General features: G+C 47.1%; 300 protein-coding genes and 2 non-coding genes across 302 annotated transcripts; 151 read left to right on the forward strand and 151 right to left on the reverse strand.

The window, feature by feature from the left end:
• Nucleotides 1–944: 944 nt before the first annotated feature.
• RhiXN_03219 (uncharacterized protein) lies at nt 945–1,409 on the forward strand (the record flags this gene model as incomplete). Its single annotated transcript, XM_043323036.1, has 2 exons — nt 945–1,119; nt 1,171–1,409. The coding sequence occupies 2 exons, from the start codon at nt 945–947 to the stop codon at nt 1,407–1,409; spliced, it is 414 nt and encodes a 137-aa protein (XP_043178532.1).
• Nucleotides 1,410–6,514: 5,105 nt separating this feature from the next.
• On the forward strand, nt 6,515–7,230 carry RhiXN_03220 (uncharacterized protein; the record flags this gene model as incomplete). The annotated part of the gene is made up of 5 exons (XM_043323037.1): nt 6,515–6,606; nt 6,658–6,725; nt 6,781–6,982; nt 7,039–7,114; nt 7,171–7,230. The coding sequence occupies 5 exons, from the start codon at nt 6,515–6,517 to the stop codon at nt 7,228–7,230; spliced, it is 498 nt and encodes a 165-aa protein (XP_043178533.1).
• A 441-nt stretch (nt 7,231–7,671) lies between these two features.
• On the forward strand, nt 7,672–14,659 carry RhiXN_03221 (Serine carboxypeptidase; the record flags this gene model as incomplete). Its single annotated transcript, XM_043323038.1, has 31 exons — nt 7,672–7,674; nt 7,731–7,984; nt 8,040–8,124; nt 8,184–8,244; nt 8,300–8,402; nt 8,461–8,563; nt 8,618–8,702; nt 8,768–8,862; nt 8,915–9,219; nt 9,269–9,399; nt 10,097–10,206; nt 10,269–10,382; nt 10,447–10,586; nt 10,635–10,766; nt 10,819–11,001; nt 11,073–11,294; nt 11,359–11,759; nt 12,487–12,718; nt 12,772–12,873; nt 12,929–13,082; nt 13,125–13,134; nt 13,185–13,208; nt 13,258–13,352; nt 13,405–13,437; nt 13,492–13,616; nt 13,665–13,755; nt 13,806–13,923; nt 13,974–13,999; nt 14,060–14,317; nt 14,376–14,534; nt 14,591–14,659. 31 exons carry the CDS (start codon nt 7,672–7,674, stop codon nt 14,657–14,659), a joined length of 4,023 nt encoding a protein of 1,340 aa, XP_043178534.1.
• Nucleotides 14,660–14,949: 290 nt separating this feature from the next.
• On the reverse strand, nt 14,950–18,361 carry RhiXN_03222 (pre-mRNA-splicing factor SYF1; the record flags this gene model as incomplete). Its single annotated transcript, XM_043323039.1, has 11 exons — nt 14,950–15,477; nt 15,532–15,717; nt 15,767–15,853; nt 15,907–15,966; nt 16,018–16,158; nt 16,209–16,287; nt 16,340–16,581; nt 16,653–16,823; nt 16,881–17,015; nt 17,069–17,773; nt 17,825–18,361. 11 exons carry the CDS (start codon nt 18,359–18,361, stop codon nt 14,950–14,952), a joined length of 2,871 nt encoding a protein of 956 aa, XP_043178535.1.
• A 94-nt stretch (nt 18,362–18,455) lies between these two features.
• RhiXN_03223 (uncharacterized protein) lies at nt 18,456–22,962 on the forward strand (the record flags this gene model as incomplete). The annotated part of the gene is made up of 9 exons (XM_043323040.1): nt 18,456–18,467; nt 18,522–19,019; nt 19,067–19,480; nt 19,581–20,498; nt 21,440–21,641; nt 21,692–21,767; nt 21,819–22,302; nt 22,394–22,485; nt 22,551–22,962. 9 exons carry the CDS (start codon nt 18,456–18,458, stop codon nt 22,960–22,962), a joined length of 3,108 nt encoding a protein of 1,035 aa, XP_043178536.1.
• A 132-nt stretch (nt 22,963–23,094) lies between these two features.
• Nucleotides 23,095–24,519, reverse strand: RhiXN_03224 (DNA/RNA non-specific nuclease; the record flags this gene model as incomplete). The annotated part of the gene is made up of 8 exons (XM_043323041.1): nt 23,095–23,252; nt 23,311–23,494; nt 23,544–23,659; nt 23,713–23,782; nt 23,848–23,869; nt 23,927–24,078; nt 24,134–24,207; nt 24,258–24,519. The coding sequence occupies 8 exons, from the start codon at nt 24,517–24,519 to the stop codon at nt 23,095–23,097; spliced, it is 1,038 nt and encodes a 345-aa protein (XP_043178537.1).
• A 247-nt stretch (nt 24,520–24,766) lies between these two features.
• RhiXN_03225 (RNA polymerase III subunit RPC82 helix-turn-helix domain-containing protein) lies at nt 24,767–25,392 on the forward strand (the record flags this gene model as incomplete). Its single annotated transcript, XM_043323042.1, has 3 exons — nt 24,767–24,851; nt 24,910–25,118; nt 25,171–25,392. The coding sequence occupies 3 exons, from the start codon at nt 24,767–24,769 to the stop codon at nt 25,390–25,392; spliced, it is 516 nt and encodes a 171-aa protein (XP_043178538.1).
• Nucleotides 25,393–25,602: 210 nt separating this feature from the next.
• Nucleotides 25,603–26,165, reverse strand: RhiXN_03226 (uncharacterized protein; the record flags this gene model as incomplete). The annotated part of the gene is made up of 2 exons (XM_043323043.1): nt 25,603–25,677; nt 25,869–26,165. 2 exons carry the CDS (start codon nt 26,163–26,165, stop codon nt 25,603–25,605), a joined length of 372 nt encoding a protein of 123 aa, XP_043178539.1.
• A 191-nt stretch (nt 26,166–26,356) lies between these two features.
• Nucleotides 26,357–28,528, forward strand: RhiXN_03227 (DNA-directed RNA polymerase III subunit C3; the record flags this gene model as incomplete). The annotated part of the gene is made up of 10 exons (XM_043323044.1): nt 26,357–26,425; nt 26,490–26,729; nt 26,786–26,876; nt 26,941–27,233; nt 27,288–27,317; nt 27,374–27,430; nt 27,480–27,591; nt 27,644–27,823; nt 27,879–28,045; nt 28,103–28,528. 10 exons carry the CDS (start codon nt 26,357–26,359, stop codon nt 28,526–28,528), a joined length of 1,665 nt encoding a protein of 554 aa, XP_043178540.1.
• Nucleotides 28,529–28,966: 438 nt separating this feature from the next.
• Nucleotides 28,967–30,923, forward strand: RhiXN_03228 (peroxidase family 2 domain protein; the record flags this gene model as incomplete). The annotated part of the gene is made up of 13 exons (XM_043323045.1): nt 28,967–29,200; nt 29,258–29,278; nt 29,334–29,372; nt 29,431–29,515; nt 29,570–29,611; nt 29,667–29,846; nt 29,900–29,978; nt 30,037–30,045; nt 30,100–30,115; nt 30,174–30,338; nt 30,398–30,511; nt 30,580–30,683; nt 30,737–30,923. 13 exons carry the CDS (start codon nt 28,967–28,969, stop codon nt 30,921–30,923), a joined length of 1,275 nt encoding a protein of 424 aa, XP_043178541.1.
• Nucleotides 30,924–33,431: 2,508 nt separating this feature from the next.
• RhiXN_03229 (Transposase family Tnp2 protein) lies at nt 33,432–34,426 on the reverse strand (the record flags this gene model as incomplete). Its single annotated transcript, XM_043323046.1, has 4 exons — nt 33,432–33,542; nt 33,596–34,103; nt 34,148–34,198; nt 34,257–34,426. The coding sequence occupies 4 exons, from the start codon at nt 34,424–34,426 to the stop codon at nt 33,432–33,434; spliced, it is 840 nt and encodes a 279-aa protein (XP_043178542.1).
• A 2,395-nt stretch (nt 34,427–36,821) lies between these two features.
• On the forward strand, nt 36,822–38,751 carry RhiXN_03230 (peroxidase family 2 domain protein; the record flags this gene model as incomplete). Its single annotated transcript, XM_043323047.1, has 12 exons — nt 36,822–37,055; nt 37,108–37,128; nt 37,178–37,216; nt 37,286–37,451; nt 37,507–37,686; nt 37,746–37,821; nt 37,881–37,889; nt 37,956–37,971; nt 38,019–38,183; nt 38,241–38,354; nt 38,408–38,511; nt 38,565–38,751. The coding sequence occupies 12 exons, from the start codon at nt 36,822–36,824 to the stop codon at nt 38,749–38,751; spliced, it is 1,311 nt and encodes a 436-aa protein (XP_043178543.1).
• A 1,918-nt stretch (nt 38,752–40,669) lies between these two features.
• RhiXN_03231 (peroxidase family 2 domain protein) lies at nt 40,670–42,670 on the forward strand (the record flags this gene model as incomplete). Its single annotated transcript, XM_043323048.1, has 13 exons — nt 40,670–40,903; nt 40,973–40,993; nt 41,046–41,084; nt 41,143–41,227; nt 41,282–41,323; nt 41,380–41,559; nt 41,617–41,695; nt 41,758–41,766; nt 41,828–41,843; nt 41,902–42,066; nt 42,129–42,242; nt 42,317–42,420; nt 42,481–42,670. 13 exons carry the CDS (start codon nt 40,670–40,672, stop codon nt 42,668–42,670), a joined length of 1,278 nt encoding a protein of 425 aa, XP_043178544.1.
• Nucleotides 42,671–43,779: 1,109 nt separating this feature from the next.
• RhiXN_03232 (ABC-2 type transporter) lies at nt 43,780–49,416 on the forward strand (the record flags this gene model as incomplete). Its single annotated transcript, XM_043323049.1, has 25 exons — nt 43,780–44,064; nt 44,117–44,282; nt 44,357–44,479; nt 44,527–44,658; nt 44,711–44,867; nt 44,921–45,629; nt 45,684–45,747; nt 45,800–45,898; nt 45,949–46,138; nt 46,192–46,446; nt 46,506–46,884; nt 46,944–47,164; nt 47,217–47,370; nt 47,423–47,511; nt 47,573–47,688; nt 47,744–47,819; nt 47,874–48,072; nt 48,124–48,262; nt 48,316–48,443; nt 48,495–48,596; nt 48,650–48,777; nt 48,828–48,880; nt 48,934–49,003; nt 49,059–49,217; nt 49,272–49,416. The coding sequence occupies 25 exons, from the start codon at nt 43,780–43,782 to the stop codon at nt 49,414–49,416; spliced, it is 4,338 nt and encodes a 1,445-aa protein (XP_043178545.1).
• A 1,618-nt stretch (nt 49,417–51,034) lies between these two features.
• RhiXN_03233 (major facilitator superfamily transporter) lies at nt 51,035–53,562 on the reverse strand (the record flags this gene model as incomplete). The annotated part of the gene is made up of 16 exons (XM_043323050.1): nt 51,035–51,143; nt 51,194–51,310; nt 51,369–51,652; nt 51,704–51,734; nt 51,787–52,090; nt 52,151–52,250; nt 52,299–52,464; nt 52,513–52,558; nt 52,612–52,664; nt 52,727–52,751; nt 52,803–52,916; nt 52,975–53,046; nt 53,097–53,165; nt 53,213–53,217; nt 53,287–53,395; nt 53,445–53,562. The coding sequence occupies 16 exons, from the start codon at nt 53,560–53,562 to the stop codon at nt 51,035–51,037; spliced, it is 1,722 nt and encodes a 573-aa protein (XP_043178546.1).
• A 1,855-nt stretch (nt 53,563–55,417) lies between these two features.
• Nucleotides 55,418–62,352, forward strand: RhiXN_03234 (major facilitator superfamily transporter; the record flags this gene model as incomplete). Its single annotated transcript, XM_043323051.1, has 26 exons — nt 55,418–55,425; nt 55,484–55,546; nt 55,601–55,654; nt 55,705–55,921; nt 55,978–56,454; nt 56,516–56,774; nt 56,838–56,875; nt 57,558–57,698; nt 57,876–57,900; nt 57,953–58,013; nt 58,063–58,105; nt 58,164–58,310; nt 58,363–58,414; nt 58,465–58,588; nt 58,642–58,811; nt 58,868–59,296; nt 60,377–60,711; nt 60,786–60,808; nt 60,917–60,941; nt 60,994–61,049; nt 61,102–61,144; nt 61,201–61,347; nt 61,400–61,451; nt 61,504–61,627; nt 61,683–61,852; nt 61,901–62,352. The coding sequence occupies 26 exons, from the start codon at nt 55,418–55,420 to the stop codon at nt 62,350–62,352; spliced, it is 3,735 nt and encodes a 1,244-aa protein (XP_043178547.1).
• A 695-nt stretch (nt 62,353–63,047) lies between these two features.
• On the forward strand, nt 63,048–64,806 carry RhiXN_03235 (uncharacterized protein; the record flags this gene model as incomplete). The annotated part of the gene is made up of 5 exons (XM_043323052.1): nt 63,048–63,379; nt 64,164–64,326; nt 64,353–64,608; nt 64,679–64,695; nt 64,750–64,806. 5 exons carry the CDS (start codon nt 63,048–63,050, stop codon nt 64,804–64,806), a joined length of 825 nt encoding a protein of 274 aa, XP_043178548.1.
• Nucleotides 64,807–65,246: 440 nt separating this feature from the next.
• RhiXN_03236 (NADH:flavin oxidoreductase/NADH oxidase) lies at nt 65,247–66,632 on the forward strand (the record flags this gene model as incomplete). The annotated part of the gene is made up of 6 exons (XM_043323053.1): nt 65,247–65,510; nt 65,568–65,827; nt 65,884–66,056; nt 66,111–66,262; nt 66,313–66,453; nt 66,501–66,632. The coding sequence occupies 6 exons, from the start codon at nt 65,247–65,249 to the stop codon at nt 66,630–66,632; spliced, it is 1,122 nt and encodes a 373-aa protein (XP_043178549.1).
• Nucleotides 66,633–67,552: 920 nt separating this feature from the next.
• RhiXN_03237 (major facilitator superfamily transporter) lies at nt 67,553–69,614 on the forward strand (the record flags this gene model as incomplete). The annotated part of the gene is made up of 11 exons (XM_043323054.1): nt 67,553–67,897; nt 67,967–67,989; nt 68,061–68,085; nt 68,140–68,195; nt 68,247–68,289; nt 68,343–68,489; nt 68,543–68,594; nt 68,647–68,770; nt 68,820–68,989; nt 69,047–69,478; nt 69,535–69,614. 11 exons carry the CDS (start codon nt 67,553–67,555, stop codon nt 69,612–69,614), a joined length of 1,497 nt encoding a protein of 498 aa, XP_043178550.1.
• An 848-nt stretch (nt 69,615–70,462) lies between these two features.
• On the forward strand, nt 70,463–72,173 carry RhiXN_03238 (3-beta hydroxysteroid dehydrogenase/isomerase family protein; the record flags this gene model as incomplete). Its single annotated transcript, XM_043323055.1, has 7 exons — nt 70,463–71,265; nt 71,332–71,368; nt 71,421–71,461; nt 71,518–71,677; nt 71,736–71,775; nt 71,825–72,038; nt 72,104–72,173. 7 exons carry the CDS (start codon nt 70,463–70,465, stop codon nt 72,171–72,173), a joined length of 1,365 nt encoding a protein of 454 aa, XP_043178551.1.
• Nucleotides 72,174–72,717: 544 nt separating this feature from the next.
• RhiXN_03239 (pathogenesis-related protein PR5K (thaumatin family)) lies at nt 72,718–74,164 on the forward strand (the record flags this gene model as incomplete). Its single annotated transcript, XM_043323056.1, has 7 exons — nt 72,718–72,832; nt 72,901–73,032; nt 73,084–73,298; nt 73,386–73,473; nt 73,523–73,735; nt 73,797–74,014; nt 74,069–74,164. 7 exons carry the CDS (start codon nt 72,718–72,720, stop codon nt 74,162–74,164), a joined length of 1,077 nt encoding a protein of 358 aa, XP_043178552.1.
• A 233-nt stretch (nt 74,165–74,397) lies between these two features.
• RhiXN_03240 (Cytochrome C/C1 heme lyase) lies at nt 74,398–77,602 on the reverse strand (the record flags this gene model as incomplete). The annotated part of the gene is made up of 11 exons (XM_043323057.1): nt 74,398–74,623; nt 74,686–75,120; nt 75,172–75,214; nt 75,280–75,493; nt 75,592–75,919; nt 75,975–76,426; nt 76,493–76,604; nt 76,663–76,907; nt 76,962–77,234; nt 77,303–77,416; nt 77,468–77,602. 11 exons carry the CDS (start codon nt 77,600–77,602, stop codon nt 74,398–74,400), a joined length of 2,577 nt encoding a protein of 858 aa, XP_043178553.1.
• Nucleotides 77,603–77,804: 202 nt separating this feature from the next.
• On the reverse strand, nt 77,805–79,963 carry RhiXN_03241 (major facilitator superfamily transporter; the record flags this gene model as incomplete). The annotated part of the gene is made up of 14 exons (XM_043323058.1): nt 77,805–77,870; nt 77,923–78,017; nt 78,069–78,151; nt 78,210–78,318; nt 78,430–78,508; nt 78,562–78,616; nt 78,683–78,840; nt 78,912–78,965; nt 79,024–79,032; nt 79,089–79,133; nt 79,191–79,328; nt 79,376–79,442; nt 79,501–79,628; nt 79,691–79,963. The coding sequence occupies 14 exons, from the start codon at nt 79,961–79,963 to the stop codon at nt 77,805–77,807; spliced, it is 1,359 nt and encodes a 452-aa protein (XP_043178554.1).
• Nucleotides 79,964–80,442: 479 nt separating this feature from the next.
• Nucleotides 80,443–82,100, reverse strand: RhiXN_03242 (major facilitator superfamily transporter; the record flags this gene model as incomplete). Its single annotated transcript, XM_043323059.1, has 10 exons — nt 80,443–80,508; nt 80,558–80,652; nt 80,702–80,784; nt 80,842–80,923; nt 81,348–81,471; nt 81,522–81,575; nt 81,627–81,635; nt 81,690–81,734; nt 81,787–81,924; nt 81,954–82,100. 10 exons carry the CDS (start codon nt 82,098–82,100, stop codon nt 80,443–80,445), a joined length of 843 nt encoding a protein of 280 aa, XP_043178555.1.
• A 391-nt stretch (nt 82,101–82,491) lies between these two features.
• On the forward strand, nt 82,492–88,390 carry RhiXN_03243 (uncharacterized protein; the record flags this gene model as incomplete). The annotated part of the gene is made up of 10 exons (XM_043323060.1): nt 82,492–82,827; nt 82,905–83,675; nt 83,738–85,015; nt 85,074–85,324; nt 85,377–85,647; nt 85,696–87,113; nt 87,182–87,437; nt 87,499–87,762; nt 87,828–87,978; nt 88,005–88,390. 10 exons carry the CDS (start codon nt 82,492–82,494, stop codon nt 88,388–88,390), a joined length of 5,382 nt encoding a protein of 1,793 aa, XP_043178556.1.
• A 238-nt stretch (nt 88,391–88,628) lies between these two features.
• Nucleotides 88,629–89,220, reverse strand: RhiXN_03244 (major facilitator superfamily transporter; the record flags this gene model as incomplete). The annotated part of the gene is made up of 3 exons (XM_043323061.1): nt 88,629–88,707; nt 88,763–88,890; nt 88,948–89,220. The coding sequence occupies 3 exons, from the start codon at nt 89,218–89,220 to the stop codon at nt 88,629–88,631; spliced, it is 480 nt and encodes a 159-aa protein (XP_043178557.1).
• A 506-nt stretch (nt 89,221–89,726) lies between these two features.
• Nucleotides 89,727–91,100, reverse strand: RhiXN_03245 (protein farnesyltransferase/geranylgeranyltransferase type-1 subunit alpha; the record flags this gene model as incomplete). The annotated part of the gene is made up of 8 exons (XM_043323062.1): nt 89,727–89,749; nt 89,808–89,954; nt 90,002–90,079; nt 90,138–90,221; nt 90,271–90,692; nt 90,750–90,877; nt 90,936–91,049; nt 91,098–91,100. 8 exons carry the CDS (start codon nt 91,098–91,100, stop codon nt 89,727–89,729), a joined length of 999 nt encoding a protein of 332 aa, XP_043178558.1.
• Nucleotides 91,101–91,817: 717 nt separating this feature from the next.
• RhiXN_03246 (E3 ubiquitin-protein ligase BRE1) lies at nt 91,818–96,179 on the forward strand (the record flags this gene model as incomplete). The annotated part of the gene is made up of 9 exons (XM_043323063.1): nt 91,818–92,268; nt 92,318–92,877; nt 92,935–93,262; nt 93,964–94,016; nt 94,087–94,325; nt 94,379–94,642; nt 94,691–95,161; nt 95,215–95,461; nt 95,517–96,179. 9 exons carry the CDS (start codon nt 91,818–91,820, stop codon nt 96,177–96,179), a joined length of 3,276 nt encoding a protein of 1,091 aa, XP_043178559.1.
• Nucleotides 96,180–96,253: 74 nt separating this feature from the next.
• On the reverse strand, nt 96,254–97,894 carry RhiXN_03247 (D-serine dehydratase; the record flags this gene model as incomplete). The annotated part of the gene is made up of 5 exons (XM_043323064.1): nt 96,254–96,378; nt 96,433–97,121; nt 97,172–97,380; nt 97,445–97,573; nt 97,631–97,894. The coding sequence occupies 5 exons, from the start codon at nt 97,892–97,894 to the stop codon at nt 96,254–96,256; spliced, it is 1,416 nt and encodes a 471-aa protein (XP_043178560.1).
• Nucleotides 97,895–98,047: 153 nt separating this feature from the next.
• Nucleotides 98,048–100,198, forward strand: RhiXN_03248 (splicing factor 3B subunit 2; the record flags this gene model as incomplete). Its single annotated transcript, XM_043323065.1, has 8 exons — nt 98,048–98,197; nt 98,262–98,408; nt 98,458–98,978; nt 99,037–99,231; nt 99,285–99,393; nt 99,445–99,499; nt 99,553–99,920; nt 99,974–100,198. The coding sequence occupies 8 exons, from the start codon at nt 98,048–98,050 to the stop codon at nt 100,196–100,198; spliced, it is 1,770 nt and encodes a 589-aa protein (XP_043178561.1).
• A 597-nt stretch (nt 100,199–100,795) lies between these two features.
• Nucleotides 100,796–101,755, forward strand: RhiXN_03249 (uncharacterized protein; the record flags this gene model as incomplete). Its single annotated transcript, XM_043323066.1, has 4 exons — nt 100,796–101,140; nt 101,200–101,346; nt 101,402–101,494; nt 101,558–101,755. The coding sequence occupies 4 exons, from the start codon at nt 100,796–100,798 to the stop codon at nt 101,753–101,755; spliced, it is 783 nt and encodes a 260-aa protein (XP_043178562.1).
• A 1,004-nt stretch (nt 101,756–102,759) lies between these two features.
• On the reverse strand, nt 102,760–104,403 carry RhiXN_03250 (peroxidase family 2 domain protein; the record flags this gene model as incomplete). The annotated part of the gene is made up of 12 exons (XM_043323067.1): nt 102,760–102,867; nt 102,919–103,035; nt 103,101–103,265; nt 103,319–103,334; nt 103,388–103,396; nt 103,459–103,534; nt 103,589–103,738; nt 103,790–103,831; nt 103,881–103,965; nt 104,022–104,060; nt 104,114–104,134; nt 104,191–104,403. The coding sequence occupies 12 exons, from the start codon at nt 104,401–104,403 to the stop codon at nt 102,760–102,762; spliced, it is 1,041 nt and encodes a 346-aa protein (XP_043178563.1).
• Nucleotides 104,404–105,208: 805 nt separating this feature from the next.
• Nucleotides 105,209–105,319, reverse strand: RhiXN_12365. The gene has a single exon. It is a non-coding gene; the product is annotated as a tRNA-Met (tRNA).
• Nucleotides 105,320–105,673: 354 nt separating this feature from the next.
• On the reverse strand, nt 105,674–108,250 carry RhiXN_03251 (Plasma-membrane choline transporter; the record flags this gene model as incomplete). The annotated part of the gene is made up of 8 exons (XM_043323068.1): nt 105,674–105,676; nt 105,749–105,824; nt 105,881–106,064; nt 106,130–106,551; nt 106,607–106,990; nt 107,039–107,319; nt 107,457–107,793; nt 107,841–108,250. 8 exons carry the CDS (start codon nt 108,248–108,250, stop codon nt 105,674–105,676), a joined length of 2,097 nt encoding a protein of 698 aa, XP_043178564.1.
• A 576-nt stretch (nt 108,251–108,826) lies between these two features.
• Nucleotides 108,827–109,936, forward strand: RhiXN_03252 (uncharacterized protein; the record flags this gene model as incomplete). Its single annotated transcript, XM_043323069.1, has 4 exons — nt 108,827–109,170; nt 109,225–109,339; nt 109,390–109,528; nt 109,581–109,936. 4 exons carry the CDS (start codon nt 108,827–108,829, stop codon nt 109,934–109,936), a joined length of 954 nt encoding a protein of 317 aa, XP_043178565.1.
• An 844-nt stretch (nt 109,937–110,780) lies between these two features.
• RhiXN_03253 (cytochrome P450 family protein) lies at nt 110,781–112,947 on the forward strand (the record flags this gene model as incomplete). Its single annotated transcript, XM_043323070.1, has 11 exons — nt 110,781–110,843; nt 110,901–111,057; nt 111,114–111,344; nt 111,395–111,580; nt 111,640–111,669; nt 111,708–111,975; nt 112,037–112,096; nt 112,158–112,435; nt 112,497–112,665; nt 112,720–112,819; nt 112,879–112,947. The coding sequence occupies 11 exons, from the start codon at nt 110,781–110,783 to the stop codon at nt 112,945–112,947; spliced, it is 1,611 nt and encodes a 536-aa protein (XP_043178566.1).
• Nucleotides 112,948–113,317: 370 nt separating this feature from the next.
• On the reverse strand, nt 113,318–114,961 carry RhiXN_03254 (F-box-like protein; the record flags this gene model as incomplete). Its single annotated transcript, XM_043323071.1, has 1 exon — nt 113,318–114,961. The coding sequence occupies one exon, from the start codon at nt 114,959–114,961 to the stop codon at nt 113,318–113,320; it is 1,644 nt and encodes a 547-aa protein (XP_043178567.1).
• Nucleotides 114,962–115,629: 668 nt separating this feature from the next.
• Nucleotides 115,630–118,294, forward strand: RhiXN_03255 (myosin heavy chain; the record flags this gene model as incomplete). Its single annotated transcript, XM_043323072.1, has 5 exons — nt 115,630–115,710; nt 115,762–115,809; nt 115,866–116,437; nt 116,522–116,891; nt 116,948–118,294. 5 exons carry the CDS (start codon nt 115,630–115,632, stop codon nt 118,292–118,294), a joined length of 2,418 nt encoding a protein of 805 aa, XP_043178568.1.
• A 1,770-nt stretch (nt 118,295–120,064) lies between these two features.
• Nucleotides 120,065–121,496, forward strand: RhiXN_03256 (siderophore iron transporter 3; the record flags this gene model as incomplete). The annotated part of the gene is made up of 7 exons (XM_043323073.1): nt 120,065–120,498; nt 120,642–120,744; nt 120,819–120,850; nt 120,909–120,981; nt 121,036–121,208; nt 121,282–121,343; nt 121,396–121,496. The coding sequence occupies 7 exons, from the start codon at nt 120,065–120,067 to the stop codon at nt 121,494–121,496; spliced, it is 978 nt and encodes a 325-aa protein (XP_043178569.1).
• Nucleotides 121,497–122,987: 1,491 nt separating this feature from the next.
• RhiXN_03257 (uncharacterized protein) lies at nt 122,988–124,739 on the forward strand (the record flags this gene model as incomplete). Its single annotated transcript, XM_043323074.1, has 12 exons — nt 122,988–123,068; nt 123,118–123,275; nt 123,336–123,342; nt 123,394–123,613; nt 123,805–123,895; nt 123,962–124,064; nt 124,116–124,148; nt 124,203–124,218; nt 124,273–124,283; nt 124,345–124,517; nt 124,579–124,626; nt 124,679–124,739. 12 exons carry the CDS (start codon nt 122,988–122,990, stop codon nt 124,737–124,739), a joined length of 1,002 nt encoding a protein of 333 aa, XP_043178570.1.
• Nucleotides 124,740–125,614: 875 nt separating this feature from the next.
• Nucleotides 125,615–126,678, forward strand: RhiXN_03258 (uncharacterized protein; the record flags this gene model as incomplete). The annotated part of the gene is made up of 5 exons (XM_043323075.1): nt 125,615–125,786; nt 125,851–125,876; nt 125,940–126,201; nt 126,296–126,539; nt 126,603–126,678. The coding sequence occupies 5 exons, from the start codon at nt 125,615–125,617 to the stop codon at nt 126,676–126,678; spliced, it is 780 nt and encodes a 259-aa protein (XP_043178571.1).
• An 869-nt stretch (nt 126,679–127,547) lies between these two features.
• Nucleotides 127,548–130,568, forward strand: RhiXN_03259 (dephospho-CoA kinase; the record flags this gene model as incomplete). The annotated part of the gene is made up of 20 exons (XM_043323076.1): nt 127,548–127,630; nt 127,690–127,753; nt 127,806–127,862; nt 127,912–128,039; nt 128,096–128,109; nt 128,163–128,294; nt 128,364–128,368; nt 128,425–128,463; nt 128,514–128,527; nt 128,593–128,603; nt 128,658–128,771; nt 128,823–128,849; nt 128,909–128,956; nt 129,003–129,035; nt 129,088–129,144; nt 129,203–129,419; nt 129,471–129,579; nt 129,691–129,712; nt 129,766–130,162; nt 130,226–130,568. The coding sequence occupies 20 exons, from the start codon at nt 127,548–127,550 to the stop codon at nt 130,566–130,568; spliced, it is 1,914 nt and encodes a 637-aa protein (XP_043178572.1).
• Nucleotides 130,569–132,162: 1,594 nt separating this feature from the next.
• RhiXN_03260 (dihydrodipicolinate synthetase family protein) lies at nt 132,163–133,365 on the reverse strand (the record flags this gene model as incomplete). The annotated part of the gene is made up of 5 exons (XM_043323077.1): nt 132,163–132,297; nt 132,350–132,682; nt 132,740–132,776; nt 132,833–132,864; nt 132,946–133,365. 5 exons carry the CDS (start codon nt 133,363–133,365, stop codon nt 132,163–132,165), a joined length of 957 nt encoding a protein of 318 aa, XP_043178573.1.
• Nucleotides 133,366–133,626: 261 nt separating this feature from the next.
• Nucleotides 133,627–136,060, reverse strand: RhiXN_03261 (signal recognition particle 54 kDa protein; the record flags this gene model as incomplete). The annotated part of the gene is made up of 10 exons (XM_043323078.1): nt 133,627–133,689; nt 133,745–133,810; nt 133,862–134,029; nt 134,085–134,563; nt 134,638–135,140; nt 135,233–135,371; nt 135,425–135,494; nt 135,542–135,763; nt 135,814–135,980; nt 136,030–136,060. The coding sequence occupies 10 exons, from the start codon at nt 136,058–136,060 to the stop codon at nt 133,627–133,629; spliced, it is 1,908 nt and encodes a 635-aa protein (XP_043178574.1).
• A 110-nt stretch (nt 136,061–136,170) lies between these two features.
• RhiXN_03262 (arrestin) lies at nt 136,171–140,367 on the forward strand (the record flags this gene model as incomplete). Its single annotated transcript, XM_043323079.1, has 7 exons — nt 136,171–136,229; nt 136,279–136,316; nt 136,363–136,415; nt 136,461–136,628; nt 136,676–138,442; nt 138,498–140,162; nt 140,215–140,367. 7 exons carry the CDS (start codon nt 136,171–136,173, stop codon nt 140,365–140,367), a joined length of 3,903 nt encoding a protein of 1,300 aa, XP_043178575.1.
• Nucleotides 140,368–141,523: 1,156 nt separating this feature from the next.
• Nucleotides 141,524–142,516, forward strand: RhiXN_03263 (Transposable element Tcb2 transposase; the record flags this gene model as incomplete). Its single annotated transcript, XM_043323080.1, has 2 exons — nt 141,524–141,663; nt 141,736–142,516. 2 exons carry the CDS (start codon nt 141,524–141,526, stop codon nt 142,514–142,516), a joined length of 921 nt encoding a protein of 306 aa, XP_043178576.1.
• Nucleotides 142,517–143,838: 1,322 nt separating this feature from the next.
• Nucleotides 143,839–149,457, forward strand: RhiXN_03264 (ABC-2 type transporter; the record flags this gene model as incomplete). The annotated part of the gene is made up of 25 exons (XM_043323081.1): nt 143,839–144,126; nt 144,177–144,342; nt 144,395–144,576; nt 144,609–144,720; nt 144,774–144,930; nt 144,985–145,693; nt 145,747–145,810; nt 145,863–145,961; nt 146,011–146,200; nt 146,251–146,505; nt 146,558–146,936; nt 146,987–147,207; nt 147,258–147,411; nt 147,462–147,550; nt 147,609–147,724; nt 147,777–147,852; nt 147,902–148,100; nt 148,152–148,290; nt 148,343–148,470; nt 148,532–148,633; nt 148,687–148,814; nt 148,869–148,921; nt 148,976–149,045; nt 149,105–149,263; nt 149,313–149,457. 25 exons carry the CDS (start codon nt 143,839–143,841, stop codon nt 149,455–149,457), a joined length of 4,380 nt encoding a protein of 1,459 aa, XP_043178577.1.
• A 2,236-nt stretch (nt 149,458–151,693) lies between these two features.
• Nucleotides 151,694–153,021, reverse strand: RhiXN_03265 (uncharacterized protein; the record flags this gene model as incomplete). The annotated part of the gene is made up of 9 exons (XM_043323082.1): nt 151,694–151,750; nt 151,810–151,890; nt 151,963–152,049; nt 152,123–152,218; nt 152,283–152,421; nt 152,507–152,606; nt 152,659–152,748; nt 152,821–152,898; nt 152,958–153,021. 9 exons carry the CDS (start codon nt 153,019–153,021, stop codon nt 151,694–151,696), a joined length of 792 nt encoding a protein of 263 aa, XP_043178578.1.
• An 807-nt stretch (nt 153,022–153,828) lies between these two features.
• Nucleotides 153,829–156,507, reverse strand: RhiXN_03266 (HSF-type DNA-binding domain protein; the record flags this gene model as incomplete). The annotated part of the gene is made up of 5 exons (XM_043323083.1): nt 153,829–155,141; nt 155,200–155,925; nt 155,972–156,036; nt 156,090–156,333; nt 156,381–156,507. The coding sequence occupies 5 exons, from the start codon at nt 156,505–156,507 to the stop codon at nt 153,829–153,831; spliced, it is 2,475 nt and encodes an 824-aa protein (XP_043178579.1).
• Nucleotides 156,508–157,805: 1,298 nt separating this feature from the next.
• On the forward strand, nt 157,806–159,745 carry RhiXN_03267 (DnaJ domain protein; the record flags this gene model as incomplete). Its single annotated transcript, XM_043323084.1, has 8 exons — nt 157,806–157,925; nt 157,979–158,050; nt 158,111–158,313; nt 158,377–159,020; nt 159,093–159,187; nt 159,240–159,255; nt 159,318–159,588; nt 159,646–159,745. The coding sequence occupies 8 exons, from the start codon at nt 157,806–157,808 to the stop codon at nt 159,743–159,745; spliced, it is 1,521 nt and encodes a 506-aa protein (XP_043178580.1).
• A 473-nt stretch (nt 159,746–160,218) lies between these two features.
• On the reverse strand, nt 160,219–162,370 carry RhiXN_03268 (GTPase-binding protein rid1; the record flags this gene model as incomplete). The annotated part of the gene is made up of 6 exons (XM_043323085.1): nt 160,219–160,449; nt 160,512–160,643; nt 160,700–161,297; nt 161,345–161,425; nt 161,481–162,031; nt 162,083–162,370. 6 exons carry the CDS (start codon nt 162,368–162,370, stop codon nt 160,219–160,221), a joined length of 1,881 nt encoding a protein of 626 aa, XP_043178581.1.
• Nucleotides 162,371–163,304: 934 nt separating this feature from the next.
• On the forward strand, nt 163,305–164,548 carry RhiXN_03269 (Zinc-binding dehydrogenase; the record flags this gene model as incomplete). The annotated part of the gene is made up of 4 exons (XM_043323086.1): nt 163,305–163,422; nt 163,476–163,499; nt 163,576–163,666; nt 163,717–164,548. The coding sequence occupies 4 exons, from the start codon at nt 163,305–163,307 to the stop codon at nt 164,546–164,548; spliced, it is 1,065 nt and encodes a 354-aa protein (XP_043178582.1).
• Nucleotides 164,549–168,428: 3,880 nt separating this feature from the next.
• On the forward strand, nt 168,429–171,504 carry RhiXN_03270 (Retrotransposable element Tf2 protein; the record flags this gene model as incomplete). Its single annotated transcript, XM_043323087.1, has 5 exons — nt 168,429–168,735; nt 168,820–169,104; nt 169,162–169,483; nt 170,719–170,958; nt 171,042–171,504. 5 exons carry the CDS (start codon nt 168,429–168,431, stop codon nt 171,502–171,504), a joined length of 1,617 nt encoding a protein of 538 aa, XP_043178583.1.
• Nucleotides 171,505–175,209: 3,705 nt separating this feature from the next.
• On the forward strand, nt 175,210–178,007 carry RhiXN_03271 (Retrotransposable element Tf2 protein; the record flags this gene model as incomplete). The annotated part of the gene is made up of 3 exons (XM_043323088.1): nt 175,210–175,892; nt 175,932–177,869; nt 177,905–178,007. The coding sequence occupies 3 exons, from the start codon at nt 175,210–175,212 to the stop codon at nt 178,005–178,007; spliced, it is 2,724 nt and encodes a 907-aa protein (XP_043178584.1).
• A 600-nt stretch (nt 178,008–178,607) lies between these two features.
• On the reverse strand, nt 178,608–180,766 carry RhiXN_03272 (Retrotransposable element Tf2 protein; the record flags this gene model as incomplete). The annotated part of the gene is made up of 2 exons (XM_043323089.1): nt 178,608–179,249; nt 180,359–180,766. 2 exons carry the CDS (start codon nt 180,764–180,766, stop codon nt 178,608–178,610), a joined length of 1,050 nt encoding a protein of 349 aa, XP_043178585.1.
• Nucleotides 180,767–182,863: 2,097 nt separating this feature from the next.
• On the forward strand, nt 182,864–184,531 carry RhiXN_03273 (Retrotransposon-derived protein PEG10; the record flags this gene model as incomplete). Its single annotated transcript, XM_043323090.1, has 1 exon — nt 182,864–184,531. The coding sequence occupies one exon, from the start codon at nt 182,864–182,866 to the stop codon at nt 184,529–184,531; it is 1,668 nt and encodes a 555-aa protein (XP_043178586.1).
• A 1,668-nt stretch (nt 184,532–186,199) lies between these two features.
• On the forward strand, nt 186,200–186,666 carry RhiXN_03274 (Retrotransposable element Tf2 protein; the record flags this gene model as incomplete). Its single annotated transcript, XM_043323091.1, has 2 exons — nt 186,200–186,436; nt 186,502–186,666. 2 exons carry the CDS (start codon nt 186,200–186,202, stop codon nt 186,664–186,666), a joined length of 402 nt encoding a protein of 133 aa, XP_043178587.1.
• Nucleotides 186,667–191,850: 5,184 nt separating this feature from the next.
• Nucleotides 191,851–193,432, reverse strand: RhiXN_03275 (reovirus sigma C capsid domain-containing protein; the record flags this gene model as incomplete). The annotated part of the gene is made up of 10 exons (XM_043323092.1): nt 191,851–191,946; nt 192,011–192,076; nt 192,133–192,290; nt 192,341–192,398; nt 192,454–192,513; nt 192,567–192,579; nt 192,639–192,814; nt 192,871–192,959; nt 193,012–193,075; nt 193,130–193,432. 10 exons carry the CDS (start codon nt 193,430–193,432, stop codon nt 191,851–191,853), a joined length of 1,083 nt encoding a protein of 360 aa, XP_043178588.1.
• A 1,871-nt stretch (nt 193,433–195,303) lies between these two features.
• Nucleotides 195,304–196,842, reverse strand: RhiXN_03276 (reovirus sigma C capsid domain protein; the record flags this gene model as incomplete). Its single annotated transcript, XM_043323093.1, has 10 exons — nt 195,304–195,399; nt 195,449–195,514; nt 195,572–195,720; nt 195,776–195,836; nt 195,897–195,950; nt 196,016–196,028; nt 196,083–196,225; nt 196,285–196,373; nt 196,424–196,487; nt 196,549–196,842. The coding sequence occupies 10 exons, from the start codon at nt 196,840–196,842 to the stop codon at nt 195,304–195,306; spliced, it is 1,029 nt and encodes a 342-aa protein (XP_043178589.1).
• A 3,750-nt stretch (nt 196,843–200,592) lies between these two features.
• On the reverse strand, nt 200,593–201,455 carry RhiXN_03277 (uncharacterized protein; the record flags this gene model as incomplete). Its single annotated transcript, XM_043323094.1, has 6 exons — nt 200,593–200,679; nt 200,741–200,809; nt 200,860–200,937; nt 200,997–201,038; nt 201,106–201,180; nt 201,264–201,455. 6 exons carry the CDS (start codon nt 201,453–201,455, stop codon nt 200,593–200,595), a joined length of 543 nt encoding a protein of 180 aa, XP_043178590.1.
• A 704-nt stretch (nt 201,456–202,159) lies between these two features.
• Nucleotides 202,160–202,507, reverse strand: RhiXN_03278 (uncharacterized protein; the record flags this gene model as incomplete). Its single annotated transcript, XM_043323095.1, has 2 exons — nt 202,160–202,265; nt 202,326–202,507. 2 exons carry the CDS (start codon nt 202,505–202,507, stop codon nt 202,160–202,162), a joined length of 288 nt encoding a protein of 95 aa, XP_043178591.1.
• A 452-nt stretch (nt 202,508–202,959) lies between these two features.
• Nucleotides 202,960–206,805, forward strand: RhiXN_03279 (uncharacterized protein; the record flags this gene model as incomplete). Its single annotated transcript, XM_043323096.1, has 10 exons — nt 202,960–203,256; nt 203,313–203,376; nt 203,429–203,517; nt 203,577–203,752; nt 203,813–203,825; nt 203,886–203,933; nt 203,988–204,045; nt 204,102–204,259; nt 206,304–206,319; nt 206,369–206,805. The coding sequence occupies 10 exons, from the start codon at nt 202,960–202,962 to the stop codon at nt 206,803–206,805; spliced, it is 1,356 nt and encodes a 451-aa protein (XP_043178592.1).
• Nucleotides 206,806–206,952: 147 nt separating this feature from the next.
• RhiXN_03280 (Retrotransposon-derived protein PEG10) lies at nt 206,953–207,726 on the forward strand (the record flags this gene model as incomplete). The annotated part of the gene is made up of 1 exon (XM_043323097.1): nt 206,953–207,726. One exon carries the CDS (start codon nt 206,953–206,955, stop codon nt 207,724–207,726), a length of 774 nt encoding a protein of 257 aa, XP_043178593.1.
• A 796-nt stretch (nt 207,727–208,522) lies between these two features.
• RhiXN_03281 (Reverse transcriptase (RNA-dependent DNA polymerase)) lies at nt 208,523–209,497 on the forward strand (the record flags this gene model as incomplete). The annotated part of the gene is made up of 1 exon (XM_043323098.1): nt 208,523–209,497. The coding sequence occupies one exon, from the start codon at nt 208,523–208,525 to the stop codon at nt 209,495–209,497; it is 975 nt and encodes a 324-aa protein (XP_043178594.1).
• A 558-nt stretch (nt 209,498–210,055) lies between these two features.
• Nucleotides 210,056–214,842, reverse strand: RhiXN_03282 (Retrotransposable element Tf2 protein; the record flags this gene model as incomplete). The annotated part of the gene is made up of 3 exons (XM_043323099.1): nt 210,056–210,388; nt 210,428–213,491; nt 213,515–214,842. The coding sequence occupies 3 exons, from the start codon at nt 214,840–214,842 to the stop codon at nt 210,056–210,058; spliced, it is 4,725 nt and encodes a 1,574-aa protein (XP_043178595.1).
• Nucleotides 214,843–215,974: 1,132 nt separating this feature from the next.
• Nucleotides 215,975–217,291, forward strand: RhiXN_03283 (Retrotransposable element Tf2 protein; the record flags this gene model as incomplete). The annotated part of the gene is made up of 2 exons (XM_043323100.1): nt 215,975–216,920; nt 216,969–217,291. The coding sequence occupies 2 exons, from the start codon at nt 215,975–215,977 to the stop codon at nt 217,289–217,291; spliced, it is 1,269 nt and encodes a 422-aa protein (XP_043178596.1).
• Nucleotides 217,292–217,900: 609 nt separating this feature from the next.
• Nucleotides 217,901–219,920, reverse strand: RhiXN_03284 (Retrotransposable element Tf2 protein; the record flags this gene model as incomplete). The annotated part of the gene is made up of 3 exons (XM_043323101.1): nt 217,901–217,907; nt 217,966–218,567; nt 218,619–219,920. 3 exons carry the CDS (start codon nt 219,918–219,920, stop codon nt 217,901–217,903), a joined length of 1,911 nt encoding a protein of 636 aa, XP_043178597.1.
• Nucleotides 219,921–220,836: 916 nt separating this feature from the next.
• RhiXN_03285 (uncharacterized protein) lies at nt 220,837–222,515 on the forward strand (the record flags this gene model as incomplete). The annotated part of the gene is made up of 5 exons (XM_043323102.1): nt 220,837–221,028; nt 221,088–221,368; nt 221,419–221,776; nt 221,830–222,014; nt 222,068–222,515. The coding sequence occupies 5 exons, from the start codon at nt 220,837–220,839 to the stop codon at nt 222,513–222,515; spliced, it is 1,464 nt and encodes a 487-aa protein (XP_043178598.1).
• Nucleotides 222,516–222,729: 214 nt separating this feature from the next.
• On the reverse strand, nt 222,730–223,587 carry RhiXN_03286 (Vegetative incompatibility protein HET-E-1; the record flags this gene model as incomplete). The annotated part of the gene is made up of 1 exon (XM_043323103.1): nt 222,730–223,587. The coding sequence occupies one exon, from the start codon at nt 223,585–223,587 to the stop codon at nt 222,730–222,732; it is 858 nt and encodes a 285-aa protein (XP_043178599.1).
• Nucleotides 223,588–223,913: 326 nt separating this feature from the next.
• Nucleotides 223,914–224,414, reverse strand: RhiXN_03287 (uncharacterized protein; the record flags this gene model as incomplete). The annotated part of the gene is made up of 1 exon (XM_043323104.1): nt 223,914–224,414. One exon carries the CDS (start codon nt 224,412–224,414, stop codon nt 223,914–223,916), a length of 501 nt encoding a protein of 166 aa, XP_043178600.1.
• Nucleotides 224,415–230,991: 6,577 nt separating this feature from the next.
• Nucleotides 230,992–232,236, forward strand: RhiXN_03288 (Zinc-binding dehydrogenase; the record flags this gene model as incomplete). Its single annotated transcript, XM_043323105.1, has 6 exons — nt 230,992–231,109; nt 231,163–231,186; nt 231,263–231,353; nt 231,404–231,512; nt 231,567–231,654; nt 231,725–232,236. 6 exons carry the CDS (start codon nt 230,992–230,994, stop codon nt 232,234–232,236), a joined length of 942 nt encoding a protein of 313 aa, XP_043178601.1.
• Nucleotides 232,237–232,549: 313 nt separating this feature from the next.
• RhiXN_03289 (carbon-nitrogen hydrolase) lies at nt 232,550–234,043 on the reverse strand (the record flags this gene model as incomplete). The annotated part of the gene is made up of 8 exons (XM_043323106.1): nt 232,550–232,735; nt 232,796–232,902; nt 232,984–233,017; nt 233,071–233,276; nt 233,324–233,351; nt 233,419–233,517; nt 233,578–233,847; nt 233,897–234,043. The coding sequence occupies 8 exons, from the start codon at nt 234,041–234,043 to the stop codon at nt 232,550–232,552; spliced, it is 1,077 nt and encodes a 358-aa protein (XP_043178602.1).
• A 1,078-nt stretch (nt 234,044–235,121) lies between these two features.
• RhiXN_03290 (uncharacterized protein) lies at nt 235,122–236,007 on the forward strand (the record flags this gene model as incomplete). Its single annotated transcript, XM_043323107.1, has 4 exons — nt 235,122–235,151; nt 235,202–235,294; nt 235,344–235,470; nt 235,529–236,007. 4 exons carry the CDS (start codon nt 235,122–235,124, stop codon nt 236,005–236,007), a joined length of 729 nt encoding a protein of 242 aa, XP_043178603.1.
• Nucleotides 236,008–236,284: 277 nt separating this feature from the next.
• On the reverse strand, nt 236,285–237,774 carry RhiXN_03291 (required for meiotic nuclear division protein 1; the record flags this gene model as incomplete). Its single annotated transcript, XM_043323108.1, has 4 exons — nt 236,285–236,371; nt 236,419–236,962; nt 237,020–237,395; nt 237,627–237,774. 4 exons carry the CDS (start codon nt 237,772–237,774, stop codon nt 236,285–236,287), a joined length of 1,155 nt encoding a protein of 384 aa, XP_043178604.1.
• Nucleotides 237,775–237,940: 166 nt separating this feature from the next.
• On the forward strand, nt 237,941–239,239 carry RhiXN_03292 (TFIIS helical bundle-like domain protein; the record flags this gene model as incomplete). Its single annotated transcript, XM_043323109.1, has 5 exons — nt 237,941–238,151; nt 238,261–238,355; nt 238,411–238,559; nt 238,611–238,740; nt 238,793–239,239. The coding sequence occupies 5 exons, from the start codon at nt 237,941–237,943 to the stop codon at nt 239,237–239,239; spliced, it is 1,032 nt and encodes a 343-aa protein (XP_043178605.1).
• Nucleotides 239,240–239,762: 523 nt separating this feature from the next.
• On the reverse strand, nt 239,763–241,273 carry RhiXN_03293 (BAH domain protein; the record flags this gene model as incomplete). The annotated part of the gene is made up of 7 exons (XM_043323110.1): nt 239,763–240,389; nt 240,442–240,493; nt 240,548–240,706; nt 240,767–240,800; nt 240,851–240,887; nt 240,948–241,096; nt 241,174–241,273. The coding sequence occupies 7 exons, from the start codon at nt 241,271–241,273 to the stop codon at nt 239,763–239,765; spliced, it is 1,158 nt and encodes a 385-aa protein (XP_043178606.1).
• Nucleotides 241,274–241,745: 472 nt separating this feature from the next.
• Nucleotides 241,746–245,360, reverse strand: RhiXN_03294 (translation initiation factor IF-2; the record flags this gene model as incomplete). The annotated part of the gene is made up of 8 exons (XM_043323111.1): nt 241,746–242,287; nt 242,347–242,728; nt 242,780–242,963; nt 243,024–243,553; nt 243,601–244,674; nt 244,729–244,794; nt 244,847–245,050; nt 245,103–245,360. 8 exons carry the CDS (start codon nt 245,358–245,360, stop codon nt 241,746–241,748), a joined length of 3,240 nt encoding a protein of 1,079 aa, XP_043178607.1.
• Nucleotides 245,361–245,538: 178 nt separating this feature from the next.
• RhiXN_03295 (tRNA (guanine-N(7))-methyltransferase) lies at nt 245,539–246,649 on the forward strand (the record flags this gene model as incomplete). The annotated part of the gene is made up of 6 exons (XM_043323112.1): nt 245,539–245,672; nt 245,723–245,915; nt 245,950–246,135; nt 246,195–246,265; nt 246,325–246,493; nt 246,545–246,649. 6 exons carry the CDS (start codon nt 245,539–245,541, stop codon nt 246,647–246,649), a joined length of 858 nt encoding a protein of 285 aa, XP_043178608.1.
• A 206-nt stretch (nt 246,650–246,855) lies between these two features.
• On the reverse strand, nt 246,856–248,806 carry RhiXN_03296 (citrate synthase; the record flags this gene model as incomplete). Its single annotated transcript, XM_043323113.1, has 11 exons — nt 246,856–247,015; nt 247,068–247,246; nt 247,303–247,456; nt 247,506–247,622; nt 247,672–247,845; nt 247,908–247,999; nt 248,074–248,351; nt 248,405–248,439; nt 248,486–248,553; nt 248,602–248,709; nt 248,771–248,806. The coding sequence occupies 11 exons, from the start codon at nt 248,804–248,806 to the stop codon at nt 246,856–246,858; spliced, it is 1,401 nt and encodes a 466-aa protein (XP_043178609.1).
• Nucleotides 248,807–249,086: 280 nt separating this feature from the next.
• Nucleotides 249,087–250,368, reverse strand: RhiXN_03297 (actin-related protein 2/3 complex subunit 2; the record flags this gene model as incomplete). The annotated part of the gene is made up of 7 exons (XM_043323114.1): nt 249,087–249,111; nt 249,171–249,378; nt 249,453–249,588; nt 249,641–249,912; nt 249,965–250,200; nt 250,254–250,300; nt 250,354–250,368. The coding sequence occupies 7 exons, from the start codon at nt 250,366–250,368 to the stop codon at nt 249,087–249,089; spliced, it is 939 nt and encodes a 312-aa protein (XP_043178610.1).
• A 1,056-nt stretch (nt 250,369–251,424) lies between these two features.
• RhiXN_03298 (cytochrome P450 family protein) lies at nt 251,425–253,527 on the reverse strand (the record flags this gene model as incomplete). Its single annotated transcript, XM_043323115.1, has 10 exons — nt 251,425–251,493; nt 251,554–251,653; nt 251,708–252,124; nt 252,181–252,240; nt 252,291–252,639; nt 252,699–252,884; nt 252,937–253,045; nt 253,103–253,165; nt 253,214–253,390; nt 253,465–253,527. The coding sequence occupies 10 exons, from the start codon at nt 253,525–253,527 to the stop codon at nt 251,425–251,427; spliced, it is 1,593 nt and encodes a 530-aa protein (XP_043178611.1).
• A 1,017-nt stretch (nt 253,528–254,544) lies between these two features.
• RhiXN_03299 (major facilitator superfamily transporter) lies at nt 254,545–257,109 on the reverse strand (the record flags this gene model as incomplete). Its single annotated transcript, XM_043323116.1, has 9 exons — nt 254,545–254,646; nt 254,729–255,240; nt 255,306–255,369; nt 255,420–255,479; nt 255,529–256,108; nt 256,154–256,271; nt 256,349–256,652; nt 256,705–256,738; nt 256,790–257,109. The coding sequence occupies 9 exons, from the start codon at nt 257,107–257,109 to the stop codon at nt 254,545–254,547; spliced, it is 2,094 nt and encodes a 697-aa protein (XP_043178612.1).
• A 391-nt stretch (nt 257,110–257,500) lies between these two features.
• RhiXN_03300 (store-operated calcium entry-associated regulatory factor) lies at nt 257,501–258,807 on the forward strand (the record flags this gene model as incomplete). The annotated part of the gene is made up of 5 exons (XM_043323117.1): nt 257,501–257,680; nt 257,758–257,851; nt 257,907–257,998; nt 258,141–258,292; nt 258,522–258,807. The coding sequence occupies 5 exons, from the start codon at nt 257,501–257,503 to the stop codon at nt 258,805–258,807; spliced, it is 804 nt and encodes a 267-aa protein (XP_043178613.1).
• Nucleotides 258,808–260,157: 1,350 nt separating this feature from the next.
• RhiXN_03301 (exosome complex component RRP41) lies at nt 260,158–263,393 on the reverse strand (the record flags this gene model as incomplete). Its single annotated transcript, XM_043323118.1, has 12 exons — nt 260,158–260,399; nt 260,429–260,679; nt 260,737–261,011; nt 261,870–261,908; nt 261,960–262,316; nt 262,369–262,474; nt 262,524–262,612; nt 262,666–262,702; nt 262,768–262,853; nt 262,905–262,982; nt 263,038–263,162; nt 263,219–263,393. The coding sequence occupies 12 exons, from the start codon at nt 263,391–263,393 to the stop codon at nt 260,158–260,160; spliced, it is 1,860 nt and encodes a 619-aa protein (XP_043178614.1).
• A 1,126-nt stretch (nt 263,394–264,519) lies between these two features.
• RhiXN_03302 (ABC transporter) lies at nt 264,520–270,038 on the reverse strand (the record flags this gene model as incomplete). The annotated part of the gene is made up of 15 exons (XM_043323119.1): nt 264,520–264,789; nt 264,843–264,948; nt 265,005–265,093; nt 267,249–267,491; nt 267,544–267,624; nt 267,674–268,236; nt 268,287–268,312; nt 268,373–268,773; nt 268,830–268,982; nt 269,045–269,153; nt 269,209–269,401; nt 269,453–269,638; nt 269,693–269,797; nt 269,847–269,862; nt 269,922–270,038. The coding sequence occupies 15 exons, from the start codon at nt 270,036–270,038 to the stop codon at nt 264,520–264,522; spliced, it is 2,658 nt and encodes an 885-aa protein (XP_043178615.1).
• Nucleotides 270,039–273,433: 3,395 nt separating this feature from the next.
• Nucleotides 273,434–274,115, forward strand: RhiXN_03303 (ribosomal protein L24e; the record flags this gene model as incomplete). Its single annotated transcript, XM_043323120.1, has 4 exons — nt 273,434–273,456; nt 273,510–273,527; nt 273,575–273,647; nt 273,705–274,115. 4 exons carry the CDS (start codon nt 273,434–273,436, stop codon nt 274,113–274,115), a joined length of 525 nt encoding a protein of 174 aa, XP_043178616.1.
• A 285-nt stretch (nt 274,116–274,400) lies between these two features.
• RhiXN_03304 (autophagy-related protein 2) lies at nt 274,401–280,758 on the reverse strand (the record flags this gene model as incomplete). Its single annotated transcript, XM_043323121.1, has 20 exons — nt 274,401–274,455; nt 274,508–275,124; nt 275,174–275,328; nt 275,389–275,521; nt 275,576–276,263; nt 276,316–276,727; nt 276,777–276,793; nt 276,892–277,001; nt 277,055–277,138; nt 277,189–277,473; nt 277,524–277,694; nt 277,745–277,849; nt 277,898–278,013; nt 278,068–278,466; nt 278,516–278,699; nt 278,757–278,969; nt 279,038–279,533; nt 279,563–280,246; nt 280,389–280,492; nt 280,552–280,758. 20 exons carry the CDS (start codon nt 280,756–280,758, stop codon nt 274,401–274,403), a joined length of 5,235 nt encoding a protein of 1,744 aa, XP_043178617.1.
• Nucleotides 280,759–281,954: 1,196 nt separating this feature from the next.
• RhiXN_03305 (DnaJ domain protein) lies at nt 281,955–283,185 on the forward strand (the record flags this gene model as incomplete). The annotated part of the gene is made up of 7 exons (XM_043323122.1): nt 281,955–282,037; nt 282,098–282,158; nt 282,214–282,434; nt 282,491–282,520; nt 282,571–282,649; nt 282,703–282,981; nt 283,030–283,185. 7 exons carry the CDS (start codon nt 281,955–281,957, stop codon nt 283,183–283,185), a joined length of 909 nt encoding a protein of 302 aa, XP_043178618.1.
• Nucleotides 283,186–283,626: 441 nt separating this feature from the next.
• RhiXN_03306 (CsbD domain-containing protein) lies at nt 283,627–284,045 on the forward strand (the record flags this gene model as incomplete). Its single annotated transcript, XM_043323123.1, has 3 exons — nt 283,627–283,641; nt 283,699–283,793; nt 283,850–284,045. 3 exons carry the CDS (start codon nt 283,627–283,629, stop codon nt 284,043–284,045), a joined length of 306 nt encoding a protein of 101 aa, XP_043178619.1.
• A 460-nt stretch (nt 284,046–284,505) lies between these two features.
• RhiXN_03307 (uncharacterized protein) lies at nt 284,506–286,789 on the forward strand (the record flags this gene model as incomplete). The annotated part of the gene is made up of 7 exons (XM_043323124.1): nt 284,506–284,640; nt 284,692–284,929; nt 284,994–285,034; nt 285,103–285,370; nt 285,425–286,140; nt 286,195–286,287; nt 286,340–286,789. 7 exons carry the CDS (start codon nt 284,506–284,508, stop codon nt 286,787–286,789), a joined length of 1,941 nt encoding a protein of 646 aa, XP_043178620.1.
• Nucleotides 286,790–286,939: 150 nt separating this feature from the next.
• On the reverse strand, nt 286,940–287,498 carry RhiXN_03308 (cytochrome C oxidase subunit 6B; the record flags this gene model as incomplete). Its single annotated transcript, XM_043323125.1, has 6 exons — nt 286,940–286,999; nt 287,058–287,065; nt 287,139–287,239; nt 287,292–287,325; nt 287,383–287,441; nt 287,473–287,498. 6 exons carry the CDS (start codon nt 287,496–287,498, stop codon nt 286,940–286,942), a joined length of 288 nt encoding a protein of 95 aa, XP_043178621.1.
• A 200-nt stretch (nt 287,499–287,698) lies between these two features.
• Nucleotides 287,699–288,166, forward strand: RhiXN_03309 (import inner membrane translocase subunit TIM10; the record flags this gene model as incomplete). The annotated part of the gene is made up of 4 exons (XM_043323126.1): nt 287,699–287,744; nt 287,797–287,876; nt 287,927–288,035; nt 288,090–288,166. The coding sequence occupies 4 exons, from the start codon at nt 287,699–287,701 to the stop codon at nt 288,164–288,166; spliced, it is 312 nt and encodes a 103-aa protein (XP_043178622.1).
• Nucleotides 288,167–288,351: 185 nt separating this feature from the next.
• On the reverse strand, nt 288,352–289,693 carry RhiXN_03310 (pre-mRNA-splicing factor 18; the record flags this gene model as incomplete). The annotated part of the gene is made up of 6 exons (XM_043323127.1): nt 288,352–288,412; nt 288,463–288,561; nt 288,613–288,752; nt 288,801–288,898; nt 288,951–289,463; nt 289,519–289,693. 6 exons carry the CDS (start codon nt 289,691–289,693, stop codon nt 288,352–288,354), a joined length of 1,086 nt encoding a protein of 361 aa, XP_043178623.1.
• Nucleotides 289,694–289,805: 112 nt separating this feature from the next.
• Nucleotides 289,806–290,649, forward strand: RhiXN_03311 (transglutaminase-like protein; the record flags this gene model as incomplete). The annotated part of the gene is made up of 3 exons (XM_043323128.1): nt 289,806–290,087; nt 290,143–290,450; nt 290,505–290,649. The coding sequence occupies 3 exons, from the start codon at nt 289,806–289,808 to the stop codon at nt 290,647–290,649; spliced, it is 735 nt and encodes a 244-aa protein (XP_043178624.1).
• Nucleotides 290,650–290,934: 285 nt separating this feature from the next.
• RhiXN_03312 (transglutaminase-like protein) lies at nt 290,935–291,453 on the forward strand (the record flags this gene model as incomplete). The annotated part of the gene is made up of 1 exon (XM_043323129.1): nt 290,935–291,453. The coding sequence occupies one exon, from the start codon at nt 290,935–290,937 to the stop codon at nt 291,451–291,453; it is 519 nt and encodes a 172-aa protein (XP_043178625.1).
• A 1,495-nt stretch (nt 291,454–292,948) lies between these two features.
• Nucleotides 292,949–295,421, reverse strand: RhiXN_03313 (homeobox domain protein; the record flags this gene model as incomplete). The annotated part of the gene is made up of 8 exons (XM_043323130.1): nt 292,949–293,173; nt 293,232–293,598; nt 293,658–294,082; nt 294,134–294,540; nt 294,594–294,742; nt 294,800–295,260; nt 295,283–295,344; nt 295,394–295,421. 8 exons carry the CDS (start codon nt 295,419–295,421, stop codon nt 292,949–292,951), a joined length of 2,124 nt encoding a protein of 707 aa, XP_043178626.1.
• Nucleotides 295,422–296,671: 1,250 nt separating this feature from the next.
• Nucleotides 296,672–298,255, reverse strand: RhiXN_03314 (RNA recognition motif protein; the record flags this gene model as incomplete). The annotated part of the gene is made up of 8 exons (XM_043323131.1): nt 296,672–296,876; nt 296,938–296,975; nt 297,030–297,394; nt 297,468–297,584; nt 297,639–297,780; nt 297,837–297,901; nt 297,959–298,141; nt 298,189–298,255. 8 exons carry the CDS (start codon nt 298,253–298,255, stop codon nt 296,672–296,674), a joined length of 1,182 nt encoding a protein of 393 aa, XP_043178627.1.
• A 188-nt stretch (nt 298,256–298,443) lies between these two features.
• Nucleotides 298,444–303,935, forward strand: RhiXN_03315 (GMC oxidoreductase; the record flags this gene model as incomplete). Its single annotated transcript, XM_043323132.1, has 25 exons — nt 298,444–298,483; nt 298,542–298,646; nt 298,704–298,741; nt 298,844–298,871; nt 298,928–298,964; nt 299,105–299,282; nt 299,331–299,345; nt 299,428–299,953; nt 300,019–300,040; nt 301,271–301,522; nt 301,576–301,658; nt 301,719–301,815; nt 301,872–301,899; nt 301,961–302,006; nt 302,088–302,102; nt 302,162–302,278; nt 302,336–302,409; nt 302,463–302,791; nt 302,822–302,941; nt 302,971–303,010; nt 303,084–303,213; nt 303,271–303,359; nt 303,413–303,478; nt 303,522–303,782; nt 303,834–303,935. The coding sequence occupies 25 exons, from the start codon at nt 298,444–298,446 to the stop codon at nt 303,933–303,935; spliced, it is 2,838 nt and encodes a 945-aa protein (XP_043178628.1).
• Nucleotides 303,936–304,505: 570 nt separating this feature from the next.
• On the forward strand, nt 304,506–305,372 carry RhiXN_03316 (uncharacterized protein; the record flags this gene model as incomplete). The annotated part of the gene is made up of 1 exon (XM_043323133.1): nt 304,506–305,372. The coding sequence occupies one exon, from the start codon at nt 304,506–304,508 to the stop codon at nt 305,370–305,372; it is 867 nt and encodes a 288-aa protein (XP_043178629.1).
• A 199-nt stretch (nt 305,373–305,571) lies between these two features.
• On the reverse strand, nt 305,572–306,870 carry RhiXN_03317 (UbiA family prenyltransferase; the record flags this gene model as incomplete). The annotated part of the gene is made up of 1 exon (XM_043323134.1): nt 305,572–306,870. One exon carries the CDS (start codon nt 306,868–306,870, stop codon nt 305,572–305,574), a length of 1,299 nt encoding a protein of 432 aa, XP_043178630.1.
• A 386-nt stretch (nt 306,871–307,256) lies between these two features.
• Nucleotides 307,257–308,613, forward strand: RhiXN_03318 (AMP deaminase; the record flags this gene model as incomplete). The annotated part of the gene is made up of 6 exons (XM_043323135.1): nt 307,257–307,689; nt 307,747–307,919; nt 307,969–308,049; nt 308,105–308,265; nt 308,316–308,391; nt 308,467–308,613. 6 exons carry the CDS (start codon nt 307,257–307,259, stop codon nt 308,611–308,613), a joined length of 1,071 nt encoding a protein of 356 aa, XP_043178631.1.
• A 265-nt stretch (nt 308,614–308,878) lies between these two features.
• RhiXN_03319 (uncharacterized protein) lies at nt 308,879–310,263 on the forward strand (the record flags this gene model as incomplete). Its single annotated transcript, XM_043323136.1, has 5 exons — nt 308,879–309,161; nt 309,222–309,325; nt 309,372–309,911; nt 309,972–310,017; nt 310,070–310,263. The coding sequence occupies 5 exons, from the start codon at nt 308,879–308,881 to the stop codon at nt 310,261–310,263; spliced, it is 1,167 nt and encodes a 388-aa protein (XP_043178632.1).
• A 415-nt stretch (nt 310,264–310,678) lies between these two features.
• RhiXN_03320 (Vegetative incompatibility protein HET-E-1) lies at nt 310,679–319,544 on the reverse strand (the record flags this gene model as incomplete). Its single annotated transcript, XM_043323137.1, has 7 exons — nt 310,679–312,946; nt 313,003–314,529; nt 314,578–314,625; nt 314,682–314,820; nt 314,874–315,004; nt 315,060–315,128; nt 316,182–319,544. The coding sequence occupies 7 exons, from the start codon at nt 319,542–319,544 to the stop codon at nt 310,679–310,681; spliced, it is 7,545 nt and encodes a 2,514-aa protein (XP_043178633.1).
• Nucleotides 319,545–320,127: 583 nt separating this feature from the next.
• Nucleotides 320,128–322,597, reverse strand: RhiXN_03321 (uncharacterized protein; the record flags this gene model as incomplete). The annotated part of the gene is made up of 8 exons (XM_043323138.1): nt 320,128–320,781; nt 320,830–320,966; nt 321,026–321,039; nt 321,091–321,242; nt 321,343–321,647; nt 321,707–321,843; nt 321,899–321,986; nt 322,039–322,597. 8 exons carry the CDS (start codon nt 322,595–322,597, stop codon nt 320,128–320,130), a joined length of 2,046 nt encoding a protein of 681 aa, XP_043178634.1.
• Nucleotides 322,598–322,829: 232 nt separating this feature from the next.
• RhiXN_03322 (cytochrome C oxidase subunit Vb) lies at nt 322,830–323,382 on the forward strand (the record flags this gene model as incomplete). The annotated part of the gene is made up of 3 exons (XM_043323139.1): nt 322,830–323,105; nt 323,156–323,267; nt 323,333–323,382. 3 exons carry the CDS (start codon nt 322,830–322,832, stop codon nt 323,380–323,382), a joined length of 438 nt encoding a protein of 145 aa, XP_043178635.1.
• A 232-nt stretch (nt 323,383–323,614) lies between these two features.
• On the reverse strand, nt 323,615–325,196 carry RhiXN_03323 (aminotransferase class I and II protein; the record flags this gene model as incomplete). Its single annotated transcript, XM_043323140.1, has 5 exons — nt 323,615–323,743; nt 323,802–324,038; nt 324,101–324,243; nt 324,299–325,000; nt 325,061–325,196. 5 exons carry the CDS (start codon nt 325,194–325,196, stop codon nt 323,615–323,617), a joined length of 1,347 nt encoding a protein of 448 aa, XP_043178636.1.
• A 6,647-nt stretch (nt 325,197–331,843) lies between these two features.
• Nucleotides 331,844–332,835, reverse strand: RhiXN_03324 (Transposable element Tcb2 transposase; the record flags this gene model as incomplete). Its single annotated transcript, XM_043323141.1, has 2 exons — nt 331,844–332,193; nt 332,316–332,835. The coding sequence occupies 2 exons, from the start codon at nt 332,833–332,835 to the stop codon at nt 331,844–331,846; spliced, it is 870 nt and encodes a 289-aa protein (XP_043178637.1).
• A 1,251-nt stretch (nt 332,836–334,086) lies between these two features.
• On the reverse strand, nt 334,087–336,315 carry RhiXN_03325 (DDE superfamily endonuclease; the record flags this gene model as incomplete). Its single annotated transcript, XM_043323142.1, has 5 exons — nt 334,087–334,252; nt 334,303–334,983; nt 335,032–336,028; nt 336,077–336,206; nt 336,256–336,315. 5 exons carry the CDS (start codon nt 336,313–336,315, stop codon nt 334,087–334,089), a joined length of 2,034 nt encoding a protein of 677 aa, XP_043178638.1.
• Nucleotides 336,316–338,993: 2,678 nt separating this feature from the next.
• On the reverse strand, nt 338,994–340,361 carry RhiXN_03326 (major facilitator superfamily transporter; the record flags this gene model as incomplete). Its single annotated transcript, XM_043323143.1, has 11 exons — nt 338,994–338,999; nt 339,078–339,172; nt 339,238–339,320; nt 339,381–339,549; nt 339,603–339,681; nt 339,730–339,797; nt 339,860–340,001; nt 340,056–340,109; nt 340,163–340,171; nt 340,230–340,274; nt 340,326–340,361. 11 exons carry the CDS (start codon nt 340,359–340,361, stop codon nt 338,994–338,996), a joined length of 786 nt encoding a protein of 261 aa, XP_043178639.1.
• A 3,053-nt stretch (nt 340,362–343,414) lies between these two features.
• Nucleotides 343,415–344,953, forward strand: RhiXN_03327 (Retrotransposon gag protein; the record flags this gene model as incomplete). The annotated part of the gene is made up of 1 exon (XM_043323144.1): nt 343,415–344,953. The coding sequence occupies one exon, from the start codon at nt 343,415–343,417 to the stop codon at nt 344,951–344,953; it is 1,539 nt and encodes a 512-aa protein (XP_043178640.1).
• A 173-nt stretch (nt 344,954–345,126) lies between these two features.
• On the forward strand, nt 345,127–349,910 carry RhiXN_03328 (Retrotransposable element Tf2 protein; the record flags this gene model as incomplete). The annotated part of the gene is made up of 2 exons (XM_043323145.1): nt 345,127–348,368; nt 348,833–349,910. The coding sequence occupies 2 exons, from the start codon at nt 345,127–345,129 to the stop codon at nt 349,908–349,910; spliced, it is 4,320 nt and encodes a 1,439-aa protein (XP_043178641.1).
• A 173-nt stretch (nt 349,911–350,083) lies between these two features.
• Nucleotides 350,084–352,354, forward strand: RhiXN_03329 (Retrotransposable element Tf2 protein; the record flags this gene model as incomplete). The annotated part of the gene is made up of 2 exons (XM_043323146.1): nt 350,084–350,535; nt 350,578–352,354. 2 exons carry the CDS (start codon nt 350,084–350,086, stop codon nt 352,352–352,354), a joined length of 2,229 nt encoding a protein of 742 aa, XP_043178642.1.
• A 693-nt stretch (nt 352,355–353,047) lies between these two features.
• RhiXN_03330 (Retrotransposable element Tf2 protein) lies at nt 353,048–353,350 on the forward strand (the record flags this gene model as incomplete). Its single annotated transcript, XM_043323147.1, has 1 exon — nt 353,048–353,350. One exon carries the CDS (start codon nt 353,048–353,050, stop codon nt 353,348–353,350), a length of 303 nt encoding a protein of 100 aa, XP_043178643.1.
• A 345-nt stretch (nt 353,351–353,695) lies between these two features.
• RhiXN_03331 (major facilitator superfamily transporter) lies at nt 353,696–354,584 on the reverse strand (the record flags this gene model as incomplete). The annotated part of the gene is made up of 4 exons (XM_043323148.1): nt 353,696–353,935; nt 353,983–354,049; nt 354,106–354,233; nt 354,294–354,584. 4 exons carry the CDS (start codon nt 354,582–354,584, stop codon nt 353,696–353,698), a joined length of 726 nt encoding a protein of 241 aa, XP_043178644.1.
• Nucleotides 354,585–354,957: 373 nt separating this feature from the next.
• Nucleotides 354,958–357,103, reverse strand: RhiXN_03332 (major facilitator superfamily transporter; the record flags this gene model as incomplete). The annotated part of the gene is made up of 14 exons (XM_043323149.1): nt 354,958–355,023; nt 355,091–355,185; nt 355,238–355,320; nt 355,375–355,543; nt 355,594–355,672; nt 355,725–355,779; nt 355,843–356,000; nt 356,061–356,114; nt 356,164–356,172; nt 356,229–356,273; nt 356,326–356,463; nt 356,515–356,581; nt 356,635–356,762; nt 356,828–357,103. The coding sequence occupies 14 exons, from the start codon at nt 357,101–357,103 to the stop codon at nt 354,958–354,960; spliced, it is 1,422 nt and encodes a 473-aa protein (XP_043178645.1).
• Nucleotides 357,104–357,729: 626 nt separating this feature from the next.
• On the reverse strand, nt 357,730–359,879 carry RhiXN_03333 (major facilitator superfamily transporter; the record flags this gene model as incomplete). Its single annotated transcript, XM_043323150.1, has 14 exons — nt 357,730–357,795; nt 357,850–357,941; nt 358,006–358,088; nt 358,147–358,315; nt 358,366–358,444; nt 358,494–358,548; nt 358,608–358,765; nt 358,837–358,890; nt 358,938–358,946; nt 359,001–359,045; nt 359,100–359,237; nt 359,285–359,351; nt 359,410–359,537; nt 359,598–359,879. The coding sequence occupies 14 exons, from the start codon at nt 359,877–359,879 to the stop codon at nt 357,730–357,732; spliced, it is 1,425 nt and encodes a 474-aa protein (XP_043178646.1).
• Nucleotides 359,880–360,533: 654 nt separating this feature from the next.
• RhiXN_03334 (Hus1, required for S-M and DNA damage checkpoints-like protein) lies at nt 360,534–361,621 on the forward strand (the record flags this gene model as incomplete). Its single annotated transcript, XM_043323151.1, has 7 exons — nt 360,534–360,598; nt 360,657–360,669; nt 360,724–360,900; nt 360,951–361,055; nt 361,103–361,277; nt 361,332–361,454; nt 361,512–361,621. The coding sequence occupies 7 exons, from the start codon at nt 360,534–360,536 to the stop codon at nt 361,619–361,621; spliced, it is 768 nt and encodes a 255-aa protein (XP_043178647.1).
• A 234-nt stretch (nt 361,622–361,855) lies between these two features.
• RhiXN_03335 (uncharacterized protein) lies at nt 361,856–362,888 on the reverse strand (the record flags this gene model as incomplete). Its single annotated transcript, XM_043323152.1, has 2 exons — nt 361,856–362,600; nt 362,659–362,888. 2 exons carry the CDS (start codon nt 362,886–362,888, stop codon nt 361,856–361,858), a joined length of 975 nt encoding a protein of 324 aa, XP_043178648.1.
• Nucleotides 362,889–366,473: 3,585 nt separating this feature from the next.
• Nucleotides 366,474–368,315, reverse strand: RhiXN_03336 (uncharacterized protein; the record flags this gene model as incomplete). Its single annotated transcript, XM_043323153.1, has 1 exon — nt 366,474–368,315. The coding sequence occupies one exon, from the start codon at nt 368,313–368,315 to the stop codon at nt 366,474–366,476; it is 1,842 nt and encodes a 613-aa protein (XP_043178649.1).
• A 455-nt stretch (nt 368,316–368,770) lies between these two features.
• Nucleotides 368,771–370,569, reverse strand: RhiXN_03337 (CaiB/baiF CoA-transferase family protein; the record flags this gene model as incomplete). The annotated part of the gene is made up of 11 exons (XM_043323154.1): nt 368,771–369,045; nt 369,105–369,307; nt 369,362–369,516; nt 369,565–369,726; nt 369,780–369,820; nt 369,887–369,921; nt 369,977–370,069; nt 370,121–370,307; nt 370,363–370,375; nt 370,437–370,454; nt 370,516–370,569. 11 exons carry the CDS (start codon nt 370,567–370,569, stop codon nt 368,771–368,773), a joined length of 1,236 nt encoding a protein of 411 aa, XP_043178650.1.
• Nucleotides 370,570–371,192: 623 nt separating this feature from the next.
• RhiXN_03338 (uncharacterized protein) lies at nt 371,193–372,684 on the forward strand (the record flags this gene model as incomplete). Its single annotated transcript, XM_043323155.1, has 5 exons — nt 371,193–371,327; nt 371,380–371,503; nt 371,557–372,069; nt 372,123–372,439; nt 372,499–372,684. 5 exons carry the CDS (start codon nt 371,193–371,195, stop codon nt 372,682–372,684), a joined length of 1,275 nt encoding a protein of 424 aa, XP_043178651.1.
• An 825-nt stretch (nt 372,685–373,509) lies between these two features.
• RhiXN_03339 (autophagy protein APG17) lies at nt 373,510–375,338 on the reverse strand (the record flags this gene model as incomplete). Its single annotated transcript, XM_043323156.1, has 7 exons — nt 373,510–373,536; nt 373,592–373,746; nt 373,810–374,129; nt 374,180–374,562; nt 374,616–374,945; nt 374,996–375,058; nt 375,108–375,338. The coding sequence occupies 7 exons, from the start codon at nt 375,336–375,338 to the stop codon at nt 373,510–373,512; spliced, it is 1,509 nt and encodes a 502-aa protein (XP_043178652.1).
• A 1,068-nt stretch (nt 375,339–376,406) lies between these two features.
• Nucleotides 376,407–378,691, forward strand: RhiXN_03340 (uncharacterized protein; the record flags this gene model as incomplete). Its single annotated transcript, XM_043323157.1, has 7 exons — nt 376,407–376,492; nt 376,555–376,771; nt 376,873–377,430; nt 377,569–377,659; nt 377,736–378,049; nt 378,129–378,302; nt 378,371–378,691. 7 exons carry the CDS (start codon nt 376,407–376,409, stop codon nt 378,689–378,691), a joined length of 1,761 nt encoding a protein of 586 aa, XP_043178653.1.
• A 285-nt stretch (nt 378,692–378,976) lies between these two features.
• RhiXN_03341 (G-patch domain protein) lies at nt 378,977–380,101 on the reverse strand (the record flags this gene model as incomplete). The annotated part of the gene is made up of 1 exon (XM_043323158.1): nt 378,977–380,101. The coding sequence occupies one exon, from the start codon at nt 380,099–380,101 to the stop codon at nt 378,977–378,979; it is 1,125 nt and encodes a 374-aa protein (XP_043178654.1).
• A 383-nt stretch (nt 380,102–380,484) lies between these two features.
• Nucleotides 380,485–381,984, forward strand: RhiXN_03342 (uncharacterized protein; the record flags this gene model as incomplete). The annotated part of the gene is made up of 5 exons (XM_043323159.1): nt 380,485–380,625; nt 380,684–380,809; nt 380,861–381,209; nt 381,258–381,457; nt 381,511–381,984. 5 exons carry the CDS (start codon nt 380,485–380,487, stop codon nt 381,982–381,984), a joined length of 1,290 nt encoding a protein of 429 aa, XP_043178655.1.
• Nucleotides 381,985–382,803: 819 nt separating this feature from the next.
• Nucleotides 382,804–384,433, reverse strand: RhiXN_03343 (glycerol uptake protein 1; the record flags this gene model as incomplete). The annotated part of the gene is made up of 6 exons (XM_043323160.1): nt 382,804–383,196; nt 383,253–383,399; nt 383,459–383,575; nt 383,636–384,013; nt 384,062–384,129; nt 384,181–384,433. 6 exons carry the CDS (start codon nt 384,431–384,433, stop codon nt 382,804–382,806), a joined length of 1,356 nt encoding a protein of 451 aa, XP_043178656.1.
• Nucleotides 384,434–385,630: 1,197 nt separating this feature from the next.
• RhiXN_03344 (DSBA-like thioredoxin domain protein) lies at nt 385,631–386,583 on the forward strand (the record flags this gene model as incomplete). The annotated part of the gene is made up of 6 exons (XM_043323161.1): nt 385,631–385,689; nt 385,754–385,912; nt 386,001–386,024; nt 386,087–386,288; nt 386,344–386,496; nt 386,548–386,583. 6 exons carry the CDS (start codon nt 385,631–385,633, stop codon nt 386,581–386,583), a joined length of 633 nt encoding a protein of 210 aa, XP_043178657.1.
• Nucleotides 386,584–387,474: 891 nt separating this feature from the next.
• Nucleotides 387,475–388,774, reverse strand: RhiXN_03345 (uncharacterized protein; the record flags this gene model as incomplete). The annotated part of the gene is made up of 8 exons (XM_043323162.1): nt 387,475–387,655; nt 387,707–387,844; nt 387,896–387,979; nt 388,036–388,042; nt 388,102–388,141; nt 388,199–388,458; nt 388,512–388,552; nt 388,698–388,774. 8 exons carry the CDS (start codon nt 388,772–388,774, stop codon nt 387,475–387,477), a joined length of 828 nt encoding a protein of 275 aa, XP_043178658.1.
• Nucleotides 388,775–389,260: 486 nt separating this feature from the next.
• RhiXN_03346 (L-arabinokinase) lies at nt 389,261–391,519 on the forward strand (the record flags this gene model as incomplete). Its single annotated transcript, XM_043323163.1, has 6 exons — nt 389,261–389,266; nt 389,321–389,456; nt 389,521–389,680; nt 389,743–389,877; nt 389,940–391,141; nt 391,257–391,519. The coding sequence occupies 6 exons, from the start codon at nt 389,261–389,263 to the stop codon at nt 391,517–391,519; spliced, it is 1,902 nt and encodes a 633-aa protein (XP_043178659.1).
• Nucleotides 391,520–391,890: 371 nt separating this feature from the next.
• Nucleotides 391,891–392,615, reverse strand: RhiXN_03347 (uncharacterized protein; the record flags this gene model as incomplete). Its single annotated transcript, XM_043323164.1, has 2 exons — nt 391,891–392,476; nt 392,548–392,615. 2 exons carry the CDS (start codon nt 392,613–392,615, stop codon nt 391,891–391,893), a joined length of 654 nt encoding a protein of 217 aa, XP_043178660.1.
• A 371-nt stretch (nt 392,616–392,986) lies between these two features.
• Nucleotides 392,987–395,960, reverse strand: RhiXN_03348 (Fungal specific transcription factor domain; the record flags this gene model as incomplete). Its single annotated transcript, XM_043323165.1, has 13 exons — nt 392,987–393,404; nt 393,451–393,662; nt 393,711–394,017; nt 394,081–394,121; nt 394,172–394,381; nt 394,431–394,441; nt 394,492–394,593; nt 394,643–394,669; nt 394,717–395,309; nt 395,354–395,604; nt 395,658–395,666; nt 395,716–395,793; nt 395,871–395,960. 13 exons carry the CDS (start codon nt 395,958–395,960, stop codon nt 392,987–392,989), a joined length of 2,349 nt encoding a protein of 782 aa, XP_043178661.1.
• A 252-nt stretch (nt 395,961–396,212) lies between these two features.
• Nucleotides 396,213–397,799, forward strand: RhiXN_03349 (Zinc-binding dehydrogenase; the record flags this gene model as incomplete). The annotated part of the gene is made up of 10 exons (XM_043323166.1): nt 396,213–396,263; nt 396,318–396,394; nt 396,518–396,524; nt 396,578–396,745; nt 396,797–396,919; nt 396,971–397,057; nt 397,118–397,268; nt 397,347–397,386; nt 397,441–397,585; nt 397,644–397,799. The coding sequence occupies 10 exons, from the start codon at nt 396,213–396,215 to the stop codon at nt 397,797–397,799; spliced, it is 1,005 nt and encodes a 334-aa protein (XP_043178662.1).
• A 477-nt stretch (nt 397,800–398,276) lies between these two features.
• Nucleotides 398,277–399,704, reverse strand: RhiXN_03350 (uncharacterized protein; the record flags this gene model as incomplete). The annotated part of the gene is made up of 4 exons (XM_043323167.1): nt 398,277–398,321; nt 398,383–398,390; nt 398,444–399,353; nt 399,405–399,704. 4 exons carry the CDS (start codon nt 399,702–399,704, stop codon nt 398,277–398,279), a joined length of 1,263 nt encoding a protein of 420 aa, XP_043178663.1.
• A 647-nt stretch (nt 399,705–400,351) lies between these two features.
• Nucleotides 400,352–403,248, forward strand: RhiXN_03351 (U4/U6,U5 tri-snRNP-associated protein snu66; the record flags this gene model as incomplete). The annotated part of the gene is made up of 11 exons (XM_043323168.1): nt 400,352–400,518; nt 400,569–400,592; nt 400,679–400,866; nt 400,920–401,021; nt 401,071–401,252; nt 401,309–401,414; nt 401,468–401,526; nt 401,581–401,812; nt 401,865–402,232; nt 402,286–402,836; nt 402,888–403,248. 11 exons carry the CDS (start codon nt 400,352–400,354, stop codon nt 403,246–403,248), a joined length of 2,340 nt encoding a protein of 779 aa, XP_043178664.1.
• A 470-nt stretch (nt 403,249–403,718) lies between these two features.
• Nucleotides 403,719–404,886, forward strand: RhiXN_03352 (glycoside hydrolase family 128 protein; the record flags this gene model as incomplete). Its single annotated transcript, XM_043323169.1, has 6 exons — nt 403,719–403,861; nt 403,910–404,068; nt 404,119–404,327; nt 404,385–404,488; nt 404,544–404,675; nt 404,731–404,886. The coding sequence occupies 6 exons, from the start codon at nt 403,719–403,721 to the stop codon at nt 404,884–404,886; spliced, it is 903 nt and encodes a 300-aa protein (XP_043178665.1).
• A 343-nt stretch (nt 404,887–405,229) lies between these two features.
• RhiXN_03353 (glycoside hydrolase family 128 protein) lies at nt 405,230–406,665 on the forward strand (the record flags this gene model as incomplete). The annotated part of the gene is made up of 6 exons (XM_043323170.1): nt 405,230–405,420; nt 405,477–405,638; nt 405,704–405,900; nt 405,957–406,060; nt 406,124–406,261; nt 406,321–406,665. 6 exons carry the CDS (start codon nt 405,230–405,232, stop codon nt 406,663–406,665), a joined length of 1,137 nt encoding a protein of 378 aa, XP_043178666.1.
• Nucleotides 406,666–407,083: 418 nt separating this feature from the next.
• On the reverse strand, nt 407,084–412,272 carry RhiXN_03354 (Vegetative incompatibility protein HET-E-1; the record flags this gene model as incomplete). Its single annotated transcript, XM_043323171.1, has 8 exons — nt 407,084–408,852; nt 408,905–409,343; nt 409,398–410,933; nt 410,975–411,022; nt 411,069–411,207; nt 411,264–411,394; nt 411,452–411,818; nt 411,893–412,272. The coding sequence occupies 8 exons, from the start codon at nt 412,270–412,272 to the stop codon at nt 407,084–407,086; spliced, it is 4,809 nt and encodes a 1,602-aa protein (XP_043178667.1).
• A 1,622-nt stretch (nt 412,273–413,894) lies between these two features.
• On the reverse strand, nt 413,895–418,564 carry RhiXN_03355 (Vegetative incompatibility protein HET-E-1; the record flags this gene model as incomplete). Its single annotated transcript, XM_043323172.1, has 6 exons — nt 413,895–416,138; nt 416,193–417,716; nt 417,766–417,813; nt 417,865–418,003; nt 418,064–418,194; nt 418,253–418,564. 6 exons carry the CDS (start codon nt 418,562–418,564, stop codon nt 413,895–413,897), a joined length of 4,398 nt encoding a protein of 1,465 aa, XP_043178668.1.
• A 1,429-nt stretch (nt 418,565–419,993) lies between these two features.
• On the forward strand, nt 419,994–422,575 carry RhiXN_03356 (Cellulase (glycosyl hydrolase family 5 protein); the record flags this gene model as incomplete). Its single annotated transcript, XM_043323173.1, has 9 exons — nt 419,994–420,375; nt 420,425–420,599; nt 420,658–420,969; nt 421,028–421,150; nt 421,201–421,365; nt 421,422–421,555; nt 421,610–421,772; nt 421,827–421,995; nt 422,054–422,575. The coding sequence occupies 9 exons, from the start codon at nt 419,994–419,996 to the stop codon at nt 422,573–422,575; spliced, it is 2,145 nt and encodes a 714-aa protein (XP_043178669.1).
• A 1,871-nt stretch (nt 422,576–424,446) lies between these two features.
• RhiXN_03357 (ricin-type beta-trefoil lectin domain protein) lies at nt 424,447–425,677 on the forward strand (the record flags this gene model as incomplete). The annotated part of the gene is made up of 4 exons (XM_043323174.1): nt 424,447–424,544; nt 424,599–424,680; nt 424,742–424,812; nt 424,879–425,677. The coding sequence occupies 4 exons, from the start codon at nt 424,447–424,449 to the stop codon at nt 425,675–425,677; spliced, it is 1,050 nt and encodes a 349-aa protein (XP_043178670.1).
• A 738-nt stretch (nt 425,678–426,415) lies between these two features.
• On the forward strand, nt 426,416–427,498 carry RhiXN_03358 (TKL IRAK kinase; the record flags this gene model as incomplete). Its single annotated transcript, XM_043323175.1, has 5 exons — nt 426,416–426,519; nt 426,596–426,680; nt 426,735–426,793; nt 426,848–427,244; nt 427,307–427,498. The coding sequence occupies 5 exons, from the start codon at nt 426,416–426,418 to the stop codon at nt 427,496–427,498; spliced, it is 837 nt and encodes a 278-aa protein (XP_043178671.1).
• Nucleotides 427,499–427,703: 205 nt separating this feature from the next.
• Nucleotides 427,704–429,552, reverse strand: RhiXN_03359 (uncharacterized protein; the record flags this gene model as incomplete). The annotated part of the gene is made up of 12 exons (XM_043323176.1): nt 427,704–428,023; nt 428,065–428,138; nt 428,196–428,221; nt 428,277–428,317; nt 428,517–428,655; nt 428,707–428,791; nt 428,842–428,881; nt 428,933–428,994; nt 429,045–429,152; nt 429,197–429,220; nt 429,275–429,299; nt 429,348–429,552. The coding sequence occupies 12 exons, from the start codon at nt 429,550–429,552 to the stop codon at nt 427,704–427,706; spliced, it is 1,149 nt and encodes a 382-aa protein (XP_043178672.1).
• Nucleotides 429,553–430,208: 656 nt separating this feature from the next.
• RhiXN_03360 (carbohydrate esterase family 10 protein) lies at nt 430,209–432,303 on the reverse strand (the record flags this gene model as incomplete). The annotated part of the gene is made up of 10 exons (XM_043323177.1): nt 430,209–430,390; nt 430,441–430,652; nt 430,708–430,920; nt 430,972–431,044; nt 431,094–431,140; nt 431,191–431,346; nt 431,398–431,528; nt 431,586–431,720; nt 431,779–431,882; nt 431,934–432,303. 10 exons carry the CDS (start codon nt 432,301–432,303, stop codon nt 430,209–430,211), a joined length of 1,623 nt encoding a protein of 540 aa, XP_043178673.1.
• Nucleotides 432,304–432,762: 459 nt separating this feature from the next.
• Nucleotides 432,763–434,853, reverse strand: RhiXN_03361 (carbohydrate esterase family 10 protein; the record flags this gene model as incomplete). Its single annotated transcript, XM_043323178.1, has 10 exons — nt 432,763–432,941; nt 432,997–433,199; nt 433,252–433,464; nt 433,517–433,589; nt 433,638–433,684; nt 433,742–433,894; nt 433,944–434,074; nt 434,125–434,259; nt 434,319–434,422; nt 434,478–434,853. The coding sequence occupies 10 exons, from the start codon at nt 434,851–434,853 to the stop codon at nt 432,763–432,765; spliced, it is 1,614 nt and encodes a 537-aa protein (XP_043178674.1).
• A 1,729-nt stretch (nt 434,854–436,582) lies between these two features.
• RhiXN_03362 (Retrovirus-related Pol polyprotein from transposon TNT 1-94) lies at nt 436,583–436,999 on the reverse strand (the record flags this gene model as incomplete). Its single annotated transcript, XM_043323179.1, has 1 exon — nt 436,583–436,999. One exon carries the CDS (start codon nt 436,997–436,999, stop codon nt 436,583–436,585), a length of 417 nt encoding a protein of 138 aa, XP_043178675.1.
• A 108-nt stretch (nt 437,000–437,107) lies between these two features.
• On the reverse strand, nt 437,108–438,448 carry RhiXN_03363 (Retrovirus-related Pol polyprotein from transposon TNT 1-94; the record flags this gene model as incomplete). The annotated part of the gene is made up of 4 exons (XM_043323180.1): nt 437,108–437,232; nt 437,389–437,610; nt 437,659–438,169; nt 438,248–438,448. 4 exons carry the CDS (start codon nt 438,446–438,448, stop codon nt 437,108–437,110), a joined length of 1,059 nt encoding a protein of 352 aa, XP_043178676.1.
• A 1,120-nt stretch (nt 438,449–439,568) lies between these two features.
• Nucleotides 439,569–441,536, reverse strand: RhiXN_03364 (Retrotransposable element Tf2 protein; the record flags this gene model as incomplete). The annotated part of the gene is made up of 3 exons (XM_043323181.1): nt 439,569–439,796; nt 439,836–440,570; nt 440,634–441,536. The coding sequence occupies 3 exons, from the start codon at nt 441,534–441,536 to the stop codon at nt 439,569–439,571; spliced, it is 1,866 nt and encodes a 621-aa protein (XP_043178677.1).
• A 660-nt stretch (nt 441,537–442,196) lies between these two features.
• Nucleotides 442,197–443,243, reverse strand: RhiXN_03365 (Retrotransposable element Tf2 protein; the record flags this gene model as incomplete). The annotated part of the gene is made up of 1 exon (XM_043323182.1): nt 442,197–443,243. One exon carries the CDS (start codon nt 443,241–443,243, stop codon nt 442,197–442,199), a length of 1,047 nt encoding a protein of 348 aa, XP_043178678.1.
• A 239-nt stretch (nt 443,244–443,482) lies between these two features.
• Nucleotides 443,483–444,561, reverse strand: RhiXN_03366 (Retrotransposon-derived protein PEG10; the record flags this gene model as incomplete). Its single annotated transcript, XM_043323183.1, has 2 exons — nt 443,483–444,342; nt 444,456–444,561. 2 exons carry the CDS (start codon nt 444,559–444,561, stop codon nt 443,483–443,485), a joined length of 966 nt encoding a protein of 321 aa, XP_043178679.1.
• Nucleotides 444,562–446,280: 1,719 nt separating this feature from the next.
• Nucleotides 446,281–448,929, reverse strand: RhiXN_03367 (Retrovirus-related Pol polyprotein from transposon TNT 1-94; the record flags this gene model as incomplete). Its single annotated transcript, XM_043323184.1, has 3 exons — nt 446,281–446,749; nt 446,816–447,126; nt 447,754–448,929. 3 exons carry the CDS (start codon nt 448,927–448,929, stop codon nt 446,281–446,283), a joined length of 1,956 nt encoding a protein of 651 aa, XP_043178680.1.
• Nucleotides 448,930–450,326: 1,397 nt separating this feature from the next.
• RhiXN_03368 (carbohydrate esterase family 10 protein) lies at nt 450,327–452,778 on the reverse strand (the record flags this gene model as incomplete). Its single annotated transcript, XM_043323185.1, has 10 exons — nt 450,327–450,505; nt 450,571–450,782; nt 450,841–451,053; nt 451,107–451,179; nt 451,229–451,275; nt 451,333–451,485; nt 451,534–451,664; nt 451,715–451,849; nt 451,920–452,023; nt 452,079–452,778. 10 exons carry the CDS (start codon nt 452,776–452,778, stop codon nt 450,327–450,329), a joined length of 1,947 nt encoding a protein of 648 aa, XP_043178681.1.
• A 97-nt stretch (nt 452,779–452,875) lies between these two features.
• On the forward strand, nt 452,876–454,249 carry RhiXN_03369 (cytoplasmic protein; the record flags this gene model as incomplete). Its single annotated transcript, XM_043323186.1, has 7 exons — nt 452,876–453,143; nt 453,186–453,273; nt 453,320–453,396; nt 453,455–453,593; nt 453,642–453,781; nt 453,832–454,031; nt 454,085–454,249. The coding sequence occupies 7 exons, from the start codon at nt 452,876–452,878 to the stop codon at nt 454,247–454,249; spliced, it is 1,077 nt and encodes a 358-aa protein (XP_043178682.1).
• Nucleotides 454,250–454,323: 74 nt separating this feature from the next.
• Nucleotides 454,324–455,714, reverse strand: RhiXN_03370 (3-oxo-5-alpha-steroid 4-dehydrogenase; the record flags this gene model as incomplete). The annotated part of the gene is made up of 8 exons (XM_043323187.1): nt 454,324–454,454; nt 454,502–454,591; nt 454,644–454,731; nt 454,781–454,958; nt 455,016–455,123; nt 455,182–455,267; nt 455,315–455,512; nt 455,568–455,714. 8 exons carry the CDS (start codon nt 455,712–455,714, stop codon nt 454,324–454,326), a joined length of 1,026 nt encoding a protein of 341 aa, XP_043178683.1.
• Nucleotides 455,715–456,955: 1,241 nt separating this feature from the next.
• Nucleotides 456,956–458,187, forward strand: RhiXN_03371 (pectate lyase; the record flags this gene model as incomplete). Its single annotated transcript, XM_043323188.1, has 6 exons — nt 456,956–457,080; nt 457,139–457,308; nt 457,366–457,427; nt 457,494–457,819; nt 457,872–458,035; nt 458,090–458,187. 6 exons carry the CDS (start codon nt 456,956–456,958, stop codon nt 458,185–458,187), a joined length of 945 nt encoding a protein of 314 aa, XP_043178684.1.
• Nucleotides 458,188–460,393: 2,206 nt separating this feature from the next.
• Nucleotides 460,394–460,992, reverse strand: RhiXN_03372 (uncharacterized protein; the record flags this gene model as incomplete). Its single annotated transcript, XM_043323189.1, has 3 exons — nt 460,394–460,510; nt 460,565–460,756; nt 460,810–460,992. 3 exons carry the CDS (start codon nt 460,990–460,992, stop codon nt 460,394–460,396), a joined length of 492 nt encoding a protein of 163 aa, XP_043178685.1.
• A 1,089-nt stretch (nt 460,993–462,081) lies between these two features.
• RhiXN_03373 (Ecl1 domain protein) lies at nt 462,082–464,844 on the forward strand (the record flags this gene model as incomplete). Its single annotated transcript, XM_043323190.1, has 7 exons — nt 462,082–462,380; nt 462,427–462,592; nt 463,320–463,484; nt 463,537–463,600; nt 463,656–464,529; nt 464,580–464,756; nt 464,814–464,844. 7 exons carry the CDS (start codon nt 462,082–462,084, stop codon nt 464,842–464,844), a joined length of 1,776 nt encoding a protein of 591 aa, XP_043178686.1.
• Nucleotides 464,845–465,442: 598 nt separating this feature from the next.
• On the forward strand, nt 465,443–467,165 carry RhiXN_03374 (Ecl1 domain protein; the record flags this gene model as incomplete). Its single annotated transcript, XM_043323191.1, has 6 exons — nt 465,443–465,553; nt 465,611–465,725; nt 465,789–466,121; nt 466,187–466,398; nt 466,450–466,852; nt 466,918–467,165. The coding sequence occupies 6 exons, from the start codon at nt 465,443–465,445 to the stop codon at nt 467,163–467,165; spliced, it is 1,422 nt and encodes a 473-aa protein (XP_043178687.1).
• A 1,021-nt stretch (nt 467,166–468,186) lies between these two features.
• RhiXN_03375 (methyltransferase domain protein) lies at nt 468,187–468,582 on the reverse strand (the record flags this gene model as incomplete). Its single annotated transcript, XM_043323192.1, has 1 exon — nt 468,187–468,582. One exon carries the CDS (start codon nt 468,580–468,582, stop codon nt 468,187–468,189), a length of 396 nt encoding a protein of 131 aa, XP_043178688.1.
• Nucleotides 468,583–470,610: 2,028 nt separating this feature from the next.
• Nucleotides 470,611–471,647, reverse strand: RhiXN_03376 (short chain dehydrogenase; the record flags this gene model as incomplete). The annotated part of the gene is made up of 6 exons (XM_043323193.1): nt 470,611–470,782; nt 470,840–470,958; nt 471,026–471,148; nt 471,225–471,275; nt 471,380–471,546; nt 471,584–471,647. The coding sequence occupies 6 exons, from the start codon at nt 471,645–471,647 to the stop codon at nt 470,611–470,613; spliced, it is 696 nt and encodes a 231-aa protein (XP_043178689.1).
• A 1,240-nt stretch (nt 471,648–472,887) lies between these two features.
• RhiXN_03377 (WD40 domain-containing protein) lies at nt 472,888–474,278 on the forward strand (the record flags this gene model as incomplete). The annotated part of the gene is made up of 4 exons (XM_043323194.1): nt 472,888–473,105; nt 473,155–473,483; nt 473,562–473,732; nt 473,923–474,278. The coding sequence occupies 4 exons, from the start codon at nt 472,888–472,890 to the stop codon at nt 474,276–474,278; spliced, it is 1,074 nt and encodes a 357-aa protein (XP_043178690.1).
• Nucleotides 474,279–475,040: 762 nt separating this feature from the next.
• Nucleotides 475,041–476,211, forward strand: RhiXN_03378 (WD-40 repeat-containing protein; the record flags this gene model as incomplete). The annotated part of the gene is made up of 5 exons (XM_043323195.1): nt 475,041–475,081; nt 475,147–475,168; nt 475,223–475,478; nt 475,535–475,873; nt 475,925–476,211. The coding sequence occupies 5 exons, from the start codon at nt 475,041–475,043 to the stop codon at nt 476,209–476,211; spliced, it is 945 nt and encodes a 314-aa protein (XP_043178691.1).
• A 3,852-nt stretch (nt 476,212–480,063) lies between these two features.
• On the forward strand, nt 480,064–482,007 carry RhiXN_03379 (Fungal Zn(2)-Cys(6) binuclear cluster domain; the record flags this gene model as incomplete). Its single annotated transcript, XM_043323196.1, has 6 exons — nt 480,064–480,122; nt 480,174–480,814; nt 480,870–481,144; nt 481,196–481,720; nt 481,772–481,897; nt 481,963–482,007. The coding sequence occupies 6 exons, from the start codon at nt 480,064–480,066 to the stop codon at nt 482,005–482,007; spliced, it is 1,671 nt and encodes a 556-aa protein (XP_043178692.1).
• Nucleotides 482,008–482,557: 550 nt separating this feature from the next.
• On the reverse strand, nt 482,558–484,869 carry RhiXN_03380 (Peptidase family M48 protein; the record flags this gene model as incomplete). Its single annotated transcript, XM_043323197.1, has 9 exons — nt 482,558–482,860; nt 482,938–482,948; nt 483,002–483,153; nt 483,203–483,323; nt 483,377–483,493; nt 483,550–484,049; nt 484,108–484,370; nt 484,439–484,513; nt 484,570–484,869. 9 exons carry the CDS (start codon nt 484,867–484,869, stop codon nt 482,558–482,560), a joined length of 1,842 nt encoding a protein of 613 aa, XP_043178693.1.
• Nucleotides 484,870–485,116: 247 nt separating this feature from the next.
• RhiXN_03381 (survival factor 1) lies at nt 485,117–486,660 on the reverse strand (the record flags this gene model as incomplete). The annotated part of the gene is made up of 5 exons (XM_043323198.1): nt 485,117–485,232; nt 485,375–486,195; nt 486,285–486,481; nt 486,541–486,581; nt 486,639–486,660. The coding sequence occupies 5 exons, from the start codon at nt 486,658–486,660 to the stop codon at nt 485,117–485,119; spliced, it is 1,197 nt and encodes a 398-aa protein (XP_043178694.1).
• A 2,129-nt stretch (nt 486,661–488,789) lies between these two features.
• Nucleotides 488,790–492,900, reverse strand: RhiXN_03382 (manganese transporter SMF1; the record flags this gene model as incomplete). Its single annotated transcript, XM_043323199.1, has 20 exons — nt 488,790–489,141; nt 489,192–489,327; nt 489,384–489,488; nt 489,558–489,963; nt 490,450–490,728; nt 490,792–490,904; nt 490,960–491,063; nt 491,117–491,156; nt 491,218–491,365; nt 491,420–491,592; nt 491,639–491,699; nt 491,758–491,774; nt 491,831–491,920; nt 491,973–492,117; nt 492,164–492,176; nt 492,220–492,301; nt 492,353–492,389; nt 492,439–492,535; nt 492,585–492,677; nt 492,734–492,900. The coding sequence occupies 20 exons, from the start codon at nt 492,898–492,900 to the stop codon at nt 488,790–488,792; spliced, it is 2,658 nt and encodes an 885-aa protein (XP_043178695.1).
• A 903-nt stretch (nt 492,901–493,803) lies between these two features.
• On the forward strand, nt 493,804–495,741 carry RhiXN_03383 (DHHC palmitoyltransferase; the record flags this gene model as incomplete). The annotated part of the gene is made up of 12 exons (XM_043323200.1): nt 493,804–494,023; nt 494,077–494,135; nt 494,190–494,222; nt 494,270–494,304; nt 494,361–494,763; nt 494,819–494,842; nt 494,897–494,903; nt 494,956–494,990; nt 495,038–495,171; nt 495,242–495,397; nt 495,447–495,580; nt 495,632–495,741. The coding sequence occupies 12 exons, from the start codon at nt 493,804–493,806 to the stop codon at nt 495,739–495,741; spliced, it is 1,350 nt and encodes a 449-aa protein (XP_043178696.1).
• A 2,382-nt stretch (nt 495,742–498,123) lies between these two features.
• Nucleotides 498,124–501,077, forward strand: RhiXN_03384 (CHAT domain protein; the record flags this gene model as incomplete). The annotated part of the gene is made up of 3 exons (XM_043323201.1): nt 498,124–498,340; nt 498,631–500,237; nt 500,289–501,077. The coding sequence occupies 3 exons, from the start codon at nt 498,124–498,126 to the stop codon at nt 501,075–501,077; spliced, it is 2,613 nt and encodes an 870-aa protein (XP_043178697.1).
• Nucleotides 501,078–501,746: 669 nt separating this feature from the next.
• RhiXN_03385 (amino acid permease) lies at nt 501,747–503,737 on the forward strand (the record flags this gene model as incomplete). The annotated part of the gene is made up of 6 exons (XM_043323202.1): nt 501,747–501,864; nt 501,924–502,075; nt 502,140–502,239; nt 502,295–502,681; nt 502,738–503,207; nt 503,261–503,737. The coding sequence occupies 6 exons, from the start codon at nt 501,747–501,749 to the stop codon at nt 503,735–503,737; spliced, it is 1,704 nt and encodes a 567-aa protein (XP_043178698.1).
• A 193-nt stretch (nt 503,738–503,930) lies between these two features.
• On the forward strand, nt 503,931–506,772 carry RhiXN_03386 (ATP-dependent DNA helicase II, 70 kDa subunit; the record flags this gene model as incomplete). The annotated part of the gene is made up of 19 exons (XM_043323203.1): nt 503,931–503,958; nt 504,009–504,049; nt 504,104–504,295; nt 504,398–504,452; nt 504,502–504,607; nt 504,663–504,765; nt 504,815–504,898; nt 504,958–505,124; nt 505,173–505,275; nt 505,326–505,436; nt 505,487–505,541; nt 505,595–505,683; nt 505,732–505,860; nt 505,917–506,028; nt 506,078–506,167; nt 506,228–506,337; nt 506,394–506,495; nt 506,547–506,603; nt 506,659–506,772. 19 exons carry the CDS (start codon nt 503,931–503,933, stop codon nt 506,770–506,772), a joined length of 1,848 nt encoding a protein of 615 aa, XP_043178699.1.
• A 300-nt stretch (nt 506,773–507,072) lies between these two features.
• RhiXN_03387 (ribonuclease H-like protein) lies at nt 507,073–508,848 on the forward strand (the record flags this gene model as incomplete). Its single annotated transcript, XM_043323204.1, has 1 exon — nt 507,073–508,848. One exon carries the CDS (start codon nt 507,073–507,075, stop codon nt 508,846–508,848), a length of 1,776 nt encoding a protein of 591 aa, XP_043178700.1.
• A 350-nt stretch (nt 508,849–509,198) lies between these two features.
• On the forward strand, nt 509,199–510,827 carry RhiXN_03388 (DNA replication factor C subunit Rfc5; the record flags this gene model as incomplete). Its single annotated transcript, XM_043323205.1, has 11 exons — nt 509,199–509,219; nt 509,272–509,337; nt 509,395–509,505; nt 509,566–509,660; nt 509,718–509,815; nt 509,875–510,056; nt 510,120–510,256; nt 510,316–510,484; nt 510,532–510,606; nt 510,655–510,732; nt 510,789–510,827. 11 exons carry the CDS (start codon nt 509,199–509,201, stop codon nt 510,825–510,827), a joined length of 1,071 nt encoding a protein of 356 aa, XP_043178701.1.
• Nucleotides 510,828–510,898: 71 nt separating this feature from the next.
• Nucleotides 510,899–511,884, reverse strand: RhiXN_03389 (uncharacterized protein; the record flags this gene model as incomplete). The annotated part of the gene is made up of 6 exons (XM_043323206.1): nt 510,899–510,961; nt 511,013–511,188; nt 511,241–511,382; nt 511,439–511,653; nt 511,704–511,746; nt 511,810–511,884. The coding sequence occupies 6 exons, from the start codon at nt 511,882–511,884 to the stop codon at nt 510,899–510,901; spliced, it is 714 nt and encodes a 237-aa protein (XP_043178702.1).
• A 323-nt stretch (nt 511,885–512,207) lies between these two features.
• On the reverse strand, nt 512,208–514,949 carry RhiXN_03390 (GMC oxidoreductase; the record flags this gene model as incomplete). The annotated part of the gene is made up of 13 exons (XM_043323207.1): nt 512,208–512,613; nt 512,675–512,760; nt 513,030–513,171; nt 513,248–513,288; nt 513,338–513,460; nt 513,530–513,852; nt 513,928–513,998; nt 514,061–514,116; nt 514,180–514,444; nt 514,495–514,524; nt 514,576–514,629; nt 514,683–514,761; nt 514,811–514,949. The coding sequence occupies 13 exons, from the start codon at nt 514,947–514,949 to the stop codon at nt 512,208–512,210; spliced, it is 1,815 nt and encodes a 604-aa protein (XP_043178703.1).
• A 1,124-nt stretch (nt 514,950–516,073) lies between these two features.
• RhiXN_03391 (uncharacterized protein) lies at nt 516,074–518,118 on the forward strand (the record flags this gene model as incomplete). Its single annotated transcript, XM_043323208.1, has 16 exons — nt 516,074–516,132; nt 516,184–516,262; nt 516,319–516,332; nt 516,385–516,483; nt 516,547–516,556; nt 516,609–516,652; nt 516,711–516,736; nt 516,793–516,857; nt 516,985–517,077; nt 517,137–517,237; nt 517,294–517,353; nt 517,408–517,490; nt 517,544–517,554; nt 517,609–517,758; nt 517,841–517,930; nt 517,993–518,118. 16 exons carry the CDS (start codon nt 516,074–516,076, stop codon nt 518,116–518,118), a joined length of 1,110 nt encoding a protein of 369 aa, XP_043178704.1.
• A 670-nt stretch (nt 518,119–518,788) lies between these two features.
• On the reverse strand, nt 518,789–520,258 carry RhiXN_03392 (uncharacterized protein; the record flags this gene model as incomplete). Its single annotated transcript, XM_043323209.1, has 2 exons — nt 518,789–520,000; nt 520,055–520,258. 2 exons carry the CDS (start codon nt 520,256–520,258, stop codon nt 518,789–518,791), a joined length of 1,416 nt encoding a protein of 471 aa, XP_043178705.1.
• Nucleotides 520,259–520,763: 505 nt separating this feature from the next.
• RhiXN_03393 (cytochrome P450 family protein) lies at nt 520,764–523,530 on the reverse strand (the record flags this gene model as incomplete). Its single annotated transcript, XM_043323210.1, has 18 exons — nt 520,764–520,927; nt 520,987–521,015; nt 521,078–521,110; nt 521,168–521,272; nt 521,324–521,653; nt 521,708–521,740; nt 521,790–521,856; nt 521,924–522,017; nt 522,074–522,224; nt 522,297–522,366; nt 522,418–522,519; nt 522,579–522,608; nt 522,725–522,764; nt 522,814–522,839; nt 522,887–522,942; nt 522,990–523,081; nt 523,136–523,236; nt 523,296–523,530. The coding sequence occupies 18 exons, from the start codon at nt 523,528–523,530 to the stop codon at nt 520,764–520,766; spliced, it is 1,758 nt and encodes a 585-aa protein (XP_043178706.1).
• Nucleotides 523,531–524,869: 1,339 nt separating this feature from the next.
• RhiXN_03394 (uncharacterized protein) lies at nt 524,870–525,260 on the forward strand (the record flags this gene model as incomplete). The annotated part of the gene is made up of 3 exons (XM_043323211.1): nt 524,870–524,893; nt 524,943–525,020; nt 525,081–525,260. The coding sequence occupies 3 exons, from the start codon at nt 524,870–524,872 to the stop codon at nt 525,258–525,260; spliced, it is 282 nt and encodes a 93-aa protein (XP_043178707.1).
• A 3,600-nt stretch (nt 525,261–528,860) lies between these two features.
• Nucleotides 528,861–531,518, forward strand: RhiXN_03395 (glycosyltransferase family 20 protein; the record flags this gene model as incomplete). The annotated part of the gene is made up of 9 exons (XM_043323212.1): nt 528,861–529,265; nt 529,345–529,794; nt 529,848–529,900; nt 529,951–530,091; nt 530,144–530,216; nt 530,274–530,515; nt 530,572–530,781; nt 530,843–531,006; nt 531,067–531,518. The coding sequence occupies 9 exons, from the start codon at nt 528,861–528,863 to the stop codon at nt 531,516–531,518; spliced, it is 2,190 nt and encodes a 729-aa protein (XP_043178708.1).
• A 2,563-nt stretch (nt 531,519–534,081) lies between these two features.
• RhiXN_03396 (extracellular metalloproteinase MEP) lies at nt 534,082–536,374 on the forward strand (the record flags this gene model as incomplete). The annotated part of the gene is made up of 10 exons (XM_043323213.1): nt 534,082–534,420; nt 534,473–534,560; nt 534,619–534,746; nt 534,833–534,922; nt 534,972–535,268; nt 535,332–535,894; nt 535,951–536,007; nt 536,080–536,126; nt 536,183–536,269; nt 536,325–536,374. 10 exons carry the CDS (start codon nt 534,082–534,084, stop codon nt 536,372–536,374), a joined length of 1,746 nt encoding a protein of 581 aa, XP_043178709.1.
• Nucleotides 536,375–537,214: 840 nt separating this feature from the next.
• On the forward strand, nt 537,215–543,458 carry RhiXN_03397 (cytochrome P450 family protein; the record flags this gene model as incomplete). Its single annotated transcript, XM_043323214.1, has 24 exons — nt 537,215–537,407; nt 537,472–537,572; nt 537,635–537,726; nt 537,782–537,825; nt 537,874–537,899; nt 537,949–537,960; nt 538,012–538,044; nt 538,106–538,135; nt 538,190–538,298; nt 538,350–538,419; nt 538,495–538,630; nt 538,683–538,776; nt 538,835–538,901; nt 538,959–538,991; nt 539,046–539,375; nt 539,427–539,531; nt 539,582–539,614; nt 539,676–539,704; nt 540,557–540,643; nt 540,694–540,824; nt 540,875–540,935; nt 540,987–541,098; nt 541,148–542,594; nt 542,655–543,458. The coding sequence occupies 24 exons, from the start codon at nt 537,215–537,217 to the stop codon at nt 543,456–543,458; spliced, it is 4,179 nt and encodes a 1,392-aa protein (XP_043178710.1).
• An 819-nt stretch (nt 543,459–544,277) lies between these two features.
• RhiXN_03398 (Sugar (and other) transporter) lies at nt 544,278–546,158 on the reverse strand (the record flags this gene model as incomplete). Its single annotated transcript, XM_043323215.1, has 7 exons — nt 544,278–544,405; nt 544,462–544,760; nt 544,849–544,936; nt 545,000–545,620; nt 545,673–545,772; nt 545,821–545,939; nt 545,993–546,158. The coding sequence occupies 7 exons, from the start codon at nt 546,156–546,158 to the stop codon at nt 544,278–544,280; spliced, it is 1,521 nt and encodes a 506-aa protein (XP_043178711.1).
• A 1,265-nt stretch (nt 546,159–547,423) lies between these two features.
• RhiXN_03399 (glycoside hydrolase family 35 protein) lies at nt 547,424–555,745 on the reverse strand (the record flags this gene model as incomplete). The annotated part of the gene is made up of 24 exons (XM_043323216.1): nt 547,424–547,515; nt 547,570–547,633; nt 547,681–547,717; nt 547,785–548,134; nt 548,187–548,370; nt 548,422–548,485; nt 548,535–549,252; nt 549,302–549,655; nt 549,712–549,727; nt 549,785–549,835; nt 549,887–549,951; nt 550,001–550,046; nt 550,099–550,126; nt 550,180–550,253; nt 550,307–550,417; nt 550,477–550,559; nt 550,615–550,822; nt 550,875–551,026; nt 551,080–551,146; nt 551,202–551,312; nt 551,431–551,464; nt 552,284–553,361; nt 555,304–555,492; nt 555,548–555,745. 24 exons carry the CDS (start codon nt 555,743–555,745, stop codon nt 547,424–547,426), a joined length of 4,374 nt encoding a protein of 1,457 aa, XP_043178712.1.
• Nucleotides 555,746–556,946: 1,201 nt separating this feature from the next.
• Nucleotides 556,947–559,040, forward strand: RhiXN_03400 (major facilitator superfamily transporter; the record flags this gene model as incomplete). Its single annotated transcript, XM_043323217.1, has 12 exons — nt 556,947–557,140; nt 557,197–557,251; nt 557,315–557,409; nt 557,481–557,513; nt 557,555–557,603; nt 557,659–557,748; nt 557,807–557,955; nt 558,027–558,236; nt 558,300–558,554; nt 558,613–558,734; nt 558,804–558,936; nt 558,980–559,040. The coding sequence occupies 12 exons, from the start codon at nt 556,947–556,949 to the stop codon at nt 559,038–559,040; spliced, it is 1,446 nt and encodes a 481-aa protein (XP_043178713.1).
• A 58-nt stretch (nt 559,041–559,098) lies between these two features.
• On the reverse strand, nt 559,099–560,486 carry RhiXN_03401 (uncharacterized protein; the record flags this gene model as incomplete). The annotated part of the gene is made up of 9 exons (XM_043323218.1): nt 559,099–559,341; nt 559,392–559,500; nt 559,551–559,686; nt 559,737–559,868; nt 559,917–560,025; nt 560,084–560,118; nt 560,180–560,252; nt 560,302–560,345; nt 560,396–560,486. The coding sequence occupies 9 exons, from the start codon at nt 560,484–560,486 to the stop codon at nt 559,099–559,101; spliced, it is 972 nt and encodes a 323-aa protein (XP_043178714.1).
• A 525-nt stretch (nt 560,487–561,011) lies between these two features.
• RhiXN_03402 (uncharacterized protein) lies at nt 561,012–562,058 on the forward strand (the record flags this gene model as incomplete). The annotated part of the gene is made up of 1 exon (XM_043323219.1): nt 561,012–562,058. One exon carries the CDS (start codon nt 561,012–561,014, stop codon nt 562,056–562,058), a length of 1,047 nt encoding a protein of 348 aa, XP_043178715.1.
• A 327-nt stretch (nt 562,059–562,385) lies between these two features.
• Nucleotides 562,386–567,295, reverse strand: RhiXN_03403 (major facilitator superfamily transporter; the record flags this gene model as incomplete). Its single annotated transcript, XM_043323220.1, has 17 exons — nt 562,386–562,491; nt 562,556–562,902; nt 562,963–563,078; nt 563,130–563,172; nt 563,229–563,282; nt 563,333–563,649; nt 563,708–563,857; nt 563,941–564,095; nt 564,153–564,294; nt 564,353–564,421; nt 565,437–565,558; nt 565,617–565,871; nt 565,935–566,146; nt 566,218–566,367; nt 566,427–566,516; nt 566,662–566,841; nt 566,930–567,295. The coding sequence occupies 17 exons, from the start codon at nt 567,293–567,295 to the stop codon at nt 562,386–562,388; spliced, it is 2,874 nt and encodes a 957-aa protein (XP_043178716.1).
• Nucleotides 567,296–569,035: 1,740 nt separating this feature from the next.
• RhiXN_03404 (spindle assembly checkpoint protein) lies at nt 569,036–569,805 on the forward strand (the record flags this gene model as incomplete). Its single annotated transcript, XM_043323221.1, has 3 exons — nt 569,036–569,261; nt 569,334–569,463; nt 569,520–569,805. 3 exons carry the CDS (start codon nt 569,036–569,038, stop codon nt 569,803–569,805), a joined length of 642 nt encoding a protein of 213 aa, XP_043178717.1.
• A 542-nt stretch (nt 569,806–570,347) lies between these two features.
• Nucleotides 570,348–572,796, reverse strand: RhiXN_03405 (heat shock protein 70 kDa 12A; the record flags this gene model as incomplete). The annotated part of the gene is made up of 12 exons (XM_043323222.1): nt 570,348–570,389; nt 570,451–570,623; nt 570,682–570,832; nt 570,891–571,089; nt 571,152–571,258; nt 571,308–571,387; nt 571,469–571,690; nt 571,744–571,890; nt 571,955–572,063; nt 572,124–572,428; nt 572,490–572,628; nt 572,677–572,796. The coding sequence occupies 12 exons, from the start codon at nt 572,794–572,796 to the stop codon at nt 570,348–570,350; spliced, it is 1,794 nt and encodes a 597-aa protein (XP_043178718.1).
• An 835-nt stretch (nt 572,797–573,631) lies between these two features.
• RhiXN_03406 (uncharacterized protein) lies at nt 573,632–575,242 on the forward strand (the record flags this gene model as incomplete). The annotated part of the gene is made up of 6 exons (XM_043323223.1): nt 573,632–573,783; nt 574,361–574,404; nt 574,462–574,519; nt 574,573–574,660; nt 574,712–575,088; nt 575,143–575,242. The coding sequence occupies 6 exons, from the start codon at nt 573,632–573,634 to the stop codon at nt 575,240–575,242; spliced, it is 819 nt and encodes a 272-aa protein (XP_043178719.1).
• A 454-nt stretch (nt 575,243–575,696) lies between these two features.
• RhiXN_03407 (uncharacterized protein) lies at nt 575,697–577,400 on the reverse strand (the record flags this gene model as incomplete). The annotated part of the gene is made up of 3 exons (XM_043323224.1): nt 575,697–577,151; nt 577,205–577,312; nt 577,365–577,400. The coding sequence occupies 3 exons, from the start codon at nt 577,398–577,400 to the stop codon at nt 575,697–575,699; spliced, it is 1,599 nt and encodes a 532-aa protein (XP_043178720.1).
• A 1,433-nt stretch (nt 577,401–578,833) lies between these two features.
• Nucleotides 578,834–581,492, forward strand: RhiXN_03408 (cytochrome P450 family protein; the record flags this gene model as incomplete). Its single annotated transcript, XM_043323225.1, has 18 exons — nt 578,834–578,996; nt 579,049–579,149; nt 579,204–579,295; nt 579,349–579,392; nt 579,441–579,466; nt 579,516–579,555; nt 579,634–579,680; nt 579,747–579,855; nt 579,918–579,987; nt 580,046–580,196; nt 580,257–580,350; nt 580,406–580,472; nt 580,526–580,558; nt 580,616–580,945; nt 580,998–581,102; nt 581,156–581,188; nt 581,235–581,263; nt 581,329–581,492. 18 exons carry the CDS (start codon nt 578,834–578,836, stop codon nt 581,490–581,492), a joined length of 1,698 nt encoding a protein of 565 aa, XP_043178721.1.
• A 449-nt stretch (nt 581,493–581,941) lies between these two features.
• On the reverse strand, nt 581,942–582,969 carry RhiXN_03409 (pectate lyase; the record flags this gene model as incomplete). The annotated part of the gene is made up of 5 exons (XM_043323226.1): nt 581,942–581,954; nt 582,008–582,214; nt 582,270–582,530; nt 582,595–582,694; nt 582,753–582,969. The coding sequence occupies 5 exons, from the start codon at nt 582,967–582,969 to the stop codon at nt 581,942–581,944; spliced, it is 798 nt and encodes a 265-aa protein (XP_043178722.1).
• Nucleotides 582,970–584,785: 1,816 nt separating this feature from the next.
• RhiXN_03410 (FAD-binding domain protein) lies at nt 584,786–586,855 on the forward strand (the record flags this gene model as incomplete). Its single annotated transcript, XM_043323227.1, has 8 exons — nt 584,786–585,240; nt 585,307–585,458; nt 585,510–585,644; nt 585,706–585,818; nt 585,876–586,017; nt 586,071–586,403; nt 586,457–586,676; nt 586,732–586,855. The coding sequence occupies 8 exons, from the start codon at nt 584,786–584,788 to the stop codon at nt 586,853–586,855; spliced, it is 1,674 nt and encodes a 557-aa protein (XP_043178723.1).
• A 958-nt stretch (nt 586,856–587,813) lies between these two features.
• RhiXN_03411 (ICE-like protease (caspase) p20 domain protein) lies at nt 587,814–590,303 on the forward strand (the record flags this gene model as incomplete). Its single annotated transcript, XM_043323228.1, has 13 exons — nt 587,814–587,978; nt 588,040–588,124; nt 588,237–588,364; nt 588,416–588,476; nt 588,536–588,589; nt 588,653–588,792; nt 588,867–588,917; nt 588,971–588,982; nt 589,225–589,414; nt 589,492–589,901; nt 589,979–590,058; nt 590,118–590,187; nt 590,238–590,303. 13 exons carry the CDS (start codon nt 587,814–587,816, stop codon nt 590,301–590,303), a joined length of 1,512 nt encoding a protein of 503 aa, XP_043178724.1.
• Nucleotides 590,304–591,999: 1,696 nt separating this feature from the next.
• Nucleotides 592,000–593,665, forward strand: RhiXN_03412 (uncharacterized protein; the record flags this gene model as incomplete). The annotated part of the gene is made up of 3 exons (XM_043323229.1): nt 592,000–592,326; nt 592,390–592,937; nt 592,990–593,665. The coding sequence occupies 3 exons, from the start codon at nt 592,000–592,002 to the stop codon at nt 593,663–593,665; spliced, it is 1,551 nt and encodes a 516-aa protein (XP_043178725.1).
• A 1,061-nt stretch (nt 593,666–594,726) lies between these two features.
• On the forward strand, nt 594,727–596,827 carry RhiXN_03413 (cytochrome P450 family protein; the record flags this gene model as incomplete). Its single annotated transcript, XM_043323230.1, has 9 exons — nt 594,727–594,789; nt 594,847–595,003; nt 595,065–595,123; nt 595,186–595,297; nt 595,356–595,541; nt 595,596–596,049; nt 596,111–596,536; nt 596,601–596,700; nt 596,759–596,827. 9 exons carry the CDS (start codon nt 594,727–594,729, stop codon nt 596,825–596,827), a joined length of 1,626 nt encoding a protein of 541 aa, XP_043178726.1.
• A 1,268-nt stretch (nt 596,828–598,095) lies between these two features.
• Nucleotides 598,096–599,693, forward strand: RhiXN_03414 (uncharacterized protein; the record flags this gene model as incomplete). The annotated part of the gene is made up of 10 exons (XM_043323231.1): nt 598,096–598,135; nt 598,189–598,248; nt 598,316–598,419; nt 598,474–598,579; nt 598,628–598,688; nt 598,749–598,827; nt 598,900–599,070; nt 599,130–599,138; nt 599,185–599,419; nt 599,488–599,693. The coding sequence occupies 10 exons, from the start codon at nt 598,096–598,098 to the stop codon at nt 599,691–599,693; spliced, it is 1,071 nt and encodes a 356-aa protein (XP_043178727.1).
• Nucleotides 599,694–600,437: 744 nt separating this feature from the next.
• RhiXN_03415 (uncharacterized protein) lies at nt 600,438–602,004 on the forward strand (the record flags this gene model as incomplete). Its single annotated transcript, XM_043323232.1, has 10 exons — nt 600,438–600,477; nt 600,535–600,594; nt 600,649–600,752; nt 600,813–600,915; nt 600,969–601,029; nt 601,090–601,168; nt 601,232–601,402; nt 601,455–601,463; nt 601,516–601,738; nt 601,799–602,004. 10 exons carry the CDS (start codon nt 600,438–600,440, stop codon nt 602,002–602,004), a joined length of 1,056 nt encoding a protein of 351 aa, XP_043178728.1.
• A 518-nt stretch (nt 602,005–602,522) lies between these two features.
• On the forward strand, nt 602,523–603,862 carry RhiXN_03416 (TPR-2 domain-containing protein; the record flags this gene model as incomplete). Its single annotated transcript, XM_043323233.1, has 4 exons — nt 602,523–602,774; nt 602,868–603,115; nt 603,171–603,654; nt 603,701–603,862. The coding sequence occupies 4 exons, from the start codon at nt 602,523–602,525 to the stop codon at nt 603,860–603,862; spliced, it is 1,146 nt and encodes a 381-aa protein (XP_043178729.1).
• A 67-nt stretch (nt 603,863–603,929) lies between these two features.
• RhiXN_03417 (vacuolar protein sorting-associated protein, Vps51/Vps67 family protein) lies at nt 603,930–604,719 on the reverse strand (the record flags this gene model as incomplete). The annotated part of the gene is made up of 4 exons (XM_043323234.1): nt 603,930–604,040; nt 604,093–604,188; nt 604,235–604,323; nt 604,371–604,719. 4 exons carry the CDS (start codon nt 604,717–604,719, stop codon nt 603,930–603,932), a joined length of 645 nt encoding a protein of 214 aa, XP_043178730.1.
• A 210-nt stretch (nt 604,720–604,929) lies between these two features.
• Nucleotides 604,930–605,791, reverse strand: RhiXN_03418 (uncharacterized protein; the record flags this gene model as incomplete). Its single annotated transcript, XM_043323235.1, has 5 exons — nt 604,930–605,164; nt 605,235–605,314; nt 605,371–605,571; nt 605,626–605,674; nt 605,721–605,791. 5 exons carry the CDS (start codon nt 605,789–605,791, stop codon nt 604,930–604,932), a joined length of 636 nt encoding a protein of 211 aa, XP_043178731.1.
• Nucleotides 605,792–606,295: 504 nt separating this feature from the next.
• Nucleotides 606,296–607,910, forward strand: RhiXN_03419 (cytochrome P450 family protein; the record flags this gene model as incomplete). The annotated part of the gene is made up of 10 exons (XM_043323236.1): nt 606,296–606,315; nt 606,366–606,569; nt 606,631–606,752; nt 606,810–606,952; nt 607,001–607,121; nt 607,179–607,192; nt 607,242–607,431; nt 607,486–607,552; nt 607,608–607,622; nt 607,673–607,910. The coding sequence occupies 10 exons, from the start codon at nt 606,296–606,298 to the stop codon at nt 607,908–607,910; spliced, it is 1,134 nt and encodes a 377-aa protein (XP_043178732.1).
• Nucleotides 607,911–608,783: 873 nt separating this feature from the next.
• RhiXN_03420 (CHAT domain protein) lies at nt 608,784–611,466 on the forward strand (the record flags this gene model as incomplete). The annotated part of the gene is made up of 5 exons (XM_043323237.1): nt 608,784–609,824; nt 609,883–609,907; nt 609,963–610,386; nt 610,445–610,619; nt 610,693–611,466. The coding sequence occupies 5 exons, from the start codon at nt 608,784–608,786 to the stop codon at nt 611,464–611,466; spliced, it is 2,439 nt and encodes an 812-aa protein (XP_043178733.1).
• A 466-nt stretch (nt 611,467–611,932) lies between these two features.
• RhiXN_03421 (uncharacterized protein) lies at nt 611,933–621,091 on the reverse strand (the record flags this gene model as incomplete). The annotated part of the gene is made up of 17 exons (XM_043323238.1): nt 611,933–612,162; nt 612,216–612,551; nt 612,608–612,833; nt 612,884–613,802; nt 613,853–614,131; nt 614,187–614,661; nt 614,714–615,779; nt 615,832–616,626; nt 616,683–617,201; nt 617,251–618,260; nt 618,322–619,433; nt 619,488–620,112; nt 620,194–620,306; nt 620,363–620,678; nt 620,733–620,828; nt 620,877–620,939; nt 621,007–621,091. 17 exons carry the CDS (start codon nt 621,089–621,091, stop codon nt 611,933–611,935), a joined length of 8,265 nt encoding a protein of 2,754 aa, XP_043178734.1.
• A 3,389-nt stretch (nt 621,092–624,480) lies between these two features.
• On the reverse strand, nt 624,481–624,825 carry RhiXN_03422 (ribosomal protein L30p/L7e; the record flags this gene model as incomplete). The annotated part of the gene is made up of 1 exon (XM_043323239.1): nt 624,481–624,825. One exon carries the CDS (start codon nt 624,823–624,825, stop codon nt 624,481–624,483), a length of 345 nt encoding a protein of 114 aa, XP_043178735.1.
• Nucleotides 624,826–625,293: 468 nt separating this feature from the next.
• On the forward strand, nt 625,294–625,935 carry RhiXN_03423 (uncharacterized protein; the record flags this gene model as incomplete). Its single annotated transcript, XM_043323240.1, has 3 exons — nt 625,294–625,337; nt 625,395–625,823; nt 625,878–625,935. 3 exons carry the CDS (start codon nt 625,294–625,296, stop codon nt 625,933–625,935), a joined length of 531 nt encoding a protein of 176 aa, XP_043178736.1.
• Nucleotides 625,936–626,912: 977 nt separating this feature from the next.
• Nucleotides 626,913–634,697, forward strand: RhiXN_03424 (RNA polymerase II transcription factor B subunit 2; the record flags this gene model as incomplete). The annotated part of the gene is made up of 18 exons (XM_043323241.1): nt 626,913–627,034; nt 627,087–627,183; nt 627,248–627,351; nt 627,406–627,508; nt 627,566–627,634; nt 627,687–627,770; nt 627,822–627,975; nt 628,031–628,161; nt 628,221–628,260; nt 628,336–628,398; nt 628,457–628,598; nt 629,225–629,250; nt 629,299–630,295; nt 630,920–631,600; nt 631,651–631,795; nt 633,987–634,156; nt 634,217–634,248; nt 634,312–634,697. 18 exons carry the CDS (start codon nt 626,913–626,915, stop codon nt 634,695–634,697), a joined length of 3,546 nt encoding a protein of 1,181 aa, XP_043178737.1.
• An 893-nt stretch (nt 634,698–635,590) lies between these two features.
• Nucleotides 635,591–637,551, forward strand: RhiXN_03425 (alpha/beta hydrolase family protein; the record flags this gene model as incomplete). Its single annotated transcript, XM_043323242.1, has 7 exons — nt 635,591–636,031; nt 636,084–636,216; nt 636,267–636,413; nt 637,063–637,130; nt 637,187–637,302; nt 637,365–637,452; nt 637,516–637,551. 7 exons carry the CDS (start codon nt 635,591–635,593, stop codon nt 637,549–637,551), a joined length of 1,029 nt encoding a protein of 342 aa, XP_043178738.1.
• Nucleotides 637,552–638,521: 970 nt separating this feature from the next.
• On the reverse strand, nt 638,522–640,736 carry RhiXN_03426 (cytochrome P450 family protein; the record flags this gene model as incomplete). Its single annotated transcript, XM_043323243.1, has 13 exons — nt 638,522–638,606; nt 638,665–638,808; nt 638,866–638,973; nt 639,031–639,045; nt 639,095–639,161; nt 639,210–639,399; nt 639,450–639,463; nt 639,525–639,645; nt 639,701–639,843; nt 639,903–640,024; nt 640,084–640,290; nt 640,340–640,478; nt 640,535–640,736. 13 exons carry the CDS (start codon nt 640,734–640,736, stop codon nt 638,522–638,524), a joined length of 1,557 nt encoding a protein of 518 aa, XP_043178739.1.
• Nucleotides 640,737–643,553: 2,817 nt separating this feature from the next.
• RhiXN_03427 (cytochrome P450 family protein) lies at nt 643,554–645,630 on the reverse strand (the record flags this gene model as incomplete). Its single annotated transcript, XM_043323244.1, has 13 exons — nt 643,554–643,629; nt 643,688–643,831; nt 643,889–643,996; nt 644,054–644,068; nt 644,119–644,185; nt 644,234–644,423; nt 644,480–644,493; nt 644,546–644,666; nt 644,719–644,852; nt 644,923–645,044; nt 645,100–645,306; nt 645,370–645,508; nt 645,576–645,630. 13 exons carry the CDS (start codon nt 645,628–645,630, stop codon nt 643,554–643,556), a joined length of 1,392 nt encoding a protein of 463 aa, XP_043178740.1.
• A 1,080-nt stretch (nt 645,631–646,710) lies between these two features.
• RhiXN_03428 (DEAD/DEAH box helicase) lies at nt 646,711–649,917 on the forward strand (the record flags this gene model as incomplete). Its single annotated transcript, XM_043323245.1, has 6 exons — nt 646,711–646,816; nt 646,880–647,716; nt 647,768–648,492; nt 649,366–649,542; nt 649,597–649,684; nt 649,742–649,917. The coding sequence occupies 6 exons, from the start codon at nt 646,711–646,713 to the stop codon at nt 649,915–649,917; spliced, it is 2,109 nt and encodes a 702-aa protein (XP_043178741.1).
• Nucleotides 649,918–656,752: 6,835 nt separating this feature from the next.
• RhiXN_03429 (extracellular metalloproteinase MEP) lies at nt 656,753–659,057 on the forward strand (the record flags this gene model as incomplete). The annotated part of the gene is made up of 10 exons (XM_043323246.1): nt 656,753–656,820; nt 656,882–656,981; nt 657,040–657,216; nt 657,271–657,358; nt 657,420–657,540; nt 657,600–657,729; nt 657,789–658,100; nt 658,163–658,689; nt 658,744–658,952; nt 659,008–659,057. 10 exons carry the CDS (start codon nt 656,753–656,755, stop codon nt 659,055–659,057), a joined length of 1,782 nt encoding a protein of 593 aa, XP_043178742.1.
• Nucleotides 659,058–660,508: 1,451 nt separating this feature from the next.
• RhiXN_03430 (Dyp-type peroxidase family) lies at nt 660,509–662,378 on the reverse strand (the record flags this gene model as incomplete). The annotated part of the gene is made up of 9 exons (XM_043323247.1): nt 660,509–660,735; nt 660,788–660,895; nt 660,957–661,202; nt 661,261–661,470; nt 661,519–661,592; nt 661,645–661,664; nt 661,723–662,153; nt 662,202–662,257; nt 662,308–662,378. 9 exons carry the CDS (start codon nt 662,376–662,378, stop codon nt 660,509–660,511), a joined length of 1,443 nt encoding a protein of 480 aa, XP_043178743.1.
• A 1,133-nt stretch (nt 662,379–663,511) lies between these two features.
• RhiXN_03431 (RF-1 domain protein) lies at nt 663,512–664,343 on the forward strand (the record flags this gene model as incomplete). Its single annotated transcript, XM_043323248.1, has 6 exons — nt 663,512–663,583; nt 663,661–663,774; nt 663,837–663,929; nt 663,982–664,074; nt 664,120–664,248; nt 664,302–664,343. 6 exons carry the CDS (start codon nt 663,512–663,514, stop codon nt 664,341–664,343), a joined length of 543 nt encoding a protein of 180 aa, XP_043178744.1.
• Nucleotides 664,344–664,464: 121 nt separating this feature from the next.
• Nucleotides 664,465–665,209, reverse strand: RhiXN_03432 (uncharacterized protein; the record flags this gene model as incomplete). The annotated part of the gene is made up of 2 exons (XM_043323249.1): nt 664,465–664,727; nt 664,786–665,209. The coding sequence occupies 2 exons, from the start codon at nt 665,207–665,209 to the stop codon at nt 664,465–664,467; spliced, it is 687 nt and encodes a 228-aa protein (XP_043178745.1).
• Nucleotides 665,210–667,744: 2,535 nt separating this feature from the next.
• On the forward strand, nt 667,745–670,083 carry RhiXN_03433 (carbohydrate esterase family 10 protein; the record flags this gene model as incomplete). Its single annotated transcript, XM_043323250.1, has 14 exons — nt 667,745–668,051; nt 668,109–668,162; nt 668,220–668,293; nt 668,348–668,399; nt 668,466–668,584; nt 668,635–668,753; nt 668,814–668,882; nt 668,934–668,967; nt 669,021–669,162; nt 669,215–669,462; nt 669,515–669,567; nt 669,630–669,791; nt 669,845–669,894; nt 669,950–670,083. 14 exons carry the CDS (start codon nt 667,745–667,747, stop codon nt 670,081–670,083), a joined length of 1,617 nt encoding a protein of 538 aa, XP_043178746.1.
• Nucleotides 670,084–670,219: 136 nt separating this feature from the next.
• RhiXN_03434 (ankyrin repeats) lies at nt 670,220–671,405 on the reverse strand (the record flags this gene model as incomplete). The annotated part of the gene is made up of 10 exons (XM_043323251.1): nt 670,220–670,321; nt 670,372–670,457; nt 670,508–670,608; nt 670,662–670,696; nt 670,752–670,784; nt 670,835–670,865; nt 670,924–671,011; nt 671,060–671,186; nt 671,257–671,321; nt 671,372–671,405. The coding sequence occupies 10 exons, from the start codon at nt 671,403–671,405 to the stop codon at nt 670,220–670,222; spliced, it is 702 nt and encodes a 233-aa protein (XP_043178747.1).
• A 183-nt stretch (nt 671,406–671,588) lies between these two features.
• On the forward strand, nt 671,589–672,905 carry RhiXN_03435 (alpha/beta hydrolase family protein; the record flags this gene model as incomplete). Its single annotated transcript, XM_043323252.1, has 9 exons — nt 671,589–671,667; nt 671,722–671,836; nt 671,892–671,964; nt 672,014–672,138; nt 672,186–672,390; nt 672,443–672,627; nt 672,697–672,767; nt 672,811–672,837; nt 672,889–672,905. 9 exons carry the CDS (start codon nt 671,589–671,591, stop codon nt 672,903–672,905), a joined length of 897 nt encoding a protein of 298 aa, XP_043178748.1.
• Nucleotides 672,906–673,111: 206 nt separating this feature from the next.
• Nucleotides 673,112–674,342, reverse strand: RhiXN_03436 (uncharacterized protein; the record flags this gene model as incomplete). The annotated part of the gene is made up of 3 exons (XM_043323253.1): nt 673,112–673,321; nt 674,078–674,224; nt 674,283–674,342. The coding sequence occupies 3 exons, from the start codon at nt 674,340–674,342 to the stop codon at nt 673,112–673,114; spliced, it is 417 nt and encodes a 138-aa protein (XP_043178749.1).
• A 212-nt stretch (nt 674,343–674,554) lies between these two features.
• On the forward strand, nt 674,555–680,568 carry RhiXN_03437 (Reverse transcriptase from mobile element jockey protein; the record flags this gene model as incomplete). The annotated part of the gene is made up of 3 exons (XM_043323254.1): nt 674,555–676,304; nt 676,369–676,565; nt 676,690–680,568. The coding sequence occupies 3 exons, from the start codon at nt 674,555–674,557 to the stop codon at nt 680,566–680,568; spliced, it is 5,826 nt and encodes a 1,941-aa protein (XP_043178750.1).
• Nucleotides 680,569–681,537: 969 nt separating this feature from the next.
• RhiXN_03438 (The BTB (BR-C, ttk and bab)/POZ (Pox virus and Zinc finger) domain) lies at nt 681,538–682,523 on the reverse strand (the record flags this gene model as incomplete). Its single annotated transcript, XM_043323255.1, has 2 exons — nt 681,538–682,442; nt 682,490–682,523. The coding sequence occupies 2 exons, from the start codon at nt 682,521–682,523 to the stop codon at nt 681,538–681,540; spliced, it is 939 nt and encodes a 312-aa protein (XP_043178751.1).
• A 3,442-nt stretch (nt 682,524–685,965) lies between these two features.
• Nucleotides 685,966–689,157, reverse strand: RhiXN_03439 (Retrotransposable element Tf2 protein; the record flags this gene model as incomplete). The annotated part of the gene is made up of 1 exon (XM_043323256.1): nt 685,966–689,157. The coding sequence occupies one exon, from the start codon at nt 689,155–689,157 to the stop codon at nt 685,966–685,968; it is 3,192 nt and encodes a 1,063-aa protein (XP_043178752.1).
• A 239-nt stretch (nt 689,158–689,396) lies between these two features.
• RhiXN_03440 (Retrotransposon gag protein) lies at nt 689,397–690,746 on the reverse strand (the record flags this gene model as incomplete). The annotated part of the gene is made up of 1 exon (XM_043323257.1): nt 689,397–690,746. The coding sequence occupies one exon, from the start codon at nt 690,744–690,746 to the stop codon at nt 689,397–689,399; it is 1,350 nt and encodes a 449-aa protein (XP_043178753.1).
• A 6,059-nt stretch (nt 690,747–696,805) lies between these two features.
• RhiXN_03441 (Retrotransposon-derived protein PEG10) lies at nt 696,806–699,313 on the forward strand (the record flags this gene model as incomplete). The annotated part of the gene is made up of 3 exons (XM_043323258.1): nt 696,806–696,808; nt 696,866–697,316; nt 698,967–699,313. 3 exons carry the CDS (start codon nt 696,806–696,808, stop codon nt 699,311–699,313), a joined length of 801 nt encoding a protein of 266 aa, XP_043178754.1.
• An 817-nt stretch (nt 699,314–700,130) lies between these two features.
• On the reverse strand, nt 700,131–704,911 carry RhiXN_03442 (Retrotransposable element Tf2 protein; the record flags this gene model as incomplete). The annotated part of the gene is made up of 2 exons (XM_043323259.1): nt 700,131–703,566; nt 703,590–704,911. 2 exons carry the CDS (start codon nt 704,909–704,911, stop codon nt 700,131–700,133), a joined length of 4,758 nt encoding a protein of 1,585 aa, XP_043178755.1.
• A 1,903-nt stretch (nt 704,912–706,814) lies between these two features.
• Nucleotides 706,815–707,330, forward strand: RhiXN_03443 (Retrotransposon-derived protein PEG10; the record flags this gene model as incomplete). Its single annotated transcript, XM_043323260.1, has 1 exon — nt 706,815–707,330. One exon carries the CDS (start codon nt 706,815–706,817, stop codon nt 707,328–707,330), a length of 516 nt encoding a protein of 171 aa, XP_043178756.1.
• A 167-nt stretch (nt 707,331–707,497) lies between these two features.
• Nucleotides 707,498–707,844, forward strand: RhiXN_03444 (Retrotransposable element Tf2 protein; the record flags this gene model as incomplete). Its single annotated transcript, XM_043323261.1, has 2 exons — nt 707,498–707,582; nt 707,651–707,844. 2 exons carry the CDS (start codon nt 707,498–707,500, stop codon nt 707,842–707,844), a joined length of 279 nt encoding a protein of 92 aa, XP_043178757.1.
• An 885-nt stretch (nt 707,845–708,729) lies between these two features.
• RhiXN_03445 (Retrotransposable element Tf2 protein) lies at nt 708,730–711,656 on the reverse strand (the record flags this gene model as incomplete). The annotated part of the gene is made up of 4 exons (XM_043323262.1): nt 708,730–709,882; nt 710,892–710,919; nt 710,969–711,002; nt 711,036–711,656. The coding sequence occupies 4 exons, from the start codon at nt 711,654–711,656 to the stop codon at nt 708,730–708,732; spliced, it is 1,836 nt and encodes a 611-aa protein (XP_043178758.1).
• Nucleotides 711,657–712,239: 583 nt separating this feature from the next.
• Nucleotides 712,240–713,301, reverse strand: RhiXN_03446 (Retrotransposable element Tf2 protein; the record flags this gene model as incomplete). The annotated part of the gene is made up of 1 exon (XM_043323263.1): nt 712,240–713,301. The coding sequence occupies one exon, from the start codon at nt 713,299–713,301 to the stop codon at nt 712,240–712,242; it is 1,062 nt and encodes a 353-aa protein (XP_043178759.1).
• A 297-nt stretch (nt 713,302–713,598) lies between these two features.
• RhiXN_03447 (Retrotransposable element Tf2 protein) lies at nt 713,599–715,038 on the reverse strand (the record flags this gene model as incomplete). Its single annotated transcript, XM_043323264.1, has 1 exon — nt 713,599–715,038. The coding sequence occupies one exon, from the start codon at nt 715,036–715,038 to the stop codon at nt 713,599–713,601; it is 1,440 nt and encodes a 479-aa protein (XP_043178760.1).
• A 630-nt stretch (nt 715,039–715,668) lies between these two features.
• Nucleotides 715,669–716,574, reverse strand: RhiXN_03448 (Retrotransposable element Tf2 protein; the record flags this gene model as incomplete). Its single annotated transcript, XM_043323265.1, has 1 exon — nt 715,669–716,574. The coding sequence occupies one exon, from the start codon at nt 716,572–716,574 to the stop codon at nt 715,669–715,671; it is 906 nt and encodes a 301-aa protein (XP_043178761.1).
• Nucleotides 716,575–717,108: 534 nt separating this feature from the next.
• RhiXN_03449 (Retrotransposable element Tf2 protein) lies at nt 717,109–721,004 on the reverse strand (the record flags this gene model as incomplete). The annotated part of the gene is made up of 2 exons (XM_043323266.1): nt 717,109–719,581; nt 719,656–721,004. 2 exons carry the CDS (start codon nt 721,002–721,004, stop codon nt 717,109–717,111), a joined length of 3,822 nt encoding a protein of 1,273 aa, XP_043178762.1.
• A 1,082-nt stretch (nt 721,005–722,086) lies between these two features.
• Nucleotides 722,087–723,448, reverse strand: RhiXN_03450 (Retrotransposon gag protein; the record flags this gene model as incomplete). The annotated part of the gene is made up of 1 exon (XM_043323267.1): nt 722,087–723,448. One exon carries the CDS (start codon nt 723,446–723,448, stop codon nt 722,087–722,089), a length of 1,362 nt encoding a protein of 453 aa, XP_043178763.1.
• A 1,283-nt stretch (nt 723,449–724,731) lies between these two features.
• Nucleotides 724,732–727,281, reverse strand: RhiXN_03451 (Retrotransposable element Tf2 protein; the record flags this gene model as incomplete). Its single annotated transcript, XM_043323268.1, has 5 exons — nt 724,732–725,171; nt 725,225–726,199; nt 726,258–726,507; nt 726,569–727,216; nt 727,270–727,281. 5 exons carry the CDS (start codon nt 727,279–727,281, stop codon nt 724,732–724,734), a joined length of 2,325 nt encoding a protein of 774 aa, XP_043178764.1.
• Nucleotides 727,282–731,777: 4,496 nt separating this feature from the next.
• On the forward strand, nt 731,778–732,161 carry RhiXN_03452 (uncharacterized protein; the record flags this gene model as incomplete). Its single annotated transcript, XM_043323269.1, has 1 exon — nt 731,778–732,161. One exon carries the CDS (start codon nt 731,778–731,780, stop codon nt 732,159–732,161), a length of 384 nt encoding a protein of 127 aa, XP_043178765.1.
• A 24-nt stretch (nt 732,162–732,185) lies between these two features.
• On the forward strand, nt 732,186–735,737 carry RhiXN_03453 (Retrotransposable element Tf2 protein; the record flags this gene model as incomplete). Its single annotated transcript, XM_043323270.1, has 4 exons — nt 732,186–732,952; nt 733,009–733,214; nt 734,498–734,698; nt 734,752–735,737. 4 exons carry the CDS (start codon nt 732,186–732,188, stop codon nt 735,735–735,737), a joined length of 2,160 nt encoding a protein of 719 aa, XP_043178766.1.
• Nucleotides 735,738–736,358: 621 nt separating this feature from the next.
• On the forward strand, nt 736,359–738,056 carry RhiXN_03454 (Retrotransposable element Tf2 protein; the record flags this gene model as incomplete). Its single annotated transcript, XM_043323271.1, has 1 exon — nt 736,359–738,056. The coding sequence occupies one exon, from the start codon at nt 736,359–736,361 to the stop codon at nt 738,054–738,056; it is 1,698 nt and encodes a 565-aa protein (XP_043178767.1).
• A 577-nt stretch (nt 738,057–738,633) lies between these two features.
• RhiXN_03455 (uncharacterized protein) lies at nt 738,634–738,945 on the reverse strand (the record flags this gene model as incomplete). The annotated part of the gene is made up of 1 exon (XM_043323272.1): nt 738,634–738,945. One exon carries the CDS (start codon nt 738,943–738,945, stop codon nt 738,634–738,636), a length of 312 nt encoding a protein of 103 aa, XP_043178768.1.
• Nucleotides 738,946–742,701: 3,756 nt separating this feature from the next.
• Nucleotides 742,702–743,430, reverse strand: RhiXN_03456 (uncharacterized protein; the record flags this gene model as incomplete). Its single annotated transcript, XM_043323273.1, has 2 exons — nt 742,702–743,164; nt 743,222–743,430. 2 exons carry the CDS (start codon nt 743,428–743,430, stop codon nt 742,702–742,704), a joined length of 672 nt encoding a protein of 223 aa, XP_043178769.1.
• Nucleotides 743,431–743,867: 437 nt separating this feature from the next.
• On the forward strand, nt 743,868–746,598 carry RhiXN_03457 (alpha/beta hydrolase family protein; the record flags this gene model as incomplete). Its single annotated transcript, XM_043323274.1, has 8 exons — nt 743,868–744,308; nt 744,361–744,493; nt 744,548–744,737; nt 744,791–744,937; nt 744,995–745,127; nt 745,184–745,299; nt 745,362–745,449; nt 746,377–746,598. The coding sequence occupies 8 exons, from the start codon at nt 743,868–743,870 to the stop codon at nt 746,596–746,598; spliced, it is 1,470 nt and encodes a 489-aa protein (XP_043178770.1).
• Nucleotides 746,599–748,673: 2,075 nt separating this feature from the next.
• Nucleotides 748,674–753,328, reverse strand: RhiXN_03458 (Retrotransposable element Tf2 protein; the record flags this gene model as incomplete). Its single annotated transcript, XM_043323275.1, has 5 exons — nt 748,674–749,045; nt 749,106–750,926; nt 750,963–751,492; nt 751,547–752,060; nt 752,111–753,328. The coding sequence occupies 5 exons, from the start codon at nt 753,326–753,328 to the stop codon at nt 748,674–748,676; spliced, it is 4,455 nt and encodes a 1,484-aa protein (XP_043178771.1).
• Nucleotides 753,329–754,393: 1,065 nt separating this feature from the next.
• On the reverse strand, nt 754,394–756,613 carry RhiXN_03459 (cytochrome P450 family protein; the record flags this gene model as incomplete). Its single annotated transcript, XM_043323276.1, has 13 exons — nt 754,394–754,457; nt 754,529–754,654; nt 754,716–754,823; nt 754,882–754,896; nt 754,948–755,014; nt 755,086–755,275; nt 755,328–755,341; nt 755,419–755,539; nt 755,588–755,606; nt 755,821–755,904; nt 755,957–756,157; nt 756,215–756,353; nt 756,415–756,613. The coding sequence occupies 13 exons, from the start codon at nt 756,611–756,613 to the stop codon at nt 754,394–754,396; spliced, it is 1,347 nt and encodes a 448-aa protein (XP_043178772.1).
• A 2,876-nt stretch (nt 756,614–759,489) lies between these two features.
• RhiXN_03460 (uncharacterized protein) lies at nt 759,490–760,438 on the forward strand (the record flags this gene model as incomplete). Its single annotated transcript, XM_043323277.1, has 2 exons — nt 759,490–759,583; nt 759,654–760,438. 2 exons carry the CDS (start codon nt 759,490–759,492, stop codon nt 760,436–760,438), a joined length of 879 nt encoding a protein of 292 aa, XP_043178773.1.
• Nucleotides 760,439–761,867: 1,429 nt separating this feature from the next.
• RhiXN_03461 (The BTB (BR-C, ttk and bab)/POZ (Pox virus and Zinc finger) domain) lies at nt 761,868–762,308 on the forward strand (the record flags this gene model as incomplete). Its single annotated transcript, XM_043323278.1, has 1 exon — nt 761,868–762,308. One exon carries the CDS (start codon nt 761,868–761,870, stop codon nt 762,306–762,308), a length of 441 nt encoding a protein of 146 aa, XP_043178774.1.
• A 23-nt stretch (nt 762,309–762,331) lies between these two features.
• RhiXN_03462 (The BTB (BR-C, ttk and bab)/POZ (Pox virus and Zinc finger) domain) lies at nt 762,332–763,009 on the forward strand (the record flags this gene model as incomplete). Its single annotated transcript, XM_043323279.1, has 1 exon — nt 762,332–763,009. The coding sequence occupies one exon, from the start codon at nt 762,332–762,334 to the stop codon at nt 763,007–763,009; it is 678 nt and encodes a 225-aa protein (XP_043178775.1).
• A 1,325-nt stretch (nt 763,010–764,334) lies between these two features.
• RhiXN_03463 (AIG1 domain-containing protein) lies at nt 764,335–765,768 on the reverse strand (the record flags this gene model as incomplete). The annotated part of the gene is made up of 8 exons (XM_043323280.1): nt 764,335–764,358; nt 764,416–764,454; nt 764,481–764,662; nt 764,728–764,842; nt 764,924–765,243; nt 765,308–765,443; nt 765,497–765,600; nt 765,663–765,768. 8 exons carry the CDS (start codon nt 765,766–765,768, stop codon nt 764,335–764,337), a joined length of 1,026 nt encoding a protein of 341 aa, XP_043178776.1.
• Nucleotides 765,769–770,554: 4,786 nt separating this feature from the next.
• On the forward strand, nt 770,555–771,178 carry RhiXN_03464 (major facilitator superfamily transporter; the record flags this gene model as incomplete). Its single annotated transcript, XM_043323281.1, has 3 exons — nt 770,555–770,595; nt 770,667–770,888; nt 770,941–771,178. The coding sequence occupies 3 exons, from the start codon at nt 770,555–770,557 to the stop codon at nt 771,176–771,178; spliced, it is 501 nt and encodes a 166-aa protein (XP_043178777.1).
• A 1,042-nt stretch (nt 771,179–772,220) lies between these two features.
• On the forward strand, nt 772,221–774,140 carry RhiXN_03465 (pectate lyase; the record flags this gene model as incomplete). Its single annotated transcript, XM_043323282.1, has 4 exons — nt 772,221–772,410; nt 772,474–772,576; nt 772,635–773,096; nt 773,963–774,140. The coding sequence occupies 4 exons, from the start codon at nt 772,221–772,223 to the stop codon at nt 774,138–774,140; spliced, it is 933 nt and encodes a 310-aa protein (XP_043178778.1).
• Nucleotides 774,141–775,532: 1,392 nt separating this feature from the next.
• RhiXN_03466 (ICE-like protease (caspase) p20 domain protein) lies at nt 775,533–777,908 on the forward strand (the record flags this gene model as incomplete). Its single annotated transcript, XM_043323283.1, has 13 exons — nt 775,533–775,569; nt 775,616–775,953; nt 776,008–776,083; nt 776,141–776,238; nt 776,292–776,352; nt 776,409–776,468; nt 776,516–776,598; nt 776,651–776,698; nt 777,341–777,412; nt 777,469–777,545; nt 777,600–777,738; nt 777,795–777,815; nt 777,873–777,908. 13 exons carry the CDS (start codon nt 775,533–775,535, stop codon nt 777,906–777,908), a joined length of 1,146 nt encoding a protein of 381 aa, XP_043178779.1.
• An 87-nt stretch (nt 777,909–777,995) lies between these two features.
• Nucleotides 777,996–781,345, reverse strand: RhiXN_03467 (amidohydrolase family protein; the record flags this gene model as incomplete). The annotated part of the gene is made up of 15 exons (XM_043323284.1): nt 777,996–778,201; nt 778,264–778,390; nt 778,444–778,582; nt 778,636–778,931; nt 779,001–779,170; nt 779,229–779,274; nt 779,321–779,386; nt 779,436–779,660; nt 779,712–779,903; nt 780,066–780,161; nt 780,216–780,421; nt 780,485–780,674; nt 780,732–780,972; nt 781,021–781,284; nt 781,323–781,345. The coding sequence occupies 15 exons, from the start codon at nt 781,343–781,345 to the stop codon at nt 777,996–777,998; spliced, it is 2,487 nt and encodes an 828-aa protein (XP_043178780.1).
• Nucleotides 781,346–781,528: 183 nt separating this feature from the next.
• On the forward strand, nt 781,529–782,755 carry RhiXN_03468 (uncharacterized protein; the record flags this gene model as incomplete). The annotated part of the gene is made up of 4 exons (XM_043323285.1): nt 781,529–781,716; nt 781,771–781,827; nt 781,895–782,013; nt 782,076–782,755. The coding sequence occupies 4 exons, from the start codon at nt 781,529–781,531 to the stop codon at nt 782,753–782,755; spliced, it is 1,044 nt and encodes a 347-aa protein (XP_043178781.1).
• A 722-nt stretch (nt 782,756–783,477) lies between these two features.
• On the reverse strand, nt 783,478–790,693 carry RhiXN_03469 (SWI/SNF complex protein; the record flags this gene model as incomplete). The annotated part of the gene is made up of 31 exons (XM_043323286.1): nt 783,478–783,670; nt 783,721–783,786; nt 783,843–784,044; nt 784,103–784,310; nt 784,359–784,536; nt 784,603–784,653; nt 784,719–784,751; nt 784,810–785,041; nt 785,096–785,305; nt 786,056–786,202; nt 786,260–786,449; nt 786,507–786,701; nt 786,743–786,802; nt 786,864–786,917; nt 786,965–787,080; nt 787,135–787,260; nt 787,641–787,699; nt 787,741–787,785; nt 787,847–787,971; nt 788,027–788,043; nt 788,097–788,389; nt 788,923–788,991; nt 789,046–789,139; nt 789,199–789,331; nt 789,384–789,531; nt 789,589–789,686; nt 789,737–789,978; nt 790,030–790,063; nt 790,118–790,390; nt 790,447–790,491; nt 790,541–790,693. The coding sequence occupies 31 exons, from the start codon at nt 790,691–790,693 to the stop codon at nt 783,478–783,480; spliced, it is 4,089 nt and encodes a 1,362-aa protein (XP_043178782.1).
• A 295-nt stretch (nt 790,694–790,988) lies between these two features.
• On the reverse strand, nt 790,989–795,183 carry RhiXN_03470 (CHAT domain protein; the record flags this gene model as incomplete). The annotated part of the gene is made up of 3 exons (XM_043323287.1): nt 790,989–791,789; nt 791,834–794,264; nt 794,312–795,183. The coding sequence occupies 3 exons, from the start codon at nt 795,181–795,183 to the stop codon at nt 790,989–790,991; spliced, it is 4,104 nt and encodes a 1,367-aa protein (XP_043178783.1).
• Nucleotides 795,184–796,602: 1,419 nt separating this feature from the next.
• RhiXN_03471 (CHAT domain protein) lies at nt 796,603–803,730 on the reverse strand (the record flags this gene model as incomplete). Its single annotated transcript, XM_043323288.1, has 8 exons — nt 796,603–797,389; nt 797,451–797,623; nt 797,677–799,046; nt 799,139–800,331; nt 802,744–802,904; nt 802,955–803,091; nt 803,157–803,570; nt 803,637–803,730. 8 exons carry the CDS (start codon nt 803,728–803,730, stop codon nt 796,603–796,605), a joined length of 4,329 nt encoding a protein of 1,442 aa, XP_043178784.1.
• A 2,684-nt stretch (nt 803,731–806,414) lies between these two features.
• On the forward strand, nt 806,415–808,224 carry RhiXN_03472 (uncharacterized protein; the record flags this gene model as incomplete). The annotated part of the gene is made up of 5 exons (XM_043323289.1): nt 806,415–806,755; nt 806,812–807,488; nt 807,597–807,682; nt 807,739–807,873; nt 807,922–808,224. 5 exons carry the CDS (start codon nt 806,415–806,417, stop codon nt 808,222–808,224), a joined length of 1,542 nt encoding a protein of 513 aa, XP_043178785.1.
• Nucleotides 808,225–808,650: 426 nt separating this feature from the next.
• On the reverse strand, nt 808,651–811,525 carry RhiXN_03473 (uncharacterized protein; the record flags this gene model as incomplete). The annotated part of the gene is made up of 11 exons (XM_043323290.1): nt 808,651–808,866; nt 808,917–809,158; nt 809,220–809,418; nt 809,471–809,849; nt 809,902–810,093; nt 810,247–810,463; nt 810,517–810,709; nt 810,765–810,874; nt 810,932–811,021; nt 811,075–811,146; nt 811,204–811,525. 11 exons carry the CDS (start codon nt 811,523–811,525, stop codon nt 808,651–808,653), a joined length of 2,232 nt encoding a protein of 743 aa, XP_043178786.1.
• A 305-nt stretch (nt 811,526–811,830) lies between these two features.
• RhiXN_03474 (uncharacterized protein) lies at nt 811,831–814,748 on the reverse strand (the record flags this gene model as incomplete). Its single annotated transcript, XM_043323291.1, has 11 exons — nt 811,831–812,055; nt 812,111–812,334; nt 812,391–812,610; nt 812,666–812,888; nt 812,943–813,065; nt 813,114–813,421; nt 813,475–813,692; nt 813,741–813,936; nt 813,991–814,111; nt 814,166–814,352; nt 814,571–814,748. The coding sequence occupies 11 exons, from the start codon at nt 814,746–814,748 to the stop codon at nt 811,831–811,833; spliced, it is 2,223 nt and encodes a 740-aa protein (XP_043178787.1).
• Nucleotides 814,749–816,019: 1,271 nt separating this feature from the next.
• Nucleotides 816,020–818,994, reverse strand: RhiXN_03475 (uncharacterized protein; the record flags this gene model as incomplete). The annotated part of the gene is made up of 12 exons (XM_043323292.1): nt 816,020–816,244; nt 816,305–816,432; nt 816,586–816,796; nt 816,850–816,884; nt 816,950–817,020; nt 817,082–817,180; nt 817,239–817,537; nt 817,593–817,807; nt 817,859–818,054; nt 818,108–818,228; nt 818,289–818,493; nt 818,568–818,994. 12 exons carry the CDS (start codon nt 818,992–818,994, stop codon nt 816,020–816,022), a joined length of 2,232 nt encoding a protein of 743 aa, XP_043178788.1.
• Nucleotides 818,995–819,336: 342 nt separating this feature from the next.
• On the reverse strand, nt 819,337–821,872 carry RhiXN_03476 (uncharacterized protein; the record flags this gene model as incomplete). The annotated part of the gene is made up of 11 exons (XM_043323293.1): nt 819,337–819,597; nt 819,643–819,774; nt 819,842–820,105; nt 820,160–820,331; nt 820,383–820,642; nt 820,690–820,907; nt 820,964–821,159; nt 821,210–821,330; nt 821,380–821,410; nt 821,463–821,522; nt 821,572–821,872. The coding sequence occupies 11 exons, from the start codon at nt 821,870–821,872 to the stop codon at nt 819,337–819,339; spliced, it is 2,016 nt and encodes a 671-aa protein (XP_043178789.1).
• A 1,791-nt stretch (nt 821,873–823,663) lies between these two features.
• On the reverse strand, nt 823,664–824,158 carry RhiXN_03477 (uncharacterized protein; the record flags this gene model as incomplete). Its single annotated transcript, XM_043323294.1, has 2 exons — nt 823,664–823,787; nt 823,845–824,158. The coding sequence occupies 2 exons, from the start codon at nt 824,156–824,158 to the stop codon at nt 823,664–823,666; spliced, it is 438 nt and encodes a 145-aa protein (XP_043178790.1).
• A 1,031-nt stretch (nt 824,159–825,189) lies between these two features.
• RhiXN_03478 (Retrotransposable element Tf2 protein) lies at nt 825,190–829,229 on the reverse strand (the record flags this gene model as incomplete). Its single annotated transcript, XM_043323295.1, has 2 exons — nt 825,190–828,028; nt 828,070–829,229. 2 exons carry the CDS (start codon nt 829,227–829,229, stop codon nt 825,190–825,192), a joined length of 3,999 nt encoding a protein of 1,332 aa, XP_043178791.1.
• A 75-nt stretch (nt 829,230–829,304) lies between these two features.
• On the reverse strand, nt 829,305–829,787 carry RhiXN_03479 (uncharacterized protein; the record flags this gene model as incomplete). Its single annotated transcript, XM_043323296.1, has 1 exon — nt 829,305–829,787. One exon carries the CDS (start codon nt 829,785–829,787, stop codon nt 829,305–829,307), a length of 483 nt encoding a protein of 160 aa, XP_043178792.1.
• A 1,737-nt stretch (nt 829,788–831,524) lies between these two features.
• On the forward strand, nt 831,525–832,880 carry RhiXN_03480 (Retrotransposable element Tf2 protein; the record flags this gene model as incomplete). The annotated part of the gene is made up of 2 exons (XM_043323297.1): nt 831,525–831,894; nt 831,979–832,880. The coding sequence occupies 2 exons, from the start codon at nt 831,525–831,527 to the stop codon at nt 832,878–832,880; spliced, it is 1,272 nt and encodes a 423-aa protein (XP_043178793.1).
• A 795-nt stretch (nt 832,881–833,675) lies between these two features.
• Nucleotides 833,676–838,541, reverse strand: RhiXN_03481 (integrase core domain protein; the record flags this gene model as incomplete). Its single annotated transcript, XM_043323298.1, has 3 exons — nt 833,676–834,463; nt 834,518–834,724; nt 834,776–838,541. The coding sequence occupies 3 exons, from the start codon at nt 838,539–838,541 to the stop codon at nt 833,676–833,678; spliced, it is 4,761 nt and encodes a 1,586-aa protein (XP_043178794.1).
• A 331-nt stretch (nt 838,542–838,872) lies between these two features.
• Nucleotides 838,873–839,340, forward strand: RhiXN_03482 (Retrotransposable element Tf2 protein; the record flags this gene model as incomplete). Its single annotated transcript, XM_043323299.1, has 1 exon — nt 838,873–839,340. One exon carries the CDS (start codon nt 838,873–838,875, stop codon nt 839,338–839,340), a length of 468 nt encoding a protein of 155 aa, XP_043178795.1.
• Nucleotides 839,341–840,438: 1,098 nt separating this feature from the next.
• On the forward strand, nt 840,439–845,225 carry RhiXN_03483 (Retrotransposable element Tf2 protein; the record flags this gene model as incomplete). Its single annotated transcript, XM_043323300.1, has 3 exons — nt 840,439–841,766; nt 841,874–843,541; nt 843,572–845,225. The coding sequence occupies 3 exons, from the start codon at nt 840,439–840,441 to the stop codon at nt 845,223–845,225; spliced, it is 4,650 nt and encodes a 1,549-aa protein (XP_043178796.1).
• Nucleotides 845,226–845,846: 621 nt separating this feature from the next.
• RhiXN_03484 (Retrotransposable element Tf2 protein) lies at nt 845,847–849,124 on the forward strand (the record flags this gene model as incomplete). Its single annotated transcript, XM_043323301.1, has 3 exons — nt 845,847–846,648; nt 846,709–848,163; nt 848,868–849,124. 3 exons carry the CDS (start codon nt 845,847–845,849, stop codon nt 849,122–849,124), a joined length of 2,514 nt encoding a protein of 837 aa, XP_043178797.1.
• Nucleotides 849,125–851,007: 1,883 nt separating this feature from the next.
• Nucleotides 851,008–854,835, reverse strand: RhiXN_03485 (uncharacterized protein; the record flags this gene model as incomplete). The annotated part of the gene is made up of 18 exons (XM_043323302.1): nt 851,008–851,229; nt 851,291–851,502; nt 851,570–851,769; nt 851,836–851,870; nt 851,929–852,007; nt 852,060–852,316; nt 852,365–852,582; nt 852,633–852,819; nt 852,873–852,993; nt 853,046–853,097; nt 853,149–853,199; nt 853,256–853,287; nt 853,341–853,454; nt 853,512–853,813; nt 853,867–854,084; nt 854,129–854,327; nt 854,392–854,512; nt 854,567–854,835. 18 exons carry the CDS (start codon nt 854,833–854,835, stop codon nt 851,008–851,010), a joined length of 2,889 nt encoding a protein of 962 aa, XP_043178798.1.
• A 1,010-nt stretch (nt 854,836–855,845) lies between these two features.
• RhiXN_03486 (uncharacterized protein) lies at nt 855,846–856,349 on the forward strand (the record flags this gene model as incomplete). Its single annotated transcript, XM_043323303.1, has 1 exon — nt 855,846–856,349. The coding sequence occupies one exon, from the start codon at nt 855,846–855,848 to the stop codon at nt 856,347–856,349; it is 504 nt and encodes a 167-aa protein (XP_043178799.1).
• Nucleotides 856,350–856,901: 552 nt separating this feature from the next.
• On the reverse strand, nt 856,902–862,052 carry RhiXN_03487 (ABC transporter transmembrane region; the record flags this gene model as incomplete). Its single annotated transcript, XM_043323304.1, has 27 exons — nt 856,902–856,922; nt 856,976–857,170; nt 857,219–857,236; nt 857,290–857,337; nt 857,392–857,559; nt 857,606–857,769; nt 857,825–858,094; nt 858,147–858,228; nt 858,281–858,433; nt 858,489–858,646; nt 858,698–858,729; nt 858,782–858,909; nt 858,963–859,162; nt 859,212–859,246; nt 859,300–859,601; nt 859,651–859,750; nt 859,802–860,304; nt 860,357–860,373; nt 860,433–860,702; nt 860,755–860,783; nt 860,833–860,884; nt 860,938–861,028; nt 861,081–861,319; nt 861,368–861,390; nt 861,451–861,563; nt 861,739–861,829; nt 861,880–862,052. The coding sequence occupies 27 exons, from the start codon at nt 862,050–862,052 to the stop codon at nt 856,902–856,904; spliced, it is 3,675 nt and encodes a 1,224-aa protein (XP_043178800.1).
• Nucleotides 862,053–869,250: 7,198 nt separating this feature from the next.
• Nucleotides 869,251–873,792, forward strand: RhiXN_03488 (Vegetative incompatibility protein HET-E-1; the record flags this gene model as incomplete). Its single annotated transcript, XM_043323305.1, has 6 exons — nt 869,251–869,430; nt 869,488–869,618; nt 869,675–869,813; nt 869,861–869,908; nt 869,963–871,486; nt 871,543–873,792. The coding sequence occupies 6 exons, from the start codon at nt 869,251–869,253 to the stop codon at nt 873,790–873,792; spliced, it is 4,272 nt and encodes a 1,423-aa protein (XP_043178801.1).
• A 1,705-nt stretch (nt 873,793–875,497) lies between these two features.
• RhiXN_03489 (Golgi apparatus membrane protein TVP38) lies at nt 875,498–878,941 on the reverse strand (the record flags this gene model as incomplete). The annotated part of the gene is made up of 11 exons (XM_043323306.1): nt 875,498–875,564; nt 875,613–875,771; nt 875,836–876,092; nt 876,117–876,243; nt 876,306–876,721; nt 876,778–876,982; nt 877,502–878,156; nt 878,215–878,388; nt 878,455–878,530; nt 878,586–878,749; nt 878,800–878,941. 11 exons carry the CDS (start codon nt 878,939–878,941, stop codon nt 875,498–875,500), a joined length of 2,442 nt encoding a protein of 813 aa, XP_043178802.1.
• A 1,874-nt stretch (nt 878,942–880,815) lies between these two features.
• On the reverse strand, nt 880,816–882,607 carry RhiXN_03490 (uncharacterized protein; the record flags this gene model as incomplete). Its single annotated transcript, XM_043323307.1, has 8 exons — nt 880,816–881,066; nt 881,136–881,373; nt 881,429–881,661; nt 881,709–881,922; nt 881,975–882,137; nt 882,197–882,254; nt 882,336–882,384; nt 882,452–882,607. The coding sequence occupies 8 exons, from the start codon at nt 882,605–882,607 to the stop codon at nt 880,816–880,818; spliced, it is 1,362 nt and encodes a 453-aa protein (XP_043178803.1).
• Nucleotides 882,608–882,985: 378 nt separating this feature from the next.
• Nucleotides 882,986–883,264, forward strand: RhiXN_03491 (mediator of RNA polymerase II transcription subunit; the record flags this gene model as incomplete). The annotated part of the gene is made up of 2 exons (XM_043323308.1): nt 882,986–883,033; nt 883,097–883,264. The coding sequence occupies 2 exons, from the start codon at nt 882,986–882,988 to the stop codon at nt 883,262–883,264; spliced, it is 216 nt and encodes a 71-aa protein (XP_043178804.1).
• Nucleotides 883,265–891,763: 8,499 nt separating this feature from the next.
• Nucleotides 891,764–892,646, forward strand: RhiXN_03492 (DNA-directed RNA polymerase subunit beta'; the record flags this gene model as incomplete). The annotated part of the gene is made up of 6 exons (XM_043323309.1): nt 891,764–891,888; nt 891,940–891,959; nt 892,033–892,037; nt 892,090–892,118; nt 892,178–892,575; nt 892,612–892,646. The coding sequence occupies 6 exons, from the start codon at nt 891,764–891,766 to the stop codon at nt 892,644–892,646; spliced, it is 612 nt and encodes a 203-aa protein (XP_043178805.1).
• A 357-nt stretch (nt 892,647–893,003) lies between these two features.
• On the reverse strand, nt 893,004–893,996 carry RhiXN_03493 (Transposable element Tcb2 transposase; the record flags this gene model as incomplete). Its single annotated transcript, XM_043323310.1, has 1 exon — nt 893,004–893,996. One exon carries the CDS (start codon nt 893,994–893,996, stop codon nt 893,004–893,006), a length of 993 nt encoding a protein of 330 aa, XP_043178806.1.
• A 333-nt stretch (nt 893,997–894,329) lies between these two features.
• On the forward strand, nt 894,330–895,893 carry RhiXN_03494 (Hybrid signal transduction histidine kinase; the record flags this gene model as incomplete). Its single annotated transcript, XM_043323311.1, has 2 exons — nt 894,330–895,111; nt 895,191–895,893. The coding sequence occupies 2 exons, from the start codon at nt 894,330–894,332 to the stop codon at nt 895,891–895,893; spliced, it is 1,485 nt and encodes a 494-aa protein (XP_043178807.1).
• Nucleotides 895,894–897,349: 1,456 nt separating this feature from the next.
• On the forward strand, nt 897,350–898,021 carry RhiXN_03495 (uncharacterized protein; the record flags this gene model as incomplete). The annotated part of the gene is made up of 1 exon (XM_043323312.1): nt 897,350–898,021. One exon carries the CDS (start codon nt 897,350–897,352, stop codon nt 898,019–898,021), a length of 672 nt encoding a protein of 223 aa, XP_043178808.1.
• Nucleotides 898,022–898,633: 612 nt separating this feature from the next.
• RhiXN_03496 (major facilitator superfamily transporter) lies at nt 898,634–901,242 on the reverse strand (the record flags this gene model as incomplete). Its single annotated transcript, XM_043323313.1, has 14 exons — nt 898,634–898,806; nt 898,860–898,907; nt 898,964–899,091; nt 899,145–899,317; nt 899,386–899,437; nt 899,489–899,523; nt 899,578–899,680; nt 899,735–899,945; nt 900,001–900,260; nt 900,299–900,320; nt 900,374–900,543; nt 900,591–900,709; nt 900,792–900,859; nt 900,912–901,242. 14 exons carry the CDS (start codon nt 901,240–901,242, stop codon nt 898,634–898,636), a joined length of 1,893 nt encoding a protein of 630 aa, XP_043178809.1.
• Nucleotides 901,243–901,998: 756 nt separating this feature from the next.
• RhiXN_12364 lies at nt 901,999–902,096 on the forward strand. Its single transcript has one exon. It is a non-coding gene; the product is annotated as a tRNA-Ala (tRNA).
• Nucleotides 902,097–903,086: 990 nt separating this feature from the next.
• On the forward strand, nt 903,087–905,084 carry RhiXN_03497 (uncharacterized protein; the record flags this gene model as incomplete). The annotated part of the gene is made up of 2 exons (XM_043323314.1): nt 903,087–903,917; nt 903,975–905,084. The coding sequence occupies 2 exons, from the start codon at nt 903,087–903,089 to the stop codon at nt 905,082–905,084; spliced, it is 1,941 nt and encodes a 646-aa protein (XP_043178810.1).
• Nucleotides 905,085–910,214: 5,130 nt separating this feature from the next.
• On the forward strand, nt 910,215–910,680 carry RhiXN_03498 (uncharacterized protein; the record flags this gene model as incomplete). The annotated part of the gene is made up of 3 exons (XM_043323315.1): nt 910,215–910,261; nt 910,318–910,408; nt 910,471–910,680. 3 exons carry the CDS (start codon nt 910,215–910,217, stop codon nt 910,678–910,680), a joined length of 348 nt encoding a protein of 115 aa, XP_043178811.1.
• Nucleotides 910,681–916,439: 5,759 nt separating this feature from the next.
• Nucleotides 916,440–917,339, reverse strand: RhiXN_03499 (uncharacterized protein; the record flags this gene model as incomplete). The annotated part of the gene is made up of 4 exons (XM_043323316.1): nt 916,440–916,446; nt 916,504–916,602; nt 916,662–916,690; nt 917,238–917,339. The coding sequence occupies 4 exons, from the start codon at nt 917,337–917,339 to the stop codon at nt 916,440–916,442; spliced, it is 237 nt and encodes a 78-aa protein (XP_043178812.1).
• Nucleotides 917,340–918,038: 699 nt separating this feature from the next.
• Nucleotides 918,039–921,108, forward strand: RhiXN_03500 (Cys/Met metabolism PLP-dependent enzyme; the record flags this gene model as incomplete). The annotated part of the gene is made up of 7 exons (XM_043323317.1): nt 918,039–919,448; nt 919,594–919,895; nt 919,951–920,301; nt 920,355–920,445; nt 920,500–920,613; nt 920,666–920,825; nt 920,876–921,108. 7 exons carry the CDS (start codon nt 918,039–918,041, stop codon nt 921,106–921,108), a joined length of 2,661 nt encoding a protein of 886 aa, XP_043178813.1.
• A 1,413-nt stretch (nt 921,109–922,521) lies between these two features.
• RhiXN_03501 (uncharacterized protein) lies at nt 922,522–922,860 on the reverse strand (the record flags this gene model as incomplete). Its single annotated transcript, XM_043323318.1, has 1 exon — nt 922,522–922,860. The coding sequence occupies one exon, from the start codon at nt 922,858–922,860 to the stop codon at nt 922,522–922,524; it is 339 nt and encodes a 112-aa protein (XP_043178814.1).
• Nucleotides 922,861–925,105: 2,245 nt separating this feature from the next.
• On the forward strand, nt 925,106–926,584 carry RhiXN_03502 (uncharacterized protein; the record flags this gene model as incomplete). Its single annotated transcript, XM_043323319.1, has 2 exons — nt 925,106–925,918; nt 925,982–926,584. The coding sequence occupies 2 exons, from the start codon at nt 925,106–925,108 to the stop codon at nt 926,582–926,584; spliced, it is 1,416 nt and encodes a 471-aa protein (XP_043178815.1).
• Nucleotides 926,585–927,044: 460 nt separating this feature from the next.
• On the reverse strand, nt 927,045–928,391 carry RhiXN_03503 (ribosome biogenesis protein Sqt1; the record flags this gene model as incomplete). The annotated part of the gene is made up of 3 exons (XM_043323320.1): nt 927,045–927,703; nt 927,757–927,829; nt 927,882–928,391. The coding sequence occupies 3 exons, from the start codon at nt 928,389–928,391 to the stop codon at nt 927,045–927,047; spliced, it is 1,242 nt and encodes a 413-aa protein (XP_043178816.1).
• Nucleotides 928,392–929,311: 920 nt separating this feature from the next.
• RhiXN_03504 (Endoplasmic reticulum vesicle transporter) lies at nt 929,312–931,103 on the reverse strand (the record flags this gene model as incomplete). Its single annotated transcript, XM_043323321.1, has 9 exons — nt 929,312–929,435; nt 929,485–929,687; nt 929,738–929,815; nt 929,862–930,218; nt 930,271–930,560; nt 930,614–930,772; nt 930,822–930,864; nt 930,924–931,038; nt 931,084–931,103. The coding sequence occupies 9 exons, from the start codon at nt 931,101–931,103 to the stop codon at nt 929,312–929,314; spliced, it is 1,389 nt and encodes a 462-aa protein (XP_043178817.1).
• A 964-nt stretch (nt 931,104–932,067) lies between these two features.
• On the forward strand, nt 932,068–933,193 carry RhiXN_03505 (uncharacterized protein; the record flags this gene model as incomplete). The annotated part of the gene is made up of 2 exons (XM_043323322.1): nt 932,068–932,919; nt 932,972–933,193. The coding sequence occupies 2 exons, from the start codon at nt 932,068–932,070 to the stop codon at nt 933,191–933,193; spliced, it is 1,074 nt and encodes a 357-aa protein (XP_043178818.1).
• A 268-nt stretch (nt 933,194–933,461) lies between these two features.
• RhiXN_03506 (protein disulfide isomerase) lies at nt 933,462–935,196 on the forward strand (the record flags this gene model as incomplete). Its single annotated transcript, XM_043323323.1, has 10 exons — nt 933,462–933,589; nt 933,651–933,665; nt 933,715–933,747; nt 933,798–933,910; nt 933,962–934,043; nt 934,096–934,192; nt 934,242–934,467; nt 934,527–934,630; nt 934,686–934,898; nt 935,074–935,196. 10 exons carry the CDS (start codon nt 933,462–933,464, stop codon nt 935,194–935,196), a joined length of 1,134 nt encoding a protein of 377 aa, XP_043178819.1.
• An 818-nt stretch (nt 935,197–936,014) lies between these two features.
• Nucleotides 936,015–938,018, reverse strand: RhiXN_03507 (amidohydrolase family protein; the record flags this gene model as incomplete). Its single annotated transcript, XM_043323324.1, has 4 exons — nt 936,015–936,017; nt 936,063–936,607; nt 936,667–937,582; nt 937,635–938,018. 4 exons carry the CDS (start codon nt 938,016–938,018, stop codon nt 936,015–936,017), a joined length of 1,848 nt encoding a protein of 615 aa, XP_043178820.1.
• Nucleotides 938,019–940,959: 2,941 nt separating this feature from the next.
• On the reverse strand, nt 940,960–941,950 carry RhiXN_03508 (uncharacterized protein; the record flags this gene model as incomplete). Its single annotated transcript, XM_043323325.1, has 2 exons — nt 940,960–941,657; nt 941,719–941,950. The coding sequence occupies 2 exons, from the start codon at nt 941,948–941,950 to the stop codon at nt 940,960–940,962; spliced, it is 930 nt and encodes a 309-aa protein (XP_043178821.1).
• A 1,479-nt stretch (nt 941,951–943,429) lies between these two features.
• Nucleotides 943,430–946,691, reverse strand: RhiXN_03509 (alpha/beta hydrolase family protein; the record flags this gene model as incomplete). The annotated part of the gene is made up of 13 exons (XM_043323326.1): nt 943,430–943,700; nt 943,753–943,799; nt 943,859–944,002; nt 944,055–944,184; nt 944,241–944,308; nt 944,372–944,471; nt 945,356–945,610; nt 945,657–945,712; nt 945,764–945,907; nt 945,958–946,087; nt 946,150–946,212; nt 946,266–946,469; nt 946,540–946,691. The coding sequence occupies 13 exons, from the start codon at nt 946,689–946,691 to the stop codon at nt 943,430–943,432; spliced, it is 1,764 nt and encodes a 587-aa protein (XP_043178822.1).
• Nucleotides 946,692–950,517: 3,826 nt separating this feature from the next.
• RhiXN_03510 (MYND Zn-finger protein) lies at nt 950,518–953,791 on the forward strand (the record flags this gene model as incomplete). The annotated part of the gene is made up of 5 exons (XM_043323327.1): nt 950,518–950,596; nt 950,693–951,301; nt 951,391–952,948; nt 953,014–953,413; nt 953,465–953,791. 5 exons carry the CDS (start codon nt 950,518–950,520, stop codon nt 953,789–953,791), a joined length of 2,973 nt encoding a protein of 990 aa, XP_043178823.1.
• Nucleotides 953,792–954,445: 654 nt separating this feature from the next.
• On the reverse strand, nt 954,446–955,768 carry RhiXN_03511 (uncharacterized protein; the record flags this gene model as incomplete). The annotated part of the gene is made up of 4 exons (XM_043323328.1): nt 954,446–955,099; nt 955,149–955,279; nt 955,331–955,406; nt 955,559–955,768. The coding sequence occupies 4 exons, from the start codon at nt 955,766–955,768 to the stop codon at nt 954,446–954,448; spliced, it is 1,071 nt and encodes a 356-aa protein (XP_043178824.1).
• A 5,092-nt stretch (nt 955,769–960,860) lies between these two features.
• Nucleotides 960,861–965,412, forward strand: RhiXN_03512 (MYND Zn-finger protein; the record flags this gene model as incomplete). Its single annotated transcript, XM_043323329.1, has 10 exons — nt 960,861–961,257; nt 961,437–961,525; nt 961,603–962,648; nt 962,713–962,921; nt 963,010–963,652; nt 963,677–964,080; nt 964,183–964,474; nt 964,503–964,567; nt 964,646–965,034; nt 965,086–965,412. The coding sequence occupies 10 exons, from the start codon at nt 960,861–960,863 to the stop codon at nt 965,410–965,412; spliced, it is 3,861 nt and encodes a 1,286-aa protein (XP_043178825.1).
• A 1,047-nt stretch (nt 965,413–966,459) lies between these two features.
• RhiXN_03513 (uncharacterized protein) lies at nt 966,460–968,448 on the reverse strand (the record flags this gene model as incomplete). Its single annotated transcript, XM_043323330.1, has 5 exons — nt 966,460–967,493; nt 967,551–967,725; nt 967,797–967,871; nt 967,924–968,309; nt 968,361–968,448. 5 exons carry the CDS (start codon nt 968,446–968,448, stop codon nt 966,460–966,462), a joined length of 1,758 nt encoding a protein of 585 aa, XP_043178826.1.
• A 3,943-nt stretch (nt 968,449–972,391) lies between these two features.
• Nucleotides 972,392–972,833, reverse strand: RhiXN_03514 (uncharacterized protein; the record flags this gene model as incomplete). The annotated part of the gene is made up of 3 exons (XM_043323331.1): nt 972,392–972,499; nt 972,550–972,576; nt 972,630–972,833. The coding sequence occupies 3 exons, from the start codon at nt 972,831–972,833 to the stop codon at nt 972,392–972,394; spliced, it is 339 nt and encodes a 112-aa protein (XP_043178827.1).
• Nucleotides 972,834–973,507: 674 nt separating this feature from the next.
• Nucleotides 973,508–974,552, reverse strand: RhiXN_03515 (Retrotransposable element Tf2 protein; the record flags this gene model as incomplete). The annotated part of the gene is made up of 3 exons (XM_043323332.1): nt 973,508–974,362; nt 974,434–974,439; nt 974,520–974,552. 3 exons carry the CDS (start codon nt 974,550–974,552, stop codon nt 973,508–973,510), a joined length of 894 nt encoding a protein of 297 aa, XP_043178828.1.
• A 1,062-nt stretch (nt 974,553–975,614) lies between these two features.
• RhiXN_03516 (uncharacterized protein) lies at nt 975,615–978,353 on the reverse strand (the record flags this gene model as incomplete). Its single annotated transcript, XM_043323333.1, has 10 exons — nt 975,615–975,722; nt 975,773–975,799; nt 975,853–976,034; nt 976,109–976,409; nt 976,571–976,810; nt 976,886–977,044; nt 977,104–977,178; nt 977,231–977,506; nt 977,558–977,892; nt 977,948–978,353. The coding sequence occupies 10 exons, from the start codon at nt 978,351–978,353 to the stop codon at nt 975,615–975,617; spliced, it is 2,109 nt and encodes a 702-aa protein (XP_043178829.1).
• A 567-nt stretch (nt 978,354–978,920) lies between these two features.
• Nucleotides 978,921–984,856, forward strand: RhiXN_03517 (uncharacterized protein; the record flags this gene model as incomplete). Its single annotated transcript, XM_043323334.1, has 12 exons — nt 978,921–978,958; nt 979,013–979,240; nt 979,370–979,504; nt 979,571–979,714; nt 979,931–980,005; nt 980,064–980,840; nt 980,911–981,165; nt 981,230–981,292; nt 981,349–981,375; nt 981,433–982,811; nt 982,869–983,881; nt 983,924–984,856. 12 exons carry the CDS (start codon nt 978,921–978,923, stop codon nt 984,854–984,856), a joined length of 5,067 nt encoding a protein of 1,688 aa, XP_043178830.1.
• Nucleotides 984,857–989,666: 4,810 nt separating this feature from the next.
• On the reverse strand, nt 989,667–992,474 carry RhiXN_03518 (uncharacterized protein; the record flags this gene model as incomplete). Its single annotated transcript, XM_043323335.1, has 10 exons — nt 989,667–989,810; nt 989,864–989,890; nt 989,962–990,149; nt 990,223–990,619; nt 990,714–990,953; nt 991,017–991,172; nt 991,225–991,299; nt 991,348–991,623; nt 991,681–992,015; nt 992,069–992,474. 10 exons carry the CDS (start codon nt 992,472–992,474, stop codon nt 989,667–989,669), a joined length of 2,244 nt encoding a protein of 747 aa, XP_043178831.1.
• Nucleotides 992,475–1,001,157: the final 8,683 nt, after the last annotated feature.

Raw genomic sequence — 1,001,157 nt, forward strand, 5'->3', positions numbered from 1 at the left:
CCTAATCAAGTCTGATTGTTGCCAAGATCGTTGAGCGAAATATATAAGGAACTAAGTGTCGAGGCCAAGATCGTGTTGAAGTTAAACCAAATAATCACAACGTGTTGAGGCTGCACTGCCCAAGACCCACCTGACCCCACCTCAGAGATCTGGAACCGTGTGAAATACTGGTGGGGCTACAGACAAGCAACTTTGCCCGCTTGGCTCAACCATATACTCACAACTCAGCATTAATATTTCCCGCAAATTCGTGCCGATTCCGGATTTAGTACGGCACCATGCGAAGCCATTCACACCGACTAGCGACATACGGCAGAAGCCGAGGTGCCCTAAAATTTGTGAGTGCTGAACGTGTCGTAATTTTACGGATCGTGGTTGGCTAGTAGATCCTAGATGCTCGCTCCCTAGGACGTCTACTAAAAAAAATAGCGCAGTGACGTGGAGGGCAGCAATCCAGTTGGCCAGGGCTCTTTGAATCTACTCGCCGCTTCTGACCCTTTCCCTGTTTCCCCTACTCGCCAGGCGTGAGATAGTGTGTTCAATGCTTGAGTAGTGTGTGAGATATCCGAGATACCACATCAAGGGAAACAAAGCCTAATCAAGCATATAGCTACCTGATCAAGGATCCTCGTGAAATTTGGCGGTTAAATAAACATTGTCCAAGGTTCCCATCCGAGGTTATATATGAGGTCTTGGAAGGGGTAATGACATCATGAAGATCCAGGTCCCGGTATGTGAAAACAAGTATTATATTTCCCCGCACAATGCGTGGAAAGCTACTATCGCAATTGATAACCAAGCCAAGGTTAGCTCAGGATCCCCCTTTTTTGCTTCGTCATATCGCCCGCAGTAATCGCGTGCCGTCATGCGGTCTTGATTCCCTTTATATACACCAACTCCCTCCTCCCCTGGCGCTCCACTCCATCCCTCTCCAACTTATCGCCATGACAGGTTCACCCAAGTACACCCCTGCCCTCTCGCGCTTCCCAACGGACTCTTCCAACGACGAGGAGCTCGATCGTGTACTACTTACTCCACCCGATCGCACGTCATACAACAGACGGGTCATTGCCCAGGGCCACCCAGTACCGGCCCATTCCCCCAGTGATGAGTTCATCGGTGAGCTCGGCTCCGGCATCGATGTTGGCATATCACTGACCAAGTCCATAGGCACACCATTCTCCACGTCTAATCTTTTCGAGTATCCTTTCAACCCGGACGAGTCGTCACCCAAAGACCCGAAACCTATCTCTATAGCCACGTCCAATTCCAACCAACATACCGGACATCTTAGCACCGGGTCGGGCTCCCCTTCATCACCATACTACGCTCGTGCATTACGCGAAGTGTCAAAAGAGGCTCCCATCCCACCATCACTTCGGGAAAAAGTCTCGGCGCTGGGCGCGTAATGTACTTGTAGTTTTCTTTCTCTTTCCTATTCGTATTCGGTATGTTTGGCATATGTTCCCTTGTTTATTCATCAACATTTATGCTCTTTCCCAGTCTTATTCCATCGCTATTGTGTGTTTAAAAGAGCCTGAAACACGCAACAGGCTCCCCTCTCGCATCTTAAACTATCTCGCTATTCAAGGACCTATACCAGTGTATTTTTAGTTGGCTCTCTCGAACCTGTACTCAGCCAGTACAATGATGTACTGTAACGATCGGCGCGATGACGAATAATATTTGCTTATGACGTCATATGACTGACTTGTGCAAGCGAGAGGTGTTGGATGGACGAGGCTCTTGAATACAAACGTTGCTGTCCACAGTAGACTTGCAGAACTGTATTAAAGTAGTAGTGATGAGGTCACGATCACTTGATAGATACAGGCGAACGCGCCCCGCGTTCTGGTGATCCTTGATCAACGTGTACATTCGTGAGGTTTTTTGGCCATGTCCCTTGGGATTTGATCTATATCCAGATCGAAACTTGCCAGATGTGTGTCATGGTTGAAAGGATCCCACCATATCACTGTTCGGCGTGGAGCTTTCTGGGCAAGTTATTCTGAGAGAGAGACACCCTGATCGCATGATGACATATACACCCCTCAGTGTGCATCACGGTACGTCTGTTGAGTTCTCGCACAGCTATATCTACCTGTACGGCGTATCAATAGGGGTTCACCCTGAAGCAAAAATGTCTCAGAGACGGGCGTATCCGTGTGTTGAACCACGGTGGACCCCAAAAGTGCGGATTTTCTGAACGTAAAAAATCGCGCGTTATATGCGGAGTGTTGGCAAAATCCGACCAGTTTCTCCATGAATCCGCATCCTCAACTCACCCCTGTGTGTCGTCAAGGTGCGGATTCTGCGATTTTAGGTGCGGATGTCTGGCAAAATCTGGACGTCATGCGGATTTTCCGTACTTTTGGGGTTCACCGTGAACCCGCGCAACCTGGTCACTGGCTAAATCGTATTAGTATAATACACGTATGATAGGGGCCTGCACGTCAGTGTCTCTACCATATGCATGGGTCCGAACATCCTGCGTCTATCCAGTAGACGTATCTGTCTTCCTGGTAAACCGTTGCTTGACTGTCCTATCCGAGTCGTGCGGAACTGGCAGACAGCTTTCGATAGGATGGGCGGTGAACGTGGTGGATCATTTTGATCAACGAACAACCACGAGTTCTTGTTAAAATGGGCGTTGTACGGTTCGCTGGATGATGGGACTCAAAGAGGCCCGCTCTGATGCGGGGTTTTTTCCGGTTACGGGGAAAGCTTTCGGGCATGCTTACTATTGCTATTTGGCATGACCGGAGGGGAGAGTATATGCATACCTAAGCTCCTCATCATGACGTCGGCCCCTGACTCCCAACGCATCTATAGACTTTCTTGTTGATTGCGCCCATCCGCCAAGGGCGATATAAACCTACTTCGCAGTGAGCGCATGCCGTGCCGTAGCGCCAACCAGATGCTGGCACAGCACGAGCGGCCCCACCCATCTTTCCACCGGGTATTCCGGGGATATAGTACTTTACCAGTGTATAAATTCATGGGTGCTACCCAAACAAGGAGAGCAATATCCCGTTTCTTGTATCAGGTCCTTTCCATTTACAATGTTAAACCGTTTCTTCGTGACCTTGATTCTGCTAAGCGCGACCCAAATGTCTGAAGCTCAATGGTACGGGCGTTCACACCGAGTTTGAATGAAGTGATTATTCATGTTTTGTCAGGCCCCCTAATGATGGACCAAGTTCCAGCATGAGTACAGCGGTAAAGGCTGTCATAGGAATCATAGCCGGTGATTGATCTCACAATCAATCCTAATCACGTCGCCACTCAGAGCTATATTAAATTATCACTTAGGCATCTTTGGCCTCACTATCATATTTTATATATTTATGTTCTTTTATCTGCGAAAACATGGGAAATCTTTCGTGGATTTTCTCCTTTTCCGAAGGCGAAGAGGCCTCATCGAAGTATCCCATCATCATCATCATTATAACCAGGCCGAAAGTGGTTTAAATGGACCGGCTCAAACCTCGTTTCAGCAGCCAGGCTCGTACAGCCCATACACTTCTGATCAAAAGTAAGTGTGGCAGTTGGCAAACTCAACTCTCAGTTTAATCCTTAGTGCTAATAACGTTGGTGTTTCAGTCAGGGGATACGTATGCCAGAGCCTGTGCACACTTCAAACAATTGGACACCACAGGTAAGCTTGCTCTTTTCTAGTTCGTACTTGAGGCTAAGATATGCACAGGGAGGGCCAAACCCGCCCGACTACCCACCTCCACAGGAAAAGGTTTGAGCTTTGAATTTCTGGGTGATATGCATGCATGAACATCAATAATCTAATATCATAACATAGCAACTACACTCTACCACCGATAATACTTGTATATATAGATAATCAATTGTACATGAATCTACTTCTGTATTAAATACTTTCTATAGCTATTAGGCGGTTTTTACAGGGAAATATAGTGAGCACAAGGCATGTATGCGATATCATATTTCGATACCGAGCCTCGGACTTCTTGCTTCTGACAGCCACCCAGCTGTTTACATGAGAAGGCCTTCTGCCACAGTGCCAAGTGCAAACCGGCAAGGTGGAGAGGTGCCCGAGTCGCATTAACGAGTTCACACGTGAGCCAGCGTCCCCCGAGGCATGAGTACGACTCACAGGCCGGGTAGGTTATCTACGCTCGACATCATGGCGACAGGGAATGGTGGTAGGGAGGAGAAGAGAACTAGCATGTTGCTCGACCCGTCTGTCGGCGGGAAGTGGTCGATACTCGCAGCCGATTGGTGGAGCGGCTACATAATACCGTAAGTATCGACTTCCTAGGCTCAGCACTGGTCATGCGGTCCCGCGAGGTACGTTGCACCACTTCTTTGGTAGCGACAGTTCGGTATTGGCCCTCGTGTATTAAAGTGATGGCTCTCTGGTTTCATGCATTACAGCGCCCTAAAAAATCTTCTTTTGACTATCAGTGTACAGAAAGGGCCCAGATATGTCTGATATTAACGCCCTATATAGCTCTTGTTAGGGTATATGCATGACTTCCAAGTAGCTTCGCATCACAACTCGGATCTCCGAATTACGGCGTCTCTATGGGTTTATCTTCTGATTATACTGATCTTCTGAGCACAGTACATCTATAGCAGTCAGTACATGCGGTGCCTTAGCGCCACAAACATGCGTGCCGGCACAGTACGAACAGCCTTGCTGTGGGGCCCTCCGGGGATAGGACTTTACCACTATATAAAATCACGAATGCTGTTTGGTTGATGGACGTATAGTTCCCTCTTCCGTCATGAATATGCGGCTTGTAATATTAAATCCCTTTGCATTTACCTTGGTTCTGTTAAACGCGACCAAGCCGTCTAAAGCTCAATGGTACGGGTTCTGTTTGCTCAACTTCACGTCCGAGTCAAATTCAACTTAAAACCCCATTTAAATCTTGTTAGGACGACCAACCAACCTAATCATGATCCCGGTTCTGCTATGAGCTCAACGGTAAAGACTATTATAGGAGTAATGATCGGTAATTAGCTTCTTGAGTTTCTGCTTATTGTTTTGCTCAAATTGATAACAAACGTTATCCAGGCATCTTTGGTCTCATCATCATATTCTACGTATTTATGTTCATTTATCTGCGAAGGCACGGGAGGTCTTTTGTGGATTTTCTTTTTCTTCGACGAGGACGTGTCATTGAAATATCCCACCATCACTACTATAACCAAGCTGAAGGTGGCTTGGATAGATCGGCTCAGCCTCCGTTCCAGCAGGCAGGTTCATACAATCCATACGCTTTTGATAAGAAGTGAGTGTGGTAGTCAATGAGTTTGGAATTTTGAAATCGACCCTTGGTGCTAAAACTTATCAATCTCGACGATTTAGTCAGGAGCTGCGTATGCCGGAGCCTGCGCACACTTCGAGCAACGCGAACTGGTCACCACAGGTATGTTTGTTTGCTTTATATTGCGCTCACTGCTAAGATATGTATAGACGGGTCCAAGTCCGCCTAGCTATCAGCCCCCACAGACAAAGATGTGAGGTTTTGACTAACGAACAATATATATGCATAAAGATCAGCAGTCTATCATCATGGTCATAGCGATTATAATCCATTATAGAAAGCTCGTGCTTGTATATATAATTAACTAATATCAGTGTCGTTCCTAAGGAGATCTTACAATTTCGACAGAGGTTTACGCCGTGCTATACTTCCCACGCATACGTATGTGTGCGTTAAACAGTGATAATGTTTCCTGTACACTTCAAAGAAAGCGGGGTATTATTGTTCTAGGCTTGCGAAGCAATGCTATCATCGGATGTGGCGCAAAGAATGTATGCAGTGGAACAATACTTACATCATCACCCAAGGCCTGAGTGTAACATTAATGCAGCCATGTCTACACTATGAAAATATCTGGAGCCCCTGGAGAGCTCCCACATGCCATGGGAGCTCCAGAGTGTTCGCTAAAGCTACAAATATTGTGATTTTGTTAGGTAGATTTGACTGATTCGCTTTATCCTCTTACAAGTACTTGAATGCTACCGTGTCTATCCAATAATCCTACTCAGCCATAAGTCATGCATTTCATTCTCACAAATGAGTATCCTGCTCCTCATTAAATTGGGATGTGGGTCAAGATGTTAATGAATATAGAACAATCCAAATGAACCTGTCTCTGAGTCTACGACAGCGTAGCATGCAAGTACTAGAGGACGCGAGTATTATCAACAGTACATAGCCGAGTTTTCCTCATAATAAGTGCTACAAATGTGTAAATCGGCTGGCCTAGGCCTAGTCAGCCCGGGTTGCTCAGCCCACCAGGCGCTGGACCTAATCAAACCCATTATGTAATTGAAGAGGCCTTGGTCTGACCGAATATATAGTCAAGCCACAACGTAATAAGATCTCACTGGCACGCGCGTGGAGCGCATGACGTACCAGCATAGTCACCTCATCGCAATTGCTCCATAGCTATAGGCGTGTAGTTGCATATAAAGACTGTACGCACGCCCACCAGCGATTCATTTACCCGCAGTCCTCCCACCATGAATAACTACTCAAAGGTGCTTGTTGGTAGCTTGGCTCTAGCTTTGGCCAACATTCCAGTCGCGGATGCGAGATCATGCTATTATGACAGGTACGGTTCCTCATTCGACACCCAAGGATAAGAAACTAATCATATATCTAGGTTGGGGAGATACAGGTGCCGCGGTGGGCTCTCGAGAGCTGCGAGAATCGGAATGGGTGTTGCCATCGGTGTGTTTCTTGGAAAGCCGATTGAGATTTCTATCTAATATATATATTTGTCTAGCCATCGCTGGGCTTTTAGTTCTGGCTCTAGTGTGTTGCTTCGTAATGCTCCGTCGACGCAGAGCTCGCCGAGCTAACGGAGGTGGCTTCGTTCCTGCCGGGTCTGGCCCCATCCACCATGACAAGCCACCTCAACAGCCTGGTGGCTATCAACCTTATCCGGGGAATTCAGACTACCAGAATGAGACTGGACATGGATATGGGTGCGTCAAATCTCATAGGAGTACTCAGCCGACTATTAACCAAAATTATGGCACAGATCCCCAGATTACCCTGTAAACGGACCTCAATTCCCAACTCCAAGTTATCAAGGCAATGGTGGTGGATATGCTCCTGTGAGTGCACCAAACAAATTCACTGCTCCTGGATGTGCTGATCTCGTTATTTGTAGCCCAATGGACCCCCTCCGACACACTATGCGCCTCCGTCGGGACCTCCGCCAGCCAAGTAACACGAAGACAGTACAGACCTGCCAAGCTTGGTTGCATTTCCCCGCTACTGTATTTTTATTATCCCAGTGTCGATTTCTACGCGCGAACGTCCTATCCTAGTTGAAAATTTTAGCTCGATAAATTGTACGAATAGTTTAATAAATGCGTCTCATCAACGGAGAAACCATGGATTGCAAAACCATATCATCAATTTCACAGGCCCAGCGACTTCCCGGCTCGCACCGGCTTTTAAAACTCAAAATCCAACGACAACCGTGAGCAGCTCTCACAGTGCAACCACAGCTCAGATCTTGCCATACTTTACGACTGGTCTTCCAACTACGTTAAAATGAGGATTTATAAGGAATTATTTGCACTACAAAGGTACTCCGTCCGCCTTGTTTCCAGTTTGGGCTCTGATCACACGACGAAGCAGGCGGAACCGTCAAGTCCGGCCCGTGATGGTGAGTTATGCTGGCAGCTGAGAAGTGAACTACCCGGTGCGATGAATAATGCATAGGCAACTCTCTCTCGTTATATATCTAGTACTGGTGGTACGCTGAAACCTGCAACCGCTGCACAAAGTTCCACAGCGGAACAGCGCTTCCAACCGCCCCTATCTTTCTCTCGTGACATCCCCGTTGGCTCCGAACTTTCCCGCGGCCCAAACGTGGCGGCCGCCCTAAAAGGAACAAGATCAGTGGGACTTCCTCACGTGGCAAGTAGCGAACGGAAAGTATCGGTTGGTTGGAGCAACACAGTGACTTCGCATTTGTAAGTCCATTGGGCTATGCCGGATTGGGGCTTTGGTACTAATTGTTGGTGATAGTCACCATATCTGGTTGCGCGATCATTGTCGGTGTGCTGATTGTCTGCACCCTGTCACTAAACAGCGTCTTGTGAATACATTCGAGGTGAGATGAGATTTTGCACCGAAAGACTGTGGTGTGTTCCTTATCCCAAAAACTCTCAGATTCCTCCGGATGTTCAACCAACGAGAGTCGAAAGCCGGCCCAGCGGGCTAGAGGTAACTTGTAAGTTCATTGCTTACATGAGGATTGGTTTTTTCCATTTAGATACTTTAAACAGGGACGGAATCCCCTCGGCATGTTTCAACTTATCCTTGGGAATGGCTCTCCCGAAGCTCATATGATCCTCCTATGAGGCATTCATTCGCCCTTCACAATGGCAGGTATGAACCTCTGACACCGCGCACTTGATTATACCTAAACTCGTTTACTTGCTTGTAGCAAGACTCTTTGGGGGTCTACTATACAGCAATCTCCTCCGACGGTATCATACGAAGAAGTCATGAGAAACGACGCGGGGGTATACAAATGGCTTCAAAAGATTGTACGTGGAGGCATCATTTCGACTGGGCACTTCGGCTAAACCCTTTGATCATAGGACGAGTTTGGGTTTTGCTTCGTTTCGGGAGTTCCACCCAACCCCAAAGATACAGAAAGCCTGACACGGCGCATCGCGTTCATTCGTGATACTAAATGCAAGCTTTTCTTGATGAGTAATTACTAGTGAGGCTCTAACACCAATATTTAGATGGAGGCTTCTGGGATTTTACCTCTGACCTGAAACATGGGGACACAGCATATACCAACCTGGCTTTGGGGGCACATACAGATACAACCTATCTGGTAAGATTCTGTTCTCTATCCGTCTCGAGACATTCATTTATCACGAATCAAGTCCGATCCATGCGGGCTACAATTGTTCCATCTATTGTCTCATGAAGGACTTGGTGGTCAAACTTTGCTCGTTGATGGATTCTATGCAGCCGCAAAGCTCCGAGAGAAGTACCCCTCGCACTACGAGCTCCTAACCGAAGTAAAAATCAGCGCCCATGCAGCAGGAGACGCAGACTCCTTGTACATTCCCGACGAACCCTTCTCAATCCTCAAGAAAGGCATAAACGGAGAACTCACGGGAATACGTTACAACAATGATGACAGGAGTGCACTCAAGTACATTGACCCCGTGTTGGTAGATGACTGGTGAGTATCGGTGTATTCTGTATTGAACAGAGAAATAATGCTTGCCTAGGTACGATGCGTTGCGCTCGTGGAATCGTTGCTTGACTAGCTCGGATGCCGAGTTTTGGGTACAGCTGACGGCGGGAACCGCTGTGGTTGTGGACAATCATCGGGTGCTGCACGGGCGCTCAGCATTTACAGGTAAGCGCCGTATGTGCGGCGCTTATGTTGGGGGAGATGAATGGAAGTCACGGCTTCGAGTTCTTTCGCAAACTATTGACAAAAAGCCTTGGGGCATAGAGTTCTGAGCGCATAGGATCGAGCCTTTAATCATTGATTTATCGCCATGTCTGATTATTCTTTGGCTGTACCTTGCATCTTGTACCAATACGTAATACTATCCCTTTGGTGAAACTTGCCAACGCGCTCTGAGAGTGACTTTCAGAGGTAGTGGCTCTAAATTCAAACGTGCTCAAGTTCGGCCTTTCACGCGGAGCTGTCTATTGTTTGGGAGGTTCGCACGTGTTGAGCGGTTTGCCTAGTTCGCATGTAGCTCCCGTATTGCTTATATATGGAAATGTATCAAAAAAAAAAAAAAAAAAAAGGTTCGCACGTGATAGCTGCTCGTGCGAAGCTTCCTGAACATGATTGGTGCGATCAGTGTCTTCTTTACAGTACACTGCATATACCTATGGCCAAGCGCGATAAGGATGCTGAAAACACAGTTAGCAGGGGAATAAAATAGCAGGAGCTAGCCCTACTAACGACTGAACTTACCACCTCTACTTGTAAACCATGGTGCTACGAAAAGGATGCGAGAAAAGGCCGCTGAAAGTTGCCCTCATCACAGGTTTGCTTGGTTAATTCCATTACTCTCAGGAGCTAAGCAATTGTGTAGAGAACTTTCTTCCCAAGGTCGACGGGGTGACAAGGTGCCTGGCCCAGTTATTGAATCATCTCAAGAATGAGGGGCATGAAGTTATAATCTTGGGTCCTGAAGTAAATATGGTGCGTGTAGCATGATCATGATATGTCTTTATTTCTCTTTTGTGGCTCATAAAATGCTGTAGCTCACATATGAGACATATCCCATAATTGGGACCGTTGGCATTCCTTTGATGCTTTACCCAGACTTGAAACTCAATTTCTTGCGACCAAAGTTCCTCCAATCAATCCAAGAATTTGTAAGCTTTCGAGGCCCAAAGTCCAAAGTACTTCCATATTGCTAATTTGGTACTTCTCACCTAGGATCCCGACGTAATCCATGTTGTGGATCCTATCTGGCTAGGGCCTCAGGTTCTTCATGCTTTGCAGAGTGGTTGGTGTGGTCCTCGATGGGCATCACCAAACGCTCCCATAGTAGCAAGCTTTCATACTAACCTCCCGACGTGAGCGTGCTTTATTCAAAGTGCTTCTGAGATAAACTGATGGAATAGGAAGGTATGCCTCGCTGTTTGGGCTAAAGTTCATGGAGCCTATAATGTGGAGGTGGATTCGGTATATCCATTCTCGATGTCGGTTAACCGCTTGCCCGACGTTCTCGACAGCGGCGACGCTGATGCACAAAGGTGTCCAAAACACTCGCATATGGCCTAGAGGAGTGGACCTGAAAGCCTTTAGTGCCCATAAACGCTGCCCTGCGCTGAGGGGTGAATGGGGAATCAAGAACTCCCCTGGGCGGTCCGATCCGTGGACTAACAAGAATGTATACCCACTAACACCACCTCCTTCGCCCATTCCTTCTGAAAATAACGGCCATGCTTACCGGAGTGAGCAGTGCGTTATACTATATGCGGGTCGACTGTGAGTATCCTTGCAATTGGCTCATAATTAAAATTGTATTCGTACAATTAGCTGAGACTTTGATTAAACAGATCCTATGAAAAAAATCTCCATTTTCTAATCGAGTCTTACGGACATCTCCTGGATATGCTTGGAGGGTCGACAGCGTTGCCGCTATTTATATTCGTTGGAGAGGGGCCAGCAAGGGCATCTCTGGAAGACTTGTGTCGTTGCAAAGGGATACCAGCGCGTTTTACTGGACATTTGTCCGGTGAACAACTGACCAAATGTTATGCCAGCGCCGATATTTTTGCGTAAGTAGTTCTCAAGTATTTTGTTTGAGGATGAACGTTCCTCTGATATAAGGATGCGACTCAGATTTCCATCTTATACCGAAACTTTTGGGCAGGTTATACTGGAAGCCCTAGCTTCTGGGTTACCCGTGGTTGGGCTCGATGCTGATGGTACTCGCGACCTTGTACAACATGAACGCACGGGGCTGCTGCTCCAACACAGAGCCAATCGTTTGGATTCCAGCCTGACTAACTGGAGCGACCAATTTTATCCCGGAACAAAGAAGTTCCAGGTGTTATCGAGACAGTATGCGGCACTGCTTCACCGGTTAGTGTGCAATGCGACCCTACGGAGTGTAATGGGAGGATGTGCATCAGCTTCTACGCCCGTCGGCAGGTCATGGAGCGCTGCTATGGAATGCATGGTCGAATGCTATAGAGAAGCGATCGTGAGCAGTGATCCAGAAGACATTGATTACTATAAAGGTTGGGGAATATTGAGATCAGTACTTATATGCTGTTTGACTTTTTGTTTATGGTACGGCATCGTTTATAGTTTGTTTACATAGAGTTTACAGGCCTTGTGCTCGTACATACATGCTATCTGTACTTATCATTATCAACTTTCATTCGATATATACACTCAAGTGAGTGATGGAGTGCTACATATTACCACTTTATGGACGCACGCAGTGAGCCCAGTTATACATAACACATCAGCAGCCTTTCGGATTTTCGTTGATCCGATCGATACTGATGCTGCATGCATGTGCTAAATTGATTTGATGGGTGGACTCATGTCTACCGGTAGTAAGTATAACTTTTGAACCGAAGCAGAATACACGGCGAATCTATGAAGTGGTGCAGCACCAGAAGCTCGTGAGAAATGGGGGCATTGAGGACTGGTCAACCGGGTTGACGTCGGCCGGCTGCGTTAAGCGCCAGGGAGAGAGGGAGTCGCCCCATTATGAATGCCCAAGCCTGGAATCTTCCAGAGGCCGAAATGAGTTAGTCATCGTGCCGGGCGATACACCTCACAGTTAGTGCAAAGCCAGTGATGCGTACCTTCGCAGGCAATCGGTGCATGTGGACACTCTCAGGGTCCTGCTTCGCCATGCAGGGACTGGAGTTATAAACGATACACAAAGGCCCCGCATTGGACTTGTACGCGTTGCCGCTATGAGATACTTATCGGGTTTTACGCTTGCTGCAGGCCTTGCCCTGACCGCAGTGGCACAACATGGGGAGCAATCACCTTTGCGGCTTAACCCCAATTTTGCTCGTCCTGGGTTACAATCGAATCTAACAGCCTATGGTTCAAATGTTCAACACCTTGAACTCTCGTCCCTCTCAGCCGAAGACTTTAGTGTACTCGGCCATCAGGCCTTCCCTTCTCACCAGGTTAGAGTCAAGCGCGTGAAGGACTTTTGTGATCCAACCGTAAGGTACGTAAATATACTAAACTATTTTCTCAATCTAACTAGTAATATTTTATCAGGATGTACTCGGGTTATCTCGATGTCGATTACGGCGCAAAACATTTGTTTTTCTATTTCTTTGAGAGTAGAAATGACCCAGACTCAGATCCTGTTCTTATGTGGTAAGTGAGTTTGTGTCATTCATTTAGAAATCGCTCATATCGCCTGTTTTCGTAGGATCAATGGTGGTCCAGGATGCTCCTCATCTTTGGGGCTATTTATGGAACTCGGACCGTGTAGTATTCGTGGCCCTCTGCAATCCGGTTCTAATGGAACAGACTGGAATCCATATTCTTGGAACAACAAAGCCAATCTGTTTTTCCTAGATCAGGTAATTATAATGTGTACCCTTTTGTCATCTCTAAACTAACAGAAATATAGCCGTATGTACGATTACTTGCACACAAATACTAAAGCTAAGCCCTTTTCAGAGTTGGTGTTGGATTTAGTTACGCAGGTCTGTGGAAACATCTAACTCTACAAGTCGATTGACTAATTCCTTGCAGACTATGGTGAGACCGTTAGCACCACCGAAGATGCAGCAAAAAACGTCCAGGCATTCGTAACCATTTTCTTTGAGACTTTCTCGAAGTTCAAGGGGGTACGTTTATTCATTGTGACCACCTTTGATAGCCTTCACAAAGTCTCCGCAGCGAGAGTTCCATATGTCTGGCGAGTCCTACGGGGTATGTGCAAAGCGAATAAGAATGAGCCCTAAGCTTATCTCGACTCTATAATAGGGCCGATACTTGCCAGTATTTGCGTCTGAAATTGTCGACCAGAACTCGCGGGCTGAGGCTGGTGGTTTTGAACCAATTAACCTAAAGTCGGTTCTTATCGGGAACGGACTGACAGATTTTAAAACGTACGTACTGTAATATTTTAGAAACACGGGTGCTCATTCTATAAATAGCATGTGGGAAGGTTACTACGACATTCAATGCAAGAACTTGTCAGTTGTACCATTTCAGGATATTAAAACTTGTGTTACCATGAAACAACAAGTAGGCCATGCCCAGCAGAGTCGAGGCACCATTATTAACAATATTTTTAGCTTCATCGCTGCCTGAAAATGTATCAGAAAGACTGTGTCGAGCAGACCGACCCTGTCGCATGTAGTCTAGCTGCTGGCTTTTGCAATGAAGCACTTTCGCTCCCCTATCAAGCAACTGGTGAGGTTTCTTCTATATACGGAACTAAATTGCGATTAAATACAATACAGGACGTAACCCATATGACATGACCAAGGTTTGCTGAATTAACAAAGAGGGCTGTTCTGTCTTGCTAATCCTTGACCAGCCTTGCAAGCCTGAGGAACTCCAGAGCTCCTTGTGTTATCCTATCACAGAACACATTAATACTTTCCTCGACCGGCCAGAAACTAGAAAGGCCCTTGGCGTCCACCCTTCTATTGGTAACTATACCGGGTGCTCCCGCGACGTTGGAGTGCGCTTCTCCGCATCGCTCGATCATTTCCACTCGAATCAGTGGTATGTTGCCGGCCTGCTCGAGCGCGGTATCAAAGTACTTGTTTATGTAGGAACGTATGATTGGATTTGCAACTGGGTGAGACCATATTCATATGCATTGTTTGTTGTGGCTGTCGTGTTGATGTGCCACCCAGGTTGGCAACCAAAAATGGGTCATGGCCCTCGACTGGACTGGCAGTGCTGAATTCACAGCACAAAAGGACCGCAACTGGATTGTTGACAGTCAGGTCGCCGGGTTCACTCGCTCTGCGAATGGACTTACGTTTGCTACCGTTGATGCTGCGGGACATATGGTAAGTGTATGCGTTTGAACTATCTTGAATCAGATTAACTCGATCCCTCGTTCCAGGTCCCGTACGACAAACCCAAAGAAGCTCTTGCTATGCTTAGTCGCTGGCTCGAAGGGAAGGATTTGTAGTGCGATAGCCGAATAGTTTGAGTTGTATTTATAGGAATTGTCGCTATGCTGGAAAATAAAGCCGAATTCCTACTGTCCGAGTTATGTTTGCCATTGGCAGGTTCTCGTAGTAAGGAACGAGATAGCGCTCTTACATAATAATAGATAGACTCATTGTGCGCTTCCGGGCTTTTCGAACCTAGCGCAGGTTGCGCACTACATCACACAGTAAAGAGAATATCAATGTGGCTATACTTGTGCCACCCATAATTAGATCACGATTATTCCTCCGCGCTACAAACTGCAGAAACTCAAAACTCCTCATCGTCAATCTGGATCTCATCCGCATTCCCTTCTCCGTTCTCTTGCCCATTCGCAGGCACATCCTTTTTACCAGCAACGAACGATGGCGCAGTCTTGGCTTCAACCTGAGCCATCGCGTCCGTCTTGGCGGTCGCCAGCTCCTTCTCCAGCGCAGCCTTCTTCGCTCCTTGGGCCTGAGCAGCCAAGAAAGAGACCTCGGTGTTATACTGCGCCTGCACGCTCCTCTTAATCCTGAGCATCTCCCTAAACGTATCCTCCGACCCGGTCTCGATCTCGAACGTGTTCCACGCTTTCCAAAACTCGGTGCTCGTGCGAGGGTCGCAGAATTGCGAGGCGTGCGCATAGATTGCTCGCGCGCGGTCGATTTCGCCGAGTTTGCGCTCGAGCTGGGCGAAACGGAGACAGAGTTCGGCGGTTTGTTTGTTTGGGAGGACTTGGAGTGCTCGTTCGTAGATCGGGCGCGTTGCCGGGAGGCCGTAGAGAGAAGAGGCTTTTGCGATGTAGATTGTGAACATCTATCTGCACGTTAGTATTGATTGCCAGTAGTATTGAGGGGATGAGGGACATACATCGAACTTGTCCTGATCGAGAACGACCCGCGTCGCACGATCGTATATATCCATCGCACGTTTCGCCAGTCCGTATTCCTCTTCCAGCTGGGCATACATAAGGAACAAGGGCTTGCAATGCTTTTCTGGACATTTTTCGAGCGCTTGTTCGAACAGGTCTCGCGCACGTTCGAGTTTTGAGCCACCCTGTGAGACGGGTTTAGGTCGATGAAATCAAAAGGAACGAAGGACGTACATATCGCTTGATGAACTTGGCCAAGTAAATATTCCAAAGTTCAAAGGCAATTGGGAAGGTGAATAGCTCGACTCCTCGTTCGTAAACCTGTACTAGTTGCATTAGTACATGGAGTGCGCTTGGTTTACTACTAAGCATACCTTGAAACTATCTTCAAAGTAGTTGTTGTCCTCTAAAAAGCTTGCATAATTCACAATCACCTGGAGTTCTGTTAGTAGAAAGCCCGGTCAAAACGGCAGAGAAGAATGTACTTGAGCATTAGCAATCTTCAATTCCAACATCTTGTCGTACACCGCTTTCGTGCTCTCTACGGTCCCTATCGCTTCTTCCAAATCTACATAGCACGACCAGAGCTTGAGCGATTTGAAAAGGCGTGCTTGTACTGGTAATGACTATCCACCAAAGTTAGCAAGAAGAAACAAGGGGCTTTGATGAAACCAACCTGATCATGATAGTTGATCTTCACGTTTTTCGGTATGGCCGTGGCACGCTGCATAACGCGTATCGCTTCATCAAAGTTCCTGCACCCACATCAGCACCACTCTTCATTTCTCCTCTTGAACGGAAACTTACTCGTTTCGAATCTCCATATCACTCCATTCGATCCAGACCTCTGCCAATTCGTCCACATGCTTGAACTCCACTTTGGTCGCCTTTTCCAAAACCCGCCGGGCCGACTCGAGGTCCTTGGGGTTCTGCCCCTCGACCCCGCCCGATTCGTAGAATTTCGCAAAGTTGACATAGAGTTGGTGTGCGTTGGCGGTTGTTTTCTTAGGGTTGATGGTCTTGAGAGCTGTGGTGTACGTTTCTGCCACCTGTAATACGAAAAAAGAAGCGCACACGATCGAGTTAAAGCAAGGACAAGAGTAGTGGGGAAGAAGCAAACCTTCTCGTCATCTGCACCCCAGAGCGCCACTCTCTTCTCCCATTCTTGTATGTCGTTTGGATTGCGTCGTAGGAGGACATCGTTTACGAGGAACGGCCGCCTGTCCATGAGTTTTTCAAACGCGCGCATGCGGGTATCGAGTTCTGCTTCGGTTTCGGCTGTATCTTCGTCCTAGAGGTAACAATAAAATCAATGGACACGAAGAGACAAAAATATATAAAAACATACGTCTTCAGGGGAAGCCAGCTCGTCCATCAATGCAGAAATGAGTGTTTCGCAGAATTCAGCGTATGCATCAAAGATCTGTGTAAAGTCTCGAATAGTGAGAACACTGGCCATGCCCTTTTCGAAAGTTTCCGTAGCCTATGACAAAAGTGAGTCGCACAGAAATGTAACAAGGGTGTTGGGAGACTTACCCGATCGAATTCACCCCTCTTGATCCAATATGTCGCCAATCCAGTCCAGAGTCTCCCAGCTTGGTCTTTGTACATTTCCAGACCATCTTTGTGAATGATCTTCTCAATGTCAAGTTTTTGGGTGTTTGTGGGATCTTCGTCTGGATCGTATAGTCGTGTTTCTGCTGGTTTTCCAGAGCCGTCTGCTGGTATCATAGGTCCTGCCAAACGTATCAACGTCCCAGTGGATGAAACCGGTTCGACCTTTTCTTCCTCTTTCTTGGAGGGTTCTTCCGCTGGTTTGATTTCATCGGGGTCAAGACCGACGTCTTCGGCCCAAGCTTCCACAACATCGAGCCATTCCCCGAGCAGCTGGTATGGACTTTTGCCCTCTGGACTCTCGTACTCTCCCCTCGCTGCTTTCCGTGCAAGTCCCAAAAGGAGCTTGGCAGCCTCCAAGGGGCGCTTCATTTCGATTAGCAGTTTGGTGTAGTGTTCTGTCATCGACGGGTCTACGGCAATGTACCGCCTGAAGACAGCCACGGTGGTTGGCCCGCCCGTACGTTCGGCCCATATGAGGTACCGCGGCCAGATACGGTTGTGGAGTGATGGAGGGAGCGTTCTAAGCGCGCGGTCGTAAGTTCTTCGAACGTGAGTTTTGGAAAACCCAGGTGGGAGGCAGGGGTGGTTGAATATGGTTAGGTAGTTGAGCCATAAGCGAGGCATCTGTTCTCTCTGTTATTAGCATACAGTTTGACTCAACTTGGGGCGACGTACCGTTGGAAGCCACATCAATGCACGCTCATAGACACCCACAAGTGCCTTCCACTCTTCCCAGCCAACAACACCATTCAGCCCACCTTCCCAGGACTCGGCGTCAAATTCGTCCTCCTCGATCATCTCTTGCATTGTAGCGTATTTTTTCCGTGCACCCGATCGCTTTTGTTTCGTTGCTTTCCCCAGGACATAGTATGTGCGCATGCTAAGGTATGCTTTCCATAGCTTGTAGCTCCTCGGAAAATGGACCAAAGCAGACTCGAATAGATAAGTCAGTCGTTGGAGATTGCTCCGTGCCGTTGGATTGGCCAGTGGACCCAGCAGGGGGTTTCCCAGTGCCTGAGTTTTTTGGGACGCGATCGCCTGTTCTTTGGCTATTTGGATTGCGGTCCACCATGCTTGCAACGATCCAGGATTACGCAACAAATCCTCTTCACGTGCAATGTCTTTGGGAGTAAGTAGCGATGTGTTATTCACCGGCGACGGTATCGGAACCGTCAACGGGAGAACAGAACGCAGCGCATCGAGCGAGTCCATGGTCGTTGGCTGGGTCAAGCGGGAGCGATCACGTGATCAGGTGGTAAACACCCTCCAGACGACGATGGCAGACCATTTGTTAGCGCTCAAAGTGATGCGGGTCTCGGTACGCCCTGCTATAATTGGCCGGAAATGAGGATTTAAGCTCGTTGGTTGGTAGCGCCCGTCATTGTCCGCCCATCCGCTCCCGTTCTTCTCAGACTCGACCGCTCTGGCTGCCCATGCCCGCGCTTCCCCACTCTCGCTCGAATCCCAGCCCCTCGATGGGATCCCAAGCACACTCCGAGACCTCGCACAGTCACAAGTCCTCCTGTTGCCCGAAGCATTTGGGTCTATCTCACTCGGCGAAACATTCACTTCCGCGCTGTGTGTTAATAACGAATCAGCACACACCGTACTGGGGTCACATCTCCTCGTTGAGATTCAGACGGCTTCAACCAAGACGGTCTTGGGACAAGTGGGCGGTATTGACAGCCGATTGGAGCCTGGCCAGATGTTCTCGCTCGTGGTTAGTCATGAGATGAAGGAGCTAGGGCAGCACGTTTTGGTCTGCACGGTTGGATACCATGTTCCACCTGCGCTGCGGAACAACTCTATTCCACCTGAAGATCCGAGTAATCCCACTTTGAGAACTATAAGGAAGTTTTACAAATTTATTGTAAGCTCTTTTTCTTCGCTTTCGATGAGGTTACTGAGCGTGTCTAGGTCTCCAATCCTCTGAGTGTACGAACGAAAGTCCATATTCCTCGGTCTCCTTCAGCATTATTGAATAGAAACGAAAGAAACAAAGTCTTTTTGGAGGTCCATGTTCAGAATCTCACTACCAAACCACTCTATTTCGAGAAAATACAATTCGAGTGTGCTGAGGGTTGGGTCTTGGCCGACGCAAACCCCAAATCTGTGTCCAACTCTGGATCAGAATCAGATTCGGGATCCAAGACAAACGAAACATCTCTCAGACCTCAAGATACTCGACAATATTTATACATACTTGTAGCCACGCCCGCTGCCACTCCTTCATTCCCGATACCGTACCCTCCAGGAACGATCATTGCGCTCGGGAGATTAGACATGAGTTGGCGTAGCTCGTTTGGCGAACCAGGAAGGCTACTGACTTCGGTATGTACTCCACCCTGTCCCTGCCGCCTAGACCTCTTTTCCTCTTACTCCCTGCCTATCCAAATGTCACCTTATTCATAATTGGCATCTCGAAACTCAGATGTTGTCGCGGAAAATTCCACTTCCCCCAGCACCACAACCAGCACCCGCAATTCCTCCACACCTCCAACAGCAACGTCAACAAACCGGCCGTCCTGGAAGCCCAGTTCCATACAAGCCCCGGACGGGAAGTATGAGCAGGCCTATGTCTCCTGGCCCTGTACCAGCTTCCGGGACGGTGAGCTTGGCTAGCGCAGTCTCTGGGAGTGTAGCTGGGACGGTAGCCTTGAAAACCTTAGGAGGGGCAGCGAAGGACGTTCAAGTCGACTTGGTAGTCACCGAGATCCCGTCAACCATCTACCTAGACAGACCATTCAAAATCAAGTGCGCTGTCGGAGCGTTAGCTCCTCTTCCTATACCTCCCGCCGACCAACTCATCGACACCTCGACCGAAGCACCAGAAAAACCAACCCGACAGATTGTACTCACGATCCAACATACTCACCATTCTTCCCTCCGTCCGATACCCCAAGCAACAGCCCCGCCAATGGCGCCGGAAGTAGCCTCTCCCCGAGCCCTCTTGTCCGCTCTGACAAGCCCGGGCGTAAGCACTCCGCGCGGAGGAACAAGCGTCCCCGCTCCCGCCCCCGACCTCGGGACTCTACTCCAATCCGATCTCGGCCAGCCAACAGGTCTACCACCGCCGTACTCGGACAAGGCCCCCATCGAAAGCCCCGTTTTTCTCGGCCCGAGCTCACGCGTTTTGGAACCGGTCGTGATTTCCGAACCGGCCCCGATGCCCACAGAGGGCCCGCTAGTCCAGTTGGCCAAAAAGGAAAAGGAGGGGAAGGGGGAAGGGTGGGTGGATGTAGAGTTGGAGTTTGTGGCTGTGAAAGGTGTGGGGATTGTTAGGATCGGAGGTGTTCGGGTGTTTGGAGAGGGCGGAGTCTTGCTTGGCGAGTGGGATGTATTGGGTGAGGTGTGGGTTGAGAGAGGGGGAGGTAGAGATATTGAAACGGTTGAATTGAATTAGAACTTGACTTGTATTATCATTTTCGGTGAAACGTGATTTAGATTTATTGGTTCAGCGGCGCTTCGTGTTGAGTGTTTTTAGTACCGAGTCCACCACTACCCGGTAGTGACTACTGGATATATGCGCCCTTGTGAGCTCGTAAATATGTGTTACCGGATCAAGGAAGAAACATGGCAAACCCAAAGTTCAAGTGGATGCATTAGCGCCATTGTATGAATGCATACACAGCATGCATATGATTACAACCGGATCAACCTTCCTACCCCTGTTTCCTGAGGCCTTGGTCTTATGTCTAAGTAGTTCGTCGACTGCTCTCAAACCAAGGTCGACTATCTCTTCAGAAGGACCGTTCGGCTGGTATTTCGAGCATCTGTTCGAGATTAGTATAACCAGCATCTCCTCTAGGTACGCACACTTCAGAAAGATATGCAGGTAAGGTGATATATACCCCCAAAAGCTGTAGTCAGAAGAAAACTACAATGATTCATTGAGCCTGAACTAATCACTCAGAGTTACTTTGATAGAGCTACTAATTCGTTGCTAACGCTTATGATGCTCGTTTGTTGTGCTCGAGCGACCTGGAGCGTTTTGCGAAACCCGTCTCTGGGGCTATCACGTTGATATTAAAATCGTTCCGTGGAGTCCGTAAGCGCCATGACGATCGAGCCCCTGAGCGCGACTTGTTTGGGTCGTCTCGTCTACGACTACGGTGGTGACTTAATCTCCTAATCTTATTTTGGAGCGATAAACCTAGACATGTCAATTGCACTTGTGTCCAGCTCGTTTCTAGACGAGCAAGCCACCCGGATTCGGTCGAGGAGTTTATCATGGGAGGCACGTTTGCTCAAACTGCTGTGTCTTTACTCTGATACTAATCTTGATGATAGAGTTATCAACGTGCAGGACAAATCTCTACAGAGGACCTCTCTCAGCTGAAGAAAATTGATAAGCAACCTCCCTCAAAGCTGAATTCGGTCTTAATGGGCGAGGGACCCCAGTACGCGTTCCTCTTCACGAGTATACTTAAGAAACTGGCGAGGACAGAGCCTACCCAAGCCGTGCTTGTGATGATTGGTGATGCTTTGATTGGTCAGTTGAGTAAATTAAATCGACGATAGAGATACTGAAAAAGGAAATAGATCATGAAGAGCGTGTTGGGTTGTTCCTTAGAACCTCAGATCAGGACCCAGAGCTACCCTTTGACCCACTCGTAAAGTAAGTCTCGTTCTTCCTTTCCGATTCGTTATTCATTTGGAAGTGAGATAGGGCTCTAGACTCGGATGACGAATTCGTACGGCTCAAGTCTGCACAGATCCTCACAGCACTCTTGGCTCCATCTACAAACGCCCCACCACCAGAACATGTCATAACGCCCTTCCTTCACAAATTATCTGTGAACATCCATTCGTCCTCCCCGAATGCTCAGGATGTGTCACTTCAATGCTTGGCTGCCCTCCTCTCTATTCGTTCTGCACGAAGCTTGGCGTGGCAGAACCAGAACCGGGAAATCATCAGGGGGCTAGTAAAGATTCTTAAAGGTCCTCCAGTACCAGTACCGCAGACAGCGTACCTGGCTGGCTATGCAATGTGGTTGCTAAGTTTCGATCAGGCAGTTGCAGAAGGAATCAACACCGAGTTTGATGTAATTCCTGTGCTGGTTGGAATCGCACAGGGCGCAGGAAAGGAGAAAGTCATAAGGGTTATTATCGCCACTTTCAAGGCAAGTCCTTTCTGTTTGTTTCGAGACCCGGTACGATGAGTACGGACAGAACCTGGCCACCAAAGCGCCAACTGCAAACTTGCCATCCATGCTTGTGGCCAAGCTACTACCCTTCTGTAAGAACTTGGCTACGCGCAAGTGGACAGATGAGGAGATTCTGGACGATATCACATTTTTGAGAGACTTATTGCAACAGAACTTCGAAAGCCTTACGTGAGTCCATCCCACTTTATTTGATGAGTTCCTTAATCATGATTCCTAATCGGTTGACCCATTAGGACCTATGATGAATACACATCTGAACTTGCTTCTGGCCATTTGTCTTGGTCCCCCGTGCACGAATCTGAAGCTTTCTGGAAAGAAAATGCAGCTCGCTTGGACGAGAAGGACTTTGCTCAATTGAAGCGGCTGGTTGAGTTGCTTAAGACGTCGCAGAGTAGCACTGTCCTTGCTGTTGCGGCCCATGACCTTGGACAATACGTTAAACACCATGATCGCGGGAAGAAGTACGTTGTTCAAATCTCCGTTCCTCTAGGGGATGACCGAGCATATTTATTTGACAGAGCTGTAACTAAACTCGGTGGCAAGGCGCGTGTGATGGAACTCATGTCTCATCCCGACGCGGATGTTCGGTACCGAGCACTACTTAGTGTGCAGAGACTTGTAAGCACACCTTGGGTTGTTGCTTAAGCTAGCACTTTACGAATCTTGGACTTTATAATGATATACATGGAATATAACCACACTTGACGCCCGCCCCTGTGAATTTAGAAAGTTCACTACTGAAGCCCAGTTAAATTTACCATGGAATCGTATACATAGCTACTTAGGCGCAGGGAGAGCTCTTCGCGTTTGCCGCTGTGCATCATCAAATCGACGAACGATGACCTCGCATTGGGCCGTTTGACAGATGTGTTTGGACGACTGTTTAATGTCGTCCGAAAACAATACCAGACCTGCCGCTCTTTCAACTGTTTCCACTGTATCGCAAGAGTTCGGTCAGTTTATATCCATTTTGTGTCATAAATACACGCGTACCAGGGACAACGAACTTTGTCAATGGTGTGTCGTCTGGGATTTCTGAGTTTGGTAACACAAACGCTCCAAGGGAAAGTTCAGTTAATTGAGGTGTTGAAGGCGAGGATGGGCGAGAACCCAGTACAACTTTTGCAAAGTGAGTTGGAACAGAGACGTTTGGTGGGCTTCCAATCACTTCATAAGTCTAACAGACCGGTAAATCGATTGTAAAGTTTGAAACGGTAGAGACATACGACGCGATACTTTCCGTCCTGATCTTGTTTGGGTAGGTAAAGTGGGACGGTAAAGACAAATACGTCCTGGAATGTATTAGTAAGTCGTCGGCACCAATCTTCGGTGTATGCCCAGTCTATGTTGGATGAGTGACGGATTCTTTATGTTAATATGCATAAAGGGACATACAGTGCTGATTAAACCCTCTGCCTACTTGAGGTGCGATGTTAGATAAAAGGAATGTCTCATCCATTGCCTCCTATAGAATAGCTTCAAAGTTAGTGATTATATGAAACGTTCAAGCTGAATGCTTGCCTGTGATACTTTGGCATCTGCAGCAGGAACCCTATCATCCCAGGTATGAATAACCCGGCATAAGTGCGTAGTTCATCATGCAACTTACATGTGTCCTCGATCATACCCACTTCTGAAGTAGTCTTGAAGCCGCGCACGGAAAGACACAGGGAGACTCTGATCTTCTTTGAATTCAGATTTTGAACGGTCTCCTTTAGACGCTGACTTGGATAACGAAGAGAGCGTAAGATGCTCTGCGGTCTAGGAAATGGGCCATAAGACTCGGATGAATTGGTGAAACCATAGAAATATCTACCCATGCTGGATGCCTCAGCCTTCTGTCGTACCCGGCGACATATGCTTTGCGTACAATCAAATCGGAGATGGGACCTAGGAATGGTTTGCGACAAACCAAGCAGGCCTATAATGATTGAATTCACCTGGGTTTCCGTAACGTAGCACATCGGACGGCACTGTAGGTGCCAACTGTAGTACTCCATGCGCTCTCGTGTTTGATGCTTGGATGAGAGGCCCTTGCAGTTGCAGAGGCGCTGAGCCGGCGATCTGAGAAGAACTTTCGCTTGGTGGTGCAACACTTATATTTTTGGCATGTTTCCTTGACGCGACTCCTGCTGCGATTCCAGCACCCAATGCCGCACCAACCGAGAAGACAGCAATATGGGCAATCGCTGAAGATGGCATCGTTAATCGAGAAGAGAACAAAGCTGCCGTGGTGGGCGCCAGACAAGAGATATATAATAGGTAATTATATGATGATCAGGATAAACAGATCTTCGATTACGCGACGAATCACGTGCGTACCGGATGGATGGACAAGCGTATATGACGCTTGCTTGTCGTCTACTACAGTATCCCCCAACTAAGTTTGCTAGCTATTTAACTCAGGCACCCCTTCAGGCCCCATTAAATACGATACAAATATTTTAAAATGGTCACTGCTGCTGACTTGGGAATAGTTGAAGCGGCGCATGCGGCAGACTCGGAATATATCCTCCGACAATATAGCACAAGAGGTTAGTACCAAATACGATATTTACAGCATAAAGCTTAGTGGGTGTTTGCATACCATAGGATACCAATCTTTATCTCTCATTGCACCCATTGCATACACTGGGTATGCCCTTGCACGGCGAAGACCCTGGTCAATTCAGCAAACACTTCGTGCAACGTGGATGGGTGGATTGGGCGGTGCCGTCGCTGGAGCAGGTACAGGATGGGCTTGGGCTACGTCCAGTAGCCCCGAAAGAGTACATAGGGTCAGGGTCAAGATGGCATATGACGTGAGTCCATGGTCCATCGAAAACACGCATTATTTTATAATCATGTTTATAGCGTAGCCTCCTTCGATTGAATGACCACGCAACGATTGGGATGCTCTTGGGTGCAATGTTGACACCTGCTATATTTCTTAAGCGGGCACGGGTGCTCGACCTTCTCCTAGGTGGCGCTGGCTTTGGGACATCTGCTGGTATGATGGTACATTGGTGGCGATCCATCACCGAATCGGATCCCCAGGTACCATCCTCACCTGTAAAACCTACACCCGTTGCATAGAATTAACCAAACTGAACTTTTTACATGCTTAAATATGTCTTTTGATATTGATACGAACTTGATTGATTTCCTTTAACAAACTCGCGAATCGACCAGTCTGCCAAATTCTTCAGTTGGTCGTACAGTTTCCTCTCTAAGCGCTGATCATCTGAGGTCCCAGTCCCTATCTCCTCGCATTCACCTACGAAGTACCGCGCTCTCTGTCGCGCTTCACTCATGGATAGATTCTCGCTCGCATTCTTCGCAAAGTTCTTTACGAGCAAGGGATCCGACAACTGTCTGAACCTGCATGACATCAAGTGTCGTCTCAAGTCTTATTCTGACATAACATACCACCACCTTGCGTTACCATAATCTCCGTCTCTAATATGCACAATACCGTGCTGATAATCACAAGTATGTATACCCTGTTCATGCAAGTTCCGAGTCAATTGTGTGATTTATTGCGCATGTACGTGCGAGGATCGCTTGCTTACCTGGTCGTAGCAGGGCTCTGCGATGTCATGAGCAGCCTTTATATCATCATTTAATAGATGCAGCGTAGTCAGAACTTGTTCCGGTGCACGTTTCCCGGCTAGCTTCAAGCTTGAGATTTGGGGCGTTAGCTCGGGAAAGCGGACAGACTTGGGGCGTAGCGGGGTTGGATCATCACGTTCGAATAGCTTTTGGTACATTACTGGGGGAAGATAAGTGGCCGACATCTTGAGCATTGATTTAGAGACCCAATAATTGACGAAGCGACTAAATGCGATGATACGACGAGGAGGGGTCATTACATGTTGCTTGAACCGGCGCAATAAATTACTGAAGTGGATCTGTACAGCTGCTTTGGGCGCTTAGTTACAATTTTGGAACCAGCTGCCCACGTGACTCACATTTTTTTTTGATTCATATTTAAGGAGCTACATGCGAAACAAGGCAAACCGCTCACCCACGTGACTCACAGCAAAACCTTGAGTGGGCGATGGCGGGCAAGGAAACAGCACGGCTATGTGAGAAAATTGTCCATTCTCACTTTGGTCCGATCGCGGGGGTATGTCTCTTCATTTATCTACCCCATATACTTGACTTCAGCCACTGATTAATGCGCCTGTCAGAAAGTCGCTGGTACTTTGCTGAACCGAGGCCGGCTACAGCTCCCGACTCTTATCCGTTTCACTGGGTTGAAGCCAAGTTTGGTTCGAGCAGCTGTCATTGCTCTTATTCAGCACAACCTGGTTTGGCATGCCGAGGACGCGATAGAAGGGGAAGTTGTCGAAATAGACTGGGAAGAGTGCATTGCGCGCCAACGCTTTGGGAAAATCCTCGCTATCACAAAGGAGAAGTTTGGGGTACCGGTGAGCATGCGGTTGACTGAACTTTGTTATGCAGTGCATGTCTGACTTGAAAATAGGGTCAAGCGATCATATCTATCATCTTAGACCATGGTAAACTGCGGCTGCCGGACATACTCCGACTATTGAACAAATCCGACAACCAAAAAGGTAAGTTTCGTTAGCGCTACAAGTATTGTGTTCAACTTGGAACGATAGGTCATAATTCTTATAGAGTCGGAAGCCTACATTAAAGTTGCGCTCGAACTGCTCACATCGTCTCACCTTCGGGTATCAACTCCTGCGTCGCACATATCACCACGAGATAAACTCATTCGGTACGAGGCCGAAGAGCGCAAGAAACATGTCGGAATTGTGGCTCCGAAAGACTCCCGACAGTTTCGTATCACGGCAGAGGTACGGATTCGAAGAGAGCGGGAAGAAGCGGAGGCACCGTCTGTTGGGTTAATCAAAAGAAAGGCGAAAAATAAAGAAAACAAGGAAGGAGGCAGTGGGAGATCCAAAAAGGTAATTGCTGGCAACTAGTAAGTACACCGTGACGCACTAATTGCGGGGCTATAGCGGCAGGTTGTGGAAGAGGACGTCATTGATGTAAGTGGTCGGCCACTTGATATAATACAACCGAGACTAATCTTTTCTCATTCCAGCCCGAAGCATATCTCAAAGTGAACTATGCTAAATTCAACATTCATATCCGGAGTCAAGTGGGCTAGTCCTATATTTGGCGTCAGAGATGCTAAACAAATGATTCAGTTGATTGTAGCAGCTGCACGAGAGAAGTACAATGACGAAGCAGCAGCCGTTCTCAAAGGAATTCTCCAAGTGTGCGAGCCCAAAATGACGCAGTTGGATGAAATCCGTTCCGGTGAGCACATTTACCGAGACGTGCTCCGCTTTACACTCAAACCAAAATCTAGACCCCATACCTACCAATCAAATTTCGCAACAGATTCCTGAGAACGCTCATTTGGAACGAGGGCTCTACCTTAAAGGTTCTGGCGTTGGAACATCTGTCATACGCGAATTTATATCGATACTTGCATGCGCGGACAATCCCACCACATGGGGGGTAGCAAGTGCGTTCCTGAGCATCAGTGGTAAGCCATAGCTTCGAACGAGCCCCACAACCAAATTAAACGTACCTTAAAATAGGCAGCGGCGGAGGAGGAGGAGGAGGAAAGGTTGCCGTCGAGTTTGAAGCAATTTCAAGAAGGCTGAAGCGTGGAGTAGTAGAAGGTGCTGTCCGCGATCGCTGGGGTGACCACGCGTGCCGAATACTTCGTGTCTTGGACGAAAAAGGAAAACTTCATGAAGATCATGTACGTATTCTAGTCCGGTGTATCAGGGGGGAATTGATTGACCGGGCCCTGGATTAGATCGCGAAAATTGCAATGCTTGCGCCTAATGATGTGCGCGTTCTCGTGAATACCCTTAACACGGCGAATATCGTCGCCCTTCAAGAAGTTCCTAAATCTGCAGACCGACAGCCAGCGCGGACAATTTATCTGTGGTACATTGATTCTGCACGAGCTAATGCGACAATCTTGGCCTCGTTGCATGGAACTCTCGCGAATATCGTCGAGAGGCTTGACGTAGAAAAAGAGCGCGTGCAGTCGATTCTGGATAAACGAGACAGAAGCGATATTGCAGGGGACGAAAGTCGACTCAATCGAGGCGAAAGAGAAGATTTGAAGGAATGGGAAATGAAACGTGATAAACTTCTAGTACTCACGCACCGGGTCGAAGAGGCAGCGTTTGTTCTTGGCGTACTTCCATCCGTGTTCGACCCCGAAACGAAGTAACGTCCACGGTATGGGATTTGAACTCCAGCCCAGATACTTGCCCAACTTCTTTGTCAATTGATTTCTTCTCGGCTGAATAATGACTGTCCTTCTAAAAAAGAATCGCGAACTTGACGAACATGATTGGGCAGCAGCCTCGCTGCGGGAATGTACGGGTGTTTTAATTACTTCTCTTGCTGCCGCACCCTCTCAGAAAAAATAAAATAAGAAGATGTTTCATCATATTCATGTTGTTCAGCTAATCCAGGAGGTTCACGTAATTCTCACTCCCCTGTTCGGAATATTGCTTGTATGCTTCAGATATTTTCTCGGCCCTTGTACATGTGAGGGATAGCTAGAAGCTCAGCCCTAGGATAAGTAGATACAAATACCTGTATGGCTCGCACATGTTCCCTCGTCCCAGTTTTGAGCCCTGTACTAAACATCATTTTGTTTTCCATGCGGAACTTACTGGCTGGCATTTCCTTGGCTCTTGCTACCTCTGTGCTAGCATTCCCGACGACAGGAAAAGATGTGCGGAACGAGGCCTCTGGGTGCCCATTTGCCGCGAGTTCAGCCAACTCCAAGCGTCAATCTAACGCAGCTTCATCAGTCAACTTCGATCCAGTCAAGCAGAAGATTGATGTGACCGGAAAACATGCATTCCAGCCACCCGGTGCGGGCGATAAAAGGGTGTGTTATTAGTTTATTAAATAAATTTAATGCTGATGTAGAGATGTGCCCTCTTAGGGACCATGCCCAGGGCTAAATGTATGCGTCATTTTAATCTGTAGGATTAACAGCACGTAATTTACGGTCTTGATAGGCTCTCTCTAACCACGGGTACCTTCCTCACAACGGTGTGGTTAGTTGCTTTCGCCCGGAACTTAAGCCAGCCACCCTCTTACTAAAAACTGCTTCAGGTTACTTTTACTAAGGCCATTGAAGCCTCCAACAAGGTATTTGGTATGGGCATTGACGTAGCCACGGTATTATCTACGCTGGGAGGTGACTATTACTATTTTCAAACCTTGGTTTCTTATGTCTAACCCCGTAATATAGTGGTACTTGATGGAAATCCACTTACTTTCATCTGGTCTATTGGTAGGGCAACGTATTTTGGTCCTATGGAAATCAAAATTGATCTGGTTGAGATTAGGTGGGCCTACTGGGGAGCTAGTACTTCCTCCCCTTCTGGCCTCTCCCCAAGGTTTAAGCGGCTCGCATAACAAATATGAGAGTGATTCGTCTCCCACTCGCTGGGATGCATACATGAACAATGGGGATGGCAATACCTTGAACCTTACATACTTCAAGAAGCTCTATGATCGTCTACCTGGTGCGTATTGATCTATGTTTTTATCGCGTTGTTTCTGCTTAGCTATTTCACAGAGGGAGACCCCAAAGCTAATTTCGACTACAATGTTATCGTTGCGAATAGGGTTGAACGATTCAAAACATCCGTATCGGAGTCAGTTACTTTTCATTCCTTCCCGTAATCATCAGCTCATATTTACATTAATATTTAGGAATCCTAAGTAAGTAGCTCTGGTCTACAGGAAATCGATTCTAATTATTGATATCATAATCAGCTTTTTTTACGGACCCGTAAGATATAAAAGGACCCGTTTGGCCACCAGCACAACTGATTCTTGCCTCTAAATAGTTCAGTGGAATAGTCGCCTCCGGGACTGCTCACGCATTCGTAACCCGCTTGATGTCCAACCACTCGGTTGAATCGCCTCAAGGAACGCTGAATCACGAAGTGCTCAAATCATTCTTTGCAGTAAGCGGGAATAGCGCAAACCTCACATATCAGAGGGGATATGAGGTGAGGCTACGTAGCCCGGCGACTAAGGATTATATATGACGGAATGTTGATATCGGCAGCGTATTCCGACAAATTGGTATAAACGGCCCACCGATTACTCTGCTTTGGACCTCACCGCCGACCTATTGAGTGCGTCCCTCGAACATCCAGAATTTCTCTCGATAGGCGGAAATGTAAGCGTGTCTCATACTGGGCCGAAACCACAGGTATCACGGCAAACATTTCTAACCCCGAATCATAGACAGGAAAAGTGAATAGCTTTGCTGGGGTCAATTTGAATAACATCACTGGCGGTGTTTACAACTCGGTCAACTTACTTCAGGGAAACAATCTCCTCTGCTTTGCGTGAGTCCACTGATATATTGAATTATTCGGTCATTTTCTCATCAGCAAAATAGATTCCAGGCAGCGCAGCAGGCCGTACCCGATGTTCTGAAGGGTGGTATACTGGGGGACCTGGCCTCTGTCCTTAGTCTCTTGACATCGAAGATTACGCCGATTTTGTCTGGCTTGGGCTGTCCTCAGCTGACAAAATATGATAAGTCTGCATTCAAAATCTACCCAGGCTCCGGTGGTACAGCTTGAGTATATATCTCCAGCTCTTATGATTTTATATCACCGTATCTTAGTAAATAGAGAATAAAATAAGCAATGATTATGTTCGACCGACTGACCGTGCGATTATAACCCCAGGAACAAATAAGTCGTATACATAAGAGTCGCGTATGATTGACCCAGGAGACTGATCTCCTGGTTGTATGCTCATAAGATATGCGGGAATCGAGATGATCGACCGTGATTTGATAACAAACCGATGTATCCCAGTAGATAAACTTTGCTATATATAGTTAACGAACTTTAGATTTGTTGCGCTCAGTGATGAACAGGGTGCTTGTCCTACCATAGCTCAGCCACCTATAGTCACGTAAGAGCTCCTTGGCCTACTATAAATCTCAATTTGAATAGCCAACTGATAATTCTGAAGTGGAAAACTCAAAATAGGAAACATTACCGAGCGTTTCCCATGCTCGGTTGTTGTCTCATACCCATAACGTTAAATATCTACGGCAAGATAGAGTCACGTGAGGACCGCTTTTTTGTTACAATTTATTACTCTGACCCGAATACATGGTCAGACATTGAGGCTCTACTGGAGCAAAGCTGCATACATAACAATGGAGGGGAGGAGAACACGATCGGCACAGAAGGGGAACGCACAAGACAGGTGGGACTACGCGACAAAAGTGAGGTCTGAGAGAGCCGGAGCCCGAAAAAAACGCAAACGGTTGCGGTACAGGGTGGGTGCAGGGAGGTGAGGGAGAACCGAGACCCAAAACAGAGGAAGAGGAGGAGCATATAGAAAAAGAAACCACAAAGAGCATAACTACGCGGATGGAGGCACCACAAGTGGACAGGTGGATGCGGGAGAGCAGATTAAATTTGGAATGAGTCCGTTGAGTCAAGGAAGCTAGCAACAGCTCGGAGCCTGGTGGCGGTTCCCAAAAGGACAGAGCTCAGCATCGAGCCCGACGCTTCCTGGAGGGACGTTCTGGCGTGGTCGTATGCAGGGTATGCCCGAAGGACGTGGTCGAGAGTTTGGCGGGGGGTCTCACACGGGCAGATGGGATCGTCGTCGGGACGGAATCGTTTTCGGTATTCGCATCCCGGGACCCAGTGCAGTTCAACTTTGTCGAGCGAAGACCCGAGTAGAAAGGCATCTACGGTGGCACGGAACCTCCGGGACACGTGAGGACCGCCTCATACAGTGTCGACTTGCGTCCGATCTTCTCCGCCGTCTCGCCTTGTACAAACCGGGTACCGCGACACGCCTTTGCGTGTCACTTTTATCCCACCCACCATCCCCCAAGTCACGAGAGCTAGTTTGGGTCTACCCTCGCTGCTTCTCAGCCGCGGGGGTTCCCCAACCCTCACCGGTCTTGGTCTAGTGGCCAACGAGGACGAGCGGGCAGAGGATAAGTTAAATAATGACAGACAGTCCAAGCTCGCCATCGCTTTTTTGTGATCGTCAGAGCCGTCCGGCATGTCGAAGTATGTTGAGCAAGAGCGTTGGCATCTGAAGTATCCGCCACTCACTATAGCCTCACACTGCAAAGAGGGACCCCGCGGACAGGGCCGTGGGCGTCTGTTTGTGCTTGTATGGGCTAAGCGAACAGACACAGACAGAGGATGTCCGTCTCACCCAGACCAACACTGACGGAATCTGAGTGTGCATGGTGTGACCATCTGGACAGCCGCCGAAGGTTGTGATCCGCATCAATCTCCGTGACACGGACAGGCGCGTACTTACGCATCATACTTGGGTTTGCTCTGTGCATACATGGCCGTATATACATGTCCGCACTTGTCCGTGCGAGAAGTACCAACGCTGACCCTGCCCTACGACGTCTATCGTATGTGTTCTGTTTTCTGTAAATATTGATATTTATCACAGTTTTGATCAAATAACCGTCGGATATATAAATCACACAAAATCACGAGATCGGAGCGAAATGCGAAATGGCCCATTGGTTGGGATATATAACTACTATGGTATGATACAATTACATCGCTTAGGGCGTAAATCATAGCAGCAACGATTCATAAGACAGGAAAGACGGGTCACCAGGTGCCAAACGATCGACGATGATCGGAGTTGAAGCGTAAGCGACAGCTGGCTGGAGCGAAAGCATGAGTTCAATCGATCACGGCCGCAGAGAATAATTAAACTCACTAAGGCCGAGTTATAGGTGAAGTTAGCTATCCTGCTTCGAAAGAAAATGTGTTAGGAGGTGGAGTTATCGAGCAAGACAGCCAACTTACCTTGCAGTGGTGGTAGTCGTGACGAGGGGGCATCCCAAGCCCCGCGGGCATTAAATATAACGATCCGCATCCGAGCTCGCGATCCGACGATCACATGGGTGTGGAATAATGACAAGGTAGTGGGGGGATATCCGCGTTAGATTACAGTGAGACAAACAATACCCGGATGATCGAGGACGGTGCGCGGTGCATATAAGGCAATTTGGACGCTGGTAGACACGTATTGACCCCCTCACCCCCTTGTGACTTCACCTATCCGCACCTGTTGTACCTCTATGTCTGAGCACGGCTGAGCACGGCTTGATCCATCGGAGTGTCAATGTTGGGCTCTTGTGCTGTTTCTTCATTCAACTCCAAATCTGGAGCGTCAGGGGTAAGCGGGACCTGTAGAATATCAGACCAACATGCAGCATACCCACCTAGGAGATATTACTCACCTGAGGCGCCTTGTCTTCAAGATTGTTTCCTATCTGATCTATATTCAGCCCAACGGTGGGCGAGGCCGCTCGAGAGTTTGCTGGAGATATAGGGAGCAGGTCATCAAGTTCCGGGTGCGAATCCGTGTCTGTCTCGATATCGGCTGCTTCACCAGACGTGTAGCCCAAGTCAGAAGCCCAATCCATTTCAGGATTGTATATTGGGGTCTGGGGGGCAGTCTCAACTCCGAAGTCACTGTTATCGTCAAGCTCTAGGTCACTCTGGAAGGATTCTTGATTCAACGCGCCATAGTCGAACGCTTCGTGATTAGGCAGACCCCAGGTTGGCAGAGTTGTATCATTGTCGTCGTGATGGTTTTGAGGTGGCGGCGGTTCGAGGTCAATATCCAGATCATCTTCCAGAGTTGAGGCATTGAGAGAAGGAGGCACCGGATCCGCTGATACAGAAGTGCTAGGCCAGAAGCCAAGAGCTACGTCTTGTTCGTGCGCCGCCTGCCGCCAATGCAAACTGTCAATTCGATCAATGCATCGCCGACGTGTACGACGAGAAACTATTGCTTCTTGAGTATGGACCGTGCATCGAGGATCACAAGGCCCATTTTCCTAATATTTTCAAGTGTTTAAAAGGCAAATAGTTTAGACAATCTATTGATTCACATACCGACACCGGGCCCATCCTTCACAAATTATCACCGCAAATGCAGAGTGTTGTAAGCGAACCAGTGTGTTTAGGGAGATGATATCGTTGTATTTGAGCACGTAGTACAGATTTAACGTATACACGAGACTGGACGAGGGTTTTACTAGAGTCCCAGTCGTCGACAGGCCCATCGGCACTCTAGTAGCCCGATAATTCATGCTTACCAACACCATCCGTTCCCCGGTGGTACGCGCCTGTACGCACCCTATTTCATAGCGCAGGCAAGTTACGGCTGTCAGTGTAGTTTTGTGGCAGTTCGTGTGACGCGGACGAACAAGAACAGAAGCAGACCTGCAGTCCTGCCCGCTCGGCGCTTACCACGCTGGTCCGTGCCTGTCCGCGGGTCCTGTCCGTGACCCCCCTCTTTGCAGTGTCAAAGGGGGAAGGGGATGGACACTGCTGTACGTTACATTACAAATCAAACCGGTGAGCGCAATTGAAGTAACCCCGTGTCATAAGATCAACCTGGCCGCATATACTTTCGTTAGGAATAGCTTCCTATAGTCAATTCGAGGCCAAGCTCCACGTTAGACTAAAATATGCTGGGGTATACTTTGTTGAGGTAAAGAAAAGACTGGCTATGCGAACAGTAAGGACAAGTGGTCATGAAGTGAGATGAGCTCATCAAGTGTTGGAACCAAGCTAATAGACACTAGCAACGTAATTAGCTATAGTCGCATATATTTCAACTCACTATGCCAATGCAAACTATTACGGAACTCATGGGGGTAGGAACTGAGAAGTATAATTGGGGTAATTCACTGCTGAGCAGCTAGTTCCCCACAGAAGCCTGGTTCAACTCTAGGAGGGACTCACACCCTAAACGATATTGGAAGTCATAGTACGCGCATATAACTAGTATATCAACTCATTGCGGGAAGGATATTGCCTCAGTGGGCAGAAGCACTATACGTTTACTATGCCAGTATGACTGATTGCTACACTTAACAACAACGTGCAGACCAGGTGACCATCTGGCCCTTCTCAGTGTTCTCACTGGTCTGCCGAAAATTTGTCCGGTCGTCGCCCAACTTCTCAGCTATCATGGACAATCAAGAGCGCCCGAAAGGCGCTCTGTAAAGTTTCAGTCTCACCTTCCACTAGAGCTCTTGCGTCCCGCGATCCTCAGGCTCTCCTGACACACCCCGTGTCGTCCAGGCTTTGTACGTACAGTTCCCTCATCCCCACAGAGTCTGTACGCTAGAACGATCTGTTTGTGTGCATATTCATCATTTGTGGCAGCCTCATATGTATCCTCTACGTACAAATAGCACAGATACTTAAGGTATAAAAACAAGTCTGAAACACGCAATATGGTACTTAGTTGCGAAAATGTTTATTGTATGCAACAATATTTTGGGAGGGAGGGGGAATATCTGGATATTTTTTCAGATAATAGATGTGGCAGATGCAGCAATAATCTCACAATTAATCTTATGACACGGGGTTACTTCAATTGCGCCCACCGGTTTGATTTGTAGTGTAACGTACAGCAGTGTCCATCCCCTTCCCCCTTTGAGGCTATAGTGAGTGGCGGATACTTCAGATGCCAACGCTCTTGCTCAACATGCTTCGACATGCCGGACGGCTCGGACGATCACGAAAAAGCGATGGCGAGCTTGGATTGTCTATCGTTATGCGTTTCGCTGCATGTTCTGGAACTTGTGTACACGCGTAATGTTTTTGTTTTCATTTCCCAAGTTGGTACGGCGCCATTGAAGAGTGGGCTCCAAACATAATGCTTTTAGGATATTGTGGAATTGATCGGAGACTAATGAGGAATGGACTGCCAGTGTGCCTCGGCTATTATAACGTGAGAAAAGGGCGGGAGCAATCTACAACTAGGGGTAACATTTGGTCAAACCTTGCTGATGCAGGTGAGCAATTTTCTCCAATCACAACCCCATTTAGGGTTACAATGTTCGATACGAAAAACAATTCAGCACAGCAATGCGCTACATATATCGTTTGGTTGATTTTTCATTCATGCTTGCCGTGTTGCGTGTATTACAGGTCAGAACTGGCACAATTAATCGAATCGAATACTACCTCAATATTCATAAGAATGTGTGCGACGCCGAAGTTATCGGGGGTCGGTCGATTCAAAATACGCAGCACTCGACCGGTTTGGGCTTCCTTTTCAATCAATCATTATTCAGCCGATTACTACTTCCTGACCGACGGAACTATGAATAGTTCAAGGCCGCGAAGCAGGAGAGGCGTATGGACATGCTTGCTTCTTTTCTCCTCGGGCGTCATGGGTCCGGGGTCAAGCGTAGGTTTGGTCGCTGGCAAGTCGTTTACCAAGGGCGTTGTTAGATTAATAACTTTGTAAGCGTGAAATATACTTCTCAATAATGAATGTGACGTAGGCCATAGATTCTGGGAAGTACCACTGAAGCCATCGTGACGGTGATTCGGATAATTCAACCAGCTGATGTAGCTGGCTATAAATACAGAGGACACGACTCGCTCTCTCCTACATCCTTTCTTCAAAACTCGATCCCTCTTTCCGACTTATCCGCTATGCGAGTTTTGCTGACTACTATACCATTTGCTCTCGTTACTCCTATCTTAGCCTTCCCGGCAGTAGGAGGGTCCAAGTCAAGTGAATCGTCTGGATGTCCCTACGCTGCGAATGCGGCCAAGTTTAAGCGCCAATCGAATGCTACGCCATTGGCCACCTTTGATCCGGTCAAGCAAAAGGTTGATGTGACCGGCGAGCATGCGTTTCAGCCCCCTCGTGCGGGCGATAAGAGGGTAAGTTAATTATCGCTATATATTAGCTAGTTCTAATCAGCTTTCTTCTCAGGGGCCGTGTCCGGGGCTTAATGTATGCGTACTTGCGACTCAATGAACGGAGACTAATCATCAATTCACAGGCTCTCGCGAATCATGGGTATCTTCCTCACAACGGAGTGGTTAGTGATTGCCAAAGTTTGAATGACTTATTTATTGACTTTGGGATCCTCAAGACTTCTTTAATTCAGGCAATTGAAGCTACCAATAAAGTGTTTGGGATGGGAACTGACCTAGGGACAGTCTTGTCCGTTTATTCCAGCAAGTACTATTTCGCCAAATTCAGCCAGCTTTATACTCAACTCTATCCCATAGCTGTATACGATGGTAACCCACTTACACTTGATTGGTCAGTTGGTGCGTTCGATCAGTCTGGTATTGATTGGCCAGGTTCTAATGTAGTTGGAAATAGGCGGATCTCCGGGAGGGCTAGTTCTGCCCCCGTTGCTGTCTGCTCCTCAAGGTTTAAGTGGCTCCCACAACAAGTATGAAGGCGATGCCTCGGCTACACGAGCGGACGCGTACATGAACAATGGGGACGCCAGTTCTTTGAACCTCACGTACTTTAAACAGCTCTATGATTTACAACCCGGTAAGTGCCATTTGAAAGAATTCGAAAGTTGAGCTCTCCTTGAATCCTAGCTTCTATAGAGGGCCCTAATGCCAACTTTGACTACGATATTATTATTCAACATCGGGCTAGTCGGCGCCAGAATTCAGTTTCAACGTGAGTTATTTTCTCGATAAATTGAGTTGCGTTCATCAAGGGTCTAATCTGTTCCAAAGGAATCCACAGTAAGTTAGAAAAGAAAGGGCCTAAGCTTTGTTGACTTATTTTTAACGGTTTGGATAATGCATTAGCTTTTTCAACGGGCCGGTAAGCTAATAACAGCCTAGCTACTGTCCAAAACTGATGCTTAACAGTTCAGCGGATTCATCGCCCTTCCCGCCGCATATGCGTTTATAACCCGATTTATGTCTAATTATTCGGCAGAATACCCGGAAGGCATTCTGAATCACGATGTCCTCAAATCGTTCTACGGAGTATCTGGCAGCGCAAGTAACCTTACTTACCAAAGGGGTTATGAAGTAGGTCCCGTAACTGTCTGAGCCAAAATAAAGCTGATTGGATTATCAAATGAACAGCGGATCCCAGACAATTGGTATAAACGTGCCATTGACTACAGCATCCCGCTGTATACTGTTGATCTTTTATACGCGGGCCTCAAGCACCCGGAGTTTCTTTCAATAGGTGGTAACGTGAGTACAATACATAATTGGACGACAACGAGGCTGAACAATGCCAATCACAGACTGGCAAAGTGAACAGTTTTGCGGGTGTCAACGTCGGTGATATCACTGGCGGTGTTTACAATTCGGTAAACTTGCTCGACGGAAATAATCTCATGTGCTTCGCGTGAGTGTTTATCAGTTGGTTAATCTGGCAAACGATAAACCATCGTGAAATAGATTCCAAGCGGCCCAACAGGCCATGCCCGACGTTCTCAAAGGAATCCTAGGAAACCTAACCACTGCGCTTGGTCTATGGAATGCCAAGATCACGCCAATTTTATCGGGATTGGGATGTCCTGAGCTGACCAAGTATGATGGGTCCGTATTGGGTGCTTACCCCGGTTCTGGTGGTGGTGCCCTTTGAGCGTGTGCCTATTGCATAATATGTTGGATTCTCTCTCGCCTCTGTGATATACACAAGCAGTGAATAATAGTCTAGGTGGCTTCCAACGCTCATGAACGTCTATACGACCAGCTTCATTAATGGGACGCGGGCAATTCATGCGACTAACTCTATTCTGGATGAAATTCTGACTCTATGTTCCACCGCCGCGCAGCTCAGCTATCGAGTCCGCTTGAGGAACCCTCGAAATCCAGCTGGAGCACCTTATATGCGAATAAATTCTTTTCGGATGAAATCCTAAGCTTTGAGAACAAGGATGCTCACTAGTCGCTGAATGGACTACCAACTATCAGTGAATCAGCAGAGAACATCAACGTGAGCTATGGACGCACTCTTACTCCCGTACCTTGTATCTTGCGCATTGCCAAACAGGAGAAGGAATAGAGGCGAGAATAGACCAGCTTTGAAAGAGCAAGCAAGGAGAAGAAGAAGAGCGAGGAGTCTAGCAATCGAGGTAGATTAAAAAAGAAACATGGTTAGCTTAAGAGTGATAGGTGAACGAATGCTGAAGGGCGCATTATCTGTACATGCAGCACTAGGGGTTGAATTTACTGGCTTTCTATAATTTTTAGAGGAACAAGGGGCACTGCGGGCGACTATGCTGGAGATGATGAGGAAAGCAGAGCATCAGTGGAGTATCAAATCAGGCTGGTCGACCCTGAGTCGAAGGGACTTGACATCTTGAGGCTCAGTCGGATTGGGAGAGGACCAGGTATGGATAAGCCAGTATTATAGGCGCAGAGTATAAGCATGCGATTATATTGTAAATTCAGGTGATCTCCACCGGGTTCGGTCAAGCCTATCACTGGAGGGCTGATACATATTACTGGGTACCTGTAAACACAAGCGGGTGGCGTCGACACACATTTGCATTACATTGATTGTTGCAGTACGATGAGGCACCGAGGACCGTGTGATGCAAGAGTTTGAGTGACTGGTTCCACGACAGTCCCTCATAAGGGCTCGAATAGACCCCAGCGTCTTCGATGAAGGGTATAGGTACGGATGTAGGATCCTCCACTAGGAGTGACTCAGGCCGGCCAAGGGGCTGGTGGTGACTCCGACATCCAACCATCACGTGATTTCAATTTGGGCCTATCGAACGACAGTATGTGCACATATCACCCAACTTCGGTAAATATATATAAATTGCCTTCACATGGTACGGCAACCTGAACATCCAAAATAAAGACTTGATCACCATTTCTCCAGGAAGCTATGGAAGCTACGGACCGGATATCTATCTTTCAATTTTCTTCTGGACCTATGAAATACCCCTCAACGGAATATCTCAACTATACATCTACAACGGGCGGCTCTTGGTTGTGCAAAAACCTCAATTTTGGAGCAACAATTGGATCACAAATTCTTTGGATCCAGTGGGCAATGTTAACCCAGTGTCGTGTTGGCTTAGGAACGAAGCCGGTCAAAACCTATTTGAAAACTCAAATTTTGCAAAAATCTTATTTCATGCCTTGTAACTCAATTTTGAATGCAGTCGATCATTTAGTTGAAAAGGGACTGTACATTGGCGAGTACGATCAGGTGAGCCACCTCGTGCACGAACCACATATGGGGGTTCCGGGCGCCCCTTTATATCCATATTCGCAAACTTTATATCGCGCCCACTTCGTTTTTTGATATCGAATCATTATTTTAGTGCAACCTTGAATGTTCATGTGATCCGCCACCTTGCGCGGATTCTACCAGACATAGTACCGGAAACATAGTTTTAACTGCTGTCAGAAGCTCACCAAAAACCAATGAAACTCGCATGAATAATATAAAATCGACGAGCGATACGCTTCCCTTTTCTACAGCCCCAGTTCGAACTCGTCTAGGCTATCCTTTCATTCGTTTTTACTCTCATTCGTTACCAATGCGTCTCTCGCTAGTCACGATCTCACTCGCCCTCGCTACCTCCTCGACAGCGTTCCCTACAGCAGGACACGCTGCGCAGAAGGACCCCGCTGGGTGCCCATTTGCTGCCAGTTCGGCCGGCTCCAAGCGTCAATATAACGCAGCTCCATCGGGCAACTTTGATCCAGTCAAACAGAAGATTGATGTGACTGGCAAGTATGCGTTCAAGCCACCCGGTCCAGGTGATAAGAGGGTAAGTCGCTGGAATAGTGAATCTGAGACTAGTACTGCATAGTGTTAACGCACAAATGAATTTATACAGGGACCATGTCCAGGTCTGAATGTATGCGTCGTTTTAACGTATACGTTTGATGCTATACTAATAGGCTTATTAGGCTCTCGCAAACCATGGGTACATTCCTCGCAATGGAGTGGTTGGTTGCTTTAATATGGCATCTGGTCGGTCCAATTACTGACCACAAGCTACTCTAGACCCCCTTTATGCAGGCCGTCGAAGCTTCTAACAAGGTGTTTGGTATGGGCAAGGAGATCGGTTTGTCCTTGTCCATTGTAGCGGGTGAGTACTGAACCGCTCGAAGATTCTTTATATGTATCTAATCCTATGGCGAAGTTGTTTTGACAGGCAACCCGACTACCTTGGATTATTCGATTGGTACGTAACCTCAGAAACTTAATGAGATCGAGCGAAATTTGATAGAACGAAACTAGGCGGAAGTCCGGGTGGACTCAATATCCCCCTGTTACTGTCAGCTCCTCAAGGCTTGAGCGGGGCACATAACAAGTTCGAGAGCGATGGATCGCCTACTCGCTCAGATTTGTACATGAATAACGGGGATGCTAGCACTATGAACCTCGAATATTTCAAGCAGCTCTCTACCATGAAGTCTGGTGGGTGTTTGTGTATGCTGGTTTTATTTTATCTTTGAATGCTTATATTTCTGACAGAGGAGGATCCCAATGCCAACTTCGATTATGACACGATGATCACACACCGGGCTAATCGATTCAATACTTCTGTATCAGAGTGAGTCATCTCTTCACAGAGTTACCCTATACATAGTCACTAAATTGTGCATTATACGCTAGGAATCCCCAGTGAGTTGATACAGATATCGGTTGTGGCGACCCGTTTCTAACCGTTCTCGATCGGCCATAGCTTCTTCTATGGACCAGTACGTACAATGAAAATGATGATCCGCTCGACCTTTATGATGCTTACTTGTAAAATAGATTACTGGGGTTTTTCTTCAGCCTGGTGCACACGGGTTCATCCCCCGGCTTATGTCCAACCACTCTGCGGAGGCTCCGGACGGCATATTGAATCACAATACGCTCAGGTCATTCTTTGGAGTTAGCGGGAGTGGTAACAATCTCACGTACCTGAAGGGACACGATGTAAGCCAAGGCATCTATTGCTTCAGATACAAATGTCTAATCGACCAAACTCAAACCGGTAGCGGATCCCGGATAACTGGTATAGGCGACCCAATGACTATACCCTTGTGGAATATCTTTCTGATGTAGTGTACGCCGCCGGAAAGCATCCTCAGTTCATTTCTATCGGAGGAAACGTGAGTAAATCGTTCACGGAACTATGGTCAAGTTGCTCGTTGCTCATAACCGAACCCTCCGATCCACGATACAGACCGGAAAAGTGAATAGCTTTGCTGGGGTCAGCCTTGATAACCTCACTGGAGGTGTCTATAACTCGGCCAACATACTGCAAGGGAATAATCTCGTTTGCTTTACGTGAGTACCACCTGACTTTTTGAGTTGCTCGACCAACGCCTAACGATGACTATCGAACAGGTACCAAGTGTTATTGAACGTGACGCCCGACATCCTAAGAGGCACCGTGGCGGGATTACTTCTGACCAATGTGCTTGGCCTGTTGAGTAAAACGCTCTCGCCAATTTTATCGGGTTTTACTTGCCCCGAGTTGATCAAGTATGATGGATCTGTATTTAAGCCTTATCCTGGTGCTGGCGCTGCTCTTTGAGCGTGTACTTGTTGTGTACTGTGTTTTATATCTTATATTGTGTATGTACGTAGCAATCTGTAGTGCTCTAATTGGCCCCCGAACTTGTTTTCACAGAATATGGTCTTTTAACCATCGTGCGTGGTTATTCAAATCGATTTCATTCTTATCGCGTCCGATTAGATACGGTTAATCAGGATACACATTAGATAACAAAGATCCAGGAACTGGTGACGTCGTCCAGACACAAAACTCCCAGTCTTTACACTATGTAACACGCTGCTCTTCTGCTCCTTCCACAGTCCATTTTAGTGTCTGTCCCGTTGACCAATAGTTTTGGTAGCTCACAGGCGGTGAGCTTTACTACTTGAAAAAGGGCGATGGAACGGCGCTTACCCAAGGATCTTGCGAGCTCGGTTATCGTCTACGTCCTTGATGGTGGTAGTTAAAGCAGTGTAAGCCGTAGTTTTTTCTTTCTTTCTTTCTATCAACTGAAGACAGAACGCGCGTACAAGCAAGTGATCGGAGGATCCTGAAGATGCCGTTACGTGTGCTTAGTACATGTGCGCCAAGCAATTTGGTACATGCATGGCATTGCACGCAATGCCTGTCAATCACTAAGCAACCAGGTCCAGCACAGGGAGCGGTGCTGACTTTTCTTGAGCACTCGGGAATTCCGGTGATCCCCCGCAAGAGTGGGCATGTAACACATAACTGATAAGCAAATTCATGCTGACCTCATCTTCCGACCCGAGGCTTGAACGTGACTTGCGCGGAAGCGGGACTGGTCGAGAATGGTGGAGAATAAGTGGAGCACTTGGTCGAATAGGTTATTTTGTCAGCTCCACTTAGTTGGCAAGACACAGAATTACTGGTATACGTAGGAGAGAGGAGCAGATCATGTCCGGCGGCGGATAGATTTCTTTCGCGCGCGGGCCCCGGTTTGCGCGCGCAAGATACTATTCCCCGCTTTTCGTATCACACGAGGTATATGGGTGAGTTTTCCCTCCACTAGCGGAGGATCGCGTCTAATGGATCCTATAAATTCACAGAAGAGACGCCAGAGGACCTCGTACCTTTTCTCCCCTGTACCTCCTCCTTAATCCTACTCTTGTCACACCCGCGGCAACATGGAATCCGGCAAACATGCCGAGCCGCATCACGCCGACTCTGTCCCCGCCGACTACTTTGATAACGAAGGATGTGCAGCGCTTACTCGTACCCTATCTCAGCTTAGCCAAACGCAAAACGACGCTCAAGGGAAACCAACTGGAGATCACTCTTCTGGGTTGGGAACGCTAGTTGAGAATGGGGCCGAGGAAGAGAAATTTGACTTTGCGGAACGTCTTCGTACCGCTCTCGATCGCATGGACGAAGAAGGAATTAAACATCGTGAACTAGGTGTCGGCTTTGTGGTATGTCTAATTATTCCTTAGCGCTCCTTTAGTTTGCTCAAGTCCCATGTAGGACCTGACTGTTCGCGGCCTGGGTGCAACAGCCAAATACCAAGAAACAGTTCTCTCTATGCTCTCTCCTGTACAATGGATGCGCAATCTGAACAACCTGCGCCATCCACCTGTGAAAGATATTCTCAACGGATTCACCGGAACAGTAAAGAGCGGCGAGATGTTATGTACGCATATATCCTGATCCAAGGTGACCAGCTGCTAACCTCTTGCTATTAGTGGTGCTAGGATCCCCAGGCAGTGGTTGCTCTACCTTCCTTAAGGTACTGGCAAACCAGCGACAAGGGTATCACCAAGTCTTGGGCGACGTCTCCTATGACGGAATGCGCCCCGACCATCTCGCTAAACACTACAGAGGAGGCAAGTCGGCCATTCACTTTAAGGCTGACGAATGTTAATACTGCTTAACAGACGTCGGGTATTCACCCGAGGACGACACACACTTTCCGTCTCTCTCGGTAAAGAACACTCTCACCGTTGCCGCCAAGATGCGTACACCCCAGAACCGCGTCTACAACACCACCCGAGCCGAGTTTATTGAAGGTGAGTTCGTCGATTATTCCATATGAACTTGGCTAAATGTTTTTTTCAAAAGGCATGGTACAAACCTTGGCCACTGTCTTTGGTCTTCGACATACTTTCAATACTCCAGTCGGTAATGAGGCGATCCGGGGTGTGAGCGGCGGTGAAAAGAAGCGAGTGAGCATCGCGGAGATGATGGCTTCACGAGTACGCATTGGATGCTGGGATAAGTGAGTTCAGCTTTTATGTCTATTTCTCCCACGGAACTAACTCTAGCCTCTAGCTCGACTCGGGGACTGGATTCTAGCACAGCGCTCGAGTTCGTTCGAGCCCTTCGCATCGCTACTGATGTTGGCCGCGCGACCACTGTCGTTACCATCTATCAGGCGTCCGAGTCTCTTTATAAGCTCTTTGACAAGGTCTGCGTAATCTACTCCGGAAAGCAAATCTACTATGGTCCAGCCGACCGTGCACGCCAATACTTCATCGATATGGGTTGGGAACCTGCACCTCGTCAGACCACATCCGATTTCCTGGTAGCCGTCACCGATCCTCTCGCTCGCACACCTCGTGCTGGCTGGGAGAACCGCGTACCTCGCACTGCCGACGAATTCGTTGCTTACTGGAGCAAGAGCCCCGAGGGACAGGCGAATCATACCGAGGCAACCCGCTATCTCCAAACGCCTGAACATGACATTGCTCCCAAGATCCAACATTACAAGGAGTCGGCCCGCGCTGAACGAGCAAAGACGGCTCATCCCAAGAGTTCATATACAGTCTCGCTCGCCATGCAGGTCCGCGGCATCATGCTTCGTCGTCTTCAGATCCTTCGCGGCGATATGGCAGCCCAGATCGTGATGAACGTGGTGTTCATGCTTCAGGCGGTTATCATGGGTAGTGTGTTCCTCAAGATGCCGGTGGCTACGAGCGCGTACTTCTCGCGTGGTGGTGTTTTGTTCTTTTCGGTTCTCTTTGGTGCTTTGAGTGGAATGGTGTGTCATGGTTTTCCTTTTTACGCCTTTTGTGCTTATAACGTCTCTGTTTAGGCTGAAATTGCTGCTATGTATTCGCAACGTCCGATTGTGGCAAGGCATCAAAAGGCCGCTATGTGTAGGTGATGCATGGCATGCTGTCCGCTTGCAAACTGACACGACGTTTATAGACCATCCGTTTGTTGAGGCCCTGGCATTGACTGTTGTTGATATTCCTATTACATTTGTTACACAAGTTTTCTTTGGTATTATCTTGTATTGGATGACGGGTAAGCAGATCTTGTATGCGTATTAATCGACTCACTAATCCCTTGCTTAGGTCTTCAAAAGGACGCTGCTAAATTCTTTATATTTTTACTTTTCACTTTCCTAATGACCCTCACGATGAAAGCGTTCTTCCGAGCTCTTGCGGCCAGTTTTGCCCGAGAGTCGACAGCGCAAGCTGTCGCAGGTATTGGCACATTGATTCTGGTTCTCTACACCGGTTACACCATCCCGAAACCCACCATGTGAGTGTTCTAGTTGTATACACGACTTACGTTTTGCTCACCAGTCTCTATAGGATTGGCGCATTGAAATGGCTCACGTATATCAACCCCATTCGCTATGGTTTCGAGGCGTTGATCGTGAACGAGTTCCACGGGTTGAAGGGTGAATGCTCGCACTTTGTACCTTCGGGTCCTGGATACGAGGGTGTTAGCATCCAAAATCAAGTGTGTACTACTGTCGGCTCCGTCCCTGGCCAGACGTTCGTCGACGGAGATGCATTCGCTGCTGCGTCGTACGACTATCACTACAAGAACTTGTGGATGAACTTGTAAGTCCATTGCCCTACGATCCAAAGTGTACTCGGCTGAGACTCCTTTCCTTGCATAGCGGCATTGTCATTGCTTTCTGGATTGCCTTTGTTTCCTGGTTCCTGGCTGGTACTGAGCGCGCAGGACATACCTCTGGAGGGGTCACCCAATTAGTCTTCAAACAAAACGCCAAGATCCCGTCCCTCGACTCGCCTACATCCAGAAGTGATACCGAAAAGGGATCAATCTCTCCCGATGCTATCGCTGAAAAGAAGCAAGCCGAGGCTCATGCCGCTCAGAACAAGCTCGTCAAGGCCAACGCCGTGTTTTCGTGGAATCACCTCAACTACGACATTGATATTGGTGGTGGCAAGAAGAGGCGTCTGTTGGATGATGTTTCCGGCTTTGTTGCTCCCGGCAAGATGACTGCGCTTATGGGCGAAAGTGGTGCTGGCAAGGTACGAGCGATTTTTTCCCCCTTTTGATACATAGAACTAGTACTTATTCGAATTTACAGACTACTCTATTGAATGCGTTGGCGGAGCGAGTTAGCATGGGTGTGATCACTGGCGACCGGTTTGTCAACGGCAACCCACTACCGAAGGACTTTGCGGCTCAAACCGGCTATGTCCAACAAATGGATATTCACTTGGAAAGTACGACCGTCAGGGAAGCTCTGATGTTCTCGGCTCAGTTGAGGCAACCTGCAAGCATTCCTATGGAAGAAAAGAGCGCTTAGTATGCTACGCATATATCTTTCCTAAATATGACATAGCTAACTGTCTAATAGCGTCGAAGAGGTTATCAAGATGTGTGCCATGGAGTCGTATGCAGATGCTATAGTCGGTATCGTCGGCGAAGGTCTGAATGTCGAGCAACGCAAGCGGTTGACTATCGGTGTCGAGCTGGCGGCTAAGCCGCAACTGCTCCTTTTCCTTGACGAGGTGAGCTCGCCTGCGGTAAAGGAGGTTACAGATATACTTATTCCAAGTTCAGCCTACCTCCGGTCTTGACTCCCAATCCGCATGGGCCATCATCGAGTTTTTGAGATCCTTGGCTGAACAAGGACAGGCCATCTTATGCACGTGAGTAGCTCACCTGGTTTTCTCTCGAGTCAATAGCTAACTGTGGCTCATCTGACAATAGCATCCATCAACCATCCTCGGAGCTTTTCCAGTCCTTCGATCGTCTCCTCCTCTTGCGCAAAGGCGGCCAGACCTGCTACTTTGGTGACTTGGGCGAGAATTCTTCAACCTTGATCTGTAAGCTCTACTGTCACTAGGGATCAAACACCAGCTAATGCGTTATTTCCTGTAGCTTACTTTGAACGCAACGGAGCTCGTAAATGCCAGTCTGACGAGAACCCTGCGGAATATATGCTCGATGTCATTGGGTATGTTGACTTGCCCACTTAAGAGAAAATTAACCTTCTAAATAATGCAACTAGCGCTGGGGCAACTGCTACAAGTGATATCGATTGGCATGCGACCTGGAAGGCAGCTCCCGAGTCATCCGCTCTCGAACAAGAGCTAACAAAGATGCACTCTCAAGGGCGAAGCAATACCGAGGCCTCCAGTAACGAGCAACCTGAGTATGCAACTGGCTATATGAACCAGCTCTCAGCTCTCTTGGTCCGAGCTTTCCGCGTAAGTGAAGACTTGCTTATGTTCTCGAACTGGATCTAAGCTGGCATATAGCACTACTCCCGCAACCCAATCTACATCATGAGCAAGATTGTCTTGAACGTCGCGTCAGGTCTCTTCATCGGCTTCACTTTCTTCAAGGCCAACGACTCGATTCAGGGATCTCAGAACAAACTTTTCGCTATGTTCATGTGTAAGCCTGTTTCGGTCACTGTGTTTGGCAAACTGATGCGAACCATTACTCAGCTACCATCCCCGCCGCATCTCTTAGCAATCAGCTCCAGGTTCAGTTCATCAACTTTAGGAATATCTATGAGAACCGCGAGAAACAGAGCAAGATGTACTCCTGGGCTCCTATGGTTACTACCAGCATTGTAAGTAACTTTTACAGTGTTTCATTCATGAACTAATATTATGGTAAATAGTTGGTAGAGCTCCCTTACAATATTCTTGGTTCTTCGCTTTATTTCTTGTGCTGGTATTGGACTGTTGGGTATTCTAGTGTGGCCGATCGCGCCGGATATACAGTACGCTTTTATCTAACGCAGATGATATCCCACATGCTGACGGCCCACCGTAGTTCATGCTTCTCTGCATCGCATTTCCGCTCTACTATACCACGTTCTCGCAAGCAGTCGCTGCAATGGCTCCCAATGTTATGATTGGTGGTCTCCTCTTCAGCTTCTTCTTCTCCTTCACTATGAACTTGTAAGTTCCTTGCTATATCACTGAGACTTTTTCTAACTCCGCAAATCTAGCAACGGCGTGCTCCAACCCTACTCACAGCTCATTCCCTTCTGGAAGTGGATGTGTGAGTTTTATTAGGCAAAGGTCATAATGACATCGTACTAATTCCACTCCCAGACCGTCTGTCTCCTCTTACCTACCTTATTGAGGGGTTGCTTGTCAACGGCATCGGAAAGATGGACCTCACGTAAGCTCACCCGCCGATTTCCCAACAATCACGTTTAACTGAGCACCTATTCTAGTTGTTCGCCTACTGAGATTCAGACCATCGTTCCTCCTTCGGGCCAGACCTGTTCGTCATACATGAACCAATACATCACCGCGGCCGGAGGCTATCTTGTGAACCCTGATGCCTCGTCGGATTGCCAGTTCTGCCCACAGAGCACCACTGATACTTATCTGTGAGTCTATATATGATATATTGTTATGAAGTATGCTGAAGCCCAATCTCAAAGTGCTTCGCTGAACATGTCGTACTCCCATCGCTGGAGAAATGTTGGTATTATGATTGCATTTGCTGCCTTCAATGTCTTCCTGGTGTTCATTTTCACATGGTTCTTCCGTGTCCACCGTGGTAATCCATTCTCGCGTAGAAAGTAGATTTAGGGGCTTGTTCGGTTAAATAGATTGTTTTTTGTTCGTTCTGGGTTTTATAGATGTTTCTCTCTGAATTCCTATATATTTTGAAATCACTTCTTGTTGCCTCTCTTGCCTTTGTTTGCCCTTGTCCACTCGTTCTTGTAGCTAATCGAGGGCTTGCATCAGATCCGGAGGCTTTTTTTTGTAAACTCGGCCACACTATAATAAAAATGGAACCGTTGATGTTGTATCCTGGGTGACACGAGACCCCGCCCACCCAGATCATTTATTGCGCCACTTGTATGTCTGGCCTGTTTGCTGGTGTGATCCTATAGTGCAACAAGATCGGAGTGTCGTCAAGTTGTTGGGGACCAAACTCGGCTCTAGAGCGGCACTCCAGAGCAGGAAAGTATGGTTGCACTTCAGCTTGAGGGCCCTATTACGCATGTGCTCTAATATCCGCCTGGTGCATGACGATTTCTTCGTCCAATGACCTAGGCGTATGCGTCTGGTGGAGCTTTGACAGCGCCGGCGATACCAAAGTCTCAGATGGAGCGGTGTTCGGAAATTAGTTTGCGTTTTTGGGGGCTGAAAGAATATACGCTCTTTTGGCTCTCTTTGCTATTAACCTTCAGTATGGAGCGTATGCGTTCTTCGAATTTTGATTGTATTGTATTGTTTTGGGAGAAGGCAAACAACTCGCTTGGAGCGCGTTAAGGCTTAACGGAGATACGGGACAAAGATAGGGAATATGCGTAGCATTATGCGGCATCGGAGTACCCAAGCGACTCTAACTGCCCACTAGAGGACTGGCGGGTGCATAACCTTCGTGTGTACGCAGCTAAAAGCATATACATTTTCAGCGCGAAGATCAGTGGCAAATTAACGATAAATAAACCGACTACTAGAGCAGGATAATACTATAGGCATGTAAATGCGTAGAGAGAGTGAATGTGGCAGCAGGGGCTGCACAACTCTGGATGTACTCAAACAACAAGGAGCCACACAGACCACCTCACTCACATTATTATCTTGTCTGTTAGTAATGTGTTCAAATCTTCCACCGATATGAGCTTGCCAAACTTAGCACACAAGTCATTGTAGAGTTTGGGAACATAGGGGGTCCATTACTGATAGCCAGCACGGACGACAATCTGACGGGTACCTAAATGTGGTGTTCATTCGCTCTCTTCGGTTTCGGATCGGGAACTCAGACAGTGGGTGGCTCACAATTTCTTAATTCCAAAGCACAGGACATGCGATGACGTCATGCGCCACCCCCACAGTTCATCTTCCCTGGTCAGCTGGGCAGGATTCTCGGACCTCGTCCCCCGTGACGTCAGAGCCTGCTCGGTGCAAGGTTAATGTCCCCTAGAATCTAGAATCTGGCTGTGCACTGTAGGTTTGCAATGTTAGGCGATTGATCTTCGGTATCGTATGTTCATATGAACTCATTGGAGTCAGATCAGCGACTGAGGCCAATTGTCAAGACCGGTTAAACGAGACAATGGTATGGATTGCAGTGTAGAGTGTACAAGATGCAAAGATAGTAGTGACAAGGGAAAGAGATGTATAAATGAGAATGAGAACTTCGTAAACCAGATAGATCCTTGTATCACGCTCCATGGCGCCTTGCTTTTTACTTCCACACGGAAGCTTTCCAACCTAGAAGCGACAAAATAATCATGATAACCCAGACTAAATGACCACCCAACCAATTGTTTTCGCTAGAAAGCGCGAAGATAGTACTGCAATTCCCTCGTCAGATAGGGGTAAGCCAAAGAGAAATACAACATACCTGACGGCGGCGGGAGCAAACATCCTTGCTATACACATGAAAAGTTGGTTGAGTCCATTAGTGGTACCTAGTGCACGCTGGTCTGGTGCACTCTGCCTAGCTATGACCATGTTCATCCTAAGCGAAATGAAACTAGGTCAACGACTGATTTGTTGTGACAGGAATGAATACTCACGCATAGCCCATACATGCCAGTTTAGTAATCAACTGCGCACCCCATATGCCAACCCAAATCGCTGCTGAAGCAGCAGGTCCAATCGGGTGCTTCCCATTTTCGGATGCCGTTCGGGCGATAATGTTCAAGATAGGAGGAATGGCGAATCCGATAGGCCAGAGCATCATGCATGCTTCAAACGTCTTGGTTGGCTTGGCGCGGCGAAGGATCACGGGAAGAACAAGTATTTGAAGGGCAAAGGATATGCCCCCGGCTGTTGCAAGCACGAATCCAATTTCGGCGGGCTAGATAATAAAGTTATTTACGGTTGGCTGTAGTTTATCAAGCCCGCTTACCTCGAAGCCTAGTCCACCATATTGAATTTTGCTACAAGGGGAGTAAGCCGATATGACCGGCGGCTAACGAAATCCAAACTCACGTGTACGCGAACAAAACGAAGACGACGACATAAGATTCCGCGATGAAGCTCAAAATCATCGAAGACCGGTACAATTGCCGCAATTCGGGCAATTTGAGGAGTTCGCGAACTGTCCAGTTATGAGGCTGCTCATCTTCATCCTCATCATCGGCAGTGGCAAGCAATGCGTCTGTTTCGCTGGGGCATTTCTTGGGGAGCTCGTCCTCTCCTACACGGGTCGAGGCACTCGAGTACCTGGAATGTTCAGTACTGGGCGAAGCGCTTGAGCTAGACTCGGCGCTCTGCTCGGACCCTGAATATTGGCCTAGGGTCAGAATGTACTTTTGGGACCAACAATGATTGATTGCAATGAGCTTGAGCTTACCTGTTCGCTCGAGTGTTCGCCCCCGAGCACCGTACAGCGAAGTCGGAGTCGACGCACCGCTTCTCTTGCGTGCTTTGCGACGAACCATGGAAGGTAAAGTCTATGAAATGGTGAATACGCAGAAGAGTATACAACTTGATATACTAACCTCTTCCAAGAAAATGAACACAAACGCGAAGGACATAGCCGCCACCGTACACGCTGCCATGCTTGGGAGCATATATGGATATTTGTCGAATAAACCATGCAGGAAAGCGGGAACTAGGTGTGGGATGCTCTCGTTTGGGTTTGCCAATGCTCCACCGACCAGAGGACTAACACAACCTTAATGAGATCGTAACAATTTGAATCAACCGGCTTACCCTATGAATGAGCCAATGGGGTAACACAAAGCATAGATCGGATAGGCTACGGATAGAAGACTCAGAGATTGACAACGACTGAAATGGAAAGTTGCATACCAGCTGCTTGGTTCGTATCGTCCGTGATCTCTCCCAAGATCGAATGGAGTACGCTGTCACGTTGGTAAGATTAGCGGAACTATATCTAGTATCGGGCTTGGGGCAAGTCACTCACGCTATATAGCCGGAAAGGAGGCCGGCTGAAAACAAGGTCAGTCATTGTATCGCATGGCTGAAATGACTCGACCCACCAACCATCCGCGCAGCCATCATGTGAGTGAATGAGGATGACAGACCAAAAAGAGCGGCGCTAAGAGCAACTCCAAATGTTCCCATGAGTACAACGGGCTTCCTCCCAATTCGATCTACATCGTTTCAACGAGAGTTAGGAGAGGCAGTTCGGAAAAATACTGGGAAGCCTACCAGAAAGTGCACCGTACGAGTAAACGGTAAGGACCTGCGCAAAGGCAAACGAAGAATCTATCATTCCCGAGTCTGTTCAAGTATTAGCAAACAGACTCTACCCAAACTGGACCAGAACGTACAGAATCCAACTTTCTTAGGGTCGTCGGTGACTCCTAGGTCCCAAACCATTTGGTTCACATAGGAAATATCTAAAGTTCAAAAAACGCGGAGAAAGACGGAGAGAGGGTATCAGCACCACGTCTACAGGATGTGAGAGAATGGAACCCGACCTGAGTATAGGCAAAAGGCTCGGCTATGCGTGACACGCACACAGTCAAGAGCTGCAGCTTGGGTACCGGAGTTTGTCGTACCGGCTGCTGCGGAGACTCTGGGTCGGTTTGAGATTCATGGCCTTGAGGTCGGGCGTCGACCGTGCGGTCTGAGTTCTGGGAAGTGGGCATGAGCGCGAGAAGAGTGGGAACACTAACTCGTGAGAGCTGAACGCAAGCAGTATAAGTCTAGAAAGTGGTATACAGCAAGTGCAGAGTGGGGATAGGGGTCGTAAGCAGTCGTGGTCCGAGTCAAGTCGGCCACTCGCTCCGCCATACATATGACTGGGATCGGTGTATTTGGTTCGATTGTCCCCCGGGATTTTTTTGCGAGATCAAAAGGCAGGGCGAGGTCTTCATGATGTAATACGGAGCCATTTCTTTGGGCAATCACGTGTGTTCCTATCCAAACTTGTTATAGTACGTTCCTAGGCCTGTCGCCGAGGCCAAAATGCGGAACCAATGCGACTTGACTAGGCACCTACCAGCAATCTATAGCAAACGTGTTGTTTTCTCCTTTTCAGTGTATGAAAATTTGGAACCCATCCTTGGAATGTTTTCTCCAGATGATCCAGCGATTCGGAACAGGGACCCTAAGAACTCTAACAAACGGTGCTTCTTTCTGGAAAGGGGCAGAGTAGATCAAGCCGCAGTGGATCAACTCAGAATTCCCAGCTGGTGTTTGCTGAACCCAAAGTTCCTGTCAAGCAGTTGCAAGTTTGTGGATGATCACTCCATAATTATGTCCTAAAGGGCTTCAATCACTGTAGGCAGGGGCAGAAGGGTGAGCAAACACTGTCGGACCATATCGTATGTGCCAGTCCATCTAGGGGAAAAGGATAATCTAGACTCGGACTGTATGACGGTACCGATCCGAGTAGGAGCCCAGATACAACGGCAAAGGCAATCAGTATGAAGATGATAGTGACCGTCGTTATAATCGTTCATCCACGGTCAGACATCACTCTCACCAACTAGGCGTTTCTGGTGCACAAATTGGCGCCTTGCGGCTACGCTGGAACTCCCAATTTAGTCTATTCGTCTATGCGTTATACACTAGATAAATAGGTACCGAATACAAAAAATTGCCATTCGGAAGTCAATTTGGAAGATGGAAGGCTGCTGTGGATGCAATAGATCTGGAATAAGCCAAATGAGTTGGCAGCTACCATACGCACGAGACCGATACTGTTACTCAAGAGGTTTGTTGTCCTCATTCCTTTTGGAGCGTTTCTGGTATGTTGATTATGTTTAGTGTAAAGGTGCTGAATCGCAATGGAATAAATGTTGAATAAATTGAGTGGGAGGGGGGGGGATAGTGTGAGTATCGTAAGGTCTGGTGAGTGTATGCGTCTGCGGGTTCTGTTAGAATAGTGTAAGGTCGAATCATATCTACGGGAACGATAGACGATCTGCAAATTACGTGGTATGTGTTAATTGTAATAGAAGTTCTACAGACCCAAGCGACTACGAAGTGGTCGGTCGGCACACCAAGCACGTGCAAGACTCCAGAGAGGTGCATAAGGTACGAACTGGGTGCGCTCTACAAGGGAGCGGTATCTTTGGGGGATCGATCCAGCCTATTTTCTTGCGAGTACTATAGAGGGAACAGTTGATATAACCGCTCCTCTTCCATGAATGAGAAGCTATATGACTTCGTTGAGAAGTATTAGATTAAACGTCAATATTATAGGTGTAATCAAGTAGAAACAAGGATAAGCAATATAGTAGTGCGCGCTACCAATCTTTGTGACACAAGAAATCTAGGGATGCGTGCACCACATTCTACATACCGATGCCAAGCAGATTATAACGGCGCGGAGTAAATCATGTTGGCCAGCATGAACCAAGTGATGCTGAAAATTCACGGCAAAATACCAAAGAAATCATTCATTGCGATTGTCACGCGTTGTTTGCTTGTCGAAGGATCAAGTGAGGGTGGAATTAGGCGCTGGGCGGCTCGGTGTGCGGATGCAAAAAAAATTAAAGATCTCCCGTGGCGAGCCATAGGGCAAATTGCTACCACCATCTATCTTTGCTTGTGACGACTCATAGATCGTCGCCAAACTATCATCCAAGCTCAGTCGACACATTAAAGTCGACTACTTGGATCCAGCGTTTTTTCTGCAATCATGTCGGGGTAGGTGCATCAATCTCTTTAGTACTGGCATAGGGTTGATGGTCAAGGGGTATTTTAGCGAAGAACTTCAGGACATCAATGCCAATGAGATCGAGTCCAACTGGGACCAGGTCGTAGACAAGTAAGCACTACTCGGCCTACTTTGGAATTTTATCTCACCGTGTTCCCTTTATAGCTTCGACAACATGGACCTCCGCCCCGAGTTGCTCCGTGGAGTGTATGCATATGGGTAAGTTATCTCATCTGATCCTGATGGTCTTGATCTTATATATTTTCTAGTTTTGAGCGCCCCTCTGCCATTCAGCAACGCGCTATCGTGCCCGTCATCAAGGGCCATGATGTTATTGCCCAAGCCCAATCGGGTACTGGGAAAACCGCCACCTTCTCTATCTCCATCTTGCAAAAGCTTAACCTGGATGTGAGAGGCACCCAGGCACTCATCCTGGCTCCCACACGAGAACTTGCCCAGCAGATCCAAAAGGTGTTGTCGCTCTCGGTGATTATATGAACATCACTAGCATGGCATGTGTCGGGGGCACCAACGTTCGTGAGGACATGGCCAAACTCCAGGAGGGCTGCCAAGTAGTCGTTGGAACCCCCGGGCGTGTATTCGACATGCTTAAGCGTGGTGCTCTCAAAGCCGCAACCATCAAGCTTTTCTGCTTGGATGAGGCCGATGAAATGCTTAGCCGTGGATTTACCGAGCAAATCTACGATATCTTCACGCTCCTCCCCAGCGACACTCAGGTTGTGCTGCTTAGCGCCACCATGCCCGCCGATGTCTTGGAGGTTACCAAGAAGTTCATGCGCGAACCTATTCGTATTCTTGTCAAGCGTGATGAACTTACCCTTGAAGGTATCAAGCAATTCTACATTGCCGTCGAGAAGGAGGAATGGAAACTCGATACCCTTTGCGATCTTTACGAAACCGTTACGATCACCCAGGCTGTCATCTTCTGTAACACCCGTAGGAAGGTCGACTGGCTTACGCAAAAGCTCACTGAGCGCGAGTTTACTGTGTCCGCCATGGTACGTATTATTATGTACTCGTACCTTGCAGGATTTTAGACTTATCAGCCCTTCCTTTTAGCACGGGGACATGGAACAGGGCGTCCGTGAGGGTATTATGAAGGACTTCCGCGGCGGAACTTCTCGTGTTCTGATCACTACCGATTTGCTTGCACGTGGTATTGACGTGCAGCAGGTTTCCCTTGTCATTAACTACGATCTTCCTGCCAACCGCGAAAACTACATCCATCGCATTGGCCGTGGCGGTCGTTTCGGTCGCAAGGGGGTGGCCATTAATTTTGTTACGACTGAAGACGTCCGCATGCTCCGTGATATTGAACGTAAGTTTCATGTCCTCGTCACATCGCATCAAGACTCCAATTGATCGCTAAAATGACTTTTAGAATTCTACAACACTCAAATTGACGAGATGCCTCTCAACGTTGCCGATCTTATCTAAACAGACCCCAAAATTCAACTTGCTACTGTACTTTTTCGTGTAGATTAGGCTGAGGTGTTGGAGGGTTTTGTTCGTACCCATTTTTTTTTTAGTTCTTTCCTTGTTTTGCTCTGTCTCTCGGATATCACTTGGTTGCCCTGAAGTGAAGGATTCACGTTCCATACGCATACTTATTAGCACCGGCATGTTCGTCCCTCTCTTGGCAATACATATCTCATTTTTACCTATCTTTTTCGAGCGTGCCAAGGATGTAGGTATGAAATTCTAGTGGGTTTAGTTTGGGTCACCGGACCGGAGAGGCAGGTACTTCGGACCGGATATTCTTGGCGTATCATTCCTCTGTTCTTACTAGGGTGGCCTTGGAAAAGTTATTATTATGCATACGATCAAGAATTGATTTGATTATTTAGAGAATACACGGTTCTAGGAACTCAATGGCTATACACGGGATGATTTCAAAAACGATAGCGAATACAATGCTCGTCTTTTACCCAATCGCATAGGATACCGGTGTCATTAAGGTGGGCCCTTGCTCTTAGCCAGCGCTTAGTTCCATCAGTTCGCTCGCCGCTGAATTACTTGCCGGATACAAAAGCAAAGGTGAAAATGTCCGGTCTTGCACACTACGCCTTTCTGTGTTATGACTACTGATACATTCCCACAGGCATCACCAAAAGCAACTCGCCGTGACGAGGATGCCAAGTCGGTTGCAAGCCAGATCGAGGCTGCGTACCAAGTCCAAGTCCAAGACAAGGAGGCTGACTTCCCGGACGGAGGGCTGCGTGCTTGGTTAGTCTCTGCAGGGGTGAGTCATTTTGTGTTTTGTGCGCGTTTGTCCTATTTAAAGTTTCGCGCCTCGAAATAAAAGGGGTTTGCTATTACTTTTAGCACGTACGCTGATTCATATTAGCCACAAAGTTGCACAAGTGTTGAAATTTCATGTCACTGGTTCTCTATGGTTGCACTTCATGTTTAATTATAGATTCGGATTCATAAACACATGGGGTGTAAGTGCCTTATTCATCGTAGCCAATGCATTTACCTTATAGTATAAGCCAGGTATTTCAAGCTTACTACCAGGAGACCATGCTCCCCCACATTTCTCCTTCAAAAATGTCCGGTCATTCCAAACCCTGCTTTACGTAACAACTGACACTACTGTTTCCCAGTGCATGGATTGGATCGATTCAGTATGCCCTTGTTTTCTTTCCCGTAAGTTTGTTCAATAAACACGCTCCACACAATCTTCTAATCAGCGATTCGAATAAAGGGGCTCGTGACGGGCCGAATGTTCGATTTGGGCTACTTCCGTGGCCCTCAACTCGCTGCGGCCGCGTTGTTTGTTGCGGGAACTTTCTTGACTGCTGAATGTAAAGAGTATTGGCAATTCTTGCTATGCCAGGGACTGGCAGTCGGAGTACGTGTCCTACATCTTTGTGCAAGTGAACGTTTACGAAGGTGGCTTGTAGCTTGCGTCGGGACTTTTGTTTGGGACCATGATTCCGGTCATAACCCATTGGTGTATGTATGCATATGGTCCAAATCGGCCAGGTTACTGACTTTGGTATTAGTTAAAGCTCGTCGTGGGTTAGCCATAGGCATTGCAGCCTCCGGGTCAAGTATCGGAGGCACAATCATTCCTATCGTAGCGAGACGGCTTATCCCGATGATTGGGTTCAAGTGGGCAATACGAGTGTATGTAACCCTTCTCAATCCGCTATGCCCCCTCCTTTGAGTCGTTCGTACAGTATCGGGTTTATCCTACTTGTAGTTGTTGTGGTAGCCGTTCTTACTACCCGGCGTCGACTCCCACCAGTGTTCGTTGCCGGAGGACTGTTAAACCCCAGTGCATTTCGCTATGCTCCGTACTCGCTTTATGTATTGGCTGCATTGCTGGCGTGGTTAGGGTTGTATACTGGTTCGTTCGTTTCTGCTAAAATCAGGCCCCAATTTATCTCACAACTATGCATATAGTCCTAACGTACTTACAGGTGTATGCAAAAGAAGTCAAGATTTCCCCGAATCTAATCCCCTACTTGATCTCGATTTCCAACGGTGCCTCATTCTTCGGTCGAATAGGCTCCGGCTACCTATCGGACCGTATAGGCCCTCTGAATGCACTCATCCCAGCAACGATGATCACCGGTGTGGCCACTTACGCATGGCCATTCGCACGCAGCGATGGATCTTTGATCGCCATCGCATGCATATACGGTGGCTCTCTAGGATTCTTCACGGGCATGTGGCCGATGCCCGTTTCGACCATGGGTAGCGTGGACGACGTGGGTCGACGAACCGGGATGTTGATGAGTATCGTCACGATCGGCGCTCTCGCTGGTCCTCCGAGTTCTGGTGCTATCAGAGACGCTACTGGGAGCTTCGAGTATGTGGGCTATTATGCAGGTGAGAGGGTGGCTTGTGGCAACTTTGTTTGATGGAGTGCTTAGTCATGGCTTGCAATTGTTACAGGATCGGTGATCGTTCTTTGCGTGTTGTCAATGGTTGGTGTCAAATACGCCACGCTAGGACGTTTCACTGGTAAACTATAGTTTGAGAATCTTATGTGATCGACGGTAGCACAGTTAGATATCGGAATAGATAGTCGAGTCGAATTTCACGCGCATTTTGAGATCACCTTTCTACCCGAGGAATGTCCAATTTACGTTAAGATGAAGTTATTCTTATCTTCATTTGAGATACATTATCAAACAAAGTTGTTCTCGGTTTATCGTCAGGGGTGGAGGAAGATTTGTGCGGCAAAGGATACGCGGTGTATCCTTGAACTTGCACCATGAGACATGGTGCCGCAAGGCACATGCTTCGGCCCGGTCAACATTCGACTCGATATCGATCTAGACCTTGCCAAAATTAGCAATGGGATGCCGTTGAAAAAGTGGGCCCGGCTGCTCCACCAACACAGTACTAGTACAACACTTTTAGCACGTCATTCACCGCGTTGTAATCCATATAATGCGAAGATCAAGTTTAGTGAATTGGTGGATAAAGCCAGCACTGGCCGTGGGCGTCATTCGAAGCATATTCTGCCTAGCGTTAGGAGTGACATCGGCCCCGCGGACCAAGCCAGAGATCGTGTTGTGTGAATGAATTGAATGTCTATGAGCGCCCCCACGGGTCAGCATGAGGCCAAATGTGATTACGCAGCAGCTCGCCAAGACACTATGAGGTAGTTTCGCGATGCGGACACAGGCAGGATGGCGTGTTGAGAGGCAACGAGAGATTTGGAGGGGGAGGGGAGGGTATAGTTATCGAGCAGAGTTCTAACTAGGCCAAAGATATTGTATTCAATCAATCGAAAGGTGACTCTGCTAAATGAAGTAGAAAAACACTTAGCGATTCATTCAACCTTTAGCGAGGACAAGCGGGCCCACACCCTGAAGATATTATTACCCGGTTCGGACCGGTTCTGATTGCGGCACCACACGGCACGCTCGCTCAGCAAATCTTGCGATGAAATGTATTCAGCCCCTTCGAATACTCCGCGAATAAAAACACAAGGCTCCTTCTTGGTTCGGTTCGTGCTCTCCCTCGACTCCCCCATGACGACTTCACTCGTGCCTTCGTCCCGCCCCATTTCACTCGGTACTACCGGCGATGACATCGACGGAAAGACGATTGCGGAAAGTGATACCGGCAAGAGAGAATCCGGTCTGGATCCGGACCAGGAAAAGCCAGAGCACCATCGCCTGGCTAACATCGATGCTGCCCCCGATCGCGAGGAACTGAAGAAGGAGGGAATCGCCCAAGGCGAAGACGAGTTTCCTGATGGTGGACTACGAGCTTGGCTGGTTGTTCTGGGTGTAAATCATTTTCCTTTCCAGTCCGTAAGATAACAGTATCTGACCCTCTTGACGTATCATACTTCGGAACATAGGGCGCATGTGTGACGTTTGGCACGTAGGTTTCTCGTTTTTATTTTAACATCGCGTCGATGTTCGCTTGTGCGGTCAGCGTACATCAATGCCCAAGATTGACTTGATACTGACTCTTTCATGTGGTTTACAGGTTCGGATTCGTCAATGCCTGGGGTGTAAGTATTCTATCTATCTTGAGTTCAATCAGAAAACAATAACTCTTCTTAGGTATTCCAAGCTTACTATCAAGAGACTGTTCTTTCCGACACCTCGCCATCCACAGTGTATGTACACTGGTGTCCTTATCATGCTTCCCCCCGCTAACAATCCTACCAGAGCATGGATCGGGTCGGTGCAGTATGCCCTTGTATTTTTGCCTGTAAGTATTATCCGCACTAGACTGAGATCGCCCTATTTATGAAGACGAATTTCTAGGGCCTTTTGACTGGAAGGTTATTCGATTTGGGTCATTACCGGGTTCCCCAAATATTCGCGGCTGCCTTGCTTATTATTGGGACGTTCCTGGCCGCTGAATGTCATGAATATTGGCAGTTTTTGCTTTGCCAGGGCATTGCCGTAGGTGTGAGTAGATTATGTTTATCTTTTGTCGACCCAAGCATGACATAGGATTTAGCTTGCTTCGGGCTTTTTGTTCGGACCAACAATTGCAGTCGTGTCTCATTGGTGTAAGTAGTTGATTGCGTCGCATGTTAATGAAGCAACTAACGGCATCGGCAGTCCGTGCTCGTCGAGGTCTGGCACTAGGTATACTCGCATCTGGCTCTAGTATTGGTGGTACGGTGATACCTATTGCGGTCAGAAAGCTCATACCAATAGTCGGTTTCAAATGGGCAATGAGAATGTATGCACTTTGATCATTGGTTATGTAACCATAGTTGACCCTTAGCCTTTTCTAGCATTGGATTCATTTTGCTATTCGTTTTGACCGTGGCCATTCTTACCCTGCGTCGTCGTCTTCCTCCCAAAAAGGTCTCTGGTGGTCTATTAAACCTCAAAGCATTCCTACACATTCCATATTCGATTTACGTTTTGGCTTCGGTGGTGTCCTTCCTTGGATTATACACAGGTGAGCATAGATCTCATCATACGAACCAGCGAGCTGACAAGTTCCTAGTTTTGACTTATCTTGAGGTCTATGCAACCGAGATTGGTCTTCCAGAAGATTTTGCATTCTACATGATTCCCATCGCCAATGCAGCGTCTCTGTTCGGTCGCGTCGGCTCGGGAGTTGTTAGCGATCGTATTGGGCCCATCAATACTCTTATCCCAAGCACTCTCGTCGCTGGAGTATGCACTTATGCATGGCCTTTTGCCCGTAACAAAGGGTCGCTCATCGTACTGGCTTGTATCTACGGCGCCGCTTGTGGTGTATTTGTCGGAATGCTTGCAACCCCAGTGGCCAAGATGGGTAGTATGGACGATGTAGGAAGGAGGACCGGGATGCTTATGAGTGTTATTGCCGCTGGAGCCGTTGCTGGTCCTCCTATTTCGGGAGCTATTCGCGACAAAACGGGTAGCTTTATTCAAGTAGGATATTACGCAGGTTCGTGGCCTTCTCATTCATAGTAATGCCAACATTCTTACATGCATTTATTCAGGTTCCATGATTATTCTCTGTGTTTTGTGTTGATTTGCGTCAAATTCGTGGCGTTGGGCACTCTCAGAGGAAAATTCTAGACCCAGTTACTTCAAAATAGACTTTACAATCAGCGTGATTGGTACACGATCCATCATGAAATGCTCTTACTTTACGTTTTTTTACGCATACATAATGCAATTGGCCTTTCTGCTATCGAACGTTTTGAGAAATAGGTGGCCGTACGAGTGCGTGTCATTTTTCTGGTGTTTCTTGGACGTTATTCCTAGTATTATTTGTTTGTGCTAGCTGAATATTCACTTGAAGGGGATACCAGATTCTTTGGTGTATGAGAATAAGTGGTGATTCACGTGACCAAATTCCCAGGGTAACCCATCGAAAGCTGACCTGTTTTCCAACTTACTTCGCCATGCTTTGTGTCTTACCACGGAGATTATAGTACGGATACTTCAATATCTAGAACCCATAGATGTCGGGATCATTCAGAGGGAATGTCTCCTGTCACTTTGAGTGAAACAGGCTAAAACGGGTGTTTGACGTTACAGATAAACCGTTATTTCAAGGGTATTGTCGATAACGATCTCTATCTTCAATACATTCTTCAACTGGAAAAATCAGGATACGTGATTCCGAAAGTAACTCGGAAGACCTGAGCTATTCAGATATGATACAGGCGCTACAAAACCACCAGAAGAAATGGCAGCGTATCGAACTGGGTGAACCCAAGTTTATCGAATTCCCAGATCCACACGATACTGTGACCTACTTTGCGGATAACCTGTATGCCTACTATCATCGCACAGGAAGGGAGAGTGATGGCTCTAGTTGCTGCACCCTTCGTCTTTATCTATTACCATCTCTTAATACGGGAATCGAGTTCAACACTGGCACTATGACATCTTGGATACCTTCGTGCGAGCCTTTGCAACGCAGCCCCGGATTGACTTGTTGGTTCTTCTTGAGTCTTGTCCTTACCCGGATGACCGAGGCCGTTTCGTGAGGTGCTACCGAATCCACTTGCGGTCACTGTCCACCAACCAGCCGCATCCTTATGCCATCGACGCTACTCCTCTTCTTAATCTTGGTCTACTTGAACACTATTTTCTTACACGACGACCGCCTATTCATATCTATGGGAGAATGTTATCTTTCATTTTTCGGCCCAATTTCGAGCACCCGGAAGGTGAACCGTTAATTATAGTTTTTGACTGGGTGATTGGTGTGGAGGTTGGGGTAAGCAATCTTTTCTACAAGGGACACGATATGGATCTCATATTATTTTATATAAGCGATATTATCTTCCGGCTTATACGGAATACTCAATTTCGTTCATTTCTGAGGAGTATTTTATCATACCTCAAGGCTATCGATCTATAGAAACGAACCAATCCAATCCGACGGGCAGAATCGATTTGTACTATTCACCCATTTGTGATGACGGAACACGAATTCGAGAGGTCAAACATGTTGCCAGTCTAGCTTTTCCTTCACTCCATAAGGATCAAAGCGGCCTGTCTCTACAGGTTCATTGTGTACCTTCGGTTGTACCCAAGACCCCCTATTGGTTCACACGATTGGGTAATATACCTAAAACCTATGAGCAGAACTCCTCGGATCACTTATGCTTGTATTACGAGGCTTCTACTGAAAAAGAGACTCTCCATTCCAGTTATCAGTCCGAGCTTCGTTTTAGTAAGGATCTGGGGACCAGTGGCCTGTTGTTTATACCTTTCCAAGGGCTACTGAGTTTATTCAACCGGGATTACTGCAATCATCGTAGCAATTCAGAAGGCCCGGCCTTGATTCCGTGGGAAGTCTGGGGATCTTGCACAATCTGTCTTCCCGACACCGAGCTCCCTGACATAATTTTGCATGGAGGGAAGTACCTATTCTTACGGGGTAGCTCCGCCCCTCATTCTCCGGATGATTCATTGTTTCCGATAGTGTATTAGAGCTAAAGTTTCGGCAGCTATCACAGGCGAAGGTCCCAAACAGCGGCAACTGGGTTTGTACATCCAAGTCGAACCAGGACACTACATCGAGAGAGCCTTCTTATGCATACACAATAGACTGTCGCACCCCGGTACAAGAATCGCACGAGCTCGGAATACTTGGAGAGGCATTGCCAGATATCCGTGCCTATTGCAAGAAAACAGCGGTCAATGTGGACGAAGAAACCAAGTGCAATATCAATGACTATGATGTTATGGCAAACGACGAGCACTGTAGGTTACTCAGTATTGACATGTAAGACATACCGATGCTTACTTGGAACGTTGATCTTTACTACGCCAGTCGCGATTTACACTTGGGTATGCTATTTAAATCCATTCTTTTGATTATAATCGCCCTCATAAAGGTTCCAGGAAAATGATACCAAGGAGATCAGTGCGGTGTTTGTATCTATACGTTATGACCGATAATTCCACACGCGTATAGCAAAGGATTTATGTAATAGTCATACCTTTCGGCTATTCTGACCCCTTGGTTATATGTAAGGTTAGATGGATTTTATTCAAGCCAAGGTTCACTTATAAATCTCTACGCTCAAGGACACATAACTCCCGCGATATTGACTGTCACCTTTTCCCACCTATGCCAGCCGCCAATCGCGCTGTTGAATTAATAATCACTTGTATATACACGCTAATCAGCTTCCAGTCCATCACGCAACATGATTGGGCGCGCGCCGAATTACAAATTTGTCGGGTACCATTTTCCGTTTGGCTTTGAAAGCGGTAGCTCATTATATGCTATAGATCAAAACAACACTGTTAGGTATAAAAGACTCACCGGGCCGTAGACGTTGCTTTATTATTCGTCCAATAATTCTGCTCTCCTCTCAACACCTCACCTATCCACCATGCCTGAAACGTCGAGACTTTTTGAACCCCTCAGGGCCGGGAACCTCACACTCGCCCATCGCATCGTCATGGCTCCTATGACCAGGTTAAGGGCAACCGTAGACGGCGTAGTCACTGCCATTACTGCAGAATACTACTCACAACGTTCAACTATTCCGGGAACCTTGCTCATTTCAGAAGGAACAAGCGTTGCTGCCGAAGCTGGAGGTTTTCCCAATTTACCAGGATTCTATAACGATGCCCAAGTTGAGGGTTGGAAAAATGTAAGGAGAATTTCTGTCTAGTCTTGTTTAGACGATGTCTTACATGGCATTCTGCAGGTTGTTGATACCGTCCATGCCAACGGATCATACATTTATCTTCAAATTGCAGCACTTGGGCGGGTGGGATACCCTGAAGTCCTTGCCGCTGGTGGACACCCATACGTATCCTCATCACCCGTTAAACTTGAATCGCGATCAGAAACTCCGATAGAGCTCAGCCAAAACGAGATTAAACGATATGTTGGGCTATATGCGGAAGCAGCTCGAAGAGCTGTTCATGAAGCTGGGTTCGATGGAGTTGAAATCCATGCGTGCAAGTACGTTCGTTTTTGGATCCGTTTGAGTAATGTTCTAAGGCTCCTGGATACTCTAGTGGGAGCTTAACAGAGCAATTTATACAAGATGTCGTAAACAAACGAACCGACGACTATGGAGGCTCTATCGAGAATAGGTCTCGCTTTCTGCTTGAGGTCGTTGATGCCGTGATAGATAAAATCGGGGCCAGCCGCACAGGAATAAGGTTCTCGCCTTGGAGCAAAGGACAGGGTAAGTCCTATGTGTACCCAGCGGAACGGCGCGCATATTCAGCTTATTTATTAGAGATGGGGATGAGAAATCCAATACCAACATACACCTATATCATCTCTGAACTCACCAAGAACCATTCCGAGCTATCCTACATTCACATGATTGAGCCAGGGATTAATTCAGCGGATAATGGGACTACACAAGAGCTTGACGAGGGAGTCGTGGTAGGTCAGCGCACTGAAGTATTTGCCAAATAACCCTGACATGATGACAGGCTTCGAATGAATTTGCGTACCAACTCTGGTCCCCTCGCACTTATCTCACTGGTGGTGGTTACGACCACCTGTCTGCCCCAAATACAGCTGATAAACTCGAAAATACGGCGGTAGTTATTGGACGTTTGTTCATATCTAATGTATGTTTTTAGTGAGACTTTAAACCTCAGACTAACGATTATTTCAGCCTGACCTTCCTCTTCGAATCAAGTTTGGGTTGGAACCCGTTGCTTCTGATCCAAGCACCTATTACAGCACAGGCCCTGAATCTATCAAAGGTTACACCGACTACCCTTTGCTACCTCAAGTCCGGGCTTGAGGCCACGGGCTGCTCTTAGTTGAAATTCTTGTTCAAGAATTTGAATATTATGATAACTTCTTTTAATAGAGAGTCTTATTCTAGAACTTTGTTCTTTATGGTGACTTTAGCGTCAGTACAAGTAAAAGTTCGAGGGCTTCACAATAATCCTTTTGAGATCCAATGACCAGCACGTGATTAGTTAACAGCCACCTTATTCTGTGGGCACCCCTGACCATAGGCTGTGTGATCTCGCACTCGAAGAATTTGCGTGTGCCGATCATGAACTCAAGAGTTTATGTTCCGAATAACTTGGCGGTTGTTCCTGGCACCTAAACTTGGGCCCATACTGTATAACATTCGATTGCGCTCTTTACCTCGCAAATTGACTCCAGAGTATTGAGCTCCATTTGAATCCAGATCTATCATGTTTACTCCCATCACTGGCCAAGTCAGGACTTCAGTAGCGTGGTGATCTGATTGAATAGAGAAGGCTGTGTCATAGGGCTAGTGGCTGATCGGACTCACCGCAACTGACGCGCAGACATGAGGCTGCCTCCGGTCTGCTCCCAACGGATTGATTACAACCACTCTGAGGAGAACAGGTGACGTGGGCAAAGAAACACGGGGGGGGGGTGGACGACGGGCGAATCTGAGTACCTGGTGCGATTGACAAAGAGCTCGTCGACTTGGTGGTGTATTGTAGATCGAGCAAACTGCCCGAGTTTCTGCTCAACTCAATCATCTGGCGCTTAAAGCTGTGCTCTTTAGCTGCGTCGGTCACAACTGATGATGCTCATTCGATTTCAGCATCGGCACCACACTGCATCCCGACTTATCAATACATTGACCTAATCTCCACAGACGCTGCCTCATGCGAATAAAAGGCCCCCGGCAACTCGTTGTGCGTCTCATCCCCCCCTTCCACAAGAGCGACCACGATGTCGGGCCGAGCTCCTTACAACCCTTTTAATCCTTATGACCCGTATGACCCATACGACCCATACAGCCCATACGGCCCATACAATTCTTACAGTCTGGTCAATCCGTATAATCCTTATACGGCGCATGGGACTCCAGATTCCCGAAGTCCAACGCAATCCATCATTGAAGAGGAGAGGACGTTAATAGGTGGGACAGGCTATTCGAGGATAGGTTCTCTCCAAGAGGAATGGCAGAACACCGACTTTGGACCTGAGCAGAAACTTGCGGAGAAAAAGCCTGAGGCACCGGCGAAAGACGAATTCCCTGATGGAGGATTGCGCGCTTGGATGGTTGTAGCGGGCGTAAGTTTCTGTGATTTTGCTACGCCAGGAGCCTCTACTGACGTTTCGGGGATACGCCTGTGTAAATAGTCCATGTGTGTTACTTTCGGAACGTAGGTTTATTATACTTCAGCACCGGTGGCCTTGGAATCTGGCGACTAACAGCTTGACTTCATATATGTAGGTTTGGATTTGTCAATGCTTGGGGTGTAAGTGGACCACGACTTTGTGTCATTCAGCTGGTATTGATATATTGGTGTTAGGTTTTCCAATCCTACTATCATGAGGATATTATGGCGGATGTCAGCCCATCTGCGATGTTAGTTACTTATCTTGTATTTTGCTCAAGCATACTAATACCAGCTTGCAGCTCCTGGATAGGATCCATCCAATACGCCCTAGTTTTTTTTCCTGTACGTGTTATTTTGTACTAAAAAAAATGTTATTCTAACTATCCCGAACACAGGGGCTGATAGTCGGGCGGCTTTTCGACTTGGGGTACTTTCGAATTCCCCAGATTGCTGCCAGTATCGTCCTTGTGGGCGGAACATTTCTGACGGCAGAATGCAAAGAATACTGGCAGTTTCTGATTTGTCAGGGCGTTGGCGTTGGGGTGAGCTCTTTTGCTGACGTACTCAGACTTAAGCTCATACCAAAGTGACATAGCTCGCCTCTGGTTTCCTGTTCGGCCCAGCAATTGCCGTAGTATCACACTGGTGTACGTCTTTCAGTTTATAATCGCTTAAACAAACTCTCACCCTTGATGTTAGTTCAAAAACGCCGTGGTTTAGCATTTGGCATAATCGCATCCGGGGCAAGCATCGGAGGAACGGTGATCCCTATTACAGTGCGCAAGCTCATTCCGCTTATCGGGTTTCAATGGGCCATGAGAGTGTAAGGTTCTCCCACACTGAAGCTATCAGATCTCATAACTTCCTCACAGGATTGGCTTCATTGAGCTGGCTGTCCTCGGTACCTCCATCCTGACTCTTCGCCGCCGCTTGCCAGGCAGGAAAACTTCCGGTGGATTGTTAAACTTCCAGTCATTCCTTTACATCCCATATTCCCTCTACGTACTGGCGGCAGTTATATCATTCTTGGGGTTGTATACAGGTAGAGTCGACGTCTAATTGAGCAACGGCAATACGGAGGCTAATTATAAGCCCATAGTCCTGACCTATCTTGAGGTCTACGGAAGAGAGGGAGTAGGGATCCCAAAAGAATTTTCTATCTACCTGATTCCCATTGCTAATGCCGCCTCCTTAGTCGGGCGAGTAGGGTCAGGTTACGTCACCGATAAAGTAGGGCCTCTCAATACCCTCATCCCGAGCACGCTTGTTGCCGGTATATGTACATTCATCTGGCCATTTGCACGCTCTAAGGGTGCTCTTATCGCTGTGTCTTCTGTTTACGGCATCGCATGCGGGACCTTCGTTGGCATGTTGCCTGCTCCTGTAGCCAAAATGGGCAGCCCTGAAGACGTTGGAAGAAGAACCGGTATGCTCATGACAATTGCGGCGACTGGTGCTCTCGCTGGCCCGCCAATATCCGGAGCCATCTTGGGCAAGACTGATAGCTTTGTTGCTGTTGGATTATATGCAGGTGCGCGTCCCGCTTACCACTAGTGGATCCTTGTCGCTCACTTAGCCTTGGAACAGGTTCAATGATTATTGTTTGTGTCCTTATGCTCATTGCAGTCAAATATACTGCTCTGAAGAAAATCTCCGGTAAATTTTAGTTTAGATTTATGTTCCTTCAAATGGACCACTATGGATGTGATCGATTGCTCATTATATTGTATATACACGCATGTAACTTATTACAAATTATTAAACCCGCGCATATATAGACAGTGCCACGTTCGTCGCGCTTTATTTAACATAGTCCATATGCATAAAGGAAAAACACGTACGTAGGAAGTTATAGTTGCATATTTTGTTGGAGTTGGTGTTATAGTAGGGAGATTCTGCAAAACCCATCAGAGGTCGCGAGCCCGAAATGCTCGAGAAGCATAAACGAGCTTACCATGAGCGTCTCGCTTAAGCTTCTCGAACATTTCGGGCTCACGAACTCCGTCAGATTTTGCAGAGGAGTGAGGTTAAAGATTCTTCCATCTGTTGTAGCGAGTAATATTTACCTCTAATCAGTCTTAAAAGTTGAAACTTAGCGTGTAGATTGGACTAGTTTTGCTATCTGCGCTGTTGTTTTGGCTTGTCCCTCCCCGCGAGAAATGCGATTGGGGTCCCAGAGTCCAATTTTAAGTCATATATGCGTACTGTCCACATTTATATGCGTATTTGATATTAATCTACGGGGGCCAGTCAATAAAGAGAAATTGCGGTGCATGATTGTTTAGCTTGTTCTTTGATTATCCGATTTAGGGAGCCTACCAGATTCCCATCATCTATGCGTATACCTTATTGATTTAGGTCTCATATATCCATCAGCTCCGCACAGCCTCGGTTTATTGGATTGAGTATATGGCTTGATCATGTGCACCATATTTCCTGAATTAGGTCTAGTTAAAATTTCGATAATCCACAATAAAAGGATATCCCTCTCCATTCGACCATCGTTGCTTGCATTATGCCCGGTTGGATTATCCTTGGGGTGACTGTTTCATTTGTCGTGTATCTATTGGCTCTTCATAGACGTCTCACTACTCCCAACCCATCTGCGCTTACTTATAGGGGTCCGCCTATTTCTAGTGATGACTTGGTCAAAGTGACTCTCCCCACGCCCCATGACATTGCTGAAGCGATAAAAGCGCATGGCCCTGTGACTGGAAAGGCATACGTCGTAGTTGGGGGCTCAGGCCTTGTCGGCCAATACATAGTACGAACACTACTGGCGCGCGGCGAAACTCTGGTCCGCATCATCGATGTTGTTGAGCCGAAGGTGGCCGGCAATTCGGATGCCAATGCGGTGGATAGTCTATCTCGTGCCGAGTTTATTCAAGCAGACGTGACCGACTACCAGTCAATCGCAGATGCCATATCTCGACCTTTCGGGAACACCGGACGAACGGCGGAGGCGGTGATACATACGGTAGCATTAATCAGAAATTTTGAGCGCCTGGAATATCTTAAAGATCTTAGCTATCAAGTAAACGTCGAAGGGACAAAGAACGTCCTTAGAGCGTCGCAAGACCTTGGAACTGTTGGTTCATTTGTGTACACGTCTAGTGCTGGGATATTTGCTCCTCCCTCAAATTTCTTACGGCTCGGAGTTCTCGGCTCTCGAGGAAGAGCTGTGTTCGGGGATGATGCGCCGGAGGACAGTCCGAAGACCAAAAACCACTATACCAATACAAAGTTTGAGGCCGAAAAAATAGTCCGCGCTTCAGATGGTGTCAAGAACATTCGTACAGGTGTTTTAAGGCCCGGAATGTAAGCTATAATTCGCTACCGACTACTCGCGTTTGATGTATCAACGTTAACTAACAAGCGCTGAAGGGCTATAATGGGGCCCGAGTCTATATTTATTTCTATGGTAAGCGGAATTTTCTGTTGAGGCCTCTCGTAGTTGACCATAAGGGTTACAGATCCTTAAAAACACCGGAGTCAACCCTACTTGGGGAGGAAAGTGAGTAAAGTGGTCGTGCGCTACTTTTTCCCTAAATTCAAATTTTCATGGTATAGACATATGAACAGCATGGTAAACGCATGGGATGTTGGTCGCGCTCACGTCCAATTATCGGATGCTCTCTTCGAGCGCCCAGAAGACGTTGCCGGACAATCATTTGCAATAACAGGTGAAGCGGCCATTTATCCTCTTTCTGAGGTTTTGAAAATGATGCAGGTGAGCCGTGTGTGTATGGATCTTGTTCTTATGATCAAGCGTACAATGAAACCGATAGTTTTATAGCCAACACGATCTAAAGTTCCAGCCAATTTCGGGTGTGTGTACCTAATCTGGATAATCCACCACAACTCATTCGCTATGCAGAGCTAATGATGTATTTTCTCTCGTTCTTTGTTGAGGCAATCCTACTAGGTCGATACCTCGTTCTCAAAATGGTGACTAATATCACTGGAGGCCAATTAGCACCAGTGCCTAAATGGGCTGTGGAAACCAAACTACAATATATTCAACCGGCGATGTGGGATCTTAGTCTCATGGATATAATCATTGATGATAGTCGTGCTCGCAAGATTCTTGGGTAAGTGAAGCTTGTTCTTCTTTTTCTTTTGTTACATTTTAACCTCTGTGGACTATAAGTTATAGGCATTATTGGACGACAGAGCAAACAGTCAGATGGGTTGTGGAAGTGGCAGAGGGGCGCTATCCCTGGTAGTATAGAATGTATGTACCGATCGATCATGATTCAGAGCAAAGAATACAATAGCCCCTGTATAAAACTTATATTCCGAACATTCGTGAAATTAATGTTCGAACATATTGGATGTTGAGCAATGGAGATCAAGAATAACGCACGAGGCGCAGGGACGTTACACCTTATCATAGGGTATGTAAAGTTCCAAGCTTGTGGGGTTGGCGTCGCCATCACGTGCACGAAGATCATATTGGCCTCGAGGCCAGCCGGCCAAGTCGAAGTATTTCTGGGCTACGGCGCATAAGCACAACACGCGACATCCTCGCGGCTTGTTCTTTTCCCTTTTTGAACCGTGTAATATTTTCTAAAAGAACCATCCACCTCCTCACGACCGCCACCCCTAACTAACGACCTTTTTACACGATTAACCGACTCTGCCCGCTCTACCTAGTTGGACTCTTCTTTTGTCTCTCTCTGCGCACGAAAATTGTATCCCAAGCCTACTGAACTTTTAGATTGGCAATCTTTCATCGGACCTAACGCGACAGTGCCCGATCAACTAGCTATGTTACTGAATTCTGAACGGACCTTGGCTATCCGGGGATTTCTTCTCGCAACGCACATTGCCGTAGCGGGTGCTCGCCGGTGGACTGTAAACAATGACTGCCCTTTTACTATTTGTAAGTACTTGTTGTTCGGCTCCGGTCTTTAAGTTTTCGTGACCATCTTGACCATTTTTCTCTCACAGGGCCAGCTATCTACACTAGTAATACCTCTGCGGTCACCTTGAGTGGAGTCGAAACCGGCTGGGAAGCTCCTCCCAACAGCTCACGTTCATTCGTTGTCCCAGAAGGTTGGCACGCTTTTTTATTTTGTTTCGGTCGGCTACGAGGGATTTAAACTCTATTCTTTCTGCGCGTCCTTCGGTCAGGTTGGTCTGGTGCATACATATGGGGGCGCCGTGATTGCAATTTTTCCTCGGGAAACAGTCCGGCAGACACCAATACGACTATAGGAGGATGCGTTTCGGGAGGATGCCCAGGTGGTTTGTACTGCACGGGGTTAGGTTCTCCACCTACGACGCATGCCGAATGGACTTTGGCTCCTGGAGATGGCAGCGGGGCAGACTACTACGATATTTCAATAGTAAGCCGTTTTCAACGATGGATATTGTACTCGAATCCGCAAGGCCAGTCCAAGTGTTTCTTTGGTACTCACCCACTTTTCCAACAGGTCCAGGGGTTTAATTTGCCCATGTCGGTCGTGCCGAGTGCGGTGGAATGTGGGATTGCGGAGTGTGCAGTAGATCTCAATGCGGGTTGTATGTCACACATAACGGGAGGTTATTCGCTGTTCTGACGTCTTTCTAGGCCCAGATCCCCTTCGAGGACCTTTTGCCCCCAATACCAACAACACAGTTCCGATTGGTTGCAAGTCCGCGTGCACAGCAAACCTGGACGGGAACCCGGATAACAGTGCTGCCTGCTGTACAGGGCAATTTGCCGAACCGGGCGCATGCCCTGCCAGTGGTGTTCCATTTTACGACTATTTCAAGAACGCATGTCGTTTTACATACGCATATTGTGAGTTACACTACCTTTTCTATATTACGTTCGCAAATCGACATGGGAAATCGGAATATAGCACAAGACGTGACTTCGGGTACAGCCCTACAGACTTGTCCTGGTTCCAGCTATCCAGACTACGCTGTTACTTTTTGCCCTCCAACCGTTTTAGCGTCAAACACTACCACGCAGAGCGGCGGCCATATAGCCACGTCCGGGACGATAACTGGTATTCCATCTATGACTCCCGCAGTCACAAGTACTCTCACTTCATCGAGGAGCTTAGGGACATCTCTGGTGAGTAACTTGTACTTGGAGAATATAGTTATTTCTCAATATATTATATCCCAGATTCCCTCCAATGCCAACAGCGCGAGCACTCTACCTGTCATGCAGATTGGATTAATGCTGGGATTGGTTACCAGCATTTGGGGTTCTGCCCTGTAGTTCTATCGTGCCTGACTATGCTACACTTCGAATTCTGGTGCATTATAGTATAATAATCAATTTATGTAGCAATCATGTTAATTTGAGAACCAAACCTAGCATCCTTGCAGAACCCTGGACCAGTCGCTTTCACACATATACCAGAGCAGTGATACAATATTTGTTACGCAAAAACTTCGCACAAACATAAGAAATACATAATTGATCGTCGCTGAAAATTATGAAACAACTTTTCAACCTATCCAGTCCGCCCAGAAACGTTCGAGCCGCATTTTCACGGCCTCCCAATTGTCAATTGCAGGACGTACATCCAAGTAAAACGATACATTGGGTTGAGAGTTATGCATAGGCCCCAACCCAGTTGGCGAGGATCGGCCGGTGTAAAAGTCGATTACGTATCGCATTCGTGTACCGCACCTATCTATCACCCAGTCGTGGCGATCGAACGGGGCTTGGTAACTGCCACGCGGCATAGTAATAAGTTTGTACATCAGACTTATGTATCATATGATAATACTCACCCCAGTAACGTCTTGAGCCATGCTTTGGGGGTCCTATCCCCTGGTCGGCCTTTGAAACTAACGAGCTTGACTCCCCCACACGCCTCGGCGCCCCGACCTGCCTCCCAAGCCAAGAGTTCATGCCATGCACGCTCGTTTACCGCATTATGGATCGGCACAATAACACGCATATCAGGTGCATGGGGGCTGTGGTTCTTTCGTGCCATAGCGGCAAAGAACTGAGCCTCTGAGGGGTACACCCATTTTTGTCCATCGAGGCGGGGGATAGACGACGTCTCACGCAAGGTAGGAAGCGACGTATGTGGTATCTGTCCTACATCCGAAGCCGCGCCTGGAACGGGAGGGTGCCACGATGGCGGGGTGAGGTTCGCCCATGCCGCACGATTGGTATGGTCGACTGGGCACTTGTCTGCCGTGGTCTCCTCTTCGTGAGAGCTCATGATCACGTGCGAGTCAGAAAAATTATTGATCGTATTTTTCAATTACAGCTCGTGTCGAAATCTCGCAACAAGCACAATTGTAACCCAAACTAGCAACCTTTATATACAAATAAGAAAAATGGAATTCATAATAAATAATCGGTTATTAGTTAACTTGCTCGGCCTTTGCCCTTATCGCGCCTCATGTCAATCCGCAGCTGCTCCCCAGCAAATTCGATTGCGGCGTCTTGATTCTTGCCGTCCTCCACCGCGCGAGTGTAATAAGCCTCAACTCGCGCATAAATAGCACCGTACGTGTTAGCCAACGCCAACAACTGATCTTCAACGGTATCGAGGAGTGTCTCATTGGTTTCTTCAGCTTCGTTAACCTGTATAGATTTATCCGTAGATTCAGTCCCCGTTTCGTCGCCTTCGGATTGGGACATGGACATATCCACCGGGGTGTATCGACTTGAGTTATTCCCACGACATCGACATCCGGGTCTTCGTATGGAGACTCCTCAATTTCGTCTTGCTCCTCATCAACACTCATCTCAGCCAACTCGGCATTATGTCGATCTACTGCCCCTTGAGCACCTCCGAGGACGGCCTGATCAATAATGCCATTCCCCAATTGAGTAGAAGATGAATCTCCTTGCTCTTGGTCGAGTTCTGGCTCAGTATCAGGGCTTTCCTCTCGAATCGGTTCCGCCCTCGGAGGAGGCGAGGCGCGAACAGGGGAGGAAAGCTCGCTTGGGGGTTGTGTGGGAGACTTGAGGGGAGGTGCCTCACGAGCCTTTTGTGAAGCCGAGGTCCTAAACATTTGGGCTTAATTCAATTATTTTTACAAGTGAATTATTATATACTTACTTGATGAATGGGGGTGCCTCAGGCCGAGAGCCCGTTTTGGCTCTCTTTACCCCTCTAGGGGTGGGTCTGGTAGGCTGAGAAGCAGATTGTTTGATTTGTTTGGGTGGCTCGGGGTCATCTTCAACTTCGCTAGAATCCGATGCTCTGCGCTTGACGGGCTTTGGTTTAGCTCTTGCCTTCGAAGGTCGAGCCTCCTGAGCTTCTTCCTCGTCGCCGTTCGCTTCATTGGGCCTCTCCTCACCACCAACATACTCACCATCCTCGCTTTCATCGTCACTGTCTTTGATGCTACTATCAGGGAACTCCGGAACCCTGTGTTTCTTAGGCTTTTTCTTAGTCTCTCTCTCGTCGACGGCCTGAATAATGAGCGGATCAAAATGAGTCCTCTTTATCTTGTACCGCTCTCGCCACGAATGCCAAGTGTGTCTGTGCGTCCACCAAAGGTGTTCGGCCTGGTTAATGTGGGTCAGAACAATTTCATACATCGGCCATCAAGCACGGCACTTCACTTGTTGTACTAAAACTTGGTATGGTCGATTACCCTGCCGACCAGCTTGGTTTCTACCAAATTGGTAGGCCATCCAAAGAATCAACCGTTCGTCATCCTCCTCGGTAAATTCAGTTCGAGGCCTATACGGGATCGTGAGGACGCTCGTGGTAAACGATCAATAAATTAAAAAAGACTCACGCTCCAGGTTTTCTACCGGGCTGAACGAGTGGCTTCGGCCTAGCAGCAGGAGGGGCGGTCAGGCGACCACCTGCCCCAGTCAATGTAAAACGTTTTCTTGCTATGGATGACTTCAGCCAGTCCGAGGTTTCGAACAGCTCTATTTGGCGCCACCTCTTGTCCCTGGCTGCCGACCTACGAAAATCTTTATGATGGATCACGGCTTGAGTCTCGGAAATATCCACGTCGGGGTTTCCTCCGCGGAGCTAAAAGAAACAACGTTGGCCGACGATGGCACCATCATAGATTGAATAACTTACCAGGATATCATACCTCAGGTTCTCAATCTCGTCTTCAGACAGAGATTCATGGAGATGAAATTTCACTGGTTTATCCTCCTTTACGAAAAGCAACGACTCTAGAGGGGACATGAGGCTACCCCGTTTGATGCTTTCCTCGACAAAGAGGAAGGAGACGACACATCGCGTTCGGGTTGACCTTGTTGCCAGCTCCAGTTCGCCTTCTTCAGTTCGTGGGTCTATAAGAGAGTATCCTTCTCTCGGACGTTCATCCACTACTTCGCCACCACATTTCTGATGCGTAACGGAATTGATAAGATAATCCGGGGATGTTTGTTGAAGATTCTGAATGAGGAACATACCGCAATCTGGTCACGTATATCATTAATGGTATCCCAATCTTCCCAGTCTACAATATAAAACTTGATACTTTCTTCCATTCCATCAATATTTTTGACAAAAAGTTTTGACATATCCTATAGCGATGTTAGAAAATCAGAGGCTTGGATGCAAGATATCCTATCCACCCCAGAAGATTGTTTCTTGGCCAGGGCCGCCTTGTTCTGTTTTCTCCTATCTACTTCCTCTTCATCCGTTTCGCCATCATAAGTCTGCCCTTTCTTGGAAGATGCCTTCGAGACGCTTGGATGCTCGCGAGCCATAGATTCAGAGAGGTAAGGTTAGATCACGCAAGAAGAAGCCAAAACATTTGCCTCGACACGTGATCTTTGCGTATCACGTCCAAGCAAGGTCAAACAATCAAATTCAAGGCAGCATTTTAAGTACAACAACATAGGTGCTCGTCCATGTACAATTTTGCACAGTAAATAACGGGAGCTGAGGCGAGGGAGGGTTGCCTCATTCTTACTCGACTTTCCTACGAGGCGGGATAGCCCAGAAAAATAAGGCAGAGAGGGAAGCTAGCACCATCTAATAATTTACAGTCAACAACAATTAGCACCTTGGTGACATCGCAACTTACAATAACGGGAGGAAGAATATGCAGCCCTGGTTTAACCTTCCCAATCGTAATACCGAAAAGTAACGGCCCAAGAGTTGCCCCAACAAGCCCCAGTCCTGAGATGAAAGTTCAGTACGAACCAGCTGTGTTTCAAGTAAACAGAATACCGATTGTAATAGAAACCGCTATCCCCTTAAGACTCGGTGGAACGCGAGTTGATATAATGGACAAGATTCCAGGCGTATTTGGACTATACAGATATCAGTCAATGGTGGTCTAAACAAACAGACTTTACGCATATGACCTACCCCAAAAAGAACCCGGCAACGGCAATACCAATCCAGTTGGACACGGTAGAGTTGACAGCCCAAAGCAGACCGATTGCCCCACCGGTAGCTACTAATAGGAGCGTATTTCCTATTCTCTCACGAACGTGAATAAATGGCAAGGAAAAAAAATTCTGCCAGCGGTGAGTCCTGGAATCGGGTCGCCTGAGCTATTGTCGTTTCGACGGTTGTGGTTACTCACCAGCCCAGAACATGGATAGCTGATATCGAGAAACGTCCGGCCCGGAGCCTTTTACATCGATCAGGTATGATGTTAGCCACTAAGTTTCGTAGTCATTAGTCATCCACTAAGCCCAAATGGTGAGAACCTTACATTACTAAGTGTATCAGCAATTGCGAAGCTAAGAATGATCAGGATTATCCCAACCCTGATGTATGCATTCAGATATCGAATGTGCGTTGCTCATAGCAGCATCATGTGCTAACTGACTAACCAAGTCGTTGGTATGTGCATCACTTTCTTGAACTTTGCGCGTACACTTTTGTGTTCGGATGTTTCCTCGTGATCAGATGGCATCACATAACGCTTGAAGAGCATAAAATGGCAGATGGTGACCAAGGCTGCCAGAGAGAACGGGAACCAATAATAAAGCTGTATTCCGATGGGTCAATATTCTGCACAAATCCGAGTGCGGTTGGTATTTCCGCTGCTACGAAACTCACCCTCCATGCAATGCCAGCTTTGGCCAGTGCTCCAACGACGAAAGGAGAAACTAGCTACAAATTTCGATGCGTGTAGGTAGTGTCTACCCGAAAGTTGTACTCATTTACTTACTGCTCCCAGCTAGACAAAAAAACGGGTTAACCCAATTTTATTTTCCAAGTATTGGATTAACTTACCCCGAAGAATGCATACAGGATATTCATGAATCGGCTGTTTTCAAACTGCCATAACATAGCGCATGAATGCAGAGGACCCGGACGAGCAGAGAAGATACCCACATGAGATATCACACTGGTAAGGCAAGCCTCGTAGAAACCTCCTCCAAAACCCATGAGGCAGAGCCCTACCATCACAACCGGGAAAGGTGGAGCGAAGGATATGAGCAACGATCCACCCCCGTACAGGATTCCCGCCATCTACAGTCATGTTAATTGAGATTCTCTGAGCTAGAAACTATCCTCACCACTAAAACATTGCGTGTCCCAATTGCATTCTGAAGGACGGAGTTAATCATGCATGAGATTAGGTAGCTATATATATATACACGTTATTCAAGATAGTATAGTTGATTCGAAGTAATCTACATACCCTCCAAAGCCTGCAAGGAACACAAGAGAAACCACCTCGTAAGGTAAGTGGTAATGGTCTTGAATTGAGGGCAAGTTGGCTCCCGTAGCAGTGTCATTAAGACCGACTGCGAAAACCCCCATACAAGACTGCCAATTTTAAGTACATCTTGGCCACCCAATGTCTCGTTAAATAACCGAGATAGACATACCCCAGCTAAGTAGAAGACCTTATCTTCTATGTAAACCTTCCCAATGCGGAAACCAGAGCCCTCAGCTTGGGCTGTATTATTGATCGTAGCGTGGACCGAAGTAGATGCATTTACAGAACTGTTTAGACTACCTCCAGAAAAGTATTGCTCGGTCTCGGCGAAGGCATCAGGGGCTTGTGAGTGGGGATTCTTGACCCCATCAAAGGAGGGTCCATGTTCTAAATGTGGATGTGCATCGAGAAGCTCGATCTCGTAGGCCGCGGTTTGGCTCATGCCAGATTTTTAGCTAGGGGATGTTAGAGCAGTGGGAGTGGAGGACTTGGTAAGTACCTCAATAAAAGGGCCAGGTGTGTGTAATGAGCCCTAGTGTAACGATGACAAGACGGTTTGACTCGACCGAGAAAAATGCTATTTGATTGGAAACGTAAGTCACACGAGTGTGGGGTAAACGATCAGTTACCCCAGTCCCTGACCCAAGAGACATGTTCTGGCCGTTGATCAATTGACCAATAGCCATGCGGTATAGTCACGCTACTCTATATGTATACAGTAATATAATTGGGTACGTTTGAGGCCACCGGGTGTATTTTATACGTCCAGGCACCGGATCTTCGCCTCAACGCCTTAACAATTTAAGCTATACCTACGGAAACGTTCCGCAGTTCCATCTATTAAGCAAGCAGGCTAATACTAGAGAGTATTCGCGAGTACATTCCGCCAGGAGAAGTATATTTCGTGAGAGTAATCAGATTTCAGTCACGCTTTGTGCGAGGGGGGATGGTCCAGAAAGTGATGGCCGAGAGCGAGGCCAGAACAATCTACAATAAGATGTGAATATATTCCCGCCGCTGGTTCTCCGACACTTACTATTACGGGCGGCAGAATCCGTAGACCAGGACCAACCTTCCCTACTACTATGCCGAAAAGTAGTGGACCAAGAGTGGCACCAACAAGGCCCAATCCTTTTAAATGGTTAATATTAAGTTATACTCCATGTGCGTGAATATGTACCGATGGTAATAGATATGACTATACCCTTCAAACTCGGTGGGACACGAGCAGAAACTATCGAGAGAATACCAGGTGTGTTAGGACTGTAAATTATCAAAGTGTCAGTTATAATAATGCTTTGATCCCGCGCATACACCCACCCCAGGAAAAATCCAGCGATAGCAATAGTTGCCCAGTTGGTGAAAGGAGAAGTGAAGTTCCACAACACTGCCAGTGCTCCTCCTGCGCATGCAAGCAGTAGAGTGTTCCCAAGTCTCTCACGTACATGGATAAAAGGAAGCGAAAAGAAGATCCGACCGCATGTAAGACCTGTGCAGTATATTTCATTTCTCAGCCGGATAATTTCAGATAGTAGGGAAAATACTCGCCGGCCCAAAACATGGATAATTGATAGCGGGAGACGTCTGGCTCCGAGCCTTTGGCCTCAATAAGGTAAGATGTAAGCCACTATATAGCCATTTATTAGTAGAGATCTTATCCCAGGGAGCCAAAGTTCGTACACTACTTAATGTATCGCTGATCGCGAAACTAAGAATAATGAGAATTATCCCAATCCTACAAAGCATTATCAGCTCGTATAACAGAATAATTCATAGGGAGTCTCACCAAGTAATCGGGAGTCGCATTATCTGTATAAAACTCGTACGTGCGCTTCGTTGCTCAGTATTTTCATGATGCTCGTGGTCGGATGGGGTAACATAATCTTTGAAGAGTACAACATGGCAAAGGGTAACAAGCAAAGCAAGAGAAAGAGGGAACCAATAATACGTCTAGAGATTCTGTCAAAAACATCGTCGAAAGTCTTTAGCGTCTCACTTACGTTCCATGGAACGCCAGCCTTAACTAGCGCTCCTATAATAAAAGGAGAGACCAACTAAGACCATACATAAGACAATAGTTTACTATCTAAATACAGTACGCTTACCGCCCCAAGCTGAGCTGGAACAATTAGTTGAAGATTTAGTCATTGTAAACACTCTGAACTTACCCCGAAGAACGCATACAATATATTCATAAATTTGCTGTTATCAAACTGTGCTCAGATTGTCAGGAACTAATTCACATTACAATAATTAAGTACTCACATGAGAAACAATACTGGTTAAACAGGCTTCGTAGAAGCCTCCGCCGAACCCCATCAACCCAAGCCCAGTTATCACGAGTGGGAAAGGGGGTGCAAATGAAATTAACAAAGACCCTCCGGCGTACAAAAGGCCAGCGATCTTGAGTCACCGCTGTCAGGTCAGCTGACATTCAGTCGGGAGGACCCCCGATTATCCCGGGGGAGGCTTCTTCGGCTTCCGGACATGGATCCTAGTGGCCGGGAGGGGGAGGCATCGTTTTTTCCGGACATGAAGCCCTGGTTGGAGGGGGGTAGGCATCGTGCAAATCCGGACATGAAGGGGTCGCCGCGGCCCGAGGCTTCTTCGGCTTCCGGACATCACGTGGAGGTCCATCCTCCGGGGAAAATTTTTTCCGGGCGCTAACGCCGTCAAAGGGTCACTTTTGATCGTAACGGTATTCAACTTACAGCCTCGCTCGGGGCTAGGTTATGTTTCTAGTATATCAACCTACTGTATTTACTAGTTTAAGTTGAATTTATTGTTTTCCCATTCCGTTTTGAGCTTGATGCCCCGGGTATATGCGTTTGCATTTGGCTTATAATTACCAACACTCGGGGTTATTTTCTGAGCTTCGCACACAAATTTTTCGTTGGTGTTAGTGATTTACGTGACCATAGCCAGAGTCAGAGCTCCTTCGTGCTCGAATTTCCATCTCGTGCGAGTACTATGGGAAGTTTAGGCAAATTGTCTGCGCGTAATATCATTGCGCCCGGGCAGGATATAATCGAACAGAACAGCGCGCTTTCCATCCCCAATATTTTCTTAAATTTGCTCCCCGCCTTTGATGCTCCAGTCCCCGATGCTCTTCGATTCACTTTCCCACCTCTGAATAATAATTCGCCCGAGCAAATCGCCTCTTCTACGACTCGTTTCCACGATCATTTGCCCACAGCAATTGGTGCGGATCTCATTGGTCATTCGATTCCCGATCCTACACTCTTCCTATCTCTGCGGAAAGAGTGGCAGAATGTACAGCCCGATGAAGTCCAGTCGATATTCCATGTGACAACGATGGAAACGCTCATTATTACCCAATCTGGATATTGACATGGTGGGAATTAGTGCTATCAGGCAGACAGAAACAGGACCAATGGCGTAGCGCGTGTGACTGGCTATCCCAAGCTAAATCGACTTCAAACCACCCGGCTGCTTTACAAGTTTTCACTCAAGCATGGGATTATATATCGCATATAGGATGGGACACTGCAATTCCGTTCGAAACCAGATGCTCTGCCGCTGATCTATCGTTCTTTCTCTCAAACAATTGGTTGGCCACTCGACATATTGATTGGATGCTCGAATCGGCGCAGCTCCGCTTTGAATCACGCGAACCAGGCGAGGCTCAATTGCGACCTCCCCATAATTCAGTTATTTTCTACTCACCCGAAGTCCTCCGGGGCATTATTCGACGATTCGAAACCATTCCACCCAGTATTCCTCCCGAAGCGATCTCTCGGTTTCTTTCGCCACTTCAAAATCGGATTCGAAATGGGGAGCGCCCACTGCTCTATACCGTCTATAACTACTCTGACGTACACTGGATCGCGCTAGAGGTTGACTTCAACCGGCAGGTCATCCGTTATGGCGACTCGATGGGTGGCCAGAGAAGTTCGGCTCGCATTCGGAATATAATCAACGCCTGGCTGAAAGCGACTTGGGGTTACGACAAATTTGTGTCTGAACAGATGCCATGCGGTACTCAAGTGGACGATGCGACTTCCTGTGGAGTTTGTGCGGTCAATACCATTGAAAGGCAGGTCTTTGAAGACCCATTATGGGACGAAGGTCTTGCCTCGGCATATCGGGCATCAAAATTTGTGGAAATAGCGTACCGAATATTAGTGCCGAATGTAAGCTTCTCCTTGTGCCTATTGCTGATCCCGTGTATCTACTAAACATATTTATTTCAAAGGGATCTGATTCCATTATCAACCCCCCATTGCCGATATCGCGCATATTGGCCAATTCGTTAGCTGGGTCAATCGGACAAGGTTTATTTATTGCCGAGCCCCCAACATCTCCTCATCAAGCCTCCGGTTATCTCTCCTCCGATGACAATTTCTTCGATGGATTTTCTTCAGATGTAATCGAGAATGTCGAATTCAACGCCTTAAACTTATCCGATGACCAGACCGATGGGGATGCAACGGATGATCCAGAGCTCGTGCATCGAAACCAGGTTTTGATACGCTCGGGATTGGACTCAGACTCGAGTTCAGACTCCAACTCCAGCTCAGAGAGTTTGAAACGCCCGAGAAAACGACAAAAGCCTGGGAAGTCGGCAGCACATACCCGGACTGTCTTAGGAGCCGTTCGCGAAGGAAACTTTCAAATCGACAACCTTCGATGGGCTCGTTTTGAAGCAACGATCAAAGATCTCGATAATTATGCTGTGCTCGATCGCGAAAACCCACTATATGTACGACACTCGACATGCGGGAATAAGTTCAAGATGCGCCAGCCATACGATACCAAAAATTTCAAAACACACGTCCAAGCAAAAACTTGTGGGCCACAGGCGACAGGAGCATCCTCAGGAAGAAAGTCAAAAAGCTTGAAGAAGTCCGATGGTGCCGGAATGCTCCCTCTCACCTCGTTTGCTGGTTTCAAACGGCGTTCTGACCGCTCTATCAGCACTAGTGCAAATCTTACTGGCCCAGAGCCACAGCTTTCTACTCCTGGCTTGCCTGCTATGGTCGCATCTTCGTCATCTACTTCAACACCATCTTCTCAGCAGGAGATCGAGCGCATGTGCCCAGGCCTCTCGGAAGAAGATATGTCAGGTATATCTAATTACTTGCTTCGAACTACGTATATTGGGGGAGGAAGTCGCGCATATAAGCACTTTGCGTTTGCTCTTTATTCAATACCATATGCCGAACTCGGAGCAGAAGAGCAACAGAATGTTCGGAACGAAGCTCATGGAAATGTCGCCTGGCGTGTAGATGAGTCCCGTAATGTTGTTATTGCCTCGGCCTGTACTCGCATTGCTCGAAGAGGGCGCACTTCAGACGGCAGATTGCGTTCATGCAAAAATTGTGCGGCTCTGTTGAAGCTCCGACGTTTCAGAGCCGCTGTCCGATATGAAGCAAAGCCGAATCAAAAATTTACCAATAGGCGATGGGTTCGGGCATCCTCGTGCATGCAGTTTGCGAAGGTACACGGTGTGTATGAACTCATTGTCAACAAGGTAAGTTACATTCATTATTATTTAATTTCCTTTCAAACTGAAAAATTGATGATTTTAGGACGAGAGGACTCCAGCGCAACGATTTCTTTTACAGGTACTTAAAGGCGAAATGAAAGATCGAAAGATTTTCTGTGGGATGGTTGAAGTGATGGCAATGATGGACGACAAGGCGCTTCGTGGAGTTGGCCTTCAGAATGCCAAATATCCCCCCGAATTCGACCAATTTTGCCACGAAATCGTCAATATATCCCCACTTGCATATCAAACATTTCGTAACATCTTTGGGGGTCGAACTGCATCGAATTTTCGGTATGTAGCACCAGTTATTATCTAGTTACAGGCCTATTGAGAGTCTTTGTAGAGTAATCCGAGGCCGAGAGCGTCGTTTCCCTCTAGCAATCGACGATGGTGTTTTCGAAATTGCACAGATTTATTTTTCTTCGATTAATTACACAGGCCCGGTGTGCTTGTCATGCGATGACACCAAGCTCCTGCCCGCTCTCAAAACCTACTACGATACAAGTACAAAACTGTGGTATTTGCTTGGCGGAACTACGGGCGCCATCGCTGTTGCAAGCACAGAAGAACTTACGTCAATTCTGAAGGATGGGAAACTTTCCAAGGCTTCGAAGGTACGATCCTTAAACTAGCGCTGGACTTGGGCCTAATCCCTATTATAGCTTCGGCTCTGGGTTTTACAGGTCCCATTGCCGCATATACCCCCTCTTGCCATTGCTGCACTACCAATTGCCTCAAATGCTACGACCCAGTCACTTATTGGCTACTTGAAACTTGTCATTCAAGGCCTACTTGCCCGAGGAATACATGTCATTTCGTATGCTACGGATGGCAGCGCAATCGAACAAAATATCCAGGAGTCACTCTTTATGTCCATGGATAAATACCGACACTATACTGTCCCGCATCCTTCACGGCGCCTTCCCAACAGCCTATCTACTCCAGACCCCTTGGACTTCAAACTAGGTCTCTTAGACGGCAAGACCAAGGATAATCCATGTGTAATCATCCAGGATAGTAAACACGCACTCAAAACATTGCGTAATACCCTATACTCAGGTGCTCGGCTTTTAGTAATGGGTTCCAGGACACCAATGTATTCTCAAGTTCGCGACATTGCTGAAGATCCCGATTCAACCCTCCATCGTCGCGATGTCGAAAATAACGATCGGCAGGACGATGTTTCCACGGAATGTGTATTCAACCAGTTCACACTTTCATTCGTAGTCAAAAAACGACCCCAGTACCTTGGCTTAGCAGTCTATCTATACATAGCAGGTGAACTCGGTGATGCATACCAGAGCCGACACATTTTGCACGCAGATCGGCTGTGGATGGTACTTCGAGCAAAATTCTTCTTCGATTTCTGGCGACAATTTCTCCTGGACTCTGGCTACTTATTATCTCGATATTTCATCTCGCAACAGGCTTTCAACATCTTAACAACAATAATTGAGGGCTTAATCTTGCTCATCTATGCTTATCGTGACTATATGCCCGAGGGGACTCCCCTTTTACCCTGGCTGCACTCGAGTGAAGCCTGCGAACACTTTTTTGCCGAAATGCGAAAGCTTGTTCCAGACTTTACATACCTTGACTTTATTTTCTCTGTGCCTAAACTTCGTGTTCTGCTCCGCGCATCCTATCGAAACAGTCCCGAGTTTTCCGCAGCATCGACAGAGCGTCAGAGGAAAGCAACTGGCTACCAGCATACATACATGGATTCAACAAATGTTGACTTGTCACTTCTAGCTTGCTTCCCAACAGACGGCGAGATTGCAGAAATTGCATATATTGCATACCGCGAGGCGATTCTACTTGCTCAGGCAGTGAATATACTTCCCGATGACCTGGTCCCTGCAACAGCGCTGGACCATACAAGTACATTTGATCAATCTGAAGAAGATACAAGCCCCGAGTCCAACACAGGTGTGGCAGAAGACTTATCATCAAGTGAAGCGTTTCAAGAGCTAGTTGAGCTTGCAGATGCCCACGACCTTCCGCTTGAATCAATTTCTATTCAACGCGATAACTTAGTGTATGCTAATGCGGCTCTTCAAACCGAGGCCACGGCTCTCATGTAAGTGGACAAAATCTCTCTAATTGTTCCCAAATGGCTGATAATATTTTCCTGCCACGGTGTTTTAGTGACAACCTTCCCCCCGAAAACGATGCCGATGTACTGCTTGACCGCACAGCCGTTGAGGAACATACAAAATCGACCACAGAAATGTCTGACCCCAACTTTCTTGAGTCACAAATTCAAGATATGAATAGCGAAACCTTTCCCCAACAACGCTCTTTGGTCGAGCTCAACTTTGATATCCTACTGCAGATCCGACAGCGCCATCAAAATCCACGCGCACTCAAGAGTAGCAAAAATTATGCAAAATTTAAGGCAGGCGTGAGCATATATTGTAGTCACTCATCGTCAACACTGATTATTGATATACGATCATACATAGCTACTAGGTAAAACTGCCTCCCAACAAGGGGAGGTCCTTCCAGGCTCATTGGCTACCCCGCACGCATCGGAAGGACTATCAACAGAGACAAGTCACGCAGCGCTAGCTCGCTCGTTCTTGCAGACATTGCGCGATCATGAGCTTAGTAGTCATAAGATCTCCCCCCGCCTACAACGCTGGATTGTAAGTGGGGGTGAGACGGATGGACAATTCAAGGGCAACACAGCAAATGCTAAAAAAGCCGCAGAGACCCGTGCAGACTCCGTAAGTAATGTTTCAAGTTCGCTACTTTACCAGAAAAACGTTGTAAATAACCGAATTCTTGATAGTATGTCAAACTTCGACGCGATTGCTTGCGGAAACGCGGCATTCCCAGGCTACTCGAAGATATTGCCACGGCACGAATTACTATCATTGACCCAATCAAACCCGGGACTTTTGTCTGGATTATGTTGGAAAAGCAAATTATGCTTGGACGAGGTAAGTCTTGACTCATATTTATGCAGAAAAACTCAAACTGGATATTACAGTTATGGCTATATACATCAAGGAGGGCGGATACAATGGGATGAACCTATGGGTCCCCCAGACCACTCATCTCGGGCACATCTCATATGTCGCAGTCCAAACCTATCAGAAGGTTGCATCGCGGGCCAAGTATCGTGCTATACATCTTGGTCGGCCAATGGAGATCCCGTACTACCAACTTGTACCGACAAACGAGCTCTTGATGCGCGTCGGCTTCGTAAACACGCCAGGCTCGGAAACTGAGGACATCGAATTGAAGGATCGCCACATTCTCGACGAGAGAGATGAATTGGCGCGTCTTTTACCCGAACTAGAGAAGGCCGGTATACCACGAGTGGGTTCAAAAGCCAGAACGGGATCGTAAAAGGAAAATATGTATATAGATATAGATATGTACATTTAAGCGCCGGGCGCATACGGCCCGAGGCATCGTTCAACTTCCGGACATGGAGGGTTTGGGCTCCGAGGCATCCGCGGGTTCCGGATATGAGTCATATAGGTGGCCGCCGAAAAGCTTCCGGATATGAACACTAGTAGGAGGCCGGATTTCCGAAGAAGCCTCCCCCGGGATAATCGGGGGTCCTCAGTCGGGTAAGGTATAGTCACGGGCTCACAAGCAACACAGAACGTGTCCCAATAGCATTCTGAAGCACGGAATTAAGCATGCACGAAATCAGGTAGCTGCGGAGTTTGATGATTAAATTATGGGTTAAAATAAAATAGTTTTGATACATACCCTCCAAATCCAGCAAGGAAGACAAGCGATACGATAGCGTAAGGCAAGTCATAATGTTCCTGTATTGAAGGGAGATTGGCTCCGGTGGCTGTATCGTTTAGGCCTACAGCAAAAACACCCATACAAGCCTAAAAACGAGAGTGAGACATGGGTGTCACTGCCGCCTTGTTATAACTTGTACATACTCCAAGAAGATATAAAACTTTGTCATCGATGAAGATGTTCCCAACCCGAAGGCCTGAGTCTATGGCTAAATCGATCGAGCCGCTTTCTCCTCGGCTTGAGTCGATTGTATGAGCGTCAAGGTCTGGGGGACCTGGGTTCAAGAAGTACTGTTGGTCGCCTACCAAGTGGCCGCTGAATGTGCCATAATGAGAATCGGAGCGTTCAAGCGGTCGGTCGTGGTCCAAAATCGGGAGCGTTTCAACTTCTGCTTGGCAAACAACTGTCTGGCTCATCTAGATCACGGTTACAGTACCAGATGAAAGTGCAAACGAAGATGGAGGTGGCCCAAAAGTCCAGTGGAGGTCAGTCGGCCGAGACATTAAATACCAATGACAGGGATAGTCGTACGTAAGGGGTCACAATATTATGGCAAATTCGAAACCGGCCATATTCGTGGTGTCATCTGTAATGATTGAGATTTGATTATAGTTCTTGGGGCACGACAGTTTAAACGCAAGACAGGAAGCACAGAATTCCTCTCACGGCTCTGACTTGATTTTCGATTCAGTCAATTCGGTAGCCAGTCCTGGATCATGCCCTTCACATGTTGTCACGATGACACGGGCCGGAACCCAGTTTGGCACGCTCTGAGCCCAAGCTTGGATTGTGGGGATTGCGGGGATGGTTCTCGTGGTCTAGCGCCGATCCTGGTAATATTTATTCAACACAAATGTAATTATTATACCTAAAGAAGTAAATTCAAATGTGTCAGGCCCGATGTTAGACGTCCAGTCGCGAATCATTCGCTGGTCAAGGCATCGACTATCCAGGAATTGTCAACAAGAGAATCATTCGAAAAATCTCAGAGTAGAAAACTCACGCTGATCTTGATACATTTGTTGTCGCATGGGGTCTATTTGGATCAGTCGCTCCGTAAGAGTTCTACATTCCCGCAGGAGGTCAGGTTTCGCGGCCGAATCGTGACTGGCTAATAAAGACTTGTAGTGCACAAGTGCTTGTAGTGGCCCTACAAGTGGTTCAGAAACGACTTAACGAGAAGGCACAATGACTTACATTTGCTATCAGACCCAACCTCCACAACAAGCTCTTCAATTGAGCTGATCTCAGATTTCACGGTTACGGCGTCATCTCCTTCACACACTTCAAGTTAATCACCTAACACCTCAAGAACCGAGGTGTAGCAGCCCACCTTTCCCAATAAGCCATCGGTGGTACAGCCAAGCGCTCTGATCGCCCGGGTCTGTCCACAGAGCATTCCTCACAAATTCAAACTCTGTGCAGCTCAACATCAGTGTCACTTGGGCTTGAAGCTTTCTGTTCACCTTCAGATTTAGCGGCCGCTTCTAGCTCTGGGCAATCTCTCCATAGTACCCCAAATACCTTCGTCCGTTGATGCCATGCACTAAAATTGGAAAAGTTCTGTTCTATCTTACGAGTAGTGTATGCCAATTCAGATTCGGGGGATCGACGATCAGGCTCGGGCACCGAGGCCAAAACGTAGCGTCTATAGTTCCAAGCGTGGAAATTTCTTGAGTCTCTGTCCAGCATTTTCTCGACGATGGCAAGTTCGCGTGCCCAAATGCTCGATTTCCACGACTTTTCGGCCCCCTCTGGACCATCTGGAATATTTTCCAAGCACCAACGGCGGTGGTTCCAGAGCCAGTAGACCTTGGGGTGTACTTGCAGTGCAGCCAAAGTCAACGAAAGCTCACCATCTACAGCCTTGAATACTTCTTCAGGAGAGCTTGCCGAACCGCGAGTTATAGATACTCGAAATTGCACCGATGTGACCATATCTTACCTTTTCGGGAAAATGCCGTCCGCTAATACTGTTCTTCGAAAATTCCATGCAGTATACAGTTCCGGATATAGGGCTAATAGAGTTGTGGTCGCTTCAAGTGATTCCTGGCTTAAATCTTCCTTGGATCTCTGGAACGAAACAAATCCTTTAAGTTCGAACCCGCCAGTGCATAACGTAGCTGCTCACGCGATCAAATACATCTTTTTCGATTGAAACCAATCTGTCAATCTTTACACGCTCCCGCTCCTTTTGCGCTTTTATAGCCTCTTCTGTTTGCTTGATGCGCTTGATACCGTGCTCCTACCAAGCCATTGAATAATAGACTCGGATCAGACCAAATCACCCAACCATTATAAGTTAATCAGTTAAAAATTTCGATATTGTCGCTCAAACTTTCGTGGTCAACGGGATCGTCGCGGTAGTCAGGTCCCACTTTGGAAAGAATTAGAAAGAGCTGATAAATAAGCGCCCAAGAATAGCATTGACCGAGTCGATACTAATGATTATAATTACTAGCGATGGTGGGTGCGGCTTGTGCAGGATTGAGAATACCTGATATACAATCGCAGGCATAGGCACAATTGCTACCAATTTGAGCGATACGAACCCCACCACCCGGCCTGGCCGAGTATATATTCAGTAATTTGTAACTTACGTGGCCACATAGTCTACAGGTGACCGAACCAATGGTCCCCGCCAATCGGAACGAGTCGGCGAACAGATAAAATGCCCAGGATCAACCACACTCGACGATTAGCCGGGAGGCTTTCAGTGAAATGAAATTAACCAGTTCCCTTTTTTGGGATCCCTTTGTGACCATTTTCGGATTTCTCTAGTCTCATTTGAGTATCCCTTAGATTCTACTTTTCGAGTTATCGAAAACAATCGTGATAATGCATCAAATCTTCTCTGAGACGACCCGGCCACATGGGCGCCAGCTTCCAAGAAAGTTCGCCACCTTCATCGGCTGAACGGGCGCAGTGATCTATGCCAGAGCTCAAAACTCCAACGATTTACATGTATGTGGGTATCACTTTCCTCTTGTCTCTCTCGGTCACGCCTCTCACCATGTCTGGCTATTTCACCTCGCGTATTTCAGGCGCGCCAAAACGCATCTTGTATGCACACAACGAACACAGTGTGGTCGAGACTGCCGGGATGATTGCTCGCGACATGGCATTGCATGGCTACCTTGAAGAATCAGCAATGGTCATCGCTCCCATCTGGAACTCGGCTGTCCAGGGTTATACAGACTTCTCACTTGCTTTTGTCCGAAATACTCTCTCTAACTTTGGTCTGGATTTAATCTGGAAGGGCGCAAATTTTGTTCCCCCAGGGCTTGATAAATGGGAGTCTGCATTCGATGTTTTGAAATACAAAGACGAGCTGATAGAGATACAACAACGAAAGTACTTCTGTTTCGGTGCAAACCCGGGACACGAATCGGGTCCCAATGAGGTGCTTGGTCATTGCTCCTGGCAGGTTATACGGGATATGTTAATGGTTTGGGAAGATCCAGGTAAGCTCAACAGTTTATCTACTTATAGCTTGACGTTAAATATGATCAGATACGCATATAATGTACCTTCCTTCTCAGAGGACGGAGCTTGATGCACTCGTGCGCCTGGAAGCGTATATCAACCAAGGACTATCAAACACCCCTGCAGTCGAGGAATACAGACCATGTATACTGGGACTCGAGCTATCTCTGAAATATGAAAGGTCCCAGTTAGCGCACGAGTTCCTTGGCACAATAGCTACTCAGATAGCGGGCGCAGGCCCCCTCGCAAACCCAATTCTTCGAGACCTTGCACTCACTCCTCGAATTGGCCATATAGTGCGCAACAATTCCTGCCTTAAGCACGCGACCAGACTCAATAGATCCAGGGCCCAAACAATTGCCTTTGAGACCGCTCAATCAATAGATTCAAGGTTTCGATGGGGAGAGGCTCGTCCTTATGCAGCCCTTTCTTGGGAAGCTTTACTCTCCGAGATCGAGATATTGGAATCCAAAGCATGGAACGATGAACATGAGCCGTATCTACCATTTTTCCGCCCGCCAGCAAGCATAGAGCAAATCACACGAGTTGAACAGAAATTAGGAGTCACACTACCACAAGACTACAAGGTATGCTCAAAATCTTTAATACGTCTCTTGAACAATTTTTCATTTTACCTTGTTTAGGAATTCTTAACAATATCAAACGGTCTTGGTTCATTCAATCGATACGATGTTGCCCCGCTGCTATCGGTTGACGAGATATTTTGGGACACAAGATACGACGGACTCAAGGCCGAATATCGCCGGTTCGAGTCCGATTCACTCATTTCCCAACTCCCATCCTTAAATAGAATACTTCAAGTGACTGACACCGACGAGGACCAATACTTATACTGGTTGTTGATCGAACCCTCCCTTATTCAAGAGGCAAGAGAGTCAGTAGGGGAGGATGGACCTGACGAGTGGCTTGGGGCCACCTACGCTGCCTGGGACCCACAACTTACTCACCGTGGTAGCTTTAGGCAGGTGTAATTCAATAGCAATTTTATGTTTACTTACTTTTTAACTCAGAGTAATGATGGAACGTCGTTTGGCAGGTTTGATCAAGGACGAAGAGACTCAATAAAGCCCCATGTGTGGCAAGACTTATTGTGAAACTGCACAGTTGGGGTCTACTACTATCTCTTGCAAGTATTTACTGAGAATCCGCGCAATTCAAATAGTTTGCTATATTTGGTAAATGTTGGGATTACGAGCACAGTTGTGTGTCTAGTTTCTGTACCAATCATCCTTGAGAGTGACTCACCCTGACCCTGACGGTGGCGTGATTAGTCATCATTAAGATGCCTCTCGGTACCGCGCTGGTGCTAGTTTCTCATTCTACTTTCACATATAAATACTCACGGGCTCCTCCTTGCTTTGAATCAAAACACGGTCCATCGAAACTGCGCATTCTGTGAATATGTCCTCTAATAGTAACTCTTCGAATAATCGTCGTGGTCGAGGTGGTCGTCGAGGTGGACGTGGAGGAAGGGGTAATAACGCAACATCCAATGGGACAGTGCGATCATCCCCTGCTGCTCCAAATGGTTCTGCCAACTCGAATAAAGCAGCACCTACACCTGATACTACTAGCGCCGATTCTGACGAAATGATCTGCTGGATCTGCGCTGAACCTGTCAAATTCTACGCACTATCTGAATGTAATCATAGAACATGCCATGTTTGCGCACTACGACTCCGGGCTTTGTATAAACGCACCGATTGTACGTTTTGCAAGGTGGTTCAAATTTATCGATCAATGGGTGGCGAGGTGGCTCACCTTTGCCTTATTAGCATCCTCAAGTATCGGTTATATTCACAACGTCAGCGACAAAGGGTTACTCAGACTTTACGCCAAACGACATTCCATTTTCCGATCCTAAACTTCAAATATCTTTCGAAACGAAAGAAATGATGGAGGATACAATGATCCTACTCCGGTTCAATTGTCCTGACGCGGATTGCGATGTCATTGCTCAAGGCTGGGGCGACCTCAAATGGCACGTAAAAGAGAAACACGATTCGATACTGTGGTAAGCATAATTTTTAGATATGTTAAAGAAAAATCCTTTATTTTTGGCTGCAGTGATCTGTGTATTCGTCACAAGAAAATCTTTGCCCATGAACACACGCTCTACTCCCCTGTCACGTTTAGTCTTCATATGCCATCGGTCCATACTCGCCGGTTCAGTGCTCAAGAAAAAGCTAACGCGAGTTTACCTGATATTGTCCATCCAATGTGTCAATTTTGTCGGGAATGCTCCTTTGGTGATGATGAACTCTTTGCGCATCTACGAGAGCATCACGAGGAATGCTTCGTCTGCAAGCGAGAAGGGGTCAGAGACCAATAGTGGGTACCAGCATTTATCCGCCATTATTCCCCTCTCATAAATTCTAGCTTTCGTAATTATGAGCAGCTTGAACAACATTTCAAAGAGCGACATTATCCCTGCACCCATCCCACATGCCTCGAGCAAAAGTTTGTCGTATTCGCCACTCAACTCGATCTTCAGGGCCATCAGGTGGATGTCCATGGAGAACAAATGTCGAGTCGGGATCGGCGAGATGCACGTCGTGTTGATCTTGCTTTTAGCTCCGGAACTCGAGGTGGTAGAGGTCGAGGCGGCCGGGTGCAAGTGAATGAAACAACCGAAAGCAGAGCAAGAGAGCCTCCAGCACAAGCTACGACCCAACCACCTCCGCAACCAGGTCCCCCTCCAGGTCGAGGAAGTCGACGTGCTGCATTCGGCGCCTCTTTAACGGTCGGAGGGCCTAGTGCACAAAATGGATCACCGGCTTCTCAACAGGGGCCACCTCGACCCCCTCCTTCACGGACACCTGATCCTGATGTTGATCCCGAGACATTAGAGTAAGCATGGTAGTTCATTCGCAGAAGTTTTCTTTTTTCTCATTTGATAACAGGCAACACAATCAATTCCTCAGTCTTTTGGATTTGTATGCGTCCACAAACGGCGCAACAGCGATTCGAGGCGCGATTAGATCGTACAAATCGAATGAATCGAGCGCAAAGGACATGCTTACAACCATTCGTACCGTGTTGGACGATAACATGAACGCAATGTCAACTTTAGTCAACGGTCTGGTTCCTCTATTTGACGAAGAAAAACGTGGTGATATCCTCAATGCATGGAATGGCATGAAGATCGAGGTAAGTTTGTCCTTGGTCACCAAGTAATGTGGTCCAACTAGAGCTCCATCATTAGCAACGAGATCAATTCCCATCTCTTACACCTACCTCTCTTGGATCTGGTTTTGCTGATATCGCAAGTGGCCGGGTTTTAAACGTCAAGCATTCAACTCGATCATCTGGTTCCCGAGCGGGCTCATCATCTCGTTCTACTGGTGCAGTATGGGACCGTGTCGAACGGGTTGCAGCTGGGCTCGGTGGGCCTACTCCCGCATTGCAATCCAGTGCCGCTCCCAAGCCTATCAAGCCGAATCCTTTCCCTCCGCTTGGTGGTGGTGCCGGTGGTGGTACTTCGCGGTCCGGTGCCTCGAGCTCGTCTACTCCATGGAGTGGCAGTGCGACGACACAAAGTTCACAACACATTATTATAGCACCTGCAAGAGCGCCCGAGCCGGTGAAGAATAATGCAGGAAGGCCCCCACCTATAACCAGCTCGAGTGCGTTCCCTGAACTTCCGAGCTCATCTGCCTCGAGAGCTGCGATCCCGAAGATGAGCGGAAACCAATCTTTGAAGAGGATCACTGGCGAATCTCCTGCTCTCGGTAGTGTATGGGGTGGAGGCTCAGAGAACAACACTCCTACAATCGAAGAACCGGCGCCTGCAACGAATGCTGGCGGGAAAGGGAAGAAGAAGAAAGGAAAGGAAACGTTATTCACATTGGGCTCGTTCCCTAACTAAACTCCATAATTTGGTCGGCGAGCATACATTGTACTCTGGGTGATATTACGATACAGTAAATTGCAGCTTTGCTTTTACCAGCCTTTCCAAGGAACCCAGACATCGACGACTTTGCTACCCTTACTCTCGTCCTTTGAGTCGACAATGTAGTACCACGGGTGTCCGGCTGCGGTAAGGCAGGCATGTTGGCCGACGATCGCTTGAATTTGTACACTTAGTAAACGCAAAGCTGGTGAGCTGCCGTCGAACTTACCCACTACATCCCCAAGCCTCAGGATATCATGCTCTTCCTCCGGGGCACACTTGTTGGTTCTGGTTAGTATACCATGTTCTTGGCTAATCCTCCCAAGCGTCCATCCCGTTTCCCGCGGCCTCCATACGATCCTTTCGCCTTCTCGCAAAATGTTCACCACCTTTCCAAACCCAGGGATTGGCCCGCTATCCTTGCTCATGCCAATTGCACCGACATCGCACATGGCTTCATCGCCATCCCCACGACCCGTATAGTAAGACGCAATACTTGCAAGAACGCGTTGAGATACGTCTTCGTCCCTGACCAAGTTAGTCGCCAATTGCTGAGAATCCAACATAGGGTAATTTCCGGCATGTAGTTCGATTGCACCGTTCAGTGGGTTAGGAACTTGGATGTTATCCCCCGACACGGCGTGCGCGGTGGGCGTTGCGCCTACCGAGAGTACAAACGCCGGCTCAGGTAATCCGTGTGCGTGGTATTTGGGAATCGCTTGCCCCGCCGCGGCATTTACAGCTGACAACTCTGTGTGCAAGTTCGAAGCGGCTTGATCTTGGGATGTCGATGCGTACGAGTGGCCTGCGTGCGCATAGAACCCGTGGACAGAGACAGAGGCGGAAGGAATACACGTATCCAGGAGTCCGTTGAGTTCTGTAGAGAGTGGTGTTACACCTGCTCGTCTGGACGATGGGCTAACGTTAAGAGATTTGGTTATCGGGATTGGGGAGAGTGTGGACTTTACTTTGTGCCAACGTCTAGCTTGATAAATATGTTCCATCGTGAGAGTGATGGGTTTGTGGTCGGGTGCTCGCGATCGAAGGCTTCCAGAGCTCGGACTTGGTATGGGTGGTCTACCATTAGTCGAAGGACGGCCCCGTAGGTGGATAAAGCCGTTCGGAACATGTGGAGGTCTGCTATTTTCGCCGGTGATATCGGAAGACCGTACAAAATCTCAAATGTTTTTCTTATTTTAGACCCAGGGGAAGTAAGGAAGGCTAAGAATAGAATGACTCACATCGTTGACAGTGCCATCCGCAACGAGCCCGGCATGCAAGATACCCCAAGCCTCCGTAAGAGTGGAAACGACGACAGAATGAGTCTCCGAAGCGGACGACTTGAGTTGCAGACGGATGCCTTCAGCAGTCTACAGGCCGTCAGTGGTGCGAATCTAAACCAAATGGACCCGAGAAGGAAAAGTGACCTTGTGCGTTTTCACATGTGCGCGAAACCCGGTGCCTAACTTGAGGGCTCTCTGGTGCATCCGAGCACAGTTTTCTGCAAATGTTGCTCGGTCGATTACGAGTGCCGGTGTCCGTAAATGAGTAAGGGATTTTCCTCTAAATTCAGAAACGAGAGCCTCTTTGTCTGGGAGATTGATGTATGCATGCGGTGTTAGGGTTTGAGGGGGCAGCCCGGGTGTGAAGAGATTGATATGGTGACCATGTGAGTGGTGCTTTCGAGACATTTTTAATTACTGGCTGTCCCTTGTGGGTGGTGGAGTTTAAACGTGAGGTCGTACAGCAGCTGGGACCATTATGTATGCAAGTGCAACTCGGTAGGCGCTGACGAGCAAGCGCCAGCACTGCCACATCACAACAACTTGTCCGCGTCTTCAACGATGCCAGTCACCGTCGATCCTTCGAGCAATGCGAACGGAGTAGCCAAGCCCGGCGCCAAGGGAAAGTCGAAGAACCAGTTCCGACGAGCAAAGAACAAGGCTAAGAAGGAGCAACAGCAAAATGAACCGGCAGCGACATCCAAGGTCAAGGTTAGTGTGGCATTCCTCCATTGAGAAGTCTGAATTAAATACTATTATTTCAACAAATATATAGTTTGAGGAAGAGTCGGATAGAGGGATGGATGTAGATGGACAGAGTGATGTCGAGTACGTGTCTGAGGCGATTGACGTTAAAGCACCTGGTCTGGAAGCCTTCTCCAACGTTTTTGCCCGTTTCCAGGCAGACGAATCCTCTACAGACGTATGTATCCTATTCAACAGTCTAGTCTATCTGCTTAATAGTACCACAGGTTAAAGAAGAAAAAGTTGCGACCAAGGGAGATATCATCTATTCCGATGAGGAGATGCCCTCGGACGACGAAGCCTCGGACAACGAGAAGAAGACCATGTCCAAGCGCAAGCAGAAGAAAATGGCTCGACTCTCAGTGGCCGAATTAAAACAGCTCGTCAAGAAACCCGAAGTCGTCGAATGGACCGATGTTTCTGCTTCCGACCCGCGATTGCTCCTCCACCTCAAGTCTTATCGCAACACCATTCCCATTCCTGCTCACTGGTCTGCAAAACGTGACTACCTCCAAGGGAAGCGTGGTATTGAAAAGCCTCCGTTCCAGCTTCCCGCATTCATTGCCGATACCGGAATTGCCACGATGAGAGACGCGGTCAAGGAAAAGGAAGCAAACATGAGCTTGAAGGCCAAAACTCGTGAGCGCGTCCAGCCTAAGATGGGTAAGATCGATATCGACTACCAAAAGCTCCACGATGCATTTTTCAAGTTCCAGACCAAGCCTCCTCTGACTGGATACGGTGAAATGTAAGTTTTGATCGGTCAACCAGTCAACTCAAGCAACCTAGCTAAACTCGTTTGGCAGGTACTACGAGGGAAAGGAGTTTGAGACTTCATTAAAAGAAAAGAGGCCGGGTGATCTTTCCGCTGAACTCGTGGAAGCGCTTTCAATTCCACCTCTAGCCCCACCACCCTGGCTGATTAGTATGCAAAGATTCGGTCCACCACCGAGTTACCCCACGCTTAAAATCCCAGGACTTAACGCTCCTATTCCGGAAGGGTAAGCTATTCGAGAAACATGTTTATATTCTGGGTCTCACACCTGAATTGCAGTGCACAGTGGGGTTTCCATCCTGGTGGCTGGGGTAAGCCTCCTCTGGATGAGTACAACAGACCGTTGTATGGAGACGTGTTTGGTGTATTGGCTAAACCAGAAGCCGAGGTCGGTTTGTGATCGATGTTAAGGGCGCTCATACTGACTGCGGTTCTACAGGAAACCGAGCCTATTGACAGAACGTTGTGGGGAGAGCTTGAGCCCGAGGAAGAAGGTGGATGGCGTTCAAATATCCTGAGACTTCGAGTACTTACTCCCCATCTTTAGATTCAGAATCAGAGGAGGAGGAAGAGGAAGAGGAGGAAGAGGAGGAAATGGAGCAAGATGAGGATGGCGAGGCTGCCCCATCTGCTGACGGATTACAGACGCCTTCAGGATTGGAAACTCCCTCTGGACTCACTTCAGTGGTGTCAACCGTACCCGGCGGAATCGAGACCCCCGATTTCCTCGAACTACGCAAGCGCGACTCTGGTGCCGTCGAAGCATCTTCTGGGCCAAAACAACTGTACCAGGTGGTGCCCGAGCGGCAAACGGCTGTGCGTGGACTTATGGGCAGCGAACGCGGCTACGACCTTGGTTCCATTGGGGCGACTGGAGCAGGCGTTCCTGTTCTGGGTGAAGAGCGATCGAGTAAAGTGAGTTGATTTTTTTCTGTCTGGCGTTGAATATTCACACTGACATTCCACAGCGCCGAGACGGGGTGGATGTATCAATCGATGCCTCCGAGCTTGAGGGGCTTACCCAGGACCAAATTCGAGCCAAATATGATGCCATGTCCCGAGGTAATGCTGGTGTACCCGGCTCTGCCAACAAGGAGGATTTCTCGGATCTTATTTCGAAAGAAACAGCAAAGCGCAAGGCCAAGGCCGAAGCGACCAAAGCCAAGGGCAAAGAGAAAGAGTTCAAATTTTGACCTCTATGCGCGAGTTTGCACACAGACAGATTTTGTACTCGTATATTAATTTGTTGCTATTACTAGGACTTATCTATTTCCCCGAATCACGTCGGGTCGTTGTAAGCAGCAGCTGTTGCGAATAAAACATGCGAATTTCTTCTTGATACAGACCGTGGTTATTTGATGCGTCAAATTAATCATGCTGGGAAGCCTGAGAGCCAGGAGCTGAAAGGTCTAGGTCATCGGGTGAATGGTGGCAACAGCGCAAAATGGATTATTGCGTCTGCTTATCACTAGGCTCCACAATAGCCAAAGAGGCTTACACAGCCCCCCCGTCTATTATCCAAGGGGCGGCGACGCAACAACACTCGCGCGTAATTGCCCGTATAAGCCCAGAAATGAGCATTGTTCAGTCGAATCATTAATTATGAACAACGAGTTTGAAGTTGTGTCTAACTCGAACGCACTGGCCAATCGCGCCTGAACCAGTATGAATACACTTTGTTTCTAGCTAACCTCTGGGGTATATCAAGTCCATGACTAGCGGCAGTTCCTCCAACGACACACTCGCCTACTTTTCACTACTCACTCTCGTTGCTCATTTACCAACAGGCTATGTCGATCCCAAAACATAATGTTCCTTGCTTTGCCCCGCCCGTTAATTATCGATACAAGATCGACCCGAATGTCGCGTGGGTTAGGTCGGCGCCTTCTCCTCCTCCTCCTCCTCCTTCCCCTCCTTCTGCCCCTATAGCTACTGGGCAATCGTCACCCCCACTCACCGATTCACCGAGTGTGACACCCTGGGGGACCCCCGTGCCGCTTTGGCGAGCCAACGACCGCGTATTGGTACAACTGCACCCTCCAAGCGGTGAATGGTATCATGCCACCGTTGTTGAAGTGCTCGTTCCTATTGAAGTCGATAACCTGTCCGAAGAGGAGGTCAATAAAATTCCACCTGTACGAATAGTTTCTAGAGACAAACGCGCGCATATACTCACCGTAAAGCCGAATTTCAGTCACGTCTGGCAAGGATACTGTGCCGGTACACAGTCAAACTTATTGAACCAGGTAATTTAGCCCCTTTTTGGACTGAGATCGAGGAGAGGTTCTTAGTACCGGCGTGCCTTGAGGGGGCGCTGATAGACAACGTGGTCAAGTTTGAGGTTAGTGTGTCTACCTCTATACGAAATATCCAGTGATTGATGGCGGGTGTTGTAGATGAACGAACGAGTTTTGGTTCGATTTTCCAACGGGGAGAAAGCATATACCCATGAGGGATATATTTCCTACGTTTTCGGAGACAAAATCATTGTAAGCCAACGACCTTGTGGATCAAGAAACGAGCTCTTTATTCACGCTCTCTCGATTTTTCAGCGAGATAAGCATATGTGGCATGTTGTGCCCCGGCTTTACCAAGTCTATATCGATGAACTGGCGACTTCTGGATGCTGGACTGCAGAGTCGATTATCAAGGTTGGCTCTCAAAGTCCCGAAGAGGCAAACATTCTTCCAGCCCCACTTTTGATTGTCCCTTCCCAAGATTACGAAACATGGCTGATGGAGCAGTCTTGAAAGCAATGATATGCAGTGGTGAGCAAGTCTGAGTCCACTTGATCCCTAAGGCTTTAACTGGGCTAAGTACAATCAAATAAGGATCTGGCTGTTTCAACTGAAAGAATGGACATATCTTCGTGTATCTCGTGCAATGTGTTTTACTGATTAATGATATCCGGATTTATTGAAGCGAATGAGTATAACTGGATAGGAGGTTCATATGGGTTAAAACTAGAGGATGAAATAGTCACATTAAACGATCAACCCTCAGCTTCTGTAGACATAGGTAAATATCTAAAGGCCTGTCATGCTCTTTAGGTGGGCTGCCAAATCCCTCCCGCTTTATTGGTTCATCACTGGGCCCACCGACAATATGATGAGAGAAATGGCCTTTGTCAGGATGTTTAACGCTAAACGGGCATTCTTGCCTGGGATGCTTAAAGGCTAATTTACAGCATAGTACATTGGTCCCTCCCTGGTTACCGTCGTCCCGTCGGAAAACTGACAAACTTAATAGCACGGTAGTACTAAAAGTACTAACATGCGATGGTGAGCAAGTTTGAGGATATCTAGGCCCGGTGCCTCAGCCGACCGGTCCACATGTCCGAACAACGTTTCAGTTGGTTCAACTAAAACCGCGTAGATGACCTTATGTATCATGCGTCTCACTGATCCATATACAAAATCTAACCTCTCAAATTGGGTATGGTGTGGTCAAATAGGATCCCAATGGATTAAGACTGAAATCATTACTAAATAGTAAGGTACCAGGCTCCAGTCTGAGATCATGATCATCCAAGCTCCCCCTGATTATTGCGACTTCACCTACGCCCCAGGATACATTGCCAAGGCACTTGTGTTGTATTGCTTTATGACTGGACAGCCCATCGATGATATAATAGGAGAGATGTTTTTGTTGAAAAAATTCGATGCTGGGCCAACCATCCCAGCTTGGGAGGCTTGAAGACTGATTGAAAATAAGTGTGTTAGAATTTCATCGTTGCACTACGCATATACTGGACCTACGCAAAACAGAATAGATTATTGCCCTCTAAGAGGTTCTTGGCATTATAAGCACCACCAGTAAGATCATCCAAGTTGGCTCCTGCAAAACTATTAGGTTTCCCCGTCTGCTTGATAATCAGATGATAGGAAACATGTCAAGTTTGAACACAACTCACGTTTCCACCAAACGAAAAGAATTGAGGGTATCCAGCGGCAACCTTGGCCATATCCGGGAATATATGAGTAAAAAGACCATAGTCATCTGGGCGTCGATACCAATTCTCGGGAATACGCTAATGCAATCAGGGACCAATTCAGCATGCTAGGCATTTACAAACTTTACATACGACTAACATACCTCCTGCCCAGGTTGGTACGAAAGGTCATCTCCATCTCCAGTCACACCATAAAACGTTTTCAGAACACCATGGTCAAGGAAACCATCCGGACGCTCAGCCGAATGATTAGATAACAATGCAGGTGACAAGAAATGCGTGAGTGTTGATACAAAAAGACCAGCAAACTATCAGCATGTGTTAGTACTTGGTGACTTTAGGCTAGTCTCTGATAACGCACTGGAGAAGTAAAGTAACTTAAGGTAACAAAATGTTAAACAACATTCTGAAGGAGTCAAGACACACTTACTGTGGGTTACTGTACAGATGATGTTAGTTTAGCAATGGGCTACTCATGCAGAATTGAAGCTGATCGCTCACGTCGAAATAGAATTCTCCCGGGTCCACCCTCGATGCTTTGCCATTACCTCCATATCAAAACTCGCGCCCTTGCCCTCTGTATGTGTATTTATTTGTTAAGGAAGCGGGCCTAAGACTTTTGATATCTTACCTGGAATTAGATTGTAAAGTTTCTTAAAGTGCATCATGTTGAGGGTAATGCTGTCGCCACCATTCGTGTATGCGTCCCCGCGTGTGGGAGAGGCATCTCCCTCCATTTGGTTGTGAGTACCGCTCAGACCCGGCGGGGGGTCGGGACCACCTACGACTAGTTAATCATTCGATCTACCACTATAACCGTACTGCCACATACCAATAGACATAGTTTGGCGTGGGATGTCACCTCCGTGTGCGACTATACCTCATTAGTACCATGTCAGGTGCTATATCGCAGGATTACCTACTTCCTTGCACTGTAAAAATCGTAGCTGCATCTGTTCCCATTCCAAATACGTCGTTACTAGCGTAAACAATTTGTTCGAGTGTCGCCTAGAGATAGGGATGCTGTTTAAAGCACGGCAACACAGCATGTAAATTTTACTCACCACACCACTACGAGGGATGAAACCATGGTTCGCCAAAGCCTTTTTTAATTGAATTAATACTACATAGAACCGCCCAATGTGTGCATACATACATTTAATCCTGCGCATGGGCCCTGCAAAGTGTGAAAATAAATGATAACCCTCGTAGTTGAATCCAAGAGCTACTTACTCGTCGATCGTTAGGGCCGGGTGGTCGAAACTCATGCTCTCCAGATACATCGATCTTTTGCTTCACTGGGTCAAAGCCAGTAACGCCTTGGCGCTTGGTATGTGAGCCTGAGCTCGCAAAAGGACATCCGCTGCCGCCGGACCCACTACTAGTAGGGAAAGCGGCGGAGGTGGCGACAAGGGCAAGGGAGAGCGTGAAAAACGTAGTCCGCATGAGTACCAAAAGCAAACGGAGAGAGGGGGGACGACGAAATAGGCAACACTCATACTGGCAGATTTTATAACAGGCATGAATACAAGCTATGCTGGATTGGGATTTTACCACGTGTTAGTATAACCGACTAGACGTCAGTTCAAAATGAAATTAGACCCGACGGATTCAGTGGCCTGTTGGTTGACCCGAATTACGAACATCTGAGAAGACAAGTAGGTTTGACAGCTGCTCGATGCAGTTTCAAACGAAGGGCTTAAAAATTCATGAGAAGTGTTGGGAATCAAGCTGCACCGCACGCATACATAGACTTGCAACCGTAGATATGTTGCGCTTTATTCCTACAATGTATAAATACCGCTTTAATCTATCAAACTAGGGTAGACTTATCGTTAGGTACCTAATGAATTATCGACCAATTATCCCAAGGATTGCTAGAGGTCGCTATACGTACTATTGGCAGTGTGTCACAAACACGAGGTCCGAATACGTTATGCGCTATCTACCAAAGGGTTGAGCTGACGCCTAGCTGTCAACTAGTCTGAGCTTCAGGTAGGTTCTGAATGGGAGTTTTCAGTGTCGGCGTTCTGAGACTGAGTAGGAACAAACTATTCTATTTGAATAAAAAGAGTCCCGACGTTCTTGAGAACCAGAAGACCACTATATTGATAATAGGCCCGGGGGGGGGTCTAGGTGCCGTACATTTACATACACACCGGTCGCAAGCAGATTCACTTGAGATTGGGTACAGTATCACGACCCCATGATATTCCGAGTCCTTATGCAAACAACAGTGGAGTAAAATAAATGCTCCCTGTCAGGCTCGAACTGACGGCCTTTGGATTTGGGTAACTCATACCAAGAAAGTTACTCATACGCAAATATGAGACCAACGCTCTACCAACTGAGCCAAGGAAGCGTTCACGTGACACCACTGGGGTGGCGCTTGAATTTGTTCAATCTGCTCCACTGCTGATCCACTCGATACATGATACAAGTAGTAAAAAGGCTGGCAAAAGCTTTCGGTTTCAAACCAAGTCATTCAACACAACACGGGATACGGTAAATTGGGAGAGACCAGAGAACAAAGCAAACGGAGAAACAAGTCGGAAGATGAGTTTAGAGATGGATAAAAGGGATACAGTATCGAGTGCAGGATAGGGATCTAATGCAGCGCGAGTAAGGACAGAGACGATTAGGGGGTATCTAGAGGTGATTCTATGCGAGCGAGCCAAATCGGGCAGTGCGTGAGGTTATACAGTGGCCCTGCGCGCTACTCCTTCGAACTAAAACACACACGAATGATTAATGTGTATTTTACATTTAGATACAAGCTTAGGAAACTCACCACTTCCTTGACGTCCTTTCTTGGAGTCGCGCCAGCTTCGTAATCCAAGCAGTAGCATAGGAACAATGCATCAGTCCTAATTCGCAAACGTCAATCATCTCACTCAATACCCAGCAAGTTATCAAGACTTACGCGTCGTCCACGATCCCGACGCAAAACCTAACACTGACAGTTGTTCCAGCTCCAAAAAGGGCCGCAGCAAGCGGGGCATAGGTAGGATCTCCCAAAGCGTGTGCCGCAAAAATATACCCTCCGATAGAGGCAAAAACACCGAGCGCGATCGCAGTAGCGAGTTGCACGTTTGCCAGCAGTCGATCTGCAAACCAGGTCAGCCCATTGATCAACCAATCACAGAGAATCGACTTGGAGTAGTCTACGCACATTCACGTCCCAATCGTTTAGTACTTCCCAATGCTCTAGCGCCAACAAGCCTAGGAACGCGTCTTGCACATCCCCAAACACTGTCCCCACTTACGCCGACCAAGATTTGAACATCTTCTCCGTCACCGAACCTCGACAGCCAGCCCAGTATCGCACCGATTACCTCGGCTTGGCCAAAGCTCACTATCATGTTGATTAAGATCGCTTTGGCTTCTGGTGGGAGTGGAATAGGAGCGCGAGCGAGCATAGCAGGGGTAGTAATTCGGCGAACTGTCCTAAGGAAAACCGAGCTTGCTCGCGAGAGTGTGAGAACGAGGGCCGAAGCGCAGACCGATCCTAGTGCGGGACCGGAAGCGCGGAGCAAGGCCAGGCGAGTGGTGTCGGTTGCCTCTTGGAGGAGTGGGGGTGCCGCAACTGGAGGTCTAAAGTAGTCAAGTCAATAGGTGTGAATCGGTCGACATGCACATGGTAACTTACGCATAGTACCAACTAGCTACTACGGCCGCAACGCTTGCCCTCAATATACCCCTAACGACTGCCCAACTCCACATCCACACAGCACAAACGAGCACTGCCATCCACCATGCCCACCCCTTGACCTTCCATGTAAAGTCCAATCCTTTTCTTTCGAATGCACCAACCAGGAGGAGCCTGAATATTAGAGCTAGGAAGGGAATCGATAAGACGAGAGCTGCCACCAGAAGCGCAACAGAAAGGCCAAGAAGAGGCGGATAGCTGAGGATAAGTGAACTGGACAACGAAACGGCCGAGACTCCTCGAAGTAGTTTCTTGTAGCGCTTGTAGAGTGCTCCGGCGAGTAACACCGAGACGACGAGGGGTAAGAAAGAAAACAAGCGAAGACTGTGTCGATCAGCATTGGAACCCATAGTCAAGGCTCCAATAACTTACCCAACAGTCTCTCCCCACGTTTCACCAACGCCATCTCCGTCCCACATGAAGCTTCCTCCGAATGCCCATACTGCAGCGAAAAGCAAGGCCAAAGGGGCAGCAAGAGCCGTGGCTGTCAACACAGGCTTGACAAAGTACCTAAGGAGGATGAGGTACAAATAACCGAATATCGAGGAAAGAACGACCACGAGCGTAAGGAGTGGGATGGTGTGTGTCAAGGTGGAGAAAGGAGTGGTAGGCTTGTGGCCGGAAGCTGGTAGCTTATCGGGTTTGGGGTGGGACTGGGGTAAGAGGTGAGTCAGCGCCCAAGATGGAAATTGGAGGTGAGGCGGTAAAGATACGTACGTTTGTAAAGAAGATGATCACGATTGAGCCGATGAGTGAAAAGTATGCTTGTACACCATGCTGCAGTCCACACGGGGTCATTGTACTTTCGATAAGGGGTCCGAGCAGGGTCAGGCAAGGTAAACACTGAGCGCTCGACGCCATCGCGAGGCAATAATGACTCGTGCAAGTCGATATGAGTGACAGATGGTCCTAAATCAATTTGATCTCGACGAGTAGGAGGGGGAGGGGGCGTTGGGTGTGGATACGACTGTGAGAGCGCAGGGCTCTGAGGGAAAAGCGGCAAGTCTTCCGACGAATCGGATGCTTGAGAGCCTTCGTCGGAGCTCGAGTCGAAATGAGGGTCCGGGGGCGACATGGCAGCTCGCGGTGTCGGGAAGAGCCCGGATGTGCCGAGTGAGAGAGATGAGCTAACCAGCCCGCTGCAGCAGGCCTTTGCCTTCGGGGTGAAGGGGACCGAGGGGGTGATTGGATAAGCGGTATCGAGTCTGGAGGCATCAAATCGTCAATCGTCTCCAGTTCGTCCTCGTCCAAATAAGGATTTTCCACCTCGAGCTGTGGTGCCCGAGCTCGTCCATGTGGCAACTGGGGCGTTGACGCTCTGGAATCCACTTCAGAGTCGCCGGTTCGACTCTCTCTTTCGTCATCGTTTTCCCCGTTGTCGAAGATAGTTGTCGCCCCAGCCAGCATAGGTAAGCCATCGTCATCTAGTTCGGCAGCTGAACGGCGGGAATGCGTCGAGTCTTGGAGCCCAAATTGAGATTCATTTCCCTCGGCCATAGAGTAAAACATAGGCTGGGATTCATTGTTCGTCACCGCAGAGCGACTGAGGAACTGTGATGCATAGGTCGAAAACGACGCAGGCATAATTAGGTGCTGTCGTCGCGTGCGAGTAAAGAGGTGGCGAAGGGACCACTTTGTTACACAAAGTCACATGACATCACAGCGCTTACCGAGTCACCACTTTCCTATCCAACCCAGGAATGACTCCAATTTCTGCGAATTCCCAGCCTGGTTTCGGGTAGATGAATTGCAGGGATAGGTTGTGTACGCCAGTCGGGTACTGCAAGATAAAGGCATTTAGGACCGGTTATCACCGAAACGCAAGGATTGATTAGGGTGAGCAACCGAATACATGTCACCCCTATAAAAATGGGTAATGCCCCTAAAGTTTGAGAAGCCCTACGCAGTATATGGGAGTACCACTTGCGTACCAAGCCAATGAGTAAACACCAACAGAGTCACCCCCCCTCTCATCGCGCTGTTGAGTACAAGGCGATGTTATCTCCCAGGTCCGTTGTGTAAGCGCTAGGAGGACGAACAGTAATAAGATCGGGATTTCGCTAGTTTATTTCACGAGATCGTCTACAACCAGCTTCTGAGCACAGCCACATCGAGTGTGCCAAATTGGTAATATCATTATTGATTCCAGATCAAGCCACCATGAGCAAACGTTTTGCATCCTTTGGTGGTCCCTCGGTGCCCACTTCTTCTCCTGTCGCAGGCCAATCGACGAACTCGAATCCGACCAAGTCCGGAGGAAAGAAGAAGTCCAATCCTACTAGTCCCAATCCTCGTTCTCCTCGACCCAAATTCGATACATCGGGATCTGGCACTTCTGCGCATGCTCCACGAAGGTCAAAGGCCCAAGAAGAAACTGAGATTCAAGCTCTGGTTCGGTTGACACTCAAGCGCGCTTCTCTGGAATTAAAAGGATGGGGAAAGACGGGTGGGAAGTTTGGATTGCAAGATGCTAAACTAATGGTCGATCAAGTCACGGAACTCGAGTAAGTCTCGTAAATAATTCTTTCTAAATATCACTATAGTAGTCCATTCAATAGTAACTCGATTGGATCGCTCTCTCCAAAAGTACAACCGACGTTTAGAGTGGTCTCGCAGAAATTAGATTACATAAGACTCCATCGAGACAATATACGAAATGCGTCTCGCGAAATAGTACGTCCTGCAATCGTTCAAGCCAGTGGAGCCACTAAGTTGGTAGCTAGGACCGTAGCTTCTCCACCCTTGTCAAACGAGCCAATGCACTTGAGCAAGCGCTCATGGAATATGCGCAAACGAATGGTATTGAAGCTGCTGAAGATAACCCTTTATGGGCGGATAGAACCTGGTCCCTTGGGCAGTTTGGTTAGTTCTTTAGCTCAAGGACACAATAATGGGAGTCTTAAGAGAGTGACAGTGCTTCACATGCACCAAATTCTCCGACCCTTGAGTAGGTATCGACATACATTCCAGCTGCTTTCCGAAAAGATCATTGCGTATAGCTTGTCCGGTGGATTAAACAGCGACGGTGTTGATATTCCGGAAAGCGAACGCCCTAAGCCATCTAGAGGAGCGGTGGCTCCGACGTTTGAAGAGACCCGGAACGCGATGGTTCTTTGGGCGACAGAGGCTGCGTCCATCGAAGAGTTGGCCAAGAGTGGAGCGAGATGTGCGCTTTGGAGGTTGTGGGATGGGATAAAAAGTTCGAGTTGGATGCATATTCGAGTGACGAAGATGAAGATGAAGATGAGTTGGGTTGATGGTGCTAGGTAGTAGTGATGAACCTGGGGCAGGTTTGTGATAACGAGCTCCTCTATAACATGTCGTTCGCGATGGTCTCTCACACAAGTTGATATTGATGGTGCGGGTTGTGTCGTACTGTTACAGTTATGAGCTTGTTCAACATGTATACAGTAAGTAGAGCCAGTTGAGGGAAGAGTAGCTGGTGGGGGTGCATTGCTGGAAAAGTAGAACACCCGGGTCTATATCGTTCAGACTGGAGGAGCATCATATGAAGGTAAAGCAAATAAGCCCAGAGAAGCCCGGTCACATTTATTTGTCTGACTTGTGGTCCCATACGTTCCGAGGGAAACAAATCCATTGCGTTTAGCGATCACATAGCAACCTCAGCGCAGATGCCGCTACATTTTGCTATAACTTTCCTCGATGACTGGCCCCAAGTATCAACCACATCAGTCGGGCTCGAAATCCTGACTTCGATTTTTGATCGAAGGTGTTCTGATTGGGAATTGGGTCACCTGGATCATGTTGTCACGTCATCCCACTTACCATCTTGTCATCCTCCTAACGTGTCAGATTTCAATCGATAGGTTCGACTTGGAGAGTCGTCCTCCAATTTCTGAGTTTTATATGCTCTACACAACTCGTGCCCCACACTATGTTCCAATTTCTCCACCGGCGATCCCGTTTCCTATCACTCGTGTCTAATCACGTTTACGGCTATCAGGATCCACAAAGCATACGTTGCTCTACTTCCTTTACCAAAGGTACCGTTGAAACACCGGGTACCATCTACAAGCACGCCGGGGGCAACTGGGTATATATAGAGACCATGCGCTAAACGGGACACCCATCTTCAACAACACTTCGAGCAACCATGTTTACTGAACAGACTCACCTCACAACCACCCAATACGGCCTTACTGCGGGGGCGCTCCTGGTGAGTGCTTTAGACCCGCTATATGCGACCATCGGGCCCTTTCTGACGCAACCACAGCTCGCATACTACCTTGTTCCTTACTTGCTCGACCCGCACGACTATCGTCGTAGGTTTTCTGGGCCCCTCGCTGCATCCCTCAGCAACTGGTGGCTCTCGAATAGTACGCAGTCTGGACGTCACTCTGAGATTATCCATGAGCTTCATGAGAAATACGGTAAGCTTGTTAAGCTTGGTGGTGGCAGCTTCGTAACAACACTTCTCCGACTCTAGGAAAGTTTGTCAGGATTGGTCCTAACCACATCAGTATCGCCGATCCAAATGCTCTAGATGCAAGTATCAGTAAATTATTCTATGGTATACGTCACGATGCTAACAAAGAACCAACTTCGCAGGCTGTATACGGACACTCGAATGGGCTACTAAAATCCGAGTTTTATGAAGCCTTCAAAGCCGATCCGAACGGCAACGTGTTTAACATTCGAGACAAGGCCGTTCACACAAGTATGCACTATTTTTTTTCATGAATCGAGCAGTGACTGACACGCCTCCAGTGAAGCGCAAACGCATCGCTAATATCTTCAGTGCACAAAACGTCCAGGCCTTTGAGCCACGCGTCCGGAGCCACGTTGAAAAGTTCTGTTCCCAGTTAGACATCAGGTGTGAGGAGGCTCTGAAAGGTGTCTCCGGCTTCAACTGGGATGCCAAGGATGGCAGAGTTGTTCTCAACATGTGTCCTCGTATGTATTTCCCTATCTCAGTCATATGTTCTAACTTATGTATGCGTCCATTTTTGTAGAGTTCTCTTACATTGCATTCGACATCATCAGTGACCTATCCTGGGAATCCCATTCGGACTGATTGAAGCGCAAAAGGACTCGATCCCTGCCGCTTTGTCTCTCATCTCCAATAAGAAAGTTGCAGACTTGCCAGTTATTCACATGATAGCCCAGGGAACAATTGGTGCCGTGGCTCTCGCTCCTCATCCTCCACTGCTCCAGAAGATACTCCTTTTCGGTGCACCCTGGCATATCCCAGATCTAATTGCTCGCCGCGACTTTGTGGAAGTCACCAAGGCGGCTGTCAACACACGGATCAGCAAAGTGGAGAACGGAACGATCGATAACGAGAATAGGTGTCGACCTGTTGGACAAGCTCTTCGAGGTCACAAATACCGACGGATCACCGTTATCCAGAGAAGAGATCGATGCTGAGGCTTTGGTGACCATCGGAGCCGGCAGCGACACCACAAGCAAGTAAGTATATGCACATATGGCCTATAATTCTTTGAGCTCTGCTGACCCGGTCCCTGTATAGCTCACTCGGTGCTCTCTGTTACTACATTGCTTCGCACCCCCAGGTCAAGAAGACACTCCAGGAGGAACCTCTGCTGACCCGGTCCCTGTATAGCTCACTCGGTGCTCTCTGTTACTACATTGCTTCGCACCCCCAGGTCAAGAAGACACTCCAGGAGGAACTCGATTCAGTCCATGCTTCTGCTGACCAAGGTGAACCTGAACTCGCATATGGCCTTGCCAGCTTTGAACAGGTCAAGAACCTTCCCTACCTCAACGCTTGCATAAAAGAAGCTCTACGTTTGCACTCCACGGTCGGAGGTGGCCTCCCGAGTCGTGCCTCCCGGAAAGACGATGACAGTGGCGGGTGAGACGTTCAACGAGGGGAGCATCATCAGCGTCCCCTCGTACTCTACCAACCGGTCAAATGTGTGGGGTACGGATCCCGAAGTGTATCGTCCAGAGCGCTGGCTGGATGGTGGATCGGAGGCACTGAACAAGTATTACGTCCCTTTTTCAACTGGCCCACGGTAGGTTTTCTATCGAGTATATGTATAACAATGCTTAAATTGAGGATTACGCAGTGCTTGCGTTGGTCGCAATCTTGCCAACATGAACATGATATTGATCTCCGCTACATTCTTCCACCGATATGATGTTGAGTTGGCTACTCCTACCACTCAGGTACTTGTTTTACTTTTTCTCACTAAGCCAGAGTTTAATGCTAATGTAATCCTACGCAGTTTGAGGTCAAGGAGGGATTTGTTCGAGAAGCAGTTAAATGCAATGTGGCGATCAAACGTCGTGTTTAAAGCACGCCAGAGGCTATAGTACATCATATATGTGTATTAATATTCCTATTACTAAAATGTATTTATCTATTATTTGACGGGGTATAGGAGGCATATCATGGTATTTATAATGGAGGAAAAGCACAAGCCAATCACGTCGGTCACCAGTACAGCCCGCAATGTATAAACGCCTGTAGTTTGTCCCCATGCCCCTAGCATAGAGGCCGAATAGGCATACGTGTCGGTCATATAAGCTAGATCTTTCGATGGTAATAGGAATACTCAAAATTCGTGTGTATCAATTATTAATAAACACCTCCAGATTATCAAGGCGAGCAACTCGACAGACTTGTAAATTATACTGGTAACATAACCTTATAGATTAGTTGATTTATGAATCAGAGTCAAAGAGCTCCCATTCCTCGATAGGACTCGGCATATTGAACCCAATGAAACTGATAGCGGGCTCAACGCCTCGCAAGTTGATGTTGACGTCTCTCTCGTCTATGCGGTCTTCGGATTCGCCGTCTTGATAGAAGGCGCAACGATAAAATATCAGGTTCTCGAGAGCTGGTAGGTCGATCCAGCGGGGAAACACATCGAGCTCCACCTCGCATTGTACCATATACAAGTTTTGTAACTTTGAATGAGAAATCAATTCATCCGATTCTGGTTCAGACGAAGCGTTATATCCGTCCCAGGAGAGAGTCTGAAGGCCTGGGCATAGCTTGAGAATACCAACAAGTTCGTCTTTATCGAAGTCATTCGCGTGAAGCAGCGCTACATTTGTATGCGCAAAGAAGACATAAATAGCACTCGATGTTTGTAGTGGCAAACGGGGTATGTCTTCGTTAGGTGCACTGGAGAGAGAAAGCTGGAGCGGGCACGACCCGGGAGCGATCATTCCAAGAAATGCTGGAACGAATATATGCTTCATCAAGCGAAGATTTAGGACCTCTAAGTAGTTGAGCCGGATGGGCGCAAGCGAACCTTCGGGAACTGAATGGACAATTTCGAGGGCGAATTCAAGAACACGTAGATCAGGGCTGGCCTGTAGGATTCCCCTAAGGTGGAATTCGGAGATGCTGACCGCTGATGTACGTGGGGTGAGACGAAGTTCAACAAGTCCATAATACGCCTTGCTTGTCCAGAAAGGATAGAATGCATGCAAGCACATTTTCTTGATGGAAAGCAGGACCGCTTCGCTGGCAACCGTATACATCTGCTGGTAAAATCCCACACCATGCTCGGGCATGTCCGAATCAGGCATATCGAAGAATACAAAAGTAGAAGCAAGACTATCGGGCTCCCGTGTAGTAGTCAACGTGGTAAAAGTTCCTGGAACACAGTATGTTAAACAAGCAGAAAGGGTATTGCGATATGTATCTGTTCGGATGGTTTGGTAGATTCGTAGGTCCAAGGATCGTATGTGCGGTGCAACAGCTTTGACAAAATGGTCCAAAGAAGCGCTAGAGGGCCAATCACCAATAGGATCAGTAATGTAGATATCCAATGGCATACCACCTGCCCGTACGGCAAAGCTTTCAGAGCGAGGAAGAAGACTAGCGCTAACCGCTCGACAAGGCGATAAATCGATTCGCGTCCAGAGATGGGGCGAACTGAGGGCTACTTTGCGCCAATAAGTGCAGACATGAGAAAGTACCTCGGAAGAAATTGTATTTCGGGTATTATTGGCTCGATTCAGACGCGGGTGACGATGCATATTCCCTATATTGTCCGGGCCAAGAGCATATTGAAAGATGTTGGAGAGTAACTCCGGAGGAAGTGCGTTCACAGGCACCAGATGGTTTGAGCAGTTTCTTGCCCAGTTTATCGTCGCTCTGGCCGCTTGCAATTTGTGTCCGAGCCCACTGACTATCGAGGCTTCGGAGGCTACACGCTGTGAAAGTACGCTTGGTACTGCACTAAATGATTCACATTTCAGGTAATAATCCCGAACGTTCGAGCAAGCCTTCAAGTATCTTTCAAGAGCACTATCGAGAAGGAAGCTGGCAAGATTTAGCTCATCTATCATACTGTTGATGGCGCGCCAAACAGATTCGTTCGCAAAGTGGGAAAATGTACCCCATAATAAGCGCCTGGCGCTTTATTAAACATACAAACATGACCTGCTGGTCTGTGACTGATAATTTTGACTGTCAAAGAAGCCCGCGAACCAGTTGTATTCAAGCTAAGAGACTAATAATAAACTGATGTAAAAACTAGAGCCATATGCTGACGCGTAAGCCTGGGAGATGATAATATAGTACAACAAGCTCGAACCGGAGATATATGGATAAGATCAAGGTAAAGGAAGTAGTTCCTTTTCCTCTTCAAAGAGAAATGGAGGTTTTAAGAGCCAAAATGTGCTCGGCGTCTTTCATCTGGTAGTGCTTGGTATAGCGTGGGAGGGCCACCCATTCAATACCTCAATTTAAAATGAATGACATATTTGTTGAATTCGACTGACCATCAACCCATGACACATTTATCTCATTTATTAGTAGCCTGAAAGCTTCTACTCCATGTTCAGCCAGTCTTGCACCTATAGGTAACACTAAATAAGAAGTGCTTTGGGTGGCGAACCAGCTAACCAGGTGGCGATATGATCTGTCAGGGTCCTCTCACGAGACTCTAAGCGCCGAGTATCTTGGTTCTTTCACCACAGCTGTTCCTGGCCCTCGTGTCCTGGAATGCATCGAGATGCACCAGATAGATATCGGACTCGATCACCCTGTTGCTATTGAAATTTTGAGCTTGCGGGATGCTCTTTCCCAGCAACAGGTATGTTAGTATAGCCTATATATTCGTACTAGGAATGCTCATTGAACCTAGCATGCGACCCAGCAAGCTACTGCTCAAGTTCAGAAATATGCCACGGAAGTGTCTTCAGCAAACAAAAAGACACGGCAGCTTAGTGCCGAAACAAGACTCTCCAGGCCGAGCTTGATATTCTACGAGCACCACGCCCCGTTTCTACTCCCTCACCAGCCGAAGCCGAACTGACACTTGCCCTCCGACGCGCTAACTCTCGGCTTGAAGAAACGGAGACTCAACTACTAGAAGCACACGTTTCGGTTTCACACGCCCTTGCGGAGCGAGAGAGGACCTCTGATGAGGTTTCGGAGGCATATCGGATGCTTGAAGTGGCTCGGGCTCAAGACGTGGAGTTGCGGGCCGTTCTAGCAGAAAGAGATGCAGAGAAGAGGTTCTATGAGCTTGCTTTGGGAGAATATGCCGCACTTGTCAGGGACATGGAGAAACGCGAGGGGGAGGGCAGTACGCATCTGGATTTCAAGAAAAGGACTGCTGCGGGGGAGATAGAACGGATTAAGGAGCTTACGACTGAGGTTGCGAGAGCAAATGCGGATATCGAATCGCTTCAGGCTCAATTAGATGCGGAGCGGCGTGCAGGAGAATTAGAGCGGATACAGTTGGCTGAGGTCAGGACCGAGCTTGGGAAGCGTGAGGTGGATGATAAGTCTGCGGCTGCACTTGTTGAACGGTATATGTGAGTATTCGAGTGACTCAGAACTGACAGCAGTCCATCGGGACCTTTGCTGAATTTTCGCTCGTTCGATTCACTCTTCACAAGGAAATTCTCACAGCACCATACGGACGTGCTTCAACGTGCTCTAAACGATCAATCAACACGACATTCCGCAACCGTTAACTCCCTATCTCAACAGATTGAAAACCTGGAGCGGGCTCTCGCTGCTGAATCAATGCGTACCAAGCAGTTGCAGTCTTCTGTCGATATCCTTGTGGAAGACTTAGCACGAGAGTCCTTTGGGAGAAGAAGGGAAGTTCGTGTCCGGCTTGCGATCGCCGGACGAACTGCAAAAATCGAAGAAGACCTGCGAAGGTGGGAGCGTAGGATCAGAGAAAACTCTCGGTCACATACCGCTGGACAACCCTCTGAGTTGCTATTAGGTCTGCAGGAACTCGAACAGTTTCGGGATATTGTCAACTCGCTTGGGGCTCCTCTCATATTCCGTGACGCTGCATCTCTGGTTCCGAGGATGATACCCTTAACGGACCACTCGCCCGTATCCTTTCTGCAGAAATTGCTGTCGAGAGTCTTGCGGCTGAACTTGAGCGCGAGATGACTCGCAGGATTGAGCTCGAACGGGAACGCGCCCAACTTCCAACAGTTCCTCTCATAGAAAAACCAAGTTACAAAATTCCAACTCTAAAGGCGAAGGTTCCTGCTTCTTCTACAATACCTTCTTCGGCATCAGTTTCCATTGCATCTCTTCAGAGTAGCTCTGGTCCATCTCTGGAAACTAGCGAGACTTCATCTAGAGCTTCCTTGGAAGAGTGTGTTCTGAGTGCTCCTGTTGTGCTACCAGGCGCCCCTGTCGTTAATTTACCTCAAACTCAACCAGAAATAGATGACCTTTTTATTGTCGCGGCTCCGCCAATTATTTCATCCACTTCCTCGCCGGAACCGCCATGGGTTTCTGTTGTTCCTTTCTCCTCTAATTTTTCTCCCCCACTCGAACGAGCCAACATACCCGAGCCCCGCTCTTTACTCGACAGTCCAGAAGTTCAAGAACTCCTTTCTCAATTGCCTACAGCTCTACAACGATATACCCCTTTCCAAAATACATTCCGTGACTGCCACGTTACCCTCACCGCACTTAAATCCGAACTTCGTGTACGCCCCCGCACCCATTTGCTGACGGCTGTCGAACGACTATATGACTACAATGAAGATGCTCGCGTCGAAATCGAAATTCGAATTGCGGACGAAGCGCGCAAGGCCAATGGATTTGAAACCATGTTGCGGTTGTCGTTGGCTAGCGTCCTTGACGATCTCCGGGCATTTATTGACGGTTCAGCACCTGACATTCGCAAAGCGCTCGAGACGGCTGAACGAAAGCGTAACGAACTGGAACACGACATATCTGCTATCAAAGCATCCGTATATGCGCCTGAGGCTCATAGCCAGGCCGAGATTGAAATTCCCACTTCTCAACCTCCTCCATCTCCGCTATGGGGCCGAAAGATGTCTTTGGGCCCCGGATTGCTGGGTGCTGGCCGGCCATTGTTGAGGCGCGCTGGATCCGGAACATTGGGGCATAGTCGGGCATCCTCCTTGGGCGGAGAAGAGCATTCCGAGTTGTCGCCCAAGGACCCACTGGCGGGACTTAGGCTGAAGATACCCATGCCCAATATGGCGACTAGCCCACTCCCATCTCCGATGAAACCGGGCTCTCCGCTAGTACTGGAACGTACCCGAGTAACATCTATGTATCGTATAGGTTTGGGAGGTAGCCGATCCCGCTTGGATATCTCGAATCGGAGCACGACGGTGACTCCTACGTTCAAGGCCGATGAGGAAAGTGACGATGGTGTAGAGTAGCTCCTTTAATGTTTTGTTTAGCTTTATTTATAATGGTGCACTGTTTTTGTCTGGAACTTTCGTATCTATTATGATCTAGATGTAAAGGGGATCCTGTTTTCGAGAGTTGATTTAGTTGATGGCTTAATCCATTATAGCAAGCAGCTATAACGCTATAGTACTGTACCTCTGTAACGAGCGAAAGCCAAACGGTTCTGAATATCACTACCCAGTCTCGGAGTAGAGATTCGACCCATAATTTATGAGAGTGGACTGAATGCAAGCCAGCACTGGCTCTTGAAGTTTCTTGGCTTGGTTGGCTTGGATCTGTGAGCACACACCCTACCTGGCTTCGAAAATATCACATTACCTACTTGCTGTCTCAATGTCTCATTGACTGCACTACGGGCTCACCACTATAGTTACCACATGCTACCCAATCCAATGCCAGGCGACCTTATGGGGAAACAAACACATCCACGCCCTGCCCGATAGCAGTATCGTGTGGGCGGAATTCTAGAAATCAGCATGCCGTAGGCATGGGGTTAGCCTTAGTACAGCTCGCTATTCCACGCCTTGGGCTACGCCCAGCGTATATCCAAGCAACACTCACGTCTGGCGGATACAGTCATCAAGTGAGCAACTCCGGTCGGTTTTCAGGGTAGGCATTACCCTGTTTGCCAAATAGGTAAACCTACCCGGACAATCAGCGTGGATTGAGTTTGTATTGCGCCTGTGCTGTGCAAAGCTTCTTGGAACGAATAGCACTCAATCTATCTGCCGATTGATACGGCATCTGATCTAGTAAATGGTACAGAAATGAGCGTGTGGACCAGTGTAGGTGTGCAGTAAAGAATCACTATGCCTGTCACCCAATTTGAAATTTGCACAGCATAACCCTTATGGGTACTGTTACGTGCCTAGCTTGCAGTCTCATGGTCGAAAGTTCTTGCGGTCTCTCGCTAAGGCCCCCGCATAAAATCGAAACTTCCATATCTTGATATAAGTACTGTCGTGCTGGGATGATGAACTAAGCACGCTATTCTGGTGACACCTGCAGCTTCAGCCTGAGTAGTAGATATCGATGCAATCCGACAGCAGTCTGCTACCTAATAACCAACGCTCAGCCGATAATGATGAGTCTCCACCGATAAACCCTGGGGTTGAAGCAACACTACTCGTAGGCCAGCATGTCGATAAAAGATTGGCTTGGCTACTGTGGCTTGTACCTGGAGTTATTGTGCTAGTCGGATCACTTTGTGATGGGATCGTTCCTTTCCATCCCGAGTACACAAGTGGTCCGGTTCGGCAGATTTTTCGTGGATCGCGCGTGATATGTGAGTCTGGCTCACGGTGTTAGACATTTGAATTGCCTGATTGATCGTTCAATAAGCTGTCTTTGCTTCTTTCTTCTTTCCAAGGTTGGCAGACGTTCACTCTCGAGCGGTCTCTGGGTTATTTGCCCGTAAGTTGGTCCACCCCGGCTTTTTTCTGACCTCACAAGACGAGCGATTTTTGCCTATGATCGTTTTCTTAATTGGTAATAATTTTCCCGAATCTTCCTAGATATGGTCAACCAATGCTAGCTTGTGGTGTTCTAGGGTCGGTGCTTGCTATCTTCGCGGACTCGGTACCTATGCATGGCGCTGGTGTAGTCCTCTATCTAATGTAGGTCTTCCTTGTCTTTTTCGAGAGCGGATATTACAAATGACTTTATCTAGTGGATCCTGGGGATTATTTTTGCTGCCTTTGCTTTTCATTTCGGACTATACATCGCTTCGATGGAGAGGCATGGCCCTCAGTGGGATCCAGTCCATATCCTACCTTACCATATGGATCGCGGATCCGATTTACGAAAGCATGAGCAGGGAATGGTCGTTCTTGTATCTGGTTGCTTCAAGAATATGGAGGAGATCCCCAGGAGACAGGGATCACCTATCCTCAAGGCTAGGGACGGGTTCAAGAATGGATCCCGTCGGGTTACTTATTTTCACTACTGGATTGGCCCTAGTTGATTACAATACGGGTGTTTGGTGGGGTGCAGACCTTGGAGAGGAATCTCCACTGGCACTTACGGGAGACTTGGACTCTCACTCGCAAACGGGACGACCGGGGCGGGTCGCAATGCTCATCGTTGGACTCATCTTAGCCCTCCCATTCGGTCTATGGGAGATTCGCTTGCTTCCTTTCCACTCGCACCCAAATGGGCATACCAAAATCGAGGGGTACTGCTTGCGGTTATCATCGCATTTTGTTTCCAAACCGCATATACCTTTACTTCAGGGACTCAATTCATCTACATAAGTCTACAATGGTATCTATCGATTGAACCTCCTATAGTATCGGGCTGTATGCTAATTGCGACTAGGCCCGGGAAAACAAGGGATTACTATTACAAGTCTCGTAGTATAAGTCATTTTGCCCTCGCTCCGATCCTTGGAATCCTTTTCCTGCTCACTCGTCGTTACAAGGTAGGGCCGATATACTCTTTTTCTTTTTCTTTTATATTCTAACTGCCACTCGCTGTATTTTTTTATATCAACAGCCATATCTAATACTTGGGAGTGCTATGCTCGTGTACGGGTTTCAAAGTCTATATCCACTTTTAGTACATGCATTAACACTTCTTATGTAGTTATTCGGTACTTGGTCTCTATTCAGTGCGCATTTCGGATCTTCCCAACACGCTTGCTCCGACGGTATTATTGGTGAGTCAGTCTCCCAAAGTTACTTGCATTGTACTGATCAAACAACGCGCACAGTTTGCGATTCAAGCCCTCCGTGGAGCTAGTGCTGTGGCGATTGACTTGGGGACGATGGTGGGGTCCCAAGCCTCAGTTCCACACAACGACTTGGCCACATTGGTGGGCTTAATAAATGCTTTACCGATTCTTGCGGCAGCCATGAGCCCATCGTCGTATGCAGCTATTTTACTGTAGGTCCTAGCTTTTCTTCTGTTGACCTACCAACAAAGCCTATATTGACTATCGTATAACTTCATTTTTCAGGCAAATATCTGAGTCGAGTAATCAGGCTTTCACACTTTTGTTCTCATTGGCTACTGGATTCTGTAAGTGATGATAAATCGTTCTTCAAATAGTGAGCTCACCAGAGTGATTCAGCTATCCTCTGTCTGGGTTTCTCGTTCTTTATGCCGAACCATTATCTCGGGGATACTCACAATTCTGTAGAAAAGAAAGAAGATGAATGTGAACAGCATTGAGGAAACATTTAGGTCACGAATTATTTCTCAGACCACCTATTGGTTTCTGTCCTGCTTGCAACAAGCTATATACGGTGTACCGTTTTATTTTGGTTTTATACTGTTTAATCAAACTACAGTACCGGTCACTCACTCTCGATCGGTTTCGTCGCATAAGCGCAACAGAATTCCCGGTAGATACTCCAGAATAGATTCACAGTGATTTCAACTTGTAGCCCCGTAGCCGGTGGTCATTCAAGGTCACCGGACCCAACGCTCAACAACGCAAAATCAGCCAGCACATTTATCTTTCAACCACGCCTCTCCGCCATTGGTATTAGTATGCCGGGGATATCTCTACATATAATACACTAACGTCAGTATGATCCAATCTTAATGTACTCGGGTAGAGTTGCGGCATTCTCGGCAAAGAATATTGTGGAGCTAACAGCCGTTTTTGGATTTATTTTGAAAAGAGCTACTAGTACGCGGGAACCATAAGGCAATTTTTCCTATACTCTAATTTATCCCAGGCTCAAGTATGCCGACTTCAGTTGCAAGGCACTCCAGACTGAAAAGATCAGGTGTTGCATAAATGGCTAAACCTAACTTAATAGGGCCGCCTGACTCACCCGTGATTACGGTATCTGCGATTCGAATTCTGATGGGCACTTGCCGACACAATGGTCTTGGCGCACTGCATAGCCCCTGATAGTATCCGATCGTATAAGGCTCCTTGAGCTTGGAGTTTACACACTGAACCTTTCACCACGGGCAAATCCTCTTCTACAGATCGTCGAAGTGTCCGCTCGCTCTATGACCAGTGCATAGCCTACTGCAGCCCCCCAAGCAAGAGCTTGTTGGCGGACCTCATGAAGTACGCGGGGTCATCTTAACCCACAAGCTACCTGAAAGACTGCGCAAAGGTTCTATATGGATCCTCTGGGTGATTCTTGGCGCGGTTATCTTCATAAATATCCTCAGTCAATGGGCGGCTTCAACCACGCTGTTACTTGAGCTTCAATACTCCTTCAGAATTACTCGTAGGAATTCTTAACCCACAAGCTACCTGAAAGACTGCGCAAAGGTTCTATATGGATCCTCTGGGTGATTCTTGGCGCGGTTATCTTCATAAATATCCTCAGTCAATGGGCGGTTCAACCACGCTGTTACTTGAGCTTCAATACTCCTTCAGAATTACTCGTAGGAATAGCGAACAAATTTCGCGGGGAATGATCCTCTCAAGTGAGGAAGACTCACGGTTTTCTTGTTTACATTATTATAAAGCTGAACCTGGACCTCCAATAGATGTCTTTGCTACTCTGGCCTTTGGAAGGTTGGCAGATGTTCGTTCTCGGCATGCAGCCTCAGGTCTTGCATGTGAGTGGTTTATCGTGATGAGACCCTGTTCATCCGGTCTAATCCTATGCATCACTCGTCCATAATCAGTGCTATTCTTTGTTGTAGGTGAGCGCATCTTGCTTGGATTCTTCTATCAAACCTATAATCAATATGCATGCAACTAGGTTGCATTATGTGCGCTGCATCAACCAATTCGACAACATTTGCGGCGGGCGCGGTGTTTCATTCGATGTAAGTTGAAGTTGTTCCACTGCATCGCTGCGCTCATGAACCACTTTAGAGGCAACGGTGGACTAAGATTACTGTCGACACTATTTATTGCGGACTATACATCACTCAAGTGGCGAGGCGCAGCTCTATCTTGGACCTATCTTCCCTCTCTGGTTATGATATGGCTGCGACCGAGAATCTCTATTACCATGTCATGGAGGTGGACATGTAAGCACTGCCGATAATTCCTTCGGAATTCCCTATTGACTCAGTTGTTTCACAATTTAGACGGAATGTATGCGCGTTTAGTCTACCTGAATTCACCTCAAACTTACCCTCTTCTCAGGGTCATAATCATAATGTCCTTCCTTTGTGGCCCCGCATTATATGCTATTTTCCGCAACTCGAAATACCATACAGCACCAAGTCTACCAAATTCACAGTTAATGAAGTTCAAGAACCTCGTCTCACGCATGGATCCTATTGGTCTCTCAATTTTACTTCGGGGTTTGCTCTGATCGAGTACAACTCCGATCCCGCGTTTACCAGCATAATCGCAGATAAATGTGAGTGGGGATCAAAGTAATTTTTGAAGCCATTGTCACAATCATTTATTCATATAAATACTCGTACTTGATTCAGATCCTCCGGGACGCATCGCAAAACTCACCATAGGCCTACTATTCGCTTTCCCTATATTATCGTCTGGGAGCTATATGGCACATCTTTTCCTCTCATGCCTAGACGAGTCTTGCAGCGGAAGGGCATGCTATTCGCAATTATGATATTTTGGTTAGCGTCCATATTCCCCGTGGCCCTGTGAAGGATTTATGCCGTTTTGTACTATGGTAAGTTACCCCACTAGTGCCAGGATTGAGTCCCATGACCTGTTTGTGAATTGGTTGTTCGCACAGGAACTCGAACGATTTGGGCCTTTTGCTATCCACTTCCGCAATAGCATACAACGCGTCCGCGCCACTGTTAGGCTTAGTGTACTATTTCACTCAGCGCTACAAGGTAGAAGTCGGAAGAACTCGTAGCGAATAGTGCTGATGCGATGTTGGTTAGCCCTTTTATGTCTGGGATGTGTTCTCTTTGCTTGTATGCCAAATCCCTTTCATGCCGCGAAAATTAATTACTGATACTATAGTATAGGGGTTGTGCGCTCTGGGTACACGTTGCGCGTGACTGGGTTTCACAGTAGCCGATGAATTACCTGCCTCAGCGGCATATCTTGTGCGTGTATCCCTCAATTCTTCACGATAGCCCGCTACTCAACTTAAACTCAACCATCTAGTTCACTATTCAAGCACTCATCGGTTTCGGAATTATTGCAGTCGACATGGGTACCTTGATTAGTGCTCAGGCCTCCGTTGCCCACGATGATCTAGCGACTGTAACGGCCTTACTTGCCGTTTCATCACAACTTGCTACCAGTGTAGGAAATGTAGTGGGAACGGCGAGCTCAGTGTAAGCTAGACAACACTACCTTTTCTTCCACACCGACTATATGCTAATGCATGTTTGGTAGATGGATGGTGCTACCAGATCAGAGTTTGGCTCATGGCTCTGGGTCTATGTACGTTCCACTCGGCTGCTTGCCGTAAACTCTATTAACCCGTTAACTCTAGCAATATTATGCCTTTCCTTTCCCTGTTCGTACCGAACTACATTCTCGGGAAACGAGCATAGCGCGGCGGAGGTAGAGCGTCGGGAGGAACAAGACTCCTTGGAAAGTCAATCCAAGTGACCCCAGCCACTGTCTCCTAGTATAACTTACATTAATTGGTAACACCAAGCATCACTTTTGGATTCTTTTCTCGGTGTACTTATTATCGCGTATAATGCACATTCCACCTTTTCTCGAGCTAATTGATCCAATATAGTGATCCAGCTAGTAGATTTGTGGATTTTGCTATGATCGATTTCGGTACACTGGCCCTATAATAGCATGGCCGTGTAAATGTCAATATATTGTACTCTTATTTGGAGAAATCAACGATTCCACCGTAGCTTATGAGTAGATTGATTGTCTTGGGTTTTTAATACAAGCACTCCTCAACTAAAATGAGAAAATTGGAGACAGACTAATGTCTTAGTAGAGCGGAACTCTGGTGAGTTCACCTTTGTCATATTTATCCACCCTATGACACTATGGTAGCTCCCGCGGGCGTCCTAAATACCAAGATGCTTATTGAAGTGTTGTATAAGCCGGGCCCACAGATAGAATATGATGACTGATCTCAGAGGAAGCTCAGAAACAGAATTTGTGGGAACTCGCACGATTCTAGGTAAATACATCGTCTTCCACCCATATTTAGGCCACTTTGATGCCACTTCGCAGCCTGACAATCAGAGCTCCAACCTCACGTGATTGTGAGGCTAGCACGTACCACCATCGCGATGACGTTTGCGAGGTATCTGATTCGCCTTGGGCATCCGTATACATTAAATTCGACTAGCAACTATCGCAAATTTCACTCCACATCCAAGTTAGTAGCAGTAAGTTCACGCCTGGGTACATTCTGACCTTAACTGGACCCCGACATCCTTACGGCAGGACAATCATGCGAGTTGTTCCCGTTCCCGTCCGCAGCGATAACTATGCGTACCTTCTGATAGATGAAGCTACCAAGAAGGCTGCCGCAGTGGATCCATTCGATGTACCTAAGGTTCAGGCTCAGGCCGAGAAGGAAGGAGTTGAACTGGCGGCTCTTATTACTACTCACCACCATCCCGGTGCGCATAGTTTTGGCACACTACGGACGCTTATACACTGATTGACGCTAACTGAGCATCTCAGACCATTCTGGAGGCAATAAGGAATTCGTGAGTTTTATTAAATCCTACCTGTGCTTGGTCAAGTACTGATGTTTGGACCTACACATTTAGCATTCCGCCTATCCGGATGCTCCAGTGTACGGCGGTTCGGACAACGTCCCGGCACTCACTCATCGCGTAAAAGATGGCGATACGTTTTCCGTCGGTGAGAATATCAAAGTGGAGTCTGTCCCGACTGTCTATACCCGACCCAGCACACAGACTCACATTCCATCATGGTCAGGTGCCTGGCTACCCCGTGCCACACGCAGGATTCGATTTGTTATTATGTTCAGGATACAATTCGACCAGAACAAAAAGGAGTCTTTACCGGGTATGTTCACAGAAGCTGAGACAAAGTCTGGATCGACTAGTATTCGCTTCCAGAGATACGCTCTTCTTGGCCGGCTGTGGTCGGTTTTTCGAAGGTACCGCTCCAGAGATGCATAAGGCATTGTCATATCTTGGAGCCCTTCCAGATGAAACGGTGGTATACAATGGGCATGAATATACGAAAGCCTCGCTGGCCTTTGGAGCTCATATTGATCCTGATGCTCCAGGAATGAACAGGTTGCGGGAGTTAGCTGAGGAGAAAGTCACCACCGGAAAGTCAACCATTGCAGATGAGAAACAATGGAATGTGTTTATGAGACTTGACAGTGAAGCAGTGAGGTAGGTGTATCTCTGACACCAAGTAATAGTCTCGGGGATCTGATCATGGCCTATCGTTTCCAGACAGGCAACCAAGGCCCAAGATGACGTAGAAGCGATGGCCAAGCTGCGCGAAATGAAAAACTCGTTTCGGGGGTAAATCTACGATGAAATTGTGACTAAAGCTGTAGCGCGATCGCCATGAATCAATTGAAGCTGCTTTCTCCATAAATCGTTAACACAGAGCAAGCGGATCATGCTGATCGAGGCCTCGCTGTCATGGGTGAAATTCCGGAATGGAAATGGGATATTAGGACCGCTCCTCGAATTGAAGCCGATTACCTCTCGTCATTTAGCTGTGACTCATATGAATATCCAGGCGTAATGGGATACCCAACTGCGATTATTAGGCTGCCTGCTCCACTAGGTTATTGTCGAGAGCGGGTATATTTATGAGGTGTGGTAGTCCAGCTCGGTAACCGGCCCAAGCAGTAAGCCGGTCTCGCATGCTTAGTTAACCTTCACATGATTGCCGATCCTCCTCAGGGTTTCACGATGTTAATCTGGCAGTTTCCGGTGCCTTTCCCTGAATTATGACCAATATCCTCCACGCGACGTTGCGGAGAGAAGCTGCTGGACATGCGGCTGTTTGGCCATGAGGAACCTTCCGGACGACGCCGTTGCCCACTAGACTCGCGATGCGCATTTCCTATCCACACTTGGCGGTCGCACCATGACCTCGGATTCTATCCGATGGGATAATACTTCTACAGCTCCATTCTCTCGACTTTCTTGCGCTATCTGGAGCTTCCAAAGATCTGACTTTCTCTGTGCTCTCAAGGTTGTTGGGGTCGTACTTAACCTCAAATATTCCGCGCCGGCTCGCGGTTCGTACCTCTCCCCCCTCCCTCTTCATATATTAGGTCTCGACCCACCCATTTCATTCTTCGGCGGATTATAACCATAGTTGCAACTCAGACACTATAAGCTCGCCGGCTCTTCACATTCCGGTTTCTCCACTTCATTCCAATGGCGGATGCAGCCAAACAGGCAGCGCTTCAGCGCGCTCTCCATGAACTCAAAGTTGCGGTAGAGCACGTGTTTTTCAGCAGGTGAATATTCGTAGAACGAGATCTGAAATTAAACAAATTGGGTGCTAAAACTACTCTAGATATATGGGTGTGGCTGGGTATACACTATTGCTCTACGACCACATCCTCACTTTTCCAGCGGAGGTGCGTCACACCCATCTGAAAGTCCCACACATGATTGAATTTGCATGCGTAGGTTGAACTTGTTTGGAAAGCTGATAAGCGAAATACTGTGACATGGCTTTTCTTCGCGGTCAGTCGTATGTTTGAAAACCAACTCCTCAAGCTCATGAATTGTTCAGAATAGATATCTTGTGCCAATTATACTGAGCATTGACCTCTACGACAAAGGCGGACTTGCGAGCCATTTGTCGACCAACTTTTGTCAAGCGTGGTTTGTGATCGAAGGCTATCTCAATGTTCTATCATTGTGAGTTACTGTCTGCTGCATTTTTATCATTTAGGGCTAACGCTGGCATCTCTCAGCGCTGCTGTTCATGGTATGTGTATCTATTTAGGATTGATGCTTCCAGCGATTCATTTATTACGATAGCATTGGTCGCTATGCGGGTAAATGCGGTCTGGGGTAGAAGGAAATGGGTTACTATCTTGCTTTGGACCGGCGGTATCCTGTATATCGTTGGCACATTGGCAATTATCTCCCCTGGGTTATTTCAAGTATTGGGTCCGTTACTTTTGTCTTCACATCCTGTTGCTGCCACATAGATCGCTGACTCTGAACCTCTGGCAACAGATGAGGTGAATCAATCGAAGGAACCCTTGCTCTCGCACTATGACTAATCTCAGCTATGAAGGTCGCACCAAACCCAGTTTTCAACGTCTGTTTTGGAACAGTATGTATGCGCCCTTGATAAACCTGTCACATCGCTAACTGAATGAATAGATTACCTCATACTTGTAAAGTTATTAACACCAACGAATAAAGGCCTCGACTGACCACATCTTTGACATTTTCTCTTCAGCTGGACTGTCTGTAAGTCTAATCCTTCCGTTACACTTTCGCCTTACGTATAGATTACTTGGTTAGGGATACCACCTATCATCTTCGAGCTCATCATATTTTCCCTCACAATTATTAAGGCAATTGAGCACCGACATAAGAACGTCAAAACACCAGTAGCATATACATTGTACCGAGACGGTAAATCTTGAACCTCGTCTCCACTCGTACACTACACTAATTTGTCAATAGGCTTCTTATATTTTATAATCATTATGAGTTCGTACCTATGTCCAGATGTGCAGCAACTACTATACAAGCTAACATCGCTATTTCAGTGTGCTCTATCTTCCCGTTGGTTGTTTGGCTTGCCGGACCACCGACGTGTAAGTGAACAGTTATTCCTTGTAACCAACGCTAACCTTGCTATAGTGGTAGCAATGCCAAAATACTTCACCATGGCGGGTACGTATAGTCAAGCGTTGCACCTGAGACATAACTTGACATTACTTTATAGTTGTCAATGTCATGGGCTTCAGACTGGTACTTAACCTTCGCGGTCTACGCGGCGACCGTAAGTCTTTCAGCAATCCGATGACCTGGATCATTTGTAACCATGTTTTTCCTGAAAGGTATCATGGCATCCTCGGGTGGTGGTACAAGCGACGACGTGAACATGGAAATGAGTGACATCAAGGGAGCTCGAATCACGCCTAACCGAACCGGATTTTCGCCGGCCCCCATCCAGGTCCGGCCCGCGTATACGGTTCAGAACTCAGGCCTATTTATTCCCACATATGAAAGCCAGCAGGTGAATCCCGCCGTCGATGCTCGATGGAAAATCGACAGGTGATATATGCCGATCAACAGCCATTCGACCGATCTTCAAATATGGAACAGGGATATCCTCCTGGATTTGGTCCGGGACGAGTGTAACAGCTCTTTCCACATCTTTTTTTTTATTCAATTATTCTATGAGTTCACGTTCATTTGGGGTCATTTTCTTCGGGTACATGGTCGTACACATATATGGATATTACGAACCAATTGGATGGGCAATACACGTGTAAACAAATATATCAATACTGTTAACCATCATAGATCACGTGAATTTTGAGAGGATTCGTCTGCGACGATGCTCAGTGAGTTGTAAGCTGGTCAAACTAATTGCGATAATAATTGCTGGTACATCTAGTTGTCGGTCTTACTGGTGGAATTGCTTCGGGAAAGTCCACAATATCGTCTTTGCTGACGTCACATGGTATCCCTGTCATTGATGCTGACCTCCTCGCCCGACAAGTTGTTGAGCCAGGTACACCTGGCCATGCGGCAATAATCTCGACATTCGGTACTGAAGTCTTGAAAGAAGGTACTCATGATATTGATAGGAAGAAACTGGGAGAGATCATATTCAACGATGAGTACAAACGTAAGCAACTCAACGCTATCGTCCACCCCGCTGTACGCAAAGCGATGTTCTGGAGCGTCGTTCGCTGCTGGCTTCGCGGAGAGCGAGTATGTGTTCTGGATGTACCACTTCTCATCGAAACTGGCATGTGGAAGCAGGTGGGTAAAGTTGTCGTTGTATATGTGTGAGTATAGCATCTCATATGTTGCTTGATGGTTCTGAAACCCTGGTATTTCTATTTCCGTAGATCAAAAGAGCTTCAGATGCAACGACTAATGCGGCGCGATTCCTCCGATCGCGCTGCTGCCCAATCCCGTGTGTCTTCTCAGCTACCCCTTGCGAGCAAACTAGAATATGCGGACGTGGTGATTGATAATTCGGGATCCATGGCCGACACAGACCGACAAATTGTTTCGCTCGTACAACGACTCCAGAAAGAGACTGGGTGGACCTGGATTGTTAGCTGGATTATACCACCAGTCGGACTGCTTCTAGGGGCATGGTGCCTTGCCTGGCGGGCAATCAAGCGAGGAAAGAAGACAAAGAGACGACCTGCTGTCCCAAATGAAGGAGCTATCGAGCTACAGTAAAGTACCGAACTGCCGTTTGCACTGTCTTGTACTCCAGTATGGCCTTGTGATAATAGTAATACACGTTTATTGCCCAGTTCAATTACGCTATTCAAATTTGCTAAAGCCGGGGTACTTTATTTCAGTCTTGACGAATTGTATCGAGCATCGAGATCAAGCTCAGCATCGCGGCCCCCGAGGCAGACCCGCCGGTTCCCCATAACAACTGCCCGGTCGCGTAGCCGAAAGACAGCTGCTGGCCTGAGTAAGACCTGACTTACGCTTCTAGCGCCTCTTTCCAGGACTTCCCGGGTCTGATCGTCTTTCCTCAACTTGAATGCAAATTCATCAAAGCTTGTGCGCAACAGACAGTCTGTTTGCTTCCAGCCAGAATGTTCAAGAATCTTGACCAACTATTCCAATCATAACCAGGGAAATTTGGTAAGGGCATATCCACACGACGAGCGATGAAAAGCGCGACGCGTGCTGCTTACCAGGTGGGATTATGCAAAAGCGATCCACAATGTCACCGGCAAATTTTGTGCGCATCGTGTGTGGGGTAAATTGACAAAGACTAGCACTGTGGGTCACTCGATCGTGTTGGGCCCGCATGACGAACGGACGGGATCAAAGCATAAAAATTATGCGCGATGCAAATACCTCTGTGCCTGAAACATTAGAGCATCGTAATCTTTACGCACCCTAGTCTGTATGGGGGTACACCCATGCGCAGACTTGTAAATATTTCACTATCACCTCGGGAATATTCTGCAGTTGATTTAGCTCAATTGGCTTTTTTTTCGTATTGTGCCACAAGCTCCCAAGTTTCAACATGTAATTTGAATTCAATTTCTGGTTCTACAGCCTGAGTCTTAGTATGCCCTCTCAAGACATTGGCTGCTCGCGAAGTTTCAGCGGCTCTCCATCAGAGAGTACTCTACACCTATGGGACCAACATATATTAGCCCCTCGTAATGTTTCGGAAGAGACTATAGTCTATCTATTAGTATACATTGGTGGAAATACAAGTACTAATCGGTGGGTACATTTAGGGTTAGGCCCATGTAAATGCAAAAAAGAAAAGAGAAATCCCGCGACAACACAGGCCAGTACTGTAAGGGCAAGGTCATCTTGTCACCGCTCGTGCAAGCAGAGGAGCAGCGACCCGGGCGGCAAAAATTGAATAATCGATATAGCTGGCGGTGCCAGCGTTTAGTCGATTAAGACTAAAAGAACAGATACTACACTTGATCTAAGCCAAAAGGCCAGAGTGGTAAAGAACCATATAAGTTTGAACAGCAGTTTATATGTCGTGGATACTTGGTCCGTGCGCCTCCCAGATCGATCTTGACTGGGAGGAATTTGATCATGAGTGTGCCTTCGATAGATTAGCATGTTGCGACCGCATGTAATATGTTTGTGGTTCGAGCTGCAGTAGTACAGAAACATGGCCCCACGATTGAGGTAATTGGGACGCATGGAAGCTACTCCGCTCCGATGCGCCACCCAAGATACCCACTGAGATAATTATAATTTGTACAGTACCAGTATTCGCCTACTTTCTCCCGCACATACTTCATTCTATTGACTTTGATGTTTACATCCACATACGCATTCACAACTTCTTCTCAAACTCGATCAATTTGCGTATCCACTCCCCTTCTACGCTCTCCGTCCTGGCCATATCAACAGCCAACAGCGGCCCTCGGGGACGGTTATTTCCATATCCGAAATACTTGCTAACAAAGCTCTAAAAATCCTATAAATACTACTTTCTCTCTCTCAGATAGTTGAAAAAATACCTTGACACCCGAAACACCTCCAATCTTATTAATTCCCCAATCCGCATGGCTCAACAAAACCTGGATCTCCATTGCCTCTTTCAATTTTCCCTCTTTGAAGAGTTCATAAGCCCTCACATGGGCTTTTGGAGCGATGTTCGGAAGAGCAGCGATCGCGCCTGGTGCACCGCATACAAGCGCTGGGACAAGCACGTCTGCCCGGCCGGGAAAGGGCGCGAAAGAAGTAGAGGGCTGTAAACTGGCAAGACGGTGTAATTTGTTGATCTGTCCGCAGGAGAGCTTGGTTCCTACGATGTTGGGATGTTGCGCAAGCTCAGAAAGGATGGTCGAGTCCTGCACTCAAGTATGTAAGGAAGGGGAGGGAGGGCGAAAAGTGAAAGGACAACGTACGAGATCTATGCCGGCAGTTACGACCGGGAAGTTATATCTACCCCCTCATAAAATTATATGATGAACTAATCACATTCACAACACCATACTTACATCAACATTGGAACCGGGGACGCATCCGCAACCTATATCACACCGAGCCCATCAGTACTACCCCACCCGTGCCATCGATGACAAAAGAATCAAACCCAAGCTTAAGAACTTACATCCCGGTGAAACTTCAAAATCGCATCCTTGGTCATCATCCCTGGCCATACACCGGGTGTCAAGACCAGGACAAACTCAGCACCTGCCTCGGCCGCCTCTTTACACAGCTCTTTCGTCTCTCTGGTCGAAAGTGCACCTGTACCGGCCATGATCACGACTCGTTTCTTCCCCTCTGACTCTGATCGACCATCGTATCCGGCTTCGTCGAGGGTTTGACGCGCGAATCGGATCGTTTGAGATCGTTCGGCGTGAGAGAGGTGTTGTGCCTCGCCGTTTGATCCTTGGATGAGGATTCCGGTTACTCCTCCTTGTGCAAGCCTGAGAATGTGGGATTTTATGGAAGTGAAATCGAGTTCTTCATTGTCGTCAAAGAAGAGAACGGCTGGGACGTATATTCCTGGCGGTGGGACAGTGGACATGGTCAAGTCTAAGCGTTGCGGAAATGATGATCATCTGCGGGGTAACCTTTTTTTTTTATAGCAGGGCTGGTTTGCCGAGAGATGGACACATGCGGCACCGGTTTCGAACTTCGAAGTGGAGAAGTCGGTCGAAAGTGCTAATTTGGGACTCATCTACCGACCGATTGTCATATTACACAAGTCTTGCCATTCGTGGAAATCATATAGTACAATCAATCGAGAGAATGCAATCCATGATCGGTAGCGTATTACGTGCGTCGATCAATCTTTCAGCAGAGCCTGGACAATATGCTGTACCCTCAATTGCCGCAAGTCCGTGTACGTCTGACATTTTCATCAGTCTCTGTTTGAGCCCAAGTAGCAAGTGTTGTTGGCTCACCTGCCCACACCCAACGAAAATGATTGGTTGTCCGGTAACGTATGTCATACTCAATGCAGCTCCAACCTATCGCCTTATGGTCAGCCACTGACTAAATAAGAAGAGAGGAGATCGTACCTTGTCATCAACAGTATCCCACTTGGTGACCAACATCCCATCAATACCTCGCCCATTGGAAAAGTCTTTCAGAGCACGGTCAAACTTGGATAGCTGATCGACGGCTTCGTTTCCGACTAGCGCTTCGCCAACAAAAATGATCTTGTCCGGTTGGTTTACCGCGGCGAGCTACAGCCAAAGTCAATCTCGGATAGACATAAATCACAAGGCGAAGAAACAGTACCTTGGCCAGCGCTTTCATCAACGGTTCGTTATCCTGCATACGTCCGGCCGTATCAACCAGAACCACGTCGTAGTCCCTCTGACTTGCGTACGCAATCGCCTCCTTCGCAATTCCCGCAGCATCCTTCCCATACCCCTTTTCGTATAACTCGATCTTCTCCCCGCCCTCGCTGGTGTTATTGTTCAACATGCCCAAATTCCTCACATGCACACGAAGTTGTTCGACCGCGCCCGACCTGAACGTATCGCACGCCGCGACGAGCACTCGGAGGTTATTCTGCAACAGCCAAAACGCAACTTTTCCGAGGGACGTGGATTTTCCGACCCCGTTTACGCCGACGAACGTGATCACATACGGCTGAGGAGTGGGTTGAGCTGCTTTTTGGGAGCGGATGGAAAGTAAGAGGTCCGTTGAGGTTTTCGGTGTCAGAATGCGGGTTATTGCGCTCGAAAGGGCTGTGCGGGTTTCTGATTTGATGCCTGTTGATGATCACGTTTGGTTAGTAGACAGTTCAAAGGGATAGGATGTGAGGGAGGGAGGAGGGCGATCTTACTTGCAAATCCGCTCACGCGCTTTCCGACCAATCCTTCGCCCACACTCTCGCAAATCTTATCGGCGATCTCTTTGGCCACGTTTTTCTTCATCAAATGTTCCCTCATTCCGTTCAACACGGGTGTAAGATCTTCAGACGTAAGGACCTTTCCTCCCCCTGTTAGTCGGGACAACCAGCTCCAGGCCGTACTCGACACGCTCGTCTCTTGTTTTTGCTCCTGGTTCGTCTTGCTCAGAGCACGAGAAATTAGATCTTCGGTATCTTCGTCTTTTGAGTTTGAAGCCCAATCGAGGTCTTTGACTTCGTACATGCCATCGGCTCCTACCGCTCCACGAGACGATTCGTCCACGAGCAAAGAGAGGTCGACCGAACGAGATATGTCCACGTCCGAGGGAGCAGAGCTATAATCCAACGCGGCCATATCTTCTACGCTCAACGCCGAATCGGCCCATCTGCGAGCGGTCTTGGCTGGTTTTTTGCGTGGGGTGTGGGAGGTGTCCGAACTGAGATGGAAATATTTGTAAGCGGGCATGAAGTGAGGTGGACAAGAAGAGCACCAAGTAGGATTGCGAGAGACGAGATGAGATGGACTTACTCGGACCCTCCCACACTCGTTGCCGCTGGTGTGCGGCGAGCGCGTCCCTTGGGCTGGCCTTTGAGTCGGGATTTTAGCGCTTGGACGTTGCGTGCTATTTCTTCTGCGTCGGTGGGGGTTTCTGCAGCGAGTGCTGGAGCTGAATTACTATATTAGTATGGTGTACTGGGATATCATATGGGATGGGTGTACCATTGTCAGAAGGCGGTGTAACAGGAAGAGCTACACGTGGAGTCGGCTTTCCGAGGCGTGATTTTCGTTCCTAAAAAGAGTCAGTACACCAGAACACAAGAACGAAGACATTCGTACCTGAGCAGCCTTGTCTTGCAGTGTCCTAAGGATCTTGTCAAACGTCTGATCCCACTCTGCAAACTGTGCCTTGAAGTCGAAGCGAGTGACCACTCCAGTGCCAGCGTGCACAGCCGCCAAAAAGCTCTTTAAAAACGGGGCAAACATGTCGACAAATACGCTGCGCATAACATTGAGAAGGTCGTCGACATAGGTGAGCTGGAGAATGCGCTGGTATGCGACCTGAATGCGAATAAATTAAACGAGATTAAAACGAAGAATCGTGGACTTACCACAAATATGAGTTCGAGATCGTTGACAAACTTGAATTTGATTGCATATCCGTCTTTCTCGAATACATCCTCTGGTGCTGTGCGGTCTTGGATAATTGCTTCTCGCACGAGACTGTTTACTGGAGAACTAGACGGAGTAAACGAGCGCGACCAGAGAATGGCGCCGCCTAGAATATATATTTAGCTATATAACCTTATTTGTTCTCAGGCGCTGACCTTTGTGGGAAATCGAGCAGTGGTCAAGCATGATATTGGATGGTGGGGGAAGGTGAGGTCATGCAGTATAGCGTGCCATACACGTCTCTTCACCTACAAGCGCCAGACCCGTGGATCAAAGTTCCTGATCGGACCCCAGGAATGGCCGAGCGCCCAATTCAACTCAACGTTCTGTCCACCATGAGTTCGGGTTTCAAGTTGTGAGTATGTTCGCTATTCACTGTTGTTGCGGAGATGTTTATTCTTTAGAATGCTGCGGCCCCCGCCGCATGTCGAGTTTCTGCAAGGTATGGGAGCCCAAAGATCATACCACATGGTCTGACGTATTGATAGGTTATCCTGGTATTCCCGGTCATGGGGAACGCAAGGGAGCTATCGTCCAGGGGGTAAGCAGCATGTTCATACCACTATCGCTTACTAACCGCTAGTAGACACTCGAAGTAAGAGGCACAGTGAAAGCCAAATGGGTCCGCGTCGAGCTACGCAAGATTGAGATCCTTCCTGGGGGAGGGCAGAACAATACCTTTGCCGAAACCATTGGAGAGCGTCCAATCACGCTATGGAGCGCACGGGACGATGAGTTTTCAGAACTCTCATCGGTGAGCGTCTATTCCTCACTTGTTCCTCAGCAATTAACTTGCAACAGAACGACTTTCCCTTCCATATCGCTGTCCCCGAGACTCTGCCCCCCAGTATAGCTCTCGAACGCGGATCTGCCATCAAGTACGAACTCATTGCCTCCGTTCAGCTCAAGGGCAAAAAGTCCTTGTTCAAGCGTGATCCTGCACCTATATCCACATACTCTGCCCCGATCGTCATCGAAAAGTTTGAGCTCCTCCAAGCCTGGCCCATTTATGCACAACCTCAAACCAGACAGAGCTCTGCCTATGGCGTCACACTGGTCGCCACGTTTTCCCGAGTCGCATTTGGACCGGGCGACGTTGTCCCCGTCGAGGCTGTCCTGCGAGCTGATGTACCTGGAGATGGAGCTATTCTTCGAGCGTATGAACTCACCGTCCGCGAAACCCTCATCTTCCGATCGAGCCCTCCCCAAGTTCCGCAGCACCAACATCCTCATCTCCATTTGCACAGCCAACAACCGCCCCGCCGCACCCCCGCCGCACAGACTCGCTCCAACCTCATCGCGGACCAAAAAGTACCCGTTCCGGTTCAAATCTTCCCTGGTACACAGCACAAATGTGACCTGGGCTGTCATATTCCACTCACCCAAACAAACGTATCGGTCCGTACAGCGAGACATATCGAAGTGAATTATATCGTTCAGGTCAAGGCGGTGTTGTCCACAGGATCGATGGTCTCGGTCGAGTTGCCTATTACGATCACGAATTGGCAGCATCAGGCTAGTGTGGACGTGGTTCGGCGAATTGGCTATTGCCCTGAGCTTGGCGGCAAATCTCCCATACCAGGTCCTCAGGCCGGGTTATTCCAAGCCACAAATGCGATGGGGAATAACATCGCCATTCCCGCTTCTCCCAACGGACAAAACATTGCCCACTCTAATGGTCCCTCTTCCACTGCCGGCTCACATAGTATCCCCGAGCGAGTTTCGAGAAGATCGACGAGCGATAATAATAATGCACGGAGTACATATAGTTCTCCACCTATTGGATCACCTGGACGGGAGAACATTGACGAATTAGGCTATATACCCGCCGGATCTCAAACTCATTCCCAAACTGCGCCTAATCGTCGTCCAGGAGGAGGGTCCTCAAGCGGCCCGTCCGAACCCGAAGACTACTTTGGCCAAACCGGCCCATTGAATAACAATGCAGCCCCAGGCGCACGGCCCCAAACCGGGAACAGGAGAAGTAACCAGAACAGACTTACGATTGTGAATGGTGATCCGGATGATACCAAGGTCCTCAGTGCAGAAGAAGAGAAACGACGGCTCAAGGAAAAGTACGAAGAGCGGGATCGGAGGAAGAGCGGGCGACCTGCGAGTGCTGGTGGTTCGGGCGCTAGGCCGGGTACGGCCAATAGTACTCATGCTAATGGTGGGGGCAGACAAAACGGAACGAGCGCCTGGCCGACTGCGGAAGAGGAGAAACAACGACTGTACGATAATGCTCGGATGGTGGCTAGCAAAACTCAACAGTCTGCTGGACACCAAGTCGATTTGGGACATTCTGCCGGATCGTCGTCTTCCCCCCAACCGAGTCAGGGTCAGAGTCAAAGCCAGAGTCAGGGTCAGTGGCCCACAGCTGAAGAAGAGAAGCGGCAATTGTTTGAAAATGCGCGAAAGGCGGCTCAGAGGACACAGAGTACCGCTTTCGATGCGGGTGTTCCGCATGCCCAGGACGAGAAGGGGGCAGTGAAGAAGGGCGGAGACAACTTTGCGGGCGGTTGGGCGTTTATGGCTCCCAAGACTGAAGGTTCTGTCTCCTATCCACAAGTAAATCCCCTTCGCGCTACTTTAAACATGAAACAATTACTAACACCTACGATAGGAACAACCGCAACAACAAAGTTCATCTCCTCCCGCCCAACAATCACAATCGCAGTGGCCATCAGCAGCCGACGAGAAGCGCATGCTCTTTGATCGTGCCCGGGCCGCTGCTGAGAGAACTCAAGCCCAGGCGACGACTCCACCGGAAGAAACGAGCTCCAACTCGATCTCGGTCCCATATGCTCCATCTTCCGTCGAACCCCGTGTTTCGTCGCCTGTTTCGATGCTCCCTTCTGTAGGAGGCGGATTTATACCTCAGACTTCTCCTGGATTACCTGGCCTCACACCAGCAGGGAACAAATCTGGCGCAGAACTGTATGCTGCCGGTCTCGCTGCGATGGGAAGGCAAAGTATGTATCCTTCTTCAACCCCAGCTCCTGTGCAGGCGACACCATCGACCCAGCCTTTGGGGGTTTCGGCGCCACTATATGCTGGGAATGGGTCGGGGTCCAGTGTACCGTACGCTGCTAGCTCTGGTTCAGCCCCATCATATGGAACCGGTTCCGGTTCAACCCCCCCTTATTCAGGAGGCTCAACTTCAACTCCACCCTACGGAAGCGGCTCGACCCTTTCCCCCTCTCCCTCGTCCAAGCGGTTCCCGAGTGCCGCGGAAGAAAAGGCCGCGCTCGCATATATGGCAGCTAAACAACGTGTTGAACAAGCGCGCGCAAACGAGTCAGCTGCGTATGATGATGGTTCAAACCTAAGCGCGTACGGCAACAACTCGAGTCCTGGTGGGTATGGTGGAAATTCGAGTCCGGGTGCATATGGCGGGAATTCAAGTCCGGGTCCTAGCCCGACTGTCCCGGGGTATGATTCGATTTATGGGAACCAGACGACTCTGCCCGTGGCCTATGGTCAACCTGTGGCACCGTCCCCGACGCGCCCGTTGAGTGTGCGAAGGTCGCCTCAGCAATTGACGGCTTCCCCACCAGCGTTTACAAGCGACCTACCGCCCGGTTTCGCGCCCAACCCTGGGCCAGCCGCAAGCGCTCTTTCAGCTTTGGAGGAAAAGGCAAGGTTGCGGAGGCAGTATGAGGAACAAGACGCTGGAATGAGCTACCTTTCGCCTACGTCGCAGCCCACAGGTCCGCCACCTCCTTCGCCTCCGAGATTTTCGCCTTCTCCCTCGTCCGGGTATGGCCTGTCGGCTCACGACGAGAAGGAGCGCATGCGGTTGATGTATGCTGAACAAGATGCTGCGGTTCGAACTAATGAGCGACAAGCGACGAATGATAGTGGCCAACGCCCGGCTCTGCCAGTCCCTCCTCCTGCCCCTGACGGCGCCCCTCCACCTTTTGCAGGAGGTTTTATCAATCCAGCTACGTTCAAACCTCTTTCGGCCGCTGAAGAAAAGGCGAGATTGCGCGCACAGTATGAAGCTGAAGTAAACGGAACTTCGATGGGAGGATCAAGCCATGAGCCTCCTCCACCCGAGTATGGGCTCCCGCCCTCCCGACAGGCGACGATTACTTCCCCACCTGAACGAAATGCCACTTTGACTCCAAGTAATTACTCAGACGGAGGATCAAGCATTGGTGCAACTATTCAACGGGATCCGAGCATCTCGTGGGGAAAGAGACGTGCGGCTCAGACTCCTGCCCCGGTTGAGGAAGAGAGTCGATCAACATTTGTGGCTCCCCCTCCTCCGCCACCGCTTTTACCTGTGAGTTATGGTGTATTGAATCGAGATTCGTTAGTACTAATATGTCTGTTAGAAACCCCCTGCTTCGTATATTCAGGAAACGCTCGAGGCTCATCACGCACAGAAGAACTGGGACGGTTCGCGCCCTCCTTCGATGGACTATGAAGCTCTGGCTTCTCCCACTGCGCTCGTCGCACCTCCTGTTCCCCCTAAACCTGCTGACTAATCTATACCCCTCAAATCTTGGCTGCGGCCAAAATTATTTATTCACCTAGCTCAACTTCGATAACCTTTCTTTCTTTCTTTCTTTTTCTCCTTGGGTCTGTTCTATTTCTTGATTGTCTTTTTAACTCCGTTTACCCTCGAACCACACTCCTTGTGCATGTATACCTCATGTTTCTCTTTTTCTAGTTGATTAACCAGCGATCGGTCGCAGGCTGACGATCAAATTTACTGTGTGCGGGTAACAGTACATAGCATTTATAATTCAACTGTTGCTTCTTACGATGGGATGCGCTGTGACCTCCTACTCATCTACTATTTGTCAGGTGAATGACACACTAGACAAATATGACGTTGAACTTACATTCGGTTCTTACGCGTGCATGGACATTAACGCGCAACTGACGGCAGATAAGCCACGTGTTGTTGATTTGACTAGCTTCGCTCTGAATCGGGTACTTAGATTAAAGTCATCAAGGTTGCTTGGATCAGCAGCGAGAAATCAGCACCGGTGCCCCATTGAGTATCGATATTGTCCATCCCTTCCAATGAACCTTTGCATAATATCCTACTCCTTTGACCTACGTATATCCATCCCACTATAATTACAAGATACGCATATACAGAGAGTGTGTGTCCAAAATATTTGAATATATGCACTAGTGAAGTATGAACATGTGCAGCCCAAGTTATCCAGGTTCGCATAATGCTACGTGTATTCGTATTTTATGCCGAAGGAGCGCTAAATTGGTTCTGTATCGTACACGGAATAGAACCGAAAATTAGTCGGAATGAGCCCCCTTGATCAACATCAGGTTAGGTTGTCATCTTGAAACTCTGTTCCTATGGTTATAATCACGTATATACACTTGCGCCCAAAAAGATTGAGCCACGTGAGCTCAAATCAATGACGCTCACGCGTCACCCGCACGATTGAGAATTCGTTTACGATGTAATAGTAAATTATGTAGATACAGTAGTATAGAACATATGTACAAAGTTTTAGATCGAAACTAAGTCTCCTCGTGGAGATACGCGTGAGCAAAATTTTTGGGCTGGCTCATTCTTTTTGATCACTTTATATAAGCTACTTGGTCCTCCCTCATCGAGTGCCATTTACCACCCCTTTTTACGCTCGAATACCTGCCGAAAGTGCGCAAATGGCTCGATACACTAGTCCCAAGACTAAGGCTCAGATAATTGCGCTGAAAAAGCTCGAATACTCAGATCGGGCTATTGTTCAGCTTTTGCAACCTCAGACCAAGGTCTCTCACGCAACTGTCGGTCGTATCTGGGCCAAGTATGGACTTACTGACCGCCCACTTGATTGACACGATCCCATTCCTGGGCGCCCACAAAAATTAACCCCCAGCAACGTCAGATTCGCCGCTTTGGCCCTAGCTCGGAGTAGAGTACCGACAGCAGCAAATATTAGACGGCAGTACTTCCCTGCCGTTGGGTCCTCTACCCTCCGCCGCTACCTCCAAGAGCTGGGTTTACGGCCGTACAAACGCCGCCGAGTACCCCTGCTCACTTATTGGCATAGAAAAGCCCGTTGCGCGTGGGCCCACAGCCAATTATTCTGGCCACAATCATGCTGGGACGACATCGTCTTCTCAGACAAAGTCCGAATCAAGTTATTTGGGGCCGACAGCGGCCAATATTACTGGAGGCAGCCTAGTGAGTCCCCGTATAATCCCCGATACACCAAAAAGACGATATCTCATGGTGGCGGGGGTATCTTCATTTGGGGGTGCATTACCCGAGAGGGAGTCGGGCAATTGTACCTTATACGACGCAAGCTGAACGCCCCGGGATACATTGAAATCCTTGGGGACGCCTTCTTTGGAACCCTTGCCGACTATAAAATCACCCCGTTTGACATTACATTCCAGCACGACCAAGATCCAAAGCATACAGCCAGGCTGACACAACATTGGCTTGCCAGTTGGGGCGTAAGCGTCCTCCCATGGCCGTCAAAAAGCCCGGATTTGAATATAATCAAGAACGTCTGGTGGCATCTGAAGGAGTGCGTGCGTACTCACCGACCTCCCGCTTTGAATAAGGAAGAATTATGGAAAATAGTGAGGGACAAATGGAAACAAATTTCCCCAAAATATATTGGCGATTTGTATGATTCATTACCGCGTTGAGTACAAGCTGTGTATTTAGCTAAAGGTGGAAACACCAAATACTAAAATTCGTATCCAAATTATTCAGTTTTGCATGTCATTTTGGGTGCATGCATGCAGTTGCAGGTGCAATTTGAAAATGCTCAAAAAGAATGAGCCAGCCCAAAAATTTTGCTCACGCGTATCTCCACGAGGAGACTTAGTTTCGATCTAAAACTTTGTACATATGTTCTATACTACTGTATCTACATAATTTACTATTACATCGTAAACGAATTCTCAATCGTGCGGGTGACGCGTGAGCGTCATTGATTTGAGCTCACGTGGCTCAATCTTTTTGGGCGCAAGTGTATATTAGGCTTTTAACCTTCCTTCCAGGGCTCGAAAATACCCTTCGCAAAGGTTCCGATTCATGTTGGCTGGATGTAAATGTGCATTGAACAAGGTGCATGAGATTATAGGTTACCAGATATATAGGGTTATAAAGTACTAGCATTTCGTAATACGGTAGACTTCGATCGGCCAGCGATCGAGCTCACCGTCATCAACCTCTCGAAGTGATCGGCGGTCAAATTTGAAGAGACCTCGAACCCAGTCTGGAGCAGCTCCGCTCTCGCTCTATCAGCGTTGACATTGACTCACCGCCGGGGGACAGAGCATACCAACGATTGTCGGTGTCTCTTCCCTTGCTTATTCTTGATTTTCCGCGACGTGCCGGATAGATTTTAGGCAGTATTACGAGCGCTTGCAAGGGTTGGATACCGATAAGAAGTAATCCGGTGAAAAAGTCTCGGCGATCCCCCGCACACAAACCGCGATACCAAACATAAAGAGAAAAGCAATTCAAGCGCAAATTCAGGCTGACCTCATCCTCCGATCTGAGGTAAACGCGACTCGGGTACGCGCGCGGTTATAACCATGCCGCATAGTCGTAAAGTGCGGAAGAATGGTCGAAAATAGCGACTTTGCTGATTGAGCACAGGTCTATGCGCTCGGAGCCCGGCTCCAAGATTCAATGGAGAGGCGACATACAGGCACATGTAGAGCGGGAGTGGGGTTCGGCCCGGCGGTGGATCGATAATGATCCTCAGCGCGGGTAAGCCAACGCGACGCGCGGGTACAACCTCCATTGTATCACACCAAAGCAAATCCATTCCGTCTTTCCTCCTACTCCATCAAGGTTTCAAGTTATGAGTGGGAGATATAAATTGGCGGGAGAAAAAGGTCCCAAAACTTAATCGTAGATTTCCCCCTTATTACCCCTTTTATTTCTGTTCTTAATCTCCCCCTCCCCTCCCCCTCCCCCTTTTTTGTTATCTGTCTCCCATCACCCTCTTGGCAACATGGACTCCGGCAAACAGGCCGAGGCCTACCGAACTGAGACAGTCCCTGCCGACTATTTCGACAACGAAGGATGTGCTGAACTCACTCGCACCCTATCTCAGCTCAGTCAACCGCAGCTAAACGATGCGCAAGGAGCAACAACAGGAGATCGATCTTCTGCATTGGGAACACTTGTCGAGGATGGGGCCGAAGAAGACAAGTTTGACTTTGAGGATCGCGTTCGCACAGCGCTTGACCGCATGGACGAGGAAGGAATCAAGCATCGTTCACTGGGTGTTGGCTTTGTCGTATGTCTGATCCCTTTATTTAACGCCGCCTTTTCTGAACCTCCTGCTAGGATTTGACCGTTCGTGGTCTAGGCGCTGCAGCCAAATACCAAGAAACCGTGCTCTCTATGGTCTCTCCCATTCAATGGGTGCACAAGCTGAGCGAGTTGCGACATCCGCCTGTCAAGGACATTCTCACTGGCTTTACGGGTACCGTGAAGAGTGGCGAGATGCTGTGTACGCATACACCTTTGCACGAGATGAACGACGCTGATTTATTACTTTGCAGTGGTGCTGGGATCCCCAGGCAGTGGTTGTTCCACCTTCCTGAAAGTGCTTGCAAATCAACGCCAGGGGTACCATGAAGTCCTAGGGGATGTCTCGTACGATGGAATGCGGCCTGAACACCTGGCCAAGCACTATCGAGGAGGCAACTTTCTTTCCTCTCGACCGCTTGAACGATTACTAAAGGTTGAGATGTAGATGTTGGCTATTCACCCGAGGACGACACGCACTTTCCCTCCCTGTCAGTCAAGGACACACTCACCGTTGCTTCCAAGATGCGTGCGCCTCAGACGCGTATCTACAACACCACTCGGGCCGACTTTATTGAGGGTGAGCCTAGTTTTGCATTTGGACTGAACATGGCTAACGTAGTAATCCGATAGGCGTGGTACAAACCTTGGCTACTGTCTTTGGTCTCCGACATACTTTCAATACTCCAGTTGGTAACGAAGCTATCCGAGGTGTCAGTGGTGGCGAGAAGAAGCGAGTCAGTATTGCGGAGATGATGGCCTCCCGAGTACGCATCGGATGCTGGGACAAGTAAGTTCAACTTTCACTCTTGACTCTTATACTTAGCTAACCTCACAAACCTAGCTCGACCCGTGGGCTTGACTCTAGTACAGCACTTGAGTTTGGTCGCGCATTGCGTATCGCTACCGATGTTGGACGAGCTACCACTGTCGTCAGCATCTACCAAGCATCCGAGTCACTCTACAAGCTCTTTGACAAGGTCTGCATCATCTATGCTGGCAGGCAAATCTACTATGGCCCGGCCGAGCATGCTCGACAGTACTTCGTCAACATGGGCTGGGAACCTGCACCTCGTCAAACAACACCTGATTTCCTGGTGGCTGTTACAGACCCTCTCGCACGCACTCCTCGTGCCGGTTGGGAGAACCGCGTACCTCGTACCGCCGACGAGTTTGTTGCCTACTGGAACAAGAGCCCCGAGGGACAAGTCAACCAAGCCGATGCCATGCGTTACCTACAGGCTCCCGACGACGATGTCGCACCCAAGATGCAACTATACAAGGAGTCGGCCCGTGCTGAGCGAGCAAAGACGGCTCATCCCAAGAGCTCGTACACTGTCTCGCTCGCGATGCAGGTCCGCGGCATCATGCTTCGTCGTCTTCAGATCCTTCGCGGAGATATGGCAGCCCAGATCGTGATGAACGTGGTGTTCATGCTTCAGGCGGTCATCATGGGTAGCGTGTTCCTCAAGATGCCAGCGGCTACGAGCGCATACTTCTCGCGTGGTGGTGTTTTGTTCTTTTCGGTTCTCTTTGGTGCTTTGAGTGGAATGGTATGTCACAGTTTGCGTTTTAAGCCTTTCGTGCTTATAGCGCCTCTGTTTAGGCTGAAATTGCCGCTATGTATTCGCAACGTCCGATTGTAGCAAGGCATCAAAAAGCCGCTATGTGTAAGTGATGCATAGCATGCTGTCCGCTCGCAAACTGACACGAATTTTATAGACCATCCGTTTGTTGAGGCGCTGGCATTGACTGTTGTTGACATTCCTATTACATTTGTTACACAAGTTCTGTTCGGTATTATCTTGTATTGGATGACGGGTAAGTATCACATACATGCATCCCAGTCAACTTCTGACATCCCATACAGGTCTTCAAAAGGACGCCGCCAAATTCTTCATTTTCGTCTTGTTCACTTTTTTGATGTCGCTCACGATGAAAGCATTTTTCCGCGGAATCGCAGCGAGCTTTGCACGGGAATCGACTGCTCAGGCCGTTGCCGGAATTAGCACGTTGATTCTTGTCCTCTACACCGGTTACACGATTCCTAAGCCTACCATGTAAGTCTCACTAACTATATGCGCGGATCATCTTGCTCACGGGGCTATAGGATCGGGGCGCTCAAATGGCTCACGTATATCAACCCTGTTCGTTATGGGTTCGAGGCCCTCATTGTTAACGAGTTCCATGGCTTGGAGGGAGAATGCTCTAGCTTAATCCCGTCGGGTCCTGGGTACGAAGGCATCAGCCTCCAGAACCAAGTGTGTACTACTGTCGGCTCTGTTCCTGGTCAGCTATTTGTCGACGGAGACGCTTTTGCGGCTGCCTCGTACGACTACCACTACAAGAACCTGTGGATGAACTTGTGAGCAAGGTCTCCTGTTTCCCAATCTACTTCTGCTTACCTTCTCATGTAGTGGCATCGTCATCGCGTTCTGGGTTGCCTTTGTCGCATGGTTCCTGGCTGGTACCGAACGTGCCGGCCATGCTTCGGGAGGGGCCACTCAGCTTGTTTTCAAGCAAAATGCCAAGATTCCGTCGATCGGCTCGTCTTCATCTGGAAAAGATACTGAAAAGGGCTCGGTTTCTCCCGATGTTGTTGCAGAGAAGAAACGGGTTGATGGACAAGCGGCACAGAACAAGCTTGTCAAGGCCAATGCCGTGTTTTCGTGGCACCATCTCAACTACGAGATTGATGCTGGTGGAGGTAAGAAGAGGCGACTCTTGGACGATATCTCCGGCTTCGTTGCTCCTGGCAAGATGACGGCGCTCATGGGTGAAAGTGGTGCTGGCAAGGTACGAAATAGCCTACTTGCGATCCGTGATTCAAACTAAGGTTGATATAGACGACCTTGTTGAACGCATTGGCCGAGCGGATTAGCATGGGCGTGATTACCGGCGATCGCCTTGTCAATGGTAACCCCCTTCCAAAGGATTTCGCGTCCCAGACTGGCTACGTTCAACAAATGGATATACACTTGGAGAGTACAACCGTTCGAGAGGCTTTGATGTTCTCGGCTCAGCTCAGGCAGCCTGCCAGTGTTCCCATAGAAGAAAAGCGTGCCTAGTACGTTGATGATTTGCTACTGAGAGCTACGAAACTAATAATTCCAATAGCGTCGAAGAGGTGATTAAAATGTGCGCCATGGAAGCATACGCAGACGCTATCGTTGGAATTGTTGGTGAAGGCCTCAACGTCGAACAACGCAAACGGTTAACCATCGGTGTCGAGTTGGCTGCCAAGCCGCAGTTGCTTCTTTTCCTTGACGAGGTAGGTCCATTAGCGCCATATAACCACGCATATAATAATATTCTATCCAGCCCACCTCCGGTCTTGATTCCCAATCCGCATGGGGTATCATTGAATTCCTGAAATCTTTGGCCGACCAAGGACAGGCCATTCTCTGCACGTGAGTGATTTTATTAAGCTTGCTCGTATTGTTGCCTGAATACTTTACACACATATAGCATCCACCAACCGTCCTCTGAGCTTTTCCAATCTTTCGATCGCCTTCTTCTCTTGCGCAGGGGTGGTCAGACATGCTACTTTGGCGACTTGGGCGAAAATTCTTCTACTTTGATCTGTAAGTCTGGTTTCCTATGTCTTCTCAAATCTGAGCTGACAAGTTATTGTAGCATACTTTGAACAAAACGGAGCTCGTAAATGTCAGTCTGACGAGAACCCTGCTGAATACATGCTCGACGTTATCGGGTAAGCTCAAATATAAAAGCAGTATATGGTTATTTAACACTTTATCTAGTGCCGGTGCAACTGCCACAAGTGCCATCGATTGGCATGCGACATGGAAGGCAGCTCCAGAGTCATCCGCCCTTGAACAGGAGCTCACGAAGATGCACTCTGAGGGGCGAAATAATGCCTCGACTACTGAGCAAGAACAGCCTGAATATGCAACTGGCTATATGAACCAGCTGTCCGCTCTTTTGATTCGAGCTTTCCGCGTGGGTCACTCATCCTTTAGATTATTCGCTTTGGCTAACATCAGTATCAAGCACTACTCCCGCAATCCGACGTATATCATGGGCAAAATCGTCTTGAACGTTGCTTCGGGTCTTTTTATCGGCTTCACATTCTTCAAAGCTAATAACTCGATTCAAGGATCTCAGAACAAGCTCTTTGCGATCTTCATGTGTAGGCACATTTTACCTGGTTTTTTGAAGTACTAATACTGAATAATCTTCAGCTACCATTCCGGCCGCATCTCTCAGCAATCAGCTCCAAGTTCAGTTCATCAACTTCCGTAATATCTACGAGAACCGCGAGAAACAGAGCAAAATGTACTCCTGGGCCCCTATGGTTACCGCAAGTGTCGTAAGTGCTTCGTGTTTATATGCGCATCATCCTGCCCTGCCACTAACCGAGATATGAACAGTTGGTTGAACTTCCATACAACATCTTTGGCTCTTCGCTGTACTTTTTGTGCTGGTACTGGACTGTAGGGTATTCTAGCGTGGCGGATCGCGCCGGTTATACAGTACGTATCCTCTACCCTCAAGAAGGTACAAAGCTAATAATTCCTTGATATAGTTCATGCTTCTCTGTGTTGCTTTCCCGCTCTACTATACTACCTTCTCCCAAGCTGTGGCGGCAATGTCTCCAAATGTGATGATCAGTGGTCTTTTGTTCAGTTTCTTTTTTTCATTCACAATGAACTTGTAAGTTCACTCCTCAAGTGACATGCGGGCTTTTTCATTAACAGAATAACCCAGCAATGGTGTGCTCCAGCCCTATTCGCAGCTCATTCCTTTCTGGAAATGGATGTGTGAGTACTACAATCTAAACTGATGCCATAGTGTTTTACTAACTCCATTTTCAGACCGCCTGTCTCCTCTTACCTACCTCATTGAGGGACTGCTTGTCAACGGCATCGGGAACATGGAACTCACGTAAGCTCACTCGTTGACCTCCAGATAACTATAGCTCACTCACTCAACCCCTATTTCAGTTGCTCTCCTACTGAGATTCAGACCATCGTCCCCCCCTCCGGTCAGACTTGCTCGTCCTACATGAGCCAGTATATCAGCATGGCTGGAGGCTACCTTGCGAACCCTGATGCCTCATCGGATTGCCAGTTCTGTCCACAGAGCACGACTGATACTTATTTGTGAGTCTCCATGTTCGTGTATAGCGAGCTATGCTGATGTCTACTACAGAGCTTCGCTGAATATGTCATACTCTCACCGCTGGAGAAACGTTGGAATTATGATTGCTTTTGCCGCTTTTAACGTCTTTTTGGTGTACGTGGGCACATGGCTTTTCCGCGTCCACCGCGGAAACCCGTTTTCGCGCAGGAAGTAGATCTTGAATTTTGATTCGTCGGACACATTTTTTTGCGTTTGTCTTACATTCACATAGTTTTTTTTCTTTATCTCTTGGGCCGATTTCCGTCCCCCTCCCCTTTTTCATTTTCATACTCTTGTCCGTCCTTTCTATCTTCTTGTAATTAATGAAGAGTTTGATTTAGAATTAGGGGCTGGCTTAATTTGTTGGTGTCATAGTAATAGATACATGACTATAGTACAGCATCATCGTTCCGCACCGGAATTTAAATGCCAAACATTTAGAGAGCGCGTTACAGTACATCTGAGCTCAAACAGCTCAAAAAGCTGCAACTTGGAAGTGAATGCTAATTATACATAAGCTTATGTTTATCACTCTTACTTACAACAATAATCATAAGAAAGTCGGTTATTTCGTTGACTTAAACTGCGTCCTCTCAAATACAACTATACCAGATGCGTGAATAGTACACCACCACTCAGTACTTTGAACCCCTTTTGTTTCTGGCTGTACGTCCCCTCGTCTTATTTAATTCCGCAATGTTTTCAGTACAGCATTTATATGCATGTGAGCTACGTACGTGCTCGTCCACAAAGATAGTTATAATTATTTATGTCTTCCAAATCTGATCAGCAATTTTACTGATAAGGCACTCGCGGTGGATCTGTCCGATACTTCCTAAATCGAGCTCTGGGCCAAGAATGAGACGAGTACGGTCGAATTTTTACTGCTCTCATTATAAACCATTATCATGCGGTTACGTACGCCTCTAGCTTTCGGCCATTACATATATTCTGATTAATGGCCCGATATGATTTCTGGGGCTATCCTAGGCATTGGAGTATTTACAACTGAGGCCTTGAACTCATGAGCGCTATGAAATTGCATCAAACACTACTGGTATACTCACTATTGTTAGGACTCTGATAGATAGTTGGCTAATTGACAGCTATTTTGGGTTTGGTAATAGCTTGCCGCGTTTCGAATAATTCCGCCGCTCATGGCGGGGGTTTCTGTTCCGCACTACCATAGCACGCCGTCTCCGTCGCATGCGCTGCCTTCTAAGAATGTATAAGAATATCAATATATCTAGTTCATCGTCGTCGAGCAGAATCCGCAGTAAAAGGTCGTCTTCCTCGTCATTGACTTGACAATCAGTGAGATAACTCATAGCGGGAAAAATACAAAAACCGGGTGTCCCGACGCCTCACCTACATTTATATAACATGTGCTAATGTATTGGATATATATGCGTCAGATGACGCGTACACAATGGCCCCCAAAGCGGGAGTATTTTCGATCGTATTTTATTATCCATCTGGAATTCTCTGTCTCCGCTATAGACTCGATCGCTCCTTGCAATTGCAGCTTGGACCTTGGACCTTGGACCGGCCGCCCCTCCCCCCCAAAATGGGCCCAACTCCGACCCGATCTGACGGAGTGATTTTAACGACTTCTGAGTGGGTGGGCTCCCTATTGTTACATCATTAGGAAATTTCCCGAAGCCCCCCAAGACTTGGAGTCATTCTTTTTTCTCCCGTCCGCCACTGCTTTCTACATATTAGGAAGGGCCGGCGCGCCACCCACGGGCTTCCCTTCCTCTGGGATGTTGCTGACGCGATCTTGGTGGTCCCATCCCTCCGATCCAATCCCTCACTTGTTGCATCCTCGAATTCGCTATGTATTTGCTTAGTATCCTCATATACAATCACGCAAATTCTTCATCCCACGCCACCACATACACAATGCGCGAGTTGCTGTAATTATCGCAAACCAGAATAAGTATACTGTGTAAAACCCTGCGATGATTCGCATCATTTACCGGCGGAAATGGCCTAAATTGAAGGTGCCGTCTCAGCAATCCATATCTTCTTTAGTAATATGGCTCCGTATTCTACCAGACATGCAGGCACCTCCTTCCATGCACAAGGCTTGATTTGTCATTGTGTTCATGATACAGCTAGCCCATATGAGCAAGCTGCATGAAATAAGCCTTCTCGCGCCTTGTATCTAATCTTGTTATACTGTACCACTATATTCGTGAATAAAATCGACGCCCGTATGGAGACAGCTAATTAATCCCTTTGCCGCATACTTATTCAACTAACCCAAACGACCCCAGTAAAAAGCTGCCCTGACTGTTATGGATGATAATATAGCCTATCTATATGCTACCAAGACCGAAAATACACAAGAATGCTATATTATCTTATTCTCAGACACGAACCCATCCGCGCCATAACCGCAACTGAATTTAGGGCAAGATCGAGGAAGGAGCGAGGCCAGAGGGAGAGTTATTGGCGGATGTATACTGAGCGATAAAACTAGCTTAGTGGAATGGTTTAGACGAATGAATCATTGGTGGCTTACTACCAGAGTAGGCTCCGGCTTAGTGCTGTTCCCGGAAGCGATGGGAGTACAACTTGTCGTCTCATGCGCCGTGTTCTCAACCTAATCAAGCGTTCGAATCGTGTTCAAATTCAGGCGTAATGCGGTCTATGAGGGAATCATAACCAAACTTACGGAAGAGGTGGGCCAAGGTACATCAGAAACCAAGGTGGAGGTAGCATTGGCACTATTATCAATAACGGAGCTAGTGTAGCTAGGATGCTAGAAAGAGATATCGTGTAGAATCTGTGTGAGCGCAAACCCGGTAACCATAAAATTGATCATATATGCGTACCGCAGAAGATATATAGTCACTACTGGCAACAATTGAGCTGAATACTGGCACAGGGAGCTCGGAACTGATTTCGCCATCAACCAACTTGGCCTTGTGCTAGTAAAAGGATGCATAAACATTTATAGCCCGCATAGACGACCCTGCTTGCAATTGGACTTACTTCTGTGGGCTGTGGCTCGGCTGAAGAGACAACATGGGTGAATACAGAAGACGATGTTGGACTGGCCATGGACATGCTGGTCTCGACAGGCTTGTGCTCGGTTGACACGATAGATGCATAGGACAGGTGACTCTCGATACTAGACGCAATTTGGGTGAAGACTGGTGATGGGACGGGTTTTAGGTTCATTATCGGTGCTCTCCAGCTCGGTACCGCGTACGCACCCAATTACCATGCCTTTTTGGGCATCCGCTCCCTCTTCGGTATCGGAGCCAACGGAAGTCAGCGATTGCGATTCCAGAGTGCTAGAGCTTCTGTGGTCCTCTGAAAATCATACGTTAAAGAACTAGCTCAAGGTCGTCGCTAAATATCTCACCAGATACAATTGGCTTTGCGAGCACGGCAGTGGACATGGCAGCAATGATGAGAGCAGCGGCGTGGGAGTGCATATTGAAGATTTGGTTGTCTAAAAGATTTGGTTGAGAGATGTAGCTAGAGTAGAACTTGAAGATGCTGAGCGTGTTGGATTAAGACATACTCACCAGCTGCCTTTTATATGCGAGCCCACTCATAGCAGCCCAGATATAGTTTATCCATATAACAACTCCACGTACAACTAAATCGTATCAGTAACCAAAATACTTGACGCGTTTCGTGAATAGTGTATTAACCAACATGGATCAATAGGGGATCGACCAGCCGAGTCCGTCCAAATCAAATCATCCGCGCTGGTTGACATATTGGACCGCGCAATGACCCAGTATTCGTCCAGAAAAGGAGTTTAAATCCAAAATCATCGCAAAATGGCAGTGCGGTATTTGATACATACACACGCTGATAGAAACCAAGAAGCCATTCGATGAGCGAAAATCGTTTGTATCTTGAGTCATAGCTATTCATAACGCATGCGCAAGTTCTGGTACACCTTAAGCTTGATAGTTTTGATATTCTGAAACAGGATTTATCCACGCATACCACTTCAGTAGACTCACATTGGTCAACCAGTGTAGCTCTATGCAAGCACCATATAATACTGAGTGTTTCGCGAATACATCCTGAACTAGGGAGTATTTTCCAATACAATTGAGGAGGCTAACTTGGTGACTGGGAGAGTTAAGTGAATAAAAAAAAATCCAAATCGATAAGAACGACGAGGAATAACTCAAAGCCTAGTAGACCAGAAAATTCTTTGGAAGGTCCGTTCGCTCAACTACCTTGTGACTATTTTGGCACGGATTCCACAAGTTACTAACAACCACAGACACCATACAGATGCGACTCCGGCTGTTCTATAAGCATGACGCATACCCACTAGCGACCCTAAAATGCAATAAACCCACCACATATCATGAAGAGCGAGACCCATCACAAACCAAGCCTCTATCTAGATCTTTCGTCAATTCACGTGTGTAGAATGTAGTATACATTAGTAATGAGGATTGTTACATAATTCACGAAAAGGGAACAATTTAAACAAACGAATCACGCACAAAGCCCGAGGTTAAATACAGAAAGCAAAATATGTGGTTTCAGTGGTGTAGTGCATTTATTTATTGTTGCGGGTCGAACGAGTGGTAGGTGTAAGTGTTGGTTCGTCTATGGAACCTTCGAGGGTTACGCTGCGACGTTTTCTTCCGCGTTTAGAAGGAGTGGCGGCGGTAGCAGTAGCAGTAGCGATGGCTGGAGCAACCGGTACATGGTTTACTGAAGTGACAGGCGCTATCCCATTCGTCGCTGCGGTCGTGAATCTCGCGGGGGACGTTTGTCTCCCACCCAGTCCTACCCCATTAACACCCACACCCGACGCCCCGCCAAAGTCATCCAAAAGCGGAATTACAGGGGAGAGAGATGTATCGGAAGCGGTGCTCGGCACAGGAGGTACCTCGTCCAAGAACGCCGCTGGCTGTGCACCCGGGTTTTCTAGATCGAACTCGGCAGGAAGGGAGACGGGAAAAGAGCCTCCTGTGGATGGTCCGCCGTCAGAGGGAGCGTTAGCGCTGTCAGGAAAGTCGAACTGGTTCAGGAAGCTATCGATATCAACCGCATGATCTCCTTCAGCCGCGATGCTGGCATACGGGACGGAGCTGTCTGGGAGTATATTACCATTGGGATTAGGGAAGCTGCCGTTGGGCATAAAGGCAGAGTTGGAAGGTACAAATCCATTAACGGTCAGGTTAGGTTGAGTGCTAAATCCGTCGACACCTATAACATTATTCGCACTGCCGTCCGACCGTTGTTCCTGCAACACCTCCGGAGAGATGCCCCATTCACGCATCAGAGAATTGATGTCTTGGTTGACGTTGTCTATCTCTTCACCCAACGATTCGGTAGCTTGATCTAACCTTGCGGCGTTGTATGGAATGGCTGGATCATGAGGTACATCGAGGTTCATATTCATCAACCCCCCGTAGTAAGGTGCGAGTTCAGATTGTGAGTCGGAGAATCCAGCAGAGTTATGGCCGTCTGGCCCTTGACTCGAAATCGAAGCGAGAATACGTTGGAGAGTATTCGGGGAGCTGAGGAGTTTCGAAATGGCCTCTTGGTACATTTGGTCCTGCGCATGTTCGTTTCCTTGACCAAAAAGAGATTCAGGGGTATCGCTGGGTTGGTCACTAGAAACAGAATCTTGAGGAGGGGTGATGTTGGTGCTCTGAATAGGCGAGCGCCGGGCGAGAGTGTTCATTGGAATGGTGGCAGTAGTCGACGGGTTCTGAGATGACGTTGGAATTCCAATAGGGGTAGGTGGCAGGGAGCTCAGGCCGGGCGTAGGAGGCGGCTCGGCTTTTGCAACTGTAGCAAGTTGCTCACCGTTCGGTGCGGGAGACGGCGCCATCTCAGTTGGGGCTTCGCTTATCCGGCCTAATTAGGACCTATGAGGACATTCTGCTGCATGTTAGGTAAAAAGAGACAAGCTCACCCTCCAACATTTCGTGGTCGTCCTGCATCGAGATGTTAGGTGACGGGATTGCGAAATGAATGTCATCGTCGTCATCGTCATCAGCGCTGCCGTTTTCGATCATCAGACGGGGACGCTTTCGTGGCACCAGTGCACCAGGACTTGCTCTTCCGTCTCGACCTGGACTGGAGTTTCCCCCTGGGCCCGAAGGCGTGGCGCCGTTTGCTCCGTTTCCAAATACGCTGGCAAGAAATTTGAGGATCTTATTAATCGTGTCCTGATGCTTCTTGTGTCGATCCCGAGCGGCGAGCGCCTCGTTCCATAGATGCTGATTCGATTCCTGGAGAGATTTGAGCTCAGCCGACAGCGACGTTTGGTGCTTCTTGATAGCAGATAAAGATGAAGTTAGCACGGTCATGTCGAGTGGTCCAGACGACTGATTGGCACTGGTAGTAGGACCGATCGCGTGGTTGCTGTGCTGAATATCTTCCACGTTGACACTTCCCTCAGCGTTGCCACCAGTCTTCTTGCGAGTAATGAGACATAGTAGATCGGGTTGACCACGTTGGAAGTGGGGATTCTGAAACTGCCAGAGCTCTGTCTCGGTGCTGTTTTGGAGAACACCTTGCTGAAGATGGGGGACCTTATGAAAGCCATACATGTTCAGTTGGCGAACAAAAGACGAAAAGTTTCCGTGTTTGAAAAACCGAGGCAAGAGCTCCTTGCTAAGTCGCTCATGGCTGGGGACTTGTAAGGGTGAGCATCAATACCCATTTCAAGCGAGGGTACGTACTATAAAATGAATCCCCCTCTTCGGACCATCGCACAAGCTCATCCGTTTCGGGATTGCTCACCATGCTATGGGAAGTACTATAAGCATATATTGACTATTTTGAATGGTTTCGACCCACTTGTACAGCTTGTTGAGGAACGCAGGCACCGCTTGTCGAGTAGAGGTAGATACCGCCTGGGCACGATTGGTTTTGGTGAGGGCAAGCTGGTCCGTAGAACTCGCCATGTTGCCATGTAGCACTGGCAGATTATGCGTGGTCGGTGTTGTTGGAGGCAGTGTGAGCGGAAGTGTAGCGAGCGGTGGTGGTAGAACGGGTCCGGTGGATGTAGTACTCAAAGACATCTCTAAATCCACCCTCTTACCTAAGCTCTACACGTGACGACAATACTATAGCCACCTGTGGGCTTACCTGCTAGCCACTTGATATTCGGCTTGACCCTGCCCTTGGGCTGTCGACCGGAGAGCATCCCCATCCTAACCCAGGGGAAAAGAGGTCGGTTTTTTAGTGCCTCCGAGTGGTTTCCACTAAACGTCATTGGGGTCAAAATGTATCGAATATGACGAAACATTTTCATATCAACATGTAAGCTAGCTTACGATTAACTGTGATTTTCGTGATAGCCCATAGTGCGATCAATAAAGAACTCTCCTGATCAGCTTTCAGTCGCTAACTGTCATGAAAAACATGGTAGCATGCTCTATTGAATTCCCGTCGACCTATAGCCTGCGAACTACTGTAACGGTCAAACTGGGCAACCATAAGTCGAATGAATATATTATTAATATACTCAAGCACGCATGTACGATACACTATCACATGAAAATATACTTTGTGGCTGTGAACCGACTTGTGTATGACTCGCAGTTGGCTACTAGCTAAATCAATCTAAAGAGTATGGTAGCAGTTAACTCTGACGTAGAGATATATCTGAAACGTATTAACCTTTGTGCGTTCTGGCGGGTTTCCCACCGGAACGCAGGTGAAGCTTCCTTGGGCTAGATCCAGACTTTGGCCGCCGGTAACATACGGCATCTCATCATGCGGCCCACAAACACCATCGACGAGCTTATTTCTGACGCACAGACCAGTCCACATCATATAAATTCCCTGCTTCTCCTTCCTGGTTCTTTACCACTCTGGCCTTTTGGCTTAGATCAAGTGTAGTATCTGTTCTTTTAGTCTTAATCGACTAAACGCTGGCACCGCCAGCTATATCGATTATTCAATTTTTGCCGCCCGGGTCGCTGCTCCTCTGCTTGCACGAGCGGTGACAAGATGACCTTGCCCTTACAGTACTGGCCTGTGTCGTCGCGGGATTTCTCTTTTTTTGTACTTTACATAGGCCTAACCCTAAAGTCCACATGTAATTATATTATCACGTTACTGACACTACGACTTGATTCAATATGAACATCTGCCCCAACGTGATTGACGCACTGCCAATAAATGGTAAAGGGGTGTATCGTCTGTGCCTTAAACGACTTCTGTTACCTAAGGATGACGTCATCAAGGCCTGGCCAAGACAAGGAAGTGATCGTTGCACAGCCGTTGACCCTACTCGACCCGTCAAACACATTCGAGGCAACCGAGCATCTCCTATCTTTATCTCTTTCTCAACCTCCACGTTTCTTTTTCGTGCGGAGACCTGAACCTAAACTCGGCACCATATCGATAAACAAACATATCGTCCCTGGACGGTCAACATCCACCACATACTTGCCTTTACTGGAGAGTGAGGACCTTGGATTTTGCGTCTTTTGACTTGAATTGTGGATACTACTCTAAAACTGACTTGGTGGAGTTGGTGGTTGATAACCCTGTACCTTTGCCACCATGGATGACTTTGGGATGTTCAATATACCGGTCATGAGCGTGGACCACTATCAGGCGCTCGGCTTGAAACGCGAAAACGACCCTAATATTGACGACATCCAGAATGCTTACCGACATTTGGTATGTTCGAGCATGGTATTTCTCTTAAATTGAAAAATATTTATTCTCTTTAGGCACTGCAATGGCACCCAGAACGCAACAAGGGCACTGCTAAACGCGAAACCGCGGCTTTAAAGTTTATCGAGGTGGGCGTTTTTTTTTGCCAACGCGTCTATATGGGGCTGAGACTGACCAATTGCCTGTAGATCAACGAGGCCTACAAGGTCCTTATGGACAAGAAGATGCGGGAAAGTAAAGAAGCCGCAAAAGGTAAAAAGTCCAAGAAAGATGAACGCGCGATGAGCCCTTCGGCGGATTCGATGAACCCCGACGGGCGCTCGAGAAGTCGTCCAAGGTGGTCTGCGGCTGCACTAATGTCTCGAGCGCAACAAAACGCAACGCCTGATATGTGAGTTTGATTTAGAGGCGCGAGTGGCGATGGGAACTGAGTATATGCTCGGACGATTTCTAGCATGGTTAGCGGCGCCGATGAACACAAGGACGATGGAGACAGACAATCAGCCCGCGAGAGTTTTGAAGCGCCAAGAGTCAGCATGGCGCCCAGCCACACCCCTGCTCCGGCCCGATCCACCTTTGCCAGTCCTCCTCCACCTTCACTCTCCGGATCCCAACTCGGACCGTGGCACTCGGCGTCGCAGCTAGGTCCCCAACATACAGGCCGGTCTCGTTCCCGCTCGCCAGGCCCCCGTACGTTGGCTCATTCACGCGAACCATCCCCGGCCCCCACGCCGATCCAAGGTCGAACGGGTCCAGAAACGCCAATTACAGCACCAACCCCAACACGCGTTTACCCTGAGAACTCACGTGCCAGTTACAACACTGTGCGATCACCACCAGCTGTATATTCCCTGGACCAAGACGTACGACTGCCACGCTACCTGAAAGGCATGAGTGACGTTACCTCAGAGATAGGAAGCGAGTCTTCCTACTTCAACGGACACTCGGTCTCCGTCGCTGGTTCTTCGTCTTCCGCTTCAACTCATATCCCTGACGACTGGCTCTTCCCGATATACCTCTCGCTCGAGGACCTCTATACCTGCAAGACCCATCGGTTTAGAATCAATAGGCACCTATTGACTGGACAAACGAAAGAAGGTATGTTGGGTGTCTTTTTCTTCCTTTCAACATTGACGTGGTTTCCTCTTATTGAAATTTATTCTTTTGTAGTATTTGTCGATGTGAGCGTGCAGCCTAATTGGCGCGACGGAACGCAGCTGCGATGCAAAGGCCTTGGAAATGAACGTGAGGGGCTCCCTCCTCAGGTGAGTTTACCCGCGCTGCACTATCAACACCAAACTAATACTGCCTTATCAGGATGTTATCTTTATCGGTGCGTCTATCTCACAAGCGCCATATGTTCTGCGTATTCTGATGGCATGCTCTACGCTATAGTCAAAGAAAAACTGCATCCCAGGTTCCTGCGAGATCCCGTTGGATACGATATCTACGCCCGGCTCGAGATCAGCCTTGTGATTGCGCTTGGTGGAGGGTCCACTAACGACGAAGCCCTCCTGATCAAGGGCGTTGATGGCCGTGAGATTGTGGTCGAGGTTCCACCACCTGTCGTGAGGCACGGGTCCATGACACGTATTAAAGGGGCTGGCATGCCAAAACACAAGACCAAAGACGGAAGCGTGCCTCTGCGAGGAGACTTGATCCTCGAGTGAGTGTCTCAAGGTTAGATCCAAGGTTGAACAACTAATGACGTTGCTGCTCTTAGGTGGTGCGTTCTTCCTCCCGACAAGCCTCTCAGCGAAGACGCGATGGCTGAATTGAGAGAAGCGCTGGGTGATCAATGGCTGAGAGACGAAGAGGAGTAATACGACAGGTTTTTACGAACCCTACGAATAAGCAGAGCGAGTAGGTGGTGGCGCATACGTCTTGCACGATTAATGAGTTTTTCGGTTTTCTCGGCCCTTTTCTTGATTGTTTACCTCTAGGTGTTTCCATGCTCGTGTTGTCGTTGCTTTTTTGCGTCGTTGGACGCGCCGTTACACATTTACACTGTACACTCTACCACAATTCCACATGCACACCCACACACCTGTAAATTCTTACCACACATTCGATACAATACATGACGAATTGCTCAAGACACATTGAATTCAGATAATGCATACAAGTTATAGATATCCATGCTCCACATGGACGAACGAGGGTTGAGTCCAAGGGACAAAAGCGAGCGAGCAAACCGGGAAGGGTGTTGGATGGGCATGTGAAACAGGTTGTTATCCAATCAAAAAAGACAAAGCTCTAGCGCAGAGGGGAAGTAAATTGGCATACGTTTACCTGACTACTTGAAGTTGGGCATCGGCAGAGGCGGACGTGGGCCGGCTGGAGTTCCGGAACGGCTGCTTGACCCAGATCGAGCATCGGTCGGTTTGATCATGCCCGAAGGTGGGTTCCCGACCATCCGTGCAAGAGTCCATGGAAGCTCAAAGTGGGCTTCTTGGGTGAGCTGAACGTAGCGTGAGATTTCCAAGTGTAGGGTCGGGTAATATGCCGTCGAGGCCTTGCGAGCGGTCTAGAATCCCAACACATGTGAGCAACGTTGCATCGATGTGAAGCAGGCGCGAAGCCACTCACGGCGAGTATACGCTCAAATCCAGACGCAAACAAATCCGAATGGAATTTGTGTGCAGACATTTCGTCTGAAGGAGAAAGTTGTTGATCTGTAGCAATGCGTGAAATGGCGTTGACTAGGCGTAGATGGGTAGTCTGGCCAAACAATGAGCAACCCGTATAATGATCCCCGCTTGGGTTAAAATACTTACGAGGTAAGTCATAGCCTCATACTCCACGCCACCAGTCATTCCGCCTGGTGCTCGTGGTCGTTCGACTTTGGCCTCATCCACCTTCGAGAGAGCCCAGATGGTATTTCCTGGGTGGCAGAAAACCCAGAAGTAGTCTCGGCACACATCACTCAATTCTTGAAGATATGTCTTGTATATTCTTGGAGTGCGAAGGGATTCAATAAATGCATGCGGTGAGATGGGTGCACTGGGAGATTCGGATGGAAGGGGAGCGGGCGTGAGGAGCAATGCACGGATGAGGCCATAGAGTGTAGTGTGCGGAGCCGGAAGCGTGTATTGTGGAGGTGGAGAGGAAGGGGTGCCTGTGCTGGACGAATTGGATCTCTCTCGTGTTCGTGGAGGTGGTGGATAGATTTCGAATAAGATCAAGAGCAACTCGACAATCAGCTGGCGAGAGCCGATGTCACCAGGCTTCTTGTCCGAATAGAGCAGAGAAACTAGTTGGACAAATGGGGTTGGCGCCGAGGATCGAAGCGCAAAACACCCAATCGATGAAGTGGAAAGTGCTTTGAAACAACGTAGGATTTCGTGCAAGAGAGGATCATCACGCGATTCCTCTCTGCAGAAACATGAGCTTAGAAAGTAAGCTAGTCAAACTACACTTACCTCCATTCCATTTCAAGAAGTTCGTGAAGACGTGACATTAGCGCAGAGTAGCCCCCCATTCTTAGGAAATCTTCGGACCAACTGAGAACATAGGAAATCGATATTTTGACTCAATATTCAGGCGCATACAACGCACCTTGCAGCCTCATTTCGCAGCATAATTCTGAGTTTCTTGACAGTCTCCAATTCGAGCTCAACCGATTTGGTGGTCGCCAAAATCTGTCCGAACTTTTGTGGGGAGATTATATCTCGCTCCACGCCTTTCTGTTTGATATTCTTTGATTTAAGCTTGTCCAGGTCTTTATTATCCTTGTCCTTCTTGGAGATGGCCAAGTCCGCAAGCGAGTTCGAGCGAGGGAGATCCAAAGATGACCCGCGGGTATGTCGCGACGGACTTGAAGTGGGATCAGAAGAATCAAGCGACCGTCTAGGAAATTCGTCGGCCAGGAATGCGGGGCGTGGCACAGATAGTTCTTCATTGGATGCTGTGGCAGCGTTCAGTCCAAACAATGGCTTCGGAGATGCCAAAGACTCGTTGCTCCGCGTTCGTCGTAAGCTCGGAGGGGTTGCAGGGGCAGGAGGAGGAGCAGTACCGAGAACATGGGATGAACGTAGCATAGCAGCCTTGACGGGTGTTTCCAGGGTCGTAAGTTTCACACGCACAGTAGACGGAATCTGGAGATCATCCTAGAGAATTTGGTCAGTCGATTACTACGGAAATGTGTTTAAGTAGCTTACTAGCATACGTTCGAATGCAACATTCGTAGTACCACCTGTCATTTGTGGCTCTAATTGTGCTGCTGCTTTTGCGGATGACTTTTTGCGATCTCGAGGCTTCATATCCACACTCATCCGACTAGAGCCGTACCAAGATTTAGATCCATCGGCTCCAGCTCGTTGGCCCTGCGCCTGGGGTACGTTCTCCTTTCCATCCCGACGGTCACTCGAGGGCGCCGGAGTCACAATTTCAAACGGGGATTCATCCGATGTGGTAGTGCGGCGAGATGGAAGGACCTTTTTAAACATATCGGTCGTACTTGAAGCGTTTACAGACCACAGTACTGGTGAGACGTTGAGCTGGCAGGCTGGATAAGAAGTCGGGAAGTCTACTCACTCTCGATATAATTAGAAAATGAGTTCGGGAATTATTCAAACTAAGCGCATCTAACGGGCCAAGTACCTTCAAGTGACAGTTGCAGGTGAGTTGTTGCAAGGTTGAGGGATTCTGTGCTTGCCTCCAACAACACGTGATCGCGAGGGATGTCATGTTACGTTACACAGCCATTGCATAGCCCAACGTCGGGTTGCAGCTCCCATTATTTTGCCCCATTATTATTTCGTTTCTTGATTCTTTCAGTTTTTTATATCCATGAAGATCATTGTTGATGGTTGTCTGTAACTCCAACGCACTCGGGCTGTTCGATACTTCGAGCTGCTTAGTCATACACACGTTCGGCAAACATAACACGTGAGGTATCCAGGGACAAATGAGGAACCATAGGGTGCTTAAGTACAATTACCAGAAGGGCGAGGCTGGGGTTTATATCTACACGCTACATACATGGAATGTCACAAGCCACAAGTATAGCGACACCATCGTAGTCCTTCATATATATACGTGATGTCATTACTCTGCAGAGACTCAAAATTTCCAGAGTACTTACAGGCTCGTAAAGGTGGGTGAGCATTCTGGAGGCACAGACCAGGGATCTGGAGTGCCCCAGATATTTACCTGTTAGCTCATCCTCATAGGTACTCTGAACCATACCAGAGAACTAGTGAGCGCACAAAAACGGATTGTAAGGGATCCTGAGCGATTCGGATCTCCAGATTCCAGGAAGCCTCACTTACCTTTATGAGACAACGAGCGCTCCGGAAATTTTCCAGTCACGATAGATTAGGGCTTAATTCTCCCAACTTTGAACCTCGGCAGCTCTATCGAAACTCGAATTCTAATGCCATGGCCCAACACAAAGCATTACTCCTTCTTGAAAAGTATGGCGAACTCGAAGTAAAGACTCGTCTCACCCCTATCCCGCAGGGAGGTCAAGCTCTCGTCAAGGTTAATGCTGCTGCAAGTAAGTCATTGTCCTAATGTATATATTGCTTCGGCTGAATAGTGATTTCTTAGTCAACCCTGCAGATTGGAAGGCCAGTGCACACCTATCCTACTTGCAACGCCTACCCTCAACCATCAATTCTGTAGATCATCGACTATGGTGCCCTTATAGAAAATTTCCCGACCGTTCTGGGAGTCGACGGTGCTGGAATCGTCGAAGTAGTCGGTCCAGAAGTGACCAACTTCAAGGTCGGAGATAGAGTGTGAGCCTCGCTTTACTACCCTTGTTCCATCATCTGATATCGCTATATAGGTTTTTCCAGGGACTTTATGATAGTTCCGATGAAACAGTATTCCAAGAGAAAGCTATCGTCGATACCGATATCATTTCCAAGATCCCAGACAACATCACTGAGGACGAAGCGTCGACTATTCCATCCGCTACTATTGCGGCGTGGGTTGGTCTCTTCCAAAAGACTGGCATCGAAGTTCCAACAAGCAGCCCTACCGCCAATGGAAAGGGTGTTCTAATCTTAGGAGGAAGTTCGTCCGTTGGCCAATTTGGTGGGTGGTGTTTCGGAGTATCAATTTCTATTTCATATATATTATTTACCGACCCGGAACTTGACCAAGGCATCCAACTCGCTCGCATTGCTGGTTTCTCACCAATTGTCACTACTGCATCGGCTCAGCACGCCGACTTCCTCAGGTCACTTGGAGCAACTCGTGTCTTTGACCGCAACGTGGATACAAAAGCTGTCCAATCCGCTTTCCCCACACCTGTGTCTCTTGTTCTAGACTCAATCTCCATTGCTGCTACTCAGGAGTTCGCTTTTGAGGTCTTGACTACTCCCTCTCCTGTACCGGACGCACACCTTGTACTCGTGCTCCCGCCCACCGATTCGCTCAATGAGCAGAACTCTGGAGAAACGATTGCCGTGCATACTGCCTACGGTAGCTCTCATAGGTTTAAGGACCTAACCATGCCATTCTGGCGAAATATCGAACAGTGGATCAAGGATGGCAAATTTGTACCCAACCGAGTACAAGTAGTGAAGGGAGGTCTGGCTGCGCTGCCGGAGGCTATAGATCTCTCGCGCAAGGGTGTGAGCGGTGTCAAGGTTGTCATCCACCCTCAGGAGTAACTACCAGGGGAAATCATTTGTACTTATGCAACGCTGTTAAATCTAAATAAATTCAATTGTTTGATCATACAACAAGGGGCGGGCTTAGTCTAAACATCTTTCAGCTAATATTGAGGCTATCAGCTAATTAGAAAGAGACACATCACTGTGTGGGTTATCTATGGCTAAGGTTTGAAGAATCGGACAACTCAAACACGCTCCCTCTCCCCCATCTACCAAATGATGGGTTGCAATCATTGAGTGGATAAAGTGTAATATTGATTCTATGAGCAACTCCGTACACCGAACTAGCTGGCATCTTTTATCAAATTCTCTACGAGGATTCTTCGTCGTCGCCATCTACGGCCTTGTGTTGAAATATCTTGTAAATACTAGATTCTTCTAGTATGTTCCATGCGCAGTAATCGAGTCAGTAAGTACGAGTCATTCAGTGCGCAGTCATATGCGCAGTACCTTACCATATGACTTGGTAGGTTTCTTGGGATATATAAAGGCCCGCACACAAGCCCTCTATCCTCACCTCTCTCTCTACTTCTCTTTTACTGTCTTTACTTTTGTATACAATTTAGTTTAGTTTAGTAATACATTTATATATACATCTATATACATAAGATTTCAACAGGTTATGAGCCCCAATTGTACGCTCAATAACCAACTGTAGATAGATAAATATATAACACACTTACTCAAATACATTAAACATGGCCAAAGCTGTAGCAAGCACTTCAGCCCCCAGTGCAGCTAGCGGAATGCACTGGATTGCACCCCTTTGGGGAACTGAGAATTATAATATGTGGTGCATACAGATGGAAGATATATTATCAGATCTTGATCTATATGGCTACGTAAACAAGACAATTATTGCACCTAGCAAGACTGTGCTGAAAACCAAAAGAAACTGGAAAGATGACAAGGGCAAACCATTGCCCAACTATGAATATACAGCAACTAACAACAAGTACACAAAATGGGTTAAAGCCAACCAAAAAGCATTATCAAACATAAGATTAAGAGTCAACAGAAGTGTACTAAACCTAATACAGGGATGCACAATGTCTGCCAACACTTGGAATGCCCTTGCAACAACTTACCAAGTCAAGGGAACGGTTAGACTTATTGACCTACAAAGAAAGTTCTTCAGTCACTGAATGACTGATGGCAAAGACATTGAGGAACACATCCAATGCATGCATGGATGGTTCCAGCAAATAAACTGTCCTGGACACGGTCACATGACCAGTACAAGTGGTTGCATGCTGGCCCAAGCCCAAATTTGGGGGGTAGCAGGTGTAATCATGGGTTGTCAGCAGAGGAATAATAGGGCTCTATGGCTTAGTGGTCAAGCTGGTTCAATTCCGGCTAGTTCTATTTTCCTCTGTTTATGACATAAACAATATTAGTCCTGGCTCATGCACTGAAGCCAACTGGATCACAACATTGATAGCAAGCTTACCTGATTCATGGGATTTGTTCTCCCAATCAGTAAGTTTCCAATTCAATTTACAAGATAACAGCGCATTATCAAACCAAGTAAATGACATTAGATTGCACATAATGGCTGAAGCACATAGGAAGAATGTGTCACAACTCAGCTTGGACCTATGGTACAAGGGGCTTAAAGTCTGTGGCCCTATCACCAATGGACTATGAAACTGATAGGGGGGCAGCTAGGGCCCAGGGGGTATGATGTATGGGTAGAGGGCAACAAAGGCCTGGATATGATTCTTTAGTAAAGTGCACTAATGGCCAACTAAGGGCCTGGGCAAAGGTTAAGGTGAGAGTGAGGATGAATTGACAAAGAGGTCAAGTCTTGCTGTTTAGCAGCAACTTGACCTGGTTCAAATACATGAGGAAAGCCACATCAAAAACAACAGTACTAAATAACAAGTCATTTACAATTTCACATCATATATCAAATATATCATGTGATCTTGATGAGTCATAAATATATACCAAAAAAGGAAACTGTCTTGAAAAAAAGATAGAAAATAGTAAAAATTCATGTCATGTGTTGTAGACACACTTGATACCAGGGAATTTATTCCCATTTTCTTGATTTTAAACAAAGACAATTGGACAACATTTTCAATCACGTGACTTTGGTGCTTATATCATACGCTAAGCGCCAAGCCACGTCCCCATCTGCGCTTACCTCAGCACGCGTAGCCACCTCCACCTGATGACATCACTATGACACGTATGCATGAGTAAGGACAACTGCGGATTGGGGTTCTTATTTGATACGGTATTGCATATAGTTGTATTTGTAATTAGGAAGCTCTGTAATATATAAGGAGGCCAACCAACCATGGTAACACCCAGGTCAATTACCTCTTGTTGCATCCCCCAACTGTACAAGGGCCTTACAGCCCAGCAACACACTTAGTCCACACCTGTCACCGTCGCCTTAAGCAACTTACCCAATGTAGTTACATAGTTTGCCATTGCCACTAGGGCCTTGGTCACTGTACTTAGTTAGTTTGTTGTTGTAGGGTACCTCATCACCGCCCTAAGCGGATCACTGTCTTAGTTACACGGCCACAAGCGCCCGCACCCTTGACGTCCTTACAGACGTCTAGGTGTTATAAACCCCTAACATATACCATTAGAATCGCCTGAATTTTCTATATTTTCTACTATTTTTTACGGACTCAATATCTGTTGTTTTTTGATCACGTGATCTTGGCGCTTATTATGCCGAGATGCCGCGCCAAGATGCCGTGCCAAGGGCGCTTAGGAGAAATCCACGCTTCTGCGCAGCCCACAGCACGCTTCTCATTTGTCCTTTATGCTTCCTTTTCTCACGCGCACAGACCATGTAAATAGTGTGCTTTGTCTATATATACAGCAGGGAAATTGCTTGGAGACACCAAGTCAATTTTACCTTGTCTCATACCATTGAGGAGGACCTTCAGCCAGCTAAGTAGCCGGCCCCCAGTAGTACAGCAGTTAACCCCTTTATTGCGCTCACCACACCTCCCAGGCCTAAGGCCCCACCGTCCCCAGTAGTTAGTAGAAGTCCACCTTATGTGGCATTACTATAGTCTAGTTAGTTAGTTAGATACGCCTTGTCAGTAGTAGTACGGCCGTAAGCGCCCGCCCACTAGCAAGTACCCAACCTTACAGTTGGCGTACAACACTAGGACTGTCATAAACAGAGGAAAATAGAACTAGCCAGAATTGAACCAGCTTGACCACTAAGCCATAGAGCCCTATTATTCCTCTGCTGACAACCCATGATTACACCTGCTACCCCCCAAATTTGGGCTTGGGCCAGCATGCAACCACTTGTACTGGTCATGTGACCGTGTCCAGGACAAGGACACTAGGTAATCAACCTTACGTTGGTTACAAAACCGTTCTGCGACACCCACCACTAAGCACCAACCACTGAGAAGGTTACCTGTACTAGCACAAGCAAAATCATGTGATTGGACTCCCCTTTCAGCTGGAATAATCAAAGAGCTGTTGGTCCCACATAGTAGCAAATTGCTATAAGGCAGGCTAACCCTATTGCCCGCATACCACATGGTCGCCGCACCCTTTGCTAGCGGAACCAGACAGCAGATACACCTGCTTGCAGAGACTAGGTACTACATCACGCCCGCCCACAGGTGTGATTAGCTACACTTACTGTTCAACGCTAGGTTGTTTGACGCAGGTTCTTAGCGTATAACGCAATAAAGCACTCATAAGTCCTGATATAGGCACCTTGGCTGAATGGCCCCATTCCCCGCACTTGCCCACCATTACCTCGCGCACCCCCACTTGCTCTTCCTTGCAGGCCTCTTCCCACGCTGGCCGCTCCTACCCCACACATCCCATGGCAACCCGCTCCCGGCCACCCTCTTGAACCCGCTCCCCTATTGATCAAGGGGACATGGGACCCTTCCTTCCGTCAGCCGCCCCTGTCAAACTTGGGGAAGTATCCCTTGAGCACGTCACACGCCTCCTCCTTGGCCTCCTCGGCCAAATCAAACACCTTGAACAGGAAGTCAGGGAAATCAAAGAAGCAGGGATCAAGACCCGCACCAATGTCAAAAACATATCCCAAACTGTCGATGTTGTCAAGGATGGGCTTAGAAGCCTCCAACTTAGGGGGCCCACAACCCCCAAAGATACCAAGCCCCCAATCGTGGAAGCAACGCCACGCCCCCTACCAAAGACTGACTCTGCTGGACCGTCTAGTAGGGTCTCCTTCTGGGCAGAGCCATCCAAAGGGGCCCCCATCTTTGCCCAACCTACCCCTAGCTGAGCAGTGCCCCTGCAAGGCCCATCTCCCCCTCTATCTCCACGTCTCCGATCCCCAATTGGAGTCTCTGCCCCTCCACCTCCGGCTCCAATTGCCGCTTATCCTGCCCCGGTCAAAGTAGACCACCCAGATGCCTACACAGGCAAGATTGGGAGTGAAGCCAAGCAGTGGCTCACAAGGATGCTGGCATGGACCCAGTTGAACGCCCAAATGTTCCCCACGGATCAGGAGGTTCTATCCTTCCTCCTGATGAATATGAAGGATGCTGCCAGGGCCTGGGCCCATCCTCACCTCAATCAGCTTGGTTCTCACTGAGCTATCATCCAGACTGTGGAAGGATTCAAACTGGAGTTTTTGGCAGCATTTGGCAACCCTGACGCCACAAGGGCCGCTGAGCGGAAGATCACCACCCTCACCCAATCCGGCACATGCTTGGATTACATCACAAAGTTCAGAACCCTTGCCATGGAACTGGACTGGAATGACGCGGCCCTTAGAGGCCAGTTTGCCCAAGGCCTCCATTGGGAGGTCAGCCGCCAAATCGCTACACGCAAGACTTGCCCACGCACCCTCCTTGAGCTGCAAAATGCGGCACTTGTTATTGACAACGCTCTCCGTGAAGAGCAAGCTAGCCACCCACCAAGGGATAATAAGCCTAGCAGACCATCCAACCCTGCTGTTATGTATCACACAATTTTGCATTCACAGCTCACCATCCACAATAATCTGTATATATCTGACTTTCTGATTTAATGGCCATTTGACTCCTATTTTCCATTATTCCTGTCATTACTCTATGTAACGCTCATATTGACTGTATGTGTTACATATCGTTCAATAGAGCTCCTTCCGCTCGTTCTAACGCTGCCTGTCACGTGCTCATACGATAAGATCTCATGGAGATATTAGCTTCACAAGATTCTATCTATGTGGCTCAAGTACCTTACTAATCATTATATTTGTATCTTTACATCTAGCTCATCACATGACTAGCTCTAACTTGGGAAATGAACCTTATTCCTAGCTTAGTTGAGTCATACCTCTCATGAGATTACTAAGGTTCTCCTTATCTAGTAATTTCTAGTGGCACTGCAAATCCTGCTTATGAGTCATTCTGCTTGCCACCAGAATGACTCACACTAATGACTCACTCTAAGTGCTCATTGGCTGCCAAGCATTTCTTGATAGACTGAGTCATGTATTTAGATGTTTCTATTTTTAACTAATTGCAGTTCAACCCAAGAGCAGCCACATTCCATCCTAGTCATATCTGTGCCTTCCCACCCACCAATCAAAGTCTTAGGAAGCACAGTCCTAAGCAAGTCATATTCATACTCTGACTAGGTGAATGACTCAGTAACCTTGCCACTCTAGGGTATAAAAGGGGACTCTTGCATACCCTTGGAGGGCACCCACCCTTCACTCTTACCACTCACTGTTACTGTTGACTGTCACTCTTGGGTTTGGGCTTGCCCCCCTCAATTGTGTGATATATTGTGCCTCAAGATTTCAAATAACTTAAACTTGTATAAGTGGATCTCCCAAGTACCCATAGTGTGGAAAGGTTGTAGACCTGATACAGAGTTCTTAGGTTAAGTGAACAGAAGGCAATCATCCTTAAAGAAGGATATATACTAAGTAACCAGTTAGTTCCTGCAACAAGGAGTGAAACTTACATAACTATCTCTGCCAAAGGGAACCTGAGCCAGTACTCTTGCTCTTACAGAAATACTTACTAAGACACTTTACACTGAGAAAAGATATATCTGTAGTTGATTGTATTCAAGATAGCTAGACCCAGAGAACCCTAAAGAAGCTACTTCTTTACTTAGCTTGGAAATTGGGAAATCTTCCAACACAGACTCTGCTCAGCACCAGAGTCTCAACCTCTTTTCCCCCAATTTACAACACCCGCAAGGGGGACGAGTACCGGCCAATCCACGACCAGTTCAAAGAAACTCTCTGATGACCCCAACTTTGTATCAGAGGAAGAACGCAACCGCCACCGCGCCGCAGGCGCCTGTATCAAATGCAGCAAAATGGGTCACAAGTTTGCGGAATGCCGCATGGGCTGGAAGGCTACCCCTATTGAGGACAAGGGGAAGGCTAAGGAAACCGCCAAAATTGGCAAAGACTCCAAGTACCAATTGGGAAAAGAGTAAGGGTACCTGCTGCCGCGCGCAAGGACCCCAAGGACTCTGGGTTTATTGAAATTTGTAATATATCTGATAGTAACAATAGAATCTCTCCCCTCTTCACAATTTTGATTAAACCAGAGAAGCAAGCGGAACAATTAGAAGTCCTGATAGACTCAGGCGCCACATTGTCATTCCTTCACCCCCGTACCGCCAAGGCATTATGCCTACCTCTCATAGACCTCCCAACTCCCCGCACTGTTACTATGCTCAATGGGTCAAGCCCCCAGGCTGGAAAGATTTGGAAGAAGGCTCATCTAACCTTCCTAATTGATGGCAAGCGCATGACGGAAACCTTTCTGATTTGCAACACCGGAACACACGCTGCCATCTTAGGGATCAAATGGTTGGAAACGCACAACCCCAAAATCGACTGGAACTTACAAACTCTCTCCTTCCCTCACAAACCGCCAGAACATGTGGCCATTGCCGAGGAGGAAGAAGCTGACCCAAATCCCTTGGAAGGAGTACTGTGTCATGACCCATGCCTTTGCTGGCATGTCTCCTGACCAAGCCACCTACTAATAGGATATTCCACGGTCTTTAGAAGGCCGCATATACTCACATATATGCAGTCAGAACTGTCATTACTCTAAGGGCTCATGACTTAGAGACTGACAGTCCACCAGGGTCACATGACCTCCCCCCCTCCAGTCCTTTATCAAATACTATACTAAACTACTACGGATTTGAGGTGGGGGGGGGGATGACATAATCTCTTCTATAATAATATATTATTCAGACCTTGCCCGCGGGCATTAACATTGGCCCGCGGCTAGGGGGGCGGGGGGAGTGCAACGTCCCCCAGCAATATATATTATTCATATATCACTGTGCATCACATATACTATATATATCTTTGACAGTGGATATATATGGTAATAACCCCTCCAGATATGGGTTATGACATTGAAAACAAGCTGCTTACCTATACCCAGTATATATATACATATATATGTGTATATGTATTGCCTATAGGGGATGTGGGGATGACTAATGCCCCTACATCAATGATGCATCATATATATGAAGAATGAAGGTCAACCCCTTGGTACTTGGATTACCTTAAATGGTAACTCTCCTGCCAAAACAGGAAATACCTAGGTCAAGAAGGTATTGACTGAGGAGTTACCAAATAAGGAAGTCCACCTTCCCTTTTGGGAAGATGACAAATCAACCATGACAAATCCAATCATGCTTAGTCATCAATGATTATGTAATTGATGCTGACAAAGATGGATTAGTCATGAATTTGATTTGACATAGCCACATCACATGATCAAAGATGCCATTTCAAATCATGTCCCATTTGTCATGGTAATGCCACTGTCATGTGATTGTGGCTGTGCAGGTGACCGGCTATCCTGGGCCGGATTGGGGAATAGGATTACCATAAAAGGAAATTTGGATGAGTCATATTGGAGTGTGGCTGTGCACACCATGTGGATGACTCACCCTTCTAGAAGGTTCTGGAGCTTCTTTTCTTCCAACTTCTTCCAAATATAGTATCTTCTCCACTGGAACTTCTTTTCACCAGTTCTTTTACTGCTTTCTGATTGGCTAATCAAAGAAGACCCTGATGCTTCTTTGACTCATACTGCTTCTTGAGGCTGTGCTGCAATTTGAAATATGTATATAGACCCAAGTGAAGCCCAGGTATATAAAGGGGTGGGGACAGCTGCTTAAAAAACCAGCTTGTTTTTCCCCCTGTCTTTGAACCCAAAAACTTAGATAGGTCCAGGGAGGCATGCTCCCTTAATGTGTGAACTTGTGACCATTTATTGGTGATCACATGACCATTGTGTGTAAACATGAGTAAACATTTGATATCATGAACTCTCTCTATCATGATGTCAGAACATTAAGGTCTCCTTCAGGCAATGGAATGCTTTTGGTCCAGCTTCCATTCCCTTATCCTTGCTTAATCAACCATATATCTAACTAGTAATCATACCTTTCCCAAGTCAGCATAGGTCAAGATCATACTACTTACTCAGAAGGGACTGAGTCTTACAACATTGAGTACTACTTCTTACTCTTTCTGAGGGGGTTTAGGGTCCCCCCTCTATCTAGGTCATAGGAATAATAAGGTTCTTGGAGAGGGGAGAGCTTGGTTCAATTCCAGCTAACCTTACCTATTGACATATCTACTTATACTCAATGATCAACAACTTTTCCATTATAAGGAAGAAGTCTTTCTTACCTATCAGTCAACTCTTGCTTCAAGACTACTTGAGAGGATTGATCTTCACCTCTAGCACACAGACATATGGTTAAGCACCCTTTCCATCAGTTTGATCAGTACTTCCTTGGACCATGGTAGGGAGGGTAGAGTGTGTGGTCTGCTAAAAGGCTGGATCATCCCCAGCTAGCTTTACCTCTCCTACTTCATGGTCTTTCATCTGCTTTGGGTCAGTAAGGCTCTTGGTCTAGCTCTATAAGTCTGGTTCAATTCCAGCTAGCCTTACTTGGACCCTGGGAGGGAAGAAAACAGTCTCTAAATGGCTGCAAATATTGGTACTTCCTTAGATCATGGTGGGGATGGTAGAGTGTGTGGTCTGCTAAAAGGCTGGATCATCCCCAGCTAGCTTTACCTCTCCTACTTCATGATCTTTTATCTGCTTCAGGATCAGTAAGGCTCTTGGTCTAGCTCTATAAGTCTGGTTCAATTCCAGCTAGCCTTACTTGAACCCTGGGAGGGAAGAAGGCAGTGATGAATGACTGCAAATATTGAACAAACAGCATTTCATTGAAAATTGGTCAAGTCATTTTCAATCAGTGCAATTTCAGGTCCCCTAAAACTTGCACTAAAAGGGGGATAGAGTAGAGAGAAGAAAGTAGGGTTACAGGGTGGTAACTAATCCAAGGTCAAGAGGAGAGTTACAACCATGTCACTACTTTCAACTAAAGGCTATGGAGGATGGACTATCAAGATGAACCATGTGTAGTTGGCCAATGACTGTTGGCCAATTACTGTCAAAAAATGGGAAATTTTTTTTTCTGTCCATTCAGTGCTGGTATCCTGTTAGAGGTAGCTTTCCTCTTATTTTGCACAGATCTAGGTCCCCTAGACTTGTGCTTAAAAGGGGGGCAATGTCATGACCCATGCCTTTGCTGGCATGTCTCCTGACCAAGCCACCTACTAATAGGATATTCCACGGTCTTTAGAAGGCCGCATATACTCACATATATGCAGTCAGAACTGTCATTACTCTAAGGGCTCATGACTTAGAGACTGACAGTCCACCAGGGTCACATGACCTCCCCCCCTCCAGTCCTTTATCAAATACTATACTAAACTACTACGGATTTGAGGTGGGGGGGGGGATGACATAATCTCTTCTATAATAATATATTATTCAGACCTTGCCCGCGGGCATTAACATTGGCCCGCGGCTAGGGGGGCGGGGGGAGTGCAACGTCCCCCAGCAATATATATTATTCATATATCACTGTGCATCACATATACTATATATATCTTTGACAGTGGATATATATGGTAATAACCTTTCCAGATATGGGTTATGACATACTGTTATAACCTCCTTACATATACCATTGGAATTGCCTGAATTTTCTATTATTTTTAATATTTTTTACGGACTTAATATCTTATGTTTTTTGATCACGTGATCTCGGCGCTTATTATGCCGAGATGCCGTGCCAAGGGCGCTTAGGAGGAATCCACGCTTCTGCGCAGCCCACAGCACGCTTCTCATTTGTTTTCCTTACTTCTTTCTCTCATGCGCACAGACCATGTAGATAGTGTGCTTTATCTATATATACAGCAGGAAAATTGCTTGGAAACCCCAAGTCAATTTTACCTTGTCTCTTACTCATTAGAGAAGGTAGCCAGCCAGCTAAGTAGCAGGCCCCCTAAGTAGTTCACACGCTCACCCCTTACATTTACCTACCACACCTCCCAGGCCTAAGGCCCCATTGTCCTCAGTAGTTAGTAGTAGACCGCCCTAAGCGGTAGTAGTATAGCCTAAGACAGTAGATCACATAAGTTGCCTGTAGTAGTACGGCCTTAAGCGCCCGCTCCCACTAGCGTGTACCCACCTTACAGTGGTGTACAACAAGTACCCTCCAAGTACCATCAATATGCCAAGGTATTTGGAGAAGAAGAATTCAATAAGCTTCCTCCCCACAGGCACTACAATATTGGGATTGAACTCACAGAAGAGGGACCCCTCAACTTGCCTCTTTACAGCATGACTGACACCAAGTCCATCACACTCAAGGACTGGCTCAGGGACAAATTAAAGGCTGGGAAGATCTGCCCCAGCAAATCCTCAATCAGTTCCCCCATCATGTTTGTCCCTAAGAAGGATGGTTCCTGCCGCCTGGTTGTTGACTACCGTTGCCTCAACAATTGGACCAAAAAGAATGTTTACCCACTCCCCCGTCCTGATGACCTAATGGCCCAGCTCCGTGGCGCCAAGGTCTTCACTAAATTGGACTTACAATGGGGATACAACAATGTCCGTGTTAAGGAAGGGGACAAGTGGAAGACCGCTTTCCACACCAAGTACGGGCTATACAAGTCTCTGGTCATGACCTTTGGCCTGACAAACGCCCCCGCCGCCTTCCAGCACTTCATGAATGAACTGTTCAAAGACTTGTTGGACGTATGCGTCATCATTTACCTTGATGACATTCTAATTTACTCCAAGGATGACGCATCTCACGCACAACACGTTCATGAGGTCCTGAAACGGTTAATGGACAACCAGTTGTTTTGCAAGGCATCAAAATGTACCTTCCACGTCACCTTGGTAGAATACCTGGGGATCATTGTATTGGATAAGGGGTTCAGTCTGGATAAGCTCAAAATCCAGGCAGTGCAAGAATGGCCGGTACCCACCAAGGTAAAGGAAGTCCAATTGTTCCTAGGGTTTGCCAATTTCCTCCATTGATTTGTTGCCAACTTTAGTCACCTGGCCAGACCATTGCACAATCTGGTTAAGAAGGATACAATCTGGAAATGGGATACCAAGGAACAGGAAGCCTTTCAGGGGCTGAAGGACGCCATCACCAACGCTCCGGTCCTTTGTCACGCTGACCCAACTAGACCATACTTCCTGGAAACAGATGCATCCGGCGCAGCCTTGGGTTCCATACTCAGCCAACGACAGGAAGACGGTCGTCTACACCCTCTTGGGTTTCTGTTGGAATCATTCAAAGGGGCAGAGCAGAACTATGACACCCACAACAAGGAGCTCCTAGCAATCATCTGCTCCTTTGAGTATTGGCGTATCTTCTTGGAAGGAACAGCTCACCCCATCACGGTCTTCACCAATCACCGGAACTTGGAATATTGGAAGGAATCCCAAACGTTCAACCGCCGCCATGCCAGATGGCACCTACTACTAGCTGGCTATAACTTCCAGATTGTGTACAGGCCCAGAAAACAATCAGGAAAGCCAGATGCCTTGTCACAACAAGCGGATCATGCGGATATCCCACCAGAACCCCAGTCCATGTTACCAGACCCGGTGTTTGCCAATATTGCCTTAGTTACACCAGAGAAGGAGCTGCAACGGCATATCAAGTCATCCCTAGATCAAGACGAGTCCCTGGAGGAAATCCTCCAATTCCTGCAGAACAAGTCCAAAGCACCCCCCTCCATCAAATGCGTGTTTAAGGATTATGAGATGGAGGCTGGACTGCTCTTCTATCAAGGACAAATTGTAGTCCCTGATGTTGGAACACTGAGAACGGACCTACTCTGCATCTTCCACGATAGCCCCCTGGCAGGACATCCGGGGAGACAGTGCACTCTAGAGTTGGTATCAAGGAGCTACTACTGGCCCGGCATCTGTGCTGATACGTATTGGCATGTGGACTCCTGTGAGATATGCCAACAAATTAGAAAGCCCAAATACGTGTCTATTCCTCCTCAGCCCCTTGAACTCCCTGTTAGACCCTGGCAGCACGTATCTTACGACATGATAGTAGATCTTCCTAAGGGCAGAAGCAACAACTCAATCCTAGTAATTGTTGACAGCTTCACAAAGTACAGGATATTTGTAAAATGCTCCAAGAAACTCAAGGCACCCAAGTTAGCGGAACTATTCCTGGAGAACGTATGGAAGCGCCATGGCATGCCGGAAAAAACCATATCCAACAGAGGAAGAGTTTTCAACAACAAGTTCTTACGGGCTCTGTACAAACGCCTTGGCATTGATCTGCACTTCTCCTCCGCCTATCATCCCCAGAGCAACGGGCAAACGGAACGCGTCAATCCCTCTATCAAACACTTCCTCAGGGCGTACTCAGGGGTAAACCAAAAGGACTGGACCAGATGGCTTCCAATGGCAGAGTTTGCGTACAACAATGCCGTACATAGCAGCACGGGCAAGACCCCTTTCAAGGCCTTGTATGGATGGGAACCCACCTTAACCCCGTCAAATATACCAACAGACGTCCCAGAAGCAGACGATCTTGCCCAGACAATGGAGGCTCAGTGGAAGGAAGTGGAATCAGCACTCCGGCAATCTAAACAACAAATGATGACCGGAGAAAGTGGAAGCCCAACAGAGTTTGAGATTGGAGAAGAGGCTTGGCTAGACGCCAAGAATGTCAACCTCAAAACCTTGAGTCCCAAGCTAACAGAACAACGCCTAGGGCCATTCAAGGTTATTGAGAAAATCTCCAACCGGGCTTGCCGCCTAGAACTTCCCCCAACAATGCGGATCCACAATGTATTCTATGTAGGACTCCTATCTAAGGTCAAAAGGGATAAGAAGCGCGCCTTTGAGAATTGTCCTCCACCAGTCACTGTGGACGGAGAAGAAGAGTACAAGGTGGAAGGGATCACCAATGCAGAAGAGAGGAATGGGAAGTGGTTTTTCCAAGTCAAATGGAAGGGGTACGGATCCAAGGAAAACACGTGGGAACCCCAAGAAAACTTAAAAATGCCAAAAAAACTTTACAAAAATACGAAAAAGACATGAAAAAGAAGGCCCTTGGCGCTGCCAAGGCCCTTAGAGGGGGGGCAGTGTTGTAGACACACTTGATACCAGGGAATTTATTCCCATTTTCTTGATTTTAAACAAAGACAATTGGACAACATTTTCAATCATGTGACTTTGGCACTTATATCATACGCTAAGCGCCAAGCCACATCCCCATCCGCGCTTACCTCAGCACGCGTGGCCACCTCCACCTGATGACATCACTATGACACGTATGCATGAGTAAGGACAACTGCGGATTGGGGTTCTTATTTGATACAGTATTGCATATAGTTGTATTTGTAATTAGGAAGCTCTGTAATATATAAGGAGGCCAACCAACCATGGTAACACCCAGGTCAATTACCTCTTGTTGCATCCCCCAACTGTACAAGGGCCTTACAGCCCAGCAACACACTTAGTCCACACCTGTCACCGTTGCCTTAAGCAACTTACCCAACGTAGTTACATAGTTTGCCATTGCCACTAGGGCCTTGGTCACTGTACTTAGTTAGTTTGTTGTTGTAGGGTACCTCATCACCGCCCTAAGCAGATCACTGTCTTAGTTACACAGCCACAAGCGCCTGCACCCTCAACGTCCTTACAGACATCTAGGACATCATGCCAATGAAGGTCATGACATTACCCCCTCTTCAAGCTCCAACTGCATCAGGGTGTTCCTTGTGGAATTCTTCTCTTGCTTCTTTGGCATTGGCCACATTATCAACTGGTTCCCATGAATTGCTTCCTTCATCATATCCTTTCCATTTAACCAGGTACCATAATTTCCTTGTCTTGCTGCGTCCTTTCCATTTACTGTCCAGGATTCTCTCTACTTCATACTCCTCCTCACCTTCTTCTGTAATGATAGGTGGAGGCTGGGGAGGATCATGTCCATGAGGATCAGGGTGGAATTTTGTAAGGAGGTTGATATGGAAGACAGGATGTATGCACATAGTATGAGGTAATTGAAGTTTATATGCGTGGGATCCTATTTTCTCAATCACTAAGTAGGGTCCTAGTTTTTTGTGGCTAAGTTTTATGGAGGGTCTATTGGTAGATATGTTTTGATGACTTAGCCAGACCTTGTCCCCTACTTGGATTTCTTCTTCCTTCTTGTGCTTTTGATTGTAGAAGTATTTCATCCTTTCTTGTGACAAGGAGAGTGCCACTTTAACCTCATCATACCCTTTTTCTAGGAACTCTGCATGTTTGTCTGCGTTGGGAACTGCCTCATCTAATTTTTGTCCAACAGAAAATTGTGGATTTAACCCATAGCATGTCAGAGCCAACAACTACCAGAAGGTAAACCTAACAAGCTATTGCCTAATATAGGACTGATCAGCTAGTAGGATCTAACAATGCTCAAGGGCAATGCCAGATAAGGGGTGGACAAGACCAATATAAGTAAAGTGCACTATGCTATTAAGATAGCAGGGCTAAAACCAAGGCAGGGACTATTACACTCAAGGTGCACCTGATTGTATGCCAAGGGTAGGTAGTGTTGGAAGGGATAAGAGGTTGAGTTCTGAGGCTTAAGGCTCTCAGAACCCTCCTTATATATTCAACAAGTAGAGGAAATAGTACATACATGAGCAAACACAATAACTGTCCTAAACGTCTGTAAGGACATCAAGGCAAAGGGCGCTTGCAGCTGGGCGTATACAAGTAAGAACCACATAAGGCAGTGTGCAAGCTACCTACAACAACAACAAGCTATACTACAGTGGTCTAGCCTATAAGGGCAACAACAAGCTATCTAAGTACAACAATGAAGCCGCTTTAAGGCAGTGTGGGACTAGTGACTGAGTAGGTTTACTGGGCTATAGGGCCCTTGTACAATGTGGGATGCAACAAGAGGTAATCAACCTGGGTGTTACCATGGTTGGTTGGCCTCCTTATATTTCTACAAGAGAGCTAATTACAAATACAATAAATCAAATACCTAATCCAATAAGAACCCTGCTCCGCAGTTGGCCTTACTCATGCATACGTGTCACTGATGTGTCATGATGACATCATAGGTGGAGGTGGCTACATGTGCTGAATAAGCGCGGGTAGGGACGTGGCTTGGCGCTTAGCGTATGATATAAGCGCCAAAGTCATGTGATTGAAAATGTTGTCCATTCAACTTTGTTTAAATTTGAGAAATTTGGAATAAATTCTGTGGTATTGAATGTGTCTACAACAATAACAAAGATAAGGTCACCTGACCAAAGATAAGAAAGTTGTGATCACATGACTAAAGGTCATGTGATAGGATTACATAATATGCGCTCAGCGCTTAAATAGCATAAAGATGCATATATCCATAAATCTTCATGAAAATAGCGCATATATTCACTATTTCTTTGACTTAGTGGATTCTAAGGTGGTCACACCTCTAGGGCATGACATAGCATACTTGAAAGGGTGATTTGCCAGTAGATGTTTGTTTTAGATTGTTGAGGGCAAATTCTGCTATGGGCAATAGTGAAACCCAATCTGATTGGCAATGATTCCCAAACATGCAAATAAAGACTTCTGCCTCCTGTTGGATCTGTTCTGTTTGGCTGTCTGTTTGGGGGTGATAAGCTGTAGAGAATGTGGGCTTGATATCCAATCTTTTATACAGGTGTCTGATGAACTTGGCATTGAAGTTTGGACCTCTATCAGATACTGTACTTCTGGGCAATCCATGTAATTTCCATATGTATGACATAAAAAGGTTGGCTATATCTATGGCAGATGATGTGGATTGGGTAGGAATAAAATGGACCATTTTAGAGAACCTGTTGATGACTGTGAATATGGCATCAAATCCTTCCAACATTGGTAGTCCCACAATCATATCATAAGCTATATCTTCCCAGGGGTGTTCTGGAATTTGTAATGGTTTTAACAGGCCTATGGGTACTTGGTTTGTAGGTTTGGATCAAATGCAGGTTTTGCAATGACTGACGTAAGAGTTGACAAACTTTTTCAGGGATGGCCAGTAGTAATTTCTGGAGACAAGTTCCAATGTTCTGGCTTGTCCTGGGTGTCCTGCAGCTAATGAATTGTGCCTAGATTCTACAATGAGGTTCCTAATGGTTTCATCTTTGGGTACAAATGTCATGAGCCACACCCCTATTGTGCCCTCTATTCACATACCAGGGCACTCATGGTACACACTACGGTCACCGGAAACACGCATATACTCGCACTTATGCACTCAGAACCCCCAGGTTCCCACATATAAGAGACTTATGGTTGACATGGCTGGACTTAGTGATATTCTCTAAGTCCAGGTCACATGACCTCCCCCCCTCCAGTCCTTTATCAAATACTATACTAAACTACTACGGATTTGAGGTGGGGGGGGATGACATAATCTCTTCTATAATAATATATTATTCAGACCTTGCCCGCGGGCATTAACATTGGCCTGCGGCTAGGGGGGCTGGGGGAATGCAACGTCCCCCAGCAACTTATATTATTAATATATCACTGTGCATCATATATACTATATATATCTTTGACAGTGGATATATATGGTAATAACCCCTCCAGATATGGGTCATGACATTGAAAACAAGCTGCTTACCTATACCCAGTATATATACATATATATGTGTATATGTATTGCCTATAGGGGATGTAGGGATGACTAATGCCCCTACATCAATGGTGCACAACATATTGTCCCAACAACACAACTTCAGATTACCATTTATGGTAACTCACCTTCCTAATTAGGAAAAGACATAACTTGAAGAAGACTTTCAAGACAAATAGAGACTAAGCAACCTAGACTTACCAAAAATGGCAATCCCCTTTCCAAATTAGGAAAGAAGATGAAATGGATGGATGACTAAGCTTAGTCAGCTGAACTCTGATGAGTCAGCAACCAGATCACATGATCAACTCATTGATGACAAATCAAGTATGACTAAGCATGATGACAAATGCTTAGTCAGCAACCAGGTCACATGATCAACTCATGAATGACAAATCAACTATGACCAAGCATAATGACAAATGCTTAGTCATCAAGTACTACCTGCACTGCCACAATCACATGATGATGGCTGTGCTCAATCTCCAGGAAAAACCAGGCCGGATTGGGGAGTAGGATTACCATATAAGGAAATTGGATGAGTCATACTTAAGCAGTGTTCCACATGATTATGTGCTAAAAATAGAACCAACTCTGCCAAGACCTCACCTCACCGGTGTATTTCTTAGCATCTGATTGGCTAATTGAGCACTGCCACATGGTTCTTTGACTCATACTGCTTCTTGAGGCTGTGCTACGGCTCCGAGAGGCTGTGCTCCCATTTGAAATATGTATATAGACCCAAGTGATGCCCAGGTATATATAGGGGCGGAACAAGCTGCTTAGAAAGCCAGCTTGTTTTCCCTTGTCTTACAACCTATAGGGACAAGCAGGTGCTGCTACACCTGAAAAAGAGCAACTGAGTGATTAATTTCAAATTCAACTATCAACAACTGTCAACAAAAGGGTCTCCACTGACCCTTCTATCTGATTTGTGATAAGAAGTACTATCAGAGTCTTCTCATCACTTGGACCCTAGGTGTCCATTACTTTACTTGCAAACAGCTAAAGACCTCTTTGTGGGTTGCGCTATTTTTGCTCTGATCAATAGAAGCTCTTTGAGTATTCTATTTGAATAAGATACTGAGGTATCATTGACTATCAATTAAGATAGCCTTATCTTAAAGAAACACTTCTTTGAAACACATGTCTGCCACTCCTGAACCTGACAGTGCCCCAGGGGGTGCAGATATTAGAAGAAACCCTACTAGAACCAGTTGATCTTCAACCTTTGATGAAGGACCAGCAAGAAGGAGGGGAATCTCAGGAACCTCATCTGTAGGAACCTCTAGAGCCTCTTCTCCTACCTATACAGCAAGGGGACAATCTGTCATGCCAGGATCAATGCCTGGCTCTGAGGATGAAACTACTGTGATTGAGGATGATAGTACAGTAGAACACCCTAGCATTGTGATTACTGACACTTCTAGCTTAGAACCCATAGTAGGACAGGATACACCTCCTACACTACCAACCACTCATATCCAACCTTCCAACAGATCTTCTGTCACTATAGAAGACATTACTGCCCAGGAAGGGGATACCACTCTTAGGAGACACAACCTTACTGGTACCACCATAAGACAAGCCAGAACAAGAAGCACTTCCAATATGGGGTATCATGAAACAGCCCTACAGAGCATTCCTGCATCCATTACATCTAGTAGGAGAACAAGCCCTGTAGAGCTTGACCAAAGGCTGGGGGAACCAACACTGGGTCACCAGCCAGCAGCATTAATTGCACACCAACCACAACCCCAGATACCTATGCAGGGGTTACCTTTATCCAGGGCTGCTATAGCTGACTATGAGGCCAAGAACCATCAGGTGATGCCTCAAATCAGGGTAGAAGCAGCCATCAGCAGTGCCATCAATGATATCAAAGATGACATTGCCTTGAAGATGGGCCCTATCAAATACATACATGCTAATAGCTCTGAAAGTGCAGCTGCCCTGAGACAAGTGGGCAGAGATGTAGCGGACCTCAACCTACAGACCAACTATATAAGAAGGAGCTTAGGTGAAGTCTCTGAGGAGCAAAGAGCAGCTCAAACAGCCCATAACCACCTTGTAAATCAAGTAGGGGAGCTACAAGACAAGGTGGATGCATTGCCTCAACTCTTTCAAGATGTGGAATCCAGAATAGCTACCATGGAGGAAAGACTTTTGGAAGCAATTTTGGAGGTAGACAGGAAGATAGGACTACCTAAAGAACCAGAAACAGAAAGAACTGAGACTGAGAGCAACAGTGAGGAAGAGGATGGTGATAATCTTCACCTCTCTAGACAGAGACAGTCCTCTCCAGTCAGAAGAACCTCCATCCCAAAGGAAGCCAGACTTAAACAGCCAAATGTCTTCAATGGAAAAAGAGGTACTGAAGCTGAAACATTCATCATGAAGATGGAAATGTATTTCAAAGAGTACCCTGGTACCTTCACTGATGAAAGAAAGATCAGGGCCACCTTAACCAATATGGGAGAGGGTGAACCAGTCAAATGGGCCAGTCCCCTGATGCAGAAACATCTCAGTGATGAACCTCATGAGTACCTGACATCATGGAATGCATTCAAAGCAGCATTCCTACTCAACTTCAGTGATCCATCCAAAAGAGATAGGGCTATTAGGGAGATCAATAGCCTAAAACAAACTGGATCAGCACAAATTTATGCCAGTCAATTCCAAATTTTAAAGGAAGATCTTGATTGGGATGAGAAAGCTCTCATTGACACCTTCAAAAAGGGACTCAAGATTAACCTGCAGTCAGAATTGATCCGCATGAAGATCACTACTCCTGAAATTGACAACTACTCTTTGGAGCAAATCATTGAAGTAGCCATCAGGACTGATGACATTCTTCAACAGGCAGCTTCAATCAGGGACACTACTACACCACCTAGTATCCTAAAGAAAGGAAGGACCAACTGTTATGGATATGACATTTCTTCTTTAATCTGTACTTATTTTATTAATTACACTAGTAATCTCACAGTAAATAAATGAGATAAAGATGCGAACTAAGGTTTTCAAGGTCCCTCTATCCAATAGTGACCTTTACAAAACCTACAAAGCTCAGGAATACCCTTAATATGCAATGCCTTTTGCATATATGCTGTTTTCTCACTCATTTAAATATATATAAATTCAACTGAGTAGATAAACAGTAACAAGTAATATTTCTCTTGTTTGTAGCATTTATTATTCAAGATTCTATCTTGTGGCTACACACAGAAATATTCAGGGTCCCCCCTGTCGCATAGGCAAGTGCTCCGGCGCTTAATCAGCCCTTAAGCGCCGACGCACTAAATGCGCCTTTTCTCCATCACCCGGGCATCCCACACTGCCGAATCGCTTGCGCTTAGGTGCGCATGTTTGTGCGCTCCAGAACGCTGGGTCAAACTCCCAAAACGGACAACATTTGGCTGAGTTATGCCCCATTTACTGTAAGTACCCAATGCAGAGGTATCCTACCTTTGGGACTGTTTACTCCAAGGATGAAACACTTAGCCTTGGGACATCTAAGGACCCACACAGGTAAATACTGCCTTGGGGCAAACATTGCCTTGGGGCAAATATTAGGATCTGTTGTTTGTTTACTATGTACCAAAGTATTGGCTCCCTCAAGTGTTTCAGTTGCCACATATACCTCCTGTACCCCCTCTTGGTATCAATCATGTATATACTTGTTTGTGCGCCTTCTCAGGGTATAAAAGGACCCTGTGAAGACGCTTCTAATGCATCCATTTATCCACTCTTATATATTGACATATACACACAAGCCTTTAACAGCTTATCTGCGCATTTACTTTAGTGATTGACTCACTGTAAATAGCATAGGAGGTTATTCGGCGCACTAAGACCATAGGCCAGTCCCAACAGACACAGGGTAACCTATTAGTGTACTTACTGCAACCCTGTGCCCCTTGACTGTCACAGTTGTTGAGTTCAACATTGAGTATAGTGTGACAATACTGTAAGGATTGTTGTGATTGAGTGATAGTGTTTCAATCCACCATACCCCCTATATTGTAGATAGCTTTATCTACAATATCTCATAAATCCTAGATATATTTTAGGTAAACCCCATAAGTCTTAAGTCTTACTTAAGCATCTATAAGTCCTATACTTGTTAGGCAAATCCTATAAATCCTGTACATTAGTCAGGTAACCCTCTTACTTAAGGTACTATCCTAGAGACCTTAAGTATACATATCCTTAGTCACTTAGGCTTAAGTAACATTAGTCTAAGGTACTGTACATAACCAACCACCTGCACTTCATAGTTGCTAGACTATTTGTTAGGAGTTGTTATTCCTGATAATCTAGCCTATATTGTGCATATATTCTGTGCATATATTCTGATTCTTAATACTAGTTCTTAGTTATTCTCATATACATTTTGTATATAGTAATTCTTTCTTACTCCTGTACTTACACAACTCTTAACACCAACAACTATAGACCTACAGAGAGGTTCCCTACAGAGACTTTTCTGAAGAGAAGCCAAGCAGGTGAATGCCCAAAATGTGGGAGCAAGACTCACAAGATAAAACAATGCCCTGAGAAATTCTACAAACCTGACCCAGTACTGGGAAAGAGAGGGACAGAGAAAAGGATAGAGGAGGATTGTGAATCCATAGAGTCAAAAAATTACCAAGGGCCTCTGTAACCATGTCAGAGACTCCCCTAGAACCCTCAGAGGATAGTGATGAAGTGTATATTATGAAAGGAACAAATGATACTCTATCCACTTACACTTCCATTGAGGGAATCATGGACCCTATTAAAACACTTATTGACTCTGGCTCTTCACAAAACTTCATGGATATTACCTTTGCTAGGAACCTCAAGATTCCTCTGATTGAGCTCCACTCCCCTAGGACAGTCATAGCCATTGATGGGAAAGAAGTAGAAGAAAAATTTGATATAAGGCCATCTTAAACCTTATCATTGAAGGAAGAACTTTCAGACAGACCTTTTATGCTATGCCACTAGGAGATACTCCACTCATCCTAGGTCTCTCCTGGCTAAGAGAAGCCAACCCTACCATCTGCTGGAGGGATTTCTCATTAAGCTACAAGGATGAGGAACCTATCAAAGGAAAACTGGCAGAAGTGCAGGTGGTTGGTTATGTATAGTACCTTAGACTAATGTTACTTAAGCCTAAGTGACTAAGGGTATGTATACCTAAGGTCTCTGGGATAGTACCTTAAGTAAAAGGGTTACCTGACTAATGTACAGGATTTATAGGGTTTGCCTAATAAGTATAGGACTTATAGATGCTTAAGTAAGACTTAAGACTTATGGGGTTTACCTAAAAGATATCTAGGATTGATGAGATATTATAGATAAAGCTATCTACAATATAGGGGGTATGGTGGATTGAAACACTATCACTCAATCACAACAATCCTTACAGTATTGTTGCACTATACTCAATGTTGAACTCAACAACTGTGACAGTCAAGGGGCACAGGGTTGCAGTAAGTACACTAATAGGTTACCCTGTGTCTGTTGGGACTGGCCTATGGTCTTAGTGTGCCAAATAACCTCCTATGCTATTTACAGTGAGTCAATCACTAAAGTAAATGTGCAGATAAGCTGTTAAAGGTTTGTGTGTATATGTAAATATATAAGAGTGGATAAATGGATGCATTAGAAGCGTCTTCACAGGGTCCTTTTATACCCTGAGAAGGTGCACAAACAAGTATATACATGATTGATACCAAGAGGGGGTACAGGGGGTACATGTGGCAACTGAAACACTTGATGGAGCTGATACTTTGGTACATAGTAAACAAACAACAGATCCTAATATTTGCCCCAAGGTAATGTTTGTTCCAAGGCAGTATTTACCTGTGTGGGTTCTTAGATGTCCCAAGGCTAAGTGTTTCATCCTTGGAGTAAATAGTCCCAAAGCTAGGAAACCACTGTACTGGGTACTTACAGTAAATAGAGCATAACTCCGTTAAATGTGGTCCGTTTTGGGAGTTTGACCCAGCGTTCTGGAGCGCACAAACATGCGCACCTAAGTGCAAGCAATTTGGCAGTGTGGGATGCCTGGGCGATGGAGAAAAGGCGCATTTATTGCGTTGGCACTTAAGCGCTGATTAAGCGCTGGAGCACTTGCCTATGCAACAGGGGGGACCCTGAAGATTTCTGTGTGTAGCCACAAGATAGAATCTTAAATAATAAATACTAAAAACAAGAGAAATATTACTTGTTACTGTTTATCTACTCAGCTGAATTTATATATATTTAAATGAGTGAGAAAACAGCATATATGCAAAAGGCATTGCATATTGAGGGTATTCCTGAGGTTTATAGGTTTTGTGAAGGTCACTATTGGATAGAGGGACCTTGAAAACCTTAGTTCGCATCTTTATCTCATTTATTTACTGTAAGATTACTAGTGTAATTAATAAAATAAGTACAGATTAATGGAGAAATGTCATATCCATAACAGAGGCTGCTTAAGGCAGGGTAGACAATCTAGGCTAAGTGGTTACCAGGTAGTAAGACCCTCATACAAAATGGGGATGCAACAAGAGGTAATTAACCTGGGTGTTACCATGGTTGGTTGGCCTCCTTATATATTACAAGACAGAACTAATTACAAATACAACATATGCAATACTGTATCAAATAAGAACCCCACTCTGCAGTTGGTCTTACTCATGCATATGTGTCACTGACGTGTCATGATGACATCATAGGTGGAGGTGGCTACGTATGCTGTTTAAGTGCAGATGGGGATGTGGCTCAAGCGCTTAGCATATGATATAAGGGCCAATGTCACATGATTGGAAATGTAGTCCAATCTACTTTGTTTAAATTCAAGAAAATAGGAATTAATTCCTGGGTATTTGTGTGTCTACAACAGCGCCCTTGGCACGGCATCTTGGCACAGCATCTCAGCATGATAAGCGCCAAGATCATGTGATCAAAAAACATAAGATAAAGAGTTTGGAAAAAATACTAAAATTAATAGAAGATTTGGGCAATTGTGATGGTATATGTTAAGGGGTGTAACAAGGCAGCAACTAACTACCCTACAATGTTGAGGCTACTATCTACAATGACCAAGCACTGTAAGGAAATGGCAAGCTATGTATGTACAGTGACAACAATGCCTAAGGCACTATGGACAATGTATGTTGTAGACACAACCAATACCATGGAATTTATTCCAAATTTCTCAATTTTAAACAAAGTGAAACAGACAATATTTTCAATCACGTGACTTTGGTGCTTATATCTTACGCTAAGCGCCAAGCCACGTCCCCATCCGCACTTAATCAGCATATGTAGCCACCTCCACCTATGACGTCATCATGACACGTCAGTGACACGTATGTGTGAGTAAGACCAACTGCAGAGCAGGGTTCTTATTTGTTATGGTATTGCATATGGTGTATTTGTAAATAGCTCACCTTGGTAATATATAAGGAGGCCAACCAACCATGGTAACACCCAGGTCAATTACCTCTTGTTGCATCCCCACATTGTACAAGGCTTTAGGCTGGTAACCACTTAGTAACCCACACCTGTACTTGTTGCCTTAAGCAGCTTTCTCATTGTAGATACATAGCTTGCCAACGCCCTTAAGGCCTTGGTTGTTGTACTTAGATAGTCAGCCATTGTAGGTAGCTCCCTCACTGCCTTACGCGGTTTACTTAGTTTACATACAGCCATAAGCGCCTGCTGCCTTGACGCCCCTTACAGATGTCTAGGACAATGTATCTACTTAGTAACTTAGTGAACCTGGGCTGTAAGGCCCTGTGTACAAGAGGTGATGCAACAAGAGGTAATCAACCTGGGTTTTACCATGGTTGGTTGGCCTCCTTATATATTACAGAGTCTGAACTAATTACAAATGTACATATCAAATACCATAACCAATAAGAACCCTGCTCTGACTGTGGCCTTACTCATGCATACATGTCACTGAGGTGTCATAATGATGTCATCAGGTGAAGGTGGCTACATGTGCTGAGTAAGCATGGATGGGGACATGACCTGGCACTTTAGCGTATGGTATAAGCACCAAAGTCACATGACTGAAAATGTAGTCTGTTCAACTTTGTTTAAATTTGAGAAAATTGGAATAAATTCTGTGGTATTGAATGTGTCTATGACACAAGGCCTTACAGCCAGTAACCACTTAGATACAGTGCCTTAAGCATCAACTCCCCTGTACTTACATAGTTAGCCACTGCCCATATGGCCTTGGTCATTGTAGGATAGTAGCTAGACATTGTAGGTAGCACTCCCACTGCCTTACACGGTTTCTCACTAGTACATACAGCCACAAGTGCCCACTGCCTTGACACCCCTTAAGGATGTCTAGGACACTGGGTTTTTGGGGCCCCTGTAGAGTACTGGTTGTAAGGCTTTGTACATGATGTAGAGTGCAACAAGAGGTCATCAACCTGGGGATTACAATGGTTGATTGCCCTCCTTATATTGTATGGAGGCTGCACTATTTACAATGACATGTCAAAAACTGTATCCAATAAGAAGCCCACCCCATCATTGGCATTACTCATGCATACATGTCACTATGATGTCATCAAGGTGGAGGTGGCTACATAGCTTGGTAAGCAGAGGAGGGGATGTGGCAAGGGCACTTAGGTTATGACATAAGCACTTGAGTCATGTGATTGAAAATATTGTCTGTTTGAGTTCATTTAAAATTGAGAAAATGGGAATAAATTCCCTGGTAATGAGTGTGTCTACAACAAATTTGCTTCTGATGATGGTGCATATTTTTTCTTTTAGAAACACCCTAGCCCTTATCCCTCTACCCAATGCATATGTCTTTCTTGTAGGAATCTCCTTGGAACTGTTTGCTTAGTCACCCAGACTACATGGCAGTATTTACATTACAGATTTGTATGTAATGTAATTACTGTAACTGTAGTTCATCAACACTTTCAAGCCCAGCCCTGGTCATGTGAGAAGCACTTGATATTACCAGCACCCCCTTGCTGGTGCTGGAGCATCACCACCTCCAGTCTCAAAGGCACATCTCACAGCTTTACCTGCTGTGGTCCAGACACAAGAAACAGCACTCCATCACTCCATTCCCCCCCTTTTCACCTATAAACCTTGTGACTGAGGTTTCTAGATTTATTCTGCTTAAACAAAGACTTTGCACTCCATAGCCACCAAACCCTTGGAGTACAACTCTTTCTGAGCATTTGCTTTCCAAAAGATAAGCAATAGTATTATATCATGATGATTAAGATACTTTTGTAGTTGCAGAGCACTAACTACAATCACATTTACAAAAGGTGCAAAAAGAGCAGACATGCATGGGTTCTTGTCATAAACAGAGGAAAATAGAACTAGCCAGAATTGAACCAGCTTGACCACTAAGCCATAGAACCCTATTATTCCTCTGCTGACAACCCATGATTACACCTGCTACCCCCCAAATTTGGGCTTGGGCCAGCATGCAACCACTTGTACTGGTCATGTGACTGTGTCCAGGACAGTTCTGAATACTACCACTCAAAGTTAACAAGAGCGCTTAAATAATCCAGAGCTGTTTGTTTGTAGTGCAGTCATGTGAGCCAATATCCATTTCTGTCAAGCTATACTGCGTAATCATTGCACAGGGATGCATTCAAATCACCAGGCACTTGCACAAGTCATAGACATGAAATTTGGATGATTGGGCAAAAGGATTTCTGGTATCTGTTAGCCATTTGTCTAGCTGATCTAAATTATTTTCCTGGATGAATTTCTTTTCTCTATGTCTACGGGGCCCCGAAAATCTTGGGAGCACTCCAGGACTTGCTCTTGTCTGCAAGCACTCTGGAGAGTTTGGTGTGAGTGTTAAACTGGATAAATTCGGACGGTTTAAATGTATATGTAATGCAGTAAATGTGAAGCGGTATTGAGCTCCAATGTGATAGCTGAATAGTAAGTGAACGAGGTGAAGATATCCGCAGTGGTTTAAGCGGTCTGTATCGATTGTTTATATATCACGTACAAGGAGGAATCTAGAGGATGAAATCCACGAGTACATGCGGGTAACGGAAAGGGAGACAAAAGACGGAAAAATAACTTCGGCAGTTTAAAGCGCTGAACAATTGTGCGGGTTGTTGCCGACGCAAAGTTGCGGGGAAGAACGACTATGCGTCATGTTCAACAGTGAGACTTCGAAGTGCTCGCGGAGTACTCTCACGACCGTTCAGTGCTGTGGGGGTACAAACGGGTACATTCACTTTATGGTTACGATTGTTTTACATTCACGCGCACGAGCCGGTACAGACCCCGAGCTCACTTTCAATGATTCAACGGTCTGGTAATAATCATTTACGGTTCTCCAACAGCGTCGCGTATTTTTCCAGGCCATTACGAAGAGGCGTGCAAAGCTTTTGCGCCAGCTCGATCTCCTTCTTGAATCTCTGCAGGCACGCCAAACCAAGTCAGTTCAATTATCTATCAACTCGGCTGTAACAAACCACCGACCAAGTTCGAAATTGCCTCCATGCCACCTTTCAACGTTTCTTGGAATGCCCGAGTTTGTGCTTGAACCTATTGCCAACTTTGTCAAAGACTGGGCAGGAGTAACCGGATTGAACAGGACTTACCGATGACCATATTTCGCCGAACAATGATAGTTTTTGGCAGATTAGTGCAATATCAGGTTTCAACCCGTCAAATGCTGTTTTAACATGCGCCAACGCCTCCTGCTGTCGATTGACTTCTGCGAGCTCCTTTCGCTTGTTCGAGAGTGTTATAGTCTTGTCTATGACAAAGTAACCAAGCTGAAACGAGTTGCAGAGAGGTCAGTCTCACCAACTCGTTGGGCCAGTGCCAGCGCCAGAATTGTTCCAGAAACTATTACTCCGACTAGCTGGAGTAACCTGTCAGACCAGATCACAAATAGATCATCCTATGAGGACGCGTACCCCAACAAACGTTTCTATAGCAGCAGCACTACCCAACAGCGCGGCGGTAGCCTCCATGATCTACTCAGAACTTAGACTTAGGAAAAGCTGAAGTGAGGGCGGCAAGGACATACTCTTATATCTAGCCTATAACACATGTCAATATTGTAGGCATTATATAGATGAGGTCAGATGGAGAGACTCACTCTTGAATTTCCACTCGGAGATTCTCGATCACCTTTTGTAGCTCCTGAGCTTGTTGCTTGAGTTCAGTGCTCGTCGTCTGGACCCATGCATCGAATCTAACCACAAAGTCTTCTATATCATCTTTTAGGGTCCTGAAGCCTTCCGCCATCCTTTCGGGCTCGCTATTGTCCTCGTTCTGTCAATTCCGTTTCAGGACATATTAAGCAGTTAAAGAATTCGGAAAATACAAACAGCGAAACTTTCGAGCTCGACAATAGCATCTTCACGGTCCTGATCGGTTTTGATGGATTTCACTATCTCGAGAAAGACTTTATCAAACCCTGTAAGTGAACGTCAGTAAGCAAAATGTGATAAAGAGGAAATGAAATTCACTTTGAAGAATTGCAGCCTGTTGGGAAGCTACATCTCGAGAAAGAGAAAGGTGCGTAGCCCATCGCTAGACAATTTAGTCAGCATGAGTTAACATCGGCGGTCTTCGCATGCAACTTACTTGGTTGTATCCCTCCCATTCGCTGAGGAAAGTGCGAAGAGGCGGAAAAGTTGTACCGTATCTATCATTCATATCTTTCAGGCCGTAGGTAACTTTGGAAAAGCTTTCATCGACATCATTGGCCCATTCTGCCACCTCGGAAACGTTCTTGGCAAGCTGGCCCTGGTCACTGTCCTTGTCTAGCTCGTTGATTAAACCTTGCACAAATTGATCAGATTCCTCTTGAGAGACTCCTTCGGTCTTGATTTTGCCAAGTGCTACATCCAAGTGAGCCTGACTGGGAGCGGCTGCTGTGACGGCCATGTCTACAATCAAATCGGAGGTGTCTAATATCGAGAGTAGCCTGTGTGTAGGTTTTTATATCAGTGTGAACAGGCTTAACTCCAAGGAACTGTGACATATATAGTGTCACTTCGAAAACATACGCCCTCTACAACGGCTTTCCAGAAGCGCTGCCATCAGAACCCGAAGTTGCCAGAGATGTCTATGGCGTTGACTGGGATATTCATTCTGTTTCGGTGGTATACACTATATATTTTTTTCCTTCGAAATCTACTATGATCAATCGATTGTCCTAAACAGTGAGTTCAATTTGAGGATTATTCCCTTCATCTATCTAACTCATGGGGGAATTCGTGCCGCTCCCCTCAGCTGATCATACCCCTTCCCTCAGCTGATCATACCGTACAGACGTGTCCCGTCCCAGGCTTGCATTGCTTCCGGCGGCTATCACAACTATTGCCTCATAGATTGCTTCGGCTGCTTTTAGTGATGCCCCAATTGTGCTGGCTCCAATTATCGAAGGACAGACTTTGGTTTCACAATCCAGAGGTTCGGAGAGAGGTTTTTCACATGTATAAGGCCAGGTAATGGTCCTTGTTCGAGGCTCGTCATAGTGGCGAAATTTGAGGCTTGGCTTGGCTCCCACCCTTTGCGCTGCGCCCCGTCACGGTGCATCGTCCTCTCTCGGATCCGGGTGGTCGGATTTTGATGCAGATTACCGGGACCTCGGGCTACTCATTTTACCAATGGAGTCTATATATAATATTCAGGGGTCTATGAATCAATACTCCGGCTCTCTATTAAGAGTCGATCGGATTCATATACTTGATGGCCGGAGAAGGGGTTCCGGTACTCGTGCGAAATACTCCATGCCGTTTGCGAAGCAATATGACCTGGACGGAACACAACTAGAATTATGAGCATTCGTAAGTGTTCCTCAATCTTGAGCATCAGGAAAACAGGATGTCCAACTTAGACTTCTGTATATATTTGTAGACCTCTGTAGATGTCTACAGAGTCTACGGTAGATGTCCGTGTTTACTGATGAGGGTAACCGTATAGGCTATGCGCTCTACACTCACAATTCATGTTCAATGAGTCGAAGACCGCAACGTGTTTAAAGGTGACGAACCTGTAGGCACGCTCACCATCAAATCTGGCCGCAAGACACCACAGTAGTTTCGTGTACCCATGAAGGTGTTTGACGGAGCGGTTGATGCCATGAGATTAGAGGCCGAGACAGGTTTCCGAGGAATGTATAAGATTTAGACTCGATTGGTGCCAGCTTGGCTCGCCTGTCGTGGAGCTAGCCCTTGTCGATAGCTCCCGGTCGCTCAGATTAACCGAAATGACGGACTGATGCAGAGAATCGATATGTCAATACCACAAATGTGACTCAGTCTCCAATTTCAGGACCGTAACGTATCAACCATAATAGAGAATAGGCCACGCTAATCTACCACAAATTGAGGGCAATTTCATGACGTTGGATTTGGTAGCAGTATATGTCCATCGTTCTTCCGCAGCCCTAGCTCCCAGACGAATACATCTCTTCCCTACCACCGGTCGATTAGAATGGTAGACCTCCATAAGGCGCTGCAATCTTAGAATTGGTAGGTATAGTCACACGTATATTCGTGTTCATATGATCGATCTTCCTAGGAGTGCACGCTCATTGAATAAAACAACGGAAGCTACATACGAGCTAGGCAAACTGTTCATAAAGACTGGGTCAGAAACTCTATATGAAACAGAGCAGGACAACGCCCAAAGTAAAAGAGAACAACAGCACAACTGAGAAAGAGAATGAGCAGGTTGTTGGTGCAGGGCGAGCTTACGGGTGTCGTCAGGGCGAAAGTGGGGCTACTAGTATATGCATTCATGTGATCAATCTACATCCAGCTCCGGAGCTGTTTGTTGTATTCTATCAAGCCCTCCATCAATGGCGTGCAGACTTCCCTCGCCAGTTTTACTTCCGCTTTGAACCTCTGCGGACAATATTCATGCTAGATTCAGGGGAGGCGGAGAGGATCTCACCAAACTTGTGGCCGCTTCTAGGCCTCCCTTCAAGTGTTCGCAAAATTGGACGCTTTGGTTTCGTACCTGGCGATGAGTTTTTGTGAATGCTAAGATGAATACTCGAATAAAGAATAGGTTTACCGAAGACCATATTTCGGCAAATGTAAGGAGGTTATCGAGCATTAGATCAATATTTGGCGCTTCAAATAACAAGGAGGATGGCTGCTCCGCAACCAGTGAGTTGATTCCTGCTGTAACTTGATTGACCTTCCTCAGGGCTTCGATTTTTTCTGGCCGTAAAGTGTCAAACCGTGTAAATGACGTTATTTATCATGTTTCAATCACCTTGACGATAGGCTTGAAGCGAAGAAATCACTTGAGAGGCTCTGCCAGCTACTCCAAGTCCCTTGGATTAGTGCCAATCGGTCAGGGATTGCGATAATGGCTCGTATATGTGTATACTTACTACTAATACCCTACCTCCCAAAATGCCACCAAAAGCACCTCGTACACTCTTGATCTGACGAACCCATGTTTTGAGCAAGAATTATAAGCGAAATTGTTCCGAACGAAGGGAGGTCTTACCGATTCATCGAGGCTAAAGTATGCTGTCAGCATAAGTAAATCCCAGAAGGCACAAATCAACACCAACGCTTTGATGTCGCTCGTAAGTGGGACGACCACCACTGCCGTGGCAGATATTAGATATCTCTCTCCAAACGCAGCTACATCGCGCTTTAAGTTCAAAAATCTTCTGGAAATTTCCGCAGACTTGTCGTTCCTCTCCAACTCAAGCTAGAGCATCAGCCCAAGCAGGTTATACACTATCATCTTTCAGAACCGATTGAACATACAATAAAGGGCTCTATGGCAGCAATCGCTTTGAGACGGTCTTCATTTGATGTGATAGTCTCAACCTGGGCTAGATAGACCTGGTCAAAGCCTGCGTAGTTCAATATAAGGAAACGACTTGCGGTGATGAAGTCAACCTACGTTTCAGAACCTCGGCTGTGTCCAATGCAACTTCGCAAGAAAATCTCAGGCACTCTCTCCATTGCTACAGTTGCCCGTACAAGTTAGCAAAATGCGCATTGCTTGGCCATGTATAATTACTTCACCTCTTTCAAACCAATCCATTCAAAATACAGAATTAATATAGGCCAGAATCCGATAATGCCCACAGCAAGTAGAATTTGGGCTTGTTGATCAAAAACATCATCAATATCCTTTGCTAACCTAGCGGACTCCTTTATGCTCTCCTCAAACTTCGCAGCTTGGTCCGAGTCGCTAAGCATGGCTAGCGCATTTGCCACGAGTTCATTGTGTACCTCTTCCGGCAAACCTTCTGTTTTTAATCGTTGTAAAATTTCTAGGCATTGCTCGACGGATAACGCAGTGCTTGGCTGTACCATTGACAAAAAGAAGCCGGGATCGTCTACTACAGCCCCAATCCAGCTAGGTTATAAACGTGTGTTGAAACTTTACAGCTCCTGGAGTGGGGCCTTCATACTCTATACACTCGTTTTTAAGAAGCTCAAAATAGGTGCTTGAAGTTATGTTTGTCTATGAATCATTCGCCAATAATTGGTGGGTTACCAGGAGACTTCCATCGGGGTGGCCTACATTGGATCCACGCACCCCAGATCCAAATCCAAGGATTCGTTCAGTGAGGTTCTTTTAGCTCTTTAAGCTGGACCACCATTTTGAGGGGACAAGATGTCAACTACCCAAAATTTATTACTCCTATTAACGAAATGCTCATCTTTACGGAACCCATAGAAAATTCGATCTTCGCTGTCTCGGAATGACGACACACCCTCACAGCTCAGTCACCTAAGCAGTATACTTTATGAGCTTCGGCTCTCACGAGTGCTGCGAAGTCCAGAGATATTTGGATTTACGTATACGGGAAGCTTCTATTCAAAGATTCTCCCGAGCTCGGGGTTTTGTATCTAATCCGGCTGTTTCCCATCGTAAGCGCAGGTGTTTAGGAGCTGGGTTTAAAGTAGTCTCTGCCTGGAATATAATATAGCGAGTTTTATTTTCTGTGCGTAAATGTGAGACAACCTACAGGTACGCATGAGATGTCATCAAAGGAATAGGGAAATATGTACTGTACCTCAGCTTCGTCTATGGTATAGCAACTGAGGTTTACATGAAAAGCTTTTGGTGGCCATGTATAAAAGACGTACAAACAGACACAAATGCCTCACGTGGATACCCATACATAATAACCAGTTATGGGGCTGTACTGACATTCCAGCGTTTCTTTTATCCAGTACTGGTACCAGTAGGCCATTGTTGGAAGTTTTAGAATTCGTGGAGTCACATCAACCTCATGGCTAGCATCTGAATTACTTTATACATCTATCTGTTAATATCTCCCTGTACTTGTTTAGGAAGCATTTAATTGATTTTTCTTTTGGGGGGGGGGGGGAGTTTACAATTGGCCACATCAAAGATTTGTTGAGCATTGTGACCTAGTCCAGTCGAAGTGGACCCAAAAGCCCCATCAGTACTCGGGCTCTGCATCCCTCGACCATTTGCGTCAAAGCCCAGGCCCGCCAATAGGCCAACTGTCAAATGGGATCAGTGGTGGCCCATGGTTCGGTTCCAGTCACATTTGTTGAAGGATCTGTCTATGGTCACTTTGAGCAAGCTGTCTTAGGACACTTCTCCTCGGCGGATATAGTCATCACTTCCACCCCAATAGTAGTTTGGGGTCTCATGATGTCTATATTCCTGTGCCCCGCAGTATTCCTATAGCTTGCGGCTCTTGGATATCTGGATCTACCAATTGTTTACAACAGTGTTCCGCAGGCTTGCGGACCAAAGTCCGCAATACAGTACCACTCACAATATTGAAGGATCGTGTTTGACTCTGTGCTCTTTGGAATTCAACTCCAATTTTCCGGCCCTTGCGCAAACCCTCAGCTACCTCTACAAGGTCCTAAATATCTCGGGAGTGCTCCGGGACTTGGTATTGACGGCAAGCACTCCGGAGCGTTTTGTATGGCGCTCGGAAGTGCTCATGGAGTGCTCCCAGGTGCTCGCTGAGCAGTCCAGATTCCCTGGATCCTAACGAGGAGGCCTCCCAAACTGGAGCACTCCAGAGCGCTCCACGGTTCTTTGGGCCCTCATAGAGATGCAACCATAGTATGTGAACTCCCACTCCATGCTTTGTCCGCCGTTACCTGAGCGCTAGACCACTTATACAATTACGTTAAAGCTGCCGCCCGCATTGCGGACCTCATCCGCTGAGCTCTCCAGTAGTCAACAGGCATCTCTTCATCTTCTTTTAGTCTCTTTTGTCTCCCTGTCCGGTCTATCTTTACGCACTTTTTAGGCTTTTTTAGTTACATCAGTCCTATCTACTGATCTTGGTTACACTTACCACCTGTGAATGCCCCGTCTTACTGACACCCGCTTTCTTGTATATTAGTTGCGTCATATCATAGGGCCTGACTTCAAAACATTGTAGAATATATATAAAAATACAAACAAAAATACTATTACACTCGTGTGCTATCTCACTCCCAGTGCTTGTATTATGCGTGATCACCCACTCTACACAAGCGTTTGGTTTCAGAGTTATTCTATTTGCGCTTCCTCACTCTGAACGTCAATATCGAGTGTATGTTATAACTTGTCGTTTATTATGACTTCGTCGCAAATCAAGTCTATGTACATCCAATAATTAGAGGCCTTAAGTTGGCGCGTCGAATAAATTCACAATCTAAAGGCACTTGCATGTCCTATTCCTTAATTGAAATTTAGGCCCTATTCTTTGTAGTAATATGGACTTGTGCCACTTGCTCTTTCCTGTTCTATTACTGATTTATTGAACTTCTGTTTATTCTCCTCCAATCGTACCTCTTCTATTTGTCTCTACAACGACTACTAGCAACCCTTTGTGTTTGGTTATGTAAGTAAGAAATCGCAATCTATGATACCAGTTATATATAGATAGCTATATCCAACCAAAAACCAATCCTAGTGACTCTGTAGAAATAGGTAAATAGAAATTATACATATATTGATTAGCTATCCAGATACAAGGTGTAAACAAGAGTAAGAGTGTAAGTATAATGGTGAGTTAACAGGAGGCTTGACGAGCCACCTTATATACCCTAGAAAAAACCGTTTGGGTCACCAACAGAGGGTGACGCGTACTTACTGCGCATTAATGCGCATGTATGCTACTGGTTAATCTAATTAGGTCTCGCTAACTCGATTACGCAGAGTATACTAAACTCGTCTAGTATTTACATGAGACTTATACGTGCTCCAATCTTGATAAACATCTTCTATAGAGTCAGAGTGACATTGTGGATCCAGATTTACTTACCAATGACTCCGTGGAATCAAATTCCTTTATTCTACTCACCATTGTTAACGCTCTGGTCGCGTTACCGTTTGTTACAACTCCAGAAAGGGTGTACTTTATGACGAGAACATGACAAATGGAATCAAAAACAAGAGTAGGATATGTTGCGTCAATGAAGTGGATGGAACATTAGATATGCACATAGCCATGTTCATAAGGGTTGTGCAATTTCAATGATGCGATTGCGGGATGTCTCATTTCTACACTTTTCCGTACTCCCAACTCGGTAAATCCTTTACTCAGCACAGTCACCTATTGCTTCAAAAGGTACCAATTAGCTCCACGGTCCTCTGGAATACTCGGAATTAAGTTACCTGACTAGGGAAAACAGTGATTTAGTTGAGTATCAATTACATGATATGCATCAAGTATACCTGCAGGTCCGGTGAGTTCTACTATTCCAGGCGTCAGGTAACTCCCGTCATGGCGTGGATTCCAGACTCAAATACAATAAAGGCATTGCGGCTGGATACCAGACCAAGTTGTTTTTGCATTGGACCGTGATTCTATGAGGGGGTGTCTACCAGTAATTAAAAATGATAGAAATTATATTTCTTAAACTCTATATTGATTCAAGCAACCGATCACAGACGCTCGACCTGAAATTCTCATATGTGCACTCATACATGCGTCCTGATTCAATTCAAATTGTAGTTGTGCTATGAATGACATGTATGTTTGGTTTGTAAAGGTAGGTATTGTCACAGAACAGTTTCTCCCAAAGTGGCCGAACCGCACTACAGCATATTTGCTGGCTCGCTGCCAAATTTAATCTTCAGCCAAGCTTGGTAGCGTATTTCTCCAATGCATCTGCAATCTTCTTGACCCCATTCTGAACGTTTGGCAAATCTTTTTTCAACTCCTGATGACACGGTGCCCAATTAATAACTAGGTCAGTGAGCAGGATTCAGGATAGCGCATACCGCAATAGCTTTATGCCAATCGTTCGAGTCTTGTAGGACATCACTAACATGCTTGCTCTCTCTTTCCGCCTAGAAAGGCTTGCTCAGAGTATTAATCCATCCATTAACACATAACTTACTAAGGATTCAATTTCTTCAAATGCCTTCTTTGGTCCAGGGGTACTACCCAGCTGGTACTTGCTAGTGGGGCGCTCCTCCTGTTCAGTAAGGAGTGAGGAATAGGCCCGGAAGGGGAGACGAAAAAGAATTCACTGACACTTGAGAAGGACTGAAATTCGGCAATGACATCCTGGGCATCCTGTTGAGATCCGACATCGTTGATTAAGTTAAGGAAAACACTATCGAATCCTGTAATACGGACATACTTCAGAAGGACCATGTAGGTACGCAATGGGTATACTCAACGTCTTAACCAGGCTGACATAGACGACGCACAATCTCTGGAATCTTGCAGAGATTTAGTCCAGTGCTGTGTTTATTGGTAGTCAAGTCCGGTGAGTGCTTCGTTTCGAAATCAACTTACCGGTTCGAATTGCTCCAGCGTGTCTTTTAGTTGAGCGGCATGAGAAAAATTGGAAGAATATTTATTAGAGAATTCTCTTGCTTCACGAACAGCACGAGCCACCCCTTCGTCGATGGCAATGCTTTCAGAAGAAAGATTATTAAGGTTTGTGATGTACTGCCCTGGATTGAGGAAGGGGGAGACGTAAGACATTTTTCAAGTGAACGATGAGGGCTATAGTTGAATGCTCTTGTTGGTATGGTGATAACACCACTCTTATATTACATTCCCTCCGGATCCGGCTATTTAGATAGACCATGCGCGAGACGGCGCAAAAGATTTGACCCCGAAAAAAGCTTACGAATGGGGGTTGGAGATCTAGATTAGTGTGGTCCCAGGTCAGAGCAGAGATAGAATGAGGATTCCCGCCGCATCGGTATGATATTAACAGCCCGAATGCATGCTCCTCCCAACTGATCCAATCGACTGTACCTGTTCCTTTATGTTTCCGGGTATCTCTGAAGTTGATACTAACTAACTGGGACAAGTGTGACGTCGTTCGAAATTACTCGGTTTGCGGAGAGCGATTTGAGGACGTTCCCTAAACTTCCTAAAGCTATAGCTGTAATATCAAGACCCTACTTCTCGGTGGTCAATGGGTTTTATTGATAAACAGGGCTGCTCTTCCGTTCTGTATGAAGATCTCCGGAGATCATTATTACCGTAGAAATAAATGCGATGTTTGAGTGGTCATGGGTTTTGATCGAAAGATCTAGAACGAGGTAGCTTGAGATATATCACTCGGGCCCGGGGCGCTCGTGACTTTTTTGATGTACATACGGGTGCTTGTCGGTACTCGTCGGTTTCCGTCTTCAACGGTCAATGAATGTGAGGATGTCCACTGGTTTGGTATCAGTTCATTCAAGCCAATCTTCTGCAATATATGGGGGAATCAAATAATTGAATCCCTCTTCGAGTATGATTTCCTTCTGATTTCCGGACGAGTAAACCACAAACAACACACTAAGAACTTGGGCAGGACAGTGTGTTCTTCACAGTCTCCTTCAACTCGGCTCACTCTACCGAGGCTCAAAGAACTCTGGAGCGCTCTGGAGTGCTTCAGTTTGGGGGACCTCGTTAGGATTCGACGGATCCGGATTGCCTGCCGACAATAGCGAGTCGCGAAGCGCTCCCGTGGTTTTTGGGGCCCGTGGGGCATCTGCACCTGTGTCAGATGCAGACCCAAAAGGATCGGAAATCCTCATGTTAAGTCCTATTCAACCTCGGGCCAAATATGCATGTGGCCCTCTGCGCGCCCTTAATTCTATGTATTGAATTCGCGCTCTTCAGCAATAATAGGTTATTCAATAATCGCCGACTCCCCACTAGGAATCGGAGTCGTCTCCTTCAGTTTCCAGAGATCTACCTTACTATGACAAGCCCTGAAATCATCATGGCTTATTTTAGATCGAAATACTCTCGCCCCGTTGTGGCAATACAAGTTTTCAGAGCTGCCTGGAAGCCCAAATGTAACGAAACTAATAGAACCCCAATTCATTTATGGTCATTTAGCACCAACTGAGTGGTAAGACTCAGCGCAACCAAGGCAGAGATTTCTTTGTATATAAATACTTCCGAAATCAAGCATCCTGTACTATAAATTTCGAGCTGACGTCCATTCCAACCCCTTTGTTACTTGGAATCTCTTCCCTTCAATATGGCCACGCTGTTCGAAAACGTTGCTAGCATCGATGATCTCCTCTCCGCTTGGTCTAAGTCCGGTCCAAGTGATGAGGAGGTCATTGCATATGCTACAGCTGCTATCGAGCAACTCGGAGACAGCCAAATGCAAAACCAATTTGCAGAAAACGTGAGGCAAGCCGGAGTCTGGGCGAACGAAGTCGACAAAGCCTTCGACAAGGTAACCCGAAGCTTTGCGGACATGAATACGAGGTATGGGAAGGACTTTCCTGGATTCGGCAATTACAACACGCAGTGGATTGAATACAATCAAGTAAAGTTCCACGCTCCTTTCTTCGATGCAATTATTTTATATTTCTTCGTCTACAGCGATGGATAACACTACTTGATGATTCTCGAAGGGTTGCGTCCCAGAATGTTGCTATACTGAGGCGTGTGTATAGCAATTTTATTAGCTTCCTTTTATTTTTTGATACTTTGCACAGGTTTTGACCAAGTGTTTCTCCACATGGTCGAACAGGTACAGACCGCTCAAGATCGTGAAGATTGTATAATAGAGTTACAGTCATTCATTGTTAGTACTATTTTCACCACTTCCACCAACTCTTTATGTCAACTGTTATCATACCGTAGGACGAGGACCATGAAGATTCCACTAAGATGTACCAAGGTTTCCTCGGGCTCAAGCGGGACATTGAAGACTTTGTAAGAAGGATGGATAGGTTCATTGAAGAGACAGGCAGCAAAATTGCGGAGGACATCAAAGCGTTGACTCAACAAATCAAGGATCTTGAAGATGAGATAACAATGTGAATATCTCTTTGCCCACTCATCGTTGCTATATATTGATTGTAGTATTGCGGCTATAGTTTAGATGGCAAGGTTCGCTGGATCCATCATGTGACCATTTAGGCATGTTTGGCTGACGATCTTTAATGCTAGATCAAAGATGCCCAGACGGCCCTTGTTGCCACCGGCGTTCTCCTCAACGTTAGCCAAGCGATTCTTTTGTAAAGGAGTTTCCTTTTTCTAACATTTATATAGATCATTGGAATCATTGTTTCTGGTTCCGTCCTTGCGTCCTACCAGGCAGATCGCAGAAGTACGTACAGGAACTTTTTGGGAGTCACTAATATTTATATGTGTATAATGTTATAGCAAAAGCTGCAGACCTTGCCGATAAACAAAGGAAACTAGAAGATGCCAACCGCAAGCAACAAGGGCTTGCTCACCTTAAAACTGAGTATGACGGCCTCAAACCGAGTATTACTTTGATCTGCGAGAAACTTCTCTTGTTTGCAGAGATTTGGTCATCTGTAAGTTCACATTCCGGGGTTTGGGTTATTGCTCTTCACTTTGCCCAACGCGATGTACGTAGGTTCGTAGCCAGAGCGTTCAGTTTCAAACGTACCTCAAAGGTGGAATGAATGCGCAGACCAACCTGGTGAATTATTGTTTTGTGCATCGCAGTCGGATTATTTCGCTAATAGTGGCGTTTTTGTTTCGATACAGAGATTCAAAGCGGAACTCAGGCTTGCCAGGGATACGTGTGGACCCCTTCAAGAGGGACTGGAGAGATATGCAACCGAGCTTGCGAACCGCAAATAGCTATTCAAAACACAAATCCTCTCGCCAAATCTGTCTTTATAGCATTGACTCCTTTGAAATATGTCAATGAAACAATTTCCTACAACTTATGTTTGGCCTCAATGTATAAACCGCAGTATGACTGTGCATCGATTCATTTGCATTAACTCGACAGGCGTGTAGTGGTAGGTCTCTCATAGCACAACTCTGTACAATCCACCTGAGCTCCCGAGCGCTCATTATGTGCTTCCTACAAGCTAACATTAGTGTTGTGTTGAGATAGAGACGACCGAGACAAGACGAGACGAGATCTGACAGTGTAGCTTGATGAAACGGGATCTTGTCTTGATAACCTCAGCAACAACCACGTACGAGAGCTGTGTTAATTGCAATTAGTATACTTGGCCTTGGGCCGGTGCAGCGAGAGGGATGGAAAAACTATGACAGTAAGATAAACAGCGGGGATTGGAAGAAGAAGAGGAGTGGGGACCAGAGAGGCAGAACGCCAAACCGGAGAGCCACCAGGACCACGCCACCAAGCAAGCTCCCCCAAAAAGCATGAGCAGGAGGACAAGGAGGGGGTGAAGGAGGAGAAGCAAGGACAAAGCAAGCGGGTGGCACAGAGAAAAGGGAACCAGCTCAATTTAGCTGAGTGATACATGAATACCTTCCTTTATGTGTGGTCAGCAGGTAAAAATTTCAACTAATATTTACCTACCTGACCTTGTGGTTTAGCTGTGTTCTGTTTTATATGTCCCATGCATGTAAACATTGTGCAACAGTCCTGATGCACCAGACTAGATGTGGATTACATGTAAATTATACTCAGCTGTTTACATACATGATACATATAAGTTAATTGTTGTTGTATGGGTGCTTGGTCAGATAAATAACCATTTTGCAGGAGTTGGGGGTACAGTCAACAATATATCTGTTACACTCCCTTGAAAGATACCATTGGAATTGCCTGAATTTTCTCTATTTTTTAGTATTTTTTACAGACTTATATCTTTACTTTTTCAATCACGTGATCTCGGCGCTTATTTATGCCGAGATGCCGCGCCAAGATACTGTGCCAAGGGCACTTAGGAGAAATCCACACTTCTGCACAGCCTGCAGCACTCTTCTCATTGCACATGGACTCTTCTTTTCACACAAGCACAGACCATGTAATTAGTTGACAGTTGTCTATATATACTGCAGGAAAATTGCTTGGAGATCCCAAGTCAATTTTACCTCATCTCATATCCATTGAGGAGGCACCCCAGCCAGCTAAGTAGCAGGCCCCCAGTAGTTCCCTTACCTAACTCACCACACCTCCCAGGCCTAAGGCCCCCATTGTCAACAGTAGTTAGCAGTAGGTTGCCTTAAGTGACAGTAGTATAGCCTATTAGTTAGATTATGTAAACTTTGTCAGTAGTAGTACAGCCTTAAGTGCCTGCCCTATTAGCAAGTACCCACCTTACAGTGGTGTACAACATTGTAAAATTGACTTCTGTAGGCTTGATTGACAACAAGAAGCACCCCTGTACTAGCACAAGGGAAAATATCTGATTGGACTCCCCTTTCAACTAGAATAATCAAAAAGTTGTCAGTCCCAGATAGTACCAAATTGCTATAAGGCAGAAGGTGTCCAATTGCCCACATACCACATGCTTTGCCAGAACACAGCAAGTAGCACTCCTAGACAGCTGAAACAACTGCTTGCAAAAAACCTGCACATATCACAATTGCCAGATCTGCTGATTTGCTGTAGGGATTGTTCAATGCTAGTTGCTTGATGCAAGGAGTTAGCAAATGACATCTTGCAGAAAAACTGCTCATAAGTCCTGTCACAGGCACCTTCCCCTACACCATTTCCACCATTCCATCCACACACTCTGGCGTCCCCCACCCATACTCCTGTCCTACCAGCCACTCCAGCCGTTGTTCCGTGGCAGCCAACTCCCAACCACCCTCTTGCAACCCATCTCCCACTCTGCAAGACCTGCCAGGAATGGAACCAGAGCCAACCAGAGCCACTCTCCTTGAGGCTGTCACAGCCCTCACAGCCACAGTTGGGTCCTTGCAGGACCAAATCAGAAATCAAGGCCAGCAGCTCACAGAGCTTAAAGCCATATGCAAGGAAACTGCTGACCTACTTGGCAACAAGGCCAAAAGCCCAGGACAAGCCCAGCCTGGCCCATTGACTGGGCCTATCACCCCTCCTACCCACACAGGGGGGGAAACCCACACTCCAGCAATGGTTAGGCCTGGGCTCAAGGATCCCTTCTGACCCATCAGGAACATGGTGGGCTACAACTTGGAAGAAGAACAGCCAAGAGAGGAACCCCAAAGGATCAAGAGGGAACCTTGCAGAACAACTAGGGATCTGGGGACCCTAACTCCCTTCAGCTTGGGCTTGGACATCAAACAACCCAAGATGGAGTTACCCAACCCTTTTAAAGGAGAAAGCAGGGGTTGCAAAGTGGTACAATGGCTTGACCACATGCTTCTGTGGGGAGCCCTACATAGGGATCAGTTCAAGGAAGATGAGCAATTGATTGTGTGGATCCTCTACCACATGGAGGACAAGGCTGCCAATTGGGCCCTTCCTATCATTGGAACCATCATCAAGGACAAGATCAACACCCCTACCACTATCCCCACCATAACAGCCCAATTCAAGGAGGCCTTTGCCAACCCAGATGCCAAAAGAGCTGCCAGACGCAAGATTGCCACCCTCACCCAGACCGCCTCCACAGCAGAATACGTCACCAAATTCTGCAACCTCATTGTGGAACTTGACTGGAACAAGGAGGCATATATTGCTCAGTTTACATGCAGCCTTCACTGGAAGGTTAAAGAGCTTCTGTCCACAAAGGACAACATCCCCAACAAGCTTGAGGCCATCTTTGCTGCCTCCATTGAAATTGATAACACTTGTTGGGAAAATGAGGAGAATTGTCCTAAGAAGCAGCCTGCCAAGTCCCTGGCCACTGTGGCCACCTCCACATCCACCACTACCACCAGGGTTTGCCTATCTGAGGACCCCAATTACGTTACCCCAGAGGAAAGGGATTGTTGTTGTGCCACTGGCCTATGCGTTAAATGCAGTCAAAAGGGTCATGGGATCAAGCAGTGCCCAAATGGCTGGAAAGCCACTGTCAAGGAATCCACCAAGGTGGCCAAAGATGTGGGGTCAGGAAAAGATTGAAGTCAAGGACTGCTGCCAAGCCCCCAACTCCCAAAAGGACAATTTAGATAGTTGTATAGAATTTGTATCTCTTGGTCTAGATTCAAATAAAAAGCCACTATTATTTATCAATCTATACATCTAAAATTCCCCAGCAGAACCAATTAAAACCCTGATAGACTCCAGAGCAACATCCAACTTTATCTCCCCCTCTGTTGTTGAATGTCATGCCCTAGAGGCATGACCACCTTTAGAATCCACTAAGTCAAAGAAATAGTGAATATATGCGCTATTTTCTTGAAGGTTTATGGATATATGCATCTTTATGCTATTTAAGCGCTGAGCGCATATTATGTAATCTAATCACATGACCTTTAGTCATGTGATCACGACTTTCTTATCTTTGGTCATGTGACCTTATCTTTGTCATTGTGTTTGGTCATGTATGTACTATTCCCTCTGCTTGTTGAATATATAAGGAGGGTTCTGAGAGCCTTAAGCCTCAGAACTCAACCTCTTATCCCCTTCCCACATCTACTACCCTAAGACATACACTTAAGAGTATTGCCTGAGAGCATACCAGTCCCTGTCAAAGGTCTCTAGCCCTGCTATCTTTATAGCATAGTGCATCTTACTGTATTAGGTCTTGTCCTACCCCTTCCTGGCAATTGCCCTTGAGCATTGTTAGGCCCTACTTGCTGATAAGTCCTATATTAGGCAATAGCTTGTTAGGTTTTACCTTCTGGTAGTTGTTGGCTCTGACATTGAAAAACTAAAAATCCCAAAAACCCAACTCAAAAATCCACAAGTTGTGAGAATGTTAGATGGTACCATTTCCCAGACTGGTTGCATTTGGCACCAGGTCCAACTTGCAGTCTCAGCCAATGGCTACACCCACTCTATTCCCTTCCTAGTCTGCCCAATTGGCAACACTCCAGCTATACTTGGCATGACATGGCTCACAACAGAAGCCCCTCTCATTGACTGGCAACAGGGATTAGTTACATTTCCCAAACAAGCTCAAATTGCCTCTGAGGAAGAATCTGACCCAAATCCCCTGGTGGACCTACCCCCACAATATCACAAGTTTGCCAAGGTCTTTGGCAAAGAGGAATTTAAGGCTCTCCCTCCACATAGGGAATACAACATTGCCATATATCTTCTTCCAGATGCCAAGCTTACCCCTGGACCCTTATATTGCATGACCAATGCAGAATCCAAAGCTCTGAAGCAACACATTGACAAGGAATTGGCAACAGGCAAGATCTGCCCTAGCACATCTTTGGCAGGAGCACCAGTCATGTTTGTAAAAAAGGCAGATGGCTCTCTGAGATTGGTAGTAGACTACAGAAAACTCAATGACATAACCCACAAGAATATCTACCCACTACCAAGACAGGATGACCTAATGGCCAAGCTCAGACATGCAAAACTGTTCACCAAGCTAGACCTATGTTGGGGTTACAACAACGTACAAATCAGAGAAGGTGACAAATGGAAGACAGCTTTCAGGACAAAATATGGTTTATTTGAATACCTGGTCATGCCATTTGGCCTCACCAATGCCCCAGCAGCTTTTCAACATTTTATGAACAATCTATTCAGGGACCTGATTGATGTTACAGTAGTCATATACTTAGATGACATACTCATCTTCTCAGAATACCCCAAGGACCACCCTACCCATGTCAGAGAAGTCCTATTGGAATTAATGAAGAACCAGCTGTTTTGCAAATTGTCCAGGTGCCACTTCCATGTCACAATGGTTGATTACTGTCCTAGACGTCTGTAAGGACGTCGAGGAGGCGGGCGCTTGCGGCCGGGTAAGACTAAGTGAGAATCGCGTAAGGCAACGGCAAGCTATCCTACAACAACGACCGGCTATACTACAGTGATCAAGGCCGTAAGGGCAATGACCGGCAATGTAACTACAACGGGGAAGCCGCTTAAGGTGGTGTGGGCTGAGTGACTAAGTAAGGTTACTGGGCTTAAGGCCCTTGTACAGTGGTGGGATGCGACAAGAGGTAATCAACCTGGGTGTTACCATGGTTGGTTGGCCTCTCTTATATATTACAAGGGTGAACTAATTACAAATACAATATATGCAATACTATAACAAATAAGAACCCCAATCCGCAGTCGGCCTTATTCATGCATACGTGTCACTGACGTGTCATAGTGATGTCATCAGGTGGAGGTGGCTACGTATGCTGAGGTAAGCGCAGATGGGGACGTGGCTCGGCGCTTAGTGTATGATATAAGCGCCGAAGTCACGTGATCAAAAAAGTCGTCCGTTTGCCTTCGTTTAAAATCGAGAAAATGGGAATAAATTCCCTGGTATCGACTGTGTCTACAACACTGCCCCCCCTCTAAGGGCCTTGGCAGCGCCGAGGGCCTTCTTTTTCATCTCTTTCTCAAAATTTTTTAGGATTTTTTCGGCGTTTTTGAGGTTTTCCCTTGGTTCCCAAGTGTTCTCCTCTGATCCATAGCCCTTCCATTTTACCCTAAAGAACCATTTCCCGCCCCTTTCTTCCATGTCCGTGATCCCTTCAACCTCATATTCTTCCTCTCCATCCACGGTGACCGGTGGAGGGCAATTTTCGAAGGTGCGTTTATCATCCCTTTTGACTTTAGACAGGAGCCCTACGTAGAATACGTTGTGGATGCGCATGGTTGGAGGTAGCTCAAGTCAATAAGCGCGGTCGGAGATTTTTTTGGTAACCTTGAACGGCCCTAGGCGTTGCTCCGTTAGCTTTGGGCTCAGGGTTTTGAGGTTCACGTTCCTGGCATCAAGCCATGCCTCTTCTCCGACTTCGAATTCTATTGGGCTCCCATCTTCTCCGGCTATCATTCGTTGCTTAGATTGCCGGAGGGCGGATTCCACTTCCTTCCATTGGGTTTCCATTGTTTGGGCAAGGTCATCTGCTTCCGGGACGTCTGTAGGTACGTTGGATGGGGTTAAGGTAGGTTCCCATCCATACAATGCTTTGAAGGGGGTTTTACCCGTGCTACTGTGTACGGCATTGTTGTATGCAAACTCCGCCATAGGGAGCCATTTAGCCCAGTCCCGTTGATTGATCCCTGAATAAGCTCTGAGGAAGTGTTCAATAGAGGGGTTGACCCGTTCTGTTTGTCCGTCGCTCTGGGGGTGGTACGCCAATGAGAAGTGTGGGTCAATGCCAAGGCGTTTGTACAGGGCCCGCAGGAATTTGTTGTTGAAGACCCTTCCTCTGTCGGATATAGTCTTCTCCGGCATGCCGTGGCGTTTCCATACGTGTTCCAGGAACAACTCCGCTAACTCGGGTGCTTTTAGCTTCTTGGAGCATTTGACAAAGATCCCATACTTGGTGAAGCTATCCACTATGACCAGGATTGAGTTGTGGTTCCCGTCTCTTGGTAAGTCTACAATCATGTCATAGGAGACGTATTGCCATGGTCTAGTTGGGAGTTCGAGCGGCTGCGGGGGAATGGAGGTGTACTTTGGCTTCCTTATTCGTTGGCAGGTTTCACAGGAATCCACATGCCAGTAGGTGTCCGCGCGGATGCCTGGCCAGTAGTAGTTACAGGACAGTAGTTCTAGCGTCCGTTGTCTTCCCGGGTGGCCGGCTAAGGGGCTGTCATGAAAAATCCAAAGAAGGTCCGTTCTCAGAGTCCCTACATCTGGTACCACAATTTGGCCCTGGTAGAAAAGAAGTCCTGCCTCCATCTGGTAATCTTTGAATGCGCGTTTGATGGATGGGGGCGCCTTGGACTCGTTTTGGAGGAATTGTAATATTTCCTCCAGGGATTCATCTTGGTCTAGGGCGGCTTCGATCAGGCGTTGGATCTCCTTCTCGGGTGTTACCACGGCTATGTTGGCAAAAACAGGATCTGGTAGCATGGTCTGGCTGGCAGGGGGAATGTCAGCATGGTTGGATTGGCGGGATAGGGCGTCTGGTTTGCCGGATTGTTTGCCTGGGTGGTACACAATTTGGAAGTTGTATCCTGCTAGTAGTAGGTGCCACCGTGCATGACAACGGTTAAAGGTCCTTGACTCCTTCCAGTATTCTAGGTTCCGGTGATCCGTAAAGACCGTGATTGGGTGGACTGTCCCTTCCAGGAAAATACGCCAGTATTCAAGGGAACGGATGATCGCAAGTAATTCCTTGTTGTGCGTATCATAATTCTGTTCTGCTCCCTTGAATGACTCCAAATGGAAACCCAGTGGGTGTAACCGGCCATCTTCTTGACGTTGACTAAGTATGGATCCCAAAGCTGCGCCGGATGCGTCCGTTTCAAGGAAGTAAGGCTTGGTGGGGTCTGCGTGGCAAAGTACCGGAGCGTTGGTAATGGCGTCTTTCAACCCTTGGAAGGCGGCTTGTTCCTTTTCTTCCCATTTCCACGGTGTGTCTTTCTTTACCAGGTTATGCAGGGGACGTGCTACGTGGCTGAAGTTTGCAACAAATTGGTGAAGGAAATTAGCAAACCCAAGGAAGGATTGGACCTCCTTAACCTTGGTAGGAATAGGCCATTCCTGTACTGCCTGGATTTTGAGCTTATCCAAACTGAAACCCTTATCCGACACAATGATTCCCAAGTATTCCACGGAAGTGACGTGGAAGGTACATTTTGAGGCCTTACAGAACAGTTGGTTTTCTAATAAGCGCCGCAAAACTTCATGGACGTGCTGAGTATGGGATGCGTCATCCTTGGAGTAAATCAGGATGTCATCTAGGTATATGATGACGCATACGTCCAATAGATCCTTGAACAATTTGTTCATGAAGTGTTGAAAAGCAGCGGGGGCGTTTGTCAAACCAAAAGTCATTACCAGGGATTTGTATAGGCCGTACTTGGTGCGGAAAGCTGTTTTCCACTTGTCTCCTTCCTTGACTCGGACATTGTTATAACCCCATTGTAAGTCTAGCTTGGTGAATACCTTGGCGCCGCGGAGCTGGGCCATGAGGTCATCAGGACGGGGTAATGGGTACACATTCTTTTTAGTCCGGTTATTGAGGCAACGGTAGTCAACTACAAGGCGACGGGAGCCATCCTTTTTGGGGACAAACATGACAGGGGAGCTAATCGACGATTTGCTGGGGCGGATTTTTCCAGCCTTGAGTTTGTCCCTAAGCCAGTCCTTGAGTGTGACAGACTTGGCATCAGTCATGCTGTACAACGGGGAATTAAGTGGGCCTTCTTCCGTGAGTTCGATGGCAATGTTGTAATGCCTGTGCGGGGGAAGTTTGTTGAATTCTTCTTCCCCAAATACCTTGGCGTACTGGTGGTAATCAGGGGGTACTCCTTCAAGAGGATTTTTATCAGCTTCCTCCTCCTTGGCAATAGCAGCGTGATCTGGTGGAGTGTGGGGGAAAGAGAGGGTACGGGAGTTCCAATCAATTTCAGGGTTGTGGGCCTCTAACCATTTGATTCCTAGGATGGCGGCGTGTGATCCGGTGTTGCAAATCAGGAAGGTTTCCGTCATTTGTTTGCCATCAAATAGGAAGGTTAGGTGGGCCTTCTTCCAAATCTTTCCAGCCTGGGGGCTCAACCCATCGAGCATGGTTACGGTACGGGGTTGAGGGAGGTCTATTAGGGGTAGGCGGAGTAGCTCTGCGGTGTGAGGGTGAAGGAACAATGATGTAGCGCCTGAATCTATCAGGACTTCTAGTGGGTCCGCTTGTTTCTCTGGCTTAATTGAAATTGTGAAGAGTGGGGAAATTCTATTGATGCTATTCGATATATTACAAATTTCAATAAGCCCAGAGTCCTTGGGGTCCTTGCGCGCGGCAGCAGGTACCCTTAGTCTTTTCCCGATTTGGGTCCAGACTCTTTGCCAATCTTGGCGGCTTCCTTCTTGACACCTTCCTCCTTGGGTGTGGCTTTCCAGCCAGTGCGGCATTCCGCAAATTTATGGCCCGCCTTACCGCATTTGATGCAGAGGCCTTCAGCCCTGCGGCGGTTGCGCTCCTCCTTGGAGACAAAGTTGGGGTCGCTGGAGAGGCGCTCTGGTCTTGTGGCCTGTTGGCCAGTACTCGCCCCCCTATTGGGGGTGGTAGTGGAGGAACCAGACTTATTACCCTTAGGCGGGTGGCTGGCGCGCTCCTCACGGAGGGCGTTATCGATGACCAGGGCCGCGTTCTGCAGCTCCAGGAGGGTGGTTGGGCACCGTTCTTGGGTGGCAATGAGGCGGCTGACCTCCCAGTGGAGGCCACGTGCGAATTGCCCACAAAGGGCGGCGTCATTCCAGTCCAGGTCCATAGCAATGGTTCTGAACTTTGTAATATACTCAGCACAGGTGCCTGTCTGAGTGAGGTGGGTGATTTGCCGCTCAGCGGCTCGCGTAGCATCCGGGTTGCCGAATGCAGCCAAGAACTCCGTCCTGAAGTCGTTGACCGATTGGATTAGGGCCCTGTGGGACCCTAGTTGGTCAAGATGGGGGTGGGCCCATGCTCCTGCCACGTCCTTCATATTCATCAGGAGGAATGACAGGACCTCCTGATTGGTTGGGAACATCCTTTGGTTTAGACGTACCCATGCCAACATCCGCGTGAGCCATTGGCGGGCTTTGTTCCCTATTTTCCCCGTATAGGCGTCAGGGTGGTCTACCTTGACAGGGGCTTGATAAGCGGCTACAGGGACCGCTGGTTGTGGGATTTGAGGGGAGCGGAGGCGGATAGGCGAAGGCGGAGGGGGAGTATGGACTCGTGGGGGAGCCCGGACGGGAGTTGGTTGTGCAAAGGCAGGGGGAGCTTTGGAGGGGGCGGCCCAGGAGATGAGGGGCGCACTAGGCGCTGGAAAAGGTGTTGGTTTTGGATAGGGGCCTGGGCGTGGCCTTGACTGCCGGAGGTTTCCGGTCTTCTGGTGTGTGGGGGCTCCACCCCTAGCCTCAATGCAAGTGAGGGCTTGATCAACTGCGCCCATCCAGTCTTGGGCTTCCTTTGTTGCTTCCTTTGTTTCCTCAAGTTCCCGCTCGAGTCGGAGGATTTGATTTTGCAATCCCAGGATAAGGGAGATTGCTTGTCCAAGGGATATTTCCCTGTAGACCTCGGGTTCGAGGCTTGTTGGCTCATCGGCGGTTGCCAAAATAGCGGGTCCCAACTCTCCTTGATCAAGAGGGGACGGGGGACGAGCGGTGCTCCGGGAGCGGGTTGCCATTTCATGAGGATAGGAACGGCCTTGGTGGGAAGCGGTGCGCTGGGAAGCGCGGGAGGAAGCGCAAGAGGGGGTGCGGGAGGTAATGATGGGCAATGTGGGAAGAGTGGGGGCTATGTAGCCAAGGGTGCCTATATCAGGACTTATAGGTTGCTTTACTACTTGAACGCTAAACCTTTGTCTCAACCGACCTAGCGTTGGACAGTCCTTTCAGCCAATCAGCAGCCGTGAGCGGGCGTGATGTGGAGCAGGTTTACTGCAAGCGGGTGGATTGACTGTCTAAGGTTGCAGGTAGAGGGTGCAATGACCAGGGGTATGCGGACAATTAAGACCTGTCTGCCTTGTAGTAATTTGGTACTAGGTGGGACCGACGCTGGTTTGATTATTAACAGCGAAAGGCAAGTCCAATCACCTGATTTCCCTCGTACTAGTACAGGAGGCTCTCTTGTTTGTTGGATCTAAGTAGGGTAGGGTGCAGAACGGTTTGCAACCAACGTAAGGTTGATTACCTAGTGTCCTAGACGTCTGTAAGGATGTCGAGGAGGCGGGCGCTTGCGGCCGGGTAAGACTAAGTGAGAATTGCGTAAGGCAACGGCAAGCTATCCTACGACAACGACCGGCTATACTACAGTGATCAAGGCCGTAAGGGCAATGACCGGCAATGTAACTACAACGGGGAAGCCGCTTAAGGCGGTGTGGGCTGAGTGACTAAGTAAGGTTACTGGGCTTAAGGCCCTCGTACAGTGGTGGGATGCGACAAGAGGTAATCGACCTGGGTGTTACCATGGTCGGTTGGCCTCTCTTATATATTACAAGGGTGAACTAATTACAAATACAATATATGCAATACTATAACAAATAAGAACCCCGATCCGCAGTCGGCCTTACTCATGCATACGTGTCACTGACGTGTCATAGTGATGTCATCAGGTGGAGGTGGCTACGTATGCTGAGGTAAGCGCAGATGGGGACGTGGCTCGGCGCTTAGTGTATGATATAAGCGCCGAAGTCACGTGATCGAAAAAGTCGTCCGTTTGCCTTTGTTTAAAATCAAGAAAATGGGAATAAATTCCCTGGTATCGACTGTGTCTACGACAATTACCTTGGTATTGTCATATCCCCCTCCAGATTTTTGATGGATCAGAAGAAAATTGAGGCCATCACATCCTGGCCCCAACCCAAGACAGTCAAGCAGGTCCAAGCATTCTTGGGATTCATAAACTATCTTTGCCAATTCATCCCAAACTTCAGCACAGTAGCATGTCCCCTACACAACCTCACAAGAAAGGAAACCCCCTGGTCATGGGGAAATCCAGAGGAAGAAGCATTTCAGGAGCTCAAGTCTTTAGTAACCAAGGCACCAGTACTTGTTCATTCTAACCCAGAACTCCCCTACTACTTGGAAACCAACGCATCAGGGGTAGCAATGGGGGCAATTGTCAGCCAGAGGGGACAGGATAACCGCCTACACCCAGTAGCCTACATGTCAAAATCCTTTTTGGGGGCCAAAGCCAACTATGACATGCACAATAAGGAATTATTGGCAATCATCAAGGCCCTGGAGGAATGGCAAATCTTCCTAGAAGCTATGGATAAGCCAGTACAGGTGTTCACAGACCATAGGAACCTGGAGTATTGGATGCAGGCAAGAACCTTCAATTGCAGACATGCTAGATGGCAGATCTTCTTGAGCAATTTCAACTTTGAAATCCATTACTGCCCAGGGAAACAATCAGGAAAGCCCAATGCCTTGTCCAGACAATCTGACTACATGGAAGAACCCCAGGAACCAGAAATCATGCTCCCTGCCAAGGTCTTTGCAAATACATCAGAAGAAGAGCTAGAGATTGTTACAGAAATCCGTTCCAAATTGAGGGAAGACCCATCTCTGGAAACCATCATCCAATTTCTAACAGAGGATGCAGAAAATGCCCCCCCTTCCATTAGAAAGGCATATAGGGATTATGACTGGGAAGAGGACCTCCTATGGTACCAAGGGAAATTAGTAGTCCCAGATTCAGAAGCCTTGAAGGAACACCTTCTCAGGGAATTCCACAACTCCCCACTAACCAGTCACCCAGGTCAGCAGAGGACTCTTGAACTACTAGGCTGAAACTATTGGTGGCCAGGCATGAAGTCCTCTACCAAGGAATGGGTGGAATGCTGCCCCATCTGCCAAGCCAATTGGCAAGCCTGTGTTCCAGCTATTGCCTTGAAGCCTCTGGAAGTTCCCCCTTTCCCTTTCCACACAATTTCCTATGACTTTATCATGGCATTCCCCAAATCACAGGGACATGATGCAATCCTGGTGGTCATTGACTCTTTCTCCAAATTTGGCCATTTTATTCCCACTTCAAAAAAGGTCACTGCTAAAGGACTGGCAGAACTATTTGTCACCCATGTATGGAAGCTACATGGACTACCAGTCAAAACCTGTCCTAGACGTCTGTAAGGACGTTGAGGAGGTGGGCGCTTGCGGCCAGGTGTAACTAAGTAAGAGAAACCACGTAAGGCGGTGAGCAAGCTACCTACAACAACAACCAACTATACTACGGTGACCAAGCCTGTAAGGGCAATGGAGGGCTTGACTAAGTACAATCAAGAAGCCACTTAAGGCAATGTGGAACTAGTAACTAAGTGGTTTACTGGACCTAAGGTCCTTGTACAGTAGGTAGATGCAACAAGAGGTAATTGACCTGGGTGTTACCATGGTTGGTTGGCCTCCTTATATATTCTACAGAGTAACTGATTACAAATACATCATATCCAATATGTGGTCCAATAAGAACCCCGCTCTGCAGTTGGCCTTACTCATGCATACGTGTCACTGACGTGTCATGATGACGTCATGGGTGGAGGTGGCTACATAGCTGATTTAGCGCAGGTGGGGGCGTGGTTTGGCGCTTAGCGTATGATATAAGCGCCAAAGTCACGTGATTGAAAACATTGTCCGTTTGCCTTTGTTTAAATCCGAGAAAATGGGAATAAATTCCGTGGTATTGAGTGTGTCTACAACACTGCCCCCCTCTAAGGGCCTTGGCAGCGCCAAGGGCCTTCTTCTTCATATCCTCTTTGTATTTTTTCAAAATTTTTTTTGCATTTTTTAAGTTTTCCTGAGGTTCCCACGTATTTTCCTTGGGCCCGTAGCCCTTCCATTTGACTTGGAAGAACCATTTCCTGTTGCATTCCTTGGCATCTGTTATCCCCTCAACTTTGTATTCTTCCTCCCCATCCACGGTGACTGGTGGTGGGCAATTTTCAAAGGTGCGTCTGTCATCCTGTTTAACTTTTGACAGTAGTCCCACATAGAACACATTGTGAATGCGCATAGTTGGCGGAAGTTCAAGCCGGTAAGCGCAGTCCAAGATTTTCTTGATGACCCTGAATGGCCCTAAGCGTTGTTCCGTTAGCTTAAGACTTAGAGTCTTGAGGTTGACATTCTTGGCGTCAAGCCACGCTTCCTCTCCTATTTCAAACTCTAAGGGATTCCCTGATTCCCTGGCAACCATCCGTAATTTGGATTGCCGGAGAGCGGCCTTGACTTCCTTCCATTGTTCCTCCATGGTTACAGCAAGGTCATTGGCTTCTGGTATGTCTGTTGGGACGTTGGATGGTGTTAAGGTGGGTTCCTGACCATATAGAGCTTTGAACGGTGTTTTCCCTGTACTGCTATGTACTGCGTTGTTATATGCAAATTCTGCCATGGGAAGCCATCTGGTCCAGTCCCTCTGGTTAACCCCTGATTATGCTCTAAGGAAATGTTCTATTGAGGGGTTCACCTGTTCTGTCTGGCCATTGCTCTGAGGGTGATACGCAGAGGAGAAATGGGGGTCTATTCCTAGGCATTTGTATAATGCCTTCAGGAATTTGTTATTGAAAACCCTTCCCCTATCCAAGACCGTTTTTTCCGGCATCCCATGTTGTTTCCATACATGTTCCAAAAATAACTCTGCTAGTTTGGGTGCATTTAGCTTCTTGAAGCATTTGACAAAAATACCATACTTGGTGAAGCTGTTGACAATGACCAGGATTGAGTCAAAGTTTCCATCTTTGGGTAGATCCACTATCATGTTGTAGGATACGTGTTGCCATGGTCTGCTAGGAAGCTCAAGGGGTTGAGGCGGTATTGACGCATATTTGGGCTTCCTTATCCGTTGACATGTTTCACAGGAGTCCATGTGCCAGTATGTGTCGGCACAGATCCCCGGCCAGTAGTAATCCCTTGAGACCAATTCTAGGGTTTGCTGCCTTCCGGGGTGTCCTGCCAAGGGACTGTCATGGAGGATGCAGAGTAAGTCCGTCCTTAGTGATCCAACATCTGGGACTACAATTTGTCCTTGGTAGAAAAGGAGTCCAGCCTCCATTTGGTAATCTTTGAAGGCACGTTTAATGGACAGGGGTGCCTTGGATTCATTCTGGAGGAATTGTAATATTTCCTCTAGTGATTTGTCCTGATCTAAGGCGGCCTCAATTTGGTGTTGGAGTTCCTTTTTTGGGGTCACTAAGGCCACGTTGGCAAACACAGGGTCAGGGAGCATTGTCTGGTTGGCCGGCGGTGTGTCTGCGTGGTTGGATTGTTGTGAGAGAGCGTCAGGTTTTCTGGATTGTTTCCCTGGGCGGTATACAATTTGAAAGTTATAACCAGCTAGCAGTAGATGCCATCTGGCATGGCGGCGGTTAAACGTTTGGGATTCCTTCCAGTATTCCAGATTGCAGTGGTCAGTGAATACCGTAATGGGGTGTTCTGTTCCCTCCAGGAAGATGCGCCAGTTTTCCAAAGAACAAATGATAGCCAGCAGCTCCTTGTTGTGTGTGTCGTAATTCTGCTTGGCTCCCTTGAATGATTCCAATAAGAAGCTTAGTGGGTGCAAGCGTCTGTCTTCCAGTCTTTGGCTGAGTATGGATCCTAAGGCTGTGCCTGATGCGTCTGTTTCTAGGAAGTAAGGCTTCATTGGGTTGGCATGGCAGAGGACTGGTGCGTTTGTGATGGCGTCCTTCAATCCCTGAAAGGCTTCCTGTTCCTTGGTGCTCCATTTCCAAGTTGTGTCCTTTTTGACTAGGTTGTGTAGCGGCCTAGCCATGTGGCTGAAGTTGGCAACAAAACAACAGAGGAAATTGGCAAACCCTAGGAAGTGTCATAACCCATATCTGGAGGGGTTATTACCATATATATCCACTGTCAAAGATATATATAGTATATATGATGCACAGTGATATATTAATAATATAAGTCGCTGGGGGACGTTGCACTCCCCCTGCCCCCCTAGCCACGGGCCAATGTTAAGGGAGCCTGCAGGCAAGGTCTGAATAATATATTATTATAGAAGAGATTATGTCATCCCCCCCCCCACCTCAAATCCGTAGTAGTTTAGTATAGTATTTGATAAAGGACTGGAGGGGGGGAGGTCATGTGACCTGGACTTAGAGAATATCACTAAGTCCAGCCATGTCAACCATAAGTCTCTTATATGTGGGAACCTGGAGGTTCCAAGTGCATATGTGCGAGTATATGCGTGCTTGCGGTCATGCTGGTGTGCAACATGAGTGTGTTGGAGGCTTGACAAGGTCAGGACTCATGGAAAGAATGGAGTGGGTCATGACATTGCCCCCCCTTTTGCACATAGTTTAGGGGACATGAACTTGTGCCATTAGAAAAGATGTCTGGGTAGATATCTTATTAGGTGTCAAGTTCTCCTAGGTACAATTGTGCAATGAGTTGTTATGAGGTCACCTGACTTGTTCTTGGTCATGTGATCCTTGTTGGAATGTTGTTTTCTTCCTGTGGGAAAGTTCCCACACTACTGTCTTTGTAAGGTAGCTTCTCCAGTCTTCTGGAAGTTCCTGGTTAGCAACATATTTCATGGTTGCTTGGTTACTGTATGGTGCCATTTTATTGTTCAGAAAGGATTGGTATAGTAAGTCATTTCCCTCTGACTCAGTCTCTTGGCCCCCATGGTATAAAGAAGAGGGCAGTGGGAGGTGGGATAAGTCATCAACATGTCTCAATGCCCAACTGCCAGCGCCACTCCCTCCACAGTCTTGGATTCACAGCCTTCAGGGCTGTTGGATGCCACCCCCTATGTTTCCCAGATTGCATCTACTGTGTGGCAGAGTCAAGAGCTGCCTCTGTCACAGCTCACTCCCAGGACTCTCAAAAGAAGGTTGGATCTGGACTCCCAAGAAGAAGGAGTAAGTGGTCTTGTTTGATAGCAAAATCCTTTTACTAAAAGATAACTGTAAAGTCACAGATATCCTGCGTGCTTCCCCCCTTGTCCAGGCGTTGGTTAGCAGTGCCCAGCAACAGGGAAGACTTAGAAAATGGAGGAAGCTCCATTGTCCCATCCATGGCTCCATTGGAGTCAAGGGGATCTATTGTTCCTGCAGCCCCTGAAGGGCAGGAGGACATTGGGGTTCTTCCCCAAGAAGGAAGGCGCTTCCGTCGTAAGGGGAAGTGTTATCTTCTCACTTATGCTCGTTATGTCAAGAGTGAGGAGACAAGGGAAACCTCTTGCCATGAGGTTATAAAAGAGTAAGTAGTTATACCCAGGATGTTTTTACTTTTACTGAGGATTATTCAAGTCTTGTAGATCATCTTCTTACTCTGAGGAGTGGGGAAAATTCCCTTTTGGAGTATGCCATGGGAGTCACTGAGTCCCATGACCTGAGGGAAGGTGAATGGCAGCCTGATTGGCATTGCCATGTTATTGTTTGGGCCAGGACCCTCATCTCATCAGAGGCCCTGAACCTATGGAAGCATAAGGGAGTGCGCCCTCATGAGCGTCTTCTTGTACTTAGGGATGATAAGGGAAGGTTTGCCCCTTTATCAGCCTATGAGTATCTCAAGAAGGAGGCAGATGCCTGGGAGGCAAGATATGGGACCCTTACAGAGGAGTTCCTATTGGGTCAATGCCCTGCAGGGTTGAAGGCCAAGACCAATGTAAGTTCCAAGATATGGAGTGAAATTACTTGCTAATAGTCTTCCTTTCACAGCGCAATGAGGACTTTGCCTATGCAATGGAGGCAGAGGATGCAGAGGGTTTCTTTGGTCGCTTAAAGGAGCGCCAACCTTGTGATATGGCCATGGGGTATAACAACCTCAAGGCCTTTACTGGTTACTTCTACAGGGATAAGGGCGCCCTTCCTCAGGGTGTATGTGAGCCCAAGGCCCTTAAGAAGTGAGTCTCCTTCTTTTCTATGGTAGAAGGGAGTATTGACATGTTGTTACCAGGGCTACAGTCAATTTGCCACCTGGTGTTCAGGAGTGGGTTACCTCCAATATACTGGAGCGTGACCCTGAATCTGATTGTGGTAAGATCCTTGTTCTGTGGGGTCCCTCAGAGACAGGGAAGTCAGCCCTTGCTTGTTCTTGGGGCCACCACATTAGGTTCAGGCAGAACCTTAACTCTGATGAGTTTAGTGACCATCCTATGGTTCAGTATGCAGTGCTGGATGATATGGATTGGTCCAAGGTTCCTTTGAAGATGTGGGTGCAGGAAGATTTCAATTTCCGCACTAGTTACAGATCAGAGCGCCATTGCCAATGGGGGCGCTCTACTGTTATTTGTTCCAATTCTAAGCCTTCTGTATTTGCTGATTGTAGTTATGCTACAGTTGATGGCAAGAATTGGATAGACACCAATTGCACCTTTGTGTATATTGGTGATAAGTTGTATTAGATAGTTCCCTTCCTGTTTTTGTTTTTTCTTGCTTTGTATGTTTTGGTCCCTGTCTCAATAAAAGCGTCTTTTCTTTTCCTCCATTTGGCACTTAGAGATAAAATGATTCTTGAGCAATCAGATAAGACAGATGGTTACTAAGAAGGAGCAAACATTGGAAGAAAAGGAAGAAGAGAAGGATGTAAGGTTATTGGATGGAATGTTACATATTTCATCACATTCCATCAGCATAATCCAAGGGATTCCATTTGTTCATGGCCTTGTTACTTTCAAGGTCAGACTCATGTCCTCCTTCATCACTTAGTTCATGGATTGCTAAGTTGGATATACTTCTGCTCAGATCATTCTGAGCTGCTTGCATGGCCCATTGTTTGAGCCAGTCATGTAGATCCTCTATGCTCATTTTGCGTTCTAGGATCATGTAATAGACATCCTCAGGAGTGAGGTTGTCCACATAGCCACCTAAGCCTGATGGCAGTTTGTTTTTCCAGTTTTCAATTTCTGCAGCCAGCCATTCCCTTACTGTTGAGATTGGTATCCACCATTCAGGATCAATTTCCTCAATGTCTAGATGCCACTCTGCCAACTTCCTTGTGTGCTTTAGCACTGGGGCCCTCACTACATCCTCCACAGAGGCACCCACATTACCTCTACACACAAAGAACTTGGTACTTTGCATTAGTTTGGGTTGTTTTGGTGGCTCACTGCCAACCCAGCGGAGGTATCCCCTGATTGGACAGCGTAGGGTTCTTCCAATCCAGTAGCATTTCCATTGTTGACCCATTGGTATGTAATCAAGGGTTGCTGAGGGATCAAGTAGTTTGGCATAAGCCTTGGATTGTTGGAAGGAGTCACATCTTGTGATGACCTTATGCCAGTCATAGATGTTGGTGATAGGGGGTTGATCATTCCCCATGTCCCAGCCCATGGATGGATCTGGGGGTGCCCATTGATCCAGGTTGTCCTGGGACCAAGGGAACTTGGTCCTGTGCTCACTGGATCTATCAAGGTGGTAAGAGGTGGCATCTCCAGTGGCCTTGGAGATCCTGGTCTCTGTTCTGATGGCAGGCATGATGTTCTAGTAATGGGGATAGATAAGAAGGTAGTGGTGCCAGTGGTGGTTTGAGATGACTTCCCAGGCATGGGATGCCTTCCTTTATACCCTGGGTTGCCAGGGCCCTTATCTTTCCGCTTGTCAGACCCTTTATTGCCCTTTGCCCTAGGGTCACGTGATTTCCTATGTTCTTCAGTAGAGTGGTTTGTTCTCCCACACACCTCACATTGGATTTCAGTAGACCCTGATTTATCAGAATTGGATTCACTGTTGTTCTCAGCCTCCCAGAGGGAAGACAAGGGAAGTATTTTATCCAATTCATCAATCACTTCCTGAGAAATGCCTCAATCCAGCATTTCCTGTTCCATCTTTAGATGGTTGTCAATATGTTTCTCCAACCTTTTGACTCCCATTACTAGTTCCATTAAGAATCCATAGACCTTTTGGGTACTTGTAAGGTGGTCATTAGTAATCCGTTTCCTGTTTGCCTCAGTTTTTGGTGGTTGAGTTTCCTCAGGGAATTTGGCAAAGAAGTCTTCAATAAAATCCTTCACTGTCTTATTCCTGGTTGCCTCATCTACCAAAGGGGTTTCCTTTTCCCTGGTGGCAGGGTCCTCCAAGGGTGTGTTATTCCCTGGATTCTCATGCCTAGGGTCTAGGATCCTAGCTGTGGCAAGTTGAAATGATTCCATATCCGGTTGGTCAGCCTGTTTAGAAGGGGTAATTCCTACTCCTTCCTGATGTCCCTGTTCCATGCCTTGCATAGGAGATGTCAGCTCCATGACATGATCATGTTCAGGGTTATCCAATTGGGGCAAAGTCCCAAATACACGCCTAGGTTGCATCTTATGAATTCCCATATTGTTGCAAAAGGCCAAATAGAGCACTATAATAGTCTCTATTACTTGCAAGTTCCAAGATATACCTATCTTAGTCAGTAAGAAGCCAAATAGCGCAACCCACAAAGGAAGTCTTTAGCTATTTGCAAGAAGAAGACAAGAAGTCTCAGTTAGTAAGAAGCAAAATAGCGCAACCCACAAAGGAAGTCTTTAGCTATTTGCAAGTAGAAGACAAGAAGTCTTAGTTAGCAAGAGGCAAAATAGTGCAACCCACAGAGGAAGTCTTTAGCTATTTGCAAGTAAAGCAGTGGACACCTAGGGTCCTAGTGATGAGAAGACTCTGACAGTACTTCTTATCACTAATCAGAAAGAAGGATCAGTGGAGATCCTTTGTTGACAGTTGTTGATAGTTGAATTTCAAATAAATCACGCAGTTGCTCTTTTTGAGGTGTAGCAACACCTGCTTGTCCCTATAGGTTGTAAGACAAGGGAAAACAAGCTGGCTTTCTAAGCAGCTTGTTCCGCCCCTATATATACCTGGGCATCACTTGGGTCTATATACATATTTCAAATGGGAGCACAGCCTCTCGGAGCCGTAGCACAGCCTCAAGAAGCAGTATGAGTCAAAGAACCATGTGGCAGTGCTCAATTAGCCAATCAAATGCCAAGAAATACACTGGTGAGGTGAGGTCTTGGCTGAGTTGGTTCTATTTTTAGCACATGATCACGTGGAACACCGCTTAAGTATGACTCATACTCTTGGCATGCACAGCCACAATATAAGTATGACTCATCCAATTTCCATATATGGCAATCCTATTCCCCAATCCGGCCCAGTTTTACCCAGAGATCAAGCACAGCCATCATCATGTGATTGTGGCAGTGCAGGTAGTACTTGATGACTAAGCATTTGTCATTATGCTTGGTCATAGTTGATTTGTCATTCATGAGTTGATCATGTGACCTGGTTGCTGACTAAGCATTTGTCATCATGCTTAGTCATACTTGATTTGTCATCAATGAGTTGATCATGTGATCTGGTTGCTGCCTCATCAGAGTTCAGCTGACTAAGCTTAGTCATCCATCCATTTCATCTTCTTTCCTAATTTGGAAAGGGGATTGCCATTTTTGGTAAGTCTAGGTTGCTTAGTCTCTATTTGTCTTGAAAGTCTTCTTCAAGTTATGTCTTTTCCTAATTAGGAAGGTGAGTTACCATAAATGGTAATCTGACGTTGTGTTGTTGGGACAATATGTTGTGCATCAGTGATGTAGGGGCATTAGTCATCCCTACATCCCCTATAGGCAATACATATACACATATATGTATATATATACTGGGTATAGGTAAGCAGCTTGTTTTCAATGTCATAACCCATATCTGGAGGGGTTATTACCATATATATCCACTGTCAAAGATATATAGTATATATGATGCACAGTGATATATCAATAATATAAGTCGCTGGGGGACGTTGCACTCCCCCCGCCCCCCTAGCCGCGGGCCAATGTTAAGGGAGCCTGCAGGCAAGGTCTAAATAATATATTATTATAGAAGAGATTATGTCATCCCCCCCCCACCTCAAATCCGTAGTAGTTTAGTATAGTATTTGATAAAGGACTGGAGGGGGGGAGGTCATGTGACCTGGACTTAGAGAATATCACTAAGTCCAGCCATGTCAACCATAAGTCTCTTATATGTGGGAACCTGGAGGTTCCAAGTGCATATGTGCGAGTATATGCGTGCTTGCGGTCATGTTGGTGTGCAACATGAGTGTGTTGGAGGCTTGACAAGGTCAGGACTCATGGAAAGAATGGAGTGGGTCATGACAAGCTGCCTCAGTAGTATTGCACATGTCATAAACAGAGGAAAATAGAACTAGCCGGAATTGAACCAGCTTGACCACTAAGCCATAGAGCCCTATTATTCCTCTGCTGACAACCCATGATTACACCTGCTACCCCCCAAATTTGGGCTTGGGCCAGCATGCAACCACTTGTACTGGTCATGTGACCGTGTCCAGGACAGCACACTTACCCTTATACACACTCATCACACCTCCCAGGCCTAAGGCCCCTTTGCTTCCAGTAGTTATAGTAGCAGGGCCCTAAGCACTGAATTAGTATAGCCTAGGCAGTAGTTAGTCATAGATACCTTGTATTAGTTATGGCCCCAAGCGCCTGCCACTAGCATGTGACCAACCTTACAGTTGGGTCACAACATGATGGCAAAGGGGCCTGAGGCCTGGGAGGTGTGGTAGGTCTACTGAGCAGGGTGAGTGCTGTACTACTGAGGGTCCTAGCTACTTAGCTAGGCTTCTGAAACCTGTCTTGGATGAGAGACAATGTTATAGAGTAGGGTTTTAGAGACTATGTAATTAAGTACAGAATACAATAAAGTGATTAATGGATCAATTATATATGGATATAAAAGGCAATAGACTAGCTATATAAGGGTAAATTAGGTTAGTAATCAGGGTGATCCCTACACTTAACAAGTAATCAAGCAATTACTGTAGATGCAGGTGGTTGGTTATGCTTATACCTATAGTATGAAAGTTAGTACTGAGTCTTATTTACTTACTGTAATTTATCTGGACTTGTTAGTAATTTATTTGACTGAGATTGCACTAAATTAAAGTGTATATGCCGCTTTCAAGGCCTTAAACTCTCCCAACTGACTTACTCAAGAGGTTCAGGGTTGCCCTAGAGCCTTTCCTAGCTACCCAGTATCTGTTGGGACCTTGCTAGAGGCTATATGCGCCAAGAGGCCTTACAGGTTAAGTTCAGTGAGTTTAAGAGGCTAAGAAAGCAAAATAAGACACTCTAAACTGTTATAACCTCCTAACATATACCACTGAATTTGCATGATTTTTCTAATATTTTTGGTATTTTTTCCGAACCAACTATCTTATGTTTTTGAATCACGTGATCTCGGCGCTTATTATGCCAAGATGCCGCACCAAGATGCCGTGCCAAGGGCGCTTAGGAGAAATCCATGCTTCTGCGCAGCCCGCAGCACACTTCTCTTTTCCATTATGTACTTCCTTTTCTCACACACACAGACCATGTAGATAGTGCATTCTTGTCTATATATACAGCAGGAAAATTGCTTGGGAACACCAAGTCAATTTTACCTTGTCTCAAACTCATTGAGGAGGCACCCCAGCCAGCTAAGTAGCTGGCCCCCATCAGAAGTAACCTGCTTATCCCCTATCTTTACTCACCACACCTCCAGGGCTAAGCCCCCATTGCCAACAGTAGATACCAGTAGGATGCCTTAAGCATTGTAGATACAGTAGCATAGTTAGGAGTACAGCCTTAGTTAGTTGACTACCTTGTTTAGTACAGCCTTAAGCGCCTGCCCACTAGCAAGTACCCAACCATACAGTTGGCGTACAACATAAACTAAGTAAAGAAGATCTAATAGATCTTCAAGTTCACACAAGGGGTAAGAATGGGATGAAAAGAAGATGTATTCAAAGGGTCTCCCTCAGGGGGTTTATATACCCCAGAGGGAGAACAAATAACTATATACATGATGTACAAAAGAGGAAGTTACATGAGAGGTACAGTCTGAGCTATTTGATACATAAAGACCAATTAGTCCCAATAAGTCCTAGTGAGATAGACCCAAGGCTATTTATAGAATGTTCTAGAGCATATATGACTAAATTACATTAGTGTGAATGCTAAAAATAACCTTGAGGCAAGGTAGGATCTCATAGAAAAAGCTAGAAACTTAAATGGTTAGTATCTCCATCAATTTGGCTCAGAATCAGGCAATTCCTTTTTGAGAAGTGATATGCCGGAGCCTCCGACCTATTGGCATTGGTCCGCATAGTAATATGCCTATTTCCTGCCAAGATATTGGCGTTGGCGCGCCCCACCAACCTTTGGCGCTTATTTGCAATGACTAAGCGCCAGCGCTTGCATGCTTACTTGCACTTGTTCTATGGTCTATAAGTACCGTTCCTACATGAAAATGTATGCTACAAAAAATGCTATAAATCATATAAATAATAGTATGACCACTTTGCATAATTAGATGTGTATATATGCAAGCGCAATGAGGAAATAAAGTATAAAAGGTCTTGTAGCACTGCCAGTTTCCAAATATAGTAATATTCATGCCCATATTTGGATAGAGCAAGTATGATTACTCCAGTTTGCACTATTCACTATTGGCAATTAGGGGTGCATATGTCTAAATTAGTCATTCCATAACAGACAAGGTAAAATCAACTTGGGATTTTACCAAGCAATTTCCCTGCTGTATAAATAGGCAAAGCACTATCTACAAGGTGGTCTGTGCATGTGGGAGAAAGAAGTACAAGTGGGAAAAGAAGCATGCTGCAGGCTGTGCAGAAGCGTGGATTTCTCCTAAGCACCCTTGGCATGGCATCTTGGTGTGGCATCTTGGCATGTATAAGCACTAAGATCATGTGATTAAAAAACTAAAGCAATAGAGTCTGTAAAAAATACTAGAAATATTAGAAAAAAGGTGCAATTCCAGTGGTATAATTTCCAAGGGTGTAACAGTTGTCCAATATACTTTGTTTAAATTTGAGAAAATGGGAATAAATTCCCTGGTATCAAGTGTGTCTACAACACCAAGTCAATTTTACCTTGTCTACCCTCACAGACAGGTACCAGTAGTTCAGCAGTACTGTCAGGACCATAAGTCCCCTAACTAATGTAGTAGATAGTTCAGCCCTCATCCTCACCAGCCTAAGGCCCTTCCACACCATAGTTAGTAGTCACCACACCACCCTAAGCAGTTTAGATACAAGTAGTATAGCCCTAGTTAGTAGATTGCTTTGTTGTAGTACAGCCACAAGCACCCACCACTTGCAAGTACCCAACCTTACAGTTGGTGTACAACAGAGACAGGGAAACAAATTAACATAAGTCTCAATTAAGTTACAGTGAGTTCTAGAGACTAATATTTAGGTTAAACACTGCTCTGCTTGTACCTTGCATCACCTACTACATAGCAATACTCATATTACTAGTTATTGGTAGGGATCACCCTGATACTAACTAACTTATTCCCTTAGCAAGTCAATTGGCTACTTTAACATTGTCATAAACAGAGGAAAATAGAACTAGCCAGAATTGAACCAGCTTGACCACTAAGCCATAGAGCCCTATTATTCCTCTGCTGACAACCCATGATTACACCTGCAACCCCCTAAATTTGGGCTTGGGCCAGCATGCAACCACTTGTACTGGTCATGTGACCATGTCCAGGATAATTACCTATTGTCCTAGACGTCTGTAAGGACATCAAGGAGGCAGGTGCTTGCGGCTGGGTAAAACTAAGTAAGAGTTGCTTAAGGCAACAAGCAAGCTACCTATGACAACAACCAACTATACTACAGTGACAAGACACTGTAAGGAGTTGGCAAGCTACCTAAGTACAATGAGAACAATGCTTAAGGCATGTGACTAAGTAGTTTACTGGGCTTAAGGCCCTTGTACAGTGTAAGGATGCAACAAGAGGTAATCAACCTGGGTGTTACCATGGTTGGTTGGCCTCCTTATATATTACAGAGGGAACTAATTACAAATGCCATGTATGTGGGAAAGTGTTACACTCCCAAGAATTATACCATTGGAATTGGACAATTTTTCTATTATTTTTAGTATTTTCTACAGACTCTTTATCTTTACTTTTCAAATCACGTGATCTTGGCGCTTATTATGCCAAGATGCTGTGCCAAGGGCGCTTAGGAGAAATCCACGCTTCTGCGCAGCCCACAGCACACTTCCTTTTTCACATGTAGTCTTCTATTCACACATGCACAGACCACATGTATTTAGCAGTCTTGTCTATATATACAGCAGGGAAATTACTTGGAAACCCCAAGTTGATTTTACCTTGTCTCACATCCACTGAGGAGGACCCACCCAGCCAGCTAAGTAGCCAGCCCTTAGTAGTATCAGAAGTTACCCCCTTACCTGCGCTTACCACACCTCCAGGGCTAAGCCCCATTTGTCAACAGTAGTTAGAAGTAGGATGCCTTAAGCGTCAGTAGCATAGCCTTAGTATAGATTAGATAAGCAGTGTTAGTAGTAGTACGGCCTCAAGTGCCTGCCCACTAGCGTGTACCCAACCTTACAGTTGGCGTACAATAGAAAGGAAGCTATCTATATGCAATAAGAAGCCTGCTCCACAGTTGGCCTTACTCATGCATACATGTCACTGACATGTCATGATGACGTCATAGGTGGAGGTGGCTATGTGTGCTGATTAAGCGCAGAAGGGGACATGGCTTGGCGCTTAGTGTATGATATAAGCGCCAATGTCACGTGATTGAAAATGTTGTCCATTTGTCTTTGTTTAAAACTGAGAAAATTAGAATAAATGTCCTTGGTATACATGTGTCTACAACACCTATCTTTATAAGATTATTACCTTTTATAGTTAACTAGTTACTCTTTCTATCCTTTTTCCTCTTTTAGTATTTTTCTTTCCTTTTAGAGTATATTCTTTTATTAATTATTTTTCCTATCTATAACACCCTCTAACCCTTTATACAAGGAGTACACTGATGACAATTGAAACTCATATTCTAATGCCATGGCCCAACATAAAGCATTACTCCTTTTTGAAAAGTATGGTGAACTTGAAGTAAATGCTTGTCCCACCCCTATCCTGCAGAAAATTCAAGCTCTTGTCAAGGTTAATGCTGCTGAAAGTAAGTCCTTGCCCTAACGTATATATTGCTTTGGCTGAATAGTGATGTCTTAGTCAACCCTGCCAATTGGAAGGCCAGTGCACACCTGTCCTACTTTCAATGCCTGCCCTCAACTATCAACTCTGTAGATCATTGACTATGGTGCCCTTATAGAAAATCTCCCGACCATTCTGGGAGTTGACAGTGCTGGAATTGTAGAAGTAGTTGGTCCAGAAGTGACCGACTTCAAGGTCGGAGATAGAGTGTGAGTCTTGCTTGACTACCCTTGTTCCATCATCTGATATTGCCATATAGGTTTTCCCAGGGACTTTATGATAGTTCCGATGAAACAGCATTCCAAGAGAAAGTCATTGTCAAGACCGATATCATTTCTAAGATCCCAGACAACATCACTAAGGACAAAGTATCAACTATTCCATCCGCTACTATCGCAATCTGGGTTGGTCTCTTCCAATAGACTGGCATCGAAGCTCCAACAAGCAGCCCTACCGCCAATGGAAAGGGTGTTCTAATCTTAGGAGGAAGTTCGTCCGTTGGCCAATTTGGTGGGTGGTACTTCGGAGTATCAATTTCTATTTCATATATATTACTTACCGACCCCGGGACTTGATCAAGGCATCCAACTCGCTCGCATTGCTGGTTTCTCACCAATTGTCACTACTGCATCGGCTCAGCACGCCAACTTCCTCAGGTCACTTGGAGCAACTCGTGTCTTTGACCGCAACGTGGATACAACAACTGTCCAATCCGCCTTCCCCACCCCTGTGTCTCTTGTTCTAGACTCAATCTCCATTGCTGCCACTCAGGAGTTCGCTTTTGAGGTCTTGATTACTCAGTCTCTTGTACCGGACGCACACATTGTACTCATGCTCCCGCCCACCAATTCGCTCAAGGAGAAAATCTCTGGGGAAAAGGTTGCTGTGCATACTGCCTATGGTAGCTCTCATAGGTTTAAGGACCTAACCATGCCATTCTGGCGAAATATCGAACAGTGGATCAAGGATGGCAAATTTGTACCCAACCGAGTACAGGTTGTGAAGGGAGGTCTGGCTGCGCTGCCGGAGGCGATAGATATCTCGCGCAAGGGTTTGAGTTGCGTAAAGATTGTCATTCATTCTCAGGAGTAACCGCAAGGGGCAATCACTTGTACTTATACAATGCTGTTAAATCTGAATGTATTTGGTTGTTCGATCACACCACAAGGGGCGGACTTAGTCTGGAGATGTTGAGGCTAATGTTGAGGCTATCAGTTAATTAGAAAGAGATATATCGCTGTTTGGGTTATCTATGGCTAAGGTTTGAAGAATCGGACAACTCAAACACGTTCCCTCTCCCCCATCTACCGAATGCTGGGTGGAAATCGTTGAGTGGAGAAAATGTAATATTGATTCTACGGGAAACTCCATACATCAAGCTATCTGACAGCCGTTATCAAATTCTCTACGCGGATTCTTCATCGTCGCCATCTACGGCCTTGAGCCCAAGCGACACAAGGTTGTTAACCTCTCCATGGATCGTGTTTACCGCCGCTTGCTCTTTGGCATTTTCGTATGTAGACGCATGCCAGTTGTGTCCTCCTTTATTGTGTACCACCAAATGGAACAAGTCATGACGAGAGTAATTACCCTAAGATATCGTCGAAGCCATATCAGTACCCAAAGCTCTAACATGAGGGTGTTAACTAACCTGATTATCGGCAACAAGCTTCACTTCGTCGATTTTATCCAGAGAAATATCTGCATACAAGATGGTCTCCACTCCAGGGTCGACAGGTTCTACAAGCTGCGAGCCATCTGGTCCATATATCTATTTGTATCCGACTCAGATGCGTGAGTACCAGTCTCATCAAGCGGTACTTGCCGTAGAAAAGCCACCTCCGGGGAACTTGAACCAAGGGAAGCCGGTCAACTAATCGATCCGTGTATGAGCTTTTGTCTAACCACAGAGAATTACTTGCTTACCTTCATTTTTTCTGCTCCTTCCTTGCTCACGACTTGGCACCCAACAATTCCAAACGCCGAGCCTTCCATGGCGACCATCTGGGTCATCCTACTTGATGCTTCACCAGAGACGATGTACGGAGAGCCGCCTTCGTGAGGCGCGAATGCCGGCCACCAGCCTCCGACAAAGATTTGGGGGTGCTGGCTGTAGAAGTGCGCCTTGAGTACTGGGGCACACGGCATATTAGTAAACAGCAATAAATGAAGTGCATACTGGTCTTACGGGGTTGAATATGTTCCCACTGATACGCGTGATCCGCAAACGGTAGGATTAGATGGTGTAAATACGTGTGAAGGTATGGCACTTACGCAGTTGAGGCTCCCTAGACGTCCATACTTGGTCTGGACTACGTTGAATACGCTTTGAGCCGACCCATCTCCGTAAATAGTCTTTTCATAATGCGTTGGCTATCATACCCGACAGGTCAGACTGATATCATTCACAAAGGAGAAACAGGCAATGTTTACCTTGATCTTACGGCGATGGTTAGCAATCCGCCCGTCAGAAGTGATCGTGACTTGAGCAATGTAAAGGGACCCAGCGTCCCGCTCAGAGAAGCCGAGTACAACCTCAACACCTGCAGCCTTGACGGCCTCTTGGATGCGCTGCATCTCCGGAGAGTGCAACGGGAGCGAGTTCGCCTGGTATGCCTTGAGGACCGGGGCGGCAACCGCAAAGTTCTGTGCCCATGGAGTCCACGGATATCCCGGAATGAATACCTCGGGGAAGCCAATGATCTAGATGGAAAAATGAATATATGCGCCACAAAGGTCGCTCAAGACTGACCTTTGCTCCGTTGGAAGCGGCCTCGTTGATGATCTTGATCGTCTTGTTTACAGAGCCTTCAAGGTCGAGCCAGGCGGGCTCGGCCTGGACAGCGGCGACCTTGAAGGTGCGGGTGTCAGCGTTGGAAGGGGTGAGGTTGACAGGCATGTTTCGAGTAGTAAAAGTAGTGGAAGTAATGGGAGATTGCTGGTGAAGAGAGCAGTGAAGAAGTAAGCTGGGTAGCATGTGTTCTTATATAGTAGTAAACTTGAATAATGACATAGTTCAAAAAATGCTAGGTCGTCATGTAGTCGTATTCTACTTGATTTAGGAAATCAGTTTTCGCATCCAGCGGGTACACGACTTGCGCTTGGATCATGGGACTCACGATTCTATGATCCTATCATATTCTTCGACTCGACTGAGAGAAGCAAATAGCAGTAACGGAACGGGAGGATTAGGTAAAGAATTCGGATTAGCTAGACAAATAGCTAACGGATATCAGAAACCCGTTTGCCCAAGCATCTAAAGTTCATGTCCATGGCCCGTGCGAATGCCCGACGATTTGAATGCATCCCTGCGCGACGATTGCGCAATATAGCTCGACGGAGATTGATATCCGCACACATAACTGCACTACAAACGACCAGCTCTCTGAATTATTAAGCGCCCTGGTTAACTTTAAGTGGCAGTGTTTAGAACCCACGCATGTCCACTCGTTTTGCGCCTACTGTAAATAGGTTTGTAGTCGGTGCTCCGCAGCTGCAAAGATATTATCAATATTATGATATAAACTATTGCTTATCCACTAGAAAATGAATTTTCAGAAAGAGTTCTATCCGAGGGTTTGGTGCCATGAAGCGCAAAGTCTTCGTTCAAGCAGAATAAATCTAGACACTTCGACCACGAAGTTTTGAGATGGAAAAAGGAAAAAGGAGTGGTGTAGTACCTTTTCTTGTGTTTGGAGCGCAGTAGGTAAAGCTGTGAGATGTGCCTGTAAGGCCGGAGATGGCCATGCTCCAGCACCGGCAAGGGAGCACCGGTAATACCAGGTACTCCTCACGTGACCGGGGGGGGGTGGGTCCGGCATAGCCACCGAGTGACATCACACCGGCTCACGCATCCCATTCCACTCCACCACACCACACTCCTCATCTTCTATTGCATCACTGCTGTGCCTATATTTAATCCCCCCACTTGATATAAACTTTGTCAGTTCTCGTAAACCTCCAGCATCCTCCCTTCCATGTCTGCCATTGCCAAGAAAGCAGGTCTGGTAAGCTTATGGTTGCGAACAGCTGGTTTCAGCATCTGACGTGATTGCAGAAATTGTTCGAGAGGCACCTAGAAAACTATAGCCCCTCTGACCCTCTATACGAGGAGTACACTGATGAGAATGGAAAGAAGAAGCGTAGAAAGGTGCGTTGATGGCCCCTACTAAACTGCATGTGGTTGACTCTGGTCCTAGCGCGAGTTGCCGCCTGGCTTGTCCAAGCGCGACGCAGCCATCTTGAAGAAAGTCAAGAAACGCGCTCACTATCTCGATAAAGGCTTTTCTGTGTGTGGACTGAGATTTGGCTGGACGTTTGTCATTGGTACGTGCTCGCCCATTCAAGTGTTATACTCCCAGCAGTTAACCCGTCATCTAATCAGGTATCATACCTGGTGCTGGTGATGCTGCTAACGTAGCGCTGAACTACCTCCTCGTTGTTCGCAAATCACGGCAAGCTGAAATCCCCGGCTGGTTGCTCCGCAAGATGCTTGCCAACAATGCTGTCAGCGCTGGCGTTGGCTTGGTCCCTGTTGCTGGTGATGTTGTTGTAGCGGCATTCAAAACTAACAGTCGCAATGCTGCGTTGCTCGAAGAGTTCTTACGAATTAGGCAAGTCCCCTTTATCCTCAATTTCCAACTGGCAGTGCATTTACCTTTGCTCTGCAGAGGAGAAGAATTCTTGAAAGGCGAAGCGGCACGACAAGAGGATCCGGCAGTTGTCAAGCCTGGCGCCGGTCGCGAACAAGGCGAAGCCATCCCCGGAAAGAATGCCAGCACAATGAAGAGTTTGTTCTCTGGGAAGCCGAAGAAAGGCAACCCATCGACCGCACTGACAAACCAAGAGGGTCCTCGTCGATAGAGACTGGACTAATGGGATTGAACGATTGTATTTTCTTTCTTTCGAACAGATACCCTCCTTATGTTAATACACGTTTGTATCTATACGCTGTAAACCCATCCAAGCATTCCAGTTCTGTAGTGGGTTGGATAACACCAAATTTTATAAAACACCGTATGCGAGCGGCCTCTAACCTTGGAAAATCAACAGTGCAGTAATGGTCATAAGCAGAGTGGTGATCTTTAATATCTTACAAAAGCGGTAATTATTAGATTAGTATTTAATGGTGAATGCGTTTCTATTTTGTAGGTTCACTGTGTTGCCCGTCTGCCTCTGATACGCCGGTAAGCATATGCCAGAGCTCCGGGCCATCACGAATTATGGCCTGCAAAATTTTAGCGAATTTTGCATTCCAATAATTAATCCACTCACTATCACAACTTCGACCGCAATTAGTGCAATGATAATCAACTCCATTCGATGTCCTGAGCTCTCTGCTAAAAGCTCTCTCAGCAGCCCTTGCAACTCAGCCGCATACGTGATCTTCGCATTGACAGAATCCGCTCGAGCCTTAATTTCTAGTGCCTCGCTCACAGAATCAAAGTATCCCTCCAACACTGGCTCCGTCCAATATAAGTCTGGCGTATCCCCGAAGGATTCGCGACCCAGGTTAACACCTTGTCGGAACCGCATAAGCTGTCCTAATTTCATTCGCAGTTCTTTCCGGCCCAGACCGGGTTTCCCGGTTGTACCGAGAGTCGATGGGAGCCGGGACACGCTGTGGAGATAGCTATCGAGCGATGTCTCGAGTGCCGCGAGCGCTGAAGAGCGTGCGAGAGCGTGAGAGAATGCGTATCGTGCTGGAAGTGTCTCTGGAGATATGGCTGTTGAGGATGAGGGAGGAGAGGGAAATTCGACTTCAGATATGGGGGGTATCTGGCCAAGTATTATTAGGTCCCCTTGAAGGCGGGTCGTTCTATTCCAGTTAGGTACAAGAAAAAATATAGTTTATGCTTATAAGTTCAAGACTTACTCTTTAGGGTCTGTAACAAACTCCAGTTCTTCAAGCTCCAGTGTCTTTAGCTTGTCCACTTCGACCCCCTTCACACGCATGATCACCTCGGCAACAAACATTCGTGCTTCAGCCTCACTCAAGCCCCAGAACACACAGCTACCAGAGTCAAACACCCAGACTTCTCCAGACTTCCATTTTGGAATCCACCAGGCAGCATGTACGCGTTGAGAACCAGCGGGAAGAGTACCCTCCAAAAAGTGAGGATTATATGATTCGGCGGTAGCAAGCGTTAGTACGGGTCGAATTGTACCGCGCGTAGGCGTAGGGTTAGAGCGGATTGGAAGGGAAGCCTGAGCTGCTCGACGTAGTGTTTGTGGCTTAGATTTGGGCGAAGCTGGAGGAGGTGAATGTGCAAGTTTCCGAGACGTCGAAACAATAGTTCGAATAGAAGAATATTGAGGCTTATAATTTATTCTATGTGTTGGAGGTTTAGTTCCAGTCAGAAAAATGTAGCTCGATTAGCTCGCAGAGCCGAACGCGTCAGCCGAGTGATATTCATGAAAATATTTGGTGCGAAATGAAGTGGTCAGGATAAAGTTCCGGTTCGGCAACTACGATTGCGTACCCAAGCGGCGGATTAAGCGCCCCGCCGGCAAGTATCGTATCACGTGACTTGCCTTGTCTGTTAGTTTCGACCACACCGATTTTACCTCTTCTTGCGTAACTAGGGCCAAATCGTCGAGATGAGCCAAGGGGGTGTAAGCGAAAAGCATACGAATAAATCCAAGGTGGAATCTGATTTGTTTACATTGACAGCTCGAGCGTGATATCTTTGGTGGCTCTGACGACTCGGACTTGTCCGAAGATGGTATGTTCAATCCGTGATCCTAGTCCTGATGATCTTTTCTTACTCCTCTCTCCGCCCGAATAGAGCGCCAAATGTTTCGCAAGCGCAAAGAGGCGTCTCGTTCAGAGACACCACCTGCGCGTGGTGACGCCGGTTCGGACTACAATGACGAGGGGACGGGAAACCCCCCAAGTTCGAGTCTGAAATTTACCAAACGCAAAAAATCAACCGGGGGAACAGAGGGTGAAGGCGCCAGTGGGAGTATGGTTCCAAAAAAGAGGCGCAAGCGCCGCGAAAAGGAACGTGAGAGGGAACCCAGTGTTGAGGCGGATAAAATGCAGGACCTTACTCCTGAAGAACGCGAGTTTGGCCACTCTTCTAAAACCATGCATGTACTAATCCTTAATTTTAGGCAAGCGGCTCGAACTGGCGCAGAAGATTGATTCGATTATCAAACCAGGCAAAGCCGGAAAGAGGAAAAAGCGAAAAAAGGGAGGCGACGAAGAGGTATATGTCTATTACCACCACCATCGAATCCCTACCTAAGATCTGCCGGTACCAGGAAATTGATGCACATGGGGATGAGGAAGTCAACCGGTTACGTCAGGCCATGCATGCTGCAGCAGACCGGGACATCGAGGCCAATGCAAACAAGCAGCCGGCAGTTTCCAAGCTAAAGATGCTTAGTGAGGTTATGGATACGCTACAAAAGTGAGTATGTCAAGACTCATTTTGAGTGTGATGTACTAATAACCCACCCAGATCCTCCCTCGTCCAATCTGTTTTGGACAACAATCTGCTTGAGGGTGTCAGGCGCTGGCTCGAACCTTTGCCGGACAAGTCTCTTCCTGCCCTTAGTATTCAAAACGCCTTTTTTGAGATCTTGCCAAAAGTAATGACATACTATCCACCCAAAAAAAAACAGGCACTGACCTTGACTTTAGCTTGATATCGAAACCGCTGTTTTGAAAGAGTCAGGTCTCGGGAAGATCGTACTCTTTTACACTAAATGCAAACGGGTTACTCCAACTATCCGTCGTATCGCCGATACCCTCGTTGCCAACTGGTCTCGTCCGATCGTTAAGCGCTCTGCCTCGTATCGTGATCGTCACGTTCCGACTGCCGAGACCGAAGTTTCCGTGCGCACAGAGAAACTCAATAAGTTACTCGAACGTGCAGCCACTCTCAGTAACAACGGACGTGGCCGCAAAAATGCGGTACGCATTCCAGAGAGCGCTATCGGACGGTATACCGTTGCCCCCAAGTCTGGAAATGCCGGTGTCAGTGCGAATGTGGCCGCAGATGTGGAGCGGCGCAAGGCAAACCAGGAACGTTTGCGACGGATGCAAAGGAAACTCGATACAGCCAAGCAAAAGGGGTCGAGGGCATAAGTTTGCGAGACTTTGATGGTTGGTTATGGTCTGATTCTGTGTGTACCCCTAATATTATGTATCGGGCTCGGTGTTAAACATTTCATGGGGATACCCATTGATAATTCCAATCTCGGTGCTTGACAAGCGATGGGTATTCAAAGCACCTGTCCGGTGTGAGTACCAAACATTATCGTAATGAGTGAGGCTAGTAGGCCGGTAACCTCTTCAGTTTGAGTGCATATATCTGTTCTAACAGTTATGAGATCGGTAAACTATATGCAAGGTATATCAAAAGCTATCCCAACGGATGTCGAAGCTCCAAGTAAGGGCAGTTAACAGTCTAAAAAGAAACCATCAGTGAGTGCTAGTATTCCAATCTGCTCCGGCTTGATCATACTAACGGGCATTTTTATTCACATATATGTCAACGAGATGAATGTATAGATACAAGAGCAAGAAAAAAGCAAGTTACAAGAAAGCGTTGTGCATACAATCAAGAAGCGAATTCACCGTTCAATAACAAAATATATGTGTATCAAACCTAGATCCAGCCCCCACAACTAGGGCAAGTAACGATAGGTAGTACTGGGAGCTGGCATGAAGCAAATGGCGCCACTTTCTCCTCTGTTGGCCAACATTGCGATTCGGCAGTTTCTCTAAGGATAGCCCGGGCCTTGGCCACCATCTGCCCAGTTCCGACAACCCCATATTCCTTCCCGCGAACGATTGGGCTACGTGCGCACCATAGAACCCTTTCTATTCTCTCAAAATCTTCCATGTTCTTGAGAATGGATGAATCAAGGTTGAGGTTCTTTTCTTCAAAATCCTTGCATCGAATCAAGTCTCGCTCTATATCCTTGAGGGAAGTGAGGAGGTTCGAACAGATAGAAGCTAATTCCTCATCAAACTCCTCGTCGACTTCCAACGTGTTCGAACTGTCTATCGGGGTTTCATCGTCAGCAGCGTCGTCAGCACCCCCGAATCCAGGCGTGCCTTGGAGCATGCGAAGGAGTGAGTACACTGAAAAAGGTTGAACATGTTCCCGATTCCGTAGACATTCCTCATGCCACCATTCTCGACACAACCATCGAGGGCAAAATCGCTGGATCTCTTCGTCTGGAGAGTAACGTGCTTGACATCCTGGCATCCTGCACCCAGCCTGAGGGAGCTATATAACTATATTAGGATAAACTTACTTCTGAGAGACGCCTGATACTCACCGAGTAGTTTTTTCTCGTCACCATACGCCCCAGACCAGTCTTGAAGTGGTATCTACAATATAACATATTTCGCACGGTCTTAAAGTCATTCCACGATGTATCTTACCTGTACCAACGATCTTTCGGACCGATCTGTGCACCTCCATTATTTCCATCGTCTTCATCGAAAAACAAAATCCGGGCCTTGCGGACAATCCAAACGGCTGGGATAACCTGTATGTGGTCCGACAAGACCATCTCATTTTGGCCAAATCGGCAAGTGTTGCTAAACAAACAGCAATCTTAGAGTGAGCCATAAAAAATAGCTTCTCTGACAGAATCTTACACTTTGCCGACAGTCTTATGGTAGTGATCAAGATCTGCATAGAAATCAGACTGAATGTGGCACAGCTGGTGACGGATCACTGACTGTAAGGCGTATAAAACCAACGAATCCGTACATACACCTTGAAAATGCTTTCAGATTAGTCACTGGCATTGCCTAATAAAGAAGCAAGCCAACTGACATCTTTACGCTTAGTGGAGTGCTTCTTGTCAGTCTTGATATCCATAACTTCAGCGAACCACATTTCGTTTGGAGCCGATGTGTTCGAAAAGTCCTCGCCAGTAGCCACTTGGACGCTAAATATCCTATCAGCTGGCGATTGATTGGGCGCTAATAGATGGAAACTCGCCATTGGTCGGTTGTGATTTCAGTACCATCGCTCAAGCTGAACTTGGATAGACGATAACCATGAATAGCAAAGATTTGGCCTAATTTTTCCCAATTGTCCAGATCGATGTCCTGGAAGCTGATGCAACTACGACGAGCACCCCTCGGCGGCGGTGGCATATCGCGTGGCTCACTGTAGTAGAGTGAGATACAAGGCAAGAACAATACAGCAAGGCGAGCGAAATCTGAGGCTCAAACTTTAGTTGAGAGTAGCAAGGAGATCAAAACTGCTCCCTCCAATCTTATTCCCCAGTTGATGTACGAAGAGACGACGTTTGAGCGAGGCGGCCCAAATTATACAGACGGCGCAACGCTTTTTGACAGCGTGTCCAAACAATCCCCCACTATTCCCTTTTTAGGTGATCGAGATATTGAAGAAACTTAAAATGATGTCATTACGATCCAAAAGGCGACGGCAACCTTTGAATTCAATTAGCTCCACTCTAATCAAAGCAGTAGACAAAAGAAAATAAATAATTATGCGCAATTTTGGTACATAAAATCCCCTAAACGAAACAATCAAGAGATCACAAATGAAAGGGAGATACAAGACGACAGCATGCACGCATACAAAGCAAACCGAAAACCTGACTTATCCTTGACGTTGCTGTTGTTGTTGTTGTTGCTGTTGCTGTTGGTGCTGATTACGAATATACTGCTGAAGGTGTTCCAGCCCTGGCTGACCTCCGGGAATACCCTGTTGAGGTCCAAGGCGCGGCTGCATCCCTACACCCATATTATTCGCCATATTCTGTTGCATCTGTTGGCGCAAACGAGGTACCAACTGCTGGACTTGCATCAGCATGAGCCGTCTTTGTTGTTCCGGCGCAGCAGAGAGCTGGGCAGGCGTATAGCCAAGTCTGGCAAGGGCCATCTGGTTGAGCATGCGATTGAAATTTTGCCCGGCAGAGTTTGCCCCGGCTGCGGCCGCTGCGGCCGCAGCGGCAGCTGCTGGGTTCAGTCCTGGAACCATACCTGCACCGGAGATTCCGGCGGCGGCAGCGGCAGCGGCGGCCTGATTAATTCCGTTCATAGCTCCAGCGGCACTCATAGCCGCTACGGCAGGATTTAGTCCTTGCATCATTGCTGGGTTAATACCCGCACCAGGCATACCCGCGCCGGGAACACCTGTACCTGGAATAGTTGGTGGGACAGGACTGGATTAGCATGGCCGACATTAGAGCCATGTACACCGGGTGGTGCAGTTGGTCGTCCAGGCATTCCAGGTACACCTCCTGCGCCAGGTATCGTTGGTGGCGCACCAGGAATACCTGGGATATTTCCAGCCCCTGGTGCAGGACTTATACTGGGGGCGACAGGAACTGGAGGATTCGGCACCGGGGCGGGAGGCTGAGAAGGCCCAGGGTTGTTCCCACCAGATCCAGGTGGTAGCGTTCGCGTGATCGCAGGTCCGGCAGGCTGTCCACCATGCACGAGGACAGGTGGGCACGGCCGGTCAATAAAGACTTTGAATAATATTCGTCCCTGCGCCTGGGGGGCCGTGAAGAAGAGCACACCGCGTGAGCCTTGAATAGGATTCGGGGTCGGATCAGGAGGGAATTCGTAGAATATACACTGGGCAGACTTAGTATGAGATACATGAGGACGATAACGACCAGGACATACCCAGTTGGCACTAATGATTTTTTGGAACACCTGCCATTTTTGATGGTCCGTGCTCGCATGAGCGGGATCAATCGAGATCTGACCAAATGGCACCGGCGAAGCGTACAACTGAGCACCCGCATTTGGCGGAAGCTGTTTGAATCCGGTCGTATTCTGTAGGCGGTTGGGCCAGCGGTGAATTTCACTGAGGCGGAGCCTCAATTTCAGCTAACTTCCTAAAAAGTAAATAGCCAATTAGACTCACATGTTCTTGTTCGGAGCACCTGCCGCGATGACTGAGAAATGAAGGCTCGTAGGCTCCTGATCAGGGCGTTGCTGGAGAAGGTAGACAATCTGACCGCGCCAGATATTTGTCGCTGGAGTAGGAGCATTAGCGTCCTGTGCCGGATGAGTTGTGCCGGCTCCAGGAAGACCACCCGGCACTTGAGTGGGAGCAGCGGCCGGATTGTGACTAGCTCCGGGCATTCCCTGAACGTTGGCTCCAGGCATTCCTTGAGTGTTAGGCGGTGATTGCTGCTGTCCACCTCCAGGCATAATCTGATCCTGAGCCTGCGAGGGAATCGCGTGGGCCATCTGCGGAGTGGTTTGGATCATTTGTGGGGTCGAGTGGGCCATCTGTGGAGTTGAATGTGCCATCTGAGGGGTTGAATGCGCCATTTGTGGCGTAGAATGCGAGAATTTAGGAGTAGAATGTACAGCTTGCGGTGTCGCATGTGCGAGCTGTGGCGTTCCTTGAGGGGGTGTCATGCCGATATGCTGCGGCGTCGAGGCATGCTGAGGTGTAGAGATCGAAATCGGTGTGAAGGTGTACCTGTCGCCACTAGCCCTTGTTGTTGGGGTGCAGCAACAACTCCAGGTTGGTTAGGAGGAACACCAGGTTGCGTCCGAGCTGTAGCTCCCGGTTGTACGTGCTGGTGAGCGGGGGAAGCGCCAGGTGGATGGAACGGTAATTGTTGGCCTGGTATTGACGAGTTCCCACCGCCCGGTTGGAAGCCGTGTGCGGATTGTGAGACCGGTTGGGCTTCCGGGTTGACAGGGGGTTGTGTCTGAATATGGCTTGGCGATCTGTGATGCGAAGGTGAAGGATTCGACTCGGGCGGTTGAGCGGCATTGTTGGGCACTTGCCCTGATCCAGACGCTGCTGCTTGTTGCTGCATCATCCTCAGTAAAGCTTGTTGAGCGGCCACGTTTCCTGCTCCAGCTTGTGCCCTCAGTATCATCAAATGTTTCATTCGCTCTGCATGAGCTTTGAGTGGTACTAATGCCCCATTACCAGGCTGCCCCTTGGCGTCGAATATTATGCCGGCCGCACCGACAAACGCGCCGTGTTCGTCCATCCTGAATCCGGTTTGCAAGATTCTCGCACGCTGCTCTGAGGGAGTACTGGCGTTGATCACCGCCGCGCGTAATTGGCGATAAGAAGCAATGGTCGCTGGATCAAATTGAGGTTGCTGTGGCTGTGACTGTGACTGTGACTGTTGAGGAGATTGGGGTATTGAGGGAGGGTGTGGAACTGGAGCTGAGGCTGGCATGGGCGGGGGCGCAGCAGCAGCTGGAGCTGGTGGCTGAGCAGCGACGGGAGCAGGGGCGGGGGCGGGAGCAGGAACGAGCGCAGGAACAGGAACGGGAGCAGGAGCAGGCGCGGAAGGAGGGGGAGGCGCGACCACTTGTGGTGGTGAAGAGAATGTAGGAGCAGGAAGATCAATCTTAGGTGGGATTGGGCGTGTAGCTGGCTTAGGAGAGTCATTCTTTGGTCGTTTAGAGGCTGTGGCGGGAGTCGGACCGGCTGGCTGAGCCTCGAGTTGACGCTTGGCGTTTGGCATATGCGTTCCGGCTAACAAGATGGTGTAACCCTTTGGTTTGGGGAACCAAACTGGGTCGGGAGTAGGCCACAACTAGATGGAAAAATTAGAATCTTAACATTCGAATCGAGGAAGAGAGAGGCTTACCTTGGTATGTAAAGTGACCAATTCTTTAATCTGGTTACTCAAGCACAGGGAAAGATTGATGTTCCTCTGTTCGCCAAAAGTGTCAATCGAAGGCAACTATAACGAAAGGGCGGCTTACCTTTTTGAGTTCATCCGGAAGAGTGTCCCAGGTCGTGTCATCTAGCAAGGTAGATCTATTGCAGAAAGGACGACGAGCAGAGTCTAAGCGGGATCCGCCGATCAGAAGAACATGGAAGATGGGCGTGCTCGGTGGTTGAACGGGAATGGTTGGATGACGAGCGCGTTGGCGACGAGAGGCACTTTCGAGGACGTCGTCGCACATCTTGGGACGAGGTCAGTTAGTGTGTTGAAGAGAATAGAGTTGTGCAACTTACCTCGATAGCAGCAACCAATCCCTCGAAAACAGCCATCCCAATAGGCCCCCCTGATCCCGATGTGCCAATTCCAATCGAGTGTGGTGCATCCCTAAACAGAGGAAACAAGGCTCCGGCCTGGGTAAAGGCTCTCCTAGCAACAATGGCCGGTCTCGTCGTTGGTGTCGTGTACGTTACAATCCCGACAGTCAGCTTATTTCCTGCGTGCTTATCCTGGAGCCTCAGCACCATAGGCTGGATGACCTGCATCGCAAGCATGGCGAAGATATTCGCACTTATCGCCGAGTCGCAGACTATACATAACTTCACATCTCCAGAGGTCATCGTCGTGGCTCGGTTAAGCGCTCCCACGTGAGCAAGGAACAACAATAATTCAATCCAATCCCGATCGCGCTTGGTCGGCGCTTAATTTGTCTTTTTGACTTTGACTGTCACTATGGCCAGGAAACGCAAGGCTGGAGAAATCGAGGCTTCACAGGCACCCGTAGCCTCGACGTCTTTATTGCCTCAGAAACGACATTACAGACAACGGGCCCATGCAAATCCATTTTCGGACCATTACTTAGTATAGTATGATGTCCTATCATCTGCAAGTTGCACAATTCTAATTTAATGCCCAGTCCTGCGTCCCCGGAGGAAATGGACTGGTCTCCTCATTACCCGAACCGTCCAAATCACCGTGTGGAATTCGCAGATATAGGATGTGGATTTGGAGGATTGCTCATAGCGCTCGCCCCAATGTATCCGGAGACTCTTATGCTTGGTTCGTCTCCATATTCCATATTTGCTCTCACTCTCATTGGTGACTCCCACGTAAGGCATGGAAATTCGAGTTCAAGTCACACAGTATGTAACAGACCGTATTGCAGCACTACGCCAACAATCTATCGAGGCTCAAGTCCGATTCGATGCCCAGGAGAACAAGTCCGAGGCCAATAAACCTGCTGAATTGGCCGATGGGGGGTATCAGAACGTTAGCGTCGTCCGAGCGAATGCCATGAAATTCTTGCCAAACTTTTTCGTCAAGGATCAGGTTGGTTATTTTTCTACTTGTCTAGAATGAAATGAGGAACTAGCGTTGACTGGACTCAGCTCAGTAAAATTTTCTTCCTATTCCCAGACCCGCACTTCAAAGCACGAAAACACAAAGCAAGGATCATTTCGTACGTTCTTGGGATCACAAATTCTAACGATAGCCATTAATTTACGGAAATTCCCCCAGGCCGACGCTTCTTGCAGAATATGCATACGTTCTTCGCCCAGGTGGAATTGTATACACCGTGACAGATGTGGAAGAATTACATCTCTGGATGGTCGCTCATCTTGAGACTTTCCCCGCGTTTGAGAGAATTCCGGACGAGGAGGCTACAAAGGACCCGGTTACTCCGCACGTGAGTTCGTATTGGCCCCTGTCACACTTCACATCTGAATTTTACGTATAGATATTAAATGCGACTGAGGAAGGCAAGAAAGTCGAGCGCAACAATGGTCGGAAATGGATAGCTCTATTCCGACGGAAAAACCGACCAATAAGGGAGGATAGTTAGCCCATAATATACCAATGCAATACCAATTCAGCTTGAATCAAACTCGCATCACATCCAAAGCTCAACTATAAAACAAGATATAATAAAGATGGCTACATACAATACGCCAAAAGAGCTCATCCAAAAGCGAACCCTCTTACTAATTTTGGACTATCTACCCTGCAAAACATCCTCGCTCCTCGAAAAAGGGTATAGTAGAAAGGAGTTTACGAACGGTTGGCGAACATCTTCTTGATCGCTTCGCTCGAATAAGACTTGGGGCGCTCGAGAGGAGCACCAAGCGCACGGTCCCAAATCAGTTGGGCAGCAACACCAAATGCACGGGAGACACCGAACAAGACGGTGTAGAAGTTCATCTCCTTCAAGCTGTTGAAATTACTCATAAGTACACGAATCAATCGGAATACCAACTACGTACCCATAGTGAGTCAAAAGAACACCAGAGTGGGCATCAACATTAGGCCAGGGGTTCTTGGCCTTTCCAGCCTCGAGGAGAATACCCGGAGCAATATCATACACCTGTCCGACGAGCTTGAAGAGCGGGTCGTTAGGGAGATGTTTCTGGGCAAACTCGCGCTGAGCAGTGTATCGGGGGTCCTTATGGCTCATCATCAGAACAGCCGCATTAGGATTAGTGAGTGTCATATGCTTACAGTCTTTCGCAGGACGGCGTGGCCGTATCCAGGAACGACCTGACCGCCCTTCAGGGTACTCCAGATGTATTCCTTGATCTGCTCGTCGCTGGCGTCCTCGCCGACCTTGGAGCGCATGCGCATAAGCCAGATGAGCACTTCCTGGTTGGCAAGGCTACTCTTATTGTTAGTTGTAATACACTTGGAGCATAGAGAGGACCTACCCGTGAAGAGGGCCGGCAAGACCGTTCAAGGCAGCACCATATGCCAAGAAAGGATCAGACAGGGCAGATCCAACGAGTTTGCCGGTGTGGGCAGAAACGTTACCACCCTCGTGATCACTAATGCATAATTACTACAATCTCAAGTCAAGACAACAAGGTCACTCACGAGTGAATCGTCAAGTATAAACGCATGAGCTCAACAAAGCCTTGGTCGTCACCAAATCCAAGAAGGGTGGACAAGTTGTGCGAGTAATCCTTGTTGAGGTCGATCGCAGGAACCTTTCCGTCTCCGTATACATTACGGTAAATACGACCAGCAATGTTGGGGAGTTTGGCAATCCTATCATCCCGCAAAATAAAATTATTCACAAAATTATCTTTAAATGCTTGAAGATCACTTACAAATCCATCGCATCTTCGAAGACCGGTCCCCAGTACTCCTTCTTGGAGATGCCGTCCTGGTAAGCCTTGGCGAACGCCGAATCATGGTTCAACTGATAACCGACGCGAAAAACACTAATTAGAAATCCCGGACCCTGATATTCCAATAATTTTTTCAGAAACTTACGGCGTTTACAGCGATAGAGAACTGCGTCATGGGGTGAAGAGTGTTGGGGCACCTGTCGATAAGGTCCTCGACAAATTTGGGGAGACCTGCGCGGGCTGCCCATTCGGCCGAGAGGGCTTTGACTTGCTCGTTGGTTGGGACTTCACCGGTGAGAAGCAGCCAGAAGAGGCCTTCGGGGAGGGGCTCGGAGCCGCCAGCAGCTTTGGGGAGGAGCTGTTGGCACTCTGGAATGGTCTTGCCGCGGAATCGGATACCCTCTTCAGCGTCGAGAACGGAGCCTAAGGAATATAAATTAATTTCGCACCACTTGTCAGTATTTCACCAGACTCACCATCCCAAAGGAGTGCAGGGAGACCACGCATACCGCTACAGATACTTAGATTTAATCTTGCGTATATCTTTATCTACTCACCCATAGACCTGGTCAACAATGACCTGTCCGAACGCCTTGTTTCCGTGTTGAGCACGGATGGATTTGACCTATTAAACTGTGAGCACCGTGAGTATTTTGTGCATGTCTTTGCTTACGTTCTCAATCTCGCCAGGGATAAGCTCAGCAAAGCGTTCCTTGAGCGTCTGTGGCTTAGAGGTAGCATACGTTCTCGCAGCAAAGGAGAACGCATTGACCTGGCGAGCCTGATGTGATAGGGGCTCGATCAGCATATAGTCCGTTGGACCTGATATTCACGCGACTGACCTGGGCTCTCATAGCGGTACGGAGAACAGCGGCCATAGTTTAGAAAAGTGTAGTACAAGGGAATTGAGTGGTGGTGGTGGGTGCTTTAAAGAATTCTAACCGGCGCCGAAATTCGACTTTTTCTTCTGGCGCGCTAAGGGACCTTGCTTACGTTCTCACGGTCTCACCCGTATCGTTCGTCATAAACCGGGACAGTCATGTCATTGTGGTAACCCCACGATTCAATGCACGCATTCATCCGTAAACAACCACGTCGATGTTGCAGTCTTGGTTAATATACAATTCCTTTCCATAGAATCCAACCTTCCCCGGCCATTTATCGAGATGAAAACGTACGACCCCTGCCAAGTTGAAGATCAGTATGAATGTTCAGATCGACAAGAGTAGGTAATCAACTCACGTCACAGTCTTGCGCTCCTTCTCACCCACGCTCTCGGTCTTTGCCCGATTCAAAACCTTCAAGAATTCGGTCACACGGTGTCGCATGCGGCTGTGCATATAAGCCTTTGAGCATTTGATGTGGTAGTGTAGGTAGTCTCGGAACAATTGGATGTGAGAAATCGTGTTGGCTGCAACCACAGGATTCGAGAAGTGTCGTGGGAAGATGACTAACGACAGCAGGGGTTAGATATCGGACGTAATAGGGTGCGTGAGTGTGCGGGGGACGAATAAGGACACTCACCGAATGTCACATAACCGACATCGTCGCTAACATTTAGACCTTGTACACCTCGAATTTCTAACGGAGGCTCCCGGTTACTGTATAGTACTTGCGGGGCAGTTTGAATAGACGGTTGTCTCCGTGCATCAACAAATTCCTGCCGATGTCCTAAATTAAACCTCTCACTGGTATCGCGCCAATTAACATACCTGCAAGAACACTCTTCCAACAACTTTATCCGTCTCATCCTGGAACTCTGTCGAAAACACGACAGTTACTCGGTCGATCCCGGCGCGTACATAAATCGCCTCGCGATCGCGGTAATGGATTGACTTCAAGTCTCCGGTAGGCGGGGCTGATCCATCAGTCGGCATCCCAGCCGCCTCGAGCTCCTTCTGAGTCGCAAACGCAGCCTCAAACGGAGCGGCCAGCGCGTTTCGTTTCAACAACGCGACGGATTTGATGAGATTGTCCCTCTCCTCTGCCATCTCATATCTAAGTACCCACGCGTATCTCATCGAATATAAACACACCTCCAGCAGCAGGAACATTCTCCAAGTCAAACCTTAGCGAAAAGTTGTATCCCTGCTCAGGTTCGGTAATAAATGAACCATATTCGCGCTGCAACACGTCATTCGCGCCATACTGGACGAGCTCTTCCCAGCATCGCATGCTTATAGATACCAAAAGCTCGGTCTTCTTTTCGGGAGTAGAGACGTGGAAACGGACCCCATCGTAATCTACGAAACTAACATCTATACCCGATGGCCTACCCACGAACGTTTATCAGTATGGGAGGACTGGAGAAGGGTAATAATGCACTTGTTGAATTTCTCATTAAGGGTGTTTTGAAGGACAACATTATGAGACTATTTAGTAGTATAATGAACAGCTCGTTTTATGGGTGAGATAGCGTGCTTACTTCAAGGAGGATCATTCTTGGTTGCGAGAGTCCTGGTTTGGTTAAGGAGACACGCCGCTAAGATGACGTAATGTATTACTCGACCTAAGCGCTGTGGGCAAAACAAAGCCCGACTGGTCCCTTTCTTCACGTTTCTTTACCAGGGGTTCAAATGACACATGGCCTAACTAGGAAGTACACATGTCTCATTACAATTGGATCTGTGTACTGCTGCTTAGTGAAACCCTGCACATACTACACTCTGGTTCGAATTAATCAATCAAGCCCTTGCAACGCTGTCTGTTGATTGCGACACAGCCACCACGGACGTTTTAGCTTGCTTAAACCATATATTGACTCTATCTAAGCTCCTTACATGAACACATGCAAGATACAATATTGATTACTTCTCATCCTGAGTTGAATCATCAAGAAGGTGATAATAGCAGGATAATTCTCTCCGTCGAAGTTTGAGAAATCATAAAACGTAGTTACAAAACCTCAGTGCGCTAGTTGGTCTAGATGTAGTTAGACGCTCTCCCAACGATTCCGCGATGGTAACTGGTCCTTTTAGTTGCTCAACCTACTTATAGAACTCTTTTGCCGGGTTCACGATCTCCGACTCACTCCAATGTTAGCCCGTAAGCACCACAAGTTGATCGATGATGGTTGTGTTTCTTGAAGTGACTTGCTTGTCTCCTCTATTCAGAAGATACAAAAATAAGGGTTTGACGTGTGGATATATGCTACAACTGTGTTGTCCGAACTCGAAGCTTCTGGACCAATTATTGATTCCGGTTATTCTGGAGGGTTGATAATCAGTGGCTCCGAGAATATTTTGAGTGTTCACACCGTTGTCAGAAGGCCTGAACCACATAATCAATACACACCTGTGGGTGTTTTGGCCGCTATGTTAAAGGTCGGGGCGTTCTTATAGACGGTAGACTAGTCGCTGAGATAGATTGTGTTTATTCTAATAGATCCCACACTAATTGTTCTTCATACTCCCTCTGATGATGAATGAAACTGTTGGCTTTATAGAAAGAGTGATACATATATTCAGTGCAATCTTGTCATGCTTCTCCACATATCTCAAGCACGGCGTTTGATCGCCACATCGCATCGAACTGCCTCCCGAATAAATCCCTCCTTGACTTCAAACTACATATAGTCGCACCGCCATTAAATTGTGGATGAATATTAAAAAGATGGAGCAAATACCTTGGTGGTAGGGGTAGCCAACTGAACATCGTATCGGTGGAAGAATGCCGCGGAGATCAATATCATGTTCATGTTAGCAAGATTGCGACCAACGCAAGCACTGCATAATCCACGATGTAAGCTTTATACTGCATGTGTTCAATAGAGAACCTACCGTGGGCCAGTCGAGAAGGGAACGTGGTACTTGTTCAGTGCCTCCGATCCATCTTCCAGCCAGCGCTCTGGGCGATACACTTCAGGGTCCGCACCCCACACGTCTGACCGGTTGGTGGAGTACGAAGGAACACTGATGATGCTTCCCTCGTTGAACGTCTCGCCCGCTACTGTCATTGTCTTCCCGGGAGGAACGACTCGCGGGAGGCCTCCTCCGACAGTAGAGTGCAGACGCAGGGCTTCTTTTATGCAAGCATTGAGGTAAGGAAGGTTCTTGACCTGCTCATAACTGGCAATTCCATAGGCAGACTCGGACTCGTGCTTTTCAGCAGAAGCATGGACCGAGTCGAGCTCCTCTTGAAGTGTCTTCTTGACCTGAGGGTTCGAAGCAATGTAATAACAGAGAGCACCGAGGGAACTACACAAGACACAGATCAGATCGAACTCGAAGGACTTCGGGCAATGTGTGCTTACTTGCTCGTAGTGTCGCTGCCAGCGCCGATGGTCACCAAAGCCTCAGCGTCAATCTCGTCTCTGGATAACGGCGATCCGTCAGTGTTTGTACCTCGAAGAGCTTATCCAACAGGTCGACGCCTCTGTTCTCGCTATCGACCGTTCCGTTCTCCACTTTGCTGATCCGGGTGTTGACGGCCGCCTTGATGACTTCCACAAAGTCGCGGCGAGCAATAAAGTCTGGAATATGCCAGGGTGCACTGAAAAGGAGTATCTTCTGAAGTAGCGGAGGGTGAGGTGCAAGAGCTATGGCACCCGTGGTACCTTGAGCGATCATGCTGATAACAGGCAAGTTTTCGACGTTCTTGGTGGAAACGAGAGACAAGGCGGCAGGGATCGAGTCCTTCTGCGCTTCAATTAGCCCAAATGGCACCCCCAAGGACAGGTCACTGATGACGTCGAATGAAATGTAAGAGAACTCTGCGAGATGAACGCATACATAAGGGAGAGTACGAGACTGAAACCAAGGCGATACATACGGGGACATATATTGAGAACTGCTCTGCCCTCTTTTGCATCCCAGTTGAAACCCGAAATGAATTTCAGAGCCTCTTCGCACCGCAAGTCCAGCTCAGCACAGAACCTTTCGATGTGGCTCCGTACACGTGGCTCAAAAGCCTGGACATTTTGTGGACTGAAGATGTTGGCGATACGTTTGCGCTTCACTAGAGACTGGTCAATTGTTGTTGGATGGGGGAGAAAAAGAGCAAAACATACTTGTGTGAACAGCCTTGTCCCGAACATTAAATACATCACCGTTTGGATCGGCTTTGAAGGCGTCATAGAAATCGGACTTCAATAGTCCATTCGAGTGCCCGTATACAGCCTACCCAATTTCATATGTGTTAATTCATGACAATGCACTAGACTGATTCACTGATACTTGCCTCCAGAGCATTTGGATCGGCAATACTGATGTGATTAGGCCCAATCCTGACAAACTTTCCTGGGGTTACGGAGGTGGTATTAAATTTTACATACAAAGCTGACCAACATCAAGCTGAACAAACTCACCGTATCTCTCATGAAGCTCGTGGATAATCTCATAGTTTCGTCCGGAACGGGCGGTACGCGAGAGCCACCAGTTGCTGAGTGATGCAGCAAAGGGTCCGGAAAACCTGCGACGATAGTCGTGCGGGTCGAGTAAATAGGGAATAAGGTAATATGCGAGCTGTGTGTTTGTGTCATATGCATAGGGATCAGTAAGGACCCGGAGGTCGCATATAGCAGGTCTCAGGCGCTCACAAGGAGGGCTCCGGCAGCAAGACCGCATTGAGTGTTTGTGAGGTGAGTCTGTTGTGTAAGCATGACTATCAATGTTCCGAGTGTGTTGAATGCGGATATCTTGCAATTGTCCCTGCACATGGACCTTATATATATACCCCGCCCATCTCATACATATATAGCTGATAGTCCGTATCCAACTTTCCGACAATGCCTTTGCTAACCAGGCAAGAGTAATACATACTACTTGGGCTCCGGCAACGTAAACACAATTAGCACAAGCGAAAAAAAAAGTGACATCCAAGCTACACAGCAATGGCTTGGAAGATAACACAGGTCAGGGACAGCAAAATATGGTAATTAGACAGACACATCTCCGGACTGAACGTGTGGAACAAAATGTGACACGTTAGGAGGATGACAAGATGGTAAACGAGCTGACGTGACGATGCCTCTATTCCCAATAAGAATGTCTTCTATCAACAAATCGAAGTCGAGGCTCGGAGGCCGCCTGGTATAATGACCAGTTGGGTCCAGTCATCGAGGAGAGCCTGTATAGCTCTATGCGTTTGAAAACATGTATAATGTCTTTGTCCTCTGGGACCTATGAAGCCCACAGAATGACGCACCACCCGAACACACATGGCTGCTCTGAAATTGGCCCCAAGACATTTCTCGCGCTTGGGTCTCGGACTGTACTCGCACGAAACCCTCTAAATTGTTATCAATAACATACAAATACACCTCCTTAAAACAAAAACAAAAAAACGAAAGGGTGAAGAGATAAAATAGATAGCGTGATGTCCACCACTGAACGATTGGTGCACAAGAAGCTAAAAAAAAAATAAATGCGCAAAACCAAAATTGAACCAGGCACAAGGTGTGGAATAAAAAGAAACAAAAAAGCAAATTGAGTCGTGAAGTATTTTAGTTTTTGTTATGCTTCGTGTAGGTATCATATACAAAAAACCCCTTGAACCAAGACCAATCATCCGGAATAGGTACTCATCCTCCTCAAGTCCTTGGCACGCCGACTCCTCCCGCGCGGTGGGAAATCTTCCACGTCTCGTCGTCTCAGCGGTCGGTTCGGCTGTACGAGGGTCAAAAGACTAGTGCGATGGTCATGACCGCGGTTGCGACGATGAAGATCGCTTTGGGGAAGAACGCCACGGTCCAGGTATAAATGCATCCGAAAATAATAGGCTATGTGCACCCGATCAGTATTCATCCCAAGCTCAAACTCTGACGAATGGAGAAAGGGAAGGGGGAGAAGAAAGAAACGCACCGAAAAAATCGTACTCGAGATCGAACTGAGCATCGAAAGCGCACCAAACAAACGGCCTACGTCCTTTTCGTCCCCACCAAGTATCCCCAACGCAAGACTCTGCATCGCCGGGCTCGTCCCGCCACCAAACGCGGACAAGGTCGTGACCAAGACGAAGCTGGTCGGGGAGTTTGAAGAGCAGAGGAGGAAATAGGACCAAAAGTCCATGACCATGCTGATGCGAGCGACGAGCAGGTCGAAATGTGTTCTTTCGACTGGTGCACCGAGCGCTTGATGAGTTCTGAGTTGATGGCTGATATCCCGCGCATGGGTGTGGGTGTCTGGGTACCCGGTGAGGGAGGCGGAGAGAGTGACGTGGTCGGCATGACTGGTAGGGAGTTTGTTCGGGTCGGTGTGATGGGTGTGTTTAGGACTGTGGCCGAGCCGTGTGGTGATACGGTCGGCGAGGTATATACATGGTCCATCGTGGATGTTGGTGGATGCGAGTGCTTGGGTGACTTGGGCTTGTAGACCTTGATGAGATCTATTAGACAAGCAGATCAGGGTATGTCCCGCGTGCAAGGATTGTGCGACGCACAAGGCAGGATGACTATCAGGTTCAATGCCCGGAGGACACCCATGTAAGAGATATAATACGAGAGCTGCGAGTGCCGTTAGTTTGCGCTACACATTCACAGAATATCAATCATACCTCTGTACCACCCCATGCATAGGCATGCTGCGCATACAAGAACTTGACCGAATAGATCGCCTACATACAATCAGCACGAATCGCATGACATCAAGCAGACCATACACACAATGGTCAGCAGATAGAGCGACAGGGCGATGGCAAGGTACGTCAGATTCCAGTCGTTGCCCGAAACAGCCTGGCCTTGACTCTTACGCTTCCTAGGCAACAATATGGCCATGGGCTCGAACGTGCCTCGAACGGCCCCTGTGACGTAGCCTGTGATCCTCCTTATCGGACCTCCATTCTCGGGCTTCCGAGCTTCGCTAGCGAGTGATGCCCGGTTGGCAGCTAGTGCGATGCGCTGTTCCTTTGTGAGACTTTCGGGGAGGAAGAACAGAACGAGAACGAGGTTCAGTACGCCGAGTGTGATGGATGAGCGGAAGGGGTCAAAGGGCAGGAGGTTGCTGAGTGTTGGACCCACGGCGACGCCGACAAAGATGATGCCAAAGAAGCGGGCAAAGATCTTTGCGCGGGATGTTCCGGGAGTGGTAGCGTCGGATATGTATGCGTTAAATGCGGCTTGCATCGTCGGAAAGCCGCCGAGAGAGCCTTCAAAGAGCGGCGCAAGAACGAGGAGGCGAGAAGCAGTAAGGAACGAATAAGTTGGATTGGCGGATTGAGAAGCGGCAAGAAGGAATACACAGTCACTAAAAATAGATTAGATAGGTTCCACTATTGAATGGAACACTCACGTCGCAAGCATGGCAAAGATGGTGAGGGCAATGACGCCCGTGCGGCCGTGTTTATCGCCAAACTGGCCCCAGAAACCTGACGTCAATGCGCTCAAGATGCCGGACAATGTCATTATGACTAATACGATCGCGATCAGGGAAAATTGGTGTCAGCCGATCGAACTGGGGGCATCGCGGGTGGTGGGATGCACTCACGGGTCTGGAGTTTGGCTGCCCCCTGCTGGACATCTGGATCGAGACGACAAGCATCAGAGAATAGAGGAGAAGAGGGAATAGCAGTTGCATGGCTGTGATTGCCCGTGAGGTGGAGGACCGAGGTCAAGTGGACTGGATCCAGTGTTCTGGGCAGGGTCCCAAGCGAGATTGGGATATCGAGGCCGATTGGGAAGGCATGATGGGATGAGGAAGCAAGTTCGTACGCGCGGTCGGGCTCTATGCGCAGCTCGTCACATGCGATCTGGGTGAAGACTTCCACTCGGGGGGCGAGCGTCATGCCGCGCTGTGGATGATATCAGCAAGCGCCCACAAATAAACGAGGCTGACAAACGTACACACAAGGCGCTTGCGAGTGCAAATGGAACCAATCTGGCAAACAATGAGCGAAAAAAGTTGTGGTTGTTGAGCGGGTGTGCTCACAGCCTGGGAGCAGCCTGTCTGTACCATGGCCTGCTCCTCTCTCGTCGTGACTTTGCCAACAGCGGTGTCTGTTCGTCATAGACAGTGTCGGACAGCAGAGTGAGTGTCGAAGCCGGACTGGTAAACACAGTTTCGTCGACAAACTCTTGGATAATCGGAGACTGACGCAGCAATGGGTCGGCCTCGCTCACGACAGCGACATGGGAGAGAGGGGCATGGTCCGTGCCAGAGGCCATGTCTATGCGGTGGAGGACAGGAGCGAGAACAGACGGCAAGCAATCCTGGTCCTTGGTTGATAAGCCGGTCGCAGGTGGATCCATGTGCACAGCGCGTCATTGGTCTGCGCGACATGTGCCGTAACTCCCGCAACAAATCCATCGCTCCTCCATTCCAATTCAGTTTCTACCCGACTGCGTTCGATCCCGAGTCCGGGTCTACATTTTCCACCCATGTTATCCAGTCAGCCCCTATACGTATATTTAGACTAGCCCCAATTCCAAACTCTCCGTCCCTGGATCTTTCAATTGCAATTGCCTTCTTCCCGGCCTGGTTCATCGCATGATCGGCAAAGTCAGCACAGCCACAGTACTCCACTTTCCTTTCTGGCGCGCCACCTCATCGACACGTCGACTCATTCGTAGCCACTTGGTATACATATCCGGCCTCGTCCTCGCACTTTCTCCACTACTCTATCCCCACACTTGCGTTATCATGGCACACCCCGAGCGTGTTCCGCTCTCCTCTATCAAGACCCTTGTTCTTTATGCCGACGAATACACCACATCACGAAGAACATCTCCCCTTCCGCAGCTCGAATGCACTGGCTCTGCATGTCGTGATTTCCAGCCTTCGTCCGTATACTGCACCAAGACAACCGATTCAGACTGGAAGGTGCGTTCTCAACTCGACTCATCTCCTTTGACGAGGTCCATTAATCACCTCTTCTTTTATCGCACCGCTATAAACAGTGCGAGGCAGATCTACCTTCTTCCCTCCGTTTCGGCAAACTTCACGTCTCGTGTGAGGGCTGGGATCGCCCAGGTGATCCTCATGTCCTTAAAGGTATATACCGACCGCTTGATCGCTTGCCTTGTTTGTAATGTCCTTCCGTTTCTAGGATCCTGTGGTCTAACCTATTCCCTCGTGCGCACCCCCTTGGGAAATTACCATGCTCCAAACGCGGGCACGGATTATACCAGTACTGTACCTGTACGTTCTAGAAGTTCGATCGCCGTTTCGCTCTTGCCTACTCACGTGTGTTTCTGGTCCTAGATGGTCTATACATGGCAGCCGTTTTGTTGGCGCTCTACATATTAACCACCTGGTTGCGCCCACGCCTTTTCAACTCTAGATCAGGTCGGAGCTGGGGCAGTGGCACGCCTGGAGGTGGTCCACGAAATGGGGTGGGGGCTGGCCATGGCCATGGGGAGGAGGGGGAAGAGGAGGGGGAGGACGTGGCGGCGGCCCTGGCTCATCAAACGACGCTCCACCTCCATACACCAAGTACGCGCGACCCAGCCGGCCGAATCAAAACGAATCCTGGACACCTGGATTCTGGACGGGTATGTACATAACGCATTTATCTTATCGTCGTGTCCTTGCACCATCTATCATCTACACACACATCCACACTTCTCGTGTTCTTCCCTTCTTCCTAATCACACATTCTCGTACATTCCTCCCTCTCTTTTTTTTTTGATCCCGAACTGAGCCCCTGCCGGTTGAATTCCAGGTCTCGGTACAGGGGGGCTCGCCGCCGGGATGTACCATTACCTAACTCGGCCCCGAGACACTACTTATCGGCCAGCGGCAACGCATGGGACTGGGACCGCGCCAGCATGTTCTCGTCCGGGACATCCACAGGTCCTTATCGTCCGGAAACTTCCGCGTTTCAAAGGCGCCAGGAGTACGATGGCCATGGGTTTGGCGCCGCGGGGGCCGGGAGCTCGACAGGGCCTGGCACGAGATTGGGAGAGATGAGACGCGCGACTGGGTATGCTGGTACGTCTGTGCGGTGAGCATGTAGTGCAGCGCAGTGTGGTGTGGTGTGGTGTGGGGGATCGTCAATCTATGCATGTGGTCAGTCAAATTCTTTATCTCGACGATGGTCGATCCGCCTTCTAATACGTTATAATTTTGTCAATTTCACTCTAGATAGAGAATGTAAATACAAGGAAAAGAAAGTCTCGTTTGTTATTGCAGTATGAGATTAAACCTTGTTGGCTAAGCGTTATCTCTGACCGGGGGAGGCATTTTGGCAAAGCGGAGCACCCAGTCATGAAAGACGAGGACCGAACCCGAGGTCGATTGAATGGGTGAAGAATTCCATCGGCTCGACTGCGAACTAAACTCACGATCAAGTCGATTGGCCATAAAAAAAACTAGATAGGAAGGTACCGAAATCGACTCGATGGCCGAAAACGCGCAAAGGGGGAGGGGGGCTATCGGACTCACTTGATCGGACTTGACAACAAGGCCGCCCACTGCCCACGACCCACAACCTACGCACTACATTGATCAACAGAGAGCACGCTCTTCTTGACAGGAGAACCTGGTCAAAGGGCTCCAAGCAGAGAGGGCGAGGTATATATAACCCGGCTTTCTGCCACTGGACGCATATACCCCTCAGACATTCCTTTCCAACTTCAAACGTCCAATTAGATTTATCCCGCGCTCGATTTGCGCCCGTCTTTCTTTTCTTGGTTGTTGGATATCTTTCCATCACCTCACTTCCCTCCTTGAGTGTTGCATAGAGACGTATATACCCGCGCTTTTGGTTCGAGAAGATACCTGGTTGATTGTATACCTTTGATATTACTAGTTCAGGCCCGGGCGGCCGAGTCCCGGTGAGCGGATGCATGTGTGCTCATACATGACGTAGTGTTGTATTAACCTGATGGGCCTGGGCTTGGGCTGGTAGCGATAAAGCCTATCCCTAGAGTAGGTTTACCGAGACTATAATTGTATTCCTCAGAGCTCCTGCAGGCGAGTTGTCATAATCCAGCTCCGGTAACTTTGCCAACTCAATATTTTAGGCCAGGAGAGCATGACGTCGTTTTTTTGTTTGGCAGAGCCAAGTGGGTTTGAGTTTGAGTGAATGACATATGCGCGGGCAATCCTATGATGTATTTTTAATATCGGGTCGTATGCAATCCAGACAACTATGGACGGGTCATTTTAACGTTTGAAACTTTCGAGTTCAACCGAATATGAATTCAAGGTGAAAACTCAATGGCTGCGTTCAATTCCCATTTAAGACCCGATTTTACGCTCGCCAATCAATAATACCCCTATAAATTTTGCGCTCGAGAAAATCGAATCGCTCATGGATGAATACATTTGGTGAAAGGCACCATGAAAAGTGGAATTCACGAGGGATTATACATCTCGACATCACCTGAAGCCTCTTCCTTGTTCTCCACTGCAGGCGCAATCCCGCCCACAGTCATACTCTGAACCAATTTTCCAGTGCGCTCACGGATAGCCGCCCTCATCCGTTCGTGTAAAATGTCCCCTGCCAACAATGCCAATTTGAAGATCTGGTCGAATCGCTCGACGTGCAAGCGAGTTTCCATCGTGACCAGCGTGACCCGTTTCGAGCGAGGCAAGACTGCCAAGGTCAGATTCGGGAGATCGGACTCTTCGTATTGGTCAGGTCGAGTAGGCCGGTGGTATCGATGCACGCGGCTGTGCATGCGCACACGTAATCCGTGAGAGCGATCCCAGCGTCGATCAGGGCTAAAGTCGCTGCGTTGATGGCCGTTTGGAGTACCCCTCCGTCTTGCTGGAGCACTTGCACAAAAATGTCAATTTCTGAGCGAGGGTAGATGGAAACCTGGACGACGGGCTCGAATGTTGCGCGAATAGAAGCAGCAAATTCGAGGGTCCGCCTTGAGGGATACGTTAGTGCCAACACCACCAGGCTAGAGCAAATCAAAACCGCTCACTTGTCATTTCTACCCCTCTTTCGTCTTTCACTACTACTGAACGCCGCCTCGGAAATCTCAACATTGATAAGGGCCTTGTCATGCATAGTCTGAGATCGATTCTTTGCTTCGCGCGGACCAAAGACGCAAACGTTTACTGTCGTCAACCCATGTGAAACGGTGGCAGATCCATCAGCTGTGGGGTGTGGTGACAGCTCAATGGTAATCGAACGTAGCTCCCTAGCTTTGCGTCCATCGGCTCGATACCCACCATCATTGATGATTTCTACCCGAGACTGCAGATGAAATTGGCGTAAGTAAGATGGGCAGGAAATGTATAGGTTTACCATACTAAATTTACTTGATGACTTGACTTGACTTGGGGACACCCTTCAGTAAACCGATCGAGGTACGCAGGTGAAAAGGGACAGAGTAGATCTTGTGCTTGACTCAGATCAGTTTATGACACTTATGAATAAACTGCAATAAGAGTCGGAGGTTGTGGAATAAAATTAATACCCAGTTGTCACGTGATGTAACTATCCTAATCGAGCTGCCCAAACTGGCAGAAATGAGTGGCAATTTTCAAATATCAATAGACTGACGTCTTTAGCTGAAATAGCTCATGAGGGAGTTGAAGGTCTTTTTGCTTCTGTGACATGCCTTTCGTTCCGAATGTCACCATACATTGTTGAAGCAGTCCCGGACCACGCGAGCAAACCCCAATAGAGTTAGGTCCGGCTTGAACCCTTCTAGAAGATTTTCTTTACCTGCTCCATTTCATGCTGCGCGTTACACCGTGTATTTTTATTTCACTCTCCTAAATGCAGAGGTTATTTGGGATGCTAGCCAATGCATATCCAGCAATGAATAATCATATACAAGGAGAAACATCACTTCATTTAGGTCGAGTTGTGTTTTATGCCCATGGAGCCTTCAATCACACAAATAACATATATGTATGTCCAAAGGCCCACTATATCGAAAATACATGAAAAATCTGTAAAGCGAGAGTGTGTATGCGAAAAAAGCGCTCTGAAAAAATTCCAAAAGTATACAAAATAATATTCGGAAAAGGCTCTTTAATTTTATTTGGAGGTGGCGTGCCCAACTTTCCACCCATATATCTCAGAGTCATTGGCGTGGCTCTTTACCAACCCCATTTCCTTTAAAGATATATCCATTCCCTTGATCTGTATGAGCAGATTTAGCTCGCTGCGGGAAAATCTGAAATGACTACTCACACTATCACTTTTCTGTTCTGCAGACAGCGACAAGGAAAGTCGACTTCCCGATGGGATTTCACCGTAGAGGTCGACATGGCGTGGGTTTGGCATCGTTGGCTGCGGCACCTCAATCACAGGTATGGATGTAGAGGATGTAGTAATTGTTCCACGAGATAATATTTGTAATCTCCCGTAGCTCGGCTTTATGGACGAGACTGTAGATTTGTCTTGAGTCCCAGCAAAGTCCCCGGCAAAGTCTTTGCGTGGTGGAGCCCGGACACTCCCACTTAGAGAAAGGGGCGACAAGTGGATGGATTCGCTGGGCTTGGGCGGGCTTTTCATGGCCCAGTACATAGCAACGGCATTGATAACAACCTATCACAAAAATAATCAGTCGAGGCCAAGAAATCACCCACAGATCTCTCACGTCAATCGCACAAGCTCCCAGGCACACCCAAACGACTTCTTCCCCGCCCAGTGAAAAAAGAGTAAATCCGTTGATAATTGTAGTTATCAGGCCTACGGTTGTTGCGCTGTAAACGATCATCAGAGGATAGAAACTACGCGTGTATATGTACTAACACCATTGCTTTGGTTGCTATTACCTTGAGTCGAGCGCTCCGAATAGTAGATCGAACGAGCGGAGCGACAAATAAGAATGTCAAGAAGATCTACAGATAGGTTACTAAACTCATTATTAAGGTCCGGATTCAAGTATACCCACGTTTAAAGCGATATCATAAGACAAGAATATAATTTCTCTATTAGGAGATAAAAAATCTATATTAGCGGCTTACAAAAGACCAAATGCGAATCATGGACTTACGCAGTATGTTTGATACCTAATATGCAGTATCCGTCGCGCAAATAGTGAATCCCTTGAGCTACCATAAATCCAGCGATCCCACCAAGCTAAATACAATATCAGAAAGATATTCTAGGGCCATTGATTAGTAAACTAACTGGGATCAACAAGACAATGCAAAAGCGATATGCAGGGGAATGCCACCTCCGTCGTCCATTGCTCCAAACAGCATGAACCTTGACAAGTTGGGCATTAGCGGGTTACACCGTGCAGAGTATCTCCAAAGCCTACCCGCTCAACCAAGCAGAGATAAATAAACCCTTTGATAATCCCGTATAGCAAGATGCACGCCAGCGTTCCGAGGGTGCATCTCGTATCACTGTGCCTTGGTGGCGCTCCAAATAGTAGTACACCAGCTAAGAAACCACATTCATAAGCATTAGTAGCCACCGTGCTTTTAGCGAGAACGCACTCAATACCAAGTAAATCCAAGAGCTCAATAAGACAAAAATAAGGCATAAACGTGGCCATGGCATATTGGCCCAAGCTTTGGGGGGGCATAGTTGGTGTTCTTCTAGGGAGCGGGTAATACACCACGTAACAGTAGTGATTCCAAGCAAGAAAGAGAGTGCCGAGAGGTTGAGCATTACCGCGTTAGGTTCAAATGAGGGTCCCATCCTGAGGACGATAGCTCTTTTCACAAAAGAAAAGCAAGGTCACATCCAGTCGCAGAGTCGAAGAGAAACACATGCGTGTGGAGCACTACCTGGGTGGTATATATGTCTCCCAATCCACGTTCCTGAATTTATTTCCAATCTCCGTGGTGATCATCTACACTGACAGCGTAGATGAAATAAGCTAGAACACCCGTTTATAATCGGTTTAGACCAAAGGATGCCGCATGGCTGAGGGCCGAGTAGGTCAAACTATGCCTGCCCTTTCACTGGGTGTGATACAATCATATTTACATTAACGGTTACCTGGATCGTTACTTAGCACCAGCCTTGTTTGACTCTTCTGCATCTTGATGCCTCGATCTTCTAATCGTCAGTTGTGGAGCAAACGGCCGTAGCCGGCCAATCATAGTTGATCGATGAACCATACCCAGAGTGGATCTTGGGTGACCGTTTTTGGTAGTCTTCGCGAACTAGGATCGTGAAAAGAATGAGTACCTAACAGCCATTTTAGTTCAGTAGGAGTGCCGGAAACCAAACACCCCGATTTTTGCTGTTGAGATCCAAACTTTCGGGCTCTCGATATATGCGTGATGAGCCGTAGACAAGACGATAATTGGGTACCACTGCTATGAATATTACATTACCGAAGATGGATCAACCTGGCTTAAGCTTAAGATTTCCTGCACTGAACTTGCTCAGAAGCCCGCAGATTGTTGGATTTTTCTATTTAGGCTGCTCTGCCTTCAACGGTAATTAATTGGGGCCGTGCATATTCATCAGGATGAAAATATGTGAAAGGAACTCCGGCTAACCACTTATGGAAGTATATTAAATCTGTTCATTGGATTAGAACCAGAGATGACGGGGATCTTACCAACAAGCCAAAGAATGCGTAAATTTTCCCAGTAGATGTGGGCTATCATAGCCCCTGTTTCATCTAAACTTGACGAATGGGGGGTGCCGGTGTGGATTTCTGTGATAATTATGTTTATTAGTGAGTACAGTTTGCAGGTAGCTGGGTCGCTAACATTCCCGAATCCTGAAGGCTTGTCTACAACGAATATATATAAAAGTCACCAATATCCCAAAGACCCCGTTACAACGATGCACGGGACCTCTCCGGTCTTATTAGCGGTCCAGGCTTTTCTAGAGGTGGGAGGCTCATGGTAGGAACTGCGACTGTTGCCTCTGAAACGTTGTCTCGTAGGGAGGAACCAGGAGATCTCAGTTGATCATGACCATCGGCAACGCCCCATCGAAACGTGATGTCACCAATGGGTGATGTATATATTGATTTATCCCGAGATTCGGACGATTCATCGGGCCCTTGTATAGCCCAATATAGGATGATAGCATTGATAACTAACTATAGAACAATGGTCAACGTCAGTGCAACTACCTGTATGTGATTAGACATACATCAGTCGCACAGCCTCCAAGGCAAACCCATATTGCTTCTTTACCATCTAGTACATAACTAACAGCAATATTAGTAGACGTAGTGATTAGTGCCATCACTGATGCGCTACATAAATACATGTGTTTAGCCGGGTGGCTAACAATGACTGAAACCCGACTCACACAGAGGATCTGATTGCCACAGTCTTGAGCCATGTACTACGAATAGTGGATCGTATCAAGGGGACGACGAACATTCCAGTCAAAAAGAGCTAGTAAAAACATTAACCAAGGATGACCCAGTAACCAATATATACTCACATTGACACAGATATCGTAAGTGAGTAGAAAAACGGAGCTAATTCATAGCGTATAAATAGCCATGATCCAGTATAATGACAATAGGCCTTACGATATTCGATTAATCCCAAGAACGCAGTACCCGTTATGGACATAATGAACCGCTCGAGGAATCATGACACCTGAAAGCACACCAAAAAGCTAACACAAGCTTTACTGATCTGTTTGTAGTCAAATTGTAATACTTACTGGAAGCAGTAACAAAACGCACAGTATATAAACAGGGGAACACCACCTTGGACCCGAGGGGTTCCAAACGACACGGACCTGTAGGGGTTTAACAAAACAAGATAATAACAAAATTTGTTCAACTTGCCCTCTCGATCAAAAAGAGGTAAACTAGACCTTTGCTGGAGTTGTAAAGCAAGAGGCAGAGGAGAATGCCAACCGAGCATCTCTTGGGGCCATGTCGGTGAGGAGCCCCATATAATAGTACGCCAGCTACACATTAATTCAGCATTATGGCGGCCAATGATTGAGATGCGCGTACACGTTATCAAATAAAGCCAAGAGTCTAGCAAAACCAAAAGGAAGCAGATTCGTGCCCATGTCATAGTTTTCCATGCCTTCTTGGTCCACAGATGGTACTTCTCAGACACTCGAGCCATACACCAGGTGATGATCGTAGTCCCTAGCAAGTAAGCAAGCGCAGAGAGGTTCAGCATTGCCGCACTTGGCTCAGGCGGAAGCATTGCGTCCATGCTCGAGGCTGAAGGGTAAACTGGCGCAGTGGGCTAGCAAGCAGCTTCACTTTTATAGAACAGGGGCACCTAGCGAACAAACGGGGTAGCGCAACTGATGAGATGAGATGCCGTAGGTTGTATCATAAAAAGGGTGTTATTCAAGGGCATCGGAATCTGCCGCCGCAACCCTATCTTTCGTCAATGTAGTGATGTGTGTGGTTTCAATACCTCTTCGAGAGCAAATATACTTCGGCTGATTTTGAAATTTCATATAATTACTGGGTTGATAAAATGAGTAATTGCTCAATGAAGTATGCATGCATCCACTGAACATTCGGTTATTACAACACCGTAGTATTTACACCCGCTTGCTCTCACACTAGTCGCTTGCCCGCTCTCAGAGGAAGCTACTCGCCGTCCAAGTGTTCTTGTATACTTGATTGCTCTGATGAACGTTTAGGCTTTTAGTTCCGGGAATGTTTCGGAGAGGACACTGCCCACATATATTTGCAATGAGCCAGCCAGACATATTAAACGTGTCTAAAGAATCTTGCACATGTCCGGCATGTCAGAAAGTACCCATTATGATTTATGAATCCTTCTAATTAAAGACATTCTGCTACAGCATGCACGCCTTTATCCCCGAGCCCGTCGAGTTGTAGACGGTTGCATTTAGAGTCAGGATTATCTTTAGATACATAGCTTGATTTATTGTATTGAAACCAATTCAGTCAGCCCCCTCTACTAGAAACTCCCATGGCTGCAATTGATTGATAGTGCCTGAATTGCTTAGGACTGGATAGAGCGTAGTATAAACTCGGTTTTAGCGCAAACTTGCACTATCAACTTGAGAGTCGAGAAAGTTGACTGCACACCGATCTGGTTCCGTTGCGCCAAGGTTATCCAAGTTCGGGTAAATGATGATCCATCGGCTCGATGTGCATCGTTTCACATGAAATGCCCAAAGATATATTTGTCTAGCCCAGTTTGAGACGATATGCTCCCTTCTTGCAGCAGAAATAAAGGTGTTCTATTGATGATTGGTGATATCTCAGGCCGGACACAGTCGTGAGTTTTTGAATGGATCGTGACAATTGATCTGTAGCAAAATCCAAATGTCTACGATTACGTGACCCTCTTGTACTGGCGGATCCATGTTTAATGGAATCAAGTACTTAGCCAAAAAGTGCTTTTAGTTTAGGCTTGTCCATCGAAATGATTCAACCCCAAGCTCCCACTATGGTACATATTTGATATACTTCACAACCTGACGGACCCCACAGAGAGCACCACTACTTTAACCGCTTCTGAATGTCTGCAACATACTTTACAAATAGGTCAGTCCTGGTTGTATGCAACAATGGCGGAGATGAAACTACTTCACCTGGTTCACCCCATTTTCAAGCTTTCGTAATTTACCTTTCGGTCCTACTCGGTACACCACTCCAGTTTTTACCGGATCGTCTGTGTCAGATGTCTCGTCCTCCTCACCGTCGCTTAGTTCATCTCCCTCGGGAATCAGTGGGTCACCTTCGATTACACAACGGATAAGATGACGGTCGTGACTAACAAGTAGCACAGCGCCTTTGAATCTACGAAGTGCACGCATCAGTCCCACATTTGTATCCTATAGAACAACCTATGAATATCCACGTGTGAGTCATGAATGCAGTCCATACCATGTCAAGATGGGTCGACACTTCATCCAGAACTAGAAGGTCTGGGGCGGGGTAGACTATAAGCGCCAGGGCCAATCGGACCTGAATCTAATGTTAGACCCACATAGATCCATCATGAACATTAGAATACCTTCTGTCCGCCCGAAAGGGTGCTGATTGGGTTGGTAGCAATGCGGCCTTGTAGACCAAAGCTTCCCAGGAATCCTCTCGCGGTTCCGTCATCGATAACAATACCATGACGATTCTTCGACTCTTCAATAAAGTGGACGACGGAGGAGACGGCACCAACTTTAGGGTCAGTAAGCTCCTCCACAGAGTGTTGTGAGTAATATCTAAAGTCATTCAGCTCGAAGTAATCATACGCGCTAACTATCGAGAATCCATACCCGATGCGAAGTCGTGGATGCCTTTCGACAACTCCTTTCGTAGGCTTTAGTTGTCCGATTAACATCTTGACCAGAGTAGATTTTCCCTCCCCATTCTTCCCAACCAGGCCCACCCGATCCCCCGGATGCACTGTAATAGTTACGTCGTCCAAAATTATCGGGCCTGCCTTAGAGTATCGGTATGTGACGTTCGCAGCAGAACACAGTGTTCCAGGGAACCGAAGATCTTCAGGGTCTGGGAAGGGCAGATTGACAGGTGGATCGATGCTCTCGATTTCTATCTCAGCTCGAGATGTGAGGTGAAACCCTGGACAATGATAGTCAAATACAAAAGTCATACATTCTAATTATTCTTACCCCCGAGGTCTCGATTGAGCTTAAACCTGATTTATGTGTACATTTAGGTCGGCATTGTGTGAGATATTAGCCAGCGGAGCACGCACTTGTGTCCCTTGTCGTTGACTTCAGCCCCCCAACGATTGTCAAGTTTCTTCTGTCGACTCTTGACCATCCTTGCCTTGTTCTCGTCACCAGTCTTTCTGGCAGCACGTGCGCCCTCGGCAATGGTCTTCTCAATAGCCTCACGTTTCTTATCTAAAGCGTCTTTCATTCGAACTTTGGACTTTCGTTTTTTCGCTCCAGCGCGTTCGCAGGCTGAAATTGCGCCCTCGTGATATGCCAATTTCTGCTCACGGAGTATGATGGTTTCCTCCGTTGCTTCGTCCAGAAAGTCCCGATCATGGGCTACAACTAAAATCGTGGTGTCTTCGAGTTCCGTTAAATAATTTTGCAGCCATACTACTGATGGGATGTCGAGATAGTTAGTTGGTTCGTCTAGAATTAGCTGGGAGTACCATGATTAGTGAAAATAAAAGGTCATTTGGTGGGGTAGGTGGTCACCAGATCAGGCTTTTGTAGAAGTGCACTTCCGAGGGTGCAACGCGATCGCCATCCTCCACTTAAAGAAGTGTACGGATCATCAAGTTGCTCTGAAGAGAAACCAAGTCCTAGTAGGATTACTCTGACGTTCGATTCCGTTGCTTCGGCGTTGATCTGAAAAATACGAGCGTTGGCTATACATAAACCGGCCTAGACCCAAAATTCAAATGACATACAGCTTCTAGTGTGCCTTGGATCTCTGAAATTAATTCGTTTGCCGTCGCATGTGTAGCAGCAGTGAGCTCTGAAGTAATTTCAGTGACTTTTTGTTTAACCGAATTCAACCTAATGCACAGGGCTCGGTTAGCGCACTCTTTTTCCATAATCACGGTCAACTCACTCTGCTTCCAGATCAGCAACTTGCTTTTCGCATACCAAGAGTTGCTTGCGGGCATCAGCTCCTCGTGCACCACTGCGTTTTGCAGCAATTTTCTGTGCCAGTTCTAATTCTTTCAGTGCTCTTGCATGGCGTAAAGTAACCACTGCTTCCAGCAGCTGGACCTCGGAATCAGATTCCAGCCCGGTCGATAATACTAGGATAATTCTCAAAATGAATCTACAGGAGCACCTCTGTCTCTGCTTACTCTTGTGTTCCCACAAAGCCGTCTCTCGACGTGAATCACTTCGAACTACCACTTGCACCACCGTCGGTTGTTCTTTGTCTTCGTCCGAAAAAAGACTCAAAGCACCTTCAACCTGTCCCACCAAAAGAATTCGCAGGTTTTCTGGGATTCCGGGGATAATCTTATCGGCAATAGCCTTCAAGATGGCTGGCGGTAACGTGTCATATGAGACGACAAGTTTATATTGATAGATCGACGTACTTGATTTTCCTTGGCCGTTGCGACCAACTAGCCCATATTTTACACCTGTTTTGAGGCGCAAGTGAGCGTCAATCAGAATATCCCGAATACCGATGGAGATATTAACTAAAAAAAGCGGTTAGCAATTATGCTTGTCCCCTTCTCGCATCCTTACCTTGGTGCAAATCGATCTACACACAACGACACTTGGTTGGCCCGCTGATATTGAATTGAGTAGTAGAACACTTACTTCTCTGGACAAGGTAGTCAAAGTATCGACATGAAATCGCGAAGTCTGGGAGGTTGCAACGATCTGCCCAGAGTCAGACTTTGAAGACTTAGAGGTTTTTGATTTTGTTCCAGACATAACTCGGTAATGAATTGGTTAGAGTCTTAATGATATAATGTTGTTGCACAGGGGCAGGGGGTAATTGGCTGCATTAGTTTGGTTGTGAAGTTCTTCCTTATACCCCCGCGTGTGTCGAATCATGGAAGATATGTTGCTCGTGTCGAACACGCGGTCAACAGTAACTGACTCGGGTGTCTTCTCGAATCTATTGTGGAGAGATACCCGGCTGTGACTCGTTCGGTACCGGAGCCTCTTACCGCTTGTATCACGTTATCATGATCCGAAGACTGAACTTCCAAATACAATCATCACTCGCGGGGAAAAATCCCTCGTGTCTTTTTTCTTCTAACTGGATCGCATACTCGAAACAGAAAGGTCTGCCACTCGACGGTATTTCTATTTCACGATCCGCAATGAGCAACACGTTTCATTAATCACCTCCGTTCGTTGAAGCATGATTCTCGGGCAACAGAGTCGGACTTACGATAATCGTAAGGATGATTGATCGTAAAGGCTACCACGATGGTTTACCAGAGGAATCACTTTCTAGATCCCAGGCAATAAACTTATTATCCTTATATAAAATCGCATTCAATTTCAATATTTGAGTGATGCATAGCTCTAGACTGAATTGATGACGTGGATTAAAAGACATAAAGCCAGCTCTTCTCCGCCAAAACCACTAAGTCGCGGCGCTTGGTGGCGCTGCAAGATTCTCTGTGAGCTCCACAACCTTGGTCAGCGCAATTTGGTCGTTGTGGGCGGTTGTTTATTATTTGCTCTACGGGACCCGAAAACCCCTGGAGTGCTCCAGAATGCTCAGGTTTTGGGGACCTGCTCATTTGGATCCTACCGGACCCGGAGCGTCCCACGAGCACTTCGGAGCGTCATGTTTCATGCTCCAAAATACTCGCTCACCTTTACGAGTGAGTGAGCGCCCCGGAGGTTTTCGGGTCTCCGTAGAGTAGACCGGAACTCGGCACAAGGTTGCCATCTTCAGAGTACGACTTAAGAACCAGAATTGCGGTGGGTTGTGGTGGTCAGATTTCCACACCCTTATACAACATGCCACTGTATTCTACGATCTGCACGACTGCTTTTCATCAGCTGGACCATTCCGATTGCTCATTAGGCGCCCCCTGTTCTATAAGAGTAATGCTACTCGCCAACCCGCTGTGCCAGTTTACCTTTCAGCCTCAAGCATGGACGCAACGCTTCCGTCTGAGCCAAGTGCGGCAATGCTGAACCTCTCTGCGCTCGCTTACTTGCTAGGGACTACGATCATCACCTGGTGTATGGCTCGAGTGTCTAAGAAGTACCGTCTGTGGACCAAGAAAGGATGGAAAACTATGACATGGGCACGAATTTGCTTCTTGCTGGTTCTACTTAATTCCTGGCTATATATATTAATGAGTACGGTACATCGATCCTATCAGGCCCTTCTGATTGATTTCGATTATTGCCACAGCCGGCGCACTGCTATACGGAGCTTCGCGACACCATAGCCCGCATAGGTGTTCGCTCGGCATCCACTTATGCGTCTTACTTTATACCACCGAAAAAGTTTTGATTCACCTTTGTTTGACTGAGAGGGTGCGCTTTACGGACTCAATAGTCGATAGAATTAATTGACGTAAAAATGCTGGGATGAAAATGCAATAGGTTCGCGCTGTATGGGGAGCCTCACACCAAAGATGGCAATCGTCTATTTATATTTTTTGCATCTCCTTGGTACTGCCGGTAAGTCAGTTGTATCATAGCTTTCCATATACTGAAGAAATACGGTCTAGTTACTCTGCGTGGTCGGGATTGTGATAATCCCTCGGGTGGTTCACTACATTCATAATGGTTACTGTGTCCTTGGATTTGATCGGCTATCGTAAGCTCAGAAAAATTTCTTGGATATATATATTGGTTTACGTGGTACCCTATAGTTCTGTACTTTTGCCTGCATACGATATCAGCATCAATGTAGGTGTGTATCCATTCGTAAAATTAAGTAGCATCAACGTCTTTCAATTTTTCAGCTCTTTCTGACCGGTATGTTTGTAATACCTCTGGTCAGATTGACCATCCGAAGCGCCTGGATTAAGACCATCGCAATCAGATCCACGGTGTGAGAGATCTCAGTGAAGTGTGATACTCACTGTCTAAACGCACGCACTCACGTACCAGGGCATCATTGATCTCACTTGTAACGACAGTTACCAATTGTGCTGTCATCTATATACTGAACGGAAATGAAGCAATCTGGGTCTGTTTTGGGAGTTGCGTAGTTGACGTAAGGGAATTACCTACTGGTGAATATGTCCATACTGATGGTCTGACTATAGTTAGTTACCAACGCTGCTGGTTTATATTGGGCTCTACAAGGGCCGGATGAATCCACCTGTTCTTGGGATAGATCGGTACATACTCATCCATTGGTAACATCGCCAGCCCCCAGCCAGGGGCGGCCCATGCTGTTGCCGTGAACCGGGACCTCTCGGAGATGCTAGACGAACCATCCCAGCAGGACGACCCATTTGAGGACGGATCCGGAGTCACAACATACGAATTGGCTTTATACGTCTCGATTTGCAAAGGCCTGACCCAATAGTACAAAGGTCCCGTCACGATGATAATTTCTTACACCGTTCTCCAGTGTGTTAGTTCTTTACATTCTATATCAGAGAGCCTTGAGACCTGAGGATGCAAGCCGAACATAGGCATATTAATGACTCGCTTTCGTCTGGTTGATTCAGATGTACCAATAAGTGCCGTACGAGAGAAATTGGTGTCTCCCCGCCACTTTCAAGTTTGATCTGACAGTATTCCTTGTTTATAAAAATTATGGCTAACATGGGAATATAGACGGCACCAACAAGGTGCATATACATACGGAGCTGTCCTTTGCTAATTCAAGCAATGTTTATAAGTTTTTACTAGGTAATGTAACCGAAGTAAGTATGCGAGTATGGTGGCCCACACGGTATATACTAAAGTATCGGTTTTCCACTTCAGTCCTCTGGAGTTGGGTCACGTTATGACATGTACTATTGTGGGGATTGCAATGACGCGGGGATTGCGTTTTAGCAGTACATATATTGAATAACTAATAAAGTTTCTGTACAAAATAGTGAAGTTATTCTAATTAACAGTCCTACCTGAATTGGGTTAACTGTCGAGATAAATGAGTGCATGACCATATGGCCGATAACTTAATTGCAAATCGTAGCCGATCGTCCTTGTGGCTGTGTTAGTTTTATCGAAGATTTCTCTTTCCACCGCCAGCCCCAGAAACCATGAGGGTTGAAAGTGTTATTTTTGTTCAACAAACGTCTATCCTGGCCATGGTAAGTCGAAATAGAAATGAGACGGACCATTACAATTGATTTTGTCAAGGCACGGCCTTTGTGCGCAACGATGCGAAGATGTTCAGGTTCTGCTCGTCCAAGTGGGTAATTTTACTGTGTTAAGGGTGGGTATTCCGGCTGACTAGCTTTTTAGATGCCACAAGAACTTCAAGTAGGTGGCATCTGTCCGACGATATGTGTATGCTCATGCTCTTCTAGAATGAAGCGTAACCCACGTAAAGTGAAGTGGACAAAGGCATTCCGAAAAGCGGCTGGAAAAGAGATGACTATTGTAAGCAATTTTGCACTAACTGAGGCTGCGGTAAAGTTTTTAATTTCATTCGTATAGGACTCTACATTCGAATTCGAAAAGAGGCGCAATATTCCGGTCCGCTACAACCGAGAACTTGTGCAAACAACTCTCAAGGCCATACAGCGAGTTACCGAGGTTCGTGCCAAACGCGAGAGGGCATTCTGGAAGGCTCGTATGGCGGTGGCAAGAGAGAAGCTGTTGGCGGCGAGGATGCGAAAGAGACTGGCAGCAAGCAAGAAGGATACAAACATGACAGTAGAGAAAGAGGATCAGGAAGAAGAGGAAGAGACGGCCGAAGTTACGCTAGACGACCTAGTGGAGCCAATCCAAAAGGTGGTCTTACAAGAAAAAGTCAAAATTGCCACCAAGTCGGCACCAAGAAAAAAGAAGAGTGCTCTTGTACCAGGAGGGGGCATGAGTATGAGTATGAGTATGGATGTCGATTAAATGGGATTGGGCTACTTGGATTTCATCGGATGTAGGTTTATATTATGCTGTTTGTTTGCTCGCTTTAAATGCATGTGATATGTTACATTGTGAACTGGACTGTACAGTGCGAGCAGCAATCAAACCGAATACCATACATATACAAGATTCAGCAGTGAAAAGATAGCATGACATGTCATTATCATTAACGGCGTTTCCATTTCGCTCCCTCATCAACCGCCACATAAGGATCTAAAGAATTACGCAACCCAAGCAAGGTCTGTCCAACCGCTTCTGTTGCCCCGATCATTGGTCGCAAAACTGCGATCGGAACTGCACGGACAACAGCTCGTAGTGATCCCTAGTGGCGCGAGTATGAGTACCCAAAAATGCCAAGTCAAGGACGAACGTACCTCGCCTTCGGTCTGCTCGTAAACTTCCATCGGGATAGCCAATATAGTTGCGCGGCTGCAGTGGCATTCCTTCTTAATGCTCGAGCGCCAGACCGAACGCCTTCAGTAACATCGCGAGGCTGCTGAGAATAACGACTAATCATTCTCTCGTCTCCAGAGCCCTCCTCGTCAGTATCTCCTTCCTCGTTTCCAGCAAAAGTGCTCGGGGCAATCATGGATGCGCTTCCATCCCACTGTCCACCTGCAGGAACGGCAGTGACCGGTCCACGGAATGCGCCTACACCTGGACCAGGGCGGGATGCGAACCCGGAGCCGGTTGACGTACTGGGACCTAGCATGCTCTCAGCACGTTCCAGCACTACTTGAGCTCCAGTTGCTAATCGAGCTCCCAGTGCAGCCGCCTCGGCCGCTGCCCCACGAACTCCTTTTTCTCGACGACGGTCGCGCCTCCATCCTGCAGAAGCAGGGAGTAGGACTAAGTCGGCCATACCAGCACCTACCCGAACGAGTGAACGGAATGGTGCGATGCCTGCTACGATTTCAGCGAGCTGAGTGGCTTTTACGTCGGGTGTCCAAAGGTCATTTAGAGTGTCGCCCAAACGAGCCCACCCGGTGATCTACGATTCAAGTCAATCGAGTTGCTAAATAATGATCTAATTGACTCACTCCAGATAGCGTGATATGGCGAAGTGTCATTTCAGCTCCTTCGAAATGGAAGAAATTCATGAGTTCTATCGTTCTCCCTTCACGCAGGGCACGATAGTCAACACGCTTTGGTTTATAATCTAGCTTCAGATCAACGGGGAATATCTCAACGTGTTCTAACAACATAATCAGAACACCTATAATGACCTATTGATATCAATTTTTTTTTTACTCACGAAGGAACATTTCTTCAGCAGGTTTCCCGTCAGCAGGTTTGACTTCAGTATCCGGGTCCTTGAACATGAAAAACTTTTTCAAGAAGTCTAATGCGTCTTGGTCCACATGTAACCGGATAGGTAATATCTTTGCCTGCGGGATGCCAGTTAGAACTACGAATCCACAGGGCGCGAGACATATGCATACCTTTAGGCGCCCTTCCTCGACGGCATTGCCCGCAATCGGTCTTACAATGGAGAATTCCGCACGAAGCATATCGGAGCCGGTCTCACGAACATTTCCCTTTGAGTCAGCTGCCATACCAGTCAAGAATGCATTCCATGTGGAAGTCTTGATATGATCGAGGACTTCCAAGTCTTTGATGGTCACAAGGGCGCGCATAGCAGTGGGCTCGTCTGGTCCGAATTGTGAAACAGATGCCGAGAGGCCTTTAAGAAGGATTTCGATTCTTGGACCTCGAGAACGAGTGATTCGACGACTCTTCCTGCCTGGCTTGCTCGATTGGCGTTTGTGTGCGGGTCGGGTACCTTGTCCTGCTGCAAGCGTCTGCCAAGAGCTGACAGTAGCGGTATCTCCTCCATCATCCGCAAGTTCTTGATCAATCGCGGCAATCATAGCTTCTGGTTCCATGTCTTCCAGGTCTTGTTGAAGCCCAACATATATAGAGTTGAATAGAACTGCATGGGTATCTTCAATACTCTCGTCTGGAGCCTGCCCGCTCGCAAGTAACTGGCGAATCTTCTCGAGCCGACGTCGCACTGCCTTACGGCCCTGTTCTATCGCAAGACGGGTCTTTTCCCAATCATACCCGTCATGCAGCCGGACGGTAACATCGCAGTTTTGGAGATTTAGACTGAATGCGACGAGCCCTTCCCTACGTTACGATGAGCTGTTATATCCCAAAGGGACAGGCAAATAACACTCACTCAACGCTCGTCGTAAGAAGTGGCTCGGGCTCTATCTGCTCAAAATAATCTTCAATGACGTTAATTCCTTCAGTCCATAGCGTGATTGTTTCTTCGCGGGATTCCGGCAGATCCTCTTCGGGAGTTGTTACATGGGACGCAGACCCATAGGTCCGAGAGCGATGAGCCGAAGAGATAATAGCTGAACCTTTTTCGAGCATTGATTCAGACATCTCTTCCTCGTCAGCGGATTCGCTCAAGAGTTCCTCATCCGAAAGTGCTTCCACAACTCCACCACCACCAATAACTCCAATAGACTCGTCTATGTAATCAAGATTCCTGGGCACATCATCCTTGATTATGTCCAGCGTCGGTCCAAGTTCAAGCTCAGGCTCAAGGCGGTTTTGGTCGAAAGCGTCCTCTTCGAGATCATCTACAGGATAGGTTTAGCATACACGCAGTGGCCTCAACTGATGATTAACCTAGTATTCCTTGGGGGCTTTATCCGCATCCGTTCTTTGGATTGCATGAACTCGAGGCCTTTCACTTGGCACAGACTTAGTGTAAAAAATACCCAGCTACGGAATCAATGCTCACGGTGCTGGTGATTTGGGGAACATGGTTGCCAAATCCGCTCCGAAAGACCCGAGAGCTCCGAGGGTGTCTGCAGCCGCTAATACGCCTATCTTGACGCGGGAGGCATCTACCTGAAGGATCATCTTCAGTTACATTAGTGATAAACGTTTGGAGTTTTACTTACAGACAATGGCGGATGAGACTCTTTTCTGGCAATTACACGAGTAGTTAATTCTTCAACGATGACCAAGCTTGCGAATCCTCTTCGCTATTGAACACTTAGAAGATGAAAATGAATCGGAATTTGGACGAACTTACCTTCCAAATATCGACATCGCTAGCGAACCTTACTTTCGATGGTGTGGTAGATGCTTCGTCTGCTGTTTCAGGTTTCTCTTCGTCTACCAACATTACCGTCACGGCATGCAGACCTGCATCCGAAACGGTCTCCGGAGAACTTCCGATCACATCGGTGTTGAAGTTCACTTCCCCAATAACGGCGACCAACGCACCCGGGTGTTTGGGAGCGATTACTTTGACGCACGAGTCGACAAGTGATAGGTTCAATCGTACTCGCTCAGTGGGAACAACTGCTTCAAACGTCTGGCGGAAAAGTAAGCTCAAGAACTCATCCATAGGTCTAGTGCCCGTACCTCTGGGGGCGCCTTGAAGAATTCGCCCAAGTGGCCGGCCCAAGCGTAGGTCTTGGCTAGGGTGAAAGTGATACCAGTAAGTACGGCTTTAATCCGGTTCTCTCGACTACCCGTCTCTGGATCGACTATGGCGTTGAAATTGACTTTAATTACCGGCTTAGCATGGCCCGCCTAGCCCCTATATCAGTTATATGCGCATTTACCAGATATAAAAATCTCACCAGATTCAAGGAATGCGTCCGAGAAAGGATGGTGGAAGCTAGGGGCGAGCCGCTTGCATCCTTGACAACCGTGTCCAGTATCGAAGCGGAGATCCGAGTCTCGTCCTGAAATACCGTCAATGATCCACCCATGGTTGACCTGATCAGCATTACCTTCCCATCAGGCTTCATTTCAAGAATGACTTCCAATCCAAGAGCGATTACCTCAAAGGGAAGCGCTTCCATAGATTCGACAAACTTTTGTCTTGGAACAAAGAGCTGGATCTCGGCTGAAGTGAGCATTAGCGATCAAAGTGTGTGCCCTGGATATGATAGTAGCCCACCCCTATCTAGATTCACGCAAATGATTGTTTGGCTTGTTCCTGCACCTGCGGTCTCCACGGTACCGATGCTACTATTACGCGCAAAGAACCGACTTCCAATCAAGCTTGGATCTCGGGATTGGTCCAATCGTCGTTCGCCAAGTGCGCGCTCGGCCCATTGTGTGGCATCATCAACCCAGTACTGCAGGCCATCAAGACTAAACTTTGACAAAGACACGTATAGGGCTGGCAGTTGAACTTCGAGGGTGGTAGGAGTCCCGGTACGGATGATCACTTGGGAAATCTCTGGTTCTATTGCATCTGGCATCTTTTGTGTGGGAGTTGATCCTCCAAATGGCTTGACATTTGGATTCGGTGTTCTGGATGGGCCTACTGACAGAATAGTCGTCGCCCGGGTATCTATAATAATATCAGTTCTAAACTCCGACGATCTACACATATTACTTACCCCCAGGATTGGCCAGGGCTATTAAGAGTCTTCCCCAGCGAAGCTGAAGGGGCGCCGAGGCGACGTCAGCTTTGAGTGTGTGTAGATCAATAATAATTGCCCCGGAGCGTTGCTTGCGGCCCGGTGGGGAAGGCGTTCTTAGCTCAATACGGATGAGGGAGCACTCGATACTAACACTCCGAGCCTATATCGTACCATACAATCAAGTCAGTTGTAAATCGTAACGAATTTCCTTTTTTACCTTGCTCTCGACCCGCTCCATATCATCTGCAACCGAGCGGTAATTTCGAGGCGTAGTGGGAGGCGTGGAATCATCCGCTTCAAGATCATTCTCGTCGTTGACGTAGTCGGGTACTGTCGATCCAATACTATTACCAAAAGCAATCGCGTCCTCTAGAACCTTGAGATCCAAGAATAAGTGCAAGGGTAGGATTCCAACTTCCACATCGCCCTCCTTGTTCGCTTTAACGGTAATCGCGATAGGGGAACCAGAGGCCTTAGGTTTCTGGCCTGGAAGCGCACGAACTCTCCAAGCAGAGATCTTGGGGGCCCGGTTTGTGATGATGGCTTCGTCCAGTCCACAACGTCCAACATCGGTGCGTTCGTATTGATTGAATATTGTGTATCAAGGTTGGGGTCCGCTATAAGGAGTGGTCTGGACGAAGGATTTGGACCTCCTTGCATGTGGAATACCGATATTTCGCCAACATAAGCACTCAGACTGCCAGAGGAATCAAAAGACGGCTCTATTGTATCGATTCTCGCGCGGAAATGGGGCGTGGAGAGTGAACGAGTCGGCTTTCGAAAGAATTCAGAGATTTCGGTATCCGGTTGATGTCTGGCAAATGATGAACTCCGGGTATTCTCCAACAGCAGAGCCAAAACTACCCCACGAATACGCCCAGATCCTTCGAATACTGGCATGCCTTTTCTAGTTTCTTGTCGCGGAGTAGGTTGGTTGTTCGTAGAGCTAGCTGGGGGTGTGACAAGGGTCAGGGCCCGCAAATTGATCCAACATCTATGGGCCGTAGTGCGCAAGCCAGGTACCCCATCTTGGCTTCGACGGAGAATTTGGGAGAACGTTGGCGGGCGGCAGGGGCGCTGGGTCCCGAAGAAACAATCCCACGAGGACGGGTAGTAATGGTGACTGAAAGAGGTTCGTCAGATAAGCCCAAAATCTGTTGCAGACGGGGTTGCTCCTGACGGGTACTCGCGGTCGGCGAGGCCGGAGCACTATGAAACATCATAGAGTCAGCAATTGATGCAACACTCTGTAGCATATTCTCTTGTTCATTTTCGCCAGAATTCTGTCGACCGGGCGACCCAATGGGAGAGTAGATCACAGAAGGCGGATCCATCGGCTCGAGAGGAGTAAGTGAAACGGAAAAGCCTTGTAATGATATCTCCTTAGTGACATTCGAGTCCGAAACTCCGTCCCCATATGTGAACTCGGAGACACCTAGATGGAAAGAGGCATGTCCTTCATGGACCAGTGTAATCGAGATATCCTTTGCGGAGCAGGTAAAGCGTGCCATCAATCTTTCGACGACAGCAGTGAGTACACCGACTCCTTCTTCGTCGCCCAGCACGACCGACTCTTCCATCGAGGTAGCCACTGGAGCATCTAGGAATGGGTCCATTGAACCAGGTACAGCGAAATCATCATCTATTGAAGAGTTGGGAGCTGGGAGCTCAGGTGGATCGACTGCCGTAGTGCATTGTTCTCCGCCTCTGAAAGATCGTTGTGAACAAATGTTTCGGCCACCACAGAAGCGACAGAACTAGAGAGGTCGATGGGTGCCGTTGGGTTTGATGGTGACGTGGGAGTTCGACGCAATACTAGTGTTAATGACACCCCAGAACCGCCACAGACAAGGAGCCCGCAAGTACGTTTGGCCATGGCACTTGTACAGTGACATTTCCTAAAGTGCCATCACGGAGAGACACCGGGAGGCCAACAAGCAGTTTATTGATGGCCTGTACACCACATCAAACATGAATTAAACATAATGATGAGACCTTTGAAACAAGCGTACCGAGTCATCGAGTTCTACATCCTTTATTTCAACCCGGCCACTCCCGATTTGGGCATCGATCTTGTGGTCGTCAAGTTGCCCAGGCTTGACAAGATGTCCGAGAAAGTATTTAAGGACAAACGATAAAAAGCGACGCTGGATATTAGCTGGTAGCGAGATTCCGAATGTCGGTAATGGTAATGCAATAGAGCGCAAGAAACTGAACATGGTCTGCTAAACGACCACCAGCGGATGTGGCTAAGCACAGGACCCCACTTGGCTGACAGAAGACGCCCCGGTCAATGAACGCGTGGGGTCACGTGTGCACCCTTCGAAGATCAAAATACTCGACGTAGTGAATAGAAAACACGTCTAAAATCCGTGTAGTGGCTCCACTGGAATTATTATTATTTTATGGTCTACCCAAACCCTGCCCTGAGTCTGACTTGAGGCCCTTTGCGATGACTCCAACTTTATGAATACGAATACGTATATGCCCATATTTGGACTCGTGGGTTGACTAAGCAATTAATTAGCATTTTGGATGACGAGAAGATCGACAAACTGTAGCCGATCACCACATTTTTTCGGCACTCGACGATACCATGGGAGCTCAGAACTCTCGCGCAGGGCCTGGGGGTGCTACCAATGGCGAGGCAGTCGCAGAGATAAGTTATTACGAATTACTTGGGTAGAAGAGGATGCAACGGCAGACGAAATCAAGGTCAGCCATTCTCTACTTGTACCTCGGCGTTCGTTCCTCACTGTTTAATCACCAGAAAGCGTTTAGGAAGCTTGCTTTAATACATCATCCGGACAAGAATCATGATAACGTAGAAGAGGCAACAAAGAAATTTGCACAGTTACAACAGGCGTATGAGGCGAGTCCATACCAGAATAGATGACACACGCATGGCTACTAAACAAATTACACAGGTTTTGAGCGACGAACAAGTATGTGCCAATTTACATACTTATTGAGACGAATGCTAAAATAGGTAGGAACGGGCATGGTATGACTCTCATCGGGCATCTATGGGTCCACCCTAGGAGGAGAGGACATTTTCGAAGACATTGTGTCCAACAACGGCAAACCATTCAAAGCTCGCCCACGAGATCCGGGAATGACCACTCCGCAATTGTTCCATTTTTCGATGCAACGTTGGCGACGAGCATGGATGATTCTAAATACGCAAGTCTTATATCCCTGTCCGCCACTTCTGTCTATCTAAGCGCGGATCTCACAGGGATTTTTCACGATATACCGCGGTTTTTTGATCGATTAGCAGCTGAAGAGGCACTTGGTCCACACTCAATGGAGAGACCATAGAGTACCCTTCGTTCGGAGACGCGAATACCCCTTGGGTTGCCACCACCAAACAAAAAGGGGACGAGACATTATACGCAAGCATGTTTTACCGAGCATGGACTTCATTTCTACCGCAAAAGACTTTTCGTGGTATGATTCCTGGAATATAGCCGAAGCACCTGATCGCAGAGTCCGCAGGTATGTTCTGTCACATATCGCCAATGAGTTTACCAGGGAATATATTGACACACGCAATAGATTAATGGAACGGGACAACAAGAAAGCGAGGGATGACGCTAAAAAAGAATATAATGAGACAGTCAGGTAGGTATATGCATTCATTCTCTTCAGTGATGGCAACTTAGAGTACCCAGACTCTGGCACTTTTCCTCCGTAAACGAGATCCTCGGTTCAAAGCTCACAAGGACACGCAAGCCAAAGTTATACCTACCAATTCGTCCAAGCCAAGTGCCATTCAAGAATCTCCGATTGCGGCTAAATTTGTGGAACAAGAGTGGCAGCGATCGCGATCCAATGCGGAAGATCACGTAGACCTGGAATGGGGACTTGCCGAGGGCGATGATGAAGAGTACGAGTGTGTTGTGTGTGGAAAGTCATTCCAGAGCGAGGCGGTTGGCTGAGCCACGAGAGGAGCAAAAAACACATGAAAGAAGTTGAAAAGTGAGTTGCATATGATCAAAGACTGGAGCGGTACTCAGTGATATTGGTAGATTAAAGCGACAGATGCAGGAGGAGAATATCGAACTTGGTCTGGACGATGAACAAGATGCGATAGAAAGCGATGAGGCTGTAACTCCGGATAATAACACTGGACCGATACCCTCAGACGATATGAGCTACAGGCACCCTCAGCATCGACGAAGAAGTCCAAAAAGAAGAAAAAGAAAGCCAAGGGACTAGCCATTGATCCCGAACTGACAGAAGCAGAAGTTCCCAGAGATGAATTGGCCGAAGCCATGCAAGGCTTGAAGGTAGAAACCGATGGAGATAATGAAAACGAGAACGAGGAAGGTGGTGCCCACAATGAAGGGGATAAGCCTACGCTTACCAAAAGAGAGAAACGAAGGGCCAAAGAAGCCGCCAAAAAGGCACAAGAGGCCGAAGCTTCATCTGCGCCCCAGGTTTGAGTTCATTTCCATTGAAATCATGATTCACTAACGGATTTATAGGTTTGCAACGTGTGCGCTGAATCCTTCGAGTCTCGATCAAAGCTTTTTGCTCATATTGAAGAGGAAGGACATCAGCTTGCCGCTCCCGACAAGGGCACGAACTCTCAGAATAAGAAGAGCGGTGCAAAAAAGGGAAAGGGCAAAGGTAAACGCTAGTTACTAAGTCTAGATAGATGTGTTATTCTACAACCCCTAGACTCTCTTATTGTTTCACTCGCCATTACATTGTATATTTAACATATATTACCTGTAAGTATAGAGCTGCCCTTGTACACCCAAACGCACTGCGAGCCACGGGAAAACGATCATTCATGACGCCCGACCTGACGTTGCAGCTCCAACTCTATCATGGGGGCAACTCCACTGGGTGGAGCAAGCTTTCACACATGTCCCTTTATGGTAAGTCTAACCTGTGCTCACCCCTATTGGCCTGACGTAATGACGTCGGGCCCATGACGCCAACAATCACTGTGGAGCAACCGCTGTGCCTTGGACGCATACAAAAAGGCCAAGCATAACGGCAGCTTACCACAACTCAATTACATCAAGCCTCCCTTACGAGAAATCCTATCCATTTAATAACTCTTTACCACTGCCATGGCGCCTTCTCGCGTAAGTTGCAGTGTTCTCATTGTCGTTACCTGAGCAAACACCAACCACCTGTTTCAGGTTCGAGGACAAATCAAGTCAGTGTCTGGAACTTTCCAACGTGCCGTCGGCTCGCTTGTTCGTGCACATGGATTTGCTGGACGTGGACGAGACCGGTAAGCTCAAAAAACCTATTTAGGAACTCTTCAGGCCAATAACAGCTACTTCGTAGTCACAACCGTGGCGTTGCTGAAGTACAGGCCGCCAAGGCAAAAGGATACGCTTCTGGTACTAGTGACCGCGTGCGCGGCAGAGGCCACTCTATTCTAGGTGGTATTACTGGAAACCGCCGCCGTCAAGCTCGCGGAAATGCCCTGAGCGACAAGGGCAATCTGAAGCAAGCCTTTCACAGTGGGAACCGGGCATAATTTTCAGGAAAATCAATCTACGAAGTCATGACCTTATGAATCCTTCACTTTTTGGTTTACCGAATCATACCCTTTTGTATTTTTGATATCGTTCTCATAAATGTATGCGTCATAATAATTAACCCCTATGAACACGTATTCTATTCATGAGCGTAATCCTTGCCAAGGCATCTTCCTCAGCCCAAGTACGCGAAATAATTGAAGGTCGAACCAGTTGGTAAACATGTTCACAGCGTACATTGCCCCAGCTAGGTTAATACCCGATGAGTCAACCTACCCAACCTCGTTTTGGTAATGTGCATTGATTTCCATTGGCTCATGGCAGTGACCAATCACAACCGAAGTAGCCATCAACTCTCAGCGATTGACTCGAAGAAGGAAATCACTCCCAGCAATCACTATTTAGGTCTGCAATGTGCTCGACTCAATATCCATGTGACCCAGCCAGGTCCACCAAGACATGCGCTATTCGACCGATCCCAGTCCGGCAGGCATGAAACAAATTGTAATTGACGCACAAGACCACCCTATCGAGGCTGTTACGGTGTTCGACCAGAGGGCAGAAGTTCGTCGAATTATCACACTCGAACTAGACGTAAGTCAATTTCTATTGACATATAGAGATCGATGCCTAACGGGGTTTCAGGCTGGGAGAAATGACTTTGCGATCAAGAACCTGCCGTCGGGCATCGTCCCTGACACTTTACACTTTGCAGGACTTAGTGCTGGGCAAGCATCGGTTGTTGATACGACCTGTGTCACCCCCCGCCCGAAAATATTCGGAGGCCCGTTCCAGACCTCCAGGACTTCTCCCGCCCAGCGGATAAATGAAAAGATTACCGAGCTCGAGGCAAAGAAACGTGAATTGCTCAGGGAGTTAAGTCGTGAGTTTTGATTGTTTCAATAAAATTCGGCTGGAAGATTGACATGTTTGTTTGATTGATATAGTTATCAATGCAAGAAGCGACGTATTGCTGTCCTATGCCAACGTACGTGTTGATCTCGTGTCAGGCTGAAAAAATAATCGGACATTCCTGATTTTTATTTTGATCGCCAGTCACTCAACGGAGAAAATACTGAACCCGGAGATTTTGTCGAATTTTTGGGACATTTCAATGCTGCCGGACAAGCAACCCTCGAAGCGACGACCCGCATCGAGAACGGTGTCAGGGAGATCGACGCTAGTATCGGTCGGATCAAAGCGAATGAAGAGAGTGAAGATGAGGGTGACAAAATTCAGGAACTATCGGTTAAACGCAAAACCAAGGCTAGCGTCGTACTTAGCGCCAAGGAGGCCTGTAGTATCAAGCTTTCACTTACTTACGGTAAGTTTGAGCACTCTTACCTAGCCTAGTTTGGTAACATTTATATGTTACCAGTGGTAAATGGAGCTGGGTGGAAACCAGCGTATGAACTTCATGCGATTACAGATAGCAAAACACAAGCAATTGCGAACAATGCTACCTTGCACTACCATGCGTCGATTCTCCAAACCACTGGTGAAGATTGGGAAGACGTGCAACTCACATTAAGCACTGCTTCATCCGCCTACAGCTCATATGTTCCATACTTGGGCAAGAGTATAATAAAGGCTGGCACTGCCCCAGTGCGATATACTCCGTTATTCGGACACACTAGTAACCTTGCTGCCAACAATCCTTTGGACAGGAGAGGGCTGTTTGGCGCCGCTCCAACAAACACAGTCGGATTTGGGTCTGCTACGTCAGCATATTTATTCAATACAGGTGCTACTTCGGGAGGTTTATTTGGTGCCGCGGCTACAAATAATGTGGGCAACCATGCCGCAACCACCGCACCATCGAGCTCTGTACCCGCTAGTGGTCCTTTCAGCAGTGAAGCAACGGCGAGAGAGGAGTTCGGCGTTGTTGTCGAATCCAACCCAGACATGCATGCGCTGGACCGTGTTGGTGCAGCTGTGAACGATCAAGCACTTGCGAGCACATACAGCATCGAAACAAATGTTACGGTCCAAAGCGATGATATACCGCATCGGGTCACAATCATGTCGGCGCAGCTGGGCGCTAAAACTCAGTACATTACTGTTCCAAAACTGTCGCGGGCAGTTTACCTATCGGTGAGCGGTGTTTTGTATTGAAATGGGTGTAAACTAAACTAAACCACACATCAGTGCAAAATGATTAATTCAACGACGCATCAATTCTTGCCTGGTCCGCTTGTCACTTACTTAGACAATAGTTACGTGGATACTACAACCCTCCCAGTGAGTTTAACGCATATGAGTTTAATGCATATACTTACCGACCATGATTTAGTTGGTGCCCGTAAAAGGTATAATAACCAAGTCGCTGGGTACTGATGCTGCGATCAATGTTGCCTTTACCCAAATCAAAAAAGAATCGGACAAGGTCGTTGGGTTTGCTCAAAGGAAATATACCCCTGTCACCGATACCATCACCATCAAAAATACTCATCCCTTTGCTATTCCGCGCATACTGGTTCGTCATGCAATTCCGACACCGCAAGATGACCAATTCCGTGTTGTACTCATAAACCCCGAAGATATGGCTGGGTTGGAGCCAGGAAAGGAGTACAAGCTACGCGAAAAGGTCAAGGGAAGATGGATGGACGATGCCACCTCAGGCCCGGACGTAAGCGGCCTTGTTGAGTGGACGATTGATAATCTTGAGGCAGATGCAAAAGAGGAGATCAAGATGGTCTACGAGGTTGCAGCACCCCAGGATGTGGAGTGGCACCAATCTTGAACACCATAGACTCACTGTTTATGTTCATCCATCCAATTAGTGTAATGAATTTGCTTGAACTCAGATCTCCAGAGCGCAAGATAAATGTGGGAAACTTTTATCGGCCTTGAATTGCTATTGGGCTTCGTAACAAATGGACAAGGTATACATTCAAGGCTCGAGAGTGTTGGGGAAAGTACCATTCTCCCTTTGCTCATCGAAGCGAGAAATCTTGGGCGGGAAAAAACTTCAGAGTTAATTCGGTGTAAAAGGGGTTACATAGACTCACCCAATCGTCTGATGTGAATTAGTGTTTATCAAAAATGAGCTCACCGGTCATTCTCGGACACACGAGGGGTATTGCACTTACTGGGACAAAGCGAATGGAACGCACGGTAGAACTGCTTGCATGGAGCAAAGTCCTCACCCTTGGCGTTGATGCACTTGTAGTAGTCGAGGTAATTTTGGTAGCTGGTGGGGTGTGTAAGATACAATGTGTGCATATACGAGTCTAGATAGTCACCAGTGCTTGGACTGATTGGTGTTGGGGAAACGGGCTATTTATTATAAATAAGTTAGGGCCAGGGTATACCAGATGAATAAGATAGACTTACCGTCAAAGCCGGCGGTTTGGAGGACGTATTTCCTAAGGGGGAAAGCATACGAGTTTGCTCTGTAGGGATTACATAAATATGTGTACTTACGTCTTGAGATCCGCAGCGTCAGACATGACTACAGACTAGCACGAGTTTTTGACCTTGGGTTATTCGTCGGTGGGAGTGGTCGAACCGGAAAGTATCGGGAGGTGGCAGATCATCTGTATGGTTGAGTTTGGATGCGATCTTGTCTCTAAGCGCCGTCAGATCATTTGGCCTTTGAATTATTCCTCAACTCGACTTTTGTCAACTTTGTACTTGGCCGTGCGCAATCATGTCGGACTTTTTCAAGACTAATCTCGGTGGAGGTCCCGCGCCAGGTATATCTATTTTTGCTCGATCGAGCTGTAATACTAATATGTGGGAATACAGACCAGGCTACAAGGAAACAGCAAATTATGGATGGCTTGAGGAACGAGATGGCACTGGCAAACGCCCAAGAACTTATCAATGTATGCATTTCTGGGTAACTTTTCTCTCACTCTAACCCAGCCCATATCAGAAAATCAACGAGAAATGCTTTGCCAAATGCGTCACCAAGCCATCCACATCGCTGGGTAGCTCCGAGGAGACTTGTCTATCCCGCTGTATGGACAGGTACATGGAGGCCTGTAAGTCAATATGGCCGCTGTTCTGAATGTTTAATTTGACTAAACCACCTCTAGTCAACGTGGTCTCCCAGTCCTATGTTGCGAGACTTTCTCGTGAACGTTCGAGTGCGCCTGGACTGGATCAAATATAACCAGCCCATTTTTGTAATAATTAAATGTTGTACCAGACTCTCTACAGCAAAAGTAGACATAACCGATTGTCCTAATGTAGCTATTAACGATATTTGAAAACACAACTCAGTCAGTCCCAAGCACTAGTGTTGCATTCGACCCTAACATTAGCAATACATACAAAACATTACAAGTACCCCAGAAATCAACCCATGAGTTGCGACATGTCCGAAGGCGGATATTTGGACTGCGCAAATGTTAATAACCTAAAACCAACATGTCAAACGGCGAACACGGGCTTGAGGGTCCAACGAACCTCTTTACACTCTGAATGTATTTTCGTGAAACTTCGTCGTTCAGGACATGGGCAACCTGATCCGACGAAATCTTTTCGCGCGCTGAACGTTCATGGATACTGAAAAAAAAAGGTCAGTGTGTATGACGAGAGTGTATGGGATCGACTTACCCAACCATGGTAACGCCGATAGGCCACGCAGCATTCCCAATGCTCAGCCGGAGGTATGCGTCATTCGCTTTTTGGTACTCCCGTTTTTGCATGTAATGAATAATCTCAGCAAGTTTCCCTAGTACGTCTTCTGCCACCGTCTGAACCGGATTTAGTATGTGATCGAAGTATTTCAAGGGGTGACCTACCTTAGACCGGAGTTGTTTGAACAGGGGCTTGAGGTACTCGGCAGACTGAACCTGTGTAGCCGCAGCAAGTTTCCCTTGCGTCGAGCGCTTGATCTGGTCTATCGGGCGACGAGTTAGACCACGTTTGGGCACCACAACGTGGCAACTCACCTGGCCGCTCAGCCATGGATTGCTCCCACTCTTTCAGTACTCGCTTGAGTGCATAGTAGATCAATGGATAGAGTTTGTCTGGGTTGGTCTTGATCAAAGCCAAATCAATGATCGTGTTCTCCTCTGCTGCCGCGGCCTTTGGTGTATCTCCCCGCTTGGAGGATTCGCTGGGATCATCGGCCTTTCCTTTGTCCGTATGCCCTGCACGACGTTCGATCTCCTCTTTGTCCAACGTGCCCTCCATCTCCTCCAAGGCCTTCTTGAACACGTTTTGACTGGTTCCACGCTCACCACGCTCCTCGATCAATTCTAACGCACGCAAACGCAGCCTACGCTCTCGATCGGTCTCTGCGAAAAGGCGGATGGGCTGGCCTTTTTGCCGGAGACGGCGAATTGCCTCCTCATTAGAGATGTTGAAGGCCTCGCTGGTACCACCCTCTGTGGGTGTACCAGTATCTGGGAATGGCGAGTTGGACTTGGATTTGGCATTTCGCGCTGCAGCCTTCTCTACGCCTGCAAGGAATGATTAAGGTATTAAAGTATGTTGCGAATGATTTGCGTACCTCACGCTCCTTGCGTTCCTGCTCTTCCTGGATTGCCTTGCGTTTGGCCTCCTCCTCTGCCTCCTTTTGCTCGCGCTTCAGTCTTTCAATGTCCCCTTTTCGCATGTATTTTTGAGGCCTAGAACTAGCATCATCTCCTGATTTGCGTTTGGCAGCAATTTCAGCCTTGAGAAAATCCATAACAATCTAGTCACACAAAGTCAAGTCGTGGCGGTTGTCACAAACAAGACTTAAGCGCCAATAGGATGACGGCAAATAAGCGCCCTCTCCCCACACTTTGAGCGACAACGATATGGATGCGGAGTCAGCCCATGCTCTTTCGCTGCGTCTCTTGCCTGGACTCTTGGTCTTTGCCCAACGGAAGCGATGGGCAGCTCCTAGACCCATCACGCCGCGAGAACTAGTCCAATTTCAGATCTTAGTAGCCGCGATGGTTATCACTGCTACGCCCGGCGCTCAGCCGATCGCGAGTGCGGCCTCTAGAGACAACATCCCCCGCCGGGAACCAAACATCTTCTCAACCCTAAGGAACCTGGATAAACAGATGGACATCTATGAAAACAGGGACCTCCTGGTACGCGCCACCCGATACCGTCTAGAGTGTAATATATGAGTGATGGTATATGCAGGACCTGGCACGAGAACAAATTCCGATGGAACGCATACGAGCCGAGGCGACTGCGCTCCAACAGTCTGATAGCCCCTTGGCCTGTGAACAAGACGCGTTGGCGCAAGTTCTAGTCCACTGGTTCAAACATGAATACTTCAAATGGGCCGATCCCATCAAATGTCCCCGATGTGCTGGCCCAACTAGCGCTTCGGGTATGGTCCCGCCTACACCGTACGAACGTTCGGGCGGGGCGGGCCGAGTCGAATTGCATGTATGTCGGGGCGAAAATGGCGCGTGCGACGGAAGCTTTCGGTTCCCCCGATACAAGTACGTCAGCCCGTTAACTGCTAATCCTTGAGCTTACTCATGAGGGACCCAAAGCGATCTCAAGTATCTGATGAGAACGCGTATCGGAAGATGTGGGGAATGGGCGAATTTGTACACGTTATTCCTAAGGGCGGTTGGACTCCGCGCACGTTACGGTTCGGGTCCTATTGCTTCTTTTCATTATACCAAACAATTCTGAAGCATTTTCTCTCCATGATCTGCAACTAGTGTGGAACAAGGAGGATCATGTGTGGAACGAGGTAAAATCAGAACTTTTTTCTTTCTAAATCCCTTGACTGGCCTAATGAAAAAACTCTCCCTCGGCTCTCGATCTAGTATTTCTCTCCGGGCGCCGGGCGGTGGATCCACACCGATTCATGCGAAGCAGCGCGCGATCAACCTTTATTGTACGATAGGGGATGGGGAAAAAAGGTAAGCTGAGCGCATAGAACCAGCGATTTCTCGTCGTCATGACATACAACACATGACCCAACGCATACACGCAGATGAGCTACATCTTCGCCTTTTCGATCGATGGTGCGAGCGACATGAGCCAGGATACGTCCAAAACTCGAACGAGATGCTCCAGCGACGAAAGGACGCCCCAGAACCAGCCCTGGCCGAGGTAAGCATACACACAAGAACCCGCCCCCCTCCTTCCCCCTCCCTCACTTCGAATCCGAATTCGAATCCCAACATCTCAAATCCCAATCCCAATCCCAATTCCGAAACGCCGATCGCCGTAGTTATGCTAAGCACGACTTACTATAAACAGGAGCTCGCCAAGATCACCGCAGCTCGACGACGACACCGGACACCACCCGAGCTGGCGCAGTTGGAACAAGAAGACAAGACCGAGCGTGAATGGCTCGCGAAATCAGACCAACGTGCCCGGGAGGGCGAGACCGAGAGGGAAGCCGAAGCCGCGGCCGAACCAGCACGCGAGAGCGGGACGCAAGAGTGGAAAGAGGCGCGGGGAGAAGCCGGGCCCGGATCCCGCTGATTGGCCATGTGGCATCATTGATTTTCAGCCACCATCAGGCAATAGGTCCCCCTCTTTTTTTTTCTTTGCTTTCTGTTTTTTTGTGTGTGTGCGTGCCCTTGTTGAGAACCCTCGCGACGAAGAAGGAAGAATAACGTGCCCCTGGACTCGTTCGTTGGTGGTTGCTACTTGCTTCATCTCCGCCTAGATCACACCAGCGTCTTGGTTCAGTCCCCTCCCTCAATCCAATCTTTTACCCTGATTTGAGCTGTCTTGTCATGATGAAATCGCGTGCGCCAATATGATCAACTGAGGAATTTATACTGATATCGAAAATTGTGCTACATCACTGAGACCGAAGAAAGAAAGAAAAAAGACAAAAGGACAGAGTATAATGGTATTGTGCACTATAAGTGAGATGAAACGCCAGCTGGTGGGGTGAGGTCAAGTAAGAATGTGAAGACTCCTCTATGGTCATACATATGACCAGAAGAAAAGTACAAGGGGAACAAGTGTGGGACGGGCAGCGGGCAAAGAACCTCGCAGAGAATGCGATCCGAGCTACGTATATAAAGTTAGACAAACACAAACACAAAACAAGAAAAAAAAAGCTCCGACAATACAGAACGAACTATATAAAAAGGAAAAAAACTCTCTAGCGGACCGAGAGAAAGATAGAGGGAATATTGCCGCTGCGAGATCGAGAGCTACGTAAATGTGCGAAAAAAAAAACTAGGTAGCATTGTTTAATCCAGGAACGGACAGTTAAAAATTTCGTTTATTTGGTAACGTACTCGTGTGCTGGTTTAAGCTACGTGATTGAGAGGCCTGCTTGGTTGAAATTAAACGAGTGTGTGTGGGAGAGATCCAGCCTGTTGTTTGTGTATGTAAGAGTGGCCGAATGCGCACCGGGCGGCGCGGTAAACCTTGGTGGGCGTGATAGGGGATCCTAAACAACGCATGGGAACGAGGGGACCGTAACCCCGGTGGAAGCGCGACATCCACAACGGGGAACCGTAGCGACACCTCCCCCCCTCACTGCGAATGCATGGGGAAGACGACGACGACCCGAAGAGAACATGACGACACACCTGCCCAGCGAACTAGGGAGAAGACTGTAACCTCCCCTCCCCCAGGTCCAATGAGCAAGGAACCGTAGCGACCGCACCAGGGCCTAGAATACCCCAACAATCCACCCCAACACAACAAACACAGGAACAAAGAGCGACGTCCGGCGGTAACGGGAAATAAACAGTCGAGGCCAGCTGATGTCGGGAGCAAACGGAGAGAGAGGAGCGGGGAACCCGAGTCTCCAGCCATGGGGATCGGTTAACCCAACCCCATTTGGATGACAGTTTTGCGGGGAGAGAGATAAAGTGATGGAGCCCAGAGATAGAGAGAGATGGAGAGGTGGAGAGAGAGAGTTGACCCAGCAAGAGTTCGACCAGCAGTGTGTTTGAGAGATAAACGAGTGTGATATTTCGACCAGCAGGATAGCAGAGAGAAGAAAAACTATTTATGTTGCATTTGGATGGGTTTTGTCGACCGGCGTAGGAGGTAGACCGCGTGTATTGAATTGGACGGGAAGGGTAGTGGTTGAATTGGATAGAGGTAACGGATTGAACCGGACGGGGAGGTAGCATAGAACGTCGACTGGGACGTGCGTGAGAGGGGATGGTGAGAATTGAGTAAATGTGCCAATAAGCGAGTGCCAAATGACCGAAAAACGACCGTTGTATCCCTACACAAGGATGAGTGCAGGGCGGCTCACATGGGCCCATGAGGCGGATTCCGTCGACATCTTCAAGCGTATAACCCATAGTCATGCCCATTCCAAACATGGGCGAGTTTCCCATTTGAGCTTGCCCGGCCATCGCTGCGTTGGGAGCCATGGTCGGGTTGGGAGCCATTGCTTGAGCAGGGATAGCCTGGCCCGCCATGCCGGTAAACATACCCTCGGCATAGACGTCTCCGTACCCAGCATAGCCCTCGCCCTGTGCAGTCTGCTCAGAGTACCTCCGCTGCTGCTCGACGTGAGCGTGCCCGTGCCCGTGGGCAGCAACGTCAAACGTGGCGCGACGGTCCATGTACGGACGGGACGGATCGAACCTGGACATGTCTTGGGTAAACGTCCGATTCGAGTCGGCGCTGAACGGCTCGAGGGATCTTGGTTGAACGGGCGTGAAGGATCCTGGCTGAATTGGCGGGCTGGGTCTTGGGTGAACTGCCTCGCAGGATCTTGTGGGAACTGCCTCGAGGGGTCTGCGCTAAACGGCCTCTGGCTCAACTGGGAAATGGGAATAGACGAGAAATCGGACATGGAGCCTTGGTGTGCGTGTCCATGGCCGGTACCATGCGAAGAGAGCGTACCCGTCGCAGGACCATGCGAGGCAGCACCTGCACCACTAGCACCCGCCTGAGAAGGCATCTGAAACGCGCCAAACCTGGACTCTTCCGCATAGTCAGGACCAAAGACGTCACCCATCTGCATCGGAGCCGGGGGACCCGAGTAGGATCGTTTCCGGCCGTGTGTGGCTGTGAACTGTCGGTTTGGAGGGAACGTGAACAGGTGGGGTTGTTGGTGGGCGTGCGAAGCGGTAGGGACGCTGAGCATGGGCGGTTGAGGGATTTGCATAGGTCGTCCAAGGCCCTGTGAGACGGGATTAGTTGGGAAGCAAGGTACAGAACAAGGGGAACATACCTGTCGACGAGCTTCAAAGTTCCTCATCGCATGTCCGAGCTGGATGGAAGAGCCCACGAGCTGATGTTTCATGACATGGCTCGCCTGACGTCCCTCGGTCCAATCGTCGCAGATCTGCCAGGCACCGCCGTTGGCAGCGTCTTCCATGTAGAAGATGGGCTTCTCCGAGACGTAGAACGAGGCGATACCATGGCCGGGATGGGTAGGGGCTGACTGGGTAAACTCGGTATTGACGACGGTGGAAATGGGAATTTCCATTTTGAAACCGTGTCCGCCCGAATGGATGAACCATGTAAGCGATGCGCGGACGTCGGAAATGTAGGCCACAAGGTCATGGCGGCCCGTACGGTCAGCGATGCGATGCCAGCTTCCAATTGTCAAGTCAGTGCATGGGATGATTGAAATGGCTGAACAAGACGGCGTTAGTTGGTAAAAAGAAATGAAATGAGTCAAGACGCACGGTCTGTTTCGTGAAGCAGTGCCTGGAGATCGGCTTCGTACCCGGGACTGAGCTCGGGGGGCGTGTCTGGGGGAGTGTCGCGGCCCGAGCCAGGAGAGCCGGGACGACCGGAGCGGCCTTTGCTCTCCACAAGCTTGGCTTTGGCCCGCCTGAAATGAAATGAAATGAGAAAAAAATGGGCCAAAAAAACAGAGAGGGAAACGGACCTATTCTGGAACCAGATCTGGGTCTGGCGCTCTTGCATGCCCAGTTGCTCGCTGATCTCCTTGCGACGGGCAGCAGTGGGGGACCTGTCCTGGGAAAAGACACGCTCGAGGTGGGCGAGCTGTTCGGGGGTCACTCGGGAGCGCTTGCGTTTCTGGAGGTTGGCACGTGCCGAGGCAGTGGTGGAGGCAGTGGGAGACGAGAGTGTGGCACTGCGGACGCGCTGAGGACCAATGCTGCTCGGCTTTTGGTCATCGTCTGCGTCGAGGGTAGAGCGCAGGGGAGAGGCCAGTGTGGCGGAGCGGGTACGGCCCACATTGGAGAACGTCGCAGACTGGCTGGGGGTCGAGCTCGCTGACGGGGGGCTCAGCGGTGACTCGAGGTCCCCGGCGCTACGGCGGGCATGGGAGTCGGGGTCGGGGGCTTCGGGGTCTCGTCGGGGACCTCGATGGTGATGTCGGTGCTGTGGTGTGGTCCGTGCTCACCACCAGCTGTGCAGACGCCGTGCGGCGCGAACGGCGGGGCTCATCGACAAGAGATTGTTGGGCTGTCTGGTTTCAACATACACATATACACATACAGCCCAGACCACTCACAATCCATAAGTTCAAAGTTCCAGGCCATGCGAAGACAGGCCAGCCGTCAGCAGATCTGGGATCAAAGGAAAATAAAATAAAAGAAAGTCAAGTAAGCGAGTGTGTAACAAAAACGAGCGGACGCGTCCAGAGAACACAGCGGCGGTGGGTGGGAGAGACGGGGAAGATGAGGAAACAGAGACACAGAATCAAAGATAAACCCATCCCTCGCCCCCGTCGCGACACCCATTTCACACCCCCGGCCCGCCCCCCAAACACAGCCAAACAGTCTGCCCCCAGGCACCACCAACTCTGTATCCTCACCTCGAGATCACAGACCAGCCTATTATTTCCGCCCTGTGCGACCGACGAGAGCTCGCCCTTTTCATACCTCCCACCACGCGAGGCACACACGGCCCCACCAAAGTCTAATCCCACGTGCGACCCGACGAATCCCCGCCCAGCCCAGCCCATCCACTCCAACCCATTCCCAACCACCCACACGCGGCTATCCCCGATTCACGTGCTCAGCGCGCTTACCTCCAGTTCGGTTCGATTCAGGTGCCAGCTCAACGGGGAGGGAACACGCTCCTCTAGGCCAGCCAACTCTGGGTTATATCGTCTCCCCCCCCCCACTCTTTGCGTTTCACATTCCAGATTCTGGGCTTGATCGCCCGCATCCCCCGTCCATCGGTCCGGTCAGTACATATATGCGTCCCACCTCCCCCCCCGATCGCCCCCCAGCCTACCTCAGGAGAACCCTTAGGAGTCAGGAGTCTCTCCCGCCCAACTCAGGAGGTGGCACCCTCCCAAAACCACGCAATTTACCCATTCCTGTATTCCTCTTCGCGGTGCGGCTTCGGCATGTCACTCGAAATGAAACGATAAAATAAAATTCTATTCTCTCGCTCAACAACATCCTTCTAGTTCAACCTGCCTGCAAACGCCACAACCCATTGATGACGATCATGCCCTTCCACGTGGTTGCCACGCCGTGACCCCGGACAGCGCGGTACCATCGCGACTCGGGACCTGTTGATGCCTGCCATCATGGGTCGGGGTCGGATGGCGATCGTCATGCCATGTCATGTTTGAGAGCTTATTGTCGCTGCGCGCGCAGACTAATTGCCGCCATACCATTTCCATTCCAATACACACAGGTGCTACTCTACCTTTTTCTCCCAACCCTGGAAAAAAAAGCACTTACACTTGGTTGGCGAGCTGTACCGGTGAGGTGAGAAGTGCACAACAGAATAAAAACAGAGAAAGAAATAATGCGGAAAAAAGATGGCTCGCGCGCTAGTACCGTGTGCGCTTGGAATCCCGGTCCTGTCCATCATCGTAACCGCGCTTGGGAGGATACCCATTATCTTGCCCACCGCCGCCGTATCCTCCTCCACCGCCTCCTCCTGCTCCTGCTCCTGCTCCCGCGCCACCACCATACCCGCTATCTTGGTGCCCATGACCAAAGCCTCCTTGGTAGCCAATACCTCCGCCTCGGCCCCTATCCCAAAAACGTAAACTCAGCACAATCGCAACAAAGCGAACAGACTCTAGGGGCTTACCTGTTGGGTCCGTACCCTCCACCACCCCCACCTGGACCCTGCGCACAGCCATTAGCAACCAACAACGGTCGAGGCATCTGAGCTGAGCTTACCGAGTCGCCTCCACGAGGACCGTACCCCCTATCTCCTCCCCCGTACCCTCCCCCACCGCCGCCAAAGCCGCGGTCTCCACCTCCCCCAAAGCTGCGGTCACCTCCTCCACCTCCGTACCCACCTCCTCCCCCTCCTCCACCGCCTCCACCAGCACGATCACCGTATCCACGGTCACCACCTCCTCCGCCATACCCACCTCGTCCCCCAAACCCGCCACCGCGTCCGCCCCTGAACCCACCACGATCACCGCCCCTGAATCCTCCGCCCCTGCCTCGATCACCTCGGAATCCGCCTCCGCCTCCACCTCCTGTAGGAGGTCCAAAGCGGCTCGGCTCGGCGGCGGGTGCAACTGGCTTGGGTCGACCTGTATAAGAAACGTAATTAGTAAAGTTTAATCACAAATGACTAGTCCAACTAAATAGGATGGGTCGACGTACCTCCGAGTCCACCACCCAAACGTCTGGGTTTCCATCCTCGGACGGTTCTGCCGCGTTCTACGTCAACGAGTATACGTTTGCCGAGTATACTTATCCCATCGGCTTCTTTGTATGCGGCTGTAGGTACACTATTTAATTTCCAAGTAGGTGCATGGCACGGGATGAGTATACCTTTCATGTCTTTCTCCCTATCATACACGATAAACGCGTACCCGCGGCTCACTCCGCGTTTGTTCCTGACGAGCCGGATTCGTTCGATGCGTCCGTATGTTCCAAACTCTTTGCGCAAGTCGTCTTCTGTGGCATTTTTAGACTATCAAGTTTTTATTGTTGTTAGTGCGTGGTCCAGTTATGGTTATTGAGGCTCACCAATCTTGAAATAAACAAAGTCTTGTACGGATCTCCGGTTGCTTCGGGGTCGTCTGCAGGTTTATCTACAAGCAGAAAAATATGTTAAAATAGTCCAACACCAGAAAAACAAACACACTCACACGTCTCCTTGGCCTTTTGGAACTCCTCCTTTTTCCTCTTCTGCCTCTGCTCACGATAGATGCCACGCTTGATCTCCTCGGCATATGTGAACTTTTCCTCTCCCTCTTCCCGATCCCGATCATCAGCCTCAACAATCCCGCGCTCGTTGGCTTCCCTGATCTCGGCCAACAACGCAGCCACACCTGACACCTTTTTCGACCGGACCTTGTCGGGATCTTTGCCGACCGACCGAACGAACGGGAGCGGTGGGCGAGGAGCGAATAGTTTGAGCAGGTTTGGGGGAGGAGGTGTGTCATTCTTTTTTTTCGGGTGTGTGTGGTGGGGAGGTGCAAGTTGGTGTTCGGTGTGCGTGGCGCGGTAAACAAGTGCAAATTCGATTCATTGGGCTCTCACACTGGGTCTTGTTGGCTATTAGAGAACTAGGACTGGAGAATCTTTCTGTTTTTGTTTTATTACTTGCTGGTATTTAGAATATTATATCAACATGGGCGTAAAGACTGCTATTCCCATTACCGTATTTACAGGTGCGCTAGCCACAATCCACCAGTCATATCTCCCACTCATTCGACGGGTTTCATCCAGGCTTTCTGGGCGCGGGAAAAACAACTATAATTCTCTCCCTACTAGAACAGTTACCCAAAGACTACCAAGTTGTCCTGCTAAAGAATGAATTTGGAGATGTAGAGGGTGAGCCAAACAAAGCCAAACAACGGAGAACAATAACGATTTCGTCTTATTTAATAGTCGACAGCCAGCTCGCGTCCAATTCATCCCTCACGGCCGTGAGTGAAATCCTCAATGGATGCATGTATGGGCCCAATACTATATCTTTCTGTTAAAGACTGATCATGACGCTGGGTAGGTGTTGTATATTGGTCGGGCAGATGAAAACGGCCCTTCTCGAGATTCGAGGTACATTTTCCTTGGGGTTTGCAATTTCACACTGGACTAACCTTTCTGTTGGACAGACAAGTACCGCCCAGACCGAATTATCATAGAGTCTTCGTACGTCTGCTTGAATATGACTGTCGATCTATCCCGTTGGACTAAATCCAATCCTTGGCCCCACCGTTAATTCCAATCTAATCCTGATCCTCGCCATCCAACTCATATCTCGACCCATCCGAACCTGATGTTTTCCACAGGGGCTCAGCGTTCCCCGCCACCCTCGCGTTTCAAATCCGCGAACTGGAGCGAGAAACAGAGGGTGATTTCAAGTTGGATGCGATTGTTACCGTTGTGGATGCCGAGAACTTTAGAGGCTATGAAGATACCAGTCCGACCGCCAAGATGCAAGCGCAGTATACAGACGTCATTCTAATTGTACGCTCGTTTGGCCTTTCATCGACTCGAGCCTAACTTGTTGTCTAGAACAAATGGGAGCATGTCCGTGACGCCCATTCCATCCCACCTTCATTCCAACTCTTACCTATTTGCATATCCAGGTCTCTGAACGCGATTTAGACAGTGCTTGACCATCTTGGAACCCTCAACGACCTCACCCCCAAACTCCGCTGTCAAAGCAAGTCCGGAGTTCCCTACAATCTACTGTTTGGCCTCGACTCGAAGCAATTCTTGGATCTTCCCACACACTCCGACGAGAACCACCACGACGAAGTCGAAACCGCGACGCTATCAGAGGTATACCCTTCCCCACGCCCATACCCACGATCATGGCCACAACCACGACCACGGTCATTCTCACGACGAACCTTCGACTCGAGTGGAAGCCGATGCTCCTTTGACGCGTGACCAGTTGACCGATGCGCTGGGAAGATTACCCAAAGATTCCATTTATCGGGTAAAAGGGTTCGTGCGGTTCCGGGACCAAGACCCAATCGAGGTCTTGAACTGGGCATTCGGCCGATTTGACCTTGTGCCTTGTAACCTCGACCGACGTCCGGTACCAACTTGGCCCGGGCCAATTGCTTTTCACTGTGATGGGAGCTCGGGGCGACACAAGCGGTTCGCTCGCCGGTTGGGCCAATCGCTCGGTGCGCGACTCGAATAGGGTGCGAGTGATCTATATTCGTACTCATGCTCCACTTTCTTATTCCAGATCTAGAGATTACATGCGACGGGTAAACCGGGCTGGTTCCCCACTGGCGCTTTGCTTTGTCCCCCTTCTTTCACCCTTCCTCGCTCCCTAGGCGCTGTTCTTCTCTATAATGAAATGAATCTTGATTATCAAACCCACACGATGGTGGCGCGCATCTAACCGTCCGTTCCTGGCTTGGACGGGTGGAGTGACGAGACCCACTGTATAGCACTTGTACAGCTCAAACCGATGGCTCAAATTTCTTGCGTTCGTGGTTTTGCCCGCTTATACAAAACTGACTGACGGCCTAAACGGCAACGACAGAACAAGGCACCGCACGATTTCTCTCCAGCGAAGCTGACTACAGTTGCAATATTCCATGCCTTCCATTTTTGCGCTCGCTTTGCCCAAAAAGGCATCAGCGTGGCTGGAACCCGGGTTCGGCGACCCACGACCTTGTGCGAGAAGACAGAGGATGTAAGCCGGGGTTTATCTCTATCCAATCCACTCTTCACAGTGCTTTTTTCTATCTTCCTCTTTGGGGCTCAGAATGAATAGAGCAGTTATTCGGGCTCATTGCTAACGCTGATATATTATTTCTGAGAGGAAGAGGGGTGGGACGTTGAATGAGATTTTCGAAAAGCCGGGAAAAAAGATACGGTACGTCGTCGATTCCCGACGTTTCCACTCTGATGAAGACGAGGGTACGGCATCGCCCAGGTTTTCTTGTCTGACATCGGCATGTAGCCTCCCGCGGTGCCACAATGGTGGCAAAGGAACCTCAATGGAATATGATGTTTTTTGTCCAGACCCGGGAGTTTACCTTGTGCTTACCAAGGTGGTGCCTTGAAATGACGATCGGGATCGTTGGAAGGCGAGTGCGTATGCGGTACGGCCATCGAGGCTTGTATGCGTGGAATCTTCTGAGAAACACCAGCTTAGTCTAGTACAAGTCGCCAAACAACCGTATTCTTTACTATAGCTGGAATAGCGTCGGTGACGGGAGCGCTTGGGAGACTCGGGCTTTATATACAATCTCCATCTTGGGTAGGCACATATCGATAGCTCGGTTGATGAAGAAGCACCGGCAACGCGGACCTGATTTTTCATGTATACCTTCCCGCTCTTTGCGTCGCAACCTACCGTCCTAGTTCAGCCGGAAAACAAATCATCCTCTCACTCTAGAACTCTCGTTTCATACCTTTAGTCAAAGCACAGTTCCAGTACTACCGGTTCGAGGAATGTCTCATACTATGCAACTATAAAAGCACAGGCTCGATCGTGGAAGCAAGTCGTCGCACCCCCTCTCCTCCTTTTCTCCTTCCTCTCCTCCCTCACTTCGCTTCTTGTTGCGCTGGTTTGATCATGAGCCGAGTACTTGTTTGGTCTGCACTCACTCTTCTCGGGCCGCTTCTGCGAGCGTCCTGCCTCGAAGCTTGACGACGGATGGTGCCAGCTTTGCGTCCGAAACGTACGATTATATCATTGTCGGCGGTGGGACTGCTGGACTCGCCGTTGCTGCCCGGTAGGTTGCGCATGATAACCCTTGCATGGCACCATACTCACACAACCCCCGAGACTTGCCGAGAACTCGAGTGTGACGGTTGGCGTGGTCGAGGCCGGTCAATACATTGTTGATGACCCCTTGATCGACACTCCTCGTATGTAGATGTCATACCATCATGTTTCATTCTTCTCATTGACACCCCCCACCCCCTTAGAACTCTTTTCACAAACGCAAGGTAATCCCAAGTATGATTGGATGTTCGAGTCGGTTGCGCAGCCCGGGCTGAACAATCGAGTGATGGCTATGCCTCGGTGAGTCGGTTGGGCACTCGTTGAATGCCTATATACTCATATAACGTATTTGTTAGTGGAAAAGTACTCGGTGGATCAAGCGCGGTAGGCTTGTACATGTTTGTATCTATACACCTTATTCACCGATATGGATGTGACTTTCCAGCTCAATTACATGGCCTTCGATCGCGCTTCCAAAGCCGAGTATGATGGTAACTAGAGCTCGATATGATTCAAAGGCTAGTTTGTACTGATGATTCTTATCTAAAGCTTGGGAAAATTGGGTAGTTCAGGGTGGAACTGGAATGGTGAGTTTACATCGATAGCTATAAAGTTCCACATTATTGAATGTCCTTGATTTGGCTAGGAATTGTGTCATACATGAAAGTTGCCGAGGACTTTACCAACACTGATCCGTTCCGCAACTCGAGCTCCCTATACCCATCTCAGGGAATTGCTGGGCCTATCGGATCTGGGTACAACAGTACGTACAATTCAGCTTGAACTCTGTGGCCGGGTCACTTATGCTATCGCCGCTCAGCTTGGTACAGCGATGTTACTCCGCCGTATCGCGAATCTTTGGCCAACCTGGGTATTCCCACCAATCTCAATCCAGTAAGCCCCATATTCTAGGTCTTGTTTATTTATCTGATGAAACTTTGTTATAGGATAGCGGCGATGCTTACGGTTTATACAATTGTGCCATGACTGTAAACCGGACTACCGGGAAGCGTTCTTACTCCGCAAGCACCTACTATGCTTACAGCGCTCAGCGATCAAACCTTGTGGTGTTGACCGGCGGCCAAGCCACCAAGATCAACTTTTCGAACAAGACCATCTCAGGGAACCATGTTGCTACCGGGGTCTCTTTCGTGTCCGACTCGAATGCATACACAGTGAACGCTCGAAGGAAGTCATTCTTTCCGCCGGATCGTTGCAGTCTCCACAACTTCTTGAACTCAGCGGTATCGGGAACAGCACGCTCTCAAGAAGTTTGGTATCACACCACTGATTAATCTACCCGGAGTTGGGGAGAATCTGCAAGACATGTGTTTATTCCTACTTCGTATGAACTGAAGCCAGGCAAAACGACTTTTGACATTTTGAGGAACAACGCCACATTTGCAGCCGAGGCTCAGGCCCAATAGTAAGCTCCCTGCAATTCATTTTCCCTAGCGCCATTCTGACAGATTATTTAGTGCGGCGACTCACGACGGTATCTATGCGGCAACCCACTCGGCATTCTCATTCATTAACCTTGCTCATACGTCAATAACTCGACAATCCAGTCTATGAAGACTAAGCTTTATCAGGAAATCGCCGACTTGGGCACAACGGCATTGGAACGGGCTCAGTTTGCTATTCAGAAGACATGGCTTGACAAGAAGCTCGGCCACACCGAGATCATCATGTTCCCTGGTTTGTTATTCTATGAGAGGTTGGATTGTATAGTCTCACTAATTGACGGTACTCTAGGCTACTTTTCTTTCAGCGGGCCCAAGGCAAATGCTTCTTACATCTCGATGCTGTTTGCTATCCAACATCCCTTCTCTCGAGGAAATATCGTAAGTTAATCTTTCCAGGCCTTGGGTAGCCATTCATGGGTTATTGTTTGTAGCACATTGGTTCAGCCGACCCACTTGTCAAGGGTGTCTATGACCCCAAGTACTTCTCCAATCCATTGGTATGCGTCTGTAGTTGTTTTACATTTTCGTGTTGGCTCATAGGCTATCTTAGACCTACAAACTCTCGTGGAAGCTGTCAAATTCGGAATGAAAATATCCAAGACTGAGCCTCTTGCCTCCTCAATCGTTGCTCGTCAAGACCCCGCACCCGAAGTTACATCCGACGAAGATATTGCTGCGTATATCAAAACTTACGTGGAATCCGTTTATCATCCTATCGGCACGGCAGCATTGGCCCCGAAAGCACTAGGTGGCGTTGTTGATAATAAACTAAAGGTCTATGGCACAACCAACGTTCGAGTGGTATGTATGCGAAATTAGAGCCGAAAGCTTTGACTCACAAGTTGTGATTAGGTTGATGCAAGTGTTATACCAATTCATATGGGCACGCACATTACCAGGACCATTTACGGAATCGGCGAGAAGGCTGCTGCATTGATCAAGTCTGGGAACTAATACGATAATCATTTGGATGGTTCTACTAATATGCATGATAATGATCCATGACTACGACTTTTGGGTTCAGGCTTACGAATAATGATTAACACCCATGTCACACGTCTCGTTTTCGTTCTTGTAACTTCGAATAATATGATTAATTTTCAACTCTTCCATGGTTGGTGACTAGACTTAGGCTTGAATTAACGAAGGATAAATCGGACGCACGAGAGAGAGACAATAAGCCCATATCAACTTCAAAAGCTGACTTTCATCACATTGCCCTTGATATTAACATGTTTTGGATAGCTCTAGCCTCATGAATGTGCAATACATATATGAATCGTTCAATTCTACCGGAAAACCTTCAAATTTAGGGGGCAAGCTTCACCAGCTGCCAGACGTTATCTTTACCTGGCCCAAAACGTGATATACGTACAGCATATGAGTCAATAAGTGGACCGACTTCCATTTGTCTTTTCAATAGCCAGATAAAAACTGTGTATCGCTGGGCTAGCTTGGTACTATACATATCCACCAAGCGCCTAGCCCAGTCCGCGTTCACTCACGTGACTTACGGCCAACGCTATGTCTGATGCCCGCTCACTCCTTCGTCGTGCTAAAGCTGCTGAATCCGAGAAACGTATAAACCACCCTCTTGCGCTTTATAATGCATCAGGTCAATTGCGATGTGCTGCGTGCGGAACTACTATTAAACCTCATGCTTGGGAGGGCCATGTGATCAGCAAAGCGCACCGAACTCAGGCCGCGCGGTTACGAGCTGAGGAGGAGAAAGAACAGGCCAGAAAACGAAAAGCCGAGGAGAATGTCGAAATGGAGGAGGCTGAGGAAGGGAAGAGGCCGCGAACGGCTGAGCCTGAACCCGCACCACCCCAGCCAGAATCAACAGGTGGCCTTCCCGCAGACTTCTTCTCAGATCCGTCTCGAGCTCCGGTCCTAGGGGGAGACGATGACGACGACCAGGACATGTCTTCCGACCCTATAGCCAGGAATTCGACCATCGATGACGAGTTTGCCGCGTTTTCCAAAGCCGTTCTCCAACCTGCGCTTAAACCTGGGGCTATGGACCTCTACGAATCTGCAACCGTGTCGGCTGAACCTGAACTTGTTAACAATATCCCTGATGGGTTTCCTGCTGGCGTCACGGGAGAAGCAGAGGGCGAGAATCAGCAGGTCGTGGAGGAGACCGAGGAAGAAAAGAGGCGACGGCTACAGGAAGAGGAACGAGAGCTTATTATGGATCGATTGAGGGACGAGGAAATGGCACAGGAGGAAGCGGACGAACGAGTAGTGCGTCTGAAGGCTAGATTAGAGGCAGTGAAAGCAGGAAAGGCCCAGGGGACAACTGCACCAGCTCCGGGACCGGCATCTGGTGTGGACAAGAAAACGCTACTCAAAATGTTACGGGGGAAGAAAAAACCAGCCGCTTCGTGATACCCTTGCTTTCATTGCTGCAACTTGTAGATCGGGGACTTTAACAACTGTTATTCGCACGTGTAATCTGTCATTTATTGGGATACTAAAACACTGGGTTTCTCGTCTTCGTCATAGCCTAACGCCTTTTTGAATGATGCAGACCAATTGAGACTCGGCTTGCTTGCCATCATCAGGCCAAGCATCAAAGGCAAGTAAATCAAACATTGCCTCCACACTTTCCTGGCAGCCTTTTCCGTACCTTCTCTCCAAACTGCCATGCTCCATATGAGAGCCATACATTCAAAGGTAGACTGGTAAGCGCAAACCACCACGTAGTTAGGCCACTCAAGGGAGCCATCACTGAACAGATGGGAATAAACGCTAGTGCGTATCTCAGCCCAACAAGCGAATTGTGCTGTGGGTTGAGAACGGACAGCATTTTATATCCTGCTTGAGCGTATCCTACCCGTGTCAAGTGAGACACCGCGTTGAAGTGAGGAAATTGCCAGGCAAACAAAAATGCGAAAAGGGTTGCTGCAGCCAGTGGATTGTCTAGCGGAAGAGAGTTGGCGATATCGATGGTACTGGATGGCCAGATGTAAACCAGAGGATGTTCTGCTGAAGGAATTAAATGCCCGTCGCAAGCCGTCCACCCCATGAGAGGTGGTATAGCTCCAACGACAGCACCAACCCATGTGTTCAATATGCTCCGTCGTTTCATATAAGTATAAACGCCAGAGTATAATACGATGTTGAGTGCACCGAGTCCAGCCGTCAATGGGTTAACAAGCGTCGCGAGAATCGTGACACCGCTAGCACCAGCTACTATACCAAACGCAGCAGCATGTGCAGGAGATATCATGCGACGGACAAGCGGACGAGTACGAGTTCGGACCATCTGAGCGTCAAGCGGGACCTCGGCGATTTGATTAAATGTATTCGCTGCGGCCGAGCACAACGCTGTTCCAGCTGCCGTTGCTAGAAGAGCCGGCACGGTCGTTGAAAGGGGGCATAGTGCAGCGCCTGACATGGCCGTAAGGACGACTAGGGTCGTGAGACGAGACTTTGAGAGGGCCATGTATATTTTTAGTCGAGACTTGAGTGTGAGGGGGGGAACGGGAGTATAGGCGGATAGAGGGATATGCGGTGGTGGATATGGTGCTAGAGGTATGGCGGTTGCTGATCTTGGAGTATTCGATCCAGCTGCAATATGTTCCGGTTTGGGTTCAGGATACATATCAGAGTCTACATCGACATCAAATGCTCTGCCTTTTCCTTTTTGGAGGGACATATCGGCGATGTCTAATGATGCAGAAGATGCAGAAACTTTCGGGTTTGACAGGAAGAATGCTTTAAATGGCTGGGCTGGGCTTGATGTCGGCGGATGAGCTGCCCGAGTTGACTGGCCTCGGTGAGATAGGCCTCCAGGCACGAGAGGGAATACGAGCCTCTTATGACGTGGACGTATTCCTTGGGAACAAGAGATGAGAGCATCTAAATATTTTTGCTTCGCCATTATATGTCTGTATAAATGGACGTGAATGGATAAATGAGCTCGAAGCTGTCAAAACTGACCTATCATTGGCCAGCACCCAGTACTAAATTAAAATCAAAAACAGCTGAACGTCCAGTTTAATCTTCAGTCGAATGAGGGAAATTACATAGCATATAGTAAGTTAGATTACACAATCTCTGGTACTATCACTCCTTAACAGTACACACTTACAGAGCCTGTGGCCAGCGAATCGTAAATGAGGATAATCACGTGGACTCCGGGTGATACCCGAGTCACCCATCAAATTAGCCGCCTATATCTACCCGTGCGAGGTTGGCTGCAATGGTCATTCTTCTCGCTAGTCAACACATCTGTTTCAGCATCTGGTTCGATCCGCCTCCACTACTATGAACTACTCTGCCCAGGCTCTAAACTCATTAGCACCTTCTCAAATCTTATTCCTCGAGTCTCTCCCGAAAGCAGAACTACATGCTCACTTGAATGGTTCTATCCCCATATCCTGCCTCGAGCAGCTTGCAAAAAGCTACAAGCCACAAGGGGATATTGGATCTATCGATGTCAATGCCTCGATCCAAAACCTGGCCAACGGAGTCCATCTCAATCAGATAGAAGATTTCTTTAAACTATTTCCTGCTATTTATGCTCTGACCAGCGATATACATTCTCTTGGAATCGCCACTCGGGCGGTTTTGAATGAGTTTCTGAAGCCCCGGCCTTCGGCGAGTGGTATCGAGGGTGCCCCGGCTGTTCCTCAATGTAGCTATTTAGAACTACGTTCTACGCCTAGGGAAACTGCTCAAATGACTAGATTAGAATACGGTACGTTGAGTAAAATAGTTTGATTGAGTAAAAATTAAATGTGTTTGGACCCTTCAGTTCAGGCCGTATTAGATGAAGTAGAAAAGTTTCCGGCCGATAGAGCCGCGTTTATATTGAGCGTAGACCGTAGGATGTCCCGCACCGAAGCCGACGAGGTAGTCGATATTGCAATTCAAATGAAGAGCGAGGGACGACGGGTTGTGGGCGTTGATCTCTGTGGGAGTCCGTTGGTACGTATTATCTGACGTGCACCGAGTGGCTTCATTTAAAAATGAATAGGCCAGTGATGTTACCGTGTTTGGTCCCCCGCTCGCTCGTGCGAGAGAAGCTGGGCTCGGTCTAACGCTTCATATCGCGGAGGTAAATATCTTGTAGTACAACATTATTTCGGCTGACCGCATCCAACGGACCACAGACTGCACAAAATTCTACCGAAGAAACGATGAGCCTTCTCGACCTGCTTCCCGCTGGATCCAAAGGTCGCCTCGGTCATGCCACATTCTTGGATCCAGCTACACAGCTGATCGTACTCAACCGGAATCTTCCCGTAGAAATCTGCCTAAGTTCGAATCTACTGTGCGTATATGCATCCCTGCTTACGCCTGGTGGCTGATGATTAGCACCAGGGCCAAAACTGTTTCAAATATCAACGTGCATCACATCAGCGATTATATGATCATAGGACACCCCTTAGCTATTTCAGTAAGTTTTCTTGGGCTGGGGGAGGAGTCTAGAGATTCTACACGTTACTTATCGTATTACTATGTATTCTTACAGACCGACGATATTTTGCCGTTCAAGACCTCTCTTCTGGCCGAGTATGCGCTTTTGATGGCATCTGCACCCTTAGGCCTTGGACTTGGGGAAGACGAAGTACGAAAGATCGCAGCAGGGGGCTTGGAAAGCCGTTTCTCGGGTATATAGCTAGAGAAGGTTGCCACCAAGCACTCGGGTGGTAAGAGAAGTGGTGGTGTTATATGGTTGTTCGTTAAGGTACTGTCTTTTCACTGTTGTTGTGAATTGTATGTATATTACTAAAGAGTCAATGGGTTGTGATTACTGAATAAATAAATTAACTCACGTGGCATTGCTGATACCTTACATAATTCATATTAGGCTTCCTCTTGACTTCCTCAACCGTCGAGCTGAGGCTTCTAGTCACTAACGATAGCGCAACTCACGCTTCAACATGGCGCCCTCTACTAGAACCGTTATCCTTGGCTCATTATCTGTTTTGTCACTTTATGCATTATTTCATTTGCCATCTGGCACACCCGAGCCTGTTCCACAGGAGCCGATTGCACAGAAGCCCACGCCAAATGGCCAATTCACACGGCGAATAGTTGCAGTCGGGGACTTGCACGGTGACCTGGCGAACATGAAAAAAGTATTCTCTATGGCCGGCGTTATCAACCAAGCTGGGAATTGGAGCGGAAATGTAGATTTTCTTGTCCAAACGGGTGACATGATTGGTAAGTGAATGAGCTGGCAGGTTCAAAGATATTGCTAAAGGAATGAATTAATGGTATCAGATAGGGGCGATGATACGTTAGAAATGTATACCTTGATGGATAAGCTGAGGGAACAAGCTCTACACGCTGGAGGCCAGGTTTTAAGTCACCTCGGGAACCATGAAGTACGTACTATGACACTATGAAGCACAACTCCTAACATGTAAATAGGTCATGAACGCCATCGGTGACTGGAGATACGTATACCCTTCAGAGGTTTCCACTTTTGGCACCGTTTCGGAGCGACAACGTATAATCAGCTCTGGGTGGGTTGGAAAGGCCTGGCGATCAAACTACACAATTACTTCCCGTCTTCCGTTCCATCCTTCACTTGGTCCTCCCAACACAGACTACAATCCCAAAGCCCCTCCCAACCCGCTCTCGCATGCCGCGCTTTCTTTTGTTCATGGTGGCCTCTCCCCTACATTCTCAAACCTTACCCCGTATCCATCGGCAATCAACGCGCTGGGCCACAGCCTACTTAAAAGGTTACAAGACCGCGTACAACCCCCGCCTCATCCTCCTAACCCATACCCCGGCTTGCCTGATGGCACAACTCACGCAGAGCACGAGCTTTATGGCGCAGATGGTCCGCTTTGGTATCGCGGCTGGGCAATGGAGCCCGATTCGTTCGTTTGCCCTGCGGTAGAAAATGTTTTGGCCAAGACGGGCGTAAGAAGACTAATAATGGGCCACACTCCGAATTTTGAGGTGCGGGTGAACTCAAGTGAGACGAGATAAATGTACTGATCGCATGACATCATCATATAGCACCAAGTTTCGCGATGTGACGGAAAAATTATCATCATAGACACCGGTATGGTAGTCCTTTACTATTCACTCTTCCGAGTTCTGAATCGGAATTCTAGGTATTTCCAAAGCATATGGCGGGGTGCTCTCGGCATTGTCCATTACCTACACTTTAACCCCCCACGCACCATCACGTTTCCTCGCCACGTCGAACGAACGGGCCTGGACAGAGCACGAAGTCATCAAGGCGATATATCCGGATAAAACCGAGGTCTTTGTAGATTCCGTACGCGAAATTCGAGGGTCCTGGTGAGAGTGTATCAGCTTAGGTTGAGCTATGGTCTTTTAGCATGATTGTATCTTGTTGAGCAATGTATCATATAATTTGTGGGTTGCCTAGAGGTGCTCTGAAAGACTTCCAGTGTGTTCAGCGAGACAGGTCGTTATTTACGGCTATACGGGACTAATGCTTTGGTATACCTGGTGAAAATTCTGGCCGGTTGAGCGTAAGATACGTTTCACCCCACCACCCCTACTCTCAATAAAACTGCATGTCTTCATTGATCCAATATGCTGAGCTGGTTGGCTTAAGAGAGGCCAAAGTGCCATGTAATTGCTCCTGTAGGCTTCCAAAATACGGACGGGTTTATTATATAAATAGGCGTATGCAACATTGCGTAAAAGTTTGAAAGTAAGAACACTGCATATAAGTACATCGAAGTTATTTTCTATTGACGTATATCGGGTGGTTGAGACCAGATTTGACCTAGCGCCAAGTCGACCTTTGAGGGTGATATAATTATGCTGCCTCTCGAAGAGAATATATGAGTGTTTGGAGGCCGAGGAAACTCCCTGCGTATGTCTCCTGGAACCCACAGTATCGGGCGCTGGTCAGGATCCATTAACCATCCTTCATTGTTTATAACCCAGACCCTTCGCTCGTTATACTCGTCCGGAACTTCCCAGATTCGAATCGTACAGTCGGTTGAACCCGATACAATACGTCGGCCATCAGGAGCAAATGCAATCGAATTAACAGCGTCTGTATGCCCAGTAAATTGATCAAAGATCAAAATACCCCTTTGAGCATCCCAGATACGAATTGTACCATCGCGAGAACCGGTAGCTATTTGGGTGCTATCAGGTGAGAATACGACAGATACGACAGCGTTTGCATGGCATTGAAAGAGTTTGCCAAGCAGCGGACCATTGGCACTACAGTTCCATATCTGAACTGTCTCATCATAGGAGCCAGAAGCAATGCGAGTGCTGTCGGGGGAAAATACTACGCAGGTTACGATGTCATTGTGACCGTTGGCTATTTCGCTATTGTCGGTAGAAGTTCGAGCTATCTCGCCACCAGTATTCACATCCCATAAGCGAACTGTATTATCCCAAGAACCAGAGACGATGTGACTTCCATCTGGAGAGAACATAACCGCGGTTACGTTTTGCGTGTGTCCCCTAAGGCAGTTTACGACCTCGGCACTGCGAGTGTCCCAGATAAAAACCATGCTATCATATGAACTGGTTGCAATACGACTGCCGTTAGATGAAAACGCCACCGAGGTAACACCGCTTTCATGACCGGCGAGCGGGGCCCCAATCATCGCACCGGTTTCAGAGTCCCAGAGACAAGCTACGCAATCGCCCCCTCCGGTGAGAAACTGCCTGCCGTCGGGGGAGAAAGTCACCGAGTTGACTTTTCCTATGTGTCCCTTGTTGGTCTTTATACGGTGGTCGCCGGTTTCGATATCCCATATACAAACTAGAGAGTCTTCAGAGGCTGAAATGATAGAATTTCCATCGGGAGAGAACTGAACGCATGTAATTGCTTGAGTATGACCGTAGTCATCGAAATTCCTTGTAGGGTTGCTGTGTGGGTCCCAAAAATGGATACTACCGTCCCATGACCCGGAAACGATGCTCCCACCATTCGGGCATATCGATAAACACGTCACTCCTTGGGCATGACCTATGAATGGGCCTGAGATTTGAGTGGAGTCGATAGCGTTCCAGACACGAACGGTGCAATCCCAGGAGCCCGAGATGACCTTTGTTCCATCACAAGAGAATACTACAGCACTGACTGCATCCGTGTGTCCCTCGAAGGGGTTAGAAAGTAGAGTGCCATTCGCTGAGCTCCAGATTCGAATAGTGCGATCCAGAGAACCCGACACGAGGCTATCACCATCAGGAGAAAATGCGATAGCCAGAACGCCAGCGGTATGCCCTTTGAACGCATGGGTAGGCCTAAGTGTGGCGCCATCGGCATTCGTTAACCATACACGTATGGTGCGATCATAGGAGCCCGAGGCGAATTTGGTACTATCCGGGGAGAATGTTATCACTGTAACTCCCATAGTGTGGTTTTCGAGGGGGCCATGGATCAAAACGCCACTGTTTGAATCCCACATATGAACTGTACAATCGTCTCCCCCAGCCACAACTAGAGTACCATCCGGCGAGAATGCAACAGAAGGAATATCTTGGGCATGGCTCTTGCAGAATTCGAGGGAAGCTCCTGTTCTTGTGTCCCACATACGTATAGTGCGATCTCGAGAGCTAGAAATCAAATGAGCACCGTCCGGTGAGAAAGCCAAGGAGTTAACTTGTTTATCGTGACAGTTAAATTGAATGTTGCTTCGAATTCCATAAAATGTGTTCCAGATGTATATTTTCCCATCACAACACCCGTAGGCAATGCGCATAGAGTCAGGTGAGTATGCAACAGCAGTTACACCACAGCTGGCTTCCCAAGTCGCGAGTGCAACTCCTTCACGTCTACTCATTGTAGTTCCATTCAACCATAAGATACCTGGTGAACGGGATCGGTAGTTGGCTCGAACACGATTTTGAACTGGGATCAGCGGAAGCATTGATAAATATAGATGGGGTGTGCTCCGGCAGACGGGGTTGGCCGCAAACGCGGTCGTAAAACTGCACGCATCGCGAATAAAGTCCTGCAATTCCAAGATTTCGAGGCTATTTTCGTTCTATTAGATGGTTCAATCTTATTATCTGTTTAGATCTATTAGTGGCATTCACTCACTTTTTGCAGCCATTTTAGGGCTTCGATCAGTGCTCTAGGTCCTCTGTTGATGAACCTTTTAAGGTTTAAAGCCTCCACCCAAAACATAAGTTGTTTCCTGAAAAATTCATCGAGGCGGAGGACAAGCTGATCACACGATCTTGAAGATTGGAGGTGGTATGCCCAATATTGGCATGCATAAAAGAGTTCGGGTGGGACTGATTTTTGGGCATGCCGTGAAAAACCTTGGACATCGTTGTCAAATCTGTACGGCACCTCAAGACTACAGATGTTAAACCGAAGCTGTCGCTCCATGATTGCAAAGCATTGGGTTGCTAAAAGCCTGTTGTGAGACGCGTAGTCACAGCGCAGCGGACCAGCAAAGTCAGATTGAAGAAATTCTAGGAAGGACGAATGAAGGGCCGATACAACACTTTTGGATGTTGAAACGTGCAGTACCGATTGAAGGGGACGTAAAGCCGACGATATCTGTTCGCTGTTCACATTCGATAGTACGGCCAATGTACTTTCGGCGACTGGTTCCATAGCACACGCTACTGTCCAAAGTACGTCCTTGATAGTGTTGATTTCGCCCCTCTCGAGCGTTTCATCTTCAAAAGTTTGGTCCAAAATTGCTTTATACAATCGATATATATCTTGATTTTGTTTGTTTACCGACCCGGACCCTCCCGCGAGCACGGATGAGAGTCGCGAAGAAGTGATAGACCCGGGAACTCCACCCAGTATGTATCTCGCTAAAGTAACCGCGTATATAAACAATACCCCTGCCCTTTCGGTTAGCTTCTGTATTTGTTCTCCAGACAAGTTGACTTTGGCTAGAGCAACGCATAGATAGGTCCTAATATCGCCTGTGACGGACTCCGCTTCGATATCGTGCAGGTGTAAAACCATGGTTGCTTGGCGGTAGCAAGCAGTGAATGATTCTGAGATAATAGCTTCTGGCCTGCTGGTTAAGAAAAATTTCAGGGGTAGTGTCGCAGCCTGCTCCACCAATAACTCCAACAAAACCTTCATAGTTCTAGAATCAGTGCATTCGTCGAGGCCATCAACGACTACTATGAGGTCATTGGGAAGCATATTCCTGGCCTCGAGTAGAGGTAATTTGATAAGGTACTCAAACTGTACGGAAATCGTCCGTCGGCTAATATTCGGGTTATCGCCCAAGATTCGACAAAGCGTTGATCGAAAGGAGTAAAACTTTTGAGCAAGCTGATGGGCAATAGTAGGCAGGATACGACCGACGTCTTGACATTCCGCTGAAGCTCTATGGCAGAAAAAACTTGCACCGAGTTGTCCATTCCCTTCGAGCTCCTTACAAAGACTATATGCGATCGCTGTTTTACCAGTCCCGGCCATACCATTCATCCAATACACCCTCGTGTCGCTTTGGCTATTTACCCATTGCCGTATACCATGAAGTACTCCAACCCGAGTGTTTCCTAAGCATTCGTGGCGGTTAACCTTGTCAGAGAAGCATGAATCATAGCGGGCGTCATGGGCGGGGACCATATCGTTGAGTCGTGAAGCCTGTTTCATTGTATAAGCCAGTGCTTATACAACCAATTCTGCTATCACCTTCAAGTGATCATCCGCAATTTTCCATGTGCTTAGATTTGCATCTGTCTGTGAAAACAGGCTCAAGTTCAAATTGAAGATTCCAGTAAACATTGTACACTTACCTGTAGCTGAAGAAATGAAGTCTCAATACGGCGATAGCATTGTCGTAGCTTATCAACCTCTTCCTCAGATTTGGCTAGGTTTCTAAACCCACTGCCCTGTTGCGCTATCTTTATATAATCTATCTCCTCGCGAAGAACGCTTTCAACACGTTAGAAATAGTACAGGAGCGCTATCCATGTAATTGCACATACCTGATTACGTTATTTACCCACTTGGACATTCTTTCTGGCTGGCATTCGGACATGTAGGATGAGAGAACTATTGCCCACTGAGGAAGCCCCGACAGTAACTGAAGAATATCGAGGTTACCTTCTGCCGTGCACTAAATAATTTTGACTGTGTGACTGGTCTAACATTCAGATACTTCATGCACTTACCTCTATGGTCTCTAGACTGTCAACCATACCTCGAACTGCAGCCTCTAAAGGAGGGAACAAATGGCATCCCTTTAATAAAACGTTTAACGATCCCTTGAGGGTTTCCAAAATTACGCTTCCAGCAACCCTCGGGACCGATTTTCCCTTGGTAGACAAAAAACCCTTGAATTAATTGATTCGTCACAGATGATGACGCGGTTTGTATAGATCCTTGCTCGTTCGCGTTAGTGGGCAGAGGGCAAGTTTTATCACAGGATTTTGTTTTGGTACGCTTAATACTATCAGAAGACCGACCCGTGGGAACGCCAGTCAGACAAAATCGTCGCTTTTTGAGTGACATGGTTCGACGACAAGATACAGAGAAGTGGGTCTTCGCATATTAAGTTGGATCATGACCTATATATACAGATGTCGCAAGAATACGTTGCCGATTTTCCGCTCCGGGGGATCAGCGCTTACGCTGTGCCACCAGTGCTAGATCTAGAGACCTAGGCTATTTGATCTGTAATCATAAGACCTAGGCCTTCCACCATATATAGTACGGGGGGGGACTGTTCTCACTTGAAGATATGGCCCAACAATCAAGCAGCAGCCTCAATATGGCCCATGCATATGCATGTATGTTCTGATCAACCCTAGCAGGTTAAAAAAAGGAGGCTCTTGGCGCTTGTAGGTTCTCACTTCTGTCATCGCCCTCGTGTCAGCATGCCGGCATGTCCGGTGGTGGTCAGAGCTTGGCCGGGCAGAGTTTCCGAAGAGAAGCCCCTTGATTCATTCCTTGAAAATTCTGAACAATAACTGGGCCCGTTTTGTTAATATCACCGGTATTTCATAACCCCATAGTTATGCCCGATGAGGGTCTGAGGTACGTATCACGGACCTATTAATAGCTTCTACAGATTTTCTTCAGAAGTCCTCTGAAACTCAGAAAAACCGCGACATATGCTAACCTTAAGCTACATAGAACCTCTATTTTCATGGTTATTGACGATAAAGGGTCCGACCGAACCAATCACAAACATTCTACGCTCATTTGGATCATGTAACATGGATTCATCATCAATTACACAGCGTATTCAAGTCAACAATATTCTGAACACACTTGTAGGACTAAGAGCCTACATGAATGTAGGGCACCCAACGCCCAAACTCCTTCTCTCCAACTTTCTCACGTAGTTCTCCAATAGCATAATGTAACGCCTTCCCTGCCTCCCCGTTTCTCAGTTTCCTGCCTTTCATAAGTTTCCCATACACCTTATCTGCCACAAACGGGGCATCGTCATCCATAACTGACCACATCGTTGCGATAACGCTCGGATATCCGGCCATGAGCATACCCGATGCAAGGTGTATTGCTTCGTCGGGTAGCACCTCGTCACCCGTCGCAGTTTGGCACGCCGAAAGGAAGGCCAAGCCCTTGTCCTTGAATGACCTTCGATTGATCGCGGCAAGATCCAACGTACCGTCGTATAAGAAGAAACCGCTCTTTGTTGGGTCCCGTACATTCTGGTGAGCATGACATGCAAAGTGAACCCAGTCATGCTCTTCCATTGCGTCTAGTACAGATGTCTTGGTTGCTTGGTCGTCTACAAGCTGTGAGTACTCGACTTTATCTTGCGTATGAGCTTTCACGTATGCGAGTTCTTTGATAGTTCCGGGCAACGGACTCTGGCCTGGCGTAGCCTCTTGACCAATTGCGATTATTCGACACACGGAGCCCGAAGCACTTGGATCGGGCCTGAGAAGTGCAGTAAGCGTGGGTGTGTAGGATGATACGACATAATCAAACACCCTCGATCGCGGTTGGTTGTAATCTCCTGCTGCATGTAATGGCAAGAATGTCATCGCCCCAGTCGGACACCATGTTACATGGGGCAAGGTTTTGTGTATTCCCTTGCCCTCGGGCCCTTCTTCAGAATTAGAGTATCCATAACCATCGGGGAGATCTTCTATATAGCCCAAGTGATCTATTATTGGTTTAATAACATCGTTCCAGAGAGCTGATAGAACATTTCCAAAATTATCTTTCTGTTCTGGCTCTGGACGACGTTTGAATCCTCTCTCTCGGGGCATCCTACTCCTAAGTGATTTTTCGATCTCTGAGCGAGCACGCCGGGCCTTTTCGTCAGTAAAGTTGAGAAGTGGAATGTGATCAACCCTATTTTGCCCGGGGGTAATTGCAAGTGCGTCGCAGCGGTCTGTATGGCAGTTGATCACCACAACGGGGCCGTATCGAGCGGCCCGGAAGAGATCCTCTGCCTTCATCGGCCCAAGGAAGTCCTGTAATCCAGGCAGCTCACGCACCCTCGACAACAGATTGTTATACTCTTTGGCCATGCGGCGATGTTCTTGAGCCACTTGCTCCGGGGTCGTTGACCCGGTAGTGTGTGCCCGAGACTCTCGTGACTCAGAGCTGGCGCTCTGTAGCTGATTGGCGATGATTTGAAGACGTGTAGCTAAGTCCGGACCGACGGACGAAAGTTTATCAAGAGGTGAACGAAGCATAAGGATTTGGTTCCAGACCACGCATCGGGTGTGTTCTAACCATTCCAAAGCTAGTGCATAGTCTGAGGACTGAATGGCAGCAGAAGCTGCTTCTACGGCTAAACCCTCTGCTTTTGACAGATCTTCATAGCGCTGATTCACAGTGGCACCCAACCAGATAAATTGCGGTAGAAGGTCAACCGCGGCTTGGTAAGCCTCGACACTGTCGAATACGCCGAGTGTTGAAGCATGTTTCGCCCACCGGAATGCGTAATCGAACCTTTCACGAGGTGCCCCGAATAGTGAGTAAGCAGCCATCCGAAAAGAATCGAGAGAGGCTTGTAGATGAAACGCATTGTCTGTGTTGAAGAATAGAAACAAACAAGTGTTAGCATAGCCGAAGTGCCGGTGGGGTAAAGCTGGGTGTCCATCGGGAGTCAGCGTGAGTGAAAGAGACTCGAGGTATGCTGCCCTCTCGATATCCCCATGTTCCCCCAGGTGTTCGAACCGAATTCTGTAGGTCGATCCCATATTGGCGAACCAGAGCGATATTTCGGGGTGCCCCTTGGGAATCAAATCGAGTGCACGATGTTGACACTCGATCGACTTATCTATGTCTTCGTGGTCTCCGAAATGCTCGAAACGAGTACCGTAAAGAGGCCCTAAGTTACCAAGCCAGACTAACAGGTTTGGGTGGTCCTCCGGAGTCAAAGACACAGCGCGCAAATTGTACTCGATTGCCTTATCAATGTCGTCAAGCTTCTCTGACCGTTCAAACTGGTACTTATAGGACAGCCCTAGAAGAGCGAGTTGATTGACAAGGTGTGGATGATCATCAGGCGTCAGTTCGACTGCGCGTGATTGGTGCTCGATCGAGTTCTTGAGATCATCTCGCTCGCCTAAATAGTCATATCGTGTGCTATAAAACATCGCTAAGTTGGCATGTACTTCTGGCAAATTCGGGTCGCCATCTTGGGCCAAGTTGAGTGCACGAAAGCCATGATAAATCGCCTTTTCGATGTCCTCGATGTCACCCAGGCGCCCGAATCGCTCAAGATAAGACGCTCCCAGGGTAGAAAGTCGATTCGATAAGAACGGATGACCTTCTGGATCCAAGGCAACTGCACGAGAGTCGTATTCGATCGACATTTCAATATCATTCAGCTCGCCTGTAAGTTTGAATCGATTCCGGTATGACTCGCCCAAATTTAAAAGTCGGCTTGATAAATGCGGGTGCCCGTCTGGAGTTAATTCGACTGCACGAGATGCACACTCAATTGCCTTCTCGATATCGTCCCTTTCCCCGAGACGCTCAAATCGGGCGCCGAGAAACATCTCCATATGCGCGAGCCTCCCTACCAAGTATGGGTCATTATCGGGTGTCAACTGGACGGCGTAGGACTCGTATTCGATCGCTTCATTAAGGTCGTCTAGATCACCCAAACGCTTAAATAAGTGATAGCGCGCCTGCCCTATAGCATCGAATTGGAACAGCAATTGCGGATCGCCCGGGGGAGTTATAGCAACTGCGCGAGACATGTATGCCATTGCTTTCCGGACATCCTTAAGATCCCCTATGCGTTCGAATCGTTCGTTGTGGAATGATGCTATATTTGAAAGTTGCAATAAAATTTGTTGATTATTGGTAGTAATGGAGAGTGCGAGAACACTGTACTCGATTGCTTGATCGCAATCACAAATATTATTGCAGTGTTGAAATCGCATGGCGTGAAACACACCCAATTCAGATAGCAGCATTGGGAATTCGGAAATGGCGCCGGGAGCAAAAATGAGCCCGATGGTCATGTATTCAATTGCTTTGTCCAGGTCCTCCAGTTCACTCAAAAGTTCAAAACGGTCAACGTGAGCGTGCGCAAGCCCGGCGAGGGTGATTAGTCTCATCGGGTGGCTACGAGGCAATCGAAGGACCATTCGAAACATGCGTCGTATTGTTTCTTCAATGCTATCAAGCCCAGACTGCATCATGAGATCCGCAAACATATTTCGCTTATTTGTTCACTATCGAAACTTTCGGGTTTGTTGCGGGTTGGGTCAGATGCACGATCTTTTACTGTATCGCCGGGCTGATTGATGCTATAGGCAACAGACTCGAGAATGAGAAATGTCAAGGGGCAATATGTGTCAGAAAAGTAGATTGTGTGGCTGATTGAGCTGTGCCCAAGGAACTTTTATAGCGTTTAGGAGAGCCTCGGAAGCATTTCGGAACTTATGAGTCATTGCTCACCCGCCGCCCCCTGTTGGCGGGAGGCGCTTCTGAAACTCCCTCGTTGGGTGGTTGTCGGCACACTTTGACTCATATAACGGAATGACTCGGACAAATATGCAAAACCGAATCCATTGATTATACATCACAATTCCATTCAATATAGCAAATTACTTCTGCAGCCGCCTTCCGTCCATCTAGCTCGAGCAAGAGCACTGGAAACCCAAAAGGTTCTTATTACCTATACCACAAAACCTTCTTTCTTCGCGCTCTTCCTCGGTAAGCTCGCTCTCGGGTCGAGCATCTCCTTCAGCCCCCCAAGGTTTGAACGGATTCGTAGTCATCTAAAACAAGTTCCCCTTAGATACTTCCAACGAACCAAACAACAAATGAACCTGCCTCAAGAGTCTTCATCAACGCCGCCCTTCCAGCAAGGTTATCCTTATCGACGGTAGCAATAACCTCCTCAAGCACCCATTGTCGAAGCACAAACCTCGGATTCACACTCTTCATGCTCTCCTCTCGTTCATCCAAACTCCACCCAGCCGTCTCTTGATCCTCCACAATCCGAACCGCATATTTCTCAAGCCACGCCAAGATGTCCCGACATGCACGCTCCCGGCTTGCGGGACTAATAAGGTCCGGTGTCAGTCTCGCCAAGAGCGCAACAAGCGGGGTTGGGTATGTGATATTTTGCGCTGGGACCGCGAGTGTGGATTCCTGGAGCGGGGAAACGATTTGGTTTGGTGCGCCTGCGAGAGCGTCTCCGCTTGGCATTGGGCATGTCATTCCGGCTCCTTGGTCGAGAGATTCGATGTCTTTTAGAGTGGAATTATATGCCTGGCTTTTGCCTTTTGAATCTGACTCGTCGTCTTCGTCGAGGTGTTCCGGTCGGAAGGTACATAATGCTCGGAATGTGCCGTGAAAGTCTAGTCCATGGGCTTGCATCACATCTAAAAGCGGCTGAATCACATTCTGGACGTCTTGAGAGTCTTGCTTCTTCAGGCCGAGTCTCTGTTGAGATGTTAGTATAATGCAGAGAGAGGAACAACGAGGACGTACCTGTCTAACGAGTGTCCAATACTTCTTTTCAAATGTACTTTTGATCACTTCATCGACTTCGTCGCGCATTTCTTCGCCCTTTGTGGACCATTCTTCAATCTGCTTTTCTGATGCGTCGTTTGCCCAGTTGGGCCCGACTGCATGCCGAGAGAAGCTTCGGCTCCGATCAAGGGGGAGAGCGCGTTTAAGAGCGCACGGACGGCGAATATGCTTCAGTAATTAAGTAAATGACCTAGCGAGTCATAAATGAGTCAAACATACATCATAGTGGGCTGCATCTTGAACGAGTACCTCCCTCCGTCGTCCGAGTGGTTGCAGATATGGTTGTAGTCATACACGTCCATGAATGCGTATGGACCATAATCAATCGTCAGTCCGAGGATGGAGATGTTATCCGTATTCATCACACCATGCTACTCCCAAGTTAATCCAGCGACTTTAAAAATAGAAAAAGGCGTACCATAACCCGTAAGCTTGCCACCCACCCAACATCTCCGCATTCCTCCTCGCAACCTCCAACACCAGCTTTTTACCCCACGCTTCTCCCTCTTGCACATCCAACTTCAAAACCCGCTTCACGACCCATTCGCCCAATATCCTCAATCCCTCCCAGTCTTTCTTTCCGCCCGCACCCCCACCAAACAAGTAGAATATCTCTTCGGGCGGGTTAAACGTTTGGAAATTCCCGATTCGGATAAACGAAGGTGCGAGACGAGTGGCGATCGAGGCGTATTCCATTTGTTCGCGCGCGACGGGGAGGTCCGGGAGCGAAATGAGAGAGAGGGACCGGGTTGTTGGGATACCCAGTGCATGGACAGCTTATCCAACCGTGTCAGTCAACAGGATTTGGAGAACAAGATGTGCTAGGATGGCTTACCCTCGGCGCCGAGGAATTCGCGAATCGAACTACGGAGCACGGCAAGTCCGTCCGCACCTCTCGAGAACGGTGTTCGTCCACCGCCTTTGATTTGGATCTCCCATGTCGTGGAGGGGTCGATGGGTGAGGCGTAGACACTGGTTTCGGGTGTTAATATAGAAAAACCGAGGGGTTGGCCGGAAAGGTACTCACATAGCGAAATCGCTCTTCCATCTCCTAACTGGCCAGCCCACGTTCCGAACTGGTGGCCCGAGTACCTCAACGACCACGGTGCATATCCCTTTTCTTCGGATTCGGCCGAGGGAGGGATACTCATGAGACACTGTGCCCACTCAATACGTCGACAAGCTCTTGTCTCGCCGCATTATTTGTCTCTTCTTCTTTTTGACTCGAAGGCTGGGACAGAGATCCGGGTCCGACGACTTGGAACGCATCACCGACGTCCAGATGGGGTAAACAATCACCGAGTCCGGCGGCCGATATAGCGAGCAAGATTCGTTTCTGGTCCCGGGCCCCATTACGAGCGGTATACTTGTTCAGCTTTCCAGATTCAGATGCGAGCGAGGTTTGTTCCAGAGGCTCATGTTTGCTCAACCACTCTTCGATGAGCTCGGCCTTGTCGACGTCTTGTTCCCCCTCGGGCGGGGTAATTCGGTACGGAAATGGTAAAGGGAGTGGGGCGACGTAGGAAAAGTGGCTCGAGGGGTGTAGGATCCGGCTCCGACGCTGGGCGGACGGGTTCGAGGTCAGGTTCTGGTAGAACGCATATACAGAGGGTTGAATCGGATCCGGAGTAAGATTGTGAGTTAAAATATGGGATGAAGGAGGCAGAGGCAAAGATCCAATAGCGTATTTCGACATCCTTAGTCCTGTGGTAGGCCTAAAGGGCATGCGCGTCGTGGTCGTAGACACAACTGAGCCTCCACAACCGATGGCCAAATCTCTGCTTATTTATCAGAGGCGGTGGCAGTGGCGTCATGATAGTCATGATAGCCAGCAGAGTAATAGCGACTCTAATTGCAAATTAGATTTACCAGAGCACCTGGGGCCTGCCCTAAAGCGCGAGCCGGCGGCACCCGGGATCAGTCGTAATCTCTAGTTAGCACTACACACCACGACCAGGATGTTTTCTGCACTCCGCACGCTGCCGCTCCGTGCCCGCCCTGCTGTTGCGCGTACATTCGCAACGACACCCCGTGTCTTTGCCGGCCACAAGGCCGCGGCCCTCCTCGGAGAAGGAGCCAAGCCCGGTGAAGTCCCCACCGATGAGAACCAGGCGACCGGTCTCGAGAGGCTTGAGTTACTCGGAAAGATGGAGGGCGTCGATGTGTTTGACATGAACCCGCTCGAGATGACTCGTATCGGCACACTCGAGGATCCGATTAAAATTTATTCGCTCGTGAGTATTCCTTGGCTGGCCGCATAGACTGCCCGTCTGATGATATGCAGTTCCCTGAGCGCCATGTCGGGTGCACTGGCTACCCGGCCGACTCGCATGACACCATCTGGCTCACCGTTACCAATAGCAAGAAGAACCACCGCTGCCCCGAGTGTGGATCCGGTGGGTTCACTGCATACCCTACCCTAGACACTTGCAATCTAACCAATTTTATTTTATTCATCCAGTCTACGCACTTGACTTCCACGGCGACCCACACGCTCACGAGCATCACTAGGCAATTCAACTGAACCTGTACATCCCTTTCCCCAAAATATGATCTTGTCGCTATTTGTTTGGTTTGTCTCACGTGGGATCCGCCAATGAGAATCCGTCCTTTTGGAACAAGTGCGAGAGGCAGAATGCGGGCCCTACTAATCTCGCAGGTAATTGACCTCCCCCAGCCCGAATGAATGATTTCATTTGCTCGTATCGTGTCAACACGTATACCACCGATCCATCACGGGTATTTACAGTTTAGCAATGGGGAATGATCGCCCACCCAACCTCGGCCCCGACCTCTTCTCCTCTGCCCATTCCAGCAACGCATCAACCAATCCATCAACTTCTTCCTCGGTATTAGCGGCATGAAGGCATACCTGTCCATCCGCTCAAGTTAACATCCGAACCCACATCAAACTCAAAATCGCTACTCACCCGAACTCGTTCTTCGCCCTTCGGAACAGTCGGATGTGTGATCGGTCTGGCCAAAAAGCCACGTTCGCGGAGGTGTTGGGCGAGTTGTCGAGGGTGGGGCGTTAAGATGGGGACAATAGGGGTTGGTTCTGATTTGAGAAAGGGAGGGAGAGCCATGATTCGTGGGGGGATGTTTTCAAGCCGTGTCCGTAATGCAGTCGTGAATCGGGTTGAGATTTTGAACAATTGAGCTGCAAGCTGAGAAAGAAGGTTATATGCGTTGAAATGGTATCGATTAGTATGGGTAGCATTATCCTTACTCGTTGAGTTGTCCCGTTATCGACCATATCGAACGAACACCCCATCGCAATCACATTCGCTATTGTCGGTGCAGTGGTGAATATAAACGTCCGCGCATAGTTGATCAAATACTCTCTCGTGAGAGAATCGCAAATGACAATACCTACAACCTCATACATCAATCAAAGTGTGAGCAGTTTCGAAAACATAGGACACACCACCGCTACTCGCCATCGCCTTTCCAAACGTATGCAGTCGCACATGAACTCTCGATCCCAACCCAAGCTGCTCGACCCATCCACGTCCGTCTCCATAAACTCCAGTCGAATGCGCCTCGTCCACAACCACGCACCGTCTTTCGGGCGGGACCAAGCACTCGACCGTCTTCAAAATAGAACCCAACGGCGCAAGATCTCCGTCCATACTATACAACGCCTCGAGCGCGACAAAAATAGTACCCTTTCCCCCTCCAAGCCCCCTTTCCGACTCGGTATTAAGCACATACCGAATCTTGGCTTCCAAATTCCTCACGCAACTATGCTTGAACGCGATCCTTCGGCTCTGAGCAAGGCGGGACGAGCGCATTCCATCGTGCACCGACGCATGTACGAGCTCGTCGTATATGATCCAGTCCCCTGGCTGCGGAAGAACGGAAAAGAGAGCGACATTGGCGTCGAAGCCCGAATTGAACAAGAGCGCCGTCGGGTTCGGACTCGGATAACGAGGTTCAGGACAGAAGAATTTGGCTAGACGTTGCTCAATCTTGAGATGCGCTTCGTGTGTCCCGTCTAGGAGTCTTGACCCCCCAGAGCCCAGGATCTGAGGTGCGGACCGGAGAGATGCGAGGAAATGGTCTCGGAGAGGCGCATAAGTGGACAGCGAAAGATAATCGTTTGAGGAAAAGTCGATAAGCGGTTTGGCTATCGTATATAGTGTTGGGTCAGATCAGCGGATGGATAATAGATAAGATAACTACGCACGAGGCTGGACGACCAAGTTCTGAGGAGCGGGGATAAACGCATCCGGATGGGGACGACGTATGATACTCCGTTGTCGTCTCGAGTCAAGCGCTGCTCGCATATGAGCGTGCAAAACCGACTCCTCAGCGGGGGCCATCTTCACAAACTCTCAAGTCAGAGAAAGAGAAAGAGAGAGATGTGGAGAGATAAACCTCGAGAATGGCTCCATCCGCCCTCCATCGTTTCTCCGCGAATTCACGCGACCGGATTAAGGGACGGGAAGGCAACCCGCCATCAGCGTGGGAGTGCGAGTTTTAGCATGGGTAGGTTGGTTCTGAGAGTCTAAGCGCTTCGTGCTTGTTGTTTGTGTATTTTGGATTGCTGAAATAAAGTCATTTTGTGTGGTCGATCAATTAGACTGGATACGGAAAGTAGCATTGATATTTTCCAGTGTTTTGGGGTCGGCCCGGGTTTAGGTGGTTTACCGGTGCTGATGGTTATGTAAGCTTGGGGGTCTGAGAACGGTCTCGAGTAAGGTTCAAGGTCTTCAGTTCCATTGAACAATACGTGTGAACAAGAGTAGTTCAATCAAAAAACCCACTTGAGAACTGGACTTTGCAGCGATGCATCCGGATCATGCGCGCATATAGCAACTTTGAGTAGTATGCTCTGGATCCTCAGTCGGAACCTTCATTCCCAAAGCAAGGTTTTCAGGTTGTCTCGAGAGTCATTCAAATTCTGCAAGCGCAAGCTGGGGGACGGTGAATTATGTCTAGACTTGTAATCCAGGAAAATCTTAGTACACGCTTGGGTTGTGTTATAACCTCCTAACAGATACCATTAGAATCGCCTGAATTTTCTACTATTTTTAGTATTTTTTACGAACTTGATATCTCATGTTTTTTGATCACGTGATCTCGGCGCTTATTTATGCTGAGATGCCGTGCCAAGGATGCTTAGGAGAAATCCACGCTTCTGCGCAGTCCGCAGCACGCTTCTCTTTTCACATGTAGGCTTCTATTCACACATGCACAGACCACATGTAGTTAGTAGTATTGTCTATATATACAGCAGGAAAATTGCTTGGAGACCCCAAGTTGATTTTACCTTGTCTCATATTCATTGAGGAGGATTAGTCAGCCAGCTAAGTAGCAGGCTGTTAAGAGTCGTGTAAGTACAGGAGTAAGAAAGAATTACTATATACAAAATGTATATGGGAATAACTAAGAACTAGTATTAAGAATCAGAATATATGCACAGAATATATGCACAATATAGGCTAGGTTATCAGGAATAACAACTCCTAACAAATAGTCTAGCAACTATCAAGTGCAGGTGGTTGGTTATGTATAGTACCTTAGACTAATGTTACTTAAGCCTAAGTGACTAAGGGTATGTTTACTTAAGGTCTCTAGGATAGTACCTTAAGTAAGAGGGTTACCTGACTAATGTACAGGATTTATAGGATTGGCCTAATAAGTATAGGACTTATATATGCTTAAGTAAGACTTAAGACTTATGGGGTTTACCTAAAATATATCTAGGATTTATGAGATATTGTAGATAAAGCTATCTACAATATAAGGGGTATGGTGGATTGAAACACTATCACTCAATCACAACAATCCTTACAGTATTGTCGCACTATACTCAATGTTGAACTCAACAACTGTGACAGTCAAGGGGCACAGGGTTGCAGTAAGTCCACTAATAGGTTACCCTGTGTCTGTTGGGACTGGCCTATGGTCTTAGTGCGCCAAATAACCTCCTATGCTATTTACAGTGAGTCAATCACCAAAGTAAATGCGCAGATAAGCTGTTAAAGGCTTGTGTGTATATGTCAATATATAAGAGTGGATAAATGGATGCATTAGAAGCGTCTTCACAGGGTCCTTTTATACCCTGAGAAGGCGCACAAACAAGTATATACATGATTGATACCAAGAGGGGGTACAGGAGGTACATGTGGCAACTGAAACACTTGAGGGAGCCAATACCTTGGTACATAGTAAACAAACAACAGATCCTAATATTTGCCCCAAGGCAATGTTTGCCCCAAGGCAGTATTTACCTGTGTGGGTCCTTAGATGTCCCAAGGCTAAGTGTTTCATCCTTGGAGTAAACAGTCCCAAAGGTAGGATACCTCTGCATTGGGTACTTACAGTAAATGGGGCATAACTCTACCAAATGTTGTCCGTTTTGGGAGTTTGACCCAGCGTTCTGGAGCGCACAAACATGCGCACCTAAGCGCAAGCGATTCGGCAGTGTGGGATGCCCGGGTGATGGAGAAAAGGCGCATTTAGTGCGTCAGCGCTTAAGGGCTGATTAAGCGCTGGAGCACTTGCCTATGCAACAGGGGAGACCCTGAATATTTCTGTGTGTAGCCACAAGATAGAATCTTGAATAATAAATACTACAAACAAGAGAAATATTACTTGTTACTGTTTATCTACTCAGCTGAATTTATATATATTTAAATGAGTGAGAAAACAGCATACATGCAAAAGACATTGCATATTAAGGGTATTCCTGAGGTTTGTAGGTTTTGTAAAGGTCACTATTGGATAGAGGGACCTTGAAAACCTTAGTTTGCATCTTTATCTCACTTATTTACTGTAAGATTACTAGTGTAATTAATAAAATAAGTACAGATTAAAGAAGAAATGTCATATCCATAACACAGGCCCCCAGTAGTACTCAGATGCTCACCACCCCCTTAACTCACCACACCTCCAGGCCTAAGGCCCCCTTGCATTAGTTAGTAGTAGTAGTCCGCCTCAAGCGGAAGTAGTATAGCCTGATTAGTTAGATTACAAACGTGTTGCTTGTAGTAGTACGGCCTTAAGCGCCCAACTCCACCAGCGTGTGCCCACCTTACAGTGGTGCACAACAGGTTGAAATGTATCCAAAACCTGCTTGATAGCTATTTTTCAACTATGGACATTGGGGGGGGGGTACAGTGTGTGGGACATTTGTGATTGCTTCACATACTTGGTTTTATTTGTGACGGTTTGACTAAAACATGGCAAAGTCCACAACAACGCCAACTATATCTTACTCGGAAAACTCAACACATATCACAACGGTTATGCAGCAAATCCAAGATTAGTGTCCTGCAGCTGTAGTTCCAGGCAACAACCAGTGTTGCTGCTCACCTATCTTCAATTTGAATCATTTGCACAACCAAGGGTCTATATTTTCCACAACTGAGCTCAAACTTCTCAAGATATTCATCAAGCTATAGCGCCAGACACATTGGATGGTCAACTTGCAACAATCCAGCACTAACTTTCCTCTAGGGTGAATCTTGAAAAAGTGTCAATACTTGCTCCATTGTATTATGCATTGCCTTAAATGTAGTATTTGTGCAGGGGAGGGTGGCTATAGTCAACAAGCATAGATAGATAGGACATCACATTGTATTCCCCCAGTAATTATTTGCTGCGCCGCCCAAGTAGAGCTGAATCTAGTACTAACACTTTGAGCTGGGTTAAGAATAGAAGTATTTCCAAGGGATTGAAAATTGATTTGCTATTGTGGCCAAACTGTTTGATATGCAGAAATGTTGGGTTTGGTCAAGCAGCAAATCCAGTAAACTCTCTCCAGGATTGTGATGGGAAAGCAAACCAGCTCCTCTCAGAAAACCTGATGTGTGCACAGAGAGACAGTTGCCCTGGGTGTAGCATCTAGAAAAACAGGGCACTACTATGTTTGTCATATGAATTAAACCAAACTGATTTCAGATGGTTCAATGATACACTCAGCAGTAAAGCTTCTAGCTCATGTTCTGAGCCTATAATCAGGCCCAATTTAAGGGACTTAAGGCCAGGGCTTGCTTGCAATATAGTTGGAAACTTGAATGATGTAGTTTAAATATAACAGAAATCCATTATGGATAATTCAACTAAACCATGGTACGCAAGACTTGTCCAAGAAAGGTGTATGCCTTCCAGTTTCAAGCTGGTGACAGGAAGCATTAATTCTGTCCTAGACATCTGTAAGGACACCAAGGGTACGGGCGCTTGTGGCTGTGTATCTAATACAATAAACCGCTTAAGGCAGTGTGAGTCTACCCTACAACATACTAACTACTATCTATGGTGACAAGACGCTATAAGGCATTGACAAGCTACCTAGGTACAGCAGCAAGAACGCTTAAGGTGTGGTACTAAGTGGTTACTGGGCTATAAGGCCCTTGTACAGTATTGGGATGCAACAAGAGGTAATCAACCTGGGTGTTACCATGGTTGGTTGGCCTCCTTATATATTCTACAGGGGGACTAATTACAAATATACTATATGCAATACCTAATCCAATAAGAACCCCGCTCCGCAGTTGGTCTTACTCATGCATACATGTCACTGACATGTCATGGTGATGTCATAGGTGGAGGTGGCTACGTGTGCCAAGTAAGTGCAGATGGGGACGTGGCTTGGCGCTTAGCGTATGATATAAGCGCCAAAGTCACGTGATTGAAAATGTTGTCCAATTGTCTTTGTTTAAAATTGAGAAAATGGGGATAAATTCCCTGGTATTGTGTGTGTCTACAACAAATTCTTCCATCAGCTTCAGTGGAACTGAGGTGGAAAGAATAGTATCTGAAGGTGCAGTTACGGAATCTGAGGCAATTGTCAAGCCAGGAATGGTTTGAGGTTGTCCTAGACATCTGTAAGGACATCAAGGAGGTTGTTATGGATATGACATTTCTTCTTTAATCTGTACTTATTTTATTAATTACACTAGTAATCTCACAGTGAATAAATGAGATAAAGATGCAAACTAAGGTTTTCAAGGTCCCTCTATCCAATAGTGACCTTTACAAAACCTACAAACCTCAGGAATACCCTTAATATGCGATGCCTTTTTGCATATATGCTGTTTTCTCACTCATTTAAATATATAAAATTCAGCTGAGTAGATAAACAGTAACAAGTAATATTTCTCTTGTTTGTAGTATTTATTATTCAAGATTCTATCTTGTGGCTACACACAGAAATATTCAGGGTCCCCCCTGTCGCATAGACAAGTGCTCCGGCGCTTAATCAGCCCTTAAGCGCCGACGCACTAAATGCGCCTTTTCTCCATCACCCGGGCATCCCACACTGCCGAATCGCTTGCGCTTAGGTGCGCATGTTTGTGCGCTCCAGAACGCTGGGTCAAACTCCCAAAACGGACAACATTTGGCTGAGTTATGCCCCATTTACTGTAAGTACCCAATGCAGAGGTATCCTACCTTTGGGACTGTTTACTCCAAGGATGAAACACTTAGCCTTGGGACATCTAAGGACCCACACAGGTAAATACTGCCTTGGGGCAAACATTGCCTTGGGGCAAATATTAGGATCTGTTGTTTGTTTACTATGTACCAAAGTATTGGCTCCCTCAAGTGTTTCAGTTGCCACATGTACCTCCTGTACCCCCTCTTGGTATCAATCATGTATATACTTGTTTGTGCGCCTTCTCAGGGTATAAAAGGACCCTGTGGAGACGCTTCTAATGCATCCATTTATCCACTCTTATATATTGACATATACACACAAGCCTTTAACAGCTTATCTGCGCATTTACTTTGGTGATTGACTCACTGTAAATAGCATAGGAGGTTATTCGGCGCACTAAGACCATAGGCCAGTCCCAACAGACACAGGGTAACCTATTGGTGTACTTACTGCGACCCTGTGCCCCTTGACTGTCACAGTTGTTGAGTTCAACATTGAGTATAGTGCAACAATACTGTAAGGATTGTTGTGATTGAGTGATAGTGTTTCAATCCACCATAACCCCTATATTGTAGATATCTTTACCTACAATATCTCATAAATCCTAGATATATTTTAGGTAAACCCCATAAGTCTTAAGTCTTACTTAAGCATATATAAGTCCTATACTTATTAGGCCAATCCTATAAATCCTGTACATTAGTCAGGTAACCCTCTTACTTAAGGTACTATCCCAGAGACCTTAAGTATACATACCCTTGGTCACTTAGGCTTAAGTAACATTAGTCTAAGGTACTATACATAACCAACCACCTGCACTTGATAGTTGCTAGACTATTTGTTAGGAGTTGTTATTCCTGATAATCTAGCCTATATTGTGCATATATTCTGTGCATATATTCTGATTCTTAATACTAGTTCTTAGTTATTCTCATATACATTTTGTATATAGTAATTCTTTCTTACTCCTGTACTTACACGACTCTTAACAGAGGTGGGCGCTTGCAGCTGGATGTATCTAAGTGAAAACTGCTTAAGGCAGTGTGCAAGCTACCTATGACAACAACTAGCTATACTACAATGACCAAGGCTGTAAGGGCAATGGTAAACTAAGTAAGTACAACAAAGAAGCCGCTTAAGGCAGTGTAGATGGTATGGCTAAGTAGTTACTGGGCAATAAGGCCCTTGTACAGTGTAGAGATGCAACAAGAGGTAATTGACCTGGGTGTTACCATGGTCAGTTGGCCTCCTTATACACTTGCGCCCAAAAAGATTGAGCCATGTGAGCTCAAATCAATGACGCTCACGCGTCACCTGCACAATTGAGAATTCGTTTACAATGTAATAGTAAATTATGTAGATACAGTAGTATAGAACATATGTACAAAGTTTTAGATCAAAACTAAGTCTCCTCGTGGAGATACGCGTGAGCAAAATTTTTGGGCTGGCTCATTCTTTTTGAGCATTTTCAAATTGCACCTGCAACTGCATGCATGCACCCAAAATGACATGCAAAACTGAATAATTTGGATACAAATTTTAGTATTTGGTGTTTCCACCTTTAGCTAAATACACAGCTTGTACTCAACGCGGTAATGAATCATACAAATTGCCAATATATTTTGGGGAAATTTGTTTCCATTCGTCCCTCACTATTTTCCATAATTCTTCCTTATTCAAAGCGGGAGGTTGGTGAGTACGCACGCGCTCCTTCAGATGCCACCAGACGTTCTTGATTATATTCAAATCCGGGCTTTTTGACGGCCATGGGAGGACGCTTACGCCCCAACTGGCAAGCCAACGTTGTGTCAGCCTGGCTGTATGCTTTGGATCTTGGTTGTGCTGGAATGTAATGTTGAACGGGGTGATTTTATAGTCGGCAAGGGTTCCAAAGAAGGCGTCCCCAAGGATTTCAATGTATCCCGGGCGTTCAGCTTGCGTTGTATAAGGTACAATCGCCCAACTCCCTCTTGGGTAATGCACCCCCAAATGAAGATACCCCCGCCACCATGAGATATTGTCTTTTTGGTGTATCGGGGATTATACGGGGACTCACTAGGCCGCCTCCAGTAATATTGGCCGCTGTTGGCCCCAAATAACTTGATTTGGACTTTGTCCAAGAAGACGATGTTGTCCCAGCGTGATTGTGGCCAGAATAATTGACTGTGGGCCCACGCGCGACGGGCTTTTCTATGCCAATAAGTGAGCAGGGGTACTTGGCGGCGTTTGTACGGCCGTAAACCCAGCTCTCGGAGGTAGCGGCAGAGGGTAGAGGACCCAACGGCAGGGAAGTACTGCCGTCTAATATTTGCTGCTGTTGGTACTCTACTCCAAGCTAGGGCCAAAGCGGCGAATCTGACGTCGCTGGGGGTTAATTTTTGTGGGCGCCCAGGAATGGGATCGTGTTGATCGAGTGGGCGGTCAGTAAGTCCATACTTGGCCCAGATACAACCAACAGTTGCGTGAGAGACCTTGGTCTGAGGTTGCAAAAGCTGAACAATAGCCCAATCTGAGTATTTGAGCTTTTTCAGCGCAATTATCTGAGCCTTAGTCTTGGGACTAGTGTATTGAGCCATTTGCGCACTTTTGGCAGGTATTCGAGCGTAAAAAGGGGTGGTAAATGGCACTCGATGAGGGAGGACCAAGTAGCTTATATAAAGTGATCAAAAAGAATGAGCCAGCCCAAAAATTTTGCTCACGCGTATCTCCACGAGGAGACTTAGTTTTGATCTAAAACTTTGTACATATGTTCTATACTACTGTATCTACATAATTTACTATTACATTGTAAACAAATTCTCAATCGTGCGGGTGACGCGTGAGCGTCATTGATTTGAGCTCACGTGGCTCAATCTTTTTGGGCGCAAGTGTATATTACAGAGGTGAACTGTCACAACTCAGCTCAGACCTATGGTACAAGGGGGTTTAAAGTCTGTGGCCCTATCACCAATGGACTATGAGACAAGGTAGAGGGGTGTCCTGGACACAGTCACATGACCAGTACAAGTGGTTGCATGCTGGCCCAAGCCCAAATTTGGGGGGTAGCAGGTGTAATCATGGGTTGTCAGCAGAGGAATAATAGGGCTCTATGGCTTAGTGGTCAAGCTGGTTCAATTCCGGCTAGTTCTATTTTCCTCTGTTTATGACAAGGGGCAACAAAGGCCCAAGGGTTATGGTTTAGGGGTAGAGGGCAACAAAGGCCTGGATAATGATGCTTAGGTAAAGTGCACTATGCTCAACAAGGGAGCAGGGCAATGGGTAGGTGTGAGTGAGGATGAATTGACAAAGAGGTCAAGTCTTGCTGTCTTAGCAACAACTTGACCTGGTTTATATACAGGAGGAAAGCCACATCAAAAACAACAGTACTAAATAGTGAGTCATTTTCAATTTCACATCATATATCAAATATGTCACGTGATCTTGATGAGTCATAAATATATACTAAAAAAGGAAAATGTCTTGGAAAAAAGGTAGAAAATAAAGGAGGCATCATCCATTGACCGCTAACTGACTGTGGAGCCACGCTTTTTGATGGCGCTTAGGTTGCTTTTATCAGTAAATCCCCATTTTCTCCTTTTCTCGGACAGATTTGACGATTCTGAGAACGGACATCTCTGCGCGTCGAGCCTTTACATCTGTATATACATTTTGTTTTATCCCATTTGGCTTTGTTTTGGCTGCGCACTCCTTTGATTGCGACCGCTTAGCTCAGCATACGAGAGAAACTCGGTGGCAGTCCATGCGCGCAAGCTTACTAACATAGTCCGGGGGCCTACTGACCGACTGAAATTATGTTCCAAGTTGAAAGAGCGATTGAAAATAAGAATTTAATTGTTTGTTGTATGTACATAGTTAGGAGCAATCTCGTCGTACGGAATATGTGCTGGGGTCTCTCGGTGATGTTTGAATATCGTTGTAGCCCACGCAGCAGCTTGGGACCTGTCCATACCATGGTCATATCCATCGGCAAAACGTTGAGAACGAGCAGCGAACCTAATGAAAAAGTGAACAACCAACTAAAGTAGAGTTATAAGGTGGCATACTTGCGCATTGATAAAATTGGGGGTGATTCTAATGCCTTTAGTGCGTTCTCCTTCAACTTTTTTGAGCTACTATTAGGGGGATTATCTCGATAGTCTCTTTTTGCGTATCCCCAGACTTGCTCTATCATACTCAGCTCACAGTGGTACTTTGGGAGAAATACCACTTCAGTTCCCAGCTCTCGAGCAGCCTCTTGTAAGCCTGATTCACGATTATTGAAATCTGGCTGGTTCATCATTACCCGACGACAGCAACAGTCAGTCTTCCCTGGTTCACATCCCTTCGTGCAAACTGCGTTCAAATCGGCAAGATGACCGAGACCGCGCTCTCGAAGAATCCACGACATTCCCTTGAAACGATTGGGTTCGTTTGGGTCATAGAACTCCTGGGGTGAGCCGTCTGGGAGAAAACCATTCTTCATTCTCACAAACACGCGTTTGTCGTCCTTGTCCTTGTAGTAAGGCCAGTCCAGAAGCGGACCCTTGGGCATTCCATAAGCGGAAAGTGAGGAAAGCAAGCGTTTTGTGTGCGAAGGAGCATTGTCGTACACAAATATGTGAGTGAACTGGGGGAAGTGTTCGTTGACAATTTTGACAGCATCCTCTAGTTGAAGAATGACACGGTCGTTTGTAAACCATCCATCTTTGTCGCCCCCGGGAAACATTGTTACTCTCGCAGATTCACTAGATTCATTGTGAGTTTCAAGCAATACACATTCCACTGCAACTTACCCATTCGGTCCACGCAACCACCCAAACTCTGCACACACAAAGTCGGCCACCATTAAACTACACCCCTCTCCTTTCTTGTGTGGTACTGGGCTTTCTCCAACAAAGACCCATTGAACTTTACGACGATCGTTTGCGTAAAAAATTGTCTCGTCGTGAAACCACAAAATAATGGGTTTCTCGCCAGGTAGTAATTGCAATGGACGTGTAGGATCTTCAACACCATCCCGATTATAAATTATTTGCCGCCGCTCGATTTTCTTCAGGAAAGGTATGTATACCTTTTGCCGGTATTCAACTACATCTTGTCGTTCGTGACCGTCAAAGTATTGGCCCACAGGTTCAGATCGCCAAGAAAAACCAGCCCGAGAGAGCCAGCGTTGTGCTGTTCGAAGACTAATCTTTTTCTTGATGTCCAGTGTTTTCCGAACCTCTGGATCAGACAGAAAGTCCACCACATCCTGTGCACCCGCCAACTTCCCAGCTTTCTGTAAGTGAAGCCTGATTGCAGATGACACATCCTCATCCTCCAGTGTGGATACGTTCCACCAACCTCGGATATTCCCAGGTAAGTCACCATAATTGATGAGTCGACGGGTCCATTTACGGATTGTTTGGGCATATGTATCTCTTCGATTATGCATACGTGCTGCATCCTTGGATGCCTGAATAAATTTCTTTCCTTTTGGCTCAGCCTCAAGGAATTGGTTCAGACAGGCTTGTATTGCAGTGTATCGCTCAGCAGTGATCCGGTCCAGGTCTTTGTACTTGTATCCACCTGATGGAAGTTGGGTCCGGCGTGCAGAATCAAGTGTGGCAAGTGCTGTCTGCGCTTGGGCAACAGTTGGTGGGCGGTAATAACTAAGTTCCCATGGGAGTTCTCCACTGCTAGAGCCAGAGTCGGAATCTCCTTCAGAATCAGAAGAGTCAGAGTCAAAAGAATTGGGGGAATTGGGATAAGCTGGAGGATGATCCAGTTCGGAGCCACAGGGGTCAGGGGCTGCTCCAGTAAGTCATTTAATTTGCATAATCTGCTTAAAGAGCCAACCTATATAGACTACATCCACTCCTAGTCTGCAGAGTGATGTCTCAGAGTCATTGTACAAGTCCAGTGGCTTGAATACACTTTTGTTGTTGTTGTCTTCATTGTCAAAATGAGCTGTTTTTATACGTTTTTGCTACCATGATATCAAAATAAAATTCATAAGATCTATTTGACACACTTACATTGGCCCTGGCCTTTTCAAGAGCCTGTAATTGCTGCCTTTTTTTATTGCTGATAGTCATTGGGAAGTATGGTTGCTCACTCAATCTAGTTAGCGGTCCCCCGGACTGTGTTAGTAAGCTTGCGCGCATGGACTGCCACCGAGTTTCTCTCGTATGCTGAGCTAAGCGGTCGCAATCAAAGGAGTGCGCAGCCAAAACAAAGCCGAATGGGATAAAACAAAATGTATATACAGATGTAAAGGCTCGACGCGCAGAGATGTCCGTTCTCAGAATCGTCAAATCTGTCCGAGAAAAGGAGAAAATGGGGATTTACTGATAAAAGCGACCTAAGCGCCATCAAAAAGCGTGGCTCCACAGTCAGTTAGCGGTCAATGGATGACGCCTCCTTTAGTAGAAAATTATGTCATGCCAATGAAGGTCATGACATGAACTAATTACAAACATACAATATGCAAAACTATAACCAATAAGAACCCTGCTCTGCAGTTGGCCTTACTCATGCATACATGTCACTGACGTGTCATGATGACATCATAGGTGGAGGTGGCTACGTATGCTGATTAAGCATGGATGGGGACATGGCTTGGCGCTTTAGCATATGATATAAGCGCCAAGGTCATGTGATTGAAAATGTTGTCTGTTTGTCTTTGTTTAAATTTGAGAAAATTGAAATAAATTCCATGCTATTGATTGTGTCTACAACAGAGGTGACTGGTGAGCCATACAGAATTGGGTCAAAGTACCAGGCATGGCCCCAGAAAGTAATTTATCAAACCAGGACAGTAAAATATTATCAGGCATGTACATGTTGCTGTAAAGTGTAAGTGACTGGACCTGCAGTGCAATAGACTGACAAAAATCAGCCAACACGTCCTTGCCACCATATCCCTAATCAGCTGTTTTGATGTGCATGGTCAAAGGTAATGGATCAGATTGTGATGAGTAAAATTTTGCTCTCCCAAGAGAAGGACCATTTGGATTGAACATTTGGGGCCAGTCTATGTTGATGTGGGACCAGAAGTGAAGGAATGCCAAGGCTATGTTCTGCCAATGAGAGCATGTTGATAGCGCAGGAAGTTGGAGCTATAAAATATGTATATCTCAGCTTTGACTATGATGTAGCAAACTCTATATTTATGTACCTATAAAATATGTATATCTACAGGCACTGTGAGCAACATGAAAAAGATAAGAAATAACTACTATACCTCAGCTTTGACTATGATGTAGCAAACTGAGGTTTACATGAAAATTTCAGTGAGCATATATGCAAACATTACAAACAGATACAAACAAGTCATGTGAACTTGCATACATGATATCTAGTTATGAGACTGATTCTTCAACAGAGCAAACTTCTGGGACAGAGGTAGCACATGCCAATTTGTTATAACCCATATCTGGAAAGGTTATTACCATATATATCCACTGTCAAAGATATATATAGTATAGGTGATGCACAGTGATATATAATAATATATATTGCTGGGGGATGTTGCACTCCCCCCGCCCCCCTAGCTGTAGGCCAATGTTAATGCCTGCAGGTGAGGTCTGAATAATATATTATTATAGAAGAGATTATGTCATCCCCCCCCACCTCAAATCCGTAGTAGTTTAGTATAGTATTTGATAAAGGACTGGAGGGGGGGAGGTCATGTGACCCTGGTGGACTGTCAGTCTCTAAGTCATGAGCCCTTAGAGTAATGACAGTTCTGACTGCATATATGTGAGTATATGCGGCCTTCTAAAGACTGTGGAATATCCTATTAGTAGGTGGCTTGGTCAGGAGACATGCCAGCAAAGGCATGGGTCATGACACAATTCAGGCTCCATAAATCTCAGCAGACAATAATTTGTAGAACACCAAAAAACACAGTGAACCCCAAAAGTACAGAAAATCTGCATGATGTCCAGATTTTGCCAGACATCTGCACCTTGACAACACACAGGGGTGAGTTGAGGATGCGGATTCATGGAAAAACTGGTTGGATTTTGCTAACACTCTGCATATAATGCACAATTTTTTATGTTCAGAAAATCTGCACTTTTGGGGTCCACCATGAAATACAAGACATGATCTTGGAGGGGACAGTGCTAATGGGGACAAGTTCAGGACACTGATTACAGGCACAGAGCAGTGCAGCCTTGGCAGGTTTTGGCTTTTCTTTGAGAATGGAAAATTGGGAAAGCTTCAATAGTGCGCTATCTAAGAGTGCCTTTGATGGATTGCTCCTAGACCCAGATATGCAGCAGGTTGAAACAGAAGCACAAACCTTCACATATCAATCAATTACTGTGCTAAGTAGATCACTTGTTTCATTAAGTTTGTTAGATATCTCATTGTATCCCATGATTGTACTTGAGGTAGGATTTAATTGGACAGTAAAGTTTTAGCGCTAGGTTGGAATGGCCAAGTCAGCCTTTGGCTCTTCTTAGAACTGAAAGGAGAATGCTTGATAGGCAAGTGCTAATGCCTTTGGCCTTGGGCTCAGGATTGTTGGTCATGGTGTTGTGTTGTCACATGTCTTATGATGGTGTGGCCGTGGTGAATGAGCCTAACAGCAGCATAGTTTTCTCATCTAACCAACTGGGACGTCCTTGCTCATAAAAACACCAGAATATACTTTGGCCTTATAAATTTTATATTCAGATAGTAGGCTTCTTGATTACGGACCCACTACTCATAAAGCTATTTCTGTTTCAATCAACTTTTCTACAAGCTGGCATAGCCCAAAAAATCAAAGCTGATAGAGAAGCCAAAATAATCTAACAGTGTGTATGTGTAAGCAACCTTATTTTGTATTTGACGTTATAGGACTTACAATAACTAGAGGAAGTAAGCGTAGACCTGGGCTGACCTTTCCTACGGTTATACCAAAGATCAGTGATCCAAGGGTTCCTCCTACTAGCGCTGATCCTAAGTAAAATGACCAGTACTGGGTGTACAGTATAGGTTTCAAATGCAGGGGGAAGAGCACATACCAATTATGACGGAGATAACAATTTCCTTGAGACTTGGTGGCACCTGAGTTGATATGATAGACAAGATTCCCGGTGTGTTTGGCCTGCAAAACAGTTGATTGTCAACCACCTATTTGCAAGCAAGAATGCATGCATATAGTTACCCAAGGAAAAACCCGGCGACTGCAATAGAAACCCAATTTGAGGCCGTGGTGTTGAGCCCCCAGAGCAGACCAACTGCTCCTCCCATCAAGGCTAGTAAGACGTTATTGCCTATCCTTTCACGGACGTGTATGAATGGTAAGGAGAAGAATATGCGACCAGCAGTTAAACCTGAACATGGGCGTGAGGCTATGACAAATTGCCAGGTGCAAGACAGCACGCACCAGCCCAGAACACTGATAACTGGTATTGAGAGATGTTGGGAGCAGTCCCCTTGACATCAATGGGATACAAAGTCAGCCACTACGTTGTGGTCAGCACTTCTGATCGTAAAATAGTGGAGATCCTTACATTACTCAGAACGTCAACAATTGCATAGCTAAAGACAATCAAAGCCGCTCCAATCCTAAATTGTGTTGCTATAGTGAATAAAAGGCACAAATCTGCCAAGAAAGTAAGGCTGACCAAGTAACTGGCATACAAATGGCTAATCTAAGCCTTGCCCGCACATTCTTTTGTTTGGGTGCCTCCTTGTGATCAGGCGGGGTTGTGTAATTTTTGAAGATTAAATAGTGGAGAGCAATTGATAGCATCGTTATAGAGAATGGAAACCAGTAGTAGTGCTAAGCTCAAAAATCGTAAGAGTATAATTATTGGTTAATGCCTCCTAGACTCACCCTCCACGGAGTATCTGATTTAGTCAGAGCTCCAATAACAAATGGCAAAACCAACTGCAGAATTCAAATCTTTGCTGCTATAAATCATATTGATAGGTTTGACTCACTGCTCCCAGCTAAAAAGAGAACATTTAGATGCGGGTTTGCTGCTAAGAAAGTTGATAAGACACTTACCCCGGAGAACGCATACATGATGTTCATGAACCAATTGTCCTCAAACTTGGTGAAGCATGTGATTACTTATAACAATGATAAATAGAAAACTCTTACGTGAGAAACCACACTTGTCATGACCTTCATTGGCATGACATGATTTTATACTATTTTCTACCTTTTTTCCAAGATAGTTTCCTTTTCTGGTATATATTTATGACTCATCAAGATCACATGATATATTTGATATATGATGTGAAATTGAAAATGACTCACTATTTAGTACTGTTGTTTTTGATGTGGCTTTCTCCATGTATATAAGCCAGGTCAAGTCGCCGCTAAAACAGCAAGACTTGACCTCTTTGTCAATTCACCTGAGTTCTTACCTACCCATTGCCCTGCTCCCTTGTTGAGCCTAGTGCACTTTACTTAAGCATCACTCACCAGGCCTTTGTTGCCCTCTACCCTACATCATACCCCCTGGGCCTTTGTTGCCCCTCTTGTTCTCATAGTCCATTGGTGATAGGGCCACGGACTTTAAACCTACTTGTATCATAGGTCCGAGCTTAGTCGTGACACTAGGTCAAGTCTTGTTACTTGTACTCTTGTCGACAAACAAGAACTGCGCTTAGATAAGCACCAAAACCTGAAACGGTATCACATTGTAGCCCCTGTGTAATAATCAAAGACAGGAATACAAGTACCAGTAAGGTTGCGGGATAGCCCTTTGCCAGCAATCGTCCGCATACCAAGGTGTCTGCACCCTTAGCCATACGCTGTTAGTCAGCCAAACCTCCGCTTACTAAAAACCCAATTAATAATCACGCTTGTACACAGCTGTTGATATTAGTATAGGGATAGTCTAACGCTAGTGGGGAAGCAAACAGTTAGTATTTAGCGCTATAAATCCGTTTCATCTATCTGATTGAGTACCAATTCATATTGGGAACGCATCCTAGTGTTCGATTTTTTAGATCTCATCCTTTTTGCCATCTTTTGGCCTTATTCCATTGTCACCCGCTACCTCTACCTCAAAAAAACCATTAGCAACATTAACCACGTATTAGTTGGACGCATCAACAACCTAGAAGAACATATTGCTCGAATCAAAGAACCAGGGCTAGTCCAAACTATTGCCCATATCAAACATCATAAATCATTCGCCGAGCGCCTCAATACTATTTACAAGGCAGATCTTCAGGAGCAAAAGAACCTTATTGCCAATCTTGAATCCCACAATCAAGACTTAGCTCTTACAATTGAAGAGCAAGAAAGGCGCATTGAAGAAAAGGATCAACTGCTGGTTGAAAAAGAAATTGAGCTAGACAATTTCCATTGTTCTATTCAGGATATCACCCAAGACAGAAAAGGGCAAATCCACTATTACAAAGAATATGAGTTTTTTGCAGTCTCATATGACAATGCCTGGTTTGGGCGCAATGGGAGAGACTAATTTGTCTTCTTCCCAAATCCAATCAGGGTGGTCTGCCCCATCTTCCCGAACTCATACTCCTGCCCCTGCGGCTGTGCCGCCACATGTATATTCTCCCATGTCATTTGATCAAATGTCAGATTGTGAACTCCTTGATATGGTTGCCCAAAATATGATTGTTTTAAAAAAAGAATTCTTGCAATTACAAGGCGCCTACAAAGCGCAACATGATCAATTAGCATTGCTAAGGACTGAACTTGAGGAACATTGCGATCAGTTGCGTAACCAACATGTGTTTTATTCTAATCAAATTCAAGGAGCTGCTGCCTCCATCCAGGTGGTGCAAGATCAATTGCTCCACATGTCTACTACTTGTCCCATGGCCCCACCTCCACCTCCTCCACCTGCTGGTACAAGCACAGCCACCACTGCCCACACTTCCTCACCTGTTTCTACGTCTTCAGATTTAAAATTTGCCAAGTGTCATGACCTTCATTGGCATGACATGATTTTTTACTATTTTCTATCTTTTTTCTGAGACAGTTTCCTTTTTTGGTATATATTTATGACTCATCCAGATCACGTGACATATTTGATATATGATGTGAAATTGTAAATGACTCACTATTTAGTACTGTTGTTTTTGATGTGGCTTTCTTCATGTATATAAACCAGGTCAAGTCGCCGCTAAAACAGCAAGACTTGACCTCTTCGTCAATTCATCCTAAGCTTCTACCTACCCTTTGCCCTGCTCCCTTGTTGAGCATTAGTGCACTTACTTAAGCATCATCTACCAGGCCATCGTCGCCCTCTACCCTATACCATACCCCTTGGGCCCTCGTCGCCCCTCTACCCGTTTCATAGTCCATTGGTGATAGGGCCACGGACTTTAAGCCTCCTTGTACCATAGGTCCGAGCTTAGTCGTGACACTAGGTCAAGTCTTTGTTACTCGTACTCTTGTCAACAAACGAGAACTGCGCTTAGATAAGCACCAAAACCCGAAACGGTATCACATTGTAGCCCCTGTGTCATAATCAAAGACAGGAATACGAGTACCAGTACGGTTGCGGGATAGCCCTTTGCCAGCGATCGTCCGCATACCAGGGTGTCCACACCTTTAGTCATACGCTGTTAGTCAGCCAAACCTCCGCTTACAAAAAACCTGACTGATATCACGCTCGCACACAGCTGTTGATTTTAGTACAAGGATTGTCTAACGCTAGTGGTGAAGCAAACAGTTAGTAGTTAGAACTATAAAACCGTTGATTACCTATCTGACCGAGTACCGATTTATATCGGGAACGCATCTTAGTGTTTGATTTTCTAGATCTCGTCCTTTTTGCCATTTTTTGGCCATACTCTGTTGTCACTTGATACCTCTACCTCGAAAAAACTCTCCTCGATATCAACCATATCCTTTTGGGTCAAATTGAAAACCTCGAAGAACACATAGCCCGAATCAAGGAACCAGGTCTTGTTCAAAATATTGCAATTATAAAAGTCATCGATCCTTTGCCAAACGCCTTAATACTATATACGAAACTGAGGCGCAAGAACATAGGAATCTTATTGCAAACCTCGAAGCCCATAATCGCGACCTTGCTCTAACCATTGAGGAGCAAGAAAGGCTTATTGAGGAAAAAGACAGACTACTGGTAGAGAAAGAGATTGAGTTGGACAATTTCCACTGTTCAATCCAAGACATCACCCAAGACGGAAAAGGGCGCATCCACTATTATAAAGACTATGAGTTTTTTGCCATCTCACATGACAATGCCTGGCTTGGGCGAGATGGGAGAGACTAGTCTAACTCCTTCCCAAGCCCAATCGGGGTGGTCTGCCCCGTCTTCCCGTACTCATACTCCTGCTCCTGCGGCTGTGCCGCCCCATGTATATTCCCCCATGTCCTTTGATCACATGTCCGATCGTGAATTGTTAAATATGGTAGCCCAAAATATGATTGTGTTAAAAAAAGAATTCTCACAACTTCAAGGCGCTTACGAAGCACAACACGATCAAATAGCATTGTTAAGGGCAGAACTCAAGGAACATTGCGATCAATCGCGTAACCAACATATATTCTATTCCAACCAAATTCAAGGAGCGGCCGCTTCCATTCAAGCTGTGCAAGACCAGCTACTCCACAATTCCACTACTCGACCCACGGCCCCTCCTCCACCTCCACCTTCTGGCACAGCCACCAATCCTCCACCTGCTCCTACGTCTTCCAATTCCGACTTAAAGTTTGCCAAGCCTAACAAGTTCAGTGGCAAAAAGGAAGACGCCCTTAATTTCATTATTGCGTGTCAGGCTTACATCAGGGCCAAAGGAGCAAATCGTTCTCACGAAGAAAAAATTTTGTGGGTTACATCATACTTTGAGGGTGCAGCCAAAGATTGGATCCGCCCATACAAGGAAAGGAAGGTGTTCAGGGGAGAAGCGGTTCCCTTATTGGAAGATATTGATGTGTTTTGGGCGGAATTCACTAAACACTATGTGGACACCAATCGTGATGAGAAGTACCGCCAAAAATGGAATAGTTTAAGACAGAAGGCATCAGTACAAGAATACACTCGCGAATTCCAGCAGTATTCAGTGTCCTTAGGGTACAGTGATGAAACATTACGCGACAAGTACTATGATGGCCTCCAAAATAATATTAAAGACATCATGCTTTCCACTATGTTCCAATGGCGTCGCGCTACTGCTCAACAGGTCTACGACAAGGCAGAGGAAATTGCCAATCATATCGAATCCACTCGTCTGTCAAACCCATCTGCTTCCACTCCTACTACTCGTGTATCTTCTAGCTCTGCCCCAAGTTCCTACCCTATTTCCAATCCCACTCGAACTCGTCTTAATGTTGGGGACAATGTTTATATGATCGACCCTACCACTCGTCGCGCCAAGAAAGGCGCCATTACCTCAATTGTTTGCACAACCTCTGGCAATATGCCAAATGTTAGATGGAATGGGGAAACCAAGGACACGATGATCCCCTTTCCATCCCTAAAAAAGGATGAACGCCCTGCAGCGGTCGTCCCAGCAAAGCCTATTGTTGCCCCTGTTCCTGTTTTAGCCTCGAGTTCTAAAGGTCCCGGCCCCATGGATCTTGATGGAAGGGGTTTTGCAAACTTAACCTGCCATGTGTGCGGCGGAAAAGGCCATTTCGCACGCAATTGTCCCTCCAAGCCCATGTCTGGACATGTGGCTAATGTTGAATGGTCTTGGGAAAGGCCCAAGGAGGAAAGTCAAATTGAAGTTGTCTCTGATAAGGAGGAGTCGGGAAAAGGAAAAGCCAAGGCCGACTAAGGAGTAAGGCACTTGGCTGTATGCTCGCGGATTTGCATTATGAGAATAACGATTTTGAAATACTTTCCTTATGTAATACCTCTCAAATATACGCATCGTTCTCTGCAAATCCGTGTGAGACTCCTAAAACCCAAAAATCAAGTTTTTTGGCTAAACCTTTTCAAGGAAAAGCCATGATCGACTCTGGAGCAACTTCTTGCTTCATCCACCCTCTTTTAGTAGAAACCTATTGGCTTCCAACCTATACACATCCAATTCCCAAGAAACTACGTGTTATTGATGGCCGAGAAATCAATTCTGGCCAAATCACTCATTTCACTCGGTTTAAATGTACCATTGGCAACCACATTGAAGAATTAGAGTGCCATATTTCCAATATCGGTAACCATCAATTAGTTTTAGGGATGTCATGGCTAAAAAAGCACAATCCCCAAATATCATGGGAAAAACATACACTCATTTTTAACTCATTATATTGTTCCAATAATTGTCTGTCTATACCTGCTATCTTAGAGCTCAAGGCAGTAGAAGAAATACCACTACCGTATCAAGAATTTTCCAAGGTCTTTTCTGAGGAAGAATCATCCAAATTGCCACCCCACCGTCCTTACGATATTGCCATTGAATTACTCCCAGATGCGCGACCACAACATGGTCCCATATACAGTTTAGGTCCAAGGGAGGATGCGGAACTCAAAGAAACCATTGAAAAACAACTCAAAGCAGGTTTAATCCGCCCGTCTAAATCCCCTATGGCCTCTCCCATATTATTTGTCAAAAAGAAAAACGGGAAGTTACGCATGTGTGTGGACTATCGGCGTCTAAACAGTATGACCAAGAAAAACGTCTATCCTCTACCATTGCCACAAAACTTGATTGAGAAGCTACAAGGTGCAAAGATTTTTAGTAAATTCGATCTCAAGGCAGGATATAATTTAGTCCGGATCAAAGAAGGCGATGAATGGAAAACAGCCTTCAAAACAAAATATGGACTATTCGAATACTTGGTCATGCCCTTTGGATTAACAAATGCGCCGGCGGCTTTTCAAGATATGATGAACGAGATATTCAGGGATCTTCTGGATGTTTATGTCATCATATACCTGGACGATATTCTAGTCTTCTCCTTGAACGAAAAAGATCATGAAGCCCATGTGCGAGAAGTACTTAAGAGATTACAGGACAACCATCTCTTTTGCAATATCGAGAAATGCCATTTTCATGTCAAGAAAATTGATTACCTAGGGTTTATCATATCAGAATTTGGCATAGAGGTGGATCAATCCAAAGTTACAGACGCAATGAATTGGTCAATACCAAAAAATGTCAAGAACATCCAGGAATTCTTAGGATTTGTAAACTTTTACAGACGATTTATCCCTAATTTTGGCAACATGGCACGTCCTTTGTATAATTTGCTCAAAAAAGACAGTCAATGGAAATGGGAACATGCAGAACAACAATCTTTTGACAATCTTAAAAAATGTCTTACCTCAGCGCCCTTGCTTTTACAACCTGACACCACAAGACAGTTCTATGTGGAATGCGACGCATCGGACTATGCCACTGGGGCAATACTATCTCAGCGTAATCCTGAAGGGAAACTAGCTCCTGTAGCCTATCTATCAAAATCCCTATCCCCAGCCGAAAAGAACTATGATATCTTTGACAAAGAATTACTGGCAGTCATTAGGGCATTTAAGGAATGGCGTCATTTACTGGAAGGATCAGAACTACCAGTCCAAGTTCTAACAGATCATAAGAATTTGGAGTATTTCTCGACGTCACAATCCCTGAATAAACGTCAAATTCGATGGGCAAATTTCCTAGTAGACTACAATTTCCAGATTATCTACAGACCTGGGGCACAGAACAAAAAGGCGGATATCCTCTCTAGACGCTATGACTTAGTACCCCTTGAAGGGGGGGTAGAGAACCAGGTTCTCCTAAAACCGGAACTTTTCATCGCATCTATTACCCCAGATCAGGAAATCAACGATCTGATTGGTGAAGCAATCTATGAGGATGAACGTCTTAAAGAAATCTTGTACAGGCTCCAGAACAAAAATAAAGTAGTCGACTGGGAATTAAAAGAAGGATTACTATGGTTTCAAGGGAAAATATTTGTTCCAAAGGATGACACTATTAGGAATCTTATCTTGGAATCTAGGCATGACGCTTTAGCAGCAGGGCATCCAGGACAAGCCAGGACATTAGAACTCGTTTCCAGGAGTTACTACTGGCCATTGCTGAAAAAATTTGTCAATTCTTATGTCAGCCATTGCAAAACCTGCATCAGGTCCAAACCAACAAACCAAGTACCTGTAGGACTACTAAAGCCTTTGCAAATTCCTGAACGTCCCTGGGAAGACATAGCCTATGACATGATTGTGGGACTACCGGTGTCGGAAGGCTTTGATGCCATACTTACTGTCATTGATCAATTCTCAAAAATGGTCCACTTTATTCCTACCCATTCCACGGCGTTGGCTATTGATATCGCCAACCTCTTCATCACGTATATATGGAAACTACACGGCCTCCCTAGAAGTACGGTTTCAGACAGAGGACCTACATTTAATGCCAAGTTCATTCGTCATCTGTATAAAAGGTTGGACATTAAACCCACATACTCTACAGCATACCATCCGCAAACAGATGGACAGACAGAACGAATACAAAGGGAGGCTGAAATCTTTATCCGTATGTTCGGAAACCACCGCCAATCAGACTGGGTATCCCTACTTCCTTTAGCCGAGTTTGCCCTCAATAATCTAAAGCAAACTTCTACGGGCAAATCCCCATTCCAGATATGTTACAGCTGTAACCCCCAATTCTCTGTAGGTCAAAAAACGGATGAATCAGTACCCAACGCAGATGAACACGCGGAGTTCTTAGAACAAGGCTACGATGAAGTCAAGGCAGCATTGTCCCTGTCACAAGAAAGGATGAAACACTTCTATGATCAACATCACAGAAAGGAAGAAGAAATTCAAGTAGGGGACAAAGCCTGGTTGAGCCATCAAAATATATCCACAGACAGACCCTCGATGAAACTCAGCCACAAAAAATTAGGACCCTACTTAGTAATTGAAAGAATAGGATCACACGCATACAAACTTCAATTACCTCACACTATGCGCATACATCCTGTGTTCCATATCAATCTTCTCACTAAATTTCATCCTGACCCTCATGGTCGCGACCCTCCCCAACCTGCACCCATTGTCACAGAAGAAGGAGAGGAGGAATATGAGGTTGAAAAAATCTTGGATAGTAAATGGAAAGGACGCGGTAAAACAAGGAAACTTTGGTATCTAATTAAGTGGAAAGGATACGACGAGGGAAGCAATTCCTGGGAACCAATTGACAATGTGGCCAATGCCAAGGAAGCGAGAGAAGAGTTCCATAAGGAGTACCCTGATGCAGTTGGAACTTGAAGAGGGGGTAATGTCATGACCTTCATTGGCATGACATGATTTTTTACTATTTTCTATCTTTTTTCTGAGACAGTTTCCTTTTTTGGTATATATTTATGACTCATCCAGATCACGTGACATATTTGATATATGATGTGAAATTGTAAATGACTCACTATTTAGTACTGTTGTTTTGATGTGGCTTTCTTCATGTATATAAACCAGGTCAAGTCGCCGCTAAAACAGCAAGACTTGACCTCTTTGTCAATTCATCCTAAGCTTCTACCTACCCTTTGCCCTGCTCCCTTGTTGAGCATTAGTGCACTTACTTAAGCATCATCTACCAGGCCATCGTCGCCCTCTACCCTATACCATACCCCTTGGGCCCTCGTCGCCCCTCTACCCGTTTCATAGTCCATTGGTGATAGGGCCACGGACTTTAAGCCTCCTTGTACCATAGGTCCGAGCTTAGTCGTGACACCAAGCCCAATAAGTTCAATGGCAAGAAAGAGGACGCCCTTAACTTCATTATTGCCTGCCAAGCCTATATAAGGGCAAAAGGGGCCAATCAATCCCACAAAGAAAAAATCTTGTGGATAACGTCATATTTTGAAGGTGCTGCGGAAGATTGGGTACGCCCATACAAGGAAAGGAAGGTGTTCAGGGGAGAGGCGGTTCCTTTATTGGAAGATATTGATACATTTTGGGCCAAGTTCACAAAGCATTACGTAGATACAAATTGTGATGAGAAGTACCGCCAAAAATGGAATAATTTACAACAGAAAGCATCAGTACAAGAATATACTTGCGAATTCCAGCAGTACTCAGTGTCCTTAGGGTACAGCAATGAGACGTTACGCAATAAGTACTATAATGGCCTCCAAAACAATATCAAGGACATCATGCTTTCCACTATGTTCCAATGGCGTTGTGCTATGGCTCAACAAGTGTATGACAAGGCAGAAGAAATTGCCAACCACATTGAGTCAACTTGTCTTTCCAACCCATCTGTCTCCGCTGCTTGTACGTCTTCCAACACTGTCTCCACCCCTACTTCCAATCCCACTCCTACTCGTACTTGTCTTAATGTTGGGGACAATGTCTATATGATTGATCCAACCACTTGCCGCGCCAAGAAAGGCGCTATTACTTCAATTGTTTGCACTACCTCTGGCAACATGCCAAATGTCAGGTGGAATGGAGAATCCAAGGACACAATGATCCCATTCCCCTCCCTTAAGAAAGATGAACGCCCCGCTGCAGCTGCACCTGTTAAAACCATCATTGCACCTACTCCTATTCTAGCCTCAAACTCTAAAGGTCCAGGTCCCATGGATCTTGATGGAAGAGGATTTTCAAATCTCACATGCCATGTATGCGGTGGAAAAGGTCATTTTGCACGCAATTGCCCCTCTAAGCCCATGTCTGGACATGTGGCTAATGTTGAATGGTCTTGGGAAAGACCTAAAGAAGAAAATCGAATTGAAGTTGTCTCTGATGAGGAGGAGTCGGGAAAAGGAAAAGCCAAGGCCAACTAAGGAGTAAGGCACTTGGCTGTATGCTTGCGGATTTGCACCATGTAAACGATAATCTTGAAATATTCTCATTATGTAATTCCTCTCAAATATATGCGTCGTTTATTGCAAATCCGTGTGAATCTCCTAAAACCCAAAAATCCAGCTTTTCGGCTAAACCTTTTCAAGGAAAAGCCATGATTGATTCTGGAGCTACGTCGTGCTTCATACACCCTCTTTTGGTAGAAACCTATCGACTTCCCACCTACCTTCATCCAATTCCTAAAAAACTCCGCGTTATTGATGGCCAAGAAATTGATTCCGGCCAAATCACTCATTTCACTCGTTTCAAATGCACTATTGGTAACCATACCAAAGAACTAGAATGCCATATCTCAAACATTGGCAACCATCAGTTAGTTTTAGGAATGTCATGGCTAAAAAAGCATAACCCCCAAATATCATGGGAAAAACATACACTTGTCTTTAATTCGTTACACTGTTCCAATAATTGCCTACCCGCACCTGCTGTTTTAGAACTCAAAGCAGTAGAAGAAATCCCCACTCCCTACCAAGAATTCTCTAGAGTCTTTCCAGAAGAGGAATCATCCAAATTACCGCCTCATCGTCCTTATGATATTGCTATTGAGTTGCTCCCTGACGCAAAACCCTGACATGGCCCCATTTATAGCCTAGGTCCAAGGGAGGATGCAGAACTCAAGGAAACTATTGAAAAGCAACTCAAGGCCGGATTGATTCAACCCTCAAAGTCTCCTATGGCTTCTCCAATCTTATTTGTCAAGAAAAAGAATGGAAAGTTACGCATGTGTGTGGACTACCGGCGCTTAAATAGCATGACCAAGAAGAATGTGTACCCTTTACCTTTGCCACAGAATCTTATTGAGAAGTTACAAGGCGCCAAGATCTTTAGTAAATTCGATCTTAAAGCAGGGTACAATTTAGTCCAAATCAAAGAAGGCGACAAATGGAAAACAGCCTTCAAGACAAAATACGGATTATTTGAGTACTTGGTCATGCCTTTTGGGTTAACAAATGCACCGGCGGTTTTTCAAGACATGATGAATGAAATATTCCAAGACCTTTTGGATGTCTATGTCATTATCTACCTGGACAACATTTTAGTATTCTCCTTGAATGAAAAAGATCACAAGGCCCATGTGCAAGAAGTACTAAAGAGGCTACAGGACAATGATCTCTTCTGCAACATCAAAAAATGCCATTTCCACGTCAAAAAAATTGATTACCTAGGGTTCATCATATTGGAGTCTGGCATAGAAGTTGATCAGTCTAAAGTCACAGATGCAATGAATTGGTCGACACCTAAGAATGTCAAAAATATCCAGGAATTCTTAGGATTTGTGAACTTTTATAGACAATTTATCCCCAACTTTGGCAATATGGCACAACCCTTGTACAACTTGCTCAAGAAAGACAGTGTTTGGAAATGGGACTTGGCAGAACAACAGTCTTTTGAGGGTCTGAAAAAATGTCTTACGTCAGCACCATTGCTTCTACAACCGGATACCACAAGGCAATTCTATGTGGAATGCAACGCATCAGACTATGCAACAGGAGCCATACTATCCCAACGCAACTCTGAAGGGAAATTGGCTCCAGTAGCCTATCTGTCCAAATCCTTATCCCCTGCCAAAAAAAATTACAATATCTTTGACAAGGAATTGTTGGCGGTCATTAGAGCATTTAAAGAATGGCGCCATTTGCTAGAAGGATCTGAATTGCCAGTCCAAGTTCTAACGGATCATAAGAACTTGGAGTACTTTTCCACGTCTCAATCCTTGAATAAACGGCAAATTAGATGGGCCAACTTCCTAGTTGATTACAATTTCCAAATTATCTACAGGCCAGGAGCACAAAACAAAAAGGCAGATATCCTCTCAAGACGCTACAATCTGGTACCCCTTGAAGGGGGGGTAGAGAACCAGGTTCTCCTAAAACCGGAACTTTTTATTGCATCCATAACTCCGGATCAGGAAATCAATGATCTAATTGGCGAGGCCATTTACGAGGATGATTGCCTTAAGGAAATTCTACACAAACTCCAGAACAAGGAAAAGGTCTTAGACTGGGAGTTGAGAGAAGGTTTACTATGGTTTCAAAGAAAAATATTTGTACCAAAGGATGACACTATTAGGAACCTCATCCTGGAATCTAGGCACGATGCATTAGCGGCAGGACATCCGGGACAAGCTAGAACATTAGAACTTGTCTCCAGGAGTTACTACTGGCCATCGCTGAAAAAGTTTGTCAATTCTTATGTCAGCCACTGCAAAACCTGCATCAGGTCCAAGCCAACAAATCAATTACCTGTGGGCCTGTTAAAACCATTGCAAATTCCTGAACGCCCCTGGGAAGACATCGCTTATGATATGATTGTGGGACTACCGGTTTCAGAAGGTTTTGATGCTATCCTGACAGTGATTGATTGATTCTCAAAAATGGTCCACTTCATTCCCACCCAATCCACGTTGTCTGCCATTGATATTGCCAACCTATTTGTCACATACATATGGAAGCTACATGGCCTCCCCAAAAGCACAGTCTCAGATAGAGGTCCCACATTTAACGCCAAATTCATTTGTCATCTCTATAAAAGGCTGGACATTAAGCCAACATATTCCACGGCGTATCATCCCCAGACAGATGGACAGACTGAACGCATACAAAGAGAAGCCAAGATCTTTATACAAATGTTTGGGAATCATTGCCAATCAGATTGGGTAGCATTACTACCATTGGCTGAATTTGCTTTAAACAATTTAAAGCAAACTTCCACAGGCAAATCCCCTTTCCAAATTTGTTACGGCTATAATCCAAGATTTTTGGTTGGTCAAAAATCAGATGAGGTAGTTCCAAACGCAGACAAACACGCAGAATTTCTGGAAAAAGGATACAATGAAGTCAAAGCAGCTCTATCATTATCCCAGGAAAGAATGAAGTACTTTTATGATCAAAGACATAAAGACAAAGATAAAATTCAAGTAGGAGACAAGGCCTGGCTGAGTCATCAAAACATATCCACAGACAGACCCTCAATGAAACTCAGCCATAAAAAATTAGGACCCTACTTAGTAATCAAAAGAATAGGATCACACGCATACAAACTTCAATTACCCCACACTATGCGCATACACCCTGTGTTCCATATCAATCTTCTTACTAAATTTCATCCTGACCCTCATGGACGCAACCCTCCCCAACCTGCACCCATTATCACAAAAGAAGGAGAAGAGGAATATGAGGTTGAAAAAATCCTGGATAGCAAATGGAAAGGACGTGGTAAAACAAGGAAACTCTGGTATCTGATTAAGTGGAAAGGATATGATGAAGGAAGCAATTCCTGGGAGCCAATTGATAATGTGGCCAATGCCAAGGAAGCAAAAGAAGAGTTCCATAAGGAGTACCCTGATGCAGTTGGAGCTTGAAGAGGGGGTAATGTCATGACCTTCATTGGCATGACATGATTTTATACTATTTTCTACCTTTTTTCCGAGATAGTTTCCTTTTCTGGTATATATTTATGACTCATCAAGATCACATGATATATTTGATATATGATGTGAAATTGAAAATGACTCACTATTTAGTACTGTTGTTTTTGATGTGGCTTTCTCCATGTATATAAGCCAGGTCAAGTCGCCGCTAAAACAGCAAGACTTGACCTCTTTGTCAATTCACCTGAGTTCTTACCTACCCATTGCCCTGCTCCCTTGTTGAGCCTAGTGCACTTTACTTAAGCATCACTCACCAGGCCTTTGTTGCCCTCTACCCTACATCATACCCCCTGGGCCTTTGTTGCCCCTCTTGTTCTCATAGTCCATTGGTGATAGGGCCACGGACTTTAAACCTACTTGTATCATAGGTCCAAGCTTAGTCGTGACAACACTGGTGAGGCACGCTTCATAAAATCCTCCACCAAAGCCCATGAGGGTAAGCCCTATTACCACAACCGGGAACGGTGGGGCAAAGGATATTAGTAAAGCCCTGCTGCCGTGCAAGGCGCTAGCCATCTGACTACCGGTTGGTAGTTTGAATTGCAGTTCAATGTTATGCTTACCAATAAAACATTACACGTTCCAATTACACTCTGAAGAACTGAGTTGAGTAGACATGATACTAGGTAGCTAGGTATGCTTCATTAGTAATAGGGATTCTATGACAGCCGGAGCATGTTGCGTACCCTCCAAAGCTCGCAAGGAATACCAGCAAAACTGTCTGGTAAGACAGCTGATAAAACTTTTGGAATGACGGTAAATTGGCTCCTGTTGCAGTGAAGTTGAGGCCTGCAGCAAAAATACCTATGCAGGACTTGTGATTTAATTGCACCTCAGTTAAAGCAACAAAGGAGCAAGTATAGGTAAAGCTTACCCCCACCAAATACAGGACTTTCTCTTCAATTATCACATTCCCAATATGTAGTCGTAAGGTCTGACTGGGCTGAGCTGTATCGACCAAAGTATGACCCGAGCCCACCATGGTCATGTCCATGTAGTTTGGATTTGCCGTATCTTCATCTCGAGGAAAGCGATCCCCGTCAGAGTTGCCAGTGAGTAGTTCAGGGCTTCGTGCGTATGTGCTCTTGGTATGGTCGAGGGTTATACCATGTTCAAGGCGCGGTAGCACATCGAGTTCGATGACCGGTGCCGTTGTTTGACTCATCGTAAAGGCGGTCGAAGTGAGAAGTCCGGTTTTATCTGCGGCTAGTGTGCAGCCAAAATTTTGGTTGAGATACGTAAAATCTCTCATATATATTGGAACATTGCATGACTCGACTGGTGGAGGTGTTGTAGTGCCTAGTTTAAGACGTAAGTAATGCAATTATCTAAGCGATCCCACCTAGTTTTGATTTGCAATTGCGGAGACGGAGCCCAGGATCTAGATTAGTAAATTGATCGAACAATCCATGATCTAGAGGCACTCTGTGGAACAGTCGGTTTACTCTGGATGCTTGTTGTTTCAAGTAATAAATCATTCTGCATATATCTATTCTATCATGACATCTAATTGGCTTACGCCGCGCATGTATTTTATATCAGTCGACTTTCCTGCGGGGAGGAACAGCCCAGAACAGTAAAGCCGATAAGCCAGCCAAGACGATCTGATATAATGTAAACGATTTCGGTAAGCGTTCCCGCACTATGGCGTATTATAAATGTAAAACTTACAATAACAGGGCTAAGTAAACGCAGGCCTAGGCTGACCTTTCCAACGGTCAATCCAAAAATCAACGATCCAAGTGTTCCACCAACAAGGGCTGACCCTGAGTTGAACGGTCAGTGTCATTGTTGTGAATTTAAGGGTGGTTTGCGTACCAATTGTGAGAGAAACCACAATTTCCTTTAGGCTCGGAGGAACTCGTGTTGATACGATAGACAATATCCCAGGCGTGTTTGGGCTATGTCATTTAATCCATCAATCTCTGCGACAGGGTCAGTATACATACACTCACCCCAGGAAAAATCCTGCGATAGCAACAGCAACCCAGTTGGACGCGGCAGAATTGACCGCCCATAGCAAACCAATTGCGCCGCACATAGAAGTGAGCAAAAGGGCATTTCCCAGTCTCTCACGAAAATGAATGATAGGCAATGAGAAGAAGATTCTACCAGCAGTGAGGCCTAGACTTGCGGATAAGTACAAGACTTTCAACAACTATAGGCGTACCTACCAGCCCAAAACATTGCCAGCTGATAACGAGAGATGTCAGGACCGGTACCTTTGACATCAATGAGATACGCTGTTAACCACTGAATCATACTTTGCGTCATTCTTTTTTCAGAGAATATCTAGGAAACTCACGTTGCTTAGCACATCCACAATTGCGTAGCTGAGGACCATCAAAATTATCCCAATCCTGAATAGAATTTTTCAGTTTCAACGCCGTTCATGATAGTCTAAAAACTCAATCTTCACTGACCAAGTGATTGGCATACGCACTACCAGCTTAAACCTAGCTCGCACATTTTTGTGTTCTGGTGCTTCCTCGTGATCGGGCGGCGTCGCATACTTCCTAAAAAGCATAAAGTGACAAACAGCGACTAGTGCCGTCAGGCCCAATGGGATCCAATAGTAAAACTAAGCATCAAAGGTCGTGGTGTTATTTAGGATAACTCGAGATGAGCCAGCCATGCTTACTTTCCATGGAGTATTGGTTTTAGCAAGTCCTCCGATGATGAACGGTGAAACAAGCTACAACCCTTAATTACTTGCCGTAGAACAGGCATTCGTATTCACTTACTGCACCGAGCTGAAAAGTAACGATATGAGTCTGAGCGCGCTAAAGGAAAACCATGAATTGCTTACCCCACCAAACGCATATACGATGTTCATTATTCGGCTATCTTCAAACTGCAGGAATGGTGAGCACTTAAACCGAATTGTTTGTAGAATAAATACTAACATGCGACACCACGCTGGTAAGGCATGCCTCATAAAAGCCACCTCCAAAACCCATGAGAGTAAGCCCGATAATTACAACCGGGAAAGGCGGGGCGAAAGATATTAGCAGGGCACCGCCACCATGCAAGGCACCGGCCATCTGCCGAGTAATTAATCAGAAGGCGAGCTCGAAATCGTGTGTCATGCTTACCAATAAAACATTACATGTCCCGATCACTCTCTGCAGAACAGAATTGAGCACGCATGAAACTAAGTATCTGGGTAATTTCTACTATTAGAGGGACTCTGTCATCCAAATTATTGAGCCTACCCTCCGAAACCGGCAAGAAACACGAGCGAGACTGTTTCATAGGATAGTTGGTAATGATTTTGGAATGAGGGCAGATTAGCTCCCGTCGCAGTGAAATTGAGGCTGGCCAAGAAGATGCCCATGCATGCCTAATGTTCAACGTCACATATTGGTCAAATTAATGTTTAATCCAACAGTACGAAAAAAGACTTACCCCGGTCAAGTACAAAACTTTGTCCTCAATCAGAATATTCCCTATGCGTAGCCCAAATGGCTCCGTAATCTGCCCCGGGCTAACCAAGGTATGCCCCGAGCCCATGGCACCCATGGCACTGCCTGGAGTAAGCCCAGAAAAGTACTCTGCCTGAGGACCATCGGTGAGCACATCTGGAGTTTGTGCAGAGAGGCTCTTGGTATAAAGCAAAGAAGTGCCATGCTCGAGATACGGCAGTTCGTCGAGCTTTATTTCACAAGTCGCAGTTTGACTCATGTCGACTTTAGACCTGAAGTGGTGGTGTTGGCGGTGAGGAGGGCAGGGCAGAAATGGCCTGAATAAAAGGACGGGTGGTACGTAAAAATTATCAGTCCAGAACAGTAGACTTGGGGCCACTTGACCTGGTGGTCTCGACCGGGTGGATCCCGAGACATTTTTCCGCTGTAGACGTAAGCAGGTCCGAATAATGGAACAAGCAGTTTTAAGCTTTTGAATTAAGATGAGAATCTGGGTTAAACGGTGAATCGATTGACCGATGCACGTGCGACTTGGTTGCGCCATTGTGCACAACAGTGGGGAGATCCATTGATCGAAGATGGCTATCTTGGCTCAGTTCCTTCATCATAATTCAACGGCAGGTTTGAAAGCCTGATTCACTCAAGCAATAGTTAACAGGAGAGCTCTGAAGTAGATTCAGGACGGATGATTCATCGAAATATTGGCGATAGCTCTCATTGTCAGAGAAAAGTGAGAATCGAGCTCTTGCAAACATCAGAGCGAAATTCGAGATATCAAAATAAATTCAATCGAGTTTAAATAGCATCCTACATACGTATAGACGCCCCTCAGACCTAATGATAAAGCTTTTGCCAGCATGTATGCGCACATACTGGAACTTCAGTCTAGTCAACCTTTCTGCGAGGCGGGACAGTCCAGAAAACCAGTGCGGATAAGGAGGCGAGTACAATCTGATAGTGTGCGACAGTCAATGCCACCATTGAGCTCAAGGCTAGAGAACTCACAATGACTGGGGGCAGGATACGCAAGCCCGGAGTGACCTTTTCTATAACTACACCAAAAACCAGGGGTGCGAGAGTACCAGCCAACCCCAGACCTACGTTGGGTTACTTCAGTATCCAGTCGATAGACATTAAACGGTTCAGACTACTAGTACGTACCAATCATACTTGAAATGACGATCCCCTTGAGGCTAGGTGGGGCACGAGCCGATATAATGGACAGTATTCCAGGTGTATTTGGGCTGGTACGTATTGGTAAATGGGTGACATGGTTCTGCAGGGATAACTTCATATAACTACCCTAAGAAGAACCCAGCCGCAGCAATTCCAATCCAATTCGACGGAGTAGAATTGACCGCCCAAAATAGGCCGATTGCTCCGCACATTGAGACAAGTAATATGGTGTTCCCCGTTCTTTCGCGAACGTGGATAAACGGCAAGGAGAAAAAGACTCTTCCGGCGGTCAGGCCTGGAAGCTCAAGTTAACTTTGTTTTCTCGGCGAATAAATGTGGACTTACCAGCCCAGAGCATGGACAACTGATATCGAGAAACATCCGGGCCAGATCCTTTGATTTCCATAAGATACGAAGTCAACCACTAGCTCAGGATTAGTACACTGTGAGGTAGGCGTGAGTGCGGTTCTCACACTAGTGAATACATGGGCGATTGAAAAGCTAAGAAAGAGTAATACTATCCCAATCCTGGTATACGGTACAGCTAGATTTGAGAAAAACCATTCACCGGTTGATAAACAACTCACCAAGCGATTGGCATATGCACCACCCTTTTGAACTTTGCACGCACACCCTCATGTTCAGATACCTCTTCGCGATCTGATGGTGTCGAGTAGTTCCTGAAAATTATAAAATGACTACCAGTAATTAGTGATGCCAGGACGAATGGGAACCAATAGTAGAGCTAGAAGGCACATAGTAAAGTCACTAATAAGCATACTTTTGAGTCAATGGTTGAATTGTTGATTAACATACCTTCCATGCGGCGCCGATTTTTGCGAGGGCTCCGATAATGAATGGGGAAACCAACTACGAACTCTGTTATTAACGTAAATCTATGTAGTGAAATTACCTACTGCGCCAAGCTAAAAGAGGAGGCCAAGTCGAATTTATTCAATACCCAAATCCAGTATGCTCACCCCAGAGAATGCGTACAAAATGTTCATGTATCGATTATCTTCAAACTTTTCAAAAGGCATAAGAACCAATCGTCAAAATATCTTCTACGCTACACTCACGTGGGACACCACACTGGTTAAAGCAGCCTCATAGAAGCCCGCACCGAACCCCATGAAGCAGAGTCCCACCATGACGGCTGGGAAAGGTGGAGCGAAAGATATTAGGAGAGACCCTCCGGCGTAAAGTGCTCCGGCCAACTATACAAGTGTTAATCAGAATGCTTTAAATTCTGTACCCTACTCACCAGTAGGACATTGCGTGTTCCAATCGCGTTCTGTAGAACCGAGTTGAGCATGCACGAGATCAAGTAGCTAGATGTATATTGGTCGTAATCAAATGGCTCTGAGTGTACCAAAGAATCGCACATACCCGATAAACCCGCCTAGAAAGACAAGCGAGACTGTATCGTATGGCAGGTGGTAGTAGTCTTGAAACGAAGGTAGATTGGCTCCTGTGGCAGTCTCATTTAGGCCAACGACGAAAATACCCATGCAAGACTGATAACCCAGTCGCAACTCAGACCCTCGATATAAACTTATACACTTGAAAGGACTCACTCCAGCCAGATACAAAACCTTATCCTCTATAAATATATTCCCAATACGAATACCAGAAATCTGGGCGGTAGAGGGTGGAGTTGGCAAAGAGTAACCCGAACCTGTTGGATGCCCGTGGCCCTCCAAAGCATTAATGCCCGAAAAGTATTCTGCGTCTGGGTTATTTGCGGTCGCATGGGGAGTTTGGACAGGGAGCGTCTTGGCACGATCGAACCTGCTCCCGCTCTCCAAGTGCGGGAGCGCATCGAGGAGCTCTATTTCGCAAGTCGCAGTCTGAGTCATGAGGCTTCAACCTTGCAATCAAGATGGTCGTCCGAAGACGAGTCAGAGTTCGTTCCGAAGGATTAAAACACTAAAGCCCCGTTCACACGTAAATTAACAAATACTGTAGGCAAAATCGTTTGACTCGAGTCAAGAATGTATAATTTGACTGGGGAATGGAATTAATCGATCCCCACGATTGTGGAGTTCTTCCCAGTGGAAGTCTGGGCCCCTTCTCCCTCGAACTCCGATCGCTTAACTGCTTACTATTGTACCATGTGGCCTAGCCAAGTTGTTTTACACCGACGGGCAACTTGCTCCCAGACCGCCCGTCGAGACCGTTGAGTTTGATGCCGGACCGAGCACCGAAAGAACGCAAATATTGAGCACTGGATCATCGTGGAACAGAATAAGATTCCGGGCTGATCGACCGAACCGGCTAACAGCGATGGAACGGTCACGTGAGTGTTACAAACAACGCGCGCCACCTCCACAGTGGCTCGATCTCCGTCTGACCACCATCTTCGCCACTAGATGAGATTCAGAGCATGCATCGATGAAATATCAACTCTCTCCAGTATGTAGAGTCATACTTGATTTAATTTGTTTAAAATGACAATTCTGGCAGAAATCGTGCAAACGATGGAGAAGTTATCCAAGCGATGTATATTCAAGATGAATGAAACGACGGTACAAATTATATGTCTTGGAGAAACGGACGTGGGTGTTCAGATTTGGTCGTGAGTAATTGACCCCCGAGCAATTCCACAGCAGAGTACTAACAAGATATGGCGACAGGAAGATTCCGGTGGTAAGAGTCGAACTGGCTCTCGCTCGGGACATGGTGAATGACTATCTTGGATAGGACTCGATGTTTTCGGACTACCGAATACAATCGAACGCGAACAATATGATTAGCCTCGAAGTTTCGACAGAGCCTCTATCCCAAGCCTTGCGCTCAGCCTCAGCCGCACACGATGTCATCGTCAAGCTCGCCAAGAAGAACGACCAACCGGTATTTTCGTTTGAGGCTGAAACTGAAGTGAGTGCTCTGTTATGGTACCTTTCAAGTGAGACGAATTGTTTTTTTAGAGCAGACAAGGCAAAAAAATGATGGTCACGCACGACGTTCGAATAACGGTGATGAAGGCCGTAGAGATTGAACAGGTCAAGGAGCCATTATGTCCCCCGCCTGATGTACGTTGGCGTTTTTTTCTCATTGTTGTCTAACTAATGATTGTTAGCTTCACATTATACTGCCTCCATTAAAGGAATTGCGGACCATCGTCGAACACATGCAGAGACTCTCGGATGTACTGGCAATCAGTGCAACACCTCGTGGTGAACTTGTCCTCGCCATCCAGACAGACGACGTTCGTGTGTCTACTACCTGGGAGAATTGCCAGCGCCCTACAGTTGGTACGTGACCTCTGGGTGGAATATCCAAGTGTTGTAGACTAACTCGTCATCCAGAGGGCGAAGCACCCAATCCAGACCACGAGAACAATCCAGATCAGAAGTACGGCGCGCTAGTTGCCGTCAAGAGTTTGATCAAGTTTCTGACTTGCCATATGTTTTCGAACTCGACTGTTGCTTGTGAGTATGAAGTCCCTCGCTTGCGTATTTCCTTGATTGACTCAATACGTATTTTAGCAATATGCGCAAACTTTTGTGTTATTATGTATGTATACATAGGTTCAGTGACAGACACTGGTGGGGTCATCACCTTTTATATACCCGCACGGCTAGATGATGTTGAATGAACTGAGAAGGGAGGTGGTTACCAAGAAGAATTATGTTTATACGCGGGGTTTGTACAGATGCACAGATGAACACACGTTCGATTTCATTGGAGGGATGGTTGTACAGAGAGCTCAAATAAATAATGTTAATCACAAGTGTCCAAAGAGATAATGGTAACAAACAAAGGAGTGTGGTGCCCGGGAGATAAAATGAAAATGGTATAAAACGTGGGACGTGAAGCAAAAGGGCGCAATCTATGCACCACTCTTGGAAGGTAATTCGTTGCATTCTGCAGGACGCGTCCCTTGTTCTCCTGGAACAAGACCCATGTCGGCCCATCCCTCTGCTTCCCAACGTTGCGCCGCACCCTCCCTTCTCCTAGCCCCTTCATGATCCCTGCGTACAATGTATTGAGTGACGAGGATCGTCATGCCAGCGTATCCAGCCGTGAGTATGCAGATCCAAATTAAGAATACCCCTGACAAGCCCGCTGCGCCCAAGAAATTATGGAACATGATGGGCCAGAGGAAAACGGAGAGCATGCGCAGGAATGGAAGGGACTTGTTCGGGGCGCTTGCATCCAACGGGCGCACAAACTCGATGACCCAATCTTTATCGGTGCGAACGAGAATCATAAACGCATCTTGGGGCTTGGGAATAGGCGCGTAATTGAGGGCCAGGTAAATCTTCTCGTGATGCGCGTTGGTCTTGCCCTTGACTGACCAGGCGTAGATGGCCAACTTTGGAAACTGCCATGACTGTCTTTCGGAATCGAAAACCATTTCGTTTAGCAGAACTGCATCGGTCGATGAGACACCGAAAGTAGACCATGGTAAGGTGTCCTTGGAAGCAACCCGTATGCCGTCGGTGGGTGAGGCGCCGTTGACTCGGGGAGTATCACTAGTGGTATCAAGCATGAAGGGGATATATGGAAATACGGCCGAGTCGAGGATGACCTGGTTTACTGGGCTGATGGGGTATTTCTTGAGAGCTGAAACCCTAATGCACAGTCATAGTGTGAGTTCATGTCAGGCGTAATGTTCAGCGCGCGACGTACGATAGGACCCGTTGCTCCACAACGCCATGGGGTATAGTGCTCACTGAATGTTGAAATTCGGGCCCCCGCATAAATGAGCTGAACGTGATGAACAGCGTGAAGAGACCTAGAACCGGACCCGAATTAGTTTCACACGACTCGGGCGGGGGATCGACAAACGCCTTACTCAGCCATGACACAGTCAACACCACGGCCAGTCTGAGCGGACCGCTCTGAAGATACGTGAGCATCGTTTGAGAATTGTCGAAAGGTGGGTCGGCGGTGGATGGGGTTGAACGACAAGTCCCGGCCCAGAGACTTTGTAGTCGCTGCCGAGAGAACTCCAAGCAGCAACCTGACGATCAACGTAACGCGGCTGGCACTGCTCATAACAACCTTGGCCACTCGGCCGGTCTCGGACCCTTGATCGCCCCTGGCTGTGTTCCTAGCATGGGCTTGGCTCAAGTAAGACAGCTAATTTTAATATGCATCTGATCAGCTTGTCCTTTTGCCTTGTGATGAATATCGCACTATCGTATTTGCTGCATTTATAGAAACATTTCTCGCAGTTGTTTTTCGTGCCTACTCTAGACCACTCATTCGCATCGAATCATACAGCCGACCAAATGACCTGTTCCCTTGATTCGAGAATGTTATTTACTCCCCGCCCTGCCCGGCCAGAAACTTCACCTGCAATCCACGCTCATAGTACAGTAAGCCAGGACCAGGGATATTTTGTCCGATCTTCAAGAATAGCCTTTTTGTCGTCATATCATTAGACATTCCTACCTCTCAATGGTTCGCTCCCCGGCGCCAAGCATCTATACCCATAAGCTATGACCCCTATATCCATTCAAAGGCGCTATCTCCGGCACGCGCGGCAGGGCATTTGTCATAGCATCAATTGGGTCTAAAGCCTCTTCAAATCAACTTACCAACCCAACTTCCAAGACTCGGTCATTGTTGAATAGCCCGAATCTGCCACGGCGACACAAGGTTGGAGGCTGACACCACTTTGTGCCTGAGCTGTCGTGCCAAGTCCTACGTCACTTTCAACTGGAAAGCGGATGTTCACGCGTGTATTGCGATCGATTCATTTGGCGGCCCGCGTGCAAGGCGTACGGATTCTTATTATTATTATTTTTGACGGGCTGCTCATATGTTTAAGGATTGTTATGTCAGCTTCTATTGCGACCACATCACCAAACTGGAAATTTTCGTAAATGTTCGGTCTTGCAAGCGGGTCCTCTTTGTATTAGAAACGTAGAAGATATTCGATATGGATGTATTGATTATCGCTTGCGTGTGAGATTTGATTCGTGATTACTAGGGGCAGATTTCTTGGCCGATGGCGCGTAGGCTTCATTCAATCACAGCGATGGAATTTTGTCTGTATTTCTTATAGGTATATGAAGAAAGGGGCGGCGGGAAGCTGATCGAGCTCCAGACCCTGTAATCAAGGATTCCACCACACATGAATCCATTCTAACGAGCAAATTCTTCTAAATAAAGCGAGAATAATTTCAAGTAAAATAAAAGACTGAATGTCCCCACGGTTATGATAGCCTATGGGCATTTTGTGCCTTGGGGTGTTCGGGAGAAAGCGGGACACCGGACCTACAGTAGCATGCGGAAGCTTAAGATAGGTGTGGGTAGCTACAATGTGTTTCTTTTCAGGTTATTGAGGCTATGATAAGCTTGCCATCAGTTTCGCCGGTTGTAAACTTCTCATGTGTACATAAGTGCCCTCGTCTATTTTCCACGGCGTCACCCCGGGGTCCGATATGATCGTATTTGTGGCGGGTTTCATCCCTTGTACAACGATCTATCTTGCTTTAGCGGTTATGCGGTGTTGAACCTCTTAAGTAGTTAGTCCTATTCGCTCTTGTCCGTCATCTTTTGTACAGCCGTATCTCCAAGTTCACTACAACGATTACTAGGTTGGTTACCCGCATACATTCGAATCTCCTGTCTATGATACATGTGTTATCTGATTCAATTCACGCCATTTTTTTCGCGCTAAGAGTTACGCAAGTAGCTCAGACCCCACATGCGCATGTGCCACTCAAGAAGCACTGTAGAGGCCCTTCAACCCATGCACAGTAGCCTGAACAGTTTCGGGACCTGAGATTCCCGGTCAAGTCGGGAGACTCCAGCGTAATTTTCTAAACCATAGAAGCTGGATTGCTCCGTCAAACCAGTGCTCCTGAATATTAAAACAACCAAACAACGACACGCTCTCGCTCGACTTTTTTCGTTCATCTGGATATGGCGATGCATTTGGTCATATTCAACTATAGTAGGGTAGCCACTAGTAGCGAGTATCTATGAGAACGAGCTAGCCCGCGAACACTCTGAAACGCACGCGCTCCAGAGGCAAAAAGGTTGAGAAGAAATGATACCATGCAACCCCAGTGAAAAACTTGATCCCGATGGCGCATTCTCCAAGTCGGAAAGTGAGACTAGGCAGTTTATTCCACACTCCAATTTCAATTCTCTTGGAGTCACTTGTCACACGTAGGCGATCCCATTCAGGTGCTTGAATCATAGCTATAGCACAGTGCTAACAAGGCCAGTTATAACCTATCATATGTACACGTACAAGTTAAAATGCGGTAGCAGCAGTCATTGATCTCAGGGTAATGGACCTTTGCCCGAGATGATTTTAGTCTATATTAGTCAGGAACGCTGAGTTTGTCTTATCAATCATGAGAAACTACAGTAGAATGCGGGATGGCAGGGACATTATCAGAAACGAGTGTATTATATTGAATCGACAAGGATATATAGATCAGGAAGTGGCATATATGCTGAGCATAGATTTTGTCGTCTGAGAGCCCGACGAGGGGCTTCGATATTTTTGCTCCCCGTTCAAACAAAGGATCTTTCGAAAGCTTGTGGAATACCGCACTATGCTCTAGAGCGTCTCTACGAGATTTTAAACGTACTATGATGAAATCAATAGTGAAACCTCGAGATATCTATGCTATCGGAGGTAGAGGGCATCGAATGGCCTGGATTACACTGCGAAATTCACTAGAATAGACAAGCCAATGCTAATCTTGACGCTCGAGCCATGGAACAAAAAGGATCATGTCCCAAAGTTCTCTCGTATATGTACATCATGCAATACAGTGTCATGTATAAATGGGCATGTGAGCCGCAGCGCGCGGAGGCATCACATGTGGTACCCGACCGAGGGCGGAAGTCGCGGTCATGTGAGTTGGGCCAGACACCATTCCATACTGCGATCTCGGAATGGCGTACTGAGCGCAAGGGTTCAGCCTGTCCTCGCGTTTTTCAGCACCCGCCCGCCATCCCTCAATTTCTGCCGCATATTTAATGTTTTTATTTATAGATTACCCATCTTATTATACATCCATTCCTATCATATCCATCCATGTACGGTTCTCTGCCACCCCAAGCCTTCGATCCGCACGGTCGTAGTCTTGGGTGGCCCGACCAACGCCCCCAGGCCGCCTACGGGGGGCTACGGGCTCCCCCACTTGCACCGCGTGCAGAACACACATAGCATACACAGCAACCGAAGCATAGGTTAAGTTGTTTCCGTCAATGTTGGGGCCCCCCTGAAAGATTCTTGCCTCAGTTTGAAATACATCATCGAGTAAAATGTTCTTTATTATATCATAACTACGACACTGGCCTGCGGTACTAGTACATTTCAAAATAGCGACGCCTAATCCATTAAATTTATATTTGCCATGGCTGGGCTATCATATATATCAGTACACTCCTGGTGTTTAGGGAATGTGTCAATGTGCTCTGTTTGAGTCGGGGTTAGCTGATGACCAAGCATAATAGACTAGTTATGCAACTCACGTGGAACCAAAAAGGGCACTGGAGGCAGGGGCACCGAAGAGTCCAGGCGGAGCATTGGGATTGGAGTTAACCGCAAAGGCGCTACCGGCTCCGGATTCTGTCCCCGATTCCTCCGCTGCAAGCGTAGCATTATTCTGATATCGCGCCTTTTGATAGGGCATAGGAGACGCAAGCCTGAAATCGCTTAGTTTCTCAAGTTCAACATAGGTAGCTTCGAATTCTACCGCGGGGAAAACCCTTTTTACTCTGTTCATTAATGTACTCCTCACATCCTGCCTATGGCTGAAAAAGAATCTGTTGCCATTCGACGGAATAGTAACTAGATGGCACCGTTCTAATATCAATGCATGGGTTGGATGTATTTCAGACATATAGCGAAAGTCATTCCAGTAAATTTTGCACTTGGTTAAGCGAACGAGTTGAAGATTTAGACCAAAGTGACTGTCGCAATATCCGTGAAGTAAGCGCAGAAAGGAAACCGCATCATAATCTTCTAGGACCTCTTCGCACGGTTGTCCAACTATCACTTCACATAGGGTTAATACCTGAAGTTGAGGCAACAAGGAAAATAGTTCTGATCCCCCAAGGAATATTTTAGCTTGAGATTCTGCCACTCCTTTGATGTGCAATTGGGCTATTCTTGAACGCGAGACGAAGCTCATGAACTGGATCCAGTAGGAGGATGGCGAACCAGATTTATAATGTTGTATTACCTCGACAATCATTTGCAATGGCAATTGGCCAGGATAAATCATACGGAGCACGGCTTCCTGAGCGGTAGTGTACCGTCCAGTGAGTTTTATCGTCTCTAGATGTTCTAGCTTTACTGATCTGAGTGCGAATAAACCGTATCCAGATTCTAAAGTCATATTGAGCCCGAAACGAAAGGCTCGTAATCCTGGACTAGCCCGCAAAATACCAGCGAGGGCTAATTCCGAGATAATGGTACCAGCAGACTCTGTGGAATCGAGATCAAGTTCGACTAGTCCAGCATATGCGCGGCTAGACCAGCAAGGGTATATACCAACCAACCGTATACTCGTAACGAGGGACATGGTCTTTTCAAAAATGGACTCCTTGAGCGGTATGATTTGTGTAAGAGAGATACGCGAATGTTCATCGAAAACAGGTATATGACTGGCAGTCAAAAAGCGGGCCTCTTGCATCGGTTGCGCATCAATATAGAAGCCACGAATCGTTCCCGAGGTATCCCATGAAAGTAGATTTGCTAAAAAAGGCAGAACGTTGCGGTGTAAGGGTGTCCGGCAATCGCATTGAAGTTCAATCGAGCGAGTCCGCGACACAATCGAATGGCAGAATTCTGATAAACGCTCGTCCTCTCGGCAGTAGAAATCGACTCGTATGTGCAAATATAGCGGTACTTGATTCGAACGTGCTGCAAACGCCAAGGCCCGCGAGAAAAGTGGTCCTTCAGACCCGGATGTCAAGTCGATATCAATATGAGACCAGAGATCGTGTGATGCTAGTGCAATCTCCCGCCAGCGGTGACAAACCTCTAGCGCAGTTTCGGGATATACCATGTTGTCTCCTGATTTTTCGTTCCTCCTTGTAAATTGACTCTTTGGTAAGCAGCATCGCTGGGCAAACCAGAAGATACGGGATATAATCTCAGGCGGAAGAACGTTGATGCGGACGAGGTTGAGAGATTGGTTCCGAACTCGCCACATGAGTGAGATAGCCTTTTCAATATTCGATTCATAACTAAACGCCCGGGGCAGTTCTTCTATTGCACTATTGAGAAGGTCCTGTGAGTTGCCACTTGGATCGTAACTGTTGAGGATAGCAGCGCAGGCCTCGGTATACTTGTTTGTTGCCATTTTGAGTAAGTTACTCGCTTCATTGAGGTCTTTAATTAATTCGCTTTGCGTCATGGATCTAAGATTTGTCGGTGGTCGGGGGATAGGTATAATTGCTAGTGGCGGCAGTTAGGAAAAGCCACCTTACACGTGACTACTGAACTAAGCCCATCGCGTATATCATGATTGGACTTGGAAACCACTAGTTTGCTATGATCGTTGATATCGGAGAGTTTTAATGCACGCGAGTGATCAAGCTGATTACTGATAGATACACAGGGAAATTCTTGGGGACGACGGCATTTAGTTGGGCTCCGTGGTCATTGGTTGAAACATACATATCAAGCTTCGTTGCAGCTATTGTAAAACACCTCAACAGGTGTCCAACCAACCGATCACTGTAGAATGGTATAGAACATGATTTCGCAATATCCTTCGATTAAAAAGGCAAAAATCATACAGTATTCAAAAGTTAGCTACAGCTTCGCCCTGTCATCCGCCTGATCTCCCAGAGCACCTTGACGTTTCAGCTCGCCCATCTGGTCTGAATTCAATCCGATATCACGTAGTATGTTGAATGTATGCGCTCCGGGTCTCAGACTCTGGCCATGAGAGTTCGTTTGCGTAAACAAGTTCATAGGACGATCTTCTCCAAAGTAGCCCACGAAATTCGGGTGAAAGCGAGGGCTAGAACCATGAATCCGCGCAGCCTCCGATGGTGTTAACACTGGGACCACACAAGCATCGGTACCTGAATACAATTTAACGTGAATCCAATCGCTCTTGGTGATACATGAAACCCCTCCTTACCTTTGAAAATATCTTCCCACTCTTTCCTTGTTCTTGTCTTGAACGCTTCCGTAATCCAACGCTCATGCGATCTCCACTTGTCACGATCTCCCTGAGTGGATGGTTCGGGGCGGGTTGCGTCCATCGGCGGGTTGAAATTCGATGGGAGATGGTGCTGAATAAGTGTGCAGAAGGTCGCAAAGAATTTAGGTTCTATACACGCTCTATTCGCATCGTATTTCAGTAACCCTAATTCCTTATTCTACACAGGGACTTACACGCTCATCCATCCTCCATCGGAACACTGGTATGAATTGTAAAATGGGGCGCCACCATCGAGCAAACTCCTTCCCGGCGGTTGGGCGAATAAGGGGTCCTTCTGAATTAATGAATGAATTAAATTGAAGCTTGCGATGTATCGTGACCCCGCAACCTATATGTCCCATGTAGTTCTGAGAATACAAGGGGGGACAGAACGCACCATATCTGTTTCGACCACTTTCCCGGGTGCAAGTGGGTCTTTGGCTAAGGACAAGAGGGCTGCAATAATTCCAGTAGCGCAAATGAGACCACCTCCAGCCATATCCGCAAGAATATTAAGTGGGAATGCTGGTCGACCCTCTGGAGTTGTTGGAGGCATCATCTAGAAGATCTCTGTTCAAACGAGTGTGACCAATTACATTGGTTGGTGCGTACCCCAAGCACACCTGCGTGGGCCAGATAATTCAAATCATGGCCTGAATTAAAGGGGATTAGATCAGTTAAAATCATATGGCTAATGCCGTTAATAAATGGTGACACACCTGCCATGTTTTTCAATTCCCCATGACGGTCAAAACTTGTCAACAAATACCACGTTAGTTTATGGTATGGTTTCCGAGTGTCGTGCTTACCCGACGAGACGAGCATAAACCAATCGCGGATTGATCGCTTGCGAACCAAGGAATACTTCGGGTCCAAGTCCAAGGTTTTCCATAACTCCTGGTCTAATGAAATGTTATAAAGAAGATGGCTAACTTGTAAATGAGTTATTTTACCTAAACGGATCAATGAGAACATGCGCATTGGATATCAATCGTAGTAGGGTAGCCAGTCCAGCAGGAACTTTGGGCGAAATGGCGATGGATCGCTTGCCACGGCATAACACATCGTTGGTCGGATTGTTTACCGATGTGGGATTGTCAACTCGAATCACGCTTGCACCTAGATCAGCAAGTACAAGACCTTTCGTCCAAAAGGAATCAATACAGACTCTGACTCAACCGAGGGTGATGCTCACCGCAAAATGGACCCTGACAACCGTCGCTCAAAGGATAAATCTGGCGACTGGCTCAGTGAAACCGAAATACCCACAGGGGCGAGGCCTGCGAACTTTATTGACGGCCATGAGGACAATTCACTCAACCGCGCCTTTAGCCGGTATGTCGCAAACCCGCACCTCAATAACACGAATGCCTTCTAGAGGGCGTTTTCCTATGCGGTCCATCGTACAATGACCTCGATGGATAACTATTTTGACTAAAGTCTAGCGACTGTTGCCTAGTCCGAAAGAACTGTCAATGGTGATGGTTGTGGGGACGAGCCGGCAACCGGGTAGCGAAACTTCCCCGGTTGCCAGGATTGCGAAATTACAGAAGCACAACTAGACCTGCGATGTCCCAAATATGGATTCTGTGCTCCACGCGATGACAAGGGGTCAGAAAGACGCAGGCTTCAGTACAACACTAGGTCACAAAAGTCAATTCCACTTGGAACATTTCTGCTCTAAATCAGGCAACCGGACCTGAAGATGATTGGATCCACGTGCGGTCGAACACAACCGTTGCTACTCGTCAGACCTTCGTACCTCGCAATGGATCGCTACGCTCCTATATGAGCACAAAGTACCTTCTCACGAAAAGATATAAAAAGCACGCATGAGTATCCATGCAACTTACCGCCTTTCAGCGCAGTCACCCTTTCAGTCGTTGATCGACTATTTTCACATTCATTCTTCACCGACAGTTTGTAACTTTCATCTACTCGATTTTCACTCGTTCGGCACTGGTGCTCCACACGAAACTTTCTTTTGGCATTTCATTATTATCCAGATTTTCATTTCAACCAAATATGTTCAGCAAATCGTTGGTCTCCTTTGTTCTCCTTGCCGTTCTTTCCAGTGGCGTAGATGCACGCATGCGCACCATTGAGCGAGATGGGCGTGCCCTTTACGGACGCCGTTTCGGCCAAGAGCAAAACCCGGCTGTGAGTACATGTACTCATCCCAAATAGTTTCAAGCGCTTAACCGTACCTCAGATTTCCGAGCTCAGCTCTGCTTGTCAGGGTAATGTATGTGGTGTCCTTGCCGGAAAGGCTGTAGGCACATTGCTTGCAGCTTCTCCCGAATGTGCCCAACAAGACCTGGCAGACGACATTATCGGTAGGCAAATTTGTTTTGTTCCGTGTTCTATTATTAATTGATTCCGCTACTAGATGCTGCGCGCACCCAGGATGCCGCCACTCAAACGAAGATGATTGATATCGCCAAAAGGTTCCGTCAGGCCGAAAAGAACACGCCCCCTGACTTTACGACCAACCCGCCTACGAATCGTAACTCGGTTTTCTGCCAGACTCCACCGCGTAATGCCGAGTTGGCTGGACTTAACCAGGCTCAGGACCCTGCCAATAACCCAAATGATTTCTTCGACCCTGCATGCAAATGTACTGTCAAGAAGGGCTCCCAAGCAAACACCGCGCCCCTAGCCGGCGGAGGAGCATCTGGAGGCAATACGGGGAGCAACAATACCGGCGGCAATGGCGGAGATGCTACTCCAACTTCAGCAGTCGAAACCGGTGTGGCGACTGAAACGGAAGCGGCGGCTATCACTGAGATAGCCTCGGAGACTGCAACGGCCACCACTACTGACACCGCAGCAACGGAAACGGCCACAGCACCCGCCAGCAACGATCCGACAAACACTTGCCCGGCTGTGCCTACTGTTACCGGTAAGCTTATATGCGTCGTTTTTTTCAGCTTACTTAACATGGCCTTTAAACAGTTACTGTCGACGCATCGGCTCCTTCTGCTACCGCCACTGAAGTTGCTACTAGCACCGCTGCCGCGGACCCCGCTGCGACTACGACGGACGCGTCGCCACCTGCTGCCACAGCTGCACCAGCCGCACCAGCCGCACCAGCCGCACCAGCCGCACCAGCGAACGGTAATATCGATCTTGGATCTTGCTCCGATCCTACCATCAAGTTCGGTGCTGGTATTGAAGGTCGCAAGGAGACTAGCTTTATTCCCAATAACCTTAAGGAGTTCAACCATGGTAGCGCTCAGAATTCGGCCATCATTACTCAGTTTATCTGCGATGTGAGTGTTTCCGATTCATCTGGTCTAAAATCAAGAACTTTAATTCATATTTTGTCCAGACCTTTGTAAACTCGTGCAAGGCTAACCAGGCGGCGATTGATACTTGCAAACAGGCCAAGGATGCCGCCGCTGCTGCCGGAGCTAAGAAGGGAGCTGCTGCCGATGCTTTCAATCTGGCTTTTGGTGTACAAACCAACTTCGCAGCCATTCAAGCTCTGGATGACCAAGGTCGCTCGATTGCATAAAGACTCGTTCTTTATTCGGCCTCATTTTGTTGTTCTGGACTCCAGGATAATATTTCTTATGGATTGATTTCGTTACCGGGTTGATGATTTTTACTTTATCTTTTTTTGTACTGTCGTTTGTAGATTCTTTGTGGAAGGGATAATTGCCGCTGTACGGTCCCTGTCCTGTTGCATTTAGTTCCCTGATGCACAGGAAGGTAGTGCGGAATACAATTCTATTTGTGCGCTTCTCGTTGAGTTCTCCTAACTAAGCCCCGAAAGAAACGGATGCGTGAATGCGGGGAGTCATAGGATGAGCGTAAGGGTCAACATCGCGATCGTTTTCAATCTGCCGGCAATTTTCAGGTCTCAAGACCCCGGATCCGCAAAGTCTCGAACCGACTCTGACCGAGGGACTACCACGCGCGCAGGATCGACAGGTGCTTCTTTTTCCACGTGCGCTTACGCATGTCTGATGACAGGAGACGAGTAAGTCTCAAATAAGTATTTCATTTGAGTTCTACCCAGGCCGCAAAGTGATCGGAAATCTGACAGACCACTTTTGGTACTTGAGCAGAGCCAGATTAAGTTTTTCCTGTTGCATGTTCACGCGTAAGATGTACGGGGGTGGGCTTCTCAAGTCATTAATTCATTCAGCTTGCAGCGTGATGGCAGCTGAAGTTCAATTACAGCTCCTGAGCACATGGTATGCACGAAATGTGTAATTATATCCCACGTGGCAAACTAGGTACAAACTTGTTGTTGCACCTCCACTCACTAGGTGATGCATTACTGGCTCATGAGCGTTTGTCAACAGATGGTTACCAGCTAGATACCTATTTCATTTCAGGTGTCCTCTAAAATACGGCGGGCCTGAGGGGAGTGAAAAAGGTTAAAGTGATCGACGATAAACTGGGAAACAACCCACTTCTTCCAACAATCCTTCTGCAATAACACGCCCATCATCTTCTCCGGTGTTCGCAAATGACCAACGTGCGGGGGGATCGGTTACAAACGGACATAAGTCTTCTGGAATAAATTCGCCCTCTTGCGTGAAAAACTCGTGGCGTCGTTGTGTCTCTTCTAAACAACCGGGAGTATTGTTAACGAATCTTGCCAGACAAAAATATTTCAGATCGGACAAACCATCTCGGTATCGCTCAAGCCGCTCTACCATTCCATGAACCATTTCCTCCATTTCCGCCCGGTAACGTTCCCGCCTAGCCATTTCCTGTAAAAGTCGCGCGTAAGACCGCCGGTACGCGAGGTAAGCTGCTTCTAAGTTCTCGAGTTCTACTAGCCGAGAATTCAGTGTTTCCAACAAAGAATTAGCTTCATGGTGAACAGCGTCCTGTTCGGCTAGCATAGCCATCATCATCTCTTCCAAATCCTCCAGTTTAGTCAAAATCGTCTGGTGGGTCTCAAGATCTTGAAGTTTAGATGCCTTGATAGTGGAAAGCTGTTCGCTACACTTCTTAGTAACCAGATGTTCCGGTACAACGGGCGACGTTCTTACTGCAAATCCTCAACAGACCCCCCTGACTGATCGAGGTCACGAACTACAGCCGACAGTTCGTTCGTATCTTGATCCAGGGCTATCCCATCACATGTAAGTTTACGCTCAAATGGAAACCATATGTTGGCCTCACTTCGGATATCATCCATGTTAATAACGCCGCCGTCATCCTCGACTTGCAAAGCATCTTTGACTTGTCCAAAATGCCTCGCAATACCTTCAAGATCTTCGGCCATAGCGTGAACAAGCCTATCTTGTTCGGTCATATGGCGATGCACTTCATGTAAGATAGGTTCGGCAGAGAGCCGCGGAAGCGCGTTCCGAACAGCTGATATCTGTTCATCTAGGGCTTGCGGGAAATCGTAACTCCTAGCAAGGCTATCCTAATGAGGTAGAGCTAGTATCCGAAGCAACTAGGATAGAACGAGGTACATACGTCAAGCCGTAAACGCTCATCTTCAATTCTTTCGAGGGCTTCCTCGATTGAGCGTTCGTCAATGAAATCTCGCAGAGTTTTCCACCTGCTCCTCTCTTGAACCGTTTGATCACTTTCTTGATTAAGACCACTGGCACCCAAAGATGCCTTGTCATTGATCTCAGTCTGTGGGGTATCGGGCAACTGCCTTCCGGTGTCGGAGCGGGGACTGCCGAATATTGAAGAGCCAGCTACTGTTTTATGGAGGGACGGAGGGACAGCCTGATTCCCCAGTTGCTCCAAAATGGCATCCAGCGATCGTGTACGGCGGGAACGTGCACGATCCCACTCCTACATCAAGTCATGTCACAGATACGCTAGCAAGACACGAGTTAACACACCTTGGCGGCTGAGTGGGCGCGGTCCCTCTCGGATTCAAGATATTTGGCAACGCTATTGGCAGCCTGAATAATTAGGAGAAACATCGCAATAAAGCAATAATAAACCGCTCACCTTTAGTTGGTCAGCAACATTACGAGTCAGCCACTGAAGTTTGGCGTCGAGCGTTAGAATGTCGACTGTCAAGTTGCTTGAGCCCGCGGTAAGTGTGCTGGCATGGTTGCAGATATTGTTTCCGTGGAGGAGTGCTTTCTTAGAGGTGAGAAAGAGGGCTGCGAGCGAAGAGCCGGTCGGAGCCGGAGAGGCAGGCTCTGTGGCAACTGGGTGGGGGGCTATGGTTGGCATTACGCCGAAATTCACGTGAAGCCAGGGCAGAGAGACTATGACCGCACAGCTCGTCGTTGTGCGTGGCCAACCATGTGGGGGCTGCTTCGGGCGCCAAACTTCGATTTCAATATCCACCCTCAGGGTCCGGGGGTCTCTCGCTCTCCGCCGGTCGTACGGTTGTGGGAAAGAAAAACATCATAAATAAGAAAATTGAAACGGTCGTTCGGAGAGAACCTGAGAAAGCGCCTGAATATGGTCAGCCTCGCTCGCCTTCGGATCGTCAATTTCTCGTGGAGTTGTCGCATCCTTTTCGGCATCGTCAGCATAAGGGAACCAACCCAGTCTATCGGATCTCGACGCCCTTTCGAGACTCTATACGATTGTGATGTGGTTGCGGGTGGTTGCCATCGCCTTGCTGGCTGGGCCATTTATCATGGCGTACCTTCTTAAGCCACAGGTCCTTGCTCTGTTTCAAGAAGCTGCCAGCTGTGCGACGTCAGGCGTGTTGTTCACTGCGCTCTCCAAGCGGCCCTTCACTACAGCCGCCCGCGCTTCAGCCCTTTTTTTCGCTTGCTTGATATGCATATGTCCACAGTTCCCGAGCCAGAAAAACTCAAGTAGAGCGTCATCCGCTGTTCTGCCAACATGCCCGGCCAACATGCCTCCCACGTGCCAAGCAGCTATGCATATATGTCCCCCTCTCAACCTTCGACCAGCCACGCACCGGCAAATACTAGTGGTTATGACCCTAATTTGCTCTCGGGTAGCCCTTTGGTAAATACTGTCAACGTCGCTCGCTCTGGATCATCCAGTATCCCTCTAGGCTTTAATCCTAACTCGATAAGCGGCTTCTCGTCTCGATCAATGCCGGTTCAAAATAGCTCTTCAAATAGTACTTCTTACAGCCAGCATTTTCAAGATTATGATCCAAACTCGGCCGGCAATTATGGGTCTCACAGCGGGTTTGATCAAGACATGGCGCAACAACACGGTCACATCGGGCAATCGACATTGACATTTCCCCAGTCGGACACTACCAGGCAGGGCGTCAGTCACGAGCTACAAAATACCTTCCATAATCATTCTATGGCACCGTCTGGCACAACTATGCCTTCCTCATCCGAACCAATTGATCCGATGACCACGCGCACACTCATGCGCACGAGCCCCCCGTAAGTAGGCGGTTGAACCCCATGACCATAAGTACTTATCATGAGCCCCTTACCGGAAAAAGAGTCACGATTGTCTCCAAACGAACACGACAAGACTCATTATCTTATTCTGAATCTGCCAAGCGAGCCAGGAATTCAACAGACGGAGTCAGGCCCTCTGTTACTTCTAGTGTGCCATACTCCGGGAATGCCTCTGAAATGTCGGGTTTTTCGATGTCTTCTCATCATGGCCGTGCTTTGTCCCGACCAACGAGCGAATTAAGCGGCGTAAACTCACCTGTGAGTCCGCATATTGCCACGTATCTTCCTCGCTAGCCGGATACTCTCCCACTTGACGCCTTATATTCCGAGCTGACGATAGGTTATCATCTTTTTCCCAGTTTCATCCCGATAATCGAGGTCCATCCAACTTTCATTCGGGTCCCGTACATCGATTTATCGCTAGCCCAGCCAGTGACCGTCCACATTCAGCCAATTCGCAGCCTCGATCGCCGGAGATCCATACGATGAATGGAATAGCGCATGTAGGGATGCCCTCATCCAGCACTAGTGCCTCACTCCGCCCCTTTGCCTCCCCACAACGAAGATTCAGCAGCGTATCACATACATTTGTGCCCCCTACATCAGTTTCTGATGTCCCCAACTCGCAATCTCCTACTATACCTGGACATCCTACCCCTGATGGGCTAAGCCCGTATTATACACCACCATCCAGTGGGCTACGGCCATCGACGGGGGCTGCATCGGGATCTTCTTTTGCGTCCACACTTAATCCTCCAAGTGGACCCGATGCCCTTGCCGCAACTGGGTCGGACGATGGCTCATCCAGCTTATCCCATTCGATGGGAGAGGCCGAAGTGATTGCGAGCTTTCCCCAGTTCTACGAACGGGTCCGAGAGCTGTGCCTCAAATTCAACAGCGACGCGGCTAATTTACTGGTGAGTTTCAACATCCAACCCAAGAACCCGCCGATACTTTTAGAAGCACTGTCCGGATCGCTAATCACTTTCCTATCTCGTCATTGCGCCATGATAAACCTGTGGTCGGGGAAACCTCGGAACTGACTTAACTTGCAGCGCGCGACTCGACAAGACATCTTGGCTCAGTCCTTTCAAATGGGCACGGGTGCCGACCCAATGCGAATGCTCAATGATGCCAAAGCGATATGTGAGAGAATGATGGCAAGCCTATTTCACGACATTCCTTCTAGCCGATCCATTCTCATGATTGTTCCAGTTCGCAGATTCATCTACCCGCACGAGGGTTCCTAGTTCGTCACATCTCGAAAGCACAATGCTGCACGGGTTCTCGTCAGCATATTCAACCTCGGCGTATCCCCCACCTTTTCATGGGCCCTGGTCTCCTCGTTTATCCTCCGCGTCCCACCCTGTTACACCTTCTGGGGTAGACGAAGGAGAATATTTTGCACAACTTCAGCTTCCAAAAGGAGTGTATGGATCAGATCCGACAATTCAGCGAGAGGCCTCGCTCGTTCATCCGCCCTCAAGTGGTGTTGATGTCTCTTTCAATAACTCCACGCTACGGAGCGCCGCAAACGTGAGTCGATAGTTTCTCCGGTCGATCCTTGATCACGGCGGACTAATTTAGCTTAATCCCTAATTTGATGTTCAATCAGGTCAATCACGGCACATGGCGAGACGAAGAGTCCGAAAAACTCAAGCAGTTGGCTGAGCATAGTCGAGCATCGTCAAAGATGAACGGTCAGGATAAGATTGACTGGGATTGGGTTGTTGAGAGGTTCGGAGCGAGCCGCACACGACATCAGATACTCATCAAGGCTACTCATCTAGTGAGCTTATACTGCACTTGCCTTTTCCTGAACTATTCCGTTTATCGTTATACCCATTCATTAACTAGGGCCTTAAGCCTACCTCGACCCACCCCTCACGGATCAGAAAGCGTCTTGCGAAAGCTGAAGCACAGCAAGCTGCAGCCGCAGCAGCTGTATCGTCAGCCCAAGGCGATGCTACCCCTGTAACATCTATTACCCCTGGAACGGAACCCGTGAATCACTTACTTGCAGACTCTATGACGTCCCCTACTGTAGGCTCTCGCCACTACTCCTCTCGTACTATGCACCAGTCTATAGACGGGCGGCCAAAGTCCGGAGAAACTTCACAAACATCAACAAGCAACTCAGACAAACTTTCGCCCTATGAGCCCGGTGGTTCTGCCTGAATTCAGGCAGTTCCACGGCGGCAGGAGTCTTAATTATTATTCTCATTATTTGCTATGATCGGACTTTTCCCCACTGTCGAACTTATTCTTCATGTTTGTAACACCTTCCATGCTTACCTTCTCCCCGTTTTTTTTTGTTCACAAAGTTGCGGGTAGATACTCCAACTAACTCATCAGGCCCAGAGGAATGGACGGACTTTGTATTATGATACCAGCATAGATTTCAAACACTCTCATTGTTCTCTCCTATCTCCGAATACAAAGCAGGGCTATGCGGGGTGCCTGTCATGTATGATGCATTCCCAAGCCCCGACGATTGGTCGTAGACTGAGGCGCCAGTGGCTCTAGCAACCCGGACCGTACCTGTCCAGTTTTAGTATCAGAGCCCAACGCCAAACCAGGTTTCCATCCTTGCTTCGCCAGGAGCTTGTGTCCCACGTTATCCAACGGGATTGGAGAAGATGTCTCCAATTTAGGCACTTCTCGGAGAGTTCCGACTGCTTGAACGATATGCGGTGAATGCTTTCGTAGGCCCGGACGTGACGAAGTTTGTTGAGACACAACAGGTTCTCGCCGAGGCTGGGGCTCACGCCAACCTGGAAATCGCTGTCGTCTGAGTTCTGCGCGATCAACATAAGTTTCCGAGTGGTTCCCTGAACGCGCATCGTGCCTCGAGTACAATGGCTGTGAGAGAAGGTTTTGTTTCAAAGATCTCATCGACTCCGCGGGATTGATCCCACCCGCTATCTTGCTTGTATTTGTTTTAGGTCTCGTTGACGCATCTAAGTCGAGTATGTTTTCCTGAGTAATAGTGCATGCATCACACGGGATCCTGTCTTCATGAATATGCACCACAAGTGTGGTATTCCCAATAACTATACGTTGCAAGTGGGAGAGTATGTTCGGAAGACTGGCAGACTTGGGAGGTGCAAGCCTGGTCAATTCAGTCATCGTGTAACCCTGACTGCCAATCGGGTCGGATATTCTGGTAACAGATGGGTCTGGAGAGATCAGGTGTGTTCCATGGGTGGAGCCCACATCAACGAGAGACCAGTGCTGGGTTCGAGAATCCCAGTAGATGTTGGCGTGATACTTGGATACGGCTAGCTCCTTAAGCCTCAACCTAGGGGTGGCACACCTGTCTCGCCCTATGGATACTTCTTCAAAGGAATCGATAAGGGCGACGGTTTTACACGGCAATGTGGAGCTATATAAGACAACAAGGCGCAAGAAGCTGGAGCTGTGGGCTACAGGATAGTGTTGTCGCCCAGGTTTAGGAAGCAATTGAGGATCAGGCACAGTCGAGATATATTTCGGCAGCTCGTCAGTACCAGGCCATTCGAGTTCGGGGTGGCAGTCAAGGGAGCCGCAGTCGAGTAGTATGTTTGAAGTCGAAGAGCCATGGGACATTTGTTGTTAAATCACCGGTGCCCAAACTGTCCAGATTCCAGGCCCCGAAGTATGAATGCGTGCAACAGTGAGAAATAATGTTTCTAATATCTATAGTATTATCTTGTTGTATCGAATGTTAAAACGGAAGTTGCGGAGATATGAGAAACGGCTGCCTTGAGACAGCGAGGCTTATGCGAGATTTAGAAGAGCCGGGTCCGTGCACCAGCGCTTACTTCTCACATACGGGGACTTGGGTGGCGCCAACTCTGCAATCCCTCCACAAACAATAATCCCAACAGTACCAACCCTGGAGAGGACGTATGGAGACCCCACTTAGATCTTTCCCTCAAATACCCATATGCGATGTAGTAGCACTGGCAGACTTAGTACCTCCACGACCCATGATTCAAACTGATCATGACATCCACAGTTGGCAGCGTTCAGACTCATATTTGCATTTGTTACTATACATACGTCGCCTCGGTGAATCTGTGGTCGGTGCTGAATTGAGAGCTGCCGATCAGAAAATTGAAACCGAAGAAGTGAGTTTTGACCCGCTATGATAGCATCTCTCTTAAAAATGGTATTTGAATTGAATAGGCTATTGGGCAAATTCTTGTATTATTGGAAGAGCTGGAATCCTGGATTGACGATATTCCTCCTCAAGCATCTCCTCAGCGCTACGGAAACCTTGCGTTTAGGGATTGGGGTAAACGTCTAGAAGAGGTGAGAAATATTCTAGCCCCTCACCCAACGGCCTGACGACTCATGCCTTAGCGGTGTGAAGCATTACTAGGGCCATTGTTCCCAGAGGGGTCGCGCAAAGTCGTCCCACACCTAAAGCCATACCTCATGACCTCATTTGGATCGTTTGTCAGGATCGACTATGGTACAGGACACGAGTTATCATTCGTCGTATTTCTCCTGTGCCTTCATAAACTGGGGCTCCTTCCCGACGAGCCAGAGGTGGATAAGAGCACAGTTCTGGACGTTTTTGTCAAGTACCTTCATCTCTGCTGGAAACTCCAAGATACATATAAACTGGAACCCGCCGGGAGTCATGGGGTTTGGGGGCTTGACGACTACTCGTTCCTTGGTTACTATTGGGGTAGTGCTCAGTTAAAGGGTAAGTATCCCTACTTTTATTCGATCCGCGCTCTTTGATTGCGACTAGAAAATTTGAATGCGAAGCCTTCAAGCGTGCTTCAGGTTCCCCTTCCAAGTCGCCCTTCAGACTTATATACACTTTCAATTGCACGGGTCAGGTCAATCAAATCGGGTCCATTCCATGAACATTCGCCACAGCTCTACTCCATTGCATCTTCAGTTCCGGTTTGGAGCAAGGTCAATTCAGGGCTCCTCAAAATGTATGAGGTGAGGATGCATGTTCTGGATACCGGGTCCATGGAAATGAACTCTGTTCTCAGGCCGAGGTGCTTTCGAAGCGCGTCGTAGTTCAACACCTTCCTCTAGGTGAACCATTAATGCCATTCAGTAGCAATAATGTACAAACCCCACACTATTCCGACACTTCTCGACACACATCAAACCAAGCAAGCCGTATCAATGTAGTTCCCCCACTTGGTGGATCTAATCTACTACCTCCGCTTCGCCAAGTCCCGAGAACCCCTTCACACGCAATGCCTGGACTAACTTCGCCATTCATGGGCTCGTCTGGTGGCGCAAGATTCACGGTCTCAAGGGCAGCAGGGCGGGGAAATATTCCTGGGGCTATGGGCCCACGCGAAGTTGAAGCACCATTGGCCTCAACGACCATGGGGCCACCACCCACCCTGACCGGAAATACCATGTCCCATCCTTCTGTTAAAGGGGGAGATCATACAAATGTTGAAAACGGAACCTCAGAACGCGAGAACCAAACTGGTAAAGGGGAAGATTAACCTTTGTAGCGCAGCAGTGTACATTTCCCGGAAAAATTATGAGCTTCTGTCCATGAGTTCGGAGAAACTAAGATATTTAAAAAAACGTAACACGAAAAAGAACAGGCAAACCAGTGCTCCGTGTATTGTATTAGGACTAGCAGAGTCAACAACGTCGATAAATTCCCCTTCGAGCTTCTTCTTCACTACAAGGCACCAGTCAGCCCACGGACGTTACACAATCACAGCCCTTCAGTCTTACCGATATTCGAACATTACTTGAATCGCAATGAATAAACATACGCAGGCAGCGAAAAGAAATCGAATCCCTGAGCACCACATGAGTTACGTTCGTAGCCGGCACTTTGATAACGAATCTGACCTTGCCAGCTACCTATAAGTTCTGATATGAAATAACGCATTCCGTCCAAGCCTATCACAAAACCAACTAAATTGGCCCCCATCATGAGTAATATGTTTCCTACTCCACCAAGAGCGCAGGCATGCCGATACCAAGATCTATCGCCGAACTAAGGCAAAAGACTGCCATCAGACGCTAACCTGCATTTGGTTATGTGGCGGACTTACTTTGGATCGGCTCACAATACTCTTGGACAGAGCCTCTGGTATCACGAACAAACTGATGAGCCAGCCCCAAGCGAGAAGCTTAAACGATAAATCATGCCATAACGCAACGAAGGAGAATACGACCAGGGTATTACGCAGCACATGGGTTGATCCGCCAAGTGGTATATAAATATACCTACCGAACATTCCACATTCATCGATTATTCAATGCAAATGCAAAGATTCTCGTACCTAATTACCCAGAGATTGTAACTACGGTGCCAACTCCTCCAAAAGCCGAATGCCGAATAGTTGTTTGCCATGCATCGGACCATGTTCTCTGGAGGATCGATTCCATCCGCCAGCGCCCATAATCGGAAGAAGCGCCATGGAATAAGAAGCTATTGATGGTTTTGGTACGATATTCTTAATAATTAAAAATAACTCAAGCTCTACCTTCATCCACACGACTATCAGATTCCAGAACCCAACCATGCTTAACTCCAGAGGGCTGAGGCCATGCCATGCACGCGCATCTTTGATCGCAACCACATACATCATGTGCAAGATAATTTCGAGCGTAAGCAAGCATCCGAGAAAACGTATTGCGTAGGCGGTAGGAAACGGAACTCTATCGGACCCATTCGCCCATTGGGGCCGACGCAGCTGAGCAAAACCAAATAAGCATAAGTAGGAAAGGTAGAATAATACAAAATACATACCTGCCACATAAAATCGTTGAACCCAATGATTGGCCCTGCGATATAGAGCGCGGGGTATAAGGCATATACTAAGAAATTCACGAATGAGTATGACTCCAGTGGATGAGATACTGCTATTCGCTGCTTGTGGGTCAGGGTGCCACTTGGCTTGTGGTGGCCCGTTTTGTGAATCAGCAATCTTCCGGCCTAATCAATGACGCATTTACCTCGGTTGGCGATACCTCACCAGCCGCCCAATAATAATCCATGTTGAATGAAAGTAAACGGAGCATCGTAATGTTGAAGCTAATATGCCAACGAGGGTAGAACCCAGGTATGCTGTCCTATGAAAGAGTTGGTTATTCCCTAACGGAAACGATAAGGTTCAATAAATGGGAACTCACCAAACTCGCGAGTGCTCCATGCACCGAACCAAACCGGAAGCCCTCGTACCAGTTACTAGTAAATAAAACCGCACCATTGAATACCCAGGTCAAGGCAGGTATTTTGAACATTGCAATCCAGTAATTGGCGGCCAGAATAGCAATTATTTTCAATGCACTTGTACCGTGAAGCCCAGCAAGCATAACTAATGAAAACACTAAAAGAAACGGTGTACGAGAAGGGCCAGAAGAATCTCCAGGAGTACTCTTTCCGGGGCTGCTTGCCACTAGGCGATTAATCCGAGTGTATAGTCTTCCTAATACTAAATGAACGGTAGAGAGCGCGAGTAATGAAGGGATATTAGAACGAAAAGATCGATATTGTGCGTCACTGTTGTCCTATATTCGTATTAAAAGAAACCGTGTTCGTTGATAGCCACAACTCACTATATGACGACCGAACAACCAACCCTCCTTTAAACGCGGTAATATTTTGTAAAAGTTTGGATTGGACTCTTATGGAGTGGGGTTGGTATGCAACGCGTTGAACTCAAGGTTAAACTCACCATTGCTGATGTCATAAGGAACTTTTACCATATACGGGACGACAACTAAAAATGCAAGACCATAAAATAAAAATTCTGGGGTACGCCATCGCGAAGATGGTGGCGGTGGTTGTGTTTCCGGCGGAGTAAAGTTGGAAGAGGTTGGCGTTTGGACCGTCAGAGAAACGACTCCCAGCGATTTCCACTTGTTTTGCGGAGGTTCGTAAACCATCAAAGGAGATAATGGTCGAATACTTTGCATATCACTAGGCATCTCCCACCTGTGAAGGGGATGTTGCCAAGCGCGGTTGTAGTCAATAGTTGCCCAAGCTCAGCGCTAAGGACCGGCATAATGCGGTCGAATAGTCAAACATGAGCAAATAGACCAGACCGCATCCGGCGATTTTGTTGTAGCTGAATAAAACGCGGTTCGCTCTTTGAGTAGATTTCGGAAACCAAAGCGGTGTCCCGGTAACTAATCGGATCCCGACCCCTCCATGACATTGTGTATAAATTTAGTTGAATATAGTTTCACGGAACTCGGGCGAGATAAAGTCTGACTTACAAAAAAAGCATTTGGGGTACCGTACTCGGCAATCTAGAAGCCTGTATGAGTTTTAAAAAAAAGTTTACTTAGATATCAGCTCTTCAATGTCTTGAAAAGCACCATCGAAGACTACATGGGCTCCCGGTTATTTTTGAATAGGAGACCACGACTTCCCATCGAAGTCATTAGCTCACCGCCCTGCTCATCCCCGCTGAATATGAACTATGAGGTGCAGCTGGCAGGTTTCTGCTGTATTATATGCATCCGCCTCCTAGTTTAATTGAGATCCTCTACTTCTTGAACTATCAAATAAGTATACGCCGAGTCGTTCGTTATACATGCGCCAAAGGAATCAGGTATAGATCATCTACTACATCTCTGATCGAACCTTAAAAACTCAAACCGGGCATGAGTATCCGATGGAAATACCCTATGGACCAGTTCAGTCAACCGGCGTGGTATCGGGGAGGTCGGGATATCAAATAGGGCAGGTCCCTTCGAGACGTTTTTTCATCAATCCTTGCAATAGCTCGTATCAATTGGCATGAAAACGCGACTCTAGGATTTGAGCCGTTTACGAAGAGTCGCTTGTATCCATGTGAATTCATACAATAGCGAAGGTTTTCGAGATATTCAGCGAAACAACCAGATTTACATGCTTGGTATCTTGATATGGTTTAACAAACTTGAATCCAGGACGCTTAGGACACTTGCGTGCGTATGTGTGGAGTGCAAATCAGGCAGTCTTCCCAAAGCAAAATTACAAATGATTACCCATCGGCGGTCTATAGCCGAGGGTGGACGTATGAGGACATATGGCCAAGCGTAAACAGAAACTATAAACTCGCGCGTCTGTATCTGATGCCCTTCTCACCAGCACAAGGTATCCCCCCACTTCTCAAATCAAGATACCTCTCCACCAAAATGTCGAGTTACACCAAAGGGCAAGTGATAACGTTAACCATAACCAGCGCAATTGTCTGGTGAGTTACTCGGAACCACTATATTACTTACACCAATTTACATCCACTTCCTTTCTATGGTAAGCCCTTGGTGTTATATCGCCACTCTCGAGCTTCGTAGAGCGATTGCTCGCGCATACAAGAGCCAACTCCCTCTACGATTTCAAATTGAATACAGGCCCTTTGAATGCAAAACTATACTCTACGACACTGCTGATCGCGCCAAGATAGAATCTCAAGGCCGGTGAGTAGGTCACGGTTTACAACACCCGGCCCGTGAGCTTATCAAGCGAACCCAGTGCAACAGGGGTATACTCAACGCTTACGTGTAGAGCACAAAAGCTTGGTATCACCCTGTTAGTATAATAGCTAGACTTATGCAAGGCCGATGATAAGCTGACGAAACATCCCGAAATAGTCGAAGACAGTCAAATACACAGTGGAAATCGGCTTCAGCATCTCGCCTACTTCTACATGCATACCAGAAAGGCGGACAAAACGCACAACAAGCGTTACTTACTGAGCTCTTTCGGGCACATCATGAAAAGAACGAGGACATCGACGATTTTGAGATACTGGCTGACTATTGCGAACGGATTGGGATCATGTCAAGGGAGGAGGTATGGTGCCGCGTGATTATCCACGCAGAGTATTGCTCAACTGACGTACTTTCAGACATTCATGTTTCTCGAATCAAACTGCCTTCTGGACGAAGTAGAACAAACGCTGGATATTGCCCGAAGCATGGGTATCTCGGTTGTTCCCCTCACAGTCATCAATAATAAGTGGTCATTGGTCGGCGCCCAGTCATCTGATGTGTATTACAAAGTAAGTTGCGTAGCTCGAGTGCCATAATGGGCATAGCTGAATCCTCTTTAGATATTCCTGCAATTAGCTCAAGGGAAGGACTTATAAATATTGCGACACATGAACCTACGATTGGTCTAGTTTTTACTGGTATTTGGTATGCGTTGGTAGCTTTGTATGTAATGTGCATGTGTATTTCAATGTTATGACGGGATCTTATGACCGAACCGTATTTATAACCTACGTAGTGGTGCCAACTAGAGGATCGCCCCCGCAAGCGCCACTGGTCTATACTCGGCGATCGTTCCCCCTGCCAATCAAGACGAAAATCTGGGCCACACGACGTGAGGCACGTTCATCATGAGTGTGGGGGAGCTCCGAAAAGAAGGACATAGGCATAAAATGACCGAGGTGCGGCAAGTATTTGACCCTGCCTGGCTAACGCCAATAAGGTAAATTCTCTGAATGGGTTTCGCCTTGCGCTGATTTGCCGTTGCCCGAATCAAGACCGAGCGCACATGACTAAGAATTAGTACTTTCTTTTTTCTAGTTCTTTCCCTTTTTCAGTTCCCTCTTGTCGATGAACCATAATAGCCTCTCCATTGACTCAAACACCTATATACAGAATAAAAACAACCCTTTCCAACCCCACTAACTCCTATGCTAAAAAGGTAAAAGTAAAAACAACTGGTAGAGTAACAAAGGGCGCGGATGACAATTCAATTAAACATCCTTGCGGAAGAAGAGAATGAAGTAAAAAGTGCAGGTCAAAGGAGCGGGTCATATACGACTTTTAGATCCAGTAGCCGGCCTTGACACCAGCAATGCGAGACCTAAGCATGCGCTTCTTCTCGAAGGACTTAACAACGTTGAGAGCACGCTTGTAGAGATCCTCAGCCAGAGCCTCTTCTGCCTCGGCAACGGTCACGTCGCGAGTATTCTTGGTCGACTAGAGTGGCAATATCTGTCAGAAATGTCGCCGTATAGAATAACTGAAAGTTAACTTGCCTTGGCACCGGCAGCCTTGGGGGCTGAAGCGGCAGCAGGAGCGGTGCTATTTCCGGCACCTCCAACGGCATTGGTAACAGCCGTGCAGCCACCGAATGGTCCTGCACGAGCCGCGTTACGGCAGCGAACAACACAGGCATCGCCGTTGGGACCTCCAGTGCAGGTGGTACCACTAAATTTTGTGTAAGAGCGCATATATGGACTAAAATGATGGGAAACCTACGCGGGCATCTGGGCAACCAAGGGGAAATCTGTAGCCTTTGCGTTGGAGCGCGAGTTCTCGCCTGGAACGTTGGTGAGAATCTTCATATCAGCAAAGCTCTTTCCAGATGCATCAGCAGATACGCCGCAAGTGTAAGGCCTGACAATATAGCTTAGCATATAGTCATGTCACAAATAAAATACTACATACCCAGCGCCATCACCGTTGATTTGGTGGATGGTCATTGTGACGGTACCATCTTCGGAAGCAGCCGGGAGGCCGGCGGAAGATGCGCTATGAAATGTGTTCAATTGAGTATATGAGTAAAGATGATTGGGTGTATTTCTTACCTTCCATCTGGGCGGCCATGTCATTGACGCCGCCAGCAAGGGTGCGTCCACAAGGGCCAGCGTCACCACTGGCGATCTCGCGATCACGGATGATCGAAGTATCGGTCTAAATGCAATTGGATTAGACTAAACTGAATGAGGACGATAGATCAAGATGGCTTACCTGGAATGGCTGGCGTCTAGTCCCATCTCGAGGGGTGGTCTCGACAATACCAAAGCCTTGGCCAGTCACACCGTTAGAGCCGGTGACCGCGACCATAGCGCCATGAGCATTGACCGAGGAGATAGCGGCAAGGACAAGGAGGACAGAAGAGATGGCGGAAGTTTTGGCAAACATAATGCTATGAAAGTTAACGATTGTCGTGTTGATAAAGTTCGAAGAAATATGCTGCTTGGATATCAAATGCAAAAGTGAGCCTGTCACTAAACTTTAAAGGAGTTAGTATTGATAAAAAGGTAGGATGGGCAGGACGAACCCAATTGCGTAGCAAGGAGAAAAAGTGGACCTGCACTGGGGCTGGAGAAAAGGTTGAGTTTGAGAGGAGGTGACTACCGGAGTGAAGAATTAGCACCCTCATTCACGGCCTTTTATATCTAACATGAATATAGGGAAAGTATATGGGTATCATGAACCTCGATGTTGAACCGCGCTCGTGCCCAACCCACTTGGACTTCCGGATTCCGGATTCCGAGGCTGGTTGTCAAGAGTGATAGATGGGTTGTCATCGGAATCTTGCATCCAGTCACAATTGATATGGGTATGCCTACTACGAACGACGAGAAATGCGCATATTGCCAGGGAACCTTGTACCCGGAATGTTACTTCCGCACTCGGCGACTGCCAACCATTCCTGAAGGCAATTGATTAGGTTCGCAGCTTGTTCGCATTTGAAATTATGAGCAACTCGCGCATGGCTTGTATACCACCTGATACAATCTTCGAAAGAATACGGTGATATAGTAAAAGATCCAGTGGGACATTCTTCACATGCCCGGGCATCAGCTATTTTAAAACGTCTTGGCACACAGCGTGAGGAAGTCATGGTCATGCTTAAACACATTAGCCTGATGCATGATTCATTGATAAGCAAGCAGCAAAATATCTGTTCTCGTCAAAGCTGGCTTATATCTTGAGAAATTCATAGAAGGCTGGGCGCTACGGCGTATATATCAACTCGCCCCAATATGAGTGAGGCTCAGGAGTTAAGCGCCCCGTATGTGTCCAATGATTGTGGCTGTGCTAGGCGAAATTGCTCTTTATCTTCTCACCCTCCTTGTAGATTAGCACTCCACAACCATCACCACTGGGCCTCCAGGCTCGACGACTCTCGTTAAACAACAACTTATTGATTCAATGGAGCGCCAAGTTATTGCATACTATTGCTCTGGACATGGCTATGGCCATGCAACACGGGTGTCGGGTATGCTTTGTCATGATATCATAGTCCTCGTCGCTGGCGCTTAACAGGAACTTCCGCTTTGCAGCATTTACGTCCCACTTGCTTGAGCTGGGGAGCCGCTTTGAGGTCCATATTGTGTCTTCAGCACCCGCTCACATATTCTCGGACTGTCTCAAGGCATCCGAACATTGTCATTATCGCTATGCCGAGATTGATCCCGTAGTGGCCCAGCCACTCGCGTACCGGTGAGTGTCCGCATGACGTGTCTTTACGCGAATTCTCACAATAACATTGCAACAATCGCCAGAGTTGACCGAGACAAGAGTGTCCGTGTACTCGAACGGTTCCTAAGCCAACGTGATGCAAAGATAGCTCAGGAGTTGGAATGGCTAGGCAAGATCGGCGCATGTTGCGTATTGAGCGACTCGGCATTCTTGGCATGGTACGCAACCTATCGGCCTTATCTCCTACACGCATTTCTGATCTTTTGCCTCGTTGAAACAGCGCAGCTGCCAATGCAGCATCGCTTCCTTGTGCACTAGTGACCAATTTCACATTCGACTCTGTTTACTCGTACCTGGGAACTCAATTCATTGACGAGTCTCCTTCGTCCCAGTCCACCCCACATCAAGAACACGCGGCAGCGGTGTCTGAACTGCCCCCAGACGTACCCATTCCCGAGTCTATCCTTGCTCCTTTAGTCGACCAAATTGTCAAGGATTATCGATGTGCGGATTTGCTTCTCCGTCTCCCTGGTGCTATCCCTATTCCATCGTTCTCTCCAAATCACCCTCTACCCGCACCAAACTGGGTCGACCTCGAGACATGTCGGTTCAAGCCCGAAGTAACCAATACCCTACTACAACAAGCCGAAACACTTCCTTTGTACCCTTCGATCCCATTTCCGACTGGGAAGTCCAAACCGGTCTCGAGGCAAATTCGACAAGCACCACTGTTAGTCCGTCATCCAACCCCTGACACAGATCGAACCCAACTTTTGGATTACATTGGTGTACCACGCTCGTTCCATGGCCACAAGGTCTTGATCGTATCATTTGGAGGCCAAGTAATCAAGCGACCCACTGGGACACGCACACCTTCAAGGACACCTTCACCCAACTACTCGCCTCCAGGCTCGACGATTAACTTGCAAAATCCAACCCCCCCTTCGCGACCGAGGCATCATCGCCATACCTCCAGTGTGGCCTCAGTTGCGTCACTGACCGCATCCAACGTTGTCAATGACCCTGAGCGATTGCATGCTGCCCTGGCAAGTCCGGCTCGGATCGCGACTCCGTCTCACATCTATGTTCCAGGGGCCCCGCCAGCATCGAACCCCTCTTCACCTATGCTCTCCACTGTGCGTTCGAATTCGACAGGTCCGGTCTTTGCCTCGTTCTTTACTCCACCAACCCCCGGGACCGAGTTTTCGGGGCCGCCGGCACCCGGAGCATTTGTGGAAGTCAAGCCCCATAAGGACATTTACCTCACTGTACCTCATTCATTGCCTACCCCTGATGACTCTGCCGAAAGCTCTCCGATTGACGATGATCTAGACATCCCTCGGCTTATCCCGGAAGGCTGGATCGCGATCGTCTGCGGCGTTTCCAAGAATTGGGGAGAAGAGGACCTGCCCGAGAGGTTCTTTGTGGCGCCAAAGGATGTCTATATGCCGGATGTAACTGCTATGGGTGATGTCTTGCTTGGTAAGTTGGGTACGGTACATGCGCGGAGTGCGTCGATAGCTGCACACCGTTTGTTTATGGTAAGTTGTTTTGGGCGATTGTGCTAGTAATACGAATTGATCGCCGCGATTTGCAGTTCCGCGAGCTTTGTTTGTAGAGGAACACGGTCTGCGCATGTTGATGGAGACGGCTGGAACCGGTGTCGAACTGCCTCGCGAGCGTTACGAGGCCGGAGATTGGGCCTCTGCCATCGAAGAAGCGTGGGCTCTCGGCGCCGAAAAGAAAATTGCCCGAAGACTATTGGGAGCTCGGGGAGATGCCCGGCGACGCCGACAAGGAGAGGAGATGGCCCGCGAGTTTGAAGCTTGGTTGAGCCTCTGGACTCAGCCTCGTCACTAAAGCCTAATTACGGACAAAATAACTATATATAAACGAACTAGAGCCTGAGATGGACATTCTTAAATGAACATTTTTGTATTTGATTGGACTTGCTTGATGTATCTGAACAATTGGCCTACTCGCATTTCTTTGCTTTGTATCTTTCATTTACTACGTTGTCGATACTAGCTCTCAATGTATTTCTCCTGTAGAGGTCCCGTAGAATACATGCGAGCCAGTGCTCTCCTTACTTGAATTCGGTTGCCCCTAGGACAATCTCCAATACACCTTTCAAGCCCCTCTCTTCCAAAAACTCTCTCACCTCGCCCATATTACCCCGGTTTCCTCGTGCCCCTCGAGTCGAGATCATCTCGGTTACCTCTCGCATATCTTCAAATGCTCGTGCCGCTAAGCCGGACTCGCGATGTCGTTCCGTAATCTTTTTCTGATGAGAGGGAATATCCGCCCACGAGACCGTCTTGACCTCGCTGATAAATGCGTCTGGGGCAGTTGGGCTGGGTGCTTCGATACAAAGCAGGCCTGGTTTCCCGGCAAGGACGAATCCAGTGATCGAATATTTGGGCAAGTCGAACCATATCGTCTCGTTTAGATCGAGTGGAAAGAGAAGGGAGGTAGAACCATGCTCGGGTGATAGCGGTACGCGTAGGAGGTGCGATCTTATCAGTCGTGGACGAATCATTCGTTAGATCGGCTAACAATGATTTTTTGGTGTCTTCCGAATCAAAATATTCAATTATTTGCATAAGCCAATCTCTTCCGTCTTCTGCTCCTTGGACTTCTAGTTCTGGTGATCCAGTGTACGAAGGTAGAGAAGCTAGCAGTCGCTCATAGTCGGCTCGAGACAGCCAGGTCGGGTGTTTAATTGATATATCAAGCAAGGGTGCGGATCTGGACTCGAGCCCAGGGGCCCGCAGGTGAACTGTTATAAAAAGTGTGATGGTTCTTGTATCGGAGATGCTTAGGTGAACCGTAAATGAATGTTTGCTAGCGCTGGCCTTGTCTCAAAGGAGCTCGGGTCATCCAGATACTCAGTCAATGTAGCAAGGATGGCTTGGCTTTCGTCCGCAATCTCTAGTTCTCCCGGCCCGAGGAACATAGATGTTAAGAGCTCAACAACTGATTTTGCACCTCGAGTACATCGTTACCGAGTCATAGCAGAAGCCTTCGGGTGCATTAGTTCAAATGAATAAATATCAGAAACTGTGATCCGTCACGTGTTGCCTCGTTTCGTATGATGTCATAGTCAACCTATGAATTAGTATATTCGCAGTTCTGCAAGCCAACCTTTAAAAATGTGGAGGAAGCGTGACTCCTAATAAAGCAACACTAAAACATAATAGGCTCTGCATTCTTGCGTACATATATGCGCTAAACCCGGCCAAGAAATATACATGATTCAGTGATGAACGTCTCGTACGATTACAGTTATACAATTCACAGTTAGACACAGAAAGAGTTGTAGCTCCCCTAAGGATTTCCATTATTAGAAATGGTAGATGGCGTGAAACTCCCGCTGTGATAATACTCGGTACCATTTCCATGATGCATGGAGTACCCTTCATGGAAATTCGGGTCATAGGGCAAAGGCAGAACATGTGGGTTTGGTAAAAACTGTGCTCCTGACGGCATGCCCATCAATGGATGTTGGTGAAGTTGGTGGAGCCCAGGATACTGTACATGATGCTGAAGTTGGGATGGGATCGAGATTGTGTAGCCTAGTTCGAAAGGGTCCTGTTGTGATATGAATTCGCGGTAAAGCTGCGTAGTTGTTGGTGCTGGGAGTGTACCGTAAGGAGCTGGACCAGTAGAACTCGGGAGAGCGGGATGGGAATACGCCACTGGTGATGAGTCAGCACTCGGTGGTTGTGCTTGAAGATTCGCAGGCCTGAAACTGAATTAATTGAAGTTCTGCAATGCATGGGACCTGGTACCCACAGTTGAACATTCGTCTCTGCGGTTTGCTCTTGCAATAAGCTTTGCAAGTAGCTTGCTGATATTTTCGCACAATCCCATGTTTGAGCTGCGGCCTGGAGCGCATAAACACATTCCGTGTTCCTTCGTGAGCGTCGGCTCTTTTCTTGACAGCTGTTTCCGAGAGACTTGCGCTTTGAACTAGGAGAGTAGCCCCGGCCATGAATATCACCTACCAAACTCATAAGATCAACCTAGCCGAAACGGACAAAGAGCGTACCTGAAGCATTGATAACGGGAAATACCGCATTCCGTAACATTTATCGAAGAGCATGACGAGATGTACAATTTTGACCGTTGCTCGGTCACAGATCTTGACGCTCAGGTCGGTAAAGGAAGAAGGGATTTCCGTTGAGGCGTTCGACGCCGAACGGGCTGTCCTCGCATAAAATGGACGATGTAGAAGAAGAAGAAGCCACCAATAGGCGATATTCAATACTATGACGTGTGGAAGGGGTTTGGTGGCGGAGCGAGCTGAAATGGTGAGGCTCTCAGGAAGATTGTTATACCATGTGTCGAGGTTAAGGCTTTCAAGAGGTGAACACATGTGTCAGATATTGACAAGACAGCTTACTGGATGTCAGAAACACTGTCCTTCTGTGTAACCTCCAGTTTTGACGGCCTTGAGTATCTTTTTGGGAATAAGCCAAATTCCTACTCGCATAAGGTTGCAAGACTTACACAGCTTCCATAATCCGCACTCCAAAAGCATAAGCTTGCATGCCTCGAAGAAGACCTTCGTAGTCCGACTTGGTTGTGGTTTTTCAACTTCTCCTGGCGACTGAATCTTTCTCCTGGCCATATTTGTTGATCCAGGTTATCATCAATTTCAGGGAGATTTACGTTGAGGTGTGGTAGGGGGACATCATAATCTCGACCGTAGTCAAGTGACTATCAAATTGTAAGGCTTTGAGTCTAGGGGAAAGATGGGCCTGCTCACCATTATCTTGTCTAAACCCATGTGTGAGTGATGTGATGAATATGGTAATGAATACAGTTACCTTGGCAGAATGTTGACCAAAATTGCCAATCTCGAGCAACGAGCTCCTCCTGAGTGATCCGTTGACTTTCAACCCATGGTCGTGAATCGATGCATAACCCAACTATGGGGAAATATGAGAATCGTAATAGGTGTAACAAAGAGGCACTCACGCGCCCGAACCATCCGACAACTCATTCCTAGACTGATGTTAGACACAACAGAGACCATCAGATGTAATACACACCAAAGTATAGGTATGCCAACCCGCGTTCTCCCAAGCTTGCGTGATAGTCACTCAAAAATGTCAAGGCTTGAACCACTGTTATGGTAGGTCGGTCGCATTCCTTTTCTAAATGCTGCTTGGCGCATGAGGCAAAATGGGCACGAGTTTCCTTGGCCTTTACTAGGGGTTTGTCCGAAAAAGCGGTTGCGAAGCTCATTAATGCGCAGTGCAGGAATGGGCTGTAGGTCAATGCGCGGGCTTCGTGAGGATGGGGGTCAGGGTATCCGGGTGTTAGTTGGACGAGCATGTCCCGCAAAAAGTGCTCTGGCTCTATAACTCGCAACCAAGTAGTGTGAAAAGCGAAGCATCTATGAAGCAGGATGTCATGCTCCATACGATCAAACTCTGTAGCTGGGTCGAGTTGCGACAGACATAGGTTTCGCCCCCATTCACATTGGTCAGAAAGTTGGGTGGCACGGGGCTGAAGGTGAGAGGGCGTATTTGGGTCGCGTTGGAAGACATATTGATAAGTGTAAGGATCGTGCGGAAGACGCTGTGGGGGTGACAGATTGTCTGAGGGGAAAGTAGACCACATGGATGTGGGGCCACTGGCACTAATGTTTCCTTCTTGCATCTATCTATGAGATGAGCCACGAACCCTTTGACGGTCAGTTGGTGGAGTTGACTCGCCGTTAGATGAGATTGCCCTGGGAACTCGGGTTGGGGCTCGGGCTGGGCTCCGTCGCTGCTTGCTGAGGAGGGCACCAAACTGGCACGCATGGTATCAGGGTTGTGAACAGGGCGAAGCTGTGCTACTTCTGCCTCAAGTTCTCTGATCCTAACGCGAAGGCTCTCGACCAATTGCTTTGTGGCCGGTCGACGCGCATCTTCTTCTTGGCTCCAGGTACACTGTGTAGGGTTAGTATTCTCAAACTGCCTGGGCCAAGCAGTGTTTGCATTACCTCGTGGCCCTAAAATCTCATCAGTTTACGAGTCATTTATATCACAGAAAGCAAATACGGACATAGAATGTGCATGTTCCACAGACTGGGTGGACCCCATCACATTTGCATCTTCTTCTTCGACAACTGTTGCAAGCTTTGGTGGCGTGGTGAGCGCGCCGCTTGTTTCACAAAATGTAAGAACGTGTAGTTAGATTATTAAATATGGCTAACCTTGGATGTGGAGGACATGACAGAGTCTCGACTGTGGTGCGGTTCCGGGTTGCTCTCAACGAAGGCCACAGTTTGGTCGATCACAACCATGACGTCAACAAATAAGCATCAACACACAGCCACCCACCTCCACCTTACGCATACAATCAGCCATCGGCGTCGATCTGCCGATGAGTTGGCCAGACCAATGTTCCCCTTATACTTTAGCGACGTCAGGTTGACTGTATTGACATCAGTTCTTCCAACTAACCAAGTCCGGTGCCGGCCCTGATTAAATAGATATATGTATATATACCTCTGGTTAGAGCCTTTCCTGAGTATCACAGACAACCCTTCATCAACATGTCCGGCATTCAATTCAAGGGATACGCCATTCACGACAAGAAAAAATGGGTTAGTACTTTTAGCATGGTATCACTGCTTGAGGCCGACTGGTAGCACCTTCAGAGCGATTTGAAACCTGTCGAAATCCAACCAAAGAAATGGGAGGAAACCGATATTGACATTGCCATCACCCACTGCGGGTACGTCCCATCAACTGAGTGTATATACCCAAACCTTATCATTCATTTACTCGAATAGTGTATGTGGCTCCGATATCCACACGCTGACTAATGGGTGGGGCAATCTTGACCATCTCCCCCTAGTAGTCGGGTAAGCTTTTACCCATTAGCTAACTTCTGTCTTTGAACCAATTAGGCTTGCAGCACGAGATTATCGGCAAGGCCGTTCGTGTAGGATCCATTGCTGCCGAGAAGACAGGCTTCAAGGTTGGCGACCGCGTAGGCGTGGGTGCTCACATCTGGAGTTGCGGTGAATGTCAAGCATGCAAGACCGACAACGAAAACTACTGTCCCAAGGGACTGGATACATATGTGGGTGGCTCGCTTAGTATCGGTTGATTGAGTATACTAACTCAATGGCAGAACTCCCCTTATCCTGATGGAATCATTTCCCAAGGTGGATTTAGCACTGCGATCCGTGCTGATCACCGATTCGCTTTCCCTATCCCAGAGAAGCTCAAATCGGAGCATGCAGCTAGTATGCTCGTATGTCGTCACGTGCTTCGCTTGTTCTGGCTACTGATATTCTATGGCCAGTGCGCTGGACTAACGGTCTTTTCGCCCCTTGTCCGGAATGGCTGTGGTCCAGGCAAGAAGGTTGGTATTGTGGGGCTTGGTGGTCTCGTAAGTTATATGTTAGGTTATCTAATAATATAATTTACTGAAAATACCAAACGACCATAGGGGCATTATGGGGTCATGTTTGCTAAGGCACTGGGTGCCGAGGTCTACGTTCTTTCGCACAGCCCGAATAAAGAGGCCGATGCGAAGAAGCTTGGAGCTGACCACTTCATTGTAACTAGCGACAAGGTAGCGGTGATTAACTCTGCAAAGAGTACGAGTAGTACTGAACTATGTGGCTAGTCCCAAATGGAGAAAATTCAACTTTCACTCAACTTGATTATTTCGACAGTTGATGTGACTGAAGGATATCCATTGAAGGATTTCCTTCCGTACATTTCAGTCCATTCGCCGCTTTATTCCATTTCTGACTCATCTATCCGTAGGTTACTGTTCGTCAATGGTGTCTTTGTCAACGTTGGAATTCCTGATTCCCCACTTCCCCAAATCGGGCCGTTTGATATCGTTGCCAACGGAGTTCACCTTGCAGGATCACTTATTGGATCCAAGAAGGAGGCTATCCAAATGCTGGTAAGGATCTCAAATAGCATCTATACCCAAGTAACACTAAGCGCTTTGAAATCGGTAGCAACTGGCTGCAGATAAGGGAATTGAGCCATGGATCGAGTTGATGCCGATGAGCAAAGTAAAGGAAGCAGTTGAGGGCATGAAAGAGGGCAAACCCAAGTACCGCTACGTCCTGGTCCAAGACTTTGTTCCGACCGACGGCAGTGGCTTCCATTGAGCTATACGTCGAGACCCACTAGTTTAGTGAACAGTGGATAATGTTCAATAATAGTACTAATCATGTAATAAGCGGATTTTTGAAATAGTCGTATTGTATCCAATCACATTGGTACTTGTATGAACATTGAGAGTGATTGAGATCAAGGTGCCGGGGCCATGATCCCAGATGAGACTTTGATCCGAATATTATCAACTCCTGCAAGTATATGCGGAGCGTGAAATTATCTCGACCCATATCATAAACGAAAACAGACATAAACTAGCGGCCCAGCTCGAGCAGCCAAGCAGCTGTATCTCCTATATTCATATAGAATACAGGAGAAACTGAAAAGAAATTAATTGCATTTTTAATTTCCCTGTGCCTGAATAAGAAATGACTTCGCTAGCTCAGAATCAGAATAAACGCTATCAAACAGCTCGATTGCATGTGACTGTATGGTATCATTATATTCAATCGAGAGTACAGTGCCTGCGGCTAGAATTTATAAACGTGGAGATCCATTCCGTTTAAATAACCCAGCTGTAAATATATCAAGATCAGCAAGGAACAGAACTCCAAAAGAGCAGTTACTTATACGTACAACTGCAACTATAAGTGGGGATCAGCAGAGGGATAAATGCTAATACATACAAGAAACTTACGTTGTTCATCGTCTATTGCTAATTTACTCCCAAGAAAGCCCCGATATTTCTCATGGTTTAAATCAACGACCATTATTTTGTACTGGATTTCCACTGGTATCGCAGTTCCAGGTTCGATGAATCGGCCAGTCCGTACATAATATGGAAGGTCGCATTCTTGGTTGCATGTATGGGGATGGCCACTTGATACATCACAATTGGACACAATCTCAGGGCCCATACCAGCCCCGACTAGGTGCGACGGACGCCCCTTTTTCAAGAAATCCACGATTATCAGTTGATTGTCATTCATATTGACGCTATACTGTGTGCATTTCTTGAAAGCGGACTTCACCCCTGACATGCAATAGATAGGGGTATCTCCGATAGGCAGACTGACCGTACAGGCTTTCCAAACCTCCCAGGGAATGGCCCGAAGGTCGTGTGACTGTTTATAGAGCAGAGCCAGAAGCGCATCGGAAGAAATGTATAACAAGCCAATGGGTTCAAGGTCTTTTTCAAAGCACCATTGCTGACGGACTCTGCCCTGCGAAACACGGACACGATCGAAAGATTCATAGTACAAGCACAAGTGATTCCATCTGTTAAAATCATAGATTTTTGGTTCTGCTCTTGAGTATGCAGACCGGTATGATCCCTTGGGAACAGGCGGTGCCCCGTGATTAAAATACAAGTGCAATCTGTTCTCAGTTGTGGATATCCTAGGGAATAGCAAGGTTACGACCTGCCTGACTTGTCGATTCTCCAGACCTTCAGCGGGCGGCGGGAGATGAAATATTAAAAGTTTGCCAGATTGGGGGATGTGCTCGGCCGAGGGTGTTCGCATATCCTGATATCCTTGAGGTATGATCAAATATTCATCGGAAAGAAAACGGATCGATCGTCCAGGATCCGACTTTAGTTCAATGCGCTAGGTCAAATTAGTAAGTAAATTTAATCCATAAAGCCGGTGCTTTCTCACCCCAACTTGCACTCCTGCGATCCAGTCAAAAAGGATAACAATTGAATCGAGCTCGGAGTTTGTGCCGGCGCATTTAAGCTGGATAATGAGTGTTCGTCCGTATAGCTCTGGATACTTGGAGTTCTCAATGAAAAAGGATGAGGGATCCCCCATATCCAGTAGCTCGGGCGATGCGGCGGCAAGAGGGTGGGGTGCGTCGGTGTTTATCGTTCTGGAGTGTATCCGGAGATGTCTTCGTGGGTAGGCGCTGGAGTTGAGCCCATTAGAAGTACACCACTCAAGTAGAACTACTAGATCCATTTCCGGTTGGATAGCAAACGCCGACAGGTTGAACCCCAAGTCACTGTGGACCCAATACCTATGGTCTGTCCCCTTATTAAGTGATGGAAATTCGTAAAAGTGGAGACACGGAGTACGGCCGCTAATTCTATAAAATCTGAAGGATATTGCGTATATGCTATTCGAGAAAAGAGTTTCATAGTATGCTGAACCTATGGGGATCCTGAATTCAAAAGACGCGGGTTTGTCCAATCCCATGTGATGCCACCTGCTCCCCTGGTTCCGTAGGATTTTTATCATTTCTTCATAGCTAATATCTCGTCGGATTTCTTCTGGGAGAACATAGCCACATTTATACAGCTCAAGCATGTATTGCAAGTATAGGTCACTTGTTATTATTTCCCGAAAGTAGCGGCAAACCTAATTGAATTCTGCAGCATGAGTATACACATATCGAGTATGTTACAACAGACTTTCCGTTTGGATGATTCGTATATCATCAGGATCGAGGTAGCGAAAGGCACGTACGATAACCTCAGGTGGGAGTGATATCAACGACATCTTGTGGAGGACGCTGACCGAGATGACATAATCGAGCGGATGGATCGGCGCTTGCCAACACGACTTGCTCTCTCCCATCACCGGACCACCAAACACACTTGCCCAGCATGAGCATGGAAGAATCGATCTCCCTCGAAGAGACCAATAAAATCCGTATCTCCCTTGGTCTAAAACCCCTTACGGATGACAAAGCACCATCGAATGATAAAGAACAAGAGGCAGAACAGAACTATACAAACCGCAAAAAGCAAGAGGAGGACGATCGAAAGAAGGGGTAAGTGTACCCTTTTTTAAATGAACTTTCGCTAATATTGAGTTTTATAGGGAGATAGCAAAGAACATAGCCAAGTGAGTTTTCATTTATTGTTGGTCGTCCGGTTACTTGAACGTCCTCTTATAGCCACATACTCAACGACGGTCTCATATGTCTACAGGGCCCGTAATCGAATAGAACTCAACAGACGACTCGTGGGCGCTACTCTCGGCGATGCAGACGATGACGCTGGCGTAGACGCCAAAAACTGGATTAAAAAGGCGAAAAAGAAAGAGAAGGAATTGGCAGCAAAGAGGCAGGCCGAGTTGGAGAGCATGGACCGGATGGCGCAAGCTACCTACGATGAACGTGAGTGTGATATGACAGGACGGAGATTGTGGTGTTAATTCGCGATTGCACAGGTGACTTGGAAGGACTAAAGGTCAGCCATGACATGGACCAGCTCAACGAGGGTGAAGACCGGATTCTGACGCTCAAAGATAGCCGGATTTTGGATAATGAGGGTGAGTAATCCGCAACACTATAGTTGGCTCTGTTCTGACTTGTGTATAGAGGACGAGCTTCAAAATATTGACATGGCCGAGGACGAAAAGGACAAGGAACGGCACGAACTCAAGACGAAGCGAAGAGATTACACTGGTTATGACGATGACGAGTTCTTACCCGGTCAAGCTGGCATGAAACGTGCTGTGTTATCCAAATATGACGAGGATATTGATGGGCCAAAGCAGGGGGTGGGTCCTGGTGCGACTTTCGGACTACGAGATGGAGCTCATTTGTTTCATGATAGCAATCGTTTCGCCTTGGAGCGGCTGCTCAAACTGGCCCAAAAATGAGCATTCAAGACGACGACACGATGTCAGTCAATCGCGCGCTCTTGTCCTTGGAGTACACCAGTAAGATCTGTTGATTGGTTGACTGCCACATTCTCATATCATTGGCGTAACAGAAAACGTCGAGATATCAGATTACCTAAAAGAGGGAGATATCGGGTTCAAGAAACCAAAGGTCGGTATGATTCTTAGCTCAAGTATCAGAAATTTAATTTATGTTTCAATACAGGCAAAGAAAAAGCGCTCTTCTCGACGCAACCAACCCGAAGAATCCGAGCCAGCGCCTGAATCTGCCTCTATGGACGTCGACGAGAAGCCCGCGCCTACGTTCACGCGTCGAGAACGCAATTTGGACGCTAACTTCGTCGATGACGATGAATTGCAAGCCGCTCTCGCTCGCAGTCGACGATCAAAGGCACGGAAGATCAATAAACTCAGTCCAGAAGAGATCGCCAAACGAGGTACGTGAATGGCTTGCTTGTGCGTAATCATGACCCTCATATTCTAATGTAGTGGCCGACGAAAAGAACGAGGCGGAAGCTGAGGAGGCTATGCGCAACGAAGAGACTGCCAAAGGAGGACTCGAACTAGATGACACTTCTGAATTCGTACGATCCGTCACGTTTGACCCCGTCGCCGTTGAACCCAAAAAACTAGCACTACAACTACCTACGCCTGCAGCTCCAGCTCCATCCTCGGGCCAAGTTGAGGACCAAACTATTGAGAGCATGGAGGTTGATGATGAAAAGGAGGACGGCGAGGCGGACGAGGAAGACGACGAGGCGATGCTAAATGCGATCGAGGGCATGATTGCTGCTGCAGCTGGGGGCACGATGCCTGGGGAGGCACCGTTGAATATCAAGGCCGAAGAGGAGCTTGAAGTAAGCAGATTCCCTTTATCAGGACTTTCACAGCCTTGACTGGTAGTGATTAGATAGGAACCGCTGCTGCTGCGGCCTCTGGTCGCGGAATGGCCGGTACGCTCAAAGCGCTCAAACAACAAGGCCTTCTCTCTGGCCCCGATTCCGAGGTCGAAGAACGCGAGCGCACGCAGAAACATAAGGACGCATGGCTAGCTTCTCATCGCCGACTTCTTGCAGAACGTGAACTCGCGCGGTTACGGTCAAGAGGGATGTCCAAGGATCAGGCTGCACGTGAATACGAGAATCGTGTGCGAGACCAACAAGAAGCGAGGGAGACAATGGAAAGCTACAAGGACTACAAGCCCGATATCGAGCTGAAGTATTATGATGACACTGGACGAGAGTTGGACACCAAGGAGGCGTGGAAGGCGCTCAGTCATAGGTTCCATGGCAAAGGCAGTGGGCGTGCCAAGATGGAGAAGCGAATGAAAAAGATTGCGGAAGAAAAGAAGAGGCAGGCGATGATTGCTGGCGACACGCCGTTGAGTATGAACAAGGCGTTCCAGACTCGCCAGGAGAAAGCTGGCCAGGCGCACATGGTGTTGTCGGTCGGAAACAGAGGGTGAGTACAATTCTTGTTTTTGTTCAATATGGAACCTAACTTTGTGCCTAGTGCTGTGCCCCAGCTTGCTGAATTTCTGGACAATCGCGACATATCTAAAGCGAACAAACAGGCTGACAAGGGTAAAAAGAAGAAAGTCGAGGGCGAGGCCACGCCCGTCATGTCGTCAGTTGACATCACATCGTTCGTCGCACCTACCACTACCGTGACTGCTTCTACCAGCCAAGCGTCTACACCTCCGCCGCCCAAGATGAAGCCCGCCTTTTCACGCGTCACTGCCGAACCTGTTTCTGGCTCGGCATCTCCTGCAGGTGGAGTGGGGTTGGAGCGCGGCAAGGTTGCGTTTGGATTTTCGGTCAAGAGAAAGGCTGAGAATGAGGGCGAGGGATCTGGGTCTCCCAAGCGACGATAAATAGTGTTTGGTTTGTGCGTTTGTGCGTAGGATTATTGGGCTTGGAATAATATCGAATTAGGTTATCTTGTTTTGGGTTATGGTGACGTCATGGTGGTCTGCCGTGTGGATATAAAAAGCCTCTGTTTATATTGATGGTTTCCCTCAGTGGCAGAGGTGAGCCTTGGGTTTCTGCTATGAAGGCGATTTCGAGTAGGAAAGCACAGATGCAGCTCTTGAAGCCTCTCACTACAATATATAAAAGCTAATTCTGTTACAATGCATATGGCGCATCTGGGCCTTCTAAGCAAGAGTAAAGAACACTGAAATTGTACTGTTTGTGGAATTACAGTACTGGGTACATAGTGGTACTCGATTGGGTATTCCTGTTTTGGGTTATGATGACGTCATATAGCCACGCTGCCTGGACATAAGGAGCCTCCGTTTTCCAACAGTGATCCACTGATACCGGCAGTCTAGTTTGCGTCGCAATGTTCATCTGCCTGTTCATATTGTTGGTCACTGGCGTGAACACTTCCTCTCCTAATCTGCCTCGTGCTGGAGGCTCCAAGGCGGGGCTGGGATGGGGAGGCGGTGGCGAAATATCCCAGTTTGAGGCGGGAAAGGTCTCCTGGTGAGTGTTATTTAGCCTTGAAATTTGCAGGTTGCTCATCAGGCCAAGGTACTATACATGGTCGCCTACTTCATGGGTCCAGCCACCTCCAAACCTCGAGTTTGTCCCAATGTTATGGGGAGGAAAGGACGCCTCCACTTTTGCCAAGGCTGTTACACCCGATTCTATAGCCGCAAACGGGTGGACACATATTCTAGGGATGAATGAGTATGATTAATTCTTTTGGCCATTGCATTTGGCTGACATGATGTTCCAAGGCCTCAAGAAGAATCCCAGTCGAATATGAGTCCAGGTGACGCTGCCAATATGTGGAAGACCTACCTCGAGCCTCTCAGAGCCAAGAATCCAAACCTACGCCTGGGATCTCCAGCGCCGTCCAGCCGTCCTAACGGAATACAGTGGATTCACGATTTCATCGGTAACTGCAACGTTAATGGGGGGTGCACCGTTGATTTCATCGCTTTGCGTGAGTGTCTTCCCAGTTTTTGAAGGAAAGGAATCACGAAACGCCAAGTTGTGATAGACTATTACGGTGTCAACTCAACTCAGTTTATTCAGCATATAAATGACTATCACAATGCATTTCAACGACCAATCTGGGTTACCGAATGGGCCTGCCAAGACTTCGTAAGCTCGTCTCTGCATATTATGTTTTACCCCTATATTGATATCACTATCTCAGAACAACGGTCCACAATGCTCGTACAACCAGATAGTCGAGTTCTTGGACGAGACTCAAACATATATGGATAACACCGATTGGGTCGAACGATATGCATGGTTTGGAGCGATGGCCAAGACTCCGATAAATAAAGTGAGTTGCTTTATTGAATATTTCTCTATTTAGACGCATCATATCATATCTACAGGATACTGGACTCATGGACTCTTCAGGGGAGATTACTGATCTTGGGAAGCAGTATATGGGTTCTCAGGCACCTATGACGCACAGTGGAGTGATAAGATTAGAGTTCCCATTCGGTCTACTCTTCATGTCTACGCTCTTTGCGATTATGACCGTCTGATATTTACCTATGGCGTAAAAAAACGATATCAAAAATACCCATGTGCATATACCTTGAACACGGATCCAATTTATATGATTATGTCGTGACTCTATTTTAATCGGTCGCACCACGTGGTCTGACGTCGATCATATTTTGCTTGGCAAATCAGAGTGCATTCAGCAACAAAATTCCACCCACGATCCACCATGAGTTGGAGTAAACTACATATAAATGTTCGAACTGTGGAGCCTCTGTCATCCCTCGTTTCCCTCTTGAAATTTACGACCTTTTGCGCCCTCGTTGACGATTCTATACGTATATACCTCGGTTCTCATATACTCTATTTCAACACATACTAGGGATGTTACCTGCATCTGCACTTGCTTCGTGCTTGTATGCTATCTACTTGATACCTTTCCTCTACTCTGATCTTGCTGCCGGTCGAAAATTGCCTTATACCCGCCGGCAAAACGTCTCGGCGCCGTTAAAAGCGGGCCTAGGATGGGGAGGAGGCGGAAACATTACCCAGTTTGAAGGCCACGAAGTCAGCTGGTAGGCGCTCAAGTCACACATTCCTATCACATCCTGATTGAATATCCTCATTCAAGGTATTTTACTTGGTCCCCACAATCCTGGGTCGTTCCGCCACCCAAACAGCTCGAATTTGTACCACAGCTATGGGGCAACAGGGACGCCGAGTTATTTTCTAGCGTAGTCAACACGACTTCAATCGCTGCGAACGGTTGGAAGAATATACTGGGAATGAACGAGTATGTGCGAGTTCTGCGATGGTATCTACAGGAATATACGAAGCCTACAGCTAATATCCGAATAGGCCCCAAATACCCGACCAGGCAAACATGAGCGCACAAGATGGTGTACAACTATGGAAGACGCGTCTGGAGCCACTCAAATCTTCGGGTGTGAGACTTGGGTCTCCGGCAACAGCAAGCGGCCCGAGTGGAAAGCTGTGGATGCAAGAGTTTTTTAGTCTTTGCGCAGGCACGTGTACAGTCGACTTTGTTGCCTTGCGTGAGTTGAACTTGTTAGTTTACTTCGCTGCCCGCTGATAAATGATTGGCTGCCAGATTGGTACGGCAACGTTGCATCCGAGTTTATCGACTACCTGGAGGACTTTCATGATACGTTTCAACGGCCAGTTTGGGTGACCGAGTATTCATGCCAGAACTTTGTAAGTCATTATTCATAGCTACCTCACATGAACACGATCCTCAAAAACGTTCGATGCTCGTAGGTGAATGGCGCGCAATGCAGCTATGAAGAAATCGTAGATTTCCTCAACGCAACCCAGACATACATGGATCAAACTCCTTGGGTGGAACGTTACGCATGGTTCGGAGCTATGGCATCTCTGCCAAATAACGTTAATAATGTACGCCCGAATTCAAACCGTACTTATACTTTTTCCCATCTAATAAACCGAATACCCAGCTTACTGCTCTTATGGACCCGTCTGGTGTAATCAATGATCTTGGTCGACAATACATTGGCAGCCCAGTTATAGATCCCAGTCCAACGACTGTATCATCCGCTGTTCCGACCTCGACGGTGATAACCATGAGCTCACTTACTACCTCCAATACCTCCACGACATCATTTAGCACGAGGACTGTATTTCCTAGTTCAGATTCGAGCAGCTCGACCTCGCTTACGGCTACATCCGCGACCACCACGTCACCATATGTGATTATAAACAATGCCAGGTCTGAGCATCTTGGAAAATCCTTGGTTGTTGGGCTCAGTGTGTTGTGGTTGGCGTTGGCGTTGGCATATTGAAATGGCCGTCGCTCATGAGAATAATCATTTCGGATTCGGTGACGGCGGATTTGCTGGCTACTGCGTATCAAATCGATCGTACCTTTTTGAGATTGTATGAGTGAAACTAGAAATACATAATACTAAATTTCCTTGCTTATCGGACCGAACTTCATTTAGTGTTGTTGTGAATTCATAATAACGACGGTATTCTTTTGCCAACAGTCACGGTGCAGCTTTTTGGGTGCAGAGGATCCATACTTTGATATTCCATTGTGGATTGCCAAAGCAATGGCTAATCCGGGCGGAGAGGGATAAGTATAGAAACAATATTGTCTTTGAGCTGAAGCACGATTGGCTTAATCTAGTCAGATTACAAAGTTCATGACTGGCATAGAGTGGCCTTGTTCCAAGTACAACAATTATTATCATAAAACAACTATACACCAAGTGAATGCGGCTGAATGAACTGATCATAGCAGTTCACCCAGCGATTGTCATTTGAGACTTCAGCAAGATCAGCTTGCACAGACCCGCAGGCGTGTATGATTCTTGAACAAGGGGGGATAAGGAAACGGGACGCCAAGTCCGGTGGCAGCCACAGTACAACCTCCGACTCTGCTTCCATCACCCATCCATCTTCCATCACCACCCAGTTTCTTGCCGCCTCGTCCTTCATCTTAATTGCAGTCCCGATGTTCCACACGCGCACTGTGCCATCGCCAGAGCCGGAGATGACATGCTTGCCGTCACGCGAGAACGCCACCGAAAAGACTCCATCAGTATGTCCTTGGAGTAGTGGCGCGAGTAGCGTTCCCGTCTGTACATCCCATAGCCCTATTGTACGATCCAATGAGCCAGAGGCAGCCATTGTACCATCGGGCGAGATAGAAACATCCCAGATGGCATTTCTGTGCCCTTTCCACGGGTCGGAGGCTACAACGCCAGTGTTCGCATCCAACAGCATAAGCGTTCCGTCAGCCAAGCAAGACACCACCTGTTGTCTGTCTGGAAGGAACCTCAGGCTAGTAACCATACTGGCAAAATCCTTACGCGTCCATATAAGCGTGCCATCGGTAACGTTCCATGCGCATAGAGTCGTATCTTTAGACCCGGAAATAACGCGCAAGCCGTCGGGTGAGAAGTCCACCGATTTAACCCAGTCTCTATGCTGATCAAGCGGCTTTCCAACCGGCCTCCCGCTCTGCAAGTCCCATAGCCTGACTGAGTGATCCGTTGACCCAGATGCAATAAGCCGACTGTCAGGTGAGACTGCAGCTGCAAGAATTACGTCAGTGTGGCCGGTGAGGGGCTCGTTGACTGTCAACCCGGTCTGTGCGTCCCAGGTGCGAATTGTACGGTCTTCGGAGCATGATACGATACAGGTACCATCAGGAGTATATATCACTGACCAGACGATGCCATCGTGACCCTTGAACGGTCCAAGAACAAGCTTGCCAGTCTGCAGCTCCCATATGGATAAGGTGCCATCGCTAGATCCCGACACGACTCGGCTACCATCAGGAGACACTGCAACCGATGTGGTGTGTCCGATATGACCTTTGGTACGCTTGTTGGGCCCTGTGGCGCTCTGGCTGGCGTCCCATACGCATATGGTCTGGTCTCCTGAGCCAGATAGGATCTGTGTGTCATCGATCGAGAATATCACCGAGTACACATTGCCGCCATGTCCAGTGAATGGACCGGCGATCAGGTCGCCAGTCTCGGCGCTCCATACTCGTATTTTGCGATCGAAAGAGCCAGACACGATGTTTTTGCCGTCGGATGAGTATGCAACACAGGCAACTCGGTCGGTGTGTCCCATCAGTGGCCCAACGACTGTCTCCATGCGTTTCATGTTCCAGATGCGAACTGTGCAGTCGCGAGAGCTTGATGCGATGTGCACATTATCTGGTGAAAGTGCAATGCAATCAATCCAGTCTGTATGCCCCTTGAGCGGCTTGCCGATGGCAGTGCCGGTGCGCCAGTCCCAGATGCGTATGGTGCGATCGTCAGAGCATGAGATGAGCTGGTCTCCGCTGGGCGTGAACACAACGCACATCACACAGTCCGTATGACCTCTGAGCACTGAGCCAACCTGAGCACCTGTGATGGGGTTCCATATACGGATGGTATGGTCGTCAGAAGCCGATGCGAGATATGAGCTATCCGGCGAGAATGAGAGGAAACAAATTGTTTTGGTGTGCCCTTCAAGAGGACCAACCAGCGTGTCGCCGGTATATGCGTTCGATATATATACTGTGGTCATAGGACCCGGAGGCGATCATTGTCCCATCAGGAGAGAACGTGGCAGCCCAAACATAGGAGCCATGCTTTTTCACGGGCCCAAGAACGCGTCTGCCTGTACTCACATCCCACACACTGATCGTTCCATCATCACCAGCAGATACCATACGCTTGCCATCTGGTGACAGGGCTAGCTTGTTCACACTCGACCCTGTGGCCCATGTTGTGAGGGCTGCAGGCCTTCTGTCTTCAAATACAGAGCCTTCAAATCTCACAAGCCCCTTGGTGCGTGGCCAGTACACCTGTCGCACTCGGCTTTCAGTCGAAGCCAACGGCAAGGCGGATAGATAGATGTGAGGGGTGCTGTTTGATGTGGGGCTGGCTGCATATGTGGTGGCGAAGTTGCGGGAGTCTTGTACCATAGCTCGAAGCTCAGTCAGTGTATCGTCAGCCTGGGCAAAAAATGCTTAAGCATGGCGAAGTATGTAATGAGTATCCAAACATACCGGTATATACTTGAATGCCTTCAGCAGTATGTCAGAGCAATGCCCAATACAGTTCTTCAGGTTCAGCACTTCCATCCAAAACAGCAGCCGGTGCTGGAGAAACTCATCCACCATTTCCACTAGCTCATCGGCAAGTTTAGAATCGTATAGATGACTACCCCAATAACGACACGCATAGAACAGTCCCGACGAAATACACTCCTTCGATCTCGCTTCCAGGTCCGGTACATCTCTGTCAAATCGTGATGCCGTCTCGAGGCTGCAGATGTTGAACCGCAACGACTTCTTCATGATACGAAAACACTCAGTCGCCATGTGCATACTTTGTTTCGTCCTTTCGCAATGGAATTCCTTTGACCGCTCCGAGCTCAACATGAAGTCAGGAAAGGATGCGTGTAGCGTTGACACCACCCTCGTATCCGTCGAGACATTGAGCACCGAGCGAAGGGGCGACAGCGCCAGCTGGACTTCGTCCTCGCTTTCGAGAGAGGTCAGTTCGGCGAGAGCGGCAACGGTCAACGACTCCCGAGCGCCAATGACCACATGGAGCAGCCAGCGTAGAGCCTCGTCTTCGTCGTCCTTAAGATTCCGAAACGCCTGGGAAAGAATAGTCGAATAAAGCTCATCAAGCCCCCTGTATGTTTTTCCTGAAGTCCCAGAAGTTATCTCGATCATCGTCGAAAGGCGTTTCTTGTGGTTGACTGATCGATTTTCGGGCTCAATGTACCGGACCACCGTTGCCGCATATATGAAAAGGCACCCGGCTCGCGCAGTCAACAGCTTGATATCTTTAGGTTGAGCTTCAGCTTCTCTGAGCTCATGTTCCAGGTATGTATATATGTCTGCCTCGACAAACGATTCCTCGACCTCGTGGAGATGTAGGATAGATCGGGATATTCGCTCGGAGGATTGTACCCAGTGTAGGATCCCCGGTTCCGGTCGACTGGACACGAAAAGTCTGACCGGAAGCGCTGCTGCGTGGTCAAAGAGGAGGTCGAACAGTAGTTGAGCACCTTGCCCATAAGCGCATTCATCGAGGGCGTCGATCACAACAATCACGTCTTCAGGTATCGCATCCTTTACTTTCGACAGCGGTCCAGCTATGAGTTTCTCGAACTGCATCGAGATTTCTCGCTTGGATACATCCGGGTTATTACTGAGTACTTCACATAGCTCCTTTTGGTACGGGTTCGAGAATCGTCCCAGCTGGTACGCAATCGTCGGCACCATCCTGTTCACGTCGCGGCAGTCTGGCGAGGAACGAGAGCAAAAGAAACAGGCGCCGAGTTGTTTTGACTTTTCGAGCTGTTCGCATAGGCTATATGTGATGGTTGTTTTGCCGGTGCCAGCCATGCCGTTCATCCAGTATACCTTGGGTGAGTCCGGGTTGCGGGTCCATTCCATTGCTTCGTTGAGAATCTTGACGCGAGTATCCGGAGTGCATCCACGTCGCTGCATTTCCGCTGTCAACGCGGCGTTGTACCAGGCTTCGTGGACCGGAGTCAGGTCCTTCAGACGAGTATCCTTTGTGAGTAGCTATAGGTATCAATATGCCTCCCGCTTTGTATGGCACATACCACCCATTGTTCATGAGTCAAGTCCCAAGTACTGAGCGATATATCGATCTGCATGCCTGTAAGCCTGGGTCCGGAAAAGACACGAAAGTCCCACCTGTAGCTGTCGGAACACATGCTCGATTCTTTGATAGCACCTAAGTATGTCCATCTCGTTGTCCGAAGCTCGTGTCACCTGGCCTAACCTTGGACGATCTTGCTGTTCCTTGATGTGAGCTGCCTGCTCGCCAATGGCCCTGCACCCCGTATTGATACGGTGCTCATGACCAGATGAACAATCATATAAACATACCGAGCGGCGTTCTCGATTGAATACGGCATCCACCGTGGCTTTGTTTGCGGGAGACGTTTCTGTAGGGCCTGGACTAGATCCACCAAATCCAAGGCCAGCTGGTCATAAGCGCCTTGATTTTGTTCCGCGACCTAAACAGAGCAGCTGCGTCATTTTTGTTTTCAGCGTAGCCCAGCCCGTGTGCTCACCCGTATTTCTGCTGTACAGGCAGACAGGACAGACACCACCTCCTTGAGAGGCGGGAACACTCTAATGGCGGCTTCCAGCGCTCTAAGTACCCTTCCCAGATCACTCCACCTATTGCCCTGTTCGGTCGCCGGCTTAGAGACTGCTTCTGGACCTGCTATGGATCGAACGAGGATTGGCATAGGAATCATAGGTGCCGGTTCTTGTGATCCATTCTCAGCAGGTGCTGGGTTGTGGGCGGGTTGGTTGGATGGCGAGATGGGACTAGAGGGTGGTTTTGGCGCTATCCAGTTGATACAGACTCGAAGCGGGTCGTCACAAGACGACCGATTTGCGCTGGACATGGTGGGAAGAAGACGTAGGAACAGACTATTGATAATCCAAGGTTAGCATTGGTAAGTTGCACGCGTGTTGACCATGTGCGTAACACCAAGTCTGCTCACTATTTATCCCCTTGAGGTATATCTCTGGCCTTCCAGTGCGGCTGTTGGATTTGGATTGCGAATTGATTGGAGTTGGTGGTGGACTGGACTTCAAGGAATGGAATCAATCTGCAAACGCTATCTTCCCAATTACCAATAACAGGTCGGATATTGAGTTTAATTTTATTGAGCACGTACTTCACGATCCCGACCATCTTCTCCGTTAGTCGCATATCATTTTTCGCATCGATAAAATCTTTGACTGCTTTGACTAGTGAAGTACCTATGCCTCTATCACTCAAAGCAAGAGCCATCTTTTCGCAAGCCACAACCAAACCTGTTTCGCAATCTGCACACTGCTGGTAGACGATTTGTTTATCATTTACCAATACTTGCTTCATGCCGGTAATTAACTTTACTGTTTAGACACCTTTCTGACTGCTAGTAGTATCTCTTCCTGATACAACCTCTACTATGGCTAACTCTCGTTGCTCCCAGTATTTCAAAATATTGTCAGGATAACAAGATGAAGAAATACGCTGATTCAAGGCTGGAAAGGTCTTTTGGTGGGCACATACTCATTTCTCACGTTCACAAGATGCTGACTGTGCCAAACTACCGTGCATGCCTGTCCATCTTCTTCGCCCAGTCTTCCCAAAGCAACAAGTCTCCCCCGATGCTACAGGAACAGACATATCCAATTTTCCGACGCTCTGGGGACATGTACTAAATCTACAACTTCAAGTGTGCGGACATGTGTGTTGACACTAAGCGTGCGTCCCATTTTGCTTGCTTATTTGATTGGTCAGAATCCTATTTCGAACTCCTAATGCAGAGTTGCAATCATCCAGGCGGTGTTGTCAGTATATTGGCAACACAATTATGAGGGAACATGCGCGGATCGCTCAAAGGTGAGTGACCTACATGTACTGGAGGCACCTGTACCTCTGACACACTCAAACAAAACACACAGTGTCTTCCTTATTTATGATTCAAGGGCGGCAGTTGTTGGTTAATGTATTTAAGTGCGTAAATATTCGGCTTCTCTGATGGGGTTCCAAAGCATAGACTTGACTATAGGCCATCAAAGCATCAATACAACTCACCACATCCAATATCGGCAAGTACCTCCATGCACTTTGAATGCCCATACAGGTTGCGGCATAGTTATATTGAGTATTTATACGTTTATATGCACTTTGCGTAACGACTCTGACCTCGCATGGAGGACAGCCGTCTGCAACAGGTGGACAGTGTTGAACACACTCGACGTCTTGTGTGCTTTGGATGGTTGTTTAATGCAACGGTAAACAAGGCAGGTTTGCACAGCTAGCTTGATGCAAGTCATGCGGATGACTGATACCTTAAAAGAAAATGCGTACATGGACTCTTCGTTGGATATTGGTCTCAAAATAGCACACCGGATCTTAGACACTTTATGACACGCGGTGATGGTGGGGTCCTAGATTTGTTAGTCTATCCGACTCCCATACTAACGCATTACATTCTGTCTGGTTGCGCAACAGTGTTCTACAGTTCTTAACTCCCAAACAGTGGTGACATTTAGTTATGTGTGTACTTGTAACTATCTTGAGCATGGATAGACCTGAATATCATCTGAACTCCGTATTGTGGCGTCGTGATGACTTGTTTGATGAGTCGGACTCTGGTTATAATAGTCAATAGATGGAGGGCACACATCCGATTATACACGAACACATAAGTTAGCACAATGTTTCAACTTCCACGACTACACATCCTCATACAATCTCAGTGCGAGATTCTAGTTGCTTAATCAGGGGGGGGGGCAATTTCAAGCATAAATTTGGGGATGGAGATGTGATATTCCCTTAAAGGTTGCGCTGAAGGACAGTCAACTACAATCTAATTGTATTAAATATCCCACAACTTAGATACAGTAGTCACAGTACAAATATGCCAGACACTATTGTGAATCATTTGCACAACATTGATATACTTGCAATTAAATACCGGAGTCACAGAGTTACATATCTTGTATACCCTACTCAATCGATGCATTATAGCAGCTCTCCCAGCCATTGCCATATATCGCATTACCAAGGTCGGCTAGTAAGGGTCCGCGGATATCAATGATTCTTGAGCACGGGGGGACAGTAAGACGGGACGCCAAGTCCGGTGGCAGCCAGAGTACAACCCCCAACTCTGCTTCTATCACCCATCCATCTTCCTTCACCACCCAGTTGCTTGCCGCTTCGTTCTTCATCTTGATGGCAGTCTCGATGTTCCACACACGTACTGTGCCATCGTGAGAGCCCGAGATGATATGCTTGCCGTTGCGCGAGAACGCCACTGAATTGACTGCGTGGGTATGTCCTTGGAGTAGAGGCGCCAGTAGTATTCCCGTCTGTACATCCCACAGTCCTATTGTACGATCGAATGACCCAGATGCAGCCATTGTGCCATCGGGAGAGATGGCAACATCCGATACATTATTACTGTGCCCTTTCCATGGGTCGGAGGCTACAACACCAGTGTTCGCATCCAACAGCAGGAGCGTTCCGTCATCCAAGCAAGACACTACCTTCTGACCGTCTGGTAAGAACCTGACACCAGCAACCATTCCAGCATGCTGTTTGCTCGCCCATACGATGGTACCATCCGCAACGTTCCACGCGCATACATTCCTGTCACTGGACCCAGAAATAACGTGCAAGCCGTCGGGTGAGAAGTCCACCGATTGAACCCAGGATTTATGCTGATCAAGTGGCTTTCCGACTGGCCTCCTGCTCTGCAAGTTCCATAGCCTGACGGAGTAGTCTGCTGATCCAGATGCAATCAGCCGACTGTCGGGTGAGACTGCAACTGCGAGAATCATGTCAGTGTGGCCGGTGAGGGGCTCGTTGGCTGTCAACCCAGTCTGTGCATCCCAGGTGCGAATTGTGCGGTCTTCGGAGCATGATACGATACAGGTGCCGTCAGGAGTGTATATCACTGACTGGACCCAGTGATCGTGGTCCTTAAGCGGTCCAAGAACAAGCTTGCCAGTCTGCAGTTCCCACACACATATAGTGCCATCGCTAGATCCCGACACGACTCGGCTACCATCAGGAGACACTGCAACCGACAGGATATACCCAGCGTGACCTTCGGAAGTCTTGTTGGCCTCTGTGGCGCCATGGCTGGCATCCCACACGCATATGGTCTGGTCTCCTGAGCCAGATAGGATCTGTGTGTCGTCGATCGAGAACATCACCGAGTACACATTGCCGCCATGTCCAGTGAATGGACCGGCGATCAGGTCGCCAGTCTCGGCGCTCCATACTCGTATCGTACGATCGAATGCACCGGACACGATGCGTTTGCCGTCGGATGAGTATGCGACACATGCAACTCGGTCAGTATGTCCTATCAGTGGCCCAACAACTGTCTCCATGCGCTCCGCGTTCCATATGCGAACTGTGCAGTCGCGAGAGCTTGACGCGACGTACATATCGTCCGGTGAAAGGGCAATGCAGTCGACCCAGTCGGTATGTCCCTCGAGTGGCTTGCCGACGACAGTGCCGGCACGCCAGTCCCAGATGCGTATGGTGCGGTCGTCAGAGCACGAGAACAGACGATCACCGTTCGAGGAAAACAGCACGCACATAACAGCTTCTAGATGGCCTGTGAGCTCTGAGCCGACCTGAGCGCCCGTAATGGTGTTCCAGATACGGATGGTATGGTCTTCAGAAGCTGATGCAAGAAATAAACCATCTGGCGAGAATGAGAGGAAACAAATTGTTTTGGTATGCCCTTCGAGAGGACCAACGAGTGTGTTGCCAGTATATGCGTTCGATATATATATCGTGTAGTCAGCGGAGCCGGAGGCGATCGTTGTGTCGTCTGGAGAAAACTTGACTTCCCAAACATTGCCCTCGTGCTTTTTCACTGGTCCAAGAATGCGTCTGCCTGTACTCACATCCCACACACTGATCGTTCCATCGTCGCCCCCAGATACCATACGCTTGCCATCCTGTGACAGGGCTAGCTTGTTCACACTCGACCCTGTGGCCCAGGTTGCAAGGGCTGCAGACCTTCTGCCTTCGAACACAGAGCCTTCCAATCTCACCAGACCCTTGGTGCGTGGCCAGTACACCTGTCGCACTCGGTTTTCAGTCGAAGCCAACGGCAGGGCGGATATGTAGATGTGAGGGGTGCTGTTTGATATGGGGCTGGCTGCATATGTGGTGGCGAAGTTGCGAGAATCCTGTATCATAGCTCGAAGCTCAGTGAAAATATCACCAGCCTGGGAGGAAGAGGCTTAAGCATGGTAAAGCATGTAAGGAACATCTGAACATACCGACATGTATTTGAAAGCCTTGAGCAACGCGTCGGAGCAATGTCCAATGCAATTCTTCAGGTTCATCACCTCCATCCAGAACAGCAGCCTATGATAGAGAAACTCCCGTAACATGTGTACTATTTCCTTTGAGAAAATCGAACCCTGTAAATGACTGCTCCAATATCGACATGCATAGAAAACCGCAGTGGAAATTGCACGGTCCGCCCTTACTTGAAGGTCAGGCACATCCTTGTCGAATCGCGAAGATGTCTCCAGCTTGCAGATGTTGAACCTTAGCGAGCTCCGCATAACGGTGAAGCATCGAGACACCATGCGCGCGTTTTGTTCCTTTATATCACAATAGAATTGACCAGACCGCTCAAAGGCCAGCATAAAGTCCGGAAACGACGCGTGAAGCGTAGAAACAATTCCGGAATCGGCTGAGATTCTCAGAACTGAACTGAGCGGTAGAAGTACTCGTCGCACGGATTGTTCACTTTCGAGGCCCATGAGTTCGGCGAGAGAATGGAGACTCAATTGTTCTTCGGCTCCGATTACTGTCTGCAATATAGTTTTCCTCATCCTTTCGTCTTCTGTTTTGACATCCCGTAGAGCCTGGAGCAATATCATCGAGTAGACCTTATCAAGCTCCCGGTATGTTTCTCCCTCTGCTTTGAACTGCGAATCGAGCATCGCTGCAAGGCGCTTCTCGTGGTCCGCTGAAACGTCGCGTGGCTCAATATATCGAACAACTGTCGCTGCAAAAATAAACAGACACCCTGCTCGAGTTGCTAACTGCCTAATGTCTTCCGGCTTGGCGCTAATCGATCTGAGCTCGTCTTCCAGGTATACCCGGATATCCTCCTGCACAAGCGATTCTTCGACGTCGTGCAAATACAAAACAAAATGGTACATGTTCTGCGGGCCAAGTACCTTCCCAGATATCCCAGGCTCAGGCCGGCTGGTGACGAAGAACTTGACGGGAATGCTAGCTGCGTGCCTAAACAAAAGCTCAAGTACGAGTTGAGTGCCCTGTACGTTGGAACATTCGTCCAGTGCATCGGTCACAACAATCACATCCGTGGGTATCGCATGTTTGACCTTCAACAACGGTCCTACTATAAGCTTTTCGAATTGAACCGAAATTTCTCGCCTTGCGACGTCGGGGTTATTACTCAGGACCTTGCAAAGCTCGTTCTGGTACGGATTCGAGAATCGGGCCAGCTGGTATGCGATCGTTGGTACGATTCGGACCACGTTTCGACAGTTGGGGGAGGCGCGGGAGCAGAAGAAGGACGCGCCAAGTTGTCCCGACTTCTCGAGCTGTTCGCAGAGAGTATATGCGATGGTCGTCTTGCCGGTTCCGGCCATGCCGTTCATCCAGTATATCTTCTTTGCGTCCGGACCTTTCGTCCATTTCATGGCGTCTTCTAAGATCTTGACACGCGTGTTCGGGGTGCAGCCGCGTCTATACATTTCGTTCGATAAGCCTGCATTGTGCCTGGCATCGTGGACCGTATCAAGCTCCTTGAGACGCATTTCCTGCTCATAACATTCAGTAGATACCAAGCTTATTATACACAACACATACCACCAGTTGATGATGAGTTAGATCCCAGACACTAAGAGATATATCAATCTGCAGGATCACTTGAGATTTAGCGTACAGTGAGGCTCATCGACGACTTACCTGTAGCTGCCTAAATATACGCTCTATCCTTCGGTAGCATCCTACAACGCTTATTTCATCATCCGAGGCCCGAACAAATTTATCCAATCCAGATCGGTCTTGCTGTTTCTTGATGAAATCCGTTTGTTCTGAGATAGCACTGGGGGTACCAGTCAGACCCCGATATATGGATGCTGAGACAAGCGCCAGGTTCACGTACCGAGAAATGTTCTGGATAGAGTATGGCATTCTCGCGGGTTCAGATCCTGGGAGATGAGTTTGTAGGGTCTGCACCAGACTCGCTAAATCAGCGGCCAGTCGATCGTAGTTTTCTCGATTCCGCTCTGAAATCTTTACAATGTATGTATATTAAGTCATCATTCTAGATAGTCATAATTAGGGTCCTTACATTTAAGTGCACCGTGCATGCAAGTAACCCAGATACTGCCTCCTTGAGAGGAGGGAAAATGCCAACACCAGCCTCTAGCGTTTTAAGCGCCGTTACAAAGGTTTGCCATGCTGGGCTCTGCGAGGTGGTCGACTTGGATGCTGGTCGAAGTTTCGGCGTAGTGTGGGCGAGATTGACCATCGGGACGATGGCCTGTGGTTCTCGGCCGACGGGTACGGGGTCATCGGCAGGCAAGTCCGATGGTGACTCTGGCCTTTTGTTTTTGAAGAATTGTAATGGGTCACAACAAGGCGGTTGGCCCGAACCGGCCATTTTGCGTGGAGGGTGTTATGGAAGATCGATATTAGATTTTTGGGGATTTAAATTTCAAGTCCTAAAGGGTTTTCTGGTATAATATATTTATACAGCTTGCTTACTCTGCTGGGGATTCCCCTCTTACAGTAGATGAAACGAATCGGTGTGATCTTGTATGCTGAGCAATATGGGTACCAATATTGTTGCCTGTGGTGGAATGAGAAGAGGTCAAGACTATTGATGGATTCCAAGCGCCGACTCTGAGCTGGATTGGAAATCAGGGTTGGCAAATGTGTTGCTCCTCAATGCTGCTATTGGATCCAAAAGGCGATACTAAAACGACAAAAGTAAGATTTACTCCTATCTTAGCCTTCAGTTATAGCATATATTCACATCTGAGCTGAATTTCTAAGGAGAAGAGTTTTTGCCGTTTGCCATTTACCCGACATTAAGTTAAGTAGTAAACAAGATTACCATTACGACATTAATTACGGTCAACTGCCACCTTTCTCAAGCGTGATGGCTGCCATCATGTGGTCTCAGCCTCAAAAGGCATTTACCCCGATGCAACTTCAACATCTCGCTCATAAATGAATTCGAAGCCCATGTATTCGCTTTGAGATGTAACGTTACGTTAACCGCCGTCAATACATTGACTTGTCCTTTCTATTCCGATTGATGCTGCTGCGTTCTGGCCTGCCATTCATCGCAGGAAGGCTGAGCACGTTGTCAAGCTGCCATTGGGAACCTGATACAAGAATGCCAAGGACTCGCCGTAAGTATTGCGCTGACCCACTCATCGAGTCCCCTGACCCATTGCCATGTCAAAACACGCGCACACCATGCGCCGCCAAAGAGCTAAAATAGCCGCACGCGTCGCGGATAATTCCACTTTCGGACGCCCCAGGACGATCGAGGACAAATTGAGAAATCGAGCCATGGGGGAATAAAATTTAAACCGTGATGTATTCAATGTTGATGTAAGAAGACATGATGCGTGCAGGTCGATGACGATAGCCGAGCCTACCGGCATGATGCCCAGAACGGGAACCGGGCAGGGATCGATTTGGGATATGAGTGCTGGGTTGGGTGTGGGAGCGAGGAACGGGGTCGGGGTCGGAGTGGGGTTGGCGGGCGTCGGTCCGGGGCTGTTGTCACGAGAAGGCTTCACTTAATGAGGATCAGGAACCGTGGTCGGGTGTTGGGGCTTGGGCATAGTTCAACGTTCAGGCGCAATTGTCGGCGAAGTAAACCAAAAGACAACGAAGAGTATGACAAACACAAGAAGAACCGCTAAAATATGCGAATAGAGCGAATAGAGGGAGGTGAATGCCGGACTCGAAGGGGCCCCTGAAACACTTGGCGGACTTGGCACGGCGCTTACATGGATCTCCTTAAAACCGTGAGGACGCGCCTTGAATTGGCATTCCCTCCTCCTCCCTGCTTCATGTCGGACCAAAACGACAACCTCGTCCCTCCCAAGGCCATTGGCCTCCAAGGCAATAGGGACTCGGTGGCCACGTCTGCCAGTGCTGATCCGTCGTTCAAGGCTCACGAATCCGGATCTGCTGTTGCGCTCCCAGTCAACGAACTTCCGCGAGGCGAATCGGAAAAGCCCAAGCGTGGAAAGCGCCCCTTGGTGCTGGCTGCGGTTGGACTCGCTGCGTTGGCGGTGATTGTTGTGGCTGTGATTGTGCCCGTGTACTACAAGGTCATCAAGCCCAAAAACAATTCCGCAGAGAGCTCAAATGGCGGCGGAAACAGTGGTGGGAACCCCTCAGGGAACAATCCTAGCGGTGGAGACCCCACCAACAATGCTGCCACCTGGGGTACGTACGAATAAGACATTATATGACTGTATGCTCATCCAGATCGTAGGCGGCGACGGATCGACCATTACAAAGGAGGACGGATCCACCTTTACGTACAACAACAAGTTCGGCGGTTTCTGGGTATACGATCCTACCAACCCATTCAACAACTCGGCCCGTGCTCAGAGTTGGTCCCCTCCCCTTTCTGAGGAGTGGAAGTATGGCGAAGATCATATGCGGGGGTGGGTGTCTCACGATCGGCGTTTATTGAACTTTATATATTTATTCTATCCTCGGCAGGGTCAACCTCGGCGGATGGCTTGTACTCGAGCCTTTCATCTCTCCAGCCCTCTACGAGCCTTACCAACCCAGTGCTCCTGGCTATGGCGGAATTCACGCGATCGACGAATGGACCTTGTGCCAGGCTATCGCTGCCAACTCCTCGTCTGGCGGTGTTGCCAAGGTCATCGAGGAGCACTATGCCACTTTCATCACCGAGGAAGACTTTGCAAAGATCGCAGCGGCCGGCTTGAACTGGGTTCGTATCCCCATCCCCTACTGGGCCGTCGAAAAGTTCCCCGAGGAGCCCTTTTTGGAACGCGTAGCCTGGAAGTGAGTAGGCGACGCAAGCGAGGTCGATCGCGTGGTGTGCTTACGTTACGCGGTCTAGGTACTTCCTCAAGGCCATCGAATGGTCACGCAAGTACGGTCTTCGTATCAACCTCGATTTGCACACGATTCCTGGCTCGCAGAATGGCTTCAACCACTCTGGAAAGCGTGGTCAGGTCAATTGGTGCGTGTCTCAGTTTAGCCCCTTTTCGATAGGTTCTGACCAATCAACAGGATGCACGGTGTTATGGGTGTCGCCAACGCTCAACGCTCGCTCAACATTATTCGCAGCATCACCGAGTTCATCTCTCAAGACCAGTACAAAAATATCGTTCCCTTCTTTGGTGTCGTTAACGAGGCTCAGACCAGCAGAATTGGCATTGATACGATCACCAGTTTGTGAGTATTGACGATCATGACGTAGTTTATTTGCCCAATTAACGACCCTGGCACAGCTACATTGAAATGCACGATATGATGCGTAACATTACTGGCCTTGGCAAGGGTCCCTTTATCTCTGTTCACGACGGCTTCCAGCCTCTTGAGCGATGGGTCGACTTTATGCCGGGCTCTGACCGTGTCGCGCTCGGTAAGTAGCCGGACTCGTCGTCGATTGGATCCCCTGGCTCACCTCCTGTGTCAGATTCTCACCCGTACTTTGCGTTTTCCGAGACCCTCGACTCGTCGCCGCTCGCTCAACAGGTTACCCGCCCGTGCAGCCGCTGGGGTGCTCGTTTCAACGGTACGATGGACACCTATGGCTTCGCCGCTGCTGGTGAATGGAGTTTGGCCTTTAACGATTGCGGGTGCGTTGTCATTCTCATGACCTTCTACTCGCTCTAATTTGTCGATTTTTTTAGTCTCTACCTGAACGGCGCTAGCAGCGGCTATCGTTATGACGGTACCTTGCCCTCGTACACGGGCCCTGCTATCGGTAGCTGTGACCCGTGGTTGGATGCCAGCAACTGGGACGACACTGTCAAGGAGAACTTGAAGCAGTTTGCTCTTGCCCATATGGATGCTTTCCAGGTTTGTGGCCCCGTGCATACACTTTCCTCGCCCATCTAACCCATGGCTGTTTTCTTAGAACTACTTCTTCTGGACCTGGAAGATTGGTGCTTCTCTGGCGACTGGCAAGGTCAACTCTCCGCTCTGGTCCTACTCTCACGGTCTCGAAAACGGATACATGCCCACCGACCCCCGCGAAGCTGCTGGTGTATGCCGCAACTCGAACCCACGCGCCGGACCACTCAAGCCTTCGCAAACATCCTACGTCTCGCAGACCATCGCCGCCGCCGTCCGCTCGGCGCACCCCTTCCCGCCCGTGAGCCTCGCGGACCAAGCCAACGCGGCTGCTCTCCCCACGTACACCGCGACTGGCACACCCGTCACGATGCCCGCCCCCACGTTTGCTTCTGCGACTGCCTCGGTCGGTAGCGGTTGGGTTGGGGGAAGCGGTGGGTGGGAGGGCGATTATGTTCCCGTTCAGGGATGCACGTATCCTGACCCATGGGACGCCGAGACTGCATCGATTCCGGGCGCGTGCACGGGAAGCAGGCGACGATTGGTTCGTGAGCCGCGGATGACGCCTCCCCCCGTAGCCAAGTAGAACATCTTGTGTCCTTTTCAGACTTATGAGCTCTATTCGCTGTCTTTTCCTCTCCAAAAACTTTTTTTTCTTCTCGTTGGCGTGTTTGACGAGTGTTGCTACCTTTTTTGATTGACACTTTTACGGACTTGGCTCACTCGTCGGTCCGTTCGTTTGCGCAGAATTGAACTGTCATTTTAGTGAGGCTTTCTTGCGTGTCTTGTCGTGTTGGAGTTTTGAGACTTTGTTTATCTCGTTGCTTGTGTAGTTATGTGATGGCGGTCATTTTAATGTATTTTCTTGGGGGGATTTGAAGAAAGTGGTTGTAGTGGAACCTGGGTGTGATTGCTCGGCGATTACATAATGCAAGGTGCTTCATTTGGAATACATTCCGAACAAACAAGCAGAGTTATCACAAAGTATTTCAATGCTTAAAGGTCGGTTGTCGATATCATCTGATTGTATGTGCAGGCAAATACACTGATGGATTATACAAAAGTTTCTTGCCACGCTAGCTCCAAGTAATTGAGCCACAAACGTATTGTAACTCTCGGCGTTGCTCCTGTTACCAAAAACCACAAGCTCAACAACCATGAGGCCCACTTGCATATAGATAAGTGGACACGTTGTTCACATCGGAATATATAAAGCAAAGCGTGGGTAAAGGGGCTGGCCATTGTCCACCAACTACCACCAGGGCGGCACTCTGCCATTTTTCCAACAAACGTGCTTTTGCGTGTTCGAAAAAAATATAACTTGAACTGAAACTTTGAAGATCAAAGTGGTATACCGATGGGACACTTATTTTCTGCTAAAATTTATTTCCCCTGACGAGAGTCTGAACCAGGAATGTACCGTATTGTTCACTATAAGACGAATAAGTGCGAGATGAATAAAGAGCACTAGTAGGCCGAGTTGTTCAAGAAAGACTGTGTTCTCTTGGAGAAAATCGCAAACCGATAGACACCTTATCAATGTTAATGTATGTTGCAGGGGGGGTTGCACAATGGGTTTCCGCAATGTAATTACGGATCAGATGGAGCTAGTGGATAGCTAAAGGGACTTTATATTTGACGGGAGAGGGTTGAGGTCCACGAGTATTGCTCTCTCAACGAGCTCGAGGTTAGAGTGAATACTAGCTGGTTCAGGACGGGATTTCGACGACTCTATGTCTATGCACTTTATATGATTCTACTAGCAATTTGTTTCAATGGTCATCTTTTGTCATAATGCATGCTACAGACCGTATGCGTAGACTTACTATTTTGTCATTGAGAGTGGCCACTTGACGAACATAAATCAATTCACTCGAGTCTGGTTCTAAAAGAGCATCGGCGCTGCTTTGGTTGCTAAAAGCTACAAGATCGAACACGAGGATTCAGAGTTGTATCTAGATAGCAAACACGTCATTCCTGCAGCTGAGCATGATAAATAATCCTGTGCGGAACCAGTAGCTACCACCTGTCACCTACTACAGGCGATACGACTTTCAACAAGCCCCCGCATCAGTTTTAAATGAGCACACTTGGGGCGCTCTGGCGCTATTTAGAACTCCATTCAGTGCTTGAGGACGACCTCGAGTCACTAATGGGACAAATTTCTTCGAATAATACCTTCAGTTTTAATGAAAACATCAAACCTGGAACATATCGTATTATTCATAGCGAATCTGGAAAAACTCTGCAAATTAGTGATAACGACGAGCAAGCGCTGATTACGTGCCGTCGTCGAAACAGCGACTCAAATCGCCCTGGAACAAAGAAAGATCATGTAAGAATCACTCCTGTACTTTATCTGGTGATATGAATCAAACCATTAAATTACCCTGCCAGTGGTTTCTCCAGCGTTCAGGGGGCGGTTATATTTTCAAGAACTGTTTACATGGGACATACATGAGCATAGCTCTAGGGTCAGGTTTCCCCTACGATATACGTGCAACTCCATACCCAGCCACTTGGGTCATATATTCAGAGGAGGGGCCTAGTCCTCAGTAAGTAAAATAGGAATTTCTTAATCTATCATACGACTTAGCTTCAACGAACAGCTGTGTGATAACGACCGATCAAACTGCCTCGACGGTACTCTACACGCATTCAAAATCCAAAAGTTCTGAAGAAGACGATGTGGTGAGTCGATTGAACTAGGGGAGTTGATTTCAGCTCGACTTCTGACCAGCCTGTGCATCAGAAATCTGGAAAGCTTTACCTAGCCCCGCGTCTAGATGGTGATGAGAAGTTGTGGAAGCTTGAGCGTATTGGGTAAGGAGACTCATAACTGGATTCATATTCCACAGCTAATGTTTAAGTTATGCCGTGGATGCATAGAAACGCCACAGGACAAACCGATGTTGCCGAGCAAGCAAGCCAGTTAGCCCAGCAACTCGAGGAAGCCAAGTCCAAACTGAGTCAGGCGGATAAGAGACACTCTAAAAATGCGTCGGAGCTAGACCAGCTTCGAACTCAAGTAAGAGAAGCAGATATAGAGACCGGCCAAGCCAAGTTGGAGCTACACCAAACGCAAGATGAGCTTTCTAAGAGGGAAACGCAATTCATAGGCTTGAAGAAAGAACTTATCACCAAAGAAGAAGCACTAGTCGCAAAGGATAAAGAGCTCGTTATAAACCAGAAGAAGCTTGCAGGCGTCCAAAAAACGGTCGATGAGATGGAGTTGAAACTAGCTGAGGCCCTCCAACGATTAGAGGAGAATGAGGAGGAAATATCGCAAAAACGCAAGGAGCTGTACGAGAAGAACCGCATTATACTGGAGAAAGAGCAGTTGTTACACACTGAGGGTGTACTTGAAAGGGCGAAAGCGGATGATGCGGTGAAACTCAGACAGGATGAGGACCCACTCGAGGAAACAACACCGGAGTTGCGCGGTGGGAGTACCAATAGTGCAGCACAGTTAAACGGAATGGACCAATTATCGGAATCGGGTTCTGTGTTCGGTGCAGGGCTTGTTTCCAGTGCAGGATCTGTGTTTAGTATTGAGTCTGTGTTCGGCGGGGAGTCTATATTCAGCGAGGCATCGTTTAATAAGGGAAGAGCAAAGTTCGTACCTGCTGGTGCCCCAACTGGAGTAGATCAGAAACTAGCTAGCTTGGGTTGGGATTTTGACGACTGATTTACCTGATGATATCTTTGTAGCAAATACACGCTGTACCTCATAACTATTGATGCAGGAGAATACTAAAGAGTGTAAATCATTTAGTAGCACGAGTCTCCATGTGCAAGTCTCCTTGTCACAGGTCAACGGAACACCAATGAATTCTCAATTTCCGCTCAATCCTGGGGCAAGAATCTCATCATTCAAACTGTGGTACGTCAGATTCTACTCGACGGGGCGTTGAGCCAACTCGGCATATAACTAATCTTGGTGTTCACGTGATCGTGGCACGGCGCGTACCTCGCCGAGTTTTGCGCACCTGGCAGCCTCGTGGCAGAGTGGTTCGGCATCGCATCTCCCCTCTACCTCCACCGAGAATCATCCAATCCACACAAGGTGTTACTACACGATCATTATAGCTGTTGTTTGGTTTTGTTACTAATAAAATGATTTAGATAGACTATGGGACAGAAGCCATCTCATCACGCGCCAGACCTAGATATCAAACTCGGCACTTACTTTATTATTCACGACTGCAGTGGAAAGGCTATTCAAATCGACAGCCAAAATTATCAAAAAATCACGGTATGGGATCGCCATGCAGGAGACAACCAACAAGTATGCACACCTCTCGTCGATCCTATACTTTGTGAGCGCGCTAAGCCGAAACTGAGCCTTGACACGAAATAGTGGTATATTCAGCAATCTGGGAAAGGCTATATGTTCAAGAATAAACAGCATGGATATTATCTTGGCATGTCTCTCTCGGACGATTCTCCATTTCCGGTCTGCGCGACTCCTTACCCGTGCAGCTGGGTTGTAATGAAGCAGGATCAATTAGCAATTGGGGACGGGTGCCCGTAAGTAATTTAGTGTATATCTTCTTCTTCCTCGAACCCTGGCTTAAATGCAGCATCGATCGGATTTTGAATTCAGCCGGATCGTTGCGTGCGACGAGATCAAATCAAGAGTCTTGTCCCTTGATTCCGGAGTGCTGAGCATCGGTGAAAATGGGGACAAGGTCTGTTATTCCAAAACACTAATTATCAGGATCACTCAAGAGGTTTTTGAACAGGTTCGCGCCACCCGCTATTATGCAAGTGCCGATGAAAGCTGGCGACTCGAGCGCTTAAGGTGGGTTGTTATTCCCCAAATATGCATCCACACGCCAACCCTCCTTCTGTGAAGCGACGAAACAGGAGAGGAACTACCAAAGCAGTATCAAATTGAACGAGCGCAGTTGCAACGCGACTTGGCAGAAAAGGTGCAAGAGTTGTTACGAAAAGATCGCAAGTTGGCGCGACGAGGAGAAGAACTCGCTCGAAAAGACGCGGATATCACGATGCTGAAGGCTGACCTACATACAAAAGATCGTGGGATACGTTCAAGGGACCAAGAAATCGTTACCAAACAACAGGAGTTGGCCAGGAAAGAACAAGAGCTTGCTATGAAGGACCGAGAGATTCTCGCAAAGATGGAAGAAATAGCTGAACTAAAATCCTTGAAACCGAGAAAGAGCATTATCCAACGATTGTTAAGAATGGAGGCCGAAGTAAGGAGCAAGAGTGGTAGAAGCAGGACTTCTGTAAGTTACTTAGCTACGTATCGCAATACATATTTATCTGCAACTACTTTTCTTTCCATCAGTCAGTAGCCCCACCCATTTCCGTCTCATACGGCAGTGAGTTTGACTTCCGATCCGAACAACTTGAGCTGCGCTCGCAGTACAGCGAGGACGACCAAGAGGACCCGGTACTAGATGATAGTGAAATGGCTGCACTATACGCTAGGGCTGAGAAACTTGAAAATAGACTATCCAAGGCAAGTACAATAATTTGAACGTATCTATTTGAGATGTTAACACCAAATAAAGGTACACGACGACGACCAGAGTACGGGTAAGGAAGTCTCTTATCATATTTCATTTGTGATTCACCCAGCAGCACCATCCTGCAGACGAGGTTTCTTACGAGTACTGATCCGATGTAATGAAGCTTTGATAATAGAAAATACCTATATAATACAGTTATGGCCTCCGAATAAATTATTTCACCACGATCTCTCCTTCTGAATCTCGTCGTATCCAGCCGCTCCTCAAACCAGGCCCACCAGGGATGTACATAACCGGCAACGGCGCCAACTGAGACTGAGCTTCTTCTTCGACCGCAATCCCTATTACTTCTTCTCTCATCGCTAGCTCACCATCTCGGCCCTTGCCGCTTGCGATGTGCAACCTCGTTCGATCTACTTCAATTATTCCCCAATAGCTCAAGTCTTGGTTTCGACGGAACCGGGGAACCCTGATCGTCTCGCTTATGGACATCACTTGTTCCCGTATACGTTCGTGGCGTTCGGATTCGAAGCCTGTGCGTGGTAAATCAGGTCAGTCAGGAGCGTGGACACACGTCCAAAGAAGACGATACTTTTTGTGGAGAGAAGCATCCGGCTGCACATGGCGGACATGATAGATCCAAGCAATCTAATGGGTCGGAGAGTGAGAACCGGGTTGTGGGTGCGTTCCAGACGGGTGGCTTACCCAGATCCAGTTGCACATCCGTAAATCTATTCAACTAGAGTAAGCGGAGGGTTAGTGTAAGAGGGAATCTGGGTTACTTACAATGGGAATCTTCGAACCGGCTATCGTGAATATGTTCGCGGCTGGATAGAGCGAAATTAGTATCCAGACGCGCCGCGTGGTAGAGAAGGGTATCTACCCAGGACAACTACAAAGTAACACGTTCCGTCTCTATAGAGCCGGTTGATAATGGGTAACTCATAATCTGCAGTGTATACTGACAGCAGTGGCGCCAACAGATTCAATCGAAATTCAAAGTAAACGGGAGGGGGTAAAGCGTACCTTTGTACACGGTCAATGCAAATAATAGAGTCTCATAGAGCGTGGTACCAATATATGGAACCCAGCTCCATTTCGAAGCCCCACCAAACAAGCAACCCGGTATTACGTCCGGCGCCGGGTTTTCGTTGAGATGGATGGCCTAGTCAAAGTCAGTGACCTTGGGGCACAAAAACAGTTTGATTTAACCAACCTGCTTGAATACGATCGAGATTATTAGAATGGGCGGTAGGCTGACTAGAACGCCCAAAGTGAGGAGAGATATAAGGACCCATGGACTGAGTCACATTAGCAAGTCCTCATCGAATATCATGTGAGTTCGACCTACTTGCGGAAGTATAACAACCAGACCCGAGTGATCAACACCGCTAGCTCGAACGTTTCAGATAATCAAACACGCCAACTTGGAGGTTACTCACACATAACTCCAGCTACTATGATACATGTTCCCCAAACATAAATACTACTTGTTATGACGCAACTGAAGGAGGGGGTAAAGGAGTGCTGAAATTGGACAAGAACCTTGCTCACAACTGTGGGGAGGGGCGGAAACGGAATAACGCTATAGGAGTGTGAGGTTGGTTAACTTTTCGCCGCAGACGGTAGGAGAACGCCCACATATGAGGTACGTACTGCAACCTATCAGCATTGAACAATGTGTCCGGAAAGGAGAGGAAACTCACAGTTGAAGCGAGGGGGCAAAAATCCTGTTGAAATGAAAAACAATCCGACCAAAATTCCACGGCGATGACCATACATACTCGCTTTCAAGGTCTATGGTGCTGACTGAGGATATGTTAGATAGCGCTCAAGTCAACAAAGAACGCTTCGCACTAATGTCATACAGCAGAAAGACCAACGAGGCAACTTGAAACTCATGGTCAAACGTCAGAAGTAGGCTTGCACTACCAGGCCACTTACGAGCAAGATATCGAGTAGCCTGCATCCCAATAGCTAAATTCTCGACCTCTTGCAACTCCCATATTTTATCGCTAGCTATTGGGATCTCGGCTGCATGGGCCAATCCCTCTAGTCCCATAGAGTCCAGTTTGTATTCGAGTCAATGGATAGCAAACACGGGGAGCATAGGCCGGATAACGAGCGTGGGTGTGTATACAGAACCGAATGCGACTATTTTAAGGTTTGGTGTTTATCTCGTGTGCCTAGGGGAGACCAGGATCATAGCACGAGCTGGATATGGTGGGGCGGTGGTGGCCGAAAGTATCAGGCCAAGGGTCAAGCTTAGCATTACAAATCGCAGTTAGATCACTCAGGGATCTTCTACCGGCCCAAACACAAATGATCAGTAACCGAAGGAACATGACGACAGATTAGTCGGAACGAACCCAGTTGGGAGTGGTCATCGGGATATGTATCGGAGAAATACCGAGCAGTGTGCGCGTTACAGATCCAAAATATTCTCACAAGTCATCCTGCTTATCACTCTTAGGTCGAAATTCGAACATTGCAAGGCAATTTGCGAGAACGCACCCCTTGATCGACGCTCGGATGTTTCGTATTACCGATACCCGATTCTCATTACATAATACGATTTAACTTCGAAATGAAAGCTTTCGATCTGGCACTTGCCGAATGGCTGGGATAACTGAACCACCTGCGATTAATCATCTAGGTCCTGACCGTAAACAATTTCGCAACCATTTACTTCGAGATACATGCGCCGTCCACAAAGATTTAGTGCATAAGCACCTCTGGAATACCCCTCCAAAAGTCCATAGCCTCCCTCCTGAAATCATCTCGCTGTGGGTAGGCGGTCCCGTTCGTAAGCCTAAGTTCTGTCTGCTTGTTGATCAGGTACCGCGGCCAAAAAGGGGCGGATTTAGGCACATGAGTGTTCGGGTCGCCCGAAACAATAACTGGGAAACTGTGGTTAGCTTTGTTCGACCACGACATTTTGATGGCTCACATGAGCTCCAGTAGCCGTTCATTAGCCTCGACTGATCTGCGACCTGGCCCGTAAGTTTGTTGGCCCATATTTTGCTCACAAATGGTAGTTCAGACGTATGGTTGACGCCGATCCAAGAATCAGCCCCCGGCGTCAGATGGTCAAAGTGATATTTCCAGACAGAGATATTGGCTTTGGAAGCATAGATAGACGTAGCCTGGACTTGCGCGATACTAGAAATTCAACAAACATGTCAGTCGTATATCTCAAACCGAAAACAGGACATACTACGAGAGATCACTGTACGCTGCCGCAATTCGCAAAAACTGGGGGCTGAGTGGCGAGTTTGTGTATGGCGATTTAGGGTGTTCAGGAGCAGGGTATAGTTGTTCGATTTTCGCAAGGTGGGAATCAGATAAAAGAGGCAACAGGCGTTTCAGGAAACCTAAAAAGTCGCCGGTCGTGTTGAGATTGCGTGGCACCAGAGCGTTAGCCTCGTCGCTACGATGCATCTTTGTCAGTAAATTAATTATGGATTTCAAAAATACGCACGTATTAAATCCAGTCAAAATTGGCATCTTGTGAAAATCTCCAGACTCCCAGGAGACATGCGCTGCCTGTGAGACTATGGAGGAAGATCAGAAATATATGAGATGGGTGCAACGCAGACTTACTGTACTTATGATCGACCACGATTTGGAATGGGTATATTCCCAGCCCCCTGAACATGTTCAGTAAATCCTTTAGAAGCGTAGAAATGAATAAACACACCCATAATAATTTGAAAATATCGACAAACTGGCGTCAGTTATTGTTCGCTGGGGAACTTCTCGAAGACACGAAAAAGTTGCGACCTCGTCGCTTCCTCTCGAGCACCCTGTAATGTTGAGAAACTCGGACATCTGGGTTTGGTATACCGGATATGTCCTTGAAGTATACGGTTAGCTTACAAAAGGCGACCCATACAATCGTTCATACCAATCGGGAATGGCTCGTGCCGTCGGTGCTCCAGAGTCCATGATAACACGCTTAAACTTGGGTTTTTTCTCAAGATTGAACATATGGTATCCAACTGTAGTACCTCCTGCGGATTGTCCGAACAGAGTCACCTGGAGCAACTTGGCGTCAATAAATCTGGTTGATATCCTTTTGTTTCCCGTAAATACCTGTTCTGGATCTCCTCCAAATGATTTGATGTATTTCTGTACCCAGTCAATTGCGTATGCTTGATCGTAAAGACCCAGGTTCAATAGACCTGCTTTTTGGGTCAGATTGGAGGGAAGCCACCCATATGCGCCCAACTAGTCCCAGTCAACAATGGTTAGAACGAAATCAGCAAATATGGCCCAACGACCTTACTCGATAATTCACGCCCACTGCAACATATTTCACCGGAGCACCGGAAACCATAGATGCCAGGCTAATTTGGTTCTTCGAACCAGCGTTGAAAGCACCGCCATGGACTACGAGCGCAGTTCAGCATGATATGCAAGAAATAATTTGATATTGCGCACACCAGACTACAACCGAGAGTTTATCCGAAGGCTTCGTTCCTTTTGGAGCGTATACAGCGAGCGTCAAGCAGTCTTCGTCAATGTTAAGTATCCCAGGCTGAGGACAGGCCGGGCCATAGGTAGTAGAGTTGAAGTTTCCGATGATTTTCAACGGTGCTTGTGGGTGCTTGGATCGCCTTTCGCCTATTGGAGGAGCAGCATAGGGGATGTTCAAATAAGCGACTACCGGGTTGGGGAGTGTTGTGTTGGCGTCGTTTGCATAGTTATCGTATCCAACAAAAGTTCCGTACTTGAGCGAGACTTTTGCCGATAGAGCCCCAGATGAAAGCAGCAGAGCAGGTAGCCAAGTATAGGCGAGCTTTCTAGTCATCCTGATCTTAGATTGGCAAACTTGGCTGGGAGTAATGACCTTGGTTCCAAGCAGGTAGTAGATTATCCCGCGATATTATTTTTAAAACTTGCTAAAAACCACGCATCAGGCACCAGAACGCGTGGTATTAGCTGTGAGATCAACGTGTGCCTCCCAGGGATAGATAGAAAACGAAATCATTCAAATAAACCCCAGATGGAAACCACGTGACAGTCGTGGGGGGGGGGGGTGGTTCTCAATCAATAATTACATGCATAAGGAAAATTAGGTGCGAACACTAAGAGAGAAAAATTGCGCACACCGAGTTATTCATAGTAAAAGGCTACAAAACAGCTGCGCAATATCTATTTTGAATCGTAGGAAATGATACGGCCAAAATGTGCCAATTCCGGAACGTTATCTTTACACACAAAATACAGGCCCTGAAGGTGAGAATGAATCGATGGGTAGCTAAGAAATTCAGTGCATCAGAACATCCGGGATACTTCGCCAAAAGTCGGTCGCGTTGCGACGGATATTATCAGGCTCGGTATATGCGGTCCCATTCGAGAACCTGATTTGCGTCTCGTTCTGGGTAGTGTATCTCGGCCAGGCAGGAGCCGAAGAGTTGACCTTGTTGGGATCTCCAAAAGCAATGACTGGGAATATTCAGATCTTAGTCTGAGTATCAAACCTCTATGGATGTGCACTCACAAGAGCTCCAATAAGCATTCATAATCTTTGCTTGGTCGGCGACTTCTCTGGGTTTATCAAGAGCTATAACTGTGTTGACGTATTGTAGTTCGGAGCCGTGTTTAACTCCGTCGGGATCGGAGGTTAAGTAGGCAAAGTGATACTTCCAAACCGGCATATTTAATTTCGATGCGTATACAGCGTTGGCCTGAACTTGAGAAATACTAGGACATTCAGGTTGGAATATGATTACTAGAATGAACAAGGAAAACATACTATGCAAAGTCACCGTATGCTACTGCGACACGCCAGAATCGACGGTCGAGCGAGGAGTTCGCGTAAGGTGACCCAGGGATGTCGGGTCCAGGGTAAAGGTTTGCAACGGCATCGAGCTGAGAATCAGAGATCTTGGGAGCAAGATTTCTGAAAAACCCTTTGAACTCTTCGGTGGTATTGAGATTTTTATGAACAAATATAGATCCTTCATCGCTAAAGAAAGTTTCGTTAGACTCGGGTCATGTAATTCAAGCAAGTATCTCACCTATTGAACCCAGTGAAAACTGAAACATTATTGACTTGGCCAGATTCCCAAGACTCGTGAGCCGGTCGAGCAACTTTAAACGGTAAGCGCACATATAATATCTGCTCCAACTTGAACTTACTAAATTGATAGTCCACCACCGGTTGGAACGGCCAAGTAACTGCGGGGCTTCATCAAATTGTAAATCTAGACATCCCGGCAATCATTCATGTAAGTACTACTCACTCATATTTGTTAAACACGGATACGCTAGCATTTCTGATAGTCTCCATAGAGATCTCTCGCAGACACGAGAACGTAGCCGTCTCGTTTGCACCTCGATAGCATCCGGTCAGATTCAGGAACTCGTCTGTCTGAGTCTGGTACAGAGGATATGTCCTGTTACCCGAGTGAGGACCCGTCCAGAGTAGTATCCAGAGATACTCACCAGTCAGGAAACGCTCTTGCGGTGGGTCCTCCGGAGTCCATGATGACCCTCTTGAAAGGCGGAGGTCCGTCTACGTGTAGCAAGTGATAGCCAACAGAGGTTGCTCCAGCAGATTCGCCGAACAAAGTGACCTATTGCCTATATTGAGCTTCATATTCGCTACGACACTGGTTCAGCTCACCTGGTGGGGATCTCCTCCGAATAAGGATATGTACTTCTGGACCCATTGGATTGCATATTGCTGGTCGTAAAGTCCGAGGTTGAGGCTATTTGCTCGATGTGTAAGGTTGGATGGTAAAAATCCAAGAGCCCCTAACTGAATATGACCTGTTCAGTAACTGCGCCGGGATATGTAAATTCCAGAGAAAAACCTACGCGATATTCGATTGACACTCCGATATACTTGACCGGTGAGTGTGAGATCATCGAAGCAAGGCTAAACCCTTGCTTGGAGCCGGCGTTGAATGCGCCACCGTGAACTGTGGGGGACCATTTGATGAGACTAGGCGCTTGACGTAAACGAAATATACTTACTCCATATCACTACCGGCAGTTTGTCTGATGTCGTAGTACCCTTGGGCGCAAACACCGCTAGCGACAAGCAGTCCTCGTCCATGTTGGGTCTCGTACTTTGCGGGCAGACAGGACCATACTCTGTTGATGAAACTGTGCCGTTCATCCGGAGAGGCGGCTGAGGACGAGCAAAGCGACGGGCACCAGTAGGAGGGGCAGCATAAGGTATATGTAAGTAGGCAACAAGGGGATTGGGCAGCGGACTGCCCAGATCACTGGTGTAGTTGTCGAGGCCAAGGAATGTTCCATAAGGAAGGGTGACTTGGGCGGACAATGCGTTTCCGGACAAGAGGAGTGGGGTAAGACAAGAAGGGAGAAGTTTTGTGAAGGAAGGCATGGCTAAAGGTGTTATCCAGAGGGATGGGCTTGGTCATGTAAGTGTAGCCACTCGTGATATTTAAACCATTCAGAGTGTTTGACCTCAGTGCATATGTGTGAGTTTCTTGGGGCTTCATCTGACAGCTATATGATTGGACCCCAACACTGTGTGTATTGCAATGGTGACGTCTGGTCCCTCCTCCGTAACCAGTGCAATCCAAAATAGTAGTATCACCGACGGCTGTGATTCCCACAGGGGCTACAGTCAGGGAACAAATTGAGTAGTTCGGTCAGAAGCTGAACAAATTCGATCGTGACGTACCGTTGTATGCTATTTCTGTAACAATCAACCATCCAAAGGCACGTTCATCCATTTGTCCACCGGGATTATCGGTCTATTCCACCCCATCCCACGTGACCCCTGCTCCTTGAATTGCAAACCACGACCCAAATGCCTCCTGCGTCACCTTCTGCTCGCACATTACAGGGGATCCTACCTTGGGTTGCTGAGAGTAAGTCATATGAGACACAACAAAAGGCGTGTACGTTTGTGGTATGATATGTCATACCTAGACAGTATGGGGACCAGAATCCAGAGGTGGGTTCTGTACCAAGAGAGTCTACAAGCACGGCCTAATTACAATAGATTAGGTGGAAGGCCAAGTGACCTAGCTTATTGCTCTGACAGGTCCTGATGGCGCTTGGCAAAAGACATTAATTGACAAGGCTGTTGCGTGAGCAACCAAATCACAACCAAAACATTTTTCTCATGTGGCTCAGGTGGTCTGTTAAGCGTGGCAAACGTCCTGCTGGGGACTTGGTACTTCACCATTATTTCAGTGAGCTTTTGTACTATGGAGTGTTTTCCATGTGATCAGAGCGCATACCCTCAAATTCTAACATGGTATGCTACCAAGGGTGCGTTTGAAGTTGCAGAACAGCATCTACTGAGCTCTGCATCCCACAACTGTACAGCCGCTAGCCCAAATGATGTTCTAGCAATCACGTAGTGGCACCAGTCCTGGGCCCTTTTTTGATACATAGTATAATCCTGTAAGCATGCACTTAGTATTTAGTGGTCTATTTAACAGAACATCCCAGTTACCTATTGAACACATCAGTACCGGACGCATAAACCTTCCCTGCTTTTAAATGATATACAATCTAAACAATAGTTATCTCAGTTTGACTGTAGAATAGTGAACTATGTGCATATATCTACCTAAACAATAGTTATCTACATGGTGATAAGCACATTTGATAGAATGATATAGAAAGATAAAACATACCTCAGTTTGACTGTAGAATAGTGAACTGAGGTACTCAAGAGCCAATACCAAAACTTTTATAAGAAGTATACATCCAAACATCTGTAAATACATTTGTAAGGATTATATACTATAGACCGTGATACTGATTCTTCAACATGCCCACTCTGGATTACGGTGAGAAAAGAGAGTCTAGGACATGCCTAAATTGGCAACAAAGCCTGGGAACTTGACGCGTCCAAGCAGCTTTGTAAGGATGTCAGCAACTTGGCAATTGGTTGGAATATACTCAAGATTAATTTCCTGTAGCTTGACCATCTCCCGCAGAAAGTGATGCTTGATGCAAATATGCTTGGTGTTCTGGTGATTCACTGGGTTTTTTGCCAGTGCTATACTCAATTGGTTATTGGTAAGTAAAGTAGTTGGTCCCTTGGGAAGGAAATTGAATTCAGATAAAAATTGACAGAGCCAAATTAGCTCTCAAGTTGCGCTTGCAGCTGCAACATATTTGGCCTCAGTGCTTGATAGAGAAATTGTTGGCTGTTTTTGAGAAGACCATGCTACACATCCACCGGCCATCATAAAAGCCCAGCCCATAGTCAATTGGCTTGTATTTGGATCACCTGCATAATTGGCATTGACGTAACCAATAAGTGTGGATCCAGCGGACTGCCTGTAAACTATGCCAATGTCCTTTGTGCCTTGTAGGTATTGCAAGGATCTCTTGAACCCATTCCAGTGGTCTTGACCCAGATTTGCTGAATGTTGGGCTAAAAGACCAGTTGAAAAAGCAATATCCGGACGGGTCTGCACCATTGCATACATGAGCAAGCCAATTCCCTGTTGATAGAGGATCCAGTCAATGGTTGGCAAGTCCAATTTGGGTAAGTTTGGCATTTTGGCCATTGGCGTCTTGCTTGGCTTACAGTTGCTCATCTCAAATCAACTCAGGATTTCTTCAATATATTGGCCCTGCAATAGCTTGAGAGTACCAGCGTCTTGGTCTCAATTGATCTTAACGCCAACAAACACCTTGGGCTTGCCAAGATTGACAAGCTTGAAAGATTTCCCCAACTCTACCTTTGTGTCATTGAGGAATGATTGCGGTGTACCCATAAGTAGCATGTTGTCTACATGAGCCAATATAATTGCAATTTTACCGTCAGAGCATCAATAGAATACTGCATGATTGGAATTGCATTGAATAAAGCCAATAGTCTCAAGGACTCCACATAGCTGTAAATAAAAGGCTTGCGCTGCTTGTTTCAGACCATACAAGGCCTTACAAAGCTGCCATACGTAGTCACTGGAGGTGTCTTTGAAGCCTGGAGGCTGTTCCATGTAGATTTCCTCTTTGATCTTGCCATGGAGGAATGCTGTCTTTATGTCCAGCTGGATTATTTCCCAATCTTTGCTTGTAGCTTTTGCAAGAAGGACGCAGCTGGCATCTGAGGTTGCTACAGGTGAAGAAACATCTGTGTAATTGACACCTGGGCGTTGAGAGAATCCTTTTGCAACAGGTCAGGACTTGTATCAGACAATTTCTCTGTTTGGACCAAGTTTATAGCCAAGGACCCACTTGCACTTGATGATGTTCTTGTTGGTAGGTCTTCCAACTTTCTTTCCCATGCCGTGCTTCTCAATCAAATTGAGCTCCTTGGTCATAGAGGCCAACCACATGGGACTGCCTGGCCAGGACATTGCTTTGGCAAATGTTTTGGGAGGTGCCAGTAGAGCTGCGTTAAGTGCTTCAAGTATTGCATTTGTGTTGGCTAACCAGGCGTATTCAGCGCCCACATTTGCCCTGTACTGTACAGGAGGGCGCCTTGATTGGCTTGATTGTCTGACTGATACGGGCTTGGGGGCATTGTCCTTCTTATTGTCTGCCTTGTTCTTGTTGTTGGTTTTTACCTCAGCCTTTGACTTGTTGTTGCCCTCTTCTTTGGGTAAGGGGTTGTCCCCATAGCTTTTGAGTACCACACACTGACAAACACCTCTGCCTTCATCAAAAACAACATCTTGGGAGGTGATTAGCTTCCCGGACTCTCTATGTAGAAGTGTGTGTGCCTTTTGATTTGATGCAAATCCAATGTAAGTGCATTTAATTGATCAATCTTGAAGCTTTGTCCATTGCTTATTGGGTACCTGTACCCAGGCGGTGCATCCAAACCTTTGTAGTTGTGCTACGTTGGGCATTTGTCCCAAGAACATCTCTTTGGGAGTTTGGCCATTGAGGAATGCCTTGGGGGTTACGTTCCATAAGTAGGCTGCATGGACAATTGCAAAGCCCCAGTACTTGTCAGGTAAGTTTGCATTGGCACACATACATTGCTGAAAGTTATTCATGGTTCAAATTCCTTGTTCAGCAATGCCATTGGGTGACTACCCGTAAGGCAAAATTGGCAATCTAGAACAAAATTTAGAAGTCAGAGCGGTCTAGATTCTTTGGATGTAAATAGAGACCCTGGTAACAAATCCAATTACGTTGCATCCGCCAGAAGTGACTTTGGCCTGCAAGTCTAAATTCTAAATCATGAGGATTGTCATTGAAATCTAGAGAGGGGGGGTACCCCCCTTTCTAGACTTCATAATGCGTTCTAAATGGCTCAGGGTCCACATCTTATACCTACGTGCAAATGTGTGAGTGTGATAAATGAGACTCAATGCGTGCATACATGCTCTGGGGGGCTGCCCAGAGCTTGCTGGACCTCTTCCAAAGGCCGCCAACGCCAAAGCGTGCCTGATCAAGCTGGAACAAAGTAAATATAAGTCGCCCAATCCCTTCCACCAATAGTCCTGTCCTAGACGTCCTTAAGGGGCGTTGAGGCAGCGGGCACTTGAGGCCGTATAGAACTAAGTATAAACCGCGTAAGGCAGCGAGGGGTCTACCTACGACAACAAACTAACTAACTACGGCAACCAGACGCTTTAAGGCGTTGACAAGCTACCTAAGTACAGTGAGGGCGACGCTTAAGGCGTGTATCTAAGTGGTTACCGGCTGTAAGGCCTCATACAACGTGTGGAGTGCAACAAGAGGTAATTGACCTGGGTGTTACCATGGTTGGTTGGCCTCCTTATATATTCTACAAGGTGACTAATTACAAATACATTTATATCAAATATGTGATCCAATAAGAACCCCACTCCGCAGTTGGCCTTACTCATACATACGTGTCACTGACGTGTCATGATGACGTCATAGGTGGAGGTGGCTCTGTATGTTGATTTAAGCGTGGATGGGGATGTGGCTTGGCGCTTAGCGTATGATATAAGCGCCAAAGTCACGTGACCAAAAATGTTGTCCGTTTGCCTTTGTTTAAAACCAAGAAAATGGGAATAAATTCCCTGGTATCAATTGTGTCTACAACACTGCCCCCCCTCTAAGGGCCTTGGCGGCGCCAAGGACCTTCTTTTTCATATCCTCCTTGTACTTCCTCAGAATTTTTTCCGCGTTTTTCAAGTTTTCTCAAGGTTCCCATGTGTTCTCTTCCAATCCGTACCCCTTCCATTTTACCCTGAAGAACCATTTTCCGTTCCGTTCCTCTGCGTCTGTTATGCCTTCTACCTCATATTCCTCTTCCCCATCCACGGTAACTGGTGGTGGGCGGTTTTCAAAGGCGCGCTTCTTGTCCCTTTTGACCTTAGATAGTAGTCCTATGTAAAATACGTTGTGGATGCGCATGGTTGGAGGTAACTCAAGTCAATAAGCCCGGTCAGAGATCTTCTTGATGACTTTGAATGGCCCCAGACGTTGTTCTGTTAGTTTGGGGCTAAGGGTCTTGAGGTTAACGTTCTTGGCGTCTAGCCAGGCCTCCTCCCCCAATTCAAATGTTAACGGGCTCCCTTCTTCTCCGGCAGTCATTCTTGACTTGGATTGCCAGAGGGCGGATTCAACTTCCCTCCACTGATTTTCCATAGTTTGGGCTAAGTTGTTGGCTTCTGGTACATCAGTGGGTACGTTGGATGGCGTCAGTGTAGGTTCCCATCCGTACAGGGCTTTGAATGGCGTTTTCCCTGTGCTACTATGAACCACATTGTTGTATGCAAATTTGGCCATTGGCAACCACTTGGTCCAGTCCCGTTGATTGACTCCTGAGTAAGCCCTGAGGAAGTGTTTGATGGAGGGGTTTACTCGTTCCATTTGTCTGTTGCTTTGAGGGTGGTATGCCAAGGAGAAGTGCGGATCAATGCCTAGTTGTTTGTAGAGTGCCCGCACGAATTTGTTATTGAAAACCCTGCCTCTGTCCAATATTGTCTTTTCCGGCATTCCATGACGCTTCCATACATGTTCCAGGAATAAATCTGCTAGCTTGGGTGCTTTGAGCTTCTTGGAGCATTTGATAAAGATCCCATACTTTGTGAAACTATCCACTATGACCAGGATGGAGTTGTTGTTTCTGTCCTTTGGAAGGTCTACAATCATGTCATAGGAGACATGTTGCCATGGCCTGGAGGGGAGTTCAAGCGGCTGTGGGGGGATGGAAGCGTATTTAGGTTTTCTGATCCGTTAACAGGTTTCACAGGAATCCACGTGCCAATACGTGTCTGCACAGATGCCTGGCCAATAGTAGTTACGCAAGACCAGTTCCAAGGTTTGTTGCCTGCCAGGGTGTCCTGCCAGAGGGCTATTGTGGAATAGTTGCAATAAGTCTGTCCTCAGGGTGCCCACATCAGGGACTACAATGCGTCCTTGGTAGAATAGTAAGCCTGCCTCCATTTGGTAATCCTTGAAGGCGCGTTTGATGGACGGAGGTGCCTTGGACTTGTTCTGGAGGAATTGCAATATTTCTCCTAGGGACTTGTCTTGGTCCAGGGAGGCCTTGATTTGACGTTGGAGCTCTTTCTTGGGAGTAACTAGGGCTACATTTGCAAATACAGGATCAGGAAGCATTGTCTGGTGTGCGGGGGGAATATTGGCGTGGTCCAATCGGCGTGAGAGTGCGTCTGGTTTACCCAACTGTTTGCCTGGGCGGTAGACAATTTGGAAGTTGTACCCGGCTAGTAGTAAGTGCCACCTGGCATGACAACGGTTAAAGGTTTGGGATTCCTTCCAGTACTCCAAGTTTCTATGGTTGGTAAATACAGTGATGGGGTGTATGGTTCCTTCCAAGAATATACGCCAATACTCCAGGGATTGTATGATAGCCAGCAGTTCCTTGTTGTGGGTGTCATAGTTCTGTTCTGCTCCCTTAAATGACTTGGATAGGAAACCTAGCGGATGGAGGCGGCCATCTTCCTGTTGTTGGCTGAGTATGGAACCTAGTGCTGCTCCGGAAGCGTCTGTTTCCAGGAAGTAGGGTCTAGACGGGTCTGCGTGACATAATACAGGTGCGTTGGTGATGGCGTCTTTTAATCCTTGAAACGCTTCTTGTTCCCTGGTATCCCATTTCCATGGTGTGTCCTTTTTGACCAGGTTGTGTAATGGTCTGGCCATGTGACTGAAGTTGGCAACAAAGCGGCGTAGGAAGTTGGCAAAACCTAAGAACAACTGCACTTCTTTGACCTTTGTTGGTGTAGGCTGTCCTAGACGTCTGTAAGGACGTCGAGGGAGGGGGCGCTTGCGGCCGGGTGTATCTAAGTGGAAAACCGCGTAAGGCAGCGGCAGGCTATCCTACAACAACGACCAGCTATACTACGGTGACCAAGGCCGTAAGGGCAATGACCAGCTATGTAACTACAACAAGGAGGCCGCTTAAGGCGGTGCGTACTGAGTGACTAAGTAGGTTACTGGGCTTAAGGCCCTTGTACAGTGGTGGGATGCAACAAGAGGTAATCAACCTGGGTGTTACCATGGTTGGTTGGCCTCCTTATATATTCTACAGAGTGACTAATTACAAATACATCATATCCAATATGCAATCCAATAAGAACCCTGCTCCGCAGTTGGCCTTACTCATGCATATGTGTCACTGACATATCATAGTGATGTCATCAGGTGGAGGTGGCTACGTGTGCTGAGGTAAGCGCGGAAGGGGATGTGGCTTGGCGTTTAGCGTATGATATAAGCGCCAAAGTCACGTGATCAAAAATATTGTCCGTTTGCCTTTGTTTAAATCCAAGAAAATGGGAATAAATCCCCTGGTATCAAGTGTGTCTACAACATAGGCCATTCTTGGATTGCTTGGATCTTGAGCTTATCCAGACTGAATCCTTTGTCCAATACAATTATTCCTAGGTATTCTACTGAGGTGACGTGGAATGTACACTTGGACGCCTTACAAAACAACTGGTTTTCCATTAAGCGCTGCAGGACCTCATGAACGTGCTGGGTGTGTGTGACGTCATCCTTGGAGTAGATCAGGATGTCATCAAGGTAAATGATGACGCATACATCCAGGAGATCCTTGAATAACTTGTTCATAAAATGCTGAAACGCGGCGGGAGCATTTGTCAACCCAAAGGTCATCACCAGGGACTTGTAAAGACCGTACTTTGTGTGGAAGGCGGTTTTCCATTTGTTGCCTTCCTTGACCCGGACGTTATTATAACCCCATCTTAGGTCTAATTTGGTGAAGACCTTGGCGCCACGGAGCTGGGCCATGAGATTGTCAGGACAGGGTAGTGGGTATATGTTCTTCTTGGTCCGGTTATTCAAGCGGCGGTAGTCAACAACTAAGCAACAAGAACCATCCTTTTTGGGGACAAACATTACAGGGGAGCTGATGGAAGACTTGCTAGGGCGTATCTTGCCTGCCTTGAGTTTGTCCCTAAGCCAGTCCTTGAGCGTGGCGGACTCAGCATTGGTCATACTATAAAGGGGCAAGTTAAGGGGGCCTTCCTCTGTGAGTTCAATCCCAATATCATAATGCCGGTGTGGGGGAAGCTTGTTGAATTCTTCCTCCCCAAATACTTTGGCGTACTGGTGGTACTTTGGGGGTACTCCTTCAAGGGGATTCTTGTCAGCTTCCTCTTCTTTGGCAATGGTCACGTGTTCTGGTGGTGTATGGGGAAAATAGAGGGTTTGCGCGTTCCAATCAATCTCTGGGTTATGTGCGTCTAGCCATTTTAGTCCTAGGATAGCGGCGTGAGACCCTGTATTGCAAATGAGGAAGGTCTTGGTCATTGTTTTGTTGTCAAAGGAGAAGGTTAAATTGGCTTTTTTCCAGATTTTGCCTGCCTGGGGGCTCAACCCATCAAGCATGGTAACGGTGCGGGGAGTATGGAGATCTATTAGGGGGAGGCAGAGTAGTTCCGCTGTACAAGGGTGCATGAATGATGAAGTAGCGCCTGAGTCTATCAGGACTTCTAAGTGTTCCGCTTGTTTCTCTGGTATGATTGAAATTGTAAAGAGGGGTGAGATTCTATTTGAGTGACTAGATATATTACAGATTTCTACATGACCAGAGTCCTTGGGGTCCTTGCGCGCGGCAGCAGGTACCCTTAGTCTTTTCCTGATTTGGGTCCAGACTCTTTGCCAATCTTGGCGGATTCTTGGGGTTTTCCCTTGTCCTCAACAGGGGTAGCCTTCCAACCCGTGCGGCATTCCGCAAACTTGTGGCCCATTTTGCTGCATTTGATACAGGCGCCTGCGGCACGGCAGCAGTTGCGTTCTTCTTCCAACACAAAGTTTGGATTGTTGGAAAGCTTCTTAGAACCGGTGCTTGACTGGCCGGTACTTGTCCCCCTTGCGGGGTTAGATGGTCTGCTAGACTTACTATCCTTTGGCAGATGGCTAGCACACTCCTCACGGAGGGCGTTATCAATGACAAGTGCTGCATTTTGCAGCTCTAGGAGGGTACAGGGACGGTGTTTGCGGGTCGCAATTTGGCGGCTGACCTCCCAATGGAGGCCGCGGGCAAACTGGCCTCGAAGGGCCGCGTCATTCCAGTCCAGCTCCATGGCCAAGGTCCTGAACTTTGTGATATAGTCTGTGCAAGTGCCGGACTGGGTGAGGGTGGTGATCTTCCGCTCAGCGGCCCTTGTGGCGTCAGGGTTGCCAAACGCTGCCAGGAATTCCAGCTTGAAGCCCTTGACCGTTTGAATGATAGCCCGGTGTGATCCAAGCTGGTCAAGGTGTGGATGGGCCCATGCCCCGGCGGAGTCCTTCATGTTCATCAGGAGGAAGGATAGAACCTCCTGATTGGTTGGGAACATCTGCAAGTTAAGGCGGGTCCAGGCCAGCATCCTGGTCAGCCATTGCTTTGCCTTGCTTCCTATTTTGCCTGTGTAGGCATTGGGGTGGTCAACCTTGACCGGAGCGGGGTAGTGGGCTGCTGGAGCCGGAGGGAGAGGGGCAGGTGCTCCAATTGGGGATCAGAGACGTGGAGATGGAAGAGGAGATGGGACTCGCAGGGGAGCAACTCTTCTTGGGGTTGGCTGGGCCAGACCGGGGAGGACCTTGGGTGCTTCTGACCAGAAGGGGGCCCCACTAGCCAATCCAATAGGCTTGGCTTTTGGTAGGGGGCGTGGCGTTTCTTCCACAGCCTTGACTTGGGGTCCTTTGGGTGTGCAGGGACCATGTGTTGTGACCCAACTGTAAGGTTGGTCACACGCTAGTGGGTTGGGCGCTTGGGGCCGTACTACTACAAACAAAGCTATACGACTACTATCTAAGGCTTATACTAGGGTTACGTAAGGTAACCGTCTACTGGCTAAACTACTGGCAAGGGGGGCTTAGCCCTGGAGGTGTGGTAAGCGCAATAAGGGGTGAGCTACTGAACTACTAAGGGCCGGCTACTTAGCTGGCTGGGGATGATCCTCCTCAATGGTATGAGACAAGGTAAAATCAACTTGGGATCTCCAAGCAATTTTCCTGCTGTTTATATAGACAAGAGAGAAGGTATATACATGGTCTGTGCGTGAGATAAGGAAGTGTCTGTGTGAAAAGAGAAGCATACTGCGGGCTGCGCAGAAGCATGGATTTCTCCTAAGCGCCCTTGGCACAGCATCTCGGCGCGGCATCTCGGCATGAATAAGCGCCGAGATCACGTGATTGAAAAACATGAGATATTAAGTCCGTAAAAAATACTAAAAATAATAGAAAATTCAGGCAATTCTAATGGTATATGTTAGGAGGTTATAACACCATGGGATTGCAGGGACCTAAGCCCATCCTTGACAACATCAATGGTTTGGGAGTGTCCTAGACGTCCTTAAGGGGCGTCAAGGCAGCAGGCGCTTATGGCTGTATAGAACTAAGTATAACCGCGTAAGGCGGTGAAAGGGCTACCTACAACGGCAAACTAACTAACTACAGTGACTAGACGCTATAAGGCGTTGACGAGCTACCTAAGTACAGTGAGAACAACGCTTACGGCGTGTGTCTAAGTATTACTGGCTGTAAGGCCTTGTACAATGTGTGGAGTGCGACAAGAGGTAATCAACCTGGGTGTTACCATGGTTGCTTGGCCTCCTTATATATTCTACAGCCTAGCTATTTACAAATGTTCTATATCAAATATTGTATCAAATAAGAACCCTGCTCCGCAGTTGGCCTTACTCATGCATACGTGTCACTGACGTGTCATGATGACGTCATAGGTGGAGGTGGCTACGTATGTTGATTTAAGCGCGGATGGGGACGTGGCTTGGCGCTTAGCGTATGATATAAGCGCCAAAGTCACGTGACCAAAAATGTTGTCCGTTTGCCTTTGTTTAAAACCAAGAAAATGGGAATAAATTCCCTGGTATCAATTGTGTCTACAACAAGTCCTGTGCAATCACTGCACCAGACAAGGCTCTGGTTGCAGGTTTGGGCGTGTAAGATAACAACGGCTAGGCTTTCTGATCCTATTACAAATTGTGGTACCAAGGTAGTATAGAGCTGCTAAGGCTGTGCTGACGCGTATGGCTTTTCTGAGACAAGCTGGTTGAGTGTCTTTGTCATCTAGTATAATGGAATACACAAGGTTGGGATGATCCTCAATGATGTTCATAGCTTTCAGGGGTGGTATCTGAGCTCCCTGCACAGTTTATAAGTACTAAAACCCAACTGTATATTGATCTCAACAACTATATGCATGGTCAATTATGTTCAGCTATATTACAAATTGACTAAGTTGATTGCGGTAGTGTGTTTTAAATTCTAGAATTGGTTGCGTGGATGCGTGCCTTTTGGCTTTACGGGGGAGGTCTGCGCCTGGGGTCCGCTTGCCTGTCAGCACGGAATTGGTCCGTATCCAATGGACCAATGATTGAGCAATCTAGAACTTCTAAATTGCTCTCACACTTACAGGTAGTCACCCATTACTCTCCAATGAGTCAGCTTTGGTCTTTTGGTGCTCAATCCCTTTGCTGCGCATCCATTCTTCAAAGGTTTTGGCGCAGTATTTGCCTCCACCATTGGTATGTAGTGCCTTGATCTTCTTCCCTGTAAGATTTTTGACTGATGCCTTAAGATCTTTAAAGTTTGTTTTGTACTTGTTCTTGGACTTGAGCAAGTGAACAAACATCTTGAGTGACTTGTTGTTGATTGTTACCGCAAAATATCTTACACCACCAATCCCTTCAACTGCAACAGGACCATGTAGGTTGCTATGGAGGAGTTTGAGGACTTTGGAGGAGCAGGATTCAGAGGGGGAGAACAGAGAACAGGTTTGCTTGCCCTTTAGACACAGCTTGCACGGTGTGCATGGCAGGGTATGTGATCCAATGATCTCCATCCCCTTGACTGCACCTTTCTTGACCATATCTAGCACGTATTTGTAGCTGATGTCACCCAGTTGGCAATGCCAGGTCTCAAGATCTGCTCAAGCAATACGCCTGGCTGCATACGCAACAAATTCTTTTGCTTCAATGTTGTCCCAATCATTGGTACTGTTGGGCTTGACAATGGCTGTGTGTGCCATCACTTTGGTATGTTTCACTGTGCATTTGACTTTGTAAAGCTGGTTGCTTAGTTCTTTAGCAAAACCAATCTCTTGCCCGTGTCCTTGATTGCTGATCAGGATTGTGCCAAACACCTTTTGGAAAAGCACATTGGTGCCACCATTTGTGAGCTCCTTGACGGACATGAGGTTTGCGTTCAACTTGGGTACGTGTAGCACGGATTTCATGACTGCTTGCATGATTGTACCATGACAGATCTTTAGTGCAACATGGATTCAACCAACACCTATTGCAGGAATTTGATTCTGTTACAACCTCCTTAATTATACCATTGGATTCGCCTGATTTTTCTATTATTTTTAGTATTTTTTACGGACTTGTTATCTTATGTTTTTCAATCACGTGATCTTGGCGCTTATTATGCCAAGATGCTGCGCCAAGATGCCGTGCCAAGAGCGCTTAGGAGAAATCCGCGCTTCTGCGCAGTCCGCAGCACGCTTCTTATTTGTCTTATGTACTTCTCTTCTCACGCGCACAGACCATGTAGATAGCGCATTCTTGTCTATATATACAGCAGGAAAATTGCTTGGAAACCCCAAGTTGATTTTACCTTGTCTCATACCCATTGAGGAGGACAGTTCCAGCCAGCTAAGTAGCCGGCCCTTATCAGTAGTTGCATCACCCCTTTACCACACTTACCACACCTCCCAGGCCTAAGGCCCCCTTGTCAACAGTAGTTAGCAGTAGGACGCCTTACACGTCAGTAGTATAGCCTAGATAGTTTAGATTACATAAGCTTGTGTGTAGTAGTACGGCCGTAAGCGCCTGCCCCCACTAGCAAGTACCCACCTTACAGTGGTGTACAACAGATTCCCATTGCCTACTTGAATTAAGGTTGGTGGGTTCAGACATTGGTAAGTGAAGAACCAATTGCAATTTGGTGTCATATGTCTTGATGCCCCTGAATTGAGCAGCCAGACATTGTTGTTGTGAAGGCAGGTATCCAATGCTAAGAGTGCATATAGCCTAGTCCCAGTAGCAGAGGTGGAAGGTTTGTTGGTAACAGCAACTTTTGCAGTGTCATTCTTAGACGTTGATGCAGGTTTGTTTGTTTTCTGATTTGACTGCTTCAAGTTCTGACGCTTTTGCTGCAGTCCTGTGCCTTTGGCTCCTCCACCTTTTGACCAACACTCCTGCTTGGTGTGTCTGGATTTCCTGCAATTTGCACAGGGAGGGCCTGCAGCCTTCTTCTTCCCTTTGCTGTTGTTACCCAACAACTTCTTGCCTGTGGAATTCCCTTTGGACAATTGTGCAAACATTGCAGTGATTCTGCCTCCTTTGCAACACCGTTCTTCCTTGGCGTAGGCTGCGTTCTGTACGGCCTTGGCAGTGATGGCTCCTCCGTTCAGTGACGTTTGGAGGACGGTGTTGACAATTGCGTAGGATGGTGGGAGAGCGTTCATAATAATTTGTGCAAGCATAAAGTTGCTCACGGTCTTGCCTAGCATGGTAATCTTTGCAACAGTTGCTTTGATGGCGTTGAAGCCAGTCTGTAAGTCTTTGCCTTTGTCAATCTTTGCCTGCATGAGCTGCTGATAGAGGAACAACAGCAATTGCATGCCTTTCCCTTCCCAGCACTTGACAATCCGTGTCCATGCTTCATATGCTGTTGTGGTCTCAACTATATTGGCCATGCACCCATCTTCCATGTTCAATGTGATCTGAGCAAACGCCTCATTGTTGCGCAGCTTCCACTTTGAGTATGCAGCCTCTTGCTTGTTGACTTTTGTCTTGTCAGTGGCATTGGTGCCTGTTAACTTGGCTGGTGGCTTTTCTTTGCCCCATGCAATTGTATCAAGCTTGCGCATCCGTAGTACGGTTGTTTGTCTGAACTTCCACGCAGTGTAGTTTGATCCATTGTCTTTAAGGAGTGGGATTTTGTAGGTCTTTTTGCTCAGATAGCTGTTCTTGGTTGACTGCATTGTGTAAAGTGCGGCGGTCTTGTTAGGCTTTGTCTCTTTACTGCTGTCTTCCTTTGAGTTGTCTCCAGCAGGGCTCATAACCTTTTAAATGATATACAATCTAAACAATAGTTATCTCAGTTTGACTGTAGAATAGTGAACTATGTGCATATATCTACCTAAACAATAGTTATCTACATGGTGATAAGCACATTTGATAGAATGATATAGAAAGATAAAACATACCTCAGTTTGACTGTAGAATAGTGAACTGAGGTACTCAAGAGCCAATACCAAAACTTTTATAAGAAGTATACATCCAAACATCTGTAAATACATTTGTAAGGATTATATACTATAGACCGTGATACTGATTCTTCAACACCTGCAACATTCATGAGCCCCTATTATCCTCTCCTTACCAAGCTACTCTCAAACCAACACTTCTCCGAGCCAGCTAACCTCAATTCTTCTGGTTCTGATATATCCTTTTGCGCATACGTTCCGGCCTTGGACTGACACATCAATCAGGCAACCAGGTAATTTGAATTGACCAGACAGGGTATTTCTGGACAGCAACAGCAACGTTTTTTTAAAAAAATAAAAGCTACTCGTTATCAATGCTGTGAGCTCAACATATACCGATTTACTTAGACGTAAACTCAGCCATAACTTTGTACGTATACCCATCACTAATCCAGCCCAAAATGGTCGTAACAATATGTATATTTCCTTAAGGGAAACAGTCGAAGCGCAAGCTGAATAGGTCCCCACCCTGCAAGTTCCGCAATACAGGTTTTGTAACAATCATTCAATTCTCTACAAAGATGTCTGTCGAATTTAGATCTACTAGGGTAACCGTGTTCCTGATTTTACACTTGGAGACGCTTGGTCACGACTGATATAGTTCAAAGCGCCACGCGATTGACCACTGCTGGAAACGCTAACCAGAAGTGAATATAGTAAATGGTCATATTGTGTACAAAAGTGTGATACTTGCCAGCCGTAAATTCAGCACTAAAGTAATCTGGTTGCCCTCATGGTGGTCAATTGTGTGGGGAAGTACACACGAAAACTTGTGATGAAATTAAACATAGATCAACGGACGCGCTCGTACCCTCGCGCCTCTAGTGACTTCTCTCTGTGTTCATTTCAAGTTCTCCAACTGCACGGTCATCGATTAGCGTTTTGACCAGACATCATCTGGCTCAAAACTACACACAACGCATAAGGCTTATTTTATTATAAGGCTAAATATCGGACTACGTGCGGCACTTGGAATTCAGAAGACTTATATCCGTAAAAAGGCTGAAACAAGCACTCATATTGAGCCCAGTGTTCCCAGAGGGATCTTCAATGAGTCAAATAGTAATTTGTCTAGTCACACGATTGGAGACACGATCACATATTCAATTCCAACGAAACTCAATACATATTGACAAACCAAATAAAAAAAAAAACTAATCACAAAAATATGTCAAAATCGAGCAAGGAAGTTAATGCATCAGAACATCCGGGATGCTGCGCCAAAAGTCGGTAGCATTCCGACGGATATTGTCAGGCTCAGTGTATGCGGTCCCGTTCGAGAATCTGATCTGAATCTCGTTCTGGAGCGTATACCTTGGCCAGACAGGAGCCAAAGAGCTGGCCTTATTCGGATTTCCAGTAGCAATGACTGCAAGAAGTAGGAGGTCTTTTCTTTAGCTACGAGTTCATTTATTACATTGGATTCACACTTACACGAGCTCCAATAAGCGTTCATGATCTTCGACTGCTCGGCGGTCTCTCCAGAGAACTTGGAAGCTACAAGCACGTTCACGTATGACAGCTCGGAAGCGTGTACAACTCCAAGAGCAGGGTCGGCGTCGGGCGTCAAGTAGCCAAAGTGGTACTTCCAAACTGGGATATTCAATTTGGATGCGTACACCGCGTTGGCTTGAACTTGGGCAATACTGGGATATTCAGATGAGAATATGATCACCAGAACGAAGCAGTAACCTGAAAACATACTATGCAAAGTCACCATAAGCTGCTGCGATACGCGAGAACTGGGGGCTGAACGAGGAGTTTGCATAGGGTGAACCAGGTACGTCAGGTCCAGGGTAAAGATTTGCGACAGTATCGAGCTGCGAGTCTGAGATTTTGGGAGCAAGATTTCTGAAAAAATCTTTGAACTGTTCAGTAGTGTTGAGGTTTTTGGGAACAAATCCGGACCCTTCGTTGCTATGCGGAGCTTAGTTAGGCCCGTGTCATGTATTTCAAAGTAGATATTTCACCTGTTGAATCCAGTGAAAACTGAAACATTATTGACTTGGCCGGATTCCCAAGACTCGTGAGCCGGTCGAGCAACTTTGAACGGTAAGCGCGCATCTAAACCTCTTTGAAAACTCGAACTCACTAAATTGATAATCTACCACCGGCTGGAATGGCCAAGTAATTGCGGGGCTTCATAAACCAGTAAGCACGAGGGTTCCAAGAATAATTCATATAGACGGTCCTCACTCGTATTTGTTAAACACGGATACGCTAGCATTTCTGATAGTCTCCATAGAGATTCCTCGCAGACACGAGAACGTAGCCGTCTCGTTTGCACCTCGATAGCATCCAGTCAGGTTGAGGAACTCGTCTGTCTGAGTCTGGTACAGAGGGTATGTCCTGTCACCCGAATGAGGAGTTGTCCGGAATAGTATCCGAGATACTCACCAGTCAGGAAACGCTCTTGCGGTTGGTCCTCCAGAGTCCATGATGACCCTCTTGAAAGGCGGAGGTCCGTCTACGTGTAGCAAGTGATAGCCAACAGAGGTTGCTCCAGCAGATTCGCCGAACAAAGTGACCTATTGCCTATATTGAGCTTCATATTCGCTACGACACTGGTTCAGCTCACCTGGTGGGGATCTCCTCCGAATAAGGATATGTACTTCTGGACCCATTGGATTGCATATTGCTGGTCGTAAAGTCCGAGGTTGAGGCTATTTGCTCGATGTGTAAGGTTAGATGGCAAAAATCCAAGGGCCCCCAGCTGCACATGACCCCACGACCGGCGTTCAGTGACCACGCCAAGATCGGTGATTTTCAGAGCAAAAACTTACCCGATAATTAATTGAAACTCCGATATACTTGACCGGTGAGTGTGAGATCATCGAAGCGAGGCTAAATGCTTGCTTGGAGCCGCTGTTGAACGCGCCACCATGGACTATGGGGGACCATATGATGAGACTAGGCGCTTGGCGTAAACAAAACATGCTTACTCCATATCACTACCGGTAGCTTATCTGATGTTGTAGTACCCTTAGGTGCAAACACCGCTAACGACAGGCAGTCCTCGTCCATCTTCGACGTTCCACTCTGCGGGCAGATAGGACCATACTCTGTTGATGAGACTGTGCCGTTCATCTGGAGAGGCGGCTGAGGACGAGCAAAGCGACGGGCGCCAGTAGGAGGGGCAGCATAAGGTATATGCAAGTAGGCAACAAGGGGATTGGGCAGCGGACTGCCCAGATCACTGGTGTAGTTGTCGAGGCCAACGAATGTTCCATAGGGAAGGGTGACTTTGGTAGACAATGCGTTTCCGGATAAGAGGAGTGCGGTAAGGCAAGAAGGGAGGAGTTTTGTGAGGGAAGGCATGTCTAATGGCGCTGGCCAGGAAGGGGGGTTGATCATGTTATTAGCCCGCCCAATGTTTGTGGCATTTAAATCATCCGGGGCACTAGTGTTTAGCCCCAGCACATATGACCAAGTTTCTTGGATCAGTTCCATTTCACAGTTGTGTATCGCATGGATAGTGTCCAGCCCCCCCTCGTGACCTATGCAATCTAAAATAGCCGCAGCAACGACGAATGTGATTCCTCTAAGGTCCATAATCAGGGAGGGAATTGAATAGAAGATGGGCGGTTCCAACTGCATTAGATTCCCGTATGCTATTTCTGTATCAAAGGCACATTTATCCATTTGGCCGCCGGGATTACCGGTTCATTTCAGACCTTCCAGACCCCAACCGCCCTACCCCACGTGACCCTTGCTTCTCGAATTACAAACCACGATCCAAATGCCTCCTGCACCATCTTCCGCTCGCGCATTACAGGCGATCCTGCCTCAGATTGCTGAGAATAAGCCATATGAGGCACACCAGAAAGCTCGCACGTTTGTGGCACGATACGTCAAGTCTGGGCAGCATGACGTTGCTATTGATGTGCTGTTCCAATCGGCGAGAGAACTGCTCAAGGCAGGGCATACCGGGAGTGGAGTGGATCTTGGCTCGTTCTTGATTGAGGTTTACGACACAGCAAGCGTACAAGTAGGACCAGAGTCCAGGGGTGAGTAATATACTCAACGAGCCTATGAGCACGGTCTAATAGGCCAGGTCAAAGGGCGAATGACCCAGCTTATTGCTCTGACGGGTCCTGATGGCGCTTGGCGAAAGACGTTGATCGACAAAACTGTTGCGTGAGTAGCCGAATCACAGCCGAAACATCGTTCTGATCTAGCTCAGGTGGTCTGTCAAGCATGGAAAATACCCCGCTGGGGACCCAGAGCTTCACCACTATTGCGGCGAACTGCTGTACCGCGGTATGTTCTCCATATGATTGTGACGATTATTCTAGAAGTCTGACATGGTACGTTACAGAGGGCGCGTTTGAAGCCGCAGAACAACATCTACTGAACTCTGCATCCCGCGACTCTGCACGGCTACTAGCCCAAATGATGTTTGAGTGGTCTCGCGATGGCACTAATCCTGGACCGTTCGCGATACGCGGCACAATCCCGTAAGTATGCCCTCGGTATCTGTCAGCCGAATTAACGCAGCTCCCCAGTTACTTGTTAAATACATCCATCCTGGCCGCAAGAACCTTCCTTACGACATTTATTGGGCTCCTATTATCTTCACCTCAACGGGCCACTATCATAAACCAACACTTCCCTGACCCAATCATTCTCAAATCCCCTGATTCAGGTGTGTCTTTCTATTTATATATTCTGGAATAAGGCTGAAATATCGACTAGACCCAGACGAAGTTCAAATCACCACAGACCCGACCCTCAACTTCCTCCAGCTCGCGATCCAAACATGTCAGAGGGCTGGATGGGGACCAGAAGCTACAACAAGCGACGAAGAGAGACATAATAGGGTATCTCGTGAGGCTTGGTTACGGTTGGCCTCAAGGTACCGGTCAAGGATCGTCGGCGGAGATGTTATGCGCAATGTATGTTTCTTACTTTACTCATATTTTAGCATGCCACTAATTGAGATCGGCAGATTATTGACTCCCTCGGGGACATTTATTTCGATATTCCCGCTCCAAGAAAGGGCGGAAATCCTCTGCAAGACATGATGTCCTCGTTCTTTGGTGGTGGACCTGCGCCCGATGCTGGTACTAAACGCAAACCCCGCCGTGCCTTGACTGCAGGCACTCTTGACTAATTTCTTCAGATATAGATCAACGGATAATGCCTACTTGAATACTATTCATAAATCTATCTACATGCTTGTCCAAATCAGAACAAGAATGGGACAATGATTTTTCGGTTACGAGGATATTCAGATCCAAATTCGCGCCGGTAAGCCTTGTGTTTTTTGATGGCCCAGATAACCATGGGAGTGGTACCAGCGATGATGAAAATAAGAGCTAAGGCACAGTGAGAATGAGCCAGAATATCTGGTCGGAGAACTTACATGCCCAGCTTTTAGTCATGAATGTAAATGCGATCCACGCCAAAATCTCGAATGTATAATTCGGGCATGAAACATATTCAAACAAGTAACCTACTTTGTGGTTAAATATATATCTTGGGATACCAAAAAGAGTACTACTTACCACGCGGAATCCCACGGGCCGTTGGATTATTGGCTGGGCGGAGGTTGCGTAGGGTCAAATGAGCATGGAAGTTGGAAAGTTCCGCAAACTGTAAAATTCTTGAGCACAGGCACATGTCAAATTATTCCTCTTCTTACAGTCCAGATGATGATCCATTTTAACAAACTAGCGGTGTCATTGCTCGGCCAGCCCCACCCCAGGAGGACACTTGGAGCAGCAGATGTGTGTTTGGCGGACAGCGATCCTTGAGAGTACCAGGGCCCATAAAGTGCGAGTGACAAAAGTAGACCGGACAACAAGTGGTAGTGAGCTGAGCTGCATAATAAAATTAGTAAGAATTAATACTAAAACTGAGGACCTATAAATGCTTACTTTCGGAAGAGATTTCCGACGGGCATGGTCGCATGGGAGAACCGGTGGACAAATATCGTCTCTAGCTCACGTTTGAGAAAGTGAAGCATGACCAACGTGTATGCAACACTAAACAGAGAATTATTTAGGATGCAGATAAAATTAGTGCTAATTTGTCGACGCGTACGTTTGCAGTTGGCTATGTTGTACGTCTTTCCCGTAGATGAGCTTCGGTAGATGATATACCACTGGATGGATCAAGAGCGGACCAATCTAATGACATGTCAGAATAAGGTTGCCTCAGGGATACATATACTCACATATTCAACAATAAAGACCGTTCGGTAGCTGACTTGTGTACCGAGATCCTTGACATAGAGTGTGTTACTCGACGCGTCTAATCCTGCCTCTTGCAAAGTTGTTTTGTCCGCTAACGCTTTGGGTCTGGCCACCTTTGCATTTTTATCAGTTGTTTTTACGGGAGCTGATGCTGTTATCCGTTGTCTATCCGTATAGAACTACAAAAAAAAGTCAAACCCAACCTCAAAGATTAAGCTCCTCTTGTTAGCATACCTGAGGACATTGTTTCGCGATGGCTTGTTTGATCTCTCCAATAGTGATCGTCTCCAGAGTTTTTCCTGGAAATTCCAAAGTGGATGGGAGGTTCTTGGCAATGGCCAGCGGACGAGAACTTGCTGCTTGAAGTTTGACCGAGACCATGGTGGGAGCACGCAAAGCAAATTCAGCACGTGGGAGACACGTCGAATTACCGGCCGGCCGGAACACCCCCAATTACCGGATTTGACGTTTATCGTGGTTGCAATTGGAACCATTCAAATATTTATATCCGCTGCATTTATTTAATTGCTCTCGATTATCATCGAATCTTACAGCCTGGAGACATGCGCTCACTACTCTAATACCGTATGACGCTACGATTTTATTACTTGTTGTTCTGCTTTTACTTCCAAGTCTTCTAACTTATCTCTACTCTGGGGAGCGGGCGCATCGTAACCATGGCCAACGTTCTCTTTAAGCGCCAGCAGCCGTAGATGCACATTATATAATCAAGGCACCCTTTTAAGTACGTGATGGCTTGTCTCAAAAGTGCCGCTTTGCACTTGCGGCGTGAGCTAACAAATAGATCTACATGGAAACGCAACCATAGAGGTGGAGGAGCTCATTCTTGTATATCAGTTCTTGGGTTAATTCCGCCAAAATACCTCCCTTCTCGTAATCCTATGTGCAACTCGGCATTAACTAACGTCACACTGACCAAACAGCAATACATTACGCAAGTATTGTCCCAGTCGAAGCTCTAGGCATAACGAGATTTCAAGTCACTGGACCTTGTTGTGTTCCCATTTCGACAAGCGGATGTGTTTCGATATTACCGTGTTAAAGTTCATCAAAATGTCGTTTAGGTGGTCCTTGATCAACCACATGTAAGTTGGTATGACATTGGAGTCGCTTGACATACACCCAAGCATCTGAACTTCTTCTTCCGAGCTAAATATGATTCTGGCGTCCAGTGAAACGTACAAAATGGGTGGTTATTCGCCGAACGCCCTTGTGATAGAACAAACGACCTTGAAACGAAGAGATCGCAAGCTTGGAACATCCACATCTCAACTTATTCTCGGTGTAAAGACGGCTCACATAGACACCTCATTGGCTCACATAGGTTTTACGTTAAACTAAAGAACGCTTAGAAGTGCGTTGTATAGGATCCCAGCGGCTCCCTGCGATACAGCTCATATTTCGGTTGGCGAACACGGGTAAACTCCTGCTGCTGTTGCGTTCGTAGCGGGCCGTAGCCTTCCTGCTCCGGGCCGTATACTGACAGCTGTGAGGTGTTTTTGACGAACGCACGAGTATAAGAGACTCGGCAGCTGTGCTACTACCCAACACGAACCGTACGCCATTCGGCTTCCACACATAGCCCACACAATTCTTTAAGAATGAAATTTGCATCTGCCATCGTTCTCATCTTTGGACTCGGTACTGTATCGGCCAACCCGCTCGTCGAAAAGCGTGCGTCGACCAGCGAGAAGGCTAACCTTGGTTATGCCACTCTTAGTGGCGGGTAAGTGGCAGTAAACCTATAGTATCCTATCAATAAGACTCACCGCCTCGACTTGCAGTACCACAGGTGGAGGCTCTGCATCTCCCGTCACGGTCACTAGTCTTTCTGCCCTTAAATCTGCAGTCTCCGGCAATAGTGCCAAGGTTGTGATCATCTCTGGGTCAATCAGCGGTAACGAAGTGGTCAAGGTTGGATCGAATACATCCGTTCTTGGTAAATCCGGTGCTAGTAAGTATACTAAATGGTTGATCACATGGTTGGTGTGGTGTCTAACGTCGTGAATAGCTCTGAATGGTGTCGGATTGCGTGTGCTGGATGCATCGAATGTGATTATCCGCAATCTAAAGGTATGCCTAGCATCAATATGAAACTAATTCAGCAATCAAATTAATGAACCAAATCTCATTTCACAGATCAACAAAGTTTTAGCTTCTGGAGACGCCATCGGCATCCAGGCTGCTAACCGTGTCTGGGTCGACCACGTCGAGCTCTGGTCTGACAAAGATCATGGCAAGGACTACTACGATGGGTTGCTAGATCTCACCCATGGTGTCTATGCTGCAACAATAACTCACTCATACCTCCATGATCACTACAAGACTTCTCTGGTCGGACACTCGGACAGCAACGAGAGTGAAGACAAGTCAATTCAAGTTACTTTCGCGTATAACAAGTGGGAAAATTTGAATTCGCGTACTCCATCTTTCCGCTTTGGTCACGGTCACGTTTTCAATAATTAGTGAGTGTTTTATCTGGAACCCCTGCCGCGCATATATTCAATGATAACACAGTTACGTGAACAATAACGATGGGATCAACACACGCGTTGGGGCTGAGCTGCTCGTTCAAAACAACGTATTCGAGAATGTGAAGAAGCCGCTGTACAGCACTGACAATGGTTATGCCAACGCCAGTGGTAACGACTTCGGCGGCGCTGGCAATACTGCTCTCTCCAGTATGTCATCTTAATTTATACTCCTTTTATCACTCATCTTACGGCCCTCCTTAGCCTCATGGAGCTCTGTTGGTTATTCCTACACTCTTACTGCTACTGGCTCCGTCAAATCCTACGTAAACTCCAACGCCGGTGCCAAACTTTCTTTCTAAATTGCTTTGACTACCCTGTTCCTGTGTCTGTATATCTACAGCTCTTGTAGGCAATACCTGTTCAATTCGAACGCTGTTTCCTCCTTTTTGCTCACATTTGCGGATCCCATGAGCCTCCAAGGTATGACCAATCCTAGCTTGAAGCCTACTAGTGAACACTCGCAAGATTTATACTCTTTGACCCGGTTACTTTAAACGGCTGCCTTGATCTTAAGCCTCCCCCCCCCCCAAAAAAAAATATATTCGAGAACCCACAATCGGCTTGTTAACAATTAGTTCATAGCTTGACACAATGGGCTGTACATTTCTGAGCTCAATCAGGAGCTCATCTCTCCCTGTTCGGATTCGCTCCGTTGTCCAGTGCACGCTGACACTTGACTATCGAGGATAGTGACTTGCCTGGACACGCTAACAAACTAAATCTTCCATGAATAAGAGATTGTTCACCAAACAGTTTACCAAGATACTTTACCAAGTCCAACCTGAACTCCTGGTCAATTTTCTCAGGATTTCTGCAAAGATGGTCCAAAATACTCTTGAAAGCACCGTCGTACAGACGGTAAATAAAACGGGGATCTGATTCCAATGGGTCCCGGCCCCTCCGTTTGATATCATTGATAACTCGCTCGTGATGGCGGACCGCCTCAAGTGTATTTGCAAGCTAACCCCAGGGAAAATCAATTGTTAAATCTCTCACCATCAATATCTGGGAGTGATTATAGAGATCCGTACCACATGCCTAAATCCATATGGGAGACTTCTTCTGTTATTGTCGTAAAGAAACTGAAGATAATCGGAGAAACTTTCGTGTCTCTCGCTCCATTCACGATGGATTATGGGAGGATCTTCTGTCAAAGCAAGTGGCAGCTCGCCCAGCAGATACCTAGGGAAAGTATACATGCAGGTCTCGGTGGTAGCTGCCTGGCCCCACTTGATGGTTTATAAATCCAAATTTTGGAATGCCTTTGAGGGAGGTGCATATATATGAGCAAAGAGATTTCGGGAGCTCAAAAATGGATTTATAAGCAGGAGGCTTACACACTATATGGTTCTGAGGCTTTGAAGGTTACGCGTGGTGTTAATGCTATTAGAAGGCACATTATTCCGGTATAGTAGTTATAGTGTGAATGAATTTGGATTTCAGACTGAAAATGGGCACGTTGAATGGAGCTGTCGTTTGGAGCTTGAGGAGGTTCCACGAGATATAGCTTATGTGCCGGGAATGGACAGTAACACGGTCACGTGATTATTGGCCTACGGATTGACGGCCCTCGGGTCCCTATATGTTGTACGTTCAACCTGCCAAGACGTGCCTCTTTTCTGCTATTCCGGAATCTTCACTTGATTCAATCCCTTACTCAACTGATTGCTTTGCGTAGTGTTTATTGCCATACCCCCCCGTGCGCCGTGGCTGGCGTCAGGCCCAGGGATGGCCGACCCGCACCTGACCCGCGAAGTTCTCGTGTCGCGGTCTCTCAGACTATACGCTGCGCGTTGCGGCTCATCAGATCCCCCAACCCAAACACGGAGCCCAGAGGCGTCCATGTTAACGGGCCACGTGATACGAGCGGTTTGCCCAGTTCGCATGTAATTCCTGTTATCTCATAATAGAACTGTATTAAAAAGGCGGGCCACGCGACACTCGGAGTCTGGAGCCCAAGTTGATACAAGTGATTACAGAAAAATAGTACTTATAAATAGCTATCTTCAAGTTAATGTTCACGTATTTGAAACAATCGTCTCACGCAAATGACATGCATTGTGTACTGTGGACAAAATCCAATTTGAAAATATACGTAGATAAGATCCATTCTATGCATATATTGATCATTTATATTTCTGCCCCATAAGTTGGACAACAACCATCCTGTCTATGTGTTTTTAGATTCCCAGGTATTGAATTAAGTCAGTTTATCTAAAATTACCATACCTTAACGACGGTGTGCAAGCGGCTGGTGCAAAATTTGATGTACTAGCACACTCAAAATCCAGCAGAAATCAAGCCGACTAAAGTCTTAGCAAATGTGTCTCATACCCTAATTCATACATCGTCCTAAAGGCCATACTACAATATGTGGAAGAAAAAGCATTGTTGATGAAGCGCATATAAATATATACAGGATACACAGGAGATCAATTGCAGCTAATACGAAGCCCTTGGGAATTTGGAACATGGTATAACAAACGAATGCCTAGCCTAGGAGCCCTAGTTGTTCATCCCAAGAAGAGTACGTTTGATCTTCACCTTCTGATAAAAACTGTTCATTACGCGGGCTTCGGCTTCCTCAAACGCCATATCCAACCTCTTGTTGAGCGACCGAACCTACCGGGGTTACATTAGCGTTGAGCTACTGTTATTTCAGTTAGGATCACTCACGATCGTGGCAATAAATTCATGTTCTTGTTCTTCTGGAAGGAGCCTTCCTATATATTTGAGGATCTCGGCAAAGGCCCCTTGATAACCTTTGTGTACAAAAAACGCATCGGGATCCAGAGGGTCTTGGAATGCTTGTCTAATCGAAGTCACGCGTTTCTCGTGCTTGGACGTGGCTTCGGCCGTGTGGCCGAGCTAAGACACCCAAGTTAGTGCGATTCACCAACCTAATTGTTAAGAGTACTTACATAAATAGATAATTGCAATGAAGTCATTCCATCGGTGGTTGTGTGGACTCCCTTGATCCATTGGGTGATCGATTCGGTTGCGGGATTCCACTCGCGGATACTTAACGGCTCTGGATCAACAACGCGGGGATTCCGCAATGCTTCAGGGATAATACCGAACAAGTGCTCTGGAAGATGAGACATCCTAGTTTGTTGGATACTTGAAAGACTGATGACTGTGAGATTTCATGATGCCCGGTTTGAGACGTCTTATATGCACGAGTTGTGGACGATGAGGCTTTCACGAATGGGGCATATGCCTGGACCCATGTCCAGCAGACTATGTTCTTGACGGACAAGTATGACCACCAAGCAAGGACCACAACGCTCTCATTTGTGAAGCAGGTCGTTTTGTGGACTGTGCTATGGTACGTCTCGTTAGGACCATTCCGAAAGCCAATTACGGCACATCCATCCATGGTCCATGTACACGTAAGAGACCGCCGGTATGAACGATCCACAACAATAATAGCCGCCCAAGAAGGATTTGATCACTTTGCCGTTGTGCTTTGTTCGGATCTCAGACCTCTAGGGCCGTGCATACGGCGCGCTTGTGGTTGGAATGTAGGTAACGCCAGAGTTCATGACACTCCTAATTAAAGCAAAAATACAACCCGAACCGTTCGTCTATTAATAACTAGAAACTTACCATATAATATGTATAACTTAACTTTACTATTAATAGCTTAAAGTTCTTGCCGCAACCGCCAAAGAAAAGAAAATACTATTGTAGTCTTTGCAGGAGCTCGTCGTCCAGCAGTGTGGGTCTTCTGAAAAGAAAGTACCATTGGAGTCAAAAAGATCAATACGTATTTGATTCCTGCTCCAAAAGTGCCCTGGTATAGACACGTAACGCTGTGCACTAAGTTTGTGTGAGCTATCCATGGACATAGAATCGAAGTCAAGAACGCACCGAGGGTCAAATGAATGCATTGGGCTTGTTTATTTTCGGTTTTGGACAAGATGTGCTATTACGTCAGCACCTACTGAGAACCCACGTAGACCGAATTCGAGACCCAAGGATGCGCACGTTACTTTCAGACAACGTGAGCCTATATGGCTATGCCAATGACGCCATGAAAAGAACCCAAAAAACGAGGTCTTTGGTCCACGATCATCAGAAATGGGGGAACTACAAACGTGAGACGATGGGGTATCATATGCGGGGTATCAAGGCGGTATTCTCTTGGTCGTTTTTATCAAGGTTGAATCTATAAGCCTAACCCCTCTAACATGGATATCGTTTGTGATTCCAGTTCGAGGTTGTTGTATGCAGCATTCCAATTCGAGGCGGGGTTCCAATTTGGTATGGCGATAAGCACCTTCCTCCTTCTCCTTCTCCTTCTGCAGCGGGTCAGATTAGGGTTGAGGGAGGGAAGAATGGCCGTGAATCGATTCAAGTTGTGCATCGCTGTTCTCACACACCTTTGTGGGAGACAAGGTCAGGTGGGAGAACTGGGGCCACGAAAGTTAGGGTTTGAAATTATTACCCACCTCGGGCCAAACAAACCCCGCCTTGAATCTGGGGCAACGTGCGTGCTATGTTGGAGCACTGCTTATATATACGTGCATGCGTAGAACAATCCAAGAGATCCCAACCTTCGATTCTGGAACTTATCTGGGACAAACGTGGCAAAATGTGATGAAATTCGAAAAGTCCGAAGAGGAAAGGAGATGGACGTTCCCGGACAGCGATATTGCCGCAATCGCCGATCATTTCGACGTGTCGTTCGGGCAATGTTTGGTGCGCATGTATAGCGATTGGATTGGAGCCTTATGAACACATGCGTGGAACGGTGGAGCGAGACTAGTGGTGAGCTCGTACCGCAGCACCATTTGCACGACAAATCACACTATCTTTATTTTTTGTTTGTGAGATAAAAATCGGCAATCATCCGCCCTTCGCCGACCGACCGACTAAAAATTTATAGAGATAGGCTAGGCGAGATACGATTTGATATGCATCCGTCAATTGAATCTGGAAAAAATTTATAGGGAAGTATAAAAGGGAAGGATAAGCTCGGCTCTGAATCAGGTGGTTTTTGGTCCCGGTCGGGATCGGACCGATCGTTTTGGGGCTGAGTCTCATATATCCGTCCGAGGTTGGGTCTCGAGTGCAGTTCTTGATCCCATCCCCCTCTGCCAAGAGTACGAGCCGAACGAGCCTTTGAAAAGAGGCAATTGGATGTGTTGTAAGTTTTTATTATCTTCGTACGTTATCCAATCTCGATCGAGTTTCGGTCGTCAAATTCCATTTCCTCGCTCTTCGTCCTCGACGCCAATAACACTATCCCTTCCCCTCCCTTACAATTACATCCTATGGCGCAATTACAGTTATTTAATCAGCGTGATGCCAAATGTGTCATGTATGTGGTACATCAGCCCGTCTTCATGCCATATAAGGGCCCTCCCCGCTATGTGTCATGCCCCACATTGCCCTTAAATACCAGACGCTCATCGCCTGGTTTTAGATTCACCCCGACTTGCCCGTGATTACTTTTGCTATAAAACAGAGCATTTTTGCTCTTGTTGCCAGTTCGAGTCCAGTCGAGTCATCTGGCGGTAGTCTATCTGTCATACTCCTTTGCCGAGCAAGTCTTCCGAGGGAGCACCGATTGGTCCACCGTAATATACAGGTAAGCAGTTTTTTTGATCCCGCTTTGTTTTAATATAACATTTTACCAGCAGGTTGAAGTTATTGGTCCCCTTTCAGTATGGATCTCGACACGAATTGGTGCCCAGTCTGTGGTTCGTGTGTTTTGTGCTCTATCAGTCCTCGTATTTATTTCGTCTCCCGCTTTTCATAGACCGCTTGATCGTTCCGGAAAGAATAACACTTCCCGATATCGAGTCACCCGCAGAGCCCGTAAAAACCATTAAACCCCCCAAACGAAAACCCGCCCACTTCAGACAAAACTCACGCTCCAAGCCTACCGGAATTGACCTTATGGCGAATAACAACAAGAGCGACGTCAAAACGCGAACAGTAGTTTCACAAGCCCCCTCGGCACTATACTGTTCTACTCAATGCAGGGAAAAAGACCAACGGTCATCGGAGAAGTTTAAATGGAGTTTGGAGACGATGTACTCTGCGGGAGGATCCACTGGCCCGGCAAGCCCTCTTTTCGTGAGCGGTAGCGAGTCGGAGGAATGGGTGGAACGGAGGTTGAGTGCTGGGACGACGACTAGTTCAAGCGGAGACGAGAGCAACGACAAGGCGGCGCTCTACGCCGGGTATCCGCTTACCTTTCAACGGAGGGACGATGAGAGGAGCAGAAAGGGGAGTTGGACTAGTTTGAAGGACCTTGGTGCGCCTGGAACGCCTCGAAATTCAAGCCCGGTACCTCAAAGCGCGTCTTCGGAACCCCAAAATACCACATATTCGCTTCAGAACTCTTCCATATCCCCTCAGCCAATACATAACCTTTACGCAGCGGACATCACGCCCACACAATCCCTCTATTCCGTCTCTGCCCAGGGCCTACTCGTCCGTCCGGCTTTGCTCCGCGCCAAAACAGAACTCACATCCCTTTCTCCGTTGGACGACGCGCCGAGGCTCTATCATCCTTCCAGCGTGCCCATGTCGAGGAACGGCTCGGGGACCAGACCGTCCAGTATCCGACACGCCTCGACGCCATCGGCCCCAAACTCCCCAACATACCGAAAAGTGACACCCTCCCAGTCGCACAGTCGTCGTCGAAGCGAAGTACTTTCACAGTCTTCGCTTTCAGATGCGAACCGAACCAAATCTTCCGATTCTATCAAGTCAAAAATTTCATGCCGCTTTATCCTGCACTAGTCATGCCCCCTGCTCCTCAAACCAGGATGGTAAAAAAATGGGTTGTGGAGGAAGAGAGGCTTGTGGAGAGGGAGGTCGAAGAGGTCCAGGAACAAGGTGAACGAAAAAGGTGCGCTTATCTATTACTCTCTTTTCGTCCATGCACTCATGGAGCTGTTACTTTTAGGATGTTTACATTCAATACCAAAATGAGGTAGTTCCTCAATTTTGGCCTTCATGTACAATATATTATGGGAATTCGTTGGTTTATGAGTTATTGTCAGCGTATATGATGTATATGTAAATGAAGAACTTGTACATATGGGTTGGGTGGTGTCCATGGGCTATCACATGCCTGACGATTTTATTTAAGTTATTGTTATCGTGGTTTTAATGTGCGGGGTTCGTTCATAATGTGGGGATTTAATTTCAGTTTTGTGCCGGGTCAACGCGAAACCTTGCCTTATCTCTGATACACCATCGCGGCACCAGGGCAGTGTACAAAGAGCCACCTCTCTGGTTTGGACATGCATTGAATAGATACGAGTAAACCCCGCCCTACATTCCCGTTTGCGTTCCTTTCTCGAAACTCGGATTAACCATGTGGGTTGGGCGAAAGAGTCCAGAACGTCTTAGTCACGTTTAGTCATCCGCAGGTCAACTTTCCGAATTGGGGTTTTTTCTCCGCCCCCGTGATTCCATTCCATAGTCACGCGATCTGGCTTCCGACTTATGGTTTTCGGTACGCGCCGCTTGGGAGCCGGGGTTAATAATGCGGTAATATGACGAGGGGTTATCAGACTGTTAACGACCACCATGACCTCGTTCTTATCTATCCCTCCCGAGCTCCTGATCGAGGTTCTGTTGAACGTTGAAGAACCTTGGGCGATTCATCACACTAATAGATTGTTACTGACAATCTCAGAGGTGAGCTATCGCGTTTTTTTCGTAGTGTTTTCCTAAACAGGTTGGTGGATATGATAGGATGAGCATTACTTGTATCTCCGAGACATCAGACTCCCGCCTTCGCTCGTCATTTGGAACGCGATAAGACGACGCGGGGTGGGCTTGTCGCCTGAATACTTACAACGTCTAATCGGTTAGTATACTATCTTTTTTCCTGTACCCTTTTCTTTGCCTTGATTGACGTATTTTCCATCAGACGGAGGAGCCCTTGTGCCTTTCTCCTTTGCCCAGCTTCTCACCAATCCCCGCATTCCTCGCCCCGCTCCCGCACGCGCCTTGCATAAACTACTCCAATCTCTTCAACCAATGACCAAAGCACTTCTCGTCGGTGCACACATGAAACCAATCACAGCCGCTCTGACACACGACGACGACCAGCGGGTGTTCGAGGCATTGTTTGGAGCCCCGACCGTTAGGAACGTACGGGGAGCGGCCAAAGCCTTGTTCGATCACCGAGCTTTTGTTCCATATTCGTTGGGCGACGAGACAGACGTAGGGAGTCTGCATGGAGCGTTCACTTCGGCTTTCGGTAAGCTCCACTCTCCGGTCATATCGGACCCAAGTAATATATTAACTAAGCACGGCTGCGAGCAGAATCGTATGCCAAGGGGAACGAATCGCCGCTCGATGCGCTGTTGGAATCGGAGACGGTGTGCACACTCATCAAGACGGACGAACGGGACCTCAAGTCTCATGTTCTCGTCGAGGCCTTTGCGATCGTTGGATCCGAGCTGGGTTCGAGGCTCCTGAGGCATGATGCGTTCTGGCGGCCGAGGGTGAACATTGTGGAAGCATTGCTCAGACTTGTGAGCTTCTTTTCCTTTCTTGCGCAGACATATTGACTAATTTGGCGATAGAACTCATCCGAAGCTAGTCTTGCGCGATTTATGGAAATTGCTACGACCCGATCTACTCCGTTCCCTCCGACAAACGGAAGGATGTCCGGGTTAGACTATACGCCTGAGGCCATCATGCATGCCCTTTCGTCGAAACTTTCACAAAAAATCTCGCCCGAATGGTTCATCAAGCACCACAAATCTCTCGGTCGGATATATTCCTACTTCACATCCTTTAACCCGTCCTTGTGCGACCAACTTGACTCGCTAGCACAAACAACACTAGAAAATGTCTTTCGACCCAGTGCTGTTAGTGAGCACCACGATTCGTCGATGCTTTGGTCGTTCTATTCGCAGTTTGGAGGCAGCACAAAGGAAAATATTGTACGTGAAGTGAGGGGAAAGGTCAAAGAATTGGTTTACGGTACGTCTTCTTCCCCCTTGGATAGCGTTTTCAATATGTAACCTTGGTCTGACTCTTCGTACAAGGCAACCCGCACCCACCGTATACATTCTCCGAATGGGGTGCGTGCCTTTACCTGATCGCTCAATTGGACGTGGAGGCTAGGGAGAAGATCTTGTCCGGCTTGATAAATTCTAAACACATTGGAAACACACAGGCGCAGACGATAGAAGTTGGGCTGGCGGCTGATGAGGAAGGCGCATTGTGGTTGGGGGAGGCAAAGAAACGCATGCAACGTTTCGGTATACCGCTTGTAATGTTTGGATTAGCTTGATTGTTTATACCCTTGATTTTTGTAATTCTATACTTTGAGTTTTTCTAGCCAGGGTTGGGCCGTATTGTTTGGGTTCGGCTCGGGGTGCGCCCTGCCGTGCTTGATACAATGGATACTCCTGGTAACCTCTCATTCTGCATGTTTATTTGGAAATTAAGAGTGCGGTCGCGGATTAAACCATTGAGAACATATAAGGTTATAAAAGACTGAATATGTTTTAACCCTATCTAGCCAACCTCCACTGCGCCTCGCCGCGGTGGTATATCCCTTGATTTGTACTAAGACACATGTTAGTTGTAGCAGAATTGGTAGATAATTGCATACGCTGGTTTTCAGAACAATAAAGTTACAGTAAGTATTTTTCTATGAAGAAATATGACCTAGGGAATGTCAGCGAATTATGCCCACATCGAAATTCATATATGTAGATCGGGTCGTTTTGGAGTCGCCGGATCTTGCAGAATCATGATCAGGTGCCATAGGGAGAGTATATAAACGGCGCTGGAGTTGTTTATACTTAAAGTTTGGTAAAGGCAGGAATGACCAGCCCTGGCGATACAATCTCTCTGGGACCCACACGAAAATCTTTACGTGAGACCACGGCTACCTAAGAAAGATGCACATACACCCAAAACTAATCCCCAGCATTTTGCGTTACAAATCCTCTTGGAGCTCAAATAATTATTAGATATGCGATAGTTGGCGTTTATATGCGCGCAATTCGACTTTTCCAAGGTGGGGTGTATGCGAGCAAAAAAGTCTACCAATTAGAGAAGATAGGCAGGGAAAGACTGGGCACTACCATGTACAGTAATTCGCCAGTTGACTGTGTAAAACCTAGAGGTACAAACTTTGAGTATGTTTACGCTACATGTGAGCTAGCGGTTCCACCGCACCAGAAGTCTGTCACAGTATCCATAGTACAGCCCAGCTTGTGGGGATGCGCATGATTTCCCACTGGAAATCATGTTGGCAATTAGACTTGTGTGATATATCATTCTTCGAAAGATACATGTGTCCCTCAATCACAAACGAAAGGGCGAACGGGATGGTTCGTTCGCCTAAGTACGTACAAGGTATGCCAAACTTCGGGAGCATAGACACCTTCTTTCGTTTGCCCGCTCTCCGCAGCGACCTTTTCCGTCATTTCTACATTCCAGAATTCACCAATATCATCGAACCGTGAAGCGGAATAGGAAAGTGCGATCCATATTGAACCAGGTAAAGAAAGAGCAGCGAGATGGAGTGCAAGTACTCGTACAGGTGAAATCGGAGATTGGGAGAAGGGAGAAGGCTTGTCGGGTCCGCAGGAAATAGCATCTGATGTTGATTTGTCGATAATCAGCACTCTAGCTTCTCCTGCAAGTTGACTCTCGACCTGCTCCCAGTTTAACATATCGATTTGCTTGTATTCCATCTTGACATCGCCGTATTTAGCCAGCTCGGATTGGCGTAACTGGGCGAGGCAGCTTTGCTCAAAATCAATATTTACTACTCGAGTGGAATATAATGATCGGAGGTCGAGCGACAGTTGAGAAGCCCAGAGCCAACGTGAAAAATATTTGTAGGGAAAGATTCATTACAACGTTGTTCGGGAAGTTTAGACGATGAATAGTCGTTTTCGTCACAGTTAAGAACCGGCTCCAATATTCGTGCCAAATGGGGCATCATGATATCACCCGGCCCCAGCCACTCGAAACATGTTTCTTTTTCGAATCGAGATTGCCAGTATGTAAGGCTCGAATAATCTGGCATACTAAGAATCGTAACAAGAGCCGGCTGATGAATGGCAGAGGCAAGAAGCAAGACGCGATAGATTTCACTCTTCGCGTTACTCGTTACAAAGTTAGGTAATAAGGTTCTGGGCAACAACATACTCACCAAAACTACTTATTTTTTCCAAAGTAGTACATTGGGACCCCTCGATTCTGTACCCCTCCTACTCGATAAAAGCGGGGTTCTGCTTCTCCCGTAGTTATCTGAGATATAATAGAAAATGCTTACGAGCACGTAAAGCCACGGCTGAGTAAGACTAGCGTCCGTGGCTTGGACCCGCCACCTGGAACAACGGCCGTTGAGAGAAATTCGAGGAATGCCATATAAAGTTCAGAAATGTATAATTAGATGCACCTGGGCTCTATTGAAAGTACCATTCTGTCTTGTCTTAAGCTTGTTATCGATGCCCACTTGAAAAAATCTTGAACCCCAAGGCGTCCCCGACCGCTTTCTGTTGCCGCGCCTGTACAAGATAAAGTCAAGCGGTCAAGCCTCACGCTTAATGACAGACTACGTATCATAGACTACTACCGAGAGTACGAAGGGAACAACTATTCTCCCCGCAGGAGCTAGCGGATGTTGGTCGCGATGTTCAGACCAAAGAGTATATTACTGACGAGATGATTATTCAACATGTCAGGTCTACGTTTAACTTGTAGATCGAACTTAGCATTGTATATTCTCTTTTTACCATGTCTTCAATATACTTCTTGGCTTGGCTAATGTATAACTATCTATCGTTATGTACTTCTGGGTTGTATGCATGTAGTATATCAAATGATTACATAACTACTTCTGCCTCTGTTTACACGTGTGGTCGCAAACCCCTCAAGTTCGATAAAAACGTCATATGAAACATCCCATCAGTATCGGTTTAGAGGGGTCCCACTGTACTTGACTCCAGACGACTCCGGGGTCCTCTGGAGCGCACCGTGTTAGGCACACGGCGCTGATGCGCCGTCACGTGACCGTACCGGTCCTCGACGGATCCGCGGTCTTCTACCCCTACCCCCCCTCTATATATACTTCTGTGCCGACGCTCCTATTCCTACACGCTCGTCTCTCAACCTCTCGCGCTCTGCGCTCGTACTGAGACTTCCCCGTGCAGGTGTCGGACACCTGACACACCGCAGCTCAGTCACTTGACAGTAGAACTCCGGAGAGCTCTAAAGAATACCAGGATTTAGTTGAGTACGATCATCTACTAGGGAACCTTGCGTGGTCGAATGGTATTTTGTGATGGTCTGGTTGTCTGGTTGTCATTTACTAACCTTATCTCAACAAAAACACCCATGATGGAGAAATGGGCGCCTCAAGTACTCCCGATTGAGTGGCCATAGTATACTGAGCTCTCCACACAAAGTACTCACGAGTTATAAACTAGAATGGCGCGCTAATTATTAACATTACGTGTGAAGGTGAAAAGACCATACCCTATTCTCCTTGTCCCTTCGTAGATGAAACGATCCTATGTTCCATAGCTAGATCACACGCTATTGAGTTATGTTGGTTTGAACTCATAAGTACATCAGCCATTGGTAATATATACCATAGAAGTTAACAGTGAAGTATGGACTAATGTGTGGTGTTTCCGGTACTCTAGCCTCGCTGGTGAGTCTGGTAACAACTTTTATTGTGTATACACCTTAACCGCGATATCAATGCTTCCTCAGTGTGAGTGGGAAGCTATCCTGACATGCAACTCTCCAAATCCCATACGCCATGTATCAGTGCCGGCCTGCAAGAAACCAGCATCAATCTCTTCTTTCCCTTCATCCCATCCCTTTTCGACATGTACGATCCACTCTTCTCGAGTGAGAGCACGGGGCGAATCCGGTACCCTGTTTTGATGGAATTGCTATACCATTAATCAGCACCAATCTCCGAACTAAACTTACTTGTTGCTATTCGAGCTGTCTTGGTCCCTGTGCAAGTTACTCTCTACGAGAGGTGGAGAAATCTCAGTAACACTCACATTTGTGGAGTACAACTGTTCACGCAGTGAAAGGGTGAAGCTCTTGACGAACGCCCAAGAATACACATTCATTGGTTAGTGAATAGGACATGGCAATCATTCCGCCTACCTTGGTTGCACAATATACTGGGAATGTAGCTACCGGGATGTACGCCAAACCAGATGCAACGCTTTGGATCAATGCGCGTGGCTTTTGTTTCAGATGAGGAATAAAGAGCGCACAGAAGTAGGCCTAAATAGCCTGTGTTGGTACTGGTGATGGCCCATCAGAAACAAGACTTTGCCAGTCCAGTAATATTTGTATTGACTTCTTGAGTTATTGCGTTCGGGTCGGCTCCTTCCTCAAAGTTGAGTGGTTTCTTTCATTACATTCAGTTTCAGCTCTACAATGGAACTAGAAAATACCGCCTTGTATTCCAGCGTTGTTGAAGAGGCAGTCAATCTCTGGAGCTTCCTTGGTCACCTTTTCTACGAAATCCGGGAGCGAGGATATATCGCTAACGTCCACAACAAAATATCCGTCAACACCGATTTCCCTGGCTGTTTGCACCAGATTTGATTCCGTCCTCCCAGCAATGTAAACCTTCTTCCCGCGCTTGATTGGTAATTGAGCGAATACTTTACCCAGGCCTAGATGGTTCCGATAAGTCAAAACGTTAGAGCATACCCGGAAGATGACATGTGTTGTGTGTGTACCTCCACCACCAGTAGTGACAAGTGCACAGTTCCATGGCTGAGAAGATATTTTCTGGTAGTAGTGAGTGGCTAATGTTTTCTGTTAGAGTTGTGCTTTTGGACGAGGCTCAATCCTCCACCTTATATGCGGCGTTGACCAAATCATTGCCGGTGAACTAGCGGATTGGAAAGGCACTCTCCCAGTCTTTACGGGGGGTATTACGCCTACTTGCTTACGTTCTTTATAGTTACCTACTATTGCACGATATTTATAGCTGCGTTATGATGAGTAAGTGTATCACGTAGCTGTGCTCAGATAGCATAATTTTGAGTAGTTTACTCCCCTTCTACTTATCATCTGCTCTCTTTACTGTTGTTATATATAATGCAATTCACGGTCACGTATTCTCCATTTCATTCATTTGGCTAGCTGAGGATAGCTGGTAGACTTCCCTTGGTTTTCTCTCCCCCAAATCGACCAGTAGACACAACTACTAAGTAATTGAAACGTGCGTCCCCGACTGAGACCTGTGTAGGGGTTCACTGAATATTTCACACCAGGTTCACGTTTAAACCAGTGATTTTAGTCACTTCACACAATAAATCAAATGCATAATGCTGCCTAATTGTATGATGTTTGATTCAGCCTCTTGATCGGCCTTGATATCGGCAAACGGGGTTGCGTGTACAATTTCATGTTGTGAAAATATTATTCTTACTCTTGATTACATATCTCAATTCGAGCTGGGCGACGGAGGTATCTCATGTGTAGTGAGGCGAATAATCATATCAATAGTCGAACGCAAGGGTTCGAGCCTGTGCTTATGTGATCTTTGCGCATGATCCTGCGGGAGTCGCAGTTTCTTGATGCATTGCGTGCAGAGCTCGGCATACATCTAGGCGAATGTAGTTTAAACCGGTGGTTCGATTGTTTTGTTCGGAAGAAGCCTCAACCCATGCTGAGGAATGGGTAGGTGCTGGGTATCTATCCATCAGAAAATCCAACACACCAGTTAGTGGCCTGGTAGAATCGCGGGCCCTGAGGAAGTAGTCAACTATGTACGAGACGGGCAAAAGCATCAGAGCGACGCTCGCCGTATGCGGTAAGAAATATTAAAGATAAGTGGGAGACCAGTAGTCCGAGAGATAAAGTAAAATAAACAAATAAATAAAAATATCGAGGAGTTGGAGAGCTAAATTTGGAAAGGGCTCGATGAATCGAGGAACTTTGGCACGTGATTAGCTCTACCAATGGTTCCTGATTGAGTTCACGTGCACCCGTGGACCACAACCGCAATGGCCAAGGCCCCGCCATCACCTTTCAAAGTTCTTCGTATACATAACGTCCAGATCAACACCCTGCATTTCTCTAATGAAAACGAGTACCTGGTTGCTGGAGATAGCTCTGGTAGAGTCAGCATAACATCGACAAGAACATTTCGGCCTATTGCGGACTGGAATGCTCATACAGATAGCGTCTTGGGTGTGCAAGAGTGGGGTGGTATGATACTTACGTAAACCGGTTTTGCTATCCTGGTGGCAGGTGTTTGACAACATATGTAGGCATGGTCGTGACAATAAACTCCATTTTTGGAACTTAACTCCACCTGCGCCTCTTCTTACGGATGCAGCTAGCACACCTAATCTCTCGGCACCTATGCTCGCCTCGTCCATGGATGTTAATGCTTTAAACTACTGCCGCTTTTCTTTGTATCCTACCCAGTCAGATCCACCTAGAGCCTTGCTCGGACTTCCAAATTTGATCGAATCTGAACTTGTTGATATTTGGGATCTTCCAGGGAAGACCAGGCTACATGCTGCGATTGGAACGATCAAAGGTGCTCCTCCGAGAACGCCATTCTCTGACGAGGGTCGTGATATTTACAAGACAGGTGTGTATCTTTAATTTGCCCTATCAAAACCCGTAAATTTTCAAGTACGAGTCGGGCAATAAATCGCCGTCTTTCCAGGAATCGTCATGTCACTTCATGTTTCCCAGACAGAATTGTACATGCGTGTCCTAGTTGGCTATGAAAGTGGGAATGTCACGCTTTGGATTCGTCGGCTATCCGATAGCCCACGATCAATTGAAGGAAATGGATGGAACAGCGTTTGGAATGTGAAAAATCACCTGGAAGCAGGTAGGTTTGTGTTCCTTGAACATCCTGATGGTAATGAAATCCTGGAAAATTAGTGATGGGGATGGCCGTTACCTGCGACAATACTATGGCGGCTTCCGTATCGGCCGATCACCTGATATGTCGATACGATCTCAACCCAGAGCCAGGGGCCGACGCTGTACATCTTGCCCGCACGAAACAAAACATTTAGGAAATGGTGCCGTAGCATTCCGTGCTGATGGCCGCGTGTTGGGTGCTGCCGGTTGGGATGGTGCAGTTAGGCTATACTCGACTGGTCTTCGTCGAACAGATGAGGCCGGGAAAGGTATAGTCATCGATCGGAGCCGAAAGGTACGCAGCCTCGGGACGCTAGAGCATTTCAAGGAGAGTTGTTTTGCTATGGCTTTTGCGAATGAATTACTCGAAGGAGTGGGTAATTTTAGATCGATCAAAGACGAAGACAACATGTCTCTGGACGCACTTGAAGATCGCTCTAAATGGCTGGCTGTTGGAGGGAAAACTGGACGCATTGCGATTTGGGAATTGGACTCGTTTGAAAAGCGCTGATTCTTTGCAAGAAAATTTTTGTAGCATCCGGCCACTGAAAGAGGCTCTAGCGTCCGCCGAAACCCAACCGTTGGTGCTGCTATCGACCAATCCTTTTTTTCTTGATGGAAAGCATGTGTGGCATGAATGTATTGAGCACATAGCTGTCATAACACGAGGTTTTAAACCAAACGGCCGGGGTTCAGGTTACAGGGGACCACTTACTATGTGAAGTAGTCCTCACTAGGCAAATATCGGCATTCACCATATACGCTACGACTTCGCAAGCCGATTAGCCTCCTTCATGGGACTGGCAATAGTTGAAATATTATTGAACGCCATACGCTAATCACGCATATGTTCAGGTTAATCCACTCAATAATACAACTTATGAATGCGCGCCCCTAAGCGATCTAAGCCGAGGAGTTTATTCCTTGGCAATGGGGTCGCACTGCGGAAAACGGGATCGAGTCAACGAAACAACGGCCTCCGGTAGCAGTAGTGTGGCGAAGCTCAAGTTATGTGTTCCATGGGTGGCACCAGATCCTGGGAGAACGTTCTAGCAGGCGCGGAAGTGGTAAAGTTTGGCGACTCGGCCCCGCAACCACAGTGGAGCGGCCAACTTAGACTCCAAAGTTGGCTCACTTATATCAGAGCAATCCCTGAGACGGTCACGTGAGCGTGTAGCTCTGCTCCGGGACAATCCCCTGGCTGGGACCGAAACATTCCCGTGCACTAATCGCCTGTCCAGGCTTCGGTACGGCTTATACATACGAAAGGCTCATGCGCCTCGTGTTTGAATCCCCGAAATTTGGGGCGCATGCGTAAGTGGAACGGAATCAAGACGCTCGAATACATTTATTTGGCTCACGTCTCCACGGTAGCGTAGGGAAAAGCCCACCCACATGTCGGTCAGTACCTTTTGCTCAATATTAGATTAATACTCAGCCATCATCGCTCATTAGCAATTTGTAAATCCTACTTCTGTCTCTTCCGAGGCAAGGAGAGCCACACAAGGCTCAACGGGCGATTCTACCCTCATATCCATCTCGACGAGGTTCAATCTTGAATCCCCAGATATACAAGACTCAGACTTAGTTCTGGTGGCAAAAGACAACGTCTATTTCTACGCCCATAAGAGCATCCTTCTCCTAGATTCGTCAAATCGTTTTGGGTCTCTGATTCCGCTTGGTACGAACGAAACCCAATCTCAAGGCATTGGTGGCCCCACATCTGTATCTTCAGGGCTTGCCACTGCCCATACCTTTATCAAACAGATCACACATCTGAAGTCTTGAATGTCGTTCTTCACGCTATCTACAAATTTTCAGTCGAAGGCTACCGCCCATCTCCTGCCACACTACGAAAAAGCACTCATGCTTTATCATCATTAGGCTACAACCTCAGTTATGTGTACGCTCCTCACTCCGAGCTTTTCATGCTTTTCTTACAGGCAGGGGTTGCTGAGCCTCTTGAGATGTATGCGCTGGCTGCACAATATGCGCTCGAAGATCTTGCTGTGGCGGTCAGCACATTTACTCTATCTGTATCTCCGAGCGAAATAACCGATGAGCTTTCCGTGCAAATGGGGCCCATTTATTTGAGACGTCTCTTTTGTGAGTTTCTGCCGTCATCTATTGCCCATATATTGATTTAAAGGCTACTAGTCCTTCACCTTGGCCGTGCCGATGCCCTCAAGCGCCTACTATACCCCCCGCCTATTCCTCATACTTCTTCCCCAGAACCGAACTGTGGGCCCGAAACTCACAACGCTGTCTCAAGAATATGGGCATTAGCCTGTGCAACAGTGGTGGTTGAAAACAACCCCAATAATTTGGCCTCAATCTTTGCCCCCCTGAGCGCTCAACTACAGTGTCCAAGATGTCGCCAAACTCTGCAAGAGAGGGTTGCAACTCTGATCAACGACTGGGGATCAATTAAATGTACTATATAGAAATCAGATATTTAAATACGTGTTAGCAAATCCATATTATACATAATGACAAAATAGGCCGCACAAGTCAATTTACACTCCCACTATTAGTTTCATCGAGTAGCACACAAAGGGGGAATACTGTTTGTGAAATTTAGGGCTAATTAATGAACAGCTATAGTCCTTTCAGAGAACAGAATACTCACGGAAGGGTAAGACGCTCGTTTGAGTCTCACCCCTATCTATCCGCGGCCACTTTTCCTTGTGCTCTATGTAAACCTAATCAATACTTCGGTAGTTAAATCCCTAACTCCCATATCAAGGTATCAGTAGCTTTAGATATAGGAGTTTATTGTATATAAGCCCGTGGCCCTGTCGGCGTTCAAGCTCAGGCTCGAACAAGACAACTTCCCTAACACCAGGTGTATCAGCTCAGCTGCATCGTGGTATTACCCTAAAGCTCAATATACTATATCACATTGTTCTCCGACCCTTAATTAAGTTCTACAGGATGTGACTATGGTACTGTCACGCTCAATACACGCACCTAGGGGTATATGCGTGATTCTGGCGTGAGATTGCAAAAAATAGAGACTTGATTCCATGCATGATTGATTTTCGGCTTGAAATCTAGCTCAATCGAAGCACCTCCAGGGTGCCCAACATCAGCACTCGGGCGATTCCCCTACCGCGTTTCCCTTTTCCGCACGCTTTTTGCCTCGCCGAATGAGCTAAACACTAGGTTGTATCAATTACTTACTGGTGCACTTAATTCTATTGGAAATGAATCCAATATCACTGCGGTTTCTTGAAAATTGGAGTTTCTTCAGTTACAGACAGCAGAAGATAATCACGTGACCGGTTTAAGCTACCACCGGTGCCGTTGTGAAATTACCGGGTGCCATATGCATGGATAGAACGACAATCTGCATGTGGCGCATAACCTTCTTGTGGGTCAGATTCTATGTTCGATCAATTGACAGCCGGCTCACAAAGCACGAGATTCATATCTGGACTCTTCGCCCCAGCCCGAAGGTTGATATGAAGCGGGAACTGTTAGTGAGGTACTAGACCATACGTGACAGTAGTTTGGGGGGAAATCCCTCCGGATCGAGATCGAAACCAAAACAAGTTATCGTTCGCTCGGGAACAAGGCCCCTTTAATAACGCGTAAGCTCGACAGCCTTCTTACTAAATGAGCCCCGCGGAGACCGAATTTAAATTAAATCAGCTTATCTATTTGGAGAGGTGTATTGACGGGTTCAAGAAGTAATTTATCAAACCTATGATTATATCCTCAAACAATTATACCAGCCCATTGACATGATAAGTTGACATGATACAAATACAATAGGTAGGATGCAGATGTGAATCGAGGTTATAATAAAACATGAATCCTTAGTTAATTCTGCCCAAGCGCTCGTTAATAGTAGTCAATGTTTTCTTTTGATAACCATCCGACTCGAAACCAAGTAGTCTTCCCAGGTTACCTCTTCTCCATTACTAGCTGATCCATGCCACAGATGATCCAACACCTGCGAGAATCCAACACGACTAAAAAGAAACGATCTGCATGTTTCCGCTTTAGCCACACATTTCCATAAAGCCAAGCGGTGCGTCTCTTTTCTAGCGCATACACCAGCCTAATACTCTTTGCTTCAACTCGTTACTTGAAAATCCGCCAAGGTGACTTACAATTATTGCAGGAAAGAAAAGATGCACAGCCAAACTGGGGCTGGCTTCGACCAACCCACACAGTTGCGATACTTGACTGCATGATGCTTGGACAAGTGGATCGTGGCTCTTGAGATTGCCAACAGCCTACGAGTTTGAAACTGAATAAGATTATCGGGATTCTTATGCAACAAAATGAGAGCATACCATATATAAATAGAGCAAGGTCATGTGACGGAAAGCTTCTATGATAGCGAGTCTCCCAATGATTCTCCATGGATCGGTAGGATTAAAACCATAACTATGACGAGGACACCAGTTCAAGACCTCGCGCTCGCATTGGGCCCATTCATTCAGGTTCCGAGTGCAAGTATCGATATTCTGTTTTCTCCAAATGTTGATTCTACAAATTACCAGCATCAGATATAACGGACACCCAGGGAGCCATTCATCCCATGGTAGGTGAGCCAACTCCGGTATAAGAACAGGATCCCACAGAATCCTTTGGGGGCGGCCAAAAATAAACGATTCCATAATGTCCATAGTTGCAAATCTGGAAAGCCCGGCTCGAGTCGACAAAAGCACCTTGTGTAAGGATGGGCCAGACCTGATGTTTCGCCAGATATCCGGCTCTGTTTGAGTTATTTTTACGAAGAATGGGACGGCAAGATGTAAAGTTCCATAGGCTAGCGGTGAATTTATGAGGAACCGTAAATCAACCAACTAATCGGACATCAGTATACTTGTTCAAGAAATATAACTTAACCTACCTCCAAGACAGCCAAGAGCCACCCACTCAGTTCTTGTACAAGCATATCTTTCCAATTTATATTGCTTATTTGTTGATCGAGGCGATCTAATGTCTGGTTATGTCTTTCGATGCCCTTCCCACTGTGGCCCAATATTGCAGCTTGGTAGACTTTGGCACCAACGAATAACGACCAGCAGACACTTTGTGATATTGTTATGGTTGTGATGACGCAGCTCTGTACGAAACTTCCCTCATGTGAAGTAAATTCGAAAGCCATTAGACTATAGGCATGTATATCTAACAATATTCAATTATGGCACTCAATTGATCATGACTTGGCTCACATTGCGCAGCAATAAATTCAGTTACAACAACCGAGGTATCGAAGTCGCGATAGATTGTATAACCCATGTGAGGCCAATAGCTTGGGGAAGTTGAATTCATACTAGAATGTACCCCTGAGAGTGACTGACTTGATTGGATCTGAAACAGCGAATTATCTCTAGAAATAGGATTCTCACTCGCTCGACGTTGACTTGAGCCAAGCCCCCCGGGACCATCCATAGAAATATTTGTAGTAGGGTATGTGTCATAAGGTACATTGTGTAGCCCCCTAGCAAGTGGAGTTTCAGCCTGAAGGCGTTCAGAGGGATGTCGTTGTGAGCTGGCTCCTAGCATTGATTGTAGGGGCCAGGCAGTAGTCGGTACCGATTGAGCAGTGGGACGAGAAGTGTCGCTTTGATTAGAATCCTGCTCTAAGCCTGGTACCTCTTGGATACTGGTGTCGAATTGGGGGAGTGTGTTCAATCCATAGGTGTTATCTTCATTTCTGATTACGTATCCAAGGCACTTAAAACCACCTATCTTGCACCGATTACAAGCTGGGTGTGTTCTATCGCATTTCTTTCGTCTAAAACACCCTTATATCTAAGCTTTATAAACAATTCCATACACGCGCTTACCTTTCGCGACATGTGATACAGCTCAAAGGATAAGGTCCAGAACTTCGCTTTGCACACATTGAGAATTCGGAACAATGTGGTGTCGGTAGAGTGTCAATGGATTACGTAAACACCAGCGCGCGCCAAAGGAAGCGATGCGCGCGAAGCGTAAATAAACTAGATTGGCCAGAGATCGTTAAGATATGTGCTCAAGGGGAGTCAACAAGCCTTACGTTTCTCTGCTGAATATTCAATCTGGTACTATATGCCCGGATCTATTCCTTTAAGCGGAAGATGAATAATCCAAATGGTCCGGCTGCTAAGGGCCTGGGCGTTGTGTGTTGCAATTGCTGCCCGTGGCAAGTGAGATTTAAACCCCGCGCGCTGGTTCATCGCTGGTTCGTCACTAAGACCCTAGACGTCTCATTCTGCTTGAGCAGTTGACGTGTTCAATAGGGGGAAAATCTCACCCAAGCAATAGCTTCAGCTGCCGCGCGGTGGTCGGACATGTATGCCAAAAGAGTATCTGGGCCTTATCCATTGAGCTGCATCACTTGTCGGGAAAGGTGAGTTTTATCGGTTATTGTTCATTCCTCCGCAAAACGACTCTTCTCCAGGCGAAAGAAATGTGATAGAACACATCCAGCTTGTAACCGATGCAAAGCTAGTGGGTTCACATGCTTGGGATATGCATCAAGAAACACCGGTTCGAATTCTCCTGCTGTCGTAACAGGATCGGCTTCACAAGTTCAATCCATTGGGCCACCTGATGCAGAATTACCGCGCACTGATCGAGGTGAAAATTCTTCCACAATCCACACGCATCGCATAGACGTCACTCAGGTTTCGAGACCTATATCCGACACATTCAACATTCCTAATGTGCATTCACAGACGCAAGCCGCTATTGCGTCACCCCAACAACCACCTGCCACATCTTTAGAACAGCTCCTAACTGGCAATTGCGGTGATTCCGGATCATTCTTCGATTTGAATCTCCTACATAACTTCGGTTCTCTTACTTCTACCGGGCCCGCCGAGACCGCCGAATACCAGACCAAGGAGTCTTCAACCAAGTCCTCTTTGAATGACTGCGAAATAGAAACAAATTCAAATTTGCCAGCTGGCTATGATTCAATATGGGTATCATGTTTGAGGAGCATTGCTTTGGCACGGGTCAAGGAAATGCACCCAAGTTGTACTCTGTACATCAGTCCTGATACTTCGGCCGTAGCGGTAGAGTATATCACATCGCAATGTGAGTTTGTTTCCTGGTTTTAGTTTTGGTGCCTTATGCCGATTTTCTTTGCAAGATGGACGTGCCTATAACTTAATGTCCCTGGAGTTAGCGAGCCAAAAAGAAAGCTTTTTCAAATTTTGGATTTCTGTAGGAATCACCCTATCGAAAAGTGCATTCTGGTCACTCTTTATCGGCGCAAAGATCTATGAAGCCGTAATGTCTAATTACACCACGATCAGCAAACAATACATCAAAACTCTAGACAAATTCGAGCGACAAATTGCTTCGCTGAACCGAAATGGGATGCCCATAGAAGAACTAACTGGCTGGTTATTTGCAGCCTTGGAAGTAGGTTGATGCTTTCTTTCTCATTCAGACAAACATTGAGTTTAAGAGTAGCTGTTCGAATTGAGATTCTTAATTAACTCTCGCCTTGCTTATAAAACGATCACTCTCGCCGTGCCAATATTCCTAGACATCCTAGCTCTGGAGTCAACAATCTGGTGTGCACCAACGGGAGATTTTAGGACATTCGGGCCGTCTCTCCATAGCACGCTCGTATCCCCCCAAGTTGGACTCGGAAGATTCGCAATGGCTGATGTAATAATGTCGCTGTTTACTGGACTCCCACAGTTCGCACCTTGGGAAGCGAGCTTTCTGCCTGAATTGGCCCATCTTGGCTGGGAAGAATGGATTCCTGGGTGTCCGCTCATTTTCCTCCTGGTTTTCAGCCGGGTGAACGCTTGGAGGCATCGAGACGCATCTGTATTCCATGATCCAGATGGATGGTTGCTTTGTGAAAAGCAAGTAAAAGAATGGCGTCCAGATTGTTGTGTTGTGGATCAAACCCAGTCTTGGCAAGTTATTGGGAGGCTGGCTATTCAAGAGGCTCTTCGACATACGACATTGATATACTTGTATATGGTGCGTATTAACGCTCTATCCAGCCCGTTGCATCGCTGAAACCTTCCTCAGGGAATGTGTGGGCTCAAGAGTGGTGACCACCGGGTCCAAGCGTCCTGCAAACAAATAGCCCAGATCTGCAAATTAGTACATGCCAACCCGAACATGTCGGTCCACCTCTACTTTTCCGCACTAGTCGTGAGAAAATTTCCCCATCTCTTTTCAAAATTAGCAGGGTGTTGATTCTGAATCGTGTTCTACAGGCGGGTATATGCGCAGTCAACGAAAACACGATCTGTCATTTTTAAATGCTTACAATTAGGTGAAGCTGTCGGTCTTTCTTGTTCTCGAGTGCTGGATTTTCAGCGATGATCGAGCACTTGTGGTTTGGCGCTGGAGCAATGGTGCCGAGTCACCTGGGATGATTACCTCGAGTCGTATCGAGAAGTGATCGGATGGAGCGGTGAGAGTCGGCGACTGGTTCTGGACGAATCGTTCTGTATTCAGGGTTGAGCTGAAGTTGATATTTGGATAAAGTTAATCTATAGTCCGATGTTTGTGTATTCCGGGACGTGTATTACTCTGGTTTAGATTCGTAGAGCTTACAAGTCAATAAATAAAAGTTCGATTTGCTGTTCTGACTATAAAATCACCCTGCGTACTCGAGCACCAAAGGGTATAAAGTGGTGGATTGCAACAAGCCCAAAGACCATACCATACTAAAGAGCAAGACAAACCTATAGCCAGTACACGATGATAACAAAGAAACACATGCGCATAAACCAAAAAAAAAACCATGTTGCAGATTCTACAAAAGAGAAAAGAAACCCTATAGTCCACACCCCGCGAGGACCCAGTCTATTCCCAATTCTGATCTTTGCAAGGCTGCTTATCCAGTTTCCACTTTAACCCCTTGATACTCGCCTCGCATGCTCCCCGCGCCCACGAATCAATCTTCATCTTTCCCATCGCATACGCCTTTTCGCGTTCCCACCGCCTGAGCTCCCTTTTCAACCTGTGCACGCGCGCCTGGTCCAGCGGGTGGCTATCGTCTTCCCCTGCGGCGGAGCGAGACGTCCAGAACGTCCCGGGGACAGAGGGAGGGGCGTGACGACTCTTTGCGAGGGGTCCGTATCGGGAAGAGGTTGGGAGGCCGGAGGACTGAGTTGTCGGCCTTCCCAGAATTCAACGGCGCATTGAGGATCGAACCCTGCGCTCGCTAGGATTCGGGCGCTCACAATGTCGGCCTCTGACGTGAATGCGTTAGTTGATTATTTAATATAGGGAGGGGAGGGAACCTACCGAATTCGAGTTCCCGGCTTTGGCATGTACTTCCAGATCTTGCGATATCGTCCAATCCGACCTTTGTAAAGTTCGCGACGGCATCGTTGACGAATGGACCCATGACCATTGTAATCGGGAACAACAGTACTCGGACAACATCCGATACAATACTATGAAACCGATTAGCTCAGTCCCCTTGCTCATACTAGAATGACATACCCAATAACACTGGGCAAGAAAATGGTCCCAGAGGATAAAGTCTCGAGATGATGGCTGAGCAGCAGGTGTGACAACTCATGCGCCAACAGAGTGCCAGTTTCTGAGTTTGTTCGGGCGTAGGCTGCGGTGGCTCGTTATTCTTCGAGGATGCGTCGGACGTAAAGAACAATCCACTAAGCAGCGATTTGGACCCAAGTTTAGGTTGAGGAGACGGTTTATTCGCCGAACCAAGGACTTCATCCAGGAATCCACTGTAGACTACGATCCCTCCTCCACCATCTCCACCGAAACCTCATCATAAAGTTAGATACACTGCCTTGTGACTAAATCCGAACGACTCACCATACGATAACGCATTACTTTCGGGTAAATCGACCAACAAGAGCGAATAAGGAGGACCAAGTTGAGCATGTGGAGAATGATGATGCCCATGCCCATGCTTATGTCCTTCCACAGTCGGGGAAACCGGTATCTCATGCAACAACTGCGCAACGCGCGGGCGGGGACAAGCGGGTAATGCGGTGGGGGCGGAATCGGTGCCGACGTCTTCCATTCGGGGCCCTCGAGATGCGCATGGGTCTCTCCGGGATGCTCCTTGACCCAAGCAGCGTACCAGGCCGCGGGGTTGTCCGAGTGTTCTTGTAATTTGGGTACCGCGCGTTCGAGCTGTCGGAGCGTCTGTTCGACCCAGTTCCAGCGCCAATCATCGGGAGGGATCACACGTGGCATCGTCCCGCTTGGGGAAGCATTGACAAGAATCTGCGCGACTGAGGTGTACCATCCTGCGCCCTTCAACTCTCGCGCAATCTCCTCTTCTTCCTCGGCGGACAACATGATCAATCTCACTCTGGGCGTCCATCAGTCAAATCGAGGAATTGGACGGGCGGAGGATGACGTATACATACCGACCGGTCAAGGGTGTCCGTTCCAAACTAGCCAAGATTGCGCTCACAAAAAGACTCAGGGGGACAACGACCAGGACGCCCACAGCCACCCAGAGCTTCCACCGGATTCTCAGAATCTTTTCGCGCTTTTGGGCATAGTGTGGGTGGTCGGCGGGAACTTTGCGTAGGAACCGGGAGGCAAACTTGAGCTTGAGGAAGATGACGGGGAGCAAGGACATGGTGATTCGGCCGGCGGTTTGAGCAAATGCGAGGGCCGTGGATGTCTGGGTGGAGGGAGTGTGATTAGGTGATAAAGAAAGGTTAAGATAAGCGTATAGAGGGCCCTACACACCTTGAGCACAGTCGCGAGCCAGATGAATGGCAGGCCCTGGTTGGGGCGACTCGCATGAAACAAGGCAGCATGTACCTGGCAGTCATGGGATATTAAAATATATATTTCTAAAATAAATAAATAAAACATACCTGCAATGCTATAGGACCAGAACGTGAGATTTGATGCGGCCGAGGTGCCCGGCGATCGTGAAATAATAGCGAGGGAGTTCCCAGAGATACGATTCTACTACGCTGAGCTGACCGACTCGTTTGTCTAGCCCCATGCCCTACTTCCCTACCAATGCCCGTGCGAAGTCCAGCAAATGCACTTCCAAAACCCGCCCATGTCGGAGGTTGTCGGAGGATCGGTCGAACAGAGAGTGGATGTGGTCTAAGACTCTGGGTAGCATTCACAATAGTTGAGAAGTGATGCCGGACGAGGGCGGACATCATTCATTGCTGCACAGAGTCAATCTTAGTTGTCGAGGTAAAGATCAACTTGAATTTGTCGAGTCAAAACGCCCAAGCGCCCATACTAAGCATCAGGGTTCTCTCGGATGTTCAACCAGTAGCAAGCGAGCAAGCGATAGAGATCATAAAAGTCGTATACGATTCACTATATAAAACTTGAGTAAATTATTACAGGATTTAAGGACCAAAACGCTACAGTCATTATGAGATATAGGATGGAGCAGCCCTAGTCCGACTCGGAAATAAAAGTGGCCTCGTTGTAGAGTGTACCGTGATAGTCTTGGATCCACCAGGCACGAGCGACTCGGGGCCCGTCACCGAGAGTGTACTCGGGTTCAACCACTGCAAGATGACATCAGCATAGAATCTAGGTAAATCAACAGGACGGACCTGGTAGATATACGGCTTGGTACCGGCCGCATAACTGATTACCATCTTCAGCGCAGCCGGAATCTCGCCCAAGACATCGACCTTTTGCACCAACCCTTGGGCGCATCGGGAGTCCCCACATCTGAGGTGATCTCGGCCTTGACTGGGGCCACATTACCAATACCTGGTGCTTGCCAGGTATACACAATCTGGCTCGGTTGCTTGTACCCAGTCTCAGGATCGGACACACGCCCAAGATGAACCGCACGGCTCTGCACAGGGGCATCGGCAGCAAGAGTCTCGCCAGTCCAGGCCGTCTCGCCCGTAACGGCAATCAATTTGCCACCGACAACGACTCCACCCACGTTCACACTGACCCCACCTGACCCCGCACCTTCTCGACCATAGGCTCCAATCGTGGTAAACTCCATCTGGATCGCGCTGACTTGCTCGTCCTTGCTTTGGAAATTCGCAAAGTTCCATCGGGCCGCGACAAGGTTCGGCCTCATGCCCTGGATCGCGTGAACAAACATCCCGACGCCGTTGGCTTCGATCGCTTGACCCGACTTGATAATATGTCCAGCACACTTGGTGCGTGGCCAGAAGCGATGCACGACATAGCCCTCTGGCTTGCTCACGTCTGGTCCGAAGAACGATTCTCCGCGACCGACCTTGAAGCCCTCGGCACTGGAAGGCCGAGAGATCGTCAATGCGAGCTGGAGATCATTTTCGAGATTCGCGTTGATCGTGTACTGCTCTGCGAATTCCCCGGACCCGACGCCATGGGTGACTGTAAATTGATCAGCTTTAGAAGACCGCTTGTCTTTGCCCGGAGGTGGAGTGACAAAATTGGTAACATTGATCGACTTCCATGTCGTTTCCTTGGTCGCGGGATTGAATACCCTGCACGTGAACTGAATTTGGGGATACCACAGTCTACGTAAACCAAACAACAGCGCGGGGGTCAGTAACGAATAGGGTACTGGGTTCGGCGCCCCGAATATAGCCAAAACCCAAGGACTTACCCAACGGCCGAGTGGATGATTTGACACCAGATCAACGTGCCATCCTCCAGAAAGTTGTACCACGTCTGCGTCTCGGTAACAAACCCGCCAGCGCACGTCCATTCGGTGTCTTTGGGCTCTAGCTTGCTAAAGAGCTCGCCTGCTGGAGTCTTGGAGTTACGGCCGGATGGAAGTTCTGGGCCTTGGGGTCGGCAGCGCTGCAACAAGTTGACTTGGTAAGTATAGCATCAATACATCTATCAAGTTCGCAACTTACGAAAAGAATGAAGAGAACATCGTTGTGGTGGTTTGAGAGAGCTATTGGACGGGGTCGAGGTTAGATATGTAAGGGAGATGAGAGCGTGCGAAAGTGACTGTCATGGCCAAACACGTGCATACCGGCTGTCACCGCCGCCGTATGACGTCCGGGATTTGGATCGTTCAAGCCATCCAACTCCGGGCAGACATAAATAAACAGTTCGATTGAATGGAGCTGGGCATTGTTTTTCGTGGTTATTTTTGTATCTCTTTGTTACTAAATTGAGGAATTAATGGCCCTAGCCCAGCCAGACGAAATATGCCTTGAGGCATTAAATTCCAAAACTAGGTTTTGGTTTGCCAGTAGAAAGACCCGTCTATTTTGGTGCTTATAATGAATTAGGGAGGCGCCACGATCCTATATTTGGCTTGTCCAATATATGTACCTTGACGCCCAAAAATATCCCATTTCTACTCGGTATGCATGAAACCAATGCATACAGCCCACTATTGATTCATACATACCGAGTAAATTCGCTAGGAGCTATACAGAGTAACGTATCCCCGTCATCTGTGGGGACTGATATGCTCAAGATCAAGCTTGGCGGGAACTTTGGGGCGCGCGCAATTTCAACGGCTCTTCTCGTCTATTAACATTTTATTTCTTCCAAAACTTTCTTCCCTTGCTCATACGACCTCAGATCTACCTAGCTGCCAAGTATGCTCATGTTCGCACTCGCTCAATTTCCACCCTTTGCCCCACGATTCCGAGTATATAGTTTTTGCCACCCGCTAGCGGTGGCAAACGTCCTCGGATCACCCTCGTTGCTTTTACAAACACGCAAGCCCCTCAGTCCAATGATATACTATCCAAGATTGACAGAAGATCTAGAGTTGGTCGGAGTAGCACCGTAATTGCCGTGGAAATGGATAGATTGAAACAGCGCAACTGGTCCCGAATTCGAGCCGTAATGTACCTTTGAATGCCCATACCCTTGGCCTTACTTCCACTAACCACAGATTAGTTAAAACAAAGACTTGGCGTTTGCGTCGACTCGCTAGATCGTATTGGGACATGAGAATATACCTGACAAAGTTGTCCACATCGGGTATATTGATATCATGTGCCCGCTCAAGTGTGATGGCAGCGATGCAGCCAATGTACGATGGTGATACGTCATGGGTAGAGGGTGTATAATCAACTGAGCTAGGTATGCGATGTCCGAACGTACATCGCACACTCCGGTTGGATGTAGAATGTGCTCTCGCTATTGATCATGATTGGGTCACCAACCCCGCATCCCCCCACAAGGCTCTAGTATCCCGATACCCAGAAATTCAACACACCTAAAGCCTGGCCACTCTAAGGGCCGATAATCTTCAAATACCCACGGGATTTTTATACGCCTATATAGTTTCTCCAAGGTCTAAGTATACACAGGGTCGGGTCACACACCCTAAGCCCCCGGTAACTAACGGTTTACCCATCTATTGCGCCCACGCCACGACTGAACCTATGAATCACACCTTTCTTTAGACATGGTAAACCCAATACGAAGTTATGATACCGCAGAGAAGCCATTTGACGTGGTGGATACACACTATACACCCGGATGCTCCCATACGTATACCAACCTAGTCTACTCTATCGTATAGCCAAGTTTAGATGAAACCTCCGTGCTATCATTACAGTGATGATACTGGTTATAATTCAAGTGCAGTCCGTCCAATGTTCTTCGGATGACAAAATATATGCGCGGACCTGAGGGATTCGGGCATATTGCTGTCATTCGGTTCCTGCGGTGGCTACTCGCTTTATGACTCTTGTTTAGAATTATCCGCCAGCGGGTACGTAAGAGATTACGATATGGCGCACAGAACGCAATATTCATATATCTGATCAATCACGCAAGGTTTCCAATCTACAAAATCAACTTGAAGGACCACTCGAATATATCATTGGGGATAGGATAACCCATGGTACGTCCCGCAAAATACGTGTGGCAAACGGGCCAACTGACCCTAAATAAGATAACTAATGTACCAAACATTACAAAAGCAGAAACGAAAACATGGTTACATGACGTATGCGAGATAACATGAATAGAGCGAGTACAAATGGCCTACTCCCGAAAAAGACTAAATGTAAAAAACATAATGAAGATAAATCCGGAAAGGATCCTAAACTTAAACAGCCACAAACATATTTTGCTTCCTGGACACTTCATGTGAGCTTCCAAAGCCCAGGCTCCACCCCAGTGCCCCTAGTCATTGCTCATCCTCTGACTCGTATTCGTACTCTTCCTCGTCGTATATTCCCATTGCTTCCATCTCGCGACGAGTGAGCTGTGCGCATACCTGGCCAGCCCCATAAACAACCTCGGTATCCGAGTCATCAGAGTCGGAGTCAGAGCTAGAGTCAGAGTCAGGCATAGGCGTCGAAGGTCGCTCCGGAACATGAAGCTCGGCATCCGCCAAGTCCAAATCTTCAGGTTCCAAGTCTTCAGAAATGGGGACAACTTGAGGTGTAGGAATTCCCATGTCGCCAAAGGTCCCGTATATAGGCCTTTGTTCAAGGACCTCTCGGAGTTGAGAGTCTGTAAAGTCGCCTGTTCTTAGGCTAGATATACAAAGTCAATAAAAGTTACGATCCCTGAAAGTAGGACTTACCGGTGCTTGAATTGACGATTGAGAAACTTGACACGCAGAGGCTCATCATCGATCCAGTGTGTACGTTGGACAAGCACCGAGTTTCGGTATCGGCGCTTCAGTAGACTTGGCAGTTCCTCAACAAAGCGTTTCATGTCTAAGTACCGTATCGTCGTCAAGTCGCGATCTCAATTGCTCATACTCGCAACCTACCTGGCTTTTCGTAAAGCATAAACTGGTATTCGTCCGACCTGTCTTCATACGAGGAGGCAGACGAATTATCAAACAGATCGTCGTCGGGAGAGGTCGGGCTGACGTCTACTCAGGGGCAGTGTGTCAGTGATGAACAAAAGTAGCCAATCACAGCTAACTTGCCAGACGAATCACTCAGGTCCATTTCCTGGATTGGCTCCTCAGAAGAGCGAGCCCGCTCCACATTGTGTCTCTCCTCGTGGCTCATATGGAAGAACAGCTCGTCTGCTAAGCTACGAGGTCTCATAGAAGTGCCTTCCTCCCAAAGATTCGCCCTCAATGGGGTCTCGTCGTTGTCAAGCTTCGAGTGAATATCTTTATGACAAACACGCTTTGGAGAATGGAAGGACACAGATGGTTCGTCCTCGGTATCGCTCGAGGAATAAGTGACAGCGCGTTTGCGCTTTGGTTCTTGTCTACGACCGATTGACTTGACCTGGTTCACGAGTTGTAGCGCGTATCGCTTTCGAGCATTGAATGCTCCACCTGGACGAGGCGACCAAGCAGCCTGACCACACAGAGCCCCAGTGGTAACCATAGCCTACAGATTTAGACTAGAAGCTTAGAGAAAATGCGACGACCTAGCCTAGAAGCTGACTGAGAGCAGAGTATATCACCGGGGAGGAGAGAGAGGATAAATCTGCCGCCCGTCGGTTGTTAGTTGGCGTGGTCGGGGAGTTTAAATCCTGGAGTCTGAGATGATCGTCCCGTGATGGGCTTGGTTCAGTTATTGACCAATCCGCCACAAGATATGGTAATCCGGGGGTGCTGGGCCTGAACGGAATCGGAACAATTGAATTGGAACCGCTTGGGCCGTACCGATCTTCATCAAACTAACTTCCTCGCGTGGCAACAGGAGGCAAATAATGTCACATCGGGATATAAATACATAAATGGTACAAATAGCGAGACAGTGTATGACCCAGGCCTAGCCTGATTTTCCCATCATAAGCAAAACTAGAACGTATGACTGTACAACAATGCAAGTTAGTCCATTCCCCGCATGTGACGAGTGACAACAACTTACGTTGGCAACTATGACCACAGCAAAAATCAGGTACCCTATCACCGTGCTCACGATACTGCTCTTGTAACTGGTTGTCCCACCCTCTGGTTTAGCGACTTGCATGATCGATTCCTGGCTGGTTAGATAGACCAGCGGGAAGATCACAAAAGGCAATACGATGCTGAGAGCCACCTGAGACGCGACGAGCAAGACGTCTATGCCCTGTCGGCCCACGGTTACGGCTACCACCGTTGAAGGCACCAAGCCAATCAACCGGGTGATGACACGTCTCAGAAGAGGCTGGGCCACAGAAGGTAAAGATTAGTCAACAGAATATTTCGAATGAAATACCACAGGACTCACGGAGATTCGCCACTCGATGAACCCCTCACTGACGATTTGCCCTGCAAGGGTGGCAGTGATAGATGCGCTTTGGCCTGAACAAAGGAGAGCTACGGCAAACATTATCGCAGCAGCTATGCTTGAAGTTTAGCCCCGAGGCTTCCATGTGAATAGAATGGTGGAACCCACGTTTGCCAATGATCTGTTGGATAAGGTCATACGCATCAAACAGACCAGCGTCACCGACGCTCCTCCCTGAATAGAAGAACGCAGCAGCGGCAAGGATAAGAATACTGCGCATATACATAGTCAGACTACTGAAGTAGCTTCGAGTACGGCCACTTACGCCGAGTTGATTACGACAGCAAACCCAAGTAAACTCATCACTAGATTATACACCATCAGCGCCACCAGTTCTCATGGTCTAAATGCCATCAAAATGCTCACCAATATCAATATTGCATGCCCCAAATGCGCGCCAATAAATTCGGTCGAGTTGTTCAAGTACTTTCTCGACACGATGGATGGTTTTTTCCTGTCGGAGATGCCAGTTCATCATCTTTTGAATGAGACGACACCGACGCAGTCTCGCTTTCTTTTACTTCAGCTGCCCCCGATTCGTTAGGCCTTGTCGACATTAATGGATTACCGGGGGTTTACGTTCCACGTATATCATCGATTTCCTAAACTTGGTGATCTTCTGCCAGAAAGTGACGGGCTGGTCGTTTGCATTTGGAGCGGGAAGGTTAGCCAGCGGTGGTGGTGCCGAAGATACACGGTCTAGAGTGGCGAGGCTCGAGCCAGGAAAATAGCGTGTGGCATCTGTGGGATCCATGAGACGAGTTGGAAACAAATTGGTATAACACACTGACAACTGTGGCACCCAGGATACCTATCGATGTGTAGAGGGCTCCAGACTGAAAGAGGGTCTGATATCGATGTTGGGTTATCAGTGTACGGTTTGAATATAGTCTCTTCGAAGCTTACCTTGGAGGGGAGATACCCTACCAATCCATCTGTTACACGACCAACAATACAGCCTTGGTAGCGCCCTACTCACCAACAATCACATCCCCTGCGTTCGGTTTGATCTTGATCAAAAGCACATAAAGATTCCGAAGACAACGAAGACGAGAACCATCAAAATGATCTGCACATGTATACAATCAGCTTGAGCCCTAACCCGTGTTGTTGTATTCAACTTGCCTCAAACAGTCGTACAGGCCGGCCGTTTGACGAGGGCGCAATAGCCAGGACGAATATGACGTCAAACGAAGTGATAACAACGCTTGCCCAGAGTGGTAGAGACGGCACCAAGAGGGTCAGACCTATAGCACTGCCGAGGAGCTAAGTAGGCATGGGTCAGTTTGAAGTCCGGATGTGCGGTACAAACGGTGAGTTTACCTCTGCAAGGTCGGTGGCGATGATACCATTTCGCAGATAACGTACATGGGGTACAAGAGTAGACGGCGGTATAGAAGCTTATGCTTTGGTCGGTTGTACAGGAGAATTCGACAATGTTCCGCCAGGTCTACTTGAGAGCTTAGGGATGATACTTGAATGAAATGGAATAATATCGTACCTCTACCAGTGACACATCCTAATCGTGCAGCCATGGTCTAATATCACACGTTAGCTCGTGATTGTGTTGTAGCAAGAAAAACTCACCTGGAGTAGCACGGCTCCAAGGCCAGCGAGTAGAATTACAAATAAGAGTTTATACCCGAACTGGGATCCAGCCTGGAGGTCTACAGCCCAGTTTCCACTAAAGCGAGATATAGTCAGATTGAATATTGGGTAGACGTTGAACTCACGGGTCAAAATATGCTATAGAAGCTAGAATGCCAGGTCCAACGTGGTGTTTCATGTGGTGTAGAACAACCAATGAGGTATTTTTGAGATTTTTTCTTCGGGTCACGAGCCTCAGCTAACCAGCATAATACCAATGCATATATGAGCTCACTTTATCTTGTCCTGATAGGAGGCATCATCTGAGCCTTCAGGAGTGCTCAGACTCTCGTTACTCGATTTTTGTTCATCAATGGCAACAGTCTGTGTGAAACTCTCCCCTCTTGCAGACATTGCCGGAACCTCGATTATGCGAAGAGGACTCGGTGGAGGCCCAACCATTTTCGTTTTTGAAGTAATATACAATCAGAGACCTGAAATTTTTCATTCTATCAGCAGGACACACGAAAGGCTCACAAGAGCTTACGTTGAAGGACCCAATCGTCCTGAAAGGTGGTAAATGGAAGAAAGAAAAAAAAAGTGACAAGAGGAAAGCTAACCAGGCCACCTACCAAGTCTACCAAGCTGTACTCCGAGTATATATAATTGACCGGTACGGCTGGCAAGCGGAATAGTCCCCATTGCTAGACAACGTATTCTTTAGATGAAATGTGATTCACAACCCGAGGCTTCCTAGTCACTCGATTGATTCGGAGGTCGGGATGTAGTCAGGCTTCCAAGAACAAAATTCCAAGAATAGAACTAGATTCCAAGTGCTCCAAGACGGCGACTTGGTGCTCGAGCTTCTAACTCTTGGCCACAATTCATCACGAGGTGTGCAGGTTGCGATAAAGGGCAGGCGGAAGCTTAAACGTTATTCAATGATATGGGAGATTAAGAGTCTAGGCTACTGGTATGGTATCTCCGAGGAATTAATGACGTTATGAAGCATTCTGAGAACCCAGTAGCCTAACTCTTCAGATTGGTAACCATTATATATGACTCAAGAATGGGTTTAACTATGGCCTTCCCTACCTAAACGTCCGTCGTACCAAGGGAGCAGTATGAAATTTGATTGATTTAATCAATGTATTTTTCTCACGTGGTTCTATACCCACAGCCCAAGTGACCGGATCGAGTGTCTATAGATACATCTGCAAGCGATTGAACACAATGAGGATCCAATTGAGACATCTGACGGGTGGCGATGTCAGGGCGTGGCACTTGGCTCCATTGACTAAGCGCTGGGTGCTTAGCAACGGCCATGACGCACCGGTTCCATTTGGACTCCTCCGTACCCCTACCATGGCGGATCGACCGCGCGGCGACTGGGACTGTGCTGAAGTGGTGCGCACAACGTACAAAGAGAAACAGAAGGAGAGAGAGGAAAGTCGGAAGCCCCAGCATTGGATTTTGCAGAAGCTTGTTGTTGGTGTCGTTCTCGGAATCGTTGTCTGGACCTACTATGTCTACATCGGCCGAGTGTGTATCAAACTTCTGGAGCGAGGGGATACTGTCAAGGCTGGTGCGTTGCTTTTTTCCGTTACGTGATGTTTACAAAGCTCAGAACCATTGCAGGTGTCTATATCGCCATCTTTAATTTGTTTTTCCTCATGTTCAGCTGGACATATCTCAAGGTTCTTATATGTGTCTCCACAACTTCGTTTGACATTTATGGATATCTTCTATAGATCATAGTTACACCTCCTGGCTTTGCTCGAGATGTACGTTCAGCTCCCTGTTTGCCGAGCCTTACTCACGTTCTCCGCAGCACGTCCCTCAGTGCGAAGCTCCTGGTACAACGCAGTACGGCCGACCGTGGGATGTTGACTCGGAAGTTAGGGAACCGACGATGGTCACAGAACCATAGGTACAGCTTACGAGGGAATGTCGGAACGTGGTCATGGCCAATCCCCCCTCTCTGCGACCTCACACGACCCAACATCAGCATTTTCTCCCGATGCCCAACAAGGCGCAGCCCTCGAACTGGATGCTATTCCACCAATTGCATCCGTCCACGCCCGTGTGACCTCTCCTGTGGGTGATGATTGCGCCTTGGGTGATGCGTCAACTACTGTGCATGAAACTCAACCCTACCTACAGCCGGCGGCGGCCCAAAACGAAACGACAGACAAAGGGAGAAAACAGGTCCATGTCACTCGTAATCCGCCTCAAACACCGGTTTTGGCAGACGAGTACCGATATTGTGCCCGAGATAAACTGATGAAGCCTATGAGAACCCACCATTGCCGTCTGTGTGCAACTGTAAGTCGCATGAACCTGTATTGCACAACTGTCTGACACGGCTGGCTGGGCTTAGTGCGTACTCCAATATGATCACCACGTAAGTCCCTGAGCGGAATCTGGCCTCAATGACATCATCTAACGTTAATTATAGTGTCCTTGTGGGTCGTCTCAAAGTGTGTTCGATGCTTATGCTGAGTATTAGCTTCGTAGGGATCGGTCAATGTGTTGGAGCCTACAATCGCAAAGTGAGCAGAGTTATTAGTACCATGAATACCTTTTCACCAGGCTATAGTTCTTTGTAAATTTTACCTTCTGGTCGACTTGGTTTACCGCTTGGGTCTTTGGAACGCTGCTTGCTGACCTGATCGTGGACTCGAGAAATATCAGCTACCAGCTCGATGGACAAGAAATAGCCGTTATAGCCTTGTAAGTCTTTCAATTGTCCAGCCTATGCGTCGTTCGCTTCATACTCAAGTATCTTGCGTTTCTTTTCCAGAGCCGGTCTCTTTACCATGTTCACAGCATCGCTAACAGCTGGCCACACCCGACTCCTTATCATCAACGCGACGACGGTCGAGTCGCTTGGATTTTCGCGCACAAAGGAAAAGGACAAGGCGAGCCTCGAGATGGCATTTAGCTTTTGGCAGTGCCGGTATTTTGATTTACTATCGTTATTATGGCCTTACTAACATGTCACGCAGAGAAAAACACCAAACCCGCAAACGATGGGACCAAGAATGGGGTCGGGTCGAGCGAGAGGGTAATCTATGGTGGTTGGAGAACGCACGTACAAATTGGGAGCAGGTTATGGGACACAAAGTCTACGAGTGGTTCCGTGAGTCCAACCTACACATTATCATTGACCCTGTCTCATGGTACGTTTTAGTCCCGATTGGAAAGAGTCCCAACAACGGGATGAACTACCCCGTGAATCCGCGACACGATCCGGATGGCAGATGGAGGCCACGATCACAATGGCCGGTGGAACTTCAGTAGGGCCGGCTAATTGCTTTTGTTCCGCTTTGCTCTGCAGCTTCTTTTTCTTTTTTCTTTTTACACTCATCGGGACTATGGATATTGTATGTTTTACGAACTAACCTTGGTCTGTATGAGATAGAAATTTGGGGGGACGCTTTAATGTTCGTGGGGTTGTCTCTTGTCTGGTATGGTGCGTGAGGGGGGCTACTGGTGATTTGTTTGGGTTATATCGTCTTAATACGTGCGGAGAGTGTACTTGATTCGCCGTTCTATCTACTTATCAAAAGGTTCCGAGCATTCTGTGCTCATTTCGTACAACCCCTAGCCGTTCACCGCCGATTTTGTGTTGGAAGTCTTTGAGATCCGCATGCGAATATCCGCGCCCTTTAAACTTAGTTCCGCGACGAAACACATACGCCCTGGCATGGTTCATTAGGAGCGAAAGCGCAGGGGATGAAAACATATACCGAAATTTGACATAAATCACACTCATGAACACGAATTTGGCAAACAATGATTTACCATAGCTATCCTGATCTACCTAAAAGAACTACATATGAATGATCTACCAAAACAGGCCTGGTTGAACATGCATGTGTTGGACTAGGCGTTATCCCCGATATCACCGACAACCGTCTGTTCTTGGCATCAACTCATATGCACAGCCATCCTCGTACCAGTACAGTTGCCGAACCCACCGCATCATGGGCTGCAGCTGTCAAAGTAAACTCGACGATCATCCTGATCGCCGACCATTCCTTTTATTGACTTGGCCAAATACCTGTTTCAACACTGGGGCAGGGTAGGATAGGAGTTTAAGTCTTCGATTCGCAATGTTCGCATCAACCTATTCGATAACAAAACTTATGGGTCAAGCATGAAGAATAGTACATTGCAGTCTAATCAACCAATAATTGTGCGTATTTTTTGAGTTCATTGAAGGAGGCAAATTCTGAACACAACTTTTTCCGTTAGTCCGAGGGGGGTGAATATGCGTTGTCGCCAACTCAATCTGAGAGCGAAGAATTTCGGGGAAAGAAGGGGTATCAGAACTCAAAGCGTGCATGAATGTAGGTCCTGTGTGTCCAGTGTCATCAAATAGGAAATTTAGGCGAATTTGCGAATTCCAGATGTCCTTCCGCCTGCGGTGAGAGATGCAAAACAGGCATGGACGGTTTGGTCTCAAGGTATCGCTGTGACGGTGAAATGTTATCTTCAGAGTGCCTTGCGATATTACTTATCAATAACTCTTTGTAGACTGCGTTGTTCGCTGGTGTCGAAGCTCACTCTTTAATCTGATCGACGAGACAACTGGTCCAACCGATAGCTTGACTCAAGCGTTCCGGATATTCTCATATCTAGGATTACTTTCCAATCTGCTCGCCACGACTTCAGCTCTCTTCGTTCTAGAACGCGTTTCGGGTCTCTCAACTCGCGCTCGAAGACTAAGTCTTTTGCCAAACTCCTTACCACGCCAGGTGGCCGATGGTACACCTCTGCCCGCTGAGCTCCTCCATCCTCTTCGCGAAACAGCGCTCTTACGAGCATTTGGTATGGATGCTACCTGGGGATATACCATTACCATGTTCTACCTGTTTTCTATCGCCGGTGTCTCTCGGTCTTTGTCCAGCTGTCCTTGTACTTGTTCATTCGGGAGTCGGTTGCTGTGCTGTCGTGTTGACCTCGGTGATTATGTTTGGTCTGACGCCGCTTGTGGTGTTGACTCTGCGCATTGTACATGAGTTTTTGTTCGACCTTCTAGGATGGGCGAGGCGTTAGAAATTAGAATTAGTATCTGAGTTCTATAGCCAAGGACCAATTTGTTTGATAATTTGTACAACTATTCATGAGACAAGCAACATGCTCATATATATATCGTGTTTCAACCTTTATTAACTTGAACTGGTACCAGCCCCAAGGTTCATGTGTATGACATTTCGGTACATGTGTAACAGGGCAGTGCAGATTAACATGTCAGATCCTGTGCACGGGGAATCAGCCCGAGGCGGAGTCCAATACATTACTTGTGCATCAGTCGGGAGACCCGCATATGGGGATCTTAGTAGCGATGCCTCGCAACGTTGTCCGTCACCCTGATAGATATGAGATGAAGGGTGGGGCGTACTGCCACCCAAGACTGTATATACAATGTAGTGAGGTACCTCTGCAGTTATCCATCTCGCACGCCAACCCACGAACTCGACCGAGGTTACTCTGGCCTATATTTGCTACTCACTAGGGCCGCTCTTGGTATGTAGAAATTGGCAGAACGAAGTGTGTTTGGCAAAAAACTGATAAACCCACCTTGTGTTGATTTTTTCGCGCTATGCAGTAACAAAGTTTACCCGGTTTTCAGAAACGCCACGACACAATCAGCACAAAACACCAGAAGGTTTCACTATGCAACATGAAGAACCCAGCATTGACGAATTGGTAGAAATAATGTCTGATATGCTCTCTATCGATCTTGAAGATCCCCAGAACTCTCAGATGCGGGCCGCCCTCCAGGGAGGGATGTACGGAAAGCGATACGACCGTCTGGGCGAAATATGCGACATTGACAACGCAATAAAATACACACAGATGGCGATTTCTCTTTCACCCGAGGATTACCCAGGTTTGCCGCATTTAATTGGTGACCTAGGTGGCTATTATTCTAGCCGGTTTCAGCGCCTGAACGAAGTGGATGACATCACAAAAGCGATTGAATACACGGCTCTCTCCCTTGCATTTTATGCTGACGACGATCCCGTCTTGTCAAGCAAGCTCTGCAACTTAGGAGTGATTCATTCAATTCGATTTCGGGTTCTAGGGGAATTGGATGATCTCAACAAGCGATCATATGCGGGACCCGCGCCGTTGAATTAGCCTCTAATGATGACCAACACTTGGCCCACTACCTCTCAGGCCTGGGTGCATCCTATGGTTCCCGGTTCGAGCGTCTAGGAGCTCTGAATGATATCGAGAAAGGGATTGAATATGGTTCTCGCGGAGTCTCTCTGACTCCGGACGATCACCCCGACTTGCCGAGCCGACTCACCAACATGGGATGTTTATACGAGGTCCTGTTTGAGCACGTTGGTGAAATGGATGACCTAAAAAAGGCAATCCAGTATCGCTCTCGTGCAGTTGAGTTGACTCCTGAGGATCATCCAGGCTTGCCGAACCGACTTGCTGGACTTGGAATGTCATACAAATACCGATATATGCGCCTAGATAAATTGGATGACCTCGAAAAGGCAATCGAATACGCTTCGCTTGCGGTCACGATAACTCCCGAAGACCATCCCGATCTCTCGTACTGGCTTGCCAACCTAGCGACATCCTATGCCTGCCGATATCACCGCCTTCGCGAACCAGAGGATTTGGAGAAGGTTATTAAATATAAATACTACACGGTCACCCTAACCCCGGATGATCATCCATACCAAGCGTCTCGACTCGCCGAGCTGGGGAAAGCATACAGTGACCGATTTGAGCTACTAGGAGACCAGAGCGACATGGAGAAGGCATTCGAATATAAATCCTTGGGACTGCTCTTGACCCCCGAAGGGCATCCCGGTTTACCTCTGCAACATAACAACCTAGCACTCCTTCACATTCAGGCTTATGGAAGAACCGGCGAGGATCTCCATCTGAAACATGCGTTGGACTCCTTCCGCGAAGCGACCAGATCGCTGACCGGGTCGCCTCGCGATAAGTTTCAGTACGCTTTGAAATGGGCCAAGCTTGCATCTCAATTGGACTCTCTGAACGCCATTGAAGCTTACCAAACAACGATGAATCTTCTACCTCAGTTTATATGGCTAGGTACCACAACCGCGCAGCGTTATCAAGATCTAGAGGAGGTACAAAATTTAGCAGTCAACGCGGCCTCTGTTGCCATCCGCTCTTCGAATTACAAACTAGCTCTAGAATGGCTCGAAGATGCTCGATGCGTAGTTTGGAATCAGAGCCTCATGCTTCGCTCGCCTCTTGACGAACTTCAGTCCTCTTATCCAGAGGTAGCCGCACGACTTCAGACCACCGCTAGTAAGCTTCATAGTGCCAGCTCCGAGCCGCGAGAGCCCCAGACAGTCGCTTCTGGATCAATGAATCCAACACAAACGGCCCAAGAACATCGTCGTCTAGCACAAGAATATAGCAACCTACTCTCTCAGGCCCGTGAGCTTCCGGGTTTCGAGGATTTTCTTCAACCAATGAAAGCTGACCGACTTGTCCGTGCCGCCAGATACGGGCCTATTGTAGTAATCAATTGCCATGCAGAGCGTTCTGATGCACTAGTCATATTCCCTGGCCAAGAAGTTATCAAACACATTCATCTTGCTGATTTTACTGGGTCAAAAGCAGAGCGAGCTCACTCGGAAATGGACAAATCGCTCAGTGCCCAGTATTTAAGGGAGCGTGGTTTTAAGCCTCTTGGCGAACCTGAACAAAAAGACAATTTCGGAAAGGTGCTGGCACTTCTTTGGTATGAGGTTGTCAAGCCAATTTTAGACTCTTTGGGCTATATGGTGCGTCTCCTTCTCTAAGGGTCTATGCTGGCACTAATAGCAATCCTGTAGAATAATTCGTCGGCAGAAAATATGCCGCATATAACCTGGTGCCCAACCGGTCAACTTTCCTTCTTGCCGTTGCATGCTGCTGGAGATTATGACAAGTCCGGGTCACGAGTCTTCGATTACGTCGTCTCTTCCTATACACCAACACTTACCGCCCTTCTGAACTCTACTCCCACTTCACTCACCCATGACTCTCGAATGCTCGCAATCGCCCAACCAGGTACGCCAGGGTGTACTCCACTGCCCGGTACCATCAAGGAGCTCGAGAGGATCAAGATGCATGCAAATGATAGGTTACAGTACTCGCAACTCATCGATTCTCAAGCGACAACAAGTGTGGTGCTTGACCAGATGGAACAACATGGTTGGGTGCATCTTGCTTGCCATGCTCATCAGAACGTGATAAATGCGACCAAGAGCGGATTCTTCTTGCACAACGGGACGCTTGATTTGGCAGCCATCAATCGACGGTCATTTACGAAGAAGGGACTGGCATTTCTATCGGCGTGTCAGACTGCGAAGGGAGACAAGAAACTCCCAGACGAAGCTGTGCATCTGGCATCTGGCATGCTGATGGCTGGTTATTGTAGTGTCATTGGGACGATGTGGTCTGTGGCTGACGACGACGCGCCATTCATTGCGGATAGGGTCTATCCTCAGCTGATAGAGGGTGGTAAGCTTGGAGAGGGTGAAGCGGGGAAAGCGCTCCATAAAGCCGTTGCGGAGCTGCGTGAGAGAGTTGGGGAGAATAAGTTTGGCCGTTGGGTGCCGTACATCCACATAGGCTCTTAGCTATAGCTCTAGGTTGAAATATAAGTAACCTTCGCTATTAACCTTGACGTGTCCATTCATAAGTTTTACGCCTCAATATTTTTACTTCCTAAGCATCACAACCACGTGTAGTTACTTTTTTGTATGTAGGCATGATTATTATTGCAACTTTTACTATCGCTCAAGATCTTGGATGTACACAAGCTTATTTTAACACATCGGCGCCATGATATGGGCTTGGCATCCAGGTCGAGTAACGAAGCACAGCACATGACGCAATTGGAAATCAAATGACCGTGATCCGCTTACCACCCAAGTGTGATCGGCTACCCCAACAACTTGTGTTTTGAATTTTTTTACCGTACGCATAGCTACTAAGAGCACATGCTATGACTAGAGTGAAACTGATTCAGCTTGAGCCGTTTAGGTGGTTTTATGATACGGTCGTGTATTTCACCGGGGGCTGGGTCGCCTGTCTACTCATGTGATTAATGGAATTGGAGTACCCCACGGAGCATCGCCGTAAGCGAGGCATGGAGCAAATTTCGAACGTTCGTTATGGGAAATAGTCTTCAATAATGGTTCGTATTGCGTTAGGTATGCTAAAAATGACGCCTTATCCCTTTCAGTTCAAATATGTTTGCTCTCATAAGACTATGCCACCAAAATTCTTTCCCCCAGCTTACCCCGATGTCTCAAAAGGCCACTGAGCAGGTGAAACTTTCTGGGTCTAACGAGAAGCTCAAGTATGGAGACCCGGAAAAACATAGTAGTTCTCAGAACTCGGTGATAGTTGCCGAGGATGGTGGTAAGGATTCACCGTATACTTTTTGCTGGCTACCAATGTACTAACGGTGGTTTCAGTAGATAGACAAGTGTTTGATAGCGGAGTGCAAAGAAAACTCAAAGCACGTCATCTTGCGATGATTGCTTTGGGCGGCACTATCGGTACTGGACTTTTCGTGGGATCTGGAGGAGCTCTTGCCAAGGGTGGACCAGTCGGCATATTACTAGGCTACGTGAGTATCACTTAATGCACAAAGTGCAATCGTGCTGAGAATGTGTTTAATCAATGTCCCACAGTTCATTATGGGTATGGTAGTCTACAGCGTGATGATCGCGTTAGGCGAAATGGCCACCCTTTTTCCCGTTTCAGGCGGGTTTATGCATTATGCATCACGATGTAAGTTCACGCCATTTTGACTTGCAAGGTTTGCCTTATTCACGCTTTTTATTAGTTATCGACCCTGCCGTTGGGTTTGCGCTTGGCGTTAACTACTGGTATTGCTGGGGGATTGCTCTCCCAGTCGAACTCACTGCGGCTGCGATCGTAATTCAGTACTGGAACACAACCGTCAACATAGCAGTCTGGGTCACCATCCAATATGTGCTGATTCTGATCATCAACTTTATGGGTGTTCGATGGTATGGCGAATTCGAATTCTGGTTCTCGGCTATCAAAATTACGGCCATTGTCGGCCTCATTATCTTGGGGGTTGCAATCAACTGTGGAGCCGGTCCTGCCAGCACCGGATATATCGGTTTCAAATACTGGGTTGATCCCGGCCCGTTCAATCAAGTTGCAACTCATGGTGGTGCTAGTTTTGTGCCGGGGGCATGGGGACGTACGTTGAACCAACAAATTTTAACCCTTTCTCTATCTGACATTGGATTTGTTCAGGATTCTTGGCTTTTTGGAATGTATTCGTCCAAGCTGCGTTCTCGTTCATCGGAACCGAAATCGTTGCAGTCACAGTTGGAGAAGCTGAAAACCCGCGCCGGAATGTTCCCAAGGCCATTCGTCGAGTATTTTGGCGTATCATTATATTCTACGTTGTCGGTATTCTCATTATCGGGTTGAATGTTCCATACAACTCGCCCAGTTTGATCAATAATTCGGGAGGTACTGCCAGTGCTAGCCCTTGGGTTATTGCGATTAGGACCGCTGGTATCAAGGGGCTTCCGAGCGTTATTAATGCGGTTATTCTCGTCTCAGCTTGGAGCGCTGGGAATTCCGACTTGTATGCGAGCTCCCGTACCCTTTACGCCCTAGCAATCGAAGGTCAACTCCCCAAATTCCTCAGGCGGTGTACTAAAGATGGGCTGCCAGTGTGGGCTGTTTTCGTGACGTCGCTATTCGGAGTGCTTGGGGTGAGTTGGATCAATCAAATAAGTTTAATGAAACTAATAAACGGGTCTATTAGTACATGAACGCAGGATCCGCCACTGCGGTAACAGTATTCAACTGGCTGTATAACATTTCATCCATTACTGGACTTATCAGCTGGCTGGTCATTCTAATTGCCTACCTCCGAATGTACTACGGGCTCAAGCGTCAAGGGCTATCTCGTGACGACTTCCCATACATTGCGCCATTCCAACCCTACGCATCTTGGTTCGGGGCTATCTTTGTGTCCTTGGTCATATTCTTCAATGGCTTTACGATTTTCCTGGCCGGAAACTGGGATGTTTCATCCTTCGTCGCCGCGTACATCTGTTTGCCCATATTTGGGCTACTATGGGCAGGATGGAAGTTCTTCAAGGGCAGTCGATGGGTTCGTCTAGATGAGATGGACTTTGTCACTGGTAGAAGTGAGTTGGACAGGATGAACGAGGAGCAAGAGGCGCTCTATGAGGCACCGAAGGGCTTCCTGGCCAGGTTGTGGGATTGGATGTTCTAGAAAAAACTCCCTTGTGGTATTAATTTGTACATTAGATGCTCATTTATTATAAATAATTAAACAAGACTTGCGAGAGATTTTGACTACTTGTTGTGGCTTGACCACCCCGGTGACACGTGACTTTTGGTCATGGATACGCGTTCGCGGATGACAAACGCGTTCTACACCACCACAGTCACCCCAACATCAGATCATGCCTCCGTTTGATAACGATTGGATAGGTGAGTGACCGTGTGTCATGCTTTAATCATAAGATACTGATACGCAATAGTTCAGGATGAGGATGAAGAGGCTGAGCTCGACGAACAGGATGTGAGCATGCTCAACCTTCGTTTGGTAGATTAATTCCTCATTATTTTAGTACAGTATAGTTCCCAAAGAGCTGCGATCTTATTTTGTATAGATGTCACTCCTGAGATCCTTGAGCCCCGTATATCACCGAGCGGCGATAAAAGTCCTTGTGCTCTCGAATTAATATTTCAAGCAGCAGTTGATCTACAAAAGCGAAAGATTGTTCATGGGCCGGGAGACGCAGTGGGGATCATGTTGTTTAATACGGTAGGAGATCATATTGCACTAATAGATGTTCTGAGTAAGTTAGGTCTGAGATAGATCGAAACCAGAGGGGATATAGTCAAGCCCAATATGTATTTGTATCAGCACGTTTCTCAGGTCAACGCCCCAGCTATTCAGAAATTGCTCCAGTTGCTCAACGGTATGTTCATCGCTATTTAAACCTATTGACAGAACTGACTGTTATTCAGAGGCCGAAGATAATCCCGAATACTTTTCGATGCTATTCTCCCCTTCCGACAAATATGTTTCAATGCATAACCTTTTTCTGACTTGTAGCCATGTTCTGCGGGATGGGTCAGTGCTCATCGTTGAATACTGGAGTTTGACTAACAATGCGCTTATGCACCAGAGTTCCCAAGGCTACCTCAAAGCGTATATTCTTCTTTACTGATAAGGATGATCCCGAGTTTGGAAATGCTACTAAAAGGCAGGCCGCACAAAAAGCAGTCGAGGTTAGTTACATTCGTACCGTGAATGAATACATCCTAAACGCCTACATAGGACCTATACAATGCAGGAATTGGGATCCAGCCTTTCTTCATGGCCCAGCCTGGACAACCTTTCGAAGTCGATAAATTTTATTCCGTCAGTCCTCTCAACCGCAATCCCCTCTCATCATACAGCCTATAACGATTCCAATTCAGAGAGTTCTCTCTCGCCCTGGAGACGAATTGGGCGATGATGTTACTGTGAACGTACACGAAACTTTCGATAAATTACTGACGGATATGCGACTGCATGAAGCTACCACTCGAACTCTTTTCAACATCCCTATGCAGTTGGGTGATGGCTTGACAATTGGAGTCAAAGCGTGGGTAATCCAAGAGGGTGTCTCATGCTTTTCTGACTCTGCTTATAGGTACGGTCTGATAACTGAACAACGCAAAGGGACATACAAATATTTTTCTAATATGGGGAAAAGCATAGAAGAAGTGTTTCCAAAAACAGTATATTTCGACGAGGTAGGCGGTAGTAGACCCCTTTCTATTCTGGTGACTAAGGCATCTCTTAGGAACAAGAACAAGAAGTACCCAAAGAATCTATTGTATTTGGTTATCAATTTGGAACTGGCCAGCCCGAAGTTTCGGAGGAAGATGTGGATGCACCTGTCATCAAAGATAAGGTTAGTAGGAGAAATCGACGTATTATACAGGGGGCTCATCGGCTAGACAGGTGTTTTATACACCAGAAGAAATGAAGGCCTTTAGGACCTTTAATATCAATCCAAGTATGTATCTTGTGGTATCCGCTAGGGATTGATTGACCTAATTGGCCACCTAGGTATTAAAATTCTGGGGTTCAAAGACATCAAGACCCTCCCCTTCGATGCCAACGTGAAGCGTTCGATATTTATACATCCCAATGAAGCGGTTCGTCTTGCCTTCTTCAATTAGAATATAATTTCACTTGTATTCCAGGCATTCACTGGTAGCATCCGTACATTCAAGGCGCTCTTGGACTCAATGCTTAGCAAGAAAAAGTATGCACTAACACGATGCCTGTTTCGGAAAAACTCGGCCATAATTTTCTGCGCTATGCTTCCTCAAGTGAGCAACTCTGTGAAGTGTGACACTTGGGTGGCGAGTTCTCACCGTTTGTATAGGAGGAGCTAAGAGATGAAGATGAACACCAAATTGAACCCGGTGGATTCCATTTGATCCCACTACCTTATGCGGATGATATCCGGCAACCTACTGTGGAGCGATCTGCTCATTGTGAGAGACCCCCTATATGTATGGTATTTGATGAACTTAGCAGCTTCAGGTTCACCACATCTACGCAAGTTGGCAGTAGATGTTATTCAGCGCATGGTCTACAGCGCTGGATATAATCCAGATGATATTTCTAACCCTGGTAACATTTCTTGCTGAGTCTATACGCTCTAAATATATAGTTAACGACATCGTCTTGTAGCACTGGCATTGCACTATGGCTTCCTCCAGGCCGAGGCATTTGGGGAGGAATATAACCCCGAAGAGGACTTTAATGACAAATCAGCGCCTCGGTTCAACGTCATTCAGAGGGTTGGTTCTATGCTGTTTTATCCAGGGGATTTTCTCTAACTTGCTTTTGGAAATAGAGAGCCGGAGGACTCATAGAAGCTTGGCACCAGGCACTGGACCAAGATCCTGAGGCAGCCGAGATGGCAGTGGAACCAAAAGTAGGCACCAAGCGCAAAGTGGTACGAAAATAGTTGGTATTTGTGATAGGTTATGTCTGATTTTGCCAATAGGGCGCTGTGGATGAGCTTGTCGTCCGAGCTCATTATGATGATAATATCTTGAACAAGGTCGGCATAGCCAAACGCGATTCGTACTACCCTGACTAATCCCTGTGACTTTTAGCTTACCGTTGAGCAACTCAAAACGTATCTCAAAGCCCACAGTCAGCCATACAGTGGCAAGAAGAATGACCTTATTGAGAGGGTCCAAGATTGGTGTGCGACGCATCCAGCGTAGTCAACTCGTTCGGGTTTCTGATCTTCTTTCATAACTCTTCTTGTTGGATTCTTCACATCTTATGTATGGAGTATATTATAAATAATATCGCTAGAATGGTTGTGTTTCACGCTGATGCAGTGAACCAGAGGGAATCGTCGATCAAGTGATGACGTTAACTACGCGGTCACGTGGTTGTCCTCCTTATACTCAACTCCCCTACTCATTGCCGCTCAAGACAATCATGCACAGTCATTTGCATACATTGACGACTTCACCATACTAGCTTGGGGGAAGTCACATGAGTATAATGTTGCCACAATGGGGCGGATAGCCACTCGAGTCTCTAACACTGCCACAAAACTTGGTCTTGAATTTGAAATTGATAAGTCTGACCTTATTCATTTTTATCGCCACCCTAACCACTCTGCCAACCCCAGTCTTCACCTTACCCTGAATGGCAAGAACTACACCATACTGCCCCAAGGATGTATTCGTTGGCTAGGATTCTACCTAGATAGAAAGCTCACGTTCAAAGAGCATATCTCCAACTCCGCCAACAAAGCTAAAGCCATCATAGCCGGATTAGGAATGCTAGCCAACACACAGCGTGGACTCACCATCAAACACGCGCGCATCCTTTACCTCACCTGCGTCATCCCAATCCTTACATATGGATCCCCTCTGTGGTTTCTGGGGCGCAGACAGAAGTCGTTGCTTGAACCGCTTAGGAAGGTCCAGAACCAAGGATTGAGATGGCTTCTTGGAGCCTTCAAAACCACTCCCATCCCCTGTCTCGAACACCTAGCATCTATCCCACCCCTGCACATCACGTGCCACAAGCTCATCATGAACTACTCAGCGAAGCTCAGAACCATCCCCAAGTCATCCGAAGTTGCTAAACGTCTCCCTGCATCATGGGACACGCATACACCCACCCTTAACAGCAACAGAAAGAACACAACTGAGAGCTTACAATCCCCCATCCACTTCATTGCATCACACAGTCACCCACACATTGAATTTGTCTCGCCTCACATTAACCACCCATCCAACCCAACCATTCCATTCCCTGATCAAATCAAAATCAAGGACTCCACTGACGGACTTAAGCGCGACGAATACCGCGACAAAATCCTATCCAAAATTAGCGTACTTGAAGAATGTCATGCCAGCGTTCTTGGCTACTCAGATGGGCACGCGGCGGTGTCCAATGGCATTCGGAAAGTCGGCGTCGGCTACGTTATACGTGCCGGAAAAAGGACCTTGTCATCGTCGTCAGTTGGAATTGGACCGCGAGCCAACATCTATGATGCAGAAATGCTGGGAATATTATTAGCATTCATGAAAGCTAAACAAATAGCCGAAAACCAAGGTTATCGCAAAATACGCATATATTGCGACAACCAGTCCGCCGTTAAATCTATCACCGACCTATCACGACATCCGTGCCAATACACATCCAGAGCATTCGTCACCGCCGCCAAGGCATTCGTGACGGGACACCCAGAACGATCCATCCACATCACCTGGACACCTGGGCACAACGGAGTCGAAGGCAACGAAACAGCGGACCGCTTGGCTAACGAGGGAGCTAGAGTGGCCCCAAACCCCATATTCAATCGCACCATTACATGGGCGAAAGAACAGGCAACTCGCAAAACCATACGTTCATGGAAGAAAGCATGGTACGAACACTCGGAATCACGTATCAACTCGAAATATTACATACCCCGCCCACCCGCACTCAAACTACATCCCATATTCAACTCAAGCAAGCTGGGCAGGGACATCGAGTGCCGCCTCGTACAATACCTCACCGGACACGGGCATTACGGCGAGTACCATGCACAATTCCACCACGACGTAGATCCCAGATGCGCCTGCGGGGAGTCGGAGGAGACAATCTTTCATTTAACCACCTCCTGTCCCGCTACGGCGGGACACAGGGGGATACTCAGTGAGTTTTCCACCAACATTAATGACCCCACACTGTTTGGCTCCCTGGCAGGTCTCGAAGCAGTCGCAAAGTTCATAGCCAAGACGGGCATAGGCCGAAGACGAGGAGGCCCGCAGGCAGCCGCTCAAGCCATGTAGTATATACGCCCTTAAGGCCGCCACTCCACTCCCGCCCTTACGGCCTCTACCCCGAGTTAGGCCTTAAGCCACCTGTATGTCGCCACGCGACCATTTCTTTGTCCTCTGACCGTGCTACGTTCTCGTTTGTTCCTTTCTGTGTGTTTCCCCGTTTGCGCCTTGTTTTGTAGCTTTCACGGTTCGGTCCCGGTTTTTGTGAGCGGTTTGCCTAGTTCGCATGTAGCTCCCGTATTGTCTTATATATGGAAATGTATCAAAAAAAAAAAAAAAAAAAAACGCGGTCACGTGGCCGCGCATTGAAATCTCTCCGCCACAACAACCAAACTTCACCTTCTTTGAGCTGTGCCAATATGTCCCTGTGGGTAGATAAGGTATGTCCCACTGAAAATGGAATCATGTGTCACGATTAATCATCAAGTACAGTACCGACCACGCACGCTCGATGACCTCAATTATCACTCGGATCTTTCCAAGAGGTTGAGATCGTTGGTAAGTATTGATCCATGGTGTTGATGCACACTAATCAGCCTACCAATAATCACTCAGGCAGGTTCAGGTGACTTTCCTCATATGTTATTCTATGGACCCTCCGGAGCCGGAAAGAAAACGAGGATAGGATGTACCCTCCGAGAATTGTTTGGTCCAGGAGTGGAAAAGGTACGCTATACGAGGTTCACGTTTTCCCAGCACAGATTCCGACAATGAATTCGTTTCTAGCTCAAATTGGATCAACGGGTCTTTCTCACCCCGTCAAAACGAAAATTGGATCTCAACGTCGTTCAGAGTAACTTTCATATCGAGATTACTCCCAGGTAGACCGATTTTGTTCACAAACATGGATTTTTTCCTAACTTGTTTCTACTTCTTAGTGATGTTGGAATGTACGACCGCGTTGTGATAAGCGAGATCCTCAAAGAAATCGCACAAACGCAACAAGTTGATTTAAACGCCAAACAACGATTCAAAGGTTTGTTCTCTCACAGGTAAATCGCCCCAACGTCACTAACGATAAAACACTCACCCCAGTCGTCGTGATCAACGAAGCCGATTCTTTGACTCGAGACGCACAAGCCGCGCTCCGTCGAACCATGGAGCGATACATGGGCAACCTCCGAATTATCATGTGCGCCAACGGGACGAGTAAACTTATCGCCCCGATCAAGAGTCGATGCTTGTTGGTCCGGGTAGCAGCTCCGAGCGATCAGGATGTGAGGAACTCTGGGTTCAACGTCGGACGCAACTAATCCAGGCTGTTTTTTCTCCGATGATAGATGGAATTGGCTTTGAGGGCGGTCGCCAAGCGCGAGCGGTTCGATATTCCGGACGAGGCCGCCGTCCGAATTATACAAGACGCCAAGGGTAATCTACGAAGGGCGATACTAGTACTGGAGGCTATGAAAATGCAATCGTGAGTCCTGCTTCGGTTTTTATCAACCGGCGTGTAACTAAGAACCTTGAATTTCTCAGTCCAGATCTGAACGCGACGACAAGTATTGTAAAGCCTGACTGGGAGACGTATTGCCATATGGTTGCGGATTTGATACTACAGGAACAGTCACCTCAGCGAATTATGGACATTCGTGCCAAGGTTTACGAATTACTATCGCACTGTATTCCTCCCACGGTTATTATGAAGGTTGGCCGATTTTGAACTCTTGAGTTTAGTAGATTGACAGTTTGCAGACAATAATGGAGAGATTACTGCAAGTGGTTGACGACGCAATAAAACCTGATATCATTCATTGGGCAGCTGTCTTCGTGAGTCGGATTCCCATTCTTCTCTGTTTTATATTAATAGCGCCTTAGGAACTCCGTGTGCGACTGGGATCCAAAAAAATCTATCATATCGAGGCGTGGATAATCAAGGTCATGAGTATATACAAGGTGTGCTACCCTCTCTTCGTGTCGGTTCGACTATCGCCTCATGTCATGATTTACAGCACTTCTTTTATGGAATGGATATGGAAGATTTCGATTGAGTCGCTTTTGTGGCTGTTCTACTACGTCTTGTTTCGCGCTAGATCATACACCATTGTACTGGGCCATCTTATTATACGTTATTTGGGATAACGACTTCGTATTCCTTGTCAACAGCATCCAAGAACTGAAGCATCTAATCGTGCTGTTAGACATGTCGACATGGTTTAACTCAGCATACACGTACCAACTGATGTCTCTGAGCACCCAACTCTCGTCCCTGAGGAGTCTTCAATCGGTCTTTGATGTGTAAAAGCTTGTCATGAAAGTGCTGAATTGAGGTCTCAGAAATCTGCGAATCATCGAGGGGAGCATGAAGAGGCCTGTTGACAGCCGCGCTATAAGCAGCAACGCGCATGATGCCTGGAGCCCACCCCGTCAGTCTCGAGTCAGACTTGGAGGGGAGAAAACTTACCAAACGCTCCAATAGCGTCGAGTCGGTCCGCATCTTGGACGCAATGGAGCTCAACGCACGAGTCGTGCCAGGGCTCCAATTTATTTTCGGCTCGGAGTTTCTTTTCGGTCGACCAAGAGACGTTTTCTACAATACGTACGATCTATGAATGAACATCGGTTAGGAGCATCAATCAAGTACGGAGATGAACACACTCACAAGCTCCGCCCGACCATCTCCCAATAAATCAACATTGCCCTTGACGCTCTCAAAAAAGGGCCGAAAATAAGCATTTGCATCAGCAGCTTCTTCGGGAGTTACGTATTTCTTGTCCAGAACATCGTGCAGAAGAGCAGCCAATTCAACGACTAACAAGTCCGGTTGGGGCGTTTGAGACTTTGCAAGAGCAAGTGCTGTCCGTCGAACACGGTTTACTAATAACTGATGAGTCGAAGGGGAAAGTATGGGTATTCAAGTGGCTTACCGTGGTAGGCATCGTGGCTAGGATCGTATTTTTTCATGGTTTTCTATTGATTCGTGTCAGCTGAGTGAAATCTTTGGGGATGGGAGTACGGGCTATGGGCCCGTACCTCCATGAGCTCTTCGGCAGCAGCGATCACCGCCTTCTCAGCGCCAGTAGGATACTCCACAGATGTTGCTGTCATGATCAAGTTCTGTCGCGTAGAGAGCACACTGGTCTTGAACCTCAAAAATTTGGAGTTGGCAAAAAGCTATTTATCATAGACGAGACGCGGGAGGGAAAGAACCAGCGCGCGTGAACCACAAGTCGCGTTCAAAGCGCCCAGCGCCTAGGGCAACACGCAAATTGCCGGGCTTGCTAACGAAATTCAAATCATGACGCAAACGAGAAAGCAAACATTTATTCATACGAACTCGACTAGTGTACCAGATAAATAAAACGAAGAACAAGAGGGGTATTAACACAGTAATAACAACACAGCAACACAACCGAAAACGCATATTCAAATCAAGCACCACGCTTAATCAGATCCGCAGCCCTCTCCGCAATGGCAACTATACCCGCAACCGGATGGGCCGACAACTGTTTCGGGAACATCGACGCATCGACTACACGGAGGCCCTTGACGCCATGCACACGGAGCTGCGAATCCACCACGCTATTCTCGATCGACGAGCCCATCTTGGCAGTTCCAACAGGATGATAGATCGTCTGAGCCTCACGACGGAGCCAAGCCTCGATTTCCGCATCGGTGATCGTCGCGGGGTCTTGGTCGCCCATGAAGAACACACTCGACGTGTCGGTGTTAGGTCGGAAAATCAGTTTGTCTGCGAGAGGTTTCGTGTGTGCAATCTTGAGTGCGAGACGAACGCCCTGGACCAGGGTCTTGATGTCATTGGGATCGGCAAAGTAGCTTTTTTTACACTCATGTGAGGACTCGATTCAAATAAAGTCAAAATGAATATGAAACTTACTTGGGTTCGATGACTGCGTTGTCCCAGACATTGCCAGAAGAGATAGTGATGAACCCTGAGCTCTTTGGACGAAGCAGCACAGGTGCCTAGCAGGAATAAGTACGGGGTGTCAGTTATATATAGAGCCGATCCGAGTCCGGAGTCTCCACAGGGCAATATCACACAAGCGAGACGGGCCCGTGCTTAGCCGTAAACCCCAAGTGCCAAATGTATCCACATCATGCATCTGCGAAACCCCAAAACGACACCACAGACGATCTCGGTATGTATCCGCACCTCCACATTCCATGCGGATTGGCAAAAGGCACGGCGGGCGAGCCCGGATAACCAATACAGAAACTCCATTATTACTCACCATTGTAAATGCCTTTTCGCCTGGTGGAGCCGACTTGAAGCCGTGCTCGGCGAACGTTAGAGGCGCACAAGCCATTTCAAGGTTCGGCGCATTCGGTCCCGAGGTGGTGTCTTCGATGTGTGCAGGGTTGGGACCAAAGATTCTGTAATAAAGTGTGATCAGCACGAGTACCCAAGAAAGGGGTGCGTGGTTTATGCAAAAGGGGTTGCAATGCTTACTTGGGATCGTCAGTCCGGATAAAAAGTCCACCCTCACAGAGCTGACGCAGAATGAGTTTTATGTCGAACAGAAGATTACATACTACTCACGTTACTTGTCAGGGGCCCAGTACCAGTTGCAAGCCACTTTGCAAGAGGAAGAAGACTTCCAGACGTGGTACCAAGATAGTCCAAGGATTCTGTTGCTCGGAAGATCACGCACGAAAGCAAGTGCTATACCGTTCGAGCACCCAAAATTAGAATCAGGCACTTAATGGGAAAATGAACCCTGGCACAACTCACATCGTATAGGTTTCGTCCAACGTGGTTGCTCTCCTTGAGAACCTGTACGCTGGCTTTCTGCACAACGTCCTTGGGGCCAACGCCTGATGCCAAGAGGATCTGGGGAGTCCCGATGGCTCCAGCTGAAAGAATTACTTCCTTGGAAGCTGCAATGCGATACCTGCTCCCATTAGCACTCTGCGCGATCTCAACGCCGACCGCCCGCGGCTCATCGGGGTTGGACGTGTCGAAAAGCAAACGAGTGATGCGGGTATCGATCAACACGGTCAGATTGGGTCGTTCTAGGACGGATTTGGGTAAATAGGCAGTCGAGGTCGAGCTTCCTGGTTGTTCCCAATTCAGAGCCGTTAATATTGCAGTCGTAACAAAGAAAAGAAAAAAATAAGCGTGGAACGTACGTTGTCCTTGAGGATCCACGTGAGAGACGATCTCAGATACACCGATGGTTCCTGCAGGCGTGTTGATATCCCTGATCAGCGAATTAGTGGGGGTCAGTATCTGGGTTTACCAACGTGAAATCGGTTGGCTCACGGGTTGTATGGAATTCCGACTTGCTTGCACGATTCGATCCAGAGGCGACAGGTGTCCTATCAAAATTAAATGACGTTATGGTTAAATGAACGCATACGATGGACATCAGTTTCACTTACAGCAAAGTACGAATACCCAGTCTTCCAGTGACCCTGGTCACCACGGTGAGATGGGTCCACGAGCGGGTGTCCAACATGGGGCGTGAACTTTTCGGCTTTGCGGAAGTAGGGCTTCAAGTCTTCGTACGTCCAACCTTCGACAGCCCAGTCGTCGTAATCTGACGGAGCGGCGTGGGTGTAGACCATGGCGTTGATGGACGAACACCCGCCGAGCATCTTGCCACGAGGCCAAAAGAGAGAACGGCCATCGAGTGTGGATTGAGGTCTTGGTTACATGTCAGCAATGCGGCATGGAGGAGTAAACACCTTGCTTACTTGGTGGTGTAGGCCCAGTCGGCTTCGGTCCTAGGAAGCAAGAATCAGTACAAGGATATTAGCCGCAGCAACGAAGCCTACTTGAAGAGTCGCCCAAAGGTCAATGGGATACGGGAGAAAAGTTGATCCAGGCAACTAAGAACTTGGTTAATCAAGTTGAGGGAATTTAGACTTCTAGCTCAACTTACTCTTTGCCTGCTTCGATTACGAGCACCGAAACATTTGGGTCTTCTGATAGCCTGTGGGCAAGAACGCACCCTGCGCTACCTGGGCAACAGTGTTAGGATCGAGCATGGGCGAGGGCATCACTACTTACCTCCACCTACAATAATGTAGTCCCACTTTTTCCAGGAAGCAACATCCTCGGGAGTCACAGTATTCTTTTTAGAGTCTCCGTTAAAGACGGTAGCAATCTGAGCAGCATTTGTAACGTGTTTAGAGCCAGTAGCACCCATGGTGAGAGTAGCCTAAGAGAGTATGTAGTAGTAGGAAAGTGAGAGTGTGTGTTTGGTGCAGTCGTCGCTCTCAGCAGGGTTTTTGAGCACGCACCGTCGGTCAAATATATCAACCGATGGTACCCGTAGCAATGCGGTTAGCAAGATAAAACACGACAGTATCTCCATATCCCCATAGTGCCAAAACTCCACCATTCTTGGAGGTGAAGAAGACATCAAAAGGAAGTTCGAGAATAACACACGGATTACATCAGCAATGCAGGGACTCTAACACGCGACAAGTCTTCTCGAGCTAAATCCCTCCACGGCAACTCTTAAACAAACCCCTCGGTAGATATTTTTTCACGACACAGCGATCGAAGCTGGTGGTGGCTAAAGAGACAGATGCCAAACGAGTGCGATGCTGTCAGGCCAACTGAAAGTGGCATCTCGAGCAGAGCACGCACGTGCTACATATGTCGGAGCCAATTTACAGGCTGGACCGTAAATTCTAGGCCCTTATTTAGCTAGACTGATCGGCATGCCATTTTTGTCGCTGATCAATGTAATCTGACGATGGTTTTCCCAATTTCAATCGCTTAGTCGGCTATTTTTTCTACCCGGCTAGTTCTTGTACGGCCCAGTCCATTTCATCCCACCATCCGATCCCATTGGTCACTCCACCCATGAAAGATCGCACATCAAACACACGGCTTCCACCGGAACGCTGAAACATTGTATGTGCTAACTTTTCGGAAGGTCCACTTCCACTCTCCCGATTTTTCACTTTTCCCCTTGCGGCTCGCCGTGTTGGCTATTTCCAACCCACAAGATTATCCCAGAGCAACCCAGAAGTTGGATGCTCTCGTCCCTCGTCTGTGGCGGCAAATTTACTTCTTTAGAACTGGATTCGTGTTCTTTTTGATTGAGTGATCAGTATATGAAGGCTCTTGACGCATTCGTAACTGTGCACCCTCCTCCCCCACTCCCCCCCTCTCTAGGTGTACAGTCGGAGTACTTTATTGTACTCGCCATACTTACTCCGTCCAGCTGAAAATCATTCCGGGAAATTAGCCCGCTTAGTGTATCAGTCTTCTCCTGACGCATACAACTTTCGGTTCCTCTATTCTCAATAGTACGTTATAATGGGTGAAATGGATGCACTATTCGGGGCGACCTATATCGGAGTCGTAATATCAACATTGTACGTTTTCTCCTGAATAGCTTATTCGGCTGGTGGCTCATTGTAATAAAGCTTATACGGGATACTCACACTGCAAACGTACATATATTGGTTCAAGTATGTACATGACAGTACATTCGATCGGTGGTTTGTGAGTTGCCTGTACCCGCCACCCAGTACAAACCCTAATCACTTTCTTACAAATAGGTGCTGGCATTATGGTCGGTTGCTCATGTTAATTGCCCTTCATCATAATCACTCACAGATTTATAGGCTGGTAGATACGATTCAATCCGCTTTTATCTGCCATATGCAGTATCATTACACCATCACAAACTATGCCAACCCGGAGGCCCTCCAATTTAACATCTGGTGAGCTTTATTGCCACACTATATATGTAGAGCCTGGACCGACCGACATGTTTTCGGTGCTAGGTCTCTAAACGTACGCTCATGCATTACCTTTGCATGAAAATTCTAACTCGAATAACACTCAGTGTGAAGTCGGTTTTATGGTAATCATCACATTTATGGTTCAAGCGTAAGTATTTACCGCACTTGTGATCTTTCGTTACCAACCGGCTAAATCAACTCATCAGATTCTTTGCGCGACGCGCATGGTACTGTACGCTATCTCCGCCCATCGAAATCTCCAGAATCCTAACCGTCCAAATTGCACAGTCACCAAGCGTGTCGGCTCTCGGTTCACCACCACCCGGACGACCCAGTTTTTGGGCGCGGTTGTCGTAAGTTCATTTGTCACCCATTTGCCGATCCCAGCCTCCTGTTGCTACGGACTGGAAATCGCAGAAATGCTGAGATGGGATGGCTAACCAATCGACTGTGCCTTTTTTTGCACTTTATCTTTCTCAGGGCTTGCTCGCGCTGATGGCCCTTGGGTTTGGTCTTGGGTCATTCGTAATGACATTTGTTCTTGGACGGTTTTCACGATTTGTCGAGTACCGGGTATGTGTCCTATCTTATCTTTGATTCACTTTACTAACTTTTCTGCGCACTGAATGTAGTGGCTCGTTGGAATTTGGCTCGGAGCTGCGGCGCTTTGCGATATTGTCATTGTGTATATGCTGTCAACTGCGCTCATGACACAACGAACCGGGTTCGGTCGGTAAGTCCGGTTAGGTCTGAACCGTATATTCGCCTTGTACTGATCGTGACGCGTAGAACCGATGCGTTGATTAACAAGCTGCTTCGGTATACCATTCACACGGGTCTGTTGACAAGGTACGCACAAATGTCTATGAATATGCGAAGAAATTCTCAACGCTGGTGCTGTAGCATTATCGCCGTTGCGGACCTGGTCTGTTTCTGCACTATGAATAATTTGGTTCATTTCGGGTTTAACATGGCTCTTGGAAAGCGTGCGTTCTCTCACCACCGTTGTGTTGCATGATAACTAACCGACGCTTCACAGTGTATACCAATGTCGGTACCACATTTGATATCCCCACTCTAGCCGGTAACTGACTCTATAATTAGACACTTTTGGCGACCCTCAATGCTCGCGACACCGAACCCACCAACGTCGTTCACGTTGAAGAGGGGTCATACAACTTGAAAGAGCGACAGCAGAATGCTAGCCACCCTCAAATCAAGTTCAACCGCCCCCCTGGCATGACATCGAGTCAGGTAAGCTCCCTTTAGGAGGTCCCTATCGCCGCCGCCGCCGCTCGCACTCGGTTGTTAAGCGCTAACCATCCGCTCTTTATAGGACCGTGGAGAGCCGGTGATTCACTTGCACACTGATACCACCATTGAGGTTTCGAACATCGAGCCTCGTCGACGGGCTTCTCGGGACCAGGTACGTTATCATCACGTTGTTACTTTTGGTTGACAATCGGCTAACGCCTTCTGGTTCAAAAGTACCAAGGTCGTCAAGTCGTCGTTCTCCAGCATGGAGACAAAAACGCATATAACCAAAACAAAGATATCGAATTTGACGCAGATGGCGCAGATTCGGTAGACAGCTTCGGGAAAGGGCGATCATAGAATAACTCTCTGTTTTCCGTTATCTTTCCATACATTTGCTTTTTTTTTTTTTGGTCCGCGGACATTTATTTCATTCTTGGTTCGTCTTGGTCAATTCGGTTTGCTTACGCCTGGTGCATGTATAACTTTCCCAAATCGCTGCGCTCGTTTACGCGCACCATACTCTTCTGGATCTGGATGTTTCCTAAACTAGAGCTCCTTTCCTTCGTTTCCTCTCTAGACTACAACTGATTAAAGACTACAGCGATTTGTCCCCTGTAATTATTTCATTTATCAAGTTACTTCCCAACCCGGAAAACATATTCTCCACATGGCTTACCAGTTACAAAGTATCATCGGTTAATTCAGTTATATTTGTTAACTTTGTAATGCACGTTATCACAATAGACAAATGCTAATCACGAGAATATGACTGGTGGGTTGATTTGTGTACTTGAGGCCGTAATTGGCGCCATTGAATCTCTGCATCCCATCTCTTTATCTAATTTTCTGATTTCTTCAAGTTCTCGATTTAAATTTCTGAGACGCTTCTTGGCGGCAAGGTCGTGATGAGGATAATCAAAGGGCACGATTTGTTGGATTACCATCGATTCCGACCACATACCAGAAAGATACCTTGAATCGTAAATTTAATACCATTTTAGGTTCTAGCGCTGATGCACTAAGAAACTTACGATAACAAGTCTCGAGTATCAGCCTGAGACAACCGGTCGAAACCCCCATAGTCGGTTTCTAGAACGAATAGGGGTGCCGTCGGTGAGAACCGATCGGAGGATGGTTCTGTCGGGCCGCGTGGCGACAAGTCCAGTTTTAAGGATAAATGTTCAAGCTCGCGACACGCGGTAAACCGGCAAAGTTGACTGATTGTAACGGGTAGGTCCGGTAATCGCAAGATTTGAATCCGGGGGAACAGTTCAGTCAGCTGTTCGATATCGGCGTGACTCTTGGCCAAGGTCAAGTGGTTCAAGGGGAGTGCTGATAGCAGTTGAAGAGATGATTGCTGTATATGAATGTATGCTTTGTCTTCTATAATTGGGCGAATGATAAGGCGTTGGAGACGTCGTGTTCGAGCGCATATAGTAGGGATGAGCTCCAAGTTATAGAATTCATCAAGGCTAGAAACTTCTTCGGCCTTGTGGTTGAGTTCCAGGGCAAGTTGACTCAGCTCGGCAGCTGAACTTAGGTGATCAAAAATAGATAGCGTTGCGTATGGTCCAAAATCGTACAGTGTTAGACTTGTTAGTTGCGAGAAGGCATCAGGTTCCAAGGGTATTGTTGGGATTGTGTGATCGCCATATTGTTGCGATGCATACATCCGCAAACTTTCAAGGTTGGGCAAGCGGCTTAGTAGTAAGAATGTGTCCTGAAAACTATCTGCCATGGAAGATGTGCAAGTCAAATTTCGAACGTGTTTGACTGCCTCAAATAAGAGTTCGCCTCGTCCTTGTTGGTGAACACCGCCACCACCCAGTAAACGAGGCTCGAGCCGTGATGTTCGTTGTTGAGGGTTAATAAAAATGGAAAGCGATTCTAAATTGGGACACCTATCAACCAAGAGTTTAAAGATTCCCAGGGCTGTTTCTGTGGATATAGTTGGAAGGGTTTGACGAACAAGTGGGTGTGTTTCGAGTATTTGAATAGAGGGGGAACTGAAGGCGGCTATCCAGGCATAATGTGATATGCTTTGAGGCCAATAAGTCCCTAAACTGATTGATCTCAGTGACGGCAATAGTGTATTGTGATTTGTGTATTGGAGTAATTCGTCCCATCGGTTTAATTTAGTTACGACTGCTGGATTTTTGAACAGCTGTAGGTGCTTGACGAATCTGGCGTAGAATTGAAAACGAACAATGTCTGCGCTATCAAGATTCTTAGGAATATTCTATTTCTAGTGAGCTTTAATTTCTAGGATCAACATATAAGCTTAGGCACGTACAATAGTCTCGGTCCCCGCCAGAATTCCCGGGGTGTCAACCCTAACGTCGGGAATGAGTTTGAATAACTGAGTCACGCCGATGACTGTACGCCACGCCAATGGCATAACCAATTCAAAGTAAAGTCTGGAAACTTGAGCGAGATGAGCTCGATCATTCTCATCGAGTAGGTCGGCGACTAGGTAAACGATGTCGGTGAGATACATGGGTGCGCAGCGATTGGGTTTCTCCCATCCGTGTGATCTGGCTTTATCTTGGGCGCTAAAAACTACCGGGTCTTATAATCCGGCCGTTATGGCGCGACAATCTTTTATCTACTATACACGTCATACACATGGAGCAAAGTGCACACATTGACCTCTGTCATGATTACTTGTATTATCCGGTGTCTTCCGATACGTGGTATTTGCATAACATTACGTAAAAGAAGCCTAATCAATCAAACCAGGCGACAGGGAAAGTCGCAATCAGATTGACGCAACACGAGGTACGGTAACGTCACCAGTGTGGTGGGGCTCAAGGTGGAGCCTCTGCCTATAAAAGTTGGATCGTTGTAGCTTAGGATTGTACAATTTATTTGCTGAAGATATAAACTCAAGGGCTTAATCAATCTTGGATTACAACGGACGCTGACCCTTGCCACAAGTGAGTACGATATTGGTAAGATACAGACACGCGGACGGTAAGTTAAGCACATGACAGCCCGGACACTTATTCGTCTACGAGTGTGACTTTCATACGCAAGGACGGGGCTGGATCGATCGTCCCATCCTGGTGCCGCACATGGGGCTTCACAACACCAGCTGCCCCCCACATATGTTCTTCCGGGCCGAGTTCGAATTTGAAAGATGCGACCAAAGCCGAAAGCACGACCTCTAATTGGTGAGAAGGGTTAATGAACATCGTAAATGAAATTGATATGGGCCAAGCTTACTCATCTCAAGCTGCGAAAACTTGAATCCACTTCGTGTAAAGAACGACTATTAGTACGACATGATCCAAAGTCAAATCTTATGACAACTTACAGGCAAGAGCGCGGGCCTCCCGAAAATGTCATCCTATAATACCCAATATTCAGTTATGCCTATGCATGCTTCGGTTGTATGGAAACTCACATGTTGGAGTACACTCCCGGAATTCTGGATTCCGTCACACTCGCTGGCGGAGGACTGAGCCACCGAGCAGGATTGAACTTGTCTGCGTCATCGCCCCAAGTTTGCCTATGCTAATGTTAGCAACCGAAATTCACCTGTGGGCTAAGGTTCGCTTACTTGTCCCGATTTACCGAACCGAGTGAGATGTAGATATGAGTTCCCTCCGGTATGTTTAGGCTCGTAACCATCTTCTTGCCGTCCTTTGACTTTACCGGATAGTGCAGAGGCAGGTTCCAGTCTTTCATTGCAACACGCTCGAGAGTTTGAGCGGGAGACCAAAGGCGCAAAGATTCGCGACAGACGGCATCGAGATAAGTGAGTGAGTTGAGCTGGTCGTAATCGAGTTCTTTGCTATGCAGCCCGTGTGCCTCCCTAATTTCGGCGCGAAGCTGGTCTTGGACTTCCGGATGCTGGGCCAGGAGGTGAAGAGTTCTCGTTAGTCCACCGCTAGAACAATAAGTCAATAAGAATAAGTTGAGTGCTCTTCAATCTGACACTTACCTGGTCGTATCATGTCCGGCAAAGATTAGACCACTAAAACCATATTTGAGCAAGACGGTACTTGTGAGACATTTACACATACTTGACTTGAGCTAAAATTTCCTCCTCGGACATTTGATCCTTGGGGGGGACTACTTCATTCTGTTTCACTAAATTTTTTCCCGCGAAAAATGAGTAAATGCGCTCTTCACTGGCAGAATTACAATAGTGGCTTACAAAGCATCGAAATAATATCGTTTCCGGCCGCAATCTCCGAGTCAAGTGTTCCATTAGCAAGCGCTTCCTTCTTTTGAGCATAGATATCGGTTGCCTGTGGGCCAGGATAAATAAAATCCTGGTGTGATATACTCGACAACGAGAGCTCACCATCTTATCCATGATCTCTACAACTTTCTGCATCTCATTTGCTGGACCATGAGGAATATGTTCTACGACAAATCGTCGGAAACGAGCGGTTCCAATTTTCATGAGAACAGGCAAAAATGGTCGTATGTACCACATGCGGCTTATAAGAATGCTTTAAGAGTTTTAGGTAGGAAGATCCGCATCAGGACACTCGTAACCCTCTGGAACAGAGTACTTGACTCACAATAACTGGCGCGAAGCATCGATGTATTCAGGCTCTTTGCCTTCCATGACTCCGAATGAGTGTCCGATTCCTGAGTGTTGAGGTTAGCGCCAGATCCTTGCCCCAGTATCCAAATGCTTACCAGCTTGGCCAATCATTTCGAGCGCAACATTGCTCATCCATGTATATATATCGACTATCCCAGTCTTGCCTCCACCAGCTCGTACTTTGGAGGTCACAGCATCTTCGAGCTAAGTGAACAGGTTAGATTATAGTGATATTTAAAAGCCGGGCTCAGCGTACATAGTGGGTTATGGAATGGAAAATCGGGGTCTTGAAAGGTCAGAATAAATCAGTTTATGTAGTTTAATTAATGGTTGATATAACAATACCACTGCAATTCATTAGTGAACAGATTAGAATACAACAGGGACAACTTTAACACTTACATTTACGCATATGTGCAGCAGTGAATACTGGGTTGAGAATCTACGCTAGCAAGTTAGCGATGCCGCGTAATAACAAGTGTCTGGTTTACCTTGCGCTGGATTTTGTGTTTGTGGCCTAGGAGAGATTAATCCGGAGCACCGAAGAGGATGTTCAATACTTACCGATCTGTGAGATTATGGTAGGTCCAAAAGAAAGGTCGAACCACCTGTGCAATTCTCTGTGCTCAGTGCACTTAGTATAACAATTGGCATCACGGAGACTCACGCAAGGAGCCCTTCAGGCTCGTGAAAGTGGTCGAATCCTTTAAGAATAATGTCGTTTATCGCTCGTGGATCCGCGGTCCACAGTCGATCCTCCTATGCGAATGGGTAAATAACACAGATAAGCTGATGAATTTGTCTTTGACTCACTCCGAGAGGGCCCTTAATCCTGCAGGCAGAGCCGTATCGGTTAAGTAGCTCGTTGTGAGCTGACAAGCCATTCTCGAAATCGGACAGTAGATTCTCGTCGCCTTTGAAAGATAAGAAAAGTATAAATCAAGCACTACGGCGTACTAATAGTATAGCTTACCCCATATTGACGAAATTGGGCTAGGTCCATCTAGTTCCTTGAGTGCATTGGCTCGTTTGAGAAGTTGATACATGTAACGAGTAACAAATATCGTGAAAGCACCCAGCCCAAGCTCAAGCGAGTGGGCTTTAGCGAGAGCTAGAATATCCGGGCTAGGACCTTCTCCACCTGACTGGACGACCGTATCGAGTAGAGTCCGGAGCGAGGCAAAAGAAACAAGAGTTGAGTTAGACATGTTATCGAAGTCGAGGTATTGTTGTGAGACATTCTCAGTGAGTTGTTTTATACTTTCGATATAGAAAAGTCAAAAAGCAAATAGCTCATCATTTGGAGCTTATGATAGAGCTCAACTGTAATGCTCCCGCGCGGCTAATTGTGTCGTGTAATGTCCATAACAGCCCTCAAAATCACTGCGTAATGGCAATGAATGTACTCTCTGTTACTTCTCAGCATGAATAGGAGGCCTCTAACTATAGCCCCAATGAGTCACACGAGATCGTAGTCGAGTCAGCGAAGTAACCTAAACCACCAGCATCGTAGCACGGGAATTAAATTGCAGCTCAGAAGCAAGCATTACAAGTTCCACTACCCAGTTTTATTGTTTTTACCGCCGTTTATCCACAACTCCCGCTTTATTCCAGAATTTTAAGTGAACGTTCCATTTGGTCATTGGTGTTTGAGCAACAGAGGATCAAGCGCGGGAAGGTGTTACCAGAGCATTACGTGCCCTTGACCACCGCGTGACGCTATACGATCATCAAATCAAAGTGCACGCATGAAGCGCGCGGTTGGAAGTTGCTTTACTCTCATCTATCACTTCTGACGACCGAGTCATCGCACTATTACCGCGCGCAAACAGAAGGCGAAGCCGTTTTGATTAGGTTTCTCATATGTGACTCGCGCGCGTGGGATGCATACGTTTAGTGACTGGTAGGATTCAATCAACCATGCCGATCAGACAATTTCATAACGCGGGTTCTATGCTTGCCCCCGGACGCATGCGCTAGACAGTAAGCCACTAGTTTACGAACTCCTTTCGTTCACCAGCTATATTAACCCCATGGTTCATATTCGCTTCCCAGCTTGCACTACAAAGCTGGGCAAGTTAAACTAATTGAATCTGAACTTAGTACCACTGGGAATCAATCTGGTTAAATTTATTATTCAGTTGATTGGCTGTGCGCACATGTATCCCCTCCGCCAATCATTTATCCTCATCTTATTTCTAGTCTATACCAAACATCTCACCGGTTGCCGTTCCTGGCCAGCAATGCCACTACACGAGGACAGCTCATTGTCTTGGCGAATACATTCCCTGGATAGACGCTTGATCGACACACTGCGAGGGTGCCTGGCTTTCACCGAATGACCACGACAAACGTATATATGATCCAGAGTTGGATACTTGTGCACATCCCGCCATCTGAAAATGAATTTTTGTAGCTTAACCTCGCTCTTACCTGGTCGAGTGACTAGGCTCGCGGTAAGATAATTCTCGGAGCTTTGTCCTTGGCTCTATCGGCGCTAGCTCGTAGCTTGTGAGTCTCAGCGGGTTAGTTTCGCTCCTCGCAGTCATGACCGTTCTCTGTATTATTGAAGTAAGTAACAAAACCGGTATCATTCATTCTATTCTAAAGTCGATGGTAGTGGAAATATCGGCAGAACGTGATATCACCTCCGCATAGACCGCAGTCACTCTTCAGAGCCGATTTGGACCCGTACATGGTGTGTTACACAGATAAATATACGCCATCAAGTTCGGCTAATATTCACGTTCGTGTCCAGTTACAACTGCTGTTTGGAGAGATCATTATGTCCGCATCGGGTCTGATCGACGCCAAGTGTGCTATTGCCCAGAAGGCGTGGTGTGGCACTGTGTACCAGGTACAGAGTTCAATGAACGTCATCGGGGTGGGTAGTGTCGCGGCGTTTACGTCTGCCATCACTATCTGTAGAAAGAAGTAAATTGTATATAGAAACAAATATATATTATTGATTTAGTTAATTACAAAGTATGAACGAGAGTGAGAGTTAGAGAGAATAGGATGAGTCGTTAGGAGGCAGAACAAGCCCCCTTATATACCCGTGAACCAACCAGTCGAGTCACTTATAGGGGTGACGCGTACTTACTGCGCTTTACTGCGCATATAGCTTATTGGTTAGTTCGCACTGACTCGATTACATGGAAGATACTAGATTGTTCTAGTATGTACAAGTTATTTCTACACTATCTACGCCTGGTGGATTGTTTACCGGAATGGAGCGGTGGGCTACAGTCCTCACGTGTGGATCCCGATTAGTATGGCCATTTGGCTGTATTTTATCTTGTTCGCAGTGGTTGGGTACCTGGTAAAAAGCGGCAAGGGAGAGAACTTTTTCGAGCCAGCACCTTTATGTAAGTTTACTGCTCCGTTTTGCTTTATCGATACGAGTACTAATGCCGTACTTAATTACCAGGGTACTTCATAGCTCGCAAATATACTGTTGAAAGGATTTTCGGCCAATACATTTGGTAAGGATTTTAGGATTATAATTAATTGGAATTAGATGTACTTATTCCTCATCTGGGATTTGGTTTGCCGGCCCAAGCGGCATTTTCTTTTGCACCCAATGGTTCCTATGCGCCCGTGGTAACCTCACTTTCAATAGAGAGAGCCACTGACCCATGTCAATACAATGGCACTCCCCTGCGCGACCTCTCCCGGAGATACTCACGCCCGTAAATGGAGGGCCGAACTCGGAAGTTGTGCGAATGGTCGAGGCAATCAGGGAAAGACGCAAGTTCGCATGGTCCGCTTTGATGTACGTCTTTGTTTATTATTCATTTTCGTTCTTACGAGCTTGAGATGTTAATGATTGGTTTGATTAAATTAGGTAGTCCTACGTCATATATGATCCTAACTTTGGGACTTTCAGTAACCCCATGGGCGAATATAGGTGAAAACACACACATTCCCGAGTATTCTGGTCCCGCCGCCGGAATGCTCTTTTCTCAATTTCTTCTAAGGCTCTCGGGTCTTCTCTACGGGACCCTGAAAATCTCGGGAGCGCTCCGGGACTCGCTATTGTCGGCGAGCACTCCAGAGTGTCTGGTATGACACTCGAAAGTGCTCGTGGAGTGCTCTCGAGTGCTCGCCGAGCAATCCAGATCCGTCGGATCCTAACGAAGAGGTTCCCGAAATCGGAACGCCCTGGAGCGCTCCAGAGTTTTTGGGGCCCCCGTGGAGTTGTTACTGTTATTCTTTTGGCCACTACTCGCAGCCTGTTCCTCGTTGGAGAGGATAGGGGGATGTTGCTTGACGATGATCCAAGGGTAGGTCTTTATTGAAATCTAGTCGTATGTCATTACTGAAAAGTCTCGATAAGATGGTGTGCAGTGAACTATAGAGATACCAAGTCCCGAGACTTCTTCCAAAATATTGGTTTCTCAGGTTCTATTCAGGTATATTCTTTCTTTCCTTTTTATATTTATTAAGAGGTTCTGGCCCTCAACTCCAAGTTGATTGTCAGGGATAAAAGTAATGATATTTATTTGCAATTGTCTTAATTACTGCGCGTGTGAGGTTTCACTTATCGCCTACTCCTGTAAATACGAACGTCGATGGCGACCGTGTCGCCGAGATAATGACAATCCGTAAAACACTCGATTGTTGTGGTTCGAAAGTAAAGACAGTCATCAGAGAATCTCCCCCCCCGGGACCTTATAAGGTCAACGGGGTTCGTACATGAGTAAGCGGAACAATCCAAACGAGAGTATATAGTTAGAAACCAGATACAAACAATAACGGTAGCAAGGGTGGGCTGAAATGGTAAGTCGGGTGAGCGTGGCCGACTTGATTATGTAAGAGGCTCGCATATAATATAGTTAATATACGAATATCGTGCATCCCTCACAGCGCGCTAAACGGTCGTCTCACTTCCCTCTTACCCTAGTTATTGACCTTGTGCTGATTGATTGAGTAATAATCTCTCGGGTTATCCGCTGCTTCTTTCTCTCCTTCCGTATGCGCTCCGACTATGCTCTCATGTAAATCCGCGAAACCAGCCGAATCGAGTGTAATGGTTTGGAATCCAGGTCCTCCCCCCCCCCTCGACGGGACTTTATCCATCCAAAGCGTTCGATTGTGAACTATCAGACTCGCCGACCAGCGTTTGGGCTTTCGAAGCACAGTCGCCAAGTCGCAATTGGTTAGCCGTCGCCGGCTTGATATGTATTGAAGAATGAATCATCGATTGTAATCGAATTTCTGTAGATCCAGGCTCCCTTTGTATTGTTAGCTCGGTCAATTAATTGTACTAAATGTAATGGTCTTTGTTTGGAGCTGACCTTCTTGGTGCAGAGCCTGTTCCTACTAAACTTAAAAATAGGTTCTGCCTGTAAATATTTCAACAAAAGAGACAAAGGCCTCTCAATAGGATTTCTATGTGGGTCAGAGGTGCAAGCATTGGTCAGCGCGAAAAGTAGTGGTTTCATTGACCTATAACTCACGGTATATTGCAACTTTTTATAATCTCGTCAGTAAGTCTGCACGCATTGCTTCTTACCACAATAGTGTATTTTGTTTGACCTTTCCCGTTGCGAATGATAGAATAAGATTGGCGGAAAGGTCGAGACTGTTGTGACAAAATATCCTACGGCGTGCCAATGCTGTTTGGTCCGCACAGGTGGCGGCTATATATTATGTACAATACAAAAGGTCTCAATACATACTAGCCCAAATGATTGGCAAGAACCCCCATAGAAACTGGATAGATATGCGGCCAAAGCACCACAAATACAAACAGCAGGTCAGTTCGCAAACGAGCATCAAGTCAACATCACAACTGACATCCCTGTGAAACCAAGAGAATTCGAGCACACGCTGAGACTGGAGGCTACCAGACCGTACTCGGCCTGGTGCCTGGACTGAGCTCGGCTCGGTGATTCGGTCCCGCTCTGGTTCGGGTCACGTGCCTCGGCAATTTCAGATGGCTGGGTGTGATGTAATTCATGTTGATCAATGACTGCCCCGGTCCTCGACTGGATTCGCACATAAAAGTGTATGATCTCTCTTTATACCCATATATAGGGTATCACTTCTGAAAGTCAATCTTTTGTTCCATGTATGGGCTCATAAGGACGCACCGAAAGCCCCAACCGATGGAGTGCTCCCCTCGAAACCACTTTCCTATCCGAGTCGCGTCGGGAACCTGATCCATTACTATTCTCGTAAGATAAGACCATCTGAAGAGAACACGTGCTGGTCTAGTCCAGGTCCGAGTGACGATGGATGACATCACACGTGGGAGACTCGAGTAGGCTGAAGTGCGACGCGTCGGCCGTGGTGGACGACTGGGGACTAAGCTAGGGACATATGAAATATGAAATATGTATGTACTCCTGATTATCTACTCGATATATACACCGATCGTTGTATGAGCATAACCTGTTTATAGGCCTGGGCGTACGTGGACGGTGGAGCGTTCTTTTCTAGGCGTAGGGATCAGATCAGGTGGCCCCAGGGTGTACCCTCGACCCCATGGCATATATAAACAGCAATGAGACTAGTTGGACCTCATCTCGCCATGTCCGAGTTCCAGAGCAAACCATCGACTGTCACCAAGCGCAGGCTTAGCGGCTTTGGGGGCACTACCACCTCCACCGCGTCCCCCCGCCATGCCCACGCACAGCTTACACCTATGTATGCGGGTATCGCCGCTAATATACTATCAGATGGTCTCACCGTTGAAGTCGGAATCTCCATTCACGACGGCTCGTATACCATCGACTACTGCACTGACAAGATCAAGTGCACTCAACACCCGTCCAAAGCCCCAGGCGTGGTTGAGAACTACGTAATCAAGTCAATCATGCAATTTTCCACCGACCATATGCTCAAGTTTGTTGCCTGCGGTCTCACGCAATTCCTGGCCGACCTCGCACCGAACTTGTGCAACCGTCTATGGCTCGAGCTCGACATGGTCCCCATGGTGCGTCATTGATTTCATTTCCTATGTGTTGTGCCGCCGGCTTACCCCGGCTTACCCCGGATTTACCCCGGATTTTCAGCTCTTCCCCGTGCGTTTGACCAACAAGCCTCTGAGGCCCGGTCTCCCACTCTCTCGGACTGGCACTACCCCGGGTCCCGAAGGCGGGGCAGAACAACCCAAGGAAGAGTCATTGCTCAAGTCTGTCACAGACACACTCAAGGGGACTTCGCTCAACGTCGCTGGTAAAGCGACCCCTCGTGCAGTCGACGAACAGGCCGACTCGGCCGTCCGGAAGTGTGTTATGTACTTTGGTCCTACTCACAACCCTCGTTTGTCGATTGGTTATCGTAATGAAGTCGAGGTCGATGCGGCTGGCAAGATCCACTTGCTCGATGGATTGGATGTCTACCGCAAGACGTGTCGCCAACCTACCTGGAACGCGGTGATGCACTATGCGAATGACCTCAGGGACCGTGGAGTAAAGCTTGGCTTCTTTTCGAGTACCCCACAGGGTGGGGGTGTCGCCCTCGTAAGTCTGATTATGGTGACGTTGGACTATGGTCGTGACCTCACTTTCACTAGATGCGACACGCCTTGATTCGATTCTTGACTATTGTTGGAGTCGATTGCAAGTGGTGCGTCCCATATATACATTTCATGTAATACTTGTTAACCTCCCACTTAGGTATGTGCCGAAGCCGTCGCCAGCGGTGTTCCGTACGACCAAGAACAACCACAACATCCTGCAAGGTGTTTCTGCGCCAGACGTCCGTTTGACCAAGGAACGCCAGGAAGAATTCACCGCCTGGATCGAGTATAATGCCCAGTGAGTGATTTCAATTGATTAAACCGGTCGATATTGATGGATGGGTTTGTAGCCGGTACTGGGTGAGCGAAGGTGGTCCGCTGGCACCTGGGGGTGTAGATGTCGCGTTTATCGATGATCCTCAGGTATGCCTCGATCATTCACAAGATCTCCACCCACTGGAATTCATTTGAAATATCTAGATGCCCGGCCTCATCCCACTCATCAAGAAAGTCCGACCGGACCTGCCGATCATCTATCGATCGCATATCGAAATCCGTTCCGATCTCGTGCACAAGGAAGGTTCGCCCCAAGCAGAAGTATGGAAGTACTTGTGGGACAGGATCCAGCATTGCGATTTGTTCATCAGCCACCCTGTGAACAAGTTTGTGCCCAAGGAAGTTCCGGCTGAAAAGTTGACGCTCTTGGGTGCGAGCACTGATTGGTAAGTCTATCTGTTCCAGAGGTTCACCATGTCTTTTGAAGCTTATTTTTAAATAGGCTGGACGGTCTCGGTAAACCACTCGGAGACTGGGATCTCGACTACTACATGAACCTCTTCCGTCGCCAATGCGGTGAAATTCGCCAGAACCGGTTGCACTGGCCCGACCGTCTGTACATTGCGCAGATCGCGCGCTTTGACCCGTCCAAGGGTATCCCGGATGTGATCGATTCGTTCTGCAAGTTGAGGAGACGACTAGACGAGGTCTTGTACGTGTTATCCGCGATTTTCTTTTTCGAGTCGAGCCGCGATTGATTCATAATATTATAGGCCCGCGAATCGGACGCCTCAGCTTTTGATCTGCGGACATGGAGCGATTGATGATCCCGATGCGAGCATCATTTTTGACGAAACGATGGCACTGCTCGAGAGACCAGAGTACGCACCTTACTCCAACGATATTGTCGTAATGAGGATCGGACCAAGCGACCAAAGTACGTACCGACCGTCTTTCACTCAACGTATCCACTAACGCGCATCACGCACACACACAGTGTTGAATGCCCTTCTCTCAAACGCCACCGTCGTCCTCCAACTTTCCCTCCGCGAAGGTTTCGAAGTCAAAGTCTCCGAAGCACTTCACCACGGAAAGCCGGTAATCGCGACACGGGCAGGAGGAATCCCTCTCCAGATCCAACACGGCAAATCCGGATACCTCGTCGACGTCGGGGACACCCAGGCCGTCGCGAACCACTTGTACGATCTCTGGACGGACCGCGAGCTCTACAGCCGCATGTCCGAGTTTGCGCGGAACAATGTGTCGGACGAGGTCGGGACCTTGGGGAACGCGTTGAGTTGGCTGTATTTGGGTAGTAAGTTTAGTAAAGGCGAGTTTATCAAGCCCAACGGTCAGTGGTTGAACGATCTTGCGCGCGAGGAGGCTGGGGAGCCGTACAAGGAGGGAGAGCCGAGGTTGCCTCGGGCTGGGTTGAATGTGGTTGGGTAGATGCGACGTGATTGTAGAAAATAAAAAAGAAGAAAGTGTAAACGTAAATGTAAACGTAGGATAAATGTGAATTGTATACAATGTTTGATCGACTTTCATTGGGTGGGGTGGGTTGTGGTTTGTTGGTGGTCACTTTGCTCGAGCCTGATTCTGTTTTTTATGTTATGTCCAAATAGACGCGACGCTCCGGAACAATAGTCTATAAGGTATTTCGATCGATGCGCCGCCATAACGTCCAAAGTATAGCTGTATACATTGGAAGTTGCAAATTTATCCCAAATAAATGTAATAGTGGGTCTAAATAAATGCAACTATTGCTTTGGATGTTGCGGCGGACTTCGACATGTTGGGCTCCCTTATGTAAGCATAGAACAAAATATGGCCTGCACCTGGCAGCAATATTGCATTCACAGGCTGGTTTCTATAAGAATCGCTGCAGAGTTTCAATGGTGTGCATATAAGGCTGTGTAAGCAATAGATTCGAGTACTACATTAGGCGGTCAAGTAGAACTTGTTTCGTTGGCCAAACAAAGGCTCAACTTGGATCTCAAATCCAGCTTCCGCCATCGGAGCTGCCGATGGCGCACTTTATTTGCCAGATTTACCGCTGTACTAGCAGGCAGCGTATTGGGTACACATTAAGAACTTTTTCTATCTACCTTTGGCTCACTTGACGATCATTTCAGCTTCCAATATGTCATCACCGCTAAACGTGGTCCTAGTACACTCCACAGCAAACGGTGGCTTATCGTCAATGCCTATTGGTATTCCCACCAGATAGATGGCGGACAATTGTAACCGGCATTGGTGAGTTAGATTGGGCGGATTTACGGGCGTCTTAAATGGTCGTAGATATTCGAAATGGTGGTTCTGCTTACTCGTCGCCTCATCTTTGAAATTATCTAGGGACTTTTTCACACGGGTATCAAAGGCTTTATCCTAATGTATGTAATACATGGGCGTAATATTGTCGGAGGCACTGGTATAGACAGGTTGATGATCTGTTAGGTAACGGCTCTCCAGTGCCTAGCGCCGCCACCGCCACCGAACGAACAAACGGATACTGGGAAGGGGACTGGATGGATTCATATAGTGTGTATACGTGTTTATACCTCGGCATTATAAGGCAGGACCGACTGTATCCAGGCTCCCCCTAATTCGAGCCACTACTGGACTGCCAGGGCCTTCAGCTCAAGGTCCAACCACCCTGTCGTTCATCCGGCTTACATAATTACTTTGCCAAGCAGACATCTCCTGCGAAATCGCCATACGCTGCGCATATATCTAATTTTGCTTTTACACCACCCTTGATGTGTAAGGTCCAATTTTCCTAAATGATACATACGTGGACTATAGCAAATCGATACAGCGATACACCAACCACAAATACAGGCTAGACTAATGGCCAGGAAGGACTTTTGTGATCATGTGTACACGTATCCACGCGACTGACCTTCAGCATATAATCTTCCTTGGCGGAATAGTGCTACAATCCTACAGGTAATGATGTTGCGAGTCATAAATCGGTCTAACTTCGGCCAGTATACACCTCACGTATTCATGGTGGTTATGCGATAGAAACGTAGCAAAGGTTCACCCCGTTCGCCATCGAAAAGTACTTCGATTACCTGCAATATGATAGCGCCATTTTTGTCTGTTGTCTTCATACCTAATTAAACATATATGTACCAGGGTTTTCAAAGTTCCGCAGGATAATATCTGGTCTCGCAATAAATCAAATATTGCTTAGAAGGAAATCTGTTGCAAATAGAAGTATCGTATTCGCAATTTGCTCATTTGGCTTCATTTCGTCCTCCGGTTATACAGGTCTGAGCGTTGCCGACAGTGCGGATCAAACAAGGCTTCTTTATGTTGCGCGGTACGCCTGAATGCGTTATATTCCAGCCATGTCTCTGACCACATCTCTGTGGAAGTCGGGAGATCGTGGGTGACTTACTGGTTCCTCCGTCTCTCCCGCAAAGACACGCGTGAAGAAGCCACATGTAAAGCGCAGATACCGTAAATGGTGGTTAGGCTTCCTCCTTGGGGAAGCAAGTCTTAGAATCCATGCCATCGCATGATCCCGGTCGAAGTCGCAATTCCGAGTAACAAGCAACCACGCTGTTAGTTCGAATAGTGAGAAGCAAGCTGGAGATCATAAGGATAGACCGATTTGCCGACAATAGCAACAAAGGCCGTCGGCCGATGCTCGGCTAGGATACGCCAAGGCTGTTCACGCGATTAAACAGCGGTGTGAGGTGTGAAGAAATGACTATGTATGCCCAATTGGAAGGTCGAGAGTAACGGTCGTCTGCCCGTATTACCGTGGATAACCCATTTATTATTCATCCCAGCGCAGCTTCTCGACATATGAAGGTCGAGTGAGCATATGGCGCAGCTGGCCGAGCGGGGGAAACATTGTGTGTTATATGATTTCGGTGAAAGGTAATTATCAGGAGTATGTGCGACTTAGGCACTCTATAAAGCCAGGAATGTGAGGATAAGCAAACTCATCGGTCTCCTTGGTGTATCGATAATTTGTTCCCTGGTTCATTCGCTCATAATGGCACCTTTCGCTAAGCTCTCTACCATCGCTCTCATGATTGCCTCTGGCGCAGTGGCTGCTCCATGGGACCATACCACCCGACAAGCTACCCACAGCAAGTTCGCTGTTGGGCCTCGTAAGGTTGAGTTCCAATCTTACCATCCTCCATCGACTTTCGAGACCTATGGCACCGGAATCGATCACCCTCTTACCAAGCGTGGGGTCGAGAATGCCGATCCTGCTGAAGCCGCCAAAGCTTTCCTCGAAACGAAACTTGGCGTTTCTGCCGATGATATCTCCCACAGGAGTGGCTCTACCTCCGACGTTGCTAAGCATGAATACTTCCGCCAGAGATTTGTAAGCGAGCCTTCATCTTTGATCACATGCACCTTCTGACTCTAATTCTCAGAACGGTATTGCCGTCGCCAATGCTGTCGCCAATGTAGCGCTTAAGAATAACAAGGTCGTTTCGTACGGAGCAAGCTTTGTGAAGCCAAGTAAGCTAGCGATCTAGCTATTTTAGCCCAGTCACTTACTATCCTTGAATCGAACCAGAGTCCGTGGCCTCTACGACTCCAACGCTGACCAAGGAAGAGGCCATTGCAAAAGCCGAAGCGGCTACGGATGCTAAATATAATGACTGGCCTACCACTCTCGAGGCATGTGCAGCTATCCCACAAGTAGTAAACCAGTGCTAACTTGCTATCTTCATAAGTACTTCGCCAAAGACTCGGACCATGTAGTCCTTGCGCACGTTGTTCAAGTTCAGAACGAGGAAACTGGCGAGTGGTACGAGGCATACGTCGATGCCAGCAATGGGGAAATTGTCAATATGATTAACTTTGTGCACAAAGCCAGCGTATGTAATAGGAAGTTGTGCCATGTGCATATACTCACGTAAACTTTAGTACCGCGTTGTTCCGTTCACCTCGCAGGATCCGGAGGACGGCTTTACCACTGTGACCGATCCCCATGACACTGTTGCTTCACCCAACGGCTGGCACCAGTACGGCACTACAACCACAACTTCTACATCCGGAAACAACGTTCTCGCATACAAAGGCTCGACCACTGCCACAACCTCGCAATCGAGTGCCGGGAATAACTATGATTATACTTTGGACTCGACAGCTGCGCCTGCTACTAGTATTGATGCCGCACGTGTCAACGCATTCTACGTCGCCAACATGATTCACGATCTAACGGTACGCCTCTGAACCCTCAATCATTGGAGTCACGCGCATTCAAATTAATATGGATAATTACAGTATCGTTACGGCTTCGACGAGGCGTCTTACAATTTCCAACAAGATAACAACGGAAAAGGAGGAGCCCAAAACGACCGTGTCCAGATTTCTGTCCAGGATACCGCGTATACAAACAACGCAGACTTCTCTACTCCTCCGGATGGACAGTCGGGTAAAATGCGCATGTTTGTTTGGACGTATACTAATCCGAGGCGGGATGGAGCTTTCGAGAACGATATTGTCACACACGAGTATGGACACGGCATCTCGAATCGATTGACCGGAGGAGGAACTGCACGGTGCTTAACAACTCAGCAAAGCTGGGGGCTGGGAGAAGGCTGGTCTGATGCACTTGCAGACTGGACCGAGCAAACGAGTGAGGCGAAGGCCCTTTCGGACTTTACTATGGGCGAATATGTCACTAAGATTGCCGGCGGTATTCGATCTTACCCGTACTCTACTAGCAAGTCAGTCAACCCGCTAACCTATGCCTCGCTTGCATCTCTCGGAAATGAAGAACATGCTGTTGGCGAGGTCTGGGCTTTGATATGGCACGAGATTTACGCTAGTTTGATCAATAAACTGTCAGTATGCCCGCTTGTTGTATGCATCGTCAACTAATTTTACATCACCAATGCAGTGGATTCTCGACTAACAAAAACGAGTCGACGGGTACTGCTGGAAACATTGTTGCACTGTGAGCAACTATCATGACCATTGTTGGGAAAAACTGACACCTACCGCCCATAAGACACTTATTCATTGATAGTCTCAAACTTCAGCCTTGCAATCCTACCTTTATCACTGCTCGAGATGGTGTGTAACATGGGCGGGCGAGAACAAATCAATAACTGAGAATGACAATTTTACAGCCATTATTCAGGCGGACGCAAACCGGTACGGCGGGGCCAACAAGTGTGCACTTTGGGCAGCGTTCGCCAAGCGTGGTCTTGGCTCAAGTAGGTATTATTCTTCTCTCGAGAAAGTACAATATTAATCTAGTATCCACCAAAGGTGCTACAGAGACTCGTCGGGATAGCACTACTCTTCCAAGCGGATGCTGAAGTATGGGTTACGGTGTTGGCCTGGTTCTTTGACGTACATGTATATAGTGCACAATTATTCAAAATTACAAACTTTTACTGGGTATCTTAATTTCATGAGTTCTGCGGAAGTGAACCTAGGTTTGAGTTTTATATTCGCCTCAAGGTGGGCTCTGGTGGATGTACAATATGATGCTACGGGTAGCACGTAAAGTACTACAAGGAAAGCATGTGACCAAATAGGAGTATAAAATCTAACAGCACCTCCCGGGCCTGGGTCATTTCACCATACGGGCTTCGCGTATTTCAGGTTGTCATAATGGCCGGGGCCCGCGGGGCCCGTAGAGTTTTAAATTGGATTGTAGCCAAGCTTGGAGAAGTTTACTTCAGTAAGCTTCTGAGGGCACGTGATGCGATGTGCTACTCCCGTCTTCTGTTGCTCGCTGAGCCGTGGTCGTTGAGATCTAATAATACTAGTGAGATAAAGATATTATATATGGTGCAGGTTCTCCTGAGTTAACGAGTGTATTTCATCATATTTAGAATAAATACCAAACTGGATCAGAAGGCTCAGAACGGGAAACGACAGAACTAAATGACTTGGCTGTCCTCTTTAATATTTAGCATATGCATTTTGATCACACTCCCAAAGTAATCATTGCTGACGAGTCAAGTCTCTTGGTACCCGGGAGATCCTATCGGTACAACGCGCCCTGGGTTGGCTGGTATCCGAAATCGCGCGCATATGATGACACACGAATACCTCGTAACGTTGAACGAGATAATCCAGTATTTCTTCTAATGCCAGTATAAAAGGCCGAGCTGAACCTCCAGCAACCTCATATCACTCGCTCACTCAACATGTCCAGCTCTGCAATCTCTCATCTTGATACACTACGGTCCTCGGATGTCTCACAGCTTATTGGGAATCATTCACTAGAATTGATTCTTATGGTTCTGGGAGCTCTAGGCATTAGAACCTTCTACAAAATTGCTAAAAGGTCAAACGTGTTCAGCAATTTAGATGGGCCAGCATCTGAATCATTTCTGTGGGGTGAGTCAAAATTTAACCGGCATCAGTACTTAGATAAAAGAAACGCTAACACTACGAACTCAAGGAAATGAAAAGTTGATGTTTAATTTTGAACGTTCCTCGACCATACAAGAAGAATCATTGACTGAACATGGTCTCGTTTGTAGAATAAAGTCTATCCTCAGGGTGCGCTGAGTCCCTATGATGAATGTCTCCTGGTTCGCATCGCTCACAATTATCGAATGCAGGAAGACAGACTATGGGTTGCTGACCCACGAGCAATGCATGAGATTCTACAGAAGGCTTATGACCATTTTCATGAGCCTCCATCGGTACTTGCGTATGTAATGTTTGGAACAAAAACTTAAAGTCCTAACCAGTGACACACTACCTAGATGGCTCCAAATTACACTGGGTAACAACACCGTATCTACAGCTGGTACGTCTTTGCTCCATAGCTTCGACCAGCGATTATGACCTCTATTAGGTTCTAAGCACAAAGTACAACGCAAGGTATATGAAAGAGAACTTTGCTTTAGCAACATTCTCATGCTCCCTTTAGATCCTAAATCCGGTCTTTACCGCATCGCATATGCGTAATTGTAGGTAGTTTATATGTAATCAGCCTTCAATTGCGACTTACCATCAGATTTCAGTGGTATGATAATCCAGAAACTGAAAGACAGCGAGTACTTAATTAATGATTAAACATATATTAGATGCCGGTATTCACGGAAATTGCGTACCAAGTAAGTAGTAAAGGTTCAATCTCTTTCATAAGCTCAAATATTGCAATAATACAGGTCGAAGGCATTATAGCTAGAAAAGCACGGGAAAACGAAAGTAACAGTAGAGTAGTGGATCTCGCCTCCTGGATGAGCAATGTGTCTTTGGAATCGATTGGTCAAGCAGGTAATTAACATGAAACCACATCTGGACTTTTGTTTGACCATTGACACCCAGGGATGGGGCACCGATTTGGAGCGATGGAAAAGGGCCAAATCGAATTTCTTCAAGCTTCACATCAGCTGCTGTAAGTCAGACGTACTAGTTCAAGTGTAATGTGCACTAACCATACACATTAATATAAAAGTCCGTTGATAAATAGGATGTGGTATCTTCATCCCTTTATAGCGACCCTCATCAAGCTAAGACCCGCTTGCTTTCGCCGGTTCGTTGTTGACCGCTTGCCATTTGGCCCGGCACAGGCACTCAAAAACTCAACTGATGTTGTCGATCACACCGTGAGTGGTTATATTTTATGAGCAAAAGGCGCCTTGATAATGTTCTTTGTAGGCCAACACCATATATAAGAAGAGAAAGAGTGCGTTTGAGAATGGGACGTTGGACTCAGAGATTGCTGCTGGTAACGATGTTGTTTCGATGCTACGTAAGTTTTATACATAGACTCGAAGGGAATAATCGCCCTTGAATTTTGGAACATGCAGTCAAACAGAGCGAAACACTGTCTGGGGAAGAACAAATGACCGAGGAAGAACTTATTGCTCAAGTGAAGTGTGTATATGCGCCCACATAGTGTTACAAGTAAAGATTAACTGCCTCGGAATACAGTGGACTAGTGTTTGCTGGACACGACACTACAAGGTACGCTATGACACTCAAACGCCTCATTCAAGTTTATCGAACCCCCATTAACAGCAGTGCGCTGGCAAGAACCCTCCACTTCCTCACACAGTATCCGGATGTACAGGATCAATTGCGCAAGGAGGTTCAAGAAGCTCATCGCCAACACGGCAAGGATCTCGATTATGACCAGCTCAACTCGCTCCAGTATTTGGACGCCGTGTGTCGTGAGTCCCTGCGCCTGGCGGCTCCCGTTCAACGCATACAGCGTGTCGCAGGCGCGGACTGGAGTCTCCCACTTCAGCATCCGGTCAAGGCCAAGGATGGAAGGACTGAGCTTAGTAGTATACACGTGCCAAAAGGGACACATATTTACTTATCGATCGGTGCTATCAATCGAGACAAGTGAGTCGATTGGGTATCGTGGTCATGCTATTTGGAACAACCTTCCTACAGGGAACTGTGGGGGGAAGATGCATCAGAGTTCAAACCCTCGCGCTGGTTACAACCTTTGCCAAATAGTCTGTCTGAATCCAAGATTCCTGGGGTTTACTCGAATACGTAGGTACTTGGGAACATGCTTGGTCTGGTTGTTGATATTGCTGTGTTAGAATGGCGTTCTCAGGGGGACCTCGGGCATGCCTGTAAGTGTTTCGTCGTCTTTCCGAAATCATGCACAAACAGATTAATGCCTATAATATGTAGTGGGCTCAAATTCACCCAGATTGAGATGAGTGAGTTTGCCTATTTTACATTTGAGCACATTAGTGGCTGACCATGGCACAACCGCGCCAATTTTTTAGAGGTTGTATTATCAAATCTGATCTCTTCCCTCAAATTCGAGATGGGCGATGAAGAAATCATATGGGTCGCTGCCGGAGTGGCCAAGCCGTATGCCAGGGGAAAGGACGGGGGGATGATGTTGTTCGAGGGCCTACGTTGCCGCTGAAGGTTACCGTGCTTGAGCGGTCAAGCTATTTGTGAACAGTGCCAGCTCCTGTCCCATAGTGCCATTTTGTAGCGCTCGTATCTGGTGTTGATAGATATATTTCCACCCTGATAAACAACCAAGAGCTCCAAGATTGGAAATATTCGCTATATATTGGAAAGCTTCAAATCATGCGGGCAGAACGAGGCCAAGGTTGCAGTCGATGGAATCATTATTCTCTCGCTTGGCAACTCGACTTAAGTTTCAATACCTGGTTGGATGATAACGGCGTATATAAGTAAATTTCGGGGAATGAGTGTATGCGGACGTGTCTGATCTACCAGTGAGTCACGCGAGCATTGTGGGAGAATAAAGTGAAGAAGTAGCACAAGTTCCGTAAAGGAGGGAATTCCAGTGGAATTCAACAAACAGGCAAGTAAAATTGCCAATACAGAATATATATATTGGGTCACGTGCCCTAATGTTGGCTAGCCAACTTGGCCCCTATCTTCGATTTGACTAACGCCAATATCACCGACAGTGGATGGGTGATTGGCCGGTCTTCACACCATGTCACACATCTGGGAACGATCTGAAGTCCATAAAAGCTCGAAATGCATCGAAATTGTTGTAACTTTATTTTCGGACTATTGCCAAGCTATGACCACGTTGGCGAATCTGCAAAAGAAACTTAGTCGAGCGCTCAAGGATGTAGCTGGAGTCAAGGGGACAGGGATGGTGCCTGGTTAGTCACTCGGATCGATCTGTTGAAAACGTTCGTTGAATATGATTTAGCCAATGCGATGCAAGCGAGTGCTGTATTATTCGAAGCGCTTGGAGAGGTCGACGGGAAACTGGCTAAGCTCGCGGAAAAAGAATACGATCACTTGAGCTCCGAAGTCCGAAAACATTTTAAGAAAATGGCTGTAAGTAACGTCGCGCATGAAACAACCTATGAGCTCATCTTTCCCGCTAGAAAGAGGAAAAAGCTCATGACGAAATGACTTTTAATACCAATGTTCGGCTTAAGCAAGCATGTAAGTATGCTCGTTAAACCTTGGTCACTGGGGGCCGACAGTATCTTCCAGCCTCTGCATACGACAAAAAAGTTAAAGGAAAGGTTCCATATACTGCCGATGAGCATGCCAAGCACGTACATCTTCTTAGCGCCCTGGGCAATGAAATGGCCACCGCCAAACTGTGAGTTAATTTCCATATTTTAATTAACTGATATTAATGGGCTTTGTAGGGCGCACGAAACTCAGATTTCCCAGAGACATATTGCAGTTCTGTTCGCGGTTGGTGCTTCATTGTCACGGGTCGCGGATGCCTGCTGGACTGGTTCCTGTGAACACGTCAAACGCGCAGGACCTCACATTGGCAGAATTGGGCAGTGGAAATCTTTGTGTGAAGGTGGTTGGGCCGGGGCGGTCCCAGAGGATCTGCCGGATATTGACAAACCTGGGTCAGGCGTGATCGACAGGCCAAGATTTGGCGGGTCCCCTAGCAAGGACAAATACAGCGCGAGCCTGACCGAGACTATGACTGGGTCCACAAGTCGTTCTCCTCCGCTAATCTCGCCATTCCCCATTACACCGATTCCAGGAATGGGACCGCTCAGCACCGGAGGATACTTCCCGGGTATGGGCGAAAATAGCGATTTGAAGCCTCCAATTGCACCGTTTTCGAGAGAGGGCCCCTCAGTCTCGGGTAATGGTCATCATTCACCTGGAATGCCATCCTCACCAGGCCCACCTCCATTTGCAACACCTGTCCCCCCCGCCACGCCAAAGCGCAAAGAGTCCCAATTTCCTCCCCCACCTCAGCACCCCGCCTCTCCAACTAGACCACACGCCGGATTGCCTCCGCCCTCTCCGGTAAGAAGCAACGTTGGTTTGCCTAACCAACCCGCCGACGGACTCCCACCTTCAACACCCGTGCGACCGTTCACGGACCTCCCAGACTCGAAAGGATCACCTGTAAGGGCCCCGCCATCACCCGTGCGAGCATCTGGGTCCCCATTTCGGCCCCCCGGCTCCCCAGTGCGAGTCCCATCGTCTCCAATTCGCGGGCTTCCTGTCCCCCCGAATCCTGAACTCGGCCCGGACTTTCACACTCATAACGCGGTTCCACCAGTAGATCCTTCACCCGGAACTCCCAGTCCATCTCCAAAGAAGGGGTGGAGCACAAGCTCGTGGGCTCAAATCGGGGATAACAAAAATGGAGGCCAGCCCCCGTCACAGCCTGAGCCTGAGCCCGAGCAAACCGTTTCGATCTCTAGGTTCTTGAACGAAAATAAGGAAATGGGCATTGATGTTGCCGAGCTAGAAGGAGCAGCGATTCGGGAGAGTGTTGAGAAGATGGCTGCAGCTGCGGCGGCTGGAGGCGCGTCCTTGACGGATAATCAACCGGGCGAGACTAAACCTCTTGTATTGGGCGGAGGCAATGGTTGGGGAAACGGGAGTCAGTACGAGCTTGGACCCACGGGAACTTTGAAGAAACTGGTTTTGGACGAGGACCGGCGCCAGATCTCTGGAGGGCCGCGAGCAATGCCCGACCCGGCAGGTGCCCGACCTCTGCCACTGGTAGCGGACACGAAAAACCCCGGACGAAAGAGAACCGGGAGCATCGAATCGCTGACGAGCAATGGAACCACGAGTCGGGTGGCGGCTATGAGGAACAAATACGATAACCCTGTACGTCCATTACATATCTGGCATCTTGTATGCTCTCTAACGTTGACGTCTGCTGGTTAGCCACAATCACCGGGCCTGAAGGAGCGACCGGCGCTCTCGCATGCAGTTTCGGACATGATGAATGCTGCGCGTTCTCCCGAAATTGCGCATGCCACTCCTAGAACGTGGACCCGTCCAAACCCTCCACCTTCGGCCTTTCCTGAACGCGCAGGTCTTATCTCTCCCTCGCTCGACGACATTCATAACCCCAATGCCGGAATGAGCTGGAGCGAGCGCGAATTCCACAATTTACGTGAACAGCGGGAACGGGAATGGAAGGCGAGAGAATATGCACTTAGTTTGGAACGGCGTGAACTCGAGTTGGAAAGACAGAGGATTGCGCTTCATCAACAATATCAGCAGTTCACCGGATCGTCCTCGAACAGCACAGCGATTAGTGGCACCACCGGAATCAGTAGTTCTACGGGCACTAGTGGAACTACGAGTACCAGTGGAACTTCGAGTGGGACTGGCATCACGAGCACGAGCGGTTCGACGGCTATGAGTGGAGCGACGGCCATTCTAGGACACCCAGCATTCGGCCGTCGACCAAGATCACCGGAGAGCATCCCGGATGACACTCGACCGCCCTGGATGTCCCCTCCCAAATCTTCAGGTGCTCGGTATACCTCTCAGCTCCGAGACGAATCAGACACCGAGTCGACCTCGCCCAGCGGCAAGAAGAGCACGTGGATGGGACGAGGGCTAAGGCGGTTAAGCATGCCTTCACCGTTTGCGGAGAAGAAGCCGATCCAAGTCGTATCGATACCTGCGCCTAGGGAGCCCGGGATCGGGAACAGGAGGAGTTTTGATGCTGGGCGTTAGTCGCCAGGAGGAAATTTTTTCATTATCTAGCGGTTCGTGATGCCGGGCTATGGACATTGTGTTGGTTTTCTCGGCCACGGCTACCTTGATTTGATTTCTTTTACTGTTTTCTTTTTTTCTTTTCTTTTCCTCTGGTTTGTGAACGCTTAATTGTAATTATGTCTTGGGTTGGGGGCTGTTGTTTATCTGTAGGGTGCTTGACGATATGGGTCTTGTGAAATCAACAATAGAAACATTTATATCTTAGAATATACAATGATATACAATCCGTGAGCCCCGCAATCGAAGCGTCTGGTCATGAGATTGCACGATTGTCTCTCAGTTTATCACTGGCCGCCGGATCGCCAGCTGCTCTTTTTGCACGTTTTGTCTTTATGCTTTCCTGCGTGTATAAATTTGCAGGGGAGAGTATGTCCTGTATCATTTGCAACGTTATTCTAATTTGTTTCTTCCCTCGCCCGGTATTCTGCATTGCATTAGTTATTTGCTACCAGAACAGGCATATCCTTCGACGCATACTCTATGGGCTGTGTCAATATATGCGCTCAAAATCACAAAAGTAGGTGTAAGCTGAATTCGCGACAAAGCAGAAGTATCTGTTGGATTTTTGTTACCGGGCACGCGCAGTCGGCAAAATGCGTATTGGGTCGTACTGGAACACCATCGGCTCAAGGCCAAGTGCATCAAATACCTCTTTAGTCAGGCGACCAGTTCTTCAAAATAAATATCAGTTTATATGCATGGTATTAAAGGTATCAAAGCAACCGAAAACCGGTCAGAGGGGTAATGATACAGCACACAATGTGAGCAAAGATTCGTTCATGGTTCAGACGAATGCCTGTTGTGGAGCGGATAGGACTCGCTAGGGCCGTCAATAGTGTCGCGAGACTGAAACTCCAGAGGATCGGGACCCGAGATGAACCGATCCTGATCTTCATTGGATATGTCTGAAAGATAGACCTATGAATATAAATATGCGACTTGTAGACTCGTTTCTACTGACCTTCCAATGTTCGGCCTTTTGTTTCCTCAATAAGAAGCGTAGCCGCAGCCCCGGTCATAGTAAAGAATGAAAACGCAAACATGAGGTATTTGAGGAATGGGTCAGGGTCATCGCAGGTGCGTTTCCCCTTAAAGTATCCATTAATAATGGAGAAAACAACCTGAGCAATGATGGCTCCAAGCTTTCCCGACGCCGCCGATATCCCGTGAGCAGTGGCGCGGTAGCGAGTAGGGAACGCCTCTCCCGGAACGATGAATGTCGTAGTATTGGGACCAAAGTTTTGGAAAAAATTGGCTAAACTGTAAGTTATAATCGGACCTCATATTAGTAAAAAAAAAAAAAAAAAAAAATCGATACAGAGCTCAAGTTATTTTCTATGTATCTCACCAATACAAGAATATAAGAACGCTTCCTCCATAGTCGTTGATCTGTTTGTGAAGGATGTCCCATGTAGCACCAATTACGATGAACAGTACTAATTATATCATGATACAAGTTAGCCATCTAGGGTTAAAATCTCAGAGAGCGGAGCGCTTACCAGTCAAAACGATAAACCCCATAATCTGAATAGGCTTTCGACCCCATGAATCAATGAACAGAAAGGTAAACCAGTATCCGGGAATCAGCCCGCCAACAGCTAATATCAGATTCCCCTGAGAGACACCGCGAAGGATGGTGTATGCGTTTTTAGCAGTATAATCATCATCGCAAGCTTTCGAAATGAAACCCAGCGGTTTAAGCATGCTTGAGGTATTCAGTCCTAGAGTATAAAATGGGATGTCCAGAGCGAACCATGAATAAGCCATCCCAAAAATAAGCTTGAAGTTCCGCCATTGTCCAAAATGCCGCTTGAAGTCGACCCATGTGGCTTGGGGAGCAATCCCACGCCGAACAACAGCATCAGGATCTACCCTGTATTCACCCGTGGTCAAGAAATCATTGACATCCTGGACGGCCTGTTCGACGTTTCGTTCTACGTCCATGGTAAAGCGAGGAGTTTCAGGAATCGTTAGCCGACAATATAGTGCGATGCACCCAGGAATGGCACCCAAGCCGATCAACAGGCGCCAACAGCGATCGATACTGTCCTGCCTTTTTCCGTCCTGGTTGATCTGATTCTTATAAGCTTGAGTAACAATAAAAGCAACCAGAGCAGCCGCTGTTTCCCGAGATTAATTAGTGAACAAGATAATTGTGGGGCTAACACTTACTAAAGTTCCCAAACCCTTGCATGGCAAACACAGCGGTCATCATTCGACCTCGCACCTTTGTTGGGGAGAACTCTGACGTGATTACGGAAGAAAGAGGATACTGTCCTGAGTCAGAGATGTCCTGTCTGATCAATAAAAGACATCATACATCGGCCCCAATCCCAACGCCCATTATAAATCTCCAGGCGCTTAACAGAGCAACAATACTGATAGTTCGACCGCTACGAGCTTCACCTGCACATGCTTGAGCCAATATGCCAAGGATGACTTGAGGCACAGTTTAGTGGGCAAATGTCTGATTGGCAGAATAGGTATCTCACCAATCATCAGTTCGAATCCATACATCTTTTTCCGCCCCAGAATATCCGCTAACCAGCCGAACACAAGCTGGCCGAAAAAGACGCCAATTTGTGTGGATACTTTCAACGCAAGTTCCGAATGGGGTTTCAACTTGACTCCTTTATCACCGTAGACTAATCCAATCATCGTCTCTGCAATGCCGATGGCGAATATACTATATGAGCAGGTGAAGAATCCAATTCCAGCAACTAGACATGCTTTCACATGGAATATTCTACAAACCAAACGATTAAATGATGTAACTTGCCATATTTCATATATTAAGTACACTCACGAGAATGAAGCATTATCTACTTCTTCTAAAGCCTTCCGGCGTTGCTCGTCATAGGTGTACTGAACTTGAGAATTATCCCGTTCTGGAAGACGAGGTACGTAGCCAGAGAAGAGTTAGATAGCCGAGACTTGAGTGCAAAAGCGTTCGACATTGTGCAGTAGAAATCGAGGCAGAAGTGAGCGATGGCAAACATAAACTGACCCTCTCAGGTTCTTTATGTATTCGGGGTGTCAATGCCAAAGAACCGAAAACGGTACATATAGTGCATTGATTAACAACAGTCAATTGATAGCCCTCGCACGTTCGTTGCTATATTAGGAAAGAGACGGGGATTTCGCTATGTGTGGGTTGTGTTCTGAGGTTCGTACCTGAGCCATCAGCACAGCAGTACCGGTACCTTGATGGAAAGAACATATTTGTTCCATAAACGTCCGAAAAATAGAAGCTTACATGACGGCCCAGAGTTTCCTACGGCTGGGTTCCTATATAAGACGATAAAACGTGGCAACTTCATCCAAGGCCCTCGTGATGCTGTGTTTTGTCGAACTCCATCACTCAGCTCGGCGTCAGGATCGGCATACATGGATCGATAAGCACCATGTATAACTTGAACTGGACAAACTGGCGGTGGCGGTTGCTCTAGATATTGTATACACCAATTATACTGCAATTTCGTATGTTGAAACTCATTTAGATATCGACTCTTTGATGGCTTTTCCCACGCGGAGGATCGAGATAGACACTGCCTGCTGCTCACAGCTCGTACACAGCATCGCTGGGTATAGTGAGTGTGACCGGGAATGAGCCTCCTGATCAGCACATTTCTCCGTCCGGCCCCATTTGTGAACTTGTGGAATTCTCACATAAATCGATTCTTAGAGACAAAAATGACTCGTTGGTCTGGGGAAGCAACGCAGAGAAACTTCTAGTAAACATAAATATACACGAGGTATAAATGATACCTGCAAAACGACTCGAGCTACCATGATGCTCATATATCTCAACGGTTTCGTTTCGAGCCACTGTGCAAGGTCTAGTCGTTATCACACAAAGGGTTGGTTTATTCGCAACACCTGTAGGAAATTTATCATCGTGTGTCAAGGTATTTAAATCAACTTCAAGCTGTTACTCCCGTAACAATCTCCTTTCCCGAGTCTAATGTAATTGATGAAGTCAGCTCTAATGCAGCTACCTTAGCTCCTTCAGCATCTGAAGAGAAGGATAAATTAGCTCCAACTGTAAGAGGGGGATAGAAGGACTCACCCAGTGACCAAACAGTTAGGAGCACGTCGTTCTCTCCTCGATGGTTCAAAATTCCCTCAGGGATCTAAATATGTCAGTTTTACTCAACAATTCGCCATTCTTTCAACTTACGGGAAAAACGGTTTGCGGACCGTAGTTAGAGGTGAATCTATTTATTGAAGATTAACAATCCGCATATTCCCACTGCATCACCAACTTGCCTTCCGAATTGCCACCCGTTAATATACAGCATTGACCGATAGTTGCTTGCTTGTGTTCTCGTAAATTTGAACGAGATAGTCAGGTCCGTTGTTTCTGTGATATTCAATAGGAACTTGGTTTTATAGGCCACTATGCCGGCTTGGTTGATTCCTTTAAAGGGCGTGCAAGAGGCGCTCGAATTCCAAATATTATTCAGAGTATAATTTGGGAAGATTGCCCCGATACGCTCAACGTAGAGCCCTCCTTGGTTTAGTGGCCCTCGGACGATATCTTGCGTTTCTTCTCCATCGATATTCCCTGTCAGTTTCCAGGAATCGAAGTCCCCACTACCAAGGAGTTCGTATCCACGGATTCCACGGGGAGCCTACAATACTTTAGCACCTATCCCGATAAAAGGACAACGCATATAAACTTACTTTTGACTTTCCCTCCCAGTTCTCCTCATCTATACCAGTGTTATCCAACACAACAGTAACGATATTATCGTTTCCTACCACGCCAGTGGGGAACGTGTAATTTGTTTCAATAATATCATTGCTCGACTGTCCAGAACCGAGGAATACCCCATTGAGAAAAGCGCTGTAGCCAAAGTATGATCCTCTACAAGATATATCGTCAGTCGACGCCTCACAGAATATACCTGGTGCTCACCCTTGAACAATGAGCTTGACTCCCGTCGCTTGGCTCGAAAATCGGCCACGGTAAATAGTGTTCCCTAAAAATTCAATCAACTCATGATCTCCATAAACAGAGAATATAAGAACCTTGATGATATCCGTACTCATCGGCATATAGCACAACCTTCCCGCCCAGCGGCTGGAACCTTGCCGGACGAGCGGTGGTGGTTTTGTTTGCGAGTATCCACTGAGAATCGTCGAACCCAAGCTCAACTTCGGGAAGTGAGTCGGTGCATTTCCATTCAAGCGATTTCAAGTCTGGAAGCTTGGGCTTCAGGTCGGGAGTATCGAGGGTCGATTTGAGCGTCCCAGAGGGCGCCTTGGAAAACTTGACACTCTTCCCGTTCCAAGTGATAGTCTTCACACTCGAAGGGGTAAGTACTTCAAGCTCCGTTGCCGAATTGCTTACGAGATCTCCAACCAGTGCCAATGTAGATCCCGTGAGTGTTGCACTTCGAACAAGGTACGGTCCAAATACCAACACGCTCCCAGTTCGAGGACTCAGATCATATATCCCATTCCCAGTCGTCCCAGTCGTGCGGGGCTGCCAAATCCTCGGGGCCAGCCATTTTTTATCCGCCAACCACACAGACGTTTTTCCGATCGATACTCGAACAAGACCAGACGAGGGTGGTTTGCCCGAAATGGTGACTGCATTATCAGACAATGTCGCAGTGATGGATGAGCCCGGACCAGATATTGTGGGTTTAGTGCGAGATGTGGTTGGAATGACAGTCTTGGTGGTCTGGTTTGAAGCGAAAAGGACGATATGATCCTGTCCGTCCAATGTGAGCCAAGTCGCCACCTGCATTCTGAATCAGTTTAATTTAATTTTACTAGAGGGTTCACCAAACCTCGGCTGTACTATAGCTCATTAAGCTCCCGCCAAAAGGATACTCGGTAACAAAAATCTTGCTATCCCTCCCGTCGAGCGCTAGCCCGGGGAGAGTAACAGCTCCGCTCTTGGTCTTTACGTCCAATGTAAACTCCTCCCTCGCAGTGTTCGCATTCGTAGTCTGCCTAGCCACATATAAATGTTGTCCCTCGGCAGTAGCAAGATGGGTAACGAATATCTTGGGGTTGGAGACGAGTTCACTTCCTGTGCTTACGCGGCCGGCAACGTGATAATGCGGCGTTGCGTGGAGGAAGAGACCGTGTAGTTTGATTTCATGGAATTTTGGAGTTAGAGTTCGATCTTCAGAGATGGCCTGATTGAGAGCGCCGTCAGATTTTATATGAGAAGTCAGAATTATCACAAACTTACTGCACCCCAATCATAACTAGCAGTTACATTCAACTTCATCAAGACTGTATAACGGGCAGTGTCTTTGACTCACGACGTATAGACTACAGGAGCCGCCAGATTTCCCCAGTTTGTTCCTCCATATCTGATCAGGTTGTCAGCACCAACTTTCACTCAGTCTGACAAAAGGGCTCACATCATGTAAAGAGACTGCAAAGATATGCCAGCCGCATAGTTGTTCTTGTAGATCACACTCGCAAACTAAATCGATTTGAGTTAACTCCTCAAAGAATACTATGGAACGACACACCTGCTCGTTTAAAAGCTGGTAGCATTTCTCATATCCTGGCCCGTTCCTTGGTTTTCGCTTTGTCAGACAGGAAACTAAGTGAAATCGTGAATCATTACCAGGCATCCAACGCTCCGCCTTGATATTCTGTAATACCATATTAATGTACTAGCCAATGAAATGTTAAGTATTAAGCTCACCCGCCAAATACAACGGTTCTGCGGGGTTTAAGCGCTGGTGGTCTGCATCTAACGAGGCATCGAGTTCTTTCCATCTGTGTTTCATTTTCAATCAACCTGTCGTGAATAAATCCTAAAAAGGACCCACACTTCTGGATGAGAACAATCCCAGCCGAGGGGATACCCATCTCTCGCATACAAATCTACCTTTGCGGGACCAGTAGCGTATTCGCCCTGTGGCTTGTAGTCGTTGTGCGTTCTGTATACAACAAATGAATAAGGAGAGAAAAAGAAAGATAATTGGAGCATGGAACTTACGTAGGAACCTTGTCAAGTCCATTTGCGCGCATGGTTTCTTGGACCCATTTCATATGATCCGTATGTCCATACGACCACGGGTTCTGTCCTCCTCATCAGCAAGTTGCGAGAAGCCAGGAGGTGCAGAAATAGACATACCGTAACGCTATCTCCACCAAATTCATTTTCGCTCTGTACCAATATAATCGGCCCATCGGGGTACTGGTATGGAGCTGCGTCCTTGGAGATTTGTGTAATATAGGGCTTCCAAGCGGCCGTAAAGTCCGTCCCATTCGACCTGGATGCATCAGCGAGGTTAGACACCCAGCCAGGCATCCCGCCAGAAGTAGTCTCGGCATTGATGTACCTGCATTAATGTGTCATATTCACCTTGCAATGGTGCAAAGAATTGAGCTTACGGTCCGGGTCGAAGTATGACCAACACTCCAACGCTCTTTGCGACGTTCAGAAACTTGGTTAGGGACCGATACCCATCAAAGTTCAAGACGCCACGTTTTCCTTCCGTGAGGCCCCAGTGCGTGTAGATGGATACTGTATTGAAACCTCCGGCCTTTACATATAGCTAATGAGCACAGACGTTACGGAATGGCGTCATCGTATTACCTTTATTTTTTCCAAAATATCTCTCCAGAGCGGGATGGAAGGGAGCCTCCATGGATGGAATTCTCCGCTGGTGCGACCTCGAAGTTTAGAGCAATGAATTCGATACGGGGGAGAAGACGTACCTAAATACCATGATTCGTTTTCCATCGAGCATCAAAGAATACTGGTCAAATGTGACAGCAGCGGACGAATTCCCTTTATAAAATCCTAATGAGCCGGGAGACGCGACATATCTGCGTCAAACAAGGACATCAGTTGGTTCAGGACATAATATCAAATCATTCATTAGTGGATGGATTGAGATAATCGGTATGAGAAATTCAACAAGATATATTACCTAAAAGAACTTACTTTGACGATTGATCGACGAGCGTCTGGCCCGCTACTAATCCAAGGAGAGCGAGCACCTGAGTAGGGGACTTCATGTCGACGAAACCAATCCTCGATTTTCATCTTTGTTTCTCATACCATTATATACCCTCATTGCCCTATATCCAGACTGCTTCCAGATGCCGCGTGAGACCTCCGAACGAAGATATATAGCACGGCCCGTCGGACGGCTCGAGGCATGTTGCTCCGTTTAGGTTGGGATGTGGAATCGAGCGCGCTGGCTTGACAAGACCATGCGCGCGCAAGGCATCTAAGCACTTGTATTTTGAGACTCTAGCCTGATAGTGCTCCTACATAAATCGGTATCAATCTCGACATTTGGCTGAGTACTCTTTGTAGCGCGGAAACTATAAATGTATAAACACAATTGTGGTAGGATAGTGGTTCGGACGATCTACCTAAAGTGGATCTACCCACTCGACCTTAGCGCTGGGCGCAAGGCTTCATTTTCCCTGACTGATCCTCGGTTGTTAAATTTGGATTGCTGCCAAGCATTATTTTTGTTGTTCGTGGTCTCTTTTTGTATATGATGAGAACTTTGTAATGCTCGCGGAGTGTTGTCGGAATAAACGAATTCGAATCACATCAATCAATAAGAACGAAGTGGAAGATATAATTATGGATTAGGGCGACAGTCTATATGCGAAGGATAGTACTGCATCTACATATGAAATAACTTACAGGATGGATTATGGTGCAAAAGTGAACGAAAAAATAGTAAAAAAAAAAAAGAAACAACAGGGGACAGTATGAAAGAGTGTACGAAAACAAACGAGCGAGAGGGAATTAATAGGTCTCTACTAGTACAACACACCATCTGACTTCAAGTCATCCCTCACGCTCCTCATCCAGGTCTCGACGGCCTTGGCGTTCTTGACGATAATCTCTCGGCACTCTTCGCACTCGGCGACTTCCAGTACACTGGCAAGACCAAACAATTCTGGAGTTTCCGCGCTCGCGCTCAGTGCCTTGTACAAGTTCTGCGCCCAAGCATTAATCCAGTTGAATACCGTATCGGGGCAGGAAAAGCAGACGAGTGGCGTCGAAGGATCGGAAAGCGGACTTGAAAGGAGACGGGTTGCCAACTTTGTCTGTCTTGCTACGAGCCACGCCAATACCTTGATCCCGCTTTCGCTGGCTTGGAGTCTCTCCAGAGTACCGTCGTCGGTTAAATCAACCTGGCCAACAAGTTTCCGGCTCGCCGTGTTCATTTCATTTATGAAACCCCACTGTTGAGCGACTAGGAATGCACTCCATGGATCCTTCTCTACGTATACCCAACTTCCCGGGTCGGATAGTAGCCCTCGAAGGATTTTAGCGGAGAGCACCAGTCCATACTTCCTTGCGACGGTCAAAGCATAGTCTAATCCCGAAAACGTTGAGATGGCAGGGAGGTCCCGTGAATATACGAGGCTTAGAAAGCAGCAGAAGGAAGCTGAATCATCGGCAATGTCGTAGAACTTGGGTCCATATGCCGGTCCCCTTGGAGTAAGGAAACCAACGAACATCGGAGAAGCGCATGCAAGAATTGGAAAGTGGACTTGGTACACTCCGAGGTCCGAGGTGCAGATGTAGGTATCTTGGGTAGCAGTGGGAGAAGGAATGGAGGAAGGAGGGAGCGCAAGTGCAAGAGCAAAGTCATCTGTGCTTTGTTTAGAAACAAGTGTGTTGAAGGCGACTTGAAGCTTCATACCTGGAGACGTACCGGTCATCGTGGTTGTGGGAAGAACCATATTGATGAACACCATTGCAAATTCAGGGAGAAGGGTTCTTTGCGAATCGTTTGAAAGCGCTCCTGACGGTGGTGTCAACGTTTGGGCTGGCTTTGCCTTGTAGGTTTCAGAAAAGTGTTCTATGCCACTGACTAAGACGTTCTGGCTTTCGGCTCTGAGCTACCAAATACAATTGGTTTCAAAGTTTCGCACTCCAGTCGCCACAATGCCTAAAATATTATTGAAATGAAATCTTGATCCCGGAGCGGAGGCCCTGCGGTGTTCAAATGACCACAACGCTAGTCTGGCTGAGTTATAGGTAGTATCACCTCATTTATATGGCATTGATTGTCATCTGAGATATTTATTGCCCCGTAAACGTGTGTTACTGAAAAAGTAAACACACACCAAGGGATATGAAGAGAAACAGTAGCTATAGACAATCAAATACACGCATCAGCCATGATCATTGTACAATCCTTGCACGATTTATTGGGAACACGGATCCTCGCAATTTATTTCAAACAAGAGCAGTTTCACGGTAATCACGGTAAAGGCAAGGTGCTGGCTTCTTTGTGCTCTTACGGCCTCTTCCCTCAGGAAAGTCTGTTGAGGGCTTGACTCGCCTCTCATATTCAAAAAACTAGATTGCCTCAGTACTTTGGTCTCCTATAAAGATTGGCCACTTGAGACTCACAATCACCCTTATAAATCTTCTGAGGCCCCTGCCTGCAGTGGGGAACGATGCTAGAAAGGTAGCTAACATCGGCTTCATTGCTTCCTTATAATAATGCGAGACAAATGTTCTATTTGGGAGCCGTTTTCGCGAAATCTTGGCCATGATCACCTTTTCGTGACTTCTTGTAGCAACCACAGCATCTAAGAACTGAGAACATAACAGTTGGTTCAAGCTAGAACATTTTCACTGAAGCCTTACCCCATCTTTAATTAATGCGAATTCAGGGCGGTTTACATTCGTATCATAGATCCGCTGCAGATAAACCCCAAATATTTCCTGACGACGTTTCCATTTTCTATAAAATAAGCGGGAGCCCGGTTGTGTAGTCTCCTTTGTGTTTGGTTGAGAGTCTTCTGGCAAAGACGCAACCAGTGCGTTCAACATGGAGCTGGGAAAATTTTCTAAGGCGGACATAAGAAAGTGGGTGAAGCGGTTTTACAATCCTACACTGCCTTATATTTAGGGGTAAGGATAAGAGGCTTGGGCCATGCCGAAAATGTGGCGTACATAGCTATAGGCCACATATAAAGGATCCTATACCTAGACCACAGCAATAAGACCACTGCATAATGGTCAAAAATACGTTTCAAATTCCTATTGTCCACTGGTCACGTCGAGGCTTTTGGGTCTAGGTATCAGGTATTATGTGTTGCACTTGATATGTTGCAATTGGATCCTAATAGGAGCACGACCAGAGAGCATGGTGAAGAGGACGACTAGCAGATACACGCATGACTCTATGCTATCAGATAAGAGAAGCTTACCGTGTAATCGATCAAAGGCAGTGGACTTGTATGAGCAGATACATGTACAATTCTGAGACGGCTATACTGTATAAAAGCCAAAAGGCGATCAATCAGGAGGAAATGCTGCCTCAATTGTGGATGGCTGACAATGTAGTAACAATAAGATTGGAAGATGTACGCGTATAACTTGCACTTTCGTTCTAAAATTCCATATATATTTACTATCTCAGTCAGAGTAATATCTCTTCACAAATCTTTCAACTCGTGCACACGACCAAGAGGATACTCAAGCCGGAAGGTTGGAGACCTCTGGTTTGAATTGTTACATTGGTTGGTGGGTCGCGTTAATTTGAGCAAGCTATCTCCAGGTATAGTCTAATTATACAGTTGTGATTTATACAGCATTCGCGGACCTGGATATATGTATTGTCGTACGTGAACTAGCTGGAGAACCAATTTTCGGTGACAAACTCCAGAAGGTCTCCTTTGAGACTTGGTCCTCGTCCTGGGTATACTCTATCGCGCCACATAACACCTGCCTCGCATGAACAGATCCGTCTTCTAGATGCAATATACTGCATATATCTATATGTCAACACTCTGAAGCCATTGCGTAAATGGTCCACCTGGCACTCACAATGGTTGCCATGAACCTTTTAAAGTTGTAGTGTGCTTTGGGAAGCTGGGCTAGAAAGGCAGACATGAGTGGCTTCGTAGCTTGATGATACTGACGAGCAATGCAATCGTCCTTGGGCGATTGATTGTCCGCCAAGATATCACTGATCGATGATTCATATTCTAATATAGTATCAAGAGTCTCTTTAAACTATCAAACAAACCATGGTCAGCAGTATTTAGTCTACTCGAATATACTAAGCTACCTTGTCTTTAACCGGAGCAAACGCAGGTTTGTCACTGTTCTCGTTGTAGATCCACTGCAGATAATCGCCGAAAGTTTCCCGTTGGTATCTCCAGCTCCTTCGAGCTAGTAGGGGCCGCGGGACCCGCGTATTGCTCGGCTGAGGAAGCGCCAACAATGCATCCGACATGGAGGCTGAAAAGTTATCGAAAGCGGACATGAGGATCTCAAAAGGTTCACATCGAGATGGTGCCACTTCATCTTCCTACTTATGCCTCGGCCAAGGCAGAGATACTTGGGCCATACATCAAATGATGCATACATGCCTACATCAGGGTCATAGAGCTGGACAATGCAAATAATGCGGTTACTTGACGGCCAGAGATCGCGTGCTTTACATTGTCTGCTAATCACAACAAGGCTTTTAGGCCAAAGATTAGGCATTTTTCATCCCATTTGACAATACTACTAGTGGTATCTGGATCAGTGATTACGACTAAATCAAGACAAGTGGGTGTACAGATTCGATATGTTTACACGATAAGAGCCTTTGTGTATTACATCGAATATAGTGGTCTTACATACGAAAAAGGCAGGGTATGTACAGCATGGCCATATAATCTACAGATCAAAAAGACATCTATCGGAGCAAGATAATAAACTCTATTCCACGCCAAGATACTGAATTTTGTCACGCTTTACAAAAAGGAGCGACCTAGCCTAGAGGCGTTCGCGGCAAGCGATATCTTAAATCAGAAGAGTTTGTCCTGGCGTGCCCCAACGGCCACAGGAATTTATCTACTAAGTGTACGGAATTAAATACCACGTCATATTGCCAGAATTGTTTGACTAATTGTGCCAAGTACGGTAAGCGGATAACAGTTTTCCGCCGGTAGTTCGCTCTAGCCAGTGATTTGTTTGACATAATATTTTCAGCCACTGCAAGGTACGGACCCTGTAGCACAGTAGTTGAGGTAATGAAAATCATACTTGGTAGTATATATTTCATCAGCTTGAACGTTGGGAGGCTTGTAGCAAGTAGCCTGTAAACTTGCGGAATCACCAAGGCTTGAGCTCCACAATTGTCGAGGAGTAATTCGCAATTGAAGGCTGTGACGACTTCACAAGTATAGGGCACTTAGAATGATGTGAAGCAAATCGAACCGACAGTTAATGACCAAGGATTGATTGTATTTCAACTGGAAGCGATATGGATGTAGGGCGATACCGGGTATCTGAGGCTGGGACGGGATTAACCGGGAATCTCGCCGGCGTAGCCTAGCGAAAAAGCACGATCAGACACCGAGAACTTACGAATCAACATTATAGTTAGTCAGCGTTCAAGTCACCAGAGCCCTTTTATTAGGAGGTGTTCAAAATGTTTTCCAGACAATTTTCTCGCCCAAATTATCTTTGCCATTATGATTACACCCTCTGATGCTCGTACACGTCCAGAAAATCAGAGTCGTGATTGGGATGCCCAGACTGTTGATGACTCGGATCCAGCTGCACGCCTCCCTTCCCAAGAAAAGTCCATCGACCAACTTGAAAACCCCCCTCTGCCCCCGAACCCCACTCGCCCCACTTCCAACAAGGAGGCATCGACGGCTGGAAGGTCGTCCTTGGCTGCGCCTTGATATCCGGTCCTTCCATCGGTCCGTATCTTCCCAGCTTTTCAGCACTTGCTCTGGCTAACACCTCCCCTCGCTCTCCTTCCAGGATGGAAGTAAGTGCTCTTCACTGTCCATACCTACTACCTCGACTGACCATACATACTCTCACCCCACAGCCTGATATGGGGAGTGTTCCAGAAGTACCATGCTCAGCACTTTCTGCCGGCACTCCAGGAGCTACGCTCAGCGTCATAGGCTCGCTTCAGAACGCGTCCGTCCGACCTCCTTGCTCTTGATCCATCCAACTGACATCAGCATGCTCCGACTAGCTAATGATGACAGTGCCTTTGTGTCTGGCAAGTTCGGCGACAGATAGTGAGTGGCTACTCAGCCTTCAAACTGAGCTACGCACTCAGCGCTACTCACCTCACTCACGCGTTCTCTCGCCCGTACAGCGGATACAAGGTAGCTACATGACTATATGCGCGTCGTTCTGACGCTGACACCGATGCTGGCTTAGATGTTCATCGCAGCAGGTTGCATTGTTGTCTTTGTCGGCCAGCTGCTCGCAGCCTTCTGCACCAGCTTGTGGTCCATCTTTCTCACTCAGGTGAGTCTCATTCTCAGAGCATAGAGGTATGCACATGAGTCATACCTCTCTCACACAGGGTGTCTTGCAAGGCGTGGGATGCGGTCTGCTGCTGCCTATGGTCTTTGCCCTGCCGTCCCAGTGGTTCAGCAAGCGCGCGGAGTCGCCACAGGCTTCGTCATCGCCGGTTCGTCCTTTGGAGCAGCAGTCCCGGCACTCATCGTTCAGGTGCGCATCACATCCCAAGAAGCCACACTCTCACACCATTGCTGATTGATCCTATCCGAATTGCCAATCAGGAGATGCTCACCGCATCGGCTTCAGGAAGACTCTGCTAATCTACTCCTTCGTCCAGGGCCTGACTATGCTGCTTGGCTTCCTGCTTGTCAAGGTTCGCCCGTCGGTGTCTGGTCCCAACAAGCCCGCCCGCGAGATACAGTGGCTCGACAAGAGGTACCTCGCGATCCTACGTTCTGGAGCTGCTGGACCGCCCTGTTCTTTGCGCTCTTGTGAGTCCTTGCGTCTCTTTCTCCAGCGTTTGCAATTGCCGGGCTGAGCCGCCCCACATTCAGCGGATACATGTGCCCGTTCGTGTTCATCTCGGTCTACACCAGCGAGAAGATCCCGGCGATCTCCAGCCAACTCGCCAACCTGCCTATCCCGATCATGAGCTTCGCCAGCGCTATCGGTCGGATTGGTGCCGGTCACGTGGCAGACCGGATCGGGTTCATGAATGCGTTCATACTTGCGATCACCATCAGCGGGCTGTCTCAGCTTGTGCTGTGGAACGTTGCGGCGGAGACGTATGCAGGGATCATGGTGTTCTCGTAGGCCGTTCTGACTTATGTGTGTCGGAGAGAGCACAGTACTAAGGGATGAGCTCAGGGTGGTGTTCGGTCTGACAGGACCTTGCTTCTTGAGCTTGGTGACACCGATTGCGGCTACGCTGTACGGGACAGACAACCTGGCGACTCTGACTGGGCTGTTCAACATCGCGAATGTGCCGGGTAAGTTATGTGCGAGCGAACTGAGTCGTGCAAGACGCTGAGGATCGTGTATATGCGGTGACAATGTAGGGATGCTAAGCGGACCGCCGATTGGAGGGGTCATATTGGACGGCGCAGGACATAGCTGGCATGCGCTGGCTGCATACAGCGGCAGCATACAGCTACTGGGAGTTATATGCATACTGTATGGTAAGGAGTCTCGGTGTGTATGCCGATGGTAGTTGAGCTGACTCACTGTGCCTCAGCGCGGTTCAAGAAAGACAGGAGGCTGTTCGGGAGAATATAAACAGCGCTGAAGCAGAGTAGACCGGATGTCAGTAGTACACAGAGCTACATACAAAGGTATGGTATATACAATTATGTGTTACATAACCTGCACAGTACGAGATTTGATAAGCTTGCCGTGCTCGTCATTGATTATGTAGGTTGGAACTGTTTCTTGACCGAAAACATTGGCAAGCTCGATTTGGCCTGGTATGAATCTCAGCTTTGCTCTTTGCCCCCATTCCTCAGATGTTTGAACACTTCCTAATGATAAAAGAATCCGTGAGAGAGAGCCGTTGAGGAACACCCATACGACGTGATATGGAAGCAAAACCATTGATGGCTATGCAACAGAGATCAGTGAGGACACACTCATCGTTCCAGTATACTCACCCGAGCGTAACGCCAAACCATCAAATTGAACATCATCATAGAGAGGATTGCAACGAAGTATATGAACCCGTCTCGTAAGACAAGACGCACCAGTGGTGTTTGTTCGGTTCTGTTATGGATGTTTAGTTACGTATTATCTAAGCCGAATTTCGTGCTTACCTAGGAGTCGATAACCAAATCCATATCAGAAGAAGTAATATGAGAGAATGGTAGGCGATTCCATTCAGCCAAACAATCCATAATCCCCTTGGGTCAGCAGTGCACATACTCATGGCAGGTGAATACCCATATTGGGCTGGAAATAATCAGCCTTTCTCAATAGTACGAAGGTTCTTTTCCACTTACGGGAAGTACGAATGGCGTTGATGGTGACAACAGTATAATCCACAACGAGATGGACAATCCATAGGGGTATCAACACCAAAAATGCAAGCTGTCGACTTTGCCAAATGTCGTATACACGAATATTGATTATGACTACACAATGAAATTAATACCGAGTAACCATTCAATCACTTCACTCACAATTCAATAATTGTATATTCGTTATCTCCATGTAGGTATCTGCGACAATCCAAGCACGGCAACTAGAATGTTTAGGTCGAGGGAGATAAAGTGTAACCAGTGCAGTGTGCTTACAACTTTTCACAGGATTAGTACGCCCCATGATTGGGTATCGAAATGTGACTTACTGAAGGGGTGAGAAAAGTTGCGAATCCAGAGCTGGCTGCAGAGAACATTGTATGGTTTAACCAACGGATGGCCATTAGGTCGACGCAAGTACTCACCCGTATACGCAACAGCAATCCAAACCGAACCAATGTATCGGTTGACGAAGAAAATAAACTTGACCACTCCAAACTATAGGCCAGTTTGAGTTGTGCGTTACTACGCCGGTCAGGGAACGCACCTTGGCTGGCCATATAAGATTAACTTCGTCCGCAAATGTTATAACTGTAATCATTTTCAGCAAAGGGGACAATTGTATCATTTTTAAAACGCACTATGATCATAGAAAAGTAACCCAAGGGCCGCGGCACTGAAGCAATGCCCTAAGAATGCATCATAGAAAGCAATTTCAAGCTCGCTAGCCATCGGCCTCCCATTCCACTCCAAAAGTAGACAAAAAATCGAGTGGTACCCTAAAGAGGTCTGAAAGACAACAGTAGTAGGGATCACACGATTATGATTCGAGCTGGTTCTTATAGTTTCGTAAGGGGTGGTCTAGATTGGTGACACGGCTGAGTCAAACAGGAATATTCTTTGGCGGAATTAAAGCGTTGTACTGCTGGCACCGTCAATTATAGTCAAGTATGCCTTCGAGAAACACATTCTTCCATTCAGTATTAGCGAAGATAGCAACAGTTGTAATCCAGCGCATATCGAATGGACAAATGGAGTATCGAGCCTTGCTTCTAGGTAGCCAATTCCAGCTTGACCAGATTCGTATTCAATTGAAGGACAAGTGGCCCCAGGTGGATATCACCAAGCGACTAATGCAGACAAATCGAATACCTGGTTGGAGCTCCCGGTTGCCAATTGTGACGATTGGTCATCAGCTAATTCAGCACATCAGAATCCCCTATACCGAAGATATTCCAACCACAACCACGATACCCCATGTCTACTTCTCCCCAAGTCGTTATTCGCATTTTCCACCACGACGATTTTACTCCACTGGAACCCGCATTCGGCCCATTCCTACATCGGTCGAATATGATGGAATCGGACTCGGATATTGACTCGAACCCACATCTTTCTGAGGGGTTTACAGAGACCGATAACGATACGCCGCCTGAGACTCCGCTGAGGGCTAAGATAGAACTAACTGGCGAGGATCAATGTACTCAGCACAGGACAAAGGAAGCCCAGAATGGATCGTGTGGTCGTACACCAGTGATGCCAGCCCCTGCTCATTTCTCCGAACCTCTTCAAATTGCGACCCCTGATCCAATACGTCCAGTTCCATATGCAATTCGTTCATTTGGATGCTCGAAGTTGGAGGAAGATGATAGGGGCTATGATTCTGAACGCGAAGGAAGGCCTGGATTGCGCAAGTTTCGTTCGTTTCAATCTCTTGCTATTGAACAAGACAAACCTGCTGCGAAACGTCCTGGATTACCTACTCGAGCGACTTCTTTTGTGGTCCGACAGCCAGGAGGGGGTAAATCTACGGTTACATCAGGTCCTGTGACCTATCATTCCCCTCGGTTTCACAAGCATGGGTTCCAATATTCGCCTCGACCACCCCACCTGACTCCCATGGTCCCTATCAATTCGAATCAGCCTATTCCGGATATAGTAGGATGTTCGGCAGAAGTTCCGCCACTCGAGGATAATTTTGGACACCCCTTGTCTCCCGAAGAGGAAGCTCAGCTTTGGTCTGATTTGGTAACCTGTCCGTTGGAGGATGCCGATCCCCCTGCGACTGATTCCAAAGCTAAAGATAGGAGCAATGAGAGTACTGGTTTGGGACTGGGACTGCCTGTAGCGTTGGAAGGAGGTACTTGGAGAATGCTTGCAACAGTACCCAGACAATCAGCCGGTATGCTCGACAAATCGCCCAGGGGCCACTCCAACAATCTTATAGCCGATTATTCTCCCGGTGCGCCAATACTCCTGGTATTTACCCTATCCTTTACGATGATACGGACCTATCCCCTCTGAACCTCCCTCAACCGTTGTATCCCCCGCCATGACTGAATGGGGAAACTGGGATATCTTTTACGAGGTTGATGATAAATTTTGTATGCGTTGGAGATGGGGACATGGAGCGATGAGATGTTGGCAGGGATTAATCCCATGTTGTGAGCGATTTATATTCGGTGGCTTGTGGTTTTCTTCTTTTTGTTCTTTCGCCTCAGAATTACCATAGATCCACAAACGAGCACCAATACTAGAGCCCGGTTTTTTTATATCGATGTACAATTATGTTGCTTCGCGCAATGCATACACAACCCCATTTTCCTTAGCAATAAATTCATTTTATTATCATTAGTACACTCGGGCACCATCTAGGCCTTCTCGAACGTAAATGTCATCAGTGTGAACGAATGCTCCTTGAACACGATCGGTTTGCTCGCATCCCATTCTCCGAAGTCTGCACAACCTTCACAGCTTCCGGAGTTTGGATCGTATTCGCCGCGCCACATCTCGGCCCATACCTCAAATTTGTCGTATTTGGCGCGACCCTGACTTTCCCACTTCCGACGAGCGTCTCAGGGAACCTCAACGAAGCACCTAGTGCAAGCTCCAAATGCTTATTCACTACCGCGATTCTCACGCTCCCTACACCTTCTCCACCTTCGACGTATACGGCGCTCGCATCCAAGTAGGGTTGGGGCCCAGCGGTAAACTGGGACCATGAGGGGTGAGTCTGGCCTTGGAACTGGGGAGTAGCTTGGCCAGTTAGCGCGAGAGATATGGCGGTACCGGATCGCATGTATTTGGCGAAGAGGTAGTAAGGATGGTAAATTGTTTGAAGAATATGTGACGTAGGTGTCGTTATAATCTACTCGAGAAGAATTATTTAGTTTGGAGAACGGGAAAGGGCGACGTGGATGTCATATACCGGTGAGATGACATTGACGCTTTGAGCAATACAGGCAATCGCTACTTTGTCGGCCTTTCGAATAAAAACGTTCATCCACGATGCGATTGCCAGAGCGTCGGAGAGGTCGTATATTTCTGCGCAAGCTTTCAGTAAAACAAAAAAAACAACAACAACAAATGACCTACGCTCCAATCCATTCTCGGGCGTCCCTTTCGTAAAGTCCCAAGACTAAAAAAAAACGTTGTTTATGGATAGCATGGAAGCGGAGGATAAAAAAAACTCACGTTCCACTCATCGAAAGCAATCTTAATTTGCTTTGGTACATTTTGTTCGATCCGCTGCGGACCCATTTAGACCAAGTGCAGAAACAGGTTAGTTGAATACTCACGGCCAAATCAATCAATCCTGTGCAAATATCGATGGCCTTTTCTGCAGCTGCTGGGCCAAATACATTCCTCTCGTATCGCGCCCTCAAACTCGTATCTTTGAAATCGATGTCCGGGCCAGGGCTTGTATACAAATGGATACTATGATAGTCGACCCATGGGACCAATTTTTGTAAGACTTCGTAGTCCCATGAAGAGACTCCGATTTCGCCACATGAGATGAGAACAATCGAGGGATCCATAGACTTAAGTGCGTGAGCCCATTGGTGAGCCTTTTGAGCGTATTCTTTGGCGGGTAGTTGACCAATCTGCCATTTTCCTAAAAGTGAACCAAATCAATTCACCAGGTCGAGAATGGTGCGAGAGAAGGTCCATACCATACATCTCATTACCCAAGCCCCAAAGCTTTACACCATAGGGTTCATCTCTTCCTGTGTGTTTCCTGCGCAGGTTGGCCCAGTAGGTGTTTCGAGTCCCGTTCGCATATTCAAGCCACGCAAGGGCGTCAGTAAGAGTTCCAGTTCCCACTACAAGAAGCTTATTAGCCACGTTTTCATTTACCGAGAATCCCAAAGGAACCAAATAGGGGATGAGGATAGAAAAAACTCACTGTTTAGGCAGATATATGGCTCGACCTTTGCCTCTTTGCACCACGTCATGTACTCGTCCATCCCGAACAAATTACTTTCTTCAGAGCCCCAGGCGAGTTCAGGCCTGCGAGGACGCTCTGATGCAGGGCCTATTCCGTCTTGCCATTGGTATGCACTAGATTTTGGCTGGTTTTAGTGCTAGCATGAGCAAGGATGAGAGGATAGGACCAACCTGACAAAGTTTCCGCCTGGCCACCTAACGATTGGAACCTTCAATTCATCTCTCAAAAGATGCAACACATCCTTCCGGAACCCAGACGAAGTTATGAGATCCTTGGGAGTCTCGGGGTCCGGGACGATTCCGCCGTATATACCTACGCAGATCCAGTTGTTTGTTAGATAAAACATTCATGAATTTGCTAAGCGGCGCACATCGACCCAGATGCTCGATGAAACCAGAGTACAGTCTATCATCGACTGGTGCGATGATGTGCGCCGGGTCTACAGATATTGTTGTAGTCATGTTATGAGCACAATAAACGAGTCGGACCAGGTCGAGGCGGAGAGTAAATCACAAAAACGTTGAGTTGTCTGGTTCTGTCAGAATGTGAGTTTAAATATTGCGCGCGAATTCGAAGTCGTCGGGCCGGTCGGAATAGACTTTGACGGAGAAGTTTCCATCTGCAGCATGATGGTGGTCGAATTTGGGAGATTAGTCCGGGAGATGTTATAATTTGATTTGGACCAGGTCAAATGAAATTCGCACCACTGGTAGGAGCAAACGATGATGGCAGAACTATTAGCATCAATTGAGTAGCGACCTTTGTTTAATTTACTCCCGTTTCCCGATCTTTGAAAGAACAGTACAAATGGTACGATTGTTTTAAAATGACATACATTAGTTTGATTTCTCTCAATTTACCAAGCCTGGCTGTACTACGAGCCATGTATTATTCTTATTGATATGAAGTCGAAGCCAGACTCCTGGCGTAACATTCCGTAGGGTATTCGAAAATCGGAGGAGTGGGAATGGAGAGCAAACCTCAGACAGAAGGGATAGAATTGGGTAACATTTTCGGCACGAACACGCCTCCCAATTTACATAATCAAAGATGAATATGGCAGGCTCGTCAAGCCTTGTAGCGTACAAGCGGTCGTATAGCGTACATCTGCATATATTTATAGCTCTATATACTACTGACAGCCGGTCTACTCTGCTTCAGCGCTGTTTATATTCTCCCGAACAGTCTCCTGTCTTTCTTGAACCGCGCTGGGACGGGATTGGTCAACTCAACTATAAGCATTGTCCACACCAAGACCCCTTACCGTAAAGCATACATGCGACGCCCAGTATCTGTATGCTGCCGCTGTATGCAGCCAGCGCATGCCAGCTATGTCCTGCGCCATCTAGTATAACCCCTCCAATCGGCGGTCCGCTTAGCATCCCTACATCGCCACCGCATATACACTATCCTCAGCGTCTTGACACGCTTCAGGGCCCTTGCACACGACTCACCCGGCACATTCGCAATGTTGAACAGCCCAGTCAGAGTCGCCAGGTTGTCTGTCCCGTACAGCGTAGCCGCGATCGGTGTCACCAAGCTCAAGAAGCAAGGTCCTGTCAGACCGAACACCACCCTGAGCTCATCCCTTAGTACCATGCTCTATGCGGCACACGAAAGTGAGAACTGCCTACGAGAACACCATGATCCCCGCATATGTCTCTGCCGCAACGTTCCACAGCACAAGCTGAGACAGCCCGCTGATGGTGATCGCAAGTATGAACGCGTTCATGAACCCGATCCGGTCTGCCACGTGACCAGCACCAATCCGACCGATAGCGCTGGCGAAGCTCATGATTGGGATAGGCAGGTTGGCGAGTCGGCTGGAGATCGCCGGGATCTTCTCGCCGGTGTAGACCGAGATGAACACGAACGGGCACATGTATCCGCTGAGTGTGGGGCGGCTCAGCCCAGAAATTGCAAACGCTGGAGAAAGAGACGCAAGGACTCACAAGAGCGCAAAGAACAGGGCAGTCCAGCAGCTCCAGAACGTAGGATCAGCGAGGTACCTCTTGTCGAGCCACTGTATCTCGCGGACGGGCTTGTTGGGACCAGACGCCGACGGGCGAACCTTGACAAGCAGGAAGCCAAGCAGCATGGTCAGGCCCTGGACGAAGGAGTAGATTAGCAGAGTCTTCCTGAAGCCAATCCGGCTGAGCATCTCCTGATTGGCAATTCGGATAAGATCAATCAGCAGTCGTGTTAGAGTGCGGCTTCTTGGGATATGATGCGCACCTGAACGATGAGTGCCGGGACTGCTGCTCCAAAGGACGAACCGGCGATGACGAAGCCTGTGGCGACTCCGCGGCGCTTGCTGAACCACTGGGACGGCAGGGCAAAGACCATAGGCAGCAGCAGACCGCATCCCACGCCTTGCAAGACACCCTGTGTGAGAGAGGTATGACTCATGTGCCTACCTCTATGCTCTGAGAAATGAGACTCACCTGAGTGAGAAAGATGGACCACAAGCTGGTGCAGAAGGCTGCGAGCAGCTGGCCGACAAAGACAACAATGCAGCCTGCTGCGATGAACATCTGAGCCAGCATCGGTGTCAGCGTCAGAACGACGCGCATATAGTCATGTAGCTACCTTGTACCCGCTGTGCGAGCGAGAGAACGCGTGAGTGAGGTGAGTAGCGCTGAGTGCGTAGCTCAGTTTGAAGGCTGAGTAGCGACTCACTATCTGTCTCCGAACTTGCCAGACACAAAGGCTACTGTCATCATTAGCTAGTCGGAGCATGCTGATGTCAGTTGGATGGATCAAGAGCAAGGAGGTCGGACGGACTGCGTTCTGAAGCGAGCCTATGACACTGAGCGTAGCTCCTGGAGTGCCGGCTAGAAAGTGCTGAGCATGGTACTTCTGGAACACTCCCCATATCAGGCTGTGGGGTGAGAGGTATGTATGGTCAGTCGAGGTAGTAGGTATGGACAGTGAAGAGCACACTTACTTCCATCCTGGAAGGAGAGCGAGGGGAGGTGTTAGCCAGAGCAAGTGCTGAAAAGCTGGGAAGATACGGACCGATGGAAGGACCGGATATCAAGGCGCAGCCAAGGACGACCTTCCAGCCGTCGATGCCTCCTTCTTGGAAGTGGGGCGAGTGGGGTTCGGGGGCAGAGGGAGGGTTTTCAAGCTGGTGGATGGACTTTTCTTGGGAAGCAATGCGTGTAGCTGGATCTGAGTCGCCAACGGTCTGGGCATCCCAGTCACGACTCTGATTTTCTGGACGTGTGCGAGCATCAGAGGGCGCGTCCATGTTGAAAAATCTAGTTACACGGGCAGCCTCCGGTAAATCAAGGTTGTTGACATGATGCATCCTGCCTATATACGGTTCATTTGTAAGCGCCCGAGATGGACCCTTTCTTTTACGTTTGATTGTGCCGTTTGATTCCCGTGTAATCCCGTGTAATCCCGCTTAATCCAGCTTTTCTCCTAAGCATGTCACGATTTAAATTTAGCGCAACGGTGGTACTGGCATACCCTGTTATGCTCGCCATTCAGACAGTTCCCAGAGATGAGTCAATTGTGCTCACTACCCGAATGATAAATTTATGCAGGGTATTCTCTTATTAGTTAATGGAAAATCTCCACCAACATGCTCACTAATTACCACATTGTGCGACTGGGGGTTTCTTGCTTGCTCCTATTCATGAGATCGAACAAGTAGTCTCTTTTACGTTGAAAGTCTGGATTATGGTTATACAAGCATTGAAGTGATTTGTGTTTGGCTGTCGTCCTCGTACTCTACGGGGCCCCAAAAGTCTCGGGAGCGCTCCGGGACTCGCTTTTGTCGGCGAGCATTCCGGAGCGTTTGGTATGACGCTCGGAAGAACTCGTGGAGGGCTCCTAAGTGCTCGCCGAGCAATCCCGATTCATCGGATCCTAACGAGGAGGTTCCCAAAACCGGAGCACTCCAGAGCGCTCCCGGGTTCTTGGGGCCCCCGTAGAGATATGCACCTCTTGCGGACATCATTGCTACGCATACAGGCAGTTTCGCAGAGCCATCAGCCTCGTTTAATTGTAGCTCTTATTACTCGTAGTGTTTCAATACAGATGCTTCTCCTGGCCAAACTGCAGCTGGCTTACATTGCTCGAAATATCCTGACTTACCCCGAATCTCGTCAAAAGAATGTTATGCTGCGTAACTGTGCTATAGGAATCGAAGGTTTCTCGTCCCATGTCGTGCATTTAATGTCTAAGGTCTGGGTACGAATACCAATGATACCGTTATGTATACTAGGGGGTCTAGTTATGCTCATCGATGCAAAATATCACGACTTCCCCTGGACCATTTACATAAAAGCTTTGTAAACCGGACAAGAAGCTAAATTTATGGTATAAAACACGTAATAAATTGAGACAACTGAATGAAGTTTGATTGAGAGAATTTGGTGTTTCGAGATCCGGAGTCATCGTTTGTGTCCATGGTGATCTGGGTACTATCAATGTAACTCACAGGCTTTTGTTGAGTCCTTGACAGCCTGTGTGAGCAAGGAGCCATAGTACACCAATAAGGAGACTATCTATCATGTTTCTCAACCTTTGAGGCTCTGTCCCCAGGCTCCTTTTAGCCTGGGGAGTTTTTCCCCAGCAGGTTCTGACGCAGAGAGTGCCTGCGATAGTAGGTGTATATTACATAACAATACATAGTCAGATTGACCAGACTTATGCAAGAGTCGGTCAACTCGAGTGTGACATGATGTAACACGCTAAGCGCGAGCTGGAGCCGGGCACGATCATATACCCCGAGAACTCATCAGCACTCCAGAAAAAGCGATTAAATGAACATAAGAATTGTGCCTCTAAACCATGTTGAGATTATGCCTTGTATCATAAAATTGGTGTTCCAAATTAACTCCCAATTTTGCTGGGAGTTAAACGGAAGAGATTCCATGGATGAACCCCGCCTCTGGTTGATTGTTACTAGCATGACAAATACTCAAACAATGCAACGCGGGCACGTGATCGTGTGCAGCCTTTCTGCTATCCGCGACCACAACCATAGCCATAGCATCCGCTCTCACAAGTTTTTTTTTTTTTTGGATATTAGTCTGTTATGGCCACTAAACTCTCCTCGAAAACCAAAAAGGCCATAACCCTCAAAGGCTCTACACAGATCGTCACCGAGTTTCTGAAATACGCATCGTATACAATCCTGTATCAACGTGGCGTCTATCCTCAGGATGATTTTCATTTTGTTAAAAAATATGGGCAAACGCTACTAGTTAGCCAAGACCCTGCTCTAGAAAGATACTTGGATAACGTGCTAAAGCAAGTTCATGGTGAGTTTCCGTACTCAAACCTTACGATGCATTAAATTGACATCACTTCTGCCCTTCTGACATTACTTCCAGAGTGGATCATGAAGGGCGATGTCTCACAAATCGTGTTGGCTATTTTAACACGAGAGACGGGCGAGCCACTAGAAAGGTGGACGTTCGATATCCACGTCACGGAGGCTGCGCCCGGCGTGCTGGAAGGAACGTAAGTAATTTTCCACGTCTTCTCACTTTTATTGACGCCCATCACTCGCTACCTAGTGCCCCTTCCAAACCGGATTCGGAAATTCAATCGGAAATTCGTGCTATCTTAAAACAGATCTCCAGTGCTATCACATTCCTACCTGATCACTATGACCCTACTACTTTCAAGTTGCTTGCTTATACAAGAGACAGCGGCGAGGCTCCTGTCGGTGAATGGGTAGGCTCGGATGCGCATCTATTGCCAGCTGCCGAAGCGCAACAAGTCAAACTTCGGAGCTTTAGCACAGACTTACATCGGATCGAAGCAATGGTGGCTTATCGCTATACGGGCGACAACGCATGATTACGATGTGAGGGTAGTTTTGAATTCGTGGATCTTCGTATAAATACTTTAATTCTTGGTCGATGCCTCTTCTTTTATTTCTTTTCCCATGGTTGATGTATCCATTACTCATTTAATGTTTTACTCGAACCGGATGCCTTCAATGATTTCAACCAAGCCAAAGCTCAATAACATGGCACGGATATGAGACAGGAGCAAGTCGTGTCCTGTGGAAATATCAGTAGGTAAACGTAAATACGTTAAAAAGTCAAATGTTCTTCATTCCCTGCTCAATCCAAGGTCCAACACAGACCTACCTGGAGGCTCAGCCCAGGAGTTAATAATATATGAGAAAGGAGTTATGGCTTGAACTTCTATGTTTCTTTGCGCATATACACACTCAATCTTTCGCAACTCTGGCTAATTCAGAAATCGCCAGCGTGTCCGATGTTTGGTGACGATGAGATCAGATAATACTTATATTGGTATAATTATATGGCCTTTGATTTACTTCATGCTAGTATATAATACGGTGTAGTTTGACTGGTGGTCCGGAGCGTATTCTAATTGACGAGCACTTGTGCTGGCCCTGCTCGAAGTATGCCCTACGGAACAGAACAAAGTTTTGAATGATGGGTATCTTGTATTTCCAGGCACTTCGGTCACCTTTTCGACCCATTCCAATCTCGCTTTGAGCTCAACCCCGTCAAACTCGATACATAATATAAAACCGAGTCTCCAGCAGTTATCTGAGCTCGGATCCTTCTGAAGAGCACCTTCCATAGTACTAATCTGAGCACTAATGAAGCAAACCAATTCAAAACCGTCGATCATGTTATCTTAAAAGCAATTCAGCACGCTCTGAAAGTACATAGCGAAGAAGCGAATTAGGCATACCATTCGAATCTACCACCCAGCCTGGAGGAGACGTCGCTTCATTTACCCATGCATATAAAGCGACCGTAAACTGGCCCAAGTCGGGATTGAACGACTCGTACATTCTTTCGTATGCCTTTTTGATAACGAGATTGCAATCTACCATTTGACTCTGCCAGATTGACATAATCGCGAGATGAGCATCCCTCGTATATACCTGTCACACTTACCCGCGCAATGATTTGACTCCACTTTCCGCCTACATGTGGGATCCCATTTGCCAAGGTCTTTGTCGGGCGGTGCACATGCTCCAGGACTTCTGGGTCGTATGGTTCCATAGTTTTCAGCCCGAATGACATGCGCGCCGCCCTCCCAACGACACGTTGCTTAACGTACCAAATGATAGAGCCATCCGATGCAGCTTTACCACTATTAATAAGGTGCACGCGTGCTAAGGAACATTATGTTTTTTAGAATGATGGGGCACGTACTAGGTATCGTCCAGGAATAACACTCGGATATTCCATGGGCGGAATTCTTCTTCGACCCGCCGCCGTAGATACTTGCTAGCGCCGAACCCTCCCACCAGGAATATGTACTAAGCACAGAATGAGTAAGCTAGAAAGGAGCACAGAGTCGAAACATACCTTTGGCCTCATACCTGCCAACTGCTTATGTAGGCTCTTAATCACACCCCGCACAGGATCCTCGAAAAAGCTTTGAACAACTTTCCTGTGATCAAGTGAACTTAATAACAGATAAATATTTGTTGTACTGGAACAAACTTGCGAATCTATCTTGCATATACCATCGGGGTTTTCCGGAAGCGAAACCCCTGCTTCAACGACATAATATTGCTGTGCCTCGGGTCCAGTGTTGAACTCCCGCTTGCAATGTAGCTCAAAGTTTTCTTCTCCCTTTTGTATAAACTGTTCGACCATTCGCTGCTGCTCTGGAGGTTGAGCATTCAAGATACTTTTGAGGTATTTGATAAATGCCTCGTTGACAAAAATGCCTCCGGCGGGTTGACCTAAAATGATAAAGGTCAAAAACTGCCAGCAAAAAGCTTCCGTGGTGGTTTACAATCTGAAGGCTTGACTTCTTTGAGGCGGATTGAAGGAGTGGGGGAATAAAATGCGGTGGGAGTGGCTGACTTTGATTTGTTACTCCGGAATGCATTAGTTAGGCGGGTACGTATGCCCTTCTTCGCATCGGTCACAGTCGCTGTCTCTATTGAGAAGACCAAGATGACATTACCGGTGTGGGATGATGTGCAAGCACTGAACCAACGTACCGGGATTACGGTCACCCGTCATCTCACCTTCAGCTACTCCCTGAACTACGTAGGCCGCAGTATCGACCGTTGATCCACCAGCATCACAGACAATGAACTGGTCTCCCGGCTGTGTAGATAAACATAGCGAGCATAAGCAATTTAGGCCAAACATAAGGCTTAGACTTACTTCGAGATTTTTATATTGCTTCCATAGTATGTAGTGTACCGATGCCTCTGCTTCTGGGACAAACCTAACTCGCCGTACAGAATCATCTCCTCCGATAAATCCACTCATGACCACAGAAGATCGCAGTCTGGCTTGCTGTTGGACCCCCCACCCATTTGGGTGCGCTATGACCAAGGTTATGTTGCGGGATAGCTCCTCCCAGTCTTCCATGTCGGATCTTTCATTGATACGCTTCTTGGTATGTTCGAGTAGATATCTTATGATATCTGCGTATACGGTTTCGATAGTGAGTCCAGCTGGAAGGGCTGAAAAATAGTTTGTGAGTGGATATTTATACATTTACTTTTGAAGCGGTTTTTTAATCACCTTCGAAATTGAAATCTTCATAATTTGCCATTGCAGGAGGATGGAGGAAGAGCTTGAAATACCGAACCAAGTGCCAATCCTGGTCTTTGGCAGCATGCCGATTTCTTGGAGTATATACCTCAGCTCCGGCCACTTTAAGCTACTTGGATTAACGAACGAAATACAATATCAGCCGAAGTTAACGAACCTGGTTGTATTTGTCGTAATATAATTTCGAAGCAGTCTTTGCCTCATCAGTGCCGCCGAATCCAGCTGCACTTGGCCAGTGAGTCACCCTTTCGGGCAAAGGTACTCTCCCTATGGACATATGCCATTTTTTCAGATCTCAGCTCTCTCAAATCTCAAGTTAATGGAGGGGGAACTAGCCTGGTTGTAAATAAGAGAATGTTACACTACTGTGTGCTGTCCCAATGTCGAGGCCAACTACGAACTCAGGCTTTCCTCCCCAGGGCACGTCGTCAATGGGAGTTGGCATGGTACGTGGTGGAAGTAAACAAGTTTAAGCACTCAGAGTTTGTACAGAGTTGTGTGTGAAGCCGATATTCATTGTTGCCCACGAGGGTTGGACCGTTTAGATTTCCTGATCAGTTGACAGAAATAGCCATGTGTAAACCCGCCAAGAATTGGGGCTATAACGACGTTCATCGATCATTACTATACTTGGCATCGAGACCGGTGGCTTCTCTGCGGGACCCCCAAGACCCGGAGCTCCCTGGTTTTGGTGACTTGCTAGTGCTTGCTCAGGTTTAATAGATATGGAGTGTTGCCTGAGCATTCTAGCACATCTGTATCTGCATCTTCATACCCAATGCTCCGAATTATTCGTCCACCACGAGTCTGTGACCATTCCGGGGTCTTCGCCTAATTGATGGGAGGAATTGGGGGCCTCGGCATTGTTACCGCTATTGGTATTAGTACCAACATGCTCGGGGTAGTTACCTAACCGAACCGCCACATCGATTCAAGATAGGAATATGCCTCTGATGGCGCGCCACTACGGCACCTGATTTGCCAGCAGGGCATCATTGTAGCAAGATATGTATACACTTCGCGACGCGTGTGCCCAACCGTCCCGCTTATGAGGACTTGAGGTTGGGGTGTCCTTCGTTATTCCATTTCAACTACCACCTCCCCAAGAGTAAATGGTCAACATAACCGCCAACAGCACCGATGCTTTGTTTGAATACACTGGCACCTGGTCGAGAGAGGCGAGGACAGATCCCACTTATAGGATCTGGAAGGGCGGAGACAGCCTACAGCTTCGCTTGGACGCGTCAGAAGTATATCTTTTCGGGTGAGTGTGCTTCATAAGTTTGTCTCAGTCAGAAGTTAAATTACGTTCAAAATCTGCTAGTAGTGCAAGGTTTAGTGAGAAAGGGAATAGCAATTCTACATATATTGTAACAACGTTTTTCGATTGATCGACTTGAGCTCTGGGTACCTAACGCTTGGCCATCAGATCAATGTGACCAGTGCTGGTTCCCCATTCCCTTCCGAAGGGTGTAGTGGAACTAGAACAAAGAACGATACAACAGAAAGACCACTCTGCACGTTAAAAAATCTAAACCCAAGCCAACCAGTCAATCTGAACCTGTTAATTGAACGGAACCAGCCACTAAAGTCTTTCTCCTTGAGTAATATTACATGGAATGATCCCAATGAAAGGCGAGTTGGGCGGTCAGGAATTATTTATGAGCTGCTGATTTATGCCCTGCTCTTCACTCAGCAACGAAACAGGTTCCAACTGGAAGCCAGTACAAGCATCAAGTAGCTCAAATAACTGGGAGACAGGTACTCAAGGAGAGGAATTTAGGCATGTTCACCTTATGGTTTGACCGAATAATAAACTACAATAATTCTAATTTTAGCAGATGTGCGCCAGGCAACGGTTCCAGCATAACTTTCGAGTTTTCAGGTGAGAACACAAGGTCGAATCTATATTTTGTTCTTGGTATAAATGCTTCGAATTTAGGTAGTGGTGTTATCGTAAAGGGACTAGGTAATAAGTCAAACATAAATGCTGCCTACAAGTAAGTCCAGAAATTCGCGAGATTTTGAAACTGATTGATCGTATCTTTCTCAGAGTATCTGTCAATGGCAATGCAAGTGCAGCACCCGGAACTTCGGACTTATGGGAAGCCTATGCGCCCGCAAACCAAGCGATTACTCTGGTTAGTTTCCGTCTGCTAGTATGTCTGTATATCTTACCGCCGTCATTCTAGTATCGAAATATGAGATTAGGCAACGAGTCTCAAAGCATTACTCTTTCGGAAATACAACTAGCACCCGATTCTTCGTTCTGCGTACTACGTGCGAATGTTTCCAGCGTGAATAGACATGAAGACACACCATCCAGCCCGTCGCCCACGGCCGATGATTCCCATAACTCAGTATCAAAGTCTCTTTCCAGTGGCAAAAAGGTTGGTATAGCGGTCGGCGTGATTATCATAGTCGGTATCATAGTAGGAGGCATCATACTATTTTATCGTCGGCGCATAGCACACAGGGCAACCACTTGGGACCCCAAAAAAGTGAAATATTGCTCCAAGTGTGGAACGGCAATCACAGACCGATATCGTATGGAATGCGTTCAAGCTGGGTAAGTTTTAGTTCAAACCTTGATATATGCACGCGACTAATTGTATCACCGTAGATCCTGTGTCCAAGATGTGGATCTCCATCTAAAATGTCAGGATTGGAACGAGCCTAAGAATCACAGTCATGAAGTGCATAAAGTCCTCAACCGTCAATAGTTTCTTTCATTGATAATATACCATTCTGCAATGTAACCTTATTGTAATGTTGTAACGCTCATCAGCTACTGCACAGCCACCGCCCTCAATAACTGATAATCGTTCCGACATCATTAACGGCCTCGTCGGCGGTTTTTGAGCATGGCTTGTAGCCGTCTATAAGCTTGGAGCAAAAAATTTCTGTTCCAAGAGCGGGAAAACCAGAGGATACTCGCAAAATGATTCAATTCTTTTAGGTAAACGGAAGTGGATATATGCGTAGATTTGTTCTTGCCTTGTTTAATAGGCCTCGCCGTGAATGCGCGTTACTGAATTATTCAATGATTTAGATTATAACTAATCGATCCTCCCATCTGCCGCGATTTCGTACGTGCGTTATTAGGGAAGAAATCAAGCCTAATGTACATCATTTGATGAACCTAACAAAACTCATACAATGCGGGGTATCATTTTCTCAAACCGAGCGCAGTGACCACTTCCTTAATAGTCCCGTATCCTCAGAGCCTATAGTTGATTCAGATGCATGCACCCTTCTCTCAGAGACTACCGTGAATACCATCCCACCATGTTTAGCCTCACCATACTTGATAACCACGTCATCGACTTCCCGCTGACTTAACCCGTCTATTCTATTGAAGCTTCTATCTCTTGTCGCAGTCAGAATCCTCGACAGATTTGATTCGTCGCTGGGAACGCTGTCATCCTCGCATGAGAGGTACGCAAATAACCCAGCTATAAAGGTTACCCCCAAGGCGGAACCGTAGGCGATCCATAATTGGTGAGGCGCATACACGTATTGGTTCGCAAACGGCACGGCATGAGCTTCCCTTGTTACCGTAGTCCAATTCTGGTTGTACGCATCTCTAGTTAAAGATAGAGTAGCGTTGGAAAAAAGAGCTTCTAGAGCGTTTCCAAGGCCGAGGTCTTGGGCCCAAGGCGCAAGGTTGAATGACTTGGAGTCCTCGTCAACGTTGAAAAGGCGGTCAAGGTTGGGCATTAAGGCATTATTCGGATATTGTGAAATGGGCCCTATTGAGAGAGGATGTATAACTATCGTGCCAGAAATCGTCTGTGAAAATGCGTCTATGAAAGCCCATGAATTCATCTGGGCTTTGGCGCAGCCAGGAACATCTTCAAGACGAGATAAGCTCCATGAAACAGAACGGGGGCACAAATAGCTGTTCACGAAGCCAAGAGGCAATCCAACAAAAGTTTGATCTGAGAGCACTGTTTTGTTTAAGATTCTAGAGTACTGTCGATTCATTCCATATTCGACGGCTGCAGTATATGAGGTGTTATGGAAGGTGCAGCGCGTGCCTATTGGCGTGGTATTGTATGCTCCCACTCGATGAACACCATTGGTTAATGGCCAAACAGTCACGTTTAGGCTCAAATAATTTTCCATAATGTTAAAGCTCCCTCGATAGGTTCTATTTCGTCCGAGCTCTGGAGCAGATGGATCGGGGGTGTAATCGACACATTTTAGGCCGGGTGCGAAATAAGTAGTATTATATTCACATCCATACCGACACTGTCGAGTCGCGGGCCAATCCAGAATATCATTTGCAGTGATCCTATTTCGCATGAAACGACGAAGATGATTCGTTGGCCGAACGAAGCCCCAAGTCTCGTTCATCACCGCGTATAGCCGAGGATCCGCGGAGAAATTGATATTAGGCACGCGAAGATCAGTCTGAACGAGATTCATTGGTCGAACAACAAGAGCGGCCGGCGGAGTGATGGTCACAAGTATATACGTAACAAGGCATGCTGACCAGTAGATAGGGCGATGAAGTGATCTAATCGAAGAGCTAAACATGATCTGCAGAATCGGAAGGAGCGAAGGTAACTGGAAAGCCGAATCGACAGTTCTAATAGGAAGGTTGCGACCAACGAGTGAGGACCAGACCTGGTTCGTGTGGCCTGATTCAGCGTAGGACAAAAAAAAGACATTCAACATACCAACGTGTTAAATATTGTACCAGCAGACCAGACTAGACATGTATGAACTGCCATTGCCCACCCGTTCTTCAGTACGTTGATTCCAAACTGACTGTACTGCGAGGGATTCTGTCCGTTCAGAGCGCAGTATACAAAGTGATTGCCCAAACTAAGCAGGAACGCCAGTGTCCAAGGACCAAACGCTCTGAATAGCCATCGCGTCTTCTTACTGGTATGTGCATAAATTTGGCTGCGATATATCATATTCAGTTTCAGACTATCAAAGTTTGCCTTGCCGGCACTTGTTACGGAATTTATCACGCCGAAGGGTGGAAAGGGAACTTATGGGAGTTTTGAAGGGGATAACGAGCCGACTGGATAACAGTGGAGCGCAAGGCAGTGCGTCACAGTGCATCGCGTGTGTTCAATGGTGACCGGGGTACCCACTTAGTAGCCTGCCTGCGGAATTGGCAATGATCCAGGATGCCCGTCCCCATACAATCGCCGTACCAGACAGACTCGGACGACTGGGTCTATATGGTGCTGTGACAAGAGTGAATTATATGTAGGCTTTGAATTAAAATAATATATTGTATTATGTTGCATATAAGTGGCTTCAGCTGTACGTTTAATAACTAGCGTCTATATATGCTACACCGACATAGTGTCGATGTATATTTTATGCCTTACCTGGTAATTCTATCGGAAGTCAGTGCTTCACCCGGCATGCCAGTACTGCATATCAATGGAAGGGATGCACTCAAACTTATTGGGCCCCGAAGTCTACTATTTCTAGGCCATTTGGTACATAGGACCTCCTACCAAAGGATCCATACTGAAAGTCGCTTGCGGCTTAATTCATGCCATAATACAGATCAACCGAGTCAGACTTTACCCTGGCCTCGGACCCGGACGTGGGGTTCCCAGGTTCGTCGCGCATCAAATTTGGACATCGAATTTGAAACTGCCCCGGATCATGATCGTACTACGTGCAGTATATTAATTGCGGCACTAGTCATTGTAGATATACCAAGACACTGTACTTATAGATTGATTCAAAGGGATACCTATAACGGTGTTTTTTTTCCTACTTTGTTTTCTAACAGCGGGAACATTAGCGGCTTGGTGAAAAGGTAAGAAAGCATGATAAAGTGGTTTTCTAATTACTACCACCCCCTTAAAATACAAGGCTTATACACTAGGTCTACGGTCAAGCCTGCATGAAGTATTCTTTGGGGACACTCCGGAATAAGCAAAAAGTCATGACAGAGAGTAGCCTTCTATTCCATGGCGGGTTTCCTCGGGGTTCGTGGTACGGTAACGCTGTCGATCAATCTCAAGTAACCAAAAGTGGGAACTTCGACGCGGAAGTTGAAATTGCTGCGGGAGTAAATTGGAAATTAGACGCGGAGGATAGGGTCTTGCGCGCGTGCGACGTTGTTCTGTGTAACTTCGTAGGTGGGCCCCCGAGTCAGAACGCGCGCACGAATCATTACCACCTGTTGGCAAGAGATTGTTAAACAATGTTAAACAATCAACTAACGACTCATTCTATCCGTCCGATAGTATAAAACATGGGGTCTGCCAACTTTCAATGTCACATCTCACAACAACATATTACTTGTGGAACTCAAACTTTTCATTTACTTAATGGATCCCCTCTTGAAATATTTTCTCACTGCTAAAGAGCATCCCTTTGAGATCGGAGTTGGTTTACTAACAACGTTTGGCGCGCATTTTGCATTAAAAGCTTTCAGGCGAGCAAATGCCTTTCGCCAATTGGATGGCCCGACGCCATCTTCTTCTCTTTGGGGTGAGTGAGCTTCTTAGAGCCTGAGATTTAACTCATATGGATATATTCCAAGGCGACGAGGCGCTTTTATATGACATTAAAACCAGTCTGACAATTCATGATGAACTGCTCAACCGGTACGGTTCTGTCTGCAAGGTTAAAGGACCACTCGGAGTAAGTTACTGGCGCTGTGACAACTATATCCTATACTAATAATCTTATGCCCAGGAGGACCGTGTTTGGATTGCTGACCCACGGGCGCTGAGTGATATTGTGGTCAAAGGCTTCGATGACTTCCATGAAGTCGAAGGATTTGTAGCGTGAGGATTCATGAACTCTTGTCAGCTCAAGCAGTGCATGACCAATATTGTAGATGGTTTGCTCTTACTCAAGGACCAACAATTATAACTACAAGTGGTATGTATGAATTGATCCCTTGGTGCGTTCTTCACTAACCCTTTTTAGGTCACAAACACAAGATGCAGCGGAAAGTGAGTTGTCTGGATTTATTAATATTGCATTGCTCATTTGTATATTTAGATTCTCAATCCAGTGTTCACCGCCGCTCATATGCGTAAATGTAAGCTTTATAATGGAGCTTGTTGATCTAGATTACTGATTCATTACAGTGGTAATGTTTTAGGAGAATCTTTTGAAGTACAGCTTGTTGATAATGCGAACTTTGACAGACTCCGACCTTCAACAGTATTGCTCATCATGTGAGCCCATAATCGATAATATAGATTCTCCTAGCTCATAATCAAATTCTAGCTTTCGGAAATCGTGACTTCCGAAGTAAGAACAAGTGGCGGAAATACTGCAGTAGTAGACATACACCATTGGATGAGCAATGTTTCGTTAGAAATGATCGGCCAGGCCGGTGAGGAGTACACACATCTTGTGTCGATAATATCTAATGCTCACGACAAACTTGGTATTTAGGGATGGGTCATTCGTTTGGAGTAATGACCGGTAAAGAGCCTGAATACATTGAAGCATCCCGACAACTGTTGTGAGTGAAATGAGAACAATTCAACTTATCCCTCTATTTGCTTACAGCATTTGGTCAGCCCCTTGATCTCGGAAATGTGGTATATACGTCCGTTCCTTCCCGCCCTCATGAAGGTCGGATCTGCTGGCTTCCGTCGCTTCGTTGTGAGCTATATACCATTTGGCCCGGTACAGAGACTCAGGAATATTACTGAAACTATGGATAAAACGGTCAGTGAAGTTGATTCAATCATGACATCACCAGTCATTTATGGAGGATTGTTATGATAGGCGGCTGGTATCTATAACCAGAAGAAGCGTGCACTTGAGGAGGGAACGCTTGAATCTGAGATTGCGGCTGGAAATGACATCATGTCAATGATGCGTACGTACTTTCTAGTATTCAAAACAAGGATTATTGTCTGAAATGCAAATTTTAGTCAAGCAAAATAAGAACGTGCCCCCGGAAGATCAAATGAATGAAGCTGAGATCCAGGCTCAAGTCAAGTGCGTGTATGCATTTTCCAAAGCAATCAGTTATTCAATAGACTTCAATGTAGCGGTTTGTTGTTCGCTGGACATGACACGACCAGGTTCGTATTAACCCGATCTCACCCCCATAAGCTAAAATGGCCTGTTGTCTATTGTAGCGCTGCTTTGGATAGAACAATACATCTCCTCGCCCAGAATCCCGAGGTCCAGTATCGGTTGCGTGAAGAAGTCAGGGAAGCACATGGTCTACACGGAAAGAGCCTCGACTATGACCAACTCAACTCACTACAGTATCTCGATGCAGTCTGTCGTGAATCATTACGTCTCTGGGCTCCGGGTCAGCTCGTCGAGCGAACCGCAGGCAAAGACTGGAACCTGCCACTCAGGTATCCTGTTAAATCTAAAGACGGAAAGACCATGATATCCAACCTCCACATAAAGAAAGGGACTCATCTATACCTATCACTTGGATCAGTTAACCGGGATAAGTGGGTTATTTTCTTGCCTTACGAGTCTTGACAGCTATTGATATCGCCGCAGACAAACTTGGGGCGATGACGCGGACCAGTTTAAGCCCGCTCGGTGGCTGACGCCACTCCCGGGTAGTGTGGCAGATTCGAAAATACCTGGAGTATACTCTAATATGTAAGTTCATAATCTTCTTTAGTTATATAAATGATCTCACCTATCAATATTAGAATGACATTCTTAGGTGGTCCGCGTTCCTGCATGTAAGCTACTCCATTCGCTTGCCGTACACAGCTAACTTCAGATCAGTGGATTCAAATTTTCTCAACTTGAAATGAGTACGTTTATAAACCTTTTCGAGCACATACCGATAATTCATTAATTATCCATCCACATTTCATAGAGGTTATACTTTCGACTCTAATCTCGTCGTTTAGATTTGAGACCGGGCCAGAAGAGCACTTTTGGGTGGCATCAGGAGTGCTCAAACCCCATACGCAACGTGATGATGGAACCATCGATTCAATATCTTCGTTACGTTTGAAGATCACACTGGTTGATGATTGATTGTCGTTGTTTTGTATTATCCCGGCATGCTTTACCTGTACATGTAGCAACCTTAATCTATTTGATGTTTAATTGTTGCTCACCTGCCTACTAGCCTCAGAGTCACCAGCCCTAATGCCTGCTAATATTAATTTCTGCGTCAGATTCGAATCTACTGGACAATCGGGCAACTCATTTGAGGAGATAACATCAACTCTCTTAGTTTACGGGTCACTTGGAATTTCAGTGAATTAGGACGCATGACTTCCTTAAGGAAATACCGATGGAGAAAAAGATTTGCTTTTGGTTACATGCGCGGTTCAGATTAGAGAAGCTGACTGGGATCCTCGCTTTTAATACTAATATCCGACTGGACAGTGAATGGACAACAAGAAAATATTGATTGCACCTGTGGAGAACTATACAGTGTAGACAGTATATACACGCGTTATTTCAGCCTGCCCACCCCTCTAAAACTTGCAGCTATTAAAGCGAAGTTAGAAAATGAAGTGTATCTCGGACGAGGTACCACTTACTAAGAGTTGGACTGGTTGGTGGTCAGCTTCTTAGGCTCGTTTCCGTTGCTGTTACCCTCATAAGTGTCGCAGATGCTGCTCACGCCTGAGAGCTGAAGGGAGGCGCGGTCGAATTGAGCTACATCGCCGTAGTTGGAGTTGACGCCAGCTAGGGCTGAACCAGTTTGTCCGATGATCTGGGAGATCAAAACAGTACGCTTGTATTGCCTAAGCACATCATAATCAGTACTCTATTGCGGGGGAAGCTCCGCCAGCTACTTACGTCGAGCAATTTCCACAAGAGCGATACAGCTTGCCGAAAGATTGGACGCAGTACGAGTCGATCTTGACAGTTCCTCCACCGTTGTGCTGGACAACCTTGTCGCTGGCTCCCTTGGCACCACCTCCAACGATATTGGACTGGCCTGAAGTCTGAGAGATGGTAATTGCATCCTCGCATACATCCTCAAACCAGACGTTATAAAGGTTGCACGGGCCGGTGCAACGAACGCCTTCCTTCTGGTTGGCACCAATCACAACATTCCTGATCGAGATTGTAAGTATGAGGATTTAAGCGAGTTGAAAAGGTTATAAGCTGAAATACTAACTGGAGGGTTCCGCCCGAAGATACGAGGAAGACGGTGTCAGCGCTTCCACCTTCGCCAGACGTGCAGGCGCCAAAGCCGCGATCGAAACGAACGTTGCCACCTAAAAAAATGATTAGCCCGTAGTACATAAAACCCCGCCGGAGATGAGATTTGCCTACCATCAAAGGTTCCGGTGACGGTGATAGGAGCACTGAGGCTCGATGTCCTGGGAGGGCTTGGGAACGTGCAGCTCGCAGCACGCTTGACAAAAGGAGGAGCATCAGCATCGCGGCGGACGAAGGGGTCCACTTGCATAGTGGGCGAGGGAGCCGCACGAGCAGATTGAATCAAGAATCCGCTGACGGCGGAAAGGAGTGCAAAGGAGATGGCAACCATATTGAATTAGAGGTAGTTAGTTGAGCAAGTGTATGAGTTCGATGACGAGTTGACACTGGCATCTTCGTAGTATTATTTATACCCAGTCACTTCATCCGGGCAGACCTTTGGACGTAGAGACGTTAGAGGCACGCATAAGCAATAACCGTGGCTATTTCCTCGCCAAGCTAAAAGAAGCGTGAAATTAGTATCAGCTGCGCGTAGCTACATTCCGCCTCTTACCTGAATAAGGGAAATGTTTATTTGGTGCGATTGAAATTCGAGATTATACGCGCTTCACCCGGCCCGCGAGGCCCTAGGAACGTTCAATAAACAATAACCGCCAACGTTCGGGCAGCTTGTCGGGCCATGAATGCGAAAAAAAGATATTGTACTGCAATTGAGATAATAGATACTGCTCCAACTAAATATAAATTTAAACATAGGCCTTTGCTCTCACCCCCGACCGATATTGTGGATTGATTTATGCAAAACCTAGACACGATCCTGCGGCATTAAAGCTCGGTAAAATCAACAGGGTTCGTAGGCATTGTGGATATAGGGTTTTGAGTTTAGTTCGGCTAATATTTGCACAAGTCATGCTATGTGCTGGATGGGAAGTTTCTGGATTTTAATCGTCTATTGTGCTGTCGCTAGAGTAGTACGCTTTTGTTATGAAACCAATTCGCCTTTACACCATTAGACTCAGACCATTCATCTTACTCGTATCAGTCCTCAACAGTATTTAGATCACGCCTATAGACTAATGTATTTCCTTTTCGTAGATATCTATTGCACGCTGCATTCTGCTGTAGGGTGTTACAGAGCTCGGATACCTTCTCAGCTTATACTCGCTAGTAAATCATTCTTTGACCACCCACCATGGCCGCCGACCCCCGCATTGAGATTTTAGGTGCTAGCTAAAGCGAGTCTTGGCTCGGCATCCGAGATACATAGACGTGGCAAGCCACTTCTAATAGATGGTTGCGCCAAGCGCTGTGCCTTCGCGAGAATATGCCTCCGCAGTAATTACTTGAAAAATATTCAAGAAATGAAAAGATAGGTATGCCAGTGATCAGAAAGCCAGCGTAGAGATGGCTTGGCTGGGGTTCACAGGAGTTGTTGGCATGTTTCGTGGCAACATGACAAGTCAAATTAACCGGACCGGTCCAGTTTGCGTATCTTGATTTTAGATATTGGGAAAGTTGAAAAGTACAAAGAGCGAGAATACACAGCAATGTGCATCATCATGGAATCGCATTTTGCACTGGACAGCAACAATCATGAAACGGACCTAGTCGCTTTCGTTGCGATTTTGTTGTTGGCGATGTGCTACCCCACAAGTGTTGAATTGCTGCACGGTCTACAACTCAGATAACATATGTCGTATGCAGGGCGATTCATTCAAGGGATTTAAGCTCATGAATATCGATCTGTGGACATGGGGAAGTAACCCGCTCATATCCAGGAACAAACCTGGCGTCTTCCCAGTGACCAAAAAGAGTCTACGTATGACGTAGAGGCAGGGTCTGTTGCTGATGGCTGTTTGTGGCGACGAGGTCAGCACAGCATTGAATTTCATAGTTAACGTACACCACGGCGGATTTAACCTTTATTGTGCTTGTACGCTCCACTCTGAGCGAGGAGGGAACGCAGGCCGTACTGCGTACGGTGCAGAACACGCAGTTTAAGATCAACATGAGTCTCCGAACGTCATTTCCGTCTTGGATTCGGCCTGCGGATAGCTGATCTGCACTGCCATCGAAACCTATCAATTGAATAGCGAATTATATATAAACCTCGTGCCTCCAGGTCTTGGCCACCCAAGATATTGACTATGGGTCAGAGCCAAGCTTTCGCATTCGCTTATCTCGTTCCTCTTGCACTATCACCTACAGTATTAGCTGCTGAATTCTGTACAGCAAACCAAACTTGCTGGCCTTCAGTCGATGTGTGGTCGACATTCAACACCTCCATAGGCGGTCAACTCGTCGCACCGCATCCCCCCGGGTGGGCATGCCATGATCCCAACTACGATGAAATTGCCTGCAATGACTTCAAGGCAAATTGGAACAGTTCCTTCTGGCGCGCTAACCAAACCGGTGCAATGGAGAACCCCATCTGGGATAGCCTCCAGTGCAGTTTCGAATCGCCTCGCAATGTGACTTGCGATCAAGGGCTTGTTCCGCAATACTCGGTTGACGCGCAGAACGAGATCCACGTGAGCGAAGCTATCAAGTTCGCAGACAAGTACAACCTGAGCCTTGTGGTCAAGAACACTGGTCACGATTTGTAAGTTCCAACCTCGCCCTTAGGTGCACGTAGTAAAACTCACTCTAACTTGGGTGCTACTTCCAGCCTTGGACGCTCAAGCGGCAAGGGTTCGTTCAGTATCTGGACGCACAACCTCCGGGGAATTAATTTCACCGATTCATTTGTGGCCCCTGGGTGTCTGGAGAATGAAGTCGCTCTGCCCGCCGTTACGGTGAAGGCGGCCGAACAGTGGCTGGGTGAGTAAAGGTCCTACTCTTCACCCTAATATAGCGTTAAGCACTCGTTAGACGTATACAGGGCGGCAGACGCACATAACGTTTCGGTGGTCGGAGGTGCAGCGCGTAGCGTAGGAGCTGCTGGAGGCTGGGTTCAAGGGGGAGGTCATAGTCCACTTGGCGGACTGTTTGGCATGGGTGTAGATAGTATGTTATATTTCTACGCCACACCTAGTGTTGATAATAACGTTTGGAAATTACTACATAGATGTTCTGCAGTTTACTGTGGTTAAACCAGATGGTCAAATTGTAGTGGCGAACAAATGCCAGAATCAAGATCTATTCTGGGCACTTCGCGGGGGTGGAGGTGGCACATGGGGAGTGAGTGATCGACAGTGTTTGCGTATGGGCGCGTGTTAACATTCGATTTATGAACAGGTCACACTGGATGTCACATACAAGACTCACCCTCCCGTCAACGCGAATGTGGTAGGAATGATTTTGAACACGACCAACGCAGGGAAGCTGTCCGAATTATCCAAGGTTTTCTTGCAAGCCCTTCCTAATATCACTGACCAAGGTGCGTAATTTTTGCAAACACGAGTGTATCATGGTTTGAACGATTCGTCGCAGGACTTCGAGGGTATGGCTACTGGGGTCCACCAACCTCTCTCATGGTCATTTGGATTCATCCTAACAGTTCGTCGCTGGAGTCTACAAACAGCACACTTCAGCCTATATATAACTGGATAAACGCCAATAATGGTACCCAAACCCAAATCATTACTTCCAGCCACCCGACCTTTTACGACATGTTCAACACCTATATTGAAGACGGGAGTATTGGTGCTCCTATCTGGTTTGGAACCCGCCTCGTTTCTCGAGAAGCCTTTGCGACAAACTCTACAGAACTTGTCAAGTATATTTGGGGAGACGGAAAGTATTTGGGCGCTAGTTTCAATATTAGTACGCTCCTTTTCGTACGTAACATTGCTTTATCCTAACGAGTGCATGCATAGTCGGAGGCGGTGTAATCAGTAAAACGGACCCAGAGTCGACCGGTCTGAACCCTCAATGGCGCAAAGACGCCATCGTGAGCTGGACGTTTGGCGGAAGCTGGCCCGCAAACGCAAGTACCGAACAAATCGAACAAATCAAAGCGGACACGACACGCATCGTTCAGCGGTTTGGAAAAGTCGCTGGACTTGACGATGCTGCGTATTTCAACGAGGCAGACCCGTAGGCGACCGTCTTCTTTAACAATGTATTGAGATGCATACTGATTCGTGCATAGACTCGAGCCTCAATGGAAAAAATCGTTCTTTGGGTCACATTACGATCGTTTATTGAAGATTAAGCGGGAGGTGGATCCCAAAGGTCTTTTCACATGCAATCGATGTGTTGGTTCCGATTTGTGATTTGAATGACTGCGCAAATGAGACTCTGCGATTCTCTATTGACACGAGAATATTGAGAAGTTCGAACTTTGTATATAAAGTCAGTAGTATAGAGTAGCCATAAGGAAGGTGCCTATAAGCTCATTCTGATGAAGTTGCGTATTAACCTGTAGTTGATCATCCATTATTATATATGTTCAATAAATCGTAATAGCAATAAATAAGCGATGTAGCCTAGACCATTTTAGCGCTGTGAACTGGAATAGGCTCTTGGCATGCACCGCCCGCATTGTAATGTCGGGGGAGTGGTTCTAAAAGAGTCGGACTGAGCCTTGGGCCAAAGGCGCTGGTAGTCTGAAAGTCATCTGACTTGACGAAGATGAGGGATACATAAGACTCAGTTCCACAAGGCGCGGGAATACAGATATGTAGATACGACGTGAACATACCTGGTATCCTCATCTTTGATATACTCATTTGGTGGTGATGATAGGGGCCAGGTCCCATATAAGCTAGTGGCTGCAGTAGTTGGGCGTGACTTGCCCACCAACACGAGTGTATGCGCTGTTGTACGTTCTTCTTGACTTGATCTACCGTCGATGATTCGGATCGAATCAATCTCAGAATCAGATATTCATAATATAACGGCGTCGCCCTTCCCGTGTATATTTACAATAAACAGAAAGGGGACAGTTAGTACTGTGTACTGGCATCGATCGATTTCAAGTTTGTGTCCATGTGGTAAAGAAGTAATGATCAAGCCTGACATCATCAATGGATCTAGCGCCCGATCAATCGATTGCCATGGTGGTGGAACGCTATCGCACAAAGAGTTCACCGCGAGTTGGCTATCCTATCTTTTCCTGATCAAAGTCCGCGAACCATGTCATCAAAGTAGGTAGCCTTATTGCTTGCCGTTATAGGACATGGACCCCTTACAAATAAACATTTCTTTGTTAGTGAAGAGCCTTATGATATCATGACAAGAGGGCTACCAGAGCAGGGGACTCAGCAACAAGAGGCTAAATCTTCGTCACCTAGTTTCGAGGCGTTACGATCTGAGTTCCAGCGCAGTTTTAAGTCCAAGACATGGATGGGTGTGCAAGATTTGTCAAACCACTCGACCAATCGGCGGGCGCTTGTAGTGGGTCGACCTTGTCTTTAAAGATTGGTTTCCGGGTCAATTTAACCATATAAGTGTTTAGATTGGTATAAATTATGGCAACCGCCGTCCTCCAGGTGGCCTTACGGGCACATATGTTGATGCTTTTAGGGCTATCAAAATGCTAGGTATGTGCGGATCGAAATAATTGCCGAGGAAGCAGCGCATCCGCTCTACGCGGCACGCATAGACAAGATATGCTAACCTAGAACAAACACTATATCTATATTTATTGTATAGAGAACTTCGACTACAAATCAACGGACATTTGTGTACTGGCCGATATTGCGATTCCTACAACTAGCTTCGGCATTGATTTGGGAGAAGAGGACGACGCCGAGTCACGCCTTCCAAAAAGGAACAACATTGTCAGTAATGCATATCGAGCACTTGACTGTGGCTAAGCGAATCCGCGTCAGATAAAAGCTCTCAGGTGGTTGTCAAACAACAGTGGCCCTGAAGAATATCGCTTTTTGTATTGTACGTTGGAATCTCCTCTGAGGGTCTTGGTGATTTTCTTTGCTTAATCTACCGTATAGTTTCAGGTCATGGCCACTATCAGCAGTATAAACCAGAACCTTCTTCCAACCAGTGTAAGCTAAAAAGACGCGAAAGCCCTGTTATTAAACTCTGAGCAAACAAACAAACAAAAACAGGTATCATGCCAAAAGATGTCGAATTTGAAAGGTTTCAAGATTGCGATGGATGTGTTTGCACGGGGAATGTGTGGCAAGCAAGTGAACAACAAGGAGAGCCAACATTTGTCCCTGAACCCTTAACAGTACTTTGGGATCATGTGAGTGAGGCCAGTTTGCAGAGGCTCGGCGAATATGACAGAATGTATTGTGATTGAACACCGCATATGCATAGAATATCAATCGGTTGCTCGCCGGTAATCTGAAGGCTGGTACAACAATGACGGTTAGTTAACCTACAACTTCTTAACTGCGTATTGAGCTATATTCATCACACAGGCGGTACTTGATGTGAGCTCTTTCATAACCTCATAAAAGTGACTCGGACGAAACGATGTCATTCTGCTTCAAGTGTTGCTATAGTGGAGGTGTCCTAGAGAGTGAGTTGACTATTTATATTCCTTGGTTGTTTTGCAATTATCTAATGCCGAGGCAGCTGCCTTTCAGAACGAGCCAGTCTTAGAAAGAACCGAACCGAACTCCAAAGGACGGCGATTATACGCGACGATGAACGGCCCTAGCCCGGCCAATAGAGTAGGTCTCCAAGCGCAGGATGGCCTAGCCGAAGCGTCGGAGAAACTGGAAACATTTGGGCCCAATTCGCCGAGCGGGATAACCCAACGAATAGCGATATCAACGTCGAAGCTGTCTCGCCACCACAGTCTGCTACCCCTAGCCCCGGCTCCGTATTCGTAAACCGAATAGATCCTGGAAACATTCTAGGTGGGTCTGTATGTTAAAACAAGAACTGTAATTGACTGCAAGACGGCACGTCATCACCATACTGGTGGGTGGAGTAGGGCTTCCGGCTGGAATAGATGTGGTCACGGGCACCAAATATCATACACCTCGGTATAATAATACGAAATCATTCCGGGACCCGTACGAGAAAAGTCAAAAATCCGTTCATTCCTTGTCGAAATCGCCTGAAACACGACGGGCGCCATTCCAACTAGGGGAGATGGCAACGCGAAACCAATCGCTTTCACCCCCATTTGGAACATCTCAGGCTACTTCAGGATTTACCTGCCAGCGTCCTGGGATTTCTTCGGCTGTAGTTCCGTTCAACGATGGATGCACAATTGTGAGTGGACGCTTGAGGCTCTCTTCAAGACTTTCCCTTGACAAAGTTGGAAAGATGTGCTGGGCAGCTTGTAGAAAGCTAGAAAGCGCATTCGAGGATAGTGATAACGCTGGATGGTTCACGAAGGTATGGTTATCTTTTACGGACACCCACTGGTCCCAAGAGTGCAGAAATATTCCAGTGCTTAAAACCATCGCCCTTAGGCACTAACTGAGTATTTGGCTCGACCTATAAATAGCGAAGAGAATCTAAGGTCGGCCCAGGATCTGATTGATCGACTTGGGTGAATGCCTAAGCACTTATTCTCTCTTCCTATTGAACTAATACGCAACCTTTAAACAGCACTAAATTCGAGCAGCACAACAAAACCCTCAAGGATCAGAAGAGGAATTTAGGAGAGCAACACCCACAGGTCAGGTGTCATATCTTCATTGTAAAAATACTAACGTGGATCTCTTTCAGTTATTTGTATCGAAAAACATCGGTTTAGCACTCGAGGATTATCTTCGATTAGGGCTCAAGATCTGAAACCGGAAGGATCGCACAGCTTGGCTAATTCTTCGAGAATGCGAATTTATCCTTGTCAGCACTAGTGCCACTGACTTGTGCGCGACGACCGGTGGGGAGTATCTTTGCGGCAGTATACGGGTGTATATGGCTGTGTAAATATATGGATGTGAACATATTGATGATCTACTACAAGTAAGAAGGGAAAGCAAAGGGGGGATACCAGCACACTAAGTCCCCCTGTATGCTCTGTCTTCGCACCTAGAGTTCTCGCATAGTTGGTACCCTTGTCTGGGCCTCACTCATTTTTACTACTGCTGCGCTGGTCGCTCGAGTAGGGAGGATGAATCGCCAGTCCTCTTCGGTTGAGCAGCTTGTCCATACCACCAGTGCCATCAAAAACTAGTCGTTGGGTAGTCGGCACCCCCCCCCTACTTCGCTTGAATCTATTATATATACCTAGGGTAAGTCTATTCATAAGAAGTGGTGGTATTATCTGGACTTGTGCGTTGTTTGGTAGGACGACGAGCTATGCAATGCCGTACAGTATCGTCACGGAATTTGTAACAGCAGTGGAAGCTAGTGCCAACATGACAGCCAAATATTTAGCCGAAAAATTTGCTCGCTGCCCAATCCAAAAGTTCATTTTGATCGGGATACTTCACGAGAGCATTGATTTTTCATAGCAAGCACATCAGTGCACATATGCGATAGCTTTGTGCTAAGTGGTTCATCAGCCATAAAACCCGACAATACCATAAAATCAAAGGTAATATTGGCTCTTTTATTTGAGGGCTCGTTCAAAAGTCAAAAGTTCAACTAAAAGGCCCCGCGTTTTGGCCTATTGATTCGACCTTTATCGATTGGGCCCCTCGCAATGGCATAGGTAGTAGTGATACCCAGAACGTAACCAACATATGAAACAGCAGAGATATGGCTGGAGCATGAGGTTCCCTATATGATAGAAAGACCACGCATCCATAGCATGATCTATAGGAAGAGTCGACCGCATGCCATATGTGATCATTCGAAAGTTAGATATTGGATTATTCGAGTGGGTAGGCACATTGGAGCTCAATATCTTCTCAAAAGTTCAGCATACCGTTAGTCCAACTCGAGAGTTCCGGCAGATAGTAAGCATCATCTCAAACTAGTGATATTTTGAGGTCGCATAGTAGTATGATCAGATACATTTAAGATGGTGGCCTATAGAGTAGTCAGAATACGCTGCCCTGCCAGAGTATTCGGCGCGAAATCGTCGGTGGAAGCACATAGAGTTATAACAGCCAACAAGGAGAACAAGAAAAAGATGAAGCAGTGAGTTTTACCCAGATGCCAAGGGAGATTCACTGACTACGCTAACAGTTGTCAAGTTGTTTTTCGTAGACTGTTAGTGTGACGACAATCCAACGATTATTCGGAGGTTTCCGGAACAGTCACGTGGCGCCAAAGCACGTGACATGACCTCGGAAACCTAGGAGTGCCCGTGGACCAACCGTGGACGGCGAGCCTTGAAAGTGTTGGGTGAGTGTAAAACAAACTTGCTCAACTATATTACTGCGGCAAACATGAAGTTTACACATTTACATATGCAGCAACAATCATCGGCGTCGTTACAACTCACTCCTACGTTGCCACGTTGACGTTGACGCCGACTCGAATTTTCGTTTTATTCTAGACGTTTAATTGCCCAATATCTCGTTCATCCTTATTCGGAATGTCTCGAACCTATTTCGCACCCGATGGGCAGACAAGTGCTTCAGACCAGTATCAGCAATTCGCGGAGAATGCTACTCAGCCAATCAGCAACCAGTCTCCAACCCATGATTCGACTGGTCCAACAGGAGCCCCTGAAGGCTACAGCCTAGTATACGCCGACAATGCATTTCAGGACACAGACACGACGTCGCAATATCATGCTGCCGCGGGGGCCGGAGAGTCACCAGATGGCACGACTTTCGAGGACAGACTAAGGTCACTTATGAGGAGACAGGGTGATGAGTTGAGGGCATTTGCTGAGAGGGAGGCTCGTAATGTTGATGAAGTAAGTAATTGTTATATTTCTTGTGTTTTCATACGTAGGACTGACTTTGCTTCGACGATCTAGATTCGATCTCAAGCTGCTGGACTGGCTAATGCATCCCCCCACGAATTTCTATATTCTGTCGCAATGCAACCTCTCACACCACAAGATACGATCACTAGGATGGACGCTGCGCTCGAGCATCTTCACCAAGCCCTAGGCTACGATGGATTCCTGGCGGTCGTCACACCCGTTGACGCAGATGGAGACGGTGGTATAACGGCAGGAACAAAAGTCGGTCTGGAATTTTGGAAAGGTCTTCGCGGTGGAGGATTAGCCGGTCTCAAATCGCTCAAACTCAGATGTAAAGCAAGCCGGGAGACCATGGGTGCCCTCTCAGATCGCTTAGGCGGTAACACCAATTCCACGACTACTTCGACGGCATCAAGAAAGAGTCTGGATATCAAACAAGAGCTTAATAGCGCTATGCGTAATGCTCTGAGGGAAGCGGCCGGAGATCCGCTCGCTGAGATGAGGTGGACAAAGCCAGACCAGCTTGAAGGGTACGGGGTTAGGATTATTGGATGGCCACCGGAGATCGCGCTGAGAAACCCTAGTAACAATCCCGTACGGTGAGTAGGGTGTTTCATACTCGGCGCGTCATCTCCCTTATCTCTATTACAGCGACAACAAAACGCTCCTTCAACTTCTTAAATCTGGTCAGCTCCGCTTTGTTAGAAAGGACTCGGCCGAATGGGAACAAGCGGACCCTAGCGCCTTGGTCCGCTCCACTGCTCAAGCCGCTCAAGCTCAAACTTCGGCCCAAGTCCAGCCACAGCATATCCCTCCCACCCAATTTGTATCTCCCCAACCACCGGTGGCCCGCACCACTTCAACCGGATTCATACACCCACATGCTCCGCACCCGCATGCACAACCCCCCGCGTCGCTTCAGCATCCACCTCCCCCTCAACAAACTCCCCAAACAGCCCCACCCCCACCTGGCCAACCTCAAACGATGCCGCACCAACAACAATTACAACACCCCCAAATTGCGTATGTGTACCAGGTCCCGCCTCCCGGCCAAGCGTGGATCCCGCTTCCTGGCGTGTACGGCACCCCCTTTGCCCCTCCTTCCCATATGGTTACAGAAGATCCCAACGCAACACCTACGCCCGTGAATCCGAACCCGAGCCCAGGTCCAGGGCCAGGCCAAGGACCTAGTCCAATCCCGCCGCCTCCCTCGGGAGCTGTCTCGCCCAACGCGACTACCGCCAGAAAGAGACGGTCCGAGGCTGGTGGTGCGGGCGGTGGCAAAAAGAGGAATCGGACGACGGCTGTGGAGGCTGCGTCTGGGTAATATGTAGGATTGGTTTGGTTTGATTCGGTCTAGTTCGATTTGTGTTGTGGTTTTCTTTCGAATTGATGTTTTTAATGGGTTCTGGATGGGTAGATTGGAATATACTAGTCGATGTCATTGTCGTATCAGTTCATAATGTGACAGTAAGCCCTGTGTGACAACTCTACCAAAAATATCAGAGGCCATGGTGGCTGACATAGGGGTCACCTCCAGGACCCCCGCCAGCGTCTCCAATTCAGCCAATTCCGCCACTTATCTTCAAACAGCCCGAGAGATCAACGGGGATGAGAGCAGATTGATCCAATAATTAAATGCTCCAAACAGAAGCTTGCACCGCCACTTCATGATCGGGCATGGCCCATGCCGAGGCGGCTTGGACTCAAGCGATGTACAGAGCGGGAAAGAGACAAAAAGAGATATCAGAGTCTATACTGAATAATATGGAGATGATTTCTCTGATCCACAGAGTCACCAATCGATACTATCTTTACAAAAGCTCTGTTTTCTTGGTATTATTCACTGACTCTGGGCTACGACCCTCAAGCCTGAAAGGATTTGGACATAATAACAAGCGAAATAAGGTTTTACGTTCGGCCAAGCCCATCCGGAGCTCTTTTGAGTTACTAACCTCGGGGTTGCAGTCCCCGGAGCAGAATACCAATAATCACTGTCCGCTTACGCATATACGCCTAGTAACCTTTGCTCAGGTATTCAATAATGAAACATTGCCATATCTATACCAAAGTAATACCGACAATAACAACAAATTGAAACCATGCATCTCTAAGCTTACAAGACATTGGTAGTGGACTATGGGTGCAAGGCTTTCCACAGATCAAGGCTTCATCGCTTCCCTCCACAAAACACTCGACTTGACGTATTGTTTCTTAGTCACATCTTTGAGAATCCATGAGGCATCTCCTTCTAGAATGCTATTTCAGCCCATCTTAATGTAACATGGAGCGCAAAAAGCTCTTACGCAGATTTAAGCATCCGAATGAGATGTTTCTGCCGACGTATAAAAGAATGCACCGAGAGAGAACTGCAGTCCACAGACCACCATGTTCACTGAGACCACCCAGCACTCCAACGCTCACTACTACGCCGCTGCAGGAGTCCTCCTGGTACGTATTCAGGCTTTGTCAAACGGAGTACTTGACCAGTCTGACATGCGTGCATAGACGGCATACTATGTTGTTCCCTACCTGCTAGACCCCCATGACTACCGGCGCCGATTTTCTGGGCCGTGGCTCGCGTCTCTTAGTGGCTCGTGGCTGGCAAGAAGCGCTAGCTCTGGTCGTCACTACCAGAATATTCTCCAATTGCATGAGAAATACGGTGAGTCGGGCAGTCCATCATGTCCACCTCATGCATATGGGAGAGTAACGTTCGAATGCAGGGAAGTTTGTAAGAGTGGGACCGAATCACATCAGCATTTCCGACCCGGACGCTCTGGAGGTATGTCGCATAGTCAACTTTATATATTACGTGCACAAAATGTCTAAATCTTTGCTCAACAGGAAGTATACGGGCATTCAAGCGGCCTACTCAAGTCTGAATTTTATGACGCTTTCGCTCGCTCTGCGCGTGACAGAAATTTATTTGACGTTAGGGATAAAACTATGCATACCAGTAGGCAATACTCACACAGAATCCTTAACTGATTACTTATAATTGACGATCATGTCAGTAAAACGCAAGCGTATTGCAAACATATACAGTGCTCAGAACGTTACGGCTTTCGAGCCTCGGGTACGGGTGCACATTCAGAAATTCTGCAACCAGCTCGACATGCGATGTGCAGCGGCCGTCGAGAATACTCCTGGGTTTAATTGGACGGCTCAAGATGGTCGTGCAGTCCTTGACAGCTGTTCGCGTAAGTATAGCGTAAATGTTTTGTTGCTACATCATTCACAGTTTGATTCAACAGAGTTCTCCTATCTTGCTTTTGATCTCATCAGTGACTTGGCCCTCGGAGTTCCGTTTGGTATGGTTGAAGCACAGAAGGATTCGGTTCCCGATCTCTTGGCTCTTAGCTCCGAAACCAACTTTCGAGACATAGCTCCTGTTCGTATTATGGCAGATGTAGCCACAAATGCGATGACCCTTGGATCCTATGGCACTTGGATTCAAAATTTGCTTTTCTGGGCTCCATGGTCACTCTCCACCCGGATGACCACAGTGAACCTGATAAAAATCATACAAACAACACTTGATGCAAGAACTAAAGTAGAGAAAGACAGAGCCGAAGCAAATAAACAAGTGGTTGACCTGTTAGACAAGTTGTTCGAGGTTAAAAATGCCGATGGATCGCCGTTGGCGAGTTTGGAAATCGAAGCCGAGGCCACGATAACACTTACCGCAGGGAGCGATACGACCTCCAAGTGAGCGCTATATCTTTGACTCGAATTCCTTTAATCTGGAGCTGACTCGATACGTGCGTAGCTCCCTAAGTGCTATGTCCTACTACGTCGCTTCCAACCCTAACGTCAAGAAGAAACTTCAGCAAGAGCTTGACTTGATTGAAGTGGACTCGGCGGGGGCAAATGGCCTGGAGGATCAGCTGAATCGCATAATCCCTAGCTTCGAACAGGTCAAGAACCTACCATATCTCACTGCATGTGTGAAGGAAACTTTGCGACTCTACTCCACAGTGGGCTCCGGACTCCCACGAGTCGTCCCGGAAGGCAAGACGGTGACCTTCGCTGGTCAGACATTCAACGCAGGGAGCGTCGTCAGCGTACCGTCGTACTGCACCAACAAGTCAAGTGTATGGGGCCCTGACCCAGATACTTACAGGCCAGAACGGTGGCTAGAGGAAGGGGCATCGTCTTTGAACAAGTACTTTGCCGCGTTCTCGACCGGGCCTCGGTAAGCTACTGGTTTGCCCCTACATAACCCATAATTTACTAACTCTGCACTTAACCTCCCGAAGCGGTTGTATTGGCCGCAACTTGGCAAATCTCAATCTTTTATTAATTTCTTCTACTTTCTTCCGTCGGTATGACATCGAGTTGGCCAGCCCTGAGACCAAGGTACTTAGTCTTTTATTCCAAAACCTCAAATAGCACTGGCTAAATTTTTTTTTACCAGCTTCAAATTTTTGAAGGATTTATTAGGGATGCAACTCATTGTGAAGTCTCTATTAAGCGACGGGTCTGATAGCCTCGTAGGGTCGTGTATATCCACGAGATCACAATTATAGATCAGAATCGAACGAATTGGCCTGGGTTGATGTAATATGTTTGAGAGAATGTTGATAATTTGAGCCTCGGCTACGTATCGTGTGAATGTCTAACTCATAAGTTAAGCTCGTGATTGACTAACCCGGTCGTATCAAACTATGCATCGTCGAGCCCGACGCCGGTATGGGATCAAAGTGACTTTGGTGAGCTTTTGACCAAGTCTAGGCGTCACCAAGTACAAATCGCACGATCAATAGGAGGTAAAATCGAACAAATTCAATATGAAACATAGCTATATGCGCACAAGGAACTCATAAGCGAGAATATATTAATAGTCTCTCCAAAGCGTTGCATGAGCTTCAACGTTATTACTGAAGTACAGCTTGATCTTGCATTTCCTACCCCCACAAGTGCCAGAATTTATGCAGACGAACTTTACGACCCGTCGTACCTCCGGGGGAGGGTGGTCAGCGATGTGTTTTCCTGGCTCGGGCACGGGATAGTGTGCTTGCCTGGGCCTCGTTCCTCGGCCACGGGTAAGTACACACCCCACCCACTCACCTCCATCGGCGCTTGAAGCGGGGTGGACCCTAGCTAGCTACCGAATGTATGACTCAGCACTCGCATGACCCCGTCTGAGTTGGATTTCCCGAGTGCAGGGAAACCTGCTGTCCAATTTGAGATCCAGGAACCATATGAGTGAGGTCTAAATTGCTTGCTCTTATCAAATTCTGCGGCACTTTGCACTACTCGGGTAGATGGATGAATTAATCCAATCGCTTCACGCGATTTAATACTTGCCGCGCACCTCGACCATGCGTGTCTCACGATGTGATATGTTTCGGCACCGTCGACGTCACGGTTGAGAAGTTATGTGGAATCGGCTTCGACTATATCTCCCGACCTCCACTTACTCCTCCGATCGCAACCCTTATAGGATACCTCCTGGGCTTTGGTATAGGTAGATGAGACAAATACTCTGCTAATATCGAGAGAACATACGTGTACAGTACATGGGGCTGACGTAGAAACCAACATTGATTATCTTATGACTCAGCGTACTTACGAGCACGAGAAAAAATTTATTGGTCGCATTCAATCTAAACAACATTTTGCCGCACCTCGTCGTTACTTTCAAGCCCAACCACCGTTATACCGCTAATATAGGATGAACAGAGATATATAAAAGCAACCAAACAGCTGCATTTCCGCCATGTTTCTTACGCCCCGTTGAACACTCTTATCATGCCGCCTATCGCAGCGCCAGCTAAGATTTTACTCACGGGTAGGTCGATAGTTGAACAAATTGAGTAGTAATTTGCTTACCAGAGTGATCAGGTGTGAACGGCTACCTGGGTGCGCATGTCGCTAAAGAACTACTGGACCATGGGTTCGCCGGTGAGCCACTCAGAAATCTCAGTCCAAGTCAAAATATAAATCTAGCAATTCATCTTTTTATAATTAGTGGTAGGAACTGTGCGGTCATCGGCCAAAGGAGATAGCATTGCCAAATATTTCGAGCATTATGGGGAAAGGTTTAGTTATTCGATCGTTCAAGACATGACTATGGTGTGTGTTTTAGCACGTTGCCTTGATTTTCGCGGGGCTAAATGTTGCATATAGCCTGGGGTGTTCGATCCCGTCATAAGCGTCGGGGAATTCGATGGGGTTGCACACACCGCAGCTCCAATCCCGACGAGTTCGGGCCAACAAGCAGATTCTTCTGATAGTACGCCTTTAAATTCTTATAAAATGACCATAGCTTAATTTTCTATAGGTGCTTTCAATGCTGCAATAGCGGGCACGTTGAATGTTATGCATAGTATCAAAGCATATGGGTACGGACATGTACTTTGGCCATATGTTGAATCGAACTTGAGCGAATTTAATCTTTGTAGACAAACTGTCAAGCGCGTAGTTTTTACATCCTCAACTTTGGCGGCGCTACAATCAGAGCCGGGTATTGTACACAACGAGGTATGATTCTGAAGCACAAATTGCCAAAAGGGTGAAATTTCATCCAACTGGTTAAAACCCATGGGTCTGCAGAGTCATTGGAATGATGAAGTTGTCAAACGTCTACAAGATCGGGAGTATAAGGCAACTGATATAGAGCGTTACATGGCAAGCAAGTGCCTATCCGAAAAAGCTGCTTGGAAATTTATCGAGGACAACAAGAGCGAAGTAAACTTTGATCTAGTTACTATTCTTCCAACCGCGGTGCGTGACGCAGATATGATGTTTTGATGCATGCTCAGACTTAGTTCTTGACTTTGTAGATTATTGGGGTAAGTTGTAAAGCGACTTACACTTTATGAGGTTCGTTCATGACAGCCCAACATGAAGCCCCCTCTCGATGAAAATATGCCCCGTGCACAACTAGATGCTTCAAACATGTTTTTCAAGAGCCTCAAAGCCGCCATTAAAGATTCTAAATTTACGGACCCGTGTTTCACCATTGTTCATGTGAAAGATACAGCCGCCCTGCATGCTGAAGCGTTTATTCACTCAGGAGCTGCAGGTCATAGAATACCTGCCACTAGTTCGGAGCCAAGCTGGCAAGATATTTGTGAGTGGGTATCAAACAAGAACTCTCAAAAGAGCTCAAATGTTGGAAATCTATCTACATTGATATAGGCGATGCTCTGAATGAAGAGCCCGCATTTTCTGGAGTACCCGGAGGAAATCCTGGAGTAGGTAAACGTCCCGACAACGAGTCGCTGGAGTGGGATACTTCCTACGCCAAATCCTTGCTTGGAAGAAACATGATTGGTGCAAGGCAGATGGTTAGAGAAACTGCTGCGTTCTACCAGAAGAAGGGTTGGGAATTTGTTGCCACCTAAAGTTGGGTCTTGGCCAAATGTACATTTCATTAGCTTCTTAGTTATATCTCACTCTTCAGCGCTAAATCCAATCTGAATTAGGTTATCTAGTGAGTCTATTAGGCTCCGTGGCAAGAACGAGCATTCGATTAAAGATGAGTATGTCCCGCTTGGTCACGTATATTGTATACGACCCACAATGCAATCAACTGTCTTTCATGCTGGCTGACTACTACCCACGATAATATTACTAAAAGCAATATAACCAATTCGTTACCGATGGTCGTGCGGGGTTCTCTAGAACTTCCAGTGTGGTGGACACCCGAGCATTCCTAAGCTTTTCGACTTTAGGCTGAGATCGTATACCGACGCCACTGATTGCCAGCCAACTGATTGCGTATTCACATGTTTCTTCCTTTAAGTAATCACCCGCACTTGAGTCATCATTAGTACTGGGGTATTGGCCCTGAGTAAGACCGCAACGCGCGCATGTTACTTTGCGCGCGTGTCGAACGCAAATTATGATTTTTAATCAAGATTCTCTAGTTTAATTTGTACTTTTGTTAGTATCATCTCTAAGAGAGGATTGTATTTGACCTAGTACGGCGCACATCTATAGCATTGTTTTATTAATGCCTATCACGTCATGTTTTCTTTTATTTCCTTGTTCCTGCTCTGCTGATAGTGATATAAATACAGCTCGAGTGATGCAACACCAAATCACAACTCACATTTGCGTCTTCATCAGCATATACACATTCCAGAATGCCTTGCCTTACGACTCCAGCAAAAGTGCTTATCACAGGTACGCATGTTTCGACATCCATCTCCACGGGCTGTCAAAGTTAAGTCGGACAACTAGGGGTGAACGGTTACCTTGCAGCACATGTCGCCAAAGACTTGCTCGAACGCGGTAACATTAGTGAGCGGGCTCGTTAAAAAAAGTGTTCTGGCTGCATGTCTGATACGGCCTCAGTCGTCGGGACCGTCAGATCTTCGGCCAAGGGGGACGAGATGGCCAAGCGCCTCCATACATACGGAAGCAGGTTCAGCTATGTCGTGATCCAGGATATGGCTCAAGTAACTATTTTAACTTGGTTAAGCACACAGATTCTGGGGATTCTAACAAGAAGTAAATAGCCAGGGGCCTTTGACGAAGTCCTACGTACTGGAGATTTTGATGGTGTTGCGCATATAGCAGTCCACGTTTCTTGGGATTCTACGCCATTCACTGGTGCATCTGGTAGCCCTTTTTTGTTTTCATATACTTGAGCGCTGTTGCTAAGTCTTATCCAGGTTCACCCGATATTTCGACTGAAGGAACTTTAAATATTCTGAGAGGAATCCAGGCCCATGGGTTAAGTCATTCATAAGCGCAATTTAGTTACTTTGTGACTGATGGAGCATAATGACCCAGACCTGGGGTAAAACGAGTGGTATTGACATCCACCAGTTTAGCCGCAGTGCCATCCCAGCCTGGTTCGAAAGATAGCGAAGTATGATCTCTCCCCGCACCCATTTCTTTGCCAGCTAGTTGACCCCAAACCTCTTGCCAATAGGTTCGCTGGGACGACGATGCCGTGCGCATAGCTCAAGAGAAAGGTTCCGAGGCATCCATCATGGAGCGTTATAAAGCCATGAAAGTCTGGTCCGAAAAAGCGGCTTGGAAATTCGTTGAGGATAACAAAAGCAAGATCAACTTTGATTTAGTAACCATCCTGCCGGGCTTAGTGAGTAATTTTGGTTAGAATAATGATAAGATTGCTGAAGCGAGATCCCTAGATTACCGGAGTAAGTAATCAGGAGTATTCCGAAACATATTCAATCACTTATGATGCTCAAGACGCCGGTCAATGATAGTACACCCCTCGAACAACTATCGTCATCCAACCATCTTTTTGAGCAATTACGATCGCCGCCCGCGGACGAGAAGCTCGGAGATGCTGCACAGATTGTAATTCATGCAAAGGATGCAGCGGCAATTCATTCCGAAGCATTCTTTCATGAAGAAGCTGCAGGTCGTAGGGTGCTGGCTATCACGTCTCAGCCAAGCTGGCAAGATATATGTAAGTGATACCATGCCGGCGAAAATAACTATGGAATGAACTGACAGGTCACCCGCATAGATAATGCTCTCAACGAGGAGCCTGCTTTCCCTGGGTTCCCTAAAGGAAGGCCGGGAGTAGGAGAGCGACATGACACTGGATCAGAGGAGTGGAATCTAGCTTTCACTATGGCCCTATTGGGAAGAGAAGCAATCGGTGCAAAAGAGACGATCAGGGAGATCGCAGCTTATTTCCACAAAGCAGGCTGGAGGTTTACCAAGGAGTAGTCCCTACAATGTAGACTTGGGACCCAAGAATATTTGATAGTCTGGAGAATAGAAGTGTATGCGGTATATTATATGCGAGAACATCAGTGCGAGAAAGCTCAAATGATGACTGGTACATGTGCATCAAAGAAAACACTTCTCTTGGCTTGATATAGCTCTCCTTATCTCTTCCATACAAATTTTTAGATTGCCTTGGTTAGGTCTTATGCTTGTGTTTCGCCCTGAAATTTAAAGGGCCAAAGAGTCACCAGTAAACTTGATTGATTGATTGAAGCTCCTTGGGGTGTACCAAGGCAATGTTCAGTAAAACATACTTGGCAATTTGTTTTCTGGAAATATGTAGAGTATTGAAGATTCTCCAAAAGTCACAAGGTTGAATTTCTCAACCAGAATGCAGAAAACGTAGAAACGCCATACTGCGCTCCCAAGCGTTCCTGAGCTTTCAGCGAAATGTGTCACGTGGCCAACCTGTAAAATTATATTGCCAATTCAACGATCATCTCTTGTCTACTGCCGCAATGGGTCGCACTCGAACTAAAAAGACTAAGCAGGTCAAGTCAAACCCAAGTTCTGTACCGGGTTCCTCTGCAACTGAGCCAAGCATCGAATCTCTATTCGAGAAAGCTCAAGAATTGTTGATTCAATGCAACTATGACCTTGCGCACCGATTTGTACAACGAATACTCGAGCGAGATCCAACCAATATCGAGGCGAGAGAGATGAGTGCGGTAGTGGATCTAGAAAGGGGAGAAATCGAGAGTGCGAGACAGGTATGTATGGATTTTGCTTATCGCCCATGCTTAGTTTCTATATGCAAGTTCAAGAGCATGATCCGACGTTTAGACTAACGTGCCTTAGGATAGATATTCCTAACTCTTGTTCCTCCATCTTCAACTGCTCCTAGTCCCCCTCCACACTCTGCATACCTTTACCTCGCACAACTGAGCGACGGTCCCCACGAAGCGCTGAGTCACTACAAAGCCGCTGTCGATCTGATCGTGAGCCGGGTGAATTCGGGAAGTGACCTGAACGAAGAGGAAAAGGGCGAATTAAAAAAGACAGCGGCAAAAGCTCTAGTTGCGATGATTGAAATTTGGATGTCAGATTTATGGTGAGTACCTTTATTATACAAAATAATTTGGCAGGTGGGGTTAAAATTGCTCTAGTATGGAACCCGAGGCCGAGTCGCAGTGCGATTCTCTCATTGCTCTAGCCCGCTCGACAGATTCTGGTAATGCCGACGTACTCCAAGCTGAAGCATCCATACGTCTATCACAGTCTCGACCGGAAGACGCTCGACAAAGTGTATCAGCTGCTTGGGCGACATGGCGAGATCTCCCACCTGGAGATCCGCGGATACCCGAGGGAGAAACCCGACTTCAACTCGCGAAACTTATGCTTGAGCTCGGATTGAATGGGGATGCATTGGAGATTATTGCGGGTGTGGTTGCAGAGGACGATCAAGATGTAGAAGCATGGTACCTTGAAGGGTGGTGCTTATGGGGTATGGCTGAGCGTGTCAAGGCCGGAGAGAAATTGGAAGGGGAGACCGGTGAAAAGGGGAAGGAGAAGCAGGAGGCCTCGGATGATGAATTGAACTGGGAGGAACTCGCAAGGGATGCACGAGATTGCCTCGAGACTTGTAAAATGGTGAGTACACTTGGATTCGATTCTTGCTTTGCTCACGCCTGTGTAGTTGCATGTTGGACAACAACACGCCGATAAGCCTATGCTGGATCATGTAAATGAATTGCTCGCCAAACTGGATGAGCTCGGAATCAAACCCTCGTCCGAGCATGGTGAAGAAAACGACGACGAAGGATGGGTGGACGAAGACGACGACGTTGAAATGTCCTAGACAGAGTTGTACATGTTATGAAACTATCTCACACCGATCACTGTAATAAATTAAAATGGGATTTTCTCTAGCTTTTATGCGGTTCCACCGAAACCTCCGCGCTCAGTCGCGATATTTCCGAAAATGCGGTCATGAGCTTGTCTAGATCAACGTCCAGGCTTTCCGCTCGCGTTTTCATCTATAAATCACAAGTGAATACGAGTACAAAACGCGAAGATGTCATGACTTACTGCATGTATCGTGTCGCTAGCTGCGATCAATTCGTGATGATGGTTATAAACGAGTGATTGTCGTTCTCCATCGAGTTGTTTAATTTCTGTTACAATCTCAATAGCAAATAAGGATCACACATCGTGATCACTCGCCTTGAACTAATTCATTTTCCTTCTTCAGTAGTTCAGGTAACGTGGCGGTAGTTATAAGATGTTCGTAGTACGCCTTTGCATCAAAATTCGGCGAATCTGGGCCAACTAAATAGAGATACAATTTATACGATATACAAACCCACCAAGATCCATAGGATCTTTCGACCGTAAACTGCCAGTAGCAGCAGCAACGCCCAACCCATAATGTTTCCTCAACAAATCTCTCGCTCGTCCTCGTCCACTACGTGACACTCCGGGTGAAACAGGAGGCGTCTCTCCAGGCGGGAGCGGCGACAACGGGGACATGAGATCTGAAGTCGTCAAATATTGTGCATGTTGAGGGCTTGGGGAGAGTGGTGTCGATGTATCGGCTGTAAGTGGGGGTGTCGCGCCCAGTTTGGAGGGAGGTCTGGCTGTGTTTGGGGTCGAAGGGATGGGAGACCGGATGCTGGGCGTGGAAGGCGGAGTGCTGAGTGGCGTTAGTGATGACATTTAGGAAATGAAAACTAGCTTAATGTGGTGGTCGCGAGAAGCAACTTGCCAAAGAGCAATGATGACATAATCACATGCAAGCGACAAGTTCAACAACACAATCCAAGAAAATGCAAGCGCAAGAGAGAATAGCAAGTATAAATGACACAACTATGAGAGCGTAAGTACATGGCGTTTTCTATGAGCTCGTACCGGACGAAACAGTGGACGTCAGTCAGTATCCCCCGCCTCCTCCCCGTGTTCTTCTTCTCTCAAGGGCGGTGCAGAACCGTCTTCGCCTGTTTTGGGCGTTATCGGCGTTCCAGTCTCGCTATTGCCCATGTTTGGCCCACCGGAAGTCAAGTCCATGCCGTCCGGACCTTCTCCAGTCGGTGAACCAGAGTCATTCGCAGCGGCAAGAGGAGTAGGATCAAAGTACAGGCTAGAGTCCTTATCTACGAGGTATCTATAGCAAAAAACAAGCAAACAGAAAACATTCAGTTAATGAGGCAGATAATAAGTCACAACATGCTCACTGTTGCAATCCAACATCCCACTGTGGTCCTCGCGAAGCCCTTGCAGAGATCAGGAGGCTATTCCATTCGGAAGCTTGAACCTACGTTGCCAAGTACCAGGTTAGTTCCGAGTCTTAAAACTGCATACCACTCTTACGGCTGCCTTGCTTCGAGCCGATTGACTGGATCCGCCATGGTCATTCGCAAATTGCTTTCCTTCGGATTCGGCCAGTTGTTTGATTTCGGTCACCAAGTCTCCAGATATCAAGGCGCTTGCATGTCGAGGACTGTAACTACTACAGGTGTGGTCGGCTCGCCGCGGGCCATGTTTGGGAATGTGGACGTGGGTGTCACAGACCTCAAGTCACGTGATACATCAGAGAGTCTAGAATCCTGATCTACTAGCACATACAATTGAAGCCTGGTTCTTGGCATGGATGCGAGCGCCTGGGACGTAATAGCTAGTCGGTTCGGGGTGATATTAGGGTGTTCTCCCGTTTCGAGTACCACTTCGGTGCAAGTTCTCCCTGTCCTTCGATTGATCGGAGGCTACCACTCGGTCCCCCCAACTGAAACATGCCGAAATACGGTGGCAACTGTTTACCTCAGCGTGCGCGGATAAAAACGCATCGGCCGTACTATTTTACGTAGTCTCGGTTTCCGTTTTTCTTCAACCACAAATCGACAGCTGTCCGTCCTTGTGATCGTGATGCAGCAATCTGAGATTCTTCTGGTCGGTCTCGGCGCGACTTTTGGAGTTGCCCTGGGTTTGCAGTTTTGGCTACAACGAAACAAGTCGGCACCTCCACTCCCTATAAGCCCAAAGTCCCATCCATTCATCGGAAACTTGCTATCGATGCCTCAAGGCAATGAACATATTGGTTTCATGGAGTTGGGAAAACAACTGAATGGTATGTAAAATGATAGGCACGCTTGCATGTGACTCTATAGAGTTATTTTCAGCCAATATGTTCTCTCTCGAAGTCCTCGGAACGGTTATAGTTGTATTGAACTCGTACGAAGACGCGATTAATCTGTTTGAAAAACGAGGCGGGATATACTCCGACCGAGCCGTTCCTCCAATGATCTCCGAGCCGTCGTTGTATGTCGGTATTTTGTACTTCGAGACAATATTTGACATTTGTACTGCAGATTCTACTGGCCCGAATTTATTGGAGCCTTGGGATACAATGAGCGCTGGCAGAAGAATCGTCGGCTTATACATCCTTGGCTGCACAAAAAAGCGGCCGAGACATTTCACGATTCACAGCAAGAACAAGCTAGACTGCTACTCCAGCGGTTATTAGTGCACAATGGCAACGTTGACTCGGAATGGCTATACGGAGAATTTTTCTTGTAAGTCCTACGCCTTTTTTTGTTGTGTTATACATGGGCATGACTTTTTGTTTCATTCAAGGACTCTTGCCGGCACTTTGATGCGTTCTATTTACGGATACAAGCTCGAGAACATGCAAGATCCATTCGTTATCGAAGCCCAGAAGGCTGTTGACCGCATCTCCCAAGCGGCTATGCCCACAAGTAGGTCATAAATGTTTAAACCTGACTCGCAAGTCAATCTCATAGCTTTATCCACAGACTTTCTCGTCAATCTCTTTCCGAGCCTCGTATACGTCCCAGAATGGTTCCCCGGGGCGGGCTGGAAACGTACCGCGCGCGAATGGAGAGAACAGCATCGAAAGGTCGTGCGGGAAGCATTCGAGTGGACGAAAAAACGAATTGTCTGTGCCTTTTTACAGCCTAAAACTCTTTTACTGACGCGCTTACAGGCTGCAGGAAACCATGATCCTTGTCTTATCGCGTCTCTTCTACCGCACGCCGAGCAGCTCGGGCTTAAACCTGAAGAAGCTGATGACTATGTCAGTCATATTGCTATGACACTGTTTGGAGGTGGGTCTAAACGCGGACTTGCAAGTTGGATTCTTGCTAATGATACATCGATTCAAGGTGGTACTGAAACGGTATTTCTCACGACCTGGCGATATTGAACGTTGATTTACATCCAGATAGACTGCAAACGTCTTCATTGTCTTTGTGCTCGCCATGATCTTTCATCCAGAGGCGCAGGAGCGAGCTCAAAAGGAGATAGATAATTTGACTTCAGGAGATCGACTTCCAACCATGGAGGACAGAGATCAATTACCCTATACTAACCGTCTTATTAGGGAAGTACTAAGGTGGCGCCCGGTCGTACCAACCGGTACGAATGTATTGCCAAAATTTATGTCGAGGGTTTACTGATTTTCGAACCTAGGTATACCTCATGCTTGCTTTCAGGACGATGTTTATCAAGGGTATACTATTCCCAAGGGCACGATGGTGTGAGTTAACATCCGTTGAAGGACCTTGTTGGTATTAAAATATAATTTCTCATAGTATTGGGAACATATGGTACATGACCCGGCAAACATATGATTATTGCAACTCACTAATTTATGCAGGGCCATCAGCCGAGAAGAAAAAATATATCCGGATCCGGAGAGCTTTAGCCCAGACAGATTCCTGGATACCTCGGTTCCTGATTGCCCAGTTTTCGGTTTTGGACGTCGGCAAGTTTTCCACTATATCGTTCGATCGTTTTTACTCTTCGCATTTCAGGCATGCCCAGGAATCCACTTCGCCGAAGCCTCCGTGTTTATCATCATCGCTTCTCTTTTGGCCACTTTTGAATTTAGCTAGGCGTAGGTGATGATGGTCAGGCATGCATACCAGACCTAGGATCTCAGAATTCAATGTTGTAGTAAGTGATGTTGGTCGGATATTGGTCCATGAAATTGACGGAACGCATAAATTAGTCATCCCAAACCATTCAAAGTGAAAATTGAACCCCGTTCAGAACGTCATGCAGGTCTGGTAGAGAGGGTTTCCTAATGAGTGCTTCGATTTCTCTGCAGCATGGACTATTGTAGCTTATGCATTCTGATCGCAGGATAATAGCCATTATTCAGGGTTTATTGATAGTTTTTATTTGGAGCGGACTCGCTCATAAACGTGAGGAGCACATCCGCATCTTTATGCTCTGTTGAAGCTTCATGTATTCGGTCCTTATCCGACATGTACTGTATAAGACCAAAGGGTGACTGCGAAGGATTCCCTTCTCAATCATTTGTCAATTTTTCTTGACTCTGAATCTGTGCTCTTTGAGACAATTATCTTTCTTGTTCCAGCGCTCTCGATGTATTGGTTTTTCAGGAGAATTTCTGTGAGACCAGGTAATGGACTTGGCTACGTTTCAGAGGGAACGGGCGTAATAGTGTCGGAACCCACGGAATCGGACCGTTGTGATAAACCTATCAATGGGCGCTTATCTCAGTTCGGGCTACAAGTATCGAGGCAATGTGTCGCTTCACCCCTTCTGACCCTCTGAGTATAAATTCCCGAAGAATCAAAGGCCTTAGCTCTTTATGTTCGATAAATCTCTGTAACTTTATCCTTTCCCCGACATACAGATTTTTCAAGGTCCGCCGGTGAGATTTACTTTTACAGGTATTAAATAGGAGTCTTATCATCACTTGATTGTCAATGGTGAAAGGAAGAAAGTCTCTTAACAAGATGGAAGATAGTTTAAAGGAAATTGAAGAAGATATTCAATACCTCCTTCACGCGCTCACATCGATCGAGGATGACGATTCTGATTCCAGCTTGTCCTTACTTGCGGCTCTAGGAAGTTCCCACGAGCTGCGATTTGATCTTCTTGGCACACTGGAAGATCTCCAGGAAGCAATTGAATTTCGATCCAAGGCACTCGCTCTCACTCCGGAGGATGATCCAGAATTATCATATCTATTAGCTGCTCAAGGTGTTTCTCTTACTAAAAGGTTCGAATCTCAGGAAACCAAAGAGTCTGAACATTTCGATCATGCAATAAAATATGGCTGTATTTCAATCCTGCTAATTCCGAATAGTCATTCCAAAAATCTGCTCGATATCGTAAATTCAGGAAGCAAATACAGGTATATGTTACGAGATCATGGAGAACCCGAGGACCTGAAGGTGGCGATCGAATACCAACGCCATGCACTCAATTTGGCTCCTGATGATCATGAAATAGAGGCAAAATGGCTTTCTAATATAGGAATAACCTACAAGGACCTTTATAGGCGTCTAGGTGGAATAGAGGATCTCGAGAAGTCCATCGAATGCGAGACTCGTGCTCTAGCCTTAACTCCTGATATCGACCTGAACCTGTTCTTGAGATTGGCCAATGTAGGAATATCTCATAGCTGCCGGTATGTACGGCTTGGTAATCTGGCGGACTTAGAAAACGCGAAGGAATATTATTCCAAAGCATTGACCTTGGCTCGCGATGATCATCCGCACTATCCCATAACGCTTGCAAATCTAGGGCTAGTACACAAGAGCCTATTTGAGTGTCAAGGACGGTTGGAAAATCTAGATGAAGCCATCAAACTCCAGACTCAGGCACTCGGTATAATCCCTGACGGACATCCGAATATACCTTTGCAGCATTACGCCTTGTTAAACACTTTCCTACTTCGAAATCCAGGTCCATTCAACTACTCAGATTATCGGCTAGCTGCCCAGGCGTTGGCGCAGGCGCCTCGTGCTAGGTTTCGGCATACTTTGCGGCTGGTGCGCATGGTACCTGATGATAACGCCGAAGATCGGCTCGAAGCATATCAAGCTATAGTTGAACTTCTACCTCAATTTGCGGGGTTCGGCCTCACTACTTATCGGCGCCACGATGACTTGGCACATTGGGTGCTTTAGCACCAGAAGCAGCCTCGGTTGCCATTGGATATTCAAAATACGCACTGGCATTGGAATGGTTGGAGCAAGCGCGATGTGTAGTATGGAACCAGAACTTCGCGCTTCGTGCGCCTATTGATGAACTGAAATCTACATACCCGGATGTAGCTTCAAAACTTCAAGACATTTCCTCACGGCTACATGCAGCCAATTTCCAAGAATCCGAGTCCCAAACTGGGGCTTCTGTACTGGATATGCCTCATGATCAGATTTCCCAGGAGCACCGCCGCCTAGGTATAGAGTATAACAAGCTAGTTACACAAATACGTATGCTTCCGGGATTCTCCGACTTTCTCCGACCAACCAAGGTGCAGGAGCTTGTTCGTGCTGCTCGGCACGGGCCAATTGTTGTCCTTAACTGCCACAATGATCAGAGCGACGCACTGTTAGTATTACCTGGAGAATCCACCATTAAGCACGTCCCCTTACCTGGTTCACTGAAGACAAAGCTCGAAAAACCCGCTGCGAAATGGAAAAGTCACTCCGGAGCAAAGAGAGAGGACGCCAACCAATAAAACGACGGCCAATTGTGCCAGAAGGGGAAGAAGACTTCGAATGGGTATTGACCACTCTTGGTATGATATTGTCAGGCCAATACTTCAATTCCTAGGATATATGGTATGCGAATCTTATTTGTATGGATTCGGATATGGCTAATATAATAATACATAAGCAATCCGACTTATCACAGGGAAATATTCCACATATAACCTGGTGCCCTACCGGAATATTGTCATCTCTACCTTTTCACGCAGCAGGAGACTATAATCGGAATCGAGAGAAAGTTTTCGATTACGTTGTATCCTCCTATACGCCCACGGTCACTTCGCTTCTTGCCTATAATCCAAAATCTTTGGGCAGTGATAGTGGTGTGCTTGCTATTGGACAGGGTGATACACCAGGTCATAGCCCTTTGCCTGGAACTATTGAAGAACTTGCTTCAATCAAAGCTCACACCCAAGGCAAAGTCAAGTACTCTCAATTTGTGGGCGACCAAGCTACAATAGGGGCAGTTCTTGATGCAATGGAACAGCACGACTGGGTCCACTTGGCCTGTCATGCTCACCAAAACATCCGAGACCCCCTTTGGAGTGGATTTTTTTTGCACGATGGCACATTAGACTTATCGTCGATCAACAAAAGATTGTTCAAAAATAAAGGACTTGCATTCCTCTCAGCTTGCCAGACAGCAACGGGAGATGAGGAAGTCCCAGATGAAGCGGTACATCTTGCATCGGGCTTATTAATGGCCGGATATTCCAGTGTAATTGCAACACTGTGGTCCATTGTTGATGATGATGCGCCGTTTGTAGCTGACAGGGTGTATAATGAACTAATGGAAGGCGGGACGCTCGGAAATGGAAAAGCAGGAAAAGCGTTACATAGCGCAGTTGCGGCCCTACGCACGGAGGTAGGAGAGAGGGAATTTGGACGATGGGTGCCTTACATCCATCTAGGATTATGAAACACTGTGGGCCGTTGTACTTTTACTTTGATATGCAAGTGACATTCAATCAATGGCCATGACCTTGCGGGACCCACTTTTCAGGGCGATACGAGGTCCAGCCGGTCAAACCTGTCTTGGACACACACTACTGGTCCCCGTACTACAGAATGCCTCCAGTCAGACTAAGATTTTGCATGTCGCTGTAAATTTAGATAGTGATATATGGAGCAACTGTACTTTCTTAGACACCCCTCACTTAAAGTATAGATTGATACCCAAAATGGCAATACTTAGGCAGCCCAGAATGAGTACGAACGAAACCAACTCATTTCTAGCTTGATCACTTGCAAACAATATGCGAAATTTTCACAGTGCTTTTCATGGGGCGAGGAACTTACACTCCAAATACTTCAGTGGTGCCAGGTTTGGAGATAGTCGATTGATTCAAATTCAGCAATATACACAATGCGATATTCAAGCAACCCTATTCCAGATCTACTCCCGCAAGTTCCCAGACGGGGCCAATCGCTGTGACCAAGATGTCGTTCGAACCATAGAATCCAAGAGTATCATTGTCTTGAAACTTCCAGGGGTCGGATACGATATCCATACGCTGGACGGGCCCATTGGGGGGATTGACTGTTGCAGTGCCCAAGCTGTTTTGCTGGCCATCGTAGCCAATAATGGACAACTGATTCGACCCGATAAGGACAGCTGCGCTCACTGATCAACATACGATGTGCTAATCAGACATATAAATTACTCACGCCACCAGCTTTCAGTCCCAAGTAACAAAACTGGGTACTGGTTATTGACTATGATGGGTGTGCTGTTCTCGAATCCGGCTGGAAGTGGAGGCCGAGTGTCTATACTGCGGCAGGTGACACGCGCATGGCGGTATTTGATGATGTCTGCTTGAAGTGTATCGAAGGCGCACCGGATGCCCGGGCCTGAATCCCCAATAAATGTCGCGCCGGATCCATCAATTTGTATTCTACTAATATTTTTGGCTCCGTCGTAGAACCACTCATTGGTTTGTCGCAGCGTCCCAACGCTCTGAGCAACCAAAGAAAAGCTAGCACGATCATCTTGAAATTTCAACGCTAATTATATCTTAGTATTAGCGCTTTCAGTTAGCCCTCTCAATGACAGCACTTACGCCAATAACGGTAGCTTCCCAATAACAATACCTGCATAGTTTCCGCCACGGGACGCTGAGCATCAGTGCCACTACCAGGATCAATTCTGCACTGAGAGAAATCCTGGTTGAAGACAAGATTTGTTGTGCTGGGCAGCACCTCGTGAACTACAGCAACCGATGGTTTTCCAAGGCTCGCAAATGCATATTTGGGATTGCCCCCTATGGCGGCTGCAACTGCTGTAACCTGAACCGTAATCTTGAGATCCTTTGAGGTACTAAATGGGGGATTTCAACCGTAGTGCTGGTATTATTGCCGAACGACTTGAAGTTTAGCCTGGGCTCGGGCTCGCCCTCGATCTGGACGGTAACGGCGGTACCCATTGAGTCCGAGAATCGTAGGGCGCACCACGAAATGTCAAGTTGTCGACTAGTGGAATCGGTCGAACGGCTCGTCATTGTGATTTCGTAGTCAGACATATCAAGCCACTGATTCGCAAAGTCTTCGCCAAGCATCGAAAACTCGTAGATGAGCATGGGTAAACGCACAGTATAGTCAATGTAGAATGTCTTGCCCAGCTTCGAGACAGTCTTTTGAGACCCTAGTACTTGACGGAGCAGGCCGATTGCGTCGCGGTAGTCAAGAGCACAAGCCAGTGCCGTATCAAGTGCTTCCTGGTATTGAGTGCACTGCTTCCACCTGGAGAAGTCTTTTGTAATCGCAGTGTATATAGCCTGGGCGAAAAGGTCGTCCAATACTGGTTGCAGGGGAACCCCCGGTTCTACCGAGGGTTTTGCTGGATGCGAGTGCGACGAAGAGTGCGACGAAGAGTGGGAGGAGCTTGACCCAAAGATTGAACCAATGATACTAATAACCCCTGATACAACGCTTCCGGCCGCGGAGGCTCCCGATTCAAGAGCTGAGGCTAGGAATGTTCCGCCACCAGCGGCTCCAGATCCCGTACCTACACTTGAGGCTGCGGCACTCCCGCCCCCTCCGCCGTCACCCCCGCTACCGCCATCTCCATCTGATCCTCCGCTATCATCAGTTTGCGTCTCCTGGTTGGAATCGGGTGGATCTTCGGGATCTTCTTCAGGCTCGTACTCGTCTCGACAAATAAGGCTCTTGACGGTGCTCGAGGCCATCTTCTCCACCGCGGCGATCGCTATCACTTCGGAGAGTTTGTCCTTATTATCCCAGAGGCCCTTGACAATACTAGTATAGGTCAGCATATAGCTACACCCGATCTATCTAAGCGAACTCACTCTTCCGCCGCGTTTGCTAATGAGTCTGAGAGACTGGTTGCAAATGCCTCAAACGTAAAGGATTTAGGGATTTCGATGGAAACCGGAATAGGGTTGAATCCGATTTGGGTGACAGACTTCGTGGCGATCATGATGTCAAAAGACCCGTCGATTTCGAGCTGAACAGCGGAAGGACTACTGGACGTGTCCTTGGATACTTCTTTGGTTTCTCCGTCAAGAGACCCGTCTTTCTGGGAATCGGCCATGGTGATCTTGATATGGAGCTTAGTCGTCAATTGACTATAGATAGAGAATCAATCCTAAAGCACAAGGGCAGAATGTTTATGGAACTTACTCAAACGCAAGGGTCAAAGGTCCACATTTGCTACCGTCTGCCTTGCTAAACTTCTCGATGTTTTCTATGATATGTACGGCTTGGATCACATCATCAAGAGCTGCAGGCAAGTCTGTGAAGCGCAGGACATGTTTGCCATTCTTTTCCAACAGTTCGAAAGACACGGACGCGGAGCCACCGGGTATAAAGTCAGCCTTGACGTCGACGGCTCCTGTGAAATGGGATGGCTGAGAACTGTATGCGAGAGTGATTGAGCCAAGCTCTGTTCCAAAAAGCTCAAGGCCGGCCTCGAAAGAACAGCCTTTGTTGTTTTTCTGGGTAGAAAAGCTGAAAGACGGGCCCAGTGTTGCGTTATCCTTGCCGTGCAGGACAAGTCCCAAGAACTCGATAGGTGTGGCCTTGGTGCCTATGAATTTGATGCCGCGGCTATCTTCGTCTCCCCTCAAAATGTCCACCGCAAGCAAAAGTCCCACACCTAAATTACTCCCTGGTTAGGCCTGTACTGTCAATTAAACATACTGACGCACCATATATACTGGCATGTGCCTCAGCGTGAAAACCTACCACGTAAGACCCGCTACTAGGTTTAACTTCGGTGGGTGCAGTGGCTATGTCCCTCCACGCATAATACATCAAGACTTGCGAGAAAGAAATGTCGAGTACGTCATTTGGAATGCTTGCACCGAATATTCGGTTGAAGAGGTCTGACACGTTCAATTCGCCCGGGATTTGTACAACCAATGCCCCAGGAGTATCGCCACCAAATACCACACTCGTCTGGGCCGTAACTGGACCAATCTTGGCTTGGCCTGCAAGCGACATGCTGTATTTTGGCGTGCGTGAAACCTGTTGCCCTTGACTTGTTGTCGAAGCGCTAGAGTCTGATGCATTGGCAAATGTATAGTCGATCGCAAATTGAACATTCGATATCTCAAGACCTAGCGTTTCGGAAAGAGTAAGAGCCCCGGTTGTTGTTGCAGTCAATTTTGCCTCGGCCTCGGTAATCTTGAGCTCTCCGTGAATAGTCCACGAGGAGTCGCTAGAAAATTGAATAGAACAGTCGGCGGATAGAGTAAAGGTATTAACAAGCTTTCCTGGCTGAGTTGGGGTCGTATTCTGACTTGTATCTGGGTCCGTGCTTTGGGCCTTGCTCGTATCCGGAGTTCCACTCTGGGTATTTCCTACGGTTGGTGACTCGACAGGAGCATAGGTAAGCAAGATGTTTTTTAGGCTGACGCAGGAGAACAAATCGATTGACGAGATCGACGCGCTGAAAACGATAACCGAAGTGTTGCTCCCAGCCTTGCCGAAGTAGCCCATGATCTTCACGTCCGATAATTTTGAGTTTGTCACAGTATTGAGGTTGTCGGTGAGCGAACCGGATTTTGCATCACCAAAGCTGAAAGAGGCAAATATCGCAACGCCTTCCGTCGATTCAATCGCGGAGGAACTTTCTAAGCCTTCCAGCGGGAGTATCGGCGAACGTGCGGGTAATAACTTGCATGCATTGGCGTTTACGACGAGTTGGGAAATGCGCGACAGGTCCATGTTTCCGGGGTTACGGAATACGAGAATAGATACCTCACGGATAGTCTACATAGTCATAAATTCAGTATCCGGCCTGTATTTATTGAAAATAACTCACGAGGGCGTCGTCAATTGATTTTGCCAACGAAGAGTCCGTCACCAAGTCTGTGAACCGGAAATTAGAAACTCCGATTGCCAGAGCGAAACCCCAGGGAGAACCGGAAGCGGGCGGTGGGTTGGCCTTCTGAACCAGGATAACACCAAATCCTTGACCGGCCGAGCCCCAAGAGACCTGTGCTCCCACCCCACACGTCTGTACGGGTCCACCAAAGACGAGATTAACGGCGCATTCTTTGAGCTGGAAGGACGAGGTGACATTGCTTGGGACGCTTTGCTGCCATAGCGTGTTGGGTGGATCGGTGGTTTGAGCGGACGGAGAAGAAGTCAAGAGATTGACAAGGTTGTCCGATTGCATCCCACTGCCCAAGTTAAGGATTGATCCGGTGAGTGTCACAATATTGGTTGAAGCGCCTTGGCTATTGGGTATTGCCGAGCTCTGAAGCGTTGCACTGAGATGCCAATCGGTAAACAATTTGCCTTCCCAGTTGACAGTCCAAGAGCTGTAGGTCCCTGTATTATTCAAACCTTCGATTGTAGATGTAAAGTTGTTGGTCGAATTTTTGCTCCAACTAATCGAAAGTTGGTTGTTGGACGTATTGAGCTGGCCGACAGACTGGGTTCCCCATGCCAGCATAATCCCAAAGCCCGAAATCGAGTAGCCGGTATCCGTGTCCTCGATGTCGATAGAAGCATTTTCCAAGCAAAAACTATCCAAACCCATGTCACCGATAACTGGGACGGTTGCAAGGTCAACGGAAGGGTCGATCGCCTTGGCTAGTGCGCCACAAGTAAACTGTTGTCCAAATTTTGTAATATAATGCCGCCAGGCATGTTGACGGCTGGAAGCACAACATCGGCGGCGCAGCGGAAGGTATCGGCAAATAGAAGGATGGTAGAGAAGCTCCCCGCCCAGGACGTGCCATTGTATTCGACATTCAGCTCGGCCAAGTCAATTATGAGAGATGGGCTGGAAAGAAGGACCAGATCTTGGATTTGTGCGCTAATAGAAAAAGCGGTGATTTTTTTCAGACCGTCGAGAACTAAAGATCCGCGCGTGATGCTGATCGCCTCAGTAATAGTGCCAAGAATGGGAACCGAGCTAGTGACATCGCTCCAGTTATTGCTCGTCACTTTTTGTAGTACGTCATTGATCGAAGGAGGGGGCAAGTTGCTTTGAGGATCAACTGAAAAGCCGACGCTTGTTCGATACGAGCCTTGCGAGCCTTGAAGGGGCCAGTGTGACATTCGGAATAAAAGGTTGGCATGACTAGCGTTGGCATTTAGGGCATAGTCAAGTTGGAGACCGACCGAAAGCGGGGATCCAACCCTTGGTTGTAAGAGAACCACCAGCAAGGACACGTCCGCTCCCTAGACTGGCTCAGAATCGACAAATCATAATTATGAAAATATATCTTACTGAGTCTGGATAAACCTGGTTCGGTAGAACTTGCTCCCATGGCTTCCAGGACGCATCGATTTGGAAATAAATAGTTGATAATTCGAGGGGCGCACCTGAGCCTGTAGCCGATTGAGCCAGGGTGAACCCAACAGTATCGAGCGTAACATTGAGATCGGAATTGTTTCCGCCTAGCGGGATGGGAAGGGAGCTGGGGAGTGAGCGAAATCCTAAGAGTTGCAAAATGTCCGAGGGCGATGCTTTGGCCGAGACAGCACAATCCAGCACAACTGGGTTCACGCCATTGGAGGTCGCTTTAAAAGTGAATTGGAGGCTTTTCGATTCCACTGACATCTTGATAACAAAGTCGAGTCCAATATCGAACGTGTCTTGGGCGTTGGGTACAAAATTCAGAGTAGCACTGACCGGAGTAACATTGAACAAGCCTATGGACATTGAAGTGAGAGAGCCCAGCGAAATTGCAATGCTCGCATCCTGAACATCCACTCCGAAAGGACTATTGCTGTAAGTTATTTTGGACTTGGAAGAATCGACAGCGAGTGTAGGAAGCGAGATGCCTGATGTGATTACGCTGGGTAGACTGTTGAAAAACTCCAGGAGCGTATTCGCCCCCACAATTGATGATCCAATCTGGCCGACCGTCAGGGTACTAGGGTCGATCCTGTAGCCAATTTCTTGAAGATAGAGCTTGAGCGAGGATTCAGCTACGAATTTGAATCGACAGGACGTGTCCAATGTCCCTGATAGTGTTACTTCCAGAACAAGAGAGCTATCCACCGCGGAAATGGCTGCATTGACCGACTGCACGGGCATCGGGCCTAGACCAGCCAAATCGGAGAATTTAACAGGACGGTTCAAGTTGAGGACGCACGAAACCGACTGGTTCCCAGATACTGGCGGTGAGGCATTGGCATCAACCTCATAACTCCCTATATCCAAAAGAGAAACCCAGTCGGTAGGGAAGAAACGGCTGCTAATACATTTTGTCCACCCGAGTCTCCAAGCAGCGCCTGTACAACGTCGCGAAGAAGAACACTTGACGAGGCATTCAAGGGGCGAAAACTACTCCACCAAGTGCTGAAGGTTTGAGTGGCTGTCGGGGCAAGATGAAGACTGGTAGCATTATTTGTAGACGTTTGAGGAGTATGGGGGAGTGCAATCGAATCCGGATCGGCTGAGCGCCGAGAAATAATCCGAACAGCTGGAGCTGGAGCTGGAGCTGGAGCTGGAGCTGGAGCTGGAGCTGGAGCTGGAGCTGGAGCTGGAGCTGGAGCTGGAGCTGGAGCTGGAGCTGGAGCTGGAGCTGGAGGGACAGGGCAGGCGGGGCTCCAAATCCATCGGTGCGTTGAAACCGTAAATGCGCAATGGTTGGTACAGGAAGGACGGTAGTATCCTGGAAAGTCAAGATATTATTTCCCAAAGCGTCTTTGTCATAGCTCAGTGCCAGTTTTCCGGTCTCGTCAAACACCCTAAACTCGGGACTACCCTTGCTTGGGCGCCTAAATGCAATATTTGTTGGGATATCGTAAACAATTGTTGGGGGAGGAGCACCAGCTACAACAGGAGCAGCCGGCAGATCGTCGGGATCTACCGCAGTGAGATGGTATAATGCTTTATTAAGCGACAAAGCAGGTGCCGCTCCAGCGGGATCCACAGCTAAACGGAAACAAGTTTTTGTGGCATCGTTAAGCGTAAACAAGTTCGTTTTCTGGCTATATCCAACTCGTATGGTGGTTAGAACAGGCCCAGGGAGGTCGGTCGCGTATAGTTCAAAAGACGATGTTGCGGGCTCGGCAGCCCGTGGGACGTTGTAGGCATCATTCTGGTTGAATTGTTTGTAAAGCAAGGCACGTGATTGCTTACTATCAACCCCATCCAATTCCAGTTCCTTGCACCCGGCGACTGCAGAGGTGTCAAGAGGAATAGTAGCGCAGTAGTCGGTGTCAAGATAGTATATCCTAATGAAGTTCTTCCATTGGGCTGCAGGAATCGCCACACCAGGTCGCATTGTAAGCAAATTGGTAACAATATTACAAACTCGATCGACCTCGACCTTGCCGCTCTCCGTAATGAACAACCGGCACGGCGTACCACGATCAATTGCCGAAACGATGAGCGCCCCAATAAGATGGGGGTGAGGGTGTTCATGGGCCCCGTTGGCTGATATCACGTAGTTGGTGGCACTTGAAGATGCAGTCAGCCATCGCCTCCATCGCCATCTACTAAAGTAGACCCACCTAAATCGGCTATAAAAGGCTATGATTCCCATTTGATATTGAATCCCAGCACTTGGGTCATCGTACAAACTGGAGAGGAGAGCAAGGCACTCGGGCCGGGGCACCTCGATCCTCAACTTCTTTGAGAATTCTCGAACATAGCGCTCTTCAATAACCCTGGAAATAAAGTTATAGTTCGCATTCGACTGGTCGTATGTGAAGGAAGGCTTTAGTGCCCCTTTCAAAAAGTTCTTCTGACGAAGCTTTGCAGTATCGTCAGGCTTGCTCGTATAAATACTGGCCAAAAGCTGGTTGTGTCGATCAGCCAATAGAACTGCGAATTTTCGTAGATCGGCATCGTTACTCAAATCGAGACGACCTGTGTCACTGGTGTAAACAAACTTCTGATCAGCAATGTAAATACGAAATAGTGCAGATGTCGTATCCATTTCACTGGAAAATCCTCCGCGACTGTAAATCCCCGCGGGAACCTTCCTCGTCATTTCTCCGATCCATGCATCAGAGCAGTTGTCCAAAGTATCGTCCATGATATTTTTAAACACATCTTGATCAACACCAGGAGCGACTTTTGGATACAAATACCAGCAAATCAGGCTTAGAAAAAAGTAATGGTTTGCTTCCCGGGCTGAAGCGGTCGAAGAAACATCGAAAGAATCGTCGATTTAGCTGTTCCGTTGCGATCCATGGTGAGGAATTTTGAAAATACCCAAGGTAGCCTTGTCTGGCAACTTGTCAATACAGCCAAGGACGAGAGACCCAATTGAATCCCCGGTGGTAACGATCCTTGGGTTAACTTTGTCGTCCCAGGTCGTAATAACGCTTTTTGATAGTTCAGTAAGCAACGAACGCATAGATTGGGATCAAAGCTACCCTACCTCGATATGTTAGTTACGCTCTGGTCAACGGTCAGCGCTCTGCGAGATATGGCAGCCGGTGCCTGGTAAATCATCTTCCATAGATCAGAAGGCGACTCGTTCGACATTGCTGCAGGTACAGCTGGATCGCCCACTGCAAGCTTTTCAGCTTTGAAATTCTTAGTCTTTAGAAGGTTTTTCAAAACTAGATAATGTGCATTCGGGCTGTTAATGAATATATCGTTCACGATGACGGGACCTTGGAACTTGAGCGGCTTATCTACGCTCACGTTCTCGGGTTTGTCGGGCAGCCAGTCAGCTATGAGCTGAATGATACCTTTCTCCCGAGTATCAGCAGGCGGCTATGATGATAATGAATGTATATGCTCACCATCCATATGATCACGGTCGGGATGAGTAACAATGATTCCTTTCAAGCGGTCGATGGTTTTGCCGCCGTCAGAAGAGCAGAAGCGACGGACTGCAGCTCGAAGAAATTGTTAGTAGGCTTGGTATCCATGTTTGCCTGGAGAACCATCGAGTGCTTCGCCTTGACCTGGCATAGCGGTGACGGGCCCGCCATCGATGAGCCAACAGCCTGTATGCGTGGCAAAACATATCAAACTCAAAGTTTCGTATTCGAGAGTAATCCATAAAATACGTACCAGGAGACTTTGGGTCGGTGTCGTTGTCTTCAATAAGAAGTGTATCGCCGTAGCCGGCATAGACAACGATCAACTTTGCAGGCATTTGCTGAAAAGAAGGGTGGGTGAATCGCCGGTACCTAGTAGCAATCCCACGTCCAGCTTTTTATGAGCAAACTCGCAGATCCACGGCTATGGATTCTAGTAATGTATCACGCGCGGAACTATAAAAGGTTGTGCCCAAACTAAGAGAAAAGGACGCATATGAAATGGGGTCGAGCCCCTACTCTGATGTGCAAAGGGACTTCGCTCACAAGAACTGGGTATATGACGATCATCCAAAAACATTCCGGACATTGCCTAACGCCGCTCGCAGGTGACTATTGGTGAGTGTCAGAAGACGCGGTAATTGAGTGAGACTATTAGGACTCTGTGTAAGATAAAAAGTCCCATCCGTGTTTGTTCTTTCAGTTGTTTGGGAGGCTGATCAGCTCAGATGGGAGCCCGTTAGGGTGGGCTCGAACATTGGCAACCTAGATGCCTATCTCTCGGTATCTGGGCTGCACTGGACAAGATAGAAGGGTAAGCTGTCTTGTCGAACGTCCCAAAATTCTACTGGATCTCGCGAATCAGTATACAACGTGTACCGATATCAGCCACAAGGCACTGAGGCATTAGAAGATGTCCTGAAGGTCCTAAAGATTCGGGGGTGCCGGGATCGGACCTCTTCATGGAGACAGCTCTTCCATAATTCTCGAATCTCACATAGCCCCTCACGGGCCACATATGTGAGCTCCCGGGCAATTCTCGATGTCGATGCAAAGAAGCCAAAGCTTGTGCCATGCACGGCTGCAGGCATAGATTCCCTGATGAGGTTATAATACATAGGATAGGTAGGTTCTTTTTATTTATCACAGATCTTCTTAAGATAAAGTAATGCAGACGCAGTCAATTCGCGAAGGATGGATGGTTATGTTTGTCTCGACGTCAATTGTGCGTGTATACCCCCAGATACCCCCACTCAGACAAACCATGCCAGCGAACCTTCTAATGTTCCCGTCACATGGGCTGGGCCTGGTTTATGAAGGACATGTCTCCTAAGTAGATATTTAGAGTTTGACATTACGTGCGAACTCACTAAATCATTCATCATAGACATGTGTTACCAATACAAGCTCCCCGAATACTAAGTGAACAATCCAGTACATGCTCTGAAATTCTCAACACATAAATCATGAATAAAGTTAGGGTATTGTCCCAACTCAAGGAGCAAAACATACTACAATACTTAGCGGACATCTTCGCCGGGCTTGTACAAGGGGATCGACGGGCCAGTCGGAGATAAGCGTTCCGCACCGAACTATCGAGTGGCGATCAGATACATACATCCCTTGATGTTTAGTGCCGAGGTATTACTATGTGCGACCGCTTAGGTGGCTGTATTGGCATGGTCAATTATACGAACCTACATCGATCTTAAAATAGGGACTGTGAACAACGAGGGGATACTGTACCATTAACAGGGCACAAGTGGAGCACTTTGAAGTGCTTCAAGTTTGATAATGATGGTGACCTAGTCGTGCGTGGGCATAATAAATGGGGATGCTAAGAAGCTTCTGCGCCAGTTCACATATCCGATAATACCTGCGTAATCTACGCGCGAAGGACGATGCCCGTAGCTTTAAAGATAATCACCCCATAAAAGGTACCGCCACTATGACCCAAGCTGATGACAACTTTTGCGTGCCGTTATCATATATCAACTCACTTGGAGCTTCGACTCCGAAGCTTTCGAACCCTATCATTCCCATACATGTGTTTGTTATCGCCAGAACCCCGATATAGCTCTGTACAATCCGGTGATTCGGGTACTGAGCAGCCCTTGTTTAGCCAGGCGCAAGCGGCACCAGTGGACGTGTAGGCGAACTCTGATGAAGGCTAGGGATATAAACTAATGAATTGAATCAGCTATCGAAGAAGATCTACAGAGAATCTGCGCGCAGTCTGTGGAACATATGGAGTGGGATTACCCTTTTATCGTTATATCTATATCTATACCTTTCCTGTTCTCCCAAGTTGTCGTACGCGCTTTGCTTTCCATTTTCTATTGGGAATGCACTCTTCCCGGGTAGATTGTCTCATTGGGATGAATCCAAAGGAAAGGAAGCACAACATTCAATTAGATTGAGATGACATTTCGTGATGAATTGGACCCAAGAAAAATCATTGCACAAGTAATTACCAATTACCACTGATGAATTGCCAACCTCCGCGGTGACCCATCATATGATTGTTTTTCCGCGAATGATATCCGAAACTCACTATGTATATGTTTATCTGACGAGCTACTGGGGTGATGATTCCGTTGTTAATTCACTGCACTCGTAATCCACATTTTGACCGACTCGGAGCACCTATGTATATGCTGCTTCATGTCTTATCGAATGATAGCAAAATCTTTTTGAGGGTACTCTCGTAGACTCATTATCTTCGTATCTATACGATTGAATTTATAAGATTGAGGTATTCTCTCGATAGTAGGTTCCGGGAAATGTTTCCATAATAGATGCCTTCTGAGCCCGAATGACTACTTATCATAATATATTTGTATGCTAACAACTACTAAGAGCACTCTGTCATATGTCACCTGGGCAGTCTTTCGATAGCACATACTTGTATTCATCAAAAAATTAACAAGATGCTTTGGATCCGGACAATTTATAACACGAGCAACACATAGCTGAAGAATTGTTGGGACTCAATTTTGGGGATTAAACTCTGAAGGCACGTGGGTGTCCTGGTTTTCCGCGCATTCAGTTAACGAGGGTGTGTTTCTGTGGCTTTGATCAATTGTTGACGCGTCACGGACGGACTGAGGTACGGCAGCACGCCAAATGAAAGCGAAAACTGGCTTTAAACCCCAATAGTTTAATAGTCTACATTACATGAAACTGAATGCTTCGGTACGAGGACACCACATACGGCCGTATCGTCCAGTCTTCTCTTGTTGTTTCTAGCCAACAATAGCATTGTCGTAACTCAGCCGCATAGTGAGCGTAAACTCTATGGAGGCCCCAAAAACCCCAGAGTGCTCCAGAGATTTTCGAGGCCTCATAGAGAAGGTTCCAAGTTTGGTGATCAATATATGCGTCTACTCGAAGGCTGTTGTTTTATTCATTAAATAATCATCTGCAATGAGACAAAAAATAATCGGACGCGCTTTTGACTACGCACATTAAAGGTGGCCAAAGTCAACACGCAAAAGCCTTATATTTGGGCAATCAAGTAATTTTAATTTCCAATTATCATATCATTTCTTCGAGATCCCTTCTCAGGACCACAAGTTACCAGGATAGTTGACAAAACAACAGCAGCATTCAAACCAGGGCGAACATGCGCTTCAAATACCATTCTGAACCAACAAGCTGGCTCATAAACGAAGTGGACAGCCCACTAATTCCATTGCGCGTTTAATGGGAGAAAAACATAAAAATTCTACAAAGTGCTAGTTTTTTTCCATCTTTCAACGACCGAGTAGCCTCTGACAGCCTTTCTTTCCTGCCTCATTTGTTGCTTTGTCTTGACCTCGCTCGCTGGTACATTCTCGACCCCGACCAATTCCTTTACCCTCAGGATCTTTCCTGCCGCTTCTGGAGAGTGTTTTTGAAATACGGTTGCACCCCTCCTATGTATTCCAAGCGCTTCAAGCGTACGTTGAGAGGATTTAGGAAGGCCGATGGCCGAGCGACGGAGTGTGATGCGGAAGTGGGTGGGTACAGAAGTAGTCGGTTGGTTGGAGGTGGTGGCTATACCGCGAGTGATTATGCGTGACAAGTTCATTTTATTATGCAATTCTAGAGGCATTTGCTCAACCAGTTTGTTTAGAAGTTCTTAGTTTATGATACTGACCTTGTCGTGGTGTGGATCAGACCGAGCTCTAAGCGCCGGCGCTTAGGGAGCTGAATTGTTAATTTGGACAATGTATCTCTAACCGCGACCTTCACAGACCTGGCTCCTCACTTGCACATCGACTCGACCTCTCTTCAAGTATGTAATAGTAATCTAATATGAAACAAGCATGGGTATTAAAGGATGATTGGCGACCAATAGTAATTTAATTTCGCACGATGGGGCCTGCCGTAATCTGCAATGCCTATCTGGGAACTCGAACCTAGTGTCTTGATATAAGCCACGACAGGACACAGTCGGCCCATATAAATCCCACTAAAAGACCGACAATCCGCACTTGTTCTAAGGGAAAGGACCACCGGATTACACGTGACTTTCAACTATCGGCTGATCTCCATCATGTCTTTCCGGTTCCACCGTTCTATCCCAAATTTGTCCATATTGTAAGGTTATCGCAACTGGCTGTCACTAGCATAACTTCATCTCACCAAAGTCTGTAGCCATAATGTGCGATCTCCCCACTCTGAACGTATTCTGCACTTGCTTCGCTCCTCGCTATCCAGTCCATACCTTCCCAGAGCAGCAGCGGCAGCCCGATTGGAGGCGGAACAATCGGGAATATCGACTACCCCAAAGCTACCTAAACGCCCACTCGAGTTCAATCTTGACATATCGACCACACCTCCAACGCCCGACCAATATACTACTATGCTGGACTACCTCCGTGCACAGCCCATTTCTGCTTCACTTTCAGCACCTCCTACGATCTCTCGATTCTTGGTGAAGAATTCCGAATCAGTTGGGGGCGTGGAAGAGTTGTCGGCGTTGGCGAGTAAAAAGCCGGAGAGTGTTAGGTGGCCGGTGGTTGTTCATTGGGACGATGGGTTGGTGGCCATTGAGAAAGAGGAGGATGTGCATCATATCCTGGAGTGAGTTATCGGTCGATACAAATGTGCACCTTTGAACTTATTCTTACGCCTCAGGGTTATATACGAGACCGCGAATGGTGGCAAGGGCCAACAGCAAGACTGGCTCACATAAAAGTAACTGGAACCGTAAAAAATCACTGGACAATGTCAGGAAGATCCAGGATGTGCGCTTGGTCCAATATCGGAAGCATTCATTTCTTGAACTTTATCATGAAGGTTGTATATTAGCTAGCCAAAACACTCATGCAAATTAAGTGCTTTTCTTTACTTGGTCTGATAGTGCAGCAACAAGAATCGAATTAAACGAATGGGCTCGTGATGTCATTCGATGGATTCGGGCACTCTGTTTACATACCCGATGTATGGGCGCTTATGTTACGACAAGTAATTCCGATCCCTGACCGTGTCCCTGACCACCATAACAAGGTGGGCGGTGCGGTTGTTTACGCAAAGACTACACTTCCTATCTGTAGATCGGGTTCCTGATATACCATTTGGTCGCCTGCGTCGCTTGGATCAACGATTGAACTCGGTCTATTACTGTACATCTGTGGATTACGAAAAGTATTGTTTTGATTCGGAATTACAATCACTATGCCTTCTGCACCTTCGGACCCACTCCCGCCTCGCCCACACCACGAAACCGAACATGTCCTCCTCCCATTTCTCAAACAACAACCGCCTCAAACGCTTAACAGACTCTACTCGAAACCTAGCGCATGTTTGGCTGTTTTTCGGTGAGGGTTCGTGTTTAATTACTTGGATTTAATCAGATTTATCCTGCTTTTCATGTCGGCTCCTGTTGTTTTTGCATCTACCTCTGCTGGAACTTCTTTGGTTTTGCTTTGACTCGTTACCCTGTCTCATAGCACGACTGACTCGAGTTGTTCAGTCTCCTCCGACAGCTAGACCGGCAACTGGTTTTAAACCTTCTGTGGTGTGATTCGGGTGTGCCATTACAAGGCCTTATGGGATGGGCAAAGCCAGAAGCCATTAGGTACGTTTGCTACGTTATATACCCAAGCACACCCACTCTCAATTCAATTCCACTCTATCACGTCTCCCTCGCAACACCTCACCTATAGCAACATGCAAACCTCGGTCTCGGACCTAAAAGCTCTCAGCATTCTCCGAGTCTCGGCATCCAACCCGCCAAGCGTGATGCTCACGACCGCGTATCGCGACGCGTTACGAGTAGCGTTACGAGGAGGGTGTGTGACTCGCAACCCCATTTAAACAAAGCTTGTATCTAACTTGATGTAGCGGGGAACATCGGTCGTTTGGACTTCCTGTTCCTTCTCGGGGGTCATCACAAATGAGCATTGAACAATTGGACAGGAAGGCGTTGGAGCATTGGGAGGTACGTTTTCGTTTCCCCCCTTGCGACTTTGTTAGTTTGGTTCGATTGAGTTTTGGGGGGTTAGACTATACTTCATTATATGGTGGATACCAATTCCTCTGCGCAACGTCCTGGTGGAGGTGCATTGCACTTGTTGGTCGCAGGCGGCTGGCTCGAAGAGGGTCGAGGGTAAGTCCTGCAGTTTCAATGTACTCATTGGTGGCGCTAACGAGAGGGGAACAGAGGGGGCGGACACGAGATCACTTCTACTGGATTCCAATTTTTGCTACAATCACCGCGAGCGCAGTTATGGGATATTTTGCTTCAGTACCTTCATATGTCGGACGTAAGCCTCTTATAACACTTTCGTTGAAAATTTGTACTAATTAATTTGTGCTTTTAGGCGAGAAGGATGGACATTGCTGAAGTTCTTAGCTTCTTGTTCATGCTTTCCTTGATGAAACTTGGTCAGGTAAAGTATTCTTTGCCCCTGATTGGTAATCCGCATACTCACTGGCATTCAGGAATACTCTTGCGATAATTTATCTCCCACCCAAAATGCAATGATGACGGATCTCAAGGATTATGGGATTGTATATGTATCGCACGTGAGTTATTTTCTTTATTTGAACCACCGCCACTTATTCTGCGTCATATAGAACGCGAACAAATCTTTTTACCCGACCCGACTTGCAACGACGTTGACTTCCTCCCTGCCCCCGCTCCCGCCTTCAACATCCGCCACTGGTGCCGATCCCTCCGACCGAGGGTTTATCATTTTGGAAACCAACTACCGATTATACGCCTATACAGGTACGTGGACGCACCGTCTTGGTTGACATGACATTAACCCTGTACTCTTCGACAGATAACCCACTCCAAACTTCGGTCTTGAATCTCTTCGTAGCGCTTCGCTCACGATTCCCCAATCTTGTCGTTGGACATATCACACGAGAAAGCGTAAAGCGTGCATTGGGTAAAGGCATTTCTGCTGAACAAGTGTGTGCTTTTATACCTTGGACAAAGACTTACTTTGACACATGTTTCCAGATTATTAGCTACTTGGAGACGCACGCACATCCCCAGATGCGTCGGCAGGTTCGTTTATTTTGTTGTTCATAACTTTGTGTCCCTGAAGCCAATCATGTGCACAAAAGAATCCACTACTTCCAGTTACGGTGCAAGATCAAATACGTCTTTGGGAAATGGAACAAAATCGGGTGCAGGAAGCGGAAGGTAAGTCCCCCCCCCCCCTCGTCTTCCTGCTTTATTCACCGCTCATGTATTTTTGCAGGGTACCTGTACACCGAGTTTGGCTCGCAACCGGATTATGAGTTGGTTCTCCGCTACGCAAAAGAAATGGACCTGGTTTTGTATGAGAACGCTCGAGATCGGCAGTTCTTTGCCAAGGCGGATGGACATGCACTTATCAAGCAGTATATCGAGAGACGGGGCGGTTGAGGGCCTATTGCTAACGATATCACGCTCCATTCCTGTTCCACTATAATACTATTCTCGTTAAAGGAGGCGTCATCCATTGACCGCTAACTGACTGTGGAGCCACGCTTTTTGATGGCGCTTAGGTCGCTTTTATCAGTAAATCCCCATTTTCTCCTTTTCTCGGACAGATTTGACGATTCTGAGAACGGACATCTCTGCGCGTCGAGCCTTTACATCTGTATATACATTTTGTTTTATCCCATTCGGCTTTGTTTTGGCTGCGCACTCCTTTGATTGCGACCGCTTAGCTCAGCATACGAGAGAAACTCGGTGGCAGTCCATGCGCGCAAGCTTACTAACACAGTCCGGGGGACCGCTAACTAGATTGAGTGAGCAACCATACTTCCCAATGACTATCAGCAATAAAAAAAGGCAGCAATTACAGGCTCTTGAAAAGGCCAGGGCCAATGTAAGTGTGTCAAATAGATCTTATGAATTTTATTTTGATATCATGGTAGCAAAAACGTATAAAAACAGCTCATTTTGACAATGAAGACAACAACAACAAAAGTGTATTCAAGCCACTGGACTTGTACAATGACTCTGAGACATCACTCTGCAGACTAGGAGTGGATGTAGTCTATATAGGTTGGCTCTTTAAGCAGATTATGCAAATTAAATGACTTACTGGAGCAGCCCCTGACCCCTGTGGCTCCGAACTGGATCATCCTCCAGCTTATCCCAATTCCCCCAATTCTTTTGACTCTGACTCTTCTGATTCTGAAGGAGATTCCAACTCTGGCTCTAGCAGTGGAGAACTCCCATGGGAACTTAGTTATTACCGCCCACCAACTGTTGCCCAAGCGCAGACAGCACTTGCCACACTTGATTCTGCACGCCGGACCCAACTTCCATCAGGTGGATACAAGTACAAAGACCTGGACCGGATCACTGCTGAGCGATACACTGCAATACAAGCCTGTCTGAACCAATTCCTTGAGGCTGAGCCAAAAGGAAAGAAATTTATTCAGGCATCCAAGGATGCAGCACGTATGCATAATCGAAGAGATACATATGCCCGAACAATCCGTAAATGGACCCGTCGACTCATCAATTATGGTGACTTACCTGGGAATATCCGAGGTTGGTGGAATGTATCCACACTGGAGGATGAGGATGTGTCATCTGCAATCAGGCTTCACTTACAGAAAGCTGGGAAGTTGGCGGGTGCACAGGATGTGGTGGACTTTCTGTCTGATCCAGAGGTTCGGAAAACACTGGACATCAAGAAAAAGATTAGTCTTCGAACAGCACAACGCTGGCTCTCTCGGGCTGGTTTTTCTTGGCGATCTGAACCTGTGGGCCAATACTTTGATGGTCACGAACGACAAGATGTAGTTGAATACCGGCAAAAGGTATACATACCTTTCCTGAAGAAAATCAAGCGGCGGCGAATAATTTATAATCGGGATGGTGTTGAAGATCCTACACGTCCATTGCGATTACTACCTGGCGAGAAACCCATCATTTTGTGGTTTCACAACAAGACAATTTTTTACGCAAACGATCGTCGTAAAGTTCGATGGGTCTTTGTTGGAGAAAGCCCAGTACCACACAAGAAAGGAGAGGGGTGTAGTTTAATGGTGGCCAACTTTGTGTGTGCAGAGTTTGGGTGGTTGCGTGGACCGAATGGGTAAGTTGCAGTGGAATGTGTATTGCTAATGTTACAATCCCCTTAATTATACCATTGGAATCGCCTATTTTTTCTATTATTTTTAGTATTTTTTACGGACTGGATATCTTTTGTTTTTCAATCACGTGACCTCGGCGCTTATTATGCCGAGATGCCGCGCCGAGATGCCGTGCCAAGGGCGCTTAGGAGAAATCCACGCTTCTGCGCAGCCCGCAGCACGCTTCCTTTTCCCACCATGTACTTCTTTTCTCACGCGCACAGACCATGTAAATAGTGCGCCCTTGTCTATATATACAGCAGGGAAATCGCTTGGAGACCCCAAGTCGATTTTACCTCGTCTCATATACATTGAGGAGGCATCAGCCAGCTAAGTAGCCGGCCCCCAGTAGTTCTGCTAACGCACCACCCCCTTACCTAACTCACCACACCTCCAGGCCTAAGGCCCCCTCGCGTTGCCAGTAGATAGTTAGTTGTTGCCATAAGCAACTTAGTTAGATAAGTAGTTAGCCTAGATAGTTAGATTACATTAGCTAGTGTAGTAGTACGGCCACAAGCGCCCGCCTTCACCAGCGCGTACCCACCTTACAGTGGTGTACGACAGCTTGAAACTCACAATGAATCTAGTGAATCTGCGAGAGTAACAATGTTTCCCGGGGGCAACAAAGATGGATGGTTTACAAACGACCGTGTCATTCTTCAACTAGAGGATGCTGTCAAAATTGTCAACGAACACTTCCCCCAGTTCACTCACATATTTGTGTACGACAATGCTCCTTTGCACACGAAACGCTCGCTTTCCTCACTTTCCGCTTATGGAATGCCCAAGGGTCCGCTTCTGGACTGGCCTTACTACAAGGACAAGGACGACAAACGCGTGTTTGTGAGAATGGAGAATGGTTTTCTCCCAGACGGCTCACCCCAGGAGTTCTATGACCCAAACGAACCCAATCGTTTCAAGGGAATGTCGTGGATTCTTCGAGAGCGCGGTCTCGGTCATCTTGCCGATTTGAACGCAGTTTGCACGAAGGGATGTGAACCAGGGAAGACTGACTGTTGCTGTCGTCGGGTAATGATGAACCAGCCAGATTTCAATAATCGTGAATCAGGCTTACAAGAGGCTGCTCGAGAGCTGGGAACTGAAGTGGTATTTCTCCCAAAGTACCACTGTGAGCTGAGTATGATAGAGCAAGTCTGGGGATACGCAAAAAGAGACTATCGAGATAATCCCCCTAATAGTAGCTCAAAAAAGTTGAAGGAGAACGCACTAAAGGCATTAGAATCACCCCCAATTTTATCGATGCGCAAGTATGCCACCTTATAACTCTACTTTAGTTGGTTGTTCACTTTTTCATTAGGTTCGCTGCTCGTTCTCAACGTTTTGCCGATGGATATGACCATGGTATGGACGGGTCCCAAGCTGCTGCGTGGGCTACAACGATATTCAAACATCACCGAGAGACCCCAGCACATATTCCGTACGACGAGATTGCTCCTAACTATGTACATACAACAAACAATTAAATTCTTATTTTCAATCGCTCTTTCAACTTGGAACATAATTTCAGTCGGTCAGTAGGCCCCCGGACTATGTTAGTAAGCTTGCGCGCATGGACTGCCACCGAGTTTCTCTCGTATGCTGAGCTAAGCGGTCGCAATCAAAGGAGTGCGCAGCCAAAACAAAGCCGAATGGGATAAAACAAAATGTATATACAGATGTAAAGGCTCGACGCGCAGAGATGTCCGTTCTCAGAATCGTCAAATCTGTCCGAGAAAAGGAGAAAATGGGGATTTACTGATAAAAGCGACCTAAGCGCCATCAAAAAGCGTGGCTCCACAGTCAGTTAGCGGTCAATGGATGACGCCTCCTTTACTACATTCTGCTCATTGTCTTTGGTTCTGTCGGAATTTGCAATTGCCTCTGATGCCTGATCAATTTTGCGGGGGAAGCCAGGAAGATGCGACAAAAAGCAAAAGAATGGTCAGCGGGGGGGTCGAACCCACGACCTTCGAGTTACACGCATTTCGCTATTAGCTCGACGCTCTAACCAACTGAGCTAGCCAACCGTTGAGAAGGCGCTTGGCTGCAGCATTGTGACTCTTGCAGCCCATAAGGCAGTCCCAGGCTTGATTTTCTCCTTTTTTGGCTCTGTTGGAAATCTAATTGAGAACCCGAGCATGAATTACTGGATGGTCGGGTGCTATTTTGACCGAGCCTGATCGAGACCTTCGGGATAAGGGGGTTTGTGGCTCAAATCAATGCACGAGTTTGATATCCGTTTAAATTATGACCATGCACATTGCGCATATAATTATACATCGAAAATATACTCTATGGATATACCTTCTACCGTGGCAGTGGCTCTCGGGACCTATATGCACTTACTCAGCTATTCGTATGCGGTAGGTAACGACGATCTCAACCAGAACCCGGTAGGGCATCAAATATAGTACTGCCCAAGCTCGTTCTGAGGACCTCGGGCACTCAGGGTGCCGCAGAAAATAGCTGCAGTAATGCTGGGTAAGTTTATATCACCCATCGGACCTGCCAACCTTCTCTATGAAGAGCCCCGAAAACACCGGCGAGCTCCAGAGCCCTCAGGTTTGGGGGACCTTCTCTTTTGGATCTATTCGGTTCCGGTGTGTTCTCTAAGCATTTTGGAACGCTGCGCAAACACGCTGGAGTGTCACCCTTCATAATCTGAAGTGTCAACTTACTTTTATGAGTCCGCGAACGCTCCCGTAGGCCAATGTTACTCAAGATTTCCACTCTGGGATATCCTTTGGGGAGTGGGCTCCAGAAAGTAATTTTTGAAGACTTCGGTCTATCTGGCAGATGTTTGGCGGAGCGCCTAAAAAGAACTTGTCTCAACTCGCTCCATGGCCCACCGCCAATACCAGGAGGATGCTCATCCCAGCCAATTGTGTGGCTGGCCACCAAGTACCATAACCCCGGCTCCAGTCACTTTCCAAAAAGGCTCTTCGTCAAGAGTGGTCAGGACCAGAACTTCCCAGCATGGTCTATGGTTTGGCTTTGGTGGTTACCGAGTCCTCAGCTGACTACGAGGAGACGGGGCCGAACATCAAGATTCATCGATGAATGTGACAAACCAATCTATCAACAGTACACGAGGCATCCATGTCGAACCCGATTGCGCCCTGCCAGATTAGGACTTGGGCTGTGGGACCAACGGCAACTTCCCTGTGACTTCTTACATTGACATATTCTTGTTATCACCGGATGTGTAGAGTTATTCCGTGTCATCATGACAGCCCTTGGGCTTAAAGAGGCATATGTATACGTATTCATTCAATTGGAACTGAAAATAATATACGGCAATATTCAGATCTTGTGAATAGCTCTAGGGTGATAGATATAATCGGATGCTACCATAACGGGGTTCTCGAAAATCCAATTACTGGCCAACCCTCAAAGAACGCGATTTGCATGATCATTCCAGATAACTCCTACATTCTAGACAGCTCCTGTGTTCGTTTGACATGCGGGTTGCTTAGGGGAATCCCATGAGATAGAATTGTCTCGAAGAATAATAAATCTATATAAACCAGTGGTTGTCCAGCGCAACAGCTCCACCCCAGTTGCACTTTCCCCTGCGCAATTATTGTAAGTCCTGGATGTTTTCCCCGCGGCGCATCTTTCTCTCATTCTCACTGTCTACTGGGTATGTCTTAGATGGCCGCTGCATTCTCTCGCGAAATTCAATATGTATATCCCAACCTTCGTCAGGCTGTCATCGCCGCGACACGTTATGTTGTGACTGGCAATCATGCAGCCCTGAACCCACAAAGATATCCGAACCTTGCTCCAATTGACCAAGCGTTGAATGCCCCACAAATGACCTTGTATAAAAGGCAAGCGCGCAATGCTTAATCAGTTCTTTCTCACCTCTCATCCTATAACAGTGAAGTGGGTCCGCAGACGGGAAAAATAGTTGGTGAGCTTAAAGATGATATTTGTGGATAGATAAGCGTTAACCAGGCCAATTCGTGTTTTGTAGGAGTTGGCATTCCAGGAAAACGAGTAGTCGATCACAAATATCTGCCTGACGATTTTTTGCGCATCGACTATGTCATGATAAATTATAGACTGGCGCCCAGAAACGATCCAGCTTATGATAAGTCCAAGAAGGAGTTTGATCGACAGGTCGCAGAATACAGGAGAACCAAAGGCAACCTAGGGATCCATTTCAATGCCCATTATGTACAGGGAGGAAGCATTGTAGACAGCGATGCCCACCCAGCTTTCGCCGCATATATACAGAATGACCTAAACAATCAACGCCCAGAGGAACTAGAGGCGGAGTACAATGGATATGTGCAGCGTATGCAACGTTATGGGGCAGGCGCGATCTGGGACAAGTGGAGGAGCGGGGCCACATTTTAATTAGTCTCATTATTCTACATACCGTATGGAGGCGCCTACTAGTAAATTGAAGAAATTTTAATTGATGCGCGAGTCACAAGTGATATCATCCTGCAAAACAGAGAACTGTGAGGTAAATAGAATTGACTGAACACTAGCCAGTTAGACTATGCGCATCTATAGACAGATGTGCAGACTTTACTCACGAGCACTCACGAGTCCAGGTGTAGCCGAACTGCCTCCCGGGTACTTGCGAGCACGTCACATGAGTCAAGAGAGCGTAGGAGGGACTGTAGAAAGAATAAGTTTGTAAATAGAATTATATCAATACAAAACGATAGTAAAGACAGTAGTGTGAATAGAGAAAGAGAGGATGAGGTACTATACGGTCGAGTGCACCCGTATTTATACCTTTACATTATAGTCGAGTCATCTAGTATATGACTAGGTATCGTCGCTTGACTCGATTACATGCATGTTCCAGTACATTCCAGATCCTTCTTGTATTTACTACTATATACATGATATTTCTACAGGGACAACTTGTAACGCTCTCACTCTCGTTCATGCTCCGGAGGCCTCCGGAAATTTTCAGGCTCCTGCAGAGTGCCTGGGCTACATAACTGAGAGCTGGCGCGACGTTCCAACTCCTATCCTTATTCCGATTTTCCTTGTCTGTCCTCCGATCACTTATATCAAAGTGCTTGTGCGTATATATTTATAACATGAAGTATGGTAATTCAGAGCTTGACGGCACAGTTGAGAGCTTATTTGTGCACCGATTGTGTGGGCGCTTGTGAATTTCGTCCGGTCCGATGACTGAGCCGGGTCCGAGGCTGAACATGGTGATGGCTGATACATAATCCTAGAGATTTAAATACGACAACATAACATCACCCATACGGCTACTGACTATGTATTATCCTCCACCTGAGGGCCCCAGACTTCGGGGAATAACTAAACCCCGCACTCTGACTCCGCTCGCCAATCAACAGAGCGCAACGCCTCCACCTCCGCTCCTGGCAGAAAGCATCCGGTCCTTCTTACCTAGTTGGACATGTACAACTCATGTGTTCCAAGCTGAAGCACCTCGGGAAAGTATGCCACCAGGTCCAGGCAGTCAAACAGTTGTACCATCTGGATTAAATGGATTTGAGCAACAGGCCATTGCTGACGCCAGGTTCGAGGAGATCACAAAACTCAGAAAATACATCAGTTCAGGACGCAAAGAGCTCTCTATGAATGACTCTACTATGTGGAGCGTTGCAGATCGGTACGCTCCGGAAAGGTCTTGTACGGGCAACAGTATAGGGGTGACCGTCGTGCTCTTTCATGCAGGCGGGTTTCATAAAGAAGTAAGTCTCAGTTCTCAGAAGCGGAACATTTGCTTAAGATTATGTGTGATAGATATGGGAAACTACCTTGCGATACCTGTTGTCAATGCCTCAAGGTCAAGCAAATGTGGATGAAATCTGGAGTCTCGACGCAGCGAATCATGGAGACAGTGCGCTTATCAATAATAAGAGCCTAGGAGAAACATGTACGTGTGGCTTCTCAATCTGAATGATTTGCGTTTGTTGCTTTTTTCAGTCAAATGGTCTGTCCATGCACGATACATCCTCAAGTTTCTTGGAAACTACCTCCCCGATAGAACCCAAAACGGCGTACTCCAATGGAACCTTGAACGAATATCCAACCAAAATGCTTGGGAGCGCTTTGAACGCAGTTTCAAGGATCGTAAAGTGCTCGGAATCGGTCATTCATTTGGGGGGGTGTGCACTGTGAGTCATTATATCACTCTCTTCAAATAATTCATTTATTAGTTTCAAATGAGTACACGAGCCGCACTTGACGGCTCCTCACTCTTTTTGTCAATCATATTCGCAGACCCGATGATGTAACCTTTGTGCGCAGCTGCGGGATCTAGTATTGAGTTGGCACCCATAGGTGCATTGATTCAACGCGAGCAGTGACCAGATCGGTATGTCTCTTGCCGATTGTCAATCCCTCATCCCTTCCTAGAATTCCTCGAATCCAGTGAATCAGCTCGGATCGGACTCCTCAAATCACCATTTTTTCAAGCATGGTGTAGAAATACCTTGTATATACTAGAATAATCTAGTACCTTCCATGTAATCGAGTCAGTGTGAACTAACCAATTAGATATATACGCAGTAATGCGCAGTAAGTACGCATCACTCCTATAAGTGACTCGACTGGTTTGTTCGCAGGTATATAAGGGGACCAGTTCTGCCTCCTAAACGACTCACCATTCTCTCTCAATCTCACTCTTGTTCATACTTTGTAATTAGTTAGATCTTAATATATATTTTGTCTCTATATACATCTTTATCTTCTTTCTACACATGGCATCCGGACGCATTAGAAGACTACGTCCAATACGGAACAGGCAAAGATGAACATCGTGTCAAACTGAAATATTCAGGATATCAGGTACGTGTATCATAATTAGTGCCTGTGTAACTAAAGTGTTGAAGTGGATAACCTAGGAAGCAACTACGTTTAATGAACTTGGACGATTACCCTGCAAGGTTTGGGAAATGCTTCCGATGCTGGATCAACGCATACCATTGAAGTGGATCATGGACTCGACCAATGGTGACGTGTTAGTTCTTCATCCATTCACCACTCTTATCGGGTTATATTGACATGACGGCTGCGGAGCAGGTCCGGCGGACGGGAATCTGCACAACATGTTGTTTGGCCCTGGGCTTCTAACTCTACCAACATACAAATTAAAGGCGCAGGTCACATGGTACGTATCTTTTGAACATCTCGAGGGTCTGATTAAATAAGGTGCTCTCCTCTGGTGGCATAGATACCTCAGGAAGCGCCCAAAGAGCTTGGTTCGTAACCCTCTTCCTATGTTGACTTTGTGTCACAAAAATAACTAACTGCCAACAGCTCACGAAATTTTGGATTTTATATATGTACATCACGGCTTGAAATCCAAGCTTTAAAAGAGTGACCTGGCCTTCACACGGACCCAGGGCTAGTACGATTACCACGTAGACCGCATATGTACCACACCATAGATAGAAAATAGAAAGGTAGTCGTAACCCAATGTGGTGTAACACCCGACCGGAGGCTGGGTTCGTTTTCGAAAGGAGTTAGAACGTAGCGGTTAACCTCGGATGCCGGCGCTTACTGGGCATATATATCTCGTTTAACTGGATTTTTCCCTATGTCCTTCTTGCCGCTCCCTTTCCTTGTTACAGGTACGCGTCCCATCTGTAGCCAATACTCAGTTGTTGCGACCACCGCCAAACGCGCGACTGAGGTGAGAATTTCCGTCCTTCGTTTTGTTATACGCACACTCATTTGCTTTAGTCGGTTTCTTTTTTCTTTCTCCATCTTAATCAGGTACCATCCTGTACCGCGTTCTACCCGAAGTATAAATTGCTCCCTCTACCATTCGAGTTCCCACCCTCCGGAGGGTCTCACTGTTGTGGTAGAGCCAGGATGGGTTAATCAAATCCCGCCTCTCGCCATTTATTGCATGCTCATTTACGCCCCGCCTCTCTCGTTCCATCTCACATAACTTCGCATCGTCCTACCACCACTTATTGTGCCCCGTTTCAGCGCGAATCATTTTTAGGTAAGTGGAGACAATGACCAGTATTTGGGTGTAGGGAAGAATTGGCCTTATCTTAGCTTGCTGAATACAGGTACCAACAGATCAGCACACTAACAACCGGTGCCAAGCCTTTCCACGGAGAAGTATATCACATCTGTGCTGGACTGATATATCCCGAGTTGTTATCTGTACTCATGAACAGATTCTTAAAAACTATCAACAACCCCCGTATACCAATCTGCTGGGTTATATCACTGGATTCATGCCCCCGTGAGAATCAAACGAGCGTGCTGCACGTAACTCCACTTTCACTCGGAACTCATTGGGGTGGCTTCCGTAATCTTCGTCAATATGGTCTCTCAACTTCTCTGAACGGTTTTGGCACTCACAAAACAATGGTATTTTCGCTTTCAAGCTTAGGAACAACATCTTCTCCGTCGGCGTTCTTGGGTACACAGATGTTGAACGCAGATAGTATGGATGCAATTACAATAAACAGCGAAGAGTCAGCAAAGTGAACTCCCGGACACTCCCTCGATCCGGATACCGTTAGTATCAGCTCTCAGTATACTAAGATAACGTATACTGACCTACGGCCGAATCCGAACACAGGGCACGGCGGAACCAAGGGATCTAAAAATCGATCTGGGTTGAACTCTTCTGGGCTCTTGTAGATCTTTTCATCTCGACTCATTGCCCTGGTTCGTAAGTAAGCATAAGCATATGATTACAGCACAACTATGATGTGTATATACCATATGTTTCCTATACTGTATTGATGTGAGTACAAAAGATTAGGTGGTAAAATAGGGACCCTACACCATTGCGCCCTTCGGAATTCGAAACCCTTGGTAGATGTCTTCGTTGGTGGTCGCGTGCGGGACGCCTTGCACCTTTGGTTAGAATTCTTCTATAGGACAAACGTAGAGGTCACCAATGGGTACCGCCGGGCACCACCTTAGAACTTCTTGAATGAGACGGTTGGTGTACGGGAGCAGCGGTCGGTCTTCTAACTCCGGAAGCCGTGAAGTACCGATTATAGTGCCGATCTCTTCTTGTGCCCTCCGTTGTACATCTGGGTACAGCATCATTGCCATAACAAAGCCAAGGAAGGTGTTTGCCGTCTGGTAAGATTGTCAGTATAAATCTACCATCATTTCTCAAAATTACATACCGTTTCTGCCCCGCCTTTTATAAGACACCAGAGGTTTTAGAACTATCCCAAGATGCTCGCATAGACAAAACTCACCAAGGAATAATGTCATTGCAATTTTACTCACATAATCGTCAAGCTCTTCACCAGACAAACCAAGTTTTGCTCCTTCAGCTAGAAACGATACAATCATAGACGCTTCATCGGCGCCCGAATCCTGAACCCATTCGCTTACCCGTGCAATAGCATGTAGATATTATCAGGCAACTTACAACCCGAGCCTTGGTCCAATCAAATAAACCTTTAACTGTAGTTTCGTACTGTATCCGCCACTCCCTTGCCGTCTTTTTCCAGCCAGCACCTGGGAGCCATTCCGGAACGTAGCGAAGACTGGGAAATACATTAACCAAGAAATCTTTGAAATAAAAGAATCAAAACCGACTCTGGAGATCACCGTATATTAAATTTGCTCACTTGTAGGCATGGCTGCTCTTGACAGGTTTTCCACCAGTTGAAGGACTTCTTTGAGTATTGGGTCATTGAGATCGTGAAGATGATAACCATAAATGGTATACATTAGTGTATTAGCCAAGGTCCTATAATATATATAGGTTAATGGTCAACCGTCAATTATGTTCCTAGGAGACTAAATTACCTAAAGAACTCTTGGTACAACTCTTCAGACGAATCTACCTGTTCGGTAATTGACATCAATCGCTGTAGTAATAGCCGCGCTTCGCGTTCTTGAGACTCATGGAAGGATTTGCTAGCCTGCTTATTCAGCTGTGGGTGCATCAAGCGGCGGCTCTTCTTCCAGCGCTCGTTATAGCCCAAAAGACTTATGAGCTCCGAGAAGTTGACCCTATTTATCGATGCTCAGGCACAATATACGTAGATTAAGAGTTACTCACAATGTTGGTTCGGTTACCATAGGGGGGCATGAGCGGTCGGAGTAAATCGACGATCTATTGTGCAGGAGGTTGATTGCGTGGTCTCTGGAGTTAAGTACGACTATAGTTTTTCCGAGAACCGTAAGGGAGAATATGTCCGCTTTTTATTGTCAGCGTTACTATTTGGATGGTATTCTACCTCCAATTGTGACATACTGTTGAGCTGCTTCCCTAATTCAATAAATCCGATGTGTTCGTTACTCTGTGGCATTGAGAGCAGATGACCTATCAGCGGATACCATTTTGGGCTTGTTGGCAGAGATATCCTTGTCGAGGTTAGACGGAGCGACAACTGGGTTACAAATCCAATACCGCAAGCAGCACCGAGGGCGATGAGAACATTGTTGGAGTCTAGCATGAGGCTCTAAGCGGGCAGAGATCACTTCCAGGCTATGAGCTTGCGTGAGCGTGCCTTTTCTACCGGAGTGGTTTGCGCAAGCGTTTCCTTAGATAGACCCGGGGAACCACAGAGTCGGGTGTTGGAGCCCCTACTGGGCGCAGGCCAAAGTAGTTTAAGTTGTGTAATTGAGTAGAAATGTTGTGCACGTGGTTGTTGTTAATTTGGAGAATTCCGGCGGACTCGATCATCCTGAGCTTAGGCTTACTTGCCGCCCAAAGGTTTATAAATATCCATCCTCATTGGAATTGATGGTGTTAGAAAAGAGGTACGCTGTTTTCCACATGGTGCGCGAAATTATAATCTTGCAGAATTTACACTACATTGTTCATTAATAATAAAAAGAACTAAAACAATTGCTCTCTTAGTTACCTCCATTTGGTTTGTTCTGTCTCTAACTGCTTCGCGGATGCACCCGGGAGAAAGGATTTCAAATTATAACTGTAAGCCAATGGTCTCAAAGCCACGTACTATGAGGATAATCGATCCGAGTAAGAGAGGTTATCTTTAATTAAGACACCGTGGTCTCAGGGTAAAATGGTACCAATCCACTTTATAGGTAATTACTGGAATCTGAGATCAACAGCAGGTTATGGGATCCAATACTTGGGTTATCGCCTCTCGTGCTAGATCGAAACCTAAAAGGACGGCCAATAGGCGACAAGAGCAATGGGAACATTGTTACAATACACTGGTATCTCTCCAGATGACCTAACTTACACGGTGGACCCCAAAAGTGCGGATTTTCTGAACGTGAAAAATCGCGCGTTATATGCGGAGTGTTGGCAAAATCCGACCAGTTTTTCTATGAATCCGCATCCTCAACTCACCCCTGTGTCTCATCGAGGTACGGATTCTGCGATTTTAGGTGCGGATGTCTGGCAAAATCTGGACGTCATGCGGATTTTCCGTACTTTTGGGGTTCACCGTGTTAGCTCGGAGTCCCAATACCTCCAATGATAAGTATCGGCCCAACCGACGCAAGGGGCTACATGTAGGTGGCACAATGCTTGTGTAGGGCTCAATAACACAACCCTTATACACGCCGATGCGATAGGTAATAGTAAAGTATGAGCGCTCATTGATTGATGGAGATTCTTGTATGCATCAGTAGCTTCGAGGCGAAGGCATTTCTTAGGATTTTGGGCTTTTTGTCTAGGTTTCGGATAGTTAGTTCACAATCTTGAATCACGTCAAAATCGTAAATGAAGATGTATTGTTTAAGTGCTTAATTCCCAGCTGAGTCTACATGCATTTGAGTAATAGTAAGAGGATAGTCCCAGTATTAATATTCTAAAAACCTATACGTTGTTGTTAAGATGCTGGTAAGAGATTGGGCTAATGAATGAGTAAACACGCTACAGGTGTCACCCAGGTGAACGGCGATGTACCAAAAAAAAGGTGCAAGAACAGCCGCTTAGGTTTGTTTGGACAAATGTAGTAAGCGAGAGTGTGTACCAGAGCCTCGGAGTCTGCGGAGAAGCACAAACCGGGGCTGATCATGAGTTGTGTTACAAATATGGGCTCGTTACGCAGTAGCTTCCTACACGTAACTACTCCTTGTTGATACTTCCTCACCGTGTGCCGCTGCCTGCCAGAGCACGGCACATCTCTATGTGGCTACCCACCGACGCTTGGGCTACTACTCATGCGATTGGTCGTATAGTCTTCCAAGCTCTCCGCGTCTCCCTCACACACACTTACGTGCTCTGCTTCATTTCTTGTTCAATATCTAATAATTCTCTTCCTTGCCCTTCAGACTCTTAGCCATTTTTTACGGGCACCTGCAGACCCTCTCGTCTGAGTACACCCTCCCACAAAACCGGTTGTATATGTCGCGCGTGGCATTATTGCAACTTTTGGTTAACAACTATGGCAAGATTTTAACACACAAATTGGACGTTTTGCGACCTAGCCGGAGCACTGTAAGGGTTACGCGATCACTGTAGGTCTAGCTCGGGTATATGCGTTACCCTTACGATACACCATCACCCCTCTTAGCGTCACATTCGTACCTGGTGCTTTGTTCAGACTGATTATTAACTATATACATTCATTTGGTTTCTTCTGTTTACGCATGTATCGACCCGGGCACCCTTATAAGGTCCCGGGTTGCGACCCACTCTCCTTGTCTTTACTCTTGTCATCAATATTGTAGAAATACGAATTCGATTTCGGTGTAAAACTAGTAGATTAGAATACAAGTAATGACTGAGTAAATACAAGAGTGGGATGAGATGAGTATTTGGGGCTTGAACAAGGCCCTTTTATACTCTACAGGTATGACTTACGCGTACGCTTGCGCGTACTGCGCATACATTGGATGAGTCACCCACTTGACTCGATTACAGAACATTAGATTACATTCTGTTACATCCTGCGTCTTTCTACATGTCCGGTCTCGTACACACCGAGTGCCGCGGCACGCCTTTACGTATCGTTTTTGATCCTCCCATCGCCTCGTGAGCTCATGAGAGCTGGTGTGGGCCACCCTCGCTGCTTCGCAGCCGCGGGGATTCCTTGGCCTTCACCGCTCTGGGTCTTGTGGCCGACGAAGATGAGCAGGTAGAGAATAAGCTCCTATTATATTACCTTTTTCATGAGGATAGGAATGGGTATATGCCCTAGACTGACTGAGTTTAATGGGTTATTTGCCCTCTTGAGAATGATTGTTCAATAATCGTACTTTGGGCTTTACATGTTGCGTATATTCACATTTCTGCGTGTAGATAAATGCTAACACTTCCGCATCTTAACTTGCTGAGTATGCCATTAGGCTCATGCTCCCCCATGAACCAAACGGGCGTGCTGCACGGAGCGTACCTCCAGCTTTACCCGAAATTCATCGGGGTGGCTTTCGTAGCCTGTGTCAATCCATCTGTTCAAACTATCGGCGCTGTTTGAATACTCACAAAAGCAATGCATTCTTGCTTGAAAGCTTAGGAACAATATCTTCTCCGTTGGCGTCCTTGCCTGCATGGATGCTGAATGCAGATAGGAGGGATGCGATCACAATAAACAGCGATGACTCAGCAAAGTGAACTCCGGGACACTCCCTTGATTAGTTTAGCTTCAGTTCCGGCCACTAATTTGTGGACATAACTTGTACTAACCTACGACCAAAGCCAAACGCAGGACATGGTGGCACCAAGGGATCTAAGAACCGATCTGGATTGAACTCTTCTGGGTTCTTGTAGACCTTTTGATCACGACTCATTGCCCTGCGTCATCAGTAAACTTAAATATATAACTGCCACACAACGATAATGAACATATACCATGTATTCCCTATACTTTATTGATATGAGTACCATAAAATAGAATAAAAATACAAGGGGCTTACACCATTGCGCCCTTAGGGATCCGGAATCCCTGGTAGATGTCTTCGCTGGTAGTGGCATGTGGGATGCCTGCCAATCTCAGTTAGGATTCTCCAATAGGACAAAAATAGAAAATACCAAGTGGTAAAGCCGGGCACCACCTTAGAACCTCTTGAATAAGACGGTCGGTGTACGGGAGCAAGAGTCGATCTTCTAACACTGGAAGCCGTGAAGTACCTAGTATAGCGTCGATCTCTTCCTGAGCTTTTCGTTGCGAATCTGGATACAGTACCATTGCCACGACAAAGCAAAGGAAGGTGTTTGATGTCTGATAATATTACTGCTATCAATACCTATCTGTAAGTCTTTCTTGACACTGTATACCGTTTCTGCTCCACCTTCCGTGAGATGTTAGAAGTATTCCGAGAGTTATACATGGATAAGCCCTACCGAGGAATAATGTCACTGCAACTTTTCCCACATAATCGTTGAGTTCTTCACCGGACAACCCGAGTTTTTCTCCCTCAGTCAGAAACGATAGGACCATAGGCGGCTCATCGGCACCCGAATCCTAAACCCGTTTTTTTACACACGGAATCTATGTGTATCATAAGCCAACTTACAATCCGAGATTTTGTCCAATTGAATAAACCCTTGACTGTGTCCTCGTACTGTATCCGCCACTCGCGGGCGGTCTTCTTCCAGCCAGCGCCTGGGAACCATTCTGGAACATACAGAAGGCTAGGGAAGACGTTAACTAAGAAATCTTGAAGTCACAGCCGAAATCAATTCCGCTGGCCAGTCAGTCCGAGGGAGAGGTCACTCACTTGTAGGCATGCATGCTGTTGATAAATTCTCCACCATTCGGAGAACTTCTTTGAGTATTGGGTCATCGAGGTCACGAACGCGGTACCCATAAATGGAGGACATCAGTGTCCCAGACAAGGTCCTACGATATATGTTAACTGTGCTTTGTCGGCCTTGTTTCTGAGAAAATTAATTACCTAAAGAACTCCTGATACAGCTTTTCAGATGAGTCTAATTGCTCGACCGTTGATATTAATCGTTGTAACAATAAACGTGCTTCGCGCTCCTGAGACTCATGAAAAGAGCCACCAGTCTGCTTGTTTAATTGGATGTGCATCAAGCGGCGACCCTTTCTCCAACGCTCGTTGTAGCCCACAAAAGATGTTAAATCTGCGCAGTTGACTCTTTTTGGCGATGTCCACCACCAATTACATCAACACGCCCGGCCTAGATTCGGTATCACTCACAGCGATGGTTCGGTCATCATAAGGGGACATGCGCGATCAGAGTAAACTGAAGATCTATTCTGCAGGAGGTTAATTGCGTCGTCTCTAGAATTAAGTACGACTGTAGTCTTTCCAAGAACAGTAAGGGAGAACATGTCCGCTTTGTATCAATATCGTCATATGAGCGTTATGGTCTGGATGGTGTTCTGCGTTCGATTGTAACGTACTGTTGAGCTTCTTTCCTAGTTCAATAAATTTGACGTGCCCATTGCTCTGTGGCATCGATAAGAGGTGACCTATTAATGGGTATGATCGAGGGCTTCTCGGAAGAGGTACTCTTGTCGAAGTTAGATTGGACAATAGATGAATTACCAGCCCGATACCGCAAGCGGCACCGAGTGCAGTGAACACACTGTTGGAGTCCAGCATAAGATTCTAAGCGGGCAGAGGTGGCATCACTTTCAGACGCCGCGTGTGCATGTTATATATATTAGAGTGATTGGCCGAAATCCTTTAAGGTGCATCTGTGAAACCAGCTGGATATTGAATTTCATAAGAGCAAGGCAAACTAGATTCCGATGCATAATCTAGCGAAAATCTCATAAATTTAGCCACATGATTCCTTATTGATTCATCAAATTCTGGCGCATCTGATCGTTCTAGGCTTACTCATTGTTTTAAATGCTAACGGGAACACATCCTCGGTGGATCTGGTATCGTCAATGAATTAAATTCTACTCCTGATTGTAATCACTGGTGCCTGGTACATAGGGAATACAATATATCGGGGCAAGGAGGAGACATCCTCGAATAAAGAGCCATGATAGAGCAATATACAGTACCTTCCTCAGCTTTCCTGTAAGATCTAAAGCTAAGCTAGTCTAAGCTGGACAATGACAAAGTATGGATGACGTCAATGCTCATTAATAACCGATTACTCCTTTTTGTAGTCGGAAGGTTCAGTTTATCTTAGCTTGGGCTTTAGCCGTTACGGAAGGCTCTATCTGGAGTATATCTAGCATGCATGTAGTGGCTGAATATTAGTACCTTAAATGACTATGTGTTGTCAAATAACCGAGTGTATGTCGCCCAGGCCAACGGTGACAAAAATACACTTGGAAGCATTAAGCTTTGGTAGTATAGCATAGAAGGCAGGTTCGACTAACATACGCGGTGAGATTAGTCGAGTTACTCATTTAGGTAGATGAGTTGTGATCGCCGTCCGAAGGTTATCAATATTTGAAATTAAATTTGACTGCGTTTGGCTCAAGCAGATCTCTCGGCCACCACACCATGTCAACTTGAGTATTGTTCATGGTTCCCTGTGATATCAGCGCAATTTAACTGCCTGCCGCAAATACGATGCTATCTCGACATTTGGCTGTCTCTCCTATCCGGAATAACTTGATCCACACTTCGGCGTCCACGGCTGCTCGCCCGACATATGGACTTGGTAGGAAAGGCCAACGTAAGTTCGTGTCCCAACAAGAAATCAAAAATTTACTCGTGCCTTTACTCATATACATATCAGGTTTCGTTCCCGCTCGTGCACGATTGGCAGAACCTGACCAAACGCATGCCAAGACCCAAAAGCCTCGCGAACGTGAGCGGCAGCGGCAATTAATCATACCACTCCCCGATTCAGAACACAGGGACATCGACCCTGGTGATATTGAACCCCTGTCGCAAACAACCTCGAGTCGATTTACGACTCCACCGCTTCTGCCTGGCATAGTTTCGCAAATTCATGAACTTCTCGGAACCAAGGCCAAACCTACTCCTGTGCAAAATATTTCTCTGTCTCACTTTTTCCGTAACGACAAGACGACCGATGCGAATACGAATGGGACTTTGCTGGCGGCCGAAACAGGGTCCGGCAAGAGTCTTGCGTATCTCCTACCACTCGTCCAGGCTTTGAAAACTAGCGAATCATCCGCGAGGGAGCCCAGTGCTAGTGACTTGGCTTCTCCCAGAGCTCTCATCCTCGTACCAACACATGAATTAGCCCGCCAAATTAAATCAACATTGTCGCATCTCACTCATGCCCCTGACACCAAACTTCGGAGCATATGTGTCTCGACTGGTTCGGCTGATTCACTATCTGCTCGGGCTGCCCAGTCCATGCCTTCCCCATCTGAGGAAGGAGAATTCCAGGTTTCCGCCTTGGAGCGAACTCGACGGGACCCTGATGTAGTTGTTGGGACCCCAGCAAAGATCCTCGACCTTGCTCGTCCAGGTGGAAGACACAGCGTCGGGCCAATGCGACCTACTTACGAAGATAGAGTAAGGAGAGAATTTGAGCGAAACGTAAAAATGGGGTATGGGAAGGTGGAGTGGGTTGTCGTAGATGAGGCGGATGTATTGTTTGGTTCGTCAATCTCCAAAGAGTAAAACTCTTACTTACCAACTGTTTGTATAGATCCTGATTTTGCACTATGGACCGAGGCAATTCTGTCCGATATTCAAAAGCCATACAACCTGATTCTCACTACGGCAACGATCTCCGCGCATCTCTCCAAATACCTCTCCGCACATCATCCTAGTTTAACTCGACTCACCACTCCCGACCTGCACCGCCTCCCTGCATCATTACAAACGGAATACGTAGAATGGGATCGTAGGCCCGGGAATCGAAATCCTATGATTTTAAGAAAGCTGAGAGATACTTGGGCGGAAGAGGCGAGGCAACATCCGGGATGGAAGGAAAAGAGCAAGGTCATCATATTCTGCAACCGATCCAAGAAAGTCGAGGAACTGGGCGAATACTTAAAGAGAGAAGGAATCAAATGTGTCAGTCTGACGAGTGAGAGCGAGAATAGACAACGAGGGAGCAACAAACACATTTCCGCGTTCCTCAAGCCGTTTCCTGGTGCAATCCGCAAAGGCGCATCTAACTCTAGCTCTGAAGACTCGCTGGACGTACTAGTAACGACCTCCTTACTTTCACGAGGACTAGATTTTACGCCCGCCGTTCGGTCGGTATTCATTGTGGATGAGCCGAGGAACGAAGTGGATTTCATTCATCGGGCTGGTAGAGTTGGACGGGCAGGAAGAGCAGGGCGGGTTGTCGTATTTACTGATGGAAAGAACAAAGGTGCTGTTCTTGGGAAGAGGGCTCAGGGTGGCGAGAAGAGAAACTCGGGCGTGCGGAAGATATCTGCTTTTGATGCAGCCTAGTTATTTGGTACGCCCTTTGCGACTCTTGGGATAACTTGCATTTATTTATAGCGATCGTTTCTACATTACAGAATTATTTTGTACAATATTGTAGCATTTATGCATCCTACACAACTCAAGTTGACAGTACCAAAGGTGCAGGAATTACGCACTACAATAGGAAGATAAATCAAACCTAGTGCTTAAAAGTTGATTCGGATAAGACGGTATGATACTTGGGTTCGTATGCAGGTAAATAGTCTGGGTATTGCGAGGTCAGTATAATCCAACTACTTCTATGTAGATTGACAGAAGAGTTCATCTACCTTGCACAGAGGATAGCTACACGATCATTTTGACCAGCCGAATTCTTTTCTCGAAATTATCTCCAGTATCTCGCCCTTTAATTCTTCTTGCACATCCCCACGTTAACGCGTGACCGGAAGTTGATGACATTCCGCTATAGTCTCATTTCAGCTTCTATCTCCTGGAAGTCTGTCCGGTGGAATGTTCTTGGCGAGGCGCGGGCCCGTTGATTTTACTTTCGTGAGTATAAATTACACTCCACTTTTGCTATCAGGTGACTCGTCCTCGCAGAAAAATGATTCTTCCAAACCTTGCCCGTGTCGCGTCAATTATTTCCTCTGCAGTTCTGGTTGCTCCCTGGTTAGCCGGAATTGTTTCGCACAACTTGATAGCTAATTAATTCTCTTTCAGGGACGCATCCCATAGTAGCGCCACCCATCACCTCGAGCTATAGGGCCCAATCAAACCAAAGTAGTTTCATATTATCCTGAGTCCACTTTTAAAGCAAGTCCATACCTTCACCTATTATATGTAATTGCTAAGCTACATAATTAGACATATGGCGTTACGGGCGTTGATCACCTATTATCAAAGCGTGCGGCCAATGTATTTTCATCTGAAGCTGCCAAATGGTTCATTGCGTCTGAGACGGACGCACATCTTGATGAAGTGGTGCACAGAACCGGCCATACAATTGATGGGATATCCAACAAGTTCTTCCACCAACAATTTGTGAGTCTTGATGACCCAGCCTCCCACTATATTCCATTAATATTTCAATGAGAGAATGGTATCAGAGTGGCAAATGCGGTTGCCAGCGTTGCTATGAAGGGGAACAAAGTAATCTTGTATGGTGCAAATTTTGTCAAAGCAAGTGAGTGACCATATATCCACTCTCAAAGGTTTGTAGCCTGATCAGACTACACAATAGAGACTATTGTGCCTGTTGCTACTCATGTATTACAGGAGAGCGCGGTCAAAGCTGCCAAATTGGTCACTGGCGCAACTTACAACTTACACCCAATCAAACTTCAGTACTTCATCAAAGACATGGAAGTGCACAAAGTCAATTTAATTGCTTTGCTATACTTTGCATCCACAAATTGAGCCAATGGCCCAATAGAAGTCACGTCATACTTGCATACGCTGTTGAAGTTGAAAATGACAAAACGCACAAGTGGTACTCTGTCCATGTGGACTCTAATAGCGGAGAAATAGCCAATATTGCAGATTTTACTTGGAGGCTTACTAGTGTAAGCTGAAACAGTGACATTGTTTGAATAATATACTAATGAAATACTTCTATTATTGGGTAACCCCATTCACTTCACAAGATCTAACTAACGCTGGCTTTACTGTTTTCACGGACCCTTTTGATAAAATTGCATCCCCCAATGGACAGCATCATTACAACACAATAACAACTACCAGTACTTCTGGGAATAATGTCCTGGTATACACCAGCAGTACCTCCATCACAACCTCTCAATCAAACCCAACAAATATCTGCAACTATGTTTATAACTCTAATATTGGTGCCACCCAGGGAACCAACCCGGATGCTGCACAAGTAAACATATTCTATATAGTCAATACACTGAGCAGCAAAAGTATTGCAGGTCAGGAGAGGTCAAAAGTTTACCTCCATTGCTGAGCACCCAATTAGTGAATCCCATCCAAATTATACTGACACATGTGGCCATTGTAACACTATGCTTTGGCACAATATCTTACAAATCCATCAAGAACTGAGCTCACAGCCCCACTTTTGCTATAATGCAACCTGCAATACTTTTGCTGATTGTGTTGAGCATCTTACAAATCTGCACATAACTGATTATGCAGTTGAGTACAAGTTCTGGTTTTTTGCATGCACATTCCCAGTTATATGGGCCATTGCTGGACAGAGTATCAGCTTGTTCCACCCATTAGGGACTGTGTAACAGAACTGTCTTCTCAGGGCCAGTAAAAGAAACTCCAAATTGCAGTTGCATTGCACTCAAGGTACTGTGTGGGCTGGAAATGCTTTGGGGTATTTCAGGTGACTGCTGGTACCCAGTGAAACAGTTTGCATGACCTTCCCATACCTGGGACTGGCAATATAAGAGATTGCAGTGGGTTAGGCTGTATGAGCTGAAAATTGAAATGCCACTCATGAGCTGGGATCCAAGCCTGATGACATAGAACTTCTAGCAGTAGCAGACACAGGTCAAGGGTATGCTGAGATCAGTTATCTAGGGCAGCAGTGATGTGTACAGAAAGATAGCATGCAGTATACACAGAAATTGCAGCCAATGGGTGGGGTCTCAAATTGAACATGTTCTAACTCTGTGATTGTGAATTGGAAAAGGTTGAAACTCATACAGTAGAAGGTTCCTTCAAGACAGACCTTATGATGGAAGACTGGCTGTTTCCTGATTGACAATCACCAAGTTAGAACATGTTCAATTTGAGACCCCACCCATTGGCTGCAATTTCTGTGTATACTGCATGCTATCTTTCTGTACACATCACTGCTGCCCTAGATAACTGATCTCAGCATACCCTTGACCTGTGTCTGCTACTGCTAGAAGTTCTATGTCATCAGGCTTGGATCCCAGCTCATGAGTGGCATTTCAATTTTCAGCTCATACAGCCTAACCCACTGCAATCTCTTATATTGCCAGTCCCAGGTATGGGAAGGTCATGCAAACTGTTTCACTGGGTACCAGCAGTCACCTGAAATACCCCAAAGCATTTCCAGCCCACACAGTACCTTGAGTGCAATGCAACTGCAATTTGGAGTTTCTTTTACTGGCCCTGAGAAGACAGTTCTGTTACACAGTCCCTAATGGGTGGAACAAGCTGATACTCTGTCCAGCAATGGCCCATATAACTGGGAATGTGCATGCAAAAAACCAGAACTTGTACTCAACTGCATAATCAGTTATGTGCAGATTTGTAAGATGCTCAACACAATCAGCAAAAGTATTGCAGGTTGCATTATAGCAAAAGTGGGGCTGTGAGCTCAGTTCTTGATGGATTTGTAAGATATTGTGCCAAAGCATAGTGTTACAATGGCCACATGTGTCAGTATAATTTGGATGGGATTCACTAATTGGGTGCTCAGCAATGGAGGTAAACTTTTGACCTCTCCTGACCTGCAATACTTTTGCTGCTCAGTGTATGCTTCATGAATTGACCGTAAGTTTCTACTATAATCTTATGAAGCCTTAGCTTAGAGTCTTCATGCAGTACTGATACAGGTTTACTGAGACCCAACATAATTTCCAACAAGATAACTGCTGACTAGGCAGGCTTGCAAATGACCAAGTTGAAGTGCGAGTTGAATCTTTGCCAGGTGGTGTAATCACTGTCCCCGCCAATGGAAGACCAGCCATAATCTGGCTTGGTGTATATTTTTGTGGCAATAGTGCATACCAGAATGATGTTACTGCACATGAATATATGCATGGCGTCAATGGTTGCCTCACAGGAGGTGGGACCGCAACGTGCTTCCAGGCCTTTGATGCACACGTGCTAGATGAAGGTTGGGCAGATTCTCTCCCAAACTTAATTCAGCAAACAAATGCAACGGACTGGGACTTTGTTGTGGGGAAGTGGGTATATCCAACACTTTGTCCTTATCCTTATTTGACAAACAAAACCACCAACCCACTCATGTATAGTGACTCTGCAACAACATGAATCTCTTCCTGGAGCTCAGCTCTGGGCAGTTATCTTGTAGTGGATTCACTACAAATCTTTTTGATCCAACACTGATATCTGATAGGAGCAACCTCTGCTAAGGCTAACTCTGAAACATTGCCACCCGGCTGCTAAAGCTACCTGGGTTAAGACAAGTTTCTCCCTTGCTACTTGATCTACAATATATATGTTGAAGTTGTTTCACTCCAGAACGTTTTCTGGCCTGATAATGGGTTGGGTATTACAAGTGCTTTTCATGAGAGAATATATATATATTTGGTAGTATCAATGTAATGCTATGTTACTATGCCTTTTGGTGCACTATCTTGGTAAAGCCTTTGTCATTGGAGATATTTTTACGGCAGTGATTGCCTTTAAATTGCAGCATTCACAAGATCTTATTATTATGTATCTTTATTAATATCTTCTATTCAAACTTTATGTTGTTTGGTTAAGTAAGGAGCTGAGTGTTTGCTCAACATTGCTGTTGGTGAGAACCATCCCCATGGTCAAGTATCCAATCCCTAAATTGAGATTGTATCAAGCATTCAAGTAATGGTCAGAGTCAAGCTTACCTTGTCTGACACTGAGAGCTACAATATACTCTCAAGAGACATTCAGAGCACCAAAAGCCAACAGCAGCATTATTTTGTGACTCTGGACATTGGGAGTAAGAGCACATATATGATAGGCTTTTTAGCCAGTTGACCAGACCAAGCAGTTTGCCAATCTTGTGCCAAGTCTTCAGTGCATGATCATAGAATTGGTTGGGCCAAATGAGACTGAAAATTAGTAAGGTATGTTGTACTTTATGCCAGCCATCTACTTGTTCCTTGAACTGATTGACAAGTGCTGTGTTGGGTGTCACATTGGATACTGCCCAAACAATGTACAATGAGTTAGCAAGGAACCAAAGGTTGCGTGGCATATATGGTGCAGCTACGGCAGGTTCATTGCTCAATTTTAGTAGGAGAACAATGCAACCAATAAGTGCCAGAAAATCATGTTTCACAAGAGCTAGCGCAAGGTCTTTCTGTGCCATACAACTCAAATGATGCACACTACTGAGAGGTTCTGTCCTAGACGTCCTTAAGGGAGGTCAAGGCAGTGGGTGCTTGTGGCTGTATGGACTAAGTAAAGCCACATAAGGCAGTGGGGGTGCTACCTACAACAATGAACTACCTAACTACAATGGCCACACGCTATAAGGCGGTGGCAAGCTACGTATGTACAGTGAGGACAACGCTTAAGGTGTGTAACTAAGTAACTTACTGGGCTGTAAGGCCCTCTTACAATGTGGAGATGCAACAAGAGGTAATCAACCTGGGTGTTACCATGGTTGGTTGGCCTCCTTATATATTCTACAAGCAAGCTATTCACAAATACATTATATCAAATACCTAATCCAATAAGAACCCCGTTCTGCAGTTGGTCTTACTCATGCATACGTGTCACTGACGTGTCATAGTGATGTCATCAAGTGGAGGTGGCTACATATGCTGAGATAAGTGCAGGAGAGGACATGGCTTGGCGCTTAGTGTATGATATAAGCGCCAAAGTCACGTGATTGAAAATGTAGTCTGTTTGTCTTTGTTTAAAATTGAGAAAATTGGAATAAATTCCATGGTATTGATTGTGTCTACAACAGGTTCAATCAACTTGCTGGTAGTGATCTGTGGTTTAGCACAGAAGACATAGAGGACAGAGTACATATTTATCCAAGAAATATCCAGACCAATCCAATAATGTCAATGTGTCCTCCAGTGTCATAACCCATATCTGGAGGGGTTATTACCATATATATCCACTGTCACAGATATATATAGTATATATGATGCACAGTGATATATTAATAATATAAGTTGCTGGGGGACATTGCACTCCCCCTGCCCCCCTAGCCGTGGGCCAATGTTAATGCCTGCAGGCAAGGTCTGAATAATATATTATTATAGAAGAGATTATGTCATCCCCCCCCCCACCTCAAATCTGTAGTAGTTTAGTATAGTATTTGATAAAGGACTGGAGGGGGGGAGGTCATGTGACCTGGACTTAGAGAATATCACTAAGTCCAGCCATGTTGACCATAAGTCTCTTATATGTGGGAACCTGGGGGTTCTGAGTGCATAAGTGCGAGTATATGCGTGTTTCCGGTGGCCGTAGTGTGTACCATGAGTGCCCTGGTATGTGAATAGAGGGCACAATAGGGGTGTGGCTCATGACATCCAGAGTCATTATTTTCCTCATCATCATCAATGGCAATCCAAAATCTGTTGACAATTGCACCAAATAGGGATGGATAGCAACCCTCTGAGCCTGACTGTACGGATTGCAACAGGAACTGCAGTAAAGGAATAACTTGTATCATAGGCAATGGTTTGAACAAGTTTGTGTTGGCAGGAACAAGCTGTGCCCCAAATGCCTGAATCAGTGTGCACAAATCTTCAAGATCAACATAGATTGGACTTTTGCTCCAGGAGTTAGCAATCTTGTCATAGCGCATGTAATTAAGGATGAAATGCAAGGTTTGGTATTGGTCTTCTATTGCTATCAGAATGGAACGCCAAAGAAGCTTGCAAAAAGGGACACCCATAGTTTTCCTGGATGAGCCTACAACACTTGCACTGGATAGAGTCAGAAACACAACTAAACCCAGGGCCAATGCCCAAGACATACCAAGGCAAGCATGTATACCTCCAAAGAACAAACATTAGTCCAGCTATCCCAGGAAAATATGTCCTCATGAGTGCCTGGAGAAATAGCTTTCTGTCTTCCCAAGTTGCACTCAATATACTGAGAACATCTTGAGGGGGCAGGAGTAGTTGCAAAACTTGGTTTTTGTCACCACCCTTCCAGCCCATAACTCTGTTGCAAGCATCATGACCTGCTTGTGCCCTTTGTAATAGCACCCAGGAAACATGGCCTGAGAATAAAAGTAGTGGCGCAGTCTCAAGGTCTGCCTTTATGTTCTGAATTGTCATTTCCAAGCTTTTGGTTACTTTCAGAATCATGGCCCCAATCCCAATAGCAATGATCCTAAAGCAAAGGTAGCCAAATTCATGACTAAAAGGCTAGTGCTGAAGCATTAATTAAGTAGAAACAAAGATATGTTTTTAATCATTTACCAAGGACTTTCCCTCTGGTTTTACTTGCGTCAAAAGTTGAATGCACCCTCTGATAAATAATGTATTGGCAAAAAAAGGAAGATGGCAAGGCAAGGATGACAATTTCAGAACAGCTTCAAGCATAGGTAAATTAATGTCCTTGAGTCCAACCAAGTTTCCTGGGTTTGATACTTGTCCTTGTACGCTCAGGGCTTCTCCACAGATTCGATCTTTCACCATTTGCGCTTCTTGTTCCATCTCCTCAGTAACAGGTAATTGGTTTTGGGCGGCTGCAATATTGTACAAGCAGACATATTGTTCAAGTGGCCTTCCCCAACGCTTATCAACTTGGAGTGCCATAGTGTGGCAAGGAATGTTGTCGCAATGGACCCTAGAGCATAATCGTAACTTGTTATAACGGTGGGTAATGACGTGCTAAGGTACGGCGCTACATAGGACCCTGATCAACGGCACGTGCACGACCTCAGGTGAGAAATGCCAAAACTCAAGTCGAAAGGGGTCCTACGGATTTTAGATTGTCTTCATTTTTAACTATTTTCTTAATTTTCTGAATGATGTATATGTGATTATACCATCGACATCGGCTTCTCGGATATGTCTCATAATTTAAATCCTCAGGTACTTTTCTCCACCTTAAACTTAGAATCGCTATCCTGTCGTGAACAAACATGGAAATCATGGAAGCTAGTGAGTCCAAAAGGATCACCAAACATATAAGTGTATTTGAGATTTTAATTTATGCTGTGTTTGGGGAGGTGTTTCGAGACGCCCATTCCACCATAAGGAACATTCCATCTGACCCTGTTTTGCCTATATAGACCGAAAGCGGCACAATTTTGGCGATCGTAGCACCATTCCACGCACGAATGCCGAGCAATTGCCTTATTTGACTAGGTATATGTATCTCGTCCTTCCTTGGATATTGCTAACGCCGTTGATGCTTCCCCTTTGCTCCGGGAATGGACTGATTCTGCAGAACACATGTCGCTTCGAAACAATGTATCCACAAGGTTCCGCAAAACATGCGGGATGCTTCTCGTGTCCTCCGTTGGATCTTTTTGTCTATATAGCTCGGCACGGTTGTGTGCTTCATGCTGTCTGCCCAGTCGCTGTTCCCTAGTCAACGCCACAACATGACTCTTCTTACTAAACTCGCTAGCATTGCATTGTTGATAGCCTCAGGAGTTATTGCTGCCCCTTGGTAAGCTGAGAATGTGATGCTACTAAGGCTCCAAGCCAGGATAACGCTTGTCTACTCACAGGAGTCATCAATCGCGAGTATCCAGCACCACCCATCACACACGAGCGCTGGGCCCGCACAATATCAAAATCCGATCATTTCATCCTTCATCTACCTTTGAGGTGTGCCAATTCTGAATAATTATGTTGCGTTACACATTATACTTACCAGTTTAACAAGACCTATGGTGTTACAGGCGTAGATCACCCTCTGTCCAAACGAGCTCTGAAAGCATCTTCATCCGAAGCTGCCAAATCATTCCTCGAGTCCAAGACTGAAATTCATCCCAGCGAGATCACTCACAGAACAAGCCATTCAAGTGAAAACATTTCGAACGAGTTTTTTAACCAAGAAATTGTAGGTGAAAATGATCATCGATACAAAACTAGAATTATTGAAGAACAATGGCAGAATGGTATTAAAGTTGCTAATGCAGTTGCGAACGTTGCGCTGAAAGAAAACCGGGTTATATCATACGGGGCCAATTTTGTGAAACCCAGTGCGTTTGCCATGTTTACAGTCCCGGCATTTAGTAGGAAGTTTATTAACATCTTGCTCAGAGAACATTGCGTCCGCTACTCCCATTTTCCAGCAGGAAAAGGCAATAGAAAATGCTGAGTTTGTGACAGGAGCCAAGTACAATTCTTATCCAGTCGAGCTTCAGTACATCATCACGGACTCGTAAGTTCAATGCCTTCGCCGAAGTCTTCACAAAGACGCTTACAAATACATTTGAATAGTGGCGACGCGGTGCTCACATACACAATCGAGGTTCAGAACGATGATACATTTGAGTTGTACCACGTACACGTGGATGCTTCCGATGGAGAGGTGGTTAGCGTTGTGGATTTCGTTTCCTCGGCCACGGCCGTAAGTCATGTTTTCATATCCATCATTAAAAATCTCACTAGCCTAATGCCATTGATCAGTACCGCGTTACCCCATTCACATCTCAGGATCTTTCGGACACCGGGTTCAGCTTGATTACCGACCCATTCGATGAACTTGCATCTCCTAACGGGTGGCATCGGTACGGCACAACGAATACGACCGATACCTCTGGCAACAATGTAAGAGCCTATGTTGCTGGTAACGCAGGATACGAAACGACCGTCCAATCAAGTTCGACCAACATATATAATTATGTACGGGACCCAACCCTTTCAGTGTATCAAGGCACTAACCCAGACGCCGCACGAGTGAACGTATTTTACATAGCGAACATGATGCACGACCTTACTGTGAGAATCCTACTTCAATCTTGACCTTTTATTATTATAAACTTACGAATGATTTTGGGTAGTACCGGTATGGGTTTACCGAGAAAACGTGGAACTTTCAACAAGACAATCGAGGACTTGGAGGTGCTGAAAATGATCGCATGGAAATTAGGGTACAAGGTAATTCAATTGGGATAATCACCGTACCCGCGGATGGTAGACCTGCCATGATGGAACTCGGCATATGGTCCCAGGGAGACGGCGCATTTCAAAATGACGTTACCATCCACGAGTACACTCATGGGATTGTCGGTCGCCTGACTGGGGGTGGAACTGCTAAATGTTTCCAGACAACTGAGGCCTTTGGTCTCAACGAAGGTTGGGCCGATGCACTCCCCAATTTAATACAACGAACAAGTGCAGAGGACAGGGATTTTTTGTATGCAAAATGGGCGAACGGGAAGAATCTCCGAACGTATCCTTACTCGACAAACAAGACAACTCATCCGCGCATGTATGGAGATTCAGGCACAAATTCTGACACACTTGCTATTGCTGAGCTCTGGGCGGTAATTTGGCATGAAATTACTGTGGCCTTGATGAAGGAGCAGTAAGTATACAATACTTTCACCATTTATCCTCTGACGTTGATTATCCCTCTCAGTGGATTTGCTTCAAATCTATTCGACCCAACCTTGACAAATGGAAACACCATGACTCTCCATCTCATAATCGATGGGTTGATAGCGCAGCCTTGCAATCCCACGTTCATCGATGCCCGAAACGCCGTTATTCAAGCCGATGCTAATAGGTATAATGGCGCGAACAAGTGCACTCTATGGAAAGCATTCGCTAAGCGTGGTTTAGGATATGGTCAGGGTAGATATTAGACGATTTGAAGAATTTGGCTGACACTATACAAATTCAGGTGCGACAACTACCAAAATCAACTCGGAGATATTGCCCCCTGAGTGCTGATTGATTCAGTTTATATGAATGAGTTGGATCCGTGATACATTTTTGCCTGTACCACTACGAGAAAATCATAGTTCAGTTATTTAACTTGATCAAAGCAATAGGTACAAGTTACACGACGGGACACAATTGTGCATTCATTAGGCATAATGAACCTAAGAAACGTAAGACCCCAGCCTTCAGTGTCTCGATCGATAGATCCACTGTCACGGAAAATCGGGAAACCTCTAGGAAGTATTAGCTGTAATCCAGCTTCAGTGCTCAACGATTACCCACCGATTGCTTTGTCCGATAATAGGGCCAAATCTAGTAACACGCTGCACTCATGATGAATTGACAAGCGCTTGGAGCGAGCTCTACTACACCAAGGACTTGACCAATTTTGTCAAAATGACTAGCTCAGTGATTATTCCACCGAAGGACGGAGAATAGACGGAGCGCCATTAGCTATAGTGCATAGGAAAGTGCTCGCCGCCCATTTCTCAAACCTCCGATACTAATAATGATATCAGCACTAATCCTTTTGCTGATTTGGGCGCCAATTCGACTTTGATGGCTTATCTATATTCCTTTATGATAAGACAAAGTATAAGGTCAAATGGAGTAACCAGACCGAAGAGCCAAGAACTGGGGTTTTCAACAAGCATAGAACACTGCTGCACAAGATCTATCAGGGCGCCAAGTCGCGGTAGACAGGGAAATTCAGTTGGCAGCACCGCAGTCCAATCTCAAAGAGTCACAAGGATGGACAAGCAATGAAGGCTATGATCGACCAAAGCTGTGCAATACACGGTCTTCACGGATCATAACCGAACCAACCAAAATCAAACATTGTTTCATCTATGATAAACATCAAAGTCACGGAGTAAAGTCTCTTCTTTTGGGGTATCCCACAGCTGAATACATTGCAAGAGCTGAGGTAAATATTCCGAAGCGCCAAGGTAGATATCACGAAGCATAACATGTCGATTTCATCAAACAACACCTTGGTACGAGTTAATAGAGAGTTTGCGAAATGGTTCTTTTCCTATTTTGGTTCTATTTTTGTAATGCCCCACTCTAATCAAGTCTACTGTGGAGTGTTACATAAATAGAACCAAAAGAGGAATAGAACTATTTCGCAAGCTCTCTAATACCGGACACAGTACCAGTGTATAGCAGATGTGTATCAGAAGAATGCGTAAGGGTCCATTCAGAGGGCTAGATTCGATGCTCCAACCTACAAAAGCTTGAACAGATCGAAGGTGTCCAAATTTGCACGGCGAAGAGAAATAACCAGCTGGCTATCCGCAAATTCTGAGGTCCGAGGGAGATTATTAACGACCACACAGTTTGCCACACGGTAAGATAGTATCCCGTTATTCTGAGCTTTGCACAGCATAAGCACAAGCCACACAAGAAGATATAATCGTCCATTCGTTCAGTCAATATGTTACAGGAAGCTCATTAGATAATTAGGCATCGATACCAGCAAACTTTGTCTTCAGCGCCTTAATCGATGGGGAGAAGAAGTACTCTCCACCACGAGAGATCACAAAGTCCCTCGGGAGCGTAAGCTGAGACCCAGCCGAAGTTCCCAGCGTCTCGCGGCTCTGGCCATTCTTCTGCCCAATTATTGGATCGAATCCGGCCTCGACTTCCTTTTGAGCGGCAGGAGGGAAGTTGGGAGCATTCGCCCAGCCTATGTGCACTATTGAATAAAGTGGAAGAGAATCAATGAGTTGAATGCTTACTCTTCTGGATAAATTGGAATCCTTTTGCCAAAGAGCTTTGGTAAGATACAAACGCAAGGCCTCGCGCAAACTCGGTAAATTGCTCGAGTTTCTCGGAAAGCGTCACTTCTACGAGGTAGATGTATGCGTTCAACTTCGGGTGCTTTGATATAGCTCAATAACTGCTTACCAGGTCCATATGGAATACCAGCGCGGAGGATACTTGATTTTTGGACAGCATTGACCGGGCGATCGGGATTCGTCTCGAGGAAATCGAGGTCGTTGCGGGGGTTGGTCTTGCGGATATGTGCTGCGTAGGGGCACTCGGTTTGTCCTTCGTCACCTGGGGCTTGAGGATAGACAAAGTCATTGTTCCGTTGAGGGTCCTTAGCAAGTTTCGGATCGTCATGGGTTGGAGCCAATTGAATGGGAGCGCCTGTAGCATTGGACCTTTAGTTCAGAGATCCATCGTTATTCAAACAGACTTCACATACCACTCTTCCAACGTCCGACCAATCGCGCTCCAAGTAGTTCACTGCCCTGCTCACGCGTGAGCCCTGGAAGGTCGATTGGATTGTCGGCCAAGAACTTGTGGAATTCTGGAACGAGTTGCTCGAGTTGTCGGAAAGCCAAGAAGCTACCCTCAGTCGTCCACGCAGGTCGGTTGGAGACAGGGTCTTGGGCCTTTCCGCAAAGGATTACGCCTACATGGATATGTTAACTAGGATCAATTGCGGTTGCGATTAGGTTACCTGGAGGGACGACACGCTGGCCAGGAAGAGGCTCTCCGATGCCTTCCACTATTGGGTTGGAGATTCCGTCTTCCCTGTTGAGAATATGTCAGCCCCTACAGTAGATGAATATTCTCAAATACAAACCATCCAAAGTGCTCGTGTCCCTAGATTACATGAAATTAGTACACCAGGATTTAAACTTATATCTGAACAGTTGCTTACTTTCTGTTCGCCAGGTCGAACGGAGCCCTTAAGGGTATAGACTACTCGAACAGACGTAGTCAAGACCGCCATAGCTTCAGCAACCTTGGCAGCGACCGATACCCACGATTCGCCGGCGACGACGAGAACGCCATCTACACGATTTTTGAATGCTTGCTCCCAGGATGGGTGGAAACCGTCAGCTTCGGTCACTCCATCGTCGCCAAGATTTTCAGCATCACGCAGCTGGCCTAGCGCAAAAGGTTGGTCGCCGAGGTCTTCGGTGATATCCAACTCTTTCAATCCAGATTTGGAGAATGCAATGTTCAGGAAAGCAAGCGGGACAAGGCCGCCGCCTAGTCGGGACTTTTGATCTTCTATATTCTTGCGCGCTTCAACTACATCGGCTGTCGAGGTTACCTTTAGGGTAGGGATAGCCGACTTGAACTTGACTACGTTGGATTAGTACAGTTATTGGCCAAGGGAGACGGGGTACTCACCAGCGTCCCGAATGACAAAGAAAATGAATTGCTCTTTCTTCTTGGGGAACCCGGGACTAAGGCCGGTATAAGATACAGCCTGTCGATATAGACAAGGATGACTCACATAATATCGCCCTGAACGTTATTCAAGTCGACGACATCCGGATTCAGTGCAGTAAGTGGTGCTTGAGACATAGTATCGAGTTCGAGGGGAAGAAAGTAGATGCTTGGGGTGAAAACACATTGAGGGCCATATTATATTAACCCAAGGTGAAGCACTGCCCCTTGAGCACCTTCTCAGAGACCGGATTAAAACTGATAGTTATCGCCCTGAAAGGACTTCGCCGAGAGGCCAGAAATAGATGGAACACAATTGGCTCGCATGAAAGCGTCCGCCATACATCACCCGCAAGTGTAGGGTTGACACCGGCCTTGACGCCATAATTGAGTAGCAATCTGGGGTACGATCATCGCCGATGTCCGTTTATGACGGGATAACCCTTTCATCTATGCGGAGTGTATTGCCCGAAGCGCCAGGAATAAGGGAACTGGCGTGACGGGCGGTTAGAGCACCAGGAGCCATCGAAATCCCATATCGGGTTACAAAGAGACAAAAACTGCCTTGGTCCCAAAACGAATGAAGGATAGGCTGAGATGCCTGATGAGCACATATTGTGCTCAATGAGGTATGTCCCGATCGGTTTGTTCCGATTAACATGAGGCGGTTCATTTTTCGTCAAAGCGGTACAGGCTAGCTGCGAGGCGTCACATCCAGCGCCCAAGAAGTGCGGTGTTTGTGTGTCCGAAGTTTAAAGTTCAGCCGGGACTCAATATGCCACAGCACGATGAGTAAACGAGCACAGTTATCTTTATGAGAAGCAGGATTTTGTTGCCTTGTTGCCGTCGATCGTATTCAGATATGGCGATCATCTGTTAAAAGCACAAAGATTCAGCTCTAGACCGTAGTACAATCGGAACCTAGGCTACCAGCATTTGTGCACAGAAAGTCCCGACCAAGTGTGAGAGAGTTCAATTTAGAGCCCAAGGTTAATCCCGGATCACGTGACATGCGGGAGAACCACAGTTTACCACCATTGCTTTATGGCATTATGCTTACACCCTTGAGGTTACTCAGGGCTCCTTCAATACCGTACTTCTTGAAACTTCATGGAAGTTCACTAAAGTATATGCAATCTGGGTGAGACTCTTATTATTTTCAGAGGAGCACCTTGCATTTTACCTCTGTTTGATCCTTGGTTACAGGATGGAGACAATTCAATCGAGGAGACCCAATACACGATATATCAGTATATCACCTTTATCCAAAGATGACACGCAAAGCTACCAGTGGGTTGCTCACTCAGGTGGTTTACATGATGAAGGCACGCCCCTACCGCCCAGTATTTCAAGCTTCGTAGACAAATCTGTATGTCACTGAATAGTCATAGCTTGAACTTGCCTTGAATCCGATAATCAGGAAGAGGCGAAAAGACTGGCCCGGGGCTGGGTCAAGGAATTCGTAGATCAAGGGGGAATACCGAAGCGGGAGTTTGAGATCGGATATTCTAGAAGTAGTGGTCCAGGAGGACAGGTAAGTGGCGGAATCCTACTGCATATTTCGATTCATTGGTCTGAACTCAATATTACGGATAGCATGTGAACAAAACGAACACGAAAGCGACAGTCCGTTTACCCGTAAACTGCCGCTGGATACCGGAATGGGCGAAGAGTGACTTGAGAAAACACGTAAGTTAATGTCATATTATTCCATAGTTTGGGGGCCTTACCATTTGCCAAGATGACATTTTATGTTGTGCGGAGTGACTCCCTTCAAGTTTCCAGTGATGTACATCGTTCCCAAAGTCAGAATTTAGCAGAATGCTTGAAAAAGGTACCAAATTAATCCCATATGGATAGTCATTAATGCTGGTCGCAGATCAATGCACAGATTGAATCGGCCGCTTCAAGCGCAATACCTAAACCCCCCGACGTGGAAAAGCTGAAACGTATCGCAAAACACGAAGCAACCTTTGGCCGGGCCCAAAAAGAAATAAAACAACGCTCAGTGAGTACTTTCTTTAACTCACAAATTGACAACGCTTCATTCGTACCGTACAGAAAGCGATCAAGCAAGGTCGAGCCAAAGTCCGGCCTGAGTGAACACGTTTCCGTCATATATTGGCTATACACTCGTAGAGCGTTGCTTTACATCCGTTCAGATAAAACATGAATAACTTAGTTCGATATGGTAAACAACCATCATGGACTCGAGGGCATCGGTTCAATCTTCCCCATCACCAAAACTTAAGAGTTTGGTTTCTTTCTTCGCCTTTTTCTTTTTCGGTTTTTCGGAAATTTTGTCTTTATCTCCCTGACTACCTGCACCATCGCCAATGATCTTTCTCTTGGCTTTTGGTTTGGCTCCAGTAGACACGTGAGGGTCAGAAAAGGTACTCGACTTTGCTTTAGAGGGCTTCGCTTTGGCTTCAGGTGCTTCTGTGGATTTCTCGTCGGGCTCTGACTCGTCATCGGGCAGGCCTTGCGCTGGGAACCATAGTGGCCTAAGTACAATACTTGATGGGTAGGCAATGACTCTACTCACCTCGTCGTTTTTCGCGTTCAACCTCCTTGGCACTAAGATGTTTTCCCTCTTTCAAAACAACAATCTGTGGTTTCTCATCCCCACTATCTTCTTCATCCTCGCTAGGAGTCCCGTTCCTTCCTCCATTAGGTTTGCTTGATTCCCCGGGACGCGTGGGGATGGGAGGCCGAGACGGTATTGGCGGTCGACCGCTGGACGAGACGTCCCTGTCCCAATCTGGATTATAGACGTTCCCGTCTTCCTCGTCGGGAGGCATGTTTGCTATTTCGGGTTCGTCATCATTATCGCCTCTACCATATCGTTGAGACGATAGTTGTCCGCCAACTTGGGATTGAAGTTGTCTCAGGAAGGAAGGAACGCCTTGAGAGTATTGTAATCGAGACGATATTTGATGTGGGGTAGGACCTTTGTTACGTGGAGGCATTTGTTGTTGAAGTTCAATGAGCCTGTTGGTGCCTAATGAAATATGACGTAATCATAGGATGTTTGATTAGCGCCTGGGTATCCAGGAATGGCAGCTTAGTGTAAATTTATAATTGTCCGATATCAATCCCACCCCGCGAGCACTGGTCGAGAGCGAACCGTTGTTGGTAGTGTGGAGCATATTCTTCCGGCTTCAAGCGCCTATCAACTGGAAGAATTGCCTTCAGCGGCCATCACACAATTAGATATCAAAGGATTCGGCGGCCCGTGCTAAGAGCCAAGCGCGATGGAACAAGGTATCTATCAGATGATTAAGAATTTTCCTTAGGGCTTCCCTGTTGCATGGGATCTAAAAGCTTAACTCTGGTACTTGCATTATTCGAGAAGCCCTGTTATGGTCCCTCACAAGCAATGCATATATCTACCAAGGCCTTGGCTTTCCGTGCTATGAATTCTCGATTTGGTCACTCGGAAGCACAGGATCAAATGGAAGATGAAACTGGTCATCACTTCGAAAATGTAACATTGAGGCTCTGATTGGTTGGGCGTGCCGAGTTAAACGTCTGGCAGCCTGTTTACGCAAATTGACGAGCTCCAGCAGGTGTTAGCCAATGAAAGTATCAACAAATAATCCCAAATGCTTGGCCAAAGCTTTTGGTAGAAGATTGTGAGAGGCCTTCAGCCATTCAATCGGATCGCCTACATATGGCGTAACGCGAGATGGCGATCGTGAGTAGGATACGGAAGTAGACGGCTATATAATTAGACGATGTCACAAGTACGTGTGAGTACCTCATACGCGCGGCATCTGTAATATAGTCATATAGAGCTCACTCGCAAATTAACTGAGGTACGCCACTTTCGAGCTAACTGAATGATCTTTACGTCACAATGGATTGCGGAAAGGCTCCACCGGCTTCCGGTTTGCATAGCTGGAGGGTATGTTTTTCCTTGGGCTTGTGATAGAAGCTTAAGCAGCCTCTTTCGGTTGGGCCTAAAAATGGAGACTGTGATGTGTGTCTATGGCTGCATGGCTTGTAGCTATATATAGATGCAGGATTCGACATTAATAACACAATAATGTCTGGGGGGAGTTTCTGAACGGGCTTAAGAGCAAAGTTTAAAGCCCAATGTCCATTTTTCTATACGCGGGAAAGGCTCAGATAAAAACGAAACTTTTATTAGACTATGGAGCGGGCTGAATAACGACTTGAACCAGTCACTGAGGTTAGGTTCGAATGCACTTGATCACGTGAAGAACGGGGTTCCAGGTCTCACGTTCTGTCGCACTTTTTAACTTCTCGGACATTTTCAAGGCATCGATGCTATGTCTCAGCATTTCACCTCGTGGCCGGGCGCTCTATTCAAACACCAGTCAATTGATAGTAGCTTTATTTGCCCAATGTTTCATTTGAGAAAGCAACCCAACGATCGAGAGCTTCAATTCATAGGCCTTGATTTCGCTGAGCGCTAAAGTAAGCTGCACCTCATTCCATCATTTTTATTGTTCTGATGATAACTATCGGCTTGGCCTGGGGATTACGTGCAAGGCGAACATATAATTAATTTGGTACAACTGAACCTCTGCTCACACGGTACCTATTAGTAGCAAGGCCGACTGAGATGATCGGGCCCCAGGCACTAAGTTTGAGTACATGCTATAGAGTCCCGGCGAAAGTACTTAATCGGCGTGAAGGAACTTTGAACGACCACGATTCCTCTGCCGGCTCATTTGATTGATATTCTTGATCTTCCTAGTTCTGGCTCCATTTTACTCCCTAGACCCTAATCTATCAAATCCCGCCGACTTGATTGGTCGAAACAGAGGACCTTTAATGCTAGTTTCGCCTTGTCTGCCTTTCTAGGGCTCGGCTATTGTTCTTCTCTTGAATGACCACCACTCACCAACAATCCAAACCTGTTACACACCGCATTGCTGTCAAACCTAAAATCTATATTGGCCGAGAACTCTGAGTACGATAACTATCTCCATAATAGTCACCACACCCAGTAGGACAGGTGTCCACATGCATGGAAAGCCTTCTAGTCTATGCTGACTCAACGCTCCAAAGTGCGAGCTCGTAGTGTAGTGTATTGCGCCAGCGTTATGCGTCACAACCGGCTTTTGGATTATTTTTCCGTGATTATCCTCCACCACGACTCGACACATACCTCACATCGCAGAAATGTTTGCTTAATAATGTATCGCTTGATATCTACCGCTAATTTCAATCATCTGGTTGGTCTATGACTGTACCGATCTACCTTGTGACTTTCTTGAACGGAAAATAAGATTGTACGTAGAAATCTATCCTTTAGTTCGGATCAAGGCATTGGAGGGTACTTCATGTTTTCGGCTTTATGGCGACATGCACCACGTTGCGATCACTGACGCCATTGTCGCCTTAACTCAGTATTACCCGGGATTGCCTACTCTGGGATGAGCGGACGTTCCCGGTGACCAGTAAAGCTCTCTGGAAAATCTAGGTATAAATACCCAACCCGCACCACTGCCCGGTCGAGGGTGATATTCATCATGTACTTGCTACAACCGCTGATCCTTTTTGTGACCTATGTATCCGCCGTCTCCGTTCCTATCACTATTCAGGGTGCCAATGGAGTATCCTATCTTGGAGCTTTTGATGAGACTCTCAATCAAGATATTTTTCAGGGTGTTCCGTTTGGACAACCTCCGGTTGGCTCACTTCGATTTAAGCCTCCGGTAGCTTGGGCTCCCAAATCAGCACCCGTGACGCTGAATGCTACTGCTCTAGGGCCTTCATGCCATCAAGGAACGAGCACCATTTTGTTTGTATCAGAGGATTGTCTGACTATTAATATTAGTAAGAATCTAAACTAGTTGGAGCTCATTGCTATGGCTCTAATTAACGCATACATAGGAAGAGTTCACAATTCAACTAGTAGTAGCCGTCTACCTGTTATGGTTTGGATCTGTATGTTCAGCCTTCAACCTAATACTAGTGCCTCGATATTCACTATAAAATATATAGATGGTGGAGGATTCTACAATGGAGATGTGACGGAATATACTGGTCGTCTCCTCCTTCCAAAGGCTGCATCGTTGGTACGCACTGACGTCACCCATCTTTGATACTCGTACATTGACAATTTTATAAAGGGAAACCCCGTCGTTTACGTCTCGTTCAATTACAGGCTTGGAGTATTTGGATGTGAATCAACTTCACTACTCTGGCAGAGATGCGCACACATTGTGATAACTTACCTTGATTAAACAGTTCCTCCTGGAATAGCATCGGCAAGTGCAGGGGCTCAGAATCTGGGATTGTATGACCAACGACTTGCACTGGAGTGGGTTAACAAGAACATAGCCTACTTTGGGGGTGATCCAGCAAAGGTATGTAGGTCCGACTATCCTACTTCATTATATTACCAACTCTATTCTAGGTTACAATCTTTGGTGAATCGGCAGGCGCGATTAGTGTCTCTTACCAAACTATGTATAATGGTGGTAACATTGGCGGCTTGTTTCACGGGGCTATAATACAATCGGGCTCACCTTCCTCGTAAGTAGCCCGTACACCTGCGGATTGCGTGTATGCAATCATCGTTGACACCTTCTCAAGCCGTAATACCCCCGCGCCGTCAAACGCTGCACGCGAGATCGCATATGAGTTCATCGTCAATGCTACAGGGTGTGCAGACTCTTGCGATACCTTTGAATGCATCAGATACGCTCCAATCAGCCAGTTGAGTCAGGCAAACCGTGATGTGTTAAAGGTGAAGCCTACAGGGAGCGCAGTGGTGGTATATACTCATATAGGCCCTCATAGATATCCAGCGAGCTCCACTCACTTGACCAGGGACCGGTGGCTTTTGGTCCAACTGTAGTTCCGGGAGACTCATTTCTCCCTGAAAAACCAGCGGATATCATTCACGATGGGAGATTTGCTGACGTTCCGATCATTAATGGCGGTGTGTCACACCCGTTATACCTACGGCACACTTCTTAATCAAATTTGAACAGTTCAGTTCGACGAAGGAACAGCATTCTCTGGGAACACATCCACTACTCAAGATGTCATTGAATGGCTGACCTCGACCAGACCAGGCTTAACATTTGGGATCAGTGACGATGCGGCAATTCGACAGCTCTTAGCCTATTATCCGGATGACCCGACTCTCGGATCACCCTATGGAAGCGGTAGTGAGCTATTCGGACGTCCTCAGCAGTACAAACGTCTATCAAGTATAGTAGGGGATCTTTTGTTTCAGGTAACATAGATGCTGTTCTTATTCTTGGGCAAACGCTGACTGACGCATATAGTCAGCCCACAGGGACCATCTTCGTACCGCAACAAAATTCCGCGTGAATTCTTGGTAGGCATCCAGCGATAATTGAGTATCAAAATGGTATTACCATTAATTTTATTTTATGCTAGGTCATATACGTTTACCCAGTTCATTCCAACAACTTTGCCGCCTTACTTCGCGGCGCAATACGGCGTTCGCCATGCTGGAGAAATTTTATTTGTTTTTCAGAATCTGCCCATTAATGCACCTCCAGAAATGACTCAGCTTGCCGATACAGTCACTAATTATTGGTATGCACTTTTGAGTCTTTTCCAGCCACTCCTTGTTGATGGCGTGTAATTAGGACTTCTTTTGCTTATAACCTAGATCCTAATCCCATAGGATCTCGTAAAGGTGCGCCAACCAAGTTAGTGAGAGAACATCACTCATTTTAGTAAAATTTCGATAGAGGTGTACTGGCCCAAGTATGGTGCTAACGCCACCAGCTTAAGTCTCCAGGGCGGGAACGTCACTCTCATGAAAGATGATTATCGTCAGGCTCAAATTGAATTCATTATTGGTAACCCCAGCCTGTATAACTAGACGTGTATACTCGTCTTACTATAACAAAGACCAAGAAAGGTCGTAGACAATATTTCCACTCTTGTAACACCAAATGAAATATTTATTTATCCTCGAATGTCTTCAATAAAGCGGGGTCTATGTTTCCTAGATAAGTTCAAGCCGGACCACATCTCTGAATGACGTATTCCCGAGCGCGTTTTTGCTCTTGTCCCCCTACGCCGTCGATCTCTTCTGGCGCTTGGCCATCAGAATTTAGCTAATGAGATTATCAGCAAAAGCGCAGGAAGGAGCATAATGGACGCATACTCGGGATCTATCTGCGCCGGCCTCGATCAAAACGACTGCCGCGGCAGCATGCGCAGAATCAAATGCTAGATGGAGCGGTGTGTTGCCTGTAAAGAAAATGAGTCAAAAGTGGAATTTGTAAACATGAGGGCATTACCAAGGCGATCACCAGTGTTAAGCCGTGTCTTTGGTCGCCCTTCGGGTGGGTTGAGTAATAACGACAGAAAGGCATCGTGTCCTGCGGAGGCAGCTCTATGTCTGGTGAGGGAGTCAATATCAGTAAACCGTCGATCGGGCTCGGACGTACTTACAAAGGGTGTTGACCCGCTCTATCCTTGGAATTGATCTTGTTTTTACCGAAGAATAAGCATCTTTTCTATAAGCTACCTTTGCTTACTCACATCTGCTCCACGAGCAATCAACAACTTGCCAACCTATGAGGCACATTAATTTTACGACACACAAGCGACAAAAACGTGCATACATCCACTCTTCCTTTGGATGCAGCGTAATGTCTAGCGGTTGAATCAGTTAACAGAGCCGAAGGACATCGTTGGAGACAAGATAACATACAATGGTGTCAACCCTTTGTCGTTGGTGACATTTACATCTGCACCAGCACCAAGGAGTTCTTGAACAATATTCTCATGGCCAGCGCTAACTGGATGGGCTCAAAATCTATACTTGAGTTTTGGTGAATGGGACATACCTGCTATCATCAACGGGGTCCACCCCGAGTTATCTTTGGGGTCGATTGTTGCTTTATTAGCTATTAGATCTTGAGCAATTTCTATCGCCCCAGAAGAGGCTGCCCAGTGTAGCGCGGTCCTCTCATCCTGAGTTGATAGGAATAAGAGACTATCCATTAGAAAATAAAAGTATCAATCTGGCTCTCAAGACCCTCACTGCGTCCTTGGCATTCAAGAGTTGGGGTTCAGCATTCAACAAAGATCGCACAAGGGATGCTTGGTCTTCGAAGCTGTATCAGTACAAAGCTTCCAATAGTACTCAGGCTTCTTACTTTGGAGAGCAGCATTGTGTATAGAAAGTGACATGGTGGTTTCTCAAAGAGGGTAGCGGAGCAGTGACGCGTCCGGTGATCACGTGACGGAATGCGGGTCTTCGGCATTTGTCCCATCCCGTTACCGACAACCACCCAGACCCCCCCGAGCTACGCTTCCAGGCGACACTTCTCAAGCGCATTCTAAATCTAATCATAATAAACTAAAATAAGACATATGTCGACTGTACGGCGTCTACAAGCTCTCAAGAACACCCTTTCGCATGGAGTTGGACATGTACCTACTGTAGCTGTAGGTAAGTACACGGAGGCAGCAGCCATTAGTGTATTCTCAGAGTTTCCAAGTATAGCTTCGGGAATCAGATCTCTTTCAACGTCAAGGTCGCCTCTTGACCTAGCCTATGAGAAAGTCGATCCTCCAGAGTCGAAATCCACATCCCCATTGCTCATCGTACACGGCCTTTAGTGAGTCAATCTCTAAGATTTATCTATGAAATGACGTAATGACGGAGATAACCAGTGGATCGAAGCAGAACTGGCGCAGTCTTTCCAAAGCGTTTGCGCGCAAATTGGGTCGCCCGGTGTATACCGTCGTAAGTAGGTGGTATTCTATAATTATTCTTCTCTAACCGCCAAGTCAAGGATTTGAGAAATCATGGGGAGTCGCCTCACTCTGAAGTAATGGACTACACTGCTATGGCCAGCGACATACTTCAATTTTGTCAGTCGAGGTCTCTCTCTGATATTTCACTCGTCGGACACTCTCTGTAAGTTTGCTCCCTTTGCGCATGCTAATCGCTAACCTTGAATATAGAGGAGGCAAAGTAGTGATGGCATTTGCTCTGAACCCAGCATTACCCCCAGATATGCTCTCCCGACTAGTTGTAGTGGACATTTCCCCTGCCGTTGGCCCCATCAGTCCCGAATTTCGGCGATACATAGATGCGATGAAGGAAATCGATCATGCCAACGTCAGAACAAAGAAGGAAGGTGAAGAAATACTGAAGAAATATGAATCGGTAAGTGTTTGTCAGGTCAGTTTATTATTAGCACCAATGCAGTCTCAATCAGGATGCTTCGACTAGAGCATTTCTACTTCACAACCTCATTGCGCCTGCCAAAGGCGAACCTTTAAAGTTCCGAATTCCTCTTTCTGCCATTGCCGATGCGATCGATGGTATAGGAGAGTTCCCATATACCCCCGGCAAAGAGACATGGAATGGCGCAACCTTGTTTGTCAAGGGCGCCAAGAGCAAGTGAGTCTTGTCTGTATCCATTTCTTCGCTATTCTGATGCGGTGTCTTTTGTGCAAGATACATCAATAGACGTAACATGGGGGTAATGGAACAGTTCTTCCCGAATATGAAACTTGAAACCTTAGATACTGGACACTGGGGTAAGCAATCAGTACGATATTCTATATTGAAAACTTAATGTAGTTCTCATCCTACAGTCCATGCCGAGAAGTAAGTCGCCGTTGTCAACATTCGAGCTTTCAGATACTAACAACGCGACAGACCACAAGAGTTTGTAGAGCTTGTCTCAAACTTCGTTGACCAGAAATAAACGCTATATCATTGTGCCTTTATCACTGCTTGGTATGAAACATGGGCTTGAGTTTATTGGATTGACATCATTATCATTTCAACAATTATTCACTGCGTGGTTTGTGCGAGTCCACTTGACAGCTCGACAATGACTTCGCAACAGATGTTCGAGCAGCGATCCCAATTTAGTCTATCAACCACACCTCTTGATTCGACGGAATACGTCAGATGGCTTCCCGCAAGGGTTTTGGCTTCCAGCCTGGAGAAGTGAGCTGGATATGGGGCCTTCTGATGCTCGTCCTGAGAACACTTCCCGCCCAATAGCCGCCGCATGATCGGATGGGTCGCGTGAGATTGTGTTATCTGGCTCGGAAGTTGGTTTATACGAAACGTCCCGTTTCACCTATCATGAAATGAAACATAGCAAGATAAGCCCCCGTGGGATTAAGCCTCGCATGGAATTCGGCCGCCGAGCATTGTGAGGCTTGACGCGCCTTGTGTATCCTGTTCCAAATATCTACAAACTCATTGAGCGACTTCCTGTCGCCTGCAATCCGAAGCTTTTGCTTTTTTTTTTTTTTTTTTTTTTTTTTAACTGTTCAACTGGTACGTTTTGAAGCACGGAGACGACAAACCTGCTCGCCTATGCAATTTAATGGTATAACTTGCGTATGGTCTGCGTTCTCACCGTGCTACACCCTCTACGGCGGTCCACGAGTTTTTTTTTTTTTTTTCGTCTCTGGACCCATGAATTACAACCCTATTCTTAGCAGGATAAAATTGGAAAATCTAGTATTTTAATTAGTTGGAAAGCTCGGTGCTGCGGCCGCAAGCCATTGTGTCACTCACATATTGGTTATATACTAGTGTGGGAAAAGTCCATCGAGGATGCGGGTATGCGGCAACTCCAGGCTCTCGGCTATCTTTACGATTCCTTCCTTGGTATTAGACGCATTCGATTCGGCATCCGAGGTTGATTTCTAAGTGAGAGCGTGATTATCGGGACCAAGGGAATACCACATCTTACTCACTAGGGCGAATTCACTTGGGAAAAATAATCTTACACCACATTCTACACAAGCCTTCATCAATGGTACCTGGGTCCAATTCCTTTGCCATAAGTGTAGCTCTCTTATCTCTGATGTAATGAGGCACGCACCTGATCATCCAGTGATGAACAATTCAGGGTAGAAATGACAACATCTGTCCCTTTCAGTATTCCAACAAGCTGTGACTCGCTATCGTACGCAATGCCATAAACTTCGGCTCCATATGACTCCAGTTCTTGCACTCGTAGCTTATCGACCTTTGGGCAAGGATTAGCCGAAAATCATTCACAACAAGATATAAAGTACAAGATATACCGAGGCGGCTCGTACCAATACAACGTCAAGCGCACCTACTTTCAGAAGAGCCTTAGACATTCGGTATCCAACATATCCACCAGCACCTGCGACTGCAACTCACTTTACCGAGCTCATAGCAAACCATCTAGTGATTATGTTGGACTCGCTGACGCGTACTTTCATTCGCCTCTTTACAAACCTTGCGGAATCGATACTCGCAGCGACGCCTTTAGTGAATGTGTGAGGGTCACGCAAGCGACCCATCACATGACGTGACGACGACGACCACCATGTCTGTTGATACAGGACAGTTTAGTGATCCCATCTCAGATTTCTCCGATTTACCCAGTATTTCTACTCGGGCAAGCAATGTCATTAGACGATACACCTCTTCCTTCTCTATTAATTCCAAAAAATCCAAAAATAACGACGGGTCGACTTCGATTTCGGCAACCTCGTCGCCTCCCGATCTCAAACGAAAGTCATCCCTCCCATCAATTAAAACTGCCCACTATACCCACATGGTTCCCGATAGCCAAGTCTCGATAGAGTGCGCAAGCACGTGCGCGTTCGTGGCAGACGCGGGCATGGACGATGACTCGGACGAAAACTCAAGTAACCGATCTTCCCTCAGCTCAAGAGGTATCTCCCGAACGTCTACCCCAAGTCATCGAGGGCAGGACGACAACTCCGACAGAAGCCACACCCCAACCCAAAATTTCTTCCCGCGCGAGGCAAAAGCTCTGCCTGACCCGGAGATGTGCACGCAGCAAATCCTTGACGAGGATGAGAAAATCCAAGGCCTGAATTCATTCAATGACGTACACTTAGATCTAACGAAAATGTTTAACTCAGACAACCAGTGCGTAGGGAACTGGGTTAACTCCACCCCAAACCTCCTCAGAGACATTCTCGAGACATTCCGAGTGAACATGCAGTCGATTGGCAATATCAGTCTAGGCATGTCCCGCGCGAGGGATAACATGTGCTTCGAAATGTCGAAAATCTGCAACGAATTCGCAGACTTATACATGCAAGTCATCAACGACAACAACCCCCAAATTGAGCAACACGGGCAAGACAAAAACCCCACGCTAAGTAACACAGAAATGGAAGTAGATGGTGGTGACCTGTGCTATAACAGAGGCTACGAGACTAGCCACACCAACCTCGAAAGTACCCCTACCCACGGACATTCATGGGCCGACATGCCTCAATACCCTCCCGCCGAATATTACAACACCCACAACCAAGATCTACTCCAAGTCATCATATCGGTGGCCAATGACATCAAAAGTATCAAGAGCCGCATGGACCGTATCGAAAATCAAACCAACCGTACTCCCCCGCCAAAACCAAAACCCCAGCCTACCCAACCCCATCCGAAAGGGAACGCCGCACCACCCAACGCAAACCCCAACCCGACTGCACCTCCTAAAAAGAAAACAATGGCCCAAGTCTTAATGGAAGGCCCGAAGGACAAAACCGGTGAGTCCCAACCTAGTAATACCGCACCTCCCCCGGTCTCGATATCAAAGGGAACTGAGGCGAGCGCCGTTCGCTTCATCTTCCGATTCTCACATGGTGCCCCGGATGACACCAAGAAAAGACTTACACCCTTAGAGGTCAGTCGTCGCCTCAAGGGCGTATTCAATGACCGCATGGGCCTAAACCAGTGCCGTGTCCTAGAGTCCAAGTGGAATCTCCGGGGGAACCTTATACTAATATTCCCAGCTCACTCGAACCCAAGCGCCATAAGCCAGATGGAGCCCCAGATCCGAAACGCGCTAGGCCTCAGAACCGGCTGCGCATTTACGAGAGACACCAAGTGGTCCAAAGTAATAATTGCTGGGGTTCCTACGGGATTCTCGGAATCTGGAGATGATCAGGTCATAACCAAGAACGAACTGATGGACGAGGTACGTAAACACAAATCTACGGAAAAACTAACAATCACACAAGTCCCCGACTGGACTATTCGCCCGGAGGACATCAAGTCCTCTTACGGTTCTATTGCTTTCGCATTCGAAGACCCCGATGGTTCTAAGCTCGCCCTAGTCCTTAAGGAGAGATTCTCCTTATTTGGATGCGCGCTACGTGCAAGGGCTTGGAGCAACAAACCAATTCTTCAATCCTGCAACCGCTGTGCCTCGTACGGCCACGTCCAAACCCACTGCCACAGGAAACCTAGGTGTACGCGATGTGGATACAGCCATCCTACCGAACAACACGACAATAAATGCAAACTATGCCACAACGAGGCTCGAGCGAAAGGGGCCCCATGCCCTCACCCAGCTCGATGTGGCGTTTGCCGACAAAACCATGAGTGGGATTCGGACGCGTGTCCCGAAAGGGCTAAGTTCCGCACTCCCATTGCTCAAACGCTGCGCCAAACCCTCACTGACAATCAATTATGATTAACAAGCTCGATGTTATTCAGTTGAACGTGGCGGGCTGTCACCTCCGCGTCCACTCTATGCTCAACGACAAGTCATACCAAGCTGCCTCGATCCTCATGATCCAAGACCCCTGGTGGGGAAGGATAGGCTACGATAAATCTATTGATCCTAAGTCTATTAATATTTATGGGACCACCAGCTCCCCCTTCTGGATGTGTTTCTCTCCTCCGGGCATCAGCGGCCCCAAAGGCCCTGGTGTATCTATTTATGTCCGTAGAGATATCCCCGATCTCCACGCGCGCTACTCCGACACCCTCCCACCTCATCCCGACGTGCTAGCTATTGACGTTATTTATAAAGGCTCTCGCACCACACTCGTTAACGCGTACCTACATGGTGACTCAGAAAGATACGATGAGTCACTTAACCATTTAATTTGCCACCCCTACCCGACTTCCCACCCAATAATTATTGCCGGGGACTTTAACGCTCACCACCCAAACTGGGCCCTCGAGGGGTCAAAGTGGGTCAACAACCTCCCTAACCCCAGCGCTAGACTACTGGACAACTGGGCTTCGGAGAATGATTTCCACGTTCTTAATGACCTTACAGTACCTACACGCAACGGAAAGAAAGGCCAAGCCGACTCAATCATCGACCTCACATTGCTCAATAGCATCGCTGTTGATGCTTTTGTGGATTTCGACTGGACATGCGAAGCCGAAGGAGCCATGGGATCTGATCACAATATTATTTCATGGGCGATAGGCGCACACGATCAAACTGATGCCGCAACGCACCCGAAACCTCCCCCTACCTTCACTATCGATCCCGAACTTGAGGAAGAATGGACAAACGCTTTCGTAGCACACCTGTCCAACGAAAATCTCCCCTCCCAACCCAAAACACCAAGCGAACTAGACTCCATGGCAGTTGGCATCCTCCAAGCAATGGCGAACGCTACTGAGGACTCCATGCCTAAGAAGAAACAAGGAGCAAAAAGCAGACGCTCTCCGTGGTGGAACTCCGAATGTTCAAAGGCATTGCGCGATCTCAAACATCCCCCCGACAACCGCTCTCGCGACGCCCGCCGTGCATGCCTGCGGGGCGCTATCAGACGCGCTCGTAAATCTCACGCCGACCAAGTCTGCAAAGCTGCATCCATTGGAAATGTATTCCGATTCACCAACTGGTACAAGGGCAAACGTCGAGCACCCCTCCCTCCGATACGATTTGGTGGAGGGCTGGTCACAGTGCCACAACAGAAAGCTATCGCGCTGACCGATAAATTCTTCCCAAAAGCCACATCCTCTCGGGTCTCCCTCGAACCCCTCGGGATCCCCCAAGCCCCCGAAAGACCGTGGCACAATATCACTAAGGAGGAAATAGAGACTGCACTCGCAAGCTCCTCCAACACTTCATCACCCGGAGCCTTTGGAACCAACTACCGTCTATTAAAATGGGCTTTCTCAGTCAGGCCGAACCCCATCCTTAATCTGTACAACGGCTGTCTCACCCTTGGATACCATCCGTCCTGCCTCCGGAACGCGGTCATAGCGGTCATACCCAAGCCAAACCGCAGCAATATGTCTGATCCCAAGTCCTACCGACCTATTTCGCTCCTGGAGACCCTCTCAAAATGCCTCGAGAAAGTGGTTACGCGTCGTCTTATCTTTGAAGCTGGCAAATTCGACCTTATTCCTCATTCACAATTTGGCGGACGCGACATGACCTCTTGTGCAGACGCCGGATTGTGCCTCACGCACGACACGAGAACCCAATGGGCCCTTGGGAACCATGTCTCGCTACTCACGATGGATGTCTCTGGATATTTCAATAATGTTGACCACGCCAGGTTAATTTTCACTTTGAAAAGACTGGGATACGCGCACGAAATCTGCCAGTGGATCCAATCCTACCTACTCGAGAGAACCGCGCAACCGAAAATCGACGAAACTCTGTGCGACCCAATCAACTTGCCCGCGGTCGGTATCCCCCAGGGATCCCCCCTCTCACCCATATTGTCATCAATTTACTCTATTCCCCTCCTACGTGCAATTCAAGATCCCCAAGCTCTCACCTATGCTTACGTCGACGATTTCTCCATTCTCGCCTTCTCCGACTCGCACGCTTCCAATACCACAATCCTTCAGAACATTGCAAACACCGCCAACAACACTCTCAGAGCACTTGGACTAGAGTTTGAACTCCCAAAATCCGACCTTATTCACTTCACCTCTCGCAAACAACAACCATCTAATGCCCAAATCACGCTCACACATGACCTCGGCACTTCCGTAATAACACCCAAAGTTGTGGTTCGCTGGTTGGGATTCTACCTGGATCAAAAACTTAATTTCAAGGAGCATGTACGCTACATGGCCAACAAGGCGAACGCAATTCTAGCTGGTCTCCGTATGCTAGCTGACACTGTCAAGGGCATGTCCATGAGACACGCACGTATCTTATTCATTGCGTGCGTCAGACCCATTCTCACATACGGCTCCCTCATTTGGTTTCACGGTAACAACCAAAAAACAATGATCGACCCGATACAAAAAGCCCAGAATATGGGGATTAGGTGGCTCACCGGAGCATTCAAAACCTCTCCAACGGACGCCCTACACCACCTCGCCTCCATTCCTCCCATCCACATCTACCTCCAAAGACTCAACACAAACGCTGCCACCAAATTGAGAGCCCTGCCCAGACACGCGGAAATTAGCCGCCGCCTCCCTAAGGCCTGGGACTCCCATGATCCCACCTTACCACACCCCCCCGAGCCTAAACGTCGCCAGACAGCCGTCCCTTCCCCCATCGTCCGACTAGCGGCACTGTCACACCCAGAATCCGAATTCCAAACCCCGTACCTTAACCCCCCCTGGGTCCCGGAAAATCCCTTCCCCGGCAGACTACAATTCGCCTTCCCCCCTGCCGGCTCCCCAAAAGATCGCCGAGCAAAGATTGCGGAGAACGCCAACCGCCTGATCGACGCACTCGCGCACGAGGGAACCCTGATTGGATTCTCCGACGGTTCAAAAGAGGTCCGTTCGGGAGTCCGGAAAGTAGGAGTTGGATACAGCATCGTATGGAAGAAAGAGGAGGTCGCCAAATTCAGCGGCGGCATCGGCCCTCGCGCGGACATATTTGACGCCGAAATGCTCGCGCTTGCGCTCATTGTCCGCAGATGCACGCGATTTGCAAAGTCACACAATATTCTCAGAATCCACATCTTCTCGGACAACCTAGCCGCCGTACGCATTATCAACAAATGCAGCCCCCATGCCGCCCAATACGCATCAATACTATTCCGAAAAGAGGCCCACACATTCCTTCAAGGCAACGCAAGGAGGTCAATCGTGGTCCAATGGATCCCAGGCCACTCCAAAATCGAAGGCAACGAACGTGCGGACAAACTGGCTAACGCAGGACTCGACTCCCGCCCCACGCCGTTCTTTAACCGGACCGCTACCTGGGCCAAATGCCGCGCCACTCAACGCGCAGCCAAGTCATGGGGACGCTTATGGGCAGAACACCCCCACTCAAAAACGGTCCAAAAACACATCCCACGTCCCCCGGCACTCAAATTGCACCCAATATTCCAAAACCCCAGTATCCCTCGATCGGTGTCCTCCCGCCTCATCCACGTCATGACAGGCCACGGCTGCTTCGGCGAATACAAGGCCAGAATGCCTTTCATTAACGGAAGCGCCAAGTGCCAATGTGGCGACCCGAACCAAACCATCCCCCACCTCCTGTTCCACTGCCCGCTTGCCGAAGACAGCCGCAAGCTCCTTTTCGAAGCGGCACCAGACCTCAACCCCGCAACCCTCTTCGGGACCCCCAAGGGATTGGAAGCGGTCGCCAAATTCATCTACCATTCCGGAATTGGCCTATATAAATAGCCATATCCTCACATCGACGCTCCCCCTGAAGTCGACGAGAAGTCTACCGTCTTTCCCACCCGCGGCACAGAACCCCGCCGCACTCGCATACACGTTTATTTCATTTCATTTTTATCTCTCTCTCTCCCTCCTCCTTGCTCTCGCGTTGCCTGTCCTTTTTCTGTGTCATGTGCCTTATGCGCGTTGGCGTTGTTCTTTGTATTCTCCCCGAGCGGTTTGCCTTGTTCGCATGTAGCTCCTGTTAGTCTCTAATAGAAGTGTATTCAAAAAAAAAAAAAAAAAAAAGACCCATCACATGACTATTTCATCTCAAACGTTTCATCTCATAACTCACTGTCGATCGTTATTTCATTACCACTACCACACGGACAAACAACACTCATCACTCTATATATACCCGTTTCCTCATGTACTTAGTCCTCAGAGCTCATTCGAATACGAGAACTTCAGCTAGTCTACGCGAACCCCCAAGCTCCGACTCAGACGTTCCCTTCTCCCCGTTCGGATTGACCACTCTCTCCTCACCGAATGATGGCTTCTAGCCGAGGATTCCTAGACCTAGTACAGGCTGTACATGTGGGAGGCGTGATAATCGTCATTCGGCTGTGTCGGCGTCGTGAAGCATGGCAGAGCTGTTCTTGGCTAGCGATATGTTGGCTGGGGGGCACCATCCGTCGATAACATCCTCCGCCAATAGATGCAAAATTCAGCCTCTGTCCTACCGCTTACCATCATATTATAATGAACAACCAACCTGCCATTAATATGTAATATTAATTACAAGAGATACTCAACATGCATATCATATTGTTACAAATAATCAAATTCGAAGCAGCGATCTCCCAATACCAGAGATAGGTCGCCAAGAGGAGAAATATTACATGTGACACATAAGGGAAACTATGACGAAAATATATAGGAAAGTACTAGATGCGCCACCCTGAAGCACTTTGCTCGATTAGCGCTCGATTAGCTTAGCGCTTCGAGCTTCTTTAGGCACTCCAAGCGGGATTGAAGTGAGCGGAGCACATGAGACGACCACCCAAGGAACTCGTATTCATAAAATTTAACCTTTTCCACACAAGTGCAATCGCCGCGCGGGGTACGAATTGGCATGTCGTACCGAGAAACAGCCTCAAGAAGGTATTCTGTTCCAAAGTAGCGCTCCCACTCGTTCGCCGGTTTCTTCTTCAGCTCCTCCGTTACTCCACGGGCCCATCTGGCCTGCCATTCAGGTGGACTATTGTGTGCACCATAATGATGAGACTCGGAACAAGACTCGCATAGAGCTCTAGTGAACGATGAACCAGCAAGCCTCATCGGCGCCTCATAAAAATTGAGCAAGACGTCCGATATTATCTCGTTTCGGATAAGAGGGATAGCAAGAAGCTTAATCCAGGGAATCGAATCAGGTGTTCTCTCTGCTACTTCTAACAAGCAATCTATAGTGTTGAGCTGATATTGATTTTGTGAGACAGAGATGGCAAGGTTAACTTCGTCTTGGAATCCAAGAGACGAAGCGATGCGGAGGGCTCCCAAAGGATCGCGGAAAACCGAAACTGGAGAGTCAGCGAGAGATAGGCTTTGTCTGAGTTGGTGATGCATATCATCGAGTTGGTACTTGTCCGCAACATGAAAGGCTTTTTCAAGAGTTTCGAAGGAGCAAATCACGGGAGAACGTTTCGGATAAATGAATCCAAGCATGATACGAAGCATCTCTGATGTCTCTGCCATCATAATGAGCTGCCCTGATTGGGGCGAACAAGCCGTGAACATATCCTTGAAGACGGGGGAAGCAACAGAAAGGACAGCTGAATGAACATGGAACTCGTCTCCATCCACGGACCGGAGCACAAGATCCCCATGGGTAAAGCCTAAAGTTTGGTCAAACCCAGCAACAGTGAAATAGGAATATGTTTACCCTCGCAACGGTCAACAGCGGTGGTTGACTTCATCCCGTAATACTAATCCAATATCGGACTGACAAAATAGGAGAGTGCAGTCAACAAAAATTCATGTTGATCATTCGCTGACATCAAACCACTCACATTAAGAGGAGGCTAGACAATATCTACTGACGCCCTATGCAGAGTCACAAAGAGGGGAGAAAATACGTTGCCAGGAGCCCACCCCCCTTATTGGTTATATATATCATCATGTAGTAGTATTTGAATAAATGGATAAAAACCGGCACATTGAAATGAGGGGAAGGTGCGTGTGATTTTTCCCTCTCGCATCATTGCCGTCATCCCATGGTCCAAGCATCGGCGTGAATCCAATTAATAAGTTACCCGAAAAGGAGTAGTTCAAGTACCCAATACAGTGCTTGCACATGTTTTCCCAGAACTGTGATAGTATCTCAAATTCTTTACCGGGGAAGGCCGGAGGAGTGATTACAACATACTACCATATCTAGTGCACGCTACATAGTACAAAATTCACAAACAATTTTTGCTCACTCGTTCATTTAGTCACTTCGATCTGGAATTTGGGACTCTCTGGTCCTGCCTTTGTGGACGAGATTTCTAGGCAGTGTCCCACAATCGATTGATTAACTAATTCCTCTTATAAAACCAGCTAAAATAGCTGGGTCACGTAAAAATGTTAATTCAACAAAAGCGTTTCAGAACGGGCAGGATTTGAGATGGATGTTTTTCAAATGCTGAGGCTGAAGTACCTCTTGAGGTGGCGCTACCGTATGCTGTTTGTGTCATCGTACAAGCCAGAGTCTCGAACCGGCCGATTGCAGCCGCCATTATTACGGCACGTTCAGGCTCCACATACACTTATTTTTCTGTCTTAGACACTGGTGGCTTGAGAGTTAAGTAATCTGCATCGTCAATATAGCTGTGGTCCTTGGGCGAGTTGATCGAGAGCAGTGAACTACATGTTTGCACTATGGCTTTATGTTCGCCTCACCGTGTTCTTTTAGGTACATATTCCGTAAGGAGATACATTCAATACAAGCAGTTCTCCGTAGGTGTCTTGCGCCATAGTACTTTTTATTCGTGGAAGAGCCCAAGAATCTCAAAGTTGGCGAAAAGACGCCGAGAAGCCCCCCCCCCCCCAAAAGTCATGAGTATTGATCCAATCCAACTGTCCGGTCCAGGGGACCAGGGCATTGGCGAAAGCTCCCTGGTAGTTGAGTATTGATACTATATTGATGGTATTGAGTTATTACTCGGGACCCATGCGCCAAGTGCCAATTATGATCGTTTAATTCTATGGGCAGATTGTTTGAAGAGATTCGATGATTAAGTTACGCTCATTTTATTTGTCTCTTCAGGGTTTACAGGGGCAGTAACCCCGCTCTAAAGGTTAGACTCGGTATGGAGCCTGTGTTACTCGAGTTCCATGTCGTAGCTGGCGCTGGCATCTGCTACGCTCGTAATATAGTACTCATAATAAGGAATAAGCCTCATGACTAGAGGTTTCTTTTGGTCGCAAGTTACGTATGCAAGTCAGTGTCGATATGCAGGAAACGGATATGGCCCCGGAATTCCGTTTCACAAGTGAGCCTTTCTGTTTCCACCCTTGTCTCTGAGCGTCGATAGAATTCAACAAATCAAATCCCAGCATCAAACGTCTGACCGATACCGATATCCTCATACAAAACCTTTGTCGTGTTTCGCTGCCTCTATCTCCCATTTCTATGTTGGAAACACCAATATATTGAATCGCACACTCTCCAAGCTACCATATTCGAAAATCCGGATTTGCTGGACGCTTAGCCCTCAGATTTCTGGTGACTTTCTTAGCACTCCTGCTTTGCTGGCATTGCTCGTTGCTTGGTACGCGTCATGTTCAAGTATGGCTCGCTAGGATGGTTCAAGGCCTGAATGCCGTTTTCATCATTGGGCCTGGGTTAGAAAAGGTCAGGGCCTCCCTCACGCCCGCCCTCTGAGATCTCATTAAAGAAAGTCAGATATCATCTTAGTCTCGATGGGTATTGATCACAAACCTCACTGGGTCTTCTAAATGACTCAATGATGTTCAAGCGTCCAAATCTCACGGGCTTCACGGATATTACTTTGCATGGCCACTCGTGCTACAGAGGGTGCATTCGTGTGACTACTACTCAACAGACGTTTTTGTATGTGCCCATGGCTTCCTGTCACGTATGGTTTTGTCTCGCAATGGACTTTGTTTGGACGTATACTTGTACCTCATAATAGAGACGTATTAAAAAAACTGGTATAACATGATAAGCAACGCATATAGTGAGTGTAGCGGACACAGTCCTTAGACAAATACAGTAACAGACAAAACCTTTCACAAAAAGTCTTATTCTGATTAAGTTGCCTATAACTACTTCAGCTTGGGCTGTATCACAACGCACATATATGCGTTTGAAATCCACATATGGGAGCTACAAAATGGGCTAAGAAAGTTAAAAGTTGAAGGATAAATCATTGAGAAATCTAAGCTACAAAATCAAGGGTATTGTGAAAGGTTTTGACCAAGGCCATCCAATTTACTTACTCCCCCTAGCATTCCTTGCCTAGCTATATCAAAGTCTCATCAGCCATGTATTCTAGTTCATTTATATGTATTTTACTTGCACACAGGATGGCATTTAATAGGGTTTCATGTTAAGGTGGAGTAGTGCCATCCAAAGTAGGCTATGAGAGCAGGAAGTATTAGTTATACTGGTTGGTGAAATACCTTGTATAATCATTCTGAAAGGTCATAGTAGATAGAAGAAGGGACCAAGTAATGATCTATGAGGTTTGATAGAAATTTGTGGCTAGATTTACTGATACTTAACTGTTAGAGAGGTCCATACAGGCAGGGGTATGTGGATATAACTGGCCATCACCACTCAGGGAGTAGCAGGTATCCTAGACGTCCTTAAGGGGCGTCAAGGCAGCGGGCGCTTGTGGCCGTATGTACTGAGTGAGAAACCGCTTAAGGCGGTGGAGTGCTACCTACGACGACAAACTACCTAACTACAATGACCACGCGCTATAAGGCGGTGGCGAGCTACGTAAGTACAGCAAGAACAACGCTTAAGGCGTGTATCTAAGTGTTACTGGCTGTAAGGCCTCGTACAATGTGGGGAGTGCAACAAGAGGTAATCGACCTGGGTGTTACCATGGTCGGTTGGCCTCTTTATATATTCTATAGAAGTGCTAATTACAAATACATTATAACCAATACCATAACCAATAAGAACCCCGCTCCGTAGTCGGCCTTACTCATGCATACGTGTCATTGACGTGTCATGATGACGTCATAGGTGGAGGTGGCTACGTATGCTGATTAAGCGCGGATGGGGACGTGGCTTGGCGCTTAGCGTGTGATATAAGCGCCGAAGTCACGTGATTGAAAATGTTCTTTGTTTGCCTTCGTTTAAATCCGAGAAAATGGGAATAAATTCCCTGGTATCCATTGTGTCTACAACACTGCCCCCCCCTTAAGGGCCTTGGCAGCGCCAAGGGCCTTCTTTCTCATGTCCTTCTCGTACTTCTCCAAAATTTTTTCTGCGTTTTTTAGGTTCTCTCTGGGCTCCCACGTGTTTTCTTTGGAGCCGTAACCCTTCCATTTTACTTGGAAAAACCACTTCCCGTTGCGTTCTTCTGCATCGGTTATCCCTTCCACCTTGTATTCCTCTTCTCCGTCCACTGTGACTGGTGGTGGACAATTTTCAAAGGCGCGCGTCTTATCCCTTTTAACTTTTGATAGTAGACCTACGTAGAATACATTATGAATGCGCATGGTTGGTGGAAGTTCAAGTCTGTATGCGCGACTGGAGATTTTCTCGGTGACTTTGAATGGTCCTAAGCGCTGTTCCGTTAGCTTTGGGCTTAGGGTTTTCAGGTTGACATTTCTGGCGTCGAGCCATACTTCTTCTCCAATTTCAAACTCCGTTGGGTTCCCGTCTTCCCTGGCTGTCATTTGTTGCTTAGATTGCCGGAGAGCAGACTCTACTTCGTTCCATTGTGCTTCCATGGTTTGGGCTAGATTGTCTGCTTCTGGGACGTCCGTTGGTACGTTGGAGGGTGTTAGGGTGGGTTCCCAACCATACAAGGCCTTGAAGGGAGTTTTGCCCGTGCTGCTATGTACGGCGTTGTTATAGGCAAACTCCGCCATGGGGAGCCATTTGGCCCAGTCCCTTTGGTTCACCCCTGAGTATGCCCTAAGGAAGTGTTCGATGGAGGGATTCACCCGTTCCGTTTGGCCGTCGCTTTGAGGGTGGTATGCCGATGAGAAGTGCGGGTCAATTCCAAGGCGTTTGTAAAGAGCCCGTAGGAATTTGTTATTAAAGACCCTCCCTCTATCCAATACTGTCTTCTCCGGCATTCCGTGGCGTTTCCATACGTGTTCCAGGAACAGCTCCGCCAGCTCGGGCGCTTTCAGCTTTTTGGAGCATTTGACAAAGATCCCGTACTTGGTGAAGCTGTCTATTATGACCAGGATGGAGTCGTGGTTCCCGTCCTTTGGCAAATCTACAATCATATCATAGGAAAGGTGTTGCCATGGTCTAGATGGGAGTTCAAGCGGCTGCGGAGGGATTGAGGCGTATTTTGGTTTCCTGATCCGTTGACAGGTTTCACAGGAATCCACATGCCAATACGTGTCTGCGCAGATGCCCGGCCAATAGTAGTTGCGTGATACCAGTTCCAGAGTTTGTTGCCTACCCGGGTGACCCGCCAATGGACTATCATGGAAAATGCAAAGCAGATCTGTTCTCAGGGTACCAACATCTGGGACTACAATGCGTCCTTGGTAGAATAGTAGACCGGCCTCCATCTCGTAATCCTTGAATGCCTTTTTAATGGACGGGGGTGCCTTAGATTCATTTTGGAGGAATTGTAATATTTCCTCCAGGGATTCATCTTGGTCTAAGGCAGCCTCAATCTGGCGTTGGAGTTCCTTCTCAGGGGTTACCATTGCTATGTTGGCAAATACAGGGTCAGGGAGCATGGTCTGGGCGGCGGGTGGAATGTCGGCATGATCCGATCGGCGTGAGAGTGCATCTGGCTTCCCTGATTGTTTCCCAGGGCGATAGACAATTTGGAAGTTATACCCAGCCAGTAACAGGTGCCATCTGGCGTGGCGACGATTGAACGTGCGGGATTCCTTCCAATACTCTAAGTTACGGTGGTCCGTGAACACGGTGACAGGGTGCAGAGTTCCTTCTAAGAAGATACGCCAGTATTCAAAGGAACGGATGATTGCTAGTAGTTCCTTGTCATGGGTGTCATAATTTTGTTCCGCTCCCTTGAATGATTCTGACAGGAATCCTAGTGGGTGTAGGCGTCCGTCTCCCTGCCATTGACTGAGTATGGAACCTAGAGCTGCGCCGGATGCGTCTGTTTCAAGGAAGTATGGTTTACTAGGGTCTGCGTGACAGAGGACTGGGGCGTTGGTGATGGCGTCCTTTAACCCTTGGAATGCTTCCTGTTCTTTGGTATCCCAATTCCACGGCGTGTCCTTCTTAACTAGGTTGTGCAATGGCCTTGCCATGTGACTGAAGTTGGCAACAAACCGGCGTAAGAAGTTGGCAAAGCCTAGGAACGATTGAACTTCTTTAACCTTAGTGGGCGTAGGCCATTCCTGTACAGCCTGGATCTTGAGCTTGTCCAAGCTAAAACCTTGGTCCGAAACAATGATTCCCAGGTATTCCACTGAAGTGACGTGGAAGGTACACTTGGACGCTTTACAGAACAATTGGTTTTCCATCAGCCGGCGTAGGACTTTGTGAACGTGCTGGGTGTGGGATGCGTCATCCTTGGAGTAGATCAGGATGTCATCAAGGTATATGATGACGCAAACATCAAGCAGGTCCTTGAACAAATCATTCATGAAATGTTGGAATGAAGCCGGAGCGTTGGTTAAGCCAAAGGTCATGACAAGTGACTCGTACAAGCCGTATTTGGTACGGAACGCGGTTTTCCATTCATCACCCTCTTTGACACGGACGTTGTTGTAACCCCATCTTAGATCTAGTTTGGTGAATACTTTGGCGCCGCGGAGCTGGGCCATAAGGTCGTCGGGACGGGGTAATGGGTATACGTTTTTCTTTGTCCGGTTGTTAAGGCGGCGGTAGTCAACAACCAAGCGGCGGGAACCATCCTTTTTTGGAACAAACATGACGGGGGAGCTGATAGAGGATTTGCTGGGCCGGATCTTGCCTGCTTTGAGCTTGTCCCTGAGCCAGTCCTTGAGTGTGGCTGATTCGGCGTCAGTCATGCTATAGAGGGGAGAGTTCAGGGGGCCTTCTTCTGTGAGTTCGATCCCAATGTCATAATGTCTGTGAGGTGGAAGCTTATTGAATTCTTCCTCCCCAAATACCTTGGCGTATTGATGGTATTCTGGGGGTACTCCTTCAAGGGGGTTCTTGTCAGCTTCCTCCTCCTCAGCGATAGCCACGTGTTCTGGCGGTGTATGGGGGAAGGAGAGTGTACGCAAGTTCCAATCAATTTCCGGATTGTGGGCATCCAACCATTTCAATCCTAAGATGGCGGCATGAGACCCTGTATTGCAAATGAGAAAGGTCTCAGTCATTCGTTTGCCATCAAAGGAGAAGGTTAGATTAGCCTTCTTCCAGATCTTGCCAGCCTGGGGGCTTGACCCATCGAGCATAGTAACAGTGCAAGGTGAAGGGAGGTCTATTAGTGGGAGGTGTAATGCTTTGGTGGTGCGTGGGTGTAGAAATGAGGATGTGGCGCCTGAATCAATCAGGACTTCTAGTGGTTCCGCTTTTTTCTCTGGTTGGATTGAAATTGTAAAAAGTGGCGCGTTTCTATTGAGACTATTTGATATATTACAAAATTCCAAACAACCAGAGTCCTTGGGGCCCCTGCGCGCGGCAGCAGGTACCCTTAGTCTTTTCCCAATTCGGGTCCAGACTCCTCGCCAACTTTGGCGGCTTCTTTTTTGACGCCTTCCTCCTTAGGCGTGGCTTTCCAGCCAGTGCGGCATTCCGCGAATTTATGCCCTGCTTTTCCGCATTTGATGCAGAGGCCTTCAGCCCTGCGGCGGTTGCGCTCCTCCTTGGAGACGAAGTTGGGATCGCTGGATAGGCGCCCTGGTCTTGTGGCCTGTTGGCCGGTACTTGCCCCCCTATTGGGGGTGGTAGTGGAGGCACCAGACTTATTACCCTTAGGCGGGTGGCTGGCGCGCTCCTCTTGGAGGGCGTTGTCAATGACTAGGGCCGCATTCTGCAGCTTGAGGAGTGTTGTGGGGCGCCGTTCTTGGGTGGCGATGAGGCGGCTGACCTCCCAGTGGAGGCCACGTGCAAATTGCCCGCGAAGGGCGGCGTCGTTCCAGTCTAGGTCCATGGCAATGGTCCTAAACTTCGTAATATACTCAGCACAGGATCCTGTCTGAGTGAGGTGGGTGATTTGCCGCTCAGCGGCTCGCGTGGCATCCGGATTACCGAATGCAGCCAAGAACTCCGTCCTGAATTTGTCAACTGTTTGAATTAGGGCCCTGTGGGACCCAAGTTGATCAAGGTGGGGATGTGCACATGCTCCTGCTACGTCCTTCATGTTCATCAGGAGGAATGACAATGTCTCCTGATTGGTGGGGAACATCCGCTGGTTAAGGCGGACCCATGCCAACATTTGGGTTAACCATTGGCGGGCTTCATTCCCTATCTTCCCGGTGTAAGCGTCAGGGTGGTCTACCTTGACCGGGGGTTGGTATGTGGCTATAGGAGCCGCTGGTTGAAGGGGGGTTTGGGGCTGGATAGGCGCAGGTGTAGGGGGAGTATAGACTCGCGGGGGAGCCCGGACGGGAGCTGGTTGAGCAAAGGCGGGGGGAGCTTTGGAGAGGGTAGCCCAGGCAACAAGGGGCGCACTAGGCGCTGGAAAAGTGTTGGTTTTGGGTATGGGCCTGGGCGTGGCCTCGACTGCCGGAGGTTTCCGGTCTTCTGGTGTGTGTGGGGCTCCACCCCTAGCCTCAATGCGAGTGAGGGCTTGATCGACTGCGCCCATCCAGTCTCGGGCTTCCTTGGTTGCTTCCTTGGTTTCCTCGAGTTCCCGTTCGAGCCGGAGGACTTGGTTTTGCAATCCCAAGATGAGGGAGATTGCACGGCTGAGGGAGACTTCCCCATAGACCTCTGGTTCAAGGCTGGTTGACTCAGCGGCGGTTGCCGGAAGAGCGGGTCCCAACTCTCCTTGATCGAGAGGGGATTGGGGACGAGCGGAGCTCCGGGAGCGGGTTGCCATCTCATGGGGATACAAGCGGCCTTGGTGGGAAGCGGTGCGCTGGGAGGCGCAGGAGGAAGCACGAGAGGGGGTGCGGGAAGTAATGATGGGCAAGTGGGGGGTAGTGGTGCCTGTGACAGGACTTATGGGTTGCTTTATTGTTCTAGCGCTAAGAACTTGCGTCAACCGCCTAGCGTTGGACAGTCCCTATTAACCAATCAACTGCCGTGTGCGGGCGTGATGTGGAACGGGTTTTCTGCAAGCGGGTGGATCTGCTGACTAGTTCCGCTGACAAAAGGTGCGGTGACCGGTGGTACGCGGACAATTAGAATCCGTCTGCCTTATAGCAATTTGGTACTACCTGGGGCCGACGCTAGTTTGATTATTGATAGCAAAAGGCAAGCCCGATCAGGTGTTTTCCCTCGTGCTAGTACAGGGGATCTTCTTGTTTGTTGATACTAAGTGGGATGTGCTTGGTGGGCACGGTTTGCAACCGACTTAAGGTTGATTACCTAGTATCCTAGACGTCCTTAAGGGGCGTCGAGGCAGCGGGCGCTTGTGGCCGTATGTACTGAGTGAGAAACCGCTTAAGGCGGTGGAGTGCTACCTACAACAACAAACTACCTAACTACAATGACCACGCGCTATAAGGCGGTGGCGAGCTACGTAAGTACAGCAAGAACAACGCTTAAGGCCTGTATCTAAGTGTTACTGGCTGTAAGGCCTTGTACAATGTGGGGAGTGCAACAAGAGGTAATCGACCTGGGTGTTACCATGGTCGGTTGGCCTCTTTATATATTCTATAGAAGTGCTAATTACAAATACATTATAACCAATACCATAACCAATAAGAACCCCGCTCCGTAGTCGGCCTTACTCATGCATACGTGTCATTGACGTGTCATGATGACATCATAGGTGGAGGTGGCTACGTATGCTGATTAAGCGCGGATGGGGACGTGGCTCGGCGCTTAGCGTGTGATATAAGCGCCGAAGTCACGTGATTGAAAATGTTCTTTGTTTGCCTTCGTTTAAATCCGAGAAAATGGGAATAAATTCCCTGGTATCCATTGTGTCTACGACAGCAGGTACTGTTTAGAAACATTATATATGCATAGCTTATCCATTATGTGTACTAACCTATATGGCAACATAATGCTGCTAGGGGTGGAAGCCAGCTCAAACTCCACTGTCATCTAAATAAAGAGTTTGCAATCCAATAGCTGTTTGAAAATTGAGATTGCAACACATAACTAGTTCTATTTCCTGTTCTATTCAACTACCATGGTGCAAACCCACCAACAAACCCACAATGGGTCTATATTGCCATATCAGACTGCTTCTGTCCTGGACACAGTCACATGACCAGTACAAGTGGTTGCATCCTGGCCCAAGCCCAAGTTTGGGGGGTAGCAGGTGGAATCATGGGTTGTCAGCAGAGGAATAATAGGGCTCTATGGCTTAGTGGTCAAGCTGGTTCAATTCCAGCTAGTTCTATTTTCCTCTGTGTCCTGGACACGGTCATATGACCAGTACAAGTGGTTGCATGCTGGCCCAAGCCCAAATTTGGGGGGTAGCAGGTGTAATCATAGGTTGTCAGCAGAGGAATAATAGGGCTCTATGGCTTAGTGGTCAAGCTGGTTCAATTCCGGCTAGTTCTATTTTCCTCTGTTTATGACACTCTGTTTATGACAGCTTCTAATCTGAAATTTCCACCCCCTAACTCACCTACTAGTACTGGACATGACCAAACCCCATGTCACACCAATTGTTCAACCATCAATGTCAATGTACCAGCAGTCAACATAGACAACAAATGCACCAGGAGTCAGCCCACAAGTGCCAAAACTGAGCAAGAGGGAAGCAAATGGGAATCAGAGAAAGTTGACATCTGTTGTATGCAAACTGTAAGGTTGGGTACACACTAGTGATTGGGTGCTTGAGGCTGTACTACTATAGTAACTATCTAACTATGTAAGGCTATACTACTGGATAAACCACTTAAGTCAGCAGCAAGCTATCAAGTAGCAATGACAGGGCCAAAGGCCTGGAGGTGGAGGTAGCTACTGGACTACTGAGTGAGTTTGGGATGTCTGTTATAGATAGGGAAAATAAGTAAAAATAAAATACTCTAAAGAAGAAAGAAAGAGACCAAAAGAGGAGAAAAGACAAATAAGGTAACTGTCTAACTATAAAAGGTAGAATACTTAGGAGGATAAGTAACAAGAGAAATCTATGCCAGTGAAATTAGAGTATATTAGAGTGGCTAGTTATCTTGCTAGAAGAGTAAGGTGGTTAGTATCAGGGTGATCCCTACCAGTAACCAGTAATGCGCAAGTTACTGCTCAGCAGGCAACGCGAGGTACAAGCAAAGTGATGTAAAACCTAAATGTCAGTCTCTGGAACTCACTGTAATTTAATTGAGAATTATGGAAATTTATTTTCTTGTCTCTGACAGTAGACAAGGGGGTAAGGGCATTGTGGAAGCACCAAACACTTAGCAGACAGCCAGGAAGTCTTGGCAGGGTTGCACTCAAGCTGGTTCTAGGTTTCCTGTATAAGTTGGGACCGTCCTAGAGGCTATATGCGCCAAACTTAAGAGCTTTAGGCTGATTTACTATGTATGATACTTAAGAAAATTGATAGAAGTCTTTGAGAGTCACACTAGGCTGAGAGAGGATGGTAAAAATGAGATGCATTCAAAAGGCCAGCTCAAGGGGCTATTTATACCCTTGGAGGCCTGTGATTACTATACACAGTAGGGTGAAGAAACTAATGTACATGACATGATGAACAGAGCTAGGATGTGAGGTGAGAGCCTGTCTCCTAAAGCTAAACCTTGTAAGAGTTAGTCTCTAGTTCTATAAATATCCTTTCCCCACTAAAATACATAAGGGAAAGACTGAAACAAGTGGCTCCCATAGCAGGGCCTAGGCCCCAACTCCCAGCTACTGAGGATAGTAGCTTTTGAGAAAGCATAATGCTGACTTAAGTACTATAGTTTAATTAGTCCTAAGATATTAAGCTTTTTCTTTAATAAAGCAGTATCTCCCTTAATACCTCATGTATTTACATGATTAAAAATAGTAGAATATACAGAAAAGTCCAGCAAATCTTACTATATACTTCCCAAGGACTCATTAAGGAGGTTTCAATGCCAATTTCTGTTTGTTTACTTTGCTATTCTTTACTAGAGTATTCTAATCCATAACAATGTCTGAGGGGGCAGCTACTTAGCTAAGCTGCTGGGACCTGTCTGGGAATGAGACAAGGTAAAATCAACTTGGGGTCTCCAAGCAATTTTCCTGCTGTATATATAAAGAATGGGTCTAAGTACATGTGGTCTGTGTGTGTGGGAAAAGAAGACTACATGTGAAAAGAGAAGCATGCTGCAGGCTGCGCAGAAGTGCAGGTTTGCAATAAGCGCCCTTGGCATGGCATCTTGGTGCAGCATCTTGGCATAATAAGTGCCAAGATCATGTGATTAGAAAACAAAAGATATCAAGTCTGTAAAAAATACTAAAAAATATAGAAAAAATAGACAAATCTGGTGGTATTGTTTGTTAGGGTGTAACAACATCAAGGAGGTTGAGGAAGAGGAAGAGAAGCCAAAAGACAAAGAGCCAATAGTTACAAAAGCCATACATACATGGGGCTGTCCACCTGGCACAAAGGATTGGAAACCATGGGAGGACAGAGCCCTGGTGGAGGAAGCTTTCAACAGGAAAATTGTTACACCCTCAAGAACTATACCATTGGAATCACACAAATTTTCTCTTATTTTTGGTATTTTTTACAAACTCTCTATCTTTTGATTTTGATCACATGATCTTGGTGCTTATATATATGCCAAGATGCCAAGCCAAGATGCCAAGCCAAGGGCGCTTACTGCAAATCCACACTTCTGCACAGCCTGCAGCACACTTCTCTTTCACATGGACTCTTCTTTTTCTCACACACACAGACCCCCTGTAGATAGTTATCCTTGTTATATAAACCACAGGAAAATTGCTTGGAGACCCTAAGTTGATTTTACCTTGTCTTTCATCACAGACAGGTCACCAGTAGCCAGCTAAGTAGCTGGACCCTCAGGAGTATTGCACTCACACCACACCAGCAGTTACCCCCACTCTCACCAGCCTAAGGCCCCTCTTCACCACTAGTAGTTAGTGTTGTAGACACACATATACCAAGGGAATTTATTCCAATTTTCTCAATTTTAAACAAAGACAAACAGACAACTTTTTCAATCACATGACATTGGCACTTATATCATACACTAAGCGCCAAGCCACATCCCCACCCATGCTTACTCAGCACACATAGCCACCTCCACCTGATGACATCACCATGACACATCAGTGACATGTATGCATGAGTAAGGCCAACTGCAGAGCAGGGTTCTTATTTCATACATAGTGCTTCTTTTCTCACACACATGTATTTGTAATTAGAGAAGTCTTGTAATATATAAGGAGGACAACCAACCATGGTAACACCCAGGTTGATTACCTCTTGTCACATCCCACATTGTACACGGGGCCTTAAGCCTGGGTTCACTAAGTAGTTACACTGCCTTAGGCATTGTCTCCACTGTACATACATAGCTTGCCATTGCCTTACAGTGCTTGGTCATTGTAGATAGTGGTCTTGATGTTGTAGGGTAGATACTTGCCACCTTAAGCAGTACTTACTGTACTTCCACATGGCTGTAAGCGCCTGCACCCTTGATGTCCTTACAGATGTCTAGGACACTAGGTAATCAACCTTAAGTTGGTTGCAAGCCATGCCCACCAGCACGCACCACACTTAGACCAACAACAAGACAGACTCCTGCACTAGCACAAGGGAAACATTGGAGATTGGGATTGCCTTTTGCTGTTAATAATCAACCCAGCATTTTCCCCTCCTAGTACCAAATTGCTATAAGGCAGACAGTCCCTATTGCCTGCATACCCCTGGTTGCTGCATGTTGTACACCACTGTAAGGTGGGTACACACTAGGGAAGCAGGCACTCAAGGCTGTATCTAATACAAGGCAAACTCAACTAACTATCTGTTGTATGCCAACTATAAGGTTGGGTACTTGCTAGTGGGTGGGCGTTTAAGGCTGTACTACTACAGGACACTGTCTATCTACTCTATCTAAGGCTATGCTACCAACGCTTAAGGTGTCCTACTATTATCTACTGTCAACAAGGGGGCCTTAGGCTGGGGAGGTGTGATGAGTGAAGTTAGGGAGTTAGCTTCTGAACTACTAAGGTTGGCTACTTAGCTGGCTTCTGATATCTTCCTCTAATGAATAAGAGACAAGGTAAAATTGACTTGGGGACTCCAAGCAATTTTCCTGCTGTATATGTAGACATAGGCGCACTATTTACATGGTCTGTGCGCATGAGAAAGGAAGTACAAAGATGAAGTGAGAAGAGTACTGCAGGCTGCACAGAAGCGTGGATTTCTCCTAAGCGCCCTTGGCATGGCATCTTGGCATGGCATCTTGGCATGATAAGTGCCAAGATCATGTGATTGAAAACATGAGATAAAGAGTTTGGAAAAAATACTGAAAATATCAGAGAAAAGAGGAGAATTTAATGGTATATGTTAAGAGGGTGAAACACTATCTAACTAGGCTAACTACTGGCTTCACCGCTTAAGGTGGCAACTACTGATCTAACTACAATGACAAGGGGGCCTTAGGCCTGGGAGGTGTGGTGAGTGAAGTAAGGGGGTTGCGTTAGCAAGACTTCTGGGGGCTGGCAACTTAGCTGGCTGGCAATGCCTCCTCAATGGATATGAGACAAGGTAAAATTGACTTGGGGTTTCCAAGCAATTTTCCTGCTGTATATATAATTGAAGGGGCGCTACCTACATGGTCTGTGTGCATGAGAGAGGAAGTGTACATATAAAATAAGAAGTGTGCTGCAGGCTGCGCAGAAGTGTGGATTTCTCCTAAGCGCCCTTGGCACGGCATCTTGGTGCAGCATCTTGGCATAATAAGTGCCAAGATCATGAGACTGAAAAACATAAGATAGAGAGTTTGGAAAAAATACTAAAAATATCAGAAAAAACAGGAGAATCCAATGGTATATGTTAAGAGGGTGTAACAGTCACCCTCTTGAGCCTGCTCCCCTGTCAATCAGGGACAGCTGGAACCCTTTCCTCTGCCAGCCTCCCCTGAGCTTGGCAAAGTCTCACTCAAGCAGGTCATCTGCCTCCTTTGGGGATTACAATCACAAGTTGACTGCATTGAGTGGACCCTCTTGGAACAAACCAGAATTAGTCAAGAGAATTGCACCAATGTTGAGAACATCTCACAAACAGTTGATACTGTCAAGGATGGGCTTGCCCAGCTCCAACTTGCCTGGGGTCCCCACACCCCAGAAGAACAAAAACCCCCTGCAGTCAAGGAAACTCCCAGGGCTGCGCCCAAAGCCAGACCTATTGGCAAGGCTCAACCCTTCCTTGGGGCCCCAGCTCCTATCATCTCCACATGTCACAACTCAGCTTGGACCTATGGTTCAAGGGATTTAAAGCCTGTGGCCCTATCACCAATGGACTATGAGACAAAGAGGGGCAACAAGGGCCCAAGGGGTATGGTTTAGGGTAGAGGGCAACAAAGGCCTGTGTTATGTATCACACAATATTTCATTCACAGCTCACCATCCACAATAATCTGTATATGTCTGACTTTCTGATTTAATGGCCATTTAACTCTTATTTTCCATTATTCCTGTCATTACTCTATGTAATGCTCATATTGACTGTATGTGCTACATATTGTTCAATAGAGCTCCTTCCTCTTGTTCTAACGCTGCCTGTCACGTGCTCATACAATAAGATCTCATGGAGATATTAGCTTCACAAGATTCTATCTATGTTGCTCAAGTACCTTACTAATCATTATATTTATATCTTTACATCTAGCTCATCACATGACTAGCTCTAACTTGGGAGATCAACCTTATTCCTAGCCCAGTTGGGTCATACCTCTCATGAGATTACTAAGGTTTTCCTTATTTAGTAATTTCTAGTGGCACTGCAAATCCTGCTTATGAGTCATTCTGCTTGCCACCAGAATGACTCACACTAATGACTCACTCTAAGTGCTCATTGGCTGCCAAGCATTTCTTGATAGACTGAGTCATGTATTTAGATGTTTCTATTTTTAACCAATTGCAGTTCAACCCAAGAGCAGTCACATTCCATCCTAGTCATATCTGTGCCTCCCCACCCACCAATCAAAGTCTTAGGAAGCACAGTCCTAAGCAAGTCATATTCATACTCTGACTAGGTGAATGACTCAGTAACTTTGCCACTCTAGGGTATAAAAGGGGACTCTTGCATACCCTTGGAGGGCACCCTTCCTACCACTTCACTCACTGTTACTGTTGACTGTCACTCCTGGGCCTGGGCTTGCCCCCCTCAATTGTGTGATATATTGTGCCTCAAGATTTCAAATAACTTAAACTTGTATAAGTGGATCTCCCAAGTACCCATAGTGTGGAAAGGTTGTAGACCTGATACAGAGTTCTTAGGTTAAGTGAACAGAAGGCAATCATCCTTAAAGAAGGATATATACTAAGTAACCAGTTAGTTCTTGCAACTAGGAGTGAAACTTACATAACTATCTCTGCCAAAGGGAACCTGAGCCAGTACTCTTGCTCTTACAGAAATACTTACTAAGACACTTTACACTGAGAAAGGATATATCTGCAGTTGATTGTATTCAAGATAGCTAGACCCAGAGAACCCTAAAGAAGCTACTTCTTTACTTAGCTTGGAAATTGGGAATCTTCCAACACAGACTCTGCTCAGCACCAGAGTCTCAACCTCTTTTCCCCCAATTTACAAAAGCCTGGATATGGTTTCTTAGTAAACTGCACTAAGCTCAACTAGGGAGCAGGGCAATGGGTAAGGTATAAGCTGGGGATGAATTGACAAAGAGGTCAAGTCTTGCTGTTTAGCAGCAACTTGACCTGGCTTATGTACATGAGAAGAGCCACATCACAAACAACAGTGCTAAATAATGAGTCATTTACAATTTCACATCATATATCAATTATGTCATGTGATCTTGATGAGTCATAAATATATACCAAAAAAGGGAACTGTCTTGGAAAAAGGATAGAAAATAGTAGAAAGTTATGTCATGCCAATGAAGGTCATGACACCACAGGGGCCCCCAGGCGCAACCCCTCACCTTATTCAATCCCTAACCCTCCTCCTTCCCTTTGGGACCAGCTCCAGCAGCACCTGCAGGACCTCCACCAGCACCCCAAGTCACTTCAGCACCGCCTCCAGCCCCCTCTACTGTAAAGGTAGACCATCCAGATGCCTTCAAAGGCAAGATTGGCTTGGAGGCCAAACAATGGCTAACACATATGTTGGCCTGGGTTTGCCTTAACCAAAGGCAGTTTCCCTCAGACATGGAGGTCCTAAGCTTCCTACTAATGAATATGATGGAAGCTGCCAGGGCCTGGGCCCATCCCTACCTGGACCAACTAGGGTCCCATTGCGCCATCATCCAGTCCATGGATGATTTCAAAATTGAGTTCCTGGCTTCCTTTGGCAACCCTGATGCAAGATAAGCAGCAGAGTGGAAGATTACTTCCCTCACTCAGACCTGTCATGACCCATGCCTTTGCTGGCATGTCTCCTGACCAAGCCACCTACTAATAGGATATTCCACAGCCTTTAGAAGGCCACATATACTCACATATATGCAGTCAGAACTGTCATTACTCTAAGCACTCATGACTTAGAGACTGACAGTCCATCAGGGTCACATGATCTCCCTCCCTCCAGTCCTTTATCAAATACTGTCCTAGACGTCCGTTAGGGCGTCAAGGGGGATGGCGCTTGTGGCCGCGGTGTACAAAAAATGGGAAAGTCGCTTAAGGCAACAACAAACCTAACTACAGCAACAAGCAGCTATCCTACAACAACAAGACCGCTTAAGGCGGTGGCAAGCTATCTAAGTACAACAACAAAGCCGCTTAAGGCGGTGTAGACTATCTAAGTGGCTAACTAAGTAATTACTGGGCTATAAGGCCCTTGTACACTGAGTGGGATGCGACAAGAGGTAATCAACCTGGGTGTTACCATGGTTGGTTGGCCTCCTTATATATTCTATAGACTGACTAATTACAAATGTACAATATCCAATACCTAATCCAATAAGAACCCCGCTCCGCAGTCGGCCTTACTCATGCATACGTGTCACTGACGTGTCATGATGACGTCATAGGTGGAGGTGGCTACGTGTGATGAGTAAGCGCAAAGGGGGACGTGGCTCGGCGCTTAGCGTATGATATAAGCGCCGATGTCACGTGACTGAAAATGTTCTCCAATTGCCTTCGTTTAAATTCGAGAAATTGGGAATAAATTCCCTGGTATCAATTGTGTCTACAACACTGCCCCCCCTTTAAGGGCCTTGGCAGCGCCAAGGGCCTTCTTTTTCATCTCCTTTTCGTATTTTTCTAAAATTTTTTCGGCGTTTTTTAAGTTTTCTTGAGGTTCCCATGTATTCTCTTTGGATCCGTACCCCTTCCATTTGACTCGGAAGAACCATTTCCCGTTCCTTTCTTCAGCATTGGTGATCCCCTCCACCTCGTATTCTTCTTCCCCATCCACGGTGACTGGTGGTGGGCGGTTCTTGAAGGCGCGTTTGTTGTCCCTTTTGACCTTAGATAGAAGCCCCACGTAGAAGACGTTGTGAATGCGCATTGTTGGGGGTAGTTCAAGCCGGTAAGCGCGGTCGGAGATTTTCTTGGTAACCTTGAACGGGCCCAAACGTTGTTCTGTTAGTTTGGGGCTTAAGGTTTTGAGGTTGACATTCTTGGCGTCAAGCCAAGCTTCTTCTCCAATTTTGAATTCCGTCGGGCTTCCGCTTTCTCTGGCTGTCATCCGTTGCTTGGCTTGCCGGAGGGCCGACTCTACTTCCTTCCATTGCGCTTCCATTGTTTGGGCAAGTTTGTCCGCTTCTGGGACATCTGTGGGTACGTTGGATGGGGTTAAGGTGGGTTCCCATCCGTATAAGGCCTTGAAAGGAGTTTTCCCAGTACTACTGTGCACGGCGTTGTTGTATGCAAATTCCGCCATTGGCAGCCACTTAGTCCAGTCCCGTTGGTTAACCCCCAAGTAGGCCCTTAGGAAGTGTTTGATGGAAGGGTTGACTTGCTCCGTTTGTCCATCGCTCTGGGGGTGGTACGCCGAGGAGAAATGGGGGTCAATTCCTAGGCATTTGTATAGTGCCTTCAGGAACTTATTGTTGAACACCCTTCCCCTGTCTGAGACCGTTTTTTCAGGCATGCCATGCCGTTTCCACACGTGTTCCAGGAATAATTCTGCTAGTTCAGGGGCTTTGAGCTTTTTGGAACATTTGACAAAAATCCCATACTTTGTGAAGCTGTCCACTATGACCAGGATGGAGTTGTTGCTTCTGTCTTTAGGCAGGTCTACTATCATGTCGTATGATACGTGTTGCCAGGGTCTGACAGGAAGTTCAAGCGGCTGAGGCGGGATAGAGGCGTACTTAGGCTTTCTGATCCGTTGACATGTTTCACAAGAGTCCACATGCCAATATGTGTCCGCACGGATACCGGGCCAGTAGTAATTCCTTGACACCAATTCTAGGGTACGCTGTCTTCCCGGATGTCCTGCCAAGGGGCTGTCGTGGAAGATGTGGAGTAGATCCGTCCTTAATGTTCCAACGTCAGGGACCACGATTCGTCCTTGGTAGAACAGTAATCCAGCCTCCATCTTGTAATCTTTGAATGCGCGTTTGATGGAGGGGGGTGCTTTGGACTCGTTCTGTAAGAATTGGAGGATTTCCTCCAGGGACTCATCTTGATCTAGGGACGCTTTGATCTGGCGTTGTAGCTCCTTTTCCGGCGTGACTAGGGCGATGTTTGCGAATACGGGGTCTGGGAGCATGGTTTGGACTGCAGGAGGGATATTGGCGTGGTCTGATTGGCGTGAGAGGGCATCTGGTTTCCCTGATTGCTTTCCGGGGCAATAGACAATCTGGAAGTTATAACCGGCAAGGAGTAGATGCCATTGTGCGTGTTGTTGATTGAAGGTTCTGGACTCCTTCCAGTATTCCAGGTTGCAATGATCCGTGAAAACCGTGATTGGGTGTTTTGTCCCCTCCAGAAATATTCGCCAATACTCAAATGACCGGATGATTGCGAGGAGTTCCTTGTCATGGGTGTCATAGTTCTGTTTGGCACCTTTGAACAATTCCGACAGGAACCCCAAGGGGTGTAGTCTTCCGTCTTCTTGCCGTTGGCTGAGTATTGACCCCAGAGCTGCACCTGATGCATCCGTTTCCAGGAAATAGGGTTTGGTAGGATCCGCGTGGCAAAGTACTGGGGCGTTGGTGATAGCGTCCTTAAGGCTCTGGAAAGCTTCCTGTTCCCTGGTGTCCCACTTCCATGTTGTGTCCTTTCTTACCAGATTGTGCAATGGTCTAGCCATGTGACTGAAGTTGGCAACGAATCGGCGGAGAAAGTTGGCAAAACCCAGGAACGATTGGACTTCTTTGACTTTTGTAGGAACCGGCCATTCTTGTACTGCCTGGATCTTGAGCTTATCCAGACTAAAACCCTTGTCCGAGACAATAATCCCTAGGTATTCCACAGAGGTGACGTGGAACGTGCATTTGGACGCTTTACAGAAGAGCTGGTTATCCATCAACCGCTTCAGAACCTCATGGACGTGTTTTGTGTGAGTTGCGTCATCCTTTGAGTAAATCAAGATGTCATCTAGGTAGATGATGACGCATACATCCAGTAGATCCTTGAACAACTTGTTCATGAAGTGTTGGAAAGCTGCAGGTGCATTTGTCAGGCCAAAGGTCATGACCAGGGACTCGTATAAACCATATTTGGTACGGAAGGCCGTTTTCCATTTGTCACCTTCTTTTACCCGGACATTGTTGTATCCCCACCTTAGATCTAGCTTAGTAAAGATCTTGGCGCCGCGGAGCTGGGCCATGAGATCATCTGGGCAAGGCAACGGATAGACGTTCTTTTTTGTCCGGTTATTGAGGCAACAATAGTCAACTACAAGACAACGGGAACCATCCTTTTTTGGGACAAACATGACTGGGGAGCTGATAGGTGATTTGCTGGGACGGATCTTCCCAGCTTTGAGTTCATCCTTAAGCCAGTCCTTGAGGGTGGCGGACTTGGCATCAGTCATACTATAAAGGGGGGAGTTAAGGGGTCCTTCCTCTGTGAGCTTGATCCCAATATCGTAATGCCTATGGGGGGGAAGCTTATTGAATTCCTCCTCTCCAAATACCTTGGCGTATTGGTGGTATTTGGAGGGGACTCCTTCAAGGGGTTTTTGATCAGCTTCCTCCTCCTCAGCAATGGTTGCATGTTCTGGTGGCGTATGTGGGAAGGAGAGAGTACGGGAATTCCAATTGATTTCAGGGTTGTGGGCTTCTAACCATTTAATTCCTAGGATGGCAGCGTGTGATCCGGTGTTGCAAATCAGGAAAGTTTCCGTCATTTGTTTACCATCAAATAGGAAGGTTAGGTGGGCCTTCTTCCAAATCTTTCCAGCCTGGGGGCTCAACCCATCAAGCATAGTTACGGTACGGGGTTGAGGGAGATCTATTAGGGGTAGGCGGAGTAGTTCCGCGGTGTGAGGGTGAAGGAACAATGATGTAGCGCCTGAGTCTATCAGGACTTCTAGTGGGTCTGCTTGTTTCTCTGGCTTAATTGAAATTGTGAAGAGTGGGGAAATTCTATTGATGCTATTCGATATATTACAGATTTCAATAAGCCCAGAGTCCTTGGGGTCCTTGCGCGCGGCAGCAGGTACCCTTAGTCTTTTCCCGATTTGGGTCCAGACTCTTTGCCAATCTTGGCGGCTTCCTTTTTGACACCTTCCTCCTTGGGTGTGGCCTTCCAGCCAGTGCGGCATTCCGCAAATTTATGGCCCATCTTACTGCATTTGATGCAGAGGCCTTTGGCCCTGCGGCGGTTTTGCTCCTCCTCAGAGACAAAGTTAGGGTCGCTGGACAAGCGCCCTGGTCTGGTGGCTGGTTGGCCGGTACTTGCCCCCCTATTGGGGGTAGTAGAAGAGGTTCCAGGCTTATTACCCTTAGGCGGGTGGCTGGCACGCTCCTCGCGGAGGGCGTTATTGATGACCATGGCTACGTTCTGTAGCTCGAGGAGGGTGGTGGGGCGCCGTTCTTGAGTGGCGATGAGACGGCTGACCTCCCAGTGGAGGCCACGTGCAAATTGCCCACGAAGGGCGGCGTCATTCCAGTCCAGGTCCATGGCGATGGTTCTGAACTTTGTAATGTACTCAGCACAGGAGCCTGTCTGAGTAAGGTGGGTGATTTGCCGCTCGGCGGCTTGCGTAGCATCTGGGTTGCCAAATGCAGCCAAGAACTCCGTCCTGAAGTCGTCAACCAATTGAATTAAGGCCCTGTGGGACCCTAGTTGGTCGAGATGGGGGTGAGCCCAGGCTCCTGCTGCGTCCTTCATATTCATCAGGAGGAATGACAGGACCTCCTGATCGGTTGGGAACATCCGTTGGTTTAGATGTACCCATGCCAACATCCGCGTGAGCCATTGGCGGGCTTTGTTCCCAATTTTCCCCGTATAGGCGTCAGGGTGGTCTACCTTGACAGGGGTTTGATAAGCGGCTACAGGGGCCGCTGGTACTTGGGGGGAACGGAGGCGGATAGGCAAAGGTGGAGGGGGAGTATGGACTCGCGGGGGAGCCCGGACGGGAGTTGGTTGCGCGAAGGCGGGGGGAGCTTTGGAGGGGGCGGCCCAGGCAACAAGGGGCGCACTAGGCGCTGGAAAAGTGTCGGTTTTGGATAGGGGCCTGGGCGTGGCCTTGATTGCCAGAGGTTTCCGGTCTTCTGGTGTGTGGGGGGCTCCACCCCTAGCCTCAATGCAAGTGAGGGCTTGATCGACTGCGCCCATCCAGTCTTGGGCTTCCTTTGTGGCTTCCTTTGTTTCTTTGAGTTCTTGCTCAAGTCGGAGGATTTGATTTTGCAATCCCAGGATAAGGGAGATTGCTTGTCCAAGGGAGATTTCCCCGTAGACCTTGGGTTCAAGGCTTGATGACTCAACGGCGGTTGCCGGAAGAGTGGGTCCCAGCTCTCCTTGATTGAGAGGGGATGAGGGACAAGCGGAGCTCCAGGAGCGGGTTGCCATCTCATGGGGATAAGAGCGGCCTTGGTGGGAAGCAGTGCGCTGGGAGGCGCGGGAGGAAGCGCAAGAGGGGGTGCGGGAAGTAATGATGGGCAATGTGGGGGAGTGGTGCCTATATCAGGACTTATGGGTTGCTTTATTGTACTGGCGCTAAGAACTTGCGTTGTCCTAGACGTCTGTAAGGACGTCAAGGAGGCGGGCGCTTGCGGCCGGGAAAGACTAAGTAAGAATTGCGTAAGGCAACGGCAAGCTATCCTACGACAACAACCGGCTATACTACGGTGATCAAGGCCGTAAGGGCAATGACCAGCTATGTAACTACAACGGGGAAGCCGCTTAAGGCGGTGTGGACTGAGTGGCTAAGTAAGGTTACTGGGCTTAAGGCCCTCGTACAGTGGTGGGATGCAACAAGAGGTAATCGACCTGGGTGTTACCATGGTCGGTTGGCCTCCTTATATATTCTATAGAGTGACTAATTACAAATACATCATATCAAATATATAATCCAATAAGAACCCCGCTCCGCAGTCGGCCTTACTCATGCATACGTGTCACTGACGTGTCATAATGATGTCACCAGGTGGAGGTGGCTACGTGTGCTGAGATAAGCGCGGATGGGGACGTGGCTCGGCGCTTAGCGTATGATATAAGCGCCAATGTCACGTGACTGAAGATGTTCTCCGATTGCCTTTGTTTAAATTCGAGAAATTGGGAATAAATTCCCTGGTATTGATTGTGTCTACAACATGCGTCAACCGCCTAGCGTTGGACAGTCCCTATCAACCAATCAACTGCCGTGTACGGGCGTGATGTGGGATGGGTTTTCTGCAAGCGGGTGGATCTGCTGACTAGTTCCGCTGACAAAGGGTGCAGTGACCGTTGGTACACGGACGATTAGAACCCGTCTGCCTTGTAGCAATTTGGTACTAGGTGGGACCGACGCTGGTTTGATTATTAACAGCAAAAGGCAAGTCCAATCACCTGATTTCCCTCGTGCTAGTACAGGGGGCCTTCTTGTTTGTTGGATCTGAGTGGGAGTGCTTGGTGGGCACGGTTTGCAACCAACTTAAGGTTGATTACCTAGTGTCCTAGACGTCTGTTAGGGCGTCGAGGGGGATGGCGCTTGTGGCCGCGGTGTACAAAAAATGGGAAAGTCGCTTAAGGCAACGACGAACCTAACTATGGCGACGAGCAGCTATCCTACAACAACAAGACCGCTTAAGGCGGTGGCAAGCTATCTAAGTACAACAACAAAGCCGCTTAAGGCGGTGTAGACTATCTAAGTGGCTAACTAAGTAATTACTGGGCTATAAGGCCCTTGTACACTGAGTGGGATGCAACAAGAGGTAATCAACCTGGGTGTTACCATGGTCGGTTGGCCTCCTTATATATTCTATAGACTGACTAATTACAAATGTACAATATCCAATACCTAATCCAATAAGAACCCCGCTCCGCAGTCGGCCTTACTCATGCATACGTGTCACTGACGTGTCATGATGACGTCATAGGTGGAGGTGGCTACGTGTGATGAGTAAGCGCAAAGGGGGACGTGGCTCGGCGCTTAGCGTATGATATAAGCGCCAATGTCACGTGACTGAAAATGTTCTCCGATTGCCTTCATTTAAATTCGAGAAATTGGGAATAAATTCCCTGGTATTGATTGTGTCTACAACAAATACTATACTTAACTACTATGGATTTGAGGTGGGGGGGGGATGACATAATCTCTTCTATAATATATTATTCAGACCTTGCCTGCAGGCTCCCTTAACATTGGCCCATGGCTAGGGGGGCAGGGGGAGTGCAACATCCCCCAGCAATATATATTATTCATATAGCACTGTGCATCACATATACTATATATCTTTGACAGTGGATATATATGGTAATAACCTTTCCAGATATGGGTTATGACAAGACCAGCACTTGTGCCAAATATATTACAAAGTTCCGCATGCTGCAAATGGAACTTGATTGGAACAATGCTGCACTTTGCAGCCAATTTGTGCATGGGCTTCACTGGGAAGTCTGGAAACAGATCACCACAAGGGAGAGGCAACCCTGCACCCTGAGGAAGCTTCAGGACGCCTACCTCATCATTGACAATGCCCTCTGCAAGGAAAGAGCCAGCCACCTGCAACAGGGTACTAAGTCTGGTAAACCCTCATCCACCCAGAGGACAAGTACCAGCCAACAGGCCACAAAAACCAGCCCCCTCTCCACCAACCCCAACTATGTTTCAGAGGAAGAACATAACTGCTGCTGCACAGAAGGCCTCTGTGTGAAATGCAGCAAGGCCAGCCACAGATTTGCTGAGTGTAGGACCAGCTGGAAGGCAACCCCAAAGGAAGATAAGGGGAAGTCCAAGGAAACCGCCAAGATTGGCAAAGACTCCAAGTACCAATTGGGAAAAGAGTAAGGGTACCTGCTGCTGCATGCAAGGACCCCAAGGACACTAGTCTGGAATGTATAGAGATTTGTCATGTATCTACTGCATTGAATCTATCACCACTTTTTGCCATCCCTATACAAACCAAGCAAGTGGAACCAATAGAAGTCCTGATTGATTCAGGCACCACCTCCTTCATGCACCCCCAAACCACAGAATCACTCTGTCTCCCATTCATTGACCTTCCTGTACCCTGCACTGTTACTATGCTTGATGGGTCAAGTCCCCAGGCTGGAAAATCTGGAAGAAGGCCTAACTGACCTTCTCCTTCAATGGCAAAACAATGACAGAAACATTCCTCATTTGTAACACTGGAACTCACTTGGCCATCTTAGGATTGAAATGGTTGGACACTCACAGTCCAGAAATAGATTGGGACTTGCGCACCCTCTCCTTCCCTCATTCTCCCCTGGAACACATTGCCATTGCCAAGGAAGAAGAAGCTGACAAAGACCTGTTGAATGGAGTACCCCCTGTGTCATAAACAGAGGAAAATAGAACTAGCTGGAATTGAACCAGCTTGACCACTAAGCCATAGAGCCCTATTATTCCTCTGCTGACAACCCATGATTACACCTGCTACCCCCCAAATTTGGGCTTGGGCCAGGATGCAACCACTTGTACTGGTCATGTGACTGTGTCCAGGACACCCTGATTACCACCAATATGCAAAGGTTTTTGGAGAAGAAGAATTCAACAAGCTTCCACCTCATTGTCACTACAATATTGGGATTGAATTAACAGAAGAAGGACCCCTAAACTCACCCCTCTATAGTATGACCAATGCTATTGTACACCACTGTAAGGTGGGTACTTGCTAGTGGGTTGGGTGCTTGTGGCTGTACTAATACAACGCTGCTTATGTAATCTAACTATGTAAGGCTATCTACTAACTAACTAAGTTGCTTAAGGCAGGTGCTATCTAATCTACTGTCAACAAGGGGGCCTTAGGCCTGGGAGGTGTGGTAAGTGGATGTAGAGGGGTAAGTGCTTGTAACTACTGAGGGCCAGCTACTTAGCTGGCTGGGGACCTTCTCTAATGTGTAAGAGATGAGGTAAAATCAACTTGGGGTCTCCAAGCAATTTCCCTGCTGTATATATAGACAAGAGAACTAAATACATGTGGTCTGTGCATGTATGAATGGAAGACTACATGTGAAAAAGGAAGCATGCTGCAGGCTGCGCAAAAGTGTGGATTGTTCCTAAGTGCCCTTGGCACAGCATCTTGGTGCAGTATTCTGGCATAATAAGCGCCAAGATCACATGATTGAAAAGCAAAAGATATTCAGTCCATAAAAAATAGTAAAAATATCAGAAAAAAGAGGTGATTCCAATGGTATAAGTTAGGAGGTTGTGACATTGCCCCCCCTTAAAGGCTCTTGGCAGAGTCACAAGCCTTTTTCTGTTGTGACTTGTTGAAGCATTGGATCTCCTCCCTGCTATGTTCTAGTAACTCTTTGGGTTCCCAGGAGTTGTCTTCTGGACTGTATCCTTTCCACTTGATAAGGTAGAACCATTTTCCCTGTTGTCTCTTGGAGTCAATGATCTGCTCCACCTTGTATTCTTCCTCTCCTTCTATTGTTTCAGGAGGAGGTTGTTCCAGAAACAGCTGACTTGGGGATTTGTGACTCTTAGACAGTAACCCTATGTAGAATACGTCATGGATTTTCAGAGTTTCAGGAAGTTTAAGGCAGTAGGCATGGCTAGAGATCTTCTTGGTGACTTCAAAGGTTCCTAATTGTTTTGGGTCAAGTTTGTTGGAATTGGACCTGATTTCAACGTTTTTTGCGTCCAGCCAAACTTTTTCCCCAATGGGAAACTCCAGGATTGTTCCCCTTGTGCCTGCCATTCTCTCCTTACTCATTTGGAGGGCTGCCTCTGCCTCTTTCCACTCCTTGGCTAGGGTATCTGCTACTTGGTCAGCTTCTGGTACATTTGCTGGGACCTGGGAAGGGTTCATGATTGGGGTCCTGCCATAGACTAGTTCAAAGAGTGATTTCCCCATAGCTGTGTGTTTGGCATTGTTATATGCATACTCTGCCAGAGGTAGCCACTTGGCCCAATCCAAGTGATCCACTGCCACGTAAGACCTTAAGTAGAATTCTATGAATTGGTTTACCCTCTTGGTTTGACCATCTGATTTGGGGTGGTATGCAGAGGAGAACAAGGGTTTGATGCCTAGCTGCTGGTAGAGGGCCTGTAGGAATTTCCCAGTGAACATGGTTCCCCTATCTGAGATGGTTCTGATAGGTAAGCCATGGAGTTTCCAGACATGGGTGACAAATAGTTCTGCTAGCCCTGTAGATGAGACCTTCTTGGATGTGGGAATGAAATGTCCAAATTTGGAGAAGGAATCTATTACTACCAAGATCACATCATGTCCTTGTGACTTGGGGAAACCTGTGATGAAGTCATACAATATGGTGTGTAATGGGAAGGGGGGAACCTCTAGTGGCTTCAGGGAGATGACAGGAGCATGCAGGCAACAGTTGGCTTGTGTTATAACCTCCTTACCTATACCACTGGATTTGGACAATTTCTCTGATATTTTTACTATTTTTTACAAACCCTTTATCTTATGTTTTTTGGTCACGTGATCTCAGCGCTTATCATGCCAAAATGCTGTGCCAAGATGCTGTGCCAAGGGCGCTTAGGAGACACCCACGCTTCTGCGCAGCCTGCAGCACACTTCCTATTTCACACATGTATTTCTCTTCCCACATGCACAGACCATGTAGTTAGTACCCATGCTTCTATATATACAGCAGGGAAATTGCTTGGAGACACCAAGTCAATTTTACCTTGTCTCATATTCATTGAAGAGGATTACCCAGCCAGCTAAGTAGCTGGCCCCCATCAGATCTCAGATGTCAATCCCCCTTTAACTCATCACACCTCCTAGGCCTAAGGCCCCTTTGTCAGTAGTATAGAGTAGTTAGTTGCCTTTTGCAACCTTAGTATAGCCTATTAGTTAGATTACATAAGTCTTGCTTGTAGTAGTACAGCCTTAAGCACCTGCTTGCACCAGCATGTACCCACCTTACAGTGGTGTATGACAGCTTGGCAAGTGGGGCAACATTTGACCCATTCCTTGGCTGAGGACTTCATCCCTGGCCACCAGTAGTTTTGGCTTAGTAGTTCTAGGGTACATTGCTGGCCTGGGTGTCCTGCTAGGGGATGTCATGCCCTAGAGGCGTGACCACCTTAGAATCCACTAGGTCGAAGAAATAGTGAATATATGCGCTATTTTCATGAAGATTTATGGATATATGCATCTTTATGCTGTTTAAGCGCTGAGCGCATATTATGTAATCAAATCACATGACTAAAAGTCATGTGAACACGTCTTTCTTATCTATGGTCATGTGACCTTATCTTTGTTGTTATGTTTGTACATGTATTTACTATTCCCTTCCCTTGTGAATATAAGGAGGGTTCTGAGAGCCTTAAGCCTCAGAACTTGACCTCTTATCCCCTTCCACACCTACCTACCCTAAGACATACACTTAAGAGTATTGCCTGAGAGCATACCAGTCCCTGTCAAAGGTTCCTTGCCCTGCTGTCTTAACAGCATTAGTGCACTTCACTTTATATAGGTCTTGTCCTACCCTTTCCTGGCTTTGCCTTGAGCATTGTTAGGCCCTACTTGCTGATAAGTCCTATATTAGGCAATACCTTGTTAGGATTACCCTTTGGTAGTTGTTGGCTCTGACAGGGAGAGTTGTGGAATTCTCTTAGTAGTCTCTCCTTTAGCAGTTCTGAGTCTGGAACCACAAGTTTCCCTTGGTACCAAAGTAGGCCTTCTTCCCAGTTGTAGTCCCTATAGGCTTTTTGGATGGAAGGAGGTGCATTCTCCACATCTTCTGTCAGGAATTGAATGATGGGTTCAAGGGACAGATCTTCTCTCAGCTTGGTACATATTTGGGTGACAATTTCCATTTCTTCTTCCAACATGTTGGCAAAAACCTCTGCTGGGAGCATGACCTCTGGCTCCTGTACCATATCTAAGTAGTCTGACCTTCTGGATAGCACATCTGGTTTCCCTGACTGTTTCCCTGGGTGGTAGTGTATTTCAAAGTTGAAGTCACTTAGGAAAATCCGCCATCTAGCATGCCTACAGTTGAAGGTTTGGGCCTGCATCTGGTATTCTAAGTTCCTGTGGTCCATGAAAACCTGGACCAGCTTCTCAGTTGCTTCTAGGAATATGCACCATTCTTCCAGAGCTTTAATGACCACCAGTAGTTCTTTGTCATGGGTGTCATAGTTGGCTTTGGCCCCAGAGAAGGATTTGGACATGTACACAATGGGATGTAACTGTCCTAGACGTCCTTAAGGGGCGTCAAGGTAGCGGGCGCTTGTGGCCGTATAGAACTAAGTACAAACCGCGTAAGGCGGCGAGGGGTCTACCTACAACAACAAACTAACTAACTACAGCAACTAGACGCTATAAGGCGTTGACAATCTACCTAAGTACAGTGAGGACAACGCTTACGGCGTGTATCTAAGTGTTTGCTGGCTGTAAGGCCTTGTACAGTGGGTGGAGTGCAACAAGAGGTAATTGACCTGGGTGTTACCATGGTTGGTTGTCCTCCTTATATATTACAGAGCTACCTAATTACAAATACAACTATATGCAATACCGTATCAAATAAGAACCCCAATCCGCAGTTGGCCTTACTCATGCATACGTGTCACTGACGTGTCATAGTGATGTCATCAGGTGGAGGTGGCTACGTATGCTGAGGTAAGCGTGGATGGGGATGTGGCTTGGCGCTTTGTGTATGATATAAGCGCCAAGATCATGTGATTGAAAATGTTGTCCGTTTGCCTTTGTTTAAATCCAAGAAAATGGGAATAAATTCCCTGGTATTGAGTGTGTCTACAACACTGCCCCCCCTCTAAGGGCCTTGGCAGCGCCGAGGGCCTTCTTTTTCATGTCTTTTTCGTATTTTTGTAAAAAAATTTTGGCATTTTTTAAGTTTTCTTGGGGTTCCCATGTGTTTTCCTTGGATCCGTACCCCTTCCATTTGACTTGGAAAAACCACTTCCCATTTCTTTCTTCAGCATCAGTGATCCCTTCCACCTTGTACTCTTCTTCTCTGTCCACAGTGACTGGTGGAGGGCGATTTTCAAAAGCGCGCTTCTTATCCCTTTTGACTTTAGATAGCAGTCCTACATAGAACACGTTGTGGATCCGCATTGTTGGGGGAAGTTCCAGGCGGTAAGCTGGGTTGGAGATTTTCTCAATAACCTTGAATGGCCCCAGGCGTTGCTCTGTTAATTTGGGACTTAAGGTTTTGAGGTTGACATTCTTGGCGTCTAGCCAAGCCTCTTCTCCAATCTCAAACCCCGTTGGGCTTCCACTTTCCCTGGCTATCATTTGTTGTTTAGATTGCCGGAGTGCCAATTCTACTTCCTTCCACTGAGCCTCCATTGTCTTGGCAAGGTTGTCTGCTTCTGGGACGTCTGTTGGTATGTTTGACAGGGTTAAGGTGGGTTCCCATCCATACAAGGCCTTGAAAGGGGTCTTGCCTGTGCTGCTATGTACGGCATTGTTGTACGCAAACTCTGCCATTGGAAGCCATCTGGTCCAGTCTTTTTGGTTCACCCCTGAGTAAGCCCTGAGGAAGTGTTCAATGGAAGGGTTGACGCATTCCGTCTGTCCGTTGCTCTGGGGATGATAGGCGGAGGAGAAGTGTGGATCAATGCCAAGGCGTTTGTACAGAGCCCGTAAGAATTTGTTGTTGAAAACTCTTCCTCTGTCAGATATGGTCTTTTCTGGCATGCCATGGCGCTTCCATACATTCTCTAGGAATAGTTCCGCTAACTCGGGTGCCTTGAGTTTCTTGGAGCATTTTACAAATATCCCGTACTTTGTGAAGCTGTCAACAATTACCAGGATTGAGTCGTTGCTTCCGTCCTTAGGAAGGTCCACTATCATATTGTAAGATACGTGCTGCCAGGGTCTAACAGGGAGTTCAAGGGGCTGAGGGGGAATAGACGCGTATTTGGGTTTCCTAATTTGTTGGCAAGTCTCGCAGGAGTCCACATGCCAATACGTATTGGCACGGATGCCAGGCCAGTAGTAGTTCCTTGATACCAACTCTAGAGTGCATTGTCTCCCCGGGTGTCCTGCCAAGGGGCTGTTGTGAAAGATGCGTAGTAGATCCGTCCTCAGTGTCCCAATGTCAGGAACCACAACCCGTCCTTGGTAAAAGAGTAGGCCAGCCTCCATTTCTCAATCCTTAAACGCGCGTTTGATGGAAGGGGGCGCTTTGGACTTGTTCTGCAGGAATTGGAGGATTTCCTCCAGGGACTTGTCTTGATCTAGGGATAACTCAATCTGTTGTTGCAGTTCCTTCTCTGGGGTGACCAAGGCAATATTGGCAAACACCGGGTCTGGTAACATGGACTGGGGTTCTGGTGGGACATCCGCATGATCCGCTTGTTGTGACAAGGCATCTGGCTTTCCTGATTGTTTTCCGGGCCTGTACACAATCTGGAAGTTATAGCCGGCTAGTAGTAGGTGCCATCTGGCATGGCAGCGGTTGAACGTTTGGGATTCCTTCCAATATTCCAAGTTCCGGTGATTGGTGAAGACCGTGATTGGGTGAAGGGTCCCTTCCAGGAAGATGCGCCAATACTCAAAGGAGCGGATGATTGCTAAGAGCTCCTTGTCATGTGTATTGTAGTTTTGTTCAGCACCTTTGAATGACTCAGATAGGAAGCCAAGAGGGTGGAGGCGTCCATCCTCCTGCTGTTGACTGAGTATAGATCCTAGGGCTGCGCCAGAAGCATCCATTTCCAAGAAATACGGTTTGGTAGGGTCTGCGTGACAGAGTACCAGTGCGTTAGTGATTGCGTCCTTCAGGTTCTGAAAAGCCTCTTGTTCCTTGGATCCCCAATTCCATGTTGTATCCTTCTTGACCAGATTATGTAGTGGTCTGGCCAGGTGACTAAAGTTGGCAACAAATTGGCAAAGGAAGTTGGCAAACCCAAGGAAAGACTGGACTTCTTTAACCTTGGTAGGAGTTGGCCACTCTTGTACTGCCTGGATTTTGAGCTTATCCAGGCTAAATCCTTTATCCAATACAATGATTCCCAAGTATTCAACGGAGGTGACGTGGAACATACATTTTGAGGCTTTGCAGAACAGTTGGTTTTCTAATAAGTGCCGCAGAACCTCATGGACATGCTGTGTGTGGGATGCGTCATCCTTTGAGTAAATCAAGATGTCATCAAGGTAGATGATGACGCATACATCCAATAGATCCTTGAACAGATTGTTCATGAAATGTTGGAATGAGGCAGGGGCGTTGGTCAGGCCAAAGGTCATGACAAGGGATTCGTACAGGCCATACTTGGTGCGGAACACAGTTTTCCATTTGTCACCCTCCTTAACACAGACGTTGTTGTAGCCCCATCTTAGGTCTAACTTGGTGAAGACCTTGGCACCACGGAGCTGGGCCATGAGGTTGTCTGGACAGGGTAACAGGCACACATTTTTCTTGGTCCGGTTGTTTAGGCGGCGGTAGTCTACTACAAGGCAGCAGGATCCATCCTTTTTGGGCACAAACATGACAGGGGAGCTGATAGACAATTTGCTGGGACGGATCTTCCCAGCCTTGAGTTTGTCCCTGAGCCAGTCCTTAAGTGTGGTAGATTCAGCATTGGTCATGCTGTATAAGGGCAAGTTCAAGGGTCCTTCTTCCGTGAGTTCTATGTGTCCTAGACGTCCGTTAGGGCGTCGAGGGGGATGGCGCTTGTGGCCGCGGAGTACAAATGAGAAGAGTTGCTTAAGGCAACGACGAACCTAGCTACGGCAACGAGCAACTATCCTACGACAACAAGACTGCTTAAGGCGGCGACGAGCTATCTAAGTACAGCAATGAAGCCGCTTAAGGCGGTGTAGGCGATCTAAGTAGCTAACTAGTATTTACTGGGCTGTAGGGCCCTTGTACACTGAGTGGGATGCAACAAGAGGTAATTGACCTGGGTGTTACCATGGTCGGTTGGCCTCCTTATATATTACAAAGGTGGGCTAATTACAAATACAATATATGCAATACTATAACCAATAAGAACCCCGATCCGCAGTCGGCCTTACTCATGCATACGTGTCACTGACGTGTCATAGTGATGTCATCAGGTGGAGGTGGCTACGTATGCTGAGGTAAGCGCGGATGGGGACGTGGCTTGGCGCTTAGCGTATGATATAAGCGCCGAAGTCACGTGATCGAAAATGTCGTCCGTTTGCCTTTGTTTAAATTCGAGAAAATGGGAATAAATTCCCTGGTATCGACTGTGTCTACAACACTGCCCCCCCTCTAAGGGCCTTGGCAGCGCCGAGGGCCTTCTTTTTCATCTCTTTTTCAAAATCTTTCAGGATTTTTTTGGCGTTCTTGAGGTTTTCCCTTGGTTCCCAAGTGTTCTCCTCTGATCCATAGCCCTTCCATTTTACCCTAAAGAACCATTTTCCGTCCCTTTCTTCCATGTCCGTGATTCCTTCGACCTCGTATTCTTCTTCTCCATCCACGGTGATCGGTGGAGGGCGATTTTCAAAGGCACGCTTATCATCCCTTTTGACTTTAGACAGGAGCCCTACGTAGAATACGTTGTGGATGCGCATGGTTGGAGGTAGCTCAAGTTGGTAGGCGCGGTTGGAGATTCTTTCGGTAACCTTGAACGGCCCTAAGCGTTGCTCCATTAGCTTTGGGCTCAGGGTTTTGAGGTTCACGTTCCTGGCATCAAGCCATGCCTCCTCTCCGACTTCAAATTCTATTGGGCTCCCATCTTCTCCGGCTATCATTTGTTGCTTAGATTGCCGGAGGGCGGATTCCACTTCCTTCCATTGGGTTTCCATTGTTTGGGCAAGGTCATCTGCTTCCGGGACGTCTGTAGGTACGTTGGACGGGGTTAAGGTAGGTTCCCATCCATACAATGCTTTGAAGGGGGTTTTACCCGTGCTACTATGTACAGCATTGTTGTATGCGAACTCCGCCATAGGGAGCCATTTAGCCCAGTCCCGTTGGTTGACCCCTGAATAAGCCCTGAGGAAGTGTTCGATAGAGGGGTTGACCCGTTCCGTTTGTCCGTCGCTCTGGGGGTGGTACGCCGATGAGAAGTGTGGGTCAATGCCAAGGCGTTTGTACAGGGCCCGTAGGAACTTGTTGTTGAAGACCCTCCCTCTGTCGGATATGGTCTTCTCCGGCATGCCGTGTGTTATAACCTCCTTAAATATACCATTAGAATCGCACAATTTTTCTATTATTTTTAGTATTTTTTACGGACTCCATATCTTTTGTTTTTCGATCACGTGATCTCGGCGCTTATAATGCCGAGATGCCGTGCCAAGGGCGCTTAGGAGAAATCCACGCTTCTGCGCAGCCCGCAGCACGCTTCTCATTTGTCTTCTACACTTCTTTCTCTCACGCGCACAGACCATGTAGATAGTGCGCTTTGTCTATATATACAGCAGGGAAATCGCTTGGAGACACCAAGTTGATTTTACCTCGTCTCATACTCATTGAGGAGGACACCCAGCCAGCTAAGTAGCCGGCCCCCTTAGTCATCAGTAGTAACCCGTTTACCTCACTCATCACACCTCCCAGGCCTAAGGCCCCTTCACAGTAGTATAGAAGTAGAAGACCGCCTTAAGCGGTATTAGCATAGCCTAGTTAGTTAGTTAGATCACCTTTGTCAGTAGTAGTACGGCCGTAAGCGCCCGCCCACTAGCAAGTACCCAACCTTACAGTTGGTGTACGACACCGTGGCGTTTCCATACGTGTTCCAGGAACAATTCCGCTAGCTCGGGTGCTTTTAGCTTCTTGGAGCATTTGACAAAGATTCCATACTTGGTAAAGCTATCCACTATGACCAGGATTGAGTTGTGGTTCCCGTCTCTTGGTAGGTCTACTATCATGTCATAGGAGACGTATTGCCATGGTCTAGTTGGGAGTTCGAGCGGCTGCGGAGGAATGGAGGTGTACTTTGGCTTCCTTATTCGTTGGCAGGTTTCACAGGAATCCACATGCCAGTAGGTGTCCGCGCGGATACCTGGCCAGTAGTAGTTACAGGACAGTAGTTCTAGCGTCCGTTGTCTTCCCGGGTGGCCTGCCAAGGGGCTGTCGTGGAAAATCCAAAGAAGGTCCGTTCTCAGAGTCCCTACATCTGGTACCACAATTTGGCCCTGGTAGAAGAGAAGTCCTGCCTCCATCTGGTAATCCTTGAATGCGCGTTTGATGGATGGAGGCGCCTTGGACTTGTTTTGGAGGAATTGTAATATTTCCTCCAGGGATTCGTCTTGGTCCAGGGCGGCTTCAATCAGGCGTTGGATCTCCTTCTTGGGTGTTACTACGGCTATGTTGGCAAAAACAGGATCTGGTAGCATGGTTTGGCTGGCAGGGGGAATATTGGCATGGTTGGATCGGCGGGATAGGGCGTCTGGTTTGCCGGATTGTTTGCCTGGGCTGTACACGATTTGAAAGTTGTATCCTGCTAGTAGTAGGTGCCACCGTGCGTGACGACGGTTAAAGGTCCTTGACTCCTTCCAGTATTCTAGGTTCCGGTGATCCGTAAAGACCGTGATTGGGTGGACTGTCCCTTCCAGGAAAATACGCCAATATTCAAGGGAACGGATGATCGCAAGTAATTCCTTGTCGTGCGTATCATAATTCTGTTCTGCTCCCTTGAATGACTCCGAAAGGAAACCCAGTGGGTGTAACCAGCCATCTTCTTGTTGTTGACTGAGTATGGATCCCAAAGCTGCGCCGGATGCGTCCGTTTCCAGGAAGTACGGCTTGGTGGGGTCTGCGTGGCAAAGTACCGGGGCGTTGGTAATGGCGTCCTTCAACCCTTGGAAGGCGGCTTGTTCCTTTTCTTCCCATTTCCACGCTGTGTCTTTCTTTACCAGGTTATGCAGGGGGCGTGCTACGTGGCTGAAGTTTGCAACAAATCGGCGGAGGAAATTGGCAAACCCAAGGAAGGATTGGACCTCCTTAACCTTGGTAGGGATAGGCCACTCCTGTACTGCCTGGATTTTGAGCTTATCCAGACTGAAACCCTTATCCGACACAATGATTCCCAAGTATTCCACGGAAGTGACGTGGAAGGTACATTTGGATGCCCTGCAAAACAATTGGTTATCCATCAACCGTTTTAGGACTTCGTGAACGTGCTTCGTGTGGGATGCGTCATCCTTGGAGTAAATTAGAATGTCATCGAGGTAGATGATAACGCATACATCCAGTAAGTCCTTGAACAGTTCATTCATGAAATGCTGAAAGGCGGCAGGGGCGTTTGTCAAGCCAAAGGTCATGACCAGGGATTTGTAGAGGCCGTACTTGGTTTGGAATGCTGTTTTCCATTCATCACCTTCTTTAACACGGACATTGTTGTAACCCCATCTTAGGTCTAGTTTGGTGAAGACCTTGGCGCCGCGGAGCTGGGCCATGAGGTCATCCGGACGGGGTAGCAGGTACACGTTCTTCTTTGTCCGGTTATTGAGACGGCGGTAGTCAACAACCAATCGGCGAGAGCCATCCTTTTTTGGAACGAACATAACGGGGGAGCTAATTGAGGATTTGCTAGGACGGATCTTCCCTGCTTTCAACTCGTCCCTGAGCCAATCCTTGAGAGTGGCGGATTTGGCGTCCGTCATGCTGTATAGGGGAGAGTTCAGGGGACCCTCTTCTGTGAGCTCAATCCCAATATCGTAGTGCCTATGGGGGGGAAGCTTGTTGAATTCTTCCTCTCCAAATACCTTGGCGTATCTATGGTATTTGGAGGGTACTCCTTCAAGGGGATTCTGATCAGCTTCCTCCTCCTCAGCAATGGCCACGTGTTCCGGTGGTGTATGGGGAAAGGAGAGGGTTTGTGCGTTCCAATCAATTTCTGGATTGTGTGCGTCCAGCCATTTCAATCCCAAGATGGCGGCGTGAGACCCTGTGTTGCATATAAGGAAGGTCTCAGTCATTTTTTTGCCATCAAGGGAGAAAGTCAGGTTAGCCTTCTTCCAGATTTTTCCGGCCTGGGGGCTTGACCCATTGAGCATAGTGACAGTGCGGGGTGAAGGGAGATCTATGAGGGGAAGGCGGAGTGATTCCGCGGTACGAGGGTGAAGGAAAGAAGATGTTGCGCCTGAGTCTATCAGGACTTCTAAATGTTCCGCTTGTTTCTCTGGCTTAATTGAAATCGTGAAGAGTGGGGATATTCTATTGTTACTATTTGATATATTACAGATTTCAACAAGCCCAGAGTCCTTGGGGTCCTTGCGCGCGGCAGCAGGTACCCTTACTCTTTTCCCAATTGGTACTCAGAGTCTTTGCCGATTTTGGCGGCTTCCTTGGCTTTCCCCTTGTCCTCAATAGGGGTAGCCTTCCAGCCCGTGCGGCATTCCGCAAACTTGTGGCCCATTTTGCCGCATTTGATGCAAGCGCCTGCGGCGCGGCGGCGGTTACGCTCCTCCTCCGACACAAAGTTGGGGTTGTCAGAGAGTTTCTTCGAACCGGTTGTGGATTGGCCGGTACTTGTCCCCCTTGCGGGGTTGGATGGTCTGCTAGACTTATTATCCCTTGGTGGGTGGCTAGCTTGCTCTTCGCGGAGAGCGTTGTCAATGACGAGTGCTGCATTTTGCAGCTCAAGAAGTGTGCGGGGGCGGTGCTTGCGGGTTGCGATTTGGCGGCTGACCTCCCAGTGGAGGCCGCGGGCAAACTGGCCTCGAAGGGCCGCGTCGTTCCAGTCCAGTTCCATTGCTAGGGTTCTGAACTTTGTGATATAGTCCGCGCATGTGCCGGACTGGGTGAGGGAGGTGATCTTCCGCTCGGCGGCCCTTGTGGCATCAGGGTCACCAAATGCCGCCAAAAATTCCGTCTTGAATCCTTCAACCGTTTGAATAATGGCTTGGTGTGAGCCGAGCTGGTCAAGGTGAGGGTGGGCCCAGGCCCCAGCGGTGTCCTTCATATTCATCAAGAGGAAGGATAAGACCTCTTGATCGGTGGGGAACATACGCAAGTTGAGACGGGTCCAGGCTAGCATCCGAGTTAGCCACTGCTTTGCCTCGCTCCCTATTTTGCCTGTGTAGGCATCGGGGTGGTCAACCTTGACCGGAGCGGGGTAGGCGGCAACTGGAGCTGGAGGTGGAGGGGCGGCTGTCCCGATTGGGGATTGGAGACGCGGAGATGGAGGGGGAGATGGGACTTGCGGGGGTGCTGCTCGGACGGGGGTAGGCTGGGCGAAGGCAGGAAGCCCCTTGGATGATTCGGGCCAGAATGAGACCCGACTAGTCGATCCAATAGGGTCGGCTTTTGATAAGGGGCGTGGCGTTGCTTCCACGGCCGGGGGCTTGGTGTCTTCAGGGGTTCGTGGCCCGTGGAGTTGGAGGCTTCTAAGCCCATCCTTGACAGTATTGACGGCTTGAGAGATGTTCTCAAGGTTGGTACGGGCTTCGACCCCTGCTTCTCGGACTTCTTCCACTTTCCGCTTGAGGTTCTCGACTTGGCCAAGGAGGCCAAGGAGGAGGCGGGTAATCCGCTCGAGGGAGACTTCCCCAAGTTCAACATAGGGGGTTGGCGGAAATTGGGGTTCCAGCTCCCCTTGATCGATTGGGGAGCGGGTTTGAGAGGTTGGCCGGGAGCAGGTTGCCATGGAATGTGTCGGCGGATAGGAGCGGCCAGCGTGGGAAGATGCCCGGGATGAGGAGCGAGTGGGGGTGCGCGAGGTAATGGTGGGCAAGTGAGGGGGAGTGGAGGCTGTGTAGCCGGGATGCCTATATCAGGACTTATGAGCGCTTGACTACTCGAACGCTAAACCTCTGCGTCAAACGACCTAGCGTTGGACAGTAAGTGCTACTAATTACAGCCGTGGACGGGCGTAATGTAGAGTCTAGTCTCTGCAAGCGGGTGTATCTGCTGTCTGAGGTTGCTGGTAGAAGGTGCGGCAACCGTGGGTATGCGGACGATAGTGGTATTCTGCCTTATAGCAATTCGCTACTACGTGGGGGTGGGGGACTTTTGATTATTCTGTCCCACAAGGTGGCCCCAATCACGTGATTTTGCTTGTGCTAGTACAGGTACCCTTCTTGTTTGTCGGTTCTTAGTGGTGGGTACAAAACGGTTTGCAACCAACGTAAGGTCGATTACCTAGTGTCCTAGACGTCCGTTAGGGCGTTGAGGGGGATGGCGCTTGTGGCCGCGGAGTACAAATGAGAAGAGTTGCTTAAGGCGACGACGAACCTAGCTACGGCGACGAGCAACTATCCTACGACGACAAGACCGCTTAAGGCGGCGACGAGCTATCTAAGTACAGCAATGAAGCCGCTTAAGGCGGTGTAGGCGATCTAAGTAGCTAACTAGTATTTACTGGGCTGTAGGGCCCTTGTACACTGAGTGGGATGCAACAAGAGGTAATCGACCTGGGTGTTACCATGGTCGGTTGGCCTCCTTATATATTACAAAGGTGGGCTAATTACAAATACAATATATGCAATACTATAACCAATAAGAACCCCGATCCGCAGTCGGCCTTACTCATGCATACGTGTCACTGACGTGTCATAGTGATGTCATCAGGTGGAGGTGGCTACGTATGCTGAGGTAAGCGCGGATGGGGACGTGGCTTGGCGCTTAGCGTATGATATAAGCGCCGAAGTCACGTGATCGAAAATGTCGTCCGTTTGCCTTTGTTTAAATTCGAGAAAATGGGAATAAATTCCCTGGTATCAACTGTGTCTACGACACTATGCCAATGTTGTAGTGCCTGTGGGGAGGAAGTTTGTTGAATTCTTCTTCTCCAAATACTTTAGCATATTGATGGTACTTGGAGTCCTTGCCAATTTTGGCGGTTTCCTTAGCCTTCCCCTTATCCTCAATAGGGGTGGCTTTCCAGCCCATGCGGCATTCCGCAAACTTGTGGCCCATTTTTCTGCATTTGATACAGGCGCCAGCGGCGCAGCGGCGGTTTTGTTCTTCCTCCAATACAAAGTTGGGGTTGTTGGAGAGCTTCCTTGATCCGGTAGTTGGCTGACCAGTACTCGTCCCCCTTGCGGGGTTGGATGGTTTGCTAGGCTTACTGTCCCTTGGCGGGTGGCTAGCACGCTCTTTGCGGAGAGCGTTGTCAATGATGAGTGCTGCATTTTGCAGCTCAAGGAGTGTATGAGGGCGGTGCTTGCGGGTTGCTATCTGTTGGCTAACCTCCCAGTGGAGGCCTTGGGCAAATTGACCTTGGAGGGCCACGTCATTCCAGTCCAGTTCCATAGCTAAGGTTCTGAACTTTGTGATATAGTCTGCGCATGTGCCGGACTGGGTGAGGGTGGTAATTTTCCGCTTGGCAGCCCTTGTGGCGTCAGGGTTGCCAAATGCTGCCAGGAATTCCGTTTTAAATTCCTCAACGGTTTGGATGATGGCCCGGTGTGATCCAAGCTGGTCAAGGTGTGGGTGGGCCCAAGCTCCGGCAGAGTCCTTCATGTTCATCAAGAGGAAGGAGAGAACCTCTTGGTTGGTGGGGAACATCCGCAAATTGAGGCGGGTCCAGGCTAGCATCCGGGTCAGCCATTGCTTGGCTTTGCTCCCTATTTTGCCTGTGTAGGCATTGGGGTGGTCAACCTTGACCGGAGCGGGATAGGCGGCGACTGGAGCTGGAGGTGGAGGGGCAGTTGTCCTGATCGGGGATTGGAGATGTGGAGATGGAGGGGGAGATGGGACTTGCGGGGGAGCGGCTCTTCTTGGGGTTGGCTGAGCCAGGCTGGGGAGGGCCTTGGATGCTTCTGACCAGAAGGGGGCCCCACTAGCCAATCCAATAGGCTTGGCTTTTGGTAAGGGGCGTGGCGTTTCTTCCACAACCTTGGCTTGGGGTCCTTTGGGTGTGCAGGGACCATGGGATTGAAGGGACCTAAGCCCATCCTTGACAACATCAACGGTTTGAGAGATGTTCTTGACGTTTGTCTGGGTCTTGATTCCAGCTTCCTTGATTTTGGCAATTTCTTGCTCAAGGCGTTTGACTTGGCCAAGGAGGCCAAGGAGGAGCTGTGTGACTTGTTCAAGGGATACCTTGCCATATTTGACAGAGGTGGTTGACGGAAGTGCGGGTTCCATGTATCCCTGATCAAAGGGGGATTGGGCTCAAGAGGCTGTCCTGGAGTGGGTAGCCATGGTTGGTTGTGGGTAGGAGCGGCCAGCGTGAGAGGAGGCCCGCAAAGAAGAGCGCGTGGGGGTACGCAAGGTAATGGTGGGCAATTGGGAGTGATGGGGGCTATGTAGCCAGGGGTGCCTATATCAGGACTTATGGGGCGCTTTATTGTTCTGGCGCTAAGAGTCTGCGTCAACCGCCTAGCGTTGGACAGTCCCTTCAACTAATCAACAGCCGTGAGCGGGCGTGATGTAGAGCGGGCTTTCTGCAAGCGGGTGGATCTGCTGATTGACTCTGCTGACAATTGGTGCGGTGACCAGTGGTATGCAGGCAATAGGGATAGCCTGCCTTATAGCAATTTGCTACTACGTGGGACCAACAGCTCTTTGATTATTCCAGCTGAAAGGGGAGTCCAATCACGTGTTTTTGCTCATGCTAGTACAGGTATCCTTCTTGGGGGTTGAGACTTAGTAGTAGTGGGTGCAGAACGGTTTGCAACTGACGTAAGGTTGATTACCTAGTGTCCTAGATGTCCTTAAGGGGCGTTGAGGTAGCAGGCGCTTGTGGCCATATAGAACTAAGTACAAACCGTGTAAGGCGGCAAGGGGTCTACCTACGACAACAAACTAACTAACTACAGCAACTAGACGCTATAAGGCGTTGACAATCTACCTAAGTACAGTGAGGACAACGCTTACGGCGTGTATCTAAGTGTTTGCTGGCTGTAAGGCCTTGTACAGTGGGTGGAGTGCAACAAGAGGTAATTGACCTGGGTGTTACCATGGTTGGTTGTCCTCCTTATATTACAGAGCTACCTAATTACAAATACAACTATATGCAATACCGTATCAAATAAGAACCCCAATCCGCAGTTGGCCTTACTCATGCATACGTGTCACTGACGTGTCATAGTGATGTCATCAGGTGGAGGTGGCTACGTATGCTGAGGTAAGCATGGATGGGGACGTGGCTTGGCGCTTTGTGTATGATATAAGTGCCAAGATCACGTGATTGAAAATGTTGTCCGTTTGCCTTTGTTTAAATCCGAGAAAATGGGAATAAATTCCCTGGTATTGAGTGTGTCTACAACAGTAACCAGTTATCTGGAGCCCTCTGGCTCAATATGGCACCCATTGCTACACCCAATGCATTGGTCTCAAGATAGTAAGGGAGTTTTGGGTTGGAATGAATCAGGACTGGGCTTCTGGTAACCAAGGCTTTTAACTCCTGGAATGCTTCTTCCTCCAAGTTACCCCATGACCAGGGGGTCTTTCTTTGTGAGGTTATGGAGAGGCTGTGCTACTGAGCTAAAATTGGGAATAAAACAGTGGAGGTAGTTGACAAAGCCAAGGAAGGCCTGGGTTTGCTTGATGGTCCTAGGCATGGGCCATGAGGTGATGGCTTCAATCTTTTTCTGGTCCATTGAAAAACCTGCTGGGGAAATGACAATACCCAAGTAGTCCACTGTGGTAACATGGAAGTGGCACTTGGACAGTTTACAGAATAGCTGGTTTGCCATGAGCCTTGAAAGCACCTCCCTGATGTGACCTGGATGTTCTTCTGGTTTTTCAGAAAAGATCAAGATATTGTCCAGGTATATAACTACAGTGATGTCAATCAAATCCCTGAAGAGGTTGTTCATGAAGTGTTGAAACGCAGCTGGAGCATTTGTAAGTCCAAAGGGCATAACTAGGTATTCAAATAAGCCATATTTGGTCCTGAAGGCTGTTTCCATTTGTCACCCTCTTTGATCTGTATGTTGTTATAACCCCACTGTAAGTCCAGTTTGGTGAAGATCTTGGCGTGCCTAAGTTTAGCCATAAGGTTGTCCTGCCTGGGGAGCGGGTAGACATTTTTGTGGGTGATGTCATTCAACTTCCAATAATCCACTACCAGCCTTAAAGATCTATCAGCCTTTTTTACAAACATGACAGGAGTGCTGGCAGATGAGGTACTGGGCTGTATTTTGCCTGTAGCCAGTTCCTTGTCTATGTGTTGCTTCAGTGCCTTGGATTCTGCGTCTGTCATGCTGTAGATTGGTCCAGGGGAGAGTTTGGTGTCCAATACAAGGTCAATTGCAATGTTGTACTCCCTGTGTGGAGGTAGGGTCTTGAATTCTTCTTTGCCAAAGATCTTGGCAAACTCATGGTATTGAGTGGGCAGATCAGCCAAAGGATCTGGATCTGCTTCTTCTTCCAAGGCAATTTGAACTTGTTTGGGGAATGTAACTAGTCCCTGTTGCCAGTTGATGAGGGGAGTTTCTGCTGTTAGCCATATCATGCCTAGGATTGCCTGGGTGTTGCCTATTGGGCAAACAAGGAAAGGGATGGAATGTGTATGGCCATTGGCCAAGACTGCAAGTTGAACCTGGTGCCATATGCAACCAGTCTGTGAAATTGTACCATCTAACATCCTCACAACTTGTGGATTTTTGAGCTGGGATTTTGGGATTTTGAGCTTTTCTACTAGGCCCAGAGAGATAAAGTTGGAGGTAGCTCCTGAATCTATCAGGGTTTTGACAGGTTCCACCAAGGAGTTTTGCACATGTAGATCAATAAAGAGTAGGGGGTGTTTATTGGAGTCCAAAGCAATAGATACAAATTTGGAAACTTCTACAGGTACATTGTTGGGGACCAAGGGTTTGGCGGTAATCCTTGGCCTTACTCTTTTCCCAACTCCTTGGCTTCTGCTACCTTGGCCATTTCTTTGATTGTGGCCTTCCACCCATTGGGACATTGTTTGATGCTGTGCCCCTTTTGGCTGCACTTGACACACAACCTTGCTGCACAGCAATGGTCCCTTTCTTCTGGTGTGATGTAGTTAGGATCCTCCAATAGGTGGACCCTGGTGGTAGTTGTGGAGGGGATGTGGCCACAGTGGCTGGGGGCTTTGCTGCCTTCTTGGGACAATTCTCACCATTCTTGCAACAGGTGTTGTCAATTTTGATGGCCACTGCAAAAATGGCCTTGAGCTCTTCAGGGACATTGTCCTTGGTGGACAAGAGCTCTTGACTTTCCAATGAAGGCTGCATGTGAATTGGGCAATATATGCCTCCTTGTTCCAGTTGAGTTCTGCAATGAGGTTACAAATTCTGTGACATATTCTGCAGTTGTGGCAGTCTGGGTGAGGGCAGCAATTTTACGCCTTGCAGCTCTTTTGGCGTCTGGATTGGCAAAGGCCTCCTTGAAGCGGGCTGCCATGGTAGGAATGGTGGTGGGGGCATTGGTCTCTCCTTTAATGATGGTCCCAATAATGTGGAGAGCCCAGTCCACAGCTTTGTCTTCCATGTGGTATAGGATCCAGACCACCATTTGTTCCTCCTTGTTGAACTGATCCTGGTGCAGTGCCACCCATAGTAGCATGTGGTCCAGCCATTGCATGGCCTTCTGTCCCCTGGTGTCTCCCTTATATGGGTCAGGGAGTTCCATCTTGGGTCTTTTTACACTTGACCCAGTGTCAAAGGGGGTGAGGGAGCTAAGGCTCCTAGGCGCATCACAAGGCTCTTTTTTGGGAGTCCTCCTTGGTTCTCCTTGGTCCTCTGAGTCAAATCCTGTGCCCCTGGATGGGCAGAACAGGGCCTTGAGTCCAGGCCTAACCACTCCTGGAGTGTGGGTTTCTTCTCCTGTGTGGCCAGGAGGGGTGACAGGCCCAGTCAATGGGCCAGGCTTGCCCTGATCTTTGTCTCCAGCAAGGTTGATGGTCTCCTTGCATATGGCAAGGAGTTGTTGGGTAGCCTGGGTTCACTAAGTAGTTACACTGCCTTAGGCATTGTCTCCACTGTACATACATAGCTTGCCATTGTCTTACAGTGCTTGGTCATTGTAGATAGTGGTCTTGATGTTGTAGGGTAGATACTTGCCACCTTAAGCAGTACTTACTGTACTTCCACACAGCTGTAAGCGCCTGCACCCTTGATGTCCTTACAGACATCTAGGACAGTTAGCTAGCTGTTGCCTTAAGCAACTTAGTCATAGTAGTACAGCTGAGATAGTTGTTTTGCATTGTTTAGTACAGCCTTAAGTGCCTGCCATTAGCAAGTACCCAACCATATAGTTGGTGTACAACAAAAATGTGGCTAACCAGTTGTGCATTTGGGAAGAGCAAGGATTGTTGAGATAAACTTGCCAAAGCAATCAACAAGAAGGACTCAATGTTTGCCCATTCAGGCTCATCATGTAAGGCTTGAATTCATGAGTTGCTTGCACACAAAAAGGTGGCCTTTTTTTTATGCTCAGTCCTCTTGCATGTATTAATTTTGATTTAGCTTGCAGAAACTCAAGCACTTCAGACCACAGGAGAAGGAGATGACATTGCAAATCATGTGGAGGTATGCTGCAAAAAATAACAGCTTTTCTGTTTGCATTTGATATGTCCATTAGAAAATGTGATTTGCTTGCATGTTATTGCAACAAGGAGGTATATTGGCTGTTGTAGACACAATTGATACCACGGAATTTATTCCAATTTTCTCAAATTTAAACAGACTTAAACAGACAACATTTTCAATCACATGACTTTGGTGCTTATATCATATGCTAAGCACCAAGCCATGTCCCCTTCCACGCTTAGTCATCATATGTAGCCACCTCCACCTGATGACATCACTATGACACATCAGTGACACATATGCATGAGTAAGGCTGCTTGCAGAGTGGGGTTCTTATTGCATATAACCAGCTTCCTTTCCCCACACTATGTATTTGTAAGTAGCTCTCTCTGTAATATATAAGGAGGCCAACCAACCATGGTAACACCCAGGTCAATTACCTCTTGTTGCATCCTACTCAGTGTACAAGGCCTTACAGCCAGTAATTGTCATAAACCATATCTGGAAGGGTTATTACCACATATATCCACTGTCAAAGATATATATAGTATATGTGATGCACAGTGATATATGAATAATATATTGCTGGGGGATGTTGCACTCCCCCTGCCCCCCTAGCCATGGGCCAATGTTAAGGGAGCCTGCAGGCAAGGTTGAATAATATATTATTACAGAAGAGATTATGTCATCCCCCCCCACCTCAAATCTGTAGTAGTTTAGTATAGTATTTGATAAAGGACTGGAGGGGGGGAGGTCATGTGACCCTGGTGGACTGTCAGTCTCTAAGTCATGAGTGCTTAGAGTAATGACAGTTCTGGCTGCATATATGTGAGTATATGCAGCCTTCTAAAGGCTGGAATATCCTATTAGTAGGTGGCTTGGTCAGGAGACATGCCAGCAAAGGCAAGGGTCATGACAGTAATTACTAAGTCAATAGCTCACACTGCCTTATAGCAGCTCACTCCTGTACTTAGATAGCCCATCACTGCCTTAAGCAGTCTTGTTGTTGTAGGATAGGTGTTGATGCTGTAGCTAGTCCCTTTGTTGCCTTAGGCAACTTTTCTTTACTTGTACCCTGCAGCCACAAGCGCCATCCCCTCAACGTCCTAACAGATGTCTAGGACAATCATAAAGAAACCCAAGATACACTCCAGCTACTGACTGGTGAGTTACAGGAGTTTACCAGCCTACTGTCCTACATGTCCTTAAGGGTGTCAAGGCAGCAGGTGCTTGTGGCCATAGTACTAAGTAGGGAACCACTTAAGGTGGGTGGGTGTGCTACCTACAACATTGAACTACTATCCTACAATGACCAAGGCCATAAGGGCAGTGGCAAGCTAAGTAAGTACAGTGAGATGATGCTTAAGGCAGTGTAACTAAGTAATTACTGGACCCAAAGTCCTTGTACAATGATGGGATGCAACAAGAGGTAATCAACCTAGGTGTTACCATGGTTGGTTAGCCTCCTTATATATTACAGAGGAACTCTAATTACAAATACAGAATATGCAATTACTAATCCAATAAGAACCCTGTTTCAACTGCAGCCTTACTCATGCCTATGTGTCACTGACATGTCATAATGATGTCATCAGGTGGAGGTGGCTACATGTTATGGAATGACTAATTTAGACATATGCGCCAGTCAGTTGGGAGAGTTTAAGGCCTTGAGAGTGGCATATACACTTTGATTAAGTGCAATCTCAGTCAAATTAATTGATATTAACTCTAGATAAATTACAGTAAGTAAATAAGACTCAGTACTAACTTTCATACTATAGGTATAAGCATAACCAACCACCTGCATCTGCAGTAATTGCTTGATTACTTGTTAAGTGTAGGGATCACCCTGATTACTAACCTAATTTACTCTTATATAGCTAGTCTATTGCCTTTTATATCCACAGTAGTTAATATATTAATCACTTTATTATCTTCTGTACTTAATTACATAGTCCCTAAAACCCTACTCTATAACACTACATATGCTGAGTAAGTGTGGATGGGGACATGGCATGGTGTTTTAGCACCAAGGTCACATGATTGAAAATGTTGTCCAATTATCTTTGTTTAAATTTGAGAAAATGGGAATGAATTCCCTGGTATTGAGTGTGTTGACAACACCTACTTAGAGATGATCTGGGTAAGTGTAGGGAGGATAAGGTGGCCCAATGTGCTGAGAATCATACACTTCATTCCATTGTTAAGGCACTAATGGATAGATGAGCCTATTTGTGTTGTGTTACACCCTAACAAAATTTACCACTGGATTCTCCTACTTTTTCTATTATTTTTAGTATTTTTTACAAACTCTTCACCTTCACTTTTGCAGTCATGTGATCTTGGTGCTTACCAAGCCAAGATGCTGTGCCAAGACCTGCCAAGATGCCATACCAAGGGCACTTAGATATCATCCATGCTTCTATGCAGCCTGCAGCATGCTTCTCTTTATATTTAGACTTTTCTCCCACAGTCTTATCTATTTGTAAGTTAGTAGTTCTGGTGTATGTATACCACAGGAAAATTGCCTGGAACCCCTAAGTTGATTTTACTGTGTCTACCCATCAGACAGGTTTCAGAATAAGTCAGTAGTTCAGGACCTTAAGTGCTTTCACTCTCAGTAGATACTTGCCCCATTACAGGGCCTCACTGATTAGTAGCATAGTTCCCCACTGGCCTTAGGCCTTTACACACCATAGATAGACCTCCCCATGCCACCTTAAGTGGTCCAGACCGCATAGTTAGCCTTAGATAGTGTTTTGCTTTGTTTATTATGGCCATAAGCACCCTCCTACCAGTATGTAGCCCACCTTACAGTGCAGTTACAACATGTTGTCATGCAAGAGTTATCATGTATACATCCCCATATCTTATATCATACAAACATCACTTGTTGTTACACCCAAGTTTTACCATTGGAATTGGACATTTTTTCTGTTATTTTAGTATTTTTTATGGACTTGATATCTTTTGTTTAATCACATGATCTTGGTGCTTATTACGCCAAGATGCTGCGCCAAGATGCTGTGCCAAGGGTGCTTAGGAGAGATCCACGCTTCTGCGCAGCCCACAGCACAATTCTTATTTCACTTGTATACTTCTTTTCTCATGCGCACAGACCATGTAGTTAGCGCCCCTTTGTCTATATATACAGCAGGAAAATTGCTTGGAGACCCAAGTCAATTTTACCTTGTCTCATATTCATTGAGGAGGCACCCCAGCCAGCTAAGTAGCTGGCCCCATCTGTCAGAAGTAACTTACCCCCTTTATCTCACCTACCACACCTCCCAGGCCTAAGGCCCCCTTGTTGATAGTAGTTAGCAGTAGGACACCATAAGTGTCAGTAGTATAGCCTAGCTAAGTAGATTACATAAGTCTTGCTTGTAGTAGTATGGCCACAAGCACCTGCCTCCACCAGCGTGTACCCACCTTACAGTGGTGTACAACATTGTAAAATTGACTTGCTGTAGGCTTTGATCAACAACAAGAGGACTCCCAGTACTAGCACAAGGGGAATAACCATGATCAGGGTCACCTTGCGGAGTATAACAATCAAAAACTCCCCACCCCCATGTAGTACCAAATTGCTATAAGGCTGACAAGCTCTGATTGCCTGCATACCCAAGTTTTGCTGGAACTCAGTAGTCAGCAACCCTAGACCGCTGAAATACCCGCTTGCTGAAAACCCGCCCATATCACAACTGCCAGGTCTGTTGATTTGTTGTAGGGACAGTCCAACACTAGGTACTAGATGCAAGGGTTTAGCACCAGCACACTACAGAAAAACCGCTCATAAGTCCTGCCAAAGGCATCTATCTCCCCATGCTGTTCCCATCATTCCATTCACACGCTCTGGCATCCCACACCCCTGTTCCCATCCCTCTAGCCGCTCCTCTTGACGTTCTGTTCCATCCCATTCCCAACCAGCCTCTTGCAGCACATCTCCAACTCTGCAAGACTTGCCAAGGATGGAACCAGAGCTGTCCATTGCCACTCTCCTCAAGGCTGTCTCAACCCTCACAGCCATGGTTGGGTCCCTGCAGGATCAAATCCAAAGCCAAGGTCAACAGCTCACAGAGCTCAAAGCCATATGCAAGGAAACTGCCAACCTACTTGGCAACAAAGACCAAGGGCAAGCCCAGCCTGGCCCATCAACTGGGCCTATCACTCCCCCTACCCACACAGGGGGAGAAGCCAACACTCCAGGAACGGTTAGGCCTGGACTCAAGGCCCCTTTTTGCCCCCCAAGAGGAGCAGGGTTTGATTCAGAAGAGGAAGAAGAACAGAGGATCCCCAAAAAAGAGCCTTGCAGCACGCCTAGGAGTTTAAGCTGCCTTACTCCCTTTGATTGAGGGTCCAGTGTAAAACAACCCAAGATGGAACTCCCAGACCCATACAAGGGAGATACCAGGGGGCGCAAGGCAACTCAGTGGCTAGATTGCATGCTGCTGTGGGTTGCCCTCCACCAGGATCAATTTGACAAAGAGGAGCAGATGGTTGTATGGATATTATACCATATGACAGACAAAGCTGCCAATTGGGCGCTTCCCATCATTGGGAACATCATCAAGGGCAAGGGGAACCCCCCAACCACCATCCTGGCCCTAATGGCCAAGTTTAGAGAAGCCTTTGCCAATCCCAATGCCAAGAGGGCAGCTGCCAGAAAGATTGCTGCGCTGACTCAGACAACCACCACATCTGAGTACGTTACCAAGTTCTGCAACCTCATAGCGGAACTTGATTGGAATGAGGAGGCATACATTGCCCAATTCACATGCAGCCTCCACTGGAAGGTCAAGGAGCTCCTGTCCACCAAGGACAACATTCCCAATGATTTGGAGGCTATCTTTGCTGCCTCCATCAAAATTGACAATACTTGTTGGGAAAACAAGGAGAACTGGCCCAAGAAGCAGCCATCCAAGTCCCCAGCCGCCGTGGCCACCTCTGCTTCCATCACCACCACTAGGGTCCAGCTATCAGAAGACCCTAATTATGTCACTCTGGAGGAAAGGGACCATTGCTGCGCTTTGGGGCTTTGCGTCAAGTGCAGACAGAAGGGCCATGGAATCAAGCAATTCCCTAACGGCTGGAAAGCCACAGTCAAGGAGGTTGCCAAGGTTGCAGAGGATGAATTGGGAAAAGAGTAAAGTCAAGGACTGCTGCCAAGCCGCTGACTAAAAAATTGGACAATATAAATAGTTTTGAATTTGTATCTCTTGGCCTAGACTCAAATAAAAAACCATTATTATTTATTGATCTATATGACCAAAACTCCTTGGCAGACCTTATCAAAAGCCTCATAGACTCCAGAGCCACCTCCAATTTCATATCCCCTGCCATTGTCAAAAAATATAAACTTCCAAAAACCCAACTTGAAAATCCACAAGTTGTGAGAATGCTAGATGGTACTATATCTCAGACTGGTTGCATATGTGTTATAACCTCCTAACATATACCACTAGAATTGCCTCTTTTTTCTAATATTTTTACTATTTTTTACGGACTCAATATCTATGTTTTTCAATCATGTGATCTTGGCGCTTATTATGCTGAGATGCTGCGCTAAGATGCCGTGCCAAGGGCACTTAGAAGAAATCTGCGCTTCTGCGCAGTCTGCAGCATACTTCTTATTTCATCCATGTACTTCTTTTCTCACGCACACAGGCCATGTAGATATTGCTCTTACTTCTATATATACAGAAGGGAAATCACTTGGAGACACCAAGTCAATTTTATCTTGTCTCTTATTCACTAGAGAAGGTATACAGCCAGCTAAGTAGCTGGCCCCCAACTGTCAGAAGCCACTTACCCATCTCACCTCACTCACCACACCTCCAGGCCTCTGGCCCCCCTGCATTGACAGTAGATAGTTGTTTGTTGCCATAAGCAACTTAGTACAGTTAGTTAGTAGCCTTAGATAGTTAGATTACATAAGTAGTGTAGTAGTATGGCCACAAGCGCCCTTCCCACTAGCAAGTACCCACCTTACAGTGGTGTACAACAAGATGGCACCAGGTTCAACTTGCAGTCTTGGCCAATGGCAATCCCCATTCCATTCCTTTTCTAGTCTGCCCCATTGGGAATAACTTGGCAATCCTTGTTATTGTCATACCCTAGAGGCGTGATCACCTTAGAGTCCACTAAGTTGAAGAAATAGTGAATATATGCACTATTTTCTTGAAGATTTATGGATATATGCACCTTTATGCTATTTAGGTGCTGAGCGCTATCATGTAATCTAAATCACATGACTTTTAGTCATGTGAACACGTCTTTCTTATCTTTGGTCATGTGACCTTATCTTTGTTGTTATGTTTGTACATGTAATTACTCTTCCCCTTCTCTGTTGAATATATAAGGAGGGTTCTGAGAGCCTTAAGCCTCAGAACTCAATCTCTTATCCCCTTCCACCACTACCTACCTAAGACATTAATAGGAGTATTGCCTGAGAGCATACCAGTCCCTGTCAAAGGTCTTTAGCCTGCTATCTTTATAGATAGTGCACTTAACTGTATTAGGTCTTGTCCTACCCCTTCCTGGCAATTGCCCTTGAGCATTGTTAGGCCCTACTTGCTGATAAGTCCTATATCAGGCAATAGCTTGTTAGGTTTTACCATCTGGTAGTTGTTGGCTCTGACAGGTATCACATGGCTCACTCATGTATCACCCCTCATTGATTGGACCTTAGGGACTGTTGCTTTTCCTGAACAAGTTCAGATTGCATCCAAAGAAGACGCCAACTCCAACCCCCTAGCAGGCCTTCCAAAACAATACCATGAATTTGCTAAGGTCTTCAAAGAGGAGTTCAAGGTCCTCCCCCCTCATAGGGAATATGATATAGCCATAGACCTACTTCCTGATGCAAAACTTACTCCCAGCCTAATTTACAGTATGACAGATGCAGAGTCTAAGGCCTCAAAGCAAACATTGATGAGGAACTAGCCACAGGCAAGATCTGCCCCAGTACCTCCTCAACCAGCGCCCCTGTGATGTTTGTGAAAAAAGTGGACAGGTCTTTGCAATTAGTGGTAGATTACAGGAAACTCAACAAAGTAACCTACAAGAACATTTATCCTCTCCCTAGGCAAGATGACCTCATGGCAAAACTTAGGCACGCCAAGCTGTTCACAAAGCTGGACCTCAGATGGGGGTACAATAACATTAGGATCAAAGAAGGAGATGAATGGAAAACAGCATTCAGGACTAAATATAGGCTGTTTGAATACCTGGTCATGCCTTTTGGCCTCACCAATGCCCCAGCTGCCTTCCAACACTTCATGAACAATCTGTTTAGGGACCTCATTGATGTCACTGTGGTCATCTACTTGGACAACATTTTGATCTTCTCCAAAAAACCAGAGGAACACCCAAGCCACATGAAGGAAGTCCTTTCCAGGCTCATGAAGAACCAACTGTTCTGCAAACTGTCCAAATGTCATTTCCACAAAACCACCGTAGACTACCTGGGAATTGTCATTTCCCCAGCAAGATTTTCCATGGACCAAAAGAAAATAGAAGCTGTCACATTGTGGCCCCAGCCCAAAACAGTCAAGCAGGTCCAGGCTTTCTTGGGATTTGTCAATTATCTCTGCTGGTTCATCCCCAACTTTAGCTCTGTAGCACAGCCGCTCCACAACCTCACAAAAAAGGAAACCCCCTGGTCATGGGGTAGCCCAGAAGAGGAAGCATTCCTAGAATTGAAGTCCCTTGTCACACAATTGCTGGTCCTGATCCATTCCAACCCCAACCTACCTTACTACCTGGAGACAGACGCATTGGGAGTAGCAATGGGAGCAATACTCAGCCAGAAAGGCCCAGACAACCGGTTACACCCAATCACTTACATGTCCAAATCCTTCTCAGGAGCCAAAGCCAACTATGACACCCATGATAAAGAGCTCCTGGCCATCATTGTTACACTCCCTTAACATATACCACTGGAATTGCCTGAACTTTCTGATATTTTTACTATTTTTCCAAACGCTTTACCTTATGTTTTTTAATCACATGATCTCAGCGCTTATTATGCCAAGATGCTGCGCCAAGATGCTGTGCCAAGGGCGCTTAGGAGAGATCCACGCTTCTGCACAGCCTGCAGCACAATTCTTATTTCACCTATGTACTTCTTTTCTCACGTGCACAGACCATGTAGATAGCGCCCCCTTCTCTATATATACAGCAGGGAAATTGCTTGGAGACCCCAAGTCAATTTTACCTTGTCTCATATTCATTGAGGAGGGATTAGTCAGCCAGCTAAGTAGCTGGCTCCATCAGTTCTCAGATGTTAACCCCCCACTTAACCTATCACACCTCCCAGGCCTCTGGCCCCTTTGTATCAACAGTAGATAGACAGGTGTTGCCTTAAGCAACTTAGGATAGTTAGTAGTTAGCCTTAGGTAGTTAGATTACATAAGCAGTGTAGTAGATACGGCCCCAAGCACCTGCTCCACTAGTGTGTACCCACCTTACAGTGGTGTACAACAATCATCAAGGCATTAGAGGAATGGTGTATCTTCTTGGAAGCAACAGGTAAACCCATCCAGGTGTTTATGGACCACAGAAACTTGGAATATTGGATGCAGGCCAGGACTTTCAATTGTAGGCATGCAAGATGGCGTATTTTCCTAAGCAACTTCAATTTTGAAATCCACTATTGCCTGGGGAAACAGTCAGGAAAACTGGATGCCCTATCAAGGAGATCAGACTACAAAGACATAGCTCAGGGTCCAGAAATAATGCTACCCCTGGAAATGTTTGCCAACATGGGAATGTCAGAAGAGGAACTTGAAATTGTGATGGGAATCCACGCCAAATTAAAGGAAGACCCATCACTGGAACTCATTATCCAGTTCCTTACAGAAGACGCAGACAATGCCCCCCCTTCAATCAGAAAAGCCTACTGGGACTACAACTGGGAGGAAGACTTACTTTGGTACCAAGGAAAACTGGTAGTCCCTGACAATAAGGCCATGAAAGAGAAGCTCCTTAGAGAATTCCACAACTCACCCCTGGCAGGACACCCAGGTCAACAGAGAACCCTCAAACTCCTAAGTTGCAACTACTGGTGGCCAGGCATGAAGTCATCTGCCAAGGAGTGGGTGGACTGTTGCCCCACCTGCCAAGCCAACTGGAGAGCCCATGCACCAGTAATTGCTCTGAAGCCCTTGGAAGTTCCCCCATTTCCCTTCCACACAATCTCCTACAATTTTATCACAGGATTCCCCAAGTTGCAAGGATTTGATACAATTCTGGTAGTCATAGACTCCTTCTCCAAATTTGGCCACTTCATCCCAACAACTAAGAAATTGTTGGCCAAGGGCCTAGCAGAATTATTTATCTCACACATCTGGAAACTGCATGGATTACCAGTAAAAACAATTTTGGACAGAGGGACTACGTCCACAGGGAAATTCCTCAGGGCACTGTATCAATGCCTTGGGGTCAAGCCAGCCTTCTTGTTGGCCTACCATCCAGAATCCAACAGACAAACAGAGAGGGTCAATCAATTCATTGAGTTCTACCTCAGGTTGTATGTAGCAGCAGATCATTTGGACTGGGCCACTTGGCTACCACTAGCAGAATATGCATACAATAACGCCAAGCATGCTGCCACAGGGAGAACTCCATTTGAACTAGTCTATGGAAGGAACCCAGTCATGAACCTGTCCAACATCCCAGCAAATGTCCCAGAAGCCAACCATGTGGCTGATACCCTTGGCTGTGAATGGAAGGAGGCAGAATCCGCCCTACAAATGACAAAGGAAAAAATGGCAAGAACCAAAGGCGTAATCCCAGAATTTTCTATTGGAGAAAAAGTATGGCCAGACGCTGAAAATGTTGAAATTTGGTCAAACTCCAACAAGCTAGACCCCAAGCGCCTAGGGCCGTTCAAAATCACCAAGAAAATCTCCAGTCATGTGTACCACCTGGAACTCCCTGAAACCCTGAAAATCCACAATGTCTTCTACATAGGATTACTTTCCAAAAGCCACAAGTCACCAAGCCAGCCATTTCCAGACCAACCCCCTCCTGAAACAATAGAAGGGGAAGAAGAATACAAGGTGGAACAAATCATTGACTCAAAAAGGCAGAAGGGAAAATGGTTCTACCTGATCAAATGGAAAGGATATGGCCCAGAAGACAACTCATGGGAACCAGAAGAACTCCTGGAACACAGCCAAGAAGAAATTCAATGCTTCAACCAGGCTAGACTTAAAAAGGCTTGTGACGCCGCCAAGAGCCTTTAAGGGGGGGCAATGTTACATGCCCAAGTTTTGTACCATTGGAATTGGACGTTTTTTCTGTTATTTTTAGTATTTTTTATGGACTTGATATCTTTTGTTTTTTAATCACATGATCTTGGTGCTTATTACTCCAAGATGCCACGCCAAGATGCCATGCCAAGGGCGCTTAGGAGAGATCCACGCTTCTGCACAGCCTGCAGCACAATTCTTATTTCACTTGTATACTTCTTTTCTCATGCGCACAGACCATGTAGATAGCGCCCCTTTGTCTATATATACAGCAGGAAAATTGCTTGGAGACCCCAAGTCAATTTTACCTTGTCTCAGATTCATTGAGGAGGCACCCCAGCCAGCTAAGTAGCTGGCCCCCATCTGTCAGAAGTAAATTACCCCCTTTATCTCACCTACCACACCTCCCAGGCCTAAGGCCCCTTGTTGATAGTAGTTAGCAGTAGGACACCATAAGTGTCAGTAGTATAGCCTAGCTAAGTAGATTACATAAGTCTTGCTTGTAGTAGTATGGCCACAAGCACCTGCCTCCACCAGCATGTACCCACCTTACAGTGGTGTACAACACTTGTTAATCCATTTCTTCTCCTACTTCAAGGTCTTCCATTTCCACCATCACACCTGGGATCACACCAGTAAAATCAACTTGGTAGCCTTGCTCCCTTGCTACCCAAGCTTCTTCTGCAGTACCATGAAAGTACTCCTCTAGGGAGGGGGGTGGACAATTGAAGTATGTTGATACCTGGGATCCATGAAGAATGACATGGGCATTTGTCAATGAAACTCCAACAGTATAGAATACTCCAACTGGCTGAAGCAACACCTTTTGATTTTTATGGAAGTCCAGAAAATCAAACTGCCAGATGACCTCCCCAAATGCCATTTCTACTGCCTCACAGACCTTACTCATAGAGGAGTTGAAAATAGCCTCATCTTGAGACACATGAGCCCCTTTGAATGGGGATATGAGATGCCTTGAGAGCCCATAAGCAGGGTTGCAATAGATAACCAGAGGAGAGCCATTGGGAGCATAGGAATACTGTTCAAGGAGTTTTTCAAGGTTACTCTGCTGAATTTATATATATTTAAATGAGTGAGAAAACAGCATATATGCAAAAGATGTTGCATAATGAGGTTGTTCCTGAGGCTTAGAGGTTTTGCCAAGGTTGCAATTGGATAGAGGGACCTTGAGAACCTTAGTTTGCATCTTTATCTCATTTGTTTACTGTAGTATTACTTGAGTAATCAATAAAATAAGTACAGATTATAGGAGAAATGTCATATCCATAACAGTGCCAAGGGTGCTTACCACAAATCCATGCTTCTGCACAGTGCACAGCACACTTCTCTTTATCTTTAGAACTTCTTTCTCCCGCACCTTATCTATTTGTAAATAGCAGTCAATTGTGTATATATACAGCAGGGAAATTGCTTGGAGACACCAAGTCAATTTTACCTTGTCTACCCACCAGACAGGTTCCAGTAGATCAGCTAAGTAGTTGGACCCCCATGGGTCCCTTATTGCACTCAGTAGCCCCCAGCAGATCCTTCCCTTCAGGCCTAAGGCCTCTCCACACTGTCCATAGATAGTTCAGCACTGCCTTAATGTTACAACCTTGAGTCTTATACCATTAGAATTGGACAATTTTTCTGTTATTTTAAGCATTTTTTACAGACTTGATATCTTTTGTTTTCTAATCATGTGATCCTGGTGCTTATGATGCCAAGATGCCACGCCAAGATGCTGTGCCAAGGGTGCTTAGGAGAAATCCATGCTTCTGCACAGCCTGCAGCACAATTCTTATTTTACATGTATACTTCTTTTCTCACGCACACAGACCATGTAGATAGCGCCCCTTTGTCTATATATACAGCAGGAAAATTGCTTGGAGACCCCAAGTCAATTTTACCTTGTCTCAGATTCATTGAGGAAGATAACCCAGCTAGCTAAGTAGCTGGCCCCCATCAGTAGTAGCCTTACCCCTTCATTGCACTCACCACACCTCCTAGGCCTAAGGCCCCCTTGTCACCGTAGATAATTGTTACAACCTCCTTACATATACCATTAGATTTGCACGATTTTTCTCTTATTTTTAGTATTTTTTCCGAAACCTTTAGCTCTTGTTTTTCAACCACGTGATCTTGGTGCTTATTATGCCAAGATGCCGCACCAAGATGCCGTGCCAAGGGCGCTTAGGAGAAATCCACGCTTCTGCGCAGCCCGCAGCACGCTTCTCTTTTCACATGTAGTCTTCTATTCACACACGCACAGACCACATGTAATTAGTATCTTTGTCTATTTATACAGCAGGGAAATCACTTGGAGACCCCAAGTTGATTTTACCTTGTCTCATACTCATTGAGGAGGATTAAGTCAGCCAGCTAAGTAGCTGGCCCCCAGTTGATCTCAGACGTTAACTACCCCTTAACTCACCACACCTCCCAGGCCTAAGGCCCCACTGCTAGTAGTAGTCACCAGTAGGATGCCTTACGCGTCATTAGTATAGCCTCTAGATAGTAGATTACATAAACAGTGTACTAGTAGTACGGCCACAAGTGCCTGTCCCATTAGCAAGTACCCACCTTACAGTGGTGTACAACAATAATTCAGTAAACACTGCCTTAAGCAGTTAACAGTAGTAAATAGCCTAGTTAGATTAGTCAGCCAATACTTGCATTGCACTAGATATGGCCTTAAGTGCCTGCCTCTATTAGCGTGTACCCACCTTACAGTGGTGTACAACACTTAAGCAGTTGATTAGTAGTATAGCCTAGATTAGTTTGTTTTGCATTGTAGTAGTACAACCTTAAGTGTCCATTCTGTTGTACACCACTGTAATGTGGGTACTTGCTAGTGGGGGCGCTTAAGGCTGTAACTAATACAAGGTAAATCTAACAATCTATGTAACTAGGCTATACTACTTGGCACTTAGGGCATCCTACTACTAACTACTGTCAACAATGGGGCCTTAGGCCTGGGAGGTGTGGTGAGTGAGTTAAAGGGGTGTGTTGTAAATTGGGGGGAAAGAGGTTGAGACTCTGGTGCTGAGCAGAGTCTGTGTTGGAAGATTCCCAATTTCCAAGCTAAGTAAAGAAGTAGCTTCTTTAGGGTTCTCTGGGTCTAGCTATCTTGAATACAATCAACTGCAGATATATCCTTTCTCAGTGTAAAGTGTCTTAGTAAGTATTTCTGTAAGAGCAAGAGTACTGGCTCAGGTTCCCTTTGGCAGAGATAGTTATGTAAGTTTCACTCCTAGTTGCAGGAACTAACTGGTTACTTAGTATATATCCTTCTTTAAGGATGATTGCCTTCTGTTCACTTAACCTAAGAACTCTGTATCAGGTCTACAACCTTTCCACACTATGGGTACTTGGGAGATCCACTTATACAAGTTTAAGTTATTTGAAATCTTGAGGCACAATATATCACACAATTGAGGGGGGCAAGCCCAGGCCCAGGAGTGACAGTCAACAGTAACAGTGAGTGAAGTGGTAGGAAGGGTGCCCTCCAAGGGTATGCAAGAGTCCCCTTTTATACCCTAGAGTGGCAAAGTTACTGAGTCATTCACCTAGTCAGAGTATGAATATGACTTGCTTAGGACTGTGCTTCCTAAGACTTTGATTGGTGGGTGGGGAGGCACAGATATGACTAGGATGGAATGTGACTGCTCTTGGGTTGAACTGCAATTGGTTAAAAATAGAAACATCTAAATACATGACTCAGTCTATCAAGAAATGCTTGGCAGCCAATGAGCACTTAGAGTGAGTCATTAGTGTGAGTCATTCTGGTGGCAAGCAGAATGACTCATAAGCAGGATTTGCAGTGCCACTAGAAATTACTAAATAAGGAAAACCTTAGTAATCTCATGAGAGGTATGACCCAACTGGGCTAGGAATAAGGTTGATCTCCCAAGTTAGAGCTAGTCATGTGATGAGCTAGATGTAAAGATATAAATATAATGATTAGTAAGGTACTTGAGCAACATAGATAGAATCTTGTGAAGCTAATATCTCCATGAGATCTTATTGTATGAGCACGTGACAGGCAGCGTTAGAACAAGCAAAAGGATCTCTATTGAACAATACGTAACACATACAGTCAATATGAGCATCACATAGAGTAATGACAGGAATAATGGAAAATAGGAGACAAATGGCTATTAAATCAGGAAGTCAGATATATGCAGATTATTGTGGATGGTGAGCTGTGAATGAAATATCATGCAATACATAACAGGGTGAGTGGCTGTACTACTGGGGCTGGCTACTTAGCTGGCTTCTGATATCCTCCTCTAATGAATAAGAGACAAGGTAAAATCAACTTGGTGTTTCCAAGCAATTTCCCTGCTGTATATATAGACAAAAGATAACTATGTACATGGTCTGTGCATGTGAGAATAGAAGAGTCCATATGAAATAAGAAGCATGCTGCAGGCTATGCAGAAGTGTGGATTTCTCCTAAGTGCCCTTGGCATGGCATCTTGGTGCAGCATCTCAGCATAATAAGCGCCAAGATCACATGATTGAAAAAGTAAAGATATTAAGTCCATAAAAAATAGTAAAAATAATAGAAAATTTGGGTGATTCCAGTGGTATAATTTGGAGGATTGTAACACATTCCAACAGCATATAGCCCACCTTACAGTGTGGTTACAACATCTGGTGTGCATACTGAGTGGAACTTTAGTGCATGAATTTGCTTCCATCCATTGTAAAGCATTTGCTGATTGCAAACTGGCTGTGCTGTTTGCCAGAGGTTTCCATTGACAAATCCCCAAACATTGTGCAGCACAGCCCCTTTGTCATATACAGCAGCTGCATAGGCAGCTAGCTTTGCTTGATTAAGTTGTTGAGGGTCAAAATATAGGATATGGGACCACCAATAGTACAGGTATAGTGCAAGGGCACGTGTCACCCAGGAAAATTGGGATTTTTCCCATCTGTATGCGTGGTAGATGTTGACATATCTGGCAGGGTATGCAAGTTGTTGTAATAGAATTGGAAGTGCAACGTTTGCAGGCTTGGAAACCCTGTTCTCACAGCGTATTCGTATGGGGATGTCCAACGCTACAATCATCCTATCAACCTTGGACTTAGTGAAACTAACAAGCACGTAATGTGAGATTTCTTCTCAAATGTAGTTATAATTTAATACTTACCAAAAACCATCAAGCCGTTCTTGCAGGCTAAGGTTATCCAGGTCAACAGGGACCCGAGGCGCCCGCTTGTTGGATGTATAAGTTGTCTCATTGCTATTGTCTGATTCACCGTCAATATCATTGTTTATGAGCTCAGTTGTATCAATAATATCTTTGATTAAGTTGGTGAAAGTACTCTGTTGGCGTGCAAGCGTTGAAAGTACAGACATGATATGGTACAAGAAATAGAACTGGAAATAGAACTAGTCACGTGTCGCAACCTTAATTTTCAAATAGCTATTGGATCGCAAACTCTCTAATAACGAGTCCCGGAGCGCTCCCAAAAATTTTGGGGTCCTGTAGTGCTTGTGCTACGTCGAGAACTGACGTTATGCACGGACATATGTACATAGATGGAACTGGATATATACACGCATTCACGCATCTGGTAGCATGCACGGCACCACACCGGAGTATAGGCTATGTATGGTAATTCAGAGCTTGAGGGCACGATTGAAAGTTTATTTGTGCATCGATTGTGTGGGCGCTTGTGAATCTCGTCCGGTCCAATGACTGAGCCGGATCCGAACTGAACATGGCGATGACTGATACACAATCGCGGAGATTTAAATACAGCAACATAACACCACCCATACGGCTACTGGCCATGCATTATCCTCCACCTGAGAGCCCCAGACCTCGGGGAATAACTAAACCCCGCACTCTGACTCCGCTCGCCAATCAACAGAGCGCAACATCTCCGCCTCCGCTCCTGGCAGAAAGCATCCGGTCCTTCTTACCTGGTTGGACATGTACGACTCATGTGTTCCAAGCTGCAGCACCTCGGGAAAGTATGCAACCAGGTCCAGGCAGTCAAATAGTTGTATCATCTGGATTAAACGGAGTTGAGCGACAGGCCATTGCTGACGCCAGGTTCGAGGAGATCACAAAACTCAGAAAAGACATCAGTTCAGGACGCAAAAAGCTCTCTATGAATGACGCTACTATGTGGAGCGTTGCAAATCGGTACGCGCCGGAAAGGTCTCGTACGGGCAACAGTATAGGCGTGACCGTCGTGCTCTTTCATGCAGGCGGGTTTCATAAAGAAGTAAGTCTCAGCTCTCAAAAGCGGAACATTCGCTTAAGATTATGTGTGATAGATATGGGAAACTACCTTGCGATACCTGTTGTCAATGCCTCAAGGTCGAGCAAATGTGGATGAAATCTGGAGTCTCGACGCAGCGAATCATGGAGACAGTGCGCTTATAAATAATAAGAGCCTAGGAGAAACATGTACGTATGGCTTCTCAACCCGAATGATTTGCATTTATTTTATTTCATTTTCAGTCGAATGGTCTGACCATGCACGAGACATCCTCAACTTTCTCGGAAACTACCTCCCTGATAGAACCCAAAACGGCGTACTCCAATGGAACCTCGAACGAATATCCAACCAAAATTCTCGGGAGCGCTTTGAACGCGGTTTCGAGGATCGTAAAGTGCTCGGAATCGGTCATTCATTTGGAGGATGTGCACTGTGAGTCATTATATCACTTTCTCCAAATAATCCATTTATTAGTTTTCAATGAGTGCACGAGCCGCGCTTGACGGCCCCTCACTCTTTTCGTCAATCATCTTTGTAGACCCAGTGATATACCCTTTATGCGCAGCTGGGGGATCTAAGATTAGGTTGGCACCCATAGGTGCATTGATTCGACGTGAGCAATGGCAAGATCGGTATGTCTTTTGCCGATTGTCGATCCCCCATCCCTTCCTACCATTCCTCAAATGTAGTGAATCAGCTCGTACGGGACTCCTCAAATCACCGTTTTTTCAAGCATGGCATCCGGACGCATTAGAAGACTACGTCCAATACGGAACAGTCGAAGATGAACATGGTGTCAAACTGAAATGTTCAGGATATCAGGTACGTGTATCATAATTATTGCCTGTGTAACTAAAGTGTTGAAGTGGGCGAGCTAGGAAGCAGTTACGTTTAATGAAATCGGACGATTACCCTGCGAGGTTTGGGAAATGCTTCCGATGCTGGATCAACGCATACCATTGAAGTGGATCATGGACTCGACCAATGGTGACGTGTTAGTTCTTCATCCATTCACCACTCTTATTGGGTTATATTGACATGACGGCTGCGGAGCAGGTCCGGCGGACGGGAATCTGCACAACATGTTGTTTGGCTCCGGGCTTCTAACTCTACCAACATACAAATTAAAGGCGCAGGTCACATGGTATGTATCTTTTGAACATCTCGAGGGTCTGATTAAATAAGGTGCTCTCCTCTGGTGGCATAGATACCGCAGGAAGCGCCCAAAGAGCTTGGTTCGTAACCCTCTTCCTATGTTGACTTTGTGTCACAAAAATAACTAACTGCTAACAGCTCACGAAATCTTGGATTTTATACATGTACATCATGGCTTGAAATCCAAGCTTTGAAAGAGTGACCAATCTTCACATGGACGAGGTCGAGTATGATTACCACATAGATCCACATATATACTACACTATAGATAGAAAATATGAAGGTAGTCGTAACCCAATGTGGTGTAACACCCGACCAGAAGCCGGGTTGGTTTCAGAAAGTAATTGGAACGCAGCGGTTAGCCTCCGAAGCCGGTGCTTACCGCGCATGCATTTCGCATTTAACTGGATTTTCCCTATGTCCGTTCTTCCTGCTCCCTTTCCTTAGTGTAGGCACGTATCCCGCCCGTAGCCAATACCCAGTCGTTGCGACCACTACAAACGCAAGACTAGGGTGAGAATTTCCATCTATCTTTTCGTTATACACACACTCATTTACTTTAGTCGGGGTTTTTTTTCTCAGTCTTAACTAGGTACCGCCCTGTACCACGCTCTACCCAAATTATACGCCCACATAGTGTTTGTGTGTTTGTTTGAACCATGGTAATGCAGAGCTCAGGCATACAATTTGGAATTTGTTTGTGCCATCAATTTTTATGGGCACCTATGAATTTCGTCCGGTCCAATAACTGAAGCAGATCCGAGCGGGCATGGTGATGATATACCACCTTCAACTTCATACTGGTTGGATAACACCAACTAAGCTGCTACTGGACATGTATTATCCTCCACCTGATAGCCTCAGACCTTGGAGAATAACTAAACCTTGCACTCTGACTCCGCTTGTCAATCAACAGAGCGCAATTCCTCCTCCACTCCTAACAAAAAACATCTGGTCCTTCTTACCTGGTTGGACGTGCACAACTCATGTGTTCCAAACTGCAGCGTCTGGGGAAATTATTCCACCAAGTGAAAGTAGCCGAACCATTGTACAATCTGGACTGGGGAAAGTCAAGCAACAGGCCATTACCGATGCCAAGTTCAAGGAGATTGCACAACTCAGAAAAGACATCAATTAAGGGCGCAAGAGTTTTCCAGTAAATAACGCCACAATGTGGTGGATGTGTCTAAAATAGCCAGAATGCCGTCATGGTCATTGAGATTGTTACACTAACTTTGCACATTATTCATGTGACTTGGTGACTTGCTGGTGGGAGCGCCTCATTTCAGACCCTGGGAGTGACCTTCACGGTGAACCCCAAAAGTGCGGAAAATCCGCATGATGTCCAGATTTTGCCAGACATCCGCACCTAAAATAGCAGAATCCGCACCTTGACAACATACAGGGGTGAGTTGAGGGTGCGGATTCATGGAAAAACTGGTCAGATTTTGCCAACACTCCGCATATAACGCGCGATTTTTCACGTTCAGAAAATCCGCACTTTTGGGGTCCATCGTGCTTGCATAAGCAAGGTTATGCTATTGCACAAGCAAATCTGGCCTCATTATCATCTCCCAAATTTCCAACGCTTGAACTTTTACCAAGTCAAGTATGTGGCTTAAGACACCATGGATATACTTTACCCTGCTTCATTATACAAGCCAGGTAATAAGAAAATGATAAACTGTGATTCAAAAGCCGCAACATGACCCAGCTAATCTAGATCTCATCAAACACCAAGTGCGTGTATTTTGCCGAGCGTGGTTCTATAAGGACTTTGAACTCCTCTGGGCGGCTTGAAGTATGCATTCATTAGTGTTCCCGCAAATGATAAGGATATACAACTTACAAAACAAAATCACTTATGCTAATCAATGGGTGACTACCCGTAAGCGTGAGAGCAATTTAGAAGTTCTAGATTGCTCAATCATTGGTCTGTCGGATACGGACCAATTCCGTGCCAACGGGCAAGCGGACCCCAGGCGCAGACCTCCCCCGTAAAGCCAAAAGGCACGCATCCACGCAACCAATTCTAGAATTTAAAACACACTACCGCAATCAACTTAGTCAATTTGTAATATAGCTGAACATAATTGACCATGCATATAGTTGTCAAGATCAATATACAGTTGGGTTTTAGTAATTATAAACCGTGCAGGGAGCTCAGATACCACCCCTGAAAGCTATGAACATCATTGAGGATCATCCCAACCTCGTGTATTCCATTATACTAGATGACAAAGACACTCAACCGGCTTGTCTCAGAAAAGCCATACACGTCAGCGCGGCCTTAGCAGCTCTATACTACCTTGGTACCACAATTTGTAATAGGATCAGAAAGCCTAGCCGTTGTTATCTTACATGCCCAAACCTGCAACCAGAGCCTTGTCTGGCGTGGTGATTGCACGGGACTATTGGTGGAAGGGATTGGGCAACTTATATTTACTTTGTTCCAGCTCGATCAGGCACGCTTTGGCGTTGGCGGCCTTTGGAAGAGGTCCAGCAAGCTCCAGGCAGCCCCCCAGAGCATGTATGCGCGCATTGAGTCTCATTTATCACACTCACAGATTTGCACGTAGGTATAAGATGTGGACCCTGAGCCATTTAGAATGCATTATGAAGTCTAGAAGGGGGGGTACCTGTTGTACACCACTGTAAGGTGGGTACACGCTAGTGGGAGCGGGCGCTTAAGGCCGTACTACTACAGGCAACTTAGGTAATCTACTATCCTAGGCTATACTACTACCGCTTAAGGCGGTCTACTACTAACTACTGAGGACAATGGGGCCTTAGGCCTGGGAGGTGTGGTAGGTAAATGTAAGGGGTGAGCGTGTGAACTACTTAGGGGGCCTGCTACTTAGCTGGCTGGCTACCTTCTCTAATGAGTAAGAGATGAGGTAAAATCAACTTGGTGTTTCCAAGCAATTTCCCTGCTGTATATATAGGCAAAACGCACTATCTACATGGTCTGTGCGCGTGAGAGAAAGAAGTACAGAAGACAAATGAGAAGCGTGCTGCAGGCTGCGCAGAAGCGTGGATTTCTCCTGAGCGCCCTTGGCACAGCATCTCGGCGCGGCATTTTGGCATGAATAAGCGCCGGGATCATGTGATCAAAAAACATGAGATATCAAGTCCGTAAAAAATACTAAAAATAATAGAAAATTTAGGCGATTCTAATGGTATATGTTAGGAGTTTGTAACATTGTCCCCCCCTTAAAGGCTCTTGGCGGAGTCACAAGCCTTTTTCAGTTGTGACTTGTTGAAGCGTTGAATTTCCTCCTGGCTGTGTTCCAGGAGTTCCTCTGGCTCCCATGAATTATCTTCTGGACCATAGCCCTTCCATTTTATCAAGTAGAACCATTTTCCTTGTTGCCTTTTGGAGTTGATGATCTGTTCCACCTTGTATTCTTCTTCCCCTTCAACTGTTTCTGGAGGGGGACGCTCTGGGAAGGGTTGACTGGGAGATTCATGGACTTTGGATAACAGCCCTACATAGAACACATTGTGGATCTTCAAAGTTTCCAGAAGTTTTAGGCGGTACGCATGACTGGATATTCTTTCTAAGACTTTGAAAGGGCCTAGTCTCTTAGGGTCCAATTTGTTGGAGTTGGTTCAAAGCTCCATGTTTCTCCCATCCAGCCAGACTTTTTTGCCAATTGCGTATTCCGGAGTTATTCCTTTGTTTCCTGTCATTCTTTCCTTTGTTAGTCTCAGGGCGGATTCTGCTTCCTTCCATTCTTGAGCCAGGGTGTTGGCTACGTGGTTGGCTTCTGGGACATTTGCTGGTACATTGGATGGACTCATGACAGGGTTTCTTCCATAGACAAGTTTGAAGGGGGTCTTTCCTGTGGCCAAGTGTCTAGCGTTGTTGTACGCATATTCTGCCAATGGTAGCCAGGTAGCCCAGTCTGAATGATCTGCCGCAACGTAGGACCTAAGATAGAACTTGATGAATTGGTTCACCCTTTCTGTTTGTCCGTCTGACTCCGGATGGTAGGCTGAAGAGAAGGCCGGTTTGATTCCAAGGCGTTGGTATAATGCTCTTAGGAATTTCCCTGTGAACGTTGTCCCACGGTCTGAGACTGTTTTGACCGGTAGTCCGTGTAACTTCCAGACGTGGGTGATGAACAGGTCGGCTAGGCCCTTAGCTGTGACCTTCTTTGTGGTTGGGATGAAATGACCAAACTTGGAGAAGGAATCAATTACCACTAGAATTGCATCGTGCCCATTAGACTTGGGGAATCCCGTGATGAAGTTGTAGGATATTGTGTGGAACGGGAACGGGGGAACTTCTAATGGCTTTAGGGCAATGACAGGGGCGTGGGCTTGGCAATTGGCTTGGCAGGTAGGACAGCATTCTACCCATTCCTTGGCGGATGATTTCATTCCTGGCCACCAGTAGTTCCGGCTAAGGAGTTCTAACGTCCTTTGTTGTCCTGGGTGGCCTGCCAATGGGGAGTTGTGGGATTCCTTAAGCAACCGCTCCTTGAGAGGCTCTGAGTCTGGGACTACCAATTTTCCGCGGTACCATAGGAGGTCTTCTTCCCAATCATAATCCCAATAAGCCTTTTGGATGGAAGGAGGTGCATCATCTGCGTCTTCTGTAAGGAACTGGATGATTGGTTCCAGGGAGGGGTCTTCTTTGATTCTAGACCGTATTTCCGTGACAATCTCAACCTCCTCTTCCAAAGTGTTTGCAAAGACTTCCGCGGGTAGCATGACTTCTGGTTCCAAGGGTAGGTCTACATAGTCCAATCTTCTGGAGAGGGCATCTGGCTTTCCTGACTGTTTTCCCGGGCAATAGTGGATTTCAAAGTTAAAGTTGCTCAAGAAAATGCGCCATCTAGCGTGTCTCCTATTGAATGTCCGTGCCTGCATCCAATATTCCAAGTTCCAGTGGTCTGAAAAAACCTGTACAGGCTTGTCTGTGGCCTCCAAGAAGATCCTCCATTCCTCCAATGCCTTGATGATAGCCAGAAGTTCCTTGTTGTGGGTATCATAGTTGGCTTCAGCACCAGAGAAGGACTTTGACATATAAGCAATTGGATGAAGCCAGTGATCCTCTCCTTGTTGGCTCAATATGGCTCCCATGGCTACCCCTGATGCGTCTGTTTCTAGGTAGTAGGGTAGTTCTGGATTGGAATGGATAAGAACCGGGGATTTGGTGACAAGGGCCTTTAATTCCTGGAATGTGTCTTCTTCTGTCTTACCCCATGACCAGGGGGTTTCCTTTTTGGTGAGGTTGTGTAGGGGACGCGCAACCGTGCTGAAATTAGGAATGAAACGTCTGAGGTAATTTACAAACCCTAGAAAGGCCTGGACCTGTTTGACTGTTTTGGGTTGAGGCCATGATGTGACCGCCTTGATCTTCTTTTGGTCCATGGAGAAGCCGGTGGGGGATATGACAATGCCAAGATAATCAACCGTAGTGACATGGAAGTGGCATTTGGAGAGCTTGCAAAACAGCTGATTCCTCATCAATCAGGAGAGGACTTCCCTTACGTGGTTAGGGTGGTCCTCAGGTTTCTCGGAGAAGATTAATATGTCATCCAAATAGATCACCACTGTGACGTCAATGAGATCCCTGAACAGGTTGTTCATGAAATGTTGGAAGGCGGCTGGGGCATTGGTGAGGCCAAAAGGCATTACCAGGTATTTGAATAGCCCATATTTAGTTCTAAATGCCGTTTTCCATTCATCCCCTTCCTTGATCCTGACATTGTTGTAACCCCAGCGTAGATCTAGCTTTGTGAACATTTTTGCGTGCCTAAGCTTGGCCATCAAGTTGTCTTGCCTTGGCAATGGATACACGTTTTTATGTGTTACATCATTTAGCTTGCAATAATCCACAACCAGCTGTAAGGAACCATCTGCCTTCTTTACAAACATGACCGGAGCACCTGCTGAGGAAGTGCTGGGGCGGATCTTGCCCGTTGCTAATTCCTTGTCAATGTGTTGCTTTAGTGCCTTGGATTCCGCGTTGGTCATGCTGTAAATTGGCCCTGGCGTGAGTCTGGCATCGGGAATAAGGTCTATTGCAATGTCATACTCCCTGTGTGGGGGGAGGACCTTGAATTCCTCTTAACCAAATACCTTGGCAAATTCGTGGTATTGCCTAGGGAGATCTGCCAGGGGGTCCAAGTCTGCTTCTTCCTCAGAGGCAATTTTCACCTGATCTGGGAATGTGATCAATCCCTGTTGCCAGTCAATGAGGGGGGCTTCTGCCGTCAGCCATGTCATGCCTAAAATAGCTGGAGTATTTCCAATGGGACAAACAAGGAAAGGAATGGAGTGTGAGTGGCCATTGGCCAAGACCGCAAGTTGAACCTGGTGCCATATGCAACCAGTCTGTGAAATTGTACCATCTAGCATTCTCACAACTTGTGGATTTTTGAGTTGGGTTTTTGGTATTTTATATTTTTCCACAATCAAGGGGGAAATGAAATTCAATGTGGCTCCAGAGTCAATGAGGGTTTTGAGGGGTTCTGCCGGGAATTTTTGGACATATAGATCAATGAATAATAGAGGTTTTTTATTTGAGTCTAGAGCCAGAGATACAAATTCAAAACTATCTAGATTGTCCATTTTTTGAGTCAGGGGCTTGGCAGTAGTCCTCAACTTTAATCTTTTCCCAAACCCTCCTCTGCTACCTTGGCCTCCTCCTTGATGGTGGCTTTCCAGCCATTGGGGCATTGTTTGATGCCATGCCCCTTTTGGCCGCATTTAACGCACAGCCCTGATGCGCAGCGGCGGTCCCTTTCCTCCAGTGTGACATAGTTGGGGTCTTCCAATAGGCGGACCCGTTGAGTGGTAGTGGTGGAGGTGGTGGCCACAGTGGCCGGGGACTTGGCAGGGGCCTTCTTTGGCCGGTTTTCCTCATTTTTGCGGCGGATGTTATTGATTTTAATTGCTGCTGCAAAGATGGCTTCAAGATTGTCAGGGATGCTATCCTTGGTAGACAGCAATTCCTTGACTTTCCAGTGGAGGCCTTGCGTGAACTGTGCAATATAGGCTTCCTTGTTCCAGTCTAATTCCGCCATGAGGTTGCAGAACTCCGTGACATACTTGGAGGTGGTGGAGGTTTGGACCAGGGTAGCTATTTTCCTGGCTGCAGCCCGTTTGGCGTCGGGGTCAGCAAAGGCCTCCTTGAATTTGGCCGTTAGGGCCTGGATGGTGGTAGGAGGATTACCCTTGCCCTTGATGATATTTCCAATGATGGGGAGGGCCCAGTTGGCGGCCTTGTCTGTCATGTGGTATAAGATCCATACCACCATCTGCTCTTCATCGTCAAACTGATTGCAATGGAGAGCTACCCATAGCATCATTTGATCAAGCCACTGAGTGGCCTTTTGTCCCCTGGTGTCACCCTTATAGGGATTGGGGAGGTCCATCTTGGGCCGTTTTACGCTGGACCCTGCGTTGAAGGGGGTGAGAGATCCCAAGTGCCTTCTAGGCGTTCCTTGAGGCTCCTTTTTGGGGAGCCTTGGTTCTTTGTCCTCTGAGTCAAAACCTGTTCCCCTTGAGGGGCGGAAGGGGGCTTTGAGCCCAGGCCTAACCATGCCTGGAGTGTGGGCTTCCCCCCCTGAGTGGGTAGGAGGGGTGACAGGCCCAGTCAATGGGCCAGGCTTGGTTTGGGCTCTGCCCTGGTCTTTGTCACCAACAAGGTTGTTGGTTTCCTTGCATATGGCAGTGAGCTGTGAGATTTGCTTGCCTTGTGATTTAATTTGGGCCTGCAAGGACCCAACTTGGTTGGCAAGGGCGTTGATAGCCTCAAGGAGAGCAGTAGTGGACGGTTCCGGTTCCATTCTGGGCAGGTGTTGCGGAGGGGGTGATGGGCCGCGAGAGGGTGGTTGGGAGCAGGTTGCCATGGAACGTTGAGAGGAGCAACTGGGAGGACAGGAGTACGGGTGTGGGACGCCAGAGCGTGTGGATGGAATTGTGGAGACGGCGTGGGGGAAGGTGCCTGTAACAGGACTTATGAGCGGTTTTTCTGTAGTATACTAACGCTAAACCCTTGCGTCTAGTACCTAGCGTTGGACTGTCCCTACAACAAATCAACAGACCTGGCGGTTGTGATATGAGCGGGTTTTCAGCAAGCAGGTATTTCAGCAGTCTAGGGTTGCTGACTACTGAGTTCCGGCAAAACTTGGGGTATGCAGGCAATTAGAGCTTGTCAGCCTTATAGCAATTTGGTACTACGTGGGGGTGGGGAGCTTTTGATTATTATGCTCTGCAAAGTGGCCCCAATCACGGTTGTTTCCCTTGTGCTAGTACTGGGAGTCCTCTTGTTGTCAATCAAAGCCTACAGCAAGTTGATTTTACAATGTTGTACACCACTGTAAGGTGGGTACACGCTAGTGGGAGCGGGCGCTTAAGGCCGTACTACTACAGGCAACTTAGGTAATCTACTATCCTAGGCTATACTACTACCGCTTAAGGCGGTCTACTACTAACTACTGAGGACAATGGGGCCTTAGGCCTGGGAGGTGTGGTAGGTAAATGTAAGGGGTGAGCGTGTGAACTACTTAGGGGGCCTGCTACTTAGCTGGCTGGCTACCTTCTCTAATGAGTAAGAGATGAGGTAAAATCAACTTGGTGTTTCCAAGCAATTTCCCTGCTGTATATATAGGCAAAACGCACTATCTACATGGTCTGTGCGCGTGAGAGAAAGAAGTACAGAAGACAAATGAGAAGCATGCTGCGGGCTGCGCAGAAGCGTGGATTTCTCCTAAGCGCCCTTGGCACGGCATCTCGGCGCGGCATTTCGGCATGAATAAGCGCCGGGATCACGTGATCAAAAAACATGAGATATCAAGTCCGTAAAAAATACTAAAAATAATAGAAAATTTAGGCGATTCTAATGGTATATGTTAGGAGTTTGTAACAGTACCCCCCCTCTCTAGATTTCAATGACAATCCTCATGATTTAGAATTTAGACTTGTAGGCCAAAGTCACTTCCGGCGGATGCAACGTAATTGGATTTGTTACCAGGGTCTCTATTTACATCCAAAGAATCTAGACTGCTCTGACTTCTAAATTTTGTTCTAGATTGCCGATTTTGCCTTACGGGTAGTCACCCAATCCAGGTGCAGTCAACCTTCTACTATCAGGTGCCTTGATGTTGAATGCAGCTAATACAGATGCAATAATGCTAAAAAGGGATGACTCGGCAAAGTGAACTCCAGGGCATTCTCTGGACATTTAAGGAGAGCCACTTCAGCGTCGACCTTTGTCTGAACACCTCTCTGGCGCACCTTCGACCAAATCCAAATATGGGGCATGGGGGAATAGAAGAATCTAGGAAACGATCAGGGTCAGACTCCTCTGCATCTTTATAAAACCTCTTGTCGCGACTCATTGCCCTACATGTTCACAATGATTAGACACACGACTATATGTTGAAATAGGTTTCCGTATTACCAAATGTTCCCGACCCTGTGTTGGCACATGAGATAAAACATGAAACTTCTTGTACAAGTCACTCACACCGTTGCCCCCTTGGGGATCAGAAACCCTTGATAAAAGTCATCTTTGCTTACAGCATGCGGGATACCTGATTAAATAAAGATTTCAATCAATAAGACCTCACAGATATAGGCACAGAAATCATAATAGCACCCTTACCTAGAGGCAGTATTGGGCGCCATCGTAAAGTCTCTTGAATCAGACGATTGGTGTAGGGAAGCCGCTGCATATCTTCCATGCCAGGGAGCCGCGTGTCACCAAGAATTTCATCAATCTCAGCTTGAGCCTTTCGTTGCGACTCTGGAAAATGCATGATTGCAAGAAAGAATACCAGGATTACGTTGTACGTCTGCCAAACATATTTAATGTAAGCTATAAGTACCCGTGAATGAGCAAAATACCGTCTCTGCTCCACCTGCGATTAAGAGTAGAGTAACCCCCCCCCCGGAAAACCATTAGACCTTACTGATTCCATACGCTAATTTTTCTTACCCAAGTAAAGACTTATCCCGATATAACTTAGGTAGTTGTCCGTCTCTTCGGAGGAAAGCCCCAGAGCCTTGGCCTCATACACCGACGACTCGATAATAGAGCGCTCATAATCCCCCGACGCCTGTGCAATTGTGTTATCCTACTAGTCATTCGACACCAAACTACTCACAATTCCCTCTTTTGTTTTGCTGAGCAAGTCGTTCAGCGTCTTGTTCTTTTGCTCTCTCCAATCTCATGCAACTCGTTTCCAACCTGCTCCAGGGAACCATGATGGAATGTAACGAAGAATGGGAAAGGTGTTCACCAAGAAATCTACAAACAATAAATGATTAACCATTTTCGCTACGCTCACATAGTCTCTTACTTTCGGGCACCGCTGCCTTACATATATTACGCACGTACTGTATGGCCTCTTTGATAAGAGGGTCATCTTCTCCGCTGATGCGGTATCCATAGATTGAGTGCAGTAATGTACCGGAAAGCGCCCTATAGTTACTTTGTTATTTTTAGATAATAACAGGCTATGAACGGACCTTACCTGAACACCTCTTTGTATAAAACCTCCGAGGAGGTACGACCACAGAGCATCAATTTCTGTAGCAACAGTCGAGCGTCTTGCACTTGAGACTCATGAAAGGACTCGCAAGCCTTCTTGTTTAGCCATGGATGCATCAATCGTCGGCACTTTCTTAAGCGATCGTTATACCCTAAAAAATCAATAAAGTTGCCAGAATCCATCCTGTGGACTTGGTTTAGCCACTTCAAAACAGTTGATTCTTCACGACGAATCACTTACAATAATGGATCACCTAGCATCGGTGCACAGTAGCGGTCGGAATATATGGCAGATCGGTTCTTGAGAAGGTTGGTCGCGTCCTCTATCGAATTGAGAACTATCGTTGTCTGTCCGAATGACTTGAGGGTGAATATACTTGCTATAAATATGTTCACGTTAGCACCAATTATACATGTAAGTGATGTGTAGTTTTAACAGACTCTTCAATCGATTTCCTATCTCAATGAACCCCAAGTGGTCATTGCTTGTAGGCGCCGAAAAGAGGTGACCAATTAGAGGGTAAGACTGAACACTCGGAGGTAAAGGGCAAGTGCTTGCGCGCCGCTTCAACATATGAAGCAGCAGCGCGAGCCCGAGGCCAATAGCAAGGATGTTTACAGGGTTGGTAAAGTCAAACATGGGTAGTGTTCTCAAACCTAGGTGGCACTGACTCTCAACTAAACGGCACAAAGCTTTTGTACTCTTGCCAGCGATTGCTACGCTTTATCTAAGCCCTTGCTAATAGCATATTGTGATATGTGTCCACTGGGGTGTGGACGTGCGGTGGTTAATGAAGCATCCATAAACTCGGGCCGACATCTCAATACTCCATGCCCAAGTGTGGTAGATTGTCCTCACAAGTATTTTTTGCCACCGAGTTTAATATGACTGGATAAAGAAGTAACGAATCATATTAAACAGCGAGTAAAGAATAAGAGCCTCGTGATACAACTTGCTCGGCTACGCTGGTACCCTTAATGAATAGATGCGCAAGATCGACAATGGGATGTTGATCTCAGATCGGGTATCTCCGTAAGACGAAGATCACCGTCAGGGACCCGTGACAAGTCTCTGTTGAGGATGGCACGACCCCCTGTCTGATGGCACAAAATTTCAGAAAGTACTTTGACACAACAACGCTATTCGGATCTGAGAGAAAAGGTTTGGCTTACTAGTCGAAGATGGGTCATATTGAGAGATGTCCTCCGAGCTGTGACTGGTTCAATGCCAAAATTTCTCAGAGTAGGAATTAGTTCCGGGCTTTGAAGACTAAACTATACTTTGTGTACTAACGCAAGATAGAAGATGCGCAACCAATCTTTACCAAAGCAGATGACAGCAACTGCCCATGAGCGCCGCACATGTATTCAACACGGTGTTTTAATATTAGATGCACAGCACACACACTACCCGTATCTGGGATCTATTGTATAGATCGCTCCAGGACAAGTTGTCAATTCATTTTCAAAGTTCCGGAAGAGCATTAAGAAGAGTTCGCGTGCATTAAGACAAGTTAAGTATATCACATTATTAAACTTTGTGTTTACTATACACAATGGGCCACAGGGATATAGCTCCTCCCGGGACAAGTGGCCGCACATTGTATGCTGAATCATTTAAACAAGCGGATATTCGGGCTAGGGGGGTTCGCCATGATAAACTCCCGGTCTCCGGAAGATCTTGAATAGAAACACGCCTTTTCTCCCTATGTGAGATAGGGGTTCTATTACCTCCCCTTAATCTCTACTTCCACAAAGCTCTGTGTGCAGTTTTGTTGTAAAGGTAGTATCGGAGTCTCGGCCTTGTCTCCACGTGTCGGCGCATTTATCCTCATATGATCACGTGATCGCACGGACTCGGGCCATCCTTAGCTCCCCTTTAAGCAGATTCCGGCGTATGTACTATCACACACGAGTAAAGCTTAAGTAGCACCCTTTTAATTATTGATATCTCAATAGGAGTTTTATTCCCATTATATGATGGTCCCGCCCGAAAATTCGATTTCACAGATCAAACGACTCGAGTCTGATTAATGACTTTCGATGGGTTGCCTCGTCGGATTACATCCGCGAGGAAGGCGAGGGCAGTCCATGTTTATCCACAAGGATGTGTCCACCAAGAAAATCTCTCAGACCGAGAGGCCACCCTCCTCACTAAGTCCCACACCGTTAGCGCCCCAGCGTCGAGAGAGTGTGTGTGCTGGGATGTCACACGTGACCGTTGAGCTTGGGTAACCTTGACATGTCCAATTTCTCATAGGTTTGTTTAAAGCGAAACACAATCTGTCACAAATCGTACGATTTCCACTTTGGCTACTGAAACCGGTTCCGGAAGGTAAAGAGGTCCAGATATTGGTTCTAGGCTTGGATGGCATGCGCATTCGAGTTCAAAACTCAGATGTGCTACAGTTGACGTCACTGAAGTAGTTCTGGCATACTTGACAATCATCATATGTCTTCTCACCTGGGTGTATGCGTCGTCAGGAGAGTAATCATGTAGGTTTGTCTGTTTCGGCGAGCAGAGAGTCCTGGTGTGAACGAGTGAGGGCAGAATAGGATTATTATAGCTCGCCCTTAAGTCCCGTAGCAACACAATCGAAAGAATTTGTAGGATTAGCCGGCTGTGTCGAATGACGATTTGACGACAATCGACTCATCCTGCAAACTAATTGACAAGACATCCGGAAACCTTAATTTGACCGCGGAGGTGATATCACCGAGGTTGTTCTTTTTCGCCCCAGCAACTTATGCCCAATAAGGTTACCTCCCGGTATTTATCCCAGTGCCACAGTTATCGAGCACATACAACACGCCACATACGAGCACAACCCTTGCCGAACTGAATAACCAATATATGAAATACCGACCCCACGTCATAGCCGACGTACAACCTCCAACGCATCACACCTCATCCCGCGCGCATTTTGTGTGCCTCGAACATTAGAGCTAGATGCTCCTGTACATCACTCCTTCCCCCCATACCCCATCTTCGTGAATTTGAATCACCTCGGAGATACGGAAGCGACGTCATAGGCTAAGCGAAATGAGTCCGAGAAAGGAAGGTCTATCGTGAGTGCCATCAGCAGCGGTCGAATCCCAACGCAGGACAACCCGCGCCCCCTAGAAACTGATTAGAGTGGCTCGACGGCACCCGCCTGCACGGGGCAATGTAGGCAATTCAACCAGTGCAATTGGCGCTGCGGCAACCGGCTGAAACAAGTCAGGAGATAGAAAAGCAACCCAGATGTGACCGCCATCAAATAGCACGTGACTATTTTCTCACCGCGTGGAGACCGAGAACCCGATATGGTCCGTGACATGCTGCCACATCATTTTCTTGCGTCTCGCCATCACCAGCACGCAGTCGGGCGAAGACGACCACCAGTATAGACGACAAACCCACCGTTGATATTTCTTTTCTGTTTCTGTTTCTGATCTGCTCTTAGTTGAAGTTCGTCTGTGCCAGACGTTAATTCTTGCTGTTGGAATCGAGTGGGGATAATTTATTCGAGGGAAATGGCATTGATGCTTCGTTCGCTTGCGTCGTCGTTTGGGTCTGAGCGGTCTCAGACTTGCATCGATGGACTTGCTCTCTCGCGGACGCCCTCTCGTATGTGCCTTGATATCTGATGGATTATCTTTCTTTTTTGCTGATTCGGTCAATTTTTTTTCACCGACAGGCACCGAAGGCGGCAAAGTCAAACGGTCATCCGATGGTGTGCGTTCATCGCCGTATCCACCTCTGAAGCGCTCGTCGCCCGCAATTGGATCGGGGATGAGCATGAGTATGGGATTGAGCATGGGAGGGAAACGGCCATCGATTGGTCAGCCACTGAAGAGAACGGCATCGCTCCACGGCGGAGACTCGCTTGCATCGCTCGAGCAAGCAGCGAAAGAGGCCAAGGAGCAACAGCCCTACCCTAAACACAAGCACAAGTCCCGTCGAGTGAACGGACCGCTCAGACCGGCGCTTTCCCTGGCCAATACGCTTGTGCTCGATCCGCTTGTGTGCCCCCCTCCGATCCCCATACCTCGGCACCACATCCCAGTCCATGTCCCCACTCCACAACCCAAACCCACAAACATTGTATTCTCCCAAGTTCGCCGTCGCTCAAGTTTAGCGCCCGAGGCGAGTGCGCCCACAGCGCTTATCGCACGCACATCCCAAGTCGCACTGCCCTCGCCTCCCTCGGTCCTCGGAACAAAGAAAAAACGCGAGTCGCTAGCCCAACGTACTATTCGCAGACAGTTTGAACGTACTCCACGCGGTGCACAGGTCAAAACGCACGGCGCACACGCGGCTATGCGTATGATGAACGAGGCTGAGGAAGAGGCTGCTGTGGCTGCTGTTCTTGTCATTGACGAAGCAAGTGATTCCGAGGACGTGTCCATGGCCGATTCTTGGGTCGACGTCGGTCCACCGAGCGAGGAGATGGAGTGGAGTATTATCCAAGGCGACGACTAATCCCGATACGCCGACTATGCCTATGCCCCCTCCCTCTTCTCCTCTATGCTCACCTCGGACGCCTTTCATTTCAACTATTCGGTCCCTCCCCCCTTTTTTGCTCTTTTCGGTCTAAGCAATAACTATCAAATACCCACAATCAAGGAATCGTCGCAATTTTTTTCAACCCTTCTTCTACCTCATACACATCGTTATCGGTTACCGGTCTAGGCCTGTTGTTTGTGAAACTATTGTTCTCTTATTTCTTTTCTTCTTCTTGGTATCTGGTCCTCCCCTCCCCCCTTGTCCCTTTTTTCCGTTTATCCCCTACCCGCTTTCCTCCCTCCCCTCCCTCCGCTACCACGCGCCAAAGAGGTGTATTTGTATCCATATGTTGTATGTCCTAGGCGACTATAGGCCAGACTAACCCAAGAAACAAAGAACAAACCAACGTAAGCTTAGGCTTTCTACACTGCCCCCATGTTATGTGTGATGTGTGACAGCTTGTGGTTTTTATTGTTCCTTTTTTCGGTACGTTTCAGTTGACGAGGTTCTGGTACGACGAGTGGTGTGGATTGGATCTACACTTGACTGCGCGTCGTATACTCGAGTCCTATACGGAACCCGTCTCGTGGCGGACGTGAGTGTGTATGCGTGTCGCCATCCGGTGGCTCGTGGCTACGATCAGGTGTCACGTGATGTCCGTCCTGGCCGATTGAGTAGCAAGCGAGGAACCGAGTCGAGACTGGGGATGATGCGCAGGAAGAGCCGGGTTGCTGGGATCGTGGATGCATGTTGAGCCTGGTATTATGTATTTCGAGAAAGGGTGGTTGCTCCCCCTATCTCGGTCTTGATGGCCGAGTCATGGCAGTTTGGGAATGACTCGCGATTGTTATCATTGGTCCATGTGTGTTATGACCTCTTTTTCGATAGTTTACCTTGTTTCGCACCTTGGATAGTATTATTTTGGAAATCTATAGCTATGCCTGGTTACTCATGACAATACCTTGAGAATTCTAGTGGGATTCACCTTGTTGCATCTTTCTCGACGATTCATAAGAATTGAGTTTTGGGTCGACTGACAGAAGGGAGTATGCCTTCCCGTAACGACTAATGTCTTTGCCAAGTTAAACTGGATTATTCCAAGGGTTCCAGTGGTTATAACGGTGGAGACAATCGCCGATGGATAAATGTGATATGTTTTATACCTTTAGATAAGATAGCCCGGCCTTGGTTCTTGCGAGATGAAGTCCGGTATCCCTTGCACATTGCATTCGAAACGCGCTTGCATTATCATTTAAAGTCCTACCGGAAGTCCGTATGTATCGAGTTCTACGTCTCCCTCAAACAAATCGGTCAGAGTCGTATTATGAATGATCTCTGTAATTGTCCGGGTTAAGAGTCTTGAGATATTCACACAGATAGTTACCAGCGTTTCCCGTCGAAAAGTATGTCTCTTGCGGAAATCTGGTATGTTTCTATCGTACGGTGGTATATGCGTATTGAATTTACCGATTGGCAACTTGTCACGTGGTTGCTTCTTCTAAGCACGTGCGAGTCTCTCAGCCACACCTTAGAATTGCCTTTGAAGTCGCCTCGCATGGTCGACGCAGCAACTATTCCCAATACGCTACCCCCGCCCAACGAAGGTTTCACTCACGGGGGCGATCTCGTCCTGCGCAGTACGGACAACGTAGACTTTAGCGTCCATGCACTTTTCCTATCCGTTGCCTCTCCCGTATTTTCTGATTTGCTCAAATCTGGGAGTCGTGAAGAAGTCGTGCTGTTCTCGGAGAGAGCAGAGCTACTGGCTCTCATGCTCAAGTTTATCTACCCACGACCTACACCGAATATTACATCCCTAGATCTCTTGGACGATGCTTACGCGTAGCCAGCAAGTATAACTTGGACAGCATGAAGGCCCGCCTCTGCGAACAATTAATGTTGCGCAATTCACCTGTAGCTATTCATACTGATCCCCTTAGAGCCCTCGGCATCGCTCTTAAATACGGCTTTACCACCAGCGTTGAACTTGCGTCTAGCATTGCCTCGCAACAATACGACTTTGGTACATCCGAAAATCTCAAAAAGCTACTCGAGGTGATCCAAGACCCAGCCGTAGCAGCTTTGGTCAAAGCTATCGGGATACCGTTCGTGAAGAGTAGAACTTTGAGGGAAGTGCTGTTCCAATTTAGGCAACAGCCTATGCGCATAACCAACGATATCGAATCGATGGTGTGTTCGATTTGCCGAGCTGCCTCTGCCGATTCATTTACCCGATGTCCCATCGAATGGCAAGCTCGCTGGGCGTCTTGGATGTTTGATAATATCAAGAATCGCTCGATATCGGTCTGGAAAGATTTCTTTGCCTTGTCGAACGTTCATAATGCGTTTTATCAACCCCATCTACCTCCGACGATCACTTATAGTAGGAGCGGATCCCAAGTTGGTGTATGTAGCTGTATGAGCTTACTACTGGGACCCTCGCAAAAAGCTTTTCAACCATGGGCAGATGGCGTATACAAATACTTGGAATCACAGCTTGGTTTTATAAGAGAACTTGAAGCCAAAATTGACGAAATTGATCCATAGTAGAGGCAGGGGTAGTCAGCTTAGAATCAAATAATGAGGTTGGTAGACCCACGTAGCGTAGATCACAAGTGTTGATGGGGAAACGGTATCCCTTGTAGATAGTGGCGCTGGAATATGGAGGAGAAAGCTCCGGTTTAGTTGTCCGGGCGTAGGATTTATTTTAGAACCTCTCTGAATCACACATTAATTTATCTTTACAACTACACTTTACGCGCATAATCTCTTCAAATCGGGTAGCTTGAAGCCTTTGTTAGTAATTGCAATCAACCTAGTCCACGGATTAGACTAGCCGGTCTGGAACAATAGTCACAGGGCCCTGGCAAGTCACTCCCTAAAATTATAAGGATATCAAATTGGATATCGATTTCCCTCTGTTCAAGTGGCTACCCTACCTTTTCATTCCATTCCAAGTAGGCCTCGAGTTCAACGCCCCCAAATCGAATGCATAAACTGAATTGAACTTCCCAATAGACTTTTCCCCCCGGACCAAATTTCATCTCCAATGCACCAGATAGCCTCTGCAAGTTGGCAGTCACCTTGCATTCGCTACGAAACCCACGGTTGTAAACGCCTAGAAGCAATGCTGTGTCATTATATAATATAGTATCTGATGAATCGAAGCTTAAATGCGAACCGCTAGGAGTTTTTGACCAGTACGGCGGGCTGTCGCCGTCATATGCCTCAATTGTATCTTCGAAGTTGCCTAAGTATGGAGCTGAAGTTGAGTAATGTCGAGTGAAGGTACTCCGGTTCACTGAAGTGATTTGTAGAGGCACGTCCTAAACACACCGCACTCCATATTAATACCATGCGAATTCTGTCCATACTTCAATGCTAGGCACCTTGCAAACTATTGTATCCCACATTCCATTTACACGCTCGCGCCCATCCAAGCCCACCAGGAATGGGCGTCCCAGATGGTTAGGATTGCCCAGGTCACGTGTTGTTGCACATGTGCTGCCGTATGTAAAGCGAGGTCTGCGTGATACAACAACTTGACTATAACTCCATATAACAGCGCCATCAGCCACGGCCTTGGAGCTTATGAAAGTTCAATCGATCAAGTCAGAAATATGTCTCCTTTCTTAAGGAAAGAATTTACGTAGGGCAAGAGCTATCCACAAGGGTGACTTCACACCCGTGCTTCGTATATTGCCTCTTGAACTCATCTCGTAGATAAGGGCTATCTCCAAATCCACCCACAAGCAGGATGTTCTACGAGAGGGCTGATTTAGACATGTGATGCCCAAATATTGTCACTTACTGATACATGGACACCCTTGATCATTTCATCCACATTGGCAAGTATTCTCGTGATACATTTATCAAAGAAAGACTTCACCAACGCTCTAATAACAAACATTGGTGAATGAGATGTTATCAATTTGAGCTACGAAGAATCTTACTTTGGTAAAGTCATACGGCCACGGCGAACCCCCACTGAACTAAGGGTAAAATTAGTATTACCAACATTAATATTCCCATCAACGTCGTTGCGGAATAATCGTTTGACATGGGCTTCAAAGTCCCTAACCCCGTTGTTACAGTACATATGCATATCCTTTTCTTTGTTAAATCCCTCGGCTCGTCTGAAGGTCGCCTCCATATGGTCTCGGACCGCTTGGTCAACAAATATGGCTCCTGCCTGCACGCCTATAGAGTAGCAACTTCAAAATCAAGACAAAGATAGAATAATAACCCAAGTATAATGGACTTACACCCTGGAGCACGCTTTTCCTCGACCTTGAACATTGGTGATGTCGCAGTGACAGAGTACAGTGTAGTGTCCACCGTGGATCCACCCGCGTCACAGACCGCAAAATTAGTTCCAATCTATCGGAATTTTCCGTAAAACCACAATCCAAATGCTAGGTCAATACTAAGCTCACTGTTAATCGGAGGTCATTGTATTACCTTCAGGTGATTCAGAAGATTTGAATAGTAGAGACAGTAATGAACAGAAGCTTCGGCTTCAGTTACAAAACGAACGTTCTTTGAAGCATTGTTAGAGTTAACCAGTCCGGCCTGTGTGGCAACCTTTCGAAGAAATGCTTGTTCTCTACTGCCCCATGCATTTGGGTGGGCGATGATAAATTCCATATTGCTGCGATAGCGAGACCATAGTAGTGTTCCCTGTATAATTCGGTCCTTGAAGAACTTCTCGGTGTGTTTGAATAAGTATTTTAAAAAGTCGGTGTAAACTTGCTCTAAAGAGACACCATAGGGGAGGCCATCTGAAGTTGTATTAATGACATGATCAGACTTTACCCCGTTAGTAGTCAATTAGGAGGGACCCACTGATGTTAGAAATAGATCCTACTTTCAGTTCATCCGGGTGTAGGATAAGCTTGAATTCTTTGGCAAGTTCCCATTTTTCGTCTAGTGCTCTGTCTTCGTTTTCGTACAACGTAGTTTCGGCCCCAAAAGCCATCGGCTAATCATCCCGAATTATTTGGGTTGTTTGGAACCAATGAATGAAATATATACCTTTGAGCTACTATCGTAATAAATAGCTGTAGGAATTTTGGACCCCTTTGTTGCCTGTCCAGGCCATTCTGAAACACTATGTAAAGCTTTCTTGACATCCATACCTAATTAAATGAGTCGCTAAATATTATCGAGTTTTATTCTATGAATTTGGTAGATATCTCACCGTGCTCAAGTAGGCCACACGAAACTGCACTTTGAGTTGTTCCTATGTCAATTCCTATCACAACTTTTGTTTCCTCTTTCCATATGAGACCGGAGATATACTCCATTATGATATCTACAATAAAGTATCGGGAGTTCTCTAAACGTTGGTTTGTGCCATATGAGAACAGGAAATCTGACCTACAATCCCAATGACTCCGATGGCTTTAAATCTGAATTGGCAAGTTATACCTATACTGAAATGTCAGCTTGGTCACTCTAGATGGTGGCAAACTGGAGATTCAGTGCATCATCTGACGACTATTTATCAGCGAACATCTACTCCACGGATTGTTCCTTTTAGGCATACTCATTTTTGGGCGTTTATTTCCTAACATATTGCATCTTCTAATAGATAGTGTGAACGTGTCTGTAGCTACTGGAGTGTATTGCCTCATACCCCATATAGACTTAACGACACTGCCTTTTTTCTAGAATATTCGCGGAAGGTGCACTACAGCTAGGGCTGCGGTGAGACGAGACGGGACAAGACAAGATGGCAACAGGTACCCTGTCTCGACATGTCTCATCGAAAAGGGATCGGGACTGTCTCGGCATTTCTCAAATCATGTGATATATTGTAGATTACTAAAAGTGGAACAATCAGCTATTGATTCAACAATACGAGCTTGAACACGTCCTCCGTCCGTTTGAATGTATAGACTTATCAATGCGAATTTGATATACTCTTACTAACACACAAAATAGTTGCACACAAATCTCATCAATCAGAAAGACTTGAGCCCATCCTCTGTCTTTACAGTTCAGAGGCACTACTGTAAACCAAATGGGTAATTACATGTAATAGGCAGGGGGGGTAGGAGTAATGGTACACAGTTACTGTAGTGCGGGAAGTGCTATTCTAATTGGGCCGACAGCCTATGTACATAGCCAACGGCGCCGACTCGACGGTGTGTTCGATTTGCCGAGCTGCCTTTGCCGATTCATCTACCCGATGCCCTATAGAATGGCAAGCTCTCTGGGCGTCTTGGATGCTTGATAATATCAAGAATCGCCCGATATCGGCCTGTAAAGACTTCTTTGTCTTGTCGAACGTTCATAGCGCGTTTTATCAACCCCATCTGCCTCCAACGATCACGTATAACAGGAGCGGATCCCAAGTTAGTGTATGCAGTTGTATGAGCTTACTACTGGGACCCTCGCAAAAAGCTTTTCAACCATGGGCAGATGGCGTATACAAATACTTGGAATCACAGCTTGGTTTTATAAGAGAACTTGAAGCCAAAATTGACGAAATTGATCCATAGTAGAGGCAGGGGTAGTCAGCTTAGAATCAAATAATGAGGTTGGTAGACCCAAGTAGCATAGATCACAAGTGTTGATAGGGAAATGGTATCCCTTGTAGATAGTGGCGCTGGAATATGGAGGAGAAAGCCCCGTTTTAGCCGTTCACGCCTGGTCGAAGGTGTTCGATAGTGGCTGACAGAATGCTCTGACGGTAACTGTAATTCTGAAAGCAATATTATTTAGACAATATAAACAAAACTTGTGTTGCTGCATACGAATTCTGATACCAAATTGTAAGATGTGCACCAAACGCACTTACGGGATCAATGTACTGTGCTGTATATCGCTATTTCATCCATTCCACCTTGGCCAGCCTAGTGTTTGCCCATCCGTACAGCAAGGAATTTCCAGACTGCCGTGAGAACCAAGATCAAGATTTGTTGCACAGCGCAATTCATTAATACTGTGCATTCCACGTGGTCACTTCAACGTAGCACGTGCTATATCATATATATTAATATCGCTGACGCCACTCATACTAAAAGCCACCCACCACCAACAGTGCAGCTCGTCCCACAATTCTCAGAAAGTCCAACTATTCATCAATGCCAGAAGAAATAGCCTGCCCAATCGCTTTCAACGAAGGCTTCACGCGTGGCGGAGATCTGATCATCCGGTCGCTAGATAGCATGGAGTTCAGCGTCCACTCTGTCCTGCTCTCTCTTGCTTCACCCACACTTTTGGGTTTGATCGAAGCGACCAAACGAGACTGAGTCGCCCTGTTCTCGGAAAGAGCTGAAATTCTTGCTCTTATGCTTAAATTCATTTATCCTTTACCTTCCCCCATCATCGCCTCACCAGAACTCTTTGGAGAGGCCATAGTTGTAGCCGACAAGTATTATTTGGCGAGTATGAAAGCGCGTTTGCGTGAACAAATCACTCTAGCTGGTTCACCTGTGTCGGCATATACGAACCCACTTGGGGCACTTTATATTGCTACAATTCACGGCCTTACTGCTGAAGCTGAGCTCGCCGCCAAAATTGTTTCAAATAATTATGATTTCTGCAAGGCCGAGGATTTAAAGAAATTAATACAAGCTGGTCCTGCTACCACCTCGCTTACTAAATTAGTCGGCATACCCGCCGTGAAAACAAGAGTTCTTACTGAAGTGCTGTTTCAATTCGAGCGCTTGCCTATGGATATTAGTTGTATTCTTGACACGCTAGTCTGTGTGGCATGCCGAGAAACCTATGAAGGTTACACCCTACAAGGTGCTCCTGAGTGGGTATTACGATCGGCGCGTTGGATATTTGATAGGATCAAGGACCAGCCAATGAAGGATTGGAGAAGCTTCTTCAGTCATTCAAACATTAGTATGGCGCTCTACCAGCCCCACCTTTCAACGACTTTCCTCACTTATAGATATCATGGGCAGTCTCGTACCTGTACTTGTATCAACGTTGTCTTGGCCAAGGCTCCCGCGTATCAAACCTGGGCGAACGGAGTATACGAACACTTAATAAGAAAGCTGTCTTTTGTAGGAGAGCTCGAAGCCCAAATTTGTGGCGTGGGCGTCGGGGTTCAGAATAGTTAAAAACAAGCTATGAGGAAATCTCGAAGTTAATTTAGTGGAACATGTGTATGGCAGTTACTGATTGAGTTGAGTTTGGAATCACAATATTGAACCAACAAAAGCGTGTAGTATGTTGAAAATATATTTGATGATGTATGGAATGTACCACTCCGGCAACTCTTTTGTTGAAACTTTTCTTTGCAGAAGCTTAGCTAGCTACTGGTCAAGGTTGTGTATGGAACTAAACACACGGGAAAACTCGAGGTCTTATAAACTAAGCGGCGATTGGATGTCTGTCAAACTGTGGTTTGTGTTGCTCATTGTAGATTTTTGTGGAGATAGAATCAGAATATTTCTTTATGGTTCTCTTTGAGTTTTGTCCACCCTGGGTGGCGTGGCCCTGGCGACACTCCGGTCCGGCATACCACCTCTCCTCCCCCATCCCTTTCCATCCTCCGGTCCTCGTTGTGTATGTTCCCCTATTCAAGTTACGTTATCCCATGGTTATTGACTCGGTCCGAAGTCAAGTGCTAAGCTATACTTCGCTTTTTCGGAGCATGGATGGTATCATTCTGAACCCATGATCGATTAATTGTTGTAATCGCTCCACTTGCGCATAAGTCTTAGAAACAGATTCGGGCTTAGAGAATACGGCTATCAGGCCATGTATGTATACACTGCACTAGTGTATGAAAACATATGCACCCCCTATCTATCAATTCAGACATCCCATCGCACACTGTCCTTGCGAGGCAAGCGATGATACATATTTCACTCGCCAATGTGAGTTTGAATTTACGAGGGCTCTAAGTATGCTGAGCTTCATTCAGGGATACTGGCGAGCGTAATATCGATACGAGTCGCCATGGAGTGGCTCGTGGCTACGACAAGGCGCCATGTGATATCCATAATGGCCGATCCCTGGTACTCAAACGCAGAGCCGAGTCGAATTCAAAGATGATGACGAAGGACCGATTGAGTAGTGAAGATTTGGGTAAGCTCGCTACTGGAATTGCCTCAAAATAGTGTGATTTCAGTACAAGTGATGAACTCAAAAAACTACTCGATGTGAGCTCAAACTTGACTACAGCGGTACTACTTAGCCTAAGTAGGCTCGTGACGTGAAACAGTATATGCGAATAAATGTGATGCATGTGAAAGTGAGGAAGTAAATATATACACAGGCACTGGCAACTAGAGAGACAGACGGGAAGGTGGGAGATCCCCGACCGCGGGTGAAAGCTTGCGGGTGGGTGGTCCAAACTGTTCCCAAAGAGTAGCGTGGTGAGTGGAAAAAAACAAATTGTATCTGTAATATACTAATGCGACCAGGATATGATTGAGACCGTGAAGCGGGTGAGGAAGGGATGGAGGAAGATGAGGGAAAGGGGCCAACACCGGGTAACCACGTAACTCGCGGGAAGACGCCGGGTCAGTCCTGATTGTGCATTGTAGCCCGCTACGATGCACAACGCTCTATCTTAAAGTTACCGGGAAATCATTAGTGAAGAGTCGGATCTTGACGGAAGTTTTATTCCAATTCACCCGTGAACCTGTGCGCATAAAATCTGATGATGTATGCCGCTTGTGCTGCAGCCTTTTTAAATTCCTGCGGCCGATACCCCCCAGTGTGGCAAACCCACTGGGCATGTCGTATTTATCCTCATCTGTAAGCGGTGATTTTAATTCCAATTGGCCTTGGCTAACATTCCCGAATTATCCAGCTGCGACCATCCTATTCATATATGCACTCATCATTGGCTCAGTCTCTGGATGGAGATGCGGTGGTGTGCTTGCACCTTTCTTCGTTTCAATCGCCCTCTTTATATTTTTTTTCTTTGGGGGAAAATCGAGTCAACAAAGCCAACGCGGCACTTTAAGTACTGTGCCTCAGATCGTTGCAATGCAGTTTAGACCAATCCATGGCTTGACAGCCACCCAAGTCGTGATTCTATCCGAATTCTTCCATGTTATTTGGCACAGCTTTGATGCATTTCTTCTGGTGTATTCAAGTGTACTTAATCCTTTCGCCATGTTGGCAGGACTACCTGAATTGGTCGACTATTGTTGCCGGTGTCAAGATGTGAACTGTTTCCAAGCCATAGAAACTAACCACCTGCTGACGTAATCCCTTCCACTCCCAGTTTACCCCTAGGTGTCGTGGCTGGGCCTATCACGGATAATGAAGGGCGTATCGCGGCTATAGAATGGCCTAAGTTCTTGATCATGAGTAGGTTGGTTCTTGCGTTCATTGCAACCGTCATGCTTCTGTTCTCGTTTCAACTCAACGACGGCTACTGGCCTCTCATATTCCTTGATTTCATAATCGGTAGTGCAGGAACAGCAGTTGTATTTGTCCTTGCCAAGTGAATTACCTCCTTCTTGGCACATCGAACTATTCTAATTTATGTCCGTTAGTATATCGATCTTCCAAACTAACCCCCAGCCTACGCGGCCAAAGTTAGAGCTGTCTTCAATTTTGCTCTTCAACTTGGCGCTGCAATTGATTCCTCATCGACAACATCTATTTGACGTCTGTTGCCGAAAAGGTCGTCGAGAATGGGACCTTTGGTGGGACCCATTTTCAGGGCCGCTCCGCTTCTCTTTAGTTCTTGCTGGCATGGGTGGCGTTTTACAAGTAGGACAGGCGCCCTGATGATGTAGAGGGCAAGTTGGAGCTCGATCCTCTTATAGCAACCCGCTGTATATATGTGCTTTATAATGCTCAGAAGTACTTAATTTACTTTTGATACTTGGGCCCTTAGTACTGGTACAGTATAATATTTCGTTGGCCATTCAAGGCTTTTTGTTTTTACTTGATATCTCCTCAATCCATTCGCATTAATATGTTGGCCAATCCTTCTCGTTAGCGAAGCTAATTGCAAGACCTCTCCTTTAGTTTCCACAATGGTCGGGACATCTCTTGTGGTTGGCTGGATTGGTAGTAGCTTTGCTATGGGTTGATCCTCCGGCAGTGTCCGGTTGAATGAATCAATAATACACGTTTCTGCGATGCACGAGTAAGATGCGGATTATTCGTAACCCGCTATTGTATTACGACTTCTGTAGTTCCCTTATAATTGTGTATATACGTCCGTAGTCAAGGAAATCCTACCAGTAGTCAACCGAATCGCGTAGTGTGGATAATATCAATCGTGTACCCCCCAAAAAACCCAGAGCAGTAGCGCTATAGATTTCATATCTGCATTGCTGGCATTTCTCATTACCATGCATTTGTCCTGCATCTCTTCGACTTAGTGCCACGTCATAATTAGCCATTGGTCTCTGATATGCTCTATCGATATACATTCGCTCTGAAAAATGCTTTAGATTTCCTAAATAACAAATAATATTGAAGTAGAATACATATGCTGCAACCAGCTCCGCCAGCTGGACTCATAGACAGCAACCACGCTTAAATGATACACATACTTCTTCGCTAGGGCTGAGCGTTAGTACGCTCACCAGAAAGCTTTCTTTGATTGTTACAGTACCTCCGCATAGTGCCAAGACCATCATGGTGGCGGGCCGCCGGGAGTTGTAAAGGCACACCTGTCCAGGGAGTCTTCATTGTGTATAAAACAAGCCCAGCGAGACTCATCCAGACCAACACACATTTCCTTTCTTTCTTTTGTTTCATCTACGCTACGGCTTCCGCTCTCCAGACTTTGCTTTCACACTCACTTTAAACAAACAACATGGTCTCGTTCAAACTTTCCACCATCGCTGCCGTCGCTGCCTTCTTTGCTCAGACAGCCATCGCCGCCCCATCTCCTAGCATGGGACTCAATGGTGCATACGCCAAGCGTGCTGCAAGCTGCACTTTCCCCAGCCCTCCTAAGACCTCCAGCCTCAGCGCTCCTATGACTGTCAAGGGTACCTTTGATGGTAAGTAGAGTGGCGCCCAAGCAGTTGCAGCTCGGCGGTCGTTAATCGACTACTGTTTCTCAGGTGGCAATGTCCGCTACGACCGCGGAAAGGGTGCCTGCTCTGGGCAAAAGGAGGGAGGCGACAAGGACGCCGTCTTCTTGCTTGAGAATGGTGCTACTCTCAAGTGAGCTCCGCTCAGAGTCCCATATATACTCTGTTATTGACCATACCGTGTCTTATAGGAACGTCGTTATCGGTGCTGACCAGGCCGAGGGTGTCCACTGCAAGGGCTCCTGTACTATCGAGAACGTCTGGTTTGAGGATGTATGCGAGGACGCCATCACCATCCGCCAGACTTCCGGAACCACTACCATCAGGGGCGGTGGAGCCAAAGGTGCGAGCGATAAGGTTGTCCAACACAACGGTGGAGGAACCGTCAACATCTCCTCATACTGTGTGCAAGACTTCGGAAAGCTGTATCGCGCATGCGGCAACTGCAAGACGCAGTACAAGCGAACTGTAAACATCAGCGACGTGATCGCAAAGAACGGTAGTCTGCTTGCCGGTGTCAACTCGAACTACGGTGACGTTGCGACTATCAAAAATGTACAAGCAACAAGCGTGAAGTCAATGTGCGACACGTTCCAGGGCAACAACAGTGGAAAGGAGCCGTCGAAGCTGACATCGAACAAGGCCAACAGCAGGTACGTGAAATTTCTCAAAGGGTTAAACTGAAATATGTTCACTAACAATCGATTTACATACAGCTGCAAGTTCTAAGTAATAGTCACCGTGGATACATCTATCATACACTGGCTCGCACTGTATCGGATGCACAGCTGTGCAAGCGGGAACAATCTATTGGCCTGACTGCTTCCTACTTTTGTACTGTTCCTCCTAATTATTCTATCAATAAATATATACCAATATACCACGGCATCTCTACCAGTTGACAGCTCTTGGAGGTTTCAAGTACATTTTCAATAAGATGGTTGATGCCTACTGAACATGTTCATTACGACTCGAATTCAGCGCGGGTAGCCATGAACTAAATTACCGATGTGCAGGCCTCCATCTCATTAGTGTTCCCTTGAACCCTACCTCTCCAGGTCGGGTCAAGGCTATCGACCTTGAGCTTTTTTTTTTCAGCTCTTCTACGGGAGCTCCAGTTGGCTGAGGTAGATCTATCTCATGTGGTGGCGGCTCATTCATGAATTGTATTGCGGCGTCCTTTGCGTCACGCCCCTCATACAAGATGGAATATACGCCATCCTCAATCTAGTTGATATATCCATGTTGAGGCAAAGTCAGAGACTCTCTGAGAAACTCCGGAGAAGAAAACGAGGGCATACCGGAGCATATACTGTAAGTTACTGGGTCATTAGTTTCAAGCCTTCGGAGGTTGTGACCCCCTCAGCGACAGATCCAAATGTCTGTATGATATGATCTAGCTGCTCTCCCTTGCCTATTCGACAATGGCAGGAATTGTCTGATATCTATTTGGAAAGAAATTTTCGCCCATTCAGACCTCTACAGCGCGTTTTATCAACCTCACAGTTCAGTAATATAGGAATGAATCCTTTTATGGCTTATGTAACCGTATGAAGTTACTGGGGCCCCCTCAGTCATCTGTTCAACCATGGGTAGACGGCGTATACGAATACCTGGAGTCCAAACTTGCTTTTATCGTGGAACTTGAAGCTATGATCGATAAGAGTGATCCAGCCGATCCGGAGAAGAAGGATTAGTTCCGTGGACAGCTAGGAATGCATATAGGTTGGTAAGTCTAAGCAGTCGTCCCGTAAGCATCAATTCCTATTATGTGTAGGTTGATTTTGCTTTTAGTGATGCTGAGCTTGTGGAGAGGGGAGTTGTCCGCTTGACCGTTCACACCGATGTGACCAAACTCAACCCAAATATAAGGCTTTTCTCGCTCGTATATTGTAACACCCGGCCGAGAGACGAGCGTGCTACGAGGGGCGGGCGCTTAGTCGTCGGACCTGGCGCTTACGGCGCATATATTTTCCTTCATAATTGGATTTTTTCCCTGTGTTCGTGCCTTGCCTTTTTCTTTTCCTTAGCATAAAATGCCTCTCTTTTTGTAGCCGACCCTCAGCCGTCGCAACCATTAGCTACGCGCGACCGAGTTTTCCTTTCTATCTCTCTTTATCTTTAGACTCCTACCAATACTATTGCCGCCGCTATTTACATTGTCCTAAGCGTACCCGCGCCTGATTCCGTCTCGCAAGAAGTGCCCGGTTTGCAATCCTCACACGGCCGACTAGTGTCCTTCGCTGTGAATGCTTTCGCCCGAACCAGGCTCGCTCATCGAGTTTCTTTCGCTGGTTACGAAACGCTCCGATTCGCCGTCCGCCTTGCTCGATTACTGCTCGATTTGTCTTGCTCGACTCGCAATTACTCGTCTCGACCCCTCCTCTTTCCGCCTCTTTCTGCCTCGCCGCGTTTCGTCTCGCCTCGTCCCCGCTGTCTGTCCGGCCCCCTCTCTCCTCCGCCGCACCCTCTTCTCCGTGTGCCACGGGTTTTTCAATATATGCTCACTAAATGTTTCCATACATGAAAACCTCAGTTCTTGGTTATCGTAGTTGCAGCTGAGTAGTGCATATTGTCCTTACTCTTTTCACTTTGTCCCCAGCACTTGTGGATTATTTTACAATTGGCTTGGACTTATCTGCGTTCGCAAGATATAGAAATAAACACGTGACCAGGCTAATATCATAACAGGAAATAACCCCCATGTCATTGTCGTCTGACCTCGGTGCATCTTCTGGAAGTGATTTATACCCTTGTGCACCCGTGTCCATCCCCACTTGTATGGAAGGTCTTTGTCAGCAAACACGGAACCTGTTCAATGTGGATAATAGTCAAATTTCGCCCCACGTGTAAGACCCAGTACCAGATTTGGGCTTATGGAGTCCAACCACTGGGACATGCATGTATATAGCGTATTTGTGAACAAGAACGGTTACAACCCCTATCTATCAACACAGGCGTTGCTTTTGCGAGGCAAACACGTGTAACCAAAAGAGAGGAGTAGGGCTATAGAGGGATTTCTCAAATATATGTGAACTATCTTAGAGTGTTCCGACCCACTAAATTGAGTTACTCTGCCCTCGATTAACATGACTGGAGCTGTTATTCCTATTCTTCAACAAGAAGGTAAGTCAATAAAGCTCCGGCGAGATGTATATTGACATCAGCTCAGCTGCTGACCAGATTAGGATGAGAGGGAGGCCTAATTCATATGTTGTTCAAGCAATCAGTCCTCCGCCGTTTGCTACACCAGTGAATATACACCCTGAAAGCAACACAGCTATCCCTGGGGGTTTACCGACCAACCAACCACCTCCAGAGCCACGATACAATTCTCAATCCTCCATGAATCGGGTTTATATGAGTGAAGTAGAAACACCAATACGCGGCTCATCTTTCCAAGAAAATCGTGATCATTTCATCAGAATGTTTGATCAAAAACGATGGAACTACCCAGGCGAGGAGTTACAATCCATAGAGACCCAACTGTACGACTCTAGAGCTTTAGTGGTGAGGTCACTCTGTTCGTATGCCAGTATTGGCTTATAGGTTGAACCGCGCAAGATCGCAATTCACTATGGCGGCAGCGATCCTTTGCCAGCAACCTACGTAGATGCACTGAATATCACACATGTTCTCGGTAGGTTGGGGTTAAGTAGGTCACATATGACCATATTTGAACTGAAAAATGCCAAAGTTAAATTCGGGTACCACCCAAAATGCATCCGAGTCCTTGCTGACCAAGTCGATGTTCGCGACCGTAAAGATGATCGGTGGCCAAATAAAGACAACATCGTTCGTAAATTTTTTCGTGGTGAATGTAATCGCACTACAGCTAGCGAGTCTAGGTCTCCGGATTGAAGTGGCTAGCTGAAGGAACTGTGCCTGGATGCAAACGATTCTTGTTTTGTAAGCTCTGAATTTACACATAGAAAATATGGCCTCTTACCCGCAATCCATGCCAGTTGCTGGGCATGGGCATCGCCTTGTGACGAGTGAAGAGGGTGTATGCTTTACTCGTGAAGGTCGGTTTACCTTTCCGAAGGTTGCGGGCATACTGAACTTTATTTAGGAATACTACCTAAGGACTTCTTGACCTACACCACTAGAAGCGGGCAGGAGGTTCCTGACCCTAAGACTGTGCTATTTGATGATGTATGGGACGCACCATTCTGCCAACATTTTTGTTGACACTTCCTCTGTGTAGGAGCTTAACCAGTTATTAGTGAAGATTGGAGATGGAACTAGACTTACGGTGAGTTAGGTTTGGGCTGTATGACTTCGGTCACTGACGACCAATCGAATGCACAGGTGGTATTTGATGTATGCATCTTATCTTTATTTATTCGATTTGGCGCGATTAAATCGAGCTTGATACCCATCATCGTCCTAGTGCTGTCACAGTGGTGGATTAACAGGTGTTTATTTCAAAACTAACCTTAATGTCAGGAGATTTCCCACTGACTGCACCTCTCAAAAGTGTTGGTTCCTGAAACTGCTGACTTAAGCAACATTCGGAAACGCTATCTATTCACCATGAACCGCCGTCCTAGTGACCCCAATGAGTTTGATAACATATGTTCTCATGCTCTAGAAAGACAATCAAGAATTAGTAACTTTCTAGGTTGGTGTATGATAGGCGTTTGATTTTGAGAGGACTCTAAGCTTTCAGTGTTCTTCAACGCATCTAGGTCTTCCATCAAAAGTCAACTTTGGCTGTAATTCTAACCAAGACCTCATTGTCCGTTCGGAATTAACCAGTAATATCGATCACATGAATCAAGGAACTGAAGATCCAAATACTTCAAGTTTCACAGCGTTTCCGCCAAACTGTGAAATTGTATGCGGTCAATAAAATTAAGAAGCTCTACTAGTGGCTAACGCGTAGAGCTCGCAGATATCCTGGGCTGCCTGCGATGGAAGTCAACTGGCACGAGAAGACGCTAACACCGGAGGAAGATTCACTAGTGTACGCCTCAAAATCCTGTCGTTTCCTTTGAATCTTTTGCGCTGACACCACACCAGGCATTTACTGATGGAATATTCAAAGAGGAAGAGGGCATTTCCCAGCTCACCTACAGAATTCTAAACCGACGCATACAGTGCGTATTTTCGTTCCATCAAAAGACAAATGCTTCAATTGCGAATATTATTAGAGCCGAATTTGATAATCACAACAAGAAGGCCAACGATGTTCAGGATTCCGCTGCTTCTGCAAGCGGACAAAGTCCCGCCATAAGAGCCAGTAAGACACAAAACGCAATTCAGAAAGATGAAAATTTTCAGTATCCCAAGGTATGTATCAACCCGGTGAATTGTATGTGTTACTAATCGCACTGGTTTGAATGAAGCTATACGTTTCCAATAACATCGTAAGTGCCTTTGTTTCCTGATAATATGGATAATCTTGTTGAAATTTCATAACAAAGGCGAATATCATAGCTGATAGAGAGATTGTGCTTTAGAGATTAGCATTATAAATAAGCCTTATGATTTCCTTTACTCAAATAGTATAACCCATTGTCTGGTATCTTGATACATAGAATTCATGTTCAGAAAACGTTGTAAGCACGTGTGAGGGGTAACGTCAAGGCTGGAGGCACATCCGCGAGAACACCATCCGCATGCACCGCATAGGTCTCGGGGTCTACCGACATCTTGGGTGTAGAATTGTTCCATTTCATGTCCTTCTTCCGTATCGACCGACAGCCCAGGACAGCCTCTGGCCGCTTTGATAACCCATAAGTTTGTATTGCCCCTATATATGAATAATGGGGATCCAAATTAAATTCGTAAACTGAGTGACCAGTAGTGACGTACCTGAAGTGATGGAAACCTTTGAAACAAACGCAACAGAGTTCAATGCCGCCGAGCCGGGCTGCGCACCCCACATAGGACGCGAATAAACCGGTTGGACAGTTGGGATAGATGCATTCGCGTCCCCCATCTGTTATACTCTTCATTTAATACGCATCTTCATCGAGTGAAAGAGATCATTACCTGCGCCCAAGCAATAACACCCGACTTGAGAACCATTTCTGGTTTAGCGCCAAAGTTCTCTGGGCGCCAAAGGACCAAATCCGCAAGACAACCCTCCTTCACTTGGCCAACCAAATGGCTTATTCCATGAGTAATGGCGCTGCACAAACATCTTGAGAAAACGCACAAGAATAAAAGGATTAAAGCACTCACGGATTGACAGTATACTTGCTAACGTATCGTTTTACACGGGCATTGTCCTTGCCATCTTCATCTCCATCATTTGCCAGAGGTCCGCGAAGTTCGCGCATTTTGGAAGCTGTTCGCCAAGTCCGAGAAACTACCTCTCCAACTCGACCCATAGCTTGAGAGTCGGAGGAAATCATTGCGATCGCACCCAGGTCATGAAGCACGTCTTCGGCTGCGATCGTCTCCTGTCGAATTCGAGAGTCCGCAAATGCGCAATCTTCCGGAATCGATTTGTCGAGGTGATGGCACACCATGAGCATCTAACATGATAGAAAAAACAGAATAACGAGATTAAAGAAACGGTCTGTGAAAAAGGTGGGGCGACTCACGTCGTGGTGTTCGCTGACAGTGTTCACCGCAAATGGTCTCGTAGGGTTCGTCGATGAAGGAAGCACATTTTCTTGCTCACACACAACGATGATATCGGGCGCATGTCCACCACCAGCTCCTTCCGTATGATACGTATGAATTGTCCTTCCACCAAACGCGGCAATCGTACCTGGTTAATCAGCATGTTGGTGTGGTTTATCGTGATAATAAGAACATTTGATACTGACTTTCTACGAAACCGCTTTCGTTGAGGGTATCGGTATGAATATTCACCTATTCGATGTTAGACATATTTCGGCGGGCGCATTTTCACAATTACCTGGACGTCATACTTATCACCTACATCCAAGCAGTTCTTGATAGCCGCAGGAGTAGATCCCCAGTCCTAGAAACTCAACATAAGCAAGTACTTCATCCCTCTGATTTCAGCTCACCTCGTGCAGCTTGAGCCCTGCAGCGCCTGCTTGCACTATTTCCTCTAGAGCAACCGGGCTAGCATCGTTGCCCTTGCCAGTGAACAAAAAGTTGATTGGAATCGAGTCGGTTGCGGCCAGCATGTGGCGCATGTAGAAGGGAGAAGGAGTGCAGGTAGTCGCATTTGTCCCAGCAGACGGGCCCGTACCGCCTCCTATCATCGTCGTCGTGCCAGATGCAATGGCCTAGATCAATATTATCGGTTATTTAATAAGGCTGTTAGTGAGAGAGTTTACCTCTTGCCATTGTTGTGGGCATATATAATGAACGTGGGCATCGATTGCGCCAGCCGTAACAATCAATTTCTCGCCCGCGATGACTTCGGTATTTGTTCCGGCTATCAAATTCGGGGTAACGCCTTCCATCACATCGGGATTTCCTGCCTTGCCGATTCCAACAATCTTTCCGCCACTTATTCCGATGTCACCCTGTACAGAATAAGCATTGGGTATTAGATAAGTAAAGACAGAGACGGCTTGCCTTGTAAATTCCAGACCAATCGATAATGAGCGCATTAGTGATCAAAAGATCCAAGACATTTGTGTACGACTCGCTGGCCGCTTGGCCCATTCCCTCTCGTAGGACTTTACCTGCACGTTTAATTTAAGCTTACTAAATTTAGCAGGCCCCAAAATAGATCGAAGGTTCTTACCCCCGCCGAATTTGCATTCGTCTCCATAAACCGTCTGGACCTCTGGTTAGATTACGTCACAAAAGGTTGGGGGAGCAAAAGGACTCACAAAGTCGTGTTCAACTTCGACCCAGAGGCCAGTATCTCCTAACCGAACACGATCCCCAGTGGTCGGGCCGAACATTCCAGCATATGCCTCGCGTGTCATTGTGTTTGGCTCTGCAACACTGAGGGCGCCTGGTTCGGGTGTGTGAGCAAAGCCACAGGCCAGCAGGTTCTTCACGATCTCGTCTGTACGAGACAGCTGGGCTTTCCCTAGGAGTCCGAGAGAATGGTTTAGAGAACCAAGTAGCAAATATGCGATAGAAAATCAAGTACCGCTCGCAAGGTTATTGCCACCTCTGATCACTTGTGCTCCTCCGATACTGACAAGATTGACGTATTTTGGATCACCTGGTTCGAATCGTACCGCTGTCCCCGCAGGAATATCTAATCGTTTTCCATAAGCCTTTCCACGATCAAAGTCGAGAGCAGCATTCGTCTCGATAAAGTGATAGTGTGAGCCGACCTATAAAATGGTTCTAAGTCAGCCATATGGGATATAACTGCGGAAAAAGTTGCAAACCTGAATGGGTCGGTCACCTTTATTGGTGACCTTGAGCCGAATACGATCACGACCTTGATTGATTACGATCGGCTCGCGACGTACAATAACAGCACCAGGTGCAGCATCGTTCGCGTAGAGAGATGAGTTTTCAAGCTCGAATGTGTCTTCGGAAGGAATCGGCAAGAAAGATCCATAAAGCGCGATGGCCAAATCACCAGAGTCCGAGCAGATGGGATTATGAACCGTGACAAGAAAGACTCTGTATTAGGGTTAGTCATTGAGGCTATTCAATATACAAGACACCTACCCATCCGGGAACGTTCCTTCAACCTGAATCTCGTGTAATAACGCTGGGACACTAGGCAAAACATGGCGGCGACCGAGTATTCTCTTTCCTAGATCCATCAATTCGTCGACCGTATGATTCCCATCACGGATATACTCTTGCAATTGAGTCGCGATAAGGGCAGTAGCTTCAGTGTGGTTTAATTTGAGGCCTCTTGCAAGCCGTTTTTGGGCAAGAGCACCCAGCTGATGCAGCAATAGTTTATCATGTTCGCGCGGTGGGATCCTACAAGACACAAGTCAGTATAACCATAGTCAGCCCACAGGTGTCGTGTCTCGGACCTCATCGTGGTGGTTGAAGCGCCAGTAGATAAGCATGGTGCTTCTCATTCTGATCGGCCGTTTATTCAGATCCCAGTCGTGGTGTTTTCAGGGAACTTTGATCAGCGCGGGGAATCACGTGGAGATAAGCGCTTAGTCTGATAGATCAGTCGATTGATCACCTACCGCCGTTACTAAAACTACCAAAAATGACCCAGAGCAAAATTGATCATGGCAAATTGACTATTTCCCAAGCAACTCAAGAGCAAAAGCTAGAAATTTATAAACATATTAATGATCACTGGGGAACTCCGGAGACTGGGCCCGACTATTTTATTCAATATCATTCGATCATCGAAACCAAGAATTACACTCAGGACGGAAGAATAACTTATTGGTAGCTATTCGGTAATAGATTTCAGGAGTCTAGGCTGATAAATTTTACTGTTAGGGTACTCGTTCCAGAAGATGCGAAAGACACCTCTGACATTCTATCTTGTTGCAGAACGTAAGATTTGCGGCCATATACCCAATTTAGGTCACATAGAACTTGCACTAATTTACAAAGAACTTAGGTATCGCCGTGATGCTTCAGTTCTTTCTCCCAGCTCGGACCAGCCTACCCAGGCTATAGGTTATGCTATAGGCACCGTGGTGACTCCAAAGAAATGTCGAGGCCAGGGATACGCCAATCGTATGCTCACTCTGCTCCATCATGCCTTGGCCCCAAACGTCTATCCGTCGCCCGATGCACAGATCAACATCCCACCTTCTGTCTATCGGCTGCTTTCTCGGTCTTGTATAGCGACGTCGGAACATACTACGAACGCTGCGGTCCCGTTCCCGGAGAAATTGGCTGGAAGGTCCAAAATCCTATTAGTACGACCTGGCGAATTTCAGACACGTTGCCCGTCCTATCGAGCCGAACGGATCTGTCGCTAGAAATTCAGCTACTCTCGCAAGATGACGTAACCGCTCTTTTATCATCAGACGTCCCTGACTGGAAGGCTCTTAATCGACAACCTGATACGACTTATTTCGCATTCTCTCCGAGCGCGCTGCCCAACACTCATCTCATGACCCGGAGCTATATTCACCCGTTACACAAGTCAACGTCAGATGTGTTTTGGGGAGCTAATATAGCTTCTAATGGGCACTTTATTACCTGGGCATTCGATCACTATGTCCCCGCCACCCTCGTAATTACACGCATAAATGCCGATTCCAGTACCTTGCCGCTTCTTTTACGAGAGGCATTCAAAGCAGGACAGGATCAGGACTGCGAGGAAGCCGAGGTGTGGAACTTGCCAGAGGATCTCTCGAAAGAAGCGGAGCGGCTGGGCGGGAAGACTTATGAACGAACCTCACATTTGCCCGCTTACAGATGGTATGGTCCTGAACCGGCCAAGAATGTTGTTTGGGTTCGGAACGAGTAGTGAGTTCTTCTTTTCCATTCCGATAGGATTAACTTCTAGGCTCTCATCTATGTGTTCTGTAGCTTTTCTTGGGCTTAAGAGCTCATAGATATATTCCGACCGATTTCTTTAAATTCTAATCAATATCGATGGCTGGTTTCGCCAAGAAGGTACAATATCGTGATTTTTGAAAACCATATCCACTGTACAAACATGCATTCTTGTGAATGGTATGCTGTTATTATAATATAAAAGACCAGTCATGAATACATCATTCTATCTCGCAAGGTCTTAGTAGATATGGACGGGATTCATAGGGACCGTCTATGTTTGGATGCCGACTAATCTGGTTATTCAGTTGCCAGCCCCTTGCACCACCAGTAACAATCAAAAACGAATATGAGACCTTTGATCTACATTGTTGTAGATCTATGGGATAATTCGTTAGCCCTGGGTCTCATCTCACAGTACCTTGATCTTCATTTGACTTACGTGATCTCAGGTCATGTGGAACTCCGCAATATATCATACAATCTGCAAGCGATCTACTCCAGAACGGGACTGGCTTTTGCGTAGCCTTCATAAGCAATATACCACTCCTCTTTGACTTGAATGTCTTGACCGTTTTTTTACTTGTTTGTGTTTTTTTTCAGTGCATGTAATGACTTCCGTGGCCGAATTTGAGTTTATCTATGAAGTGGAACAAGATCAATAAAAATCAAGAGAGGCGATATGGCTATAGGTCATACCAATCTCGAGTAGTTCTCAACATTCTGCCTTGAAGGTATACAGCAAATCACTTTATTGACCATTGAGCTGATGTATCCGATAATAGGAATGATCTCTATGTCGTCCCAGTTGTCAAGCACGATGTAAAAATGCCCGGGAGGGAAGGATTCGCTAACGTCCCAATGGCTTTGTAAAGGAACCAATGTCCTGCGCATAGTCATCAATGATATAAATCTCTCAAAAGATCAGCGGCCTACGAAGTGTCATTTAGGCCCAAAGGACCTGGGTACAGATACGTGCCGGCTGGAAATGGGTCCGTTTCCCTAGATCGGCAAGTAACTAGTCAAACATCACGTACTTCGATGATTGGCAAGCTTACATGTAATTGGGAGGGCCGAACCCAGAAACGAGCCGAGAAGAGACTCTGAGCAACGCCTCGAAAGGAGAATTCGGTTGAAAGCAAGTATCTATTACGGCTTGAGGATATGGCTGTATCATATGTGTACTCTCGTCAAAATGATACTCCCCGATTTCCATGACACAATTTCGAGCGGTTGGAGGAAGTGTAGCAAGGGCAATATCTAAGAAAGTGTACTTAGCACGCTATCTATGTTGGTTTCTCAAAAAAAATAACCCCACAGTAGTAAGAACTGGATGGCAATCCCCAGTGAATAGTACAATCTGGAGATAAAAGCAAGCATGAGGCAGCATTGAGGATAAACTTGCTACTTGAGGTACAGAAGATGTCGCAATAACTCATATCGAAGGGGCCAATTTCGGTCGAAATGCGAGTAAATTGATCTGGCGTATCAGCACGATGGACATTTGCGTGCGTAAGTGATTCAAGCTGAGATGATTAAGTCAAGGGTTCGAGCAAATCTGAGCAAAGGCTTACCAATCTAGAAAAGCCGTCCACCATGTCGTCTGGAATTATACAAATCATTCTATTGGCATGAAGCGCCATATAGGCAACAAACGCGAGTCCTTCCGAATCCTGGTCAAAGTAGATGTAATTTCGACCTGGTGGAATCTTAGGATAGGAGCCCATGACCTCTAAAAGCCTGGAAAAATAACTGGTAGCCCTCTCGTTAAGCGAACACAACTTCTAATGAAGGGCGCAGGTTGTTAAGCAGACTTACAGCGGGAGGCCTTGATCTCGTTTGTCGCTAGAGTAGCGGGTGGGGAGTATTCTGTTTGTGTGTTTATCAGAATGACGAGATGTGAATGTCATAGATAACTCAATAAGCTCGCTTACCGTGAATTCGGATTGGGAGGTGCAGGTGATGGGCTACCAATACATCAGTCAACATAGGGCGGTATCAGATAAATTAAATAGATAATCTCACAGCTGATCGTAGAGTTGGCTACCAGTCTCAGTACACGAGCCATGCAAGTTATTGGTCGTTTCAGCTTGAAAGCAAGAAGGTCCTGAAACTTGCCCGTGTGATAGAAAAGAATCAGATGTGACCTCCACTTCGCTATCGGATTCCGATGATATTGATAAGACTGAGGAAGGTCGAGATGTAGTTTCAAGGGTACCCAGTCCGATTTGTGAGTCTGCATGGAGTTCTGGCTCGGCTGATTTACAAATTTTGTCAATTGGAATTTACAATACAGTTCACAAGTGCGCACCATGTTGATTCTTGTTGTTGGTTGAGTTATCTACCAAACCTGACTGCTCTCCTATCTCCACCAATTGTGGAATTGTACTTGAAGATTCGGGCATTTCCCTCCTGTTAAACTTGCTACTGACATCAGACATTGCTCTTGATGCCTCAGCTAAAGCTTCCGCGGCGGCGGCCAATGCATCTGAAGCTAAAGCAATCGTCGCAGCCAGATCGTCTAGGTTAGGTTGATTGTATACGTCCATACAGTTTGTGTCATTCATATATCTGATGGTGGGACTGAAAATAGATGATGTGAACAAAAGTCAAAGTGATAGGAGGGTGTGATTGGGCCTCGTGGCGATCATTTGATGGATGTGGCAAGAATCTGTACTTATGTCATCATCTTCGACCCCGGGTTTCTAGTAGCCGAGGGATCCGCTTCAAGCGCATACATATGGCCATTTTTGTAGATGTATTTGAAACATTTCATATGAGGAGCCATGGAACCTCTGTAGTTTGCGAGACAGAATTTTGGCCTGGATGTGGGTCGCCACAATACTTATGTGCTAACATGCCGTTGACTGTTGCCAGCCGCCTACCTGTGTGCACGCGACTCTCTCGCACGCCAATAATTATTAGATTCCCGCCTATCAGACCTTTTGCACCTCCAATCCCTTATAGTCCATGTTGTATCTCATATCCCCTATTTAAATCCACTCTAGTCGAGCACGATCACCCGAACTGTAAATTATTCTCGCAGCTCTCGTGCGTGACAGCTATTTTTAGGGATGAGAAGCAGAAGAGATCCGCATATAATTCAGCTGCGTGGAACCACAAAAACCTTTTGCCTGTTTCATAGAAGCTAATACAACAACCTTTAAGCCTAATCGTAACTACACGATTCTCACTTGGAATGACATCGTGCAATAACAATCATATCGCTATATATGAAGTGCCAAATCCTGACGCAAAGCGTGAAGCAAACCTCCTGGTTTAAAACTCTCAGAGCCTCGGATGAGTGGGTGCTGCTGCAGCCGTCGATGAGAAGATAGTTTGGACTGGATGCTATAATACTGTGTTCGGGTAAGGATCAAGTACGAATAATCGACTTTGAGATTGCATTCGTTCAAGTCTTGATGTTATCCTTTAGTCAATGATCAGAACTTGGCTTGATATGAGCATCACTTACAATAAGTCAGGTCTAAAGGAACTCCGAAATAGATAATGGCGTCCACAAGTGACTTGGACCAGAATGAATTCCATTCAGGTACAATATTTTTGATTAAGATACCGTTCGTTTTCGATTTTAGCTCCTGCGTCGGCCCTTTGGTCTTTTTGCCCTTTCCTACAATCACGTTGAGATTGGCGATATATTTGAGCTAGGGGAGTGGCCGCACATATTGAGATTCTGTGCGATTAAATATTATACGACTCACAAGAGTATGGTAACGGTTCACATCCTCGCCTTCAGGGATATGACAAATTACCTTCTTGGTATTCGAGGCAATGCACGCAATCAATGGAATAACGTTGAGATGGGTTGCTTCCTCTAGAACAATGTAATAATTTCCAGCTGGAAGTGTAACCGGGTTTGTTCTTGGGTTATTGAAATGAATTGGGGTGTTTGAGAGCTTTTATGTTATTGTACATGGTCAGATACTTGATTACTTACCTGGGGGTCGGTACATTCAATCTGGGTGCGGGTGAGGGCTGTGGTTGAGGATGGGGTACCCTAGCTCTGGATTTAGCAATCAATACCGTAATATGAGCTTCTGAACTGGAGCTGGCCTTACACTGGGGTCGCTGGGGCTACTGGAGCCACTGGAAGCGATTGCGATGCGATTTGTCTGAACATATGAAAAGGTGAATGGGGTTGAAAACAATGTTCCAGCACGGCCTTCGGATACGGCACAACTCCATGAGCATTTGCATCAAAAGAGTTCTCGCCAACTACCAACACACAAGCTAGAATTGTTCTAGGTAGACTATTTACCACATTCCGAGTGGTAACTAATCGATATGGTTTAGCCGAATATTTGCCCAGGTATTGCGTTCGGAACTCACAAAAGTAAACGCTGCGGGCTGAGTCCAATGCAAAATACAGTCTGGCTGCGACTCTTGCATCCACCCCCAATTCAACAAGCAATTGTTGGATGGGGTCAATAAAATATCCTGAGAAGTCGACTTGGCCTGCGCCGAAGATGTTGAATATTTAACGTAATCCTGTGGCTTGTCAATACAATAAACGTTGCTGTCCGTAAGGGATCTAAGCTGGGGAAGGCCATAATTTAGCAAACCTCGATTATCGATTGAGCCTGGATGGATTGCTTACAATTTGGGTATATAGCTTTGGCGACTACTTGGGATACACAAACAATGAGACGAGCTTGCAGGGCCATGTATGCAATGAATGCAACGCATCTGCCGGCTGATCCAAGGGATATAGTTCCTGCCTGGCGGGAATGCGGGGTGCGATTTCATAGCCCCAGAAGTCTAGAGGTATTTCTGTAAGCAGCGAAAAAATTCACAAGGGTTACATCTCTGAATGCACCGCGACTAAATAGACGTACGATTCCGGTCACTTGCCCAGCTCTTTTCGGCAGCCCGAGTGAGCGTCGTATTGGGTAGACTATTAATACAAGTTGAGCTTGGAATTAGTGAAATGACTACATGACTACTTCGGGTTGATGCAACGGCGAAGGCGGCAGCGTAATCCTAGTACAAATTCAGGTAGGTGATTACATCAATGCAAAATCATAATAATAGGCAGCCTTACGATTTATTATTCAGCTCACGCTCCGGCGCCGGGGTCAACCTCGATGGACCAGCAGCTTTTTCGGGCTGCTGAGTGTTAGAATGATAAGTCGGTACTCCCATAGATAAATGACTGGGGTTGGTGGTCTTGACGGAATCGGGGTAGATGTAGTCTTGATACCTCGCTCAAATCGTGATGTACTCTGCTGGCCAATGAATCTGATAGGATACATTGAGTACGTGTTTATAACTTCTATTTGGGATTCGCGTACTGCTTTGATTATTATGGTCTGATTGGGAGTGATTTGATTCTGTGATGATTGCTTGATCCCTTTCCAAGCTTGAATTTCCAGGTTTATCAGGTATGTTAATCGGAAGAGTAACATTGCTAGTTGAATTGGCGTCTTCGTCATTTTTAAATGTATCACCCACTGTAGATATCGCCCTTGCTGCTTCCGCCAATGCTTCTGCAGCAGCAGCCAATGCCTCAGAGGCAAGGGCGATAGTCGCGGCGAGATTTCCAAGATCCAGAGACACATGGATTCTCCGCTCACACTGGGTACGTCTATATCCATTATAATTCGTACGACGGATGAGGAAGGGAGTGGCAATGCCTCGTGGACAAGTTCGACGGATGTGGCAAATGAGTTATGTAATCAAGGTAACCGCCCGAGCGAGCGGCGCTCGTAATGCAATGGTTCTCTGGAGACTTGTTCAAAATGTGCTGGCGTCCTGGCAACAGCAGGGCCTATAAACAGCAGGGCCTGCATTCAACACATCCAGTTCCCTGAAGATCATACTTGATCTCCTCATCCGCGTGGGCTCGCACCACTGGGACTTTGCATGATTCCGACGTTCTCTACAACAAACTATCTTGACAACAGTCGAGATTGGGTTAAGCAGATTATTTATGAAATGAGATGAAAAACCAATCAACCGACTGTGATCGTAATAAACCGGTTAAAGTACCGCCAGTGACAAACGCACGTGCTAAGATTCAGTTCTCGTCCAAATGTTATGGTAGAAAAATAAGATAAACCCGAACACAATGAGAGTACAGGTCGAGCGACTCAGATTCTGCATACAATAAGAGGTCACCTATCGAGTGGCACCATCCGGAACTCGTAGACTCCGACTGCCTTCATAAACCCCAATCGCCTCGCGCACCTAAAATCGTCTGAATTAACAAAGTCAGGTGAAGATGACAGCCATGCGACTCACCCATGGAAGTCGGAAGAACTCGCTCCTCCGTAGATCCTCATCTCCAGGTTGATTCCTGGTTTGGCGTTTCCGGTCCCTGCCATTCCACCTTGGCCTGGACAATAATACAGGTTAATCATCCGAAAAAATCGAATATGTCGCTCAGAAACGTACCGAGGATAACATCTAGATCCCGAGATTGACTCGCAATCCAACGATGGATGAATTGCTGAGGGTTAGCAGCGTACGATTTACAAAATTCGCGCTTGAGGGACAAGGCGTTGATTTGGCTAATGATTTGGTTTGTCTGTGTAATGTCGGATTGATTGAGTCCTAATAGTCGAACTGAATGTACATACTTTTTCTTCGAGATTCTGTATTTCGGGCTGGTCACCCTGTGCGATTGCGGTATAGGCTTCTTGAAGCTTGGTTTTGAGTACTACATCGTCGACATCGATGACAATATCGTAGGCTTTAGGCGACGGTTTGGGGTTGTTGGCTTCGAGCCTGGCACACAGGAGTGCAGAGTAAGGAATAGTCTAAGTAGTGTAACGAAACACGTACTTGAGCTCATAATTTAGAATGATCGGCTCTTGCTGCACAAGGTGGCGCGTGACAATATCCGGGATATGGTGGAAATCGAACATGTCGGCGTTCGCAATCTATCATCCCATCAGTTCCTCTTCCAATCTAACATTTTGGTATACCACACCGTTCGCAACCCTTCGTCCGACCTAACTTTCCGTCGGTCTACCTTGTCAAATAATCCACGAGAACGGACATAGTTCCACATGGCAGAAATGGCATCCGGTCGGGTAGCGGAGGTCATGTCCAAGAGATGAGCGAGCTGAGGAGAAAGCTTGAAGCGGACGAGGGAGGGATCGCTGGGCGCGAGATGAAGCATAATACGAATTCGCGTGAGAGGTTGGTCACCACGGCGTGTAATATTGAAACCTGAGGAAGGAGTTACTCATACGTCAACTAGAAGCAAAACGTAGAACCGACCATTGACAGGTTGTTCTTGTGGTGCGTTGTGCCACTGAAGGCAAATCGGTTAATCACGGCCCCAAAATAAGCTTCAACAGGGACATACCTCGGTGTGATTCGGCTCAGAATACAGTGACTGATCACGCTCAATCTCAACCCTCATAGCTTTGAGAAATGTCGAGAATTTTGGTGCGGAAGTCGAAGCGCCAGCACCTTCGCTGTTCGCTCCTTCTGGCTCGAGGAGGCGCCCTTGTATACGAAGCGTCCAGCTAGGCACACCTTCGCCTGTCTCGAAATTTGGAGGTGCTGTGTTTTCCGACGCTTGCCAGGCCTGGTTTGCACAAGTATGCGAAATAAAGACGCGAAGAGTCTTTCGAGTCTACAGGCAACTTGATTGATAAGATAGCACCCTAGGACACCCAACAAGACACACACCTTGATCATTTTTTGTAGTCCATCCTGCAGTTCGATCCGCTTACGCTGAGTAATCCAATCTAACTTTTTCTCTCGTTCGACAAGTTGCTCATACAAGTCCGCGTCCGTGATCCACTTTCTCTGACTCTCGGACGACAGCATCTGGAAGAGCACGGGAAGCAAGTTTTCGGCGCTTTCGTATTAATTCTTGAGGGGGTTGGAGCAAGTTAGGGGCCTGAGGCTGGGCAACGGCATAAGTGGTGGACATGGCGAGGCGCGAAGGTGCAAGATCACGTGGTCGAACAAGCGCCAAGCTTGATCATAAACAAAGTCTCGTGACGCGGCCTTTTTCCATGAGAATTTATTGCTGGACGTGCGAATGAGGCAAATACCGAGGAGTGGCAATATATTACAACAGACCGTCACACAGAAGCTAACTTGGCGAAGGTGTGGGCCTAGCTCTTAATTTGTTGCTAATAACAAGAAGTATAAAAAAGCCAACCGAGAATAGTAAGTTGGTGGTATACGCAGCGAAAACCAAACAGTACAATTCGTCCGTCAAACTACAAACCAATATGAGTGAATAGTACCCATCTCCCAAACTCCCTCTCTCCAATCTCCTCGCGCAACGCGGCGATTGCATTATGAAGTGCTTTGCCCGCTTCTCCATTCCCAATTTCTCCATTTCTCATTAGTTGACTGTATACCTTGTCAGCCACGAACGCTGCATCGTTATCAGCCACCGGCCACATAGTTCCAATAACACTTGAGTATCCCGCCATCAGCATACCCGACGCGAGGTGTATAACTTCATCTGGCAGCTTATCATCACCAGTCGCAGTCTGGCAAGCAGAAAGGAAGGCTAAGCCTTTATTTTTGAACGACCCCTGGTTAATGGATGCGAGATCAAGAGTGCCGTCCTGTAAGAAGAATCCACTCCTGGTTGGATCATGGATGTTCTGCTGAGCATGACAAGCAAAATGAACCCAATCATGCTTTGCCATCGCATCAAGCACATTTATCTTCGTCGCCTGGCTGTCTATGAGCTCTGAAATGTTTACTTTGTTTTGTCCGTGCTTCTTAACACAGGCGAGCTCCTTGATGGTTCCAGGCAGCTTGGTCTGACCCGGTGTTTCTGCCTGTGCAATCACGAGAATTTGAGAATCGCAAGTCAATGTGCTCGGACTGGTGTTAAGAAGTGCGGTAAGAGTGGGAGTGTATGAAGAGACAGCATAGTTGAACACCCTTGATTCTGGTTGATCATAATCTCCAGCCGCATGCAATGGAAGGAAGGACAATATGCCAGTCGGGCACCAGGTTATATGCGGCAAAGCTGCTATTGAAACATTGCTCTTTGTAGCATTCTTTGGTTAAAGTTTGATTAGGTTTTACTAATAGTAGATCTCACCGAATATCCCAAATGATCAAGCACTGGTTTGACGATACCGTACCACAAATCCGACAGCAAGTTTCCGAAATCGATATCTTGTGTGAGCGACACCGGCCTGCGTTTTATTGTACCACCTTCTACTGGGTCACTCCTCAGCAAGTACTCCATTTCAGCCCGGGTACTTTGGGCTTTGTCTCGGCTAAACTTAGAGAGCGGGAGGTGCTGGACACTGTCTTGTTGAGGTAAAACCACAAGTGCATCGCAACGGTCCTCGTAACAATTAATTACGACGACAGGTCCATGCCGCGCGGCTCGTACAAGGACGTTTGCTTTGCTTGGTCGAAGGAAATCTTCAAATCCTGGCATCTTACGAATTTGAGCTAGCAGCTCATTGTACTTCTTGGCCAGACTACGATGCTCCTGTGCGACCTGCTCGGGAGTCACCGAGACTGACTTTTGTGCTCGGGACTCTCGAGATTCCATACTGGCACTATATAGGGAATCGGCAACGTCTTGAAGATGCATAGCTAGGCACGGATCAACGGATTTTAGCTTATCAAGGGGAGATCGAAGCATAAGATTCTGATTCCATACTACACATCGCGCATGCTCAAGCCACTCAAGAGCCAAAGCGGGTTCTGAAGAGCCGATTGCAGCGGAGGCTGCCTGAACAGCAAGCGCCTCCGCCATCAATAGATCTTGATAACGTTGGGCAGTAGTGGCTCCCAACCATATAAACTGAGGGAGAAGGTCAATTGCCGCTTGGTAGGCCTCAAGAGGACGAAGAAATTTGTGTCTGGAGGCCTGTTTCGCCCACTTGAATGCGTTTCCAAACCTGTCTCGTGGCGTACCCGCCGCCGATCGAACAGACAAACGAAAAAAATCCAAAGATTGCTGCTGGTGCTTAGGGTCTTCTGTGTATTGTGACAGGCTAAGATAAGCCTTGGCCAAATTGAAATGTTGCCACGACAGGTAAGGGTGGCCATCTGGGATCAAAGCAACCGCACGAGATTCATATTCAATGGCTTTCAACACATCCACGATTTCGCCCAGACGCTGAAATTGACAGTAGTACGATGTGCCTAAATTGGCAAGATAGTCTGGTAGAGCAGGATGATTATCAGGGGTTGATACAACTGCGCATAAGTTGCATTCTATCGCATGTTCTAAGTCGTTCAGATTATTGAGTTGCTTAAACCTATAATCATAACACACCCCTAAATTTGCAAGTCGGGATGGCATTTCAGGATGACCATCCGGAGTCAAAGCAATTGCTCGAGACCCGTATTCAATTCCTTTCTGGAGGTCACTCAGGTCACCCGCTCGCTCAAACCGATAGGTGTAAGATCCCCCTAGATTAGCTAATCGACCTGGCAGCTCATGGTGATCATCAGGCGTTAAAATAACTGCTTCATGATGGAATTTGATGGCTTGTTCAAGGTCATTCAACTCCCCCAGTCGCCCGAACCTATAGCTGTGGGTTGTGCCTATATTGGCCAGCAGAGCTGGTAAATCAGGGTGGTCATTGGGAATCAGAGAGACTGCTCGAGAGCCTCGATCGACTGCTGCTTCAAGGTCATCCAATTCGCCTAGTCGTTCAAATCGATAATTAAGTGATACCACTAGATTGTTAAGTCGGGCTGGAAGATCTTGATGATCATCAGGAGTTAAGACAATTGCACGGCGCCGGTAATCAATTGACTTCTCGAGATCGTCTAGCTCGTCCAGTCGTTTGAACCGACGGATGTAGCATGATCCTAGTGTATCAAGCCGACCCGGTAAGTCAGGGTGGCCGTCAGGCGTCAAGGAGACTGCCCGAGAACCGTATTCGATTGCTTTTTTTAGGTCTAATGGCTCCTCCGTGCGCTTAAACTGCTGATTATAGCATATGCATAGGCCGGCAAGTCGCTCTGGTAAGTCAGGTTGACCGTCGGGAGTCAAGTTGATTGCACGTGACTGGTACTCAATCGCCCTCTCGAGGTCTCCCAGCTCACCCAGTCGCTCAAACCGATAGCGGTATGACGAACCTAGACTGAACAGCCTGCCTGGAAGTTCGGGATGGTCATTATTGGTCAAATTGACCCCACGAGATTCGTATTTGATAGCCTGTTCAAGATCACTCAGTTCACCCAATCTCCGAAATCGTGAGCTATATGATGCTCCTGCGTTGGCAAGTAGGCCTGGAAGGTCTGGATGTCCATTTGGAGTCATATCGATTGCGCGAAGCTCGTATTTGATAGCCCGTTCAAGGTCATCCAGTTGGTTCAGACGTTGAAATCGATGCTCGTAGAATGAGCCAAGGTTAGCAAGCCGACCTGGTAAGCTTGGATGTTCATCTGAAGTCAAAGAGACTGCACGGGAGCCGCACTTGATTGCTTTTTCAAGGTCATTCAGCTCATTCAGATGCTCAAATCGACTGTTGAGGGAACTGCTAGATTGGCGAGTCGGCCTGGCAGATCAGGATGATTATCGGGAGTCGTAGAGACTGCAAGGGACTCGCATTTGATCGCCCTTTCGAGATCGTCCACTTCACCTAAGCGCCGGAATCGGTAGGTGTAAGATGTTCCTAGGTTGGCAAGCCGGCGTGACATATCAGGATGACCGTGGGGGGTCAAAACGACAGAGCGAGACCCAAGTTTGATAGCTTTTTCAAGGCTACTTAGCTCACCCACACGTTGAAATCGATAGCTATGGGATGCCCCCAAGTTGGCAAGTCGAGTTGGCAAACTGGGATGGTCATCGGAAGTAGATGCGACAGCACGGGTCCCATATTGAATTGCCTGCTCGAGATCGCTCAATTCGCCAAGACGCCGAAATCGGTGGCTGTAGGATATGCTCAAGTTAGCGATCCGGCCCGGTAATTGAGGGTGATCGTTAGGAGTTAAAGCGACCGCACGCGACTCGCATTCAATTGCCTTCTCGAGGTCTTCCTGGTTGCCAAGTCGCTCAAAGCGACAACTATGTGCCGCGCCCAGATTAATGAGTCGGTTTGTTAAAGATGGATGATTTTCAGGCGTTAATGTGATCGCAGTGGACCCATATATGACGGCTTGGTCTAGGTCTTCCGTTTTGCCTATGCGCTCAAACCGCTGACATAGAGATATTGTTAAGTCGATGAGTAGCTCAGGTAAGTCTGTGCTATCATTCGAAATTAGGGTACGTGCAACATTCCTGTATTCAATTGTTTTGTGTAAGTCATTTAGTTGTCCTAGGACGTCGAATCGTTTATCATAAGAATTTCCTAGGCGAATAAGCAACAGCGCCCGATCTGCATGACCATCGGGTTTGATAGAGAGTACTCGAGATAAAAGTTCAATATCTTTGTCGATTTCGTCAACTTCGGTCTGAATCTTGAGTTTGCGGTACATCGCTATGAGCTAGTGCGTTTTAAGTTAATAAGATTCGCAACTGGTACTCAGATCGCGTGTTGATTTGGCTTGAACAGAAATACCAGGCTATGAGTGTACCAGACTATTAGTTTCTTATTTTAAAGAGGCTCACCAAATTCAACTCCGAACGTTGTGTAATCCAAGAGAGAATGCTTGGGCTTTGCCTTGTTCCTTTGGTGCTCTGCTTGAGGCTGCTTCTCTTTGTATTTATACCAATGAATTAGGAATAGGGGCACATTTAACGTTACCCTAACAGGTCGCAGGGTCCACAAGTGCAATGGTACAAGTGGACTCTGGAATCTTCCTCAGCCTTCTCACACATGATCTGTGCAACTCGTGGATTGAGACCCCGTGCACTGCATGCAGGATGCTTACCACATATAGTAATTCCAATGCACCACGTTGCATAATGATAAGAATGAGATATATACCTTAAATGTTGTTTATAGTATTTTAACCTCACCGTAAACTCAAAATAGGACCCGGCTCACGACCCAACCGAGTGTCTCCATCGATATCGGGATAGGATGTGATCAGAAAACGTAGTTTCCGCACTATCAAAGGCTTTTCTACGGTACATACCCTTTATCCTAAAAAATCTGATTCCTTATCGAGTGGCATTATAGACAAGCGGATCTGTGACTTTGAGGTTTGCAGATTGTGCTGATAGTACATACGCAAGCGCCGTCGGAGGTAGTGCTCGTGTGTCGCATAAGACTTGAAATACCTTAGAAAGTTTTATTGAAAAGCTGGGGGGACAGGTAGCTGGATCACCCAGGTGTTACCCATGCTCTAAGCTTGTGCAAGGAGCCAGGTCCCACCATCTACCTGTAGATCACCAAACCCTCCTCGGCAGTTGGAGGCCCATTCCATTGAGTTCCAAATGTTTACCAACAATATCTACCTTCCATTATCAGGAGAATAGAATAAAGCTCGATGCTGTACCTTTGCAAAATGAATTATAGTATACATGGAGAAATTGATTTCTTCGAACGAACCTCCCTAAATACTATGAATAAAGGCAAAGGTCATAGCTGGGCAGCATTATTTCAGCGAATCATTCAGTAACACATATGCAGCAGAAAAACGCAACTCAAGTACAGAGGCACTGGGATAACTTGGTGTTTCAACCTTTCTAAAGCTTGGTCATAAGCAAAGCCTCGTGACGCGGCTGTTTTATTGCTCAGCAATGCGAATGGGGCAAATATCAAGGGGTGGTAATATATTACAACACACCGTCACACAGAAGCTAACTCGACCAAAGGGACTGGGCCTAGCTCTTAACTCGCCGCTAATAACAAGAAGTAAAAAAAGCCAGCTGGGGATAGTAAGTTGGGTGTTATTTGTTCGTACATGGCGCACGCAGCAAAAATTGAAAACTACAACTCGTGCATCAAACTACAACCCAATATGAATGAATGGTGCCCATCGTCCAAACTCCTTCTCCCCAATCTCTCCACGCAACGCGAAGATAGCATTATGAAGTGCTCTACCCGCCTCTCCGTTTCCAATTATTCTTTCCTTCATTAATTGATCATATACTTTGTTGGATACAAACGGTGCATCCTGGTCACCCACAGGCCACATCGTTCCAATAACGCTCGAGTATCCGGCCATCAGCATACCGGATGCAAGGTGTATAGCTTCGTCCGGTAGCTTCTCATCACCAGTTGCGGTCTGGCAAGCAGAGAGGAAGGCCAAGCCTTTGCCTTTAAGCGACTTTCGGTTGATAGAAACAAGGTCAAGGGTATCGTCGTATAAGAAAAACTCGCTCATTGTTGGATCCTGGACGTTCTGGTGAGCATGGCAAGCAAAGTGCACCCAGTCATGTTTTGTTATCGCATCAAGCACATTCGTCTTTGTTGCCGCGCTGCCTACAAGTTCTGAAATATTTGCTTTGCCTTGTATGTGTTTCTTGACGTACTCGAGTTCCTCGTCAGTTCCAGGCAGCTCAGTTTGACCTGGTGTGTTTGCTTGCCCGATTATAAGCACCTTGGAATCTGGAGTCAATGTGTTCGAAGTGGAGTTAAGAAGTGCGGTGAGAGTGGGGGTGTATGAAGAAATAACATATTTAAACACCCTTGCTCCTGTTATTTCATAATCCCCAGCTGCATGCAATGGAAAGAAGATAATATTCCGGTCGGGCACCAGGTTATATGCGGCAAGGTTTCCTTTGAAACATTTTCTATCAAGAACTCTTCAGTGTGTCTATAATTCATATTCGAAGAGCTAGACTCACCAAATACCCCAAATGGTCAAGAACTGGTTTGACGATATCGTACCATAGGACCGCCAGCAAACTTTCGAAATCAAAATCTTCTATGGGAACTACCGGCCTGCGTTTGACCATACCGTCTCTCACTTGATTACTCCTGATCAGTGTTCCATCTTGATTCGGGTGCTTTGACCCTTTTCTTGGCTGAAATTGGGGAGAGGGATATGCTGGATATTATCTTGCCCGGGGAGGATCACAAGCGCATCGCAGCGGTCCTCATAGCAGTTGATCACGACGATGGGACCATATCGGGCGGCACTCATAAGAACTTTTGCTTTCGTCGGCTGCAGGAAATCTTCAAATCCGGGAATCTCACGAATCTGAGCTAACAAGTCATTGTATTCCTTGGCAAGACTACGATGTTTCTGGGCAACCTGATCTGGAGTCATCGAACCAGATTCTTGTGACCGAGACTCTCGAGACTCCAGACCTGCAGTATGCAGGCTATCAGCAACATCCTGAAGACGCGCAGCCAGGTCTGGGTTGACAGAGCAAAGCTTATCAAGTGGTGATCGGAGCATAAGACTTTGATTCCATACCACACAACGGGCATGCTCGAGCCATTCAAGAGCCAGAGTATAATCGGAGGAGGTAATAGCAATGGCGGCCGCTTGTACAGCCAAACTCTCGACTGCCTCTAGATCCTGATAACGCTGAGCAGTCGTGGCGCCAAGCCAGACAAACTGGGGCAAAAGGTCGATCGCAGTTTGATAGGCTTCGAGCGGCTGAAGAAAGCTGTGCATAGAAGCGAGCTTTGCCCATTTGAATGCGTTATCAAACTTGAGACGTGGTGCACCAGAAAGTGATTGGGTGGACAAACGGAAGAAGTGATACGACTCCTGCTTATGAGAGGGACATCCCGAGTAGAGAGATAGATAAAGGTAACAGGTGCCTAAGTTGAAATGCTGCCAGCACAGATCAGGATGACCTTGAGGAGTCAAAGTGACTGCACGATACTGGCATTCAATGGATGTCTCGAGGTCATACGGGTCGTTCAGGATCTGGAACCGATGGCTATAAGATGCTGCCAGATTTGACAAGCGGCGTGACAATTGAGGGTGGCCATCAGGAGTCAATGCGACTACGTAGTGTTGACATTCGATTGCGTCGTAGAGGTCACCCAGTTCGCCGAGGTGTTTAAACCGCTGGCTGTAAGATACCCCCAGATTGTTTATTCTTCCTAGTAAATCATGGTGTTCGTAGGGAGTCAAGGTTACCGCACGATGTTCACAATCGATTGCATTTTCAAGGTCGCTCAGCTCGCCTAAACGCTCAAAGCGAAGGCCGTAACACTCTCCTAGGCCGGTGAGTTGGCCGGACAGTCCCGGATCATTGTCGGACGTCGCTTTGATCGCCCGAGATTTATATTCAATTGATTTTCTGAGGTCTCCAAGCTCTCCCAAACGCTCATATAGACTCTTGTGAGATGCACCGAGACAAGTGAGCAGGTAGGCCAAGTTTGGATGGCCATCGGGAATCAAATCAATTGCACGGGTCCCATATTCAATAGCCTTCTCGAGGTCTTCCAAGTCTCCGGTGCTCCCAAACCGATAGCTATGGGACGATCCTAGTTAGCAAGCCGATTTGGCCTGTCCGGGTGGTCTACAGGAGTCGATTTTATTGCGCAAGTCTCGCATTCGATTGCCTTATCAAGTTCACCAAGTTCACCAAGACACTTGAAGCGATTCCTGTGGAACGCACCCAGATTCGCGAGTCGGTTCGGCAACCCAGGGTCCCCGCGCGAAGTCAAAATGACCGCACCAGTCCCGCATTCGATTGCTTTCTCAAGGTCGCTCAGTTTACCCAGGCGCTCGAACCGATGATTGTGAGAGGACCCTAGGTTAATAAGGTAACCTGACAATTCTGGATGATTCTTCGGAGCCAAAATGACCGAATAGAACCCGCATTCAATTGCATTATCGAGATCGCTCAGGTCTCCTAGACGTTTACATCGATTTCTGTGAGCTATCCCCAGATTAGAGAGACGTTTTGGTAACTCTGGGTGGTCGCGATGAGTTAAAGCGATCGCACAAGATTCGCATTCTATCGCCTTGTCGAGATTCTCAATTTCTCCCATACGCTTGAATCGAAGCTCGTGGCATACACCCAGGTTAGCAAGTAGACCAGGAAGGTGAGGATCATCTTTAGGGGTCATTGTGACAGCATCGGCGCCATATTTGATTGCCTTTTCAAGATCATCTAGCTTGTCCAAGCGTTGGAACCTGTGGGTGTAGGACGCTGCTAGATTAGCAAGGTAACCTGGCAAGCCGGGGTGGCCCTTTGGAGTCAATTCGACCGCATCAGATTGATACTCAATTGCTTCTTCGAGGTCATCCAAGTTACCAAGGCGCTTGAATCGATTTTTATAAGATATACCCAGGTTAGTGAGCAGACCCGGGAGGTGGGGGTCATTATACGGGCTCAGCGAGGCTGCATAACCTTGACATTTGATTGCTTTCTCGAGATCCCCCATCTCGCCCAGGCGCTGAAACCGATAGCTGTGGGAAACGCCTAGACTGGTGAGTCGACCTGGTAGTTCAGGATGACCTGGTGGTGTCAAAGAAACTTCAATATATCCATATTCAATGGCTTGATCCACATCCTGGAGGTCGCCCAGACGTTCGAACCGCTTGCGCAGAGAGACGCCTTGATCAGTTAGTAGTTGTAGACAAGCTGGGTCGTCATCAGAAGTAAGATCCAGAGCGATTGATCTCCACTCAATTGACTGGTTGAGATCGTTCACCTCTCCCAGAATGCTAAATCGCTCATAAAAAAGTGCGGCTAATGAACTAAACAACTGGGGCTCATTGGGAATATCATCCGGTGCCAAAGTGAGCGCCTGGGAAATTTTGCTATGTCTTCTTCGACTTCAGCCAACGTTATCTGCATTTTGATAGCTCGAAAAGTGTGTTGTATTCCTTCTGTACCAAAGATTCAGTATCAATATCCAAGTCGTGAGATACCCAAAAGAAAGTGGAAGGCTCCGGTATCCCGAGATATTCACTTTCTATTGCACGAGACTTACTAAATTCTACGATTTACCAAGATGCTTGAGAAGTTCCAATGACTCGTCCCAATATTTACTCCTACTCTGGGCAAGAGACAGCAGCGGTGAGATACATCTGCTCGTATCTTGTCACAATAGTACTTACGTTCTATCCAATCGATGCGCAACTAGTGCCCCCTGATAAACAGTGTTCCGAGCGCAGCTTGATGGGGACTTTGGTGTGTTCCGCATATCTCGTGTGACCGATCTGCGTGGCTCGGATCCTTGATATTGTTCCCGTGACCACAGAGCTTAGCGCGCACTATTCAAGATATAGGCATGATTACACCTCGTCCTCCCGCTCCCGAGTCTGGACCATGGCACCAATACATCCATCCTATATCTAGAGCGCTTCACAGCCTATACCGTACATAAAATCGGAGCCATCTCGCATTACAAAACTTGGCAGGTACTACTATTGAAATCTTGACACACCACATGTCCAAGCGGAGTGAATTACATCAAGAGAAACTGGTCCAGCTCTCTTCAACTCGATCGATCAATACTTTTCTCTCTGTCGCTATCGTTGAATTTCTGGAAACCCTGGTATTGAGAAATTTGCTGGATTATTCATACTTGGTCATGCTGCTCTTGTGCGTAGATCTCGAGTCGAGACCAAACCTGGGCCTAAACACTCGAACAGCTTTCTTTTATTAGAACCTTGGCTGTGTGATAACAAAAAACGAACGTCTATACGGAACGTATTTCACGCATAGAGCGCATTCTTCTGTGATTTCACGACTATGAGGATGTTGCACCAATGGTCGAACATAATTCTGGGGCTCGGCCAAGCATTCTCGAATTCCAAGATTCCTGAAAGGGTTTCTGTTCTGGATCGTACGTCCTCCTACGCCCTTGTACGGTACATCCAGAACCAGCACGGAAAAGTTACCAATACGGGCCCCATAGTGTATTTGACTTGAAAAACTTCGACGTCCATGATCGATTGGGTCTGAGGGCGGGGGAGACGATCGATAGTGTACCAGGACTTGGTACAGGTAGCACTGGACGTAACTCTCGAGGGTAAAGAAAACGTAACTGCAGAGTACGAGCTCGATATCGTAAAACACGATCGATCAAGAAGGAAACGTTATGAGAATCGACTCGAGTAGCGAAATCATATCATCGGCTTTATTCTTTCACTTTTGACCTCGCCTAGTTCTTGAAAATCTATCACTTTCGCGCCCAAGAGCGCTAGCGGCGCCAACCCCACTTTGTTCGCACTCGTACTCGGTTTCTGACCATGTCTGTGTCCTGCGCCTATAGCCCTCCATATTCCAGCACAAGTAACCGGACCGACCGGTAACCAAACTCTAAACTCTAACCCCTTCCATTTTCAGTCCAATATTCGTCCCTGAGGCGGTACATAATCACACTCCCTCTCATCCTCGCGACTCGCGACTTTCAACCCCCCCTTGGACTCGAGGACTAAAAAGTAGTCATCGCGATCGTCACCACACGTTAAATTTTTCTTAGTACGGATACGTCATATGGGATAAACTCGGGAACAATCACATGCGATTCAAAAGCAAGAACGCGAACGGAACAGTATGTGGCGTACACTTCACGACACCCTCGCTTTCCAAACACAGGTGTTATCGCACTCGAGACGGAGGGCCGAACGCCGCCCCTGGATACTCGGCGTGTAAATTGGCGCCAGGGGAATCTCGGTGCTATATCGCCGAGGGAGAGACACCACTCGTCCGAGGATCATATACTGCACCGTGTAGACCCACAAAAAATACAAACTAGATTTGTGTACTAGTACTATAGTGACCAACACGTAAAAAAGAATAAACACGACAAAAGGTACACTTGGTAGGTAGAAAGTTATAAACATGGAAAAAGGAAGGGGTGTGTATCGACAAGCGAATCAAGAAGACAAAGTGATAAAAAGATAGAAAAACAGACAAGCGGGAGCTGTCTGGCGGAGACGAGCACAGCCCGTCTCGACGCCCAGCTCGACCGTCTATGGAAGCGCATAGCAAGACAACTGGGATTTTTAAAGACAGTGATGACCGAAACCCGAACCCAAAGCACGATTGTCCAGACACAAAACGTTCATAGAGGGGCACAGAGAATGTCCTGGATATCAAAAGGGGGTTAATTGTCGTCGTCCTGCGCCGCCTCTGCCTCCCTCTCTTCTTCTCCCTTCACCTTGCCTCCCTTTTCCTCCTGCCTCCCACTCCCACTCCCCTAATCCGACATGACCGATCACGCTTTTGACCAATCTGCATCCGTCTCCATCTCGACAATATCACATTCTTCCACCTCGACGGGGACCGCTCCACTCTGGACACTGAGTGGGACCCAGCTCGAATCTTCTTCTACGCCCGCAGCGGTAGGGAAGCGAACACTCTCCGACGGAAACTGGATACTCTGCTCGTCGGATGGCGAGCGTACCGCCAGGGGTACCGAGGCCGATCAACAATACTCGGCCGCTTCGTCGGCGTCTCGTCGAATTGGAGATCCGCATCCATGAGTACAGGGGGGAGAAGCATGGGCCGAGGGACATCGAGTCTCGTCGGCCTCATTTCCTTTTCTCCGCTGAGTTTCCGGACCCTCTCTACGGCAGCCACGCACTCTGCCTGTGCAATTGCCTCCTCGCTCCGAGTTTGACCACAGCCGCACCATGCGGTGTGCGTGCAAAATGTGCTTTTATCGCTTTTCGTGCTAGTGGCTCTGGGGCCAGTCGGCCTCTTCGCTGACGAGTCACGATCGAAACGGGGGTGGGTTTCCAGTAGGGCGCAAGGGGAGAGGGGACGCGTGCTCTCGTCGAGTGTGTCCGTGCGGGTGTGGGCTCTGGGTCAGGAAGAGAAGGAGTGGGTGGCGTCGGCAGTGGCTTGATAGTCTTTGCCACGAGCTTCTTTCCTTTGGCGACTGTCAATGGGGACGTGGAAGTAGAAGCCATCGGGAGTTTATCCGTTCCCCATTCGTCATCTTCGTCAGCTGGGAATGGCACCGGAACGCTGTCACTGTCAAGTTCACGCTCTTGGGCGCAAGCGGTGTCGAGCGTAGGGGAATGGGCGCATGGTGTCGGGCACGCTTTGCGTCTGCCATACGTCATTGCTTAGCATATGCATCGTCAAGGCGGGTGACCGTACGACTCACCAGGCTCCTCTGTCATCGGTCTTTGCCTCCCACATGCTTCGCGAACGGAAAAGGACAGCGTACGAGTGCGTGTGCGAGTCGGTATTTGCACCATTGTCGGTAGTAGGCAGTAGAATAGATATGAGTTGTGAATACGAGTATCTCTAGTACAAGCAAGCACTTGTTTGGACGCTGGTGGTGGTGGCTAACAGAACGCAGATCAGTCACACGCAAAAAGAAATCTAACGGAAAAGGGGAAGGGATAAGGGTAGAAAAGCAGCGAGGAAAAGAACGTGGTGGTCAGAGTTGTGGGCAGAGCTTTACCCCGTAGCCTCGAGGCCATCTTACCTAATCACTCGGCGCTTGACCTGCGGGGGATTCTCGCTGTGGGAACCGTTGTCGTCGGGTACGTATGAGCTCGTAGCGTGCACTGGGGGTGTGTGGGGGTAATAATGCAGTTGGCTGCTACGAGGGGGGAGAGACGAAAAGTGTCAGGACAACAATCTAATAACCGGCTCGATCCATCTTTTCACATCACATCACTTGCCTCGTCTCGGCGCTACGCTTGCGCAGCCTATCGATTCTCGTATGCATTCAGTCGAATTTTTCTGTTCCATACTGCCCCAACGGAAATACCGTCTATTTCTGTTGTATACCGACGGATCCGATGTCCAGCCTGTCAATTCCGTTCCATTATGGGTGGTCACGCGCACGGATCGCGACGATCGCTTACGGCCGGGCCGCCGGCTTGGCTAAAGGTTCTAGAACTGTGACGTGCCCGCCTAGCCCTCGATTCAACACAATTCAATAATATCCATATGGCTATACTTGCAAGATAATCTAACAAAAAAAACTGAACTGGGTTGCCGAGACAGGAAAATATGACCGCGCCTCGTTGCGCGCCGCACGTGTATGTGATGTACGCGGCACACTTTCACGTGAAACTCGGTGGGTTCCTCGATCGGGTAAATGGGAGTAAACTTGAACTATTTGTTGGGGGTGTATATATTTTACTGGTAGCACATTGTAGCTCGACTACACATACATGAGCAGATTTGGCCATTTGTGCGTATCTGGAAACCGAGGTCGGTTTCTTCGTTCGGGAGTTATCCTGCGCAGCTTTACGATTAGTAATAGGCTCAAATTCAGTGCGTGACCAAGATTTCAACGGGGCGGTCGTGTTTGACTCGTGTAAAATGGGGAAACAGTAATTTACCTTGCGATGGGTGTACAGTTCCGGTGAGGCCCTGATAGTCTGGATTACGGTTCAACGGGGCAGCCGAGCTGCTTTAGAACTATACCAATAACACGAATATTTGGGTTATATGGTCCTATAGTGTTTTCTTGTCGAGAACCGCCGTACTTATTCGAATTCCAGGGCCATACCTTCTATCTTATCTTAGTTTTGTCTCTAGCGGGTGCTGTGCCCGGCAAAGCCAAGTATCATGTAAGTGAGAGCAAAGATTCAAACGAGCGCACTTGGATATATTCCAACTCGTACTAAAGCAAATATTCACACATCGGTTCTATATTCCACTAACATCGTATCTTCAAAGCTCTAGTCTGCTTCATTTCATTATGCTTCGACATAATCAAAGGGCGATAACTGGCGAAATCGGCAATTTGTTGCATGTCGCATCTACAACGGCTTTATGGCCCACATTGATATTGATGGTCCGTAATGCATAACGTCATGTGCACTGTTCCCGACCTTCATCCTGAGTTTCGTTCAAATGGCATGTATCGACTGATACCGGCCGTTAAGTTAAAGGTAGCTGGCCGATGACTCCAGGGATTCATATTTCTGGACTCGTGAAGAAACCAAATCCCCGAATGCTAAGAGAGCAGAACTTCCAGCTCGCTTCGAATGTCATCTCAGCTTGAAAACACTAGCAGGAAGGTGGCTTGCGCACGCTCATCGACTTGAGAGATACACTCAAGGATGTGTTCTAGGTATTGTGTCGGCAGGAACCCAGAGTACTCTTCGTAACCACTTGGTATTTCGGTCTCGATCCCTTGCATTTTTCGCTGCACTTCGAATCTGGGCATTTCTATTTGCTCTCCTCGGCGTCCAAAGAATATTCCACAAGCGGCTCTGGGGTACTGTATACCTTGAACTCGGGAGATTTCCAAGCGGAGTATATGGGATCCAAAGCTAGGTCGGCGCAAAATACCTGAGCGTTCCGTTATCATTCTGCTCAACAGCTATAAGAGCAAAATAATGCTCCGTTCAGGCTATGTATGAGTGGTCGTGACATTCAATTCATCAATTCTTCTGTGGCTATATATTGTTCTTTGCAGCATTAACCCATCACAATTGTTCCGTAAGTTTAGTTTCTGGCAGAAAAGAGTCAATCCCTCGAATCCGGAGTCAAGTTCAGGTCTAGGTCTTCTAGAAGGGTCAAATGTGAGCGTTGTTACCGCCTATGAATCCTCCGTGTCAGTGAATCGCGAGAAATGCACTGATCAAGTCCAGTTTCAGTTTGCAGAGTGACCAGGCCGTTTTACAATAACGTAACCTGTACTCTTGGATGGGAAATAACAAAAGCGCCTTGGTGTCACACGGTTGAAAGGTTTGCCCACGATTGGAACATGTATGCGCGCGCCTAATTCCGATGAGGACAGATATCGATTGGTACACATGTGGGCCTCGATTTGGGACCCACAGCGTGTCTCTCGCCCACTTGTGTCGGAAGCAAAGTGCATATGGATGAGTAGTACTTCTGAGGCTTGTATATAAGGCTCTCCATCTATCATCAGGCTGAGCTGGGTCCCTCTAATTCCCTTTGCTTTGATAGTATGTCTACCCAAATCCCTCCCGGCGCTTCTTACCGCGCTCCGAAAGCCATGGTTATAGCCAGGAGACACTTACAGCACCTTGAAGACCCAGTACGGATCCAGTTCAAACAAGAGTGGAAAAGGGGAAACCCGCTCTTTGATTGGTACCAAAGGCGCACTCATAAAATCGTTGACAAGCTCGAACTTCGAAAGGAGCATGAAGCACCATTCTATCATGAGTTTGTTGTTTTTAGACTGGAAGAAGAAGGCGGCTACTTTCGTATTGACCGCCGCCAGAGCAATCCCCTCGATTTTCTTTATCAGAGTGGAATTGAGGCATATGATACCATTGAGGAAGTGTCGTCTATGAACGACCGTTATATTCCGCTTCTGATTGCCTGGTCTCGCTTGACCTCAGAATTGGCATACATCTTTCGGTCATTTTACGAACATGCTGGGCGATACAAATGCATCCGTCGGCATGGGCGTACACGCCTCAACTCTACAACTCCTACTTCCTTGCCCAGACAATCCTCATGTGTACCGCCCGCAGCGTGTGCGACGAAGGCACGTTTGACCGGATCAGAGACATATTCCGTTTCTCGTACGATTGGGAGAATGTTTTCACCCGCTTCCGTGAACACGACAAGGACCTCCACGTGTGGGGAATCATGCACGATGAATACTGCTGTAGTCACACTTGTTACGGCGATATTGCACCGCCACCTTACGCACGCGACGATCACGCTGACAACGTGCTTAGCCTTGAGACCTGGAAAGCCAGTTTCAAATTTCGTGCTCACCCACGCCTACCTATATGGGCATCTAACCTACTTTTAAACTTTCAGCGAGCTCTGGTGAAATTTTGGCAAGATGAATTCTTGAGTTTGGTAGGGGTCGCGGTGCCTGAGCCCGACCAGACAATAAAACATATATGGATTCAGGCCGGCGGGAAAGAAAACAAGCAGGACCGGCTCGAGCAGATGTTCGAGTCCAGAACATATTTGAGGAGACTAATGTGGGGACGATGGTGTTACGAACATCTCCAACCGATCGCTACGAAGATAGAGCCAATGATGCGACAAGCACTAAGGTGTCCGTTATGCCCTTGCAGCTTCCCGGTCGACTAAAATCAATGCACCTAACCAAGTGAGCTCTGTCAGCATATTTAAGACTTATTCGTAATGGCTTACAGTATAGTAGCCCAGATTGTTAAGAAGTGGCCTGGGGTTATGCTCCAATTCTTCGACAACGAGTTTGAGCATTTAAATTCGTCACTTAAGAGTCAGGTTAGATATCTAACAACCTGGCACAAACTAGGATCTGATGCATTTGTAACAATCAGGTTTTAAAGGTTTGGAATGCTCACCTCGAGATTGATGCATGCCCGATCACGGAAGATGTCATTGAGGGACGGCGGCTTCCTTCAATGGAAATTCAGATATTTGAACACCCTGACTCTTCTGATGGTCAGCCAGTGGTATGTCCTCATAAAATCGATCTGGGCCTTATCAAACATACATAATAGACGTTAGCTCAATTAGAAAATTGTCGCGAAGAGCTCATCGATAGCCACGCGCGTCGAGTAGCCGACTCTAATTACGGAGATTTTGAAGAGGTGCGATCGAACATAAGGACAGCAAGCGACGACGTTTGGATGTCAGTCAAGAAAGACAAGGGCTGTGCCTATTGCTATGGGCTACACGAGTCAGAGCTCAGTCTGAGCACAAGGCCAGCAGAGGAACCAAAAACCAGATTTGACGACGCCCCTATCTGGTGTGCATCAGTAGAGCAATGTATTGCTGAAGCCCGCATCTCCGTCGATATATAGTTCACAGACTACTCTCGGAGAAGTTATGTAAAGTACTTTTCAACGACCGAGCACTAGAACTGTATTTCACCCTATCAGTATGGCCAGCAATAATTAACTATGTTTGAATCATCTACGTTGGCCCGGGTCTTGGTGGTCAGCAGCGAGTAATAATACACTAACACATACACTAACACCAAAGCAATTGTTTTACCTTTGATATTCTAACTATTGGAGCCTGTATGCACTGCCTGTTTGAATCCATTTTTTATCAAGCGCATTATCCTTTGAAACTTTGATTGGTACAATGGGCCGATCCCCTAAGAAATGTCAAAAGAACGTAGATCTATTCCTCAGCATGACATATATAAGCCTAAAGATTCCAGTTTATGTACTATCCTGATCAACAAAAATGTGTAGCAAGTTCAGTTAAGATGATCGTTTCATTCATCCCTTAGTTGCCAATAGCCCTGCTGCCACGGCAGCTTCTAAGCCGAGGTGTTTAATGAATCCCGCAGTGACTAACGGCCGATCTTGATAAGCGTCTCCACCACTTCCGCTGCGAAATACGCGCTTGAAGTAATTATTGGCATGTGTGACCACATCAACAGCAGTCCAGTCTAACTCCTTATGTCGCCCGATGTAGTGGTGGGTTATCCATGCCTGTCATATAAGTTAGCAACGAACACATAGCACTATTGTCTCAGCCTAACCATGTATGATGAACGAATCAGTGGTGCGGATGCACTAGTGGTCAACAAATCTCTCCATGTATTCCTGCCGAGCTGAAGAACTGAGTTTTCAGTTTGACGGTTGTAAAGCCGTTTGGTCGATGCGTTGACCGGGACCACCTGAGCTCGATCAAGACTAGCGGATACTTCTGGCCAGTTCGGCACCTGTGTCTCCCTCCTTAGAAATATTACAGTATTGTTGTCCTGTTGAATCTGGGAAGAATCTGGTATCGAGAATTATTGAATATGGCCAATAGAATACTGTAATTTTCAAGTGACACCCACACATTTGAAGATTATCTATCCATCCTAAGTGAATAGTTAACCCAACGAGCACATTTTTCAGCCCGGCCGGTCGCTCATTATACATGCTGCAAAAAATAAGGCACCCGGCCGCTGAGCGGAGCGCCGTTTTAATATTTTCAGCCAGTTGTGATTCACTACCTTTTACGCAAAAAGCAGGTTTGGCAACCATCTGTTCAAGCTATAAAATTTCATGTTTAGTTACACTCACACTCATGTCGGATTTAGCATACCAATTTGATAATTGGCTCCAATGCGGCCAAGCACTTGATAAAGCATATCACGTTCCTAGAGCCTGGTCGGGTTGATAGGTGGCATAGTGCCGGAACAGTATCGAGATCGGCTTCAATGATAAGGTACTGTGTAACGTGCGATCGTGGTAACTGATTTTCGCGACCTGGCGCTATGTTTCCACTACTCTCGGTAACCGAAATGGTCCTGGAAGGTGGTCGTGTTGGGATATGGACCGGCTTTTGTATATTCAAGCTACCCGGCTCCTCCGGCTCGAAGCTTAAGCTAGGTGGTATGCTGGAGCCCCCGGATTGAGTTGCAGGAGCCTGTTCTGTATTACAACTGAGATTAATTAAAGGGTTTGAGCTCTTTTCACCGCTCCTGTGTAACTGGTAAGCCAACATACCCAACAGACGTAAATATTTTCGCTCACAATGATATAGCGCTACCTGGTAGTATATTGGTTTTGAGCTGTGATGACACATGCTTCAACTCAGAGTTAGACTTGACTCGAAGAAGCCCTTCTTCCACCGCAGATTTGAGGTTCTGGCTAGAAACTAACCCCTCAGAAACCTCGGGTAGATCAACCTGAGCACCAGTCTTGTCAGAATTATCGCCATTGTATCTGAGAACATCAAGAAGATATCTATTGGCCCGATGAGCCAACATGCTTGGGCTCCATGATGGGGGGCCATATGGGCCGTGAGGACCATGAGTAACAATCCAGTCCTAATAACCGTGTTATATCAAACTCCCGGCAATGGATTTGCAATCTTACGCGGTATGCCTTGGCTTTAACGCTGGAGGAAATCTCGTCGAGTGTCTGATTAAATAGCGACGTAGAGTCGTGCAGGTGGTCTCGAATAAAATTTTATACTGGGACCATGGCTGGGAATCCATGAGAATTCCGTCACTGGAGAGATAGACGTCTCGGTCCCCCGAGTATGTTACTAATACGTTGTTTTTGGCTTGATGGTCATTTATCTGTTGTTTATCTGAAAGGTTTTGAAGTCACCAACACGCAAAGATCCCGCCATAGCGGACTTACAGAGTAGTTCGTCCGAAGGCCAGCCAACATGTAAGATTTGGTAGTCCGTTTTGTTGATCATAATTTTCTGGGGATACCTGGCGGGAAGTAGTAGGACTGAGTTCGGCTCATTCTCAAAAGATTTCACGGTGTGTTCTAGATCTTCTGAAGAAAAGGATTTGGCAATGTGAACCGGAACTCCTGCCGTGCTCAGCTTAAGCGACGAAGCATTGTCAGTGATTTGACCGAGTGAATCTATGAGAGCTTACGATAGTCTTATACATAGGAAGTGACCTGACAGAGCTACGCAAGTAGCAGATGAACTTTCCTCCCAAGTGAACCAAGGCACATACAGCCAAAAGGACGTCGGGTTCATTTTCTAACAAGATACTGAAGCCTCCTAGTTTTCAGTATCTGCCATGCCCAATAATAATACTATCCGTATTGACTGACTGGTACATTGCCGGAAGAGGCAGGGTTGTAATACTGGATCCTGGGCGTTCCTCGGCAACAATTCGTTGGGCGGCTGTCAGAAGAGATTGGCTAGTGCTTAACCATTTTTTGTTTTGTTTCACGAACCGATGTCTGTAGGACCTTTATGGTTTTGTATTTCTTGCGTCGTGGGTCGACCACTGGATGGTTTTTGGTCACCTTGAAAACGAATATATGTAATTGATCCAAATGGCGTATACAAAGCTACCAACTCACTGGGACCGACAATGGTTTGACCATAATCCTGCGTCCAATGCGCATTATTTGTATCGTTGACTGGCATTGGCAAGGGTTCCATAACCGGAGACGAGCCAGAATCTGATTCGTAGTCCACGATGGCGTTAATCCCGTTATTGTTTTCCATTCCTTCGTGGAATCGAGGTGTCGAGAGGACGTTATCGTTGTCGGAAATCAACGATTTTGCTGCGGCAGCTACTGCCTCAGCCGCCTCGGAGAGCGCGGTCGCAGCTTTAGCAAGACATTCCGTAGCATGAGATAGTAATAGAGCCTGGTCCCCCTGACAATCGATTGGAAGCATAATAGTGGCTGGAGTACGACACACCGTCGAATTAATAATCACTGTAGATGATGGGGAAAGAGAGAGAACTGTCGTGGTCGCTTAAAGTCGAGGACGGTGGCAGTGTGATTACCACGATGTCATCAGCGGTGAAATCCTGCTCGGTACAAACAAAAGATGATTGGATTTGAGAGCTTGGAGTTGCTTCCAACTCGTAAATGCTTTATTTGTTCAGAATAAAAGTGAGGGATAGAGTCTACAACCGGCATGCGGTTATAGAAATGGAAAATAATTACTCATTTTTTGTTTCTAATTTATTCTTCAATTTACCAAACATACAGCATTCCAGCGTCAACCGCTGCCTGCAGGTTGTATTTACTAACGATCGCCATTGAGGTTACTAACCTAGGGGCTATCGGAGGATGTTTATTGCTTCCGTCTTCTACACTACCGGACAGTAGAACGCTTGCGGTAAACTTGTTGATTCTACTGGCAATTTCTTGAGCTCCCAGCACCCCGCTCGACGTCCTTGCGAGGGTTTTAAGGTGTCCCTGCAAGCGTTGTTGTTATCCGATCAATACAGTGATCATAATATGTGTAATTTACCTCGTAGAGCTCTGTGACCAATTCTCGGTCACTCGACAAGATCGATTTAGTCGCTTTTCGCGAATCAGAGAGCCAAATGCTGTCTTCCCGGTGCATTAAATCAGCAGAGCTCGGATGGGCTCTGAAGTTAGAGTTGTTCAGAATAGAATTGATCTTGTCCCTTTGAGCCACGGTCATGATAATGCTAGTGGACGAGCATCTCAGTGAAGCGCTATGCCTCTTGGCTGGTTCCAAGGACAGTCAATCCGATGCATACCCTTGAATAAGAAAAGAAAAATACCTTGAGCAAGCGGAACAAATCCATCCAGTGTAGATCCCCAGTAAATGCAGTGGTCCAGATGCACATTCCCGAGGGATGACGGTGGAGTTTGTATCTTAAACGGAAGTAAGAGGACCGCAGAGCCTTGTGATTTTATAAATCTCGAGGCGGCATCTTCTGTGGACTGAATAGTTTCCGGTCGATCAGCCACAAATACAGTCCATTGAGTAATGAGCGCAATCTGAATGAACAACTAAGTTTCCCTGTGGACCATAGGTCTTCTATGAACAACCTACCAGTTTCTGATACTGAAAATGACACCCGGAAATATCCAGGAAAAGAATAACCTTCTTTGAACCAGACCCACACATCTCGGCCAGAAAGCACATCAGTGGAATAGCATCGAATTCCTCCTCAACGGCAAAGTAGGTATTTCCCAGCATTGGTTTAAAGGCGTTCTTCCTAGAGCTGAAGTCAGCTGCATGCTGCTTGGCCATTCCAAACCTCGGTTGAGAAGTGCTGGAAGAAATCAAAATCAACGCAAGCACTTGATTCTGACCGAAGCTCGTTTACCGTGCTGGCGTCGTAGAAACGACCGAAGCATCGCCCGAAGAATCTGGACGATTAATACGAGGCTTTTTGTTTGCTTGCTTGTTAGAGATCGGAGGGGCCAACACGGGAGTTGATTCTACTCCCCTATTCACCGTGATTAGGTAGCTCAAGTTTATGGGCTTGTAAACCTACCAGGGAGTACTAGTTGATGCCCGGCCTGATCCTTCGGACCGGGTAGAATCGCTCGGTACCCAGTCGTTTTTTGGTAATGAAGATATATGGTTGACACCTGAACCGGGAGACTTGACCAGAAGTATTCCCTCCATCATGGCCGATTGAAGGCCGTGGTGTGTCACAAATCCATGCGAAACCTCTGGAAGAGAAAGCGCCTGGTATTTTAACACATCTGACATAAAAGAATTGGCGTTTGTTATAAGTGTGGTGGCATCCCAAGATTTCACATATCGATGGCCTCGGGAGCCGTGGCAGCTTATCCAGTCCTAAATAGTTGATATAAATGAAAAAATACAGTGATAGTACTTATCACACCTACAGGATATACTTTGGCCTTCATTTCCGCTGGAATCAATGCTAGGCTTTGGTTAAATATCGGTCGTAATAAAGCAACTGATGCTCTGAACGAATCGGCATCTCCAGGCCATGCCTGGCTCTGCCACATGATAGCAGCACCAGCAGGGTGTAGCTCTTCGTCTCCCGAGTACGCAACAATTATGCTATTCTGAGCTTGGTGAATCAATCTCTGGTCCTCGTCTGTATCTGCGTTTGGTATGGCTCGACTGAAAGGAATGAGAGACTCACATCGCTGTTCGTCAGCTGGCCATCCCACGTGAACCACCCACGAATCGACGTCGTCGATTTCAATGCTCGGAGTGATTGTCTCGGGCAACAGTAAAATGGACCGTTCTGCTTCAAGAAACTTTTGTCCTACTTCGGTTATTTCTGTAGTCGTAATCTTCGTGATGGTATATACGGCAGTTTTGGTTACGTCATTTATCTATCGCGAGGGGATGGTTATGTTTGACCACACTCGAGATTAGACATTACTTACGAGCTTCTTATACATATGGAATGTGGGGATGCTGCAATTCATGTAGCAGATCACCTTTCGTCGATTCCGGATGAGTGCACAAACGAATAACAAGACGTCAGCCTCTTGATCGACCAAAATGCTACTCTGATGTCAGTGCCTAGTCAACAGAAGCTTCTTGAAATATTTGACGAACCGGTAAGCCAAGCCTGCCACTGTTTCGATTTCGTCAGTTATTAAAGATGCAGGGGGCGGTCGGGCTGGGTCGAATCGCAGTTGATCGATGGTCATTGGGCCCGAGGAGCATGGATCAACGGTAGTAGCCAAGGCTTGGTTGTTTGCGGGCTCCGCAGAGACAATTCCAGGAGGTTCTTCGTTGCCATCTAAAGGGCTAAATATCAATACAAAATTTGTATATGCCAATTGGCCAAAGGTTCTATCATATGGAAATTCAACTTGCCTGAGAGATAGGAGACTGAATCTCCTGTACTGGAACGTCCGTCCTCGCTTTCAAGTTCGGCCGGACCTTGCCCACAATTCAAACTTTGTTCTGGTCGATAAATGTGTGAGATGGGCAAACAGAGGATGAAATCAAATTTACCAGATATAATTATATTCTCTACATCAGACGTTAAAATAGCTAGTTCAGATGAAAAGGTTTCTGCCGCCGCTCGTGCAGCTTCCGACAGTGTGGCAGCTGCTTTGGCGAGACAATCTGCGGCTTGAGCTAGTGCAGAGAGTCGATTCGCACGATCATTGGTAGAGCAGATTGCATCCATTATATTGGCCGATGCTAGTATATGGAATGATGACGACTTCCAACACACGCTCGTTGGGTTGTGGTGGCTAACCAGACGCAAGGGTTCATGTGCCACAAAAGAGACCATTGTGTGTATTACGTAACACTTCCGTCTTGAGCACGGAGGCAGCATAGAGGCTCCACGCATGATACAGGGTCAATGAGACCATATCAAGGATTATTTTGTGCTTCTCAAATGTCAAAGTTTTGTAAGCGGCACTCCGTCTGCTCGATTAGCCGATACCTATTTTATTCCGGTATTTCTCTTGATAATATCCATTGTTACTCCCTATAAACTATAGTGGGAGCGCACTTCGCCCAAGGGCCCACCGTTACACTCCCCACTGTCCCTAGGCAACTTCATGATCCCAAATTAACGGATTAGCCGGTTGTAACCAAGTGTCGAACATCACGAGCATGATGTCATAGTGTGAGATACACTTTGCGCTCCAAAGGGAGATTATCGTTACGAGTGATACAGCTTGAAGATTTCAGAATTGAAAGGCCCAGAAACTCCCAGCTTAGTAGATCCAAAAGTAGTAGGGGAGAAAGAGGTGCGCTTGTGCGGTTGGTGAGGATTGGAACCGATGTGTGGGTTCAGTCGCAACCAAACCTTGTCAAAGCCACGAGTAACTACTTGGGCAATAGGGGCCTAGAGAATCATTGAAGCTCAAGGTGAAGCGGATTAAAAAATCAAGATGTGACGGTTTCCGTGGGGGGCGTCGACGTTCCACGGCTCCCATAATGCAAGTGAGAGGGAAGAGGATGGGAATAGAGATGACACAAGCCGCCCAGCACTAGCAGACGCACCCGAGAGAGCATGAGTTCATTAAAATTGACCTCCAAGTCATTTGAGTGCCCGAGCGATAAGCAAAGTGAAACCTGGAACTCGAGCTCAAGGAATGCATTTGTCACCAAGGAGAGTCGTTTTCAATGACAAGATAGCAGGCTAGAGCTTTTATTTCACATTATAAGTGAGAGCCAGAAGTAGAGGTCTCTTTTCGCCTAGACGGTGGTCGAATCGCTCCCAATTTTTTCCCGCGGTTACCGAGAAGTTAATGTTCACTCAGAGTTTACGTAATACATAGCCCTTGTATGAGTCGCAAATTGCTAGTGTATGCTCCGGGTTATATGCGTCAGCAATTAAACTTCAGTGATGTGAAAAGCGAGGTTTCTATCAATTAGAGCTCTGTACCGGTGAGATATTACAACGACTCCCTTCGGCCATCGTTCCACTCTAATGGGAACACATTAACCAATTATGGCCAACCCTTCAGTCACCGCCGGTTGCAGTTGAAATCTATCCACAACCGTGCGAGGAACTGGAAGTCTTCCTGCCACTGGTGGGAATTGCTCACTACCATCTTCCAAGTCGCCACGCAAAAGAACCTTTGCCGAGTATCGATTGGCCATGCGAAGAACCTCTTGTGCACTCCTTTCAGCGCGCGAAACAGTACCTAGCCCATATATACGATTCTGAAGTCACCCATTATTAGTGATAGAACTTGGGGCCAAGGGGTCTGAGAATGAACGTACGACGTATAGTCCCTTGACCGCCGCTTCTTCGGTCATCAATATCGAAACCGTGGTGTTACGCATCGGCCAGAGTGGAGATCTTGGTCCCAGGTCGAGCAGAGTGCGAGCGTTGGCGTGTTCAGTGATGTCTGCCGACTGTTTTTTAGTTCAGCCTGTTGAGATTTGGTTATTATAATAGCCGATGACGAGCAAGTGAGTTGGTCCCGATGCTTTTTAGCTGGTAAGAATTCAGAACACAGATCTTTTTTTTTTTTAAAAAAAAAAAAGAAACAGAGATTTACCTTGCTTCACTGGAAGATGGAATCCCCAATAAATACAATATCCAACCTTGCTCTCTCTCAGCATTGATGGCAGGTTTGTTGTGCTATAAGTGAGGAGTAGCATAGAACGAGACGAAGCATTAACAAAACGAGACGCAGCGTCATTATTCGCTTGATCACTACTTATGGCTTCGGGCGCGATCACCTGAGCGGATGGAAGAATTCTTTTAAACTAAAACACCCTGTCGATTAGAAAAAACACCTAGAATCGATATTAATACGTACTAGCTTTTGGTAATGCCGCAATGAACCGTGACCCTCTAAGAAACAAATGACTTTATCGTACTTTTCGGCCATGAAACCGATCAAGGGGATGGCATCAAACTCTTCTCAATAGGCAAGTAGGTATGTCCACTCGCAATTTTGAAGTATGCTTCCGCACTGGGGATTTGGGCGCTATAATACGGAATAAGTCTCACTTTCGCCACCCCCTTATTAGAATTCTGTAAAAGCTTACCCGGAATCTTTACCCGGTACTTTTGCCTTCGTATCGATGGACGTCTGGGTTGAAAGGATAGAAGCTGTGGGACCAGTCGTTGGGGTGGATACCCTAGTACTGTATACTCGTAGCAATTTGAGCATATTTGACAACACACACATATATGAAAGGCTACCTCGCTGCTGCGGATGATTTAACATCCGCTTGAGAAAGTGAAGAAATATGATCCGGGCTTGAGTCACGATCTTTCACTTGCAATACTCCAGCTTCGTATGCGGGTTCAAGCAAATTTTGAGTAACAAACCCCCAAGAGACCCGAGGCAATATTTTGGATTCCAAATTGTTAGAAACGAGGTCTTTGTAACGATATAGCAGAATATGAACCAAGTAGCAATTGGCCTGTTCCACAAGTTTGATGGGGTCCCAGGCCTTGACGTATCGAGGGCCGTAAACGCCGTGGGTCTGGATCCAATCCTGTGATGTGATAAAATATGGATTTTGTACCTAATTATAATTATGTTCAACCTACCGCATAAACCTTTTCTTTCAATTCATCTGATATTTTGGCCAGCGAGTCATCGAATACATGTCGTAACTTGTCGATCGACGCATCAAGTGAATCTCTCCCTGGCCAAATTTGAGTTATATCCATGAGGGAAGGGCTCAAAGTATATAATTCCAGATCCCCAGAGTAAGCAACGATGACGTTGTTTTGTGCCCTGTGCTTCTTGAACCGACTTAGATCTGTGAAGCTAATCAGCGAGGCGAAATGAGGAGTGGTATTCTGGGGCTTACATTTCTCGTGACTGGGGGGCCAACCTACATAAATAACCCAAGTGTTTTCGCCTTCCATCAATATATCGGGCAGAAGTGTACCGGGAACCAATGCGACCGAATTACTGGCTTCTAGAGTCCGTTTATATGCAGCATCTCGCCTTGTCGGGCTCATTCGTTCGGGAAAATAGGCAACCGCGCCAGTTACGGCTTCAATCTTATGAATAAGGCTTTAAATACATCCTCGCATAGATAGACGCTGCTACATACCAAGGGTTTGTAAAACGACAATGGAGGAGTACCGGAAGGCATGTAGCAGATCACCCGCTGATTTTGACCAATTAAGGCGCATACTGTGAGTAGGACATCTAATTCATTCTCAACAAGAATCCTAAAACACATTAGTTATCAGTTCAATGGAAATTTCTGGACACGACGCAAGAGGTGCTACCGGTAGGACTGCTTTGGATCGATAACCTGCTCCATTCCTCTGATGTTTGCCGATTCCCCTAAGGTAGAATCCACCATAGCGGCAACACTTGGGGCTTTTTCTAAAGATATAGCATCATTCAGATCAGAGTCTGCCGGAAGAATTTCCGTCATGACCTCTCGAGCTACTTCTATATTGATACTGGACATCTCTTGGGTTTCTCTCGCTGGATAAGATGCTTTTCACGTCACCCGCAGGACCAGAATCAGTTGATATCACATTTAGGAGAAGAGAGCTTACATTGCTCGGAGGTTTGAGCTAAAGGAACCAATTCGTTTTTAATGTTGTAGTTGACCAGCCACCTTTCCTCTTCGACATCATGTCTATTTATGTTATTCCTTTCACTGTCGTCTTCGATAACATCTTCTTCCTCCTGTCCTTCTGGATACATTCTTAGTGGGATTCGTTGGCCTTCTATGGACACTTCAGAAATGTCTTTTGATAGGATGTCTTTTCCACCAGCGTGCTCACAAATTTGAGCATTACCCTTGTCCGGTTCGTCTGGAGTCACATCAGGTTCAGAAACTGGGTGCAATAGGATCGAACTCAAAGGAGGAAAAGCCGGTGCTTCGTTTGTCAAGTCATGAGGAATAGGGGCCCCCATGCTATCGCTTATACCAATAGATAGGTTCGTTAGCCAGAGATTCAGCCGCTGCTCGAGCTGCATCGGACAGTGTAGTTGCAGCAGTAGCCAGACATTCAGCAGCATGCGCTAAAGAAGAGAGCCGTTCTGCTCGCAAGTCTCCTAAGCAGACATTATCCAAAAGTGTGGATAACATCCTAATGCGGTGACCAATTTTTGTGACTTGTCTCTCGCACGTGTGGTGGCTCAGTGAAGATTTCCGAAAACGGTGGGTGGCAAACCATGTTACGTTACAGTGTAAGCGCTGTCAGTTCCTCCCCTCCCCTCGGATAGGATTTCGGCGCGCAAGACTTAGGGAGAATATAATTTTTCAAAAATCAACCTAATTAGGACAGAAAAAATAAATACAATACATTGGCGCGCCAATCATCCACCAATGGTCAACAAGCCAGCATCCACGGCCGGCTGCAATTTGAATTTCTCCACGGCGATCCGAGGGGCCGGAGGTCTTCCTGACACCGGCGGGAATATTTTGCTACCGTCTGCCGGGTCTCCGTGCAGCAAAACTCTAGCCGCATACTGATTGGCTCGCTTTGCCGCATCTTCTGCGCTCAGGAAGTCCGGGGAATAGCTCCGACGCCATATAGGCGATTCTAATAGGGATGCAAACATGACTATCATACGCATCTAACTCGCGGAGCAAAAAGTACTCACTGTGTATAACTCTCTTACAATAACCTTATCTGATATAAGGGCTGACTTCATTTTATCACGTAAAGGGGCAAGTATTGAATTCTCTGTGAGGTCGAGTGGCAAGGCAGCGCTAGGGTGTCTCTTAAGATCGTTTGTAGCCATTCCCCTATGCTGAGGGAGGTCATGATAATTATCGTCGTAGCGCAATTGATAAGCGTCCTATTTTTCTTAGCTGTACCATTTGCACATGTTGGTTAGATGCAGTAGCATAGAATTTAAGAACAGCAAGGTTACCTTGCTTCAACGGTGATCCGAGTCCCCAGTAAACACAACAATCTATTAGATTCTCCTTCAATGTCGATGGCAGGTTTGTAGTCGTGTATGCCAATAGTAAGATTACCGGCTCTGAAACGGAAAGAAACTGCGAAACTGCTTCGTCTACACCCGGATTGTTGTTAGTACCTGCCGGGGCAATGGCAAGGCGTCCAGTGATTTTAGAAAACTAGTCCAAGACTGTGAGTTTCATTAAGAAAGACCACTATTTCAAGCCTCCCACCAGTTTTTGATAGTGCCGCACTGCTGCATGTCCTTCCAAGAGACATATCGTTTTGTGATATTTGTCGGATATGAAACACATCAAGGGAATCGCATCAAACTCTTCTTCGAGGTCAAAATAAGTATGCCCGGTTGTAAGCTGGAACTCATTTTTCTGAGGCACTTCTTCCTGCCTAACGATCATAATTTGTGAACACAAGTAATTTCAAACGGCGTAAGCGTACCTTGGTGCCGGGCTGGGCGAAGTAATTTCTGGCTCAGAATCTGTCTCGACCTGAAGAATTCCGTCCTGAACCGCTGAGTGAAGTTCATTCTGAGTCACGAATCCGGGAGAAACCTCGGGTAATGGGATGTCGCCCCCAGTATGTGGCCCGCTCCAATTCAAGATGTTCCGGAGATAACTATTTGCCCGTTCTACAACCACAGTAGCAGTCCATTCTTTCACGTGGCGTGGACCATGGATTGCGTGAAATTGTATCCAGTCCTGAGTATACTTTTAGTGTTTAATCGTTTGACGATAGAACAACTCACTTGATAAACGCGTGTTTTCATGTCAAGTGAGATTTCAGTTAGCATCACTTCGTAGAGAGGACGCAGTATAGAAACAGATGCGCGATATGAGGCGTTGTCCTTTGGCCAAGGTGCAGTCATGCCTATGATACGATCTCCAGAAGGATACAAATTCCGATCACCAGAGTACGCCACAAGGACGTTATTTTGGGCACAATGGGTTTTCCTCTGTGTATTATCTGCCCGGCTTGATTTATCAGACCAACGCATAGATATGGGGACATGAAGACCCTACATTGTGTTTCGTTGACCGGCCACCCGACATGAATTACCCAAGATTTATCTCCTCCAATCCCAAAATCAGGTGAAAGTGACTCTGGAACTAATAGAATAGATCCATTACTTCCAAGGAAGTCTGTTATGGCCTGATCCAGCTTTGAGGCTGCCGTCGAGGTGAGAATATAAACAGAGATTTCGGTAACGCTTTCGAGCTTGGATAATATCATTATGAGAGCTCATTGATATAAGACTCAATACCCACCAATTGTTTGTAAGCCTTCAACGAAGTCGTACCGCATGGCATATAGCATATTGCTCGCTGGCGCTTGTCGATCAATGCACACACATATAAGAGGACGTCGACCTCTTTTTCGACCAATAGACTGGTTGCGTTTTTGAGTAGGCGAAACAGGAGAGAGAACGAGGACTTACTGATACGGTTGATTTAACGGATTCGGTTCTTCTGTGAACATGGTAAATATGACGAGTCCTAAGCTGAATGGGAACTCATATACTTTTCGGTGGGCCTGCAGTAGTCAAAGGAGCTTCGGGTTTGTTTTCTGCGCCTAAGAGCTCTATTGATACATCTCATATCGTATTAGGGATATTGGTAAATCGAAGTACCTGACTCATTATTCGTATCCTTGCCAGTAACGCCAGGGCCTGGACGTTGATTTTCATCCTCTACAGCAGTTGGTTTAGTAATAGCAGTGTCATCGGGTCCCTTTCCTATATTGATTCCTTGGTTCCCTTCTTCCTCCGGGGCGACTAGAGTTTGGACCGAAAATGCTTCAGTTGCGGTTCGAACAGCTTCTGCTAGGGTAGCAGCAGCTTTGGCCAAGGCATCAGCCGCATCGGCGAGTGAAATGAGAGAAGCAGTTTTGAAGTCTGCCGATGCACTCCCCATGTGTCCCGAAGGAAGCATGGGTTATATCATTCAGTCACGGACTAATGCGATCAGAGTGGCTAAGATCAAGGCATCGGCGCCAAAGGGTGGCAAATAGTATAACTTGATTATTAAGGGCATTAAGCGCCGGATATCAGAGTATATCAAATTCATCCCACAAGTTGACCCGTAAATGCAGCAAGTGAAAGATGGGCTGATTACTCCAGACTCTAGTCCTACCCGCACCTTGAATAAAACCATGCCGCAGACCTATAATAAATAGTCTCAACCCGATACGACATCCTTTCAGTCCAAGGATTCATGAACCAGTGAAATCCCAGCATGAATTGCAGACTGCAAGTCAAGCTTACGCGGATGAAATAGGTATCATGACTCCTCTAGCGACGTGAGAAAATACTTGGCTCTCCTCAAACATTTCATAAGGTAACACCCGACTAGCTTAATGGTTGGCTGCATGTACGACCTCCAGAGGATTCATTCTTTGCTCACCTTCCTTCCCGTATGTGCTTATGCGCGCCTGAAATCTGATGTACTCTTCAGTTGTCTTTTGGAAGGTACTCAAGAAACTCAGTATGCACATACTGCACACCACTTATTGATAGGAATTTTTTTTAAATACGTTTCTATTGTGCCAAACCAATAGATTCACAGGCTTATTGTGACGGGTAAACAGTCAATTCAATGGGAACCTGACGGTATCTTCATTTTGAATGCAACTAACTCATAATTAAAATCAAGCATCACAATTAAGCATTGGATCCTCTTGCTCCAACAACTCATGAACAAGCAAAATCCCAGCATCAATAGCTGGCTGCAAACCTTGGGCATGGGCTTTTGAGATGGAGATTGAGGGCCTTCCAGCCACAGGGGGAAAGACCTGACTCCCGTCCTCCAGTGTTCCATGCAGGAGCACATGAGCAGCGTACCGGTTGGCTACATTCACTATTTTTATGGCATTGGCTTCTTGCTCATCTAGTTTCCCACATATGCTTATACACTCCTAAAGGTTGGCGTATGTATGAGTTATTTTTGAAATAAGCCAAAGGAGCTTACCTTGTATAGGTTATTTACTACTTTTGTTTTGCTTGTCAAGACCAATCTCAGCCTTTGGCATATAGGTTCCAGAGGGGAGGCCAAGCCTTTATCTAATAGAAGGGATGCTTGAGGATGCTTGGTGAAACCCAACAACTCCAAAAATTCTCTGTCCTGAGATGAGGAAATTATGAACCTTGTTGAGAGGGAACTAATTTGGGATTGATGATCTTTAACTGAGACCCAAAGTCAGAGTAGAAATATATGCTTTGTAAGAAAATCTATCCTACCTCTACTGGATCAAATGTTGTGGGCCCAATAGATACTGCACCCAATGGAAACTTGATCCAACAAAGGAGGCAGGTTCTCTATGTTATAAGGTAAGAAAAGAATAGCTTCTCCCTTATGGGATATGAAACGGTTCATGGCGCTTTCTGGTAGTGACAATCTAAATCTGCTGTTGAAATTGATCAAAGCGTGAGCAGCAACTTCACCACAAATCTAAGTGAGCAAGTTAGTTTGATCAAGGTTTTTTGGGAAATAATCAGGGCTTACCAATCTCAAGTAGTTTCTGATAGACATGCCGTCCAAGAATGGTATAATCTTTTGGTATTTGTTTGCAAAAAAGCAAATAAGTGGAAGGGTATCAAACCCTTTGTCCAAAGCAAAGTATACAATGTTGCTTCCCAAGCTGAGTTGGGTTAAATTGACTGGGGTACTAGATATAGGGCTTATCTCCAAAGGTTTACTTTAGAATAAAAGCAGAGTAAATATTTCTTACTCAACGGGGAAATTGGTTGCTTCTGGATTGTTGGCATTGTTGCCAGTGTGTGCATCAGGAGAATGGCACTGGTTGGAGAATAGCAATGTTGCAACCGTCTTGTTATTCCCTTTGTCTTCTCTATTTAAGTAATTTAGTAAACCTATTGATAAGGATAAAATGCAGATGCCAGCTTACGCAGACAATTGATCAGTTGAAAGGGCTCCAGAGTTGTTGCTGATATGTGTTTCATTGTTGATTTTGATTTGAATCAGACCTTTGCCAACAGCCAATTCTAGACTAAGTTGAGTCACAAACTTGAGGGAAACTTCAGGCACTAAATCAGATACAAGTACTTGGTGATTTGACAATTGAGCAAAGGATGTTGGGCTCTTATAGGCAAGAGTTAAGGATGAAATGGTTGGCACAAAGCATGAGGTGGATTGGAGTCCATGAGCTAACATATTGTGAGCCTTGAGGTGCATGTAGTTGTATCCAATCCTGTGAAACATTGTCAATTTTTGTTCAGTTGAGATTGTCGTAGACACACTCAATACCAGGGAATTTATTCCCATTTTCTCGAATTTAAACAAAGACAATTGGACAACATTTTCAATCACGTGACTTTGGCGCTTATATCATATGCTAAGCGCCAAGCCATGTCCCCACCCGCGCTTACTCAGCATACATAGCCACCTCCACCTATGACGTTATCATGACACATCAGTGACACATATGCATGAGTAAGGCCAACTGCGGAGCAGGGTTCTTATTGGTTATAGTATTGCATATATTGTATTTGTAATTAGCCCACCTCTGTAATATATAAGGAGGCCAACCAACCATGGTAACACCCAGGTCAATTACCTCTTGTCACATCCACTCAGTGTACAAGGGCCATACAGCCCAGTAACTACTTAGTTAAGCCACTTAGATTAGTCCACACTGCCTTAAGCGGCTTTGTTGTTGTATGTTGTACACCACGGTAATGTGGGTACACGCTAATGGAGGCGGGTGCTTGTGGCCGTACTACTACACTAACTGATGTAAGACAACTAACTAAGGCTATACTACTAGCGCTTAAGGCGCTCTACTTCTAATCTACTGTTGGCGATGGGGCCTGAGGCCTGGGAGGTGTGATAGGTCAAGGGGGTGGTGAGCGTGTGAGAACTTCTAGGGGCCGGCTACTTAGCTGGCTGGTAACCTTCTCTAATGTGTAAGAGACGAGGTAAAATCGACTTGGTGGTTCCAAGCGATTTCCCTGCTGTATATATAGACAAATGCACGCTATCTACATGGTCTGTGCGCGTGAGAGAAAGAAGTAAGAAGACAAAATAAGAAGCGTGCTGCGGGCTGCGCAGAAGCGTGGATTTCTCCTAAGCGCCCTTGGCACGGCATCTCGGCGCGGCATCTCGGCATAATAAGCGCCGAGATCACGTGATCGAAAAACATAAGGTACAAGGTTCGGAAAAAATGCTAAAATTAAGACAAAAATTGTGCGAGTCTAATGGTATATGTTAGGGGATTGTAACATTGCCCCCCCTTAAAGGCTCTTGGCGGAGTCACGAGCCTTTCTCAGTCGCGCCTTGTTGAAGCGTTGGATTTCCTCCTTGCTGTGTTCCAGGAGTTCTTCTGGCTCCCAGGAATTATCCTCCGGACCGTAACCCTTCCATTTGATCAGATAGAACCATTTCCCTCGTTGTCTCTTGGAGTCAATGATCCGTTCCACTTCGTATTCTTCTTCCCCCTTGATTGTTTCTGGAGGGGGTCGTTCCGGGAGTGGTTGGCTTGGGGACTTGTGGACCTTGGATAATAGTCCTACGTAGAAGACGTCATGGATCTTAAGGGTATCCGGTAACTTGAGGCGGTAGGCGTGGGTGGAAATCTTCTCCGTGACTTCAAATGGTCCTAATCTCTTGGGGTCCAGTTTGTTGGAGTTTGTTCTGAGCTCCACGTTTTTCCCATCTAACCAGACTTTTTTGCCAATTGAGTACTCCGGGGTTGTTCCTTTTATTCCTGCCATGCGTTCCTTCGTCATCCTGAGTGCGGATTCTGCCTCTTTCCATTCTTTTGCCAGGGTGTCAGCCACATGATCGGCTTCTGGGACGTTAGCTGGGACGTTGGATGGGCTCATGACTGGGTTCCTTCCATATACCAGTTCAAAGGGGGTTTTCCCGGTGGCGGAGTGTTTGGCGTTGTTATATGCGTATTCAGCCAAAGGTAGCCAGGTGGCCCAATCCGAATGATCAGCGGCTACGTAGGAGCGTAGGTAAAACTCAATGAATTGGTTTACCCTTTCCGTTTGTCCGTCTGACTTGGGGTGGTAAGCAGAGGAAAAAGCCGGTTTGACTCCAAGTCGTTGGTAGAGAGCCCTTAGGAATTTGCCGGTGAAGGTTGTTCCGCGGTCGGAGACTGTTTTGACCGGTAATCCGTGAAGTTTCCACACATGGGTGATGAACAGGTCTGCCAGGCCTTTTGCGGTAACTTTCTTGGACGTGGGGATGAAGTGCCCAAACTTGGAAAATGAGTCAATTACCACCAGGATAGCATCGTGGCCTTGTGATTTTGGAAACCCAGTGATGAAATCGTACAAGATAGTGTGAAAGGGGAACGGGGGTACTTCTAAGGGTTTAAGCGCAATGACTGGTGCGTGGGCCCTTCTGTTGGATTGGCATACCGGGCAGCATTCTACCCATTCCTTTGCCGATGACTTCATTCCCGGCCACCAGTAGTTCCTGTTGAGCAATTCTAGGGTCCGTTGTTGTCCTGGGTGCCCTGCCAGCGGTGAGTCATGATATTCTCGTAGAAGGCGCTCCTTCAGGATTTCCGAGTCTGGAACCACTAATTTTCCTCGGTACCAGAGGAGGTCCTCTTCCCAGTCGTAATCTCTGTAAGCTTTGCGAATCGATGGTGGAGCATTATCCGCGTCTTCTGTGAGGAATTGGATGATGGGTTCCAGGGATGGGTCTTCCCTAAGCTTGGAGCGGATTTCCGTGACTATTTCAAGTTCCTCCTCTGACGTGTTGGCAAAAACCTTGGCCGGTAGCATAACTTCTGGATCTTGGGTGGAATCTACATAGTCCGCTCTTCTGGATAGGGCATCCGGCTTTCCTGACTGTTTCCCTGGGCGATAATGGATCTCAAAATTGAAATCGCTCAGGAAAATACGCCATCGCGCGTGTCTGCGGTTGAATGTCCTTGCCTGCATCCAGTATTCAAGGTTACGATGGTCAGTGAACACCTGTATGGGCCTCTCTGTTGCTTCCAGGAAGATACGCCATTCCTCCAATGCCTTGATGACAGCTAATAGTTCCTTGTCGTGCGTATCATAGTTAGCTTCAGCGCCTGAGAAGGATTTAGACATATAAGCGATTGGGTGAAGTCGGTTATCCTCTCCTCGCTGACTCAATATGGCTCCCATGGCTACGCCTGACGCGTCTGTTTCCAAATAGTAGGGGAGGCTGGGGTTGGAATGTATTAGGACGGGCAACCCAGTGACCAGGGATTTTAGTTCCTGAAAGGCAGCTTCCTCCAGGTTTCCCCATGACCAAGGGGTTTCCTTTTTTGTGAGGTTATGTAGGGGGCGCGCAACAGAGCTAAAATTGGGAATGAAACGGCGGAGGTAATTGACAAAACCCAAGAAAGCCTGGACCTGTTTGACCGTCTTGGGTTGAGGCCAGGATGTGACAGCCTCAATCTTTTTCTGGTCCATGGAGAAGCCTGCTGGTGAAATAACAATTCCTAGATAATCCACTGTGGTGACGTGGAAGTGGCATTTTGACAATTTACAGAATAGCTGGTTTTTCATGAGCCTCGACAAGACTTCCCTGACATGATTAGGGTGCTCCTCTGGATTTTCCGAAAAGATCAAAATGTCATCCAGGTAAATGACCACTGTGACGTCAATTAGATCCCTAAACAAATCATTCATGAAATGTTGGAAGGCGGCTGGGGCGTTGGTAAGGCCAAAAGGCATCACTAGGTATTCAAAAAGCCCATATTTAGTCCTGAATGCCGTCTTCCACTCATCTCCTTCTTTGATCCTGACGTTGTTATAACCCCAGCGTAGGTCGAGCTTTGTGAATAGTTTGGCATTCCGTAATTTGGCCATGAGATCATCCTGCCTGGGGAGAGGGTAGACATTTTTGTGGGTTACTTCGTTGAGTTTTCTGTAATCCACGACAAGCCTAAGGGAACCATCAGCCTTCTTGACAAACATGACAGGGGCTCCGGCAGATGAGGTACTGGGGCGGATCTTGCCCGTGGCTAGTTCTTCATCAATGTGTTGTTTAAGTGCCTTGGATTCCGCATCCGTCATGCCATATATGGGACCTGGGGATAATTTGGCGTCTGGGACAAGGTCTATGGATATATCATACTCCCTGTGTGGTGGGAGGACCTTGAATTCTTCTTTGCCAAATACCCTAGCAAACTCATGGTATTGAGGGGGAGATCTGCTAGAGGGTCTGGGTCTGCTTCTTCCTCGGAGGCAATCTGTACCTGTTCAGGGAATGTAACTAATCCCTGCTGCCAGTCAATAAGAGGAGCTTCTGCCGTTAACCAAGTCATGCCTAAAATTGCCGGGGTGCTGCCGATAGGGCAAACAAGAAAGGGAATGTGGTGGAAATGGCCATTGGCCGAGACCGCGAGTTGAACCTGGTGCCATATGCGACCAGTCTGAGAAATGGTACCATCTAACATCCTCACTACTCGTGGATTTTCGAGTAGGGTTTTTGGGATTTTCAGTTTTTCTACTAGCGTGGGGGATATAAAATTGGAGGTAGCGCCAGAGTCAATGAGAGTTTTGATAGGGTCCGTCGGATAGTCACGCAGTATCATGTCTAGGAAGAGTAGAGGCTTTTTGTTTGAGTCCATTGCAATATTTACAAATTCCGAAACAGATATATGCAATTCTAAATAGGAGACCAAGGGCTTGACGGTAGCTCTTGGCCTTACTCTTTTTCCAACTCGTCCTGGGCCACCTTGGCGGTTTCCTTGGGAGTGGCCTTCCAACCATTTGGGCATTGTTTGATGCCGTGCCCCTTTTGGCCGCACTTGACGCAAAAGGCCAGACGCGCGGCGACGGTCCCGTTCCTCCGGGGTGACATAGTTAGGGTCCTCAGATAGGCGGACTCTTGTTGTGGTAGTGGAGGTAGATGTGGTCGCGGTGACCGGGGACTTTGCGGGGGCCTTCTTTGGCCGATTTTCCTCATTTTTGCGGCGGATATTGTCAATTTTGATAGAGGCCGCGAAAATTGCCTCAAGTTTGTCAGGAATACTATCTTTGGTTGACAGTAATTCCTTGACCTTCCAGTGGAGGCCCTGCGTGAACTGCGCAATGTAGGCTTCCTTGTTCCAGTCTAATTCCGCCATTAAATTGCGGAACTCCGTGACGTACTTGGAGGTGGTTGTGGTTTGGGAGAGGGCGGCAATTTTTCTGGCCGCGGCCCGCTTGGCATCTGGGTCGGCAAAGGTTTCCTTGAATTTTGCCGTTAAGGCCTGGATAGTGGTTGGGGGGTTGCCCTCGCCCTTGATGATGGACCCAATGATGGGGAGCGCCCAATCGGCTGCTTTGTCGGTCATGTGGTATAGAATCCACACAACCATCTGCTCTTCCTCGTCGAATTGATCCCTGTGAAGGGCGACCCAAAGCATCATTCAATCAAGCCATTGTGTGGCCTTGCGTCCCCTAGTGTCACCCTTATAAGGGTCTGGGAGGTCCATTTTGGGCCGTTTCACGCTGGAACCGGCGTCAAAGGGGGTAAGGGATCCTAGATGCCTTGCAGGCGTTCCCTGAGGCTCCTTTTTGGGGCGCCTTGGCTCTTCTTCCTCTTCTGAGTCAAATCCTGTCCCCCTAGATGGCCTGAAAGGGGCTTTGAGTCCAGGCCTAACCGTGCCTGGAGTGTTGGCTTCTCCCCCTGTATGGGTAGGGGGAGTGGTAGGCCCAGTCGCTGGGCCAGGCTTGGTTTGGGTTCTACCCTGGGCTGAATCCCCAACGAGGTCGTTGGTTTCCTTGCATAGGGCAGCAAGCTGGGTGATTTGCTTGCCCTGGGACTTGACTTGGTCCTGGAGGGACCCAACTTGGGAGGAGAGGGCTTGGATAGCCTCAAGGAGAGCGCTAATGGTCGGCTCCGGTTCCATTCCTGGCAGGTCTCTCGGAGTGGGAGATGGGCTGCGAGTGGGTGGTTGGGAATGGGATGGAATGGAGCGGCGGCTGGAGCGGCTAGTAGGACGGGAGTAGGGATGGGGGACGCCAGAGCGTGTGGATGGAATAATGGATACGGCGTGGGGGAGGTAGATGCCTGATACAGGACTTATGAGCGGTTTTTGCGCAAGATGTTATTCGCTAACTCCTTGCGTCAAGCACCTAGCGTTGGACAATCCCTACAGCAAATCAGCAGATCTGGCGATCGTGATATGTGCGGGTTTTTTGCAAGCGGGTGTTTCAGCTGTCTAGGAGCGCTACTTGCAGAGTTCCGGCAAAACTCGTGGTATGCGGGCGATCAGAGCTCGTCAGCCTTATAGCAATTCGGTACTACGTGGGGGTGGGGAGCTTTTGATTATTATGCTCCGCAAGGTGGCCCCGATCACGGTTATTTCCCTTGTGCTAGTACTGGGAGTCCTCTTGTTGTCAAACAAAGCCTACAGGAAGTCGATTTTACAATGTCGTACACCACGGTAATGTGGGTACACGCTAATGGAGGCGGGTGCTTGTGGCCGTACTACTACACTAACTGATGTAAGACAACTAACTAAGGCTATACTACTAGCGCTTAAGGCGCTCTACTTCTAATCTACTGTTGGCGATGGGGCCTGAGGCCTGGGAGGTGTGATAGGTCAAGGGGGTGGTGAGCGTGTGAGAACTTCTAGGGGCCGGCTACTTAGCTGGCTGGTAACCTTCTCTAATGTGTAAGAGACGAGGTAAAATCGACTTGGTGGTTCCAAGCGATTTCCCTGCTGTATATATAGACAAATGCACGCTATCTACATGGTCTGTGCGCGTGAGAGAAAGAAGTAAGAAGACAAAATAAGAAGCGTGCTGCGGGCTGCGCAGAAGCGTGGATTTCTCCTAAGCGCCCTTGGCACGGCATCTCGGCGCGGCATCTCGGCATAATAAGCGCCGAGATCACGTGATCGAAAAACATAAGGTACAAGGTTCGGAAAAAATGCTAAAATTAAGAGAAAAATCGTGCGAGTCTAATGGTATATGTTAGGGGATTGTAACATTGTACTTAGATAGCTTGCCACCGCCTTAAGCAGTCTAGTTGTTGTAGGGTAGCAGCTTGTTGCCGTAGATAGGTTTGTTGTTGCCTTAAGCAACTTTATTGTTTGTACACCGCAGCCACAAGCGCCATCCCCCTTGACGCCCTAACAGACATTTAGGACACTAGGTAATTGACCTTAAGTTGGTTGCAAACCATGCCCACAAAGCACCACTCAGTCTCAACAAACAAGAAGGTCCCCTGTACTAGCACAAGGGAAATCACCTGATTGGGCTTGCCTTTTGCTATCAATAATCAAACTAGCGTTGGCCCCAGGTAGTACCAAATTGCTATAAGGCAGATGGATTCTGATTGTCCACATACCACTGGTCACCACACCCTTTGTCAGCGGAACTAGTCAGCAGATCCACCTGCTTGCAGAAAACCTGTTCCACATCACGCCCGTACACGGCAGTTGATTGGTCAATAGGGACTGTCCAATGCTAGGTGGTTGACACAAGTTCTTAGCGTTAGAACAATAAAGCAACCTATAAGCCCTGTTACAGGCACCATCTTCCCCACTTTGCCCACCATTACTTCCTGCACCCCCTCTTGCGCTTCCTCCTGCACCTCTCAGCGCACCGCTTCCCACCAAGGCTGCTCATACCCTCATGAGATGGCAACCCGCTCCTGGAGCTCTGCTTGTCCCCTGTCCCCTCTCAATCAAGGAGAGCTGGAACCCACTCTTCCGGCAACCGCCGTTGAGTCAACAAGCCTCAAACCCAAGGTTCACGGAGAAATCTCCCTTGGACAAGCAATCTCCCTCACCTTGGGATTGCAGAACCAGGTCCTCCATCTTGAGCGGGAACTCAAGGAAACCAAGGAAGCAGCTAAGGAAGCCCAAGACTGGATGGGCGCAGTCAATCAAGCCCTCACTTGCATTGAGGCTAGGGGTGGAGCCCCACACACACCAGAAGACCAGAAACCCCCGGCAGTCAAGGCCACGCCCAGGCCCCTATCCAAAACCAACCCTCTACCAGCGCCTAGTGCGCCCCTTGTTTCCTGGGCCGCCCCCTCAAGAGCTCCCCCCTCCTTTGCACAGCCAACCCCTGTCTGAGTCCCCCTGCAAGGCTATACTCCCCCTCCACCTTTGCCTATCCAACTCCGTTCCCCCCAAGTCCCACAACCAGCGGCCCCTGTAGCCACTTACCAAGTCCCAGTCAAGGTGGACCATCCCAACGCCTATACCAGGAAAATTGGGAACAAAGCCTGCCAATGGCTCACATGGATGTTGGCATGGGTATGTCTGAATCAACAGATGTTCCCCACGGATCAGGAAACCTTGTCATTTCTCCTGATGAACATGAAGGAAGTGGCAGGAGCCTGGGCTCACCCTCACCTTGACCAACTAGGGTCCCACAGGGCCTTAATCCAAATGGTTGACAATTTCAGGACGGAGTTTTTGGCTGCATTTGGTAACCTGGATGCTACGCAAGCTGCCAAGCGGCAAATCACCCACCTTACTCAAACAGGCACTTGTGCTGAGTACATTACAAAATTCAGGACCATTGCTATGGACCTGGATTGGAACAACGCTGCCCTCCAAGGGCAATTTGCACATGGCCTCCACTGGGAGGTCAGCTGTCTCATTGCCACCCAAGAACAGCACCCCACCACCCTCCTTGAGCTACAGAATGTAGCCCTGGTCATTGACAACACCCTCCATGAGGAGCGCGCCAGCCACCTGCCAAAGGGTAATAAGCCTGGCACCTCTAACACTAACCCCAATAGGGGGGCAAGTACCAGCCAACAGGCCACCAGACCAGGGCGCCTTTCCAGCAATCCCAACTTTGTCTCCAAGGAGGAGCAAAACCACCGCAGGGCTGAAGGCCTCTGCATCAAATGCGGGAAAGCAGGGCACAAGTTTGCAGAGTGCCGCACTGGCTGGAAAGCCACGCCTAAGGAGGAAGGCGTCAAAAAGGAAGCCGCCAAAATTGGCAAAGAGTCCAGACCCAAATTGGGAAAAGACTAAGGGTACCTGCTGCCGCGCGCAAGGACCCTAAGGACTCTGGTGTTGCTCTGGAAATTTGTAATATATCAAATAGTCACAATAGAATCTCCCCCTTGTTCACAATTTCTGTCATAAACAGAGGAAAATAGAACTAGCCGGAATTGAACCAGCTTGACCACTAAGCCATAGAGCCCTATTATTCCTCTGCTGACAACCCATGATTACACCTGCTACCCCCCAAATTTGGGCTTGGGCCAGCATGCAACCACTTGTACTGGTCATGTGACCGTGTCCAGGACAATTTCCATCAAACCAGAGAAACAAGCAGAAAATCTAGAAGTCCTGATAGATTCAGGCACCACATCCTCATTTCTTCACCCCCATACTGCCAAGGCTTTACGCCTACCACTCATTGACCTCCCACAACCCCGTACTGTCACTATGCTTGTAGAAAGAATAAGTTTGTAAATAGAATTATATCAATACAAAACGATAGTAAAGACAGTAGTGTGAATAGAGAAAGAGAGGATGAGGTACTATACGGTCGAGTGCACCCGTATTTATACCTTTACATTATAGTCGAGTCATTTAGTATATGACTAGGTATCGTCGCTTGACTCGATTACATGTATGTTCCAGTACATTCCAGATCCTTCTTGTATTTACTACTATATACATGATATTTCTACACTCCCCCTTAATCAGGCAAGCGAGGATACATGTAAAGAGAAAATATTACATTCATTCAGTCACATTCAATCTCATTCAGGTTTCAGTCTTTCAGTTATACAGCTAATTCTTCATCATTCAGTTTCACTAATCCGCTTCTTCCTCTTTGGGTCCTTCAAATACCTGTTTGCCCATAATCGCGTTCGTCAGGTAATTAAATTGCGGTGCTGGTAGGGCTTTAGTAAGCGCATCAGCTAGGTTCTCGTTCGATGGCACATACAGCGTAGAGATCATACGCTTCTCGATAGTATCGCGCATGAAGTGATGGCGAATGTCGATGTGCTTCGAACAACCGTGGAACTGCGACTCAACGGATAACGTTAGGGCGGCAAGGTTGTCTGAAAGTATGAGTGTGGGAGCGTCAGCTGGGTAATATAGTTCCTGGAAGAATTGACGGAACCAAATTGCCTGAGTACATGCGTGTGATAATGCCATGTACTCTGCTTCCATGGTCGATAATGCGACCGTTGGTTGCTTCTTAGCAGACCAAGAAACGGCGGCTCCGCCCAATAAGTATACATTGCCGGAAATAGACTTACGGTCAAGTAAGTTACTTCCCCAATTGGCATCAGAGTAGCCGACTTCTCCGAATCCGACTTCGGCCTCCGATCGCTTATACGATAGCCCAAGGAATGATGTTCCTTTAAGGTAACGTATAACTTGTTTGATCGCCGTCACGTGAGCGGGACCATAGCATGTTGTGTATTGAGCTAAATGAGTGACCGCATAAGCAATATCGGGCCGTGTACATAGTGCAGCGTATAGCAGCTTACTGACAAATATGCCGTATGGAAATTTTGGCTTAATTCCATCATATTGTGTAAGTTGCACATTTGGACTCATTGGAGTATCAGCTGGGTATGCATCTTTAAGGCCTGCGATATCGACAATTGAGTCAATATATGCCTTTTGATTTAGTACGAGCATACCTTGTTGTCTATACCGTTTGAAATGTATACCTAAAAAATGACGGATGGGTCCGAGGTCGCGCATCTCAAATTCACAAAGTAATTCGGATACTACGAAGTTGGTGTTGTTGGGGGTTGTAATTATGATCGAGTCATCAACATGGACGGCGACAATCGATACGTAGAGTTTGCCGGATATGTCCATGATCCGGTGGTACACACAGGCGTCTGTTAAGCAAGGTGAATAGCCAAGTGACTTCATTTTGGAATCGAACATACGATTCCACATGCGTCCGGCTTGTTTAAGGCCGTATAGTGATCGGCGTAGGCGCAGAACGTTGCTGGATCCGTCGTCAAAGTATGGTATTTGACGCATGTAAAGCTCTTCTTCGACGTCGGCATGTAAGTACGCCGATGTAACGTCAAGCTGTCGGATGTCCCAATCATTTTGATTGGCAAGTGATGTGAGTGTACGGATAGAATCTAAACGTACCACTGGAGCAAACGTTTGGCCATAGTCAATACCCGGCTGTTGGCTGTAACCTTGCACAACTAGTCGCGCCTTGTATTGGATGGGTTGGCCCTCCTCGTTTTGTTTGATCGTGAGTACCCATCGGCATCCCATCGCCTTCCTGCCTGGTGGGAGCGTTGAGGTATTGTACGTTCCCTGTTTCTCCAAGGTTGCGATCTCCTGTTCCATTGCTGCCTTCCATTTGTCCGCGTCCGGTCCCGATAATGCCTCCTCAGTGGTCGGGTTATCGCTGGTCGCCGGAAGGTCGGCGGCGAAAACCCAGTGCGGGTCGTTGTTTGTGAAGGTCTCCAGGATGGATTCTGCTGGCGGTGGGAAGTGTTCTGAGGTAAGTTTGAGTTCACCAAATCGTCCAGCCAACTCACCGGTCGGGGTGAAGGCCGGGATCCGTGGTTCCTCCTGTGCGGCCAATTCAGAGGCAAGTTCGGTCGGGATAGTTGGGGCGGATATAATAGACGAGGTGTCGGAGACAAGCGAGGGGATGTGGGAACAAAACGAGGTGGTGTCGGTGACTGAATCGTGTTGATTCGCGCTTGTTCCGAGAATGTATGCGTCGGAGTAATCGCTTCCTGAGTCATCGCAGTATTCGTCGAGTTCTGTAACGTAGTTAGTGAATGCACCAGGGATGTTTGGGCTAGACGAACCGGTGGGAGCGGCGGCGGTGTCTTTGACAGTGATCTTGACACCTCCATAGTCGGTGTCCAAGGTGAGCTTGGGCTTGTTGGGGTTTTGGCGACGGGTTTGGACGCCAGAGGACTTGAGGGAGGGGTTTGCATTGATCTTGCGAGCAGATTCAGCAGTATCAAGACGAGTCCCAGAGTGGGGCATAGTAAGCTTAGAACGAGTAGAGCTGGGTTTAGGAACAGCAGCGTGAGTAGTGAGTTTAGGCTCAGTAGATTGGCTTGGTGAGTTCAATGCTTTCTGTTCGTTCTTTCCTTTGCTTTTTATATCTTTCAGCTCACTAGTATGTTTCGTTTCTGACTTGATTTGTTCACTGACTCGATTTGCTCCCCCTGTTCTAGCATTTTCGTCGCGTCGTTCCGCAGTGCTGTCGGTGCAAGTCATTCTCTCCCCCTCAGCAGGTGGAACGACCGATTCCCCCCAATCCGTGTTGTCGTGTATGTTATCGGCCTGTGTATGGGTTCTTGGGAACAATATATTGCGTGAGTGCAATATACGGTTCGCTCCCGTTTTGTAATAACGCCAGCTTTTGCCTTGAACGTCCGATATGCCGGTAAATAGAGCCGTGAACGTCTTTGATTCTAACTTAGAGCGGCTCTCCCCCTGATCCAGTACGTAGCATTTCGTTCCCCATGGTTGCAGTACACTTACGTCGGGTCTCTTACCCCAAAACGCTTTGAACGGCGTTTTCCAGAACTTTCCTTGCACTTGCGTCGGTACTCGATTTTTCAGGTAACAGGCGTACGCAATTGCTTCGTTCCAAAGGAACTTTGGTGCGCCCGATTCGAGTAGCATCGCACGTGCTTTGTCTGCTAATGTGCGATTTAACCTTTCAGCGATACCATTTTGTTGCGCTGAGTATGGGGCCGTGGTTTCTAAAATTGTACCTTTCAGGTTAGTGTGCTCAATCCAATCTTTATTTACGAATTCGCGACCGTTGTCAAAGCGTACTCGCTTTATCTTTTTATCTTTCTGTGTATTTATCATTGCTTCGAATGCTTTATACTCGTTCAGAGTTTCATCCTTATGTTTGAGAAATCCTAAGCAAGTGAATCTAGTTGCGACGTCAGTAAACGATACATAATATCTGTATCGTCCTATAGATGTAGTTCGAGCGGGTCCCCATACATCGGTAACGATTAATTCGCCGATTTCAGACACTTTGGTTTGCGATTCTTTTGGAAACGGTCGGGTGTGTGCTTTTGACTGCATACATACGTCGCATTCAAAGTTGAGTCCAATGTTGTCTTCTATTATCTCCATTCCGTTGATTGCTTCGTTGGATTTTAGTCGTTGGAGTGCTTGCGGGCCGATGTGCCCAAGTACCTTGTGCCATTCAAACCATGTGCGTCCGGTTTGTTTGGTCAGTACTATTTCAGTAAGTTTATTGTTCTCGAGCTTCTGATTGCGATTGTTTACGGGTTTCACGCTGATCTTCCAAAGGTTTCCTTGTTTGCGATTTTTCAACTTTGATCCAATAATGATTGGTCTATTGTTTTTATCTAGTATTTGCAATTCATTCTGATCCATCAGAATTCTAGTGCCTTTATCAGTTACTAATGATAAGCTGATTAGGTTCGCAGGCAAACTCGGCACGTGAGCTACATTGGTGAGCCTAATCTTTGTGTATTCGTTCTTCTCTGTATTATTTAAGCACAATAGCTCTACAGTGCCGCGGCCCATTATTGGCTCTTTGCCAGTGACTCCGGCGACGTAGCCGGATGACTTGGTATAATTGGAGAATGCATTCCGATCAATTGCTATGTGAGTAGTAGTGCCGCTATCCGCTATCCAGGTGTCGGGGGTCTTGCCTATCAGGCTTATTTCGTCCTCGAGGGTCGAGAACGCATATTCTTTATGTTTGGAGTTATTAGCTATGGCTATATGCGTGCGGGCATTGCCATTCCTAGCTTTTCCTGGTGTGTTGAATCTTCTGTTTGGTTGACCGCCTTTATTTGAATGGTTGGGCTTGAATGCGCCTCCACCTGGACCTCGGCATTCGGCTGCCCAGTGTCCGATCTTTCCGCAGTTATTGCATTTCGATTTAGACTTATCTGGGCCTTTATTACTCATATTGGTACGTACGAATTTATTGAAGCTCGGTTTATTTGTAGCGAAGAAAGTCTTACCGTCAGGTTGTCGGGTATTTCTTCGGTGTGCTTCGGCCATAATACGTGAGCGTAGGTCACTCACTTGATTGGCTAATTTATTCTTGTCTTCAGTGTTGAATTCGAAGCTTACAGACTGGGTGAACGTGTCCCATGAGTCAGGTAGGCTTGCTACTAACGTGGTTATCCAATCGGCTTCAGTGCACGAGTTTGGTGCGATGTCATTGATTTGTTGGAACCATCCACGCATACGTTGTATGTGTTCCTCAATGTCTTTGCTGTCCAACATCCTGTGGCTGAAGAACTTTCTTCGTAAGTCGATTAGTCCAACAGTACCCTTAACTTGAAATGTTGCTGCCAAGAGATTCCAAGCGTCGGCGGAGTATTTACATGATTGTATGTGTGTAAGTACGTTCCCTTCGACTCTTAGTCTAATATTTGACAGTGCTTTACGATCGGCTTTGATCCATTCCGTGTGTGTGGAATCATCATCGCCTACTTCAAGATCGGGTAAGTCGTTTCCATCATCGTCTTTGCAACCAGTAACCCTGATTTTTATCTTAGGTTCGGGTCTTTCATTTGTGCCGTCTACATAGCTATACAGATCGAGATCGGTAAGTATATCTTCCATCTGTATACGCCATGTGTTGTAATTCTCAGTTCCCCGGAGGGATGGGATTTGGTGCAATCCGCTTGCACCAGTAATGGTTGGTGTTTTCTCAGCCATTTCTTATTGTGTTTGAGTATACTCGGGTAAGTGGTTTATATATTCTATTTACGGTTGGTTATAAGCGTTCAATCGGGGCTCATAACCTGTAGAAAGAATAAGTTTGTAAATAGAATTATATCAATACAAAACAATAGTAAAGACAGTAGTGTGAATAGAGAAAGAGAGGATGAGGTACTATACGGTCGAGTGCACCCGTATTTATACCTTTACATTATAGTCGAGTCATTTAGTATATGACTAGGTATCGTCGCTTGACTTGATTACATGTATGTTCCAGTACATTCCAGATCCTTCTTGTATTTACTACTATATACATGATATTTCTACAATGCTTGATGGGTCAAGCCCCCAGGCTGGTAAAATCTGGAAAAAGGCCAATATGACCTTCCTATTTGATGGCAAGCAAATGACAGAAACCTTCCTGATTTGCAACACTGGAACACATGCTGCCATCTTAGGAATCAAATGGCTGGAACAACATAATCCTGAGATTGATTGGAACACACAAACCCTCTCCTTCCCACACGCACCACCAGAACACGTGGCCATTGCCAAAGAGGAGGAAGCCAATCAGAAACCCCTTGAAGGAGTACCCCCTAAATACCATCAATACGCCAAGGTATTTGGGGAAGAAGAATTCAATAAGCTTCCCCCACACCGGCATTATGACATTGGGATAGAACTCACAGAAGAAGGTCCACTCAACTCCCCTTTGTATAGCATGACTGACGCTGAGTCCGCCACACTCAAGGACTGGCTCAGGGACAAACTCAAGGCTGGAAAGATCCTGTCGTAGACACAGTCAATACCAGGGAATTTATTCCCATTTTCTCGAATTTAAACGAAGGCAATCAGAGAACATTTTCAATCACGTGACATCGGCACTTATATCATACGCTAAGCGCCGAGCCACATCCCCATCCGCGCTTATCTCAGCACACGTAGCCACCTCCACCTGATGACATCATTATGACACGTCAGTGACACGTGTGCATGAGTAAGGCCGACTGCGGAGCGGGGTTCTTATTTGATACGGTATTGCATATAATGTATTTGTAAATAGCCTGTCTGAAGAATATATAAGGAGGCCAACCAACCATGGTAACACCCAGGTCGATTACCTCTTGTCGCATCCACTCAGTGTACAAGGGCCTTACAGCCCAGCAATTACTTAGTTAGCCACTTAGATAGTCGACACCGCCTTAAGCGGCTTTGTCGTTGTACTTAGATAGCTTGTCACCGCCTTAAGCGGCCTTGTTGTTGTAGGATAGCTGCTTGTTGCCGTAGATAGGTTCGCCGTCGCCTTACTGCAACTTCTCTCATTGTACACCGCAGCCACAAGCGCCATCCCCCTCAACGCCCTAACGGACGTCTAGGACACTAGGTAATCGACCTTAAGTCGGTTGCAAACCGTGCCCACCAAGCACACCCTACTCAGCCTCAACAAACGAGAGGGTCCCCTGTACTAGCACGAGGGAAATCACCTGATTGGGCTTGCCTTTTGCTATCAATAATCAAACTAGCGTCGGCCCCAGGTAGTACCAAATTGCTATAAGGCAGACGGATCCCGATCGTCCGCGTACCACCGGTCACCGCACCCTTTGTCAGCGGAGCTAGTCAGCAGATCCACCCGCTTGCAGAAAACCCGTTCCACATCACGCCCGTACACGGCAGCTGATTGGTCAATAGGGACTGTCCAACGCTAGGCGGTTGACGCAAGCTCTTAGCGCCAGTACAATAAAGCGCTCCATAAGTCCTGATATAGGCACTCTTGGCTACACAGCCCCCATTCTCCCCCATCTCGCCCACCATTACCTCCCGTACCCCCTCTTGCGCTTCCTCCCGCGCCTCCCAGCGCACCGCTTCCCACCAAGGCCGCTCATACCCTCATGAGATGGCAACCCGTCCCCAGAGCTCCGCTCGTCCCCAATCCCCTCTTGATCAAGGAGAGCTGGGACCCACTCTTCCGGCAGCCGCCACTGAGCCAACAGACCTTGAACCAGAGGTCTATGGGGAAATCTCCCTCAGCCGAGCAATCTCCCTTATCCTGGGATTGCAAAACCAAGTCCTCCGGCTCGAGCAGGAACTCGAGGAAACCAAGGAAGCAGCAAAAGAAGCCCGAGACTGGATGGGAGCAGTTGACCAAGCCCTCACTCGCATCAAGGCTAGGGGTGGAGCCCCCCACACACCAGAAGACTGGAAACCTCCGGCAGTCGAGGCCACGCCCAGGCCCCTACCCAAAACCAACACTTTTCCAGCGCCTAGTGCGCCCCTCGTCGCCTGGGCCGTCCCCTCCAAAGCTCCCCCCGCCTTTGCACAACCAACTCCCGTCCGGGCCCCCCCGCGAGTCCATACTCCCCCTCCGCCTTCGCCTATCTGCCTCCGATCCCCTCAAGTCCCACAACCAGCGGCCCCTGTAGCCGCTTATCAAACCCCTGTTAAGGTAGACCACCCTGACGCCTATACAGGGAAAATAGGGAACAAAGCCCGCCAATGGCTCACACGGATGTTGGCATGGGTACGTCTGAACCAAAGGATGTTCCCAACCGACCAGGAGGTCCTGTCATTCCTCCTGATGAATATGAAGGACGTGGCAGGGGCATGGGCCCATCCCCATCTTGACCAACTAGGGTCCCACAGGGCCCTAATCCGATTGGTCGACGACTTCAGGACGGAGTTCTTGGCTGCATTCGGCAACCCGGATGCCACGCAAGCCGCTGAGCGGCAAATCACCCACCTCACTCAGACAGGCACCTGTGCTGAGTATATCACAAAGTTCAGAACCATTGCTATGGACCTGGACTGGAATGACGCCGCCCTTTGTGGGCAATTCGCACGTGGCCTCCACTGGGAGGTCAGCCGCCTCATCGCCACCCAAGAACGGCGCCCAACCACCCTCCTGGAGCTGCAGAACGCGGCCCTGGTCATTGATAACGCCCTCCGTGAGGAGCGCGCCAGCCACCCGCCTAAGGGTAATAAGTCTGGTACCTCCACTACTACCCCCAATAGGGGGGCAAGTACCGGCCAACAGGCCACAAGACCAGGGCGCCTCTCCAGCGACCCCAACTTTGTCTCCAAGGAGGAGCGCAACCGCTGCAGGGCTGAAGGCCTCTGCATCAAATGCGGTAAGGCAGGCCATAAATTTGCGGAATGCCGCACTGGCTGGAAAGCCACACCCAAGGAGGAAGGTGTCAAGAAGGAAGCCGCCAAGATTGGCAAAGAGTCCGGACCCAAATTGGGAAAAGACTAAGGGTACCTGCTGCCGCGCGCAAGGACCCCAAGGACTCTGGGCTTATTGAAATTTGTAATATATTGAATAGCATCAATAGAATCTCCCCACTCTTCACAATTTCAATTAAGCCAGAGAAACAAGCGGACCCACTAGAAGTCCTGATAGATTCAGGCGCTACATCATTGTTCCTTCACCCTCACACTGCAGAACTACTCCGCCTACCCCTAATAGACCTCCCTCAACCCCGTACCGTAACTATGCTCGATGGGTCAAGCCCCCAGGCTGGGAAGATTTGGAAGAAGGCCCACCTAACTTTCCTATTTGATGGTAAACGAATGACAGAAACCTTCCTGATTTGCAACACCGGATCACACGCCGCCATCCTAGGAATCAAATGGTTAGAGGCACACAACCCTGAAATTGATTGGAACTCCCGTACCCTCTCCTTCCCCCACACTCCACCAGATCACGCTGCTATTGCCGAGGAGGAGGAAGCTGATAAAAATCCCCTTGAAGGAGTACCCCCTGAATACCATCAATACGCAAAGGTATTTGGGGAAGAAGAATTCAACAAGCTTCCCCCGCACAGGCATTACAACATTGCCATCGAACTCACGGAGGAAGGCCCACTTAATTCCCCGTTGTACAGCATGACTGATGCCGAGTCTGCCACGCTCAAGGACTGGCTCAGGGACAAACTCAAGGCTGGAAAAATCCGCCCCAGTAAATTGTCAATTAGCTCCCCAGTCATGTTTGTTCCCAAAAAGGATGGCTCCCGTCGCCTTGTAGTTGACTACCGTTGCCTCAATAACCGGACTAAGAAAAATGTGTACCCATTACCCCGTCCTGATGACCTCATGGCCCAGCTCCGCGGCGCCAAGGTATTTACCAAACTAGACTTACGATGGGGTTATAACAATGTCCGGGTCAAGGAAGGTGACGAGTGGAAAACGGCTTTCTGCACCAAGTACGGCCTATACGAATCCCTGGTAATGACTTTTGGTTTAACAAACGCCCCCGCTGCCTTTCAACACTTCATGAACGAATTGTTCAAGGACCTACTGGATGTATGCGTCATCATATACCTAGATGACATCCTGATTTATTCCAAGGATGACGCATCCCACACTCAACACGTCCATGAAGTTTTACGGCGCTTATTAGAAAACCAACTGTTCTGTAAAGCCTCGAAATGCACATTCCACGTCACTTCCGTGGAATACTTGGGAATCATTGTGTCGGATAAGGGTTTCAGTCTGGATAAGCTTAAAATCCAGGCAGTACAGGAATGGCCTATTCCTACCAAGGTTAAGGAGGTCCAATCCTTCCTTGGGTTTGCCAATTTCCTCCGCCGATTTGTCGCAAACTTTAGCCACGTAGCACGACCTTTGCATAACCTGGTAAAGAAGGACACACCATGGAAATGGGAGGAAAAGGAACAAGCCGCCTTCCAAGGATTGAAAGACGCCATTACCAACGCCCCGGTCCTCTGTCATGCCAACCCGGCCAAGCCCTACTTTTTGGAAACGGACGCCTCCGGCGCAGCCTTAGGTGCTATACTCAGCCAACGGCAGGAAGACGGCCGCCTACATCCTCTTGGCTTCCTATCCGAGTCGTTCAAGGGGGCTGAGCAAAACTACAATACACACAATAAGGAGCTCCTAGCAATCATTTGCTCCTTTGAGTACTGGCGCATATTTCTGGAAGGCACCTCTCACCCTATCACTGTCTTTACAGACCACCGTAACCTGGAATATTGGAAAGAGTCCCGGACCTTCAATTGACAACACGCCAGATGGCACCTGCTACTAGCTGGGTATAATTTCCAGATAGTCTATCGACCCGGGAAGCAATTGGGAAAGCCGGATGCCCTCTCACGTCGCTCGGACCACGCCAATATTCCACCTGCGGATCAAACCATGCTTCCGGACCCCGTATTTGCCAACGTCGCCCTTGTAACTCCAGAGAAAGAACTACAACGTCAAATCAAAGCATCCTTGGATCAGGACGAATCCCTGGAGGAAATACTCCAATTCCTACAGAACGAGTCAAAGGCCCCGCCTTCCATCAAACAAGCCTTCAAAGATTACCAAATGGAGGCGGGCCTACTCTTCTATCAGGGAAGGATTGTGGTACCAGATACTGGGACTCTACGGACAGATCTACTCCACATATTTCACGACAGCCCTCTGGCCAGACACCCGGGTAGACAACGAACATTGGAACTAGTCTCTAGGAACTACTATTGGCCCGGAATCCGCGCAGACACTTACTGGCACGTAGATTCCTGTGAAACTTGCCAACGAATCCGCAAACCAAAGTACGCCTCCATTCCTCTGCAACCATTAGAACTACCGTCCCGTCCCTGGCAACACATATCCTACGACATGATTGTTGATCTACCCAAGGACGGAGCTTACGACTCTATACTGGTCATTGTGGACAGTTTCACCAAATACGTAATACTGGTGGAATGTTCCAAGAAGTTAAAGGCCCCCAAATTGGCAGATCTCTTTCTACAACATGTCTGGAAGAAATATGGAATGCCTGAAAAGACAATATCCGATCAAGGAAGGGTCTTCAATAACAAATTCCTCAAAGCGTTGTACAAACGATTAGGAATAGACCCCCACTTCTCCTCAGCCTACCACCTGCAGAGCAATGGTCAAACGGAACGGGTAAACCCCACGGTCGAGCACTTCCTAAGGGCTTTTTCAGGGATTAACCAGAAGGACTGGGTCAGATGGTTACCTATGGCGGAATTTGCGTACAATAACGCAGTACACAGTAGTACCGGCAAATCTCCGTTCAAAGCGCTACATGGATGGGAACCCTCACTCACTCCAAGCAATATCCCTACCGACGTCCCTGAGGCGGATGACATAGCCTCCCAGATGGAATCTCAATGGCGGGAAATAGAGGCAGCACTCTGGCAATCAAAGACGCGCATGACAGCCGGAGAAACAGGAGAACCAATCAGTTTTGAAGAAGGGGAAGAAGTCTGGCTGGACGCCAGGAACGTGAAGCTGAAAACCCTGAGTGCCAAGTTAACGGAACAACGGCTAGGCCCTTTCAAAATAACTGAAAAAATCTCCGACCGTGCATACCGCCTAGAACTCCCACCATCCATGAGAATCCACAACGTCTTCTACGTGGGACTGCTGTCAAAGGTAAAAAGGGACAATAAACGCGCATTTGAAAACCGGCCGCCCCCGGTCACCGTGGACGGGGAGGAGGAATACAAAGTAGAAGGGATCACGGACATGGAAAATAGGGACGGAAAATGGTTTTTTAGGGTTAAATGGAAAGGCTATGGATCAGAGGAAAATACCTGGGAACCAAGGGAAAACCTCAAAAACGCCAAGAAAATCCTGAAAAAATTCGAAAAGGAAATGAAGGAAAAGGCCCTCGGCGCCGCCAAGGCCCTTAGAGGGGGGGCAGTGTTGTAGACACAGTCGATACCAGGGAATTTATTCCCATTTTCTCGAATTTAAACGAAGGCAATCAGAGAACATTTTCAATCACGTGACATCGGCGCTTATATCATACGCTAAGCGCCGAGCCACGTCCCCATCCGCGCTTATCTCAGCACACGTAGCCACCTCCACCTGATGACATCATTATGACACGTCAGTGACACGTGTGCATGAGTAAGGCCGACTGCGGAGCGGGGTTCTTATTTGATACGGTATTGCATATAATGTATTTGTAAATAGCCTGTCTGAAGAATATATAAGGAGGCCAACCAACCATGGTAACACCCAGGTCGATTACCTCTTGTCGCATCCACTCAGTGTACAAGGGCCTTACAGCCCAGCAATTACTTAGTTAGCCACTTAGATAGTTGACACCGCCTTAAGCGGCTTCGTCGTTGTACTTAGATAGCTTGTCACCGCCTTAAGCGGCCTTGTCGTTGTAGGATAGCTGCTTGTTGCCGTAGATAGGTTCGCCGTCGCCTTACTGCAACTTCTCTCATTGTACACCGCGGCCACAAGCGCCATCCCCCTCGACGCCCTAACGGACGTCTAGGACAGATCCACCCCAGTAAATTGTCAATCAGCTCCCCAGTCATGTTTGTACCTAAAAAGGATGGTTCCCACCGTTTGGTTGTCAACTACCATTGCCTCAATAACCGCACCAAGAAAAACGTCTACCCGTTACCCTGCCCAGATGACCTCATGGCCCAGCTCCATGGCGCCAAGGTTTTCACTAAGCTAGATCTACAATGGGGGTACAACAACATGCAAGTTAAGGAAGGTGACAAATGGAAAACCGCGTTCCAAACCAAGTACGGCCTTTATGAGTCCCTGGTCATGACCTTTGGCTTAACAAATGCTCCTGCCTCCTTCCAGCACTTCATGAACAACCTGTTCAAAGACCTACTGGATGTATGCGTCATCATTTATCTTGATGACATCCTAATCTACTCAAAAGATGACGCATCCCACACCCAACATGTTCATGAAGTTCTACGGCATTTGATGGAAAACCAGCTGTTTTGCAAGGCTTCCAAGTGCACCTTCCACATCACCTTGGTGGAATACTTAGGGATCATAGTATCAGATAAGGGCTTCAGTCTGGATAAGCTCAAGATCCAGGCTGTCCAGGAGTGGCCCACGCCCACCAAGGTTAAAGAACTTCAGTCCTTCCTTGGTTTTGCCAACTTCCTCCGCTGGTTTGTTGCCAACTTCAGTCACATGGCCAGGCTGTTGCACAACCTGGTGAAGAAGGACACGCCATGGAAATGGGGTACTAGGGAGCAGGAATCCTTCCAAGGCCTAAAGGACGCCATCACAAACGCCCCAGTACTCTGTCACGCCAACCCTGCCAAACCATATTTCCTTGAGACCAACGCATCAGGGGCAGCCCTGGGTTCCATACTAAGCCAATGACAGGAAGATGGATGCTTACACCCCTTGGGGTTCCTATCAGAATCATTCAAAGGTGCCAAACAGAACTACAACACCCATGATAAGGAACTCTTGGCAATCATTAGGTTGTTTGAATACTGGCACATATTCTTGGAAGGGACGGAACACCCAATTACGGTCTTCACAGATCATCAGAACTTGGAGTATTGGAAGGAGTCTAGAACCTTCAATTGTTGCCATGCCAGATGGCACCTACTACTAGCCGGGTATAATTTCCAAATTGTCTACCGCCCAGGGAAACAGTTGGGAAAGCCAGATGCACTCTCACGCCGTTCAGACCATGCCAATATACCTCCTGCCAACCAAACAATGCTCCCCAACCCTGTATTTGCCAATGTTGCTCTAGTAACGCCAGAGAAAGAACTCCAACGCCAGATCAAGGCAGCCTTAGATCAGGACAAATCTCTGGAGGAAATACTCCAATTCCTCCAGAATGAGTCAAAGGCACCCCTGTCTATCAAAAAGGCCTTCAAGGATTATCAAATGGAAGCCGGGTTGTTGTTTTACCAAGGGCGTATCATGGTCCCTGACATTGGTACACTAAGGATGGAATTACTCCGCATCTTCCATGATAGCCCCCTGGCAGGTCACCCAGGGCAACAGCGGACTCTAGAATTGGTCTCTAGGAACTACTACTGGCCTGGAATCTGTGCAGACACGTATTGGCACGTTAACTCTTGCAAAACTTGTCAATGGATCAGAAAACCAAAGTACGCGCCTATACCGCCTCAACCCCTAGAGTTACCAACATGCCCCTGGCAACACATGTCTTACAACATGATAGTAGACCTACCCAAAGATGGAAGCAACAATTCTATTCTGGTCATTGTGGACAGTTTCACCAAATACATCATACTGGTGGAATGCTCCAAAAAACTCAGGGCACCAGAACTAGCGGACCTATTCCTACATCACGTGTGGAAGCAATACGGCATGCCAGAAAAAACAGTCTCAGACCAAGGAAGAGTCTTCAACAACAAGTTCCTGAAGGCACTCTACCAACGCCTAGGGATAGACCCTCACTTCTCCTTGGCTTACCACCCCCAAAGCAACGGCCAAACAGAGCAAGTCAATTCCACAGTCAAACACTTCCTGCAGGCCTACTTGGGAATCAATCAGAAGGACTGGGTCAAGTGGTTACCTATGGCGGAATTTGCCTACAACAACGCAGTACACAGTAGCACTGGCAAATCACCCTTCAAAGCGCTATATGGATGGGAACCATCCCTGACCCCAAGCAACGTCCCAACAGATGTCCCAGAAGCGGATGACCTGGCAACCCAAATGGAGGCGCAATGGCGGGAAATAGAAGCGGCACTTTGGCAATCAAAGACACGCATGACAGCCGGAGAGACAGGAGAACCCATCAGCTTTGAAATCAGAGAAGAGGCCTGGCTAGACACCAAAAACATCAAGCTAAAAACCCTAAGTCCCAAGCTAACGGAACAACGCCTGGGTCCCTTCAAGATAACCAAGAAAATCTCTGACCACGCATACCGCTTAAAACTCCCGCCTTCCATGAGGATCCATGACATCTTTTACGTAGGGCTACTGTCCAAGGTGAAACAAGACAATAATCAAGTGTCCTAGACGTCTGTAAGGACGTCAAGGGTGTGGGCGCTTGTGGCCGTGTGTTCTAATACAGTAGACCGCTTAAGGCGGTGATAAGGTACCCTACAACAACAAACTAACTATCTACAATGGCCACGTGCTGTAAGGCGGCGGCAAGCTACGTATGTGCGGTGAGGACAACGCTTAAGGCGTGTATCTAAGTAGTTTACTGGGCTATAAGGCCCTTGTACAGTGTGGGATGTGACAAGAGGTAATTGACCTGGGTGTTACCATGGTTGGTTGGCCTCCTTATATATTCTACAAGCTAGCTAATTACAAATGTACCATATCAAATACTGTATCAAATAAGAACCCTGCTCTGCAGTTGGCCTTACTCATGCATACGTGTCACTGACGTGTCATGGTGATGTCATCAGGTGGAGGTGGCTACGTATGCTGAAGTAAGTGCGGAAGGGGATGTGGCTTGGCGCTTAGCGTATGATATAAGCGCCAAAGTAACGTGATTGAAAAGGTTGTCTGTTTGTCTTTGTTTAAATTCAAGAAAATGGGAATAAATTCCCTGGTATCAATTGTGTCTACAACATCAAGCCTTCAAAAACCGCCCACCACCTGTCACTGTGGACAGAGAAGAAGAATACAAAGTCAAAGGTATAATGGATGCAGAAGAACAAAACGGAAATTGGTTCTTTAGGGTAAAATGGAAAGGTTATGGGTTGGAAGAAAACATGTGGGAACCTTGGGAAAACCTGAAAAACGCAGGAAAAATTTTGAAGAAGTACAAGGAAGATATGAAGAAGAAGGCCCTTGGCACTGCCAAGGCCCTTAGAGGGGGGGCAGTGTTGTAGACACACTCAATACCAGGGAATTCATTCCCATTTTCTTGAATTTAAACAAAGACAATTGGACAACATTTTCAATCACGTGACTTTGGCACTTATATCATATGCTAAGCGCCAAGCCATGTCCCCACCTGTGCTTACTCAGCATACATAGCCACCTCCACCTATGACGTTATCATGACATGTCAGTGACACATATGCATGAGTAAGGCCAACTGCGGAGCAGGGTTCTTATTGGTTATAGTATTGCATATATTGTATTTGTAATTAGCCCACCTCTGTAATATATAAGGAGGCCAACCAACCATGGTAACACCCAGGTCAATTACCTCTTGTCACATCCACTCAGTGTACAAGGGCCATACAGCCCAGTAACTACTTAGTTAAGCCACTTAGATTAGTCCACACTGCCTTAAGCGGCTTTGTTGTTGTACTTAGATAGCTTGCCACCGCCTTAAGCAGTCTAGTTGTTGTAGGGTAGCAGCTTGTTGCCGTAGATAGGTTTGTTGTTGCCTTAAGCAACTTTATTGTTTGTACATTGTGGCCGCAAGCACCATCCCCCTTGACGCCCTAACAGACATTTAGGACAGAGATACAATTAAACTCACAAGATAAGTGTTTTCTTTCCCATCTGAAGATAGTTCAGATAGCTTCTCTTTGAATAGCGGATGTAATATGTTATTAGATGCGTTGTGCTCCTCTGTATTACCAGGCCATGCTATTGTTTGTGACATAATGGCTGGTCCCAATGGGTATAGCTTGGTATTGGTGCAAAATGCTAGTATAATGTTGGTTGAAGCAAAATGAGCATGCCTCTGGGCCACATCTGCAGATATCAGGAAGAGTTTAGGCTGTTGACAGTATAAGAACCAAACAAGACATACATTGGCCCTTGTTGGCTGGCCATCCAACATGGATGACAGCATAATCAGCAATCTCCTTTGCAGATTTGCTGGGAATGGCAGTCTCTGAAAATAAAACAATGCATTTGCTTGACCCAAGGAATTTCTCAAAACAGAGGTCAACCATGGCTTGGTCATGCAAGTTGGGTATTATTGCCTTGGTTTCTACTACACTGTCAATCTTTTGAGAGTCTGTCAGTGGTAATCATGGGTTTTGAAACAAACAAAAAAACAAATTCTATGAATCACCTACAAGATTCTTGTATAGTTTCAATGTGTTGTTGCTACATGCAATGTAACACACAACTTTAGGTTGATAGTACACTAGAGAACAAAGGGTAAGAAGGACATCCTTCTCGTTGTCTAAGATGCACCTGGGTCAATTATAAATATCTAATTACTACCACCTATATTGTAAATGAAGTTTACCAATAGGGCTGGGGCAGTCCTACCCCCTTGTCTTTGTCTGAGGTAGTATGGACCAAAGGTTTCAAAACGGGCTGATCTTGTTGAGTCGATTTTCCAACATATTCCGTCAATTTAAAGCCAAAGCTACCTTTTACCAGAGCTTCTGCTACTTGCGCCATAGTCCGAGATGCTTCTGATAGCTGAGCTGTCGCCATAGCAAAACACTGTGCAGCATGGGACATATCTCTGTACAGAGATGCTGCCCATTGCGCCTGATCGTCGAGTAAAATGTGCTCTCCTGGTCCCCCCTTTTCAGAAGCAACACTTGTTTTTGGCTCTGTAGTTACGCTAACTATGGGACTCGAGAACATGGTTGATTCAAAATATCACGGGCCAATCTGGTTGTGGCGGCTAGGATCATGGCCTTGATTCGGAGGGTGGCAAGCATGATCACGTAATCACGGGCGCCAAACCCCTGGTGCTGACCGAGACTCAATCTTACGACTTGGAGCTCTGAAAAGGTTGTGTTGGTAGAATTACTATTTAATAGATTCAAAATGCTGTCCAAAATCGATCTGGTCATTTGATCCTCAATAAACCAGCATCCACCGCTTCCTGTAACCCATGCTTTTCCACCATTTTCTTGGGTGCTATTGGCCGCCCAGCTACCGGAGGAAACACCTCACTACCATCTTCGGGCTCCCCGTAAAGCAAATAGCGTGCGGCGTATTGATTCAATTGGCGCGCAGTCTCTTCTGGACCCTTTTTTCGCGTACTAAACCCAAGGACATACAGCCGACTCTGAGCAAACTATAAGCATACATGCTCCACGCCTATTCTGAATTCAACGCCAGCCACTCACTCCATATAATGATCCAACCACTCCTTTATTAGAAATGAGGGCCGACTTTGTTCTGTTGCGAGCAGTGGCAAGTACTGAATTCTCAGTCCGGTCAAGAATCATTGAAGCGCTGGGATGATTTGGTATATTCTGTAAGTTCATTTTCTCTTCCTGACTGGTCATTATAACTAGAATTGTAGTTGTGCAGTTGATAGCGCTTTTATTCTTCTTAGCTATCCACACGATGGGTGAAATCCATCAGCATCTTAATATTAATGTGAAGAGGAGGACAAAGAATACCTTGCTTCACCGGGACAGTAAAACCCCAGTAAATACAACAGTCCACCGAGCTCTGGCTCAAAGATGATGGTAAATTCTTGGTGTTGGAAGCTAGCAATAATATCACTGGTGAGGAATGAGCGCAAAATTGAGAAACTGCTCGCTCAATAGCTTCAGAATCATCAAGCGCCCCTGGATATAACACGACACGCTTGGTGATACTATGAAACTAAGGGATCAAATGTAAGAAATTTATATATATCCCGACCGACATATTTAGTACCTACCAATCTCTGATACGAGCGTAGTGAACCTTGACCTTCTAAGAAACATATCACCTTGTCATACTGTTCGCACAAAAAGCATATCAAGGGTATTACTTCAAACCCTTCGTCGAGAGCAAAATACGTGAAGCCCGGTGTGTCTTGGAACTCGACTTGCGGAGGCGCCGATCCCGGTCTACAACACATGTCCTTTCAGTAAAGAATCTTTTTATAGCATACCAGCATACCTCATCGCCGGGGTTAACATCATCTCATCAGAATCTGAGTCTTCCTCAACTACAAGAATTCCTTCTTGAGCAGCCGCTTCAAGCCCGTTTTGAGCAACGAATCCAGTCGAAACTTCCGGTAGGGGGAGGCCACCATCGTGCTCCTTACCCCATTGCAAGACTTCCAAAAGATAATCATTTGCACGCTCTACGATCGTAATTGGAGTCCAGGCTTCGACTAGGCGTGGGCCATGTATAGAGTGAAATTGTATCCAATCCTAATTATATGTTAAGTATTTCCTTCCCCGATGTACGAATAAACTCACCTGGTATACCTGCGCTTTCATTTCAAGCGGAATTTCAGACAGCATCACATCGTAAAGGGGTCGTAGTATCGTAACAGATGCTCGGAACGACGCTCCGTCATTTGGCCACGGTTGGGCCATGTCAAGAATAATTTCACCCGAGGGATACAGCGAATAATCTTCACTACAGGCTACGATAATATTATTCTGTGCCTGGTGGTTCATCCGCTGTGCAGTATCTATCCAAACTGAATCAAAAATAGTTGTGCCCAAGAGCGGAAAAATTTACATTGCTTTTCGTTGACTGGCCATCCGACATGGATAACCCATGAATTCTCCCCTTCGATTTTGATCTTCGGAGAAAGCGACTCCGGAACTAAGAGGACTAAACTGTCATCTTGAAAGAGACTTTCATAAATTCGGTCCTTTTTTGAAGATTCCACAATGTGAACTGGGATATCGGCCACACCTTCGATCTTTAGGAATTTAGTCCGACTGCAAAATTATTTGTTCCAAGGTATTCAATTACCAGGATTTTGTATGTCTTCAGAGAAACAGGACCACAAGGCATGTAGCATACGATTCGTTGCTTTTTGTTCATCATCGCGCACGTGAAGAGGAGAACATCGGCCTCGGTATCCACCAGCAGACTGACAGGAGCATGACCATCAGAACCACCTGGTGATTGAGAACGACACTTACTGATAGGGTGGATTCACTTCGCTCGTGGCCCACGAGTTCAATAAGACGGGCACTAATTAAACTAAGTATCGCTTGACCAAAGTCGTAATTAATATGTGTTTACATTTGGATGTTTCAGGGCTTGTTGAACGAGTTCCAGTCTGATCTTCATAGCCTAAGTCCAAAAGAGTGAGCATAGCGTAGATGGTGCATATTGATGGCATAGCTTACCAGAGGTCAAATACTCCCCAATACCGATAGTCCTGGAGGATGATGCGTTATAGGGAAGTATCAACCAGGTGATCTTAGGACTTACTCTGATGGCGGCGAAACAAGCTGCGGTTCTTCGCCATAATGTCCTTCAGGTTTGATTCGATGCGGCAAAAACGAGGAAGTAGCATAAGATCCTTTATAATTTCGTGTATCTTCCCTGTTCAATTCATACGGTGGACATTCATTCAAGATTCAAAACTAAATACGGGCTTACGCAGACAAATCATTCGCAGAATAAGCGCCACCACCTGCATCGTTCAACTCTGCATCGGCTTCAACTCGAAGAAGTCCCTCGTCAACGGCTGGTTGCAGTCCATACTGCGTTACGAATTCGGTTGGGACTTCGGGCAATAGATCAGCCAGAGGCATTTCAAGAGTAGATTTCCGCATTAGTGATCGTGGACTTTTATACGCAAGGGGCCCAAGGATGAATCGGTTCGCGCGACGTACGAGCTCGCTTGGCTTCCAGGAACTAACAGACCGCTGACCTTGTTGTGAGTGAAGTTGAATCCAGTCCTGCTTTCGTGCTCAAAAGGTACCAATAGACTTCAGAAGTGTAGAATACTTACAAGGTAAGCCTCTTCTTTAGCCTCAAACGATATCTCAGATAGCCTTTCTTCAAAAAGTGGTCGTAAAATGTCCACTGATGCCCTAAACCCTACGGTATCATTTGGCCATGCTACCGTCTGAGACACAATTTCAGATCCAGAATAATATAGCTCCTTGTCTCCCGAAAAGGCCAGGAGAATGTTGGTCGATGTATGGTGAACACGCCTCTGTGTCACGTCTGCCCTTATTAGAAGAATTAAGAGTGACTACAAATAAGCTCACATTGACGCTTGCTAATTGGCCACCCGACATGAATGACAGTATATTCCGAAACTTCCTTGGCTGGGTTGGTTGGGATATCCATTTCTGAGAACAAAGCGATTGAACGCTTTTCCTTGAGAAATTTGTCGAAGCAGAAATCGATCGCTGTTTTAGTACGCGATTCAGGGATTATCACACTCGTTTCCGTCACACTATCAATCTTTCAATAGAAGTATACTATGTAAAGATTACTGCGTAACTAACAATGTGAACGAATCACTCACAAGACTTTTGTAGAGCTTCAGTAGATAAGTGCCGCAAGTCATGTAACACACAATTTTGGGTCGATCATATAGAAGAGAACAAAGAAACAGGAGAATATCTGCCTCGTCGTCCAAGAGCAATCTTGATCAAGTGTTGGCATTTCTTATTATTCACAATTTCGAGTGTGTTACTAACCGGTATGGTTGGGCTAACCCTGCTCCATCATCTTCTTTTAGGCCACCAGATGAGGTTCGATCGGTTTGATCTGAAGGTATTGATTGACCCTCAGACCCACTAATAACATATTTTTTGGCCAAGCTCCCTTTTGATAAGGCCCCAGCTACTAGCGACATTGCTCGTGCTGCCTCGGATAACTTTACCGCTGCCTTGGCCAAACTCTCTGCAGCACGAGACAACGACGCTGCCCGTGCAGCCTGAATTTCCGATGTGGAATCATTCTCCATAGATGTCGGGACTCAATAACTGGCGGATAACTGCCGAACCGCAACGAGAGTTTAGAGAAGATCGCCGAGTGGCTAGAACTAAGCACGTGGCTACCTTAGTCATGTAGTGTTAAACGCTGGGCGGCTAATGCGCTTATCATCCTGAGCGGGCAAGGTAAAGGCTCTCGAGCTCCACGATAGCTTGAGCCATACTGGCTGTAGTAGTACTTAGATGGTGCTTGGAAGTTATGGTAATTCCCTTGATAAACTCTGAACCTTCTGGATATGCGGCACTCACCAAAAATATGCTTGAAAGAGGCCTTTAGCTCGCTCGCACATCCTCATCATATCTTCGCTATTAGTTGACTACTACACCTCATTTTTGTTAGCTTCTTGATCTTTGTCCTAGTATTTCAGTAGTGATTGGTGCTATGGATAGTAATAGGCTAAATATTGACCTGCGTTTATTTGACGAAACTTACTCCTGAGTTCCAAAGGGATTCTCACATGGTTGAAGTTAAGGTATGACAGTTGTCGAGCCACCTGGAGTTCTGAGTCCCATTTATCTTGCAAAATAAATCTCACTGATGGATTGCCTGCATAATCTTGCTTTATTCACACTCTGTGCACAAATGACTAGTACTGAACACAGTGAATGGCTAAGCACCGGTTGTGAACGGTGTATATTAAAGAATGGTAAACATACGAGCGTGGATGATTGGATGGCAAAGCGTTAGTTAGTGGCCTTGGGTAGATCAACAAATTCATCGAACAAAGGACATTATTACATAACCTATTTCGGATTTACAGCGGGAACAACAACGCACTACTGGAGCACTGAACGGAAATGACGTCAGGTTAGTGTGCATGCCTGTCGTTTTGTCGTCATATGTACCTTATATGCGTGGTTGCCGCATTTTTAAGATGCCAAGTTAGACGAAGAACCCGATTGTTATCCGGGGAATCAGGTTCAGCCCAGCTGGCCGAGCCCCCTCCATTTTGTCCACGATCGATCCCCCTACTCATCACCCATGAACGAGCAGGACGGCCCGGTTTCGAAATCCAACACATCCAACCTAGAAGTTCCGCACGAACAACTCTTGGTACCTGGGCCTTCCTCCGCCCCGCTTTCGCCAGAGGCGCAACATGTTCCCTTTTTTGGCGCATCGCCAGGTGGACGCGTAATGTTGACATTCCCTTCTCGAAACTCGCCGTACCCGGCATCCTCTCCTCGACCAGCGCGCTACGAAACGATCACACCCGTCTCAGAGCTACCTGCAGGAGACGGTAATCAATCGATACCTGAGAAAACAGCTCCCTTGCGACTCGTAACAGACGAAAGTCTAGCTCTATTGCTCAACTCGAATACCCATGACTTTGACCACCAAACGAGCTCTGACCCAAGCGAAAATAACATAGAAGCCTGGATAGAAGCTTCTAAGCAAACAATTATCGATGTGAATAATAAAAAGCAGCCTCTACCAGAAGGAGATGGCAAGTCATGCGACGAGTCAGGAAGTGCTACTCGTCGTTAGTTGGTGAGAGCCTTTGTTTCCAGTGCACAGACATTGTGTTTATAGCCTACGTATACATACTCGCCTTAAGCATCAGGGCTTGTTATGTTCTGCGCCAGAACTTGCTGAGATCCTGAATTATTTTCAGTTTTTCTTTTAACCACAAGTAGGTCTACACTCGTAGCATCTTTTAACTCTCCCCTAAAGTAAGACAGCAGGCATTCGTCATCTCAACATAGATCCTTGAACCTCCTATCTTGAGTAAATAATACATGCTTCGCATATCACATTCCGTTCAATAGTAGAATGCATCGTGCGGCTTCGTTTTAAGGAACGTTTTTTTGGTACTGAAATGTCGGCATTGTTATGCGTGAGGTTGAAGACGTAATAATCAATGCGTGGTTCCTCGTACGTCCCAGGTGATAAACACCGATACAAACCAAGGTATTTGATTAAAGTAATAGCCAAAGACAATAGTATTTGGTGTGCGAAAGTAAAACGATGATCACTGCGGAAATACAGAAATAAACGCCCAACAATGCCGCATATATAGGCAGACCAACCTCAAATATTTCACAACTGCGATCGAATGAGCTACAAAACATCGCTAGATTAGGGAAGATTCACTTTACAACCTCATTACTTACGTCTACGTAACGTCCATTGAGAGCGAGCAACTCCAAGTGGCTACCACTTTCAACTATTCGGCCTTCTTCAACCACGTGAATCACATCAGCTCCTTGAATAGTGGACAGCCGGTGTGCAATCGAGATGGTTGTCCTGCCTTTGGACGCCTGTTCTAAAGCTTCTTTGACCGATCGTTCTGACTCGGCATCAAGTGCCTATGGGGTCGGTTAGAGAGTGAGTCAACCCAGAATTTGAGTGCTTACGGAAGTAGCCTCGTCCAACTAAAGGTGGGCGTCAGAATATCGAACGTGTAGACATAAGGGGCCAGGCTCACCAATAGAATCTTGGGATTCCGTAAAAGTGCTCGTGCAATACATATTCTCTGAACGGTATAAATAATCAAATACGGGGTATACGTGGTAATAAAAAAACGAACCTGTCTCTGGCCGCCACTCATCTGGGAACCCTTAAACCCAACACTGGTATCAAATCCCTGAGGGAGTGACTGAATAAACTCCAGGATACTGGCATCACGACAAGCGCGCTCCAGCTGTTCCTGGGAAATGGACGCTTCCCCGAGAGTGATATTTTCATGGAATGTGCCCTTGTCTTTACTCAGTTTTGATTCCAGTTACTGCTTCCTAGCTTACCTCGTACAGAATCGCGTCTTGTGAGACTAGTGCTATGTGACTACGGTATTCTTCCAAAGGAATATACCGAATATCTTGTCCATCGAGAGAGATGGTGCCAGTGGTTGGGTCATAAAACCTCGAAATCATTGATATGATGCTGCTTTTACCTCCACCGGATGGTCCTGACGCGCAAGCTCAATATTTCGGGGGAACAAGGAGTTTCTTTGCTACACTTACCACAGAAAGCGATAGACTGTCCAGGCTTAATAGTGAAACTTACATCAGACACCGCAGGTTTCGGTCGTGAGGCATACTTCAGGGTACATGAGTTGAAAGTCAATTCTCCTTCGACTTTATCTAAACCCTTATATTCAGGCGGATTCGGGTTTGATAGGTTTAGTGCAGCAACTTGGGGTTGTCGATCTTCCCAGTCGCATACACTCCGGAAACCGTGTACCATCCGTGCCCAGTCGGGAATGAAGGTAAACATTCGGCTCGCAGAGTAGCCTGAATGAAATATCATGATACATGCAGCACCAGCAGAGGACTTTGTACCTACCGGCAATAACAATAGCTTCGAACGACGAATACAATCCTTCCAAGGTAACCTGTCCACGTAGGTATAGAGCCGTACCCCACCACTTTACGCTATTTTAGTTTTTATTTTCTACTCATGAAGTCAATGGAACTAACCATAACGATTGAACTTAGAATCAGAATGCTGCCTATGCCAACACCGAATCCAATAGCCCCAATGGCCAAGTTACGCCCCTTTGCAGAGTATTTAGACGCAGATTTGTCAAATTGTTGCATAACTGCATCTTCACGTCCAAGAGCTGCTACTGTCTAAGAAACAGGTGAGCCCTGGTCCATGATGCAGAACATACAAGTAAGGACTCACCTTGATAGCATCTACGTTCTCGCTTGCAAACGCCGAGGCTTCCTCTCGAGGTTTCTGAATTTGGCGCTCATATTTTTCGATAAAAATAATGTTGTAATAGGCAGCAGCAATGATGAACGGGATGGGTGATATCCCTAGAAGTGTAAGTTTCCAGGATACTGAAGGCAAATCAGGAACTATGATATATATCTTTTCCCGAAAAGGCTTACGAATAAGACCCAGGACAAGGCTCCCCACGAAACTGTGGAATGCAATTCAGAGAGAAATAGGAAGCCTACAAGTGAGTGACTTACTTGCCAGTCGCCGATACGAGCTGCTGCCAGACAAGTCCAATTGCAGAAGCTATATTATTCGCATGAGTCGCAATTGCAGCCGTCAAAGCACCTGATGCATTCTCCTCTTTATCGAAATAACCAATTTCCTGAATTTGAGAGTTAGCCGGCGCTTACGGCGACAATGATAAACCATACCTACCTGCTTCAAAAGTGACGTTAACGATACTATTCTGAGTCTCCTATCGATCCTGTCGGCACCAGCAGAAAGGAAAAATCCAACCACGAAACTAGTTCCGATATTTATGATAGCTAGGATAAGGAACCAAAATGACCACTTTCGAGCTTCACGAAGTAGGCGAGCGTCATCATCCTGAATTGAAAACGTCTTCATCACAAAACCTAACCCCAGATTTGAGTATTCTGAAATTGTAAGAGAGAAAGGTCTTACCAATAAGCCAGGCAGCAATAGGGAACGACGCTCCGCTGAAGCCGATGGTTTTGTCAAAAATTCGAATATGTGACATGGCCATACTCACATGGCCAAACCACCAAAGATTCCACCAACTATCCAAAATGAATATTTCGCAAGCATCCTAACGAAGCGGCTCGACAAACTACCAGCTGCATCTTTCTCGATGGGTTCGCCACGTTCCAGAGTCTCCGGATCAGTTGCGACGGTCGATCCATCAGAGTCAGGGCGGCATTTAATCAAGCGAGGTGACGCGGACAAAGTGGGCGGCGCGACACGTTCTGTCCCGGATGTTTCAGGCTTTTGGCTAGATGGTTGAGTTGCGGAGATTTGATGTTTGACCAGATTGCTGAAGACCCCGCCCAAGGCCTAATAAAGTTACGTGAGCGCATATAAGCGCCCTGGGACACGGACGCACCATCAATTCCTGGTATGTTCCCTCTTCTACGACTTTTCCGTTACTCATCGCAATAATCTTGTCCGCATTCTGAATAGATGACAACCGATGCGCGATCAAACTGAACAAATCCATCAGCATTTGTCATCGACACTAAAAGTTTAAGCCCTACATTGTAGTCATCCCAGTTTCCGTTTGTTCCTTGTGTATCGCCTTCATCAACTTCTGTTCAGTTTCACTGTCTAACGCCGATGTCCCCTCGTCCAGCAACAATATCCTAGGTCTGCGTACCAACGCTCGAGCAGCAGCGATTCTTTGCCTCTGCCCACCGCTTAAAACACCTGTCCTTGCACCGCTCACCCGCGTATCCATACCATCGGGAAGATTACACACAAACTCCCATGCTTGGGCCTGTTTTAGCGCCCACTCGACGCGCCTACGTACATCCTGTAACTGATCCTCGGAGGGGTCGGAAGGTAGCTCGTAAATTGTCCCGGTTAAGCCGTAGGCAACATTTTCGAAGATTGAGGCCGTGAATAATTGGGGTTCTTGTGAGACAAGGGAAGTCTGCGAGCGGAGCCAAGCGAGATTGAGAGACCGGGTATCGTGCCCTGTAAGAAGAAGTTGACCATTGGACGGATCATAGTATCGCATAAGAAGAGCAGCAATAGTAGACTAGTAGAGAAGTTGGTGTGTGCCCTACGAAATATGAAGATGGAGAACAAACCTTTCCGGAACCAGAAGCTGCAAGGCGAAATTTGTTTGGTAAACAACATCTCTAATGCGCTTGTAGAAACACACACCTCCAACTAGCGCAGTAACCTTTCCACCCTCGAGGACCATACTAACACTGTCCAAGCTTTTATGGTCCGGCCGCGATGGGTACGAAAATGTTACATCTCTAAGTGCTATCTGCGCATTGACCTTTTCGTCTTCCCAAAGTTTGGCTCCGTCGGTCCGACATATATCGATCTTGGGTACGCGTTCAATATCTTTCAGAAGTTGTGCAGAGACTGAGATCGAATCCTTGATAGCAAGGATATGAGGGAGAATATTAACGACCGAGAATAGCGCTAGACGAGTAAATCAGTCTTATTTCCCGGTGAATAAGTGCAATATGAATACCGTTGAACATGTTCCAGAAAATGGTGAACCTAAGACCTGTTGAATTGGTACCGCAAAGAACACGATAGTCTGACTTACATCAACCCAACTTCCAGCCCATCACCAACAACAAGTCTACTCCCATACCAGACTACGGATCAAGGTTAGACACGCCGCTCAATATGAACCTCACGACCGACTCACAGGTTAAGCTATAGATGAGGCTAATTACACAATTCACCATGGCTAATTCCATGCCTCGAACGATCGACCTCCACTTTGCTATCCTTTGTAGCTACAGAAAGAGGCATCAGCACCTCTCAATGAAGCCGCATGTACTGTCTTACGCGCTGAAGATATGCGTCATATTTCTTCGCCAGGAATGTTTCGGCCGCAAAGGACTGGACTACACGAACACTACTCAATATTTGTTCAAGAAGAGTACTAGCTTGGCCATCGATGGTTAGAAGTCGTCCTTCGGCTTTAGAGGAGAGTTGTCCAATGATGGTGAATGCAATAAACGAAAATGGAATAATGCTAAAAACGACTCCGGCGAGACGAGGAGCTCGAGAGAATGCCATAACAACTGGAAGGAGTTAGCCACAGGACGGGAGTTTTGGGGAGAAGAGCTCACTTGCGACGATCAGAGTGCTCATGCTAAAGTCGAATACGATCTGTTTAGCATTAAAATCCAAATGTTATGGACAATATGCTGACCTCCATATTAAGATCGAGAGTTTCTCTCCTACTGCGGCTCGGACCGAGGCGACATCTTTAATCATCCGTGTCCCAACTTCTCCGGGCCCGACATTTTCGAAAAATTCTGCGTCCTGGTGGATGACGGAACTTAAATAAGCTCTCCGAAGGCGATCAGTCATTCGGGACGAGGCGATGGAAACTAACTCATGGTTAGCCTTACGAACAAACCAGATAAATGCGAGTCATACAGCAGCACATAAACAGGGTAGACATCAAAAATTGAAGGATGCCTATACCCAGGCTCACTCCAGACACAACGTTGGTTGTTCTGCGGATGTCAGACGCGGAGTCACCACCGACTATTGCAGTAGTCCATATTCCATAGACCAAGTCGAGTCTATCCCAAAATATTTAGCAATGTATCTAGGCGTATAAATTCTAACCTACACGGGAAATGCAGCCCCGGAGATGATGGCCGTCACCGTTCCGAGAGCATATAGTATTTTGTCTGAGCGGTCGGCATAGGTAAAGGGATAGAAATACACTGGTCCCTTATATTTGGCAGGTCTAGTCGTGTTTATCGAGAGATCTGCGATGCCATTATTTTTACCACCGCTCATGATGATAGGGGAATATACATACAGGTGTCAGAGAACGAGGACACTTAAACGGGATGCGATACGCGCTGTGTTTGCTCTCATTTGCGCACAAGCGCTGATTCAGCTTGGTGCGAGTCCCACAGCGATTCGCTGGCCTATGAGATTAAAATGCGACTTGACCCCCGCGCGAAGCTCGAGTGCAAATGACTCAGGAAAACAGCGGAGTATCTTGATGCTGATTTGCGCTTTGCCGTCATGAGTAAAGGTCGACCGAATGCCAATCGGTGGCCAAGCCCAACGTGGGTCACGAGTCATTCACGAGTCAGAGCAATAAGTAGTCAGTTCCGGCTACAGAGACTCAATGGATTGTCTTTTTTTGTGCCAATTTCCGAATTGTACTCCAGTGGGGAATCCTCGAGCGAGTGGAAGCCTAAGAAGATATTCCAATAATATTTCTAGTTATTTTCACTAAGGTTTCTTTGAGGACCCATTTGATGGTCATTTATGAGTTTACGCCTCTACAACAGGGTGCGATAGAGTAATGATATTTGCAAAGGTGCATGGAGAGACGCTGTGGTCGCTGGAGGTTGCAACCATTGCATCATTAACTAACAAGCCACTGTGGGAACTGCTTAGTCATAGCCGTCAAAGATACACAGGGTCTATGTGGATGTCAGCTGTCAGCAGACGGGTAGTAGCCACAGTCAATCGCACCAACCCGTCGGCGAACCGGCGAGTCACATCATGAGTTTCTTCAGCCCGACCAAGACACGACGAGTCACAACCACACAAAGGCTCACCGCAAGTGATAACTCCACCTTTGAATTTGGAATATGTTTTGATCCGGCCCACCACCCGCGCGCTAGTCACTTAATCGTGGTTCAGCTGGTAACTATGAATGATGGTGGAAACTAACGCAGGGTGAAGGATAAACGGAGCGTTAAAAGTGTCCAGGCCTCGAGTACTATTTCCCAGACTTCTTTTTTCAAGTAGCTGGTCTTTCTCGATCGTGAATTTTTGCCTTGATCTGAGCAGCTTATTTAACTCTCTCATTGACGAAATCATCACGTGAAGGAAACAGACTCATGCATATGTTTAATTTGCGACTCCGAGAAACTTCTCAAGACCCAAATGCGCTATACACGAGTTCATACTTTAGTCAGATTTATTACAAGCCACTGGTTCAAATCATGTTGAAAATACTAGTTTATGATAGAATTGGATACACCCAAGACCTTTGGCCTCTAACAGTCGATGCCAATCACCATAAACCTATCAGTCTCGTATCTTTACTAGGAGGATCGAACGCAATACTTACATCTCGTATAGTGGTTATATGCTCCGAAAAAGGAGCAGTACTTGCTCTTATGGCTTTCCTGGAATCAGCCTCATGGGACGGAGTGATTGTCATCTCCAAGTGAGAAGGGCGTGGAGCTTCGTCTAAGGCGACGGGAGCCCAAACATCAACGGGAGTGAAAGACGCAAGCCCACGAAGCCGTGCGGGTACTTCGATCAATTCGGTTTGAATTCGATCTTTCAAGTGGTTGTGCTTGTGATAATTAGAGTACTGCCCTGTTTGAAGAACACATTCGACAACTCGATATGAATAGATCGCCAAAGGACCCCCCAGATTACTGAATTCGTTGCATGTCTCTAATATACGTGTCGCGAGCCTCTGCCTTTTTGTTTCCATTGTTAGTATCTCTATATTTTCAGATGTTTTCGAGCTATTGGTTGAATCGATGTTGTCATCCAATAGATTATACAAGTCCCTTTGCTCTTTTGAGTATTTGGTTGATGGTAATTCACCAAGCAAAGCATAAAAAATCCAAAGTTGAATTCCGCTGAAATACTCGTGTGCGTATGGTATACGGGTTCGGCCACTACTAAATGAGCTTGAGCTTGATATGAGTCGATGAATCAGCCCGGTTCTTCTCAATTGCCGGATCATTGCCCTGGACAACCTCAGAAAACGACACCTCGAAAGCAAACCCAATTGATCCAGCTGTGGTTGTTCGGCTTGGCATGCGACCCACAACATGAATAAATAGATGGAGAGTGCTGGGTAATCAGTTTGGGCTACTTGATAAACGTCCTTGATGGCCCGTAGTTTCAGCTCGTGAGACATGTTGCCAGAGTCTTGAACTGGGATGTGATATGTTTGGGCATATGCATCTTCTATGAAGTAGAATTCCGGGTTAGACATAACTTCTGTACCTCCTATAAGGAGAAGAGAATCTATATACTCATCACTCCGTATAGTGCTTTCGGCGAGTATACGCATTACGCCGGTTACCCGGATATATTTATGCGATAAGGGTTCGTCTTTAATTCGATCCAAAGCAAGCACACACAACAGAGATGGTAGTTGCACCCAGGAAGAAAATGAAGTTTGAAGTCCACCTGGAGAGGTGATTTTTCGATGAATTGAGCTCAAGTGGCTCAAGCATGACTGAGCAATGATTCCCCCTTCCTGTGACGGACAACCTTCTGAACAGGCCAGCATCAGTGCCACCACATGTGTCAAGGACACAAGGGCTGCCGGATGGAGTTGATTTCTAAACACGCTTGTGATTTTATCAAGTATGGCCCGATCCATTTCACCGGGTTCTTTTAATAGCCTTAAACTATATGAAGCTGCAAGGCTGCCCAAACGAAGCGCGCTAACGTTGTGGTCATTTGCAGAGAATTTCCCATCTGTAATTAAGTTAGAGACACATCTATTTTTGGTAGTTGAGCCGGTTCCGAGCCGAATTAGATCCATAGACTTGACAATAATTGTAGCAGCTCGCGTTTCATTGATCGACTGCAGCTCCCAGATCATAACTTCGAGTTCACCTGCATTGTCACTGACATTATTCCATTGATCCGATGACCCCCAGTGACCAAGATATTTCAGAGCGCGAGTATATCGTTGGGTTTCAAGTTTCTCGTCGGAGTAGCTCGAGACCATTCTCTGCAATATCTTGAGAGCTGCGTTACATTGATTTGATGGCTCGAGTGGATGCTTCGAGCTTGCGCCCGAAATTACCTGGAGTGAAATCGAGACAGATCCCGGGTTCTCGCAGTTTTCGATTAGCCATTGGAGAGCCAGGCTGGTAGTTTCTCCTTGTCGCTCGCTTCTGGGACCGGTCACTCAGATTGTTACTCCGGTTTCATCGTCGAAATCTATTTGATACATCTCATCGTGATTGTGCTCCGAAGCCCTGAGTATTCCTGAATAGACGATAGCAAGTAGTTTCCATAATGCACGAAAGATCACACAGAGTATCCACAAAAGTGCCCCTAGTGGCCAGAGCCATGTGATAAATATCTGACCACAGACTTTCAAGAAGCTGGACCGGACTACATTAGATATCATTGGAACAAGGACTCTGGAACTGAATGGGGAAAGGATATTGAACACGATATCGTACGATGATAAGATACCCTCTGACTCGACCAATGACTCGTACTATGACTTAGCTATTGACTCGTGTTTCTTTTTCTGTACGCGTACATGTATGTACTCATTTCTCGCGTGTATATAAACCCCGGCACTGTACAAGGTTATAATGCTGAAGGTCAGTGCGTGTGTTTAAGTGAGAATTGAGCTGAGATCAAGATCAATACATACTGACTTTAGGTATCAATTCTTCCATAGCCTGATTCATGCCGAGGGAGGCATACTAACATTGTGATTTTCAGGCCATATCCTACTGAAAAAAGGAAACTTTTACTGATGTACTGATTTTCAGGATCTTATCACGCCACAGTGCGGGTCTTAATACCTCTCGACCCGGCGCTCTAGATAACACAAGCTTATATCTTGTATTAAGTCGATACAACTAGTAACTAGTTTACTATATACTACATCGCGTTCCATTAAGTTCCTGCGCAAACTCTTGAGGATCGGTTGTTCTCAATAGAGGAATCTTTGTATCAGTGGGGAGATGATGTATGATCGCAATGGGTAAGTGAGTATCGATATTAATTTGATTGCGCCTGAAATCAGCGGAGAGATGATTTTCGATAAAATCCGAACCAAGATACTAGTTATCCACGTGGCATAGGGATAGAATCGTATAAAGTAGGATACAGTACTGGAACAGACATAAAGTAGGGCGACTGAGCCTGAAATTGCGATAATCGGAATTGCCACAACCGAATTTAGCTCCCATACATTGATGGATAGTCCAATGGCGAAGAGTACTACATGATTTCGGCTCGTTAGTTCGAGCAGTAGACATGTGCGGAACACTTACATAATGATAAATGACGGTAGCAACATGAAGAGTTCTTGCATCTTCCAGCGCTGAATCATAATCCATTTTTCTTGTCTTCCTTGAGCCTGCAAGAATGCATCTCCAGTTCGGTGGGCTAGGGATGAGCGACACCACTCTTTTGCAAGCATTGCAACAAATGAGGTAGCCAGGCTGAGTGCAAGCGGTGTATACCACAGGGTATTAATCACTATAGAAGTTCGCGATGGGACAAATGTAACCGTACTGTTGCTTTCCTGAATCATTGGCAGGTTCTCTATTCGAGCATTGGATGCAATCGTCAACAAGGTCTGAGATATTGCAAGCTTTTTGGAGCTTTCTATGATAAAACCATCAAGTATTGATATATTTCCTTTAGTTATCACCTATAGGAACCGGAGTAACTTGTAGCACATACGCGGCAGAAACAGCCGAGAACAGGGCAGCCTGAGAGACTTTTGATTATTTTTATTACGCGCACATGTGATTACTCACGAATACTGTTTGATAATTAATGTGTTGTTGACGTGAGCTGTGTGCGGGTTTTCGAAAGTGAGACACTACCTAATATCACGTCCAATGACCCAGCATAATATACAAGTACAGGTAAAAAAGAACTTGATTATATGCAGATATCTACTTATTCCAACCATCAACCAGGTCTGTGTCGTGCTGGTCCGCTTCCTTGACATATAACTTCCAGAATCCTGCTTCTTTACTTAATTGCGCGCTTTCCATGTCCGTGTTTGACGAGTTGACTCCACCTAGCTGAACCAACAAAGTATCAAGCCAGTGAAAGCTTAAAATGTTACTGTCTTAATAGTAAGTAGTCGGCCTGGAAGCCTGCTCACATTCTCGGCATTTCCCTTGTTCATTTCAGGATCCCCAGATCGCTACCATCGTAAACGAAGGTTTATTCATGTGGAATTTTAGATGTTTAGGTACAAATCAGCGTGAGAGATTCTGAATATTCATCCATCTTACCACTCCAAGTTGTGGCATTGGGGGTTTCCCCGTATCGGCCATATTGGTATGTCCAGTTTTGCTTGCCTGAAGGCCTTGAATGTTTCGAGGCACTCAAAATGCCAGCGAGTGTCATGAACTCCATGAATCTATTTAACAGAATCAATAATTGGGAACAGAGGCGGTAGGTAGATTCGTGTGCCAATTCGGGCGCTTAAACATCATCATGTCAACTGGTCCTAACATATTTGGCTAAGCGCTCGGGAAAAATGAGTTACCCTTGGCGCAGTCACCTGAGAGTTGGAGGTATCAAAGTAGTAGTTTACTGTGCCTATCAATCAACCAACTGGGTATCAGGATCATTGGTCTGTGGAAAGTGAGGGCGAAGTTCAGAGTTCTAGAGGGTGAATGCCTGAACGGGACGGGACAGGGGCCAAAGATGGTCTCGTGCCGGTCTCATCACGGGAAGCATGCGATTCCTTGCTGACATAGTTTTCAGTTGATCATCTGAATAGGATATGTAATCACATGCGTATGTCTCATCCACTCGGATTGGAAGTCGCTGCCCTCGATATCTACTGGTTCAACAGTATGAGACACAAAACTTAAAACTTGGTTAGTATTGTCTGCACGACGGCGATGCAACGAGCGCTTGAGAACCTGTGGTTCCTCCATGTACTCTGCGGAGATCTTGTTCCGTTCACACGTGCATGTCAATTTGCTTGACGAAAAAGCGCGTTCAGAGGATGCAGACGATCACAGGCTAGATAAAATATTGCGCTAGCCTACTTGTAAAAATCAATGAATACGCAAAGAGCCTACCTTTACTGATTTTGAAATGGGACGAGGTGACGTGGGAGGCGGAGGAGTCCCGGGGTGAGTCCGATAGATAGTACAAAACAAACGCGAGACGCATCGAGGACAAGGAGAGCTCAAAGTGTCAGGTATAGTAAAAAAGCGCAGAGATATTATTCCTAGATTCGATCCAGCTCCCACGTGCTTGCATACTGTCAGTTCGCTCGTCTAACCTTGTTGTTTCGCGCTTTCAGCCAATGTGAGGATAAAAGACTCGAATTTTTTCGTGTATATTTGCATGGGAGCGCCATTTAGGCGGCCAATCAGCGACTTAAGAGCACATAAATCCATCGCCACTGTCGTGTTTGTCACTGTCTGAGTCAAAAAGGTAGGTGATGTCGACTTTTTTTTTTTTTTTTTTTTTTTTGCTGAGGGGAGGGGTGTGTGTGTGCTCGGCAGTACCGTAGATCACCAGAAATGCGCGTCACGTAAGCGGAATACTGGCTGCCAAAGACATACGACGAGGGTCCGAGGCAGTACCTGCTTATTCATCGAGACCCTCCCATCAACGCCCATCTCGCGACAATGATAGGTTTATATCCAGTTAAAGGCCGCCCCGCTCCGCAAAATTCATCGGAGTCTCGTGAGCCCCAAATGCTCATAGTTAACTTGTTTAGCCTTATCGAGCATTCCGGGCTCACGAAACTCCGGTGCTTTTTGCAAAGAAGATCCGACGGTCTATCGGGCTTCGCGCGGATGGATACAAAATGGTCAGAAACGCCATAATCAATAAATACACTAAGTCTTCCTGCTGCGGGATGATTAGGGATAAAACTTGTCGATTGATCCCCTTCTTTGAGTCCAACCCACCGCCAGCCCTGAGAAATCCATTGCTCAAATCCAACTATCGTACTGAACGGTCTGAAACATCTTTTAAGGAGAAGAAAAACAGTGAGTAGTACTTGGTATAATGTGGAGTATCAATACGTGCACCATTGACCAACGCCAACTTTGTAATCTCGCACAGTCTGTTTCTACTTCTTCTACATATCATGTATAAATGTAACACAAATAGGTCGCCATGCGACGACCCGTTTCGAGCCTGTATCAACTGGGTGATGCCAAAATCGCCTTTTCGTGCCACTTCGCCAGCCAGCCAACCCACCCGCAACTCGGCGCCTGCCGAGCACGGATCCCACCAACCGAAGCCCATAATTCCTATGCTAAACCCTGCTCAATTCACAACATGTCTACAGGTAGTGCCCAAGCCGGCGAGCGAGCAGAGCGATACATGGCGTCGATTTGGGACGGCACTTAAGACGCTGGAAGCTATTACTGGAGTGTTTCCGCCTCTCAAAGAGGTGTTATCTGTTCTGTCTGCATGTACAATGGAAATAAAAGTAAGCATACGGATTTGGTCTCGCTTAAAATCACAGTAACGCAACTATTATATTCAGATCGCGGAGCAAAATCGAGGTCCTTATGACCAGTTGGCCTTGGATCTAGTGGATCTGGTGCAAATTCTCCAGAAACACCTTCCGGAAGCAAAGCCAAGGTGGATGCCATATTCGATAGAGAACGCTGCTCGGTATGTGTATATGATGGGCCATCCGGTTATTAGTATTGTACTGAGGTAGGGTCTAGCGCCATTGGGGAACAGGTAATTTATATCCAGCAAAAGCAAAATGGTTGGAAATTAGGCCAGTTAGTTCGAGCGTCGGACAACGAGATGGACATTCTTGGGTGCTACCAAAGAATCGAGCATGTGTTTCGACACTTACAGGTGATTATTTCATATCATTTTCAAGAATGAGGCTCACATACATGCAGGTGGATATATCACTGAGTATCTGGGACCTAACGCACATGACATGGGTGGTACGTACGACACTGGGTAATAGCTGATAATCATATTCATTACCATTGGGGCAGAACTCTCAGCTGAAGGATCTAACTCCAGTCCACGAAGCCTGGTACAATGCGGCGTTATCAGTGGAAATGCAGCGACATGGATGCGCCCCGAATACCCGGGTCAAGATTTTAAGTGAAGCAATGGAATGGGCGCGCAAACCGGACTCGCCAAAACTATACTGGATGAATGGCATGGCTGGGACCGGCAAAACGACTATCGCGTACAGTCTTTGTGAGCAGCTCGAAAAGTCCAAACAGCTTGGTGCTTGCTTCTTTTGCTCTCGGTTCTCGCCAGACTGCCGGAATATGAACAGGGTTGTACCAACGATTGCATATCAGCTGGGACGATTCTCGAACCCGTATCAAAAAGAGCTATGTGAAGTACTTGGTAATAACCCCGATGTAGCCAAGCGAAAAATCTCAGTACAATTCGAAAAGCTGATAGTTGGACCGTTATCGAAAATAAAGGATGCGATGCCGAAAGATGTAATCGTTGTGATCGACGCACTTGATGAATGTGACGATGGACAGGGTGCCCAATTAGTGCTTGAACTCCTCTTTAGCTATGCGGCAATGCTTCCAGTCAGGTTTTTCGTGTCCAATCGACCAGAACCGGGGATCCTGCACAGTGTACAATCCTTCGAGCAAATATCCCGGTTTATCCTACACCTCCACGAAGTCGATGAATCATTTGTCGAGGCGGACATACATACATACCTAGAACAGGAGCTGAGAGAAGCCGGGGCTCAACCCGAGGAAATCAAACTCTTGGCCGCCCGGTCTGGATGTCTGTTCATATATGCGGCGACCGTGATTCGATATATTGAGCCTAAAAATCGAGCAGTTAATCACAAGAAACGCCTTGCAACGATAATTATGGCAACTTCAGACACCTTAGGAGAAACACACCGGGGACTTGATGAGCTATATTCGGCTATCCTTTTACAGGCCTTCCAAAAGCTAAAGGGCGATGAAGGGGAAACTCTCCGCTCGTTACTTCATGTAGTGATTGGTGCTCGAGAGTCTTTGGCCGTTGCTACCCTCGCCGAACTCGCTTCCATCGAGAGTGAAAACGAGGTCCAGCTGGCGCTGTTGCCCCTTCTTTCGGTACTAAATGTTTCGGCAAACACAAGGGTAGTGTCGACACTGCACGCATCCTTTCCTGACTTCATGTTAAGCTCCGAGCGTTCGAAAGAGTTTTGCTGCGACATAACTAAACAAAGCATGTACATGGCGGCCCAATGCTTCCGTATCATGCAGCGGTCGTTGCGGTTCAACATATGCAACCTCGAGACGTCGTCACGTTTTGATAAAGATATACCGAGCCTGCAGGCGAGAATCGATGAGTCTATTTCTTCAGGCCTATTCTATGCATGTCGGTACTGGGGTAGTCATCTACACGACTCTATACTTGTGGATGAATTGGTAGAAAAGCTGGACGACTTTCTCCGGTACCGGTTGCCACTTTGGATGGAAGTATTGAGCTTGACAAACTATATTGGAGATTGTTCTGATATACTGCTCGAGGCGCTCAAGTACATACCGGTATGTTTAGATATTAATTGCATGCTTCGCTATATACTTAAGTCTCTTCCCCTCAGTTTAACGACAGTTTCACTGAACTTCGAGCAATGGTACAAGACTCTCGTAGCTTCGCCAGCAAATACGCGGCCAACCCCACATCTTATAGCACACCTCATATCTATCTATCTGCGCTACCGTTGACTTCAGCAAAAAGTCGAGTGCGAGAAGTCTACTGGCCACGTACGAAGGGTCTTGCCACGGTTGGAAGTTGTATGCACAAAGATAGGATGTCCTCATCCCTTGCAGCGTGGGCCACAGGTTCAGTTGTGAACAAAATAGCCCTGTCAAATGATGGCAAGCGCATCGTAGCTGGTGGCGGAAATGGAACGATTAGTGTGTGGAACGTGAACACAGGAAGGTGCATTCTTGGACCCTTGAAAAAGCACAAGGACTACGTTTTCGCTGTCACGTTCTCTCCTGACGGGGGGATGATCGCCTCTGGTTCTAATGACCGCAGAATATATCTATCGAGCGCATATACCGGTGACACCCTGGTTGGTCCTCTTGAAGGCCATTCTGGCGCCGTTTGCCACCTCTCATTCTCACCTGATGGTTTGTTTCTTGCATCAGCTTCTGAAGACCATACAATCCGTATCTGGAACCCCGTTACAGGTGATAAAGTGGGCTCAGAGCTCAAAGGTCATACGGAATGTGTGATGTGTGTTGTGTTCTCTGTGAGAGGAGACAGGCTTATCTCGTGCTCTGACGACCGAACCATACGCATCTGGGACCGGCGTACCAGTGCTGCCATTGGCAAGCCACTGGAGGGACATACAGATTGGGTCGATTGCGTTGCGCTTTCACCAGACGACATGCACATTGCATCAAGCTCTTGCGACCACACAGTTCGCATATGGAACCTGAAATGTATGGAGACTGTTATTGGGCCATTAATAGGACATACCGACCGGGTCGCATCTGTTGCGTATTCATCTGATGGCAAAAGCATCGTGTCTGGCTCTTTCGATCGCACGATTCGAGTATGGAGCGCCGAGACTGGTGACCTAATCGCTGGTCCATTTACCGGTCATGAAGCCAGTGTGTACTCAGTGATGTTCTCAACTGACGGGACACAGATCCTGTCTGGCTCACTCGACCAAACGATCTGCGTATGGGATGCTTACCCTACTGGCGTAGAGCCCAGTGAATCTATGGAAGGTGATAACGGTGCCATCATATCAATTTCAGTATCTCCTGATGGTAGCCGAGTCGTGTCGGGGTCCGGTGATGGCACAGTATGTGTCTGGGATTTACAGACAGGAAGACTTGCCCTTGGACCGCTTAAAGGCCACAATCATTGGGTTTGGTCAGTAATATACACTCCTGACGGCACCTGTATAATTTCATGCTCCAACGATGGCACAATTTGCATTTGGGATGCACAAACTGGCTCGAAAGTTAAAAAACCCTTCAACGATGCGATTGTTGCAGCAGTCTCGCCCGATAGTAGGCTGATTGCATCCGGATCATTGGATTTCTCAGTCCGGGTATGGGAGTTACAGAGCGAAAACCCAATTGGGAGACCACTTGTTCAGCATACAGCCCCGGTTTGCTCGGTGGAGTTCTCATCCGACGGCTTTCGTATCGTTTCCGGATCCGATGATATGACTATATGCGCATGGGACGTCCTCAAGGGCACGCTTATATGGACGTGTAAGGAGCATGTCAGTGAGGTCACTGGTGCAAAGTTTTTACCTAGCGACCAGAAGGTGCTATCTTGCTCTTTTGACGGAACACTCTTGCTTCTGGATGCGAATACTGGCATTGCAGCCTCGAACCCGTGGGAAGGGCACAGTAATGCTGTCAGGGATATTGCTATCTCGCCCGATGGCACAATGGCAGCCTCTGGTTCACGCGATCGCACAATAGGACTTTGGAATGTACAGACCGGAACACTACTAGCACCTCTACTCCAAGGGCACACTGGTGACGTTAGTTCAGTGGCGTTCTCACTTGACGGCAAGCATGTCATCTCCGGTTCATATGACGGCACAGTCCGTGTATGGAACATTGGGGACGCCATTGAGATGAAAGAGAAAGTAGCACGCAGCTGGGTGGTGAAGGGAGATGGATGGATTATGGGACCAGAGTCAGAGCTTGTACTGTGGCTACCACCGGACTTGGCGGCGCGTTTCTTTGCTCCCCCTTGTTCAGGAATCATCCATGCCCACGGACCTATACCAATTGAACTCGGAGAAGTTATTTATGGTGATGGCTGGGCGCGCTGCTTTGATGCATCAGCTGAGTCGTACGTACTTGATACGTAGCTGTTTATTTTCAATATTTGGCAATGGACTTATGAATGTTGAGCACTTACTTTGTGATGATAATTGTTTTATTTGCAACAATACCGCTTCTTGCTATCTATTGGTCTTGTAGTATAGTTACATTAAGCCAGCAATGCTTCAGTGCAAAACCAAAGGCACCAAATACGTCTACCTTCATGGCTTTCAATGGCCACTCGGATTGTTCACCTTGTTGATTCACGGCGGAACATAAAACTATGTATCCTCCGCATGCACAACGCTGCGCCATGCAAAGGAATTGTTGCCGATGTAATCACCTGAGAGTTGGATCTATTACAGTAGCTATCATTTAACTACCGGCTACCAAAGCCGTTAGCATGCGGAAAGTGAGAGAAAACAAAACTATCACATTTGAGTGAGAAGATATTCCCGGGTCGACATCGTTCACAGCACTCTAATCGGCAATTCCTTGTATAAACCCAATGTCTCAAAACTATGGATACGTATCCTGTGTGGCGAATGCGTTGGATTGTGCGCCACTGCAAGTTGCAAGTACCCTAAATCTCAGAAGGCAACAGATTTTCTGAGGAAACGTGCTCAAACATTCTATGTAAATATCTGGAAATCTTTGACCCAAAGAGTGACATAGGCTGATTCTAACCGATTGTTTGGGGAGGCTACAAAGATTCCGACAATGCTTAATGGCTGCCGATAGGTTTCTGAGTAATATTATAAGACTGTTCCTTTGTGGATTTCCGTATCTTCAATTGACACAGTGCGTATACCTTTAAGGACCAAAAGTGAAGGAAATTTCTGCGTCGACTGCGCCGTATACCTCTAGGTGGCAATGAATGCGAATATATACAAGGTATTTTATAACGAGCAAAAGTAAAGTTAGATACTCGCCTCCTATTCTCGTTGAATTCAGAATGTGCAACCTGATTTAGGCATCTGGTGTAGTTATAATCACCGAAATTGACTCATCGGAAATTCGCCGTTGGTTTTGAATCAACTTTCATGGTGTGATGGACTTGTACTAGCACACTCAGCTCGAATGTGAACTCATTCCCCATATTAAATAGCATCCTAGGAGCTACTAAAGCAAAGGTCTATTCAAGTTTCCACTTCAATAAAACATTAAATACAGCATTTAAGAACATAAGATCCGCACTTTGAAAGCAACTCAGCCATCGCTCCATCAAGGGATGCATTTACCCACAGGCCACCTAATTGGTCCTTGAGTAGGATCAGGACCTCGATCAAACATACCCATAAGTTGGGCAAAATGTGCCTGGGGGCCACCTATCTGCGCAGAATATATCCCTCCACAGAATAGTCTATGCCACGCTCGTGGGTTTCCATAGAGAAAATCACTACTCCTGCAATTTCAGCAATTGCACCACAAAACAGTGGGTATAAAATGTACCTAGCTTGACACTTCTGACTACAATATGGAAGTCCGCAGCCATCACATGCAAATAGTTCACCTATTTTGCGTACAGGGTTCGGGCACCGGGCGCAAGTGCACATACGGTAGTGCTCTTGTAGCTCTACCAACTCATTGGATGATTTGACAATAGACGAAATAAACATGATACATCGAAGAAGGAGTTGGTAGTGTTCCCCGAATGTCGGAAACATTCCCAAATTAACTTGATCTGCAAGGTATAATATGTACTTTGAAAGTTCAGGGGCCGTGTTTGTAAACGTGGATTGAAAAAGTCCTTTAGGAGAAATCTTTTCCAGAAAGCTGAAAAGATAAATCACGCTCGCTAGGAATCGTCCATTTATACCTATTATCGCTGATTAGCTTCCTTTGGTCGATCGACTTACAAGCCCACTGACTCTTTAATAACTCCTCATCATCTCGTAGAATCGGCAGCGAAAATGCAACTTTCATTATTAGGTTGATCATGTCATTCTCGGCCAAGGATTGCACAAGGGCCACTACGACCGATTGATTAGAATACGATTTGTCTTTCAAATGAGTCACTATATTCCTGATAGATCGCGTTCAGTGACAGATAAACTCATCACTCGATGGAGAGCGAGATATGCGCTTACTTTAAGTACGTAAAGGTATAGCAAGTGATTGTCACACTTAGATCGCTTGGGAAACGTTCATCAACGCAGGTATCCCACAGGCGTTGAATTGTCAACCCAAATAGTTCAGGGAGTAGATCCTCCACTCCACTAGGGGTTTTAGCTGACAAGTATCGGAGTAAAATCGGTATAATAGAGGCGTTGGATATGAATAACCAATGGGTATCGGTCGACGCCAGACGTTGGTTATATATAACGAACTTCTGTCTCGAGTCTTCCTGATCAATGAGCACCTGGCTTACCGGTTTCCACCAGCTGACATCGTGACTGTATATTGCTACAAGCGCGGCCTGTTCAACTCCCGGAGCAACGAGACCATATCTGAAAAACATCTCGCGAAATGAAGATGCAAGATCTTCTTCTAGGCATCTGGTATTAATTTAAGAGAGATCAGTAACGAGTGGCGACCGCGATTTCGATGGTCTACGTACCTTTTATCGTGAATGGGACTGTTCATATATCTCCACAATAAACAAAAGACGGCGGACAACCCCGGGAAATATGTCGCGTTGAGTACCTTTAAAAAGGTCTTCCGGTCTTGATGCAGACATGACACGAGGTCTACCGGTCCATGGCTATCCATGAACACTTGCTGAGGAGGACCAAAAGTAGAACCCGAGACAAGACCGAGCATCCAATCGAAATGTTTTATTCCGTGTTCGTCGGTGTATGTATCTTGAACCAATTCTGAGACCTCCTTGGATAGAATCAACAGCACCTCGGCCTCTGACTCGACTTGTATTCGCGCCAAGATGCCGTCAAAGCGGCCTGCTCGCTGAAGCAAACAGACATCCAATGCGATTACCAGTATACGAAAGCATAGATATCCATACTCGTATCTAAAAGGCTTCGATAATCTGAGGCATTTACTGCTTAGAGCAACCATTGACTGAGAGTACATACCATACATTTGCCTGAGAGCTTGGCCATACCCATTAATTTGATACACCCACCAACGAGGTCCGGATATCCCAACTCGACCAAGCCTCCAGGCAACAACGTCAGATCGATGATAGACTGGAGCATCGACAGGGTGATTTGTGCTGCAAGCTTATCACTATCCGACTCCTTCATGTTAACCAGTTCGCATATCCCGGTAATCGCCGTCCTAGCTCATTTTCGGATATCCAAGTCCGCACTAGTGTCCAAGTTCGCTGTTTGTTTAAAACAGTCACGGTCGTAAGATTGTACATATGTCTCCATCGGCCGCCCCCATAGATTCTGCTTTCGATTGCGACTAGTCATTGGAAAAAGGAAGAGGAGTGGACGCGAAATCCAAGTGGTAAATTACGCGTATGTTGAAAAGGACCTTAATTATGTAATTCTCCGAGCCCATGCTTCCAACCGGTGAACCGAGCCGGAGTTACAGTCTTCGATCTAGCCTCGCCGGCAATACTCGGTACCATCAAACATTAATCAGACATGCTGCCATGTAAAGGCAGTTTATGGGAGAGAAACACAAATCTATAAACACATACGGACTACAAAAACCTATCAACGAGAGACGGAAAAGAAACAATAGAGGGCAAAGCACTTGGGTATACAAAAGAGGAGAAACACTGGTCCATCTAAGTCCAAGATCCAAAATCTGCGCCAATAAGCTACTCGATACATGTCCAAACGTTACCGGCCTTCGCGGGCTGTATAATACGTTCCGTCTGTCGATTCTTGACGGTGCCGGGATTTCTGTGGAGACTGCACCGGGAACCGAGGGTGAGAAGGCTCGTTTGCCGGAGCACCATACGGGTCGTATTGAGTATATACGCCCGTGTCATCTGCTAATATGGCTCGTCCATTCTTGTCCCATTTTTGCGCGCTCCGAGAAGAGCCGGGCGGAGCAGCGAGCGCATCATCAGACGAGCGAGGGTTAAACGGACGATCTCCCACGAGCTGAACCATCGATGGCGCAGCATGCAATTCAGCATGGGACATTGCAGTAGACGACTCGTCCGATTGTCGGTCGAGTTTATTCAGCTCAAGCTCAACCACTCCAGCCTCGGCGAGCTTGGCTTTTCTCTCTTCTCTACGTTCTCGCAACACCTCCAGCCTCACTCGACCCATCTCTCTCCAGATCCACCATGCTGCCACAACGGTGATGAGGAAGGTGACAATAAGCACAGCGTTGGAGATAATCGTGTCCTGAGTTGACTGAGTCCCATCCGCCGACTGTTCGAGTATAACGCCGAGGTATACCGTGATAAATTGTTTGGGAAGAGAGAGGAAGGCTGCAAGCGTAAATATCCATATTCCCATTCCGCAGGTCGAGAACACTGCAGTAGTAACTACGGTTGGTGCCAATAATAAGTCGCCGAATCTACTAAATTTAGATACTTTACTCACAATGTCCAGGAATAGCGCTCAGTCGAACAACAAACGCAACTAAAAACCCTCCATCCCGCACAACACGGGCAAGGCAAGCATAGGATGGATTTTTGCGTTCCATTTTGATCGCACGACCCCGCAAACAGTACCTAAACGCGTAGAAATTGCCAATTTCCCCAAGAAGAGTCCCGGCTAATTTGGGTTCGGAGATAAATAAGCTCGACATGGGAGTTGGCATGACGAAATGCGATCACTCACCGCACACAATAGCGAATCCAATCCATAGTCCCCATACAAGACCACACAGTACAGCAACGATCTCATGGCCGAATAGCTACAGGTTGTAGCAGGTAAGCAACAAAGCAACACACTCGGATGGGGCAACGTACTGGAGGGAACGAAATGATGAATAACACAACGATGGGAATAAGCCATCCAACCGAGAACTCGTGCATCCAGTCTGCTGCAGGTCGTAGCCAGTGCACGATTTCTTTATGATATAGGGTCATCAGGACCGTCAATGCAGTGATGATAACGAGTCCGATATACCACGCTAAATCCAATATTAGCGAAGGAAATAACTTGCAAAAGTCATATGCTCACGAATATACTTCTTCTTCAGCCATGTCTGCCATCTAAACACTTTCTTCCAGTTTACGATCCCCCGCTCGAGGTCTTCTTTCTCTGAAGGGGATGGCGAAGGAGCACGAGGGGGCGGATGCTGTGAGTGAGCTTGCGCAGTCATTGTGTATTGCAGCCGAACAGGAGAGTTTATCGATTAGTATATCAGTATAGCTTGGTAGTAGGGGAGCGAGGACGCCTGCGTCGATCGAGGAGAGTTCTGAGTTGATGGTGGTCAATAATAGAACTCCTGAGTCACGTGCTAGCTCCACATCGAGACCCCTTTACTTTCAGCCCTGTTTGAGCCCAGCCCCGTTTATCCCACTGTTGACATGAATAACGTTCATGGACAAATGATGCGAGTGGGCCTATGAGCCATCTGTAGCTATCCAGTCCAATGAATCACTGGTACTTCATAAGGATAACTCGGTTCGCTCACGCCTACAAGTTCCGGTTGTGAGTAGATTTAAGATGGTATTATTTGTTTGGAGACTGGCCTTTAGCTATTTAGCTATCTTCCGGGCAACTGAGCGAGTGATTACCATCTTTAAGTCTACTTCGGTGTGACTTTGAAATCAAATGTGGGGTCCCATATCCATACCCGATTCGTCGTTGGATAACGCTGTTGTTCTAGCCTGTGGAATAGAGGCAGCCCAATCAAGCCCAGACAAGTTTCTACTGGGTGAACCGCAGCCCATGAAGGCTCTACGGACGGTGCCGGTACTTGACCAATAGCGGAGAGTCGCGGTGACGTGAGCATCTCAGACGCCATTCCATCCCACCATCCTATCCTAGAATGGCATATCGATGCGAGGTTCTACACTTCGCCTCGCATTTTATCATCAAACCTACCAGTCCCAGTCAACCTGCCACAGAACGTCTTAGCTCTTCATAATTCTCCACCGCTCCAGGCCTTTTGGTCCGGACAGCCCTGGGTGATCTCATCGATAACCCTGGGCCGCAGAGGCAACCCCGGGCTGGCACACTTGCACCAAGTTCAGAACCACCATTCATTATAGCGGTTCGACTGTATATACAGTATTATCCATAGAATATGCGTTATATGCATGACCAGTATAGTAAGGTGGCTGTGCCCCAGCCCGGTTTCTTCCCCACGTCCATTGCTATAGGATACTCTGCTGCCCCCAGGCGTGTCCACCGTTCCGATCAGGGCGCAGGTCAAATCGCATAAATATAAAGGATTCCTCACAGTCCAGCGGACACAGCAAGTCAAGCGATCATTCAGCAGAGTATCAGACCCCGCTCAATAGCCCGCTCAAGCCCATAATTAGAGATCAGCTTTCGGCGAATCCGTAATCTAGGCCCAATAGGCTTATACACTTTGCTTCCATCCTTCGGCTCACCTTGAAGAAATACTCGAGCTAAGAGCCTGTTGGCGCGGCAAGCTGTTTCTATAGCTGAATTCGACGGGATGGATAGTGCGCTCTGTACCTTATTCAGCTAAGGATGTAATCTATTTGGGGGAATTGTACACACGATGTAGATTGTTTTCAGATTATTGAAATCTGCCTCTGATAATATTGTCTTCACTGTGTTTCGATACGATAGCAGTGGAGATTTAGGTCCATATGCAACCAACTGCGTCGAATTCGGGTACCTTCCAAGTTTGTGTTTGTTCACAAATCCATTCGTGAGAATAGCCTTTTCTGAACTGGAAAGAACAAGACAAGTACGATCCGCACGGGGAAAGTTAATGTGTGTATGAACTAACAGCAAACTCTCGGTCAGTAGATTGATTATTGAATAAAATCACTTACAATATCCAGCTGTTGAAAGTCCCCAGCATACGACAAGATCAGCATTAGCGCCTTTCAGTCGTCCGCGAGCTGGCAAGTCTCCCCTGAGAAACAGTATAGCATCATTTGCACCTCGAAACTCGTCAATTCTATGTGCTATACTCAAGTCCCTCCGACCTGGACAGAGAACCTTTTTGGGAAGGCATGCTTGTAGCTTTCAGATTGCTTGGTTAATGTAGTATTAGGGGAGTTTATGAGAGAGGCTAACTATGTTTGCAAACGCAGGTAGCTTTGTGAAGTGAGAAATGTAGCAAATGACTTTTCGGTGCAGTTCGGCCAAGTGCATTATTACGGGGATAGCGTCAAATTCTTCTTCCAGGACCAAGTAAGTATGTTTGAGCGATACGGTAAGAGGATTAGATATTATTCCATTTGCCTGTCCGTGTTGCTCGTCTAAATTTTGGCTTGGTCCTTTTCTCTTCGAGGCTTCTGCTGAGTTCAAGTGTCTCGTATGAGTATCCACAAAAAGTCTTTTTCTAAAAGAATAATGGTATGACGCACCTGCATCGTGGCTAGCTTTGGAGGGTTTGGCTAATGGCTGGTCTCCAAACCCAAGCGACCGTAAGATCTTTGGCCTTAGATGCAACTCGGGGCCAAGTGGGCGGAATCTCTGGTTTGTGCCGGCGTAGGAACCGCGGCGCAATACTTTTGATGCGAATTGATTAGCCTGGTGAAGGACCTCTGACGGCGACCAATGGTTATATTGACCTCCGCCAGCTTTATAGTGCATAGTAAATCCCTGAAGGTTTGATTGATTCAGTTCCGGTATGATCGTATAGTACGTGAATACCCACAAGGTATGATGCTTGGATAAGGCTTTCATTCCTATGCATAGTCAGCTCTATCTCGATGGCGGTGCGAGATTTTGAGAGAAGACTCGACTCTTCAAACGAGTTGAATAGATCCAAGTTTGGGTGAGCCTTAGCGCCTATTATCTCGAGTTTCTCTTGAGTGTCCGTCCTATCAAATTCCTCCTGAGTGAGAATCACGCAAGTGTGAGGAGCCTGGCGGATATCGTTTGCAAGATCTGAAAGTGACTGAGCAGCATATGGGAGCAATCAACAACTGACTTACACTCTGTAACATAGTCCTTCTGCGGTAAACCCCAGTACAACAAACAATCCATTTCAGAATAGTCGATATGTCTGAGAGCCAGAGTCTTAAAGGCGAGGAAAACAGCAAATAATCTTGAGTCTGCAAGTAAGTTTGAAATAACTTCCCGCAATCTTTTAACCTTCACGCCGCGTATTGGAGCGATTATACAATGTTGGTTCAAGGCATTTGATAACTGGGATGGGTAGGGATGTCAGTTGCGATCTCAGTAATACATTAGAACTTACAATAGCGTGCCAGAGCCCAAGCGACTCCACTACGGCAGAGCAACATACTGTCTTTGTCTTGTTTGAAATGTAAAGTGCAATCAATGGTAACGCGTCAAAATCCTCTTCCAGGACTACATAATAGGTACTCTGGATCTGGAGAGTTTCCTGGAACTTCTCAATGCTAAATGCCGGTTTGAATTTTCCTAAATCTATGCAAGGGAGAGCAATGCGCGCACTCACTGGGTGAGAGGAAATGAAGCAATCTTAGATTCCGCAGGTAACACGTTCAAGAGCGTTCCTAAATATATATAGGAAAATCAGCCATACTCATTTTAACGCGCACTTCACGAGCTCCATCAATACAGCTTATGTATCTGACCTTTGCTCTCTGAGCCTGAATCCCCATCTGCCAACAGTGTGTTGTTGTCCTTGATGAAGTGTTAGAGTTGCGCTAGCTAGAACACAGGGCTGATTTGACTTGTTTGGGCTACTTACGCAGTCAGATCCGCCCATCCCCAGTAGCATTCCATTGGCCAGAGTTTCAGAGAAGTTTTCCAACAATCGTGACGTGTTGTTCAGTGATTCTAGCAACGCGTGCAAATCATCCCTAACCTGTGTGCAAGCGCACAATCCGTTTGGTTGAGCTGACATGTCTTGGAGGCTATTGGGCAAGTTGCGTTGGTGGAGTGGGCCCTCTGTAAAACACGTGGGATTGACCCTTGGCGCTTGATGGTAGACACTTGATTTACTTTCTACCACTACTGCCAGATACCAGTTGTGAATAGTCAACACATACATACGCTGCAATATGTCACTTCTAATACCAACAAACCTATTGGGTAGTGGATTGAAAGGGAAATCAAGAGCCAGGGCAAATGTCCCAAGGGCAAATGTGTTGAGCTTGAGTGACCAAGTAAGTAACAATCATAATGTAAGTGTAAATATTGCAGTGCCCTGTCTGCTTGAGGTCAAATGTTTGGCTGTCATGAACTTACAATGCACTATTAGCCAAGAAACAGAGACAAGAGCATGGAAACCAAGGTCCAGCCTCAATTTTTCCAACAAGCACCTGACAAGGTGTGTGTTTCCCCTGTGTTTTAGAGCAAAGACTGAAGATAGTTTTGATACCAAACTAATTAGGCACAACAGATGGATGATCCCTGGTTGGAGCAAGACAAGTACAGTGCCAAGCCAACAAAAGATGCAAGAGTATGGAAGGTATATGTGAAGGAAGCTGACATGTTGGATGCAGAGCTTGTTGATGGCTGGAACAAGCAAGCAACTCAGCTAACTAATGATCATGACTAATAGAGTCATCAATCTAGGTTTCTAGACATCATACTAGGTAAGTGTCTAGTTAGTTGGTGTAGTAATCTGAACTTACTTTGCTCATTGTTGACTTGTGATTGTCACTGTTATAGATAGGGAAAAAAGGTAATAAAACTAATTACTCTAAAAAGGAAAGAAAGTAACCAAAAGAAGAGAAAAGACAAATAAGGTAACAATCTAACTATAAAAGGTAAAAGCTTAGAAGGAAGAGTAAGACAAGAAGTCTATGCTAGTGTAATCAGAGTATATTAAAGTAACTAGTTATCTTGCTATAAGATTAGAGTGGTTAGTATCAGGGTGATCCCTACCAATAACTAGTAATGTGTGTATTACTGTTCAGCAGGCAATGCAAGGTACAGAAAGAGTAGTACAAAACCTAAATGTCAGTCTCTGGAACTCACTGCAATTTAATTGAGAATTATGAAAATTTATTTCCCTGTCTCCAACAGCTGACAAGGGGGTAAAGGCATTGTGGAAGCACCAAATACTTTAGCAGACTGCCAGAGAGTCTTATGTCATAACCTATATCCGGAAAGGTTATTACCATATATATCCACTGTCAAAGATATATATAGTATATGTGATGCACAGTGATATATGAATAATATATATTGCTGGGGGACATTGCACTCCCCCTGCCCCCCTAGCCACGGGCCAATGTTAATGCCTGCGGGCAAGGTCTGAATAATATATTATTATAGAAGAGATTATGTCATCCCCCCCCCACCTCAAATCCGTAGTAGTTTAGTATAGTATTTGATAAAGGACTGGAGGGGGGAGGTCATGTGACCCTGGTGGACTGTCAGTCTCTAAGTCATGAGCCCTTAGAGTAATGACAATTCTGACTGCATATATGTGAGTATATGCGGCCTTCTAAAGACTGTGGAATATCCTATTAGTAGGTGGCTTGGTCAGGAGACATGCCAGCAAAGGCATGGGTCATGACATCTTAGCAGGGTTGCACTCAAACTGTTTCTAGGTTCCCTGTATAGGTTGGGGCTGTCCTAGAGGCTATATGCACCAAGCTTAAGAGCCTTTAGGCTAATTTACTATGTATGACACTTAAAGAGATCAATAGAAGAAGTTCTTAAGAGTCACACTAGGCTGAGAGAGGATGGTAAAATGTGATGCATTCAAAAGGCCAGTTCAAGGGGCTATTTATACCCTTAGTGGCCTGTGATTACTATATACAGTAGGGTAAGATACATGACAAGATGAAAAGAGATGAAATGTTAAGTGAGAGCCTATCTCACAAAGCTATGCCTTATAAGAGTTAGCCTCCAGTCCTAAAAATATCCTTCCCCTCACTAAGACACTCTAAGAAAAGGCTGAAACAAGCTGTGCTCTTAGTGAGGCCCAGACCTTCCTCTTGACTACTTGGGTTAGCAGCTTCTGGAAAGCAGAGTGCTTACTTAAGAACAGTCTTTCAGTTAGTGTCATAAACAGAGGAAAATAGAACTAGCTGGAATTGAACCAGCTTGACCACTAAGCCATAGAGCCCTATTATTCCTCTGCTGACAACCCATGATTACACCTGCTACCCCCCAAATTTGGGCTTGGGCCAGCATGCAACCACTTGTACTGGTCATGTGACTGTGTCCAGGACAAGAGGTACCATACCTTTGGGACTGTTTACTCCAAGGATGAAACACTTAGCCTTGGGACATCCAAGGACCCACACAGGTAAATACTGCCTTGGGGCAAATATCAGGGACTGTTATTATTTACTATGTACCAAAGTATTGGCTCCCTCAAGTGTTTCAGTTGCCACCTGTACCTCCTGTACCCCCTCTTGGTATCAATCATGTATATACTTGTTTGTGTGCCTTCTCAGGGTATAAAAGGACCCTGTGAAGACACTTCTAATGCATCCTACTTTTACTCTTATATCTTGACATATACACACAAGCCTTTAACAGCTTATCTGCACATTTACTTTAGTGATTGACTCACTGTAAATAGCATAGGAGGTTATTTGGCACACTAACACCATAGGCCAGTCCCAACAGACACAGGGTAACCTATCAGTGTACTTACTGCAACCCTGTGCCCCTTGACTGTCACAGTAGTTGAGTTCAACATTGAGTATAGTGCAACAATACTGTAAGGATTGTTGTGACTGAGTGATAGTGTTTCAATCCACCATACCCCCTATATTGTAGATAGCTTTATCTACAATATCTCATAAATCCTAGATATATTTTAGGTAAACCCCATAAGTCTTAAGTCTTACTTAAGCATATATAAGTCCTATACTTATTAGGCAAATCCTATAAATCCTGTACATTAGTCAGGTAACCCTCTTACCTAAGGTACTATTCCAGAGACCTTAAGTATACATACTCTTAGTCACTTAGATTTAAGTAACATTAGTCTAAGGTACTATACACAACCAACCACCTGCACTTGATAGTTGGTAGACTATTTGTTAGGAGTTGTTTATTCCTGATAAACCTAGCTTATATTGTGCATATATTCTGTGCATATATTCTGATTCTTAATACTAGTTCTTAGTTATTCCCATATACATTGTGTATATAGTAATTCTTTCTTACTCCTGTACTTACACAAATCTTAACACTTTGGCTGTAAACTACCATGAAGTTCAAGTTAATTAAATTTAGATCAATTTAACTTACCTTTCTAGCCTTCTCCTTTGCTTTTAGTAAGGTTTCTGTATTGTACTTTGCTATGTGTGCTGGGTGTTGACTTTGATACATTGTGGCATGGTCAAGGACAAGAACAAAATTGTCTAAGTTGTCCTCATTACTCTATGGGGGCCCCAAAAACCTGGGAGCGCTCTGGAGTGCTCTGGTTTTGGGAGCCTCCTTTTTAGGATCCAATGGATCTGGATTGCTTGGCAAGCACTTGGGAGCACTCCACAAGCACTTCCAAGTGTCATACCAAATGCTCCAGAATGCTTGCCAACAATAGCAAGTCCCAGAGCGCTCCCAAGATTTTCAAGGCCCCATAGAGTATTCACAGCCATGAGACCCTGAAGATTTTATTCCTATTCTAAGCCTGGTTAATTGCTGTACAACAGTGCTCTAGGTGTTAAGAGTTGTGTAAGTACAGGAGTAAGAAAGAATTACTATATACAAAATGTATATGGGAATAACTAAGAACTAGTATTAAGAATCAGAATATATGCACAGAATATATGCACAATATAGGCTAGATTATCAGGAATAACAACTCCTAACAAATAGTCTAGCAACTATGAAGTGCAGGTGGTTGGTTATGTATAGTACCTTAGACTAATGTTACTTAAGCCTAAGTGACCAAGGGTATGTATACTTAAGGTCTCTAGGATAGTACCTTAAGTAAGAGGGTTACCTGACTAATGTACAGGATTTATAGGATTTGCCTAATAAGTATAGGACTTATATATGCTTAAGTAAGACTTAAGACTTATGGGGTTTACCTAAAATATATCTAGGATTTATGAGATATTGTAGATAAAGCTATCTACAATATAGGGGGTATGGTGGATTGAAACACTATCACTCAATCACAACAATCCTTACAGTATTGTTGCACTATACTCAATGTTGAACTCAACAACTGTGACAGTCAAGGGGCACAGGGTTGCAGTAAGTACACTAATAGGTTACCCTGTGTCTGTTGGGACTGGCCTATGGTCTTAGTGCGCCAAATAACCTCCTATGCTATTTACAGTGAGTCAATCACTAAAGTAAATGCGCAGATAAGCTGTTAAAGGCTTGTGTGTATATGTCAATATATAAGAGTGGATAAATGGATGCATTAGAAGCGTCTTCACAGGGTCCTTTTATACCCTGAGAAGGCGCACAAACAAGTATATACATGATTGATACCAAGAGGGGGTACAGGAGGTACATGTGGCAACTGAAACACTTGAGGGAGCCAATACTTTGGTACATAGTAAACAAACAACAGATCCTAATATTTGTCCCATGACAATGTTTGCCCCAAGGCAGTATTTACCTGTGTGGGTCCTTAGATGTCCCAAGGCTAAGTGTTTCATCCTTGGAGTAAACAGTCCCAAAGGTAGGATACCTCTGCATTGGGTACTTACAGTAAATGGGGCATAACTCAGCCAAATGTTGTCTGTTTTGGGAGTTTGTCCCAGCGTTCTGGAGCGCACAAACATGCGCACCTAAGCGCAAGCGATTCGGCAGTGTGGGATGCCCGGGTGATGGAGAAAAGGCGCATTTAGTGCGTTGGCGCTTAAGGGCTGATTAAGCGCCGGAGCACTTGTCTATGCGACAGGGGGGACCCTGAATATTTCTGTGTGTAGCCACAAGATAGAATCTTGAATAATAAATACTACAAACAAGAGAAATATTACTTGTTACTGTTTATCTACTCAGCTGAATTTATATATATTTAAATGAGTGAGAAAACAGCATACATGCAAAAGGCATCGCATATTAAGGGTATTCCTGAGGTTTGTAGGTTTTGTAAAGGTCACTATTGGATAGAGGGACCTTGAAAACCTTAGTTCGCATCTTTATCTCATTTATTTACTGTGAGATAACTAGTGTAATTAATAAAATAAGTACAGATTAAAGAAGAAATGTCATATCCATAACACTAGGACATTATAATCTGAGATCTAATCTAATTCTGGACACATACTGTTCAAGCCCTGTGCCTGCTGCACACCCTTTGTCAAAAAGGGGGTGAAGTCCTGTACAGGACAGTTTCAATGAACCTGTTATCCAAGTATAGCTTCCCAAGCCTCAGCACCAAGCTAGTAAAGTTTTTATCAAGAAGATATACATGGAGCCATTCTTCTAACCTCTTACAACACTTGGGAAATGAGTATGGCTCAAAGAATGATGATAACCCCCTACATCACCAGTTCTGCATGACTCAAGTATGGACCCTACTTCATCTTGTACATGACTCAACAACAGCACCCCAACAGTCACTAAAATGCCTCCTTGACCAGTTTGCCAACATTGAAATTGAAACCAAAGGACTGGACAAATTCAAGGAAGACCTTGAGACATGGATTATAACATACTGCTAAGCTAACTGTCTGGATGCATACTCAGCACAAAACATTGAGTGCACACACAAAGCACATGGGACCCAGCCCAGCAACAATATGAGTGCTCTGATAAAATACAAGCTGAAAGGTGTACCAAAGCACCACAGGGGTCTGGTGCAGTTCTCTCACTCATCTGCAGCTCTTTGAGTGCCAGTCCATTCACCACCTGCCACCCCACTACCAGAGTCCAGTTCTGACTTGGTATCCACTTGGAAGGAGCCTGAAGAACGCTGGGATATGGATTATGTATTGATTAACATTGCGCCTTATGTCCCTGTCTTAGAGGATAATTATGCCAGCTTATACGCGTGAGGTAAGATCACCAAGTGTATCGTGCTTTGGCTTCCTTACCAAGCTGCATGTAGGGATTATGTGGTGCTCTCTGCTTGAAGTTAAGAATGTTAAAGTCCGGCCCACAAACCTATGTTCCCCGCGCTTTTTGAGATTATACACAAGGAAAGAGTAAACACTTTACCAAAGCTTGCAAGTTTAACTTGATGTGATTGCTTCAATATCAGGAAGACTACAGCGATTGAGCATTAGTGCGCGTTTGCTTTGGGCTGTAATGTACTGAAACCGACCGGTTCATTTGATTGTGAGATTCGCCTGTCGTACGCAGTAACTCCCAACTGAGCACTTAGAATTACACTGAAATGTCGAGCAGCCCCGAGTATCATATAATTTATGATTACGCATTAAATCACAGGTAGTCACCAACCACTTCCTATGTCGGCACAATCCCTATATTCCTTCCAGAGATCGTGTCAGATTCGAAGATAGTTTACATAAAAGTACAAAAATGCGCCATTTGACCCCAGCATAATCAATTGCGCAAAGAGTTGAATCGGCCACTGCTCACGAACCTTATCGCATTGGCGTACTCCTGTCCCCTCCCTTTCCACACTTTTTAGGATTCCGCCCCGCCCGCGTTGAATTTACCACGACTGCCCCGGCCAAGTCTTTTCCGTCCACGGCATTTTGGGTCTTCCAAACATAGTAGTTCGGCATAAAGAACGCCAGGATAAAACATACGCATGCTGCACAACGCCATCGTTTATCAATTATGAGAACGACATAAGTAAAATCTTACACAGTCCCAGACCAATGATAAACATAGGACGAGTTGTAGCACCATAAGCTAACAATTGACCATGGGCCTCGGGTGCAAAAGCGAGAATGAAGCATATAATACATACCTTGAATCACACCCTGTCTGATGGCCGGAGACGCATTCCTGGCCGACTTGATAGACCCGTACAGCTTGTTTATCGTCGCCTGGGCACACCCGGAAGATATTCTGTCCAAGTTACTCGGCATATTATCACTAATAAAAAAATGATAAACCTCCTGTCAGAATACTACGCAAGAGAACACCCACGTCCACATGGCAGTCGCTATCGCATTTCCGACCGAGCCTCCTAAAGACGTCCATACCGACAAGAGCGCCGCGAGCAACGCCAGGTCTTCGCGCGGTACCGAGGCCCGGGCTCCGACGCGAGAGCCCACAACGCCGAATGCTCCGCCAATACCGATCAGAATTTGGCTCCAGACCTACGAACGATAAATCTTGATTAACGTCAACTGGAGAGATTGGGGCAATTTACTTGCCAGAGGAACGGTCAAGACCACGGTCCCACCCGCGTGAGGCGAGATTAGTAGACCAATGCCACTGTTCTTATGAATGAGTAAAGAACAGCCTTGAATATGTGGGCGCTAAGTCAAATACCAAGACAGCAGGCTTGAAGGTACTGACAATCAGTATGAGGCCGAGGACATAGGGTACAACTAGAGGATTGACTGACTTTATACCGGTGGGTGTATTTTAGGATCAGGCCCTTGACTAGGTTGAACACACTGGTCGTCACGTCCACAGAGTTGTTGAAATACACCCAAGAGCGCGTATCCCTAAAGGCAGGTTATCATATTTTTCACAATTAACCAGAATAGTGAACTTACCGATCTTCGATGACCCAAACAAAACTGGAGAGATAGAGGCTCCAGAATGGGTCGGCAAACTGATGGAAGAAATGAATGCCTACTGCAGCTTGGGGTCTATGTGGTAGAAGACTTTTGATCGGATCTTCGCATGGCGCTCGTGCGTAAATTGACAGAAGCTAATAATTGTTTGGGTGACTAGTGAGCTGCTTGAGTCAAGTGACAATATTTATTTAACTTACTGAAGAGATTAGAAGGAGATCATTATATACCTGTATCACCTCCACGCAAACGGCGACTGTGTTGCCTATCTTTAGTGATGCTCGCGTTGAGGGTATGATAAAGAACAAAGTAGTATAGTTGTTTAGCTGACGCCTTCTCCGAACGTCGATCCGTATTTCCGACCTCTTCGCAAGTAGCAGCTATCTTGAGCTCTCATGGCGTTCCGACCTGTGAACCTAAAGAGGGCATTGCTTCCGCAGCAAGAAAAGTGCTTAAGAGACATCAAGACGAGCGCTCCACCCCTCAGACTAAATATCGACGGCATGTCAGCGATAGAAAGCGTCTTGGGAATAGGAGGAAAACCGTTGGCCTACTGGGCACAGTGATCGTTCGTTTGGTTTAAACTTCGCGTCGGCGAGCAAACATCGGCCCAGACCATTGGGCCATGCACCCTGGATTTTGTCTCCTCGATCAACAAAAAATGCGTCTGATGTAAAAAAGCGCTGCTTACCAAGAAATCCTTCAAGACAACGACGAGAATAAGCTTGTGCCTATTGTACTCATACCTTCCCCCTCCTATGGTAGTTCCCTCCATACCACAAGGATGTCTGCGTGATGATCGCAATCCATTATTTACCGGTCACTGTCCACGTGACTTGCTGGCTGGGACCGATCTGGGGCCTTGTCCATGGCTCACCATACATCGGTAGATTTGAATGAGACATGAAATGGTGGCCGGTCTAGCATAGAGCTCGGACTCACGATACGTGTTTCGGCTTTTTGTTAAATTGGAATCAGCTCTTTCGCCACTGCCTTGCCCTTGTATGCATGTAAAACACGTGGTACCAACCTTTAGCGCTTGATAGTCGATACTTGGTTTACTCTCCACCACCACAACTAGATATCACTCGTGAATATTCAACACATATATACACTCCAATATGTCACTTCTGATACCGACAAACCTGTCGGGTAGTGGGCCGAAAGGGAAAACGAGAATTGAGGCAAATGGCTCGGGGGTGAATGTGGCGAGTTCGAGCGAGCAAGCCAATATCAATGATAATGTGGGTAAAAGTACCACAGTGCTCTGTATTCTCGAAGTGACATATTCACCTATTATGAACTGGCAATATGCTATTAGCCAAGAAACATCGACCAGAGCACGGAAACCAAGATCCAGTCCGACGCTTTCCAACAAGCGCCCAGTAAGGTGCGTGTTTTCGTCCGGATTCCTGACCTCGTACTGATAATAACCCCGCTGTCAACTTGCTCAGGCACACCAGATGGACGATCCATGGTCCGAACGAGACGAGTGCGGCGCCGAACTGACAAAAGACGCAAGGGTCTGGAAGGTATACGTCAAAGAAGCTGACAAGTCCGACACAGAGCTCGTGGACGGCTGGAACAAGTGAGTGATTTAGCTAACTGATGTCCATGACTGACGTGGTCATCGTTCTAGGTCGCTGGACGTCATACTAGGTGAGCGTCTAGTCGGTCGGATAGGAACCCAAGCTTGGTTTGCTTATTGTTCGTTCATGACTATGACTCCCAGTATTCGTAAGTTGACCATTTGATGATGTCCAGTGCAAGACTGATATAGCTGCTATAGGCTGCGCTTTTCTCTGCTGTATCAACTGCGTGAGTTGATTGCCATTGAATTAGTCGGGAATACTAACAAATGATACATAATTCCCCAGCTTTTTGATCGAAAGCTCAAAAATGCTCAAGCAGGATCCCAACGACGTCTCCGCTGCCGCACTCGTCGTCATATCCCAGGCACTCGTAGCTTTCACCAGCAACTCCTCAGTAGATCTCGTATCCCTCGGGATGCCGGGCCAAAGCTCCTCCTCTCCATTTGTCCCTGCACACAACGCCGTGCTGATCAACACCCTGTGGTACCTATTGTTGGCCACAAGTATCGCGACTTCGTTCTTGGCTATGCTCGCAAAAGACTGGTGCCGTTCATTCGAGACCGGTCGCTCGGGACATCCCTGGGAGCAGGCTCAGCGTCGGCAGCGCAAGTGGATGATGATCGAACAATGCAAGATGCATGAGCTAATTTTGGTGCTACCATCGCTTATACATGTCTCTCTTTGTGAGTGTGACTTGATCTTATATTCTGCCTTTCCAGCGTTCTTTACGTTCATCGAACTTGTGTTTTCTTAGTGTTGTTCGCCATTGGACTATGCATATACACTTGCGCCCAAAAAGATTGAGCCACGTGAGCTCAAATCAATGACGCTCACGCGTCACCCGCACGATTGAGAATTTGTTTACGATGTAATAGTAAATTATGTAGATACAGTAGTATAGAACATATGTACAAAGTTTTAGATTGAAACTAAGTCTCCTCGTGGAGATACGCGTGAGCAAAATTTTTGGGCTGGCTCATTCTTTTTGAGCATTTTCAAATTGCACCTGCAACTGCATGCATGCACCCAAAATGACATGCAAAACTGAATAATTTGGATACAAATTTTAGTATTTGGTGTTTCCACCTTTAGCTAAATACACAGCTTGTACTCAACGCGGTAATGAATCATACAAATCGCCAATATATTTTGGGGAAATTTGTTTCCATTCGTCCCTCACTATTTTCCATAATTCTTCCTTATTTGAAGCGGGAGGTCGGTGAGTACGCACGCGCTCCTTCAGATGCCACCAGACGTTCTCGATTATATTCAAATCCGGGCTTTTTGACGGCCATGGGAGGACGCTTACGCCCCAACTGGCGAGCCAACGTTGTGTCAGCCTGGCTGTATGCTTCGGATCTCGGTCGTGCTGGAATGTAATGTTGAACGGGGTGATTTTATAGTCGGCGAGGGTTCCAAAGAAGGCGTCCCCAAGGATTTCAATGTATCCCGGGGCGTTCAGCTTGCGTCGTATAAGGTACAATTGCCCGACTCCCTCTCGGGTAATGCACCCCCAAATGAAGATACCCCCGCCACCATGAGATATCGTCTTTTTGGTGTATCGGGGATTATACGGGGACTCACTAGGCCGCCTCCAGTAATATTGGCCGCTGTTGGCCCCAAATAACTCAATTCGGACTTCGTCCAAGAAGACAATGTCGTCCCAGCGTGATTGTGGCCAGAATAATTGACTGTGGGCCCACGCGCGACGGGCTTTTCTATGCCGATAAGTGAGCAGGGGTACTCGGCGGCGTTTGTACGGCCGTAAACCCAGCTCTTGGAGGTAGCGGCGGAGGGTAGAGGACCCGACGGCAGGGAAGTACTGCCGTCTAATATTTGCTGCTGTCGGTACTCTACTCCGAGCTAGGGCCAAAGCGGCAAATCTGACGTCGCTGGGGGTTAATTTTTGTGGGCGCCCAGGAATGGGATTGTGTCGATCGAGTGGGCAGTCAGTAAGTCCATACTTGGCCCAGATACGACCAACAGTTGCGTGAGAGACCTTGGTCTGAGGTTGCAAAAGCTGAACAATAGCCTGATCTGAGTATTTGAGCTTTTTCAGCGCAATTATCTGAGCCTTAGTCTCGGGACTAGTGTATCGAGCCATTCGCGCACTTTCGGCAGGTATTCAAGCGTAAAAAGGGGTAGTAAATGGCACTCGATGAGGGAGGACCAAGTAGCTTATATAAAGTGATCAAAAAGAATGAGCCAGCCCAAAAATTTCGCTCACGCGTATCTCCACGAGGAGACTTAGTTTCAATCTAAAACTTTGTACATATGTTCTATACTACTGTATCTACATAATTTACTATTACATCGTAAACGAATTCTCAATCGTGCGGGTGACGCGTGAGCGTCATTGATTTGAGCTCACGTGGCTCAATCTTTTTGGGCGCAAGTGTATGTGTGGGATCTGAACACAACTACTGCCATACCAGTCATGTGCGTATGCGCGGCGGCGTTCATGTTCTACCTGGGATCCAGCGTGGTAGCAAGCATTGTAGAGGACTTTCCATATACGACTATCGTTTTGAAGATTGTTCGATCTGCGCCTGTGGGTCTTATCATGAAGAAGCTTTCGAAGCTCCTAGCGCTCATATTGAAATGGGCATCATTGATCTCATTGTGTGTCATCGGGTTATCTCCACTGCCGTTTATTGCTGTAGTGCTTTTACCCCTGGCCCTGATAGATACTGTTTGCGGGCGCCCGTTTTGGGATGACGATAGCTACTGGAGGCGTGCCTTCGACAGCATCTGGGATAATTATACGAGCACCTTTGTGGTCTCAACAATGTCTTATTTTATTAATAAGATTGATGATCTGGAGCCCAGTTGGCTTTCCGATTTGATTGCTCGTTTGATCAGCCACTTCGCAGACACTGTTTTTGGCCATTTTACTTCTGATCAAGTCACCAGCCATTGCTTGCACTGGCTCATAAAGTACTGCGAGACTCCCAGCTCCACTACTGTTGCTCTCCAAGCTATTTCAGGAGCCGCCAGCAACATCCCGCCTGGTCCACTCAAGGATTGCGAGGCATCCTTCAAGATACTTCAGCGCCTTGTCTCCGGTGGCTCCGGTCCCACAGCTGTTTACGATGCCTCACTATATGCCCGTGCTCTGTCAGCACTGACTACACTGTCTCAATCCAAGTTCAAAGAACCGAGTACGAGCACAGAAGATCTCGCAGTCATGATCTGGAACCTGAAGCTGCAGCACGAACAGTAAGTGATTATACTTGCTAGCACTTCCCAGCAGCAAGTGACGGCCTCGCACCCCTATGTGCCTTATAACTATGAATAGCAATCTTACTGTCATGATTGGTGATGGAGAGTTTGTAGCAACAAAGAAGAACCTCGAAGCACTTCAGACTGGCAACTCCGCTTCGTCGTATGCCATACGTCTGTTACAAGGTAGCGATCCGGGGGCAAAGAAGGCTATGAAAGCGATCATGACCCTGCTGAGTATCAACGCTCACTCCAGCTACCAGCAGCTTCATCCAGCAGCGGTCCGGTCACTAGCCAATGGGGCGGCCTTGCTGGAGGCCTGTTCGGATGCACCGCTACTCTCAATATCGGATGTTCAACACTTTATCATAGCCTACCAAACATACATCAGAAAAAGTAGATACAGTACACTTCACGATGTTACAAATCTAGGGGTAGCACTGACGCCATTGGTCGACGCATTGCGCCATCGGTACCTGATCAAAAATACAGGCATCTCCAACGCCAGTGTTTCTGATAGCGCTAGTGTCTACCTCCTTCAAGCCCTACGTCGCTCTGCAGATAAAGATGAACAAGACGTCAGTGGCCTGGTTCAACTGTACTGGATATGGTGCACCGAAGTCGCAACAAACCCAGCCCAGTGCGGACTAGACCCCAGCTCCTCCGAGCTTACACGCCTCAAAGCCTGGTGCAGCCGCTATCTCAGTCACCGTATACCCCAAAGGTACGGACAATCCGACCTCAGCGATCCGACCCCCGGGGGTGCGAGCTCCCTATAAGGTAAATCCGAGCCCCCAGGTCCGGATTACTGGCAAAATCCGACCCTCGTACTACTCCGGACCCCGCTCTCAGTGTTTTCGTAGGTGCAAAATCCGACACCTTATATCTGACCCCCTCCATCCGACCCCCGCAAGATCCGGCGCCTGGGTGCGGACGTCTCGCACCAAGGTGCGGTTTCTTGTAAAATAGTGACAACGAATCAATTTAATCAATAAATATTGTAATTACACTCTCTAATGGATTGATGTATAAATTTGACCCATAGGTGCGGAAACTCCGCCGCCAGAGTCGACCTGGGGTGCGGGCTACCCGGCTCGAGGTTGCGAATATAAAGAAATCGGGGAAATTTTTATAAATACAGTAAAAGCCCATGATATAGGCGTAGCAATAGTCCTGTATGCAGTCAAGACTGCCATAGTTGCTGTTGTGGTCAATTGAGTAGCATAAATAAAAATGTAGATAGTGCAAAAGTGAAGCGACTTGCGAAGAATAAATATATTGAGAAAACGATTTGAGTATCTAACGGAGTTGCAGTCAAACCTTTGAGGCGTTAGCCAACTACTTACTTTGGAGCGAATGTATGCTATTTTGGATAAGATATAATATACCCATAGCCAAAAATAAATGTGTTGTGAAGTCGTTGAAACGTTCGTGGCATACAATTCATCAGCTCAATCCCAGGTTTATAGTGTCAGAATTACTTGCCAAACTTTAGCCAATTTCTTAGCCGAAATACAATAGCTAAGCAGGGAAGGTCAGAGGCGGGGGGATGGACGGGAGGAAATCCACGCACGTCTGACGGCGGAGGTTTATATACCTCGGCGGAGTGGGAGCAGGGATGGTTGCACGGAGGGGGCTGCGCGGATGGTTGCGCGGATATGCAGGCGGATTGCACAAAAATGCACCGGATGCAAAAAAGCGTAACCGGAGCAACCAAGTTGGTGGCTATTATAGAACATTCAAGAGACGGATGATATATGCGGGCTGAGTGCTTCCTTATATAGAAATTAATACAAAAGTGATTCTCAGTCACATGACTTGTTCATCTAACTAATGCGTAGCAAGTAATCAAGAAGTTTATTAGAAATCCGACCACTGGCAAGAGTCCGACCCCCGGCAAGAGTCCGACCCCAGAAGACAACAAGGATCCGAACCCCACCAGGGGTCGGATTTTCATATCCGCACCCCCGGCCGAGCATATCTAGCTCTGGTAGGGTACGGATTCCCGGGCATCCGACCCCCAAGGTCGGATCATCCGTAGCTTTTGGGTACACGGTGAGTGGGAGTGACCCAGTGGACAGCCAAGAGACTCCAGAGTTCCTTGCCGCAATCAATCGGGTATACGGATCCGTGGCTCTGTCTGACACTGGTCCAATATGTCTGCCACCATCGCTGTATGTGATTGTTGTATTCGCCGCCTGTTGGCCCCAATCGGACGAGCAAAGAGTGACCGGCATGGACCTACTATCTAAGTGCAGCTTCCCAAGCCTCAAAGCCGAGCTAATACGGTACTTAACAAGTACAGGATTCGATTATAATCATAGCCTTTTATACAACTCGGGAAAACGGTACAGCTTGAAGGACAGCGGCAACCCCGTAGATCAACACTTCTGTGCAACTCAGCTATGGATCCTACTTCACCTCGTGCAAGACTCCACCAAAGAGCCTCAGCAGAGGCTAAAACACCTGCTTGAAAGTGAGGCCAAACTTGAAATCAAGTCCAAAGGCATGGATACGGTCAAGAAAGACCTCGAGTCAGAAATCATTGCGTACTACCGGGAAGGCCGTCTAGACACATACTCGGCTCGCGTCATCGAATGTATATACCAAGCACGTGGTACCCGCCCTGATCGCAAGCTAGCCTCATTGATAGAACAAGAGCTGGAAGATGTGCCATTATGCCACAGGGGTCTGGCACAGTTTTCGCACTCACCGGAAGTTACTTTAGCGCCAGTCGATCCAGCACTCACCGTCCTATTACCAGCATCCCGACCCACCTCTCCAGTCTCCGACGAGCCAGGAGGATCTCAGGAGCCCAAACAGCAATGTGATGCGAATCATTTATCGATTAGCATAATGCCTCATGTGGCTGGCTCGGAGGGCAATTATGCTAACTCATGTGTATGAGGTAGGCTTACTACGGATATTGTATCTTGGCCTTCCGATAAACTTATAAGTGCGAGGATTGTGCGCTACTCCCTACTTTATTCTCGTTATATATGCTAAGCATTACGCACTATCATACATGCCCTATAAGTTTTACAGATTTTCTCTTTATTAAACTAAAATGAACAACTACATGTAGTCATCTACAAATTTCCCTCTGATGCATGTACCGTTTGGGGGCCCTGAGTAATTCGCTTTCCCACCCACCCCCGATGTCCCTTATTTTGGTCTTATATCATAATTGATTATTTTACTTGTGGTACCCGGGTTTCCTCACTTATCAAATTAGATATAGTGAGAGGTGTACATTTCATGAAACGCTGCGAGCTTAAGCTGATATGACTACTTTGGCATCAGAAGAATGATAGCGATTAAACCTTGGTGCGTGTCTATATCGGGGTGGGATGTACTCGAATTGATTGATGCATTTGCTGATCTATCAGATATAGTGGCTCCTAAATAGGAATTTTCAAATAGATCAAAAGTTCGAGCAACGTGGTCTAGAATACAAACATACAAGCCAAGATTATACCTTAGATGCAGTTGCTACCTACTCCTTATGACGACGCATTCCTATCCCGTTGACGTATTATTGTCCTCTCTCTTGTCACACGCTATAAAGCTCCGTCTCGTCCGCGTTGGCTTTACCACAACTTCCCCGGCCAAGTCCTTTCCGTCCACGGCATTTTGTGTCTTCCCAAGATAGTAGTTCGGCATAAAGAACGCCAGGATAAAGCATACGCATGCTGCACAACGCCATTATTTATCAATTCTGAGAACGACATAAGTAAACTCTTACACAGTCCCAGACCAATGATAAACATAGGCCGAGTTGTCGCACCATAGGCTTCAAATTCGACCATCAGTCTCGACTACGAAAACGAGAGCATATACAGTATGCACCTTGAATTACACCCTGTCTGATGGCCGGAGACGCGTTCCTGGCCGACTTGATAGACCCGTAAAGCTTGTTTATCATCGCTTGGGGCACACCCGGAAGATACTTGTCCAAATTACTCGGCATATTAGCCCTAATCACAAATAATAAGTGCCCTGGTACAATACCATACAAGAGAGCACCCACGTCCACATCGCGGTCGCTACCGCATTCCCAACCGCGCCTCCTAAAGACGTCCATACCGATAGGAGGGCCGTGAGCGACGCCAGGTCTTCGTGTGGTACTGAAGCCTGTGCTCCGACGCGAGAGCCCACAACGCTGAATGCCCCGCCGATACCGATTAGAACTTGGCTCCATACCTATAGATGATAAACCATGATTAATCCCAGCTGGGAAAAATTAAGGTAATACTACTTGCCAGAGGGACGGTCGAGACCACGGTCGCACCTGCGTGAGGCGAGATTAGTAGACCAATGCCACTGTTCGTATGGATTAGCAAAAGTCAGCGCCGAGGGTGCGGCTATACTTACATAAGTCGAATACCGAGACCGCAGGCTTGAAGATACTGGTAAGCAGTTTGAGGCCAAGGATTCAGAGCACGACTTTAGGATTGACTGACTTTATACCTGTGGGTGTATTTTAGAATCAGGCCCCCGACTAGGTTGAATACACTAGTCGTCACATTGACGGTGTTGTTAAAATACACCCAAGAGCGCGTATCCCTACAAGCCAGTTCGTTAAATTTTTTGACAATTAACCAGGATAGTAAAAGTTACCAATCTTTGACGACCCAAACAAAACTGGAGAGATAGAGGCTCCAGAATGGGTCGGCAAACTGATGGAAGAAATGAATGCCTACCGCAGCTTGAAACGCGCGGTTGGTGATTAGACGTCTGGACATAATCGCCTGGGTTGCGAAAAATCGCTCCCAGACTACAAAGATAGGAATACATGCAGCCCCGACTGCGATCATCGCTATCATACTAGCTGTATCACGTCTGATAAATATATGGACCAGAGCATATCGGAAGGAATAGCTCACCATTTGACCATCCGCCATGAACCGTTTTAGCCAAACTAATTGGGAAGAGAATCAAACCGAAGATCAGACCGAGAAGTACAAGCCCAACGATGTCCATCTGGGTTGTAAACTCTCGAAGCAATTGGAATACCGAGCGTCGTGATTTGGACTCGTCGGTTGGCCTCCCCGAGACAAGTTCGCCCTTTTTTTTCGCCCGCCGCTCAGCTGCGAACAAGGTCATGATCGCAGGAGCCATGATGGCCGGGGTAATGATCGCGAACCTGTGTGGGGGAATTTTTAGACGCGACTTGGAGTGGACAAACTCATGACTTGCATTCCGTCTAAAAATCAAAAATTAGCTCCGTAGGCGACAATCTTATGAATAAAGACTTACAGCCCCAACGCCATCCAGGACCCGCCTCGATGCTGCTGACAATTTCGCCCGCTATGAATGAGTTTACTATGACAGGTGCTGTGGTCAAGGCAGCGGCAAAGCCTCTCCATTCGAGAGGGGATATATCAGAAACGATAATATCGGTAACAAGGAACAGGCCAGTGTGCCCTCTACCTTTGGTTTAACACACGGTCTCGGATATATTGCTTAGACTCACACAGTGTACATGACCATACCTCCTGCGACAGCATATACCGTATGCGCGGATGCAACGAGGATGTAGCCTATTGGTGGAATGCTAAGTATCTGCCATGAGACGTGCAATTGACAACTTGCCTATAATGTAAAACACCACTGCACATGTAAAACCTTAATTCAGAACGGACTTGAGAAATAATACTCCGAACAACTTACATACTACACTATAGGCTACGGGCCTAGACCACAGATCTGCGATCTTCGCGACACATGGCTTACCAACAGCAGCTGCCAACCCCGCATGATCAGCGCGAGTCATAAAATCAATAACACAACTCACTAATGATACCATCAGCGGTTCCGATTGTCCCAATGAAAGAATGCTTCCCAAATTCACTTGTTGCGAGAGGAAGATAGCTTGGTGTCGTATCCGTGTCAAGAGAATAGATGTATGACAGCGCTCCGATACTGATGTAGAGTATCCATTTCCAGGTACGATTAAGATGCCGATGAAGTGCTTCGACCCGAGCAACGCCCGGATTCTTCTCATACTCCTCGCCGAGATGAATCCTCACAGTCTGATCACTGGGGAGAGGACCGGGCGTAACGGGCTTATCCTCACTATTACCACCCGATGATGAAATGGACGTGTCTTTGCGGTCTGGGGCCATGTAAAACGAGGTTTCCGATGCTGGCCGTAGAGTGAGAACCTGTTCATATATACCCAGTCTCTTCTCTCAAAAATTCCTTCGAAATGAAAGATGTGGGATAACGAGAAGTATCAGATAAGATATGGGAAGGATGGAAGTCGTGGCACATTGTTGACGAAAGTGAGCTCGAGTCGCTACTAGCCGGGAAGTGGGCAGCTATTCATAGATACAAGGATCAGCCAAGCGGTGTGGAGGATCACGAAAGCCCAAACAAGAGACATACGAGAGATTTCCATTCGATGGTCTCAGGCTTGTCTGAATAATGCTGTATTTAGACACTGGCGGTGAAATTGGCGGTGAAATGATAACGTAAATCCAATGGATATCTTTGCATCGGCCCCGTATTCCCCCGTAATTACTGTGAGACATGCGCAGTGCAGAAGAAATAAAAGTCGTGCCGTGCATTGGCGAGGCGAGCGGAGGACTTGACAATCGGACTATATGGTCGTTTTAGCCATCACCCCGTTCGAATTCCATAACACGACGGCGAGAAGAAACCATTATATAGAGTAGCTGAAGATGGAATGGGACAACCTCAGTCCGGCGGCTGGATGGAGTGGCGGGTTGGTATCAAAAGGGTGCTCGACAGATATTCGGTGAACGAGATTAACCAAGTTGAGTCTATGTCGTCAGACTGGATCGAATAAGCGCTGCCAGGGTCTCATCTAACTTTTAGCTCACAGCAGTAGTATTGATTGATCAGCCCCGAAAGGTCACGGGCATGTAGTGTAGGGGTTATCGCGCCTCATTTGCAAGCTTGCTTTATAGCAAGTCGTGTCTTGAGGAGGTCAGGAGTTCAATTCTCCTCTTGTCCAATTTTTGCTAGGTCTATAGACTATCCTCCGGGAAATTTTCTTTGTTCGCCCACTTGCAATCGATGATATCAGATTCATGTTCCGATTCATTCGCGTATTACGAAAATATTTAGCTTATCCAGTCAGTGTTATCCTCCTCACACACGGAGAACCACACCAGCTCATAGCTATAGATGCAGAAATTGCGGTTTCATATGACCGGCACCAACGTGAATTGGCACTATTGAGCGTGAGAGGCATTCCAGCCCACCGTCACTTACGTTCCTGGATCTCGCACTACAGGAGCACCCTGGTCCCTTGGCGACAACCATCCCCTAGGACCGTTGTCTGGAGTCACATTAGAGGTCAGTTCCTTGAAATGGACATAACGGGCGACATGGCTACCACGCGAACCTCAAACCATTCGGGCTTGCCTTGCTTTTATTAGATACTGCTCCCGGATTCCTCAAAGAAGCCCAGGTTTCCCATAGCTTCTTCCTGTAGCGTGGTCTCAACCTAAATTTAAAGCCCCTAGACGCAGAAGAGGTCCGGCTCCAGGGTTAACCACGCATGGTTTCGAGAGCATATATCCCCTCATAGTACGCTCTATATGCCTATAAGCATACATATCTAATCTCGCGATATCAACAGATGAGCACCCAACACCCGCTTCCCAGATCTGCATCAGCCTATCCTTGAAGAATTCAGAATCAAGCATTACGTCGGTGTTCTAAACCCGCTACCAAAAAGGATGCGATCAACACGTTTTAGCCTGTCATCTGCTGCATGGTTCATTTCACTTTATGCCAATCTTTATCCCGTCACATTTATCACCACGTGTATGCGCGCCAGCGCTTCCCCCTCCGTTCTACGATCACTATCCCCTTCACCCTTCACTCCAGCGATGAGATTCTAGCGACCAGAGCGCAACTTTATTATTCAATATTTGTTCTTTTTTCCATTTCGTTACTCACTCTGGGATATCACATTACGATTTAATTTACCGAAACGATGAACATTGCTAGTGCCAGCCAATCCCGCCCGTCAGGGCCGATCTCAACTTCCCGTACGTCGACATTGGCGTCTACCACCCAAACCCGCCGTCATAAATTCTCCGCCGACCGAAACTTTGTCGTATTCCCCGTCCAACTCGACCAGCGCGACCAGCCGAAATCGCCACACGAGGCCTTCCCGTTTACGTCCTACACCACCACCGACCTCAAGCTGAGACACAGCTACGATCCTCATTTGGCCAAGGATGTCGACAAAATCTGGGTCAGCACCGCGAGCTACTACAAGCAGAAACAAAGCCCGCAGCACGAATTTATCATCTTCTCGGTCACGGGCAGTAATGGAATGCAAAACTTTATCGCGCTCGACCGGAATGTAAACGTCAAGGGTTCGGGTGCTCTGATTTCTCGAAATGGCAAAAACGGACCGCTGGCGCAAGATTATTTCCATGTGTCGCATTATGGGGACATGACGTCGCTTATTAATCATTGTGGCCATACGAATTCGGAAGAGACGTGCTCGCATGTCGAACAGATCGTATTTGGCCAGAAGAGTTTCTCATTTGCCCAACTCGTTGTCATGGCCAGCACCATCAGCGAGGTGTGCCCCGCCTACCGACTAGGCGCCACAAACTGCTACTGGTTTGCTAGTCTCATTTGGGAGTGCATTTTCGACATGTTTAGCGAGGGCGTAATAGTCCATACCAGAAATACCGATGAAAGAGGGCGCTACAAGGGAGTCAAAGTCCAGGGAAATCACAACAACTTCCAGGAGGTCGTGCAGCGGTACAAAAATGATTTACTTGAGTTTACAAGAGCTGTGCGAGATGACGTAAGTATATGTCTACTATTTATAGAATAATAAATTAAACTAACGCATATTGACTAGGCCATGAGTGCGATAGAAAGACGCAGTAGACGATTCTCGACCATGACGGCCATTCAGCCCGAAGTCGAGAAGGATATCGCTCGAATCCCTCCTACAGACTCCCACCGCTCACGAAGGGTGTCCACAGCTACCACGTTGGCAGTACCCGAAGTAGTCCCTCGCCCACAAGCTCCTAGTTCGGAGAAAGATCGCAGGTCTGAGCACCGAAAGTCAGAACGCACAAGGTCCGTTTCGTTATGCCCAACTAGTCAGCCACAGGACCACACCACGAGGCTCAGCACAGGCATGAATAAAGATTTACCAAGCCTACCGCCTGGCGCTTCTGCCCCCCAAACTGCCCGGCCCCGGACTCGTCCAGTGGATGATTCTAGGAGGAACTCGAGAGCGACTATGAGGGAGTCGGCCTTTCTCCAAGTATCAGTTCCTGATGCCATCCCAAGGGAGAACCACAGGTATAGTGATGTCGGAAAGGCTCTGGAACGGGCAACGGCTGCATATGATCGATCTTCGAGCCGCCCGGTGTCCATTTATGTCACGGTACCTCCCAAACAACCTCAGCTCGAGCCAATTTCAGCTCGTGTTCAGGACAGTAATCGACTCAAAGCCCAATCTCTCCCATCTCGCCCGAATTCTCCGGGAGACGAACCCAACAAGGAGCGTTCAAGGTCTCCGTCGTTGCCAGCTGGACCAACTCAACCAGATAATAAACGAGACTCGTCCAGTCTAAGCCCGGACTTATCGGCCAACCCCGCACCACGCAAGCGCACGACTAGCAGTTTGGGACGATTGAGACAAGCCCTTCCCAAACTCCTCCTCCCCACCGTATCAGAATCCGAAGACCCGATTTGCGAGTCGCCTGAGATTTCTCCATGGGTCGAACTTGAGTCAGGCGATTATCTCGAGAACCATCCATTTGCCGATAATTCCAGCGAGAGACTGAGCTACATTGAGTTCCCTCAACCTCCGGGCGTACGAGTTGCACAAGGTCATAGGACAAGAGTTCACCCAAGCCGCATTGAGCGTGCAGACGGTTCCAGGAGGCGAAGGTCGCAAAGTTCCGTCGAGTGTGATCGGGATTCCAGGTACTCTTCATTTGGGTCGCAGTCGTGAAGTGGCTTTTCGTATTTTGAAGTGAGTTTGAAGTGCATAGAAAGTAACCAGGGCTAAGCCTTGCCTAGCTAGTGTGTTTGTTGTTCCTACACTGACCGGGTCCTAAAACGGCAGGCCTATGGGGTCCGGAGCAGTCCTACTCCTGCAAACGGGTTCGATGTATGGCTATTTAGTGCTTCAGGTTGTATTTATGAGAATGTGAACTTGCTGGGTGTTGTAAAGGATATTTATGGGAGTATCTATCATATGCACGGCTCTATCTTCTTCTTTCATTATGTCTACAATATGCCTGTCTTTCAAATGTATGTCAGGAGATAAAGTCTTCTTATGAAATCATTATGACTCACCTTCACCTTTTTATGAGGGAGACTTTTGACCAACAATTTCTTCTGGCTACACATGTAACGTCAATGCCGGATTGGCCTTGTGGACACTTTTGGTCTATATTGCCTGATGAGAGACTGCGCACTCCAGATTGACCTCTTGTGGCCTGAGTTGAGACAACAAAAGTTAGTAATTGTGAGGGGGGGGGGGAAGTAGAATAAATTGGAACCAGAACACGGTTGGTAAGAACCAGTGTGACAAAACAGCGCAAATTGCAAATTTCCTGGGTTGAGAATTTGAATGGCATAATGGGTGTCTTTCCATAAGGATTTTAGAAAAAATTGGTCTTCTAAAATGGTCCAACAGGACAGCTTGGAATTGGCCTGCATGCAGGAGGCTGTGCAAGCTTGGTCCAACAAGTAGACCTGTCCAAATTGCCTTTCTGTAAGCCATGGCCCATGCAGATAGAAATTGTGTTCTAAAAGTAAAATTTTAATTAAATTTAATTTTACTCCCATACCAAGTCCACCCCAATTATCCACTGTATGCAGGCATATTTTATCATATGTCATGTATGAAGCTACAAAAGGATATAAAGGGCTGTATAACAGCTCAAGGATGTAATTGAATAACTTGGTACAATGAACTCCCTTGAATGCTTTGACTACAAAGAGGACACTTGGGCTCAAGAGGTGTATTGGCATGGCCCTTGCCTTTCTGCAAGGGCCTGGGGTTGGATAACATGTTCTCAGTGGGCATATTGAAGCAGTGAGTGGGGAGCAAGTTGATACAGGTGGGAGAGCACAGAGGACTGAGGATAGGGGAGGCTGCTTTTTGTTTGTGCCACCCCTATCCCCTTTCTCAAATACAATTTAATTACTGTTGGAATATATGCACTCACTTCAAAGCACCAAACTCCCAATTTGGTTACAAATCTTCAGGTCCTTATCTTATCAGCTTGATCTTGTTCCATTCTAAAGCTAAATTCATGTTTTACAAAATAAAAGGGGGGGGGGGATACACTCCCTCTAAAAAAGATTTTAGATATTTAGAACACCCCCCCTCCAGCATCCAAGTCTGTGTCTGAGCACATTTCAGGCCAAGTTCCACAGTGTGATCTGCATCTGGGCTGGGCCTCATTTCTAAACTGACTTTTAGAATCTCCAGGATCTTCTAAAATCCTTACAGAAAGGCAGCCAATGGGTATGTTTCTGTAAGGAATTTAGAACAATTGCAGTGTTCTAAATTGGTCCATTGGGACAGGACAAATTTGATCCAAGCATGTGGGGCTCCGCTGGCTTGGACCAGCACTGGGCTGTTCTAAAGTGGCTTTCTGTAAGCCATGGGCATGTTTCTTGATACACTTATTATAAAATAATTGTGCAAATGAAATATCATTTTCTTCTACTTGAACTTTGTCTGTTTAGCTTAGTTTAGTTTAGTGTATGCAACATGTATGGTGTGCAACTGTGTGTGATATGGTGGAATGGTGCAGGATGCTGGGAATAGGGGTGTGCAATGTTTATCAACCCTTGGATATGTAAAGTGCTTTGACAGATTAACTTTATTGTACACAAGCATGTTAAACTAGTTATTAGAATATTGTTCCAATTCATTCAAGTCATGTTGCATTGAATCTATTGTGCGTATCTACAGTGCTGTGCAAATAATGCAATTATGATACAAATATATGCAGTAACACCAAAACACTGATGGCCTAATTTGGCCAACAATCAGGCAATCTTATCTTATCAGACAATTGTGGTCTGTTCTAAACTCAATGGTACATTCTAAAGTTTAGAAGGGGGGGTTGACCCCCCTTCCAGACCATTGTCCTAAACCTTTAGGACACCCCTCCTTGTGCTCCCAAACTATTTCCAAGGCAATTTCACATGCAATTCCATGGTGCAAAATGCATGCAAGGTGGTCCACAAATCCAAATTCAGCTTTGGAATGCTTGAGGCATTCTAAAGTCCTTACAGGAACATACCTATTCTTATACCCCTTGGTCAAACAACTACTTGAGCTGATGGATGGGCTCCCTAACTACAATGCAGAGAACAAGGAATTGTTTATACTTTGTGCATTCCTTACTCTTGTATTTGGCAATATCCCTGTGATTGCAAAGCTGATGTCCATGAAAGAACACAATGTGAAAGTTCCCTGTTGGGCTTGCAAGATTTTGGCTTTATGCATCCCACATTCACAAATGTTATGGATTAGAGTATTATAGTAAAGAATGGCAAAGTAAGCAAACAGAAATTGGCCTTGAAACTTCCTTAATGAGTACTTGGGAAGTATAAAGTAAGATTTGCTGAACTTTTCTGCATATTCTACTATTTTTAATCATGTGGATACATGAGGTATTAAGGGAGATACTGCTTTATTAAAAGAAAAGGCTTAATATCTTAGGAGTAATTAAACAATAGTACTTAAGTCAGCATTAGGCTTTTTCAAAAGCTACTATCCTCAGTAGCTGGGAGTTGAGGTCTAGGCCCTGCTATGAGTACCACCTGTTTCAGTCTTTCCCTTATGTATTTTAGTGGGAAGAGGATATTTATAGAACTAGAGCTAACTCTTATAGGGCATAGCTTTATGAGACAGGCTCTCACCTCACATCCTAGCTCACTTTATCATGTCATGTATATTAGTTTCTTCACCCTACTGTATATAGTAACCACAGGCCTCCAAGGGTATAAATAGCCCCTTGAGCTGGTCTTTTGAATGCATCTCATTTTACTATCTTCTCTCAGCCTAGTGTGATTCTTAAAAACTCTTCTATCATTTTCTTTAAGTATCATACATAGTAAATCAGCTAAAAGCTCTTAAGTTTGGTGCATATAGCCTCTAGGATGGTCCCAACCTATACAGGGAACCTAGAAATAGCTTGAGTGCAACCCTACTAAGACTTCCTAGTAGTCTGCTAAGTATTTGGTGCTTCCACAATGCCCTTACCCCCTTGTCAGCTGTTGGAGACAGGGAAATAAATTTACATAATTCTCATTTAAATTACAGTGAGTTCTAGAGACTGGTATTTAGGTTATACACTACTCTGCTTGCACCTTGCATTGCCTGCTAAACAGTAATAGGCTTATTACTAGTTATTGGTAGAGATCACCCTGATACTAACTACTTTATTCTTTAGCAAGTTATTTAGCTACCCTAATATACTCTTACTTCCTCATCATTAGAATTCTTCTAACATTTACCTTTGTAAGATTGTTACCTTTTATAGTTAATCAGTTACTCTTTTTATCCTACTCCTTTATTTAGTATCTTTCTTTCCTTTTTGAGCATATAACATTACTGCCTATTTTCCCTATCTATAATAAATCTTCTTTGAGCAATGTATTCACTTCAGTGCCTGAATTACCTGGGGTTGTCACTTGTCCTGCCCTGAAAGTGTGGCACCTGGTGATTGTTTCCTCATGCAACTTATTGTGCTGCTTTGCTTGCCTGTGACTAATGTTACTTGGTCTGAGCACCTGTGCTACTCATATCAAGACACACTTTCTGTCAATGAAGAAAATACCAAAGCAGCACATTGTTTCTACTTGTGAGCAATATGACATTTATAATTAATTGGTATGTGTTGCTGTTCTGCCAAAATCCTCTTAGTCTGCTTACATTATGTTTGAAGCTGTTGGAGCTTGATCCTCCATTGGGGGAAACACCTCCTCCATTGCCTTTTCTTCCTATTGGCAGGGTTTGGATGTGTATCTTATGCAAAGGTCCATCCCTGTACTTTGGAGTCTCAGTGGGTGTGCAACAGGCACATTTCTGCAATTTTCATCCCACTAGGCAAGATCAACAGGAAGAACTGGAGATTGAAGTAGATGCTCAGACCTTCACTACTAGCCATATTGCTGCTTGTTGGTTTTGAGTTTTTCCTGAGATTCAGGCTGCCTCCAACCATGCTGGGGGTGCTCTGCCTTTGGAGTCAGAGCAATTAGTTTCTCTTTGCTTGCAGAATTGGTCCCCAGCTCAGCCAGCTAGGGCAGGCAAGGACAACTTGGAGACTGTTGCACCATTCTGGCACAATAATGGGTGACTGGCCCACATCTTGGGCTTTGGCCCTGGGCTCCTGTGCTCCCTTGTTGAACTGCCATTGTCTGAGACATTGACTCTGTTGTGACCCAACTGTAAGGTTGGTCACTTGCTGGAGGTGGGCACTTAAGGCTGTATCTAAGACAAAGCTGACTAAACTACTAGGCCAACTACTGAATCTACTCAGTGCTTAAGGCACTCTACTGCTATCTACTGCTGACAATGGGGCCTCAGGCCTGGGAGGTGTGGTGAGCAGATATAAGGGGTAAGTGTGGATGACTGCTGAGGGCTGCCTACTTAGCTGGCTGGATACCTTCTCTAATGGATAAGAGACAAGGTAAAATTGACTTGGGGTCTCCAAGCAGTTTCCCTTCTGTATATATAGACAAGAGAACTAATTACATATGGTCTGTGTGTGTGTGAATAGAAGACTACATGTGAAAAAGGAAGCCTGCTGCAGGCTGCGCAGAAGCATGGATTTCTCCTAAGCACCCTTGGCACAGCATCTTGGCACAGCATCTTGGCATAATAAGCACCAAGGTCATGTGATCAAAAAACAATAGATGTCAAGTCCATAAAAAACAGTAAAAATATCAGAAAAAAGAGGCAATTCCAATGGTATATGTTAGGAGGTTGTAACAGACTCCATCCCTTGCTTCTACTTTGGAATCTCCCATTTCAACTCCCACTTATGCAAGGCTTGTTGAACAAGCTCAACTTGTATTTGAAGATAATCAGTAAGAGTTACCACAATGCCCAATGCCTCATCTCCTAGCACTCATGGATGATAGTCATGGGAGAGCTTTGTAAGTCCAATCTGTGAGATACAACACATGTTTGTCCACTAAAATTTGTGATGCAGACATGAACATGACCAGTTGGAAAGTTGGAGTCTGTCAAGAGCATTCAAGATTATTGATGTGCTTGGGGACTCTGGGCTGTCCTTCTTTGTTGTTTGCTTGACCTTCAAGAATCCTCCAATCCAAGATATTGTGTTGTGTTCAATAAATGTCAGCTGGCCACAGTTAAGAGAATGCAAGCATATGCTAGTGAGGAAAAGAATTATGCAGCTTGTCAAGTCCTCACCAATCTTGCAGACACCTTCTGGCACCCTGAAACTAATAAGAGCTTTTCAAACATGGTGGAAAGCCAGTTCAACAACCCCACTGTCTGCTATGCCATTCTCATCAACTTCAATTGTAATGGCACATTCCTCTCCCCTTGAGATGCCTTGTATAATCTTGTTCAAATCAAGTACTTCATCTGCACCGGACATTACATGTGGGCCCAAGATACCTACAAGCACAAACCTGACACTTATGGTGGTACCCAGTGAGTTGATAGTTGATATGTGTGCACTGTGCTCCTGTCATAAACAGAGGAAAATAGAACTAGCCAGAACTGAACCAGCTTGACCACTAAGCCATAGAGCCCTATTATTCCTCTGCTGACAACCCATTATTACACCTGCTACCCCCCAAATTTGGGCTTGGGCCAGCATGCAACCACTTGTACTGGTCATGTAACTGTGTTCAAGACAGCTCCCTAACACAGCTCTAGCCTTCCAGACATGATCACATCTTCTCTGAGCCACCATTGCCTATCACCCTTTGCATCAGTTTGCATAATGACATTCAGTGCACAGGGATATGCTGAAACTACAACATTGTTGCCCAATGTCATGTGGACTGGCAGCTGCACTCTTTGTCTAGAGGGTAAGTCTTTGGACTTTGACCTCTTCTGCATGCTCTGGCAACTGAAATCATTGAGCTCAAGTATTTCATACTCACTGAGGTCCTGGAAGGGAAGACTTTGGACAAGCTAAATTTCAATGTCACTGAGAAGACCAATTTGGTGGATGATCAGACCATCACCATACCTGAATACTTGGTGTTTTCTGAGCAACCTTTATTGCAGATGACAGCAAACCTTGCTGGCACACTCTTTGCAGACCCCACAATTTCCTCTGAGCTGACTAATGGTACAATTGCCACCATTTCTGCTGGTGTATTATCCCATTGCATCATTACTACTTTACCCAATCTTTTGGCCTTGCCCAAGCTAATACCAGCAATGTCAAATGAACCTCTGCAAATTCAATCAATGTCTGGACCTTCCAATCAAACACTTCACAGTATTTCCCCTGTCTTTGGGAGCCCTAGTGTGGTTGTTCCTTTGTCAATTACCCCCTGCTCAGCTTGTTTGGCCTTTTCATCTCCACCTCCTCCAACTGTTCCTTGGCAATCCAAATGGACAGTTCAAGGATGACATCCAAGTGCAAACCCTAGTGCATGTTTTGAATTGTCAAACCTCTGTTCTGTGTGTGAACAGAACTGGGAGCAGGAAATCATTCATTTTTGGGTACTATCTCTTGCCAAGAGGGGGATCACCATTGTTATATTTCCATTGCAGTTGCTCCTGGATGATCACATCCAGAAGTTAAAGCAACAGGAAGCCATAAGCCATTTCCATGAGTGGCAGCCCAATTTGCCTATTCACATGGGTATTGTTGTGGTATCAGCTGATGCTGCCTCAGAGTCCAAATTCTTGGATTGGGCCAAGCAACAGCACAACAAAAAACATTTGAGCCAGTTTGTCATCAATGAGTGTCACATGATATACACAGAAAGCACCTATTGCACCATCATGGACAAGCTTTGCAACCTCATTTTGGTTGGAGTGCCACTATTACTTTTCACTGCTGTGCTTCCCCCTCACCTAGAAACACCCCAATGCATCAAGGTTGGGAGTCCAAATTGGGTTGCTTTGCATGCTAAAACCCAGTGTCCAAACATCAAATACTGCACTGCTTGTTTTGCTTCACACAATGTTGCTCTTGCTGTGCTTGTTTGACATGTCAGTGCCTTGGAGTCTCAGCTTTCAGAGGGGGAGGGAATTATGATTCAGTGCTACTCTTATCAAGATGTCAACACTGTAGCAGAGTTTCTTAACCAACCAACTCACTCCCAACAGTTATCAGATGCCAAACAAAAAGCAAATGCCTCCAGGTGGATTGCTGGTAAATTCAAAACAATCATTGCAACTTCAGGTCTAGGAACCAGCATTCACCACCCCAAATGTTGTGTTGTTATCCACTTTGGCTATCTGTGGGACATGATTGATTTTTTCAGGAGAGCAGGCATGCTGGTTGCAATGGCCTGGTTGCATTTGCACTGATATTTACATGGAGCACCTCAATCAATATCCCAAACAATGACTGCAAGTGTCTGGCACAACTGTATGCCATGCTTGAACACCCTAACACTTGTATCTGGTGGGAAATGCCTTGCTGTCTTGATGGATCAAACCTTGCTGTCTTGTGTGCTTCCACTGGTTACAAGCCTTACAGTGCATGTGTGGACCAGCTATCTCCCAGTCATTTTTCAAGCATTTCCTCCCATGATACAACAGTTGAAACTCAGAATTGCATTGTACATCCAGTACCTGAAGATCACTGGCTTGATAGTTCAGTTTGTCCCAACAATGCCCAGTCAATTTCACAAAACCTGTCACAAAGCAAAGGACCTACATCAAACCCCACATCAAGTACTAGCAACCCTCCAGATATAACCCAATCCCATACCTTGGTACTCCCTTTAGCCACAGGCAGCTCATTGGGGAGATATGCCTTTCCAGTAACTTGCCATATAGCTGCTGCATTTGCCCCCCCCCATTTACCCTTGGTGGTGCTCAATTGGCCCATGATGCTCAAATGCTGGCTGTTTGGTCTCCAGCTGTCCAGGCTACTACAGTGAATGAGGAGCAAGCTTATGCCCCTTACACTTTTCCTGCATTGTTAAGCCTGAAAGATATGGCAGCAGCAGAGAGATGGTGTGCTTTCTGTTTACCAAACAAGCCATGTCTGCATACCAGACATACAATCAATTCCAGATGTTTGGTGGCCTAGCTAGCAGGAACCTCTGCATGGGCAATGAACCAATACATTATTGATGGGCAAAAGTTTACTGATCTGAGGTCAAGGGTCCACCTCTTGCATCTGTTCTCCAAGGTGGTATGCTTTGTCTATGTATGGCCCAGCCAGGGGCCCCACATGCACCCTAAAAACAGCAGAGGGAACAATAGCAAGACTAAATTTCACTGTGCTGCAAAAGATTTTGTTTTGCAAACATGCTGGCTGGTGTTCTATAATCTGAACACACATTGGGAGCTTGAGAAAGCATTCAATCTCAATGCCAATATGTTGCTTCTGCTTTACTTGGAATGGCTATGTTCAACAGCTTGTTCATCAACATGGCTTGGCAAACCAGCCATGATGTTGAATGCATATAAGGTCTTGCTTTGGGTAGCTGCCATAACCCATATCTGGAAGGGTTATTACCATATATATCCACTGTCAAAGAGGTATATAGTATATATGATGCACAGTGATATATTGATAATATAAGTTGCTGGGGGACACTGTGTTCCCCCTGCCCCCCTTGCCACAGGGCAATGTTAATGCCTGTGGCCAAGGTCTGAATAATATATTATTATAGAAGAGATTATGTCATCCCCCTGCCTCAGATCTGTAGTAGCTTAGTATAGTATTTGATAAAGGACTGGAGGGGGGGAGGTCATGTGACCCTGGCGGACTGTCAGTCTCTAAGTCATGAGCACTTAGAGTAATGACAGTTCTGACTGCATATATGTGAGTATATACAGCCTTCTAAAGACTGTGGAATATCCTATTAGTAGGTGGCTTGGTCAGGAGACATGGCAGCAAAGGCATGGGTCATGACATTAACCAATACATAATCTATATCAGGCTGCTCTTTAGGCTCTGTCCTGGACACGGTCACATGACCAGTACAAGTGGTTGCATGCTGGCCCAAGCCCAAATTTGGGGGGTAGCAGGTGTAATCATGGGTTGTCAGCAGAGGAATAATAGGGCTCTATGGCTTAGTGGTCAAGCTGGTTCAATTCTGGCTAGTTCTATTTTCCTCTGTTTATGACAGGCTCCTTCACCCCTCCTAAGTCATCAGCAGTGGAAGCTGGAGAGACAGATTGGGATACTGGGGCAACACAATATACACTCCAACACTGGATCCAAGGTAGAACATCAATGCCACCATACACATGCACATGAATGGTATGGCAATAGTTATACTCAGATCTCATAGATATATGCATAGTCCAAGGCAAACAGCACTGAAAACAAAAGTTTAATAAAATGAAATAATGCTGGTACTGCTGAATGCAAAATCATGTCACATTCACAAAGAGATACATGTATCAACAATGGTAGCACCATGATCAGCTCCTGCATCTTCCAGCACTTGATCATCATCCACTTATGCTGCCAACACTGAGGCTGATCATACAGATGTCCCAAGCAACTAGTCTCAAACAAATGGCGCCAGTCTTTTGCAAGCATAGCCAAGAACAAAGTTGTGATGCTTGTGGCCAGCAATGGATATCACATTGTGTTGATCACCACAGCATTGTAAGTAGGAACAAACAGAGAGGCAGCATTCTGGGCAGACATGCTGAGAGCTGCAAGATCCATGGAGGAGTTATTGGCAAGGGCTACCTGTTATGGATATGACATTTCTTCAATAATCTGTACTTATTTTATTAAGTACACAAGTAATACTACAGTAAATAAATGAGATAAAGATGCAAACTAAGGTTTTCAAGGTCCCTCTATCCAATTGCAACCTTTACAAAACCTACAAACCTCAGGAATACCCTCAATATGCAATGCCTTTTGCATGTATGCTGTTTTCTCACTCATTTAAATATATATAAATTCAGCTGAGTAGATAAACAGTAACTAGTAATATTTCTCTTGTTTGTAGTATTTATCATTCAAGATTCTATCTTGTGGCTACACACAGAAATATTCAGGGTCCCCCTTGTTGCATAGGCAAGTGCTCTGGCGCTTAATCAGCGCTTAAGTGCCAACACACTAAATGCGCCTTTTCTCCATCACCTGGGCATCCCACACTGCCAAATCGCTTGCGCTTAGGTGCGCCTGTTTGTGTGCTCCAGAACGCTGGGTCAAACTCCCAAAACGGACAACATTTGGGGGAGTTATGCCCTACTTACTATAAGTACCCAGTACAGTGGTTTCCTACCTTTGGGACTGTTTACTCCAAGGATGAAACACTTAGCCTTGGGACATCTAAGGACTCACACAGGTAAATGATGCCTTGGGGCAAACATTGCCTTGGGGCAAATATTGGGAACTGTTATTATTTACCATGTACCAAAGTATTGGCTCTCTCAAGTGTTTCAGTTGTCACATGTACCTCCTGTACCCCCTCTTGGTATCAATCATGTATATACTTGTTTGTGCGCCTTCTCAGGGTGTGAAAGGACCCTGTGAAGACACTTCTAATGCATCCTACTATCCTACTTTTACTCTGATATATTGACATATACACACAAGCCTTTAATAGCTTATCTGCGCATTTACTTTAGTGATTAACTCACTGTAAATAACATAGGAGGTTATTTGGTGCACTAAGACCATAGGCCAGTCCCAACAGACACAGGGTAACCTATTAGTGTACTTACTGCAACCCTGTGCCCCTTGACTGTCACAGTTGTTGAGTTCAACATTGAGTATAGTGCAACAATACTGTAAGGATTGTTGTGACTGAGTGATAGTGTTTCAATCCTCCATACCCCCCATATTGTAGATAGCTTTATCTACAATATCTCATAAATCCTAGATATATTTTAGGTAAACCCCATAAGTCTTAAGTCTTACTTAAGCATCTATAAGCCCTATACTTATTAGGCAAATCCTATAAATCCTGTACAGTAGTCAGGTAACCCTCTTACCTAAGGTACTACCCAGGGGCCTTAAGTATACATACCCTTAGTCACTTAGGCTTAAGTAACATTAGTCTAAGGAACTATACCTAACCAACCACCTGCACTTCATAGTTGCTAGACTATTTGTTAGGAGTTGTTATTCCTGATAACCTAGCATATATATTGTGCATATATTCTGTGCATATATTCTGATTCTTAATACTAGTTACTGTCTATTCCCATATACATTTAGTATATAGTAATTCTTTCTTACTCCTGTACTTACACAACTCTTAACACTACCAGTGCCTGAGACATCACAACCAGGGTGGCAGCAGAGACATTGGGATCCTGTTTGAGCATGTTTGAGCTTTCAATCAAGAAGCTGCAGAATCAGATGCAATTTGTTAATATCCTTGGCTGAACTAACTATTGCTAACTCACGCAGTCAATACAGCAGAGAACAGTGCAGCCTAAAGTAGGTATATCAGTCTTGTACTCCAGATCATCAGACTTACAACTCACAAATACTGGGAGTTACAGCCATGGACAAACAATAAGTAAAGCAAATTTGGATGCCCATGCCAGCTAATTAAAAGCTTACCTAGTATGATGTTCAGTGACCTAGACCAGTGGCTCTATCAGCCATGGCCATATGATAGCTGAGCCACTTACTTGTTCTAGCTATCTACAAGCTCTGTGTTGGACTTGTTGGCTTCCTTGAAGTATACCTTCTAGACCCTTGCATCCTTCATCAGCTTGGCACCATACTTGTCTTGCTCTGACCAGGGGTCATCCATCTTTTATGCCCAGGAGATTTGGCAGCATGAGTCTTGCAAGCGTTCTAGTTTGGAACATGGATGAATGCATGCACCTTACTGGGTGCTTGTTTGTAATCTTGAGAGCAAATGTTAGTTTCTATGTTCTTGTTTCCATTGTTTGGCTAGTGACATATTGCAAAACCGTTGTGCGTTAGGATATGGATTTGAGAATATAAAACAATGTTATGATTGTACTTACATTCTGATTAGTACTTGCCTGATGATAGCTTGAACCCAGTGCATCTACCCCAGGACTGTTTGCCTTGTCTCTTCCTTTCCCTTTCAGCCCCCTGCCAGACATATTTGTTGGGAGCATAAGTTAAATTACAGAAGCTACAAATGCTTTCAATATTTCTGGACGGTATCCAACTGTACAAAACAAAAAGGGGTGTTGATGTTCAAGCGCCAGAGGCTATTCCCACGTGTTTTACATGCGTGCAGGGGTATAGTAATGGCAAAAAGGTCTTGTGGAAATCCAACGGCGGAGTTGTGTTTGGCGTGATGAATCCAGACTCACTATTGATGCCGCAGTTGAATCTATGTATGCATTAAAAGCCCCCCCCCTCCCGGCCAGCTAGTAAGCCACAAGGAAAAGCACTGGAAAATCGGTTCAGGCTCTAATCACGATACAGAAGCGTGTAGCACAAAGTAATATATCAGAAGAAGGTAAAGATTATTTATGAACAAACCTTGCAGTTGTTGGTTCTTGTCGCCACTTGAGATTCGATATTCTTCAGTCAGTAGCACTTCGTGGTATGGAAGGTGTGCTTGGTCAATTGAAAACTAAAACCTGGACCTATGACGCAAAGAAAATCAAAACAAAATAAGAATATATAGCATTCAATCCAAGATTTATTCCAGCATAAAGTCACGAGGCTAAAATCGTCGAGATGAGTCAGGCTAATTTGACCAACACCGCCACTGCGCACGCCATTCTTGATACAATGACCGGGTTTCGGATTCCAATGGCGTTTGGCAAGGCGTGTTACCGTCCACAACCATGTCATCCTCACCTCCCTATACGCTAGAAACTCCTGTACCAGACTCTCCGTCGGTTCGCCGAAGACGATACCACTTTTCGACTCAATGCGCTACAGTTGAGAACCCGGAACAAAAAGACCAATATGGGTCGAGCTCGGTCCCGATCTATCAAACCGCGACGTTTAAAGGAATGGGCGGCGCGTACGATTATTCTCGGAGCGGCAATCCTACACGAAGTCATTTGGAACATCACCTGGCAAAGATTTCGAGTGCAAGGCATGCGTTTGCTGTGTCCTCGGGAATGGCGGCTTTGGATATTATTACGCGATTGCTCAAGCCCGGGGACGAGGTTATTGCCGGAGATGATCTCTACGGGGGCACGAACCGACTCTTGAACTATCTCAGAACTCACAGCGGAGTCGTTGTCCATCACGTCGATACCACTAATCCCGATTCTCTCCGTCCTGTACTATCCGACAAAACGGCGTTGGTACTACTCGAGTCTCCTACCAACCCTTTGCTCAAGATTGCCGACCTTGCTTACCTCGCCTCGAGCGTGACGGCACAGAACCCGAATGCGCTCGTGGTGGTCGACAACACGATGATGAGCCCGTACCTGCAACGCCCACTCGAGCACGGAGCCCATATCGTATACGACAGTGGCACCAAGTACCTCTCTGGCCACCACGACCTCATGGCCGGCGTAATCGTGTGTAACCGCGACGACATTGCCAAGCAGATCGCATTTACAATTAATTCGGTCGGAAACGCCCTGGCTCCCGTTGACGCGTTCTTGCTCCTCCGGGGCATCAAAACACTTGCCATCCGTATGGACAGACAGCAAGCCACCGCTCGTCTCGTCGCTTCCCACCTCCAGCGCCTAGGGTTCCAAGTATTTTACCCTGGGCTGGCCGACCACCCCAACCGTATTATTCATGAAAAAATCGCCAGTGGGCCAGGCGCGGTTCTAAGCTTTGTAACGGGCGACAAGTCTCTTAGCGAACGGATCGTCGGCGCTACTCGTCTGTGGGGAATCAGCGTCTCGTTTGGTGCCGTGAATTCGCTCATTAGCATGCCGTGTCTCATGTCCCATGCGTCCATCGACTCGGCTACGCGAGCCGCTCGAGGCTTGCCCGAGGATTTGATCCGACTATGCGTAGGAATCGAAGACCCAACGGATTTAATCGACGATCTCGACGAAGCATTATTAGATGCTGGGGCAGTCGTGAGGGACAGCGTAGGGAACTATGTCAGAGTGCGGAATGGTGAAAAGGGGATGATCGGGCGCGCAGTAGAAAAACTCGGTCAGGCCGTCGAGGGAATTGGACTTACGACGGGTCTGGAGCCTAACCCGGCCGAGCGACCTTGGTTGGTTAGTGCACCCGGCAAGGTGATCCTGTTTGGAGAACATGCAGTTGTCCATGGAGTGGTGGGTTGATTCCTTGACTGTGGTCCACTGTTGTCTAACCATCATTTTGCCCTTCCTGCTCGTCCCACATTTCACATATGATCCTCTCCTCTGGACCCTGAAATGCATTTCCTTCTTCTCTTTTCCTGGTGCTCCTCATTTATAGACTGCGATCGCCGCCTCGGTTGACCTACGGTGCTATGCGTTCTCGACACCTCTTCCGCCTTCATCACACACCATCTCCCTTACCCTCTCCGATCTCGACTCTAAAGCTATCTCGTGGGATACACAAACTCTTCCTTGGGAAGCCGCTACCACTCTCTCAGCAACTCCAACCCCCTTTACACTCGATGCGAAACTTGTAGCAGCGCTGGAAGGAATTTTAGATAAACAGGGCGTACAGGGACGCCTGCGAAATGCCAGCTTGGCGTTCCTCTACTTGTACATGTCCATGAGCGGGGACATCAGGTGAGGCTCACTCTTTAGATTCCCCAGTTGCCAAATCTAATTTTGCGCAAAACAGGCCGACATGCTCAATAACCACCCGTTCTGCACTTCCTATCGGCGCAGGGCTCGGCTCTTCGGCATCATATAGTACGACCATCTCTCTTTTACTCTTGCTCCTCACATCTCGCCTCTCGTTGCCCTCGGAGCCTGCCCCGACATCCGACTCGCACTTGCACATTTCCCATGCTGGTCGACGAGCCTTGACGCAGGGTTTCGCGGCCGAAGTCAACGCATGGGCATTCATTGCCGAGACGGTCCTACATGGGAATCCAAGCGGGGTGGACAATACCGTTGCTGTCTTTGGTGGAGGACTTGGTTTTACGAGGGATGGATTCGGAGAGAGGAAAGGCGTGGAACTTATCCCTGCGTACGTTTCTATTCTCCAACTATATCAGTCTCACTAATCCCCATTGTATGCAGCTTCAAGAGCATTCGATTCCTTCTCACAGACTCCCAAGTCCCACGAGATACCAAAAAATTAGTTGCTGGCGTCGGACAGATGAAAGCCGACGTAAGTCCGATCCAAAAAGTTTAAATTTAGACCTTGCTCTTAAACTGGGTATAGCGACCGGCGCTTGTTACAGAGATCTTGAATCGTATCCAGGCGATTAGCGATGAGGCTCAGCGGGCACTTGGGGACCCCGAACTGGAGAGGGGGAAGATGTTGGCTGGAATCGAGGTATGTTGATTACCCATGGCTGTATGACATGTTTGTTGAGACTTGGAGGTAGGCGCTCATGGATGAGAACCATGGGCATCTCGTCACGCTCGGTGTCTCGCATCCCGTTTTGGAGCAAATCAAGAATATCACTGCTAAGCATGAGTACGGACTACATACCAAGTTGACTGGCGCAGGAGGGGGCGGGTGCGCAGTAACATTAATTCCGGATGGTAGGTCCTCTTCTCCTATATCTTGACATTAACTCATAAACCCCAAACAGACTTTTCCGAATCTAAAATGACCTCTCTCATAAACGACCTCCGCTCGGCAGGATTCGTTCCTTACAACACGGCAGTTGGAGGATCCGGACTGGGAGTATTCCATCCTCATGCTGCACAAGGTCGACCTGGCCCCGCCGAGCAAACGTCAGAAGCAGGCGAGTCGTTTTCAAAGGTTGAGACTGGGGACCTTGCTGCGTGGGCCGAGGGAGTGGGCCGGTGGTTGTATGTCTAGGTGTGCGATATATGTAAAATGAGTTTTGGATTGTAATATACGGAATGAAACTTGGTTTACTCTGCGCGAGGGCTATGTCAAGGAATTACCATCTACGCGCTCAGACCGCTTGGTTTAAGCCGCCAAATATGCTTATATGGGACGACTCTATTTGTTGGTTTTGAATTCGAATCGAGTTGGGATGAAAATCAACTTGAAAACAACCTCCGTGAGAAGAAGCAAACAGCACGGAGGAGCGTGAAATTATTGGTCTTATTTTCCCCATTTGCCTGTCAGTATTCTATGCAGTCAGTGTCCTAATGAAAAGTCAGAATTGGGGAAATCTAGACTTTTGAGGACACTTTGAAGATGTGCCACCGAGTGCACGTGATCATTTGTAGTATCGGCTGAATCGTCATTCCCGAGAGTCCAGCTCTGTTCTAAAAATACCAGCAATCCAAAATGATCGATTCGGGAGAAGACAGAATGAAAGAAGTCTGATATTGTAAAATGTGGGCATACAAATGTTTGTATATATAGTAATCATGGTGAGCCTCAAAAGCGCGGAAAATCCGCATCGTGTTCGGTTAAGCGGGTTTTTCCATACATTCGCACTTAGAAACACAAAACCCGCGGCTGGATAGGACACGTGAATGGGGTAGGGATACAGACTCAGATACTATGTTTAGATTTCTTCAAAACTCCGAATATATAAGGTGAGGTTTCTTTTGTCTAGAAAATCGATACTTTGAGGATTCATAGTGAAGCATAAAAGTACCCCCCCCCGATCATGTAATCGCCAGATTGGTGAGGATGGCGATACCAAACAGCTATTGCCTAGCACCAATTCCCCGTGCATAATTTTTTTAATACACTTCCATACATAAAAACGGGAGCTACATCCCGTGCACAATTACTAGTCCACGCGTTTGGTACAGCGGAATGATTCATGAGTACCTGTATCTATTATTGGGTATTCAATTACGCATATTTATCTCAAAGGCAAATAATCCTAAACTCAAATAGCAAATTGGAGGGTATCATACACCCTTTTCTGACCGTTGTAATATTCTTTTAACTGCCATCAAGCTTCTTGTCCCTGCTCGCATCGCCCTCTCCTGCGCTTGGTGTCTATTGAGAAATATTCACCTTGCCTTTCCGAATCGGACAAAATTGCGAAGTAATTCAGACACAAATGCATCCCATAGTACGAATGATAGTGACAGCTCCGGTGGTACTCGGTTATATTGGACAGACCCTCAATTTCTCCTCTCGCACATTCTGACCGTACACCACCTTCGATTTATGCCCACATATAGCTACTTATGTACCTGGAAATTCAATCTCAAGGGTCAGAGTTTGATACTATTCAAGCTCCTGGAGTTACCTACTAATTTCAGGTGAAAATCATCAAGCTCTGGAGCCTTTCCCGCTCTACGCTTTCTTTCCATCGTCGGGACCCAATTTGCCCGAGAGCCCGGGGCTTAGGGAGAAACCTGGACTCCCGTTAGAGATCCCTGGGCTCACATTCGACAGCTCGGAACTTGCGCCAAAGTTCATGTTATCGACAAGTGACTTGATTGTATTGCTCGGAGAAGTGGGATTGCCTTGGGACTTCTTTGGTGACGAGCCCGAGTTCGCATTGGAGGGCGATTGGTTACTCGAGCCTTGTTGGTTGAGTAGGTTGTGTCCACTCTCTCCGAGATTTTGATGATCACCAGTCGTGATACTGATATTCTTCAGATTCTGCTGGCTGGTGTCGTTGAAATTCATTGTGGGAAAGTATAGAAAGGTAATGAATGATAGGAGAGAATGCGTTGTTGCAGGGCTTTATACTCTGGGCCTCTGTATGCTTATGTTTTTTTATGTTGTCACATTCTACAAGGGGCAATCAGTCTAGTCCTGATCTGAAGCCAGCATGCTAACAACATTTTGCTTGCACTTCCGATATCAACCCGGCAAATCTCGTGCCGGTCTAAAATAGGAAATAGAGTTATCAATTGAACTTACACTGGGATGTACATAACAGCTGAATGGAACAATACATGTGCCTGACTCGAGCAAAGAGGTCTGTGATAACCTCAAATATCGATTGCAGTGCCTTCGATATGCCACTTGCCATGCCTTGTTCTTACCCGCAGTCGGCATACCTATGTACCATGTGAAGGTGTTGTAAATACCTATCACCGAACTACATTACCGAGCCGGTTATCAACGAACGTACTAGTCAAAGAGAAGCGTGATCTCCTATTCAACGGTTAACCTCCGAACGACACTTCATTTCGTCTCCATTGTCTTCAATATTTCCAGAATATTGGTTGCTGAAGTGTTTATAGGGTCCATGACTCGAATTCCAAAAGTGTCCAGCTTTGACGGCAATCTACCACATCGTATTTATGAGATCAGATCTAAAACTCTATTACTACACGGAGGAGCGTATCCGGTCTCGGTGATGCTTAATCCAATATGGAAGCATACTAATAGCTCATGGAATGTTTGATAGCATGACCGGCTGGGACGACCGGATGCACATAGTCGAGCCGGTAATATGGCATCCGAAAATTGCCTAAGCTTGAGAGACTGATACCCTTTGTGTTGCTGAAAAGGATTATTGTGCCTAACGTTGGAATGATCCTCTTGTTGATGGCACCTTTTCTTCAAAATACGCGGTCATCAATGTCCCGTACTAGCGTGTGCATAGCTTCCTAGTCCCTTCCGTACTCTGGAGCTGCCTCAGATTCTCATCCTCCTATTTTTGAACCTGGGTCATTGTATAAGGCTAACATGCCCAGAATAAGTATGCGTGCTTAAACTAAAATTGAGACGAAATGAAGGTCAATATGCGCTGACTTTGGGCATCAAACCCCTTTTAGATTGATTGATGCCAAGGAGGCTGTACTGGAGTTACTGTTTTCAGGCCATATGATATTAAAAAAGACTCTTTTCACTGCCATATTAAATTTCAGGATTATATTCCACCACAGTGGGTATTGCACTTTCTACTACGCCGTTCAATCCTGTATCAATACGTGAGAGTGTAGTATGTATATAAATACCAACTACTGGTACATATTAGAAAATTTCCCTACATTCTGTTGCCTGTAATCGAGTTACTATTTATCATTTTGAATCACAACTGAGCAAGTCATACCATATATGTGTAGTGTGGGAGTAATTTTTCGCTACTGCCGAGGTGAATCGATGGTTATATATGCTGGAGTATAAACGGGCCTGGTTCGAGCTCCCCATCCCCATCTCTTCTCGCACACTTTACTCTTGCTGTCTTTTCTCTCTTGCATTTAAATAGGTATTCTTTATACATATAAGTCCTGTCTACATAATTTTGTATTATGGGGGAGTAACCACTGGTTAGTACGTTATGATATAGCAACGTCACAATTAATTCTGGGTAAGGCCAGCCGTCTTCTTTAGATGCACGATCTTAATCATAAATTGCAGCTCGTGAAAGTTTTCGGTAATCCAGCAATTAGCTGGTATGACATGCTCCTAGATCAGAAAAAGGCGTTTCCCTGGTCTACTGCACAGCCTCAAAGAGCGGTAGTGTCAGCAGGGATGGAAACGGGTGCGTGCGGGTCTAGCAGTGCCTGGCATTCTGATTAACAAACGCTCCTTCAAAAGGGCAGTTGTATTCACCCAAGTTATGTTGATCTATAGCTCAACTCTCGAGGCCGTACGAATGACGATGGGAGATATGAGCCAAAGCTTCTGAATCCACGTGTACCCGTTCGTACCCGTTTCCGTAAGCATTAACATGTTTCCTCATAAAGCCTGCCAATATGCAATTCGTCTCGTTCTCTTACCCTTTCAACCTTGATCACCGTGAATCTCTATGATGTGCCCATCGCCGCGTGTGTATGAGCGCCATGACTTGAGTAATATCCTCCCCTCTCTCCTCCCCTGACTATCTCTTGCTATAGTTACAGCTACACCCGCTATAGATTTCTCTAAATACTGTTTCCACTTCTGTGATAAAATTATTAGCACATAGCACTAGCTAATGGACGTTGCAAGCCCAAGTCATTTGCCTCACCCACATGATCCAACCCCAACTCCCCATGTGCCGACCCCTCATCGTCGGCGCAAACTTTCCACCCCGCGCAACTTTCTCGTCTTTCCAGTACAGCTCGACCAGCCTAGGCCATCCCTCGAGGCGTTCCCTTTCACAACCTATTCCGCGTTCGACCTCAAGGCCAGGCACATGTACGACCGCAACCTGGCACGTGGGCTCGACGATATCTGGGTCGATGCGGCCAATTACTACAAACAAAGACAAAGCGCGCGGCACGAATTCATTATTTTCTCGATCGCTTCCGGTGCTACTGGGATGCAAAACTTCGTCGCGCTTGATCGGAATGGCTACATTCAAGGGTCGAGTGGTCTTGGTGGGTCTGGGAAAAATAAGCTTGGTTTGCCGGCTCAGGACTATTTTCATGTGTCGCATTATGGAGACATGAAAGCGCTTGCCAACCATTGTGGACGGAATACACCGAAAACCCAGTATACGCATGTCGAACATATTGGTCTCGCGACTAGAGCTTTGCCATTCTCTCAGCTCTTGGTACTTGTAAATACCATCAGCGATTGGGAACCGGCCTACAAGTCGACAACAAACGATCATTGGTTTGCAGCCCTTATTTGGGAATGTATAATCGGAATTTTTGCAAGTGGGATCGTTCGACGCAAGAGGTTCTCCGAGGATCGAAGTCGTCTCAAGGGGCTGAAGGTCACAGTAAATCAGGACGAGTATCAGCGAGTAGTGAAAAAGTACCAAGACGACCTGGTGATCTTTAACAACGGAATTGCAGCAAATGTAAGCGCGTTGTAGCCGTATATAAAAATACCTTCTCAGTCCAAACACTAATGCCCTCGACAGACAAAAAAGGCCGAAGTCCCTGACGACCCCGACTCTGGGGGGGATCAGATTTCCAACGACTTAGTACCACCTGGGGAACCTAACCAACGACCCAAATCGCCATACTTAATAACAACATCTATCAATGCTCCTCGTGCGAAGATCACAAGGGAAGGAAGAATCCGTCAATTGGAACGCACGAGGGCCACTTCCCTTCGTGTTAACAGCAAGGATTCAAATGCACAGAGTACTATCGACCCATATCTTCACAAGCGACTAAACAAGAAGCTTCCTAGTTTGCCCCCCAATGCTGTTCCGGACATTCCACGCTCCCGAGCTAAATCTCTCAACAATTCTATGAGAGGACAGAAAAGGGTGGACACTCGTGGAGATCTTCCGGCGTTTTCAAACTTTCACTACGACAAAAATGAACTTCGCCAGGCACAGCGACCTCCACTTCCACCTCAGACCACTCGTGAGTTCTCATGGATCAAAGTGGAATCGGGGGAATGCAACGGAGACGGTCAGAGCCGCAGGCCCAGGACGGCTTACAGTTTACCCCCAGCCGGAAATATTACTAGAATTCCTCAAGGTCATTTGAAGCAACGGACAAAGTCCACTTAGGAGCTATTTGTTGTCGGATACTGAATGCTGTTATGATACACTGGTCACGATTTTACTTACTGGACTCATATCATATCTATTGTTATGCTACTTCTCATATGTATGCTGTCCTCTCTGCATTGTGATCCCGCTTCGTGTAAAGCTATTTATTACCTATTTATTCTCTAATATTCAAAATGTCATCTTCCCACTGGCTGGGATTCAATACTTATGGGGCGCATATAGTCTCTCTTGAGTTTGGGTCCCTCGCCAAATTATTCTGGTAAACATAAAGTAATTAATTGGACCTCATCAGTTAGGATAATTCCGAAAAACTGTCTTAGTCTAACTTTATGTCATCTGATTCGTTAACAATTTAATAAGATAGTCTAAGTTTATACAATCTAGGCTTAATTAACCTAACTATCGCTTCGGCTTTATACACAAATATGCATGTCTTCTTCAGATTCCCACCTATTTCTCACTGTGTTGCAAAAACCAAACAAACTCCCTCGTCTCCTGCGCTAACCACGACCTCTTCCTTTCCTCTAGAACCGATACTTGCTCCAAGCACAGGTCCGGCATGTCCCTTGTGGACCCTCAGTTCTTGTCCACGTCGGATATCCCACGTTCTCGAAGTCTTGTCCGCGCTCGAACTCGTGAGCAGGCCATCGCCATGAACGTTCAAGCTCGTGATGGCGTCCGAGTGGCCGAGGAGTGAAGATCGAAGGCGAAGAGTGGTCAAGTCGGAAACATGGATTTTACCATCCGTGCCACCTGTGAGTACGAAGTCTCCGTAGAATGCGATGGCTTCGACGGATTCGCCCTCTCCATGGGATTCGAGCGCTCCAACCACTTCGCCCTTTCCCATGTGCACTACGCGGACCTGTCCGTCCGCTCCTCCCACGACGGCCAAGGTTCCTGCGGGATTGGTGCCGATGGATGTTATGCCTCCCTCGAATGCAAATCTTGCGTCGGTTGGAGAGAGTTTGAACTCGGGGGTGGGGGTTCGGGGGTCTGTGAGGACCAATGTGCCAGATTGAGATGCTGTGAGGAGTCGTTTGCCGTTGGGTGTCCATAAGCCTGATGTCAATGGCGCGTCATGGGCAGAGAGGACGAGAAGAGGCGTTCCGCTTGGGACTATATGAGGGGTCATTATTGCACTAATTTGGCGGAGAAGCGAGATAACATACAATTCCATACCCACACCGTCGAGTCTGTTGATCCCGCCGCCAGAACGTTACCACTCGGATGCCATTTTAGCCACTACGTAACAACCGTCATCTTGTGAAGCAGAAACTAATGGGAGAATGCATACCACAACTTCATCCGGCCCCTGCACGTCGGTCAAAAACTCCCAATTCTTCCAACCGTTGGACTTTGCTACTCTTCTCCATAATCGAACATGACCATCCATTCCGCCAGTAGCGACCATCTCTCCATCGGAACTGAACCCAACCGCCGCCACACTATCCTCATGACCTCCCAATCGAGCAACAATCTCTCCGGTATAAAGATCCCATATATATCCCATATCATCTTCGCCACCGGATACAGCGAGTGCCTGTGTGGGATGAGTAGATACGGCAAAGACAGATTTCTGGTTATGGGATGTGAACTGTTGGATCGAGTTGTCCTCCCAGACAATGTCGTCCTGTTCGATGTCAAGCTGCTCGCCTGTTCCCTCGGGCGCTTCTTCATCTTCGTCCATTGGGTGATCGCCTTCTGCTTCATCGCCAACCTCAGCTAGTACGTCGTTTTGGTCGATGAACTCTTCTGCCGGGTCATCATGCTCGTGACTTTGTTCGTGTTGCGCAGGGGCTGACATTGTAATATAGAGACGGGGAGGGGGTATACTATGGAGGTATATTGCAGAGTCAAAGAGTAAGTGCCGGGATTAAATACTCTATGGATGATCAGTCATCCAGGTGGAGGATGAGGAATAAATTTTGATGAGATCATGTGGTGAGTAAGCCAATAGCTGGGGGAGATTGGTCAGCTCCGGCTCGGCTCCGACCCGATGGCAAAATTGACCCTCAGCCATCCACCCGGGACTACCGGCCAAGCTCGGCATTTCAATATCCACGCCTCATTAATAATATGGGAGGCCCTGGCACTTTAGTGTAGAGCAAGAGCTAAAGAATTGTTAAATGACTGCTCATCCGAAATGCTATGTGCACCTATCCAGCCAACAATCATACTTGGATAAACGGTGGTACATTACGTGTAAGACTCTAGGGCCTAGTAGCTTAGGATAAACTATTTCTTCCGGAATAGTTTGTTCACAATAACGCTCGATGTCCAAACTCTGGACACACCCAATTATTCTGTGAGTGATGCATAGAATCACCACACGGGGCTGTGTACTGCAGTTCACGCTGTCAAATTCTGTGAGTACTCCCAATTGTTCCAAAGCTGAATCAGAGTGTGAAAATATCCTAGGGATTGGACGAATGAGTCGGAGCAGAACTCCCATAGGAGATTCTGTCCTCTATTAAAGTAGGCTTTGCGGAGTACACGCGATATGCAGGCCCTTGTAGTGAAGCGAAGATGTGGGCTGCGGTCGCACCAAAGCTACAAATATATTGTCATGACTAATGCTGGTGCATTTGGATTGCCCATCAAATACTCAAGATTAGTTATGTCCACACTAGGGGTTTTTTTACCCCCAAATGTCCACTTTGACGAAAAGCATATCAAACCATTGAAAGATATATAATACAGATTTGCCATGTCGAAATTGACTCTTCACATGTAGTTTCCATTAGTTGACCCGTGTCCGTTTGTTTCTTCTATTTTGTTCAAGGACGCAAACGCCACCGAATCGGCAATGGACGCAAGAGTCAATACACCCCCAACGATCGCGCACAGACTTTTAAAAAATTAGACGGAGTTGGTATGAGATTGTGGGGTATACTCACGAAGTCACCAAATGAGCGAAACTCTTTTTGGTCTCTGTATGAACGACCAACATTGGCGAGATCTCATAATGGAAAAATGCTCCGGGTAGACCTTCGTACCCATGAGCGGTTTTGATGCCGTTGGCATCACGGAGAGGATCGAATTCATGGCCTGGTCGGATATCTCGTTCATAATTTGTGACCGAATACTGGTGCGCACGGACCTAACACATCGAATTAGTTGCCAAAGATACTACAGAAAGGCAAGGCATACTAGATCTCCATCAAGGTGTCTAACCTCGGTCGACACCACCTTGAGGAAATACTGGAACATCCAGTTCGAAGGTTGCTCCTAATGGTCGATTAGATCGGGTTCAAACTAGACTCCAGATACTTACGGGATCATAGTTGCCCGATCGGTATTGAGATACATGCGCCTGTACTCCGTCCAATGGTTGTTTATCTGACCCGACTCGCGCTCTCCACTCGGTACCACGATTTCCTTCCCTCCACCGATCTTCAATCTCTCGATCCCCCTCGAAGTGGAACTCGTGAATATAATGGCCAAAGTCGTGGTGATTACCATCCTTAAGGTATGGTACGAGGTCGTAAGCATGGCCCCGTTGTGAGAGGAACGAACGACCGGGAGAGAAGTGGAAGTTTCCAGTGACTTTATTGATACGAACTCGACCAGAAAGGCGGCACCCTTCAGTATTTTGTTCGTGAATGTAAGTTGTCCAATGTTCGGCCACACACTGCGAAAGGGATGAGGCCCCTTAAAGAGAATCAGCTCAAAAAGCAACACACCTGCTCGATCATGTTCGGGTCGTCGAAGCTCCATCCCTTGGTGAGATATGCCTGCCTGACACTCTCACATGTCTGGCAACATCCACCTTCGGGCTCCTCGCCACCATAGCAAGATCCACAATAGCCCTTGGGTCTATTTAATAAGGTATGTTCGACCTCACTTTTAATTCGATAGTTGAGTGTGTTCTCGTGAATCATTGCACCAGAAGGTTCGAGGCGAGTTTTGAGTATGTGATGGCTCACGTCTTGTTGAATATCACCCGAAACGTCAGTGATGTCCAGAGAGAGGACTGGATAAAACAATTGAGCAATCAAGAAGAATCGTATGCGGTATAAAACTCACGGTAGCATGGGACACGAGGGAATGTGATGTTCATGTTAACAGAGATCTGTTCACCACGGGACACATCGACGATAATATCCGAGGCCATTCCAATTCGTCGATAGTCAATAATCTCAATAATGGTGAATATGAGAATTATTCCCATCGAAATGAGGGTGACTGAGAACCGGTTAGCATATAATATGTTTTCTCGTAATGGTTTACCTACGGAATCCACCTGTTCGAGTTCTGACTTTGACATCCTCCAATGTCTTTCATCAATTGCATAGAGTCAACATTCCCACAGAACACTCATTACGAGTAGACTTACTTTGCCAAAGCCATCCAATCCAACGTACGCTCTAAGCAATCCGCGTGCCATATTGTTCGCGCTTATACTGGCCGGCAGATACAGCAACGCCTGGTGGTAGGAGGAAGAAAGAACACTTGGGAATCATCCGAGTGCCAGCATGTTATGTATTCAAGCTTACCAACGGAGAGCAACGGGCATACGTGGCGGATCTACAGGGTCCTCGCTCACGTAGCAACCAGGTGCCGAGATTTCACCTAGGATCGCCTCATCTGTTTTTCCTCGATCAGACCCACAGTACAATTAGCCAGCTTCAAAATTTATTCAAAAACAAGTGCGGCGAGCATCCGTTAGTGGATGAATGGTCACATCTTGATCTTCGTCCTTGAATCTTCGGTTGGGTAGATTTTCTACTACCCGAGCACCAAGAGGCTTTCGCTTCACAACTACAACCTCTGTACGAACAGCTTTGCTAAACAGGCTCCGTGGTTCAGGGTAAGTGTACAATGTGCATGGAAGACACAGCTGTACTTCCGCCAATATGTATACTGGGATGGCTGCACGAAAATAAACGGTATTATTGGATTATTATAATTCATAGAAGCCCCGTCGACCGTGAGGCTACTAATCCTATGCAAGTAGGTGCAAGTAGATACTAATTTTGGCCCGATCACAAACACATTCCTCCGAGCTCTTCACTATCAGTCCTTAAATGATAATCCTAATTTAGAGCTAGAAGGTACGCATGTATGTTATGCCTTCGAGGACTTTTTCGTTATCGCTCAGAATTCCGTCCTATATGCATATCACATCAAAAATGAGAGCAATAATTTAGGAGGAACTCAGAAAATTGAAGTTAGCCTGCTTGGTAAATCTAGACCAACACTCATAAAGTTTGAATGCGCTACGGGAGCTCTAAGAGAAAAGATAGGATGGACATATGCTTAACCAACTCAAAGCACCTCTAATCCCAATCTAACTACATATAATTAAAGGTGCCTTGATTGTTGCCACCTATCAGCAAAAAAACGCGGATGCAAATCATAAGCGCTGTGAAGGCAAGAACTCGTTCTTGTTATATCACCATCCACCTCCCTAGGCCGGTTACTTGAAACTTGAGAGGCTCTTACTCTTTTGATATTATAGCAAGCCTCTTTCACTTGAAATGCTCAACCTTCCAACTGAGCTAATACAGCTTTTGGATGACGGCCCGTCGTCATTGGTTAATCTAGCACTAGTCAACAGATATTACAATTGTATAGTCACGCCTATCTTGTACGGGAAAGTTACTCTTGAGGGACTTCCTAAAATACTGGCGTTTGCCGACACGATGCTTAATGGAAGGACCCAACTGTGCGAATACAGCAAGTTCCTTTCCATATGTCATTATCCTCACTCCTTTCGCGACGAGTCAGGGGATCTCAAACTGACTGTAAAGAAACTTTTGATGCACCTCCCAAATCTTAAAACGCTCTTTCTAAAACTCCGTCGCGCCTCGATCCGATATGTACTAGAAAATCCGCATTTTCCGTTCGAGCTGCAAAACCTTAGTATGATACCTCCCAGGGATACACTTTTCGTTGACTTTCTGAAAACACAACCTAGCATTGAGAATATCACGCTACTGATTGACCATGAAAGACCTTTCTGTCTTAGGCCCAAGTGGACTGAGGTATCCATCCCGCTAGAGCGACACATACTACCCAACCTGAAAACGATCAACTCAGACGAAGCGGACATCTGCTTCCTCTCCCCCAGTCGTCCTGTCGCTAGCGTGATTATCAAAGGGCATTCTAGAAACCTCGGAACTCATGCAGAGTTAGCAAAATCATCAGCGCCACTCGGATACCTATCAGAATGCATTCGGGTATGGAATCATCCTTGGGAGGATAGAATTGTGTCCCACTGCTTTCCTAGCCTTGAATTTGCTCGGGAATCTTTGAAAGAGTATTCACTTGGTATATTTGTTTGTGGTATCAGCATCAAACTCAACCCGTCAAATCCGGGACTCCTTCTGGTAAGTAAGTGGTAATATGCATGTACCTCAAGCACTAAGGTCGGCCCAATAGACGGCAGAAGACATAGCCCGTGGATTGCGGAGTATACGGGATTGTCTCTCTTCATTTTCCAAGCTTCGGAAGTTTAGTTTACCACTTTCGTATCGACACATTGATGACCTACCCCTTGACCTCTGCTGTAATGTTCCAGGGTTATCTCGGTTTGATTGGTGGCATGAACTCTGCCCTTCATTGGAGGAGATCACGGTGTTTAGGGTCACTCTTAAAAAGTAGTGTACGATTCATACCAACCCTAATTCATTGCACATGATTAGCATATGCAAGCACCAACAAAATATTACATCACAGAGTGTATACAGAACACTCTTACATGGAACCTAATAGTGAAAAAAAAACAAGTGCTTTAGAATGTATTGCCCATTCTCCCAAGACGATCTCGGATACCAGCAAGGGCTACTTGTCCCCATACCCGATCGGCTGACAAATCCTAGATCCTTATAAATCACAACGCCTCCACGTATTCTTTCAATTCACCACGACCATGCGCGCCCTTACTTTTTTCTTCACCTCGGCCTGGATTGCAGGCACTCTAGCCTCCAATGTCGTCGAAGTGACCTCAAAAAACTTTAACTCAATTGTTGGACAAGGAAAACCTGCGCTGGTGGAGTTGTGAGTCGACATGCTTGTATATTAGCCAATGCGTACATGGCTGACGTGTTTCTGGCTATAGTTACGCGCCTTGGTGGTAAGCCAAACTTAGGCCATGTAGCTGTTTGGGATACTAAGTCAAGTAGCGGACACTGCAAGAACCTTGCGCCCGTTTACGAGTAAGCATTTATGCACGAATACACGGATCAGATGTGTTAACCCACCCCAGGCAATTAGCAGATGCCTTTGCGTACGTTAAAGACAAAGTCCTTATCATCAAAGCGGATGCAGACGGCGAGGCGAAAGAAATAGCTGGAAAACATGGCGTTACGGGCTTCCCCAGTGAGTTTCCCCAATGCTTCGAGTACCGCCTAGTTACTAAGTTCCACTAAGCGCTTAAATGGTTCGGGCCCAACGATGCGACTAAATCGGATCCCTATGATGGAGGGCGTGAATTGAATGATCTTGCGGCATTGTAAGTCGGTATGATCTGCCCGGACTACCGATGATTAGACAAATTCGCGCAGCGTTGAGAAGAATGCTGGGGTAAAATCGAATATCAAACCCCCTCCCCCTCCCGAGACCCTTCAACTTTCGTACCGCGATTTTGATGATGTTGTGATGGTGTGCCTACTCTCCACACATTCTTTTCATCATCTGACCAGTATTGTAGGACCCCGAAAATGACGTATTGGTAGCATTCACGGCCCCTTGGTGCGGACATTGCAAAAACCTCAAACCCACATTGGAGAAGATTTCCAAGACATTCAAGCCCGATTCGAAATGTATTATTGCCAACTATGATGCCGACAACGCTATGAACAAGGACATTGCCGCCAGGTACCACGTCAGGAGCTATCCCACTATCAAGTTTTTCCCTAAAGGCTCTTCGAACAAGGGTGCGCTATAATGAGATGATCTTGTTTTGCATGTTACTGATCCAAGTTTTGACACTCAGAGGCTGTCCCCTACGATTTTGGTCGCTCGGAGGCCGACTTTGTCAAGTTCTTGAATGAGCATTGTGGAACTCAACGTGCCGTTGGCGGGGGGCTCAACGAACTTGTAGGTCGCTTTCCTTCCACTTTGTTTCTCTGTGATGCTTAAGAATGTTTACCAGGCCGGTCGTCTCTCCTCAATGGACACTCTTGCTCAGTCCTTCTATTCGGCTGACAAGGCAGCTCGGGAGGCTATCTTCTCCGAGGCCAAGGCTGCTGGAGAAAATGCTTCATATTACATCCGCGTTATGGAGAAGCTCACCAGCACAGGCGAAGCTTGGATTGAAAAGGAACTCAAGAGACTAGGCGGAATCTTAAGCAAGAGGAGTATGGCTGTGAGTAGCTTAGTCCCCCCCCTTTTTTTCCCCTTCTTCTTTCTGCTCTCGCCCTTGTTGTTCTCCCCTGAAGACCATTCCTACTAAGTCTTTCTACTATCCCATCTCCGCTTGGCTGGCATCAACCTCCCGACTTTGCACCTTTCCCAACTCGACACTAATGCATGTCCCATAGCAAACCAAACTCGATGAAATTAAGAAAAAGGTTAATGTCTTGAACGCTTTCCTCGAGAAGAAGGTTGAGGACGCCAAGGAGGCAGTTGAAGAGACTGCAGAAAAGGTCAAGGAGGAGTTATAAACTCGCGCAGTGGAGATGATCTCTAAAATTGCTATCGCCGTATTTTGATAGAATTAATAATAACATGTATGAGTACTTTACTGCCTGAGTATGGTTACCTGTGGGACCATTCGTGAGTATATTCGATTTTGAAGGGTTTCAAAGGAGCCTGTTGCTCGCTCATGAAGTAGCTACGCTGTTTATATTATCATTCCAGGCGAAGGAGTTGCATTAATCATGGTTAAATGGTACTTCTCATGGGAGACAAGGTCTCCCTCGTCCCTCCGCAATTTTCATAAGCCCTATGATAAGAAGATACAAGGCACCGAAAATGGACAAACCTGCTAACAATGATTGATTGAGGAATATCCTCAAGCCTTGTTGATGATAAGCGCATATACGCTGACTCGGTTTTAAAATCACCCATAATTAGCCCCGCCTCGGTGGTCGATCCTCTAACGCCGTGCTCATATATAAGGCAGGCGTTGATCAATTCATTATATAGGTGGCCTTCAACCGTAAAGTTAAAATTCTTCGGTTAGACCACAATAGCTTTACAGCTTATTCAAATCAAGTTACTCAACAGTGCCAGAGACATTACCACAGGTCAGGTGTCAAAGCTTGGCGATGCTAATGAAATATTCCAAATCCAGTAATCAAGTTTGACCGCTTAAGCAGACTAATGTCTGTCTTGCAAACAACCGGAAACCATCATTTGATGATAGAACACAACAGATATATTGAATAGGGTAACGCATACATCATCGTTTCTATATATGAAAGTAGCAAAACATCTTGAAACAAATGTACCATGTTTAAAAAGATTGTGCCATAGAGGGTTACTAATGAGCATGCCCACACCCACGCTTTGATATGTGCCTCGGTACAATGCCCGGAACTTGAGCGGTGACAGACTGCAAAAGAGCTGTGTAGTTCGAGCAGATGCTGCACCAACCGCCAGGAACAAAGGAAGCTCCCTCATCTACAAAAACGGGCCGGCCTCCTACGATCGTTAACAAGACCTTGTTTCTTCCTAGTTCTTCATCCGGCACAGAAGCCTCATCGAAAAATGGCTTGTCTAGCACGACAATATCGGCAAACTTCCCAACTTCCAAAGTTCCGATTGATTGGGACGCATTAAGCCATTCCGAGCCATATGTGGTCATACCGCGCATCGCTTCCATCCGGCTAAGGCCCTCTTGGCTATTGAATCGACCAGTGTATTGAGAGCTGAAATTGGCGGGCGAGTTTGGGTTAAGTGGGTCCCCTGAGCGAGTCACACCTGCCTTTAAGGCGAGGAAAGGGTCGAGTGGGTCGACCGGCCAATCGGACCCATAAACAACACTAGATCCTGCGTCAGTAACTGGCTTGAAAGGCTCTGCAAATTCCATGCGCGCAGCGGTGAGGGAGTTCCGAGTGTCATTGTTCCAAGCTGTACCGGGTTGAGCCCACTGATAGGACATGATTGCACGGGCGTTCAGGGAGGTGAACTTCGCGAGATCATCCGGTGAACGATCTCGGCATGAGCGATCCCGAGTTGGTTGTCTTTTAGTGGTGCGTCTAAGCCCTCGATTGCGTCGAATAACCGACGAACCGCACCATCTCCATCTGCATGGATGTGGAGGTTTATACCGACAGCAAAAGACTGAACAAGTATGTCACGGAGCTCGGTGGTGTTGAAGTTGTATATTCCTAGGTTGGTACCGGAAACCCATTGATCTGTCGCATTTTTGATAAAATATGGCTCAATCAGACCTGCACTCTGCGAGACCGCGGACAAAATCCCGTCGATGAACACTTTCGCATGGCGCCACATTGCGGAAGGTCGATTGGCTACAAGTTCACCGTCGTCCCACTGGTCGAATGCGTCCTTGGCCGCCTGGGCAATACTTTGTGCAGAACTAGCACCGAGGCCACCAACCGCGTTCCAGACGCGGGCAGTCAGCGCATCAGCACGATTAAGGTTGCGCCAGACATCTGTGGGGAATGCAACAGCGTCCATAAACGAAGTGATACCCTTGCTTGCGAGCATGGCTAATGCTACTCGAGCGACTTCTATAGGAGGCATAGGCGGAGGAGTCCCAGGGCCAAGATTAATAAGATTGGTAGCGCCCTCTTCAAAAATGCCACTTGGGAATCCATTTTTGTCTCGTACGATACGGCCGTCGGCGGGGTCCGGAGTCGAAGCATTGATACCAGAAAGGTTAAGCACACGCGTATTGGTCCACCGGCCATGCTGAGAAGTGGCAATTACAACGATCGGTCTTGTGGTATTGACTTTGTCAAGCATCGTGGCATTTGCAGGTCCTGAAATGTCTGTGAACCCCTCGCGATCCCAGTCTGATACAGTCAATGGAGAGTCGCCATGAGCAGGTATACCCCGACTCGAGTCGCGATCAACACATGCCTTTAGTATACTATTTCAGTCAATCAATCAATCGATTGGATCCTTTGCTTACCTGAACGATGCGCCTCAACCCCTCTTCGTTAAGCTTCTGGTATCCTAGGGAGCACCCGAGCATAAAGCTCGCAGCTTGAAGAGGATGTAGGTGGGAATCGATCAAGCCAGGGATTAGAGTCCTCCCGCCTGCATCAATAGTTTTGTTCGCTCCATGCGCACCATCACAAACGGCATATAGCTCGTCTTGTTTCCCTATACAGGTAATGACCCCATTCCTGAAGGCAATCGCACCAGGAGAGAGGACGGTGCCAGCTCTATCCATGGTATGAATCGTCGCATTGAGGATGAGCACATCAGGGGGACTCAGCGCATAAGTCAACGGAATCAGAGAGTATCCAAGAGTCCAAAGAAGAGATGAGCGAAGGAGAAACTGACGCTTCATTTCGGAAAGCACTTAGGGTTACTGCAGATATTATAAGTTTGAAGTAGATTTGGGATGTTACTTTTAACCCAAGGCGTTGCCTTATATACTAAAAGGTGTGAGGCATAGCGCATTTGGCAACGACAGATCAAGATGTCTTGTTGGATCACCTGGTTCCGTGAATTTGTAGAGCGTCCTGTTCTTATTTCAATTAAGCAGTACATTGGAAATACTATGACACACAAGTGCTAGTAATGACTGTTGTAACCTAATTCATGAAGCATCATTGGCATCGGGATGAGTACACGAGGTGTTTTCGCGATCCATATTCCTGACGGTTAGCATATCTCAGGGCTTGTTTTATCCGAATATGAATATGTTTACGTCAAGGAATAAAAGACGCTTCGAAAAGCAGAGCAGCCTAAAAGGCTGGGAAAAATATTACCTTTCTTGAGTGCTACGGTTGATATTTTGGCTCGTGATTTCTAGCATAGCCAAGGGATCAAAATTGAATCGCTGCTGATGTATTAACGACTTGTAGTGCTCATTGAGGTTTGTTATTTAGAATTAATTCTCGCCTGATACTTGAGAACTGAAAAAGTTGCCCATATAAAGACTCATATGGGTGGCGGAAATCTAGTCCCACTAAATGGAATACTCCATTTGTATTCACTATTTGGTAGGCCGTGAGCCGGTGGGCGGTGCAGCGGTGTCAAGCAAATGGGACCTCAAAGTTGGAATATGACGCAGAGAACTGCATGCTCCGAGTGATGCACGCATTTTTCAGCCTGCATGACCTAATATATGCGCGATACTATTCAGTGCGTGTACTTAGTCTATGCTTTGGTCGCTGTGAGCAATGTGTGGGTTCTGTACGCGGTACAAGAGGGGAAGCCTGTGGCCGCCCGCAGACGGCCTAGGAGCGTTCACCGGGCCACCCAAGACTGCGACCGTCCGGATCGAAGGCTTGGGGTGGCAAAGAACCGCACATGGATGAGTATATTATGAATGGATATATAATAATATGGGTAATGAACAAACAAATAAAAACGTGAAGAAAAAACGTGAAATATACGGCAGATACAAAGGGATGGTGGACGGGTGCTAAAAACCGCGAGGACAGTGTGAGTCCTCACGCTCCGTACACCATTCCGAGATCACGGTATGGAATAGTGCTGGTCGAATCACGTGATCGTAACCTCCGCCCTCGGCCAAGTATCGTATGTGATGCCTCCGCGCGCTGCGGCTCACATGTCCACATATATACTGTACTCAAGATCTAAGGATGAAATAATCTGGAATAGCTGGCCTACATATAGTACTGTACATGCAAGCCATGATAGCCTACTGTAAATAGCTAAACATCGCGAACGATGAAGCCGTAGTCCCGAACCTGTAGAGAGCCATGAGCCAGGATTTATGCGCAGGGCTTGCGGACTCACACAGACTCCCAAGTCTACATGACCACGAAATTTCTCAGCCGTACGCGTCTACGACATACCACTTACAGTTCGCTTATTAACACTTGCAATTTGGTAGTTTGGTCCTGCACTCCAGCTTTCTATCATTAACATTATTAATTCTCGAACTTCTTACTTCATTTAATCTACGGAGACACCAATTAGTGTCTCCCACCACCCCAGTCATCAGAGATAGCCAGCTGACCCACGAGTGATGCTCGTATCCCAATGCCCCTGGCGCCGGATTCCCATACATTTTCCTGGCCTCTGTCGGTTGTTTCCTGGTTGCAGTGATGCCCATATTTATATAGTTACTCATTATCTCCTTCCTCGCCGACTCGCGCCGGAGCATATGTCGATATATTCATGTGACTACAGGATGCATAATACATTTGCGATTCAGCTTTCCGACTCTGATCCAACGCAACGATTACAATCAAATACCCTCTCCGGGTCAACCTCATTTTTGATTTTGAGTAAATGGCTGTAATCATTTCCAAAAAATACTTCCTTCCATAGCAACTCCTCCACAGAAAATGCATTAGATAGAGCTAAGTGTTCTGTGCCGATACTCACGGAGCAGCCTCATTGAAACATGCAGCGTCATCTATCCCATCAAATCCACCAAGTCGTCGAGTCACTTTAGTTGCCTCTTGTTTTACTCATTGGATTATTTCATCTGGTGCTGTATTATTTCATATCTCAATAGATGTCCAATCCAACAAAGTGTCGCTCCGTCGTCACTGAGGGTTCAGGAATTGGGTTGTGCAAGGGATGTATACATGCGTCTAATATTGATTCAGCCTATTTTTAGGAGTTGACAGCCCTACAACGCTGGCCTTTGATCTTGCGGATTTCAAATTGACGGCTTGATAATTTGGTGCACCTGTACATGTACCAACGTGAATTGTACATGAAATAGGTTCAGCTTCAATGCGCGCCTAGAACCAGTGTAAATGCTACCACTGCCTACCTCATCCTTTTCAACACATGTTCATTTGAGACCGCCGCCTATTGAGGACACCGAAGGTTATTATTGCATATCAACTGGTGATGGGGTATTTAGTTTGCGACTAGGAATATCCGAGAACATGGACCTTAGTCCTCGCTTTAAGCGCCAGCACTAGATCAGTAGTTGATATCCATTAAAGGATAAAATGTTAGCTCTTGGCTTGGCCTCAATGCCCAGCGCAAGGAAATATAAGCAAGCCTGGAACTCCCGGTTGTTACCAATAATGCCAAGCAAAATTCGAGGTCATGTGTGTAGTAATTTAAACAAGAGAACATGCAAAAGTGAGGCCAATGAGCGATACAGTGGACGATTGGTCAAGAAAGCAAGAAAGCGAATGTACGAAACCAGCTACAAAGGGGCGACCGCTATCAGATATGTGTACCAAGCAGGAAACGAGATTGGAACCGAATGGAAAATCGAAACAAAACAAGGTGAAATGCACAGAGAAAAGTAATGAGCCAGCTCAAAATGGACATATAAAGAATGTGATCTATTGGGTAAGGACACCCTGAGGAGTAGAAGAACCCGGTCGGTCATCCGAATCTTCCATGTCGGAATCACAACCTGGTTCGGCGCTCGGTCGAGGCGCAAATGCGGCAGGTAAACTCGCCCGTCGATGCCCAGTGGGCGCGGCATTCATCTCCTCCTCGCTCTCGTTTTCCTCCCCTTCCGATTCAGGTGTTAAGCTGGTGACAGGTCTGGTATAATCTATAGCCTCGGATATGGCAATAGGTGAAGTCGAGCGGGCTGGTCCAACTACTCCAACGGCTGTAATGGCAGGGGGAGGTAATATAATGGGTAATACGCCAAGACTGCCGGACCGGTCACGAAGTCGGGAATGGGTAAGTATTGGCCGAGATAAGGAGAGAACTCTTGAGGAGGTGAACTTGCTGGTGGAGTCCGATGTATCTACAGCCTGACTTGCATTTGAACACACGCTCCCCCCGCTATCTGTCCGCAGCCGTGGAGGTATTCGTACTTGAGGGGCGCCTCCCGATCCTCGTCGCTTGGAGGCTTGCTGTGGCAAAATACGAGGTATAAAGCGAGCACGAGTGGTAGGGGAGGGTGGACCAAGTAGAGATGATGAAATCGACGAGATTGATGACAGATTCGAGAGGGTTGGGCGAGTGGCTGGGAACGGATATTCAAATGGAGAGCCTGGGCCAGTTCCTGTGGCAAATGGCGTACCTGTGTGGCGTACGGCTGTTCAACATATGAAATGACGTGGTAAAAATTTGGGGCGACTTACCAACAAAGCGCGCTGGAGGCGAATGAACAGCAACTCCAACAGATGCTATGCTTTTGACTCCGTCAAATGTGGGACCCGCCGGAGAACGCTGTTCGTAGGGGGTATGAACACCTTCCGAACTCGAATCAAAGACGAGAGAGTCAATGTCCGAGACCGGCGAACTGGGAACCAAATCGACCGAGGTGGTGGCAGGCATGGTGGAGCACTGGCGAGGTTGAGTGACCCAAAGCATGTATTTATACGAATTTATAAGCTGGCAAGTTGCAATTGTGCTGATCAACCCGGTGTGGAGCGTAGAAGCCACAGTTTGACACGCGCGATGGAGCCAAGAATATCCGAGACTGGGCACCCGAAGCGTGTTTGACTGCAGAGCGTGCTCAAAGCAACAAGTTCAACTGAGCATGGTCCCGTCCTTTTTGAGTCAAATGACACTCGATGATATCATGGCGCTTAGCTCTAGTATCAGGGATCCTCCGGTCCGACACACCGGGTCACTTGTACTTGCCGCCGGCAAAAGGTTTGCATCGTGGTCGTTTGCACCGCATCTTGTCTTCTCCTGCCACTGCGCAGCGCGTGTCCCCACCTCTAAGCAGCCCAAATTTCACTTCTCGTAGGTCGTGTCCAATTCTGACTGGATAATCCATATATTTGGTCCATATACACGTTTTCAGCCCTGGCTGTACCTACGTCTTTCTCACAATCACCTTCCGTTCCTTATTGTACCTCTCACGGCAATCTACTCGCCGTCTATTCTCTCCTGTTGCACAACTCTGTGGGTGGCGCTTCACCCCCTATTGGCTAACTGATCGTCGGATGGACTCCTATATTGGCGATACGGATTTGTTGTGTTCCCATCAGACGAACCTCAGCCTCGCGGTATTCTTCCCCTTGACTAACAAACATTGATAACTCCCTGGTACCATTCTATTTGAAATCCTCTTTGGTGATGGAAGCCGCTCCCAGCAACTTCGACAGGAAAGTGCTGATACCTGGAAGCCCAAGTCTCTGCTGGTCTGGCAATGCTGGATTTTATATCAAATTCTACACTCGGTGTTCTCGCAGTATTATCGAAGCTACTTCCCTCGCCTCTTGTATCTCATGCAGTTCCTCGTAAGCTTATTCTGGTTGGATACGCCTACGCATTAACATATTCTCAGCCTATGGGAAACGGTCGCTGCCCAAATTTTCGCCAAGGTCTCTTGAGGACCCTTTTTGCAGAGCTAATCAAGCTTCCGAGAGTCTTTTGCCGCTAGCTCCGCGCCGTGAACGATATATCCATGACGTCACGCATTCAACACCCATGGGCCAGACTACAGTTTTAAATTTACCTGGATGTCACGCACGTCATCCTTACTATTCTAGCTGATTTGCGCTGTACTATAGTGTTTTTCTTTTTGCGGCTAACAAACGCGTTTGAATGCGAGTCGCTTTTTTGCTTCTGGTAGCACTTTGTTCGAGGCCGGCTTGGGGGAAGTTGGGCCTCGCAAAACGAACTACGAGAGATGGTCGAACGATTTAGCGGAAGAGACACTTGTACAATTCAACCTTAGTATTAGTCCGATTCAAGTGACACAAAGAACATAGTAGACAGCTTGGTTTGGAGGGACTCATATACATGTACGCGTTTAAATTGGATATGACATGTCTTCATTTGCAACTAACAACTAGCGAGAGGAAACAACAGTTCACTCTGGTATTTTCGCCTCAATTATCATGCAATTTTCTCTATGATCCATTCCCCAACAATCCGCTCGATATCTTGTGGCTTCTCCAACTGGGCCCGGTGTCCGCAGCGTCCATCTAACCAAGATATCTCGTGATTTTCTAGATGTTCTACGATTGCTTCCGTAAAGGATGGTGGTATAAAAGGGTCGTTACGTGGTATTACCATCAACTTTGGTAGATCAGGGCGTAATTTCAGCGGAAGGATTTTTTCTACCTCGTAATTAGTTTTGTAAACGTGGTAGTAGTTGAGCATCGATCTGGTGAAAATCGCTGACTCTCATGCTTCAGTAAAGCAATGGAATAACGTACCCAAACCCAACTCCAGCCTTGATTTCATCTACCATTGTATCTGATTCCTATAGGGATTGTATTGATACGAGGGACGTTCGAATTGGGCAAACCATGGCTGGCTTACCTCCTTGGTTAAAAGCTCAGATGTGACTGTTTGACTTTGATCCTTGAGCCAATTCTTGATTACTCCAGTTTTCTCTAGATCTGGTACTTTTCCTTCTTCTCTTTGCTTTGCCGATGTAAACATTACTTGAATAAATCGTTCCACCTGAGCAAGGAAGTTAATTCAATCGACCCATCAGGGTAGATATTGTACTGACATTAGCATTCGTGATGGCCGTAGATTCGCGAGAAGCCAAAAAGGCCTGATATTGAAAGTTGGGGTACAACTCGATAAGCTTTTCTAGGGGTACGTATTCTGGACTTCTCGGGATAAATGGCACACATAAACTAGGCCGCGTATGAGTTCGGTCGAGATCTGACTTGCAGGTTGACAGAAATCTCACTTTAAGGCGGCTTTGAAAAGATCAGGTTTGAATTGTATGAGACGGTTGGTAGTTATAGCTCCCATAAACTTGATATGCGTTACTAAGTCAGAAGAAGATCGATAACCTTACCAGTCATGCGCAATAACTACAATTTTCTCCCCCTTAGGAACGCCGGCTCTGTGAACTAATTCCTCAAGATCGTCACTTTGCCGCTGGGTAGAATAATCTTCGAGGGAGGTGGGCTGAGAGCTACCGTGGTACCCGATAGTATCAGGTATAATCAAGCGAATACCTCTTCCCGACCATCCTTTAATTTGGTGACGCCACCCGTAGCTTTGAATTGCATTACCGGTAAGCTTCTTCAATCAGTGACTCGGGACATATCATGCCCACGCAGAGTCCGGAAACCCATGCAGCAATAGTGCGGTTATAATTGTTTTGGTACCTTCGGGAGGGTGAACGTCAACGTATCGATAGAAATGCCTCCCAGATGAACCAATGACCTTGCTTTCATAGCCAAGCGGATGAGATTGGGAATTAGCCATGATTGAGTCAGATGGATTAGAGGTCATAGGCCTTTATCGCTTATCTCATTATCTGGCGACGTAAACTGACAAATCTGATTAGCGCCAGATATCATTAGTATTCGCGTACTCAATGACGCATACAGCTGATAAACCAGTAGGTTGACCATTATGATGGGTAGATGTCGGTAATGGCTACATCATTGAAGCATCTCCAGCTTGGTGGTTGTGGCAACGTGTAGTGTTTCTGGAGGGTTACCTGTTTTATACATACGCTAATGGATTTAATGGAATTCTCTGGTACTATTTGACAGTATTAATTTGAATTAATAATGCAGATCAAATGGCTGTTAAATCTTACTGAGAAATGCGCATGTATGCCATACATGCAGGGAATGAGAGTGCCTTACCTGTTAACTAATTTGGATTTCAGGTGTAGTCCATTTTCATAATCGAAAACTGTGCATTAATAGCTGCGACTAATTCCGTTTCAATTTTGTGTATTCACAGATTCAAGACATACTTTAACCTTCAATACCAGATGAGCCGTACTATTGCCGCTGGTATTGCTACGTGACTCAACTATGGGCAATTATTTTCTCCACCCACTCTCCTACAATCTTCTCAATCTCCTGCGGTTTCTCCAATTGAACCCAATGACCGCATAGCCCATCCAGCCATACCACATCGACGTTCTTAAGTAACGTCTGAGCGTATTGTGTAACCGCAGGTGGAAGAAACGGATCGGCCGACGGCGTTACAATTAGCTTAGGTAAATCTGGCCGCACATCGTGTGGAAGGCCCTTCTCCGCCTCGTAGTTGATCTGGCCAACGCGATAGTAGTTAAGCATGGCCCTGATGAGTCTTGGATAAGTGTCATTTGAGTTAAGAGACACAGGAGAAGGCGTACCCGAAACCTTTGCCAGCTTTAATCTCAGACAGTATAGTAGTTAGCTCCTGTGAGCACTTTACGTGAGCGAGTTCTCGGTGAGAAAAGAAAAGATGATAGGGGCGTACTTCTTGTGATAGTAGCTCAGGCACCACATCCTTACTCTCGTCTTTAAGCCAACCTTCAATCACTCCAGCTCTCTCCAGCGAAGGAACTTCTCCGGCATCCCTTTGCCGTGCTGAGGTATAGGTCAGTCGAATAAACCGCTCCGCCTAGCTCACTAAATCAAGTGTCCGGTAATAACGAACCTGGCAGTACTCACATTGGCGTCAAGAATGGCTGTAGACTCTGGAGAAGCAAGAAACACTTGATATTCCATATTAGGGAATTGCTCGCTGAATTTTTCCAGTGGAATATACTGAGGACTTGGCGGGAAGAACGGTACACAAAAGCTGAGTTTCATATGATATTAATTTACCAAGCAGGCGCTGACTCAGGACGGCGATACACTTACACTGCTGCCGCCTTGACGAGATCCGGCTTAAATTGAATCAGACGGCCGGCGGTCACGCTACCCCTAAACCGACCGTCTCCAGCTTGATTGTCACAGTGGATGTATGCGAGGCCTACCAGTCGTGAGAAATGATGATGATTTTGTCCTCTTTTGGAACTCCAGCATATCGAACTAGCTCTTCGAGATCATCACTTTGCCGCTTCGTAGAATAGTCTTCAGGAGAGCTAGGCTGGGAGCTACCGTAGTAGCCAAGAGTGTCGGGTATGATTAAACGAATGCCTCGGCTAGTCCACCCTTTAATCTGATGGCGCCATCCGTAGCTGGCCGACTCGTTGTGAGCGGCCCTCTGGTATATTACTGTAGGTGACCCGAAACGAATGATGTACTCACGCAGAATCCGGAAACCCATGGAGCAATAGCGCAGTCGCAATAGTTTTGACATTCTCAGGGGGATGAATATCGGCATAGCGATAATAATGCCCCGTGGAAAGGTGGGCGATCTTACTTTCGTATCCCAGAGGATGTAGTTGAGACTTGGACATGGTCGGCGAGATATGTGTTCTAGCTGGGAAGTGTTATTCCTTCCTTTATATATGCCAATAGGGGTCACATTTGATGGGCATTAGCGCCCAATTTTAGTCATCCTCGGCCGAGACTTGGATGTGGAGTCCGTAAAATTTATTGGGGTGAACTGTTAATAATGTTGAACTAGAAGGTTATTTATTTGGAATATCAATATTTGCTCAATAAAATGTTACTGGCTTTGAGGATCTCTCTTCGTCATTCTGTATTTGAATGGCTTTCGGACAAGTAGAGTGATCGGATAATATATGCGTGGACGGGGATCCGCACTGGTCATCATCTCGCCCACGTGTGCATCCCTTCCATATGCACTACCCTTGGCTCTTATATGAAGACATGGGCTGTGCGTCACCAAAGAGTTTAAAGATCAAAGAGAAGATTGCAACAACAGACTGATCAGGGGCCCCACTAATCCCGTCAAACCCGCCATACAGTAACACATATTTACAAGTTTGTCTGCCCACGTGTATCAAGAGGGCCCGTGTATAAAGTAGCCCTGAATATTATAACATGCTGGTTCAATCATAAGGTGAGCAAAATCCTAAGTGATGCAGTCCCATAATGCTCTGTAGCTAACTGTCGAAGGTCACAAGCCGCTTGTCGTCATAAACGTGCACCGTAATGGAAATTATTCCGACGCTTGATATTTTCTCGGCCATCACGTAACAGTGGCTATAAAGCTATCCTAGATAGATTGGCCAACTCCGAAAGAAGGATAATACGCTCTAACTCACGCCAAGGTGATAGATTCTTCCGTGATAGGTTTTCTGTCTAGGGCTGGATCTAATAGATTGCGTGCATTTGTAACACCTACCATATGCATTAATCAACCCCATCTGCTTATACTCTAATATAGGACTGTATGCAGAATGAAGATGATCTTGATAGATATCTCAGGCCAAGATCTGAATCGTCTTTGGCTAGCTATGGGGACATGACTGTGCTAGAGATGATTTTGGTGGGAAGTACACGCATGCAGTAACTAGGTCTTGATCAAGAAAAGGCTGAAGTGCCTAGCTCAGAGCTGAGAACCGTACTACTAAGTTATTGGATATGGATACCGGAGAAGTTGAATCAGAGTTGTAATTCACATACCAACGAAAAGATGGTATCATCATAGAGTATAGTTATACGGAACTCGTGGTTGGCGCGCTTTATGGGTAAGCCAGGTTCAACGTAACGAGTCTGTCCCATAAGCCTAAAAATGCTGCATTACTCGAACATTACGATTAATACGATCATATACATATTGATATATCGCCGGAGTACAAGCACGGTAGCGCCACGGATGTTGAACTCGATTACCTTTCTGTAAAATTTGTGCCAGTATATCAGAACAAATGATTCACAACTTAGGAGGTGATCAAGTTATAATACTTCAGTCAAAGCAAAGGCAACAAGCGTCGGCCTGTCAACGTCAACTTGTGGTGAATTGCGCTCAGACGAATAGCTAGTATTGTACACGTTCCAAGTACGTTGAGGTCGCAGGTACGAAAGGTCATATATATTAAATGTGCTCAGAGCTATCGAGAGGGTCCCGGATAGATCATTCCAGCGATTGAATATTCTTGCCAACTTGAGCCGATTTAGTTGGTTTGGAAATATATGAGTCATTGATGGAGAGGCCGTTACCTTCCAAACGAGATCGGGTCGTCGTTGGAGCTCGACTTATAAAGCTAATCGCCTTAATATCGCATTGAGTTTATTGATAGACTGTAATTAGGTGCTGCATACACTTTGAATGTATCAATGTGAACATTCCACCTCGGACCCTTGATCGGACCATCGGGTGAGGCTTTGGAACGTCACACATGCAATGCTGAGAGATCACGAGAGTGAGAGATAGAGAACCCGATTTTAAAGACAATTTATGTAGCTACCTGCTGATGTGCCCTCTCTAGCTTCTACGAAGATGCACATTATCCAAGTGAATGGGTACGAGAACAACTTTCAGATTGCGTTTGGTAGTCACAAGCTGGTTGACTAGCGAATGATATTCTCGGATTTAGAGATAGTGCTGCGAATACGAAGGTATGATTCACGCGACCAAACGACTAATAGAGTCATGTTTCACCGAGACCGGTAAGCTAGCTATTAAAAACAATAGATTGTAGATATATTTGCGGAAACAGATACACGGGTCGTATCTTGCTCACCGACCAAAAAGTTTAGCGCAACATAGACCTATATAACTGCCGAACCGAGCCAACGACGTTAGATCCGACACCGGAACATACCGGACTGGGTCATCCCGGTGCCTGTACCCACCTACTAAATCCGTTGGGCGCAACAAGAAGGACAGATGCCGAAAAACACGCGCATCATAAATGCCAAGTTGATATGGCATCTTTGAATGCTGAGAGCACAGGACAGACAAACGCGTGGCCATGCAGATGGATAGATAGGGGCTGTTGCGATGCATTTCCTCAGAGGTCTGAGTGAGGGGAATCGAGGGAATCAGACGCGTAAGGTGGACGTCAGCGATCGCCCACTACCTGGCCCGCGGATGTACGCTTTTAATTGGCGCTGAAGCGAAAATTCGCCATATATGCGCACTTTCTCGCCAACAAGAGCAAATTTGAACAAAAAACGTGGTAAAGTTGTGTGGATAACAAATGGGAGTACGAGACTATTCTTCAAGCTTCAGTATATGTGCTATACGTGGTGGTGCATCGAAAATACACCCAGGTTGGATGGATTATGTGTTGCAAGAAACCTGTGGTTCTTGTTCGCAAGCACTTGTAATTCGGCCTCAACAGATTAATCAGGTCAGCAAGAAGTTCTGGGGTCCTTTTCTGTTCATTTGGAAACTAATACAATTCGTCCAAGTAAAAAAATCTATAAAAAAGGGAGAAAAGTGATTATGCAAGGATATATACTTGAACACAGCAACGCATATCATAGTTGAGATACTGAGTGATAACTCAAACTCTGAGCACACGATCCATTTATGAGTGAATGACAAAGACCCCGGAGCCTGTAGATCAGCTGAGAAATCGATCTCGAGCAACAGCGTCACTCACGTATCACGTGCAGGCCGCCAAGGATGCCCGTATTTTGAATGCAGCGTCGTAAAAACTAGGACTAATGAGATTTGGACCACGTACATACACCTATACATATATTTTGCACAACTTTACCACGTCTTTTGTGCGAATTCATCCTAGTTGACGAGAAACCTCGGATTCATTGTGATTTTTGCCTCAGCGCTAAGTAAAAGCGTGCATCCGCGGGCTAGGTAGTGGGCGATCGCTGACGCCCACCTTAGGAAAGTGTGATCGGGTATTTGTTAATCAACGGTTATGAGGTGGTGGCGTGTGCTCGGTCATATTTGCGAGCAGTGCGAATGAGCATGTGGAGGACAAATAATGGAATTTGACAAGAGGATACTAGAAAAATTGCGCTTTAGGCAGCAGAATTGTTATTTAAAAAGTCAATATTGTAGATTTTCAAAGCCTGAGATACAGGGCGAGTGTTGTGCGAATGGGGCGTAAATGGTCGGACGATGTGGCTAAGCCCCGTGGGAATAGGGCACGCCGATATTTAGGGGAAGACCCTTGGTACCGCGGAACAACAGGGTTGCGCCACAGAGCGAGGTCGTGACGAAGTAGACAGCGACCAGCACGCAAGCGACGACACTCGACTGTCGGATCCAACATCCGTGACCTGGGTGAGTTAACACTATGGGATTATTCGGGGAGAAATGACATATTGACTTGTACGATTGGTGGCTTGTTTAGCTGGTAGACTCCCCAGTGCTTACTCCCCTATACGGCCCAGACAACTATGAGAGAGTCAAACTTTGCATTTCCGCCGCAGAACAGGGCATGCGTGTGTATTACCAGCCAGCTGTATGATCGACGCGGTGAGTAGCATCATATGTAATACCCGTTGATATCGCTCGTGACTCACGGTGCTTGTTTTCCCCCACTATTGGTTTGTGTACGATCTGGGTTTTCAGCACTCGACGCAACCTCTGCATTGCCACTCTACAACTCGCTGACTCATCTCGTGTATCTCACATCCACATCCCCTCGAATCCGCGAAATCCTGACCCTCGACGGTGGCCTGGAACGCCTCGTGCGCATCCTACGCGACTTCTGTGCCAACCCACCTCGCAGGAGAGACGCAGCCTGGATCTATGGCCTATCTCCACCCGATGCTACTCCCTCAGACGACCTACCAAAACGAATTGACCACCGCATATCTCCCACGACATACGACTTGGGAGACGATGATAACGACTTCTTCCTTGAATCTTCCTCACGAGCAGAACTCGAAAAAGCTGCCCATCGATTCAAGATTGGGCCCTCTCGCGTTCATGAGTTCGCGCTCCAAAAACCACATCCAACTGCACACAGCATCCCATATATCCCCACCCCCGGCACCCCCTTCCCCTATCAAATCGATCCCCTTGCCGCGCGCACGTTTAGTCTCGCATTTCAGTGCGTAGTCAATATTGGAGTACGCGGCTCAGAACATATCCGACGCCGCGTTGTCCAGGCTGGTGCCCTCGGAGTCGTCAGTTGCATCCTCGCCGTCTGGCTCAAGGGCAAAGGATTCGCAATTGGTAAGCATATCGGTCTCGCTGCCCGCGACGATGCGATTCGTCATGCATCCCCCTGAACTCTTACGAACTCTTACTAATTTACATTGCAGGCCCATCGGCCACTGGTTCCGGTGCTCCTCGAGAGTCCCGTGAAGTCCGCGTGCGCAGGCGAGAAGAAGCCCTCGAACGCCAGCGTGCCCTCGATCTTGCCCGCGCCCTCGAGCACGCAACCTCATCTGACAACCTGCGGGCGCGTGCGATTGCACAACCACAACCTCGCATCGCCACCACCACTGCTCCCCCTCCGGCCCTCCCCCCTGTACGGACCAATACAAACCCCAACCCCAGTTCGGAAGAAGCCGACGAGGAAATGAGCGGTGCAAGCGATATGGGCCCCTCGCCAACTCCCCCACCTCCCGCTATCGGACGAAGCATGTCCAATGATTCGGATGGAAGTTATGTGGGAGTCCCATCGCTCCCCGCACCAAGCGGTCCTTCGGGTGCGTTTGCAGTCTCTAGCGGCTCCCATGCGCGCTCATTCGATATCCGTACTGCATCTCCCATCCCCATTGCCTCCACCTCTCCCGTTATGGGCCGTGCTATCTCACCCAACACGGCCCAATCATCCGACGCCTCGGCCAATGCCACCCCTGTTGGCTCGGGCACGCCTACAGGGAGTGTAGTCGTACCTGGGCGCGATCGTAGCGGGACCGTCGTCGGGAGGCCCATCTGGGATAATGAAGGCGGGCCAAGGCAGGTCGCTCAACCGGTCGCAAGACCAACTTGGTCCGATGCGGACGAAACCCCCGCGCGAGAAGTTACAACCACGGGCAGACGAGGGACGATAACGCGCAGGCCTCGTCGAGAACGAGATACGGATGGGGATGACACCGAAGCTGATGGGGACGACCAAACGGCTCAGCAAGGCGAGCGCCGTACGATTGGCATTGTCGACGCTGCAGATGGAGACGGTGCAATGGCAATGGATATGATGGGCGAGGGTGTCGGCGTTGGTGTCGTCGCACTCGAACAAAACGATGATTTGGCGATGGGTGCTCCGCCCGGGGCTCCAGGTGCCATCGGAACTCCAAGGGCTCGGGTCGCTCCTGGTACGGAGCTTACTCCCCGAGCGGGCATTGCCACACTTGGTGCTCAGGTAGAGCAAACCGCGCAAGAAACTCGTCGGTCCGTCCCTGTCAACCCTGGACCGTATGGCGACGAGGAGGTCTTGTTCAGCCTCCAGCTACTCGCTTACCTCAGCAAATATCCACACGTCCGACAAGCCTTTTACGAAACTCCCGCGACCCTCCGTGCGCTCGTCGACGCGAGTAACGAGCCCAAACCTTCGGCCCAGCCGCTCTCCAGTACCGCCCAGTCGCCCAATGTTTTCTCCTTGGTCGAGCGATTCACTTTCCGCCCCTCCCCCTCCGAAACCACTCTCCCCCGGCTCCCCCACGAAATACAATACTGGGCCGGCGTAATCATGCGCAACGCATGCCGAAAAGACGATCAGCGGGGCGGAATTCGACAGTGCGCCAACATGTTATGTGGGCGATGGGAAGAGTTCCCTCGAGAGTTTGCCAAGTGCCGACGGTGTCGCAAGGCCAAGTACTGCGGCAAGGAGTGCCAGAGCAAGGCCTGGGCGGAAGGACATCGGTTCTGGTGTAGGTGAGTGACGGTTGACCGAACTTATTTATTTCTCATTCACTGGGGACTAACTTGTCTATTTACAGCGCGCGTGAAGAAGAGGACTCCCAGACCGTGGTTGCTCGCACGGGTTCTTCAGCCAACACCGTTCCCCCCGCCGCTGTCGCAACCGAAGTCGAGGTCCCAACCCGACGCGGCCTCACCAACACTGTAACACGTGCACTAGTCAATATCGCAGGCGGGATGACAGGAAGAACAAACACCACGGTGCAGCAACCGCAAGCGCAGCCAGTCCCTACAAACTCGCCGACAGTCGGGCCAGGTGCGGGGTTTAGGTTCGGTGCAGCGGCGGCAGAACACACACAAGGGGGCGGGCCGACGCGGGCGCAAGGGTTAGCTGGGGGGGTTCAGGCACGGCCAGGGAATTTCCAGGCGGAGCTACCGAGGTACGCTGGGATGGCCGCAGCTGCCAGAGGTGTTCGGCCGGTGAGTCTAGTCCCTTGTGTTTTTTGAGTATCGCTTACCCCAAGTTGGTAGCTGGCCCTGCCTGCGCGAGCAGCGAATCCACCCTCAGCAGGTTGGGCCGGTCCACCGCGAGGAGGAGTTGCGTTCTTCAATGAACCTGCTCAGCCGGCCGATGCAGGCCCGTCTCGACGAACTCGAGGACCAGAGACAGCTCGGCGAAGGAGTGGGACGATGCCCAGTCAAGGGGTTGGCTCGAACCAGGGCGCAGAGCCAAACGACCCGTGGAACGTTGTCCCCGTACAACGAGTCTCGCCCGTTCCAAGCGCCCCTCATACGACACCTCAGCACGCAAATCGACCATTGGACGGAGATGGAGACGATGACATGGTTCTCGGGTGAACAATAGCTGAGGTGGGAAATATCTGTCGTGTCTTTGCTCCCCCCCCGTCAAACGGGTTGTATAATAATGTAGTGAACCCCTTTTTTTTTTGCTTTTGTCATTCCTTGCTATCGGTATACGGGCTCTGCACAATTCCATTACAATATATACACTTTTCACCAATAACTAGCAAAACATAAACTTAGAGCATGCCGTGTAGGGAGATGGGCGGCGTCTTACCCCGAAAATTATAGGTCAATGGTGTCCGATTTGGGAGCTTGCAGATCGCGAGATTTTTGGTCCCAGACGAGCAACCTTCCTTCCACCCTTGGCTGGTCGCGACGTGTGTGCTCTTCGAGTCCAGGCCTTATTTTGTAACTAGATCCCAATGAGAGCTCTTGCATATTCTGGGGCCCCGTAGAGCAGTCAATGGAGACGTTGGGCGTTGGTCGTGATCGGTTGTGAGCTGCGAGATTTGCATGTGACTTATATTATTTCCAGGTGCTGTTCATTTCCCCAACGTTTTACGGTCGTATTCTCATTATTTTACAAGGTGAAAATGTATTCAGTATGATTAACTGATACAAAACGAACGAAAAACGCCGAAGTGGCATCATTTTACGGTTGTTTTGCGGCCGTAAAAACCCCAGTGCCCGGTTACATGGTACCCTCCCTTATAATACCAAGTTGTCAACGTCCGCTGACGGCTTGATTCCTTGAAGCCAAGTTCCAACTTTCAAAAGATAGAGTGGTGTTTCGGGATTGGTATGACCGATCGTTGATTCCAACTGGTTGTGTGGGGTCTGGGATTCCCCTGGTGTGAACAGTGACCGGGTGAGTGCAGATTCCGTTGGTTCATATCCCTGTGAAGCGTCATCATCCACGTCCGCCGTGGAACCCTTGTGATTGTCGGGTACACGCCTACGTTTTGCACTCCGAGTAGTGTTGCGTGACGTTGTGCTATGCCCGCTGGAAACGGTGGGAGCGAGATTATCCGGAGGAGCTAATTGGTCAAAGTGGGCGGGTAGAGGACGATCCCAAAGAGTAAAGATTGAACGACATAGCCGAAGACGCTTCAGTAGACTAGGGTCATGAGCCAGAGTTTCGTACTCGCTTTGTGTGCCAGCTTTGAGGTGAGGATAGAACTTTTTGTCTTTCAGAGCGACGTTGCAGATAACAAAGTACGGGTGGATATGGGATCGAATTCGCGAGAGCGTCGAGAAAGGACCCTGATGGACCGAGACTTGTGGCTTATCATAGCGAATATACGGCTCGGTGCATGGCTTAAGTTGCACAAATGTGTATTCGTATATCTGATGAGGGAATACCTACAAGACTGGAATAAGCTATAGCCAAGCATCATCCACGTGCACGAACTTTGGTGAATTTCTCCCGATCCTCGTAATCGATATGCTGGACAACAAAACGTAAGATCTCGTCCAGGATGGCCTCAGAGGGCAATAACGCCCAGTGTCGATGATCAAAAAGCTTATGCACGGTACAATCCACTGTCCGAATTAGCCCAACACACGCGAGAAACACAAGTTCAAAGTACTCACGCCAGACCAAGTTTCTAGTAGTATCCAAGTTCAGAGTACGTGGTTTCATGCCCCAGGCAAATTCTAGTTTCCTGATCTGGAAAATTTGTTACACCAAAACAAAAAGCGATTACGATAACAGAAGCAACAACTTGCCTCAAGTGGTTTGGTGCTTCTGGCCAGTATATGGGCACAATCGGGAATTTTCCGACTATGGGTAATAAGGCAGCTGTGTGCGTCTGGGGCGACTTCAGAAAGCCTAGTTCGAGTATTTTCAGAGATGGGAGGTGGTCCTATGGGAAGGTTTTGGGGCGGCGTGTTTCGTCGGGAGTGTGAGACGGAGTTAGCGCAAGGCCCTGGGGCGTATGGATTGTTGTTAGGATCATCACAGTCAACTCTGTTTTCTGGCACATTGGTAGCAATGGCTTTGGTGCTATTAAGTTGCTCGTCTCTGTCCATGATGATTCACTTCAGTAACTTTATCCAATGATGCAAACGGAACACGTGACAACGACGACCATCACCAGAGAAAAGTGTTTCGTCTACATAGCCCTTTGTAGACGTTTGTAGAAGTGGACGTGATCCACTTCTACGAAGAGCCGCATTCATCTACCGTAGAAACACACCGGTCTACCATAGAACTACCAATATACGGTAGATTGCTTGTGATCTTAAGGCTATGTATCATTATCCATCTACCGTAGATCCACTAATCACCATCACTGTCGCAAAAATGGGCGCTGCCTGACAGCGCCCCAGAGACGTGCATGGTACGCTGACCAACAGCTCCTCTGACGCTGTCAGGAAGTACCATATGCACGCACCTACAGCGCTGTGACAGCGGATTTTGTCCGTTTTGGCGCCTCAGGCGCGTTGAAATCTACCGTCCTGAAGCGCTTCAGCGCACTGTGAACAACAAGAGAGCTGCCTGACAGCCTCCCAAGGACGCTGCAGAACAGCACTCGAGGTGCTGTAGGTCAGCCAATTGTAAGGTCTCTACTTATTGGATGTATATATGTGACTTGGTTAATAACAGCAAGCAGGTCTGCCCAGGTCCAGTTCAACTTGCAAAAAAATACTGTCTTAAACTGTTGTATATATACCAAGTATGCATACAGCACAAGCACAGTTATTCTTTGATATAACAGCATGCAAAGGGCAATGCATACCCAGTACACACACAAATTCAGCTGCATTAACAATATATGACTAATTTACAGAGCCAGTTAAGTTTGTAAGATACTACAGCCATAGCAATCACTGTGCATACCATGTATGCACAAGAAACCAACTGTATCAAGGTCATGTGACCAGGGTACTCATGCAGTCCACTATGGGTATGCAGTATGCACAGAGGATAGTTTTAGGTTAATCAGAGAAACTAGGTTGCTAGGTAGGCTGGGTCCCAACCTGGGTCCCAAACTGAGCCAGGCTACCCATGGTAAACCTCTTAGGCTTGAGTGTATGCATGGAGATCACACCTCTGAACACTAGTCAGCATTTGAACAAAAACATCCAAGCTAACACCAGTAGTGCATGCTTTGTATGCACAGCAAGCACAACACTTGACATCAAAAAAGAGAGTATGCACAGTGTGATACTTATCATGCGTACAAAGTATGCACAGAGAGTGCAACACTGATGACTTGTCAGCATCTGAACCTCCACACACGTAGTGCCACACATCATGCGTACAAAGTACGCACAGAGAGTGTAGGACTTGTGATTTGTCAGTATTTATACCGGCATGCACGTAGCACCGCACACCACGCGTACAAAGTACGCACAGAGAGTGCAACAGTGGTGATTTGTCAGCATCTTCACCACCACGCACATAGTACCACACACCATGCGTACCAAGTACGCACAGAGAGTGCAACAGTGGTGATTTGTCAGCATCTGCACCACCACGCACGTAGTGCCACACGCTATGCGTACAAAGTACGCACAGAGAGTGCAACACTTGTGATTTGTCAGCATCTGCACCACCACGCACATAGTGCTATGCGTGCAAAGTACGCACAGAGAGCGCGACAGTTGTGGTTTGTCAGTATTTTATATTGGCACGCACATAGCACCACACACCATGCGTACAAAGTACGCACAGAGAGTGTGGGACTTGTGATTTGTCAGTATTTATACCGGCACGCACATAGCACTGCACACCATGCGTACAAAGTACGCACGGAGAGTGCAGCAATTGTGATTTGTCAGTATCTGTACTGGTGCACACATAGCACCACACACCATGCGTACAAAGTACGCACAGAGAGTGTGGGACTTGTGATTTGTCAGTATTTATACCGGCACGCACATAGCACTGCACACCATGCGTACAAAGTACGCACGGAGAGTGCAGCAACTGTGATTTGTCAGCATCTGCACCATCACGCACATAGTGCCACACACTATGCGTACTTTGTACGCACAGAGAGTGTAGGACTTGTGATTTGTCAGTATTTATACTGGCACGCACATAGCACCACACACCATGCGTACAAAGTACGCACAGAGAGTGCAACTCTTGTGGTTTGTTGGTATCTGTACTGGTGCGCACATAGCACCACACGCCATGCGTACTAAGTACGCATCAAGAGCATGAGCAACCTGATTAGTCAGCATTTGCGTTGGCCACACAAGCTATATACTCTGTACGCAAAGAGCATGCAGTAATGATTCTCTGATGGTGCTCATATTTCTGTAATCCGTTATCTGCGCACGGTAAACAACAAGTAAAATCAATCAGTAATACAACTTACTTACACGCCATATGTCAAACTTGGAAAATATGTTGGGGCGTGGAACTGTAACTATAAGTTAGGTTTTAAGGTGACTTAGGATGCATCCTAACACATCCTAGGTGACTTACATAAGCCACAAGTGCATAAGATTCTCCCTTTCCTCATCACACAGGTGACTGAACTTACATGAGACTTGACTTAGATGGTTGGATATACTGGGTTAGGAAGTTAATTTAACCACTTGTGTTTGAGCAGAAGTTTCCATGGCGTACCAGGTACGCCGGTCCCCAGACCAGTGTTGTCATGCTGCTGCATGATCTTGCTTGAGGAGCAGCATATTCAGTATGCTACACCCTGGCACAGCCCTTTGATTTTTGTCAGATGGTCTGCCCTCCTGTGCAGCGTACCTGGTACACTACATGCCAACACAGCTCTTTGCCATTTATCACACCAGTCTCCTCTCTGAAGGGCAACATAATGTGTACGCGTTTTGCCGTCAACCACTGCTCACATGTCATTATATCTTCTTCTATGTATTTTATATTCTATGTGCTTGTCATTCATACCACTTATGCATGTGCGGATTTGCATCTTTTGACAGGTCTCAATAATCGTGGCTGGAGATTTTATGCTTAAAAGATTGAACATCCCACCACAATTAGTATCAGTCGATAGCCGCAGAGGAGTAGATAATGATAGAACTTTCAAGTATATCAAACGGAGTTGTTCTGACAGAATTATCTATTAAAGCAAGGGAAGCCGTGGGAAAGCTGACTAACCTCAGAGACATTTTTGACAGCTGACTAGGGTCCAGCACAGCTTAGGCGCTGAGCCAGCCTGGCAGCCAGGGGGGATCCAACATGGACACAAAGCGTTGTATCAGTGTATATCAGTGTATATAATAAAGTGTACACATATAATATTAGCAATTAAATAAAAGAATAAGTTAGTTTCAAAAGGAGTTGCAAGTCAATACACATGTATATTACTTGATAGATAAGTTTTAAGCCCACCTAGGATTTGTCTCCTAACCATCCTAGGATCCTAGGATGAGCCCTAGGATGGACCCAGGATAGACTGGTGAGTAGCCAACTCTCCCAGTTCCCAGTTTTAAGCCCACCTAGGATTTGTCTCCTAACCATCCTAGGATCCTAGGATGAGCCCTAGGATGGACCCAGGATAGACTGGTGAGTAGCCAACTCTCCCAGTTCCCAGTTTTTAAGCCCACCTAGGATTTGTCTCCTAACCATCCTAGGATCCTAGGATGAGCCCTAGGATGGACCCAGGATAGACTGGTGAGTAGCCAACTCTCCCAGTTCCCAGTTTTAAGCCCACCTAGGATTTGTCTCCTAACCATCCTAGGATCCTAGGATGAGCCCTAGGATGGACCCAGGATAGACTGGTGAGTAGCCAACTCTCCCAGTTCCCAGTTTTAAGCCCACCTAGGATTTGTCTCCTAACCATCCTAGGATCCTAGGATGAGCCCTAGGATGGACCCAGGATAGACTGGTGAGTAGCCAACTCTCCCAGTTCCCAGTTTTAAGCCCACCTAGGATTTGTCTCCTAACCATCCTAGGATCCTAGGATACTAGGATGAGCACTAGGATGGACCTAGGACAGACTGGTGAGTGGCCAACTCTCCCAGTTCCCAGTTTTAAGCCCACCTAGGATTTGTCTCCTAACCATCCTAGGATCCTAGGATGAGCCCTAGGATGGACCCAGGATAGACTGGTGAGTAGCCAACTCTCCCAGTTCCCAGTTTTAAGCCCACCTAGGATTTGTCTCCTAACCATCCTAGGATCCTAGGATACTAGGATGAGCACTAGGATGGACCTAGGACAGACTGGTGAGTGGCCAACTCTCCCAGTTCCCAGTTCATTCACTTTGGTTAGGATTTGCTGCATGACTAAGGTCACACCTACCACCTGCCAGCTTGTATGTGTATAGCATACTTGGTACACCCACCCCACTGTGTTCACACTCTGCTATTCCCATGGCGTACCTAGTACGCCTGCCCACGGACCAGAGCTATGGAATTATGTAAGGCTGTCACACAGCCTTCCTTTTGAGAAGCAGCGTACCCGGTACGCCAGCCCTGGCACCATGGTGGCACCATTTTGTCACACAGGCCTGCTCCTTGTGGTCATAGCGCACCCAGTACGCTGCTTGGCAAAACAGCTCTGTCTTTCTTGTCACAAGGGCCCACTCTTCTGCATGCAGCATACCCAGTACGCTACGTGCCAACACAGCTCTTTACTTCTTCCCTACCAGCTTGTTCTCTGAGTGCAGCGTACTGTGTACGCTTTTGCACCCACCTGTTACTTATATGTTATCATGTCTGCTCCTCTGTACTTTATATTTTAAGCATTTGTTATTCCCGCAACTTATGACCTTCAATTCCACTTGCCAATTTATTATTCACATCTTTTGAAGTATCTAGATAATCGTAACCGGGGATTTGATACTTAAACGATTGAACGCCCCACCACAACTTGTATCAGTCAATAGCCAAGGAGGAGTAGATAATGGTAGAGCTTTCAAGTATATCAAACGGAGTTGTTCTGACAGAGTAATAAATACAACAAGAAAATACCAATTGGAGCTCTTGACTATACTGGCGTACCAAGTACGCTGCCCCGGAGCCTGGATGAAAATAGAATATGTATGTCTTTATATGACTATCTTAATTGGGATGAAAGCAATATATTCCTACTATAGTATAATGCAACTCACTTGCAGTTACCTTTGACGGCGTACCAGGTACGCCAGCCCGAGGTGCTTGCCTTATGTGTCACGTGACGATGACGACCATGACCGACAATCCTGAGCCCAAGGGCAAAGGCATTAGCTCTCGCTTTTTGAACATTTTGCGTCGTTCTACTTGCTCTACTTCTGATTCAACTGGTATACACAAACACGACATTGCTTCTGAATACCCGACTGTTAGAAAAGTTATCAAAAAACCCAAAAACAGCAACTCAAACAACTCTATATCTATTTACGCCTCAGACGACTCCGATAAAAAACCCAGAAAAATAGCCAATATCCCTAATCGTAAGCCTTTATACAAAAACCTATTCTCTGCCATCCCTAGTGGAGGCACGCAAGAGGCAGTCGCCAGCGCGCTAGCCGAAACTCTATGGGGCCCCGAAAATCTCGGGAGCGCTCCGGGACTCGCTTTTGTCGGCGAGCATTCTGGAGCGCTTGGTATGACGCTCGGAAGGGCTTGCGGAGTGCTCCCAAGAGCTCGCCGAGCAATCCGGATTTGTCGGATCCTAACGAGGAGGTTCCTAAAATCGGAGCACTCCAGAGCGCTCCCGGGCTTTTAGGGGCCCCGTAGAGAACTGACCGCATTTCGGACTATACCCTTAGCCCACCCCCCACAGTTCCTCTCGTCGCAAGCCCGCCGAGAAGCCCTGTCGTCGCAAACGCCGGCATCACACTGGTTATCAGTTCCTCACAAGAATCTGAACAGGTTAGAGATGCCGGCGCGGCGCTGGCGCAACTCACGGAATATACGTTGGACGATGATAAATTCCCGAGCCTGCCTAGGAGCACCGAGATGAAACGGAGGCCATTTCTAGGCCTGGATCCACTACCCCCACCCGAAACCGCACGAGACCCACCGAGAGACAAGTCACTGCCATGGCAGACTGGGTTTTCAGCAGCCAAGAGCTGTACTGGTTCAAACGCCTCAAGGCTGGAGGCTACCCCGACAACGAAGCCCTCGAGCGATGTATCAAGTACTATACTATTACTAACAAAGCCATCGCCAACATCATCGAAAACAGACAACTATACGACGATACCGAGGAAGAGACGAGCAGTACCAACGCATTCATCCAAAAAATCGAAAAACTTGGCAATCAAATCACCACAATCGCCGAAAACGCGTTATACAACTGCACGCAAGCAGCACCCAGCCGCCCAGAATCACCGATGAAACAAGACGAAGAGGAAGAGGAAGACACATACATGAACAAACCCGAGCACGGCCCATACCAACCCAACCCCTTAACCATCGAAATTACCTGGGGGGCCAACGCAAAACCAGGCGAGAGGATAAGCGACCCAAACCCACCACCAGCACTGGCACTTGCGCCCACCACCGACCCTACTCAAACCATGCTCCAGGCGATCTTATCCAAGATGGGGCAGCTGGACAATATCAAGTCTCGCCTAGACAAGCTCGAAGGCAAATCGCCGCAGGTACACACTGCACAAACGAGTACGCCTAGACCCAGACCCACACCAAACTCCAATCCCGCCGCAACCGCAAACCCCTCACAAACGCGCCCCAGCTTTGCCAATGTCACGGCCAGGGCGCCAGCCAAAGCCCCGGAGGTCGGGGCCTCTAACATTGCCGCTGCTATCAAGAGGGGCATTGCCAAACCGGCGCCCGCACAGAGCAACAACAAATTTTTTGTTGTTCGCTTCAAGACACTATCTGTTACCCAACCAAACCCCCAAAGCATATTCGTGGCCATGCGCGAATGCCTTGATGCCGCAAATCGCAACCTCGGCAAGGGCCACCATTCAGTGATGTTGGATTGTAACTTTGCTGTGGCTGCCGGGCTTGCTGCCTCGCAAGAGGGGCCGTTCGGTTAGCTTGGCGCTAGTTATGTCCAAGCATGTTATTGTTGTTACCGCTGGTTCGTGCAGCATCCCATATATCCCCACACCCGGCACCCCCTTCCCCTATCAAATTGATCCCCTTGCCGCGCGCACGTTTAGTCTCGCATTTCAGTGCGTAGTCAATATTGGAGTACGCGGCTCAGAACATATCCGACGTCGCGTTGTCCAGGCTGGTGCCCTCGGAGTCGTTAGTTGCATCCTCGCCGTCTGGCTCAAGGGCAAAGGATTTGCACTTGGTAAGCATATTGGTCTCACTGCCCGCGACGATGCGATTCGTCATGCATCCCCTGAACTCTTACGAACTCTTACTAATCTACATTACAGGCCCATCGGCCACCGGTTCCGGTGCTCCTCGAGAGTGCCGTGCAGTCCGCGTGCGCAGGCGAGAAGAAGCCCTCGAACGCCAGCGCGCCCTCGATCTTCCCCGCGCCCTCGAGCACGCAACCTCATCTGACAACCTGCGGGCGCGTGCGATTGCACAACCACAACCTCGCATCGCCACCACCACTGCTCCCCCTCCGGCCCTCCCCCCTGTACGATCCAGTACATACCCCAAGCCCAGTTTGGAAGAAGCCGACGAGGAAATGAGCGGTGCAAGCAATATGGGCCCCTCACCAACTCCTCCACCTCCCGCTATCGGACGAAGCATGTCCAATGATTCGGATGGAGGTTATGTGGGAGTCCCATCGCTCCCCGCACCAAGCGGTCCTTCGGGTGCGTTTGCAGTCTCTAGCGGCTCCCATGCGCGCTCATTCGATATCCGCACTGCATCTCCCATCCCCATTGCCTCCACCTCTCCCGTTATGGGCCGTTCCATCTCACCCAACACGGCCCAATCATCCGACGCCTCGGCCAATGCCACCCCTGTTGGCTCGGGCACGCCTACTGGTAGTGTAGTCGTACCTGGGCGCGATTGCAGCGGGACCGTCGTCGGGAGGCCCATCTGGGATAATGAAGGCGGGCCGAGGTAGGTCGCTCAACCGGTCGCAAGGCCAACTTGGTCCGATGCGGACGAAACACCCACGCGAGAGGTTACAACCACGGGCAGACGAGGGACGATAACGCGCAGGCCTCGTCGAGAACGAGATACGGATGGGGATGACACCGAAGCTGATGGGGACGACCAAACGGCTCAGCAAGGCGAGCGCCGTACGATTGGCATTGTCGACGCTGCGGATGGAGACGATGCAATGGCGATGGATATGATGGGCGTTGGTGTCGGCGTTGGTGTCGTCGCACTCGAACAAAATGACGACTTGGCGATGGGTGCTCCGCCCGGGGCTCCAGGTACCATCGGAACTCCAAGGGCTCGGGTCGCTCCTGGTACGGAGCTTACGCCCCGAGCGGGCATTGCCACCCTTGGTGCTCAGATAGAGCAAACCGCGCAAGAAACTCGTCGGTCCGTCCCTGTCAACCCTGGACCGTATGGCGACGAGGAGGTCGTGTTCAGCCTCCAGCTACTCGCTTACCTTAGCAAATATCCACACGTCTGACAAGCCTTTTACGAAACTCCTGCGACCCTCCGTGCGCTCGTCGACGCGAGTAACGAGCCCAAACCTTCGGCCCAACCGCTCTCCAGTACTGCCCAGTCGCCCAATGTTTTCTCCCTGGTCGAGCAATTCACTTTCCGTCCCTCCCCCTCCGAAACCACTCTCCCCCGGCTCCCCCACGAAATACAAAACTGGGCCGGCGTAATCATGCGCAACGGATGCCGAAAAGACGACCAGCGGGGCGGAATTCGACAGTGCTTCAACATGTTATGTGGGCGATTGGAAGAGTTCCCTCGAGAGTTTGCCAAGTGCTGACGGTGTCGCAAGGCCAAGTACTGCGGCAAAGAGTGCCAGAGCAAGGCCTGGGCAGAAGGACATCGATTCTGGTGTAGGTGAGTGACCGTTTTACCGAAACTTATTTATTTCTCATTCACTTGGGACTAATTTGTCTATTTACAGCGCCTGTGAAGAAGAGGACTCCCAGACCGTGGTTGCTCGTACGGGTTCTTCCGCCAACACCGTTCCCCCCGCCGCCGTCGCAACCGAAGTCGAGGTCCCAACCCGACGCGGCCTTGCCAACACTGTCACATGTGCATTGGTCAATATCGCAGGCGGGATGACAGGAAGAACGAACACCACGGTGCAGCAACCGCAAGCACAGCCAGTGCCTACAAACTCGCCGACAGTCGGGCCAGGTGCGGGGTTTAGGTTCGGTGCAGCGGCGGCAGAACACACACAAGGGGGTGGGCCGACGCGGGCGCAAGGGTTAACTGGTGGGGTTCAGGCACGACCAGGGAATTTCCAGGCGCAGCTACTGAGGTACGCTAGGATGGCCACAGCTGCCAGAGGTGTTCGGCCGGTGAGTCTAGTCCCTTGTGTTTTTTGAGTATCGCTTACCCCAAGTTGGTAGCTGGCCCTGCCTGCGCGAGCAGCGAATCCACCCTCAGCAAGTTGGGCTGGTCCACCGCGAGGAGGAGTTGCGTTCTTCAATGAACCTGCGCAGGCGGCCGATGCAGGCCCGTCTCGACGAACTCGAGGACCAGAGACAGCTCGGCGAAGTAGTGGGACAATGCCCAGTCAAGGGGTTGGCTCGAACCAGGGCGCGGAGCCAAACGACCCGTGGAACGTTGTCCCCGTACAGCAAGTCTCGCCCGTTCCAAGCGCCCCTCATACGACACCTCAGCACGCAAATCGACCATTGGACGGAGATGGGGACGATGACATGGTTCTCGGGTGAATAATAGCTGAGGTGGGAAATATCTGTCATGTCTTTGCTCCCCCCCGTCAAACGGGTTGTATAATAATGTAGTGAACCCTTTTTTTTTGCTTTTGTCATTCCTTGCTATCGGTATACGGGCTCTGCACAATTCTATTACAATATATACACTTTTCACCAATAACTAGCAAAACATAAACTTAGAGCATGCCGTGTAGGGAGATGGGCGGCATCTTGTCCCGAAAATTGTAGGTCAACGGCACCCAATTTGGGAGCTTGCAGATCGCGAGATTTTTGGTCCCAGACAAGCAACCTTCTGTAACGAATAGGTAACTGTTCTCATTATTGTTATCTTACTTCTGTTCGTTACTCGTTACATACATAAGCCACTTGATTGTCGGTTATATTATTGGTCATGTAAAGTACTTGTTTCTTATTAAGAGCTCTGGGATAACGAAAGATGCGTAAATTCCACACGAAATGTTATGTTGTATGAGCAGCTAATTAAGAGAGCAAATTTCGTCGTTTAAGTGTCGTTCGGGGTACATTTACGGAGGCTGAAAGCCGACAATTTCTTTGCGCGTTTTCAGACTCTTTTGGAGAGGGTTTTTTAAGCGGTTTCGGTACTAAGATGTTGGGGCTCATTCCTGTACTTATTTTGTGGCTCTTTGTTTTATCTCAGGGCTATCGCGTGACTTTCTTTCGTGCTACATTTAAGAGCAATTCATACTGCAATGACGGAGCACGGGAAACTCCCGAATTTGCCCAAGGTACTCACACGATACTTTCGTTGCATGCTAAAGGCGCGACGATTCTGATATTAAGGCAGACCACATCGGCTAGCGTCACTCGAAATGAGGATGCATCATACTAATATTCACACTATTTCATCGTATATACAGCGTGAGGGAACATTAAAAAAGAGCACCTACGGAGTTGTAAATGAGTCATACGCGTGAGAATACTAAAATCAAGAACTTACGAGTCGTGGATTGAATTGTATGCGCGAGAATACTAAAAATAACGAGGTTAACGCACGTGTGAACTAAGAAGTAAACGTACTTACGATCATTCCTCATCCGTACGATGTAGTCCATCATCCGTTTCGTCTCCGACAGGCTGCAGCGGCGAGTTCTTTGCGGGCGCCTTGCCCTTCTTCGATCCGCGCTTCGGTTTCGATGACGATTGCGCGGCTTTCGCCTTTGGCGGCGATTGCTTGGCTTTCACCTTTTTGGTCGTCTGATCGACGGCGGCGGTCTCGGCAGCAGCGGTCTGCGCAATAGCAGCAGCAGCGGCGGCAGCAGTCTTGGCGCGCGTGCTGTACATGCCGGTAGAGAAAGTTTTCGGGGCGGGCGGTAGCGTGGGCGGCGAGGTCAGCGACGGGATTACGGGCGGGCGCTCGAGCTCTTCGGGGGTCGTCTGGGTGGGCTCGACACGCGGAGGTAAGCCAAGATCGGTCGGGAGTGGAGAAGGGGGAGGGAGAGGGGGAGGAGGCGAGGGCGGGGCGTGCTCCGGCTCTTTGGACCTTTTCGACCCAGCGTTGTCGATCTGAGCACGTGGCGACGAGGGCGGCGGTGACAACGGCAGAGGGAGTTGCGGCGTCGAGCCGTCCTCAGATGGCGAACGTAGGGGGCGCATCTTGGGCCTAGCGCGATTGCGCTTGGGCGGCTCCTGGCCAGTGGCCTCCAACGGCCCAGCAGACGGTCCAGCAGCAACAGGTGGCTGTGGAGAATCGACGGACGCACGGGGTGGAGTCATCTTCGGCATTGGTGGTGTGGTGGTGGCCCCACTTGACTGACGAGATAGGGGGAGTACAACCTCCATGCAACCCGAGCTGCTACGACGGATAGGAGGGGAAGAAACAGAAGCAGCAGTCGGGAAAGAGACAGAACCAGAGGCAGCAACGGGGACAGGTGCGACGACGCGGACCGAAGCAATGACAGCGGCTGGGGCAGGGACAGCAGCCGGTGCAGCAACCGCATGATCGTGCTCCTCGTCAGTCAGACGCGCCGGACTGGATTCGCGATCAGTGCGCGGGCGTTTGGGACCCTTCGGCTGATTGTTGTCGTCACCATCCCCATCGCTAATTGCTTGCAGGCCATCTAAGTCTTCAAGATGTTAGTATAGGGTTAAGATGGGGGTATTATGAGCTAACTTACTCGGGGTAGCTATACGCTGACGTTGACGACGCCTAGATTCCCGTACGAGAACACTATTCCCGCCGTCTTTTTTCTTCTTATCTTGGTAGCGTTTGTTGTTGAACCGAGTCTGGACCATCCACTCGGTGGCCCAGTTGTGTTTAAACATGTTAAGACGGGGCTCGCACTCATTAATCTGTAATAATGTGTTAGCATACTCAAGATAAAGTTAAGTTGAGTACATATGAGTGTATAGAGCGAGCCCACTTTCACCTTGTCTTGCTCTGTCCAGGGGCAAGTCAGGTCGAGATTGACTTGGGTCATGAGTGTACGAATAGAGCTCTATATGATCTGGTCAGTGTCAGCGCGGGCAATCAAAACGTAAACCACATACATTCAGGTCAAGCCAACGTTTGTCCTTGATACCATTCCTTGCCCCATAGCCCAAACTTCTCCAAATAGCTTCCCCCGTAATCTTCTTTCTTCCGGGTGGGAGGGGGATACGACCACTGTTGTTGGCTACAAACTGATTGTCACAACGCTCAATATTGGTGCTGTCAGAGTCTTGATTGGGAGGCGTAGGGGCCGGGTTGGGAGATTGGGCAACGGGGGTGGCAGGAGCTGGGATGGAAGCGCAAGACGGGAAAGAGGCGTTGGACGGACCAACGTGACTATGAGAGTGCAGGGCGGGGGTACCGGAGGCTGAGTTGGTGCTGGAGTGGTGACCAGCACCACGGGCTTTGTACTTGCAAAGCTTGGCAGCCATAGCCTCATGGACCTCTGTTGTTGTGCATATGGGGTTTTTGGCAACAGAAGAGGGAGAAGACTTACTTGTTAATGCCACAAGTTTTGCGGCGTCCAAAACCGGTTGCTCAGGAGTTGACCCCACTGCGCCCTCCTCATCCTTGTCCAAGTGCATGTCTGAATCTGAACCTGGATCCAAGTCAGGTACAAAGGTACGTCCCAAGGCGGGAGGTGAGGTTGGGGTTGGAGGTAGGCCAGTGGTTGGGGCCAGAGAAGAGGCCAGGCAAGGGGGCAAAGCTTGACAAGCAGTCGGAGCTTTGCCTGAGGACTTTTGGGCTTTTGGGGTCTGGTTTTGGATGCGGGGCTTTTTCTTGTGGCGGGCAAGTGCAAGAGCGCGGTTAGGTTAATAACAGCAAGCAGGTCTGCCCAGGTCCAGTTCAACTTGCAAAAAAATACTGTCTTAAACTGTTGTATGCATACCAAGTATGCATACAGCACAAGCACAGTTATTCTTTGATATAACAGCATGCAAAGGGCAATGCATACCCAGTACACACACAAATTCAGCTGCATTAACAACATATGACTAATTTACAGAGCCAGTTAAGTTTGTAAGATACTACAGCCATAGCAATCACTGTGCATACCATGTATGCACAAGAAACCAACTGTATCAAGGTCATGTGACCAGGGTACTCATGCAGTCCACTATGGGTATGCAGTATGCACAGAGGATAAGACATATACAGGTCACATGACTAGGTTACCAGTAACATTTAAGCTCCAATTTTACCAAACAGCCACAGTACATACGCAGTACGCACACAAAACATACTGCATTAAGATCACAAGACTAGTTCACACAGTTATTACAAAGTAGTAGGTTGGTGGTAGGTTGAACCAAGCTACACTGCAGGGTGGCCCAAGCTACACTGCAGGGTGAACTGTGATATGGCACAGGGTGGGAACCAGGTGGACACAACCCACATATGGTGTTAGGGTGGATTATAGGGAAAGCATCAGCCCTCCTACAAAAAGTTGCGTACTTTACACACAGCAATACCACCATCCCCTAAGTTAGGGTGAGTCATGTGACAACTGACCACCCATGCCACACAGAATTGCGTACAACATGCAGAAGTATAGCACCATGGTCAATGTTAGGGTGAGTCACATGATCAATGATTACTCCTTGTACTCACAGTTGCGTACCAAGTACGCAGCTATATGACCCACAATCATGTTAGGGTGAGTCACATGACCACCCATCACTCTACTCATGCAGAGTTGCGTACTTGGTACGCAACTATATCACACACAATTGTGTTAGGGTGAGTCACATGACCACCCACCGCTCTACTCATGCAGGGTTGCGTACGCAACTATATTGCACACAGTTATGTTAGGGTGAGTCACGTGACCATCCACTGCTCTACTCATGCAGAGTTGCGTACTTGGTGCGCAACTATACCACCCACAGTTATGTTAGGGTGAGTCACATGACCACCCACCACTCTACTTGTGCAGAGTTGCGTACTTGGTACGCAACTATACCACCCACAGTTATGTTAGGGTGAATCATGTGACCTATTATAGGGGTCTGGCTCAAGGGGGGTTGAGCAGAACCTTAAATCAAATCGCATTTTTCCGCCCAAACCTATTAGTTAACCTGCCCTGAAAATGAAATTTCACTAGTAAACCATGTGATTCCGCATTCATCCATATACCTATCAAGGCAATTTGAAATCATTTGTTGAAATTCATCTCTTCAATACTTCACATAAAATTGCAGTTATGTGCAGGGACCTATTAGCTAAGCGACCCTGAAAGTGAAATTCTACTAGTAAACCACGTGATTCTGCGTCGATCCATATACATATCATGCCAATTTGAAAACATCGATCAAATTTGTGTACTAATGGCCAAACAGAGCATGCACCTTCCATTTTTGGAAGTTGAGACTACCATAAATGGAAAGAGGGGGTTCGATTACCCCATATAGTGCAGTTTCAAGGATAGATATAGCGTGTGGGAGGAGAAAATGAGAAATGAAGTAAATTTAGAGCATTTTGGTGAAGTGGGCCAGTTTTGAAAAATGGACTAAATTTAGTCCATTTTTTGTTTGGTTGCTCTCAGTGGCCATGGCCTGTACAAACAAAAAATGGACTAAATTTAGTCCATTTTTTGTTTGGCCCTTGGTGAAAAGTCGGCCAGTGCAAACAAAGCAAGAATGGACTAAATTTAGTCCATTTTTCAAAACTGGCCCACTTCACCAAAATGCTCTAAATTTACTTCATTTCTCATTTTCTCCTCCCACACGCTATATCTATCCTTGAAACTGCACTATATGGGGTAATCGAACCCCCTCTTTCCATTTATGGTAGTCTCAACTTCCAAAAATGGAAGGTGCGTGCTCTGTTTGGCCATTAGTACACAAATTTGATCAATGTTTTCAAATTGGCATGATATGTATATGGATCGATGCAGAATCACGTGTTTTATTAGTAGAATTTCATTTTCAGGGTCGCCTAGCTAATAGCCCAGAAATCACAACCTGTCGGAATCACGTGATATATATACCAATCGATAGCAAATGCATCGGTTTCCTATCAGAATTTCAATTTCAGGGTTGATTAGTCATCAGCATTCTCTCTGATGGTGCCATTACTGCTGGTGTCTCCAAAACTTTATAAAATGAGGAAAATACAACCAGCTGAGACCAAACCTGCTTAACCACTGAGCCATAGAGCCCTAATGATCTTCTACAGACAACCCATGATCACACCTTCAGCCCACAATTTGGGCTTTGGCCAGCATGTAACCACTTGTACCAGGTTTAGACCATGTGTCACCACTCATGATGTGTTCTCTATTACAGAACAGAATACTATAGTAAGGAAGGGCACAGTAAGCAAACAGGAATTGACCTTAAAACATAGTTAATGAATACTTATAAATCATGTAGTAAGATTTGCTGAATCTTTCTGTACATTCAACTATTTTTGATTATGTAAATACATCAGGTATTAAGGGAGATACAGCTTTCTTAAAGAAAAGGCTCAATATGTTAGGACTGATCAGACAATAGTACTTAAGTCAGCATTATGCTTTTCCAGAAGCTACTATCCTCAGTAACTGGGAGTTGTGGTCTAGGCCCTGCTATGGGTACTACCTGTTTCAATCCTTCTCTTATGATTCTCAGTGGCAAATAGATATTCATAGCACTAGAGGCTAACTCTTATAAGGCATAGCTTTATGTGGTCTTGGTGCTTATCATGCCAAGATGTTGTGCCAAGAACTGCCAAGACACTGTACCATGAATGTGTACATAACAAAGACACTTCTGTGCAGTCTGCAGCATGGTTCTGATTTCCAAACCTCTACTTCCTTTCACACACCTTATCAATTTGTAAATAGTGTTCTCTTGTGTATATTAACCACAGGAGAATTGCTTGGACACCACAAGTCAATTTTACCTTGTCTACCATCACAGACAGGTCTGAGTAGTTCAGTAGTAGCTTGGGTTATAATATGAAAAATCCCTTGGACTTTGTCAGAAAAATCAGGTTTCTGCTTTTTCCTGCAGTCCAAAGTGCATGGAACCTTCTCAGTATGGTATCTCATCCCATGCACACCCACCCTGAAATTCTGGTGCAATTCTGTTAAGGTCAAAAATAATCAATTTTGTTAATTTTATGAGTGCAGCCTGAAGGACCAGTTGCTGACTGGTTCCAGTTGACCTTGCCATTTTTCCTTAATGATTGGTACACACTCTGATCATAGTAATATAAGCATGTTGGCAACAAGTTGCAACTTTATACCCTCACTGTGGCCTGAGATAAATTACCATGCCTGCTTACCATGGACCCTGAGGACTGTTTGCCAACCAGTCCACTCAACCTTTTCTTTTTCCCTGCATATCTTGTACACAGCCTCCTCATAGTCATATAGTCACATTGGCAACAAGTCCCAACTTCATACCCTTACTGTGGCCTGAGGTATATTGTTATGCATGCTTGCTATGGACCCTGAGGACCAAGAGTTCATAATATCATGTCCATGCAGTGTCCATGCATTACCTTGTGTCCTCTGTCAGAACCCATAACATGTCTGGTTATTCATGCCTCCTCTGTGTGACCTTCCTCCCATTCCTCCTCCTCAGCTGCACTTCCCTGACCATCCCCCCTATCCTCATCTTCACTGACTGAGTTATATTCATGCTCATGCTAAGATGTGAGTATCAGCCTTGCAACATGACCTCTTCTGTCACACTTACCACCTTCTTTAGTTTGGTTGATACATGCTGTCAACAGGTCATCTTGATTTTTGCTTTCCTCCCCTTGGCATCTCACTTACCTTTCCTTTTGCTAGTAATGCATCCACCAAGTATTGCATGTCTCCATCTCTATGACTTGCTGTGATTTGATCCAGGAGTTCAGCCAAGCCTCTGCTTTCTTCTTTTGTCATTGACTCTGCACTGGCAATGACTCTCAGGATGGATTTGTCTAGTTCCCAATCACCACCTTGCTGGAGTCTTGCTGATGGAGTTCCAAATGTCATTAATATTCTGATTTAATGTTCAAATCCCATGAATCTTGCATAAAGGACTCACCATCAGCTTCATTATCACCTCCATCCTCACTTGCATCTTGGTGTGTGTGAACCCCCTCTGTCCTAGACGTCTGTAAGGACGTCAAGGAGGTGGGCGCTTGCGGCCAAGTGGAACTAAGTAAGAGAAACCGCGTAAGGCGGTGGGCAAGCTACCTACAACAACAACCAACTATACTATGGCAACCAAGCCTATAAGGGCAATGGTGAGCTAACTAAGTACAACCAAGAAGTTGCTTAAGGCAACGTGGAACTAGTAACTAAGTATTTGCTGGACCTAAGGTCCTTGTACAATGGGTAGATGCAACAAGAGGTAATCAACCTGGGTGTTACCATGGTCAGTTGGCCTCCTTATATATTACAAGGCAAGACTAATTACAAATGTGTTAATGCAAATACTGTATCAAATAAGAACCACAATCCACAGTTGGTCTTACTCATGCATACATGTTGCTGACATGTCATGATGACGTCATAGGTGGAGGTGGCTACATATGCTGATTAAGCGCAGATGGGGACGTGGCTTGGCGCTTAGCGTATGATATAAGCGCCAGAGTCACGTGATTGAAAATGTTGTCCAATTGTTTTTGTTTAAATCCGAGAAAATGGGAATAAATTCCCTGGTATCAAATGTGTCTACAACACTGCCCCCCCTTAAGGGCCTTGGCAGTGCCAAGGGCCTTTTCCTTCATTTCTTTTTTGAATTTTTTAAGGATTTTTTCAGCGTTCTTGAGGTTTTCCCTTGGCTCCCAGGTATTCTCCTCTGATCCATAGCCTTTCCATTTAACCCTAAAAAACCATTTTCCGTCCCTTTTTTCCATGTCTGTGATTCCCTCTACCTTGTATTCTTCCTCTCCGTCCACAGTGACAGGTGGAGGGCGGTTCTCAAAGTTGCGCTTCTTATCCCTTTTGACTTTTGATAGGAGCCCTACGTAGAAAACATTGTGGATCCTCATTGTTGACGGGAGTTCCAGGTGGTATGCTTGGTCAGAGATCTTTTTGATTACTTTGAAGGGGCCCAGGTGTTGTTTGGTCAGCTTAGGACTTAGGGTCTTCAGCTTTATGTTTTTTGCATCTAGCCAGGCCTCCTCCCCAATTTTGAATTCAAGGGGTTCTCCGGTTTCCCTGGCAATCATGCGTGTCTTTGATTGCCTGAGTGCAGCCTCAATCTCCTGCCATTGTGCTTCCATTTGTGATGCCAAGTCGTCTGCCTCAGGAACGTCCGTCAGAACGTTACTCGGGGTTAAGGAGGGTTCCCAACCATACAGTGCCTTGAATGGTGATTTGCCTGTGCTGCTGTGTATGGCATTGTTGTAGGCAAATTCCGCCATTGGAAGCCACTTAGTCCAGTCCCTTTGGTTCACCCCTGAGTAGGCCCTGAGGAAGTGCTCAATAGATGGGTTGACTTGTTCCGTTTGTCCATTGCTTTGGGGGTGGTAGGCCAAGGTTTGAAGGTGGCTTAGGATGCATCCTAATACATCCTAGATAACTTACATAAGCCACAAGTGCATGGGATTCCCCCCTTCCTCATCACACAGGTCACTGAACTTACATGAGACTTGAGTTAAATGGTTAAATGTACTGGGTCAGGAAGTTAATTTAACTACTTGTGTTTGAGCAGAATTTTCCATGGCGTACCAGGTACGCCAGTCCCCAGACCAGTATTGTCATGCTGCTACATGATCTTGGTTGAGGAGCAGCGTACCCAGTATGCTATGCCCTGGCATGGCCCTTTCATCTTTGTTGGACAGTCTGCCCTCCTGTGCGGCGTACCTGGTACACTATGCGCCAACACAGCTCTTTGCTTTTTGTTATAGTATGAAAAATCCCTTGAATTTTGTCAGAAAAATCAGGTTTCTGCTTTTTCCTGCAGTCCAAAGTGCATGGGACTTTGTCAGTATGGTCTTTCATCCCATGCGCACCCACCCTGAAATTTTGGTGCAATTTTGTTAAGGTCAAAAATAATCAGTTTTTGTTAATTTTATGAGTGCAGCCTGAAGGACCAGTTGCTGACTGGTTCTAGTTGACCTTGCCATTTCTCCTGAATAATAGGTACACACTCTGATCAAAGTAATATAAGCCTGTTGGAAACAAGTCCCAACTTCATACCCTTACTGTGGCCCAAGATTTACCACTATGCATGCTCACTATGGACCCTGAGGACCGTTTGCCGACCAGTCCACTTGAATCTCTCCTTTTTTCCTTATCTCTTGTACACGGCCTCATAATAGTAGTATAAGCCTGTTGGAAACAAGTCCCGACTTCATACCCTTACTGTGGCCTGAGATTTACCACTATGCGTGCTCACTATGGACCCTGAGGACTGTTCGCCGACCGGTCCACTTGAATCTCTCCTTTTTTCCTTATCTCTTGTACACGGCCTCATAATAGTAGTATAAGCCTGTTGGAAACAAGTCCCAACTTCATACCCTTACTGTGGCCCAAGATTTACCACTATGCATGCTCACTATGGACCCTGAGGACTGTTTGCTGACCAGTCCACTTGAATCTCTCCTTTTTTCCTTATCTCTTGTACACGGCCTCATAATAGTAGTATAAGCCTGTTGGCAACAAGTCCCAACTTCATACCCTTACTGTGGCCTGAGGTATATTGTTATGCATACTTGCTACGGACCCTGAGGACCAAGAGTTCATAATATCATGTCTATGCAGTGTCCATGCATTACATTGTGTCCTCTTTCAGAACCCATAACCCATAACATGTCTGGTTATTCATGCCTCCTCCATGTGACCTTCCTCCCTTTCCTCCTCCTCAACTGCACTTCCCTGACCATCCCCCCTATCCTCATCTTCACTGACTGAGTTATATTCATGCTCATGCTAAGATGTGAGTATCAGCCTTGCAACATGACCTCTTCCATCACACTTACCACCTTCTTTAGCTTGGTTGATACATGCTGTCAACAGGTCATCTTGATTTTTGCTTTCCTCCCCTTGGCATCTCACTTACCTTTCCTTTTGCTAGCAATGCATCCACCAAGTATTGCATGTCTCCATCTCTATGACTTGCTGTTATTTGATCCAGGAGTTCAGCCAAGCCTCTGCTTTCTTCTTTTGTCATTGACTCTGCACTGGCAATGACTCTCAGGATGGATTTGTCTAGTTCCCAATCACCACCTTGCTGGAGTTTTGCTGATGGAGTTCCAAATGTCATTAATATTCTGATTTACTGTTCAAATGCCACAAATCTTAGATAAAGCACTCACCATCAGCTTCATTATCACCTCCATCCTCACTTCCATCTTGGTGTGTGTGAACCCCCTCAATATCATGGTCCACCTCCACATCTTCTATTTGATCATATCCACCATGAGATCCAGTAACTTGACCCTGGTCACCACTATGATCTTCAAGGCTTGGCATTGTTGTGTGCCCATGATTGGATTGCTCATGGTAAGAGCTATCCTCCATGTCATCCACATCACTTTCCTGAAGATTTGCTTCAAAAGTATCCTGCCTAACAGCAATAACACCAGGGGTCTTGTTAGCCCTTAGTCTTTGTTGCTTCTGTGGTCAATTGGAATGATTGCTTTCTGCCCCACGCTTGGCTGGAGTTGACATTTCCAGGGCAGCTTGCACTGCATTCAACTACAAGCAATGTATGTCATTTTTCTTTTACCACCCAACATTCAATTGAGATGAGAAATTTTGGTTTGGTTGTTGCTTACCTGACTTGATACACCCAGTGTTCCACTCTCTTGGCAGTCTCCAAACTCCTTTGGCACTAGGAGCTCAAACTTTGTATGCAAACGTTTGACCTTGAACAGCCTCATTACTGTCCACCATGCCTTGCTACTGTTGAGCAGCTGTTGATATTTCTCTTGGCTTGCATCTTCAAGTTCAAGCATTTTGTGCTTCTGGAGATCTGTGTGAAGAGTCTCCCAACTGGACCACACCCTTTGCATCACCTAGTATCAAGATCATCCAATCATAATGCCCTTCTTTAAGTTTCCAAAACAGTGTATCACACCACAGACACTAACCTTGCATTCATATCCTCTGGCATTGGCCTCATCTCCATGTTTCTTCAAAAGAAACTGGGCTATCACTCCTGCTGGATGATCAGTGGTATTCTCTATTGTTTCTGAGGTTCCCTTGGTAAATAGAGTGAACTCATCCTTGGTTGTGATCATGTTGATCATCTGAAAGATCTGATTATGAGAAAAAACATTGGTGATGGATCATGTATATGGAGACTTACATGAGTTGTCACTGTTTGCATCAGCTTCAACTCCTCCTCTACAATCTTGGATCCAAGGCAAGATGGGAGAATCACCTGAAACCAAACTGTAGATTCACACTTGCACTCAGAGATCAAATTGGCCTACCATATCTGGAAAAGTCCATGGGTCATCCTTCCGTGGATTCAAGTGGGTAACAAAGTTTGTTGGGCGTGTGCGCACTCTTTTGAGTGCCCCTGAGCGCCCACCAGGTAGAGCATCCCATGCATGTGCTTGCCTTTTCTGACCACCTTTAGTCACCTTGAGCTTGGACATTTGGCAGGACCTTGGGGGGAGAGTCAAAGCATCCTTGGGAACATCACTCATCCCCTCAGTCAACAGGTCCACCTGTGCCAGCATCTCATGAACAAGGCCAGCAGCCACCTGTGAAGCTGATCAGTACTTTCTGGTATTTGCAAAAAATCTGGTACATACCATGTACAGACGGCCAGTTGTTAGTCTCATCCATGAGCCTGCTGAAAATGTTGCTGCAATATGCACACGAGCCAATGAATCCAAGATGGCATCCATAAGCTCATGGTTGCGAGTCAGATTGCATATTGCCCAATTGGTTCTGTCTTCCAATCCACCTAGTAGCATGCAACAATTTTGTAGGAATTTCTCTTCATTAATGGTGCCTGACTTGAGGAGCTTCCTTAGTTTCCAGACAGCCAAGAATAGCTCAAGGTCGCTGGAGTGCTTCATCAGTTGAGGGCTGTTTGACTCATGCATCATTGTCAAAAATTCTGCTGGATGATTCTGTTCCAATTCTATACCACATTCAATGAGCATGCACTTTAGTGGGAGTTTTTTTTCCACACTCACCTTTCTTGTACACCTTGGCATGCCACCACATATCTTCTGGGCCTCCTAGGCCAAGTTGAGATAACATGGCTAAGCAATGTTGGCCAGCAAAAACCAGTACAGTTAAGTCTTGAGGAAGCTCAGGGGTGGAGTTGATACCATGTTTTTGCAGCAAATCATACAGCACATGATCAGATGATCCATCATTCAAAATAACACTGATAGGATGAAGTGCTTGGTTCAGAATCTCAGGAGTACCTATGCGCTCAACAAGTGTGTCAACCCAGGATTGATCAAGTGCTTGTTGATCTGGATGGTTATGGGTCTGACTCAAGAAAACTGTGAATGTCCCAATAAGGGTTGCCTTTTGCACATTGGCAGCAGCTAGCTCTGTTGCATTTTTGTTGGATGTTGATGTCATAGGCATGATGTAGTTTGTAGCACAGATCTTGTTATTGTTATTGTTATTGTTGTTGCAGAGACACACAAGGGAGCAGATGTACGCAAATGTCAGTTGACCTAGGCACCTTCATAAAGATCCACCAGTCTCCTTGACAACGTCAAATCAGTTAATCTATGTACTAATCTCACCAAATAAGGCTAGATGACTTGACCACTTTACTCCGGTTAAACGCCACTCCGGTTCAATTTTCACCATCAACTTTACCTTTCCCAAAAGTGGCACCACTAGAATTGAGGCTATATAAGTTAGCTTGGATCATTCATCCTACCAATTGATCACTCATCTTACCAATTGACAACCAGCCAACCACTATCTTCTTTCTTCTTCTGTTGCATAATGTCCCCCTCCAGCACAAGCTCACATGGTTCTCAAACCAGCAATATGTAAGAACACTCCATGTCCCAGCCTTTTTACCTTTGTCTCATCTTCATTATTCCTATCTTTACATTTGTTCTCATTTCTTGTACATTTACACCTCATTATTCTTCTAGAACTTTTGGCTCCTTGAAATCCTATGAATCACCTAGCAGCATGGTATCCCATACACAAACTATTGGAGCACCAGACATGTAAGTTTACATTCTCCTATCTCATTTTCTAAAACTGAGATATCATTCTGTCAGCACATGGGGCACACTTCAAAGCCCTGACAACAGCACAGCTTCAGTGCTTGTGCCCAACATTCAGCAACAGCAACGTCCACAAAGTGTATCAGGTAATGAATATACCAATAACTCAATGCGGATTAGCATTGGTGGTTCTAATCCTACCTCTTGCTCTCCTTCAGTATCCATGGCTCAAGCCATGTCACCATTTCCACTGCAGATATTGCAGCAATCCAACCATACAAAGTATGTGTATCTGAAATTGACCACCAAGCTCATCAATACACTTGAAATGTTATACATAGATAGTGCTGTTGTTGTTGCTGTAAAACCTCTTTGACATCTAGTATTTGTGCTGATGATTCTTAGTGATAGGGAACTGCGGCGCTTGGTGCAGCCTACTCAGAATCAAACAGTGCCTCCTGCACATTCTGTCACCCCAGCAAAGCGGCCCCAACAGGAATCATTTGATCTCCCCCCTCCAGGGGATAATCAACTTCAAACAGCAGTGTCAGTTGAACCAATTACATTGCATTTGGTTCAATGGGCTTATAAATATTGTTTCTTATTCTTTAGATCCACCACTGGTGATAGTCATTCTGAGGCTATTCAGACCCCGTTACACACTCAGCCTCCAACTCCTAGCAGTAACCAATATGTGACACCCTCCAGGTCCTCTAAATGTGCTAGACCACCGCCTGGATCTCCTGTCTGGAATTAGTACGTGACTTTCATTACAAACTGACGTACATGGAACAACAAATACTTACAACCTAGAAGTATGCAGCAGCAAAAGGCAGCCCGCCGGTCAATATCAAATGACCCATCACCATTAAGGAGTGCTTTACAAGCCTCATCTTCAACTGACAGAAGCCATATATCTCAAAGAAGTAGTACCCCTTTATCTCAGCTATCATCAATCAATTTCCATGATAGTCCTTTTGGTGAGAGGGTGAGCACTACTGAAACACGTTGGGAGACTGGGAGAGCCAAAGTCCATAAGCAACCTAAGTTAGTGAAAATTTCACATTTATCACATGGATGGACTTCCAAATCATTTTTATTGCAGTATTCTTTGTAACAAGGATATTCATCTGCTCCAACTTCAAAACTTACTTTCTGGTGTTCCTGATCTTTCAGAAAGTTCTGGAGGTGTCACAGTAGATGGGTTGCTTTTAGACCCTGATTACACCTTATATCTCCAGGTCTATGCTACATGTTTGATGCATGCTATCTATCGACCTTTTGACACCTCCCAAACAATCATGATCCTTGAACCTACACCAGTTGATTGGTCGTACTGGGGAACAATCACAACATCAGGTCAACCCCCTCCAACCCATTTGATTGGACTCTGCTCCATATTACTCCAACCTGATGATATTGAAGAAACAGTACTCTTGGTCTGGGGAACATGTGAACTAGTGGATGATCTGACCCTGGACATTGAACTAACATACTATGACAATTGTGCAAGGATCCCATCAAGTACTTTTGTGGAGGAAGTAAACAACTGGGTGTGGACTGTTGTGGAAAATAACCTGCCATGTGGTTACAACATGGGCCAAAGGGTTCTCTGGGGTGCAAAGTGGTCTGAGGACTATCATACATTCTCTGAGATAGAGCTTGATATGGTATTTTGCCAGATTATCTCTGCAGTGGTGTATGACATGCCATTTCATCCTCAGATTTTAGCAGATGGTCCGCCACTGATGCCAAGATGGCCATATGAGATGACACAAGCACAGATTCAAACCCTGCTTGGTCAACAAGTGGATGGCAGTCTTAGCTACAAGGCCCTTGTCAGTGAGAATGACTTTGTACCAGAGCGCATTTATCTTCACAGGTGAGCAGCTTCCATTTACTTAGCCTAAAGAAACTGGTAGTGAATTTTAACACATAATAAAAATCAACAGCTACCCGTTTGAAGCTGAGATTTTGCCAATGCATGACACGCTGGAAGGGTATGGGTTTGAGGAGCAAGAGGAAGTAGAGGAAGTTCCAAGCGTACCAATGGAGGACATATTCACACGGCATGACTCCCTCAATTCATCCAAGAAAACTAATTTTACTAATTTTACTCTTCTTAGAACTGAAGCCTGGATTGAACAAAAAGCTGCTTTAGAAGCAACAGGACAGCAGCACTACTACTTAATGTTCTCCGACAAGTTGTATGTGAATTCTGCTTCAACTCAAGGGTACCCACTAACAAGAACATAATTTCAAAATACACAGAAGGTATCAAACTGCCACACCATCAATTGCTTCTGAGTTCTCAGTCCATGTAGTAGAGCCAGGGTATGTTTGTGCACCATGCAGCATTCTGGCTTAATTCTCACAGATAGTAATTCCAGTCCAAACAGAAGTGTTGTTATGCAAAGGTTTTTGGAGTGTTTGTATCAAGTGTGCTATTCAATGCTGATACACATATCTGCTAGGGATTTGATTGCCAAGACTCATGATTGCATGCTAGCTCATTGCAAGTACAGGCACACTGCACGCCTTGTGTATTGGAAGCAACTACAAGAGTCCACCCCAGATATGGATTGTATCTCATTTGTGACCACAAACCTCTGGTTAAGCTCCTTGATGGCTGCACCAGATTGTTGTATTTTCTATCTGGATCCAAACCTGGTCACCACAATCCTTGAGCTCTACTGGAACAACCCATCTGAACTTGATGGAAACATCCCTGAACTTTTTGGTAGGCAAGATCTTTGGGATTGGATGGGACCACTTGCCCGTATTTTGGCCATTCTCAAGTTGGATGATTTGTGTGAACCTTCTCCAGGCAAACTCAGTTGGACACTTCTTGAGCTGGAAGTAGAGAAAGGGCGTGTTACAACAGTGGATGTGGTTTTGGCCCCATGCACCAACTTTAACAAGCCACAGTTCACTCAACTGCTTTTACATCTGATAGAGGCATTGAACAAGATCCTTCCTGCACGGCCACTGATAACTAGGACCTCAAAAGTCAAACAACGGACTCACAGTCTCATTTTGCCTCCTCCATTCAACAAAGAATCTATTCTCTTGGTGATGATTGCCTATTTGTGTGGCAAGATGCTCAATCAAGAAGTAGCTACTGTGGATGTACAAACCATGAGGCAAGGCCTATGTTTCTACTTTGACTTGGCGCTTCGAAACCCAGAGGTGGATTATAGCTTTCCCTGGCCTGGTCTCACTGATGAAGTTGGAATGCTTTTGACTGAGTATAACCAGACTGATGTTGCACGCAAACGGTTCCACTTGGCTCACAACCAAGAGCCATCTCCAATTGAAATGTTTTCTCGCAGGCGCTCTTATGCTGCTACCGTAGCCACTCCAGGGCCATCTGAACCTTTCTTTCTTGAACTTGCTCAATCTCATTCTTCCCATGCTGAAGGAATTCTCATGCACACGTCAGGTCGTTCCATTGATGCATTGGACAAAGCCATCCTGTTGGGGCAGTACCCATCCTTCAATCCTTTGTTCAGCACCACTCTTGATGGACCCAATACCATCTCTCCAGAAGAGTTAACAGAACTTGTCTATTCCCTTGGAGGACCTGAAGACCCTTCCACTCATAATCTCCTAATGACTGGAGAACATGAAGACCAGAGCTTAGTTCTTGGTTGGGAGAAGAATGCCATATACCCTCAGCCTGAGTGGCTTCTTACAGGATATGACCTTGACTCCTTGACCCTCACTTGCTCCAAAGTACCAGAAATCCTGGAAGCTGGGAGCTACCACCCTTACCCCAACCAAGATTTATCCTTGATTTACAACAATGAATTGACAGTGAAGATTCAAGGCAAGCCAGTCAAGATGCATACATGTAAGTACATTTTAAGATTGATGGCTCACCAGCTCCAACATAAACATGTTCTTATAGGCCCCAACTTTTGCATCATGACGTTTGGTGCCAACAATCAGTTCAGGTTATTAGTATTTTTCCCAAACTGCACCAAAAGGGTTGGGACACATTGGCGCAACTTACCAAGGATCAGTGAAATGGAGGACTGGTATCACACATTCTTGACAGCACTCCGTTTCCTAAGAAGTCAAGTCCCATATCATCTGCAGCATGTTGTGGAGAAGACCATTGAGGCCCTTCCATCTACTTATAACATGGCCTCCAATCAGGTTAATCAGGGTGGAGGAACACAATCCTTTCTTGGGCACCGTTTGGAACCTGTTATTTTAAACTTGGTTTTCCCTATGGTTCGTCAAATTATTGACAATACACTTCAGCTTGCCAAATATTGCAATTACTTCTTCCATATCTGTGGTATCAACCTGAAGCTGGCAACCATGAACATACATGGGCGTGATGATGATGATCCCCTCAAATATGCCCTGCGAAGTTATGGCTTTATTGATTGGTTTGCTCAAAATCCGCACGACATTGTGGCCAATATTGGCTGGACTACCAATGTGCATCGACCATCTATGCCGGAAGAGTTGAAAAGAAGCACCATGCTATTCCGTTATGCGGCTATGCAAGAGCTTCTGCGTCCAGCCTACAAGACACCGCACTTTGATAGGTACTGCACTTCATTTTCTGTGGGCGGTGGACGTGCGCTGCCTTATGCTGCTATCAAGCAAGATTCAGGTGTCTCCAAGGTTCAATTCTATCCCAAAGATATGGTTTTGACGTACCGTCATTGCAACAAATCTGTTGGGGCTAACTTTACAGTTTCTGAGGCACTGGGTGTAGGAAACCAGACCAAATTTTCCTCTGCAATGAAGGCCTTTCAAGATGTTATGCTGGAAGCCAACACTTACGGGCTGCGTTTTGAAGTGCGCCTATCTGCATGGGGAGCCAACCAGTTCATGAAGAGGGATCCTTGGGACATTTTGGATCAAATGCTAGCAGCGGAAGCTATTGCAAGTCATCATTCATGTGTTGATTCATCACTTTACTATAAACTGACTGGGTGATGATAGATTTGCTATCCAACTGAGAGTCTTGCACGTTTCAAGGCTATGCTAAGCAAAGGCTGGTCTTCAATTATCCAACGGCAGCGTCAGCTATCCACAGTTTCCCGGCGCTCACCTGAGGTGGTGTTGCTCACTTCAGTTCTTGCTTATTGGCTGAGAAGTCTAGTCAAGCGCCCTGATGAGCAGAGTGCTACAAAACAAATGGTGGACAATTTACAGCTTACTGAAACAGCCAAAAACCAAGGATTTCCTTTCTTACGCTCTGAGGCTCTGGACCCCAATGGGCTACAAGTGTCCTATGTTGTCAACCCAAACACCTTTAGGATCATTGAGCTATCCAAGCTCATTGTACCAATTAAACCCAGGAAAGGCACAACATCAGTCCCCCGCATTACCTCTGGGCCTGCATTACTTCAATCACCACCTCCATCTCCAAGAAATGGCAAAGGTCCAAATTCCATATGGCCTATTGAGTCAGATTGGTTTGTTAAGAACCTTATCAACAATGCTCTACCTCATGTTCTCTGGAGTTTATTTCCTCAAGATTGCTTGATTGATCATGGGAGAGCAAGCAAACTCCGGAAATGCGCGTTCAAGAAGCAACACTGGACCCAGATTGTTGATGTGATGACAACTACAAAGTCTGTTCCCTTGAAGTTCAGCGACTCTCTTGATTGGCTGTTTCCGCAAAATTGGGAATCCACTGCAACGGGAGGTCAATGGGGAACGTACAACAAAGACTTCTTGCAAAGAATCAGGGACCACGTTCAGACAAAGCCTGTCAAGATACGGTCAGCTTACTCTACGGGGCTGAGAAGAAGAATTTGCATTTTAATTATGCAGGATTGGGATTACCTTCCTCATATGCAGTCTCATAAAGTATTGGCCTTTGAAGTTGGGCCAGGAGGCCATCGCATGTATTGCATTTGTCCTTTGTAATTTTCCGCCTTTTGATATATTTATTGTTTTGCTTCCTGTTTACTCTTCTGTTGAATGTCATGTTTATGTTGTTTAATGACACTGAAACCTTTCTCTTCAAGGCTATTGTTATTAGATATTGCACTCATTGAAAGTCCAAACCCAGTTTCAAGTGCACTTAAAATACATCACCCTTACACCATCATGGAAGCTAAGAGGAATTTACATGTTTTTCCACGCCACCTCTTTACAGCATACTTTGAAGCTGGTAACCAATCAGTGATAAAAGCTTGAACTATATTAATATCAGTGCTGTGGGGAAGAGCAAAAAGCTGTTGTGTAAAACATTCAGCAAAGGTAAATAATGTGTTAATCAATCCATTCCTGCAGTATTATGCATACAAATGCAGGTATTTCATTCATGTTGGGTCTGTATTATAGAATTCTTAAATGAGTTTTCAATTATTGATTGATAACTTAGTGGAGCATTAAAGATCTTGTACTGAGCAAAAATTATACTTGGTGGCACCAAGCTCTATGTTTTGAATAATTTGGAAAACTTGCCAATCAGCCCATTTCATATTCAAAACTTAAACTAAACCGCAACATCCCTTGCCTTGCCAGCAAAACAAGTTCAGATTATAATCATGTCAATAATGGTCATTCCTACAATCTCAAAAGACCAAGTTAATGGTTTTCACCTAGAAATCAGCAGAATCTTGCAGCTAAGCTGTACCATATCTCTTTTTTGTGGTGCTGGTGTGTCAACATCAGCAGGCATACCTGTGAGCTTCTTTCCAGGAAAAAATGGACCATATGTCCACAGCACTTCTGCATTTGCTCAATGCTTCATCTTGTAGGATTTCAGATCTCCAGATGGTCTTTATGCACAGGTTTATTTGTTTGATGGTATCAAGATAAAGGGAGATCAGTTGTTTGATGTTTCAAGCCTGCAGGATAGCAAGAAACTGACAATAATCAACCAAGAAATGACAAAAATTTGTTTGAAAAGTTGCAAGGCTATTATACCAAAATTCCAGCAATGGGTTGCCTCTCTCAATAGGCAGGGTCTTCTGCGCCGTTGCTACACACAAAACTTTGACGGCCTTCAGTTACGGGATGATTGTGGCATGGCTGGGAAGGTGTATGAGATACACGGATCAAACCAACGCCTAAGGTGCCCGACCTGTTCTCAAGCTTGCACACGCCCAATACAGGACTTGGACCATGAGCTGGCTGCATTGGGGTTGGTAAAGTGTGGTAATTGCATAGAAATAGGTAGGAGTAGGATACATGAGAGAGTTTTGGTTTCTAACCTTACAGAACTTTCAGCAAGGAATGCGGCCGCGCTCAATAAACGACCTTGACCTGTAGGATATTTAGTGCCTGATGTCTTGTTCAATCAGCAGACGGAAGATATCAGTTGGGAGAATAAAGGATGGGATTTGGGCTTTGACACCAAGGTTGATCTTTTTATCATAGCTGGAACCGCATTGAAAACACCAGGCATGTCACAACTAAGCTCGGACCTATGATACAAGTGGGCTTAAAGTCCGTGGCCCTATCACCAATGGACTATGAGACAAAGAGGGGCGACAAAGGCCCAAGGGGTATGGTATGGGTAGAGGGCAACTAGGCCTGGGTTAAGGGTTTGTAGTAAGGTGCACTTATGGCCAACTAGGGGCCTGGGCAATGGATAAGGGTAAGCTTAGGATGAATTGACAAAGAGGTCAAGTCTTGCTTTTTAGCGGCAACTTGACCTGGCTTATATACATGAGGAGAGCCACATCAAAAACAACAGTACTAAATAGTGAGTCATTTACAATTTCACATTGTATATCAAATATGTCATGTGATCTTGATGAGTCATAAATATATACCAAAAAAGGAAACTGTCTCGGAAAAAAGGTAGAAAATAGTAGAAAATTATGTCATGCCAATGAAGGTCATGACAGGGCACCTTTAAGCTGGTCAAGGCCATGGCCCAAAACACTCAAAAATATGGCGGAATAGTAGTTATAGTATGAAAAAGCACCTGAATTTTGGAGAAGAACCAAGATACTGCTTTTTCCTGTGATCCAAATTGCATAGAACTTTGTCAGTGCAGTCTACTACACCCTGTACACCTACTGTCAAGTTTTGGTGCAATTCTGTTGAGGTGAAAAATAATTGATTTTTGAGAGATTCATGATGGCAGCATTGAGGACTGGTCAGCAAACTACTGGTCAGTTGAAACCCCCATCTTTTTCCTTCATAATGTGTGTACCACTTCTCCATGCAATATAGAAACCCCATTGCCATCAAGCTCCATATGCACAGCTTCAGTATTGCCTGAGATAGAAACAATGAGTCTGTTCACTGTGGACCCTGAGGACTGGTTGGCAACCAGTCACCTTGACTTTCTCACTTTTTCTTCTTACTGTGTGTGCTGCCTGTGCATGTCATATAGATCCCACTGACATCAAGTCCTGTACTCATAGCTTTGGTATTGCCTGAGATATAGCAATGGGTCTGCTCACTGTGGACCCTGAGGACCGGTTGGCAACCGGTCACCTTGACTTTCTTACTTTTTCTTCTTACTGTGTGTGCTGCCTGTGCATGTCATATAGATCCCACTGACATCAAGTCCTGTATTCATATCTTCAGTATTGCCTGAGATATAGCAATGGGTCTGCTCACTGTGGACCCTGAGGACCGGTCAGCGACCGGTCACCTTGACTTTCTTACTTTTTCTTCATACTGTGTGTGCTGCCTGTACATGTTATATAGACCCCAATGGCTTCAAGCCCTGTACTCATATCCTCAGTATTGCCTGAGATATAGCAATGGGTCTGCTCACTGTGGACCCTGAGGACCGGTCGGCGACCGGTCACCTTGACTTTCTTACTTTTTCTTCATACTGTGTGTGCTGCCTGTGCATGTCATATAGATCCCAATGGCTTCAAGCCCTGTATTCATATCTTCAGTATTGCCTGAGATATAGCAATGGGTCTGCTCACTGTGGACCCTGAGGACCGGTCGGCGACCGGTCACCTTGACTTTCTCACTTTTTCTTCTTACTGTGTGTGCTGCCTGTGCATGTCATATAGATCCCACTGACATCAAGTCCTGTACTCATAGCTTTGGTATTGCCTGAGATATAGCAATGGGTCTGCTCACTGTGGACCCTGAGGACCGGTCGGCGACCGGTCACCTTGACTTTCTTACTTTTTCTTCATACTGTGTGTGCTGCCTGTACATGTTATATAGAACCCCAATGGCTTCAAGCCCTGTACTCATATCCTCAGTATTGCCTGAGATATAGCAATGGGTCTGCTCACTGTGGACCCTGAGGACCGGTCGGCGACCGGTCACCTTGACTTTCTTACTTTTTCTTCTTACTGTGTGTGCTGCCTGTGCATGTCATATAGATCCCAATGGCTTCAAGCCCTGTACTCATATCCTCAGTATTGCCTGAGATATAGCAATGGGTCTGCTCACTGTGGACCCTGAGGACCGGTCGGCAACCGGTCACCTTGACTTTCTTAATTTTTCTTCATACTGTGTGTGCTGCCTGTGCATGTCATATAGATCCCAATGGCTTCAAGCCCTGTATTCATATCTTCAGTATTGCCTGAGATATAGCAATGGGTCTGCTCACTGTGGACCCTGAGGACCGGTCGGCAACCGGTCACCTTGACTTTCTCACTTTTTCTTCATACTGTGTGTGCTGCCTGTACATGTTATATAGACCCCAATGGCTTCAAGCCCTGTACTCATATCCTCAGTATTGCCTGAGATATAGCAATGGGTCTGCTCACTGTGGACCCTGAGGACCGGTCGGCGACCGGTCACCTTGACTTTCTTACTTTTTCTTCATACTGTGTGTGCTGCCTGTGCATGTCATATAGATCCCACTGACATCAAGTCCTGTACTCATAGCTTTGGTATTGCCTGAGATATAGCAATGTGCTTGCTCACTGTGGGCCCTGAGGACCAGTCACCCACCTGTCAACTACTACTTCACTTCCATTTTTATTCTTTAAATCTTGTATACTGCTTGCTCATGCTATTCATATTACACTGATCTCAAGTCCTGTAATGATGACTACATTACAGCCTTTGTTACAGGAATGTACTTTAAACTATTATTGTTCAATGCACCAGTAATACATGACATATGGAAACAATAGTGGAGTGGTACAACTTGGAGCACACCTGACTTGGAGCACACCTGCATTACCTGCATTATGTGAGTTATAGACCAGAAATCTACAAGTGAGAAAAATTAGAAATGCAACCCTGTAAGCATAAATGTGTAACCATCACCAAAACCATCACCAAACTCATAATTCATGTTCTAAGAAAACATCAAAAGCAGACCTTGGTTTTGTAATTGTGCCCTCAGATATCAACAATGTCACAATACCTGTTGAAGTATATCTTAGATGTATATACTTGTATGTATGTTGCTTATTTACATGGTAGGCTCTGGATGCAGCTGTCATAGTACTGAATACAGTGTAACCAATGCTGATGATTCATTGAGCATATATGTATGTTATACACATTATTGAATGAGATGTAAGTGCAGGAGTAAACTATGCAATACAAATAGAGACAAGACCAAGTATAATATGAGATACAGTATATATATGCATTACTCATACAAGACTGGTTATTTACTTTGAAAATACCATCTAAATTGAGTGCTGGGAGGACTGAATATTTTGCCTGGATAAACAATAATTAACAGTACATGTGTATGGAAGTGCAATAGGAAGTGATGATATACTGATACAGCATTTGTTCAGGAAAATATCAACCAACCAACCCCTCCTCAATCAAATGTTTACTCTAATTCCTCTTCTCCTTGGGGGCCATAATCCTCAACTTCCCCAACTCCCTCAACATCTGAGTTGCCCAATGGGCTTGATGCTTCATCCTGTGCGTCCCTTTCCTCATCCTCATCAGGTGATTCAAAGTTGTGCTCTTGCTGGAATGTCCATATAAGCTATCAATCTAAAATGAATTCATCTGAAAACACACCTGCTTTCTCTGCTTCAGCAGTACACGCTTTTATAGTTGTTGTTGTTATTATTACTCTTGTTAGTCCAGCAATACCTAGTTCTACTCATCATACTTACCTTCCCTTTTGCCACCAATGCATTGACAAGGTGCGCCATATCCCCATCCCTACGACTAGCCATGATTTGACCCAGCAGCTCAGTCATTGCTCTGCTTTCTTCCCTTGTCATCACCTCTGCAGTTGATGTAATTTGGGCAAGGGCTTGACCCAGTCGTCTATCCCCACCCCTTCGCAGCTCAACTGATGCTAATCAAGAAACACATCCAGTCAGCCACAAATAATGTTTATTAATCAATTGATCAAAAGCAGATCTGCTCACCAATGTTGTTGTTGTTATCATCATCATCATCATCATTGTCATCATTGTCCTTGTCATCAAGGTGATCACCTTCATTCACATCCTCCCTACCATCCTTGCCCTTGCCCTTGCCCTTGCCCTTGCCCTTTTTCCCACCCTGAGCCCCAACCCCCCCATCTGTTTGCTCACTGCCCTCCTCATCCTCATTGTTGGTGCTTCCTGTTCTACAATCATGAGGGCTATCTATGTCCATAGCTTCATGATTGTTGGCTGTAGCACTCTCCTGGGTCTCTTCTGTAGTAGTAGCTGGCCCATCTGTACTTGGACTCCTATTAGTTGAGAGCCGTTGCCGCTTCAAAGGGTGGTTGTCAAAGCTTGCATCCACTGGATGCTTGGGCCTTTGACTTGACCTTGACTGCTTGGCATTGGTATATCAGCATCATGTTTCAGCAGTTCTACAATCAGTCATTGCTGATTGCAACAATAACAATATAAAATCTTCAATTTCTCACCTGGGCTACATCATCAACTGTGCTTTGTTCACAATTCCCTCCAAACACCTTTGGTACCAGCAAGTCAAACTTTGTTCTGAGATGTTTAACCTTGAATAGTCTCATGGCAGTCCACCAAGCCTGACTTTTGTCAATCAATTTTTGGTACTTGTCTTGTGCTGCGTCTTCAATTGCAAGGACTTTATGATCTTGGAGGTCCTTGTACAGAATAGCCCTGTTCAACCAAACTCTCTGTATAATCTAGTCATACAGTGTCTCTAAGTCAATCTCATACAAGCTCATGTTTACAAATCTACCACTAACCTTGTACTCATAACCTTGGGCATTGGCCTCATTCCCATGCTTCTCCATGAGGAAATGTGCTATCACTCCTGCTGGGTGATCAACCGGACTCTCCATGGTTTCTGAACTTTTTGTATGCTGACTGAACTCCTCTTCTGTTGTGATCATGTTGACAATCTACATTTTTTAAGTTAGCAATCCAATTAATGAGCTCAGGTTGAACCCTCACATGAGTAATTACTACCTGTGTCAGCCTTAGCTCTTCCTCAATTATCTTTGATCCAAGACAGGATGGTAAAAGCACCTGAATCATTGGCTTAATCAGAGCCAAGTACAAATGCAATTGACTCACCATATCCGGGAATGTCCATGGGTCTTCCTTCCGGGGGTTCAGGTGGCTGACAAAGCTGGTTGGACGGGTACTTGCTCTTTGTAGAGCCTGTTTGTGTCCACCTGGTAATGCATCCCATGCATGGGCCAACTTCCTCTTACCAGCCTTGGTTGCTTGGATTTTGGATAGTTGGCAAGACCGAGGTGGAAGGCTTATAGCATCCTTGGGAACATCGCTCATCCCCTTGGTTAGCAGGTCCACTTGGGCCAACATCTCTTGAACAAGGCCTGAAGCTACCTAAAAACTCTTGTGAGTCTTGTCCTTTATACACTCCAATACTCCTCTCCTACATACCATGTACAGGCGACCAGTTGTCAATCTCATCCATGACCCTGCTGAGAATGCACCTGCAATATGTACACAAGACAAGGAATCTGAAATTGCATCCATAAGCTCATCATTTCGAGTGAGATTGCAGATAGCCCTATTTGTTCTATCATCCAGTCCCCCAAGAAGCATGCGACGGTTCTGTAAAAAGGTTTGTTCATTGATGGTACCGCTCTTCAGAAGCTTCTTCAGCTTCCGGACTGCACAGAATAGCTCAAGGTCACTGCAGCGTTTCATCAACTGAGGACTGTTTGATTCATGCATCATAGTCAGAAATTCGGCTGGGTGGTCCCTTTCTAATTCTTTACTGCAAATTAACCTATATCTGCCTTAAAAAGTTTTGTTGTTCACTCACCCTGCTTGTAAACATGAGCATGCCACCACATGTTCTCCTGTCCTCCAAGGTCAAGCTGAGAGAGCATTGCAAGGCAATGTTGGCCGGCAAAGACTAGTACACTCAGTTCTTGGGGAAGCTTGGGAGTGGAGTTGACACCCTGCTCCTCCAAAAGAGCTTCTAATGTCTGATTGTATGCATCGTTTTCTAGAATCACACTGATGGGGTGTAGTGCTTGATTGAGAATTTCAGGAGTACCTATACGCTCAACAAGTGTATCAACCCAGGACTGATCAAGTGCTCGTTGGTCAGGATGGTTCTGAGTCTGCTCCAATAAGACTGTGAATGTTCCAATCATAGTGGCCTTTCGTAAGTTGGCAGCAGCTAGCTCCAATGCATTCTTGTTGGATGTAGATGGTGCAGGCATGGTTGAGCTTTGGACTCGAATCAGAAACAAGCTTAATGGAGGGTAAGTTGATTGGGCTCAGCATCAGCTTGTCTTGATGCCTTCATAAAGATCCTTTGGTTTCCTTGACAATAGAGTGCTAATTAGAAAACGTACTAATCTCACCCAAAAAGGCTAAGTTGTCTCATATAACCTCTTATGCTCTGGTTCAATGTCACTCCAAATTGGTTATTGAGGAGCAAATGAGAATAATAAAGGCCTAGTATAGGCATTAATCACTCAATCAATCTATTTAAGTCCCTTCCAAAACCTGTCTCATCAACTAACCCCTTGGCTGCTACATTCAACCGCTTTTCAATTAACAGAATGACCCCTTCCAACCCAAACCCAAGCCCCCATGGCTCAGAAGCCAGCAACATGTAAGAAACTGAGCTCAACTATGATTGTATATATTGCTCTTACATTAAGATTCCATCTAGCACCTTTGGCTCCTTGAAGTCGTATGAATCACAGGGCAGTGCAACATCCAGAAGGCAGGTACTTGAGGTGGCAGACATGTAAGTGGCTACTCTTCCTTATAGGCTGTCAAACTGAGGCTATCCTCTTAGTACCTGGGGCACGCTCCAAAGCCCTAATACAGCCTTGCACAGTCCATTAAACCAACATAATGTCAATAGCTCTAATAACCCGCCATCCCGTTGTTCATCCCATGGCAGGGATTGTTTTCAGAGCTTTGTTAGCCCCAGCTCTGGCTCTGGTCCAGATTGCTTTTCTACTTTGAACCTGGCGTCTAGAGTTGACAGGTCACAACCATCACGGTCATTGTCAACATCACCACAAGTATTGGTGCAAAATTTCTCTCTCAACCTGTATGTGTATCTCAAACCAACCACTGTGGGGATTGATGCACTTACAATATTCTTCATGCAATGCATAACTGCAATCTTCCTGTGGGGTATACTATGCATACCAATGATTGAATCTTCTTAGTGCTAATAGTGAAGGACAGTCAATGGTTGAATCTTCTCATAAGCGAGCATCAACATCATTGGATCCTATAACTCCAATGAAACGGCTCAGACAAGAATCATCAATTGATTCTCAAGAGATGTATGACAGTGGCACTGCATCAGTTACACATTACATTTATGCCTTGTTGGCCCATTAACATACATTTTTGTTGGCAACCACCTATTCAGGCACATACCACATCCATTGTACACAACCCCCCCTACCCCTGCCAACAACCAAACACCAACGCCCTCCCACTCCTCCAGGAAGGCCAGACCCCCACCTGGGTCTCCTGTATGGCACTAGTAAGTTATTGCTATTGCTCTAATATGTCATGATTGCAACCACCAACTGATTTACTGCAAGTTTGCAGCAGCGTAGGGAAGCTCGTTGTTCTGTGTCAAACAGCCTACCGCCATCAAAGACTTCTTTACCAGCCTCATCTTCTACTGGCAGAAGCCCTCTTTCCCGCAGAAGCCCTCTTTCCCGCAGAAGCAGTACTCCTTTGTCTTGTCTTTCATCTGTTGACTTCCATGTCCCTATGCAAGGGAACCAACCAGCAAGAAACACGTCCCCCCATGAAGTTGCCAAAGGAGATGAAGTGCAAGAGCAGCAAGAGTTTGTCCATTGTTCCACCAGATTTCAACCAAACAGTGCTAAAGTGTTATTTATGTTGCAGTGTACAATCCAACAAGGAGGTTCATCTCCGGCAACTATTTTATCTCCTGGGGCAGGCTTCTGATCTCTCAGACAGCTCTGAAGCAAGCACTATAGGCAAGCTGATATTTGAACCTAATTTTGACCTTTTTTATGAGGTTTATGTTACCTGCCTCATGCACTCTTTGTACCGCCCTTTGGACCCCTCTCGGACAATTCTGTTCATGGTGGAAGATCCTGATGATGAATTGTACTGGAAACGTGTCTTTGCTTTCCACCAACCACCTCCAACACACATCCTGGGACTCATGGATATCACTTATGACCTGGAGGGTACTGGTAAGGAGGAAAAGCTGGCGTTACTGGTATGGGGAACTTGCGAACTGGTGGATGGCCATACCTTTGATATGGAACTGACATACTCTGGTAATCGTGCACAAGCGTCCTCATCTGTACTATCATTGTACACGGACAATTATGTTGAGGAGTTGGTAAAAAAAAATCTTCCCACTGATTGTCAGATACGTCAATTAGCACTCCGGGATACAAAGTGGCCTGAGGATTTCCATCTGCTTTCTGAGATAGAGCTTGATATGCTTTTTTGCCAGCTGATCTCAAGCGTGGTTTATGACATGCCATTTGATTCTCAAAGCTTGGAAGCTGGTCTCCCTGTTGCACCACGATGGGAGTATCAGAGGGTTCAGTCACAGATTCATGCCTTACTTGGACAACGAATAAATGGCAGTCTTTCATTCAAGGCAATCTATGGAAAGGAGGAGGTCGTACCAGAGCGCATTTATCTACATGGGTAAGCAAGCTATGTGCACTTGATTTCATGTAAACTCTAAGGCTTATTTACCACAGGGATCCCTTTCTATTTGAATACCCACCAACAAACAATCAGTTTGAAGATTATTGGGAAGATTTGCAGGACAAAGAGGACAACATCCCTGCAGTACCAATAGAGGAAATTGGGAGATGGCATGTCCAGATTTTTTGGCCTCCTCATAAGAGTGCTAATGCTTACTTTCTCTAGGACGGAAATTTGGGTTGAACAAAGAGCGGCATTGGAAGTAATTGGGCAGCAGCAGTACTATCTGAGATACCCGGATCAACTGTGCGTGGTCTTTAACATTAACAAGTGTCAGTGAGAAGTAAGTGTATAATCAACAGGAGGTATCAGAGTACCACACCATCAGTTGCACCTGAATATATTTTCAATGAACCTGCAGCTCAACCAGGGTGAGTGTACGGAATAATGCAACCTCAAAGGCTTGCACTAATTGAATATACTAGGAACTCACAAAGTGGAGTTACACAGAGGTTAGATGTTGTCTCACCTGGTGATACAAGCTCATTACTAATACTCTATATTGGCAGAGATTTGGTTGCAAGGAGCCACAATTTAATGCTTGGTTATCGCAGGTATGGGCATACTGCACGCCTTGCCTATTGGAAACAGCTGCGAGAGTCTATTGTTGATGTGGATTGCCTGTCACTCATCACCACGCACCTTTGGCTGAGCTCTCTTATGGCTGCACCAGATTGTTCTATTCTTTATCTGGATCCAAAGCTGGTGGCCATAATTCTAGACCTTGACCATAGGGGCCCTGCTGGTGTCAATGGAAACATTTCCGAACTTTTTGAGAGACAGGTTCTGTGGGAGCAAATGGGACCACTTTCCACTGTACTAGCCTTACTGAACATGGATGAGCTCTGTGAGCCTTCTCCAGGCAAGCTCAGTTGGATGCTTCTGGAACTCAGAGTGGAACATGGGCAGGTAACCATGGTGGAGGTGATACTGGCCCCTTGCATGCATTATGACAAGGCACAATTTACTCAACTTATGATACGGTTGATAGAGGCTCTAAACCAGATACTTCCTACCCGTCCATTGGTTTCCCAGACCTCAAAAGTCCAGCAGAAAACCCATAGTCTCATTTTGCCGCCTCCGTTCAGCAAAGAGTCAATAGTTTTGGTAATGATGGCCTACCTCTGTGGGAAGCTATTGGATCAGCAAGTTGCCACTGTTGAAGTTCAAGCTATGAGGCAAGGTCTATGTTTCTACTTTGATTCTACCCTGCGAAACCTGGAAGTTGACTACAGCTTTCCCTGGCCTGGGCTCACAAACAACTTGGGAGCACTCCTGACGGAGTGTAATGAGGCTGATGTTGCCCGTAGAAGATTCCACCTTGCCTCCAACCAAGAGCCTTCCCCAATAGAAATGTTCCCTCTACGACGCTCATACACTGCAACTGTGGCTACCCCTGGACCATCAGAGCCCTTCTTCTTGGAGCTTGCTCAATCTTGCTCTTCTCATAAACAAGGACTTCTTGTCCACACTTCAGGGCGATCCATTGAAGCACTTGACAAGGCCATACTTTTAGGACAGTACCCATCCTTTGACCCATTGTTCAACACCCTTCTTGATGGAGCTAATTCGCTTTCTCTGGACGAGCTCACCAACCTTGTCTACTCTCTAGGAGGACCTGAGAACGCTGCTACACATAGGTTGCTCATGACTGGAGAACATAACAACACGCTCTTGTCGCTTGATTGGGAGAAAGATGCTATACACCCTGAACCAGAATGGCTTCTCAGTGGATATGACATGGACTCTTTGAGCCTCACTTGCTTTGACGTACCTGAAATTTTGGAAGCAGGCAGTTACCACCCGTATCCTAATCGGGATCTGTCCCTCATGCATAGCAACGAGTTGACAGTTGACCTGCAGGGCAAGGATATCAAGATGCATACATGCAAGTATAAACCAACATTCTATATTTTGTCAACCAACCTAACTGTGCTAGTATAGGTCCCAACTTTTGCATCATGACATTTGGTGCTAATAATCAGTTTCGATTACTGGTTTTTTTCCCTGAGTGTGCTAACAGGGTTGGAACCCGTTGGCGCAACATGCCTCGGACAAGCGAAATGGAAGACTGGTACCACACATTTTTGACAGCACTCCGTATCTTGAGGAACAAAGTGCCATATCATCTGCAACATGCTGTTGAGAAAACCATTGAAGCTCTTCCAACCACTTACCAGATGGCATCAAGCCAGGTCAATCAGGGTGGGGGCTCAAGATCTTTCCTTGGACATCGCTTAGAGCCTGTTGTGTTGAACTTGGTTTTCCCGTTGGTCCGTCAGATCATCAACAAAACCCTTGAGCTTGCCAAGTATCGGAATTATTTCTTCCATATATGTGGAATAAACCTGAAGCTTGCAACAATGAACATTCACGGGCGTGATGACAACAACCCCCTCAAGTATGCGCTACAAAGCTATAGCTTCATTGACTGGTTTGCTCAGAATCCGCATGACATTGTGGTTGACATTGGCTGGACTGCAAATGTTCATCGGCCATCCTTGCCAGAAGAGCTCAAGAGGAGCACAATGCTGTTTCGTTATGCACCAATGCGGGAGCTTTTGCGTCCTGGCTACAAGACACCGCATTTTGACAGGTACTGCTCCTCCTTTGCGGTTGGTGGTGGACGTGCTCTTCCTAGGGCGGATGTCAGGAGAGACTCTGGGGTTGCCAAGGTTCAGTTCTACCCCAAAGATATGGTATTGACCTACCGTCATCGCAACAAGTCCGTTGGCGCAAACTTCACAGCTGCTGAGGCTCTGAACATGGGAAACCGCAGTAAATTTTCTGCAGCAATGAAAGCCTTTCAGGACGTAATGCTTGAAGCTGATAGCTATGGTCTGCGATTTGAGGTCCGCATGTCTGCCTGGGGAGCCAACCACTTCATGAAGAAAGACCCTAGGGATGTTTTGGATCGCATGCTTGCAGCAGATGCTATTGTAAGTCCTCTCATAAACAATTTACTTGCAATCTAATCATGAACCAATCAATGATAGGTTTGTTATCCAACGGAGAGTCTGGCACGCTTCAAAGTAATGCTAAGCAGAGGCTGGTCTTCAATCATCCAACGACAGTCTCAACTATCCGCAGTTTCCCGGGGCTCACCTGAAGTTGTGCTACTTACTTCAGTTCTGGCCTACTGGTTGAAGAGCTTGGTCAAGCGTCCCGATGAGCAAAGTGCAACCAAGCAAATGGTTGAAGATTTGCAACTTACTGAGGCTGCAAGGAGTCGAGGATTTCCCTTTCTGCGCTCCGAGGCACTTGATCCCACGGGGTTGCAACTATCCTATGTTATCAATCCGGGCACATTTAGGATCATTCAGCTCTCCAACTTGATTGTACCCATACAAGCCAGGAGCAGATCAACAGCAGCCCCTCACAATGCTCCAAACGCAGCACCACTTCAATCTCCTCCCCCATCCCCTAGACCTGCCAAGCGTTCCCATCCTCTATGGACAAGTGAATCCGATCAGTTTGTCCAACATCTATGCAGCACTTGTTTGCCCCAGGTCCTTTGGAGCTTGTTTCCTCATGATCGCTTGATTATCAGGGCCAAAGCCAGCCAGCAGCGAAAACAGCCATTCAAGCTTCAGTACTGGACACAAATTGTGGATGTGATGAATGATACAAAGGTATCTTCTTTGAAGTTCATTGAATCATTCAATCGCCTATTCCCGCAGAATTGGGAATGCAACGCACCGGAAGGTCAATGGGTTACTTACAATAGAGACTTCCTGCAAACAATACGAGACCACCTTGAGGCACAGCCTATTGAGATCAGGTCATCCTACTCAGCAGAACTGCGGCGAAGAATCCGTAGTTTGATTTTGAGAGATTGGGATTACCTTCCAAGTGTACAAACTCATAAGATATGGACCTTTGAGGCTGGCCCAGGGGGGCATCGTACTTATTGTATATGCGCCCAATGAATATGAAGTTATTCTTTAGTTTGATGAATGTAAATATCATTTTATCCTGTTTGCTTTCACACAACTGTATAATGCCATTATTGTCCCTTTATCACCAATACTCTAAGCAAGACCGCTTTGATATCTATATCATGGTCCCCCAAATGAATTTAAATTAGACTAAGTGTAGATGGCTTGTCACACTCTCAACCAACATTTTTGGAGGAGCTTAAGTATTGAAATCTATACAAGTAAAAATACCTTGAACAAGTCCGTATACCATGTGGGTTCAGTATTGGGATCCCAATCTTGGAACAGCTTGACTTGCGCATTCACCACTGTATTAAGTGGAGATGTCATGAAAGTTTGAATCACATTATCCACAAACAATAGCATAAGCATTCCAAGAGTATTCCCGGATCCAGTACCAGGAAAGAGAAAGCCATGATGGCCAAGGTGGCACTTTAGCGCAGCCTCCAGCCAACAAGTAAAAGGGTTGTGTCTACTGCAACATTTATACCCCTTAAAAGTCTATTGCAAATTCTTTCAAGCCAAACTTGAGCGCGCTCAGCAGTGGGTACGTTTCCGTAAGGAATTTAGAACTATTGGGGTGTTCTAAATTGGTCCGAGGATGGGAGGCTGTGCTGGCTTGGACCAGCACTGGGCCGTTCTAAAGTGGCTTTCCGTAAGCCATGGGCATGTTTCTTGATAGACTTATTATAGAATAATTGTGTAAATAAAATATCATTTTCTTCTGCTTGAATTTTGTCTGTTTAGCTTAGTTTAGTTTAGCGTATGCAACATGTGTGGTGTGCAGCTATGTGTGATATGGGGGAATGGTGCAGGACGCTGGGAATAGGCTCGCGCCATGCTTATCAACCCTTGAATATGTAAAGTGCTTTGACAGATTACTTTTATTGTACACAAGCATCTTGCACTAGTTATCGGAACATTGTTCCAATTCATTTGAGTCATGTTGCGTTGAATCTATCATACATATCTACAGTGCTGTTTAAATAATGTAATTATGATACAAATATATGCAGTAATGCCAAAACACTGATGGCCTAATTTGGCCAACAATCAGGCAGTCTTATCTTGTCAGACAATTGTGGTCTGTTCTAAACTCAATGGTACGTTCTAAAGTCCTTACGGAAACTTACCAAGTATTGGTTTATCATAGTCCTCTGGGTTCCAACCCAGCCTCTCTTTGGTTACATTGTTGAATTCAATATACTATGTCCATCAAAGCTTTTGCCCAATACATCCATGATATATCTGTATAGATTGTACTAATATGTGTAAACCAAAGGAGCAGTCCAACGCATACAAGAGATTTAAGAGAGTTGAACGTTTATTATCTGGACTAGGACCCTGTGGTTGGCGCTCAGTGTTTTCCCAGTGAAATTGCCCTTCTCCTGTGCCAATTCCTGTCCTTTCATTGTTTTAATGCCGCGCTGCTAAGTGCACTGTCTGGAAGAGCATAATCAAAGTATTATTATTAACTAGCTACATGAGCCGGAATGACAATCTAACAAGTGAGCAATGGGCCAGGCAAGGTGTGTTGAATGTGTTGAAATTGCTCAGGCCTCCTGGGAAGAATTTTTGTGATGGACCCTTACCATTTCAAACTCTAAAAACCACAATTCCACGGAACGCAACAACCAAAGGCTTGGTCCCAGGTAATGCATCACAATGGAAGGGAGTATCTGAGGTCCTGATCGTTAACTCAGCCATACGTTATAAGAGGTAAACACATCGTAACCTTGCAGAGCTGTACACCATCAGTCTTACAAAGAATGTCAACTCCCAGCCATTGCGTCTCAGCTGTTATTGCAGCAAATGGTAAGACCTAACTACCCAAGTATTCAGAACGCTTATTAACTTTCACAGAAACAAACTGCACTTTTTGCAACAGTACTGTTATGCATTGGATATGCTGCAATTGCAAGCTTAGGTACTGTCGCAAATGCGCTAGTACAGACGTTCCAGGCTCGGTTGTCTGTACATGCTGCCCAATCTGTGCCAATATAGGCCGTGGACCCAGATGTCCAGTAAGTAGCTTGTACAGTTGGCATTATCATTTCTAAAGGCAACATCTTCATTTGAACAGGATATTGTCTTGAGCAAAAGTTTCCGGTGTCCAGCAGCAGTTCTCTTGATATCTTTACCTGATTAGGTTAGGTTAGGTAAAGTTAGGTTAGGTTAGGTTAGGTTAGGTTAGGTTAGGTTAGGTTAGGTTAGGTTAGGTTAGGTT

The sequence above is a fragment of the Rhizoctonia solani genome, chromosome 3 (assembly GCF_016906535.1).
Source record: "Rhizoctonia solani chromosome 3, complete sequence".
Classification (NCBI taxonomy): Eukaryota; Fungi; Basidiomycota; class Agaricomycetes; order Cantharellales; family Ceratobasidiaceae; genus Rhizoctonia; species Rhizoctonia solani.